This window comes from Carcharhinus amblyrhynchos, chromosome 15 (assembly GCF_965287045.1).
Source record: "Carcharhinus amblyrhynchos chromosome 15, sCarAmb.v2.hapA, whole genome shotgun sequence".
NCBI lineage: Eukaryota > Metazoa > Chordata > Chondrichthyes > Carcharhiniformes > Carcharhinidae > Carcharhinus > Carcharhinus amblyrhynchos.
Genome location: NC_137338.1, coordinates 53,233,418 through 54,350,675, shown reverse-complemented (window position 1 = coordinate 54,350,675; position 1,117,258 = coordinate 53,233,418). Strand labels below are relative to the sequence as shown.

Below are 1,117,258 nucleotides of genomic sequence, written 5' to 3'. Positions count from 1 at the left end.
GATATCTTTTCTCGAAGGTAGGGGAGTCTAAAACTAGAGGGCATTGGTTTAAGGTACAAAAGTGTCCAGAGGGGCAATTTTTTTCACAGATAAGTGTCTGGAACAAGCTGCCAGAGGTGGTGGTAGAGACAGGTACAATTTTGTCTTTTAAAAGGTGTTTGGACAGTTACATGGGTAAAATAGGTATAGAGGCATATGGACCAAATACGGGCAATTGGGACTAGCTTAGAGGTTTTAAAAAAAAAAGCAGTATGGACAAGTTGGGCTGAAGGGCCTGTTTCCATGCTGTAAACCTCTATGATGCTGACATTGAGGGAGAGATTATTATTGCGCACCAGTTCACCAGATTCTCTCTTCCCTACACTCCATCTTGTCATTATTTGAAATCTGACCCACTAAGGTGGTGTCATCAGCAAACTTAAATTAGAAATAATAAATCAAATATATCATTAGGATTGGCATGATGGGCTGCAAATTTGATATTATGGCATATTTTGAGACCAATTCAAGTCACAAATTGCATGTGGGTCCTATGTATGCTAAGACCCTGATTAGCACTTTAAATGGAATTGCCCCAATTTACCATAGGGAACAATGTTGCTGCAGCCATACTGATAAGGACTTTACCTCCATTTTTAAGATGGGAGGGTTGCCTGAAAGTTCAATCCAAGATGCTGAAATGAGCTGTTAAGCAAATAGAAGAACACTATAGAAGCCACTCCATACCGTTTTTGTGCCATGACAGAACTCTGCGTTTCTGGCTGAGTCTTCCAATCCCAGCTTCTTCAGAAATGTGGAGCAGAGCTTGATTGAACGGCTTAGTCATCACATGATCAGAGGGAAGATGAGTTGTGCTCTCTTTTAGAGCGTTAACTGCAGTATTTTAAGTGTTCACGAACACACTGTAAAGTTATGGGATATTTACACAGCTTTTCAATATGTTAATGAACTGGTGAATGTAGGTATGTAAGTGGGTAATGGGTGGATTAAATGAGTGGGGTGGCAGCTGGGTGAAGTGCATAGGGTGGGTGAATGGGTAGGTGGACTGGATGGATGTCAGGTTAGGAAGGGTTGTCATGTTGGGGCTTAGTCAGGTCAGGTGAGTAGTTGGGTAGTGGGGGTGGGGCGGCAGTTGTATAGTTAACCAGGAGTTAGACTAGGATTTTTCTGATAGCTTACTATTAAGGACTTGAGGATCCTACGATGCAGATTAGTTTTTCATCGGAAGTTCAAACTTCCCTGGCAATTCAAAGTTTATTAGTGTCACAAGTAGATTTACATTAACACTGCCATGAAGTTACTATGAAAATCCCCATGTCACCACATTCCAGAGCCTGTTCGGGTAACCAAAGGGAGAATTTAGCATAGCCAATGCGCCTAACCAGCACTTCCTTTGGACTGTGGAAGAAACCATAGCACCTGGAGGAAACCTACATGGACACAGGGAGGATGTGCAGACTCCGGACAGACAGTGACGTAAGCTGGGAATCGAACTTGGGTCCCTGGTGCTGTGCCATCCACAGAATCAGTGTGTCGAGACTTCCACATGGTGCCAAAGTACATCCAGATACTGACAATCTGCAGACTTGAAGATCTGGACCGATTATACTGTGCTTGGTCACAAATCAAATTCCCATTGATGAAATGGTCCTCCTTACATTTGCCATACCTCATAACAACAAGAGGGTCTGCAGATTCAGGTATGCAATCGATGGCTCCCTATACCATTAAGAATAGTTCTTTCCTGCAAAGACCACATTCCCTTTTGATTTGATTTATTGTCACATGTATTAGTATACAATGAAAAGTATTGTTTCTTGTGTGCTATACAAAGCATAGTGTTCATAGAGAAGGAAATGAAAGTGCAGAGTGTAGTGTTAGTTATAGCTAGGGTGTAGAGAAAGATCAACTTAAGGTGAGGTAGGTCCATTCAAAAGTCTGATGGCAGCAGAGAAGAAGCTGGTTTTGAGTCAGTTGGTACGTGCCCTCAGACTTTTGTATCATTTTCCTGACAGAAGAAGGTGGAAAAAGAGAATGTCCAGTGTGTGCAGAGTACTTAATTGTGCTGGCTGCTTTGCTAAGTAAAAAGTCCGACAACACCAGGTTTTAGTCCAACCTATTTATTTGATAATATACTCACAAGCTTTCGGGGTTAGCCCCTTCGTCAGGTGAATGGAGGACTCTCCATTCACCTGACGAAGGGGCTAACCCCGAAAGCTTGTGAGTATATTATCAAATAAATAGGTTGGACTAAAACCTGGTGTTGTCAGACTTTTTACTGTGTTTACGCCAGTCCAACGCCGGCATACCCACATCATGCTTTGCTAAGGCAGCAGGAAGCATAGACAGAATCAGTGGATGGGAGGTTGGTTTGCATGATGAATTGGACTGTATTCATGGCCTTTTGTAGTTTTTGGTAGTCTTGGACAGAGCAGGAGCCATACCAAGCGCTGATAGAACCAGAAAGAATGCTTTCTATGGTGCATCTGTAAAAGTTGGAGACAGAGTCGTAACTGACATGCTAAATTTTCTTAGTCTTCTGAGAAAGTAGAGGCACTTGTGGGTTTTCTTAACTATGATGTCAGCATGGGAGTAGCAGGACAGGTTGTTGGTGATGGCAGAAGGATAAAGAGCCAGAGGAGATTCTATTTAAGGTGTCTGGCATCAAAAAAATGCAACAGCAGCAGGAGGAAAAGCTTCTACGCAGCATATGGTTAGGATCTGGAATTCACCGCCTGACAGTGGTGGATGGAGATTCAACTGTGGCTTTCGAAATAAAACAGAAGAGGAATATTTTGCAGAGCTGAGTGGGACCAGGAGAATTGGTCTCGCAGAGAGCCGAGACGATGCGTTGCTCCACGGTTTTTACAAAAGTTTTTTTTCTTATTTAATGTCCTAATTTTCTTACCCTCGACTTGTACTCCTTTTTTAGCAGTTGTCCACGCCAAGCTATCTTGGTTCAACCACACACGATTCCCAGTTGGGTGCCCACAGGGCACTGTATTTGAACAATTGTAACCCAAGCGGGAACCTGCCCCTCAATGGGCAGTACCGAAGTGCGCATGCGTGCTGGGGGGCCGGTTTGGGGGGGGAGAGTGAGAGCGCAGCAGTGCGGCTGCGCAGTCAGTCCAACGCCAGCCTGACCGTTACAGGCGGAGTGAAGTCTGCACGTTATGGAGGTTACGAGGGCCATTTGCGTCCTGAAGGGTCCCGGCTCAGTCAGCGGAACAATTCGTTTGAAATCGGGCGTGAGTGATATTTATTTTAAACCTGATCCAATGGTGAATTAGGTTTTCGAGGCCAGGTGACGGTTGGGTGGAGCAGACACGTGGTCCACTTTTGAATGAAGCACCTGTTGACGGCGCCACGCATGTCCATTTCTCATCAATCAGTCCACGTGTCCGGCTTTTCATACAAACACTGACCTTCCCCTTCCTTCTGGGCCTCGCTCCTTGTTTGTGTAAATGGTGCCGGACCACCAAACAGCGCAAGCTGCTACCCCGAGTTGGGCACTTACTGAACGTGGTGGCATCAAACCTACCGGCGGCCTCGGTCGGAATGGGGCGCTTTTGATTTGATTTATTATCGTCACATGTATTAGTGGTAATCCAACCATTATGTTGCAACTGTGTCTCTACCTATATATTCTGTGATGTGGAGATGCCGGCATTGGACTGGGGTGGGCACAGTAAGAAGTCTCACAACACCACGTTAAAGTCCAACAGGTTTATTTGGAATTATATTTGGTATATATGCTGTGTTTGTGAAACCCACCTTTCCGCTCACCTGGTGAATGAGCAATGCTCTGCAAGCTTGTGATTCCAAATAAGCGTGTCGGACGTTAACCTGGCATTGAGACTTCTTACTGTGCTCAACCCCGTCCAACGCCGGCATCGCCATAACATGTATTAGTATACATTAAAAGTATTGTTTCTTGCATGCTATACAGACAAAACATAGCGAAGGAAAGAAGAGAGTGCAGAATGTAGTGTTACAGTCATAGTGGGAGTGTAGAAAAAGATCAACTTAATGTGAGGTAGGCCCATTCAAAAGTCTGATGGTAGCAGGGAAAAAGCTGTTCTTGAGTCGGTTGGTACATGTCTTCAGACTTTTGTATCTTTTTCCTGAAGGAAGAAGGTGGAAGAGAGAATGTTTAGGGTGCATGGGGTCCTTAATTATGCTGGCTGCGTTTCCAGGGCAGTGGGAAGTGTAGACAGAGTCAATGGATAGGAGGCTGCATTCATGACCCTTTGAAGTTTCTTGCGATGTTGGACTGAGCAGGAACCATACCAAGTTGTGATACAACCAGAACAAATGTTTTCTATGGTGTATCTGTAAAAGTTGGTGAGAGTCATAGCTGACATGCCAAATTTCCTTAGTCTTTTGAGAAAGTAAAAGCGTTTGCAGGCTTTCTTAACTGTAGTGTCAGCATGGGGGTCCAGGACAGTTTGTTGGTGATCTGGACGCATGAAAACTTGAAGCACTCAACCATTTCTACTTTGCCCCCACTGATGTAGACAGGCATGTCCTCCACTACATTTCCTGAAGTCGATGACAATCTCCTTTGTTTTGTTGACATTGAGGGAGAGATTATTGTCGTCACACGAGTTCACCAGATTCTCTCTCTTCCTGTACTATGTCTCGTTATTGTTTGAGATTCAACTCCAGTGGTGGTGTCACCAGCAGACTTGAAAATTGAGTTGTAGGGGAATTTGGCTACACCGTCATAGGTGTGTAAAGTAAAGACTGAGGATACAGCCTTGTGGACCACTGGGGTTGAGGATGATTGGATGAGGTGTTGCCGATTCTTACTGATTGCTATCTATGGGTTAGGAAGTTTAGGATCCAGTCACAGAGGGAGGAGCAGAGCCCCAGGCCTCAGAGTTTGAAGATGAGTTTCAAAGGAATAATGGTGCTGAAGACTGACATAAATATCTTTGTTATCTAGGTGTTCCAGGTTTGACTGCAGGGCCAAAGAGATGGTGTCTGCTGTTGACCTGTTGTGGCAGTAGGTGAACTGTAGTGGAACCAGTCAATCTGGGAGGCTGGAATTGAGTTGTGCCATGACTAAACTTCCAAAATATTTCATAATGATAGATATCAGAGCCACTGGATGATAGTCATTAAGGCACATTGCTTGGCTTTTCTTCAGAACCTGGATAATGGTTGTCTTCTTGAAGCAGATGGGGACCTCAGTTTGTTGTAAAGAGTGGTTGAAGATGTCTGTGAATACCCCCACCAGCTGGTCCATGCAAGATCTGAGCGCTCATCCCGGTTATCCACCTGGGCCAGTCACTTTCCATGGACTGACCTTCAAAAAGTCTGCAATGGTGACCTTGGATACAGGTTATTCGGAGGCTTCCGGGATTGAGGGGGGGGGGATGTGTGTGCTCTTGCTGACCTCTTGTTCAAAACGGACATAGAATGCATTAAGCTCATCAGGGATTGGTGCGTTGGTATTGGCAATTTTATATGCCTTCTTCTTGTAGCCTGTAATGCTTTGCAGACCATGCCACAGTTGGAGGAGGTCCATGTGGCTAGCCTAGGACTCTAGCTGGGTCCGGTATTGTCTTTTGCCACAGCATGAGAAAAGTGGGGTGGTGAGGTGAGTGCCAAGGAAAAATTGTGAAGTGCCTGATATCGGGGAGGGTGGCAGCTGTGTGTATATTTTTGTTCTTTCATGGAATGTAGGCTTTGCTGGCTAGACCAGCATTTATTGCCTCATAAGATAAAAGCAAAGTACTGCGGATGCTGGAATCTGAAACAAAAACAGAAAATGCTGGAAAATCTCAGCAGGTCTAATAGCATCTGTGGAGAGAGAATAGAGCCAACAATTCAAGTCCAGATGACTCATCGTCAGCTTTTTGTTTCAGATTCTACCTTTCTCTAATTGCCTTTCGACTGAGTGACTTGATAGACTATCTCAGAGGGCATTTAAGAATCAGCCATAATGATTGTGTCTGGCATGTGTGGATGTAGGTGTGCTTCGATAGGGTCTGGTGCACGAGTGTGCATGTCTTCCTGTTTGGAGTGTGTATGCATAAGTTTGGCGTGTGCATGCACATGGTTCCGTTCGGAGTGTGGGTCTGTTTGATTTGGTTTTTTCACATGTATTAGGATACGTGAAAAGTATTGTTTCTTGCAAATTATAGAGACAAAACATACTATCCAAAGAATACATACGCGAGAAGTAAAGGAGGGGGTGCAAAATTTAATGTTATAGAACATAAGAAATAGGAGCAGGAGTAGGCCATCTAGCCCTTTGAGCCTGCCTCGCCATTCAGTAAGATCATGGCTGATCTGAAGTGGATCAGTTCCACTTACCCGTCGGCTCCCCATGACCCTTAATTCCCTTATTGATCAGAAATCTATCTACCCGTGACTTAAACATATTCAACAAGTTACTGATAGGATGAAAAGAAAGATCAGATTAATATGTGATAGGACCTTCAAGAGTCAACAGGGAAGAAGCTGTTCTTTAGTTGTTTGCTACCTGTCCTCAGACTTTTGTATCTTTTCCTCAATGGAAGAAAGTATTTCTGGAGTGCCTGGGGTCCTTGCTTTTCGGTAGCTGCTTTCATGAGGCAGAAGGAAGTGTAGATGGAGTCAGTGGATGGGAGGCTGGTTTGCGTAATGGACTGGACTGTGTTCACAACTCTTTCCAGTCTCTCCTGGTCTTGGTCAAAGAGGGAGCCATACCAAATTGTTATGCGTCTGGAAAGGATGCTTTCTGTGGTGCATCTGTAAAACTTGATAAGAGTTATAGTGGACGTGCCGAATTTTGAGTTGATTTATTATTGTCACGTGTGTTAATATGCTGTGAAAAATATTACTTGCACGGTATATAGACAAAACATACTGTCCATAGAGAAGGAAATGAGAGAGTGCAGAATGTCGTGTTACAGTCGTAGCTAGGGTATAGAGAAAGATCAACTTAATGCAAGGTAAGTCCATTCAAAAGTCTGACAACAGCAGGGAAGAAGCTGTTCTTGAGTCGTTTGGGTCGTGACCTCAGACTTTTGTGTCTTTTTCCCAACGGAAGAAGGTAGAAGAGAGAATGTCCGGAGTGTGGGGGTCCTTAATCATGCTGGCTGCTTTGCCGAGGCAGCGGGAAGGGCAGACAGAGTTGGTGGATGGGAGGCTAGTTTGCATGATGGATTGGGCTACATTCATGACTGTTTGTCGTTCCTTGCGGTCTTGGGCAGAGCAGGAGCTATACCAAGCTGTGATACAACCATAAAGAATGCTTTCTATAGCACATCTGTAAAAATTGGTGAGAGTCGTACCTGACATGCCAAATTTCCTTAGTCTTCTGAGAAAGTAGAGGTGTTTGTGGGCTTTCTTAACCACAGTGTCGGCATGGGGGGAACCAGGACAGGTGGTTGGTGATCTGGACACCTAAAAACATGAAGCTGTTGACCCTTTCTACTTCGTCCCCGAATTTTCTTAGTCTTCTGAGAAAGTAGAGGCATTGGTGGGCTTTCTTAACTATAACGTGATGTGGAGGGACCAGGACAGATTGCTGGTGATCTGAACACCTAGAAATTTAAAGCTCTCGACCATCTCCACTTCATCACCTTTGATGTAGACACGGCATGGCCTTCGCTACATCCCCTGAAGTCAATGACTATCTCCTTCATTTTGCTGACATTGAAGGAGAGATAATTGTCATTGCATCATTTCACCAGATTTTCTATCTCCTTCCTGTATTACGTCTTGACATTGTTTGAGATCCGACCCACTATAGTGGTGTCATCAGTAAATTTGCAGATGGAATTGGAGTGGAATTTGGCCATGCGGTCATAAGTGTATGAGGAGTACATAAGGTGTTGAGAACATAGACTTGTGGGGCACCGGTGCTGAGGATAATTGTGAAGAATATGTTATCGCCTATCCTTACTGATTGCGGTCTTGGGGTTAGGTAATCTAAGATCCAGTCGCAGAGGGAAGAGCCCAGATCTGGGCCGTTGAGTTTGGAAATGAGTTTTGTTGGGATAATAGTGTATAAGGCTGAGCTGTAGTCAGTAAAAAAGTGTCCTTGTTTTCAGGTGTTCCAGTGTGTTGTGTGTATGTGTGGCTCCAGTTTGGAGCGGGCTGTGTGTGGCTACTGTTTGCAGTGTGTCATGTATGTGTGTGGCTCTTGTTTGCACTGTGTGTGTGGCACTTGTTTGGATCGTGTTGCTTGTGTGTGTGTGCGTGTGAGTGATTCTTGTTTGGAGCGTGTCGTGTGTGTGTGTGTGTGTATATATGGCTCCTGTTTGGAGCGTGTCCTGCATGTGTGCGCGTGCACGGCTCCTGTTTGGAGCTTGTCCTGCGTGTGTGCGCGTGCACGGCTCCTGTTTGGAGCGTGTCCTGCGTGTGTGCGCATGCACGGCTCCTGTTTGGAGCTTGTCCTGCGTGTGTACGTGTGCGACTATTATAGCATTGACGATGAGGATGAATCCATTGAGTAATTTTTTTTGGGTGTGCATCCTTCGTTGGAACTAGTGTTCTGATGGGAAAAGTACATCTCAGATATCACAATCTGCCTCACTTTCCTCTAAACACTGCTGTGCAAACACTGACTCACTTGCTGTGTGTTTTCAATTTTTATTTCAATGTTCAGGCATTTGCCTTTTTTAATATTTGTTAATCCTGGAACTGGAAAAAGTAAGCCTAACAATTATGTATTTATCTTATAGGAAGGTGGACATTCGACTTCCTTAACAGGAGAAATTTTCGGATTGACTCCTGGAAAACATGGATTTCACGTGCACACATTTGGTGACATTTCTCAGGGTATGGATAGTTACTTGTCGTGTTGATATTTGAAGGAACATGGCAAAAGATATTGGGCCAGAAATTGCAGGGAAAGTATTTGCAGTATATCCAATTCTGCAGGGTAAAAATGTCATTCAATCCTCTGCAGATTACTGGCTGAATTGTACCATTCCTCATTAGCTTCACCAAGTTGTTAAAAAGTTTGTTTCCCTGTGAGGCTTCTTGGTGAGTTAATGGTGATCGTGAAATTGCTGCATTTACATTATATATTTTTCCTACGGCAGCCTTTTAGGATTGATAATATTCTAAGTTTATTGAATGGACATGATACTCAATATTTGGCACAAGAGATGGATGAAGCTGTGGGGTCTCATTTTCTTTCTGTCTCGGCAGTCTTTTTGTGCCAGCCTTACCATCTACTTTCCTATTTTGTATTGTAAGGATCAGGAAGGAAAGCTTTATAATTCTCAGAAGATGGTCTTAAAATCAAATGTAAATGAAATAGATTTATGTCAGAAAATAACATTCAGACACAATGGGTAGGGTTTTCTGGTCTTGCTCGCTCTGAAACTGGAAAATCCCACCTGAGATCATGGTCTGGTGAAATCTGGTATTTGCAACAAGACTCAAAGAGCATCAACCCACTGGAAGTAAAATTCACCTCGATGTGAATGGCTTTCTTGAATCACTGCAGTCCATGTGATGTAGGTACACACACTGCAGTTTGGAAGGGAGTTCCAGGATTTTAACCCAGCAGCAGTGAAGGAATAGCAATATAGTTTTAAATCAGGATAGTGTGCCACTTGGAGGGAAACTTGCAAGTAGTGGTGTTCCTATACATTTAATGCCCTCGTCCTTATAGATGATAGAGATAACTTTAAATGTTGCTGACAAAGGGGGCTTAGTGAATTATTGGGCATGGAAAACACTGGTGACATTGTGTACTGGTGATGGAGAGAGTGAATGTTTAATATGTTGGCTGGGGTGACAATCAAGTAAGATGCTTGGTCCTGGAGGGTGTTGAGATTCTTGAATTTTGTTGGACTGCACTCATCTAGGTAAGAGAGGAATATTTCATTACATTCCTAACTTGTCTTACTTGCATAGAATTACCAGTCCTTGCCCTAGTCTTATGACAACACAGTTTAGTTTCTAGTCGATAGTAATCACCCCTCTTCCTTGGATGTTAATGGTGGGTGAGTCAGCAATTGAAAATCTAAGATTCATGGTTAGATTCTGTCATGTTGGAGATGGCCATTACTTGGCAGCTGTGATGTGAATATTACTTCCTAATTATCAGCCCAAGCTTCAATGATGTACAGGGTTTGCTGGATACCGACTACTTAAAATCTGGAGTTGTGAATGTTGTGCCATCACAATATTATATAATATGGTGAATGTCCCCAATTCTGATCTCAAGTTGTATAAAATTTTAAGTTTACTTATTAGTCATAAGTAGGCCTACATTAACACTGCAATTAAGTTATTGTGAAAATCCCCTAGCACCTGTTTGGGTATATTGAGGGTGAATTTAGCAAAGCCAGTGCACCTAACCAGCACATCTTTTGGACTGTGGGAAGAAACTGGAGCACCCAGAGGAAATCCATGCAGACACGGGAAGAACGTGCAGATTCCGCATAGACAGTGATCCAAGCTGGGAATCAAACCCAGGTCCCTGGCGCTGTGAGGCAGTAGTGCTAACCACATCATTGATAAAGCAATTGTAGATGTTTGTTCTTAGTGTGCTACCCTGAGAACTCCTGCAAATGTCTTTCCACAGAGATGATTAACCAACAACCATAATCATCTTCCTTTATCTGAGGAATAACTCAAACTATTGAAGTTTTTTTCACCCAAATTCCCACTGACTTCAGCTTTATTAGGGCTTCTTGGTGTCACACTCAGCCAAATGCTACCTTAATGTCAAAGATAGTCACTTGCACTTCTTGAATTCAGCTTTTTGATCCATGTTTGGCCTGGAATCGAGCGTTATTGGCAGTACCCAAACAGCATTAATGAGCAGGTTGTTACTAGGTAAATGTCACTTGATAGTGAGGATGCTGGTGACACCTTCCATCACTTTGCTGAGGAAGAAGGACTGATGAAGCAGTAATTTGCTGCATTTACTTTGTCCTGTCTTTTGTGAACAGGATATATCTATGCAATTTTCTGTACTGTTGGGTAAATGCCAGAGTTGAAATTATTGCAACAGCTTGGCTAAGGACATGACTAGTTCTGGAGCATTAGTATTCCGTACTATAGCCAAGATATTATTATGATCCCATAGCCTTTGCTGCCCATTACCTTCATCTGGGTGTTCTTATCGAACAATGTGATATGAATAGGCTGAGTAACTTACATTGAATGAAGTGATCTAATTGAGATTTACAAGATTTTGAAAGGATATGGCATGGTAGACCCCGAGATATTGTTTCCTTTGTTTGGGGAATCTGGAAAACGGGGCGCAATTTCTGGATAAGATGGCAATCATTTAGGACTGACATGAAAGATTTCTGCCTTCAAAGGATTGTGAATCTTTGGAATTCTCTACAGCAGAGGTTTGTGGATGCTCTGTTGTTGAATATATTTATAAAAAGATTTTTGGTTTGTCAGGGAATCAAAGGTTATTAGGAGCAGGCAGGAAAGTGCAATTGAGACAGAAGATTAGCCAAGATCATATTGAAAAATGGAAGAGGCTTGAAGGTATATGGTGTATTGCTCCTCTTATTTATGTTTTGAGCTCTGCCACCATCGAGGATGTGGATAATTGTGGAGCCTCCTCCAGTACCATTCATCACTGGACGTGGCAGGATTAGAAATAAAAAATGTTAAATAGTAGAAATAAAAACAGGAATATGTTGCTTTATTCCATGTGGCTATCCTGCAGAAACATAAATATAATTTTAACAATATATAATACAACTTTGATCTGATCTATTGGTTATGGGGTCATAGAGAGCTTCCATTTCCACTATTTAGCAAGCATGTCATGCTATGTTGTAATTCCTTCAATTCAGCACTTCATTTTTAGGTCTGCTTGGTCCTCCTACAGTCTAACATTGGTTCACCTAGTCCCCAACTTAATAGTAATTGTTGAGAGAGGGATGTCATGACCATGTTTGTGGTTTAATACAGTGCTGTTGCTGATAGTCCGCAGCGCCTTATTGTTGAGTTCTGAGTGTGTGTTGAATCTATTCCGTTTTAATACGTTGGTACTACCACACAACATTACCAAGTGTAGAAGAAAATGCTACTTCGTCTCCACAAGCAATGCAGTGGTCACTCCTACAAATGCAGAGGCATCTGTGACATACTGATTGATAAGAGGATGTGATCATAGGAATTCTCCTCTTGGTTCTCTCATTATCTGCACAGATCCAGTTTTATTCCTTACATGGTTTTGTGTCACATTTTGTCCTATAACACTTCTCTGAAGCCCCTTGAATTATTTTATGTTAAAGGCCCTATATAAATACAAGCTGACATTGTCTGACAATCTCCTTAAACCCTCTGAGTACCATGGGTTCCTCCCATTTTAGCCTTTTGCATGTTTCCAATTTTAATCGTTCTACCATTATTGGCTGCACCTTCAGGTTTTTGGGTCATAGACTCTGGAGTTTCCTTCCCAAGTATCCTTAAACCTACTTTTCGCCAAGCTCTTCATCACTTGTTCAAATATATTGTTATATGGCCCACTGTCAAATTTTGTTTGATCCTGTGAGGCATCTTGGGATGTTTTACCATGTTAAAATACTATATAAATGCAAGTTGTTCTATAAAATGAGAAACAAAATATGCTGTGTAAGTAACACTTAGTTTCTTCTATTCTACTGCAACCTGAATGATGTGGAAGCATTAAATGAAAATAATCCCCCCATCACGTCACATTTGTTCATAGCAGCTAAAATATCTCAAGGGTACAAAATCCAGATTTAGGTTTTCACTCGGCCCTTTTTCCTCATTTTGAGCAACCCAATTTTTGGGGGGCAAATGTTTAGTTTTTGGATTGTAGTTTTTTTTGTTATAACTTAGTTGTGCTTTGGGATTACCAATCTCAATCTGCTTCAGTTTATTGTGCTTTTTCAAGAATACATACACAGCTGGAATCTTGCCCTTCAAATCTTCCAGCTCAGCTCTGATATGAACATTTTCCTGTAGAAATGAGTCATTTACCTTCAGCTTGTGCATTTCATTGCGCTGATGTGGTTTGCAACTATCTTGTGGCTTACTTGAATATTGTCTCCCTTTCTCTGGGGTCTTCTGTCTCGCTCATTCTTTTGTTTCCCTTTCTGGATTAATTTTCTGCCTTTTCCTTGGGATCTCTTATTGTCCTTTCTCTTTTGGCATGTTCAGGGTTATTAGCCCAAGCTTTAGACTTGCCTCAACTGAAATGAGTGGCTATTGCGTCCCATCTATGATTGAGAACGTGAGATCTACCTTTCCTGCCATTGCATTGAGCTGTCAGACTAATTTGTCCTCTGGTTATGAGTATAGTACCATGATATAGCTTTAATCTTACTTTTGAAGACTTACTTTTGAAGACTTCATGTTGAGCCACTTACCACAGATCTGTGAAAGGCATTATGTTGCATGACATCTGTGTCTATCTGATAACTTATTTGCTTGATAGTCTTCTTCTGCAGTCATCACCAGAACAATCATAAACCTTTTGTCTCCTGTAGACTTAAGTGAACCAACCTGTTACATCATGAATAATTCTTCTTCAAACTCACTGCTGACATTTCTCCCATGGCCATCTTGTTTTGCTTTTTTCTAGCCAAACACTAGTGTTCAAAATGATTCTGCTCCTTACAGTTATAATAGTGTTTTCCCCATGCTGCCCTCAGCAGTATTTGCAACCTGACCTTTGTCTGCGACTTGCTCCACTCTCTTGGCTTGGTTTGTCACTCAGCATAATGAATCCCCTGGTATGCTGTAGTTGGAATTTCACAACGTGTGCATTTCAACACATGTCCATCACCTTCTTTAGCATCAGTTTCTCATCTTTCAGTCAACTTGCTCTCACCATGCCCAAGACCAATCTATCTTTAATCAGATCATCTTTCAGCTGCCTGAATTCACGTGATTCTGGCAGTTGCAGTCATGTATTGTTCACTGGTCTCATTTTCACCCTGAACTCTAGTGTTGAATGCATATTGTTCATATGTAACATCTACTCAGGGTTCAAAATATGTGATCAAGGCATTCTCAACCCCTACTGTCTGTTTTCTCTGCTCATCAGTTAGATTTAGTGTGGTAGCAGTCCCATCCCAACAGTGTTAAAAATTTAGCTACTCTTTACCTTTTAAGGCTTGTTAATTCAGTCTGTTGCAATCTCATAGTTTTGCCATTATAAATGTAAAGTTGCCAGTTTTGTCACATATCACTATTCATTTGATGTTTTTACTCACTCTACTCACTCACTAAATTACTTGCAACATTTGCATTCCTTTTGTCCTTTCTGCTCTGTCTTCTGTATTTTTAAAGTAGCTGTCTGTACATTGTAACCTTTTGGTTGCCTTTCTTAGCTGTGTTTTCTCTCTGCATCATTTCATTAGTCTGTTTGATTTTTTTTACCTGTTCATGGCATTTTAATGATCTCCCACTACTACATTCCTATTCTCAGATTCACTACCACACTCCTACCCAAGACCCACTATTGCACTCTGATTCTCAGACCACTACCACCCTCCTACTCTCTATTCTATAACACCCTACTACCTAAGACCCACTGACTGCACTCCTATTCTCAGACCACTACCACACTTCTACTCTCGGACCTACTATCACACTCTTATTCTCAGATCTAGTGAGCGGACGGCGTGAATGTCCCTCCTTCATTTCAATGGGCTGCAAGATTGAAATCAGGCTTGTTCATGAGCCATGATCCAATGAATAAGATTAAAAGAATTTAACACGTCAAATGTTTCATAAAGAGTTATGAAAAATACCTAATCATTTCTATATTAATAGAACTATCATCAACTTCAAATGGTAAAAACAAAATAAAATGTTACACTTTGGACACAAAGGGAGTACACGGGTCTCACAGTCAATGATGTGTATCATTTCAGTCATGTTGATAGGAAAAGACTATGCAGACGGAAGTCAACAGAATGTTGCAACCCTGCGTGTGGGCAGTGGACAACAAAATATCTTGTGGGCCACACTCTCTTTACATGATTCTTACTTTCCTGTGTGCTCAGTCTTTCACCTTGGGACTCTATAGTTGATAATGAACCAGTTTGGTTTTTACAGAAGCCTAGCAGTTTCATGATTTCATGACAGATACTTATAACTTATTCCCGATTTGATTGTTTTTTTATTGCAATTCACAAAGTATCTCAGTAGGAATTGAAATTCTATCTGCATATTATTGACCCAGGTCTCTTAATTTTAAGTCCATTAACATTATCACAATCGTTAATTGTAATTGCAAAAAAAATTCTGAAGAATGAAATGGGATTGTTGAAGTGGAAGAAAAACACTGGAGAATGGCAATCTTACGTATTACAAAAGAATAAATTACAGTTGTAAGATTTTTTAAAAAATCACCTGGAGTAACAACATAGGAATATTTGCCATGTAATAAAACATTATAAGTTATTGGCTTAATAGACCACTTTTTGTTAACCTATAGCAGCGCCATGGGAGATCTGCCTGCTTCTGTGTGTTATACACTTAAACATCTGTTTATCCAACTTTAAAGATTCAGTGATATATGGACAGCACAGTGGTTAGCACTGCTGCCTCACAGTGCCAGGGGCCAGAATTCAATTCTGGCCTTGGATGCCGGTGTGACGTTTATTCTCCTTGTGTCTGCTCGGGTTTCCTCCCACAGTCAGGGATTTCCAGGTTAGGTGAGTGACCATGCTAAATTACCACTTAGTGGCCAAAGATGTACGGGTTGCGTGGATTAACTGTGGTAAATGCACAAAGTTATGGGATGGGACGGGAAGTAAAATGCTCCTTTGGAGAGTTGGTGCAGATTCGATGAGCCAGATGGCCTCCTCCTGTACTGTAGGGATTTTATCTTAAATGGAATAATCTTGGAATTCGGACTTAGATCCTGAGAATGTTGAATACACCATTTCTGTATGTCATAAATGTAAAATCAATTGGAACGTTCAAAAGTAAGATAACAACTTAATTTCCTGTTAGTATTTAAGGTGTATGGCAAAAAAGCATGGAATTAGGTTGAGCTCATTGAGTCAGATGACCCTCTACTCCTATGTTCTTCTGAACTGGAGCTTGAAGCTGGAAAGAATATTCTAATTTGCCAAGTTGCTTGAGTAAACAACAGTTAAACTGTGAATCATCAGAGGGTCCATTCACTTCCTATTTAGACTTCATTGGCACACAGGAACACTTTCTCAATTGCCAGCAGACTTGTGCATTGCATGGTGCAGCTATTCATGTTATAACCTGTTTGTGATTAGATTTCCTAAATGCAGGACTGTGAAAAATCTGTTTATGTATCAGGGTTCATGCATTAAAAAAACTATAATCCAACATAAATTTGCGCGCTTTGGCCTAATAAAACTTAAAATGTATCCATCAGTATCTGAAAGTCTAATTCTTGTACTTTTATGAGACCACACCAAAAAAAGCAAAGACTGCTGATGTTCACAGAATTTTAATTTGTTGCAAATATTTATTATCCAGTAAGTAAAGTGAACTAGTTTTCCAAAGATATAAAATCAGTTAAATATTTATTTTAGGTTGTGGCAGTACTGGACCTCATTACAACCCTTGTAATGAAACTCATGGAGCACCACAAGACAAAAAGAGGTGAGTTTCACCCAAAGAGTAATGTTTCAAATGTTGAAAAAAAAGACAAATTTACTTTTTATTAGTCTAGTTAATTAGTTTGTTAATAAGTTCACCTTTTTTTAAAATCTTAAAATGTAATTCAGGAAATTATCTACAAATAACATAAGAAATAGGAGCAGGGTAGATCATATGGCCCTTTGAGCCTCTTTTGCCATTCAATGTGATCCTCGATGTGAATTAATCATAACTTGATTATTTGTAAGACCTAAGAGAATTTTCAGGCTTCAGATAAACAACCTTGCATTGTTTCTGTTAAATCTGGATTTGTTTCATTTAATGTCTTAATTTACAGGTAGCTTAGAATGTCAATTCGGATGTTTAGAGTACTTTAAATCATGTTGTTCCACTACCATTTTAAAAGAGCAAATGATTACCCTTGGTAAAATAAATGCGGCTGTTAAATAATTTGTTGGAAGTTTACAAGTGCAGCCCCAAAAATAAACCTTGTTGTTTGCCTACATTTTAATACCTGCAGACCAAAGGCAGTATTCAAAAAGTACAGAATATTACTAGGTGCTACAATTGTGTTGTCTGAGCAGGGGTAATTAAAATGAGATGCTGGTTTATAGATAGAGGGCAGCAAAAATATTGTTCTCGGGTGAATGGCGTAAATGAAGTTATCCCTCAGCAGCAATGGATTATTATGGTTGTTTAAATTCAACAAGCTGGTCCCTCATTTTGAGAGTTTCTCAATGATTGATTTGATTTAATTTATTGTCTCATGTATTAGCGTGCAATGAAAAGTATTGTTTTTTGCACGCTATACAGACAAAGCATACCCTTTATAGAGAAGGAAACAAGAGAATGCAGAATGTAGTGTTACAGTCATAGCTAGGGTGTAGAGAAAGATCAACTTAATACAAGGTAGATCTGTTCAGAAGTCTGACAGCAGCAGGGAAAAAGCTGTTCTTGAGTCGGTTGGTATGCGAGCTCAGACTTGTGTATCTTTTTCATGACGGAAGAAGGTGGAAGAGAGAATGTCCGAGGCAGTGGGAAGTTTAGACAGAATCAGTGGATGGGAGGCTTGTTTGGGCGATGGATTGGGCTACATTCACAACTGTTTGTCGTTCAATGCAGTCTTGGGCAGAGCAGGAGCTATACCAAGCTGTGATATCATCATAAAAAATGTTTTCTATGGTCTTTCTAAATGTTGGTGAGAGTCGTAGCTGACATGCCAAATTTCCTTAAATGTTCTGCGAAAGTAGAAGCATTGGTGGGTTTTCTTAACTATTGTGTTGGCATGGGTGGACCAGGTCAGGTGGTTGGCAATCTGGACGCATAATAATGTGAAGCTCTCGACCCATTCTGCTTCGTCCACATTGATTATAGACAGGGGCACGTTCACCTCTATGCTTCCTGAAGTTGATGACAATCTCTTTCATTTTGTTGACATTGAGGGAGAGATTATTGTTATGCCAGTTCACCAGATTCTCTATCTCATTCCTGTACTCTGTCTCGTCATTGCTAAAGCGGGTTAGATCTCAAACAATGTCGTTGGCAAACTTGAAAATCAAGTTGGAGGGGAATTTGGGCACACAGTCATAGTTGTATAAGGAATATAGTAGGGGGCTGAGAACACAGCCTTTGGGCATCAGTGTTGAGAATGATCATGGAGGAGGTGTTGTTGCCTATCCTTACTGACTGTGGTCTGTGAGTTAGGAAGTTCGTGATCCAGTCACAAAGGGAGGAGCTGAGGCCCAGGTCACAGAGTTTGGAGATGATTTTCATGGGAATAATGGTATTGAAGGCTGAACTGTAGTCAATAAATAGGAGTCTGACATAGATTTATCTTTGTTATCTCCAGGGCTGAGTGCAGGGCCAGAGAGATGGCATCTGCTGTGGATCTGTTGTGGCGGTAGGCAAACTGTAGTGGACCCAGGTAGCCCGTGAGGCTGGAATTGATTCGTGCTATGACTAGCCTTTCGAAGCACTTCATAATGATGGATGTCAGAGCCACTGGACGATGGTCATTAAAGCAAGCTGCTTGGCTTTTCTTAGATACTGGGATGATGGTCGTTTTCTTAAAGCAGATAAGGACTTCAGATTGTTGTAAAGAGAGGTTGAAGATGATTGTGAATACTCCTGCCAGCTAATCTGCACAGCATCTGAGTCCTCGTCCAGATACCCCATCCAGGCCAGTCATTTTTTGTGGGTTGACCTTCGAGAAAGCTGCTCTGATGATCCCGTGGCTTCCCTAATGAAGAGCATGTTCTCGTTGACCTTTCATTCAAAACAGAATGCATTGAGCTCATCAGGGAGCGGTGCGTTGGAGTGGTGATTTTACATGCCTTCATCTTGTAGCTTCATCTGATGTCTTGCAGACGTTGCCATAGTTGGCGGGGCTGTGTGGCTAGTTTGGTCTGGTACTGTCTTTTGGCATCTTTGGGCCTCCTTAGATTGTATCTGGCTTTCTTGTATCGGTCAGGGTCGCCTGACTTGAACGCCTCAGACCTGCACTTCAGCAAGCAGTGGATATCCCTGTTCATCCATGGTTTCCGGTTGGGGAAGATGCGGATTTGCTTTTTTGGCACACAGGCTTCTACTCACTAATGAAGGCAGTTACTGTCATGGCATACTGGTTCAGGCTGGTCGCAGAGTTTTTAAATACTGACCAGTCCACTGACTCCAAACAGCCCCGTAGGCGATCATCCAAGTTGTCAGACCCACACTACAAGACTTCCTTTAATGGATTTTCCCGTTTCAGTTTTTGCTTGTAAGCCAGGAGCAGGAGCACAGCTTTATGGTCTGATTTGCCAAAATGTGGGTTAGTGATAGAGCGGTAGGCATGTTTGGTATTTGTGTAGCAGTGGTCTAGGATGTTTGGGCCTCTGGTAGAACAGGAGAATTACTCCCAATTGTGCTGGCTCCAGGCTTTAAACTAACAGTATTTTTGATGCAGGGCTTTTCCAGGCTTCAGGAGGAAATTAATGGTCAAGATTGGATTCCCTCTTGCCTAAAAGTTGAAAAAATTCTTTGCTTTTTAGTTAGTTGAAGAATGTAAATTGCGTCATAGTAGTATTCCATTCAGCTTAATTAATCCAAGGTGGGATTTATCCTCTTTGTAAGTAGTAGTTGTTATCTCATATGCCTGTGCTTTTGTTACAGGTAATCTCTGCATGATAGGTATGTTTGACAGCATGTGGAATATAGCCCTTGTCCATCTATTCACTGGCATCTGTCAACTGTAAGGAATTAATTCCCATCATTGTGGCAGTGGGCTGCAATGCCCAGACAATAACACACCGTGACTGTCAGATTTCCAGGTAAATATATGGAGGGAGGGGAGATTCTCCCAAATAAATTCCAAGTGCCGAATTCATGTAAAAACTGGAGTAAATCCTGCTGCTTTTCTCAGCAGGAGTTTCAAAATGAATCTCCCACACTCTGCACTGCAGAGTGCATGAGCATAAATCATGTTAAAAATTAAGGGGTGGGGCCTGTCCCTGCCACATAGCGCTGAGCAGGCCACTGCGCATGTGCCAATCTGTGAGCATCAAGATCAATTCATGCGCAGTAGATTTGCACTGCTGGCCTCCCAATTGCTGGCTAGCCAAGTGATTCCCACACCACTGGCTTCCCGAACATGTCCAGACCAGCCTCGATCTCCCCTCCCACTGCAGCTCCAATCGCTGGTCTCCCTCCCTCTGCTTGTGATTCTTCGGCAAGTGGCAGCAGGACCCCTCATTCCCACTGATTATCCTCAGAGGCCCTGCCCCATTGGCACTGCCTGGTGTCCCTGGGCATTGGCACTTTTCCCCATGTGCTGTGTCAGGGGGCTTGGGCTGGCACTGCCAAGGTGGCAATGCACAGGGAGCACCCCTCACCCCCACTGTCAACCGACTCTCTGGGTGAGCCTTGATTGCCCCCCTCCCCACCCCTCCTTAACTCCAGCGGGGTCAGGCTGACACCTCCTGCAATTGGGGAGCTATGGCTGGAGTGCCCCACTCCTGATGGAGAGTGAGATGCTAGCAGGCCCAGAGACTTTAGTCCCAAGCCCGCTAATGATATTTAAATAGTAATTTAAATAAACTTTAAATGAGGATTTACATAATTTATACAGCTCTGCACTATAAATTGGCACGGAGCTGACAGTGCCAGAAATCTGGCTGCTGGAGACGGAGGCTGTGGCATCCAGCAGGGAGAGTGCAAAATGGCCTCCACTTGAGTCTCCTGGCCCACTTCTCTACAAAAGCAGCGCAGTGGGCTGGGAGAATCGCACCCACGATTTGGCCTGTAATTTGTCTTGTATATCTTGGGCTGAATGGGACAACTAACTGGAAAACTGGTGATTATGGGATCGTGCTTTTGACCTACACTATGGGCGATGGGCTTACTCTATATTAATGCAACTGCTGCCACTAGAAATCTTGATCCAATGCTACCTACGTACAACCAGGTGTACTAAGTCCCATAAGTCCTGATATTGGAGGTTATGGTCCATCTCCACACTACGACCATCCTCTCCCTCTCAGAACAAGGATAGAATCTCCTTGTTCTCACATTTCACCCCACCAGCCTCCGCGTGCAAAATGTCCATCATATTTGCTAATTCCAGTGTGATGCCACCATTAAACACGTCTTCCCTTCACTCCCTGTGTCAGCATTCCGCAGAGACTGTTCCCTCTGGGATAACTTAGTCCATTCCTGCACTATACCCAACACATCTCCCATCCCCCATGGCATCTTCCAAATGAATAGCAAAACGTGTAAGGTCTGCCCCTTTATCTCTTCCAGATTTACCATCCAAGGTCCATAACACTCATTCCAGGTTAAGCAGCGTTTCAGTTGCACCTCTTTCAATTTGGTCTATTGCATTTGCTGCTTCCAGTGGTTTTCCTACATCGGAGAGGCCAAACGTAGACTGGGTGATCGCTTTGCTAAGCATCTTCGGTCTGTACACAGTCAGGACCCTGACCTTCCTGTGGTTTGCCGTTTTAACACACAGTCCTGTCTCATGCCCACATGTCTGTCCTTGGGCTGCTGCAATGTTCCAGTGAAGCTCAACACAAACTGGAGGAACAGCATCTCATCTTCTGGCTAGGCACATAACTTCCAGTCTCAACATCGAATTCAACAACTTCAGATGATTAGCTTTACCCCACCTTGACTTATTTGTCGTCTTTTTATTTAATTTTTAACTGTTCTCTTATTTCTTTTTTGTCTTTTATTTTTCTTTCCCCATCACTCTTTACCCTTATTTTATCCCCCTTTGTGTACCTTTTCTCCCTCTTTGCTTCCCTGTTCCCCCTTTTTTCAATTTTACCTCTCTCCCACCCATCTCCCTGCTCTCTGCCCACGTCTTCATCTGTCACAGCTTATCCTCTGATTTCAGCTTCTCTGCTGTTTGGCCTTTCACATCTTCAATTCTGTCCATGGACTGCCATTAGCAGGCTTTCCCTTTGTTTTTGTGGCTATGACTCATCTTTCATTCCCTCACTTTACAGTATAAACATCTTTTAGCCTTGGCAAAGGGTTATTTGGACTCAAAACGTCAGCTGTTTCTGTCCTTACAGATGCTGCTAGACCTGCTGAAATTTTCCAGCACTTTCTCTTTTGGTTGCCGTTTTCTATGCTGGTATAGTAATTATTATGGAAAGACGTGGCTAGACTGTTGCCTCTCAAAAGCACTGTACACTCCTCAAGACATCACTTTATTTACCCAAGTTCCCTGACATCCATGTTTTTCTCAACAGTAAATACTGATGAGAAATATTCATTTAGGATCTTGTCCATCTCTTGTGAATCCACACATAGATGACCCTGTTGATCCTTAAGAGGCCCTACTCTCTCCCTAGTTACTCTTTTGCCCTTTATGTATTTGTAGAAGCTGGTCTTGAAGTTTCCAGAATTTTTTGAATAGGCTCAAGGTAGTGTCATTGTGTCTGATTGGGAGTTAGCCAGTTCGTGAATGGAAAATGGCATGTCACTTCAGGATTCAAATGCATCTTAGAGTCAGGAATTGTCAATGGCTGTTTTGATAGAAAGGAGTAAGATTTATTTGTGCAACATCACACAGGTCTGCAACAAGATACAGGTTGCCAGCTGCTGGCTCAAATAAGGCCATATTTCAAAAAGCACTGGAATGCCAGTGATAGAACTGGGACAGTCGTAGTATTAGAAGCTTGAATGGAGTGAAATTTGTTAAGTGTATTCAGGAGGAATTTCTCATCCAGTGTGTGGATGGCCTGACTAGAGAGGAGGCAAAACTTGACCTGCTGTTTGGAAATAAGGAAGGGCAGATGACAGGAGTGTTACTGAGGGATCACTTTGGGACCAGTAACCACAATTCCATTAGTTTTAAGATAGCTATGGAGAATCATACGTCTGGTCCAAAAGTTAAAATTCTAAATTGGGGCAAAGCCAATTCTGATGGTATTAGGCAGGAACTTTCAAAAATTAATTGGGGGAGACTGTTGGTAGGCAAAGGTACATCTGGTATGTGGAGACTTTCAAAAGAATGTTAACCAGGGTTCAGGGTAAGCACGTTCCCCTTGGAGTGAAGGGTAAGGCTGGTAGAACTAGGGAACGCCAGATGACTCAGGATATTGATGCCTTGGTCAAGAAGAAAAAGTAGTCACATGATACGCACAGGCAGCTGGGATCAAGTGGATCTCTTCAAGAATATAGAGGGTGTAGAAGTAGAATTAAGAGAGAAATCAGGAGGGCAAAAAAGAGACATGAGATTGCTTTGGCAGATGAGGCAAAGGAAAATCCAAAGAGCTTCTACAAATACATAAAGGGCAAAAGAGCAACTTGGAAGAGAGTAGGGCCTCTTAAGGATCAACAAGGTCATCTATGTGCAGATCCACAAGAGATGGGCAAGATCCTAAATGAATATTTTTCATCAGCGTTTACTGTTGAGAAAAACATTGATGTTAGGGAACTTGGGGAAATAAATAGTGATGTCTTGAGAAGTGTACATACAACAGAGAAGGAAGTGCTGGAAATCTTAAAGTGCATCAAGGTAGATAGATCCCCGGGACCTGCAAAAATGTATCCCAGGACATTATGGGAGGCTAGGGAGGAAATTGTGGGTCCCCTAGTAGAGATACTCGAATCATCGACAGCCACAGGTGAGGTGTCTGAAGATTGGAGGGTGGCAAATGTTGTGCCTTTGTTTAAAAAGGGCTGCAGGGAAAAGCCTGGAAACTACAAGCTATGATGTGGATATGCCAGCGTTGGACTGGGGTAAACACAGTAAAAAGTCTGAGAACACCAGGTTTAAGTCCAACTGATTTATTTGATAGTACACTCACTAGCTTTCGGGGTTAGTCCCTTCGTCAGGTGAATGGAGAGTTCTGGCCTCAGATAGAGCATATAAAGCACTGACAGTTTACAGAACTGTAAACTTAAGTTTGCTTTTTTTTAATAAAAAAAAAGTGCTTGGCAATCTTGTGGACTACACTGTAAACTGCCAGATTCAGGGAATCAGCTAATCCACAAATTTACAAGCAGTAATCACAGCAAAGAATCATGTTAACAGCATTGATGTTCTGATGGAGTTCTCCTGAATGCAATGTTGATAAAGGAAGAGAAAGAGAGAAATAGGGAGTTAAGTGTAAGCTTATCTTAGAAGGAGTGTTGGAGAATGAGTGGGGCCTCATAAAGGTTTGCAAGATTAAGACAGGCTTGGATAGAGTGGATAGTCAGTCTTTTTCCCAGGTTGAAAGTCAGTTATTCAGCGCATAGTTGAAAGTGAGAGGGGCAAAGTTTAAAAGAGTTGTAAGGGGCACATTTTTCATACACAGGATGGTGGATGCCTGGAACATGGTGCTGGAGGAGGTGGAGGAAGCAGATTCTATAACAACGTTCAAGACGCATCTGGATAGATACATGAATAGGCAGGGAATAGAGGAATAGATGCATGTAGAGGCAAGAAAATATGTTAGAGAGGCAACTGTCGACACAGACTTGGTGGGCTGAAAGGCCTGTTCATCTGCTGTATTGTTCTTTGATGATGCCAATCCGTCTCTCCCCAAATTTTCCCAGGAGATCTTGAGTGAGCAATTGTTCTTTTGCAGATTTTGATTCAGCTGACCTAGTTTCTACATACACATCTCCAGGCTAGATCAGTTGTTGAAATACATAGACATCCACTTGCCGAACTGAGCAGAGGTCTCGTTTTTTTATGACAGTGTCTCACTCTTCATTGCAACGTGGACATTCTGTAACAGCACCCAAGCATGTTGATCTGCCTAGCACTCCCTTTGCCATCATTGCTATTTTTAGGAGAGCTGGGAAATCCATTCATCTGGGTAAGGCTTAATGTAGGAGTATGAGAAAGGACTATTCAATTCCATCATGTTGTTGGCTGTGTGGAGTTAAGAGGCCAATGGACACTTTTCTATGTGTGCATTGGGTTTAGCACATTCAGATTGTTTGAGACTAAATGATCCATGTCATTATCAAATGCATCAGGAATTGTAGCAATTATTTTTTGATGTTATGCTAGGACAACAGGAAGGATTATAGCTGATAAGTCAAGTGGTTGCTTTTTCTATTCTTTGCTGTTGGACAGGCAAAAAAAAGCTACCTGGTTTCGAGAATATTATGATTACTCAAGATAAGTCTGTGTATGACTGTGAAGAGGAAGAATACAATTATACCTCATCTTTAAATCCCAACACAAACCTCCAGTAGATTTATTGATTCCTTCAGTACCAAGGTGACTTGCTAAGCCACTTTGGGAATTGTTAGAAGTCATCCACGTATAGTGGAACAGTGGAACTGACATTAGAAGTTAACCAGATTTATCAAATTTCATTTCAAAGCTTAGCATGAAGGAATTTAAACTTAACCTCTAGGTTGTAAACCAGTACTCTCAGCAATTATAAACCAGAATCAGCTTTGAATGAACCATAGCTGGATCAGACTGTAAAATCATATCTATAATGGCATAATGAAGATATGAAAGCTGAACTATTTTATACATTTTAGACATTTTATTTATTGATATGAAGGTCGTGCAACCTCAAAGGGTTGTGAGAGTTTGGTAAGCTGAGGGAAACTTAAATATTTTTCTAAAACGCTAACATTCTTTATATTTAACATTTAACTGCAAAGTACAGTGTAACATCTCATTCCAGGGCCTAAGTAGGGAGATGGAAGCTGTCCACTGACAACAGCTGAAATAGTTAATTAAGAAAACTAGTTGGAACTGGTCTTTGCTGCACCTAGGCTCAGATAGCCCTTTTGTTTAGATTTAGAACCTATAAATTCAGACGTCCTCAGTGTGACCCGTTTTGGAGTGTGACCTCAATGGAGTGTGTGCTGAGGGAGTTGAGCCAAGATGAGTCATGTGTTGCAGGATTCCTAGCTTCTGACCTGTTCTTGCGGTTGCAGTATTAATATGGGAAGTCTGGTTCCGTATTCAGTAAATGGTAACCCACAAGATGTTGATAGTGGGGATTCAGTGACGGCAATGCTGTTGAATGTCAAGGGAATAATTGTTTGATCATCTCTTGTTGGAGGTAGTCATTGATGGCAGTTCTGTGGCACAATTGTTACTTGCTACTTGACAGCCCAAGGCTGGATATTTTTCAGGCGTTGATGTATTTGGATAGGGATGGCTTTAGTGTTTGAGGAGTTCCAAATGGTGTTGAACATTGTGCAGTCATCAGCAAACATCTCCACTTCTGAGCTTATGATGGAAAGCAGATCAATTGCTGAAGCAGCTAAAATTCCTGCAGTGATGCCCTGGGGCTGAGATGATTGACTTCCAATCTTCCTTTGTGCCAGGTATGACATCTACCAGTGAACGGTTTTCACCCTAATTCCCTTTCCATATTCCTTGATGCCATGCTCAGTCAAACACTGCCTTGATGTTAAGGACTGTCACTCTCACCTCACCTCTGGAGTTCAACTCTCTTGTCCATGTTTGACCCAAGGCTGTAATGAGGTCAGGAGCTGACTGACTCTGACTCTGGTGGAACCCAAACTAAGTGCCAGTGAGCAGGTTATTGCTGAGTGAGACCCACTTAATAGCACTGTTATGGACTGATGGACTGATGTCAGCCAGATCTGATTTGTCATGCTTCTTGTGTACACGACATAGCTGGGGAATTTTCCACATGTTTGGGTAACTGCCAGTGTTGTATCTGTAATGGACCAGCTAGAGTAGGGGCTCAGCACATTCTAGAGCACACGTTGTCAGTACTATTGCTGGAATTTTATCATGGCCCATTGCTTTTGCAGTATCCAGCACCTCTAACCATTTCTTGATATCACATGGAATGAATTGAATTGGCTGAAGACTGACACTGGTAACGCTGGGGAACGGTGGAGAAGGCTGGAATGAATCATCCATTTGGCACTTCTAGCTGAAAATTGTTGCAATTGCTTTTGCCTTGTCTTTTCCTGGACTTCTCCATCTTTGAGGATGAGGATATTTGTGGAGTCTCCTCCTCCAGTTAGTTTTTAATTGTCCCACCATTTGCAGGTGATAGTGGTATGATTGCAGAGCTTAGACCTGATCTGTTGATTGTTGAATTGTTGGTTCTGTCTATTTCTTGCTGCGTATGCTATTTGGCATGCAAGTAGCTCTGTGTTAAAGCTTTACAAGGCTGACAGCTCAGCTTTAGGTATGCCTGGTACTGCTCTGGCATGCCCTCCTGCACTCTTCATTGAACCAGTTAATCCCTTGTCTTGTTGGCAGTGATAGAGTGGGGGATATGTTGGACCATGAGTTCACAAATTGTGTTTGAGTACAGTTCTTCTGCTGCTAATGGCCCACACTGTCTTATGGATGTTGAGTCTTGAGTTGTTAGGTCTTTCAAAATCTATCCCTTCAGCACAGTGGTAGTGCAATGCAACACAATGGAGGGTATCCTCAGTGTGAAGACAGGACTTGGTTTCCACAAGTACAGTGGTCACTTCTACCGATATTCTCATGAACAGATGCATCTGCAGCAGGTAGGTTGGTGAGAATGAGATCAAGTATGGTTTTCCCTCTTGTTGAATCCCTTACCAACTGCTGTAGTCGCAGTGGTAGTGTAGGTAGAAATTGTGGCATCAGATCAGCCATGATATTGAATGGTAGAGCAAGTTCAAGGGGCTGAGTGACCTAATTTGCTCCTAATTTATATATCTGTAATAATCATGGACGGTGCTTGGATTAAATCAAGTAACAGCCATAAGGCTTTAACAAAATACATAAATAGTATATGAATATATTTATTTGAGAATAAACCTCTATGGTTCAATTCATTTAGACATGTAGGTGACCTGGGTAACATAGAAGCTGATGAAAATGGTACAGCCCATGTTGACATGGTGGATCGACTTATTCGCCTGGCAGGGAAGTATGCAATTATTGGACGTTCTCTGGTGGTAAGTGTCAAAATTGTACTGTCAAGCAGGCTACGTATGGAGTGGTAGGAAAAATATTCCCCTTTTGCCAGTTTCAGATATCAACGAAAGAGGGAAGGAAAGTTGATTGAGGCATTTTGGACAGGAATTAGGAAACTGCATTCTTCGCTGATCCTGCTGAAAGATCAAATAATGAAAAATGTGGAGACAGAAATATTTTTTAAATGGATTTCTAACAAGTTCATATTTAACTACCCACTTTTATTTAGTTCTTTGAAAAATGATAATGTAGATGGGCAAGCTGAAATATATAAAAAGGAGCAGAATGATGTGAAAGTTGGCTATTGAGCAGAAAACTGAGATTTGATTTGATTTATTATTATCAGATGTATTAACATACAATGAAAAGTATTGTTTCTTGCATGCTATGCAGACAAAGCATACTATTCATAGAGAAGGAAACGAGAGAGTGCAGAATGTAGTATTACAGTCAGAGCTAGAATGTAGAGAAAGATCAACTTAATGCAAGGTAAGTCCATTCGAAATTCTGACAGCTTGTATCTTTTTCCCGACGGAAGAAGGTGGCAGAGAGAATGTCCGAGGTGCACGGGGTCCTTAATCATGTAGTTCAAGGAACTACAAAAAGTCGTGAATGTAGCCCAATCCATCATGCAAACCAGCCTCCCATCCATTGTTCCATACTTCCCACTGTCTTGGCAAAGCAGCCAACATGATTAAGGCAGAGTAGGAGCCATACCAAGTTGTGATGCAGCCAGAAAGAATGCATTCTATGGTGCATCTGTAAAAGTTGGTGAGAGACGTAGCTGACATGCCAAATTTCCTTTGTCTTCTGAAAAAGTAGAGGTGTTGGTGGGCTTTCTTAACTATAGTGTTGACATGGGGGGAACTAGAACAGGTTGTTGGTGATCTGAACACCTAAAAACCTGAAACTCTCAACCCTTTCTGCCTCGCCCCATTGATGTAGACAGGGTCATGTTTTCTTTTACGCTTCCTGAAGTCGATGACAATCTCCTTTGTTTTGTTGACATTGAGGGAGAGATTATTGTTGCCACACCAATTCACCAGATTCTGTTTCTCATTCCTGTACTCTGTCTCGGAAGAGGAAGAGTTCCAGAAATTTCTCTGATTTTCAAAAAACAAAAGTAGTGTCCAGTGTCCTGGAACAACTGTTGTGTCAAAATTCCCTACTCGAGTGCTGCCTATACTAAAATAGGGGTATAGCAAGTAACATGGAGGACTGCACTGAAATACTGGAAGACATAAATGTACTTGCAAAGTATAATTAATTTCAACATGACGAACTGAGGTTAGTTAGTTTTTTTATATATTGAAGCTTGGTTAAGCCATACGGGAAGTTCTGTGTTGTATTAGGAGCTTTTAAAAATGATTCTGGAATTCTCGCCCCCATTCCTGGCCTGTGTGATTTTTAGGAGTGCCTTTAAAGGGTGAGGCTGGTTCCTGTTAGAAACTCACATATGTCACTCCTGACCTGGCCAGCTTCATTGCAGAGAAAGTGTCTCCTACCCTGTAATTTTCATGGAGTTGGACTAGGTTTCTAAGAGTCAAAGTTCATGGCCCCTTAGAGGAGTTGTGAACCCTAGTTTGTATGAGTGGACCTTTTAAAAGGTAAGCTCAAAATGTCCCCCTCATGCCTTCAATGCCAAATTTAACCCACCCCCCCATTCATACCCATGTCCCCTCAGGCCCCTGTAACAAACTCTGTCCTTCTAACAAGCCCCTCAGGTTGCCATACCAAGCTTTGCCCGTCCACTCATCCACAATGGCCCCTCCTACTTATGCCAAGTTCTGGCTCTTCCATGCCCGTTGACCCTTGTACACTCCCAAGAACAAATGAACCTTAAAGTGGAATTCATTGAGTACTTTAAAAAAATGAAGTACAAGCCAATAAAAGTGTCAATCATCCAGGCCCTTCGAAGTTTGAAAAATCACAGACCTCTGAAACCACTTAACTTATGTAAATATACATTGTGAAAGTGACCACAGAGTTCAAAGAGCCTGAGCTCTCACTCAAATAGTGTTTCCTCTGGAGAGCAGGTGTTCTAGTGTTCAGATAGATTTAAGCTCCAATAATTTACTAGCATTGCTGATTCACCGCCACAGGGGAATGACATTTACTCCATGGAGCATGAACCTGCCAGCTCTTTCAGAATGAAGCACTTTACCAGTGGCCCATATAATGCTTCTCATCCAACCAACTTAGATTGTTGCTACAAGATATGTTCTCAAGGCCCAGAGCTGCTCACGGTTGTCTTGGAATATATCTGCAGCCCCACTGAAAGTCAGCAGTCTTCAACCAGTCATGGTGTTGAATATGTTTAAGTTGAGAATCAAGGAATATAGGGATAGTATGGGAAGTTGTAGCTGAGGTGGATCAGCCATGATCTTTGTGTGGCAGATCAGGCTTGAGGAGCCAAATGGTCTACTCCTGCTCCCATTTCTTTGGTTCTTGATGTCTTCACACTGTAACATTTTACTTTGTCACCTAACTATCAGTGTTGTTTTAAATGTTATACTTCCACCTACATTCCTGTGTCATCGGCAAACCTGCCTACTTAGTTCTATTTTGTCGTCTAGGTCATTAATAAATAATGGATTTTTGAGGGCACGGCACAGGTTCTTGTGATACCCTGTTAGTTACTTTATTCCAACATGAGTGTTAACCCATTATCCCCACTCTCTCTGGGTCATAGTGCCTAATCAATTCCCTAAATCAATAATTTTCTTTCACTTTTTTGTTGGCTTACTCCAACTCGAAAAAGAAACACCATGGCTGGAATTCTCCCAGCCCACTGTGCTGATCAAGTAGCAAGAAAAGAAACCCCAAATTGAGTAGCAATGAAAAGAAACCCCACATTATATATGGCCAGAACTTCATGGCCATTTATGTCACTGTGATCATCTGATCTCGCTGATGGTGCACTGCCACTGCGGGTTTCAGAGGATGAGTGGTGCATTCAACAGGAAACCTTATTCACAACAGCAGGACCAGCAGATCCTGTCACCAGCCAGTGGCGGGCCACTTGCTCCCTCCATAAAACAAGCGGTTGGTTGGGTGGTAAATCCCACTGTATATTTAGAAGCTTTATCCTTATTGCTATTTTTTTTTGTTGTCCAGAACAAAAGAATTCTCATAGTTTCTGGAATGTTAAACCTCGTTATGTCTAGGAAACTATTAACAATCTGGAACTGTTTAGATCAATTTCAAAGGGAGCTACAGGGATACCATTGCATTTGATAAGTCAGCATTGCTAGCAGCGTCATTGAACCTACTGAGATAATTTGCTTGCCAATCATCAGATCCTCAATGTAAATATTCAATCCATAATGTCCCAGGACATTACTGCAGGAGTTCCTCAGGGTAGGCTCAACCATTTTCAGCTGTTTCACCAATGACCTGCCCCCCCATTATAAAGTCATAAGTGGGATTGTTTGCAGATTGCTACACAATATTCATCATAATTAACTCCTCAAATCACGCCATAAAAGTGTCAGATAATGACCATCGCCAACAAAAGAGAACCTAGCACCTCCTGACATTATTCAATTGTATTACCATGACTGAATCCTCCCCACTGTCAACATCCTGGAGGTTACCATAGATCAGAAACTGAACCGTACCAGCTGTATCACAAGAGCTGGTCAGAAGTTGTGAATTCTGCAGAGAGTACTTTACCTCCTTTCTTATGAAAGCCTGCACACCATCTGTAAGGCACATACCAGGGGTGTGATGGAATACTTCCACTTGCCTAGAAATGTGCACCTCCAGCAACACTCGAAACTCAACACTATATAGGACAAAGCAGTCTGCTTGATTGGCACTCCATGCACAACCTTCAACATTCATTTCCTCCACCACTGATGCACACCAGCAGCAGTGTGTATCATCCACAAGATGCACTGCTTTAACTCACCAATGTTCCTTCAATAGCATCTTTCAAACCCACAAACGCTACCACCTAGAAGGACAAGGGCATTAGATGTATGTGACTATCACCACATACAAGTTCCCCTCCAAGCCATACATCACCCTGACTTGGAACTATATCACCATTCCTTTACTGTCACAGGATCAAAGACTTGGAACTCCATTCTTAACAGCACTGTGGGTATTCCTACAACATGTGTACTGCAATGATTAAAGAAGGCAGCTCACCATCAACTTCTCAAGGGAAATTAGGGATGGTTAATAAATGCTGCGTAGCCTGCCATGTCTACATACCAAGTATGAATAAACAAATCCAAAGGAACAGTTCCTGAATTGAGAGAATTTTGGAAGATAATGACCTAAATCTTATGCAATTTCGTCACCTTTAAATCCTTGAGGTGAAATCCCATTGGTGGGATTTGTTAGTCTTTTAAAAAAAAATTTACTCCATTCCTTAAAGTTACAAAGCCAATGCTCAGAATGTACTGGACAGATCCAAATCCATTCCTAGCTTGCTCCAAAAACCAAATTCAAAATCCAATTCAAGATCCCCACAAGAGAGGCAAACAAGATCCAAGCTGACAAGTTAAGGCATTGCACCTCATTTTTGGCTTGATCCAATGCTCGATCTTAGCCAAAGTCTTTAGTGCCATGATTTTTTTCCCAGCCTTGATTAATTTGTCTGCAGCTGTAAATGCTTAGAAAGCCACTTCCAGTAGTTTATAAAGCTAGCATGCATTCTCGTTGCATGTTCACATTTACCTGATAAAGATAGTTATCCTTTATCTATATGTAATGTAATCCCTCTCTTAAATGTCCGTGCATAATTCTGAATGTTGAGAAATGTACCCATATATCTGGCATTCACACTGATAAACATTACTTCAAATTAATTTATGATGTAATTAAAATTGTATTTTTGCATGTGAATATGTTTTAACTGAGAACTAGAATATAGTAAAATTCTTCAAATATCTGGGACCAGAAGAGCAATTTAAATCTTACAACACTAACCTCCTTGAATTTATGTCTTCTGCATTTACTAATGTAATAAGTTGAAAATGATGTGTCTTTCCCTTAATGAAGGTGAATGAAAAAGAAGATGACCTGGGCAAAGCTGGTACTAAGGAGAGTATTGAATCAGGAACCCATGGAGCAGGTGTGGCTTGGGGTATAATTGGAATAGACGAAGACCCCAAGTAAATATAAAGCAAAAATTCTGAGACGAGACACACTACTGGTTGCATAGACCTAAATCTACAGTCCTTGTTATTGAATTCAAAACTACTTCATGAATTTTGTATTGTTTATAGCACTATACGTGCACTTGTATGATATATGTCAGGGCCTGTTTCGGAAGTCAGTAAGTTTTTAAAAATTGTGGCATACTTCAACATCCTTTTCATTTTCTCGAGCACGTTTTATTTTCTTTCGTTAAGTATTGTATATTGACATCAAAGAATGACTTGGATGAGTTACTGAGCCTAACAGTGCGAGAGATCTGAATTGATATAACAAAGGCTAAAACTGAAGTGATCTCGATTTAATAATGGTATCAATTAGTAATTTAATTTCTTTATACTATCAGAATAAGTGACTTCCAAGGCAGTAACTCAATATCCTGAGGAGTCACTGGACATAAAAGCAAAAATCCAACACTGTTCAAATTAATCATAACTATTTTATAGTTAAATTAATCACCCTCATGGTGACATGCCCTATTAAATCTATTTGGAAAAGCCATGCAGTTCACTTTATTTTCTTAAACTAATATTGCAAGCATTTAATTGTAGTGTATTTAAAAATGTAGACAGTTTTCATGTGTGTAAGTTTAACACCACCAGAGCCTGTTCTTTCCCTATGCCAGTCAAAATAAATGTTAATATCGGTACACTTTGAGCTATATGATTGTAGTTTAGATTAGTGAATTGTGACATTGCTATTAATTTGAGGAATGAAGAAATCTTCATATGCTTCTGGAGTGTTCCCCAACAAATTAATTGAATTGTAGGGTGAACACAGGAAATAGGTTACTTTTTGGTTTTGGTAGGCATTGTCAACTTGACCACTTTCCTTCTGCCTTCGACATAAGTAAAGTGAATCAACAAAGCAGCATGCAATTATTTATACATTCTTGCTGCTAAGATCCACAAACTGTTGGGGAACATCCGCCAAGGTGAAGATTTGAACTGGTAGAATTGGAAATGGATTGGGCTGAGTCTCCACCTATTGGAAATAATGCTGGAATTTCCTGTGAGGTGGTGGCTTTTATATCTGGACCTCGTCATTATTGTCAGTAGGACTGGTGAAATGTCACAGAATTCCTGCTGTAACTGGTAATTTATTTAACTGCTGCTTGTAGGACTTTGTTCAAATTAGTTGCTGCATTTACCTGCAGAAAAAATGACTACTGCAAAAAATAATTAATTGACTGTTAAATCCTTTTAGAAATCCCAAGTGCGTGAAAGAATTAACAAAAGTTCTTCTCTTCCTAGGTTAATTTTCAGTACCTTTAACATACTGTATTCCAATCGAGAGGCAACAAATGCACTATCACTATAATTGGAGCATGTGAAGCATGTCTCAGGCCAGTTTCATGACCCAGACACTTCCAAAATAAGACACAGAATTGGTTAGTGAAATCAGCTTTCCAGATTTACAAGTCTATACTTAAGTCTGTAATTGACCTACCACTTCTATCCATAACTGTCTGACCAGTTTGCTTCCTACCGTGCCTGATCTCATCCCTCACTTAATTGGTTCCGTAACTGCGACTATACTTGTGTGAACATCTGCCAAGAATATGCAAATTTCCTGAATTTGGGAAAACTCTTAGGTTGCAGAGAAGGCAAGATAGAACTGAATCTCTGATCTATGTAAACTAAGGACCAACAAATCCACCGGACCTGATGGCCTGCATCCTGGAGTCTTAAAATAAGTGGCTTTAGATATAGTGAATGGTGTAATTTTCGAAAATTCCATGGATTCTGCAAAGGTGCCACGAGATTGGAAGACTCTATGAAACACCTCTATTCCCAAAGACAGGGAGACAGAACACAGGAAACTATAGCCTATCATCTGTCATTAGGAAAATCCATTATTAAGGAAGTCGTAGCAGGACATGTAAAAAAAAAAAATCATAACATGATTAAGCAGAATCAACATGGTTTGATGAAAGGGAAATGGTTTGACAAATTTACAGGGGCTCTTGGAGAAAATAGCAAGTGTGTTGAAATAAGGAGAATAATTAAATTTAGGCATTCAAAGGTGCCACAAGAAGGTAAGAGCTCAAGGTGTTGGGGGTTTACGTGCCAGCTTGGATAAAGGACTGATTAACTAATAGAGTTGAGATAAAAGGGCCATTTTCAGGTTGGCAGACCGTACACGGCTAAGCAAGTGGATGAGGACCTGGCAGATGGAGTATAATGTTAGCAAGTGTGAGGCTATCCACTTTGGCAGAAATAATAGTAGGAGGGATTATTATTTAAAAGGTGAAAAGCTGCAGCATGCTACGGTGCAGAGGGACCTGGGGATCCTTGTGCACGAGTCGCAAAAACCCAGTCTGCAGGTGCAGCAGGTGATCAAGAAGGCGAATGGAATGTTGGCCTTTATAGCGAGAGGGATAGAATATAAAAGCAGGGAGGTCTTGCTGCAACTGTACAGGGTACTGGTGAGGCTGCAGCTGGAGTTTTGGTCGCTGCACTTGCGGAAGGATATATTGGCCTTGGAGTGCGGAGGAGGTTCACTAGGCTGATACCGGAGATGAGGGGGTTGGACCATGAAGAGAGACTAAATAGACTAGGTCTGTACTCGTTGGTGTTTAGAAGGATGAGGGGGGATCTTATAGAGACGTATAAGATAATGAAGGGGGTGGATAGGGTAGAGGTAGAGAGATTCTTCCCGCTTAGAAAGGATAGCAGGACTTGAGGGCACAGCCTCAAGATAAGGGGGGTGCAGTTTAGATCAGAGTTGAGGAGGAACTTCTTCACTCAAAGGATGGTGAATCTCTGGAATTCTCTGCCCGTTGAAGTGGTGGAGGCTACCTCGCTAAATATATTTAAGCCACGGGTAGATAGGTTTTTGATAGGCAGGAGAATTAAGGGTTATGGGGAGAAACTGGGAAAATGGAACTGAGCCACTTCAGATCAGCCATGATCTTATTGAATGGCGGGGCAGGCTTGAAGGGCTAGATGGCCTACTCCTGCTTCTATTTCTTATGTTCTTATGTAACTGATGGGGTGCCTCAAGGATCAGTGCTGGGGCCTTAACCATTTACAGTCTGTATTAATGAACCAAGCAAATCATGACCAAATTTTCTGATGATACGAAGATAGGTTGGAAAGCTCGTTGTGAGACGGACAGGAAGAATCAACAAAAGAGATAGTTATACAGATGGAGCATGTCCACACAATTGTACTTTCTTCTACTGAACAAGCTTAGGGGATGGTCATTTTCTGGTTCAGTCACAGTGGCAATATCTTAACCAGTCAGAATCAACTTGCCTGACTTGAATTTGAACAAAAACTTGGCAGTTAGCTTTTCCGTGCTACATTCTCCATGGCAATGCCTCTAACAAAAGAAGTCAGAGCAGTAGACCATATTACTTGTCAAGCCTGCTCTGTCTTTCATTACAATCATCACTGATCTTGGGCTTCAGAAACTCCATTTTCCCTCCTGCTCTCCATTTCTCTTAATTCCCTGAGAGTCCTACCTGAGTTCACTTGCCAACCAATCAGCATTCTTCTCTTGTAGTATAAATCATTGATGATTTTGTGATCTGTGCTGATAAATACAAGATGAAAATCTTAGCACATCTTTTCAGCAATGCTCAAGAACATTCTGAAACTCAAGGTTTTGTGAAGAGGAGGTCGTGTCTCAGGAATTTGATTGAGTTTTTTGAGGAAGTGACGAAGGTGATTGAGGGTAGGGCAGTGGATGTTATCTACATGGACTTCAGTAAGACCTTTGACAAGATCTCTCATGGTAGAGGGGTGCAGAAGGTGAAGTCGCGTGGGATCAGATGTGAGCTAGCAAGGTGGGTACAAAACTGGCTCGGTCAAAGAAGACAGAGGATAGCAATGGAAGGGTGTGTTTATGAATGGAGGGCTGTGACAAATAGTGTTCCTCAGGGATCAGTGCTGTGACCGTTGCTGTTTATAATAAATGATTTGGAGGAAAATGTAACTGGAATGATTAGTAAGTTTGCAGATGACACAAGGACTGGTGGATTTGCGGATAGTGATGAGGACCATCAGAGTAGAATAATCCCTCCTACTATCAGAGGATACAGCAGAATAGAGATCAATTGGAAACTTGGGTGGAGAGATGGCAGATGGAGTTTAATCTGGACAAATGTGAGGTAATGCATTTTGGAAGGTCTAATACAGATAGGAAATATACAGTAAATGGCTGAACCCTTAAGAGTATTGATAGGCAAAGGGATCTGGGTGTACAGGTCCACAGGTTACTGAAAGTGGCAATGCAGGTGGAGAAGTTAGTCGAGAAGGCACACAACTTCACTGGCCAGGGTATTGAGTTTAAAAATTGGCAAGTCATGTTACAGCTTTATAGAATCTTAGTTAGGCTGCACTTGGAATATAGTATTCAATTCTGGTCACCACTCTACCAGAAGGGTGTAGAGCTTTGGAGAAGATACAGAAAAGATTTACCAGGATGTTGCCTGGTGTGGAGGGCATTAGCTATGAGGAGAGGTTGGAGAAACTTGGTATGTTCTCACTGGAACAACGGAGGTTGAGGGACGACCTGATAGAAGTCTAAGATTATGAGAGACATGGACAGAGTGGATAGTCAGAAGCTTTTTTCCAGGTTGCAAGAGGTCAAGTACTAGGGGGCGCAGGTTTAAGGGGCAAGGTTTAAAGGAGATGTACGAGGCAGATCTTTTACATGAGAGTAGTGGGTGCCTGGATCTCGTTGCTGGGGGAGGTAGTGGAAGTGGATACGATAGTGACTTCTAAGGGGCATCTTGACAAGTACATGAACAGGATGGGAATAGAGGGATATGGTCCCTGGCAGGGTAGGGGGGTTTTAGTTAAGTTGGGCAGCATGGTCAGTACAGGCTTGGAGGGCTGAAGGGCATGTTCCTGTGCTGTAATTTTCTTTGATACATCGAGGATCAGTGATAGGAAAAATTTTGGCAGATGGAGTATAATGTGGGAAAATCTGAGGTCAGCTTTGGTTGGTGGGAAGAATAGAGAAGCAAAATGTTATTTGAATGGCAAATGTAGAAACCTGCAATACAGAGTGGATCTAGGGTCCTCACACATGTATGCAGGTTTAGCAAGTAATTAAGAAGGCAAACGGGTATGATAAATCTAAGTTAAGTACATAAATTCATATAATTCTAGAGTATTGGAGTCCTGCAAATGGTGGGTCTATAGAAATTGGATAGATTGTAGTATATTTGTTGTAGATCAGATTCAGATAGGAGATGTTCTTTTGTGGATTTATAGCCAGGGTAGCAAAGCCGTCCATCCATTCTGCTTGTTCTCTCAAGTAATGGAACACAGAGGGCTATATCAAGAGGAAACCATTGTAACTGGAGTGGACAGTAGGTGGCATAGATCATTACTTTAAGAGGTCAGGTCCTTCAATACTCCATGCAGATCTCCAGTTGCTGGGTGTCCTTACAAATCCCTGAGGATTTGTATATGGTTTGACTCCTATCTGACACTAAAGTATACTAAACATGACATTTAAGGTACATTCAAGCCAATTTCCTTATTTATATAAGAGTGTCTCCTATAAATTGAAGCTATGCACTGTTGGAGACTAAAATTGCGTCAGGGTTTGCGTGTGGTTGGGAAGGTAGGATGTAGTTGCCAAAGAACATATTGATGTGGGTACTTTCTGACTATTTTTCTAAAGATTCCCAGAGAACTTTTATGCCTGGCCTTTGCCACTTTATGGGCTGAACTCTGAAGATTCTTAAAATACCGCATGATGGATTAGCTTCTGTAATTGGTTTCAGTCTCTGGGTTCGGCAGCAACTACCTGTCTGACCCAAATCCTTTCTCTCTTTGTTACTAATAATCTGAAACTACATTAATTTTCACTTTTTCAGTGGTGTTTGTTTCTTCACTTGATGTTCCTTCTGAATCTCCTTTTGTTATTCCCTGTAAAGTGGGTGCATCAATGGTGCTTTTGGTATCTGGAGTGGTTAACAGGTGGTGCTGCTTCTTTCTGATGCTAGTGTGCTACTTGCCCTAATGCCCTAGCTAAGAAACGGGAAGAAATGAGCATAGGATATCCAACCGTCAACCACTTGTTGTGCAAACTGTAACATGCCTAGATTACGTCTTCCAGCTGAGGGACAATGCAACAGTCATAGTCACTGAATTAGTACAAAATGTTAGCAAGAAAGTGTTGAATGGCGGAGGGAGCAGAGGCTTTAATTTTGCTGATACAAACCCATTATGTATTGGCCAGGATTCTCCAATCTCATACTTGCCTCTGTCAGTGTGAACAGAGAATTTGGCACTCAGTCAAATCTCCATCCACTGCAGGAGAACTAGAAAATCCCAGCCACAGGTGAGATCGGAGAATCTGATGTATTGTATGTTCCACCATGGACTGTGAACAGCTTATTTTGAAGGGCCTGATCCTATCTTCATTTGAGGTGACATAGGTTAGCTGTGAGCCCCCAGTGCAAATCTCCCCATGGTGTGTCTATCATCCACATGAACTGAGCAAATAGAAATTTTGCAGTAGCATTAAAGATTAGACCCAACTCTTTATACTGAACCTACATTGTACCTGATGTGAAAGAAAAATGAAAAGCATAGAAATAATTCAAGGAGCCATAATGAGTGGGTGAACAAAACACTGCACTTCTTGAACTGAAAGAAAATCTTGGCCTTCCCCTACCACCGAGTACACCTACATCTTCTTTGATGGTAGGGAAGATTTTAGATGTGGGGATTTGTGTCACTAAGTTGCAGGCTATATTACTGGTGTTTAATGGGCTGATGCTTGGCACAATGCATTGTATAGGCATTATTTTCCTTTCTGTTAGAATTTCCAATGTTCCTTGGGTTTTGAGAACTTTTTGCACCTGACTGAGATTCCCACATGAAGACTATGTTCTTGACATGAGACGACAGCAGTACAGTTTCTGTATGAGGAATGTTCCCTTCTGTTCTTACTAAAAGGAATACTCATAAAAAAATGCTCACTTGCCTAAATATCACTCCCATCAATAGGACCACACTCCCTTCAGTGGAAATGCAGTTTCCAGTCTTCCTTAGTTTCAGACTTGTTGTCTGGAAGTGTCTTAGAGGGAGTTGTTGACCCGTTGGAGAAAACCTCTATTACAAGGGAGGAACTGTTATGTTTTTTAGGGAACATTAAAACTGACAACTCCCCAGGGCCTGATGGCATTTATCCTAGACTGCTCAGGGAGACAAGAGATGAAATTGCTGGGCCTCTGACAGAAATCTTTGTCACTTCTTTGGACACAGGTGAGGTCCCAGAGGATTGGAGGATAGCGAATGTGGTACCGTTGTTTAAAAAGAGTAGCAGGGATAATCCGGGTAATTATAGGCCAGTGAGCTTGACGTCAGTGGTAGGGAAGTTGTTGGAGAGGATTCTTAGTGATAGGATGTATGCGCATTTAGAATATAACAATCTCATTAGTGACAGGCAACATGGTTTTGTAAAAGGGAGGTCGTGCCTTACAAATCTGGTGGACTTTTTTTGAGGAGGTGACAAAAACAGTTGACGAAGGAAGAGCCGTGGATGTCGTCTGTATGGATTTCAGTAAGGCATTTGACAAAGTCCCTTATGGCAGGTTGGTGAAAAAGGTTAAGGCTTATGGGATACAAGGACAGGTGGCTAGATGGGTTGAGAACTGGCTTGGCAACAGGAGACAGAGGGTAGCAGTGGAAGAGTCTTTTTCTAGCTGGAGGCCTGTGACTAGTTGTTCTACAGGGCTCCGTACTGGGACCTCTGCTATTTGTGATATACAAAAATGATTTGGAAGAGGGAGTAACTGGTTTGATCAGCAAGTTAGCGGATGACACAAAGATGGCTGGACTTGCTGATTGTGATGAACAGTGTCGGACAATACAGCAGGATATAGATACGCTGGTAAATTGGGCAGTGAAATGGCAGATGGAATTTAATCCAGGTAAATGTGAAGTGATGCATTTTGGAAGAAATAATGTAGGGGGGTTATACAACAAATGGTAGGATCATTAGGAGTACAGAAACACAGAGGGACCTAGGTGTGCAAGTTCACAAGCCCTTGAAGGTCGCAGCACAGGTGATGAAGAAGGCATATGGTATGCTTGCCTTTATAGGAAGGGGTATAGAGTATAAAAGCTGGCATCTAATGTTGCAGTTGTATAGAACGTTGGTTAGACCACATTTAGAGTACTGCGTCCAGTTCTGGTCAACGCACTACGGGAAGGACGTGGCGGCCTTGGAGAGAGTGCAGAGGAGGTTAACCAGGATGCTGCCTGGTATGGAGGGTCTTAGCCAAGAGGAGAGATTGGGTAAATTGGGGTTGTTCTCCCTGAAAAGGAGAATGAGGGGAGACCTAACAGAGGTATAAGATTGTGAAGGGTATAGAGTGAACAGTGGGAAGCTTTTTCCCAGGTTGGATGCAAAAATCACGAGGGGTCACGGGCTCAGGGTGAGAGGGGCAAGGTATAACTCAGATGTTAGAGGGATGTTTTTTACACACAAGGTTTTGGGGGCCTGGAATGCACTGCCAAGTAGGGTGGTGCAGGCAGACACACTAGGGTTGTTTAAGACTTACCTAGATAGGCATATGAGCAGACTGGAGATGGAGGGATGCAAAAGAATGTTCCAGTTGAAGATCAAGAGGCTCAGGACGTTCTTGGGAATTAATAGATTCCTATCGGCCGTCCAACAAATTTTAAGGCTCGCCTGTCTCTTACATTGGAGCTATTGGGGATGTTTTATTAATGTCTGTATGGTCTGTATGTTTATTGATGTCTCCTTTTTACATCCACAGGTGATTCGGTCCACCTTGTTGGCCAACAAGGGGCATACACGTGGTGGGTCGTGCGAGGGCTGCTCTTGAATGTTGCTTTGAGAGTTGCCTAGTGCTTCACATCCGTTAGTGTACGCTTAAACTGGACCATTTGACGGGCAGCACGACAGCTCAGTGACTATCACTGTTTGCTGCGCAGTTACAGGGACCCGGGTCGGATCTCCGGCTTGGGTCAATGTCTGTGGGAGTTTGCACATTCTCCCCATGCTTGCGTGGTTTTCTCCGGGTGCTCCGGTTTCCTCCCACACCCCAAAAACGTGCTTTTAGGCTGATTGGTGTTAATAAATTGTCCCTAAATTGGATCTCCCTTAATCTGGCGCACCAATAATTCCCTAAATTTGCACCCCTTTATTGTGGAGTCCACGAGATGTAGACAAAAGTCGTAGGTAGAAGAAGGACTTGAATAAGGCACTCAGGGTGTTAAAATGGGCGGTGCGAGCTTGTGGGGACGAAGGGCCTGTTTCCTGTGCTGTGCTGTTCTTTGTTCAGAACTGGGAGTCAGCCTGCAGTAAAACAAAGACTTACTTTGTTTCACTGTAGCAGCCCTTATTATTGCCCAGACTCCACAGGATTCAGCCAGGCAGACAGTCTTTCTTTCAAATGTGTTCTTTATTGGGATGTGGCCAGGATTTGTTGTCCATCTCTATTTACAGTAGATTTGAGTGACTTGCTAAGCCATTTGAGGGCATTTCAGAGTCAACCACGTTGCCATGGCTCGGGAGTTGCATGTAGGTCAGATCAGGTAAGAACACCAGAATTCCTTCCCAAAAGAACATTAGTGAGCATCGGTTGCATGATCATCTATTACCGAGACTAATTTTCAACTCCAGATTTTATTAACTTAATTCAAATTTCATCAGCTGTCATTATAGGATTTGAACCCATATCCACAGAATATTAATAATAGAAACAAAGTGGTGGAAAACTCAGGCCTGACAGCATCCGTCGAGAGACAGAATTGATGTTGGATGTCCATTATGTCTCTGGAACTGTTGCAGAGAAAGACTGGGTAACTATAGTTAAAAACTACAATACTTTTTGTTGCTGATGCAGTGCAGAGAGTGGATTGTACAAACAAGTTTCATTTTAGTGTACAGACATGGATCACCAACAGTCTGTTCCCTGATCTAGAATGTCCTTAGGCCCAGTTATCTAACTCTGGTGTGACACATAATTTAAGTAGAACTATTACACAAAGAAAGATACATCTACTATTTGTCATTGCTTGGTTGCTGCAAACATTTTTATTAGGCACAATTACCCACAGCATACAAGAGAGGTTTACAGTTACTAAGTTCTGTGAAGGTCCTCATTGTTAACCTCTAAGAGTTGTTTCCCTAGAATATCAATGACTGCTTCTTAGTTCATTACATAAGTTTACATAAACAAAGGACTTTAGGAGAAGTTTTGGAAGTGAATAATTCCATGTTACGGTTTAGCTTGTGCATGTCTGGCACATTGTTTCCCCGGAGTACACCAAACTACTCAACTATGTGTGGCAACAAGAGGATATCTACCAAACGTGTTGACTGAAATCCCAGTTATTTACTAAAAGAACAAAGCCATTATATTCCATGATTCAAAACAGAAGAAAATTTACTATATATGAGTCAAATAATGTAAACACTAAGTACTATTTTGGGTAGTAGCCTGTTCTTAAAACTAAGAATCAATATTAGTGAAACATAAATTAAGAAGCAAATTGCAGTCACACACTAATCTTACAATTTGGCTTAGTTCACTGATCATGTAGGTCATCAAAGTCAATGACAAAACCCTTCAAAACTGTCTTTCTCATAGAGGAGCTAACCTGATCCCCAGCCAACAGCAAAATACCAGCAACTCAAGCTCATGATGTCCACAGAATCACAATGTGTTCTGGATATCTTAGTTCCACTAGTGTTATCTTTAAGTGACAGACAAAGCTGCAGCAACTATCCATTTGCTTATTCTCAACTTCTGGATCTAACCTCTATCTTCAGCTCTTCCACCACTGGACTTGATCAACTTTGGAGCTTGGCGGTGTCGGTGTCGTTTTATATGTTTCAGTCTTGCTAGAAGTTTTAGTTTCCTTAGAAACTGGGAGGATCAGTTTTATTTCTTGATATTCCATTTCAGTTCGAATCCATCTTAAAACGTACAAACTTTGAAGTCATGAATTCCATCACACCTGCTCAATGCAACTTATGCACTGTATTTATGTTAAAAAGACCTCCATGTTCCCTTAGCTTTACTTATTTAGAAGATATGCATGATTAGATCTATTCATTATTTCACTGTGTTAATGGCGTTCAGTATTTTAGAACAGGCTGTTGTTAGATGAAGTTACGTTTTTATCACTTACGTGCATGTTATTTGCATAGTTAGCAAAAGGGAGCAGAAATAACTTTATAGGGCTGTTCATGACTTTGGAATGTCCCAAAGCTGTTTACAACTATCAAAATGCTTTTGAATTGCAGTCTGTTGGCTCCAAAAATAACGATGTGATGATGAGATAATCTGTTTCTGTAATATTGGCTTAAGGATAAATTTGCTATGATCACAGAAGCGAACTATCCTGTTTGTCTTCAAAATAGCGCTTTGAAATCTATTACATTCATGTGAGAGGACAGGGCTTCAACTTAACCTCTCTTTTAAAAAAAAAGCAATGTCCATAGTACATCATTTCCTTACTTTGGAGATCAGTCAATTTTCTGCTCCGCTCTCTAATGGGCAGTTAACCCGCAACCTTGCACTTCGTGTAAGATTTATATGTGTCATGTGAGTATTCAAGTTTTTTAAAACTAAAATTAATGTGCATGGCTGAAAGTGTCATTTTTGCCACAGTGATTTCTGTTGGACACCACTAAGCTAGGTTCAATTTACAGGATGTGGACCATCATTAGCTAGACCAATGTTTATTGCCAATCCCCAATTACTCAAGAAGCTGGTGATGGGCTGCCATGTTTAATTGCTGAATTCCACAATTGCTATAGCCCACATGGTGTACATATACCACCCCCCCCCCCCCCCACCCCTTGCTATAAGGGAGTTTCTGGCTATTGACTGTATCTGAAAGAATGGCAATATGGTGTACAATATGGAGGGGAACTTGCAGGTTGTGATGCTCCCATGAATCTGCTGCCTTGACTTTCTAGATGGTAAGGATCATAAGCTTGGAATGTGCTGCCCAAGGAGTCTTAGTGAGTGCATCTAGTAGAGGGTACACAGTAATGTTGCTGTGCATCAATGGTAAATAGAATATCAAATAACCAGGTTGCTTCATCTGAGATGTTTAGCTTCTGTGTGGTTGGAGTTGCACTTACCTGGATAAGTGGAAAGTATTCCATGCCTTGTTGAAGTGGACAAGCTTTAGGAAGTCAGGAGATGAATTACTTTCTGCAGAATACCCAGCCCCTGATCTGCACTTGTAGCCATGGTATTTATAAGTCTGGATAATTGCAACTCCCTAGAAATTGATAATGGGGGATTCAGCATTGGTAATGTCATTGAGTATCAGAGATATGGTAGGACCCTTCCTTGTTGAAGATAGGTATTGTCCTTTAGTGCAAATGTTACTTATCACAATCTCCACTACCTTGCATTGAGATGTACTAATGGAAAATCAGTGCTGTCCTTAGTGAGTTTAGTTATTCAATTCAAAATTTGTCATAGCCACTTGAAGTTTCTTGGATGGAGTAATCAGTGTTAATTTTGAAACACTTACTAAGCTCAAGGTTTAGTAATAAATCAGCTTGTGATCTTGCATGAGTATAAGAAGTTTCTAGAGTCCCAAGAGCTTTTTATTTGAATCAGAATTACTATATCCATGTTAGAATTGTAGCATCCCTATAGTGTTGAAGACTATTTGGTTCATCAAGTCTGTGCTGACTCTTGAAGAGCATTTTACCCAGGCCCACCCACCCTATCATAACCCAATGCATCGATCATGGCTAATCTACCTGACCTATGCATCTTTTGGACACTAAAGGGACATTTCGATCAAACCACCTAATCTGCACATCTTTGGACTGTGGGAAGAAAGCCACAGGCACAAGGAGAATGTGCAGACTCCAGTCATATAAGGCTGTGAAGTAGCACTACTAACCACTATACCACCATACTATCCATAATTATTAAGGTTAATGCAATGTTCAGTTTGCATTGTTTGGAAAATGTAAAGTAATGGCAAAGCAATGTAGAGCATAGTGACTGATGTAGTATATTTTACCATTTAGGATAATGACCGCCGGTCATCTTCTGGCTGTTTCTTCAGCAGGTTGCCATTGATAATTTTGGCCAAAAGCCAGGGAAATGTTTGACAGCTCTGATGGCAATAGTGGCAATGTACCCACAGTCCTCTGCTTTTAATCTTGTTTGTGCGTGAAATGCTTAAATAGAGAAAATAAAATTAGCTACTATGTAGTGTTCTTCATGGTCATCCACATGTCTGTACTTTTGTTCTAGTAAATTTTTAAATATAATAGGTGGTATAGATTTAAAAACTATTAAGATTGAGCTTTATACTGGGCAAATCAGTTGAACCCGGACAGAAAATAAAAGCTGTTTCCACAAGCAAGAATTGGAAAAGTTACAATATGCAAAATAAGTGCTGTTATTGAAGAACAGTGATCTAAATTTTACACTTTTTTTTATTCCATGGGGGTGATTTTCCAAAGAGAAATTAAGTGCCTAATGGGTAGGAAAACAGTTGTGATTTTCTGCTGGAGGGGAGAGATGAGGCTTAACCCCACCTGAGAGGTTGGCATCAGCATGCTGAGTGGGCCTCTGCACATGCACCAAGCTGTCAAAGGGTAGAGTTGCACATATGCACTGGCACCCCTCTCCATAGTGGTCCCCATGACTTTTCTCACCTCCCTCTGCCCCCCCCCCCCCCCTTTCCCAGATGGTCTCCCCCAGTCACACTCCATCACGCCAGTTTTCACCTTCAATCTGCTCAGCACTGTCTGGTGGGTTGTGCCAGTGCCAGGCTGGCACTGGCACAACCCAAGCCCAGTCCCTCACTGGTCCCTGCTGCCAGGCCCCTGTTGATGGGGACCCAACTTTAATCCCTGCTGGTGGGAGCCTCTCCCAGCAGGGGCAGAAACATCAGCAAGTCCTGACAATTCAGACAGCAAAGGTGCTGGTGCTACGCTGCTGATTAAAGTCATTGATACAATATTGAGAAAGGATATGAGCACAGATGATGTGGCATCTGTAAAGGTTGAGTTGAGAAACATCAAGAGGCAACAAACATTTGTGGAACGTATACAGATCACCAAAGTAGTGGTAGTGTGAATAGCATTAGACAGGAAATCAGGGATGCATATAAAAGAACAAAGAACAGCACAGCAGATAAGCAGGACTATTATTCTACAGATTTGCAGTTTGGTGGGCAGACTTATGCACTGGGAACTAGTGCACAGTCACTGGCAAACAAACTTGCAAAGTAGGTGGTTCAGATAATCAGACAAAGATTTTGTTGGTGATGCCAAAAGATTGGTTTGCTCTTTTCCATTTGTACCGGTGGAAAGAAGTATTTTTCTATTCCAGAATGTTTTCTTGCTCCCACATAGACTGCACTGACTTCCAGTATTGTAGAGCTCAGCTGGGATAGCTAACAGCTCTTGGAGCTTTGGTGCCCTCCAAACTAGTATGCTATATTGAAATAAGTCAAAACAGAATTGGGCTGGTCAAGCATGGCGACTGCCTGAGACACACTTACATAAGCAAATCATCTATGGATAGTTTGAGTCTGGAGTGCAGTCGCATGAGAGTCAAATGTAGTTTTACAAGTATACTCTAAAGGCTGCTCTTTGGAGTTTAGCTGTCAACTTTAAATTCTGAGAGAAGCTGACCCATATGCAAAGAATTTTGGTTTCCTTCAAAAGCAAGTGCATATCAGACACTGAGAGAAAGCACAAGGAGAGGAAAGCCTGAGCCAGAAACTTGCTTACAATATCCTGCTCCATTTGTAGCAGAATCGTCTGGGCACAGGACCAGACTTATCACCTATGTATCCACTGAGACCTATCAAACATCACAGATGATTAACATGATCATATTCACCTCAAAGGATGAAGACTATAATCTCTAGTTTTGGATTTAAGTACTAAAATTGAATACAGAATTCAGGAGAAACATTTATCCCGAGAGTAGCAAGAATTTGGCAAAAAAAAGGAATAGGATATATTGTTAGGATTAGGTGAAGAGATATGATAGAAGGCTCATGTGGAATCTTAAGTACAGGCTTGGATCACTTAAATGTCTAATGCTGTGCTGTGGATGCAGTGTAGCACTTTCCATAACCTCAGTGACACAGTGATCTAAGATATACTTTTAAAATGTATTCAATATTATAATGCAGTAGCATGGGTTTTATCTATCTATCTGCGCGTGCACATAGGTCTTGGCTGAGCATCTCATTCAAAAAGCAGACCAAATTCTTCAACTTTGCCCATTGCAGTGGGACTGCAGAAGCCCAGCTATGAAAATTTGGCTGAGCACCCAATTCTCCATTGTAGCTAGCAGCAGGGTGTGGACAGCTAGAGAATTCCAGCCAGCAACTCCCAATGGTGCAGCATTCCGAGAATTACACTGAAGTACCAGTTTTAATTATGTGCTCAAGTATTTGGAGCATGGTTTGAACTAAGGATTTTCTGACTTGGAGGCAAGAAATAACTGATGTGATTTGCTGGGACAGAGGTAAGAGGCGAATTTTTGAGAGGCTTGCAATTGTCCATATCTGACCTGTTGAAGTCATTTGTGAAGTGTTTGTAATCAAAAGGAATTAGCTTTGCCTTGCTTTACAGGCAATGAATGTGGCCATGTTCCGATTTAAAATTCTCCAAAACTGACTTTCATATTCCTCAAGAACTATTGTAAAGTGGAATAATTAATAACTAACAAAGACCTATTCCAAAGCCACATTGTCACAGAATGTTGCAAACCTTGTGCCTGTTGCAAGTCATATACATTGGCAAAAAATCAAAGCAAAATACTGCAACTGCTGGAATCTGAAACAAAAACAGAAGATGCAATGATTTTGCAGCATTTTCTGTTTTGATAAAAGAAATGTTCACTGGACTAGAAGGAAGCAAATGCCAATGTGCCTCTTGGGCTTTAAAGTGCAGCCTTTGTCGAAACCCTGCTCTATATTTCACATTCTTCCGAATATAACGAGCTACTGCTACTTGGATCATTGACTTAGTACATTCACATTGACATGCAATCTGCAAATGGAGGAAAAAGGTTAAAGACTTAAAAAACTGCCTTTATAGAATTTTTCATGACCAATCTGAAACCAAAGGAAGTAGTTTTGAAGCGTCACTACTGTAATCTCAGAAGTGTGCCGCCAATTGTGCTCAACTCCCACAAAAAGCAATGGGCCAAATTTTTCAGGTACAACTGAGTTGAGAATTGCCCAGATAATTTCAATTTCCGATGGACAATTCTCCTTCTGGGATCTTCTGTGAATGCCTCACTCTCAACAGGAGTTGGAGATTTTGGGTAGTTCTATGGTAACCTACCTAGCTGGTTACTCAGGAAATGTTTGATCACAACCAAACCCCTACATCACCACCTCCTGATCCCCTGACTTGACTTCCCTCCCGACCAGACCTGACTACCCACTGACCCGTCTATCAACATGCCCCCCAATACTTCGGCCAGTTATCCATTCACTAGCATTCAGTTTGGATATTGAAACATAGCATGTAGCAACTAATGCCATAAAAAAGGAGCATGTCCTGCCTTTACTCTGCTTCAGTGGAGTTCTCTGAATAATGGTGCACATTTCTTTGACTGCTGAGCGTGGAAGGTCCCAGAAATGTGCAGCATTGTCAAGTCAGGAGAATTTTAGAGCACAGCAGCATTCCAACCACTATTGCTGCTGCTTGAACATCTGGGCCAACATAATTATGATCAGATAATATACTAGAGATTCATTGGTGATGTTGATTGAGGAACAAATAACTGACCAGACACCAGGATAACCATTATTGGAAATATGAATCAAGAACTTGTACGGTCCCCGAGAGGGCAGATGGAGCCTTCGTTTAACATCTCTCGCAAAGGATGTTCAATGTTGCATCCTCTAACTGTGCAGTATTCCACTCAGTGGAAGTGCCAGCCTTGATTTCTGGGCTAAAGGTTTGGAGCGGCACAGAAGTGAGGATACTAAAAATTGAGCCAAGACTGGAAATGCATAATTTGCTTGACCAAATCTATCCAAGTTAAGTTGATTTAATGTACATTTAACTGTGGGAGGATCAACCGGAAAAATCTCACTTTCACAAGTTCAATAAAACCCAAAACAACAAATTAGTCTAAAACATTGAAATTCTAATGGCACTGACCATCTCAAGTTGGCTCCCTTTTCCTTATCACTGCATTACATTCTGAAGCATGGATTGCCAAAAATATTTTTTTATATTATACATCATCTCAAACTGCACAAATTCTCAACAGTAAATGGTAGAGAGAATAGAGACCAACAATTTACATTCATATAGTACTCTTACAAAAAGTGAAGTCCCAAGGTGTTTCACAGGAGCATTACAAAACCAAGTATGACAGCAAGCCATATAAGGAGATATTAGATGACCAAAACCTTGGTCAACGAGGTAGTTGTAATGAATGTCTTAAAGGAGGAAAGCAGAGTAACAAAGGGAGGGGATTCCAGATCTTAAGACCTAGGCAACTAAAGGTACAAACACCAGCGCTGAAGCAATTACAACTTAAGTATGTGTGACTGGAATTCGAGAATTGCAGGAATGTTAGAGGGCTGGGGTGGAGAGGGATTTGAAAACAAGGCTGAGGAATTCAAAGTCAAGACATTGCTTGACTGGGAGCCAATGAAAGTCAACACAGGTCATAAAGAGATGGGTCTTGCTGTACGTTAAGATAGACTGCTGAATTTTGCATCTCCTCAAGTTTATGAGGATAGTATGTGGGAGACCAGCACGACTGCGTTGAAATAGCTGAGTCTAGAGATAACAAAGGTATAAATGTATGTTTCAGTAATGGATGTGCTGAGATGGGACAAAGTGAGGAAATATTATATAGGTGGAAATAGGTGGTCTTAGTGACGGCAAGATATACCCAACATTCATATTTAGCTACTCTGAACAACAAATGCAATTCATTTGAAACTGAGCTGGCAATTTTCCAACTTGAGCGCACTGTGCAGACTAACAAAGCATTCACTTTTAGCTGTAAAATGATACAAGCCTAAAAATAAATGACTTAAAGATATTCAAAATATCATTCGAATAAGTGTTGACTCACGCTTATCAAATTAAAGAATATTAGGTTTTTGAAGTCTTGTGCAAAACGATCATTGAATCCCAATCCCAGCACTCCACCCATTCCTTTCCCACAGGGTAAGCAACACAAAACTGTATAACTCCAGGTAAGGGCCACAATTAACAAGAAACTGTTAATGCCCAGTGGTAAAGTGGCAAGCACTGCTACCTTGTAGTGCCAGGAACCTGGATTCACTTCTGGTCCTGGCTTTTGCACGTTCATGTGTCTGCATGGATTTTCTCTGGGTGCTCCGGTTTCCTCTCAAGAGTCCAAAGATGTGCAGGTTAGATTGCTTGGTCATGTTAATTTGTCTCTTTGTAACTGTAGGTTGGGTTGGGAGAATGGGGACTGTTAGAGAATCAGTGAAGATTTGATGGGCCCAATGGCCTCCTTCTGTATTGCAGGAATTCTACGGACTTGGGCAGGACTCCATGCACGTACTATGCACAAATGGAGAAAAAGAACCATGACTATGTCTTACATTAACTATCAAGTGTTCGTTCAGGCAATGCAGCATTCATACCAAACATCCTACCATGCATGCTAGCATGATCAAATCATTTAAAATATACAAGAATTCCCTAAAATAACTGTGGTGAGAACAGGATGGAGAATTTCTATGAAGTCTCTATCCCTCCCCCGAATCACCTAGCATTCTGCAACAGTAGAAATGCAACAGTTAAAGTCTCTCTCAATAGCGAATATTAAAGCATCAGGCCATTTGTGTTAAGATAGGGATGGTTTGAAGGAAAAGAGAAATACTGGAATTTAGAGGATAAATCTTCAATTACAATAGAGAAAACAAAGCCCATGAACATAGTTTTGGTGAAAATAGGATAATAGTCATTCATTTAGATGTACACTGTGCTTTGGACGTCCAAGGCAATGATTAAAATCATAAATGTATTCAAATAGCTCCTGAGCTTCACATAACCATTTGACATTGTGTGAAAATTATAATGGCACTGGCTAGTGCTTTCAGAAAGATGCACTGGTTATAGCGATTGAAGAGCGTGCCAAAGATGTTCATATTCAGTAGATACAGGATGGATAGCACCATCAGGACCAAAAGCCATGTTGTGATGTCAGACAGATGAGGCCAGGTATACTAACACTGAGATTCACTGACCACAAAATTGGCAATTAATGTATGACAGCCTACAATTACATTACTGGACTAGAATTCAAAATACAGAGCTGATCTCATCATAACAGTCTAAGAATTATAATTTTTTTGTTTAAAGCTGACACTAGTCAAAGTTACCACAGCATTGTTGGATGCTACTGTTAAAATCAACTGATTCACTAATATCCTTAAAGAAACATTTCTAACCTGGTCTAATAAACGTGACTTCCATACAACATGGCTCACTTTGAACTAACCTCAGAAGTAGCCTTGCAACCATATTTGTATCAAATCAGACCCAAAAACACTACCTCAGAACAATATACAGGTCTCACAATTGATGCCCAAAAGAAAAAAATACACCGATGGAAGGAGTTTTGTTAGGAATCTTCAAAGTTAGTGTTGAAGAATAAAGACAAGATCAGAATTCTCAGGCACGACAACTATCAAGTGGATCATCAAACTGGAAAAGGGACAAAAGGAAAAGAATTCACGCCAGTCTTAAAATACCATTTTAACAAAGGATTAAAAATAAACTGGCGGGGGATGAAAATAGCAGTTAATGATTAACAAGGTTACACTTAAGGTTTCTCAGTGGACTTACAGGAGTCACATGCAAGGATAAACTTTGCTGAGGATGCTCCAGACTGACCAAGACACCAGATAGAATAGACAAAATTTTTTTCAAGGGATGAAAGACATGACTGAAGCTTTAGAAAGCCCCATAGCTTAACTGCGTGCATGCCTCCCTGAGCGATTTTGAACAAACCATGGCTGAAGATCTGACTAGGCACACCAAAGTTATATCTCCAAACAGAGTCAATGCAACTGCAGGAAACTGGTACCTCTGGTCTTTTCTGACCACAAGTTGGAGCTCTGTTTTTGCAACACTTGTGACTGAAAAATTCCTTTGCAGTGAAACATCCTACCCTGCAAAACAATAAACTATGAAAGTCCTACTGTTGAACCCAAACCAGGCAGAACACTTGTGAAAACTGTGCAAAGTCACTGGAAAGATTTTTTGAAGGTGATTTTCTAAGAGCAAAACTCACTATAGAAGCTATATAGTGTTGCTTAAAACCTGCAAAATATAAAGCTAGGATTACAAAACATGAGTCAAAAATGTAAGTTTTTTTCAAGTAACTAAAGAACTAATTGCTGATGGCAGCAAGTCGTCCAGTAGATTAAGATACCAGCTTTTCATCTCTGGCAAATGAAATTACTCAACTAGCTGCACGGATACAAACCTGAAATTCCCTTGAATATCACCCTACATATGGAACCACATCTGGCAATCTCAGTCAGAGGCCACACTACGCTGAATAGAACTTGCATTTAGAAATTGCCTTTCATGTCTTAGGGCACCCCAATTTACAATAATGACAAAGGTTGTTTGGAAACAAGACATGATGTGGATATGCCAGCGTTGGACTGGGGTAAACAGTAAAAAGTCTGACAACACCAGGTTTCAGTCCAACCGATTTATTTGATAGTAAGCTCACTAGCTTTCGGGTTAGCCCCTTCGTCAGGTGAATGGCCCATTCACCTGACAAAGGGGCTAACCCGAAAGCTAGTGAGCTTACTATCAAATAAATCGGTTGGACTGAAACCTGGTGTTGTCAGACTTTTTACTGTGGAAACAAGACAGCCAATTTACACACATGACCCCATGAATAACAGTGAAATGCATCACCACAATTCATTTTTGGTGGGGTGAGCTGCCAAAACAATGGTGGCCAATACACCAGGTTTGATCCCAAGGCAGCATTCTCTCTATACTGCATGTAAGGTGTCAGCCTAAATTAGGGTTTCAGGATCTGAAGTGGAGCTTCAAACCGCAACCTTAACTCAGAAACATGAATTTTACCATAACCAAGGCTCAGTGTGAAATGGAAAAATTATAAACTTTGGAGACTGGAACCCAGGTAAATTGAAGAGGATTTCTACTGTTTATTATTTTTTTGTAAATGCATTCTTTATACATGCTTTTACAATTTAATTATAAATAGCAAACAGCAGAAATATTCCCTATTGATGAACCAAAGTAGAGGGAGCTCTACTTTGTACCATAAATGTGTCATCCTTCACTTGGGAGTGCTGTTAGTGGTCCCTCGTAAGGAACATTTCCCATTCCTCAATGGAAACATTGTTCACACCATGAGCATATAAAATCGCAAAAAAATCTTGCTAACGTTAACAGCAGAAAATGAACTCTATCTTCCAAGATCTATTCTACATATAATGCAAGTCAAGCACTGTGATACGAACCTCATAAAGGTAACAAGTCGCCATAGTTTTCCACCGGAAGACAGATATGTTTATGTTGTCTGAATAACGAAGACACAAACGTTTTAAACCTTGCATCCAAAAACAAACATGAAACTCATTCCAAAGCAATTGGCAGAGTGTTTCACTGAATGAGCACATGCTTAATTCTTTGTGGTGTGGAAACTCTCCTACTAAATGCATAGTTGCTTCGAATAAGACATTTAGGAGAAAAAAGACCACCTACTTCCAATATGAACAAAGCATTAACAATTCAAACAGAATCCAGTGCAGAATCTCTTACTTTTGATAAATGTCTCAAAATTAGATGAAAATAACTTCAAACTTAGTGAGCCAAAATGTTGTCTTTTGTGTAAACAAGTGGGTGAATAATTTCCATGATATTTTTTATGGTTAAAACAGTTACACAGCCATATATTAAATCTAAACAACATTCATTAACCCAGCTGTAATATTGATGTCTTTTTTTGAACAGTAAACATGTGATACTCTTTTTACAACTACATTAGCATCCAAAACAGAAGAAAACAGGAAAACTGTTACTTTTAAGAAACAGTCTGTATTTGAGGGAAAAGAACAAATAAACTTTCAAGAAACGTTCTAAAACAAAAGTATTGTTCAGACCATTTGTTTCCTGATCTTGAGTGGGCAACTTTATAAGTTTTCTATACATCACCAGTGAAATACACTAATATTTTTATAATACACTTTGCAAAGCATTCTGTTTTGGGCTCTGGTTGGTTGTTCAAAAACAATTTCCATTTTTTTTAAAAGAACGCATACTAATGAGAGTCTAATTTAGACTTGCTTCCCATATAGAAAATATCAAACTTTAGGGTGTTTCACAACCTTATTCTTCCATCCCATGACATTCTTTTTTTCCACAAGTCCGAGGAAGAATATCACACGCTCTAAAGTTTGTTAAGAAAATAGAGTTTATTAAAAACAAATCCCTAAGCTCAACTTTAGGAGGAGCTTTCACCGTTTGTTATCTTCTTAAATTAAAAAAGAATAGAAAGCACTTCTACCTTATGTCAAAGTTTTAAAAACGTACAGCAAAAATTTGATTTTTTTTTCCTGGTCATTGGGTGTTCAGGATTCGAAGTAAATTGTGTGGTCATTTTGAATACTGGGGAAAGCAAACAATTTGCTTAAAACTTTTAAAACTAGACAGGACTGTGGGATAGCAGAAGCAAATATTTTATACATCATTTTTTATACAACTCTAAAGCTTCATAGCACAATAATGTGATGCATATGTCAATTGCCACCACATCATGTGTTTTATTACAATTAGTTTCGATCACTGAGCCTCATCAGCTGCACCTGAATCTTTTGCATCAGGTTGATTAGATGAGGTAGGCTCCAATTCCACCATCCCTGCCGTTTTCAAATTCATGTTCAGTGAATCAGGTTCTCCTGTAGCAGATTCGGGCACTGGGATTGCGTCCGACTCTTTCATTATTTCTTCCTGTGCGCTGCCATTAGATTTGTGGTTCTTTTCATTGCTCTCATCAGTGTCTTCAGGCTTTTCCTTTCCTCGCTGATCCACATCTCTATCCCTGCGAGATTCCCTATCTCGTGAATCACGATCCTTATGTCCACTTGATCGCCTATTTCTTTCTTCCGAGTCTCTGCTGTGCCTATCCCGCTCAGAGCTTCTTCTCCCCCACTCCCTTCTTTCACGCCCAGCACTGTGACGATCATGATCTCTGTCTTCATGACGATTTCCATACCGATCACGGTTTTCATTTTCATTTCGGTTTCCACCAAAAGGACGATTTCGGAAATCAGATCGGCCAAAACGTTGCTCTTGGTCTCGATCTCTTCCTGGAGGAAATCCATGCCTGTCATTCCTAAATTGTCTTCCATCTCTATCCTCAGCCACTCCAGGGCGACCAAATACATTCTGGGGAGGAAAGGGACCTCGCATGGCATGAGGTGGAGGTACGCCAAACCCTCCTGGCCCTGGAGGTGGTGGACCTCTGTGTAATAAGTGTGGTAGCAGAGGACGTGGTGGAGCAACAGGAAACCTTTGCAGATGAGGTGGTGGAACTCCAGGGGGTCGCTGTAGTGGTATTAAACCAGGTCGCGCACCCAACAGACCAGGACTTGGTGGTTGCACACTCATTAAGGGAGTATGCACAGCAGTTCCACTTTGATTCCCTGAAGATTAAACACAAATAAATATATTAAATAGAATCATTCACTAACTTGTCTACAGTGAAAATTAAGACCAAAATTACCCAAATAGGAGAATGTCCCAACTCTGAACCTGTTCATATGAAATTCCTCACGCCAATCAGAGGTAGTCTCCCATTTAAATGGGTTACCACCTCCAGTATAACGCAAACATTTTAAACAACATTAACTGCTCATACATTACTCTTATTGTGCCAAAACCTCCAAGTTTCCCACTTGTCTCCCTCTAAGCTCCTAAAAAAATGATACAAACATTTGAACATAAAAATATTTTACAAAATCTGTTTTGCCAATACCGTTAGTTTAACACATTAACATTACAACTGGAACTATGGAACATAATATATTGAGCATTTCCCTCTTCATCCTTTATAACTACCTCCACACCCTAGTCAAGATATCTCAGCTGGCTTGAAAGCATCTAACAGGAAGACTATGCTGATTAAAGCAGGAAGATGTTAAATGCATAAATAGGATGCAAAGTCAAGAAACCAAATGAGCTTTGCACATGGAGGCAAAGTAAGAGAAAACCAAACTCAAGGTATCACGGATGACAAGTTTCTCAACTCTGTTCCCCTACCCTTTCCCCCATAACATTAGCAACACATCAGAAACTGATGGCAGCTCAAAGTTGGTTTTGCCAGTAGTAAAGAAAACAGAAGCATAATCTACATTGATGATCACTATTAGCCAGAACAAACCAATACAGAGGATGATGATTCAGCTTCCTCCAGAGAGAACAACTGGGAGAACCATCTGGGTCTTACCAGGCATTGAAGGGCTTATCTGCAGTTCTCTCATACCTAGTGATAATGAACCCCTTGGAGCCAACATCAATGGATATGCAGCTTTTTAACGATTGAATAAATCAACCTTTAGGGCTGGCCTTCTAGACAGCTAAATGCCAAAGAGTGCTGCGGCATATCAAACACACTATCTGTAGTGAAAAAGGTGCAATCTGCAAGATATTCAAAATGGTTTGTCAACATTCTGACAAACTAAACAAATACATGAATAGGATGCGAAAAGGAAGATACGGACTCCGTAAACACATACAGTTTTAGTTTAGGCAGGCATGATGATCTGCGCAGGCTAGGAGGGCCAAAGGGTCTGTTCCTGTGCTGTACTACTTTTTGCTCTTTGTCCTTTAAACATCTCATTAGCCTGTTGTGGAGATAATTTACATCAAGACACATTTTTGTGGACTGTACCAAGCATCTGATTCTTCAAATTCTACCTTTGGGCTGATGTAAAATTACATGCCCTTGAAGTGTGGAAAAATTACCTATGTTTTCTGCCGCAGCTTTATCATTTTTCAGTTTTTGATAGTAAGGCTCAAGATGTGCTGATTACAAGTGTGTCACAGTGTAACTTCCTTAAACAAATACAAAGCAACATAAGAGAATAACAAATTCTCCCAGTCTAAGAAATTTTGGGCAGACGGTGGCACAGTAGTTAGCACTGCTGCCTCACTGTGCCAACAACCTGGGTTCAATTCTGGCCCTGGGTGACAATGTATGGAGTTTTCACGTTTCCCCCCATGTGGGCATGTGCTTCCTCCAGGTATTCTGGTTTCCTCCCACATTCCAAAGATGTGCAGATCATGATGATGAATACCCATGCTAAATATCCCTTAATGTCAGCGAGGTAAATAGGTGAGTTTACAGGGTTGGTACAGGTTTGATGGGCCGAATTGCTACCTTCTGTACTAAAGGAATTCTATGATTTGTCTGATGCTTCAACGTCACTGGGATTAAAAATTCCTACGTATAACCACCATGAAATAGATAGCAAATATTTCTCCAACTGTTTCCCCTTTCTACTGCCGTGAGATAAGATGTAGCATTTGACAGAAAACTGGCATTTGCAATTGCTGCTAGCAGATATGCTGGAACTGGAGCAACCAATGGGGCTCAGAGCCAAATTTTCCGAATCCTTACTTTTGTCACTGTCTGAATCTTTTAAACCCAAACATGCTCTACCACAAGAGTTCTTTCTGGCTCAAAAGGTAGGGTATCAATGCGCAGGGAATAAGACATTTGCTGCCATGTCTACAATTACACTTTTAAAGTTAAAGTTTACTTATTAGTCACAAGCAAGGCTTACATTAACACTGCCCTGAAGTTACTGTGAAATTCCTTGAGTCGCCATATTCGGCACCTGTTTGGGTCAATGCACCTAACCAGCATTTCTTTCCGACTGTAGGAGAAAACCAGAGCACCCAGAGGAACCCACACAGACAAGGAGAGAACATGCAAACTCGACAGTGACCCATGCCAGCATTTGAACCCAGGTCCCTAGCGCTGTGAGGCACCAGTGCTAATCACTGAGGCACTATGCCGCCCCAATGCCCCAAACCTATGCTTGTTTGAAAGTTTTACATCAACTTTACTTAATCGACAAAGAAGTCTTGCCATGACCATTTTTCTGTACATTGGTTAAAAAAACTAGAGGAAGAGAGCACATGAGTCAGTGCATTTTAAAAGTTTCCTACAATTCTTGTATTCTTCAGCTCTCAACCACCAAAGCTACTGGATACGCCACAATTCATAATACAGCTCAAAATGTACACTGCAGTTACACTTTCAAAGAGGTGATCTGTATTACATTATTGTTTGTTTTAATTATTAAAATGGACGTGGTGCAACAATCGTATATGCTACTTAATGTGGGCATTAACACCAGTACTTGAGTCAAGTTCTTCTCACAAATAATGGACAATAAGTCAACAGGAAAGCTAGATAATCTGAGCTAGACAGTCTACAAATAGTACACCTTTGGCTGTGGACCAGTCCTAACATACAAGACCACAAAAGTAGTGTTGGAATGGCTTGAAGAATTGAATATTAGTCATGCTAACTTCAAGACAGTTTCTCAGGAAATTACGTAGAAAATCAAGCAGAAAATTAAGTCGCTAAAACACAAACTTGGGCAGATCTGGAAAAGTTACCATCCTCACCTACAAGGTGTATTCAAAATAAAAATTGTATTCAAGTATTCTTGTCTAGATTCTTCTCCTGGATTCTGGGTCCCCTGCTATTTGAGATTTTTATCAATGACCTGGAGGAGGGGGCTAGGGGTCGGGGGCACAGCGGATGGGGGGAAATCAGTAAATTTGCTGATGATACCAAGATTGGCGGAGGGGTGGATGAGGCGGAGGGGTGGATGAGGCGGAGGGGTGGATGAGGCGGAGGGGTGGATGAGGCGGAGGGGTGGATGAGGCGGAGGGGTGGATGAGGCGGAGGGGTGGATGAGGCGGAGGGGTGGATGAGGCGGAGGGGTGGATGAGGCGGAGGGGTGGATGAGGCGGAGGGGTGGATGAGGCGGAGGGGTGGATGAGGCGGAGGGGTGGATGAGGCGGAGGGGTGGATGAGGCGGAGGGGTGGATGAGGCGGAGGGGTGGATGAGGCGGAGGGGTGGATGAGGCGGAGGGGTGGATGAGGCGGAGGGGTGGATGAGGCGGAGGGGTGGATGAGGCGGAGGGGTGGATGAGGCGGAGGGGTGGATGAGGCGGAGGGGTGGATGAGGCGGAGGGTTTTGTGGGCTGCAAAGAGACATTGATAGGATGCAGAACTGAGCCAAAAAGTCACAGATGGAGTTTAACCCTGATAAGTGCGAGGTGATTCATTTTGGTAGGACAAATTTGAATGCAGATGACAGGGTCAACGGCAGGGTTTTGAGGAATGTGGAGGAACAGAGAGATCTTGGGGTTCATATCCACAGATCTCTGAAGGTCACCACTCAAGTGGATAGAGCCATGAAGAAGGCATATAGTGTGCTAGCATTTATTAACAGGGGGTCTGAGTTTAAGAGCTGTGGGGATGGAGAGTGTGCAGAGGAGATTTACCAGGATGCTGCCTGGTTTGGAGGGTAGGTCTTATGAGGAAAGGTTGAGGGAGCTAGGGCTTTTCTTTTCAGAGCGGAGGAGGATGAGAGGCGACTTAACAGAGGTTTATAAGATGATGAGGGGGATAGAATATAGTGGACGTTCAGAGATTATTTCCTTGGGTGGATGTAGCTGTTACTTGGGGACATAACTATAAGCTTCATAGTCGGAAATATAGGAGGGATGTCCGAAGTAGGTTCTTTACTCAGAGTGTGGAATGGGCTGCCTGCTATGATAGTGGAGTCAGACGCCGAAGGGCCTGTACTGTGCTGTACTGTTCTATTACAAAGTTTTGGATATCTTACAAATTGAAAACTGGCTAAAACTGGGCTACCACAAGGGGCAGTCACAATAAGCTGAGTTAAAGGATTGTTACAGAGGTTGGCAAACACGAGCAAAATGATAAAACGAGACAAGAGATGAGACTCTGGAATGTGCAAAGCAATGAAATCCATGAACTCAGTGATTGCTCAACCACATTCAGTTGCTTCATCAATGATTTCCCCCCAGTGTAAATCAGAAGTGGGGATCTTCACTGATGGTCGCAATGTTCAGCACCTTTTGCAACTCCTCAAATACAGAGGCAGTCAACTTCCACATGCAGCAAGACTGTAAAATCTGACAACATTTCAGCTTGAGCTAACAAGTGGCAAGTGACATTTATGCCACAAATGTCCCAGGTAACGACCATTTCTAACAAATGAATCCAACCATCGCCCCATGGCACTCAATGACATTACTGCTGCTGAATCCCCAGTGACCAGAAACTGAATTGGACAAGCCATATTAATTCTTTAGATACAAGTAGTCAGAGGTTAGGAACCTGTAACAACTAACTCACTTTTGACTCTCAAAAGCCTGTCAACCATCTATAAAGAGTAAGTCAGGAGTGTGATGGAATACTCTTACTTGCCTGGATGAGCACAGCTCCAACAACTAAGAAGCTTGATATTATCAAGGACAAAGCAACCTATTTGCTAGGCACCCCACCCACCATCTTCAACTTCTCTCCCTCTTGCACTTACATGCAGTGCCACAGCAGTGTGTACCATCCATAACATGCACTGATGGAACTCACAAAGGCTCCATCAGCAGCACCTCCCAAATTTATGACCTCTGCCATCTGGCAAACCAAAGGCAGTAGACAAATGGAAATGGAAACACCTACAACTGCAAGTTCCCCTCCAAATCACCCACCATCCTGATCTGGAACTACATCAACATTCCTTCAGTTGTCAGAATCCTCGAACTCCCTCCCTGACAGCTTGTGGATGTACCTACTAGAAACAGACGGCAGTGATCCAAAAAAAATGGTTCCCGCCACCCCACCCCCCCACATTCTTAAGGGTAATTAGAGATGGTCAATAAATGCTGGCCTTGCCAGTGACACTACTTCCCTCGAACAAAAACAAAGTATTTTTGCCTGTTGCAGGATTTTCAAATACAATGCTTCTTGCTGTTTATGGAAAATACACAAACAATAGGCCCTGACAAGAGTCAATTCAGACACCCAAAAACTTAGTTAATGCCACTTGACGTTACAGGCAAAAAGACTTTCATTTCACCAGTGTCAACTTGATTCTTCAATTAAATCTAAATGATGTTCACGTCTCCCCCTTAATACTCTACCCTTGTAACAACTAAAATATATTTGCAGTTTTTGGGATAAAATATAATTGGAGGTAAATTACCAAGTGATTCGAGTATGCATTGTGGCATACTTTTGATGGCGAATTATGGAGATAAACAGATGCACAGAAAATTGGAGGGAAAAGGTTTGAGCGCACGGCTAAGATTTGATCTTTCGCCTGCCAAGGACATTAATAAAGATGGCTTTCTTGCCGGCTACCTGCTTGAATACAAGTGCTTTTTTCATTCATTCAAGGGAAGTGAGTGTTGCTAGCTAGGCCAGTGTTCATTGACCATCTTTAACTGCCCCCAGGGGAGTGAATAATGAGCTACCTTCTTGAACCGCTGCTCTCTACGTGGTGTAGATCAGTGGTTTTCAACAAGTATGCAGCAGAACACATGCATGGATCTGGTGTGCTGCAGCTGGCTGAAGCTTCAGTCAAGGGGAATGGCCTGTCAATCATGACTTTTCTCTGAGGGAGGGGCTCTTGCTGCTTGCTCAGTGGAATAGTGTGTCAGCTAATCAGGGAGGGAGCGTAGGGGAAGGATATGGTTAATGACATATCTGTCTAGTGGAGTTTTCTGTACAAAAAAGACAAAATAAAACTGTTCGTCAGCCACTAACAGATTTTTGAGCACTTTCCATTTTACTTGTTATGGATTGCAAAACTCAACATTTTAAAAAATATGAACTTGATTGATGCCATTTTAATGTGGTAGTGTGGAATGCAGATCTCATGGCATTTATTGGCTTTTTTTTGCATGGTACTGAGATGGTTTGATTAAAAAATGCATAAATGTATTAGTAGGTTGGATTAGCATTGAAAAATCGATTTATAAGTGTGGGCAATTTTTTTTTTCTATCCCTTGGACAAAATAGCTCTGGTGGAGCTTTTGAAATGGAACCCAACCCTCTACTGATGTTTTTATCTGGTCCATAGGTTTTCTCCATGATGAATTATTTCAATCATAACCTTTCAAAAAAAAGGGGAGGGGGGAGCTTTTTCTCTCTTACTGAGGTTGGATACAAGGGAGGAGTTGGATGGGAGGAGGAAAAGATGGCCATTTTGAACAATACTTTGTTCATCAGCAAGTAATCTAATTTTTGACCAACACTCAACCCAGGCTGCCAGCAACTTCTCTCTCCCCCAACTCTGCAACAACCTTGTGCTCTGCAGTCAGCCTTCCACTTACTTATGTCATTTTCTGAAAATTCACAGGACCTAGCATGTTGCAGACACAAAATATTTTTATTTCCCTGTGTATTGTTGGATCTGCGTAACAGACACTGACAATCCCAATGCTAAAAAGATGCATGCAGATTCTTTTTAGCACCAGGATGTGTTGATGTTCATACCCAAAGTTCACACATTTCTGCTTTGCCTCTATGTGTGTTCCTCTTTGACTATCAGAACCAGAAACATGCAATAGTTTTCTTTCTCCATCCAGTTCTGGCAAAAGAAAGATGAGTTCCCACAGTGATGGTAAATGGCAGGACACTCAAATTCCAAATGGGTCCTTCTGAATTTATCAATGGGACCTGTTGGAGGGAACAGGTCCAGATCACTGACTGCTCATCAGATAAGCTGGAGCTGTCCAAGCATGAGTATAACATGGGTTTTTTGATTAGTTGTGTTATTTCCTACCCATTGGTGTAGCATTAAACAGTGCCTTGACATGATTTTATGAGATTTTAGAGCTTAAAGGCTTTTGTGCCAAGGGCAGCTCAGCTGGAGAATATGGGAGGTGTACATCAAGATTTTTATAGTATAATGGTGTGTTGTGACAGATAAAAAGTTGGGAACCACTGGTGTTGGTTCATCCATAGTGCTGTTAGAGAGCAAGTTTAAAAATTTGGACCCAGCTTCACCAGCTTGGGTGAATTTTTAGGTAATGCCTCGCGTTGCTCCTTGCATGCCCTCTTGCACTCTTCATTGAACCAAGATTGATCCCCTAGCTTAGTGATAATGGTAGAGTGGAGATATGTTGAGTCACAAATTTACAGATTGCAGTTGAGTACAACTGTGCTGCTGCTGATGACTCACAGCATCTCATGGATGCCCAGTCTTGAGTCGCTAGATCCATTCAAAATCTATCCCATTTAGCACAATAGCAGTGTCACACAACACAATGGAGAGCATCCTCAATGTGAAGATGAGACTTCATCTCCACAAGGTCTGTGCAATGTTCAAACTTACCAATACTGTCATGGATAGATGCATCTAAGGCAGGCAGATATGGGAGAGTGAGGTTTTCTCTCCTTTTGGGTCCCTCACCATCAGCCGCAGACCCAGTCTAGTAGTTTTCCTCTTTAGGACTCAACCACTCGGTCTGTGGTAGTGCTACTAAGCCACTCGATGATAGACATTGAAGCTCCCTACCCAGAGTACAATCTGCACCCTTTCCACTCTCGGCTTCTGTTAAGTGGTGTCCAGCACGGAGGAATATTGGTTTGTCACCTGAGGAGGGCAGTATGTGGTAATCACAGGTTTCCTTGCCCATGTTTGATCGGATGCCATGAGACTTCATGGGGTCCAGAAATGACGTTGAGGACTCCCAGGTCAACTCCTTCCCGACTGCATACCATTATGCTGCTGTTATCTCTGCTGGGTCTGTCCTACCGGTGGGGAGGACATATCCAAGGATGGTGATGTCTGGGAAATTGACCATAAGGCATGATTCCGTGAGTATGACTATATCAAGCTGCTGCTTGACTAATGTCTGAGACAACTCTCTAAACGTTGGTAAAAGCCACCAGACGCCACTAAGGAGGACTTTGCAAGGTCAAAAGGACTGAGTCTTCCATTGTCATTTCCAGTGTGCAGGTCAATGTCTGACAGCGTATCCAGGTTCATTCCTTTTTTAACCACCGTGTAGAAGTTGGATACAACTGAGTGGCTTGCTAGGTCATTTCAGAGGGCATTTAAGAGATTACATACAGATTACCATAAATTAAGAATTATGGATTTGTGGTATTGAATGTATCCCTAATTTCTCTTCATATGGAATGTTATTTTCACTTTGTGTTGAGTTGGATCAGTGTGTGAAGTACAATCCATTCCAGGAAATTGAGCTGCTAAGTTAGAACCATAGTAAACTGAAGACTGAGAACCTTTAGGTCCACAAAAATTAGCCCATGCAAGCATGTCAGCCAAACATGATGGAAAGGGTATTTCGGAGACACCCAACAGGATCTGTGCTGAAAACAACAGCAAATTAATTTTAAACAGCAAGTAGACTCTTCATCTCAAATAATGAAACTCCACTGTGAACAAAAAGTTCTAGTAAAATCCACAAGTTGATGAACCAATTGTATTAATCTGAATGTATCAATTGCAGCAATATTTGTAAGGTCTTCTAAACAACCAAAAATTTTTTTACTCCAGCCCTTAATGTCAAAAGCAGGAGAAAATGAATGGACACTGGTACCAATGGTGAGTTATTTCTACACTTGATATAATGTTTTTGTTGTAATGTCTCAAAGGAATGGCATTTCTCTGGCTCTTCCTCTGCATCTTACTTCAACAGTGACAGATGGATGTATAAGTAGGAAAAGCACCATTTTTCTGGTGTCCAGCATTACTAAATTCATTATAATCAGTTTCAATTATACAGCATTTTTTAAACTTCAAGCTCTGGAGCAGTTCAAAAAGTAGTTTACAATATTAATTTGGGGCCTGCAGTAGAACTGTAGATGTGAAATTCAAATAGTGAAAACTATGAAATCAAGGTATCTCCTCCCACAAAACAGACATTATTGTGCATATTGTATGAATAAAGCTATTTGACATCTGAAGGATAGTGTGCATTTATAGTTATATTAATGCCACATGCATGAAAGTAGCTATTTATTGAATATTTAGAACAGTAATCACTCTGTATAATGCTTTTCAAATTAAAGACATGTGATTAGCTGCATGCATTGAATAACAAATCAAACAGCCGAATATAAAACCTGCTTAGAAATATTTTGTTTGCTCTCCCTCCTCCCTTTCTGAAATTCCAAGATGGAAGGGCTTACCAATAACAGGCATAGCTCGTGTTGGAGACAGTGGCAAGCTGGTACCTCCCATCCCTGGGTTATGTCCCTGCATAGGTCCAAAATATTTGGTACCATCTGAAACGTCTTCACTGTTTCTCAGAGTAGACATTAAGGTAGGGGTTGAGTTCCTCAATGAGGAATTCTTTGCACTATCTTCCTGGGAACCCAGTGATGTTGCTGGATAAAATTACATCCCATTAGTACATACTTATGAGAGATAGAAAGTTTCACAAATAATAAATTGTATTAAATATTTACTGCATTGCCAGAAAGGTCTGTTTTTTTTTAGTTTTAGAAGCAGTAATCACATTGTGAAATGAGACTTACATAATGCCTACTGCCTGTGTAATGCCTACTGCCTTATTAGGAGTATTTTGATAATCACAACACAATTCTACTGGACTCCTTTCAATAAACACATTTATAAGATCTGACATTTTTATGTTACTGCTGACATGCTTTTCCAAACAAATTCTAAAGGACGAGGAAGTACTCTTTTAAAATGAGAAAAGCCCAATAAAACTCTCAAGTTTGAATTTGACCTATGACGGACATCTTTTAAGTCCCTAATACCACAAGTCTGCATATACTGAAGAATCACTCCTCAACAATATGTAAGATAGGAGGTTGGATTCGCTACTAAGGTGGGACTCCCTTCCATCATGGAGTAGGTCCCTTGTTTCTGGCCCCAGTATTATTTTGTAACTGCGCTTTCCAAACTCCACAAAGGAATTGGGCTAAGCTGTGGTCAGATACTAATTGCAGCAATCTTAAACACCTGGCTTTTGAACCCAGTAGAAGGGTTTGAATAAATCCATGCAGATACTTCACATGTATCTTTTCAAATCCACATAACATAAATTCTGCATGAAGTGGCAGGTGCACTAGTGTTGTTCTCAACTGCTGTGCCACAGCACAGTGTTGTGCCATAAGAAGGATGCAAGTGAGCCGCTGCTGCTGGCATTTCCGCACAAGCGCCCATGCACTAAGCCAGCTGACAAGCCGCAGCACTTTCTCTCAGCGACGGTATGGCTCCCACTATAGTTGCCGCTCCAACACTGTGCTTTTTTTCCCCAACAGCTGCCTTGATTCGAGGGAATGCACCTGACCCTCACCCCATGGTCCAAGGAGTGAAGCGGTTCAACACCTCTCTAGCTGATTGCTTGAAACTGATGTTTAGCAGGCTTCTGCTTAGAAGCCTTCCGATGTCCCACCAGGGATGCAGCTACTGATCTTCTGCTGGGCTTCCAGCACCATCTGTATTGCCAATGCAAGTTTGAATCTGATGGGCATCCTCTACCAGGTCATGTCAAGGAGGAGACTTGTCTACCACAGATTCATTCAATATGCGACACAGCACTTTTTACATTGTTTTCTAAGCTGAATAAAGTATTTTATTTGTATTACTGACTAATGCCCACAGTGATTCTTATTTGCAAGAACATATTACTGTTTTATTCATTACATACAAGCTGCAAACAAGATCTCTTTTAATAGTCAGGGTTGGCTGGTACAAAAAAAGCAAAATACTGCAGTTGTTGGAAATCTGAGGCAAACCTTCCCCCCGCCCAGAAAATTCCACCAATACTCAACAGATTAGGTAGCATCTGTGGTGACTGCAGACAAGAAGGGATTGATTGCAACTTGGGTTAGGTAGGGTGAGCAGAATACTGGATGGCATGATTATGCTATCATACAGATCAACTGCTTCACTGTGCTTTCACACGAAGTTATTCAGAGGCCTCTCATTCTTTTAACGCCACACTTATATTATCTTACAAGGACAATATTTAGTTTCACAGTATATTCTTTGCTGTCTTGTTTTTTTAAAATTTCAAACATCTTTTAAAGCTAAGATGTTACCAGCCTCCATTAACTTTTTGGAATGTGTTCTAAAATGTAACCATTTATTAAATTACAATAATATGGATAATTTTTAGGAGGTGAAGTGTCATTTCCAAATGGAAAAAGGAGAACAAGATTTGTATAAGGCCGTTATTGGCAACTGAAAATAGCTTTTCCTTTAATTCTTCTTTGTATGTCTGCACAAATTTTAACTGCCGATAATACCGGTCAAAGAAAATGTAGCTGATGCAGCATATAAAATTGTTGAAGGTTTTCTGCGGTTAATACATCACTTGAAAAGTGTCATAACATTTTAAAACAAACCCACTGAAAGCAACAATCCTTACAAGTTGAGAGTACTTGTAGTTTAGGATTTATGGCTGACTATAAACGCAGACTATAAACAGTATGATGGTTAGAGGGAAAAAGTCTGCTAACTGCTGATATGAGACATGCTTAATTAATAATTTCAAGTTCTCCCTCAAAGATCTCTTCAAAAGGCACATAAACCTGAGGACTTCTTTCTCAATAGGACATCACACAAATGCAAGTTCAACAAAAGGCAAAACTAACTTTCACATTTACTGAGGATGTTGAAAATCAAATAAAAACAGAAATTGTAGCAAATATGCATTTGTGAAGAGGAACTTCAGGTTAATGACTGTTGCATGTTTCCAGCATTTTTTGTTCTCATTTAATTTTTACATCGAGTCCAAACATGAGGGGTGATTTTTAGCCCATATTCGCTGTCGGAAAGGTCGGAAAATTCTCTCCAGAGAGATTGTGTTCCCCGATTTTTCCCATCTCTCGCCAATGACATAGCAAGATTCACACCCACAAGAGGCAAGCACTTTATTTACATGTATTATAATCAATTTCCATGCAATTAACAAGGCCCTGTCATATATTCCACCCCCCCCCCTCCACCCACCAAGTTGTATTTTCAAACCTGGCTGACGTGACGCCACGTCGACAAGGTTTACAACAGGCTCACCCAGAAGTGAATGTGTTGTGGGGATTCCCCCAAGGGCGTGAACCCCCTGGGGGAGAGGGACATGGTCAGACAGTGTCCTGCAACTTCTACCTGGCACAGGTTGGCACCATGGGGTGGATAGAGGGAGGAGAGGAGCCCCTGAGACCTCCATGGTGGGGAGTTATTTCTTGATCTGATCAGGGTGCCCCTTGCTAGCTCTCAAAATGATGCGAAATATGCCCTCCTGTTTTTTTGACAAACACACCATTTTTCAGTCAGATCCTGACACTCGGCAATTTTTTGGTAAGATTCCACTCATGATGTTTCAGCATCTGCTGCAGATCATAACTTATAAAATGAAATAATAAAGTGACTAACCAGGAAGATGGGAAGACTCGCACGTTGGAATGTTAGTTCCTGTATTTCCAATCGGCATTGCAGCACTCAGTGGTGGAATCGCTCCTGGTGGAAGAAAACCTGAAACAACAATGTTTGTACGATAGAAATATGTTGTCAACAGAATCAGCCAGAAATGGTTCACATAATCATGATTGCAGAGTCTAACATATGTTCACTATTCCTATTTATTTTCCTAAAGGTGAGTGTACTTAAGATTGAGACAATTTGCCACGGGAATCTGAAAAAGTACTTTGGATGTTGAGTTTATTAAGCAAACTATATTTTCACGAGTGTTTAAAGATGAAAGCTCATTAGGGCGGCACAGTGGTTAGCACTGCTGCTTCACAGCTCAGGCTTGGGTCACTGTCTGTGTGAAGTCTGCACGTTCTCCTCGCGTCTGCATGGGTTTCCTCCGAGTGCTCCAGTTTCCTCCCACAGTCCAAAGATGTGTGGGTTAGGTTGATTGGCCATGCTAAAAATCGTCCCTCAGAGTCATGAGGTGAGAGATTAGCGGGTAAATATGTAGGGATGTAGGGCCTGGGGGGGTTTATGGTCGGCGCAGACTCGATGGGCTGAATGGCCTCCTTCTGCACTGTAGGGTTTCTATAATTTCTATAATTAAGTTAACTCCTGGGATGAGAAGTCTAGCCTATGAGGAGAGATTGAGAAGAATTGCCTTATAGTCTTTGGAGTATTGAAGAATTGGAGATGATAGCATTGAAACGTGCAAGATTCTGAGAAGGTCTGCTGGGAGGCAGTTCCCCTGACTAAAGTGGGGGGAACTGGGGGAACAGAATGAAGTGAAAGCCATTTCAAACTGAGCTGAGGATAAACTTTTTAATCAGGGGGCTGCAAATCTTTATAATTTTCCACCCGAGAGAGACATGGATTCTCAATCAATGAATATACTGAATCAAGACTCAGATCAATAGAATTCTGGACCCCAAAGGAATCCAGGGATATTGGAACAAGGTGAGAAAGTGTGTTGCTGGTCCAGTATCAGCCATGATCTTATGAAGTGGCAAAGCAAACTCAATGGGCCATTATAGACTACTAATGCTCCTTTTCACATGTATTTAATCTATCAGCAAACTAAAATACCATTCAGTGAGGATTGACCTTTCATACCACGGCTTTAAAAATTAAAAATGGGTAAATACTATAACCTCTCTCTTCCTGATAAAGTTTGTGTAAATAAATACAAATATTGTTGAAATAGAAGAAACAATTTTAAGGTGAAAGGCAGGTTATTCCAAGATAAGTTGTTTAACATTATTTGGAAATATTTTTCTCTGAAGATACAATTGCAATGTAGCCATCTTGAAAGATTTTCCCAAAGTGCAAATGCTAACACATTCTGGCACAAATAAAACAGTCCTGGGAGTAACATACCAGGAGGTGGTTGGACTGGATTGAAACCAGGACGCATAAATGGAGGCGGTGGTGGTGGTGGCGGTGGAGGTGGCACTCCAGGATTGAAAGTAGGTGGTGGAATTGTTGAAAAGTTTGGTGGATGGAGTCTACTGACAGCTGGAATTGGCTGAACTCCAGGAATCTGCAAAAACAAATGTTAGAGTAATAATCTCTTCCTGAAATATTTTGAAGTGGTTCATAAAAGCGCACTGAAGGCAGTGATTTGCTGAGATAAAAGACAATCGTCCATTTGTCCCACTTGTTAGCAGATTCTCAAAAACTCCCAATTACATACTTGCCCACATTATGTCAACTATTGACTAATATGGAAATGAGCATAATTCAAGTGCTGCACTTCAAATAAAACTTCAATGAATTATAGCTCTTGTAATTTTTAATTGACCATTCACACCAAACTGAATTATTTAATTCTGTTTTTTGAGAGATACATGTATTTGAGCCAGTATCACATTGGTATGAATAATGAGAGCTAACGCAACAATGATCAGACATCTCAAAGAGCTGAGTGAAAAAACAGTGCAATTTGGTTAAGTCTGAAATAGTATGGAATGAGGTGCAAAAGAAAAGATGTACTTTAACTGTCACAGTCACGAAAGGAATCTGAAGTTTAATGTGCGTAACTTGACAAACCATTGGCCCACTGATGACACTGGACAAGGATAAAACATACAATAAAAAAAACTACAGTGTTCCTTTAGTACAAAGAACATCTCAAGACACTTTACATGTAGGGTGAAAGAGCATTAGAGGATGGGGCAGAAAGCTTGTTTGAAAAACATGAATTCAGATATGATTATTAGTATGCGGAGTTGTGGAGAGGCCGAGACACTCAGGCAGAATGTTTCACTGCTAATGGAACTGCCGACAATAAGGACAAAGAGAGGGTGAGGTGCACAAAGGCATTATTAATCCAAGCTACTGTTGGTGTCTATAGTGTTGAATATTGCCACTGAATCATTTAAATGGTTACCCAATGGGTATTTTTCCAGGACACTAAGAAACAGTGGCCGAAAAGACCAATTTCAATACACATTGCACTGAAATAATGATTGATGTTTTTCTTTAAAGACATTCAGCACCAACACCACCCCACCCTCTTCAAAAGGCATGGATTGAACAGATATGCAGCAACCATCAATATGAGCCGGAGGCATTGTGGCAAGTTGTACTATCCTTCAGGAAAACGCTGCAATATATCAGCGAGATGCAATACAATATTATCTTAAGCAGATATACAAACACACAAGAGGGACTTATTCCAAAACTATATTTCTTGATGCATAGCAGCTATGGTAACAAGATCAGCACGGCACCACTCATTCTGTTCGTACAAAATTATCGATCTATCTCAGACAAATCAATCACAATTCATTCTTACCTGTGTAGGCATTGGCAAAGAGGTCTGAGGCATTTCTTCTGGTTGTGTTACTGCAGTGTTACCATTTTCCGCTGCATCAACAACAGTTGCTGGTGGCTTTGTAATAGTCTTCCATTCTAATAAATTATGAATAATAAGAAATAGGAATTGGTTAAGACTGCACCACCAATCGAAGAGATTATGGCAGATGTTCTATCTCAATTCCACTTTGTTGCACTAATCCTTGATTCCCTTGGCATCCAAAAATCCATAACTATTCCTTGGATAGAAATGTCTGGAATATAATCAATAAATGAGCACCCACAGTGGAGTAGAGCCTTCTAAAGATTCACAATCCTTTGAACAAAGAATGTTTTCCTCGTTTTAATTCATTGATTGACCCCTAATTCTGTGATTGTGACCCCATGTTCTAAATTTCCCAGCCAGAAGAAATATTTTCACCATCAATGCAGTCAAGCCTATGAATTTTATGTTACAATGAAATACTCTCTCATCCTTCTAAACTTGAAGGAATATTTGTTTTTATCACATGAGCATTCCCACGAAGGTCAATCATTGCCCTTGAGAAAGTGGCGGTGAGCTGTCTCTTGAACAGCTGCAGTCAGTGCTATTAGGAGTTGTTCCAGGATTTTGACCCAGCAATCATCGTTCCAAGTCAGGATGGCATGTGACTCAGAAGGGAATTTACAGGTAGAGCCCCCGTGCACTTGCTACCCTTGATCCTTCAGGTCAGCGGGATCATAGGTTTGGAAGATGCTGTTGAAGGAACCTTGGCATGTTCCTGCACGAGTGGTAAACAATACAGCCACTGTGCATCAGTGGCAGAGGGAGTGAATGTTTAAGGTGATGGACTGAATGCCTTCAAGAGGGCTGCTTTGTCTTAGATGGTGTTGAACTTCAAGTGTTGTTGGAGCTGCACTCATTCAGGCAAGTGGAGATTATTGCACTCCTGACTTGGGTCTTATTGGTGGTGGACAGGCTTTGGGAAGTCAGGAGCTGAATTACTCACTTCAGAATTCCAAGCCTCTAACCCACTCTAGTAGTGACAATATTTATATGGTTGGTCCAGTTCAGTTTCTGGTCAAGGTTAACTGCAGGATTTTGATAATGGGGGTTTCATCAATGGTAATGTTATTAAATGTCATGAGGAAATGAATAGATCCTGACTTGTTAGATATGGTCATTGCCTGACATTTGCTTGTCATGAATGTTACTTGCCACTTATCAGCCTAAGTCTGAATGTTGTCCAGCTTTTATTGCATGTGGATATGGACTGCATCAGTATCTGAGCAGCAGTACTGAATAGTGTCATCATCAAAAGTTTCCCCACTTCTGATCTTATGACGGAGGGAAGGTCACTGAAGCATTTGAAGATGGCAAGGCCATCCTGCAGCAACGCCCTGTATTTGAAATTATTGGCCTCCAATCAGTAGAGTTTGACTCCAGATACAAGTGATTGCAATTTTGCTATGGCTCCATGATATCAAGAGCACAGTCTAGAATTCAAGCCTTTTGTTCCTGTTTGGAACAAAGCTGTAATGTAGCTCTAGCAGAACCCACACTGAACAACTTGTGAGTTATTAAATTCCATTTGACAGTAAAGGTCAACAACACCTTCCATCACTTTACTGTTAATTGACAGTATGGGTGGTAATTGGACAGATTGGAGTTGCCATGCTTCCTGTGAATAGGGTACAACTAGGTAATTTTTCACTTTGCCAAGCTGATGCCAGTGTTTCAGTTCTAATGAAGTAGCGTGGCTAAGGGCACAAACAATCCTGGAGTATGTTTGCAGCACTGCAGTCAGGATTTTATCAAAGCCTAGAGCCTTTGCTGTATCCAGTGCCTTTAGATGTTTCATAGGTGGCATGGTGGCACGGTTAGCCCTGCTGCCTCCATCTCCAGGGACAGCTCAATTCTGGCCTTGGGTGGTACTGTCTATGTAGAATTTCCACATTCTTCCGTGTATGTGTGGGTTTCTTCCCACAGTCCAAAGATACATAGGTTAGACGGATAGGTCATGCTAAATTGTCCCTTAGTGCCCAAAGATGTGTAGTTTAGGGAGGTTGGTCATGCTAAATTGCCCCTTAAGTTAGGTAAGTTGGCCATGAGAAAAGTGTCATGTTACAAGGATAGCAGCACCTGGATAAGATACCCTGTTTACAGGTCCCACAAACTCAGTACAGGACAATTAGAGAAAGTTACTGCAAGGACGACAGACCAGTGAAAAGCCAACAAAGCTGGCATCATTTGTTCACCACTCTATATAAAGTCTGGCTCAGTGGAGTAATTGTAACTGCTGGGCTGGTGTAAGTAATCCTAATGCAATCTCAAGTTTAATTGAAATTGAACGTTTCTTCCATTTTTTTCCATTACTAACTGCACCAATGGGAATAATAAATATTATTTTCTGTCAGAGTCCTTACCTGCAGCATTATTAGTAAAATATTCAAACTGATACGTTCCTTCTCAGGACTTGAACATTCTGCCAGTTATTTCAGACTTATTCAGACAAAATCACAAGAGTGGTGTGGATGCTTACCCGGACAAAGTGTTTCATTATCCAGCATTCCTCCTTCACACAAACGCTCTAGTTCTTCAGTTTTAACTTTGTCCCAAGGAATATAAGATACCCCAAGCTCGACATCCCAAAATTGTTTGTATTCTGTTTTCATTCCCTTGTTTAAGGCCCAGGCAATCTGAAAAGCAAAAGACTTTATTTGGTACTCATCTTACTCAAAAAAAAAGCATTCTTTCTTTATCCCATCAGGAAAAATTGTGAGGCATATTTTCCCTCTCACAGAAGTTAACTTTGTTTGACAAAATATCTTCAACTAATATTTCTTCTGCAGAGAATGTTTGAGAAACCATTTCAGAAACAACAAAACATATAAAAACAGGGATAGTGCTAAATTTCTGAGTAATTGCTCAAACATGATTTACTTCTTTGCCACAGCCTAGTACCTCATTCTACTGCTCAATAAGCAAACATATTTACAAGTATAATTTCTATTCTAACTCTACTGCGCTGTAACCTAACATTAAACATTCTACATACATGATGTGCACATCATAAAATCAGTTTAATCACTGAAAAACCAGCTATACTTATGGTGCTTAGGTTCAATTTTGCAAAATTCAGCAGCCTATACCTTTATAGGCTTTTGATTGACTTTGAACGTCCCTCTGCTCAGCTTTTGTAAGGCTCGGTATGCATCCTGTCTGTGAACCATCACAATGTAAGCACAACCCCTTGGAGGAATCATCTGTGATAACACAAAATAAATCAAAAGAGTTAAGAGAATCCCAAATGAAGATACCACATGAAGAAATACAAAATCAAATTAAATAGACATATTCTGAAGACCAATCATCAATACGAAATACCAAAACCTGTTCTCTTGCTGCAGATGCTACCTGATCTGCTGAGTGTTTTGAGCATTTTTTTGTAACAATTCATTGCCAAGTTCCAGTTTGTTCAGGCAGGAAATGCTGCTTTGAATCCAAACGTGAATAGTTTCCATACATTTGGGTCACCACACAATGATAAGCAGTCATACAGAAAATAACGTCATATTTCTTTGCAATAGTACTTTTTATTTCCACATTGACTTGTCATCTATGACAGAGGCATTTGTATCAGAAAAACAAGAGAACTAATATTTTCTGCAGCTGTTTGACAAGGTCACTCATGGAAGACTGGTGCAGAAGGTAAAGTCGCATGGGATCAGGGGTGAGCTGGCAAGGTGGATAAAAAACTGGCTCAGTCAAAGAAGACAGAGGGTAGCAGTGGAAGGGTGCATTTGATTGGAGGGTTGTGACAAGTGGAGTTCACACAGTAAGAAGTCTCAACACCAGGTTAAAGTCCAACAGGTTTATTTGATAGTAAATGCCACAAGCTTTCGGAACGCTCTTCCTTCGTCAGGTGAACGGAGAGTTCTGATCAGAAACAGGGCATATAAAGGCACACACAGTTTACAGAATACTGATTAGAATGCGAGTCTTTAAAGCTAATCTGCTATTCAAGTCTTAAAGGTGCAGACAATGTGAGTGGAGGTGGCATTAAGCATAGATTAAAGAGATGTCTCCAGACAGGACAGTAAGTGAGATGTTGCAAGTTCAGGCAAGTCATGGGGGCTACAGATAGTGTGACATGAACCCAAGATCCCGGTTGAGGCCGTCCTCACGTGTGCGGAACTTGGTTATCAGTTTCTGCTCAGCGATTCTGCGCTGTCATATGTCATGAAGGCGGCCTTGGAGAACGTTTACCCGAAGATCAGAAGCCGAATGCCCATGACTGCTGAAGTGTTCACCAACAGGAAGGGAATAGTCTTGCCTGGTGATTGTTGAGCGGTGTTCATTCATCCGTCGTTGTAGCATCTGCATGGTCTCCCCAGTGTACCATGCTTCGAGGCATCCTTTCCTGCAGCGTATTAGGTAGACAACGTTGGCCGAGTTGCAAGAGTATGTGCTGTGTACCTGGTGGATGGTGTTCTCATGTGAGATGATGGCATCCATGTCGATGATCCGGCATGTCTTGCAGAAGTGACTGTGGCAGGGTTGTGTGGTGTTGTGGTCCCTGTTCTCCTGAAGGCTGGATAGTTTGCTGTGGACAATGGTCTGTTTGAGGTTGTGCGGTTGTTTGAAGGCAAGAAGTGGGGTGTGGGGATGGCCCTGGCAAGATGTTCATCTTCATCAATGACATGTTGAAGACTCCAGAGAAGATGTCATTGCTTCTCTGCTCTGGAGAAGTACTGGACGACAAAGGGTGCTCTGTCCACTGTGTCCCGTGTTTGTCTTCTAAGGAGGTCGATGCGGTTTTTTGCTGTGGAGCGTCGGAACTGTCAATCGATGAGTTGAGCGCCATATCCTATTCTTATGAGGGCATCTTTCAGTGTCTGGAGGTGTCTGTTGCCATCCTCATCTGAGCAGATCCTGCGTATATTTGGGTTCACGTCACACTATCTGTAACCTCCATGACTTGCCTGAACTTGCAACATCTCACTTACTGTCCTGTCTGGAGACAATACAGATTCAGAGTGGATAGTCAGAAGTTTTTTCCCAGGGTAGAAGAGTCAATTACGAGGCAGCACAGGTTTAAGGTGCAAAGGGCAATGTTTAAAGGAGATGTATGAGGCAGATTTTTTACACGGAGAGTAGCGAGTGCCTGGAACTCATTGCCAGGGAGGTAGTGGAAATAATGGTGACTTTTAAGGAGTGTCTTGACAAATACATAAATAGGATGGGAATAAAGGGATATAGTCCCTGGAAGGGATGGGGGTTTTTGTTAAGTCAGGCAGCATGTTTGGTGCATGCAGGGAGGGCCGAAGGGTCTGTTCCTGTGCTGTAATTTTCTTTGTTCTTTGTACTTTCTTTTCTGCAGTGTCTGATCATATTTTTGTATTCATTTTATTTGAATATGCATTACATTTGGAATAAAAATGTTAGCTATTCTAAATGATGCAAAATGCAAAAGCACATATTAGCAGCTAATTTCAAAGGGTCAGGGAAGTTCATAGAATGATTCAGCGTGGGAGGCCATGTGGACCATGATTGTGCTGCCTCTTTGAACAGCCTTCCAAAAAGTCCTAAATCCCTGTCCTTTCTCCATTGCTCTGAAAACCATTTCCCCTCGTATTGAAAGTATCACTGAAACTGCTTCCACTAGGCAATGCACTCAAAATCAGAACTCACTTTAAAAATATCCACATCTTCGCTTACTTTTTACCAATTGCTATCAATATGCGCCCAAAGCTACAGACTCATCTCTAGAAACATTTTCTTGTTTACTTAATCAAAACCATACATGGTTTTGAATACCACGAATAAATATCCCCTAAATCTTCCCACTTTCAATCCCAGTTTCTCTAGCCTCTCCATGACTGAAGTCCTGCAATCATGGTACCATGCTAGGAAATCTCCTCTACACCTTTTTTAGTTACAATATTGCCTCTGATGTGAAGTCAGCGCCAAATAATAATTGTATTTGTTAATTTATAGGATCCAGATGCTGCTGAAAAACGTAGCATTTATTGCCCATCTAAGTTGTCATGAAGGTGGCTGTGAGCTCCCTTAGTGGTCTGCTAAGTCATTTCACCAGACAGCTCAGAGCCAACCACCCTGTCATGGATCTTAAGCTACACATAGGTCAGACTGGGTAAGGATAGATTACATTCCTTAAATAACTTTAGTGAGCCAGGTGGATTCATACAGCAATCCCTCATGGTCATGACAGCTTTTGGATCACCATTACTGATACTGGTTTGATTTGATTTATTATTGTCACGTGTACTAGAATATAGTGAAAAGTATTGTTTCTTACGTGCTATATAGACAAAGCATAGCGTACACAGAGGAGGAGGGAGTGCAGAATGTAGTGTTACACAGTCATAGCTAGGGTGCAGAGAAAGATCAACCTAAAGTGAAGTAGGTCCATTCAAAAGTCTGATGACAGCAGGGAAGAAGCTGCTTGAGTCGGTTGGTACATGTCCTCTGACTTTTGTATCTTTTTCCCAACAGAAAAAGGTGAAAGAGAGAATGTCTGGGGTGTGTGGGGTCTTAAATTATGCTGGCTGCTTTTCTGAGGCAGCTGGAAGTGCAGACGGTGTTAATGGGTTTGACTGGCGGGTAGGGCTGTGGTGGGACTTGAACTCATGACTCCACATTATTAGTGCAGGCTCTTGATTACTAGTCTACCAAAACAACCACTAAAACACTACAACTGCCACAAATTAACAATCCCACTAAGAAAAATCACAAATATACGGTAAACTGAACTTCCTCATTCCTGCAAGGGGCAGGGGGGGGATTTCCTGCATGCACTGCACAGATACCAGCAGCACTCATTTGTTCGTTTGGCTACTGAATTAACAGCATATGAGGCAGCAACCTTTCCTGCAAAACAGATCAAGTCACATGCATTTCTGATCTCATTTAACATCCAAACTTATCTTCCAACAAGAATCAGTGTAAGGAAATTGACGACAGGAGCCATAGTTGATTTTTCACTCCTTTCCCTAATCAGTAGCGACTAGAATCAATTGGAAGTTGCATGTTTGAATGCGTCAATTAGAGCAAGAAAACATTTACACATTGAGCTAGTCTGTGAACAGGGACAATTTCATCCAGAAATAAAATATACTTACATTCAAAGATTCTATCTGGCCAAATTCTTCCAGAAGATTTGCAACATCCTGCTGTGTTGCTCTCTTATCTAGTTGTCCGATCCAGAGCGTTGTGCTGCAAACTAGAGACATATTGAAAACCTTAAGCCCAGAATGCTTTATTTCAGTACAATGGCAAAACATATTTAGCAATACATTTAGGCTAAAGGAACACTGTAGGAATTTCAAATTTAGGGGCTAATCCTTCCCCTGATTAGAGGATAATAAACCTTTTTTTCAAGATAACTGAATGAAAAGTATATAATGAGCAATCCATCATTTTTTAATGTTGTAAAGATGCTAGTTTCTTTAATTATAAAAATTTTGTCATTTATGGAACAATAGTTCTAACAAATTATGGTCATGGCAGGATGCTCCTTTAAAAATATGAAATATGACATGATACAATGGATTTTCTTTCAGATTCAAACTACCTACCGCTAACAATTTTAGATTTAATTGGTGGAAGTCCTTTTTGACGACGTTCTCGCTCCTTCTCTCTTTCACGTCGTTCTTGAGATCGTGATCGAGGAGAGTGTCTACGTCTTTCTCTGGATCGTGACCGAGAACGCTTATGTCTTGATCTTCGTGACCTAGACCCAGACCGAGAACGTCTCCTCTTTGGTGATCTATGGAAGGTACATTTTTTTTTTAATATCCAGTAAATGAAGTAATTTTTGAAGAAATAATTGAAGGTAGTGTGCTCTATCAGTCAATACTTCAAATACTATAACAGTTCCCTACTTTTTGAATTTAGTATTTCTACTACGCTCCCACTTGTTGTTCCTTTTTATACACAAAAATACCTGTTTTTACCTGGTAGGAAGCATGGTTTTCTGAAGGCAAGTTAATTTTGCAGGATGCTAAGAACATAAGAAACAGGAGCAGGAGTAGGGCATTCAGCCTTCACCACCATGCAATATAATCATGGCTGATCTTCTACCTCAATTTCACCTTCCAACACTAACTCAGTGTCCAGAAATCTAGTGATCAATGTCTTGAACATACTTAATGACAAGACATCCATGGTTCACAGGGGTAGAAAATTCCAAAAAACATAATCCTTTGAAAAGAAATTTCTCCACTTCCCTATTTTGAGGCCGAGATCCCTGGTTTTAGATTTCCCAGTCAAGAGAAACATCCTTCCAGCAGCTAGCCAATCAAACCGTTCAATAGGAAACTTCAGCATGAGAACTTTATTCATAAGAACATAAGAAATAGGAGTAGGAGTAGGCCATCTGGCCCTTCGAGCCTGCCCTGCTATTCAATAAGATCATGGCTGATCTGTCGTGGCTCAGTTCCACATTCCCGCCCTCTCCCCATAACCCTTAATCCCCTCTCTTATCAAAAACCCATCAACCCGCATCTTAAAAATATTTAGCGAGGTAGCCTCCACCACTTCAACGGGCAGAGAATTCCAGAGATTCACCACCCTTTGAGTGAAGAAATTCTTCCTCAACTCCGTTCTAAACCGCCCCCCCTATATCTTGAGGCTGTGCCCCCTAGTCCTACTGTCCTTTCTGAGCGGGAAGAGTCTCTCCACCTCTATCCTATCCATCCCATTCATCATCTTATACGTCTCAATGAGATCTCCCCTCATTCTTCTAAACTCTGAGTACAAGCCTAGTTTATTCAGCCTCTCCTCATAGCTCAACCCCTCAACTCCGGCATCAGCCTAGTAAACCTCCTCTGCACTCCCTCCAAGGCCAAAATATCCTTGCGTAAGTACGGCGACCAAAACTGCACACAGTACTCCAACTGCGGCCTCACCAATGCCCTATATAGCCGCAGCAAGACTTCCCTACTTTTATATTCAATCCCCCTCGCTATGAAGGCCAGCATCCCATTCGCCTTCCTGACCACCTGCTGCACCTGCAAGCTGGATTTTTGCGACTCATGCACAAGGACCCCGAGGTCCCTCTGCACCGTCGCCTGCTGCAGTTTTTTTCCACGTAAGTAATAATCCTTCCTACCATTATTCCTACCAAAGTGGACCACCTTGCACTTGCCAACATTAAATTCCATTTGCCAGTTCCTGGCCCATTCACCCAGCCTATCTAGATCCTTCTGTAGACTCTCCACACCCTCCGCGCAATTTGCCGTTCCACCAATCTTGGTGTCATCAGCAAATTTCGACACCATACACTCGGTTCCCTCCTCCAGATCATCTATATAAATGGTAAATAGCTGAGGCCCCAGCACCGACCCCTGGGGCACTCCACTAGTCACCAACCGCCAATCCGAATAGCACCCATTGACCCCCACTCTCTGCCTCCTATTTGACAACCAATCCTCTATCCATTCCTTTGTTGTATGTTTTTAAATCAAATAAACCAATTTGTAGGTTTGTAATTTGAGATCTCACTAAATAATCTAAAAATTACCGTTAACAGTGCACACAAACCATATTGTCATCATATCCAGGTTACAGTCTGCTAAGCTTAGTTGGCATACATTGACAATGAGAATGGCAATCTAACACTCAAAATTTTGTAGTCTGTATTCAAATTTTTTTTAATGCTCTTTTTCTCATTAATAATAAGACATTTAACAATTAGGATGTTACAGCATAGGTAAGATCCTAATGCAAATTTGTTCACTGTGGCACAGTGGGTAACACTGTTGCCTCTCAGCACCAGGGACCCAGGTTCAACTTCAGCCTTTGGTCATTATCTGTGCAGAGTCTGCACATTCTCCCTGTGTCTGTGTGGGTTTCTTCAGGATGCTCTGGTTTCGTCCCACAGACCAGATATGTGTGAAGTAGGTGGATTGACTGTGCTAAATTCCCCCTTACGAGTCCCAAGATATGTAGGTTAGGAGGATGAGCAGAGTAAATGTATGGGGTTACGGGGATAGGGCAGGGAGTGGGCCTCAGTAGGATGCCATACTGAAGAGTCGGTGCAGACTTAATGGGCTTCTATGATTCAATTTGTTATTGTTACGTTTTCAGTACACTACACAAGACCGGATGTTAGTGCTGTGAATTCTGGACAGATCTTTGCTGTGTATCCACATTCACTAGAAATCACATGAAGACTGCATCTCAGATCACTTATGCTAGTAATTTCTATTAGAGCTATCAGAAGAGAGGAGTGCAAAGAAGATAAGGAGATTGCATTCACTTGAATAGAGCAACATGTTAATTAAGTTTTGAAGAAAGCTGGGGGTATGGATCATAGAATCCTTACAGTGCAGAAGGAGGCCAGTCAACCCATTAAGTCTGCAACTACTCTCTGACAGAGCATCCTACTCAAACCCAGTCTTCGTAACTCTACATATTTATTCCACTAATCCCCCCAACTCTCTCACCCTGGGACACTCAAGGGATAATTCAGCATGGCCAATCCACCTAACCTGCACACCTTTGAAGTGTGGGAAGAAATTGGAGCACTCAAAGGAAACCCACGCAGACACAGGGAGAATGTGCAAACTCCACACAGAAGGCCAGAATTGAACCCGGGTCCCTGACACTGCGAAGCAGCAACACTGATCACCATACTGCCCATGACATGGGAAGAATAGAAGGCACAGGAGCAAATGGCATGGGTGGAATGGGAGGGAGAGGGTAGCTTGGGAGTGATAGGCTGATGCAATTAGTTCAGTACATTAATTTGACTGCCAATGCTTGCAGATCTCGGCTAATTTAACAATGATAAAAATGGATTCAACCAACTGTCAGACGAGGGAACATGGATAAAAAACTGCATCATGAACTACTTGTTTACCTTCAGTGAGATCATAAATTTAAGATGTTTTAAGTAAATGGACAGATTGCAAGTATTTGACATAAAATACTTAAGCTTTGTTTTACTAACCTCGATCCTGACCGAGTGCGTGATCTTCTATTTTCAACACTACGACGTTTGGTTTCCCGTGTGTCAGGCTTTTCAATCTCCATATCTACTTCCTTCAAATCACAAGATTATGACCATTAAATTATGACCCTGAAAAGTAGGTCATATTACAAAATTATTTGCGGTGTGAAGACTCACCTGCTGCTGCTGTTGCTGTTGTGGTGGTGGAGGCTCACTTGGAGTATGGTAGTCTTGCTGAAAAACAGGCTGTATAGGTGGTGCTGGGGGCATAGCAGGCTGAGGCATAGCTGCAAATGGATGAACAGGAACCATCCCAAATGTTGGTAACTGTCCATTGGGAGGTGGGGGCATCTGAAATAAAACGAAGTAAATTAGTATCTGTATTTTTTAACAAGAATAATGCAAAAATGTACTAAATGTATGTTATGTGCTAAATGAAACTTCGAACACTAGATTTAACAGTGTAATTTGCAATGATATATACTTAAGACATATATATGGGGAAGGCAAGATAAGCAAGAAGGAAGATTAACAGATTCCCCAGCTCGAAAGCTATGCGATCTACCATCACTGTACCTGAAATACCATTTTTTCAAAGGTCAGCTTCAATTTTCTTAATTGCAGGGAGGAAAATAATTCCTTTGTACAGTGCAGAAAACAAAACATTCCGTTTTCAATAAAAAAAAACTCTTTGGAAATTCCCAGACTGTTCCTCTTTAAACTACGGTACCATGTTTCAAATTAATGAAGAGACTTGCTATCTGGCCAATCAGCCAAGGATCAAACACACCCAGTTCTTTCATACACTTCTGAAATAGTACTAAAAATGTCACCGTCTCTTTATATCAGAAATTCCACATGCCAATGCTTTTCAACTTGCATATGGCTTCTGAAGAAGTCAGTAGAAATGTGAAAAATAGTTGCCATGCAAGATATTTTATTTCACCAAGTCATAACATCTCTTTTCTCCATGTCAGCACTTTTACAACTAATCTACAAAAATATAAACCATTCCAGAAAATCAAAGTCTCTAGAAGGGTAGTTAAAAAAAGAAACAATGCTGGTAAGAACATTACTTTGGCGGTACAGTGACTAGCACTGCTGCCTTACAGCTCCAGCAATCTGGATTCAATTTTGGCCTCAGGTCACTGTTGGAGTTTGCACATTCTCTCCGAGTCTGCATGGGTTTCCCTCGTGTGTTCCAGTTTCCTCCCAAAGATGTGTGGGTTAGATTAATTGGCCATGCTAAATTGGCACTTAGTGTCCTGGCAGCATAGGTTAGAGGGATTAGCAGGGTAAATAAATATGAGGTTACAGGGAAGGGCTTGGGTGCGATTGTTGTCAGTGCAGACTTGATAGGCAGAATGGCCTCCTTCTGCACTGTAGGAATTCTATGAACATGACAGCAAGACCATTGTAACTTAATACATCTGAAAGATCACCTGCGCTAAAACAATCTTCCTTATTGCAAGCAATTCTCAACTTCATGGCGCTTGCATTATAATGAACTGCAATTCCAATCTTTACAAATTGATGCCCTGCTTTGACTTTCTGACATCAGTTTCAACTTTATGATGCTCGCTTTGACATGATGCCATGCCAGTGAACAAGTTCAAATCTTCATACCTGCGCACCAATGTTCTGCACTGCTCATCTCTGTGACTAAGTGTGCAGCACTATATTTCTATGTGCATTTTTAGCTTGTGATTTTTTTAATGTCTACATGGTTGTTATTTACAACTATTTTGCTGTATTACTCATCTGTAATTGATTAAGTACAAAATTTTGGGTTATTTTGGTGAAAGAAAGGTATCAGATCTTGGTTGAGCCCCCCCCTTAATATCATGTATTGATATTAAGTATCGATACATGCAACTATGAAGGGTGGATGATGACTGTTCTCATGGCTCATCCTGTCACATGATCTTGGATCGAAACTATTGTCATCTCAAAATGACACCAAGTGTGTCATTAAATCGACCTACTCGCTGAACTCAAGTGTAACAGTACTGCTGGAGATTTTACTGCAGCAACATGTGCCAAGCATGCTAACAATCTCCAATGTTGACAAACCATCATCTGTACAGTGATCATTTCCACAGCTCCCTCCCACTCAACTATGTTTGACAACTTCCACTATCAACTCAGGCCAACAATCTTTAATAGTGGCATCCAAATTCCTGTCATTGGAGTTTGAGAAAAGCAGACTTAAAGGCACACCAAAAGTCACTGACATTATCAGGTAGTTTCCATCAACTACCAATGACTTTAACTGATATCCCCTAGGGAAGGAAATCTGACACCCTTACCTGGTCTGGCCTATATGTGACTCCAAACCCCAGCAATGTGGCTGACTCTCACTTCCCCCTGAAATGGCATTGTAAGCAACTCAGCTCAAAGACAGTATGGATGGACAACAAATGCTCGCCTTGATATCAACACCTGCATTCCATGAAAGAATAAATTAAGAGGCCTGATGATGACACTAACTTGGCCATGGAAAACAGAAATCTATTTGTCACAGATTTTAAAAATTTGGCTGTCAGCATTACTGGCAAACCCAACATTTATTGCCCATCCCCAACTGACCTTAAGCAGATGATGATGCTTCCTGAACCAATGTAGTAGATTCCCAGTGATTTGCATTTGATAGAAACCTACTTCTATTGATGTTGCCTTCGGCCAAAACTGCAAAAGACCATCACTTTAACGGTCCAGCTCAACACTCATCACGCAATCTGAGCCCTTATAATTCTCCTTCTGTTGCATGGGAGCAAACCGTGCCCAAATACCCCTCCTACTTTTCAGTCATGCTTAGCCACATGTAGACAACATCTTCAGAATCACAGAAAAAAAGGTCAATCTAAACCAGAAAGTCACCAGACCCAAATGAAGAGCAGATGTTCAAACCCTTCATTAGGGCATCAATTGCTCTGGTATATTCTACAGCTCAGTACATGTTCTCCCATAAGACAACTAGGTCCACGTATCAAATTCCTTGGGGGATTGCAGTTGAATTCTGCTATTGTTATATTACAGAATTAATATTATTATCGAATTAATACCAGGCACTTTTATTGACAGCAACATCCTGGCTATTTGCGCTTACAAACATCAGTGTAAATTTGCAGTCCCAACTGAATATAACTACTACATCAGCAAAGGTATATCCATACACACCAATCTGTTAGCTTGCTTTGAACCCAGAAAGTCATTATGGACCATCGCTGAAGCCCCTTACCTCTTGATGACAGATGGGTGAAAGAACAACATCATACAAATAGATTGCTTAAACAACCTAAAGGATCAAACCATCCACAGCAAATACACAGATGGAAGATTAAAGCAGCTCCATCATGCAATTGCAGGGTTTTTAATTGGAGTCTGAAGCTCATCATGGAAACATATCCCTCAGAGTAAATTTGCAGACAAACTACAAAATGTCCACACAGTTATAGTGGAAACTTTTGCTTGTTTAGCTGACTTGAAAATACCATTTGATTTGTTTTTGTTTCTGTCATATGAAAGAAGAAACAACTAGCAATGTGGATTCTGGTCAGATAAGCGCTCAAGAATGTAGGGGTATGCACTGTTCAAAATGGGGAAAAATATTCTCTAGGTCCTTATAATCCAGGTTTAAGTCAGTATCACATATAATATTCATAATGCTAGCATGCCTATATATCCTAATGTGGTAACAATGTATGTAATTTATTTTACTGAAAAACATTCTTATTGCAGGCCTATTAGCTGCACAAGATTTCAAACCTTTTGAGCGGGATTTTCCAGCCAGGCTCACCTCAATACCTGAAAATCCCGCCCAAGGTCAACAGACCTTTGCATGGTTATGTCCCAACCACTATGATTCTCATGGTGGGCAGGATGGGAACATTCCAGCCTTTGTATTCTCTAACCTGTTGTTGCAATGTCTCCTGTTGGAGTCCCATCAAAGTCTGCTGAAACTGTTCCATATTTGGCAGTCGAATTCCAAGCTGCTGATACATAGGTGGCTGCATACCTTCGCCAGAGTAACCACTACCATTAAACAGATACAATATTACAAAGTTAGTTCAAATTCATACGCTCAGACAAGCACTTTAAATAACCACAAAATGGTCAGAATTCTTCCTGATAAACTATTTTAATTATTTTCATAAAATAAATTCCTTACAATTTTTTTCAATAAACTTAATCAATAAAGCTAATCACATGATGCCCATCATGGTGAAAACATTCAAAAATTACTTCAAGTCCAATTCAAGTTATTTAAATAGTTTTGTAAAATATTAGATTTTTGTTACAAGTAAAAGCTCATCTCCGTGCAGGATTATCGGCACGAGCATAATTGCTTCAGTCCCCTCAACAGGTTTGACAATACTTACAATGAAGTCTGAGCTGGAGGAGGACTGGATTCTTCCTTCTTCACATCTTCAACTTGTTCTGGCTCATCATCGTAATCAAATCGGTCAAGCAATTTCTGCAGTATAATTGACACAATTCGTCAAAGCTTCATTTTGGCCCCACGTATGGGGATATGCCTAATGTGGAATTATTCTATGAAATTCTGCTAACAAAGTAACCATTTGATTTGCAGCAATCTTGACTGCTTCTGCATACCTTGTCAAAGGTAGCCTTTTGTTCTGGAGGCTGTGCACTGGGTGGCTTCAACTGAGCCGTCAAGGCCTCCACTTGGGACATGATACTATTATCCACAACAGGCGATTGTGGCTTTGGAGCTTGCTGGAAATTCTGTAGTATCTGCTGTATCTGATGTAAAAATAAAGTTCAGTAAACTTATTAACACATCAAAGGTGAAATTCAGGGTTGACATAATAGGTTTGAAAACAAAACAAAACAGAAACATTAAACCAAAGAAGTTAATCCTTCAATTTATTTTGTAAATGCAGCTACATATTCTTGTTTTCGATGAACAGTGTTACGAATTCTGGGCTTTTTAAGTGTTATGTTTTAAATTACCTCCTCTAATAAAATGGAACAGCCTGGAAAAGGGTATGTGACTTTATACTAAATCTGCCCAAAGACAAACCTGCACAACCTGCTTATTATGGAGACAAACTCAGAACCTAACTTACTGAAATTTCGGTGCAAGTTTTAAGACATTGACACAAAGGAAGAACCAGTCGGCTTTGCTTAAAATCTCAGTCAGCCAGGCAGATTTGAAGAATAACAGATATGCTATTCCAAGAAAGGGAAAAAGCACCGTTTTTCGGCGAACTACCAACCAGAGTCTTTGAGAGGACAGGGCCCTCATTCAAGAACCAAAGCTGACGGAGAGCAAAAGTACAAGGATTCTGCAGAGGATACCTTGCTTCAATTATGCTCAAAAGATTAAGCAAAGGGCACTTGCTTAAAAGGACACCAGAGGATTGACCCTGGTGGGGATGGAAGAAAAGAACCTGTTAAAGCTGGAAGGAGGTTGGAATTTTCAGCACAAGACTAGATTTCTGCTGAGAGTATGGTGAAATGTATAAACATGGCATAAGGTTTTTGGTTGTGTTAAGAAACGAATGGAAAATATATTTTCTGTAGTTCAGTTTTTGTCACCTAGACCATGTTTAGTGATTATGATTTTAGTTTGTTTATTACAGTATAATGTCTTAAAATGTGAACTCTTGTAATGTAATCCTTTCCTTTAGTCACTGGGAAATTGATATCTCTTTTTAAGAGAAACTGGAATCTATGAGTCTCCCATGACAGCAAAATCAACTGCACTTCATACTGCTTTCAACCTTGCACTAAAATACCTTGAAAAAGTTTAAAATCTCTTGCTCTGTAGGGATGTGAAGTTTTGTTATTAAGATCAGTATGTAAAACCTTACAAATCAAATAAAGCAGCTGCTACATTTTACATGATTTATCAAAACAGAAAATTTGATTTTTTTCCCAGTTATTGATGAGGTGGAGCCTCCATCTTTCAACTCAGTTCAGTTAAACTGCAACCTGACTCACCATAATCCATGGAAAAGAGCATTGATAGACAATACGTTTTGCAACAGACTGCATTGCCTACCTTATGTTTAATAATGCGATGATTCAGTCACAGTATTGTCACATTGCTCAGAATGTAAACAATACACACCAATTTAATTTTTACCTGTGCTCCTTGCGTTGATTGAAAAAGCTGAGCTACGGCTACAAATGCATCTGAGTTTGGTAGTTGTTGTTGTATTGCAGACAAAGGATCAGAAGTAATCTGGGGAATTTGTGCAGGTGTAGGGGGAGCAACAGGGGGACCTAGAAAAGGCAAAAGCACACTCTTAAATATACCACCGGAACCATATTCTTCTACAGGATTTAGTTAATATTATGGTCGAGAAGCAAGCAGACTAAAGTAGTGTGACCTTTATCCTGAAATCTTCTCTTGCACAGAATGCAAATAACCTTATATTCAAATATCAAAATGCTTCTCTCCCATTAACTCAGCCCTCTGGTTACAGCCTGAGCAGTTGGGGGGGGAGGGTGCGAGGGTAGGTGACGTTACGAGGTCTAAAGTTAAGGATAGGGTACAGGTAAGGGAAGAGGCCAAGGATGTCCCAATAATAGAGGGAGTAGGGGGCGTGAGTATGGTTGGTGGCGTTACGGCAAATAGGGTCCAGGTGAAGGCTGGGATGAAAGCACTTTATCTGAACGCACGAAGCATTCGGAATAAAGTGGATGAGCTGGTGGCGCAGATCGACACAAATGGATACGATCTGGTGGCCATTACAGAGACGTGGCTGCAAGGTGACAGGGACTGGGAGCTGAATGTACAGGGCTATCAAGTGTTTAGGAAGGATAGGCAGGAGGGAAAAGGGGGGGGGGGGGCGTAGCTCTGCTGATTAAGGATAGCATCAAGGTGGTAGCAAGGGATGATATTGGAGCCAAGGAGCAGAAAGTGGAATCGTTGTGGGTGGAGATTAGGAACAGCAAAGGGAGGAAGACGCTGGTGGGTGTCTATAGGCCCCCGAATAATGATCTGGAGGTGGGGCGGGCTGTTAACGCGCAAATAAGTGCGGCGTGCAGGAATGGGACGGCCGTAGTTATGGGGGATTTCAATCTGCATATTGATTGGTCGACCCATGTTGGACGCGGTGGGCTCGAGGAGTTGTTCTTGGAATGCTGCCGGGATAGTTTCCTGGAACAGTGTGTGTTGGAGCCGACGAGGGAGAGAGCTATCTTGGATCTCGTGCTATGTAATGAGGCGGGTAGAATTAGGGACCTTGCGGTGAAGGAACCTCTTGGGGAGAGTGATCATTGTATGGTGGAGTTTCTGGTGCAGATGGAGGAGGAGAAAGTGGGTTCCCGGACACGCGTACTTTGTTTGAATAGAGGGGAGTACGGTAGGATGAGAGAAGAATTGGCGAATGTTGACTGGGGGAGCGCGTTGGAGGGAGGGTCTGCTGAGGAGCAGTGGAGGATCTTTAAGGAGATCTTTCTTGGTGCTCAGCGGAAATTTATTCCGATGGTCAAAAAGGACAGGAGGAGGAGAGGTAATAAGCCGTGGATAACGAAGGTGAAGGAAAGTGTTAAATTAAAAGCGGAGGAATTTAGAGTAGCTAAGAGTAGTGGGCGAGAAGAGGATTGGGAGAGGTTTAAATGTCAACAAAGATTGACAAAGAAGTTGATAAAGAAGGGTAGGAGAAACTATGAAGCTGGGCTAGCGCTTAATATAAAAAAGGATAGCAAGAGTTTTTATAAATATATAAAAAGGAAGAGGCTGGCTAGGGTGAACGTTGGTCCTTTAGAGGATGAGAAAGGGGACCTAGTGGTAGGGGATGGGGATATGGCTAAGGTATTGAATAACTTTTTTGTTTCTGTCTTCACGGAGGAGGACGTGAATAATTTGCCGGGTGTTAGTGATGGAAAGGTGGTAGGACTGGAGGGTCTTAATGACATTACTGTTACTAGAGAGGCGGTGCTCGACAGACTGGAGGGGCTGATTGTGGACAAGTCCCCAGGACCGGATGGAATGCATCCGAGGGTTCTGAAAGAAATGGCGGAGGTGATAGTGGATGCCTTGGTGGTTATTTTCCAGACGTCGCTGGATTCCGGGGAAGTGCCGGAAGATTGGAAAACGGCTAATGTTACGCCGTTGTTTAGGAAGGGTGCCAGGCAAAAGGCGGGGAATTATAGGCCGGTTAGTTTAACGTCTGTTGTAGGTAAAATGTTAGAACCCGTCATTAAGGAGGAAATTGCGAGGCATCTTGAAGGCAATTGCTTGATAGAGCGGACGCAGCATGGTTTCATTAAAGGGAAGTCGTGTCTGACAAATTTACTGGAGTTCTATGAGGATGTGTCTAGGGCAGTGGATAGAGGAGAGCCGGTGGATGTGGTCTTTCTGGATTTTCAGAAGGCGTTTGACAAAGTACCTCACAAGAGGTTATTGCAGAAGGTCGAGGGACATGGAGTTGGGGGTAGGGTGTTAGCGTGGATAGAGGATTGATTGTCAAATAGGAGGCAGAGAGTGGGGGTCAACGGGTGCTATTCGGATTGGCGGATGGTGACTAGTGGAGTGCCCCAGGGGTTGGTGCTGGGGCCTCCGCTTTTTACCATTTATATAGATGATCTGGAGGAGGGAACCGAGTGTAAGGTGTCGAAATTTGCTGATGACACCAAGATTGGGGGAATGGCAAATTGTGCGGAGAGTGTGGAGAGTCTGCAGAAGGATCTAGATAGGCTGGGCGAATGGGCCAGGAAATGGCAAATGGAATTTAATGTTGGCAAGTGTGAGGTGGTCCACTTTGGTAGGAAGAATGGTAGGAAGGACTATTACTTACGTGGCGAAAAACTGCAGCAGGCGACGGTGCAGAGGGACCTCGGGGTCCTTGTGCATGAGTCGCAACAACCCAGCCTGCAGGTGCAGCAGGTGGTCAGGAAGGCGAATGGGATGCTGGCCTTCATAGCGAGGGGGATTGAATATAAAAGTAGGGGGGTCTTGCTGCAGCTGTATAGGGCATTGGTGAGGCCGCAGCTGGAGTACTGTGTGCAGTTTTGGGCGCCACACCTGCACAAAGATATTTTGGCCTTGGAGGGAGTGCAGAGGAGGTTTACTAGGCTGATACCGGAGTTGAGGGAGTTGAGCTATGAGGAGAGGCTGAATAAACTAGGCTTGTACTCGTTGGAGTTTAGAAGAATGAGGGGAGATCTCATTGAGACGTATAAGATGATGAATGGGATGGACAGGATAGAGGTGGAGAGACTCTTCCCGCTCAAAAAAGACAGTAGGACTAGGGGGCACAGCCTCAAGATAAAGGGGGGGGCGGTTTAGAACGGAGTTGAGGAGGAACTTCTCCACTCAAAGGGTGGTGAATCTCTGGAATTCTCTGCCCGTTGAAGTGGTGGAGGCTGCCTCGCTAAATATTTTTAAGACGCGGGTTGATGGGTTTTTGATAAGAGAGGGGATTAAGGGTTATGGGGAGAGGGCGGGAAGGTGGAACTGAGCCACGACAGATCAGCCATGATCTTATTGAATGGCGGGGCAGGCTCGAAGGGCTAGATGGCCTACTCCTGCTCCTATTTCTTATAAATTCAATTCCTAATCTGTATCAGAGACAGCCGATTTCAAGGAGAGTGGTCTCAATATTGTCAAGGTTCAGAAATGAAATAAATATAATCATGGTAAGGAACAAAGGCAACCAACCATGATGGAACTCTTCCAGAAAAGATGGAAGATGGGCACAATAAACATTGCCCTCCTGAGCTGTGGAGATTTAAGTCAGTTTAATTGTCCTTTAGTATAGCCCCAATGAAGTCCTGGAAAAATGTTAACTCTGCTTCTCCCTTTATCTTAGTATTCCAGCATTTTCAGTCCTTATTTCCAGTTTTCACTATTCAAAGTATTTTGCTTTTCCATCCCTTACCTAATTGGAACTTCTTAATGCTAACACCAGATATCAATGTGGAATGGCATTATTGTATGATTACAAAAAGATAATTTTTAAACAACTGTTTAACCTTCTCATTTACAATCCGTGAGGGCATATAAACTATTGGAAAAACTTCCAAAATGTCACTTTTATTTCCCTGTACAAATGACTGCGCATGAAAAAATCTACTGAATTAGCTTCACTTATAGTATACCGTTCTCCACTTTACAAAATATGCATTGGCATCATTCTATTCCATATACCAATATGGGTGACCACTATCGTCACAGCAGATTTAAAAGCATTGCCAACTTCCGAATGCCAGGTTTCAAATCCTAAAGGATTTTATATATAATCACCCTGTTGACAATTGAAAAAGCCCTTTACAATGAGGTTGGCTGATTCAAGCATTAGACACAGTCTGCAGGGTAGTCAAAAAAAAATCCATCCTGGAACTAAGGTGTAATAAATAGTTCATGCTCCAGTCAGCTGCATTGTATTACTTTTTTAAAAATGAATAATTCATCAGAAAACATACTTACTTGCATTATTATTATCAGTATTCTCCAGTGCAGGTGGAGCAGAAGTTGCAGTTGCCATATCTAATAATGGCTGTATAACTTCAATCTTGAAAACACAATTCTTTTGCCATAGGTTCAATACGCGAACTATCTTGCTCTATTAAACACGAACAAACAGTGATTCATCAGCCAGATGCAGTCACAAGCAACATAATGTAATTGCAGTGTTTATTCTTCCCACATGTTCACTATGCCAGCATTCACTGCCTCACCCCAGTTCTAACTTAAAACTTCTTCATTCTGCTAAATTTGTAATTCCTGACTCAGATACTGAAACATGCTATATTAATACTGGGTGTAAACACTGGAACATTTTGAAGTTCTGAATGCGTGGTGGTAGTGTCTCCAATTTAAAAAAAAATTTTTGAATGGTGCTAATTTTGACACATCATTAAAAATTCTGAATTTGTCAGGCATATTTGAAGAAAAAATTTATTCCAATATACCACTTATGTCAATACACCTCAATAGCAACTCCCCGTAGTACTAATTGTAACCCATGGTACATCATCTAGTTTTGTCCAACATTAAGTAGTTTCTTCTGTCTGAGTTTGGAAAAACAAAATCTCTGGCTGCACCACTGTATTTCATGACTCCAATAGATTTGGCATCAAAATTTTACCCACGCACCATTACAACGTCACTGAAATCTTATTGACAACAGTGGGGAATAACTTGGGTGGGGGGGGAAAAGAGAGAGAGAGAGAGAGAGAGAAAAAAAAATCTAATTTTTAGGAGTCTTGATAAAATCCTTCCCCAGGAAAGCCCACATACCAGACATAAAACTATCTGCTGCCTATTCTAACGGTCTTACCTTCTCATCAGACGGGCATTTATATAAATATTGGAAAGTCGCAGTAATATTTTTACTAAACCGTGGCCCAAAGACATCCTTTTCTGCCCCAAATTGATGACGTGATTGACGAACAATTGAGTCGACAACATACAATCCCGGAACTTTAAATTCTGGCTTGCACTGCAGGATTAATATTCAAAATGGTGCAATTATTAATTGTCCAAATAGACAAAGGAAAAATGCATTAGTACCAATTAATTATCCGACTTTCAAGAAAACCATTGAAGAATATTTCTCACCTTTTTGATAAACTTCTCTACAATCTGCACAACATGCTTGTAAAGCTGAAAAATGACAGCAATACATTACAATTTAAACTTTTTTATTCAAATCAGTTGAAATACACTATACCACATGGAACTGAGCAGTGCAAAACAATGGTCTGATAAAGGCATTAAATACATATACAAAGAACGTTTGAGTTATTCTGGGTATGATCAGATTTGCTATGTTGAATTTTCAATTTGCTTCAGCCTCACTGTTGTAAAATATTTATGCTTTTTACTTTACATTTTTCTTTCAATGGAGAAAGCTGAGCCCAAATTATTCAAAAGGCATAAAATTAGCAGATTCTGAAATTTTCAAAATCGCAACTTCAATTTATCCATTTCCCCTTTCATTTCCAATGTCTAGTGGTGTCTGGGAATATTAATTTTTCTGAACAGAAATATATTTGCACACTGGAAAAAATAATTTGAAATAGTATTAAACCCTAATATTTATCACAAAAGGAGAAAATCCTATATTCCTTGTACTGCTCATCACTCGCATTTCCCTCTATAGCCCAACCCTACCTCCTCCTGTTATCAATACCTAAAAAAACAGTCTCCAATTCACTAACAATTGCATTTTCAAAATCTCAATCAAATCTCCATTCACCACAACATTTCTGCATCTGCCCTCACCTCCACCTTTTTGCCCCTGTTTGTAACTGGCCATTGTCCCCGAAACAGTCCTCATCCCCAGTCACAAGTCCAAAGGAGACAAATCAGAAATGATATGGCGCATAGCTGATTGGACCACCGAATGCCAGATCTGGCTGGACCAGAAACTTGTATCGGATCATACTCTCACCTATACAATTGCTCATTATTCCAGCGCAATCCTGGAATGTTGAGATAATCTCCAGTTTCTTTCCCTGATTGCAGTCTTCTCAAGCCCCCCTCCTGCGACCCCTTTATCCTTACACCCAATAAATACGATGCAAAAGACTGACCCATCTCCAAGTTCCATTTTCTCAACTTTGCCTTTCTCAACTCATCTGCTGGTGAAAATCTCCATCCACAATGTTGCTACGTTTATACGTGACTATTCCAAAGCACTCCTGGTTGGTCTCCTACATTCTATTCTCCAAAAACTTGACATCATCCCAAACTCGTAGCTCGTGTCTAACTTGCATGAAGTCCCATTCCCATACCACCCCTGTGCTCATTAATTTACATTGCGTGACTGGGAACCAACATCTGGATTTTAAAATTCTCACCATTCTTTTCAAACTCTACCCATGGCTGTAACCATGTCTACAAATATGGATAGAAATAAACTTTCAAACAATATTTTGTACGTTAATAGAGAACTGAAATAAATTGCACCTTAGTACAAACATACTAAAATGCAAACCAGTTGAAGCAAAAACATTGGACATTTATTTACTCATGGGACGTGGGCTTCACAATTGAGGCCAGCATTTATCACCTATCCTTAATTGCACTCAAGAAAATGGAGGCGTGTTGCCTTCTTAAACCGCTGCAGTCCATGTAGTGTTTGAAAATCCAGAGTGCTGTTATGAAAAGAGTTCCAGCATTTTGACCCAGCAACAGTGAAGGAATGGTGATACAGTGTGATGATACTGTGCCTTTAAGAAATATATTTTAATCATGTTCTTTTGCAGGATTTTGTAGACATCCTGTTTTCTGTGACCGGTGTCCTTTATTGCTGCTGAGGCAGTATAACTGATATCATGTTGATTTTAATTGGGATAACGTAGTGTTCTTGGATTTTAAGGTCCTTTGGGGATTGCTGAGTGGAGCTTGATTTGGTAATGATCAACATGCCTAGGGACAGTTCTTTCACCCCCACAGAAAAGTCCAGGTTTTAGTTTTGCTTCTCAGTTGCTGCAAGAAGCTAGTGGAAGAAGGCAGTATCTCCGTCGCCCTCTCTAGAAGCTTGTTCTAAGTTCCAGCACTGAGAAGCTCAGAGGTTTAATACGACATTCAAATGACCAATTCACATCAGGTGTTAAAAAAACTGAAAATCCAACATCAGGTCAATACACTTGCTTTGGTGCCAATCCTAGAGAAGAGTATACGTCTGTGAAATAGTATTTGACATGGAACAACATAAATATCTAAATGTTAATGTTTATACTGTGTTGTGTTTCATTCCTGTAACTGGTAAAAGTTATGCTGCATCTTGTTATATTTTAACTGTGTTCTTTAGTAAACTTTGTTTGGTAAATGTTTCCTAGTGGGTCACCTGAATCATATCTTGGGTGAAACACCTTATGCTCATTCATGCCAAAATCCAAGTGAAAAACTTAGGGTCACCTTGGAGTTTCTGGTGTGTCTTAACAATAGTTCCAAGTTGGGAAGATGAGTGGCTTGGAGGGGGACTTGTTTGAAGAATGTTGCTAGGGCCAGAAAAGTGTAACTATAACGAGAGATTGGATAGGTTAGGATTATTGTCCTTCGAACAAAGATGACTTGAGGGGTGACTTGATACGAGGTGTACAAAATTACAAGGGGAAGAAATACAGTGGAAAGATTTGAACTGTTTCCATGACAGAATAAACTGGTTGAACTCTAACCTGGTGTTGAGATTTCTTACTGTGTTTACCCAGTCCAACGCTGGCATCTCTACATCAGAGAATTCTAGAACCAGGGAACACAGGTTCAACTACACGGCAGAAGGTGTATAGGGCACATGGGGAAGCGTGTTATTTATGCAGAGGATAGTGGGTGTCTGGAATTTATTGCCCGAGTTGATGGAGGCAAAGAACCTAAACTCTTAACAAGCAGCTGGGTCTACACCTCAGGTACTGTAAGTTACAGTGCTATCATAGAATCATAGAACCCTACAGTGCAGAAAGAGGCCCTTCAGCCCATCAAGTCTGCACCAAACACAATCCCACCCAGGCCCTACCCCCATATCCCTACATATTATACCCACTAATCCCTCTAGCTTATACATCCCTGGACACTAAGGGGCAATTTCTTAGCATGACCAATCAACCTAACTCACACATTTTTGGACTGTGGGAGGAAACCCACACAGACACAGGGAGAATGTGCAAACTCCACACAGACAGTGACCCAAGCTGAGAATCGAACCCAGGACCCTGGAGCTGTGAAGCATCAGTGCTAACCATTGTGCTACCGGCTATGGGCCAAGTGCAGAGAGAATGGATTTGAAAGGCACTTATATTAGAATCATAGAATCCCTACAGTGCAGAAGGAGGCCATTCAGCCCATCAAGTATAGAGTATAAAAGCTGCCGTCTAATGCTTCAGTTGTATAGAACGTTGGTTAGACCGCATTTGGAGTACTGCATCCAGTTCTGGTCACCTTACTACCGGAAGGACGTGGAGGCTCTGGCGAGGGTTCAGAGGAGGTTTACCAGGATGTTGCCTGGCATGGAGGGGCTGGGGTACGAGGAAAGGTTGGAGAAACTGGGACTTTTCTCCTTGGAAAGACGGAGGTTGAGGGGGGACATGATAGAGGTATATAGGATACTGAAGGGAATAGATAGAGTCAATAGTGAGAGACTGCTCCCTACACTGGGTACAAATATGAGAGGTCATGATTTAAAGGCGAGGGGGGAGAGGTATAATTTGGATGTGAGAGGAAGGTTCTTTACGCAGAGAGTTGTGGGGGTATGGAACGCGCTACCGAGGAGGGTGGCGGAGGCAGGAACGTTGGACTCGTTTAAGGTTCAGTTAGACAGACACAAGTGAAACGAGGATGGAGGGTTATAGTAGGGGCTATTAAATAAGGTCAGAACCTCGGGAGGCACTGGAAATGCAGACCTGTAAGTTAACGTTTTTGTATTTTTATTCCGCAGGTGGAGGTCCACCTCGTTGTCAAACGAGGGGCATGCACACGGTGGGTCGTGCGTGGGCTGCTCTTGGAAGTTCCGGGAGTGGCCTAGTACTTCGTGTCGGTGTGTGTGCTTGATCGTGGACCGGTAGACGGGCGCCGCAACAGCTCGGTGACTAGCACTGCTGGCTGTGCAGATACATGGATTTGGGCCTGTGTCTGTGGGAGTTTGTGCATTCTCCCTGTGGTTGCGTGGGTTTCCTCCGGGCACTCCGGTTTCCTCCCACACCCCAAGATGTGCTCTTAGGCTGATTGGTTTACTAAATTGACACTATTCTCCCCTGAATCTGGCTAAGTTAGGGGTTCCATTTGTAGACACGCAGGGTAGAATAGGTGTAGGGTGATGCGGCGGCGCAGGCTCGTTGGGCTGAAGGGCCTGTTTCCCGTGCTGGGTTGTTCTTTGTTCTAAGTCTGCACCGACCACAATCCCATCCAACCATATCCCCTTAACCAAATGTATTTGCCCTGCTAATTACCCTAATACTATTGGGCAATTTAGCATGGCCAGTCAACCCAACCTACACATTTTTGGACCGTGAGAGGAAACAGGGGCACCCAGAGGAAACCCATGCGGACACGGGAAATGTGCAGATACTGCACAGGCAGTGACGTGAGGCTGGAATTGAACTTGGGTCCCTGGCGCTATGAAGCAGCAGTGCTAACCACTGTGCCACCTGGATATCCTTGGGCTGACAAGGATAGATGGACAGATAGATCAAATGGCGTCCTTTTGTGCTATAACTTTTCGATCATTCTAACTTGCAGGTGGTGGTGCCCCCAGTTATCTGTTGCCCTTGTCATTCTAAATGATAGTGGTCACAGGTTTGGAAGGTGCTGCCTAAGGAGCCTTGGTGAGTTGCTCTAGTGCATCTTGCAGATTGTACACACCGTTGCTGCATTTCATTGGTGGAGAGAGTGACTGATTTGAATGGGGGTCAGCAGATGAGTTGACCTGGCCAAACTGAGTATCAGCCAGCAGTTTGTTGCTAAGCAAGTGTTCCTTGATAGCATTGATGACCCCTTCCATCATTTGACTGATAATCAAGAGTAGTCTCAACAGTTGGTAATTAACTGGGTGAATTTGCTATAGCCGGGCAATTTCCCACATTGCTGGGTGTTGTTGCTGTACTGGAAGAGTTTGACGAGAGGAGCAGCAAGTTCTGGAGCACAAGCCTTCAGTACTATTGCCAGAATATTGTCAGGACCCACAGCCGTTGCAGTATTCAGTGACTTTGACTGTTTCTTAATATCACGTGGAGTGAATCGAATTGACTGAAGACTGGATATCCTTGATGCTGGGGTTATCCGGTAGAGGCCGAGAAGGATCATCCACTTGGTACGTATGACTGAAGATTGTCGCAAAAGCCTCAGCCTCATCCTCATCTTTTGCACAAAGGTGCTAGACTTTCCCATTGATGAAGACCAGGGTGTTTGTGGAGGCTTCCCCTCCAATGAGTTTAATTTTCTACCACCATTCATGGATGTGGCACAATTGCAGAGCTTAAATCTACAAGTGATTGTAGAATCACTTAGCTCTGTCTATCAATTACTGTTTATGCTGGTTGGAATGCAAGTAGTCCTGTGTTCCAGCTTCACCAGGTTGACACTTCATTTTTCAGCATGCCTCATGCTGCCCATCGCATGTCCTCCGGTACACTTCACTGAACCAGTGTTGATCCCCTAGGTGGTAATGGTGGAGTGGGGGGTAAGCTAGACGACAAGTTCACAAATTGTGGTTGAGTACAGTTCTGACGCTGCTAGTAGCTCACAGTGCTTCATGATTCTCCATTCTCAAGTTTCCCGATCTGTTCGACATATATTCCATTTAGCAGTAGTAGGGCCACACAATATGATCGAGGGCATCCCCAATATAAAGCTGAAACTTCACAAGGACTGTGTGGTGGACACTCCTACTGATACTGTCGTGGACAGATGTTTCTGCAGTAACCAGGGATGGTGTGGATGAGGTCAGACATATTTTTCCCTCATGTTGGTTCTCTCACCACCTGCTGCAGACCTGTTTGAGCATTTTTGTCCTTAGGATTGGCCAGCTTGGGATGAAACTGAGCCACTCTGGGGATAGTGAAGTACCCTATCCAGAGTACCTTCTGCGTCCTTGCCACCCTCAATGCTTTCTCCAAGCAGTGTTTAGCAACAGCCAGTACTGATTCATCAGCTGGGGAGTCATAACAGTATATAGTAATCAGCCAGGGTTTCCTAGCCCGTGTTTGACTTAATGTTATGAGACTTTATAGGGTCCAGAGTCAATGTTGACGGCACCCAGGGCAACTCTCTTCCAACTATATACCACTGTGCCACCACCATCTCTGCTGGGTCTATCCTGCTAGTGGGACAAGATATACCCAGGGATGGTGATATCTAGGACCTTGCCTTCAGAAATAATTCCGTTGAGTATGGCTATGTCACGGCTTTGCTTGAGACAGCTCTCCCAATTTTGGCACAAACCTCCATATGTTACAAAGGAGGCTTTGGCAGGGTTGACAGAGTTGCGTTTGTCACAGTCATTTCCAGTGCCAAGAATCAATGTTGTGTAGCCTGTCCAGTTTCATTCCTTTGAGACCTTTCAGCAGTCGAATACAACAGAGTTGCTTGCTAGGCTATTTCAGAGGGCATTTAAGAGTCAACCACATTGTTGTGCATCTGGAATCACACGTAGGGCAGACCAGGTGAAAACGGCAGCTTTCCTTCCCTGATGGATATCAGTGAACAAAAGGGATTTTATTACGACAACCGACAATGGTTTCATGGTCATCATTCGGCTTTTCCGGAATTTTTTTTTATTGAATTCAAATTACACTCCATAATAAGTCCACTACAAAAGTATCTAAAGTAATCTTGGGTGACACGGTGGCCAGCATTGCTGCCTCACAGTGCCAGGAACTCGGGTTCGATTCCAGCCTTGTGTGACTGTGTTTGCACATTCTCCATGTGTTTGCCTGGGTTTCCTCTGGGTGCTCTGGTTTCCTTCCACAGTCTAAAATGTACAGGTTAGGTAGATTGGCCAAACTAAACTGCCCCTTGGTGTTCAAAGATGTGTAGGTAGGGGAGGAATTAGTGGGGTAAATAAGTGGGGATAAGGCCTCGGTGACATGCTCCATCAATGAGCCTCCTTCTGCGCTACAGGGATTTTATGAATCTATAACATGGTCGAAAATATCATAATCGCCAATTTATCCAAGCGAGACCTGGCTTGCTATTTAATATAATTGTCACATGACTAGTAAACTACATTTACACTTGAACCATAAAATCCCTATAGTGCAAGAGGCGGCCGTTTGGCCAACTGAGTGTGCACCAATTCTCTGACAGCATTGTACCCAGGCCATACTTCCATTATCCCACACATTTACCATGGCTAATCTACTTAACCTACAGATCTTTGTACACGAAGGGGCAATTTAGCATGGTCAATCCACCTAACCTATACATGTTTGCACTGTGGGAGGAAACCAGAGCACCCGGGGGAAATCCAAAGAGACACAGGGAGAACGTGCAAACTCCATGCAGTCACTCAAGGCCGGAATCAAAGCCCGGTCTCTGGCGTTGTCAGACAGCAGTGTTAACTACTGTGCCACGCCCCCCCAATCCTCAAATCAGTAAAGCAGAGTTTTGGAGCTATATGTTAGGCAGATACATGAGCCAAGTTTCTTACCCACCTTTGGGAGCAAACCTTGACTTCTTTTCAGCTCTATGGCACCTTAGCATGCTTTGTCAAACTTAAGCATCTTCAAAGCAGACACCCACAACCAAGAATGGCACACCATACATCACAACAAGTGAATGCATGCATATCAAGTTGAAGTATTAATACTTCATACACTTGATATACTGGGTCTTAACACGCCATCGGTAAAAGCCTCATACTTCCATAAGAAATGTAATTGACAGTAAGTCCACAGGCCAGAAATTCTTCTAATGGTAGATTCATTGATTTTATTCAGCGATCCATGTGTTGTATATAAAGCAATTGGATAGTGACCTGCTGGATCACTAATGCAAGCTCTGGTTTTAAGCAAGGTTAATCAGCTCTAATTAGTTTCCAGAATGCCTCTTTGCTACCATCTCAAGGGCCTGCTACAATTTTACCAAGGTTTATAAACCTGGTCGTTTTCCTATGCATTGGCAGCCATGGTCTTTCTTGGTGGTACAGGTTGTGTATTTGGAAGGTTTTATTGAAGGTGGTGTGGTAAATTGCTGTAGTGCATCTTGCATATTGTCTATACCACTATCATTACGTGCTGGTAGTGGAAGTGCCAGTGATGGACGTAGCAAATATTTAAGGTGTTGGAGGGGGTGCCAGTCAAGCAGGCAGCTTGGTAGTCCTAGATACCGCCAAACTTCTTCAGTGTGGTTAGAGCTGCACTCATCCAGGCAAGTGAAGAATATTACATCATTCTTCTGACTTGTGTCTTGTAATTAGGGATTGGCAATAAAGGATGGACTTGTCTGCAATGCCCAAATGCCACAATCAAATAAAAATACAGAATGGTACTTTTTCTTCCTGTACCCGTCTACCACGGCCTAGTTCGATATTCTCTAATAATTAATTAACATTAATTAAAAAGCATGTTAATGAAAGGTTTCAATATGGATCCCTACAACATTCCAAGATGATCCAACTGAATCACAATTGGACTTTTCCTGGTCATAAAGTTCCTTCAACTTATCCTTGGCAGATTCAGATTGCGATGTAATAAAGAAGAACTTTCATTCCTCAAAAGTTACCTTGTTGAATGCTTAGTTGACGAAGAGAACAGAACCTCAAGCATATGCTATTCATTTCTCCTAACTTATAATATAATCAGAAATGGATACTCAGAAGGAAAGAGCAAGTACAAAACAAGTTCAAAAACAAAATCAGGAATAAAGTGAAGCAAAATGTCATTTTCCTACCTTTATAGCTTTGATAGCAGCTTTAGTAATAAGGATCATCTTTGCCCGAGAAATTGGTGGCTTTAGTTCCATTAAAGAAAAGAGCTGAAATGTACAAGAAAAGCACAAATAGTATTAACTGACTTGAACTCAAGTCCCTTTTAGATTACTCCTGGATCCCCAAACAGGAGCAGTCCACATTCAAGCAGTGAGAATACAGTGCATTCATGCACTGTTTAACACCATACTTTATGGCCACTCTTCCCGCTCTATATAGTAGAGGGTGAAAAACACCAGTACCAAATAAAGTATATGTCAGAAAAAATTCTGTCATGGTTTTGCCTTCATGCACTTCCTACCAAGCCTTAGAGCTATAAAAATGACAATTTCTCATAAACCTATCCAATGTTTCTGTTGCTTCACAGTACTGTTACTTCACAGTACTGTTACTTTCCAAAGACACACCGCTAATAAATCTTTAAACCAACGGATAAGAAAACCTAGTATCTGCCTCCCATCCAGCATTCACTTTTTAACCATGATGGAGAGAATGTAATTTACTAACAATTAATTTTCTTGAATTTACATTCACCATCATTAAACACACTGTGAAAGACAAACACAGATTAAGAGTCCACTTTCACTCTAGAGTTAATAATCAGCCACATCTCCACAATACTTAACTTGATGTAATTTAAAACATGTTCTCATCTGGAAATAATACTGCATACTTTCGCATAGCAGCATGCAGTTCCCTTATCCGCTTTTCTAATGAAGCCATCTCTATTGGATTGACACTTCCATCACTTATAAGATTGACATAATTCATAACTTTGGACAATTAAAACCCAAGTTTAATAAATTATCTTCGTCATGGTATTCTTAGGCAATATCAAAATGTTACCAATGTACAATTATCAGAAGAAAACCTAGCTGGTGTGTCAACTGTCATATCACCCAATTGTTCAACAGGTGGTTGTAAAAACTGCACAGCAAATACAAAGCTGGAAAAAAATTAATTTGGTTGAATTTAAGAATTAATCTAAGCTGCATAAAGCATAATTTGACCACTTATAATCAATAATATTTATTTATTTTTATTCATTTATGGGACTGGCTGGCCAGTACTTATTGTCTGTCTCTAGATGTCCTCGGAAGGCAGTTCATAGTCAACCACGTCAGTGTGGCCTTGGAGGGAGTGCAGAGGAGGTTCACTAGGCTGATACCGGAGATGAGGGGTGTTAGACTATGAAGAGAGACTAAATAGACTGGGTCTGTACTCGTTGGAGTTTAGAAGGATGAGGGGGGGATCTTATAGAGACGTATAAGATAATGAAAGGGATGGATAGGGTAGACATAGAGAGATTCTTCCTGCTCAGAAAGGACAGCAGGACTAGAGGGCACAGCCTCAAGATGGGGGGGGGGGGGGGGGGGCGGGGCGGGCAGTTTAGAACGGAGTTGGGGGGGAACTTCTTCACTCAAAGGGTGGTGAGGGTACCTCGCTAAATATATTTAAGACACGGGTAGATAGATTTTTGACAGACAAGGGAATTAAGGGTTATGGGGAGAAAGTGGAACTCAGCCATAATCTTATTGAATGGCGGGGCAGGCTCGAAGGGCTAGATGGCCTACTCCTGCTCCTATTTCTTATGTTCTTATGTGTGGGTCTGAAGTCACATGTAGGCCAAACCAGATTTTCTTCCCTAAAGGACATCAGTAAACCAGGATGGTTTTTCAATAATTGTTTCATGATCATCAGTAGATTCTTAATGCCTGATAATTTTTATTGAATTCAAATTCCACCATCTGCCATAGTGGGATTCAAACTCAGGTCTCCAGAATGGTAGCTGGGTTTCTAGATTAATAGTCTAGCAATAATACTACTATAGGCCATTGCCTCTCCAACTGAAATTTACATTGTAGTTTTGAATATGAAAAGACTCATTAGAAGCCAAGTAATGATTGTGGCAAGTTGTCATTAATCATAAATTTGATGTTTGGCAATAAGCTAATCAGGCAGATATCCCTATAACTTCTACAATATGCACATATAACACAAAATGAATTTCAAAGTTCATATTTACAGAAAAAAATTTATTTGCTTCTTAAATATTAATTTCTCAATTACTCAAATACACTCAGTAAATGGTTACATACTCATTGATCACCTGAACAGATGTTTGTATCTGGCATTGTATCAATAGCAAAATTATTGAACTAAAATCGAGTGTTATGGCATTGAATTTCAAAAGGGAAATTCAAGAGTTGGTAATAACTCAAGGGCATTTGTAAGGAATTTGTTAGCATAACCAAAAGATGTTGTTATAATTAACTTTAGTTGTGTGCATCTACAGCTTACCATACCCGAAGTTCCATAAATATATGCATTGAAATGCATTTTTACAAGGTTTAAAAAGCAAAAAATTGCAAAATATGCACAAAGTTCTATATTACATCCCTTAGACCATGGAGGGCATGGGAACTGACCTTTATCTTGTTCTCACCCAGCATCCAAGTCCCCATACTCATATTAAGCAGAAACGACACTTGTCGATTCCTGCCTCATAGTGGAAATAAATCTGCACCACTCCAACTAATGCCCCAAATGAGATCAGCAAACAATAGAGTTCACAAGTTCATCCCAAATCTTTGATTTGGTACTGATTTGGTCCCTCATTGAGCCATAAGACGAGTTCAGCAACATTCTTCATGGACATTTATATTTAAATAATATTGCCATTTTTGATATGTAATTGATTTGCTGCAGTATTAATAAGAGATTTCTGTTGCTTGGAATTAGATACTGCTGATGTAAATTGTTGAAAAGAACAACAATATCAGGCTTACTCAGTTAATCTAGGGTTTAGGGAACAGTTGCAATATTTAGAGACCGAGTATAACAGCGTATGTATGACCTGCATCCCTTTAAGGTACAACCTGCAGGGAAGTGGATTAAAGAGATACCACGAGGTCACATGATGCTTAATGAGAAAAGTCCTGCTTCTCAAAATCAGAACAATCATTTTGCTCAAACTTCCCTTTGAGGCCAATTTTCCATTAACTGCACACAAGGAGCATTTGCAGTCTTCAAATGAAGCAGGGTTATGAACCAGGGACTATAGATATAATTCAGTCCTCATTTTAAATTCCTGCCTTTGGACATTGTTACATACTTCCATTATAAATTGCTATATCCATATTTATAGTGGAAACCTCAAATTATACTTTAATTACACCCACTTGATGCTGGAAGACAGTGGCAAGGGAAGGAAGGAATGAAAGGGTGCAGTTCCGTGACAAGTTTAAATGGGAAGTTTATTCATTTGAACGTGGAGAGGAATTTGTAATGAAATGAACTTAAGCACAGCAGGTACAAATGCAAAATTAATATAGTCACAATGTGATATAGATTAGTTCACAAAGTGAGAAGGCACTTGCTCATACAGGTGGAGTGATTCTGAAAGGAGTCAAAATTGCCTAAAGCAGGTGAATCAAACTATGATTCTACTGGCACTAGGGGCAAGCTGAGACACTTCAGACATCAGTGACTACGACTAATATGTTTTACTTGTGACACTTGCCACAAAGAGGGAAAGAAAAAATAGAGAGAAATGAGAGGAGGGAAAAGTGAGAGATGGGTTATAAAATATGCAGTGAAACAGCATTGGGGGGGGGGGCGGGCGCGGAGGTTGCAGAAATGAAAAGACTCCATATCTGCAATAGGTCATTTGTCAGTATGTGATTCAGCAGCAGGTGCCTCTTCTTGAGCTTCCTTCCAGCTCCTGCAGTATTAGCCTTTAAAATCTACCTTGTTTCAAAATAAGTTACACATAGGTGAAGCAGAGCTTGCTATCTTGGGTGGTCCAGTGCATTCCCTTTCAAGCTGTTAAGGTAAAACCAACCTTCCTCAACTAGGCTTTCAGGCTATCTTTGAAACATTTCCACTGGTTGCTATGATCTCGACCAGGCACAAGCTAGCAGCATTCTGATGCAGTGGTCTGTACGCTGCAGTTGCAATGTGAGAATGGTCCTCTTCATGCTTTGATCACCTGATTCTTGAAGGATTTATGAGTTTGCACGTTGATCAAAATGATGCACAGGATCTTCCGTAGGTAGCACTGATGGCACGTCTTGAGTTTTCTCAGGTTCGGCAATACATCACCCAGGTTTCACACCCATAATGTGTCGAGAATGATTACATTATAGAATGTGACCTGTCTGCCTGCAAGTGATAGTTCATGAAAATTCATGAGTTGCTTCCAAAAGAAGGGGTTTGTGCACTGGAATCTGTGCAGGATCTCCAAGTCTATGGTCATTGGCCAGGACATATGGCTACCAATTCAGTAATGACTAATACTATTTACAATATTCATAAATTTGAAGTGAAAAATTGGAACCAAGACCTTTCAAGTTCGCAGAAGGCATCAAAGCCAATTAAAAACAACATGGAACAGGGTTATCAAATGCAGAAGAGCTTGATTAGATCAGGAAGGTGAACTGATTGGTTGAATCAAATGTGCTGAATCATGGGATGGCGAAAGGAAAACATGATAACAAAATGATATTCTACACTGATAAAGCAGGTGCATTTTGTACAGCCACAGGAAAGACAGTAAGAATAGACAGAGAAATGTGGCAGAAATCTCAAGAAGCAGTTATAATTCAGGTTACGGTATTATGATAAAGACTTCCATGTAAAGTGTTTTTAAACTGTTAGTTGGAATTTAGCATTCCAGTTGTAAGGGGAAACTACGCAGAAGTTTGTATTATTCTAGTGCTAATATTCTTTCAGTATTGCTAAAAAATGAATCATCAAATTCTTTCAACCAACTTCTATTTCTCCCTCCTACTTTCTGCCATGAAGTTCCATTACCAAGCCTAATTTGCCATTAAGATTTATGGGTAATGAAACTGATGTCTCGTACTTAGAAATTATCTTCCATTGTTTCAAATGCCAAGTGATCATGCTACATTTGACTCCATTTCATAAGACACCTGAAAAAAAATCTGGATGTCTACAATGATTGACATTTAGCATTTCCTTATTCACCTGCAATTAGATTGGATGCAGGGTGGGGTGGTGAGGGGTGTTAAAATTACGTTAGCTTTGGAGAGAACCCCACTACAATTTGCAATAGTTATTATATAAATAAAACTGTAATAAATTTGTTAACATGCATATTCTGCAAATACATCTGTGGTGCTTCAGCTCTGTCGGAGTTATTTGCAGGGGGCACTGTTTTCCTTTAAAACATGGATGTAATGTCATGATTTGAAACTAATACAATGAGAGAGACTTAGAAAATGTGGTTAAAATCTCAACGGCCCAGGACATCCCCTATTAACGAAAATAGCTCTGTTTCATGGATAGCTGGGGTTATTACATAATTCTTTTTTCTGCCCACTTCAGGATTAAAAAAAATCCTAAGAATTCACTGATGCATTAAAAATGCTATGGAAATAAAATGAAACATTGTAGAAATGGTCCAAAACATGGAACATTAATTAGTTTGATTTAACTGCCTGAGTTAATTTACATTTTTGGGCAGCATGGTGCACAGTGGTTAGCACTGCTGCCTCACAGCAACAGGGACCCAGGTTTGATTCCTGGCTTGGGCCACTATCTGTGTGGAGTTTGCACATTCTACCTGTGTATGGGTTTCCTCCAGGTGCTCCGGTTTCCTCCCACAGTCCAAAGATGTGCGGGTTAGGTGTTTTGGCTATGCTAAATTGCTCCTGTGTGTCAAGGGAATTAGCTGGGGTAAACACATGGGGTTATGGGGATAGGGCCTGAGTGGAATTGTGGTTGGTGCAGACTTGATGGGGTGAATAGCCTACTTCTGCACTGTAGGATTCTGATTCTATGATACATGAATGCAGTAGCAAAGCCAACTAACAGTATCAGTTACATCTACACTAAATTGGAAAATGTTTATGTGTGGCAAATGTCCCAAGAATTGTGGCTAGCTCATGCAATTTTAAAATAAGTTACAGCACAAAATGACATGTTGTGTTGTAAAATGGCAGTTATTTTTCATTTTTATATTGAATTAAAAAATACAAAGATGGTATTGATTATTGCTGTGTCTTATTTTCTTGTATTATTTTCTTAATCTTCTGTTTTTCTGTGCTTTGTTCCATTTTTCTCCATCACTGGATCAGTAGTCAGACAGCACGCAGCTGGATTTCTCAACAACACCCTCACGTACAGAAGGTGAAAAGTCCATACTAGTGAAGCGATTAACATCTCTAAGTTGTAGCATTAAAGTTAGAGAGCACCAGATTTCCAGTGCAAGTTTAAAAATTGTACTCAACACATGGATAAGAGACTACTTCAATAAATTTAGACGTGCTATTCCCCGGTGTGCAATCTATATCTCTTGTAGGACAAGTGACAGTGGATGATCAGTCCCACAAATTATACAAGTTTATTTCCTGCCACCTAATTGAGATTTTTCATATTCCTGTAGCTTAAGAAAATGAAGTGAATCAGCCGTGTGACATCATACCTACATAGTTACTCTACTTCCAATCGTTAAATGTCAAAGGGAACATTGAAATAACAGTTCATCAGATGTATGGGATCAAGGGCTTTATAGACAGCACAAAAGCAAGGAAGTTGCACTGAACCTTTATAAAAACATTGATACAGCATCAAATAGAATAGTGTAATTAATTGTCACCAACTTTAAGAAAGACGTGAAGGCATTAGATGGTGCAAAAAAGATGATTGAGAATGTGTTCAAAATCACGAACGGTGATAACACAAATACATGGAGGGAAACTGTTCCACTGGTGGAAAGGTCATGATGATGTGGGTATGCCGGCGTTGGACTGGCGTAAACACAGTAAAAAGTCTGACAACACCAGGTTTTAGTCCAACCTATTTATTTGATAATATACTCACTAGCTTTCGGGGTTACCCCCTTCGTCAGGTGAACTCTCCATTCACCTGACGAAGGGGGTAACCCCGAAAGCTAGTGAGTATATTATCAAATAAATAGGTTGGACTAAAACCTGGTGTTGTCAGACTTTTTACTGTGGAAAGGTCATGAACCAGAGGACACCAACTGGAAATAATTAGATTTGAAAAAAATCAGACGCGAAGGGGAACAACATTTTTTATGAGGCAAGTGGTTTGGATTGGGAATCAACAGCTGAAGAAAATGGCAGAGGCAGGTTCAATCATGGCTGACAAACAGGAATTGGATTATTATTTGTAAAGATTTGTAACAATGCAAGGCATAGAAGTCACAACCAAGATTGGCCTTTTGTTGCAACTGTTTTGATTCTATATTGTTCCATGTACAAGTATTGCTACAATAAAATTAATGGCAACTTTACAAGATTTGAATTTTTATGCCCATATGAAACAAATGAGTGACAAACTCAAAAGATATTAACTGCAATGACAATGTGCAAGTGCGTAATATTCTCTGTTTTATTGACAATCCCTTTCTGGTTCCCCTGTATCAGTGAGCAGTGGGTCTAATTTCTAATCTTTGGAGTTGGTGGTCATTAATTTGAAAAGAAAACAAATTAAAATTCTTAAATATAGTGAATATTAGGCATTAAATAGTGGAATGTTTTAGAAAATTTCATTTTTTATCATATACGAAATGGAGTAAATGGTAACTTAGCGTCTTGAAAAAGGGAAACAACTCTGCTTTGACAATTCAATAACATTGTGTTTTTTAAATTTATTCATGGAATGTGAACATTGCTGATTGAGAGAGCATTTATTACCCACCCCTAATTGCCCTTGAACTAAGTGACTTGCTTGGGCATTTTAGGAGGATCTGGAGTCACATGTGGATCAGACCAAGTAAGGATAGTCCTTAAAGGACATTGGCGAACAAGGAGGTTTTAAATTCCAGATTAAGGAATTCAAATCTGGATCCCCAGAGGTCTCTGGATTACTCATCCAGTGACAATACCATAACGCCACTATCTCTGCATGCTACACCATCTCCGCATTGTATTGCGATCAATTATATTTTTACACTAATATATTGGCAACTATGGAATTAAAATCATATTTCCAAACTTAGTGTCACCAGGAAGCATTCTAACCTGAGTAGTTGTGAGCAAAATGTCCAATAATTGAAGATATTCAAATATAATATTCAAAGCCTCAGGTACTTCAATGTGTGCTACATCAATTGTCCGCAATGGAAAGCGGCCTACAACAGATATCAAAAAACTTTTCATTGCCCTATTTTTAACGCTAATTTTCAATTCTCCAATCTAATTTTCTGCTCTGTCACAATGAGACAGCTCATGTCAGCTTACTGCCAGCTGCCCCGTCTCAAGGTGGTTCTCTCCATGCACATACAGGGAAAGAGCTAACAGTGGGGAGAAGTGCTAAAGTCACATTAGTGCTTCATTCTCTCCACCACCAGCTTTGCAGTTACCTGGCCTTGGAATGCTGAAGCCAATTGCATAGTTCCAGTAATGCATCATTGATAGCACTCGTCTTCAGATAAACAGGTGGCCCCATCATCATTTTATTCCATCAATGCTTACATAATAAATGCTCAGAAGAGTCCAATACAGCTATTACTATCTTGAGAAAACAACTGAAAATGAGACAGTAATGATGATCAGTATTTTTCAATAAAATGTATTTATTAGGGAGAGCTATCCTTTGAAAGACCAAGAAATAATTCGCAAAATACCCTAGACCAATGTGCCTGATAATGGGCAAGCAAATGTAGATTATGAAACTTTGAAGGTCAGTTAAAAATTTAAACACAACTTGCATAGATTTTAAGTTGCTAACAACAAATGGTGATTTTAATGTAGCATTTAGCCACCTACTGGGCAACAGTAGAAGGAACAGCTCATTCCAATCTTTCAGGGACATCAGATTCAAACAGAACAAACAAGAAAATTTGAAATATAAACATAAATAAGTCAAAATTGACTGGGCTCAGAGGGCAGAACTGTTATTGTTCAGTTGTTGCAACGTTAAACATGTCTGTTAAAACATCCTCCACACTGTTGCGAGCTAGTACTGAAATTAAGTTTTAAACTGTGGTCAAAAACTACCCAGAGTTTATAAACAGAATGAAATACTAGAAATAGCAAATGTGATCACAACCCACTTGTCAGTCATGCTGGAAGTTTTGTCAAATGTAGAATCAAAAAAATTTTATTCTGTATATAGCGCACCCACTGTCCCATGGTATAGGGGAGCCTCAAGCCAGTCAACTGGAGCTCCAAATGCAAGATAACATGAACGCATTTTTATCACTCTAGGCATTATTCAGTTAAGTCAGAGAATATGCTGTTTTATCAGCACAGCAGTTTCAACTATTATCAGTTGCTGAGGCGATTCTGTGTGTATCCAGGCATGTTCCTTTAAAGTCACAAGATCTGAATGCTGAAAGTATACACCCTAACATCAGAACATATATGTTCTTGAAGAGGTTGGGAAGGTAGATCTAGATTCTCAGCTCCAGGGTGAGAAATGAGTGAAGAAATTTGTGCCACTTTATTTACACCGTATTTTTTAAACTATAGTGTGGCATATAAATTGTATGTGCATTATGCAATGACCAATCTCAAATTAAATACATCTCTTTAAACCATGTACTGTTATCTACTGTTGAAAGCAGAACATTTATTTCACAGGCTCCAGACAAGCCCAACTATCTAACTGCACTTAACACCATATTATATCCATGCAATGACTTAGGCATGCAAATTGTGATCTTCAAAGCAATATTATCAGAGTTACTCATTGTAATCCCAACTACTGACAATTTTGTATGCAGGCATGCATGTACAAAACCATACAATCGTCTCGAGCCTCAGCTCAAAGATAAAATAGCGGCATTTCTGGGAGGAAATATTATTTAAGATTGCTTGTACACGTGAATTAAATACTAATGCTACTAGTGTAGTCTCTTTCAAGCACACATTATTTTCCCCATCCACAATCCAAACCAATGTAATGCAGATGTACTCAAAAGTCCCCAGTAAATTAACATTAAAATTTCCTGATCTGTTCATAGCACAGTCTTGCCAGTTAGCTACAAACTAATCTTTAATTCTAACATAAACCATAACATACCAGAATGTGTCTGCCACTAGTTCACTTGAGTGTTGCAATGCTAAATTTCCATTCCCAGAACATCCTGAAGCAGGTCAGACAGCAATTGTGGAAAGAGAATTAAAGTTTTTGTCCAGTCACCAACTGAAATATTAACACTTTCTTTCCCAACAGATGCTGTCTGATCTGTTGAAAATTTCCAGCATGTTCTGCTTTTATTTCAGAATTCTAACATGCAGTATTCTACATTTGTACTTGCATTTGTTTCAGCTTTTAATATCAAAGCTCTGGGGACATGGATTCAAATTCCTTCATGCCAGCTGGTGGACTCTGAATTTAATTAACAAATCTGAAACACAAAGCCAGTCTCAGTAATGGTGACCACGAAAACCCATCTGGTTCTTACAGGGAAGGAAAACTGCTGTCCTTACCTGGTCTGGCCTACATGTGACTCCAGATCCACAAAAATGTATTTAACTCTTAACTGCCCTCTGAATTGGCATTACAGGCCCTTCGATTCATGGGCAATTCAGGATGGGCAACAAATGTTGGCCTTGCCAATGACACATGCATTCATGGAAGGATAGTTTCCAGAAATTCACCTGATATTTCCACTTTTGATATGTGCAAAAATATCCTTTTTTCTTTCATTCAAGGAAGCACAACTTCATTCAGGCAAGTTGACTGCACAAATGAGGAAATCGTGGATTGTGATCAGAAATCAAATATTAGTTTAAAAATTCCAGATTCCTGACCTAAATGTTTACATGACAATAATCAAGAAATACAGGGAGTTTGCTTGTCTACATTTTTAAAAGCATAAACTAAGAGCATGTTTAACTTAATCTCCTGGAAGCAAAATATGCAGTGTTTTGATGTTGAAAATCTTCTTCAAGCCAGTTAATACATCAACCAGAATCAGAAAGAATTAAGCATTTGTTATATGACAAGAGCCGGCACAGTATGGCAAACTGAATGGCCTTCTGTTCTGTAGAAAGTGACTGTGATTTTGTGTATGTAATTGCATTTAAATTCAAGAGTTGAACCACAATTGAACAAAATGAAACTCCAAACATCAATCTGCGTTGCCATGACTTTTTAATAAAGAATTTGATACCCAGCAATCCATACAGCATCATGCCAATTTTCAAATGATCTAGCATATGTTATACATTTTCTTCCCCCGCTTCCCTAAAACAATTTCTGTAAAATATGCAGGTAGAAATCAGTGGCTATTTGGTGCAACTATAAAAAAAATCTCATCAGCAGGCTCAAAATTACAAGATAAAAAGTAAAGCTGGATAGCTTTCTAATCACTACCCTGAACCTAAAGATGACACGCAGTGTCAACCTTTCGGCTGTATGAATTTCAGAAATGCTATCAATGTTCCTTATGCAAGCATTGGCTAGTGCATTCAACGCTTATATTAAGATGTTCATACAAAGGATTGCAAATTATCTCTATTCCTCTTAATTAAACTCAATTCAAGCTAACTGAATTTTTTTGCACCAAATTCCCACTTCTGTTATAGTTTCATTTAAATTATTGAATGAATCAACTTTGTAGCACAATAATGATTTTACATAATAGGCTGTATATATGCAGACACGAGTCTATAGTTAATTAAATAGATTTAGATCCTGAAAATGAAAACAAAGTCATTATTGTAAGAACATTTATAAAATGAGAGCTCAATCATTCCTAGCCATATGTCACAACACTGCTAACGATGTTGTTCATCTTAAAGGAACTACGTAAGCACCTTTACAACATGATTCAAAACAGCTATCCCAACAGTTGTGTTTGAATATGGGTTATCAATTGTGAAGACTACTACTGCTGCTTATTCTGAGGGGAACTACAGGCAAATCAAGCTGGCGCTATATTTTTTAGTTTAAGAATCAGAAAATGAAATTGTAAAAGTGCACTTACTGGATGGATGGATGGATCAAAGGTCTTGTCCGCCCATTTCTGTACTCTAAACAATAAACTTAAACCATTATAATAAAAGAATTAAAATATGTACAATCTGGTACTGATAATTTCCATGTTGAATGTATTATGTGATTCTGCACCAGTGTAAATTTGTTGTATTTCAAGAAATTCAACCGTGGTTGCATTATTAAATCGACAAGATTGTCATGCAACTGAATAAAAAATACCAACTACTACTATTTGAAGAAAGCTCATTAATATACTTTGGTGTTGAAACATATTTTTCCAGAGAGGATCAAGTAATTTAGCCTCCTTGCATCTGAGTTTGTTGTGCCAGTAAGCGTTAGCTAGGACTAACCATATCAAAAGTAAATAGTGCTAACCCCTTTTAAGTGCTTGACTAATTTTGCATGTGATTAAAGGACACCTTTTTAGCATAACCATTTGAAAGTACATATCTTCAACCAATTGTTTTAATAAAGACAGCAAAATCATTTTAACTTTTTATTTTACACCACCAAACAATACATTGTCATGCAGAGAAATACCGTACAAAGATTTACAGCAACGTTAGGAAACCTACAGAAAATTAATCTGTATAATAGAACTGCACAATACACTAGGAATACTGTTATTTTACATCTGTTTATTCTACAAGATTCTATTCTCTAAAACACACATTTTTGATGTTTATCCAGCCGAGTTCATATTTGGTCATATTCACAGCGAAGGAGGTCCTTTCATCCAGCAAGTTAATCCAAGGTACTCTAGAGCCTAAATTAATCACTGTCAGCACATTTGTAGCTATGTTCTTCATACTTCAGTGGCTGGTTAATGGCCACACAATATGTCTAACTTTATAAAATATCAACAAAACTGCAAATCTACTACCAAAAACCCTGTTCTCAAGGCAACTTCTAGATATTTGTGCAGTCTCTTTTTACTTTCACTTAACCTACTCCTGTGACATGCAAAATTTATAAATACCAACAGTATTAGATTGGCGAGTAGCACTCAAATTTCAAAAATCATGCTATGCAACACCATTCAGCCCCACACGCTCTTTTTTTGCAACCAATTTTCTGTTTGATATTGTTCAAATTTTGTTTTAATGTAAAAACAGCAGGCAGTAGCAACTGCTTCACCAGCAAGGTTTTTCCTCAACCTTACAGGAAAAATGGTTTGAAAAAATATGTTGGCACACTCAAATATCGGTCTGAAGAAATTTATTTAACCCAGGCAATGGCACTAATAGGCAAATGACAGTCATTGTGTAGAATGGATAGTTACAAGCAGAAATTGTACAGGCTGGAATTAACTCACAATTTCTTTTGTTAAGCAATCCAATTTTTAAGCAATAAAGGCTATGATATTTACAGTTCTCAAACAGAAAATAGTGAAGTACTAAATAAAAGTGACAAGACAAGGTGCTCTCTGCTGGAATTGCAGCAGCTGCCTAATCATGGAAAGGCTTTCATCAAGAGACCAATTAAAGCAGTTACTTTTTGCAGCAACTGTTAGATATTATTGACCTCCTTCCAAGCCTCATAAGAGGGTTGTGAACAATATTCTGAATCCATGTTACTGCAGAGAGAAGGTCACAAAATGTCTGCGTCTAGACTCTCCAAGCGGCAGTTTAAAAGCATATTATAGCAACAGTGTGTGACTAAAGGTTCACTGAGAAACTCTAACATGTTAGATACCAGCAATAAGTAATTTGGTATGGATTTCATAAATTTAGCAGCTAAAATGAGCATTTATTGAAAGTTATGTCCCAAAAGCTTTTGCAAATTGTTTAATCCCATCAAAAATAATTTTTTGCCCCATGTGCACACACTACTCCCCACTTCACTGGTATCATACACATACTTTAGCAATGGCTCAATAATCGTTCAAGCCAAATTCAACTTCAGTTAGAGGTTAATGGTCATCATAGGCAATACGTATATCAATGTTCCAAAGCTCCATGAAAAGTAAAGTAGTCAGCCATTGGAATTAAGTAAAATGTAACAAAAGCTAGCAATACATTTAGCAAGAGCAAATTAGTATGCCCAAAATAATTTGGTTATTAGAGCAATATAGTATATATAACTAAAACAATACTGAAGATTCATAGTGCAACATGAAGATTGTGTGAATCAATATAGAAAAGGTTTATGACCAGGTGCCATGGTATTCTGGTGATGTGCCAGAATTCATGGAGTTCCTGAGAAGAACATGTGCCTATTGCAGGACGTGCACAAGCAGTGCCAGACAAGAGCAAGAGGCTATGTGCGAGACAGTGAGAACTTCAACACCAAAGTTGGATTACACCAATAATCAACAATAAGCCCCTGCTATTGAAACTAGAAGGAAAAATCGCCAAGACAGTTGTGAGACCAGCCCTACTGTGTGGTGCAGCAACTTGGGCAAAATTAGGAAGAAAGGAATAACAAGATAAAAATGAGACGCGGGTGCTGAAATGGACATGGAGTAATGAGAAAGGGCAAAATCAGGAACCAGACCATCAGGGGAGCAGTAAGAATTGCAGGATCAAATGGAACAGCCACTATTGCGGGAGTGAGAGGAGAGATCTAGTGCAAAAGGAATTATGGTGAGATAAGCAGAGTTGAGACTGCTAGGAAGAAGAAAAAGGCCTGGGACCAAATGGAAAGGTGATGAGACTTAAATGCAATTAGAAGAGCAATTGTGACTGACTGGAGATGGAGAGGGATGACCAACCCCCAAGCAAAACGAAAAAGGATATAAAACAAATGTCAAGGACAATGGCCTCTATGGAAAATTGTAATAGAATTTTCAGACCTTAGTGCCTGTCTGTTTGTGACATAAAAGGCAGGGTGGTGAGCACTGGTACCTCTCAGCTCCAGGGACCCTGGTTCAGTTCCAGCTTTGGGTCACTGTCTGTGTGGAGTTTGCACGTTTGCCCTGTGTCTGCATGGTTTCCTCCAGGTGCTCCAGTTTCCTTCCATAGTCCAAAGATGTGCAGGCTAGGTGGACTGACCATGCTAAATTGCCCCTTCATGTCCAAAGACGTGCAGGTTAGATGGATTAGCCATGGTAAATGTGAAGTATTACAGGCATAGAGCAGGGAGGTGAGCCTGGATTAGATACTCTGTCAGAGAATAGATGCAGACTCAAATGAGCCGAATGGCCCTTTCTGCACTGTAAAAATTCTACGTATTTGACCAAAATGAATAATAAACATTAAAATATAACAATTTATATTACATGGCCTTACAAGCTGCACGGTGGCACAGTGGTTAGCACTGCTGCCTCACAGCTCTAGGGACCTGGGTTTGATTCCCGGCTTGGGTCATTGTCTGTGTGGAGTTTGCACATTCTCCCCGTATCTGCATGGGTTCCTCTGGCGCTCCAGTTTCCTCCCACAGTCTGAAAGACATGCTGATTAGGTGCCTTGAGCCGAACGGCGCCGGAGTGTGGCGACCAGGAGAATTTCACAATAACTTCATTGCAGAGTTTATGTAAGCCTTACTTGCGACTAATAAATAAATTATAAACTAAAAGTGAATTGTACATTATATAACCATGCTAAATGTGATATAAATAAACATAATCCAAAGATGGGGAACAAGTCAAAAGCAAAAAGATTAATAAGCTCCACTGGTCTTTTCAAGAAGACACAGCTTGTACATTATCTATTAGTAACAGTAAAATTCACCTTAATATTTCGATAGGCTTTCTTTAATTTATAAGCATTCTGCAAACTGGGAAGACAATGGTTATTGATCATCTGGACTTTTCTGATCAATTTCAGGTGTACTGCTTTGAGGCGTATTTAACTGAATAATATTTAAAAGGTAGGGAAAATTTCACATAGCTTAGTAACTGGTACTCTGAAAATTAGTAAGGGAAGGGAGCACTTAAAATTTAATTTTGAATAGGTGACAGCCATTTGGAATCAAAAATCTATTTTGTACAAAACTACATCTATTCATGGTGATACAAACAAAAAACATGTTTAATTCAATTCTATTAGTCTAATTTATTTCAATATTAAGACTATAATTATAGTTCACATCAAATAAATTGTTCATCAGTTAGGTGAAACTCGTAGGGTGTTGTTTAACCATCAGCAAGACCAGAATTAAAACCTGCAAAGAGAAATCTCATTTAAAATGAATAACCAAAGTGTTTACAATTTCTAGTGTTTCAAATCTGTGGAACAATAAAAATCCATGTAATAAAACACCACAACTTTATTACAGACCAAATCTCAAATTAATTTGGCTGTTTTAAAAAGTCATAATTCTATTTTTAGAGAATAAATTGGAAAATAGCTTGCTTATGCAGGAGTTGCAGTTGGTTATTTCACGACATTGTGACTGCCAACACTGGATATACCAGCCACTGATTTAGATAACTGGGTAAAACTTTCAACCTGAACACAAATGTGAATAGTCATGAGCTTTCATACAGTAATAAAAACATAGACAACAGAAATACTTAATCTTGTTTTCCTTTGCTGAAAATGTAAACAAAACTGTCATATTGTTATTTTAAACATTTGTTAATATTCAGTCCTCATGGGCTATCTTTAGAACATAATACAGACGGAACTCCCACGGTGTCACCTATTGAGAGTTATGCATTCCCATGTATAGCAATAATAGGGGAATAGAATAGCTTTGGAGTATTTGGGTGTGAAAGGCGAGGGTGTGCAATAGCAGATATCAAGTATTGCTGGACCTACAACCTAAGGTGATCATATGATTGAGGCTACTGGGCTCTCTTTTGTTCTCCTGCAAATTATAATTCAATATCATGAAACTGTAGTGGCAATTATCACATTTGTTTAGATTCTCTTGATCACAAATGTACAACTATGCATAAATTACTAGATGTAGAGTCAATCTTAAGAAGTACCACTGAGCAATGGAAGAGAAATCAAAGAAGTCATGTGGGTGGCCAGAACAAAACAGCTTTTTTTCTTAGTAGATCAACAAATTCCCTAGTGCCAGTGTTCACAAGTAACTTGCAGATTGCCACAGTGTCAAGATATTTAGCATATATACTTAGTAGGGAAGCAGAACGTAAAAGGGGTTGTACAATAAAATGCAGCAAGGGCAGATGGGCATGCAGAATGCAAAGTTTTAAGATAAAAGCCAACAGACTTCAGGAAAATTAAGATCTTACATGCCATATCTGTTATACAGGCAGGGACACCGGGTTACTACAAAGGCAACAGTTGAATCATTTTCCCGTGGGTCCGATTCTCAGATTTTGGGCAACATTCAGCTGTCCACTTCAAAAATCAAAGGGGCTTTTAAAGCAACAGAATATTTTTATTAAGATGAACAGAATGATTGCCCATTCACAAAGCATACCATGACTTCTTCCCTCTTATAATTCTGCTTTTCTCTTGTGTTAGACTGAGAGTAAACTTTGCAGGTCAACTATCTTTCAGCAGAACTCATTTTAGGTCACTGACATGAAACATTAGCTCCATTACTCTCTTCCCAGACGTTCCCTGATCGACTGAGTATTTCGAGCATTTTTTCTTTTATTTCTGGGAGTCTTTTCTCAAAAGGATGTGGGAACAGACTGGAACGCAATTTCAGATGTCAAAACAATAGAACCTGTGTGGGATAAACAGCCTGGAGCCATTTCAAACACATCAGCAATTTTATGGACAAATTTCTGCTTCTCTAGCATCTCCCTCCATCCCCCATGGAACAAGAAATAAATAAATGGAAGAACTGATTTTTTAAAAACTCATTAATGAGATGTGGATGGGCATCATTGAAAAGGCCAGCATCTTCATCCCACCCTGCAATTGCCTTGAAGGTAGGACGAGTCACCTTCTTGAATATAACTGAGTGGCTTGCTGGATCATTAAAGAGGGAAATCGAATGTCAACAGCCAAACCTAGCCTGGTCAGTAGATTTCTCCCCTACAGGATATTTACAACAATCCAACAGTTTTATAACCATCATCAGATGGTAGCTTCTTTATTTCAGATTTAATCTAATTTAAATTCCCCAACTGTTAAAATCTGAACTTGTGTCTCTGGATCATTAGTCCAGGACTGTGAATTACTAGTCCTGTATAAAATGCTACCACACCCTAAGCAAACTGAAGCAAATGATGACCTAACATTCAATGTATTTTTGTCATCCTTGGCAGATATAACTTGTCAGACTGATTTAGTGTGTGACACTGAATCCTCTCTTACCCATTCCCATCCAATCTATCTATAATGTGTTAAGATGCCGCCCACCATCTTTCCCACTTGATATTCACATTTAAGATTAAGACTGCTTATGCATATTCCTCTTACCAGACTTCAGGGTACATCTATACATTTACTGGACGCTCCTCAGGCAACAAAAGTAAATACAGGCCAGCGGTATCATCAAAGACTGTGAGATAGGTCTGTGCATGAGAAAGGGAAAGCAACGTGTGTGTGTGTGTGTGTGTGTGTGTGAGTGAGATGGGGAGGGTCAATAATGATCTTCAGTATGGCAGTGGTCCTCCTGGCTCCACAATCAGAGGAGTACTTTTTTTTTAAAGAGCAGATGCAGGGGAAGGCATTTTCTGCTTTTGTTTTTTTTCTTAAATTTACTTTGATGATGAGAACTTCAGCAGTTCAGCCAAGGGCTCTTTTGCTATCTTCATCAATATAGCTGTCCATGTATTTCCAGTGCACAACAGCCATTATGTTGGATGCTCAGGCACCCAGGTAGTACCCAGGAGAAGCAACACAGCACCACCAAATTTCAAGTCATCTTTTATTCCATGTAGATACATATCTCTATGGGGACAAAGTCAATTTGATATTAAGTAAGCCTTTTGCAACATCAAAGGTTAATTGCTATGCAGACTATAGATCAAAAATCTGGCGTTGTTTGCAATAACAAATAGCAGAAAGGTTTCAAAAGGTTCAAGAAATAAAAGTTACATTGGAAGCACAAGCTCAAAAATTTGCATGAGATGTGCTCAAAAGAAAGGTTTTTCTATATATAATGACTAAGATTTTAACAGAGCAGGACATAGCACACCTGACATTTAGCAGCAGTATGGAGAAGTTGAGGTCAAAGGAGTTAACAGCACTGGAAACAAGGATTTTGCAAACCTTTTGTTTGACAATTTTGTCAGTGTGTACAGGGAGAGAAGAACAACCTTTGTACACAAATATTTATTTAACTTAACATTTTCATTCAGTTTCTAAATGAAGGTAAATCAAAACAATTAAGATGAATTTACACTGTCAATTTCAAACCCAAGTTTGGAGGTTGAGTTTACACAATGCAAAAATGAGGAGAAACGGAGCCCAGTTAATAAATCTTCAGTTAATTAATAAGAACAGTTATCACTGTTAAATTTCAATTGATCTTTATAGTCCAATGAAAATCCTGAAAGGAATAATTATAATGCTCAACTACTCTTCACACTCCAAGAAAAAAAATAGACCATTTTCTTGGACACGTAAATCAGACAGCCACTGCAGGCCAGACCGCTGTACCAATCACTGACCAGAATAAAATGCAGTTGCAAGATTACATTGTGCTTTACAACCACCTAGCTACTGGTAGGACTATTCTCAAGTCATTTGCACCGCAAAAACTTTCAAGTGTCAAAAGCCAAGAAAACTCACTGGCTAATTCAAAACAATCAGATAAATCAAAGTGTACAATGAGTCATGAGGATTCAAATGCATGCATTTTACTATTTTTATACTTCAGATTCTGGCAATACCAATAACTAAAGTAGATCGAGCAAAGCAAGCTGCACTCTCAAAGCAAAGTTCTGCACATACATTGCTGGTAACATTCTCATCAGCATAGAATTACCTGACCCATTCACTGCTAGCTACCAAACCTCAACATGAAAACGGTATGAAATTTTACAACACCTCAATAGAGAATTAGTGACTGCTTTATTGAGTCTCAACAAGCCAAAAGAATACAACTTGACTGCAGTTTTGATTTAAGCTGCTTACAAAAAAAAGATTTAAGCCTTAAGCTACAAAAATCAGATTAAACGAGCCAAATCAACAGCTATTAAGACTTTGTGTTGAATCAGTTTAAGAAAATGGGAACTGGTCTGTCTATACACAGTAAATTCACTTACTGGATAAAAGATTGCAGACAAATACAAAAACACGTTCTAATCATTTACAGGAAAGCCTAGGATTTTATAGTTTCTACTAATCTAACAGATACTAAATTTTAGCTAGTAAATTCTGGTTTTCTGCCTGGGCATTATAGTGATAATGTGTAAAGGTAAATGGAAAGCAGAATTTAAATATATATAGGCAAAGTTAATGGAGTTGCATGGTTTACGAAGGTGTCGACGGCATTAAATGTTTGCCTCTTGTAAAATGATGCACACTTGCATAACGCATACATGCAAAAGCAACTGGTACAAGAATGTTCATCAGTTATTTGTTTTGTGCTCCTGATGATTGCAGTCTATATTCCATTATCTGCAACAGGAAGGGAGATCAAAATGTGGGGTAATTTCAATCTCACTGTTATAAAAATGTAGAATTTTAGAAAACATATGGATACAGGATTCTTAAATTACACTTCTGGACTCAACATATCACATTTTTATTCGCACTTGATTAAAACAACTACTTTGCCCAGCCTCAAACACTTGACATTCAAGAGGAAATTGTGTAATGTTGATGGAAGTCAATCATGGCTATTCATGACCTCGATCTTATGCAAGTCAAGACTTTCACACCACATGGAAGATAAATCATGGAGCAGGACGTTCAAGGCATGCATTCCCACAAATGAATTACTGATGTCACAAGTGATGTTTTAGTTATTGGAACAGTATCACATCACTGGTCATCATATATTTTATTTAGGGTGGTTGAACCATGAAAGACTTCATGTATTGTCTTCAGGTTGAAAAAGACAACTGAAATTGTCAAGGCACCCATCAAAAAAACTTTCCTTCTCTGTTCTTTCCCATAACTGTTTTAAATAGCAAAATGTAAAGCTACGTTCACATTGTATAAATACTCCAACAGATCAATAACTAGTGCTTTACATTCCACAGCTCAGAAGCAACCAAGAATATTTGTTAAATATCTTAATTCAATGAAAGGTTTAATCAGTCTTCCATGGTTAAATTCAAGCAACTTAATCATTCAAATATTGCAATGTTTTCCATGAATTAACAAAATGCAATGTGCTACTTAAATATTTTGATCAAAACACCCGAGACTGCAAAAGTCCAATCAACGCGAAGTACAGTGAAATATTCGGCATTTCAGATATGAGTGTTAGTATCTGCGTCAAATCTTAATGTTGCAATAGGTCAAAAGTCCTGCAATAAAATAATTCCCTCCATCGATTTCCTCAGTCTTATCTAATTTTGTCAACAGATTATTCTCACCATCCCAAACTCTTCCATTAAGGGCATTCTGTCACATATTTGGACCACAAAGTTAGCAATCAGGTTCCTGAAAAATTGTGAATAAAAAATATACAATATATACGCCAAATAACCTTTGCTATGATTTATAAATTGAAAGGCCAGAGCTACATCTTCCTTCAACATATTCTCCTAATCAGGCAGCTAAAGTTCTTAGCCAGATTAGGATTGAAGTGTCTAAGAAATGTCCACTGTAAATAAGTGAACAATATAACTAGCCAAATTCTGCAAAATCAATAATAGTGACATGTTCAGCATCTTGCTGTTACTGGGTATCAGACAACTGCCAAATTGCACACTATAGCTCACAAATCCGAAAGTTCAGGTGAACTGATCAACGATACTCATTCAGGTTCACTATTTCAAATATAGGCATTATGACACCAGCCTGTATTTGGGCTAATTGCCCAAAAATTAATAGCAATTTAAAATTTTATAGCTAGTATGCCCAGATCTTACGGCCCCCCTCTCAATTCAAGAATACTCAATGAGGGATGCTCACATCAGAAAGGATCTTTTAATATGTAAAAGAGTGACCTGACCCATAAAAACTGTTAAAAGTCATTTGAATCATGTTGGTCATTGATTTTGCTTTTAAAATAAGATTTATCAGATTTAATATCACTTATAAAATGACGGATCAAAAATATAGTTTTAAAAACGTTTAATTTTTGAAAAACTGATTTAAATATTTTTACAAAAGTAAAGAAGTTCAAACTTTGCAAAGTTAAACATGTCCATGAAATCTGCTTTTATAATCCCCTCTTATTTCAGCAATCTGCTTCAGTTTTTATGGTGCAGTGACTGACAGCCATGCCCATAACTACTGGGCCTCGCTGCACCTGATGCCAGGAGGGAATCCTCCTTTAAGGTAACCAAAAGGCCACAGGGAGATCAATTTGATGTCAGTAGAAAGCAATGTTGTTACACTGCTAATCAAAAAACCTTGCCCAATGTGACAGAATAAGTTACTCACCAAAATGTATCTTTTTATTTTGAGTGCCCTGTTCAGGGTTTCCAGGAACGTAAAGGATCTTCCGATTACAAGAAACTATTAAATTATTGCACTGAATTATAAAATCATGTTTAACGGGATCCTTAAGTTAGGCCATAATGCAAGCAAAATATTGTGGATGCCAGAATAAAAACAAAGTGCTGGAAAAATTGAGCAGGCTGGCATTATTTGTGGGGAGAGAAAAAGTTAACGTTGAATTCAATATGATCTTCCAGCTCCACTGAGTTTTTACAGCACTTTTTTTTATTTCTTGGTTGGCCTCCAATTAGAAAGGAACAAAGCAACTTAAGTGGCAAACTATTCAGGAGCAGTACTGACCGTGCGAAGAGCATGCCAGGTGCCAGCCCTGAGCTTTTTTTTACAACTGACTTTAGAATCACAGAATCGCTTGGCCCATTAAATCTGCACCGACTCTCCAACAGAGCATCTTACCCAGGTCCTATCCCTGTAACCCCGTGTATTTACCCCACTAATTCCCCTAACCTACACTTCTTGGGACATTAAAGGACAATTTAACACAGTCAATCCACCTAATCTGCACATCTTTGGACTGTGGGAGGAAGCCAGAGCACCTGACATTGAGGGAAAGCACAAACTTTACAGACAATCACCCAAGGCTGGAATTGAACCCAGGTCCCTGGCATTGTGAGGTAGCAGTGCTAACCAGTATGCCATCTTATATCATCTTCCTTTATTGCCACAGTTCAAAATATGACCTACATACACACACACACACCACACACATATAAAATTGATACTGTGCACATTTATATAAAACAAAGCATTGTTTCTTTCACCAGAAGAATCTTAAAGCTGTGTTACAGTAGTGTAGTCTTCTAAGAGCGTCAGTTAGAGCTCCAGAATCAGACTGACGCATTCCAGCGGTTTCAATCTGCTGCCTGTTCAGCCTTCTTCAATAAGGCAATTCATTACTTCAAATCAGAGGTACATGATAGAGGACAAAACTCCAAAGGGAAAACAATGTTGGTGATATCAAACAGAAAAATTAAGTGTATGGAAGAGTTTAATGATTTTGCTCTCTCAGCACATTTGAGTTATATGCAGTAAACATTTTTACCTTGTCCTGAGGTCACTGACAAGGAAGATGACAAAGGAATTGCGAGACATTATGCTTGATTCATTGGTTTCATTTTTCCTTCATTAGTTTTTTATTGCTAGCCATTTGCTAACAATTTCCTGATAGTATGTGACTGGTGTTTTTTAATGACTGCACACTTGTTAAATTGGTAATTCTGCTCAGACAGGATTTATTCCTACTCTATCAATGAGGTATTGAAGCTAATCAGATAGCAATTGTAATACTGGAAATACTTTTAATGTTCAACAGATACTCATAAGGCAGAACTGCATAGAAGCTCACTGCTTTGAATAACATAGGATTGAAATAAACTGTGGCATGGCGTGCAAAGAATGGGAAAGGGAAGCAAAATGGTGAGTGGTACAGAACTCAAAGTCAGAGTTTTGAATAGAAACCCACCACTTCGACCTTTAATGCCGTTCAGGAGAAGCCAGCAATAATTGGACAAACAGCACTATAATCACAAAGGCAATACTGAATGTGGCAACATTTCATAAATTTCCAGCAGCTGTTGACACCATAAACAAATATGAGTGGCTGGCATGAATGCAAACTTCAGGAAGCTACAAGTGGTTATTCTTACTGTTAACCACGGTAGGCATTCAGAAACTGGAGACTTCAGGTAGCTTCTTTATATGGTTTCACTAGCCAATAAGAAGAAGTGAACAACACACCATTGAAGGTGTTACAGAAGCATCTTAAATGTCCTGTGGATTCCTAATCTGTGGATTACAGTTGGAGATTGTAACACTATGTGGCAGATTTTGCAGCAATATTACCAAAACAATCATCATTGCTCTGGAACTGAGTACACCTCTGGCACCTGCACAAAACAGTTAAATACAGAAATCAAGAAGTTTGTCAGTGATTCTATACTTTCAAGAACTCCACAGAATGTGTCCTTGACATCGCTAGGTAACCTGCAATTAGAAATCAGTGAACAGGCAATAACTTTCACTTATGCAATTAGTTTGCTGTAAAATGGTACTCTTTGTTGAGTGAGATGTTAAGTCATAATTACTGCAGAACAACCACCCTGGCCCTGAAAGACGAATGTTATATTTACAGGATGTCAAATTTCACTACTGCAGTAAAATGCACATCCATGTATTTCTTAAAGTTTATATTTCAGCCTCTCCTTAATCCCATGCCTATGTCCCAATCTTTTTCAAAATCTGTAAAATATTAAAAAGCAAAGCAGTATTTTTAACTTCCCAGTTTGCTGTCTGACAGAATACTTCAATGTGATTGGTTGCTTGCCCTGCTTGTTGATATCTTTATTGCTGATCACCTGGATACCCAATGAACCCCAGATTCAATTTAGCAATAGGAAAGAGGGAAATCACAACAGGGATTGTTATATCTTTGTAGGTAGTTTTCTTTGAGGTCAGTGATAAGTACAGGCACTTCACCGCAGACCATGAATAAAATAATGTTTTATTAAAATGTCTGAGAAACACTGGATGCATCTCATTCCCAAAACAACGAGCCTTCAGTTTATGTGGTTCCTACAACTATCGCTGTTAACAAAACTAAAACAATGAATAAATCTGCAAATCTCAGAAGCACCATGATTATGAGCAAAAGTAGCAACTTATATTCTAAAATTTGTTCCTGGTGTTCACTGTTCCAACTGGGTTCCCATTAAATGTGGAGATGCTGGCGTTGGATTGGGGTAAGCACAGCAAGAAGTCTCACAACACCAGCTTAAAATCCAACAGGTTTATTTGGTAGCACAAGTCACAAGCTTTCGGAGCACTGGCCCTTCTTCAGGTGAGTGGGAGTTCTGTTCACAAACTCAATTTACAAAATAATGGTTGGAATGCGAGTCTTTATCAAGTCTCCAACAGAGCATCTTACCCAGGTCCTATCCCTGTAACCCCATGTACTTACCCCACGAATTCTCCTAACCTACACATCTTAGGACACTAAGGGACAATTTAGCACGGCCAATCCACCTAATCTGCACATCTTTAGACTGTGGAAGGAAGCCCACAAAGTACACAATCTAAAGACAGTTACCCAAGACTGGAATTCAACCCAGGTCACTGGTGCTGTGAGGTAGTAGTGCTAATGATGTGGAGATGCCGGCGTTGGACTGGGGTAAAACAGAAAGAAATCCCACAACACCAGTTTAACGTCCAAACAGGTTTATTTGTAGCAAAAGCTGCAAGCTTTCGGGACAGCCTGTCCCTTCATCAGGAGGGTGGGAGTTCTCAGATAGGTAGGTAGTGGCAGTTAGTCGTGCTAACCAGTATGCTATCCTATATCATCTTCCTTTATTGCCACAATTCAAACTAAATACACCTACATACACACACACATAAAATTGACACTGTGCACATTTACATCACAAAACGAAGCATTGTTTCTTTCACTAGGAGAATCTTAAGCTGCATCACAGTAGTGCAGTCTTCTTAAAGTCTTAGAAATAGAGAAAATGTGAGTGGAGAGAGGGTTAAGCACAGGTCAAAGAGATGTGTATTGTCTCCAGACAGGACAGTTAGTGACATTCTGTAAGCCCAGACAAGTCGTGGGGGTTACAGATAGTGTGACACAAATCGAAGATCCCAGTTGAGGCCATCCTCGTGTGTGTGGAACTTGGCTATCAGTCTCTGCTCAGCGACTCTGCTCTCATGAAGGCTACTTTGGAGAACGCTTCCCAAAGATCAGAGGCCAAATGCCCATGACTGCTGAAGTGTTCTCCAACAGGAAGAGAACACTCTTGCCTGGTGATTGTTGAGCAGTGTTCATTCATCTGTTGTCATAGCGTCTGCATGGTTTCCCCAATGTACCATACCTCGGGCCATCCTTACCTGCAGCAAATCAGGTAGACAACGTTGGCCGATTTGCAAGTGTATGTATCGTGTAGCTGGTGGGTGGTGTTCTCATGTGAGATGATAGCATCTGTGTCAATGATCCGGCACGACTTGCAGAGGCTGCTGTGGCAGGGTTGTGTGGTGTCGTGGTCACTGCTCACCTGAAGGCTGGAAAGTTTACTGCAGAGAATGGTCTGTTTGAGGTTGTGCGGTTATTTGAAGGCAAGTAGTGGGAGTGTGGGGATGGCCTTCGCGAGATGTTTGTCTTCATCAATGACATGAAAGCTCTGGAGGTGTCGTAGCTTCTCTGTTCTGGGGGAGTACTGGACAACGAAGGATACTCTGTCCACCATGTTCCCTGTTTGTCTTCTGAGGAGGTTGGTGCGGTTTTTTGTTGTGGTGTGTCAGAACTGTCAATTGATCAGTCGAGCGCTGTATCCTATTCTTATGAGGGCAACTTTCAGTATTTGGAGGTTTCTGTTGCAATCCTCCTCACCTGAGCAAATCCTGTGTATATGGAAGGCGTGTCCATACAGGATGGCTTCTTTAATGTGTTTAGGGTAGAAGCTGGAGCGTCCTGAGATTATCTGAGGGCTTGCACAACAGTGAAATGCTGAGGTGACAGTCCTTGATGGAGATGTGTGTGTCCAAGAATGCAAATAATTCCAGAGAGTAGTTCATGATGAGTCTGATGGTGGGATGGAGCTTGTTGAAGTCATCATATAGTTGTTTCAGTGACTGTTCACCATGAGTCCAAAGGAAAAACATGTCATCAATGTATCTAGTGTATAGCATCAGTTGAAGGTCCCGTGCAGTGAAGAGGTCTTGTTCAAACCTGTGCCTGAAGAATGCAAGTTCCCCACACAAGGACTGCCTCAACCAGGATCTTGGGTTCATGTCACACTACCTGTAACCCCCATGACTTGCGTGGGCTTGCAAAACCTAGCTGAAGACAATACCCATCTCTTTAACCTGTGCTTAACCCTCTCTCCATTCACACTGTTTGTACCTTTAAGACTTGATTACCTGTAAAGACCAGTGTTTCAACCATTATTTTGTAAATTGAGTTTGTGTCTTTATATGCCCTATTTGTGAACAGAACTCCCACTCACCTGAAGAAGGAGCAGCCGAATAAACCTGTTGGACTTTAACCTGCTGTTGTGAGACTTATTGTGCTTTCCATTAAATAACAGAACTAAAAATCACCAGAAAAACATTTAGAAAAGCAAATTCACCTATCAGGAGGCAATTTTGCTAAGTACGCAAGTATATCCAGGAAGCTATTTTTAAACCAAATTTAAAATATAAAATTTGAAATATAGTTAAATGGCAGAGTAGAGCAGGACCAGACTTACACGTAGTTTAATTCAGTTCTCATTTTTAAAGCAAGCTTGTGCTTTATTTTGTATAATACTGGTTTTTATTATTCACACAACTTGATAAGCTAAAGATTCATAACTCAATTCTATAGTACCACGACTGCAAGGAAGATGTAATTATAAGAGTTTTTACTGTAAACTGTTGCATCCATATTTATAATCAGTGACAAAAATGTGAGTTTTTAGATAAGAAATGCCCGCAGATCAAACTTTCCAATATTTTATAGATTTGGCGATGTTTCATTGGGTTTCGATACGAGGCACAGAAGGCACGAGGTTGTGCTCCACTCAACTCTCCTCCCATCTTGCCTCATTTAAATCTACCATTGTAATGACTATTCCTACCTCTACCAAATATTTGTCTACCTTCTCCTTAACTGTAGCTGCACTGTTTCAACAATTTGGTGGTAGAAAGTTGCACATTCTTACCACAGTGTAAGGAAGCTCCTTTGAAATTTCTTAAATGGATTTCCATCTTATATTGATAAGATCATAGGATTCTAGCTTTGCTCTTCCCTACAAGGTGAAACACACTACATATCCACTTTACAATACCTTTGGTAGTTTTGAAGGCCTTTACCATCTAAGCTTTTCCAAGAGAAGAAGGACCCAGTCAGTTAATCTTTTCCTGACATGTACCCACAGATTTCTGGAGGTATCCTTATAACTCTGTGCCCTCTCTAGTATCTCTATAATTTTTATATGGCAGCTGGAACTGCATGCATGACTCCAAGTGTGCTCTAACGAAAGTCTGATACAGGTTTCCAAGGTTTGATACAGGTTTACCATAACATTCCTCCCTTTCAATTCTATACCTACAAAAATAAAGCCTCCCTACTCTTCCTACCATAACATACTACTACACATTTATCTGTGTTGAACTACATTTGTTAATTATTTTCCTAATCTCCAAGTTTAGCAATATCCTCTGTAATTTGATACAGTCCCCCTCAGTACTATTTGGTGTCATTTCAAAATTTAGAAATTTTACTTTTAATTCCAAGTCCAAATCTTAATATAAATTGTGAACAGTAATAATCCTAGTACTGATCCACTTTCCATTGCTATGAATGACGACACTTCACTCCTATTTTCTGCTTTCTTTTTTGAAGCCAGATAGCAATCCATCTTGTCACTTGCCCCAACTCCACATTCTCTCACCTTATTCATTAGTCTATAGTAGGAAGATCTTTTGAAAATCCAGAAAATGTTAAAATCCTTACAGTGCAGGAGACCATTTGGAGACCAAGTCTGCACCAACTCTCCAAAAGAGCATTTTACCCAGGTATCCTGCCCCATCCCTGCAACCCCTCATTCACCATGGCCAATCCAGCTAACCTGCACATTTTTGGACTGCGAGGGGAAACAGAGCACACAGAGGAAACCCACAGAGACACCCAGGGCCGGAATCAAACCCAGGTCCCTGGCACTGTGAGGTATCAACCTGCATTACTCTCTAATCTGTTCCTTCCGAGGAAAATTCAAAAGTGTGCGCCAAGTTTTCCCCCCCCCAATATTTAAGATCACTATGACTATTCACTATTACATTATTGATTTTCAGATACTCATCCTCCTCTCTTTTGTTAACATTCCATTATTTCCCCCAGTAGTAATGTTAACCTGATTGGTCTATAAAACTTGGACATATTCTGCACCCCACTCCTAAAATGATTACAATAACTCAATTCTGTAAGTGACTCAATAGAAAGGAATCAGGAAAGAAAAGGAAGTAAATTCTGTTTGTACTACTGCAAAATTGTACTATTATTCCATAACGCTGAATAGACTCAGCAGGTCTATCACCGATTAATAAGATAACAGTTATGTCAACATGTCAGATATATACCCTTTGTCCTGTCCAGGACACTTGAAAACATATTTTTTGGTGATACTTGCCGACTGACCAGCTGAGAATTTCCTTCTTGTTTTCAATTCAAAAATTTAAGCAAAACCTTCAGACTATGGGATAAGACTGAGGTGAATGGTAAGTTCTTCAAGCTCTGAAGATATTCAAGACCGAGATTGATAAGACTTTTGGACACCAAGGGATCAAAGGATATAATGTAGAATAGGAAAATAGAATTGAGGTAGACGATCAGCTATGACCTAATTATAGCAATCTGGCCTGAGGAGCCAACTGGCTGACTTCTGCTCCTATTTTAGGTAACGTTCAATTACACTTAAACCCTGTTATACAGTTATTTGGTAAGGATGCAGATTAACAGCCTTTTACAAGTTTATTTTGTTGTACTCAACTTAAAAATCAGAACCATAAACTGATAGGAAAGAATGTCCACCCTTCAGGTTTTGATTCCACCCAAGATTACAGGATCTCCAGGACAGAAAACGTTCTTCAAGCTACTTTTCTAGTTGCATCCTGATATCCACATAATGCCATGCGCCACTACATGTACACACTCCACCTCTCTCTCTAGCACCATCCACTCATCCAATCTCTCATCAGTCCAAATAGACATTTGATGCCTTAAAAACCTTCTTGGCATTCCCTCTGACCCCTCCCCTTCGTCTAAACCCACATACCGCCATAAATTCACTGCACTGTTTGGCCTTCCTTTCTCCCACAGCAAACAATCTGCTTAGCAAGGACTCTGTCTTCTTCCTTATGGCCCCAAGTCAGTGTTGAGCTGAGCTTGAATTCAAGCTCAGCTCAACACTGACTTCTTTCATCTTGTAATATAAACAGGTTCAAGTTTTAAAGCTGATAAAATCAGATATCCTAAATTAAAGAATTGGGCATATTAAAATCAAACAGAGTCAAACCTCGGACAGGCCAAACGTACAATACACAAACCTGTCTGGGCCTGATTCATCAATCTCCCAAAGGTCAGTGCACCCTACTGATACTTAGGAGATCATTGCATCCCATTGAAATGCACCAGCCTACTATTAGAAGCCCAGATCAGGCCAGACTTTCTGTCACTGTGAGTTCCTGAAGTTGGCTTAAACTGATAACAGGTTACAAGTAAGTAACAGCATGGGGATGGACACCTGGGGGTGGACCTTGGTGTCCTGTCAGGCAGATATCAAGAAACCCACTGGGTATTGGAACCCCCTCCAGGGACCTCATTGGCTGGAAGCCAGAGAAGTTTCTGGAAAGGCAAGCAGGCAGGGGGTAAAGGAACACATTTTCAGACACCAGCAGCGAAGACTCAACGAAGGAGGCAACCCTTGACCATTCGGAAGACTGACCAGAGAAGGATGGAAGGAAGAAATTGCCATCAAGACTCACCTTCGTGACGATGGACCAGAGGGACTCAGAGAATCGAGCCTGCAGTTTTAACCAAACCATCTTTGCGGGTAGTATACTTGAACCTGGGGTATCTCTTGTTTATGTGGGTAATTTAAGGGTTCATAGTGCTATAAACTTGTTGAACCTTTATGTTTGTTCTTTATCCATCTTGCAAATAAGGGCACTGGGGTATAACACTGGAGGAAGCAAACTAGTCAAAAGTATCTGAAATTAACAGGTACAACAATCTTCATGCTCACTTCTTTGGGCAGCAACCTCCCACTGACCTGCAGATCTTTTCAACTGCCTCCAGTATGCTCCTTCAAACAGAAACGCTTATACTGGCCTTCTGTCTTTGATATTTTCACTGAACTTTTAACATGTCAGCGCTGTCTTGATTTCTCTGCTTACCTCACTTAACCCGCCTCCCTCTGAACTTGCTGCATTCTCTTCCCAGATCTAATCTTACATTACTGTTAAACTTGACAAGAGTGATACTTTTGCTGCCTGGTGAACTGACCTCTACCTTGCAGAGGCTGAGCATCAACTCTCAGACACACCTTCCTATATTCCCAAACCACAAGCTCACCACTGAACATTAAGCACCCAGGACACACACTGATTTCATTTCCTCTGGAGGTTCTCTTTCCACAGCTTCTCATTTCATTGGACCCCCAACCCCAAGTTGCATGATTCTACTTCCTTGTCAAAATCCAGAAACAGGACTATTGGGCCACACATCATTTCTGCCTGTTCTTGCCCCACTAAACCTACTTCTTCCTATCTTTTCTATATTTTCTACATTTGTGCTATCTCTCTCCCTTTAGCACAGCTGATTCTTCTGAAACCCTATGGCATTTCAACAATTTCCAGTTTACCGTGCCCTAGTTGCCTCCTCTTCACTGAGAATGTTCAATTTCTCTACACAACTCAGACCAGGACAGTGGGATCTAACAGCCCACTTCCAAATAAAAAATGCTGCTCTGAGAGCACCACTGTGGACCTTCATTATGCTGTCTTTTTGTGGAATACATGGAATATTCTTAGTCATTTTCCAGGACATCAATGACGATGAAATAACATCCTGCTCTCTTCCAGAGCTGGAAAAATTCATTAATTTTACTTCCAATTTCCACTCCCCTCACATTCACATGGTACATCTCCAGTATTTCCCGTATCTGCCTTTACTTTAATAATATTCGTCATAAGCCCACCAATTCCCACACCTACTTTCACTCCCTTACACTCTGATTCTTGCAAGGACTCCATTGCATTCTGCTCTGATGATGTCAGCTTCCAAAATAGCATTTCTGATATTTATTTTTGCCTCAGCCGACGATTCCATCCCACTGTGGTTGACACAGTCTTCAGCCACACACAATCCATTTCTGCACACAACCCTTCCCTCTTCCCAGAGTTCAACAGGGTTCTGCTGGTTCTTCATTTCCACCCACTAGCCTCCAAATTTAAAGCATTATTCTCTTGCCATTTGCTGCTCATAATGCAATCTCTTCTATGTTCTGGAGACTATTTTGTAGAACACTACTGCTCAATCCCAAGCACGATCCAGACCAGTAGTGAGCAATCTGTGACCCAGGGACCAAATGCAGCCCATCCAGTTCTGAGCGCAGCCCACGAGACATTTTATTGACCATCACCCATGCAGACCTCCACCTGCGTAGATTTCCCAACTGGTTTGACTGAAGTCATACACACAAAAAGCAAGAGCAAGCAAAGTGAGGTGCATGGTGATTGTACACGCAGTCGACTCATGAGAGCCAAGTGATCTTTGTTTCCAAAGTTTGTGTTTCTTTTGTTTTTATTATTTGAAATTGATGAGAGTTCTGTCAATATGTAAGTGATCACATGTGACTCAGATAAGAGCGCTACCAAGAGCCGCAGCTGAAATTAATTGCAAAAATGAACTTCTAACAAGGATCAAAGAGAGTTTTCTTATTCCTTGGGTATCAAATAGACATTTTTCCTTAAAAATATCAAGTTTAGTAGCATCTGTTAAAGTTTATTATTTAGATTAAAGTTTATTATTTAGATTTACATTAATGCTGCAATGGAGTTATTGTGAAATTCCCCTAGTTGCCACACTCCAGCGCCTATTCGGATCAATGCACCTAACTAGCATGTCTTTCAGACTGTGGGAGGAAACAAACTGAAGCACCTGGAGGAAACCCACACAGCCACAGGAAGAACATGCAAACAGACAGTGACCCAAGCTGGGGATCAAACCCGGGTCCCCGGCGTTGTGAAGCAGCAGTGCTGACCACTGTGCCACCCATTATATAATATTAAATGCATTTAATATTATTCTTGGGGTCATGGTAAGTGAAGAAGTCTACTTTCAACCTTGCAGCCCACTGAGATGAAGGACAGCCATTCATGTAGCCCATTCACCAGCCTAGGCTGCCCATCACTGATCCCAACCTTCTGTTTGCTTGCCATTTTAATTCACCACCTTGCTCTTACGCTCACATTTCAGACTTCAGCCTGCTATAATGTTCCACGAAGCCAAAGCAAGCTGGAAGAACAATATGTCATCTTTCAATAAGGTACTTTACAATGCCTAGACTCTAGAGTTCAACAGCTTCAGATCATGAACCTTGTCCTCTAGTTTGATTCCTTTTTTATGATTAGACTACATCTTCTTTTCATGTATTTACTTTCAGACAGAGCTTTTCCTTATTCTGCCATTAACATCTACTCTGGATCAATGTTTTTGTACTTCAGTACCACTGTTATCACTTCCTTTGCCCTCGATACATGACTTGTTATTTAATCTCTCCCACCTGCTACCTTTTCCCTTTCGTTCTGCCTCCCCCTACTTCAACAGTTCCACCTTTCTTCAATTCCAAAGAGTCACATTCAACTCAAAATGTTAACTCTGTCTCCACAGGTGCTGCTAAACTTGCTGTTATTTTTCTTTAAGGAAAAATGACTATTTGATACCAAGGTATAAGAAAGCTCTCTCTGATCCTTGTTAGAACTTTATTCTTGCAATTAATTTCACTGTGGCTCATTTGGTAGCGCTCTTATCTGAGTCACAAAATTTCAGTTTCAAGTCCCACTCAAAGGTTATTTCAGTGCATACTGAAGGAGTACTGTGCTCTTGGAGGCGAGGTCTTTTAGATGAGACATTATACCACTCAGGTGGACACAAAAATCTCAACACTATTTTGAAATACAACAGAAGAGTCATCCCTGGTCTCTTGGCCAATACTCACCCCCCAATCAACATCACATTGCTGTTTTTGGGAGTTGACTATGCAAATTGGTTGCATTTTCTACAAGAGTGATCACACTTCAAAAGTACTTCACTAGTGTGAAGCGTTTTCTGAGACATCCGGTGGAGAAACACAAATGCAAGTCTTTTAATTTTTCTCACCTCATACCATAGTTGATTATCTACCTCCAGTGGATATGATCATTGAAGGGAAAATTCAGGAAGGCTTACTCCAAGAGAATGCAGAATAGCTACAATAGAACTGTCAATTGAAGCAGCAGAGAACTTAGGATTTTTCATGAATCAAAAGTTACTTTCTTCACTGTTTGTTTCCAAATATTTTCCCAAATTCTCAGTGGAGATGTGCATCCTTCTCATCCCACACACAGCCATTCTCTTGGAGCAATGTGATGTCTGATTCTTAGGTGGGCCTGTTAGTATTTAAAGCAATATATAGCTAGACTGTAATTTTATTTTTGATTGCAAGTAGTTAATATCATAAAAAACAAAGGTTTCGCAGATTAAAATGCCCTTAGACCCAATTGTACATCTAAAGCAAAATCGAATCAAAAACTACATTATCTAAACAATAAATGCTGCATTTTATCAAATTATTTCTAACTTCCTCCTCCACTCAAACTTAACTAAATTAACTTTCAACAAATTACATCACAAATCCTTCATTATCCGTCCTTTATCAGTAATTCTTTTTACCTAAGCAATTACGTAATCCTATGACATAATTCACATTAAGTTATTGTAGGTACTTGAGAAACTGCATGCCAAAAATCACCATTTTTCCCAATATAAATTTTAGTTATTTGTAAGGAACTTTCATTCTAAAAATATGAAATTTGAAGACACTGATCATTAAACTATACCTGGTGGCAAATCATCACAAAGTTATCTTTCAGTGATAGATCTGTAGTCACAAATAATTCATCCCTTCTGATATATATAGCTTAGAATGCTCATTCCAGGAATCCGCGAAGGAAAACAAAATCTGTAATTTGCTCATACAATCAACAAACCCTGGCAATTAAGCCCACAGAGTTTATTTTATATTGCCAGATTATCTAATCTGCACATTCGGCCCTCAAAGATTTGCACAAATTCTGCTCAGTCCTGCTGCCAGATTGATGGATAAACTCTAACTCAGAACATCAAATCTGTTATCAGAAAGTTACCAGGAGCTTGAAATAATGGAAAATACTTATTTAAACACAGCATGTCTCAAAAGTCTGTGGTACTTGACTCAGTGAAAGAGCTTCAGCATCCCTGATCTATGCCGTGCTGATTTTTCATAATTCACATTGTAAATAAATTTCATTCATTTTGCACAGCACAAAGAGAAAGGCAAGTGTTCATTTTCAACAGCGTAGAGAAATAAGAGTTTTGAACAGCTGTTGTCGCTCTGTGTTATCAGGAAAATAATAGGGAACAGGTACGTAACTGGTTGGTATTTTTGTTCCTTTATCTTTCAAAAGGTGTGCAATTTATTGATAATATTTACATTTACTAGCAGTAGTAATGCGTATTGAGAGTAGCAGGGTTTAATTAATTATAAATTGAGGAAAAGTAATAAAATAATTGACACACAGTAAATATGGCAGAGCAAGTGATGTGCAACTGTAGAACATGGGTGTTTCTGTGAACCAGGATAAATACATCTGCAGTAAATGTCTGCAGCTTTGGTTCGCCATCACTGAATCAGCCGTCCAACCTGCAGGAGGTGGGGAAGTAACCTGGATATTTTATTCCGGGAAGTGGTCACAGCACATAGGCTCGGCAGTACTTTCAAGCTGTTCAATGCTCAGGGACAGGAAGCTGCAACAGCGAGCCAGGCAGATATGCAAACCAGCATATATGATGGAAAAGCTTCAGCCCTGGCTTTAACTAGCAAGCACAAGGAGTTTGCTGTGTGTGGATGAAGAGAAGGAATGCAAGGTGATGAGTAGATTGTTCATGGATACCATTCAAGTCTGTGGAGCAAAGAGGAATGGGGTACCAATAGGAGTTAGGAAGACAGTCCTCTGCTGCAGTGGGGAAGGTCATCTCTTCACAGCTGGAGAGGAGTTGGGAGTGGGAGGATCCAGTCATTATGGCCCACCTGGAAAACAATGTTTTAATTTGGACTGCTATGTCAGAGATCATCAAAAGTAACTACCTCTAGATCGTTAACTGAGCCATGCGCCAACTGGCATGAGGTCAAAGAGATTGGAAAATTAAATGCATGGCTCAAAAACTGATATGGGATGACAGGATTTTGATTCATGGGACATTGACATCAGTACCCAGAAGAGTAAGCTATTCCTTTGGGATGGACTCCACTTGAACCAGGTTGAGACCAACACTTTTGCCAATTGTATTAATGCGACAGTATAACAATGTGGTTTAAGATAAATAGGACAGGGACAGTCACTTCAGCAAAACATGTATATCAACAAACGAATTGCAGGGAATAGAAATAAAATAATGAAATTAAATGTTCCTTATCTGAATTCACAAAGCATCTTCAATAAGATAAATTTACCAATGGCACAAACAGAAGTAACTTATTTCGATCTAATCGCCATTACAGAGACAAGGTTACAAAATGATCCAAGTTGGGAAACATATATTCCAGAGTTCACAATATTTCAGAAAAACAGATGGAATGACTAATAGAAAATGATGATTATAAAGATAGTGACAAAGGATTTGGCCTTTGAAGATCATGAACTGGAATAAGTATAGGTGGAAATTAAGAATGGCAACATTCAGAAAACACTGTTGGGAATAGTTAATAGGTCCTCCAACAGTAGATTTATCACTGAGCAGAGCACTACAGAGGAAATTATTGGAACAATACGTAGTGTAACCAACTTGGGATTAAAGCTATCTTAGATAGAGTGTTATACGATGAAACAGAGTTAATTAGTAATGTCACAGTAAAAGATCCACTGGGAAATAGTGGTCCTAATAAATTCAATTTGAAGTTTGAAAGCAACATAATTCAACTGCAAGCAAGAATATTTGACTTAAGGCCAATTACATAAATGTGAAAGGAGAATTAGCTACTGTTGATTGGATGAATGGATTAAAATGTATGGAAGTAAATGGCCAGTAGGAAACATTTAAAGGAGCAATTCAAAATGGTCAACAAAAATACATTCCACTGAAGATTAAAAACACAGCAAGGACCAATTTGAGATTCACTCAGGAAGTAAGGAAATTAGATTAAAAGAGGCTTACAATGTTCCAAAAAAAAACTGTAGCAAATCAGAGGATTGGGAGTGTTTTAGATATCAGTGATGGGCCATCAAAAGATTGATAGAAACAGAAAAAAGTATGAATGAACAAGCCAGAAAAAAAAACAGATAACAGATTTCATTAATATATATAAAGGAACAGAGTAGCTAATATAAAGAGACAGAAGTATTTATCTTGGGGAGTGAGGAAATGATGGAGGCATTTAGCAAATATTTTTCTGAAAGAGAAAATGCTGGAAAATCTCAGCAGGCCTGGCAGCATCTGTACGGAGAGAAAAGAGCTGATGTTGCGTCCAGATGACCCTTTGTCAAAGCTAAAAGGCATAGAAAGTGAGAAATATTTATACTGTAGGGCGAGGGAATGAAAGATGAGCATAGCCACAAAAACCAAGGGGCAAGATTAAGAGGTGCATAAGGGCAGTCTAGAGAAAATAGAAGGTGTGAATGGCCAAATGGCAGAGCTGAAATCAGAGGGTCAGGTGTGACAGAAGAAGTGGGGTAGGGAGAGATGGGTTGGAGGGGCAAAATTGAGAAAAAGGGAAGCAAAGGAGAGAAAAGGTAAGAAAGGGGGGATAAATACAGGGAAAGAGAGGAGCAGGGGGAATATTTTTGTCTGTCTTCCCAAACCAGAAACTGATGGTAACCTAGGGGCTTAAAAAAAAGTAAAGCCATTAAGGAAATCAATATCAGCAGAGAAGAAATATTGAAGAAACTTAAGGGACTAAATTCTGACATCCTCAGGCTTGACGGCCCACACAGTAGGGTTCTAAAGAGACAGCTGCAGAGATAGTGGATGGGGAAGCTATGATTTTCCAAAATTCCTGAAATTGAGGAACAGTCCCATTAGACTACATGTTGGCAAATGCCACAACACTTTTCAGAAAAGGAGGAAGAGAGAAAACAATGAACTGCAGGTCAGTTAATCTATCTTGTTGGGAAAATACTGGAATCTATTATAAAGGAAGTCTTAATGCATTGAGAGAAACAGTTTGACTGAACCAATTCAACATGATTTCACTGAAGGAAAATCCTGATTGACAAATGTGTTATACCTGGATTACCAAAGGCATTCAATAAGGTGTCGCACTAAAGGTTAAAAGCCGGGATAAGGAATCGAGGACAACATATGAGCATGGATAGAAAACACAGTAGCTAACTTAAACTTTGGTCCCTTTGAAAGAGACAAGAGTATTTATCTTGGGGAGTGAGGAAATGATGGAGGCACTTAGCAAATATTTTTCTGAAAGAGAAAACCCTGGAAAATCTCAGCAGGCCTGGCAGCATCTGCAAGGAGAGAAAAGAGCTGATGTTGAGTATAGATGACCGTTTGTTAAAGCTAAAAGGCATAGAAATGCATAAACGTACTTATCAAGTTGGCAGACTAGTGATTTACTTTGATGGTAAGAATTTAAAAAAAAAGCAACATTTTAAAATATTCCTTAAAAAATATGGTATGTTTACAAAGGACATAGGAAGTTAGCATGCAGGTGTAACAAACATTTAGGAAGACAAATGGCATGTTGGCCTTTATTGCAAGGGGATTGGAAGACAAGAATAAAGAGTCTGCTACAGTTGTACAGGGTTTTGGTGAGATCACATTTGGATTAGTGCTTTCTCCACAATTAAGGATATACTTGAAATGGGACAGTGCAGCAAAGATTCAGTAAATTGGTCCATGGGAGCTTCGTGATGAGAGATTAAGTAAACTGGGCTTACTGGAATTGAGATGTATGAGAGGCAGTCTCATTAAGACCTACAAAATTCTAATGGGGCTCAACGTGCTTAAATGTGTTTCTGCTGGCTAACAATTCTAAACTTCTGGGGGCACAATCTTAGGATAAGGGGGTCAATCACTTAGGACTGAAAAGAAAACAAATTATTTCACTCAAAGGATTGTGAATTTTTGAAATTCTGTATCCCAAAGCATTGTAGATAGTCCACAAGTGAATAGAGACAAGGCTGGGATAAATAGGATAATTGCAGGTTGAATTGCAAGTGAAAAGAAACATGAACTAGGCCTTCAGAATTGCTCATAAGCAATCAGCAACATAATTAAACCAAATGGACCACGCTGCATGCCCCCCTCATCCCACCCACGCCATCAACCCTTCTGGTGCTTTCTCCCCATTCAAACCAATCTTCCCCAAAACAGGGAGCAGTGAGAGCCGTAGTCTAGCAAACAAGGTGAGATCAGTGGCGAAGGTCAGTAACATGCATTAATTCAAACCACTGACTAATCATGGAACAGTTCAGTCAATAATTTAATTTCATTTTATTATAGATTGAACCACATGCTGGTCATTAGCCACTGAAGATTCTATTTCATCATTGCGGATGCTCCACTGGTCACTTCTATGGATTAAATACCTATGCAACTTACCTCCAGTAGGATTAATTCAGCAAACTTGCACCACATTGTTCTCCTCCCTTCAAGCAATTTCTAATTCTCTGCACACACAAGTACTGAAAGTATATTAAAAACTAGACTTAAGAGGAACACTGAATAAGATTTGTTGAAGAGGGTCCATTGTTAAACAAAGTTCTATTGTTGGAAGATGTTGACAGAAAGTTTTAAAAGAGTGGAAAGGCAAGAAGGATTCATGGTTGCAATACCTGCTGTACATAATGCACCATATGATGCAACAGTCATATGCTACTAAGATTCTAGGTTCAATTAGCTAATCTTAGCAAGCTATGGCAGCAATCTACTGCCACACTTGACCTCCGAATTTCTCAATTGATCAAAAAAAATTAGAATCATAGAATCCTGAGTGCAGGAGAAAGCCATTCTGCCCATTGAGTCTGCACCGACCACAATCCCGCCCTGGCCCAATTCCCATAACCCCTCATATTTACCCTGCTAATCCTCCTGACACTAGGGTTAACGTAGCATGGACAATCAACCTAACTCGCATATCTTTGGACATTTGACAGGCCTTCGTGAATAACCTCTGCAGATGTGTGCACATTAATGTGTTAGGAGAGAAATGGGTTCCAAGGTCAACCTGTTACAACAACCTCCAATCTCTCAGGATTAATCAGCCTATCAAGCTCACTGTTCAGCCTTTAACAGGAACAGCAATGTGAAAAATGAGTGTAAAGGCATCTGGAGACACTACCACTGATGAAATTTCACCCAGCACGAATCCCTGTTCCAGAAAAAGAAGGACAAGGTAAGAAAACCTGCAGAAACACATACAAAGATTAAGAATGAAGTTAGAAAATACAACTGAAATTGTTTTGATATAATTATCACCTCAAGTGCAAATTCATTTTATTTCACAGATTATAATGGATATTGGCATCATGGCATTTGTACACACCATGACTTTCTATGATGGGGACCTTAAAGTACTAACAAAATTTCCATGCCTGATTTTGCTGTGCTGAAATAAATCAATTCGTTTGGTTCTCATTTGCAAAAACTGAGATCTTTGTCGCTCTTAATTGATTGCTGCAACTTGTTCTCAATGAAAATGAACATGTCACACTCAAATGTCATGTACATTACCTAAGTAAAATGAAGCATATTAACAATGATGCAAATACAACTCAGACATAACTTCCAGGGAAAAATTTTGAAAGGGCTTCAATTTGAGTGAATTATTTGCCAAACTGTTATTTTCCACCTCAGGATAACAACAGTACTAAGGTAAGAAATAACAATAACATTTTCCAAGGCTCAGTAGATATAGGAACTGTGCCTGTGGATTGTAAAAATCACTCCATTATTTAAGGAGGGGTGAAAAATCAGGCAACAGCAATCCCATCAGTTTAAAAACAATTATTGAAAAATATAACCTGGGACCAAGTGACTGAATATTTGTACAACTATTAGCTGCGCATTCTGAGTCAGCTTGGTTCTGTGAAGAGTAGGCCATGTCTGACTAATCAAGTTGCATTTCCTGAGAAAATTACAAGCATGATGGACAGGTAACCTGTGTATGTTGTTTGTATAAAATGGGGGGGGGGGGGGGGGGAACGGACACTGACTGCTGGTAATTTGAACCTGAGGGTTACCACTCCTCAACTAAAGTTGAGAAGGCAGGCCTTCACAAATAACCTCTGTAGGTACATGAATTGCACCCCCACTGTTGTTGCCACTCTGCATCACAAAGTAGCTATCCAGCCAACTAAGCTAACTTACTCCCCATTAACTACTTGCATAGAACATAATTTACTGATATACCAGACAATAGGCCTCTTTAGACTAAGCCATGAGCTGTCGCTCTTCTGACCACTACATCATGTGACTCCCTTCACATCATGTGTCCCACATTAATTCTTTCAATCCTGAATTACCTGTTACTACACTACATGACCTCTCCCACCCCAAAGTTTTCATCCAAATATATTTACATACTGCCGCATCTTCTCCTGTGCTTCCCCCCCCCGCCAACCCAAGTCTCTGACTTCATAGGTTCAAACCGCTTGCAGGTTTCATGACTCTCATTGTGCTATTTTGCAGCTTCGAAGATTGATCAATTCCTTCATTCTGACTTGGTTATTCTTTGATGTTTGTTTGAAGTTCAACAGTTGATCTTTTTTCCTTCTCTTTGCTGTTGTACTCCCATTAGTAAGTGCCCTTTCACGTTCAGATGTTGAGTTTACCGCATTCTTTTTGTTGACCATTTTCCCAATCCATTTTCTTTGCATGAATGCTGGCTCTTTTTAATAATTTTGGCTGCCATGCTTTGCGTGACTCCATGTAGCTCCTGGTTCCTGAGGTTTTGGGGAATCCTGGATTGTGGCCTGAGGGTAGGGAAGTGTTTCATTAATGTCTTACTGTCTCTCCAATTGCAGTAACTTCAATGTGATAGGAAGGTCAGTATTCTCTAACCCAGGAGAGGTAGACATCATGATTGGGTTTTGTATCCAGTTTGGAAATAATTTAATTATCTGCATGAGGTCACCAGTTCTGGTGGACGGATTGGTATGAATGCACTAAGGGGGTCAACATTGATGCAAAGATGTGGGATTCTACGAGCATGCATCTTCTTTCACCTCAGCTTTGATCCTGACAATTTATAGGGCAACAAAGAGTCATGGTCACACTCAGGTATGCAGCTGGACCATTTCCTTTTCCAGCTGAAGAGATCCCAGTCAAGGTCAACATAGGGCAGCACAGTGGTTAGCACTGCTGCTTTCAGCACCAGGGACCCGAGTTCAATTCCTGGCTTGGGTCACTGTCTGTGCGGAGTCTACATATTCTCCCAGTGTTTGCGCAGACTTCCTCTGGGTGCTCTGGTTTCCTTCTACAGTACGAAGGACATACTAGTTAGGTGCAATCACCACACCAAATTCTTCTTCAGTGTACACAAACAGACACCAGAATGTGACTACCAGGGGATTCTCACAGTAACTTCATTGCAGTGTTAATGTAAGCCTACTTGTGACACTAATTGGGTCTTCCTTAATCTGGCGCATGTATAATTCCCTAAATTTGCACCCCTTTATTGTGGGGTCCACTTAGTGTTAACAAAAGTCATAGGTAGGAGGAGGATTGGAATGAGGCACTCATTGAGTGTTAAAATGAGCAGCGCGGGCTTGAGAGGCCAAAAGACCTGTTTCCTGTGCTGTGTTTTTCTTCTTTAATAAATAAACCCCCAACTTGGTATACTCAACATTTGTTCCTTAACATTTTCTGCTGTTTTGGTGAAGTTGAGTGCCATACAGCTATCTTGACTCAGAAGAGAAAATTCACATATTGCCACATCTACTTGTTTCTGGAGTGGAGTAGTTCTAGATGCATGATTGTGACTGGTAGTCTGATGGTTCTTGGGCCATGTAATGGTCCTTCTGTTGCCAGACTTTGGCTAGCCACAACCCTTCCACAGGATTGCCACATCTGTTCAGGTGCCTAATTGGTAATGTGCCCATTGACGCATATGTCAGCATTCCAGAAGGAAAATTTGGAATCTTTAATCTCGTCTTTGTTTTCAGTGTGGCTCTTCCATTTCACTAATGGTTCTTTATTCAATTTTTGAGATTTTTTATATGTTTATAAGCTTTTGATCTGCATATTTGCATCCAAAGTTTCCCAGCTGCATAATGCTTCAGAAGCATTCTATTGTACTTGTAGGACACTGTTCTCAACTGTAAGGCTTTTTGGCATCACACCACTGGCATGGTTTATTGCCATCTTGTGTTTTAATTGCATGAGCTGTACCATATTTGGAGTATTCTATGCCATGGTTTATTTTTTTCAGTGTATCACCTTCTCCAAAGTTAAATCTTCTATGTGGTCTTGTCTCAGACTTGGACTTTGACCTGGGGTTTTGAGACTTTTTACTGATCTTGTCTTAGCTCAGACTTAAATCACCACATTCACAACCTTCAGCCAGACAATACAAATCATTGATAAGGTGCCCACAGATTCTCCAGGCTCAGAGAATCCCCCCAGTGCCGAGGGAGGCTATTCAGCCCATCATGCCTGCACCAACACTCCGACAGAGTATTTAACCTAAGCTCACCTCCCTACATATACATCTTAGGACACGGAGGGATAATTTACCATGGCCAATCAACCAAACCCACAAATATTTGGTGTGGGAGGAAACTGGAGCACCTGGGAGAACATGCAAACTCCACACAGTCACCCAAGGCTGGATTCGAACCTAGGTCCCTGGCACTGAGGCAGCAATACTAACTAATATGCTGCCCATAAATCACTGATGAAGGTGTCCATAGGTTCTCCCGGATTTTAGATTCTTTGGTCTGAAACGCTGTTCCTCTGTAATCAATAAATCAAACTGCTATATGGTTTTGTATAAACGCAGGCTTAAAATCACCATGCTCACAGCCTTCACCCAATAAATCATTGGTGAAGGTGCCCACAGATTCTCCAGGCATTTGGACCCTTCTATTCAACTTTTTCCAAAATTGTGTCACTTCACAGTTGTGCTAAAGCCACTGTCAAGAGGTTTTATCACATGATTCGTTAATGCCTTGCCTGGCTATCAGATCTATAACAACTGAATCAAAAATTATAATGTATTAACTTGCCCAATCTGACTTGTTATTTAGTCCTGATGCAATTCTGTATCTTTAAAAATCCCCTCATCCATAGTGCTCAACTGTTTGGCCTATCTGCCCACTTTGTTCTGGCAAAGTAAGTTCTGAATCCACAGCTGTTTTCAACTTGGGCGAGGCTTGCCTCAATTTTTTTCAAATAGTGCTGCAGTATTTGGGTTTTGTGCATTGAACAGGATTTCTGCACTGAACAGGATTTTTCAGATACCCAGTGTTCCTGAGCGATTTCAAACTTTATCCAAATCTATCGCTGCACAATCAAAGTTTGCACCTGGCTTTTTAACCTTATTTTTCCCTGTCTTTTTCACCACTCGGTGCTATGGCACTGACTCTTGATCCAGGCTGCAGTGTATTTCAAGTCACGCACTGAAAGATGAACAGTCTCCCAGCCTGGTTACTGCACATTTTTAAAAAGCTTTAAAAATCTTCTAAACAAAGTTTGCCCCCCTATTCTGCAATTGTTGCTACATAATTTGATGCTTTTTTATCAGCATGTCTTACGATGGAGTCTTTCTTGGGCTACACAGTTGATTTCTTTGTGTTCAGCCTCCTGTTCAACTTCAAACTGTCTCAAAGTCTTCAATGCATTTTCTTTTCCCAGGTGAGATTTTGAAATCTTCATTTTTCAGAGATTTTAAGGCCCTTCGCTTGCTACCACCAAGTTGCATGTTTTTGTGGTTGTCTAAGGAAGACAACCACAAATGTTCGGAGACATAGGCTGGAAACCTATCACCATTCACGCCAGCAGAACTTTCCCATCCCGCTACAATGCGCAGAGATTTGGCTAGTACCAAGTTCTCCGACCTCGCTGCAGTGGGAGCATGAAGTGAATGGCAGGTAAGATTGTGCCCACAGAGTATGAACAGTAACAAATTAATGTAGAATTTAACTATGTACAGATTTACCAAACAGCGAGTTTCTTCAGTCCAAGCCATGGGCTATCTCCAGTCAGACTATTCAACATGGACAGCTCTGTCAGAACATTCTAATACTGGACATAGAAGTGAAAGTGGCTTTGTGGCATGGATTGGAAACTGGTTAGTACATGGTAAGTAAACTAACAAGAGACCATTCTCTGATTTGAAGAATGAGAAGGGTAGTGTTCCTCAGCTTACGAAAGAATATATTTCATATCCATGTTAGCAAAGGACACAAAGATGCCAGACACAGCACACTGCAGAGATGGAAGCAGAACATTACAAAAAAAAATTAAGCCATTAATTGTAGGAAAAAGTAAGGTCACCTACTAGACTACCATCTATTAGATCAAGAGCAGCAGATACCAGGGAACAACACCACCTGGGTTCACCTCAAAATCACTCACCATCCTGACTTGGAAATATATCGCCATTCCTTCACTGTCGCTGGGGCAACATCCTGGAACTTCCTCCCAAACAGCACTGAGCATACATAAACCTCAGGAACTACTGTAGTGGTTCAAGGACACCGCTCATTACCACCTTTTAAAGGGCAACTAGAGATGGGCAATAAATGGTGGCCTATCCAGCAACAACTATGCCCCATAACAGTAAAAAAAAAGGAAGGAATGCCAATTTGTAAAGAGTGGGTTACAATAACATTCATGCCCTGTGGTGCATCACCTGACTCCATATCACCACACTGCAAGAAAGTAGTGGTCTAGCATCTGCAGGCATTTCAGACTTTCCCTTCAATATGAGACAACAAGTTGGGATATTTGCAGATGATGCCAATGTGCAGCTTTAATTACAATACAGCCAAAACCGTTCAGTGTGTACCATTTATAAGATACATTTCAGCAACTCAGTTTCTTCAAACACAACTTCCAAATCTGCCACCTCCACCATTTGGAAGGAAAAGTTCAGATGATGTATGCAAACACCACCACCTGCATGTTCCCCTCCAAGCTATACACCATTCTGACTTGGAACCATATTGTCATTCCTTCATTATCATTGGATCAGAATCCTGGAACTCCCTTCCTGTAAATACCTACACCACATGAACTGCAATGGTTCAAGCTAATAGCTCAACTTCACCTTCTCAAGGGCAATTAGTGATGGGCAATAAATACTGGCCTAGCCAGCAACATCCACATTCCTTGAAAGAATAAAATGAAGCATAAATGTCAGACAATGACTGTTTCCAAAATCTGAAAGATAAACAATTTCCTTCAAACATAAGCTTCCGGTGTTGGGATACTGATTAACTGGTTTTGTCATACCATCACCATAACTAAAAGAATACCACAGATGCTGGATATTTTGCAGGTCGTGATCTACTTCTTAAACCCTCAAAATGTCTCCACCGACAAGATTCAAGCCAGTAATGTGACAATGGATTGTTATAATACAAAGAAGCTCATTTTTTGGCACCCCAACACTAAATTCAATATCAACCCCTCCATCATTGGTGTATTCCAGTACATATAAGACTTCAGAATACACTGCAACAACTGCTCAAATCAACTTTTGTAGCCCTCCTTATTGCATACCATTGTGATGGAAGGCACAGTAGCATAGTGGTTAGCACTGCTGCTTCACAGCTCCAGGGACCTGGGTTCGATTCCCGGCTTGGGTCACTGTCTGTGTGCAGTTTGCACATTCTCCTTGTGTCTGCATGGGTTTCCTCCCACAGTCCAAAGATGTGCAGGTTAGGATGATTGGCCATGCTAAAATTGCCCCTTAATGTCCTGAGATGCGTAGGATAGAGCAATTAGCAGGTAAATATGTAGAGATATGGGGGTAGAGCTTGGGTGGGATTTGATGGGCCAAATGGCCTCTTTCTGCACTGTAGAGTTTCTATGATTCTATGTAACAGATCTCCATCCCTTCATCGATAATAAAAGAATCATAAGCAGGATCACAACGACTCATGGGGAAGGACAGCCATCACTTTTTCAAGACAACTAGAAATGAACAATAAATACAGCATTGTTAGCATCAGCCTAATTGCAGAATGCAATTTGAAATTAAAAGCATTTACTGACAATCTGTTAATTGTTACAATCCCTTATCACCAAGGATTGAAGCCCACAATGGCTAAGACACGTTTAGAAATAAGTTTACATCACAGAATCTGATCCATCATGCATACATTGCTTGAATCTATTCCAAACCCATCCCATGACCTTTTTTATAGTTCATTTAGTTATTCCTTTCCATTAATTAGCAAAAATCTTTTTTAAATATTTTGATGACCAACACAAATGGCCATAAAGGCAAGTATGCCACATTCTAGAGAAAAACATCTAACATCCCAGTTTATTCTTCTAACAACATTCTTACATTCATGCACTGGTCAGGAAAATCAATCTTTCAGTATTAGCAAATTAAATGTTTTTGCGAGCCTCCAATAACTAATGTTATTATTCCAATAATGGGAATTCAGATCTTTACATGGTGCTATAAGTGTGCAAACCTATATATTGAATGAAGTACTCACTGAAAAATCAAAATGTTGAAACGTTCTCACGGTATTTCCAAACAGTATAAAACTAAAAACCACAATACTCATCTGAATTTGTAATTCAGTTACAAATATTGGGACAGTCATGCATATTGCATAAACACACCTCTCAAACTGCAGTTCCTTTAAATAATCATCAATATTAAATTAGTGAATGCATGCAAGTTCCTGTGGTATCTAGCTGAAGAATGTACAATCGAGTACAATTGACTAGAGGGACAAGTAGTATTGAGGAAGCGGGGGGAGGGGGGGAGGGCTGCAGAAGGATTTGGACAGGTTACGAGAGTGGGCAAAGAAGTGGCAGATGGAATACAAAGTGGAAAAGTGTGAGGTTACACACTTTGACAGGAGGAATGGAGGCACAGACTATTTTCTAAACAGGAAAATGCTTAGCAAATCAGAAGGTTGGCATTCATGTCGACAGGGCTAGAATACAAGAGGAGGGATATACTTCCAAAGCTGTATAAAGCTCTGGTCAGACCACATTTGGAGTATTGTGAGCAGTCATGGGCCCCATATCTAAGGGAGGATGTGCCGGCCTTGGAAAGGCTCCAGAGGAGGTGCACAAGAATGATCCCTGGAAATGAAGAACTTGTCATATGAGGAATGGTTGAGGACTCTGGGTCTGCACTCATTGGGTGGGTGGGGATCTTATTGAAACTTACAGGATACTGCAAGGCCTGAATAGAGTGGACATGGAGAGGATGGTTCCACTAGTAGGAAAAACTAGAACCAGAGGGCATAACCTCAGGCTAAAGGGACGATCCTTTAAAACATAGCTGAGGAGGAATTTCTTCAGCCAGAGAGTGGTGAATCTGTGGAACTCTTTGCCACAGAAGGCTATGGAGGCCAGGTCATTCAGTGTCTTTAAGACAAATTGATAGGGGGATCAGGAGTTATGAGGAAAAGGCAGAATGAGGATAAGAAAAATACCAGCCATGATTGAATGGCAGAGCAGACTCGATGGGCTGAGTAGCCTAGTTCTGCTCCTGTCTTATGGACGGCATACATCTCAAATACACACAACCCCAGTCTTTCTACTTTTACCCCATTACTACCATTTCTTATGTCACTTGATCACTACCAATGACACCATCCACCCTGCCATGTAAAGTGTTACATGCTTCAGTAGACAGAACACTAACAAAAGTATTGCAACGAACAGTATAGCTCCAGCCCCTACAAGAAACAAAAATCAGAATGATAGTCAATTGTACTTGTTTGCAATCCTATCTTTAATGTTTTTCTGAACAATCTGAATCCCATGACAACAGACTTAACTAAATGGCATTCTTCCCACCAGTGCAGATGAAATTATTAGTCTGAAATTTCAGCAGTTCCTACGTATTAATGGTCAAGGATGGATTGCGCATACTGAATAAGTAGTTCTCTCTCCCATCCCAGATTGCCAAATCAGAATTTCTTTGAAGCAACTTTAAGGAAAGTGGAATAACATCTATCGTGATGCAGTTTTGAAATCCAAACTATTGGGACAGAAGTAATCCATCTTGGTAGAAGAGTGTTTTCTAACGGTAAATGTACCAAGGAACAGAAATGTCCTTACCCATAAGTCACTGAATCGTAGCATGCAGATGCCGCAAGCTATTAGGAAGATGAATGGAACGTTAGCCGTAATCACGAGTACAGGAGCAGTGAAATCTTGCTTCAGTTTTGTAGGAGCTTGGTTAGACCTGAATGTATCACACCTATTGCATTCTGCGCAAATTTGGTCCCCTTACTTTAGAAAGGATATTACTGCCACTGAGGGAGAGCAATGTAGGTTCACCAGGCTTGTTCCAGGGATGGCAGGACCATCTTACGAAGAGAGATTGGGCAAACTGGGCCTGCGTTTGCTAGACTTTCAAAGAATGAGATGATGAAGAAAGGAATTGACAGGATCAATGCTGGTAAGGTATTGACCATGGTTGGGGAATCTAGAACCAGGGGACACAATTTCAAAACAACAGGGATCATACCCTTATCACCAAGGTGAGGAAAAGTTCCTTTATATAGAGGGTTGCAATTCTTTGGAATTCTTCAACCCAGAGGACTGAGGAAACTCAGTCATTGTGTACATTTAAAGGAAATTGATAAATTTCTGATTAAAAATAATGTACAGTGCTATGGGGATAATGGGTGTAAAATACATTGAAGTGTGTGATTGTATCAAATGGCAGAGCAGGCTTGATGGGCTACATGGCCTACTCCTGTTCCAACATTAAATGGTGGTGAAACAGAGAAAGGAACTAAACTCAGTTTCTCCCATTAAATTAATAACAGGATCCAACTGTTAGCAACTTGAGATAGCTGCAGGTCATGGATCTGAAAAATGTTCTTAGTCTGAGTAAAATCAGCATTATTTTTAAAGTAACCGTAAGAGCCCATGTCCACGTATTATTCAGAAGCTGAGTCACCAAGCTGCTCAAAAACGTGTGTAAATCACATGTTCAGTGATTGGCAGCAATGGTATTTCATTGATTACCCTCATATGGCTTGACAATGCTCCAATGGCTTATCATTTGAACTGACACACCGCTTCCACAGTTCAAAGCACAAAGCCATTCAACCGAAGTAGTTTGTCTATAGAGGAATTATGGCGTTTACCCCCACAACACTAACTTGAAGCCCACTCCACATCTTGGTCACATCTTTTCCGATCAGACTTAAACTTGTTTAAAATCTGATCAGAAGTCATAGAGGTTTACAGCATGGAAACAGGCCCTTTGGCCCAAATTATCCATGCCGCCCCTTTTTTTTAAACCCCTTAAACTAGTCCCAATTGCCAGCATTTGGCCCAAATCCCTCTATACCCATCTAACTGTCTAGCCGCTTTTTAAAAGACAAAATTGTACCCACCTTTACTACTACCTCTGGCAGCTTGTTCTAGATACTCACCGCCCTCTGAGAAAAAAATTACTTCTCTGAATCCTTTTGTATCTCTCCCCTCTCACATTAAATCTATGCCCTCTCGTTTTGGACTCCCCTATCTTTGGGAAATGATATTGACCATCTAGCTGATCTATACCCCTCATTATTTTACAGACCTCTATAATTTCACCCCAAGCCTCCGATGCTTTAGAAGAAAAAGTCCAAGTCTATCTCTCCTTATAACTCAAACCATCAAGTCCCAGTAGCATTCTAGTAAATCTTTTCTGCACTCTTCTCATTTAATAAGACCCTTTCTATAATAGGGTGACCAGAACTGTACACAGTATTCCAGTGGGGCCTTACCAATGTCTTGTACAACTTCAACAAGATGTCCCAACTCCTGTATTCAATGACCAATGAAACCAAGCACGTTGAATGCTTTCTTCACCACTCTGTCCACCTGTGACTCAACTTTCAAGGAGCTATGAGCCTGAACCCCTAGATCTCCTTGTTCTGCAACTCTAATGCCTTACCATTAACCGAGTAAGACCGGCCTCAAAATGCATCACCTCGCATTTATCTAAATTAAACTCCTCCTGCCATTCATCAGTTCAGTGGCCCAACTGATCAAGATCCAGTTGCAATCCTAGATATTGTGAAAACAAACCCCCTAATTTAATTCAAAATTTATTTTGGGTTAATCATCTTATTCATATATACCGTTATAACAATCTCTGCAACTTGCTTCCTTTCAAATTCCTTTAGTATACCTTTGCATTATGAGAGTATAAGACACCTATGTCAGACTCCTATTTATTGACTACAGCTCAGCCTTCAACACCATTATTCCCATAAAACACATCTCCAAACTCCATGGCCAGGGTCTCGGCTTCTCCCTCTGCAACTGGATCCTGAACTTCCTAACTCACAGACTACAATCATTAAGGATAGGCAATAACACCTCATCCACGATCATCATCGGTGCCCAAGACTGTATTCTCAGCCCCCTATTATAATTCTTATACAATCTATGACTGTGTGGCCAAATTCTCCTCCAAGTTTGCTGATCACACCACTATAATGGGTCAGATCTCAAACAAAGAGAGTACAGGAACGAGATAAAGAATCTGGTGAATTGGTGCGGCAACAATATTCTCTCCCTCAATGCCAACAAAATGAAGGAGATTGTCATCGACTTCGGGAAGCGTAGAGAACATGCCCTGTTTACATCAATGGGGACGAAGTGGAAAGGGTCAAGATGTTCAAGTTTCAAGTGTCCAAATCACCAACAACCTGTCCTGTTCCCTCCATGCCAACACTACCGTTAAGAAAGCCCACCAACGCCTCTGCTTTCTCGGAAGACTACGGAAATTTGGCACATCAGCTACGACTGCCACCAACTTTTTCAGATGCACCAGAGAAAGCATTCTGTCTGGCTTGGTATGGTTCCTGTTCCACCCAAGACTGCAAGAAACTACAAAAAGTTGTGAATGTAGGCCAATCTATCTCACAGAGCCTCCCATCCATTGACTCCATTTACACTTTCCACTGTCTTGGCAAAGCAGCCAGCATAATTAAGGACCTAAGCACCCAGAACTTTCTCCCTTCCATCAGGAAAAAGATACAAAAGTCTGAAGTCACATACCAACTGACTCAAAGACAGCTTCTTCCCTGCTGCCATCAGACTTTTGAATGGGCCTACCTTGCATTAAGTTGATGTTTCTCTACACCCTAGCTGTGACTACATTATGCAGTCATACTAATACTACATTCTATATACTAATAATACAATACTAATACTCATACTACATTCTGCGCTCTTTCGTTTCCCTCTCAATGAGTGTGCTTTGTCTGTATAGCACGCAAGAAGCAATACTTTTCACTGTACACTAATACATATGGCAATAATAAATCAAATAAAATCCTCACACCTGAGAATCATCTTCAATTACTTCTCTTCCCATTCCTGCATTCTTACCTCAGGTATCGCTAAGTTTCTATCCTTGAATCCCATTTTTCATCCACATGATATCCATGACAACATCAGTCAGAAACACATTAGTTGCCACACGAACACTGATGAAACACAGCTCTACCTCACCACCTCTCGGTCCTACCACTGTACTGAAATTATCAGGCTGCTTACCTGACACCCAGAGCAGGACGAGCAGAAATTTTCTCCAACTAAATATTAGGAAGACTGAAGCCATTGCCTTCAGTTCCATCACAATCTCCAATCCACCCATATCTGCTCTCTCACCGTCAGCTGCCCGAGGATGAAGCAGAGTCTTTGCAATCTCGTTGGCACATGAGTTTCCAACTACATACCTGTATCACCCAAAAACCTGCTACCCATATTAATTCAATCCCATTCACCCATCACACCATATTCATTGATCCTATTTTGCCTCTTGGTAAAGCAACACCTCAATTTTAAAATGTTCAACTTTATTTTTAAAACCTCCTATGAATCCATCCCTCTATCTCTAATCTTAGCTAGCACAACGACTGAGGTCTGCACTCCAATTCCAGTCTTTTGAATATCACTGGTTTTAACCACTCCACTATTTGTGTAGTCATGCTTCCAGTTGCAAAGGCCTTAAAGCTCTGGAAATCACTCCTCAAACTTCCTCATATCTTTCCTTTTTTAGGAGTCTTTAAAGCCCAGCTCCTTGATCAAGTTTTAACCATCTGCCCTATATACTGTGGTTGTCAAATTTTGTTTGATAACATTCCTGCGAAGTATCTTTTGATATTCTACTATGTTAAAGGTGCTATATAAACAGAAGTTATTAGCTCTCCTCTGAACTGCCTGCAGTGCTTGAATTTCTCATTTTTTACTGATCTGGAATGTAATATTCATAGTGCAATCCAGCTACAGCACACTCAAAATAAGATTTTCTTAAAAAATCATTTACATGATGTAGATGCTACTGGCCCAGCCAACATTTATTACCCACTTCTTATTGCCCTTGGGGCGGTGGTGAGCTGCCTTCTTGATGAAAAATAGGATTCGAGTGGCTTGTCAGGCCATTTCAGAGAACAGTTAAGCTCGAGTAAATTGCTGAGAGCCTGGAATCATAGATCAGGTAAAGGCAGATTTCCTTCCTGAAATGGCTTTTATAACAATCCAGAAGCTTCATGAATCCATTGATACCAGCTTTAAAATAAAATCTAGATTGATTAATGGTAATTTGGATTTAAATCCTGTCACTGTTTTGGTGGAACTTGTGCCTGGATTATTGGTCCAAATCCCTCAATTACTGATCCAGTAACATAACCACTGCACTACTGCTTTCTATTGGCTGGACATGTTTAATGTCAAATCCACCAATACTCTTACTTCTCCACTTCTTCCTTGTGTTTTCTCGACATTTTCACTAGTTACCATTTTCTCTTTCTATGCAGTTTATACTTTTCTGCATCATATTTCACTTCCTTCTGTTTTGATTAATTTGCACCCAAGATATATCCCTGGTGAAGCAATACCAATGATAAATTTTTGCTCTATTTGGATTAAACGAGCCGACATGCAGCAAAGAAATATATGTTTAGAAGAATTAGAAATCTTTTTATCTATAATTTGACATACTCTTTTCATGTGCATTATACTAAAAATTCATGTTTTAGAGTGGGGGTAAATATCAGATATGACATGGGTCATAAAATGGACACCATTTGAACTTCGTTCTTATTGATTTAAAATTTAAAAGAAAATCAGTCCTCCCAATGCATTTCAATTCATCCTAACAAAATGCAGATTTAATATGCATTAGTCCGTCCATTTTATAACACCGGCTTCCAACTAAACGAGCAAACGTATATACCGGTCATTGATAGAAACAATTGTAAGCCACCTTACTGTTAGAGGGATGACAATCTGGGAAGAAAGCACAATAACAGTGCTGTCCAAATCAATAAGGAAAAAGTGTTTTAAAAGACCAACTTAAAAAAATACTAGGGACTCTTTTTTCAAACTAAATTCAAAGCATTTCACCTTTACTGAATACCGGGAAATTTTTTAAAATATTTTAAATGCAAAAACTGTAGTGAAGTAATGCTTTTAACAAGGTTCCCCCCCCCATCACATACTATTGATTAATGACCATGCGAGATCAGAATGCGTTACTGGCCGTAATGCAGTAAATCAAACGACTACGCGTTTGAACTGACAAACGGTGCAAATGGTAGAATGACCAAATCAATTGAACAAAAACACTGCTAGCTATATTACTGATAAAAATAAACCATGCGAACGAGGGTCGATAGGGTGATTTGGCGCGACGCCCTCGCGGGGCAGCCTGTAGGCCCGCGAACCAGCCGCCTCGACCCGCGCACACAGCCCTAGATGGGGGAGATATTGTTCTCTCTGTTCGGCCTGACATTACTCAACCTCGCCCGGGGGAAGCTCGCTACAAAAAACAGGGCAACACAATAAGCAGCGAACCCCCGCCCTACTTGACCGCGGCCACAGCGCTCAGCTGCAATGCCACACTGCAAAGCTCGGGTTCCCCCCTTCCTCCTGCAGACACACAGAGAGCCACAAACGGCCCGGGCTGCCTCCCTGGAGCGTGACACAGGAGCTTCAATAGAAATAACGCAACTGCCTGGAGCAGGCCCAGTCGGCCGGCCGCCATGGCGCACCGCGCTCACCCGGCCGCCTCCATCTTCTGATTGTTCAAAGGAAAAAGGGCCTACCCTCCAGCTTCTGCATCTAGACTAGCGGTTGTCGCGAACCACTATGGAAAGGGGAGGGTAAACGGGTAAAAAGGTGGAAGATAATGCTCAGGCTCGGCTGACAATTTCCCCGCTTCCACCCAGAGCTTCGTACAGCGGGCAGACAGAACAGAGGAAAGGCCAGCCGAACGGCTCCTACTCTCTCACTCACCTCGTCGTTAAAGGCGTTGACGGCTTCCATGCTGCCGGTGCCCGAGGAAGGGGGGGAAAGGGGGTCACCGAGCTCTAGTTTTGTCACAGATCCGTGCTCCGCTGCGCTTGTATGCCGCTCGGCCCCGGCCGGTTCCTGTGGCTCGTCTCCCGCTCCGCTCTCACCTCCAAAGCGGTTCCACACGCGCCTCAATCAACATGGCGGCGGCTGCACAACATCACCGCGCTGACTTGTGGGAGTATGTCTGGGGCAGGCAACCGTCCACCCGGAGTGTCACTGCGCATGCGGGGACCGGCAACCGTCCACACGGAGCGCCACTGCGCATGCGGAGACCGGCAACCGTCCACTCGGAACGCTACTGCGCATGCGGAGACCGGCAATCGGGAGGGGAACCAAGTGCGCATGTGCAGTTCGACAGCAGCTGGGGGTGATGAAAGCGCGCATGCGGATTCCACTATCTGTCTAAAGGGTAGATCCTGTGTCTCTTTCTTCAGTCGTATCTTGCAGGAAAGACAATTCCTGCAAAGTGTTCTCACAAGAACCCCAATTATACCACCCAACTTTGAAAATAATGCTTCTGACATTTAGTTTCTTGATTTTTCTTTTTTGTAATCTCCTCCTCATGGCCCTTTGTGTCATCAACTAATTTAGCAACTCCACCTTTGGTCCCTTCATCAAAGTAATTTATATAGATTGTTAAAAGTTAAGGCCCTAACACTGATCAATGTGTTTCACCATTTGTTAGATCTTGCCAACCAGAAAATGACCCACTTATGCCTACCCTGTTTCCTGTTAGCTAGCCAATTTTCTAGCCATTTTTGTATGTTATCCCCTTCACCATGAGCTTTTTTTCCCGCAATAACCTTTTTAATGTGGCTCTTTATCAAATACTTTCTGGAAATCAAAGTACAGTATATCCAGTGGTTCCCCTTTATCCATAGCACATGTTACTTCTTCAAAGGACTTGTGATAAATTGTGTTACAATTACAACAGATGTTATGGCTAAACAAGCCATGTCCCATAATGAAGTCTGTCTCATTAATCAGACTTTTCTATTGGGAAAATGAGGAAGGAGACTAATGATTTCAGAAGCATAGAACTCCAATAACACATTTAGAATTTTAAAAATTAAAAAAATTATTAGCAAGAAAAAAAGTGTGGCAACACAAGATTTAAGTTACACAGTCAAAACATTGTTAAGGGGCAACCACCCCCACCCCACAAAAAAAACCTGCTTAGTTAAAAGTACCACAAGTAAACTTCATTCTTGGCAACAACCCCCTTATACATTCTAACTGGGAAATTACAATAATAACTTCGTCAAGGAACTGTTATCGCTTTAATAATTGTATACCGCATAGCTTCTCAGACACTTCCACTCTGAAGTGAATGGCAAAGAGGAGACTCAGAAACAAACTGTTTTGTAAGCATGAAGTGGTTGCCTACAATTCAAAACTTCTACAGGGTTCTCAGCTCAAGGGAACTGCTCCTTGGGACTTTTTCCCCTGGCCACTACAATTCAGTTAAACATTTTCCCTTAAATATTTTTTCCATTCCATCCAAGTTTATTATGATGACAACAGATGTTAATTGTTCATAAAAACAAATCCCAGAGGGAAACTTGGTTTACTGGGCTCATTCCTTTTTATTCTGAAAATTAGAAGAAAATGTACTAAATTCAGCAGCATGAAATCCAGCAATACTTTTTTAAAAGTAAAAAGCTTATTAACATGAATAAAAGAACCGTAAGCCCACAAGATTATAGTTACACAGTCAAAATTAGTCTTACAAAACATTTCCTCAAAAAGACTCAACTGCTTGGTCAAACCCACAAGTAAACACCCTCCAGGCCATAATCCTTTATAAATGTTTAACTGTAAAACTCCAGTAGCGTTACCCCAAGGCAAAACTGTGATTACTTTAATAAGGCATACCACACAATCTCCAAAAAATGTGCTTTCACTCTGTTGTGGAAATCCAAAACTCAGAACAAAACTGCTTTTTGCAGCCTCCAGACATTTCTAGCTTAACTGGATAGCTGATTCAACCTGCACCTCCTTCCAACCCAGAGCTGTTTCCTGCAGATCTTCTTCACACAACCAACCACTAAGATCTCCACAGTAACATTAAAATATCCCTTCTTTTCTTTCGTCCCAGGTTTCATTGTTCTCAGCATTTCTTTGACTGAGCTTTTCCAAAATATTAAAGTTTTTTCATATTTTCCTATGGCTCCCACTTCGGGTCAAATAAAACGTAATAGCCTTCCCTTATTTCCTTCTGAAATTTTTACAAGCTGTAAAAGACATTTTACTTCCCTTTGAAATTTAACAGCTGAAAACAAACATATCGCTATTTCCTATTGCAAATTTCTAAGAACATGAGAACATAAAAAATAGGAGCAGGAGTAGGCCATCTAGCCCCTCAAGCCCGCCCCGCCATTCAATAAGATCATGGCTGATCTGTCGTGGCTCAGTCCTCTCCCCATAACCCTTAATCCCCTTGCCTATCAAAAACCTATCAACCTGCGTCTTAAAAATATTGAGCGAGGCAGCCTCCACCACTTCAACGGGCAGAGAATTCCAGAGATTCACCACCCTTTGAGTGAAGAAGTTCCTCCTCAACTCCGTTTTAAACCGCCCCCGCTTTATCTTGAGGCTGTGCCCTCTAGTCCTACTGTCCTTTCTGAGCGGGAAGACCCTCTCCACCTCTATCCTATCCATCCCATTCAACATCTTATACATCTCAATGAGATCTCCCCTCATTCTTCTAAACTCTAACGAGTACAAGCCTAGTTTATTCAGACTCTCCTCATAGTTCAGCCCCCTCAACTCCGGAATCAGGCAGGGGATTATAGGCCGGTTAGTTTAATGGCAGGGCAGGCTCGAAGGGCTAGATGGCCTACTCCTGCTCCTATTTCTTATGTTCTTATGTTCTTATGTAAACCTCCTCTGCACTCCCCCCAAGGCCAAAATATCCTTGCGTAAGTACGGTGACCAAAACTGCACAATGTACGCCAGCTGCGGCCTCACCAGTGCCCTATACAGCTGCAGCAAGACCTCCCTACTTTTATATTCAAACCCCCTCGCTATGAAGGCTAGCATCCCATTCGCCTTCCTGACCACCTGCTGCACCTGCAGGCTGGGTTTTTGCGACTCATGCGCAAGGACCCCGAGGTCCCTCTGCACCGTCACATGCTGCAGTTTTTTGCCACGTAAGTAATAGTCCTTCCTACCATTATTCCTACCAAAGTGGACAACCTCACATTTGCCAACATTAAATTCCATTTGCCATTTCCTGGCCCATTCACCCAGCCTATCTAGATCCTTCTGCAGACTCTCCACACCCTCCGCACAATTTGCCGTTCCACCAATCTTGGTGTCATCAGCAAATTTCGACACCATACACTCAGTTCCCTCCTTCAGATCATGTATATAAATGGTGAATAGCTGGGGCCCCAGCACCGACCCCGGGGCATTCCACTAGTCACCAACCGCCAATTCGAATAGCACCCATTGACCCCTACTCTCTGTCTCCTATTTGACAGCCAAAAACCTAACTTATTTCTAAACCTAACTTATTTACTTATAAACCACTTGACCAGGCAAGTCTTATCGCAAATTCATGCATGTAGTAACTTTAAACTTTTTCCCTCAACTCTTCCAAAGAAAATCTCCATTTATCTTTTCCCAGCTTAATTAAATCAGTTATGCACACATATACATGGATGCAGGTACATAGCCTTCTTTACAGAATAGCACAATTTTCCCCAAAAAGTATTTTTAAAAAATCTATTCTCATAAATCCCATTGTCCTCAAACACCTCTTTGAATACAACGTCTCCAAATGTGAAAAGCTTCCTTTTTTCTATTTTGCCTCCACTTTCAGGTCAATAAATTTGAATATATCTTCTCCTGTTTACCCATGAAACCTTGATAAGATGTACAAGTTTCTTATCATCTCCCTTTTGAAATTCAAGAGATGGAAACCCAAGTTTCCCACTTATCTCACAATGCAAATTTTAGATCCAACTTATTTGTTTGTAACTCAAACTCACCATAACTTTTCATTACCTTCGACATAATACCTTTAACCTTTCATCTCTGAGCCTTCTCAGGCAACCGGTCTTCTCTAACCTCTCTCCTGTTAATTAACACAAACACACAACAACATGCTTGCCTATGTGCTCTAACAATTCCAGCCTATGTATAGATTAAAACCCTCCATGATTATTGCCGTATTTTTCCAAAATCCCTGATCATTTCTTCCTTTATACCCGATCCTACCGTATGGTTGCTGTTAGCAGGCCTGTACAGCACTGTAACTTCTTACCTTTATCATTTCCCATTTCTACTCAAAGTATTTCCATATCCTGACTTTCTGAACTTAGGTCATCCTTCTTTATTGTGCCAAAACCATCAATAATTAACAGAGCCACCCCTCCACGTTTTCCTAGCTTCCTGTCTTCCTAAATGTCATGTACCCTTCAGTATTCAGTCCCAATCTATGTCATGCTGTAGCCATATCTCAATAATGGCTATCAGAATGCACTTATTTATTTGTATTTGTGCTATCAGTTCATCTGTTTTGCTTCAAATGCTCTGTACATTCAGATATAGTGTCTTGAATTTTATCCTTTTATTATTTTTGTATCTGCTGATTAACCTTTAGATATGTATTCTCTGTTCCTTCTTGTCATGGTCTCCCATGATCAAATAGGCTTTCTCCCGATACTCCAGTTTCCTCTCACAGTCCGAATATGTGTGGGTTGGGTGGATTGGCCATGCTAAATTCCCCCTTGGAATTCAAACTTGTGCAGGTTAGGTGGATTAATTATGGCAAACGTGTAGGGTTATGGAGATACAGCACATGGATGTGCCTGGGTAAGATGCCCTTTCAGAGAGTTGGCACAGATTTGATGCGCTGAATGGCCTTCTTCTGCACTGGAGGGATTATATGATTCCGTACTCTGCTGCCCCCTACTACCACTACCACTACATTCCTTTTCGCTTCCCCACCACGTGACAGTTTGCTCATCCACCCTGCAGACTTTGCTTTTGTCTACACAGGTTGTAAGCAGCTCAAACTTGTTTGACAATTGCGAAGCTTGAGGTTTCTCTACTATGGTCTGCTTGGTTCATTTATCTGTCTCATTCATGGTCATACCTCCTCTCTCAATGTGCTGGCTAAAGTAGATGACATATTCTAAGAAGTGTGACTGTCTCCTGGCACCAAGTGTCTAGGTATTTCTCCCCCTCCCTGATGTTGTGCAGTGTCTGCAATTCAGCTCCCAGATCAATAATCCTGATTCCTCTAGTTCCTTACACTTGCTGCAGACATGTTTGTCCTGGATTGCATTGGCTTCCAGGAGATTCCATATTCCACAGCTGCAACATAATACTTGTCCAGCCATTGTTACTTATGTTATTTCGTTAATTTGATTCCTTTCTTAATTAATTTTGGATAATTCCTAAGTGTACTACAATTTACTGTACTTTGTTAAGCACAAGAAAGGACACTTGCAAGGAACCATTGAATCAAGCAGTTCTCTCCCAGAAGCAGTCTTGCTGATCTTTGTTAAGGGATCCTTTGCATCTCTCTGTAACCATCAGCACAATATGCCAAGGCCTTTGTCAACACAGGCTCTCATGAGACCCTGAATTTGAGTATCATCTATCCATTGGATTCATAAGAACATAAGAACATAAGAAATAGGAGCAGGAGTAGGCCATTTAGCCCCTCAAGCCTGCCCCGCCATTCAATAAGATCATGGCTGATCTGTCGTGTCTCAGTTCCACATTCCCACCCTCTCCCCATAACCCTTAATCCCCTTGCCTATCAAAAACCTATCAACCCGCGTCTTAAAAATATTGAGCGAGGCAGCCTCCACCACTTCAACGGACAGAGAATTCCAGAGATTCACCACCCTTTGAGTGAAGAAGTTCCTCCTCAACTCCGTTTTAAACCGCGCCCCCCCCTTTATCTTGAGGCTGTGCCCTCTAGTCCTACTGTCCTTTTTGAGCAGGAAGAGCCTCTCCACCTCTATCCTATCCATCCCATTCATCACCTTATATGTCTCAATGAGATCTCCCCTCATTCTTCTAAATTCTAATGAGTACAAGCCTAGTTTATTCAGCCTCTCCTCATAGTTCAACCCCCTCAACTCCGGCATCAGCCTAGTAAACCTCCTCTGCACTCCCTCCAAGGCCAAAATATCCTTGCGTAAGTGCGGCGACCAAAACTGCACACAGTACTCCAGCTGTGGCCTCACCAGTGCCCTATACAGCTGCAGCAAGACCTCCCTACTTTTATATTCAATCCCCCTCGCTATGAAGACCAGCATCCCATTAGCCTTCCTGATCACCTGCTGCACCTGCAGGCTGGGTTTTTGCGACTCATGCACAAGGACCCCGCGGTCCCTCTGCACCGTCGCATGCTGCAGTTTTTCGCCATCTGGTCCCTGTCAAATACTGTATAAAAATAAATGCACAAGTCATTCTACATTAAATGTCAAGACTTTTAATTCATGTTAAACAGCAAAGGCTTCTGCAGTAAACAAATTATTATCACACAGTTAAATCACAAGTGCTGGTCCATATGCTGGTCACTTCTATGGGGTGCCCCACCTGCTTATGGAGTTGATGTGAGGGAAGGCCGCAGCCTTCCTTGCTGCCATGTATAAGATGGCTGTGACCTCCATCCTCTGGGTGCCTGAACCCTACTAGGGCCCAACACATCTGCAAGCCTCCTGTATCTGTGCAGGGCTCACTTCAGTCATCAGGCCAGCATATTGCATTGTTGTCAGCTTCAAAGCTTGGTGAAAACCTGTTGTTAGTGATTGAAGTGTCTTAAGGACCCCCAGGTGACATCAGCCTGCCCCTCCTCGACACTTTCAGGCTCTGTGGTTGCCTGGAATGGTTAAACCCCTAGCAATGGGGATATGTGTGGCTGGCCCTCCTCACCTAGACATTGCTTTGTTGACGTCACAGATGAAGCAATGTTATTGAGGTTCCTAGCACGTCCTGCATCCATTTGATGCTATGTTCCATATGACTCTCCATGAGAGTTACCAGTCTCTCAATGAAGGACACGACATGCGCACATGCCAGAGAAATGGCACCACATGACATAGATTATGCTTGGTGTAGTGTAATGCCCCTTAAGCTAAAAACCCCTGGTGGGGGACTTGTGACCTGTTCCAGGAATAATTAGCTACTGAAACAGGCAAAAGCACCATCAGGGTGTGGAAAGATTGAGAGAGAGAGAGAGAGAGAGTGAGAAAGATGTCATAAGTGAACTCCGTCATAGGTGAAGCAAGGGATTACATTGCCCCTGAAAACTCCGACATATATTCACACATTACATTCAAATACACATGTATGGAATGCACAGAGTGTGGTAAATAAGATTAGTGAGTTATCGGAAATGTGGAGCGGAGTTTACCCATCCCACATGCCACGGGAATCATAGCAGGTTGGGGGGAACCATGCAAAAATCCATTGACCGCGGGGGGGATTTTCCAGTTTTGGGGTGAGCGCACTGGAAAATCCCACCCATGATATTGTGGCTACAGTCAAGACCTAGCTCAAAGAAGGGCAGGACTGTGGTCAGAATTTTCCTATCCCGTCCACCATGAGAATTGTAGCAGGCAGGACAGAAAATTCAGTGGACCATGCAAAGGTCCATTGACCTTGGGCATGAATTTCCAGTCCTGGGGCGAGCGGAGCTGGAAAATCACACCGTATGTATTAAATATTCCTGGATGCAAGGTTTTCAGGGAAGGAAGTAAAAGGGGAAAGGTGGTGGGTGATGTTGATTAAAGAGAGACCTGTGGTGCTGTGGTGTTCCAGAAGGAGTCAAGAACACAGACCATTTGCTAGAGCTAAGGAACAAAAAAGGTGCAATCACATATCCCAACTAATGGGAAGGTTGTAGATGAAAAAAATTGCAAGAAAATTACAAAGAGATGTAAAAATTATATAGTTACAATGGCCGACTTAAATTATCTGAAAACACACTGGGTAGTGGTACTGTAGAGGGCAGAGTTCCTCAGATATGTTCAGGGAAATTTTCTATAACAATGTGTTACCAGTTCAATGCGTAATGAGGCATTGCTGGACCTGATTTTTGGGAACCAGGTGGGCCAAGTGGATCAAGTGTCAGTTGGAGAACATTTCGGGTCAGCAATCATTTTATTGTAAGGTATAAGTTGACAACTCAAAAGAACAAAATATCCAGGGTAAGAATAATTAACTGAGGAAAAGCCAACTTCAACAGATCTGGGCCAAACAAACTTTAATTAAAAGGTTGGCAGGAAAATTGACAACTGAACAATGGGCTGGCTACCTTCAAAACTGAAAAAGTTTGGGCCCAATCAAAGCACATTCCCTCAAAATGGAAAAGGACAGCAAACAAATCCAGAGTTCTCTGGGTGACAAACAAGATAGAAATGAAGATGAAGAAGAGAAAGCGTGCTTAAGGCAGATGTCAGGCAGAAAATACAATTGAGAACCAAGCTGAATACAGAAGGTTCAGAGGGGAGGTGAAAATGCAACTAAGAAAAGCAAAAAGAGAGTGTGAAAATAAACTGGCAGTCAACATAATAGGGCATCCCAGAGTCTTCCAGACATATAAGTAGTAAAAAGGTGGAAAAAGGATGAGTAGGTGATTGGGATCAAAAATTAGGGATTTACGTATGGAAGAAGGGGGTATAGCTGAGATATTAAATGAATACTTTGCATCTGTTTTTATCAAGTAAGCTGCTACCCAGGCCATGGTGAAAGAGGAGGAAATTCAGTCACTAAAAGAGTTTGCAATTGATAAGGGGGAGGTCTTGGATAGGCTGTCTGTACTTAAATTTGCTAAGACACCAGTACCATCTGAAATACATCCAAGAATACCGAGGGAAGTGAGTGCAGAAATTGCGAATGCCATAATTTTGCAGTCTTCCTTAGACTCAGTGTTGGTGCCAGAAGACTGGAGAATTGCAAAATTACACTCCTATTCAAAAAAGGTTTTAAGTTTACTACAGGGAGTCAGTTTAACCTTGCTGGTGGGTAAACTAGAAATTATAATCCGGGACTAAATTAATAGTCATGTGGACTAATTAATAGAAAGCCAGCATGGATTTCTTAAGGGAAAATTGTGCTTATCTAACTTGCTGGAGTTTTTGAAGTGTTAACAGAAATGATTGACGGGAGAACTGCAGTTGATGTTGGGTACATGACTTCCCAAATGACATTTGATGTAATGCGGCACAACTGACATATGAATAATGTTATATGACTCATGGATAAAAGAGACAGTAGCAACCTAAATATGAAATTAGATAAGTGACAGGAAACAGAAAGTAATAGATAATGTTTGTTTTTCAGGGTGGAGGAAAATTTATATTGGAGTTAACAAGGGGTCAATGTTGGGAGCCTTGCTTTTCCTCAGATACATTAATGATACAGGGTACAATTTCAAAATTTGAGGATGATAGAAAATTAGAAGCATTGTGAACTGTGAGGAGTGTAGTGCAGAACATCAAAGGATATAGAAAAGCTGGTGGAACAGGTGGACAGGTGGCAAATGAAATTCAATGCGAAGTGATTCATTTTGGTAGAAAGAACACAGAGAGCCAAAGTAAGATAAAGAATACAATTCTAAAGGCAGTGTAGGGGCAGGCAGATCTGAAAGTAAATGTACACAGGTCATTGAAGATGTAGCATAAGTTTACTAAAGCAAACCACAGTGTAGGCTTCATTATTGGCACATAGAATCCAAGAGCAAAGAGTTTATTTTGAACTTGCATAAGCCACTAGTTCAGCTGTGGCTAAAGTATTATATCCAGTTCTGGACACTACTCTTTACAAAGGGTGTGAAGGCATTGGAGAGAGTTCAGAAAAGATTTGTGAGAATAATTCCAGATTTAAGTTTCTCCTTCAGATATGACTATACGATATGATTAAGAAGATATGACTATCTTCATAATCTTCGGTTATCAAGATAGGTTGAAGAAGCAGGATTATTTCCTTGGGGAAACAGAAGGCTGAGAGGAGATTTGATTGAGTTATTCAAATTCAGGAGGGGCGGAACAGAGTAGATAGGAAAAAATGGTTTCTAATCGTAGAAGAAATGAGAATGAGAGGGCACATGTTTAAAATAATTGGCAAAGAAGCAAAAAACTTATGAGGATTTTTTTCATCCAGTAAGTGGGTAAAGTGTGGAATGCACTGGCTAAGATTGTGATGGAGGCAGGTTCAATCAAAACATTCAGAAGAGAATTAGACTATTATCTGAAAAGGAAGAATGTACAGGCTTACAGGGAGAAGGTGAGAGATTGTTATTGATGAATCACGCAAACTGAGAGCCAGTGCTGACATGATGGGCCAAATGGCTTCTGCACTCTGACAATTCTGTAATTCATCACAGTCTGCTGCTTTATTGGTGACACATTAGGCTCATGGTCTACAAGAAACTGACCATTGCTGAGCCTCTTCTCACTCCTTTGAAGGAAGTCACCATAGTTGTCACTGCCTCTGTTACCTCTTCCTGTGCATCTGTGCAATGGTCACCAGATTGTGCCAATCACTTACATGCAAAACAAAGCTGACTGATGTGAGTGTATCTGCACATAAGAACAAGAACAAAGAACAAAGAACAAAGAAAAGTACAGCACAGGAATAGACCCTTTGGCCTTCAAGTCTGTGCCTATCCTGATGCCTGAACTAAACTAACAAATTCTTCTGCCCTTATTTGGACAGTATCCTTCTATTCCCATCCAGATGCCTCTGTGGTGGAGTATGCTGGAATAATCTGATGCAATGTTGAGATAGCATTACATGCAATTTTTACTTTCGCAGGAACCCTGCTTTGTTCATCAACTGCTACTGTATTTGGAGGAGAGACATCATCTAATGAAACAAGTGCTGCTTCAACCATCCTGGTGTGACCCCTTGAGCTTCCAGTGACATTACAATTCCTTACAGGTGACGCATGGTTTAGGGAATGATGGACACAACTATCGCTTTATCCCTCTCCATTGCTTCCACACCTGTCTCACTTCAGCAACAGGGCAAAAGCCCGGCTGTAATATTTTTAATTTCCATGGCCACTTCCTTCATCACTATGTTGACGAAAGGCACTCCATTGACTCCTCTGGGCATTATGTCTGCTTTTCCTGCAAGCACAGACATATGCAGTGTCACGGCTGTCTCATGGCACAACTGTGCTAATTAATCTGAGGTACTTAAATGTGCTCCGCTGAAATGGCATGGTGACATGGATAATTGGCTGTCTCAATTTAGTTAGAGGTGCTCAAAATCATGAAGGATCTGGACATAGTAGGTTATACAAAACTGTTCCAATTGGCAGAAAAGTTGAGAACCAGAGGTTTCTGATGTAAAGGTACAAGCAAAAGAATCAAAAGCAACATGAGGAATTCCTGAGGGGTCAGGATCTGGAATGCACTGTCAGAGAGGGTGTTAGAGGCTGATCCAATCATGGCTTTCAAAAGGGAATTGAAGAGAAAAACTGCAGATCCATGGGTAAAAGGTAGGGGAGTGGGAGTGGGTCTAGTTAAGTTGGTCCTGCAGAGAGCTGCATGAACTCAACAAATCAAATGGTCTCTTTCTGCGCTGAAACCATTCTGTGATTTGTTTGGTCCTATTTCGCTAAAACATAATCTTATACAAATGCATGGGTGAGATTCAAGTTCTCTCAGCCGCATGTTAACCATCAGGGGGAGGTGGTGCGTTGTTTTTCTAGTGGTGGAATTTTCTGGTCCCAACACTGTCAATGTGAATTTAACATTGATGTCACCCCACACTGATGGGACACCCACGGGTGGGAATGCACCAGAGAACCCTGCCAGCGTGAACAGCTAGAGAATTCTGGTCCATATCTTTTCAAAAGGGATTAGGAGGGTTTCCAAAATAATTATCAGTAAATGTTACAGTTTTACAGTTAGAGATTTTTCAAATCACTTTTTGTATTGAGTCTTACTGATATTTTCCTGAATTTTAATTGTGGCTGTGGATCATTAAGAATTGATTTCATCTTGAATTTGAAGATGAAATAAATGTCATTGGTTTCTCACCAACAATTAGATTTGTGCATCACAAGAAGGCAAAACTAAAAATAATCACATTTTTATTGAATAAAAAATGATTTAATTTGACTTATTATTGATACAAGTATTAATATGCAGTGAAAAGTATTGTTTCTTCTGTGCTTATACAGACAAGGCATACTATACGTAGAGAAGGAAAGGAGAGAGTGCAGAATGTAATATTTGCTGAATGTTGAGTTACAGTCATAGCTACGGTGTAGATAAAGATCAACTCATATAAGGTAGGTCTATTCAAAGTTCAGATGGCAACATGGAAGATGCTGTTCTTGAGTTGGTTGGTACGTGAGTTCAGACTTCTGTATTATAGTGTTATTAAATAATGTTTTCTTAAATTTTAAAAAAATCCTTAATTTGTTCGGAAAATTACTCCTACAGTGAACCGTCCCATTGTCATATTTATACCAAAATAGAAAAATTGTTTGTATCTAGTCTGGCTTGAGAACCTTGGGGTTCTGTTCCAGGACCCTAACACTTTTCATTGAAATAATACACATAACCTACAAATCTCATTTACCCATCATCTATGTGCTTGTTGATCTACATTGTCTCACAGTCCAAAAACATTTCTACTTTAAAATTCTCATCTTTATTTTCAAAGTTCTCCATAATCATGTTGCTTCTTACCTCTGTCATCTCCTTCAACTATATAACCCTCTAAGAAATCTGTGTTCCTTCAATTCTGGCCACTTGCACATTCCTGATCTCAATTGCTCCACTATCGGTGCTTCAAGTTGCTAGCTCTTTGACCAAGGTTTTGGCCATCTGTCCTAATACATCATGTGGCTTGACACCAAATTTTGTGTGATAACCCTGTTGCGAAATGCCCAGGGATGCTTTTCTCCATTAAAGGTGATAACTAATTTCAGATTGTGGTTGTTGTTGAGAAAGAGGAGTGGAAGCAGGGCTGAGTAAGGCTAGGAACAAAACATGTTCACATATCCGATGAAAATCAGCCGTAGCTAGCTGCATGCAGGCTCCAATGGTGATTTATTTCCCTGTTTTTATTTCAGATTTGCAGTTTGTTATCTTTCATTAGCCAGAATTTGGACTGCTTCAGGCTTTGGATTGAAAGGAAGTCAATAAGTTAAAATTTTCATTTCAGTTGATCTTCAAATGAAGCCAGGTTGGTAGAATTTAAAAAACCAAAAAGAGCAATTACACTGCTGAGAGTTGCATTACCTCCTATCTGAGGAGATGGTACCAACACTTCAGCACAACATGGCCAACATTGTGACTGTGGCAACTGCAGTGAAGACCTTAGTGCAGGACGTGCACTCCATGGCAGGAAATATCCACTTTATGGTCCAGCTCATGACTTTCATGTCTGAGGGTATGACTTCCATGATGCAGGCATTGGTGGGAATCCATGAGCTCCGGGAGGTGGGTTTCCTCCAGGTGCTCCGATTTCCTCCCACAGCCCAAAAATGTGCGGGTTAGGTTGATTGGCCATGCTAAAAATTGCCCCTTAGAGTCCTGAGATTCATAAATTAGAGGGATCAGCGGGTAAAGTGTAGGGATATGGGATTGTGGTCAGTGCAGACTTGATGGGCCAGATGGCCTCTTTCCGCATTGCAGAGTTTCTATGATTTTGTAAAGGAAAAGACAGGAGTTCTGAGGGCATTTACAGAATATAAAACGTAGCAGGCACATTTCAGCTCTACATTGTCTAAGGAATATATACCTGCACTGGGCACTAGAGGGCATAGTTTCTCATGTAAGATTGTTGGGTTTTAAGGACCAACTCTCCAGATCTCATAATACCAAGGAAGACATGTTCCTGGATTACATGTCCCAGAAGAAATTAGATAGAAAAGACCTGAGGAGAAGAAAATCATTGGTGCCTATCGTAGAACAAAAGAGACAAGAAATATATGAACTCCCAGATTCCAGACACTGTCCAATAACTGCTTTGAATGACAGCAACATTGACAGGGGAGGGTGAATTGTCCAATTGAACATATGGTGAAAACGAATACAAAGGGATGGAAGGGAAAATTTAAAATGAAGAAAGTTGTAATACAAGTTTCCAAAATCAGAGGCATAGATGGAATGCCAGAATGAGCAGGACCCAAATGATCTGTTCACTCCCTGAAATAAGGCTGAAGGATGTCACACAGTGGCTATTAAAATGTCTTGCAGAAAACCTCTCTGTACATTAAAAAAAAGTTTCTATAGTAATATTGACAATGAAACTAGAAAAAGGCCAGGATTCTCTGATCCTGTATGCTCTGCCACCATTGCCAGTGGAAATTTTGGCACTCAGCCAAAACTCCACACCACAGTGAATCCCAGCCTCAGGCAAGGTCGGAGAATTCTGGCCAATATTTTAACTGAAGAACTGGGCAGCACAGTGACACAGTTGTTAGCACTGCTGCCTCACAGTGCCAGGGACCCAGGTTCGATTCCCAGCTTGGGATGCTCCGGTTTCCTCCCACAATCCAACGATGTGTGGGTTAGATGGATTGGCCATGCTAAATTGCCCCTTAGTGTCAGGAGACTAGCTAGGGTAAATGCATGGGGTTAGGGCCTGGGTGGTATTCTGGTCCATGCAGACTCGATGGGCCGAATGGCATCTTTCTGCACTGTAGGATACTATGATTCTATGAACTGTCTATCTCATGGAATCATAGAGGTTTACAGCATGGAAACGGATTCTTCGGCCCAACTTATTCATGCCGTAGTTAATTGCTCCATTCCCACATCCCAGCACCTGCATGGAAATATTAATCATCATTAACTTTTCAAAATTTATGAGATAATTTTTGACATGGATATGTTTAATACTTTTTAGGTATTAAAACAGTCATCTGCTAATTTACTGTGGGCATCTGGAAACATTCATTTATCTATTCTCCAGTCAAATTGTATTTACTTTTTACTTATGAATATCTCTTACTAACTTGTTTCCAAATACTCTTCAAATGCATCCAAACCTGAAAGCCCTTTGTTAATGCTGCCAGATTCTGCGTGCAACCTTTGAATTCTGGCACACTTGGGTTCTCCATCACACGATATCACACTTTTCAAACAGATATAAATAATTCTCTAGGTACACAAAATGCCACAGCCAGAATATCTGAAATTTCTCAGTTGACCTCAATATGGACGTACCCATAGTCTCCTTTAATAGCAGTGAGACTCTATGGTCCTAGAGACGTATACGCATAGACAGAAAGATAATACACATAGTGTTTTATATGGTACTGTGTTCTTAGTTTATTGTTAAAGTGCCTTAGGAGATTTACCAATATTATAAAAACTGCATATAAGTATGCATATTCTGTCTATCGCAATCAATTTTTGTGTTACATTGAAAAAAGCATAAAGAAAAAAAAACAAACACCAGGATATTTATAAACTCTGTGTGACTTCGCAACTTACATTGTAAATCCAAAGGTTCTGTACCTGAATGCACATAGCATTCGAAATGAAACAGATGAACTGATAACACAAATAGAAACAAATAAGTGTGATCTGATTGCTATAACAGAGACATGGCTGCAGGATGACAGAGACTTGGAACTGAATATTGAAGGGTATATGACATTTAGAAAGGATGGGAAATTACAACATGGTGAAAGGGTTAATTAATGATGGTATTAGCACAATAGAGAGGGATAACTGAAGTTTAGGAAACCAGGATACAGTAGAAGTTTAGGTAGAGATGAGAAATGATAAAGGTAAGAGGTAATTTGTGGGAGTAGTGTGCAGATAATAATAACCACATGGTAGGATGCATATTAAAAAAAATTACTATTTGTCATGATTACAGTTTTTTTTTCACAGGTGCTGCCTAACCAGCTAACTATTTCAAACATTTTCTGTTCTTAAGGGGCATCTAGACGAATACATGAATAGGATAGGAATGGAAGGATACGGACTCCATAAGTGCATATGGTTTTAGTTTAGGCAGGCACCTTGATCAGTGCAGGCTTGGAGCACCTAAGGGCCTATTCCTGTGCTGTACAGTTCTTTATTCTTTGTATGTACTCAAAGGGTGACAATTAGCCCACTTCCTGCAATATTCACAGAAGATTCAATTGGATTTGTATCACATTATCCTGTTTTCTTTGAATTACCAGATAAAAAAAACAGGGGTTTATAAACCTGGAAGAGCAATAGCTTTAGTTATTGTGGATATAAATTGTCTACTTACATTAGCAGACAAGTCAATAACCAGGAGGCATAGATTTAAAGTTAATGGTAAAATGCTCAGAAGTGAGTTGAGGAGTACCTTTTTCACCCAGAGTGGATAGGTTTTTGGAATTCAATTGTAGGGGCAGAAACCCTCCTGAGAGTTAAAAAAAACTTGATCTGCACTTGGAGTATTGTCCCCTCCACTAGGGCTGTGGACAATGAGCTGGGAGATGGGATTAGGCCGGTTAGCTCTTTTTTGTCTGACACAGGCATGATGGGTCAAATGGCCTCTTTCTATGGTGTATTCTTTTCTCTGTTTAAAACAATCTCATTTTTAACATAGTGATTGTCAAAGACTAAAATGTCGTAAATTGTATATAAATATAAAACAACAACTTACTTTAAAGATGCCAAATAAATATAATAAAACATCCCATGGCACCTCATTGGAGCTTTATGAAACAAAATGTGACACAGAGCCACATTAGGCAATATTAGGTCAGTTGGTCCAAAGGTTTGGTTAAAGAGGGAAATTTTAAAGGATGTCTTAAAGGAGGAAAGTGAGATGGAGAAGTGGCAAGACATAGGAAAGGAATCTCAAGTTCACAGAGGGTAGAATGTGGGTGACCACCAAGGAATGCATTGGAATAGTCAAGTCTAGAAGTAACATTGGCATGAATGACATTTCAGCTGAGATGAGTCTGCGGCAAAATCAGCTGATGTTACAGAAATGGAAATAAATGCTCTTAGTGACGACAAAGATCTGTGATCAGAAAGTAATTATGTTCTTCCCATGTCTGTATGGTAATCCTGTTTTCTCCTACAGACCAAAGATGTGCAGGTTAGGTGGATTGGCCATGCTAACTTGTCCTGTGGTGTCCCAACACATGTAAGTTAGATAGATTAGCCATCAGAAATATATGAAGTTATGGGGGGGGGGCCCTGCGCAAGATACAAGAGTCAGTGCAGAATCAATGGGCCGATTGGTCTCTTCTGCATTGTAGGGATTCTATGATTCTATGATTTATGATTAAGTATGATACCAAGGACTCAGTAAGATTGGTTTAGTTTCAGACAGTTCCTAAGCAGTGGGATAGAGTCATTAGCTAGGAAGTGGAATATGGAGCAGGAACTGAAGGAATAACTTAAGACCATAAGAACATAAGAACAGAAGAAATAGGAGCAGGAGTAGGCCATCTAGCCCTTGGAGCCTGCGCCGCCATTCAGTAAGATCATGGCTGATCTGTCGTGGCTCAGTTCCACCTTCCCGCCCTCTCCCCATAACCCTTAATCCCCTCTCTTATCAAAAACTCATCAACCCGCGTCTTAAAAATATTTAGCGAGGCAGCCTCCACCACTTCAACGGGCAGAGAATTCCAGAGATTCACTACCCTTTGAGTGAAGAAGTTCTTCCTCAACTCCGTTCTAAACCGCACCCCCCCGCCTTTATCTTGAGGCTGTGCCCCCTAGTCCTACTGTCCTTTTTGAGCAGGAAGAGTCTCTCCACCTCTATCCTATCCATCCCATTCATCATCTTATACGTCTCAATGAGATCTCCCCTCATTCTTCTAAACTCTAACGAGTACAAGCCTCGTTTATTCAGCCTCTCCTCATAGCTCAACCCCCTCAACTCTGGCATCAGCCTAGTAAACCTCCTCTGCACTCCCTCCAAGGCCAAAATATCCTTGCGTAAGTACGGCGCCCAAAACTGCACACAGTACTCCAGCTGCGGCCTCACCAATGCCCTATACAGCTGCAGCAAGACCTCCCTACTTTTATATTCAATCCCCCTCGCTATGGAGGCCAGCATCCCATTCGCCTTCCTGACCACCTGCTGCACCTGCAGGCTGGGTTTTTGCGACTCATGCACAAGGACCCCGAGGTCCCTCTGCACCGTCGCCTGCTGCAGGTTTTCACCACGTAAGTAATAGTCCTTCCTACCATTATTCCTACCAAAGTGGACCACCTCGCACTTGCCAACATTAAATTCCATTTGCCAGTTCCTGGCCCATTCGCCCAGCCTATCTAGATCCTTCTGCAGACTCTCCACACCCTCCGCGCAATTTGCCGTTCCACCAATCTTGGTGTCATCAGCAAATTTCGACACCATACATTCGGTTCCCTCCTCCAGATCATCTATATAAATGGTAAATGGCTGAGGCCCCAGCACTGACCCCGGGGCACTCCACTAGTCACCAACTGCCAATCTGAATAGCACCCATTGACTCCCACTCTCTGCCTCCTATTTGACAACCAATCCTCTATCCACGCTAACACCCTACCCCCAACTCCATGTCCCCTGACCTTCTGCAGTAACCTCTTGTGAGGTACCTTGTCAAACGTCAGTCTTCCCAATATGTAATTGGAAGAAATTGCTGCTCATCCAAGAGCAGACTGATAATTTAACAAAGGTGGAGGAGTTGAGAGAGTGGGTGCTGAGCTAGAACTGGGTGTTGTCAATATACATGTGAAACAAACACAGTTCTTTTAGATGCCATTGCCTCAGAGCAGCATGCAGATGAGAAATAGCAAACGAGCTAAGGGTAGATCCTTGGCGGTCACTTAAAGTAAAGATGCAGGACCACAAAGAGAATCCATTCCAAATGATACTTTGGCGACAATTAAATAGATAAAAATATTTCAGTTAGCTGAAAGATGGTGGGGATGTACTAGAGAATGATGGTGAAGTCAGCTTTATGAAAGGCTGTAGACAGGAGGGATAACTCACACAGTCACATAAAATGTCTCTTGTGATTTTGAAAGAAGCAAGTTCTGATAATGTGGCAGGGGTGGAAAACTGAGTGGAGGGATACAAACAAGGAATTTCAAGAAAGATAGGCATGGATTTCGGAGGTGACAAGTTTCTTGGGCTTTGGAGGGGAAAGCGTGGTTGTCGTTAGGGGGAGGGGGAAGTTTACAAGTATGGCAGAGTCAAGGGCTTTTGACGGAGGTAACAACAACAGATTTGAAGGTGACAGCGACAACACTTTAAGAGAGAGAACCATTAATAATATTGGCTAACATGGGGATCAGAAAGGGGAAGGGGCGCGATCAGCAGTGTAGGGAGAATAAGGCCCATAGAATAAAAAAGTCTCAGAGAATGTTCTGATTGATTTAACAAATCTCTGATAGATAATAAAGTCCTTGTCATGGCATTGTGGATTCAGCCCCCTGTTATTCTCTCTAAATTGAATCTTTGTTTATCTACAGACAGAGATTGTTTCTCTTAGAATTTTCATTTAATTCAATGACTGTTGCGAAGAAAACTATTATGCTCATAAACTTTATTTCTCTGATTATCAAAATCAATACTTCCAAAAACAACTTGAAACCAACACAACATCACTGCTAATATTTACTGAGGGAACAGATCCCCTAAATTATGAATATGCATTTCATACATCTATACAGGACATACTGGCTCTGAAATTTCACATCAATTTTAGCATTTTGCAAGTATTGCAGTCTTTTTATTTTTAGGCAGTGAACAGAGTTAATTCTGCTGGTTTTCCATGTTTAAATTTCCAAACATGACTTGGTCTGTCTTGCGGTAGCATCCTCATTGTCCGAGGATTGCTAATAGTGGCTTATGTCATGATATCACAATGTGGCAAGACAGGGAGACAGGCCCCAAGAGCTACTCAGCCGTTATGGGTATGAGCTGTGCCCTTGGCGTTACTCTGTACCACACTCTAGCCAATTGAGCTAACTGACCCAAAAAATGTCCTGAAATCCACCTGCCAAAAACCAAGTCATCCAGTTTCAATATATTTTTAAAAAGTGGCGGAAATACTGTAGCCCAAACTTTCAGATTTTATATTCAAAGTGCACACACAGTGAATTAGAATGAGATCATAGAAAGTGCAGCTGTTCTCAAGATCAGGTGAGACATGCAGAAGTGAGGACATATGTCTGCAGACTGCTGAAGGTTTCACTGGTGATACCTACAACTGGAAATGATTTAAAGTGCTTTTTTTGGCAAGCTGCCTTGGAGTAGATTCTGACTGTTTTTGCAGAGAACTAACATAGGGACATTTTTCCACTGCTGGAAGTGAAGGCTTCTCAGATCCACATGTGACAATTCTCTATGAGCATACCTGCAATCCTGCATTCTTCATGCAAAAAGATGACACGTCAAACTTCTTACGTGACAAATGATTATGGACATCATTATATAAGTAAATCAGCACAAAGCTGGGTGACCAAAAATCAATTGAACATATGCCGAGCTTCCACTAGGTGGCTAAACATTCCTTTTTCTTTTAGTGGTTCTTCAAAGTGTGTGCTAAGGACTGGAAGTGGTTACTTGCAGAAGATGTGAGTCAAATCCCACTATGGCAGTTTGAGGTTTTAAACAGCATTTTAAATTATATTTGGAAATAGAAAGCGGATACTAGTAAAAGTAAAAGTGACTGTGAAACTGTTGAATTATCTTAAAACCTAACTAATTCACTAATGTTTTTTCAGGATCAGAACCTATTGTCCTTACCGTGGGGCTGATATGTGTTCCAGTTTCAGATTGATATAGTTGATTGTTTAGTGGCCTAAAAAAAATTTAGATATGCCAGTCTGCTACATCTTTATCAATGTTTCTCACCAGTTTTGAACTGGGAACTTTTTGCTTGCCAAATGAATGTGATAACCACTGCTTTACAGAAACAATGCTGCTACCACAGACTGCTCATTTTATAGCAATCATGTTCAACTTAAGGCAGGTCGAGGACTTTAACACAAGTGTCAACTATGCTCCGCAAAACAGTCTAAAAAGCCGTAATTAGATGCAGACTGCAACTATGTTTGGTGGCATGGCATGGCATGGCATATCTGCCTGTCCAAATGCAGGTCCTTCATCCCAAGCCATTTTTCTTGATTGATTTTGATAGTACTTGTTTGTCATTGCCTTCCACTATCAGGGGCAGGTGAAGAGGCAGATTCTAAGTCTGCCTCAATAGCTATGAGAATCAAACCTGCACTGTTCATGTTATTCTAAGACATACATGAGCTAACTGGCTCCCTGGATTAAAGTATATCCTATGAAAGGTATGAGTGGAAAAAGGTTATAGATTGACCTTGTTGGCTTGAAGCAAGCGTTGCAGAAGGAGGAAGTCTCTAAAATTAAATTGCTGGATGTAAATCGTCAGCATTCTGATTGTTTTATAAGAAATGCTTGTATGAAGAAGCTTCCCCAATGTTGCCATAAATGTGAACTGTGGACTGAAGAGCCATCCTTGTCATTTGATACACAAACTTGGGGACTGAATCCAGAGCCTGTTTGTGGATGTCTTATTCCTTGAATATTCTTTCTTTCTGGTGAGTATCCATTCTTTCTTACACCCCATTCATCTGGCTCCCTTGTGTTTTGTTAACTACACAGCTGTCACTCACATGCAATATGGACTCATAAATGCAGTTACAATGACTACTTTATCTTAAAGTTAAAGGGAGAATGGACACTTTATTTTTGAAACAAAATGGAGTTGAGAGGACAGGTGACCTATATTTTTTTTATCAATATATATGGAACTGCACAAGACCTGGAAGCTGTCTGTCTGTCTGTCTGGCCAAGAAATTCAATTACAATCAACCTTTTGGGACATTTCATTCAGAAGGCATTAAAATGCAGCAGATCTTTCCTGTTGGATTAATGGCTGCCCTTATTCAAGTAATTGCAGGAGCTGGTTCACAAGGGGCTTGAAGACTTCTCAGCTGTGGCATGGAATTGTAAAGAATGAATGTGGAAAAACAAATTGTATTGCCAGGTTATGTAATCGGGTGAAACTAGAACACTATTGAATGGATAGGCTGCCAGAGACCATTTATGAGGAGAATGCAGACAGATACTAGAGAGAAACCAGGTTCCTGACCAAGGATATAATAAGACATAAGTTAGGGGAGCAGCAGGTGAAAAACAGAACAGAATGCTGCTTGAAATTCATCAAAGGTCGATGAATTTGGGCTGATGTTTACCTACCTACTTGAAGAACCAAACCAAATTTTCACTGCGGTATTTGACTAGACCTGATGGAGTGAAGCAAGAAAAACTTGCTATTACAAGCAGTAAACCACCATGAACCTGTCTTCATAAACCTCCAACCTCTATTTTGACAGTGAACAAAAAAGAATCACGGATGTGCGAATTTTCAAGCCTTCATTTTGAGAGAACCAAAGGTGATCATAAATTTTTTGGCTGTTAAGACCTAGGTGCCTATGACCTCTTCTGTAACCACCTTTTCTTGAGAAAAGGTTTATGTGTCTGTGTCAATGAATGCTGTTGTGAATACGTTCTAGGTGTTGAGAAATAAACATTTATTCATTTTTAACACTTGGGAGAAAACCTGTCATTGTCTGTTATTAGCAGTTACAGCATGTTAAAAACGAATTGGTCGGTCAAGAGATAGAAAAAGGGGGGACCAACAAACTTTCACCTCTCCGTTCTCTGCTACACAGTCCTGCATAATTATCTGAGCTGGTGCACGGGAATGAGATCAAGGCAATTTATGGCAGAGGAACATCAATGCACAAACCTTAACCTTGCCTTCTGCTCCCTCTTCATCATCAACCCCCTCCTGACTTTTGTCATCTTCTCAGTCACCATGGGAATTGTGTCAAAAGATATGCAAATAGAACAACTCACAAAATTCTAGCTCATTCAGCTTTCCAGATCATTGGCAGGTATAACGCATGTCTCATTGTGAATTGTGCCATTTACATCAATGTACAAAGTCAGGGTCACAATCTTCACAATGGAACAGACCAGCTCTTTTTATTGAAAGGAACAATGCTGCCGAGTCAGTCAAGGGAATTAAACAATTTAATCTTTTGTCAAAGCTGCAGTCTGATTTTTATGCAAATGAAACAAATAATTCAAACATTTCTACAAAGTTCATTAAACCAAAACATATTTAAGAGCAAGAACAAAATACAGCAGATGTTGGAAATATGAAATAAAAACACAGTGCTGGAAATACTGTGCAGGTCTAAGCATCTATGGAGAGAGAGGCAGAGTTAATATTTCTGGCTGTGACCTTCAATCAGAACTGGAGAAGTTAGAAATGTCATAGTTTTTAACTAGTTGAAATGGGAAGGGTGGGAAAAAAACAAAAGGAAGGTATATGATAGTGTGGAAGTTAGAACCTCAAACATTACTTCTAGGTGAAGTAACAATTTTACAAGTGCTTTTTTCAGTTTGGTATGCTACATTCACTGCTCACAATCTGCTCTCCTCTGCATTAGAGAGGCTAACGTAGGATGGGTGTGGAATTGAAAACAAAGCTTTCAGAGTGATTGAAGACATTTAATACTTTAAGGGAATGATTGAAAAAGAGATGTTGAATTTATATAGCACCTTTCACAACCAGAAGAAACTATAAAATTCTAACAGGACTAGTCAGGGTAGATGCTCAGAAGGATGTTCCTGATGGTGGGGTTATCCAGAACCAGCAGTCACAGTCTGAGGAAACTCTAGATAGATGGGGAGAAATTTCTTAACCGAGAGTGGCCAGCCTGTGGAATCCGCTACCACCAAAGTAGTTGAGACCAAAATATTGAATATTTTCAAGAAGCAATTAGATATAGCACTTGAGGCAAAAGGGATCAAAGGGTATTGGGGGAAAGCTTGATAAGGCTATTGAGTTGGATGATCAGCCACGACCATAATGAATGGTGGAACAGGCTCAAAGGGCTGAATGGCCTGCTGTTGTTCCTATTTTCTATGTTCACAGTCTCATTAAGTGAATAGCACATAGATGATTCATTCATTTTATATGTAATGTGGCATGATGTAAGTTACTCAGTTTGGTTTGAAATGTTTATTTAGTGGCATCTTTTTAAATTTTTGCATTATCAACTATCAGACAACATGATATTCAATGACAGGGGGAATGAAAGGTGTGGGACGTTAGTGATTGTGGAAACAAAGGTTGCAGTCATAGTTACTGCACTATTAATTCTTCACGTACAGCCAAGCCAGAAAGGAATTGTTTGGGCAGCCTCCTCATTTCGTCTTCCTCTTGCTTCTTACGAATTTCTTTGCGCACAATTGGTGACAAGTGTCATCTTCCATGATGGCAAGATTACGCAATACAAAGCAGATCACCACAAATATGGACAAATGCTGTGTCAAGTACTCCTCCAGTACTGCCCAGGCAATGGACAGAGTCTCAGCACACTAGAGATCTGCTCCATCCTATTGCCCATGGTGGCATGATTTTCATTGTATGCATGCTGTGCATATGTGCGTGGATTGTGCATTGGAGTCATGAATCAAGTGGTCAGCAGACAACTGTTGTCACCTGACAACCACACTTTAATTTGTGATGGTGGCTGAAGTGGTGCTGAAACTATGGGCTACTACAGAACGTAGGCATCGTGATTGCTGCAAGGATAGTGGGCATTGAGTTGAAGGATTCACTGCCTAGTGTCACACAGCAGCTGAATGTTGAGGAAGTAGAATGCTTTTTGCTTCTGGTTTAGGGTAGAGTTGGTTTGCAATGTCTGTCCATGAAGTCAATGGCAGCCTGCAGCACTGGGAAACCCTGAAATCCTACTGGAGAAATGTGCCCATTCTGCCTGCTTCTCTGTGGCAAAAAAGGACAAAATATGCTGAGGTCTGATTTAATATAGAGCTGCAGTGACCTTCCTTAAGCAACACGGATGAGAAACTACAAGGTGTAGCAAATAATTTCAGTGCCAATCTGCAAGGAGCCAGGCACAAAGGTTTATTCATAAGTAAATGCTCATATTTCCAGCGGCCATTTACCACACCTGTGCTCACACACTCAACAATATGGTGCCCAGTCCAGTTTGCTCCAAAATACATTCCAACAAATAAGAAAAAGTCCAAGGGACTGATAAACCATCACTGGTTAACTTGAAAGATTAAAGATAGTAACAAACTTAAAGAAAAAGCAGATTTTGCGCAGATAGGTGGAAGGTCAGAAGATTGGATAAAATATAAGGAACAGCAAAGGGTGACTAAAAATTAATAAGTAGGAAAAATTGGAGTATGAGAGAAAGTTGGCCAGAAATATAAAGACAGATAGTAAGAGTTTCTACAAATATATGAGTTAAAACAGTGAGCATTGGTTGTGGAGAAAGTGATAATTATGGAAAACAGGGAAATAGCGAATGAATTGAACAGGCTTTCTGCATCACAAGTCTGGCTCTTTACTGCCCTGCTCTCCTTTCTTTTATTCACTCATGGGATGTGGGAATCACTGGCTGGGCCAGCATTTATTGCCTATGCCTGAGGGCATTTAAGAGTCAACCACATTGCTGTGGATTTGGGGAACATGTGGCCAAACTAGGTAAGGACAGAGGCCTGTGACCAGGAGTGTACCTAAAGGATCAGTGCTGGGTCCACTGTTATTTGTCATTTACACTAACGATTTGGATGAGAATATAAGAGACATGGTTAGTAAGCTTGCAGATGTCACCAAGATTGGTGGCATAGTGGACAGTGAAGAAGGTTATCTTTGATTGCAATGGGATCTTGATTGGGCCAGTGGGCTGATGAATGGCAGATGGAATTTCATTTAGACAAATGTGAGGTGATGCATTTTGGTAGATTGAACCAAGACAAGATTTACTCAGTTATTGGTAGGGCGCTGGGGAGAATTACGGAACAAAGAGATCTAGGGGTACATGTTCATAGCTCCTTGAAAGTGGAGACACAGGTGGACAAAATGGTGAAGAAGGCATTCAGCATATTTGGTTTCATTGCTCAGAACATTGAATACAGGAGTTGGGACATTTTGTTGAAGTTGTACAAGACATTGGTAAGGCCACACATGGAATATTGTGTACAGTTCTGGTCACCCTATTATAGAAAGGATATTATTAAACCAGAATGTGTGCAGAAAAAATTTACTAGGATGCTACCGGGACTTGATGATTTGAGTTATAAGGAGAGGCTGGATAGACTGGGACTTTTTTCTCTGGAGTGTAGGAGGCTGAGGGGTGACCTTATAGAGGTCTATAAAATAATGAGGGACATAGATAAGTAGATAGTCAATACCTTTTCCCAAAGGTAGGGGAGTCTAAAACTAGAGGGCATAGGCTTAAGGTGAGAAGGGAGAGATACAAAAATGTCCGGAGGTGCAATTTTTTCACACAAGAGGGCGGCGAGTGACTGGGAACAAGCTGCCAGAGGTGGTAGTAGAGGCAGGTACAATTTTGTATTTTAAAAAGCGTTTAGATAGTTACATGGATAAGATGGGTGTAGAGGGATTTAGGCCAAATGGGGGCAGTTGGGATTACCTTAGGGGTTTAAAAAAAAGGACGGCATGGACAAGTTGGGCTGAAGGGCCTGTTTCCATGCTGTAAACCTCTATGATTCTCTATCTATGATTTCCTTCCTCAAAGGACAATAATGAACCAGATGTGTTTTTACGACAGTTGACAATTGCCATCATTGGACTTTAATTCCAGATTTTTATTGAATTCAAATTTCACCATCTGCTGTGGTGGAATTCGAACCCGGGTCTCCAGAGCATTATCCTGGGTTTCTGGATTACTAGTCCAGCAACAATACCACTACGCCTCTGCCTCCCCTGCTGCACCTCACTGAAATCTCACTTATTATAACTCGTTCTCCTCGCTGAAGTCTCATTCCTTATATACTGCTCTCCTTGGTGAAGTCTCACTCTTTATACACCGTTCTCTTCAATTAAGTCTCACTCTCTATACACCACTCTCCTTGTTAAAGTTTGGCTCTTTCTACTTTACTCTTCTCACTGAAGTCTTTCTCTCTACAGCCCCACTCGCCTGACTGAAGTCTTTCTCTTTATGGCCCTGCTCTCCTCACTGGAATCTTGCTCTTTATGCATCACTCTCCTCACTGATGTCTCAGTCTTTTTACCCTTTTTTTCAGGTAATCAGGCAGAGTCAGCACGATATTGTGAAAGGGAAATCATATTTAACAAACCTTTTGGAGTCCTTTGAGGAAGTAACATTTGTTGTGGACAAAGGGGAACCAGTAGATGGACTTGACTCAGATTTCCAGGAAGGAATTGGTAAGGTGCCACATCAAAGGTAGTTGTGGAAAATTAAATTTCATGGTCTATGGGTTAACATTTGGCATGGATTGAAGATTTGCTGATTAACAAAAAGCAGAGAGTTGGCAGAAATGGGTCTCTTTCAGGTTAGCAAGATGTAATGAGTGGTGTGCCATAGGGATCAGTGCTGGGATCTCAACTGTTTACAATTAAATAAATGACTCGGATGAAGGGATGGATGGGATGATTGCCATGTTTGCTGATGACACATAGATAAGTTGTGAAGAGGACATAAGGAGGCCACAAAAATATATATTAGTCTAAGTGAGCAGGAAAAGATCTGGCAAATGCAGCATAAAGTGGGAAAATGTGAAACTGTCCATTTTGGCAAGAAGAATAAAAGAGATTCAAATTTGGGTGTCTTAGTACATTAATCGCTAGTGTGCAGGTAAAGCAAGTAATTAGGGAAACTAATACAATGTTGTCAGTTTTTGCAAGGAGAATTGAATGCAAAAGCAGTGAGGCTATACTTCAGTTGTACAGGGCATAAGTAAGAAATCATTTGGAGGACTGTGTATAGTATTGGTCACCTTATTTAAAGAAGGGTGTAAATGTGTTGGAAGCAGTTCAGCAAAGGTTTGCTAAGCTAATACCTGGAATGGACAGGATGTCTTTTGGCCGAACGGGCTAGGCTTGTATTCACTGGAGTTTAGAAGATTAAGAGGTGACTTGATTGAAACATATACAGTCCTGTAGGGTCTTGACAGGGTGAAAATGGTGAGGACATTTCCTCTTGTGGGAGAATTTAGAACCAGGGGTCACTGTTTACAAATAAGGGGCCACCCATCTAAAATGGGGGTGATTTTTTTCTCTCAGGAACTCATCCTGAAAAGGCAATGGAAGTAGTGTCTTTGAATATTTTTAAGACAGAGGTGAATAGATCTTTTGTACACAAGCCAATGATAGGTTATCAGGGATAGGCAGGATGCAATTTGATCAGCCATGATCTTATTAAATGGTGATACAGGCTGAAGGGGCTGAACAGCTCCTTGCTCCTTGTTTGTATGTTTGTAAAAGTCTTTGTGCACTATTTTAGGGCTCTAAGAGCATTCATAGCATCAATAAATGGACAGAATGCTCCCAACTTCTCACCTTGGATTTCTTGGTTTCACTATCTGCAACTGCTGCTTGACAGACATATACACTGTAGCAATTCTAATCTTGTCAACATTTCCTCGCTGTATAAATTCAATTGATTAATGGAGGCTGGAAAACGGGCAGAGGACCAACATAACCCCTGACCTGGAGATGGTTGGCTCATTTAAACATTCCCATGAGGTTGAAGCCTTGGCAAACAGGATAGCTAAAAGGAAGTGGCCAAAGCCATTTTCCCACAAACTCTATCCCCAAACTACAGCACTGACTCCATCCTTCTCGCTGACAACTGTCTAAGGTTGAACAAAACTCTGGACAACTTTGATCTGATATTTGACTGAGAGGTGAACTTGCAAACATATGCTTGTGCCTTCAGCAAGACTGCTTATTTTTACCTCCTAAACGTCTGCTAAAGAAATCCTCAGTCATGCCTTCATTATTTCAGTACTTACCATTCCAATGCACTTCTCACTGCTTCAAACATTTTACTCCCTGTAAACATAAAACCATGAAAACATATCCTGCTGCCTGTGATGTAACCTGCCCCAAGTACCATTCACCCATCATCTGTGCTTGCTGACCTACATTGACTTTCAGTTAAGCAATACCTTGATTATAAATTCTCACTTTTGTTTGCAAAACCCTCTATGGCTTCCGTTCTTACCTCTGCAATCTCCTCCAGCCCCACAGCTACCTGAGATTTCCTCTTCTCTAATGTAGCCTCTTGAGCATCCCCAATTTTAAACCCTTCACTATTGTTGGCCATGTGTTCAACAACCAAGGCCATACATGCTGGAATTCCCTCCCTCAATTTCTCTGCCTCTTTTAACCTCCTTTAAGACACCCCTAAACCTTAATTATTTGACTAAACTTTAGGTAATTTGCTACAATACCTTCTTATGTAGTTTGTTGTCAGATTATAATGATGTTGGGATGTACTATATTAAAGGTACTATATAAATACAAACTGTTGTCTTTGTAAGTTTTGCAAGCTAACATAAAAAAACGTGGGCTTAAATCTGCACTTGAAATTCCTTGATCTTCTGAAACAGAAAACACTGGAAAATCTTAGCAGGTTTGACAGCATCTGTGGAGAGAGAATAGAGCTAATGTTTGGAGTTTGAATGACCTTTCATCAGAGCTAAGCTAAGGAAAATAGGATGGGATTTATATTGTGAGGATGATGGAGGGGGTTGTAATTGATAGGAATGGCCTTGACAAAAAGATAAAGGGAATGTAAATGGTGATGAAAGAGGCTAGGAATAGTGCTGATAGCGTCCATTAACCAACTGCCTTGATCTTCAGAGTTGGTTTGGCTAATTTCAAGTGAATTGCTGTGAAAGATGCAGTATAACCCTGTTAAATGCCAGACCAATCATAATGTCGAACGCAAGATCCACCAGATGGTGCTCATGTGAGTATGAGAAGAAGAGATTAAGACTTTGTAAAGTCTCTTGCTTCAGAGAATGGCCTCTCACAAGGTAATCAGCTTTGATGCAGATAAAACCTGACTGCAAGACATGACTGTACGCAATTAGTTGATCTTCTATAGAATAGCTCAAAGAATCCTTCTTTTATCATTCTTTACTGCTCTTTTTTCCTCAGTCATGAATGCTGTAATGATTCACATTCCATTCATTGGCTATGAAATTTGACTCCGCAGTATTTAGTACCATGAGTGCCCCCAGATAGCGCCCAGTGTGTAGGTGCACAAGCCATGCTGGATGCCATTTTGGTAAGGATATACACATACATACACAGGGAGCATCGCCAGCAGCACTCAGTGTCAATCAGCGTGTAACACTGATTTGACACCAGTGCCAGGAACTTAGCAATTCAGCTAATGCCATTTTATAAAGATGCATGGCTGAAAATATACATTCAGCAGCAGGTAAGACTGCCTCTCTCACTGCCCTTTCCCTGACCACCCAACAATCATTGCTTATTGGGATCATCAATTACTTTCAGATGAACGTGATTGATTAATTTCTGCTGGCTTTCGCTGTGATTATAAACAGACTTGGCAGCTTAGAGTTGGCTGAAATCTGTGGACAGTGGTGTGGTACATGCAGAAGGATTATGGTCTGACTTCAAGAGTTCTGCCCAAACCATTTGCTCCCTGGCTTAGTTGTAGTAGAATGCATTGCCCACGACAGCATTACAGATGAATGAACAGGCTGCGCCAATGTCTACCAGTTCTCCCCCTCACTGGTCATCTCTGTCCTAGTCACTTTGTAGAATTGATATATGTAAATTTTTAAAACTTTTTTCTAATTGGTTATTTTCTGTTTGGCATTTTAAAAATCCTCACAAACAGAAGTACACTGAAATATATTACAGCAGAAAAAACGTATATGATATTACTGCGTTTTTTTTATAACTAAACTTCTATACAACAAGAACACAATATTTCCAAAAAATAAACAATTCACAAAATAAATAAAACTGGCCATTTGTTTATTTAACCCTAATTTCATTCCTTCTCCCACATTTCAAGTGAGTGTTGGTGGGTCACCAATGTCAGGTATTGACCTCCAGTGCATAACTTCCCTGGCTACCACACAATGTTCGACTCCTTGATTTGATTTGATTTAATTTATTATTGTCACATGTATTGGTATACAGTGAAAAATATTGCAGTTGGGGGAATTGAGGGGTATGGACAATGAGCTAGGGGCAAGCAGCATTCCTTAACCTCCACATTTGTTCCTCTCCATCTCCAACACCCCCTCCCCGCCCCCTTCAGAGTGACAAGATGGCTTTTGCGATGCGACCGATTGATCTTGCTGTTCTTTTGGTTGCTGTTGGAGCTGAGAAGGAAGAGCTAGAGGAAGAATTACGGGCACAGGAGATCCAAGCCTTACCGCTTGCAGGAGGAGAGAGAGTTGACCACCAGAGGCAGGAGGTGGTCGCCATTCACTCGATGGGGGGCAGGGGGTGCAGGAGGAGGAAGGAGTAGTGACCCTGGCAGTTCCATGCACAAGTGTTATTTGAATAGATGTCAGACACATAGATGTGGGCATTGATGTCTCTGCCTCCAAAAGGAGACAATGCCACCGCTGTGCAACCTGTTGCAGGTCCTGGCACTTTGGGCATTTGGCCGGGGTGGGGGGGCGTGGGAAGGGATATACATTCTTGGTGGCTGTCAAATTGACAGCCGCTCTGAATTTTTATGTGACTGGCTTCTTCCAGACTCCTAGTGGAGATGTATGTGGCATTTCCCAGTCAGTGGTGCACACCTGTGTTAAGCAGGTCACAGAAGCACTGTATACCTGGGTTGGGCAGTACATCAAATTCAACCTGGACCTGGCCCATCAGGAAGCCCGGGCTGCAGGGTTCACAGCCATTGCAGGGATATCTAACGTACAGCGGGCCATCGACTGCACCCACACAGTCGTCAAGCCCTCCTACAGGAGCCACGAAGATTTATCAACAGAAAGGGATTCTATTCCCTGAATGTTCAACGAATGTATGACCATATTATGAACTTTATGCAGGTCTGCACAAGACATCCAGGCAGCGTGCATAACAGCTTCATTGTCAGGAGATCGGACATCCCAGGGGCATTTGAGGAGGAACACAGGCTGCACGGGTGGCTTGTGGATTATATCAGTTACCTGCTTTGGATGTGGCTGATGAAGCCTGTGCAGAGGCCTGTGACTGAAGTGGAGATCTGCTATAATAAGGTCCATGTAGCCAAACACATGTTAGTGGAGAGGTGCACTGGGTTCCTCAAAATGAGATTCCTGTGCCTGGACCACTCTAGCGGGGTTCTCCAATACAGCTCAGTAATTCCTTCCTGTATTGTGGCTGTGTACTGTGCCTTGCACAATCTGGCTCTGCAGAGAGGTAACCTGTTGGAGGAACAGGAGGAGGAGGACATGGAGGCTGACCAGCCAGGCGTTGCTGGGGAGGATAAACCAGCAGGAGGAGGGGGAAGAAGAGGAGGAGAAAGAAGAGGAAGAGCATGCCTTGGAACACCACCCAGGTGCTGGAGGTCTGGCGGCTCAAATGAGGCATGCAAGGGCAGCTAGGAAGGCCCTGATCACCAGACAGTTTAGTCACTTGGAGTTTGTGTCTATGGGTTCCATTGCCACCCCCTCAAACTTAGGTCAACCAAAGTTAGGTTGATTGGCCATGCTAAAAATTGCCCTTAGTGTCCTGAGATGTACAGGTTAGAGGGATTAGTGGGTAAATATGTAGGGATATGGGGGAGGGCCTGGGTGGGATTGTGGTCGGTGAAGACTCGATGGGCTGAATTGTCTCTTTCTGTACTGTAGGGATTCTATGATTCTATGATCACAAACATTCCTTCTATCTTCTACAACATTGTCACATTCGAGTGGTGGGCCTGGATATGCTGTGTTAGCAAGTTTTTTGGCAGGCAGGAGAGTGATGACGACTCACTAAGCACCATTATGATGATGCCCTGGTGCAAACTATGACCCTGGGCAACTGGGCTATGTTGTCACAGGCTGCAGCCATAGCCCGCTGTGTCTCAGTGTTGTCCTGCTGGATCTCGTGCAGGATCTCGAACCTCTCAGCCTGTTCAGTCCCTCAGCTGTGGCCTGCTGTGACCCAGCCGTGGCCCTTTGGGACTCTGCTGTGGCCTGCTGTGATTTGCCCTTTGCTTCGAGCCTGCCATTCATGGTGAGGATCCCCTGCCCCAGGCTTTCCACTGCAGTATTGGCCTGGGAAGTATGCATGACTGGCAATAGCTGGTCTGCCTGAAAGTTTTGGGACTGCTCCCAAGAGCCTTGCAGTTGGACCAGTGTGGCCGTCAGCCCCTCCTGCATTTCCTTGCTCTGTTGCTGCATCTAAAGCAGCTGAGGGGGAAGTGATCTCAGAGGCCTAGCATGTAGCCTGGGGCAGCTGAGTCCTCACCTCTAGCAGGCCCTCACATGCCAGAGGCCTTGGACATTCCTTTCTCCAACTGATATACATTATCAGCTCACCAGAGAGTGCCCCAGAAACCTCACTACTAACTGAACCCACTGACATGTCAGTATCTGGGATGGCGAGTTGTAAGGTGGAAGCCAAAATGGTGCCACCCTCGGAGGTCCCTTCACCCATGTCCTCCAAGGACTCGTCTGAGCTGTTCTGAACAGGATGGGCAGGGGCCTGTAGTTCTGAAAGCCCTGGGTGTCCAGTTCTGTCCCTGCAACACAGGACCCAAGGTTAAGAGGGAGAGGAATCCAGGATGCAAAACACGTGATTTAAATTTCTCCATGGAACATAGAACAAAGCACAAAGAAAATTACATCACAGGAACAGGCCCTTCGGCCCTTAAAGCCTGTAGTGACTGGGCTACCCATCTGACTTGTAACCCCCTACCCTTTCGGGGACCACATGCCTCTATTCCCATCCCATTCATGTAGCTGTAAAGATGCCCCTTAAAGGTAACTATCGTGTCTGCCTTTGTGACCTTCCCCTGCACCAGGGCATCATCAAAATGGTGCTTAGTGAGTTGTCATCACTCTCCTGCCTGCCAAAAAACTTGCTAACACAGAGTACCCAGGCCCACCACTCTAGCGTGACAATGTTGTTGAAGAAAGAAGGAATGTTTGTGATCATAGAATCCCTACAGTACAGAAAGAGGCCATTCGTCCCATCAAGTCTTCACCGACCACAATCCCACCCAGGCCCTCCCCCATATCCCTACATATTCACCCACTAATACCTCTAACCTATACATCTCAGGACACTAAGGGCAATTTTTAGCACGGCCAATCAACCTAACTTTGGTTGACCTAAGTTTGAGGGGGTGGCAATGGAACCCATGGACACAAACTCCGAATGAGTTCCAGACACACACTACCCTCTCTGTGTGAATAAACATGCCTCCTTTAAACCTTGTCCCTCACTCCCAAAACTCATGCCCACGAGGTCACCTCAAAGTGAGTGACAGGCGCTCATGTCTTGATGGCAGCCCAACCACGCTGTCACTGACAACCCACACCTTCCCTTCCCTTGAGGGCTCTAGCGCTCGCTCCTCAAAGATGGTGAGGATGCAGAGGTCTGGCTTACCACCCCCTATCTTTGCCCTCTTACGGATGTTATGGTCGGTCTTCTCCTGTGGAGACAGAAGGAGCCATGAAGAAAATGATTGCATAACTACTGCAGAATATCAGGTGCCCTTAGATGGCAGTGGGACTCTTGCGGGGGGGGGGGGGGGGGGGGGGGACACACAATAAGAAGGAGGTGCTTGGGGATCAGGAGCTGGAAGCATGCAGGATGCTGGGAATGCGAGGATCTGGGGGAGATTTGGGGGAAAATGCAAGATGGGGTTCAGCACTCACTCTTGCTGCACAGATAAGGTCATTGACCTTTTCCCGGCACTGCTTCCCAGTTCAGGCGGCCAGTGCCCTGGCAATGACCGAAGTCGTCATGATGTGGGTATGCCGGCGTTGGACTGGCGTAAACACAGTAAAAAGTCTGACAACACCAGGTTTTAGTCCAACCTATTTATTTGATAATATACTCACAAGCTTTCGAGGGGACTGCCTCTTCGTCAGGTGAATGGAGTTCCATTCTCTCCATTCACCTGACGAAGAGGCAGTCCCCTCGAAAGCTTGTGAGTATATTATCAAATAAATAGGTTGGACTAAAACCTGGTGTTGTCAGACTTTTTACAATGACCGAAGTGGCAACTGCCTCCCAGGCCACATGGCCATCTGCATCCTCCTGGGGGGGCGGGGGCGGAATGCGGGTGCCCCACTTCACCTCTGCTGCATCCAGTAGCCTGCCCAGATTGCCCTCAGAGAAACTTGAGGCTGGCTGTGCGCATATTGTCCTGTACTGCCTGCCTGTCAATTCTTGAGTTTTTAATGGAGCTGCCCCTCGTGAGGGCCGATTAGCTGCAGGCAGTTTGGCAGAGCATTCCAGCAAGTTCCATGCAGTTTGCTTGTTAGCATTGAGGGGAAGGCAAGTGAGAACTTGCAGGTATGCTGAGGGGGGAGGGGTGGGGGTTGGGAGTGAGATGGATCAGTGCCTCAATGATTGGCAACAGGGGAGAGAGAGGGAGGTGTCACACTGCTATCGGAGTTCAGAGGACATGAGGGCTTTGTGCAGGAGGTCTGGGGTGGGGGTGAGGGGGGTCACCCTGCCTGATATCTGTAGGGTGGAAGGGGGGGTTGCTGCCACTTTGCCTGAAATTGGTGGAGGGAAGGGGGAGGGGCCCATGATCGGTCTGGGGGCAATCTCTGTGAGGACCAGGGGGAGACATTATCTGGCCCAAGAAGGATGTGGCAGGGGAGCATTATTCTTTTTTTCTGCAGATGCGCAGTTGGAGGCACCAAATGGAACTGCAGGATTTCGAGTGCATTAAGCCTTGCCCCCAGGCTTATACAGCACGATTTGGACTCGCTGATATTTTGGCAGGCAGAGTGAGTATGGGGGCATCTGAGAACAGGCTAAAAGTCAAATCTGAAACACTAAGTTTCAAGTCCGTCCAGTACTAGAATCAAAGTGGTAAAATCATCTTTTGCACTCACAGTGCAAAGTACAAACACAGCACATCAACCCAGGGATCTCTGAGGAATGAGTTTAAGGACAGTGCACTGAGTCACAAGTTCAAGTGTGCAGCTGCTGGCAGCAGGACCTTGCTGCTCAAAGGGCTGGAGCTTTCAGTAGCTTTTCCTTAACTGCCACAGATGCATTTCCTATTTCTGATTTACAGTAGTTTCCCCCCTAGAATTTCGAATTGAGCTAATCAACAGGAATATATGTTTTGGGCAGCACAGCAAATTCACTTTCTTTTCATATCTTATGTAGGAAGAAATGAATACTTGAGAGATATTCAATCACCTTGGGAAAGGTCAACAGGTTCATTTCCAATTAAAGTTTCAGCTGCACATTGTAACTTTCCACCAGATCAGTTATGTCACACTAAGTGCAGAAAATAGTGTGTCTACATTTGACTGCTGCTGCCAGCTCGCCATTCCCACCACTACTGGGAAATTAAATTGTATACTTGTGTAAAACTAAAGTATCACAAAGTATCATGTGAAATCCCAGTTCATGCTGTGGATGAAATGGCTTTTGTTACATGACTCAACGTCAATTTTTGGTAATCTGGTGGTTTGAAGTGGATTTTCATTTTCCTTCTCCTCTCTCCCCCACAATGAAGTGCAGTAAGAAGTCTCACAACACCAGGTTAAAGTCTGACAGGTTTATTTGGAGCTTTCAGAACACTGCTCCTTCATCAGGTCACTCACCTGATGAAGTAGCAGCACTCCGATAGCTCATGATTCCAAATAAACCTGTTGGATTTAATCCGGTGTGAGACTTCTTACTGTGCTCACCCCAGTTCAACACCGGCATCTCCACATCATGAAGTAAGTATTGAATGTTTTAATTCTTAGATTGACAGCATGACCACTAAATTAATCAGAAAAAGTAGTAAAATAAAAACCAAAAGAGTTTTTAAAAAACGACTGAGAGAATGGGATTGGAAAAATTGAGCAAGAGAAGGGACAAGTGACAGAATAGGGAGAGAGTCTTTGAATCCTCAATTTCAGGGCCAGTTTTTTTTTTATACATTTCAACTCAGACATTATAATACAAATCAAAAACATCACAGAGAAATAGTATTCAAATCATAGAGCCATTGAAAATTTACAACACAGAAAGAAGCCATTCGGTCCATCTTGTCCATACCAGCTCTTCCGAATCTCACCTTCCTGCACCTGCCCCATAGCTCTGCAGCTTACAGCACTTAAAGTGCAGATCAGGTACTTTTAAAAAGAGAGTTCAGGCCTCCACCACCAATTCAGGCAGAAAATTCCAGACACCCAGCACCCTTTGCATAAAAAAGTTCTTCCTAGTGTCCCCTCTACAGTTACTACCACTTATCTTGAATCTATGGCCTTTGGTTCTAGAATTTTCCACCAAGGGAAACAATTTTATCCGGTCCACTCTACCTCTTCCCCCCGATAATTTTGTGCACTTCAATCAAGTTAGCCCCCTCAGCCTTCTTTGTTCCAAGGGAAATAACTCCAATGATTCAATCTCTCCTCATGGCTAAATTTGGCAACATTCTTGTAAAAAATGTCACAACCAGCTTTATTAAATCCAAATTATAAAAACAATTTAATTGAAACTATTTCAAAATAATCAGTCTTTTCTTTCATTTCAAATTCCATGCAAATTAAATTCAGAGAATTTCATGCCAATTGCTGAGGATCAGTGTCAGTGGTAAATCGCCTGGTCCACACCAATGGTTGGTGAGTGTATAAGATTCCGTGTAATTAGTGATGGGATTCCTCATACTGGGCCTTCTATATCTGGTTCTGCTACTCTTGATGTGGGAGTACTCTATATTGATTCTGAATATCCAGTATAAATGAACATTTTATTCCTGCGTTTTAGGGTAAGAAATTTGACTAATTATTGCTTCAGGCATCCTTAGTGCTCCAAAATGGCAATACATATGAATGGCACACAGTAGCACAGTGGTTAGCACTGCTGCGTCACAGCTCCGGCGAGCTGGGTTTGATTCCGTTGGGTTACTGTCTGTGTGGAGTTTGCACGTTCTCCTTGTATCTGCGTGGGTTTCCTCTGTGGTAATATAATCAGAACCTGGTTTTAAGGCTGATTAAATTGGATATCTTAAATTAAAGAATTGGGCATATTAAAATCAAACCGCGGGCAGGCTAATTGTACAAATACATAAACATGTCTGGGCCTGACCTGATCTATCAATCACCCATCAAAGGTCATTGCACTCTACTAGGATCCAGCAGGAGATCATTGCACCCCATTGAAATGCATCAGCCTATTATTAGAAGCCCAAATCGGGACAGGCTTTCTGTCACTGAGAGTTCCTGCAGTTACCTTATCTGACAATAGGTTACATATAAGCAACAGCATGGAGATGGACATCTGGGGGCGGACCCTTGCATCCTGTCAGGCAGACATCAAGAAATCCACTGGGTATTGGAACCACCTCCTGGGATCTCATTGGCTGAAAGCCAGAGAAGTTTCTGGAAAGGCAAGCAGGCACGGGGATAAAGATACACAGTCAAATACACTAGCAGTGAAGACTTCACAAGGGGGGCAATCTAGATCATTCGGTAGTCTGACAAGGAAGGAAGGAAGGAAGGAAGGAAGGACGGACTCACCTTCGTGACGACAGACCAGAATTGAGCCTGCAGTTTAACCAAACCATCTTTGCAGGTAGTATACTTGAATCTGGGGTATCTTCTTGTTTTATGTGGGTAATTTAAGGGTTAATAGTGTTATTATTAATAAAACTTATTGAACTTTTACTTGTGTTTGTTCTTTACCCATCTTGCAAATAAGAGCACCAGGGTAAAACCTTGGAGTAAGCAAACTGGTTGAAAGTATCTGAGAATTAACAGGTACAACATCTCCAAGTCCTCTGGTTTCCTCCCACAGTCCAAAGATGTGTGGGTTAGGTTGATTAGCCCCTTAATGTCTCAAGATGTATAGGTTAGAGGGATTAACACAATAATTATGAGGATATGACCTAGGTGGGATTGTTGTCGGTGCAGACTCGATGGGACAAGTGGCCTCATTCTGCATTGTAGGGTTTCTATGATATGCAATGATGTTGAACTAATGTTAATGTGTGTGCATAGAACATCTAGCAGACATACAGATAGCAGCAGTTCATGACATCAATTAGCATGTGAATCTGACTTTCAGCAATATGCAGGATTCCCCACCAGAGCTCTTTGAAGAGATCATCAGCTCCTTCAAGGTTAGTTGCTGGTTTATTTCCCCTGGCCATTGTTTAGATTTGGCATTTTCTTTGGTTGTTTAAGCCTACATCTACTGTAGTAAATGTTCAAAAAGTTGTTGCTGACTTCAGGAATCAATTGAGCCCAGACAAGGGGGCACTAGTAAGCCTTTGGAATACAGTGCGAATGGGAGAAGGAGCAGAGGACATACAGAGAATGAATAAGCTATTAAAAAAGGGAGGAGTTGGAAGCCCAGAAGGACTCCCAGTGAGAAACCATATAGATGAAAAGATAAAGTCACCATAGTCTCAGAGCTGCTCTCCCCTTTGAGAGAGAGCTGACTGATGGTGATTTAACCTTAAGATCATCACACCTCAGGTGCAGGGTAAGGTTGAGAAGGCAGGCCTTCATGAATTACCTTAGCTGCTATGGGAATTGAACCTGCAGTATTGGAGTAATTCTGCATCACAAATGATCTAACTAACCACAGTATGCAGGGAGCAATTACCCTGTAAGAAACTCAGCAAGAAACAATATGTGAGGTATCTGCACTTGAGGATGTCCTTGGTCAATCTTGGTGTACAATTGTATCTTGAGGGACAATCTATATTATCATCTATATACTGAGCAGCTCAGGAACAGGGAGGTGGAGGAGGAACAGCAAGGGAAGAAACATCCTAGATAATCCCAGCCATCCATGAAGAATTTACCCTAATTTCCCATTCACCAACAGTCCCACATATTTCTTTCCGACACTGATCACCAGTGTCCACGTGGTCACAAAACAAAAATTAAAGCTGTGACTGAATAAAAATTCTAAACCGAATTAAATTGTCATATTACAAAAGTCAAATAATTATCCTTGTAGTTGCCTGTCTTAGTGCTGCTATCTAGTGTTGTCCCACTGACTCCAACATTGTTGACCTTCAGTGGAGAAGACTACAGGTAGCTTCTCAAGCCACACTGGTCTTAGTAAAATCCACAGCCACAGCTTCTATCGGTTGCAAGACCCTTTGCACATTTTACTCCATTACTATTATAGCATCATTATGACCTTGCATGAATACAGTCAGAGCTTCCACTATGCACTCAAATGTTGAGTGGAAGATGCTTGTGCTGAAATGGAAGTTGCTATATCAGCACTTTAGATACTAAGTCACAGTTTGGTCCACAAGTCTATGAATGGAATTGGGAACTGTTTCCGTGCTGGAAAGGACGGGCTCCAATCTCTGCTTAAAACTCTATGGAGTTAGTGTCAGACTCCTCCATGCTTGAATTGAAAATAATTTTCTGGCAGGCCCCTCGACGCACTAAGCATTTTATTGTGTATACACATCAACGTTTATCTATATCCAGCCACACTGAAGACCTCATCTAAAGTCCTCTGCAGCAAAACACGTATGTAACATTAGGTTGATAATAGAACTATCCTTGATCCCTGCCCTTGCTGAATGGTCCACATGCTTGCTCTCTCACCGCACGTAGATCCCACCTCATTGCTGTGCTTGTAAATCAGTAGAGACTGTGGGATGAAGAAGAGATGCAATGTGAGAAGGAGGATAAAATATGAGCATACCATCATCTTCCTTAGTATGAGTTGATCTCTGACCATGGTCTGAGCAAAGGTCTGACAATAATGACCAACACTGTCTCCTCTATGGGGGTTAGGATATGCAAGATCACCTAACTGCTTCAGGTTAACACTCCCATGCTGTGCTATTTTTCAATGATTCTTAAATTCACTTCCAACAGCACTACCAGAATTACTCCAGCCAGAAGGAACCTTCCCTTTAAGAGGCAGAGGCTCACTTTGACTGGTGCATGGCTACTCATAACATTGACTCCTGGAGATGTGCCCAACCAATCAGCAATGCCATGAGCTCTGGCAGCATGTTGAAATCATTCAAACAAGGAGGAAGCATAATGTTGGTGTGTGACCTGCACTGGCTCAGATAATCACACATTGTAATCCCTATGCCTGTTTTCAGAGGCTATTGAATTTCTTAAATATCCTTCAACATACAACAAAGGTGAGAAGTGAAGTTTAATTTCTGAAGGACCACATTGTGTGACAAAGGAACAACTAAGTTCAGGGGAATAAGAAAAAGGTTTCAGAGCGCCAATGTTACATTAAAGACTTATAGAAACATAGAATCCCTACAGTGCAGAAGGAGGCCATTCCTAAGACCATAAGACATAGAAGCAGAATTAGGCCACTTGGCCTATTGAGCCTGCTCCGCCATTCAATCATGGCTGATTTTTTCTCACCCCCATTCTCTTGCCTTTTCCCCATAACCCTGATCTCCTTATTAATCAAGAACCTATCTATTTCTGTATTAAAGACACTCAATAACCTGGCCTTCACAGCCTTCTGTGGCAAACCATTTGGCCCATTGAGCCTGTACTGACAACAATCTCACCCATGCCCTCTCCTTGTAACTCCAAGTATTTACCCTGCTTGTCCTCCTGGCACTAAGCATATCAATTTAGCGTGGCCAATGAACATAACCTGCATATCTTTGGACTGTAGGAGGAAACCCAGAAGAAACCCATGCAGTCATGGGGAGAATGTGCAAACTCCACACAGACAGTGACCTGAGGCTGGAATTGAATCTGGGTCCCTGGCACTATGAAGCAGCAGTGTTAATCACTGTGCCACCATGCTGCCTTATATATGCACGCATGATGATTGTACGTTACAGGAGTTGACAGGCAACACGGGCACAACGGGCAGGATTTTACGGCCTTGCTTGTCCTGAAACTGAAAAATCCCGCCTGAGGTCAAAAAACCTTCCCGTTGGCTGCACCTAGTTCACTCTGATTTCAGTGGTGGGAGGAGGGCAGTAAATTCCAGTGAATGGTAATCACTGCTGCCTCACAGTGCCAGGGACCTGGGTTCAATTCCAGCCTCGGGTTACTGGTGATGTGTAGTTTGCATGTTCTCCCCGTGTCTGTGTGGGTTTCCTCCAGGTGCTCTGGTTCCCTCACACAGTCCAAAGTTGTGAAGGTTAGGTGGATTGGTCATGCTAAATTGTGCCCTAATGTCAGCGGGATTAGCAGGGTAAAATACGTGGGGTTATGGGGATAGGGCCTGGGTGGGTTTGTTGTTGATGCAGGCCTGATGGGCTGAATAGCCTACTGCTACACTGTAGGGATTCTAGAAGTTCTATCCTATAAGGCAGCGGGAGGTTAAAATTGATCAGAGCAGATCAATCTGGCAACCTGGAAAGTTTGCACACTGAGAGCCATGGTGCAGACTGAAGGCAGAGCCAATGGGAGGTGCTCTGTCAACAGGTAACAAAGAGCAACTTGGCTTTTACAAGCAACCTAGGAGCTAACAGCCATGTAAAAGAACCAAATCCTTTAAGCCATATTTAATCTGAAGTTATGATGGCGAATAAGCACAGAGTTTCAGACAAAATTGTCTGACATCCCTACCACTAAAACAATAAAGCAAATTCAGAACCTTGATGCAGATTTAACCTTTTCAAATGAAGACAAGTTTTGTTTGTAACCACTACATGAAAGGAAAAGGCTCATGTCGCAGCATGCTTTCCGGCATGTTAACTCATTGTAGAATTATCCAAGTGCAAAATCCACAGTAGAACAGAGACAATTATATTAGAAGTGTGAATGGGTGTGCGTATGTTATTTAAATTTTTTTTAATACTTGGGTTCCTGTAACGAAATGCCAGTTGAAAATCATGTTTCATTCCTCGTGAGGTGGAGGTGGCACGCTGATGAGATGTGGGATCGAGCCCACTAGCCAGCAACTTCATTTGATAAAGATCAGGGCACCATGTTTGAAGGTTGTCCTGGAACACAAAACTTAAAACGGAACCACCCACACAAAACCCTACCTCCTTGATAGCACAGTGCCAAGGAAATTCCTTACCAGTGCCAAGAGCAGTGCCTAGGTACTATCCAGGGATGACCCTCTGTCTCCCCCCCATTCACCCCCTCAAAGTGACATTCTCACTGAGCTCCCCTAGGAGGCCTACCTGCTGATGCATGCTGTGGGAGAACAGTTTATTTACACTGGTCTCCCCTCATGCTGAAGTGAATGGATTAGCTAATGGGGTTGGGGGAAGGGGGGAGACAGTGAGGGGGTGGGGGGTTGTGGGTGATCAGGTGTAGGCGTACTGGAATTCAAAGTTTATCACAATGATGTTCCTAAAGTTGGATGTCAGGATTCCTGATACATCAACTGCGGGGAGATTAGGGACAATTGCAGCGAGATGATGTAAAACCTGATATGGGCCTCTCTCAAGAAACCTGCTCAAAGAGACCTAGAGTGGAAAATCCTGGCCCCTATCTCTCTGTAGCAGTTTGAAATTCAGCACAGAGATAAGTAATTTTCAAAAGAAACAGCAGGTGTAAACAAAACCAACAACTTTTGGAAAAGACGGATTTTGTCTGTAGAAATTGCTTCAACCCCACTGGAATTCCAAGACTGCCATGGCAAAATTCTCCCTCAGCCACAGATACCAATGAAGGACTCAGAACAATGAGCTTTTCTTAAACATTGAATATTAACTTGGCTTAAAAGTAAAATCTTTCTGTATAACTTGTTATTCTGCATGCTTGTGTGTGTTACAGAGGTCAGGATATAGGTTTACCTTTTTTAATACCTTTATATCTTTACCTGTGTGGGGTTTTGGCTCAGTAAAAATGGACATCTCTTTTGTGTTTTAAACACAAAAATGCCTGTCAGACTGGATTCTTTGTAATCAGAAGAAACTGGTTAAAAACAGATGTGGAGGTGAGGTGGATTGGCTATGCTAAATTGTTCTTTCCTGACGGGAGATTAGTAGGGTAAATATGTGAGGTTACAGGGGATGGGACCTGGTTGGCAATGATCTTGGTGCAGGCTTCAAAAACTGAATGGCCTCTTTCTGCGCTGTTAATGATTTCACTCTTCTAAATTTCACATAAAAAACCCTATTACAGTCAGGCCTGGGGTAGTAGAAGAACCATTTCAGCCGTCCTCACGTGGTCATAAAAATGTACGTTCAAAAGTTTCGGTGTGGTGAAAAATAAGGATCTCCAATTTAAGTTGGAGATAAGATTGTTTTTCCTCAGAGGATTGAGAATCTTTAGAACCCTCTTTCCCCACAGAGCCGTGTAGGTAGGGTCAATGTAAATAATTTTTTTATAAATTTATTGTGGGGGGAGGGAGGGGGATCAACAGAATGTGCAGTTGAGGCTTGTGGGGCTGAGTGGCCTACTCTTGCTCCCAATACCTATATTCATATGTATAATTTAAATTCATAGAAGTCGAATAAACTATATTACTTAGTAATTCTACTTTTTCTAATTTTTACACAATGGGTTATAGAGAATTGGAAATTTTAGTTTAAGTTATCAGGAAATACACAAATAATTTCATTTTCTTCAGATCAAGGCACAAAAAAAGGCTATACTTCCTGAACATATTTGTACCAAATTTCACTAACCTTATCTTCTTTCCCTTGAAGTGAAACTTGTATTCTGCTTATTGCTACTTCGCTACATTTCCGTTTACAAAACACAATTTGACAAGTCAGAATGTGATAGGAATTCAGAGGAATTTAAATGTTAAACAACCTGGGCTGGAAAAGGTGAACAATGCAATCACTCTGGTATTAAAACATTTATCTGCCTGTGATGTTTACATCTCTGTTCAAAGGGGAATTCCGCCTTATCCCAAAACAAAATAGGAGGAAGCTATTAGTCATTTCGGAGGCTAACATTCAATGAACAACAGAACATGCCAACTGACTCTCAATTACCACCAACACAATTTAACAGTTTTATTTTGTAATCATTACTTACTAATTACTTGGCAATAATTGACATTCCTCCTATTGATCATTCAACTGTCAAAGTTAACACTAATTTAGGTACAATTTGTTTTCCATTTCTCTTTTTCCATTTTTTGATAACTTTTATCAATTGTTAATCAGTACACATTAAGAATTTTTTGAGTCAGTTCCTACTTTTAAGTGCTGTTTTCCTTTAACGTGTTGCCTCTGATCAAATTTTTTTGCAAGTTAAAGTTTTGTTCAGTCTCTGCTTTGTCCTTCAAATTGTTCAAGCAATGTTCTCTTTTAAACGTTAAGATAATACAAGCGTATCAGGTGAAATTACGCTATTTCATGTTTTTTCATAATGATATTTTTCATTTTTACCTTGCTGATGGATAACTTTTGCAGATTTTTTGTGAAGGCATTCATTCAATTAAAATCTTGGTATACTTTCTGCTATCTTTCACTTAATGATAAAAAAGTAGTAGAGGTTTCCCTAATTTGTACGTCTACAGGACCCTCAAGTAGGATGATTTCAATTAAAATGTCAACTGGAAACAAAGACGTTTTATTCTACTTCCAGATATTTACATTTTGCACATTACTCATTGTATTTCTAAAAAGCTCCAGGCATATTTTCTCCACTATGTAACTCATCAAAATGGAGCTAAGACAGTTCTTCTATATCTTTAGATTGTATTACATTTCTTTACTGTAATCTTGCATCTAGTGCTTCCTCTTAGGGTGTGGAAAGTGCTTTGTCATGTAAGTGTTTGTGAGGCAAAAAGAATGGGATTGGCTCAACTATCATCTTTAAGTAGCAATGAATTATAAAACAGGTTTTGGCCTTCTTGTTGGGTTCAAACCCTCCACTAATTTCACCTTAATCAAAACCATCCAAAATGCAGCTAAGCACCTAAACCACTGCATTTTCTATTCAACAACTCCACCACCCTATCCCCTCACCCCATCCATTGTTATTCAATAAATGTATTGTTTCTGCAAAAGGCCAAAATAGACAGCTGAAATTAACAAGTTAATTCTGGAAGCAAACACTAACTCACCCTTTTCATCTTCTATACACGCTCTCCAATTGGTGAAACAACTTGTGCCCATCTCCTGGAGGGTTTTGGGGAAAAATTTTGGTTTGTTGCCAGTGGCAGGATTTGACAAGGAGGTATACTATGAAAGGAGTAACACTGGAAAGTTCTAAAGAATAAAAGGACATTGGCATATTTGTCCATATATCCCTGAAGTTGGAAAGGCAAGTCAGTAGGCTGGTGAAAAAGGCATAGGGCACACTCACCTTTATCAATCAGGATATAGATTACAAAAGTAGAGGTGTCATGGAGTTGTATGGAACTTTGGTGGAGCAGTGTATGCAGTTCTAATCACCACATTATAAAAGGAGGACATGAACACGCTGGATGGGGTGCAGGGGAGATTTACCAGGATGCTGCCAAGGATGGAACATCTAAGTGATGACTAAGTTGGATAGACTTGGATTGTTTTCATTGGAGCAGAGAAGACTGAGGAGTGACCTGATTAAAGGTATTCAAGATTATGAGGGGCATCGACAGGGTGAATAGCGAGCAGCTGTTCCCCTTACCTGAAGGGTCAGTTACAAGGGGACACAAATTAAAGGGGTCTGGAACGCACTACCTGGGAGGGTGGAGGAGGCAGGATGCCTCACATTCTTTAAAAAAAAATCTGAATGTGTACTTGGTATGCCATAACATTCAAGGCTATGGCTAAGTGCTGGCAAGTAGGATTAGGTAGGCAGGTCAGGGCATTTCACGAGTTGATGCAGGCTCAATGGACGAAAGGGCCTCTTCTGCACTATAGTATTGTGATTGTGATTAATTTATTGGTGAAAGACAAGCAGGATGATGCACAATAAATTAAAATTTGGTTGAAAATAAACAGACACATTGAAAGAGAATGTGTATACTTTTTATTCTTTAAAAGCAATATTTTTCATGCTGCCCAATAAGTAGATGTAGCAATTACTTTTATTATAATATTGAAGTTGACTACTGACATCCGAAAGACATGCTGGTTAGGTGTATTGGCAATGCTAAATTCTCCCTCAGGTGTACCCAAACAAGAATTGGAGTGTGGCAACTAGGATTTTCACACTAACTTCATTGCATTGTTAATGTAAGCCTACTTGTAACACTAATAAATAAATGAAGTGTTCTCTACTGTAAGTGATAAAAGTTGCATTTGGTTGGTTGGCTCCTAATCTCTCATTTAGATAAGGGAAGGAAAGCATTATGTTACCTGCAAAATAGTGGATCCAATTTTCAGTGCAGATTTACTTAATGCTGGACCTAATTCACGCATCGTATGCACACAATCCAACAACACAGGTTCTGCCCAACAATGCAAAAAAAAATTGCCTGGGGCTGTCAAGTCCACAAAACCAGGATAAATCCAACCAACCAGTAACTGCCACCTATCAGTCTACTTTCAATCATCAGCAGCATGATAAAGATCACAGTTGGGTGGTATATTTTATCATTGCTATGACTCCAACCTTGAGTGAATACTCCCTCAATCCTTACTAACTTACTGAACTTCTTGAAAGACCATCACAAGGAACAATGTTCATTTTAACTATTCTTTTCCTTTTTATCTAGAGAAGCTTTTACCAGCTGTTTTTATAGTCCTTGGTCATTTTTTCTGTTACACTCCAGTTTCTTTTTCTTCAGTCTTCCTTTACTGATTTCTATTTCCCACTTTTCTGGTCAAACATTAATCTCTGCCCACTACCCAGCACATTTTCCCCTGACCCTGCATCCCGGTACACGATTTTCCCCAAGCTACTTACTGGGCTGTTCCCCGGCACATTGTTACTCTAGCCCACTCTCTGGAACTCTTTCCCCAGGCTCAAACTCCCACCGCCCTTGTTCATGCTCCTCCAAATCACAGATTATTTCTCTCCCACATTCACAAAGGGCTCAATTTGAACCAAGCAGCAGTAAATGAGGGGGATAAGAACATAAGAAATATGAGCAGGAGTAGGCCATCTAGCCCTTCGAGCCTGCCCCGCCATTCAATAAGATCATGGCTGATCTGCCTTGGCTCAGTTCCACATTCCCGCCCTCTCCCCATAACCCTTAATCCCCTCTCTTATCAAAAACCCATCAACCCGCGTCTTAAAAATATTTAGCAAGGTAGCCTCCACCACTTCAACGGGCAGAGAATTCCAGAGATTCACCACCCTTTGAGTGAAGAAGTTCCTCCTCAACTCCGTTCTAAACCACCCCCCCTTTATCTTGAGGCTGTGCCCCCTAGTCCTACTGTCCTTTCTGAGCGGGAAGAGTCTCTCCACCTCTATCCTATCCATCCCATTCATCATCTTATACGTCTCAATGAGATCTCCCCTCATTCTTCTAAACTCCAACGAGTACAAGCCTAATTTATTCAGCCTCTCCTCATAGCTCAACCCCCTCAACTCCGGCATCAGCCTAGTAAACCTCCTCTGCACTCCCTCCAAGGCCAAAATATCCTTGCGTAAGTATGGTGACCAAAACTGCACACAGTACTCCAGCTGCGGCCTCACCAATGCCCTATACAGCTGCAGCAAGACCTCCCTACTTTTATATTCAATCCCCCTCGCGATGAAGGCCAGCATCCCATTCGCCTTCCTGACCACCTGCTGCACCTGCAAGCTGGGTTTTTGCGACCCATGCACAAGGACCCCGAGGTCCCTCTGCACCGTCGCCTGCTGCAGTTTTTCGCCACGTAAGTAATAATCCTTCCTACCATTATTCCTACCAAAGTGGACCACCTCGCACTTGCCAACATTAAATTCCATTTGCCATTTCCTGGCCCATTCGCCCAGCCTTTCTAGATCCTTCTGTAGACTCTCACCACCCTCCGCACAATTTGCCTTTCCACCAATTTTGGTGTCATCAGCAAATTTCGACACCCTACACTCGGTTCCCTCCTCCAGATCATCTATATAAATGGTAAATAGCTGAGGCCCCAGCACCGACCCCTGGGGCACTCCACTAGTCACCATCCACCAATCCGAATAGCACCCATTGACCCTCACTCTCTGCCTCCTATTTGACAACCAGTCCTCTATCCACGCTAACACCCTACCCCCAACTCCATGCCCCCTTACCTTCTGCAATAACCTCTTGTGAGGTACCTTGTCAAACGCCTTCTGAAAATCAAGAAAGACCACATCCACCGGCTCTCCTCTATCCACCGCCCTAGACACATCCTCATAGAACGCCAGTAAATTTGTCAGACACGACTTCCCTTTAACGAAACCGTGCTGCGTCTGCTCTATCAAGCAGTTCCCCTCAAGATGCCTCGCTATTTCCTCGATGACGGATTCTAACATTTTACCTACAACAGACGTTAAACTAACAGGCCTATAATTCCCCGCCTTTTGCCTGGCACCCTTCTTAAACAACGGCGTAACATTAGCCATTTTCCAATCTTCCGGCACTTCCCCGGAATCCAGCGACGTTTGGAAAGTAACCACCAAGGCATCCACTATCACCTCCGCCATTTCTTTCAGGACCCTTGGATGCATTCCATCCGGTCCTGGGGACTTGTCCACAATCAGCTCCTCCAGTCTGTCGAGCACCACCTCTCTAGTAACGGTAATGTCATCGAGACCCTCCAGTCCTACCACCTTTCCATCGCTAACACCCGGCAAATTATTCATGTCCTCCTCCGTGAAGACCGAAACAAAAAAGTTATTCAAGACCTCAGCCATTTCCCCATCCCCTACCACTAAGTCCCCCTTCTCATCCTCTAAACAGTTTGTGATTGGGGGAGGTGGCTTCCCCTTGAACAAATCTTCCATTGCAAACGATCTATTTGACCAGCATTTTCAAAACTGGCTCCAGGAGCATGCATAGCGGGGCTTCACGGGCTGCATTCAGTCCCCGGATTTTACTTCAGATAAACCTGCTCTAACACAGGGTGCTTCCACTGTTAAACAAACAAACATTCAAGTAGTCTTGTGTTGCATCTGCACCAGGTTGGCACATAGGGCATGCTTTCCTATACACCATCACTGAATCAGGACAGCTACCCTAGCTTTGTGGTAATGGTACAGAGTGAATGATATGGCAGCCAACGTTACAGATAGTGGTTAAATTCAATTCTGCTGCTGATGGTCTACAGTACCTTGTGGATGTTGTTTCAAGCTGTCAGGTGTGTTCTGAATTTGATCCATTTAGTATGGTGACAGTGCCACACAACGCGATGGACAGCATCCTCCGATGTGAACTGGGACTTCTCTACTCAGAACTGTGGTGGTTCTTCCTACCAATACTGACACAGATGCATCTCCAACAAGTAGACTGGTGAGGGCAAGTAAGTTTTTCCCCTGCCACAGGCCAGACAGGCAGATATGTCCTTCAGGGTTTGGCAGTAATGGTGTTACCATGCTTACTTGGTGATAGACAACAGAGACCTCTCTTATAAATAGTTTTCGGTTATTGTCGATTTGCCCAATTCATTATGGAAAAGCTCTCTCCCTTTTCAGTTGCACTTACAGAACTGCTATTTTGTATCTAAAATCTGTTGCATTTGGACAGCTATATAGATTGCTCACACACATAAACTTATTTCATATGCACCAAATGCCTACTTTATCAGAATTACTAAATGGTTGCTTATGTTTATATATCATTGTCCATTGTACTTGCACACAATATTTGGACAATAACAGTCCAAAGAAGCAACATCAAACAAACTAGTCTAAGAGACACATTTCTGAAAAGGATTCATTTAAAACTCTGCAAATAAGCTCATGTTCCCAACATTGAGAAGATATGATCATTTATCTTGAAATGATCGCGACCCTCTGCTTTCCTCCACGCCAACTGTATACAGTCTTCTCAGTAAATTCTACTAAGCAGTCTAAGCACCACATAAGAAAAAACATGTTGCAGGACGTTCTTGTGAAAATCAATATGTTGGAGATTGCAAATGAATGGTACATTTATCAAAATGCTTTGTTCAGGGTTTAAGTTAAAATCAAATATCCTATATTTGAAATGTCACACGGCAAAAAATTTATTTTAAATCTTTCCCAAAGGGAAGCTAACAGTGAAAAAAGACTAATTGAATTGCAGCTTACGGATTGGTCATAAATATAGAGGAAACAAGAACACGATTTCCAATTTCTTATTCAGAAAGTAGTGGTGGTATTGAGAATGGAGAAGTGCTACTTGTTACTTACACAGCACGTAGCCACAAACTCAGAAATAACAAACGTCAATTTCATTTGCATGGCGGGTTGGAATGGGAAATATTTGGCAAGAGGAATAATTTATTGGACTGCGTTCGTCAAGGATATAAGAAGCATGAATGCTCATGGGCATTTTCAATAGCTGGTTATTTAAATTGATTATTGTGCAACACTTCTGAACAATATTTCCTCCAAGCGCTCAAAGTAATGAAACCAACCATGTGAAACTACTTTGTAAGAACAAAAGTGATACATTTTCTCCATTGACTGCATATTGGTTTATTTAAAAAATAAATTAAGCTGTTAGTCTTAAATATTTTGTTTCATTCCCCAAAGTAGCCTCTAGTATATGACAATAGTATGAAACAATAAAACGCCATTTGAAATAACGTGTAAAGTAAATTTATTTTTGCATTTTATAATAAAACAAAGTCTTTTCTACTCAATTCTTTCTTCTAAAAGGTTACAGAAGTAGTTCTGTACTATAAAATTAAGGCGATAAATACTTTTGATTCAGTGCTTGCTTCATGTATTAAAAAGCTTTTTTGTGAATTAGTGCATTAAAATATCACTGAAAAATGCCAATGAATTAGAAAATAAGCATGTTTAAAAAGTATAACTGGTTTCTTTTGAATTCAATATACAATGAAGAAATTAACAATAGAAATGTGATTCTGATTCCTTGGCAAGGTAAATTTAAACATATAGCTGTTTCTTTTAGTGCACATGAATTGTGAATCAGAACTCAAACACAAAAACATAGCAATGCATTCACACATTATTGAATAACCAATGTTATTCATTCCAGATTTTCAGCATTTACACAAGACCTAAATAAGCCAGGCTATACATAGTGGTGATTCTATCATCTGTAACACCTATTTCCATAAAATTGAAATTGAGGCAAGTGTACTTGGCAATGTTCAGTTAAGATAGTAATAGTGGCATTTGTCGCTATATTTTTGTCCTCATCCACCTCCAGAAAGAGATCTGTTAAATTGTGATTAATTGGTACTTCAACCTATCTTTGTTTAAAAAACACATACAACAGTCACCACTTTTGGGCATGGCATCTAAAGCTAATCAACAGCTTTTTTTAGGTTAAGTAATGCAATACAACCTACACAAGGCTGAAACTGTTTTCCAGGGAAGGAAAATCATAATAATTGTCCTACATTGTTTACATCCTTCATCTTTTGCACAGAGGATTAAAATAAACACTGCAATAGCAACAGGTAATACGCTTCCCAGCTGGGACAGTTACTTTTCACTCCAATTGAAGTTAGGCCCCAATACACAAACCGTATCGGAGTTTCTGGTGCTATTGAATGTTATAAATTTGTAAAGAAACTTAGATTACATACAGGATATTTCATACAAATTGGCTTTTTAAATTTTTTTTTAAACTCCTTTCTTAAAATTACAAAGCCAAAGCTCAGAGTGGACCGGGTGAACCCGAATTCATTCCTTGCTTGCTCCAAAAACCAAATTCAAATTCTAATTGAATCCAATTCATGGTCCCCACAAGAGACAAGCAAGATCCAAGCTGACAATATAAAGACATTCCACCCCATCCTGAGCTTGAACTTAGCCAAATGGCCGAGAAGTAAAACTCTATTGCTTCACACCCATGTGCAGTTTTAAATTACCATTTCCTGAGACGTTCAACTATAATGGCACTTTTTGTTGTGTATTACTTCCACAATTTATTAACATATACAACATAGCTAAACAGTTTAATATATATGAGATTTTTAAACTCACTCCCACACTTAGTTCCCTGAAGCTTATATGCCTGAAAATAAAATCAAAATACTTTGTTCTCTTGCGCCAAAAGTGCATACCATTACTAATATATCCAATGAATACATACCATGTTTTGCAAATAGGGACTAAAATTAACATGCATTTTAGTTGAACCTTTGAATTTTGAACATAGATAAATTCATTACTGTGTTTCTAATTATCTTGTCAGGACTTCAATTAAAAAAAAATCAGCTTCAACTTGTCCAAAATTTAGTTTAGGAAACCTCTCTGTACTTTCGACAATCAGTCTGGTAATCCATTTCTTGCAGATACGGGGAACTCCATTGTTTTTATGCTAGTGTTCAGAAAAGGGGGTCAAAACCTGATAAAGATAGACCAATTCTTTCCCTATTCATGTGTCATTTCCAAAGCTATTAATTTGTAGGATTTTTAAATAAACATTGTTAAATATAATTGTACTGAGAAATACCATGTCCATTGTTCAAAGTACAGTTTGTATAAGAAATTGTATAGTACTACATATCCATTATCGAATAAAGGACAAAACTATACAAGAAAATTCAGAGCAGAAAACAGAAAGATTGCTCAGATAAGCTGTTATTTGCTTACATCTAAATAGCTTCCTGCTTCAATTTCAACAGATAAATAAGTCTTCAAAAGTTGACCCACTCCCCCTCCCCCTCCCAATCAGCTGGATGAATGCCTGGTTTGGGACGTGTTATTTTCTTTGGTAGTGGGCGTGTAAAGGACACACATCTTTTATTGTCAGACCTAATTTAGCACACTGGAACTTTCCTTGGGTAACCCAAATCCTAATATTTACTCTGAAATACAGTAGAAGTGGGGATCACACTTTATCTTCATTAGCCATTACTAGAAACCCTACAGCACAGAAAGAGGCCGTTCAGCCCATCGAGTCTGCACCGACCACAATCCCACCCAGGCCCTACCGCTATATCCCTACATATTTACCCACTAATCCCTCTAATCTACGCATCTCAGGACACTAGAGGGCAATTTTAGCATGGCCAATCAACCTAATCCGCACATCTTTGGACTGTGGGAGGAAACTTGAGCACCAGGAGGAAACCCAGGCAGTCACGAAGAGAATGTGCAAACTCCACACATACAGTGAATCAAACCCAGGTCCCTGGAGCTGTGAAGCAGCAGTGCTAACCACTGTACTACCGTAGCTAATCTGACAGTTCAGAGCCAAGCCATTGTCTAAAGATTTGCAGAACTGAAAAGATCCTATTTGCTCTTTTGGCAGCGTTTCCAGTTGATTTCTAGCTTTGGATGAATGGTGAATAAAGTAAAAACCAAATAACAAAAGGTTCAATTCCATATTTTTTGTACATAAGATGTTTGCAAAGGAAAGAAAAATGATAAGTCAAGCAGTTATTAAATTTTTTTTGTTCAAGTAGGGCCTAAAATAAAAAAAAAAATTCTCTGATCCAGCACTTGTATCAACCAGACGCATATTAAAATAGAAAATGCCAGAGTGTTGGGCTGTAACTTCTTCAGCGTGGCAATCTGATATGCCCACTTACCAATGCCAAATTTCATTTGTGCTTGCCTCACCCAATCTTTGGCCAGATCCAGGCAGTACAACACTGAGGGCCAATGTCAGTGCAGGAGAGGAGAATGGAAGGAGACCAGGCCTCTGTTTGTTTAACTGTCCCATTTGAATCGATAGGGCAGTGGCAAGTGAATAGAATTGGGGTGGGGAGTGGTGGTGGAAGGGGAGGGGATGGTTCGACCTTAGGGGTGTAGGAGCTTAGACACCAGACCTTGGGGAAGAAAGAAAAAAATTGAGGGCCGGATTGGGTCTTTACAATAGTTATCCTGAAGTTAGAAGAGTTTTTAAATTTTTCTAACTTTAATCTGAGTAGCTGTTGGTGTAATGCTGGCAGAACCATCCAAGGTTTAAAATCCGATTTTCCAATGGCTCACTGTGCAGGATGATTGCACAAAGTTTGCGCTTCTGAGCGATTACCATGCAAAGCTCACCTGTAAAGATTAAAGAGAAGGATTTCCCAGGGTTTATTTGGAATACACCCCAATCTCACTCTGGGGAGCTCAGAGATAAACAGCATAATGTCTATGTGAGTGCACACTATTTAGTGTTATCCTCATTCACTGCCAAAAAAGATAGCAAATCCAAATCTTTTTTCCCTGGATCTAAATGAACCATATTTCTTTTTCCTGTAACTTAAATTGCATTTGTCATAATTTCAATTAATGAAACTCCACTGTAAAAACTGCATTAAACATCACAAAAAAGCTGGCTACTTGTACTATTATAAAAGTGTCAAATTGAATATTAACATAATTATAGATCTGTATTTTCTTTTACTTCTGTTCATCTAACATTCCCAGCAGCCTCACTAACATTATTTGCTGTGTTTGCAGGGATCACAATTTCTTCATACTTTGGAGGATCCTCACTGTGCTGCGTGTCATCATTAATTCTCACATCAGTGACCTGGCCAATAGCCTCATCATAGGTTGGAGGTAGATCTGAAGTTAAGTGTATAGGCGCTCCTACAGGGAGTCCATTCCCATGTGGATAATCAGCAATCAGAGCCTCTGGTTGCTGCATATGTAATCTATCAAATGAACTGACAGGATGCTCGTTGTAACCAAACACAACCACTGATACATTTCTGGGAGATTGATCTGCCTGCTGTTGCGACTGGGCATAAGCATTCCGCCTGAGATTTGCCTTTCTCACCTGGCACCTCCAGATAGCAAAGAGTATAATAATAATCATAAGAAGTCCTGCCATTAGAGGAGCAACAAGGTAGACTGATTCCATATTGACACCAGAGCTACTTTCTTGGTTTTCATTTTGTTCCTTTATGTAGTTTGTCCAGAATTCATTCTGAAAAGAGAAAAAAAAATCAAACTGACTCACATCATTTTTAGCATTGCTCGAATTAAATAATCTTCCTACGCCAGATTCTGTAAATCTGCAGACATTAGCAGAAATGTAACTGGAACAAATTTCATTTTAACCTCTAACAACTGGCATCGGATTACAAGTCCCTAAGAAGACGGAGCAATTCAAATTAGGAATAACTTGCAGGAGTTCCTTTTGTAAAAAGGAAAGAATGCAATTAAACAGCAAGTACTTCCTGCATTTCAGACAGAATTGTTGAACCAAATTTTATTTTTCCAATAGCTGGTTGCACTGAGCCCTTGAGCAGTGTACGGGACAGGCTACACATGATGAAAAATCTGTACAAGATAGAAAACAATGGCAGTATTTTCTATGATGGGGATGAAGCAAGACATCGACATCAACAAATTAGAGAGATTGATTGGTAAAGGCTTGCATCCAATAATGTGTTGTTGCCTAAAACAATGCCAGATAGCAATGAATTTCTAGTTGCAGATCGCAGAATGTAACTAAGTCAATATGACGATGCTTGGGAAAAAATTCTGAATAACTGAAAAGTAAACCATAATGATGCAAATTTTCCTCAACAGAAAGAGAGGATAGCAAAGTGAATGAAGAATAAAAAGATAGTCTGAAAAACCCTTGCAAAGTTGTTACCCCTCATGAGATGAGAATAATTTATTTTCATATACACACCGACTGAGATTGAAGAAACTAAATAGTCCAACAGGAATGCTTGGGCCACAACTCCATTGACAAGAATAACGTGATCAATGGTAAGGCTCGATTTAAAAATTATATAAAATCAGATTCATGATTAAAGTATTGAAATCTAAACAGAACAGCCTGATCAATGACAAATAATATATAAAGTCAAGTTTTATTCTTGTGTTCTTACTGATTCTCTAACCCAGAATCAAAATAATCAACTTCAAAAAGTTAGTCCAGGGCATTTTAACTTGCAGCATCACTGTTGGCAGCGGTTTGGTGCAGATTTGGTCAACATTTACATGTTACTGGCAGGGGGCAATGGAAACACTAAATGGCGAAAGAACCTTACATTTTTCGTGCCATACAACATTAATGGACAAGTAATAATAAATTCCTGATTTTTTTTGTAAGAATCAGCAAAATAAAAATTGGATCCACATAAAAAATGTGCAGGAACAAAACTTATTGCAGGGGGGAAGCTTTATCCTGCTTGCAATTCTCAGCAGGGGAACCAGTCTGTGGCAGGTTATCAAAAAAAGATGCTTATAATCATAAAAACTGTAGCCATTTCACTTTTGAGTTCACTGCTTTGGGAACCCAATCAATGGCTCATAACAGACCAGACACTTACCCTCAGCTCAAGATGCCAAATGGGAAACTTGTAAAGAGGTCACATGGGATATCAGGTAATTTGACCAAGTAGATTCAAAATTGGCTCAGTTGTTGGAGACAAAGGGTGATGACATAAGGTTGCTTTAGTGACTGGAAGACTGTGTCCAGTGGTATACTGTAGGGAACTGTGTTGGGTCCCCTATTATTCATTGTTCATATAAATGACATAAATGGCTACATGGGGTTATGATTAGTAAATGTGCAGTTGGGACAGATTGGCTGGGTGGTTAACAGTGAAGCTGTGTACCTAAGGCTACAAGAAAATGTAGGTAAGTGAACCAAAGACCCCAAGCTCTCCTGCAACCAACAGAAACTACATCCCCAGGGGAACCAGAGCAGTCCAGACATCTTGAGACTGGGCAGCCTATTCCCCCCCCGCTTCAACATAACCTTCACCTGACCCGGATAAACACAGCTACTACTGCTTAATCTGCTCAACAACGCCCTGAAATATGGGCCAACAAGCCAAGAATACTCACATCACTCCTATACATTAAACAAAACAAACTATCTTTTCTCCAGGTACCACAAAAGTGCCTTTTTATGTCCCACTATCAATGAGAGTCGATCCATTTCCCAGAGAAACTCCAACAACTAGTTAATATGCCTACATCAATTTCTGAGCCAAAGAAACAACCACTGCTGCTACCCACGCAGCTAAACCAAAATAGGAGTTCAACTTAACAAGGCTAGACAAATAAGGAGAAACCAAAGAGCATTACTTGAATTACCAAAAGAAAGGGCAGAAGAATTAAGAATTTTTAATGTAAAAGATTAGTATATGGAATATATTTCTGGCAAGAAATAATAATGGAACCAAAATGAAAATTTAAATCTTTTGAGAAAAGAATTCAAAAAAAGGTACTCAGTGAAGCCAAAAGAGAAAATGCTTAAAAATCTCGGCAGGTCTGGTAGCACCTGTAAGGAGAGAAAAGAGCTGATGTCTCAAATCCTGACGATCCTTTGTCAAAGCTGAAAGGCAGAAAAAGTGGGTGATATTTATACCATGGGGTGAGGAAATGAAAGATGAGTCAGCCACAAAAAACACTAAACGCATCTTCCCTTCACTCCATGTCAGCATTCCGTAGAGACCGTTCCCTCCGGGATAACCTAGTATATTCCTCCATTATACCCAAACTTCTCTCCCATTACCCATGTCACTTTCCCATGCAATCACAGAAGGTGTAACATCTGCCCCTTTACCTCTTCCATGCTTACCATCCAAGGTCCAAAACACTCATTTCAGGTTAAGCAGCATTTCACTTGCACCTCTTTCAATTTGGTCTATTGTGCTTGCTGCTCCCAATTTGGTTTTTTTCTACATCAGAGAGGCCAAACAGACTGGGTGATCGCTCTGCTGAGCGGCTTCGGTCTGTATGCAATCAGGACCCTGACCTTCCGGTTGCTTACCATTTTAACATACGATCCTGCTCCCACGCCCACGTGTCTGTCCTTGGCTTGCTGCAACATTCCAGTGAAGCTCAACACAAACTGGAGGAACAGCATCTTATCTTCCGGCTCGGCATGTTACAGCCTTCCGGTCTCAACATCGAATTCAACAACTTCAGATGATTAGCTCTACCCCACCTCAATCCCCTTGTTTTCATTTTATTTAATTTTTAACTGTTCTCTACCTTTTATTTCTTTATTTTTCTTCCTATCCTCCCCAACTCTTTCCTTCTTTCTCTAAATCTTATCCCTCTCCCACATCCTCACCTGTCACAGTTTACCCTCTTGATTTCAGCTTCTCTGCTGTTTGGCCATTCACACCCTTTATTCTCTCTATGGACTGCCATTAGCAGTCTTTTCCCCTGGTTTCTGTAGCTATGACTCATATTTCATTACTTCATCCTGCCGTATAAGTATCTCCCACTTTCAATAACTTTTAGCTTTGACAAAGAGTCATCTGGATTCGAAATGTCAACTCTTTTTTCTCCTTACAGATGCTGCCAGACATGTTGACATTTCCCAGCATTCTCTCTTTTGGTTTCAGGCTCCAGCATCCACAGTGATTGCTTTTATCTAGGTACTAGGCGAGTTTCTCTTCAGGGCTATCACAAGCACCATCTGTGCTTCAAAGATAATCTCTACACCATAACTCTGCCTGTAACACTATTTTCTGCATCCTCTCCTTTCCTTCTTCTCTATGTACTCTATGAACTGTATGCTTTGTCTGTATAGCAAGCAAGAAACATTATATCCCAATACATATGACACTAATAAATCAAATCAAAACCTTGCAACCAGCACATAACAATCAGACGTGCTCAGGGCCAAAAATAACTTCAGATGATTTAAGCTCAAGCTCTTCCCTTGTGCGATCTAGACCATGGTCTTGAAACCTTAACTCTAGCAAAGCACAGAGAACTCCAGTAGAGGTGGCCAAATTGGTGCTATTCTTCAGAATCACACAGAAACTGCGAATGAACTGCTCAGTAGTTTGGTTTGGAGATTCTTAAAATGTGGAAAGAATTGCCATGTATTTCAGCTGACCAAGTAAATTGTGCAATAACGAAAACCTAATGACAATTATTTCTTGCGCTCACTCCACTGTTCATTGTACACTTTTTAATACCACTGCTTACTGGAATCTAATCACTACCTTCTCTGTCAGCCTCTATCACTTCTGGAACATGCTCTATAATCCTGCTCCTCATGCGTATCAGATTCTCTGCCCAAAGCAAATCACAACTGCACCATCCTAGAATCACACACTATTCTCGACAGAAGGAATTTGTATAGTGTCACTAATCTCTCCTCAAAACAAAGGCCCTATCTGAATGCTGGAGCTCAGCAACTGTCAAAAGGATATTGTAGTATACCATATCTCGCATATCATTTCTCGTTTCCATGTTCTGCGGGAGGGGATGTTGATCTAAAATGTATTTATTAACTTCACAACCTTGAGATATCCTTTACAAATCAAACTGCAGCTGATGTTAAAGATACACTCTCTCCCAAAATAATCAGTTGACCTGCTCACTGCCAAACTAGCAATTTTACCCTTGTGAACAAGGAATTTGCTTACTGGAAAAATAATACATTTTAAAAAACATAACAAGCGTTGCGTTGGCAACAATCTAAAATGAAATCCATCTGAAATTAAATGCATAGTTAAACTGCTCAATAAAGCAGTTTTATGATGAATGAGTAATGACAATTAGCATTTAAAGCACAAGCCTACAACATTTTTCACCCAGAAACAAATATTTAAATTCAATCTTCAGTAACGAAGGGATATTGAAGCTGGTCATTGGAAATTTTCTGTAAAAATTTATCGCAACATCAGCATTAAAAAAGCTCTAAAGCTACAACAATCATGCAGGAATATCCTTAAATGCATTACCATCTGTTTCCCCCTCCCCATATTGTTTGTTAATCATTCTGCCCTGAAACAACCAGACTGTAGAATTTATTTATTCTTCCATGCATGTGAGCATTGCTAACTGGACTAGCACTTATTACCCCTGCCTAATTATTCTACAACACAGGAAGTCAATCAGCATAATTTGCCTGTGTCAGCGCCTAGGAAGAGCTCCCATTCCTCCCATCTACTCTTTCTACTTAGCCCTGCAAATTTTATCCTTAAGTATTTATCCAATTCCTTTTTGAAAAGGTATTTTTGCATTTACTTCCACTACACTTTCAGGTAATGCATTCCAGATCATTATTCGCCTGCGTATTTTTTTTCCCTCACATTACCACTGGTTCTTACTATGAATTACGGCGAGTTCAGGCATTTGGTACTCACAACAGCTTACACATTGCCAAAAATCTGCATCATCTGCTGTCAAAAAGGGTTACATTCAAACCTACATGTGAAAGGTAGCATATCAATCCAAATATCATCTAACAGAGTCCTGGAATATTTCAACTTACTGTCCTTTCATCATTTTCAAAAGCTTCTCTAGCTTCTTCATAAGTACAAACTTCCTCTCGACATTCACGTTCTATGTTGCCACTCCGTATCTCTTCCAAGAAGGTATTTTTTCTTCGAAATCTTCTCAGGACAGAGTTGGCTTCACCTTGTGTCAGGAACACTAAAACAAAATGGCTTGAGTTTAAAAGAAACTTAATTTTTTCTTCTTTACGCATTTAGCAATGTAAAACGTATCACAAACTCATTGTGTTATTCCAAATCAAAAACAAATGTTAGAAGTTGCACAAAATTTTAAAGCTTTGGTTTCTTGACCAACAAAATCCAATACATATGGCATTCTTCATCTGATTTATTTACGTCCAGTTTACTTTTGCTGAATCCAGATGTAGCACAAAACCTCAAAACCAAATTCATTTGTGTTGCAATTTTCCTGGTTAGATTACCAGCATGCCAAAACATTTGTCATAACTGCCCAAATTTGGCAGTGTGATGACATGTGCCCATTTGAAAATACTGTTTGTTACTGCAATTCTTATCAAATGCTGGAACAGAGGTTATTGTTGATCACATACCACTAGTGGCTGATTGGAACTGACTTTGTTCCACTGGAAATTTAAGCAACTTTAAATTAAAACTTCTTTTTTAAAACCAGCATGCTTCACAATGGCTTAGAGTGTAAGGCAGTCACTTTCCAAAGCACCCGGTATGGTCTGGGTCACTCTTTATCAACAGATTTCTACACTAGGTGTAAAAGCTGCGGATCTTTCACAAGATAGTGGATAAATATCCAACTCCACAAAGTTTCATATTTAGAAAACCTCCTGTGGCTTTGTTCACTGTTCTGTTGAAATACGGAAAAGGAGGATCAACACATGCCTCTAGCAAAAGGTTAAAAAAAGTTAAAAATTTTGGTCAATACAATGGCTGGAATTTTACCACCTCACAGAATGGAAATCTCTGTTGGCCTTGGGCAGGATTTTATGATCTCATCCAAGCGAAGTCGTAAAAATCCCGCCCAATGACTTTTGGAAAACAGAAGTATTTCCTTTACATGTAGGAACTAGATGAACAGCGTAGGGGGATAATTAAGTCTTTACATACAAGCAATAATTTTCATACTGTGTAATCAAAAGGTGCAGCAATCACAGGCTGAATTTTCACACAGCCAAATTTTACATGTACATACATTATAGTGAGCTGGCTGGCGGATCTTAGGAATATTTCAAAGGCACAAAAAATGAAGCATTTTTCCTTTCAATGTTTTTTGTTAAAGAGAAGGACAAATGTTTTTATAATGCCCTGCAGTTTCTCTTGGAGCAAACTTACACAAGCTGCGTGGTGGAGAAGGGAGGGTGGGGGAAACAGTTACCTATACCAAGAGGTCCCTCTGCTCCTGCGTTCCCTTATTTCAGATTGTCTCTTCTTGTTCTTCTGACCAAAAATAAATCACATCTAGTTTCTCCACATTGAGTTTCCACCCATACCAGCAACTTGTCTCTGTCCTTTTGAAGCTTTGCACCAACATCATCCAAGTTCACAATGTTTCCTTGTTTCATTTCATTGACTAACTTTTGTACCCTGTACAGCAAGGTGTAGGCTATTAATATACTAGGATAAACAAAGGTCCCAACACTGATCGCTGGGGAACTCCAACGCAAACTTTCCTCCAGCTTCAGAATCATCCACTACATGTTTCCTATCATTCTAACTTTGCTCAAGTCTGTGGTGAAGCAGTGGTTTTGGCAGTTCATGTACACCACAGTAACTTTGTTGCCTTCATTAACCCTCTGTTACCTCATGAAAAAATTCCAACAAGTTAAAACAAATTTCCCTGAAGAAATCCACTCTGATTAACACGTTTGTCTGTTTGACAATTAATTTTGTCCCAGATTACTGTTTCAAGAAGTTTCCTACCCATTGACTAGTCTGTAATTGGTGGGATAGTCTTTACTCCCTTTTTTGAATAAGTGTGTAACATTTGCAATTCTCCCGCGCCACCCCAGAGTCCAAAAAGACTGCAAAACTATGGCTTGCATCCTCAATTTTAACTCACTTCCACTAATATCCTTGGATGCAGCTCACCTAGCCTAGTACCTTTTAAAAATTCAAGTACAGAATGTCTGTCCAATCCTTCTCATCAGATTAAAGCCCATTTAAAATGACCTCTTTCACCTTGGTAGCAGCTTCTTGCTTGGTAAACTCAGATGCAAACCATTCATTTAATACTTCAGATTTATTCTGGCTCCAATACCCATTTGGTTCCCAATAGCTCCACTACTCCTTTTACCATCCTTTTATGATTTATATGCCTTTAGAGGGCTTTGGGTTTCTCTTTTAGGTTGCCTGTCAGTCTCCTTTCAAGCCCCCTTGTTGCTTGTCTGTATTGCTTTTTCACCAACCTGATTGTTCTATATTCAGCCTGTTTCTCAATTATTTTCTCTACCTGACATCTGTCGTAAGCAAAACATCTTAAGCTCTTTTTGTCAACCAAAAAGCTCTGGATTTGTTTACTCTACCTTTCTCTTTCAAGGAGTATATTTCAACTGCGGCCAAACTCTCTCTCTCTCTTTTTGAGGTAGCCTATTGTTCAGCTGCCTTTCTTCGTGCCAATATTTAACACCACTTTGTTTGGTCCAAATCTGTTCTTACAAAAATTGAAATTGGCTTTCCAACAATTAATTATTGTTACCTGGATTCTTCTTTGTCCTCTTTCATAGTCAGCCTGAAATTATATAATGATCACTGTCCTCTAAATGTTCTCTAACAGATCCACGTAGCCTTCCTCATTCCCAGGAACCAGTTTTAGCAGTACCTCTTTCCTTGTTGAACTGAAAAGTTATTGCTGTGGAAAATTCTCCTGGATACACTCAAAACTGTTGATTTCAGCCTTTTACAGTACTATTATCTCAGTCTATAGTTAGATAATTAAAACCTTCCATTATAGCTACTCTATCTTTTTTTGCAACTCTCTAATTTCCTTGCAAGTTCAGCTACATCCTTCCAGAGTCTAGTTCGCGGAGGGCTACACCGAGCAATACATAAGAACATAAGAAATAGGAGCAGGAGTAGGCCATCTAGCCCTTCGAGCCTGCCCCGCCATTCAATAAGATCATGGCTGATCTGTCGTGGCTCAGTTCCACTTTCCCGCCCTCTCCCCATAACCCTTAATCCCCTCTGTTATCAAGAACCCATCAACCCGCTTCTTAAAAATATTTAGCGAGGCAGCCTCCACCACTTCAACGGGCAGAGAATTCCAGAGATTCACCACCCTTTGAATGAAGAAGTTCCTCCTCAACTCCGTTCTAAACCGCCTCCCCTTTATCTTGAGGCTGTGCCCCCTAGTCCTACTGTCTTTTTTGAGCGGGAAGAGTCTCCCCACCTCTATCCTATCCATCCCATTCATCATCTTATACGTCTCAATGAGATCTCCCCTCATTCTTCTAAACTCTAACGAGTACAAGCCTAGTTTATTCAGCCTCTCCTCATAGCTCAATCCCCTCAACTCCGGTATCAGCCTAGTAAACCTCCTCTGCACTCCAAAATATCCTTGCGCAGGTGCGGCGCCCAAAACTGCACACAGTACTCCAGCTGCGGCCTCACCAATGCCCTATACAGCTGCAGCAAGACCTCCCTACTTTTATATTCAATCCCCCTTGCTATGAAGGCCAGCATCCCATTCGCCTTCCTGACCACCTGCTGCACCTGCAAGCTGGGTTTTTGCGACTCATGCACAAGGACCCCGAGGTCCCTCTGCACCGTCGCCTGCTGCAGTTTTTCGCCACGTAAGTAATAGTCCTTCCTACCATTCTTCCTACCAAAGTGGACCACCTCACACTTGCCAACATTAAATTCCATTTGCCATTTCCTGGCCCATTCGCCCAGCCTATCTAGATCCTTCTGCAGACTCTCCACACCCTCCGCACAATTTGCCTTTCCCCCAATCTTGGTGTCATCAGCAAATTTTGACACCCTGCACTCGGTTCCCTCCTCCAGATCATCTATATAAATGGTAAATAGCTGAGGCCCCAGCACCGACCCCTGGGGCACCCCACTAGTCACCAACCGCCAATCCAAATAGCACCCACTGACCCCCACTCTCTGCCTCCTATTTGACAACCAATCCTCTATCCACGCTAACACCCTACCCCCAACTCCATGTCCCCTGACCTTCTGCAATAACCTCTTGTGAGGTACCTTGTCAAACGCCTTCTGAAAATCCAGAAAGACCACATCCACCGGCTCTCCTCTATCCACTGCCCTAGACACATCCTCATAGAACTCCAGTAAATTTGTCAGACACGACTTCCCTTTAATGAAACCGTGTTGCGTCTGCCCTATCAAGCAATTCCCTTCAAGATGCCTCGCAATTTCCTCCTTAATGACGGATTCTAACATTTTACCTACCACAGACGTTAAACTAACCGGCCTATAATTCCCTGCCTTTTGCCTGGCACCCTTCTTAAACAACGGCGTAACATTAGCCGTTTTCCAATCTTCCGGCACTTCCCCGGAATCCAGCGACGTCTGGAAAATAACCACCAAGGCATCCACTATAACCTCCGCCATTTCTTTCAGAACCCTCGGATGCATTCCATCCGGTCCTGGGGACTTGTCCACAATCAGCCCCTCCAGTCTGTCGAGCACCACCTCTCTAGTAACAGTAATGTCATTAAGACCCTCCAGTCCTACCACCTTTCCATCGCTAACACCCGGCAAATTATTCACGTCCTCCTCCGTGAAGACAGAAACAAAAAAGTTATTCAAGAGCTTAGCCATATCCCCATCCCCTACCACTAGCTCCCCTTTCTCATCCTCTAAAGGACCAACGTTCACCCTAGCCAGCCTCTTCCTTTTTATATAATTATAAAAACTCTTGCTATCCTTTTTTATATTAAGTGCTAGCCCAGCTTCATAGCTTCTCCTACCCTCCTTTATCAACTTCTTTGTCAATCTTTGTTGACATTTAAACCTTTCCCAATCCTCTTCTCGCCCACTGCTCTTAGCTACTCTAAATTCCTCCGCTTTTAATTTAACACTTTCCTTCACCTCCTTTGTTATCCACGGCTTATTACCTCTCCTCTTACTGTCCTTTTTGACCATCGGAATAAATTTCTGCTGAGCACCAAGAAAGATCTCCTTAAAGATCCTCCACTGCTCCTCAGCAGGCCTACCTTCCAACGCGCTCCCCCAGTCCACATTCGCCAATTCTTCTCTCATCCTACCGTACTCCCCTCTATTCAAACAAAGGACGCGTGTCCGGGAACCCACTTTCTCCTCCTCCATCTGCAACAGAAACTCCACCATGCAATGATCACTCTCTCCAAGAGGATCCTTCACCGCAAGGTCCCTAATTCTACCCGCCTCATTACATAGCACCAGATCCAAGATAGCTCGCTCCCTCGTCGGCTCCAACACACACTGTTCAAGGAAATTATTCCGGCAGTATTCCAAGAACTCCTCCTCGAGCCCACCTCGTCCAACATGGGTCGACCAATCAACATGCAGATTGAAATCTCCCATAACTACTGCCGTCCCATTCCTGCACGCCGCACTTATTTGCGCGTTAACAGCCCGCCCCACCTCCAGATCATTATTTGGGGGCCTATAGATGACACCCACCAGCGTCTTCCTCCCTTTGCTGTTCCTAATCTCCACCCACAACGATTCCACTTTCTGCTCTTTGGCTCCGATATCATCCCTTGCTACCACCTTGATACTATCCTTAATCAGCAGAGCTACGCCACCCCCTCTTTCCTCCTGCCTATCCTTCCTAAACACTTGATAGCCCTGTACATTCATCTCCCAGTCCCTGTCACCTTGCAGCCACGTCTCTGTAATGGCCACCAGATCGTATCCATTTGTGTCGATCTGCGCCACCAGCTCATCCACTTTATTCCGAATGCTTCGTGCATTCAGATAAAGCGCTTTCATCCCAGCCTTCACCTGGACCCTATTTGCCGTAACGCCACCAATTGGGACATCCTCGGCCTCTTCCCTTACCTGTACCCTATCCTTAACTTTAGACCTCGTAGCGTCACCTACCCTCGCACCCTCCCCCCCCCCAATTAGTTTAAAGCCCTGTCTACAGTCCTCTTTACTCAATTCGCCAACACTCTGGTCCCAGCACGGTTCAGACCAACCCCATCCCGCCCGAACAAGTCCCACCTACCCCAATACTGGTGCCAATGCCCCATAAATTCGAACCCATTCCTCCCACACCAATCCCTGAGCCACCCATTCACTTCCTTTATCCTGTCATCCCTACGCCCGTCTGCACTCAGTTCAGGCAGTAGCCCAGAGACGACCACCTTGTCGGTTCTACTTTTTAATTCCATTCCCAGCTTCTCATACTCCCTCCCCAGATCACCTTTTTTTTTGTTCCTTAACTCTAGCCACATAGATTCTGTCCCTACATCCTCGGGGACATTCTCTTCCTCCAGTACTGCCAAACCTCCCATTTTTTCCCCACCATTTCTTATCTTTCCTGAACACCTTGCATCCAAGAATATTGAACACCCATATCTGCCTTTTCTCGAGCCAGGTCTCTGTTCTCAGGAGGGACAGGAAGTGAACATGGGGGTGGTGAGAAAGAAAGAGGAGAAGCGTTCACCTGAGTAAAACAGTTGATGTGGGGTCAACTCTAGGTTAACTGCTCTTGGTATTTTCATTTCATACATTTTCAATGATGAATGGGTGGGATCAAAGTTTTATGCTATTAATATTACTCATTAGTATTTTAACATCCTATTCACTTTAATTAAATCAGTCCATTTAAAGCTTCTTTGGAATTATAATTGCATACCATTGCTGGACATCTGAAACTATCTACTACTTAGGAAGTTGCACTTCAATACCAGTAGTAAGAGGACAAAAGGCTCTTCAAATATCGAACTGTGTCTTCACATACACTTTACTATGAAATATTTTTGCATATCAATGATGTTTTTCCTGCATCCCACAGGGTAGCTTGAACTCATTTAACCCATTAACTTCCTACGAATACAGTTTTTTGCCTTCAGATTTGTGAAACATCAGATTGTGTTCCCTTTAACACTTCCAAAAGGTTTATTTTAATGTTAATGAAAAGCAAAATCAAATTCTTCACAAAATGTGAAAGACCTGCTGTGTATTTCTGGTTTTTGTTTCAGAGTACATTTTAAAAAAATTCTCCCTTGTCCAATCTAGGTTTCCAACTACTCTCAAATGGATTGGATAAATGCAGGATTAGGACAAACAGATACAAGAAATGAATGCCTAAACAAATGTGGAATTTGAGGTTTACAACACATGCAACAAGCTTTGTACAGTAAGATGATCAACTTCTCATACTCAAATATTTTATTGGAGATACTACATTAATAAATTTACACCAAAATTGGGGTCAGTAGGCCTACGCCCAGGAATGGATTACAAACTTTTATGCATGCAAACTATATCACACATGCATATAGAAGTGCAAAGTATCAAGTGACACAAGTGTTATAGATTGCTGTGGCATTTCAGATGCTCAGGGATGTTAAGCATTGCAGAAGAACTAGAACTTCCTGTTGCGATATATCTCGTTTTCAATTTAGACTACATCCATGTGGAACAGAACTACTCTGGGTATTTTTCAGACTGATATATAGTTACAAAAAAAAGAATAAAGAACTGAAGTGAAACCATTATGAATTCTCTTGTCATCTGCCTGCAGACATTTCAAAAATAGTGTCAGGATATAACATTAAAATCCATAAAAAATGCCTCTTGTAACAAAAATATTGATTTGTTGGGCTGAAGCCATTGTTTGAGCTTTTAAGTACACCACAACAATATTTCAATGACTGAAAACAGAAGCTGCTAAGATGGTCAAACATTTGCATAACTGCACCCTACAAATTTCAAAGCTATTATAATAGTGTCAAGGTGTCTCTAAGATTGCCTCTGGTCCATTCTTCAAGGAATGTGAATGGCCCATCTCCTGATCCATTCACAAAATATACAGAAAACAGCTATTTGTATTCTGCCGGGTCTAGAACAAATCATTAGATTCACTCAGGATAATGAGCTCTGGCTGAGAAGGAATTCTTTCAGCCATAATTTAATCATGCCTAAACCATGGACTTGAAATTAAGTTATGACCATGTTTGTGTAACTGTTCAGTAGGTGAGAAGGGGTATTTTGATGAAACAACTAACACTGTTTAAAAAACAGTTTCTGTTGCCAGTCAGAAAAATGAGATTCCAAGGAGTTGCTGAGTGGGCACTCTCTTTCCATCAATCCTGCAAGATCTAACTGTGTTGTTTGATCAGTTATGCATTACAGGCAGCATCTAAAAATCAACTTGGCAGTTACTGACTCTAGGAACCAAATATAAATCATGCATCAACAGCTTTAAATTGTCTCATTACAAAATTCAGAGAGACTTGAGTATAGTCTTAAACTAAAGCATCAATCCACCAAATCCATGTTTAACAAACAATTTTTGGACTTTTAACTATTTAATCCATCCTCCCACTTTGCAACTTGTGTGTGTCTATGTATGTGACTTCACAAATGCATATGATGTGCAAGAGTTGGAGTGTTTTTTCATTTTTTAAAAAATTTAGATTGGGTATCAAACACCATAAATACTATTCCCTTCTTTTAAACAGTATACAAGAAAATGAGTCTGTACCTTTAATAGTCACAGTACTTAAACAGTGAAACACTCATGGAATTGGCAAGCATGCTCTTTTTAAAAACTTGTTGCCTCAAACAAGGAATGAGAAAAGGGAGGAAACATTTTCTCATTTCTCACCTGACTCATCTTCAAACTCAGGACAACTTACAAATGCACTTAGCCCATGTTGTCCCAGTCAAATTAAAAATGTTTAAACATAAGAGTGTATGATCTCCAAATAGAACATCCCTACTAATCTTCGACAGAACAAATAGTAGAAGCAATTCACAGGAATTTCGATATATTAAGCAAAATTTAATTAATTAATGCTAATACGTTACATCTTGTGCGTAGAAATCCTTGATTCAGACCAAATTTGCCTCTATTTCGTCGGTGACGTTCAATACAGAAACATCTCCACTCAAAATTCACAAGTTTGTAACTTCAAACCTGGTTCTGAGGGACTTGCTTTTCAGGTCTTGTCAATTGTGAACTGCATTTGTAGCCAGCTTTATTATTATTTTGTTACAGAATGAAGACACTTTCAACAAAAACACTCCCCAGAAGTTATATTACTCAAAGCCTGGAAACTACTTATGTGAATATATATCTTGACCTCCTGCATTCATTGTTGGACTGCAGTCAGGGTCATGAAATCCCTACAGTGCAGAAGGAGTCCATTTGACCCACGGAGCTTGCACCAAACACAATCCCATGCAGCCCCTATCCCCGTAGCCCCATGTATGTATCCTGATAAGTGTCAGGGGGGACCAAGGAGCAATTTACCATGGCCAATCAACCTAACCTGCACATCTTCGGGCTGTGGAAGGAAACCGGAGCACCCGGAGGAAACCCATGCAGACAGGAGGAGAATGCACCAACTACACACAGATAGTGACCCAAGCTGGGAATCGAACCCAGGTTCTGGTGCTATGAGGCAGCAGTGCTAACCACTCTGATACTTGGCATATTAGGGCAGCACAGTGGCAGTCTACTACTCACCAGTAAGAAACATACTCTCACAATTTGGGTCCAAAGTGTGAATGACCCAAATTGCGCAGAACTCAGTCAGTACAGGAAACTTTGGAGGGAGCAAGGGAGAGAATGTGCACAGAAGCCATGGCCCCAATTCACAGCAATAGCTGCTGTGTTCTGATAAGAATTTAGAAGTCCCCAAGCTTCTCTGTATGTACGTGAATATGCAAGCATGTAAAGGGAAGGGGGTGAGAGGAGAGGGTAGAGAATACAATTATCAGTTGCATAGTTACCCAGAAGTTAGACTATAATTCTTAGAGACAAAAATACGTAGAAAATAGGAGCAGGAGTAGGCCAATCAGTCCTCCGAACCAGATTCACAATTCAATATTATCACAGCTGACTCTATCTAAATGCCATACTTCCATGCTTTGCCCATGTGCTTAATGCTTTAAGAGTCAAGATATCTCCTTCTTAACACATCAGTAACTTGACTTAGCCTGCACTTTGGTCTGACACTGCCTGGATAAATACTCAGGTAAGCAAGTCAGAACGTAGGGTTCCAGGGAATTGCCCATCAGAAGTTCAAACTTCCCTTGCAATTCCCACAGAATCATTATGTTTCAAAAAGTTAAACAATCAATTTTCACCTGGGGGTGGGGTACAAAGAATAACATTTGGGCTCTGACAATCCAGAAGATCTAGGCCAATCTATCTAATTTATGTGAACCAGAAGGCATAACACCAAAAACTTTGTTTTGCCTCAGCACAATCACCAAGACTTGGTAAAATGCAGACAGCACTTCTGTTTCCCTGTAATCTCTCTCAGCTTTAAACAATGTTCTATCAGTCAGGAATGAATTTAAACATTTTCTTCCCGCCTTGAACCAAGTCCCAAGATTTCTTTATTAACAATTTATTATTTGCTGAAGAAGTTAACTCACTCGAATCACAGAAGCAATTAAGTCTATTACAAATAAATTCAAAATGGAAAACAAAGAGGAAAATATTTTGTTTAATTTTCAGCTGCCTATAGCTTACTGCGTTTTCACTCAAGTCGAGTCAAATCCGCCGTGTGGTGGGGCAAAATATTCAACTGCTGACCAGAAATACATATGATGTGGATATGCCGGCGTTGGACTGGGGTAAACACAGTAAAAAGTCTGACAACACCAGGTTTAAGTCCAACCGATTTATTTTATAGTACACTCACTAGCTTTCGGGGTTAGTCCCTTCGTCAGGTGAATGGAGACAGGTTAAAGAGATGTGTATTGTCTCCAGACAGTACAGTAAGTGAGGTTTTGCAAACCCAGGCAAGTCACGGGGGTTACAGATAGTGCGACATGATCTTGGGTTCATGTCGCACATCTCTTTAACCTGTGATCAGTGCTCCTTCCACTCACATTGTCGGCCACTTTAAGACTTGAACAGCAGGTTAGGTGTAAAGATTCTCATTCTAATCAGTAATCTGTAAACTGTCTGTGCTTTATATGCTCTGTCTGAGGCCAGAACACTCCATTCACCTGACCAAGGGACTAACCCGAAAGCTAGTGAGTGTACTATCAAATAAATCGGTTGGACTTAAAACTGGTGTTGTCAGACTTTTTACTACAGAAATACATATGCAGAACTAATGAAAATTTATAACATATAATTTATGCATTAGCCAAAACTGGAAACTTGCTCAGACATTAGTTGAATTCCATCAATTTAGGATTTTAAAAAATGTTTGGCAAATTTAAATATTCAGACGCAATCTAAATGAATCAATACTTACCACTCTGCATGGCTTCTCTTTGGAATGCGAAAATTCAGTAAGTCTGAAAAGCAGAATACAAGTATAGTTTATCTCTGTACAATAAAGCAGTGTGGTTTAGAATTAATCACTGAAACAAGGAAGGACTGGTACACACTAACATTTGAGTAGTTTCTACTATTATGGAAATTGGTCAAAGTACTGCAAACTGACAATGTGCTCTTCTGCTCCTCTCTCATCCCACTGTGGCTCATACCATCAACAATGCCAAAGCAGGCCTACTGTATATTTTCCCTTGACCATATGCAGGGCCTTCAGACATTTGGAACATTCTCCGCAAATCACTTTATTTCCACAAAATCTTCCTCTCTTAAGCCCCAACTGCCAAAATGCTTTGTAACATTTTGTTACCTTTTTAGTGCAAGTTGTCATTTACACCATGCCCACTTTTTTGTGCCCATGGGTTTAAAATAAAAAGCTTTAGAGGACGAATAACTGGAGTAGTATGTGATGGATCATGGCAATTCCAAATTTATCCTTCTTTTTGCACACAGGTTCAGTGGAATGAAATTCTGCCTCTCCCAAGAGAAATTTAACGTTATCGCTCATGCAAACAGTGTTAAAATTAACCACTTAGTCCTTTTACAAATACCTATATGTTAAAATCAAACATGTTTTTCAAATAAAACTTATGTCCTAAAGAACAGCAAGTCCAAACATGCCACATAGAGATTTTTCCTCAATGGAGGCAGTTTTCTTTCCCTGTGAAATAATTCATGAGTCAATTTTTAAAGAAGTTGATACAGTCATTTTAAACTAAAGAAAGGGAGCTACAATCATAAGAAGGCAGAGATCAATCATCTTGATTTGATGATGGTACTGCTAAGTAGAATGGTTTTTCAAAAAAAAAACCAGAGGCACTTTGTCCTCAAGAAGATGATGAATGGGATGGATAGGATAGAGGTGGAGAGACTCTTCCCGCTCAAAAAAGACAGTAGGACTAGGGGGCACAGCCTCAAGATAAAGGGGAGGCCGTTTAGAACGGAGTTGAGGAGGAACTTCTTCACTCAAAGGGTGGTGAATCTCTGGAATTCTCTGCCCGTTGAAGTGGTGGAGGCTGCCTCGCTAAATATTTTTAAGAAGCGGGTTGATGGGTTCTTGATAAGAGAGGGGATTAAGGGTTATGGGGAGAGGGCGGGAAAGTGGAACTGAGCCACAACAGATCAGCCATGATCTTATTGAATGGCGGGGCAGGCTCGAAGGGCTAGATGGCCTACTCCTGCTCCTATTTCTTATGTTCTTATGTTCTTATGTTCTTAATTTCTGCACCTAGTTCTTTTTGTCTCGATAAATTTAGCCTTGTTCATCTGTCTTTAATCACCCCTCCAGATCTACACAAAAACCAGACTGTCATGCAAATTAAAAAATGGAATTAAGATTGCAGTTGGACAGGATTTCACAGCTGTAGACAATGTCCAAATTAAAAACATCAGTTTCATTAGAACAGTGCTCCAAGTCCGAGCATGCTGTAATTGGAAGGTACCCATAGTGGTTTGAACATAGCATTCATTCCTGGAAGGAGTGGTTGAAGTAACAGAGGGATGAACAGGTTGAATAAAATAATAGGACACATAAATGGGGGTTAGAACAGTTGTTACCAACCTTTGTTATGTCACCTATTTTAAACTAAACTGCCTTTTAGCAAGAACTCTCTAAAACCTAAAAATAGGTCAAGCCACCATTTAACGCAATTTTCATTGATCTAAACATGTTTGCAATGAAATCCTCATCAGTTGCTTGTTATATACCTTTATTGAAAAATGTACACAGGTTAAAAAACTTTTTTTTTATAAATGTGTGTGTGCATTTCTCATTGTGAAAGTTGATAAATGATGGAAACACTGGGGCAGCATCTTACTGATCATGTGGACAGAGTCGCTTGATCTAAGGAAAAATTGGCTGCAGGACAACTCACAAGTCTTACTCCAATGACAAGTGTTCCTTCCTTTTATTTCTTTTAAAACAGGAGCCAGTGTTGAGAATGCCAATTTGTACAAGTAGATTGTGGGGAGTAAGAGTACAGCTTTTGCGTGATCCAGAAATCAATGGATATTCTTGTTCTGCAAGCAACCAAAACATGTTCCCAAGTGAGATATTTATTGAATAAATTAATAAACTTAGCACAAGTACTGTCATATATTGATTTAAAGCCTGAAGTGATAATTTAGAGCTTCCACATGTATGCGTGGTTTTCTAACTGTTCTAAATTTGACAGAAACAAAAGCATCTGTGGACCTGTTGGGGATGAGAGGAGATAGAAGGGAAGGCAAGAAACATTTTTTTGCTTCAAATATTTTGGAAAAAGATAGTTGGAAATAAAATACTGTCCTATGCAGGAACTGAGTGTCAGGATCTAACATGCCCAGGTCTGGTGTGCAAATGACATACCAGTCTTATTATAACTTCAAGAAATCACAAAACATGTCACAAGGAATGAATGGCTTCAAGTGTAATCACTTGAGTAGACAAAACAGAGCCAATTTGCACATAGCAAGGTCCCCTAAACAACAAATGAGATAATTAATGATTCGTTTTTTGAAATGCTGAGGGGAAATGGTAAGTTAGATCCTTACCCAGAAAGTTCCTTGCACATCCTCAGTAGTGTTATTGGATTTTTTGCAAGTTTTAACAGTTCTTTCAAAAGACCTCATGGAAAAACAGCACTCCCTTACTACTCTACTGCAGTTATAGAATCACAAGCGCATAAAAGGACTGGAAGAGACCTCAGCAATCAAAGTGATGCAATGTAGATAACTGTATAGGAACAGTTTTAAACCGCAAACCCAGATTCCACTCTGGATTGCATTATGACTATTTAGACTAAGTTCTCAGCACAGTTCCGGATGGATTTGAAACCAGCTTAAAAACATGAAAAAGCAGTGCAATAACTTTCTGCAGCACCTAACTAACCAAAAACAAATATTATTTCATTTGCACATTGAAGATTCGTAGACATAGATGAAATGTGCCAGTCATCAGCATGCCAATTCCTCAGAGTAAAAAGTAAATAACTAGTGAATGTTTTACAAATATTTCCAGAGAGGGTACTTTAGCATTTATCAATGGGCAAAATGCCAGATAGTTCCCAGTTTGACAAGGAAAGTGACACAATCAAACTTCCAAAGAGAATGAAGGTGCATTGATAAACTAGAGTCAACCTAACCTTTGGATCAAGTAGTTAATGTTACAGATGACATATTTAATAGTTCAGACAAAAAATTATACATTGAAACTAAACCAATTAACAACTCATCCACACGTCCAGCTGGAAGGAATTCAAATCATAAGATTTGTTATTTCAATATATAAAGTTTAAATATCCATACTTTGTGTCCCATACAAGTTGCTTTTACATAGTCAAATCTTTTTGTCATATATTTTAAGGAGTATCTAATATTTTGGAAATAGGTGTGGTTCCAAATTGATGCACTCAACAGCTTAATACTTGGGGAGTCTTGACTAAAGACGAGGTAACAAAGAATCTCAAACCATTGATATCAATGTGTTCTTAAAAATTAAACATAAGTATTTATTGTGTCATGCTTGACCTTTATGTGCTTGGGTGGCATGGCGGCCCAGTGGTTAGCACCGCTGTTTCACAGCAGCACGAATCTGGGTTCAATTCCTGACTTGCATCATGTCTGTACAGAGTCAGCATGTTTTCCCTATGTACATGTGGGTGCTCTGGTTTCCTCCTACAGTCTGAAAGATGTGCTGATTAGATGGATTGGCCGTACTAAATTCTCCCTCAGTGTACCCGAACAGGCACCAGAGTGTGCGGCTAGGGGATTTTCACAGTAACTTCTTTGCAGCCTTAATGTAAGCCTACTAGTAAATAAACTTTAAAACAATTTACTTCTTCAACCAAGCGTTAAGGAGGATCATAAAAAGGAGAGTGAGGTAAAGAGGGATTAAGCTGGGGTTAATTTCAAAGCTTTAGGGCCAAGGCACTTGGCGGTACAGTCATTAATGTTGTTGCATTGGGGGGAGTAATGCAAACAATATGGACAACGAGTGATCAGACACGTCAGAGCTGGAAACATGAAATTCTCAAGAGGGCTGTCAGCCTCAGAGATCAAGCAGGGTGGAAGGTCTAGGGAGTGAAAGCCTGACAACACACGGACACGCACCATTAGGATACGAGTAACAGACTTGTGTGTGAATAAACAGTTTAGGATCGTTGGAAGAGTTCTGGAACTGACAAAGGCATGGGTGAGGTTTTCAGCAAACACGCAGTTGCAGACACAAAGCCGGCCTCCTATCCCAAAGTCGAAGCAAAATTCAACAGAAAAACAACGTGTATTTAACGAAGCAAAAAAAGTGTTCCAAGGCACTGACTACACGGTGAACAGAGGGAGTAGCGGAACGATTACATCAGTTTTTAGGCTCAGCCGCGGTAATCCACATGTAGAATCAATCCTAACACGCATTGTTTCAGGTCACTTTAACATAGCTGCTGCCTCTGTTATTAAATACCAACACTGCACACGCAATAAAATAAAACCCACTTCATGCTCAGAAACCGCTCCAACTTTGCTCCAACAATACAGATCGCTAAATCCGCCCTTAGTAAACATATTGCTTTGGGCAAGTCGTTGCTTTCCGCTTAAAGAGAAACATGCCTTAACACCAAAGAAACAGAAATCTAATATTTCACAGCACATGGTTCCTGCAGCGATTAACCCGCCCAGCTGCCTAATCCCAAGCGGAGACAAAGGGGTTCCTTGCATTGATGGAACTCACACGATCGAGCCGGAATTACCGAGCAACAGCCTGGGCAAACACAGGGAAAAAGGAGGGGGACACTCGTCCCAGTCAGCAGCTCTGTACCGTGTGCTGCCTTACTCAGCTAGCTCTATATAAACTTACAGATTCAATTGTCAGCATAAGAATGGCAAACTCTTCCTCCTCCGCTCTCTCACGCTGAAATATGCCCCAAAAGACAGTTCCAGAAAACTTACTGCACTTTACTCCCGCTCCCAACTCTGCCCCCACCTCCTGGAGTTTCCGTCAGCGAACATGCGCACAGCCAGCCCTCTGCTCTGTCACAAGCTCAGTCTCCAATATCCAGCGAAAGTCCCGTTAAAGGAGTAGGCTGCGCATTTTCACTGTCTCGCTTTTGCTTTTACGCCATGCACAGTGGCAGTAGTGTGTGCACCATCTACAAGATGCACTGCAGCAACTCACCAAGGCTCCTTAAGACAGCACCTTTCAAACGCTACCACCGGCAAGGACAAGGGCAGCAGACACATGGGAGCACCACCACCTGGAAGTTCACTCGCCATCCTGACTTGGAAATATATATTGCCGTTCTTTCACTATGGCTCCATTAATATCCTGGAACTCCCTCCCAGACAGCACTGTGGTGTACCTACACCTCATGGACTACAGCAGTTCAAAAAGGCAGCTCACCACTACCTTCTCAAGGGCAATAAGGGATGGGTAATGCTGGCTAAGCAAGTGAAGCCCACACACCCCATGAAGGAAAACATAGGGCTGGAAAATTGGGTGAACTGGGGAGCTCTTTCAGGAGTCGGTGCACACCTGATGGACTCAATGGCCTCCTTCTGTGCTGTAAAATTCTATGATTCTATGAGTAACAAAAATTATTTTGATATATGTTATGCTGATAAAACACCACCCCATGTGCTTACAAGAAAAGGTTTGTGATCTTACTCATTCTTTTTTGATTGTAGATCTCACTTGTAACATTAAACAGTAACGTTGCTTCATATATTTTATACATATAAATAAGAGTATGGGATTTAGTCACATTTACTGTGATGTTCTTTTTCAAGCTTTCTTTATTCATTTACAGGAAGTGGGCATCATTGGCAAGAGCAGCATTTATTACTCATCCCTGCAGGATTCTTAGCCTTTGACCTCCTCTGGCAGTCACTGTGTTTATTCAACTAGTCCAGTTCAGTTTCTGGTCAATGGTAACTCCCAGGATGTTGAAAGCAGGGGACTCAGTGATGGTAATGCCATTGAATGTGAAGGAATGATTGTTACATCCTCTCTTGTTGGAGATGGTGATTGCCTGGCACTTGTGTAGCATGAATGTTCTTTGTCACTTGTCACCCCAAGCCTGGATATTGTCCAGGTCGTGCTATATTTGGTCATGGACTGCTTCAGCATCTGAGGAGTCACAAATGATACCGAACATTGTGCCTTCATCAGTGGACATCCCATTTCTGACCTTATGATGGAGGGAAGGTCACTGATGAAGCAGCTGAAGATAGTTCAACCTCGGAATACCTTTGTGAATGTCCTCGTTGAACACCAGAAATCTGCACCTTCCTAAGTTTACAAATTATTTTGTACTTTGTTCCCATCTGGTAGCATGGTGGCACAGTGGTTATCGCTGCTGCCTCACAGCGCCAGGGACCCAGGTTCGATTCCAGGCTTGGGTCACTGTCTATGCGGAGTCTACATGTTCTCCCCGTGTCTGTGTGGGTTTCCTCTGAGTGCTCCAGTTTCCTCCCACAGTCCGAAAGATGTGCTGGTTAGGTGCATAGGCCAGGCTAAATTCTCCTTCAGTGTTCCCGAACAGAGGCCAGAGTGTGGTGACTAGGGGATTTTCACAGTAACTTTATTGCAGTATTAATAAAAGCGTACTTGTGACATACTAATAAATAAACTTAAATTTAAAGAGCAGGGGTGGAATTTTCTGGCCATGCTCACCCCAAGACCGGAAAATCCCGCCTGAAATTAACAGACCTTTGCATAGTCCATCCCCACCCCCTATGATTGCCGTGGATGGGAAAATTCCACCCCAGAAGCCTGGACTGAACATGATTGTAACTAGGATTGCAAGCAGTGGTGATAAGCTTAATTAATATTGTAAAATCAAAAATAACATTTAATAATTTTGTCAACATGCAGAGTTTACAAAGGTAAGAGTCAAAATAGAAGTTATAGAACATTACAGCGCAGTACAGGCCCTTCGGCCCTCGATGTTGCGCCGACCAGTGGAACCAATCTAATGACCCCCTAACCTAAACTATTCCAGTGTTATCCATATGCCTATCCACTGACCATTTGAACGCCCTTAAAGTTGGCGAGTCCACAACTGCTACAGGCAGGGCATTCCACGACCTTACTACCCTCTGAGTAAAGAACCTACTTCTGACGTCCATCCTATAATTACCACCCCCTAATTTAAAGCTATGTCCCCTTATGTTAGCCATCACCATCCGAGGTAAAAGGCTCTCACTGTCCACCCTATCCAATCCTTTGATCATCTTGTATGCTTCAATCAGGTCACCTTGTAACCTTCTTCTCTCCAATGAAAATAACCTCAAGTCCCTCAGCCTTTCCTCATAAGACCTTCCCACCATACCAGGCAACAGCCTGGTAAACCTCCTCTGCACCCTTTCCAATGCCTCCACATCTTTCTTATAATGCGGCGACCAGAACTGTACTCAATACTCCAAGTGCAGCCGCACCAGAGTTTTGTACAGTTGTAACTTGACCTCACGGCTCCGAAATTCAATCCCTCTACCAATAAAAGCTAACACACCGTACGCCTTCTTAACAACCTTATCAACCTGGGTGCCAACTTTCAGGGAGCTATGCTCATGTACCCCGAGATCTCTCTGCTCGTCAACACTACTAAGAGTCCTTCCATTAGCCCTATATTCTGTACTCCTGTTACTCATACCAAAGTGAATCACCTCACACTTTTCCGTATTAAACTCCATCTGCCACCTCTTGGCCCAGCTCTGCAGCTTATCTATGTCCCTCTGCAAACTGTAACATCCATCCTCACTATCTACAACTCCTCCAACTTTGGTGTTGTCAGCAAATTTACTAATCCATCTTTCTACACCCTCATCCAGGTCATTTATAAAAATGACAAACAGCAGTGGCCCCAAAACAGATCCTTGAGGTACACCACTTGTAACTGAACTCCAGGTTGAATATTTCCCATCAACCACCACCCTCTGTCGTCTATCAGCTAGCCAATTCCTGATCAAACTGCTAAATCACCCTCAATCCCATGCATCTGCATTTTCTGCAATAGCCTATCATGGGGAACCTTATCAAACGCTTTGCTAAAATCCATATACACCACGTCAACTGCCTTATCCTTATCCAACTCTTTGGTCACCTTTTCAAAAAACTCGATAAGGTTTGTGAGGCACGACCTACCCTTCACAAAACCGTGTTGACTATCCTTAATCAATTTATTTCCCTGTAGATGATTATAAATCCTATCCCTTATAATTCTTTCCAAAACTTTGCCCACAACAGGAGTAAGGCTCACTGGTCTATAATTCCCAGGATGGTCTCTACTCCCCTTCTTGAACAAGGGGACAACATTTGCTATCCTCCAGTCTTCTGGCACTATACCTGAAGCCAATGATGACATGAGGATCAAAGCCAAAGGCTCTGCAATCTCCTCCCTAGCCTCCCAGAGAATCCTAGGGTAAATCCCATCCAGCCCATGGGACTTATCTATTTTCACACTGTCAAGAATTGCCAACACCTCCTCCTTATGTACCTCAATCCCGTCTAGTCTACTACCTGGTATTGCAGTATTCTCCTCGACTAAACTGACTTTTTCCTGCATGAATACTGATGAAAAATATTCATTCAGTGCCTCTCCTATCTCTTCAGGCTCCACGCACAGCTTCCCACTGCTGTCTCTGACTGGCCCTAATCTTGCCCTAACCAATCTTTTATTCTTGACATACCTGCAGAAAGCTTTAGGATTTTCCTTGATCCTGTCCGCCAAAGTTTTCTCATGTCCTCTTCTAGCCCTTCTTAACTCTCTCTTTAGCTCCTTCTTGGCTAATTTATAACTCTCCAGTGCCCTAACTGAGCCTTCACGTCTCATCTTTACATAAGCCTCCTTCTTCCTCTCCACCAGAGATTCAACTTCCTTAGTACACCACGGTTCCCTCGCTTGACCACTTCCTCCCTGCCTGACAGGTACATATTTATCAAGGACTCGCAGTAGCTGCTCCTTGAATAAGCTCCACATTTCAGATGTTCCCAGCCCCTGCAATTTCCTACTCCAACCTATGTGTCCTAAATCTCGCCTAATAGCCTCATAATTACCTTTACCCCAGCTATAACTTCTGCCCTTCGGTATATGCCTATCCCTTTCCATCACTAAGGTAAACGTAACCGAATTGTGGTCACTATCACCAAACTGCTCACCTATCTTCAAGTCTAACACCTGGTCTGGTTCATTACCCAGTACCAAATCCAATGTAGTCTCACCTCTTGTTGGCCTATCTACATACTGTGTCATGAAACCTTCCTGCACACATTGGACAAAAACTGACCCCTCTAACGTGCTTGAACTACAGCTTTTTCAATAGATATTTGCAAAGTTAAAGTCCCCCATAACAACTACCCTGTTACTTTCGCACCTGTCCAGGATCATCTTTGCAATCCTTTCCTCTACATCTCTGGAACTTTTTGGAGGCCTATAAAAAGCTCCCAATAGTGTGATCTCTCCTTTCCTGTTTCTAATCTCAGCCCATACTACCTCAATAGACAGGTCCACATCAAATGTCCTTTCTGCCACCATAATACTGTCCTTGACTAACAATGCCACACCTCCCCCTCTTCTACCACCTTCTCTGCTCTGACTGAAACATCTGAACCCCAGAACCTGCAACAACCATTCCTGTCCCTGCTTTATCCATGTCTCTGTAACAGCCACAACATCGAAGTCCCAGGCACCAATCTAGGCTGCAAGTTCGTCCACCTTATTGCGTATGCTCCTTGCATTAAAGTATACGCACGTCAAACCACCCTCCTGCCTGCCAATACACTGCTGTGACCTAGAAACCTTATCCATGACCTCCCTATTCTCATCCTCCTGTACATTGGAGCTACAGTTCAGGTTCCCATCCCCCCTCTGAATCAGTTTAAATCCCCCTGAATAGCACTGGCAAATTTTCCCCCCAAGATATTAGTTCCCCTCTGGTTCAGGTGTAGACCATCTCTCTTGTAGAGGCCCCACCTACCCCACAATGAGCCCCAATTGTCCAAGTGTCTGAACCCTTCCCTCCTGCACCATCCCTTTAGCCACGAGTTCAAATGTTCTCTCTCTCTATTCTCCATGCTATCCCGTGGCACAGGTAACAAACCAGAGATAACTACTCTGCTTGTTTTAGCCCTAAGCTTCCACCCTAACTCTCTGAATTTCTGTTTTATGTCCCTTTTGCTACCTATGTCATGGGTGCCTACATGAACCACAACTTGGGGCTGGTTCCCCTCCCCCTTAAGGATCTCAAACACTCGATCAGAGATATCATGGACCCTGGCACCTGGGAGGCAACATACCAACTGCGAGTCTCGCTTGTTCCCACAGACTCTCCTATCTATCCCCTTAACTATGGAATCCCCAATCACTAATCCTGTTCTTTTCTTCCCCCTTCCCACCTGAGCATCAAGGACAGGCTCTACTCCTGAGACCTGTACTCCATGGCTTACTCCGGTTGAGTCTTCCTCCCCAACAACATCCAAAACAGAGTACTTATTTTGGAGAGGAACTTTTTTTTGAAAAGGTTGAAGAATATGTTGAGATCCATGTCAGTCCAGTGTTAAGAACTCCATTGATGTTAAATGTGAGAGTATTCCAAAAGGGAAACTTGGAACGCCCATTTGTAACTATTTATTTTGTAATTTGTTCCAATGTGAGGAAAGAGAAGAAAATCAATGAGGAAATTCCCAGTGTTTTTGTAAACATTCAAATAAAATGTGTTTATTAAACTCACAAGAAAGAAAATACAGAACAAAAGTTACACTTAACTAAATAATGGCTGCATTACTTAAATTAACTCTGTTCCAAACCTCTCTATTATCCTAAGTCTGAGAATATACTTCCCCAAAACAATTGAAGTGGATTATAACTCTAGCAATAAACATAGACTACATTAAAATGGGAGTGTTCCCTCAGCAATCACCCTCACCCCAGTTCAAGGCAGCAACTTCACACTTATTTTGGGTCTGAGAAAGTGAGCCAAGGTTCCCCCAAGGAAAACAAGTTAGAGTTATTACATTTTCGCAGGTAGCCTGTTAAATAATCTGTTGGCCAGGTTATAACAACCTGGACATTATTAAAGTCCAGAGGTCTCTCTTCAAAAATTGCATTGTCCCACTTTCAGAAAAAAAATGAGAGGTGGATTTTTAAACTGCTTGCAGAAGGCTACAAGAGACATTGTACTTTCCCAACTTACTTATAAGTTTATTACAGTACTACTTAACATGCAATACACTTTGAAGTGGATAAATACATCGTAACATTAATGCCTATAAAAGATAAAACTGGGTGGCACGGTAGCACAGTGGTTAGCACTGCTGCTTCACAGCTCCAGGGACCTGGGTTCGATTCCCAGCTTGGGTCACTGTCTGTGTGGAGTTTGCACTGTCTCCTCGTGTCTGCGTGGATTTCGTCCGGGTGCTCCAGTTTCCTCCCATAGTTCAAAGATGCGTGGGTTAGGTTGATTAGCCATGCTAAAATTGCCCCTTAGCATCCTGAGATGGGGAGGTTAGAGGGATTTGTGGGTAAAATATGTAGGGATATGGGGACAGGGCTTGGGTGGGATTGTGCTCGGTGCAGACTCAATGGGCCAAATGGCCCCTTTCTGTACTGTAGGGTTTCTATGATTCATAGTCTAGGTTCTAATGCAGAATCCAATAAAATGTTAAAAATACAATGCACAGCTAATATCAATTTAAGAAGATCCTTCAGTATTCAAAATAAAATTTAACATGAATCCATCAGTGAATCAGTTGTTGGGCAATTAGATATAAAGTTGTCTGCTTTCTGATATCCAACCCCCTGACAACCAGAGAAACATTGAGGGGGTTCTCCAAGTTCCCTTCTACAATATTCCTGGTTTGCTGAAAGGAAACGGGAACAATATAAAAGCAAATTCTGCGGATGCTGGAATCTGAAATCATAAACAGAAAATGCTGAAAAATCTCAGTAGGTCTGGCAGCACCTGGAAGAGAAGTGGCAATGGTTAAACACTGGATCCTGGAAGAGAAGTGACAATGGGTTAAACACCGGCTTTGACAAAAGGTTATCTGGACTCGAAACGTCAGCTCTTTTCTCTCAGGTGCTGCCAGCCCTGCTGAGATTTTCCAGCATTTTCTTTCTTTAGGAAACTGGAATAGTTATACCCTTCTAAACCAGATTACATAATTCTTTAACAACAATGGGTGTTGCTTCTTTGATTAACTCCTTCTCTTAGATGTCTGTTTATTATTCAGTGTGCTTTAATTGTTAAAATGGTTTTATGATCCACGCTGTGAACCTGATATATGGTCATCATGTTCTTAAATATGTTCTTAATATCTTCCCTGTTTACCTCCAATTGTTTCTATTTTTTATCAAAGTGATTTTAAACTTTTAATAGAGGGATAGATTGTTTAAAGTGTATTTTTCTAATTTGCTGAGGTAAGTTCTAAGTTCTAAGAATGTCTCCTGGTAAGAGGAGAGACAATACCATCGTAAAAAATTTAAAGTTCCTTTGGAAATTACTTTAGAGCTTTTTCTTATCTATCCTTAATATGAAGAGAACTTGAAAGGCCTGGTGTTACTTCATGTATGGTACAGTCAACATCTGTTTAACAGCTGTTGCAAACAAAGCTGTCAGCTAGTGCTGTCCATATATATGCTTTAAGGCTGTTGGGCAAAAATAGCAATAAATGAATATGAACAAAGAACAGCGAAGAGTGATGCACAGGAGCAGACCCTCCAAACCTGTGCCGATCATTATGCCTTAACTAAACTAAAAAAAACCTTCTGCCCTTACTTGGTCCATTTCCCTCTACTTCCTCTTCATGCACCCATCCAGATATGTGTCCACTTTCTCAATTCTGAAGTATAATATCCTCAATACATGTGAATTCTACCTATTTATTTTTTGTATTTCCTTCACACAACATCATATAGATTTTAACACTATGAGCGTAATCCTGGAGAATGATGAACAGGATAGTCCACAGACAGGACATCATTTAGAAATCAATGTTTTCAAAGAATATAAGTTGATACACCAGATAAAGTCACATCACCTATGCCAATATCCTAACAAAATTCTTCACAGACTCTGCAAATAACAGTCCACTAAGATCACTAGAACTCCTTGTGGCAGACTGTGTGAGTTGTCAGGGTAATTTTTAAATTGAAATGGTGCTTGTGGAGCTCTCCCTTTCCCTCTGCTGAAGGCAAATATAGTGCCTGAGAGATAAAGAGGTGTGTGAGGCTTCCAACCTTGGTTCTGAATGGGAGTTCTTGGCTTGATGGAGGTTCCACTGACAGCTTCATGAACAATTCTTGCTACTGCTGAAGCAGTCTCTCATGAAGTTACAGGCCCTCAGTGCTCATTAGTTAATCCTTTGTAGTCCTGACAAAAGCTCAATGGAAGTATCAGAGAATTTGAGAGCCAGTCCCTTCAATCAGTTGAAGGCCACACTTTGGGTACTTTGGTTTCCTTACCTAAGGAAGAAGTATGTGTCCTAGAGATCATATAGTAAAAGTTCACAGGATTGATTACTGTGGTGAAGAGATCAAAAACAGAAAATATTGTCAAATCTCCGCAGGTCTGGCTACATCTCTATTGTCTCTCCACAGGTGCTGTCAGCCCTGCTGAGATTTTCCAGCGGTTCTTTTTGGTTTTTATTTCAGATTCCAGTATTCGCGGTATTTTGCTTTTATTGGGATGAAGTGATTGTTCGATGAGGAAAACTGAAGAGGCTGGACCAATGTTTCTAGTCTCAATGGAATTCTACTGGGGGTTTGATGCTGAGAAAATATTTCCTCTGGGAATCTGGAAGTCATGATGTGGAGATGCCGGCGTTGGATTGGGGTAAGCACAGTAAGGAGTCTCACAACACCAGGTTAAAGTCCAACAGGTTTATTTGGTAGCACATGCCACTAGCTTTCTGAGCACTGCTCCTTCCTCGGCTGAGTGAGGACTTTAACCTGATGTTGTGAGACTTCTTACTGGGAATCTGGAACACAGGGTCAGAGTAGCAGAGTGAAGGATGGGTCATACAGCTCTGAGGTGGGAAGTTTATTCACTCAAAGGAATGCGGATCTAAGCTCAGTTATTTGTCTATATTGAACATATAGATTGTAAGGTACTAAGGGAATTAGGGAAATGGGGGCAGTGTGTGATTGCGAATGTCAGAAGCACATCAGCCAGGACCATTAAAAAACCCCACAGCTCCACCTCCACAAATACCATTTCACAATCTTCGCTTCCACGTGGAACGCGTTAAAATCCAATGTTTGTACATTCCAAGTTTCGCAAAGGACGCATTTTTAAAATAATGATTTCTGCCAAAGGCATTTCAAAATACCATATAGTGTAGCGTCCGAGATATTCCGCGGGGAGGATTGGAATCATTTTATTTCAGTTTTACGAATTTGTGCTGGAGGAATAGATTGCTTACTTTACTCAGCTAGTTGCTAGGTGACGGTGAATGCTCGGAGAGTGTGTTCCTAGGAGACAGTTTGTTAGTTACCAGGCAGAGGGAAGCAAGCGACTCCAGACATGGACATCGCGGGCCTGAGGCTGTCACATTCAAAAGTAAAATTTATCGGCGTGGAACCGGGAGATGTACACCGGGCTACAATCACCTTACAAAATATCAGCAACTCCCCCAAAAAGATTTGGATCCACCCTTCGAGGTACAAGGTAAGGGAGAGCTCCCTTAATTCTCACCCGGACTGATAGTGAGTGGGTCTTAAATTCCCAGGGACACTCTTCCCACCTAGTCAGGAAGAGGTGAATGTGATTAACTCATCTGGTCTGTGAGGTTATTAGTACCCCTGCTCTCATTTTCTCAGGGGTATTTGTGGTGGGATACGCTGAATTCCTCAATTAAGGAAGAAATGCTCCTTCGAAAATTCTGATGGGCAAGTTCAGGATCTGTGGAGGGAAGAGATGAGGTCACTCTGGCTGCTTGTCTCTCTGCTCTGGTGATTTTATTTGGTGGATTTGGGGTTCGAGGTGGGTTACTGCAGCAAGCTGAATTATTTAAGAACATAAGAACATAAGAAATAGGAGCAGGAGTAGGCCATCTGGCCCTTCGAGCCTGCCCCGCCATTCAATAAGATCATGGCTGATCTGTCGTGGCTCAGTTCCACTTTCCCGCCCTCTCCCCATAACCCTTAATCCCCTCTCTTATCAAAAACCCATCAACCCGCTTCTTAAAAATATTTAGCGAGGCAGCCTCCACCACTTCAACAGGCAGAGAATTCCAGAGATTCACCACCCTTTGAGTGAAGAAGTTCCTCCTCAACTCCGTTCTGAACCGCCCCCCCTTTATCTTGAGGCTGTGCCCCCTAGTCCTACTGTCTTTTTTGAGCGGGAAGAGTCTTTCCACCTCTATCCTATCCATCCCATTCATCATCTTATACGTCTCAATGAGATCTCCCCTCATTCTTCTAAACTCTAACGAGTACAAGCCTAGTTTATTCAGCCTCTCCTCATAGCTCAACCCCCTCAACTCCGGTATCAGCCTAGTAAACCTCCTCTGCACTCCCTCCAGGGCCAAAATATCCTTGCGCAGGTGCGGCGCCCAAAACTGCACACAGTACTCCAGCTGCGGCCTCACCAATGCCCTATACAGCTGCAGCAAGACCTCCCTACTTTTATATTCAATCCCCCTCGCTATGAAGGCCAGCATCCCATTCGCCTTCCTGACCACCTGCTGCACTTGCAGGCTGGGTTTTTGCGACTCATGCACAAGGACCCCGAGGTCCCTCTGCACCGTCGCCTGCTGCAGTTTTTCGCCACGTAAGTAATAGTCCTTCCTACCATTCTTCCTACCAAAGTGGACCACCTCACACTTGCCAACATTAAATTCCATTTGCCATTTCCTGGCCCATTCGCCCAGCCTATCTAGATCCTTCTGCAGACTCTCCACACCCTCCGCACAATTTGCCTTTCCCCCAATCTTGGTGTCATCAGCAAATTTCGACACCCTACACTCGGTTCCCTCCTCCAGATCATCTATATAAATGGTAAATAGCTGAGGCCCCAGCACCGACCCCTGGGGCACCCCACTAGTCACCAACCGCCAATCCGAATAGCACCCATTGACCCCCACTCTCTGCCTCCTATTTGACAACCAATCCTCTATCCACGCTAACACCCTACCCCCAACTCCATGTCCTCTGACCTTCTGCAGTAACCTCTTGTGAGGTACCTTATCAAACGCCTTCTGAAAATCCAGAAAGACCACATCCACCGGCTCTCCTCTATCCACCGCCCTAGACACATCCTCATAGAACTCCAGTAAATTTGTCAGACACGACTTCCCTTTAATGAAACCGTGTTGCGTCTGCCCTATCAAGCAATTCCCTTCAAGATGCCTCGCAATTTCCTCCTTAATGACGGATTCTAACATTTTACCTACCACAGACGTTAAACTAACCGGCCTGTAATTCCCCGCCTTTTGCCTGGCACCCTTCTTAAACAACGGCGTAACATTAGCCATTTTCCAATCCTCCGGCACTTCCCCGGAATCCAGCGACGTCTGGAAAATAACCACCAAGGCATCCACTATCACCTCCGCCATTTCTTTCAGAACCCTCGGATGCATTCCATCCGGTCCTGGGGACTTGTCCACAATCAGCCCCTCCAGTCTGTCGCGCACCACCTCTCTAGTAACAGTAATGTCATTAAGACCCTCCAGTCCTACCACCTTTCCATCGCTAACACCCGGCAAATTATTCACGTCCTCCTCCGTGAAGACAGAAACAAAAAAGTTATTCAAGACCTTAGCTTTCATTTATTATTGTCACATGTATTGGTAGATAGTGAAAAGTATTGTTTCTTGCACGCCGTATAGACAAAACATAGGGTTCACGGAGTACATAAGGAAGATGGAAAGGAGAGGGTGCAGGTGGCCATGCCTGGCATTTGAAATCAAGTAGAGAACAATGGTGGATGACTTTTCTTGAGATTATTTGGTAAGAATATATTTGGATGCCATTTTACAGCACATTGTCAACTTGGTTTTTTTTGCTGCATCTTTACGGCAATGTGCAATCTTCTAGCTTCAAACTCATTGTCAGAATCATCTTTTTCATTGGATACCTGACCCTTATCTTCCATGGTGAGTCCTACCTTCTGTTGACAGAATAGTGCAGGGTGCAGCATACCACAGTCCCTCTTTGGATCGCTTTGGAGGCCACTGGCAGCCAACCAGCGGAGTCTCAACTTCATTGGATTTGCTTTATTCCATCTGTATCCTGTGAACACATGTAATTATAATTATCTTCATCTGTGGCACCAGATTAGCATCATAAGCAATGGATCCATGTTCCTGAAATAAGTCTTTGACAAGGCGGGAGATTATTGGTGAAAAGTAAGAAGTGTGGTATTAGAGTGAAGGGAATAAACTGAATTTAACAATTGGCCGGAAGGGAGAAAACAGAATATGTGTTCAGGAAATGGTTAATCCTGACCTATAGTAAAATAGGAAATCTCATTAATTCTTAGAAAGATGAAAGGAAGCTCTAAAAAGACATGGGTCAGAGCTAAAAATGGCAGATGGAATTCAATGTCAGTAAATGTGAGGTGTTACACTTTGGTGTTAAAATTGTTCTCTGAATGAAAGCAGGCTAGGAGCTAAAGCAGAATATAAGAATTTGAAATTTTCATGAGATAAAACATGTGAATGACATTCTAGGTTTTATCACAAGATAACAGACATAAAAGTCTAGGAGTGAGGGGAGTCTACATAAAATCTGAATTAGTAATTATATACAACGTTAGCATCCCCATTATTGGAAGGGTACTGGGATGTTAGAGGGGATATAATATAGATTTATTCAGATGCAATCTGATATGAAAAAGAATCTTGAAAAAGCCAGGACCATTTCATTAAATGTCTGAAATAATGAGATGATAGAATGATGTGTTAAATATTGTGAAAGGACGAAATAGGTAGGCAGTGGCAAATTATTTTCAGTAACCATGAGGTCTAGCAAGAGGGGCCATAAATAAGCTTATTTGTTAGAGGTTTGGACAGAGAGTAAGAGAAGCTTCTTTACTCTGAGATTTTTGGGGCTGTGGAATTCGTTTCCCGGATTAGTGTTTGATGTAGAAACTATGTCAAAATTCAACTTGAAGGCAGCTAGGTGGGAAAAGGTATGAACAAAGAACAAAGAAAAGTACAGAGCAGGAACAGGCCCTCCGGCCCTCCAAGCCTGTGGTAATCATGATACCCTAACTAAAAAAAACTTCTGCTCTTACTTGGTCCATTTCCCTCTATTTCCTCCCTATCCAGATGCCTATTAAATGTTGGCAAAATGCCTGCTTGCACCACATTCTCTGACAGTACATTCCAAGTGCTTACCACTCTCTGCGTGAAAAACTTCCCCCACATATCTCCCTTAAACTTCCCCCCTCTCACCTTGAACCTGTGCCCCCTTGTAATTGATCCTTCCACCCTAGGAAAAAGTCTCTGACTATCCACCCTGTCTATGCCTCTCATAATTTTGTAAAACTCTACCAGGTCTCCCCTCAGGCTCTATCTTTCCAGTGAAAACAATCCTAGTTTATTCGACTGCTCCTCATAGCCAATACCCTCGAGACTAGGCAACACCCTGGTGAACCTTCTGTGCACTGTCTCCAATGCTTCCATATCATTCTGACAATGTGGTGATCAGAACTGCATGTAGAATGCCAAATGTGGCCTAACCAAGGTTTTATATAGCAGAGGCAATGGTTGGATGGATGAATGGGCGAGCAGGCAGGTGAACATGCGTGGTGCTTAGGCCTATTTGCTTGTGTGAAAAATAAGTAACAATCCAGATTGTTTGGTTTGTTTGAATAGCCTGATTTTAGTTCTGCATATGATGTATTTCTGTCCATCTTACCTAGATATGCCGTTTAATAATAGCAACTTGTATACAATGAATATCTTGTGGCAGCACCCAGATTTTTTTGGTATTCACTTGCACAATGTAATGGATGACAACATAGAACCAGTATGCTCATTGAAAGAATTCTTTTGCTGTGCACTGATGGGAGGAGCCAGAATAGCTACATGGTCTGCGTCAATGAGGAACTACATTCTTAGGAACTTAGTCCCCTCTCCTATTGTAAAAGTTATTTATTTTGGCAAACAAAGTGTCACGTATCCGGAAAATGTTGACTGAGGCAGCTGGATAATATAACAGTTGTTTGAAAGTGCAAAGTGGTAATGACAGCCACAGAAGAGCAACCACAGTGCCAGACAAAGGTTGTAGGTAAGGCTGCAGGAGATGGTGAAGTTCTGAAGTTGATACTGCACAGAGAGTGAAGACAAATCTTTATCAGTATGTATCTGTAACTGTGGTGCAATCTTATAGACTTGCCTCCTAAGGTAAGGGTGTCTAGAGTAGGTGTGAAGATGGTTTGACATGCTGAGAAGTTCAGTTGCATGAATTCAATATCTTTGCTTTGCAGTTATTCCACATCATTGTGAAGAATCACGAAGATAAAATTGCACCTGGAGTACAGATTTCCACAACAATAGAATATTCCACAAATATAAGAGAAGATGCAAAAGATGAATGCATTATAACCGTAGATCAAGATTTTATTACAATCCCACTATTTGCGTATGTATTATTTAATAATTCATTTCATTTGTAAAGAGTCAACTGCTAAGTAGCGTTGACAATGCATGATAACTCAAGATGGAATTATCAAAGATCTTTTGTAATGGCCTATGGCCATACTGGTCTGAAAATGCCCAACCTTGTCTGAACTTGGAAGCTAAGCAGACACAGGCCTGGTTAGAACTTGGATGAGAGAGAGCCTGAGAATACCAAGTGCAGTAGGCTAAGGAAGTGACATGGTGGTGTTGTGGTTAGCACTGCTGCTTCACAGCGCTATGGACTCAGGTGATTTTGACTTTGGGTGACTGTCTGTGTCCAGTTTGCACATTCTGCCTGTGTCTGCATGGGTTTCCTCTGGGTGCTCTGGTTTCCTCAACATTCCAAAGATGTGCTGGTTAGGTGGATTGGCCGCGGTTTCAAAAAAAAAAGTCCCTTAATGTCCCAAGATATCTAGGTTAGATGAATTAGCCATGGTAAATTTATTATTATTAGGGTAGATGAGAAAGGAAAAGAAGAAAAGAGGCTGAGAGACTTTCATAAATTCCTGGTAAAATTATACTGTGATCTTCACTGAAGGTATTTTCTCACAAAGTCAAATTGAATTGTTGAAGAGAACAATGCAAATTTTGTTAGTGTTTATCATTGAATCATAGGATCCGTACAGTGCAGGAGAAGGTCATTCAGCCCATCAGGTCTGCACCAACCACAATCTCATCCAGGCCCTGTACCCATAACCCCACATATTTACCCTACTAATCCCTCTGACACTAGGGTCAATTTAGGATGGCCAATCAACCTAATTGGCACATCTTTGGACTTCTTTATTTGAATTCATACTGTTGTCCCACATCACCATATTTTTTGTTCGCCAAAGAGATCAGAGCAATCCTGGTGAGAGATAATTTTGCAGTTTCTGTTAGTGCTGTACTGTTACAAGTCAACAGGAAATATTCACTGAATCATGGAGTCCCTTCAGTGCGGAAGAGTGCCACTCGGCCTATCAAGTCTGCACAAACTCTTTCAATCTTGTAGAAGATTGAGCTTTTTTTCTAGGTATTCTTATGTCACATCAATTTCTTTGAGATGGAGCACTTCATTATGTATTGGGTACTTCATCTCAATGTCTGGGTACTGATGTGAGGCTTTCAGCCTGCATCAGACTAATGCCACTTTGAGTAGCTTAGTGTGAATAGAATAATCTCCTTCAGCTATTTTCTACTGTTTTTTAATGACTCATTAAATTGCTGATATTGGAATTAATTGGGTCGATTACATGGTGTTTTTTGTTTTCTTGTGTAGGCTTGTTTCTGCCTGTGATCTTACTATTGATCCAGAAGTTGATTTTGGAACTGTGGTAGCCAATAGTAAAGCCCTTTCTATAGAAATAAATGTTCAGAATCATGGAACTCTCTCAGGTAAATAGTATTCAACAGTAACCTGTGAAAAACAAAACTCTTGTATATTTTGTGTTTATTTGTAGTATTTTTCATGCTATACTTGAAAGTTAAACATTTACAAATTGATAAAACTAGACCTCTATAATGTTACCACAATGAAACTAAGAGTGAAATATATACTTCAAGATAAAATTATTTCATTACGCTTGCTTGTTGTACAGATTGTCTGGTGTCTCACTCAGAGATGTGGAGGTTTATGTAGTTGAACATTAAAGTGTTTATTAACAACTCATAACTATATACTTCCTGGCATAGACACTGTCTCCATGCTGACTTCTGCTAAACTCTTCTACACACATCCTACCATCATCTGATTCTCTAAATCATACCAATAGTGATACCATACCCAGCTCCATGTTGACATTTTTTATGCCAGACTTTTATACTACACCTACAATCTAACTTTTCATATGTACATAAACTTACATGGGATATATGACTCATTCACAGTAGAACTAAATTTGTAGTCAACTTAATGGAAATCATCTGTGATAGATTGCTGGGAGAGTGACAATACTAAATACATTATAATTGGAAGAAAACTGATGTAAATGTTCCTTACCAAAAATATTATTAGATGGATGAGGGATTGTTTTTACTTTTATGGTTATTTTGACGATCCAATTGTTAAAATCGAGGAAAATGCTTCCCGCTGGGTGCCACAGCCTCTGTGTGTTTCTGGCAGCTGGATTTTCGATGCTGTCAGCTCAGCACCAGAAGTCAGCATGAAGCTGCATAAATTATTTAAATGAGCATTTAAGTATAATTTAAATAACATTAGCGGGGCTGGCACTAAAATCTCTTCCTCCCCACCCCTGCGATCAGTACAAAGAGAGGAAGGCCAGCGATTGGGGCTGGGCATCGAGGTCATGGAAGGGGGGCGGGGGGGGGGATGGGTGGGTGGAACTGCATGCAGGGTGTGGGGGGATGGTCAGGATTATGGTGGGGTGGGGGGGAAGCTGGGAAGAGGGGGGAGGGGGTTGTTCAGGACTGCCAGTGGGGGAGGGGAGGGCAGGGATCAACAGAGCTGGGAAGGTGTTAGGGGAGAGATTGAGGTGGACCAAGGATGCGGGGGGGAGGTGGAGGCTGGCCTGGACATATTTGCAGGGCCAACGATTGAGCTGTGGGGGAGTTGGAGGGCTAACGATGAGAGGTTGCTGTGCTGGCCAGTGATCAGGAGGCCGGCAGTGCAGGGGCACTGCATATCCGCTGACAGGTCGCACATGTGCATTGGCCCACTCAGCGCTACGCTGCAGGCCCCTCCCATGGGATAAGGCTCTGCCCACTGATTTTTTGCATGATTTACACTAGTGCACTCTGCAGTGCACAGAGTGTGGGAGATTCATTTTGAAAATCCTGCTGAAAATTCCAATGTGATTTACTCCAGTTTTTATGCAAAATTGACACTTCGGATTTTTTGGGGAGAATCGCACCCCACGTATTTCAAAACTTGTTGCAGCCTCTGACCCTGATTCTTTCTCGACAGCTTAAAATTCATTACCTCTTCAGTTGCGCGTCCCTCCTCCAGCTTTCAGATTATTGAAATCTAAGCTTAGCGTCATCTAGTTACTCCTTAATTTTTTCATCCTGTTTTGAAACATGATGGTATCCTCTTCTCACAGTCCTTAGCCTGCACTTGGCTTCTCCATAAATAATAAATCCGAATCCTTTTTTGCACCCTCCACTTTCCCTTCTCAAAACAAGTCTGAATTCCACTTTTGAAAATTGGCAGCATTGCCTGGGACTGATAATTAAATTATTCCATGCAGAAAGTCATGAACAACTCACATAATTTACTTTTCTCTTGTAGGCCAGTTTCTTATTGTGGAGAAAGGCAAGAGTCTGCCTTTTCTGATTATTACACCCAGAAGTGGAATTGTTTTGCCTGACAGTCAGCAAGTGCTCAAAATTGAATTGTGTGCTGTTCGGCCTATGGTCCTTGATGAAATCTTCCTGTAAGTCTGTATGTTTGAAGCTGATGAAGTGTATTTGCGCATTTGTTTTTGAGCTATTGATTGTAATTCTTCTGAATGTCGCTCTCATGCATTATTTTGAGTGAACAGAAGAAGACCTAAGAAGGAAGGAACTTCTCATGTCACTAGCTTCTGAAGGCAGAATTGATTAAAGTTGTCCATTCAAACTTACGTAACACTACTTTTTACATAAAAATACGGGGCCAAACACTTTCCTCAGGATCCCAGAGAAGATTGCTGTTTCCTGAAGCAGCTCAGGAAAAACCAACCTTAAACCTTATTTACCAAGTATCATCCCGATCATCATGGCTCTTGGTTCTGAAATTTCTGATCTCCAGGCTCTATCCTGACCCCTGAATGAACTTACTTCCCCAGCCTCACTCCGCTTCAGCCACCAAGGGTTCACTTCCATGTCTCCCTTCTCTGCCCTGATGCCTTTTTCAGCAACCCAATCCCCACCTCCGCAATATGAACACCTGTAAACACACTGATTTCCTGTGGGTGACTGTGCTAGTCACTTATAATTACATTGCATTGGGTGGACCGACACCCAAAAATGGCTGCCTCAAAATTTGTCAATGTGTCATCGAGGAAGCCTTAGGACAGGATTTTCTATTCTGGAGAAGTCTGGTGGTGGGCGGGAAAGACTGAATGATTCCAACTATGTGGCAGTTTGGCTGAATGTGTACACTCATCTGCTTTTCAGCTTATCAATTATGCATTAGCAAGGAGAAGGCAAATCTTGTGACTTGTTGGGCCCTGCCAATACCTCATGGGATCAAAATCCTGGCACCACATTTAAATGACACTTGGACAGCCATTCACTCACTGAAGGAGAAATGTTGTCATTGACTCTGTTTCAATACTGACTGAGCCACATTTCTAGCCAATGCAAAGCTCAGTCAACATAAGAACATAAGAACATAAGAAATAGGAGCAGGAGTAGTGTGCCCCAGGGGTCGGTGCTGGGGCCTCAGCTATTTACCATTTATATAGATGATCTGGAGGAGGGAACCGAGTGCAGGGTGTCGAAATTTGCTGATGACACCAAGATTGGGGGAAAGGCAAATTGTGCGGAGGGTGTGGAGAGTCTGCAGAAGGATCTAGATAGGCTGGGCGAATGGGCCAGGAAATGGCAAATGGAATTTAATGTTGGCAAGTGTGAGGTGGTCCACTTTGGTAGGAAGAATGGTAGGAAGGACTATTACTTACGTGGCGAAAAACTGCAGCAGGCGACGGTGCAGAGGGACCTCGGGGTCCTTGTGCATGAGTCGCAAAAACCCAGCTTGCAGGTGCAGCAGGTGGTCAGGAAGGCAAATGGGATGCTGGCCTTCATAGCGAGGGGGATTGAATATAAAAGTAGGGAGGTCTTGCTGCAGCTGTATAGGGCATTGGTGAGGCCGCAGCTGGAGTACTGTGTGCAGTTTTGGGCGCCGCACCTGCGCAAGGATATTTTGGCCCTGGAGGGAGTGCAGAGGAGGTTTACTAGGCTGATACCGGAGTTGAGGGGATTGAGCTATGAGGAGAGGCTGAATAAACTAGGCTTGTACTCGTTAGAGTTTAGAAGAATGAGGGGAGATCTCATTGAGACGTATAAGATGATGAATGGGATGGATAGGATAGAGGTGGAGAGACTCTTCCCGCTCAAAAAAGACAGCAGGACTAGGGGGCACAGCCTCAAGATAAAGGGGAGGCGGTTTAGAACGGAGTTGAGGAGGAACTTCTTCACTCAAAGGGTGGTGAATCTCTGGAATTCTCTGCCCGTTGAAGTGGTGGAGGCTGCCTCGCTAAATATTTTTAAGAAGCGGGTTGATGGGTTCTTGATAAGAGAGGGGATTAAGGGTTATGGGGAGAGGGTGGGAAAGTGGAACTGAGCCACAACAGATCAGCCATGATCTTATTGAATGGCGGGGCAGGCTCGAAGGGCTAGATGGCCAGTCAAGATAGAAACTTGTCAAGTTTCCAGTTTGCAGGGTTCTGAGTATATGTAACTTGATGTCCTGGTGAGGCACCTGGTCAATGCAACCAAACCCTGCAACTTTGGGTGCATGACGTAGAGGCAAAGATTCTGATGTGCAAAGGGCTTTTCGGAATCAGTAACAAGATGATGTCCTTGCATTATTCATCCGTGAGCGCTAGCAATGGGAGAAATGGAGTTCTTTGGAATTTGCTCCCTTTTGAGACATTTGAGTGTAAATCATTGAAGAATATCTCTCTGAACAGTGATGGTTGTGCACACAATGGTGTGCAAGGTGCATTCAGGAAAGTGTTTAGTTCTTAGGTTGCAAGTCTTGGCAGAGGAAGACAGAAGACCCAGTCACACTCAGGGGAAATGTCTGTGTTCTGTTTGTCGGTTGCTAAAAAGTATTGGATGGTCTCATGAAGTAAGTGTCTATTTAGCCTCGAGAAAGAAAAAGTCAAGTTGCCAGCAACCCCTACTCCTACCCCAGACTGGAACAGAGATATGCATGCCATGCAGAGTCCTCCAACATTGCCCAGATGCTGGGCAAGATGACAGCTCTGACTATCGCTGATTGCCGTGCAGACACATGGATTTGGGCCGGTGTCTGTGGGAGTTTGCGCATTCTCCCTGCGCTTGCGTGGGTTTTCTCCAGGTGCTCCGGTTTCCTCCCACACCCCAAAGGTGTGCTGTTAGGCTGATTGGCAGTAATAAATTGTCCCTAAATTAGTTTCCCTCAATGTGGATGGCCATAAAACAATAGATAAGGGTCATGGGTGGAGGGGGGACTAGTAGTGTTAAAATGGCGGTGTGGGCTCGTTGGGCCGAAGGGCCTGTTTCCCAGGCTGTTTTTGTTCTTTGTACATGGTCCATATAGCTCCAGGATAAGTCTCTTCAATATGCCCCGTAGCATGGCCACAATTCCAATATAGTCTTTGAACCTTCCTTGGACAATCTTTTAACTTCTGGACAATCTTTCACTCTTTTACTCTCATCCTTGCCCTTCCCGCGCCCAGTCCTATCTGTTTCACCCTCTCTGTTCATTATCCCCCTGCGCCCCCTCCCCCTGTCTCCGTCTTGCCCTTGGATGGTCAGCTTCCCCACTCCCTCGCCCTGTTTCCATCTCAAATGTCCCCTCTCATGTTCTGTCCCCACATATCCTGCCTCTGTTTCACCTTCTCCTTTTGTCTCCCCATCCCCCAATCAATCCTGCCTCAGACTCAGCCCTACCGGCTGGTTGTGTCTCTTACGCTACAGGCATCCGGTATTTAGCAGTTACGGAGTTAATATAAAGTAAAATCAGCATCTACTGATCTCCAAGTTGTGAAGTGAAGCTTGCTAGATGCACACCCTTTATATGCAGTCATTAAACAGACCCAGTCTAGCTATCTGCTGGTGAGATACTTAATGTGGAAGAGGAACGTAATTCTGGTGAGTTGGCATTTTAACGAGCATTCATGAGATGTAAATTAATACAAATGTTGTTCCTTACATAGCTGAGCCTTCAAAGTTGGGAGAACAAAACTCCAAACTAATTTCCTGCTGACAAGAAGCTGACTTTATCATTTACGCCAAACCTAGTGTCCCCACCCGCTATGATTCCTGCTACTGGTGGGAGAGAAAAATGCCATCCTTATTCGCAATTTAGAGTTATGCTCTTGGAATATGGGTCTTCAATATCTCCCCCTACACATAGTTTACTTTGGACACTTGTATTGTCTGGGCAGAATCTGCTGGTAAGGACTAAGAGGGTTCAATAACTGTCCTGACCTCAGCTGCACAAAGGCCAGGAGACTTTAACTCCTGTTCTTCACCTGTATGATCCTGTGCCTAAATTAGTGGCAAGCAACAGCTGGTCCACAGTCACGAGTAGAACGTTGAGTGATCGGAGGTTATTGTCAAGGACCAAAAAATTAAAATAACAGTTTTGCCTCATTGATGTTATCAGAGCTCAGGCTGCATATTTAAAGAATGACCCACCAGTTTGCTGGAACATGTCTATCTTATCTGCTAAGAGGCAGAAGTGCAATGTGGGACATTAGAGGAAAAGCTTGATGGTTGATTTTAACTATTTTATGCACCATTTCCACTGAACAAACAGGGTTACAATGAACCCAGTAGTTCCAAACCTCTTGCTGCTTTTTTCAGTTCTTTGCAGCACAGCGATTTGAAAATGTTATCCAAATTTTGAATTAGGTTTTCATCTGGCAGTGCATACCTTCACGTTTGCACTGATAAATAAGATATATTTTTGGTAGTATGGTGCATTAATTACTTCATTGACAGCATCAATAATAGTACTGAGACTAGTAGCTAACATTTGACTTCCATAGAGCTGATGGCTTTCTAACTAACTGCAAAGTTATTGAGGAATTGTTGCTTAATGTCTGAGAAGTTTTACAAAATTAATTTAAATACAGTGCAAGATGCTAAACTTGAAAACTGTAAGTTTTTGAAGGGCTGGCCAGTCACAGACTCTCACAGTAGCCCCAGCAGGGCAGGTTAGCAGACACGGGGGTGGGGGGAGTTTCAGTGGAAGTGTAGGCAGGAGTGTTGAAATTTTAAAAAATGTATAGATATTGAAATTTTAACGGTAGACTGTTCTCTCTCCTGCCAGGGTGAAGTTAGAAGATGCTGAAGATGCTGCTCTGAGAATTAAGGCAAACATAGTTCAGCCATTTCTGGAACTTCATGATTTTTCTGGCCAGAAGATTGAATGTATTCAGTTTGGTGCCGCTTATTATGGAACTTCAAAGCGGGATCAAGTTATCTTGTATAACAACAGTCCTGAAGCTGTTAATTGGCTGAGTGTGATGGAAGACAATGCTGTTGGATCTGAAGTGGTAATAGCTCTGGAAAATTTTGTTGCAGTAATATTCTATGACATGAATAGTGTCTGCTTCTTAAGGAATATTTTGGTGAAATATTGACATCTTATTTTATGCTTTGTTCGATCTCACCAATGGTAAATAACTGATATCATGTATGAAATATTGCAATTCTTAAAAAATTAACATCTTGACTTTCTACAGCAAGTTGTTAGGAAGATTGTGCAATGTTGTGGTTCTGATATAGTCAGCAGCTGAGAGAGGCTGACATGTGGTACTGCATCATTAGTGCCATGTGACACTTGCTGCCTTCCAGCAGTGTCTTTCTGCCTTCTTTGCTTCATATTATTATGTTACACCTCAGTTATCACGTTTTGGTTCTAAAGAAAGGTCACAGAGCTGAAGTGTTGGGTGGAATTTTTCCAAAGTTGCAAGCAAACTTGCCACCTTCACAGACGTCTTTTCCTGCCTGATTCAACAGCAATTTCAAAGTGCTGGTGAGGATTGCACAGCCAGCTTTGTTGGGGGGAGCGGGGGGGGGGGGGGGGGTGCCTTAACATGCCCACAAAGCTGGGATTCCATGATTGGGAAGCCCTTTAAAAAGGGCCCTGATGTCAAAGTTAAATTAAAGGCCCCCTCTCCCCACCATGGACATCAGAACCCACTTCATTGGATGAGGGGGCTGCAGAAGGGCAACCCACCCCCATCACACAAAAATCGGGGCATCCCCCATCACTGGCAAACTTCCCATCTGCCTGTACCTTCCCCCACCCCAATGCATACACCCCCTCCATCAACCAGTGGGCTACCCAAACAAGCATAAGGGGAGTCCCATCCTCCAGTATGACTCCCAGAGGGCCCGCCCCGGCAGTGTGCCCTAGCACAGCCCCCAAAACCCAGGCACAACCAACTTGGCATTTCCATTTAGGCAGTTCCAGGGCACTACCTGGCCATGTCCCTCACTATCCAGAGGCTAGATTTGCCTCAGTGCCCCTGGCATAGTCATCATGACTGACTTCTGTTTTTGAAAACCAGTAGTGATTTGTGCTGAAGTGATGTCATGCTGACTGGGTGGGATGATGAGGTGTGGGCAGTTGTTACGGTATCAAGGCTGGTAAGTAGATATTAATGCATTTATATTTATGGAAATCAAGTTCACGCCCAGAAAGGGGAAAATCTCACACTGAGATTTTGCTGGCACAAATCTTCTTTTGGCCCCCTTGCGAGATTTAGTGGTCATAACAGGATTTGCTCATGCAGTGACTGAGCCCGCTAAACTCCACCCATTGACTCTGTTTCTCTCTCCATAGTTATTTCCAGCATTTCTCACTTTTATCTCTCATTTTGAGTCAGTATGACTTTTCATCAGAAATAAAAAAAAGGAAAATGTATTGGGTATTATGGATATTAAGGATATTATGTTGCTTGGAGAGATTGCAACAAAGATGTTGCAAACTTAAAAGCAAAAGACAGAGCCTGGTGTGGGGTGTGGAGGGGAGGGAGGGTTTTTGCACTAAGACAAAAAATATATGGGATATAAAAAAAAGTTAAGGTGGGGGAGAAAGAATACAGTCCAAAGTTAAAGTTTATTTAATAGTATCACAAGTAGGCTTGAATTAACACTGCAACCAAGTTACTGTGAAAAATCCCATAGTTGCCACACTCTGTCGCCTGTCCGGGCATATTGAGGGAGAATTTAACATGACCAGTGCACCTAACCAGCACGTCTTTCGGATTGTGGGAGGAAAACCGGAGCACCCAGAGGAAACTCATGCAGGTACGGGGAGAATGTGCAGACTCTGCACAGACTGTGACTTATCCTGAAACTGAACCTGGTCCCTTGCGCTATGAGGCAGAAGTTCTAACCACTGTGCCACCATGCCAAGTTGTTGAGCTCAGTGTTGAATCCTGAGGGCTGTAACATGCCTAATCAAAAGATGAGATGTTGTTCCTTTGTGTGCATTACTTGGCTATGCTGATTTGCTCAGAACCTGCTTGTTTGTTCTTGCAGTGGTGGTCTGCATATGAAATTGCGAAACTTCAATTATGAAACAATTTGCTTTTCAGCAGCATGACAACCTTTGTTAAATGCCGTCATCATTGCAGATTCAGTTTCACATGTCCAATATTAAAACCATCCAGTTTGTAATCCTAACTAATAATTATCAATAGTAATATTAGTGACTAGTGCACCTGCAATCAGCCTAAACTTTTCTCAAATAATCTTGCAATATATTATGCATGTTATAAATACCCATATCAAAGGGTCACTTCTTATTTAAATAAAAAAAAGAAATACATTTTTTCACATCAGTGTTAGTGTCCATCATACAGAAAGAGATGCTAAGGGGGAAAAATTAGTTTGTACTCACAACTGGACAAACAGAGGATGCAACAAATCATCTCAGGGCCTCAGTGGACAAGTCTAAGGTCCACTGAATATTGAGGTTCAGCCTCATCAACTGGTGAACTGCAGGCAGCTAATAGGCATCTCCAGGCAACCTTTTGGGCTGTTGAATTGGTGCCAGTGACCCATAGGTAAATCCTGAAAGTGACAGAAGTTTGGGTGACTGGGAGGTTGAGGAATTCAAATAAGGTCCAGGAAGAAAGCAGGGGGAGGTGACTGTCACTAGAAAAATGGGTAGCGATTGAGGAGGGCAATAGTTAGCAGAGGTAGGGAGGAATGACAGCAGCTGTTATTGGGGAGCTGTTGATGCCTGTGATTGAGAGAGTGTCCAGTCACTGGGAGTAGGGATTGTGAGGGGGTGCAAGATTGTGAACAGAGTTGAGGTGGGAATAGTGAACAGCAGTGACCTGCTGTTTGAATTGAGAGAGAGAAAGAGCAACCTCTGCTCCTCCCATCTCCCTTGTGTAAATAATTGTCACATCTTGCCTTTCTGCTGGTGATCTACACCAGTCAATTTAAGGGCCATGAATTAGGTCTTTTGTAGACCTTTTTTTTCCTGAGCACCACTGACACAGGTGCTAACTTCCTCAGGGCAAGCAAATATTGCAGATGGAGCCTCAAACAGGTAAGGCATCATTACATATAAAAAAGATTCTAATGCCTGTTTGGGACATAGGCCATGGATGCATATTTTTTGTCTATATCAATATGGCAGGTGATATGCATCAGGTTTGAAATGAATCTATGAGTCTTGCTTGTCATATTGGAGGCTTAGGTGCCCATTAACGCTCAAATATTGAACACTGTGCCATTATGTTTATCAGTCTCTGAATCTATATAAGCATTTGATGTTGTGGCGTATTCAAATACAAGGCAATTTGCTTATTTTGTTAAAATTGCAGATCTTTTGTGTTTAATCAGCCATTATGAATTTTGTAAAAGGCAATTTATTTGACAAAGAAACATCCCTAAATTGTGTTTTCATTTGGTGACTGACATATGGGTAGAATTTCTACTGGGTTGCAATGAATTTTCCAGCATAATTTCTGGAAATCAGCTGAAGCAGTGCAAAAGCTTGATGAAGTTCAAATGTAAACCGTGTCTGCTGCAGAATGAGTTTCTGCAATTGTTTGTCCTGGCTTAAAAAGAACATAAGAACATAAGAAATAGGAGCAGGAGTAGGCCATCTAGCCCCTCGAGCCTGCCCCGCCATTCAATAAGACCATGGCTGATCTGAAGTGGATCAGTTCCACTTACCCGCCTGCTCCCCATAACCCTTAATTCCCTTATCGATCAAAAATCCATCTACCTGTGACTTAAACATATTCAACGAGATAGCCTCCACCACTTCAATGGGCAGAGAATTCCAGAGATTCACTACCCTCTGAGAGAAGAAGTTCCTCCTCAACTTTGTTCTAAACTGACCGCACCCCCCCCGCCCCCTTATTTTGAGGCTGTGCCTTCTAGTTCTGGTTTCTTTTCTAAGTGGAAAGAATCTCTATACGTCTACTCTATCTAGCCCCTTCATTATCTTATATATCTCTATAAGATCACCCCTCAGTCTTCTAACTCCAATGAGTACAGGCCCAATCTACTCAATCTCTCCTCATAAGCTAAAAAGCACTGTGCTGGAAGATTGCACTACCCACAAAAGTGACCATGCTCCCAGATAGAGTTATTGTCATGCTGAATTTCTGCTAATAGTGCCCAATTGTGATCCTTCATAATGGCTCTTAATATTAAAACTTTTTTAGGTGCAAGGTTACTAATTGAGATGTTTTAAAAATTTTACATTAGCTCAGTTGGCTGTACAGCTGGTTCATGATGCAGAACAATGCCAACAGTGCGGGTTCAATTCCCGTGCCAGATGAAGTTATTCATGAAGACCCTGCCTTCTCAACCTTGCCCCTCACCTGAGATGTGGTGATCCTCAGGTTAAATCACCACCAATCAGCTTTCCCCCTCAAAGGGCACAGTAAGAAGTCTCACAACACCAGGTTAAAGTCCAACAGGTTTATTTGAAATCACGAGCTTTCAGAGCGCTGCTCCTTCATCACTCACCTGATGAATGAGCAGTGCTCCAAAAGCTCATGATTCCAAATAAACCTGATGTTGTGAAACTTCTTACTGTGCCTATCCCAGCCCAACGCCTGCATCTCCACATCATGGCCCTCAAAGGGGACAGCAGCCTGTAGTCATTTTGGATTGGGTGTATGGTGAATTTACCTTACCTTTACATGTTGTAAATAATTTACAGAGAAATTGAGCAGTGTGGGTTAAATTAATGTATGATTCTCTTTTTGTAAAAAATCATTTTGTGCGCAGGTGGTAGACTGGACACTGATGAAAATGTTTGATCTTTTTCGTTGGTAATCCCATTTTCAGCTGCATTGATAAATTACACCAGGTTAGCACACAAAAATATGCCACAAATTATTTTTAGTGTAAGGGAAAGGGATAAACAATCAGATCCTAAACCTCTGCTTGCAATTCATGGAAGGCTTTACATGTGTCATTATGCAATTGAGATTGAGTGGATCATCACTGGGAAAAACCCAAGCAATTCTGAGCATAATGTGCAACTAGTTTGACAATTATGTCCAAATCAGAAGCTCTAACGTACCTTTTGTGAAGTGATACCATCTGGAATGAACATGTGAAACTTGATTATGGGTGCAGTTATGTAAATCAAATATTTCAGTTCCCACAAATATGTGTGAGGATGACTTGCAAATGATTTTTGATCATGTCGAAATTTATATGCCTTGTGAATTTCCTGAAATGGTGCATGGTGCCATATCATATTTATACATCGACATGATCTGGTGTAAAGTTTTGTGTGATGAATTACTGACCTGAGCTGGAACATTTTAGTGAAGTGCAAATTTTGATCTTGCTATCACTGTCTTTGTGGAAATAAGGCCAAATATGTTGCAGGGGCCGGGAGGTGGTGATGGTTTTGGAGAGTGGTGTGGCGGGGCGGGGGGAGGTGGGCCACTATCAGATAACTTCTGGAGAGCCACCTCCTCCAATGAATTTGGCCATTTCATAAAGAACACAGAACACAGAACAGGAAACAAGCCCTTCAGCCCTCCAAGCCTGTGCCGCTCATTGGATATTCGTTTGTATCCCTCCATTCATGTTTTGGAAGTTGTGTTCTTTCTGGAATTTTTATTTTCAGTTAACAAAGTAGCAGAGTAAAGTTTGCTGATAAGCTAATTTCTGTTAATTTAAATAAATTAATTTGATGAGGAACAAAAACCATATAAAACGTTTGGTGTCTCTGCTTGTAGGCACAGTGATTAGCACTGCTGCCTCACAGTGCCAGGGACCAGGAATCGATTCTGTGACTGTGTGGAGTTTGCACATTCTCCCCGTGTCTGCGTGGATTTCCTCTGGGTGCTCTGGCTTCCTCCCACAGTCTGAAAGACATGCTCGTTAGGTGCATTGGCCTTCCTAAATTCTCCCTCAATGTACACGAATAGGTGCCAAAATTTGGCAACTGGAGAATTTTCACAGCAACTTAATTGCAGTGAAAATGTGAGCCTCCTTGTGATGTTGATAAATAAATTTTAAACAAAGGTTATTGGTAAAATATGCTTTCCTTAACTTTATTTTTAAACTAATTATCTTTGATTTAGGGTACAGAATTATCCTTGAGTGCTGATGCAATTTTGGCAAATAGAGATGCAGATGCTGCCAGGCCAAGTGCTTATACATCTGCTCTGATTGTGTGTGAACCTTGCCAAGGGATCCTAAATCCATATAATGAAACCGTTGTTACTTTATGCTTCAGTCCAAAGGAAATTAGGTAAGACAAATGGCTGTAAGGAAACATGCATTAATTTATTATAGTATTTATGTTTTTACATTCAATCATGATAATGGATCAATCTACTGTCCAGATGAGAGAACACAAATTGTAATGCCTAAAGATAAACTCAGAATTTGTATCAAAATATCATGCTGTTTCTCTGGAGTACATTTGATTAATGAATTGATATCATTGATCAGATTAAGACCTCGGCACCTTGCTGTCAATCATCTCATCTGCAACGCTAGAAATGTTGGATTGTTATTTATTATAATTTTGAAGGAGCGGAATAAAATGATTTGGGAACAACCACTTGATCTTTTGAGCTGTTTCCCTTATAATTCAACTCACCCAACTGAGTAACTAATAATGGTCAGAATTCTCTGACCTCGTACGCTCTGCTACTGCTGCCAGTGAGAACAGAGAATTTGGTGTGCAGCCAAATCTCCATTCACAACAGCGGGACTGGAGAATCCCAACTCCAGGTGAGATCAGAGATTTCCAGCCAACATCTTGAAATCCTCAAAGATTCTTCATTCCATTACCTTCCCTGGTGAACTATTCCAAATTGTTATCATCCTTTGAGTATAGAAATGTTTTACATTTATGTTTCACTAAACTGCATCCTTTTGTTCCATTGACTTGATTGACCTTAAAGGTGTCAAATATGTAACTATATTGCACAGCAAGTTTGTTGCTCCGTGTTTACAATATGCATCTCACATCTCACCTGTTGAATCAGCAGGATACAAAACCAGTTGCTGTTAAAAAAGGCAAGAGGAACTTTGCAGGAATCAGTCAATCAGTTAGCAAGAATAGCAGCCAGGTCCAGCAAGTGAGGGAAGAATGTCACACTGTCATCATGGAGATATAGAGCAGGAGGAACAGATTGCTTGTGGTCAATGGCCAGTGACTCTGGAAGATTGTGGTGCACATTTCATTGGAGGAAAGTGTAGGAACCAGCAGGACAACTCTGCAATACAGCAAGAGGCCCAGTAACCTTTTTAGACTAGCTGTGGTAAGCTATCAGTTTGGCCTGACCCTCCTTGCAGTTTCTGTGGGGCTCTTTTATTCATTGCTGACACAGTTCCAGATGAGACAGAGATGAAAGTTGGATAAAATAATGATGCTTGGATGGACTCCAGTAATCAACTGCAAACTCCTGAAACAGCAAAGTTCTAATCTAAAAAGAAGAATGTTGGACAAACATTACGCTTGCTTGGAACCACTGATGACCTGAGACAGTTAATAGGTTTTGACAATGCAATAATGAAGAAATGGCCATATATTTCCAAGTTAGGATAGTGTGCTGCAATGTATTTTACAGAAGGGGGGGGCGCTGCTGTACACCTGTAGTGGAGAGCGTGAATGTTGATGGTGAAGGATGGGCTGCTTTGTTTTGGATGGTGTCAAGCTTCTTGAGTGTTGTTGGAGCTGCACTCAATCTGTTAAATGTGGAGTAATCCATCACGCTCCTTATTTGTAGATATTGGACAGGTTTTGGGAAGTAGGAGGTGAGTTACTTGCCTCAGAATTTCCAACCTCTGACATGCTTTTGTAGCCACTGTATTAATGTGGTTGTTCCAGTTCAGTTTCTGGTCAGTGGTGGCCCCCAGGATTCAGCTATGCTAATGCTGATGAAGGTCAAGGGGAGATGGTTAAATTCTCTTTTGTTGGAAATGGTTATTGCCTAGCATTTGTGTGTCACAACGGATTAATCCTGAACCAGCTATAGAAGAGGGATTACTCATTAGCTGCATACCTGTAGGGGGAGGTAATGGAGGAGGTTGGCTGTTGACTAGCTGATATCCTACTTCTATGATGGCATTTAAAGGCAGCCAGCACCTCTTAAAGGGAAGATGCTGCAGATAACAAGGAAGCACTTTTTTCAAAATTTAGGATGGCAGAATTCTCTAATGAGCAAGATTGGGGAAACTAGGCCTGTATTTTCTATATGTTTGAAGAATGAGAGTTGATCTCATTGAAACTTATAAACTTATTGCAGGGCCTGACAGATTGGATGCGGATAGGATGCTTCCCTTGGCTGGTCAGTCTAGAATCAAGGGACATTGTCTCAGAATAAGGCACAGGCCATTTAGGACTGAGAGGAGGAGGGATTTCTTCACTCACAGGGTGACAAATCTTTGAAATTCTCTGTCACAGAGGGCTGTGGAAGCTCAACCATTATGCATGTTGACAGAAATTGCTACGATACTGGATACTAATGGCATCAAGAAATATGGGGATAATGGGTTAAACTAACATGGAGGTAAATGATCTGTTTGAATGGCAGAGCAGGCTCAAGGGACCAAATGGTCCATTTCTGCTCCTTATTTCTTATGTTCTTCCAATTTGACTCCTGCAGTTGGCGAAGATTCCGCCTAATTGTTCTTTTTGAGACAAATGACTGGGCTTCTGTGGGAACTTTGGAAAACTCTGGTGGGACTTCTAAGGATGTTCTGAGACCTTTACCATAGTATGAAGTGTGAACAGCATTAAGGAAGCAATATTTCATATTCATTGCCTCAGTGGTGAAATTACAGAGAGGACTATTTAGTCATTGTACAACCTGCCCGATTTTCATTAAATTGATTGCAATGGAATGAAAAGCGGGCGAGTTCTACTCAGATGAGTGCACCATATCTGTAGACTTAAACCCTGATGTGGGTATGCCGGCGTTGGACTGGCGTAAACACAGTAAAAAGTCTGACAACACCAGGTTTTAGTCCAACCTATTTATTTGATAATATTGTATATTATTGAGTATATTTGATAATATTGAGTATATTATCAAATAAATAGGTTGGACTAAAACCTGGTGTTGTCAGACTTTTTACTGACTTAAACCCTAGCAGTGATGATAAAAATTTACCCCTCAGAGAATCATAGAATCCCTACAGCGCAGAAGGAGGCCATTTGACCCATCAAGCCTGCACCAACAACAATCCCACCCAGGCCCTTTTCCCGTAACCCCACATATTTAACTCGCTAATCCTCCTGACACTAAGAGGCAAATTAGCATTGTCGATCAACCTAACCAGCACATCTTTGGTGTGTCTAAGAAAACCGGAACACCCTGGAGCAAACCCACACAGACATGGGGAGAACATGATCACACAGACGGTGACCTGAGGCTGGAATCGAACCTGGGTCCCTGGTGCTGTGAGGTAGCAGTGCTGACCACTATGCCACCTTGCTACTGTTTTGATTGCTTGTTTGATTTTAATGCCTGACAAACTGAAAAGGATTTTGTTTTTTTGTTACAGCCGTGCCAAATTTCATGAAACAAAGGATCAAATACTGGATTACAGAGAATATGCCCTTTATGTGAGATTTGAGGCTGTGGGCAGCTGCAATGGCTTTCTGCAGAAATCATCCACTGGCAACTATGAAAGAAAAGGTACTCAAAAATTTGAAATGCATAATGTTGATTGGATCAGAATTGCAAACCAATGGGGCATGATGTTATTATTTGAAAGCATTCAGGCATTCATGTGCCAGCACTGCCCAGCAAGCACTATATTTAGTCTTTGTTTTCCACAGCTGCAACTCACCTGGCAATGGTAGCTAACGAGATGAAGTTTTCACCTCAGGGATGGAAATTTTGATCTTGGGGGCAGGAAACAGAGGCAGTGACTGGTACTATTTATTGCAGCTCCCCTGCTGAGAAAGCAGCCTGACCTGGAATTTTAACGGGAGCGCCCACTTACATATCACAGAGACAGATTTGCTGTCCATTTAAAAGTGGCAGTCAGCCTCTTCAAGCTGCAGGGTCAGTCACTGGCCTTACAGCTTCAGAGGAGCATCTAGCTGCAGTAAAAGGTAAGTAACTGAGAGGATACATCAACACTTAGCAAAAACTTTAACCAGAAACATACTAAAAGCTACCACGCACCCATCAGTGTTGCTGGGGGGAGGACGTGGTGGTGACGGGAGACTCCATCTGCAGGGTCTTTGTCTGCATCCCACGAGGGCAGGCAAAGCCTGTAGGCCCAGACTGGTACTCATCGCCAGATAGTAAACCTGTGCCCTCCCGAATGGGAAACCCGAGTTACCTTTAAATCCCTGCTTTAAAAGAATCTTAACAAATTTAATTGCTTGCCAGCCTTGTGGAGTCTGTCTGGGTCCTGAACATGCGTCAGCCAAGATGGCTGATTATTATTGTTATTATAATATTAATGTTATTATAAGGTTTTCTGTGCCCATCTGCCTCCGTTCCCAATGTCAGTGGGGCTCGAAAATTCAAATGTGAGTACATTGTAAAGACCCAGGTATTTAGGCATCATTGTCGTTTCACTGTGGGTTCATAAAGAACACTGGTGTTTAATGTTTCTTTCAAATTGTTTTGTGTGGGCTTTGCTAGCTGAACTAGCATTTATTACCCATCCTTAATTGCTGTGGATTTGGAGTAATGATGTGGGTATGCCGGCGTTGGACTGGCGTAAACACAGTAAAAAGTCTGACAACACCAGGTTTTAGTCCAACCTATTTATTTGATAATATACTCACAAGCTTTCGGGGTTAGTCCCTTCGTCAGGTGAATGGAGAGTTCTGGCCTCAGACAGAGCATATAAAGCACAGACAGTTTAGAGATTACTGATTAGAATGCGAATCCTTACACCTAACCTGCTGTTCAAGACCTGAAGTGGCTGATAATGTGAGTGGAAGGAGCACTGATCACAGTTTAAAGAGATGTGTATTGTCTCCAGACAGTACAGTAAGTGAGGTTTTGCAAACCCAGGCAAGTCACGGGGGTTACAGATAGTGCGACATGAACCCAAGATCCCTGTTGAGACCGTCCTCATGTGTGCGGAACTTGGCTATCAGTCTCTGTTCAGCGACTCTGCGCTGTCGCTGTCTCTGTTCAGCGCAGAGTCGCTGAACAGAGACTGATAGCCAAGTTCCGCACACATGAGGGCGGTCTCAACAGGGATCTTGGGTTCATGTCGCACTATCTGTAACCCCCGTGACTTGCCTGGGTTTGCAAAACCTCACTTACTGTACTGTCTGGAGACAATACACATCTCTTTAAACTGTGATCAGTGCTCCTTCCACTCACATTATCAGCCACTTCAGGTCTTGAACAGCAGGTTAGGTGTAAGGATTCGCATTCTAATCAGTAATCTCTAAACTGTCTGTGCTTTATATGCTCTGTCTGAGGCCAGAACTCTCCATTCACCTGACGAAGGGACTAACCCCGAAAGCTTGTGAGTATATTATCAAATAAATAGGTTGGACTAAAACCTGGTGTTGTCAGACTTTTTACTGGATTTGGAGTAAGTCAGAGCAAGTAAGGGGAGCAGATTTCCTCCCATCAAGGGCATTAGTAAACACCAGATGAGGGGCAGAATTCTCCTGTTACGGACTATGCAAAGGTCCGTTGACCTTGGGCAGGATTTTCTGGCCTCAAGGCGAGCACGGCCAGAAAATCCTGCCCAAGATTTTTTTATAATGGCAATCAATAATGGTTACATGCTTATCACCAGACTTTTAATTCCGGATCTTTTTATCCAATTCAAATTTCACCATCAACTGTTGTGAGATTTGAATCTGGGTTCCCAGAGCATTACCCTGGGTCTCTGGATTACTTGTCCAGTGACTACACTGCTGCCTCCCTGAGGAGCGACGTACAGTACTGAACTTGTTTTCAGTAAAGAAGATTAAAGGGAATGTCATCAAGGTCTTTAAACTGCTGAGGTATAGGTGATGTCAGTATAATCAGATTATGTGCTTTAATCTGTGCTATAGGCCTAGAGGGTTAAGGTTTAAAATGAATTTGTCTTAAACAAGCTTAGGTATTTGACAATATATCAGAGTAGTGGGGAATCTGAAAATGACTGCCAATCAAAGAGTTGGATAATTATCTGGCTTGAAGTGTAATGGATAGACTTTAGGTCATACTGAGCAATTTGGCCACTATTTTTAAGGATCACCAAATAAATATTTTGATTAAACACAGAGTATTTTTTAGACTTCAGTAGATTTTTTATTATTACAGTGGCAACAAACCAATTTCACCTTTATCGTCAGACTTTTAATTTCAGGTCTTTTATCCAATTCAGATTTCTCAATCGATATTTACAGTTCTCAAGTTTTGAGAGTAGGATCTTCAGAACACCATCAATATTGCAGATCCTTCTTTCAAATCATATAAATAATATGTGGGAGATCAAATGCTAAGCCAAACACTATATTACTACTGGGAATGTTCTGGTACAAAAAGAAACTAGAAATTATGGAGGGAGTGAATCGCAGCCTTACCAATGCAATACCATATTTTCTCTTGACTTTGACAGCTCTCCAATGCTACCTTCACTGAAAGCTGTGAGAAACTATTGATTATGGCTCTGCCCATTAAAATCAAGGGTTATCACAATTTTCCTAGATCACAGCAATTTTCGCACTGCTGTTACTTAGACTAAATTATAGTGAGTGGAATCTTTTGCTCTTGCTGGTGGCAAGCTTGGAGGTGGGAAGAGCATGTACTTAGGTGGGATAGTGGCATGCCAAAGCCCCCTTCACCTTGTGCCGGTGTGGGGGGACTGGACATTGGAAAGTTGGGGGGAATCCACAGAGAGCCACCCCCTGCCCTTGTTGTCAATCTCTCTGGGCCCCTTTTCCTATGACCTCCATCATCTAGATCAAAATATTTTAAGTTCTCAATTCTGATCTATAGGTTTTAGATGAATCTACATGGAAGATTTTGCTCACTGTTCCAATTCTCTCTTTGTAGATCAGCAGCAAGTTGAATTAACGCTCACTGGAACTGGGTTTCCTGTCAATTTAAACATCACTCCAGCACCAAAATTTAATTTCAAAGAATGTGTTCTTGGTGAAAAAATGTATGTTAGGACTACTCTTCGGAATGACACACCATTGCTTCCACTCTCATTTCAGTTCCCTAAGATAGCGCATTTTTGGGTCATTCCTGCAAAAGGCGTACTTAAACCTGGACAATCAAAGGTAAATAAATATTTTTGAAACACAATGTACACCACTCATTTGCATTATTTTATAAATATTTAGATTTGGGAGAAAAATTCTATTTGCTTTGAGTTCAACTATATGAGTTAACAAATAACACATGCCAGATTCTCTTAATATGGAGAATCATGTTAAGAGTGGAGTGGTGACTTGAATGATTATCGCTTATTATGCCGCACATTTTTTTTAAAAAAGTGGGTTGTGGATGGAAATCCACCTCAGATATTGGAAGATGATATGGTATGATCGATTGATGGTGTGGTGTGAAATGAGTACAGAGCAACATTGTCCCAATTCTATTAGATGAAAACCTATCACGCATTTAGCATTCAATTATTAATTGTTTGGCAAACACTCTCAGAAATGATAAAGACAGATTTTCGAATCTGTTTTACTAGCTGTCCTTGGGCAGAATGGAAATACGAGATTGGAAAAACGAGAGTGAAACCTGTTAATCCCCCAGCATTGTTAGATTCCAGTAGCAGGATTGTTGGCCTGTAAAGTTCATGGAAAACAATTATAATTTTGACCACCATGTGCAATTTCCTGGTTTTCTTGCTTGGAATGGGCTGAGATTTTGTAAGCCCATATAAAATGACCAACGTTGGGAAAGTTCATCCTGGTCTGAAAGCCCGTAATCTTAAAAGTAAATTGCAGTGTTTCCTGTTGTATGTAAAACTGTGGCATTTGTTTCATTTAATTTTTCCAAACGTAGAATGGTTACATAAGAGGGCTGTGATAGTGCAGCAGAGTGCAATACACTGTAGTTGAGCATGAGTTTGAGAGCGCAGAGCAGCAAGTAAGCACAGGTCAGAGACCGCAGAATGGGGTTGAACACGAGTCCAAACTTGTGTTCTGTGGTGGTGAAGCACGATTCCAAACTCATGTTGCAGCAGTTAGAGAACAGTAATTGAAGATCAGTGGTTGAGCTCTGGGAGTTGAAGAGTAAGGACATCTTTGTTGTCCTACTTTGTGCTTAATTTGTTTTGAATAAATAGTTCAATTATTTTCACCTGCCGAGTAAATGTAGAACTCCACAATTATTATAAAGGGCATTTGGCATACTGTATCTGTGTTGGTCATGTGTAAGGGTGATTCATCTAATCCCACATCCCTGTCTTTTGCTTGTTACCCTGCAATCATTCTTGCTTTGGATAGTTTAATTTTCCTTTGAAAGCCACAAGTGAATCTGCTTCCACCACACTCTCAGGTAGTGTGTTCCAGGTCTGAACAGCTTGTTGCATTAAAAAGGATTTTCCTCATGTCATCATTGTTTCTTTTGCCAGTCACCTTAAATGGGTGTCCTTTGGTTCTCAATCCTTCCATCAACGAGGATGGTTTCTCCCTATTGATTCTGCACAGAGCCCTCCTGATTTGAACCTGTCCATTAAATCTTCTTTCAGCCTTTTCTGCTCCAAGGTGAACAGACCCAGCTTTTCCAGCCTGCGTAAATAGTTTCTCATTCATTCCTGTGGAGTATTCTTGTGAATCTTCTGTGCATCTTCTCTACTGCCTTCACATCCTTTGCAATATCTTTCTCAATGTCTTTGCATTTTTGTCTGTGTCCTGTTGCTGTAAATTGCTGAGAGCTGCAATTTTATTGCGTAACTAAAAGAAACTGAGGGTGGAAATGGGATTTCACTTATATTTAGAATTGAAGGAGGCAGGAATATATCTGAGAGGGAGTTGGTAACAGCTGAGCCTCCAAGAGGAGAACTGTTACCTCAGCTGAGAATGTCATTCAAAGCAGAATTACCACTGTTATAAGAACATAAGAACATAAGAAATTGGAGCAGGAGTAGGCCATCTAGCCCTTCGAGCCTGCCCCGCCATTCAATAAGATCATGGCTGATCTGTCGTGGCTCAGTTCCACATTCCCGCCCTCTCCCCATAACCCTTAATCCCCTCTCTTATCAAAAACCCATCAACCCGCGTCTTAAAAATATTTAGCGAGGCAGCCTCCACCACTTCAACGGGCAGAGAATTCCAGAGATTCACCACCCTTTGAGTGAAGAAGTTCCTCCTCAACTCCGTTCTAAACTGCCCCCCCTTTATCTTGAGGCTGTGCCCCCTAGTCCTACTGTCTTTTTTGAGCGGGAAGAGTCTCTCCACCTCTATCCTATCCATCCCATTCATCATCTTATACGTCTCAATGAGATCTCCCCTCATTCTTCTAAACTCTAACGAGTACAAGCCTAGTTTATTCAGCCTCTCCTCATAGCTCAACCCCCTCAACTCCGGTATCAGCCTAGTAAACCTCCTCTGCACTCCCTCCAAGGCCAAAATATCTTTGTGCAGGTGCGGCGCCCAAAACTGCACACAGTACTCCAGCTGCGGCCTCACCAATGCCCTATACAGCTGCAGCAAGACCTCCCTACTTTTATATTCAATCCCCCTCGCTATGAAGGCCAGCATCCCATTCGCCTTCCTGACCACCTGCAAGCTGGGTTTTTGCGACTCATGCACAAGGACCCCGAGGTCCCTCTGCACCGTCGCCTGCTGCAGTTTTTCGCCACGTAAGTAATAGTCCTTCCTACAATTTTTCCTACCAAAGTGGACCACCTCACACTTGCCAACATTAAATTCCATTTGCCATTTCCTGGCCCATTTGCCCAGCCTATCTAGATCCTTCTGCAGACTCTCCACACCCTCCGCGCAATTTGCCGTTCCCCCAATCTTGGTGTCATCAGCAAATTTCGACACCCTACACTCGGTTCCCTCCTCCAGATCATCTATATAAATGGTAAAAAGCTGAGGCCCCAGCACCGACCCCTGGGGCACTCCACTAGTCACCATCCGCCAATCCGAATAGCACCCGTTGACCCCCACTCTCTGCCTCCTATTTGACAACCAACTTGTTATACTGGAGAAGTCTGTCTTTGCTTCCCATGATTCAAGATGAAGGCAATCACAGAGTTGTGTGATTTTAGCTCGACGTTCATTCCACATTTACTGTAGAGATAGCTTTGCCAGTGGTTGTGAAGATACCACCAGATTGTTCCAAGGTGCCAAAAGTGATAAAGTGACACCTACCAAATAAATCAGTTGGCAGTGCAGTGGTGCATCCATTATGTAGGAGAAGCATTGCTTGTCAGTGCAAACTCATTAGTCATTTTTCCATGGAAGTTCACCAGCTGTGTGATGGGTAGAAGATCTTCTGAAAATGCATAATTTGTACCAACTTCATTCACAAACATAAAGGGCCTCTAAATGCATGTTGCGACCATATGCAGCAAGTGACAAGTGAATTCCTGCTATTTTGTTCTCTCAGTGCCTTTATTTTATGCCAAGGCAGTAGGCAACCAATATTTGAAAGAAAAAAGGGGCAGAATTGATGACTTATTCAAAGCCCGCACTTATGATCTTCTAGAGGGAGATGAGAAGCAGTGGCATTAGAGGAGTTGGGATCAGACATGATGGGTTTGCTAGCAGTGATGAGGTTGTGGGGGTTTAGGAGCTGAGGTCCAGAGTTGTTGAAATTTCCTTCAATTAGAAGCAGGGTGAGAAAATTATATGTGAGCAATTGCAGATGAGCAAAACCCAGGTTACTGGAATTGTATATGCATGATAATTGCTAGCTTGCTTTCATGCTAAAGATATTGATTTAATTAAGTCAAAGCTATTTTATGCAAATGTAATTCTTTTTCTTTATCTCTTTCAAACAGGATATTATCATCTGCTTTGCAGCTCAGCAACTTGGCATTTTCAAAGTAAATCAAATAATAGAGTTTTTTGGATTTGTATTGCTTCCAGACGCTCCAATAACGTTGAAGATGCAGTCATTCCATAAAATAAAAGTCCCGCTGCAAGCTGTTTGCAAATTCAGCATGAAGAAACCAGAATCAAAATCGATTCCTCGTAAGTTTACAGCGTATTATTAAAATGTTGTGGATAATTTACAAATGCGCTGAAATGAGGATAATTTTACAGCTTATGTACTCCTAGAAGGAGACTTTACTTATTGAAAACACAACTAATCAGTATAGGGGTAATGCCTCAAATCTCAAGTTCCACCACCATTCATTGGGATCATGGTCGATCTGTATCCTGACTGCATTTACTTCTCTTAGCCCCATACCTTTATGAATTGATGAAGGGAAATCTATCAATCTCAAATTTAAATGTATTAATTGAGCTCAGGTCTATTGTTTTTGTGGGAGGTAATTTTTGCCTGAAGAAATGTTTCTTAAATCCCCCTCCCTCTCTGGTGGGAAAATCATTGTCACAGTCGTGGAATCACATAGGATGGGACAGTTATGAATAATTAAATTTAAATACATTTTAATGAAAGGATAAGAGTGAACTATGGTGTGAAATTAAAATCTTCTTTGGCTTGTTTTGTTTCTTGGTCATGAACGATACAGGCTTCTGTAGAAGTTGTGAAGAATTGCCCAACAATGTTTTGTGCATTATTATTTTGTGGCTACATACCTTCCATTCTAATATTTTCTACTGATGCTATTGTGAAGTACATATAAATATTTAAGCGATAATGAAATCTGTTAAAGGCATGACATGATCTGCTAAACTGTCTCATTGTTCTGATTATGACAATTGTTATATGTTTTAGGATTTAAGGCTATTAGCAATTGTACTGCAATTGATTTTTGATGCAAAGTGGGTACATGGAGCAATGATAGGGGTTGCTAGGCAAGTGTACAATTATTCACTGGTCTAAGTTTCAGGCCACTAATAGTGTAATATTTAAAGTGCAAAGCTTTATTTATATGCCACAAGTCCACTTTCCAACACAGAATGGGAGTAAAGAGGTAAAAAACATCAAGGAAAACTGCCAATAAGCTATGTTTGGGTGGCCCTTTGCTGCCCACTGCCTTCCTGATATGTGACATGTTGCAAGTTTTGGGGGGTCCCACAGAAGGGAAGGGTCAGGGAAGGCACATAATTCTGCTGGGAGTGTTAGGTGGAATTGCAGAATTAATGTGGAAACTCCTCCGGCATACGACCCATTCAGAATTTTGTGGGGCTTTGTTCAAAGGCAGGGCTCTGTTCTGCTTTGCTTTCTGCAACTGCACTGAGCAGTCTGCTCTATAGCTACCTGAATGAGGTGAAGATGTTGGGCCTTGGATGTTCTTTCTTTCATTCAGAATTACAATTTGGTTTTGCATGAAAACAATATAGAACCTAATTTAGATTTTGTTGAATAAATGCATACTTGTGTTTTGCTTTTAGAGATAACTGCTGCAGTCACCAAAGAACCTGAATTGTTGGCGCAGGAGACAACTGACAAAGTAATCAAACATAGTCATTCATACCCTGTTGCACTCCCGCACGGCTGCGTAAGCATGGCCGATAATCAAAACACAAACAGAAGTTTGGAAGACAATGCACTGGTTTCAATTTCTGATGGCAAATCTGGAAGTATCAGATCCTGTAACAGAAAACAAAAATCCATGTGAGTACTGAATAAAAGAAAGCTTATAATAATATTGTGTGTCTGAAGTGCAGTCATTGCCGTAACCGCAGGCATCCAATTTGTTCACCGTAAGCAGACATCAAATAAATCATCAAATAATTGTTGAGGGATGAATATTGGGTGAAGTATCAGGTAGGCTGGGTGAACACCATGGTTGCTCTTTGAATAATGCCATGGTACTTTTTACATCTCCTTGTAAAGGTAGATAAGAACATAAGAAATAGGAGCAGGAGAAGGCCATCTAGCCCTTCGAGCCTGCCCCGCCATTCAATAAGATCATGGCTGATCCCGCCCTCTCCCCATAACCCATAATCCCCTTGCCTATCAAAAACCTATCAACCCGCGTCTTAAATATATTTAGCGAGGCAGCCTCCATCACTTCAACGGGCAGAGAATTCCAGAGATTCACTACCCTTTGAGTGAAGTAGTTCCTCCTCAACTCTGTTCTAAACTGCCCCCCCTTTATCTTGAGTCTGTGCCCTCTAGTCCTACTGTCCTTTCTGAGCGGGAAGAGCCTCTCCACCTCTATCCTATCCATCCCATTCATCATCTTATATGTCTCAATGAGATCTCCCCTCATTCTTCTAAACTCTAACGAGTACAAGCCTAGTTTATTCAGCCTCTCCTCATAGTTCAACCCCCTCAACTCCGGTATCAGCCTAGTAAACCTCCTCTGCACTCCCTCCAAGGCCAAAATATCTTTGTGCAGGTGCGGCGCCCAAAACTGCACACAGTACTCCAGCTGCGGCCTCACCAATGCCCTATACAGCTGCAGCAAGACCTCCCTACTTTTATATTCAATCCCCCATGCCATGAAGGCCAGCATCCCATTAGCCTTCCTGACCACCTGCTGCACCTGCAGGCTGGGTTTTTGCAACTCATGCACAAGGACCCCGAGGTCCCGAGATAATGTCTTAGATTAATGTCTCATCTGAAAGACAATGGGTGGACTCCCACCTGTGGTGGATTTTGTGGTGGGCTTGAGTAGAGAATCTAGCGGGAGTGCACCCAGCTCCAGCAGGTGGCACTGCCTGGGGATCATGGCCAAGGGAAGCCTAAGCATGGACTGATGAGTGAGGAGGGGAGACCCAACCAGTAGAGGTAACTCATCAGACCAAGGGTTTATTGTCAAAGATTGTCCTACCAACGAATGAGTGAGAGACAATGGCAAACATGCCATGTTTATCCCGAGACCTTGTATATAACATATGCCACATTCTTCCTGAAGACTGCACTACATGGGATTGAAAGCTTCCCCCTGCCGGTGACTTTGAAGATGATGGCAGCACTCAATTTCTTTGCCTCTGAGTTTTTCCAAAGACCAGCAGGGGATCTATGCAGCATCTCTGAGTCCACAACACACAAGTGATCTCTTTTATGCGTCAATGTTCTTTACAGGAAGGCACACCATTATGTCAGATTTGTTCTGGACGAAAATAGCAAGATTCAAAGATTCACCAGCTTTGCAGCTATCTCAGGGTTCTCAAATGTGCAGGGTGCAATAAAATGCACCTATGTGGCTATATGCCTTCCATGGCATCATCTCCTAAGTGCCACTGATGTGTGACCATCACAAGCCACAGTGTGTGTACCTTATCCTGGGAGTTGCTATGACTCCTATACCTTAAGTCTCTTCCAGGTACTTGGGATTTTCAATGGCCAGAACATCTGTAAGAATGACTTCTGGGGATAAGGGCTATCCATTTCAACACTGACTGATGATAGTGCATTGCCTTCAAACATGTGCAGAGGAGAGGTACAGCACTACTCAGCTCCACAGAGCAGACAAGAGGACTTAGGAAGATGCGATTCAGATCCCTGGACTGCTCAGGTATTTCTCTGCAATACCAACATAGAGGGTTTCCTTCATGATCATAGTTTGCTGTGGCCTTCACTATCTACAAAGAGCTGAGTCCTTTGCTATAGAGGGGGACCTGGAAGAGGATGAAAGCTCAGTGGAAGATGAAGAGGCACAGGAAGCTGAGGGACAGTTTGAACTCAGATGCCATGGAGGAAGGAAGATGTGGGAGACATGCTTATGAGATTTTAATAGCTGACAGGTTCCAGGAGGAGTAAAGTTAAGTGAGCTCATCTGGACACATTTTCCCTAGCCCTCCAAGTCAATACCTGTCATCCCAGGTGCTAGCTGAACTATCACTGAGAGGATGGTTCCTGCATTTCATGACTTGTGCGTTCTGATCTCATGACTTGCTAGGATTTGATCTGTACCCTCCCTAGCAGTGCTCAGCCTTTTACAGAGTGCTGATGCACTCTAATTGGCCAGCCAGTGTGAAATTGCGCTCTGGGCCAACTGTGAACGGGAACTTGTTTTGCATCGGTTTCTGGGCCCACTGTGTGTATGCACCCGATGGGCAAAAATTAAGGCTTTCTACTCCTTATCAGATTCCTCCATTGTTCACGCTAGTCTGCTAAGTGATGCTCAAATTGCTGCCTGATCTTCCACTGCCTCCCTTTGCATCTCCAGCTTTGAGTTGGCAGTTGCTTCATTCACCTAACTAGGACTCAACAGATGGTTGGCCTCCAGCAGCTGTGAGCGTCGGAGACCTGGGCTGCCCCTGCCTCCAACTGCGGTGGGACGTGCAAGTGTGATGCTTTCCAGAAAGTGACCCCGAGTCTAATCTAGAGCTAACACCAGTGTCTGGCTCTGTGCTGGTGGAGATTGTGGGCGAGCGCTGTGATGGAGCTTCGCGAACGTCCTTGACCTCGGTCGTGCTTTGAGGGTTCTGAATGGTGCTGGGATACCTGGATGACTTGATCTGCTGGTGCCTAGAAAAAAGAAAGTAGAGCTTTAATGGATGAGCTTAAGGTATTTCAGAGTACATGTGACTCATTGTGATTGTTAGGATTTGATGAAGTAATGGAGCTGTTACCTGTATTAGGTTGTTGGGAGATGCCAATCTCCCCTTTCCCACCGGAGCTATCTCTATGCCCGCCAGCCAGGTCAACTTTAGCTCCCTCAAATTCAGTGAGGGTAAGGATCATGGCCTCCCCTGGACGGGGCTCTTCCATGTTTGTTGTGTGCAAGATTGACCTGTATGAGAATTAAAGAAAGAGGGGATCGAACAGAGGTTGAATGCAATGCACGAAGCCTAAAAGATCTGTAGCCTCTTCAGTTGACAACTTTCTTTACAAAGATATGTTTGGATTTTCCCATTTTTACCACTGATTTTGGGATGGTATTCCAGCAGACAGGAACAGGAAATAGTTTCCTTGCTTGCTCTTAACTGATAGGTCCACTCAAAAGTCTGATGGCAGTAGGGAAGTCGGTTGGTACATGACCTCAGATTTTTGTATCGTTTCCCCAACTGAAGAAGGTGGAAGAGAGTATGTCCAGGGTGCATGGGTTCTTGATTATGATGTCTGCTTTTTAAGTTGTCAGCCAGTTGACCTACATCACCACTTCTTCAGACCGAAGAGAGGCACTGCCACTTTGAAATGCCTACCAAAAACCAGCAAGTGTGGGAAGGTTCTTTGTTCAGCAGTAAGCGGCGACGCCATCTTGGAAGCCTGTCATTTCTTAAAGCCGTAGACAAATTTTTAAAAATCTTCAAAAATCTGCTTTATTATAATTTCAGAACTTTGCAAAGTTTTTCAAAACAATGAATCGCTTTGAAAAACAAATGATCTATTTTATAAGCGAACACCAACCTATACACAAGGTCCCACAAACAGCAAATGAATGAATGGATACAGTGGCTGGTATTGTATGACCTCACTCTGGTGAGGCTTGTAAAATCTTGCCCGAAGTCAACGGCGAATTTGTTTCTGCGAGCCGTGCTTGCTCTGATTCCGGGGTGGGCGTGGTGGTAAAATTCCAGCTGCTAGCATCTGCCAATTGGTGAACCAGACTGGTTCTTTATGAAGTTATTGTCTGTTTGTTATGTGCTTCATGTGATATTTTTTATTTATGTTGTCTAAAATTTAATATTGAATCCAGCTGCCATATTCAACTGACTGCACAGTCGTCAACACCAAATTGGTTTGAACCTGACTTATTGTAAGATATGTTGTGAATTTGGTAAATAGCTTTATTCATGGACAACTGTTGCTTGTGAGAAAGATAACACATCAATATGATAAAACCAACATGAACTTTTGACAGACCTAAACTTTTCATTAATTGTTGTTTATTACCTTGACCTTGATGATAGCTAACAGTCTTTTAATCATTCCCCTGCATTATTGCATGCTAATATTAACAGATGCACTGCAATTTTTATTAATTTTTCTCAGTAAAGGAAAGAAGCTTTACACTTATGTGGATCCGGAGTACACTTACAATGATGAGGAGGTTGCAGCAATGCAAGCACACAAAAAATATTATGAAAATTTTATTCGGCATCTAAGGATGCGTCGCTTGTTAAAGCAGGATCGCAGGTAAACCAAGGATATACTCATGTGTTGCTTTGGCAAAACTGGAAAGAAATGGAAGCTTAAATGATACCTTATATTTATTTTATCCTGGGATTTGGACATTGCTAGACATACTGGGGTGGCATGGGGGGCCTATGATTGGCATACTGCTTCACAGCGCCAGGGGCCTTGGTTCAATTTTGGGCTTAGGTGACTGTGTGGCGTTTGTACGTTCTCCTTGTGTCTGCGTGGATTTCCTCTAGGTGCTCTGGTTTCCTCCCACTGTTCCAAAATGTGCAGTTCAGGTGGGTCAGCCACAGTAAATGCGTGGAGTTAAAATTCTACAGTGCAGAAGGAGACCATTCGGCCCATCATGTCTGCACCACCAACAATCCCACCCAGGCCCTATCCTCATACCTCATACACTTACCCTAGCTCGTCCCCCTGATACTAAGGGGCAATTTAGCATGGCCACTCCACCTAACATGCACATCATTGGACTGTGGGAGGAAATACCAGGAAGAAACCCACACAGACACAGGGAGAATGTGCAAACTCCACACACACAGTGACCCATGCTGGGAGTTATGGGGATAGTATGCGTGGAGAGGTGGGTTCTGGGTAAGATTTTCTTTGGAGACCTGGTGCAGGCTTGATGGGCTGAATAACTGGTTTCTGCACTGTAGGGATTCTATGGATATTTTCAGATTACCTCCTGTTCCAGTAATTGTGCAGAATAACGATTTTGGAGGATAACATTGCTTTATTTTTAACAATTTCAACAACTTTACCATCGAGCAAAACACATATTCAATCATGGAAAGATGTAAAAGAATGTATAAGAAATTAATTGCCATTTATCTCAAGGTGATAGCTTAATCTTTTGATGCAGAAAAAATAATATTTGTCCTTGGATGGTGGATAGAACTTGTACCGATTTGAACTGATGTAGCATTGTGCAGACAGTTTTGGCTATGCAGTAATGTACAAATAACTGCTAGTCAAGAGCCTCTTACATCCTCACGTGAGGTCGGAATTACCCTTCGTGAGTATTTGCATTGCTGTGAATAGTGGGATTCTGAACACTTGAATCCCAAGTTGATGTCACTTTGATTTAACTCATGAGGTTGCCTGCAACTGCGCTGCAAGGATAACAACTCACTTGTTTCTTTTTCTTCGTCCCTTTCCAATTAACGCGGAGCGAAAGTAGAGTTCTGATAAACGGTCCTTTAGTGAAAATAACATTTTGGATCATTCTCCATCTAAAATTTGCATATGTTTCTTGTTTTGAAAGAGAGGGGGACAATATCAATAGAGAGGGAACCATTTATATCTGCTGCCTTGGGGCAGGCAGCTAAGTAGAATGATCAGGCTTTCACTGATTAGACATGTTTTGTCCTTAACAAATCCATGCTGGCTTTCCTTTTATATATGAATCAATACCTTTCAAAATGAAAGCTTATCCTATCTCTGATAATGGTTCCACCTTTGATGTTAGGCTGCAGTTTTCTGGTTTGTTCCTTTCTCCATTCTTAAAGTCTTAGGTAGTCCCTTGGAATCGAGGGTGACTTGCTTCCACACTGAAAAGGAGTTCTCAGGTGACTGAGGAGTCCAGTGTACGACTTACAGTCTCTCTCACAGGTAGTGGCTGGAGGTGCAGGTGGGTGAAGTATTCACGTTGCCATGTGCTTCTTTCACTGTTGATGCTTGGCTTCAGCGTGCTGTCAGTAATGAAACTTGAGGTGTTCAGCCCCTTCCCAAATGTTTTTCCTCCACTTCAGGTGATCTTCGGCCAGGGATTCCCAGGTCTTGGTGGGATGTTGCAGTTTTTCAAGGAGGCTTTGGGGAAGTCCTTGAAGTGTTTCCTCAGCCCTCCTGGAGCTCACTTGCTGTGTCAAAGTGAGTAAAGTGCTTGTTTCAGGGTCTCATGTCAGGCATGTGGACAATGTGGCCATTCAGTGGAGCTGATCGAGTGTGGTCAATGCTTCGATGCTGGGGATGTTGGCCTGAGATTGCTCACCTATCCTGCCAATAGATTTACAGGATGTCGAGTAGGCAGTACTAGTGGAACTTTGCCAGTGTTTTGAGGTACCTGGTGTACATAATCCATGTCTATGAATCAAATAGGAAGGTGGGTATAATTTCTGCTCTGTAGACCATGAGTTTGGTGCCAGGTCTGAGGCCCTGACACCAAATACTCTCTTCCTCAGGTGAACAAAGGCTGAATTGGCATACTGAAGGTGGTGTTGAATCTCATCATCAATGTCTGCCCTTGCTGACAGTAGGCATCCAAGATATGGAAAATGGTCCAAGGCATCATTGTGGATTTTGATAACTAGCGGAAGCGCTTTGCAACGGGAACAGATTGGTAGGGGATCTTTGCCTTGTTGATGTTTAGTGTAAACCCATGCTCTCATTCGCTTTGGTAAAACTTCTAATGATGGCTTGGATCTCAGCCTCAGAGAGTGCGTAAACACAATCATCATTTGCATACTGTGGTTCAATAACAGAGGGAGGAACAATTGGCAGAAGTTTTACAGATTGCTGTTTGTTCTGTAGTTTAGATTCCCTCCAGTGGGGAACATCCTGAGGGTGAGGTGAAACATTGCAACAAGGAAAATCGAGCAGAGCATCGATGCATTGACACAGCCTTGCTCAATCCCAGTCCGAACATGACTGGGTCTGTGGTGGATCTATTGGTCAGGATCATTGCTTGCATGTCATTGTGTAGCAGGTGGAGAATGGTGACCAACCTTTGGGGACAGACAAAATGGAGGAAAATGCTCCATAATGCTTCACTGTTAACATTGTTGAAGGCCTTACGAGATCAAAGAAGCAACGTATAAGGGTTGGTTCTGTTCCCTGCACAGTGAACATAATGTCCATTGTGTCCCGTAGTGGGTGGGATCTGCATTGTGACTCTGGGAGGAACTATTCAGCCACAGGGAGAAGGTGATTAAGGAGGATTCTTGTGATGACCTTCTCTACGGCGACAGCAGGGAAATCCCTCTTAAGTTACTGCAGTCAGACTTGTCACCTGTTGAAAATGGTCATGATTATGGCATCTCTGAGATCTCCTGGTATGTTCTCCTCCTCTAGATTAAGGAAATGAGGTCATATATTCGCGCACATTGTTCTTCTCCGCCATGGTTTAGTGCTTCAGTGAGGGATCCATTGGCTCCTGATGCCATGCTGAAGAGCGCTTAAACAATAGCAACCTTCTCGTTCTCCTCTGGCTTCAGTTTTGTTTCCAATGAGGATTAAAAGTTTGTGGCCTCTCCTTTGCTCCCTACCATTCCACCTGGATTAGATCATTGATGATGATAATCTTTTGAAGTACAGCGTCTCTATTAATATCCTGGCCATTAACTTCCCTTTTCTCTCTTCATATAACTTCCTTTGTGAAATACTTGTGAAGTCATTTTATCCATGGCTTCAGCTGCTACATGACAATTTCCTTTTGGATCCTTAATAGACCGCCTTCTTCCCTAGATGACTGCTTACTGTTTATGGGAGAGAAATTGGGCTCTGTGGCACCCATTTTTCTTTAATGATGCAGGGGCCTCTAATGTTGGAAATTATGCCTGATCTAAACTTCTGCGAGGAAGTGGCTCCAGACATGGTCTTGGCAAAGGGGTTTGTGTGCAAATGGATATTGACCGCCACTAACATGTAGAGGAGCAGGTTATGATTATCAGTCAGCGAGAATTGCTGATTTTATGCCTCTGCTGCCATTTCCAAATGCTACACTCAAACCTTCACCCTTGCACAGCTTGACATAACGTTAAATGACATGAAGGACCTTCATTGATAACCAAGTTTTTTAAAAGAGATTATGACTGAAATCTGCCAACTGCTGCAGCCACCACTGTAACCTCAAATCAGGGCAAGGACAGCACTGGCTGTGGCAGTCAAGATAACTCTTAATCTGTGTCTGGTTCCTTCTAGGCTGCTGCAGGAGATGGAAGCTGACCGCATTAGGGAAGTCACCAAGGCTGTTTATAGACACAGACAGTTTCATCTCATTTCTCTTGCTGAGGATGAACAGTGCAAGCACATGGTTTGCATTGATTGCAGGCTTTGCCATGGTGTGTGCTAATGTCCTTTAGAGAAGGAAATTTGTTGTCTTTATTGGTCTGGTTTTCATGTGATTAAAGGCTCGTAACAATGTGGTTCATTCTTAACTGCCTTCTGAAATGACCTAACACTCAATTTTATCAAACTACTATTGTTCTGACTAACTTTTACTGGTGAAGGTGATTATCCTTCATGAGTCTGAAGATGGTTAATGATTCAGGTTTGAGACCTGCAGACATTTGTCATGTAAGGAACTTGTTGCCACATGAGATATCTGGTCATATGTTTCAGTTCAGGTGTGACATGTTTTATTCTCTGCCCTTGCCTTTCCTTTTTTTGTCTTCATCGGGTCTCATACATAGAAGGATCCTCCCATGGAAACTACTGCTATCTAATTCGATCCAAGGTCTCTCAAGAGTTAATGTCGTTGCAATTGTTTATGGTGTCATTCAGAACACCCTTGAAACAACAAGAGGGGAAAGACTTTCTCAGCCTTGACCTCATCCATCTACCTGTTGCTGATGCATCTATCCATGACAGAATAGGCAGCTTAATCCTGGCATCTGTGAGGAATTGTGGGCCAGTTACCATGCCAATCATCAGCAAGTGACAATGGGGTTGTTGACAGTGTTATCAAGCAGCACATACTCAGAAATAATCTGGTAGTTGAGACTCAGTTTGGGTTCTGCCTGAACCACTTAGTAAGAAGTCTCACAACACCAGGCTAAAGTCCAACAGGTTTATTTGGCAGCAAATGCCACTAGCTTTCGGAGCGCTGCTCCTTTGTCAGCTGCGTGGGAGTTCTGTTCACAAACAGGGCAGAAAAGGACACAAACTCAAATTACAGAATAATGGTTGGAATGCGAGTCTTTACAGCTAATCAAGTCTTAAAGGTATAGACAATGTAAGTGGAGAGAGCGTTAAGCACAAGTTAAAGAGATGGATATTGTCTCCACATAGGACAGTTAGTGAGAATTTGCAAGTCCAGGCAAGTTGTGGGCATTACAGATAGTGTGACATGAACCCAAGATCCCGGTTGAGGCCGTCCTCATGTGTGCGGAACTTGGCTGTCAGTCTCTGCTCAGCGACTCTGCGCTGTCATGTGTCATGAAGGCTGCCTTGGAGAATGCTTACCCGAAGATCAAAGGCCGAATGCCCATGACTGCTGAAGTGTTCCCCAGCAGGAAGAGAACAGTCAAGACCCAGGCAAGACTGTTCTCTTCCTGTTGGGGAACGCTTTAGCGGTCATGGGCATTCGGCCTCTGATCTTCGGGTAAGCATTCTCCAGGGCGGCCTTCACGACACATGACAGCGCAGAGTCACTGAGCAGAGACTGATAGCCAAGTTCCGCACACATGAGGACGGCCTCAACCGGGATCTTGGGTTCATGTCGCACTATCTGTAACTACCTCGACTTGCCTGGACTTGCAAATTCTCACTAACTGTCCTGCCTGGAGACAATACACATCTCTTTAACCTGTGCTTAATGCTCTCCTCACTCACATTGTCTATACCTTTTAAGACTTAATTAACTGTAAAGACTTGCATTCCAATCATTATTCAGTAAATTGAGTTTGTGAACAGAACTCCCACTTACCTGACGAAGGAGCAGCACTCCAAAAGCTAGTGGCAATTGCTACCAAATAAAATTGTTGGACTTTATGCTGGTGTTGTGAGACTCCTTGCTGTGTTTACCCCTGTCCAATGCTGACATCTCCACATCTTGAACCACTTAATGCCAGACCTCATTAGAGCCCTGACCCTAACATAGACAAAGAGTTTAATTCCAGAGGTGAGTTGAGAGTGACTGTGCTTGACATCAAGGTAGTAATTGACTGAGTGTGGCATACCAATAAAATTGAGGCCATCAGGGAAATTTCACAGTAGCTTCATTGCAGTGTTAATGTAAGCCTTTATTGTGACTAATAAATAAATTTTATTTTATTTCATTTTTATTTCACACTGACTGACATCATAATCTGTCTCCTCTATGTGCTGGTGGCAGATGACACAAACCACTTTGCCAAGACCATGTCTGGAGCCACTTCCTCTCAAAAGCTTAGATCAGGCACTATTTCCAGGAGCACTTCACTGGTTGGAATCATACTCAAAACATTGGAGGATAACTATTATTGTTGGAGGCCAATCATCTCAGTCCCAGGATATCATTACAAGAGTTCATTAGGATAGTGTTCTAGGTCCAATCATCTTCAGTTGCTAAATCAATGACCTTTCCAACATCATGATATTGCACTGGGAATGTTCACTGATGATTGCAAAGTTTTCAGTTCCCTTTCCAACTGCTCAGATAATGAAGCTTTCTATGCCCACCTGCAGGAAAAGCTGAACAACAGTCAACAAAAGTGTCAAGCAATAACCATCTCCAACGAGAGAAACTAATGGTTTCCTTTGACATTCAGTGGCATTCTTATCATCAAATCCTGACTATCAACATCCTGGGGGCTAGCTTTGAACATAAATTGAACTGGACCAGTTATATAAATACTGTGGTTACAGGAACAGGTCAGAGGTTGGGGATTCTATTCACTTATCTCCTGATTCCCCAAAGACCATATAAAAGGCACAAGTCAGGAGTATAATAGAATACTCTCCTTTTGCCTGGATGAATGCAACTCCAATAATATTTGAATAACTCAACAATGTAGCTTGCTTGATTGACATCCCATTCACCATGCTAAAAACTTACTCCCTCCACCAGTGACATATAGAGGGAGTAGCGTGTACCATTTACAAGATACACTGAAGCAACTCGCCAAAGCTTCTTGTCAGCACCTTCCAAACCCACAATCTCTCACAGCTAGATGAACAGAAGCAGCAAACAAATGGGAACACTGCCATTCACAAGTTCCCCTTCAAGTCCCATGCCATCCTGACTTGCAAACAGATTGCAGTTCCTTCACTGTTGCTGAGTCAAAATCCTAGAGCTTCCTTCCTAATAGCATTTTGGGTGTATCTACGCCACAACTTGCTGAACTCATCGAGATAAGCAATTTGCCGCAATATCAGTTCAGCGGCTCCAAACGGTCAATTCTTACTAGAGAAACATTAGAAGCTGACGTGGATTTATTCAAAATGCTTAACTCGCCGTGAAATGCACATTGCTGCAATACCAGTTTTGGCGAAACATATGGGTGGAGATTGACACATGTTGCTTCGACAGAAGCACTTCCAGGTTCTGTGACCACAAACGTTTAATCAATATCAGAGAAGCATTCAAGATTCAAGAAAGTGATTCAAGAAAATAGTTCATCGTCACCTATTCTAGGGCAAACAGGAATGGCCAATTGAAGCTGCTCTCGCCAGTTAGGCTCGCATTCCATGAACATATAAAGAAGTCTGCTGTAGTCTGCCTGAAAGTGGCTCACCATCACCATTTCAAGGGCAAGTAGGGATGGGCAATAAATGTTGGCCAGCCAGTGAAGCCCATATCCCACAAAGAAAAAGAAAAGTTTCCTTGTGTGTCTCTCATGCGGCTATTTTTATGAACCATTAATGATTCCACTTCCCGAGTGTTCAGCTGATATGTGACCACAGGCAGTATTTCATGAAGGGATCGTGCTAGCAGTTACAATTTGCTCCATGGTGTGGTGGTCCTGTATGCCGCACACTGTCCAGGATTTTCTGGCTGTTTATGCCCCACCGCTGCTGAAAGTGAGGATGGAGAATTATGTACACCGCAAATCTCTGCTTGCTGCAGTGGGGATCAGAGAATCCTGCTGATGTGACCGACTGGAAAATACTGGCCCGTGTCTATCATGGAGCTATCTTTAAGTTAATCTGGACATCCAGTGCTGCCCTCATCTGGATGTGACCTTTGAGTGACCTTTTTCTTCTCCAATCTTTCAGCCTTTTATGTGCCAATGCTTAAACGTTTCTGGTTTCAGTCATCTTTTGCTTTGGACTTACAAAGTTGCTGCCTTCGGCTCTCAATGTGGCCTGCTGCCAGCCACCGTAGCTGGATATTACTCTTACCTACAGCTGTCATTTCATGTTGAAATGCTGAACTGCTGTCTCTCATTTTCAGCCCATAAACTTCACTGGGGCAGGAGGCATTGCCTCAAATCAGTGACTAGAGGCAGTGAGCTGGCTTAACTCTAAATCGAAATTGAATATAATTCCTGTTAAGAGTTACAGTGTGTTGATTGCCATTCTGTGTCCAGTTGCCTATGTTAAATTTCTTCCCAGCCTGTCTTGACCAACCTTCTGACTTGGACCTGAGGCCCAGCATCAAAGTCCAGCTCTGTCAAATTGAAGGAGGGCACGCCACCCTTTTTTACGGCAGTAGCTGGAGGGTGAGGGGTGTGGGTGGTGATGATGATGGTGGGGTTGAGGAGGGGGGAGGGGTCATAGAGACATAGGTTTACAGCATGAAAACAGGCCCATTGGCCCAACCTGCCCATGTTGCCCTGTTTTTACCATTAAGCTAGTCCCAATTGCCCACATTTGGCCAATAACCCTCTATACCAATCTTGCCCATATAACTGTCTAAATGCTTTTTAGAAGTCAAAGCCTCTACCACGATCTCTGGCAACTCATTCCAGACACTGTTGATGCTCTGTGTGAAAAAATTGCACCTCTGGACCCTTTTATATCTCTTCCCTTCAGCCTATGCCCTCGAGTTTTAGACTCCCCAACCTTTGGGAAAAGATGTTGACTATCTACCTTATCTATACCCCTCATTATTTTATAGATCTCTATAAGATCATCCCTAAACCTCCTATGTTCCAGGGAAAATAGTCCCAGTCTATCCAGTCTCTCCTTATAACTCAAACCGTCAAGCCATTATAGCATTCTAGTAAATCTTTTCTGTCCTTTTTCTAGTTTAATAATATTCTTTCTATAATAGGGTGACTAGAACTGTACACAGTATTCCAAGTGTGGCCTTACCAATGTCTTGTACAACTTCAGCAAGATGTCCCAACTCCTGTGGTCAATGTTCTGACCAATGAGACCAAGCATGCCGAATGCCTTCTTCACCACTCTGTCCACATGCGACTTCACTTTTAAGGAGCTATGAACCTGTACCCCCAGATCTCTTTGTCCTATAACTCGCCCCAATGCCCTACCATTAACTGAATAAGTCCCGCCCTGCTTCACCTCGCATTACTTCGCAAAAGCATCATCTCGCATTTATTTAAATTAAACTCCATCTGCCATTCATCAGCCTGCTGGCCCAATTGATCAAGATCCCGTTGCAGTCCTAGATAACCTTCCTCACTCTCTGCTATGCCACCAATTTTGGTGTCGTCTGCAAACTTATTAACCATGCCTATAAATTCTCATCCAAGTGATTAATGTAAATGACAAATAACAGTGGACCCAGCATTGATCCTTGAGGCATACAGCTGGTCACAGGTCACAGAGTTTGAGGGGGGAAATCTGGGGATGTTGGGGTGGTTGGATGCGTCAGGTTGGGTCGGGGGGAGTTTGGTTTCGGTCAGACAGGAGGTTGAATCAGCAGGTTGGGTTGGTTTGAGATTTTAATTCTCCCTCAGTTTTTTGGGTAAACTATGCAAAGTTTGGGATTTGAATAGCATTCTTGGATGTTTCCCAGTGCAGTGCAATTCCTCAGAGACAGTAAGAACTTCTGAGCAACTATCGTGTAAACCCTTACCTGAGAACCTCTGAAGGGGATTCCCTAGCGCATCTTTGGGGTACCTCCCCAATCTGACACGGGGGAGCTCGGAAATTACAGCCCAGGATAGTAACTTTTTTTTATCTCTGCTATTCTTCATGTTGCTGCTGTGTTGGGTGCAGCTTTATGCCCTTAATTCAGCAGTCTTCAGCACAACACAATTGAGAATATAATGAAACATTTTACTGAAAGATTGTCATGCTCTTTAGTGCGTGGGACAAAGCAGCAGGATGAAGTAATTGCTCTGAAGAATTTAGATGCAAGTCGCTCAAATTTTTCAAAAACACTCGTAATTTTCATTTAAGTCTAGCAGCATAATCTGCAAATGGTTCTTATTGTCATATATTGATATTGTCATATATACTGTATCTATGTTATAAAACATATTAATTTTATCTTTAGGGAATTTGAAAAGTTTAACAATGCGAAAGATATTGGTCTGAGACCAGCAGAAGGACTGCAGTCTCCATTTCCTGAAGTCATACCCTACACCTCAAAGAGCAGTGCACCTTGTACTTCAGTTCGGTCATCGAGATTACTCAAGCTATCGATCAGGCACACCCTTCCAGTAGAAAGACCGGTAAGTTAGTTTAGTTTATGTTCTACCAGTTAAGGTAAAATGATATAGCATTCATGTTATAATTAGAAATAGAAACAGAAAATGCTGCAAGTTATTCAGCTGCTCAGAGAGAAGCAGTGAAGAAACAACGTTAATGGGCCAAATTCTTACTTTAGGGCTGGGACCCTGACTTCAGGGTCATTTCTGGGTCCCACTCCTGCCTCAAGTTGGTGCCTTATGGCTGACGAAATTTTCAAACAAAATATTCAACATCCAATTACTGGCAGTGGAGGAGTGGGCCAGCAGCATGTCAAGTTCCCATACAAGGTTTGGGAGGGGTGGTGGAGAGTGGGGGGTGGGGTAGTGAGGGGACAATGATCCATTGTCTCTGTTGAGGTTCATATAGAAATGGTGGGTGGGTAACATTGTGGTGATTCCTTTGAGGGCAGCCTGGTCAGCCAGATAATGCAGGCATGGCTTGAGGTGTTGCATGCTTTGTCAGCAGGACATAGCTACAGTGCCAGAAAGGCTTCAATAATCTTATGACAGCTGGTAAAGTGAGGGCAACGTGGCACCTGGATTAAAGGTGTTCAGTTCTGACCAGCATACCTATGAGCTGAGCAGCATTATGGTCCATAGTGCCCTGGAACATGTGGTAATACTACTGGATTGGCATTTTGGGCTCACAAGCCCTTGTGAAGGAGGCAATGCACAGCAGCAAACTCAGATGTATTTGACCCTCTGGAGGTGGTGAAGGGGGGCATTGTTGTCTTACTCCTTTCACCTTATACAGAAAGAACACAAAGTTCCAAGAAAGAGCTTGTCCACAGTCTGAATACTCAGATGGAAGAGGAGGCCCATCATGTTGCCAGGCTGACAGTGCATCAGCAAGCTGACAATGGTGAGAGGGAGTCCATCAAAGACAGGATGAAACTCCAGGTGACTGGGATGAACTTTCCTCCTTGGTTTCTTCCATGCCAATACATTAGCTCTTCCAGTCTGGTGCAAGTCTGCAGAAACAGTAGGGCTGATAGAGTTGAGTATTCTAACCAGCTCCTTATGTTTAGTAGAGAGCCTGTGATTCAGCAGAAACTTTAATATGCCAGTATGGCGCCGTCATCTTCATCAGCAGGGGAAGAGGCAACCAAGCCAGCACCACCATATTAACTATATCCCCCTGGAGCAAGAGATGAAGATGTGAGCCCAAATGTCTACAGTGCCTCAGGCAGCACCTAGTCATGAGTGGAGAATGGAGGAGTCCAACTGTGCCGTGTGTTCTGTTATGTTTCAGGAATATGAGTACATGAGTCCACTTATTGAAAGAGTGGCCCACCTTGTTGAGAGCCAAGTGTGGTATCACACTAAGTGATGCAGGAAGAGTGCACTCACACAGGTGGAATGTGTGCTATTCCGGGAGGAAAAATCAATAAAATGAGAAAATAAGAATACTGGTCCAAACTCTCTTCTTTTCCTTTTGGGCATTCTGTAGCATTGACCGGTCAGTGACATTAGTGATGCAAAGTTATATAGAGTGGATGCCACCTGTGCTTAGGTGATGGATCACTCTGAAATTCATGTGTGCCACAATAGGACTGCAGTAAGCATCAGTGATACTGAGGGGTCCATCCCTTAAGGAACAAAATGTTAGCATCCCCTTGGTCCCTCTGGTGTTTCTATGCAAGAAGGCCTTGTGATGCAGGTGGGGCATTCTGTGGCAGAGGCTCCACTGACACAGCAGGAGCAAAAATGATCATCAGAGACATCTTAGCCACATGCACAAACATGTTAAGAGCTTACCTCCACCAGCTCCTTAGCCACAGCAGAATAACCCAAAAAGGTGGGTGTCAGCAGAAGGAGCTTTGTCAATAGTTTCACCTAGTGTCTGACTTGTGTGAGTTTTATCATGGTTTATATTAGTTTATAAGAATTTAATGTAATAAAAATGTTGATGATTGGACCCGCAAAATTTGATGTCAATAAAGCAGAAGAATGATGAATCGGGGGAGGGACACACATGAGTATTTTTGCAGAAATTGTGTTGGAGCAGGCTGAGGCTTGTCTTCCAGATAGTGTGGGGAACAGTGGAAAGGTGCTGTACGCACTCCTTCCCTCTGGAAAAGTTGAGTTTCTGAGCCATATGCCTTCCCAAATAAGTTGCCTTCAAGAAAAATGTCTCTGAATTAATATAGTCCAAGCCTCCCTTCCATTCTGGTCAGTGCTTTGATTCTTCAGTTGGACCTATGGAAGGCCTTGCATAGGTCCAACTTCTCCCTCTTCCTCCATTGTAACGCATCTGTGCATCAATTGGATGGTTATTGCCAGAAGCTATTTTCTCAATGAATAACCCTATTCTCCCAGAAGTCACCCAAGTATTCTCTCTAGCAGCATGAACAACTGAGGAACCTGTGAATGTTTAAGGATGATGGTACCATGGCAGCATGACGAAATACCCGTGCTGGTTGAACATCCAGTAAATGTTGAGTATACGTTAATTCCTTCCTATTTATGAATGTCACTCGCTACTCAACATGTGCCTCCATAGCCAAATTAATGTAAATAGTTATTGAAGGAGTCCAGAGATGGCAACAAACCCTACCACCATCAATGCATGCTTGATTTGATCAATAGTGAACTCAATATAGTTAGATGCCATTCCAAACAGGGTGTACTTGCCTTATGCTGTGATGGCCAGCCACTTATGGCATGCCAGTCAGGTCTACTAATGCCTCTTGGAAGGGTGCAGAGGCATAGAAGTTCAGTGCCACTGTCACTTTAACAGTTACTGCCAGGGCATGCTGATGCCAATAGTGAGAAGCAAGGTGCACCTCCACAAGGGTGCACGGTTCTGTTTCCATTTGCCTTGATTGAAGTATCCTCTGGTAGCACTGTTGCTCTGTCAGTGAGGAAGCTCATATTTTGTTGGTTTACCCTTTGATACGGGCATTGCCTTCATTGCTCTTTCTGCCCCTGCTGCATCACCTCAATGCCAGTCAGGACCAATAGATTGTATTTTCTGTTGGAGAATTTGCTACTTATCTCCAACCCAGTCCCTAGTCCAGCAAGAGCCTTCCTTGACAGCAGATGCATTGGAACGACGGCTTGGACACTGCTGCTCATTGACCCTTGGATGTTCACTTCCCCCTCACACGATTGGGTCCCGTGCTTACTGATCAAACTCTCTTTGACATCTACAGTAGACAGTGGATGCCTCTGAACGAAGGGCTCTCTGATCATTTCTCTTTTTTATGCACTGCATTTAAATACACCCACCTTCATGATTGACTCCCCATTGTGTTTTTGCCTCCTCATGGATGTGATTGTCATGTTGCATGTTTCCTGTCACTCACCACCTCAGTTGCTTTCAGTGCTTCAATGAGCTTGTTTACATAATAAATTGATGACCTACCTCTGTCAGGTGGTTCACATTGCCTAAATCTCACACTTCCATCAAAATTGCTTGGATGAGTGCCCATGAGGAGAAACTGGCACAACTCTTGATGGCTCACCCAGCTCCTCTGTCCAGTGACAATCGAGTCCAATGTTTTAGGTTGAGGACCTTTCATCAGAGTGGGAGCAGAAGCAAATACTGTTTTCTCTCATTTCTGATGATTTTTGAGTTGATTTATTATTGTCACATGTATTGGCATATAGTGAAAAGTATTGTTTCTTGCACACTATTAAAGACAAAGCATACCATTGGTAGAGTACTTATGCGAGAAGGAAAGGAGAGGGTGCAGAATATAATGTTACAGTCATTGCTAGTGTGTAGAGAAAAATTAACTTCATATAAGATAGGTCCATTCAAAAGTCTGATGGCAGCAGGGAGGAAGCTGTTCTTGAGTTGGTTGGTATGTGATTTCAGACTTTTGTATCTTTTTCCCAACAGAAGAAAGTGGAAGAGAGAATGTCTGGGGTGCGTGGAGTCCTTAATTATGCTGGCTGCTTTTTGGAGGCGGTGGGAAGTGTAGACAGAGTCAGTGGATGGGAAGCTAGTTTATGTGATGGACTGGGCTTTGTTCACAACTCTTTGTAGTTTCTTGCAGTCTTGCTCCTTTGTTTTACTGACGCTGAGGGAGAGATTATTGTTGTTGCACCATTTCACCAGATTTTCTATCTCTTTCCTGTATTCCGTCTCATCGTTGTTTGAGATTCGATCAACTACGTGGTGTCATCAGCAAATTTGAAAACTGAGTTGGAGGGGAATTTGGCCACACAATCATAAGTGTATAAGGAGTACAGTAAGTGGCTGAGGATACAGCCATGCGGGGCACCAGTGTGAGGATAATCGTAGGGGAAGCGTCATCGCTTATCCTTACTGATTGTGGTCTGTGTGTTAGGAAGTCTAGAATTGCAGAGGGAGGAGCTGAGCCCTAGGCCATGGAGTTTGGAGAAGAATTTTGTTGGGATAATGTGTTAAAAACTGAGGTGTGGTCAATAAGTAGGAGTCTGACATAAGTGTCTTTGTTATCTATATATTCCAGGGTTGAATGTAAGGCCAGGGAAATGAAAGCCCATTGCAGATACTGCTTGACAGGCTGAGTATTTTCCAGCGATTCCTGTTTTTATTTTAGGTATCTAGCATCCATAGGATTGTGCTCATGTTATAATTAGAAATGTCAAATCATCTGGTGAAAGTATACTTACAAACGACCAACACCACATCCCTTTATATTTTCTTTCCTTCATTCTATTATAATATCTTTTTCTCTTTCCTATCAAGGAATTGGCATGTGGTGATGGAGGTTCCATGGGCGCAAATGACAATTTTCAAAAGGTGAGTTGCAACAATAAATCCAGGTGGAGTGGCATAGATTTAAGGAGGAGGAAAGAACAAACATGAGCCTTCTCCAAAACTTATAAACTTAAATCCACACACTACACTTCCAGCATGGCTTTTTGTATGGTTTTCAGGACAGGATTGCCAAGCTCATTGAAAGTCAATCCTCTGGATACTACTGCCGGCGACCTGAGAGTAAAAGAAGATCTTTGTGTCATCAGCCAATTTAGCAACCATGCCTTTAGTCCCATCATCCAAGTCATTTATATAAATTTTAATAAGTTGAGGTGCCAGCACTGATCACCGTAGCGCACCACTCATCACATCCTGCCAACCAGGAAAAGATTTGTTTATGTCAACTCTGTTTCCAGTTGATTAGCCAATTCTTAACCCATGTTGATATGTTAACCACTGCACCTGAATGTTTATTTCCTATTTAATGAGGCACCTTACCAAATAGCTTCTGGAAATCTAAGTATAGTACATCCATCAGTTCCTCTTCCACAGCACAAGTGACTCCTTCAAAGGAATCTGGGACTTACTGGTCCATTGTTCAGCTAATCTTTGACTTACATCTATATCAACTTCACCTCCTTCCCTATCCTCATGTCCAATGATTCTCTTTGTATTATAAAATCTATCAATCTCAATTTGGAATATACTCGTTGATGGTGGCAGCGAATGGGTGGGGGTGCATAAGTAAAATGGGTGGAATTTCATAAGTAAAATGCTACTTAAATCTAGCAGCAGCTCACAGATTCTCCTATTGCTGACTTAGGCTTAAAACTGACAATTCAGTGATGACTTTGTAAATATTGTATTTCCTTTTCCTCTTGAGAAAGAAAAAAGAAATACTTGCATTTATTTCGTGTTTTTCATAGTCGTAATGAGTATTTTAAAAATAACTGCTTTGTTCACTTGAGTTATTATGTCATTATTCAGTGTTCTGGTTGCAATCACTTTAATCTCTTTGTTAGAAAACAGAATAATTTGCAAACAGAGTATATTAGCAGACAGGGCACAATATGAGTATGCATTTTTTCTCATCATGTACATATGAAATAGGAGAAAAAGGCCATTGAGCCCCTTGAGCTTGCTCCGCCATTCAATAAGGTCGTAGAAACATAGAAATTAGAATCTGGTGTAGGCCGTTTGCCCCTTCGAGCCTACTCCCTTATTCATTTTGATCACGGCTAATCATATTCAAAATCCTGAGTCCCCCTCCCCCCACACCCTCCCCCCCATGTCCCTTGGCCCCTTTAGCCCTTGGAGCTATATCTAATTTCTTCTTGAAATCGGACAACGTTTTGGCCTCAATTACGTTCTGTGGCAATGAATTCCACACATTCACCACCATCTGGGTGAAGAAATTTCTCCTCACTTCAGTTCTAAAAGATTTATCCCTTATCCTCAAACTAGGACCCCTTGTTCTGGACTCCCCTACCATTGAGAACATTCTGAATCTACACTGTCTAAGCCTGTTAGAATTTTATAAGTTTCTATGAGACACCCTCTCACTCTTCTAAGTTCCAGTGAATATAATTGTCTCCTCATATGACAGACCTGCCATCCCAGAAGTCAGCCTGGTAACCTTTGCTGTACTCCCTGTATAGCAAGGACATCCTTCCTCAGATAAGGACACCAAAACTGTACACAATACTCTAGGTGTGACCTCACTAATGACCAATACAACTACAGTAAAACATTCCTACCCTCTATACTCAAATCCTCTTCAATGGAGGCCAACATACAATTGGCCTGCTGTATCTGGATGCTTACTTTCAGCGATTGTTGTATGAGGACACCAAAGTCTTGCTGAGCATCCACATCTCTCAATTTACACCCATTCAAGTCATAATGTCTTCCTATTATTGCTACCAAAGTGGATAACCTTACATTTATCCACATTATACTGCATCTGCCATGCAGATGCCCACTCACTCAGCCTGTCCAAATCATGCTGAAGGTCATGGCTGTTCTGCTTGTATTTTGCATTCCACATTTTCCGATCTACCCCACTAATCTTTGCCTACCTAAAATCTATCTACCTCTGCCTCAAAGATATTTAATGACCCCGACTCCACTGTCTTCTGAGGCTGTGTTTCAAAGGTGCACGATCCTCTGAGAGAAAAAATTCTCCTTACCTCTGTCTTAAAAGAGCGACCCTTAATTTTAAGATAGTACCCTCTAATTCTGGACTCACAAAAGGAAACATCCTTTTCACATCCACCTTGTCAGGACCTTTCAAGATCTTACATAATTACATATACATGGTATCACCTGAAATAAGAAAATGCTTATACACTATTTTTGCTATGCAAGTTAGAATTTTTTTTCTTTCTTTCCTGATAGACTTTTAACTGCGCATTGCCTTTTATGATTCTCCTGAGCTTAACTCTTAACATTTTGACTATTTGGCGCAGCTAACAGTTTTTCTGTGATTTTGGACATTTTAAACAGTTTGGAACAATCTGTTGATCAAACTTTACCACACTAAGTGTTTCTCTCCCACACTTTCTCTTCAATTCTCTCTCTCTCTCTCTCAGCTATAAATATCAACAGTCAGGATATCCTAAAGAAATTTGCAGCCCAAACTTTTGAAGTGTACCACCTGTTGTAAGAAAATGTTCAGCCATTTTTCACACAAGCTCCTAAAAACAGGAACGAGATAAATAGGCAAATAAATGTTGTCCTGGACACCAGGAGAAGTGTCAACTGCTTCTCTTTGAATATGGCCTGTGGATCTTTTACATGTGGTTGACAGGACAGATGGGGGTTCATACATCCTCTGAAAGATAGATATGTAATTATATTTAAAAAAAACACATTGATCTGGATTTTGCAGACAGTCATGAAACAAGGATGTTACCACTGAAGCTTTTACACTCTAGTGATCTGAGTGGTGTGAACTTTAATCTCCTCATAGCATTCTTCAATGGGGATTCACAGAATAGAGCTGCAGTGATGACATCAAGCTGTCCCAGTGACCAGTCATGTTAAAATATTCTCACAGACAGCCAACCAGGGAATAAGAAGTATTAAAATCAAATTACTTAAACAAATTACATAGGACAAAATAAAGATTGGAACACTCATATGGTACAACACCTTAAATATCTTGAGAAAGTATTTTTAAAAATTAAAAATTTAGTTTCAAAGATCTAGTGATTAATCTTAATCATGACATTTAATGGCCCTCTACAAACATAGAATTACCTTTGAAGGACTGGATCTGTTGCTCAGCAAAAGTGACTGTTTAGATTGCCATTAAAACCCAACTGCACCTGAACAGGTTTGTAACGACAACGTGAGAGTGAAAAAGGGAAGTTTGCACTGCATCAACTGATTGAAATGATTGCCGGTTTTAATGGGGCAGTGCACAGCGCAGCCTGTGGCAAAATAGTAAATGACAGACAGCAACTTCAAGATCTCTCCATTCATCTGCACTTGAAAGATACAGGCGGAAATACCTGTTCATATTAAAAAAAACCTTACAACATCCAGACCACTATTTCTAACTTGTTATATGGGATCTTTTTCTTCTAAATGGGAAATAGAAGAAGAAAGGAACAAAGTAAGGACTTTCATGACATTAGGTTGTCCCCAAAAACATTTCACAATCAATGAATTAATCTGAGTAGCTTCAGAAAACCACTGAAGAGAAATATCAGCCTTAAGATCAGAGTTTTTAGGGGTTATTAAAGGGAGAGATATTGACCAGAAAAACCAGAACATATCAATGTCGGAAAACATTGGAAAACAGTCAATGTATTTATAGATATCTTGTTGTGCTATTGGGTGGGGAGAAATGTAACTGTTTTCTCTTTCCATTACAAGCACATTTGATCCCCTTTTAATTGATTTCTGGCAGGCAAGGGATGGCCTTAATGCTGTTCCATCCTCACTTCAAGAGGAGAATGATTGCAGTTTGATTCTGACACCTCAACAGCTTCACCAAATATCCATTGGTAGGTTAAATATTAGTTTATGACTTTCATATTTATAATTCTGTTCTGAATAATCAATTTAGTAGAGATGATCATGCTCCTGGCAGGAAATTACGTTTGCAGATTGGAAATTTGGTTGTTTATTTCGCATGATTTTCCAACCTTTTAACTTAATTTCCAGATATTGATCTCTATCTACTGCATGTATCTTGTATGTGGTCCCAATATTTGTTGTTCACCACTGAAAGTGCCATGTTGGACAATGAGTCCTTAAATGTTGAAGTAAGACTGGCTAGTTCAGAAGGTTAGAGTGTAATGCTTAATGGTGATGATCCTGTGGCTTCAGTCCCCATGCCAGCTGAGTTCTGCTTTGGAACCTGTCTCTTTTATTTGCTCCATTGTGATATCATGCCATCATGAAAATGCTACTAAAGATGGTGAGGTGGGGAGTGTGATCAGCAACTTTCAGGTGCTAAATGAAGAGAGAGTATGTCAAGAATTTATCTTTGGATGAATATATAGAGTAGGGAGCTTTTTTTTGATATAGATGTTTAACATCACTCTTTAAAACAGTAACAGTAATGGTTTTGGATCACAGGGCAACACCAAGAGTGGTGACAAAGGGTCAACCAGACTTGAAATTTTGGCTCTATTCTCTCTCCACAGATGCTGTCAGAGCTGCTGAGATTTTCCAGCATTTTCTGTTTTTGTTTCAGATTCCAGCATCTGCAGTATTTTGCTTTTATCTTATGGATTTTGATTTACCAGGCTATTAGGGACCTTATTGTGCTTTCCTGCTGCTGTCTTTGGCCTCCCCCTTCCCGTGTGTCTCTGTTCCTGTAGTTTATTGTTGTTATTGCAAGTTGTTCTGGAGCAGGTTTCACTGCCTTTGCCCATTTCCACTCTGACTGCTCCTTGCATATTGACTTTGCAGCATGCTCTCTTCTAAGCCTCAGCTTACATCTCTACATCCCTAAACCCCTCACTGTTGAAGGCTTTCATACTCCTGACAGCCATTTGTGAAGGAAGAAACCAAAGCCAGTCTTTACTTGTAATAGATTTTTCAACAGAGTGAAACATTACAGGTGTTCATCCCCTGGCTCCACTCAACTCTTGTGCCATATGTCTCTTTATATGTGCTCAAATAACAATATAATCAATGCTCTCCATTAGGACCATGGCTGATCCGACATTCCTCACATCCACTTTCCTGCCCTTTGCCTAGAACCGTTGATTCTTCTACTGATCAAAAATCTATCTCAGCCTTAAAAAACTAGCTCAGCCTGCCCCCTGCAGCTCTCTCTTGCAAGAAATTCCAAAGACACAAAACCCTCAGAAAAGAAATTCCTCCTGATCTTGGTCTTAAATTGATGTTCCTTAGGTGTCCTCTGTGCCCTCTGCATTCGGGCAGAAGAGTCTGGGTGAATCGCAGAATGTGGGTAAACAGGTGCAGCATGCGATAAAAAAGACAAATGGGACATTGGCATTTATTGCAAACGGACTGAAGTACAATAGTAGAGAAGTGTTGGTGCAATTGTATTGGGTGTTGGTGAGATCACATCTGGAATATTGTGTCAGTTCCTTATTTGAGGAAAGATGTGCTGGCATTGGAAGCAATTCAAAAGAAATTCATCAGATTGATTCCGGGAATGAAAGGGATGATGTATGAGGAGTGATTAAACAGTTTGGGTTTATACTTGGGGGAGTTTAGAAGGATGAAAGGGGATCAGATTGAGGTATATAAAATTGTAAAAGGAATTGATAAAAGTAAATGTGGACCATGGCTGGAATTTTACTGGCCTGCTCGCCACGGGAATCAGAGTTTGCGAGGGACAGAGCATGGATAGGTCCGTTAACCCTGGGTGGGATTTTACAGTTTTGGGATGAGCGAGGCCGTAAAATCCCGCTCCAAACGCTTCCTCTTATGGTCAATCTCGAACAAGAGATCACAGGTATAGGTTGAGAGATGGTGGATTTAAAACTGAGATTAGGAGGAACTACTACTTGCAGAGGGTGGTGATTTGTGGAACTCACTGCCCCGTAGCACGGTGGAGTCTGAATCATTGGGGCCGTGGATTTGAGACCAGGGAGAGGTCAGCCATGATTTGTTTGAATGGTGGTGCAGGCTCGATTTTGCCTACTTCTGCTCCTAATTCCTATGTTCTAATGCTCCTATGTTCCTTTATTCTGAGACTATTCCTTCTGCTCCTAAACTCCCCCATGAGGGGAAACATTCTCTCAGCATTTACTCTGCCAAGCCCCTTAAGAATCCTATATATGTTTCAATGAGATCGCCTCTTATTCTTCTCAGTTCCAATGAATGGGGTCCCAACCTATTTCACCTTCCCTCGTAAGATAATCCCTCCATACCGGGGCTAATCCTAATGAACCTTCTCTAAATTGCTTCCGCTGAAATAATGTGTGGGATTCTCCAGCTGTTCATGCAGTGGGATTTTCTGGTCCCACTGCAGTGAAGGGAGATTTGGCTGATTTGGCTGGTTTGGCAGGGTGTTGGGGTGAACGGCTGAGAATTTTGCTCAATATCTCCCCTTAAATAAGGGGACCAAAACTGCTCACAGTACTCCAGATGTGATCTTGCCAGTACTTTGTACAGTAGCAGCAAGACTTCTCTACTCGTCCAACCCTCTTGAGATAAGTAGGGTGGGTTACATGCCCACCTTTACGTGCTCATGAAGGGTAATTGCCGAAACGTTGGCTGGAATCTTCCATTCCCACCCATGGTGGGAATTGGTGCAGGTGGTTCCAAAAAATTTGGAGAGCAGCCAAAAATCCATTGCCTTTGGGTCGGAATTTCTTGCCTTTTCTCCTCAGATCCTGCTGAGTTGTTTCCAGCATTTTCTGTTCTTACTTCAGATTTCCAGCACCTGCAATATTTGGCTCTTGTTCAACATGATGTTGACACAGCCATGGTTCAATTAAGGAATTACATATTTTGACCATACCATTAATCGGTGAGCTTCGTTCTCTTACTTTGCAAATAAATGGAATTAATGCTGAATCTGCAAACAGTTCCTCCTGCATGTTGGTTTTCTCAGTGTAATGCTTTCATTGCTTTCAGGTGTGGATACACAGCTGTACTCAAAACCTTATCTCAAATGATTCTCAACACGTTGGGGAAATTTTATCCACTGGGACATATGCCCTCTTTCCAAGGTTTTTAACCCCTTACCCTTTTGAAGAATCATTATCAATCTGGTGGGGGATTTAATTTTGGCCCACTCGCACTGGTGTTGATCCAGCAGAAAGGATTCTCCAGTAGCAAGCAACAAAATAACTAATTTCACAAAGTAAATCAAAGTAAAGGTTTAATAAAGAAACTTCATTACACCCCCACTTGGGCCATAGCTTGGGCTCCAAGTGCTGCCCACAATCCCTGTGTGCTTTCTATTTATACCGGGTCAGCTGACCACCACATCATTTTGCCATTAGTTATGCTATCTGCCAGGTCAGCTGACCCTCACTGCATGTTACCATTAGTTACGTTGTAACAACTGGAATGGCTATCCAAGTTGACTGTATCATCTCTGATATCTCATTCAAGTAGCAATTCTTAATGTCCGACCTTGGTGCATTAATAAAAATGAATTTTTATTAGAAAACAGAGGAAACGAGCCATTTAATATTAAAAGCTAAATAATAAATATTTTATGCAATCATCAGATTTGTTTTTTGCACTGCTCTCAAATGAATTATTCCCCTTCAAATAAAAGGGTAAGTATGCTTTTAAAGATCTTAGTACTTTAGATGTAATTTTAATTAGGATAAGTTTTAACAGTAAATTTGTTGGAGAAATCATTAAGAAGGACGGCTCAATGGTTAGCACTGCTGTTTCACAACACCAGGGATCCGGGTTGAATTGCAGTCTTGGGTGACTGTATGGAGTTTACATGTTCTCCCCATGTCTTTGTGTGTTTCCTCTGGTGCTCCAGTTTCCTCCCACAGTCCAAAGATGTGCAAGTTTGGTGGACTAGTCATGTTAAATTGTCCTTAGTGCCTAAAGATGTGTAGACTAGGTAGACTAGCCATGTAAATGCATGGAGTTACGGGGATAGAGCCGAGGGGAGGGCTGGAAACCATCCAACAGAAGTCATTTAAATTACTAACATAAGATGGTTCTGCCAGTTTTACTATGAAAGTTACCCTGAAAGAGTAACCAACCTCACAGCTGAAACCCCGCCAACATCTCCTTGTCCAACAATCCCCCCCCCCCCCCCCCCCCCCCCCCCCCCCCCCCGCCGGCTCCTGGATCCTCACTGGTCACTCTCTCCTGTTTACCCCACCCCACTCTACTTACCAGTTAAATTTACTTGCTCCTTTATCCCTTTAAATGCCCACTTTTGGCAGTTACCCCTCTATACCCCAGCTCCTCTGCACTGATGCTGCCAGGGACGTGCTGCACAGCTGGATGGAGATTGCCACTCTGCAGAAGTTAAGTATCATTGTTGTAATTTGGTTACACAAAAACTGTTTAATATTATTCTGAAGAACTCATATAGACTTGAAACATTAACTCTAATGCTTCTCCACAGATGCTTCCAGATCTGCTGAGTTTTTCCAGCACTTTCTGTTTTTATTTCAGATTTCCAGCATCTTCAATATTTAGCTTTTATATCTATTGTATAATGTTAGATGTATCTTTTTTTCTAAGTAGGAACAAGTTAATACTGTTGCAGATTTTAATCTTGGAAAATTTATGACCTAGTCAAGGACCTGTTACTCTTTGTCCTTTTCACCCATTAATATTCTGCATTTTTTTTCTAAATTTATACATTTCTTTTACCTGAAGGTCCAACGACAATTGACTTTGGAACAGTTTGTGTACATTCAACATCAAAGCAGAATTTGAATATTGTAAACAACTTGCCTATCCACATTCTAATTGAAGTGACTATTAAGTATCCAGAGCTCCGGGAGTCTAGCCCTTTATCACAGGTGATTCCTCCCATGTCTGCAGCTTACCTACCAATAATATTTGAATCCACATCAGTGGGACTTTTTCAGAAGTGAGTATTCAAGAGGAATTGCTTTCATTCGTAATAGAGAAACAAGCTGGGGACTGAATATAAATAATTAAATAAATGTAAGTTGTTGAGAAACTGGATATGTTCACGGACCCAAAGCAGGCAAGACAGCTTTTTCAGCCTGTTGTATGATGTTCTAATATTCATTTCCATAGAAGTCAATGGGATTGAATATCAGGTGGGTGTCTCATGGGAAACCAGTGCAATATGAGTGTGTTGTGTCCCTGTCCCTGCCAAATGCCACTGGTTTCTGCCACTTTCTTGTTTTGTTGTGACAAAGTTAACTTTGAATGATTGTCAAAAACTTCTGAGCTCTTGATTAAGGGAGAATTTTCACCTGATAGGTTGAGAGAGCTGGTGGTTAGCCTCAGTTGTCCTGGGTGATGGATTTTGTGCCAGTATTTTGCAGAAGTGATTGTAAAACATAAATAAATGTATGGTATGAAAGAAGATTCAATTTGATTTTTTTGAGTAAGAGGGAACCAGATGGCACTAATAACTGTATGTTCTGCAAATGGGGAATTTCAATCAATCATTTGTTCATACAGATGGATGTTAAAGATGTTTGCTATTTTCACCTTGAAATTACATTAATGATAACACATGAGTACTTAATAAATTTGTCTGGCATTTCTCTCCATTTCATTATTACAACAATATATGTTTTAAAACCTGTGCCGTAACAGCAGCAAGAGAAATTTCACAGGAACATATTATGAGTCAAATGGTGACAGCTTTAGTGTAACTTTTGAAAGATAATTTGGTTAAAAGTGAAGGCTTGCTACGAATAGCTGAACAATATTTGGAAAGTGGAGATGTCAGCATTCAATATGAGTGATCCACTTGGAGCCGGCAGATGTTGTGAGACTTATAATATCTGGAAAACAGCGCATTTAGCAAAAAAAGGATATTTCTACTTGTTTCTTTTAGCAGAGATAGTAATGTAATTAAAACAAAAAAATGCTGGATATACTGAATAGGTCTGACAGTGTCTGTGGGGAGAAACAAGAGTTAACATTTTGGATCTGAATGACCTTCCTACAGGACTGTTCTGTGTTTCTCTCCATAGATGCTGCCCGGCGTGCTGAGTTTATCCGGCATTTTCTGTTTTCTATAATGGAAGCGTTCATGCCATGGTCCTACTGCAACGAGGTTGGATAATTTGGCACCCAGCCAAATCTCCATTCACTGCAGTGGGATGAGAACATCCAGCTGGCATGAGTGACCATCACATAAAGTTTAGCTTGAGAAGCTGAATGCGGCTTTGAATTGGGCACCATTTGAAATTGTTTTTAATATAGGAATTACAGTTGCTGCATTACAATATAATCATGGACCTTTTTAACTTATTGTTAACCCAATCCTAGGAAGAATTTGCTGAGTTAATTTCTATCATATATTGGGCATTGAGAAATGCAAACTTTCTTGAGCTTGCCAGCAAATTAGTGATGCAGCATCAAGCCGCTGCACTGTTTGGGAATGGTACAATGGATTGAGGGAAGGTATATATTTCTAACACTGCAAACAGAACAGCTTCTTCATGTTGAAAGTACAGTGCCAATAATGCTTATTTTAAAGCTGATTTTGCAAAAACATTAGCCATTTTTCTTTTACTTTGCAGGTCAGTTGCCTACACAATAAACAACAGCCATACTGGTTATGTATTAATACTAGCAGACGTGGTTCATGTTGCCCTTGAGCTGTCGAGCAATGAACTGGTGTTGACCTCAAACTACGGGTTCTTGGCAGAATCTGGCTTCAGGTCGACAGTGCGGTTGTACAACAGAAGAAACTACCCAGCTCAGTTCAGCTGGAGCCCAATAATCTCAGATGATGGAATTGCGTTCTTCATCCGACCTGATGGAGGTAGCTAGTGGAAAAATTAAGTTAGTTGGTTTCTTACCTGGGCGGGGTGGGGGAGGTTGTGGTTCAGAGCTGGAGCTGGGAAAAAGGAGCAAAAAGAGAGTCAATCAACTAGGCCACTCTTCCATACATCCTCAAGAGTGGCAGAAAGAATATCACCAACAGCAGCAGCATCAGCTGCCTTCTTCTCCCACATGCCCTTCACTGGACAGAGGGGATGGACACAAGAATCCAGCTGGAAGGGGACGAAATCTCAACACATGGTCTAAAGGCAGAGGATCAGCTCTGCCATCATCTGTGCACCAATGCCTCAGGAGACTCACATGCTCACTGCAGGTCACCACTGACATCTGCAACCTCCTGAAACGAGACCTCCTCTCTGATGGAACAGGTCGTCTCTGCCTTTCACCAAGTTGTGTGCTCCCTTCTACAAGGAGAGAAAGCAGCGAGATGTGAATGTTCATAATGGCTTTAGCGGCAAGGACAACTGTGAGAGTGACTGTGAGGCAGAGGTATGAGAGGGTATGTTGGCTGCTTAGCTGAGGATGCGAGGAGTTGCTTACAGAGAAAGAATGATCTTTTTTCGTGTTAGTACAATTGAGTTGTTTGTTAACAGAATACTTGTGAACAACACTTTGTGCAGGCATTGTGGATGCATTTAATGATCTGGAATGTGAAGTGGTCTGGCATGCATCATATTTTTCCCCTAAGGAAGGAGAATTTGATCTTATTGTGCATCATGGGAACAAAACCAGATTGAAGTGTGTTGCTAAGGTATGGTGCTACATTATTTTGTTTGTCATTATTTTAAAACTCTCTTCTATAAACTGAGTTTGAATATGTACGTTACATTCACGTAATTACTTTTTGGACTTTTTTTACTGTTCTTTCATAAAAGGACGTTTTAACATCTTTTCCATTATTTTCAGCAACTTACAAGGATTGTTTGAATAGTTTCCTAAATGACTTGGAAATGCTGCGTCCATGTTAACTTTAATTTATTATTTATTACTCCATCCACTTAATTCCTCAGACTCAGTGGAATGCTTGTCTTTAGTAATTATGTGACAAGGAAGGGAATTGTTCCTAATTTAAGCAGTATGTTCCATTTCTATTCACATTTCAATGTTACACGTGTCACCTTTTATGAATTGTGCACTTAAGGGCCTCAATTAACATCCGACCAGAAGTGACAACCATGAGCATTTCCACTCCAGCCTTAATTGGGCCGAAGCAGAAAGGTGGTGGAAACCCCATACCTTCCTGCCTGATTAAGTGTGGTTTATATTCACAATTCAGACACAGAGATAAGGAGCACCATTAAAAAAAAAATTGCATCTGATTAAAAATTTGGCCTTTTGGTTGATTGTGGGGAAGAGAGCTTTATGCTGCAGGAAGATATCAATGGAGTCAGTCAGGTGGGCAAAAAAGTGGCAAATTGAATTCAGTTGCAGAAGTGTGAGCTAATACATGGGGGTGGGGGGGGCGGAATTCACAATAAATGATAGGAAATTGAAAAGCATTGAGGCATGGAGGAACTTTGGATTGCATGTCCACAAACTCCTCAAAGTAGTTGAATAAGTAAATAAGGTGGTTAAGAAGACATTTATTTTCTTTAGTTGAAGCACAGAATTTAAGAGCAGAGAGGTTCTGCTTGAACTATGTGAAAGACTAGCTTGGTCACAGCTGAAGTACTGTATGTAGATATGGTCACCACATTACAGAAACAATGTATTTGCACAAAGGAGGGTACAAAGGAGATTTATGAGGATATTGCCAACATTGCAATCTTTTAGCTACAGGGAAAGATCGGATAAGCTGTGTTGTTTTCTTTGGAACAGATGAGGTGAGAGTGACTGCTTTTGACATCAAAGCAGCATTTGACCAAGTCTGGCAACAGAATCCTAGCATAACTGGTGTTAATGGGAATCAGGACAAAATCTCTCCACCGGTTGGAATTGTATATTGAACAATGGAAGATGGTTGGGGTTGAAGGAGATCAATCATCTCAGTTCCAGGACATCATTGCAGGAGTCCCTAGGGGTAGTGTGCTAGGCCCAACTACCTAGCCCAACCGTCTTCAGCCATTTCATCAATAACCTTCCATCCACTCTAAGGTCAGAAGTGCCCAAATTCGTGACGACTTACATAAAGAAGCCATTCCATGATCATATTGTAATAAGTCTTTGGAGGCAAAAGCCCCTTCTCCTAAATCCCTTTATTCACAAACACTAAGAGCAGTACACAGAGTGCTAGTAGTTAGCAGTTTATCTCCGGGTGTGTCAGAGGAACTGACACTCCCAGTTACAACTCCCTGATTGGCCTGTCAATTGGGCCTTAATCAGGGAGTTCATACTTCAATAGGGCAACCCCAATGGCCTGATTGAAGTCATTACACAAATGCAGAAAGACCTAGACAACATTCAGATTGGGCTGATCAGTGGTAAGTAATATTCAAGCCACACCAGTGCCAGGCAATAATCATCTCCAAGAGGAGAAAATCCAAACATCTCCCCTTGACATTCATTGACTTTACCATTGCTGAATCCCTGTTGGTGGGTGAGGATGGGTAGGGGAGGTGTTCATATTGGTTAGGAACACTGAGATTTGAATGATGAAGTCTAATGTGCTTCCCCTATTGGGGTTTACATTTGATTTTCATGGAGCTGACAAGCTTTGGAGAATAACGGGCACCACACAGCAGTGCAATATTGAAAGAAGGACCACCGTGTAAGCAGCAGCCGGTAATTGCAATTGTGAGCTGACTAGGCTGGCAGGAGGCCGTACTCACAAAGAGCCCTACTACCAGGTTGGGAGGTGGGGGATGCAGGTAAGGAAAGGTAGTGATGTCTGAGGGGAGGGAGCACCAGTAGTCAGCTGGGGTAGGAGTGGTGATGATTAAGGGGAAGGAGCAGTGATTAAGGGAGAATGGACAAGAGGGGTGGTGAGGGTTGGAAGAAGCGGGCAACAGCTCGATGCTTTCTTTAAGTGGATTCCAGATTTATATATTTTAAAAATATATTTTAAAAATAATTATTCATATTGGTTGCACCCCCACAGCTTAAGTTTCATATTGAGACAATGTACTTCTGAGATAGAGTGAGTGTGCCCTTTCTTCCCAGCACATTCGTTTAACCGCTCTGGAATGGCTGCAGCATGGCTGAATTCTGGAGCCAGGATACTTGTGCGAGAAGGATAGAAAATAGCAGACTAAATAAACACACATAGCTTTGTTTTACATTCCTTCTTAGTTTAAGCTGAAGAACAGATAAAATAGTAGTCCAAAATGTCATGCTTTTTTGCCATTTGTATACTGTAAAATTGGGGCTATTTTTCAAAGCTGCAAATTGCAGAGCACCAATTTCTGCTGGTCTTCTCTTCCAATGAGAAGCAGTGGAAAGCTTTACGGCTTTTTTCCATAGAGAACAAACTTTTTCATGTTCAGTTTCATCCAAGATTTGCTGTCAATAATGATGTGCTCTTTTGCAATGTTTGGCATGCCTTCATCCCACTTTCAGCTGCTGTTGCCAGTATCTGTAAACTGGGGCGAAGAAACAGGTGAGTCAAACAATGCAGATATCTAACTGGAAGCAGAGTGCTCCAAGCATTTTGGGATTTCCCTACTTTCCTGGACCTTGCTGTTGCAGACTTTACACTGAATTAATTATAAAGATTGCAAAAGTTTCCAACTACCATCTGAACAATCCTTTTGCACAATGTTTGTGTCAATGTGTCCTCCGGTAGATAGGCAAATTGCTTGATCCACAAAATTTGAGATGATCCAACTCTGCAGAAGATTATCAAGCTGAAGCTTATAGATCTTAAACTTCGGCAGGAGAGAGTGAGTAGGAAGAGGAAAAATGACAACGAGAGAGGCAAAATCGTTATTAATGTGGCTCTAATGACCACAGAAATAGGATCAGTAGACCTACTGCTGCATTAAGTCCCAGTGCACTGCTGCCGCCTTTTTAACATCTACGTTGGTTGTCCATAGTAATGTAAGTCAGAAGATGTTGGGAAGTGGAACATGTCCTGGAAATTCAAAAAGGATGGGACTGAATGGGACACTGAGGAAGCTTGAGGGCTGATGGGATGAACATAATAAGAAATAGGAGCAGGAGTAGGCCATCTAGCCGATGGGAAGGGAGCTGTCAATGATTTTTTTTGCCAACTCCTGCTAGAAATTGAAAGTTGCAGCTTTCAGCAGCTGATTTCCACACATCTATATGCTACACCACCAACCCTCAACATCACCCCACCCACCCCCCCGACATAAATAGAAACCTGAAAAAAGAAAACTAAAGAAAGCAGGAGAGCATATGTTAAGGAGAGACGGTAGTAAAAGTGGACAAATTACAGCAGTACAAAGCTATCTGACACAGTTATATCTGATGTCATTCACTGACTTAAGTTTGTAAATTCCACATGAGGTCCAGTATCCTATAGTCAACTTTATAACAATTCTGAGTGAACCTCTTATTACTGTAGAATTTTTAGGTCTTGCAATATCTAACCAAAATCACTAAATTATTTTTATTTGCTTTAAAGCTTGGCTATGTGAATATTCGCTTTGCTGAGAGCCGTCTGCTTTTTAAATCTGCTCCTTGGAATTTAATTACCAAAAAGACAGCTATTCTTAAAAACCATGGACAATATCATGCTTACTTTAAGGTATGTCAGTTGCTGACTTTTTAACTAAGTAGTCGCTTCTATTTCTTTTAAATTATTTGTTTGTTAAAAATGCAGGAGAGGCTGTAGCAGGAGTAGAGTTGGGCATCCCCACAATGAATCTGCAGGCTGTTGGGCCTGGAGGGTTCTGAGCGCAAGGCCTGCCTGTGCTCCAACACTGGGTTTAAGTAAATAAAAAATAATAAAACAAAAACACCCCTCCAGAGCTCAGCCCTCATCTGTAACACCCCACTCGCTCCTTATGTCCCATCCATGCCAACCCATGACCTCAACTATCTTCCCATGGCTTCACACCCCTAAGCTAATTTAGTTACCCTCTACCCACTACATGCATCTTGCACTCCTATGCCAACCTAATTCCTCTTTTCTTACATCCATTGTCCTATAACCCTTATGTCAACTTAGTGCCATCTCATGTCAACTCATGCCCTCACCACCCTTTGCCATTACATACCTAGTATCTTTGGACGGTTTGTTGACAGTTTTAATGAAAACACAGAAATGGTCATTCAGCACAGCTGGTCTATACTGCTGCTTATGCCTCATACAAACCTCCTCTCACCCCTGTTCATCCAATCCTACAAGCATCACCTCTTGTTCCTTTCTCCCACTTGCAAGCTGTCCCTGAAATAATTCAATGTTAATTGCTTCAACATAGCAGCATGTTCCATGTTCTTATCTCTCACTGAGTAAATTTGTTACTGGATGTATTGGTTGCTATCTGTTATTTATGATTCCTAGTTTTGGACTCCTTCATTACTGGCAACACCTTCATACCTATGCTATTAAATCCCTGCAGAATTATGAAGACCTTTATTAAAAGTCAACACGGAGCTATCTATTTTCCAGAGAACAGAGCGGAAAGATCAAATCATGTTCATATTTGCATTTGGTACTATAACTTGTTCTACATTTACGTTGTATTTTTTCTGCTTGAAAGGTAAAAAATGTGCATCCTGTGCCAGGAATGACTGTGACTCCTTCTTACGGGACAGTACCTGTTGGGGGTCAAGTGCGTTTCGAGATTTACTTCCACCCAACTACAATGTTCAAATTTGATACTAGGATAAAGGTAAATGAAAAACACTTCAGCAAAATCATGAAACATCTTTAGGAAAAATATAAAAGAGGCAGAGATTCAGGGCGGATTTTACCGCTGCTTTACGCCCATTTTGCGGTGAGAAAATGCTGTAAAATCGGGCGTAAAACAGCTAGCATGAATGGCACTAGTTTTCACGACCAGTGGGATTTTATGGCAGCTAGGTTTCTGGCGTGGTCAGCTTTTCCTGGAAATGGGTGAGAGGTTGGTTAATTAATTTAAATTTATTTGAATGTTCATTTTAATGAGTTTAGGGAGCCCAGCCTCAATCAATGGGGCTCGCTTGCCTTTATAGCCTTACCGCGATTGGCTCGGATGGCGAAGGGGTCGCGATCGGTTTTGGTGGCGGGGGTATCATCGGGGGCTGAATCTCGGGCCGTGGGCCCCTGCAGTTGCTGGGGGGTGGGGGGATGATCTGCTTGAGGCTGCCTGCAGTAGCAGGGGTTCGACAGCTCTCTCTTTGTCAATCAGACCCCTGCTATTGTTAATGCGCATGTGCAGCATCAGAGGTCTGCGCGTGCGCACTATCTCCCGCTATAGGCTGTTGGGCATGTTAAGCCCCACCCACAGCCTCTCTGGCCAGAAACAGACTAGTCCAAAATTCTGTAGACAGAATGCATAAAATTGGGCCTGAAAACTCGTCCAAAAAATAGATCTGGATCTCTCCCAGTTTCACACAGGCCCAACAATTAGAAAAAATCTTGTAAAATTCCGCCCTCAGTATTTTCTAATTAAATATTTATGATATCTTCTCAGCTCAACATTTGTAATTCAAAACAGTTGAAACTACGGGTTGGTGGATCAGTGATACGACCAGTGGCTGATATTGATGTGGTCAGTATTTCGTGATGATATTGTGTCTTTAAGAAATGTATTTTAATCTTGTTCTCTGCAGTTCTTTCATCTGGCCTGGCATTTTTGGTTTGGTGCTATGCTGTCTGTACCAGTAACTTTTATTGTTGCTGAAGCAGGATAATTGAAGCAACGTTTATTTTTATTTTTATTTTGGATTAGTGTCGTGTCATGGAGTTTTATGACCCTTTTGGAATTGTTGATTGATAGGTCAGGTGGTACCTTGGGACACTTTATTTTACAGGGAAATTTGAAGATTTTGGTTTCAGCTTGGGAGGAAGCTGGACTGCAGACTGAAAGCAGCGTTTTCTCTCTCTGTTGGGTGAAAATTCTGCTGTCTGTTAGGTACGGCTAGAAACTAGAGGCAAGCAGCATCTCTGTGTTTTTCAAGGTATGTTGGAAATTGCAAGATTTAAGAAGGCCTCACTGTTTTCAGTTCAACATCCAAAGAAGTAATCTTTCCAGGGATTGTTTGTAGGGGTTGTTTGATTTGGAAAAGTATACTTAGCTGTTAAGATTTATATACAATCATGGTTTAGTTTTGTAATTGGTAAAAGTTATGCTAATGTTCTAATTATATGTTAACTGTGTTCTTAAATAAACTTTGTTTGATCAAACCTCCCTGGTAGGTCACTTCAATCAGATCTGGAGTGAAACATCTTGTGCTCACTCACGTCAAGGTGAAAATGTAAAATTTATGGTCTAAGCTGAGTTTGTAAAACATCTTGGAGTTTCTGGCCTGGATTATAACAATTTCATTGGCTTTTTTTTAAACTTTGATTCTTAAACTGTTTTGATTTTGAGATCCTGTTCCTTGAGTGCACAGAAGTAAAATCTTACTGGACCTTTTGTTGAATGGCCTCTGATAGTCTCCTTAAGAATCACTGATGAGGCCACTCAGTGCCTGGCACAAAAGGTGGATGGAGTATGCATGGTGCAACTTTCACCATTTTTATCAAAACTTTTCAATTGATTCATAGTTATGGGATCAGACTTTCACCACTGAGGTGGGTAGCTCAAGTTGGATAATTTCCTGACTTGACAGTCCCGCTTTTGTTAAAAGTGTCTCATTAGAGCCAATTTCTACTTCAGGGAAATGTGGCAGAATATAGTCCCTGGGAGCTGATCGTAAGTAGCCATGGAGGTGATGCGTGCTGAGGTGGGATAGTTAACCTTGGTTTTCTGGAACTTTTTAAAATTTGTTCATGGGACATGGGCGTCTCTGACTGGCCAACATTTATTGCCCATCTGTCGTTGCCCATGGAGAGTATTTGAGAGACAATCACATTGTTGTGGCTCTGGAGTCACATGTAGGCCAGACCAGATCATGATGGCAGGTTTCCTTCCCTAAAGGGCACTAGTGAACCTGATGAGTTTTTTAGACAATCAACAATGGTTTCATGGTCATCAGTAGATTCTTAATTCCAGATTTTTAAACTGAATTCAAATTCTACTATGTGCCTATGTGTGTTCAGGGTCCCCTGAACATTAGCTGTGTTTCTGGATTAATAGTCTAGTTATAATACCATTAGGCCATTGTCTCTTCTTCAACCATGTTATTTTGGAAGATGTTAGGCCTCGTACCCCATGCCACTTGTATGCCAATTCATGCTCCCCATATTCTGTACCTCCATCACTTCCAGAGCCACTTACCCATTACTCACCATGGGCCGTTGTCAAGAACCATGTGATGATGAAAATACATAAACATTGAACAATCTAATATTGCTCTCACCCAGACGCACTTGATATTGAAAAGAATACCCATTCATGAAACCAATACAAAAGCTTTTAAAATACTTGCATAGTTATTCTGTTATAAAAGCAAATACACTTCTATTATATAACCACACCAAAGACAGTTAATTATTTAATAGTTTCTATAAACTGGAAATCAAACTGTGAACTCCATATCTGCTGCTAAGACATTAGTATCCTTTTGAAACCCAGCCAAGAATTCATAATGATAACACTTGGGAAATGTCAACAAATATCACTATTGAAACGGTAGCGCAGTGGTTAGCACTGCTGCTTCACAGCTCCAGGGTCCTGGGTTCAATTCCCAGTTTGGGTCGCTGTGTGTGTGGAGTTTGCACATTCTCGTTGTGTCTGCGTGGGTTTCCTCCGGGAGCTCCGGTTTTTTTCCCACAGTCCAAAGATGTGCGGGTTAGGTTGATTGGCTATGCTAAAATTGCCCCTTAGTGTCCTGAGATGTGTAGGTTAGAGGATTAGTGGGTAAAATATGTAGGGATATGGGATTAGGGCCTGGGTGGGATTGTGGTTGGTGCAGACTTGATGGGCCAATTGGCCTCTTTCTGTACTTCAGGGTTTCTATGATTTCTATGAAACATTAGAACAGGGGATGTTTTATTTTAAGCTACTTCACATGACATCAATCAAAGCAATTCAGCACATGGTGTTTTTAACTGTTACTCGCAGTTTTAGCTGGTTGTTTTTCATGTTTAAAGAACAGAAGATTTTAAATCTTAAACATATGTATCTGCTCTTTAGGAATTGTATCTATCCACCTATTCGTGACTTCTATAATGCACTTGGAACAGCCATAATGGAGTCTGTCTCAACTCAACACTTAATTGTTCCTGCTGAATTTATATTTCCCTTCTGTAGGATTTCTGCCTCTCCCTTTCCCGTACCGGCAAAAAAAATGTCTGTTGGAAATGGGGGCAAGACATCTACATCTAAGTCCAGCCGTCATTTTTATAAATTCTTCCCAACTCAGTGAAAATTATGGCACAGAAGAAGGCTATATGGCCAATTGAGTCTATGCTAGCTCTCTTTGCAGCAATCCAATCAATCCCACTACCTCACTCTTTTCCTTTACCCCTGCAAGTGGCTAGCTAGGCAGTTCCCCCCCCAGTACAAATGGGCAGGCTGTATATGGTGAATGTTCTTTTTAACTTGAGAATTGCAGAAGGAGCTGCATAATGGCACAGAACCCTGACACAAATCACCTCTTCCACCTAAACAGGTAGACCATCTGCTTTCAAGGGTCAATCAATCAAGTTCACCCCATCCCATTCATTTTCCTCCTCCAGCTGTCCATGCTTAAACAAGAAATGGGAGGAGGTAGTTAAAAACTACCCTCAGTGAGTCACCACTGCTGCTCTGCCCCCTCCTATTGTCGATTGCCTTGAAGAGGCAGGAGGATGTACTGCCAAAAGCCCACATTGGGTCTACACCATGTGGCTAGAATTTGGAGCTAGGACTCTGGATTTCCAGTTCCAATTTTTTGCGTATAGTGCCACTGCTATGTAATTTGTTGATGATGCCAAGCTTTTTGGCTTGATTACAAACAGTTGCCTGGGATTTTCTGGACATTTGTGCCACAGTAATCATCAATGTATGGCAATATTCCAATGGAGATGTTTAAGGAAATAATGTATACTTTGTACCATAATTTACTGGCACTTTTGTCCTGCCTGCCATCACCTTTACTAAAACTGCCCAGGAAGACTTTCCCTCCCAGTTCCATAAAAATACAGCAGAGCCTCATCAGCGCACAAGTGAGTCATCATGTTTGATTCACTGCTAAGCCTGACCAGATAGCTGACTCTAAACAGAAGTAAGCCTCTCACCTTCCCATTGAGCCGGTTTCGATCTTGCCAGTTGCATTCAAATGGGGCCTCAACCTGAAGATTGTTTGAGCATCCTGACAATCCTGAAGGCAGCGCAGCCCCTTCATTAACTTTATAATTGTTTGGGCTGAAATTGAAAATTGATATCCCTCAGTTCAGAGTTTGTGTACCCCAACCTAACATTAGGATGCAGACATGCATGGTCTCACAATGAGGGCTAAAACACCAATGTGAACAGATGTGGGGAATTAACTGTGAGGCCATAGGCAGCCTCTTCACCCTTCCTGGAGTGGGGGTACCCAACATCTTTCTGATTTGAACCTTGCAGGTTTTAGCCTTAAAATCCAGACCTTTGAATCAGCCCTGGGGTACCAAAGCTACACCTCATAACCACTAAATGCTTCTTCCTGTGGCTGTTTTCCAATCCTGCAGACTTCAACAGGGTCATCAACAGAAGCTGCTGACTGGTGCAACTGTCGTATATGCTGGAATGAGGAATATTTTTCGACCTACATCCTTTTCTTCCTGAAGCTGTTTCTCTCCTAGTCTCTTGATCTCTGACTTGGATCTCTCCCTTTGTTTGTGGTTCAATTTCCTCATTGTATGTTCTCAAATGTTCTGCTTGTGCTGTGGCTTCAGCAACCCTTGGGTAAGGGGGACAATAATTTCCTTCCATTTTTGGGGGAGTTTTTCTTAATAAGATCCACATTATACTTAATTGAAATCAGTCTCAGTGCACTTCAAATCGTGTTGACCTCCATCTACCGTAATTGTTCAGAAGTCTTCCCAATGGCATTCCACAATTTCTTAATCTTATTTGGAGTTGTTGCATCACTTTGCTCTCTAATTAATTAAATTTTAAATGCTACAAGAGGAATTTATATGTGCAAACTTGGCTATTTGCAGAGCTCTTTTTTGTACCTTTCAGTACTTTATTCCTGATCAATAAAGCCAATTAAGTCCAATCATGGTCCTCCCACAAGAGAAAAACCAGATCCAAGCTGACAAGACAAGAATGTACATGTCATCTTGGGCTTGATCAAACAAGATTCAAGCTGACAGGACAAGGCATTACACCCCATCCTTGGCTTGATCTAATACTTCATTTTAGCCAAAAGGCCAAGACGGCTTTGAAAAATTGCATCAGGTAAGGCCTTGGTTTAAGCTCATTGGCAAACCAATCGCTTACTCTACCGAGGGAAATCCACAATCGCAAGCATCAGCACACCCCAAGTGCAATGGGCTAGTCATGTCCTTCCCTGAACATGGTTTCACCCATGGACCAGTGGAATGAATGGTTGATTGACTGTTTGGACTAAACACTGTAGTAATTTTTCAGAACATAAGTAGGTATATAAATGTAGTCTTAGTCTCTTGGGTTAGTAGAAGTTTCTATCACCCTTCTTAAAAAAAAGTCTCATCAGGCCACCTTTCCCATAAGTTAATATAAAAATATTTGCCAACGAAACAGAAAATGCTGGGGAATCTCAGCAGGTTTGACAACATCCATGGAGAGAGAATAGGGCCAGCGTTTTGAGACAGGATGATCCTTCATCAGAGCAGTTTCAGATTCCAGCACCCACAGTATTTTGCTTTTATCAAAGTATTTGCCAAAATGCTTCAAAGTGGCATGGTACTAAACATTTGAAGGTTTAATGAAAGACAAATATGGCAAACAAAATAAGAGGAAATCTTATTTTGCCACTAAAAAGAACTGACCCATGACCTGAGCTTCCTCCTTGATGCAGGACAAGAATTTAATCCAATTTTTATTTCCATGAATTTGTGTATTACTTTTCAGTTATCATTTTTATACGAAAATGCTACTACATTCCATAAAGTTTAAGAAAACTGTGATACAGTACTCTCAAAAACTTGTGTTTAGTAGAGTGTTTCAATTTTTAAAATGATTGATCACACTTAATTCACATTATTTTAATGTAACTTTTCTTTATCTGCAGAAATATTTTGTGTTCCACGGTGTTTGCTGTGGCTCCACTAGCATGAAACCATTCACTTTACTGAATCTAACTGAATCACAAATCAAGCTTGAATTCGATCTCTCCAAGTACAGAGATTTTGCGCTGAAGTTTGAAGCTTCTGCAGGTATATTTAACAAAGCTCTTGAATGTGGAGTTATTCATTTTTAAAAAATCAATGACATTCATTTAAAACAGTTGAGAGAGCCTGGAGTTTCAGCGGATTTTCCTCTGGGTTCAATGGAAGACGGGTAGAACCTTCAGAGAAGTGGCAATGCAAGGTAATGTACATTTTTTATCTACTGGCATCATGGTTGAAATTCTCCAGCTGTTCCTGCCCGCGGTGCACTCCCACCTGTGGGTTTCCTGCTGGCGTGGGGTGACGTCAGTGGGAATTCCCATTCACAGCAACAAGACCAGATTAAGCAACGGATGGACGAAGATCCTATTCTGTTGCAAGTTAAAAAATTTCTGATGCAAGGATGGCCAACTATTGTAGAAGATGCTGGGTTGAAACCTTATGTGAGGAACAGAGGTGAGTTAAGTGTGAATGATGGTTGTATGCTGTAGGGGTCAATGGTGGCCATTCCACCCCCTGTCATTCGCAAGTCATGGATGAAATTCATGAGGTTCATCCAAGTACATCTCGAATAAAGAGTCCAGCTGGGTCATCTGTTTGGTGGCCTAATATGTATCTGGACTTGGAGAACAGAGTCCACTTATCAGATCAACCAGAAAATGATGCCATCAGCACCACTGCACCCTTGGGAGTGACCTGGCCAGCCCTGGTCTAGATTGCATGTGGACTTTGTGGGATCTTTTATGAATCACAAGTCCGATGACTGTGGTGTGCGCAAATTGCATACACTTGGATGGACACCTGGGGTAACAAGTTGTCATTGTGGGTGCATATTCAAAATGGTGCGAAGTATATTTCACGCATAAGATTACAGCTACTGTGACAGTAGAGAATCTACATCAAATTTTCACAACCCAGACTTGCCAAATTTGCTTGTTTCAAACATCGGCACTACATTTACAAAGGAGGGATCTCAGGAATCAATGCAAAAGAATGAAATATTGCCATGTGTGTACAGCATCAATTCATTCAGCTTCAAATGGTTTGGCTGAGGGAACTGTTCAAACGCTGAAAGAGAAATTGAAGAGAGTGACAGATGATACTTTCAGAGTTCAGAGGAAAGTTTCTGGGTCAGCAACTGTTACTGATATATGGCAGAAGGTAATGCTTCTGTGGACATTCACCAGGAAGTGGTTTCTGTGTTTCCAGGTTTGCCAATTGCTTCTGCTGTGGGAGGGGAAGAGAAACGTTCATATACAGTTTCTCAATCTACCTCTTCACCTATGATTCAAGATCCACTGTTACAAGATTCACCAGTGGTATTGCATAGGTCGCAACTCAACGACAGGGTTCATGACAGACTTTTGTTTAGTTAAGACATTACTTTTGTTGTATTTTGTCCCAATGGGGAATTGAAATTTAAGGTAGGAGAAGTAGAACATAGAACATAGAAAAACTACAGCACAAACAGGCCCTTCGGCCCACAAGTTGTGCCGATGTTATCCATACCTACTTATAGGTATACCTACTTATAGGTTTACCTATAACCCTCAATTCTATTAAGTTCCATGTACTCATCCAGAAGTGTCTTGAAAGACGTTATCAAATTTGCCTCCACCACCACTGATGGCAGCCGATTCCACTCACCCACCACCCTCTGAGTTAAAAACTTGAAAAAAAATTGAAAAAAAAGTGTTAGAGTTTTTTTAAAAGACAAGTTACCATATGAATGCATTTGTGCCACCATAGTGAGATCAGAACTACTTTATTTTACATTTCATAGAAACATAGAAAAAAGGTGCAGGAGTAGGCCATTTGGCCCTTTGAGCCTGTACCACCATTCAATATGATCATGGCTGATCATGCACTTTCAGTATCCCACTCCTGCTTTCTCTCCATACACCCTGATCCCTTTGGCTGCAAGGGCCATGTCCAGTTCCCTCTTGAGCATATCTAATGAACTGGCCCCAACAGCTTTCTGTGGTAGAGAATTCTACAGGTTCACAACTCTCTGAGTGAAGAAGTTCTTCCTCATCTCAATCCTGAATGGCTTACCCTTTATTCCTTGACTGAATCCCCTAGTTCTGGACCTCCCCAGCAGCGGGAACATTCTTCCCTCGCCTGGCTTGCCCAGTCCCATCAGGATTTTATGTTTCTATGAAATTTCCTGCAACTGTATCTAGATCCTCCTCCAACCATGGAGGCAGCCTCTTTATCACTATGCCATCTTTCCTTTGATGACTTAGACAGATGTCCTTTGGAGTCGGGAGGGTCCTAGTTTAGTTTGGATATCCTTCTCTGGGGCAGGTGCACTCTGTGATCCCAGAGGCCAGAACTGATAGGATCCCAGACAAAGGGGAATTGGTGCTGTTGGGCACCGTCAACGAATCTTGAATGGAGGTTCTGAGTACAACTGTCTGATGCTTCTCCTCACTTGGGGTGCCTAAGGGCCCTACCTGGACTCCTTGAAGGGAAGGGGCACCTGGAGGAAGTTGTGTTGCCTATCCCTCCCTCTCTCATGGCCACTGCAAAAGCTCGCTCATGGTTATGGAGTGCAGGTCTATACATGTCTTTGATAGAAACTGGGTAATCTGTTGTATTGTTGAGTTGAGAAGTGCAGGAATCCATCCCTTTGTCCTGCAGGCAAATCTTCTGCTGATTGCATCTCTCTGCACTGCTGTGGCCCCGCTACTCCAAACCTATGATCTTAAACTTTCTGACCTGCATTCTCTTACACATACATGTCGGTTACACTTCCATCAGCCAGAGGAGGGCAAATTCCTCCTCCTCATTTGCCATCAGGTTGAGGGCCTCCTCCTCCTCTATCCAATGTTGACTGACCTCTTTCTGCATCTCCAGCGTCTTGTCTAGGCCCACTTCCTGAGATTCACCATCTCACTCAGACTTCGCTGAAGCCTCTTCCCCAAAAGTCCTCCATGTATTGGTGGCCTTGGCTGTCTCTGCCTCCTCTTGCTGTGGACGCAAGTCAATGAGGTCACCACCTGAGTGTGAGATTCTGCCTGAACTCAGTCTAGCCCCCACTGAGGTGTGTGTGTTTGGCTGGTGAGGTAGTGGCGGCCTCTTTACAGGTGCAATGTATTTGTTGTCCTCACCATCCTCAGTCCTCTGTGGGTTGGAGCTGCTGCTGGATTCCATTTCAGGGTCAGGCCTCATCCCGCTCCTGCGGGTACCTATAATTGAATGAGAGAGTGAGTGAGTGATGGCATGGGCTGCCTCCAACATGGCAACGACCATAACCCTTTGGTTTCTATGTCCAGACAGTAAACATGGTTCCTTAATGGATGGCAGCCAGATTCTGACTTTACTGTCTGTACGTAAATGATCCTGAATCCACCCTGCCAGCTTGGCAGCCAACTTTTCTCTCGCACTTTTTGTGCATATTGTCCTGCAAGGAAGTGATAATGGTTTGAGAGCAATTGGGATGCTGATAACATTCACTTGATGCCTGTTTTCACCAACGATACTTTGGCTTCCATGTGAAAGATGCCCTGCAACTTGTCCACCAGACAACACCTTCCAGAGTGGTGAGTTCATGCAGATAGAAGGATACAGCTGACAGTGACATGGAACGAGCAGCGAATGCTGGTGCTCACTACACTACTCCTAGCGCAATATGGGAGCTCTGTGTGGTACTGTAAAAGACCAACAGTCGCATTTCTATCTGCAAACTACATGGACATCAGCCCTTTTATGTATGGGCAGCACAGATTGTGTCCTCTCCACTGAGGCTCGGATCTCAGTTCTCATTCTGTGAGGTCAATATGGGCAGCAGAGAATGAAGTCATTGCCTGCATGTAGGGCTATCCTCTGGTGAATACAGCTGGCACCCACTAACCTGGCAATTGCTTCATATGACGAGTTGGTGAGTTGGGCAGGTCTCCTTCCTTCCTTAAGAACATAAGCACATAAGAAATAGGAGCAGGAGTAGGCCATCTAGCCCTTCGAGCCTGCCCCGCCATTCAATAAGATCATGGCTGATCTGTCGTGGCGCAGTTCCACATTCCCGCCCTCTCCCCATAACCCTTAATCCCCTCTCTCATCAAAAACCCATCAACCCGCGTCTTAAAAATATTTAGCGAGGCAGCCTCCACCACTTCAACGGGCAGAGAATTCCAGAGATTCACCACCCTTTGAGTGAAGAAGTTCCTCCTCAACTCCGTTCTAAACCGCCTCCCCTTTATCTTGAGGCTGTGCCCCCTAGTCCTACTGTCCTTTCTGAGTGGGAAGAGTCTCTCCACCTCTATCCTATCCATCCCATTCATCATCTTATACGTCTCAATGAGATCTCCCCTCATTCTTCTAAACTCTAACGAGTACAAGCCTAGTTTATTCAGCCTCTCCTCATAGCTCAACCCCCTCAACTCTGGTATCAGCCTAGTAAACCTCCTCTGCACTCCCTCCAAGGCCAAAATATCCTTGCGTAAGTACGGCGCCCAAAACTGCACACAGTACTCCAGCTGCGGCCTCACCAATGCCCTATACAGCCACAGCAAGACCTCCCTACTTTTATATTCAATCCCCCTCGCTATGAAGGCCAGCATCCCATTAGCCTTCCTGACCACCTGCTGCAGGTGGTCACGACATTCAGCAGTACTTCCATGAAGCATCACCTGAATCTGGGTGCTGGTGCTCTTTGGGTTGTGTTCCATGTTCCGGATATAGTTAAGAGCATAATAAACAGCTGCACCTGTCCATTAATATAAGCTTACTGGTGACAAATTAACTTTAACTGTCTGGATACCTTTCAAATTAGGTGCCTGGATTTGACAGTGGAGTGCATAATTTCTTGCTCCCAGCTGCACAATTAATAAGCCCAGCATCATGCGATTTCCCACTGGTCTGTGCAGCAGACAACACTCTCGCTTCCTGTCCTTGCCAAGGCACTGAGGCCTGGAGCAGTAAATTCTGGCTGTAGTCTTTGGAGTGTGAGAGTGACGGGGAGAAGGGAGAAGTGGTTAAAAATTGTGAAGCATGACTCCACCATAATGTTGACAGGCTGTGTGCCATCTCTCCATTGTGCTCTTGAGGAATGAGCCACTGATTGTAATCATTAAATCAGGTCGCCACAGTGCATTTGGGAGCCGGATTTAAATTTTATGATGGCTGACCACAATACCTAGCAGCAAAATAGGGGATGGAAGCAGCCAGATGGAGCAGGTAATTGTTTTTTTCACAGAAGTTGAGTTGAGAAGTGCAGGAATCCATCCTCTGATCCTGCAGGCAAACCTTCTGCTGATCGCGTCTCTCTGCACTGCTGTGACCCCACTACTCCAAACCTACGATCTTAAACTTTCTGACCTGCATTCTCTCCCAATCTCTCCTCTCCCCTTCCAGACTTTGTCCAGATGCACCTCCAACATGAAACTCCCTTCCCCTTACCCCCCCTTGCTAACTGCTGATCTGACCACTCTACTTCTGTCCCACAATCTTTCCTGTTCCACCAACCTCATCATTGCTGTTCTGATCCTTACATGCTGCCCTGTGATCCCTCCCTTTGTACCTGTTTCCCACCCAGCTGATGGAATGCTTCTTCCATCCAAAACTGCGTCTGTCCCCAGCTCCACCTTCCCATCCTTATGGCTCACAATTGCTCTGGATTCCCCTCCAGGCTTTCCTGATCTCCAGCTTACTTCACCTATCAACCCCATATCTTTTCCAGTTGCAGCAGCCTGGCCCCAAAGGCTCTCAGCTGTTACTATCCACCATTGCCTTTCCTGTCTGGTAGCCAAACTAACAATCAATTTGTGTGACTGCCAGGCACAAAACACAGTATTAAAATGCTGATGGGGTCTTGGCATTACATTCAACAAAACTTCTCTGTTGGAATTTCAGCATTGCTCGCCTATTACCACATTCCCCAGCTCCTTCCAGGATTTACTGCAAATATTGGGACATTATCATTGTTTGACTTCTCAGATTTTTCATATGTGGATGAAAGTCAGGGTGTATGGTTTATTTCCATTTTAGTTTACTAAGCAAACCTGTGAAGGGCTCTAATTTTAATTTTCATTTTTACCTGCAGATGCAAGCCAGGATTTGTTGAATCCTCAATTGTACATTGTGACTGTAGCAGGGAAAGCGAGTATAAAGTGTGAATTATTATTCTCTCCTACCAATGTAAGTATCGAATGAATTAAACTTAATATTTATGTTTTACCTCTTCCAAAGACATAGGGTGCAATCTTACGACCTTGTCCTACTTGACATTTGATGAGCCAAGTTGGTAAGATGGGACGTGAGGCAGAAAATCAGAAAGGCTCCTGTTTTATGCCTCCCTCGCACATACTGGGGGCGGTGGGGGTTGGGGGGGGGGGGCGGGTTGTGGTGTTGGTCGCAGCATTTTCAGTGGTCATTTTAATTGTTCATGTTCATTTCTTGTTCAAAATTTTGAAGCATTGACTGAAAGTTCAGTGTATGCTGAAACATGACACCTATTTAAAAAAGACCTGGAACTCCCATGCAAATTGGCTGTGGGCCTCTGTTCTGCTAAATTGGATATTGCTGCAACTGGGTTATGTCCATAAAATGGCCACAGCTATATTAAATTTGAAAAATAAAACAGAAAAGGCTGAAGATACCTCACAGGTCAGGTTGCGTCTGTGATGAGAGAAACAAAGCTTACTTTTCAGGTTAACAGTTTTTCATCAGAACTCATTAAATGGACAGGATAGGGTCCAATTAGAGTATAGGAGACATAGTCTGTGGGAGCTACGAATCTGAAGGGTCTGTTCTCATTCCTCTTTTTATGTTCTTCAAAGGCTAGGGTGGAAAACACTGGGGAGCAGGATGGAGACATCAGTGATTATGAATCATATGCCTGTTAGCATGTCTGAATCCCATAGAATCGCTACAGTTTAGAAGGAGGCCATTCATCCCATCGAGTCTGCATCGAGTCTCCTCCGAAAGAGCATCTTACCCAGGCCCACTGCCCCACCCCTGTAACCCTGTTCATTTCCCATTGGTAATTCACCTAACCTACGTATATTGGGACATTAACGGGCAATTTAGCATGTCCAATCCACGTTACCTGCACATCTTTGGACTGTGGGAGGAAACCAGAGAATTGGAGGAAACTCACACAGGCACTGGGAGAATGTGCAAAATCTACACAGGCAGTCACTCAAGACTGGAATCGAGCTCAGGTCCCTGGTGTTGTGAGGCAGCACTGTTAACCATTGTGCTACTGTGCTGCGTATGCCAAAAATGGATGTCTCGTTTCTAACCTGCACATGTAACAAAGGAAAAAGGCCAACAATTTCAATTACTGTTTTCCATCACCCAGCTTTATCTCGCCCCCACCCGCTCCCCCCGTGCCTCCATGTCCTGGAAGTATCATTCATGCTTCTTTTTGTTTCCTTGAACTGGGAGGAACAGTTGTGTTTCCCCAAAGCTCACATGGAAGATTGAGACTCTCAGACTTCTCTTTAACTCCCTTAACTGTGATCACCTCTGGACTCTTTCCCTCACTACTGCTGGGAACCATCATCCTGGATCCCCTGTTACAGACAGCACTTGGTTAACATCCTCTTCTAATCACTGGCCAACTAGCAATTCCCGCAAGGTTTGGGCAGGAAATGTCACTGGAACGCTTCTCCACAATCTGCATGATTTAAAATCAGGGCTCGTATTTCCTAATTTATGTGCCTACATCTATTGAAGCCACTCGAGGGCAGCAGTGGTTCATACAACTTTACAAGTAGCAAAAGGGTTGAAAACATTTGTAATTGGATATTTCAAAAACACCATGACGGAAATTGCAATTCTACCAAAAGAAACCTCAGATTCTTGATGCCCTTTTTAGTCATCAGTGTTGTTATGATGGCAATGGGGTATTGTCAATAGATCTTAGCGTGGGCCTTGTATGCGCTTTCCTATCAGGTGAGTGAAGGCTCATGCAATAGGGAAGGAGCAGTATAGGGTGGGGGGTTTAAAACCAGCTGACTCCACTCAGGTTGGCAGTCTATAGACTTGGGACCAATCAGCATTCTGTAGCCACTGAATATATTCAGTACTCACCGTAAATAAAAGGTGATTGGTGGTGCAAGACTGGCCTCAGTAAGATGATTACATTGGCGACGAGGAATAAAGCGAGTTTTTCTTTCTTCTGGACCATCTTTGCTGTTGAGAGGCATTTTTGGTGAACTTGAAGCCTATGATGCAAGCACAGAAGAATGAGCCGAATATGCAGAGTACATGTGTTTCTTTACTGGCCAACAATATTCATGGGAATAAGAAGCAAAATGTTATCTTGTTGGTGGCATGCAGGGTCCTGACCTTCAGTATAATAAGAAATCTGATCTACTGGAATGCCCAACTCCCAAACCTTTAATGAATTGTTGGACTTGGTCAAAGGCTATTATGACCCAAAAACATCGATAATATTCCAGTGACACTGCTTTAACATGGCAGGGCAAACCCCTGGGGAGTCTGTCACTGAATGTCAGACCAGGTTGCAAAAATTAGCAGAGTACCGTGAATTCAGGACATCCCTGAATGACATGTTGCGAGATAGACTGGTCTGTGGAATTAACAATTTGATAGTCCAAAAAACATAATTAGCAGAACCCAATTTGACTGAGGTAAGGCTATTGAGGTAGCTCTATCACTGGGGAAAGTAGAGAACTACAGTGAATTTAGATAGCATTGGGGAGAGGGGCCTCGTGCAACATCCATCCATTAACTGAGAGCGAGCGATTTGTAAAATACCTCCGAATTCTTTACAGTGGTGGAGCCAGAGTTGCATCACAAGGCAATGAAAGAAGGTCAGGGACAACCTTCGGATTTCCTGCCAGCCTATTGCAGACAGTAGATGGCAGACAGTGGACTATTCAAAGTGCTGCAGAAGAGCACAACTGAGGTTAAGTATAGGGTCAGACATCAGTCAGCTTGGCTTCCACCCATCATTGTACGGGGACAACGATCAAGCCTTATGGAGAGAGATTGACTCCAACATGTCACGCAGAAGTGTGCTGGCTTTCTGAAAGATCAGTAGAAATCTGCTATTGGTGTACCTTGCTATATTTGAAAGAGCTAATTTTAGTCACTGCATGCTGGATCACTAAAATTATTTGTTTGTGGGTGGCTGAAGTTCGCCTGTATGATGGGCGGAATTTTACATTCTGTGCAGAGCGCTGGCTGAGATGAGAAAATGTGCCTGGAGCTCTCCAGCTGCACAGCCGATGTTTCTCCCCAGATAACCCAGTACACTGCACAAAAATTTGGGAGGCGTGGTTTTCTAATTGTCGGGAGATCTTGTGTCATCGTCTTCCCTCATGGCGAACATGGATGCGAATTATCCCCAGTAATTTGACACTGACGGCTGTGAGGTTTTACAATTTCTCCGAAGTTAATTGTGCCGCTTGAGAGCTTTATACCACTGACGAAGTAGGAGAATTCTTCAATCATCTAGAACTACTGTATTTTAATTGCATTAAATGATAAAGACTGATGTATTCTGTTACAATTTCACTTTTGAGTTAAAGCTTCCATTTCATGAATGAATTGATACACTGAATGAATTTTTCTTTACTGACTGCTTTGAAGACTCTCTACATGCTAGGAGCAGAAGGGGTTACAGACTGAAGATATGTTTGTTCTGGGCCATACACTTGGTCTGTTTGTGAGTGTTGGTCAGATCCCCACCCCAGGTAAAATGGAGTTCTGATTTAAGGTCATAGTTACACATCGATGATGTCACACTCAAGCCCACTGAACTTTCGTTCAAACTCGCCGATGTTCTGCCCACACTCACAGCTGTCAGCAAGATCCACAGCAAGAGGAAGGGGCTGCACACAGGAAGCCATATCTAGCATTGTGGGTCTATAGGTGAAGACTAAGCTTCCTGGATCTAACTAAGGACTACTGCAGGAAGGGGCTGTACTTCTGCTGACAGGGTTCTGCAATCTGTACTCTCTGCCTCACCAAGCCATCCTACAACTGGCCTTGTTACTTGCTGGACTAGGGAGTGGGTGGTGCCTTGTCAGTGACCCTCAAATTTACCACAGACCTGCATTCTTATGTGACTGGATCCTTTTAGTTAACAGGGAGCCCTTACAATCTTAAAAATGAGGTAGCCAGTTACCTATTTTCCTGAGCCAACCTGAACATCACCTTTCCTACTGATTTTAGCAGCCAACGCTATGGAGCTTGTCATTTGCTACAATTGCTGGCTTGCATTGTGTGCAGGACATGTTTAACCTATACAGGTGGCCATCAGCCATTGTGGAGCAGGCTTGCAGGCTATGAGGTCTACTGTTGCTCCTATTTCTTGTGTTCTGATCGCCCAATTAGGTCAAGAATTAGCAACGTTCATCAACAGAAAAGGATACTAGACCATCAATGTATAACTGATGAATTCAAACAGTGACAGGAACAGTTAGTATCATGCAGGGCTGTGAAAGATACCTCGGGAGCTAACATGGTTCTTTAGTTCTTCTAACAACCCAGTATCCATCAGTTTTTGACTTGGGAATTAATATGGCAGGATGGCTGATGGATGCAAGGAATACTGCCCACAGACCAAGGTGGTTAACACTTCTGTACAACCCTACCACTCTAAAGCAGCACGGTTACAATTAAAACCGTCAGGATATTTCTAGAATCAACAAATGATCTTTTGATGCACAGGTTCAAATATGGACTCCCTGCAATATATTTCCAGTAAAGTGTCACACACTATCGTGGTCTGTTGCATATTAAGCAATATTGCAATTCAAAGATTCCTGTATATAGAGGAGGAAGAGGAGCTGTAGCAGTCATCATCAGATGAGGAAGGAGGGTTACATCAGTGCCATGCACCCCTAGAAGTCAGGGTCATCTCATGGCTCACTGGTTCTGCTCAGTTCTTAACCCTGATCTGGGAACTTATGCAGGGCTTCCCTTCATAATGGTCCTGGTTTTATCCTTCTGTTCACTCCCTGAATCTTGCATTGCAGAATCATTCAGATAGCTTCTACACCAATTGCACTCTGACCATATAGACTCAGAAGCTGTTGAACCACTTTGCTGACCTGTTATGGTTCAGGTCAAAAACTCCAACGTGTTTTATGGAACCCACCTGGATCGTAAGTTTTGCATCTTGAATTTAGCTAGGATATGCATGATATGTATTGCTTCAGATATGATTCAAATGATCCACTAGAAGCTTTTATCGAACAAAGTTTATTTAAGAATAGAGTTAACATGTAAGGGAAGAAAATTAGCAATTAACTTTTATGAATTACAAACAAAAACAAAACAACCACAATAATGTATAATCATTAACAAATATATCTAAGATGTTCCAATAAAAAAGTCCCATACACAAAACCCTTCCACAGATTGAACACAGCAAAGACTAATGCTCACGTAGTACTGGAATTGAGTCCTTTGATTGGAGAATTGAAAATCCTGACTGCTTAACCTTGTAACTGCTAGCAGCCCTCTGGAGACAGTTTGAAGTCAGAACAGCTTCCCTGAACACCAAGGCGAGACTCTGGTCTCACTGAACACATCATGGCACAGAAATCTAATGGTGCCGCACAAAGCCTCCAATATGCTGGTCAGAATGTGTAGGAATTACAAGATGGAAGTGTGTGCTCATCATGCCAATATAAGTAAGAAAATGGAAACCAGCACGCGGTCTTTTGTTTGTATGCTGACAGTACCCAGTTATTGCTCACTTATACATAAGGTTGGCAGTACCTACTCCCCTGTTCTTCCTTGAAAAATTCCACTGGAAACTACTGTGTGCAGTTAAGAAGATAGATGGGGCCTCAGTTCAACACTTCTGAAAGAAGATGTCTACAGAAGTACAGCATGTTGTCGGTATAACAGTGAAGTGCTAATCTAGGCTTTGTCTTTTAATTTCTGAATTGGGGTTTGGACTGCAACCAAAAACAAAGCCCACTTAAGCCACTGAAGGAGCAATTTAAGGGCTTCTATAGACAACTCAGCAACGCTGAGACTGCAGAGAACATGATTTAAAAAAAAAATCTTAACGATACACCAATGTCACAGACCAAAATTTCAAAGGCTTTAAAAGACGATTAATGATAACATAATAAATACCTTCCATTCATTTCTGATACAGATGTTCAACGCTTGCATCAGTGGTAAAACTCTTCATTCTAAGTTAGATGGCTGAAGTCCAAACCCCAACTCAGAAATTAAAAGAGAAAACCTAGATTCGCACTTCACTGTTATACCGAGGACATGCTGCATTTTTGTAGACATCTTTTAGCAGAAATGTTGAACTGAGGCCCCATCTATCTTCTTAACTGCGCATAGTAATTTCCATTGGAATTTTTCAAGGAAGAACAGGGGAGTAGTACTGCCATCCTTGGGAGTAGTAACTGGCTATTGCCAGCATAAACAAAAGACCGAGTGCTGGTTTCCATTTTCTTACTTATATTGGCATGATGAGCACACCCTTCTATCTTGTAATTCCTACACCTTCTGACCAGCATATTGGAGGCTTTGTGTGGCACCATCAGATTTCTGTGCCATGATGTGTCCAGTGAGACTCCATGGTGTCCAGCTGGATGGCTCATAGCCACACAAGTTGGATATTTCGATCAGAGATTGTTATACCAAATAATATTAAAAAATGTATTTTACTAGTTATGGATTAAAATGGGTCTAACTTTTACCTGTTTCAATGTTACCAAATATTCTTGGTAAGCTGCACAAAGGATTCCCAAAACATTGATATGTTTTGCCTTTTTAAAGACAATGTATCATAGGCGTGAATAACCAAAAGCTTAACTAAAACTTGATACTGCAATTTTTAGTTTTTTTTACTGCGTATTTCAGCAGCTACTTAGAAATGGATTTGTTGGTTTGATTTTTTTGTGGAAATTTTGCACATAGTCCCCCAGTTGGCCGGAATTCTGCTGGGATAGAAACCAACAGTCAATTAAGTTTAAGTTTATTTATTAGTCACAAGTAGGCTTACATTAACACTAATAAAGTTACTGTGAACATCCTTTAGTCCTTACATTCCGGCACCTGTTCGGGTATACTGAGGAAGAATTTAGCATGGCCAATGCATTTAATCCACACATCTTTTGGACTGTAGGAGGAAACTGGAGCGCCCGGAGGAAATCTATGCAGACATGGGGAAAACGTGCAGACTCCACACAGACAGTGATCCAAGCCAGGATTCGAACGTGCGTCCCTGGCACCTGTGTGGCAGCAGTGCTGACTGCTGTGTCACCCATTAAAGCTATTGGCCCATTTTTGCTTCTCCTGTAATTCTTCAAATGTGGTTTATTTTTGTTTAAGTTCAACATCAACTGAAGTCATACAGGTGTACCTTACTTGGCTATAGTAATGAATTAATTGAACACAGCAGTGACTAATACTCAATGACAGGAGAGTACAGAGGGGAAAGTATCCCATTCCTATCAGCATCACTCTGAAGAGATTTTTTTTCTTGTCTTTTGCACAACCCCCTAGTACCTTCAGGCCTCTTTGATTCTGGTTTCATCACAAATTTGATTGTGCTGGTAAATAGGAAATTTTACTTTAGTGTTTTGCCAAATATTTCAGTGTAACTTCACTTTGGCAAAACTGTTGCGGTATCTGGTACAGTCTGGGTACCTTTTGCTGCTTGTTTGAAGTTTATTTATTTTTGTCAGAAGTAGGCTTAGTTAACTGTAACGAAGTTAGTATGAAAATCTCCTAGTCACCACGCTCAGGTGCTTGTTCGGTTACATTGAGGGAGAATTTAGCATGGCCAGTGCAGCTAACCAGCACATCTTTTGGACTGTGGGCAGAAACCAGAGCACTCGGAGGAAACCCTGCAGACATGGGGAGAACGTGCAGACTCCACACAGACAGGACCCAAGCTGGGAATCGACCTTGGGTCTCCAGCAGTGTGAGGCAGCAGTGATAACCACTGTGCCACAGTGTCACCTCCCTGAAATGCCATTCTGATTTTTCTAGAACATTTTAAGAAATATCTAATTATTAATTTTTTTTTTCTTAGGTGGCGTCCTATGATTTTAATCTGCCAGTCATTATGAATGGTGGGACATCACCATCTCCTTCACCAAGTTCCATACCATCAGATCTTTATGATGAAATGTCTGTAGATTCATCTGAGACACTGTCCCCTGCTACTCCATCTCACAGAGTACAAGCTACTGGTAAGTTTGATAGAAAAAAATGGCATTACTTTTAAAATAAATTTCAACTATGAGTTTCTCCAGATGACGTTGCATGGTATTTGAAACTTGTACTGTATTACAATGTCCTTCATCGGCTTTCAAGGACTGTGGTGGAAAATTATCCTGGATTGCCACATAGAGATAGGATTTGTCATGTCAAAATGAGTTCATGTATTTGCATACAAAAAGAAGGGTGAAAAAAATCCATTACGCCTTCATGTCTGCCTGATCCAGTCCAATGTGAAGCCTAATTAAGAAATAAAATGCTCCCTAACAACTTTCCTAAAACTGTAGTCAAACTCAGGGGCCTATAATTACCAGGGCCTAATTTACTTTTTTTTTCAATATCATGATTGCATCAGTTTCCCTCCAATCCACGGGAAGAACTTCACAACTCCCCTGTGTTTTGAATTTGTCTACTGCTGGCTCATATACTGTTTCCACCATACTAAATATGGAAACAATCCTTGCAATTGACTGCTCCATATCAACCTTTTTAAAGGATGGATCCTTAAAACTCTGCATGATAGCAAAACAACTGTTCTTCTAATTTGGTCACCTAGTTCCCTTGTTCTTACTGCCAGAGGCTATAATGAATGACAAAAATCCATTTGAAACAACACTCTAATCAATTGTAACAAAACAATTTTAGCTTCCTCCTGATAATCAATCCACTGTTCTTCTCTTGCAGTTATAATGTGGATATGCTGGCATTGGACTGGGGTAAACACAGTAAAAAGTCTGACAATACTAGGTTTAAGTCCAACCTATTTATTTGATAGTAAACTCACTAGCTTTCGGGGTTAGTCCCTTCGTCAGGTGAATGGAGAGTTCTGGCCTCAGACAGAGCATACAAAGCACAGATAGTTTACAGTCAAATATTTTCTTGCATGTGTATCTTATGTCTTTTACACAGAGTATATTACATTGATCCCTATAATTAAAATACATTATAATATTACTACAATCATTGGCTACCATGCATTCCTTTGATCAAATTATCTACATCTTGTTAAGTCAATGTTGAGAAGTCTTGTGCAGAAACTCTCACTGTGGCTCTATTTATTTCCCATCCTTGATGGCCATTGAGAAGGTGGTGCTGGACCTTTTTCCTCAACCCTTGAGGTGCTTTCATAAGCAGTTGGACTGGAAGTTCTAGGAATTTGACCAGACATTGATGAAAGAACAAGGGTATAGGCTCAAGTCAGGATGGCCTGTGACTTTGAGAGGAGCTTGCAGCTGAAAGTGTTCTAAGATATGTGCTGCTGCTGCTGCTTTCCTTATTGGTGGTTGAGGTCCTAGGTTTTGGATCTAGTACCAAAGAAAAAGAAATTCAGGGATGTGGGTATCACTAACATTTGTTGCCTATTCTCAGTTGCCCTTGAGAATGTTATGGAGAACAGCCTTTTATATCTATTATTGTCCATGTTGCCAAGAAACATCCACAACACTGTTAGGATTTTAATTCAGTTACAGTGAAGGAATGGTGGTATATTTCTGCTTGAGAATGGTGTGCGACTTGAAAGAGGTGGTGCTTCCATGTGCCTGTTGCTCATGTGCTTCAAGGTAGTAAAGGTAATGGATTTCAGAAGGACCATTGAAGAAGCCTTGGAAAGCTGCTACAATACATTTTGTAGATGCTGTACAGTGTAGTCACACTGCAGTCACCATGGTATACAGTTGTGGAGGGAGTGAATGGATGGGATGTCAATCAAGCAAACTGCTTTGTCCTGGATGGTATTGAGCTTGAGTGTTGTTTAGGCTGCAGTGATCATTCCATCACACTCCTGATTTATGTGTCTTTGTAGATGATGCACAATGTTTGGGAACCAGGTAGAAAATAATTTGCTTCGGAATTCCTGTCCCCTAACCAGCTCTTTAGGTTTCTTTTCCACAAGGGGCTGATCTGGTTAAATATCTGGCCAGTAGTAACCCCAGCATACTGATGGTAGAGGACTCACTGATGATAAAACTTTTGGATGTCATGAGAGATGTGGGATTATCTTGTTGGAACTTGTCATTTCCTGGTACTTGCATGGGTCTAATCTCTCTTGCCACTTAACCAGCACAAGCCTGAATGCTATTCAGGTCTTGCTGTTTATTGCAATGAGCTAATTAAGTATCTAAGCAAATGGAATTGAATGCTGTGCTATTATTAGCCAATGTTCCTATAAAGAGAGTCATTGGTAAAGAAGCAGATGACGGTTGGACCGAGGACACTGAGCCCTGAGGAACTCCTGCAGTGATAATCCGGGACTGACATAGTTGAGCTTCAACAATCACAACCATCTTCCTTTGTATTGTTATGATTCCAGCCAACTCTTTGATGCCATCCTCAGTTAAAAAGCTGCCTTGATGTCAAGGACAGTCAATCTGACTTCACCTCTGGAATAAACTTGTGTTTTAAGGAGGAAGATTGGGTGGTTTTTGTCAAGGTTCATCCTGAGCAGCTCCATGATGCAGGATTCTGTCCCTATGGACTGTTAAAAGTCTGACAACACCAGGTTTTAGTCCAACCGATTTATTTGATAGTAAACTCACAAGCTTTCGAGGGGACGAAGAGGGAGTCCTCTCGAAAGCTTGTGAGTTTACTATCAAATAAATCGGTTGGACTAAAACCTGGTGTTGTCAGACTTTTTACTGTGTTTACCCCAGTCCAACGTCGGCACATCCACATCATGCCTATGGACTGTTGCCAGGGATGCACAGAGGCAAACATGTTGCTGGAGAATCATCAACTCAGTGAAAGGCGCTCTTCGATCTGCCCAAAACTTGTTGGTCTTTCAGAACAAGGAATTGTCCCTAATTGAGTGTTGCAGAGTGACACATTCCAAAGCTTAGGCCTATGTACTGAAGAATGCAGGAAAGCTTGAGGCAGCCGCTACAGAGGCACAATGAAAGAAGGTCACTATCTTATAACTTTCAGCCATGGTCAACTGAGGGGAGCGGAACTGTATTTAACCCTTTTGGGCTGAATGACTCATAATGAATATCTACAATAAGGATTATCACAATTGTATGGAAGCAGCTCTGAGTGCAACCTGATGTTTGTAGACATCTTGAATACCCTGCAGCATTTGAAATGACCATTTTGAAATGCCTGCTAACATTTCTTTGTCTGTATTTAAGCTCTTCAGAGTGCAACATGATGAATGTAGAAAACTTGAATATTATTTTGAAACGTTTACAATATTCTTTTGAATGTTTTATCAATGAAGAACCAAAAAAGTAGTCAAATGTTTTGGGGTTGTCGCCCCGGTGGAACCCAAACTGAGCAAGCATGTTATTGCTGAGTATGTGCAACTTGATGGCACTGTTGTCAACAACTTCCATCACTCTGCTTATGGTTGAGAGTAGCCTAATGGGCAACAATCAGCCAGATTGGATCTGTCCTGCTTTTTGTCATCAGGACATGGCTGGGAGATTTTCCACTTTGTTGGACAAATGCGATGTCGTAGTTGCATTGAAATAGTTTAACTAGATGTGTAGTTCTGAAACCCAAGTTTCAGCACTGCACTGGATGTTGTCAAGCCCATTGTCTTAGCAAGATCCTGGAAACTCGTCTGGATTTGATATCATGTGAAGTGAATTAGATTGGCTGAAGTCTAATATTTATAATGACAGTAACCTCATGGGAAGGCTGAGAATGATTATCTACTCAGCATTTCTTGTTAATGTTATAATTATGCTACATGGGGTATTGTATTTAGTTTGTAATTGACAGCAGCTGCCATCGATTGGAGAAAGATTAGGAAATTATTCCAAATGTACAAAAACCAGTTAGCACTGTGTGTTGGGGAGGAGCAGGGGAGTCTGTACCTATGTACTATGGATTTGTGAATAAACCTGGATTAATGAAAAGACTAGCTTCAGATGTGAACAGTGGATGTAATGCTTCTGGCTGAATATGATTGCAAACACTTCAGCCTTGTCTTTTGTTCTCACAAGCTGCATCACCATTGAGGATCGGGATAATCATGGTGCCTCCTTTTCCTGTTGAGTGCTTAATTGCCCACTACTATTCATAACAGCATGTGGCCAGATGGCAAAGCTTTCTGATCCATTGGTCTGGGATTTCAGGTTTTTCCCTCATGCTGATTCTCACACCACCTGTCACAAATGCTATCTGGTTGATATGTTCTTCAGAATGCAGTCAGCTTGGCCAATAAAGGGACTACTGAGCCACTCCTATTGAGGGACATTGAAGTCCCCTACCCAGAGTACATTTTGTGCTTTTGTGACCATCTATGCTTCAAGTAGTGTTCAACAATGTTAGCCTTCCATTCTTGCCCTTGTTTGAGCTAGGTGTCTGTTACAGTTATTGTACAACTCCACATGATAACTTACTACTGTAACATGCCAATCTTATTTGGCATGCTCTGGGATTTATACACATGCAACTCAACCACCCCTTAACCTGATTTGTATTCCTCTCCTGTCTGATTCCCCCTGTTTCTGGGCTGATCTTTATTTTAATGCTATTTGTCTCTCCCAGACATCTTTTTCTCCTCTCTAAGGCATTATATTCTGTTTCCCTTCCCTCTGCTAATTAGTTTAAACCTTCCCACAGCACTAATTAACTTCTCTTGTGATACCAAAGTAAAAGGCTTAGAGAGTCAAGACAATTTCAAAACATCAAATAAAGTCTTGTGAGTATACATGACCAGTCTCTTTTTTTGGTGTCTCAGTTTGTTTGCAGGATGTTTCTGTCCTTTCGCAGTCTCATTGTGAGAATCCACATTCTCCAGTGAGTCAAACTTTAAGCCCCCAGAAAGAACATAAAGAACTATTTGCATGATAACACCAGTACTTATCCTCATGTCAATGCCAAAAAAACATAAGGTTTAACAGTGAGCTGTCCTATAAATGCTCTTTCACTTGGGATTGCAATGTTTACAAATCGGCTGCCAATAAGAGTACTGGATGACTTTCCAGTGGGTATCTTGAAAACACAACATCAAAATTTTATGTAAAGAAAAAGGCAAAAGTGATTTACTCAAGCATGAGTGGCCTCCTATTGATTGTGTGTTCAGTCTTCAATTTGGAGTTGTTTCAAATTTCAATCCACTAATGACCCTTGACAAGATATTTAGTAGTGCCTTGTGCAATACCTGAAGGGAAAGAGCAACGTGAACGATGGCTTCAACTGCTTTCTGTTGCTTGCTATAAAGTCACGTATTTGAGAATGGTTTTCTGTTATCTAATCAGAATAGCTATGCAGAGGGGCTTGGATTCATTGCAAAATGGAAGGATCCTTCTTAGGCTGGTTCAAGGGAGGGTTTTCTGACCAAAGCCTATTCTGGACTTCCTCTTCGGCAATTTATCCTGAGCACCAAATAGTTCAATACTTCCTGTGCACAATGCATTGACTACCCTCCTACACCAATGTAGTAACATTCTATCAGTTTCAAAGTGTATAAACACCATGTGACAAGCTATACAATAATTGTAAATATGTATGTAAAAGGTATATTTGTTCAAAGTAAAATTAAATGATTAATAGAAAAAGTAGGCTTGAACTTCAACGTGTTTCTCCAACACTGCCATTCTACACTTTGGCCGATTCCAGGTGAAAAAGTTAGATAGTCTGAAAATTTGTGCTATTTTGTTATGTATGCCAATTAGCTGTATTTCAGCTTGAAACTATTCATATACTGAGAATCAAATCTGGAATTTTCGTCATTCCTACTTTGTATATATTTAATCGATTTAATAAGTTATTTATTTTGCTTTTTCTCTTTATATAGGTATGTATATATGCGGATGGCACATTGGTTATCACTGTTGCCTCATAGTGCCAGGGACCTGGGATCGATTCCCAGCTTGGGTCACTGCCTGTGCGGAGTCTGCACATTCTCCCTGTGTCTGTGTGGGTTTTCTCCAGGTGCTCCTCCTCCCACAGTCCAAAAGATGTGCTGGTTAGATGCATTGGCCATGCTAAATTTTCTCTGGGTATACCTGAACAGACGCTGGAGTGTGGCAATAAGGGGATTTTCATTGCATTGAGTAACTTCATTGAAATGTTAATGTAAGCCTACTTATGACACTGATAAATGAATAAATATTCATTTTAATATATTCACTTTTTACATCTTCACTTTGCATTCATTAAAATGCTAAATTGATTTTTCTTCTTTTGCAGCAAAATGAGTGATTAATTGATACAATTAACTTTTATCTTTCAGCACTAAGTCCATTACTTGAAGTCTCAACTACCAAAGTAGAATTCTCTCTTCTACCAGGTTACAATGATTTGGGTACTATTGCAGCAGATCCATTTGTAAAGGTAATGTACATCAGGATTATTATAAATATCTCCTCACTTATTTTTCACTTTGATCATCATGAAGTGGCACACACTTTTGTTTGTTTAGAAACATGGTATTTTTAAAATTTTGTAGAAAGTTGAGATAAAGAACACTTGCAACAAGGAGGTAAAGTGGATGTTGGATTTAAATAGTCAAGAAAACTCAGCCCTTGAAGAAGGCACTTTCAGAATCTTTAACTTTAATGGAAGTCTTAAACCAGGGGAAAAGCAGTGCGTTACATTTGGCTTTTGTCCACGTGAGTGTTTACAGTAAAAATGTGCTAAAATTTTCCATAGTAGCTATCTAATATAATCAAAGTCTGATTTGTTTTAAAGGATTCATTTGTTATCATGACCATCTAAAATAATTTCAATATTTGTCATCGACAGGTTTCATCACATGTGAATTTATTATCCATCTTGGTATCTTTATTCTATTTTATTTGTCTTGGGAATAACGGTAGATTTGCTTTTGAATTAACTGTTTTGTAGTCCTCCTGTTGCTTTTTGTTGTATTGATCATTGAGATATGCAGTATGTTTATTTAACAGAAACTGTAGAAGAACAATTGGATAGAGTAAATGTCCAGTACAAAGTACTATCTGGGAGGGAAGACAACATGAGACAATTACAGTCAGGAACTCTACTACATGCAACAATGATATTACAAGGGATGATTTGCACTTAATTGAATGTCTTTCAGCATTGTAGCAGAGTTTGCTATTTTCAGCACACTACATAGGCGATGTACCCTCAAAATATTATAAATTGTGCTGTCAAGTATTTAACAGTCCCTAATTATTGTTTATGTCTAATACACTGCAACCATTAGGAGTATCTGTGACCATAATATTTTAGATGCATGAATCATTTTCCATCCCAGCTTTGTTTACTTCAATGAAAACAAGTTTCCCAACTTAGAGCCTTTAATTATGGAACCATATTTTCAGTCTCTGAACTTTCTGCATGCATCACTGTCCATTTAGTGTAGGGCTGTAAGATAGGGCTCCATCAAACCACTGATGCTAGCACTGTGGAAGTTCCAAAATGCTACTCTACTCTGGCCAATTGGTCCAGTACATCCTATGCAATACCCCATGCTGTGAAGGATCCTAGTGAGTGTGCTGCGAGTGCACCAGGATCTCCCAATGTCAACAAATTGTGTCATCAAATGGCCATTCCAGCTGACCTGAAGCAAATCTTTGAAACATGGATCAAAATGTCTCAGTTAAATATGCTTTCAGCTGCAGGAGGAACTCGCCCACAAACACTGTTTAAAAGACAAGCCTCTAACTTGCAAATGAGGTGTTTTTGACTTCTGCAATTGAAATGTTTGTGGAGGTGTTCTCAGATTTGGCAGTGGCATTGCTGCATCCAGTCAGGAAGGACAGAAGATTTGATGACATTTCCACACAAAGACTGCAAAAGGTATGGAAGCTGTGGTTGCAACATAACAGACAAATGAAGCAGAGTTTGCAGAGAGGGGACCTCTGTACAGAAGCCGGATTCTCCACAAAAGACTACTCGTTAAAGGTTTTCAGTGAGCACCTCATTTGACCTTGGTCTCACCCATGAACATTGTCTGAGAAGCTGAGATTCATAAAGGAGGTGGTCACTGAACTGTACCACTTCCTTCAACAGGACCTACAACCTTGTACAAGGATGAGGGAAATACTGTCAGTGGCCATCAGGTTTGCTGTCTCACTATGCTAGAATGAATCATTCCATGTGAGAGTAAGTGACAGTGGCACAGCCGCAGTTTCCTTGTATTAAGTGCAACGCCCCTGTAAGAAGTATAGTTTGGCTAGCACGCGTGCTAACCATGAACTCTGTTAGCCAGCCAGTAGTGGATTTGGTGCTCAGCTGAACACTACAGTCAACCAATGAGATGGCAGCAGGAGTCTGTGTTATGATCTGGCATCCGAAAAAGAGGCGATAAATCTCTGTCCTCAGTGTTTAAAACTAATCCTCTATTCTAAATATAGTTTTGCCAATGTAGTTTACTGAGTTTTTAATTTTGATGAATTGCCCTCTAGATAACTATATTCTTACGATACAACTGCTAAACCCTTCTTGGCAATTTGTTGAGGTCAATTTAAGTATAATCAATCTTATTTATACCAGCCACAAAGTTATGTCTCAATCACGTTTTGCAATGCTACTAAAATTACCCTTTTTTTATTTTTTACGAATACTGTGAACTAACGGATCCAGCTTAAATTCCTGCAGAGTTTCATTGTCAGGTAGTTTTTCATTTTCACATTCCTGTCAGGATGAAGGAAAGTATGGCAAGTTTTGGGAACCTTGGATAACTAGAGATATTGTGAGCCTAGTCAAAGCGAGAAAGGAAGATTTGTCACAGCTAGGAGGCTGGGAACACCACGAAGCAAGTGTGGAATACAAGGAAAGTAGAAAGAAACTTAAGCAAGGAGCAAGAAGGGCTAAAAGGGATCATGATAAAGCATTGGCCAACAGGATTAAGAAAAATCCCAAGGCTCTTTATACATATATAAAGAGCAAAAGAGTAGCCAGGGAGAGGGTTGGTTCACTCAAGAACAAAGGAGGGATTCTATGTGTGGAGCCAGAAGAAATGGGCGAGGTAGTAAATGAGTACTTTATGTCAGTATTCACCAAAGAAAAGGACTCGGTGGATGATGAGTCTGGGAAAGTATGTGTAGATAGTTTGGGTCATGTTGAGATCAAAAACGAGGAGGTATTGGGGTTCTTGAGAAATGTTAAGATAGACAAGTCTCCAGGGCCTGTTGGGATATACCTCAGAATACCGAGAGAGGCAAGGGAGGAAATTGCTGGGGCCTTGAGAGAAATCTTTGTATCCTCACTGGCTACAGGGGAGGTCCCAGAGGATTGGAGAATAGCCAACGTTGTTCCTTTGTTTATGAAGGGTAGCAAGAATAATCCAGGTAATTACAGGCTGGTGAACCTTACATCAGTGGTAGGGAAATTATTGGAGAGGATTCTTTGAGACAGGATCTAGTCACACTTGGAAATAAGTGGACGCATTAGTGAGAGGCAGCATAGTTTTGTGAAGAAGAGGTCATGTCTCACGAACTTGATCGAGTTTTTTGAGGAAGTGACGAAGATGATTGATGAGTGTAGGGCAGTGGATGCTGTCTACATGGACTTTGACAAGGTCCCTCATGGCAGACTGATGCAGAAGGTGAAGTTGCATAGGATCAGAGGTGAGCTGACAAGGTGGATACAAAATTGGCTTGGTCAAAGAAGACAAAGGATAGCAGTGGAAGGGTGCATTTCTGAATGGAGGGCTGTGACAAGAGTGTTCCTCAGGGATCAGTGCTGGGACCTTTGGTGTTTATAATATATATAAATGATTTGGAGGAAAATGTAACTGGAATGATTATAAGTTTGTGGACGACACAAAGTTGGTGGATTTGCGGATAGCAATGAGGACCATCAGAAGATACAACAGGATATAGATCAGTTGGAGACTTGGGCAGATAGATGGCAGATGGAGTTTACTCTGGACAAATGTGAGGTAATGCATTTTGGAAGGTCTAATACAGATAGGAAATGTACAGTAAATGGCAGAATCCTTAAGAGTATTGATAGGTAAAGGGATCTGGGTACGCAGGTACACAGGTCACTGAAAATGGCAATGCAGGTGGAAAAGGTAGTCAAGAAAGCATATGGCATGCTTGCCTTCATCGGCCAGGATATTGAGTTTAAAAATTGGCAAGTCATGTTGCAGCTTTATAGAACCTTAGTTAGGCCGCACTTGGAAAATAGTTTTCAATTCTGGTCGCTGTACTACCAGAAGGATGTGGAGGCTTTGGAGAGGATACAGAAAAGATTTACCAGGATGTTGCCTGGTATGGAGGGCATTGGCTATGAGGAGAGTTTGGAGAAACTTGGTTTGTTCTCACTGGAGTGACTGAGGTTGAGGGGAGACCTGATAGAAGCCTACAAGATTATAAGAGGCATGGACAGAGTGGATGGTCAGAAGCTTTTTCCCAGGGTGGAAGAGTCATTTACAAGGGGGCATACGTTTAAGGTAAAAGGAGCAAGGTTTAAAAGAGAAGTACGAGGCAGAGTGATGGTGCCTGGAACTTGTTGTCGGGGGAGGTAGTGGAAGTGGATACAGTAGTGACTTTTAAGGGGCATCTTGACAAAAATGAGATAGGAATAGAGGGATATAGTCCCTGCAAGGATAGGGGGTTTTAGTTAAGTCGGGCAGCATGGTTGGTGCAGGCTTGGAAGGCCGAAGGGCCTGTTCCTGTGCTGTAGTTTTCTTTGTTCTTTGTTCTTTGTCATTGTCACTTACTGCTTTAAATTGCCAAGTGCTTCAAATCCAGCTAATTGCTTTGCCATGAATTTCAAGAGCCTTAATCTTCTTCATAAAACTAACATTTGGAACTTTACAAAATTTTATCCACTGAATTACCTTCATTCATTTGTTTACCTCTCTCAAAAGAAATGCATTGGATTTTGAAATTTTGACTTAATGTTTCCCCTATTGCAGCAACTTTTGATTTGCAATTCCTTGCTATTTTGGAAACAATTTTAGTGTTTTCTACTTTCTTTGTGGAGGATGGTGTTGGGGGTGGGGTGGTTGAGGGCACAGTACTTGAAGTATTGGCAAATTTTTTTTACATTATTTCCCTACTTGTATATTTTTCAGGCTGCCCAGGCAATTATATGTCTGAAATACCCATGTTCGTTAATGACAACAGAAGCAGTCCATACCGTGTAATTACTCTGATTGGTGTTATACACATGCCTAAATTGTTTATCGACCCTCCTTTTGTGATCCTGAATCCAGTTCCTCTGGGCACAGAGATATCAGCAACAGTCCAAATTACTTGCATGGATTACCTAAGGTTTGAACTCTAATTTATATTCCTTTAATCTGCTCTACTTTCAGCAGCAATCATAGCCATCATTAGTATTACTGTCATACCATTGAGTTCATAAGATGACACAAACACTAATGTAAACAAAGACTTAATAGAAAGAGAGAAGATTGTAAAATGTACCAGTAACAACTTTGCATTGGATATAATGTGACCATGGCAGCAAGCTGTAAGGGTCAGCTGAGACAATTACAAAATGATGTGATGGTCAGCTGACTCACTATAAATAAGAACATAAGAACATAAGAAATAGGAGCAGGAGTAGGCCATCTAGCCCTTCGAGCCTGCCCTGCCATTCAATAAGATCATGGCTGATCTGTTGTGGCTCAGTTCCACATTCCCGCCCTCTCCCCATAACCCTTAATTCCCTCGCTTATCAAAAAGCCATCAACCCATGTCTTAAAAATATTTAGCGAGGCAGCCTCCACCACTTCAACGAGCAGAGAATTCCAGAGATTCACCACCCTTTGAGTGAAGAAGTTCCTCCTCAACTCCGTTCTAAACCGCGCCCCCCTTTATCTTGAGGCTGTGCCCCCTAGTCCTACTGTCCTTTCTGAGCGGGAAGAGTCTCTCCACCTCTATCCTATCCATCCCATTCATCATCTTATATGTCTCAATGAGATCTCCCCTCATTCTTCTAAACTCTAACGAGTACAAGCCTAGTTTATTCAGCCTCTCCTCATAGCTCAACCCCCTCAACTCTGGTATCAGCCTAGTAAACCTCCTCTGCACTCCCTCCAAGACCAAAATATCCTTGCGTAAGTGCGGCGACCAAAACTGCACACAGTACTCCAGCTGCGGCCTCACCAATGCCCTATACAGCTGCAGCAAGACCTCCCTACTTTTATATTCAATCCCCCTCGCTATGAAGGCCAGCATCCCATTAGCCTTCCTGACCACCTGCTGCACCTGCAGGCTGGGTTTTTGTGACTCATGCACAAGGACCCCGAGGTCCCTCTGCACCATCGCCTGCTGCAGTTTTTCGCCATGTAAGTAATAATCCTTCCTACCATTATTCCTACCAAAGTGGACCACCTCGCACTTGCCAACATTAAATTCCATTTGCCAGCTCCAGGCCCATTCGCCCAGCCTATCTAGATCCTTCTGCAGACTCTCCACACCCTCCGCGCAATTTGCCGTTCCACCAATCTTGGTGTCATCAGCGACCCCGGAATGAGGCCCCAAGTTTGGAGTTATGAAGCTTCTTTATTAAACCCTTTCTTTGATTTATAAGTTGGAGTAAGTTTTATTATTTGTTTATTGTCTACATTTGAAGAGTTCCTTCTGAAGAAACAAAGATGAGAACTACTGGAATATGAAATCTAAGCAAGAAATTCTAGAAATAAATTTCACAACACCGGGTTAAAGTCCAACAGATTTATTTGGAATCACAAGCTTTCAGAGTGCTAGGCCTTCATTAGGTGAGTGCAGGAAGGTTCACAAATATAGAAATGGAATTCTTCTCATTCCAATCTGTAATTATCTTGCAGTTGTGTCTTTGCCTATATGTGCCATACTTGTGAACCAACCTCCACTCACCTGATGAATGAGCAGTGCTCCAAAATCTTATAATTCCAAATAAACCTGTTGGACTTTAACCTGGTTTTGTGAGACTTCTTAGTTTGCCCACCCCAGTCCAATGCCAGCATTCTATGTCAGAGGAATAAATAGTAGAGCCATGAGCATTTGGAAGATTTAATACTTGAGGAGCAGATGGTTGTCAGCAAATGTTTACTTTGCTTTGCACTGTGAATGTTTTATGGACCTATTGTGTATCACAGCATTCATTGTTTCTGTGTTAAAATACACCAGGATGTTCAAGAATAAGTAGAAGACTTTAATTTAATTTGCAGTTGGCACATGTAAAATGTGTACATTTCCATTATAGCGTATGATGCTATTGTTTGCTTCTAACTATTAGTCTATTTACAAAATCTGGGGAATGCTCATGTTTTTTGGGAAGTAAAACATATTTTCTGTCTCACAATTTTGAGCTCTGCTTTCTGTGTCACATTTTATAAAACTTAGTTTTTTTTAATTGATGATTACTTGAATCATTCAAAATGGTTTTTTGAACTGAGATTTCTGTAACTGAAACTTCTAATGTCTGAACCAAGAGTTTAAAATTTTAGAAATTACACATTTTCACAGAAATATCACATTTTCATGCTTATTACTTTTTGGGGGGTTTTAATGCCTTTATTAATGTATTTACTTTAAAATCGTATCTATCCCAGAAGTTAATGATTAAACTTTGCCAGTATACTGAATGCACTGGTTGAAGGCAGTGCTATAGTTTGAGTATGTTCAGTGCGGATGGTTTCTGGCGAAACATACACAACTGTTTTTCAAAATCATTTGAAGAAAAGCAAGATGACAAACGTATTGAACTGAAATTTAGTTTGTATTTTCAAATACAAAGTGTGCATGAATATGAAAAATAGAGAGTACTTATTACACCTGTTTTCATTCCATTCATTTCATACATTCCAACGATTGTAAAACAAATGGAGTAAAACAGAGGCAGCAGGAAGAGAGAGTGATGCTCGTGCTCCAAAATTCCCTCCTCTTCCCTTTGTTGATTAACAATAGGAATCTACTTTCTCTTTGGCCCCTTCGGGTTTTATCTCTTTTTAATTCCCTCCCAGAGCTCCCAAACTCCAGGAACCCCAAGCCAATTCAACCAAAGCAAATCACCCCCAGTATAACTTAACCCAACACCATTCCAATGCAAACTCTCTTTCTTTCTCCACCTCTCTCCTCCTTTTAGACACACCTTAATACTTGCCTCTTTGAGGCCTTTGGCCACATGTTCTTATATCTGCTTGTGTTGCTTGAGATTGAACTTTCACCTGGGGGGCAGGAAGCAGGAACTGGGTGTGCTTTTAGGTTGAAACCCGCTTCCAATGGACTAAAGTTCGGATTTTGGCAGGGGTGATTCCTGAATTGACAGGAGGGAGGGTTTTCCGTTCACTTAGAGACAGTGGGGGAGGAGGGAAGGAGGTAGGTTAGATGAAGTCTTGGACTCGTTTCAATGTCCCATGGCAACCATCACTGGAGGAGAAAACTGTGGCCTGTGTGTAAGCCTTCCACTGCAGCAGAGGGAAACAAGGTGTCACAGTGGGGTGGTAAGCCTGGAACTTGGGCAGCACAGCCTCGAGCATTACCAATGTCACTCTGGATCTAATACTGATGGCAAGGAGGGTGGTCCCCTTCCTGGAGGGTGGAATGGGAAGACTAACTCATTGTGCCACATACCACTATTCAGCATTATCTCCCTTCACCTCCTCTTCTTCGTTCTTCACTTCCTCTTCTTTCACCTCCTGATCTTTCCCTGAAGGGCTCCTTCCTGGGCCTCACGGTCCTCGATGTCCATAGGAGGGCCATGTTATAGTGAGATCAGAAGACCACCATAATAACCAATATGCTTGCAGCATGGTGCTGGATTATGCCACCTGAAAGATGCACCAGAATTGATGGTTAATGGTAGTCCTGTCAAGCAGGTACCATTGGCTGTATTGCCTCTGGGCATTCGGCTGGTGTGTGTGCCCAAGGGCTTTTCTTTGCCCCCTAGGATTCATCAACAGTTTGGGAAAGATCGGAGGCAGCCTAGACAGGCAGAGGATGAAGGAAGAGTCATGGTAACTGCAGTAAGGTGAATACACACTCTTGTTGTGGTCAGAGACAAATTGAATATTGAGGGAGTGGAATCCCTTGCTATTAATAGATTTCATTTGGTACCTCCTTGGCCAAATGGGTGTAATCAGTAATGTGGCATGGGACATTCCAATGATACAGTGAAACCCAATGTCATGAGATGTGCAGTTGAGCCTTGGAAGGAGCTAGAAATGAAGAGGTTTAAAGCTTAAGTGATGGTCTCAGTGTTATGAGGTAGGTAGTCTTTGGTAATGATGGCACCATTGTTTGTGAGCATCAGCCTGGAGAGTCGTCAATCCCCCTCTCACCATCTGGAGGATCCGCCTCCCACCCCAGAGAGTCAGTGCCCTCCTGGGGAGTCACTGATCACTGCAGCACTGGTTTTTGATCATTTCTTGGTCTTTGGTGGTGGATCCTGTGGCCTTCATTGGTTTCCTGCCTTTCATTCCCATTCAGTGCCAGCCTAATGATAGAGGATCTGACCTTCCTGCAGAGGGTGCTGCCCCTCATCAGTTCTATTGACAGCCATGCCTCTTGCTCTTGAGCCCCCCGATGCAGAGGAGAGCGTTGATTCTGTTCAAAGTATTTACTCATCACTCAGCCTTTGAACAGAATCCTGTGCAGAGCCAAGGGTACACTCTTATCAACTGTCCAGGCTCCATTGCGTCGCTGACCTCATTATGGGACCAGGGTGGTATCTGGTGGTAGACACTTTATCAATCTGCCATCAGTTCGTCCATTTCTGAAAGTGCAGGTAAACTATCTGCCCCTTCAAAATGAAAAGATCAACTCCTGACAAGCTCTTAATGAGGTTCCAAATTGTGTAAATTGGTTTCAGGTGGTGGGAGAATAGGATTCATGTCCTGTGCCTCTCCCCACACTGCTCGTTATTGCCTGTGCTGGAATAGGTGTCTTGACATTGGTGTGCCGCTGCCCATGTTGGTATTTATGGGCTTCCCTGCCTCTTCAGAGGGCCTTGTGTTATATTTTTAATCTGACAATGCTCTGGGAAGTGCCTTGTTAAAAGCATCTTCTCTCCTTCTTCTACTTCAATAAATGATTTTTGTTATTCCGAGAATTGACTGACTGGGTCTCTAGACAAGGACTGAGGTAAAGCTGCACTCCCATGAAGGAGTGTCGATGAGAATTAGTGACTTGATATCAACCTCTTCTGTAGGAGCTCAGTGGGCATAAACTGCATCATTAAGCTGCAATTTGCACCCTTCTTCTCCTTTGGAAGGAGTTTCTCTTGATTGGGCGCAATTCCACATCAGAAAAACTGACTTAGCTTGAGTACAATTTGAGTGCAACTCCACAATTAAGACCAAGGAGGAAATTCCACACTCTGGCACCTAAGTTTTACATTTTGTATACCATCAGATTTAAAAATAAGGGATAAACATTAAATAGGTAATAGATGAAGGAATACAATATTTATTCAGAATAATAGATAAATAGTGAAATTTGGTCATCAAAGCATTCATAAAAATTCCAGAATATCTGCAATAAATGCAGAATTTGACTTATTGAGTCAGCATAAATCAAGGGCTCTAATGTTTTGCTGAATATAGTGTAATACTCTTATTGTTCTAAAACAGCAAATCCCCTGACTTCACATTGCTTTCAATGTGAGGTTTGCCTGACTAATCATTCAGGTTTCATTGTTTCCATAAGCCTTTGGTTGTTTTGATTTATTTCACCACTTCCTTTCATTATTTTACTTGGAGCCTGTTAGCAAAATGTGATGTTAAATACTGACAGTGAAAGTGTGACTGTGCAATGTTGACAGTTGATAACTGTTGCGATATATAAATTACGGTTGAACATTATAATGCAGAACTAACACAAGAAGTGAGTCTCATGTATTATATAGAATTTTACATAGCCTTCCTATGTGCAATGTGGTGAGAGACTTTTATAGTCAAACTCCTGTGCCATTGCATTTGGACCCAAAAAGTCAATGGTGCCACTCCTGCTTTCAGGAGCAAAATGGCCATCTAAGAGTTCAATCTGCCATGCCTGCTTATTTTATTACAAGTTGGAAATGTGGCACCTCCCATATTGATAAAGGCTGAAATAGAGATAAGGAACTTTGTGGAAGTGAACAGAGAGGGGAATACCTGTTTGAAGCCCATAAGCAAAACTGAACTGCACTGATCTGGCTGAATTCAGAAAAATACGCTTCTTGTGGCTGCTGGAGGCTGCCACCAAAAAGATCACAAACTGATTGTGAAATGTTGGGATGCAGGATTGTTTTTCATAGCTCCTGTATGATAATGAAGACTGCTGTTATCTACTGATCAACTCCTACCTCCCGATCATTTTCTCCCAACATCAGGATTCTCCTCTCCTTCCCCCATCACTTTGCCACCTTCTCCCAGGAGGTGGACAATTGGCCAACTCTCTGGAGGAGGAGGCTCCACAAATGTCCCCGTCCTCAGTAATGGAGGACCCCAGCACATCAGTGCAAAGGCAAAGCTCAAGTGTTTGCAGCAATCTTCAGCCAGAAGGGCTGGGTGAATGATCTATGTTGGCCTCCTCCTGAGGTCTCCAGCATCAAAGATCCCAGTCTTCAGTCAATTCAGTTCACTCCATGTGATGTCAAGCAATAGTTGAAGGTACAATTATTGCAAAGGCTATGGGCCTTGCTAATATTCCGGCAATACTACTGAAGACTTGTGCCTCAGAATGTGTGCACCCCTCGTCAAGATGTTCCAGGACAGTCACAACACTGGCATCTGCCTGGCATTGTGGAACGTTGCCCAGGTATATCATGTTCAAAAAAGGCAGGACAAAGTTTGCTCTGGTTTCCTCCCAAAGTCCAAAGATGTGCGGGTTAGGTTGATTGGCTATGCTAAATTGACCCTAATGTTGGGAGATTGGCAGGGTAAATGCTTGAGTTATGGGAATTGGGCATGAGCGGCATTGTGGTCGATATAGAGACTTGATGAGCAGAGTGGCCTCTCCCTGTACTGTAGGGATTCTGTTATTCTATGAAAGCTAACCTGGCCAATTACTGCCTCATCAGTCTACTGTCAATAATTATAGAATCCCTACAGGCAGAAGGAAGCCATTCGGCCCATTGAGCCTGCACCGACAACAAGCCCACCCAGACTCTATCCCCATAACCCCACACATTTACCCTGCTAATCCCATTACACTAAGGGGAATTTAGCATGGCCAATCCCGTGTTAACTCGCAAATCTTTGGAGTAAATTAGTAAGTTAATGGAAGGGGTCATCAGCAGTGCTATCAAGTGGTACTTGCTTGACACTTAGATTGGATTCTGCCAGGGCCACACAGTTCCTGACCTCATTATAGCCTTGGTTCAAACATGGACAGAAGAGCTGAGCCCCAGAGATGAGGTGAGAGTGACTCCCCTTGGCACCATGGCAGCATTTAACCAAGTATGGCATCAAGGAGCCCTAGCAAAACTGGAGACAATAAGAATCAGGGGAAAAACTCTGAACTGGTTGGAGTCATACTTGGCACAAAGGAGGACAGCTGTGGTTGCTGGAGCTGTCCTCTCAGTTCCGGGACATCGCTGCAGGAGTCCTTCAAGGTAGTGTCCTAGGCTCAACCCTTCAGCTGCTTTACCAGTGACCTTCCTTTCATCATATGGTTACAGTTGAGGATGTTTGCTGATGATTGCACAATGGCTAGCACCATTTGTGACTTGTCAGATACTGCAGTAGTTCTTGTTCAGATGAAACAAGACCTAGACAATATCCAGCTTGGGCTGATAAATGGCAAGTAACAGTGCCAGATAAGGACCATCTCCAGTAAGAGAGGATCTAACCATCACCCCTTGACATTCAATGGCATTCGCTTTACTGAATCCCCCATTAACAACACCTGGAGTTCAACAGAAGCTGAACTGGACTAGCCATTTACATGCAATGGCTTCAGAAGCAGCTCCGAGGCTAGGAATTCCGTGGCAAGTAGCTCACCTTCTGACTCCCCAAAACCTGTTCACCATCACCAAAGCCTAAGTGAGGAGTGTGATGAAGTACTCTCCGTTTGCCTGGATTAGTGTAGCTCCAACAACATTCAAGAAGCTCAAGACCATCCAGGACAAAGCAGCCCAGTTAGTGGGTATCCCTTCCAAAAAAATTCATTCCCCACACTGTCAATACACAGTTGGAACCTTGACAGAGTTTGTACCATCGACATGATGCACTGGAGACACTCACCATGGCTCCTTAGACAGCACCTTCCAAACACACAACTGGTACCATCTAGAAAGACAAGGACAGCAGATGGACATTTGAATAATTATCACACAAACAAAAACAGAAAATGCAGCATCTGTGGAGAGAGAATGGTGCTCGAAACTGAATAATTACATTGAAGTGAGAGGGAAGTATCCTCTGTAAACATGTCTCGACACTCTAGGTTTATTAGATTTGATTTTATATGAAGAAAGACTTGCATTTCATAGCCATTGGATTTTCCAAAGGACTTTACAGCCATTTTATCATAGAATCCCTAAGTACAGAAAGAGACCATTCAGCCCATCAAGTTCGCACCAACCACAATCCCACTCAGGCCCTACCCCCAAATCTCTACATATTTTACCCACTAATCCCTCTAACCTACGCATCTCAGGATACTAAAGGGCAATTTTAGCATGGTCAATCAACCTAACCTGCACACCTTTGGACTGTGGGAGGAAACCGGAGCACCCGGAGGAAACCCACGCAGACACGAGGAGAATGTGCAAACTCCACACAGGCAGTGACCCAAGCCAGGAATCGAACCCAGGTCCCTGGATTGTTAAACAGCAGTGCTAACCACTGTGCTACCGTGCTGCCCAGTACTTTTAGACTCAAAAACAAGTTTAGGATTATATTTATTAATCGTTCAGCTTAGCTGTGAAGCTGCAAGTAAACTGGCTTTAACTTGCCCACTGAAATAATTTATTCAGAAATATTAAAGAACTTCATGAGTTGTATCTTAAAGAAAAATGATCACTTATTGCCTGTAGAATCCTTTAGTATTGTAAAATTTAAAAAATTTGATTTGGTTCCAGTGACTGCACGCTCGAAACTGAAATCCCAGACGTGGAAACTGAAGATGGGAATTGGATTAAGCCCGTGTCTTGTCAGTTCCCTGAAGGCTCAACTTTGCCGTTTCAGAGTGAGACCATCAAAAGCCTAACATGCTACATTATCTTCTGTTCAGTCCGTCCAGTTTCAGTATCGATGCAAATCACTTTCATTGATCAGAACAAGAAAAGGTAATAAGTGTCAGTGTAGAGATACATTTTGGGATAGATCGGTTTTGAAGAGCACTGAGTATAAATATTGAAGTGTGCTAATGTGAAATGGTTGCTAGATTTTAATATACGTAAGTAAACTAATAGATGAATCATTGTTCCAGGCATTGAAATCATAGCAAGACATTTCCTTTAAGTTACAAAATTGAGCTGTTATCTGGAGGAACAATTTGGGTGTCTGGTGGATTGTTATAAACCTATCACTGTTATGACAATTTCATGGTAATTATAAAAGTTGGAAGAAATCATATAATAAGATCCATTCACATATCAGCTTTTGGATGACGTTACTTCATTTCGTACTTTTTAGCTATGTGAACTTTATCCCCTTGTTCCTGGCAATTAAACTTGTTCTGCTTTAGGATTCCATCGATTCCAATACAGAGCGATGCAGTGCATTTAAGATAAAACTTGCTACGCTTCTTAGCAACTATGTCAAAGAATAAGTAACTTAAATCCCCAAAAATCTGAATATGATATTCCCAAAATAGCTCCAGATAGCAAAACCTCTGCTGATGGCTTTGCGAAAACTGGCTGTTTCATCTTCTGGGAATGGGTAGTGGTTGGGAGTGAGATGGGAACAAGATATTCATTCTTGTGGGTATTTGGCAGATATAGAGCAGTTGGAATGTAATTATCTGCAATAACATCCTGTATTCCCCAAATGCATGCTTTGTAACAAGTTTAGGGCCAGTCTGTCAGATGTTTGTGAAACATAGGAAGACTCTAATTCACAGTACATCAGGTTACAAGAACAGGAGTACGTAGGATGGTCAATCCCTCTAACCATTTGGATAGATAATGGCTAAATCTGAACACCATTTCCGGTTACCTGGTTGCTTCATATTCAGTGAAACCTTTGTTTAATAAACATCTATTGATCCTAGTCTTGGAAATCTCCATTGCAGCATCTATAACCTTTTGGGAGGAATTACTGATTTGTGATATTGTGCTTTACCCAAGCTGGATAAGAAGTGCAGGCTTAATTATTAGTAATTTTCTGTTAATAGTTTCATTTATTGCATAATGCTGGTGATGAATTCTTTCATTCTCCTGGCACAGGTTCAAGTTACCATTTTCAGCTTCTGCAGATAATTGCCTGTTGACTATATATAGATATCTAGTCCTTCACAGTGCAGATCAACATATTGTCCTCAAAACTGGTAAGTATTCACAAAATTGCACTTTTATAGAACTAAATTAATATGAAATGATTTGACTGTAGTTGATTTAAAATGCAATTTACATTAACCCAAAACAAAAACTGACCCTTCCTACAATGACCACATTTAACTGCTTTCCAAGTTCTGTATAACTATTTTATACATATTGGTTACAAAGAATGTACAGGGTGTGTACACCACCTAATTTTGTTGGAGCAAAATTTGGCTTTATTTTATTTGTCTATCTGTCTTGGCTTGTGGCTTGTTCATATATCACACTTCTCCTCGATGATAAATGCAACCAATAGCCCATAATTTTATTTGACTTGATGCATTACTTTAAGCAATAGCAACTTGTATTTATTTAGCACCTTTAACAAAGCAAAACATCTCAAGGTGCTTCACTAGAGCATTATGGAAGAATGTTTGTCAGCAAACTATGTAAGGAAACCAAAGGCATGGTCAAAGGGATAGGTTTTAAGGAGCATCTTAAAAGGAGGAAAGAGATAGAGAAATGGAGAGGATTAGAGAAAGAATTCCAAAGCTTAGGGTCTTAGTTCAAGGCACAAAAATGATGGGCACAAAAGTTTCAAGAAAGGTAACCTGTGAATTTAATGGTATTAGAGTTAAATTACTATTCTGATGAAGAGTCATAAATTTAGTTTTTTTCCTTCGATGTTGCCTGACCTACCGAATGTTTTCAGCATTTCCTGTTGTCATTTGAAGTTTCCAGCGTCAGTGATATTTTGCTTCTTGTTAAATAAAATTGCCTCTGACATTTCAACAAAAATATCTAATGAAACAAGATATTCTGCTTACAGAATTCAAATTTAACTTCATGTGCTAATTGATCTATACTGTGGTAATGTAATATTGTGCAATATTTTATAACTACAATGTTTGCATTACAAGTCAGAAAAATCCAGCTTTCCCCTTATTTCTCGTGAGTTAATGCATTCCACAGTTAGTGTTTATGGCACTTTTACATCTCCATTTCTGAGACCAGGATATTTTACATTTGTGTTGTTTCCAACAAAATGGAGTGTCTATTCCACAATGCTTGTGGGCAAGGTACAGAAAGTTTCTGGTCTCGCCTGCGATGAGCATCATTGTGATTGGGACAGGAAAATTTGGAGAGTGGTCAAAAGTCAGCAATGAAGCCTGCTACTAGCAGGGCTGGAAAATCCCAGCATCTGTTCTGTGTTTTGTAGACACGGGCTGGTTGAGTACAATCATTTGAACTGGATATTGGTGAAGTGCTAACTTTCTGGAATTAAAACAGATCTTAAAGCATTTTGGTGCTAGGTATCAGTAAGTAGTTGGTTTACTACGAGTAAAGCAACTGCTGCTATTATTTATTACTATTTTCCTTTCTTCATTCTGTTTTAAATCTGTCTTCGTTTTCTATCTCCATTTTAATTTTCCTGTAATCATTTCAAAATTGTGCCCATGTTAAATCTATAATTGTGGGTACAAATAAAGTAGCCTCAGTAAGCAGTTGAGGAAGTCAACTTGTTTTCTTGTTATTTGTGGGTTACAAAACTGTAAATAGTGTGTTTTATGAAAATAGGAATTCCTACATCTAATTGGCATTAAGAAGAGTGAAATTTAAAGGGATGAGTCTTATATTATATATTAATTAAAAATAGAGCAGGAAGGTCACCTTTAAATAAGGGATGAGTATGTTTGAATGATCCTAAGCAGAGATGGGAAGAAGAATGATGTGAGGTACCACCTGCCACCCTTATCTGCTGAAAGCATTCCAGAGGCCATTTAAAAATGATGAACGTGAAAAGACCAGGTTAAGACAATAAATGAAGGAAAGGAACACAGGACCTATTGATCAGGAGGCTATGGTCAACCAGTTGTTAAAAGAAGTAAGTGAAGGAAGAGAAAACCTAGAACATCCCTTTTATTGAGGCTCAATACTTACAAAATCAGGTGTTAAAAAAAACACGTTAGGTGACAAATGGGAGAAGAAAGCACGTGAGCAGATCGAGAAAACTGACAAAGACAAGGTCTTGAAAGCTGCACTCAAAGGAAAAAGGCCCTGCCGATTGTCAGAAAGAGATCTCTGAGAGAGAAAACTAGACTGCTATTCACATGACAACTACAGGAGTTGATCACTTCCGGTATGACCAGATAATAACATTATTTGAGGTAGATATTGGTGGTATTTATTGCAGGAAGTAAAGTAACATATTTGAACATTCTAATGCTAGGTAACAGTGAAGAGATGATTTGCTAAAAATAAAGTAACAGCAGCTGATTTTTAAAATTTATTTATTTTCTTTTTTGACCTTTTAGATCTGTAATCATGTTCTGTACCCATTTTACTTTTTTGTAACTATTTAAAATCTATGTCCATTGTGAGGATTAGAGATAGTTTAAGAATTTATATTTGTATTTTGTTCATTAGAAATAAAGTTTAAGTTAAGGTTATCTGTGCTTCTGTATTTGTGTGCTAAGGAAGGGTTAAAACTTTAGTTTCACATTAAACACAGGTGTCTGCAAATCTATAGTTAGTTTCATTTTAAGCTTTGCCTGAATTTCAATGTGAAAGCAATTACAAGTTTAAAAAAAAACTAAGCTGTTCCTCAGCACCAGAAGCTCACCCTTAGACAACAAGAACATTTGAGTTTGTTGTAAGCTAGGAGCAGAAAAGTTGGACACAAGGAAGGGAACTGTAGAAACTAGATTTCCCAAAAGAGCAGAAACTGTTATTATAGGCAGGAAAATAAAGTAAATGGCAGAAAGCAAGTCCCAGAAGCTAAAAAACAGAAAGCCCCAGGAAGACTAAAGTCAAAGGGCCAAAGAACTAGAATCTGAGCAAAGTAATGTTCACTGAAGTTAAAGAACGGAGCAGAGAAAGTCTCCCATTTAATGCAGAGCTGCAAACTTCAGAACTGGAGACATCAGCTAGTGAGAGGCCAGACATCTGAAGTAATCCTAAGGTCGGTGACACCTTAATCCAGTCTGTGAAGCACGGATGTTTTATTGGCATGGCATTGTGTCGAAGCTGAATTGCATTACTTAATCAGGGCAGAGGAATACTCAAAGGAGAAATACTGGATGTGAATCCTTGGTGAAAGCATCTGAGAGAAAGCTTTGTGTGGAAGAAGACTCCAAAGTGTATTCTTTGAACATGGTGATTGGAAATCCTTGTGTGGAAGACAGGCCCCCACTGAGACCAATTGGCTCACAGTGTAACAAGCATTTTGGCGATTAGAAAAAAATCGACGGATATTGGGTAGCATCTGCCACTTGGTTTCAGTGTGGTGTGTCTGACCACATGTCACCTATTGGTTTACATGGACTGCATACTTACTGAAAACATAAGAGTATAAAGTATATGAGAACTTGTGTAATCCTTATAACATTGCAGATACCTGTAACTGTCTAGCTGGGATGAAAGAGTTATATTACAGTTAATCCTTTTTTGTTTAATGTTTTATCGTTTTGTTAAACATTAATTAGTAGTCCTGTGACTCTGTTCAGCCATGTTTCTAAACAAAAAGAAATCTAGCAAGCTAGGATTATAACAACATATTGAATCTGCAATTGTGAGTGCAAAGAAATTAACTCCAATTAGTGCAAGAAGATTTTGAGTGAGTCAAATTTGCTCCCTTGTAATTTGCACGTTGTTAGAACTATAAGTAGGATGCTCCAGAGTTTCTGTCTACAGCTTGCAGTGTGATAATACATAGTGCCAGACATCCCTTAAGTAAATTTTGGGCTTTTCCTGAGTCTAAAATAGATAATGAAAGGGCTTCTGCTAATAATGTTTTGTGTTCTTTTCAGCAAACAATTCAAGCAAATATGAGAGCATTGGAAAAGTTGTGCTGCAATCCCATTATACCCCTACAGCTTCTTCACATAGTACATCTACTATCACCAAATTCTCTCCTTCCACTTTTTTTGAAGACTCTGTTTCAGGTGAACTGCCATCTTTCTATTCATAAATTGAATCTGAACTTGTCCGGCTTTAGATTTTGTGTTTGACCTGGACTGACAATGTGTGGTAGAATTTAATTGGACCCACATACAGGTAACCAAATGGGACATGGTTTAGGGCAAGGATTGGCTCTTGGGAAGCCCCTTTCACCCTACACAACATTCCATCTAGTGGCATGGAACAGACAGATCCTGTAGATGCAGCTGCAGTGCCCCACATAGATGAATAGTCTTCCCATTGATACTCCCCAGTGTAGCTAAGGACCATTGGAGGACCTGGCTCTGACCACTGACAACCACCAGAACTGCATCCAGATCATTTTCATAAGCTGTATGACTGGTTGCATAACAAATAACTGACGGAAGTGGGAGAGATGCAGTAAAGAGATAGCTGAATCATCAGTAGTATTGTTATTGGAGGAGCATTAGTTCCTGAGAAAAGTGTGCATCTTCCAACTCAGAAAAATAAGGCCACTTTAACTTGCCATTCATTAGCTGTTAACAAAACCTGGAGAAGTGTGAAGTTGCCTTGAATTGAACATTACTGAACATTGTCAATTTTTCGATGATGGTTATTTAAGAAAACCACTAATATTTTATCCAGTTTGTTAAATATGTTAACTTCATTTGTGGTTTGGCCTTAATCACCAACCTGTGCTGAGATAGAAGTAACAAGATGATGGACAACTTCCCACATGTAACAAAACTTTTGATTTAAAAAGGGAATATTCAATAACTAAAAGATTTTGATTTATTTACCCTTCCCAATATTGTGCATTGGTTTAGTCTGGAATTGGTTTGAGCTTGAGCTTCTTTTTTTGAGATATCTGATCCGTCATTAAGCATAAACCGGCCCACTGTCTTTAATTTTTATCGATATCAAGTTTCTTGTTATACCACAGAATAAACCATAGAAACCCTACAGTGCAGAAGGAGGCCATTCAGCCCATCGAGTCTGCACCGACCGCAATCCCACCAGGCTCTATCCCTGCTTAGGGTATTCCCTCTAATCTATCACATCCCAGGACACAAAGGTTAATTTAGCATGTCCAATCAACCTAACTCGCACATCTTTGGATGATGGAAGGAAACTGGACCACCTGGAGAAAATCCAAGCAAATATAGGGAGAATGTGCAAACTCCACACAGTCACCCAAGTCGGGAATCAAAACCGGGTCCCTGGAGCTGTGAGGCAGCAGTGCTAACCCTGTTAGCAGTTGGCATTGTTGCTTTCATGTACAATTTGCAGTTGAATATTATACTATGACTGGAACTTCCTGGGCATTCTGGCTGGTGGCACAACACCGATTGGCAGCATGGATTGACCAGTGGGAATTCCCATTGACAGCAACAGAACCAGAAGATCCTGCCATTGGTCAATGGCATATCACCTCCTGCTATGAGAAAGACACTCAGAGAGGGCAGAGAATACGGCCCATAATTTTCCTTGGCTTGTGAAAGGAATTTAAGTGTAGTATTTCATGGTTGTTGCATATTAAATCAGCCAAACTACATTTGCAAAACTCACTTCTGCTTTTTTTAAAAAAAACATATTTCCTTTATTATTGATGTATGAAGTAATTATCTTCATTTTATGGGCACTTGAAATTCACATCTTCTTTACTGTAGATACTTATGAAAGTGAAGATTCCAAAGCAGGAAAGAGGGAGGCAGAGAATGAAACTGATGTTTTGAGCAGAAAGAGCAATTTGGGAGAGCTGTTATTTCCTGCTGAGAATGATACTGAAGATATTTTCTTCCACAAGGTTTTAACTATAGTGCAGTCTTGGTTCACCCTCTTTGGCAGTCCGGATGGCATGAATCCTGTTTCTATCCCAGTGTCGCTGAGGTGGTGAGTGCAGCAATTGATCAAATCAAGTGCTATGAAGAACTCTGACCATAATGTTTCAATACTTTGATCAGGTTTTGGATATTTTAGTTTAAACTTTGAAGAATGAAGGAATTGTATTTAGAAAGCACATTTCACAATATCAGGATGTCCTGAAACATTACTGCATTCATTGGCACGGTGGAAGGAAATGACGTGACCTCTTTGCACTGCAATTAAGTAAATTACCGGACAAGTGGCATTGGTTGAGGAATAAATGTTGATTAGGATGCTGCCCTGCTCATTGTTTAGTGCCATGGATATTTCACATCTACATAGAGGGAAACCAGTTCTGCATCTTAAAGATTGCAGATCACATAGTTCAGCAGTACGGTACTGACCATTTAGTCTAGATGACAGGCTGGATTCTTTGGAGGTTATGAGATCGCAATGTTGGGCCCTATCAGATCCTAAGACCACCAAAATTATCAGTATGGCTTTCCAGAGAGGCGACCTCCTTATTGACCACCTTTGTGCTCGCTATCCTACTGAGGCAGTAAGGCAGCAAGAAGGTAGGAACACATCCACATGGAAGCAACCTGAATTGCCTGTCTAGAAATGATCAATTAAAGAGGTCCATGACCAGTATGGCCCACAGGCCTGTAATGAATGGGTCTGTGGCTTTCATCCCCTGTCACTGAGGTTTGGTGTCACCAACCAACATGACCCTCCCCGTGCCAGCCTGCCAACTCGATTGAACTCGTGAGCTTCATGGACATTGAGGAACCCTTTCAACATTGTTAAAATATAGGCATGGTGCAAACTGGCCCATATGGGGCCTTAATTGCGCTAATTGTATATAGGCCTCTGTGGAATGGACAGCTGACTTTGTTCCTATTCATCCCAGGAAAGAATTCTAGATGCGTCAAAATTAGATAATTACGGGAAAAAAAACCTTTTTTTCTAATCATTATATTTATAATGCAGTGAGAGTATCTCAAATCCAGCTACCCAAAAAACATATGTTTTTCAAGATGTCCCAAGCATCAATTTGAATTGAATATTTTACCTGAAAATTTGACTTGGTGCTGAATTGGCATGGTGTGGCTCTAGGCTAGTTATTGTCTTTGCATGCTGCTTTATCCCACTCTCCCATGTGACTCATTACTGCTACCCAACCTGGCTTGACCCAAACTGTCCATGGCCTGATGACACCACCCCCCTCCAGCCCAAGTCTGGCATAGCCTCAACCCCAAGGGCACCAGATTTGAGGTATTATACTTGGAGTGCATTGCTTCATTATACTTGGAGGCACACGTGTCATGTGTGGGAGGCACACATGACAGCGCAGAGTTACTGAGTAGAGACTGATAGCCAAGTTCCACACACATGAGGACGGCCTCAACTGGGATCTTGAGTTCATGTTACTCTATCTGTAACCTGCACAACTTGCCTAGGTTTGCAAATTCTCACTAACTGTCCTGGCTGGAGACAATACACATGTTTTTAACTTGTGCTTAACCCTTTCTCCACTCACATTTAAACTTATACCTTTAAGACTTGATTATCTGTGAAGACTTGCATTCCAACCATTATTTTGTAAATTGAGTTTGTATTTTTATATGTCCTGTTTGTGAACTGAAATCCCACTCACCTGATGAAGGAGGGCACTCCGAGAGCTAGTGGCTTGTGCTACCAACTAAACCTGTTGGACTTTAACCTGGTGTTGTGAGACTTCTTACTGTAGGTTTAGACCCATGGATTAAAATAGGAAACTGAGCAACAATGCAGTAAGGCAACTGCAGAGTGTTTATTTATTGGAAGGTAATTTAGTTTCTAATTGCAGCACAAAGCAGATTGGAAGAGACATAAGCACGATTTATGACATGCTGCACCATTTGAGCGGCAAGTGGTTGCCTGGCTTTACTGGAAAGCAGCCATTACTCAGTGATCCAATGGAGCGCCTATTCCAGTTGCACTGGCAATATTCAACACTTCTCACCTTTTTAAGGTAAGTGAAAATATTTCCCTATTAATATGTGGTTGCTTTACTAATTGAAGGCATTATCATTTTGGATATTAGATTTCTTTTGGAGTTCTGTGCTACATGAATCTCTCAAAGAGATTATAAACCAAGAATTTTCCGTAGCTGTTTTTCACTCATCTGCTGCAAAAGCAGAATACTGTGGATGTTGGAGATCTGAAATAAAAACTGGAAGGTCAGGTAGCATTTTTGAAGACAGAAAGTGAGATAACCAGTGGAATCTAGAGGTGATGGCAGGGGCTTGTCCACCAACAGTCAAACCATTGGCAATCCCGCAGTGACCATTTCTGCAAGGCCTTGGGATTTCATACAAATCTGGTACTAACATGATCAGTACCATCTAGCTTCCCAGCTCTTGTTTGGGGAATTCCATCCCTTCCCCCTCAAGGTTGGCAGCTCTCCAGTGCTCACAGTAGCAATGGTTTTAGTAGCCACTAACGGTGCTGTGCAGCCTCAGTAGAGGATCACTGAGCACCAGGCAGAAGGTGAATAGAGTAAATTTCCCAGGGCCAGACAGGGAGGTCCTGCTGAAAGGGGAGGTGAAAATGTATCAATCTGAAAGTCAGAGGTGTCAGAAAGTCTTAATCTGCACCCCTCCATTCCCATTGGCTGCCTCCATCAGGCATGAGGAGCCCAGTAAAGAGGGGGTCACCATACCAGCCTCCAGGCCTACTTTTCAGAGTGTTCCCTGGTGTTTAGCCCACGTGGCATGGCTCCACCTCCTGCTAGTCAAGTACCAGCAGTGGTGGGATAAGGCCGTTTTATTGCCATGAAGGACTTCAATTGGCTTCTGAATGGGGAGGCCAATCCACCTTTACTCATAAGGAAGGAGGGGGATACAATGGGATCTCCTTCCCACTCCTTCCTGTCCCTCACGCGGCCCCTCAGCCTCCCAACCTGTCTCCAGGGGAGCATCATGTTTTATGCAATAGATTTTTCTTTGGACTTCCTCTCTCTCCATCAATCATTTGAACAAATGGATATAATTTTTTTAATTTTAAGTTTCAAGTTTAATTATTAGTGTCACAAGTAGGCTTACATTAACAGTGCAATGAAGTTACTGTGAAAATCCCCTTGTCGCCACACTCTAGCATCTGTTCAGTACACTGAGGGAGAATTTAGCATGGCCAGTGCACTTAACCAGCATGTCTTTCGGACTGTGGGAGGAAACCGGAGCACTTGGAGGAAACCCATGCAGACACAGGGAGAACGTGCAGACTCCGCATTGACAAGCGGGGAATCAAACCTCAGTTCCTGGTTCTGTGAGGCAGCAGTGCTAACCACTGTGCCACTGCGTTGCCATAATGTACAGACTTTAAAGCTTAAACTTTGCTTCAAATCATTACTCCTACAACTTGTGATTTTTCCAGGTTGAAATAATTACCTTAATTATTTTTGGCATGGAAAGTGTCAAAATTGAAGAGTTACTAGATCTAAACATTTCCACTCCCCATCTTGGAGCAAAAGCCCAGTTCTTATTTTTTTCTTTGATTAAATTCATTATTCTCAAGGTAACGGGGATATAGCTTCAAGGCAATAACCCACTTTTTTTTTGGTGCCCGGGAGAGTATGAACATTTTCAGGATGTCTTTACCACAGGCAAATGTAGAAATTATCCAAGTGCATGCTTCAACTTCAACCTTAAGGTTGCAGGAGGTTGCATTTTCCAGCTATTGAATATTAAAATCCATTATCTGAGGGCTTTCTTGTTTCGTAATTGTAACCAAGCTGGCCAAATATAATGTGATGTTTTCCCAGAAGGTATGTAAAACTGAAAACACACACAATCTTCTGTCTGCACATAACGAACATGTCTTTTCTGTGTTTTAATCATGTATTATTGCAGAGCACAAGGAGCCTGCCTTGCTCATCTGAAACCAGAATTTCTACTTGAACCTGAAGAGTTTAAACAATGGTGCCAGTTGCAGGTAGAATTTTTCCTTGTCTGTTAGACAAATATTAGATTTACCGCAAGACTTGACTATTGTAAAACACACCTGGCCAGCCTCCCTCGTCCTACCCTCCTCAAACTTGAGATCATTCAAAACTCTCCTGCTTGTACCTTAACTCACACCGAATTCTGCTCATTTATTTCCCATGTGCTGGCCGACCTAACTCTGCTCCCGGCCTCAGGAACATCTTGATTTTAAGATTCTCATTCTTATTTTCATATCATTCCTCTGGCCTTCCATCTCCTGAAATCTGCGAATTCTTCCAGCCTTACAGCTGCCCAAGATGTTTGTCCTGTGCCAATTCTAGACTCTTGAGCACCCCTGACGTTGATTGTCCCATCATTGTCATCCATTCCTTCAGTCCCTAAAGCTCTGGAATTTCCTTTCTCAGTTTCTCAGTTTCTTGACTACTTTTTCTTGTTGACAGTGCTCCTTAAAACCTACCTTTTTGCCCAAGCTGTTGGTCATCTGGCCTGACGTGGCTCAGTATAAAATGTTCCATGATGATGCTTGAAAAGCAACCTGGGACTTTTGTCACTTCACTGGTGATATATAAATTTAAGTTGCTGGTTATGGGTAACTTCATTCTACTACCAGGCTTTTCGGAATTGTTCTTATAAATGTATGAATTGGACCATAGAACCAATGGCTGTATTTGTGCACTCTATTCTTGTTGTAAGAAAAGACAACAATTGCATCAATGGATTATATACTTGGTAAAATTGCGCTGCAGTGTAATATCATATTTTTGATGGCATTAACTTTAACTGGTGTAGCAGATATCACAGTTCATCATGTCTTGGAATAATTCCACTCTGATAATGTTCCCACCGCTACTTTCGTTAAAGTTTTACTTTTTAGTGTTCCGCTGCATGTTTTGCTCTCATTCCTATTAAACCACAATATATCTCCAATAATCCTGAATTTTCAGGAAAACAGTCTTCACTTAGACTTCATTGGATCTTGATGCATTCTGGCCTGAGTCTGCAAATTCAATTGCCCAGGATCTGGAGCAGTCACTCCACTCATAGTTTCTATCACTCATCACAAAATTCCTAAAAAGTTTACTTTTTGGGATGCTGATTTCATTTCTACAGATTATGCGATTAGAATGTAGACAGAAATAGATTGCATAGCTGCATCAAAGAGGGAAACGTGGCAGCAAAAGTTACATGGGCCTTGAGCAGCCTTCATTTTGTTCATGCAGTCCTCCACTATGTTTTGTGGTTAGGCAATCCAGTACGCCCAGGAATAGGAAAATCCTCCTTGCACTAATCATAAAAGCCCAGTTAAACAAATACATCTTAAAAGATGCAGCAGAATCATGGGAACTTCTACAATGAAAGATGATTGGTTAATCATAGAATCCCTACAGTGCAGAACAGGTCATTCAGCCCATCAAGTCTGCACTGACTCTCTGACAGATTATTTCATCCAGGCTCTCCCCACTGGCGTTTCTCTGTAACCCCACACATTTCCCATTGCTAATCTATCTAACCTATATGTTTTGGAACATTAAGAGGCATCTTAACATGGCCAGTCCACCTAATCTGCACATCCTTGGTCTGAGGGAGGAAACCGGAGCACCTGGAGGAAACTCATGCAGACGTGGGGAGAATGTGTAAACTCTAAACAGATAGCCATCCAAGGCCAGGATTGAACCTGGGTCCCTGGAGCTGTGAGGCAACAGTGCTAACCAGTGTGCCACCGTGCCGCCTTTAATGTCTTGGGTATAGTCCTTATTGTCAGCTTATTATTCTCAAAATATAAACATTTTTATCATATTTTCTTTTTCATTCATTAACATCCCTTGTGCAAAATCATCACTAGCCCAGGTTACAAATGGATTAAGAAATACCATGTTAAATATTTTGAACAATGGTACCAAATCATTAGAGCATTTGTATAACAGGAAAAGTGACCCATAACAGAGTATTATGATCGGTGTTACAAATAGCTTTTGAATATTAACAACAAAACCCTTTATTCTGTTTTGCTGGGTTAATGAAGGACTCTGCATTAAAGACTCTGCTAAACAGATAGTCTGGCATCAGTCAATTTTTCCACAATGTACTTTGATCAAGAATCTTGAGGATTCCCTTTTGGATAAGAAGATGCCTTTTGGGTGATTTTCTGCTGGTTGGATTAAGGAAAGGTGCATTAGCAAGGTTTTTGAACAAACTTTGCTTCTCTTTTATTTATTTCTTCCACGTACTAATAGACTTACTACCAATGGGAACAGTCGTATTTTGTAATGCCGCTCCAAGCTTTTTTTAGTGTTTCTAAACTTCATGATACTCGAGTATCAATACTGCCACGTTATCTGTGAAAAAGAATATAGCCACCTGTTTCATAATTCTTTCACCCATGGAAGGCTGGGAAAACAGAACGACTTGCAAAGAATGTAGAGTGTTGTCCTTAGATTACAAAATGGATATCACTAAAATTAAAATGATGTTTTGCATTTTTTTTAGAATTGTTCACAGAATCTTGAAAGCATTGAAATTTTTAGTCTGGGTGATGAAGTGTTTGAGTCTGTAAGCAAACATGCATGGACTGATCTTCTGCTACAGATTTACAAGGTAAAATGTATAAAGACACATATGTTTATTCAGAGATAACATTGTTAACTGAATTAAGAAAGTAGTTGAAGCATGCACACTGCAATCTATTTATTTATGTATGTCAGTTCTATTCAACTGTTGAATTCATTAAAATATTGTTCTTTAGATTCATGCAGTTGATGCTCATTTTTATTTTTAAAGCATTTAAAGGAAGCAAGAGAGGAAACTTTTTAAATCTTTACTCAATTCAAATTGATATACTATTACTTTAAAAGGACTGTAACTAAAGATTTGAATGCAAACAGAATAAGTCAGTGCACTGATTGAGCAAAGGGGTTTCATAAGCCATAGGAGCAGAATTAGGCCACTCGGCCCATTGAGTTTGCTCTGCCATTCAATCATAGCTGATATTTTTCTCAGCCTCATTCTGCTGCCTTTTCCCCATAACCCTGATCTCCTTATCAATCAAGAACCTATCTATCTCTGTCTTAAAGCCACTCAATGACCTAACCTCCACAGCCTTCTGTGGCAAAGAGTTCCACAGATTCACCACTCTCTGGCAGAAGAAATCCCTCCTTATCTCTGTTTCAAATGATCATCTCTTTAGCCTGAAGTTATGCCCTCTGGTTCTAGTTTTTCCTACTAGTGGAACCATCCTCTCCACATCCACTCTATCCAGGCCTTGCAGTATCCTGTAAGTTTCAATAAGATCCCCCCTTATCCTTCTAAATGCCAAGGAGTACAGAGCCAGAGTCCTCAATCTTTCCTCATATGAAAGGCTCCTTTCTCATTTAACTTGGGTCCATCTAGCAAAGCAAAGCAAATTGCACTAACTACTATTTAAGTAAGAGAAAGGGCTAATATTCTTATTAGTGACATAAATTTCATGTGGAGAAACACTATTCCTGCAAAAATAAATAAATTAGTTGAATGCTGAAATCTCAAATTATTACCTGTGTTTTGATGGGTGTTGAGTAGAAATTGATATTTAGTCTTTTCTAGGTTTGGTTGTGTGATCTGTGTCCTCAAAAATGGGAAGGAGATATTTTGTTGATATTATTGCACTGTCTATTAACTAGCTAGGTTTGAACAAAGATGAATGGCCATTTGTTCAAAGTTCTGGTCATAGGTGGCCAGGAAGAGTCTTTTAGGTGTAATATTATGTCATTGACAGCTTAAAAAATAACTGCAGATGCAATTTACATTTCAGTGAATTTGTGTGCTGGAAACTATTTAATTTTTTTTTTCTCAATTAAAGACAACTTCAATATACCAAAATAGTGAGGGTGGCACAGTGATTCACACTGCTGTCTCACAGTGCCAGGGACCTGGATTCAGTTCCAGCTTCTGGTAACTGTGTGGAGTTTACACATTCTCCCAATGTCTGCGTGAGTTTCCTCCCACAGTCCAAGGATGTGCAGGTTAAGTTTGATTGGCCGTGCTAAATTGCCCTTTAGTATCAGGGGAATTATCAGGATAAATACATGGGGTTACAGGGATTGAGCCTGGGTGGGATTGTTGTCATTGCAGGCTCAATGGGCCGAATGTCTCCTTCTGCACTGTAGGAATTCTGTGACATTGGAGTTTCAATGTATGATGTGCCTTATTAAAGACTTTAATCAACACATACCATGAAATACCTAAAGCACTTGTCACTTGCTTAATTCCCCACCCCTGCCCCTCCAAAATAATAATATTTTATCTTCCTAGCCTCAGCCTCCTCGGTATACTACCTGAACTTGATAGGAAGCCCTAATCAGGTTGCTGCTGGGAATAGGATTCAGGTTGGAATGTGATTTTGGACAGCTGGAGGTTATTTTTGAATCAGTTTCCAAAGTCAGTTATGCACAGGGGAGAATATTGGTGGGGGTTAGGGGCAGGGGGAGGGAAAGAAACAAGGTAAGGGAGGGAATGAGAAGTGGAGCCCAAGGCAAGATGGACTTGAAAGAACCTTGTGGGACCGAGAGGTGCACTCTTCTAATCCAAAAAAAACTCACTTTTATGGATCACTTTTTCTCCATATTCACTTTTGCCAGATTAACCTGCCATGGGAGAGAAACATAGGAAAAAACAGAGCAGCAATAGATTGCTGAATCTCTCCAGAGAGTAAATCTACAAATTCCCCACTCAGCCTGAGTATCAAGGATTTGGAAAGGTGCTAGACAATGTACATTTAAATTCATTTTTCACCAGCTAGATACTCGTAATTTCATCTAGAATTAAAGATACAAAATTTTCCCTGAAACAGATATTGAACTATGATCTGTATTTGCTTTGCTTAGCTCCATTTCACTATTTGAAAGTCAGTACCACACCGGTCATTCTGCAGTATTTTGGCAGACATTGAGTCTCAAAAGTTGGGGAATAGGATTTAATGAGAGGGAGGAATTGGAGTATTAGGGAAATGGTGTTGGGAAAATTAATGAAATTGAAAGCCTATAAATCTCCAGGGCCTGATAATCGACATTCCAGAATACTTAAAGAAGTGGCTTTGGAAATATGAATGCATTGGTGGTTATCTTCCAAGATTCTATAGCTCCTGGAACAGTTCTGCAGGATTGGAGGTAGCTAATGTAACTCCATTATTTAAAAAGGGGGTTGGAGAGAAAACGGGGAATTATTGACCATTCAGCTTGGCATTGGTAGTGGTAAAGTGCTAGAGTCCATTATAAGAGATTTAATAGTGGAGCACTTGGAAAACAGGGAGAAGATGGATCAGAGCATTATGCAAGATTGCAAGCCAATTGTATTTAGTTCCAAAAGTGTACCACAAGCACAATCCAATTATTTGAATATAGAACATGGCTTTGGTATTTGGTATCACATGGTTCCACACGTACCTATTTGGTAAACTATTCATTGTGGAAACTGACGACACACTATCTGAAATGATTTAGCGCAAGCGACTGACAAGTGCATCACCCAGACGACAACCTGGCCTGAAAATACAGGATTATGACTTTAAAGTTTGGTACAAAGCTGGTAGTAAAATGGTTACTTCAGGCACACTGAACAGGCTATCCAATCTGAAAGAAGAGCTGCAGGTGTTCCTCCAGACATACAAGGAGTATGCAGAGACATCGATGTGGAAGATGTACTCAATATTGATCTGAGGTCAAAACAAGTGCAACCAACTCCAGGAGATAAGCACAAATGATCCATGACTAAAGACCAAATGGTGAGTCATTGTAAAAGGTTGGCCTGTTATGATACAAGAAGGGCCAAATGCCCTTTAATATTTTTGGCCATAAAAAGATTCACCAAGTACTTCAAGAGGCATGCTTTCCAAGAGAAAACTTGCATGCAAAACCTTTTGCCAGGAAACTAAATGAGATCTCCATATTGCCATGTTACATTTTTGGCTTACCATCACCTGCAGAAGTCATGTTCGGAAGGCAGTTACGACAATTTTGCAAAGCCGCCATCCGTCCCATTTCTCAGGACTACAGAAGAAACTTCAAGAAAAAAGACAAGAAAAAATGAAGACAATGTATGATCGATGTGTGGGTGCAGACTGCTTTGTCTGTATAAGTGTGCAATACTGAATGGAGGAATGTTGAGAAGGAACAGAAGTCAGCTAATGGAATTATGTAACCTAACACATAGCATTAAATCATGTATCTAAATCATGTCCAAAGATTGACTCAAGTGAAATTTTGGAAGACTGCCATGAAAACAATCAGCTCTCTGACAGTATACAAAATACCAACACCCAAGTCAAGAACACCCAAGTGACAAGTCTAGATCTCAGCAAGACAATACCATTATGAAATCCATGAGGATTGATGAACAACCTAGTGGTTATATGCTCATAAATGCTTACATTCTTCAATCCTTAAGAAGTGCTTGCAGCATATGGTAAGAAGGAATTGCAACTGTACTTTTCTGTTCACAATAGCTGCTGACTCTTTATAGTAAATCTGTCTGCAGAGCAGTCATGTACTCCTCCATGTGAGGGGAGAGATACAAAAGTGTCCACAGGGGCAATTTTTTCACACAGAGCGTGGTGAGTGTCTGGAACAAGCTGCCAGAGGTAGCAGTAGAGGCGGATACAATTTTATCTTCTAAAAAGAATTTAGATAGTCACATGGGTACGTTGGGTGTAGAGGGATATGGGCCAAATGCGGGCAATTGGGATTAGCTTAGAGGCGGCATGGACAAGTTGGGCTGAAGGGCCTGTTTCCATGCTGTAAACCTCTATGACTCTCTATGACTCTATGAAATAAACTGAACCTATTTTAGTTTACCAGCCCTGTATGAGATTGTTAAGTTTGTATTAAACACAATAGAAATACAAGTCAGAGAGTGGACTATGGATCCTGCTATTTTGCACTGGGTTAAAAAGACTGTGTGCATATCCACTATTGGACATTTAATTCATAAAGTTTTACTGGACAAATGAATGGTATTGTGATTAATAATGTTAAGTTGTATTTTCTTTAGGTTTTTGTTCTTTATCGGTTGACAATGAAAGATATCGAAAATTATTTTAGCAATCAAAAATTCTTGGAAAATATCCCAAGAATAAGTGCTGAGCCCCATTCCAGCAATATATATTCTACTGGTGAAATAGTTCTGCTAACTTGGCTCAACCATCACTATGAGACAATGAGAAATGTAATATGGACATGTTGCCAGAAAGGTAAATGCAAAATGTTTGAATTTTCTATTTACTTGGGTGCTATTTGGAATCTTAAGGCCGACCATATAGAGTGCAACTTGTAAATGTTATCAGGAAAGCTGAATTAAACTGATACCAAAAGACTGGATTCAGTTTCTTTTTGAACCAGTCAAAATGAGAAGCTATGGGTCTCGGTTAACTATGACCCAAGTATGTTGGAATCTCTTCTTGACATAGGGAACAGATTAAACCATTATTGAATATTGTTGATTCTGTGTTTGATGCAGCTTTTTCAGGGTTAAATTCAAGGTTGTTGCACTAATTGGCATGATACTTTTATTTCCAGGGCCAGATTTAACATCACATGCTGGGACAGCGCAGTATCACAGCAGCTAGCACTGCTGCCTCACAGTGCCAGGGACCCAGGTTCAATTCACTTTTTGGGCTGCTGTCTGTGCATAGTCTGCCTGTTCTCCCTGTGTCTGCATGGGTTTCATCCGTGTGCCCCGGTTTCCTCCCACAATCAGAAAGTTGTGCTGGTTAGGTGCATTGACCATCTTAAATTCTCCCTCAGTGTACCCGAACAGGCACTAGAGTATGGTGACTGGGGATGTAAATTGTATTCAGCTGTGTCCTATTTACCTGGGCTAAAAATCCTGAAGGAAACTTTATCAAAAATGCCTTAATAACTCTGCTCTGCTTTGTTCTGTATTCTAAATTTCTAAGGTTAGTTTGATTCAGTCATCTCTGAGCTTCTAACATGATATTGTGGCTGTCAGATGTGAGAAATGATGAACAGGAAAAAGCATTAGTTCCTTCCCCCCACCCAACTGCGCACCGCCCCCCCCCCCACACACATACACCCCTGTAATGTCTTGTGCATCACGAAAAATACACCCCCCATCCTATCCTAAAGCCACTTACTCTCCTGAGAGAGGCAAAAACAATTATATATTTAGGACAAAAAATGGTGATTATATTTCAGACAAAAAACGGTGATATAATTACAACAAAACAAATTGGGAAAAACTCTTCAAACTCCTTAGGATTCTGGCTTTGATTTATGCCCTGTTACAGTGTCTAAGCTTTCTACCCCTGCCTGGTCTATCTCTTTTTTGAAGGAATACAGCAAATCATTATTCACATTATTATTTGCTGTATGAATCAGCAACCCATTCTGCTGTTCCACTGTTATCTGGGGAAAAAACAACCCAACTTTTAAACTAGTTCTGGCCTTGCATAACTTGAGATTGTCACCTCTCATCCCCGTTAACTTACTTAGTTGAAACAAGCTGCTGACACAAACACAACCTATTCCTGCACCATCTTTTAAACATCAATCAAGATTGGTCAATGCATCACTAAAGTGATGCCCCTACTCTATGAGCCTATCTTGGCCATTAAATGGTTAAAATTATGAATTGTGTGGTTTTCTTCTGCACTCTTACAAAAACTTGGATGTCAATCCCCATGGGAGGAAACCAAAGCAAGACAACATATTCCAACTCAGACCTATACTCCATCATTGTGGGGTCTGCAGCAGTTCTCATAGAACTGACTATTTGCTCCATGGTTGACTGCGTGATCTGCATTTCTTGCTGGATGATCTTAAACATGCTCTTAAACATGGGAGTACTTCACACCCTGTTCCATTGTGTGCAAGTTCACAGGCCTGATGCTCAGGTCTCTTAAAACGTCCAGATGTATACGGATCAGTCCTCAGATCTACACTATGTACTTAAGACCTTGATCTTTGCAGGGCAAGAATGAAAGCTCTCCTACTGACTCGCTGCTACGTGCACTGCCCTGAGTTATTGTCCATTTTCTCTTCTGCATGGTGGTGTGTGGTTTGACTCCCAGTGCAAATACCTCGAGCCTATTGTCTCTGAGCTGATGTTTGCTAAAGAATGATCCAATGCCTCATCTGTCATGCTCTCTGTCAGCTCATTATCCTCTGGGCGTTCTGCATTTTAACCGGGATAAGGATGAAGTTTTTCTGTGAGGGTGAGCAGATATAGATGAATGGCTGTTTCGGTGAGATTTTGGTGAAAGAGTGAAAGGTACTTTGTGTCCTCCACACTTTCTCCTTGTGATGCTCCTAATGGGACTCATCCTGATGATCTTTAAGACTTGATCCATGAGTAAGGGCAGGATCTGAATAGATGCCATGCTTCCAGACCTCGGCTTCCCCCTAATAATGTTTGCAAACTTTGCCTGAAAGAAAGAAGTGAAAATGTTAGTGGTTGTCTAATGAGGTTGTTCGAGGATGTGCATGTCAACGCAAATCATAGTGCTGGGTGGGAGATGTGTGTGAAAGTAAAGGGAGTGCTGGTGAGGAGTGTAGGGGGTGCAATATGTGGCATTAGATGCTGATGGAGTTCTGTAATGAATGGAAGAGAGTGCTTGTTCTCAGGGGTGGTTAGTGCTGGAACAACATGTAGTTCAGGATTATTCAAGGTGATGTGAAATCTTGTTAAGAGTTTTACCCTAGCACCCTGGTCAGGTTATTAAACAGTTTTGTACTTTTGGATCCAGGAGCTGCTCTTTGCACTGACATCCTCCAGAACCTATATCTATGCTGCTGCTCAACAGTCTGGTGGGGTAAAGATGTTCCCCTCCATCCTGCATACCTTCTCCTGCAGGACCTCCATTGTGGAGTTAGAAAATATGAAGCCTTGAAGTTTTTTTGTCCTGCCATGCACTGGCTGTCTTAAGGTTGGCTTCAGTCAAAAGCTGCCTATCTTTAAAAGGTGCAAGTTGCCTTTAAATAACACATGAATACCAGCAATTGAAGGCCCAATCAGGCAATCTGCTTGTTTTATTTAATGAGCTGTGGGTATTGCTGGCTAAGGCCAGCATTTATTGCATATTGCTAATTACTTTTGAGAAAGTAGTGATGATCTGCTGCCTTCAACTGCTGCACTCCATTCTGTGTAGGATCACACAGAGTGCTGTTAGGAAGGAAGTTCCATGATTTTAATCCTATGGCATTTAAGGAATGGTGATACATTTCCAACTCAGGATATTGCATGGCTTGGATGGGAACTTGCAGATGGTAGTGTTATCATATATCTGCTGTCTTGTTTTTTCAGTGGTACAGGTTGCAGGTTTGGAAGGTGCTGTCTAAAAAACCTTGGTGAGTTGCTGCAGTGCATCTTGCAATTGGAACACATTGCTGCCACTGTGCATTGGTGGTGGAGGGAATGAATGTCTAAGATATTGGATGGAGTTCTAATCAAGGAGGCTACTTTGTGTTGAATGGTGTGAAGCTTCTTGAGTGTTATTGGAGCTGCACTCATCAAGGCAAGTGGAGAGTATTCCATCACTTGTGTCCTGAAAATGGTGGCTGAGTTTCTGGGAGTCAGAAGGTGAGTTACTCTTGGCAAGATTCTAGTTTCTGAACTGTTCTTGTAGCCAGAGTACTTATGGCAAATCCAGTTTTGCTTCTGACCAATGCTATCCGTAGGATGTTGATGCTTGATAATAGGGCAATCTGCTTTGTTATTTATAATGAAGGCCCCCCCCCCCCCAACTAATATAACACTAATTCTTGATCTGAAAATGGACCTACATGAATTTCTACTCCTTATGTCTCCTATTGATGTAGTCAAGTTTCAAACTTATAACCATGCTGGCAAATATTGCCATGCCATCAATATTCTCCAGTTTTGAAACCTTCTCCAATTTCATGTTTCATCCCATATATTTCAGTTCTTCCACTCTGGATTCCTGTTGTTCAACAATAGTCATGTTTCAAAAGTACTTGACTCATGTAACACTTGCAAGCGTACGATGTAAAATGCGCCCTTGTACTTACTATGTGAACATGATAGCCTGCAGCAGATTTAATTCACCAGCACAATCCCATATCATGCTTTATTGATTGATTTTAATGGACCTGTTCCTAATCATTCACAACACAGTTTTACAAAATGATTGGATGATCTTCCTATCATATAAATGTATCAAATTATTTCCATCAAATTTCAACAACACACAAGCCAGGGTATTTGAATGGCATATTATTGTAAATGGTTTTGGACAATGGGTGGGTTCTAATTGCAAATTTTTCCCTCTTTCCTCAATGGAAACTTGTTCAAGTCAAAAGTAGAAGCCTGAAAATCTATTTTGTCTGTTCTCAAAAATATATAATTACAAGGTTTGACTATTATGTTCTAAACCCAGTCCTTTCTTCTTTATTTTTAATTTTAGATGACTGTCTGATCTTTTATTCTTTTAAATAGGTGCTATACCACCAACACGCTGGATAATTAATTTTGATTTAGATTTATTGGATGGCTTAGTGCTGGCAGCTGTCGTGGCTGCTTATTGCCCCCAACTGGTAGGTGATATTTTTATAAACTATTGCATTTAATGTTTCTTGTTATCTGTTTGGTTTCTTTTTAAAACAAGGCACAGACATGGTCAACTGTTGGTAGATTCTGTACTGAGACAAAAGCAAGTCTTAGTTGTAAATGTTGCATATAATCTAGCATATTAAACTGAATGAAATTGTTTTCTACATAAGATGCATTGATATTATAAAAGTTTAATGTCAGGATTAAGTGAGAAGTGATTTGCATTGACGTGAAACGTCCAGACTAATTTGATGCTATGACCCACTTTGACTCTGAAGGGAATCTTGATCACTTGATTTCCAGTGTCAGGTACCAGACTGATGTTGTATTTACCCTATAATTGCAGCATCAGGCAAAGCCGAATTACTGTTCCCCAATTCTCTGATTAGACTGTGATTACACCCATAATAAAACAATTTAGTCAATTAAGTGAACTTGGATAGCACCAAATCTTGCATCATAACTTGAGAATTTAAAGGAACTAAAACATGACTTTAGAAAGTACACACAGAATCTGCTTTAAGTTTTTACTATTGTAGAAGATATTAATTTACTGAAGATGCCTGAGCCCTTAAGGGAAAGGTAGTATTTAATCTGCCATGAATATGGTATAATGAATGTGAGAACAGACAGATTTCCAAGTTGAGTGGTACAGGGACAAAGAAAGGAATACCTTGGTCCACCATTAGAATATTATGTAAGGAGGTTCAAAACCAAGTCGGCCATCTTCATATCTGTGATTCACCTGTTGCTCAGGACTATTTCTCTGAGCTCTACTCCGTTTCCTGCGGCAATCACATTTATAGCCACCTTGAGAAAATCAGTGACAATGAGCAGAAGGTTCATGTATAAATAACTTTGATTGAGTTAACACTAAGTTGCTAATGTCAACAGAAGTTGGATAAAGGCTAGTAAGATATGGAAAATGGTGCTGACTTGATTAGTCCAACAGAAATAAAGTACTTTTATATCTTTCTCGTCAATAATTGGGTCTAACGAGACAATTATAATCCATGTGGAGTTCCCCACCTAACTAGTCTCAGAAAGGTTGTGTCAGGTCCTTCCTGAGAAAATGCTGTAAGTTTTTAGTTGGTTAAGGCTTGAGGGACATTTCTTAGGTTGTATGATTAGTTCAATTTGTATTTGACTGGCAATTGCATTCTGAATTTGAGAAATCAAATACTTCAAATCTGGGAATTCTCAGTAATCCTTTGTTGGGATGTAAATAAAAACATGGGAGCATTTGTAACGTTTCATGGGAAGAGACAGTTTGAAATCTGAGATGCAATAAATCACTTCTGGCCAGCTTGATGCATTGAAGGAGGAACGCTGCATTTAAAAATTATTTATAAAGGATTCTGTTCAACCTTTGAATTGTATTTGTTGTTTAACATTTTGTTTACTCTATTCTACATGCATCAGCATTTAAGAAATAGTTATATAATGTTGTTGTTTATTGAAAAGAAATGGTCGTTATATTTAACTTAAAATGATTACTGATTTAGAATTATATTGATTTTGAAGTCCAGAATAAAATCTTAGGACAGTAATAAGATAAGTCGTGTAGCAGAAAGTAGTAATTAGACTGGGGAGGGATTTTCCACCCCTGTTTTTGGTGGGTGGAAAACCCGGAGAGTCAGAGATTCCAATGGGTGTCACTGCCACTAACATGATGGTATGATAACAAGATTTACAACCGGCATGGACAAATAGGTACGGAGTGAAGAGAACCCGTCGCGGGGAGTGCAGCCCAAGGGGGGGGAGAGGATAATGCCCAGGCAGTGTCCTGCCATTGCCCCAGGCACTGCACAGGGGACACAGCCGGTGGGGGGGAGGTGGAGTGGCAGCGTCTGTTGCAAAAGTCTAGGGTGAGGGGTTCCCCTGGGAGGGATGTCCCCCTGGAGACATCCTTGATATCTGGGGGAGGGGGGTCGGGGGTGGTGGTGGTGGTGGTGGTGTGGTGGTGTGTGGGATGGGTGATGGCGGTGTTGGGGGGGAAGTGGCAGGGGCAACTGGTAGTTTTTTAAAATTCATTCATGGGATGTGGGTGTCACTGACTGGGCCAGCATTTATTGTCCATCCCTGAGGGCATTTAAGAGTCAACCACATTACAGTCACATGTTTGCCACACTAGATAAGGCAGATTTCCTTTCTGAAAGGACTTTAATGAACCAGATGGGTTTTTACAACAATTGACGATGGTTTTGTGGTCATCATTAGATTTTTAATTCCAGACTTTATTGACTTCACATTTCACCATCTGCCATGGTGGGATTGGAACGCAGGTTCCCAGTGCATTGCTTTGGTTTTCTGGATTACTAGTCCAGTGACAATATCATTATGCCACTGCCTTCCAGTTCAGGCTCCTTTTCCTGCTTATTTAGACACAGTCAAAAAAAGAGAGAATTCCACCCTTTGTTTGTTGTTCATTTGCTATATATGTTATCGAAACCTTGCCTAGATGTCAAGGAATGGATAAGAAGCACCTCGTAATCTAGTGTTGAATAATCTGAGAATCAAAATAATTTCAGAGAAGAAGACTGGAAACAATCTGAAAATATTATAGCTGTTATTAGAAATATCAGCCCAGAACATTTTGGATGTTGGAGGCAGGGCACCACCCTTGAGTTTTATTTTTTGCAATTATATTTAAAATTGGTGAAGAGAAATGATTTGATTAGTTTCATATTCATTATTCAATTCTTCTACTGATCTATTTTAGACTCTGATTTTTTTAAATGAAACAATGCTATATTTAATTAAATTTGAAATCATTTAACACTGATTTTCATTTGTAGATTTGTGAAACAAAAAATACAACTCATTATCTTTCTTTGCAGATTACAACTCATTTTCAGAATATGTACACTTCTCCAGCTGCTCCTGAGCAATGTCTGCATAATAGTCTGGTTGTCCTAAAAGCATTCAATACCATTGGCCTAGATTTTGATATACAGGTAAACTGAATGATTGATTATTGTGCCATATTTCGTGTTTCCCGTTTCTGAACGAAAGCCCATGGATGCAGTAGTGTTGTCATTTTAACAGAGAAGCTTATTCAAATGATCCAGATTCAGGAGTTCAAATCCTGATGTAGCAGCCGGGGAATTTAAATTTAATTAATTAACTTTGTTGTTGTTCGTCCATCATCATCGATGAGGACCTCGACACCATTAGTCATTTTGAGGCTGGTTGCGATGTGTCCGAAGATGACTGATCAGGCCAATTCGTGCATGGAATGTCCTGGCACATATTGGACAGACTTGTGTAGTCACTGTAGTTGTTGCGCTGGTGGCTCTGGACTTGTGCAGCTCGCGCTTAAGTTGTGCTTCATCAATACGCCTTGCTCCGTGAGCTTAACAGCCTTTGTGGATGAGGCAGTGCCAGGTAGGGCGGTTTTGTGCCAGTGTTTCCCAGGCGGTCGTGTCTATGTCAAGTGACTTCAGGGAGGCCTTGAGTGTGTCTTTGAAACGTTTCTTCTGCCCTCCATGCGAGCGTCTTCCAACAGAGAGTTCCCCAAAAAGGAGCTGCTTGGGTATGCGCCCATCTGACATACGGATGACATGACCTGCCCATCGGGCCTGCACTGTCATCAGCGGTTGTGGACTGATGGTAGACTTGCTCTAGAGAGAACTTTAGTGACTGGTGCTTTGTCTTGCCATCTGATGTGTAATATTCTGTGAAGACAAGTCATATGGAAATGATTGAGCTGTCTTGCATGCCTTCGATACACAGTCCATGTTTCACAGGCATACAGGAGGGTAATGAGTACCACAGCGCTGTAGACCTTCAGTTTTGTTGCTGGGCTGATTCCTCGATGTTCCCATACAGTGGGGCGCAGTCTACCGAAAGTAGAACTTGCCTTTGCTATTCTGCAGTTATCTTCTGTATGAATAGTCACTGCTTGGGAGAGGGTGCTGCCAAGATAAGTGAACTGGTCCACTGCCTGTAGTTTCTGCCCTTTGATTGTGATTATGGGTTCTGTGTACGGTGCATGAGGAGCAGGCTGGTGCATGACTTTGGTCTTTTTAATGTTGATGGTGAGTCCAAAGTTCTCACAAGCTATGGAATATTTGTCCATACTGACTTGCATCTCTGGCTCTGAGCCAGCATACAGGGCGCAGTCATCGGCAAAGAGGAAATCTCTCAGAACAGTCTCTTCCCCTTTGGTAATAACTTGAAGTCTCCTCAGGTTGAAGAGCTTCCCACCCACTCTATACTTGAGGCTGATTCCAGCAACACTGTCCTGGAAGGCATCATTCAGCATGGCAGTAAACATCATGCTGAACAGTGTGGATGTGAGCACACAGCCCTGTTTGACGCCACTGGTGACTGGGAATGCCTCAAAGGATTCTCCGCCATCCAGTACTCTGGCCACTATGCCATCATGGAACTGGTGTACCATCTGAATGAATTTGGGGGAGCAGCCGAACTTTGACATGATCCTCCACAGGCCTTGTCGGCTTACAGTGTTGAAGGCTTTCGCGAGGTCAACAAAGGTTGTGTAGAGCTCATGATTCTGCTCCTGACATTTCTCCTGAAGTTGGCGCGCAGCAAAAATCATGTCAGTAGTCCCACGACCTTTGCGGAAGCCACACTGTAACTCTGGAAGCAGGCCTAACTCCAGATGAGTGACCAGACGATTTAGCAGGACTCTTGCGAGGGTTTTTCCTGTGATGGAGAGCAGCGAGATTCCTCGGTGGTTGTCGCATACTTGCCGATTGTCCTTCCTCTTAGAGGTGTACGATGGAAGCATCTTTAAATTCCTGAAGAATGGATCCTTGCTTCCAAAAGGACTGGAACAACTCAGTGAGCTTCTCGATAAGTGCAGGACCAGCAGCTTTATAGATCTCTGCGGGTATGGCATCTGCCCCTGGGGTTTTGCCACTGGATAGCTGGCTGACAGCTTTCATGACTTTGGCTACTACCAGTGGGTCATCCATGGTGCTGTTGATATCAACCCATGGAATCCTGTCTATTGCCTCATTGTTAATAGATGATGGTTGATTGAGGATGTCTTCAAAGTGTTCAGCCAATCTCTGCAGGATCTGAGCCTTCTCTGTAGTGAGAGTTGTACCATCTGTACTCAGGAGGGGGAAACTCCTGAGAGATTGAGGTCCATAGAGAGTGTTGAGGGCTTCGTAGAACCGCTTCAAGTCATTCCTGTCAGCGTATCCCCGTATTTCATCTGCCTTGGCGCTCAGCCAGGCATCCTGCAATTTACGCAGTTTATTCTGGACTGTCCTGCGAGCACTGGTAAAAGCATCTTTCTTCGCAGCTGAAGATGGGTCGTTCTGACAGGCCCGATGAAGACGGTGCTTTTCAACAAGTAGAGCCTGTATCTCCTCATCATTCTCATCGAACCAATTATGCTGCTTGTGGGTGGAGGGCCCGAGCATCTTCAGTGCAGATGTATGGTTAGCATCCTTGAAGCGTTCCCAGTCATCTTCAGCGCTGCCTGCGAGGTGTAGGTCAGCAAGCTTGATTTCTAAGTCTTCAGCCAGTGCTGAAGCTATGGTTGGGTTCTTTAGCTTGGCTGCATTGATTCTTTTCATAACCTTGCTTCCTTGTGGTCGCCCCTTGGGTCTGATACGGAGCCTCATTTTGGAGACAATGAACCTGTGATCTGTCCAGCAGTCAGCACCACACATGGCCTTGGTTACTCTGACATTCTGTCTGTCTTTTTTCCTGACAATGACATAGCCGATAAGATGCCAATGCTTAGAGCGGGGGTACGTCCAGGTGGTCTTGTTACGGGTAGGCAGATGGAAGGTTGTGTTGGTGATGAGGAGTTTGTGTGCTGCACAGGTCTTCATTAAGAGTAGGCCATTGCTGTTACACTTGCCCACTCCATACCTCCCAGTGACTCCCTGCCAGATTGCAGAGTCATAACCCTATTCTTGCATTGAAATCACCAAGCAAGATCAGCTTGTTGGTAATGCTCACTGCTGATAGTAGGACGTCTAATTCTTTGTAGAACTTGTCTTTCATCTCGTCTGGGTTGTTCATTGTGGGGGCATAGGCGCTGATCAGGGTGGCTTGACTTCTGTTCTGTAGCAGAAGCTGTAATGTCATAAGCCGGCCGTTCACACCCTTGGGTAGACTATCTAGTTTCTGAACAAGGTGACTCCCGACAGCAAATCCAACTTCAGCATCACGATGCTCATCGCTGCTGTGACTGCTCCAGAAAAAAGTGTATCCACCTCCCAGTTTCAGTCAACTGACCTACATTGGCAAGACAAGTTTCGCTCAGGGCTGCAATGTCAACGTTGTATCTTGCAAGCTCTCTGGCAACTAAGGCTGTTCTTCTTTCTGGTCTGTCTGCTGTAGGGTTGTCCAAAAACGTGCGCACATTCCAAGTGCCAATGGTGAGCGGTGTCACCTTGTGTTTTATTTTGTTTATTCGACCGCAAGATGGGATCCCCGCCAGCCATGGTAAACTGGCCAGGGTGTAGTGAAGCAGGCAATGTTTAGGGCACCTTTTCTAGCCCCTTCCTCATTCTGTGGAGGTGAGCAGTGCGTTCCTGAAGAGGACTGCTCAGTTGCCCAGGTAGACACCGAGTTCAACTGCTGCCTCGGTCAGCAGAAAACGACCATTAGACTTGAACCGCCTGCGCGCAGGTCTGTGACTACAGCTCCCAGTGTACCTGCACCTGCTGCTTCATTGCTTGCTCATCGCCACAGGACTTCAAGGGTTGAACAGGACACATGATGATGATGATGATGGTGGTGTCAACCTAGCGTTTATTTGGATTAAAGTGAGGGAGAGTTGCGCAGGGTCAGCCTCACTCTCTCTTCCCGATTTCCATCTAGATCCAGTGGCAAGACAAGAGTCAAGACGGCTGGAGGTGGGACCAGGCACAGTGGATGACCAGGAAGTCTTCTGTGTCTTGTCCTGCTCTTTGTGTTCCATGACGCTTGCAGAGACTGCCTTCTTAACCGTTGGACCTTCCATTGATCTTGTCGGCTTCGCAAGCTGGGATAGGCATCTCCCTATCTCACTGAGGATTGAGACCTGTTGGTTACCCTCATCTGGTTTAGCTGGCTTGCCGAGGCCATTGCCCGGGATGTGGCCGCTGTTGCGTGCAAACAGCTACGGGGAGCCACAGGTGAGAGCTGAGTGCCAGGTGGGGACAAAGGATGGACAAACTGCCCTGAAAGGACGTGACATGTTTCCCTACCAAAGGTACTACCCCTCCCTGACACCCCATACACACCCAATTAATTAACTAAATCTGGAGTAAAAGATCAGTATCACCAATGGTAACCATTGAAACTACCAGATTGTCATAATCACCCATTTGGTCAATAATGCCGTTTAGGGAAAGAATGCTTACCCAGTCTGACCTGAATGTGATTCCAGACTCTCAGCAATGTGATTGATTCTAAGCTGCTTTGTGAAGTGACTGACCAAGCCACTCAGTTATATCTTTTGGCAACTAATGCCAAAAACCAGACTAAGAATGAAAAAAACTGGACAGACTAGATGGTATCATCCGCCAGAGCTGACAGCCCAATCATCCATTCAAAGTATCCTCACTAATATATTTGGGGAAGCCACCCCATGGATTGTCAATCAAAAGCCAAACACAGCCATTCTCATTGAATCATACCTTTCAGCCAACGTCCATCACCATCCCTGTGTTCTGTCCTACTGCAGGGGAAATTCACTCAATGTGGTGGCACAGTGCTATGCAGTGGGAAGGGAGTGACCCTGGGAATTCTCAACATTGACTCCAGGACCTATGGCATCTCATGGCATCAGGTCAAACATTGGCCAGGAATTCTCCTGCTGTTTATTACCTATTGTCCTCACTCAGTTGATGAATGAGTACTCCTTCTTGGGTGGGAAACTTCAATGTCCATCACATAAGAACATAAGAAATAGAAGCAGGAGTAGGCCATCTAGCCTTCAAGCCTGCACCGCCATTCAATAAGATCATGGCTGATCTGAAGTGGGTCAGTTCCACTTTCCCGCTTTCTCCCCATAACCCTTAATTCCCCTATCTATCAAAAACCTATCTACCCATGACTTAAATATATTTAGCAAGGTAGCCTCCACCACTTCAACGGGCAGAGAATTCCAGAGATTCACCACCCTTTGAGTGAAGAAGTTCCTCCTCAACTCTGATTGAAACTGCCCCTCCTTATCTTGAGGCTGTGTGCTCTAGTCCTGCTATCCTTTCTAAGCGGGAAGAATCTCTCTACCTCTACCCTATCCATCCCCTTCATTATCTTATACGTCTCTATAAGATCCCCCCTCATCCTTCTAAACTCCAACGAGTACAGACCTAGTCTATTTAGTCTCTCTTCATTGTCTAACCCCCTCATCTCTGGTATCAGCCTAGTGAACCTCCTCTGCACTCCCTCCAAGGCCAATGTATCCTTCCGCAAGTGCAGTGACCAAAACTGCACACAGTACTCCAGCTGCGGCCTCACCAGTGTCCTGTACAGTTGCAGCAAGACCTCCCTACTTTTATATTCTATCCCCCTTGCTATAAAGCCCAATATCCAGGAAACCAGCAAAAAGGAAACCCTACTTGACCTTGCTCTCAGCAATCTATGCATCTATCCATAATAATGTTGGAAGGAGTAACCACTACACAGTTCTTGCAGAATCAGGTCTCATCTTTATACTGCAGAGATCCTCCGCTGATCAACTGGGTGAAATGTGGCCATACCACTTGGTGGAAATAGCCCAAAGCACCATGTGGTTGCCCAATTGGGCCATCAGAAGCAATAAGATTGTGTTAAACCACTATCATCAACTTGGGATACTCTTGCTCGAGAATACCATGAAGCCAGTGGATCAACCTTGGTTCAAGAGTCTGTAGGAGAACATGTCAGAAGCAACACCAGATGTGCCTGAAAATGTGGTTAACCTGTAGAAACTACAACATCAAACTTAAATGCAGTGGAGCACCATGTGATGAACTTAGCTATGCAATCCTTCAACTAACAGATTAGACCAAAGCTCTGTAGTCCCATCATATCCAATCATGAGCTGCAGTGGACAATTGAACTGGAGGAGGCTTCATGAACATTGCCCTCTTCCATAATTGCACAACCCAACATATCATTGGGAAAGACAAACCTAAAGCATTTGTAACTATTTTCAGTCTGGAATGCTGAGTGGATGATCCATCCCAACTCCACCCAAGGTTCCCTGCTTCACACAGACCAGCCTTCAGCCAATTTGATTAATTCCTGTAATGTGAAGAAATGGTTGAGCCTACCAACTACATTAAATGACATAAGCCCTGGCAACATCTTGGCTGCAGTGGAGAAGATTCATACTCCAGAATGAGTTGCACCTCCAGCCAACCTCTCTATCTCCAGTACAAGAATGACACAGGCATCTGCATAACACAGTGGCCAGGTCAGCCCTGTCCACAAAATAACCAAAAAATCCACTCTGGTCAATTATCACCCAGGAAATTCTCAATCGCCTGCAATTTGATGAAAATTGCCAGAGGCTGTGTTATCAGGCAATACTTACTTAGCAATAACCTCTTCACTGACACTCGGTTTAAGTTCTAGCAAGGTCAGTCCCTGTAGAACCTCATTACAGTATTAGTTCAAATGTGGATGAAAGAGCTGAATTGCAGAGAAGAAGTGAAAATGGCTGCTTTTGACATTAAGGCAGCTTCTTTCCAAGTGTGGCATCAAAGAGCACGAGTAAGACCGGAGCTGATGGTAATTGGGGTTGTGGGGTTGTGGGGGGGTGGAATCTTTCCATCAGCTTGTGATCAACCTGGCATAAAGGAAGGTGGCTGTGGTTCTTGACCATTCATCTCAGTCCCAAGGTATGAAGGAATTCCTCAGGCTAGTATCCTATGCACAATCTTTAGGTTTTTTAAAATTTTCCTTCCATCATTAAGTCAATGCTGATACTTTATTCATTACCAGTCTCAGTTTTCAGATAAAGCCAATATGCAGCAAGAAAACATTGAGCATTGAAGCTTGACCTGATAAGTGGCGAGTAATTTTCACACCCAATAATTACTAGACATTGGCCAACTCCAAACGGAGACAATTTAATCACCTGCTCCAACACACGGTGACATTACCATCACTGAATTTTCTACCATCACTGTCCTGGGCAGTCAACACTGATCAGAAACATACTGGTAACAAGACCATACATACTGTGCTTACAAGAGTGAGTCAGTGGTTGGGAATTCTGTGGTGAATGACTCCCTCCTGACTCTCCAGTCTTTCTGTCATTTACAAAACAGAAATTAGGAACGTGATAAAATAGTCTCCACTTGGCTGGATGAATGCAGCTCCAACAACACTAGGGAAACTCCAACCGGAACAAAGCAAGCTGCTTGTTTGGCAACTCCATACCATCATCTTTTGCTCCCTCCATTTGTAGACTGTGGCTACAGTGGATAATATTTACAAGATGCATGGCAGACACTTGTCAAGGCTTACTTAACAATATCTCCTGAACCTTAGTGCTTTACTGCTTAGTAGGTCAAGGACAGCAGGGGCATAGAACCTTCATGATAACACACCATCCTGACATGGTAATTTATACTTAGTTGATCCGTCAAAATCTGTGAATTCCCTATCTAACAGCACAGTGGGAATACGATCAGACTGCAGACTCTAGCATTTCAAGAAGGCTGCTCACCACCACCTTCTCAAGGGCAAAAAGGAATGGGCAATCACTGGCGATTTACCCAGCAACACTCTCATCCCTTGACCGAATAAATACATTAATACATTTAAAGCTTCCTGACACAAATATTGTTAACATTAACTGGTTAAGATGTTAATATAATTTCAGATATCCAATAAAATCATATTTTCTTTTGCAACGAGAATTTTGTTTTAAATAACATTGAGTTAGATTTTACCATAATTGCCTGCAAAGTTACCAGGTATGTTTTTTCTGGATAGTGACTAAAAGCGTAGAAAAGCATGAAGAAGTATAGAACAGCACAGAAGGAGGCTAGTCATACCAACTATTCGAGTGGCCTGGAAGAACTGTCAGTTCAGTTCTTCTTCCTGCCTTTTTATTTACACTTTCCAAGTATAAATTTTGCAAATATTTTAAAGCCACGATAGGTTCAGCTTCCTCCATTGCTTCCATGTGGTATATTCCAGAACCTATGCAGAATTTCTCCTCACCTCCTCCTGTGTTCTTAATATTTATTTTTCCTAGCAACAGGCATAACAATAAGCAGAAGCAGGGTTCCCCCCCCCACCCAAATTTAATGTTATTGAAGCTCTGCATTATTTGAGAATAAATTTGGTAAAGAAATCAAAGATTTCACTTTTGCAATAAAAATAGTCCTGGTTTCCTTGTAGTTATATTGGAAGTGTTTAGATGTGATGATAATTGTAATTTTACATACAACACCTTGTATTTATAACATGCCATTTTAGGCATCAGAAGAACATAATAAATGTTAGGCCAGACTGTTTCCATGCTGTATTGCTGTGTGGCTCTATGGCTGGCATTTTACCCACCTCTCCTCAGCCTGCCATGGGAATTGGAGCGGGCAAGGGATGGTGCATGGGAAAGTCCATTGATCTCGGGCAGGATTTTATGATTTTGGGATGAGCGAGGCCGGAAAATCCCGCCCTATGACTCCAAGACAAAAATTGGCCAGTGAGGCAAGTTCGAAGAAGTGTGTTAAAGGAGAAAAGTGAGACAAGGATGCAATAAGTGTAGGGAGGAAATTCAAGAGCTTGGGAACCAAAGCAACTGAAGACCGGAAAAGAAGCAATTATAATTGGGATTGTTCAGGAGGCCAGAGTTAGAGGAGAGCAGGTATCTTGGAAGTTTGAAGGTTTGGTTGAGGCTTACAGAGATAGGGAAAGGAAAGACCATGAAGGGATTTGAAAACAAGGATGAGAATTTTAAAATCCATCACACAATCATGCAGATCACTAACAATAACAGTGTTGAAGTACTAATTTTTAAACTTTTAAAATATGATGACTTTTTTGTTGTTGACTAAACAGGCCACTGACATCTCAGATCCAAATCCCATCACAATGCTCATGCTGTGCGTTTACTTGTATGAAAGACTTCCTAATTATCGTCCTAAGGCAACTGTTAAGTTCACTGGTGCCCTGCATGCTACAGTTGTTAAACAGGTGAGTAAAATGAGGCTCCTTTCAAAATCACAGCAATTTACATCCATCTTTTTCCAAGTGCTGTTTTGCAGTAATTTTCCTGCTCTGCTGAAGGGAATGGGTTGAAGTTTAGAGTAACATTGCAGGAAACAAAACCAACAGCAGAGCCATTTGCATTAACTTCATTTTAGTTTTCCCATTCCAGAATCTAGTTTACATCCTCTGGTAACAGCAGAGGTTAGATTATTCTATTTACAGACATTCCACAAATGGAAAGTTAAGCTGTTGAGTGGGAGTGAGGGTGGGGGAGGGAATTGTATATTTTCACAGCCACTCATTTTGTTTTGACTTGACATTATGTGAAAAGTAGGAGTCCAGGCACTAAAGCTACTTTGAGCATATTATTGCCAGTTTAATATGATGACAATTTTTTTATCAGTTGAGGTAATCATTGGAGATGAATCCAATTAACTGGTGTAAATGCAAAATCTTTATGCAACACATTCGACGAGGGCTGCCCACAGAAACAACAGAGTGGTGTTGTCCCAGAATGCAACACGTTAAATATTATATTGGATTGAGAAACCTGGATGAAATATAAAACTGGGGAATCATTTAAACTGTGATACTCGTTGCAGGCCATTTGCCTATTTTAGTAGTGCTGGACATCAGTAAGTGAACAGGTAAGGATAGGTTTTCCAATCCTCCTGCTTTTAATGGGAGACATTGACAACAACTTATATGACAACTTTTGATGTAACAAAGCATTCCCAAGTGCTTCACGGAGCTACATATGGGGATATCAGGGATGTTGACCAGCAGCATGGTAAATGAGATAGGTTTTAAGGACCATGGTAAAGAAGGAAAGTAGGGTTGAGGGAGAATTCTAGTGCTTAGGGCCTCAGCAGCTGAAAACACAGCTACCAGAGCTAAAGTAGTTAAAACCAGGGATGCTCAAGAAACCAAATGAGTATTATTACCAAAATGTCAAATTTCATGATTCATATGTTTTAGGAGTATAATGTAAGGCTTCAGGATTGATATTTTTAAATGCAAGATCGCAGGATCACACAGGCAAGTCACAGAAACACAGAGGGATTTATTAACGAAGTGTTCCCATCACACTCCAGTCCACAACCACTTGTGGAGGTGGATTCCTGGGCAGGTTCCCCTCACCCCAGGTCATCTGACCTGTCCTCTTAAAGGGCCTACACACCGCACACATAACACTCAGGATATGTCAATTCAGAGATCATCTGGTGGCACCAATGTGGGGTTTAAGGAGTCTGTAATTTGTAAGAAGAAAGCTTGAAACATTTTAAGAGTTTTGAATTCCTAGAACAGTAAAGTATCAAATGTGCCTTGAGCCTACTTATAATGGTGCAGGGAGTGTTTCATGCTCTCAGTTTGAGCTGGTAGACTGGCACTGGACTGTTATATCCCTATTCCTTTTCTATACACAGAAACAGTATATTGAAACATCATCAAAAATTAGAAAAGTCTATTAGGACTATCCATGAAAAATTGATGCCTTTAAATATCAGTCCAATTTACCCTTATTTTTTCATAATGTTTGTATCCATTGCCTTAGAGGGCATTGCATTTCGCATGTTTACCATTTGCAGTGAAAAGTAATGAAATTTATATGTCTGTTCACTTTCCTTCCTTCCTTCGATTTTTGAGCTCTCGCATTTGTGTCAATCTCTAAAATATTAATGCTGTTCAAATTATCTGTTCCCTTAAGGGAGTTTTAAGTAGACGTCTTACTACTATTCTGATCAATGAGAATGATGATCTTACACACTCTAGACAATTTCCTGCTTTTCAATCCTTTCACTAGTGGGACAATTAAGGCAATTACACAAGAATTTTATTCAGTTTGTTTGTAAACATCATAATTTTTAAACTTGCAGTTGAAATGTGACATATTTTACCATTTTTTGGAACAGAATTTTGCAAAATAGCAAGCTGTCATTCAATCCATTGTTTTTCTGTCAGCTCTGAGTGAACCTGCAATTTAATTCCATTCTTTACTGAAAAGAGAACCTGATAAGCTATGTTAGTTCAAAGTTCTATGCAAACAATAATATTAAACATTTTGTTTAAATGAGAGCTAAATGTTGCTTGATCAAAAATAAAGCTTTTATTACTTTGATGCAGGTTCGATTACAGAATCCCTTCATGAAACGCATAGTGTATTTTGCAACAATAATCGGGAAAGAGGCAGCTGATTTCTCCTTGCCCAAAGGAAATGAAGTGATCATCCCAGAAAGGTAAATTAAAGTGCTAATATATTATATAATACAATAAATAAAACAAACTGTTTGTTTTATTTGTTTACAGTTGAAACATACAGGAATAAGACTTTTGTGGCTCAATCAGTGGTTCTAGTCCAAATTGCATCTGTTTTGAAACGTATTTTATCCACAGAATTTCCATTATGGCATATTTGTATTTTGCTGAATGCCATGAGTTGGCACAATCAGGCTAAGTTTTATTTTTAAAGGTATCCCATGATGTATTGAAGAATGACCACTTGGCAGAGTTACTTTAAAACAATAACAACTCGGTTTCACCACAAAAAAACAAACGTTTTAAAACACACCATCAAACCACCAAGTTTGAGCAACCAATTATAAATTGCTGAAAATGACTTTTCAACAATGCGCAAAATTATTTTCAATTTCTGAGTAAACTTAAAAAGTAATACAAAACATTTCCAAACATGCTTGACTTTGGTGTACACAAGCTCCAATACCATCAAAATAGACCGCATTACTGGCATTCCATCCACCATCATAAACATTCACTCCCATCACAGACACACAGTGCTGTTGTATATATTATCTACAAGATGCACCTCTAAGAACTTGAAAAGCATTCTTAGACAGCACCTTCCAAATCAGCAACCTCTACCGCCCGGAAGAACAAGATCAGTAGACATTTGGGAATACAATTTGCGAGCTTCCCCACCAAATTACATGCCATCCTGTTTGGAACCGTAGCACTATTTCTTCACTGTCAGTGGGTCAAAAACCTGGCACTCACTTTCTGATGTCTCCTTCCCTCCTTATAGCACATGGGCTCGAGTAGTTCAAGAAGATGGTTCACCACCACCTTTCCAATTTCCATTAGAGGTGGGCCACAAATGTTGGCTTTGCCAGTGACACCCACATCCCATGAATGAATAAATGCAGTTCTAACTTAATTTACTCAAATGAGTAAAATGAAAGGAGCTCCCAATGGTGATTAATTCACTCTGGGGCAATACTCAGTTGTTTTGAGCTGAGATGCTCCTAACATGATGTGAGTTCGCTAAAGACAGTTTGCACATAAAATCCTGCAATCTCATATGCTAGTTACTTTAATATAAGGGAAATGTGCTGAAAAAACAGTGTAATCAAGTAGAAAGTCAAGTCTGTAATCTCTTTAATGATCTTTTTATTCCTCTGTGGATTCTAGTTTTACTGTTGCTCCTGGTAAGATATTGCAGTCCTAATAAAACTTTATGCAATGGATTTTCTTTTAACCTCCTCCATTCTTTTCATGATTAACTTAAATTTGTGCTGTCTTTAATATCTTGGATTCACACCAACTGCACATTGAGGAAGTTAAACCCCTATGGTTACATCTTAACATTTAGATGCAGCACCTACAAAGGCCATGTCTTGCAGGTGATGGCAGCGTCCGCCTTGGGGAAAGCCTACCATCCTGACAAAGCGTACTCTGTCTGCTTCTCTTTAATCAGTGAAAACACAAAATAATCCCTTCCCCGAGCATAAGCCTCAACTCACCTCCTTAATGCAGCAGTGAATGGCAAACTGTAGAAGTTAAAGATATGTCCCACCCCAAACTGGGAAGGTACTAACACAAAGAAGTTTACTCCCATCATCATCCTCACAGTCACTGGCAGTCCTGTCCTTTCCCTGCTCTGATATTACAGGCCTGCTTGCAAGAGATGCTAGATTTCAGTGAGGACTATATTTGTAAAACAGAGATGATGCACTCGCTGCTGAGTGAGAGAAATGATCCCTTAAGACCCTGGGTAGATAAGACTTCCTGTTGAGCATCTTCTTCTCCTCTTTCTCCCTGAGGGAGTCAATGTGAGGGGGTGTGCAGGATGGGAAATCATGAGGAGGTCTGTAGTCTGGGGTGGCTGGCTCCATAAGAATGCTGGCATTTTTTAAATGTAACTTTGCTTACTGCTGCTTAAACTGTGTTGGCCATTGAACAATCCTGAACAGAGCGAGCCTTCCACCTGCTCTTTTCAATCTTAAACAATTTCTCCAAGTGAACCTAAAAGCTTAGGACCCTTCATTTATCTGTGTAAGAGGCCAAACACGTGTTTTAGGTGTGCACCCACAGAATGGGTGATGTGTGTTTAGCAATATGATAGTGCTTGTAACACAGTCGCAATGTGAGGCGTTGAGTTTGATTTTGGTTGTAGTTTTGCCCCGGTCCAGTTGTTTGTTCGTTCTATATATCTGATAAGTGTATATATGAAAATACCATGTATCTATGAATATATTGTGGAAGGCGACATGTACCAAAGTAATGAAAATTTCAACTTTTGAATTTAATTTAAACATGCTGTTTCTCTGACAGTGGAATTGTTCACTCTGTATTGTTCAATTAAGTTGATGAATATCATAAAATTGGTTTTGAACTAAAGCTCAATATTGCTATGAATGAACTGTCAAGTTTAGTCTGGCAGACAAAAAATTCTTATTAGTTGGTAGAGAATTTGGCTGACGAATGGTGCTAAATTACATTGATGGTTGATTGCTTCAAATTATATAAATCTTCTCAGATGGATAATTTATAATTTTAATGGAACTGCATAATTTGATTTTCTTGAGAGGGGGTAGCAGGGATATTTCATTTTGAGGATTGGTTTGTATGCGATGCAATGGAGAGTAAAACAACGCAGCTACTGATGCAGGCAAGTCAGGATGTATCTGTGCCAGCCTTAACACAGGTACATGGGGACAGTTGGCTGGAGGATGGGTGACCAGCTGTAAAACAAGCCATTAAATCCAAAAAATAAATGGCTGATGTGAAAGTGACCAATCAATATTGTGGCCATCCTATGCAACATAAGGAAAAATCTTAAAGATAAAGGAGGGATACAATGGAGAGCAAAATAAATCAATAAAAATTAGTTGTTAAAACATATCATCTTAATAAAAGCATTGAAATTTCTTATTTATTTTTCAAAGAAAGGAACTTTTCCATCTTATTGGTGGAATTGACTTTAAATTTAATTACGGGAATGACAGACATGTCTGATTATTTTGATTTCAGTTATTACTTCCAATGTTTTATGTGCACGAATGTTGGTCACAACATTGCAATACAGCACTCAGTCACATTGAAACAGTGTATTCCTATTACATGAATACAGTTGTGAACATGATGAGTTAAAATTGAGATTAGGATTGAGTGTTTATGAAGTCCATGATGTTTTGGAGGTGGGTTCTGAGTATATATTATTGGTATAAAACATTACTAGTAGCATGTTGGAAGATTTTAAATATTATTCCTGCAATGTTTTGTCCGTTCAGTTGATATTTGCTTATAAGAGCTGAATTGTCAACATTTATATTTTAAACAGGAGCCACGTTGACATAGTTGTGCAATTCAGAGGCCAGTTCTTGAACGCACAAGAAGCTTTGCTGATTTTTGTAACAAGATTGAGGAGAGGAATAACGGCCACCACAACTACATTTTTACTAACATCACAGATCAACAGCATTAATCCTACTGTAAGTGAATATTATCATGATCTTTTGACTACGTAACTAGTTGTAGATCCTTTTCTTAAAGGAATCTGGTCAGTCTCGATAACATTGCTTTTCAAATTAAGTGATTCTTCATCGCAACATCACATTGTTAACCTGAGAATTTCATGTTTTGATTGTGACTTACCATGGATTGACTGCTCAGCATTTGTTTGACAAAGACAGTCAGAGAGGGTGAAGGGCTTATTTGTTTTTTTACTGATAACTGTGTGACATTTTTAATGATAGCTATTACAGTTAATTTTTGAACTTAGCTTGCGTTCGAAAATATCCATGGTAACTGCTGCTTTTTCCTCTATGATCATACTTTTGAAATTGCAGCAGTTTAAAATGATTATTTTAATTGTATTTCATTGCATGTACATTTGAGATCTAGGTAGGCTATCTTGTTTGTAGTGCAAAGGATTAACATTGGCCCACATCTTCTCTCCTTTGTCAGATCCTTTTGAGGCACCCTGGAATTGTGCCAGGAGAACCTTTGGGAGTCCCCACACACATACTGTATGGGAATTGCCTGGGAAGTTTCAGCTTCCATTAGGCTTTTGGGTTTAGTGGTCAGCAGAACAATGATGTCATTTGGGGCATGGTTTGATGTCATTCGGGGTGGAGCTTGACATCACCGGGCATGGAGTGCCATGTCATGAGGGGCAGGGGCCATGACATCATGGGGAACCCTGACGGAGGCAGAATGTGAGGCCCCCAAAAGTGTAAGTCTGCCTCAGGGTTAAGAACTCTAATAACAGTGTAGAGCACATGAGCTGTCAGCACTGCAGCTCGGGCTGGGAGTATGGATTGGAGACCTTCAGAAGGAAGTTGACAAAGCTCTGCAACCAAGATTGTACAGGATTGAGATTGATCAGGGTATTTTAAGGAGAAAAAGCATCACCTTAATATCCTTGGAGCAAAAGCCAACAAAACCTGGATTTGCCTGATAAAGGGGAAAAACTTACTACAAGCTCAACAGCCACTGGGTGAACACTCACACCGACAGAAGAGCGAGGACTGAATATCCTCAACCTCAAAGAGCAAGGATGTCTTGCTGTAATAATACAAGGCCTTGGTGAGACCACACCTAGAATATTGTGCAAAGCTCTGGGCTCCTTATCTGAGGAAGGATGTACTTGCTATTAAGGGAGTGCAGCAAAGGTTTATTGGACTGATTCTTGGGGTGTGCTGAGTCAGTTAGGGTTATATTTGCTGAAGTTCAGAGGATGAGTGGAATCTCATAAAAAAATCTATAAAATTCTAATAGGACTCGACAGAGTACATGCAGGAAGGATGTTCCTGATGGTGGAGGAGTTCAGAACCAGGGGTCACAATCTGAAGATGTGGGGTATGCCGTTTAGCATTGAGATAAGGAGAAATTTCTTTACCCCGGACGCTACTAAGATTTTGGAATTCACTACCTCAGAAAGTAGTTGAGGCCACAACATCTTATGTTTTCAAGAAGGAGTTGAAATAGTTCTTGGGGCAAAAGGCGATCAAAGGATAGCGGGGAGAAAGCAGGAACAGATTACTGAGTTGGATGATCAGTCATGATCATGATGAATGGCAGTGCAGGCGTGAAGAGCTGATTGGACTACCTCTGCTCCTGTTTCCAATATAGAATGACATCAGGGTGATTGGTCAAGGCACTTCGCAGACTAAACTTGCAAATTCTCAGACTTTTGGGAAATGTAGGAAGATGTAAATGTGGTGTATGTGAGAACTTGGGATGAGATGTAAAGTAAGGATTGACGTCAGAAGCATGTGTGATATTCATGTAATAATGGTATCAGATCACAAGACTGAGAAGTAAAGCAGGTTTGGAAGGAAGAGAAGTTCCAACCTTGTGTAGAAGTCCAAATGTGTAAATAATTGCTGTTAGTAAAGAGTAAAGTTTTAAACAACTAGACTCAAGCAGCATACTTGGGAGAGCAAACAATCCCCCAAAACAAATGTAGACTTTTACCACATGATAAAACATCACGAGCTCCTTACTACCCCATCACCTGTGCACATTATCTTGTAAGCGAACTTCTCGAAGTGCCTGGGATATTTAAATATAATAGAATATGGCAGCCACTACCATAAATAGAGGGTTTTGGCTGCATTTCCCACATTGGTCTTACACCGCATTGACAGTCTTTTTTATTCAATTGTGGGACGTGGGCATTGCTGGCTGGCCAACATTTATTGTCCATCCCTAGTTGCCCTTGAGAAGATGGTGGTGAGCTGCTTTCTTGAAACGCTGCTGTCCACGTGCTGTGGGTTAACCCACACTGCCATTAGGAAGGGAATTCCAAGATTTTGAGCCAGTGACTGTGAAGGAACCGCAATATATTTCCAAGTCAGGATGATGAGTGCCTTGGAGGGGAACTTGCAGGTATTCCCATGTATCTGCCGCTTTTCTGGATGGAAGTGATAGTGGGTTTTACATGTGCTATCTAATTTGGGGAATTACTGAAGTGCATCTTGTAGATAGTACACACTGCTACTACTGGGCTTCGGTGGTGGAGGGAATAGATGTGGTGCCAATCAAGCTTTATCCTGGATGGTGTCAAGCTTTCAGAATGTTGTTGAAGCTGCACCCATCCAGGCAAGTGGGGAATATTCCATCACACTCCTACTTGTGCCTTTGTAGATGGTAATTAGGCTTTGGGGACGCAGGAGGTGAGTTACTCACCACAGTATTCCTAGTCTCTGACCTGCTCTTGTAGCCATTGTGTTTATGTGATGTGTCTAATTGAGTTTCTGGTCAATGGTAACCCCAGGGATTTTGATAGTGGGGGATTCAGTGATGGAACACCATTGAATGTCAAGATTGTCTCTTATTGGTGATGGTCATTGCCTAGTATTTGTGTGGCATGGATCTCCACAGACTGCTAGCGACACGTTTCTCAGCAGGTCTAGATTGGATGTCCAGGCGAGAAATATACAGCTTCATACGTAAATAAGGAGGAGTGGACTGGTATACTGGCAGTGATTACAGCTCCATGGGATATTCAGCCTATTATCACTGGCCATATTAAGCAGAAATGCTTTTCTTCCATCACCACATACAAATCTGAGGAATGTTTAATATTGTGGATTGTTTTCCATTGTGCATTGTTTTTATTTTTTTGAGTAAAATATCTTTATTTATTGATGGTTCATGGTTGTTTGTATATGGTTGTGCAGCAACTGTTGTTATTTGGATTGTGTTTTCTTCCTAATTTGCAGGCTATTTTAAAATGTGAATCCCCATGCTATGAGCAAAAGAAACTGCAACTAAAGATTGCCAACCCCTTAAATGGAAAGGGCTATTTCAGGTATGTCAAAATTGATGGATGTGCAAACAATTAATGTGAAAGAAACCTGATAACTTCTTGTTCTAGCATACAAGCCAAATAAATGACTTTGCAATTGGGAGTTTTGTTTAAGTGGAAATTCAGTGCAGAGCGGATAGTAAATGCTGATTTTATTTCTTTTTTGCCTCTTTTTTTACAGCAACTTAAAGTAGATAATCCAATTAATTAACAGAAATCATAATCAATTCAGTTAAGTTGAGTTAAAAAATAATGAATTAACTGATCAAATAAATCAAGTCAGCTTGGCTGGACAAGTGATGTGTGGTACCTGCAGCAAATGGGAGTATGTGGAGTATGTAGTTCGAGGAAATTCAGTTTCGAGTTGTTGAACTGGAGTCTAAGCTGCAGACAGTGCAGGGCACCAGGGAATGGTCAATTTACCTGGACATTTTGTTCCAGAAGCCAGTCTCACCCTTGGGTTAAGTAGAACTTTAGGGTTGGGCAGTAGTGATGGGCAAGGATGTGTAACTGAGGTTCATACCAGCTGAGGCTGGTATGAACCTCAACCTTTGACTTTGACTAACCTGTATGGATAAGAACTGGGTGGATAGGAAAACAGATCATAACACCATGATATAGGAGGCCATTCGAGTGGGTAGAGTGAAAAAGTCTGTGGTTTTGACAGATGATAGCATAATGAGAGAAACAGATAATGCTTCCTGTAGCTTTGACAAAGGGTTTCAAAAGATATGTTGCCTGTCTGATTCCAACTTGAAAGATATTTCTTTGTAGTTCCAGATGAATTTTGAGTGGGATGGGGAGGACTTTGTTGTCATGGTCCATGTAAGAACACATATGGAGAACTGGAATGATGTGAGAATTGAGTTTGAAGAGTTAGGTCTTTCTCAGGATGGTGGCTGGTAACTTAGTGGTGTGCCTTAGGGATCAGTACTGGGACCACAAGTTCTCACAATTACATTAACAATTTGGAGGAAGGAGTTGAAAGCACTGTGCTAAGTTTGCAGATGATACAAAGATATGAAGAGGGATGGAAAGTATTGCAGAAGCAGGGGGGGCTGCAGAACGACTTGGACAGGTTAGGAGAGTGGACAAAGAAGTGGCAGATGGAATACAATGTGGAAAGTGTGAGGTTATGCACTTTGGAAGGAGGAATGGAGACATGGACTATTTTCTAAATGGGAGAATGCTAAAGAAATCAGAAATGCAAAGGGACTTGGGAGTCATTGTTCAAGACTCTCAAGGTTAACGTGTAGGTTCAGTCGGCAAATAGGAAAGCAGGTGCAATGTTAGCATTCATGTTGAGAGGGCTAGAATAAAAGAGTAGGGATATACTTTTGAGGCTGTATAAGGCTCTGGTCAGACCCCATTTGGAGTATTGTGAGCAGTTTTGGGCTACATACCGAAGGAAGGATGTGCTGGCCTTGGAAAGGATCCAGAGGATGTTCACAAGAATGGCCTCTGGGATGAAGAGCTTGTTGTGTAGGAACAGTTGAGGACTCTGGGTCTGTACTCGTTTGAGTTTAGAAGGATGAGGGGGTATCTTATTGAAACTTACAGGATACTGAGAGGCCTGGAAAGAGTGAGAGTGGAGAGGATTTTTCCACTAGTAGGAAAAACTAGAGCCAGAGGGCACAACCTCAGGCTAAAGGGATGATCCTTCAAAACAGAGATGAGGAGGAATTTCTTCAGCCAGAGAATGGTGAATCTGTGGAACTCTTTGCCACAGAAGGCTGTGGAGGCCAGGTCATTGAGTGTCTTTAAGACAGAGATAGATAGTTTCTTGATTAATAAGGGGATCAAGGGTTATGGGGAAAAGACAGGAGAATGGGGATTAGAAAAATAATCAGCCATGATTGAATGGCGCAGCAGACTTGATGGGCCGAGTGAACTAATTCTGCTCCTATGTCTTATGGTGCCCCTAACTGTGGTTGCACAGTAGATAGATGAGGAAAATAGCGGTCCATGTCATAAGGGTAATAAAGTAATCATGGGACTTCAATCTTTATATAGATTAGGCAAACCAAATTTTTGATAACAATTGTAATTCAGCAAATAAGGACCAAGAAATTGATAAGGGAAAAAGGTTAACATGCTATAACAAACAGGGTACCTTGAGGATCAGGACTTGATCTCAGCTTTTTACAATCTATGTTCACTTTGATGAGGTGATCAAGTTGCTGATGACACAAAGTTAGGTGGGAAAATAAGCAGTAAGTAGGAATTGAATGGGTTGCAGTGTTAGTGACAGGTTGGGTGAATGGGAAAGAACATACTACATGGAATTACAATGTGATTGTGTGAAACTATCCACCCAGTTATTCGGCAGGCTAAATAATAAAGCAGAATATCTTTGAATGGTGAGAGATTGCAGACCAGTTCCTCTCATTGATAGTCATGAATTGTTTTGAATGTATTGTTTCAATACACTCTTGTTTAGATTCCCTTGTTCTAAATATTGATGAGTTACAATTTGCTTCTCTATCTCATCAATCAATGGACGACATTGCCTGACCTTGGTGCACCTGATCCAACAGCATACGGAAAGATTAAGCAACAATGTGTACATTGTTCTTTGTTGATTTCTCTTCAGCTTTCAATACCATGCAACTACTCAAACTTATTGAAAAATGGAGAGACCTTGACATCAGTTCTACTCTCCTACTTCGGAGCAGTGATTTCCTTCACAACATGACCCAATGGGTGTTAGTTTCTGGGATTTACTGGAGCCCATGTTAACAAGTACTGGATCTCCTTATTGTTTACTTCGTTATTTCTCATCCTCTGCACAAATTATTTTCGATGAGAGTGCAATGATATAATCCTGAAGTATGCTGACAGTATGGTGCTTGTGGAATGCAGGAATAATAAAGGAAACTATAGAAACTCAGTGGGGAACTCAATAAAATCGTGTGACCATAATTCTCTAAATAAAAGCAAGATGAAAATAAGAAACTGGTTAGAGGCTTTCAGAAAATGCCAGGTAATGATATTGTTTCTATGAAGATTCATGATGTGGACATTGAAATTGATGTTATCTACAAGGATACAGGTGCCAAAGTAGATGGCAAATTGAGTTGGAGATAACTGTACAGATGGGGTGGCCTAGGGACATACATAATTATGAGGACTTGAAAAATTAAAATCCTTTTGGGTAGATTCGACAGCCATAGGTGCCTGGTGCTGTTGTCTCACTAAAGCAGGCTCACTAAGCAAACAAAGATTATTGAACCAGTCAGAAAAGGCTTCTTGATGAGCAGATCTTCCTTGAAAATAATCATTTCTTGAATAGTTTGATAATGTGGCTCCTTTATGGGGCAGTTGTTTGTGGGTCATATGACCCTCATGTGGCCTATCAAACAGGAATGTGGAAACCTTGGTCTATTGAGCATCAGGTGAGAGTCTGGGTAGATGGAGCCTCAGTATGAGTCTGGGAGTCGGTGGAACTAGACCTGTATCTGTGCAGCTTTTTAAAGCTTTTTTATCTGTAGTTATTGCTGTTTTTAATAAATCACCACTGCGATTTGAAGCTTCCTCATTGTATAATCTCACACTACAACCATAGAACTGTTACAGCACAGAAGGAGCCATTCAACCCATCTAATCCATATCAACCTGAGGGCAACCAGGTGCCCTTTCTAATTCCACCCTCCTGTACTTGGCCAACAGCTCCGTAGTTTATATCACTTAATATGTAGATAAAGGTACTTTCAAGACTTTAGGATCTCTCCCTTCACCAACAACTTGGGCAGTGAATTCCAGGCACCTACAACACACTGCATAAAAAATTCTTTCTCATGTCGGGGCAGCATGGTGGCACAGTGGTTAGCACTGCTATCTCACAGCACCAGGGGCCCAGACTCAGTTCCGGCCTCGGGTGACTATCTATGTGACCATGTCTGCATGGGTTTCCTCTGGGTGCTCTGCTTTCCTTCCACACTCCAAAGATGTGCAGGTTAGGTTGATTGGCCATGCTAAATTGTCCCTTAGTATCAGGGGACTAGTAAGGTAAATGTGTGGGCTAACCGGGATAGGGCCTGGGTGGGATCGTTGTCAGTGCAGTACTTCTGCACTGTAGGGATCCTATGTCCCCTCTACACCTTCTGCCACTAATCTTGAATCTATGTCCCCTGGTTCTAGAATTCTCCACCATGGGAAACAACTTTATCCTGTCCATTGTAGGGCCAGAATCTTATCACTGTTCATGCCAGTGGGATTTTCCCATCCCATGACAGTGAACAAAGATTTGGCTAGCTGCCAAATTCTCTAACCTTGCTGCAGCGGGCAAGTGGTGTGAATGGTGAGTAGGGTCATGCCCTGTCTCTTCCATTCATAATTTTGTACACTTCAGTCAGGTCACTCTAGAGCCTTCTTTGTTCCAAGGAAAGTGACCCCAACCTATCAAATCCCTCCTCCATAGCTACACTTTTCTAGCCCTGGCAACGTTCTTGTAAACCTCCCTTGCGCTCTCTTCAGCACAATTGCATCTTTCCTGTAATGTGGCAACCAGACCTGCACAAAATACTCCTGTTGTGACCTCACTACTTTTTTACATAATTCTAGAATTATATCCTATGTTTATATTCTGTGCCATTGTCAATGAAGGAGAGCATTCCATATGCCTTCTTTACAGCCTCGTCTACTTGAACTGATGCCTTTAGGGACCTATGTACTTGTCCGCTAAGATCTCTTACATCATCTACCCCTCTTAGTATATTCCATTTATTGTACATTTCCTGCAACTGTTTGACTTCCCTAAATGCATGACCTCACACTTCTCTGTATCAAAATCCATCTGCCACTTTACCACCCACTACACCAACCTATCTATCTCTTTTTGGCAATTATAGCTATCCTCTACACTATCCACTACTTTTGGCCATTCTTTGTGTCATCTGAAAATTTCCAAATTGTGCCCCCCCATGTTCATGTCTAAATATGTAATGTAACCAGCAAAAGTCCCAACACCAATCCTTTGGAACACCACTTGAAACATTTCATTCACAAAGGCATCCATCACCCTTTTGTTTCCTGTTACTAAGCCAACTTTTGATCCAGTTTGCCGTATTACCTTGTATCCCACGGGCTTTTATATGTCAAACACCTTGCTAAAATCCATATATGCAACATTAATAACACTATCTTCATCAACTCTTCTAGTCACTTCCTCAAATAATTCAACCAAATTTGTGAAGTAAAGCCTTTAACAAATCCATGCTGACCATCTTTAACTAACTAGTCCATCCCTTTCTATGTGACAGTTAATTCTTTCTCTCAGGACTGATTCTATTAATTTACCCACCATCAATATAAGACTAACTGGCCTATAATTGTTTGGCATTTCTTTCAATCCCTTTTTTAAACAATGGAGCTACGTTTGCATTTCCCCAGTCCTCCTGTATCTCCCCTGTATCTAGTGAGGATATGGAAAATCATCCTCAGAGCATCTGCTTTCTCCTTCCTGACCCCCTTCAACAGCCTCAGAAACAATCTATCTGGCCCTGGCGACGTACCAACTTTCAAAGATTCCAACCCTTCGAAGTACTTCCTCTCTCTTATCCCTTCTGATATCTCACTCTGAACATCCTGGACTGTATCTGCATCATCCCTTTCATTTGTAAACATGGAGACAAAATATGCATTTTAAAATCCTTTCCATGTCCTCTGCAAGTTCCCTTCTTCATCTCTGATAGGTCCTACTTTCCTTTAACTAACCTTTTACTATTAATATATTGGTAAAGCATCTTTGGATTTTCTTTTTTTATTTGCTAATCTCTTTTCATGCGCTCTCTTTGATTTCCTTTTTTTTACTTCATCCCTGTACTTCCTATATTCATCTTGGCCATCTGCAATGCTTACTTCTTTGCACTTATTGTGCCAAAGCAAAAGGTTTTGGTGAAAGGAAAAAATGAGATGAACAATGAGAATCACTCCTTAGGCAGGATTTCCAGCCGCACTTGTCCCAAGGCCACAAATTCTAGCCCAAAATAAATGGACTTTGCATGGTCCGACCACTATGATTCCCGTGGTGGGTGGGGACGGGAAAATTCCACCCTTGTCTCAGTATTGTGGCTGGATACATTCAGAGAAAGGGTAACAATCTTTCAGAGGTAGGACAAATCGGGTCCTGAACTCATTTGTACCCTTCTCCATACGAGTCTTCAGCAGGCATTTGATGTATGGATGAGAATATGCATTCAGGTTGTGTGGACTGATTGATTATCTTAATGCACATATTAATTAAAGTTAGAACTTTGTGATAAGGTAATGTTCATTTTCTTAAAGTTATTATTCATTTATATGTAATTTTTCAACATTTGAGCAATATACTGGAAATGAATTTCCAATTGGACAATAAAGTGTATTGAACTATTTTGACAGGGAAATGTTTGCATTTAGAGGGATCTGGGTTCTCACAGAAAGTTAGCTTGCAGGTACCACAAAACAAATGTAAAGACAACTAATATGTTAGCTTTTGTTACAAAATGATTGAAGTATAAAAATAAAGCAGGCTCTGCAATTCTACAGAGCGTTGGTGAGGCCTACCCTGAAAAAAGTGCAGATTTGGTCTTCTTATCTAAAGAAGTTCTTGGCCGAGAGTGGGGGTTTCATGGTACAGGTTACTGGATTGCTAAGTGTCTGGGGGTGGGGTGGGGTGGGGTGGGGGTGGAGGGGGTGGTGGGGGTGGTGGGGAATGCTGAAAAATGGCCAAAGTACTAAGGCTTCTATAGTTTTTCTGCAAAAGTTACTGTGGATGAACGGAAGAGACTCCATAGAAATTCACTCCCACAGTATTTTGTGTTTGACCTTTTGTTTGAGGTTCTGAGGCAGATGGTTGTTGTGTATAATTTAATTAAGACTGTGCTTTTTTTTCCAGAGTCATTTTAATGGAAGCGCTGAAGAATATTTTTGAGACTGAGGATTTTAAATGCATTGCAGCCTTACTTGATAAAGTGAAGACGCAGAGTCATAAAACTAATATAATGTGGAGGTAAGTTTTAGAGCTAAATTAGATTGTTTAATACATTGATTTGCTTGTTCAGTGAAAGATTTTGACGATTGATAACAATGTGACTAGAAATTGAATAGAAAGGTTGAACTTAATTGTGTATTTTATCACTGTTTTCAAATCATTCTTTCATTGAGGAATATTTAAAGAGGAAATCCCAGCCATAACTGATCCTGTCCTCGTTCAAAATTCATGATGATTTTTGTTCAGACTGAATGACTAAATGGCAATCAAGAGTTGGAATCTGGCTTTCCTTCAAGATGGTGTAATTTGGCCACTTCTAGCATTTTCACTAATGTTCCGGTAGAAATCAGGTATCAGAACAGTCAATGCATTGTGAAAGCACTGCTCTGTTCTGTATGACTCATTAGTACAGGGAAGTGCATTTACTTGATGGTTACTGTGCTCCCAACTTTAAAAATATACTTGTTCTTGCAATGTGAATGTTGCTGGCAAGGGCAGCATTTATTACCCATCTCTCACTTCCCTTAAGCAATATCCTGGCTAGGCTGATGAAATGAAGAGGATGCTACATTATAAAATGGAAATTGTAAAGCTGGATTCACATTCTGCTACAAAAGAAAAATACTGTGAATGTCGGAAATCAGAAATATGAACCAAAAGTGCTGAAAATACTCAGCAGGTCAGGCTGGAGAGAGAAAAACAGAGTTAACTCTTCAGGTCACAATGACCATTTGTTCAAACATATTTAACATTCTTTTTATTCAATTTGGTTGATCAATTTACTGGCCCTTGGTTTCAAAGAAAGGTTTTGTAGAACTTTGCTTGCCAGTAATGGTTTTCCTCTTTTAGGCAATTGCGTTGGTAGACAATGTGATGTATCAGATTGAGCATGATCTTGGGAGGAAATGGAATCAGTGAGTTGAACTGCTGTTTCTCATTCCATACTTTAACTGTCAACAGTAGCTCAGTCATAACCCTTACACCTCTAAAAGTTATGGGTTGATCCCTCAGTTCATGGACCTGAGCACATAATTTAGACTGACATATTTCAGTGCAGTACTGAATAGATGTTACACTGTCAGAAGTGCTATTCATAGGTGAGATGTTAAACTGAGGTTTTGTCTACTGACTCAGATAGATGTAAAGATCCAAAGATGGCATTCTTCGAAGAAGTGTAGGAAACTTATCCTGTTGGCATGACCCGTTTACCCCTCAATTGATACTTAAAGCAGGTTTTCTGGTCATTTATTTCATCGATGCTTGTGGGAGTTCCTATATGCAATTTGTCTGTTATATTGTCTACACTACAACAGTATCTAAAGTTAAAGTATTTCATTTTTTCCCTTCCTTTACTTTCATCTGTCTTTGTCTGTCTCTTTCTGTCCAGCCTCTTCCTCTTGTTACATTTTAATAAAGAATGGATAAGAATAGGGGAATCTTATTTTTGCTCAAAACTGAGGGTATGGGACCAAACTGCACTCAAGGTATCAATTGGCTAATTTTTTGATCCCAGAACTATGTTGCTGGTGACATGTGAGAATATAATGCCAGAATTTGAAGTGGATTTGGTTTTGCCAAGAACCTTGCCTGCCTTAATCAATGCAATCTTTTTCCAATGAGGTTGGGGCTTTAATCTTCCCACTCCCCTTTGACAAAGGAATAAGTCAACAAGGTTCCTGAACAATGCTGAGCATTCCTCTCTTTGGTTTGGATTTTTGCTCCTGAGTTGGGAATGTGGAACTGGGCTAATTACCTGATCTGGAAAGAGTGCCCTGGAAGGACAGATGTTCAGCCCAAGAATGCTGGTTAAAAAGGAGTCTTAGTAGGTGACCGTTGAAACAATGCAGTGGCAGTTGGATGTGGACATAGGTTGGGAGGAAGGCCTGCCATGGGCATCAGCACTTTGTTGAAGCTTTAAAAAGAATAGCCCTCTGAGCAATCAACTCTCAACCCTCACACGCTCCCCACGGCCGCCATCCATGACAACTCATTTCACCTCGTACTTCTCCAACCAGCCCCCATGGCCTCCCCATATACTTCATCTCAACCACTCCAAAGCCGCTCAAACTCTCATGTCAACCTATTCTCCACGGTCCTTTATAGTCCCAGTGCCAATATAGTGCCTTGAATGCTTATCTAGTCAAATGCCCTAAATTCTAGAAGAGATCAGTTATCTGGCCTGGAGACAGATTGACATTTTGTGAAGTTCTTGTGAAGAAACTGTATTTTTCAGTCGGGAGCAGAACTACATCATGCACTACTAAAATGACTCCCTCTGCTAGTACATGTGCATGGATAGCCTTAAGAGAACAAAATGCACAATCTAAATGTAAAATATATTATACCTATGAAACTGAAAATTCTAAAAACTAAATTTTGTCTGTGACCACCCACCCCCCACCCCCATGGAATGATCTGGAATGATTGGGTGGAGTAATTGTGATTAGCTGTTCAGCCTTATAAATCTGGGCTGTCCAAGAATTAAGGAGCGGAGCTCTTCGCTATGACTTGTAGGAGCAGGACTTGTACGGGAGTACAGGCCTTCCAGGAATGTCTAGTCTTTGTTTTCTTCTATTTTATTCAGGTGCAGGATATTGGAGTTACAATATATTAATTTGAGAATCCAATTTCAATAGGGCGGTGCAGTGTTTAGCATTGCTGCCTCACAGCGCCAGGGAGCCGAGTTCAATTCCAGCCTCAGGTAAGTCTGTGTGGAGTTTGCACGTTCTCCCCCCTGTCTGTGTGGATTTCCTCCAGGTGCTCTGGTTTCCTCCCACAGTCCAACGATATGCGGGTTAGGCTGATTGATGATGCTAAATTGCCCCTTAGTGTCAGGGGGTTAGCAGGGTAAACATGTGGGGTTGTGATCAGTGCAGATTTGATGGGCCAAATGGCCTTCCTCTGCATTGTGGGATTCTGTGATTTGACTTGTGATCAGTCATGGATTTTTATTTTGTCTGGGTGCTGCTGACATACTAAGATATATTACCAGACATCCCATGTCAGATTTATTACAGAACAAGTTATTTTGCGGGTAGTTACTTTTAAAAATGAAGCCAAATAAGTTGTATAGTAATATATAGATGTAGTACCTGAAATTTCAATTATAATCATGCATCAGTCTTTTTAGCCAATGCAAATAAAAGATGACAAAACATTTATTTTGTTTTGAGACCTTTCAATAGTTTCTTAAGTTTTTAAGTTTATTTATTAGTATTGTCATAGGCTAACATTAACACTGCAATGGAGTTACTTAGAAAATCCCCTAGTCGCCACTTTCTGGCACCTGTTGGGGTGCACTGAGGGAGAATTTAGAATAGCCAATGCACCTAACCACGTCTTTTGGATGGTGGAAGCAATCCGGAGCACTCGGAAGAAACTTGCGCAGATACTGGGAGAACATGCAGATTCCGCACAGACAGAGACACGAGCCTGGAATGGAGCCCAGGTCACTGGTGTTGTGAGGCAGCAGTGCCAAGCACTGTGTTACCATGCCGCTCTCTTCAATCAATCCATTGGCATGTTTCAGTATCTATGGATTAGAAATTCTAGAACTTTCCCTTGCAACCCAGTCCGTTACTAACTCTGTGATTGGGCTATCATTTCTCAGTTTATTTTTCAGTCTGTCTGCAATACATATATCCTGCTTCCACCTTTCGGTTGTTGATATATTTTGGGCACCAGTAGCTGAGGGCATGATTGTTCTGCATGACATTTATTCAAAGCCGCACCACATACTGATCACAGAACATGGTGCTATGTGTATTGGGAGATATAAGAATTTTGAAATTAAAGAAATGAGAGATACTTTGGTCGATAGGGTTGTAAACAATAATCTTGTGCTTTTATGTAACTCATTGTGGTTACTACTGAGTTAAATCAGCATAACATTACCCATCAGGTTTTGACACCAAAAGCATTGATTTCTTTCTCCTGATGTCAATTTGACATTAAAAAAAGGCTAAAACTTGGAACCAAAAGAGAAAATGCTGGAAAATCTCAGGAGGTTTGGCAGCATCTGTAAGGAAATAAAAGAGCTGACATTTTGAGTCCAGATGACCCTTTGTCTTTATTAAAACTTGGAAAATGAGACCTTTTTCACATCTGAGAGAAAAAGCTAGAAAATAATGAGACCTTATACACTGATTGAAAATTATGTCAAAAATAATACAACAACTTGCATTTTTATCTGCACTTAAACATAATAGAATGCCCAAGTGCACTCCATGGAATCATTATAAAGCACAATTTGACACTTAACCACATAAGGAGCCACATAAAAAGTGTTGAGAGGGATTACTTGAAAAGACAGAAAGATTTAATGAGTGTTGGAATAGGTGAGTAGAAAATAAAAGGTCAACTTCTCAATAGTAAGAGTCATTAAAATAAATTACTAATGTACAAGCTAACCCGAGTATAAAAGATCAGAGAGGCTCTTTTAATTTGGTGAAAATGTCACAGGAAGAAATTTAAAAAGGTAGATGTTAAATCAATTCTTCATCGTCTATGAAGGTTAATATGACCGCACACGCATTCCAATTCCAGCCAAACTGGTTCTGGAAATCTCTGACATGTAAAGGTCAGTGGGCATGTGTGATGGATAAATTCAAGCCATTAAATGTAGAGGGTAATTGCTGTGTAAGATGTACATTTGATAATTGTTAATCACATAAGTGTGGGGGAAAACAGTGCTGATTGATTTGGTCTAATTGTCCAAAGCTGGACAAAATAAACAAAATGGTTGACAAATAGCAGCTGTAATTTGATGTAGGTAATTGCAAAGTGCCACACTTAAGATGAAAAATAAATAACATTTGTAATCCATAAATGGTGTTAAAATCGCTGAGAATCAAATGGAAAGAGCCTGAGGAGTTTAACCAATGTAAAATAATTCTCATAAAAGCCAAAGGAATGTGCATTTTAAATACCTTGCCTTTCTGGGCTTTAACCTTTTAATAAAATGGGGCCATTTTACCTTAACCTTTTAAGGTAAAATCGCCCCAACTTATAAAGCATAATACATGCTTTAATTGCATTTCTCCAATATTCTACAATTCAAATTAATTTCCAAAACCAAAAGTCATGATTTTATAGGTGGCAGGGGAAGTAGCTTTGGGCCACACACCTGTTGTCCAATTAATGCCTTTAAATGGATAACAATTGCTCAATTAAGGGTCTCATCCCATTGCTGCTCCAATTTAACAGGCTGCATAGTAACCAGGTACCCAATGAGCTAGTCCAGCAGGTGGGCTGCTGCCATAATAAAGAAGTGGGTGAGATGCCTCCTTCCCAGGTGCCCTGTGCCAATCAGAGGCCTTCTCCATCCTCTCCCCCCTCCTCCGCTTTGTGTTCCCGCCTCCATCCCAAAGTCCTTCTCCCTGTCCATGCCATGACCAATATGCCCACCATCCTACTGATGGTGGCAAGATCCCAGGCTCACCATGGTTTGGGGCATGATGCATCTTCTTTCTCCTGGACCTCTTACAATGCTGCCCAATGCTGATATGGTGCAGAGGTGCTGTCCTCAGATTATCCAGCAGTTCTAATGTAGCAAAACTTCCTCCTGGAGACGGATGGAAGTTCCACCTCATACTAATTAAAGAGCCCTGGGCTGAAAAATTGAAGTGGGGCAAGCTGGCCAACTGGAGGCAGTTATCAGGCCTGGTATTTACCCTGGGTAGTTTGCCTTCAGTGTATAATCTATCCCAATGCCTGGTCTGGTATTTATAAAAGGATCTGCTATCTCCCTCTTGCTGAAAGGAACAGGTTACAATTGCAACTGAGATGTTAGCGGGATTAATTGGGCAAGTCGCAATTGTCATTTTAAAATTGGCTTTTCTAACATGGTTTTTGTCAGTTAAACATTAATCTGTTTCAAAGAATCAGTGAGGTAGGACTGTAAAGTTTTAGTTTTTAACAACACAACATGCTTCATTTGGTTAGTCTCATTATCCAGCAGACAAATCTAGGAATCAGATCCAACAGTGCAGCTGGCTGCGATTTAACATTCTTATGCTATCTCGCCTGTTTTCTGAGCTGACCCCACAATGCCACAGAAACCCTCTCTGCCCAGGTACAAGTTACAAAATCGCATGGGTCTGAAGTTCAAAATCCAGGGACCTTAAAAAGCCCAAGAGACAGAAGAAAGAAGTAATTGGGTGGCCTTAATTAAAGGCACCTTTGCCATCATGGGGAAAAAATATGAAATATGAAAATGGAATCAGGCTCAGTTGAGTTTAAAACAAAAGGAGAGCCAGTACCCTATTGATGATGTATCAAAGACCAGTGCATAGAGGCAAAACAATTGCAAATGAGAGTGGTAGATAATTTTTAGTAGCTTGCAGTAGTAATAAAGTCATAATAATGGAATGCTTTAATTATCCTAAAACAACCTGGTCTAAGCTATATCTTCTGGTATTAGAAGATACAGCAGGATATAGATCAGTTGGAGACTTGGGTGGAGAGATGGCAGATGGAGTTTAATCCGGACAAATGTGAGGTAATGCATTTTGGAACGTCTAATACAGATAGGAAATATACAATAAATGGCAGAACCCTTAAGAGTATTGGAAGGCAAAAAGATCTGGGTGTACAAGTACACAAGTCACTGAAAGTGGCAGTGCAGGTGGAGAAGGTAGTCAAGAAGGCATACGGCATTCTTGCCGTCATCGGCCGGAGTATTGAGTTTAAAAATTGGCAAGTCATGTCGCAGCTTTATAGAACCTTAGGCTGCACTTGGAATATAATGTTCAATTCTGGTCGCCACACTACCAGGAGGATATGGAGGCTTTGAAGAGGGTACAGAAAAGATTTACCGGGATTTGCCTGGTATGGAGGGCATTAACTATGAGGAGAGGTTGGAGAAACTTGGTTTATTCTCACTGGAGTGACGGAGGTTGAGGGGTGACCTGATGGAAGTCTACAAGATTATGAGAGACGTGGACAGAATGGATAGTCAGAAACCTTTTCCCAGGATGGAAGAGTCAGTTACTAGGAGGCATAGGTTTAAGGCGTGAAGGGCAAGGTTTAAAGGAGATGTACGAGGCAGGCTTTTTACACTGCGAGTAGTGGGTGCCTGAACTCATTGCTGGGGGAGGTAGTGGAAGTGGATATGGTAGTGACTTTTAAGGTGCATCTTGACAAATACACGAATAGGATGGGAATAGAGAGATATAGTCCCTGGAAGGGTAGAGGGTTTTTGTTAAGTCGGGCATGGTTGGCGCAGGCTTAGAGGGCCGAAGGGCCGTTCCAGTGCTGTAATTTTCTTTGTTCTTTAAGCCAATGGTTGTCAAAATGGACAGCTGTTTCTAAAATGCATAAAGTACTGTTTCCTTTATTAGTATGTTGCATGTATGTCCCAAAACAGAATGCAGTGCTCTATCTGATTCAATATAATGCATTGGGTGTGCAGTTGTGTCGCTGGAATATAAAAATGGATATGAAGGCTATTTAGAATACAAAGCATGGCAACTAGATTGAATAATGGAGGAATGGATTATGAGGTGTGTTCCTGTAAGTTAGACATGTTCTCTCTGAATAACAGAAGGTAGAGAGGTGAAATGATTTCTCTTCTTAGAATTATGAAATGATAAGAAAGTAAGTATTGAGCCTTGTCCAAAACTGTGCAACCAGAAATCATGACTGCATTTGAAGGGCAGTAATTTCAAAACTGATCTATAAAACAATTCAGTGAGTGAGTTGTCAGTCTACACTACATGCTGTTTAACTATAAATTTTACAGGAACACAAAACCTGGAATTGGCCATTTAATGTCTCAAGCCAATCTTTCATTCAGTTAGATTTGTGGCTGATTGGTGTCCTAATTCCCTGTCCCTGCCTTAGTAAACTTCTTTACTACCCTTGCCTAACACAAATTTATCAATCTTAATTTTGAAACATTTTATTGATCTCACTGTTGTATATTTTATATGTTATATCTATACAGAGATGACAGATGTGTCCGTGTGCGTAAGAATTTTACTTAGAGTGCTTTTAAACAACTTTTCAGTCACAAAATGCCTTGGGATGTGAGCATTAATGGTTAGGCCAGCATTGGTATTGCTCATCACGAATTGCTCTTGAGAAGTCTACGGGTCTGCACTCATATTTACAGCTCAGGCTTCTGGATCTTTCTACAGCCTTGTTTGGTTAATCCAGGCTGTGGATTCAGAGAAAAGCAATCAGTGAACGAAAATAGTAAGCACGCAGTGTTATTTTCATAATTAATCTCCCGCACTGCAGAGTACCTCAGCGTGAATCAGACTGAAAATCTGGGGGTGGGGCCTACTCCCGCTGTAGAGGCCAACAGTGCTGAGATCGGTGCATGCACAGTAGACCTCCCGTGCACCACAACCCTGCATTGCTGTCCCGACTAACCTCCCATCGCCCCCTGATTGCTGGCCTCCTGGAAGTGTCCAGGCCAGTCCTGACCCCGCCCCCCCACCACTGGCCAGCCTCGAACTCCCCAGCCCCTCACCCCCAACGCCAAAGGCCTTCCCTCCCTCTGCCACTAATCCAAAGTGCAGAGTGATAGTCGGAACCCCCCCCCCCCCCCCCCCCAACGCACTGATCACCTTCAGTGGCTCCGCTCCCCTCTGGCTTCACTCCCTTGGCACTGCCCAATTCCTGATGGATAATGCCAAGGTGCCCCCTGAGCATTGTCACTTTGCCCCTTGTGCAGTGCCAGGAGGCCAGCTGGCACTGCCAAACTGGCAATGCCCAGGGGACACACTGCTTACCACTGACCTCCTGGGGGGAGGGGGAAACCTCCATGGCCTCCCTTCACTCCATCAGTGTTGGACTATTAGTGGGGAACTGTTGTAAATCCCACTGAGGTGAAACACTCCTGCTGAGGGGGAGATGCGAGTGGGCTCAGAGACTTTCCAGCATTTTCTGTTTTTATGTAAAGTAAGATCGTAGGTTTTATATTCATGAGCATTGAATAAAAAAAGGAACTGATGCTGAATTTGCATAATATCCACTTGCATTTATATAAAAAAATTTAAAATAGTCCTGTTTAAAGGGCTTTGGGATATTTTACTACCAAAAGAAGATATGGCACTATAAGCCAGATGAAATATTAGGGCAGGTAAGCAGCTAGGTTTTAAGAAATGTTTTAAGGAGGAAAGTGAGCAAGAGAGAGAGCGATCCAGGGAGGAAATGTCAGAGTTTAGTACTTAGCCAGTCCACGTTTATTAAAATTGGGATGTGCAAGCGGCCAGAATTAGATGAGCGTTGAGATCTCAGAGTCGTAGTGCTACAGGCGATTTTGGAGATGAAGGAAAGCCATTGAGGTCTTTGAAAGGCAGGAGAGGAATTGTAAAATTGAAACCTTGCTGGACGAGGAGCCGATATAAATCAATGAACGTGGGCGTTGAGGAAATGGTGTGAGATAGGATAGAGGAACAGAGTTTTGAGTGAGTTCAAATTATGGAAGGTGAAAAATGGGAGGCTTGCATGGAGAACGTTGCAGTAGTCAACTAGGTATAATTGTTGTAATGATGTGAATGTGCTCATGAACGATGGAGGTGAATAGTGCATTAGCAGTGCATAAACACTGTTCCCAAGTAGGAACATCAGGCTGAAGCCGTTACTTCCTAATGTCTGCTATTAAGGTAGTTCCCTTGAGTTCTTTGAACCATCAGCTATAAATTTCCTGGTTTCACAGTCCTGGTATACGCTGGCTAATTTGCAATGAAATTTGAGGCTCAGCAAATCCCCAGATTAACTGATAAACCTAATGAGATGACTTTTCTGACGTTGAAAATCCTAGTATTTTGATAAGTGGGCCTCACTATTGCTGTCAGTGCTGGAATTACAGAATCTTTACAGTGCAGAAGGAGGACACTAATGGGTGCTACTTTCAAGGCTGTAAATGTTTAATTGTTGGGAATGACTCTCACCATGCTTGCATCCCAGGCAAACACAAAACATCTCCTGGACAGGATTGTTACAGTTTGAGCCAGGCATGAGCTAAGCCTCATAAATCTTGTTCTGCCTGGCTGGAACCGAAACTGCAGGTGCTGAGATCAGACTATAATACAGATGCACTTACAATCATGGAAAAAGTACAATGAGGATGCATTAGAATGATGTCAGAATTAAACATTGACAGTATGTTTTAAAAAGGCTTAAAAAATTGGCAGGTTTTCAGTGGTTTGTGAAAATTCAAATGGGATCAGATAAAGGCTTTGAGAAACAGAATATTTAAAAGTTGTTTCTATGTTTATGTTAATGTTTATGTTAATAAATGAGAAACAAAGAGGCACAATTTAAAATGTTTATTGAAATAATGAAGGGAGAAGCATGTCATATTATGTGCTCATTCAGACAAAACATATAATTTAATTTGAAAGTGGCCATGATGTAAAGATGTCAGTGTTGGACTGGGGTGGACAAGATGAAAGAACACATGTTTATTTGAAATCACAAGCTTTCATCAGGTGAAGTTATGAAGGAGCAGCGCTCTGAAAGCTTGTGATTTCCAATAAATCTGTTGGACTATAACCTGGTGTCATGTGACCTCTACTCTAAATTTGTAAGAGATTTAGCTGAGTATTTCACGAGAAAAAATATAAAAAGATATAGGCGAAGGACATGGGAATGTGATTAGAGTCAAAAAAATGTTGGTTTAAAAGCTAGCCATCTTTTATGCATGATCAGTAGTGTTCCCAATTCTCCTGAGATACCTGAAAGTTTCTGGAATTGAGTGTACCTTTATGCAGTCTGGAAGGTCATTAAAATGTTACCCCAGCTACTGCTCTGTGACTTAGCTGGCTGCTCTTAATGGCTAATACTTGTAGTCAATCCCCAATTCGGGGCTGCCTCTTTGGCTACCCCTCTGCCCTCTTTTTTTAATAATTTCTTTACATTGATCAAGGGAAGGGATATGGGGGAGATGGGAAGGAGGCATCCCTATTGTGGGAACCTATCACGTATGCCAAAGACTGTAACCAGCTGCCACTTTGGGTCTAAAACATGTTGCCACCCTAATGTCAGAATGACATGCTCAGTTGCACCATTTTCCTATCATGTGACTTGACTGAATATTAAATTTAAGCAACTCACCCACTGTGTCGTCAAATATTTCTTTGTTTTGTAAATCCTATGTTGGATATTGCTGGGATAGTTGGAGATCTAACTTTATCTGTGATGTTCATTTTTCTGAAATGTATTTTGTTCAAAGAAGTCGCTGCTGCTTTCCATTCATGTGAATCTGATGCATTTAAATTTGGCAGCGGAGCTGAGAGAAGATGATAGGAGATTGGTGACAGCACATATTAGAAGTTTGAGACATAAGCAGATTACTTAAATTGGTTAAGATTCATTTTTGTATAACTCCTCACCTAAAAAGACCTAATTTAGATTCATACATTCTCACTTTCAACGTTTCACTGTCAATATCTCTAAGTTTGCATTTACTTGGGGAAAAATGAAAGACATTTATATAGCACTATTCATGACCACCAGATGTCTCAGAGAGCTTTGCAGTCATTGAAATACTTTGAAGCACATCACTATTGTAATGTAGGAAATGTAGCAGCCAATATGGCACAGCAAACTGATACAACCTGCAGTGTTATAATGACCAAATTATCTTTGTTTTTCCTATGATGTTGATTGAGGGATGAATGTTGGCCAGGACACCAGGGATAACACCCGACTGGTCTTCAAAATAGAGGCATGGAATTTTTTTGCATCCATTTGAACAGGAAGATGTGGCCTTGGTTTAATGTCTCTTCTGAAAGACAGAAGTCCAACAATGAGACTGCGCAATTACGCTGGATTGTCTGTCTTTCTTTTGTAATGAAGCCTTGGAGTGATACTTGTATCAAGAACCTTGACTCCAAAGTGTGAAAGCTACTAACTGAGTCACTGCTGACACTTAACTTGTTGATGTTTAGTGGCAAAAATTAGTGCAGGATTTAAATTTTCCATGTTACATGGTACAGTACAGCACAGGAAGACCTATGATGTTGTGCTGAACATGACACCAAGTTAAATTAATCCCTTCTGCCTGCCTTTGGTCCATATCCCTCTATTCCTTGCACATTCATGTGCTTATCTAAAAAACCCCTCAAACACCCTTATTGTATCTGCCTTCACCATAACCCCTAGCAGCGTGTTCCAGATTTCTACTACTCTCTGTGTAAAAACAATTTGCCCCTCACATCTCCCTTGAACTTTCCCCTCTTATCTTAAGTCCATGCCACCGAGTGTTAGACATTTCAACTCTTGGAAAAAAATTCTGACTGTCAACTCTATTTATGCCTCTTGTAATTTTATAGACTTTTATCAAGTCTCCGCTCAGCCTCCACTGCTCCAGAGAAAAAGACCCTAGTTTGTCGAGCCTCTCCTTGTAGCTCATACCCTCTAACATTCTGGTAAACCTCTTCTGCACCTTGCCAAAGCAACCACATCCTTCCTGTAATGTGGCAACCAGAATTGAATGCAATACTGTGGCCTAACGAAAGTTTTGTAAAGCTGCAATGAGACATCCTGACTCTTGTACTCAATACCCTGGCCAATAAAGACAAGCACGCCATACATCACCTTTGCCACCCTATCTACTTGTGTGCCACTTTCAGGGAGCTATGGACTTGAACTCCAAGATCTCTCTGTACATCAGTGCTGTTCAGAGTCCTGCCATTATCTGTATACTTACCTTTAACATTTGATCTCCCAAAGTGCAGCAGTTACCTGCCATGAACAATTGGACAACCAGTGGGACTTGAAGCTTTTATGTTTCTTTATTCAGCATAAGAGTGATCTGTCACACTTGTTGAATAATTACACCTTGTGGTACTCTTAGCAGCTGTTATTCGAAGCTTAAATGAAAACCTTCAGGTCTATGCAAGGCGTGGGCAATGTCACTTACCTCCATAACAATGAAGCTCTAATGTAAACTATATTTGTGGCATATGTGCATTGGACTTCTTTTTGTTTCTATTTTACTGTTTTCTGGATGTGGCAGTACTGGCAAAAGCTATTTTGTATTACCTAACCTTCATTGCCTTGAAAGAGTGATGGTGGTGTAAGGAGATGCAATGGTCCGTTTCAGAATCTCACTTAGATTTGAGGCTGTACTCTAGATGTAACAAGAAAGAGTATCTGTGACAAGTATAACGTCAAAACAATAATTATATTGAATAATGAAAATATGACAATTATAATTGACTAAAGAAAAGTGAAAAGGAAGAAGATTCCTTTATTGAAAGGAGGAATGTTGGACCCTTAGAGGATGAGGGGGGGATTTAGTGGTGGGAGATGAGGAAATGGCTGAGGCTTTAAATAAGTTTTTTGCCTCCGTCTTCACGGAGGAGGACACGAATAGTTTGCCGGATCTTAAAGATAGAAGGATGGTAGGAGTTGAGGGCCTGAATGCGTTTACTGTCACTAGAGAGGTAGTGCTTGATAGATTAATGGGACTGAAGGTGGACAAGTCCCCAGGACCAGATGGAATGCATCCCAGGGTTCTGAAAGAAATGGCAGAGGTGATAGTGGATGCCTTAGTAATTATTTACCAAATTTCGCTGGATTCTGGGGAAGTGCCGGAAGATTGGAAAACGGCTAATGTTACGCCGCTGTTTAAAAAAGGTAGCAGACAAAATGCAGGGAATTATAGGTCGGTTAGTTTAACATCTGTAGTTGGAAAAATGCTAGAATCGTCATCAAAGAAGAAATAACGAGGCACCTAGAAAAGAATGGTTTGATCGAGCATACGCAGCACAGATTCGTTAAGGGGAAGTCGTGTTTGACAAATTTATTGGATTTCTATGAGGATGTGACTAGTGTGGTAGACAGAGGGGAACCAATGGATGTGGTGTTTTTAGATTTCCAAAAGGCGTTTGATAAGGTGCCTCATAAAAGGTTGCTACAGAAGGTTAGGGTGCACAGAGTTGGGGGTAAGGTGTCAGCGTGGACAGAGGATTGGCTATCTAATAGGAAGCAGAGAGTTGGTATCAATGGATGCTATTCTGATTGGTGACTAGTGGAGTGCTGCATGGATCGGTGCTGGGGCCTCAGCTATTTACCATTTATATAGATGATCTGGAGGCGGGGGCTGAGTGTAGGGTGACGAAATTTGCAGATGACACGAAGATGAGTGGAAAAGCAAATTGCGTGGAGGGTTTGGAAAGTCTGCAGAGGGATCTGGATAGGCTGAGGAGTGGGCGAGGACCTGGCAGATGGAGTATAATGTTAGCAAGTGTGAGGTTATCCACTTTGGCAGAAATAATAGTAGGAGAGATTAATATTTAAAAGGCGAAAAGCTGCAGCATGCTACGGTGCAGAGGGACCTGGGGGTCCTTGTGCACGAGCTGCAAAAATTCAGTCTGCGGGTGCAGCAGGTGATCAAGAAGGCGAATGGAATGTTGGCCTTTATAGTGAAGGGGATAGAATATAAAAGCAGGGCGGTCTTGCTGCAACTGTACAGGGTACTGGTGAGGCCGCAGCTGGAGTACTGTGTGCAGTTTTGGTCGCCGCACTTACGGAAGGATATATTGGCCTTGGAGGGAGTGCAGAGGAGGTTCACTCGGCTGATACCAGAGATGAGGGGTTTGGACTATGAAGAGAGACTAAATAGACTGGGTCTGTACTTGTTGGAGTTTAGAAGGCTGAGGGGGGAATCTTATAGAGATGTATAAGATAATGAAAGGGATGGATAGGGTAGAGGTAGAGAGATTCTTCCTGCTTAGAAAGGATAGCAGGACTAGAGGACCCAGCCTCAAGGTAAGGGGGAGGCAGTTTAGATCAGATTTGAGGATGAACTTCTTCACTCAAAGGGTGGTGAATCTCTGGAAAGTGGTGGAGGCTACCTCGCTAAATATATTTAAGTCACGGGTAGATAGGTTTTTGATAGACAAGGGAATTACGGGTTATGGGGAGAAAGCGGGAAAGTGGAACTGATCCACTTCAGATCAGCCATGATCTTATTGAATGGTGGGGCAGGCTCGAACGGCTAGATGGCCTACTCCTGCTTCTATTTCTTATGTTCTTATGTAGGAAGCACTTTGTATATATCTGAAGCAGGAGAAAATATGGGTGTTTGTTTAAACAATAGCCCCAATTTGTTCTATTCCATGATAGCTCCTCAAATGGAAAATCCCAAATTGGTCCCATGACAGCTCCCCTTAAGACATACAAGTCACTGAATAACCTTAAAGGTTTACAAAAGAAGCAAACGTGATGTGAGAGAAAACTTTCTGTACACAATGTGCGGTTCAGTGAAGATCTGGAATGCTCTCGCAGGAAGTGTGGTGGTGGAAGTTTCAACTGAGTCATTCAAGAGGGCATTAGATTATTTGAATAGGAATGGGTGGGTGCGTTGGTCATTCATTCCTTCCTGGTCCTTCCTTCTGTCTTCAGTGGTGATTATTGCACTATAGCTACAGCACCAAGTTTCTGAATCAGTGTCCCTTTCAAGCCAAAACCCTGGCTGCATTCTGGTTCAGTCATTCTCAAACAAATCTCAGTTCTCATCAGTCCTTCTCCCAGGAACTGCAAAGCTATGCAGACTTCTCAGTACCCAAGCAGTTGATGCAGCTCTTGATAGCTTCTCATCTGCCATCAATCAGGTGTTATGTCCATCAATCAAACTTCATCTTTCGGTGCTTCAGATGACCATGCCATATAAGATTACTCAATGACTTGGTCAGTAATCCAAGGGTCACTGGCTCGCAGTAAAATAGCACTGCAGATAAACAAAATACTTATTTTAATATTCCAACTTGAAAACTGGAAAACAAAGATGCCATCTAAACACCAGCTGCATGATCATTTTACTGGGAAAACAAGGTCTGAAAAAAACAGTAATTTCTGATTTATTATTGATTAATCAAAGTGCAGCCATCATTGGCTCAGGATCATTGTCTACCAAGTGAGATTAAATACAAAATGACTTTAAATATTCACGATCAGCTTCAAATCAAAGCAGAAATAAAATACAAAATGCAGACTTACAAGAATTAGTGGCTGGAGACCTTAGGCATATTGTGGTATTTCCTTATGTTGATGGTGCTCCCAAAATAATCTTAGGTGATCCTAGGATTTTGAGCCAACAATGATGAAAGAACAACAGTACATATGCAAGTTAATGTTGACTTGGAGAGAGATCGGCAGATGATGTTGTTTGGAAAATACTGTTGCAGTAAAAACTATAGCCATTGCACACGCATTCTGCAAAGCATTATGCATCCCAGACTTAATATGAGCAGCAACCCAGCTGCCTGCCCTATGCTCTTCCCACTCATTGACTTGCCGATCAAATGTGCCCACTGGGATTAACCACACTGAACTCCTTTTCATTTACTACCTATTAGATTGTGTAAATAGATTAGCAATTATTGCATGAACATTCACTTATGAACAAGGCTTTTGCCATCCATGAACTTTAGGAGGAAGATTGTATTGACATCCTGGCTTTGACTGAAACTTGGCTCATGGATGGATCATTTTTGTTCTTGACAAGATGTTCTTGCCATTTCTCAGAACAACTAAGCTTCTTGAAACATGGGAAATAAATAGAGGGTACGTCTCTTCCGCTGTGAACAATGCCCCTTGTATGACCCCATCGTTATTTCCTCTGGTCCAGAGGTAGACGTAGTCCTAACTGGCTGTACAACTAGTTTAGCTATCTAAAAGTGGAGATCTTTAAGCTCCATCAGGTTCCAATCTCCTCTGACAAAACTGTCTAGTAGCCCAGAATCATCTTACAGTGTAAAACAATTCTGGCCTTCTTTTCTCAAACTCCCTAAACCTTTTTCGAACAAGGAGTTATTGGACTACTTTACTAAGGTTGAAACCATCTGTTAAGGTGCATCTACCTAACCAGTGTCCACCAAGCTAAACACCCTCATGCCCTAGCCATTTACTTGGGTCTTTCTCTAGTTTCTCTGTTACCTTTCTCATGACCCCTCTTAGTGAATTTTGTTTATGAGACCATCTCCCAGTTCAACCGGTGTGTCTCTCCATGATCTGAGACTTATTACTTGCACTCATCTGTGGGATAACTGACTGGTGAATGTGAGTGCATTTTCAAAGTTCCACTGATTGCATCAAAGTGTTCTATTTCAGAAACCCAGTTAGTCTTACATTTATTTGCAGAGTGAAACATTATAAGCATAAATCTCTTCACTGAACCACAGAGTTTCAAAATAGGTCTCTCTATGGCTGAAATATCCTGAAGGTGCCAAGCTCTCCTAGGCAGAAGACAGAGTGCTGATACCATGCACGATGACGCCACAGGCCGGAAACAAACTTTTCCACATTGTCTGCCTCGGTAGTGAAATTCCTTGATAGCCTGTCAAATAACTGCCTGTGTGAATCAAGCAATTTTCACATTGCAGGTTGGTTCCTTACGTCTCCATCTTCCACATTTGTTGTGTAGAAACAAAGAAGATTTAACTCTGCTGAGCAGTTTCCTGAACTGTCCCTGTCATCAGTACCTCCAGTTCAATAATGCTGGAGACTTTGCCTCTTTAGCTCTTTTTCTAACCTAGCCATGTTGCTGGACTCTGCTGGTGCTTGAGTAATGTAATACATGATGGTGCCTTTTCCGAATAACTCTCTCTGTCTGAGGTGGCTTGTGGTGGTCAAGAAAGTTGTTGAGAAAATGGCAAGAGGTTGGGGTTGAATGACAATGCAATTCTGAGCACTAGTAGCTGAGAGACATCTGAATGCAACTTGATAATGTCAAATTGTCTGATGGTGTGTTTGTCCACGGTTCATGAAGGAGCAGATGTAGGCCACAAAATTAGGTTGATAGCACCTGCTAGTTCAGCACTATGAATGCCATTTAGGTACCAAAATAGCGCCTGTCTGACAGGCTCATGCTGGGAACATACACCAGAAGTATGTAGAGTTAAGCAGTTTGTGTCATCAGCCAACATGTAAGACTGGATATCTGCTGTGCCTTTTCTGACATGAATACTTTAAATAATAGCCTGTCATAACCTCGTACAACTGAATATGCTTCACCAGCAAATGGAGCTCTCTAACGGTGCTATTTAAAGAAATTGTCAATTACTTGCAGGTTAGTTGCTGATTGATTTCTACTGGCTGCTGCTAAATTAATGGAAATGCTTGGTAGCATGTACTGCTATTTAAAGTTACTGAAGAACAGCATGTGATGAAGGCTTTGGTTGTGACTTCAAAGGCTTTCCTTGGATCACATGCTGCCAGACTTGGCTGCAGTAGTTTCCATCCCCTTGGCCTACAGTACGACCAGGGAAATGAGGGGACGCAGCTGCTCGAAAAGGGTGGATAATGAGGGAGAGAAAATCTCTCAGCAGGTGGCCATATCTACTCAGTCATACTGTTATGAACCTATGCTCCATTATTTTTCAAAATATGGTTTTTTAACTTTTAACTGATTGGAACTTTTGCAGTTGGAATTGAGACAGAACAACCTGCTTAAAAATACAAGGCTATTTTCATATGCAAAGGTGAGAAACCAATAAAATACCCTGGGAGTGTGATAATCCTGACACCCATCAAAACTTGTAACTGTTTAAGGAAAAGATGTTAAAAATGCAAAATGTGTGTTTTTTTATTAGTGTCACAAGTAGGCCTACATTAACACTGCAATCAAGTTACTGTGACAATCCCCTAGCCACCACCCTCTGGCACCTGTTTGGGTACACTGAGGGAGAATTTAGCATGGCCAGTGCACCTAACCAGCAAGTCTTTCAGACTGTAGGAGGAAACCACACAGGCACAAGGAGAATGTGCACACACAGTGATCCAAGCTGAGAGGGAGAGAGTGTGTGTGTGTGTATATGCATGTGTGTTATTATAAATGTTCAAATATGTATGTGAATACAAAGAAGTTTATTCAACATAATGTGGGTGCATTAAGAACAGGGAAAGTATAATGGGAAATAAAGAAGTGGCATAGACATTAAACAAATACATTCTCTTTGCCATTATGGCAAAAGACACAACCTGGCTTTATCAAAGGAAAATTGTGTTTATCAAAGATAAGACGGCACCAGCAGATCTTGTGAATTTGGATTTTCAAAATAAAAACTAGTGGGGTAGCACCAGGATTGACGCATGCATATCATCTGATTAATGACTTAGCTCAGGGAACTGAGTGTAATGTATATAACTTTACTGACAATATAAAGAGGCTGCAAACAGATATTGACAATTTGGAAGAGTAGGCAAAAAATGGCAGATGAAATACAAAATATGACGTTCTCCACTTAAGAAAAATAAAGGAACTGAATAGTTTTTCTGTAGCCAAAGCCCGGGAAATGTTTCCATTTAGAGGGACCTCGGTGAACAACTGGGAAGATAAATAGTATGTTACCTGTTGTTACAAAACAATTGGAGTTCATGAGTAACAAAGTGTCTGCAAATGTGAAAAGCACTGATGAGATCACTTCTGAAGTACCGTGTGCAGTTTTGAATCGGAAGAAAAACCATATTTGTCCTTGACTGAATGTAATGGATGTTCACTAAACTAGTTCTTGAGGTGAGGGATTGTTCTCCAAGAAAAAATGAACTCAATTCGGTCTATAATCGCTAGAGTTTGGTAGAATGAGAGGAACACATAAAATCCTTAAGGGACTTGGCAAGGTAGATACTGAGAAAATGTTTCTCTTGGTTTGGGAATTTAGAACATGAGTTCATAGTCTTTGAATAAGGGGTCAATCATTTAGGACTGAGATGAGAGAACTTTCTTCACTAAAAGAATTGTGAATTTTTAGAATGCATATTTCCTAGAGAGCAATCAACACTCATTGTTCAGTATATTCAAGACAGAAGTAAGTTAGATGTTTGGCTTCCAGAGGAATGAAGGGATATGAGGATAGTGCTGGTAGGTGAATTTGAGGTAGAAAATCAGTCATAACGTTGTTAAACAATCACACTTGCAAATTTGACTTGGACTCCAGACTGAGCTTACACTACAGCAGCCAGGGTAGCTTCTGTTTGTACTGAGATGGAAGCTGAGAGATTGGCTCTTAGACACTGCATCATATTTGAGTCCACAAGTATGGTTTTAAATTTGTCCATTTCTGGAAGGGATAGGCTCTTGGCAGTGATTGCAGGCTTTTTGGATGCCGTTTTTCAGTCGGGTGCTCAATCAAAGTCCTCATTTGAACCCTCACCAGTAGGATTCATGCGCATTTCATTCTTCAGCAAGCTAGCAATTTACTATCATTTCTTCCTGCCCTAGCTGCAGGCCATCTGTGTCAGATGACTTGCCACATGTAGGTTCCATCTCTAAGCTACACTCTGAAGTGTACGCAGTGCCAATAACTGAGCTAGTGATTCTGAGTGTGAGAATGAGTTAGCACTGCTGCCTCATGGCGCCTGGGACCCCTGGTTTGATTCCCGATTTGGGTCACTGTCTATGCGGAGTCTGCACATTAACCCCGTTTCTGTGTGTGTTTCCTCCAGGTGCTCTGGTTTCCTCCCACGGTCCAAAGATGTACGGGTCAGGTTGATTGGCCATGCTAAATTGCCACTTAGTGTCAGGGGGACCAGCAGGGTAAATATGTGGGGCCACGTGGATAGGGATCGATTGTGGTCAGTGCAGACTCGATGGGCCAAATGGCCTCCTTCTGCACTGTAGGGATTCAATAGTTCTTAGAAATAATTGCTCCGGTGTTGACAATTAAACATTGTCTCCTCCAATGGGGTAAAGACTTGCAGCTGTACCTGGCTTCTGCTGCCTGCGATTGTGCACTATCTTGTCTTGAAAGAGAAAGGAAAGTGTTTTAGATAGCGGTGCAATATGTTTGGTAATAAGTCTGTCTTGGTTGAATACTATGAAATCTAAGAGATTTAAAAGTGAGTTTTGCAGCAGCGCTATTGAGGGTGAGGTGAAACCAAGTGTATGAGATATGAGTCATTGTCTCATGGGGAAACATGTGATTCAGTATGTAAGGATATGGCATTTGAAGAAGCATTCACTGATCTTGATCATTCGTATATGGTGATTGAACTTTTAGTGGCACTACATTTGGGCTCATGGGGCTGCATTGAAATGAAAGCATTGACTAATAGCCATCTGCTCCAATGCCTTTGCAGTGATTGTTTGGAGATTCTCCTGGTCATTTGTAAAAAGAGGATTGGACTTCTTGCTATAGAAATCTGACAATGCAGAAGCAGTACATTCGACCCATCGAGTCTGCACTGACTCCCTGAAAGAGCATTTTCATCATGGTAGAAATCATAGAATCATCATAGAAACCCTACCGTACAGAGAGAGGCCATTTGGCCCATCGAGTCTGCACCAACCACAATCCTACCCAGGTCCTACCCTTATATCCCTACATATTTACCCCTCTAACCTATGCATCTCAGGAAACTAAGGGCAATTTTAGCATGGCCGATTAACCTAACCTGCACATCTTTGGACTGTGGGAGGAAACTGGAGCACCTGGCGGAAACACAGCAGACACGAGGGGAATGTGCAAACTCCTTACAGACAGTGACCCAAGCTGGGAATCGAACCCAGGTCCCTGGAGCTAGGAAGCAGCAGTGCTTGCCACAGGCCCCATACCCTTTGCCCTTTCCTTGTAGCCCTACACATTTACCATGATTAATCCACCTAAAATAACATGTTTGAACACTAAGGTGCAATTTAGTATGCCAGTTCACCTAATCTAGCCTGTGGGAAGAAACCGGAGCACCTGGAGGAATCCCAGGCAGACACGGAGAGAGTGTGCAACCTCCACGTGGACAGTCACCCAAGGCCAGAATTTAACCCCGGTTCTTGGTACAGTGAGGCAGCAGTGCTAATGACTGGGTCCACCTTCTGCACTAATACCTCCAGTGCTGTGTCAGTGAACCTTGAACCTCACTGTATCCAATGTGCACTTGTTATAATATTCTCCCTTTTGTTGTTGTTTCATGGGATGTGGACATGACTGGCTAGGCCAGCAGTTGTTTCTCATCCCTAATTGTACTTCAAAAGGTGATAGTGAGCTGCTTTTTGAACCGCTGCAGTCCCTGAGGTATGGGTATACCCACAATGATATTAGGGAGGAAGTTCCAGGCATTTGACCCAATGATAGTGAGGGAATGGCGATATATTTCCAAGTCAGGATGGTGTGTGTCGTATTATTTTAGTAGTCACAAGTAGGCTAACATTAACACTGCAATGAAGTTACTGTGAAAATCCCCTAGTCACCACATTCCGGTTCCCGTTCAGGTACACTGAGGGAGAATTTAGCGTGGCTAATAATAGAATCCTACAGTGCAGATGGAGGCCATTCAGCCCATTGATCTACACTGACCATAATCCCACCAGGCCCTATTCCCATAACCCCATGCGTTTACCCTAGCTAGTCCCCCTGACACTAAACGGCAATTTAACATGGCCAGTCCACCTAACCCACACAGCACATTTTTTGGACTGTGGGAGGAAACCGGAGCACCCAGAGGAAATCCCACAGACACGGGGAGAATGTGCAAACTCCATACAGATAGTGACCCAAGCTGTGAATCAAACCCGGGTTCCTGATGCTCTGAGGCAACTGTGCCGACCACTGTGCCACCGAGGGGAATTTGCATATAGTTGTGTTCCATGCATTTGTTGTCCTTGCCTTCTAAGGTAAGAGATTACAGGTTTGGAAGGTGCTGTCAAAGGAACCTTAGTGAGCTGCTACGGTGCCTGTTGTATATGGTGCACACTGCTGCCACTGTTTGTGGTGGAGAGAGTGAATGTTTAAAGTAGTGGATGAGTTTCTGATCAAGCAGACTGCTTTATCTTGAAAGGACTGTCTGTTTAGGACAGTTTTTCACAACCACTTGCAGCATTTTTTGCAGCTGGAATACACTTCTGTAAGAGGTGGAGGCTGGCTTTAAATGATGGATGTGCAGCAGACCAGACAATATCTGTGGAGCGAGAAACAGAGTTAACACCTGACAAAAGCGTATTGACCTGAAAAATGAGCTTGGTTTTAGCTGAAAATAGCTGGACCTTTCTTCACTAATTATTCCTCTTTTCCTTATACTTGGGCTGTATAGATTTAAGCAAGTTATTGCTAACCTTACTGAACAGCCTGAGTCTCATTTTGGGCAGACGTATAAAGTGAATAAGCGAGTAGCCCTCTTGCTGTGAGCCATGCCATATAAAAATATTTTTGAATATTTCATTTATCATGGAATGAATTTTTAAAACATCACATGAAATGACTTGTAACGGTCACTATCTTGCATATTTTTTCCTGGGTTATCATAATATTAGTTTCAAAACAAGACAACTGTAATTGCAAACTTGAAGTCACATTCAAAAGTTTGAAATGAGTGTGGAGGGAAATATGTTACTCTAACCTTCTGAATCTTCATTAGTAATGAGAACATCAAGTTAATATTTGGTTTTATTGAAATTCATTTTCCATGCCTTAGTTATGCAAATGCATATCAAACTAACAAACGCTGTGAAGCTCTTTTTCTAGTGCAGTTCAACCCTACTGAATGAATCGTTAAGTAATCCCATTTAACATCCTTAATCTACTCACATGATCAATAGTGTACTGTACACATACTGATTTGTAATGTGGAATAGTGGTAGACTTGGAGGAAACTTGCCGCTGATTATCGTGACTTTTTACAGGGTTATGCACCAAAGAAAAGTTCATTCTGAAATAATGTTAAGGCTGCATTCTAGATGGTCGGAGTTCCTGCTGACAGAAACTTTATTGTAGCCCCGTGAACGTAACTTAATACGAAGGTTCTTGGCTCATAATGAAACCCAGGTTGTGCTTTTCTGGCCTCACCATGCCTGGAGCAGATTGCGCCAATCCTGAAAAATTGCATGTGAGCCTAGAAAACCACTTGGCGCCAGGTACAAAACCTGGCGCCAAGTGGTTTGCAATCTTCCCGGTCCTTTTCTGCTGGCGCAAACCAGATCTCACCCAGAAAGTGTGTGAGGCTGACTAGCGTGACTTCAATCTTATTAATGAGTTTGGCATGCGATCATCCACTTCCTGGAATGTTCCCACCCCTCAGCGGGAAGCTACACTGGTGAGAATCACTACTGGTTCCTTGAAATGTGGTCCAGGATTGCAAGGGCGAGATAGGAAATGAATACTGCTTAACACTTAGTCTCCAGGGTACAAAAAAGTTAAGTCAGCCGCTGTCATAGAGCAGAGTGAGGTTGGGGATCTTGGGAGGGCTCAGGTTGGGTCGGAAATCCTCATGCCGGGGGTTGCCGCTAGGTTGGGGCTCGTGGTGAGTATTTTCTCTGCCTGTAGAAAGAAGCTTGACACCATCCAGGACAAAACGGCCCACTTGATTGCTACATTCCACAAACATTCAATCTCTCCACCACTGACAAACATTGGCAGCCATATGTACTACAAGATGCACTGCAGTAACTCACCTAAGGCTCCTTAGAGAGCACCTTCCAAAGGCATGACCACCACATTTAGAAGGACAAGAGCAGCAGACACCACCACCTGAAGGTTTCCTATCACTGACCTTCTGGACTTGCAACAATCCTGTCGCTGGTTCAAAACTCTGGAATAGCCACACTGTGTTGCAGTCTGAATTCTAATATAACGTTGAAGAGTCAATTGTATGAATATGAATATTTAGTACCTCTTTTACTAATAGAAGTTTTTCCACCAACTACTGAATGATGTGAGTAAGCACCCACACCCCCTCCACTTTTCAACCTCTCTTGCTGGGCCTGCTGTCTGCCCCTGGCAAAATCCCAGACTTTCCTGAACTTTGGAACGTCCCTGGCTGAATTTCTTCCTTGACCTAGGTGCAGTACCAAAAATGGCCATTGCTGTTGGTACTACTGGTATTAGAGAACCATGGTGAGGACAGACTCCCTCCTTGCGAAGCAGTGGAGATCCCTCCTCCTGATAATTAATGGCCTGTTGGTTGTTAAAGCAGACAAGCTGACACAGTGGAGGCTTGCTTGCTGCTGACTGGGTTGTGGGGGGCCCACTAGTATAATAGAGCACATTAACTCTGCTTCTCACCATGGATGTTGCTAGACCTACTGAGTATATCCAGCACCTTTTGTTTTTATTTCAGATTTCCAATATCTGTAGCATCTTGCTTTTGCACTTTATAAATGAAAAGAAGTTTTGTAATTTAATTGTGGCATGCGCAGTTGTACACAAAAAGAATAAATCCTATTGCATGCACAAGGTTAGGCATTAGATAAAAATTCCAGTGGGAAAAGAAGAAGAAAGCACTGACTGGGTAATTTCTGGATAGATAACCTTGATTAACTTGAGATGAAAATGACATTGGGCTCCTAACTTTGTCACTTGACCCTAATTTACATACATTAATGAGTTCCTTACCTGTTTCCATGAAGAGTCAGGCTGCCAAAATTGAGGCCCAGACAGAAATTGTAATAAGTGAACTTCTAACAGTAAGTCATTAGAACTTAACTTTTTTCTCTTTTAGGCATAGATAATGAGATGACAATTCTCTCTCATTTATTCATTCTCCTTTGCAAATGCACACTTGAATGCATGCAGCAGCCCCATAGTCCCTTATAGCCAGAGGATGCGTTGGTTCAAAGACTCCCAAGGTACCTGTGTCTTTTGCAACCCTGTGGAGTCAGTGGACCAGAAATATGTAAATTGTCATAGGCATCAACCCCTTTTCAGTTTTCTGAAAAATCTGTTGCGTTCTTTTTGATTGCACTTCAACCTCACGCTCCTAGTCTTCAGGCACCCCATGTGGAAGGGCAGGGAGGGAGGAGGGTGTCCTTGTGAGCTTGTTCCTGTACCCACCAAGCTGGCCATTATTAGGTCCACGCAAAGGGCAATTGGGGGTGGGGGGTCAACTGTCCTGACTATCTGTTGCTCTTCTGTGGTTATGTTCTCTGCCGGTATCCTTGGAAAGGGAACACACAGTGTCTGCCGACACAATCTAGGCCTTCTATGCCTGCTAGGCACTGCTGGTATTGGGTTGATTTATCAACCCTTTTAATCACATTTCATTTTGATGCTTTAAGTTTCCTTTGAGACTCTGTTTACTTTGATGCAGTATCCCTTTAAGAAGTTGCCTTGTAATTTATCTCTCAATTTGTTGATATTGTTTATTTGGTTAACACAAAAGAAGCACACGCAATTTAAAATATAATAAAAATATTAAGGAAATTAGGCTATTTAAATTTGTTTCGTTTTTCAAAATGATTTGATGAAATGCTTGTTGTGATATAATATGTGTACTACTTTAAAGGGGTATCTTGAACTAGTGTCAATTGCGTTGCACCTTAATAGGATATGATGTGTGGCCAAATTCCTCTCCAAGTTGGTTTTCAAGTTTGCTGATGATACCACCACAGTGGGTCAGATCTCAAACAATAATGAGACAGAGTACAGGAAAGAGATAGAGAAACTGGTGAACTGGTGCAGCCACAATAATCTCTCCCTTAGTGTTAACAAAACAAAGGAGATAGTCATCTACTTCAGGAAGCATAGCTAAGGGCATGCCCTGGCTACATCAGTGGGGATGAAGTAGAAATGGTCGAGAGCTTTAGGTATCCAGATCACCAACAACCTGTCCTCGTCCCCCTATACTTAACGCTATACTTAAGAAAGCCCACCAACGCCTCTACTTTCTCAGAAGACTAAGGAAATTTGGTATGTCGCTACAACTCTCACCAACTTCTACAGATGCACCATAGAAAGCATTCTTTCTGGTTGTATCATAGCTTGATGTGGCTCTTGCTCTATCCAAAAGTGCAAGAAACTACAAAAAATCATGAATGAAGCCCTATCCATCACACATACCAGCCTCCCATCCACTGACTCTGGTTGGAATTTTACCGTCACGCCTGCCCTGATTCTGGAGGTGGGCGAGGCTCGGAGATCCTCATTCTCCATTGGCCTCGGGCAGGATCATACAAACTTCAGGCGGATGTGCCGGTAAAATTCTGCCCTTTGTCTACACTTCCCGCTGTCTTGGAAAAGCAGCCAGCATAATCAAACAGCACATACCCCGGACATTCTCTCTTCCACCCTTTTCTGTCCAGGAAAAAGATACAAAAGTCTGAGGACACATACCAACTGACTCGAGAACAGCTTCTTCCCTGCTGCTGTCAGACTTTTCAATGGACCTACCTCATATTAAGTTGATCTTTCTCTACATCCTAGCTATGACTGTAACACCACATTCTTATCATTTCCTTTTCTTCTCTATGTATGGTATGCTTTGTCTGGTTAGTGTGCGGAAACAATATTATTCATTGTATACCAATACATCTGACAATAAATCAGATCAAAATTTATGAGTCCCATAACTTGTCAGTCTACAAGCAGCAGGGTAGAGATCAGATATAGATTTCTAGACTCCCAGTTAATTTTCTCTATAGTCTTAATTTCAAATAACAAATCCCCTTTAATATTTCACCCTGGAATTCACCCCTTGTGTATAATTGGTATGTTTACATCAAAGAAAAGAAGAATGTAACAATGGCAGGGTGACAGATGTGAAGATTTGACTGCAAAATATACAAGCCCCAACCATTCATCACTTGGTAGAAAAAAAGATCTGGGATGCGATCTCACCAATCGTTCAGTGAGGTTGGAGAATTTGGCAGCCAGCCAAATCTCCATTCACTGAAGCAAGATGGGAAAATCCCGCTGGCGTGAACGGTGATAAAATTCCACCCCTGGCGTGTACATGAAACAACTGTCAGGACTCATCATACGTCAGAATTCCACAACATTGTAGGGATTCTATGCCTCCATTCCAGAATTGTTACTCACTACAGATATCGGCACCGGAATTCTACCGCCCCACCCACCACGGGAATTGGAGTGCAGGAAGGGCGGACAATGAGAAGGTCTGTTGACCTTGGGCTGGTCGAGCGAGGCCTTAAAATCCTGCCTTGGGTCCGGTTAAGACTCTTAAGAACATAAGAAATAGGAGCAGGAGTAGGCCATCTGGCCCTTCGAGCCTGCCCCGCCATTCAATAAGATCATGGCTGATCTGTCGTGGCTCAGTTCCACATTCCCGCCCTCTCCCCATAACCCTTAATCTCCTTGCCTATCAAAAACCCATCAACCCGCGTCTTAAAAATATTCAGCAAGGTAGCCTCCACCACTTCAACGGGCAGAGAATTCCAGAGATTCACCACCCTTTGAGTGAAGAAATTCTTCCTCAACTCCGTTCTAAACCGCCCCCCCTTTATCTTGAGGCTGTGCCCCCTAGTCCTACTGTCCTTTCTGAGCGGGAAGAGCCTCTCCACCTCTATCCTATCCATCCCATTCATCATCTTATACGTCTCAATGAGATCTCCCCTCATTCTTCTAAACTTTAACGAGTACAAGCCTAGTTTATTCAGCCTCTCCTCATAGCTCAACTCCCTCAACTCCGGCATTAGCCTAGTAAACCTCCTCTGCACTCCCTCCAAGGCCAAAATATCCTTGCGTAAGCACGGCGCCCAAAACTGCACACAGTACTCCAGCTGCGGCCTCACCAATGCCCTATACAGCTGCAGCAAGACCTCCCTACTTTTATATTCAATCCCCCTCGCTATGAAGGCCAGCATCCCATTCACCTTCCTGACCACCTGCTGCACCTGCAAGCTGGGTTTTTGCGACTCATGCACAAGGACCCCGAGGTCCCTCTGCACCGTTGCCTGCTGCAGTTTTTCTCCACGTAAGTAATAATCCTTCCTGCCATTATTCCTACCAAAGTGGACCACCTCGTACTTGCCAACATTAAATTCCATTTGCCAGTTCCTGGCCCATTCGCCCAGCCTATCTAGATCCTTCTGTAGACTCTCCACACCCTCCGCGCAATTTGCCTTTCCACCAATCTTGGTGTCATCAGCAAATTTCGACACCATACGCTCGGTTCCCTCCTCCAGATCATCTATATAAATGGTAAATAGCTGAGGCCCCAGCACTGACCCCTGGGGCACTCCACTAGTCACCAACCGCCAATCCGAATAGCACCCATTGACCCCCACTCTCTGCCTCCACATTCCTCTATCCACGCTAACACCCTACCCCCAACTCCATGTCCCCTGGCCTTCTTCAATAACCTCTTGTGAGATCTTAAGTAGTTAAAGTCTACCTGCTGCAAAGTTTAAGCAGCAAGTGGTCTCACTTTAAGCAGAATTCCACGGACAGGAGAATTAAGTACTGCTACAGGAGATCTGCAGAAGTTAAATACTGTGGGCTGAGCTGGGAACAATCTGTCAACTAATGACTTTTAATGGCTAAAAGAAGGTTATAAAAAAGATTCTTCACAGTTTCACTTAGTCTTTGTGCCAGAGTTATCACCAGAACTAAAGCTGGACTGATGAGCAAATTGTTAATATGTTTCAGAGATTTGTAAATTTGTTGCTCCATGTTGAAGTATGTTTGGGCCCAATGATGTTCATTTATTTTCATGTAAATACCTTAACTGTTTAAAGGTAAACCTTTAATTTAGAAAAAACAGGGACGTTGTGATTATGTGCATGCAATTTTAAGGAAGGTATCTTAATCTACTGTCAATCACTGTCTATCTCCACAAAGTGTGATTTGTTAGTTCCATGTTCAGATTGTCAGTGTGCAAGTGGCAGGGTAGAAATTACATATGAATAGTTAAGCCCTACGGTGAACGTTATCTTCAAGTAAATAACCCACATTATTGTTTCACTAATCCCTGTGTATGATTGATATGTTTACGTCAAAGGAAAGAAGAATGCAGTGAGCTACTGAGTAGAAAATACAGATAACTCATGAAGAAAATCCATTCATATAAATGACTGATACTAGTGCATTTCATGAAATTAGGCACACTACAGAATCCAAAAACAGCTTTCAAAATTACAACAATATGTTATAAAAATGACAGAAAGCTAGCTTCCTAGGAATATTGAGGTCAGAATTTTACTTCAAGCAATGGCTGGGGAAATGGGATGAGATGCCTGGAGTCATCACCAGATCCATGGACTCATCATGATAATAGAAGTGCCTCCTAGTCTTTGCAGGAAGCTCTCAACATGCTAGGACCCTCCAGGCTGTAAACTACCACAGGATGGCGGCCATGGTCATCAATATCAACAGGACAGAAAAACAAGCAGCTTGTCTCCACCTGAGCTGACAGGATAGGGAGAGTATTAATTAGGAGCTGTTGCAAGCACATGAAAAAATCCACCTAGATGCACATAGGTTTTCATGAGTTATATTTTGACCTTGGATGTTACCCTAATGTGTTTGCTGCTTCAATGAATTCAGAAATAGTGCACCACTAAAAGATTCCTTTCTTTGAACACTAACAGTTTGCCTACTCCTGCAAAGGTTGGGTTTGGAGCTGGGAAGACAACGTTGGATGAGGTCAGTGCATTCCCTCAGCCAGTGCCTCATGTGATGACAGATTAGGGAAATGGTAAGGGTGTTCAAGGAAATGGAAACAGGTCTGCTGAAGGTGAATTGGATTGACTGGATGGGAAAATAAGGCTCATTAAATGTGTGATGGTACTGTGCCTTTAAGAAGTGTATTTTAAGCATATTTCTCTGCAGGATGTTTCTGCAGCCCTTGACAATTTGTTGGCACCGTGTTGTTTGTAGCCAGTGTCCTTTATTGTTGTTGAGGCAGTATAATTGATATCATGTTGATTTTAATCTGGAATAATGCAGTGTTCTGTGGTTCTTTTGGTTCCTTAGGATTGCAGAGTGAAACTTGATTAGGGCTGGCTAACAGTGTATGCCATGTGGCTAGGGACTTCTATATTCTGAGAAAAGTCCAATTTTTAATTTTGTTTTCAGTAGTACCTTGAAGCGAAGAGAAGCAACAATGCTTTTTCCCTCTCTCTAGAGTGGAATTTTTGTTTTTTGTGTGGATATTTTTGGAAGTTCGAGATTAAGGTTACCTCTCTGAAGTTTTGCTGTTTTGAGGATATCCTTTTCTGACAATAGCTGGCCTGGATTTTTGTGTGTAGGGGTTACAAAGCTGAAGATCCCAGAATCACATGAGCATACTTGCTTTTGTGCTAAGTCTGAAGAAGGGTGTATGTCCATGGGATGGTGTTTATCTTGGAGCAGCAGAGATAGCTAGCTGTTAGGATTTACATTGTGTTATCTTTAAGTCTTGTATTTGGTAAAAGTAATGCTAATACTTTTTGTTATAGTTTAGCTGTGTTCTTAAGTAAACTTTGTTTGATAAAAGCTGCCTAGTGGATCACTTGAACATACCTGGAATGAAACGCCTTATGCTCACCCTAATGCCAAAATCAAATGTAAAACTTAGGGTCTAGGCTAATTTCACAAAACATCTCAGTGTTTCTGACCTGAGTCTTAACATATGTCTTCTTGAGTGAGTGGCGAGCTTCTTTTGCTGGTATCCCATTTGATTTCATTTCATTTATTATTGTCACATGTATTAACGTACAGTGAAAAGTATTGTTTCTTGTGCACTATAAAGACAAAACATACTGTTCATAGAGAAGGTAACGAGAGAGTGCAGAATGTAGTGTTACGGACATAGCTTGGGTGTAGAGCAAGATCAACTTAATGCAAGGTATATCCATTCAAAGGTCTGACAGCAGCAGGGAAGAAGCTGTCCTTGAGTCGGTTGGTATGTGACCTCAGACCTTTATATCTTTTTCCTGACAGTAGATGGAAGAGAGAATGTCCAGGATGCTTTGGCCCTTAATTATGCTGGCTGCTTTGAGGCAGCAGGAAGTGTAGACAGAGTCAATAGGTGGGAGGCTGGTTTGCCTGATGGATTGGGCTACGTTCATGACCTCTTGTAGTTCCTTATAGTCTTGGGCAGAGGAGGAGCAATACCAAGCTGTGGTACCACCAGAGAGAATGCTTTCTATGATACATCTGTAAAAGTTGGTGAAAACCGTGGTAACGTACCAAATTTCCTTAGTCTTCTGAGAAAGTAGAGACATTAGTGGGCTTTTTTAAGTATAGTGTTGGCATGGGGGGGGGGATCCAGGTTGTTGGTGATCTGGACATCTAAAAAATTGATGTAGTTTATAACATTGTATCTTGCTTGCTGTCCCTTGGAGTCTTTTTGCTGTTTAAAGTTTTTTCTCTTCATAGCAGTAGGTTGTGCAGAGTTCAACATACCATCACAAAAAAGAATGAAACTGGATGAACCACCGAGCATTGAATTAGAGTTTGGAAAACAAACGTAGTTTCAAGGGATTCATATTTGTGCTCTTAAATATTAAAAATTAGATATAGCATTAAATAGGATTAGTTTAGTTTTTCTGTGTAAGGAAGGGTAAATCTACAGATTCATCCCATACCGAGGTGTTTGTATGTGTGGGGGTTTAGTTTCATTTTAAACTGTGCTTCTATCATTCTTGTCCAGGTTAAAACTGACAGAAGCTTGAGGTCATTGTTTAGCAACCAGGAACCCTTTTAAGGTAGAAAGGCTTTTTGAGTTATATATTAGCTGAATTTACTGGCAGTTGGTTTAGAGGACTAGAGAGGGAATTTCTCTTAGATTTGCTGGAAGAAAAACCATACCATGAGTAATGGTTAAGAAAACAAATGTGGAGAAATAAAGTCCAGCTTTTCAAGGAAACTAGAGGAACTAAAATAAGTTTCCAAGAAGCCTGAGGTTAAAGGTACTAGAATGGAGAACTGTACAGTAAAGATACCAGAAAGATATCTCAAGTAATTTTCAGGTTTGGGAGATTTTACTACAGCTTGTAAGACATTGTTTGAAATAATCGTGAAAATCAGTGACTAGATTTTGCAGTTTGTGTAAAAGCTTTTCAGACAAAAGAATCTTGAAGAGGGAGCGGTAAAACCTGAGTGAAATTCTGATGGGAGCAGATAAGAGAAAGCACTGTTTAAAAAAGGATTTGAAAGTGTGTGTTTCTGAAAGCAGAATTTAAAATCGTATATCTGGAAGCCATAATTCAGTGAGGCAAGGTGGCTGACAGCATAAGAATCATCTGGGGGGATTTTGAGGAGAAATCCACAGAACTTCACTTGGGTTCAGAGTAGAGTATGTGTCTTACCATAGCTAGCCTGTGTGTTAAAGGGACTGTTTGTTGCTGAGATCATTATAACCTAAGATATACATTGTAATCCCTGTTAACCTTAAAATCTGTGCATGTTAATTGAATCTTAGAATCTCTACAGTGCAGAAGGAGATTATTTGGCCCCTTGAGCCTGCACTGATGACAATCCCACCCACGCTCTATCCCTGTAACCCCACGTGTTTATCCCACTAGTTCCCCTGACACTAAGGGGCGATTCAGTGTGGCTAATCAATCTAACCCACACATCTTTGGACTGTGTGAGGCTGCCCACCTGATGAAACCCATGCAGCCATGGGGAGAATGTGCAAACTCCACAGTGGCCCGGGGCCAGGATTGAGCCCGGTTCCCGAGCATTGCTAATTACTGTGCCACCGTGCTGCCTCCATATTGATTGTACCATAATCAAATTTTTCATGTTTAATGAATGTTGTTTTCTTGTTGCTGAAAACTAATTAGCAGTCCTGGTGACTCTGTTCCCCCACGTTTTCTAAAGAAAATGAAAAGTTATGGTTTCTTGGGCTAGGATTCCATTTTGGGATCTTTCCAGCTAGTTATTATACCAACTGGGATCACAACACTAGGTACCAGAAACTACAATGGCAGCCCTGTTGATCCTGCAAACTCCTCCTCACTTGCACCTGGAGGCTTGATCTAAAGCTGGGGAAGCTGTCACACAGAGTAGTCAAGCAACAGTCTGACATCGTCATATTCGCTGACTCGTACATTACAGATAATGTCCCAGACACCACCATCAATATTCTTGGGTATGTCATGTCCCACTGACAGAACAAACCTAGTAGAGGTGGCAGCATAGTGGTACAGTCAGGATTGAGTTGTCCTGGGAATGCTTATCATTGACTCTGGATCCAATGAATCCTTATATCATCATGTCAAACATGGGCAAGGAAACCTCCTGTCGATTACTATGTATTGTCCTCCCTAAGCTGATAATTCAGTACTTCTTTATGTTGGGTACCAATTGGAAGAAGCACTGAGGGTGGCAAGGGTTCAGAATGTATTCTGGATGGCAGAACTTCAATGTTCATCACCAAGAGTGGTAGCTCCACCACACACCAAGCTGGCCAGGTCCTAATAGACATGGGCTTGCGGCAGGTGATCAGCGAAACAACTTGAGGGAAAACACATTGACCTCATCATCACCACCCTATCTGCTGCAAATGCATCTGTCCATGGCAGTATCGGTAGGAGTGACCACCACAGAGTCCATTAGTCTCGTCTATCACATAATGATACCCTCCATTGTATATGTTGTACTACCATGGTGTTGAACAGGATAGACTCAACACTGGGCATCCATGAGATACTGTGGGCCGTCAGCAGCAGCAGAATTATACTCAACCACAATCTGTAATCTCATGGCCCAGCATATCCCCTACTCTACCATTACCATCTAGCCAGGGATGTCAACATTGGTTCAATAAAGAGCGCAAGAGGCCATACCAGGAGCAACATCAGATATACCTAAAAATGTGGTGTCAACCTGGCAAAAGTACAAAACCAGGTTACTCGTGTGCCAAGCAGCAAGTAATAGACAGATCTAAACAATTTAACCAGCAACAGTTCAGATCTAGGCTCTGCAGTCTTGCCCATTCAGTTGTGAACGGTGATAGACAATTAAACACTCAGTGGAGAAGGAGGATCCACAAATATCCCTATCCTCAATGATGGGTCCCAGTACATCTTTGCAAAAAACAACACTGAAGCATTCGCAACAATCTTCAGCCAGGAATGCCAAATGGATGATCCATCTTGGCTTCCTCTAAAAATCCCCACCATCAGAGACATTAATCTTCATCCAATTTAATTTACTCCACGTGCTATCATGGAACAGCTGAAGGCGCTGGATACTGCAAAGGCATTGGACCCTGACAATATTCCAACAATAGCACTGAAGACTTATGTTCTGGAACTTGCTGGACCCCTAACCAAGCTGCTCCAGTATAGCTATAACATTGGCAGATACCAGTAATGTGGAAAATTGCCCAGGTATGTCTTGTACCACAGAAAAACAGCGGAAATCCAATTACCGCCCCATCAATCTACCCTCGGTTATCAGTAAGATGATGGAAGGGGGTCATCAAGCATACTATGAAGCAGCACTTACTTAGCAATAACCTGTTCTGCGACACAGTTTGGATTCTGCCAGAGTCACTCAGCTCCTGACCTCATTATAGCCTTGGTTCAAACATGGACAAAAGAGCTAAACACCAGAGGTGAGGTGAGAGTGACTGTGCTTAACGTTAAGGCAGTGTTTGACCAAGTATGGCCTCAAGGAGCCAAACTGGAATTCATGAGAATTGGTGGTAAAACCCTCCACTGGTTGGATTCATTCCTTGCTTAAAGGAAGATGGTTGTGGTGGTTTGAGGTCAACCATTTCAATTCCAGGACATCCATGGTAGTGTCCTGGGGGTTACCACTGATCACAAACTGAACTGGACTAGCCATGTAAACACTATGACTACAAGAGCAGATCAGCGAGTAGGAGCCCTGTGGTGAGCAACTCAGCTTGTGACTCCCCAAATCCTACCACCATCTATAAGGCACAAGTCACGAGTGTGATGGAATGCTTTCCCCTTGCTTGGATGAGTACAGCTCCATCAACGCTGAAGAAGCTCCACACATTCCAAGACAAAGCAGCCCATTTGATTGCTACCTCTTTGACAAACATTAAATCCCTCCATTTGCAAGATAAACTGCAGGAACTCACCAAGACTCCTTAGGCAGCACCCTCTAAACCCATGACCACTATCATCTAGAAAGACAAGGGCAGCAGATACCTGGGAACATCACCACCTAGAGATTTCCTTTAAGTCACTCACCATCCTGACTTAGAAATATATCGCCGTTCTTTCTGCAATGAAGTTACTGTGAGAATCCCCTTGTCGCCACACTCCGGCACCTGTTCGGGTACACTGAGGGAGAATTTAGCACGGCCAATGCACCTGACCAGCACGTCTTTTGGACTGTGGGAGAAAACCAGATCACCAGAGGAAACCCATGCAGGCATGGGGAGAATGTGCAGACTCCGCACAATCACCTAAGCCAGGAATTGAATCCGGGTCCCTGGCACTGTGAGCTGAGTAGCATTATTGTACTGTCTTGATTGTGTTCACCACGGGCTTGTGATTTTGCTTTACTTTATTTTGTGCAATAAAGCACTGTTTCTTTACAACTGTCCTCTGGAGTTATTTACTACCTAGGCATGCTACCTCTCACACCCAGATGCTGAACCTTTCCTTCAAATGTTCACCTTTCCCATGTGCACCTTGTAAAATGATAAGAACCTGGTAAAATTTCAGTTAATTGATCTTTATAATAGATTTAATTACCATTTATCACATTCCAATATGACATTCTAAACCAGCCTTTGGCAATATCCCCTCACAATATCAAAACGTCAGGCTTCCCCTCTGGAACCTTCCATCACCATTTATTCATCCTGTGTCCTCAGCCAATTTCCAATGCATTGGTCAGATTCCAGCTTTTCACAGAAGATGCCAAACTTGCTGAGTAACTCCAGCATTTTCTGCCTTCAGTTTAAAGCACAGTTATGAAATCTTTTTTTTTGAAAAAAGGAACTTCTTTTTTAATTATAGCATGTGTAATTATGCTATTTAAGGGCTTAATTTTTGTTTTGAGTCTCATTACTTTTCTATTTCAAGCCATTTATGCTGCTGCAATCAGTGCGGTTAGTGTAACTATAACCCAAAGCTAAAATGACAGGGATTAAGGAGCCAAGGTATTTGCATCTTAATGAAGTGCAGGCAGCTGAATGAACAGCTGATTTTTGCCCAGTGTAACTGAAACATTTAATATGTTACAAGCTGTGCCTTTTGTCAATGACACCTATTGAATGGCTAATGTTAATTATTTGATATAAATGGCTACTCTCATTTATCACGGCTGATATAAATGGTAAGGACTATGATTTTTAACCTTTCCGTCTGTTTCAGTTTTTGAGAAAAAAAGTCTTGATTTAAGTTCCTTAATTCTATTTTTGTGGTGGGTTTGAAGGCAGGGCACCTGAAAAATAGGGGTGAGCCACATTGGGGATGGCTCCTTGATGCAGTACCTCCAATGGAAAGCTTTCCAAGGGACAGTTTGGATGGATGTCCAGCTAAGGTGATTAACACCCCAAATCGAGGTCGCTTTGCCAGCAGTGGAGTAGAGCCCTGCCTCGTGCACAGCCAGGTGGTTCAATGAAGGTGGCAAGTTGGGGGGCTTGTTGAGTTAGAAGGGTAGTGGTGGTGGGTCATCAGGGCCAAAGGCTCAGTGCCAAAATGACAGAGTAGTGGGCAGGAAATACAACACCAATGACCCAGATGGAACGGTATCCTTTCTGCTCCAAGTATTGAGTTTGGTCCTCATAACACCAGAGGTGAGGTGAGAGTGGCTGTGCTTAACATTAAGGCAATGTTTGACCAAGTATGGCCTCAAGGAGCCAAACTGGAATTCATGAGAATTGGTGGTAAAACCCTCCACTGGTTGGATTCATTCCTGGCTTAAAGGAAGATGGTTGTGGTGGTTTGAGGTCAACCATTTCAATTCCAGGACATCCATGGTAGTGTCCTGGGGGTTACCATTGATCACAAATCGGATCTCTGACTTCAAAGATGCCTTCATTTTGAACTGATTCCAATCTACCTTAGCAGTGCTCACCCCAGCTGATGGAGCTGTCAAGATTCCAAGGTGCAATATTGGGAGCCCACTCTTTGTCCTTGGTAGAATGGCATGCGAGAAGGCAATAAATTAGGGGACCGCTTCCTAGAAAATTGCATCACCAATTGAAGGCTCAGAGCCCTAAATGACCCAGACATCAGCTGAAAATCTAGCTCAGTAATTCTGTTTTTCTCTCCACAGTTGCTCCCTGGCCTGCTGAGGATTGCCAACATTTCCTGCTTTTATTATAGTTGACTAACACCAACACCAACTGGAATGTAATCTTTACTTTCACTGTTTAGTACATTATGTGCATAAACATTTACAGAAGGTTAACTGGATCAGCGACAAAAATCCTCTGGCTATGAGGGCATGTCAGAGGCTGGGAATTCTGCTGAAGATAATTCACTTCCTGTTTTCCCAAAGCCTGTCCACCATCTCCAAGGTACAAGTCAGGTGTGTGTTACTTTCCGCTGGTCTGGATGAGCGCAGCTCCAACAACACTCAGGAAACCCAACAGCCTCAAAAATGAAAAGCAATGTGGTCAGTTCAAAGCAGCGCAAGGCAGAAAGTGGAAATTTTAAAACATTATTTGCTGATGTTCATATGGTCACAGATTTTTTTTTCAAACGTGGATTGGCTCCTCATCCATCACCTTAACATTCATTTTCTTCACCACCAACATGCAGTGACCGCAGTGTGTAACACATGCAAGATGCATTGAAGCGACGTACCAAGGCTCCCCTGACAGCATCTTTGACCACAACCTCTATCCGCTCAAAGAGCTAGGGCAGCGGACACACGGGAACATCTAGTTAACCCCCTCCCCCACACTCCCTCCTCAAGTCACACAGTTCTTCACTGTCACTGGGTAAAAATCTTGGAGCTTTGTCCTTAATCGGCATTATTGCTGTACCTGAACCAAAGTGACTGCATCAGTTCAAAAATGTGGCTCAATATCACCTCCATGAGGGCAATTAGGGATCTCTAGAATTAATGAAAAAAAGAAAAGTACTCAGCAGGATTCTTCTCTGGCACAGGACCATTTGTGAGCAAGAAGGGAAAATTTGATGTTCTGGCCAAAATTCCATTCATTTTCAGTGGCACCAGAAAATCCCAGCTGCGAATGGGGATGGGAGATTTTTGCCACAATTTTAACTTTCCTGGGCGAAAGTGCCTGAACTTTGTGGCCCTGAATTCCCTCTTGGGGGGTAAATTTTGAGGCAGGACTTGATTAGACCAAGTCTTCACCCTTTGATGTGGCCATTAAAATTTGAGCTGAGTTGGGGTCTGAAGGAACAAAATGATATCACACAAATAAGGGAACTACATTATACAAAGACTTAGCAGTTATGTATACTGCAGAAATTTTGGGGAGATCTCTAGGGATTGAGAATGAGGCAATGTGATCAACTGCAACCTACAAAGCAACACAAGGCAGAAGATGGAAATTTTAAAATGTTATTTGTTGATGCTCATATAGTCCTAAATCATTGCTTTCTCAAAGCTAAGTGGGGCTGGGACAAGTCGGTTCCTTTAAATAACCACACTGTTTGCCTAAAAATTTAAAAACCCATCGTTCTTAAATGAATAGGCAAAGTAAAAGAAAACATTGTCCCACTAATTCCACATATTCTGCACCTGGGATGGATAGCTGATTGGTGGCAGCCTGCAATTAAATCCACCCGAACCCCAGGAAGATTCATGTATAATAGCTAGCCCCTTTCCTGCTATTTTAAACTCCATGTCCTGCATGATCTACACATTGTGCTTGGCAAAACCCCACCCACATATCACACTTACTCTGTTACATTTACCAGACATTTATATCCCCTCCCACATATCATATTTACTCTGTTATATTTACCAGAATAACGAGGAACACTACAGACAGTTACCTGCAGATCCAACCAAAGAATACACCCATCAACTCAATAGACTGATCAAGACCTTTGATCCACACCTTCAGAGCACCCTCTGTGCTCTCATCCTATGTACTCCCCGAATTGGAGATCTCTACTGCCTCCTGAAGAGGCAGCAAACACACCCAGCTGTCCCATTGTATCGGGCAATGGGACCCTGTGCGAGAACCTCTCCGGCTATGTCAAGGGCATCCTGAAACCCATTGTACAAAGAACCCCTCGCTTTTGTCGTGACACTTTGGACTTCCTACAGAAACTCGGCACACGGATGGAGCAGTTGAACCAGGAGCATTGCTCATCACAATGGATGTATCGGCATTCTACACCACCATCCCCCACGACGATGGCATTACTGCATCTGCCTCAGTGCTCAATGTCAACAACTGCCAGTCTCCAGATGCAATTTTACAACTCATCTGCTTCATCCTGGACCACAATGTCTTCACCTTCAACAACCAGTTCTTCATCCAGACAAACAAAACAGCAGTGGGGACCAAATGCGCACCTCAATATGCCAACATCTTCATGTACATGTTCAAACAAGACCACTTCATTGTACAGGACCTTCAACCGATGCTATAGACTAGATACATTGATTTTTTTTCCTTTGCACTTATGGTGAACAATCACTGAAACAACGATATGATGACATCAACAAGTTCCAACCCACCATCATACTCAACATGGACTACTCTCTGGAATTGGTTGCATTCTTGGACACATGCATCTCCATCAAGGATGGTCACCTCAGCACCTGACCACATGCCCACGGATAACCTCACGATGCTCCACTTTTCCAGCTTAAAAACGTTAAAGAAGCCATTCCCTATGGACAAGCTCCCTGCATACACAGGTTCTGCTCAGATAAGGAGGATTGCAACAGACACCTCCAGATGCTGAAAGATGCCCTCATAAGAACAGGATATGGCGCTTGACTCATAGATCGACAGTTCCGATGCACCACAGCGAAAAACCGCACCGACCTCCTCAGAAGACAACTGCGGGGCATTGCAGGCAGAGTACCCTTCGTCGTCCCCAGAGCGGAGAAACTACGACATCTCCAGAGCCTTCAACATATCATTGATGAAGACAAACATCTCGCCAAGGCCAACTCCACACCCTCACTTCTTGCCTTCAAACAACCGCACAGCCTCAAACAGACCATTGTCCACAGCAAACTATCCAGCGTTCAGGAGAACAGTGATCATGACACCACACAACCCTGCCACAGTCACCTCTGCAAGACATGCTGGATCATCGACATAGATGCCATCATCTCAGGTACACTGTACATACTCTTGCAACTCAGCCTACGTTGTCTACCTGATACGTTGCAGGAAAGGATGTCCCAAGGCATGGTACATTACGGAGACCATGCAGATGCTATGACAATGAATAAATGAACACTGCTCAACACCCTTGCTTGGTGATTGTTCTCTTCCTGTTGGGGGACACTTCAGTGGTCACGGGCATTCGGCCTCTGATCTTTGGGTAAACGTTCTCCAAAGCGGCCTTCATGACACATAACAATGCAGAGTTGCTGAACAGAGACTGATAACCAAGTTCTGCGCACATGAGGACGGCCTCAACTGGGATCTTGGGTACGTGTCACACTGTCTATAACCCCCATGACTTGCCTGGGCTTGCAAAATCTCACTTACTGTCCTGTCCGGAGACAATACCCATCTCTTTAACCTGTGCTTAACGCTCTCTCCGCTCACGTTGTCTTACCTTTAAAACTTGATTACCTGAAAAGCATTGCATTCCAATCATTATTTTGTAAATTAATTTTGTGTCTTTATATGCCCTGTTTGTGAACAGAATTCCCACTTATCTGACAAAGGAGCAGTGCTCCGAAAGCTAGTGGCTTTTGCAACCAAATAAACCTGTTGGACTTTAACCTGGTGTTGTGCGACTTCTTACTGTGTTTTCCCCAGTCCAACGCCGGCATCTCCACATCACATTTACCAGATACAATCACACATTCCACCATTACATCAAGATCTATTTGTAAAAGATTTTTCAACTGGCTTACATTGGACAAAGCAGTCCGTTTGATCGGCACCACATCTACAAACACCCACTTCCTCCACCACCGACGCTCAGTAGCAGCAGTGTATACTATCTGCAAGAGGCACTGCAGCAGTTCACCAAACATCCTTAAACAGCACCTTCCAAACCCACGATCACCTCCAATCTAGAAGGACAAAGGCAGCAGATACATGGGAACACCACCACCTACAAGTTCCCTTCCAAGCCACTCACCATCTTGACTTGGAAGTATATCACTGCTCCTTCGTAGTTGCTGGTTCAAAATCCTGGAATTCACTCTAATGGCAATGTGGGTCAATCCACAGCACAGGGACTGCAGCGATTCAAGAAGGCAGCTCATCACCATCTTCTTAAGGGTAACTAGGAATGGGCAAGAAATGCTGGCCAGCCAGCGACGCCCATGTTCCATGAATGAAATTGTGAATATTTCATTCACTCCTCTCAAATACTAAAGTTTGAAAAAAGTTTTGATCTGAACACTAATACTTGTAATTTGTTCACTAGTAACCAGTCCTGATGCAATATCATTGCCATTAATAATCACCTATTTTCAAGAATTAAGCCAGTTTTAGACACAACTTAAGATCTGCACATCAATCTCATTGGAATTCAGGCCTTCCTGACTTGGTCTGGAGTCTCCAGAAATTGAAGACCAATCTCCAGGGGTTGAAGATCGAAATCCAGTATACTGCTGCGTTCAGTCCTGGGGAAAACTCATCAGTGCATTAAAAAGCATTTTTATCCGTAATTTTTTTTAAACATTTTCCTTTACCAGATATATAAAAATATTAAACTGTGAGTATGGGGGGGATGGGGGGCTGTTAGATTGAATCAAGCATCCAATTGGGTAATGAGTCTTTTTGAGCTCCAATTGGCGTAGGAGGGTAGTACGTCACAAGGATGGGTGTGATAGCTAACAAATGGTGGGAGTTGGGGCATGTCATGTGATGAAACCTCCAGGACTACCTGTAATCACAGTTGGTAACCCTACTGGAATTTCTCTTAGTAAATAGTCTATTGTGTGACATCTTACCAAAAGCTTTTTGGAAGTTCAGGCATACACTATTAACCAGAAAACCCATGACAGCTAATCTTCCAACTGCCTTATAAATTTCAACTGGATTGCTGGATATGACCATTTCTTTCAGAAGCTGCATTGAGGGCCTCATTTTAAAAATTAAATCAGGGATTTGGCGTCATCCGACAAAGCTGGCATTTTTTATTTATTCCTAGTTGCCTTTAAAAAAGTGGCAGTGGGTCCTCCTCTTCAACCTCTCGTTTGGCAATTTGATGCAACTGAGTAGCTTGCTGGACACAGCGCTGTTAGCTCTGGGCTTGCAGGATTTTGAACCAGCAATGATGAAGGAGCTGTGATTTATGTCATTTTCCAGAATTTCTACAGCATACCTCATGGACAAAATAAAGCTTTGTGCAGGTTAATTAAACAAATTGCAAGTGAGTAATAAATTAGGCTGTCGTTTTGACCAGAAATGACAGAAAACTGGAAAAATGAACCTTATAGATTGGCTACCTGAGAACTTAAAACATCTGCTGGAGTTAATTTTACTGTTTAAGATGTATTTGGAATCAGAGTCTTTTAACAACGATTCTTCTAATTAAAAAGCCTTGTATTTGGTCAAGTCTTTGTCTGCTTGCCTCAATCCTCTTTGCCAAGTATAGCAATAATATTAATCAGATGAAAAAAATTAAGGAGCACAGAAAATATTGTCAAGTTTATGCACTCAGTTATTTTTCTTGGATATAGAGAGCGCTAAATGAACAGCTTTTATATAATGTGGTTACTATAGCAGTAGATATAGGGCAGATTCACTTGAATATTGCATGGAAGTCCTGGAAAAGGAATTGAAGCTTAAATTGGGACTGAATTGATTTTCTGTTTTATTCCTTTGCTATGACAATGCATGATATGGGCTGCTTTTATTTTTGATTTTGAATTCTGTATGTAAGTCTAGGAAATTTTTGACCAAGTTGATATTGTTTATAATTTTCTCAGCATTCATCTCAGCCAATCCTGGGCTTATGGAGGCTGGGACCTGGAGATCATCCTCTCTGCCCTCTGTGCAGGACTAGGATGCAATTTTGCCTTCCAGTGAGCTGTTTTTGCCTTTCACGCTGATCTCAAGTGTGCAGGGGTGACCCCTCTATGGTGTTGGCGAAAGGTCATCGGTGCCAATGTTTGAACTGGTATCTACAAATGTAAGATTGAATGATGCTGCATCCCCAGTTGCCTTTGTAGTTTACCATCAATGAGCCTGTTATTTAATATGTACTTTTTAATAAGTCAGTCTTACCCAATATCTGTAGCAGCAAAGGAATTATCCCAGAGATAGAGTAGTTTCTGTGCTGCCACGGATGCTACAAGAACTCCCTGGTGTACTGACAAACACAATGACTATTTTAAAATTAAGGACACTTGCACAAAAAGGACAGCAGAAAGCATTTTAAGGTCCAGAATAATCTAACTACAGTGCACTCCTTTGCATTCTTAGGTGATGTAGATCCTGGTATCATGTTCATTTGAAAGAAGGAAACATTTAGAATTCTGTTGACAATGTTTGTTTACTGCGATCCATGTAGGTCTTTCCATGTGAATAACTATCTCATTTGTTTTTAGTGGTTTACAATCTGAACCAAGCACACTTGAAAAAGGAGTGGATAATCAAAATATGAACCAGGGAATGTGTAAGTCAACCTGAGCCATTATTTACAATCACAAACAGTGTAGCAATTGTCAAGTTACCTGTATTCATTATTGATGAATAGCTGATTTTTCTAAAGTACTTATGAGTGATGCAGTGTTTGATGTTTCAGGGTAATGATGAGGATGGTACCAAACTACTAGGTCTGGGTAGAGATTTTGATAGCTGGTTCTGAGGACATTGAGAAAGGTATAGGGTCATCAGTTGGCTGGAGTGTTGCTGATTGGCAGCACAGTCATCAAACAACTTAGTCTGACAAAATAGTGATGGAAGCCAGTGCCTGTCAGTGAGCTGGGGGAAAAAAAAGTTGGATCAGATATATTCCAGAAATATTTTGAATAACCTGTGGGACGTGGGGAAGAGTAATTGGCATCATATAGGGATGTATGGCAATTTTGTATAGGAAAAGTTGTCACAAAAGTCTGACAACCCCAGAGTTTTGAGTTAAAAGATATTTTCAGTCTCTTTACAAAGGGCTGGGTGTGGGCCATCCCGCTTCCTTTCTTCCTGACTCTCCAGGGGAGAGGTTAAAGACTAAAGACTGGCACTTGGATGGATGCTCAAGGCGGGGTGATTCTTCAAGCCCGCAGTTCTGATTGAACAGCGCAGCAGGCCAGGAAACATCAGCAGTGGCCATTTTGTGGGCTTCTCACTGGGCAGCTAGGCCGCCGCACATCTCAAAGCCTATGATTTTCAGCGCCAACCGATTTGCACTGAACATCAGCGTGGTGGCCATTTTCAAGTGTTACCATAGCTTTATATATAATTAGTGGGTCCGCAACTGAATTCTCCCGCCCTGCTAGTGTCTCCCACCTCTCCAGCATGTTGTCACGCTGGCAGCATTTACAACTGTCTACAAAAGTTGGGACCTGGCGGGACAAGCACGGAGGTAAGTGTTATGGAGCTGCAGTAAAGGCTGGAGGCAGGGGCTGGATGGAAGAAAGCACTGTACCGGGCTCAGAGACATTCCATTGGTGTGGTGGGGAACTTGACTGAGTACTGGTCAGACTGTTGTTCCAGACACTGGGATGTTTCATTGTTCTGGCTGTGGGGTGTGATGGGGTTTTAGTGGTGGGGTGGGGGGGGGGGGGGGGGGGGAGGTGGCGGCAGGCAAAGGCACCGTGTGCTGCTTGAGGGCTTATCAGTTGGTGCTCATGTTACCACAGTGACTTATACTGGATGCACTCTGCACTGAATGGGAACCTGTCTTGTGATACTTAGGAGTCTGTCCCTGACTTGCAACACGTGCTTGGAAGGGAATGCTGTTGTAGTGCCCATGGCAATATCTTACGGGTACTCAGTGGCCATGCCTGCGTATCAATCTGTAGGTTGGGCAGCACAGTGGCTAGTACTGTTGTCTCACAGTGGTAGGGACCTGGATTTGATTCTGGCCTTGAATCGATGTGTAGAGTTTGCATGTTCTCCCCGTGTCTGCATGGGTTTCTTCCACGTGCTTAGGTTTACTCCCAGAGTCCACAGATATGTGGGTTAGGTGGATTGTCTCTGTTCAGTTGTCCCTTAGGGAGATTAGCAGTGAGCTTATGGGGATAAGGCCTGGGTGGGATTGTTGTTGGTGCAGATTCAACGGGCCAAATGGCCTCCTTCTGCACTATAGATTCTATTTGTGCTCTTCCTGCCAGTTGTGTTCACAAACACTGGCCCCAGAAAGGGATTGTGGTGGGGGTGGGTGGAGAGGGATGGGGGTGGTTGCTGAGATTGTTAAAAGCAAATTCATGTCACTATCATTTTTTATTTCTCTTTTTCTCTCTAACCCCCACCATACAGATAGATTTTGAATTTATAGATCTGGGCTGGTCATCATGGTGGCAGCGGCTGGGGAGAAGGAGGACAAGGTGACTTAGGAGGCGGAGGGAGTTGCATGGCCACTGCAGGAGCAGGAGGCAGACCCTGCAGAAGGAAGGCTGGCGGTGTGGCCCAGGAAGTGGGAGCACGGTCTTCCGAAGGAGGTCCAGGAGAAGGAGGATGCAGAGGCAGGGAGTCTGCAGAACCAGGAGGTCCTTCCAGGACCTACCTGAGGCCATGTGCCAGCACTGGTTCAGGTCCTAGCAGACCTGGCACCTCAGGGAAGGGTGTTTCCTCAGGAGAAACTGTAAAAGTGTAGATAATGGAAATATAACAAAATTTACACCAACTTATAAATCAAAGAAAGGGTTTAATAAAGAAACTTCATTACTCCCAACTTGGGGCCTTGCCCTCGGCCACTCCAAACACTTCACAATTCCACACGGGTTCTTATTTACAGTGAGTCAGCTAGTCAGCTGACTATTACATAATTCTGTAATTGGTTCAATAGTTTATTGGATCAACTGACCCTTACATCTTGTTACCATTGGTCACATTTCATCCAATACAAAGTTGTCACTGGCCACATTCTAACAAAGCGGAGGGCACACACTCCCAGTAGAAGTCAAGGTGATGGTGACCCTCAACTTTTATGCCACAGGGTCTTTCTAGTCACCAGTGGGGACATGTGTGGCACTTTGCAGACCTCTGTTGACAGCTGTGTATGCCAGGTCACAGATGTACACCGGGCAGGCCAGAACACACATTTTGATGTTGGCCGGCTGTAGCAGGAAACCCGGGCTGCAGGCTTTGTTGCCATAACTGGAATGCCCCAAGTGCTGAGGGTTGTGGATCGGATGCACGTTGTGAATAATGTACAGGCAACTGGTTTCAGTGGAGGGTGAGCTAGCTCCAAAGGTGCTAATTGGGTTAACTCAACAAGGTACTGTGTCTGAGGAAGGTGGAGGGAGGGTTGGGGTGCTCAAGAGTCTCACTGAATAAGGGGGAATGCTCGCAGGCAGGGGATGTGCATGACAGCACGCGGTCTCTATGTTAAAGGCAGCAGTAAGGTACTGCGCTCAGTGTGAAAGGCAGCAGCGAAGGTGGCGCTCTGTGGGTGAACATGGTTGTAGGGACCCAGCACTCTGCAGGTGAATGGTCTGGGTGGGGGGGGTGGGCACTGTGTGCGGAAGGTGTGGTGGTAGTGGGGAATGGAAATGGGGAGACCAGTGACGTCCAGGTCAGTGGGCAATGGGGAAGCCAGGGAGTCAACGATGTGCATGGTGGGTGGATGGGGGCAGGGGTGCTGGTGAGAGGCCAGCAATGTCTGTTTAGTGTTGAGGCCAGCAATCTCAATGCTGGGAGGATGCATGTAGCAATCTCCCAGGGATAGGTGCGTGCATGGTGACCCGCTCAGCACGCTGATTTAAGCCCCTCCAGCAGGAATAGGCCCCGCCCACCACTTTTCAGCATGATTCATGCTAGTGCACTCTGCAGTGCACAGAGCGTGGGAGATTTGTTTTGAAAATCTTGTTGAAAAAAACAGCGGCATTTACTCCAGTTTTTATGTGAATTTTTGGGAGAATCCCAGTCAAGATATACACATTATTGATGCAGATGCCTGCTCAAAGTATATTAGGTGACCTCCCTGTGACCCAACTTTGAAAATAAAATGCTGCAAAAGCTAAGTACACATTTTGGCAGATGATGTTTCTTGCATGATTTCTCTACTTAGTATGATTAAGTTGGTTATCTGTGTTTTTTTGAACACCGTGAACTTTGTTCATTAAATAATTGCAATTGACTCATGTTTAAAGCTCTAATTGGATGGATGTATTGGGAGGCCACACCTGGAGTTTTGGTATCCTTATCTGAGGAAGGATGTTCTTGCTATAGAGGGAGTGTGGCAAAAGTTTACTAGGCTGATTCCAGGGATGGCAGGTGTGTCATATGAGGAGAGACTAAGTCAGTTGCGATTGTATTCATTGGAGTTGAGAAGAGTGAGAAGGGATCTCATAGAAACTTACAAAATTCTAACAGAATTAGACAGGGTTGATTCAGAAAGAATATCCCAAATGGTGGAGGAGTTCTGAACTAGGGGTCATAGTTTGAAGAAAAGGGGTAAATCTTTTAAGACTTAAGTGAGAAGAGATTTCTTCACCCACAGAGTAGTGAGTGTATGTAATTCATTACCACAGAAAGTAGCTAATGCTAAAATATTTTGTGATTTCAAGAAGAAAATTGATACAGCTCTTGGAGTAAAGGGATCAAGGGAAAAGTGGGGGCAAGGCTGGATCAGGATATTGAATTTGATGATCAGCCATGATCAAAATGAATGGTGGAGCAAGCTTAAATGGCCAAATGGCCTACTCCTGCTTCTATTTTCTATGTTTCTATGTTACTTATTTACATATTGGAAAATAAAATTCTTGTTGAATTCTGCCCTGTTGAATCACAATGATAACTTGCAAGTATCCATTTTTGCTTACAGCTTTCCAGGCTAATTGGGTGCCAGAATTTTTCTGTAAAGTGGAGTCATTGTATTTGGAGACACAAGGTTTTTCAGTCTTGGAAGTTCTTTATCTTCCCTTTTACACAAGAAAATGCTATGCTACGATTTTCTTCACAAATGAGCAGGTATTATTGCCTTCTTAAGGAAATTATTACTGTGATATTGGAAGTGTAATTTGGGTTCACCAGTTAACTTTCTGCAGCAGACTTTGATTTAATGTGTAAAAATGTCTCTCAAATGGTTAAACAATTTAGTTAATATAGGTTGGAATTTTCCAGCCATCCTTGGTGGCTGGATCTTCAATTCCTGCTGAGGGCAAACCACCACCGTGGTTCCCTGGCAGTGGTGGGTGAGGGAGGGGAGATGCATGGAAGAGGAAACCCCATTAATAGCAGGACCAAAACATCCTGCCACTGGCCAATGTTGGGCCACTTCCCCCACCACGAAACATGCTGCGGGCCGCATGGGAAATGCAGCCCATGGTAATTGGAAAGTGGTCACTCATATTATTTAATGCTATCAATGAAGATTTCACAACTGGTATGTGTCCATAGAGCAAACATGTCTGTAGGAAGCATGATGCGTGTTTCTTATTTTTTATTGAAAGGGCACTCAAGCAAAACCTTTGCAACCATTCCAAATTGCCTGACCTCCCTTTCGTGCTGTTCCACTTTTGATCATTTTTTTCCTTCTGCACAGGTGCACAGAGCTGCTTTTCAAGATTTCAAATTGAATGAATAATGTGCGCAGGCTCATTTTCTGTCTGGAAATGAGCAAATGCACCAGCTGCGTATATGTGGCCATTTTACATCACTGGTGGCACAGAGATTGCTGAGGTGGGATGGGAACTATAGTTCCCAAAATCCAAGGTCTCAATCTCTGATTTAAAGGTACATTTTCCCTCCTTTTTTGGGGGGATGGTCACAGTCAGTAACCTCACAAATGCATTTGTGAGCAGATGCTTGAGAAATCCAACAGAGGACCCCAATGTAGCCTTGGAATGAGCCACCAGAGATTGAGAGTGGCAGTCACTTTGAGAGCTAATAGTAATGGATGACCTCCAAGTCCCTGTGGTGTCAACTCCCCCCAGAGAATGTGGTAGATGTGATCCATCACGTCCCTCGATATGAATAGGATCTATAGCACTGTTTCTTGCCCATTTAGAGGTACGAGGAGCATTTTCTGTACACTTACGGCTGTGTCAAATGCCTTCAGCCAATGGGTCTGCCAACTTCATCTTCAGCATATTGAGGAGACCCCACTGGCACTTGTTCATCAGGTTGAAGCTCTTCTGTTTGCTGGCCTTCGTAGCAAGAGGATTTGAGTATTGCAGTAAGGATGGCTTGCTGCAGTTATACAGGGCCTTGGTGAGGCCACATCTTGAATATAGTGTGCAGTTTTGGTCTCCTGCTCTGAGGAAGGACATTCTTGCTATTGAGGGAGTCCAGTAAAGGTTCTCCAAACTGATTCCTGGAATGGTAAGACGGACATATGAAAAATGATCGGATCGACGGGGTTTGTACTCACTGGAACTTAGAAGAATGGGAGAGGATCTCATAGAAACATACAAAATCCTGATAGTAATGGACAGGCTAGATGTGAGAAGAGTGTCCCTCATGTTGGGGAAGTCCAGAACTAGGGGTCAACCATTCAGTACTGAGATGGGGAAGAATTTCTTTACTCAGAGAGTTGTAAACCTGTGGAATTCTCTACCAGAGAAAGCTGTTGGGCCAGTTTGCTAGATATATTCAAGTGGGAGCTGGATGTGGCCCTTGCAGCCAAAGAGATCGAGGGGTATGGCGAGAAAGCGGGAGTGAGATACTGAAAGTGTATGATCAACCATGTTCATGTTGAACAGAAGTGCAAATGTGAAGGGCCAAAAGGCCTTCTTCTGCACCTATTTTCTATGTTTCTGTGTTTGCCAAGCCCGGAACCTCCACAGGCTTATAACACCCTGAGTGAAAAAGTTCTTCCTCATCCCAATACTGAATGGCTGACCCCTAGTTCTGGACTTCCCCAATATCAGGAACATTCTTCCTGCATCTAGCCTGTCCAGACCCATCAGGATTTTATATGTTTCTATGGGATCCCTTCTCATTCTTATAAATTCCAGTGAGTCCTTGTTCTCTTTACTTGGCTAATTGCCAGGATAAAAACTACATTGTCTGCTCCATCCATGAGACACTCATGCTTATCTCTGCAGAACATTGAACAGAAACATGAATGAACCGATGTCCACTACAGTCACCATTCAGTCATGATCAATGGAGTAATTGTGAAACCCATGGGTTGCTTTGATCACAGCCATTCCATTCCTACTAATACTGTCTACTAAAGGCATGTCACAGCTTTCATGCAGGGGCTTGGATCTGACTGAGTTCTGCTGGGCAATAGAAGCCTCAGTCAGGCAGTGTCAGAATGAATCCAAGTTGCATGCTTATTATGACAGTATTGTGGGGTGGAGGGGAGTGGAGTTGAAGCTTTCAAACCCTGAACCTGCTATTGGTGAGATTTAGAGGCATTGAGCCGTCAAACATTGGCATTTTGGCCCTTTACTCCATAACAGTTGGATTCTTCCAACACTCGTGATTTCCTACAAGAAGGACAAAGAGGCATTGGAAACCATTCCAAACATGAGAAAACAAATTCAACCAAATGTAGAAGGCTGCTGTTGCAGGCAAATCTTCCTGATGTGCAATTTCAACTCTCTACATTTTAATGACATTTCTAGCATTCATAGTTCCTTTTATTTCAACAATCAGTTCTTTATCTTCCCTTTTATACAAGAAACGTGTACAAAACGTTCATTTCATAAACGTGTTACTGCAGTTGAAAGTAGGAATGAAAGAAGAAAGAACATTCAATTTATGTTATAGCTTTCAAACCCCAGGCAGCTGTATAGGGCATTGGTGAGGCCGCAACTGGAATACTGTGTGCATTTTTGGGCGCCGCACCTGCGCAAAGATATTTTGGCCTTGGAGGGAGTGCAGAGGAGGTTTAATAGGCTGATACCGGAGTTGAGGGGGTTGAGCTATGAGGAGAGGCTGAATAAACTGGGCTTGTACTCGTTAGAGTTTAGAAGAATGAGAGGAGGTCTCATTGAGACGTATAAGATGATGAATGGGATGGATAGGATAGAGGTGGAGAGACTCTTCCCGCTCAAAAAAGACAATAGGACTAGGGGGCACAGCCTCAAGATAAAAGGGGGGTGGTTTAGAACGGAGTTGAGGAGGAACTTCTTCACTCAAAGGGTGGTGAATCTCTGGAATTCTCTGCCCGTTGAAGTGGTGGAGGCTGCCTTGCTAAGTATTTTTAAGACGCGGGTTGATGTGTTTTTGATAGGAGAGGGGATTAAGGGTTATGGGGAGAGGGCGGGAAAGTGGAACTGAGCAGCGACAGATCAGCCATGATCTTATTGAATGGCGGGGCAGGCTCGAAGGGCTGGATGGCCTACTCCTGCTCCTATTTCTTATGTTCTTACATCCCAGAGTGCTGTGTGACCAAATACTTTTGAAGTGTTGCTACTGTGGTAAATTGAGTAAATGCACATGGCAAGGTTCTACAAACAACAATGAAATAAATGATCAGATGATTGGTTTTAGTAGTTGTTTCAGTATTGTGAAGGCAGCAGAAGTATTCATAAGCTATGCAACGAATGCTCCATCCATGACCATAAGTGCCATTGTACCATGCTATGGCTGAGTAGTCCTAAACAATGATCTTTCAGGATCATGATAAAAGAATCTTTCTACACCTTCTGCATGGGAATGTCCAGAATAGATGTCAACCTAGAATTCAGAACCAGAGCTCTGGTTTTCACTCACTTGAGTTATAACATGAGGTTGCAGATTTATACCTTCTGAACTAGAGGTGGGAATGTTACTACGAAGCCCAAGACTAACTCTTGTTTGAGAAGTGTTGGTCATAGATAAATGTTGGCAGTGGCAGTAGGCACCAAAGTAACTCCCCTAACTTCCTTGATAATGCCACGAGACCTCTATTCACCTTTGTTTAATGTCCCATCTGATATGAGGCACGTCTGACAATGCAATGCATGCTCAGTATTGCATTGAAGGCGCAGCCTGGATTATGTCATAGATCATAGATCATAGAACCTTACAGTGCAGAAAGATGCCCTTCGGCCCATCGAGCCTGCACCAAACACAAACCTACCCAGGCTCTACCCCCATATCCCTACATATTATACCCACTAATCTACGCATCCCTGGACACTAAGGGGCAATTTCATGGCACAGCCAATCAACCGAACCCGCACATCTTTGGACTATGGGAGGAAACCCACGCAGACACGAGGAGAATGTGCAAACTCCACACAGACAGTGACCTGAGCCGGCAATTGAACCCAGGACCACAGAGTTGTGAAGCAGCAGTGCTAACCACTGTGCTACCATGCTGCCCAGTCCTTAAGTATTTGATGTGGAACTTGATCTGAAAACTTTCTGATTCTGAATGAGAATGCTACCACTCAATGAAGTGTGCTAGGTATGTATATATAGTGCACTGTTACATGCCACATGCAGTAAAAAATAGAAAGTAAATATCATTCCTTATGGTGGCCCCTTTATAACAATTTTCTGAAGCTTCACTGATTAAATGTCACTGCCTCTTTCATGTTTACTATTCATTTCCAGAAGTATTCTTCTTATTTGATTTGCGTGTACTATTAGCTTTTCATAAGTTTTTGTTGATAGCATATTCTGTTTTCAATGTCAAGTTATTTAATTTTCTTTAATAGATTGGAGAATTTGTGTATTCTCTGGAGGGAACTGGTTGTATACCCTTGCCTTCGGCTGGACTGCAAGTGTACAGTCCTGATGCAGTACAGCACTACTGCTCTTCTTCAGGTACAGTGGCTTTTATTTTCTGGTAACATCAGTTCAATAACAACCAAGAAAACAATTTCTGTCTCATTCTTTTATGATACGAAAATAAATAGGGATGGTAATTCATCTTGGGCCATAGTGGAAAAACCAGCAAAGTCAATAGAAAAGGAAATCAGGATAGGAAAAAAAATAGGCTGCTGATTCACAATGGTTTACTTTACACTGTAGCCCAAGGTTACTTTTCACCTCAATGTATCTTCTTTATGACTTGAGGTGATTTAATTTAAATTTCAAGTTCTTTGTTGCAGACAAAGGTATATAAAAATTTAAAGTTGTTTTGCACTTTACTGTACTTATAGCTTTTTCATGTCTACAAACATGCAGCAACAAGTTGGACATTAAATTTGAAATATCATTTGTTACAAGGTATAAGATTTTTCAAAATGATCCCCAACTTTAGCTAAAAAAGGGTTTGTTTTGTAGAATGTTGCTCAGAGGAAATATTCCCATTTATTTTCAAAAACAGCCTCATGGAGACAAATAGTGTTGGGCTGCCTAGCCAGAAACAGCCTATTTATGAACTATCCAGCCTTCTGTTCTGTTAGCAGCCAGTGAGATGAGTGGGGTACCTATATCTGCTTGCATCTGGATGTCTAACAGTCTGTTGACTGCAATTCAAGTGCCTTAAAATTCTACAGTGCAAGTTATTAGAATGCAACTTTCTAGTTTTCAAGTACTCAATAAATTCTAGCAATTTTATAGCAATAATGTCAGTCAAAAAATCCTTGTTGCATGACTAATCAGAGTCGCCATCATCACTGCTGGGCAAGCATGATGGCACAGTGGTTAGCACTGCTGCCTCAAAGTGCCAGGAACATGGGTTCGATTCCCAGCTTGAGTGACTGTCTGTGCAGCGTCTGCACGTTCTCCCTGTTTGCGTGGGCTTCCTCCAGGTGCTCCAGTTTCCTCCCACAGTCCGGAAGGTGTACTGGCTAGATGCATTGGCCATGCTAAGTTTTCCCTCAGTGTACCGAAACAGGCGCTGCAGTGTGGTGGCGAGGGGATTTTCACAGTAACTTCATTGCAGTGTTAATGTAAGCCTACTTGTGACACTAATAAATAAAACAACCTGACCATAAGGAGGTAATTGCAGTAATGTGACCACAGTATTTAGGTAGCACTAAGCTGCTTGCGCTGAGCTGCTGCATGTTTATGCATCTAATTATCAAATTATTTATTTATAGTTCACTGGTTTATTCATAATTTTTTCTACAAAAAAATCATTTTTCAACAGATGAAAATCATTCTAAGCCTCTTCAAAGTGAAATGAAAATTTAAGGTTATAATAATTGCCAAAAGTTAATGAAGTCTGGTATCTTTTATGCCTTAATTGTTCTATTTAAAGATGTGGAACGTATGTTAATAGACTGGATTCTTTTAAGCCTTTGTGGATATATCTGTTTTAAATAATCCATCTGTGGAAGAGAAAGCATAGATTTATATAATGCTGTATTGTCTATTATCCATTCATTTATACTTTATTTGAGCTGGGCGGTTGATTTTAAATTCATAGCGTTAGTCAAGTAATAAAGGGAGGTCTTGTGGTGCAGCAGGTAGCAAGCCTGCCTGTGACCCAGAAGGTGACCAAACAGGTTGATTAGCAACCTGTAAATTCTTCCAGTGTGCCTATGGCAGATGGTAAGAGCATCCTGGTTACTGTCGTGGTCAATCAAAGCTCTGCTTGGTGCAGAGTGGTGCACACTTCAGGCTGTAGCCTCTAGTTCAGGCTGGTGACCTATTCCAGGAAAAACTGCTGATAAAAACTGACATAAACATGTGCTTACTCTGCCTCATGCACCCTTAGGCACAGGAAGGGAAAAGAAGTTACAATGTAAATAAATTCAAAAATAAATATAGCATAATTAGAAATTGAGCTGGTAGAAGCAGAAGAGAGAATTAGAAAAGGCCATCAAGCACATTTCTTTCACAGACAATAAACATTATATTCTTTATTTTGAGGCTTGGAAAATTCCTTTTTGGTTTTCAGAGGTACTCAAAGAAAACTTGGCACAATCCATCTGACCTCATATCTTGAATCTTAATTTTCTTGTCAAGACATCACCAGGCATGGTCCTGTGTGGAGTAACTGGAAGAAAATTGATTCTTACATGTTGTAGATTGGGAAGACCGATGCAATCATCTTTGTTTCTATCACAAATCACACTTTCTTGTCATTAATTCCATTCTTCCTTCCTGGACACATACTGAATCTGACTGTTTGCAATCTTGGTATTCTATTCAACCTAGATTTAGCTTTAAGCTTCACTTTGTATTCATCACGTAGATTCCACTGTTATTAAATTGCCTGCTTTCACACTAACCCCTGTTACTCTCTCATTGAAATCCTTGTATGTGCTTGTCTCACCTCCAGACTTGAACAGCTTAATCCCCTCTTTGCTGGTGTCCAGGCTACATAAACCCCAACTGATCCTGCTTGTACCACAAATATCCTGTCCATTGTGACCATCCATTACCCATATGTTTGTTGACCTATATTGGCTCCCCATCACACAATTTGTGCAACTTTGAATCTTTGTCCTCATCTATAAATGTCTCTACAGCTTCAGCTGCTATAATCTTTTTTAACTTTATACGCACTCAGAAGTTCTGTATCTATAATCTCAGGGTTCCAACAACATTTTGGCTCCCCCAACTTCCACTGCTTCCCTGGCCCCTGCCAGAGCCCTCACCTGTGTTACATATCTCAGTGACCATGGCTACTCTGACAGAAATGCGGCCCACAGTCTCAGCTGGGTCCCCACAGGGGCCTGCACAATGGTGGCCATCTGCCAAGCTCCTCAATTCTGTATGGCCAGAAAGGTGAGCAGCCTGGCTCCACCTCCTCTGAGGTAAAATGGGGGAGCACTGCACTGAAGTGTCGTGAGTGCAAGGTGCCACTTTGCCTTGATCATCAAAGGATTTACCACTTTGTAAGTGGATATAATTTGATCTTCAGCCACCACCCACAGATCTGTTGTAAATAATCCATCTAAAGTAGAGAAAGCATAGATTTGTATAATGCTGTTTTGTCTGTTATCCATTCATTGTTTCATTTGAGTTGGACAGTTTGCAATCTTGGCGTTAGTCAAGTAATAAAGGGAGGTCTTGTGGTGCAGCAGGTGGCAAGTCTGCCTCTGAGCTAGAAGGTGACCAAACAGGTTGATTAGCAACTTGTAGTTCCTTCCAAAGTCCTATGATTACTCTTGTGGTCAGTCAAAACTCTGCTTGATGCAGAGCGGTACACACCTCAGGTTGTAGGTTGAAAAGTTTGTGGCGGGTGTGACTGCTTTAGAGTGAATCATGGCACTTGTGAGGAAAGGCCTTATTATGGTTAGACATGACCTGAACATTTACGGACTGGAGTTATTTTCTGTTCACTAATGACTCTGGGAGCAGCACTGATACCTTATAATAATGTGGATACAGTCTATCCCTCCCTGAAATTGTGAGAAGATGGCTATGGAGGTGAAGCCCATTGTTCTCTGCATCTGTGATGCAAAATCTGTGGGCAAATTGATGTGATCCTGCACTTGTATGAAGAGATTCTTCCTCCTGAGACTGGCAGTTTGTCCTGCCTTCCACTTGTCTGAGGGGCCATATAGATCTGCCCTTCCTCTTTGACATCCCACCCCATCCCCCTTGTGAAATGACACCAACCTCTATCTCTGAATTCATTCTTTAATGTTTAAAATGTTAGTTTGTGGAGCTCTGTACAAGGGATACCCACTTTATATGAAATTTTATAGGTGTTTATGCCTCCAGCATTCTGACTCCTATGCTGCAGGTCTGTTTACACTTAGCACCAATTTCAAAGGGCCCAACAGATGTGTGTTTCATGTTTGTTTGATTCCTGCTCATTGCCTTTACCCTACTGGCAGAAATGGGGAAGGGGTGTGCATCTGGGTCTTACCTGCCATTTTTAAAAGCCTCCTCAGTCAATCTGACTCTGAGAATCTGCCCCTAAATTTGTCTTCTGCTCAAAACCTCTCTCCACCTTTAAAACCCTGTTCAATATAAAATAATTGTACGTAGCTTTTGATAACCCTTCCTAACCTTTCCCTTCAGAACTTGGTGTCTGTTTTTTGATTTGATTTGAGTATACAGTGAGAAGTATTGTTTCTTGTGCGCTATACAAAGCGTACCGTTCATAGAGAAGAAAAGGAGAGAATGCGGAATGTAGTGTTACAGTCAATGCTAGGATGTAGAGAAAGATCCACTTAATGTGAGGTAGGTCCATTCAAAAGTCTAGTATCTGCAGGGAAGAAGCTGTTCTTGAGTCAAGTGCATTGGAACTTTCATTTGCTAAGTAAATGCAAGTTGTTCCAGAAAAACTAGTTTAGATGAGACCATTTCCTGGCAAAGTTGCATGGTCATCCTACGCACTCTTCCTTGCAAACTTCCATGGGCATTTGTGAGATACATTTCTGGAAAAAGGGGATTGATGCTTGCGATCCAAAGGCAGAAAACTAAGGTTAAGTTCAACTCAATCGAAGGGAAGCAGCTTTACTGAGCCAACTGAAGTTTTCCTTGTATAAAAAAATTTTACTGAAGTTTTTGAAATTCAATTTTCTGTGATATCCATAAGTAACTCTATTTAGTTTTTAAAAAGTATTTTTTTCTTCCAGGTAACAAGGATGCAACACAAGTAGTTATATACTACAAATGTAATGACAGCTGTACCCTTGATCAAGAACTGAAAGTTCCAGTGATTAATGAGGCTAAGGAGAAAGCCTTGGCATGCATAGCGCAGCAGCAGATGTCAGAAATAGAGTATAAACGCAGAAAAATCGCTGGGACGTTAGAAAGCAGCAGTGTCCGAGCTTCAGTTGCAACTTTAAGCCCTTGTTATTCCCAGGTAGGAACATCTGTCATGGTATCACAAAACACGTCTCAGTGCTTATGCTGTTTATCTTGACATTTTACTGGCGAGTAGGATGATTCATTTTTGACAACAGCAGAAAGGGATGTTACCGATTATCTATGGAGATCTATTCTCTTTTGCTTCCATTTCCAATATAGATAGCCCTATTATTTTGTTATGATCGTAGTAGCTATGTTGAATCAATTTCACCGTTATTGCATTTATAAATAAAAAAAAGTCACTTTATTGTGTACTGCTGTGAAACTATGGGCAGGATTTTCCTGCCCTTCCTGTCACTGGAATCTTCCAGTCCAGCTAAAGGCACTCTGTGGAGGGCCTGGTGAGCTATGCGAAACACCATAGACTTCATTGGGCCTGGAGGACCCCACCAGTGGCCAATAGTGTCGTTAGGTTTCCAGCACTCTGGATAGAGGGCTCTTTTTGACATTCCAGAGCGCTTTCCCCAGAGGTTGGTTGGGAGTTGCTTAGAAGGACCTATCGAGATGAAAATAAAATTTAGTAGTGTCTTCCCCTGCCCAAAAGAAGAGTCTTCCCTGCACTTCAAGTTAAGACAACACCAAAGAAATGGTAAAAGCAAATTATGTGGACGCTAGAAACCTGAAATAAAATCAGAAAGTGCTGGAAATACTTGGCGGGTTTGACAACATCAGTGGAGAGAGACACACGTTTAATATTTTCTAGTAAAATTCTTCAGTTCTGGGTCTAATATTAGCATTTGAAGTCATCAGAACATTAACACCTGTCAGAATGTTCCTGATCCCTCTGCAGCCGATGAATATCATCATTCAATTATCAATGTCATTTTTCAAGAAACTAATTCTTCACTATTGACAGGACAGAAATGACAAAGAGATGAATCAGAAGTGGTGAATATAATTTAAACACACTGTGTCTTTTATAGCTTTACTTCAGGTCAGACTTCGGTCAGCCAGGTGGCCTCAAAGGAGACATGATCCCAAAAGGGGATAGTTGCAAATGGAGTTGGTTGGTTGGAAATCATGTTGTCACAGGCAAAAAGAGATCAAATGAAGCAGTTTGGAAGGCTGCCAATTTTCCCTCACCACTAAAATATACCACCCCTGTTCACAGAGCTTAGGACTTAAATGTCTGAAGACACAACCATCAGTGGGGACTAAAAGAAGTGGGGTACACACTAGTGATCAGAGTTGGAGAATCTCCGAGTTCTTGGGGAGTAGTAGGACTGGAAGGAGCTGCAGAGTTAGCAAAGAGCAGGACATGCAGCAGTTTGAATGAAAGGATGAGAATTTTAAAGCCAAATTATACTGGACCAGGAGAGAGAGTAGGTAGGCGAGTACAGCGGGTATGGTGAATGACACCATCAGTTCACTGAATTTTGGATAAACTCACATTTATAGAGAGTGGATGCTAAGAGGCTGAGTAATAAGCATTGGAATTGTTGAGATGTCAAGGGTATGGATGAGGATTTCAGCAAAGATGAGCTGAGGGATGTGTGGAGAAGCGTGACATGTGGAGGTGGAAGTCAATGGTCTTTGAGATGGAATGTATATGACATCTGAAGCTCGGCTCAGTGTTAAATAAGATGCAAACACTCCAGTTCACCCTTAGACTTTGGCCAGGTGAGAGAATGAGGGATAGAACTGGTGATGAATGAATGGCATTTGTGACTTCAGTCTTGTCAATGTTTGATTGGATCATATTTCAACTGGATGGCAAACAAGCTATTTGGAGATATAGAGGCAAAGGAGGCACTGAGAGAATGTGATGTCAAGTTGGGTGTCGTATATATGATACCTGATTATAGTTTCAGATAATGTTGTCAAAGGGCAGCACCCAAATGTGAATTAGCAGGAGGCTGAGGATAGATCTGAGGGTATGGATTGCAGAGTGGGGAAGGGAAGGGAAGCCATTGTTGCAGATTCTTTGGTCATGACTAGATAGGGAAGATTAGAACCAGGCAAGGGTAATTGCCCTCAGTTGGTCACTGAAGAAGTGATATTATAAGTGGATAGTGTAATTAAGCATGTCATGCAGGTAGGTTGAGAGGATCAGGATTGATCGTTAACCAAAGTCACTTTCGTACAGAGTGTAACATTGATTACTGCCATTTCAGTGACAGGAACTTGGAGAGATTCAAAATGGAGTCGGAAAGATGTACATACATTTTGGGAGCTGACAACATTCATAGACTTTGGGGATGAAAAGGAGGCTGGAAACAAGGCTGTAGTTTTCAAGGACAATGGAGTCAAAGACCATGATCAAGTGGCTGTGCTAGCTGTGGATACAAATCTATAAATGCTACTAAATCTCCCATGATGCCCAAAATGGGATTTGTGCTGGCAAGATTTTTGTTTTTATTTCTTTCCCACTACCCTCTGACAACATGCCCAGTAAGAACATAGAATATGGAACAGTACAGCACAGTACAGGCCCTTTGGCCCTCGATGTTGTGCCGAGCTTTGTCTGAACCCAAGATCAAGCTAACCCACTCCCTATCATTCTGGTGCGTTCCGTGTGCCTGTCCAATAACCGCTTGAAAGTTCCTAAGATGTCTGACTCCACTATCACAGCAGGCAGTGCACTCCACACCCCAACCACTCTGAGTAAAGAATCCACCTCGGACAACCCTTCTATATCTCCCACCATGAACCTTATAGTTATGCCCCCTAGTAACAGCTATATCCACCCAAGGGAATAGTCTCTGAACGTCCACTCTATCTATCCCCCTCATCATCTTATAAACCTCTATTAAGTCGCCTCTCATCCTCCTCCACTCTAAAGAGAAAAGCCCCAGCTCCCTCAACTTTTCCTCATAAGACCTACCCACCAAACCAGGCAGCATCCTGGTAAATCTTCTCAGCACTCTCTCCAATGCTTCCACATCTTTCTTATAGCGAGGTGACCAGAACTACACACAATATTCCAAATGTGGTCTCACCAAGGTCCCCTGTTAATAAACGCTAACACGCTATAAGCCATCTTCACAGCTCTAACCACTTGAGTGGCAACCTTCAGAGATCTGTGGATATGAACCCCAAGATCTCTCTGTTCCTCCACATTCCTCAGAATCCTGCCATTGACCTGTAATCTGCATTCAAGTTTGTCCTACCAAAATGAATTACCTCGCACTTATCAGGGTTAAACTCCATCTGCCGCTTTTCAGCCCAGCTCTGCATCCTATCAATGTCTCTTTGCAGCTTACAAGAGCCCTCCACCTCATCCACTACTCCACCAATCTTGGTGTCATCAGCAAATTTACTAACCCATCCTTCAGCCCCCTCTTCCAAGTCATTGATAAAAATCACAAATAGCTGAGGACCCAGCACTGATCCCTGTGGTACACCACTGGTAACTGGCCTCCAGTCTCAAAATTTTCCCTTCACCACCACCCTCTGCCTTCTATGAGACAGCCAGTTACTTATCCAATTGGCCACGTTTCCTTCTATCCACACCTCTTTACTTTCTCCATGAGCCTACCATGGGGAACGTTATCAAACACCTTACTAAAATCCATGCATACAACATCAAGTGCTCTACCTTTGTCTACACACTTAGTTACCTCCTCAAAGAATTCAATCAAGTTTGTGAGGCAAGACTTACCTCTCACAAAACCATGCTGACTATCCCATATTAAGCTGCAGCTCTCCAAATGGTCATAAATCCTATCCCTCAGGACCCTTTCATAAGAACATAAGAACATAAGAAATAGGAGCAGGAGTAGGCCATCTAGCCCTTCGAGCCTGCCCTGCCGTTCAATAAGATCATAGCTGATCTGTTGTGGCTCAGTTCCACATTCCCGCCCTCTCCCCATAGCCCTTAATCCCCTCGCTTATCAAAAACCCATCAACCCGCGTCTTAAAAATATTTAGCGAGGCAGCCTCCACCACTTCAATGGGCAGAGAATTCCAGAGATTCACCACCCTTTGAGTGAAGAAGTTCCTCCTCAACTCCGTTCTAAACCACCCCCCTTTTATCTTGAAGCTGTGCCCCCTAGCCCTACTGTCTTTTTTGAGCGGGAAGAGTCTCTCCACCTCTATCCTATCCATCCCATTCATCATCTTATACGTCTCAATGAGATCTCCCCTCATTCTTCTAAACTCTAACGAGTATAAGCCTAGTTTATTCAGCCTCTCCTCATAGCTCAACCCCCTCAACTCCGGCATCAGCCTAGTAAACCTCCTCTGCACTCCCTCCAAGGCCAAAATATCCTTGCGTAAGTGCGGCGACCAAAACTGCACACAGTACTCCAGCTGCGGCCTCACCAATGCCCTATACAGCCGCAGCAAGACCTCCCTACTTTTATATTCAATCCCCCTCGCTATGAAGGCCAGCATCCCATTAGCCTTCCTGACCACCTGCTGCACCTGCAAGCTGGGTTTTTGCGACTCATGCACAAGGACCCCGAGGTCCCTCTGCACCGTCGCCTGCTGCAGTTTTTCACCACGTAAGTAATAGTCCTTTCTACCATTATTCCTACCAAAGTGGACCACCTCGCACTTGCCAACATTAAATTCCATTTGCCATTTCCTGGCCCATTTGCCCAGCCTATCTAGATCCTTCTGCAGACTCTCCACACCCTCCGCACAATTTGCTGTTCCACCAATCTTGGTGTCATCAGCAAATAAATTAATTTCCATTAACTTACTGACCATTGAAGTAAGACTACAATTATATAATTACCAGGGTCATTCCTATTCCCTTTCTTGAAGAGAGGAACAACATTCACCACTCTCCAGTCCTCTTGCACAACCTCCGTGGACTGTGAGGACCCAAAGATCAAAGCCTAAAGGCCCTGCAATGTCATCCCTTGCCTCCCAAAATATCCTAGGATGTATCCCATCTGGCCCAGGGGACTTATCGAACGTCAGGTTTTTCAAAGTTGCTAATATATCTTCCCTCAGAATATTTACCTCTTCTAACCCATCAGCCTGTGTCACACACTCATCCTCAAAAACATGGCTCCTCTCCTTAGTGAACACTGAAGAAAAGTGTTCACTCAACACCTCATCTATCTCTTCTGACTCCATGCACAAGTTCCCACTACTATCTTTGACTGGCCCTAACCTTACCCTGGTCATTCTTTTATTTCTCACGTAAGAGTAAAAAGCCTTGGGGTTTTCCTTGATCCGACCTGCCAAGGACTTCTCGTGCCCTCTCTTAGCTCTCCTAAGCCCTTTTTTTAACTCATTCCTTGCTACCTTGTAACCCTCAAGCGACCCAACTGAACCTTGTTTTTTCATCCTTACATATGCTTCCTTTCTCCTCTTGACAAGACATTCAACCTCCTTTGTGAACCATAGTTCCCTCACTCGGCCATTTCCTCCCTGCCTGACAGGGACATACCTATCCAAGGACATGCAGTATTTGTTCCTTGAACAAGCTGCACTTTTTGTTTGTGCCCATACCTGACAGTTTCTGACCCATCTTATGCTCCCTATTTCTTGCCTAATCGCATCATAATTACCCCGCCCCAATTATAAACCTTGCCCTGCCATGTGATCATATCCCTCTCCATTGCAATAATGAAGGACACCGAATTGTGGTCACTATCTCCAAAGTGCTCTCCCACAAACAAATCTAACACTTGGCCCAGTTCATTACCCAGTACCAAGTCCAGTGTGGCCCCACCTCTTTTCGGCTTATCCACATATTATGTCAGGAAACCACCCCTGCACACACTGTACAAAAAGTGCCCCATCTGAACTATTTGATCTATAAAGGTTCCAATCAATATTTGGAAAGTTAAAGTCACCCATGATAACTACCCTGTGACCTCCACACCTGTCCATAATCTGCTTTGCCATTTCCTCCTCCATATCTCTATTACTATTTGGGGGCCTATAGAAAACTCCTAATGACATGACCTATCCTTTCCTATTTCTAACTTCAGCCCATATTACCTCAGTAGGCAGATCCCCCACCTAATGCCTTTCAGCAGCCGTTAAACTATCCTTTGATTAACAATGCTACTCCTCCACCTCTTTTACTACCTTTCCTACTCTTATTGAAACATCTATACCCCGGAACTTCAACAACCATTCCTGCTTGAACCATGTCTCCGTAATGACCAGAACATCATAGTCCCAAGTACCAATCCATGCTCCAAGTTCACCTTGGGCAGGAGTCTGAGTAATATACTTTATGGATTTGAATGTAATTATAGGGCTTAACACTACTACTTCCACCTTCACTGCATCGTTTCCCCAGCTGGCATGATGTCACACCAGTGTAAATTAATACAGGTTTTCAAAAAAAAAGTCAGCTGTGACAACCCCCCTAGGGATGCATATGTAAGTATGGCCCCTGGGTGGTGGGGTATAGGCTGGGCAGTGCCTTGGCACTTCATCTTGGCACTGTCCCTGGCAGTTTAGCACTGGAGTGCCCACATAATTACATGGTGGGGGGAGTGCCTGATACTTGTATGGGGAGGTGGGTGGTCTTCTGGGAGGGTTTTCACTGTCCTTAAGAGGAAGTTTATTTTCAGTGCAGATCTTTAAAGATGGTGCTTTGACCCCTGTGGAGCCAGCCATGCTGCACTACCCTACCAAAGTGATGGTGCAATCATGCCCCCAGATTTTCTGTGCACTGAGTGCCAGAAAGTCTGGTCAGAAAGCTTGGGTGTGCATCAAGATTGATACGTGCTGGTTTTCAGTGAGAACCTGACACTCTGCTAGTTTCTGGCAAAATTCACCCCAAAGGGTGTATTTTGAGTAGGGATTGTTGATGGCAGATTTGAAAGCAGCTGGAGCGATACCTGAGAAGAGGGAATTGTATAACAATACCAGCTAGCCAGAAAAAAATAGTCAGTTCTTTAGTGGGAACAGGATTGAGAATGAGAAGGTGGGTCCCATGGATAAGATAAGCTCAGAGAGGACATAAATAAAGATGATAATGAATGTGGAGAGCAGTGAGAGTTTGGGCTAGTGCAGGGGAACAGTAAGGGAAATTTATTTGATGGATGATGAGGAAGGAGGGATGCAACAGATGCAGCTGAATGAGTGGTCTCAATCTTTGTGACAAAGAAATCCATGAGTTTTTTGAACTTGTTGCTGAAGGTAGTAGGGGAGAGGGGTTGAAGAGATTATTGAAAGTGAAGAACGAAGCCGGGGTTTTTATTTTTGCATGCCTGGATGACCTTGGAGTAGCGACAGTTCTGGGGCAGATTGGTCCAATAGTTTATTTATTAGTGTCACAAGCAGGCTTACATTAACACTGCAATGAAGTTACTGTGAAAATTCCTTAGTCACCACACTCCGGCACCTGTTGAGTACACAGAGAATTTAGCATGGCCAATGCACCTAACCATATCTTTCAGACTGTGGGAGGAAACTGGAGCACACGGAGGAAACCCATGCAGACATGGGGAGAATGTGAGACTCCGCACAGACAGTGATCCAAGCGGGAATCAAACACAGGTCCCTGGTGCTGTGAGGTAGCAGTGCTAACTGCTGTGCCACCATACTGCCAATAGTGCTTGATGTGACGATGAAAGTCTTGAACCAGCAGTATGCCACAACTATTCAATTCTGCATCCCTTTGATTTTTAAGGGAGCAATGATGAAGGTCAGACAAAATTCCAGTTGAATTATACTTTGTGGCGCTGCTTTATCCAAACAGGTGAACCATGGAGTAAACTTAATTCTTTTGGGCATAAATATTTAATGCACAAATTGTTTCATTTTTTTCATGAGTAAACATGTAAATATGGTTCATGCAGAATTAAATATTACATATCATTTAAACAAACCATTTTATTTGAACAGAAAAAGACGCTTCACTCCATGAGAACTCCAAAAAGGACAGAGTACTCTGTGGAAGTATCCATGCCTGGGAACTTTGAATGTCCAGAACAAATATCAATTCCTGTCTCCAAAGCACACAGGGTGACTACCAAGTTACAGCAGACTTGTGGAAGTCTGAATGTGAGGGAAACAGGTAATGTACGAAATGTATTTTATCACTTAGGCTTATTTAGCTAATTTACTTCAAACACATTAATTCAATAAATTATTGGATATCAATTAATATTTTCCATTTGTGACATGAAAAATAACTACCATAGCTTTTGTTATACTTTCAGTTTTGTGCCTAACTTGCTTCACGGACAGCATTTTAAAAAGCTACAGATGTTAACCATGTGTGATGGAAATTACTTTCAGCAAATTGGCATGAATTGAAAATGTTTCCTTCGTTTCAAATAATTTATCCTGTAATTGGGAGTGAGGTTTTCTCAGTTTTCATTGGACGACATGCAATGTTTTGTTTCTTAGTTATTTGATTTGCATAAGAACATAATAAATAGAAGCAGGAGTAGGCCGTTTAACCCTTCGAGCCCACTCCACCATTCAGTGAGATCATGGCTGATCATCTACACATAAAGTTTATTTATTAGTCACAAGTAGGCTTACATTAACATTGCAATGAAGTTACTATGAAAATCCCTTAGTCGCCAGACTCTGACACCTGTTTGGGTACACTGAGAAAGAATTTAACATGGCCAATGCACCTAACCAGCACGTCTTTTGGACTGTCAGAGGAAACTGGAGCACCTGGAGGAAACCCACACAGGCATGGGGACAGCATGCAGGCTCTGCACAGACAGTGACCCAAGCCGGGAATTGAACCCGGGTTCCTGCACTATCCTCATGTCCCTTGCTTTTTTTTCAATATGCCAAAATCTATTGATCTCAATCTTGAACATACTCAGCAACTGAGCCTCCACAGAAAACTCCAAAGGTTCAGCATCCTTAGAGTGAAAAATTCCACCTCATCTCGGTCCTAAATTATCTTCTTCTTCTGAGATGGCGTCTCCTAATTGTAACGCCCAACCACCTGCCCCGCCCAAGGAAAACATCCTTTCTGTGTTTGCCTTGTCGAGCCCTGTAAGAATTTTGTATGTTTGAATGAGATTACCTCCCACTCTTCTAAACTCCAGAGAATCCAGGCCCAATCTGTTTAATCTTTCCTCGGGAGACAATCCCTCCCTTCCCAGGAATTAATTCCTGGGAAGGGAGGGATTAATTCCTGGGAACTTCATTGCATGATGAGATCCATAACAATGTAAATAATATTTGTTTATTTAATTCACAATGTTCTCTGTTCTTGCAGTATTACAGTTTCTATAGATGTCTTCATTTGTGTGGGTATTCACTGATTACTGCACAGAATATGCATGAAGAATTAATATAAATCTTTCTTTTATCTTAAAATGCTTAAGTAGTAAATGCAATAAAAAATGATGATCTCTGCGTATCATGACTGCATTTATCAGTGGTTGGTAAAAAAAAAATCACTTTGGTTATTTTCTGGAGTCTCAGCTATCAATAGTTTTACAAGAGTCAAGAGACTTCAAATGACTGGCTTACGCTGTATTAGACTTTAGCTTCAGCTCCTTAATTAACTCAGTATGACTGTTTTAAATTGTTCAGAATCCACAAATAAAGATCATAGATCAGTGTCTCATTTTCTCTTCAAGTGACTTTATACTAATGAAAGAAATAAACTAATGAAAGAAATAAAAATTATGTTTAATCATTTCTTCATGAGACAGAATGGTGGACAATGCCATGTCAGACCCAATGGGAGTGAATTCTTTGTAAAGGGAAGGTTTGGTGATGTAGTGCTCCCATCCATTGCCTCCTCTGGTCAAGCTTACTATAGCTGTCTGGCAGAATCCTGCCACGATACTGCTATCAAGGATGAGCAAAGATCCAAATCCTGATGGTGCTCTAGCGTCATTGCCATCACATCACTAAAATAAGCAGTGAGGAACATTACACGGGCAGAAGCCCACTCCAAATTGAAAGGAAAGTTTTTACTGAAGACCTTGAGTAGGGCCATGTCATTCAGCAGGGGCGCCTTTGCTGCCAATTGAATGGAGAAGCAGCAGCTAAAAAAAGTCTTCTCCTCCCAAATGGGGAACTCTGAGTATCTATCACCTCTTCATGGGACTAATCACTGTGTGAAATGTGGTGATAGGACCAAAAAGTGCATTATTGTAGTGGGTAGAACGGGTTGAGGTCAGGAAAATTCTGTCTGGGTAATAAGTATCACCGCTTGCACTTTTTGTTGCTGTTTGCTGTGATTTCATCCTATTTCACATGGTTTGTGGGGCATGTTCCCATGAGTCATTGTAGAATGAATGTAAAGGGCAGTGATGGCGCAACTGTATTTTGGGTCTTTACATTGTGTGTTTGTTACTGTAGAACCATTTCATGTGGGGGGAGGATGAAGTTCGATTGTAATATGGAACAGCTTGCCAAAGATGAAAGCATTGGCAGGTTTGTGAAACACAGTAGGCACAAACCAAACTTCCGTCAAAAGGCTTAGGCCAACTGTATCCTGTTAACACCTCAATCCGATCACCCCTGGATCTTACCTCAAAGGTTGCCTCATCTTCAACTCAAGGAAGATTTAATTATTTTGGAAGGACACAGGTTCCTAGATCTGTAGTTTTATTTGTAAGACTGAGAGTCTAGAGTCCGAAATGGAAGGTGATCATTAATAATACATCATGTCCTCCCTGTGGCCAGACTTAATGTCATCTGGAAATATTTACAAAGCTGTGCCATAACAAGCTCTCTTGAGTCAGAAATTTACCCTGCATGCACATCCCCTGTCTAAAGTCTCTATTCCCTCATGCACTTGAAATATTGGCTGCCTGCACATGTTCAATAATATATTCTCTATGCCCCCACCCCACCCCTCAATCCATTCATCATTTGGCTGTCTCATTGTCCAACTTTCATTTTTGAACCTGGCAATAACTATTTCTTTCTAATTACTACAATGGTGAGTTGCAGTATATTCACCACACAAACCGTGACAGAGATACAGTTTTGGACTCAGTGTACCTATCCAACTGAGACATATTCCCGTACTCATCAGTATTGTTTCCTTATTCCTAATTCTTTTCTTTCCCTTCTCCCGTCTGCTTCAACCAGTCTCCTTCTTCATGTCTCTATTTACTTTCTCCCTCAATTTTACGACTGCACCCTTGTCTCTCCGCCTCTTATCTTCCCCTCAATCCTCCAATCCACTTCTTCCTCACTCATTGTGATTCAGTGGTAGCATTATCACCTCTGAGCCAGAATATCGCAGGGTCAATTCCATACTAGGGACTTGAGGACAAAATCTAGGCTGACACCTCTTCATTTCAATTCTGAGGGTGCTACACTGATGGAGGGTGCTGTCTTTTGGATGACTTGTTAACCCAAGCCTCAGCTGTCCACGTAGATGAAGATGAAAAGAATCTACCGCAGTATTTTGAAGAAGTCATTGAAATTCTTGTTGAAGTAAGCAATTGTGCGAGGACTGCTGCAGGTAAAGCTCAATCAGATCCTTCCATTGAATGGACATCATTCCATTTGTTGGCCTTTGCTGTTTGGTGCCAATGATTGACAGCCACCTTTGATTTAATGTGGAGGAATCAGTAAAACTGAGGGTTCTGTGTCCTCTTATTGCAATCTCATATATCCTTCCATTCTTTACAGTAATTCAATTTTTGATCAGTTAATGCCTGGTCAGCAATCTTCTCCTTAACCATTAGGGTGAACCTTCCAGTGTCTTTTTCAACAAAATTTTCTTCACTCAACTCTTTAAACACAATCAAATGGATTTTCAGTAGTGAAGCGCCCTCTGATTAGAATTTTGCTGGAATCATTCCAGTTTTTCATTAAATGTCTTGGTGTCTCAACAGTTTCTGAAAGATTGTCACATGTCCAGGCTTTCAACTTTTCTCTTTTTGTCAAATATATACTAGACCTGCGGAGGGAAAGTGCGTAAAATGTTGTCCTTTCTGTAAACACTAAGCACATCACGTTGCATTGCAAGCAGCGGACCTGTATCTATCCTCCACTGCCTCCTTGAAGTCTCCAAAGGGGTTATCACTAAATTTTTAGTACCAACAGCTCTATTGCTAATGTCATCTTTTAAATGATCTATGGAACAGAGTTGTCAGCTCTGGCTGGACATATTCTGGGTGATATTATCACATGGCCTCTCATCTTATACTGCCTTTCCTCCAGATTTCTGCCTTTGGTCACCCAATGTATTAATCATTATAGAGCCCCTCCTTCCCATGGATTTGCAATGGGAGCTGGTTTTGACTTTTGAAAAGGGGATCACCTCATTCTGTGACCATAACTCTTCACAACTCTTAATTCCTCAAAGCAAGGATCTGGTCTCAACAGTACTTTGGTGGTTAGTCCAAAATCATCCTTTTTTTCCTGTCTGGCATAATAGTACCTGTTGTGGGTCTTCTCCCCCATATCTTTTGGTTTGACTGACTCTTGACAGTGAGAGTCTAGGCTGCAGCACAATGAACTGCTTCCTCCTTTGTATCAGGGTATCACAATGCACACCTTACTTTGAAGGAATTTCATTTGAGTTTCTCACTTAATAGCAAGCCGGTTATATGGGTTTGTGTCTGGGCAGTTTTAAAGTGACGTCACATCCCGCTTTCCGAACTGCTCCATTTACCTTGAATTAAAGGAGACAGTTTAAAACATGAAAATAGTCTTCTAAAGTCTCATATTTACAATAACATTTCTGGCATGCACCTCACCATGGATGAAACATGGTTCATATAATCGGAAATGTAATTTTGTCAATTATAATTTTTTCTAAAGTAGCCAGAATATAAGCTGTTTTCAGTGACTGAAAATTAATTATGTCAGAAGAGGATAAGAAAATGCAAAACTGATTAAACTTAAACCACCCATGGGAGAAAGCCTACTAACGTAGCCGAAGACAGATCAATTATGATTATGCTAAAATCAAAATTTTGGAGATGCTGTCCACAAAATACATTGAAGTTGATTGCTGTCAAAAGGCACTTTAGTCTGCACCTACTTAGCAATGCATTGTTCATCCTAGGATCATGAATTTTAGGTTGACAGAGTCCATCAATCTGATCTGCTCTTTTTTACTAATTATATTTATGTAAATTGACAAATACACAGCATCGTATTTAGTGATTTAATGCAGCAAGTGCTTGGACTGCTGCAGTGAAATTTCCTTAAACTACTTCACAGCAATAAAATGGGTTGTTTTTAAATATGAATAAACATTTTCACAATTCTTGTGCATATTTCTCACTGGGTTCATTGTACCTGTGCAATTCTTCAGTGGGGTTAGGAGGGATTTAAAAACTTTACACTCCTGTTCATTCCCCTCACCTTCACATTCCTCTTTCCCCTTCCCTCTTATCCTCACTCACCTCTTGCTTAAAACTTTACCTCCTTTCTTTTCCCCTCTAGCTCACTGCCTCCTTTCCAAGTTTTTTTTTAACCTCTTCTCTCACTTCTTCACCTCGCAACTCCCTTTGCTTTTGCCTTTCCTCTGCACATTCCAACCATTCCCCATTCCCTTCCTCCTTTCAAACTCATCAAAATATATTGAGTCCTATAATCAATGTTTACCTATATTCAGAGTGCCCTTTTAATTGAATGCTCCATGTATTTACACCATTGCTACCTTCTTTCCCTCCCCAACTCCTCTCTCATGCTCAGTCACTAACTCTGCTTTGTCTTTTTCTACCCCAGTCTCTAACTCCCCTCTGTTTCCACTCTTGGCTGGACCTTTAGCGGAAGATGCTTCAGCTTTTGCTCGTTTTTAGTTTCAGGAATTAAGGATGCAGCAGCACCATTATCAACCTCCAACTTAATAAGTTGTCCATTTAACTTCCGAATCATCCAGAATCTATGTGATTCACCCTGTATGGATAAGAATTTCAGTTGGAGTTCTTCATCATATTGGAACTTTCTCTTTTTCACGGTTGTAATTCTTGCCTTTCATGTTGTAAATTATTTTTGTAGAATACAACTTTTTCTTCTTCTTGAAGGAACCCAGATTCTTTTTTTGAATATTCTTCTCAGGGAAAGCTTGTCTAACCCAATTAAGCTTTTGCAATATGAGCACTTTTGCTGCAATTTTTTAATTGACCAGCCTTGCTCCAGCATTGACTTGCTGAATGTTGCATTTTGGCACATCTGTAACATCAAAACATGTTGCTGGGATTTTCATTTCTGTACCAAATTGTGAAGTCTTTTTTGCAGCCAGATGCACGAACATTGCAATCTCTACTGCTGTTCAGTGAACAATCTTCTTTGGACAGCGTCCTTTTGGAGACCACAAACTAGACAATTTCGAAGAACATAAGATGACTCACCAAACTCACAATGCTGTGTTTGCCTTCCATTTGATTCCTTTGGTGAAACCTGCACCATTCCACAGAGACCAATGGCTCAGGAGAGTAATGCCCTTCAAGGATCTTTGTCAAGTCATCGTAAATTGTGGTTCCTCACTTTGCTGGATGAGTCAAGCACTGGGGCAGATTGAAGGTTTTACTTCCTATTGTACTGAGAAAAGCTAGCATGAGCAAAACAACTTGTTTGTAATTATATTTGCTTTTACAAAGTACTGAAAATGCTTGGTATAAGGACTTCATGATTCAGTTTCTTTGTAGAAAGGATCATGGGTTCTATCTGACCCATCATTTCTCTTGCAGGCACTAACAACTCAAGACTGCTCAGAATATTATTTTTTACTGACTTCCCAGTACTGCCTTTTACCCGAGAGATATTGACTTGACATAGTTTTTTTTTTAGAAACAACTCCAGTTGTACACCAGAGCATTCCTTTTTTTCAAATTTGATTCAATGGTTACTGGTTATTCATACCTTGTTAGGTCAAACAACGATGAGATAGAGAATCTGGTGAACTGGTACGGCAACAATAATCTTTCCGTCAATATTGTCAGAACGAAGGAGATGATGCACAGAGAGAGCTAATTGATAAACTGGGCTCCAGGCAGTAGTCAGGAAACTTTGTGTCAACCATTTACAAACATTGCTGCAAAGTCTACAAAAAATCTGTTTCATCCATGTATTTAACAGGTTATTAGATTAATTTAAAGTAATTTTATGGTGGATATTTGAATCCTTCATTGAATGTATCAATCTTTATTGTTTTCCAGCTATGCAAATCATTAATATACTTACTGTTTTTATTATACAGTACATAATTGGCTATTGATCTTAACCTGAACAAAAAGAACAAATTTGACAAAGCAAAATATTCCAGATGCTAAAAATCTGAAATGAAGACAGAAAATTCTGGAATATCTTGGTCAGGAAGCATCTGTGGAGAGGGCAATGGAGTTAATGTTCCAGGTTGTTAGGTTTCATCAAAGTTTGGAATGGATATTACAACAGTAACAAGGAAACAAACGATGTGTGAACAGAGAAAACTATACATTAACATTCACATTAATCCTTGGGATCTTTGTCATGAAATATCATAGTAACTTAGTAACATCAATGGGGACAATTTAATCAGATTTATGGACCTTGACATTCAAGAGAAAGAACTTCTGCATAGGTTTAAAGAATTTAAAGTTAATCCCTAGATTGTAGTTATACCAGTGTTCCAGGAGAAGTGAAAATGTGGTTTGTGTATTGCTTACTATTATCATGAGGTAATCACTAAATACCAAGGTGTTATTGCAGGATTAGAAAGAAACTAACGTAGTTAACCATATTCATAAATGGGGATAAGTCTAATCTGGGTAAACATGGACCTATTAGCCTTGCATTAATTACTAAATCCAAAGAATCAATTATCAGCAAATACTTCAAGATTATCTGTTTGATAATGAGAATGTTTCCACGATACAGTTCCTAGAAGGCTTAATTGTGACTGCCGGGCAGAATTCTAAGATATAGCAGTGGTCAATTTATATTGCTTGAAGTGGAGTGTTAGCTTTGAATGAATGCCATCTTTGAGGTTATGATAAGGAAGGTTTCTTTGTGGTTTTTCAATGTCTGCATGTTATTTGGCTGAGATTAGGGGAAGTGGTAATCCAGCAACCCAAGGTAAGATTGTGGGAACCAAGGTTTGAATTCCACCATGATAGGTGGTAGAATTTGAAATTGATGAAAAGATCTGCAATTACAGGGTGACCATGAAACCATTGTCAATTGTTGTAAAAATCTATCTGGTTGACTAATATCCTTTAGGGAAGGACATCTGACCTCCTTACTTGATCTTGATCACATGTGACTCCAGACCCACAGCAAGGTGGTTGACTTTTAAATGACCTCTGAAGTGACATAGCAAGCCACTTGATCTAAAGCTAGGGACTCAAAAGGAATAAAACCGCATGATCACTTGGCATTGACCTAGGCACCAAAATAACAACAACAAACTCAGTCCTGTTGCCTCAATAAAGTCCTCCTTATTAACATCTGGGACTTGTACCAAAATGGGGAGAGCTGGCTCAGACTGGTCAAGCAACAGTCTGACACAGTTATACTCATGGAATTTTACCTTCCAGACAGTGTCCCAGGCATTGCCATTACCATTCCTGGGTATGTCCTGTCCCACTGGTAGGACAGATCCAGAAGAGGTAGCAGCAACACAATGATATATGGTTAGGAGGAAATTGCCCTGGCAGTCCCCAATATCGACTCCAGACAACATGAAGTCTCACAGCAACAGGTCAAACATGGGCAAGAAAACCTCCTGCTGAATACTGCCTACCAGTACCCTCTCTGTGAATGATTCAGTACTCCTTCATACTGAACACCATTTGGAGGCAACACTGAAGGTGGCAAAGGTGCAGAGTACTCCGTGGCCATCATCAGAAGTGCCACTACTGACCAAGCTGGTCAAGTTCTAAAGGACAGTGCTGAGGAGCTGTGACAAGTGGTGAGGAAACCAACAAGCGGTAAAAACATTCAACCTCACCCTCACCAACCTCTCTGCTACAGATGCATCTGTGCAAGGCAGCATCTGTAAGAGTGACCACTATACGTTTCCTGTGGAGAGGAAATCCTGTCTTGAAGATACCCTCCATCATGTTGTATGGCACTACCACTGTGCTAAATGGATAGATTTGAACAGATCTAGCAAATCAAGACTGGGCATCCAAGAGGCACTGTGGGATTTCAGCAGCAGCAGAATTGTACTCAACTACATTCTGTAATCTCATGACCCAAAATATCCCCCACTCTACCATTATCACCAAGAAAAAGAATCAATCCAGGTTCATTGAAGACTGCAGACATGTGTGCCAGGAGCAGCACCATACATTTGCAAGTGACAAATAACATTTATGCCACACAAATGCCAGGCAATAACTATCTCCAACAAGAGAGGATTGAACCACCACTCCTTGGCATTTTTTGGCGTTACCATTGCTGAATCACCCCACAGTCAAAATCCTAGAGGTTGCCATTGATCAGAAACTGAACTGGATTAGCCATATAAAGGCTGTGACTATAGGTGCAGGTTAGAGGCTAGGAATTCTGCACTGAATAACCCACGTCCTGACTCCCCAGATCCTGACCACAGTCTACAAGGAACAAGTTAGGAATGTAATGCTCTCCCTTTGCCCGGATAGGTGTGCATTCCAACAACACTCAAGAAGTGAGATACCATCCAGGATGAAGCAGCCTGCTTGATTGGCATCTCTTCCACAAATATTCACTCCCTCCACCATTGATGCACAGCAGCAGGCAGTGTGTATAATCTACAAGATGCACTGCAGGAACTCACCAAGGCTCCTTAATTGGCACCTTCCAAACCCACGCCCATTACCATCTAGAATGACAAGGGCAACAGGCACATGGGAACATCACCATCCTGAATTTCCCTTCCATGCCACTTGCCATCCTGCCTTCAAAATCTATCACTGTTCTTTCACTGTCACTAGGTCAATATCCTGGAAGACTCATTCGAACGGCACAATAGCTGTACCTACACCACATGGACCACAGTGGTTCAAGAAGGCAGCTCACCTGCACCTAGCCAGAGAAGCCCATAGATCATGAATAAAAAAAAGGAATGATGTGGCGTAAAACTTCTGTTGGTGATGCTCCCAATGACAGTGTCTGACTGACAGTTTTATAAGGTTGTAAGACTATAACGTTTTAAAGGAGCTATATGAATGTGGGTTTGCTTCATGGGCATTTCACTGTTAAATGACTTATTGGTTGCGCTCATATGGCTAAATGGTCATATGGGACGTGAAGGGGGCATGAGAGATGTGGGAGATAAGGGTGCGTGGAGGATGTGCAAAGGTAATGGGGTGTAAAAGGGTGAGGGCTGGAGAACACATTGGCCTTTAAAGCAACTGGACCAACATCTCAAAGTTTCACTGGGCCCTCTATCTAACCGGCCTCGGCACTGGCATGTCTCTGTGGCTGCTTCCAGAGCTGGCAGGTCCAACTCCATCTTGTTCCTGCCTCTGCAACATGAAAATATGGTAAGAGATGGCCTTTGCAAAGGAGACCAGACTCATGTCGGGTCAGCAAGTTTCCTGATTCAATCCTTGAACCACTTCATCAAAAATCTCCCCAGTGTTTAAAATGTTCTTCCTCTGTTCAGTCGAAATGATTTGGATCCAATTTTAATATTATGCTCCTTGTTCTGGATTCTCCCATCAGAAAATATAATTTATCTCAATTTACATTATTAAATCACTTAATCATTTTGAAGACCTTGTTAGATCATGCCTCAACTTTAGTAAACTAATGAGAATACAAACTGAGTTCATGCATTAATGGAATCTAGCGTTGCATTGAAAGAAATTGTGCTGTTCAGGAACAGAAATGCTTTTGCAGTATCTCACCTAATCTTTCATCATAAAATATATTTACTACTCCAAGCTCAATAGCTGACTGAAGATTGTTTCAACAGTTCAGTAGATTTAAAAACGCACATGTATCAGCAAGGTCACATACTTTGTTCATTTTCAAAGAACTGTGGTTTGAATGCTAAGTGTCCTTGGTGGAGGGAAACCTTTACGGAAGTGTATTTTTGATCACCTTTGATTGAAGTACCGGTCTGATACATATTAAGATCAGCAGAATTAAATAATTTCTATGGTAAATAACCAAATAAAAAATGTTGATTATAGAAGAGATAAAGCAAAAAATCATGACCTTGTCTTTCAGTTTTAGCTTTCAGGTGCAACTGATGAGTTACATTATTGAATCTACATTCAGAAGCAGTCCTCTGCAACAGAGCATATGTGCTCTGTTGATTTTTATTCCACAGGCAGCCACTAATCATTTGGGTCCGCATCTAAACCAAAGTGACTTTAAAAGTTGAGGATAGAAATTAGGATTCTAGTCATCAACTTTATATCTAGCCCAATTTTTAAGAAAAAACAGCCAAGCTGTGTTATATAGCACGGTGACTGTTAAAGCAATAAATTTGAAGATTGGGAAAAGTTTAAAATTCAGCATAGACAGACCAAAGAATTGATTAAGAAGAGAAAAGTAAAGTATGAAAGTAAGCTTGCAGGAAATATAAAAAAGATTTTGAAAGTTTCTATAGGCATTTAAAGAGAAAAAGATTGACAAAAGCTAATGTAGGCCCCTTACATTCAGAAATGGGGGAATTCATAACAGGGAACAAAGTGATCTCTGTGGCATTCAATTAGTATTTTGCTTCTGTCTTCACAAAGAAAGAGATGAATAATGTACTGGAAATTTTGAGAAACACAAGTTTTAGTGAGGAGCTGAAGGAAATCAGTATTAGTAGAGAAATGGTTTTGGGGGAATTAATGGGATTGAAGGCAGATAAATCTCCAGGGCTTGATTATCTTCATCTCACAGTATTTAAGGATGTGCTGGTTAGATGCATCGGCCATGTTAAATTTTCCCTCAGTGTACCTAAACAGGCACTGGAGTGTGGCAACTAGGGGATTTTCATAGTAACTTTATTGAAGTGTTAACGTAACCTTACTGGTGACTAATAAATAACTTGTAACTGTGAGGAAGTGGGCATGGAAATAGTAGATCCATTGATGGTCATTTTTCAAAATTATTTGAATTTTGGAATGGTTCCCACAGATTGGAGAGTAGCTAATATAAACCCACGATTCAAAAAGGGAGGTAAAGAGAAGAAAATGGGGACCAGTGAGTCCATTGTCAAGGGTTTAAAAACTCAGCATTAGGAAAGCAGTGTATAATCAGACAAAGTCATCATGGATTTACGAAAGGGAAATCAGGCGTGACTAATCTATTGGCATTCTTTGAGAATGTGACTAGTAGAATTGACCAGGGAGAACCAGTGGGTGTGGTATATTTAGACTTTCAGAAGGCTTTTGGCAAGGTCTCAGATAGATTATTATGTAAAGATAAAGCTGACTTACAGACTTCCTGAGTGATACAATTATGTCTTTGCTTATCTTACAAGTAATTCGCATCTACCAATCACAGGTGTACATTTGTTCTGAATTTATCTCCAATTACAATAGCTCTGATTACTTCATTTATGAAGATGCACATAGTTAACCTCTATTTGCCCTTATATGCTTGTCTAATTATAATTAATTACTAATAGTTAACCTGTCCAAACAGTGGACAGTGAAAAGTATTGTTCCTTGTATGCTATACAGAAAAGGCATACTGTTCACGGAGAAGGAAAGGAGACAGTGCAGAATGTAGTGTTATAGTTAGAGTGCAGAGAAAGATCAATTTAGTTTGTGGTAGGTCCATTCAAAGTTCTGATGGCAGCAGGGAAGAAGCTGATCTTGAGCTGGTTGGTACATGACCTCACTCTTTTGTATCTTTTTCCCGATGGAAGAAGGTGGAAGAGAGAATGTCAAGGGTGTGTGAGGTCCTTAATTATGCTGGTTGCTTTCCCAAGGCAGCAGGAAGTGTAGACAGAGGCAATGGGTGGGAGGCTGATTTGCATGATCGACTGGGCATAATTCACAACCCTTTTGTAGTTTCTTGCAATCTTGGACAGAGCAGGAGCCATACCAAGCTGTAATACAACCAGAAAGAATGCTTTCTATGGTGCATCTGTAAAAGTTGATGAGAGTCTTATCAGACATGCCAAATTTCCTTCATCTTCTGAGAAAGGAGAAGCTTTGGTAAGCTTTCTTAACTATAGTATTAGCATGGGGGGACCAGGACAAGTTGTCGGTGATCTGGACACCTAAAAACTTGAAGCCCTCGACCATTTCTACCTCGTTCGCATTGATGTAGACAGGAGCATGTTTTCCAATACACTTTCCGAAGTCGATGACTATATCCTTTGTTTTGTTGATGTTGAGGGAGAGATTATTGTTGCTGCACCAGTTCACCAGATTTTCTATCTCATTCCTGTACTCTGTCTCATCATTGTTTGAGATCCGACCCACTACAGTGGTGTCATCAGCAAACTTGAAAATTGAGTTGGAGCGGAATTTGGCCATACCGTCAAAGGTGTACAAGGAGTATTGTAGCCCTGTGGGGCACCGGTGTTGAGAATGATCATCAAGAAGGTGTTGTTGCCCACTCTTACTGATTGTAATCTGTGAGTTAGGAGGCTCAGGATCCAGTCATGGAGGGAGGAGCGGAGCCCCAGGCCACGGAGTTTGGAGTTGAGTTTCGTGGGAATAATGGTGTTGAAGGCTGAGCTGCAGTCAATAAATAGGAGTCATACACCAGCGTCTTTGTTATCTACATGTTCCAGGGTTGAGTGCAGGGCCAGGGAGATGGTGTCTGCTGTGGACCTGTTGTAGTGGTAGCAAACTGTAGTAGATCCAGGCTTGTGGTTATCAGGATTCTCAGCTTTTGTCCCTTGATCAGCTTGTTTGTGCAGTCCATCAGTAGGTGTGAGAATATATTCATAGTAGCTTTCCATGGAACTTTGTGCTGTACTTAATTCACAGGAGTACTGTGCTGCTATCAATGACTTTAGTACTTTTACCCATTTCACCCAGGTCATAGATTCCTAGAGGTTTACAGCATGGAAACAGGCACTTCGGCCCAACTTGTCCATGCTGCCCTTTTTTTAAACCCCTAAAATAATCCCAATTGCCCACATTTGGTCCATATGCCTCTATACCTATCTTATTCATGTAACTATCTAAATGCTTTTTAAAAGTCAAAATTGTACCCGCCACTACTACTATCTCTGGCAGCTTGTTCCAGACACTCACCATCCTCTGTGTGAAAAAAATTGCCCCCCCCGGGACATTTTTGTATCTCTCTCCTCTCACCTTAAACCTATGCCCTCTAGTTTTAGACTCCTGACCCCAAAGTATGCAACTGACCCCAAAGTAACTCCCTTGATTGCACACCAAACCCCACTGACCAGACCCAACTTCCCCCTCATACCTCGATCCACCTACCTCACCATGACAACTTTTCAACCTCCTGACCACGCAACTATGTGCTGCTCAACCAAATCACTCTGGACTACCTGGCTAATTACCTCTCTGCACCACCACCACCACCACCACCACCCCCACCCCCCCCCCACCACCACCACCACCACCACCACCACCAGCACCACCAAACCACCCAATAACTGCCATGACCTGACTTCCTGCTGAACCCAATAACCTACCTAACCCAACAACATCCCTGCCCTGTCTATTTACCCCCCTCACACACACACACACACACACACACACACACACACCAACCATGCTCCTGACACACCCTAAATATGTGGCAATCACCTGATGCTCCCTCTACCTTGAACTGACACACAGGCTTCACTCATATATCATGCTACCCACCCAACCCACCTACTTACTCACCCATCCTACCCATTTACTTATTCACCCACTGATGAACATTCAAACTGGACTTTTAAACTAACCATATGGCAGCTTATGCCATAACAAAGGGCAGGCCCGATCTTTTCCCCATTCTGCAGCAAGAGAGTTCCCTGAAGCACGCAGTGCTGCACATTTCTCTGAAAGCCAGGAAGAAATATGCACCAGCATCAAAATGGGTGGTACTTTTAATTGCAGAGACAATCCGATCATCATTGCTACTGCTGAGAAGATCTGGGTTAGTAAGATCACCTCACTTTCTTCTGAACTCCAGTAGATGTTGGCCCAATATGGTCAACCTTTCCTCATTAAATAAACCATTGCTCCCAGTAATCAGTTGAGTGAATTTTCTTTGAATTGCTTCTATTCTTTAAGTATGAAGAGACTAAAACTGTACACAGTACAACAGATGCAATCTCATTAAGGCTCTGTACAGTTGTAACACCAGTTTTGTACTTTTATTTTTCATTCCCCTTGCAATAAATGCCAACATTCTATTTACCTTCCTAATCACCTGCTGTATCAGCACAGTAATCGGGTCGGGGGGGGTTTGGGGCTTTGGGGTCAGTTGCATAGTTACCCAGGTGTTACTCAAGGTTTTAATCTGACTAGCACTATCTGGGTGAAAGGGTTAAAAGCGCTAAAGTCATTGATTGCAGCAGAGTACCCCAGTGATTCATATTCTGTGATTCATGTGTCAGGCCACCCAAATCCCTCTACATCGTACAGTTCTGCAGTCTTTCTCCATTAAAATAATACGCTGCTTTTCTATTCTTTCAGCCAACATGGTAGATAACGACAATGTAGTAGCTTTGGTATTTTGGATTTTTGAAAGGCTTTCAATATGGTACTGCATAATAGGCTCGAGAGTAAGATCGTAATGTCTGCAGTCAGGAGACAAGTAGCAAAATGGATAGCAAACTGGCTGTAAAGGACGAGTAAGAAGTCTCACAACACCAGGTTAAAGTCCAACCAGTTTATTTGATAGTAAACCCACAAGCTTTCGGGGTTTGCCCCTTTGTCAGGTGAGTGGAGAGTTCTGGTCTCAGACAGAGCATATAAAGGCACACACAGTTTACAGAATACTGATTAGAATGCGAGTCTTTACAGCTAACCTGCTATTCAAGTCTTAAAGATGCAGACAGTGTGAGTGGAGAGAGCATTAGGCATAGGTTAAAGAGATGTGTATTGTCTCCAGACAGAACAGTAAGTGAGGTTTTGTGAACCCAGGCAAGTCATGGGGGTTACAGATGGTGCGACATGAACCCAAGATCCCGGTCGAGGCCATCCTCATTGTGCGGAACTTGGCTATCAATCTCTGCTCAGTGACTCTGCACTGTCGTATGTCATGAAGGCCACCTTGGAGAATGCTTACCCAAAGATCAGGGGCCGAATACCCGTGACCGCTGATGTGTTCGCCAACAGGAAGAGAACAGTCTTGCCTGGTGATTGTCGAGCTATATTCGTTCATCTGTTGTCGTAGTGTCTGCATGATCTCCCCAATGTAGCATGCTTTGGGACATCCTTTTGAAACAGAGAATAATAGTTAAAGGTATTAATTAAGCTAGCAAAAGTTGGAAAAAATTTTTAAATAATGAAACAAAGCAGCATAGAAAATAGGAACAGCCTCCCTCCATCATTTGTTACGATTATGGCTGACAATCCAATTCAATAGCCTAATCCGGCTTTATCCCCATAACCTTTGATCCCATTCGCCCCAAGTGCTACATCTAGCCGCCCCTTAAATACATTCAATGTTTTGACATCAACTACTTCCTGTGGCAATGAATTCCACAGGCACACAACTCTTTAGGTGAAGAAATGTTTCCTCATCTCCGTCCTAAATGATCTACACTGAATCGTCTGACTGTAATCCTTGGCTCTGGACTCCCCCACCATCGGGAACATCCTTCCTGCATCTACCCTGTATAGTCCTGTTAGAATTTTATAAGTCTCTAGGAGATTCCCTCCATTGTCTGAACTCCAGCGGAAACAATCCTAACCTAGTCAATCTCTCGTCACACGTCAGTCCTGCCAACCCCGGAATCAGCCTGGTAAACCTTCGCTGCACTCCCTTGACAGCAAGGACATCCTTCCTCAGAAAAGGAGACCAAAACTGCACACAACTCTCCAGTTGTGGTATCACCAAGGCCCTGTATAATTGCATATGGATCAGTGCTAGAGCAACCATTCTTCACTATTTCAATAAATGATTTGGACTCCAGAATCAGAAGTACGATTTTAAAGTTTGCTGATGGCACCTAATTGAGGTATAGTTAATAGACTGGAGGGCTTCAACTAAATGCAGGAAGTCATTAAACTTGCAAAATGGATGTGCAATTGTCAAATTAACTTTGTTCTAGTGAGAGGCGATATTATCTGGTAGAAAAGATCAGGTAACCACATCATCCTTGGAAAATAAGTAGGTTAAAGGGGTAGAAGAATTTAGGAATACACCAACCAGTGAAAGGTCAATAAAGCCATTAAAAAAGTCAAAGAACTGGAATACATTTCTGGAGGGATAGAACTGAAAAAGCAGAGAAAAGTTCAAGTTTATTTATAAGTCATAAGTAGTTTACATTAGCACTGCAATAAGTTACTGTGAAAATTCCCTAGTCACCACACTCCAGTGCCTGTTCGAGTACACTGAGGGAGAATTTAGCATGGCCAATGCAGCTAACCAGCACATCTTTCAGACTGAGGGGGAAGACCGGAACACCTGGAGGAAACCCACGCAGACACAGGGAGAACATGCAAACTCACACAGACTCGAACCCAGGGCCCTGGCGCTGTGAGGCAGCAGTGCTAACCGCTGTGCTACTTTGCTGCCCTAAGTTGTATCGGACCTTGGTTAGATAACACTTAGAGTATTTGCGGTGCAAAAATGATTTGCTGGAATGATCCCAGAACTGAAAAGTGATACCTAACAGGGAAGATTAAACAAGCTGAGACCCATTTCTCTCAAAAAAAGATAAGCCTTTAAAATTATGAAGGAATTTGATTACGTTGATTAGGCAGACAACATGTTTCCCTCTTACAGCTGGGTGGGAACATAAATATAAGACGGTCACTATTAAATCCAATGGGGGTCAGATTCAGAGGGTGGTGAATACTGACAGTTCACCATTAAAAGCATTGTACATTCTGGAGCAATATGAACGTCCCAATCACTTATGTTGCTCTCTATAAAATTTATTAAATTGTAAATAAATATTAGTACATTTTACTTTCCAGTTGGTTGTCTGAGAAATCTTCAGTGTGATTGGCTGCACCACTGTTGGCTCCCTGTCAGGCAAAGCCTACCAGGAGCTGGCTGACCCTCAACCAGAAGAGGAAATGTAAAAGTTACCATTCATGGACCAAGAAGGGCAAAGATACTATCTCACTGGCTGTCAATCATGGCTCTGTTCACAACTCTTTCTGCAGTCACCTCTCCATTGTGGCCCTGAACTCAAAGCTCATGAACTGGTCCCAGTAGTCCCGAGTTTCTATCTGCTCCTGTTGCTTATGCATGTCAGCCAGACTAGCAATTGGACAGGAGTTTGCATCAGTGGCATGGCCTTCACATTTCCAGTCTTGCCAAGTTCTTCAGCCAATTATGGCCTTTCCCACAGTCTCCCTGCCTGCCCAATAATCTAGGGCCATAGACTCTGGGAGAACCATAGGACATCAGTACAAAATACAAGAACCTTGTTTTCAAATAGTTCATTTTACTCTTAACTCATTCTTTGGGTCTGATAAAATATTCAATTCTTTGCAATGATAATCTATTGTTTAAAGAGATGGAAAAAGCTATCGTAACTATCAAATTTTAGCACACCATATGAATATCAACAAACATTGCATTTTTAAAATTACTTGTATGACATTTAAATAGTAATTTGTTGCTGGAGTCTGGATTCAACATACTCATGACCTTTAAACTGCATTTAAAGTACGTGCCTTATTTCCAATTAAATCTGTTTTGAAGTAGAGTTTTGCAAATTGTATGTGACAGTTGAGATGAGAGCCTGCATGTGATGTGCATTTGCCCACTCAATTCATGGTTTAGTGGCAAGTTCCCACTATATAAACTACTGCATATTTTAACTTTGATTTATTATTCCCTGTATACTAATAATCTAAATTGACAACGGAACAGAGTTACACATTATTTCTTCATGATATTTTGTGGAAATATTAATTATCTAATTCCCCTCTAGAGCTATCTCTTTCATTTATTTTCCTTTCCCTTCACTGCAAGTTTCAGGCTGAGTCATTTTAGGGCCAGCTTTTCCTGAAGCAGGCTATCTTGTGGCCTGCCTTGTTAAACTTAGACTTAGAAAACTTCACGGGTCCAGAGACACATAAGGCAAATAATGCACAGGCTTATGTATGTTTTCCAAACATTGTTTCTCCTGGAATCGGTTGTCAGTTTGAATAAAGAATCTAACAAAGAGATAGCAGAATGGTTAGCATTGTTGCCTCACAGTGCCAGAGACCCTGGTTCAATTCTGGCCTTGGGTGACTGTGTGGAATTTCCACGTTCTCCCCGTGTCTGCATGGGTTTCCTCTGGATGCCCCAGTTTCCTCCCACAGTCCAAAGATGTGCAGGTTAGGTGAATTGGCTATGATAAAATTGTCCCTTAGTGTTGCAAAATGTATAGGTTAGATGCATTAGCCATGGTAAATGTGTGGGGTTACTTAGACAGGGCAGGGAAGAGTGCCTGGGTAAAATGCTGTTTCGGAGTGTCAGTGCAGACTTGATAGGTTATATGACCATTCTATGTATATAGCTCAAGGGGCATTTGCATGTTGGAAGGTCTTGCAAGTCAATAATCAATCTGTCTGACAATGTTATGAACACAACCACCCATGTCTATTACGTCTTCGGCTGAGACTCAAACACAGAGCTTCTGTTTCAGAGGCAGAGATGCTACCTATAGTCTCATGGGACCTCCATGTCCTGTTAGTTAGATTAAAAAATGTTTGTTTGAGTTTTAGAAATCTTGTTTCCACAAAGTTTCTCGAAGTATGAACTGGTAATGGCACAGCAGGGCTAACAGGGCACCTAGGACCTTTCTGCACAAGAGGACAAAACCGTGCATCTCCATTACTAATGGAATTAAAGAATTGTGAAATAAGGAAAGACTGCAAGGGAGGGTACATTAAATTGTGATACTTCAATGTTAAATCAAGTCCAGAAAGAAATCGAGAGCAAAAGAAAGATTGGATTAAGGGAGAGAGGAAAAATGAGGCAAACAAAAATTGAAGAGAAACTTTTAAAAATCTGAACTTTGGAAAAGTTTAAAATCTTCTTAAAATGTTCAAGAATGTCGAGAAATGAGGGTCCACATTTTATTGGTAATTTATTTTATTAGCAATTATCATGTTGAGTGAACTATTAATGTAATTAACTTCATGTGTTGAGTTTAACAATAATTAATGTGCAAATGTAGCAACTTCATGAAAATCAGGGACAAGATGCTGTTTTCATGAACTCACTGGCAGAGCAGCATAAATTTCCCAGCTACCCATGGCAAATTGCAGTTCATGTGATATTTCTTCCTTGTTGCAAGCTAGTATTTTATGTACAAGCTGGCCAATGTGTGCATTAATAATAGCATGTGTTATTCACATTGTTATTTTCCTTTCAGCGTATTTTGGCTTTTTTTCTATATTATTTAATTGATTTACCTTTTTCAATAGGATAGAAGCTTAATAAAAGCTTGTTTTTTTAAAAAAATCAACAAAACATTTCAGCGATTCTTCATTAAAAATCTTTGCAAATGTACGTTTATGTCCTCAATGGCTTGAAGTCCTGCACAGCCTACATTAGTTCCTGGCATTAGAAGACACAATCTGTTTTCAACAACATCATGACCTTAACCTGAGTTTGCTCCAAATATTTCTTGAGTTATGCCAGAAATTGCAAGTAACAAGAATAAAATAGCCAAACTAGTCATTTATAAAGGAGAAAAGCGCAGAAACTTAATGGGAAAATGAACAAGCTTAAGTGTTATTATGAAAATGTATGGATATTTGCCATCTAAGGAGCTCAAAGTATAATCTAAATGAAACAACACACTTAACTCATCTTCAAAAATAAAATATTCATCAACAGCATTTGGAGTTCTTATCATAGCAGGTATTTTGTTGCTTGGGGCAGATATGAAGATGTTGCTAGTGGACTGATTGCATGACATGCAGGACAATTGAACTAATCTCTTTCCTGCTTCTCAAAGAGGATAATTATCACTTGTGGCTGGTGAAATTTGTTTCTCACATTGCATTGGACACATTGACAGCAAGTTGGGTGAGAGAGATTGCAACATTCTGTCGCTATTTCATCCTATTTCAGCCATGATCATAGCAGACAATCCAGGAATTAGATTTTAATAGCAAAAAGTAACAGAAATTATGTGCATAATTTCAATATTGCTCTGATCCATGTTACTTCTAACAGCCTTTTACAGTTCATTAAAATTTAATTCTTTCTCCTCATTACTGACGTAGTATATTCAGCTGATCCAGAATGCATACTCCAATCAGAACACTTGCAGTTTTTCACATCGCTGCACATTCATTTATCCATCGTCATTGTATTTTCATATTTGTGCTATCAGCCCCTTCATCATTTTGAGCATTGAACATATATTTTCCTATTTAGAAGAACATAGGTCTGCCTCACAGCAAGTTTCTGCATTTCTGTAAAAATTTTGATTTGATTTATTATTGTCACATATGTTAGTGAAAAGTATTGTTTCTTGCGCACTATACAGACAAAGCATACCATACATAGAGAAGCAAAGGAGAGAGTACATAAAAGTAGTGTTACAGTTATGGCTAGGGTATAGAGAAAGATCAACTTAATGCGAGGTTGGTCCATTCAAAAGTCTGATGGCAGTAGGGAAGAAGCTGTTCTTGAGTTGGTTGGTACGTAACCTCAGACTTTTATACCTTTTTCCCGACAGAAGAAAGTGGGAGTGGGAATACCGGGGGTGCGTGGTGTCCTTAATTATGCTGGCTGCTTTTCCAAGGCAGTGGGAAGTATTGACAGTGTCAGTGGATGTGAAGCTGGTTTGAGTGATGGACTAGGCTTCATTCACAACCCTTTGCAGTTTCTTGTGGTCTTGGACAGAGCAGGAGCCATACTAAGCTGTGATATAACCAGAGTGAGTGCTTTCTATGGTGCATCCGTAGAAATTGGTGAGAGTTGTAGCAGACATTCCAAATTTCCTTAGTCTTTTGAGAAAGTAGAGGTGTTGGTGGGCTTTCTTAACTGATGCATTCACGTGGAGGGACCAGGGCAGGTTGTTGATGATCTGGACCCCTAAAAACTTGAATCCCTCGACAATTTACACTTCCTTCCTATTGATGTACACAGGGGCATGCCCTCCACTACACGTCCTGAAGCTGACGTCTATCTCCTTTGTTTTGTTGACTTTGAGGGAAAAATTATTATTGCACCAGTTCACCAGATTCTCTCTCTTATTCCTGTACTCTGTCTCGTCATTGTTTGAGATCTGACCCACAACGGCGGTGTCATCAGCAACTTGAAAATCGAGGTGGAAGGGAATTTGGCCACACAGTCATAGGCATATAAGGAGTATAGTAAGGAGCTGAGGACATGGCCTTGGGGAGCACTGGCGTTGAGGATGATCAAGGAGGAGGTGTTGTTGTCTATTCTTACTGAAAAGCACAGTAATAGGCCATAACTAGAGTATTGTGTCCAGTTCTGGCCAGCACACTTTGGGAAGGCCGTGAAGATCCTTGAAATGGTGCAGGAGATTTATGGAATGGCTCCAGGGATGAGGGATTTTAACTACAAGGTTTGATTAGAGAAGCTAGGATTGTTCTCCTTTGTTGAGGTGATGCCTGCTGACTCCATAATGCATGTACATGAAAATTACTTCATGAAAATAAGTAACATTGAAATTATGTTGTGAAGTACTGACATACAAACACTCAATACATATATTTATTCTGAACCAGTCAGCATACTTTTTAAAGTAACAGAGGAAGATATGAAAGAGCAGACTGAAAAAGATTGCCTGATCTACTCATTCAGTCATGTTGCCACTAAGTATCTTGAGCCCCAATACTTGCCACCCATTAATGCCTATTAATAAGACCAGAAGATGTAGGAGCAGAATTAGACCATTTGGTCCATTGAGTCTGCTCCGCCATTCGATCATAGCTGATATGTTTCTTAATCCCATTCCCCACCTTTTCCCTGCAACGTTTGATCCCCTTAATGATCAAGAACCTTTCCACCTTTGTTTTAAATATGCTCAACGACTTGGCCTCCACAGCCTTCTGTGGCAATGAATTCCACAGATGCACCAGCTTCTGGCTGAAGAAATTTCTCCTCATCTTTGCTCTAAAGGGTCGTCCTTTTACCCTGAGGCTGTGCCCTCAGATCTGAGTCTCTCCTACTAATTGAAACAACTTCTCCACTTCCGCTCTATTCAGCCTTTCAGTATTTTGTAAGTTTCAATGAGATCCCCCCTCATCCTCCTTAACTCCACTGAATACTGGCCAAGAGTCCTGAAACATACCTTGGAGAAGAATATTCCAGACCCTATGCAGCAGTTTAATTGCAGCTGGGAGGGTAGGGGCAAGGGGGCCACTATGCATGGGAGTCAGAGAGTCAGTTTCTGGTTGCTGTAAAATTTTGGTGGAATTATGAGCTGCAATTGTCAGGTGGGTTGCTAATCCTGACAATTGCCAGTGTGAATCCATTTTGCATCCCCAGGTGAAGGCCCATTCGGAATCGTTTCCCCTTCACCCCCACCTAATTTCCTGTGCCGCCGGAAAATTTTCATGTCTGTCTAGACACGTCTGGACCAACATGGTGTTTAAATTTTGGACTTGCCTTCAAGAAGGCCTGGGAAAGCTCATGGAGAGTGGAAGGGAAGGCAGAGGCCTCCAGTGACCGGATGCTAAAACACTACATGCAACAGTAGATGGGTGGGTCATTGACGCTGTGGATCTTCTTTCTTCGGGAGCTTCTAGGTGATTCATCTCCTAACTTTGGGATCTTTTAACAGGTGAATCTTCTTTCTTGAATGGTTGGTCAGTTGATGTCTTCAAGCCTTTCAAGTATGGTGACTGGATAAGATTACGCTGTATGATGCTGCCTCCAACATGCAAAACTTTGAGGGAACCCCCGGAGTAGGCCAGCATTATGTGATATGGCGCAAATCCCCAGTGGGCACTACGGCAGGAGGTTCTCCCCGTCCCCACCCCTGCTGAGGAATGTAGTCTCAGAATAGAAAATTCTGGCTTGTACCTTTTGCAGCAACTTATTTTGAAACATTTTTTGAAACTCCAAATATACATTTCCTAGAGGGTTGTTTTAATTCATCACCCTGCAAATTTTTTCAGAATAATCAACTAAGTCGGTGAAACATGGCCTTTTTCCAAAGTTTCCCTGTCAAAATGAATCTATTGGCCATTCTTAATGGTCTTCTAAGATATTATCTACAGCTGTTAATCTATAAGGGCTGTTATCTTCTGTTCTGTCTTGTTGCCCTTTTGTACACCTTTTATGGTAAGTGTTCATTAAAGTAATTTCAAGGTCATGGGATTTGCACCAAGCAAGGTCACATGCCTACAAATTAATCCTTCTGGAAGGATATAATTTAGACAAATTTTGTCTGGAATCTATACTTTGGGGAATTTTCTGTGTGAATCATGATGGATCAGTAATGTGCCTGCTTTTTGTGAGGCATGAAAATCCAACCACAGGGCCTAGGGAGATGGCGCAAAATGTTATTTAGGTGACCCAGCTTTTGGGCCTGAAAAGCTATCTCATTTGAACAGATTTGTCTGGGCAGAAGAAGCTGAACACCGGCATGGGAAGTGGGAGCATGAGATTGATGGGCAGCTGTTAGCTCAGTGCTGCTGGGAGTTGGGGCATAGGATGAAGCTATTAAGGAGCAGTTGTCAGTTGAAGTGCTGCCTGCTCAGTGCAGCTAGGGAGCTGTGATTGTGCTGTTGATAAGAATCTGGGCTATTACCCTGGCCAATGCAATGAAACACGGTCTCGGGAAAAGAGATTGAACATTTGGGAACTGCGGGCATTCTGAGTTTGAGTCTTGTTGCTTGACCATTACCAGAGGGCTACCAAGCTCAACTGGAACTGCTGTCAAAGAGAAATCAGTGACCAATGGCAGAATCTTCTAGCCGTTCATGCTGGCAGGATTTTCTGGTCCTCCTACAGTGAACGGACGTTTGGTTGAGCACCATGTTCTCCGACCTGATAAGGGTCAGCATTAGTTCATTTGATTTAATTTGATTTGATTTATTATTGTCACATGTATTAGTATACAGTGAAAATCATTGTTTCATGCACACTACACAGATAAGGCATACTGTTCATAGCGAAGGAAACGAGCGAGTGCAGAATGTAGTGTTACAGTCATAGCTACGGTGTAGAGAACCATCAACCTAACGTGAGGTCGGTCCATTCAAAAGTCTGATGGCAGCAGGGAAGAAGCTGTTCTTGAGTTAGTTGTTATGTGGCCTCAGACTTTTGTATCTTTTTCCCGATGGAAGAAGGTGGAAGAGAGAACGTCCAGGGTGCGTAGTGTCCTTAATTATGCTGGCTGCTTTGCCGACGCAGCAGGAAGTGTATACCGAATCAGTGAATGGAAGGCTGGTTTGTGTAATGGATTTGGCTACATTCACAACCTTTTGAAGTTTCTTGTTGTCTTGGGCAGAGCAGGATCCATACCATACTGCAATGCAATCAGAAAGAATGCATTCTGTGGTGCATCTATAAAAGTTGGAGAGAATTGTAGCGGATGTGCCAAATTTCCTTAGTTCCCTGAGAAAGTAGAGGCATTGGTGGGCTTTCTTAATGATAGTGTCTGCATGGGGAAACCAGGATAGGTTGTTGGTGACCTGGACACCTTAAATCTTGAAGCTTTTGACCATTTCTACTTTGTTCCCATTGATTTAGCTAAGCTAATAATCTATTGATAGTCTCACTTATGTTGATTTAAAGCATCCTCACTCTGCTTGTTTATACTTTAAAAGAGCGCTGCTAACTCCTGCTGGATGTCAGTCTTTGAGAGGTGTCATACTGTGGCCCATTTACAAGGAGGATATTCTCGTAGGTTTCTACAGTCAGTTCCAGTTCCTGTTGTGCTGGAAGAGAGTTAACTACAGTCTTGCACAGGATTCCCATTGTTCTGTTTGAATTTTCTGGCTGTATAGACATTTTGCTTGGAAATATTCCATGTGGTGGTAAATGCTTAAATTCCAATCCTTCATCCAGGAACAATAATTTATTTTGCTTCTAAAAATGCAGCTAACATTTCCGGGTGTTTGTCTTGTAATAGGAATGTATAGGGATGGTCCCCCTGCTCCTTAACATCAAAGGCCAGGGCAGGAGTGTTTACTTGGTGATTGGGCCCTGGTTTATGCTCCCATTGTGCTGGGCAGCCTGTGAACCAGCAAGGCAACACAATGAAGTTCTTCTGTTCCTTTAACTATGTTGGCATCACAGGCTCATGTCTGTATTCTGCCAACATTTAGCTCTTGTCCGAACTGGAATAAACAGAACAAATCATGGTGCTTTAGAAAGACTGCTCAGAAAACATAATAGTCTGCTTCTAGCAGTGGCCAGAACAGTCACAGTATGCAAATAGATATCTGTGAGAAGGAATGAGAGGCAGATGCTGAAACAAACATATTGGGCAGCAAATAAAAATGCAGCAGCATCTTAATCAGCAGTTTATGAAGAACTATGCAACTGATTTGCTGGGGAAAGATTAAGAACATAAGAACTAGGAGCAGGAGTAGGCCAGCTGACTCCTTGAGCCTGCCCCACCATTCAATATGTTTATGGCTGATGTTTTTGTGGACTTAGCTCCTCTTACCCACTCACCCATCATAACCTTTAATTTGTTCACTGTTCAGAAATCTACCTCTGCCTTGAAAACATTCAATGAGGTAGTCTCAACTGCTTCACTGGCTAGGGAATTCCACAGATTCACAACCCTTTGGGTGAAGAAGTTCCTCCTCAACTCAGTCCTAAATCTGCACCCCCTTATTTTGAGGCTATGCCCCCTAGTTCCAGTTTCATCTTCCAGTGGAAACAACCTCCCTCCTTGCCATCTGTTTCCACTGTACCTCAGATATCATGGTTATTTCCACCATTACATTATCGTTCCTCCACTTGCCTGGACAAAGGAAACAGTCTGAGAAAGATGGAATGAACTGATTATTAGTATGATCATGTGGTTATGAAATAGAGAAAATACCAAGATTCAATACTTTGTGATGGCTCCAGAACCATTTGCTGAAGCATACACTAAGAATTACCCACTAGTGTTTATGAGGTTTATGCACTTTCTTAAGCCTTGTTCTCATAACTTGCTTCACTTTCCGATGAGCCTATTTGATGGAGGTGATGTTCCTCTCAGACCTGCTGAACCCTGAAGTTGACCTATGAAAAGCTTCACCTCAGGATTTCAGTACTCAGCAGACTGTCTCTCTTGGGGCTCAAATTGTCACACCCTGTGTCCATATCATTGCATCCACTGCTGGAACACATCAACTGGGGCAGTTCATAGATCTTTTCTGTGCTACTCATTTTGAATTCATGGGATTGTCTCTTACAACCTCACTGATCTGTAGAATTGGACACCTAACTAAAGCAATCCCTCTCTCTCAGGACTTCAAAAGTTATATTTGATGTGTTCTTTTATGCACTCCCAAATGTTCTTCTCAAAACGTGCTGTTTGGAGGTTTCCTGTATTGTGTAATAGATGCAGATGTTATTACAACCGGCACTGTCTCCCAGATGCATTGCATTGATGGAAATCCCCCTCTTATAATAACAATAGGGCATAATTGATGTTGACCACAACCTCAGCAATGGATTATACAGCTGACGAGAGGAATTGAGAGCTAGCATGTGTATCAGATGTCCTGTAAGTATTTTTGCGTTTGTTATAGGTCAGTTGAAATCATTATATGCACCAGAAGCAGGGGTATAATGTTCCTGGATCTGCAGTCAGGAACATTCTTCCACTCCCGTGGTCTTCGGCATCCTGATGTTCTATAACGTAGTGAGTGCTGGTGGGGGAGAATGACCTCGGTTTAGTCTCTGCTGTTGAAGCTTTATGAAAATCTCCAGCCATTGACTCTGGTAGGTCATTGAACAGCCTCGCAACCCCATATCTAAAAAAGGTTTTCCCTGTTGTCTGTTGTAAATTTCCTATATTTAATCTTAGGAAATGTCATGTAATCATAATCTGCATCCTGATTCTTTATATCTGCAGTTGCCCCATGGATAACAAAATCCATCAATATCGGATTTTAAATTTACAACTTTGCTAGCATCAATTGTCGTTTGTGGAAGAGAGTTCCACACTTCTATTAGGCTTAGTAGGAAGGAAATAATTCCTCATTTCCTTCCTGAAACATTGAAGTTTAGGCATTATTCTGGTAAATCCATGCACTCCCTCCAAAGCAAATACATCGTAAGGTGCGGAATCCAGAACTGCTTGCAGTACTCCAGGTGCGGTCTAACCAGGTCCTTTTCTTATATAACAGAAGCATGACTTGTAATCCAGCTTTTCAGATATGAAGGACACCATTTCATTAGCCTTTCTGATTATTTTCTAATATTCATAACATTTTAATGATCTATGTATTCGGACCCTGTCCCGACATGGTCCAGTGCCAGAGCTCCATTAAGCGAATGGCTGTGACTTCCTTCTGGGATATGGCCTTCCAGGATAATGCCTGGATGTCCCATTCTCCACTACCCATTAGGCAAGCAGCCCACCCTCAGGAAGACCCACGAGCTGAGTACACGCTCGGCAGCCATTAACTCACCAATTAGTGTATTATTCCAAGTCTGTCCAAGTGGGGATGGGAGTCGATGAACTGTGCACTGCTGCTCATTGCAATGGTATGTAATATTCAGCCTGCAGTTTGTACAACCAGCTCTCCATTTCTCTTTCACAACTTCCTTCTCCGCTACAGGCCTGTGGGCACTCACTTTTAATCTAGATGGCAGTTGAGCATTCCTGTTCTATATATCAGCACATTTCTCTGAAGATTTCCTCACCATGGTCATTTGTTTAAGCTTGCCATAGTTGTTTGGATTTGGATGAAGAAGAAGAAATTCTGAGAAAGAGGAGGAGACATGTTCATTGATACAAGGGATTCATAGCATGTAGAAAGTACAGTTATGTTACTCACTGCTTTGATGTACTGGAACAAAGCTGCCTTTGCTATAATCTAGCAGGGAAGCCATCATGGAGTTATGCTGTATTCTGAAGAATAAACTGAAGACTACATCCAGTGCAGGAACACCCTCACTGTTATAATTATTCATCACTGCATTGAATTTTTATGAAGCTACCGTCAGTGACATTTGCTAAATTGGTTGTTTGAACATCAATACATGAAGAACCTCAATGGATATGCAAATGAGGTGAAGTGAGAGTGACTGCCCTTGCCATCAAAGCAGCATTTGACTGAGTGTGACATCAAGGAGCCTTAGTTACACTGAAGTGAAATGAAATCAAGGGAAACCTCTCCACTAGCTGGAGTCATGCCTGGCACAAAGGAAGGTGCTATTGTTGTTGAAGGTCAGTCATCTCAGTCCCAGCATAATGATGTAGGCATTCCTCAGGTGGTGTGTTAAGCGCAACCATCTTGAGATGTTTGAGCAATAACCTTCCCTCCGTTATAAGGTCAAAAGGGGATATTCAGTGTTGGTTTTAAGATGCAGTTCCATTTGCATGTGTTGGGCTGAATAATATATTCCCATTTGCCACCTTGTGGGACAAAACATGGGGTATGATATTTATTATGAATGCTCCTACAGACATAGAGTTTATGAAGAATCATGACGTAGGATTGGTAACGTGAACAATGGGAGCTCTTTATTTGAGGTGTGCACCGATTCACAGGTCTAAGACTACCCATTAGGGCGCCTCACGGGAAGGAGCTAATTGCCCAGGGGCCACCTGGCCTGCTTTCTTAAAGGGACAGTCTGCACCCCAAACCCCAACATACAATATATATCACAACAACATCGGGCACTTTTTCTGACATCACAGCAGTTTGTGATAATATGGTATACAGGTGTGTCTAAATGTCAAAGGCCTGCCTGTGTTATTCAAATTGCAATTGAGAAGGCAATTAAGGTCATTAACGAGGCAACTCAAAACAATAATATGCTCTGAAGGCAATAATACGCCTTCAGGGTGAGAATCATGACAGCTGGGGAATTTGTTTTTTAATGGGCAAGCTTGTTTGAGTGGGTTTTAAAACTACAGCTAAGATCATAGCTTTGCAGTTAACACTTCATTAACTGCAGGAAGCGCTCATCTGAGTGAACAGAGGAACTCTTTGGATATTGTTTCATCAGGAGGACTCTCCTCTGAGTCAAAGGGCTCCTTTGTTGATTTTTTTTCCCTGTTCATTACCCCGGGATGTAAAGTCTCTGAGGCAGATAGGCACATGTGATCGCAGTTAGACACACTCCATTGAGGAGGGGAGCAGGGTTAGGTGGAGGAGGAAATGGGGGAGAGGAAGAAGGGAACACAGGGAGGCTCAGGATGTTGTGGTTGTGCAAGAAGAGGCCAGAGCAGCGCCAGACTCTGGGGCCCAAGGGGAACCCAACGGCCCTCAGCAAGCGATACTGTGCTGCTCCAACTGCATTGGGAGTCCTTGTGCATGAGTCGAAAAAACCCAGCTTGCAGGTGCAGCAGGTGGTCAGGAAGGCGAATGGGATGCTGGCCTTCATAGCGAGGGGGATTGAATATAAAAGTAGGGAGGTCTTGCTGCAGCTGTATAGGGCAATGATGAGGCCGCAGCTGGAGTACTGTGTGCAGTTTTGGGCGCCGCACCTGCGCAAGGATATTTTGGCCTTGGAGGGAGTGCAGAGGAGGTTTACTAGGCTGATACCGGAGTTGAGGGGGTTGAGCTATGAGGAGAGGCTGAATAAACTAGGCTTGTACTCGTTAAAGTTTAGAAGAATGAGGGGAGATCTCATTGAGACGTATAAGATGATGAATGGGATGGATAGGATAGAGGTGGAGATACTCTTCCCGCTCAAAAAAGACAGTAGGACTAGGGGGCACAGCCTCAAGATAAAAGGGGGGCGGTTTAGAACGGAGTTGAGGAGGAACTTCTTCACTCAAAGGGTGGTGAATCTCTGGAATTCTCTGCCCGTTGAAGTGGTGGAGGCTGCCTCGCTAAATATTTTTAAGACGCGGGTTGATGGGTTTTTGATAAGAGAGGGGATTAAGGGTTATGGGGAGAAAGCGGGAAAGTGGACAGATCAGCCATGATCTTATTGAATGGCGGGGCAGGCTCGAAGGGCTAGATGGCCTACTCCTGCTCCTATTTCTTATGTTCTTATGTTCTTATGAGTCACCTATGCGTATCACATTACAGCTCACTGAGGTATTGACCTTCTCTGTAACAGGCTTATGGAGCCCTCAATGGGTTGCACACCATTGAATCAAGATGTTCACAGATGCAATGTTCCAAAGGAGGATGTGCGGAATCAAATCTTTAGAGCCTGTTCTAATGCATCATGTGGTGATCCTGCCAATCACCCACCATACAGTAGACCATTGCTTGAAATACACAAGGGCATGGCCTGGGACAGTTGTGTCCCTGTGGAATCATTCTACCTTGGATGAGCAGCAACCCTCAATTACCTCTTGTATTCGTTTGCAATGCCTGTAGCGCACTGGACCAAGATTGCTCATACTGACATCATATCCATCCTGGCTAACCTCATTGGATCATTGAACCTGTTGTGTCATGGGGACCATACCCATACTGTTAACTTCATCGGCCACCTCCTCCCACACAGCATGAGGCTGACTGAGTTTCCTCCTCTTGATGTGGAGATGCCGGCATTGGACTGGGGTAAAAACAGAAAGAAGTCTCACAACTTTAAGTGAGACTTCTTTCTGTTTCTTCCTGTTGCCACTGATTGGCATGAATTCGTCTTGCTGATCATAAGCTGCATGCAGGAGGGCACCAAGGGCATCTCATTGAATTGGAGGGGCTGGCTTGGCCCTTCGAGAATGACTCTCCCCTTGCTCCGATGACGCAGATATCTGTGTGTAACAAATGAAAAGTGTGTCAATGCCAAAAGGACTTTCTGAATTTTAAAATTTCTGCCACCTATGAAGATTGACATGGTTTGCAGAAATTAGCGAAAGTTTTGATTGACTTACATGGCCAGACTGGAAAACCTCTGTATAATAAATCCACTTGATTGCTCATCTGACATTGTCCCATATCCAGGGGCTCTTTAACTTGCAGGCTCTGGTCCTATCGGTGGCACCAGAAGATCCCACTGACAGGAAGGGACAGAAAATTCAGCTGAGGAAAATCAGTGAAATTCTGACCTTTTAAGTCAGATACCCTTTGATAGTGTGATGAATGCATGCAAAGAAGGTAAGTCATGATATATTTAAAACATGAGCATGGCAGGCACTTACATCCAGAAGACCTTACATTCTGTGTGTATGAAACTCTGTCCGTAATATATTTCCATATATAATGGAAATAACCTATCAAAAGATACATATTTCCTATTCTGCCACTAGATGGTACTGTAGGGAGTTTTTGAACTCGATTTGCAGCCTTGTTTTCTTCTCCATTGAAGGAAAAGTCCTTCACTCCCTAAAACTTTAACTTACGTGTATGTAAACTTCTGTTGCTGGCCTCTCTTGTGTCTCCTACTTGTGTATTTGGTAGTATCAGATACTGTAGTGCAATTGTTAAGCCTGGAATAGGAACTCAGAGGTCACATGCTGGATTTTCTGACCTTACCCGTGGTTGGGATTCTCTGATCCCGCCGCAATAAATGGAGATTTGGCTAAGCACCAAATTCTCCATTCTTGCTGGCCGCAGCGGCAGGAGTGAAGACTGGCTTACAATTCCAAATTGTGCAATGGATCTTGTGAAATTGAACTCAGTATACCTGATCCAGCAAAAGTGATCAACTCTGTTGGACTAGATGCCCATTTTGTTCCCAACATACTTTACTGTTCATGGAAAGTAAAACTGCAATACGGAAGATGGGATCCAATCTGGTGGGTTCCCTGTAGGGTGGGTGTCAAAACCACTTAATGGGCATTTCCTAAAAGTGCTAAAAATTTACATGTGTGGATGTAGTATCTTTTTAATGTTATAAGTGGTTTGATTTGCATATAACCCAACAGATAGTCTGAAGTAAGATAAAGGTTAGTTCAGTACATAAGCTACGGCTATAAATAACTTGGTAGAAGTAATAGTTATTAATTGAAATATAGATACAAAGATTAAAAGCAAATGAGAATAAAAAAATACTTAAAGATGCAGAGATTTCAGCTCAGTCTCTGTGAAATACCGCTAAGGGCCTGTTGCTAGAGTTTATTATTTCCAAGGTGAAAGGGGTGAAACTTGAGGTTCAGTTTAGCAGCTGTGATGGCTTCTGCCATTGCCCTGTTGGTGTTTGCCGCTTTCAGGAGTATGCAGCAGGTTTTTGGGAGAGAGAGGGGGTGTTTCCAATTCCTCACTAATGCTGCGATTACAGCACTGGTAAATTGACTAAGTTCAGCAATTCCTTCTAACTTGTCTGTCATTAACCAAAAACCCTTCCTGAAGTTATTTTTCAGCATTCTCCTGGGCTTCTGCATGCTTAAGGGTTGTGCTTGACTAGAATTTGTAAAGTTTTCAATAATTAAAATGGCTGCTATCCCAATGTTTCCCTACTAAGTAGTTAGTCCTGGTCTGGGGGCATAGTCCATTCCATTTTTTTTAACCAAGATAATTAACCTTGTAGATGTCTCAGCCATTAATTTGAATGGTTCCCAACTCCATGGTTTGAAGAGATAGGAAATAACTATTCACCATGGGTGGGGTTCTCTGGCCTCCATATGGCATGTTTCTTGCAGTGGCAGGCTGTTGGGATCTTCTGCCCCTGCCACTGTCAATGGGAATTCCGACTGACTCCGTCCCACTCCATTGTGAAACCTGCAGCAAGACTGCACTGTTGGTGGGACTAGAAGATCCCGCCGGCATGAACAGCTGGAAAGTTTCAGCCGATTAGTTTCTGTTTGTCCTTGTGAAATGCTAGTGCTTGACCACATTGCAGTTGAAAAAGTTTAGGTGACTTTTGGCAGCCAGCTTTAAGGCTTCTTGTGTCCTTTTAAAAGGAAAGTTAGCTTTTTTTTGATGAAAATCTATGATATCACAATTCTACATTCATGACAGTGGGTTCGGACAAGTTTTGCCTCAATGTTAACTTCCCTGCTCCTCTGAATTGCTAACTTCATAAATAATGATGCCATTACTTACCTCCATGTGGGAATTAGTAAATCATCCTCGACTTCATTGTGGAGCTGCTAAAATAATTGCCAACTGCTCCTTATGCTAGAGTCAATTTTCGCATTCTCAATATTTATAAAGCAGGATATTCTATTCCTCAAGATGAGCAACACTGTCAGACATTTATTAGTATACATAACACACTGCAAGGGTACATTTGCAACTCCACTGCATAGGTGATAATCTGGCGGTGCAGATTGCCCACTTGTAGAACCCATCTTGGTTTTATTCAAAATCAGATGCTTCTATAATGGGCAAACAATCCACTTCACTAGATTACTATCCAAGCGGTGAAAAGTAAAATTTATTCCAGAAAACTTTAGAATTCTTTGAGCCTCATCATTTGCTTTTCTATGAAAATTGGAGAAAGTGGAATAACTGAACGTTGAATTCAATCTATGTGCAGAAAGCTGGATAAAAATTTTTATGGTGCTTTTTGCTTTTGAGTTAGAAAACCATTGAGTAAATCTGTACTGCAAAGCTTGAGGACATCGGTGGAATATTAAAGGAGTGCTCAATGGTGTAATCTTTCTGTTAGACTGCGGTCCTCATCTATCAGTTCAGGTTGATGATGTAAAAGATCTAATTGTGATTTTCTCCTGTTGTGCTGGCTAATATTTATCAACTAACACCACCAAGGCATAAACGTTGATCATGTATCTCATTGCTGATTATGGGATCTTGCTTTGCATGATTTCACTCCTGTGTTTACATATGTAGCCTAACTTCAACATTTAGTTTATTTGTTGAGATGAATTAATTAATGTCAGCACATTTTCCTTGAATATTTCAGTCAATTTTATTAGTTGTGGAAAGATAGCTTGTCTACATTTCTGCCGATATTTTGAATTGTGGTAAATAGTTCAAGCCTGTAAACTGTAGCTTTTTTTCCCCACATGCATTGTTGCAATAGAAGAAATCAGCAATTTTGGACATGTGTAAAGATATTTTAGCTGAAAAATATCACTGCAGTTCTTGCCGTGGAAACATGAATTGTGATTTTGGAGACCATTCAGAAGTATGTTTTGTTTCCAAAGCTTAATATTAGGAGCATTATGGCGGCACAGTGGTTACACTTCTGCCTCACAGCTCCAGGGACCTGGAGATTCCTGGCTTGGTTCACTGTGGAGTTTGCATAAGACATAGGAGCAGAATTAGACCATACAGCCCATCGAGTTTGCTCCAGTATTCAATCATGGCTGATATTTTTCTCATCCCCGTTCCGCCTTTTTCCCGTAACCCCTGATCCCCATGTTAATCAAGAACCTATCTCTGTCTTAAAGACACTCAATGACCTGGCCTCCACAGCCTTCTGCAGCAAAGAGCTCCACAGATTCGTCACTCTCTGACTGAAGAAATTCCTCCTCATCTGTTTTAAAGAATCGTCATTTTAGCCTGAGGTTGTGCCCTTTGTTTCTAGTTTTTCCTACTAGTGGAAACATCCTATCCATGTTTACTCTATCCAGGACTCTCAGTATCCTGTAAGTTTCAATAAGATCCCCCCTCATCCTTCTAAACTCCGACGAGTACAGACCCAGAGTCCTCAACCGTTCCTCATACGACAAGCTCTTCATTCCAGAGATCATTCTTGTGAACCTCCTCTGGACCCTTTTCAAGTGAGAAGTCTCATAACACCAGGTTAAAGTCCAATAAACCTGTTGGACTTTAACCTGGGAACCAATGCTTGTGTTACCAAATAAACCTGTTGGACTTTAACCTGGTGTTGAGAGACTTCCTACTGTGCTTACCCCAGTTCAATGCTGGCAACTCCACATCATGGCTACCTTTTCCAAGGCCAGCACATCCTTCCTTAGATATGGGGCCCAAAACTGAAAAAAATACTCCAAATGGGGTTTGACCAGAGCCTTATACAGTCTCAAAAGTACATCCCTTCTCTTGTATTCTAGCCACCTCGACATGAATGCTAACATTTCTAATTTCCTAAGCATTTTCCTATTTAGAAAATAGTCTATGCTTTAATTCCTCTTTCCAAATGCACATTTTTCCCGAGTCTGCATGGGTTTCCTTCAGGTGCTCCGGTTTCTTCCCACAGTCCAAAGATGTGTGGGTTAGGTTGATTTGTCATGCTAAGTTGTCTGTTAGTGCCCCGGGATGTGTATGTTAGAGGGATTAGTGGGGTAAATGTGTGGGGTTGTGGGGAAAGGGCTTTGGGGTGGGGGATAACGCTTGGGGTGGGATTGTTGGCTGGGCAGACTCGATGGGCCAAATGGGTTTCTATGATAAGGTGCATCAAAAAATGTACAACTATTAAGTGTCTTGGGATGTGTGGGTTAATATATGTATGTGCAAGTTATTGTGAAAAAGAGAAAAATATGAAACAAAGTATTATAAATGTTGGATTATAAGGATTTCACTTGTGTATAAGACATGCAAGTCACTTGTGGCTTAAAGGTTTTTCACAAATTTGCAGTAATTTCCTGAATAGTCTTTATGTAGTATTCTAAATGAATCAATTTTGCAATATTCATTGGATACACAGATTCAGATGATCAATACATAGCAGCAGACCGTTCATTGCCTAAATGTAGTCTTTAACAGCTTGACCCAATTTACTGTGAAGCACAGCATGTACTGCAGTTAAAATGAAAACAGGGGTGCTGAGGAATATTAATAGCTGCTGTGAGAAACCTAATTAATATGCACATGCTGTGTCTGGCAGGAAAGTTCCACTCTGCTACATCTGATAACAATACATTTATTTACACTGAATCTTGAGGTATGATTTTGTTCATTTTAGACCCAATGTTTCCTCAAATATAACATGGCACATTTCAAAATCTATTACGTTGTAACATATTATTTAATAATGTGTGAATAGCAAGTGCTATTCAATCATTTTTTTGTTTAATTGTGCATAATTTCACAAACACGACTGAGCCTTTGTTTAAATCAAGGGCAACATATTCAGCTGAAGTGGAGTTAGCTCAACCGTCAATGCAATTGCAATATAGTACAAATGCTTTTGTGCTGTGGAACAAAATAATTTTAACTCTTCACAGTTTACTACTCTGCAGTAGAGATGGTTGTGGAAATGAGGAGCTTTCACATTTACACTAGATGTTGTTGTAAAGTAGGTGTCCAGTGCAACGCAGTAAATACACTGATGTAAACATCCTTAAACTTTCTTTCCCATTGGAAAGGCACAGATAAAATTAATCTGCTGGATGCTAAGGAGAATCCATTTTTTTGTGAGAACAGTGCTGATGAACATAAGAACATAAGAACATAAGAAATAGGAGCAGGAGTAGGCCATCTAGCCCTTCGAGCCTGCCCCGCCATTCAATAAGATCATGGCTGATCTGTTGTGGCTCAGTTCCACTTTCCCCGGTCTTGCACTTAAATCAATTCAATTGCTATTGATTTTATTTGCACTAATACTCATTTAGGTTGGCCTAAAAATCCATTTTGCACCCACCACCAAACAGTTGCAATTTTCCCGGCCTCTTTCTAATGGTGCGAAACGGACTGTGCCCAGAACAGGTGCAAGGCCAATTAGCATATTTAAAGGAACTTTTAAATACACATTGAGTCATAGAGCCTGACTTGTCCATGCTGTCCTTTTTTCCCCACTAAGCTGGTCCCAATTGCCCATGTTTGACCCATATCCCTCTAAACCTGTCTTACCTATGTAACTGTCTAAATGCTTTTTAAAAGACAAAATTGTACCTGCCTCTACTATTACCTCTGGCAGCCTGTTCTAGACACTCACCACCCTCCGTGTGAAAAGATTGCCTCTCTGGACCCTTTTGTATCTCTCCCCTCTCACCTGAAACCCTCGAGTTTTAGACTCCCCAGCCTTTGGGAAAAGATATTGTCTATCTAACTGATCTATGCCCCTCATTTTATAGAACTCTACAAGATTACCCCTAAGCCTACTATGCTCCAGGGGAAAAAGTCCCCATCTATCCAGCCTCTCCTTATAACTCAAACCATCAAATCCCAGTAGCATCCTAGTAAATCTTTTCTGCACTCTTTCTCATGTAATAATATCCTTTCTATAATAGGGTAACCAGAACTATACACAGTATTCCAAGTGTGGCCTTACCAATGTCTTGTACAACTTCAACAAGGCATCCCAACTCCTGTATTCAGTGTTCTGATCAACGAAACCAAACATGCTGAATGCCTTCTTCACCACTCTGTCCACCTGTGTCTCTACTTTCAAGGAGCTATGAACCTGTACCTCTGGATCTTTTTGTTCTATAACCCTCTCCAATGCCCTACCATTAACTGAGTAAGTCCTGTCCTAGTTCAATATACCAAAATGCATCACCTTGCATTTCTCTAAATTAAACTCCATCTGCCATTCGTCACCCCACTGCCCCAATTGATCAAGATTCCATTGCAATCTGAGATAATCTTCTTCACTGTCCACTATGCCACCAATCTTGATGTCATCAGCAAACTTACTAACCATGCCTCCTAAATTCTTATCCAAATCATTAAAATAAATGACAAGAAACAGTGGATCCAGCACTGATTCCTTAGGCACACTGCTGGTCACAGGCTTCCAGTTTGAAAAACAATCCTCTATAACCACCCTCTGTCTTCTGACATCAACACTAGGTTAAAGTCCATCAGGTTTATTTGGTAGCACGAGCTTTCGGAGTGTCGCCCCTTCTTCAGGTGAGTGAGGAGTTGTGTTCACAAACAGGGCATATATAGACACAGTCTCAATTTACAAGATAATGGTTTGAATTGGAATGTGAGTCTTAACACGTAATCAAGTCTTTACAGGTCTTCTCCAAGCCTTCTCCAAGGCAGCTTTCATGACACACAACAATGCAGAGTCGCTGAGCAGAGCCTGATAGCTAAGTTCCGCACACCTGACAACAGTCTCGACCGGGACCTTGGATTCATGTCACTCTATCTGTAACCCCACAACTTGTCTGGGCTTGCAAAATCTCATTGACTGTCCTGGCTTGAGACAATTCACACCTCTTTAACCTGTAAGGACTTGAGTACCTGTTAAGATTCGCATTCCAACTATTATCTTGTAAATTGAGTCTGTGTCTATATATGCCCTGTTTGTGAACACAACTCCTCACTTACCTGAAGAAGGAGCAACACTCCGAAAGTTTGTGCTACTAAATAAACCTGTTGGACTTTATCCTGGTATTGTGAGTCTTCTTACTGTGCTTACCCCAGTCCACTGCCAGCATCTCCACATTCTGTCATCAAGCCAATTTTGTATCCATTTGGCTACCTCACCCTGCATTTGGGCGCCGTACTTACGCAAGGATATTTTGGCCTTGGAGGGAGTGCAGAGGAGGTTTACTAGGCTGATGCCGGAGTTGAAGGGGTTGAGCTATGAGGAGAGGCTGAATAAACTAGGCTTGTACTCGTTAGAGTTTAGAAGAATGAGGGGAGATCTCATTGAGACATATAAGATGATGAATGGGATGGATAGGATAGAGGTGGAGAGACTTTTCCCGCTCAGAAAGGACAGTAGGACTAGGGGGCACAGCCTCAAGATAAAGGGGGGGCGGTTTAGAACGGAGTTGAGGAAGAACTTCTTCACTCAAAGGGTGGTGAATCTCTGGAATTCTCTGCCCGTTGAAGTGGTGGAGGCTGCCTTGCTAAATATTTTTAAGATGCGAGTTGATGGGTTTTTGATAAGAGAGGGGATTAAGGGTTATGGGGAGAGGGCAGGAATGTGGAACTGAGCCACGACAGATCAGCCATGATCTTATTGAATGGCGGGGCAGGCTCAAAGGGCTAGTTGGCCTACTCCTGCTCCTATTTCTTATGTTCTTATTATGTTCTTATCCCATGAGATTTAACCTTATGAAACAACCTACCATGTGGTATCTTGTCAAATGCCTTGCTAAAGTGCATGCAGACAACATCAACTGAGCTGCCCTTATCTATCTTCTTGGTTACTCCTTCAAAAAATTCAATCAAATTTGTGAGATGTGATTTTCCACTCACAACGTCATGCTGACTGTCCCTAATCAGTCCTTGCCTCTCCAAATGCTTGTAGATCCTGTCTCTCAGAATACTTTCTAACAGCTTACCCACTACAGATGTGAGGCATAGCCCATTTGAATCCCAGCGCATGAAATTCTCTAGCCTTTGGGTGCAGTGCGATAATGGTGAAGATTACTACTGGATCTTCAGTCACAGAGAGCTGATGCAGTGGTCACGTTGGGGGTCTTGGAGGCCACTGAAATCCCGTGTGGTCAGGGCACGGCCTGGTGGTACCCACCTGGCACACTGACAATGCCCAACTTCACAGTAGCAGTGCCTGGCAGTAGTTACTGGCAGCCTGGCAGAAGTGTGCCAGTGGGCACTGCCAGCATGCCAAGAGCAGTTCCCAGGGTGTGGAACCTGAGTGAGGGCAATTGGGGGAGTGGGGGGGGGGTGGGGGGAGTGCTCTGACTGAAGATGTCATGCAGGGTTGGAATGTGCAGACAGTCTTGATGGGGGGAACATCAAGAGTCTGGGCTTTCTGATGTCTGTGGGGGGAGGAAGGGGTTCTCCCAGTCTGCTCTGAGATTGGGGTATCCTTGTGAAATGGTGCCCGAGTGCTCAAATGCTGGGTGCACTGGCATGTTTAGGCCACCTCCACTACCAGTACAGAGCCCCCAACTCTGTAAGAAAGTGCGGGAGGATTGCAGTGTGAAGCACACCAGAGTTTTTTAGGAGAATTGTACCCATGAATGAGAGCTTCAGTAGCAGATGAACTGAGGTAGTGTCAGGTTTGGGTGATATTACAAACAGTATTTTAGTGAAAAATAATAGTGCATTTTCAATGCTAACAATGTAAGAAATCTTCTAAAGTTTTAATGGAAAACCTTTTGACAAGGAAAGAATATAATGATAAATGCAAATAGCATCAAGTATTGGTTGAAATGACCAGTTAATAGACATCTATTTTTGAATAAATAATAATTTGCCATAATCTGTTAACTGCAGTGTGCGTAAAATTGTTGACATAAACTATTTCCAGCTATTTTAAGATTATTTTTATGTGATACGATCTTGGTCAGTAATATTATTTAAATCATATACAAAACAATAACTCTGCAATAATTAGTTCTACATATGTTATCTGTGTGAAATGCATTCTTTCAGCTGTAAAAAAAAAATTTGCATAATTTTTGAGGGCAATTCATTTGGAAAAATAGCTAGTCATGAAGAAGAAATAAACTGACAATTGCCTACATATTTCTCCACAATGACACTTCTCTTACACTGTGCCTTTATTCTTAATGCATTCCAGATTGCAGATTGAAAAACCATACATTTTGTTTACAATGTAATTGTTTTTCTTTCACTTTTTCATCATAAGGAATTTTTACTTTATTCTTCTGTTCAGTTTGGACATCTATTTCAGAGAACTTATTCATATTTAAGACCCAGAATTGTTGATTATTTCCTCCAACTTTGCTTCTTTTCCCCACAACAAATTGTCGTTTTAAACAAATCTCCCCTTTCTTCTCTCCCCTCACCTCCAACAATAAGTGCACTTCTTTATTATTGAGGTCACCGTCTGATCAACTGCCTTATCTGTATCCCTCCCTTCTGTTTACCTGTTTAAAGTTCCTGGCTGGCTGAGAACTCATACCTTTCTCTCTTTTTTCTGCTTTTTTCCCTCACGCCATCTCCAGTTGCATTTTGTCCATGAGACCAATCTCAACCACTCTTGACCCTCCTCCTCCTTGTCCAGGTTACAAACCTAAGAGGGTGCTGACAACCAAGACCTTACATTGTATGTAAACATGATCATACTTGGCAAAGTACTGCGGTGGATTGCCATTGCCTTCTGCAGTATGGCTGACCAGGAAACTCTTCTGCTTTACTGTCTGCCATCAGAAGGATTTTACAGGCTATCAACCTGCTTGGCCACATCATGAACCTACCTTTCAGATCCATGAAGATCTGAACCAGCAGCTTCTGACCCAGAGGTAGGGATGTTATCACCGCGCCCCAAGATCATCTTTCCATTGACCCTATTCTGCTAACCTTCTAACTTCACTTCCTGGTCCCCATATTAGCTAATATTGTGAACAGTTCTCTCTTTAAATCGCTATCTTTTTCTCGCTCCCCCGCTTTAAATCTGCCATGAACACCCCTCTCCTCAAAAAACCAACACAATCTCACTGCCCTTGAAAACTACTGCCCCGTCTCAAGCATCTCTTTCCCCCCTTAAGTCCTTGAACATGTTGCTTCTTCCCAAATCTGTGCCCATTTTTCCTGGAGCTCCATGTTTGAACCTTGCCAGTTCGGTTTCCGCCCTTGGCAGAGAACAGAAAGTTACAAACAACATCCTGCATGACAACAGTAAACCTTTCCTCTTCTTCTTGCTAAACCTGTTTGTAGTTTCTTCATGGTTAACCATACCATCTTCCTTCAATGTCTCTCTACTATCATCCTGCTGGGTAGGACTGCTTTCACTAAACGTCACAAAAGTATCACTTTCATTTGTATCTCTTCCTACTCCTGCACCCCTAATGTCCCCCAAGAACCTATCCTTGGCTCCTTTTATTTCTTGTCTACATGCTACCCCATGCAACATTATTTGAAAGCACACATACGCTGATGATACTCCGCTCTACCTTATCAGCACCTATGTAGAATCCGCCACTGTTGCTAGATATCAGCACTTATCTAATTCTGGTCTTCTGAGAATTCCCAATTTTAATTGCTCCATAATTGGTGGCCATGCCTTCAGCAACATCAGCTCTGAAATTTCCTATCTATGCCTCTCCACCCCCTTTCCTCATTTTAGAGTCTGCTTAAAACCTAACATTTTGACCCAGTTATCAGTCCACGATCTAAAATCTTCTATGTGGCTCAGTGTCAGTAGTATTATGTTAACTGTGCTAATGTGTTGAGGCTGTATGAGGCTCTGGTGAGCAGTTTTAGGCCCTATACCTAAGGAAGGATGTGCTAGCTTTCGAAAGGGTCCAGAGGAAGTTCACAAGAATGATCCCTGGAATGAAGAGCTTGTCATATGAACAATGGTTGAGGACTTTGGATCTATACTCGTTGGAATTTAGAAGGATGAGCGGGGGGGACTTATTGAAACTTACAGGATATTGCAAGGTCTAGATCAAGTGGACATGGAGAGAAAGTTTCCATTAGTAGGAAAAACCAAAACCAGAGGGCACAGTCTCAAGCTAAAGGGATGATCCTTTAAAACAGAGATGAGGAGAGTGGTGAATCTGTGAAACTCTTTGCCGCAGAAGGTTTTGGAGGCCAGATCATTGAGTGTCTTTAAGACAGAGGTAGATAGGTTCTTGATTAATTAGGGGAGCAGGGGTTATGGGGAAAAGGCAGGAGAATGGGGATGAGAAAAATATCAGCCATGATTGTATGGCCCGATGGGCAAAAGGCCTAATTCTGCTCTTGTGTCTTATAGTCTTATAAATATAGGTTCTTGTGGCATTTTGATAAGTTAATGCTACTGATGCCAGAATTGCTATGATGCTTTTGTCCTAATTTCCTCAAGGAAGAATCTGAAGTAATTGGATTGTTGGAGGGTGACCATGCAATACCCTGCTGCCATCAGTCCCTTCTGTATATTGCAAGTACAAAATCTCAAAATTGTTACAGCAGATCACATATTTCTGGCAGAATTCTAATCCAGAGGACTGTAGGGATCTTAAGGCGGCAACTTCAATTCCTTGTTAGAGCTGAAGGGGCTGTGCAAAATGCTTACAAGTGTGTATTCTGCACATCACACTAAGATAAAGCAAAATGCTGTAGATGCAGGGCTGTGATGAAGGGTCATCCTGACTCAAAACATTGGCTCTATTCTCTCTCCGCAGGTGCTGTCAGAGCTGCTGAGTTTCTTCAGATTTTTCTGTTTTTGTGTTCTACTCACATTTTTTTGCTATCTGAAAACACTTCAGACATGGACTTTCTTTGGGAAGTTAGGCCCAACTACTGAAAAGTCATTTGCTCGCAGTGATTCAGTTATCTGATGGTGCAGAGAAATGTTTGTTTTGAGATTTTCTTATTTAGAAATGTACAAATAAAAATGTTGTAAATACATTTATTTTGTAAATGTAACAAAATAGAACAACAATATTTCTCATTATATCTTATTTTTGTGGCTTTTAAAACCTTGTCCGAATGTGTTGACAGGTACCACAATAGTATAATTTTTTTTAGCTATTTTGAACAATTACAATGGACCAGCATTAGATTTTGCTTGCATGGCAATCATTGGTTAAATTTAAAATTGTTGCAGGACCAAAAAGCTAATTTTCACCAAGCAATATATGTACTACTTGTGCTCTGCATTGCTAATTTGTAGAAAATGTTTGCTTCTTTGCAACACTTTTGCTTATTCTTTTGCTTATATAGTAAGTCAAACAATTTGAATATTAACTTCCTCTGGGTGGGTTGCAGTTACAATTTTTCCTAGTGATTTTGAATCAACACTACAAGATACCAATATGGAAAACATGGAGTCGATCACACAACACTAATTCAGTGCATCCTTGACACTGAATAACCTGTCAATTTTAAAGGCTTTAGAGATACTTTTAAGCAGAAAGCAACGCAATTTTCTATAAATTTGTTCTGTCTGTGTCCTCTATGTTGGATACGTGACCTGTGAAATAATTTAGAATGTTTTGTATTTGTGTGAAGGTGACAGTCAGTTTATTTTCAATATTTTTTAATGCATATTCATTGTTTACATGGTTTGCACTGCCTGAAAAGGTGGCGGAAGTGAAATCAATTTTAAAAAGGGAATTGGATATAGATCAAAACAGGAAAATGTAATAAACATTGAGAAGCATAAAGGCAAAATACTGTGGATGCCGGAATCTGAAACAAAACAGTAAATGCTGGAGAAACCCAGCAGACCTGATAACATCCGTGGTGAAAGAATAGAACCAACGTTTTGAGTCTGGATGAATCTTTATGGGTTATCCTGACTTAAAGGGTTGGCTCTGTTTTCTATCTGAACGACTTTGTAATGTTTTGCTAGATTGGAAGTGTTTTGTTTTGTCAGAAGTTGCTGCTGTTATTCCAGAGGTTAAAATATTTTGCAATGCACGGCAGCTCTTTTGAGCAGGAATACCAATACCAATACAAGAGTTAAATTTCAAACCATTTTGGTGCAGTGCAACATGTAACATTGGGTTTTCTTTGCTATTAGCTATGTCTGCATTATTTTCAGGCAACTGCCAATTAATTTAAGAAAATGGACTGCAGGAAGAAATATAATATTAAATGTGAAACAAAAGATGTAAGATGAAATTTGCAATACAATGGAATTTGTGGGAATCTCTGTAATACAAGGTGGCACAGTGGTTAGCACTGTTGTCTCACAGCGCCAGGGGTCCAGGTTCAATTACTGGCTTGAGTCACTGTCTGTGTGGAGTCTGCATGTTTTCCCTGTGTCTGCGTGGGTTTCCTCCGGATGTTCCTATTTCCTCCCACAGTCCAAAAGACGTACTGATTAAGTGCATTGGCATCCCAAATTCTCCCTCAGTGTACCCGAACAGACACCGGAATGTGGCAACTCGGGGATTTTCACGATAACTTCATTTCGTTACTGTAAGCCTACTTGTGACAGTAATTCGTAAACTTAAACTTATTTTAGTATTCTGATATTCAGTAAATTTGGACTTTGGAAGATTGATATTTCCCACTTTTTTCAAAAATCTAGCTAAGGAAGATTCAGCCATCATGCCAATGAAATTTCATGCAAAAGGGCCAGGTCGATACACTTGTCAGATCCTGCTGAGATCCTCATGTGATATCCGCTTGTACACCATTACATGTGTGGTGAATGCTAAGAACAACGTAGAGACTGAATTGGAAATCGCTGCTTCCACCCACCAATCTGTCATTAAAAATATTCCTGTCGTAAGTGCTGAAAGATTCAACCTCATTCAAATGTTTTATTTCCTCGCTGCAGAAACGAATAAATTCATTTTCCAACAGCAATTAAGTTCAAACTTACAGTTCTTATAATAGAAGTTTGCTATTTCAGCTCATTAGCTCCTAATCAAGTAATAGTTTAATTTGAGTGGAAATAAGCAAATTATATTATGGGCTTTTGGAAAATGGTTCTTTTCAGACAAAAATGCAATGTCAATTAAATGTTTGATGTAGAAATAAGTTCTATTATAATTACATAAATGATATTTTTAACTCATTGCAAGTGTACACCTAAGTATGAATTTCTTGAACGCACATTGCTCGACAGTAATCTTTTCATTTCTTGCTTTCTTGCATGACTAATTAGCTACTACAGAGTTCCAGTCCTTGCCTGCAGAAACATTTTATTTTTTAATTTCATTTCTACATGATTCATTCAATGTTTTTGAAATTAAGATGAGATCTAAGAACTCGCTAGTATAGGTTAAGAACCATGTTGACTGAACAGAAGCAGCTTGAAATTCAACCTGTTAATTCCCCGACTTGCACTTTCACCCTTTGGGAAAAAATTTCAACATCAGAATTTTTGCACATTGTAACTGCTCAAACTTATGGGAACAAGAATGAAAACTTGTGGTTATGAAGGCAAAATTTTCAACCCTCCTCCGTGACATGTTTTCCCATGGCAGACGTGACTCACCGTTGGCTGGCAGTTGGCCAGGATCTTACGACCCTGCCAAAGTCAATGGCATTTTGCATGGATCACCTGTCTCACTGCCAGGAAACTGCCATGGGGTGGGAGATCATCTTTGATAGGACCGGAAGACCCTGTCTTCACCTCCTGAATACAGCAATGTTTTGCTGACTTTTCCTTGTTCATCCATGGAAGGACCTAGACGTGCAGAAATTGAATGCTGCCATCAACTTCGGGCCCACTGGCCAGGGGGAGCCTCCAAACCCATGTGGTGTCAGATCTTTTCAGAGCATGTGGTAATATTACAGACCAACTCTCTTGACAATCACAGCCTTGCCGTACACTTCTTCACTCTGTTGTGGAAAGGAGACTCATGGATGATAGACTCTCAGTGTTGCCAGTTATCTCCACAGTCTTGGACTCTGTCCCTCAGCCTCCTGTTGATGTTCATGCTCTTCTGGCCTTACACATGTAGTACCTCCTACTGGAGTTGCGTGTGCAGATATCTTTTCCCTCCCTTGCCTCCTTGGAATGAGGCATTGTGTAAAAGCTCCCTGAATCAGTGGATCCATTCTCAATTTTGGCTCCTCTCTGAAGAGAGATATTGTGGACTAGAACAGTTAAAGTGTGCTGAGTGCAAAGCTGTGAATGAGAGAGCTGTGAGAGAAGTTGGGTAGCTAGGCTTTGGCACTTTAAATTGCATCGTTCTCCACATAGAGGTTAGAGGTTCTCACCGAACGTAACATGTTCAGTGAGAACTTGCAAATTATATCATTGACTCAGCGTAAAAATGGGAGCTTCTCTTTGCTCATGGTGAATGAATGAAATCTGTGTCACAGGAAGGCCTATGGGTCCAGCAGCAAGGTGCTGTCCATGAAGACCAGCTTGGCATGGAAATGGATGGCAGTTACCGGTCTGCCCAGCAGGCTTGTGTACAGTGTATCTAGAGCAGCACAGCATTGTAACAGGCAGACTTCACATGTTGTACGCACCTCGAAGTTGCCGATGAACTGAGAACCATCTTGTGCATGCCTCTCTTTATCATTTGGATTTGATGTCGATGTAATCTGGTAAGATTGGAAGGCCTGACGGTGGACAGCTGTTTTAATGAGCTTTCATGAGATGTAAATGAATGCAGATAGTGTTTGTGCCATCAAACAACAGGAAGACCAATCCACTATTAACCAGCCATTGGGAAAATTGCAATATGATTTTAGGCTGACAGGTTTCTGATATTTTAGCTCTCACCAGATTCTCCGCGCCTTCTTGTCCCAGATGTCAAGATGTTGCTGATGTACAAGGAGGTCCTGTTTTGGTGAGCAGACAAGGGAGATGCTGACCAATTTCGAAGAAGGATTTTCTAACAATATTTGGTGTACTAATCCAATAGATGTTTGACTCCTGAAGACATTGTTTTATTTACATGCACTAATTTTAATGGAAACACTTAACATAATACATATAGGTATGCTTAAAAAGTATAGTCAGTCAATTCAAGCTAGTGTTATTTCCATAGCGTGAAATACAGCCTTTTCACCCATGTTACGTACCATTTTATTGATAATCAATGAGCTGTAACCAAGGAGGTAACATGTACACATGTTGAAAGCATAGACTCACGTGGATAATGACTAATGAATTGGACAAAATAGCACTTAAAAAAAAGCACCTATTTATGGCAGTCATTGTCCAGGAAAACCAATTACCAAAGTTAGTTAATTGGTTAATTATGTATTCTACTGAAAGTTATCTGAGAGAAAAGCATTAACAGGAATCAATGGCAATTAAGCAAGATTAATAACTACTAAATGAATTGTGTTTCCATAGTGCTGGAATTCAGTATTTTCACCCATTTTACAGATCAGTTCAGCTGATAATGAATAAACTGTAATCGGGGCAGTGAAGTGTACACAACCATCAAAAGCACAGACATACTTCTGTATATCTTATCATTTTGCCAACAAATGTATATAAAGTACATATAATTAGGCTAAATGAAAAATAATTGAAATCGGATGCCCGGCGATGTTCACTTTTTAAAATTTACGCTGAACCATATTTGGATTCTCTATCAGCTGCATGTGGATGAATGTACTAAACAACATTTGGTATTTTGGATGAATGTTGCTTCTGAAGAAAGCTTGTAACATTGATAAAAGTGGATGATCAACCAGATAGTAATTGTGTTATTCTTTACTTTTTGCCAGACTGATTTGTGAGAAACTGCACCAAATTAAATTGACAGGCAGGGTCATTGCGAGTTGTTACATACACTCTGCATATTCAGAGAGTGGAAACATTTTTATTGACAAAATTGAGGGAGTCCACCTGGATTTTGCAAAGTCTTTTATTGAACCTGAACCTTGGGACAAACATAAAACTTGGTTGAAGTTGAACTTTATTTATTAGTGTTACAAGCAGGCTTACATTAACACTGCAATGAAATTACTGTGAAAATCCCCTTGTCGCCACACTCCGGCTACACTGAGGGAGAATTTAGCATGGCCAATGCACCTAACCAGCATGCCTCTTTGGACTGTGGGAGGAAACCGGAGCACCTGGAGGAAGTCCATGCCCTCACCAGGAGAACGTGCAGACAGAACCAAGACAGAAATTGAACCCAGGTACCTGGTGCTGTGAGGCAGCAGTGCTCTAATCACTGTGCCATAATGCCACCCAATCTCAGTGTTCTCTTGCCATGTTGCCAAAGAGGATGAGTTTCCCAATTCTTCTGAAAAGTGTATTAATCATCTGGTAAAAATAATTGTTTGGATAAGGATGATTGTCAATAAGAAAGTAGAACATCTTTAAAATAAACGTTCAACACGCTGCACGTGTATATCTACAAAATCAACAAGTCCAAACTAAAAATTTGACACTAGATGGATTAAGAAGCAAATTAAAAAGTGAAAATGAAAAACAATATCCACAAATCATACTGGGAAAAAGGAGAAAGGACTCATTGGATGAATCCAGAAAACTACAAAGCAGGTCAGAAGGTGACCAGAGGAGATTTTTAAGAGATCTAGAGAAAACCATGACCCGAGATAGAACTTACCAATTGAAAATTCTCTCAGCAGTACAAAAGGGAACAGAGGACATTAAAGTATGTATATGGTTTAAACCTGAGAATAAGCACAGAAGATTAAACATTCTGAATGCCAACTTCTTCAAAGTGATCATGAGAGAATGAAAATATCCTCTCCACAAAGCTGTACTAAGGAAAAATTCAGAAATTTGATATAACTGTGTCTAAACTGTGTCAGCGGCAGGGTGGCACAGTGATTAACACTGCTGCCTCATAGTTCCAGGGACCAGCTTAGGTCACTGTCTGTATGGAGTTTGCACGTTCTCCCCATGTCGGCATAGGTTCCTTCCAGGTATTCCGGTTTCCCCTCTCTGTATGAAAGATGTGCTGGTTAGGTGCATTGACCCGAACAGGCGCTGGATTAAGATGACTAGGGGAATTTCACAGTAATTTCATTGCAGTGTTAATGTACGACTTAGTTGTGACTAATAAATAAACTTTAACTTTACTTTAAATGTCTAGCCGTATGTGAAGAATCAAACAGAAAGCGGCCATTCAGCCACCATGTCTGTACTGGCTCTTTGAAAGAGCCATTTAATTGGTCCCAGCCCCCTTGCTCCTTCTCCATAGCTCACCAGTTTCTTTTTGATATATGTATTAGAAGACGGTGACAAAACAAATAGGGGCATGTAATGGCCAATTCATTTGACTTCAGTTTCATCTAAAATAATTAAATTGACTATCAGCAATAAATGCAAACACAATTCAGGTGACAATAACCAATGTTTTAGGGATAGCTACTGCTTGACCAAGTGGCTGCCCAAATCAACTGGCAAATCCTACAATGTTGAGCATTGTACCTGGTAAAAGGCCTTTGATAAAGGTCCACGCAGTATGAAATGTCAGGACCAAAATACCTCTGGAAATCAGAAATTAAATAGAAGAAAATGTTGGAAATGTTCAGCAGGTCAAATAGCATCTGGTGAGAGAGATACGGAGTTCATATTTCAGGTCAGCATGCGACGGTGCAGAGGGACCTTGGGGTCCTTGTGCATGAGTCGCAAAAACCCAGCCTGCAGGTGCAGCAGGTGGTCAGGAAGGCTAATGGGATGCTGGCCTTCATAGCGAGGGGGATTGAATATAAAAGTAGGGAGGTCTTGCTGCAGCTGTATAGGGCACTGGTGAGGCCGCAGCTGGAGTACTGTGTGCAGTTTTGGTCGCCGCACTTACGGAAGGATATTTTGGCCTTGGAGGGAGTGCAGAGGAGGTTTACTAGGCTGATACCGGAGTTGAGGGGGTTGAGCTATGAGGAGAGGCTGAATAAACGAGGCTTGTACTCGTTAGAGTTTAGAAGAATGAGGGGAGATCTCATTGAGACGTATAAGATGATGAATGGGATGGATAGGATAGAGGTGGAGAGACTCTTCCCGCTCAGAAAGGACAGTAGGACTAGAGGGCACAGCCTCAAGATAAAGGGGGGGGCGGTTTAGTATGGAGTTGAGGAGGAACTTCTTCACTCAAAGAGTGGTGAATCTCTGGAATTCTCTGCCCGTTGAAGTGGTGGAGGCTACCTCGCTAAATATTTTTAAGACGTGGGTTGATAGGTTTTTGATAGGCAAGGGGATTAAGGGTTATGGGGAGAGGGCGGGAATGTGGAACTGAGACATGACAGATCAGCCATGATCTTATTAAATGGCGGGGTAGGCTCGAAGGGCTAGATGGCCTACTCCTGCTCCTATTTCTTATGTTCTTATGTCAGTGGCCTCTTTGATGCTACGTCATCAATATGAAACATTGGGTCCATTTTTACTATCAAGTTGCACTTGTGAAAGTTGGGCGTGAGGCGAGTAGTGCGATCCCTGTCCGCCTCTGCATTGGTTCCCCCTTTACCAAGGCATGAAAATAGCCACGATCGGGACCGCACCCAAAACGGGCATTTGCATACATTTAATCTAACTTAATAGGCTGCATGCCCTACTTTACTGGTACTTCCCTCTGTACCATCATGTTTGCCCATCCGGAATTGGCATGAAACACACGTGTCCATATAAGTCCGATTTGGGTGTCCTTCAATGAGAATTAATGAGGAGGTAAGTGTCTAGTCTCCAATGGCTCTCTGTTTGAGTTTTGTTTGGGGGGGAGGGGTAAGGGGGTCTGCTGCCACTCTGCCTGTGACCAATGTGGGGGGAAGGGGGGTCCGCTGCCACTCTGCCTGTGACCAGTGTGGGGAAAAGGGAGAGTCCACTGCCACTCTGCCTGTGATCAGTGAGGGGGGACGGATTTGTGATCGGTCTGGATGGCAGGAGGATTGGGACGATAAGGGGGTCAGTAATGTTGTGGGGGTTGGGCAATTATCTGGCGCAGGAGGGACATAGCAGGAGAGAAGCATTCTATTATTTTTTTCTGCACATGTGCAGTTGGAGGCTCCGATCGTAACTGCAGGGTTTTGGGCGTGTTAACCCCTGCCCACAGGCTTGTGCAGCGTGATTCATACACACTGATATTTTTTCAGGCAGTGTGTATGGGGGCACCTCAGAATGGGTCTAAAAGTCAGACCTGAAACACTCCCAGTTTCAAGTCTGCCCAGCACTTAGAATTGAAAGGGTAAAATAGGGCCCATTAATTCTGTTTCTCTCTCCCCAGATGCTACCTGAATTGCCGAGTATTTTCTTGCTATTTTTATGTTATATGAGAGCTGTCAGGATGTGGGTGAAGTACTGAATGTGGAGCCACTGGAGATGTTGCGATGCAGACATTTTCGATCTACACCTATTCAATTTCTGAAAGTTTTCTTTTGAACTGCTCATCAGAGACTGTATAGTTTTGTATCATCAGATGGGGGTTAGGAGAAATAACCTTGATAAAGTGTTTAACACAGTTTTTTTGCAGATGATTCATTACACCAGCTGATAGAGCATACCCCATCAAAATGCATCTCCAGGATGCCAGAAGGGTTACTCTGGCAAGCAAAGATATCTTCCTTCAATGGAAGCATTTTGTCATTATCTCTTGTTCAAGCTTGTAATGATCAAAACTGTCTCAACAGTCATGATAAATGAGAATTCTCAAAATTACCCTTTGATAACTAATTTAATTTTTCTACATTTAACTTGACTAGAAGGTATAGCCATGTGTTATAAAAAGGATTATTTTCAGAATACCATACTTCATGAAGTACTTGCAATTAAATTTGAAAATTTCAATGATCACATTATATTTGCAAAATTCTATTTTATACTGTGTCAGAGTCTCAGTTAAAATAATTTCGCTGATGTTAAAAGATGCAGGGAAAGTTAATGTACCAAAATGAATTAGTTCAACAGATAAGTAGATTAGGTAGGTTTGTTTTGGGGTAAAATTAATTTATCCAGTTCCATTACATGCTTTAGTTTTAAATGGCAATTCTTTAAACAGTATAATTTCTTCAGTCACTTGTCAAGGTTTTCCTATGGAGTCTGGCACAGTGGAGAAGATGTGGCTAGCATGATGACCATTCATCAAAAAGCTTTGGCTGGGATTCCCTGACCTTATCCGCAGTTGGAATTCTCTGATCCCGCTGCTGTGAATTGAGGAGATTTGGCCGACCGCCAAATTTTCTGTTCTCACTGGCAGTGGCCGTGGGGCACACAACATCAGAGAATTCCGGCCCTTTTATTGCAGAAGTTCACTAGCTGAGTGGCATGTGCAGGGGCATGATCTAAACATGCTGACACAGACTCCTCTTTCAGTTCTGCTCCGGTTGCCCCTCTAAGAAAATCTAAATACTGGACACCAGGACCTGATAGGAGACCCCTATATCGAGTGTTCAGGCAGTGCAGATAGCAGGAAACGTGGCCTTATTGTATCACCCAATGAAACCAGCCCATTGGAAGTTGCAGGCAGGGATACAGAAGATGTGTCCTCAATTTGCTTTTCACCTCTGGGCGGCATGGTGGCACAGTGGTTAGCACTGTTGCCTCACAGCACCAGGGATCTGAGTTCAATTCCAGCCTTGGGTGATTGTCTGTGTGGAGTCTGCATGTTCTCCCTGAGTTGTCACGGGTTCCTTCCGGGTGCTGTGGTTTCCCTCTACATGCCAAAGATGTGCAGGTTAGGTTGATTGGCCATGATAAATTGTCCCTTATTGTCAGGGAGATCAGCATAGGAAATATGGGGATAGGGCCTGGGTGGGATTGTTGTCAGTGCAGGCACAATGGACTGAATGGCCTCCTTCTGCACTGTAGGAATTCTATAATTCTATGATTTTGCCCAGTCCAGACCTGGCAAAGATCGGGTAAAGGGAAGTAGAAGAGCATAGGCCGTTACTTCCAACATTTTTGCAGAAATGCATATTTTGTTTTTATCTGTGTTTCAATATTTTACATTCTGAACATTAATCTGTACATGGTACTTTCAAGTATGGTTGACTTATCAAACTAGAGGTAAGGCTTTCCAGCTCCTCCCACCGGCGGGATCTTCCGGTCCCACCAAAGTCAATGGATGAACATAAGAACATAAGAAATAGGAGCAGGAGTAGGCCATCTAGCCCTTCGAGTCTGCCCCGCCATTCAGTAAGATCATGGCTGATCTGAAGTGGATCAGGTCCACTTTCCCGCTTTCTCCCCATAACCCTTAATTCCCTCGTCTGTCAAAAACCTATCTACCCGTGACTTAAATATATTTCGCGGGGTAGCCTCCACCACTTCAACGGGCAGAGAATTCCAGAGGTTCACCACCCTTTGAGTGAAGAAGTTCCTCCTCAACTCCGATCTAAACTGCCCCCCCCTTATCTTGAGGCTGTGCCCTCTAGTCCTGCTATCCTTTCTGAGCGGGAAGAATCTCTCTACCTCTACCCTATCCATCCCTTTCATTATCTTATACGTCTCTATAAGATCCCCCCCTCAGCCTTCGAAACTCCAACGAGTACAGACCCAGTCTATTTAGTATCTCTTCATAGTCCAACCCCCTCATCTCCGGTATCAGCCTAGTGAACCTCCTCTGCACTCCCTCCAAGGCCAATATATCCTTCCGCAAGTGCGGCGACCAAAACTGCACACAGTACTCCAGCTGCGGCCTCACCAGTACCCTGTACAGTTGCAGCAAGACCTCCCTACTTTTATATTCTATCCCCCTCGCTATAAAGGCCAGCATACCGTTCTCCTTCTTGATCACCTGCTGCACTTGCAGACTGGGTTTTTGTGACTCATGCACAAGGACCCCCAGGTCCCTCTGCACCTTAGCATGCTGCAGCTTTTCTCCCTTTAAATAGTAATCCCTCTTACTGTTATTTCTGCCAAAGTGGATAACCTCACACTTGCCAACATTGTACACTGAACATTTGAATGGCTTGCTGCATCCATAGTAAAAAGTCTGACAACACCAGGTTTTAGTCCAACCTATTTATTGGACTAAAACCTGGTGTTGTCAGACTTTTTACTGTGTTTACGCCAGTCCAACGCCGGCATACCCACATCATTGCTGCATCCATCGCAGGGAAATGTGCTGCAGTGGGGCTGAAATATCCTGGCCTCCATTTTATGTCTGTCACCATGTTTTTGTATTTTGTAACTTTTTTTATAAAAGGTCACATATTACACACTGCTTATTATCAATTCAAAATCGTTAATTTTCAGAGATTTGTTGGTAATAAAAGCACAATCGTTGGTCTGTAATTAATCAAATGATGTGAGTATAACATCCAGTATAATGTGGCTTTTGCACCTGCTGAATTGTTGTGTAGCAAACATTTCAAAATAGCAACTAAGTGAGAAGATTTCTAATAAACACTTTGTACACAACTTGTTTTTCAGTATAATGACACCCAAGAAGACTGGAAAATTAAAGCTATTCTGGAAGGGGAGGACTTCTTTGGCCCATCAATGATGTACATAGCACCTTGTGAAACAGCAATGTATCCATTAATGTTCAAACCCAACTTTGAGTCTGTAACGATGGTAGGATGTTTGATTGCTTTTATATATTGTACTGTTGAATCCCTGATTAGCTGTGTAATGCAAAATTACACAGCTAATGATAACAGGCCATTGCCACACCTCCCATAATTGTCTTCAGTATTCTGTGTTTGAATGAATAATTGAGGGGAATCATTTTGGGGGTTACTGCAGGTGATAGGAAGTAGACTGCTAATATATTTGGATATTTATGGACAGTATTCAGGGTTTATAACACTGAAATATGGACTACTGTTGACAAATGTATAAGAAGTAACATCTGGTCAGCAGTTAAGGACGTAGATGTAGTTTGACAGAAATATGTGAGATTTATTTTAATTGGTCTGCATTCATACAGCTGGAAATTGTGCAGGCAACCACATGAACTTGCGCATTGCTGAAAAAAAGAGACACGCTGTCAAAGCTTTTTGTCTTTTATTCTTTCATGGGATGTGGCTGTCAAGGCATAGGCCAGTGTTTAAAAGCAAATTACTGTGGAAGCTGGAATCTGAAACCAAAAGAGAAAACGCTGAAAAAAAGCTTTGACAAAGTGTCATCTGGACTTGAAACGTCAGCTCTTTTCTCTCCTTACAGGTGCTGCCAGACCTGCTGAGATTTTCCAGTGTTTTCTCTTTTGGATTCAGAGGCCAATGTTTATTGCCCATCAATAATTGCCCTGAACTGAATGGCTTGACAGGCCATTTCAAAGGGCAGTTGACCAGATTGCAGTGAGTCTGGTTTGACATGTTGGCCAGTTCAGATAAGGAAGGCAGATTTTTTCTTTTAAAGAACGTTAATGATGAATTTTTGCAGATTTCAAGGATAATTTCACGATCACTTTACTGAGACTAGTTTTATATTCCAGATTTTATTAATTTAACTTTTTTAATTCCAACAGCTGCCATGGTGGGATTTGAAGTTGTGTCATAGAATCAAAGAATCCCTATAGTGCAGAGGGAGGCCATTCTGCCCTTCAAGACTGCATCAGAAACAATCCCACCCAGGCCCTATCCATTTAATCCCACATATTTACCCTGCTAATCTCCCTGACACTAAGGGGCGATTTTGCATTGCCAATCAATCTAACTTGCACATCTTTGGAGTGTGGAAGTAAACAGGAGCACCCGGAGGAAACCAATGCAGATGCGAGAAACTCCACACAGTCACCTGAGGCTGGAATTGAACCTGGATCCCTGGCTCTGTGAGACAGCAGTGCTAACCACTGTGCCCTCGTGCTATCCTCAAAGCATTAGCTGGGCCCTGTGGATCAGTAGTCCAGTGATTTGCTAATATATTAACATCTTCCCATAGCACTTCTCCTCTTGCACTTATCACAATACACGTGAGAATGCCAAGTTTCAAAGAAAAGAGTGCCGATTGTTTGGCAAGTCAACTTTGTTGCATGGATGATGTTCCAGGGAATTATTGTTCCCAGGTTTTTGTTTAATTTAAAAAAGGTGCAAAGCCTGGATGACATATTTCTTTTATCTGCAATGTCTAAGTCCCTGCATATGAATATAGCAAGTATAAGTAAGCCATGTTGCAAACTTGACTGTTAATCTTAAACTGGGTTTTATTGTAGTTCATAGCACACTTGGGATTATTAAGCAAGTGCTGTTTAATCATGAAATTGCCTCTAATGTTAGACATTGTGGGCCGGAACTCTATCAGCTCGCCCGCCATGGAATCGGCACGGGCGAGTGCCCGACAACAGAAATCTGTGTTGACCTAGGATGTGACTTTCCAGTCTTGCCCAAGAGAGGCCGTAAAATCCCGCTCTATGTTGAGTTTTGGGCTGTCGAGTAGGATCAGTGCTTGCCCTGTTGTGACCAGCCAATGAAGTCTGCTGTTTGATATGATCTGCCTGTCACTGGGTCTTGAGCAAATGGCCTAGGCTCCACTTACAAGATTGCTGATGTGGCCAATCTTTTGGTGTGGGGAGCAGTAGGAATCCTAGTCTGTACATTGGCCAGTGAAGGTAGACTTGTGGTAGATAGTATTAGAGAACGCATTGGTGAATTTCTCTACTAGCACATTGAGGAAAAAGAGTTTGTAGATTGTCCATTTCTTAGCCAAACTTGAACATAGGGTGGAGTGCACTAAGGTACGTAAAGAAATTCTGACATATGACTGAAGATTTAAATATAGCAAACTTATCATCTACGTACTGGAATTGTGCAAGGGGGTAGAAGGTTAGGAGCTGGCACAATGACAGATACATGGGCTGTGTGTTCCAATGATTGGTGAATTATATCAAACAATATGTCTCTTTGGCTGTTTGCAATAGGCAGAGTACTAACAGTACTCAACTAACCTGTGTTTGTAAAGCTGAGAACATAATGTCTGATGTTAGATGTAATTCTGTGATTGAACAGCATTTGTTAAATAATCTCAAGTGCACTAAGCATTACACTAATAACCAATTTAAGATTACCAGTTGGGCTCACAACGTAGTTCACTTATGATTGCTAGAAACTACATGTACTCAAATGCAGGGAATTGTCTTTTGCAGGCAAAAGGGACATGTCCAGGCACTGCACCATTTTGCGTGAAACAAAAACATGGAGCACAATTGTTCTCTGGTGCATTCTCTATGGCAAAGCCTTGACCCATCACAGTTGACTTGCTGACCAATCAGTGTCCTGTTTTCGTGCTTTTCATGAATTGTTGCTCCCTTTGAAATCTGGCACTCCATTCGTCTATTTTGATGAGTACTAGGCAAAAATTATACACATGAATTGAGTTGGTTCTAGGAGTTTGGAAAAAGAAACCTGGACATCACAAAGTTCAGGACTGTTTTTTATGGGTTTATCATTGCACTACTTTGGCAAACAATGAGAAGAGTGTGGCAACCATACATTGCTACTCCCAATTAATGTAATGCAGATGATCTTCATATTGCATGATGATAGAACCTTATATGTGTGGAAGAGTGAGTATGCAACCTTTGCAATTATCATGGTAGCCCCTAATTTCAATTATATTGGCGAACAGGCAGCACAAAATCTATTCTCATTAAGCACTCGCAATTAGGAGAGCTTTCCCATGTATATCCTTAACCCTGATTATAACCTGGGCCAGGGTCAAAGCAGGTTGCAAACCATCCTGACTTTGGCAAGATGAGACAGCTGAGATTTTATCTCCCTGGTCTCAAGTGTCCAAAATCGATGGGTAGCAGCAGCTGGCTGGGGCTGAAATTCAATATTTGCAAGATTTGATTTGATTTATTATTGTCACATGTATTAGTATACAGTAAAGAGTATTGTTTCTTGTGCGCTATACAGACAAAGCATACGTTCATAGAGAAGGAAACGAGAGAATGCAGAATGTAGTGTTACAGTCATAGCTGGGGTGCAGAGAAAGATCAACTTAATGCGAGGTAGGTCCATTCAAATGTCTGATGGCAGCAGGGAAGAAGCTATTCTTGAGGCAGTTGGTACATGACCTCAGAATTTTGTATCTTTTCCCGACAGAAGAAGGTGGAAGAGAGAATGTCCAGGGTGGTTGGGGTCCTTAATTATGCTGGCTGCTTTGACGAAGCAGCGGGAAGTGCAGAATCAATGGATGCGAGGCTGGTTTACGTGATGGATTGGGCTACATTCATGACGTTTTGTAGTGCCTTGTGGTTTGGGCAGAGCAGGAGTCATACCAACACAACCAGAAAGAATGCTTTCTATCATGCATCTGTAAAAGTTGGTGAGAAGTTGTAGCTGATATGCCAAATTTCCTTAGTCTTCTGATAAAGTAGAGGCTTTGATGGGCTTTCTTAACTTTAGTGTCAGCATGGGGTACCTGGACAGGTTGTTGGTGATCTGGACACCTAAAAACTTGAAGCTTTCGACCATTTCTACTTAATCCCCATTGATGTAGACAGGGGCATGTTCTCCACTACTCTTTCTGAAGTTGATGACAATCTCCTTCGTTTTGTTGACATTGAGGGAGAGATTATTGTTGTTGCGCCAGTTCACCAGATTCTTTATCTCATTTCTGTAGTCTGTCTCGTCATTGTTTGAGATCATCAGCAAACAAGAAAATCAAGTTGGAGGAGAATTTGGCCACACAGTAAGTGGGTACTCAGTAAGTGAGTGGTTGGATGTGGCTGCAAGAGGATTCCACTTTTGGAAAAGGGGGTTTGGATGGGAAATGAGTGGGAAGATTGAAATGCCTTCCTTTTGGAGCTAAAGGAACACAAAGAAATTAAAACTGTTTCTCAGTTGGCTTGATGAGAAAGCCTGGGGTTCTGGTTAAAATGAAATAATGCTTTGGCACCACTAACATCGTCAGAGCCTAATCTATCTATTTGAAGAAGGATCCTGCGGTTTCTGGCAAATGTCTCCGTTGTCTACCCAGCAGGTCTACCCATCAAGCCAACCAAGAAATAGAATTCCCCTCCAACTCGATTTTCTTGTTTGCTGGTGATCTCAAACAATGATGAGACAGAGTACAGAAATGAGATGAAGAATCTGGTGAACTGGTGCAACGACAATAATCTCTCCCTCAGCAGACCTCAATGCAAATACTGTCGAGAAGGTAAACTAGAAATGTAAGAACAGAAGGAGGCCAATCAGTCCTTCAAGCCTGTTCAATGAGATTATTGTTGATCTGTAACTGTAATCCATTTACACTTTTGTTCTAGTGGGGCAGGCTGGGGAAGAATTTCAAGTTAACAATTTCATGCTTACCTGGCCTAGATCTGATTATAGTTTTATAGCAGTAACTTTAATTGATACACAACAACGTGATTGGTTCTTAACTGCCCTCTGAAATACCCTAGCAAGCTCCTCAAATTGTAAAGAAGGCAGGACATCACCACCTTATCGAGGACAATTTGAGATGAGCAAAAAGTTGTCGCTTTACCACTGATGCCACAGCCTGTGAATTAATACTAAAATAATTATGATGATGTGCTTTCATTCTGGATTTCTTGAATCTCTGAATCAACGACGCAATGGTGCTAAATTAAATGTTAAAATGTATTGCTAATGCCTCAGAGACAACGTCATTACCGTCTGGTAAAACTTAAGCATTTTTCACATCCTCAAATTCCAAAGTGATTCACCGTCAATTAGTTGCTTTTTGATTTCTTGTTCTCGATAATTTATTGGCAAATTTGTTTGAAGGCTTTGTAAGTCCTAGCAAGGCGAACAGTTATTCTATTTTAGATAAGGGATACGGGATGACTGTTGACCAGGAGAACTCTGTCTGATTAAAGATTGAACCTGAGCTTGTATTTTTATGTATAACTCAGCTATTCACTGGTTGAACCATCAGGGGATCTTATTCATTAAATATGAAGTATTTCTGGCCATTTATTTACAGTTTGTGCTTGAGTCTATTGTGTTGTGATAGCAGTGTAATGCATACTGAGTATGTGAAACACTATCCATTTTGTACCAATAGATATGCGATGCAATTTTCCCAAAATTGCAGAGTGCTGAATCAGGCAAGAAAGGTTGTGTGAAACTCATTGTCTTCACATACACCTTTTGTCACCTGATGTAACAGCACTCTGTGCATTTTCGATGTTCTGGCAAGGATCACACAGCTGGCCTAAACATGTCGGCAAAACTGGGATTCTGAGATTGGGGTCCTCTTTGGAAAGGGTGCCTCAATCTCAATCGTAAATTTAAGGCCCCATCCCCCCCAAAGGGGTCCTGACCTCCCCTCATCAGAAATTTGGACACCTTGCTGAACAGCAGGGCAACCCTCCCCACCACAAAGCCAACATCGGGGCAACCCCTCCAGCCCATCGCAACCATTGGTGCTCCTCCCACCCTCCCCTCACAGACACTGGGGTTCCCCCCTCTCCCTACCCTCCCCAACCACACATAAGAGGAACCACCCCCAATGGAGAACTGTAACCCCGCCCCCCCCACCCCCACCCCAACCAGACCCCTTTTAATACTGCCCCATTGGTGCTGTCATAGTGCCAGGTGGCAATGCCCAGCTTTGTCCTTAAACCACAGGGCCTACGGCACCTCCACACTCCCAGCATGCTCATCATGACTGGTTTTCGCTTTTGAAAGCCAATCGTGATTCATGCCAGCATGACGTCATGCCATCAGGAGGATGGGGAGGGGGGAGAGGGAAGGATGCATCATGGGTGGACACTACAGCATCAAGCTCAGTAATTACGTGTAAATGTATTCAAACATATGGAAATCAGGTTCACTCCCAGGATATCAAACTGAGATGTTGCCGACACAAACCCACTTCTGGCTGTCACACGAATTGATGGTCATCATGGGATTCGTGTCCCCCGACTAATAGGGCTGCTAGGTTGTGACTATGATTTATAAAATTTCAGACTTCAGGCCAACATGATGTCAAGGTCATTTGTCTGTTTTTGGTTCACTGATTCTAGGCACAGGGTCCTTAAAGGAAAAGAGAGGAACTGTTGGCCAGGATTTCTACTTTTGACAATGCCTAGAAATTCCTGCATGTGTGTGGGTATCAAGTGAAGGCAGGTTCGGCCCTCTCCATGGTTGAACAGCCTAGCAAAGCTTTTCATTGGGATTGAAGCATGATTAATGTCCTCTTTGATAAATGGTCACCATTTAGCTAAAAAAAACCTCAAGCCCCAAAAGGAGGTCAGAAAAGGAAGACATGTGGCAAGAATAGTTCAGTTCTGGTTGTAACCAGGAAGACATTCAAACTTCTGAGAAAGTTCAACAGAGCCACAAGATCAATCCCTAGTTTTAGAGGACTGATTTGCATAGACAAGTTGAAAACATTTGAGCATTCTCTCTGAAATGAGGTGACCACAGACAATTTTAGACAATATATAAAATTTGCAAGTGGTATTGAAAACATTAATGCAGAATGCTACTTCAAACTAAATCATGGCAGAATGCCACATTTTAAAGATGTCAAAGTTAAGCTGAAGGACTGAATCCAGGAAATGATTTTTTTTTTACACAGACTGATAAACTCATAGACTTCCTTATGGGTTGAGGCAGCTAAAACCTCAGTATCTTTTAAGAAACAGTTAGACGTGGTTATGAACCAACTGTTAGTTCTTGCTGGCTGGATAAGGAAATGAGGCCACGATGATCTTTCTCATTAGTTAGAAAAGTCGTCACCAGCTGATAATTAGTCCTTCTATTTTGTTATTCTTGGCATACTCCCAGTTCATTATGAATCATATTTACACCCTTCATGTTATTTGCAGTATGTAATGATAATTAAACTATGCTGAATTGCCTATATCAAAATTTTATTAATGTTGCCTCAACAATTTTAATTGAACTAAGAGATAACCGACACATTCCAGAATATTCATTTGCTCATGGGACTTGTAAGGCATTAAAAAGGAGTGGCTTTTTGTCAGTGTTGGAGATATCTTCTATTTTTAACACCAGTGTTTTCTCTTGAACTTCCTTCTCATTCACAGGGTAAACTTGTCCTGGTGAATGAAACAGATGGTACGGAGCGTATCATCAGCCTCAAAGGGATTGGCAAAAGGCCTGTGGCTGTGGATCATGTCATGATAGACTGTCAAGTAAGACAGATCACAAAGCAGGTCCTAATGGTTCCTAATTATACTCAAACCAGGTTAACGTGTAAGGTAAGAGAGTTCAGACTTTATAATATGAGCTTGATTTCCTTGCCAAAATGAACTAATATAAATTGTGCTGTAATAAAATATGTTTTGGTTACATTCATTACATTTCAAATCAAAGCTATGGAACCATTTTAAGTCTGCCCCTTCAGTGTAAATGAATTGAGGAATCAAGTAGGCCTGTTTCCTGTTCTGTTTTAGCCAATCTACCAATTTGATATCACTGGCTTGGTTGATAGATGAGGCTTGCGATTGTCTCTGGCAGAGCCACATCAATAAGTCCAAGATCTATAACAGACTCTGTGGAATTTCAATCAACTCCCTGTGTCAAGTGCTGCCTATGGCTGTCCTAGCAGGTAAACAGATCAGGAGATCCATTGTGATCCGCAGAGTTTAATTTAAGCTAAGTGCTCTGTTGGACCTGACAAAGAGAATCTAGCCTCTGCTAACCTGCTCACCCCCATTTCCCAGCTGCAAACCAATGTTACTCCCAGTGTTGCCCTCCTAATGCCAGTAAATACTCTCTGGGCCTTTCAGTTTGCATCTTTTTCTACTGGAAGTGGCTGAGCAGCTGATGGAATGTTCACATGTTGTAACTACTGAATTCAACTGAGTTGAAACCAAAGTCCTACACCCGCTTTTGATTCCCCACCAGGAGTTAAAATCAGCCTTGTATATTCCCATATTATGTTGTTTTTTAAGTTAATTTAGTGAACAAACTGTTTCGCAAATGAATCCAGTGTCTTAATAGCTCAATTAATTAGGATTTTTTTTATTTGTATGGCCCACAATTTCATGTCCACTTTGGTCAAACTAAGGGAAGCATTACATGATTATAATTGGATTGGCATTTCACAGAATTTCAATGCTGGTAACATTTAAAATATAAAATTTTAATAGGCATCCCCACTTATGATTTTGCTATCATTCACACTCTGGTTCTTGCATGTTTGCAATCATCCTCATCTGGAAGAGTGGAAGAAGTAGCTGTGGACTTCTGTGTGACCTCAAATCAATGTAACATAATTCAAGTTAGTGTTCCTCAGACTAATAAAATAAAAGGCACATAAACTAATTTTACTTCAAGTCATGGGGGTAACTCTCCCCAAAAAATTCTTAAGTTTGAATCCGTAAGAACTGGAATAAAACACGCTGGTTCTTTCAGCAGAGTTTCAAAATAAATCTCTCACATTCTGTGCACTGCAGAGTGCACTAGCGTGAATTGAAAATCTGTGGACAGACCCTATTCCTATTGGAGAGGCCTTTTTCTACTGGAAAGGGCCCCCTTTTACTCCAGTAGGGGTGGCTACCAGCTCCCTGCAAATAGGGAGCTATAGGAAACCCTGCTGGAATGAACCACTTCTGACGGGGTGTGGAGCGCTGGCGGGCCCGGAGACTTCAGAACTGGGCCTGCTAATGGGATTTAAAATATATTCAAATCTTCACTTACATAAATTATTTAGCTCTCTGCCGATTTCTGACGCACAGCTAACAGCGCCGGAAATCTGGTGCCCAGAGACTTGTGGAAGATGTGGCACCTAGCGGGAAGCCCACAAAATGGCCTCTGCTAGAGTCTCCTAGCCTTCTGCTACAAAAGTAGTGAAGCGGGCTGGAAAAAGCCCCCCCATAATTTTTATTAACTGTCATTGTTAAATGGCAAGTAACTCTTATGGGAAGAAAGGTTTCCCAGACAGGGATGTGTGGAGGCACCAGCAGAGAGTGGGATCAGTGGAGCTGCAAGATGTGTTATCCTTGGGCCTGCTTGCTGGGACAGTCATGTATGGGGCTTGGCACCCAGAAGCATTCAGTCTGTTACCACTTTTACAGGTGTCTAATGCTGGCATCCAAAGCAGCTGCATGATTCAAGAGTTGGGGTGGAATTCTCCCTGTTAGAGACTAAATGCGGGTGACGGGAACGTGGAGTGTTTCCCATTGCAGAAGCTGGCAGGAAAACAAGCCCAATCTTTCGATCCTGACCTTATTAATTGTGCGCCCAGGTGTTTTACACTTTATTCAGTGGTGTAAGAGGCCTGGTTGGCATGTCATGTCCCAGTGCCATTATTGAAAATGTGCCCATCGTCACTGACCCATTACTGAAGAAAGAAGTGGACCTCCTGAAAATGAAGATGGAACTCTAAGAAAGATTTCTGGCTGGAAGATAGATCCCCTCTAGGGCATTGAATCCAGAAGGTCCACCTGTGGATGTCCCTGCAGTTAATTTTTAAATCTTTTTTATCATAGCAGAGAGTATGAATGGACTCCAGTTCCATTGAAATGTGGTCTGGGCCTCAAATGGCATGTTTCTGGTGCACTGATAATTTTTTGATTTGTCAATGTGCAGATAAGCTGAGGTGTCAAAGGTCTGATATTTACTGGATTAATGAATCCCACTTTACATTATTCATACATAAACACTCAAAATGTTCCAGATTTCAAGTAATCCATGGGAGCTAAAAGCACAACTTGACAATTGATTCATTTTATTCAAATACTTTATTTAAAAGTGTCACAACTTGGCAAATTAATGTTCATCTGAAATGTTTTGTTAAAATGTATAAAACCAAACATTTATGTTTCCAGGTTGTATCAGACTTACTAATAGTGAGCGGAGAACCGTGCATTACCTTAAAAGCTGGACAAACTGCTCCATATTTACTTAATATTTTGCCATGGAAAAGAGGAAAGTTTACAGGTAAGACCACCAATTGAATAAATGTATAGCATTGAATAATTTAGTTAACTTCATGTTAGCAAATGAATGATGTAATGAGGGAATGTGATGCACTGGAACTTTTAGAAAAAGTTTGACATGGGGGAATCTCATAGAGACTTATAAAATTCTAATAGGACTAGACAAGGGTAGATGCAGGGAGGATGTTCCCAATGGTGGGGGAGTCCAGAACCAGAGGCCACAGTCTGAGGATTTGGGATCGACCATTTAGGACAGAGATGAGGAGGCATTCTTCACCCAATGGAATTCATTACCGCAGGAAGTAGTTGATGCCAAAACATTGAATGTATTCAGGAGGCGGCTCGATATAGCATTAGGGGTGAATGGGATCAAAGGTTATGGAGAGAAAGCAGGATTAAGCTATTGAATTGGATGATCAGCCATGGTCGTAATGAATGACAGGGCAAGCTTGAAGAGTTGAAAGGCTTCCTTTTTCTCCTACCTTCTATGTTTCTGTAATGTCATGTCAGGTATTTGTGAAGATGAAAGTAGGTGATCTTATAGGTAACTTCGTAGTTTGATATAGGGATGATTGAAAGGCAGATAGTGGGGAGTGATCCTCAGATTGAAAATATGTACAGGGTAGATAATGGAATACAATATGGATTTTCCCTCTTGTCCAAAAAAACTGTTCCTGACCACTCATTTCTTTCTGTCTCTTAGCAAATTTTGTATCCATTTAATTATTGCCCCTTTTATCTTGCAACTTTCAATTTTGCAAATACATCTATTATGTTATACTTTATCAAACGTCTTGTGAAAGCCCATGTACACAACCACTGTTTGTAAAAAAATTGGAGGTGGCACAGCAGTTAGCACTGCTGCCTCTCAGCACCAGGGACCCGGGTTCAGTTCACAGCTCAGGTCACTGTCTGTGCGTTGTCTGCATGTTCTCACCCTGTCTGCATGGATTTCCTTCAGGTGCTCTGGTTTCCTGCCACAGTCCGAAACACATGCTGGTTAGGTGCATTTGCCACATTAAATTCTCCTTCAATGCGTCTGAACAGGTGTTGGAGTGTGGCAACTAGGGAATTTTCACAGTAACTTAATTGCAGTGTTATTGTAAGCTTACTTGTGACACTAATGAATAAACTTTAAAATTTACTGCACAACTATATAAACAACCTTGCTGAGCTGAATCCAGTAGTGGGATTGTTACTAAGCCAAGCATTCATAATATGCTTCCATTGAACAACTGTGTCAACAAAACCTCCTGAGCTGGATATATTAAAGTATTGAAGAAGCTCGACCTGTTGTAGATGCTTTGAAACAGCCAAAGAAATGGGAGAGCTGATCTTCAATAGTGGTATGCGTGAATTTCCAAAAGACGTTTGATAAGGTCTGCACAAAATGTTAGTGCAGAAGATAAGAGATGGTATTCACAATGATATATTAACATGGATAGAGGATTGGCAAATGGGCAGAAAGCAGTGAATAGGGATAAGTGAGGCAGCAGGCTGCGTCCAGTAGAGTATCACAAGGATCAGTGCTAGGGCCTCAGCTATTTACAATCCTTATTAATGATAGCGACAGAGAGTAATGCACCCAAATATTCTGACAGTACTGAATGGGAATGCAATCTGCATCAAGGACACAAAGAGGTTGCAAAGAAATTTAGACAGGTTAAGTGACTTGGCAACAATGCAGCAGGTGAAATAGCATGTGGAGAAGTGTAAGGCTATTCACTTTATTTGTAAGAGTAGAGAAACAGAATGTTTCTCAAATAGTGCATTAGTTATAAATGTTGATGTAGTAGAAATGACCTGATGTACTTGTACAAGGAACACAAAAAGTTAACATGCAAGTACAAGCAATTAGGAAATCAAATGCCATTATGACTGTTACTGCAAGGGCTTTGGAATACAAGAATCCAGAAGCCTTGCTCCAATTGTACAGGGCTGTGGTGAGATCATACCTAGAATGCTACGCACAGTTTGTGTCTCCAATTTTAAGAAAGGATATTCTTGTATTGGAAGTGGTACAGTGAAGGTCCACCAGGTTGGTCTTTGAAATCATGTTCTACGATGACAGGCTGAACAAATTGCAACTATATTCTCTGGAGTATAGAAGAGTGGGAAGTGATACAATTGAAACATTCAGGATTATGAAGCATTGGCAGATCGATTCTGATTTCCCATTGCTGGTATTCTAGAACAGAAAATCTCCAGACTGAATTGGGTGTAGATGAGAATAACCGGAAATGAAACAAACAATGACAATCCAGTATGAAATTACCAATGATATAATTACAATACAGGGCTTCAGAGTGGAAGAAGACAGTTAAAAAATCATGCGCAATGTTTGTCGACATTTCCAATATACGCCGCTGGCAGCTGAGTTTTCCTGCTACCTCTTACTCTTCCTGAAATTTATTTTTATGTTGATTGGGATACCAATACGCGTTAATTGTTGACAGCATTTTGGTGGGGGGAAGTGCTTGCAGTATGAAGCTTATCCCCATAAAACCTACATTTGAAATAAACTAATTGGGAGTCCATTCACTCTTTTGGAATTATTTGTCAGCACAAAGTTTTGTCCCTCAATGGAGGAGACGTGTTCAATAATGTTTTTGATGACCTTATTCCAGCCAGTTTCTGAACTAGCCTCCGAGTTAATCTTTCTATAATGTTTCCCCCTTCCCCAGCCCTGAACTTGCATCTTTCTCTAATTCCTCTCTTGTCTCTCGCTTGCCCTTGCTGAACTCATCTTGTTGACGAGATCCACTATTCTCACTGAACTGCTAATCAACCATTGCTTCCATGTTAGCCAATTATTGTAAATGGTTCTCTCTTTCTTGATGTTGTCTCTCTTTAAATCAACTATCATTACTTCTTTTTCAAATAAATTCCATGTTTGCATCCCTCCAATCAGATTTCCGCCCCTGTCCAAATATCAGAACGACTCTTATCAAAGTAACAATTGATAACCTGTGTATCTCTGACTTAGGGAAACTTTTCTTCTTTGTCCCTGACCTTTCAGCAGCCTTTGAGACGGTTGACCACACCACCCTCCTCGAATATCTCTCTACTGTCATCCAGCTGGATGGTCCTGTTCTCATCTCGTCATGTTCTCATCTATCAAAGCATAACCGAAGAATCATTTGCAATGGCTTATCTTCCTTCTCCTGCATTGTTAGCTCTGCCATTTCCCAAGAATCCATTTTTACCACTCCTTAACCACCACCACCACCCATCCTCCCATTTCTCATCTACAAGCTGCTCCATGCAACTCGTAGGAAGGCACAGTATTGGCTTTCACATTACAGTGGAGACATCAGGACTACTTCATGGTCACTTCTTGATTCCTCTAATTCCTTGTTGCTAACTTATCAGACTGCTTATCTGACATCCAGGACTGGATAAGCAACAGTTTCTTCCATTTAATTATTGGAAAGATCAAAGCATTAAAATCATAAGACTTACCAGCAGAATTAGGCCACTTGGCCCATTGAGTCTGCTCTGCCATTCAATCATGGCTGATTTTTTCTCACCCCCATTCTCTTGCCTTTTCCCCATAACCCCGATACCCTTATTAATCAATAACCTATCTATCTCTGTCTTAAATACACTCAATGACTTGGTCTTCACAGCTTCTGCAGCAAAAGAGTTCCACAGATTCACCACTCTCTGGCTGAAGAAATTCCTCCTCATCTCTGTTTTAGAGGATCGTCCCTTTAGTCTGAGGTTGTGCTCTCTGTTTCTTGTTTTTCCTACTAGTGGAAACATCTTTTCCACATCCACTCTATTCAGACCTCCCAGAATCCTGTAAGTTTCAGTAAGATCCCCCCTCATCCTTCTAAACTCCAACGAGTACAGACCCAGAGTCCTCAGCCATTTCTCATACGACAAGCTCTTCATTCAAGAATCATTCTTGTGAACCTCCTCAGGACCCTTTCCAAGGTCAGCACATCCTTCCATAGATATGGGACCAAAACTGCTCACAATACTCCAATTAGGGTCTGACCAGAGCTTAATACAGCTTCAGAAGTACATCCCTGTTCATGTATCCTATCTCTCAACATGAATGCTAACATTGCATTTGCCTTCCTAACTGCCGACTGAACCTGCACGTTAACCTTAAGAGAATCTTGAACAAGGACTCTCAAGTCTCTTTGTCCTTCTGATTTCCTTAGCATTTCCTCATTTAGAAAATATTCTATGCTGCCATTCCTCCTTCCAAAGTGCACAACCTCACACTTTTCCATATTGTATTCCATCTGCCACTTTTTTGCCCACTCTCCTAACCTGTCCAAGTTCTTTTGCAGCCACCTTGCTTCCTCAATACTACATGTCCCTCTACATATCTTTGTATCATCTGCAATGTTTTGGTCCAAATTCAGTTTTCTAGCTATGATTCCATCCCCCTTCTTTCCAACAGTCTGAAATTAAGCAAACCTGTTCACCAATTTGATGTCCAGAGGTGAGCTTTTGAGCTTTTTGTTTTAATTTGTGCATTTTCATATTCATAAGATCACCTATTTCATTCCTGTAACATTGCCTAACTTCACTCCTGTCTCAGCTCATCTGCTGCTGAAAGCTTCATCCATGTAATCATTACCTTTCGACTTGAATATTCCAGTGGCTCCTGCCTGGTATCATACGTCTACCCTCTGTAAAGTTGGCGTCATCCAAAACTCAGCTGCCTTTGTATTAACTCCCAAGTTAACAGCAAGCCCTGTTCCCCTATCACACCCTTATGCTCACTGACTTATATTGGCAACATCTTGACTTTAAAATTATGACCATTGTTTATAGATCTCTCCAAGGCTTTGCCCTTCCTATCGGCGTAACCCCTGCACCCCACAACAATATGAGATAACTGCCTTTGTGCATTCCCATTCCCAGTTGATAATTGTTGCACTACTGGTGGCTGTGCCTTCAGTTGTTCATTGACAAGGCTCTGGAATACTATTCCTGTAGTTCTCTGCCTCAGAACACCCCTCAAAACCTACCTCTTTGATAAAAATTTCATGCCCAGTTTCTCGCCTTCCACAACCTTACTGGAACTGACGTCTGGCACATTCAGCCTCCCAACCATTTTTGATGACAGCCTGAATAAATTATTTAAATTTATGTTAATGCTCACTTCCAAGTGATTAGTATGGCAGAGATTCTCTCTCTGGCAAGGGGCATGTATGAGGCACTGGGGCCTATGGGGGCATGGGACCCATGGAGGAGCAGCCCATAGAGTGTGGAGGGTGACCCTGCTACAACTCTGTATTCAAGCAAGATAGTTTATATACACTGACTGTAAAATTCATTATAGACAGTAGTAACTTAAATGATGTAAGTAATGTTACACTGAACCAATTAATCTTTTCAGGTTAGGTGGGGAGGGGTGCCCAGTTGCCCTTTGATAGGGTGAGAAGGGGAGCAATCAGTCTGGGCAGCGGTGGGGGGGTGATATTTCAGGGCCGGGGACATTCAAACTCAGCCACGGGGCCCCAGGAAATCAGTGGGGAAGTGGCAGAGAGTGGGTTTGTTGAGGCCAGCTACAGCAGCCGAGAGCTGACAGATGTCTCTGACCTGTCAGCTTACTGCTAGTTGCCATTGTGCATGTGCAATCAAAGATCTGCACATGCGCAATGGCGCCCTCTGCTGCAGCATCTTTCCTAGAAAGTATTGCATAGTCTAGTCCACTTTTCCCTTCTCTAAGTACATAAGATATACAATTTGGACTCGCCCAAATAACAGACCTGAAACTCTCCCATTTTCACAGTAACTCGGCACTTTTTTGCATAATTTTTATGCGAATTATGTGAATTTTTCACATAAAATTGCCTCCAATGTTTCCTTATGTGATTTGGTTTTATAATGGCCCTGGGAAATGCCTTGGGATGTCTCAGTACATTAAAGGTGCTATATAAGTAATCGTTCCTAGTTTTGTTTTGAAGTAGGAACTCAGCAATTTTCCTGCTTCTTGATCTGGAACTCATCAATGAAAAGCACTTCAAAGTTTCAGTACTGGGTCTGGTAATCTTCTCTCAGAGGAATATTCCCCTTTAATGATATATCAGTGCAAAAAATCAATTTAACTGGATTAATATCGCTAGAGTTTAAGAGTTGGCTTAAAATGAAGACTGAGAGCAACAACAGTATATAATGCAAATCATTCACCCCATTGAAAATGTGCTACTTTTAAAAACACATCTGTTACCTATTTATTTCAGGAGTAATCTCATTTGTGGTTGAAGATGAAACACAGGAACAGCAGCAGCTCCCCAACTGCACACAGGAACAGCAGCAGCTCCCCAACTGCACACAGGAACAGCAGCAGCTCCCCATCTGCACACAGGAACAGCAGCAGCTCCCCAACTGCACACAGGAACAGCAGCAGCTCCCCATCTGCACACAGGGACAGCAGCAGCTCCCCAACTGCACACAGGGACAGCAGCAGCTCCCCAATGGCACACAGGAACAGCAGCAGCTCCCCAACTGCACACAGGGACAGCAGCAGCTCCCCAACTGCACACAGGAACAGCAGCAGCTCCCCATCTGCACACAGGGACAGCAGCAGCTCCCCAATGGCACACAGGAACAGCAGCAACTTCCCAACGGCACACAGGAACAGCAGCAACTTCCCAACGGCACACAGGAACATCAGCAGCTGCATGACTACATTCAGGAACATCAGCAGCTGCCCGACTACACACAGGAACAGCAGCAGCTGCCTGACTACAGTAGCTCAGTGGGAAAGTTGGATAGTGAACAATCAGTAACAAATGACACATCAACACCACACGAAGCAATCAGAGATACAGATTCTGGTATTTTCTTTTAACATGACTAATAATCTTAAGCCACAACTTACTTTTTATTTGAAAAATTCCACATGTTGTATCACAGTTCATCATTTATAGGCTATTATGGTTGTTTAAAATGGTGTGGACTGTGGCACTGTTCAGAAATGCATTAAATGCTTTATTTAATTCTTCCTGTGGGCAAATCAAGTCCTTTGAGTGCAAAAAACTACCTGCACAAAGCTACCTTTGAGTGGTTTAGACTCTGACTGAAATACTGCCGTGTTAGAAAGGATATGTTATCACAGACATCCGAGCTCTGTATCGATTGCTTACTTTCACGTCAGTCAGGACTCCAAATGCAATACCATGTTAATGCAATATGCTTGGATTGGAAATACTTAAACTGTCAGCTGAGTAAAAATGGTTCTTTAAAGTTAGTAGACCAAGTTAACATTGATAATTAAAGAGAACTTTTGATTTTTTTGGGAGCATATTACACTGAAACTTGCCCTATGGAATGTTCATTCTTACTAAGTTCATTAGTTCTCAGTGGGTAGAATTAGACAGAACCTATTTAAATCAGGCTTTTGTTTGATGTATTTAAGAGGTGAGTGGGAAATGTGGAGAAGCACAATGAAATGTGATACTCGGCTGTACAGACTTGGTTCACTATGGTGAGAAATATTAACGTGACTACTGGCTTGGGTTTCTCTGAAATATGGAGAGCAAAACATTAGCCAGTGTTTCTAATTAATATGTAGTGAACTATTCTGGTACATGTGTCAGAATGAGGATGCCAAATAAGTAAGCCCATTAGTCCATAACTTTGAAATAAGTATACAATTTTGGGCACCGCACCTTAGGATATATTCACCTTGAAAGGAGTGCAGTGCCAATTCGCAGAATGTTATCAGATCTCCAAGTGTTATATGATAAGGAGAAATTACACAGTCTTGCATTCCTTGGAATGTTGAAGGTTTAATAGCATGCTTTACCATTGCTGAATGCATTGAAGGTGCTGTTGTGACATCAGTAAACCTTCAAGAACAGACTTCCCAAATGGCTTATAGAATTTACTACATATGATTGATAGGCTGGAGGCCTTATAAATTGGAAGCCAATTTTTCAGAGCTGAAGCCAATGAAAGCAAGTGTACCGGTATGTGAGAGAGACGGTGGGTGGAGGAGAAAGATCCAGGTATTGGGATGTGTGGTGGTGTATGGTAGTTGGGGGAGTCAGTTGTTGGTTAGGCTGGGGGAGAGAAGAGAGAACATTGTGAGGCAATATGGTTTAATGACCAGAAGGAAAAAACAGTTTGGACCAGAATTCTTATTTCCCCATTTTACTGTTTTTGTTCCCCTTCTTGTTGGGTAGACTGTAGGGTCTGAAGAGAACATTCTTGCTCTTTCTGTCCCAAAATAGTGCAATTCCCCTGCTATGTGTGGTTGAAGCAGAATGAATCTTGAAATGTAGCCTCGTTTAAATCACAATGCCATTTCCTGTGACTGGGTTGTTTGACTGGCTCTTGTCATGCCTCCATTAAAATTACAAGTGTTGGGTTCAAATCAGGGTAGTTCACTGTTTCAGATTATACAACCTCAATGAGGTTCGCCACTTGGCTGTGACCTAGGCATCAAATCTGGGCACCACAAAGGCACACCCAGCTTGGTAGACTACAAAGTCCTCATCATTAACATCTGGCAACTGGTAGCAAGGCTGGTTTCACAGACCAGTCAAACAAAACCTGGCGTAATCATATGAAGAGAATAGTATCAGTCCATGTCTCATATTCCTCCATCACCATCACTGGTCGTACTCTGCCCCACTCCTCAAACAAGAGTTAAGAGATCCCATGATTAACAGATGTATATCTCACCATTTGCAGCAGCAAATGCTGGGGGTTGATTACCGACTGTTGGGAAACAAGTCCATGACTATGCCTTCCTATACGATGGCAAAACTCTGAATGCCAAAGAGGGGCTGATACATTCACATCCATATTCAACTAGAAGTGCTGATTTTTTTTCTGAATCTCATCCTGTGGGACCCACCATCACTTATGCCACTTTTTAGTCAATTCCCTTCATTCCATGTGACGTCAAGAAATAGCTAAAAGTGCTGGGAACAGCAAAGGCTACAGACCCAGACATGTGCTACAGACCTAGACATGCTCTTGGGTACAACACTGGCATTCACCTGACAAATGGAAAATTGCTCAAATGTATACTGTCCACAAAAAAGGACAAATCTAACAGAATCCTCGCCATACGTATTACATTAATTAAATGGTCCCCTATCATCTTTTCAAGGACAGTTAGGGATGGCCAATAAAACAGTGGCTTTGCCATGATACCTATATCCCAAGAAAGAATTAAAAGAATTGTGGACCACTTAAGTATAAGTTGTCAATGCAGCACTCTGTAAAAGATTGGCAGTGATATGGCTCCAACAATGAGAAAGGTTTATGAAGCTATAATAACTATTTGCACGCTAAGGATCTGAGAGAAGATATGCACAGGTTTACTCTTCTCCCTGGCTCCAACTGAGACCCTCCCAGTCCCAGGCCTTGCATCCTCACTCCCGATATACTCAGGTTCCCCACCTCCACTCCATTGGGTCTTAACTGATCACATGGCCCACTCTGGATTGCCCCTTCAAGGAGCTACATTACCACACAGATGTTTATTATAATTACTCATAATTAGAATACAATGAGAGAAAAAGTCCTAATTACAGTGTAAAATAAATAAATGCGCCTCTTATGGGATAACTACATGTTCAGCAATAGCCCATACTTTAAAAAAGATATTGAATAACAGATGTACAACAGCCCTCTGTTTTAAAATTAAGAATATTGTGCATGGAATTTTAACATCATCTGCCTTACCCTTTTTAAGTAACATTTTACTCTGCACTCCTCCTTGTTTCAATCACCATCTTTCTGCAGCCATCAAAACATGGATTGGAACATCTCCACTATAATAAATATTTTCGGCTACTATTAGTATTTATATCATGCATAAATATGCATAGACTGAAACTATATTATGACAATAACTTGTTAATTTTGAGCATCTAAAACTATGATGTCCTACACATAATATTTGGGACGTTTTGTGGTGCAGTGGGTAGCATCCCTGCATCTGATCTGGAATCTTCAGTTTTGAGTTCCAATCCAGGATCTGGTGGCCATGGAAGTTGCGATCATAAGGCAGTCAAAGAGGTTGATTACCAACCTGGAACTTCTTCTAACACATGTCAATGACAGCCGGTAGGAATGGGAAAGATTTCTGGTCAGCCATGTGACCAGACCATAAGGTGCACGTAGAAGTGTATTGCTTCCACAGGAGCTCAGACTCCCTGAGTGAACTGTAACACACCACTGCATGTCATATTATGGTAATTGCTTCAAAATCACTAAGGATAAATGGTATAGATGGAATGAAAACATTAATTGTGAACCTATGTGTTTTTATTCTTTGACAGCCACAGAGAAGAAAAAAGTGTACAGAGTTTGGTTTTACCTGGAGATTAATGCCTTTCCAGCTCCACCCGAACAAAGTCTCTGTGTGACCTGTGCTGTGCAGGTAAGAGAAATACAAGAAAATCAGTTGAAACTATATATGGAAAGAAATGTGATCTGAGTGTTAGCATTAGTTCCAATAAAAATAAAGTTTAGTTAATGGCAACGAGAATAGTCAATACCCTGAAGTTATGCAAAGATAGTGATCACATTGGGTGTGTGGTGGGCAGGATGATAAGGGCTGGAACTTCCTGCCATTCACACCAGCGGGATCTTCCAGTCCCGACAGCTGCATTTAATAAGAAACTCTGTTGACCAAAAGCTAGTGGCTTGTGCTACCAAATAAACCTGTTGGACTTCAGCCTGGTGTTGCGAGACTTCTTATTGTGCTTACCCCAGTCCAATGCTGCATCATAACAACAGAACCAGATGATCCCACTGCTGGCCAATGGCAGATCACCTCCACTGCTGCAAAACGTATGATGGGCTGTAGGGAAAAGCCTGCCCCTTAAGAAATCATATGACAATGCTCAAATATTTATTGCTGCCACTGAAACACTGCAATGAGATTATGGCCTCGAAATCATTCTTGGATGTCTTTTAAACTTATCTTCTAAGCATGATATATATAAGCATTGTTGCAAGATTGTTTTATTTCTTTTGCGGTGCTATTTTTGGTCTGTGTTTTTGTTGAGTACAGGAACCCGATACGCGGAATCGGCACTATAGTAAATTTATCATATGATTACTTGCAGTTTATTATCACAAAATTTATACAGTTGTATATTGTGACAGTTGCATCAGATTACCAATTTGTGATAATCGGATATAGTTGTACAGTGGTTATGGTATTGACATTAGCAACCCAGAGATTAAGACTGAATATTAACCCAAAAAGGTGATACATTTGGATCAGGTGAGGTGGCGGGGGGGTGGTTAAATATGAGAAAATTGTTTCCCGACCTTGATCTAGTAACTTTCAGCTTTAACTGAGGTTTAAAAGTCATAGAATCATAGAATCTTACAGGGCAGAAGGAGGCCATTCAACCCATCAAATCTGCACAGCCCACCTAAGCCCCATGATCACATGCGTTTACCCTAGCTAGTCCCCCTGACACTAAGGGGCAATTTAATATGGCCAATCCACCTAATCTGCACATGTTTGGACTGTGGGAGGAAACAGGAACACCCAAGGAAACCCCTGCAGGCATGGGGAGAACATACAAACTCCACGCAGACAGTGACCCAAGCCGAGAATCGAACCTGGGTTCTTGGCACAGTGAGGCAGCAGTGCTAATCATGTGCCATCGTGCCACCCGTCATCATGCAAGTTTTCAGCTTTAACAGGACAGCACGGCAGCACAGTAGTTAGTACTGCTGCATCACAGCACCAGGGACCCAGGTTCGATTCCTGGCTTGGGCCACTGCCTATGTTGAGTTTGCACTTTCTTCCTGTGTCTGCGTGGGTTTCCTTCAGGTAGTCCGCTTTCTTCCCACATTCTGAAAGATGTGCTGGTTAGGTGTATTTGACCCGAATAGGTGCCGGAGTGTGGCAACTCGGGGAATTTCACACTAACTGCATTGCAGCGTTAATGTGAGCCTTACTTGTGTCTAATAAACAAACTTTAACTTTAACAGTTCTGGGCAGGCTTTCTGGAGCATTGTTTGCTTCCAAAACTGTCCTGTCGAGTGTTGAAAAGTTTGAAGAGCAGACAGAGAGGCACCCTCCAACATATTTTCTTGTCAGAAAAGAAATGTGGCTCATGCGGCTGATTTCTTTTTGTGTCCTTTCTTTCTGGGTTCAACCTTTCCAAATGCAAATACAATTATTGCTCCATCTTGAAGTAACAGTAGCATTGGGATATAAAAAGGACATTAAAAAAATAGAATGAGCTGTTTGATGAGAGCTTAGCTTTAATCATGGTGTGACAGATCGGAGGAGGAAGCTGTTTGTGATCTGCTTAATTTGGTGTAGTGAAATGCTAGATCCACAAAACCTGACAGACTTCCGTGAACATTTTTAAAATCTAAATGCGTTTGCTTCTTTTGACTCTTTTTATTCTGCCCAGCATCCCTGGAAAAGTGGAATGGAAAGTTCTCCTACGGGGTACATTCTTTAGAGACTCAACAGTCCAACCCTTCAGGTCAACATGTTGCACCGAAATACACCCAAAATCAGTGTCTGAAAATTGAGGAGCATTGTGATGTTGACCAGCCTTTTTCAAAGTTACCCACTCATAATCAAATAGCCAATTATGATCTCCCATTGATGGAAAGCCTCTCTTGCTCTAATGCTGTAACAGTATAATGAGGCCAGAATGAGGAATGCCTCCATGACCACCCAATGCCATGCCACTGATTACTATCTTTTCTTCAGCTGCATTGTTTGAACACTTTGAAAGTTTAACTATTTCCGTGAATTGTTTATTCAAAATCCAACACTGTCCATTTCAGTGAATTAGGATGTTTTAATTCATGTCTATTGATTTCTCACTATTTCCATTCTCTGGAGTTGAATTGTTATCTTTGGTTATTTGATTTGATTTATTATTGTCACATGTATTAAAAGTATTGTTGCTTGCGTGCGGTACAGACAAAGCATACAGTTCATAGAGAAGGAAATGAGAGAGTGCAGAATGTACTGCTACAGTCATAGCCAGGGTGCAGAGAAAGATCAACTTAATGCAAGGTAAGTCCATTCAAAAGTCTGACAGCAGCAGGGAAGAAACTGTTCTTGAGTCGGTTGATACGTGGCCTCAGACTTTTGTATCCTTTTGCCAAAGGAAGAAAGTGGAAGAGAGAATGTCCAGGGTGCGTGGCGTCCTTAATTATGTTGGCTGCTTTGCCAAGGCAGCAAGAAGTGTAGACAGATCAATGGATGGGAGACTAGTTTGCGTGATGGATTGGGCTACATTCATGACCTTTTGTAGTTCCTTGTGATCTTGGGCAGAGCAGCAGCTATACCAAGTTGTGATATAACCAGAAAGAATGCTTTCTAAGGTGCATTGTATAAGTTGGTGAGAGTCGTAGCTGACATGCCAAATTTCCTTAGTCTTCTCAGAGAGTCGAGGCATTGGTGGGCTTTCTTAACTATAGCGTCAGCATGGGGGAACCAGGACAGGTTGTTGGTGATCTGAATGCCTAAAAACTTGAAGGTCTCGACCCTTTCTACTTCATCCCCGTTGACGTAAGTTGATGACAATCTTCTTTGTTGACATTGAGGGAGAGGTTATCGTTGCCGTGCCAATTCATCAGATTCCCTATCTCATTCCTGTACTCTGTCTCGTCATTTGAGATCCGACCCACTATGGTGGTGTTGTCAGCAAACTTGAAAATCAAATTGGAGAGGAATTTGGCCACACAGTCATAGGTAAATAAGGAGTATAGTAGAGGGCTGAGAACACAGCCTTGTGGGGCAGCTATGTTGAGGATGATCGTGGAGGAGATGTTGTTGCCTATCCTTACTGATTGTGGTCTGTGATTTAGGAGGTGCCGAGCCCAGGTCATGGAGTTTGGAGATGAGTTTTGTGGGAATAATAATGTTGAAGGCTGAACTGTAGTCAATAAATAGGAGTCTGACACAGGTGTCCTTGTTATGTATGTGTTCCAGGGTTGAGTGCAGGGCCAGGAAAATGGTGTCTGCTGTGGACTTGTTGTGGTGGTAGGCGAACTGTAGCGGATCCAGGTAGTCTGGGAGGCTGGAATTGATTTGTGCCATGACTAGCCTTTCAAAGCTCTTCATAATGATAGATGTTAGAGCCACTGGCCGATAATCATTAAGGTACGCTGCTTGGTTTTTCTTAGATACTGGGATGATGGTCATCTTCTTGAAGCAGATAGGGATCTCAGATTGTTATAAGACAAGTTATTAACCTCTCTGAGAGACGTAAAGTGAGCATTATTATAAGCAGGCGCAGGTTTATCTGTTTATGTTGATAGAAAAAGACTCTTTAACATTCACCCTGTGAAAAACAGAAATACATTTCTCTTTGTTTTCACTAAAATAAATAAAAAGAACAAAACTAATGTCTCAGTATCCAAAAGCAGAAAATCCATTTCTGCCTAAACTCCTGTTTCAGAAAAGTGGAAAGGAATGCAGTCTAAGGTGAGATTGTTAGGTTAGTGCCTATTGAGGACAATTTTTTATTTTCAATACATTTCCACAGTAAGATGCTTAAACTAATTTAATGGAAGGACTTTACAACAAAGGTGGAGATCTTGCTTTGGACAAATCATGAACTTTTACTTGCTTTGTTGAATAGTTTATCAAGCAGTACCTGAAGCACCAGGCAAAGAAACATTAGATAACCTGCTCAAATTGCACTCTTGTAAACTCATTCTTTAGACATCAGTGGTAAACTAGTCAGCCAATTATCATTGAAAATCAATTGTTGATGATCTTAAAATGGAAGGGACTCCTGTGAACCTATTAATAGACTCTGTATTTGTAAGGAGTGCTCATAGAGAAATTATTAATGAATTACTTTCTGTTGTTGAAGCTGCTTCAGTGGTTTTTCAATGTTATAATGCCATTGGAGCATTCAACCTCAGATGTCCTTTTGCTTTTAATCAAACATTTGATCAGTGTAATGACCATTTTGGCATAGTAGGAGTTCAAGTAAATGATCTGTCTATAAACAATTAAAAGATATTTTGTTTCAAAATGGAAATCAACTACTCAAATTTACTTTGAGGCTCCTCAATTAATTACACTTCTTCCAAGGTTTTATTTTTTTTGTTACATAAATGTGCAAATAAACTGGAAATGTGGAATTGGTAGAAAACACCCATGCAGCCCAATGTCCGTATGGAGAAACAGTCATAAATTTTTACAAACAGGCTCATAAGAGACTTGAGATTATGAATAGATAAACACAGATATGATAGTGAGAAAGAGGGGACAAAGTATGGAAAAACAAAGTTTGTGTGAAATATTTCATGGAATGTGTTTTTACAAAGGTTAGTGTCATAAATGTCAGTGTATAAAAAGTGTTTTCTCAAAAAGCTTACTTTTTTGATTTTTCACATTTATGATTTAGACAATTTAGTTACATGATATCAAATTTATTTTTATTGTTCTTATTATCTCTCTTTTCATTGCCTCAAGCAAGGTACATACCATTTCCGGATGAAAATACTGTCTGTGCAACTGACTTTCAGATCTGCACGAATGAAAATCTATCCATCCTTGGGAGTTAGGGAATTGGCGAGCATTTCTTTCTACCTGCCTTTCGAGATATTCCTGCCCCCCATTTCGGTGCCTTCTTAAAAACTTGCTTTCCCATTGCGGGTCTCATCATTTAGGGAACTCGTATGATGAATATGCATCTTGTCTCATTTCATTGTCAAACGTTTCTTATTTCTTAAGAGTTTATCACATTTGAATACTATTGACTCAGGGTGGCATCCTCCATTCTAGGGTGACTAAGTCTGGTGACAGGAGTGGAAGCTGGAGTCACTTGGCTGGAGAGTGGAACAGATGAACACTTGAGGTCTCGTACTGTTCAACTCAGTAATTATGTATTCTTGAGGAGCATATTGAAATTTGTGGCAGAACGTTTAATGAACTGACATGTTCTGCCATTACTTTATAGGCTCCAATGTCCAGGAGCCATATTTAAATGCAACCAAGACAAGTTAAAAACTCAATCACCCCCTCTGTTCCCTGATCTTCCCCACTCCAGTCCTCTCTGGGTCTCATCTCTGCCCTTTGAGCAGCTTTGGTGCAGCTTGTGCTACAGGCAGCCGATATCTTCCGTGACCATGTTAAGAGGTGAAAGCAGTGTCTATTGATCTCAATGTCCAAAAATAAGTCTACCTCACAAAGTGCATACCACATACATACAAATGTGAAAGTAAACATTTTAAATTTCTGCTGACAGGGGCTTAATTTGGAGGGAGGGGATGATATCCTGGTGTACTGGTCTTTTAATGAACATTCATGAGATGTCAGTGGTGTTCTCAACATAGGTCCACGGGATACTTGACTTGCCTTTAAGCTGCCATGAAAGTCAGGAGAACAAGATTCCAAACTCATTTCCTGCTGTTGGGAAACTGATTTTTGATAAATCTTTTTCTCATACCCATCACAATTCCTGTTTGTGGCAGGAGCAAAAGATCCCATTCAAAGAATCATCAAATTATACAGTATAGAGGAGGCCATTCAGTCCATCAATTCTACCTTTTGAAGAATTTTCTTTTAAAGGCCGCTACTTAAGCTGTATTACCCTCCCTTAGCAGGCAGTCCATTCCAAAGACTGAACACTCGTGTAAAAGCATTGTTTCTCAAATTGCTTCTGGTTCTTTTGCCAATCATCTTAAAGCTGGGTCCTCATTATTGACACTTCTGCAACTGCAAATCATTTTTTATATAAACTCTTCATGATTTGAAACACTTCTACCCAATCTCTTCTTAGCCTTTGCAGCTTCGAGCAGAACAATCTTAGTTTATCTAGTCTGTCCAAGTAACTAATCCCTCATCCACGAAACTATTGCATTAAATCTCTTTCAAATTCTTTCCCAGTGTCTTTATATCCTTCCTGAAGTGTGGTCCTCAGAATTCACAGCACATTAGTGGAGTCAAGCTAGTGTTTTAAAGAGGTTTAGTGTAACTTCCTGGTTTAATGTAATCCGGTGGCTTGGATCCCTTTTGCTTCATTGACTTTGTTAACCTGTCTTCTCCTTTCAAAGGTTTGTACATAATCATCTGCAGATCTTTATCTTCTTGTATCTCCCTTTAAATTGTACTATTTGACACGTATTTTCTCTCCTTATCCTTCTTAGTCTCACCTTTCTGCTCTGGATTTCAGTTGCCTTGCGTCCGCCCATTTCAACTGCCTGTCTGTGTTCTTCTGAACACTATTATTCAATTCCTCATTGTTTACTACACTTCCAAGTTTTGTGTCATTTGCATAATAATGGGACTCCACAGCTATTGTTTAGTTTCTGGGCAGGAGAGCTTGACTGACAACCATTAACAATTATCACACCATTAAAAGATACTTAGGCTAATTATTACTATGCTTAAGTTTTCTTGGCAAGTTTAATGGGTAGCTAAAATATAAATGCAGCAACTTCATAAAGATCATGGGAGCTGTCATTTACCTGAAGCAAATGGTAGCTTTGTAGAAATAGAGTGCAGTGGAACTCTCCCCCCCATCATCTTAATGCCCCATCTTCACCATTCCTAACAGGGCTGCGCGGGTAAAAATTGATCCTAAAATGCTTTAATCAACTAAAAAAAAACAACTTGACCATTAAATAAGATCTCTAACCAAAAAAAAAGTCACTGGGAGTACCACAAACAGGGGAAAGGTGAGTTGAGACTCTTTTATCCTTTTACATGTATAAGGGCAGTATGGCAGCTAGGACAGTGGTATGCTCCTTCTGCCAGATGTGGGAAGTTAGGGAGCAATCTAGTCACCCTGGCAACTTGGTCTGCAGCAAGTGTGTCCAATTGCAGTACTTCACAGATTACCGTTTGGTTGGAGCAGCAGATGGATACACTGCGGAGCATACAAGAGGCAGAGAGTGTGATAGATATGAGTTACAGGGAGGTTGTCACACCACAACCTCCCTATCAGGTAGATGGGTGACCACCAGGAGAAGCAGACAGGTAGTGTAGAAATCCCCTGTGGCTATTTCCCTTTAAACAGTTATACTATTTTGGATACTGTTGAGGGAGATAGCCTGTCAGGGGAAGATACCAGCAGTAGCCAGGCCTGTGGCACCATACTTGGTTCTGCTGTAGAGCAGGGTGGGGCGAGCAGTATTAATAGGGGACTCGCTAGCTAGAGGCACAGACAGGCGTTTCTGTCTGTTTTAATCGAGACTCCAAGATGGTGGGTTGCCTCCTCGGTGCCAGGTCAAGGATGTTTCTGAGCAGTTGCAAGACATTCTTAAGGTCTTAAAATTTAAGGTGAGCAGCCAGAAGTCATTGTATGTATTGGTACCAACGACATAGGTAGGAAAAGGGACGAGGTCCTGAAGTCCTGAAGTGTGAACATGGAGAGTTAGGCAGAAGGCTAAAGTGCAGCACCTCGAAGATAGTAATTTCTGGTCTATTACCAGTGCCATGTGCTAGTGAGAGTACAAAGAACAACACTGCACAGGAAACAGGTCCTTCGGCCCAACGAGTCCGCGCCGCCATCTCAAAAGCATTTTCCTGCCCCTACCTTGACCCGTGCAGGAATTGGAAGATTAAGCAGATGAATGCTTGACTTAAGAGCTGGTGCAAAGGCCAGGGATTTAGATTTTTGGATCATTGGGATCTTCTGGGGAAGGGCTAACCTGTTCAAGAGGGACAGGTTACACCTGAGCTGAAGGGGGGACTAATATCCTGGTGGGAAGATTTGTTAGAGCCACTCGGGAGAGTTTAAACTAGTTTGGCAGGGGGGTGGGACCCAAAGCAGTAGGGAGACAGAAGAGAAGATTGAGCTCAGCACAGAAGTTAAAGAGAGCGCGTTAAATAGTAAAGGCAGTACCAGTAATCCAAGCACTGGACAGATCAGGCCAAAGCAAGACAGAGAGCAAGGGAAGTCCAGAATAACCTGAATTTATTTCAATGCAAGAGGCCTGATGGACAAGGCAGATGAACTCAGAGTGTGGATGAGTACATGGGACTGCGATATTATAACTGAAACATAGCTATCGGAAGGACAACACTGGCAGCTCAATGTTCCAGGGTATAGATACTAGAGGAAAGGAGATAAGTGAGGAGGAGGAGCTGCACTTTTGATTAAGGAAAACATCATGGCAGTACTAAGAGGGGATATATCTGAGGGTCTTTCACTGAATCTATATGGGTTGAACTGAGAATTAAGAAAGGGGAAATCACTTTGATGGGGTTGCACTATAGCCCCCAAATAGTCGGCGGGAAATTGAAGAACAAATATGTAAGGAAATTACAGATAGCTCCAAGAAAAATAGTAGGGGATTTTAACTTTCCCACCATTGACAGGGACAGCCATAGTATTGGAGGACTGGATGGAGAGAAATTTGTTGAGTGTATTCAGGAGGAATTTCTCATTCAGTAGTGGATGGCCTGACCAGAGAGGGGGCAAAACTTGACTTCCTCTTGGGAAATAAGGAAAGGCAGAAGTGTTAATGAGGGATCACTTTGGGACCAGTAATCATAATTCTATTAGTTTTAAGATAGCTATGGAGAATATAGGTCTGGCCCAAAAGTTAAAATTCTAAATTGGGGCAAGGCCAATTTTGATGGTGTCAGGCAGGGATTTTCAATAATTAATTGGGAGAGTCTGTGGGAAGGCAAAGAGACGTCTGGAAAGTGGGAGGCTTTCAAAAGAGTGTTAATCAGGGTTCAGGGTAAGTTCATTCCTCTTAGAGTGAAGGGCAAGGCTGGTAGAAGTAGGGAACCCTGGATGACTTGGGATATTGAGGCCCTCGTCAAGAAGAAGAAGAAGCTGCACAGGCAGCTGGGATCAAGTGGATCTCTTGAAGAGTATGGAGGGTGTAGAAATAATGTTAAGAGAAAAATCAGGAGGGCAGCAAAAAAGGGACAAGAGGTTGTTTTGGCAGATAAGGCAAAGGAGAATCCAAGGAGCTTCTAAAATACATAGAAGGCAAAACAGTAACTAGGGAGAGAGTAGAACCTCTTAATGACAAACGAGGTCATCTATATGCAGATCCACAAGAGATAGGTGAGATCTAAATTAATATTTCTCATCAGTATTCACTGTTGAGAAAAGAATAGATATTTGGAAATGTGGAGAAATAAGTAGTGATGTCTTGAAGAATGTACATATAACCGAGAAGGAAGTGCTGAAAGTCTTAAAGCGCATTAAGATAGATAAGTTCAGGACCTAATGAAGTGTATCCCAGGACACTGTGGGAGGCTAGGGAGGAAATTGCTGGTCCCCTAGCAGAGACATTTGAATCATTGATAGTCACAGGTGAGATGCCTGAAGATTGGAGGGTGGCAAATGTTGTGTCTTTGTTTAAGAAGGGCTGCAGGGAAAAGCCTGGGAACTACAGGCTGGTGAACCTCACATCTGTGGTGGGAAGATTGTTAAAAGGTATTCTGAAAGACACGATCTGCAGGCATTAAAAAAACGCAAGGACGATTAGGGACAGTCAGCATGGCTTTACGAGTAGAAAACCATGTCTCACAAATTTGAGTTTTTTGAATGGGTAACCAAGAAGGTAGATGAGGGCAGTGCAGTTGATGTTGTCTACGTGGCCTCTGACAAGATACCACATAGTAGGTTGTTGTATAAAATTAAATCTCACGGGATCCAGGGTGAGGTAGCCAAACAGATACAAAATTGGCTTGATGACAAAACACAGAAGAGGGTGATTGTAGACGATTGTTTTTCAAACTGGAGGCCTGTGACCAGCAGTGTGCCTCAGGGATCGGTGTGGGTCCACTGTTATTTGTCATTTACATTAATGATTTGGATGAGAATTTAGGAGGCATGGTTAGTAAGTTTGCAGATGACACCAAGATTGGTGGCATAGTGGACAGTGAAGAAGGTTATCTCAGATTGCAACGGGATCTTGATCAATTGGGCCAGTGGGCTGACGAATGGCAGATGGACCACTTTAGATAAATGCGAGGTGATGCATTTTGGTCTATCAAACTCCAGGGCAGGACATACTCAGTTAATGATAGGGTGTTGAGAGAGTTAAGACATCTAAGGGTACATGTTTTTAGCTCCTTATAAGTGGAGTCACAGGTGGACAGAATGGTGAAGAAGGCATTTGGCATGCTTGGTTTCATCAGTCAGGTCATTGAATACAGGAGTTGGGACATCTTGTTGAAGTTGTACAAGATATTGGTAAGGCCACACATGGAATATTGTGTACAGTTCTGGTCACCCTATTATAGAAAGGATATTATTTAACTAGAAAGAGTGCAGAAAAGATTTACTAGGATCTACCAGGACTTAATGGTTTGAATTATAAGGAGAGGCTGGATAGACTGGGACTTTTTTCTCTGGAGCATAGGAGGCTTAGGGGTGATCTTAGGGGCTTAGATCAGCTAGATAGTCAATATCTTTTCCCAAGTTAGGGGAATCTAAAACTAGAGAACATAGGTTTAAGGTGAGAGGGGAGAAATACAAAAATGTCCAGAGGGGCAAGTTTTTCACACAGAGGATGGTGATTGTCTGGAACAAGCTGCCAGAAATAGTAGCAGGGGCAGGTACAATTTTGTCTTTTAAAAAGTGTTTCGACATTTACATGGGTAAGATGGGTATAGAGGGATATTGGCCAAACGTGGGCAATTGGGACTAGCTCAGGGGTTAAAAATAGGGCGGCATGGACAAGTTGGGCTGAAGGGCCTGTTTCCATGCTTCAAACTTCTATGACTTTATGTCTCTAAGTAGTACTGATGTAAATAATATTATCTGACTGCATAAGATTGCAATATGTTTAAAAAAAACATCATAACACACAAAGGGCAAATGTTGCGCAAGCCTTGTGCAACATCTGCCATAAGATATTATTTGGAGGATGGACACTTATATATCTAATATTCACACATTATGGTATTTGTGCTGTTCATTAGTTCCTGGCACTTGCTATCCATCCAGAATAGACAAAAACCTGCATATGTTGTCAAGCATGCCAATTAGTGACTGCCTTCTGTGACAGAGAGGTAGGAAGAGTTTTTGTGGGTTGAGCTCAGTCCAAAACAGCATGTTTTTTTAATACAAATTAGAATTGAATCTTATCTCTGTGGCAGAGTTGGCAATTCAGTACTTGAGTTGACCAGGTACGCAGAAATCCAGGTGCTCTTTAATTAAATTTTCCAAAATAATAAATTTTCCAAAAAAATTATATTTCCCAAGTAATGCTGTGGAACTTGGTACAATAACCATCAGTAGGGAGAAGGTATTCAATAAACTAATGGGATTAAAAAGTCTTACAACACTAGGTTAAAGTCCAACAGACTTATTTGGAATCACAAGCTATTGGGGTGTTGCTCCTTCATCAGGTGAGTCACTCATCTGATGAAGGAGCACCGCTCTGAATACTCGTGATTCCAAATAAGCTGTTGGACATTCACCTGGTGTTCTGAGACTTCTTACTGTGCCTATCCCAGACCAACACCGGCATCTCCACATAATGGGATTAAAGGCAGGTAAATCTCCAGGATCTGATGGCCTGCAGCCTAGGTGTATTAAGTGAGCATGTGCAAGTGATGTCATCGATAGCATGGGCTTTCCTGGGTTTAGTTTTACCAGGAGGGACCTCTGTAACTAGGTGCCTCCAATTCTGAGTCCATGCTATACTGTGTTTTGATATTTTTGTATGTGAAGAAGGTTGAATATCTCAATGATTCAGCTACCTTTTTTGTGGTCACGTTATCACTATTCTGGATGACAATATGAATCATTTATGACTCCAGTGGTGTTTTACTATCCCTCTCAGAGTTGCTAGCTTTTAGCTTCTATTTTGGAGACGGTGGTAGACAATCTGAATCTGCCAAAAGTTCAGGAATGGGTTATTCATTGTTCAAATGTTTTCACCTCTCCCCCTGACCTTATAAGATAAACATAAGGTAGCTTTTAACACGTGATTAATTCCCAGCTTGTGCGAATTGCATTCACTTCAGGATTATTACCAATTACGCAATCAGGATTTTCCATTTATCTTACATTTAACACTTTACTCTCCTAAAACTAAAGGTTATACTCTAAAACATATGAATTATGAACTAAATATTCACAACAACATTCACTGACAATGGGTCTGTTTGATATCTCAGGACTTCTTCAATTTGGCTTTATACACAATGTGCTCCGAAGATCATTGCGATTGTCAGCAGGAGCTCACTTTCAGTTTGGGTAGAATAGGAAATAGTGTGAAAAGATTGATCTTTATGGTTGAAGCTATTTAAAAGGGCTGCTTCACTGTTTGTGGGCAGAACACTGGATGCAGGAGAGCTCCACTTTCAGATGTAGCTCTGAAAATGCATTTGTAATATGTGAAGCTCAGGAACCTTACCATGAGCAAATTCTCAATAGCTTGCTTAACAGCTGGGTTTAGGCACAATGTGTGTTCTATCAAATGACCAGAGGATTTGAAGGTAAATGAAAAAAATGAACGTCTTCAGGAAGTATACTAAGATAAGGTAAGACTAATGTCAGGAATATTTGGTTCATAATTTATATGTTTTAGAATATAATTTGTTGGTTTAGGAATTAAAGTTAACTAGCAAACTGGGGGCATGTCGAATTTAAAACTGTGTCGTATCTGACTTGAATGCAGCTCAAACACATCTGAATTAATTACAATTCAAAGGATGGTCATGTTGACTTAAATGGCCAGAGTAGAAGGGTAAGAATCATAAAGCAGCAGTTGGAGAATGTTGAACAATAGATCACCTATCTGTATTCGTTTTGATGGAGACATAGGGCTGAACTTCCATCCTTGAGGCAGGTAGCAGGAGTTAGGAAATTCCCTGGCTCGGCGCACCCCTCCCTCAGGAGAAAATGATCACAAAATGAGATTTTCATTGAGCAGAGTAGGCTGCAGTAGAGCCTGTCAACCCCAGAAAGAGTTCAGAGGCAATCACAGGGCCTTCTGGATGCTAATGTGGGTTCTGACAAAGGGGTGCCTTGGAGATATGGTGTTTCAAGAGTCCTCCAAATACTTTTTAAAGGTTACCTTCACCAATTTCCCAGGTAGTGCATTCAAGATTCCCACCACCCTCTGAGTGAAAACTCTTTTTCTCAAGTTCCCTCTGAATCTTCTGCTCCTTTCCTAAAAAGTATTGCCACCTTGTGATTGACCCCTCAATCAAGGGGAACAACAGCTTCCGATTCATTCTATCCATACCCCTTATAATCTTATACATCTCAACCATGTCTCCCCTCAGCCTTCTCTGCTCTAAAGAAAATAATTCAAGCTCATTCAATCTCTCCTTATAGCTCAAATCTTCATCCTGGCCAACACCCTGGTGAACCTACACTGTCCCCCTCTAATGGAAGCACATCCTCCCAACAGTGGGGTGACCAGAACTGCCCACTCCAGCCTGCCCTAACCAACATTCTGTACAGCCCCAATATTACCTCCTTGTTCTTGTACTCTACACCATGATGGATAACATCAAGTATCCTGTATGCTTTCTTAACTATCCAATTCACTTGCTTTTCTACCTTCAGCGATCTGGGAATATCTGGGAACCCCAAGATTTATCTGCCAAAGGATTTGCAAGGTCTTGCAGAAGTGGTACTGGTGATACTTCTCCAGAGTTTTGAGGTGTCCATTATATATAGTCCATGTCTCTGAGCCATATAAGAGGGTGGATATCACTACTGGTCTGTTGACCATGAGCTTGGTGCCAGTCTTGGCCTTGAAACTCTCTCTTCCTTAGTCTACCGAAGGCTGCATTTGCATGCTCAAAGTGGTGTTGATCCTTACTGTCAATGTTTGCCCTTGTTGACAGTAGACTTCCAAGGTATGGAAAATGGTCCAGGTTGTCAAAGGCCTTGTCATGGATTTTGATACCCTGGAGCAGTGGCGGGATCAGGTTGATATAGGACCTTAGTCTTACAACTGATTAATATAAGGCTCATGCCCTTGTATACTGTGAAGGTGTTGACGATGGCTTGGAACTTGGCCTCAGAGTGCGCACAGATGCAAGCATCGTCTGCATGCTGCGATTCAATGACAGAAGATGGGGCAATCTTGCATCTGGCCTACAGGTGGCAGAAGTTGGACAGATTCCCATTTGTTCTGTAGTTTTGCTCCGTTCCAGCAGGGGTGTTTGCTGAGGGTGAGGTGGAGTATTGCAGCACGTGAATTGAGAAAAGCATTGGTGTGATGATACGGCCTTATTTGACCCCAGTCCAAACATGAATGGGTCTGTGGTGAATCCATTGTAAGAAGTCTCACAACTCCAGGTTGAAGGCTAACCGGTTTATTTGATAGTAATCCCATTACTATCAAATAAACTGGTTGGATTTAATCTGGTGTTGTGAGACTTCTTACTGTGTTTACCCCAGTCCAATGCCAGCACCTCTACATCGTGAATCCATTGGTCAGGGTCATGGCTTGCATATTGTCGTCGAGCAGGTGGAGGCTGATGACAAACTTCTGGGGACAGCAGAAATAGAGGTGGACGCTCCATTCTTCCTCATGGTTGATGGTGTTGAAGGCCATTGTGAATCAAAGAAAGGCATGTACAAAGGGTTGGTGCTGTTCCCTAAATTTCCCTTCTCATTGTTGCATGGTAAAAATCATGTCCATTGCGCCCATTAGTGGGTGAAATGTGCATTGCTCTGGAAGTATTGGGAAATTAACTGTATGAAATGATTGATCAAATGTTCTCATTCATCAACTATAAAAATGGGATTGTATTGTGTGTGTGTGTGTGTGTGTGTGTGTGTGTGTGTGTGTGTGTGTGTGTGTGTGTGTGTGTGTGTGTGTGTGAGAGATGTGCCATGTTAGTTATGCTCTATTGCTTCACCAGTTCAACAAGTGCCAGAAAATGCAGAAGGCGACTACTTGTAGCTATGGCTAATTGAAATACAACTACAGCAGTGCTAAGGATCTAATTTGCTTGAGTCATAGACTTAAATGTTTTGCTAACACTGTGCCAGGGACCCAGTGTTGCTACCAGAAATAGCATCAGGCATATAATTCATTCATCAAAATACTTTCCTTCATTTACACTTTGGCAAAGCTGGTGTGCCTGCTTGTCCCTGACTTCCATTTTTACTATGGAGAAAGAAGCCAGAAAATCTGTGCAAGGCAATTGACCGGAGAGACACATCAAATATTTCATTTTATTTTAGCCATTTCTGAATATGATGCGTAGTTGCTTGCCCTCACATCGTCATTCCGGTCAATGCTGTTACATTGTAAATATTATACTACCATCTTCTCAAGCACAATTAGTGGTGGGCAATAAATTCTGGTCTAACCAGTGATGCCCACTTATGGTGAAATAGTAATAAATAACCATAATAACGTTATCTACTTTCAGGAAAATACTCTTCTAAGACGAGTATGAAGTTTCAGGTGAACTCAACATTGCATGCATTTCCAAGATAAAACAAATTCATTGGGGTTTATTTAAATAAGTAAGAACCTGTCTGTGCTAATGTGGAAAAGTTAGTGCCTCGCTCCAATATACAACATATTTTAAACATTTAATTTTCTCCTTTCTAATTCTTCCACATAATGCACTGTTCTTCAGTGGAGAATTTCGATGTAATGCATAATTTTGACTGACTTCATGGTAATTAAACATAGTCAATATCATGCATTTAATGCTATCATTTAAGATGACAATTACCCCCAAAATAACCTGCTCTTGCATTTTTATCTCTTTTTGATGGAGCTATGAATTGTGTAAAAGCTTACTGAATTTCTTCCCCTGTAGCAGAAGGCACCCAGCCTCTGGATAATGATCTTTCCGAATACCACTGAGATCAGGAACTAGCCATGTGTCTGCTGATGGCTCATAAAAATAAATTGAATTTTCTATTGCCAAACTTACCAACATTATATAAGACAGATTGATAGCTGGCATGTGATCTATTCAGAATGTGCTTTGGTTGGGTATTGTCCTCATATGCCCTGATTGACTTAGATTGATTCTTAAGTGCTTTAGTCATTTTCACGTTTTCCCTCTTAATACAGGAAGGCTGACAACTGATAATTTCTCAATTTTTATACTACATATCATGTTAGATACACAGCTGGGTTTAGCTAATTTTTGAAGAAATTATAATGTTTATGCTGATTTTCCCCGATTTACTGCTGCACTCAGAATTCTTCTCAGCATGAATATTGCTGAGCCCAGAAATGTTGCTGGATCTGTGCAACGGTGTTTCATCTTGTTAAAAGGCTGATAATTGCTATTTAAGGGCATTTCTATCCCTGTCTGAAAATATCCAGATGTTGTCCGTGTAATCTTTTTCAAATAGATGCTATCATATTATAGCTCTGTCTTAATGTAGCTTGGCAGCATCTGAAGGAGTGTGGGCTACTTCACATTTACTTGACATGACAATAAAGATCCACATGTGCTATAAGGTGAATGAGGAATAGGGAAGAGAAAACAAGGGCTGGTCTTGAAATTGAGGAGCCAGGAAGATGTACTTACAGATCTTGTAATTATCCCACGTATAGGGTAAAAGGAAACACAGATTTGTGACCTGGACATCACCAAGCAATGTGCCTCAAAGCTAAGGCATAACATGGAGGTCTCTGGAACTTACTGCAAAATGATCAGATAGCACAGACACACATCCAAATGGCATTGTAAATGTATTGTAACAACAACAATGACTAACATTTATATAGCATCTTTAATGTAGTGAAAGCAGTCCCAAGGCACACAGGAACACTAAAATGTGACACAGGACTCATATAAAGAGATGTTAGGACATGTGATCAAAGGTTGGTCAAAGATAGATGTTTTGAGAAGTGTGTTGAAGGAAGATAGTGAGGCAGAGAGGATTTAGTGAGAAGATTCTGCAGTTATGGGACAGACAGCAGAAGGCATGGATGCCATCAGTGGAGATGATAATAATGGCCTTGAATTTCTATCCTGCAGGATAATTCCAGTTGTTTACAGGAGACACGAATGGGGCGAGCCACTTTTCAACTCAGATGATGCTTTAAAAATTTATTCCACTGCAGTCTAGTAACCGCCTTCAGTTTCCCATGGAACCATTGTTCCATCAGAATGTATTTTTTTTGGAGTACTGCATCACCAGGTATAAAGGATTGATGACTGCACATTTATTGGCAGTTGCACCTATGTGCACAAAGTACTGGTAGTATGTGAACGACATCTGAGGGAATGAAACATGGGTGAACACTACTTGTAATACTGGATATTCAATATTAACATTTTACATCATTAACTTGCACACCAATAAGCTAAGAAGGCTTGTAAATGCGAAGCAGGATATTCAAGGAGCAGAACTTCTGATGTTAACATTGATGATAGCATGGTGTATAGATTGCTGTTCAAAACCATGGAAGATGCAGAAAATGAGGTACCAGTCATTTAGAACAGGATGTTGATAGTGGCAAGGAGCTAACAACTATAAAAAAAAAGTGTATGGAGGTAGAGTGGCAAGGTAGACCTTCATGGAAGAGCTGTGTTGAGTCACATAACCCTTATAAGCAATCTAATGTTGATCATCCAACATCTCATCCTGCCATAATATTCCACAGAAAGCTGTGGGGTGACAGATTGGCATCTGTTGCAATTTGTCATGTTCACTGGCTCCTGTCTTTTCTGCATATTGATATAACATTGCTATTGATTGCTTCATAATTTTTGCCTCGTGCACTTAAAGTAATAACTTAGTGCATTTTACATTTTCAGTGAAGTAATCAATCACTTGTCTTTGTGTGACTTGTGAATTTGGAACCTTGCACAGAGCCTAACAATGTTTATGTAATCAATGAAATAAGTGTGTTTCTTACAATGGGATTAAATTAGATTTTCATTTTTTCAACTAAGAAATCTTGCTTCTGTGGCAGCAGAATTGATCCAAATATCTTTTTTTCATTTCTTCAGAGAATGTTGGAATGACTGGCAAGGCCAGCGTTTGTTGTCCATCCTTAATTGTCCTTGAGAAGGTGGTGGTGATCTGCCCTCTTGAGCCATCTGAGTCCAGATAATGTAGGTACACCCATGGTGCTGTTGGAAAGGGAGTTCCAGCATTTTGACTGAAGGAACAACAATATATTTCCAAATCAGGATGATGTGTGGTTTGGAGGGAAACATTTAGGTGCATCTGCTATCCTACTAGGTGATAGAGGGCTAGGTTTGGAATGTTTAAAGGGGTGGATGGGTGCCAATCAAGCTGGCTGCTTTGTCCTGAATGATGTTGCGCTTCTTGAGTGTTGTTGGAGCTGCACTTGTCCAGGAAAATGGAGAGTATTCCATCACACTCCTTACTTGGGCCTTGTAGAGGGTGGACAAGCTTCAGAGAGTCAGGAGATGTGTTGCTGTCTGCAGAATTCACACTCTTTGACAGTCTATTGTAGCCACAGCATTTATCTGGCTACCGTTAAGTCTGGTCAATGATAACTCTCAGGAGAGTGAAGAATTCAGTGATGGTGCTGCCATTGAATGTCAAAGAGAGATGGTTAGGCCCTCTCTCTGTTGTTGGAGATGGTCATTGTCTGATACTCATCTGGTGTGACTGTTGTTTGCCATCAACAGCCCAAGCTTGAAAGTTGCCCCGATTTTACTGCAATTGAAAATGGGCTGCTTCAGTATCTGAGGAGTTGCAGATGGTGCTGAACATTGTGTAATCATTCATGAACTTCCCCACTTCTGACCTCATGATAGAATCAGCTGATGGTATTGTGCACGGACACTATCCTGAGGAACTCCTGCAGTGGTGTCCAACAGCTGAGATGACTGACCATCAACCACCACAACCATCTTCCTTTATGCTCAGTATGACTGCAACCTGTGGAGAGCTCCTTGCTGATTCCCATTGACTTCAGTTTTGCTAGAGATCCCTGACACCACGCTCAGCCGAATACTGCCTTGACATCCAAACCAGTCACTCTCACCTAACTTCTTGTGTATATCTCTTTTGTCCATATTTGGTCCCTGGTGCTGCCCAAAGTAAGTATCAGCAGGTTATTGCTGTGTAAATGTTGTTTGCTAGCAGTGTCCATGGGACCTTCCATCACTTGCTAATGATTGAGAGTAGACTGATTGAGCAGTTGTATTGGTTGGGTTGGATTTGGATTTGCTTTGTTTTGTAGATTGGACATACCTGGGAAGTTTTCCACATTATTGAGTTGTAGCCATACCGAAACAGCTTGGCTAGTGGCACAATGAGTTCTGGATCACAAATTTTCAGTACTGCTGCCTGAATGTTGTCAGTGCCCACAGCCGTTGCTGTATCCAGTACATTCAATCTTTTCTTGATATCATGTGGAATGAATAGAATTGGCTGAGGACTGGCGTCTGTGATGCTTGGGACCTCAGGAGAAGGCTAAGATGGATCATCTACTTGACATTTCTGGCTGAAGATGGTTCCAAATGCTTCAGCCTTATCTTTTCCCACTGATGTGCTGGGCTCCTGCATCATTGAGTATGGGCATGTTGTGGAGCCTCCTCCTCCAGTGAGTTGATTGATTGTCCACCAATGTTCATGCCTGGATTTGGCAGGACTTCAGAGCTTTGATCTGATCCATTGGTTGTGGGATTGCTTTACTCTACCTATTGCATTCTTCTTCCACAGTCTGGTAAACAGGTAGTCTTGTGTTGTATCTTCAATGGGTTGACACCTCATTTTTAGGTTTGCCTGGTGCTGTTCTTGACATGCTTTTCTACACTCCTCATTGAATCAGGGTTGATCACCTGACATAGTGGTGAAGTGAGGGCTATTCTGGACCATACGGTTACATATTGTGGTTGAAAAGAATTTTCCTACCCCAGATGGCCCACAGCAGCTCAGAGATGCCCATGAGTTTTACTACCTCTCTTTTAAAATTATCCAATTTATTATGGGGTTAGTGCCACGCAACTCAATGTGTGGCACTACTACCATAATAAACTCACTGATATCCTCAGTATGAAGATGGGCCTTTATTTCCTCTTTATCTCTTACCAATACTGTCATGGACCAATCATCTGTGGCAAGTAGATTGGTGAGGACAAGGTCAAGTAGCTTTTTCCTTCTCTTCCCCTCACGACCTGCCACAGGCCCAGTAATAGCAGCTTTGTCTGCAGTAGTTGGGCAGTTTGGTCTGCAATGGTACAACTGGGCTCTCGTGATGTTGGACATTGAAGTGTCAAACCCAAAGCACATTTTGTGCCCTTAGCACCTTCCAATTGGTGTTCAACATGAAAGATCATGTTCATCACAAAAGATGATGTTCATTATCTGAGGAGCGACAGGAGGTGCAACCAGCAGGAATTTCCTTGCCCATGTTTGACTTGATGCCATGAGACTTCATGGAGTCCAGAGACAATGTTCAGAACTCCCGGGGCAACTTCCTCCCAACTGTATATACTACTGTGGTGCCATTTCTGGTGGGCAGACAACACACACCATGGGATGGTGATGTCTGTGTCTGGAAAATTGCCTGTAAGGTGTGATTCAGTTGGATTATGTCAGGCTTTTGCTTGATTAGTCTGTTAGACAGTTCTCCCAATTTTGGCACAAGGTCCTAGATATTAGCAAGGAGGATTTTTCAGGGTAGTCAGTGCTGGTTATCCTTTCTAGATTGATGCATGTTTCTTTTACGCCAATGTAATTATTGCTTGATTAAAGAGAAAATTGCAGCATAATTGGAGGTGCATCTTGAACAGGCTGCCCTGTTGCATATTTGTTATACATCACGTAATAAGATTCCAACAGTCTGACATAATACAATTGACAACAGACATTACAACTATAAAACATCAAGTCATGCTGCATTTAACTTTTGTGCATTGAATAATTTCTAAACTGTGGATTTCAATAAAATACATTCAGTGGCAAATGAAAAACTCCAATTTCCCTTTTGACAAGTTTATTTTACTGCTTTGTTGTGTTTTGGTTTATTCAGACAAATGTGCTACACTTGGAATGCAATGATGTCTTCATTTTAGCTGAGACATAAACCATTTATGTTTTACCTGTAGCAGACTGAAAAGAATCATATGTCTAATTAATTAAAAGATATTAAGCTTGTATGTGTTTCAAAACTTCACACTTGTAAGGATGGCCTCTGAAGGTTCAAGGCATAAATGTGTCACATTTATTGAGGGCATCATAATTCCAAAATGTCATGTGTCCATGAAGAAAAAGATTATTGTTGGTAAGAATGTCAAGCTATCTATTATGTTTTATAAATAGCCACAGTTAAACCTACAAAATAAATAATGAATGTATTTGCAGTATGGATGACATGGATATGCCGGCGTTGGACTGGGGTAAACATAGTAAAAAGTCTGACAACACCAGGTTTTAGTCCAACCAATTTATTTGATAGTAAACTCACTAGCTTTCGAGGGGTTTCCCTCTTCTTCAGGTGAATGGAGAGTTCTGGCCTCAGACAGAGCATATAAAGCACAGACAGTTTACAGATTACTGATTAGAATGCGAATCTTTACACCTAACCTGCTGTTCAAGTCCTGAAGTGGCCGACAATGTGTGTGGAAGGAGCACTGATCACAGGTTAAAGAGATGTGTATTGTCTCCAGACAGTACAGTAAGTGAGGGTTTGCAAACCCAGGCAAGTCACGGGGGTTACAGATAGTGCGACATGAACCCAAGATCCCTGTTGAGACCGTCCTCACGTGTGCGGAACTTGGCTATCAATCTCTGTTCAGCGACTCTGCGCTGTCATGTGTCGTGAAGGCCGCCTTGGAGAACGCTTACCCGAAGGTCAGAGGCTGAATGCCCGTGACCGCTGAAGTGTTCACCAACAGGAAGGGAACAGTCTTGCCTGGTGATTGTTGAGTGATGTTCATTCATCCGTTGTCGTAGCGTCTGCATGGTCTCCCCAGTGTACCATGCTTCGGGACATCCTTTCTTGCAACGTATCAAGTAGACAATGTTGGCTGAGTTGCAAGAGTATTTACCGTGTACCTGGTGGATGGTATTCTCACGGGTGATGATGGTATCCATGTCGATGATCCAGCATGTCTTGCAGAGGTTGCTGTGGCAGGGTTGTGTGGTATTGTGGTCACTGTTCTCCTGAAGGCTGGGTAGTTTGCTGCGAACAATGGTCTGTTTGAGGTTGTGTGGTTGTCTGAAGGCAAGAAGTGGGGGTGTGGGGATGGACCTGGTGAGATGTTCGTCTTCATCAATGATATGTTGAAGACTCCGGAGAAGATGTTGTGGCTTCTCCGCTCCTTCGTCGTCCACCGGAGCTAGTTAGTTCCACAGACTCGCAACCCTTGGAGAGAAATAATTTCTCCTCATCTCAGTTTTAAATCTGCTACCCCTTTTTCTTCTTGCCCTACAAGAGAAACATCCTCTCCACATCTACTTTGTCAATTTCCCCTATCATCTTGTACACCTCAATTAGATCTCCTCTCATTTTCCTAAATTCCAGCATATACAGGCCTAATTTCTCATCGTAAGACAAGCCCCTATCTCTAGAATCAGTCAAGCTTCTGTTCTTTAAGTTAGTGCCTAACTCCTCAAACTGTCCACTGAAAACCTCCATCCCCATTCTACCCATGTTGTTGGTATCAACATGGACCATAACCATGGAATCCTTCTGGTCCCACTGCAAGCTCTTCTCCAGCCTAGAGCAAATGTCCTGAACCCTTGTACCAGGTAGGCAAGATGTGGAGATGATGGCGTTGGACTGGGGTAAACACAGTAAGAAGTCTCACAACACCAGGTTGAAGTCCAATAGGTGTTCTTAGTGGCTTTTGCTACCAAATAAACCTGTTGGAGTTTAACCTGGTGTTGTGAGACTTCTTACCAGGTAGGCAACACAGCCTTCAAGACTCTTGATTCTGGCTACAGAGAACCGTGTCTATTCTCCTGACTATACTATCTACAACTATGACTACATTTGTCTTTTCTCCCCACACTAGAACACCTCCTGTACCATGGTTCATCCTTCCTACAGTCCCCGCTTTCTTCCACACAGGGAGCAAGAATCTCAAATCTGTTGGACAAGGACAGGGGCCGAGGCTCCTCCAATGCTAAATCTTGGATTCCTCTACCTGCCTCACTCACAGTCACACCTTCCTGTCCTTGACCACTGACAGAATTTAAGGCAGTTAATCTAGGGGGCCTGACTGCCTCATGAAACACCTGAAAACTCCTGGAACTCTTTGTCCAAGAATCCATTGCAGTGAACCAGGGAGACTATATTTTGCAAGGAAGGTAATGAGAAGTTGTACCACGTCCTTCATGAGGTCATGAAGGAGCCTTGAACCAAATGAAGGACAGTGCTCACAGTGACAGTGAAGATCACCGTTGCCTTTTTTTTCTTGAAAATGGGGATCATTCCAGACAGGAATAGGTAGTATCTGTGAAGAGTCACTGTTTGTTCCATACAGAAACATCACAGTGATGGCAGAGACACTGTGGAGAAAGGAAGGGACTTCATCCTCTTCTCCCTGAGGAAGGAAGGTGAGAATGAAAGGATATGGTTCATCAGGATAGCAGGCTTCTGATTGTGTGGGTTGTGCAGGGTACAGTCGACTATATGCGTGTGATTCTGTGGGCCCTGTGCCACTGGGGAGAGATGTCACAACCACAAGGGCTATCACTCTATCAGTTTATATCAAGGTCTTTACCCCAATGAGTGTCTGCTATCCTGGCAACACCCACAATGTTTTCATCCTCTGACAGTCAGTAATACCAACCATCTTCAATATTTCAAGACCCACCAAAGGATGGTTGCTTGGCAACAAAGGCTATCCCTCTCCACACATGGCCCCCCTTCCACCATGCAAGATTAGGGGACCTGTGATGTAGCTATGGAGCAACTCTCAACATTGTGAAGCAAGCAAAGACTTATCTCCTGGATTGATGAGAGAGGATTTGGGGAGTGGGGAGAAAGGGGACTACTGCAGTATATGCCTGAGAGTGCCCCATATTAGTGATAATGTGCTTCACCTCCACACATTTGCAGTACAGCCACCTTGTGGAATTGGGAGAAGGAGGAAGAGTCATGGACTAATTTACAGTACAGATGGAGGCCACTCAACCAATCAGGTCCAGCTCTCCACTACTCAAACAATATGCCTTAACCCCAACGTGGACAAATCAGCTGTGACGTTATGATATTTTTCCTATTTCCCACAACAGCAAGAGATGAAAAAAAGAAAGACTTACAGTCCCTACCCTGTCCCAGAGTGCTTTATACCCAACAAGGTACCTTTTGAAAGAAGTTGCTGTTGTAATGTAGGAAATGCTGCAGCTAATTTGTGCATTGCAAGTTTCCACAAACAGCAATGTGATAATGAGCAGACATTCTGTTCTTGTGATGTTGATTGAGCAATAAATATTTATGACTTGGGATAACTTCCTGTTAGAACCATAGAAAGGTTCTGGTGCAGAAAGAGGCATTCAGCCCGTTGTGTCTACGCCAGCCAAAATAGAGAAAAATCTGATTATTTGAATCTGATTTTCCAGCCTTGCTGGTTACAGTACTTAAGATGCAGATCCAGGTAACTTTCAAATGAGTTAAGAGTTTCAGCCTCAACCACCAATTCGGGCAGTGAATTCCAGATATCCAATACCCACTGGGTGAAAAGATTTTCCTCATGTTCCCTCTAGTCCTTCTACCAATCACCTTAAATCTATGCCCCCAGGTAATTGACCCCTCAGCGAGGAGAAAACGTATCCTTTCTGTCTACCTTATCTAAGCTCCTCATGATACTTTACACCTCAACTAGGTCACCCCTCCACCTCCTCTGTTCTAAGGAAAACAGACCTAGCTTATCCAATCTTTCCTCGTAGCTGCAATTTTCAAGCTGTGGCAACATCCTTGTCAGCTTCTTCTGTATTCTCACCAGGGCAATAACGTCCTTATTGTAATCTAGTGACCCGAACTGCAAACATAATTCCTGCTGTGGCCTAACCAACATGTTATAAAGTTCTAGCATATATCCCAATGTTTGCATTCAATACTTCATTCAATAAAGTACAGCATTCTATATGCATTCTTTATCACCTTATGGACCCTTACGGTCACTGTCTGTGTGGAGTCTGCACATTCTTTTTGTCTTTGTGGGTTTCCTCGGGTGCTCTGGTTTCCTCCCACCGTCCAAAACACATGCTGGTTAGATGCATTGGCTATGCTGAAATTCTCCCTCAGTGTACCCGAATAGGCGCTGGAATGTGGCTAGGGGATTTTCAGAGTAACTTCATTGTTAATGTAAGCCTACTTGTGACACTATTAAATACACTTTTAAAACTTATAAAATCTATGGACATGCACTCAAGTTCTCTCACTTCCTCAACCCCTCTTAATATGCAATTGTTTATTGAGTATTCCCTTGCTTTGGACTGTCTCCAATGTTACTGTATCCTTTTTTAAGGTAATGGGACTTAAACTGTACGAAGTATTCAAGGCGAGGCCTCATCAACACCCTGTACAATTACAACAAAACCTCCCAATTTTTAAACTTCAACCCCTTTGCGATAAAGGCCAAAATGCTATTTGCCTTCTAAACTTCTGTTGGACCTGTGTACTTCACTCATCTGCAGTTTCTTTCCATTTAGATAGTAATCTGCCTTTGATTCCTCCTACTGACGTGCATGACCTCACGCTTCCCCACATTAAACACCATTTGCCAGGTTTTCGTCCAGTCACCCAATCTATCTATATCTATCTATATTGCAAAATCACAATATCCTCATCGCAACATGCCCATCTACCTTCTTGGTATCATTGGCAAATTTGAAAACCTTGTGTTCTGTTCCTTCCACCAGGTTGTTAATGTAAATAGTGAACAATTTCAGACCAAGAACTGATCCCTGCAGTCCTCCACTAGTTATGTTTTTCCACTCTGAAAAGGACTCATTTATTCCAACTCTCTTTTTTATGTGACAGCCAGTTTGCAATCTGTGCTGACACGTACCCTCTAATTCCATAGACTTTTACTTCATGTACCAGCACCTTATGCGGCACCTTGTCAAATGCCTCTTGGAAGTCTAAATGCATTACATCTACAGGTTTCTGTCTATCTTCTCTCCCCATTAAATCCTCAAAGAATTTGAGAAAATTTGTGAAATGTGATTTATCTTTCAAAAAACCATATTGCCTAGGTTTGATTATATTCAGCTTTCCTAAATGATTAACTATTTCCTCTTTGGTTATTGACTTCAGCGTCTTGCCAATAATAGTTATTAAACTAACTGACCTAGATTCTCTGTCTTCTGTCTCCCTTTTTGAAGAAGGGAGTCTAACTGGCTGTTTTTGAATCTTTTGGTACTCTCCCGAATCTAGCGAGTTACGAAAATTTTCAACAAATGGATCCACCATCTCCGCAGCCATTTCCATTTAAAACCCTAACATGCAGTTCATCAGGTCCTGTTACTTGTCCACGTTTAGCTATTTGACTTTCTCTAATACTCTATCCCTTGTATTTGGGATTTTTGTAAGTTCTACTGTGTTATTTGAAATTAGCCCATTTGATAGCTTAGAAATGTTGCAATATCTTCCACGTTGAAAACTGGCGCAAACAAATTATTTAGCATATTCACCATTTCTATGTTGCTGTTATCAATTCACCGGCCCTGTTCAGTAGAGGTCCCATATTTACCTTAGCTGCCCACTTCCTATTTATACATGCCATAGAAACTCTGACTGTTTGTTTTCATGCTGATTACAAGCTCTTCTCAAAATTAATTTTCTCCTTTTTTATGAGTTTTTTAGTTTTCTGCCACTGGATCCTAAAAACTTCCCAGTCCTCTGGTCTCCACTATCTCTTGCAACTTTGTATATCCTGCTTTTCAATTTATCATTATCCTTGACCTCCTTTGTTAGCCATGGACATTGCCTGTTTCTCTTTTTGATTGGAATAAACTCCTGCTGAGCATTTTGGACCAGCTGTTTGAATCTCTGTCACTGCTCATCTACTGACCTGTATCTTAGCTTGTTAGCCCAGTTTACCATAGACAACTCGTCCCTCATTCCATCATAATTGCCCTAGTTATGGACCTATGGCATTCACTCTCAAGCTATATCTGGAATTCTATCATATCGTGGTCACTACCCCTGGGAATTCTTAATCACAAGATCTCTTATTAATCCTTCTTCATTACACAAAATCGAATCTAAAATAGCCTGTTCCCAGGTACACAACGTACCGCTCTAAAAAGCAATCCTTGATGCACTGCACAAATTCTTCTACACTATCTTTGCGGTTTGGTTTGTTTGATCAATATGCAGATTAAAATTTTCCATGATAATTGCAGTTCCCTTCAGATATACTCTTGATGGTTCCCTGTTTATGCTGTACCTTCTTGGGAGGACACAGCCTGGGGATCTGTAGACCACTCCTACCCTTGTCTTCCTTTCCCCGCTATTCATGATTTCAACCCAAACTGATGCTACATGACTTTCCACTGTTTTTATATCACAACTCAGCACTGCTTGGAAACATTCCTTAATTAACAAAGCTATTCCACCTCCTTTCCTCCTTGGGCTGTTGTTTTTGGAACATTGTATATCCTGGAATGTTGAGCACCCAGCCATGTTTCTGTAAAAGCTAAAATATTGTATTCATGTGTTGCAATCTGTGCTATCAACTCATCTATCTTGTTGCAAATGCTTTGTACATTCAGATAAAGAACATTTAGCTTCCTCTCTCATTATGCTTATTGTGTCTAATATTTCACATTCCTCTTTAACTAGAATATTTTCATCATCCCTCTCTTTAGTGAAGACAGAGACAAAGTACTTATTGAGAACCATGCCCACATCTCCAGCATTCCAACTCAAGTTAATCTCTGATGAGCCCTACTATCCTTTGCTTAGTTATTCTCTTGCTCATAAATGTATTGATAAAACATAAGAACACAAGAAATAGGAGCAGGAGTAGGCCATCTAGCCCTTCGAGCCTGCCCCGCCATTCAATAAGATCATGGCTGATCTGAAGTGGCTCAGTTCCACTTTCCCGCTTTTTCCCCATAACCCTTAATTCCCTTGCCTACCAAAAACCTATCTATCTGTGACTTAAATATATTTAGCGAGGTAGCCTCCACCACTTCAACGGGCAAAGAATTCCAGAGATTCACCACTCTTTGAGTGAAGAAGTTCCTCCTCAATTCTGTTCTAAACTGCCCCCGCCTTATCTTGAGGCTGTGCCCTCTAGTCCTGCTGTCCTTTCTGAGCGGGTTTTTCTTGTACCCGCCAGTATATTTTTGTATCCTGTCTTTGCTTTCCCAATTTTCTTTTTGCTTTACCTCTAGATTTCTTATATTCCTCTAGCTTTCTACAATATTAAACTTTTTGTGACTGTCATGAGCTTTATTTTTCTACTTTATCTTGCCCCATAAGCTTCTGGATAACCAAGGGGCTTTAATTCTGGCTGCACCATCATTTTTCTTTGTGGAGGCTTGTCCAAACTGCCTGTAACATCTCATTTTTGAATTCCTCCCACTGACCTGAAACTTCTTTTTGAGTAGATGTATCCATTTTGATCAGTTCATCGCTCAGCTTTGTAAAATTTTTCTTTCCCCAATTTGGAATTTTTATTCCTGTGGCAACAGATTTCATTTTATTCATTCATGGGATGTGGGTGTCACCAGCTAGGCCAATATTTATTGCCAATCTCTAATTGCCTTTGAGATAGTGATGTTACTGTGCATTGTTGAACTTCTCCAGTCCATATGTTGTCAGTACAACCACAGTGCTGTTCAGTCGGGAGTTCCAGGATTTTGACCCATTGACAGACCTTTTTCCCCTTTACTGTGTCTTGGTTTCATGGACCTTCCCTTGGAGGGAGGGGGTTGTATGTGGGAAAAGGAGGGAAAATATTGAAAGTGCATGGAAAAGAGTTGAAAAAAGTCTAAGAATCACTTCCACCACGTTTTCTTCTGGTAGCATCAGCTGGGTTCTCAAAGAGGCAGTTGCTAGCACTTGCCTCCCGGAAATCAGACATTCCAAAAGACGCAATTGGTAAAGCTAAGGAAGATTAAAAAGACAAATGATCTCTTCTTTCCTCGAGCCCAAACAGGTGCTTGGTGGGTGCTGGAGACTTTCTGGTTGCTATTTTAAGACTTAATCAAAAGGCCTGCAGCTAACTATAATTGCCACCCCTTGCTTTCCGCTCAACGTTCTGCGCATTTGTCAAGTGATCATGCCAAGTGATTCTACGTTTGGGGCAGTTTAGCCCCATGCTAATTTCCTGACCCCATGAATTCAGATGCTTGGGTCAAGCACAACATACTTTGGGTGAACTGCACCTGATTAAGAATCCTGCTACATGAGGCAGTGAAAAATTCAAGGCCATGTCTGTCAGTGCAGATTTAACGTGTGCATAGAATAAAATATCAAATTCTTCTGTTTTATTTTAATTAAAAGAATATGTTTGAATCACATTTCTATGCTTCTGAATAAATTAATATAATTTCAAACAAATTACAACATGGTATACTGCATAATTTTATTCTTGTCATTTAAAAGGCATTGTTGGCAGTTGAAATTGAAATGATTATATTATGTAAAGTAGTGAAACAAAACTGCTCATTCATTTTCTGATAACAAAACAGTTGTAGCTCAATGATTTAGGCAACCAAGGATAAATTTAATAAATGTCTGCAACCATAACTTATTAAGTTACTGCTTATTAAGATGCAGATACTGTTTTGAACTATATTCTCAAGAGATCTATAAGGTGAGGGAAAAGCACATTTCATGTTAATTAATTATTGTATATCTGGATCTATTTGTTTCCAAAATGTCTGTCAATTCAGCAGGAGAGTGAATCCACCCAAATCATCTTGGGTAAATGATAGGCTTTCTTTTTTTAAGCATAGATTCATAGTCAGATTCAATAAGCCTGCCACTGTAATTGTAAAAATATTGAAAAACAATGTGAAATTGGTGTAATGGATTTTTTTTACAGGCTGCTTCTATATTTTCAGTTGTCTCTGCTTGCTGGATGAAATGGGAGAGCAGCTTTATTTTAAAATTTTCTGGCATACTTTGTATCTTTCACTTTTTGTGATTGCAGTCAATTCTTGCCTGAGGCTTACTTTTTAATCAAAGAACCTCAGCTAAATGTTGGAATAAGCAATGCCTTTGTATATACAAACAATTTCAAACAGCACAGCTCCGTAAAATATAATTATTCATGACACTCAAGGTCGTAGTTTGTTGATGCATGCTTTTAACATGCTAGATGCTTCCCAGTTACATTCATTTGGACAAGAGCACAAGGAGATTAATACCAAAGCTTGTGATGACATCAAATTGGAGCCTTGCTGTGAAAAAGAATATAGAAAATTGTAGTAAGATGCAAACAAGTTAGCTGAACAAGCAGAAAGGTGGCAGATGCGATTTAATATTAACTGTGTATTTTATAATGAAAGGAAGAATCATAATATTGGAAGATCTAAGAACGTAGCTGCAAGATAATTAAAGTTTGAAGTATGATTTGAAAAGGTCATAGAAAATACAATCTTACATTTGGAGCATTGAACAAAAGCAAGCAACCATAATGAACTTATTTAGGACATTGGTTTGGCCAATTGATATTATAATGTGCTGCTCTGGGCATCCCACTGTAGGGAAGATATGAGCCTCAGTGAATTTTACGTTCAGGTCACGTCCAAAGTCAGCATGGACGGGAACGGATGTGAAAGCCACTGCTGCCTGAGATTGTGCTGTTAGCACGATATTACACTGACTGGCCAATTAATGGCCATCCAGCATGAAACATACTCTGTGAAAGGCTGCGCTCTGCCAGGGAAGGCAGGCACCGAGAACAGAGACCGTGTGGCCTAGCACTTCAATTGTGTTCCCTCTGGAGGGAGCCTGAGGGAGCTGCCGATCTGTTGCAGACAAATTATAGTGAAAAACGATGTCATATGAAAATAATTTATATACTGCCCATTTGATACAAAAAGAAAATAAAGGGCACTGACCATCAGCCATTTGTCTGCAGCTGTTTGTTGTGATGACTGGGCAACAGAATTATCCACTGAACTCAGTCCAGATACACTTGTGAATTTTATTTGAGCACTGATTTCATCCCATCCTGGTTTGAGGTTGTATCGAAATCATAAAGGACGCCTTGCAAATCAGATTGCCCGCCAACTGTCAAGGCAGACAGATGACATAAAATTGCAGTCAATTGCTGCTTAACTTCTTTTAAAGTTGTTTCTTAATTATTGGTGGGCACACTTCTGACTCATTTCTGCTGATTAAAATATTGCTCAAGGGCACAATGACGTTGGGATGCATGCCCAATGTCTTCTCACACAGCTTTATTTGCTTCTGAGTCGGGTGCGAGCCGAAACAAGCAATATAAAATTCCAGCTATAAGAGTCATGGAAAGATTGCAATGAAGGTTTATGAGAACTTTATAAAGAACGAAGGGTATTAGCCATAAAGAAAGACTCAAAAAGTTATTTTTGGTGGAACTTGAGAAGTCTTAAGATTGGATGTAATATAAACTTTGTATTTTGCCGGGGTAACTGGAGCACCTAGAAGAAATACATGCAGACAAGAGGAGAATGTGCAAACTCCACACGGTTGCCCAAGGCCAGAATCAAACCTGGGTCCATGGCACTGCGAGGTAGCCATGCTAACTGCTGTGTAATTGTGCTGCCCTGAGTGCATCTATTGTATATGGTTAAGTTTTGAGCATTTTTCAGCCTGGCCAGTTAAGACAATTTAAACCTTACCTAGTCTCTGCCAATCATGTCAATCTTCATAGGTGGCAGAAATTTTAAAAATCTCTGACCTTGTGGCATTGCGGAGTTGTACATTTCTTACATAATTCCATGCGTGTAGGTTTGTGCCATCCAGACGAAGGAAGAGGCTTTCTAGAAGGGTCAAAGCTGTACCCAGATTCAGTGGGGCCACTCTTGGTGCCCTTCTGCATACAGCATATGATTGACGTGACCAGCTCATGCCATGCACTGGGAAAAGGAAAGCCAAAAGTTCTGCAAACCCTTTCTGTTGTTGTTGCAATATTAAGGCATCCCTAACATCACAGCCATCCACTTGATTATGGCCAAGGTCTTCAGCAGAAGCATTGTCCTGATCTCTCAACTCATCATCACCCTCGTCCTCAGCAGACTGACCCCCATCTGGCATGTTACCATCCTCCAGGACATCTCTTTGAATGGCAATGTTATTATGGGAGTGGACAGCAAACCACAACTATCAGCAACACGTGAAGAAGAGTAATGTAATGCACCTCCAGGTCTGTGCAGGCATCAGAATCACATCTTTAGGAGACTGATGCTCTGCTCTACTATGCCCTGGTGTCATTGTGACTTTCATTGTATGGCCTCGCTGTATCAGGTTTGGGCTCTTAGCCACCTTATCAATGGATAGCCCTTGTGACCTTGTAGCCATCCCTCTCAGGACTCAAGGTTGGTGTCAATGTCTGGAATCTGAGAGTTGCTCAGATGTATGAGTGATGGCAGTTGCCCAGGCACCTGGTAAGACCTGTGTGATCCACTGATGAAGGTCACACACCAGCAGCATATGGAGTGGAAGCTCTCTCTGTTTATGATGATGCCTGGAAATCAATCCTTAATGTCTATGAGCATGCAGTTAATGACTCCCTGCACACTAGGGAAATCTACACTCACTAAACATCCTTGGACTTTATCCGTTTGATGCTGGACAGCCTGCCTGAAGGAGGTGTAATTCCCAGCCCTTCAGTACATTGTACCTGTGAACACCTTGATATAATGGCGTGCAGCAAGCCATGATATCCCATTGCGGTCTCCACAGGCTGCCTGGAATGGCTGATTGTGAAGAAGTAAAGCACCATTGTCACCTGCAACACGATCGGGTGGCTTCCAATGCAGCAGATCGTCCCTGTGAACATCTCACAGACTCATGTTATTGTGGGTCTTAAAATCCTGCTTCTTCTCCTGCACTCAGTCTTGCTGAGCTACAGGTGGCTAAATCTCTGGCTTTATACGTTTGGGATTGTATATGATTGTCTGCATTCACAGCTCAATGAAAAAGTGAGGTGAATCCATTTGTCTTTTTCTGTCATTTTTGTTGATTCATATGTTCACAAATGGACAAAGAAAATAACATTCAAAGCAAACATAAGTGCAGCATTTCCTTTGATTCCAGGATGACAAACTTCAGATACGTAGGTAGATTAAAGAAGTTAGGACTGTTATCCTTGGAAAAGCGGTGAAGGAAAGACTTGATAGAGGCATTCAAAATCATGAGGAGTCTGGACAGAGTAAATCAGGAAACATTGTTCCCAATGATGATTTAAGGACATTGGCAAGGGGAGCTATGGCAACAGAGAAGAATTGTTTTCACATGGCAAATGATTGGCATTTCGAATGCACTGCCTGGGAGCGTAGTAGATGCAGGTTCAATCTAGGCATGTGAGGAAATTGGAGTGTTATCCATAAAGGAAGAATATATTGGGCTTACAGGGTAAAAGTGGGAGAGTGGCACTGGGTGATTTGCATCTTCACCCAGCCAACTCAGACACCATGGACTGTAACCATTCTGTGATCGATTAAATTATTTAGAAATCATTGTAAAATTGTCATGAATGTTTTGTACTGTGCAGTTATTACAAGGATTATTGGTTAAATGCTATTCAAAGTAATGCACATATTTATAACCGTGGCCCTTAAATTTGCTCATGCAAAGTTTCCAATTCCCTTCCTATATGAACTTTTCCAGCATGTGGCTCATAGGAAAATGTGTAGTAAGTAAGTTTTAAATGTGTATGTTGCTTGAATTGGAAAAACTTTTGATAGATATTCATCTGGAATATTTCAATGATTTAAAAAATATATATACAGAACAAATCTATTGAACATTACAACATGAAGAACACAGGGCCAGGAATAGACCCTTGAGCTTACTCTACAATTCAGTTTGATCACGGCTGATCTTCTGCTTTATCTCCACTTTCCCTCCTGTTTCTCATATCCCTTGATTCCTTGACAGATGAACCTCGGACTTGAATATATTCCACGATGAAACATCCATAACCCTCTGGTGTAGAGAATTCCAATGATTCGAAATCTTCAGAATTAAGTCTTAAATGATTGACTACCTCCCCAACCCCCCCACTTTTTCCTGAGCTGTACCCCTATGCTCTAAATTCCCCATCTAGAGGGAACAGCCTCTCAGTATCTACCCTGTCAAGCCCCTTCAGAATTGTGTATATTTCAAAAAGATCATTATTCGTTCTTCTGAATTCCAGATCATACAAGTCCAATTTACTCAGCTTCTCATCACAGTACAATCCGCTCAACCCAAAAATAAATGTGATGACTCACTGCTGTGCCACCTCCAAGGCAGGTATATCCTTCCTTAGATCTGGATCCCAAAACTTTGTAAAGTACACCAAGTGTGATTTTGTACAATTGTGAAAATACGTTTTTTTTCAAAGTGGAAAGGAAGCTTAAAACATTAAACCAAAGTTGATTAATGGGTCGATTATGTATTCTAGTCCCTGCAATGCCCAACTAGCACAGAAAGCTTAGATGGTGCTCTCAGACACTGTATGTTCCCCTCTCCAGGGACACCAACCAGCAAATATAGCTGCAGTAGGGGGACAAGTAGTCGGGTTGGATGACCCCCTCGTTTGCCCACTGCCTGGACCTGTTAATTGTATGTTTGGCTAGGTGCAGGAGCAGGTTCATGAGGAATTCCTCCACCTTCTCTGCCTCCTCCCACACCAGTTGTTCTTATACTTCAGCCCTTTACAATAGAGGTCAATGTGCAATTTGCCTTTCTAAGTGCTTGCTCTACCTGCATATTAATTGTCTGTTCGCTCTACAAATACACTTAAGTCTCTCTGAACATCAACAATTAACAGCCTTTTTTAAAAACATCTTTTCTTACGACCAAAGTGAATAATCTCATATTTCCCCCACATTATACTTCATCTGTCTTTTTGTATCCTCAGAGATTGCATTGCCTTCTAGCTTTGTATCATCAGAAAACTTGGATAAATTCCTCTCAGTCCCTTTGCCTTATTGCAAGTAGCTGAGGCCCCAGCTCTGATCCTTGCAGCTCTCCAAGCATTCAGCCTGACCACTTGAAAATGTCCAATTCATCACTCGTCCCTGCTTCCTGTCCATTAACCAATCCTCCACCCATGCTGATATTTTATATCAACTCCATAATCACTTAATTGTGTCTTAAGCTTTTGTGTAGTACCTTTATTAAATGCCTTCTGGATATTTATACTAAATTTACTGGCTCCCATTTATCTGCCCTAGTAGTACATCCTCAAAAAACTAATACATTTGTCAAACCTGATTTTCCTTTTTGTGAAACTAGGAAGGTTTGACAGAAGGGAGAATGTTGACGTTTCATTTTTGTGAATGTTTTCTATGAACTGTTGCATTCTTGAAATAGTTTTCTTTCGTTGTACAATAAATACTTAACCTAAATAAAAAAGCCTAATTCTATTCAAACGTATAACAGTATGTTAGAAACAAAGATGTGCATTTATATGGTGCCTTTCACTACCACACGTCTCAAAGAACTTTACAACCAATTTTACATTGAAAGCGAAGTTACAGTTGTGTTGAGCAAATGTGGCAACGAATTTGTGTATAACAACGTCTACAAACAAATGTATAAGTTTGTGTTCAATTGATCCTATTAACTTTAAGGACTGGCTATTGTTTGTGATCATTAACTCATAAGGTCGGGTATTTTGATTCCAAGCTATGCAACCCAAACTTATTCCAGTTGTAAAGTTAAGATACTAAGATAAGTTAAAATCTCTCATTTTTAATGATAGTGGTAATGACCCGATGATGTGTTTTTGAGATTTTGATTGAGCGATAAATATTTACCAGGGATATGAAATAAAAACAAAGTGCTGGAAATACTCAGCAAGCCTGGCAGCATCTTGACTCAAAAATCCCACTCAAGGTCAATGGACCTTCCCATTGTCCAGCTCTTGCCCGTAATGATTCCTTTGGTGGGCAAGGCGGTAGAATTTCGATGATTAAGTCCAAGTTTTGTGTCAATATGGCACTTTTTAAGAAAAACAGTCAGATTCTCTGTTTAATGTCTCATCCAAAAGATAGCACCTGTCACAGTGCTGCACTGGAAGTATTGGTGTTGGTACTTGTATTCAAGCCCTGCAGTGGAACTTGAACCTGGAATCTTGTGACTCAGAGGCAATTGAGACCCAATACATCAGGAAAGGATTGTTGTTTGGAGCCAAACACAGTTTTTCACTTTGAAGCTATTAATGTCAATTTTATAATTCCTAAGGCATTGCAATGATTTCTTATCATTTTTCTTATTTCATGTATCTTGTACACAAAAATAGCTTTAGAATAATATCACCAAATCAGAATTAATTATTTCAGTTTCCTAATGGCAGCATCTAATCCATTCTCTTCAACTGAGCTCTGGGTAATGTAATATTTTTAGATCAATGTTTTTATCATTGCAGGGTTTTTCTTTTTCTTCCCAGCAGTAGATCTAGCCAAACAATTTCATTTGATTTATATATATTCTCCTTAATAACTAAAAATTTAATGCAGCAAGTTTCTAATAACCACTTGTTTCCAAGTGAGAATTAACACCTGAAATAAAATCAACCAATTCTATAAATGTGTTTGTCTGCCTACATTGGAAAAGAGCAGAAAAATATTCCACCAATAGCAACCAGTTCTCTTATAGTGCCATTTATATGGAGAAACATCTCTCAGTGTAATACAACAGTAAAATAAAAATAAAACTTCTAAGACAAAATGAAGGATGCCAAAACAATTAAAAGCTTGGCCAGAGAGATCAGTTTAAGGAGAGCATTAAAGGAAGAGGTGGAGGGAAGGATGCAGGGAGGGTATTAGAGGGCTTGATGTCTATATAGCTATAGGCACAGCTGCTAACAGCAATGAGAGGGAGGATACACAAGAGGCCAGACTCACAGAAATCACTGGACTGGTTATAGATGGGGCAATGCTGAGATAAACCATAAGGAAAACATTTCAAATTGGGCCTGTGTAGGATTGGTGTAATTGATCTGTTGGGCAAGATGCAAAATAGGATACAGGCAGAAGATGAGGTAGAGTTTATAGAGGGTACAGTATGGGAGGACTGCCAGAAGAACATTGCTCGCAGTTGAAATAAAGCAGAAAATGCTGGAAACTTCTGATGAAAAAGAAGAAAAATGTCAGTGAAAGAAAAAACAAAGATATCGATTCTTAGTATTTTGAAAGTAAGCAAGATACACATGCCTGGAATTTCATTCAAGAATACTATCCATTCTTGTTGGAGGTGGTCAAGTAAGTAAAATTAGTTTAAGAGAAGACAAACTCTACTCCTCGAAATGGTGACCACAATTTCCCTTCTGCTGTGTAAAGTTGGTATACATTGGAACTGCCTCGCTGAACTCTCTTCCATATCTTTGTCACCTTCGGACTGAACTATTCCAGTGCAAAAACAAAATACTGAGGATGCAGGAAATCTGAAAACAAAACAGAAAACACTAAAAATATTCAGCAAGTCTGGCAGTATCTGGTGGAAAGAATCTGAGTTCAAGGTTCAGGCTGATAGCCTTTCATCAGAACTGGGAAAACATAGAAATGTAACGGGTAAAAGGTGAGATGGCAGTAAGGAGAACAAAATGATTGGTTGGAAAGCTGGGGAGATTAAGTGACAAAAGGGTTGATGGTACAAAGCGAGAGGAGCGGTTAAGGGATAAGTAAAGAAACAAAATATGCATCTAGAGGAGATGTGAATGACAAATTGCAAATCGCTATCATCTGAAAGTGAAAATAATAAATGAAATCAAGAGTGGAAAATCAAAAGCAGCAAAGAAAAAGGAAACAAAATAGGGACAGGGTTTATGACCTGAAATTGTTCATCTCTGTGTTGCCTAATCAAAAGATGAGGTGCAGTTCGTTGAGCTTAGGCTGGACTTCATTGAAACACTGTGAGAGGCCATGGACAGAGAGATCAGAATGGGAGCAAGATGATATAAGTGAAAGGTATTGCTATGGGAACCCCCATAGATTCAACCTATGCCTGCCTTTTTTGTATATGTGGAACATGTTTTAATCCTATTCAGGCACCCTCACTCATGTCTGTTTCAAGTATCATGACCATTTTCTGCTCTCACCTTGAATTTGAAAATATCAGCAATTACGCTTCCAATTTCCACTTTCCCATCTCTAGTTCATCTTCAATTCTTCCCTTTTCCTCAACCTTTTAGTTTCAATTTCTAGGATAGGCTATTGACGAATACACATTATAAGCCCATTGTCATCCACAGCTACCTTGATTCCTCACACCCTGCTTCCTGTTAGTATTCTGTTTTTTTGTTTCTTTCACTTATGTTCTTATGATGCAGAAATCCATGCTAGAATTTCCAACATCTTTTCCTTTATCCTCAACCGAGGATTTCCCCTCACCTTGGTTGATAGGGCACTAAACCATATCCTTTCCATTTCATGCACTCTCTCGCTTCTCCTTCCCTTCATCTTCCACCATTTTCACTACACCCAATCCCATGCCACCACAAACATATATCCCTATTTCAGCCCCTTTCACTATTTGAAAGAGATCATTGCATCTGTAAAACGTTGGTCCACTCCTCAATCACCACAGACACATCCTCCCCTTCTCATGCCGTCTTCTTATGCAAGCACAGGAAAGTGCACAAGTGGTGAGTGTCAAACTCCCAAATTCCAAAGGCATATTGTATGTGGGGTTGAGGTTGCAATTAGGTCAACCTTGAGCTACTTGAATAGCGGAACAGGCTTGAGGAGACGAATGGCCTACCGCGCATCTAGTTTGTATATTCCTATGAACAAGCTGCCACAACGGTTTGCAATTTGTATATTATAAGAAGGTATGTGAAGTCAAGATAAGTAAATTTCAGGCCACTTGTGAGAAGATTTTAAGTATTAAATTTAAACATTTATTAAAACAAAGGAAAAAAAAACAATGGTCCAGGAACACCTTTACCCAGTTAACAGTACTTCTACAAACATTTCTTAAAAGATTTTGGCTTAAGTAAACTCAGAGCTAAAGTCCCTTTTTATGGCAATAGTCCTCAAAAAATTTCTAATCTATAAAGATGCAATTAATATTACCGCATAATGCCTTGCTGTTCTATCTTACACAGGCTTCTCCTCTCTAAGGCTGGCAGCAACTGGTGTTCACAGGTCTGGTGTCAACACACACTTCCTTGTTGAGATATCAAAGCCTCACCACAATAGTCTTTTAAGTTCCTCTATAAATATATTTTCCCCTTTTGATTGTCAACTCTATTGTTTCTACAGTCCTTGAGAAGTTCCTTTTCCCAAACTTGACCAATCTTTCCTGCTACGATTTGGCTTTATAGAATTAAACATACTACTTTGTTTCACCCACCTACAATTTTTCACTTGCATATGTTCCTTTTGAAATATAACAGTTAATTTTAAATCACTCCCTGTATCCGCCTAATGTAAATTCCCATTCAAGCTACTCCCCTGACACTCTGTTCATTTCCACTTCAACCACTTGTCTTCAACTCTCTATTGATGTTTTGACCCTTGCTGCCTAACTATCTTCAGTTTAACCAAACCAGTCACACACACACTCACACACACACACAAGTATGTTTCACAGTATATGACAGTGAAATTGAAAACATATTGAGAACTCATATTTTTCCTCACAATTTCTAACTCTCCCCAGTTCGGATGAACGGCATTTAGCTGAAAACATTAATTTGTTCTCTCCACAGATGCTACCAGTCCTGCAAAATATAAGCAGAATTTTCAGTTTTTATTTTAACTAAATTCCTCCTCCTTTTCCCACTCAGCACTTCACAAAATTCTGTACTTCTGAGTGACCAACTACTATGCCCAGACCTCTTTTTTCTGACCCATTCCCTTTACTGAATACACCTGCATGTTATAGAAATTTCCTAACCTCAGGTACATACCATTTGTCAACATTAAATAACTGCAGTTACACCTGAGCCACTTCCATCTTACCGAGATCAGCCTGCAAGCTGATTTGGTTTGATTTGCTATCCCTTTGAATTTTTGCAGGTCATTAGATTAGGTTTCATGATCAACTAAATGACCTGTTTTGTGAAATACTTTAAAATGAAAACTTCAGATGTATAGTTATCAGTATTTTATTAAGTAAGTTATTATTTCTATACCTAGGAAGTCATTGATGTGATCATCCCGATAAGTAATCCTCTTGAAGAATCCTTGACACTTGATGTTATGCTGAATGGAGCTGGGATTACTGGAGCCACCTGTTTGGTAATTGGACCAAAAGAAGTTATTTCGTATAAAGCTAAGTACGCTCCAAGCATTGTTGGCGAAAGTATGGGAAGGTAAGATAATTAAATTTCTACAATATATTACGATATAACCAAGATATTGGCTATTTTTCACAGAACCATAGACATTCTTCGGACAGAAGAAGAGCATTTGGCACATTCTGTTCACGACAGCCAAAAAAGAGCTATTCAGCTAAATCTCACTTTCCAACTCTTAAATTGTATGTTCCTTATAGGTTACAGCATTTCAAGTGCATATCCAAGTTTATTTTAAATGTGGTGAGGATTTCTGCCTCTTCCACGCTTCCAGGCAGTGAGTTTCAGAACCCTTTATGTGAAATAAAAATCTGCTTAACTTCTACTAATGCTTCTATCAATTACTTTAAATCTGTGCCCCCTGTTTATTAACTGATCTGAGAAAAGAAATAGATCCTTTCCATGCATTCTACCTGAACCCCCATATTCTGAAAAAGCTCAATTAATTATTCCTTCGTCCACAACTGTTTCAAAGAAAATTACTCTAGTTTATATAATCTTCCCACATCGCTAAAATTCTCCTGTCCTGACAACACCCTTGTAAATCTCCTCTGATGTGGCCTAATTGGTGTTTTTATGCAATTCCAGCATAACTTCCTTGCTCTTTTTTAATGCCTTTTTAAGGAAAGAATGCCATGTGCTTCCTTACCCACCTGATTTATCCATTCTGCTATCTTCAGGAATCCGCAGATATGAACCGCAGGATCTCTCTGCTTCTCTATACTTCTCAGTACCCTATTCTTTATTGCTTTGCCTTGTTTACCTTCACCAAATTCATTGTTTCATACTTTACTGCATTGAATTCTATTTGCCACTTTGCCTTGAGTTCACCTATGTGAATAGGCCTTAACAAGTTCTAGATTGATGGCTGGGCAACAGTCAAAGCAAGACTTGTTTTTTTTAAATAAAGTCTACAAGTATCTTTTAAAATTTGTTCTGTGCATTATTCACAACAGATATTTTTGTTGCTTTATTTATAGTTGCTGCATTTATATATTTTTTGATTTTATTATTTAAAGAGATGTGGGCAACATCATTGCTCTTGAGAAGGTGGTGGTGAGCTGAATCACTGCACTTCATGTAGATATATTCAGTAAGAAGTCTCACAACACTAGATTAAAGTCCAACAGGTTTACTTGGTAGCGCAAGCCACAAGCTTTTGGAGCATTTCCCCTTCATCAGATGAGGAGAAGTTGTGTTCACAAGCAGGGCATATAAAGACAAGAATTTACAAAATAATGGTTAGAATGCGAGTCTTTATAGGTAATCAAGTCTTAAAGGTACAGACAGTGTGAGTGGAGAGAGGGTTAAGCATTATCTTGTAAATTGGGTTTGTGTCTATATATGCCCTGTTTGTGAACACAACTCCCATCCACCTGATGAAGGAGTGTGGAGGGGATACCAAATAGATGGGTTGCTTTGTCCTGGATGGTGTCAAGTTTCTTCAGTGTTGTTGGAGCTGCACTCATCCAAGCAAGTGATGAATATTCCATCATACTTCTGATTTGTGCCTTTTAGAATGGGGAGTCAGGAGGTGTGTTGATTTCTGAAGGATTCTTAGCTTCTGACCTGCTCCTTTAGCCATTGTATTTATAATGGCTAGTCAAGTTGAGTTTCTGAGGAATGGTAACACCCAGAATGTTGATACTGAGGGACTCAGTGATGGTAATGGCATTGAATTTCAAGGACCAATGGTTAGATTTTCTCATGGTCATTGCTTGGCACATGTATGATGTGACTGTTACTTGCCCCTTGTCAGGCCAAGCCTCGATATTGTCCAAGTCTTTCGACATTTGAACATATACTTTGGTATCTAAGGAGTTGCAAATGGTGTACTATCAACCATTTCCCCATTTCTGACCTTTTGATGGAAGGGAGGTCATTGATGAAGCAGCTGAAGATGGTTGGGCCTAGATTACCATCCTGAGGAACTTCTGCAGAGGTGCCATGGAGCTAAGGTGACTGACCCCCAAGAACCACAACAATCTTTCTTTGTACTAGGTATGGATGCAATGATAATTGACTGGGTTGGATTTGTCCTGCGTTTTGTGAACAGGACATACCTGTGCAATTTTCAACATTGCTGGATAGATGTCAATGTTATAGCTGTATAGGAACAGTTAGTCTGGGGCACAGCAAGTTTTGGAGCACAAGCCTTCAGAACTATTGTTGAAATATTGTCAGGGCTCTTGCCTTTGCAGTATCCAGTGCCTTCAGCCATTTCTTGATATCACATGGAGTGAATTGAATTGGCTGAAGGCTGGCGTCTGTGGTGCTCTTTAAATGGCAGGGCAAACTTGATGGGCTGAATGATCTACCTCTGCTCTTACATGTCATGATCTTATACTTGGGTCCCCTGGCGAAGGCTGAGACGGATCACCCACTGTACACAATGGGAGTTCTAGCAGGCATTTTGCTTTGTGTATTATTTGAAAGCTGAGAGACACCATTGGAAAATGAGATATCAAACAGATTTATTTAATAAGATGTAAATGGCAGACATTCTATTCACCTGTGACGCCAAATGTGCAGAGCAAGGCACACCTATCCAGCAATATCCCAGGAAGCGGCTTTCACAAATTGCACTTTGTTAAGAAAGCAAGTTTTGCTAAATGCTAGGATTGGCTTCCAGCTAATAGCCACCATTCAATTGACATAGCCAGTGCTGTTTAAGATCACTACAACCTGAAATTTTATGCATCTAATTCTTACCAAGCAGCCACAAGAAACATTCTCGATCAATCGAACAATGTTTTGCATATATAACAAGCAGTTGAGTTGTGCTATTCACCAGTTTATTACATGTTTGCAACTTCAAAACATTGGATTTACCTTGGCTACTCCATTCTACATGTCACAGTGGTTAGCACTACTGCCTCACAGCACCAGGGACCCGAGTTAGATTTCTGGCTTGGGTCACTTTCTGTGTAAGCTTGCACGTTCTCCCCATGTCTGCACATGTTTCATCCCACAGTCTGAAAGACATGCTGTTTAGGTGCATTGACCAGAATAGGCGCCGGAGTGTGGCAACTAGGGGAATTTCACAGTAACTTCATTGCAATGTTAATGTAAGCCTTACTTGTGACTAATAAATAAACTTTAAAACTGCAACAAGTGAGGAATCCTCTGGAAGCGTTGGGTTGTTAGCACTCTACAAAGGAAGGCTGCTTGCAAGTATATTTATGTTGCTCTTATAATCAATAGATCTACAGCATTTATCTCTTATTTCCTGAGGATTAATGTATGTAACTCCATAAGAACCAGATATGCTGCCAACCTGCGAAAGGCAAATAAATATATGCTACACCCATTGTACCCTTGACAATATCCCGGAACTGTGCCTCGGCACCTTTACGTAACTGCTTGAGCGCAACTGTAAGAGGTTTGTGGTGCAAATTAAGCCCCTATCTATTTGCCTCCTGAGCTTGCTCAAAGTGGAGAAGATAATGGAATCCAGAATCAGCCTAATGTCAGTAGGAATACTGATGAGAGATGTGACTAATCGTGCTGGAGACCCTGAAAGGAGAACTAGATTGCAGGGTCTATGGTGCTGTCCATATGCTCCATGATAGATCAACCAGCATTTTACCAGAATTCCACATGTACTGGAAGCAAGTTCTTCCATACTCTTCAACAGGCAGTCCAATGTCTTAAGCTATTGCAAGTTAATCATCATCCTTATTTTGAAATACAACGTTCCTTCAATGTGATTGGGTCAAAATACTGGAACTCCCTGCGTAACAGCATTGTAAGAGTACCTTACCCATAGAAACTGCAGTACAATACTCAAAGATTCACCATCCCCTCAATTGCAGTGATAAGCAATAAATGCTGGCATTGTCAGTGATGCTCAAGTCCATGACAAAAATGACCAAAAAAATCTATTTAACCTAATCAAGGTATCAAATTAGAAGTTGGTTCTTGGAAAAGTGAGGGTAAGTGCAAGTGTGTCACCCCATCATCTGGTGGATAATCCCACTTCAACTCATGGATGCAGAGTCCATGTTCTAGGCTAGACACGGGAAGGGAAAACAATAGTTAATAAGCATGAGTCCAATACAGCACCACTAAGCTAAAGAGAACAGCCTAATACTCGCTGCACTTGGCCTCCAAGCTTGGCATAGCCAATATTCATGCGTCCACCCTGTGTCAACAATTTCCATGACAGCATTTCCCATCAGAGTGAAGGTTTGTTGGTTACCTCACCTTCCTTTTAGATTCAGTCTCTCTCTTGTTGCTTGGCAGCCTGACTTTCAAAGAGAGTATGAGCAGGTTAGCCTTTATAAAATATCATGCCCCTGCTTCTTATAAAGTGGATGCTGAGAAGGAGCAGCAAGGTGTGAACAGGAGGGGGAGGTGTGTAAGAAAACACATCTAGTGTGAAAGGAGTTTATGGAACATTAAAATGCATTCCAGTTGTTAGATGATATCAGCAGCATGTTTGTGCCAGTTCTGAGGACACTGGTGGGTGTGAAGTGTAGGGTTGTAAGTGGAAAGAGCTGTGCTGCAGTGTCACATTGTGATTGGAGGAGCAGCATGTGAAGCGGGGGAAGAGAGGGATTAGGAGTACTGGGATAAATGTGTGGTGTTGTGAGGTTTTTAAAAATTAAAACAGACAAATGAAAGCAATATTTTCATCTTCCTTGTCCTTCTCAAAATACTGGGCCTCTTTCAAGAGCCAGAACTCATCCAGTGTAAAAATAAAAATCATGCCAAGACTCCTTGGTGACAGCTGCAAGGAACATCAGATCTCAATTTACCAATGAACTGTTCACATCTGTTTCACATAGTCTACTTTTATTACCATCGCCATAAATCTTTCTCCCTCACCCCCGAATAAATGACAAAGCTCCAATTCAGTGCTCACCCTCGAATATATAGGCATCACAACAACCTCTTGACTCTATAAGGTCATGAAAGTCTTCATCACTGGATTAAAAAGGTCAGCACAGAATAAGCACACTCTTTCTTATATGCCTCTAATCTCAACATAAGTACACATTATCAATGGTGTGGTGTAGAGTGGAAACAGTGCATGCCTGGCATGCCTTCATCCTGATACAAGCATACAGGGTGTTTCTGCCCCTATCAATCAATGATTTGCATAGTTTAATGCAAGAGACAGCTTCATTGACGAGGATGCCCTAATTTGTCTGTAGATGTTTTTGACATAAACTGTATGGATTCCAGTGAAAGTAAAGAAAAACTTACATTTATACCATGCCTTTTATAAACTCAGGCCATCCCGATGTGCTTTATAGCCAATAGAGGAAGTACTTTTTTTATGTATAAAGCACCATGGTAGTGGAGAAAAGGTAGGAGCCAATGTTGCTTACAGCAGAGTCCCACAAACAGCAATGCAGTGATTATCAGTTTTGGTGATCTTGTTTGAGACAAATATTGGTCAGTGCACCAGGATCAACTCTCCAGATCTTTTTCAAAATGGTATCATGAGATCCTTTACGGCAACAAGAGAGCTGACAGGCCCTGGCTTAACATCTCACCCAAAAGATGCCACATGCTCCATTGTCACATACTTCTTTGATGCCTGAAACTGACGTAAAGCTTTCTTAATATTTCCATGAATGAGGACTAGAATACAGGATTTTAGGCTCAGTTCACATTTTATAGAATCACAGAAGAAGGCTATTTACTTCACTGAGTCTGCGGCAACACTTTTGAAGACTACTCCCTCTGTCCCACTCCTCCCTCTTTCCTCACAGCTCTACAGTTGTTTTCTTCAAGTTTTTAACCAGTTGCCCTTTGAAGGCTACTACTGAATCCTATCAGGTAGTGCGTTCCAAATTATAACCCCTTGTTGTTGTTATAATATGTTTTGACTGGTAGTAGTAACAAGACAAAAGATAACAGGTTGCCACTCGGGTGATGAACCAACTCGATGCAGATTTATTTTTATGTGATTAATCAGACAGAGCTACATTGCTTTACAATACAAAACAGTTGCAAAAAGCACATTTTCCTCATGTTGCCTCTGTTTCTTTTGTGAATCACCTATAATCTGCACCCTCTGACTATCAATTCCTCAGCCGTTGAAAAAGTTTTCTTTATTTAATGTATCTAAACTGATCATGATTGTAAAGGAAAAGGCAAAATACTGCGGCTGCTGCAATCTGAAACAAAAACAGGAAATGCTGGAAAATCTCAGCAGGTCTGACGGTATCTCCATAGACGCTGTAAGACATGCTGAGACTTTCTAGCATTTTCCATTATTGTAAAGGTCTCTATTGACTCACCATTTAACCTTCACCGCTCTAAAGAAAGCAAACCCAGCTTCTCCAGTCTATCTATATAGCTGGAATGCCTCATACCTGGAATCGTAGGAGGAAATCACCTCCATACTCTTTCCAAAGCCTTTGTCTTCTTCCTAAAGTGTGATGCCCAGTATTTGACCAAGTGGGTGGGATTTAAACTGGCAATGGGAAGCAGGTTCAGATGTGGGGCGTTCCCTCCATTTCATTTACGCCCTTTGCTCATCTTTCGTTCTGGTCATACCATTTCCTGAAGACTCATGTCCATTTGAAAACATGAATAAATAGCTCAGATTAAATATAAAAATCAATCTCTATCATATCACTATGAATTATTAATGCAGTGTTTGTATTTCAATCAGTTACCATGAAGGTATCAATGAGATATAGGCCGGAATTCTCCCAGAAAAATTCTAAGTGTCGACTTTGTGGGAAAACTGGAGTATTTCACACTGGGAGCTCACATTAGAATCTCCCACACTCTGTGCAATGTGAAGGCCACCAGTGTGGATATCATTAAATTTCAGGAGGTGGGGCCTATTCCACCCAGGAGGCTGAAACCAGTGGGACTCTGTGCACGCGCAGTGGCCTGAATTGTCGGCCTCCCACTTGCTGGCCAGCTCGATTGCTGTCCAGCCTGGGACCCTGCAGTGCTACCCCCCCCAATCCCCCAATCGATTGTGGCTCCTTGACCATTCCGAGGCCAGCCCCAACTGGCCCCCCCCCCATCCACAGTGCTCCCCCAACAATCCCGAGCCACCCCCCAGGCAGTGCAGACCTCTTAGCAGCCTGTCCCAATCTCCAGCCCCCCAGTGATGATCCCCCCCCGGGAGGCAGGCCCCCTCTGTCTCTCCCCCACCTGACCCCACCCCCCCCAAACACCTGACCCCTTCCCCGGCAGACCTGGGTGACCCCTCCACACCCAGCAGACACACACCCGATCGCTGACCTCCCTCCTGCCTCAACTGACCCCTATGCAGAATGGCGGCAGAAATCCCCATCCCCACTAAGCCCCGCCGCCCCTTCAGGACTGTTCCCTTGGCACTATCCCACGCCTGGGCATTGGCACTTTGTCCCTTGTGCAGTGCTGGGGGCAAAAACTGGTACTGCCAAGATGCCCATGCCCAAGGTGCACAACTCCCCACCCCACCCCCACCCCCCACCCCTACCCCCGGAGGCCCGATGGCCCTGCCATCACTCCAGTGGTGTCATCCTGTAAACCCTGCTAGGGTGAATGACTCTGGCAGGGTGGGAGAGACTAGTGAACCAGAGAATTCAGTCCTGGGCCCTCTAATTACATTTGAATTGTATTAAAAGCAGTTTAAAATGACTTGTCTTCACGCTGGTTTCCAGCGCAGGTTTGATGGCATCAGAAATACAGTGCAGGGAGATGTGCTTGTGGCAGGAACGCATGTGCGAATCCTGCACATGCCCAGACGCAAAATTCTCCCACCTCGCTGCACTAGAAAATGATCACGACGGGGTGGGAGAATCACCCCTGCAAACTCAAACCAAAGCTTGTGACAAGTCAGAAGGTAAGTGAGTAAAATAATGTGCTTGTCAAAAGTTAATTAATTTAACATTGTGCATTGGAGCTTTTTGTGTTTTCTATTGTTTGTGTCAACCATGGCTCCATTGGTAGGACTCTTTGAATCTGTAATGCCCTAACCATGTTAGCGGTTGTGGGTTTTAAACAAAAAGGAAAGTATGTGGTTTGCACACACAGATTCAAAGTAACACACATGTTTAGTCTTAGAGTCATAAAGTCATAGTGGTTTACAGTATGGAAACAGGCCTTTCGGCCCAACGTCCGTGCTGTCCTTTTTTTAAAAATCCCTAAACTAATCCCAATCGCCCGCATTTGGCCCATATCCCTCTATACACATCTTATCCATATATCTCTCTCAATGCTTTTTAAAAGACAATATTGTACCCGCCTCTACTACCACCTCTGGCATCTTATTCCAGGCACTCACCATCCCCTGTGTGAAAAAATTGCCACTCTGGACACTTTTGTATCTCTCCCCTCTCACCTTAAACCTATGCCCTCTAGTTTTAGACTTCCCTGTCTTTGGGAAAAGATAATGACTATCTAGCTGATCTGTGCCCCTCATTATTTTATAGATCTCTATAAGATCACACCTCAACCTCCTACGCTCCAGAGAAAAGTGTCCCAGACTATCCAGCTTCTCCAAATAACTCAAACCATCAAGTCTTGGTAGCATCTTAGTAAATCTCTTCTGCACTCTTTCTAGTTTAATAATATCCTTTCTATAATAGTGACCAGAACTGTATACAGTATTCCAAGTGTGGCCTTACCAATGTCTTGTACAACTTCAACAAGACATCCCAACTCCTATAATCAATGTTCTGACTGATGAAACCAAGCATGCCAAATGCCTTCTTCACCACCCTGTCCACCTGTGACTCTACTTTCAAGGAGCTAGGAACCTGTACCCCTGGATCTCTTTGTTCTGTAACTCTTCCCAACATCCTACCATTAACTGAGTAAGTCCTGCCCTAGTTCAATCTACCAAAATGCATCACCTTGCATTTGTCTAAATTAAACTCCATCTGCCATTCATCAGCTCACTGGCCCAATTGATCAAGATCCCTTTGCAATCAGAGATAACTTCCTTCACTGTCCACTATGCCACCAATCTTGGTGTCATCTGCAAACTTACTAACCATGCCTCCAAAATTCTCACTCAAATCATTTATATAAATGAGAAATAACAGTGGACCCAGGACTGATCCCTAAGGCACATTGCTGGTCACAGGCCTCCAGTTTGAAAAACAGCCCTCCACAACCACCCTCTGGCTTCTGTCAAGAACTTTGTATCCATTTAGAAAACTCATTTTGGATCCCGTAAGATTTAACCTTATGCTACAATCTACCATGCAGTACCTTGTCAAAAGCCTTGCTAAAGTCCATGTAGACAACATTAACTACACGGTCCTCATCTACCTTCTTGGTTACTCCTTCAAAAAACTCAATCAAATTTGTGAAACATGATTTTCCACTCACAAAGCCATGCTGACTGTCCCTAATCAGTCCTCGCATCTCTAAATGCCTGTAGATCCTGTCTCTCAAAATACGTTCTAACAACAAACTCACCACAAACGTGAGGCACACTGGCCTGTAATTCCCAGGCTTTTCCCTGCAGCCCATTTTAAACAAAGGCATAACATTTGCCTCTCTCCAATCCTCATTATTGAAAGAGATATTCTCTGCACAAAACAGAGTCTGAAATAAAACAGCTGCCTGTGAAGCACTCTAATGACTTCACCATCAAATCATGTGATCAGCTCTGAAAACAGTCATGCAACCATTTAAATATAGAGTCTCAAAGTCCTACTCTAGGGCTTGAGTACAAAATTCAAGGTTGCCATTCCTGTGTTGTCATGCTTTTATAGAATGTTTTTCCTGTACACCAGTCAATGAAGTTCTAAAATATAATCTGTCTTGTGTAGTTACCTATTGTAGTTAAAATAACAACTAAATTGCACAATGATGCTACCCATTCTTTGCAAACTATTGTTGCTCAATTTCTGGATATGTCAGTCATCAACCAGATGGATGAGTTTCCAAGAGTGCAAAGCATTATTGATGACATCCTCATTGAGGCATAAAAATAAATAGAATTACATAGAATTTATAACACAGATAGAAAACCATTCATCCTAACAGTTTGATGTTTCAAATAATTTGTATATCACTTGCCTCTGAATTTCTACTTTCACAAATTTCCTTTTAAAAACATTTATTTGTTTGTGAAAGCAGTTAAGTTTTTATCAACAGTTCACTCTCAATTTGTGCTTTATGTTCATGCTCTCTTTCTTAAACATGAATGAGGGCGCACAGGGTAACTAAAGCCTATTTTCTGCCATTTTCTCCTGTCCTTTCCCAAGGGCAGTGTCTTACTAGACTTCCAGTTACAACTTTACCCATGACTCTATCTTCTCATGTTGTGTTTGCTGCTCAGTGGCTAGTGAACAACAAGAGTAACACAGCTTGTTTTTAACCAATTTCTGCACCTTTCACGCAAGAGTCACTGACCAGTAAACAACAGTAGGGCTGCTGGCTGATTTTGCTTTTCTCAGGTACGTGTCAGAAAGCAGCATGTCAATCTAGAGGAACTTTGCATAATGTAAACTCAGCATTACTGCTGCAATAACAGTAATGAGATATTCCACCTCTCTCTAGTGTTGAAGGAGATCAGTATAATGTGATTGCACAAGCTGCTCTAATTTAATAGTTTTAAAATATTGTGATGATACTGTGCCTTTTAGAATTTTAAAAAATTTCTTGTGAGGGGTGTTTAAAATTTAGTTCTGGTTTATGATGCTAATTTGTCTGCTCCAGGCAGTCCACGTGCTGAGAATGCGGAAGAATAATTGTTCCTAGATAGTGGGGTGTTTAAGCTGAGCGAATTCATTTTTTTTGTTTATTTTTGTTTTCTCCCCAGGGACTCAGAGTAGGGTTTAATTAGGTTGCTTAATATGGTGCAGAGTCATGAGAATGGGTAGAGCTATGCTTATAGAGATAAACGTGCAGATTCTGCTTGGGTCTACAAGGAGTAGGATGTCTTTCTTTTTCTCCCTGTCTCGCCCTCTGGAGCAGGCTGTTTGGGGCCTACTAGAAAATAGGTCGCTGTCTCCAGAAGTGTTCTGGAGGCTTGAGGACTGGCAGCCCACTTGAGCCTGTGTTATTTTGCTAAATGATTTTGAAGAGGAGTTTAGGTCTATGAGGAATATTGGTTAAATTGGACTTAATCGAGATAAGTTAGCAGTTAAGAATTGTATCTTGGCATGTTTAAGTATTTCAGCTGTTAAAAGTTAGGCTAATTTACTCATTGCATTAAAACTGTATCATTAAAATAAAGTTTATTTTGGTAAAAGCTTCCTAGTGTTGTAGAGAATTACACCTGGAGTGAAAGAGCTTATCTTCACGCTAATGCCAAAATAAAAATAAGTGGGGTTTAGTCTAATTTCATGGTATACTTGAAAGTGGAGTTGCAGGTGGACAGAGTGGTGAAGAAAACAGTACATTGAATACAGGAATTGGGACATCTTGTTGAAATTGTACAAGACATTGGTAAGGCCATATTTGGAACTCTGTTCACAGTTCTGGTCACCCTATTATAGAAAGGATATTATTAAACTAGAAAGAGTGCAGAAAAGATTTACTGGAATGCTATCAGGACTTGATGGTTTATAAGGAGAGGCTGGGTAGACTGGGACTTTTTCCCTGGAGTGTAGGAGACTTAGGGGGTGATCTTATAGAGGTCTATAAAATAATGAGGGGCATAGATTAGCTTTATAGTCAGCATCTTTTTCCAAAGATCAGGGAGTCTAAAACTAGAGAGCATAGGCTTAAGGGGAGAAATACAAAAGAGTCCAGTGGGACAATTTTTTCACACACAGGGTGGTAAGTGTCTGGAACAAGCTACCAGAGGTAGTAGTAGAGGTGAGTACAATTTTGTGTTTTAAAAAGCATTTGGACAGTTACATGGGTAAGAGGGATATAGAGGGATATGGGTTAAACGCGGGCAATTGGGACTAGCTTAGTGGTTTAAAAAAGAAGTGCGGCATGGACAAGTTGGGCTGAAGAGTCTGTTTCCATGCTGTAGACCTTTATGGCTATTTGACCTTGGAGTTTCTGATTTGGTATTGAATATGCATATGTTTGTAATTTGATATATCAATTAACAAATTATGAATGTTTTTACAACTTTTCAAAGAATCATTCCTTATTAACTATAATTATTGAAGAGGTTATCCTGCTGTTTTACACTGCCTATAATTACACTTGGACAGATCCAGTCCCACTGAGTTATTGTTGTCTGATGTCTTTTCTTCAGTGAAATTGACAACTTTCCATTAGCTTTTTGATATTTTAAAGAGAGATCACTTCCTCATCTCAGATAATGCTGGATTATTCACTTGGTGGCTGTCAAATCTTTGACAAGTAACAGCAAAAACTCATTCTGAACTGTTAATTTTGTAAACATTTGTGAAAAAGAACATTGCTTTAGGGTTATGGTAACATTTTATACCAAAATAAAAATAGTAACTTGATTGTTTTTCAGTACAATTCAAGACTATCAAGAAGAACAGTGGGGGCAATTTCACCAACATGCTGCACCCGTTTTCAGGTGTGATGTGTGGTAAAATTGGGCCTAAAGGGCTTAGTGCAATTGGTGCCAGTTTTTGTGACCGGGCACCAGTCTGGCACCTGGGCAATGCCCACTGGGTAGTACCGGGATGGGGCCAGTGGGTGAGGGGCTAATGAGGGGAGGGGCTAATGGGGATAGGGGGCCCATTGCCACTCTGCAACTATTGGTGGGAGGGAGGGAGAGGTGGCCTTCACGACACACGACAGTGCAGAGTCGCTGAGCAGAGACTGATAGCCAAGTTCCGCACGCAGGAAGACAGCCTCAACCGGGATCTTGGGTTCATGTCACACTATCTGTGACCTCCACGACTTCCCTGGACTTGCAAAATCTTACTAACTGTCCTGTCTGGCGACAATACACATCTCTTTAGTTAGTGCTCTCCCCACTCACCTTGTCTGTACCTTTAAGACTTGATTACCTGTGAAGACTCACATTCCCACCAGTATTTTGTAAATTGTGTCTTTATATGCCCTGTTTGTGAACAGAACTCCCACTTACCTGACGAAAGGGCAGCGCTCCAAAAGCGAGTGGCTTTTGCTACCAAATAAACCTGTTGGATTTTAATCTGGTGTTGTGAGACTTCTTATTGTGTTTACCCCAGTCTAATGCCGGCATTTCCACATCATACTGTTAACAGGACAAAATGCTGGGTAGATTTTGTTCACTTGACCATCTGTTTGGGTGTATCTGAGAGCATCAACAGTGGGAAATGGAAGGGGATGGATTGTGTCCCAAAGTTAGATTTCTGCTCCAGAATTATTCAACAAGATACTTCTGTAGCCCGCCAAGTGTGCCTGCTGCACACAACTAAGGGTTGGGCGGAATTATAGATGGGTTTTCTTTTCAGATTATTTTTTCATAGATTGCCCAATGGCCAGTGGCACAAAGAAATGTTTGCGGAACATTGCTGAGACCTGCTTGTTGCTGGCAACAAATACTCCCATACCTGAAGTCCATAAACTCCCTAATGTTTTTGTTTAGTACTATCTGAATTTTTTGTTAATGTTGAGAATAATTAAACTTTATTTAGAAGTTACTTTTAGTATTAGTTTCCCCTTGTGTGGCTGAGAGCCCAGCCTCCCATAAAATGGTTTACTTTGTTGACTCAAGTACAGGGAAGAGAAAACTTCACTTGATTGACAGCTTTATGATATTATAATTTTTATATTTATGAATATTTTTCTGCACTTTGTTTTGTGAGGTGTCAAATGCTTATAGCTCCTGTTAATGATACTTCAAAGGTCTGATTGACATTTTTATTGGGTTGTAGTAACAGCAGTTTTGAAAAATGAATGGGTATTTTGTAAGCCATTCAACACATGCCTTTGTTTCTCTAAGGCTCATTGGTTCTGCACTGAGTATATACTGGGTGAATGTGCATGAAAATGCTTTGAGATTATGAAGAGCTATTGGGGGTGGGCAGAGCGTAGTTTGACATTGAGGCATAGAGGTGGCTTGGGGAGTGGGTCAGGGGGATGGTGTGAGCAATAAGGAGTAGAAGGCTAAAAATTTAGGAGAAAACTTGGATAAAGTCCCAAAGAACAGAGGTACAGCTTTTAACCAGCCTGCCTCGCCATTCAGCCATTCCTTGAATGCTCCCAAGATGGTTCCAGGAGAGACTGGCCTGCACTTATACTGTCCCCATCTCACAAAAGTGGGTCTGATGGGACACTTTTTACTAAGTCAGAAAATTTCATGACTGGAGTTACCTGTCTGAGCCCTCAGTGCATTCATGTAGTTTACTAAATTCTGTCTTTTTGACTATATTACAAGTATTTTTCTGCATTTAACATCAAATGGCATAGTGGCACTGCAGCCTCACAGTGCCAGGGACCTGGGTGCAAATCTGGCCTTGGATGACCGTCTGTATAGAGCTTGCACTTGCTCCCTGTGTCTGTGTAGGTTTTCTCCAGGTGCTACAGTTTCCTCCCACAGTCCAAAGGTGTGCAGGTTAGGTTGATTAGACATGTTAAGTTGCCCCTTAGTGTAGAACATAGAACATCACAGCGCAGAACAGGCCCTTCGGCCCACGATGTTGTGCCGACCAGTTAAAAAACAATGACCCACTAACCTAAACCAATCCCTTTTCGTCCATAAACCTATCCACGGATCTCTTAAACGCCCCCAAACTAGGCGCATTTACAACCGCAGCAGGCAGGGCATTCCAATCCCTCACCACCCTCTGGGTAAAGAACCTACCCCTGACATCCGTCCTATAACTACCCCCCCTTAATTTAAAGCCATGCCCCCTCGTGCTAGCTTTCTCCATCCGAAGAAAAAGGCTATCACTGTCCACCCTATCTAAACCTCTAATCATCTTATATGTTTCAATAAGATCCCCTCTTAGCCGCCTTCTTTCCAGTGAAAACAACCCCAAATCCCTCAGTCTCTCCTCATAGGACCTCCCCTCCATACCAGGCAACATCCTGGTAAACCTCCTCTGCACCCTCTCCAAAGCCTCCACATCCTTCCTGTAATGTGGGGACCAGAACTGCACACAGTACTCCAAGTGCGGCCGCACCAGAGTTGTGTACAGTTGCAACATGACGCTGCGACTCCTAAATTCAATCCCCCTACCAATAAACGCCAAGACACCGTATGCCTTCTTAACAACCCTATCTACTTGATTCCCAACTTTCAGGGATCTATGTACACATACACCTAGATCCCTCTGTTCATCCACACTATTCAAAGTCCTCCCGTTAGCCCTAACAGATGTGTTGAGTATAGGGCTAACGGGAGGACTTTGAATAGTGTGGATGAACAGAGGGATCTAGGTGTATGTGTACATAGATCCCTGAAAGTTGGGAATCAAGTAGATAGGGTTGTTAAGAAGGCATACGGTGTCTTGGCGTTTATTGGTAGGGGGATTGAATTTAGGAGTCGCAGCGTCATGTTGCAACTGTACACAACTCTGGTGCGGCCGCACTTGGAGTACTGTGTGCAGTTCTGGTCCCCACATTACAGGAAGGATGTGGAGGCTTTGGAGAGGGTGCAGAGGAGGTTTACCAGGATGTTGCCTGGTATGGAGGGGAGGTCCTATGAGGAGAGACTGAGGGATTTGGGGTTGTTTTCACTGGAAAGAAGGCGGCTAAGAGGGGGTCTTATTGAAACATATAAGATGATTAGAGGTTTAGATAGGGTGGACAGTGATAGCCTTTTTCCTCGGATGGAGAAAGCTAGCACGAGGGGGCATGGCTTTAAATTAAGGGGAGGTAGTTATAGGACGGATGTCAGGGGTAGGTTCTTTACCCAGAGGGTGGTGAGGGATTGGAATGCCCTGCCTGCTGCGGTTGTAAATGCGCCTAGTTTGGGGGCGTTTAAGAGATCCGTGGATAGGTTTATGGACGAAAAGGGATTGGTTTAGGTTAGTGGGTCATTGTTTTTTTTTAACTGGTTGGCGCAACATCGTGGGCCGAAGGGCCTGTTCTGCGCTGTAATGTTCTATGTTCTATGTTCTATGTTCTATACCCATCATACCCATGTAACTGTCTAAATGCTTTTTAAAAGACGAAATTGTATCCGCCTCTACGACTACCTCTGGCAGCTTGTTCCAGATACTCACCACCCTCTGTGTGAAAAAATTGCCCCTCTGGACAGTTTTGTATCTCTCCCCTCTCATCTTGAACCTATGCCCTCTAGTTTTAGACTCCCCTGTCTTTGGGAAAAGATACTGAGTATCCACCTTGTCTATGCCCCTCATTACTTTATAGACTTCTATAAGATCACCCCTCAGCCCCCTAAGCTCTAGAGAAAAAAGTCCCAGTCTATTCAGCCTCTCCTTATAACTCAATCCGTCAAGTTCCGGTAGCATCCTAGTAATCTTTCCTGCATGCTTTCTAGTTTAAGAATATTCTTTCTATAATAGGGTGACCAGAACTGTACACAGTATTCTAAGTGTGGCTTTACCAATGCCTTGTACAACGTCAACAAGACGTCCCAACTCCTGTATTCAATGTTCTAACCAATGAAACCAAGCATGCCAAATGCCTTCTTCACCACTCTGTCCACCTGTGACTCCACTTTCAAAGAACTATGAACATGTACCCCTAGATCACTTTGTTCTGTAACTCTCCCCAACACCCTACCATTGACTGAGTAAGTCCTGCCCTGGTTCAATCTACCAAAATGCATCATCTCGCATTTATATAAATTAAACTCCATCTGCCATTCATCAGCCCACTGGCCCAATTGATCAAGATCCCGTTGCAATTGGAGATAACTTCCTTCACTGTCCACTATGCCACCAATCTTGGGGGTGTCGCCTTCAAACTTACTAACCATGCCCCCTATATTCTCATCCAAATCATTAATATAAATGACAAATAACAGTGGGCCCAGCGCTGATCACTGAGGCACACCGCTGGTCACAGGCCTCCAGTTTGAAAAAACAACTCTCTACAACCACCCTCTGGCTTCTGTAAAGAAACCAATTTTGTATCCATTTAGATATCTCACCCTGGATCCCGTAAGATTTAACTTTATGCAACAGCTTACCATGTGGTACCTTGTCAAAGGCCTTGCTAAAGTCCATGTAGCATCAACTGCACCACCCTCATCTACCTTCTTGGTTACCTCTTCAAAAAGCTCAATCAAATTTGTGAGACATGATTTTCCACTCACAAAGCCATGCTGACTGTCCCTAATCAGTCCTTGCATCTCTAAATACCTGTAGATCCTGTCTCTCATAATACCTTCCAACAATTTACCCACCACAGATGTGAGGCTCACTGGCCTGTAATTCCCAGGCTTTTCCCTGCAGCCCTTTTTAAACAAAGGCACAACATTTGCCACTCTCCAATCTTCAGGCACCTCACCTGTGAGTATCGATGATTCAAATATCTTCGCCAGGGGACCCGCAATTTCCTCCCTAGCCTCCCACAACATCCTGGGATATACCTCATCAGGTCCCGGAGATTCATCTACCTTGATGCAATTTAAGACTTCTCTGTAATATGTACAGTCCTCAAGATATCACTATTTATTTCCCTAAGTTCCCTAACATCCATGCTTTTCTCAACAGTAAATACTGATGAGAAATATTCATTTAGGATCTCATTCATCTCTAGTGGATCTGCAGATAGATGACCCTGTTGATCCTTAAGAGGCCCTACTCTCTCCCTGGTTACGCTTTTGCTCCTTATGTATTTGTAGAAGCTCTTTGGATTTACCTTTGCCTTATCTGCCAAAACAATTTTACGTCCCTTTTTTGCCCTCCTGCCCTTCTCACTTAACTGTACTCCTACACCCCCTGTACTCTTCAAGGGATCCACTTGATCCCAGCTGTCTATGCATGTCATGTGCCTTTTTCTTCTTCTTTACCAGGGCCTCAATATCCCAAGTCATCCAGGATTTCTGACTTCTGCCAGCCTTGCCCTTCACTTTAAGAGGAATGTGTTTACCCTGAACTCTGGTTAACACACTTTTGAAAGCATGCCGCTTAGCAGATGTCCCTTTGCTTTCCCACAGGCTCCCCCAATTAACTTTTGAAAGTTCCTGCCAGATACCATCAAAATTGACCTTGCCCTAATTTAGAATTTTAACTTTTGGGCCAGACTTATCATTCTCCGTTGCTATCTTAAAACTAATAGAATTATGGTCACTAGTCCAAAAGTGATCCCTCACTAACACTTCTGTCACCTGCCCTTCCTTATTTCCCAAGAGGAGATCAAGTTTTGCCCACTCTCTAGTCGGGCCATCCACATACTGAATGTGAAATTCCTCCTGAATACACTCAACAAATTTCTCTCCATCCAACCTTCTAATACCATGGCTGTCCCAGTCAATGTTGGGAAAATTAAAATCTCCAACTATTACCATCCTATTTTTCTTGGAGATATCAATAATCTCCTTACATATTTGCTCCTCAATTTCTGGCTGACGATTTGGGGGCCTATAGTACAACCCTATCAAAGTGATTTCCCCCTTCTTATAGACCCAGTGGCCGAATCCTCGGATATATCCCCTCTCAGTATGGCTGTGATGCTTTCCTTCATCAAAAGTGCAACTCTCCCTTCTCTCTTACCTCCTGTTCTTTCTTTCTGTACCCTGGAACATTAAGCTGCCAGCCCTGTCCCTCCCTTAGCCATGTTTCAGTAATTGCTATAATATCCTAGTCCCGCTTACCCATCAATGCCCTGAGTTTATCTGCCTTGCCCGTCAGGCCTCTTGCATTGAAATAGATGCAGTTTAATCTGGACTTCCCTTGCTCTCTGTCCTGCTTTTGCCTGATCTGTCTGGTACTAGGATTATTGACACTGCCTTTACTAATTAATGTGCCCTCTTTGACTTCCATGCTGTCCTCAAATTCTCTTCTGTCTCCCTACTGCTTTGGATCCCAACCTCCTGCCAAACTAGTTTAAACCCTCCCGAGTGACTCTAACAAATCTCCCCGCCAGCAAGTTAGTTCTCCTCCTGTTCAAACGTATCCCATCCCTCTTGAACAGATCAACCCTTCCACAGAAAAGATCCCAATGATCCAAAAATCTAAAAATCCCTGCCCCCTGCACCAACTCTCAAACCAGGCATTCATCTGCCTAATCCTCCTATTCCTATACTGACGAGCACATGGCACTAGTAGTAGTCCTGAAATTACTACCTTTGAGGTCCTGCACATTAGCCTTCAGCCTAAATCTCTTCATTCATCTTTCAGGACCTCATCTTTTTTCCTACCTATGCTGTTGGTACCAATATGTACAATGACCTCTGGCTGCTCACCCTCTCCCTTAAGAATGTCCTGCGACCACTCAGAGACATCCTTGACCCTGACACCAGGGAGGCCATGCACCATCGCGGAGTCTTGATTGCAGCCACAGAAACACCTGTCTGTGCCTCTTTAGGCACAGACATATTATAGGCTTGGGCCTGGATGGGATTTTTATCAGTGCAGGCCAAATGGGCTGAATAGCCTCCTTCTGCACTGTAGGGTTTCAATTCAATGATTCTGTGATAAACTTTTCTATCAGTAGAACTGTCACTGCCTGTGTATTGAGCCTCCTATTCGTTTGCCTGATTAAAATTATCTTAAATGTTCAGACATTAGCAACTGTTGAAATAAGCTGGCAATTGATGTGTGTTATCTTGCTGATTGTCATGTCTATTTCAAACAATAAAATTCTCGTCAAACAATATAATGGTACAAGTGATGTAATGCATAACAAAAGCTTGATTGTTGTTTGATATTTGAGTAGTGAAATAAAATTCTCATATCTGTTCTTATTTGCAGCGTTACCTTCCACTCGGATCTCATGGGAGAGTTTTGGTATGAACTAAACCTCATTGCAATGAAGCCAACACCAATTACTCTTCCAGAGCTGCAGTGTGAGCTGGGAAAGTAAGTACCATACTACTTAACACATATTTCTAAGTCGAGATAACTGTAAATGCCAATAAGTATCCTAGGTTTCTTTTATGTGGCAGACCCATTAAAATTGTCATAACTCAGCACCACCTTGAAGTCAGTAAAAAATAGTGATATAATTATAATAAAAAATGTGTGTATAGTGTGAATGCCGTGCATCACAGTTCCAATAACACTTTCTGGTTATACCCAGGACTATCATGCATGTCTGTCATGCTCTTCTATCTCCTGGAAATTTTTCATTTTAATCACTTCTAAGTGAGCCCTCCAAGCACAGTCTTTAAGGTGGGTGTTGCAATTGGACACTGAGCTCGGAAAGCTCTTGAGCTTCATCCTTGAGAGAGGTGGTACTGTGATGTTATTTTTCAATGTAATCTGTTTGGGAGCACTTACTGTGACTTAAAGAAAAATTATTTTGCTGTCAATTTAACTTGAAGTTGAGCACTAAAGAATGAGAGATTAGTAATGCTGATCAAAAGCTTGCTCAGAGAGCGATTAGAGAGATACGTTTAAAGTTTAAAAATGTTCTTTAATTTTTTTAAAAGTTTACATTCTTTTTAAAGTTTGAAGTTTTTAAAACTTATTAGTAACACAAATAGACTTACATTAACACTGCAATGAAATTACTGTGAAAATCCCCTAGTTGACACACTCTGGTGATTGTTCAGGTACATGGAGGGAGAATTTAGCATGGCCAGTGCAGCTGATAACATAAGAAGAGGTGGGGGAATTTCAGGAAGTAGTGTCTCGTTAATTGAATGCACAATTACTAGTGGTGGTATGAAAAGTGTGAAAATTCATAAAATGTTGTAATCAGAAGGATGGAGCATTCAGACAGAGGATGGTCGTAGAACTATAGATGGTTATATAGTTAGGGAGCAGCATAGCTCTTCTGTGATTTATAGAAAAATATTTTAAATTTGGGGCATGGAGGTCAATGAGGTCCTTGGCACGCTTCCATGAAATAGAAATTCTGCAGACTAAACCTAAATGCAAGTTTTCAATGGCAGAAACATCTCCCTACTCATTTCACTGTGCATTTGTTTATTATTTCCAATTCTATCCCATTTTAATCCAATAGTGCTCCAGTAACAGGAGAATGTGAGGTGGCTACAATTCCGCAGGCCCCTTTTGGACTGAGATAGCCTTTTCCTTATGGCAGCTGACGCCTGAGATGGTCGGCTCAGTCTGAAGGCTGCATCACATGAGCCACTGCAAAGTATGGCCTGACCTTTGCTGATTTCTGCTGCACAAACCAGAATCTGAGATGACTGGGGAAGAGGTCACACACATGGTACTAACATGAAAATACTGAATTGTTACAGCATGGAAGGAGACCATTTGTTCAGTGCTGACTCTCTGCAAGGACAGCTCAGTTAGTTCCAATGCCCAGCCCTCGCTTCCTTATAGCTTTGCAATTGTTTTCTCTTCATTTCGTTTTCCATTTCCCATTTAAAAATCATGATTGAATTGACCTCTGCCACACACTCAGGCAGTGCATGAGACACTAACCACTCACTGCATTAAAGTCTTTCCTGTCACCTCTGTTTCTTCTGCCCTTTGTCCTTTGGTTCTTGATCCTTTCACCAAGGGGAACAGTTTCACCCTCTCTATTCTATCAGTTACCCCATTTGAGACATCATTCTGGGACTTCACATTTGCAACAAGCATTGGGAAATTTGTTCAAAAGTTAACAGTCGGATTATTGGATCCCTAATGTGTCCATACTACAAGCCCATTTGCAGGAAAGGATAAAGATAGGCCAAGAATACAAGTTTTAAATTTGGGGAAGGCCAATTTTACAAGTTAAGATGTAATTTTCTGGAAGTGGATTGGAAACAGCCACTTGAAGGTAAATTAATGTCAGCAGTGGGAGATGTTCAAGGACAAGACAAAGAGGGTTCAGAACAAACATGTCCCCATAAAGAAAGTAGGTGGGACTTTCAAATCCAGAGTGTCCTCTTCACTCCCCACCCACGCCGTCCCCACTTATACACTAGATGTAAAAGTGTTTAATGGTAGAATTGGGCAGAAAAAGAACCCTTGGCTGCGATTGTCCCATCATGATCCACAACTTTTCTGGTGGGCCAAGGTGGGAGATGTGCATCACCGGCCTTGAAGTGGGATTTGCGCATGCGCCGGGAACGCTTGTGCATCTCCTAGAGCTGGCGAACAGTTGCTGGTCAAACCATGCTGGAAACCAGTGGGAAGGCAGATAAGTAAGTTAAATCTTTTTTAAAAGTATTTAAAATACGTTTATCAATTTATTATTGGGAACTTTCAGGTCCCGATTGAATCTCCCACCTCACCAGGAGTACTTCATTCCAGCAGAATTTGCTGCGGGGTGTCCTGAGCTGGCCAGCAAATGGGGAGTCTGACAGATCAGGACCACTGTGCATGCATAGAGGTCCAGAACTGTCAAACTCTGATGCGAATAGGCCTCACCGCCCTGGGTTTTTAATGAGATTCACAACTGGGACCTGTTTATTGCACAGAATGCAGAGATTCAGGTGAGAAGCTGAACTGACAGGACACTCAGGATTTTGAACAGTTTTCCCATTAATTCAGCACTTTTGGACAATCACGACACTTATTTCAGACACTAAGCACACAATTAGCAGAAAATCTAGACAAGAATAGAAAGTGAAAAGGCAAAAGTAAAGGAAAAAGTTAGGAGAACAATAAGAAACATGAAAACATATTGGCAATTAAAATTGAAGAAATCACAAAGATGTCTTGCAGATACGTAAGGAGTAAGAGGAAAGAATAGGACAGATTAGAGAGTAAAAAACGTAACCCATATGTTGAGGTGGAAGTCGTGGGCATAATTCTCAAAGAATGCATCTGTGTTCACCAAAAATAGAGCAATGCAGACATTGTAGTTAAGGAGAAGGGTTGTAAATATTGCATGAGAAAAGCATAGTGAGAGACAATACTAAGGAATTTAGCATCTTTGAAAGTACATAAATTGCTGGTCCCATATGAAATACACCTCACAAGGGAGAAAATAGCTGAGGATCTGACTACGTTTTCCAAATCTCTTTGGCTTTAGGCCAAAGACTCAAGTACTGTTAATGTTATTTAAGAAGGAAATATGGGATAGACCAGTAATTACAGGCCAGCCAGCCTAACCTCGGTGGTGGAAGAATTATTGGAAAAAGGATTAAGGGTTGATATAAATCGATGGCTGTCGCAGGCGGGTGCAAATCCCGGAATGACCACTAAATCTTGCAGGAGGCCAAGGATGGGATTTGTGCCGACAAGATCTCACAATAAGATCTTCTCTATCCCATGCTGGTGACAATGACATGAACCTGATTTCAGGCTTGATATCACTACTTCCACCCTCTTCCTATCTTCCCACTGAGTCAGCGTGACCTTGCACTGATATTAGGGTTCCTGCTGTTGTTGCCGTTCTTAGACCCTGCCCCTCCAATCAATGGTGTGAATCTCGCTCCTCTTTTGAAATTGCAAAGTTTTGTACAATACAGCGAGAAAAGCTGGCTGCGCAGTCTGCAAGCTTCACACTAATTTTTTCATCCAAGCTAACACTTTTGGGAAGGTTCCGGCCAATTTTTAGAAAGGTACAGATTGATTCGGAACAATCAGCATGGATTTGTTAAGGGAAAGTCGTTGGTCTCTGGTATAGTACCGGAAGATTGGAGGACAGCGAATGTTGTCCCATTATTTAAGAAGGGGAGCAGAGACTTCCCTGGGAATTATAGACCAGTGAGTCTTACTTCTGTAGTGGGCAAGGTTTTAGAAAGAATTATTAGGGATAGGATTTATAGTTATTTGGAGAGTAATGAATTGATTAGAGATAGTCAGCATGGTTTTGTAGCGGGAAGGTCGTGCCTTACTAACCTTATTGAGTTCTTTGAGAAGGTGACCAAAGAGGTGGATAGGGGTAAGGCAGTAGATGTGGTATATATGGATTTTAGTAAGGCGTTTGATAAGGTTCACCATGGTATGCTTCTGCAGAAAATGCAGATGTATGGGATTGGTGGTAATTTAGGTACTTGGATCAGGAATTGGTTAGCAGATAGGAGACAGAGGGTGGTGGTTGATGGTAATTATTCATCATGGAGTTCGGTTACGAGTGGTGTGCCTCAGGGATCTGTTTTGGGGCCACTGCTGTTTGTAATCTTTATTAATGATCTGGATGAGGGTATAGTTGGGTGGATTAGTAAGTTTGCTGATGACACCAAAGTCGGAGGTGTGGTAGATTGTGAGGAAGGGTGTCGAAGTTTGCAGGGTGACTTGGACAGGTTGCAGAGCTGGGCCGCGAGGTGGCGGATGGAGTTTAATGCGGAGAAGTGTGAGGTAATCCATTTCAGTAGGAATAACAGATGTGTTGAGTATAGGGCTAACGGGAGGACTTTGAATAGAGTGGAGGAGCAGAGGGATCTAGGTGTATGTGTACATAGATCCCTGAAAGTTGGGAATCAAGTAGATAAGGTTGATAAGAAGGCATACAGTGTCTTGGCGTTTATTGGTAGGGGGATTGAATTTAGGAGTCGCAGCGTCATGTTGCAACTGTACACTACTCTGGTGCGGCCGCACTTGGAGTACTGTGTGCAGTTCTGGTCCCCACATTACATGAAGGATGTGGAGGCTTTGGAGAGGGTGCAGAGGAGGTTTACCAGGATGTTGCCTGGTATGCAGGGGAGGTCCTATGAGGAGAGACTGAGGGATTTGGGGTTGTTTTCACTGGAAAGAAGGCGGCTAAGAGGGGATCTTATAGAAACATATAAGATGATTAGAGGTTTAGATAGGGTGGATGGTGATAGCCTGTTTCCTCGGATGGAGAAATCTAGCACGAGGGGGCATGACTTTAAATTAAGGGGGGGTAGTTATAGGACGGATGTCAGGGGCAGGTTCTTTACCCAGAGGGTGGTGAGGGACTGGAATGCCCTGCCTGCTGCAGTTGTAAATGCGCCTAGTTTGGGGGCGTTTAAGAGATTGGTGGATAGGTTTATGGACGAAAAGGGATTGGTTTAGATTAGTGGGTCAATGTTTTTTTTTAAAAATAAGACTGGTCGGCGCAACATTGTGGGCCGAAGGGCCTGTTCCGCGCTGTAATGTTCTATGTTCTATGTTCTATGTTCTATGTTCTATACTCCTGCCATTGGCAATGTTGTTGCCAATTTGTGCCAGTGTCAGTGCTGATGGTGGTTCCCGTGCTAGTAGTTAATTGTATATTAATTACTGTATACAGGTGATGGGCAATAACTGAGGTTTCACTTGAGCACAGAGAAAATGATACTTATTGAACAATAATATGGTTGAGTTAAGGGGTCTATGCTCAAAATGTTTAACTCTGTAAATAACTGTAAGATTGACTAAAGATTTGCCCCAGTTCTGATCTTCACCCATTGACGATCTAGAAAAAAATGCCAGTGTCAGCATTGGTGTTGGTAACATTGCTGGTGTTGATGCTGAGTATCCCATCATGTCCATTTCCTCGAATCCTATTTTTCTGTCCTCCATACTCTGTGATTTTTTTGTATTTGAGTGTTTATCTTGCCAACAAGGCACTCACTTGCCATTTCTTTTGATCTCTCATGGTTACTTCAGGAATCACAATTGTACAAGAGCCATCACAGCTATGGTAAATTTGTAGAAACGATCATTCATATTCAGAAGTGATCATATGCACTCTGTAGATGGAATTTTATAGTCTCACTTGGGCGAGACCAGAAATTCTCGCCCGAGGTCAATGAAAATTTCCGTTGTTGGACCGTTGGCCTCACTGATTCTGTGGCGGAAGGGGTGGTAGAGTTCCAGCCAAAGTGTTTGTAGCAATCACAAGCATCCATTCGTCATAAGAAAAGATCATTGGCTATCAGGCATCAAAAGCAATTTTCAGGCATCAGTTGCTGTAAACAGACATTAAAGTAGATTGTTATTTGAGACGTGTGATCAATTTCATCCACGCACTATTGTCCATGCACCCTGGACACTGACAAAAAAAATGAGGCATTTAAATTAATGCCCATTGTCGAGGTCAATTTTGTTTCTGTTTTAAAGGCTCTTGAGATTTTGGTTGCATTATTTGTCCTCTATACAGTTATTGCACCTCAAGTAATTCAAGTATGTGAAACGCTTTGAGATGTGATCAAATATAAATGCGAATCATTCTTACCAAACAATTCTGTTCAATATTAAATTATCCAATTATTACAGTATTCATTACAATATCATTTACAACATTTTTCCTCATATTGTAGCTCCTGAATTTATGCAACTTTAAGATAGAGACTTCACATCCATTTGTCCATAAGTCATTTAAGGCCAACGTGCAGATGCAGCAACCTATTAGGAAGACTAGTGGAAGGTTAGCCTTTATCATAAAAGGATTAGAGTGCAGGAGTAGTGAGATTTTGCTTCAGTTGTATAGAAGCTTGGTTAGACCGCACCTGGAGTACTGTGTGCAGTTTTGATCCCTTTATCTCAGAAAGGACATTATCATAGAAGGAGTGCAACAAAGGTTCACCAGACTTGTTCCGGCGATGGTGGGACTGTTTTATGAAAAGAGGTTCAGCAAACTGGGCCTATGTTCTCCAGTGTTTCAAAAAATAAGAAGTGATCTCATTGAAACCTACAAAATACTTAAGTGAATAGACAAGCTAGATGCAGTTAAGATGCTCCCCTTGCTGAGGAGAACCAGGGGGCACAGTTTCAAAATAAGGGAGATGCCACTGAGGACCAAGATGAGGAGAACTTTCTTTACCTAGAAGATTGCAGATCTTTGGAATTCTCTACCCTCGAGGGTTGTGGAAACTCAGTCATTGATTCTGTTTACTGTAGAGATTGATAGATTGCTGATTAACAATGTAAAGCATCACGGGGATAGTATGTGTAAAAGGCATTGAAGTCTTTGATCAGCCATGATCATATTGAATAGGCTCAACAGGCTGTAAGGTCTATTTCTGTTCCTGTGAAAGGAATTCATTATCTCAGCTGCTTCAGGTTTCCCAGTTAGCTCACTATTCCTCTGTTAACGTGATTAAAACTATTCTCTCTCCTTCCTGGTCCATTTCCCTCTTTTCAGGCTCCTTTACCCCCTTTTCAGCCTCCTCTCCCCCTTCTCAGCCCCCTCTCCCCCTTCTCAGCCCCCTCTCCCCCTTCTCAGCCTCCTCTCCCCCTTTTCAGCCTCCTCTCCCCCTTTTCAGCCCCCTGGGACTTTGATGTTGTGGCCATTTCAGAGACATGGATAGAGCAGGGTCAGGAATGGTTGTTGCAGGTCCCGGGGTTCAAATGCTTTAGTCGGAGTAGAGAAGGAGGTAGAAGGGGGGGAGGGGTAGCATTATTGGTCAAGGACTGTATCACAGTGTCAGAGAGGAAGTTTGATGAGGATTTGTCTGTTGAGGTAGTATGGGCGGAGATTAGAAATAGGAGAGGAGAGGTCACCCTGTTGGGAGTCTTTTATAGACCTCCTAAAAGTTCTAGAGAGGTTGAGGAAAGGATTGCGGAGACGATCCTGGTTAGGAGTGAAAGTAATAGGGTAATTGTTATGGGGGACTTTAACTTTACTAATATTGATTGGAATTGCTATAGCTCTAGCTCGTTAGAGGGGTCAGTTTTTGTACTAAGCGTGCAGGAGGGTTTTTTGAGTCAGTATGTAGATAGGCCAACTAGAGGTGAGGCTATATTGGATTTGGTGCTGGGAAATGAGCCAGACCAGGTGCTAGACTTGGAAGTTGGTGTGCATTTTGGTGATAGTGACCACAATTCGGTTACGTTCACCTTAGTGATGGAAAGGGATAGGCATGAACCTCGGGCCAGTAGTTTTAGCTGGGGGAAGGGTAATTATGAGGCCATTAGGAGAGAATTAGGAAGCATAGGTTGGACTAGGAGATTACAGGGACTGGGAACGTCCGAAATGTGGAGTTTTTTCAAGGAGCAGCTACTGCGAGTCCGTGATAGGTATGTCCCTGTCAGGCAAGGAGGAATTGGTAGGGCTAGGGAACCGTGGTGCACCAAAAAAGTTGATTCGTTGGTTAAAAAGAAAAAGGAGGCTTATGTTCGGATGAGACTTGAGGGCTCGGGTAGTGCACTAGAAAACTTTAGATTGGCTAGGAGGGAGTTAAGAAGGGCTAAAAGAAGACATGAGAAGACTTTGGCTGATAGGATTAAGGAGAATCCTAAGGCGTTCTATAGGTATGTCAAGAACAGAAGGTTGGTTAGGGCAAGATTAGGGCCAGTTATAGACAGCAGAGGGAAGTTATGTGTGGAACCGGAAGAGATTGGAGAGGCATTGAACCAATATTTCTCTTCGGTGTTCACGCAGGGGGACAAGAATATAGCTGAGGAGGACACTGGGTTGCAGGGGAGTAGAATAGACGGTATTACAGTTGATAAGGAGGATGTGCTGGATATTCTTGAGGGTTTGAAAATAGATAAGTCCCCTGGTCCGGATGGGATTTACCCTAGGATTCTCTGGGAGGCAAGAGAAGTGATTGCAGAGCCTCTGGCTCTGATCTTCAGGTCGTCGTTGGCCTCTGGTATAGTACCGGAAGATTGGAGGTTAGCGAATGTTGTCCCATTGTTTAAGAAGGGGAACAGAGACTTCCCCGGGAATTATAGACCGGGAGTCTCACTTCTGTTGTGGGCAAGGTTTTAGAAAAAATTATTAGGGATAGGATTTATAGTTATTTGGAGAGTGATGAATTGATTGGAGATAGTCAGCATGGTTTTGTAGCGGGTAGGTCGTGCCTTACTAACCTTATTGAGTTTTTTGAGAAAGTGACCAAAGAGGTGGATGGGGGTAAGGCAGTTGACGTGGTATATATGGATTTTAGTAAGGCGTTTGATAAGGTTCACCATGGTAGGCTTCTGCAGAAAATGCAGATGTATGGGATTGAGGGTAATCTAGGTAATTGGATCAGGAATTGGCTAGCAGATAGGAGACAGAGGGTGGTGGTTGATGGTAAATATTCGTCATGGAGTTCGGTTACGAGTAGTGTGCCTCAGGGATCTGTTTTGGGGCCACTGCTGTTTGTAATTTTTATTAATGATCTGGATGAGGGTATAGTTGGGTGGATTAGTAAATTTGCTGATGACACCAAAGTCGGAGGTGTGGTAGATTGTGAGGAAGGGTGTCATAGTTTGCAGGAAGACTTGGACAGGTTGCAGAGCTGGGCCGAGAGGTGGCGGATGGAGTTTAATGCGGAGAAGTGTGAGGTAATTCACTTTGGTAGGAATAACAGATGTGTTGAGTATAGGGCTAACGGGAGGACTTTGAATAGTGTGGATGAACAGAGGGATCTAGGTGTATGTGTACATAGATCCCTGAAAGTTGGGAATCAAGTAGATAGGGTTGTTAGGAAGGCATACAGTGTCTTGGCATTTATTGGTAGGGGGATTGAATTTAGGAGCCGCAGCATCATGTTGCAACTGTACAAGACTCTGGTGCGGCCGCACTTGGAGTACTGTGTGCAGTTCTGGTCCCCACATTATAGGAAGGAGGTGGAGGCTTTGGAGAGGGTGCAGAGGAGGTTTACCAGGATGTTGCCTGGTATGGAGGGGAGGTCCTATGAAGAGAGACTGAGGGATTTGGGGTTGTTTTCGCTGGAAAGAAGGCGGCTAAGAGGGGATCTTATTGAAACATATAAGATGATTAGAGGTTTAGATAGGGTGGACAGTGATAGCCTTTTTCCTCGGATGGAGAAAGCTAGCACGAGGGGGCATGGCTTTAAATTAAGGGGGGGTAGTTATAGGACAGATGTCAGGGGTAGGTTCTTTACCCAGCGGGTGGTGAGGGATTGGAATGCCCTGCCTGCTGCAGTTGTAAATGCGCCTAGTTTGGGGGCGTTTAAGAGATCCGTGGATAGGTTTATGGACGAAAAGGGATTGGTTTAGGTTAGTGGGTCATTGTTTTTTAACTGGTCGGCACAACATCGTGGGCCGAAGGGCCTGTTCTGTGCTGTAACGTTCTATGTTCTATGTTCTCCCCCTTCTCAGCCTCCTCTCCCCCTTCTCAGCCTCCTCTCCCCCTTCTCAGCCCCCTCTCCCCCTTCTCAGCCCCCTCTCCCCCTTCTCAGCCCCCTCTCCCCCTTCTCAGCCTCCTCTCCCCCTTTTCAGCCTCCTCTCCCCCTTTTCAGCCTCCTCTCCCCCTTCTCAGCCCCCTCTCCCCCTTCTCAGTCCCCTCTCCCCTTTTTCAGCCTCCTCTCCCCCTTCTCAGCCCCCTCTCCCCCTTCTCAGTCCCCTCTCCCCTTTTTCAGCTCCCTACCTCCTTTTCAGTCCCCTCTCCCCTTTTTAAAGGATACCTTGACATATAAATGAATAAGATGGGAATAGAGGGATATGGGTCCTCGGAAGGGTAGGGGGTTTTAATTCAATCAGGCAGCATTGTCAGTGCAGACTTGGAGGGCCTGCACTGTAATTTTCTTTGCTCCCCCTTTGCTGCATCCTCCCATTTTGCAGCCCCCTCACTACCCCCACCCTCTCCCTCTTTGCCACCGCCTCTCCCTCTTTGCCCCCCCTTTCCCTTGCCACTGCCCCCTCTGTCGCTGCCGCCCCCCTCTCCATGGCTGCCACCCCTCTCTCTCTTGCTGCTGCCTCCCCCCTCACTGCCGACCCCTCTCTCTCGCCGCCGCCCCCCTCTCCCTCACCGCTGTCCCTTCTCGCTGCCGCCCCCCTCGCAGCTCTGCCCCCTCTCCCTCGCCGCTGCCCCCCTCCCTCACTGTCCTGCCCCCTCTCCCTTGCTGCCGCCCCCCCTCCCTTGCTGCCACCCCCTCTCCCTCTTTGCAGCCCTCTCCATCTTTGCAGCCCTCTCCATCTTTGCAGCCCCCTCCTCTGCAGCCCTCCCCTCTGCAGCCCCCCTTCTCTGCAGCCCCCCCCTCCCACTCTGTAGCCCCCCTCCCACTTTGCAGCCCCTCCTGCCAGCCTCGCCTTCTGGTCTCACCTCACATCTTACCCAGCCTTGCTTCCCCAGGTCCGGCGACACCCTCACAGCTTTCTTTGCTTTCCCCATCAGCCTTGTTTCACTTGCCTTAGGCCCAGCAGTCTCTCACACAGCCACTGCTCCACTCCTCAGCCCATGTTTAATGCCTCCACTCACCTTCCCTACTATCCCAGTGTGAGGGAGAAACAGCCTGTGATTGGAGAAGCAGCTCCTTACAGAATTTGTCACTTCCTCTGACGGAAGTGACATTTCACACATTGCTCATCCCTTGATTAACTTCTTCAGGGCTTTTGGGGCAAATTTGCCCCAACTCCCTTATATTTTGAACAGCAAACTAAACTGCTGGCACCACAAACAAAAAAGAAAGAAAGTGTAGGTGAAAATTAACATCAAGTGTAGAACAGTTTTATTTCAGAGCTTTTCTCTCCGTGTGCAATGGAATGAGTTATTATAGATCATAGAATCATAGAAACTCTACATTGCAGAAAGAGGTCATTTGGCCCATCGAGTCTGCACTGACCACAATCCCACCCAGGCCTTACCCCCATATCTCTACGTATTTACCCGTTAATCCCTCTAATTTACGCATCTCACGACATTAAGGGACAACTTTAGCATGGCCAATCAACCTAACCCGCGCATCTTTGGACTGTGGGAGGAAACCGGAGCACCTGGAGGAAACCCACACAGACACAAGGAGAATGTGCAAACTCCACACAGACAGTGACCCAAGTTGGGAATTGAACCCAGGTCCCTGGAGCTGTGAAGCAGCAGTGCTAACGACTGTGCTACTACATTATACACAGATACAGAAATTTTACAAATACCATATTTTTACTTAACAGTTGAGATATTAGTCAGTTTGCTATCCACCCTACCGTGATAATTTAAAAGAAACAATGATGAATGTGTGTACTGCTTATACATATTAATTATGCTTCTAAAGGTCATGTTTACATGTGTGTTAGACTTAATGGAGTAAATGGAATTCTGAAAAGTGGGAATATGAAATGACTTTTCCAGGGGGCCAGTGGGCTAATACCTTGGAAAGATGATATGTCCAAGGCACTTTAGAGGATGTGGAGGCCTGGATGAGATGAGACAAATTTTTCATCATTGGAAAGGAGAATAGTTTCCTAAAATCACAGATGCAGGAGAAAGGACAGCATGTTGGCAACCCCACTAGTGGTTTGCGCATTAATCCTATGTTGCACAATCTCCGTGATGCATGCGTAAAATATTGCATCAGCTGGCACTTAATAATAGCTAGGGCAAAATATTGTTGACATCAAATGATGCCTGAAACTCAGTCAAATTTTGTTATGGTTGCCATAAATTAGATTTTTTTCCTCACAAACCAGGTCTGAGATTGATTTGATGCCAGTTGACATATTCTGAGTGCTTTGAAGACAATTAAATGATGCTAAATGATCAGAAATAATATTGTTTGTGCTTTGTATGATTTCATTTAACGTTAACTGATTGTCATTTGGTTACTTGAAATGTCAAATGATAGCTAAATGATCAATTATGAATGAGATGACCACAAATGAACGCATGTGATACCCTTTGAAAGCAAACCCTTTGAAATGCAAAATAATGTCAAAATATTCACCAGCGTCTACAAACGTGTGACAATGAATTCAATGGGAATGGAGAATTAGTGCATAAAACAAGAACAACCATTCTTGTTCCTCTATAGCAATTATTCTCCATTCTCAGTTCCTCACCTCCACTGATGAGAATACTTTTGAATTTAAAATCAAATTTTTATGTTATCTCTCGTGTTGATTATGCTAATACAATTTGTAGGGAAAACACTAAATATAGCAAGATTAAAACTTAATTTGTAGAATATTGATGGTAAAGGTGCACTTATAGATACAGACATGCACTAACTAAATAGCCAAGTGAGGCTCTATTATTTTCCACTGAGTAATAAATGATATTTAAACATTTTAATAAAGTATAATTGAAGTGTCAAATTAGATTTGGAAAATATAAATGTCAATTTTTAAATATGCAAATTGTGCATGAGTAGACCGGTGGGTTGCAGTTCAGGCATGTACAATCAGGCCTTGTTATGAATTGAAAAGAAGGGCCAAAGATGCAGATGATTTAACGTAAAAATGAAAGAATTGTTCACTGCTTCATCAATGATATGTATGTAAGCTGCATTCAAATTTACAAATAACAGTAAAATAGGAAGTAAATTAATTATTTAGAAGACCAGAGGTGCTACAACAGAATATTGATAAGATGTGGGAATAAGCTAAAAATTGGTAGATAGAATTTAATGTCAGTAGGTAAATAGCGATACATTTTGGAAATAAATAATTGACGTCATTATATCCTTAACGAAGTAGACTTGGTGTAAAGGCAAAGGAGTTTGGATACAGCTTTATATAATGTTAATGGGAGCACATCCAAGTGAATGATATCATTCAGAATGTTAATGGAGTTCTAGCTTTTATCACAAAAGTTGTAAAATATAAGAGAGAAGAGGTAATGATAAGCTGATATAAAATCTCAATAATACCTCTGAGTTTACTGTGCATAGCACTGAGATTCACAAAGTTGCTGCCCAGATAAAGCAATATACAAACAGAATGTGAAAAATTTGTGTGTTTTTCATAGATGTGTTTCAAATGATAAAAGGACTTCAGCATGATAAATAGAAACAGATTCTTTCCTCTGGCTAAAGGGTCTAGAGTGAGAATCCAATGAGGATCCAAGATTAACTTTAAAAAACAAGAAAGACTTACTAACACAAAGGGCTAAATTTTCTGTGTTTCCTGCAAGTGGACACATAAAATAGGTGAGTGTCCGTTCCTCCCCCCCCACCTTCCCACATATCGCTGTGCACAATGCAGAGTTGGGTTGATGGGGGCTGAAGTGGGAAGCCCGCCCACAATATTTAATTTTAAATCTTTGAGTGAAGAAGTCAGGCTTCCTGTTCCCACCTGGCTACCCATGACAAACATTTTATGGTGTATGCAGCATGTTATCATAACATATCTAATTGACCCTTGAATTAAATATGGTGGGTGGGAAGGAAGGGGGTCACTTTTTAGGGGCTGCCCTTTGCCAAACATGGGGCAGCCCCCCCCCTTCTCCTCCCCCCCAATCCCAGTTGAATCCCACCCTCCATCCCCTTACCCCACTCCCTAACCCATTTAAATCCACCCAGCGCAACATTCCGGACTTACCGGCTCCGGGCATCCATGGAGCTTCGTCATCTTCTTCTTTAACAATCCCACCAGTGCCCACTGATGCCTCCTGAATCTGCCGGGACTAATGGAGATACTCAAGAGGGCAGGACATACCCTCCCCAATGAGGGGAAGACGTCCACTCATTCCTCATTAGTCATCCCATAAAGCTTTATAGCTGTGAAGCTGGTCAGCATTGTGCATTTCTGCTCAGTGGGGGTTGGGAGGAGGGGAGAGGTGGAATGCAGTTGTCAGCTCCTGTCTCAGCCCCACAGAATTGTAAGGCCATGGAATTCACTTCCAAGGTTACTGCTTGAGAGAAGCTATGTCAGTGTTCAAGATTAAGACAGTGAACAAAGACAGTGAATAAAGAAATATGGGAACAAAGACAGGTAAATGCAGTTGAGACTATTGCTGACAAAGAAGACCAATATCAATGCAACTGGTTGGAGGAAATAGTCTCTACTGAAGGTATGGTTGCTAAATTTGATGACACAAAGTAAGGTGAGAAAGTAAATTGTGAAAAGGACATAAAGAGGCTACCAAGGGATATAGATAGGGTTAAGTGGATGGGCAAAAATCTGGCATATGGAGTATAATGTGGACAAATGTGAAATTGCCGATTATAGCAAGAAGAGTAAAAAGAGGCTCCTTATCTAAATAGTGAGAGATGCCAAGCTCTGAGATGCACGGAGATCTAGGTGTCTTAGTGCATGAATAAGAAAAGGTACAGCAGGGAATTTGAAAAGTTGATATAATGTTATCATGTATTGTGAAGGGAAATTGATTACAAGTGTAGGGAGATTCTGCTTCACACATACGGGGCATTGGTGAGACTGCATCTGGAATATTGTGTACAGTACTAGTCTCCTTATTTAACAAAATATATTAATGTGTTAGAAGTAGTTCAGACAAGGTTTACTAGACTAATACCAGGAATGGGCAGACTGTTTTATCAGGTTGGAGAAGTTGGATGTGTACCCACTAGAGTTTAGAGGAATAAGAGGTGACTTGATTGAAACTTTAAGGTCCTAGGGGGTATTGACAGGGTGGGTGTGGAGAGGATGTTTCCTCTTGTTGGAGAATCTGAAACAAAGGGTCACTGTTTAAAAATAAGGGGTTGCTCATTTAAACGGAGATAAGGAGAAATATTTTCTCTGAGTGAAAAGTCGCTGAACTCTTGTCCTCAACAGGCAGTTGAAGCAAAGCCCTTGAATATTTTTTAAGGCAGAGCTAGATTAACAAAGGGATGAAAGGTTATCGAGGGTAGACAAGAATTTTGGTTGAGGTTTCATTCAGATCAGCCATGATCATATTAAATGGCGGAGCAGGCTTGAGGAGCCGAGTGGTCCACTGCCGCTTCTAATTTGTATGTCTGTATGTATGTACATATGAGAGGCGAGGAAAATGAGTAGACAACAGAGACCAGTGAAATAAAATGTCTTAAATTCTAACCAGTTCTAACAAGCTTCCTTCACTGATAGGAATATTCTGTCGATCTTTGCATCTGTTTTCACTTTAGTATATGGTCAACTTAAAAAGCATGTCGGGAGAAGCACGGTGGGAATTTTTTACTTATTCCTGTATAATTCTAAACAACAGCTGAGCATCTGTATCATGTCAAAATGCCAATCAATAACACCAATGCACCAGCCCTGGGGAAATTGGTAAAAACTACATTTTTTTAAAGAACTTGCTGCTTTAGTTTAAAATGGCATTTTTACATCTCAGTGCATGATGGAAATTCTATTTTGACTGTTATTTTGATGGTGGTATGTCCTGCATGTGTTCCTTCACCCCCTCAGCAATGTGTTTTGTGGCGGCAGTGGGGGTCACTATTGGTCGGAGGCGGAATCTTCTGATCCCACTGCTGTCAATATGTTTTCCCATTGTTCACACCGTCTGCTACCAGGGAATTCACGGCGGACACGGTGGGGGTGGGGGCAGGGGCAGGGGTGGGGGGGGGGGGGGGGAGTGGGAGTGGGAGTGATTGCCAGCAGTGGGACTGAAAGATCCTACCTGTGGGAATAGCCAGAACATTTCAGATGATGTTAGACCTGCTGAGATTTTCCAGTGTTTTCTGCTTACATCTCAGCCAATGTTTTGTGTTGCCACTTATTGTATAATGTGGAAATCTTTCTGAAGACGGCACACCAGATGAATTATTTACTGATGCATTCAAGTTCTCTGTTGTTTTGTTTAGTCTAGATTAAAGATTTCTTTTCTGTTCAATAACTGTGGCTATGTCACAATTCTTTCTGCAGATGGACTTGGCAGACCATCCCTTTGGCTAATTCTACTATTGAGATTCTGAATTTGGAACTGGTCAACAGTAACCCCGGAATTTTCACAGTGGAGATTGATCCCAGAAAACCCGTGAGTATCTCTAAGAAGTGATAGCATAACTACGAGTACTCTTTTTTTTGTTTGGAGTCATTTACAGAAGAAGAACTTAATGCCATTGTGGGACTAAAACTTCTGGTCTAACATCCAGTATTGGATTATGAGGAATATCCTCCAACAAAATATTGGGAAGAATAAATGTAGCCAATGGTTCCCGCCATAATTTGGTTTTCTTGCTGCTTCTTCAGAAGGAAGTCTTCAAAATGCCGCTAATGAAAATACAACAAAACTTACTCCAACTTATAAATCAAAGAAAGGGTTTAATAAAGAAACATCATTACTCCAAACATGGGGCCATGCCCTAGGCCACTCCAGGCTCTCAATAATTCTGCATAGCTTCCTATTTATTGTGAATCAGCTGGTCAGCTGACTATTACATCATTCTGTAATTGGTTCCATGGTTTACTGGGTCAGCTGACCCTTACACCTTATTCCCATTGATGACCTTACATCCAATACAAAGTTGTCACTGGTTACATTCCAACACTTGCCACAGACCTGATGGGCCGTAGGGTCTTTTCTGTACTGTATTATCTCTCTCTGGCTACTAGCTGAGGCTGAACCATTCCATTCGCAACTTTGATACTGTGTCTGACCATGAACTGAACTGCCACCTACCCCACCATCACTAAGACCACTTAACCTCCATCTCTGCTGCTAAACCCTTCACTAATGCCTTATGTTACTTCTGGATGTGACTATTCCAGTGCTGTCCTGGGCAGCCTGCAAACTCTGTCATGTTGAGCTAATTGTAATTTTCTGCCACCTGGAGTGTTACGATCCCAGTAATAACTGGATGGGAAGGCCCAAGAGTGGAATCCTGGCTCAAATAATTGTAATGTTTTATTTATTTTAGAAAATGTGGTGGAATAGAGTCACGGAAGCACAAATTAGTTTTAACAACAAAGAGAAGAAACATTTTTTAAACATGAAAAGATGGATTATATTACACTATCATTTACTTCCCTATTAGCTTCACAAATGTAAACATATTTTAAGGTTAACCGAGATCTCAGTAATACACTGACTGGCTGTGTCAAATCATGCACCCCACTCTGAACCCAAGTTAGTAACTGTGGATTTCTTTGCAGACACTGCATTCCCCCCCACCTCCCCTCCCCAGATGACTGACACATGACAGTTTACAAACTCCAGTCCCAAAACATGCTTTTAAATTTTCTTCCACAAAATGCTTTGCACAAAGCAGTTTGCATTGTGAAATCCAGTCCAGGTTTTCCAAATGACTCTTTTAAAACAAAGCTTCTGCTCCACTTTTATCAGTGAATCCAGTGTCTAGGACTTTCAACTCCGAATTTTTTCATGTTGTCTGTTGTATAACTGTTCACAATTTCTTTAACGATTGATTCCCATAATCTTTGGAAATGGCATTGAATGTTTGATTTACCTCTGAAGTCTGCTTTCCCACTTTAACTCCAGTTACTGCAGCTATCTCTTTAACTCAGAATGATTTGTTTGCAATTTTGAATTCTCCTGATCAATGCCTTGTTCTCTGCTCTCTTCAGTCCTTTTCAGATATTCGATCTATCCCAATTCCCTAGTTATCTGCATCTTTGGGAAGTCTGCTTCTTTACACCTCCCTTGTCCCAAATAGCTTCTTCTGACAGAGTTAAGAGATGTTCATTTCCTGATGCTATCTTCAACTGCCACAAAGTCAGTTAAACTAAGAAAAATAGACTTCCTACCTTAAAAAGCCTCAGTTGTGAAACAATTGTCACATACTTCTGCTATTTTATTTACTCTTCACTCTGTAACCCTTTCTAAGCACAGTAAAAGCACAGTTGGAATTGAAACCAACCCCCACACACAAAAAAACCTTTGTCTAGCATGAATCTAACTATTGGTTTTATTCTTCCTTCCAGAGAAATATTAAACCCACTTAAAACTATACCTTATTTCTAATGTTTACGAATACAAATATAACTCCCTTAAAACTATGCTTGTTTTCCTAATAGTAGCCTAAATTGGCAACAATCCTATCAATCTATTACTCACTGACCAACATTAGCTCCCCCCACCTCCGTTATCTCTATAATCTCCTCCAGCCCTTCACCCACCAGGATCTCTGTGCTCCTGCATTCCTGGCCTCTTGTGCATCTCCAAAATTCTACCATAAATGACCATGGCTTCAGCTGCCTAGATCCTAAGCCTTAAATTTTCTCCCTAGAACTTCACAAACTGTCTCTGCTTTAAGATGCTTCTTTAATTGTATCTCTTTGAAGAGGTTTTTGGCCACTTTCCGTCTGTGACTTTGTTTCAGATTTTGGTTGCTGCTGTAAAATGCTTTGGGAGATTTTTACCATGTTAAAGATGATGGAAAAATGCCAAACTATTATTGTGATCATATTAGGCTGCTGGTGAACTTCTGTAACTTTCTGGTCAGTTTTCTCGGTTTCACTATCAACTTGTGAGTTCTGGGAACAGCATTTTGCTGGTGTGGGACTGCTTGTTGCCATGTACAATAAGGTACTTGAACATTTTGCATGTGAAGTGAAAGAGGGCAACAGTTTTTCATCTAGGAGCAAGCAGAGAATAATTTGTGATGGCTAATAGCAGTTCTTATTGTCATTCGCAGATATGTGTAGGGTTAGATAGAAGAGCAGAGGGCAAGGGAACTATGGCAAAACCCTTCAGAATGTCTTTCCCGGTTTCCACTCCACAACCCTCCCCCCCATCCCCCCCACCCCCTTTCATTCTGCCATGTAGAAATAAGGAACAGCAGAAGACCATTCGGCCCTATGAGCCTGCTGCACCATTCAATATAATCATGGCTGATTCTCTATCTTGTCATGCTACTCTGGCAGTTTACCCATATCCCTCGACACTTTAAGAATCTAGAGATCTATCCGTTTCTTTCCTAAAGACTTTCAGTGACTTGGCCTACACAACCTTCTGTGGTAGAGAATTCCATAGTTTCATCAATTAAAGACAATTTTCCTCAACTCAGTCCTAATCTGCCTATCACCCCATATCATGTGATGGTGACACCCTGATCTAGATCCTCCCCCCCACAAAAAAAGGGAACAACATCCTGGCATCCAATCTGTCCAGTCCTGACACAATATTATGCTTCAATTATGTCCCCTCTCATTTTTTTAAATTCCAGTGAACGCAGGCCCAGTCGACCCAATCTTTACTCATATCGCAATCTTACGGGACCTTTTCCTTCAGTTGGGAAAGACTGTCTCGGGAGCTATGGCCTCCTCCATTTAATGTAATATCTTCTCCTGCAAGGAAGGATGTTACATTGTGAGCTGTTTGTCAGAATATACCTGTCATGGTTGGATAATGTTAATTTTGTGTGCATGATTGTAAGGTTTGAAGAAATGAGGATTCTGGTAGTGAGGAGATGCAGGGTGTGCATCTGAGGTAAGGGAAGTCAGGAAACGTGATTGCAGGAGCATGATGGGAATTGGGAATGGTGGGAAAAACTTTTCATGAAGTGCCACATAATTGCCAGCAAAATGGGAATTGGGAATGGTGGGAAAAACTTTTCATGAAATGCCACATAATTGCCAGGCTCATGAATAAAAGGGACAGTGTGAGTACTCAGTAACAGGGAACAGAATGTTTGTCTCTTGGCTCAGAGAAAGGTATCCACATGGTGATATATTAATGACCTAGATTTCATTCCAATATTTGCAAATGACACAAAACTTTAAATTATTTTGAGTAATAATAACGGTCAATAATTTCAGAAGTAACATAAATGGGAATGTGAAGGAAATATACTATTATGGCTACCATGATGGCAGAGGGACTGACTGGTGTGCTCTGCAGGGAGCTGGCATGGACTTGACCTAAAGGTCAACTCCTCTGCTAGAAATACCTCTGGCACTGGCTCTATAAGTTTTGACTTGTGGGGATGCAGGTGGCACAGGTGTTTTCAAAGCTCAAGACATGGAATTCTTATCTTGATAACCCTGGAAAGATCATTAAATAATGTTTAGTATTGCAGTCAGACCTGAGGAGCAAAGCACTTCCCAATCATTTACTTAGCTACATGTTGCCATGCCTTTGCTGATGTTGCATAGAGGGCTGTCAGGTCCTCGAACAGAATCACGTTCTCACTCCTCCTGCTTCCTGAAGGGCCCAAGAAGTTGCATCAGACAGTTTGGGTGGCCTATCGGAAACTCTTGCATCCTTTTGCCCTCAGAAACCTTTTGCTGCTGCTTGTAACCTGAATGCACACCCTCTCCCCCTTCACCTTAAAAGAGTAGGGCAAATCTTAGCTGAGGACCCATGCTGAAATATTTTGTTATACCTCCTTTTCTTTTTGTTTTGTATCCACTTCTAAACACCATGCATGACGAGAGGTAGCTTACTGCCTGCCCTTGACACTGAAAGTTAAACTTGTCCCTATCTTTCATTCCATGCTCAAAAAAGGCCAAGATCCCTGTTGTACTTGATGACAAGCAGTCCTGCAATGACGAAAGGCAAGTGGTCTTTAAATGGTGGAAGTGGCACCCAAAATCCTCACCTTCCAAATAGTTCAGCAAACAATGAACAGCACATGTAGTACATCTGCCTCATGATAACTGTCTCCCAACACAAATTCCCCTTTGTTTAAGTTCAGTAACTTGTGGAAGAGTGTGCAGCATCTTACCCTGTCCACCCACGTGACTATTTTTGACCACAATCAAATCCCAATGAACTGTTCATTGTGCAACTTAAATGCAGTGTATGCCTCGGTGTGGCAGAAGGGACTGTGTATCATGACATCATCATAAAATATTTTTATATTTCAAATGCCATCTGTTCTGAATTATCACATTATCTCCGTAAAGTATAAAAATATCTCAGGAAGATGATACCACCACATGTGGTCTAATTTACGCATGAACAAGCTGAACTTGATTTGCTGAATACTTTTGGAAAATTTAACACAGATATCAGAATAAGTTCAGAATATTTTAAACACAGGCTTTAAAGGAATTTCATGGCTTGGACCCGCCAGATCCAGGTCCTAAGTTGATTCTCCTACACTTGCAGCTAGAGGTGCACCACTTGCCGTGGGGAAACTTTAAGCTCTGTGTTTCCAGTAATATATGTTTTGTTACTGACACTTGAGATTCTGTATAACAATGTTAAATATCTTGGTCCCAACAGACCTTCACTGCTGACTAACCACAGCGGATCAAAGTAGCAGCCTTCATTAATCACACAAAACATTCATATGGCCAGTATTGCACATCAGAGGAACCAGCCTGTAAAGCTCAATATTGATTTTATGTTTTGATTCCTTCCTGTTCACAGTTAATTGTGAATCCTCAGTCTACAGTTGAAGTACCTGTTCACTTCTCTCCCTCAACTCTGGGAAAAACCAATCATTGTGCAACTATTATCTTCAAGTGTCCTCAGGTATGTATTTCATTCCTCATCACCATCAATATTAATGATCCAGATGAAGGGATTGAGAGAACTGAGTGGAAGAGTGATCTCTGTGTTATTGTACACGAGTCTCTAAAACTTCATACCCAATAACTGAGGCATATTATCGTATTATTATGAAAAGAAAATTCCTGCAGAAAAATTGCTGGAAATTGGAATAACAAAAATGTTGAGAACAAAATTTCATTGACGTGAAACATTAACCCTACCTTTTCTGTTCATAGACACTGCCTAGACTGTTTATAGAACTTTATTGTTTTTATACAGTATTGGGCTGTATTATTAGGACATTCAATGCAAAAAGCACACTGGTTTCCTTACAATATGTGAGGTGTTTTCGTTTATTAGTTTGTGGGACATAGGCGTCATTGGCCGGGCCAGCATTTATTGCCCATCCCTAGTCGCCCGAGGGCAGTTGAGAGTCAACCACATTGCTGTGGCTCTGGAGCCACATTTAGGCCAGACCAGATAAGGATGGCAGATTTCCTTCCCTAAAGGAATTAGTGAGCCAGATGAGTTTTTCTGACAATTGACAATGGTTTCGTTGTCATCAGTAGATTCTTAACTCTAGATTTTTTTATTGAATGCAAAGTCCATCATCTGCCATGGTGGGATTTGACCCAGAACGTTAACTGAGTTTCTGGATTAATAGTCTAGTGATCATACCACTAGGCCATCGCCTCCCCATCGAGAAAACTGCCTAATATTTGGTTCCTCACATGGTGGGTACATTTAACCCCGATAAAAGTTCAGAAGAGGCCCTCTGGTTTGTGATGCATTCTAAAAACCACTAGTTACCATCATCACTAGAATCATAGGATCCCTACAACGCAGAAGCGGCCATTCGGCCCATTAATTCTGCACTGACTTTCTGATAGACTATCTTACCCAGGCCCCCTTCCTCGCCCTATCCCCGTAACTCCATACATTTCCAATGGCTAATCCATCTAACCTACATATCTTGAAGAATAAGGGGCAATTTAGCATGGCTAATCCACCTAACCTGCACATCTTTGGACTGTGGGAGGAAACCAGAGTACCTGGAGGAAACCCATGCAAACGCAGACAGAGTGTGCAAACTCCACACAGACAGTAACCCAAAGCTGGAATTGAACCCTGGTCCTTGGAGCTGTGAGGCAGCAGTGCTATCCAGTGTGCCAACATGCTGCCCACCATGATAGGCATGAAGAACTGGGTGATACTATGAACATTTTGTATCATTAAAGCTAACACCACCTTAAAATTGTTTGCAAAATTAATTTTTTTTTCAGTCAGCATCTGGAAATGTCAATCCGAGTAGCCAGGCATCAGCTTGCCAATAATTCAAGCAGTTCACTGTTGGTCTGTTCAGGCTGGTGGCACATTTCAATTACTCACAGAGCCAGCAAAACAGAGAGTTCAATATTTCTACAGACTGGCCAGTTTCCACAGCTGCATGGAGCAATTGACAGAATCCATGTGGCTCTCAAAACCTGTTGAGAGAAACCCCTCTGTTTCACAAATCGGAAAGACTTACATGCCTAAGATGGGGAACTAGAAAGTCTTGCAAACTACTGTATCCTGCATGTTAATGTTCACTGCACATGATGTAAAGGCACCTTACACCTGCCAGTTCTCCCTCACTGTTGTAATATAGGAAACACAACAGCCATTTTGTGCATAGCAAGATTCCACAAACATCAAATTGATAACGTCCAAATAATCTGTTTTAATGATATTGCTAGAGGGATAAGTACTGCTCCGGAGACCAAGGGTAGATCTCCTGCTCTTCTGAATAGTTTCATGGTGTCTTTTATGTCCACCTGAGAGAGTAGGCAAGGTTCATCTCATCTGAAAGGTGGCATCTCCAACACAATAGCACTCCTTCAGTACTGCACTGGAGTGTCAGCCTAGACTTTTGTACTCAAGTCTCCGGAGTGGAACTTGAACTGTAATCTTCTGACTTAGAGACAGTGGGAGAAAGTCTGAAAAAAAAGAAACAAATTGTAACACCTTCTGTGCACATAATCAGAACTTCTAACCTGAATCTTTCACATAATATCAAACAATTGTTTAGATTTTGATTTCAAGGACAAAACAAAATCTGATGTAATTCCCCAATATGTGCAGAAGTATTATTTTATTTCACCTAATTGCTGACATTGTTTGTTTTAAAAAGAAAGGGTTGTCCCTTCCAATTTGCATCCTTGTTCACTGAATATTAATGCTCAACAATTAAAAATGCCTCAAAACTTTTGAAAATAAGTGAACTGCTGTTGTTGAGAGAAACTTTTGCAGATCTTTCACATGGCTAACTTCTTCCATTTTTCACCAGTTAGAAGAATGGACGTTTCATCTGTCAGGAGTCGGCTTGCTTCCCCAACAAATGGACCCTGTTAGTATCACTGCAAATGTCAACTCACATGCATCAATTATTGTGCCCTTTGAGAACCCCACAAATGAATTTCTTCTGGTCGATGTGGTGCTGACAGGTGATGGTCTCATTTAGAGCACTATTCCATTTATCTAATTGAATGTTGTTAAAGTACATTTATAATAGTTTTGCCCTAAAACATTTTTAAAACATGCTAGTTAGCACAAGTGCCGGTGTTAATTGTTTGATGTTTCACACTCATGAATGCTTTACTTGGCTAGCTAACCAAGGCTAGCTGCAATAGATTAGTGATCGTATCCAGTAAATTGCTGAGCAAATCATAACTTGATGTTTACAAGAACAATCCAATACCCATGCTGAGCTGGATGATTATAGCTATGCACTACAGTTTACTGCAACATTCCTTGTTTAGGGAAGGGTAAATGTCTAAGATCTTGAGCATTGATTGTCTTCTTAAAGCTCACTTTGAAAGTACGCTTCTAAAGCATCTTCAGAGCACAGGATTGGGCTTAACTGTGGCACTGAAACTCATTGTTCTGATTGTACAAAGGTTACTTTTGTAGGTTTTGAAAGATAACTTGTGTCCATTGAACCTTCTGCTAGCAAGTTGTCAATGGTTTTGGAAGAGGGGGCACAGAAGGAAAATTGCCCACAAATCTTCTTCATAACTTAGTTTATTTCAATGTGCAATTTTTCAGTTATAATAGTAATAGATAACTTGGAATGAATAACTAGCTCAGAATCATGCAGAAGGTTGAACACATTTTCATTGGGTATTTACTGTAATTAATAACTGTAAACCAAAGAAGCTCTAATTTGTATCTGTTTCTCCAAATGTCAGAGCAACATGTTTGGCATTTTGCTAGCAGTTCCTAAAGTAAGTGCAGTTAAGAGCTGGAAGCAATCATTGAAAATACTAAAGCATATTGTGAATGAGAAATGATTTATGTTGTTTAATAAGAATACAGCCGATTCAAGATGTTATCTCAGTTTTCTTTCTCTTTAGTGTGGTAAGATCACAAAAATGCTATTCAGTTTAATTTAGCTATGTTTATATTGTTAATCCATGGCTTGAATTCTCTGGTCGTTCACGCCAGGGTACAGGGGGGAGGGGATCTTCAGCTTCTGATTACGGTGCATCCTTGTCATGAGTTTCCCAGTGGTGTGGGATGGAATCAGTGGGAAATCCCATTGATAGCAACAGGACCAGAATATCCTGCTGCCTGCGAATGGTGTGTCACCTCTTGCTGCCAAGAAACCTATAGCTGGGAGGTTAAAGAATCCTGCCCTATAACTAATTTCGATGCTAAATAAAGATGAACTTAACTATGATCATTTAAAACCATTAAAGAATGATTTGTAAAAAGAATAGTTTGAAAATAACTATTTCTGCTTACAGTATTGAAGAAACGCTTGTGCTATGTTTATACTTGATTGATGAAATATGGATTGGACATATATCTTCAGTTGGAGCAAACATCACACATCTTTGTATATTAAATCTTTGGAAGATTGTAGCATTACTAGATTTCTTTCTAAATAAAGTGGTCTGTCTAGAATTGCCACTTTCATTGTAAAACGTTCCACCGTACGCTAATTTACAGTTCATTTTGATGTGATATGAGAGAAGAAAATACATTAGTGTCATTGATTCATTTCTTTGATATGACAATAAATTGTAAAAGCTTTTTAATCTTCTAATCTTCATTTGTTCAGATAATGAACAGGTCATGCACCATCAAAGTCCTTCTGATTTGCCACAATGCAGTAACAAAGAGTCGGTTTTCTGCATTCCACTGAAGCAAAATCAAGGTAATGATTTACCAAGTCTTTCAGCAACAAGGTGCAGTTTTCCCATCCTGCATATGTTTCATACGTTATGTCTGAAATTATTTAATTTTATACTTATCCTAGAAATCACAAAACCAATCTGTCTGCTAATTATGTGATGATAAAACGTTTTTACAGTCTTTAGCTTTTTCATTATATTTGTGTCATTATCACTGTGATTCATCTGTATTACTAAGTACAGTTTGTTGTTATAATTGCTTTTGGTTGTATAATGTACTTCTCAAAGCCCTACATAAATTGGACCACATACAGCATATATTCATTACAGTACATTGAATGTCTAGTTTTCCAAGGTCAGATAAGCCTTGTTTTTATCAGATCTCTATACAAACTGCAAACTAAAGCTGACTTGATTTTCACTTCAATGGAATCTTTATTGGCCATCGAACTTTTAAATCATTACCAAGATTATTTGCAAAAGGAAATAATCTTGCATAATGGTATAAACATGGATACAATATGACAACAGTGTATATTTAAAAAGCACTTTTAACATGATAAAACATCCAAAGGAAAGTTTGAACTGAGCTGCATAAGGAGGTGCTAAGGCAGATAGCTGAAAGCTTGGTCAAGGAGATAGGTTTTAAGGAGTGTGTTGAAGAAGGAAAGATAGAGAGATTTGGGAAGGGAATTCCAGGCCTCAGGGCCTCAACAGCAAAATTACACAGCCACCAATAGTGGAACAATTAAAGTCAAGAATGCACAGGAGGCCAGAATTGTGGGAGCGCCACAATTATTTTGAAAGGTTGTAGGGCTGGAGGAGGTTAGAGAGACAGGGAGGGTGCAAGGCCATGGAGAGATTTGAAAATAAGGCATTGCTTCACCGGGAGCCAGTGTTGGTTAGCGAATTAGGTAGTAATGGGTGAATAGGACTTGGTTCAGGTTAGGATATAGATAACATAGAGTTTTGGATAATCTTAAGTTTATGGAGGTGGGAGCCACCCAGGAGTGTTTTGAAATAATTATATAGGAAGTCTAAATGATAAATTGGCACAGGTTCTATCTGAAGTGGTTCTGATCATCCCAGGGGATCAGAGAGGAATTTTATAGAATATATATGTCCTTTATTTGCCCTGGATTGTTTTCCTTTCTGGTTGGCACTGCTAGGGTGCAGTACTAGGGTGCTAGTCAATCATTTCCCCAACCACCCTGACACTCCAATGGTCTCTGAGCCCCCTGGCGTGACATCACGACTGCTTTCCACTAGTGGAAGCCACTAGTGATTAGCGCCAAATTTCCACTGCACCCAAGGGTTGGAGAATCTCCAGAGTCAGGAGTATCTGGCTTCTATCTGACTTAACGTATTTAAATGAGATTTAAATATGCTCATCACTATGTAGGAACCAGGTTAGGTTGAGGCACGGGGAGAATCCCTAATGGCAGTCTCCCCAGCATTGTACATGCTATAATCCCTCCCCCCATTATTTTATATTATGTGCATGAGTGCGTTGGGCTGGAGAATCACCCCCACAGTGTACTGGAAAACATGAACACTATTTTTGATGGTTTTGGGCTAGAGTTCCCTTTGTACTGTGTTGTCTGTTCATCTGGCAATAAGGGTACTTCAGTTGCAAGCAATAAGGGAACTAATTTCAGGAAGTAAATCATAGAAAGAGTTTTAATAAAGAAACTTCATTACTCCCACACTTGAGGCCACACCCTGGGCCATACAAGCTCCCACAGTTCCTATCTGCTGCTTATTTATACTGGGTCAGCTGATCACCACATCATTTTGCCATTGGTTACATTGTCTACCAGGTCATCTGACCCTCATATTAGTTACATTGCGATACTGTCCACCAGTATAACTCTATTGAGAGCAGCCCAATTTTCTTCAGTGCACCTTTATTACATATTCTCAGCAAACACCTGGAGCGTGCTTTTATTATTATATTACTATCAAGTGACCTCTGGCAAGGAGGAAACTTCAACATTGCTCCTGTAGTTGAAAGGATCAAGGCACCAGTATAGTGCCAGAATGCCAGAATCACTGATTTTTTTTAAGTCACTGTTCCCATTTAAAGTCTTGTCAATTGAGGTGTTAAGCATCTGTAATCTAAAAAAGGATGACTAACTTCATGATCCTGAGAAGAGGTGTCCCCCATAAATGCTGGTATATGTGAGGAGGTGTTCTTGGCAGTAAGTATCATCATAAACAAAACTTAAATGGCTATTCAACTCTGGGGCAAAAAAGAAACACTGACATGCCAGGACAGTCAAGAGAACAGGAGGCCTCTATAACATTGCATCTTTTTCGGTTGCACCTACTTTGTCCTGATTGCATCTGTAGTACCATCTGCAGCTTAGCAGCATTGTTCAGAGTGTATTGCAGTATCCTTGTACTCACTCCCTTCTCCAGCAAGTATTCTTTTGTTCACGTTTGAACAAGCCAAGAAACGGTGGAAGGCTCGTGTGATAGGAATTTAATTGACTGCACCGATTCTCAACTCTGATAAGGAATATCTTCTGAAATCTGCGTTATGTTCAGTATTATGATATAAAGTGCATTCATTCGATCTTTCTTCTTACATATAGCTCACAATCACCAATGGAGGTACTGCCTCTAGACCCCTGCTGCAAATCATTTGGTAATCACCACTGTGGAAGAAATTTGAGATTAGAATTGAAAGATTATACAATAGTAGGAACCAGGAAAATACTAGATGCAATTAAAAAAGAGAAGATAATTTTCAATGAGGAAATGAATTGGGCTCTGTGACAAACCAAAAACACCCACCACCCCCACCCCTACCCCCACCCCCACCCCCCACAACTTCCCCAAGCCATCAGTTGGACACAGCTATGTGAGAGTTTTATTCATTCTGTCATGGGACAGAATCCTGGCTGGCCAGAATTTATTGCCCATTCCTAGTTGCCCTTGGTGGGTGGTTGAGAGTCAACCACATTGCAGTGGCTCCGGAGTCACATGCAGGCCAGACCAGGTAAGGTCAGCAGATCACCTTCCTTAAAGGACATTCGTGAATGAGATGGGTTTTTCCCACAAATGACAATGGTTTCATAGTCATCAGTAGATGCTTAGTTTCAGATTTTTTTTATTGAATTCGGATTTCACCATCTGCCGTAGTGGGATTCAAACCCACGCTCCCAGGACGTTAGCTGAGCTTTTGGATTAATAGTCTAGTGATAATATCATGAGGCTGTTGCCTCCCCAGAGAGAGGAGGGATTGGAAGAAGGAAAAATCTGGCTGCAAAAGATAAAATTTACAAGATAATGCTTTGGGCAGGAGGTGCAGTGGTTCATCACCAACCCCATGATTGGCTCCAAGATAATCTGTACAAAATGTAGAATCTCAATGCAAGATGTGTTCTTTTCACTGAAGAGAACTTCTTTCCTAGAGCAGGTTTCCCACGTTTCATGAAGATTATGAATCATGATCAGTGTTCTGCCGAGACTAGCAAGTTTCTGGCAATTGCACCAGCTTGTCAGCCTTTTTGTGTGACCCGAAGGCTTTACAAAATGTTGTCATTATACACTAAAGAAGTAGGACCAGAATATGACTAGGTTATATCCTTCATAGACAATTTCATGTTATTTCCCACAGTGACCTTTTCAGTATATGTTAATAAACAAAACATTACTTGCAAAATGAAAAGCAATTTCAACCCTGAATGAAATATAGAATAAACAGCTGGGATTTCAGCTGAAATTATCCACATTTATCAGTGTAACTCCGCTCAGAATGATATTTCATATTTGAATATTTCATATTTGGTTCCAATTGTTCAGAAATGATAATTGTACAGGATTTGGAGAAGCAATATTTAATGAGCTGGAGTACAGGTGTGGCCCCAGGTTGATCTGGGAGACCTGCAGCACCAGTTGTAACTCCTGCTCATCCAGCTACTCATCTCCCTCGTGTGCATGGTCCCCTTTGTCTTTTGACACCAGTAGCTCTCTGTATTGCTGTGGCAGTTATGCAGGTGACAGCACATCCATCATGATCCTCGACACTCTTTGAGGACTCTCTTGCAGGGAACAGGGATCCATAGGATATAGATTTGGATCATCAGATAAAGCTGGATTGGATATCCCTCATGCCCTAAGTACCAGCCTCTGACATGTTGTCCTTCATCAACTATCCTAACTAAATGGTTCCTGGTGGGAAATATAGTAGGGATGTTTGAGGTATGTTCTTTACTCAGAGAGTGATAATGGAATTGGACACTTTAGTAAGTTTCAAACAGTTATTGAATAGGCACATGGAGCACACCAGAATAATAGGAAGTAGGAATGCTTGATCTTGGTTTCAGACAAAGCTCAGCACAACATTGAGGGCTGAAGGGCCTGTACTGTGCTGTACTGTTCTATGTTCTGTAAAGAGAAGTGAAATGCTAGTCAGGTACAGAATGTAGGCATTATGAGAACTGGGCACACATCTATATGAACCACTAGTGGTGGTTGAGTTCTAATTGGGTACCACAATGTTCATGAAGGTGTTGGATTATATTGTTAGGGGATCTGATCATCACACACGTACAGTAATAATGTTATAAATGATGGCCTTGCCAGCAACACCCACATCCCACGAAGAAATAAAAAAAGATAGCTTCCTGCACTTAGGGAAATATTTAAATGGCTGCATAAAACCACAATACATTCCAGCTGACCAGGCAGCAGGTTACAAGTAGAAAGAGAGCTTTACCTGTTTTATTCTGATCTTGAAGGACAAGTAATCAATATCTTATAAAAATGCATAACAGAAATTCAAATTTCTGTCTTTTTTCAGAACTTTGTCATTTTATGTTATTAAGATCTCCATAAAGAAAATAAGAGATTTGAATTTCCCGCTGATCGTCTGAATGGAGCACACGTCACATTTTGCAAACTGAACTTTACATCAACCATACATTACTTAGTAGGCAACTAATACACTCAACTACAGAAAAGGCAGTTAATTTCCTAACATGACCAGAAAACCTACTCCACCTTTAAACAAGACACTGCACTCGCTGAAGAATTGTTCAGGATCAGTCCAAAGTTCATCCCAGCTGTTACAGACAGGAGGGTGGTTAAGCGGCCCTGATTTCTCCTCTCAGTACATGTCTGTAAGAGCAGAAAGGTGGCTTTGATCTCTGATTTCCCCCTTTACAAGTGGTGGTGTATTTTCCCCAATCCTTAAGTTTGACGCGCCCCAAACCTTTATTAATAATTCACAGCTAACTTGAGATAAGGTAAAATAAGAGAGTTGTTTTATTTTACACACATAAAACAGGGGAAGGATGTTCTTTCGCAATGTCTGTCCCTTTTTTGCACTCATACAATAAAAGAGGGATAAGGGAAAGGAAGATCAAGACCACGATAAAAGTAAGATTTTATATGAGTTCAGAATCAATGCTGCAGGGTGACCATCTTTCCAAAGCGAGGCCTTCACGATGAGAGAAAGCAGGGAGAGTTTAATTAGTCTTGAATGTATAGACACAGAAGCCTCAATGTACCAATAGTTCATAGTGTAGGCAAGGGCCAGGCAATTTTAGACCCAGACAAAATTCCTAACATCCAGTGTCCATCAATGGCCATTTCCCTCAGTCTTCCAAGAATCTCCCAACTGACTTCTAGTTTAAGTCTCACTCCAACGACGACTCCTCCCAGCAGGACGAATCTTCCAGTGTTCCTTCTCTCTGCCACTCACTCTTCCTCTACTCCTGACCGTTTCCGAATCTGACTGCCTGGGATTGTGCGGAGGGTGTGGAGAGTCTGCAGAAGGACCTAGATAGGCTGGGCGAATGGGCCAGGAAATGGCAAATGGAATTTAATGTTGGCAAGTGTGAGGTGGTCCACTTTGGTAGGAAGAATGGTAGGAAGGACTATTACTTACTTGGCGAAAAACTGCAGCAGGCGACGGTGCAGAGGGACCTCGGGGTCCTTGTGCATGAGTCGCAAAAACCCAGCTTGCAGGTGCAGCAGGTGGTCAGGAAGGCGAATGGGATGCTGGCCTTCATAGCGAAGGGGATTGAATATAAAAGTAGGGAGGTCTTGCTGCAGCTGTATAGGGCATTGGTGAGGCCGCAGCTGGAGTACTGTGTGCAGTTTTGGGCGCCGCACCTGCGCAAAGATATTTTGGCCTTGGAGGGAGTGCAGAGGAGGTTTACTAGGCTGATACCGGAGTTGAGGGGGTTGAGCTATGAGGAGAGGCTGAATAAACTAGGCTTGTACTCGTTGGAGTTTAGAAGAATGAGGGGAGATCTCATTGAGACGTATAAGATGATGAATAGGATGGATAGGATAGAGGTGGAAAGACTCTTCCCGCTCAAAAAAGACACTAGGACTAGGGGGCACAGCCTCAAGATAAAGGGGGGGCGTTTTAGAACAGAGTTGAGGAGGAACTTCTTCACTCAAAGGGTGGTGAATCTCTGGAATTCTCTACCCGTTGAAGTGGTGAAGGCTGCCTCGCTAAATATTTTCAAGAAGCGGGTTGATGGGTTTTTGATAAGAGAGGGGATTAAGGGTTATGGGGAGAGGGCCGGAAAGTGGAACTGAGCCACGACAGATCAGCCATGATCTTATTGAATGGCGGGGCAGGCTCGAAGGGCCAGATGGCCTACTCCTGCTCCTATTTCTTATGTTCTTATGTTCTTAGTAGGTTTGCCCACGGCTAGACCAGCTGTTCTGACAAAGAGTCATCCAGACTGTCTCTCCACAGATGCTGTCAGACCTGCTGAGATTTTCCAGTATTTTCTTCGTTTTGTTTCAAAGACCAGCTGCTCCTTTCTTTGTGATGTGGGTATGCCGGCGTTGGACTGGCGTAAACACAGTAAAAAGTCTGACAACACCAGGTTTTAGTCCAACCTATTTATTTGAGAATATTATCAAATAAATAGGTTGGACTAAAACCTGGTGTTGTCAGACTTTTTACTGTCCTTTCTTTGTGCCCAGGTATGAAGGCTGACACTTGAGTTTCAACAGGATTTTCCCTATCCCCGTAGCAGCCAGGCCACAGATGTTTATTGCCAGGCAGAACTAGGAGCAGGTCCATCTTAACTATTTGTTGTCCTGTGTCCATTTTACCTTGAATTCAAGGAGACAATTTAAAATATACCAATAAAACCTTGCACCTCTAACACCCCGCTCCATACGTTGGACCCTTAAAATGTTGGACCCTTAGAGGATGAGAGGGGGGACTTAGTGGTAGAGGATGGGGAAATGGCTGAGGTCTTGAATAACTTTTTTGTTTCGGTCTTCACGGAGGAAGATGTGAATAATTTGCCGGGTGTTAGCGATGGAAAGGTGGTAGGACTGGAGGGTCTCAATGACATTATTGTTACTAGAGAGGCGGTGCTCGACAGACTGGAGGGGCTGATTGTGGACAAGTCCCCAGGACCGGATGGAATGCATCCGAGGGTTCTGAAAGAAATGGCGGAGGTGATAGTGGATGCCTTGGTGGTTATTTTCCAAACGTCGCTGGATTCCGGGGAAGTGCCGGAAGATTGGAAAACGGCTAATGTTTCGCCATTGTTTAAGAAGGGTGCCATGCAAAAGGCAGGGAATTATAGGCTGGTTAGTTTAACGTCTGTTGTAGGTAAAATGTTAGAATCCGTCATCAAGGAGGAAATAGCGAGGCATCTTGAGGGGAATTGCTTGATGGAGCAGACGCAGCACGGTTTCGTTAAGGGGAAGTCGTGTCTGACAAATTTATTGGAGTTCTATGAGGATGTGTCTAGGGCGGTGGATAGAGGAGAGCTGGTGGATGTGGTGTTTCTTGATTTTCAGAAGGCGTTTGACAAGGTACCTCACAAGAGGTTATTGTAGAAGGTAAGGGGGCATGGAGTTGGGGGTAGGGTGTTAGCGTGGATAGAGGATTGGCTGTCAAATAGGAGGCAGAGAGTGGGGGTCAATGGGTGCTATTCGGATTGGCAGTTGGTGACTAGTGGAGTGCCCCAGGGGTCAGTGCTGGGGCCTCAGCTATTTATCATTTATATAGATGATCTGGAGGAGGGAACCGAGTGTATGGTGTCGAAATTTGCTGATGACACCAAGATTGGTGGAACGGCAAATTGCGCGGAGGGTGTGGAGAGTCTGCAGAAGGATCTAGATAGGCTGGGCGAAAGGGCCAGGAACTGGCAAATGGAATTTAATGTTGGCAAGTGCGAGGTGGTCCACTTTGATAGGAATAATGGTAGGAAGGACTATTACTTACGTGGTGAAAAACTGCAGCAGGCGACGGTGCAGAGGGACCTCGGGGTCCTTGTGCATGAGTCGCAAAAACCCAGCCTGCAGGTGCAGCAGGTGGTCAGGAAGGCGAATGGGATGCTGGCCTTCATGGCGAGGGGGATTGAATATAAAAGTAGGGAGGTCTTGCTGCAGCTGTATAGGGCATTGGTGAGGCCGCAGCTGGAGTACTGTGTGCAGTTTTGGTCGCCGCACTTACGCAAGGATATTTTGGCCTTGGAGGGAGTGCAGAGGAGGTTTACTCGGCTGATACCGGAGTTGAGGGGGTTGAGCTATGAGGAGAGGCTGAATAAGCTAGGCTTGTACTCGTTAGAGTTTAGAAGAATGAGGGGAGATCTCATTGAGACATATAAGATGGTGAATGGGATGGATAGGGTAGAGGTGGAGAGACTCTTCCCGCTCAGAAAGGACAGTAGGACTAGGGGGCACAGCCTCAAGATAAAGGGGGGGCAGTTTAGAACGGAGTTGAGGAGGAACTTCTTCACTCAAAGTGTGGTGAATCTCTGGAATTCTCTGCCCGTTGAAGTGGTGGAGGCTGCCTTGCTAAATATTTTTAAGACGCGGGTTGATGGGTTTTTGATAAGCGAGGGGATTAAAGGTTATGGGGAGAGGGCGGGAATGTGGAACTGAGACACGACAGATCAGCCATGATCTTATTGAATGGCGGGGCAGGCTCGAAGGGCTAGATGGCCTACTCCTGCTCCTATTTCTTATGTTTTTCTTATGTTCTTATAAGATAAAATATTATCTTGGTGATTTTCTACTACATTATTAATATGTAACATCGTAAAAACCTAAATAACTAATTTACTATGTACAATACAAGAAATATTCCCTTGCCTTCTTTCATATTTTACCATTAACTGTTTTGTTTTGCCGATATTATAGTGCTTAATCGCCTATGTGTGACAGTTAGGATTTAAAGTTCATTTTCATGAGTTCTTAGAATTTCAATCTCTTATGAATGAGGGTCCGCTTTATTGGTGGTTTCACTTGGTCACCTATCGCAACAAATCTCCTGGCTCATTTCACAGCTTTCACAGCTTTTCCATGGGCAGAGTATTACTGAGGGAGTGCAAATGAATCATGTCTCCTGGAAGCAAAGTCAGTGTGGAGTTGACCCACTCCACGCCAGTCTGCCCCACAGCCATAACACACTGCTAGTGGGCTAAATAGGGGCAGAGCAGGATTTCTGCCCTTTACTCCAGCTCCGTGGAAGCTCCATCGGTCCAGGCAACGCTGATAGGGTATTAGTGGGTGCTGCAGAACAAGAAGAAGACCATGGACCCTGGAGCAGGGAAGTCTGGAGTCTTGGGCAGGGGGAGCTTGCGCAGTTTAGGAGGGGGTAGGGGTTGCCTTTAATGTAGAAGGCAGGTAGGAATAAAGATGGAGTATCATCTTAGAGTGGATGCCCTCTCAACTGCAAAGGGAACTTCCTTAATATACTAGCTCTGCCTTTGTTCACGCCCCATTAAAGTGGCCTGCCAACTCCTATCCTGTTGCCCATGCTAACCACTTTATGGTGTGGACAACATGTTACCAGGGTCAATATTTTAAACAACTTCCTACCCAAAGATTTTGATGTAGTTTGCTTTCATGTGTGCTCAATGCTCTAACTTCCAATTTGACATCAGTAGTTCTTATTTAGAGTGAAATTCATATAAAATTTGATTACACATATCCTCAAAACTTTCTTGCGCACTCAGCAACCTGCATTGAAAAGTGCAAGGAAATTAATTATTCCAATAATTTAATAATATTCCGTTTTCAGGTAGTCTATAAAGAATTTCCACTGTACATTAAAAGTTTGAGAACATCACTTCATCTCCATTAGTTCTTAATTCATTTTAGTCTGAGTCTATACTTTCTACCCAACCCATTCCCCAGGTCTCATGACCTAAACTGCCACCCACACCACTCCACAGCATGGATCTCAGGGTCTAAACAGCCCCACTCCCCTCTCCTGTCTCCCATTTCCACACTCTCAAATTTTGCCTCCTGGCCTCTCTCCCTCCCTCCCTCCAGTCTCTCTCTCTTCTCCTGCCACCCTCCCACTTGCCTCCAGCTACTCTCCCCCTCCCTCCAGCCACTCCCCACAAGCCTAGCCACTCTCCCACTTCCTCTAGCTGCTTCCTCTTCAGAAAGAGGGGAGGGAAGGGGGGAAGGCAGAAAGTGCGAAATGAGGGAAGGAAGAAGGGAGGGGTTGGAAGAGGGGCTTGGAGAGCAAAACAATGGGTGTGATGGAAAGGAGCTGAAAGAAAGGAAGGAGAAAGAGAGGTTGGGTAGAACTGTGGAGAGAGTGTGATCCTATACATTGTGTACATAATTAGTTGGGACTTGGGAAAATGTTGTTGTAATCACTGCAGGACTGTAATTGATGAAAATGATATCAGTTGACAACTCCAGTTTGAATGGCAAATATGATTCTGTGTGAAGTGATAGTGAAACACTCAATTCTGAGAAAAAATGAAAAAGAATGATGATTATTTGTAAGTGCAAGTGAAATCAAATGATGACAAATGACCTCAAATGATGGCAAAATGATTGCAATTGAGAGCAGTTAGTGCAGAATGGAAGCCTTTGAAAACAAGTGATGTAAAATGTCCTGAAAACCTTCGGTAAGGAAGACCAATTAACCCCTGATTATTGAATTAAATATGGTGGAGATTTTGAGATCTGCACATCCTCCATATTAAGGCAGTGAGCTCAGGGGTGGGCAGGAGGGTGGTGAATGAAGAGGGAACCCACCCTCTTTTCCATGCTCCTCCCACCAAAAACATAGAACATAGAACATTACAGCGCAGTACAGGCCCTTCGGCCCTCGATGTTGTGCCGACCAATGGAACCAATCTAATGACCCCCTAACTTAACCTATTCCAATGATATCCATATGCCTATCCACTGACCATTTGAATGCCCTTAAAGTTGGCGAGTCCACAACTGCTGCAGGCAGGGCATTCCACACCCTTACTACCCTCTGAGTAAAGAACCTACCTCTGACATCCGTCCTATAACTACCACCCCTTAATTTAAAGCTATGTCCCCTCGTTTTAGCCATCACCATCCGAGGAAAAAGGCTCTCACTGTCCACCCTATCCAATCCTTTGATCATCTTATATGCCTCAATTAGGTCACCTCGTAACCTTCTTCTCTCTAATGAAAATAACCTCAAGTCCCTCAGCCTTTCCTCATAAGACCTTCCCACCATACCAGGCAACATCCTGGTAAACCTCCTCTGCACCCTTTCCAATGCCTCCACATCTTTCTTATAATGCGGCGACCAGAACTGTACGCAATACTCCAAGTGCAGCCGCACCAGAGTTTTGTACAGTTGTAACATGACTTCACGGCTCCGAAATTCAATCCCTCTACCAATAAAAGCTAACACACTGTACGCCTTCTTAACAACCCTATCAACCTGGGTGCCAACTTTCAGGGATCTATGCACATGTACCCCGAGATCTCTCTGCTCGTCAACACTACTAAGAGTCTTTCCATTAGCCCTATATTCCGTACTCCTGTTACTCATACCAAAGTGAATCACCTCACACTTTTCCGTATTAAACTCCATCTGCCACCTCTTGGCCCAGCTCTGCAGCTTATCTATGTCCCCCCGCAAACTGTAACATCCATCCTCACTATCTACAACTCCTCCAACTGTCTACAACTGTCTACAACTCCTCCAACTTTGAACATGCTCACTGGAGTCAGGTAAAATGCAACCTCATGCCCTTGGTGAGAAAATTGTATTTGTGATTTGGCCTGGTTAGCCATGGTAAGAGCAACATTGTCATTAAGATTTGATCTTTTAACACAGTTTTTGAAACACCCTGTTCAGGCTTCAACACCTGATCTCTATTCTCATCTATACCCTCAGACTCTCCAAGTCTGTAAAGTAAGTTTCACGCAGCTATACATCAGAATTCTCTGTATCTTCTTTAACTTTGAAATTGCTTTCATCTTTCAGTTAATTTTCATGATGTGTTCTTCTCCTGGAAACATAAGCTTGAAACAATTTTGTTTGATTGAGGCGGCATGGTGGCACAGTGGTTAGCACTCTACCTCTCAGCGCCAGGGACCCTGGTTTGATTTCCAGCTTGGGTCACTGTCTGTGTAGAGTCTGCACTTTCTACCTGTGTCTGCATGGCACTCCTCCAGGTGCTCTGGTTTCCTCCCATAGTCCAAAGATGTTTGAGTTAGGTAAATTGGCCATGCTAAATTGCACCTTAGTGTCAGGGGGATTAGCTATGGTAAACGCATGGGGTTGTGGGGATAGAGCCTGGGTGGGATTGTGGTCAGTGCAGACTCGATAGGCCAATGGTCTGTGATGCTTCAATATCCGTTTCCCATCAGCTTTTCAACTCAAGTCTCTTTGGACACATCTTCAAACTATAATTTCATAGCAGGATTATGGAAAGTTATGGAGTTTCGTACATTGCCCAACTTTCCTGGTACTCAGCTTTAACAACTTCACTGGGCTTTTCAGCATGATGTGGAGATGCCAGCGTTGGATTGGGGTAAACACAGTAAGATGTCTCACAACACCAGGTTAAAGTCCAACAGGTTTATTTGGTAGTAAATGCCACTAGCTTTTGGGGCTTTTCCTCTTTGTCAGGTGAATGGGGAGTTGATCAGATGTGAGACTTCTTACTTTTCAGCATCACCAAAGATGGTAACACCTTAAGTCTAGCTAGATCACTTCCCAATATAAATTCAACATCACTATTAGATAACTTAGACACAATCCCCACAACTACAGCACTGGAAATTAAACTACATTTTGAATTAACTTTGTGGTTAAAAATGTTCTGTGAATAGTCTGTATCAACACATTTGTATATAGTCAACCTTCTGGAGGATGATTCCCATCACCCACCATCACTTACGATTGAGCTGACCCCATATCTCCTACTTCACAGGGCAAGAATAATGGTGCTTAACCATTGAATCCAAAGCTTTTAGAATTTTCTATGCTTTGATCTGTTCCAATGGTAAATACATTAGAAGCTGCCAGTTTGCCACAAGCACCATCTACTTGTACCTGAAGATATGCAACAATCTGCCACATATCCTCTCTGCTACCAAACTGGCATGTTGGTCCTCTTGGATTATACTTATCCTCCACACTGTCTGTTCTCTGAGGAGTATCTGTCTTTTTAGTTCTGCTATCTTCCTCAACTGTAAACAGAGTTCTGTTCAAGATCAAACTTCTAATTCTGTGTGGGCGTGCAGACAAAGACTTACTGCTACTCATGTTCGTGAGACAATTCATAACCTTCAGCCATTACAGCAGTTGCTTTATCTTAAAAACCTATGATCTTCCAAGTGGGATCTTGTTCCCAGAGGAACACTATTTTTAAATTTTTTTCATTAGCTATTCCTGTAAGGTTTTCAAAATTTCGTTCAATCTTCATAGATCGCCACTACCTATCAAATATCATTTCTTTTTCTCTAGCAAATTCTCCAAAAATATGAGTTTTGTTTCTTCTTTAGATTTCTAAACCTTTGCCTTTAAGCTTTCAGAACTAAACTCAGTCTTCCCTGCATCACAATCACTAGACTGCGTATCTGAAAGTGATGTGTATACTCCTGACACACTTCCAATGAACATGCTTTGTAATAAAAACATTCAGTTTCTTTTGGCCTTCATAGAATTAAGAATGATCATAATTTGCACTTATGTTTCTTTTTGCTCTTATTCCCAGTCTTTAAGAACAAAGAACAAAGAAAATTACAGCACAGGAACAGGCCCTTCAGCCCTCCAAGCCTGCACTGACCAGGTTGCCTGACTGAATTAAAACCCCCTACTATTCTGGGGACCATAGTATCCCTCTATTCATGTATTTGTCAAGACGCTCCTTAAAAGTCACGATCGTATCTACTTACACTACCTCCCCCGGCAACGAATTCCAGGCACCCTCTACTCTCTATGTAAAAAAAACTTGCCTCGTATAGAACGTTGGTTAGACCGCATTTGGAGTACTGCGTCCAGTTCTGGTCACCTTACTACCGGAAGGACGTGGAGTCTCTGGAAAGGGTACAGAGGAGGTTTACCAGGATGTTGCCTGGTATGGAGGGGCTGGGGTACGAGGAAAGGTTGGAGAAACTGGGACTTTTCTCCTTGGAAAGACGGAGATTGAGGGGAGACATGATAGAGGTATATAAGATACTGAAGGGAATAGATAGAGTTAATAGTGAGAGACTGCTCCCTAGACTGGGTACAAACACGAGAGGTCATGATTTAAGGGTGAGGGGGGAGAGGTATAATTTGGAAGTGAGAGGAAGGTTCTTTACGCAGAGAGTTGTGGGGGTGTGGAACGCGCTACCGAGTAGGGTGGTGGAGGCAGGAACGTTGGACTCGTTTAAGGTTCAGTTAGATAGACACATGAGTGGAACGAGGATGGAGGGTTATGGTAGGGGCTATTAAATAAGGTTAGAACCTCAGGAGACACCGGAAAAGCAGGCATGTAAGATTAACGTTTTTGTCTTTTTATTCCGCAGGTGGAAGTCCACCTCGTGTCAAACGAGGGGCATGCACACGGTGGGTCGTGCGTGGGCTGCTCTTGGAAGTTCTGGGAGTGGCCTAGTACTTCGTGTCGGTGTGTGTGCTTGATCCTGGACCGGTAGACGGGCGCCGCAACAGCTCGGTGACTAGCACTGCTGGCTGTGCAGATACATGGACTTGGGCCTGTGTCTGTGGGAGTTTGCGCATTCTCCCTGTGGTTGCGTGGGTTTCCTCCGGGCGCTCCGGTTTCCTCCCACACCCCAAAGATGTGCTCTTAGGCTGATTGGTTTTACCAAATTGACACTATTCTCCCCTGAATCTGGCTAAGTTAGGGGTTCCATTCGTAGACATGCAGGGTAGAATAGGTGTAGGGTGATGCGGCGGCGCGGGCTCGTTGGGTCGAAGGGCCTGTTTCCCGTGCTGGGTTGTTCTTTGTTCTTTGTTTGTTCTATATCTCCCATAAACTTGCTCCTTGCACCTTAAATCAGTGCCCCCTAGTAATTGACGTTTACACCTTGGGAAAAAGCTTCTGACTATCCAACTCAGCAAAAGAATGCCTCATTTAAATCCATAGTCCAATTGTCCTTTTCAGTCCATTTAAAGCTTATTTTCCAAACTCAAACATTGTAAATTTTCATTTCAAGACAGTAAGGTCAAAATGGCATCCTTGTGCATTAACAGTTCATTCCTTCTCTGATCAAAATCTGTTTTAGTCATTCCAAGGATGTTATTGAGATGCTTTTTATGTTCACTCAAAGTAGTTTCATACTCCTGCTGGTTTGAACTTTGAGCATTTTAAGATCTTTCAAACAGATATAATTTAATTCTTTTCAAGTAACATCAGCCACTGCCTCACTCAGGAGTTTTATCATTCATTCTAATACTTCTATATATTCATTTATATAATTCATCCCTTTAATGGATGGATGGATGGATCATTCCAGTCCTCTGCCGATTTTAAATGTTCTTTTGCCAACTGCCCAGTTGCCTGGATTCTGGATGCAGCACCCTGTGCGTCAATACTGAAAACACTTGTAAAGCAGTGGGGGAGATTTTACTGTTTATTCCTAAGTGCTGGGCAGATTTGAAACTGGGAGAGTTTCAGATCTGTCTTTTGGGCCTGTTTTCAGCCCTCCCTCCCCCCTACCCTCCATGCACTCTGCCTGCAAAATTCTGAGCGAGCTTGTTGCTCACTGCAGAAGGATGTAGTGCGCGTGTGCAGGCCCTTGACGCTGCACACGTGCATTAGTAGTAGCAAGGGTCTGACAGAAAAGAGAGAGCTGTCAGGCCCCTGCTAATGCAGACAGCCTCGCAGCCTTGCTGCCCACCCCCCCACTGATTGCTGCAGAGTGGCAAAGGGTGCCCTCCCCCATCAGCCACACCCCCACTGGCATCTCCCACTAGCCTTGCATCTCATCTTCTATATTCCCCAGATTACATCTAAATTCAAGAATCGTGTCAATTTTTTTTCACCACAAAGTTCTTTTCATTGGTCTTGTTTTTTGATGAGGCATTCAACCAAATGTTCTGACTCACCAGCACTTCATTTTCCTGTTCAAGGCGTTTCTCATGGTGCTTCATAGACATATGATGCTTGAAGTTAATCATGATTTAATTCAAGATCTATCTTTGTTGCATTTGCTTTTACCAGTCTATCATTGAGACATTTCAAGTCCTCAGTCAAGTACTCTACTTCTTGTGACTGAGACTCAATTGTCTTCATCAATTTTAATTTTTTATTGACAAAATAATCTTTGTGTGTGAAACTTGGTTCTCTGCACTGACTGGGGTTTTCTCTAATTGCTTATTATTGGCAGTGAGCTTATACAATTTGAACACTATTTTTTTTTGAGATTGTTGCAATAAAGTTATTACCATGTTATTGTCTCTGTTAACTAAATCATTACTCAGAATAAAACTGCCCCCTCCAATGGGTGAATAAAGAACAATTGCCACTGTAACAATTCCATCTACTAATCTCTTTGTAAATTTACTTAACACAAAGGAACAGGTTTATAAATTCCATGAATATCTCCTACTAATACCTTTCCTTCATCTACCGTCTGAAACATAAATTGCATAATCAGCCACCATCAATGATTGATCTGTCCACTGTTTCTTTTTCTTAATTTGTTTACTTATGTTGTTAGAGAAGTATTGGAACACTTTTCACTTTGAGGTAAAACATTCAGAATCTCCAGTAGCCTGATTCTATGAAATCAAATAAGAATTCTTTGGTCACTTCTGAGCCATAGCCCACTTTTTATTAGGTTCTGAGGGAACACATTTCACCTTTACCACTGCTGTGATTTTAATACCCATTTCTTTTTATAGTACAACTTTTTCTGAGTCCGAAAGTGTTCCTCCTACTGTAATAGGACTCTCATTTAAGATCCGACTATTAGCTTTAGTATACTCTGTTTTATTTCAATGGAATCATATTATTTTCTTTACATCACTCCTATGTTATAGTCTATCTGCTTTATTATTTTGCCATTCTTCTGTTCATTCTCTGGGATAATATCTTTTCCATCACCAGGTTTTCTATTCCTCCAATTTGCCTGTTAATTCCGAAATGACCATTTCTTGACCGTGTAACTGTCTGTCTGAGATAGCATTGCTATCTGCCAAAACTGTTGTTCCTCAGATCTTTGACATTAGATGATCATCCAAATATGTCTTAATGGTTATCAGAGTGCTGTTTCAAAAATCTTCCATAATCACAATTTTCTTCGCATTCTGAGAAGTTTTTCCAATTTCAGTGATCAAAACCATTGATCTGCCGGTATTTCTTTTGCTCTAGCGAATTCTACAGATATCTGATTAGACTTTTTCCTTATGGTGCTGAACTTTAATTGATAAGCTTCAGGGACAAGCACACAAACATAAAGGATTGCCCTCTTACCATTTTCATAGTCTGCAGATTGCTCTTCTGACAGCCTAGTGTACACATCCATAGCCATGCCTGACAAGACACTTTGTAACATTAAGGTCCAAGCATCTTTTGGCTATTTCAACCTCATGCATATCTTTTCAAATGAAGTGAAATGTCTTTCAACTCCATCCTCTGTAAACTTAGGGTGGCATTTTCCAGCCCTTCCAGCTGGTAGAATCTTCCCCTCCTGCCAAAGTCAATAGGGATTTAAATGGATCACTGCATGTACCCGTGGGAAAGCTTGTCACAACAGGGCTGGCAAGTCTGAGCATTAGATACTAAACAAAGATTTTTACTTCAAAATGCTCAGTGGAAAAAGAATAATCAACTATATCTTCTTTCTTCCTCTATTCTTTTGTTTTCTAGCCAAGTCACGCTATCTGATTTTTTTTTTTGAAAGTCAAGTTCAGGCTTTTGTGTTTCTATTTCTTCCAAACTTCCTCTTTCATTCTCCTCTTTTTCCAATTTGAGCTTCTTCATTTCCATTTCTTTTGCTCTTTCAATTCAAACTTTTTCATTTGTTTTCTTTTTCAAGTTCAAGCTTCTACTTTCCTCTATCTTTTTCTATTTCCAGCTGCTTCAACTGCAACTGAATTTTAGCTAATTCTAGCTGTGAGACATGAATTTCAGGATTCACTCCTTTAAATTCCAAACTCTGGGTAATTACGTTAATCATTTCACCCCCAGGAAATCCTGCCTTTATATCTACAGTCCATTTATCTGCTAACTCTTTTAGCATAATTTTGTGAAGGATTTCAAATAATCTCCTGTTAATTAGTCTACTGCCGGAAAACTTTTAGCAACAATCAAAGCAATGTTTGAGTTCCAACCAATGTAATAACTATAAATCCTTTTCCAATGCCCAGCGCCTCCAAGCACTTGATTCTTTAAGAATTCACAGATCACACATCAGTTTAAGGATTTTTAATCATGGAAGAGATCCCAGCTGATATTGGACAAGTCAGACCCCAGAGGGAAACCTGGCTTGATAGATCCTAACATTTAGTTTAGAAACCAGTGAGGTAAGTTACTGAACAAGTTCATGGGAGTTTGCTGATGAACTCAAAACAAAAATAATAAAACATTTATTAAACAAGAAAAATTAACTATGTACCACCAGACAAAGGGTTGGAAAGATCTTAATATAAACACCAGAAAATGATTCAAGTGTTCACTGTTCTATCACCCCAGCTAAAATTTTATACACATTTTTATACACATAAAAAATGAGGAAAGGTAAAAAAAAAACCATATCTATTTTATAATCTAATATTCAGGGTAAGTATGCAATATATATGAAGCAATTGGCAAACTGTGGTCAAGCATATTACGCTTCAAGTAAATGACAAATGTGACCAAAGCAGATACAATGGATTTCTCAGCTGCCCACTCAGATATTTATCACATCATCAGTCAATGAGTCTCAGAAACTTTCTTTCTCAGGAGGGTATCCAGTCTCAACATTTGAAGAATTTGCATTGGAATTCTCTCCAAACTTCACTTCCACTTCAATAGCTTCAACAAGGGTCCACCTCCAGTGTTTCAATCTCACCTTCTGCGATTCCTTTCCCTTGAATCTCTGAATACTCTTAAGCTTCAACTTCGAAGCACAGTTTCAGATCTTTGGCTGTGCTAAGCAGAACACTTTCTATTTCCATTTCTTCTCCGATATGGGAGTCATTGTTCCAATAGCCCACAGTCCAGAGTCATCAACTTTTGGCTGCTCTTTTCAGATCTATTGGATTCTTTTCAAGCCCACTCTCTTTAACTTGGAGACTGTTTTTCTGCTCCTTCCTCTCAACTTTAATTAAAGGGATCTGTCTCTGACTTCTAGCCTTGTCCCTCAGTTGAGACTCTCTTCTAGAACCTGTCCCTGAGCTCTGCCTTGGTCCATACCTGGGACTTTCTTCTGGAATCTCTCCCTATCCCAGTCTTTTGTTTGGGACCTTGTAGATTTGGGACCTCCCCCCTGTCCCCTCCCCTATATCCTGCAATTGTGCTCTACTACAGGTCATCTGACCTGCAGTTTATGCCATTTCATTTTTCCTTTTTTTTGTGCACATAAGAAACACCAATTGCCCATGAGCAGCCACCTCTCAGACAATGCATGCACAGAAGACACTAATCTCTAACTGCCGACTTAAACATGCTCACTGTCATTCGCACTTGTTCTCCCTTGCTCTCTTTCTCTCCCTTGCTCTCTCCCTCTCCCCTGCTCCCTCGTGCTTTCCTGCGCTCTCTCTTTCCTGCACCCTCTCTCTGCTGCACGCTCTTTCTCCTGCGTTCTGTCTCTCTCCTACACTCTCTCTCCCTTGCTCTTGTTCTCATTGTCTTAGCTCTATTGCTCTGTCATTTTCTCACTTTTCCACTCTTGCTCTCTTTTACTTGTTTGCTCTCTTTGTAGGGTCTCTCTGAACACAAGAACTATGAGCAGGAGTAGGCTATTCAGCCCCTTCAACCTGCTCTGCCATTTAATGCAATCATGATTGATCTCATCTTGGCCTCACCTCTGCCTTCCTGCCCACTCCCTATGACCCTTCATCCCTCAATTAATTAAAAATCTATCAACATCTCTTTAAATTCATTTAGTGTTCCATTGTCCATTGCACTCTGGGATAGAGAATTCCACAGATTCACGATCCTTTGAGTGAAGCAATTCTTCCTCATTTCTGTTTTAGTCTAAAACTATGAATCTGACTCTTTTGGAGTCTGTAATACTGCCCACTGGGCCAGCTCTTCCTTTCTTCATTCATGTTTGAATGTTAGCACTTGAGTTTCAGTAGGACTTGTCCTTGACCCCTTGCTGGCAAAACAACTAGTCGCAAAGGCTCATCACTTGAAAGAATTTATGGAAGATCACATGTCCCTTTTCACTCCATTTTATCTTAAATTAAAAGAAACAATTTAAAACATAACCATCTCATAAAACCTCAACACTCATAGCAGTATTGATTAAAAATGAACTTTAAAGAGTCTTCAAGAAACTAAACTTAATATCATTTTGGAATGATCAAATATCTACATATGAATTGATAATATTTCAGGCATATTTCATTTTTTTAATCTAGCGGATGTCAAATTATAACTGGGAATGCATGCTTTACTGAGGAAGACTGGATCAAGTTATTAGCAGAATTGTCAGGATATAATAAAACTTATTTTGACTTGTCAAAAATTAAATTATCTAAGTATTAGAATACCTGAAGTTTCAGGTATTAAATTGAAATTGTGGGGTCATTGATTGCTGCTTATCTGACAGCACACATTCACACAGATGGTTAGTTGGAAAGTGGAGAGAGTGGACCTGTAGCAGAATGGGGGTAAGTCTCCGTCTCTGTTCCTGCAACGACTGCTGGCCATGTTAAAAAAACGTATGTTTTAAAATAGCACATTATCCAACTTGGACCACAGGAAGGTCATGAGAAACAAGACTCTTTAAAATATTGAATCTCTATAACATGCAACATTTTTCACAAACTCTGTTTGCAACATCACTTTTAGGTGAACATGAACAAAGATAGTACTGACTTGGGGCAGCATGGTGGCACAGTGGTTAGCACTGCTAACTCACAGTGCCAGTGACCTGGGTTCGATTCCAGTCTTGGGTCACTGCCTGTGTGGAGTTTGCATGTTCTCCCTATGTCTGCGTGGGTTTCCTTCGGGTGCTGTGGTTTCCTCCCACAGTCCAAAGATGTGCAGATTAGATGGATTGACCATGTTAAATTGCCTTTTAGTATCCAAAGATACGCGGATTAGTGGGATAAATATGTGGGGTTACTGGGATAGGGCAGAGGTGTGGACCTGGGTAAGATACTTTGTCAAAAGCCGGATGCAGACTCGATGGGCCAAATGGCCTCTTCTGCACTGTAGCGATTCTAGGACAGTTATTATTATACAAACTTGTGAACGGCTACAGTGGAACCATATCATGCTTGAACAAATTAATTCAAGACAGCACACAGATAATAACTTTAAATTGGTACATATCCCAAGATACTAAGCAAAGGGAGAAAATGCCAGCATGCAAAAGTAGTTGAGTTAATGGAATGACAAAAGAAATGGTCAAAGAGAGAGATTTTGAGGAGACTCCTGAAAGGAGAGAAATTCCAGAGTTAAGGGTCCAGAAAGCTGTTACTAACACGCTGGAATAGGTCACAATGTTGGGAAAAGGGAAGCTGTGGAGAAACAAAGCTGACAATCTTACATTTGATGAATAGGGAATGGAGAAGCAGTGGAAATTGATGAAAAAAGAAAGAATAGGTGAGTGGAATTTACTGCAAGTATGACATGAGTAGCAAAGCTTCTGCACAAACTGAAGTTTATGTTGGGTGGACAGCTCAGCTTGATATACAGTGTGGCCCAGTGTTGGTTGCCCCTCAATTCAAGGAATATGTCTATTCAGGGTGGTCAGTTTCTGCCATGGATCTTAATGTGACAAATCAGGCCAATTCCTAACTTGCAGATCTTTGGGCACATGAGGCAGGACAAATCAGCATCTGTCCTGCAGGAGTTTCTTTTTATATCCAATTCAATCCAATCAAAGTCCAATTCAAAGTTTCAGTAAGTGAGACATTCCAGGTCCAAGCTGACACAACAGGAAGAGGCTCTTTCTGTCTTGGGCTTGATTTATATGATCCAAGCTGATTGGAGCAGACATTGCATTCCCTCCAGTGCTTGATTTTATTTGCATCTGAGCCAAAAGGCCTAATTGCCATTTGTAAAAATTCCTCCAAATGAAGCATTAGTGTAATCTCATTGATTTCTATCAAGAGCAGGATGTCAATACTAAACTTGATCTTAGCCAAAAGGCCGAAAAGCGGGGTTGCTTCATTCCCTGCCATTATTCTACCTCATTGTTAAGGCATTGAGACTTGAAGGCTGATGCAGCTTAATAAGCTGTTGCCATTCTGAACAATTGGTAGCAAACTCCTCCCAGCCATTAAGGTCAATGCTGCCACACTGAGTGGAGAACTTCAGTGTCTCTCTGAAGCATTTTCTTTGTCCTCCCCAGAACTTTGGCCATCAGACAGTTGAGAGAATGACCCTGTTGAAGGAAATTTTCTGCCATCCAGACACAGTGGCTTGTCCAACAATTATGATTTTATAGTAGTTTTGCCTGAATTCTTTTGGACCTGGCTTCAAGAAGGACAACAGCAATTGTTTGACAGAGAGAAAAAAAATCCTACTGAGGTAACATGAGCTCCAAATGGATAGACAGGCTGTGCCTGTTAAGTTCCAGCCCATATACAGGTCACTAAAAGGAGGCAATCAGTTAGTGATGGCAGAAATGGATATTACCATCCTTTAACCTTGAAATTATACTGCACTAACATTATACTATATGGTACTGACAAATGGACATGAATACATTTTTGACCACTAACGTAACGGATTAATTCCATGCTGAAATAGTGGAAAAAGTGATTTAATACAAATGCACTGAATGCCAGTATGCTAATATCACACCAAATTATTTCTCAGCTTTCTGGGTTTCTTCCTCAAAAAGAAATGAGGAAAGAAAATTTCAAAATCAGTTGAAAAATTCTTGTATGTGGAACAGAAGAGGAATCAGAAATCAAAAGCAAACTTGAAACCATTCTTGACAGTCATGCAGTAATGAACTACTTGGAAGTCGAGATACAATGCGAGTATTTGAAAGACAGGGTTTGATTAATTTTTGTACTGCATGTCATCTTTCAGGATGAGAAAACTAGTCTGGTTCAGATATTTAGTTTAGTTTGATGTTAATTTAATCCAAACCTGTCAAGCACAGTTGCAGAACTGAATCTGTAAAGTCGTGTTCTGAAACTCCTTTAGCAGGAGAAGAAGATTGTCATTTAGTTGTGATATGAGATCGGCAGAGCCAAGCATAGTTCACATTTTATCTTGAAATCCGAAAACCCAGATATTTACTGATAAAAGAATTAAGCCACCAGGGTCACTGTCAAAACCAAATAATTTTGCTATATAGAGCAAAAGAACGTGACTACTACTAACAAGCCTCTATCTTAAACACAGTCACATTAATGATATTCAAAGAACATAGTTACTTGTTCATTAACTTCTGACGACTGAATTTCTTAACTCATATTCCCTTACCACACCCATTCGACATACAACCCATGCTATTCAGTCCGCTTAACATTCTCTGTACTGTATGAACAGTATGCTTTGTCTATATAGTGTACAAGAAACATTACTTCTCATTGTATACCAATGCATGTGATAATAAATCAAACCAATTCAGGATTAACAATGTTCTGGCAAAGGTTAAAATACAGGCTTGAGAAATAAATAAGTAGATGGCTTCAGGATGGCAATGGAGTCAGAAGTATGAGAATTGCAACCTGTTACTCTGTTTGGGGGTCGGTGCTGATAGTGTCTTCAGGTCATATTTTTCCAATGTTAACTCTCCTGAATTGCTGAGAGCAACATCCAGGAGATCAATCCTCAATTTCTGGAGACTCCCAGTCTATATTGTGGAGTTTGCAACAATGGCTGATGCTGTTGCTGGTGATCAAAGCCTTTTCACCTTGGATGGATCTGGATTTCTCTGATACCTTGTGTCGTGGTTACTTTTATTCATCTTAAACTATAATTTTCCTTCCCTTTAAAAGCATTGTTTAAGGACAGTAGATAAACTATGTTGAGTGAGGCCCTACATGCCCAACCCCCAGACAGAATGACCAATTTCAGTCTTCCAGTAAGCATGCAGGCAGTAAAGAATGCATATGGTATATTTGCATTCATAACAAGCGAATGTGGCTATAGGAGCAGGGATGTCTTGCTACAATTAGACAGGGCCTTGGTGAGGCCACACCTGGAATATTGCTTGCAGTTTTTGTCTCCTTATCTGAGGAAGGATGTCTTTGCTCTAGAGGGAGTGCAGAGATGGTTTACCAGACTGATTCCTGGGACTAACGTATGAGAGACTGAATCAGTTAGGATTATATTCGCTGGAGTTTAGAAAATTGGGAGGATATCACAGAAACCTATAAAATTCTAACAGGTCCAAACAGGGTAGGTGCAGAAGGCACGTTCTCAATGGTGAGGGTGTCCAGACCCAGGGGTCATAGTCTAAGGATACGGGATGAAACCTTAAGACATTTTCTCTGTGTCCATGTGGGTTTCCTCTGAGTGCTCTGGTTTCCATCCACAGTCCAAAGATGTGCAAGTTAGGTGGATTGGCCATGTTAACTTGCCCCTTAGTTTCAGGGGGATTAGACAGGGTAAATGCATGGGGTCATGGGAATAGGACATAGGTGGGATTGTGGTTGGTGCAGACTCAATGGGCCGAATGGCCTCCTTCTACACTGTGTGATTTGATGATTGGAATGAGGAGAAATTTGTTCACCCAGAGAGTGGTAAACCTGTGGAATTCAGTACCACAGAAAGCAATTGAGGCCTAAACATTGTATGTTTTCAAGGAGGAATTAGATACAGCCAACTCAGATAGAGGGCTGAAGAGGATCATAGAATATGGGGGGAAGGCAAGATCGGGCTACTGAGGTGGATGATCAGCCATGATCATAATGAATGGTGAAAGAGGCTGGAAAGGCCAAATGTTCCTATTTTCTGTGTTTCTGTGCGGGAAAGATTGAAATTAGAAGCGAAGTTGGTAAAATCTTTCAGTTTGGGATGAGAGCAGGAAACAGCTGCCTTGCAATCTTTAATGTATTGGAAAAAGAGGAGAGGGAGAGGATCTGAGTAGGATTGGAACAAAGAAATGTTCCATATATCCCAAACAAAGGCCAAGTTAGGACAGATGCTGCCAGATCTGCTGAATGTTCCAGCATTTTCTGTTTTTATTTCAGATTTCCAGCATCCACATTATTTTGCATTTGATATAGCTCGGATCTGTTTGGATCCACATAGCAACACCCTTCCTTTGGAGAAAGCAAGTGAGGTCGGGGGGAAAGTTGCTCTATATGAGAACAAGTGGTGGTTGTGGATGAGACCTGATTCGACATGAGGTCAAGAAAGAAACAGAGAGCTTTCAGATCTTCCTTGTGTAGGATAGAACTATGGACTCCGTGTGCAAAGAAAACTATCTGCGGCGTGGTTCCCACAGATTGGAAAACAGCAAATGTGATGCCACTGTTCAAAAAAGGAGGTAGACAAAAGGCAGTTTACTATAGGCCGGTTAGCTTAACTTCTTAATAGGGAAAATGCTTGAATCTATCATCAAGGAAGAAATAGCGAGACACCTGGATATAAATTGTCGCATTGGTAAGACGCAGCATGGGTTCATGAAGGGCAGAACATGTTTGACTAATTTGGTGGAATTCTTTGCGAACATTACATGTTCAGTGGACAATGAGAAACCTGTAGATGTGGTGCGTCTTGACAAGGTGCCGCATCAAAGGCTGCTACATAAGATAAAGGTGCACAGTGTTACGGGTAATGTATTAGCATGGATAGAGGATTGGTTAACTAACAGAAAGCAAAGAGTGGGGGTAAATGGATGTTTTTCTGATTGGCGATCAGTGACTAGTGGTGTGCCTCAGGGACCAGTGTTGAGTCTGCAATTGTTTACTATTTACATAGATGATTTGGAGTTGGGGACCAAGTGTAGTGTGTCAAAATTCGCAGATGACACTAAGATGGGTGAAACAGCAAAGAGTGCAGAGGACACCAAAAGTCTGCAAAGGGATATAGATAATCAAAGTGAGTGGGCAAGGGGTCTGGCAGATGGAGTACAATGTTGATAAATACGAGGTCATCCATTTTGGTAGGAATAACAGCAAAATAGACGATTATTTAAATGGTAAAAAAATTGCAGCATGCTGCTGTGCAGAGGGACATGGGTGTCCTTGTGCAGGAATCTCAAGGAGTTGGTTTGCAGGTGCAGCAGGTAATTAAGAAGGCAAATGGAATTTTGTCCTTCATTGCTAGAGGGATGGAGTTTAAAAACAGTGAGATTATGTTGCAGCTGTTAAGGTGCTGGTGAAGCCACAGTTGGAGTACTGTGGACAGTTTTGGTCTCCTTACTTGAGAAAGGATATACTGACACTGGAGGGGGTGCAGAGGAGATTCAGTAGGTTGATTCTGGAGTTGAGACAGTTGGCTTATGAGGAGGGACTGAGTAGATTGGGGCTACACTTATTGGAATTCAAAAGAATGAGGGGAGATCTTATAGAAACATATAAGATTATGAAGGTAATAGATAAAATAGAAACAGGGAAGTTGTTTCCACTGGCAGGTGAAGCTAGATCTAGGGGGCATGGCCTCAAAATAAGGGGAAGCAGATTTAGGACTGAGTTGAGGAAGAACTTCTTCGCACAAAGGGTTGTGAATCTGGGGAATTCCCTGCCTGGTGAAGCAGTTGAGGCTACCTCATTGAATGTTTTTAAGGCAAGGATAGATAAGTTTTTGAACAGTAAGGGAATTAAGGGTTATGGTGAGCGGGCAGGTAAGTGGAGCTGAATTCACAAAAAGATCAGCCATGATCTTATTGAATGGTGGAGCAGGCTCAAGGGGCCAGATGGCCTACTCCTGCTCCTAGTTCTTATGTTCTTATTAGGGTGAGGTGGCTAGAGCCATTTAAAAGAATGGAGGGTATTGGGAGAGATAGGGATGTAAATGGAAATGGGGAGAGAAAATAGAAAAAGGCAGGAAGAAATTCATTCCATGGGGCAAGTCTGCCAGAAATAATTTGCCTACAATGGTGGTGTGGACCTTCAGGAAGGTTTGCAGTTGGGGAAGAGGAATGCTGGGGCCAAAGGTAAATAATGGGGAGAGAATGGGGCTGGGTGGTGACAATCTTTCTGCCTTCCTGCCCCCTCTAATCTTTTCTGTCTTCCTTCGCTTTGTTATTCTCTATGCATTGTTCATGTACTTTCTATTGTCTCCATTGTATTTCTCTGACAGTTTGACTCTTCTCCTCATTCTCTCTTCCTTTCTCCGGAAACGTAGACCAGCATAATCTTTCAAATAAAACCATAGCTTGCTGCAATTTAGTCGATATGCTGTGGCAACAGCTGTGAACATTGCTGGAATGGGTTTTTTTTGAAGATTTACATTTATATCCACAAATCATCTCATTTCTTGAAATTTTCCTTCATGGTTACACTGAAGGATTTGATGCCAGCTGAATCTTAGGGAGCTCATCTTGTCTTTTCTTCGTGCGTTTTAAGAAACTGGAAGTCCACGCTCAGGCAAACAAGATAGAAAGCCTGAACAGCTGCCATCGCCTTCCTTATTTTTCAGCTGTCATGGAACTGTCCGTAGTTTTGCACTGTGTATTCTATTAAGCCACTTCATATTGAAATATTTCAATGATTTTATTTGACAACAACCACTGATCGCAACCTCGCAGCTCTCTTCTCTAATTCCTTCTCAGCCTTACTCTATTCTGGAAATTGCCTATCGGATGTAAATATATAAAAGTAACTCATACTGAAGGTCTCCCTTGGGAAAATTAGTTAAATCTGCCCCAATACATTGCATATCTCTAAGTTGTTCTCTCAATATACTTGGCTCTTATTTTCCTCCACAGACCAGTGAGCTTACTCAAAGGTGATATAAGTGCATTACATTTGTGTTCAAAACCTCATTCGACACAGTTTGAAAATCAGTACAGGTGACAAATAGATACAGAACTACAAAAAAAATGACATTGCTGTTGCACACGCACCCCTTCAAGCCCTGGCACACTATAAATTGTTTAAAGCAACTGATATCATTCAACAAGATTTATCTTCTGAGACTTGTTTTTTTTCAGGCTAAGTTATCTAATTAGCACAAGGCCAATGATCACCAATAGCACAATAGGCACATGGGTCCCATGTAAGCCTCAGAATGCCCAGGTCGGTAGATAGAGTATTAGACTCTTGAGCCATATATTTATACATCAGATTTAAACCTGGCTTTCCGGAACAGATTGATATATGTAAAGTAAGGTAACTTGATGGAATTCATAGTTGACTTACTGACTTACCATGTTTGAAAATCTGTTCTGCTTCACTAAGGATAAACACAGTAAGAAGTCTCACAATACCAGGTTATCTAACTTTGTACTGTGTTTACCCCAGTCCAACACCAGCATCTCCACATCATCACTAAGGATAAATCAGAGCTAAATCTTGGTTCTACAATTTTGACCAAGTGTTTGGCTATCTGGCCTAATACCCTGATTCTTTGATTCCATGTTTTTGTCTGATTACATTTTGTAAAAATCACTGGGACATTTTTTTCCATCAACAGGATGCACTTATCAGGACAAATTTATGAATGTCTAATTTCAAGCAAGCACACAGTTTGTACCACAGGAGAAAAAAACAGTGCTGATTGGTTTGCAAGAGGTCTCTGATTAACACCATCTTTCATGGAACATGCTTTAGGGAAACTATAGGCTCCCCATGCTGCTGGGTAATTCGAAAACAGTGCACAGCTTCAACATGTTTCTTCTGTTTGCAGAGAATAGCTCTCTGTACATCTAGCCAGCATAAATGAGTCACATTACAAGGTCAACTGATGGTCTTCAATTGGCTGTTAGTGTAGTTATTAGCACACTCAGGATTGTTTAGCAGGCACTCAGCAATCACTGAATTATATCTAACAGTAGACATTTTATTGTAGGTTTTGCAAGCACAAGTATTGCCTGTACTTTACCTATTACAAACAGCTGGAGGAACATGTTGTTTGGAGTTTAAAAACAGCGAGATTATGTTGCAGCTATATAAGGGCTGGTGAGGCCACACCTGGAATACTGTGTACAGTTTTGGTCTCCTTATTTAAGAAAGGATATACTAGCAGTGGCGGCGGCAGCGGCAGAATGATCTATCTATGAGAAGGGATTGAGTAGACTAGGGTTAGACTCATTTGAATTCAGAAGGATGAGGGGAGATCTTATAGAAACATATAAGATTATGAAGAAAATAGGTATGGTAGAAGCAGGGAAGTTTCCACTGGTGGGTGAAACTACAACTAGGGGACATAGCCTCAAAATAAGGGGAAACAGATTTAGGACTGAGTTGAGGAGGAACTTCATCACACAAAAGGGTTGTGAATCTGCGGAATTGTCTGCCTAGTGAAGCAGTGGAGGCTACCTCATTGAATGTTTTTAAGGCAAGGATAGATAAATTTTTGAACAGTAAAGGAATTAAAGGTTGTGGTGAGTGGGCGGGAAAATGAGCACAAAAAGATCTCCATGATCTTATTGAATGGTGGAGCAGGCTCGAGAAGCCAGATGGCCTACTCCTCCTCCTAGTTCTTATGTTCTTATATTTGTGTTCTTAATTGTAGGCCTATGTACCTGACACCACATCGGCACTGAAATTTTCACACATCATTGTTCAATCATGTGATAGACCATCCCCTCTCCCCTCTTTGTATCAAGCGGATTTGCAATATTTCCCTTGCATAGCTTCCTAAACTTAATAGTGTGTCGTAATCATCTCACATTTATTATTATCACAAGCATAAATTGAATATCAACTGATATGTTTACATGAGGTATCATTTTTCTTTAGCTGTTGGCACCTTGTTCATCCAAGTCATTTACATATCTAATAGATTTTGAAGTTGCTATAAGTGAATTGCATATCTCTGGTTTCTAAGATTTTCTATCACTGTATATTAATACTATACATGTTATTCAATTGAATAGGGATATTACTTCCCCCAAAAGAAAAATTGGACATCCCTTTGATTTTTGCACCTGATGATATGATGATGTGTGAGGGTCTGATGGTGGTTCAAATTAAGAAGCAAGATGGAAGTAGCTGGCCTTATGAAATGGGTAAAGTGACCAGCAGTGAACTTAAAAGGTAAGATGAATAAATTAACGGAAATGTTTGTTTCAATAGCTATTTTAAAGGCACAATTGAACGTGTGAAGCTATTTTGCTACAGTTGATCGAACCGCTGGATGAGATCTATTCTGACTGTAGGTTGTCACATTACTTAAGCATTAAAAAGAAAAAAAGTAATGCTGTGGCAAATAAATTTACCTGAAAGTCGGAAATCTCAATACTGACAAGGATTTGCTAGAGGGAAGTGACAAATCAGCTGTAAAGACTGTATATCAAGATTGGCCAATTTGAAGTTCAAAGGTCCCCATGGACTGCATCTGAAATTCCCGACCACCTGCACAGGCAAACCTCCTGAGCTCTGGAAAGTGCTGCCTGGAGGGGGGTTAAATAAAAATGCACATTAAATTTATTAGAACTGCGCCTCATTTCCATGTAATCACAATATTAAATGTTTTGCTAATTGCTGACCCCCATCTGTGCTAATGAACACACCTACTCCAATAATCAGATTACTCAGATGTAGCCAGTTAAGTCATGAAGAGGGTAGGTTGGAGTGAAGTTATGGTTGTGCTTATTTCTTTCCTGATTTTGTTAGCTCTTGCCTGATCCCATACCCATCCATTCTTGGATGTTGAAATGACCTCTAATGAGTTCAATTTTCCAATGTTTAACTCGACAAAATTACAGCTCATCCAGGATTAAATGTCAAGCCAGCAGGCTGATGAGACAGAGAAGGTGGTGGTTGTGTTGCTGACTGAAGTATCAGACACTCAACTTGGGATGAGAAAGGATTGACTAGGTTTCCTGTTAAATAAAACTACCTTGAATATCCTCCACTATTTAAATTGCTCACCGGCCAGGTTTCCATCTATCACAGAGGTGGGGTTAGTGGTCTAGCGATTGGTGAGGTGATAGTTATATATATTTAGTTTGTGGGCAGTTGATCAATTCCCCTCAGTGCTGACCATGATTTTCCAGGTCCGAGATTGTTTGCTGGAGCAGACGAGTGAGGGAGCAGAGATCAGATAAGAAATTACCTGTTAAAAACCTGTTTAAATAAGTTTAAAGCACTTTCGTAGTAAGAACTTACCTTGTAGAACTGTTTAAATCATTTAAAAGCATTTTTGCGGGCTTTTTGTATTTACCGCTTTAAGAATTCTAAGGGAGTGGATAGCAGGGATTTGTGGGTGAGCAGGCTTTAAAACAGCACCAGGTTTAAAAGGAGGCCTGGTGTAGACAGCGGGCAGCGTCGGAGCGGGCAGCGGAGTAAGAGGGAAGCAGAGTGAGCTATTAGGGCTTAGGATCAAAGGGCTGGGGAGAAAAAGGGCCAGGTAAGTTCGTGTGGAAATTTTCAATACTACTACAGTGAATAATGGAGGGGCATGTGATGTGCTGTTTCTGTATGATGTGGGAGCTGGTGGACCCCAGGGTCCTTCCCAGTGACCATGTCTGCAGTAAGTGCAGGTTGCTGGAGGAGTTCCAGCTCAAGGTGGATGAGCTGGCCTCTGAGCTTCAGACACTGAGGCTCATCAGGGGGAGAGAGGGTGCCATTGTCAATGGGGTGCAAGAGACATCCACCCCCCCGGACTGGCTAACTCTAAGGGTCAGGAACAAGAGGGGGCTGCTGAGAGGAGGAAGGAGGGTGGGGAGCGGAGGAAGGAGGGTGGGGACTGGATGCCCCAGCTTCTCAATCTGCATAACAGGTTTGAGGTTCTTGCTTCCAGTGTGGACGAGAACGAGGGAGATGAGGTTGGTGAGCAAACTGCACACAGTACAGTGATGCAGACGCAGGATATAGGCAAAGAGAAGGTGAAAAGGAACGTAGTCGTAATTGGGGACAGTGGGGTTAAGGGTATTGACACTGTCCTTTGTCACAATGACAAAGTGCGCAGAAGGGTGTGTTGTCTGCCTGATGCTCGGGTCCAGGATGTCACATCTGGGCTGCAGAGGAACCTGGAGTGGGAGGGTGAGAATCCGGTCGTTGTAGTACATGTGGGTGCCAACGACGTAGGCAAATTGCAAACTGAGGATCTGGGGAGGGAGTATGAAAAGCTGGGAATGGAATTAAAAAGTAGAACCGACAAGGTGGTTATCTCTGGACTACTGCCTGAACCAAGTGCAGACGGGCATAAGGTTGATAAGATTAAGGAAGTGAATGGGTGGCTCAGGGATTGGTGTGGGAGGAACGGGTTTGAATTTATGGGGCATTGGCGTCAGTATCGGGGTAGGTGGGACCTGTTCGGGGGGATGGGGTTGGTCTGAACTGTGCAGGGACCAGAGTCCTGGCGAATCGTGTAAATAGGACTGTAGACAGGGCTTTAAACTAATTGGGGGGGGGAGGGTGTGAGGGTAGGTGACATTACAGGGTCTAAAGTTAAGGAGAGGGTACAGGTAAGGGAAGAGGCTGAGGATGTCCCAATAATAAAGGGAGTAGGGGGCGTGAGTATGGTTGGTGGCGTTCTGGCAAATAGGGTCCAGGTGAAGGCTGGGATGAAGGCACTTTATCTGAATGCACAAAGCATTCGGAATAAAGTGGATGAGCTGGTGGCACAGATCAGCACAAATGGATATGATCTGGTGGCCATTACAGAGACGTGGCTGCAAGGTGACAGGGACTGGGAGCTGAATGTCCAGGGGTATCAAGTGTTTAGGAAGGATAGGCAGGAGGGAAAAGGCGGGGGGTGTAGCTCTGCTGATTAAGGATAGCATCAGGGTGGTAGCAAGGGATGATATAGGAACCAAAGAGCAGAAAGTGGAATCGTTGTGGGTGGAGATTAGGAACAGCAAAGAGAGGAAGACGCTGGTGGGTGTCGTCTACAGGCCCCCGAATAATGATCTGGAGGTGGGGCGGGCTGTTAACTCGCAAATAAGTGCGGTGTGCAGGAATGGAACGGCGATAATTATGGGGGATTTCAATCTACATATTGATTGGTCGACCCATGTTGGACGCGGTGGGCTCGAGGAGGAGTTCTTGGAATGCTGCCGGGATAGTTTCCTTGAACAGTGTGTGTTGGAGCCGACGAGGGAGCGAGCTATCTTGGATCTGGTATTATGTAACGAGGCGGGTAGAATTAGGGACCTTGCGGTGAAGGATCCTCTTGGGGATAGTGATCATTGTATGGTGGAGTTTCTGGTGCAGATGGAGGAGGGGAAAGTGGGTTCCCGGACACGCGTCCTTCGTTTGAACAGAGGGGAGTACGGTAGGATGAGAGAAGAATTGGCGAATGTTGACTGGGGGAGCGCGTTGGAAGGTAGGTCTGCTGATGAGCAGTAGAGGATCTTTAAGGAGATCTTTCTTGGTGCTCAGCAGAAATTTGTTCCGATGGTTAAAAAGGACCATAGGAGGAGAGGTAATAAGCCGTGGATAACGAAGGAGGTGAAGGAAAGTGTTAAATTAAAAGTGGAGGCGTTTAGAGTAGCTAAGAGTAGTGGGTGAGAAGAGGATTGGGAGAGGTTTAAAAGTCAACAAAGGTTGACAAAGAAGTTGATAAAGAAGGGTGGGAGAAACTATGAAGCTGGGCTTGCGCTTAATATAAAAAAGGATAGCAAGAGTTTTTATAAATATATAAAAAGGAAGAGGCTGGCTAGGGTGAACGTTGGTCCCTTAGAGGATGAGAGGGGGGACTTAGTGGTAGGGAATGGGGAAATGGCTGAGGTCTTGAATATCCTTTTTGTTTCGGTCTTCATGGAGGAAGACGTGAATAATTTGCCGGGTGTTAGCGATGGAAAGGTGGTAGGACTGGAGGGTCTCAATGACATTATTGTTACTAGAGAGGAGGTGCTCGACAGACTGGAGGGACTGATTGTGGACAAGTCCCCAGGACCGGATGGAATGCATCCAAGGGTTCTGAAAGAAATGGCGGAGGTGATAGTGGATGCCTTGGTGGTTATTTTCCAAACATCGCTGGATTCCGGGGAAGTGCCGGAGGATTGGAAAACGGCCAATGTTATGCCGTTGTTTAAGAAGGGTGGCAGGCAAAAGGCAGGGAATTATACGCCTGTTAGTTTACATCTGTTGTAGGTAAAATGTTAGAATCCGTCATCAAGGAGGAAATAGCGAGGCATCTTGAGGGGAATTGCTTGATAGAGCAGACGCAGCATGGTTTTGTTAAGGGGAAGTCGTGTCTGACAAATTTATTGGAGTTCTATGAGGATGTGTCTAGGGCGGTGGATAGAGGAGAGCTGGTGGATGTGGTTTTTCTTGATTTTCAGAAGGCGTTTGACAAGGTACCTCACAAGAGGCTATTGCAGAAGGTAAGGGGGCATGGAGTTGGGGGTAGGGTGTTAGCGTGGATAGAGGATTGGCTGTCAAATAGGAGGCAGAGAGTGGGGGTCAATGGGTGCTATTCGGATTGGTGGTTGGTGACTAGTGGAGTGCCCCAGGGGTCGGTGCTGGGGCCTCAGCTATTTACCATTTATATAGATGATCTGGAGGAGGGAACCGAGTGTATGGTGTCGAAATTTGCTGATGACACCAAGATTGGTGGAACGGCAAATTGCACGGAGGGTGTGGAGAGTCTGCAGAAGGATCTAGGTAGGCTGGGCGAATGGGCCAGGAACTGGCAAATGGAATTTAATGTTGGCAAGTGCGAGGTGGTCCACTTTGGTAGGAGTAATGGTAGGAAGGACTATTAGTTACGTGGTGAAAAACTGCAGCAGGCGACGGTGCAGAGGGACCTCGGGGTCCTTGTGCATGAGTCGCAAAAACCCAGCTTGCAGGTGCAGCAGGTGGTCAGGAAGGCTAATGGGATGCTGGCCTTCATGGCGAGGGGGATTGAATATAAAAGTAGGGAGGTCTTGCTGCGGCTGTATAGGGCACTGATGAGGCCGCAGCTGGAGTACTGTGTGCAGTTTTGGTCGCCGCACTTACGCAAGGATATTTTGGCCTTGGAGGGTGTGCAGAGGTTTACTAGGCTGTTACCGGAGTTGAGGGAGTTGAGCTATGAGGAGAGGCTGAATAAACGAGGCTTGTACTCGTTAGAGTTTAGAAGAATGAGGGGAGATCTCATTGAGACATTTAAGATGATGAATGGGATGGATAGGATAGAGGTGGAGAGACTCTTCCCGCTCAGAAAGGACAGTAGGACTAGGGGGCACAGCCTCAAGATAAAGGGGGGGCAGTTTAGAACGGAGTTGAGGAGGAACTTCTTCACTCAAAGGGTGGTGAATCTCTGGAATTCTCTGCCTGTTTTAAGACCCGGGTTGATGGGTTTTTGATAAGCGAGGGGATTAAGGGTTATGGGGAGAGGGCGGGAAAGTGGAACTGAGCCACGACAGATCAGCCATGATCTTATTGAATGGCGGGGCAGGTTCGAAGGGCTAGATGGCCTACTCCTGCTCTTATTTCTTATGTTCTTATGTTCTTATAGAGTCATAGAAAATAGAATCCCGACTGTGCAGAAGGAGGCCATTTGACCCATCGAGCCTGCACCGACAACAATCCTACCCAGGCCCTATCCCTTAATCCCATATGTTTATTCTACTAAACCCCCTGACACTAATGGGCAATCTATCATGGCCAATCTGCCTAATCTATCCAGAGTAAACAAGCGCAGGCACAGGGAGAATGTGCAAACTCCTCACAGACAGTGAGCCAAGCCGGGAATCAAACTCAGGTCCCTGGCGCTGTGATGCAGCAGTGCTAACCACTGTGCCACCCTAGTTTTAAATTGCTAGCCATCACATTAAATATTCGAGTAAGAATAAGATTGTGCTTAAAAGTGATAAAGGACATATTTTCTCTGTGCATACAGATCGTTCATGTTGATAGCAATTTACAGTTGTCAGATTTAAGGACAGAAACTGAATATAAAGAAGTCATTTTGATGTGGTGTCGGAAGTAGCAGACAGAGGAATGTTGGATTTTCTGAAAGCATTTGATAAAGGTCCTCAGAAGGACTGTTAGCTAAATTTAAAATTCATGGTACTGAAGACAATTTTTGATCTGGTTAGGAAATGAGTTGAGTGTCAGGAGCCTGAGAAAGAGGATAATGGGCAGGTACTTACATTGGCAGTGACTAGCAATGTCGTACAAATACAGGATCTGTACTTGTGCTTCAAGTTTCACCGTATTTATTAACAACCTAGATAATGGAATGGAAAATTAAATCGCTAAATTGGTTGGTGATACACAGGTAGTTGACACTGTACGCACACTGGAGATAGAAGCATACCATTACAAACCAATTTTGATAGCTTAAGTGAATGACCAAAACTGACAAATTGGTTTCAACATTGGCAAATGTTAGGCTATCCACTTTTGACCTAAAAAGAACAGAATTAGCTGCTTTTTAAATGGTGAACAGCTAGAAACTGTGAAGGTCTGAAGACAGTTGGGGTGAGGGGGAATTTTTCCATCCCACCTGCCACAGGAATCATAGTGGGTTGGGGGCAGATCATGCAAAGGTCCGTTGACTTTGGGTGGAATTTTCCGGTTCTAGGGTGAGCGTGGCTGAAAAATACTGTCTTTAGGATTCCAGGTGCATAAATCATTAACATGTCATGGGAAAGTACATAAAATAATCAAAAAGGATAATGGAATGCTGAACTTTATATCCACACGATTAGAATGAAAGGAGTAGAATCTTACTTCAACCATACAAAGTCCTAATTACATTACACTTGGGATATTGTGAACAATTCTGAACACTGCAAGTGATTAGGAAGGATGTTTTGGCCTTGAGTGCAATGTAGATTTGCCAGAGTGGCATTTGAACTACATGGATTAAATTGCGAGGCAGGATTACATAAACTAAGATTGTGTTCCTTGGAATTTAGATGGTTAACAACAACAGCCTCATTTCAATTAGCACTCTTAACATAACAAAATGTCACAAGATGCTTCACAGGAGCATTATTAAAAATAAGACACTGGCCGGGAGTTGCCACACAACCCACCGTGTGTTTTGCGGTGGTGGAGATAGCCCACCGTTGGCTGATAGTGTGATCTTTTATCCTGCTATTGTTACCAGAGTTTTTCGTTCAATGCACTCCTTGCCACCAGAAAACCCATGGGGGGTGGGGGTGGGGGGGGGGGGGGGTGCGCCATTGGCAGAACTGAAGGATCCCGCCAGCACGAACAGCTGGAAAATTCCGGCCACTGTGTTACATAAACCGGTATTAGGTTGCATAACCAAAACCTTGATCAAAGAGGAGGATTTGAAGGGGTGTCATACAGAGGGAAAGAAAGTTAAAGAGAGGTGGAAAGGTGTATGGAGAATATCCCAGAACTTAGGGTGAGGCAACTGAAGGTGCAGCTACTAATGGTGGAGTAATTAAAATCAGGAATATTTAAGAGCCATAAGTAGAGGAGTGCAGAAACCTCAGAAGGTTGTTGAACTGGTAGAGACTTTGGAGATAGGCAATGTGAGGTCATGGAGGTATATGAAAACAAGAGTGAGATTTTTAAAAGCAAGACATTGCTTGATTGGGAGTAGGTCAACAAGCACAAGCTGAATGGGACTTGGTGGGAGTAAAGACGGGGACAGCAGAGTTTTGCATTGAGCACAAAGTTACAGAGGATAAAATGTAAAAGATCAAGAATGCATTGGAATAGTCACACCTAAGTTCAACCAAGAAATCGGAGTTTGAGCAGCAAATGAGCTAAGACCAAGATAAAGTTAAGTATGGATTTGGAAATAGGCAATGTTAGTGATGGTGTCAGTGAAGGTGGTTGAGGAGTGATCTGATCGAAGCTTTCATGTTGAGAGGAATAGATAGGGTGGATTCTCAGAGGTTATTTCCCTGGGCTGAAATGGTCGCTACAAGAGGACACAGATTTAAGGTGCAGGGAAGCAAGTACAGAGGAGATGTTAGGGGTGAGTTTTTCACTCAGAGGGTGGTGAGTGAATAGAATCGGCTGCCGTCGGTGGTGATAGAGGCGAACTCGCTGGGGTCTTTTAAAAGACTTCTGGATGAGTATATGGGATCTAATGGGATTGGGGGTTATAGGTAGGTCTATGGCTTAGTAGGTAAAGATGTGATCAGCACAACTTGTGGGCCAAAGGGCCTGTTTGTGCTGTAGTGTTCTGTGTTCTATGTTAAGATATTTAGTGATAAGATGGGGTAAATAGAGTTACTATTACTGCTGGTTGAGGAGTCGAGGAGTAGGGGTTATAATCTAACACTTATCTAAAATCAGACCTTTTTGGGGGGAAATTAGAAAACACTTTTGCAAACAAAGGCTTGTAGGAGTTTGGAACTCTACTCAACAATTGCCATGAATGCTATATTAATTGCTAATTTTAAACCTGAGATCGATAGATTTTGTCAGCCAAACTTTTTGAGAGATAGAAGGCAATAACACAGTGATGGAGTTAGGTTGCATTGCAACTCTGACCTCATTAAATGACCGAACAGTCTTTAAGGGCTAAGTGGCTCTTCTTATGTTCATCCATAACTCATACTTGTGGATGAAAGGGTTAAATCTATAGTAAAGAGTGGATAATTGAGCTATACAAGTATTATTAGAATAAGCATTTTAGAACCAGGAAGAGAATTCAGACTCCCTTTCTTTTCAGGAACTATGTATTGAATTTAAGAAGCCGAAGAGATTAAAAATTGATGCAGTAATGATGAACTGTCTCTAGATGTCTTTAGCTAGCTTTCTACATATAATACATTATTTACTAATTATATTAGTGACATCATGTGGCAGAATATCAATACTACAACAAACTTTGTGTCAACTCTGTTTTTGCCTTTATTTGTGAATTGTGTTATTGGGAAAGTGGGCATTATTAGTGTTGGAGAATAAAGCACTTTCTGTTAAGGGCATCCAGTGCCACTGTTAACCATTCACAGGTCAGGCACTATACACTCAGGTATAGAGCAAAACACCCTTCTTAACTTCAACTACAGAATAGCCCCAGTCCAGACAATAGGAGGTGAAAACCTGTTAATGTTACTTTGTAACTAGTCTCTTAAGAAGCCCATTCTGCTGTAATTGAATCCCTATTAAAATGAATGCTTAACTGTAAAAGGAAGTCTTGGAGAACATCTTTACTGGTCTGAATTTTGCGGTGAAGCAATTAAGTGTTCGCAGCAATTAATTTGTTCGCTGTGAAGCAAGCTTCCCACAAGAATCCAGCATCTCTCTGGCATGCATTTGACCTTTCCAGCATTAATTTGAATCCGATGCTAAATGAAGGGAACTTCAAGTGCCCAACAACAGTGATCAATCAGAGTAAGCAGCCAATCCCATTGAAGAGTTCTTATACAGCAGACCTGTATCTGGGGTCACCATTGCCAACGTCAGAGCAGCTTTCTCAAAAGTCAACCCACGGAAAGCAACTGGCCCAGATGGGGTACCCAGATGAGCACTCAGGTACTGCGCAGACCAGCTGGCGGGGGTATTCACAGACATCTTCACCCTGTCTTTACACCAATCTGAGGTCCAACCTGCTTCACGAAAACGACCATTATCCCCATACCAAAAGAAAGCCAGGCAGTTTGCCTTAATGACTGTCATCCGGTGGCTCTGACATCCATCATTATGAACTGCTTCGACAGGTTAAATCAATTCCATCTCCCTGGCCCTATACTCAACCCTGGAATACCAAAATAACAAAGACACCTATGTCAGATGCCTATTCATGTACCCAAACACGTGCACTCTCTCCTTTCCTTCGCTATTACGTGTGCTTTGTCTGTATAGCGCACAAGGAACAGTACTTTTCACTGTATACTAATGCATGTGACAATAATAAATCAAATCAAAACCAGAAAGTAAAGTGCACTCATTATCTTTCAATTTTTATAACAAAAGTGAAATAATGATTTGGACATACGTGTCTGTGTGGCTTTCCTCCAGGTGCTCTGGTTTCCACCCACAGTCTGAAAGATGTGCTGGTTCGGTACATTGGCCACGCTAAATTCTCCCTCAGTGTACCCAAACTCAGACTGAAGACTAGGTTATTTTCATGGTAACTTCATTGCAGTGTTAATGTAAGCCTACTTGTGACTAATAAATAAATAAAAAATATACATACATAAAATTAACTTTCCAACCAGAGAGGTTGTTAAATGGTAGTTAAAACTTACTGTGCTGTTACGAAAAAACAGTTACAACTCATTAACAAGGCATAACTGTTTCAGGTGTTTTAACTGTGATATTACAAAATAAAACCAAAGTCGCTGTCAGTCCATTGATTTCTCAAGATTGCTGTCTGCAGGAATTCACTAGCATGTGGAGAAGGCAGGCAGCTTCTGTATCCCCACATTTAACTTTACATGTTTGGATTCCAAAAGTTGCTGTCAGTTTCACAGGATAATGACAAAGAACACTACCATTATTGTAGCCACAAAATCTAGGTCACTATTATTTAAATGTAACATCACTGCATTACTGTACTATGCTTAACTTGGCCTCTTGGATGGAATAATAAATGACTGCAAGTACCTTGCAGACTATATTTCTTCAAAAGTCAGCTCCTTCAGAAAAAGAGGAAGGAATTGCCATATGCAATTCTAATTTTACCACAGTTGTCATTTCATGTGATTGATTTGTCCTTTCCGCTGACCTAAAAATTCTGAAGTTGAACAAAGAATTTATGTTGAGGAAAGAAGAAAACCTAATGTTTGTATCAAGCAATGAACTTGTGATTTGCCATCTTTATCTAGCCATTGGCCCAGAATTTGCTAAAGAGGAACATTTCAGAGTGTGGCCCATTAGTTAGATATTTTCCCTGCCCCTTTATCTCAAGAGATGCCTGTGCTGGATGTGCGAGCTCAAAGCAGGGACAGCGAGGTCAGTGGGATACCTGGGACCTTGATGAATGGTGGGACCATGAGACTATCCTCAACCAGTGAGATTTAAGGAATGGGGAAGAAACAGAAAAATGACTGATAAGCATGGTGCATGAGAGTGAGTGAACTTGGTCTCAAATATGGTACAGGAATGGATATCAAGAGAAGAAAGAAACAGTGGATATTCAGAAAAGGAAAGGATAAGTAGGAAAAGAAGAAATTTAAAAATAGGTATTTTTAAAAATCCTGAGCAACATCTTATTAATTGGTCTCTCCCAAAAAGATTCCCTAGACATTGACCATGAATGTCCATTACCAATAATTACAGAGGTCATGGTAAATAAAAATGGAGACAATGGGGAACATTGTGTTAAATCCTTGTAGAGGCTAAAAAATGAAAATGTTGTGTGGTTCATTATCACAACAGCATCTTAGTAAATTTGACACATATATAATTTGTTTTGCTTTCTTATCAGTTCAGAATCACAGTAATAGTGCTCGAGTGGAATCCTCTGCACACCTTTACTGTAAGCTGCAGGTAGGGGATAGGAAGGGAATGGTATGGGTTAGCAGGAAAAAATTATTTTTTTGTCAGAGAAGGAAATGAATTAATAGTAGTGGAGGACCATTTTTCCAACAATGATAGATTAAAACAAGAGGACTTTTTAAAAAATTGCTTGTCCCTTGACATTGCTTATCATACATCTTACATCTGTGTGTTTCAAGTCATACTGAAATCTTTTATGCTGTATTAACATCTGGAAAATGATTTTGTGGCTGCTATAGCTGTAAGGATTGTTTAAAAGCTGCTTTGGAGCAGTGATGAACAGACATCAATAAGTGGGGACAATTTGCTCATATAAAATAAAATAGGACGGTAGACGGCTAAAGAAGCTGGGGCAACATGGTAGTCATGATGTAGAGGTGCCGGCGTTGGACTGGGGTAAACACAGTAAGAAGTCTCACAACACCAGGTTAAAGTCCAATCAGTTTATTTGATAGTAGTATGCACCTGACGAAGGAACAGTGTTTCTGAAAGCTTGTGGGTTTACTATCAAATAAACCGGTTGGACTTTAACCTGGTGTTGTGAGACTTCTTACTGTGACATGATAGCACAGTGGCAGGGACCGAGTTCAATTCTGGCCTTGCAATCTCCACACAGACATTGCCCTCCATGTCTGTGTGGGTTTCCCCCAGTGCGCCAAGGGAAAAGTCCCATGTCCAAAGTTAGGTGGATTAGCCAAGATAAATTGATGGGATTGTGGGGAGTGGAGGGATTTGGTGAGCCTGGGTAAGACGCTGTTTCAGAGAGTTGGTGCCTACTTGATGGGCCAACTGACCTCCTTCTGCACTGAAGGGATTGTATTCTCACTATGAAAGACCATCCATTTAAGCATCTTCTGCTATAAGGCTTGTTGCATTACTGATACTGAATGTAACTAATAAATCAGGAAATACTGGAAAAACTCAGGAGGTCTGGTGGCACCTATGGAGAAAGAGAGTTAACCTTACAAGTCTGGATGGCTCTTCTTCAGAGCTTGTTTTTTAAAAAATGAAGATTCCCAAATATTGTTTTGAGGATCCACTGTTTAATTTGTGAATGCTCATTCATAACAAATGTTAGTCTCCCCTGTGACCAAATAACTCTGCAAAAAGATGATATTCTAGCTGGCTTCAACAAATGGTTATGTTACACGTTTCTGACATTTAACATTGCTGGTCAGCTTTTAATTTTTCCAGTTATGGTTTCCTATGTCCTTTTGGTTTTCTTTATGTATTTGTGGATTTTTGTTGTTTCTTCAAACTTCTTTGTTGCATTGGCTGCACCCTGATTCTTTTTGTTTACATTTTTATTTCTATCTTTCTCTCCTCCCATCATTGGGAAGTATAAGTGTGAATTAGTATGGATTACATTCTAGCAGGGATACATTCAGAGCTGTAGGAAGACCTTGGGCATTGGGGTTTGGATGGATTTGGCTAAAATGATTGACCAGGACTCAGTGAGCAAAGGCACATAAAGGAGAATGCAAGGCATTTATTAGTGCAAACCCTATTTTATCTGGAATGCCCTCATTCCTATTTCACCCCCTTTCAATCCCTACTAATAATGTCCTTGCACCCAAGGTACTCCAAAACTTCCCTGCTGTGAATCCACACTTTCATTCCAATCTTCAGTACCCACTTTCCAATTAGCTTTCTTTGCCATCCTCTGTGACATGTCCCAATCCATATTTTTCATTGTTTATCCATGAACTTCTGATCTCCATTCCACCCCAAAATCTTCTTTTCCCAACTGCACTCCCTATAACCCTCAACCTTTACCTACCTTCAATGCTTCTTCCTTTGCAAATTCACCCACGTATTCTGTTTCTAACCAATCAAGAAATGCCTAGTTGCTTTTATCATCAGTTTTCACAAGCTATATCAATCCCTGTGTTTCATTAATCCTAATCTTCCTTTTCCCACTCTCTCCTAAATACCATGCTCCATCAAGGTGGTCTACCATTGGTTGTGGACTGCTGCCCACTGTTTGTCATCCTTGGTCCACCTCTCATCTTCCAGATATGTTCAACGACAGGAGTGTTCTCAAATTTGTTACCTTTGCCAGTTGTTCATTTGTGAAAGTGCACAGAAAACTGAATTGTCGGTAGCTGATAAAGATCACAGAGGAGGTTTAGGGATGCTTAGCTTAAGACTCCTATGGGTCAGTTGAATTTTAATTGGGCGATAGTAAAACGAGCAAGCAATTTGTTCTACAAGATTGCTGCCCAGAAGGTGAATTTGAAAGCTATCACCTCTACCACCAACCACCACACCCTCTTTCCCCTCCCCCCGGCCCATACTCCTAATCCTCACTTCTTGGTTTAGTTGTTCTGGCACTGTAAACAGTGAGATTGAAGATTTCAGTCCCATGTTGCTGTATGTGGTTTATGAAAATAACAATAATTTGTTTCTGCTTAGCTTTTGTAGATCACCTGAGGGAGGCATTTCAGGAATTCGATGGCTATATCCAATTTATGGTATCCCTGAAACAATATCCACAAAACTGTCCCCTGGTAAGTATGTAAAGGATACAGCACAATAGGTCAAACTATTAAACTACAGTGCAGCAGTTCAAATCATTCACAAATACTTTGGCAAGGAGAATAACAGCTGAAGCTGCCTTTCATGAAAAGTCATCTTTACTGGGGAATGTATATTTCTGTAAAAAGAAATGCAGATGCAAAAGTAAAAATGCTCCAAAAGAACAATTTAGCCTTATCTGTAATGTAGAAGTTGCATTGTGTTGGCTGATAGCTGAACAGGCTAGCTAGATACAAAAACTTTTCATAGTCGTAAAACTTACACTGACTTTGGAGAGGGTACAGAAAAGTTTTACCAGGATGTTGCCTGGTATGGAGGGCATTAGCTATGAGGAGAGGTTGGAGAAACTTGGTTTGTTCCCATTGGAGCAATGGAGTTGAGGGGAGACTGATAGAAGTCTACAAGATTATGAGAGGCATGGACGGAATTGATAGACAGTAACTTTATCCCAGGGTGGAAGAGTCAATTACTAGGGGGCATAGGTTTAAGGTGCGAGGGGCAAGTTTTAAAAGAAATGTACAAGGCAGATTTTTTACACAGAATGATGGGTGCCTGGAACTCATTGCTGGGGAGGTAGTGGAAGCGGATACGGTAGTGACTTTTAAGGGGCATCTTGACAAATACATGAATGAGATGGGAATAGAGGGATATGGTCTCTGGAAGCGTAGGGGATTTTAGTTAAGTCAGGCAGCATGGTTGGTGCAGGCTTAGAGGGCTGAAGGGCCTGTTCCTGTGCTGTAATTTTATTTAATCTTTAAACTCATGAAAGGTTTCTGCCCAGTTTCTTCCCAGGGCAGAATTTTCCCAACCTGTTTTTCTGAAAGTAGGTTTGGTGGCAGGAGAGTGCGGTGAATTTGGCAAGGGGCAAAAAGTCAAAAACCTGCCAGTGAATAATCACTTTTCAATTCTCCCAGTGACGGGTTAATGGCTGGTCACTCTTCCTGCTGCCATTGGCGCAAACACAATATGCATTCATTTCCATCTCATGAATGTTCACTAAAACAGCTGCCCACCATCGTGCCAGCAGCATGAAACCTCATCCACATCAAACCTGACTGCTAATGAGTGTGCATAAGGCAGTCCTCCATTTGCCAGGGACTTCAGGATGAATGCAACAAATTTCTGCCGTAGTGTTGTCCTGCTCTTTATATGCTGTTCACCATTCTGCCGGGGCAGACCTGTTCCTGCCTCCATACTGAGCTGGTCTTCATGGAGAGCACTGTGCTGCTGGATCCACGGAGCCCACTTTGTCACTGAGCCAGATCAGTACCATACCTGGGGTTGGGGATACAGGGGTCTCCTACCCCTTGGTACCACCCACCAGTGTCTATCTGGACAGCACAGTGTTGAGGGACTCATGCAACTACCGCAACAAATGTCGCAAGTTCAACTTGGAGGAGTGTGTGATGAGGCCAGGGTTTGGCTGAGGAAAGACAAAGGAGGCAGTGTGGAAGGAGGGCTGTGCAAGCGGCGGTGGAAGGGCGAAGGCTCACAATGGCAGGCAGAGAGGCAAGGAAGAGGATGATGAACAGTTGAAGAAAATGAGAAGACTGAGGGGAGGGAAGCTGGACCCCGACAATGCTGCATCAAGAGCTCACAAACAAGGGGGGGTCAAAGGGATATCATGTTTCCAGGTAGGAGATGCATGAAGTCTTCAAATGTGATGGGTAGAGGTCCAAGTGGGACATGGGTGTTTCATAGGTGATGGCTTCAGGGGGAGGGTGGGTGAATAAAGGAGCAGACTTCTTGAGGTTGCTGCCTTTTTCCTCTGGGTTGCTGACCACCTGCAGGAGCTGATGAAGTGATGTGGATGTGCCGGCGTTGGACTGGGGTAAACACAGTAAAAAGTCTGACAACACCAGGTTTTAGTCCAACCGATTTATTTGATAGTAAACTCACAAGCTTTCGAGGGGACTCCCTCTTCGTCAGGTGAATGGAGAGTTCTGGCCTCGAGCAGGGAGTGTGATCAGTAATCTCTAAACTGTCTGTGCTTTATATGCTCTGTCCGAGGCCAGAACTCTCCATTCACCTGACGAAGAGGGAGTCCCCTCGAAAGCTTGTGAGTTTACTATCAAATAAATCGGTTGGACTAAAACCTGGTGTTGTCAGACTTTTTACGGAGCTGATGAAGACAGGCTGACTGGAGAGGGTGACACGTGTGTACTGGACTAGTGTTTAAATATGGCTAGAATCAGCTGACATCAGGCAGATGAATCAGCTGTGGGTCTGCTAGGTGACTGAGAGAGGAGCATTCTTGTATGTAATTAATGAAGTTCCAAGCACTGAATCTGGCTCACGATCCCACTGGTCTGGTCAGCAGGACAGGTACTGCCAGAGCTGCCCACCACCACCACACTTAATCTCAAAATTGGAGAATTCTGCCTTTTGTGTTTTCTCTTAAAAAACATTATTTATAATCCTGAGTTTTGTTCATGCATCTATGAATAAAGGTCATGCTTTCTCTAAACTTATTTATCTAATGCTAATAATGATTTATACTATTTTGTTTTTCACTTACAGGTAGTGTGACATGTGGGCGGCATGGTAGCACAGTGGTTAGCACTGCTGTTTCACAGCTCCAGGGATCTGGGTTCGATTCCTGGCTTGGGTCACTGTCTGTGTGGAGTTTGCACATTCTCCTCGTGTCTGCATGGGTTTCCTCCGGGAGCTCCCGTTTCCTCCCACAGTCCAAAGACATGCGGTTTAAGTTGATTAGCCATGCTAAAATTGCCCTTAAAGTCCTGAGATGCATAGGTTAGAGGGATTAGTGGGTGAATATAGGGGTAGGGCCTGAGTGATATTGTGGTTGGTGCAGACTTGATGGGCCGAACGGCCTCTTCCTGTACTGTAGGGATTCTATGACCTCTCGTCTGCCAAAATCATAGTAGAATCAAGACCTCCACAGAGATGTTACTCTTGGGTTTCCGGTGAACCTGGTCCTTACGTATGTCATAAGTAGAATAGCATGTCGCAGGAGCAACAATTACCAATTCTTTACAGTGCGAAGCACAAGAGACTAATTTGGATGTCTGCCATGTTTTCTTGTCTGCTCTGAAAGGTGTTAAATACTACTCTATTTTCAGACCAAAACTTAATTAAATTTATTTACAAGTAAGATTATTATACAGAGGCAAAATGACACATCAAAAAACTAATAGTACAATACCTGACTTGCACAATACATAGTGTTTTAAAACCAAAAGAAAATTACATTTGAGAGGTACATGACATGTATAGTCATCTGGGATCAAGTGAATCCCTTGAAGAGAATAGGGGGTGTAGGAATAGAGTTAAGAGAGAAATCGGGAGGGCAAAAAGAGGACACAAGATTGTTTTGGCAGATAAGGCAAAGGAGAATTCAGAGAGCTTCTACAAATATGTAAAGGGCAAAAGAGTAACAAGGGAGAGTAGTGCCTCTTAAGGATCAACAAGGTCATCTATTTGTGGATCCACAAGAGATGGGTGAGATCCTAAATGAATATTTCTCATCAGTATTTACTATTGAGAAAAGCATGGATGTTAGGGAACTTGGAGAAATAAATAGTGATGTCATGAGGAGAGTTCAAAATACAGAGAAAGAGCTGCTGGAAGTCTTAAAGCGCATCAAAGTAGATAAATCCCTGGGATTTGAGGAAGTGTATCCCAGGACATTATGGGAGGCTAGGGAGGAAATTGTGGGTCCGCTAGCAGAGATATTTGAATCATCAGTAGTCACGGGTGAGATGCCTGAAGATTGGAGGGTGGCAAATGTTGTGTATTTGTTTGAAAAAGGCCGTAGGGAAAAGCCTGGGAACTACAGGCCAGTGAGCCTCACATTTATAGTGGGTAAGTTGTTGGAAGGTATTTTGAGAGCCAGGGTCTACAGGCATTTAGAGACCCAAGAACTGATTAGGGACAGTCAGCATGGTTTTATGAGTCGAAAATCATGTCTCACAAATTTGATTTGAGTTTTTTGAAGGGATAACCAAGAAGATAGATGGGGGCAGTTCAGCTGATGTTGTCTACCTGGACTTTAGCAAGGCCTCTGACAAGGTACCACAAGGTAGGTTGTTATATAAGGTTAAATCTCACGGATTCCAGGGTGAGATATCTAAATGGATACAAAATTGGCTTCTTGACAGAATGAGGAGATGCCGGCGTTGAAGCCAGAGAGTGGTTGTAGAGGGTTGTTTTTCAAACTTGAGGCCTATGACCAGTGGTGTGTGTCAGGAATCAGTGCTGGGCCCTCTGTTATTTGTCATTTATATTAGTGATTTGGATGACAGTATAGGAGGCATGGTTAGTGAGTTTGCAGATACTGGTGGCATAGTGGGTAGTGAAGAAAGTTATCTTGGATTGCGATGGGATCTTGATGAATTGGGCCAGAAGGCTGATGCGTGGCAAATGGAGTTTAGAACAAAGAAAGAACAAAGAAAATTACAGCACAGGAACAGGTCCTTCCGCCCTCCAAGCCTGCACCGACCATGCTGCCCGACTTAACTAAAACACCCTACCCTTCCGGGGACCATATCCCTCTTCCCATCCTATTCATGTACTTGTCAAGACACCCCATAAAAGTCACTACTGCATCTGCTTCCACTACCTCCCCCGGCAACAAGTTCCAGGCACCCCCACTACTCTCTGTGTAAAAAATCTGCTTCGTACATTGCCTTTAAACAAAAGAACAAAGAACAGTACAGCACAGGAAACAGGCCCTTCGGCCCTCCAAGCCTACACCACTCATGCGTCGAACTAGACCACTCATTTGTATCCCTCCATTCCCAGTCTGTTCATATGGCTATCCAGATAAGTCTTAAACGATCCCAGCGTGTCCGCCTCCACCACCTTGCTTGACAGTGCATTCCAGGCCCTCACCACCCTCTGTGTAAACTACTTCCCTCTGACATCTGTGTTCAACCCTGCCCCCCTCACCTTGAACCTGTGACCCCTTGTGTTCGTCATCTCCAACCTGGGAAAAAGTTTCCCACTATTCACCCTATCTATGCCCTTTATAATTTTATATACCTCTATTAGGTTGCCACTCATCCTCCGTCTTTCCAGGGAGAACAACCCTAGTTTACCCAATCTCTCCTCATAACTAAGACCCTCCATACCAGGCAACATCCTGGTAAACCTTTTCTGTACTCTCTCCAAAGCCTCCACGTCCTTCTGGTAGTGTGGCGACCAGAACTGGATGCAGTATTTCAAATGTGCCTCCATGTCCTTCTGGTAGTGTGGCGACCAGAACTGGACACAGTATTCCAAATGTGGCCTAACCAATGTTCTATATAGCTGCAACATCAAAACTTAATTTTTATACTTTATGCCCTGTCCTATAAAGGTAAGCATGCCATATGCCTTCTTCACCACCTTTTCCACCTGTGCTGCCACCTTTAAGGATCTGTGAACCTGCAACCCCTCTGTGTGTCTATACTCCTGATGGTTCTGCCATTTATTGTATAGCTCCCCCCAACATTAGTTCTACCAAAATGCATCACTTCACATTTATCTGGATTAAATCCCATCTGTCATTTCTCTGCCCAATTTTCCAGCCTATCTATATCCTGCTGTATTCTCTGACAATGTTCATCACCATCTGCAAGTCCAACCGTCTCTGTGTCGTCCGCAAAATTACTGATCACACCACTTACACCTACTTCCAAATCATTTATATATATCACAAACAGCAGAGGTCCCAGTACAGAGCCCTGTGGAACACCACTAGTCACAGTCCTCCAGCTGGAAAAAGACCCTTCCACTGCTACCCTCTGTCTTCTATGGCCAAGCCAGTTCTAGCTAGCTCTCCTTTTATCCCGTGAGATTTAACCTTGCCCATTGCACCTTCAACCTATGTCCCCTAGTAATTGACTCTTCTACCCTGGGAAAAAGCTTCTGACTATCTGCTCTGTCTATGCCTCTTATAATCTTGTAGACTTCTATCAGGTCTCTCCTCAACTTCCGTTGCTCCAGTGAGAATAAACCAAGTTTCTCCAACCTCTCCTAATAGCTAATGCCCTCCATACCAGGCAACATCCTGGTAAACCTTTTCTGTACCCTCTCAAAAGCCTCCACATCCTTCTGGTAGTGTGGCGATCAGAATTGAACACTATATTCCAAGTGTGGCCTAACTAAAGTTCTATAAAGCTGCAACATGACTTGCCAATTTTTAAACTCAATACCCCGGCCGATGAAGGCAAGCATGCCGTATACCTTCTTGACTACCTTCTCCACCTGCATTGCCACTTTCAGTGACCTGTGTACTGAACACCCAGATCCCTTTGCCTATCAATACTCTTAAGGCATCACCTTGCATTAGTTTAGATAAATGTGATGTAATGCAATTTGGTAGATTGAACCATGGCAGGATTTACTCAGTTAGTGGTAGGGCATTGGGGAGAGTTACAGAACAAAGAGATCTAGGGGTACATGTTCATAGCTCCTTGAAAGTGAAGTCACAGGTGGAGAGAGTGGTGAAGAAGGCATTCAGCATACTTGGTTTCATCAGTCAGAAAATTGAATACAGAAGTTGGGACATCTTGTTGAAGTTGTACAAGACATTGGTAAGGCCACACTTGGAATACTGTGCACAGTTCTGGTCATCCTGTTAAAGAAAGGATATTTTTAAATATCTCACGGGACCCAGGATGAGATATCTAAATGGATACAAAATTGGCTTCCTGACAGAATGTGGAGATGCCAGCGTTGAAGCCAGAGGGTGGTTGTAGAGGGTTGTTTTTCAAACTGGAGGCCTATGGCCAGCGGTTTGCATCAGGAATCAGTGCTGGGTCCTCTGTTATTTGTCATTTATATTAATGATTTGGATGAGAATATAGGAGGCATGGTTAGTAAGTTTGCAGATATTGGTGGCGTAGTGGATAGTGAAGAAAGAGTGCAGAAAAGATTTACTTGGATGCCAAGGTGCCCTGTAAAAGTCACGATCCCAAATTAAATCCCCAAAAATAAAACTATAAATAAAAATAGTACCATGCAGCAGTTATGGGCCGTGACTTTCTGTTCCTCTTGAAGTTATTTTGAAGTAGGATTGTTCAAAATTTTTTCATTTTATTTAATTATTAGCTTTCGTTTGTTATTTTTCTGCGTTGTTCTTTATATTTGCTTTATTTACTGTTTAATTTCTATTTATCCCCTCTTACTAATTACCAGCCACGAATATATAATTTTAAAATGCTAGTATGTACTCAGTAAAAGGTAGTCTTACCAACAGCCTTGCCTCCAGTATTTTCTATAGATCTAGACCATGAACAACCCCCTTGAGAACTCACAACAATAATAACAGATCCCTGAGCAGTTTTCAGCACCTGACTGTCCCAGAGCTGTTGAAAATTTGGCAAAGAGTTAGGGGTAAGACCAAATATGAACTTTTGTTCTGCTTCATGATCTGGCAAAGGAAAATGTAGTAAAAATAGCAACAAACAAACTTTAAAAGGCCCTAGGAGCAAATCAGATAATTAATGCAGTGGGAGACTCATTGCCAAACCTGTGAGGTTCAGCATGGCTTCATGTTTACTTAACTTTTACATTTATGTGTGGTCTAAAGTAGCAATTTAACTTTTATAGACGCAAAGTTCTGTGGCATAGCACTAAGCATGATGCAGACAGCGGCTTCGTACATAGCCTGTGTGGCAGCTTTGCAAGGATATGGGCACCCTGTGTTATTGAAGGCAACGTACTTTTGGAACCTTTTCAAATGTAAAGTGCCTGAAAGTACTCTGGAGTCTTTTTGAAGGTCTTTTGTTGAATTCCTCCATTTTGTCAGAGAGCGTTAGCTCATCCTTACGATGATGGTGGTTGGGTCGATGAACTGTGGACACAAATACGGCAAAATATATTGGGACATTAATGACAATTCCTCTGGGTCTGCAACATGACAAGGCAGCGGAGAGGAGAAATTCTGTGCCACCCTTTCTGCTAAATTGGAGCCAGACAACATTGTGCCTTGATGGTGGCAGGAGGCTGTCTGGCAGGCCATGTAATGCAGCCAGTATTCTGATGTGCACGCCCATTCAGAGAGCTATCCTCTGTATCCCACTGAGGTGTTCATCTGAGTCCTCTCAAGCGTAGCTCGTCTGGTTCCTTGCCCTATCTCCTGACTGCAGTTCACTCATACCCAGGTGACTCACCCACCACATGCTGATTCCATCTCTGGACTTGTCTCCAAGATAAGTGCAGTGTCAGTATTGGAGCTGCTGGCTGTGAGTTACAGGGTGTTTTCATCTATGCTATGCTCTTGCTTTCTGTCCTCCATCTGGAGCATATGTGGTTGGGCAGGTGGCAGTTGTTGGGTGGCTGAAAATAGAAAATCAGAAAGGAAAGGCTTGTCTGAGGGAAGGAGAGTTAGGTAGAAAGCACAAGGTCCATAGCTACATCATCAATCATTTGTTCATCATGCCATATAGCAGGAAGAGGATGAGCTGGAAGTTAAGAAGGGCATAAAGCAGGAACTTGCTGTCATCCTCAACAATCTCGTAATATTGAATTCTCAGATAATTGATGGGGCCCCATCACAGTTGATGCAGAGAATCATCTCTCCTGAAGGGCTCAGCTGATTCAGCATCCCTGTCCCTTACCATTTCTGCTCTAGAGTGGTGGTGTGGATGATTTATCTGCTGTAATTGAACAGCTGGAGACGTGTGAGGTTGTGAGAGGTGTATGTGAGGCTGGCAGCAATGTTGGTTATGTGAAGTAGAGTATTTAAATGTTAGACATGAGTTCTGAGTGCCTGGGTATGCTGTGTGAGGGTTGACGGTGTGGTGCACTAAGCAGGATTGTGTTCTATGCAAGAGATACTAGGCTGATACCGGAGTTGAGGGGGTTGAGCTATGAGGAGAGGCTGAATAAACTAGGCTTGTACTCGTTAGAGTTTAGAAGAATGAGGGGAGATCTCATTGAGACGTATAAGATGGTGAATGGGATGGATAGGATAGAGGTGGAGAGACTCTTCCCGCTCAGAAAGGACAGTAGGACTAGGGGGCACAGCCTCAAGATAAAGGGGGGGTGGTTTAGAACGGAGTTGAGGAGGAACTTCTTCACTCAAAGGGTGGTGAATCTCTGGAATTCTCTGCCCGTTGAGGTGGTGGAGGCTGCCTCACTAAATATTTTTAAGACGCGGGTTGATGGGTTTTTGATAAGCGAGGGGATTAAGGGTTATGGGGAGAGGGCGGGAATGTGGAACTGAGCCACGACAGATCAGCCATGATCTTATTGAATGGTGGGGCAGGCTCGAAGGGCTAGATGGCCTACTCCTGCTCCTATTTCTTATGTTCTTATGTTCTTATATGGTGTGAGGATGACCGGCATTCACATAGGAGAGTAGGAACCCCTTCACTTGGTTCTGCCATTCAATTTGATAATGAAAGATCCTTCACATACCTTCACATTCCTTAATTCCATGAGGCAGATTTTATGGGGATGACCCGTCCACATTCCTCTCCAAACTAAAAATCAGTCAGCACCACACTGACATGAAGTCTGACTGCCACACAGCAATATTACACTGGAAGTAGCCTTACTGGCTTGAAAATGGGACTTTCACCCCTCAATGACAGGAAATTCTGCCTCTGATTGGCCACAGCTCTGTCACTTAAGGGCTTCAGTAGGCCTAAGGGTGAGTAAGCTGCTTGATTCTTTACCACCTCCCCGGTATATAGGATCATATGGAGGGTGAGCTGGGAGAATGTGCCCACGCTTCAAATACTTTCAAATAAGGGAGTTGGGGATAGCAATACCTAGCATAAAATTCACCCCCATGTTCCTTAATACTTCTGGCTAATGAAAACCTATCAATCATAGTTTCAAAGTTAATAATTGACATAGCATTAATTGCTGTTTGCCAAATAGAATTTCAAACTTTTACTATCGTTCATGTGCAGAAATGTTTCAAATTTCACTCCTGAAAGGAATAGCGCTCATTTCTTTTGACTATGCTATCCTCGAGTTCCCAACTCATGGAAATAGTTTCTGTTAACTATCTCATCGTTTCCCCTTAATAACTTGAAAAAAATCACCTTCCAAATTCCAGATAATACAATCCTAGTTTATTTAAGCTCTTTTTTTGGAGTCTTGTATCACTTAAGTAAGTAAGACTAAACTGCATTTCAAGACCAATATATCCTTACTAAGTTGTGGTGCTTAGAACTTCTTACAGTACTGCCAGTCCATTATATTCTGTCCTCCGGATATATAGGCCAGTGTTACATAACGTATTCATATTTTATATAATATACCTCTTCGTGACATTTTAATGATCGGTGTCCCTGGGTCCCCATTTCTGGTTGGATTTCCACTGTAAACTTCCAGAGTGGAGAGCCCTGATCTCCTGTTGAACTAATTTCTGTGGGGGTTCCCTGAGAGTGTCTTGCCTGAACACCGCCTGCAGCCTGTGTGGCAGCATGGTATCTCACCTCCTGTATTATCAATACCTCCAGTTGCATTCACCAAAATGGATCCCTCTGTTTGCCTCTGTATTAACACTGCACCAGTTTACATTGCAGCAATCCTTTCTGTGCGCTTTCCCATTACGATGAAACCTTTTTTAAAGAAGAGTAAGCTGGCTGTCTCATTTTCTTGGCAAACGATGCTGCCGAGCCCTCCTGCAATGTGCAGTTTGCCAGCAGCATTGAGGAGCAGACAGCATTGCTGGAGCCACACTGGCTAATGTCACTGTCATACAGAGGAAGTAAGTGCATGTATTTTGCATGTTGCTTACCTTGATATGATTGTGGCTCCCACACCCAAAAAGCCAATTTCTGCCCCTACCTATATGCCCGAGTTGAAGTTTGATAATTTTTTTGTATTGTTTGATTCTGCTAATGAGGAGTTAATCCCCAAGGACTCGCAGAACATATTTTTTCCCTCAAATTTGGACCTGTAAACCAAATCTTATCTCAATAACAGTAATTTGAAGTGCTAATCTATATGCAAAGGTAGAGTTATTGGGGATGAAACTTGATTTTGGACAGTCAGTTAGTAGCATTTTCCAGCCAGTTTTACATATCACTGTTTGAAGTTTGCTCTTCTTTGACACCGGAGAGACACAATCATCATTTCATTCCATTCCTAAAGCCAGGGTCTTAGCTAACACAGATATTTGAAAGCCTCCTGCTCACACATGACTTGACCTGATTGGGAACTGTGATTGAAATTCTGTAGGCAAGGTCTCATCTTTGAAACTTACTGTAGAGAACTTGCGCTCTCTCTCTCTGCACATCCCTAGGGGATGCAAAGAGTGAACTTTGTTCTAGCAGACAGTGACAGAAAGACGCTTATACTGAAACTGTCTCAGACAGAATAATTTTGAATAATTATTCAACTCATTCATTGCCATGAAGTTTAGCCATATTTAGACAGATGAGAAATTTGTATTCTATTTATCATAATCAAGGAGCATGAAAAATATCTGTTATAGTAAAAACTGTTCACTGTTCTTTTGTGTGCTTTATGTTAAATAAACCAGCTGTTTGAATCTGTGCCTATCTGGACAGAACGTTTTTCAATCAATTCCCAGAAAAGAGAAGTGAATGTACTTGGTTTCCCTGAAATGATTATACACTATAATTTAATTAGGACTTGAATAGCGAACTATGCACTTTGGATCATGGGGGATTATCAGGTTATCTTATGAGAGTGATGTAGAATTGTGCAAACTTACTCATGTCAGTTTATTGACCTCAGTAAATGGGTAAAACAATGGCAATTGGAGAATTGGACTTGAAGTGTTTCCACAAAAGATTATGGGGCTCAGATTTGTGGCCTATACCCTCTATGTGCAAGTGTCTGTTGACAACTTGTGGCCTTTAAAATCAAACCTTAAATATGCAAGGAAAACACAATGTTAGATCCGACATGGACACTGACAAGACACAGTTCTACCTCACCACCACCTTTCTCACCCTTACCACTGTTAATTGTGCGTTAATTGTATTAACTGGACATTAACTGGTGATTCATTTGAATCTCTATAAATAACTACAGATGGTAACTGTGGTTGTTGAGTTATAGGAGGTGTATCTTTGTAATGTGCAACTATAATTAAGTATAGTAATCTGTAGTGATTGAATTTATTTCTATCCTTCACAAACTGGCTTTCTTGACTATAAAAGCCACTGTCTGATTTGTTGAATGACATGTGCAACATGCAGTATTGATGAGTAGAAACTTCCTTTAATTAAATACTGGGAATACCGAAGCCTCTTCTGTGTTTGGTCTTTGCTACAAACTTTGTTTCCCTACCCACAGACCAATCTCTCTTTTGTCCATAAATTTGAGATCAAGTGAGACCATTCACAATCTTGGCATTCTGGTTGAGCCTGAGTTGTGTTTCTGATCCTTTAACCTCTCTGTCACCAAGGCCAACTGCTCCATCTCCATAACATTGCCCATCTCCTCTTGACCTGACCATTCCAATATCCCCCTGGCCAGCCTCCACTTTTCATCTTCTGTAAGCTTGAGCTCATGTAGCATTCTGCTGCCCTTACATAAGAACATAAGGACATAAGAAACAGGAGGAGGAGTAGGCCATCTAGCCCTTCGAGCCTGCCCCGCCATTCAATAAGATCATGGCTGATCTGTCGTGGCTCAGTTCCACTTTCCCGCCCTCTCCCCATAACCCTTAATCCCCTCGCTTATCAAAAACCCATCAACCCCCGTCTTAAAAATATTTAGCAAGGCAGCCTCCACCACTTCAACGGGCAGAGAATTCCAGAGATTCACCACACTTTGAGTGAAGAAGTTCTTCCTCAACTCCGTTCTAAACCGCCCCCCCTTTATCTTGAGGCTGTGCCCCCTAGTCCTACTGTCCTTTCTGAGCGGGAAGAGTCTCTCCACCTCTATCCTATCCATCCCATTCACCATCTTATATGTCTCAATGAGATCTCCCCTCATTCTTCTAAACTCTAATGAGTACAAGCCTAGTTTATTCAGCCTCTCCTCATAGCTCAACCCCCTCAACTCCGGTATCAGCCTAGTAAACCTCCTCTGCACTCCCTCCAAGGCCAAAATATCCTTGCGTAAGTGCGGCGACCAAAACTGCACATAGCACTCCAGCTGTGGCCTCACCAATGCCCTATACAGCTGCAGCAAGACCTCCCTACTTTTATATTCAATCCCCCTCGCTATGAAGGCCAGCATCCCATTAGCCTTCCTGACCACCTGCTGCACCTGCAGGCTGGGTTTTTGCGACTCATGCACAAGGACCCCGAGGTCCCTCTGCACCGTCGCCTGCTGCAGTTTTTCACCACGTAACTAATAGTCCTTCCTACCATTACTCCTACCAAAGTGGACCACCTCGCACTTGCCAACATTAAATTCCATTTGCCAGTTCCTGGCCCATTTGCCCAGCCTATCTAGATCCTTCTGCAGACTCTCCACACCCTCCGTGCAATTTGCCGTTCCACCAATCTTGGTGTCATCAGCAAGATTCGACACCATACACTTGGTTCCCTCCTCCAGATCATCTATATAAATGGTAAATAGCTGAGGCCCCAGCACTGACCCCTGGGGCACTCCACTAGTCACCAACCGCCAATCCGAATAGCACCCATTGACCCCCACTCTCTGCCTCCTATTTGACAGCCAATCCTCTATCCACGCTAACACCCTACCCCCAACTCCATGCCCCCTTACCTTCTGCAATAACCTCTTGTGAGGTACCTTGTCAAACGCCTTCTGAAAATCAAGAAACACCACATCCACCAGCTCTCCTCTATCCACCGCCCTAGACACATCCTCATAGAACTCCAATAAATTTGTCAGACACGACTTCCCCTTAACGAAACCGTGCTGTGTCTGCTCTATCAAGCAATTCCCCTCAAGATGCCTCGCTATTTTCTCCTTGATGACGGATTCTAACATTTTACCTATAACAGACGTTAAATTAACCGGCCTATAATTCCCTGCCTTTTGCCTGCCACCCTTCTTAAACAACGGCATAACATTAGCCGTTTTCCAATCTTCCGGCACTTCCCCGGAATCCAGCGACGTTTGGAAAATAACCACCAAGGCATCCACTATCACCTCTGCCATTTCTTTCAGAACCCTTGGATGCATTCCATCCGGTCCTGGGGACTTGTCCACAATCAGCCCCTCCAGTCTGTCGAGCACCGCCTCTCTAGTAACAATAATGTCATTGAGACCCTCCAGTCCCACCACCTTTCCATCGCTAACACCTGGCAAATTATTCACGTCCTCCTCCGTGAAGACAGAAACAAAAAAGTTATTAAAGACCTCAGCCATTTCCCCATCCCCTACCACTAAGTCCCCCCCCTCATCCTCTAAGGGTCCAACGTTCACCCTAGCCAGCCTCTTCCTTTTTATATATTTATAAAAACTCTTGCTATCCTTTTTTATATTAAGCGCAAGCCCAGCTTCATAGTTTCTCCTACCCTTCTTTATCAACTTCTTTGTCAATCTTTGTTGACATTTAAACCTCTCCCAATCCTCTTCTCGCCCACTACTCTTAGCTACTCTAAATGCCTCCGCTTTTAATTTAACACTTTCCTTCACCTCCTTCGTTATCCACGGCTTATTACCTCTCCTCCTACTGTCCTTTTTAACCATTGGAATAAATTTCTGCTGAGCACCAAGAAAGATCTCCTTAAAGATCCTCCACTGCTCCTCAGCAGACCTACCTTCCAACGCGCTCCCCCAGTCAACATTCGCCAATTCTTCTCTTATCCTACCGTACTCCCCTCTGTTCAAACAAAGGACGCGTGTCCGGGAACCCACTTTCTCCTCCTCCATCTGCACCAGAAACTCCACCATACAATGATCACTCTCCCCAAGAGGATCCTTCACCACAAGGTCCCTAATTCTACCCGCCTCATTACATATCACCAGATCCAAGATAGCTCGCTCCCTCGTCGGCTCCAACACACACTGTTCAAGGAAACTATCCCGGCAGCATTCCAAGAACTCCTCCTCGAGCCCACCACGTCCAACATGGGTCGACCAATCAATATGTAGATTGAAATCCCCCATAATTATCGCCTTTCCATTCCTGCACGCCGCACTTATTTGCACGTTAACAGCCCGCCCCACCTCCAGATCATTATTCGGGGGCCTGTAGATGACACCCACCAGCGTCTTCCTCCCTTTGCTGTTCCTAATCTCCACCCACAACGATTCCACGTTCTGCTCTTTGGTTGCTATATCATCCCTTGCTACCACCTTGATGCTATCCTTAATCAGCAGAGCTACGCACCCCCCTTTTTCCTCCCGCCTATCCTTCCTAAACACTTGATACCCCTGGACATTCAGCTCCCAGTCCCTGTCACCTTGCAGCCACGTCTCTGTAATGGCCACCAGATCATATCCATTTGTGCTGATCTGCGCCACCAGCTCATCCACTTTATTCCGAATGCTTCGTGCATTCAGATAAAGTGCCTTCATCCCAGCCTTTCACCTGGACCCTATTTGCCAGAACGCCACCAACCATACTCACGCCCCCTACTCCCTTTATTATTGGGACATCCTCGGCCTCTTCCCTTACCTGTACCCTCTCCTTAACTTTAGACCCCGTAATGTCACCTACCCTCGCACCCTCCCCCCCCTAATTAGTTTAAAGCCCTACCTACAGTCCTATTTACACGATTCGCCAGGACTCTGGTCCCAGCACGGTTCAGACCAACCCCTACCCACCCGAACAGGTCCCACCTACCCCAATACTGATGCCAATGCCCCATAAATTCAAACCCATTCCTCCCACACCAATCCCTGAGCCACCCACTCACTTCCTTAATCTTATCAACCTTATGCCCGTCTGCACTCGGTTCAGTCAGTAGTCCAGAGATAACCACCTTGTCGGTTCTACTTCTTAATTCCATTCCCAGCTTTTCATACTCCCTTACCTTTGCACCACGTCTTGTTCACCCATTATCATAGAATCTATAGAATCTCTGCTGTGCAGAAAGAGCCATTCAGCCCATCAGGTTTGTACTGACAACAATCCTACCCAAGCCCTATCCTTGTAACCCCATGTAATCCCCCTGACACTGAGGGGAAATCTCACCCAGACTTGCTTCCCGTAATCCGAAGTATTTACTCTGCTAATTCCCCTAACTTACACATAAGAACATAAGAACATAAGAAATAGGAGCAGGAGTAGGCCATCCAGCCCTTCGAGCCTGCCCCGCCATTCAATAAGATCATGGCTGATCTGTCGCTGCTCAGTTCCACTTTCCTGCCCTCTCCCCATAACCCTTAATCCCCTCTCCTATCAAAAACCCATCAACCCGCGTCTTAAAAATATTTAGCGAGGCAGCCTCCACCACTTCAACGGGCAGAGAATTCCAGAGATTCACCACCCTTTGAGTGAAGAAGTTCCTCCTCAACTCCGTTCTAAACCGCCCCCCTTTTATCTTGAGGCTGTGCTCCCTAGTCCTACTGTCTTTTTTGAGCGGGAAGAGTCTTTCCACCTCTATCCTATCCATCCCATTCATCATCTTATACGTCTCAATGAGATCTCCCCTCATTCTTCTAAACTCTAATGAGTACAAGCCCAGTTTATTCAGCCTCTCCTCATAGCTCATACACATCTTGGGACACTGGCCAATCTATCTAACCTGCACATCTTTGGACTGTGGGAGGAAACCGGAGCACCTGGAGGAAACCCATGCAGACATGGGGAGAACATGCAAACTCCGCACAGACAGTCACCCGAGGCCAGAACAGAATCCGGGTCCCTGGTGTTGTGAGGCAATAGGGCTAACCACTGTGCCACCATGCCGTCCACTACCACATTGCTTGCTGATCTACATTGGATCTTGGTCTCGTGTCTCAATTTAAAAATTCCCACAACTATTTTGAAACCCCTCTATGGTAATTTGCCCTACTATCTTTCTATGTGGCACTGTGCCAAGTTTTGTTTGATAATGCTGTTTGGGATATTTTACTGAATTAAAGATGCTGTATAAACGTAAATACATGTTCAATTAAGTACATCTAAACATGATCAGGTGATGGCCTGAACTGCCAATCACTGTCATGTTGTAACATTCAAACAGCAATATGCCAAGATTTTTGTTTGTTACAAGATTATTGTTAGTCCTTTATGAGAAATTATATAAAAACACTTGAATTACAAAGTTACAGAATTACAGAATCAAGAAAATTATAATACATTTGAAATGCAATCTGGTATGTTAAAATTTATTAGAATTTGCTTATCTAGTAAAATTGTTACTTGTATTCTCTTCCATAGCTGTGATCCAGTGTCAAGCTAGAAACAGAAAAGAAGAAACACTGAAAGTTTTGCTGACAGGTGCTGTTCCTGGCCCTTCAAGTTCAGCAGCAATGCAGACCCATTATACTTGCAATCAAGAGAAGGTTCAGGCCTCGAGTGGTAGGTTACAGAGTGACTTCCTGTCGGATTATCTCCCCTCCATACAAGAAACATCCAAACACTGCTTTGCACCTCCTCTTCAAAAACTTGAAAAATTTCAGATCAGTACTGACCATTGTGTATGCACATGGAGTTTACAAATCTGTCAATATTTCACACAGCTTGAATTTTTTAGCTTGTTTTGGGGCTGCATAACAATTATTAGATTAGGCCGGTTCGGGACATGAGAAAGAACATTGATGCTGGTCACTGTCATAAATAGCCCCACCATCTTGTGTTTGTGTGGAATGGCATTTCCTTTCACATTTGTGAATATGGTTTAAAAGTATTAACTGGCTATGAGGCACTTTGGAATGTTATATACTGTGTAGCAGACTATGTTACACATTTGACAGGGCATGATTGCTTGTGTGATTTTTGCAGTCAGTCTATAATGCACTCCCAACTTCATCTAGGAATGTCACTGCACACTCCCAAGTTTTGTACTGAACTAGCTCCATTTATCAACCTGCTAACTAACTGAGACAGTTATTCCCAATGTTTCTTGTCCCCCATCACACAATATACCATGTGGTCTCCTATTCTGTGGCAAATTCAAAGTTCTCCTGATTGGTTACGGTACCTTCAGAATGTAATTGGCAGAAGAGTAACAGGAGTACCGAATATAGGGCTAATGGAAAGACTATTGGTAGTGTCGACGAGCAGAGAGATATCGGTGTACATGTACATAGATCCCTGAAAGTTGGCACCCAAGTTGATAAGGTTGTTAAGAAGGCGTATGGTGTGTTAGCTTTTATTGGTAGAGGGATTGAATTTCAGAGCCGTGAGGTCATGTTGCAACTGTACAAAACTCTGGTGTGGCCGCACTTGGAGTATTGCATACAGTTCTGGTCGCCGCATTATAAGAAGGATGTGGAGGCATTGGAAAGGGTGCAGAGGAGGTTTACCAGGATGTTGCCTGGTATGGTGGGAAGGTCTTATGAGGAAAGGCTGAGGGACTTGAGGTTGTTTTCGTTAGAAAGAAGAAGGTTGAGAGGTGACCTAATTGAGGCATACAAGATGATCAGAGGGTTAGATAGGGTGGATAGTGAGAGCCTTTTTCCTCGGATGGTGAAGGCTAACATGAGGGGACATAGCTTTAAATTAAGGGGTGATAATTATGGGATGGATGTCAGAGGTAGGTTCTTTACTCAGAGGATAGTAAGGGCGTGGAATGCCCTGCCTGCAGCAGTTGTGGACTCGCCAACTTTAAGGGTGTTCAAATGGTCAGTGGATAGGCATGTGGGTAACATTGGAATAGTTTAGGTTAGAGGGTCATTAGATTGGTTCCACTGGTCGGTGCAACATCGAGGGCCGAAGGGCCTGTACTGCGCTGTAATGTTCTATGTTCTATGTTCTAAATCTTGCTGATGTGTATATTTGGATTTGAAATCTTGTAGATGTGGTATATTTGGATTTGAAATCTTGTTTTGGATTTGAAAACTTTCTGATGCTGTATATTTGGATTTGAAATCTTGCCGATGCTGTATATTTGGATTTGAAATCTTGTTGATGCAGTATATTTGGATTTGAAATCTTGTTGATGCGATATATTTGGAGTTGAAATCTTGTTGATGCTGTATATTTGGATTTGAAATCTTGTTGATGCAGTGTGTTTGTATTTGAAATCTTGTTGATGCAGTATATTTGTATTTGAAAGCTTGTTGATGTGGTATATTTGTACTTGAAATCTTCTTGATGCGGTATATTTGGATTTGAAATCTTGCTGATTCGGTATACTTGGAGTTGAAATCTTCTTGATGCTATATATTTGGATTTGAAATCTTGTTGATGTGGTATATTTGGATTTGAAATCTTGTTGATGCAATATATTTAGAGTTGAAATCTTGTTGATACTCTATATTTGGAGTTGAAATCTTCTTGATGCGGTATCTTTAGGGTTTCTGCCAAAATTACGCCAGGCAATTGAGAGAACCCTGAGGAAATTTTCAACATTGATCTCCCTGCAGATCATCTTTCAATGAAAATCAATACATGACAACATCCATTCAGCAGATTGCAATGGGCCTATGTGTGTTTGTAGTACTCTGATGCTGGTGGGAGCGTCTTGTGGACCTAATTTCTGATGTTTTCTGGTTTGAATTACTACTAGCTGATCCTTTGTGCTACTGGTACATTGCTGACATCCTGGGAAGCAATTTATTCTGCTGCTCTAACAACGAGTGCCCCATCTTATTTCTCTTCAATGATCTCCTCAAACGAAGATGGTGAGCACTTTCATTCTCCTTCATCTACAGTTTCAGTTATGCAATTCTGTGCTGAAAGCAGCACATCACTGCTTTTCTGGGTACCTTTGCTAGTTTCTACTGAAAGGCTGGATCTGTACAGGCACCTGAAACACTTCTTCTCCATTCTCATGACTTGCTTTATGACATTCCTGGTGGCTTTCGTTATAGTACTTCAGGAACCCATTGTGGGGGTACCTCACAGATGACATAAGTCAAATTTAAAGGGTGTATCTCCTGTCTCCTCTAAGCTAACCTTTCAACTTGTTTCTTGAAATGAAAAGGCCTGAATTCTGAGTTCCTGGGGAACCTGGCATAGACCAGCAGGAATCTCTTGTGGTTGTATACCAGTTGCATATCGATGCAAGAATCTCACTGGAGGTTTGTGAAAGCCCTTGGTTGCTGTGGTGGTGCTTGCATTGCCATGTGAGTGCAATCTACAGCACCCTATCCTTGTGGGAAGCCAGCCAAAGAAAGGAATCCAAGTGCCACTCACGCCTTCTGTTGTCATCATAAAGGAAATTGATATAACTCCCAGCCCTGACAAACAATCCACTCATCGCTAGTCTCATGAAAATAGAGTTTAATTTGGGGAAATGTGAAATTATCCACATTGATAGGAAGAATGGAAAAACAGAGTTTTTTTAATAAGTAAAAGATTAATTGGTATTCAGAGGGATTTGAATTGTTTTCTCCTATTCTTCAACATTAATAAACAGAAATAACATTCCTCCAAAGGGGGAGCTTAAGTGTGCATTAATAGCCTTGCAGAATACACATGATTATCTTGTTATAACTTTTTCAAAACTAGACTTTCCCTATTAATTTCAATTTTAGCTACCATTTTGCAGCTTTCTGGTGTGCTTACTTGGTGTATAAGGTGCAGGGTAATATTGTGTAACAGTTGCAATTGAGAGAACCCTGAGGAAATTTCCAACATTGATCTCCAAGATGGGTATGTTCCAGATCTTGGCTTTCACATGGAGGAGTTTGACAAATTTCTTAATTAATAAGAAGGTTTTGCCAGAAAGGAACACAGATTAACAAGTAAGCTCTAATGCCAAAACTTTTCTCAAATGTAGCAGCCAAAGAGCAAAGTTTACCCAATAATAGTATCAATAGGCAAATGCACAAAAATAGAAGTGAGAAAGTAAGTCGAACATTGGAAGATGCCTGAAAGAACACTAAAGTATGACGTGCTTTTTCCCTGTGGTTCCACTCTAATTTTGCCAGGACATCAGGAGGGCCGGACACAAAGTGTTAGATATATCAGATGTTTGTTTAATTTTGAAACTTTTGGTCAATTTACAAATGACCATCGATGCAGAGAGATTAAGGATGGCACTTTCTAAATCAGAATTCTTGGAACTTCAACTCTCAAAAGACCTGTACAGCTTCATCTGATAACCTAGTGATAGTTGTTTAAGGAAACCATACCACTTGCATAAATCTATTATACATTAAAATAAGATACAAAACTTCCTTCCTCCAAATTCTATCTGTTCAATCAAGACTTTGTTCACAGTATGAGCTTGCTCATTAAAAATTGCAAATTAGAATCATGGGAGCTGATTTGATGATACAGTTAGCATAAAGGTTTTTAAGACCATGTCATTTATTTTTGCATTGTATAATGTGATTACTGAAAATAAACATCAGCCTTTTTGGTCTTTTGAAGTCCTCCACCAAAGGTAAATTCCACAATACACTGACTGATACTAGCAGCAATATCAACTTAGTGCATATGTCTTGGAGGTTGTAGGAAGTAATAAATGAAATTGCACAAGGATCTATTTTCATTTTGAGAGGTTGACTGCTAATATTATAAAGATACAAATTATGAGAAGGAATTGGCCATTCAGCCCCCTCAAGTCTACTCTGCCAGTCGATTAAATCATGACTGACCTGATTGTGGCATCAACTACACTTTCCCTCTGACCAGCTATACACTCTGTCTCCTTTGTCAAACAAGAATATGACTACTTTAGTCTTAAAAATATTCAGTAATCCTGTCTCCGTTACTCACTGGAGAAGAGAATTCCACAGACTTATCACCCTCTGAGGGAAAAACATTCTCCTAATCTCCACCTTAAATGGGAGATCACTTATTTTTAAATTGCGTCCCCTCATTCTAGTCTCTCTCAAAAGGGGAAACAACCTTTCAGCACCTCCTTGTCATGTCTCTCAAGTGCCTTATACGTTTAAATAAGATTGCCCCTCATTCTTCTAAACTCCAATGGATACAGACACAATCTGCCTAACCTTTCCTCACAAAATAACCGCTTCATATTAGGAATCATTTGAGTGAACCTTCCTTGAATTACTTCCAATGCATTGATGTCCTTTCTGAAATGAGGAAACCATCACACAGTACTCTAGGTGTCCACTCAGCAATGTTGCTTTTGGTGCATATTCTCCATTTATTGCTCACTTAAACCTTACAGACACATAGCAGTTTTAGGTAGTAGCATGGTTCAAATAACTTGGTGACACACACTCTTAATGGATCACGCACCAGGAGAATTTCAGTTAATCATTCCTTCCAGAGTTATAGAAACTTCCAGTACTGTCCTTGCTGAGTTCAATGACTATAAAGTGTTAGGTGAAAATTTTGACGGTAAGTTAAATCAGGATAGAATCAAACCATTGGTCTTTGGACTATTGAACAGACGCACTATAGTAACTGGGGGCGGGGAGGGGAATGCAGGGGGAAGATCAACATGCGTGCGATAATGGGCTGTAAGTTCCTCATCCATGCTTTAGTTAGACTACCCCTTGTCTATTTACTCATAAAATGTTCCTGTACTCATGCTGTATCCCACAAATAATAAACAATACACTAATGAATATAGTGGAATTTCTAGTCCCTGTGTGTAATAGATTATTGGAGTTGTGTTTTTCGGTGTGGTTGCTTTTTAGACTGACGCTCATTTGTGCAGACCCCAGGAGATCCATGTCCTGTCATTGGCTTCTTGAATTTACAAATCTAAATTCTGCTCCCTTGCCCCACAGCAGAAACATGAACTGATGAAAGCCAAGCTGGATTTAGTTGTGTAATAACCGGGAGATTGCTTATGTATGCTAGTCTTCTGAAACCTATACTAAATAAAAGTCATTCTGAAAGCAGCCCTGTAATAGTTATATCTTGTGCTTTTCCGTGTAACACATTCCTTGTTGTTGCAAATCCATTTCATTAGTTCTCTCCAACCTTTTTTCAACCTACACCATGTATTCCTGAAGCATTAATTTCCTGAATACTCCCAACATGCAGATTGTCCTATATCTCTGACTTCCCACACAGTGAACTTTGGATTTCATGTTTGTTGAATGGGGAATTGCCAAGTTGAGGCCAGGCATTTCCTCACAAAGTGAAACAATATTTGTATGAATGTACTGGTAATTTAGATTGGACTGATGCAAGAATATCTGGCTGGTTGGGATTTTTAAGAAGCTTTCATTATGAAGTTATCGATCTTGTGATAACATGGATAGCACATGAACAGTCAACAAAGTTCCAATTGAATTCCTTTCTGCATTACTTTCACAAGGTGTCAGTTTATTTATTTTAACAAAGTTCAATGTTAGTCATAAGCAAATAACTCTAAAAATAAGGGATAGAGGAATTTCGTTTTAACAAGCTAATTGGTTGTAAACTGATATTCTTCCATAATTTCAAGACCTGTTCCTGGGTTTTGTTTCAATGTTGGTTGACTATTATAACAGTTTAATTGGGCAACCAAGGATGTTAGAGACATATGCCTTTCTGATCAGAACTACTGAGAGTACACTAAACACTTTTGCTGAACACATCCATGGCAATTGCCGTGAAAACTGTCTTCATGGGCAGAGGGCCAGATACAGAAGCTGACTTTTTGATTTGAGGGTTCCTGAAGCTATCATGCAGCATTGTGTAGGCAGTGACAGTATGTAGCCTGATAATTGGCTCCATCTCCTTGGAGGTACACTGTGTAGCGCTGGCCTATGAGGCTGATGTGTGGACTAGAAGATGGGAAGCACAGTAGAGAGTGTTTTTATGATCCTATACTTGCACTTCACTACTATTGTGCTGGTAAACTGCTGAGCTGCTCCATAATGCAGACTTGTACTTGCACCATGGGTTTTCTTCCCTTTCATCTGACTGTGTCATTTCTTAGTCGTCAAGAGGAGCTCTCATGGCTCAAAAGATAGTGTCGCTGCTTTGTGTTCCTGTACTACTATAGGACATGGAACGAGCATTCATTATGCAGTTCAACAGGTTGATGATCAGCCTTCTAATCCTTTCAACATTTCCCTTCTCACTACCAAAAGGAAAAAAGTGTGTGAAGATACAGAACAAACAAACTTAGTCCACTTAAATTTAGTCCATTCTTAACAGTAATTTGACATACAGTACATATACGTAGCAGATATAAACAAATTATCATTACTGTGTATGTACGAGACAAAGTACAGGAATGAGATAGAGAATCTGGTGAACTGATGCAGCGACAATAATGTCTTCCTCAATGTCAACAAAACAAAGAAGATTGTCATCGGCTTCAGGAAATGTAGAGGAGAACATGCCCCTGTCTACATCAATGGGGATGAAGTAGAAAGGGTTGAGAGCTTCAAGTTTTTAGGTGTCCAGATCACCAACAACATGTCTGGTCCCCCCATGCTAATACTATAGTTAAGAAAGCCCACTAGCACGTTTTTCTCAGAAGACAGAGGAAATTTGGCATATCAGCTACGACTCTCACAGCTGCACCATCAAAAGCATTCTTTCTGGTTGTGTCCATTTCTTTTGGCTCCTGCTCTGTGCAAGACTGCAAGAAACTACAAAAGTTGTTAATGTAGCCCAATCCATCTGTGTCTATACTTCCCACTGCCTCGGGCAAAGCAGCCAGCATAATTAAGGACCCCACGCATTCTGGACATTCTCTCTTCCAGCTTCTTCCGTCTGGAAAAAGAGACAAAAGTCTGAGGTCATGAACCAACCGACTCAAGAACAGCTTCTTCCCTGGTGCAGTCAGACTTTTGAATGGCCCTACCTTGCATTAAGTTGACCTTTCTCTACACCTTAGCTATGAATGTAACACTACATTCTGCACTCTCTAGTTTCCTTCTTGATGAACAATACGCTTTGTATAGCATGCAAGAAATGATACTTTTCACTGTATATTAATACATGTGACAACAATGAACCATATCAAATCAAATGTATGCTTGCACATGTCTGCATGTATGTATCTGACTCCATATAAAATCTGTGTCTGAACCAACACACTTATATTATAAATTATGTTGAAATGCCTCAAGAGATTTCTCCATTTGTTCTTTACAACAGGCCAAACCCCAACAGGAGATTTTTCTTATGAAATTCAGTATGAGACAGAGAAGGCCAGAGCTCAAATGGAATCTACAATTGCACTAAACTTTGTGGAAAAGGATTGGGACACAGAAACAGGCATTGTCACGTTAACTTTCAATATTGTTTTTGCACCATATAAACCAATCAGGTATGTGAATGTTACAGAATGCACTACAAAGTTATCTTTAACAATATAATAATTGGGAAAATAAATAAATAATTTTTAAGAAGATTTGAAAAGGCAAGTAGAACTATGCAGAGTTCCCTTATGTGTTGATATTGAACTGGATAATAAGCAGTAAATACACAGGGTTGTTCGCTGGAACCAAAGTTTCCTGTCTGAAGTACTGCCAGATTGGTCTCAAAGGCTGTATAATATGTATTAACGAAATGTACTGAAAAGTCAATGGTAATATTAGAGTTATAGATCATCATAACAGAAAAACAGCTATGAAAAGTAAGGTGGAAATAATTTTATACTAATGTTACAGCAGCAGCCTCAAAACAAGGTCAGCAGTCTGAATGCCATATTTACCTCAGTAATGTAGTTTGCTGCATTTCAAAAAGGACATATTGCCTGTTTCAGGTAATAGGTGGTGTTAAATATACTTGGACTGGAATTACGATTTAGGTTGGATCTGCTTGGTGCGTGCTTCATACACACTCTAATTATTTCTCTGAACTATAAAGCCTATAGATTCAGCAAAGACAAGGTTAATTGTGTGGGGCCGGGGGTACAATTCCCAGGGTAATCTCAGCAATCTTTTGTTGGGTGGGCCTAAAATTGGACATCCTACATCTGACATCGACCCCAAAGTCCATATTCACCCAGTAGAGGTGAAAGACGTTTTATTCAATTTATTCTTGAACAATACTGGTGGGGTAAGTACTCCATAGATAACTATCAACACTTGTTTTTGCCACTAAACTCTGAAGTAGCTTTTCAAAAAAATCAGTACTCCAGAATAATTGTGGAGTAATTCAGGTATTAATTCACTGAAATTCTGAGGCACCCTTCAGAATTCTCTAAAAAAAACCTTGAAAATCAATGTCATTGTGAGAAGTCAATGTAGAATTGTTAGCCCAATCATACAATACAATTCACATTGCTCACCTTTTCTTACATTGCACGCTGCTTTTCATCATGACTAGAATGTGGTAATTAAAGATGCTACATCAAAACAACAGCACTCTCCTGCAGCTCTGCACTGATTGAAGCCATCTGTATCAATGATTTTTTTTTTCCATTATTTTATTTGTGCAAAGGCAAGCCAAACGATAATGACTTTCGCTCACATTTACAGATGAAGAGCCTTTCTTGCTGTTCAAGAGAACCAGTCCCTGCAAAACTTCATAATTGATTACCCCTAGGAATTAATCAAATTAGCAGTCAGTTCTACTTCACTTTAAGGCCATTGATCCTACTACTTCTGTCTTGTTTTATGAATTCTTTGCAACCTCTCTTTGCATCACATCCATATCTGAGATGAAATTGGACATGGTTTCAGGAAGCAATTCAAATCAGTGGAATGCAGCCACAGGCAATCTCAACCCTTGTTTTGATTAACTGACCATTTTTGGTATTGTTTTTGGTGTGTCTGGGAACGTAATCAAGACGTTTGTCACAATAACAGCCGCCCTGACAATATTGGCAGTACTGGATTGAAGAAGTGGATCAGTGCCAAATCACCATTCCATCCACAAGATATTGTTTAATTTGGTGTTGTTGAGTTTTATTTTTCTTAAGCGTTATTTTTCCATAATCAGAAACTTCGGAAGTGCCGAAGCTTCATAATGTTTAGAATATAATTGCACTTCATGTAATTGAATGCTTAACCATTTAATTGTTTTATTTCAGCCTTTCAGCAATGTTAAAAGTCCAGTCTTCTACTGGCGGGATCTGGAGATTCCCATTATTGCTGATTGCCACTGAGCCACAGGTAGATGACGTCATCAATATTGAAGCATTGGGACTAAATAAGGAGTCTGTGGTTTGCTTTAGGCTTACAAGCCAGACAAGGTATTGTAACCATTTCCAATTACCTTCAATACACTAAAAGGTTCATGCCCTTCATGCCCAGCAAAGGTATCTTTTAGTAAAATATGTGTAAATCAAACCACCGATTTTTGAGTAAATTGTGTGCCAGGTTTTGCAACTTGGCGTAACCTCCTCTGTGGGAGATCTGGTACCTGTGTAAACAGGACAAGCAATTATGTATCCCCTTGACCAATCCTGCTGAAGAATTGTTAATGAGCAATGCAGTGTCTGAACCAGGCCGCTAAGGTCAAATTTGCTAGCATCTGTGAGAACAGAGTTGACATTGAGTTTAGATGATCCGTCTTCAGAGCTGAAGACTGTAGAAAGTAGGATGTGATTTATGCTTCTGTTCATTTTTTCCTATCTTGACTCCATCCTCTCTCCTCTTGTCCAGTCCTTTCCCACCTACATCTGTGATTCCTCTGATGCCTTTCATCACACCAACAACTTCCAGTTCCCTGGCCCAAACAATCTCCTCTTTACCATGGATGTCTCATCCCTCTACATCTCTACTCCCCATCAGGATGGCCTGAGAGCTCTCTGCTTCTTCCTCAAACAGAGGTCCAAACAATCACTATTGACCACCACTTCTCCATGTGGCCAAGCAAGTCACTCAATTTAAGGACAATTAGGGATGGGCAACAAATGTTGGTCTTACAAGTGATGCCTCCAAAGAATAAAGGAAAAAGGTATGCTTGTGGCAGACAGTAGTGGAGAATCCTTTGGTGGATTTCTCCACTATCACATTGAGGAAAGGAGTGCATTGTACTGCTCCATTACAAAGGTGAATTTCTGTGAGAATGAATGCATTAAAATGTACTAGCAACTAGGTATGTTACCAACTAATTTAAGATACTCAGTCAAGCTTGTAATTTGGTTTGTTTTCACTTGTTAGAGGTGATATACATTTGTACTTAAGGATCCATTTTCTGCAAACAAAAGGCCTATGTTCAAACCTTTTTGGAATTATCTGGAAGCTTTGGGAACCCATCATATCCAGTTGTTTTCTTTAAAGGCAATGCCTCAGCCAATCAGAGTTGACTAGCCAATAATCAGCTCACTTTTCTTCTGTACATAAGAACATAAGAAATAGGAGCAGGAGTAGGCCATCCAGCCCCTTGAGCCTGCCCCGCCATTCAACAAGATCATGGCTGATCTGTCGTGGTTCAGTTCCACATTCCCGCCCTCTCCCCATAACCCTTAATCCCCTCTCTTATCAAAAACCCATCAACCCGCGTCTTAAAAATATTTGGCGAGGTAGCCTCCACCACTTCAACGGGCAGAGAATTCCAGAGATTCACCACCCTTTGAGTGAAGAAGTTTCTCCTCAACTCCGTTCTAAACCGCCCCCCTCTTTATCTTGAGGCTGTGCCCCCTAGTCCTACTGTCCTTTCTGAGCGGGAAGAGTCTCTCCACCTCTATCCTATCCATCCCATTCATCATCTTATACGTCTCAATGAGATCTCCCCTCATTCTTCTAAACTCTAACGAGTACAAGCCTAGTTTATTCAGCCTCCCCTCATAGCTCAACCCCCTCAACTCCGGCATCAGCCTAGTAAACCTCCTCTGCACTCCCTCCAAGGCCAAAATATCCTTGCGTAAGTACGGCGCCCAAAACTGCACACAGTACTCCAGCTGCGGCCTCACCAATGCCCTATACAGCCGCAGCAAGACCTCCCTACTTTTATATTCAATCCCCCTTGCTATGAAGGCCAGCATCCCATTTGCCTTCCTGATCACCTGCTGCACCTGCAAGCTGGGTTTTTGCGACTCATGCACAAGGACCCCAAGGTCCCTTTGCACCGTCGCCTGCTGCAGTTTTTCGCCACGTAAGTGATAATCCTTCCTACCATTATTCCTACCAAAGTGGACCACCTCGCACTTGCCAACATTAAATTCCATTTGCCATTTCCTGGCCCATTCGCCCAGCCTATCTAGATCCTTCTGTAGACTCTCCACACCCTCCGCACAATTTGCCTTTCCTCCAATCTTGGTGTCATCAGCAAATTTCGACACCCTACACTCGGTTCCCTCCTCCAGATCATCTATATAAATGGTAAGTAGCTGAGGCCCCAGCACCGACCCCTGGGGCACTCCACTAGTCACCATCCGCCAATCCGAATAGCACCCATTGACCCCCACTCTCTGCCTCCTATTTGACAACCAATCCTCTATCCACGCTAACACCCTACCCCCAACTCCCTGTCCCCTGACCTTCTGCAATAACCTCCTGTGAGGTACCTTGTCACACGCCTTCTGAAAATCCAGAAAGACCACATCCACCGGCTCTCCTCTATCCACCGCCCTAGACACATCCTCATAGAACTCCAGTAAATTTGTCAGACACGACTTCCCTTTAACGAAACCGTGCTGCGTCTGCTCTATCAAGCAATTCCCCTCAAGATGCCTCGTTATTTCCTCCTTGATGACGGATTCTAACATTTTACCTACAACAGACGTTAAACTAACCGGCCTATAATTCCCTGCCTTTTGCCTGCCACCCTTCTTAAACAACGGCATAACATTAGCCGCTTTCCAATCTTCCGGCACTTCCCCGGAATCCAGCGACGTTTGGAAAATAACCACCAAGGCATCCACTATCACCTCCGCCATTTCTTTCAGAACCCTCAGATGCATTCCATCCAGTCCTGGCGACTTGTCCACAATCAGTCCCTCCAGTCTGTCGAGCACCTCCTCTCTAGTAACAGTAATGTCATTAAGACCCTCCAGTCCTACCACCTTTCCATCTCTAACACCTGGCAAATTATTCACGTCCTCCTCCGTGAAGACAGAAACAAAAAAGGTATTCAGGACCTCAGCCATATCCCCATCCCCTACCACTAAGTCCCCCTTCTCATCCTCTAAGGGACCAACGTTCACCCTAGCCAGCCTCTTCCTTTTTTATATTAAGCGCAAGCCCAGCTTCATAGTTTCTCCTACCCTTCTTTATCATCTTCTTTGTCAATCTTTGTTGACATTTAAACCTCTCCCAATCCTCTTCCCTCCTCTTCTAGCTACTCTAAATGCCTCCGCTTTTAATTTAACACTTTCCTTCACCTCCTTCGTTATCCACGGCTTATTACCTCTCCTCCTACTGTCCTTTTTGACCATCGGAATAAATTTCTGCTGAGCACCAAGAAAGATCTCCTTAAAGATCCTCCACTGCTCCTCAGCAGACCTACCTTCCAACGCGCTCCCCCAGTCCACATTCGCCAATTCTTCTCTTACCCTACCGTACTCCCCTCTGTTCAAACAAAGGACACGCGTCCGGGAACCCACTTTCTCCTCCTCCATCTGCACCAGAAACTCCACCATACAATGATCACTCTCTCCAAGAGGATCGTTCACCGCAAGGTCCCTAATTTTACCCGCCTCATTACATAGCACCAGATCCAAGATAGCTCGCTCCCTCGTCGGCTCCGACACACACTGTTCGAGGAAACTATCCCGGCAGCATTCCAAGAACTCCTCCTCGAGCCCACCGCGTCCAACGTGGGTCGACCAATCAATATGCAGATTGAAATCCCCCATAACTACGGCCGTCCCATTCCTGCACGCCGCACTTATTTGCGCGTTAACAGCCTGCCCCACCTCCAGATCATTATTTGGGGGTCTATACACGACACCCACCAGCGTCTTCCTCCCTTTGCTGTTCCTAATCTCTACCCACAACGATTCCACTTTCTGCTCTTTGGTTCCAATATCATCCATTGCTACCACCTTGATGCTATCCTTAATCAGCAGAGCTACACCCCCGCCTTTTCCCTCCTGCCTATCCTTCCTAAACACTTGATGTCCCTGGACATTCAGCTCCCAGTCCCTGTCACCTTGCAGCCACGTCTCTGTAATGGCCGCCGGATCATATCCATTTGTGCTGATCTGCACCACCAGCTCATCCACTTTATTCCAAATGCTTCGTTCATTCAGATAAAGTGCCTTCATTCCAGCCTTCACCTGGACCCTATTTGCCGTAACGCCACCAACCATACTCACGCCCCCTACTCACTTTATTATTGGGACATCCTCGGCCTCTTCCCTTACCTGTACCCTCTCCTCAACTTTAGCCTCCGTAACGTCACCTACCTCGCACCCTCCCCCCCCCCTAATTAGTTTAAAGCCCTACCTACAGTCCTCTTTACTCTATTCGCCAGCACTCTGGTCCCAGCACAGTTCAGATCAGCCCCATCCCGCCCGAACACCTACCCCAATACTGGTGCCAATGCCCCATAAATTCAAACCCATTCCTCCCACACCAATCCCTGAGCCACCCACTCACTTCCTTAATCCTATCTACCCTACGCCCGTCTGCACTCGGTTCAGGCAGTAGCCCAGAGATAACTACCTTGTCGGTTCTACTCTTTAATTCCATTCCCAGCTTCTCATACTCCCTCCCCAGATCCTCAGTTTGCATTTTGCCTACGTCGTTGGCACCCACATGTACCATAACGACCGGATTCTCACCCTCCCACTCCAGGTTCCTCTGCAGCCCAGATGCGACATCCCGGACCCGAGCACCAGGCAGACAACACACCCTTCTGTGCACTTTGTCATTGTGACAAGGACAGTGTCAATACCCTTAACCCCACTGTCCCCAATCACTACTACGTTCCTTTTCACCTTCTCCTTACCTATGCCCTGCTGCATCACTGTGCTGTGTGCAGTTTGCTCACCAACCTCACCTCCCTCGTCCTCGTCCACACTGGAAGCAAGAGCCTCAAACCTGTTATGCAGATTGAGAGGCTGAGGCCTCCTCTCCCCACCCCCCTTCCTCCTCTCCCCACCCCCCTTCCTCCTCTCCCCACCCCCCTTCCTCCTCTCCCCACCCCCCTTCCTCCTCTCCCCACCCTCCTTCCTCCTCTCCCCACCCTCCTTCCTCCTCTCCCCACCCTCCTTCCTCCTCTCCCCACCCTCCTTCCTCCTCTCCCCACCCTCCTTCCTCCTCTCAGCAGCCCCCTCTTGTTCCTGACCCTTAGAGTTAGCCAGTCTAGGGGGGGTGGATGTCACTTGCACCCCATTGACAATGGCACCCTCTTTCCCTTTGATGAGCCTCAGCGTCCGTAGCTCAGAGGCCAGCTCATTTACCCTGAGCTGGAGCTCCTCCAGCAACCTGCACTTACTGCAGACATGGTCACTGGGAAGGACCCTGGGGTCCACCAGTTCCCACATCATACAGAAACAGCACATCACATGCCCCTCCATTATTCACTGTAGTAGTATTGAAAATTTCCACATGAACTTACCTGGCCCGCTTTCTCCCCAGCCCTTTGCTCCTAAGCCCTAATAGCTCACTCTGCTTCCCCCTCACTCCGCTGCCCGCTCCGACGCTGCCCACTGTCTACACCAGGCCTCTTTTTAAACCTGGCACTGATTTAAAGCTTGCTCCCCCACAACTCCCTTTTAACCACTCCCTCAGAATTCTTAAAGGGGTAAATACAAAAAGCCCGCAAAAATGCTTTTAAATGATTTAAACAGTTCTACAAGGAACAAAGTGCTTTAAACTTAAATTTAAACAGGTTTTTAACAGGTAAATTCTTATCTCTCTCTCTCTGCTCCTTCACTCCTCTTTGTTTAGATCATTTAAAAATTGGGAGTCTTGTACTTGTCCTGATGAGCACAAGATGGAAAGTTTTGACAACACTTCCCACTTTTCTGCAACAACTGTGACACTGTTATGCCTCCCTGTTACGCCTCACTGTTACTGCTACAATAAGTCTGGCCTATTAAGTTCATCATCTATTAGCATTTGTACTAGCTTCCATATGGATTTTTGAGTAAATTGTGTGCCAGGTTTTGCAGGTTCTGCTACTGGTAACAGCTCTATGGTTATTTTTAAACAGGATTATAGATATATAAAGTACAGCATTAAAAACAAACCATTTGGTCCAAATAGTCTGTGATAGTGTTTATTCCTTGTATGTGAGCAGTAGTAAGAATTCTGTTTGTTCATCCCGTATCCATATCCCTGCAACCAGCTACCTAATGTATTCTAAATGTTAACATGGTTTCTTGACCTACTAACTCCAGAAGTGCATTTCACAGGCTCCCAATCATCTGTGTGGATTAACTTTCTCCCATTATCGTACGTTCATTCATATATCCATATGTCCTGCACCAGATCCCTCAACCAGAAGAAATGGCCTGTTTCTACCTAAACTGTCTCATCTTTTCTTAATTTTGAATACCTCCATTTAGTAACCCTCCATTCTAAAGAAAATAAACCCAATCTTTTCAAGTCTTTTATTTAATTTCTTCTGACCATTATGAATTCTGTATTCTCTCTATTGTCTCAACATTTTTTGACAGTGTGGAGACCCAAACTCCACACAATATTCCAACTGTGACCTTACTAACTTTTATATAAATATCATCATTATTTTTCCACTTTTACATTTTATATTTCTTTCTATAGAATGCTGTATTCCATTAGTTTTTTTTTAATGGCCAGTTGAGGTACTTTGTAATTTTTTTAATATATAAATTCTGAGATAAGATGACTATAATCATCTGCTCTTGCCTTTCTGTCATGCAAGCATGTTCAATGCAACTTTAAAAAGGTTAAAACCTCTCCAAGGCCATAAAGTGAGGTAAGTCAGTAAACTGTGAAGATTACAAGGACTCCGCTCTTATATGCTGGTCTCAAAGTCAAGAACAGGGTGTTTTTTAACCTTCAAATTTTTACTATCGGAAGTAATGTGTCTCCCAGCTGGAATGCAGTATTTAGTTTGGTAGAAGTTTCTCTTCAACATTATTTCAACTTCTTCTCTTCATTTATCTGTGTTTTATATCCATAGCCTGTTTGAAAGTGTAAAAAGTTAATTTTCTTGCTGCCAGCTGTTTTTTTTGAAGGTGTATGAAAATAGCTGATCAGTCGCTGATTCTTCTCCTCCACAAGGAAGCATGTTTCACTCTGCCTGCTGCCAGAAGCGTGGCTAAAGCTGAGAACCCAGTGATGCTTCTGGTTTGGGTTGGATTTGACAGGGGCACACGGGACAGTGATTACACGCTGCACGTGGACTTAACAAGCTGAGAGTTGGACTTCTGTCCAAAGTCCCACCCACTCCCAAGAGCCAATCTTATTGGCTAGCAGCTCTTGACATCTCAGCAGCACCAGAAGAGAATAATAGGCACTGCTAAGATTTCAAGGTGGCCCACAAAGAAATGCCCAGGATGCCAGAGGCAGTTACATCCCTGTCCTTTGCATCAGGGAGAGGTTGGGCATCCTAGAGATGGGGATGAACGTTAGGTGGGGACAGTTAGAGAGTAGGTGGGGAGGCACACAGCGAGGTACGATTTTAGAGGGAAGGTTCCACTGATGTGCAGAGGGAAGTCCCTCACATGATGTTACCCCCCTCCTTCCCACCTTTTCACCTACTTTGTTGAAAAAATTGTCTTCCCACTCACCTCCCTTCCACTGCTGAGTCTATTATGACAGTGGAAGAAGATTTCAGTGGCCATTAATGAGCCACTTAAGAGCCTCAGTAGGCCTATGGTGGTTGGGCTAGTGGGTGCTTTAGGGGGAATGGATTTGGGTGGGCTGAAAGGCTATGTTCTAACCGTTCATCATATTTTATATACCCCTTTATCTGCTGGAAACATACCCGGTAATGGGTGAGAGAGGTTATAGGGGGTGGGGGGAGGGGGTAGTCTTTAAATCCAGTCCACTGTATTAAAGCTCTTAATTTTATATTACTACATTGCTCACGTATGTCTGATATACCTTCAAAATATCATTCCTAATGAAAAATTCTCAACACTTCATCAAAATGTTGCAACCTTCATTTCCAAAGTGGTGCCCAGTGAAGGATAATGGAAAATTAGAACACAACACTGCAGAGAAATGCACGATAATTATTCTCTACAATATAATGAGCACTGTTTCAATTATTAGCCACATGTCATTGAATATGTTACACTGAAATGCTCAATCGATGTTAATTAATTTGTATGGTGCACGGAACTCAACTAAAGAGAAATAAGAGATCTCCAAAATAAATTCTGGAAATTCTGGAAAACCAGTGAGGCTCCCATTGGGTGGAATGCTGTGAATCAGTTCGCAATTCCCCACACTTAGAAATTTTTTTGGAGTGGCCAGCAAGGGCGGCTTCTTGGAGATCAGAGCACCCTTTAAAAAGAAGACTCTCGATGTTGGAGCAGGAGCTGCAGATGGAGTCTCACAATGTTGGAGCAGGAGTTGCAGGTGGAGTCTCGCTGTTGATGTTGGAACAGGAGCTGCAGGCGGAGTCTCTCGATGTTGAAGCCAGGGGTGTTTTCCAGATGATCTTCCTTTGAAAGTGGCTGAATTTGCTCCAGTCCATTCACTTCAGGTGTGATTCAACTGACCCACGAGGAGCTTTATCAAAAACAAAGTTTAATTAAGAATATTGTTGACATGCAGAGTAAGACAATTAGCAAGAACTTTTAACAATTCCAAACAAGAAACACAACAACCACGATAATGTGTAACTCTTAAGGAAATATCTCTAATGTGTTCCAATCAAAGCCAACATCCATTACACAAAACCCCTCCAAATAAGCACAATAACGCTTACATTAATGGCCACTTGTTACAGGAATCCCACTTCTTGCGTTGAATGCTGAAATTCCTTTGTGAAGAAACTCAGAAGAAGTTGTACTCGAATACGTTTCCCAAAACACAGGTTCTTTAAGACAGAACCAAGCAAAGAGAAAAAAAAAACAGGGAGAGGAAGAGACTGCTTCTTAGGTTGCTGCTAAGCTGCTTCCAAACACGAACTCCCAAAAACAAAACTGAAAGCCCAAAGGGAAGAAAACCCTATCATCTGACTGCCACAGCTTAGTTCCATCACCAATAACATCGCTGAAGCTGTACACTGTATGATTTTAAAAAGAAGTTCTTAAAGGTACACTCATATGACAGTTAATATACCCCCTTTTCACAATTCTAAAATTCTTACACCTTTCTAAAATTGACCTGAGAATTTGTTCCTCTATCTTTTCATGATTTGGTAGGTTGTAGCTTTTAAAGAGCATCATACTAGATCCTCTATTTTTCTTTAAATTGAGCAAAAACATTCTATATCAGAGCCTGTGAGTATATTATCCTTTTCTAGTGCTGTAACAGCCACCTCCCCTCCTTTTATCCCCCCCCCCCCCTTTTTCTTGAATATAAATTGTCTCCAGGAATATAAGTTGCCCGTTTCTCCCCTTATTTGAGTCAGGTATCCAATTTCTGCCAGAGTCAGCTCTTCTGGCAGTAGCTGTGCATTATATTTCTCATTTCAACCTACTCCTTGTGCATTGCAAGTATAAACCTTGGTACAGCAACTTGGACTATCGTGCCATTGGTTTTCATTATAACATATTCAGATTCATGGACTTCTGGCAGGCACATTGTGGAAGAACAAATTTGGACCACAAAATTTCAACATTTCATCATTGGAACAGAGAACCAGCAGAGACATCTTCTGCACCAATTTGAATTTCAGGACTTTGCAGACTAATATCACTTGTGCAGAATCAAAACAGCAATAATGGAAAAGTTCTGACTTGAAAGTTAACAAAAATGTTACTAAAATTAATTACTGGAAGATTGTTTAAAGTTCAGTATAGATTTGCTAATATTTTACCTTCGGTGGTTCATAGGATTAAGCACATTGATAGAGTCAGACTGAAGTTACACTGAGACTTTGAGACTAGATCAACAGTGAATCTTCCTGTAATGCTGGTGACTAATTCAAAGAATGTGAAATAAACAGAAAGACAAAGGGAACGTAATTCAAAGAATGTGAAATAAACAGACAAAGGGAACGTAAATGGTGATGATGAAGGCTGAGAATGGTGCTAAGAGCGTCCATTAAGAGATTGGAATGTGTAAATGGCAGAACAAAGATGCAGGGTGTCAAAGGACAACCTGAGGAATGTGGCAAATGGCCCTAGAGGGGTGGTGGGGGCAGGGTTTGGAAAACCTTGGCTGGATTTGACTCCCTTGATGGTGTTTGAAGGTGAGCCTTGTAAAATGCAGTACATGACCAGCCCACCACCTTCCTGCCCATCCCTGACCTATCTCTCTCTTCCATTGGTGGAAGATCTGGCAGCCTGTCCACCCTTAGCTCTGTTGAGGGACCAATTGGGCACAAGTGCATCATTTTGCCTCTGGTGCTATTTTACCCACTGTAGGAGGAGACCCTTGCTGAATGGGTAGTCTGGCAGCTTTTAGTGGATAAGGAAGGGGGGGGGATCCTCCTTTAGGAATTCTCTGTGCCTGAATGACCCCGAGGTCATATTCCTAACTTAACCCTCCATTCCCAACATAACCCTCTTAACCTCCCCCAGTCTGTCAACCATGACACCTCACCTCCTTACTCCCCTTACTGGTGCTTGCCAGCCAGATCCCACCGGTACTTGGGATGCGCCTTCAGTTTGGTCTTTGTAACCTCCTCTTGTTCAGGGACAGATAATCCAGCACTCAGGCCTGGAGCTGCTGGGACTAAAGAGCTGCCGATCAATTATTTTGGCTCCCTGATCTGGGACTTCCTCCCCAGATGGAGGTGGAAGTCTGACCCGGAGCTAATTAATGCTCCATTGAGTGACTGTGGGGCAGTTACCTTTTGTGGACTTCCAACCGTTTATTTTTAGTTTGGGGATGGTGAGGGGAGGTGGGATGTGGTGGAAAATGGTGACCGTAATTTCCAGCCACTATCTCCAGGACCACTCTTAAGTCAACTGCCATTCTGATTGATACAAACATTTCCTTTTCTTCACCGTGCCCAGGTTATTGGGACACCATCGTCTGAATTCTACTGCCTCGCCTGCCACAGAATTAGAGCAGGCGAAGGGTGGACAGTGGAAATGTCTGTTGACCTCAGGCAGAAACTTCTGGTCTTGTTTGAGAATATGAGCTGTAAAATCCCACTTCAAGAATCTTCAAGAATTGCAGTGGTTCAAGAAGATCCATTACCACCTTTTCAGAGCAACTAGGGATTGACAATAAGTGTGCCCTTGTCACTTGTGCTCATGTCCTGAGTTCAAATTTTTAAGCATTATTATTATCAAATCATTCAGATTTTCCTGTAGATCAGGTGAAATAAAATGAAGTATTCAGTTTCAAGAATAACATCTAACTTTTTATAGAATGTGACCATTTAAATATGTTTGTTTCTCTCTAAGTATTTTTCTTCTTCTCTTCCATTCTCTAGGTATCCCATGCCATTCACAGCATACTTTCTACCTAACAGTGATCGGGAATTTGTGGTGTCACCTCAAACGGGAGAATTGCTGCCTCTTGGCTCCAGTGGGACTCTATTTACTGTCGGATTCACCCCACGTATGTACAGCAAAAAGTACAAGGCAAAACTGCTGATTCAGGTGAGTCTCATCGACAGGAGAAACAACAACAGTCCATTTTAACCTTAATAAATTGCACAATGCGTTCAAAACTCTAAAAGCAGCGTAACTATTTATACAAATAGAAAATGCTGGAAATACTGAGCAGATCTGATAGCAACTGTACCAAGAGAAACGGAGTTGACATTTCAAGTCACCGGACTTGTCTGATGAAACATTAGCCCGTTACCTCCATTCCCCGGGCACACCCTAATGATGTGCTGGGGGATCCTACCCCCAGGAAACCAAAGATTATGGCAATTGCTTGGGAGTTCAAAGTTTTGTTGGGCATTTGCCCTGCAATGGCAACCATCTAATATTGTGATTTAAATAGCAAACTTCAGGTGATCCTGACTGAAGCAGTCCATATCAAAATGCAGTAAGACCTGGAAAACATTCAGGCTTGGGCTGACAAATGTCAAGCAACATTTGCATCACACAAGTGCCAGGCAATGACTATCTAGACAGAATCTAACCATCACCCTTTGACATCTAATGGCATTACTATCACTGAATCCCCCACTATCAATATCCTAGGAGGTATCGTCGACCAAAAAATGGACTAGACAATGTAATTAATGTGGCCACAAGAGATCGTCAGTGGCTAGGAATCCTGTGGCATGTAACTCATGTTCTGACTCCAAAAGCTTACCCACTGTTCCTGGGTAATTATTAACTTTTTTGGGTAACTGTTACTTTGGAACAGCAAAACTGTTCATTTGGTTAAAAAGAAACACATTTTTGATGCAAGAGTCTTTTGTTTTAATAATTAAATCTATACCAGTGGCTAATTAATATCAGTTGTTAATAAACTGGAACAACTTTCATGGATCATATGATCACTAAAGGTTCTCTTTAGCCTAATGCAGAAAACACCTTTAATTTCACTTTCAGAAGTAATATTTCTTGTAGACCGAATAAAGCTCCTTGCAATTTCCTTGAGTGAAATTACAAATACACTATGCTGAAAGTGTGGAAAGGAGGTGAATTTTGTACAGCAAACTTTCATCTGCTAAGAAGCGATTTGCATCTAAATGGACTATTTTATTTTAGGATCTTTGCAATTATCAGACAAAAAAAATCTATTTCATCCAGCATTCCAATCTGGACCAAAGTTCAAAATCCAACAGCTAAAACAGAAAGTCTTAGCTTCTTACAATAACTAGCCCCCTCTTTTATGAAGAAAATATTATTTGACAAATACATGCACCAACATCTAATTGAATTGTACTGAGTCTGTAAGGCTGTCTTTGAGACATTATTGTGCCTTAAAGTGAAAAGAATCTTAATAAAAGTGTGTTTTATGAGATTTCTGCCTCAAATATAGGGTACCTTAAACAATGCACTTTATAACAGTGTACCAGAAAGTGTTAAAGCATTACTTTATACACTCCTTAGATAATAGAAACACAAGCACACAGAATCAAACTGCAGAAGAATGATAACAAATATTGACAGATACCTGCAGTCCTGTAGTAGACCCAGAATAGTTGACCTAGTATATATATTTTGATTGTCAAGCATTAGTGCCTTTGATTTTCTTTGACTAAAGTATTTTTGTTTCTCTAATTTGAGGCAGATATATTGAGCTGGGATTTCTTTAGGTCCATCATCAACACTATTTATCAACTAAAGAAATGTGTTTTTGTATTTTACCCACCCCTCTGCCTCTGACTGTGCTCCTGTACAATATTCTGTTTTAACAGTCTGGTCAAGAATTAGCCAGGCTGGCTTAATAAGTTGAAACTGGATCAATTTCTCTCTCTCTCTCTCTTTCCCAAAAATGGGGGTGACTGACATGATGTGGAATGAAAATAGATTTTGGTTGCATGAGTTTGGATCTATTGATAGAAGCTTTTGCTTGAACAAGTGGGAGCTTCGCATATATATTGGTCCCAAAATTATCATGCAATGAGTTGTGACATCATCACCAGTGAGACTAGAGTATATGTGCTGGTGCTTGGCAGAGCCTGATCTATCAGTCGCATTGGTCAGTCATTTAGATATCTATAGGTGGCCTATTGGTGTCAACCCCATGTCGAACAGTTGCACTGTTCTATGTATCCTTTCAAAACCCAGGCTTGCCTGATGAGTGCAGCAACAGAGAAGCAAGCACGTTGGAATAAAGCTATGACCTCTTCAGCATCATTTCCTACGTCTCAGCCTCTACATTAATGGTTGGAATACCCTTAAGAATTGGCAGTACTGAAGTAGCCCATCTGTTGGTGGAAGCGAGGTCATCATTTTCCAATGGTCTCACACTAACGCAGGCAAACTGAAGCCATTGCAAAGCTGAATTCCAAACTATTGAAACTCACAGCAGTCTCCTGGCCCAAGAATATCTTACTTCCACTATTCCCAGTTGATCCTGAAAATAGTTATGTCTTTGATTTTTCATTGTGACATGCTGCTTGTGCATTATAAGAATGAATGGTTCCAGCATCAATACACATCATTTAAATATTAATTAAACTAATTGCAAGAGGACTTGTCAGATGGATCACAATAAAAGCTAAATTGCATTAGGAAGATTGAGGTCATCAGTTTTGGGCCAAACAGTGGCAAAATTGGCTTCTGCCCCAATTTGCCAGCCAGAAATGTGAGAGGTCCCAACTTAATGCTGAAGGACCAACAATATAGATGTGGATTTTCAAGATCTTTTAAATGATTAAAGAGTGGCCTATAGCTATCAACACAACTTCACAATGTTTCTGCTTCCTGACTATGCTGCTAAAGAGGAAGAATGCAATCCTCCACTATAGGAATGTCTAAAAGAAGTTTAGAATGCAGACCAAAGTGAACATTTATGGAAATCAGAGGAACACTTTGTACAGAGACTAATCTTCAGCAATAAGAAAGTGACAGAATTATGTCACATGTTGCAAGATAACTTACATCTCCAATCTCCAGGGAAAATACAGACTACCTTTTCCAATGAAATGGTAATAGAACTCTGAATTTTTGTTTCTGCCTTCTTTCTCAATGGTCAACTGGAACTAGTTGGAGAAATCTGTGGGTTGTACCCAGATTGCAGGATTTCTCAATCAGTCCTAAGGAGAGCCTTCCATCACTGTCAATGATCAGTGTATCCTGTGCAGTTACCATTGTGAATACACAATGGACTCATTGGAGACCAAGGCTGTGGAATAAACATGAAGATTTCAGAAGGGGATGGCCCTTGGTCTTCTGAGGGTGAAACCACTAAATGAAAAGTGAAAGGCTGAAAATTGAACTGGTGAGTCTCTGCTGCGATGTCCATCAACATCTGATTCAGCAGTCTCTCACATCATGTTACTTTGGCCTCATTATAGTCTTCCCTATATTTTTACTTCAAAGATAGTGTGATCAGAACCACAGCTGCTCCACACAACCAAGGAGAAATATTTTTCTCACCCGTTGGCTCCATTCTGCAATGCTGCTTTAAGTACATTGTCTAAACTGTAATTCAAATTGAGGGCCACCGGACATTTACTTCCCATTTACGTTTAACTTTTTCCTTTCTGTTACTGTCTAATGGTGATGCTCTACTGCCCTCTGTATCATGCTCTCCTAACGGCTGGAACATGGAAGGTAACGGGCTCCTGTGTTTCAGTGCAGTGGTGGTGGTGACCAATGATGCTGAGCAAGGCCGAGAGACAGTGGGACTTCAGAGGCTGAGAAAGCAGCCTGAACTTTCACTTTCTGGGATGGGAAAGTTGGGAAGAAAGTGTTGTTTCCCCCATCGATAAAGGAATACCTGTTCCACATCTCCCCCTGTTATCAGGCTCTGCTTCAACCTGATAATTCGCTTAGAGTTATCTTGAAGATTACTGGGATTGCTGAAGCTAACCTCATGGGCTGCCCAAGGAGGCTGAGGTAATGGAATCAGAAGCCTTGTGAGAAAAATGTGAACATTCCTAAAAGATGCTGTGATTGACATTGGCATTACAAACCCAACTTCACAGCAGAAGGTTCAGAATTACCACACACTACATTGTGCTGAGACATTCAGATTGCAAAACCTTCCACTGTGTGTTGAAAATTCTTGTATGTCCAGATGAAACAAAGGCCAAGTTGTATGAATTTTGCCTCCTATCAGCAGCTGTTGTATGCTATCTCATTGAAAGCTACAAAATTCTGAAGAGATTCAATAGAGTAGACGCTGAGAGATTGTTTTTTCCCTCTGGGGAGTCTAAAACACAGGCACAGTCTCAGGAGAAGGGGCCAATGATTTAGGGATGAGATGAGGAAGAATTACTTCACTCAAAGGGTTGTGAATCTTTCCCCCAGAGAGTTTTGTATATAAGGCTGGGGCAGACATTTTTTGTCTCTCAGGGAATTAAGGAATATGGGAAGCAGGCAGGAAAATTGAGTTAAAGCGCAACATCAGTCATGATTATATCGAATGACAAAACAGGCTCAATGGGGCCACATGGATTACCCCTGCTCCTAGCTCTTATGGTACTGCAATAATGCTCTTGGTCAATCGCAGCATAGCAATTAGTCTACAACAGAAGAAAGTCCCCAGTGATGGATAGTCCCCAGGAGTGATAGATCCCAATCTTCTTTCTCTTTTTATGAGCAATCTCTTTCTGCAAGGAGAATAAATGAAATTGAATATCCGATATTAACAAGAGAAACATTTACGTATAGCCATACATCAGTCAGCAATTCAATCAGTGCATAATTACAGGAACAAACATTATCCTGTTATAATAGATTGGAGGGAATTGTTAGCTATGTGGAGCACATTAATTTAAAGACAGAATGGAAGGACAGCAGAAGACCCTGCATTCTAAGCAAACTGAATCTGCTTTCAAAGTATGTCAGACTATGTGGAGGCAGTTTGTGCCTCAACAGTTGTATCAACGAGAGATGCCAGTGGTATTTCCAACCTTCCTACATATGGGAATTCATTGAACGTTTTGATGAAGTGCAGCCAGATTTTTGAAATTATGCTGCAGGAATTTATATGGACAGCTGTCCATTGCCAAGCATCTTGTCCAAACTCTTAGTGGGATACAGTGGTTACTCCCAGAGGAGAGGAACTTCCTCCTGTGCTGCAACTGGTCCAGTAATCTTTACATAGCTTGCCATAATAATGAACTTTCCTTCTGTTAGTACTACTGCTTGAAACATGTAAGCTTTCTTTGACTAGGTCAACAAGTGGGCACATTCTAACCTCACAATTGCTAGTGGATTTGGGACAATATTTCCTCTAGGCTTTGTGTACACAAGTTGACCCCTTTAAGCTACCAAACATGTGCAGTCATGTAAGAAAACATTTCAAGGATCCATGCATTTAAACAAATCGGCAGGGTACCACAAAGAAAAACTTAAGAGGTATGTTGGTTTGGGTTAAGTGGGTAATTAAAATAATTAATTTTGGATTGGAACTACAACCGAGCTACAATGTACCCATTTCTAATTCATTTTAAGCTCATTTGGATGAATGCAACTAACCTGTTTGCTATAGTAGAGGCATTAATTAGTGTGGGTGGTGGGTATTTATTATAATTAGATCCTTAGAAGACATTAATGAGGAGTTTTTAACTTGGAATATACTTAGGTTTAAATTTAACCTGTCCAGCAAGGATTTCTCTGGCCTGAGGAACTGACAGGTCAAATGGGGGTGAGATTGAGCCATGGTTCATTGGGCATTTAAAATGGTGACTGCCACCTCTGAATTAAAACTCACAGCTGGTGTCAGTTTTTTTTTGGCAAATGTTTAGTGGAGAATGCTGGTCTTGATTCAGCAGTTTCTAAATTCTTGAAGCATTCAAACAAAATCAGGTTAGGAAAGACATTCGATATATTTGACAGCATGACAGAAGTGAAAGACCATCACCATCCATTACACTGTTGACGTGCACAGGAATATAATGCATTGGAGGCAGCCTAAGGCCGCAGGATACACTGCGCACATCATTGGTTTACTGATTTTCAGAAGAGAGAAGTTTTTCAGACTCAATGTGCCATGTCAAACAGCTGTGCCCTCCTAGAAGAAGACTGCAACTTGCTGGACCTGTATAGGCACACATTACCAGCGACTATAAAGGGCAACACCTTCCTCAATTCTTTGCCTCTGGTTTCCTGCAGGACACTAATGGAGACATTTCAAGCATCTCACTATTCATAGCTGATAAATGCACAGAGCAGGTGATGGATGAATTGTTTTCCAAAGCTGAGAGTTATGTAAATTTCCCAAGCACTGTCAGTAGCCAGAGTGAAGAGACTGGCTTCCCACAGGTACAAGGTGTCATCGCCTTCATATATATTCATCTAAGCACTAACAGAGCAACTTCATGGGTCTTACTCCACCAATGCACAGCTAGTTTGCAATCACAAGAGGTGGTTCATGCAAGTATCAGCCAATTTGTCTCGGAGCTGTCGTATTGTGGCATTCCAATATTCCAGTTCTTCTTGTTCCAGGAATCAGAATTAAGGGCTGATTTGTAGGAAGCAAGGGAAACCACTTCAAACTTCATTCATGACAGCAGTCCTATCTCTATCTCTTCTGTGTTCTCTCCGGCAATGGGTGCAAAAAACAGACCTGTGTGTGAATGTAAGCCAGGTACTCAATCAATAAATACAGGCCATTTGGTGATGATGGCACGAAACACATGAATCACACTGTGTGAAGCTTGGAATGAATAAGAATGATGAGTGTATTGATAAATGGGGATATGATGAAGTGCATAGAAAGTGAAGAAGAGGTACTGTTAAAAGCTGAATGTGTGAGAGGTAGCAGGAAAAAGGGCTTAAATCGCAGCCTGTTTGATGAATCTGCAAATATATTAATATGCCTGACCTGGTTGGGTCATTACATTAAATAGCTTCCTATATTAAATCTAAGACAATGGTCCTGTTGCTCACCTGGTTAGCTACCTTTCAACCATTTGTTGTGAAATTATGTTTTGTAAAAAGTTACCTTATGTATTTATAGGCTGATAATCATAGAATTGTTCAACAGAGAGCGAGGCCTTTTGATCCATCATGTCTGCACCAGCTTTCCAAATGAGCAGTTCCCTTTTTACCATTCTCCCGCCTTCTCCCCATAACATTGCACATTCTTCTTTTTCAGATAACCGTCTAATTGCCTTTTGAATGCTTCAATTGAACCTGCCTCCACCGCACTCTCAGACAGTGAATTACAGATCTTAACCACTTGCTGCATGAAGACATTTTTTTTCTCATATCGCTTTTGCTTTTTTATCAATTACTTTAATTCTATGCCCTCTCGTTCTCAATCCTTTCATGATTGGAAACAGTTTTTCCAGATCTACTCTATCCAGGCCCTCATGATTTTGATACCTCATTCATATCTCCTTGTTACAAGGAAAACAGCCCCAACTTCTCCAATCTATCTTCATAACTGAAGTTTCTCATCTCTGGAACCATCCTCATGAATCTTTTCTGTACTTTCTCTAATGCCTTCACGTCCTTCTTAAAGTGCGGCGTCAAGAAGTAAATGCAGTTCCCCAGCTGAGGTGAAGTAGTGTCTTATACAAGCCTAACATAACCTCCTTGCTCTTGCACTTTATGCCCCTTTTCACAAAGCCTAAGATAGCATATGCTTTATTAACCATTCTCAACCTGTTCTGCACCTTCAGTGTTTTAATTCACATATACACCCAGGTGCCTCTGCTCCTGCACTCCCTTTAGAGTTGTATTTTATATTGTCTCTCCATTTCTTCCTACCAAGATGAATCACTTCACATTTATCTGCTATTCATCTCTCACCTGTTTGCTCATTTCACTAACTTGTCTATGTCCTTTGGAAGTTCTACACTATCCATCTCACAGTTTACAATGCTAACAAATTTTGTATCATGCATAAGCTTTGAAATAGTGCCTTGCACACTAAGGTCTAGGTCATTGATATATTTGAGGAAAAGCAAGGGACCAACACTGACCCCTCAGGAACTCCACAACAAATCTTTCTCCACCCTGAAAAACATTAACCACTACTACGATTTCCTGTCACTCAACTAATTTCATATTGCTGTTGCTACTGTCCCTTTTGCTCACAAATCTGCTGTGTGGCACTGTATCAAATCCCTTATGGAAGTCCATGTACACCAAATCAACATTTCCCTCATTAACCCTCTTTGCTAACTCTTCAAACAAATTCCAGCAAGTTAGTTAAACATGATTTTCCTGTGGTCGATTTCTTTAATAAACATGCATTTTCCATTAGCCTATTGACTTTACCCCCAGATCAGGTTATTGTTTCTAGAAGTTTCCCCACCATCAAAGTTAAACTGATTCTTGGATCACTCCAACATGGTTTACTCCTGCTCCCCATTAACGGGGAACAGGTGGCCTGATCTTGCTGGAGGAAGGAGAGGCCATTGAGGACCCCTTCAGAAGGTCGGGGGAGGGTCCCTCGGGCAGTGCCAGACTGGCAGTGCCAAACTGGCATGCTGGCATTGCCCAAGGGGCAAATTGGCAATGCCCAATGCTGGGCAGTGCCAAGGGTGCAGGGCGATCTATGGCAGGATAGGGGGACCACTGCCACTCTGCACTTGGGATGACTGGGAAAATGAGGGAGGTGGTGATCAGGACCGGCCATTTGGGTGGGAGAGGGGTTGGGCCGGGGAGTTTGGGGGAGAGTGGGGAGTGAGGACTATCCAGGTGGGGGATAGGGAAATCGGGGCTAGCCAGGTGGAGACATAGCAGCTGGCCCAGGGACTTCCAGGAGGCCAGTGATCGAGGGTGGGGGATCAGAAGGTCAGCAATGGGGGAAGGTTGCAGGGAGGGTCAGCAATCTGGAGGCCCCCAGTGTGGGGCTATTGCATATGCGCGATCTCTGTGCTAATGGATACTGGCTCATGGATACTGGTCTGCTCAGATATCTGCTTCCGGTCTCTCAGACAGAAATAGGCTGCGCCTACAGATTTCCAAAGTGAATCATGTTCATGTTAGGCACTTTGTGATGCACAATGTGTTGGAAATTCATTCTGGAAATCACGCTGAAAATACTGGTGGGTTTATTTCCATTTTCCCACATGTTGGGAACTTAGAATTCTTTTGGGAGAATATCGGTCCACCTCTCTGAGTAACACCTAACAAAGTGTAATACAGATGAACCAGTTCATCATAAGTAGACGTGAACAGCTACCTTAATTCCCCATTGTGTAGCAATGGTTTGTAACTTTGAACAGTTACTCAGGTGATGCATGTATTGATCATGGATTACATGACTGTAACTGAGTTCAGTTAACAAATCTTATCTACTGCAAGAAGCAGGGAGAAACAAGCCAACTTGGAAACAAACAAGACTTTGTGTGGGCCTCTCCCTCTCTTTCTATCTCTGCCTATTTTTACAAGCTCAAATCCAGTCTGCTAGTTTTCACCATCCACGTGAGGTAAGCATAATTATTTTAAAAGAACTCCACTCAGCAGTTGTTGATAAATCTTCTACCTACATCTTTTAATTGCCTCATGCCAAGCCCAGAAGACCTCCATGCTCAGCCTGGATCCACCCAAGTCATCAGCCTACGAGAATCCCATCAGTTTAATTTTTATTGACTTGGAAAGTATCTCTTAATCTATCCTTCTGCTTTGTAATCTGTTTTTGTATGTGTGAACCTGTGTGTGTGTGTGTGTGTGTGTGTGTGTGTGTGTGTGTGTGTGTGTGTGTGTGTGTGTGTGTGTGTGTGTGTGTGTGTATGAAATTGAAGTGTTTTTATTATTTTTCTTAGACTAAGTTAATACAATAATCACAATCTTCTTGTTTCTGGGAAAAAAAACTTAAGGAAATCTGTCTGTGTTTTATACGGTGATAACATCAATCTTAAACACTCAGAATTGGAAAGCATATCCTTCTAAAATAAAATGTTGTGCTCAAACAAGGTGAAAAGAGGGAAGCCAATCTATCTTTTCCCATCTCACCCTAACATACACCTTCTGGTGTGAGCCACAGGTGTTTTTTCCTCCTGACATGGGGGAAATGTATATTTCTCCTTCATCTGATTGGCTCCAGTAATAATTCAAGTCACGTATCATTAAAACTGGCTCATTCCCTCATTTTATGTGAACATCTCCAATTTTCATTTGTACATTGTTGCTTTAAATACAGCTGGAATTGTATAATGTGGTGGTGCAGCATTGCCCATTGCACAGGTTGGAGAAGCAAAACATGGAAATCAAAGGTAATTGCTTCAATCCAGCTGTGATCAGAGATTTAACTTCCTTTGGGGTTTGTCAACAGAATTCCACAACCCCCTCCTGACCTTTTTGGAAGCCAGCTTCTGATAGCTATCAGGGCCATTGTCTCTTAAGCAGCTTCAAGTCATTAAGAGCTGCCACAATATGCAATTTTTCTACCCCTCATTGGCAAACTGCCAAACCTAAACATAAGACACATTTCTGGCTCGCCCACAACATGCACAGTATGGTGAACTTAGAAATGGGTCAACTTCAGCGTTCATGAACTCGTACTGACTTGTTGCCAAATCTAACACTGGAGAAGAAACCTGACCATGTTATTTTCAAATACCTTCCAAAGCAGGGATTCAAACTTATAATTTGTTTGCTCACGTTTCCAATTCCCTGGTATGGATAATGTTTAAAGAACTGGAGAGTATAAAAACTGGAAAAATCACTGCAGAAAATGTTTCAAATTCTTGTACACCACAAACAAAACAAAGAGCATAACAAATAGAACCACCCGTGCACTATTTTTCATTGAGTGATATTAACAAGCAGGTCTGAGGACTAAATGTATGATTTTAATAGACTATTAATCCATATTAGATTCAACAACCATGGTATTTAATGTATTAGGCATCCTAAGGCATTTCGCAGAAGCATGGTGAAGCAAGATTTGACACCAGTTTAAGTTTATTTATTAGTGTCATAAGTAGGCTTACACTAACACTGCAATGAAATTACTGTGAAAGTCCCCTAGTTGCCACACTCTGGCCCCTGTTCATGTACACTGAGGGAGAGTTTAGCATAGCCAATGCACCTAGCCAGCACATTGTTTGGACTGTGGGAGGAAAAGTACACAGACATGGGGAGAACATGCAATCTCCACACAGACAGTGACCCAAGCCAGGAATTGAACCCAGGTCCCTGGCACTGTGAGGCAGCAGTGCTAACCACTGTACCACCATGCCACTCCTGTCACCTGTGCCACCAAGTCATTAAAGGTAAGTTATGACATATAGTTGAAAGCCTTTTCAAAGAGGTACAGTTTAAAGAGAATCTTAAAGAAGGAAAGAGAAATGGACAAGTGGAGAGGTTGAGCAGTTGAAAGCATGAGATCATAATTGGATGAGTACAGATATGTTGGAGGGTTGCAGGGCTGAGAAATAATGGAGAAGGGGAAGGGCAAGGCCATGGAGAGGTCTGGAAACAAGGATGAGAAATTTAAAATTGAGGCATTACTTAGCCCAATCCAAATTAGGTCAGCAAGCACAGGGCTGATGGAGAAATGGGGCTTTCTATGAGTAAAGTCATGAGCAGCAGAATTTTGGATGACCTGAAGTTTACAGAGGATAGAATATGGGAGTCATAAGAACATAAGAACATAAGAAATAGGAGCAGGAGTAGGCCATCTGGCCCCTCGAGCCTGCCCCGCCATTCAATAAGATCATGGCTGATCTGTCGTGGCTCAGTTCCACATTCCCGCCCTCTCCCCATAACCCTTAATCCCCTTGCCTATCAAAAACCCATCAACCCGCTTCTTAAAAATATTTAGCAAGGTAGCCTCCACCACTTCAACAGGCAGAGAATTCCAGAGATTTACCACCCTTTGAGTGAAGAAGTTCTTCCTCAACTCCGTTCTAAACCGCCCCCCCCCTTTATCTTGAGGCTGTGCCCCCTAGTCCTACTGTCCTTTCTGAGCGGGAAGAGTCTCTCCACCTCTATCCTATCCATCCCATTCATCATCTTATATGTCTCAATGAGATCTCCCCTCATTCTTCTAAACTCTAACGAGTACAAGCCGAGTTTATTCAGCCTCTCCTCATAGCTCAACCCCCTCAACTCTGGCATCAGCCTAGTAAACCTCCTCTGCACTCCCTCCAAGGCCAAAATATCCTTGCGTAAGTGCGGCGACCAAAACTGCACACAGTACTCCAGCTGCGGCCTCACCAATGCCCTATACAGCCACAGCAAGACCTCCCTACTTTTATATTCAATCCCCCTCGCTATGAAGGCCATCATCCCATTCGCCTTCCTGACCACCTGCTGCACCTGCAAGCTGGGTTTTTGTGACTCATGCACAAGGACCCCGAGGTCCCTCTGCACCGTCGCCTGCTGCAGTTTTTCTCCACGTAAGTAATAATCCTTCCTACCATTATTCCTACCAAAGTGGACCACCTCGCACTTGCCAACATTAAGTTCCATTTGCCAGTTCCTGGCCCATTTGCCCAGCCTATCTAGATCCTTCTGCAGACTCTCCACACCCTCCACACAATTTGCCGTTTCACCAATCTTGGTGTCATCAGCAAATTTCGACACCATACACTCAGTTCCCTCCTCCAGATCATCTATATAAATGGTAAATAGCTGAGGCCCCAGCACCGACCCCTGAGTCCAGCCAGGAGTGTGTTGAAATAGTCAAGCCTATAGTTAAAAAAGGGTGAGGATTTCAGCAACAGATGAGCTGAGGCAAGGATACTGTCAGGCAACATGGAGGTGGAAACAGGTAGTCTCAGTCATGGCATAAATAAGTGGTCAGAATCTCAATTCGGCATCAAACATTACACCAAGGATGTCAACAGTTGAGTTCAGTCTTGGATAGTTTTCATGGAGAGGGATGGAGTCAGTAGCTGGAAAATGGAACTTGTAGCCTAGACCAAAGATAATGGCTGGAATTTTACCGCTTAGGTTCCCAGAACGGAATTCTTCATTGGCCTCAGGTGGCATTTCACGAGACTCACCCAAGCGAGGCCGTAAAATCCCACACAGTGGCTCCAATCTTTCCAATATTTAATCTGTTATATTTATTCATGTTAGATTATGTCAGGCCCTTTTTAGCCTTGTTGCATTAAGAATGTGTACACTATACTGGTTAAACATCATACATATAGGGTGGGATTTTACAGCCTCACTCGAGTGAGACCAGAAATTCCTGCCTGAGGTTAATGGACGTTTCCATTGTCCGCCCCTTATTCACTCTGATTCTGTGGTGGGTGAGGTAGTAGAATTTCGGTAATAATGTCATCTCTGCTCCAGAATATATTTGCGGGATCTCCTCAGGGTAGTGCCCTAGGCCCAACCATCTTCAGCTGCTTCATCAATGACCTTCCTTCCATCATAATGTCAGACAGAGGTGGGATGCTGACTGCTGGCTATGAAATGTTCAGCACCATTCGTGACTCCTCAGATACTGAAGCAGTCCATATCCAAATGCAGGAAGACCTGGACAATATCTGGGCTTGGGCTGACAAGTGGCTAGTCAAATTCACACCACACAAGTGTCAAGCAATGACCGTTCCTAACAAATGAGAATCTAACCATTGCCTTTGACATTCAATGACGTTACCATCGCTAAATCCCCCACTTCAGCGTCCTTGGGGTTACCATTGACCAGAAATTCAACTGGACTAGCCATATAAATACTGTGGCTACAAGATTAGGTCAGTGGCTAGGAATCTTGGCAAATAACTTGCTTTCTGACTCCCCAAAACCCTGTTCCCAATCTACAAGTCACAAATTAGAAGTGGAATGGAATATCCTCTACTTGCCTGATGGGCAACCTAACAACACTCAAGAAGCTTGATACCATGTAAACAAAAACCACTTGATTGTATCTCCATCCACAAACATTCACTCCCTCTACCACCAGTGCATAGTGGCAGCAGTGTGTGCCATCTACAAGATGCAGTGTAGAAAGGCACCTTAGGTAGCACTTCCCAAATCCATGACCACTGCCGTTTGAAGGTCAAGGCAGCAGATAAATGGGAACATAACCACCTGGAAGTTTCCCTTCAAATTACTCATCTTCCTGCCGTGGAAATATATTGCTGTTCCTTCATCAACACTGGGTCTAAATCTTGGAACCCCACCCAAACAGCATTGTGGGTGTACACACATCATATGGATTGTGGTGTCCAGGAAGGCAGCTCATCACTACCTTCTCAAGGGCAGTTAGGGATGGGCAATAAATACTGGCCTTGACAGCGAAACCCACATCCTATAAATATATATATAAATAATACCCAGTTATAATATTACGGTACTTTACCAGAGTTTTATTTTAATTAAAATGTGAGCTTTCAGGAAGTAGAAAACATAACTGGTCCTATATGGAATGAAAGCTGTGGAACTTGCAGTGGAATCTATCACTGGTAAGCTCATGTGACCTCTTCAATAGAAGGGCAAGTTAAGATTAGCATTGTGGAGCTGATTGCTTGTGCCACTTCAGTGGAAACTTAATTGGGTTTGCAAGGCAAGTAAATGTCAACATGTTGTTAATGTTTGAGAAGCAATTGGGCCTTGTAGCAAACAGGACCTTTCAACAACCTTATTTTCTGCAATTGTTTGAGGGAAATGGTTCTTTTTTTTGTTTGTTTCTGAATGTTGCTAAGGTGATTCAAAAATGCTGAAAAGCTATTTGTTGTAGTGTTTCTTTTTTGCTGTTTTGTACAAGTAACACTAGTCTGCAAAACCTCCCAGACATAAGGGAAGCTTGAATGTGGTATTCTTATTCTGGCTTCAAAAGAGGCAGTTAAAGGGTAACAAAGGCAAGTTTTGTCATGGGAACAGCTTTAGACTTAAAATTGCCTACTTGGGCTGCTTAAGCTTTCAGACTGGCTTTTCTTTTTATATAAAGAAAATACCAAGGAGGTGCTGATCCCTGAATGTATCCACTTTGAGTAGGAACTTGTTTTCCGATGTTCATTATAAAATGGTAGCTTTATTGTTTTATATTACCATAAGCAACATTATTGCTCACAGTTACCATTCATTAATCCTCAAAAGCTTGATAAAAGGCAAAAGTTTAGGAAGCAAAAGCACCTTTTTACAAAAAGTCTCAACTGAAGCAACTGCACAATTAAACCACACAATTTCTCAGGAGACTAAGGAAATTTGGCATGATTTCTACAACTCTCACTACCTTCTTCAGATGCACCATAGAAAGTATTATTTCTGGTGGTATAGCTTGGTATTGGTCCTGCTCTATTTAAGACCGCAAGGAACTACAAAAGGTTGTGAATGAAGCCCAGTCCATCACTCAAATCTGCCTCCCATCCATTGACACTTCTACACTTCCTGCTGCCAGCATGATCAAGGACCCCACGGATCCTAGACATATTCTCTTCCACCTTCTTTCATTGGGAAAAAGATACAAAAGTCTGAGATCAAGTACCAAGTGACTCAAAATCAGGTTCATCCCTGCTGCCATCAGACTTTTGAATGGATCTACATCACATTAAGTTGATCTTTTTTTTACACCCTAGCCAAAACTACAACACTACATTCTCCACTCTCTTTTTTCCTTCTTTATGAACGGTATACGTTGTTTGTATAGTGCAGAAGAAACAATACTTTTCACTGTAATGAATATTTGTGACAATAGCAAATTGAATCAAAGTCACACAACTATGTTCTTTTCGAGAACAGTGTTTCATCCCTTCGACTGCTTAATCTCTTAAATGACAGAATTGCTCTTCAAATCACTCCTGTATTTTACCCTGGGCTACTGATGCTGTGCTGATCTTTTGTATTACTTGACAGATCTAAGGCTGCTCTCACTGTGGTAGTTGTTTGCACTGCTGGCATTGTTGTGTCTTTTCATTTTGGATAAGTAATGCTGGTATGTGGTTCCCGTTTAGTTTGCAGAACAAGTTACACAATGAAATTCTCAGTTGTTGATATAGTTTTCTGCTAACCTAACATTACTGATATCTGATAAACAGAGCAGCTGTTTATAAACACAGTGGCTGGCCTGAACAGACAAAGTTGAGTTGCTCAATCCACTTGCAGTTGCTGCTTCTCTCTTCAGCGTCAGATTACAATGCTGGACATGCTGACTGTGGAGACTCCAGCGAAGATTCATTTTAGATGCATTTAGATTCATTTTGGCACTTCCTAATGCAACAATACCAACTGATTCATTTTACAATTCTGAAATGTAAAACAAAGGGATCAATAATTTAACGATTTCCTTTATAGTACTTAATGGGAATTTACTTTAGTCAAAGTAAAATTTCAAGATGCAAAGGAATGGTAAACTCCAATATAATTAGAAGAACATTAGAATTAATGCAGTAATATTTAGCACAACAACTCTTGCAATATTGCAACTTAAGCATATTTCTTTAACGTGCTTAACTGATCTCATCTGAACCCAGCTGTAGTTACAAGTCAAGGCCATATGAATAACTTGTCAGAACTGTTTGGGTTTCAGCGCTTACACCGTACAGGAGAAAGAAAATTGTACAGTGATGCAGTCTCAAAAGCTTGTATCAAAGCAAATTCCCAGATATATTTTGGTCTAGTGTCTGTGTGAGATCTCGTGACCTGTAGCGCTGCTATGCTCTAGAAGAGGAGAAGAAATAATCACTAAGTCCCAGGCAAATCTTTTGCAGAAACTTTAGTATGAAAGGCAAACAATAATATCTTCCATTCAGTTTTCACATGCAGTCTTCGGGGTAGGCACTTGGCAGATGGCATTCCCAGTAAAGCAGGAGCTACTGTTACATCCCACCATTTCATGTAAGGGTAATTTTAAATGCACCCACCAGCTTCAGGCTTGAGGTTTCTACCCAAAACAGAAATTGCATGTCAGATGTCAAGAGAGTGGATGATTAGTGCTAAAGGTCCCTTCTCCTATATCCTTTGCCCCATACCTCAGCAACTGGAGTATTCAGTGATTAGATGGAGCAAAACCAGACCTCGCTATCATCTATCTGTTTGTGTGGGCTCAGGTCATAATATTGGCCCTCACATTTTCCATAGGTCAATATCAACTATGATGGAACTGACTAACAGATGCTCTGTTTATCAACAGCCATCCGATATTACAAATTCAGTGCTATCACTGGAAATTAATTTCTACCCCATACTCTGCTCTTATTTTTTTCTGAAATTAGATTAATTTGCAAATGTATATTTCAGTAAACCAACAAGATACATTAGGATGTATTTTGTTTGAGAACAGGTTACATAATATGTAATAATATAAAGATAAGCGATATACAAAATATTATTGACCATTATTTAATACTAAAATATATTTTGTAGTTATATAATCTTTTCAGGAAAAACATGCATGTCAAGCCAAATGAAATGACTAAAGATAAATTTAAGTTATTTAAAATATAACTTCAGTATAGTTTTACATTTTTGCAACATACTAATTCATCCTGTTAACTCCTCTCATGGACATAGCCTGGTAACAGATGAGTCTTTAGTAGATTAATCGCCAATTAAAGTATGAATGGACAATTGAGACAATCAACAGTTTGAACTCAGGATTAAGTTAAAAGAGACAGCTTGGGCATTGTGCCAGGACTGAGCTTTGCATTCCAAAATTTTGCAGTGATAAATTCACTGGAAATGAAACTGGTAGAAACAAATGGAACTTCTGAACAAGAGAGACAGTGTTGCTGTAATATAATTACTTCATGTGACCTGGAAGCTAGTTTGTTTCTCCACTCTTTCTTAGAAGTGATATTGTTCTCTTTGTAGCAGGTACATATTAAATCACAAATCACATGGGGCCCTACTTCAGTTTTGATATTGCCGCAGAGTCAGGAGGTTGTGGTTGTTACTCCTGGATTTAAATACACACTGTAACTTTCTGGCTCCCCAGCATTGTCAGTTTTGAGGTTTCCCAAGGATGCACTGGGGAATCCCTCTGGAAAGTTCCCAGGTAAGGGTTTACATGGTAGTTGTCCAGAAGCACCAACTTTCCTGGACAATTGTGCTATGCTTGGAACCACCCAACAAAGTGACTTCAGATGGTTCTGCCAGGTTTCGCTAATAGTTACTTTGAAAAAATTTGAAGAATTAAAACCACTTTAACTTCAACACAACTACTGAATGCCTAACGGAATCCATCACTCCACTTCCATTTCCTGCCCCAAGCAGCACTCCCGCTCTCCCATGATATTCTCCCCACCACGTATCCCAGACCCCCATGACTGGACCTGAATTAACATGGTTGGACTCCACCCCCTCCCACCTGACCAGACCAGCTGGAACACCCCCCTCCCCCCCCCCCGACCCAACTCACCTGACCTGGCTGGACACCCCCCACCTCCGATCAACCAAAACCATCAACCTGACCAACTGGACACTCCCAAACCTGACTGACTGGACCATCAACCCCCCACCCACCTGACCCAGGTCAACAGCTAGTGATGTAAAAAAGTGGCATGTCCTCCTTTGCTTCTTTTGAACTCTGTTGCTGGACCCTTGGTCCCAATGCATTGCCTGAATCTCACCTGATCTGTGTCTAGAAGGTTGGGCAATACCAGCACTTAAGAAATTTAGCATGGATAAATGAGTACAGAGTGACAATCCAATGCCGATTGTCACTCTGAGGAAGTTGTGGTCCATAATCACAGCTCATACTCCAATGCAATACTGGGGAGAGTATTAAAACATCATTGCTGTCTTACCCTTTGTTCTGGTAGATCTAAGAGACCCCATAGTACATCAGTTATGCTGCCAGCTTTAATAGGCCACATTTATCACTATTCTTTGTTTTTTGTCCATTAACCTTTCTTATATTCATGCTAATATATTACTCCCAACTCCATCCTGTGGGTTAAACATGCGTGAGTTATTTACTCAAATGCCTTTTAAAAATCCAAGTATATTACATCTATTGGTTCCCTTTATCTACCTTACGACTTATATATTCAAAGAACACTAATATATTTGTCTAGCACCGAGATAAGGAAAGGCAGTTAAGATAAGCATGAAGGAAATGCACAAGGGAGATTTCTTGAATTTTTGTATGGGATACTGGATGGTTTGTCTGATAAAGTTGATTTAGAGCATTTATTTTGTGGTGGCTTTTATTTCAGCTTCAAATCAAGAGGTTTTTTTTGATAGTACATAGCAGAGGGGTGGGAATGTTTGTGACTGTTATTGAATAGGGAATTCAGGTTTTTGTTTACTGCTATCAAAGTCAGATAACCTGATCATAAACACTTGGTCAGAAAGGGATATGTGGTTTACCATTTCTTCCCCCCTCCCTGTCTTCCTGCTGCTGCAGTTTGTCTTGTTCCTCATGCATCTCATTCTCAGCTATTCATTATTTACCTGGTGGTATGAGCTGTGCCCTCATGATAGTGAAATTGTGCAGAATGAGCAGACCATGGCAAACTGGTTCCACCATTGTGTTGCAAAGTTCCTCAAGAGTGATCCAGACAGTGGAAGCATGAGTACCCCAATGATTTGCCCAATAATATCTTATGTGACCACATGTTTCTAAACCTGTTCGTGTTGCCCATGTGGGTGTGGCTTGTGTACCAGAGTCAGGAGCAGATGATCAGCAGACCACCCTGGTCACCCAATAGTAGCTCAAATGTTGATGGTATATCTGACTGATACAGAATAATGGCATCATGATAGCTGCCAGGATACTAATCTTCATATTTGTTAGGGACCAGATCAGAAACTCCAAGGGATATTATACAGTTAGCCTAGACCCTAGCTTTTCCTTTTGATCCTGGCATTGGGGTGAGCATAAGGTATTCTGCTCCAGGTATGATTCAATTGACCCACTGGGAAGTTTTTATTAAAACAAACTTTATTTTTACAAACACAGTTAGAATATAACAAAAATAATTGGCATAACTTTTACCAATTATAATATATAAACATGACAAAATATAATTCTTAACTAGCAATCTTTATCGTTCCAATGCAAGCAAATTTCCCATAGACATAAATCCCCTTTTCAGAACCAGTTAGCACCAAAAGAAAACTAATATGCTCATGTGGATGCTAGATTTCTAGTCTTTTAACACCTCTGGAGAGAGATCCAGACTGACATCTTGGGCAGGATTTTCCACAGTGCTGACCCCAAAGCCAGAAAATCCTGTCCTGAGGTCAATGGACTTTGCCATGGTCCATGTCCCACCCATTACAATTCCCGTGGCAGGTGGGATGGTAAAATTCTAATGCTTGTCTTTGAATTCTCGTGCTGCAACCTCCAGTGAAAGATCCACTCCCAAACAGCAGAATCTCAGAGAAAGAGAAATAATTCCAGGCAGATTCCAATCTCTAAATCTAGAGAGAGGCAGAGAAAGTGACTTTTCTCTAAAGTTCCCAAACAACAGACTGCCCTTGATTTCTCTGTGTAAGCCTAGCTCCACTCAGTCACCTAATATTACTGTGAATCAACCTAATCAAATTCTACTCTGGAAAACCCCAAGGGAAGTGGTTAAAATCAGCATAACAGGATTAGCCAGATTAAAACAAACATTCTTGCAATTAGAAGCAATTATGCAGCTTCAGTAACAGTAGATGCCAATTATAGACCCAGCAGCACCAATAACAAAATACACTGCTAAAACACATCCTGCACAATAAGCAGGACTAAAATACATTTCTTAAAGGCATAGTATCATCAAATGATAAATCAGGCACACCAGATGCACATTGTTGCTGCAATACATCTCTGAATTGCAAGCAGCACCTGCAAAGTAATGTGTGAAGTCAATAGCACCCTGCAGTATGGGGGAGCCCACTGTCCTGGCAACACTAAGTGCATAATCTGCCTGCTTCTCTCTGGAAAGAAAAAAAACAATGTTCCCCTCTCTTTGTGTGCAGTTCATCAGTCACCTTCCTTATGTAACAGTGGACAACAAACTGCAAGATGTTGGAGATAACCCCTGCTCCAGCCTGGCTGGAACTTGGCACAAAGAAATTCATGGCCATGCTCACCTTCCCAGCTACTTGCAGAACACACCCCACCCCCCTTTGCTCCAAGGATGCATGCCTCCTTGCAATAGGGGGCACGTTTCAATGAGCACATTATTGGTAATAAAGAGGTCCCAGACGTATTTTTCCCAGCTGTGATTGATGTATCAGAGCAGCATGGGTGGGTATGGCCAGCCTCTGAAAGCTCTTCTCTTCCCTCTGTGTTTTCTATTTATTCTTTCACTCATGCTGCAGGTACACAGGTTAGAAATGAAAGCAGTCATGATGGAAACAAGTGAACTGAACAGAGCTTCAAACTAAACACCAAGGTCCTCACTGTTTGCTGGTCCACCCCCTTGCACCTTAGCTGACACATCATTAAACATTTCTAGGAACTCAGCAGCTACCAGTAGGAATCAGCTAGTAATTAACCTATAAGTGGTTGAGGATTCCCTTAGAAAGCACTGTTGCTCTGCCCTTCCTGCTGCTGAATTCATATTTAGCTGTGAAAGGTTGAAAGAGGGTTTTAGTTGAAGCATTTCTGTTCAAAGTAGTACTAAATCATTCTTAGATGCTGACAGATGTCTGGTCTGCATTGTTCATAGCTCCTTGGCACTTACTGACCTACACAAAATGATATCAAGCATAGTTGCTCAAGAATGTATACTCACAGTGTGGATGTGACTTTAAACCCTTTAAACCCATATTTTTAATTTTACCACTGAGAACTCTGTACTGGCTAGCTGGAGGTAGTGATTTACCCGTAGGACTCTTGTGATATGTAGTACTTTTGCCAAAGTTGTTACATCAGCCATTCTCCACAGCATGTTCCATTTCTTTATGCTTTCATTTTGCAAGTCAGTTAGTGTTTGTGAAGAATGGAAATTATGTTATCTGCACGCACAAATAAAAGCCTATAATTTTCTAACTGATTTAGGCACTGTTGAAAACCTCTCCTTGACACTGCAGTGTCCCTGAGATTGTGTTCCCAAACGCTTATCAGCCGGAAGTTAAGATCTTCCTAGCTTCCACTCGGTAATATTATTTTCCAATTCCAGCAACTTATCCTCATCTACTCATCTAGACTATCTGTATTGTGTGATTTTTATCTTATCTGATGACTGCAAATTATAGGTTGTATTGCAGAATTGGCAATTTCTGTTGATATGCCCGAAGTAGGTAGCTCTGATATTTATTTTGTCTTTATCTCTTTAGCCCTTCACTAAAAATCTTCACTAGTATAAGCAGCCAGTGAAACAAAGAAATGTAAGTTATAGGAGCAGGAGTAGACCAACTGGCCTCTCAAACCTACTTTACCACTCAGTGTAATCATAGCTGATCTTTGGTCTCAGCTCCACTTCCACGCTGACTCCCTGTATCCCTTGATTCCCCGAGAGACCAAAAATCTGTCCACCTGAGCCTTAAGTATGCTCCACAATGAAGAATTCACAACCCTCTGGGACACAGAATTCCAAAGATTCACGACCCTTTAAATAAATTTCTCCTCATCTCAGTCCTAAAATTTTTTAGAATCTGGGGAATTTTGGAAAATCCTAACCAGTACATTTACAATCTCTGTGGCTACCTATTTCAAAATCCTAGGATATAGGCCATCAATATCCTGGGGATTTGTTGAATTTCAGCCCCTTAAATTTCTCCAGCACTTCTTCTGTGCTGATGTTAATTACCTGAAGATCCTCGCTCTTATCAATCCCTAGGTTACTCTTTATTTCTGGTATGCAAATGTGTTCCTTGCTGTGAATAAATATTTGCTCAATATCTCAGTTATTTCCTTATTTGGCATGACAATTTCTCCTGTCTGTCTCTCTGAAGGACCACTGTTTACTTCATTTATTCTTCTCCTTATATATTTGCATATGCTGTTACAATCTGTCTTTACATTCCTGACTAATTTATTTGCATATTCTATTTTTTGCCTTTTCATCTACTTGTTGGTGGCCCTTTGTTGATTCTAAAGAAAACTCCCAATGCTCAGGCTTACTACAATCCTTCTGCAACATGATACATCTCTTTTAATCTAATACCACCTTTTGTTTCTGTGATGAGCCATGGATGGATCTTTCTTGCAGAGTGTTGTCTTTTGATGGAATCTGTCTTTATTGGGAATATGAAGCAGGTCAAGCAACATCTGCAGAGAGAGAAAATACAGAGTTAACATTTCAGGTTTCCATTATAAATATGAGCATTGCTAGCATTTTCTGTTTTTATTTCAGATTTCCAGTATCCACAGTATTTTCCTTTTGTTCCTTTGTTGAATATTTTGATTGTTTATTTTAACATTTCCCATTGTTTATCTATTGCCATAATCCTTAATCCATTCAGCTGATCAAGCACAACCAGCTTTCTCTTCATCCCAATGAAATTCGCTTCCTTTCGGTTTAAGATTCTTGCTTTGCACTGTAGTGTGTTGCACTAGGGAATACTAGGGAATAACATGCTTTCTAACTTAATATCATTGCCAGGACTTGCATCCTCATCCTACTTGGCAAGTTTTAATGAGCTGATCCTAGGAATTCCAGTGGGATCAGTATTGGACTCAATGGGATCCCACCTTGATTGTGATGGATTGGGATCATTAGAATCTTAAGGCCTCACATTTTGTATTTGTGGTATTGTACTGAAACTAGCAGAGTAGTAATTTTGCATGTCTTCTTGTCACTCGTTTTTATAGACGATGGATATGCAATGGATGTACGAGATCAATGGTTTGGATCCCCAGTACACTCCTCCTAACATTCAGCACGGTAAAATCACCCACACTGACTTCCAGCAAGTCATTCCAGTACGACAACGTAACTTCATCCGAGAAAATCTCAAGGTGATAACAACTGCAGTGTCCTCTCCTCTAAAAGGTGCTCCCCTGGTTTCTAGAAGTAAAACAAGTAGAACAAAGTAAATATGAAATAAGTTGCATTTCCTTGCACATCATCTTCTGAAGAATGTAGATTGTTTTATCTGTGCAAATAAAAGCCTATCATTCATAATTGATTTATATGAAGAAATTGATACATTTTTATGAATACAGTGATCTTGTGTGTGCTGATTTATTTTATCTAGTCCATTGTATTTTTCCAATAAATCTTTTCAATATAACCATCACCAATTCAAGCTATTTTGCTTTGAAAAATATCTGTAACCACTCACATTCTTATATAAAATGTGACTGAGAAATATCTGAGCATTCTGTCTAACCTGTGTCATTTTCTGATAATGTATCCATTAGCTGATCAGCAAAACCAATACATTTTGGTGACATTTCTTATAATAGATGCCCATCTTCTGATTCAAATATCAAAAGGTACAATTATTTGTCAACCTGTTAGTGGTGCAATTTATTCCGTTAGTGGTGCGATTTATTCCATTGTATGACAAAATAACAGTTTGGTATATTTTTCTCCATTCTCTAATGTTACCAAAAATGTTAAATGAACATTGGGTGGCACAGTGGTTAGCACTGCGCCAGAGACTTGGGTTTAATTCTGGCCTTGGGTCTGTATGGAGTTTGCACATTCTCCCCGTGTCTGTGTGGGTTTCCTCTGAGTATTCCGGTTTCCTCCCACAGTCCAAAGATGTGCGGGTTAGATTGATTGGCCATGGTAAATTGGGGTGTTAGGGGATTAGCAGGGTAAATATGTGGGGTTATGGAATAAGGCCTAGGTGGGATTGTGGTCGGTGCAGACTCGATAGGCTGCATGGCTTCCTTTTGCATTGTAGGGATTGTATGATTCTATGATAAAGAAGTGCGAAGCATGCTTAGAGCTCTACCATTCTATGGTTCTATCACTAAATCCTACATAAAGTATACATAAGAATTCTGAATACAGTTGTATTTTTATTTTATATTCCATATTGCACAAGCTGATATATTTACTATATAATATGCAATTGTTATTTATGCAAGGGAAAACCTCTTACATAGATTTGTATAAAAAATACAGCACAGAAATAGACCATTCAGTACCTCTTACTCTTACCAGTATAACCCTGATCTCTCATATGCTTATCCAACTTCCCTTTGAATACATCGATGCAATTCCCCTCAATCATCTGGCCAGATTATCACATTCTCACCACTCTCTGGATAAAGACCTTTCTTCTGAATTCCCCACTTGATTTCTTGGTTACTATCTTATATTAGTACTCACTTGATTTACTTTATTCCCACCAGTGAAAAGAATCTGAGTGGAATTTTCTGTTTTTAATTAACTGTGGTGGTGGGGGTTTTCGCAGGGTATATACCACTGCTCAGCATGGTGGGAAATTGTTCCTGATTCTATGCCTGGAAGCTTATTAATTATACACAGGTAAGTATCTCTTTGTATCTCCTGGCTCAGCCTGAGTGCTGATTTGTCTGCCTCGCCATCCAAACACACACATCTCCCTTTCTCAGACCTATTGCTCTTCAAGATTCACTGAGATGTCTTCAAGCCTCAAGAAGAAAGCAGGACCCCTCTTCAGACAAGCCTCCAGGCCTTAATCAGAGGGGCATGGACAAATATATGAATCAACTTTCATAGCAATGGAATTCTCCTCATCTACTTTAAATTCAGAATTATTTTTAATTTTAAATCTTTTTATGCAAGCAGTGATTTTTTTGTTGAGTAAAACACACTTTGGCTGTTTAAACTTTGTTAGTTGTATCAAAATTCAGCTAAAAAGGTTTTTATTCAGTTCATAAATTTCTTTAATCTCTTTTTCCTTCTCTTTTTCCCATTGAATTCAAGATTTATCTAGTTCTATTGTGGCCAGAGCCACCACCTTTCCGGGTGGCATTTGGGTGGGAGTGAGCAGACTCTCTTTAGGATAGGGGAAAGGATGGTTTCTTTTCTCAATCCCAGGAAGGTTCCAGAAAGCATACCAGTCTCACTTTTCCGTCATGGGACCAATCATCCCATTCCAGAATCTGTGTAAATCCCCTGCCATTCATATATATGATAGCACTTTCATTTCTTCTTTGTCATCATTTCAGTTATCCTTGCTGGGCTCCAGTTTCCCACTACTCTGTCTCCCCTCTGCCTTTCATCATTCCCTCTCCTCCACCTTGCAAAGCCTTCCTACCTGTCTGATTCCTGTATGCTCCCTTCCCCCCATCCCATTGCATTGTCTTCCTTCCCCTCCCCCAACTGTTCCCTCTACCACCCCCTCCACCCCACAATATCACTCTGATCATAATGCTGATTTCTGAATAATCAGCTCTGTATAGTACCGCTGCACATTGCTATCCTGGACAACAGTGACATAGTAAGAAGTCTCACAACACCAGAATAAAGTCCAACCAATTTATTTGATAGTAAACTCACAAGCTTTCGGGGGTTGCCCCTTCATCAGGTGAATGGAGAGTTCTGGCCTCAGACAGAGCATATAACTCACACACTGTTATAACACATATAACACCACTCTTTTTCAGACTAAAGTGATTTCCTGCTGACGTGAAGCAAAATTTGAAGATGGCATTTGAATCCAGTGGGTGGCTCTTTTAATGAACATTCATGAGATGATAATTAATGCAAATTGCATACATGCCATAAGGCAGTGAGATACCCAACCTGCCATTAACCCACCATTGAGAGAATTGCAAACTATTTTTACACGGTTGGGTTTCTGACTTTTTGCCTCCTGTTAGATTCTCCACTTCCACCTGCCACAGGTATAATAGGAAAATTCCATTCTCTGTTTCTGCTCTAACAAAAACTTCCATAATTTAAAGATCTCCAGAAGGCACTTCTTCAATATTCTCTTGACAAGAGGAAAGTCTCTTTATCATCTCCTGATGAGTATGATTTTGTAATTCCATTATTATCCTTATCGATCCTGTTTGCACCTTCTCTTGCGCCTTTCTAACATTTTTAAAATAAAGCAGCCAGAACTGCACTTGAAGTGTGGTCTAACCAAGGTCATAATTTCTCAACATTTCAATTCTTTTCCTACAGAGTTAAACCCCTGTACTTGATTTTCTTTTGTTATGGCCTTGTTGACTTTTGTCGCAATTTTGAGCGATGTTTTATTTTGTACTTCTAGATCTCTGACCCTGTGCATCATTTAGATTCTTATTTTCCAAGTAATATGCGACCTTATTTTTCTTACCAAAATGTAATACCCCTCACATTATAATTTGCCGATCCTGAAGGTGTTTTAATATCTTGTTGTCATAATTGCAGTCATCAATGTTGGCAATCCTTCCCCATTTAGTACCATCTGCAAATTTAGAAGCTTTTGTTTTTGATTCCAAAATTATTCTAAATTGTTAATATAAATTGTGAACAGTATCCCCAGCATTAATCTTGGTGGTGCCCAACTTCCCACCTTCTACCACTCTGAATAACTACCCTTTATCCCTATTCTTTGCTTTCTGTCATTCAGCTTTTAATCTATACTAGTGGTTAAGTCCTCTGGAAAACAGAACATAGAAAAAAAGAGATGTGTTCAAAATAGCTTGGATCTGCGAATGGGGGAGAAACACCACTCACTGAGAAGTGAATATGTGTAAATAATGGATTTAGTATGGAACTAGTAACCTAGCAATTTTGATTTAGTTGGGATACTATCACAAATCCTGTTATTTCTGGCCTAATGTCTTTTATTCCAAAAAGTGTTTGAAAAACCAGGCAGAATATTCTCTCAGAAACAAAATCAGCGTAGAGCTGGACACCAGCCTGTGTCATAGCCACAGTGCACTACAAGGGCAATCAATTGTCTAACGGTGGAACTTCCACCCCTCACTGGTGATGGTGTCCATCCCTCAGGAGCTGGTGACTAATTGGATTGGTTGGTAGCTCTCTCATTCTGCTCAGTGCCAGGAGGGCATTAGTGGTCACTGCTGGAACTGCAAGCAGGCTCAAGATGAAGATTCAAGGATCCCTGAGCAAGGTTATTCCAGGGTCTTTGGCTGACAAGGTTTGGGCTGTTTAGGGAAGAGCTGTGAGGTGGGAAGAAATGGAAGAACTATCTTAGGGGGACTGTCCCGATGCACAAAGGGCATTGCCCTGAAGATAGGACCATCCTTTCTCCTTTCCTAAAGAGAGTCTGCTCACTCCTACCCAAATGCCACATGAAAAGGTGGTGGCTCTGGCCACAACAGAACTAGATAAATCTTGAATTCAACGGGAGGGAGAGAAGGAAAAAGAGATTAAAGAAATTCATGAACTGAATAAAAACCTTTTTAGCTGAATTTTGATATAATTAACAAAGTTTAAGCAGCCAAAGTGTGTTTTACTCAACAAAAAAAATCACTGCTTGTGTAAAAAGATTTAAAATTAAAAATAATTTTGAATTTAAAGCTGATGAGGAGAATTCCTCATCTGAAAGTTGATTCATATCTTTGGCTGGTTAAAACTTTTTTCCAAGACGTGGGCATTAGAAAAGCTTTCAGGCATGAAAGAAAATGGAGATCAGGCAAACAAAAAGTCTCTACAGATTTCCATCTCTCAATTTAACCTCTCAATGAATGTAGAGGAGACTCCCTAGTTGCTGTGAGCTTTAAAAGTCCCGACATTACCGCCTTGGAAGAAAACCCTTGACTTCCAGCATTAGGCCTTCATGTGCCCTTTCATGTGGCAAAATTAACATGTCAGTTTCCTTGAACGTAGGAAACTTTCACTTCCTCTAATTTGGGAAGGACCAGGATCTTTACCTTTTCCATCTTTCTCACCTAGCCCTGCCATCTTCTCATCATTGAGCTTTCTCTCATTCCAGTGTCCCTGGAAAATTCCAAAATGGAGCCTGTTACTAATCATCTCGTAATTATCTGCCATGACCAAGGCTTCCATTAATTTACAAATATTGTGGTCTTCCAGGTGAGACCTTAACCCCTGAGGGATGCTATTTCTAAATTTCCCCACCAACATAATTCCCCTAAAGTTATCAAAGTCTGTTCTGAAATGGTCCCTCTGTGGATTCTAGGTGTGGTACTAGACAGACTGCAGTCATATTCTGATATCAGCTTTATATCTGTTTATTAGTATCACATCTAAACGTGTGACGTTGCTCATGGACATTGGTTTCCAATTTCTCGCTCTAACATATGATTGACTGATGTCAAAGATACATCATCCTCTATGTCAGACATTAGCAAATCCCATCTGTAACTCTTCACATGTTCCAACTTAATTGACGTACACAACCTATTGAACACTACTTCCTTTGCCCTGGCAAATTTGAACGTAGGCTTGACCTATTCTCTTTCTCAAGTTTTTAAATTCCTGCCTGTCGGCCTCTGGCACCATCTCATAATTGTTGAGTACAGCAATCTTTACATTCTCATAATCACACAAGTGCTCCATTGAAAGATACCTCCAGAGCCTTCCCTACCAAAGCGCTTTGCAGGAGCATATCGTCCATTGCTCTTTTGGCCAACTCAGAATTGGTGGAAATTTTCTCAAAAGACAAAATTTCCACAGATGTAGGTACTAAGCAAGAATTCTTCATCAAATCAAAAGCGAGAAGAGTTCTCGTGGAGTCAGCCTCAGTTCTCCTTATCAACTTAAATTTGTATAATTGGAATTCATTTGAAGATATTTCATCTCTCCCTTTATCTTTAAGTTTTCCCCCATCTCTTTCTATACGTCTTCTGTCTCTTTCAAAATCATTTTTTTTAGTTCTTTTTCAATTTTGGCTAGTTGTCCTTGTATAGATCCCAGAACAAGCAAGATGCTTTTGTATTTGTGGTTATTCGGATTAGGTTATAGCCAAGTTTATTTACATTCTTCACTTGTGTGTTAAAAAGGTGAAACATGGGTCTAATCTCATTGTACAGCGGTGACAGCAGGTCAGAAGCCCTAAACCTGCATTTCTAATGAGATTTTACAACTCTTAAAGTGGTTAGGGAAGATAAAACAAACATGAGGTAGGAAAAGCTGCTATTGCCTAGCCGAAACTATAGTTAATCCTCTTTGTGATGAATATGAACTTTTAAAAGTCCTTTTCAAATATTTTAATAACAATTACAGATTCCCCAAACATTTTAAAGTAACTTGCCTTACTGTAACTACTTCTAGGTCAAAGACCATTACAATTTGAAGTCTTGGGCTTAAAACTGGGGTCCTCTTAGAGAAAGTTGTCATCCAGCATAATGTAATGCACAAATATTGTGGGCAGCAGAAAGGGGTTTCCGACAGGGATTCTGTAAGGAGGAGGGAACTAATTGTGATTTCACAGGAAGTTTTTAAAAAATTTTTTCATGGGATGTGGGTGTCATCAGCAAGGCCATCATTTGTTGTCAATCCCTAATTGCCCTTGAACTGAGTGGCAGTTAAGAATCAACCACATTGCTGCAGCTCTGGAGTCACATGTAAGCCAGACCAGGTAGGCATGGTGTATTTCCTTCCTGAAAGGACATTAGTAAACCAGATGTACTTGTACGACAATGGTTTCATCACTGGATCTTCAATTCCAAATTTTTGTTAAATTCAAATCTCACATCTGACATGCTGAGACTCAAACCCAGCTCTCCACAGCAATGCCCTGGGCCACTGGAATATTAGTCCAGTGACGGTACCACTATGCCACCACTTTCCCTCATCAAATATGGCAACATCAATGTCAAGCATGCCAGCGGCTAATGTTCTAAAGGTCAAGAATTCACGTGATTCACATGAAAAATTTATTTTGTACAGTGTGGAGCAAGTGACAGGATGTTAAAATCAAAGCTCAAAAACAATTGTGCCAACAAATGGAGTAATCCCCACTCCCCCCTCCAATGCTTTGCTTGCCAGAGGACAGAAAAGCAGATGATGAAACAACTGAGGTTGATGAACACCCTAAGGAAGTTGGAGCAGCAGCTCTTGATACCGAGGGCAGCAGCAACAAAGATTTTGTGGTAACTTTGGTGAAGGTTAAATCACAGCTCAATAATGTTCACTCTTTTACACAAAGACCTTACATTCCTCTTGTTTGAAAAACACAAAAACATGTCAGTGACACTTCAAAAGGGCATCAAAAGGCATTAAATCACCATTCATAAATCATGCTAAAGATGATTGAAAGTATTCACCAAGCATGTGTGCAAAAACTACTTGCCTGCTAGGCCTGTGATGACTTTTCCAACTTTCACATTCTAACACTCAAATACCATGTAAGGGCTAAGAATCTGAGATGTTGATAGCTTCTTATGGATATTGAGGTTCTTGGGGGGGTGCGCTGGCTGGGATGGGGGGGGGAGATGGGGGAGGCTGCGAAGATGACCCTCGCTCGTGACTACAAATGCTGAGGTGGATTACAACTTAGAACAATGTACTCTCCGACTCTTCGACATCTGGGTAGACGAGATTGAAAAAGTTGCGAGGGGACAATGTCTGAAAATCTGAGGTGCTGATCTCCTGAGTGAAAACTGTCTCTTCAATGTATGATTTCCAGCTCTGCCACCTGATCTGGTTACAAGATATTGGAGCTCCGATATGTAAGAGAAAAGATCTAATGCAACTGCTTCAAAACTGGAGAGAGTGTTCACTTTTTATCTAGGAATGTTTCTCAGGGATCACAGAATTGAAGAGCCAGAAGAAATCAATCAGCATCTAAGCAGTTGATGATTCCTTTAAGTAGCATGAGAACTTTGCTGTTGAATTTATGTCTGTTGTGCAAGGTTAAGAGAGGACAGTGGCTTGACAGAAGCAAGATGGAAGTGCTGGTATCAAATCAGCATTGCACATTGATAGGCGTCAATGTTTTGTGTATATCTGACAGACATACACTGCACTGCGCTAACTCCCTCACTATGATAGCACCCAGTGAATCCCAACCAAAATGTATTCATGTGCATCAGGTATGTCATTTTGGATTCCAAGCAGGCCCATTAGTTCCCAAACAATGAACATGACCAACCCAAATTTCACACTGAATGAGTCAATTCAGAGCCACAGTTTTTCTTTAAATTCAATCCAACACCTTTGTTGCATATATTTTTGGTGCTTGCTCAAAATTGTAGCATACTAATTAAATTCAATTATCATAATTTATCGTAGTTGGATTACAATTCTCAATCTGATATGTTCTCCCTTTGTCTGTGCTCCGGTTTCCCCCCACAGTCTGAAGATTTGCAGATAAAGTTAATTGGATATGTTAAATTGTCCCTTGGTGTCAAGGGGACTAGCAGGGTAAATATGTGGGGTTTAAGGGGATAGGGCCTGGATGGGATTCTGGTCGGTGCAGGGTCGATGGACCAAATGGCCTTCCTCTGCACTGTAGTGATTCTATGAATCTCAGAGTTTCCAGTCATAGAATTATTGAATAGTTGCAGCACGGAAGGATGTCATTCATGCTGCTTGGGGCTCTCAGCTTTTCCCACTTCCTCACTCTTTCCCCATAGCCATGTTATTTTTTATCTCTTCAAGTGCTTATCGAGTTTCCCTTTGAAGGTATGCATTAAGATTTGAAAGACACTATTCCAAATACCAGATGGATAGATTATCTTATTTGTATGTGGAAATGGTGCTGCATTGCATGAATGAATGAGAAGACATTTCTGGTGAATAATCAAAAATTCAGGTCTGTGTCTGCATTTCCTCAGTGTCAGTCTGCAGCAATGTACTTAGAATTCCTTTTCCAGCTCAAGCTTTTCAACAATTGAATGTAATTTACTGCTTTAAATTAGATTGCAGGGAAAGATGGGATTGTGAATTTCATTGTTGGTACATTCTGGTTTACTAGCATGCTGCACTATATCTGATAACCTTAACCTATCGTATGAAATTGTATTTAAGTAAAATCATTTTGAACTAGTTGAAAAGTTGATGTTAATACTTATAATATTTTTATTAATCGATGATTTTTTAACATCGGAATAAACATTCTGCATGTCTGCAATAATACCATTCAATTGGTACCAGGCAGAGAAATATAGTTGAAGTTTGGAAGTACTTTAGCCTACGTTCCCAGAATCAGTTTCCCAGAGCAATGGGTAAGGAAGTTAAGGTTCCGTCGATGAGGAATGGGAGATCAGTGCAATCTCCTGCAGGACAATCCATGGCTCTTCTTTGTACCTCCTACAGAGGCTGTCAAAGTGGTGACTGCCTTCAAGAATTTTGAATCAGGGTCCTCCCAACCTGCAGCTGGTGACTTGGGATGTCTTCACCACTTCAGCAACTGCCTTCTTGGATATGTGTGTGTCTGGGGACCTTTGTCATGGAGTTGGAGGATCCGCAACTTTTACAAGTGGGACAGCCTACCCCACTTGAATAGGCGGGATAGCTTCCAAGCAGAACTCCCAGTGGCAGCATTATTCATTCCCATTTTCCCACTGACGGGAGCTCTTAGACTCAAAATGGGTAAATCACGGCTGCTATCTGAAGATCTGCCACTCTCCACCTTGGTATAATTATTCTTTTCTCTGATATTGCAGTGGTATTTTATGGAGAAGATTATATAGTTAACATGACTTATATTTATTAAAATCATGCACATTTTACTGGAACAATGAAACACAATATGTCATAATTTCTCTTCTTTTGTTCATTTCCTCAGCAGTGACCAAGATTAAGTATATTATATGTTAAATTGATGTGTTTGTTCTCCACAGCTATGCTTCATTACCCTCCAGGAAGTAATTATTTCACATCGTGGGTAGTCTGCTCCAGAACATTAACAAGCTGGGAGATTGAAGTCACTGTCTTAAATTTATGATTTTCTAAATCAAAGAATTGCCAATTGTCATCTGTAACTTCTCATTAGGATACCATTGTGTAATGGCAAAAAAGTGGGACTGAAATTTCTTACTGACTGAACACATTAGGGGCAATCTTACCATTGCATCCTGCTGGCTGATGAGCGGGGCAAGCTGGTAAGATCACGTGAGAGCTGAGAAAGCAGGTTTGTGCTCAATTTCTCACCTCTTACGACCTTACTGGAAGCAGATATCTGGTATGATCAGCGGATTATTTAAATGACGTTTTAATATAAATTAAATGTGATTTGTGAGCCCAGGATCACAGCTGGTCCCCAGTGATGGGGACCAGACGTGATTTAATTTTGATTTGATTTGATTTTGATTTGATTTATTGGTGTCGCATGTATTAACACGCAGTGAAAAGTATTGTTTCTTGCGTGCTATACAGACAAAGCATATCATTCACAGAGAAGGAAACGAGAGGGTGCAGAATGTGATGTTACAGTCATAGCTATGGTGTAGAGAAAGATCTACTTAACGTGAAGTAGGTCCATTCAAGTGTCTGACGGCAGCAGGGAAGATGCTGTTCTTGAGTCAGTTGATATGTGATCTCATTTTGTATCTTTTTCCTGACAGAAGAAGGTGGAAGAGAGAACGTCTGGGGTGCGTGGAGTCCTTAACTATGCTGGCTGCTTTGCCGAGGCAGTGGGAAGTGTAGACAAAGTCAATGGATGGAAGGCTGGTTTGCGTGATGGATTGGGCTACATTCACAACCTCTTATAGTTCCTTGTGTTCTTGGGCAGAGTAGGAGCCATACCAAGCTGTGATACACCCAGAAAAATGCTTTCTATGGTGCATCTGTAAAAGTTGGGAGTCATAGCTGACATGCCAAATTTCCTTCGTCTTCTGAAAAAGTAGAGGCGTTGGTGGTTTTTCTTCAGTGTAATGTCATAAGAACATAAGAACATAAGACCTAGGAGCAGGAGTAGGCCATCTGGCCCCTCGAGCCTGCCCCGCCATTCAATAAGATCATGGCTGATTTTTTCGTGGACTCAGCTCCACTTACCCGCCTGCTCACATAACCCTTAATTCCTTTACTGTTCAAACATGTATCTGTCCTTGCCTTAAAAAGATTCAATGAGGTAGCCTCAACTGCTTCACTGGGCAGGGAATTCCACTGACAATTCCACAGTGTCGGCATGGGGGGACCAGGACAGGTTGTTGGTGATCTGGATACCTAAAAACTTGAAGTTCTCAACACTTCATCCCCGTTGATGTTGACAGGGGCATGTTCTCCTTTATGCTTCCTGAAGTCGATGATAATCTCCTTTGTTTTGTTGACATTGAGGGAGAAATTATTGTTGCTGCACCAGAATGTGATTCTCTATCTCATTCCTGTACTCTGAATTATCCTTGTTTGAGATCTGATTCACTACTGTGGTGCCATCAGCAAACTTGAAAATCAAATTGGAATGGAATTTGGCCGCACAGTCATAGGTGTATAAGGATTATAGTAGGGGGCTGAGAATATGGCCTTATGGGGCACCGGTGTTGAGGATGATCGTGGAGGAGATGTTGTTGCCTATCCTTACTGATTGTGGTCTGTGAGTTAGGAAGTTCAGGATCCAGTTGCAGAGGGAGGTGCCAAGGCCCAGGCCACAGAGTTTGGAAGTGAGTTTTGTGGGAATAATGGTGTTGAAAGCTGAGCTGTAATCAATAAATAGAGGTCTGACATAGGTGTCCTTGTTATTTAGGTGTTCCAGGGTTGAGTACAGGGCCAGGGAGATGGCATCTGCTGTGGACCTACTGCGGCAATAGGCAAACTGTAGTGGATCCAGGTAGTCTGGGAGGCTGGAATTGATTTGTGGCCTTGCTGGTGGAAGTGGAGGCCATTGCAGCCACCTCTTCCCCCCCCCCACCCCATGATGTCACAGTCAGGGGGAATGGTGCCCCTTGGGCAGTACCAGCCTGGCAGCCTGGCAGTGCTCACTGGACACGAGGCAGAGCCAAGGGGCCAAGGCAATCAGTGGTGGGAAGGACCTTTGCAGATCTGCGATCGGTGGGCAGAGGGAGGTGATCTGCAACCAGTGGTTGGAAAGAGGAGGGGGGGGGGTCTGTTACTACACTGCATTGTGATTGGTGGAGGAGGGGCCAGAGTCTGTGCAATGCTGCCCTCTATTTCTCTCAGTCAGCGTTGTGGCAATTTAAGCCCTGCTTTTTGGGATTTTTTTTTGCTCTAAGTGCAAAACATTGCAGATTTGGACTTAAAGAAAGAATTAGAAATGCTCTGGTTTTCATGCTCGTTCTGGACTTAGGATATTTTCCGTACGATCTATGGACATAGAACAATTTAAATAATTAGTCTTGTTTTTAAAAAAGATACAGGCATACTGAATGAAATGCAGGTAGTGCTCAGACTTATGACATTAGTGGGTTCCTGAAAAATGCGCCTTAAATCAAAAGGAACCAACTTTCCCAAAAGAACAATGTTATAAATGAGGGATTCATTCCTGAACCAACGCCAAAGACTCTGTTTTCAACAAAATAATGCAGAATTCTGTATAAAAACAAATTACTGTGGATGCTAGAATCTGAAACTAGAAGAGAAAATGCTGGAAAATCTCAGCAGGTCTGGCAGCATTTGTAAGGAGAGAAAAGAGCTGACATTTCAAGTCCAGATGACCCTTTGTCAAAGCTAAAAGGCATAGAAAGTGGGAGATATTTATACTGCAGGATGAGGGAATGAAAGATGAGCCATAGCTACAGAAACCAGGGGAAATGACTGCTAATGACAGTAAAAAGTCTGACAACACCAGGTTTCAGCCCAACCGATTTATTTGATAGTGAATTCACTAGCTTTTGGGTTAGCCCCTTCGTCAGGTGAATGGAGAGTTCTGGCCTCAGACAGAGCATATAAAGCACAGACAGTTTAGAGATTACTGATTAGAATGCGAATCTTTACACTTAACCTGCTGTTCAAGTCTTAAAGTGGCCGACAATGTGTGTGGAAGGAGCACTGATCACAGGTTAAAGAGATGTGTATTGTCTCCAGACAGTACAGTAAGTGAGGTTTTGCAAACCCAGGCATGTCACGGGGGTTACAGATAGTGCGACATGAACCCAAGATCCCTGTTGAGACCGTCCTCGTGTGCGGAACTTAGCTATTAGACTCTGCTCAGCGACTCTGCGCTGTCGTGTGTCGTGAAGGCCGCCTTGGAGAATGCTTACCCGAAGGTCAGAGGCTGAATGCCCGTGACCACTGAAGTGTTCACCAACAGGAAGGGAACAGTCTTGCCTGGTGATTGTCAAGCGATGTTCATTCATCCATTGTCGTAGCATCTGCATGGTCTCCCCAATGTACCATGCTTCGGGACATCCTTTCTTGCAACGTATCAGGTAGACAATGTTGGCCAAATTGCAAGAGTATTTACTGTGTACTTGGTGGATGGTATTCTTACATGTGATGATGGCATCCATGTCGATGATCTGGCATGTCTTGCAGAGGTTGCTGTGGCAGGGTTGTGTGGTATTGTGGTCACTGTTCTCCTGAAGGCTGGGTAGTTTGCTGCGAACAATGGTCTGTTTGAGGTTGTGTGGTTGTCTGAAGGCAAGAAGTGGGTGTAGCATCTTGAAACCCATTGTACAAAGAACCCCCAGCTTTTGTCGCGACACTACGGACTTCCTACAGAAACTCAGCACACATGGAGCAGTTGAACCAGGGACACTCCTCGTCACAATGGATGTCTCGGCCCTCTACACCAACATCCCCCACAACGATGGCATTGCTGCGACTGCCTCAGTACTCAATGCTGACAACTGCCAGTTTCCAGATGCAATTTTACAACTCATCTGCTTTATCCTGGACCACAGTGTCTTCACCTTCAACAACCAGCTTTTCATCCAGACATACGGAACAGCCATGGGGACCAAATTTGCACCTCAATATGCCAACATCTTCATGCACAGATTCGAACAAGACTTCTTCACTGCACAGAATCTTCAACCGATGCTATACACTAGATACATCGATGACATCTTCTTCCTTTGGCCTCATGGTGAACAATCACTGAAACAACTATATGATGATATCAACAAATTCCACCTCACCATCAGACTCACCATGGACTATTCCCCAGAATCAGTTGCATTCTTGGACACACGCATCTCCATAAAGGACGGTCACCTCAGCACCTCACTGTACCGCAAGCCCACAGATAATCTCACAATGCTCCACTTCTCCAGCTTCCACCCTAAACATGTTAAAGAAGCCATTCCCTATGGACAAGCCCTCCGTATACACAGGATTTGCTCAGATGAGGAGGATCGTGACAGACACCTCCAGACCCTGAAAGATGCCCTCATAAGAACAGGATATGGTGCTCGACTCATAGATCGACAGTTCCGATGCGCCACAGCGAAAAACCGCACCGATCTCCTCAGAAGACAAACACAGGACACAGTGGACAGAGTACCCTTCGTCGTCCAGTACTTCCCCGGAGCGGAGAAGCTACGACATCTTCTCCGGAGTCTTCAACATATCATTGATGAAGACGAACATCTCACCAGGGCCATCCCCACACCCCCACTTCTTGCCTTCAGACAACCACGCAACCTCAAACAGGCCATTGTTCGCAGCAAACTACCCAGCCTTCAGGAGAACAGTGACCACAACACCACACAACCCTGCCACAGCAACCTCTGCAAGACATGCCGGATCATCGACATGGATACCATCATCACACGTGAGAATACCATCCACCAGGTACACGGTAAATACTCTTGCAACTCGGCCAACATTGTCTACCTGATACGTTGCAAGAAAGGATGTCCCGAAGCATGGTACATTGGGGAGACCATGCAGATGCTACGACAACGGATGAATGAACATCGCTTGACAATCACCAGGTGTTCCCTTCTTGTTGGTGAACACTTCAGTGGTCATGGGCATTCAGCCTCTGACCTTCGGGTAAGCATTCTCCAAGGTGGCCTTCACGACACACGACAGCGCAGAGTCGCTGAGCAGAGACTGATAGCCAAGTTCCGCACACATGAGGACGGTCTCAACAGGGATCTTGGGTTCATGTCGCACTATCTGTCACCCCCATGACTTGCCTGGTTTGCAAAACCTCACTTACTGTACTGTCTGGAGACAATACACATCTCTTTAACCTGTGATCAGTGCTCCTTCCACTCACATTGTCAGCCACTTTAAGACTTGAACAGCAGGTTAGGTGTAAAGATTCGCATTCTAATCAGTAATCTGTAAACTGTGCTTTATATGCTCTGTCTGAGGCCAGAACTCTCCATTCACGTGACGAACGGGCTAACCCAAAAGCTATGAGTTTACTATCAAATAAATCGGTTGGACTTAAACCTGGTGTTGTCAGACTTTTTACTGTGTTTATCCCAGTCCAACGCCAGTATAGCCACATCATGACTGCTAATGACAGTCCATAGAGAGAATAAAAGGTGTGAAAGGCCAAACAGTAGAGGAGCTAAAATCAGAGGGTAAGCTGTGATAGATGAAAATGTTAGAGGCCAAGAAACTTTAAATTTTAAGAAAGAGTTTTGAAAAACAAAGGCACCAAGTTCTGTTCTACAAATATGTATTGAACTATAACTGAACATCGATGTACATATACAGTATAAACACCAATAACATAACGTCATGAAGTTGCAATTGACATGGCCACTGTGCCATCAACTTAGTAAATTAATTGATTAAAAATCAGTAATATTTCAACATTGTAAAGGGTGGCACAGTGGTTAGCACTGTTGCTTCACAATACCAGGGACCTAGGTTCCATTCCATTACCTGTGTAGAGTTTGCATGTTTTCCCCATGTCTACATGGGTTTCCTCTGCATGCTCCCGTTTCCTCTCACACTCCAAAGATGAGCAGGTTAGGTGAATTTGCCCCTTAGTGTCCCTAGATCTGTAGATTATGGGATGAGTGGGGTTAATACATGGGGTTACAGGGATAGGGCCTGGTGGGATGCTCTCTCAGAGAGTTGGTGCGCACTCAAAAAACCGAATGGCTTCCTGCACAAAAGGGATTTATTCTATAAATAAATTATATAACACAGCTCAACAGGAAATGTTGATGCATTTTTAGTTAATTACTCTTAATATTGTTCTCAGCTTCATCATTGTAGAGTGTTTCTATAGGCAGGCACTGAGTCACCATACTAAGTTTGCCTTCACCTCCCAGTGCTGAAATTTATGAAATGTTCATGATTTGTTAAAATAGAAGAAGTCAGAATCCTAGAAACTGATACATGGTGATGTAACCTTTTCAAATCTTAAATTCAAGCTTTTATGTTTAAGCTGAGTATAAACATTTGATTTAGTTAATGCTGAAGCATATGCAAATGAATATATTGCTTTATGTGCAACTGTGTTATTTAGTACTCTTTGGTAGCTTCATGATTGCTAGAGCAATTTGAGGCGTCAATCCATGATTATTTCATGTAGCTATTAGTTATCTGCCAACATGTTTTCCACCCTGCCCCCACCACCTTTGCCGCCCCATCACTTTCATCCGATTTCAATTTTCTATCCATGGTAAATGCAGAGGAGAGTTGGGTATAAAATACTTAAGAACTGGCAGTGACCACTTTGAATCTTTACCACCTGATTCTGTGCTGGTGGTTTACTAAACCTAAATGGTTTATTAAGCCCACTGAAGTCCAAGTTAGATTTCAGGGAGGTTGAGCTATATGGTTTCCCAAAAAAAAACTACAAGAAGGGGAGTTAAGAAACAAATAAAAATAAAACATGCTGGAGATGCTCAGCAGGTCTGGCAGCAACTGTGGAGTGAGAAGTTAACATTCTAAGCATGATCTTTCGTCAGAATTTTTATTTCAGGTTTACAACTTCTACAAGCTTCTCCAGCTATTGTCTCGAAATGAAAAGTAGTTTACCAGACAAAGAAAGTTTAAGTGAGAGTAAATTTGCATTCCATTTTTAAAGGAATCCAAATGCAAGACTTGACTCATTGTTGTGTAATTAATAACATATGATTAATTGTGGAACTAAACAGACCATATTTATAATTCTGACAATTGACATATCAACTTAATAGATTCAAACCTGAACATTGTTGACAAATTTTCCTTTGTTGTGCTCATTTTATTCTGATTGTACATGTTTGTACCTATGTTTGATTTGCCCAGAAGGCTCTGCATTAGGCCTTGCCACTAATGGAAACCATTCTGCTTCTTAACTTGTACCTAGTAAAAGTTTATATTGAAATAATAATTAGCAGGAACACTCTACCGTTCTTTTGTTCATAGAGTTGATCATCAATTTAAGAATACACACACACAGATTCATTAAAAATCAGTAAGATTTCAACATTGTAAAGAATTAAATTGTATAACACACCTCAACAGCATTTTTAGGTAATTAATTTTGATTTTCTTCTTAGCTTCATGATTGCAGGCCACTTCTATTGGTAGATTCTCGGTCACTATACTAAGTTTGCCTCTACTTGCCCAGTGCTCGGGTACTTTATCACCCGGCCAATGAACAGATGGAACCAGGAGAGGCTTTTGTCATTATATTTTAGATCATTTGATGTTCCTTGACTTCAGAAACAGTATGATAAAGACTATTAAACCATTAACTTACATTAAGCATGTTGTGTGTGTTATAATGATTTAAATGCACCAATTACTCAGACAGGATTAGGCAAACACTCTGTGGGTTCATTTATCAATTCTAGACATATGTGAACATGAATAGAGAGCTTGAGGACATCAGAGCAGTGTATGCCTGTGTTCCGCTCCAGGCTGGTGAAGTTGAGGCTGGATCATAAAACATGTCCCTTAAACTGCTGGCATGTTGCTATCCCTTAAAGGCATATTGCATTGCTCTTTCTTTTGAAGACACTTCCAATGAAATATAACTATTTACAATACATGCTCATATTTAGTTACCATTACATAAGTGTACAGGACTGGTGAATGTCTGAGTCTCTAAAGCATAGAGGTAACCTTCTGGTATGCCCAGATCTTGTAATGGTGAACTCACTGGAGGTTTCTTTGCTCAAAATGAGCTGTGGAATTGCCATTCATCAATGTTGTTCCTGGCTACATTTTGCATCTTGTCATAGAGGCAATAAGACTGCACGATGGTTGAGGATCTGATTTGATCTGATTGGATTTAATTTGTCCTCAGTTATGCCTCGCAGTTGTATCTTTGGTGCAATGACTTCATCGGACTTTGGTTCTGAACAAACCCTTACCATACTGTGGGATCCTGAATGTGAACTTGTCTCAACTTTAAATGTGGCAATTCTGTATCTGCATTTTTATCATATGCATTGATTATTTTCTCTTGCAGTTTTACAAGTTGCTGTCTACTTTCTGACTGAGTGAATGGGTAAGAATAGATTGGAGTACACAGGTCTGCTAATCATGAGCTCTGCTGGTGATGGAATAGTTGCATTTAAAGGTGTCACTCTCATATATAACACTGCTACTTGTAGATATCGCTTAGTTGTCTACATTCAAGAATTAGGGATTTCGCCGTGTGAATTATTTGTTCAGCTATGCTATTAAATCTAAGATGGTGAGGAGAAGATGTAGTCTGATCAATATTCCACTTCTCCTGAAATTGCTTACCAAAAGATTACAGACTCTTATTTGTAATGATCTCTCTAGGCACACCAAATAAACTGAAAGTTTAGAATGCACACAATAGTTGTTCTTGAGGTATTGTTACAATTGTCAAATAAAAATGCCTTGTACAGTAGTCAACAATGTTGGTGAAAACAGTGCCATTGACATGAAATAGGTCAAATATAATTTTGGACCAAGGATGGGTAGAAATTGCATGTGGAATTGATGATTCTTTGTGCTAACTCGGTATATACTCTTGACATGCTTCACACTTCTTGCTGATGATTTCAGTGCCTCTGTTCAAACTCAACCAGTAGACTGTCTTTCGTATGAGTCATCTCATCTGGTCGATGCCCATGTGTGAGTGATGAAGTTGTTGATGAAAATCATGTCACTAAAATTCTAATATGATGACCTGCCTGCTTTTAAAATAACTTCCCGAGAGATGCTTAGCTCGTCCAGGTAAATGGTCTCAAGTTCATGGACATGCTGATTTGAAACAAAATGTCAAGGGTCATCACATCACACATCTAAGACTGTTCACCATGTCATATCTGTGCTAAATATTTCTGCTATGTTGAGACTGTGTCATTTAGAAGGATACCACTGCTGCCACCATGTTGTGTGCGTTATAATCATACAAAGGCATCAATCAATCACAAGGGATTATGCAAACCCACTTATTAGCTCCATTTATTCAATCCAGGTCCATGTGAACATATAGATAGAAAGCTTGAGGACATCAGAACTACAGGGCTGCTTGGTTATTCAGTTCCAAGCCAAAGTGAAATTGAGATTGGATTATATGACATTCTCCCCTTAAAAGTGAAAACATGTTGCTATCCCTTAAAGGCAAATTACAATGATAAACTGTCAAATTGATTAATTAAACATTAAGTGAACCGTATGACTGTTAAACTGTAGATGTATAGTATTACATTAACTATTGAATAATTGAAAAATATCAAGCTGTAACTGCTTTGCTAGACCTGAATGTGAGGCTCGTACAAGATCCCTGTGTATCAAATGTGTATGGTATTCACTGTTGACCATTTATATGTGGTCTTGTTGGCTATCAATGGCTATCCCTGATGCCTTCAGACACTACTCAATCCGAACAACTGACCTTAAATATAAGAGAAAATTCCATTCTCTCAGTGGGCAGTAGCACTCTACTTGTGATTTTCTACTTATTAAATTTAATTGGTGGAACCCTATGGACTACCGAATGGGAGTTGAGAAATTGACCTTTTATAAAATTTTACCAGGACATAGGATAGTTAAATATGTATATCTCCTTTCCAAATAGAGCTGTATTTCAGTTCTATTAAAACCTGCTGAAAACTTAATGACCTGGATTCTCCTCCTGTTTACAGGTTTTGATGGTTATAAAAGCGCTTTGGGATGTCCTGAAGTCCTGAAAGACACAATATAAAAGTCTATATTATATAAAACTCTTTCTTTTACACAATTTCATTACATCCATCAATCGCGGTGCACAATTAGGCCAGACACAGCTAGCTAAGTAGGTTGGCTGTCTTATCAATCTGTTAATTGCACTAGTCCATGATGACTCTTCCTCTGTACAGTTCAAGGTTACCAATCAAACCTTACTGGAATTCTTTGCCCACCTGCCTGTTAAGATTGGGGAGATAGATTTGATTACAACCGTGATTGATGTGCTGTTCCCACAGGGGCTGATATTGCAAGATCCTTGAAGGGAGCATTCTCAAAGATTGACTTCAATAAATGCTTAAAATGTCTCTGTGATAAGTCATTAATACCATCAGTACTTTTAATTTTTAACTATTAAAATATTGTGATAATTTAGTTATGTCTTCAAGTGAAGTTGTTAATTAAAACATGATTATACAACAAAGGCATGATTTCTGAAAGCAGGCTACCAAATAAAATTTGGAAAGATTGTGGAATCAATACTATGAGGTGCTCATGTTCTGCATTTGGAATAATTTACCTCAGCTTTATCTCCCAGCTTTGCCTTTTTTTATTTAAAATGTAGAAAATAATAAGGTAAGTATGAGAAAGTGTCAGATAACTCATTCAAATTATTGGGTAGAAAGCAATTTCTGAATATAATGGTCATTGCTGTTCCTTTAAAATTTATAATAGTGTTAGCATTGCAGCCAATTTATAAAAATCAGATTGTGTTTTCATCTTAAAACATTCGTGCCATTTGATCAAAATCAACATTAGTATATGTGGCAGAATAGGGAAGATTACTAACTGAAGGATGCCATTATTTCAAATATGTCATATGTTAGTGTTTTCATCACTGTGCAGTAGTGTATATGTATTATCATTAGCTAGCAAGTAAAATTGAATATAGACACATGTAAATTACTGTAGATAGAAAGAAGAAATGGATAGCAGAACAATCAAAATTATTATAGTTAAAGTTGAAAGAAAATGAGGGGGTGAATTTCATTGGACCTCCTCATGCTCCACCACTGTAACTTCAGCCAGAATTTTGTACAATTTATGTGCTGTAACTCCAGACAAATTCACCTCTATTGGGATTTAATAGACTCAAGCTCAACATTCTCACAATAGAATGCTAAACTATAGAAACTAAAAAAAAACGTGGTATATATGGATTTTAGTAAGGCGTTTGATAAGGTTCACCATGGTATGCTTCTGCAGAAAATGCAGATGTATGGGATTGGTGGTAATTTAGGTACTTGGATCAGGAATTGGTTAGCAGATAGGAGACAGAGGGTGGTGGTTGATGGTAATTATTCATCATGGAGTTTGGTTACGAGTGGTGTGCCTCAGGGATCTGTTTTGGGGCCACTGCTGTTTGTAATCTTTATTAATGATCTGGATGAGGGTATAGTTGGGTGGATTAGTAAGTTTGCTGATGACACCAAAGTCGGAGGTGTGGTAGATTGTGAGGAAGGGTGTCGAAGTTTGCAGGGTGACTTGGACAGGTTGCAGAGCTGGGCCGCGAGGTGGCGGATGGAGTTTAATGCGGAGAAGTGTGAGGTAATCCATTTCGGTAGGAATAACAGATGTGTTGAGTATAGGGCTAACGGGAGGACTTTGAATAGAGTGGAGGAGCAGAGGGATCTAGGTGTATGTGTACATAGATCCCTGAAAGTTGGGAATCAAGTAGATAAGGTTGTTAAGAAGGCGTACGGTGTCTTGGCGTTTATTGGTAGGGGGATTGAATTTAGGAGTCGCAGCGTCATGTTGCAACTGTACACAACTCTGGTGCAGCCGCACTTGGAGTACTGTGTGCAGTTCTGGTCCCCACATTACAGGAAGGATGTGGAGGCTTTGGAGAGGGTGCAGAGGAGGTTTACCAGGATGTTGCCTGGTATGCAGGGGAGGTCCTATGAGGAGAGACTGAGGGATTTGGGGTTGTTTTCACTGGAAAGAAGGCGGCTAAGAGGGGATCTTATTGAAACATATAAGATGATTAGAGGTTTAGATAGGGTGGATGGTGATAGCCTGTTTCCTCGGATGGAGAAATCTAGCACGAGGGGGCATGGCTTTAAATTAAGGGGGGGTAGTTATAGGATGGATGTCAGGGGCAGGTTCTTTACCCAGAGGGTGGTGAGGGACTGGAATGCCCTGCCTGCTGCAGTTGTAAATGCGCCTAGTTTGGGGGCGTTTAAGAGATTGGTGGATAGGTTTATGGACGAAAAGGGATTGGTTTAGATTAGTGGGTCAATGTTTTTTTTTAAAAATAAGACTGGTCGGCGCAACATTGTGGGCCGAAGGGCCTGTTCCGCGCTGTAATGTTCTATGTTCTATGTTCTATAACACCATAAGATCTTAAGAATTAGGAGCAGAAGTAGGCCATTCAGCTCTTCAAGCCTACTCTGCCATTCAATAAGATCACAGTCATAACTCTACTTTCTTGCCTGTTCCCCTTCGACTCCCTTGTCAATCAAAAATCAGTCTAACAGCCTTGGATATATATAATGACCCAAACTCCTTAGCTCTGCTGAAGAAAATTAGAAAAACTATTGACCCTGAGAAAAGAAATTGTTCCTCATCTTCTTCTTAAATGAGAGATCCCTTACTTTTAAATTGTGCATCCTGGTTCTAGATTTCTCCATAAGCGGAAATATCTAGTATCTACCCTGCTGGTCCCTCCAGAATCTTATACCTTTCAACATGGTCACCCTTCATTCTTCTGAACTCCAAAGGGAATAGGCCCAAACTGCTCAACCTTTCCTCCTAAGACAACCCCTTGAATCCAACGGTTCAACCTACGGAACCTTTTCTGAACTGCTCCCAATGCAAGTACATCCCTTCTTAAGAGACCAAAATTATATACACTACTTCAGATGTGTCTCACCATTCCTCTGAATAGCTGTAGCAAAACTTTCTGACATTTATCTCCCTTGCAATAAAGGTCAAAGAACTCATAATTAAGGTAAAAGAGAAAATGCTGGCAGCATCTGTAAGGAGAGAAAAGAACTGACGTTTCGAGTCCAGATGACCCTTTGACCAGCTTTGACAAAAGGAAATCTGGATTCAAAACATCAGCTCTTTTCTCTCCTTACAGCAGCTTTGACAAAGGGTCATCTGGACTTGAAATGTCAGCTCTTTTCTCTCCTTATAGATGCTGCCAGACCTGCTGAAATTTTCAAGCATTTTCTCTCTTGGTTTCAGATTCAAGCATCCGCAGTAATTTGCTTTTATCATAATTAAAGTAAAGTAAAGTTTATTTATTAGTCACAAGTAAGGCTTACATTAGCATAGTAATGAAATTACTGTGAAATTCCCCGAGCTATGCAGTGTTAAAATCAGATAAGACCCTGAGCGTTGTGTCTAGTTATCGTTACTGAGGCATGACAGGAACTTCAAGCTCACAGATGGCTGGCAGGCAGGTTCTAAGCCAAGCAACTTTCCACAGCTTCCTGCCAACCTTCAATGTAAATAGGCTGGAAGTCAGTTAACAGGTGTTGAAGTGAGGCCTAAGAGTTACAGTACCTCAGTCCCCCATTTTCAGAGCATCAGGAGTTTCCAACGTGTCCTGCACACCACATACCCAAATCTGCCTGGAAATAAAACCTTCCATTGTTTCATAACTGTGCTGAAGTACGTAATATATTCCATATGAATTCATCTGATGAAGCACAGGGGCAATTACAACACCACGATTAAATCAGACATCAAAATGATTGCTATATTCAGCAGAAGTAAATGTTAACATCACTTGTTTATCTAAGTAATGTCTCCAGAAAGTCAGAAGGGTAGACATTGGTGCAAATCTAGCAGACTCTAGTTCACATTCTTCTCCAACTGTCAGACACTCTGCATTGCCTCCTGACCACTATGCAGCAGCCGTCCCCTTAAACAAAGAAGATGATATCAGAAGTCTAGAAACTTCACTAGGTCTAGTCAGATAGCCTCCAGGAAGAAGGGCACAAGCAAATGATTAATCTTATCCATTAATGATCTATTAATGCTTGTCTCATAACAGGTTGAGTTTGCTCTGTGATTAGAAATAGTTTTGATACTGGTGTGCAGTGCATGATGATAAATGAGTACAGATTGAGTTTGGCAGATGTCCCTGCCTTATCCTACTGCTATGTAAAATAGTGTGGCTTCTTTTTGCATAAATGCTGCCAGGGTCAATAGGCTTGTCACTATTGCAAGAAACAATTATGGATGTATTCGTATTTTACAAGGCTTTTTTTGTTGAAACTGCTTTTAGTAACTATCATTGCTTTTTGACAGTTTCTTTGACAATTACTTAGTACAGAATAATTTATTTAACCAAACTAATAAAACTGAAATATTCAATTGTATAGAAAAAAGACAAGATAATAAGTGGAAGGTAATTAATGTAAGGTATCAGAAATACGAAATGGGAGACACTTTGTTTTTAAACTGTGACCTTCAGTTCCAGTTCCTCTCACAAGGAGAAACAATCTCTCAGCATTCATCCTGCCAAGACTCCTCAGGATCTTAAATGTTTCAAATAGATCTCCTCTCAATCTTCTAAACTCCAATGTGTACAGGCTCAGCCTTGTCCAAGCTTTCCTTATAAGATAAACCCCTGGGCCCAGGTATCAATTGAGTCAATCTTCTCTGAATTGTTCTAACATTTATATCCTTTCTTAAATAAGGCGACCAAAACTGTACACAGTATTCCAGATGTGGTATCACCAACACTGTAAAACAGTAGCAAAACAGACCCACTTTATATTCCAATCCCCTTCTAAGAAATAACATCATTCCATTTACCTTCCTAATCACTTACTGCACCCTGTGTACCTCAGAATTCTGCAATCTCTCTCCATTTAAATAACATACTGCTTATACTCATTCTGTCAAAATAAATACGTTCATATCACGTTTTTCCACATGATACTCCATCTGCCAAGTTTTTTGCTCACTCACTTAAAGTTTATTTATTAGTCACAAGTAGGCTTATATTAACACTGCAAAGAAGTTACTGTGAAAATCCCTTCATCGCCACACTCCAATGTCTGTTTGGATATACTGACGGAGAATTTAGCATAGCCAATTCACCTAACCTGCACAAGATGCAATCCAAGCCAGGAATTGAACCCAGGTCCCTAGTGCTGTGAGGCAACAGTGCTAACCATTGTGACAGCATGCCGAACCTACGTAAGTCCCTTTGCAGACTCCTTATATCCTCTTCACACCTTTCATTCCACCTATTTTTATATCACTAACAAATTTAGCAACCATACATCCTATCATCCATGTCAATGATATAAATTGTAAATAATTGCAGACACAGCACTTAACCATGTGCCACTCCATTCATTACAACTTGCCAACCCCAGAGAAGACCCACGTAATGCCTATTCTCTGTCTCCTGTTAACTACCCAGTCTTCTATCAATGTTATGAGCTCTTGTTTGGCATAGTATTCTTTAATGTGGCACTTTGTCAGATGCCTTGTGGAAATATAATTACAGCACACCCACATATTCTCCTTTATCTAAGTAGCTTGTTACTTCTTCAAAGAATTCCAGTAAATTAGACAAATATTTCACAAATATGTTGACTCTGCTTAATTGTATTGAGATTTTCTAAATGCCCACTATAACTTCCTGAATAAAAGATTAACAAATACTAAGCTAACTGACCTCTTCGCAGGACCTCGCTTCTGCAAATTGAATTCCTCATCTCCTACATTACAAAAGTCACTGCACGACTACTAAATTTTCATCACAAAAAATAGGAGTTGGGTCTGTTTTTGGGTCAGAATTCCAGTTCAAGTGGAAAGCTGATTAAATTTCAGACTTTCACAGGAGTGAGTCTTTAGCTGATATGGAGAAGGAATCCTTCTCCAGTTGGAACAAGTGAGGGTGGGACTGGAGCAGGATTAGATGAAGTATGGGACTTAGAAGTATGGAGCTCATGTGGGGGTCTGAATCAATTCAGACACCCACAATAGTCAACACTGAGGCTGCTAGTTGTCTTGAGGGAGACAACTGTGTTTGTACCAAAGTCTTCACTGCACCAGAAGGAAACAATATGTCACATGGGACCTGGACACTTGTCAGCAAGGGCAGAGCAGCCCCTTGTTTCATCAGTACAGATCTGGATCTAATGTTGGAATGTGGGGAGGTCCTCTTAGCAGAAGGTGGTAGCAGGAGATCATCTCATTGTACAGCAGGGGCATCCCTCTGTTCAGGGATATACCCCAGGACCTCTTCATCTCTTCTCTTCCTGATCCTCCCTCAATGAGCTGTCACCTTCCAGGGCCTCACTGCCCTCGGGCTCCACACCTCCCTGGAGAGCCATGTTATGAAAAGTGCAATGACTGAGACTGTTGCAGGAAGATAATGGAGGGCACTATCATCCTTATTCAGGCATTGGAATTGGATATGCAGAAGCCCAATGACCTGCTCAGTGGTTGCTCTAGTGAGCAGGTGGCATTCTTCATATTGTCTCAGTGGTTCTGTCTGGGGCTTGGATGGGGAGGTCTGTAGTCATTCCTTCAAGGGGTACCCTCTGTCTGCCAAAATCTGTCCACTTACTTTGGGGTTTAAAGGGAAGATTTGAGATTTCCTGAACTAGCAGGTGTTCAAGGAATCATGGCAGCTACCAGCAAGTGTATACATGAAAGAAGCTCTTGTGGTCACAAAACAAACTCAAAGTTAAGAGTGTGGAAACTCTTCTTGTTCATGGATCTCAGTGGGCAGTTACTGGATACCTTAATGGCCACATAGCTACAATCAGGGATATCCTGCACCCCCGGCAGTGGTCTCCAACCTTTTTAAGTACACAATCACTTTTAGCATCAATTTGCAGCATAAGACCAACTCTTAAAAAATTGATTTCACTAAAACCTCCTAAAATATACTTCTGTACAACACTCACCTAATCTATCTGTGAGCGCTATAAAGTCTGGGTCATAGTTTAAGATGGACTGTCTCATGCAGTCCATCAGGTGGACATCTGTGAGACGAGTGCGATACTTGGACATGATAATTTTCATCTGGGAAAAACCCACCTCACAAAGTTCTGTGGAACCAAAGTAGGCCTTCACCTTGAGTGCACGCAATGTCAGAAGAGGGTATTTCTCTGTTTATAAGTCCTGAAATATTTTTGTCCCTTGACCTAGCTTTCAGCTCTATGTCATTTTGCGTAGTGGTTATGTGTATGTCAAGTCCACTGCTGTGTTCAAACATCTGCAGAAATGTTTATCAGTTCTCCAATGTCCACTTGAAGAAAAGGATTTGAGATAAAAGTAATGATTTCTTCAGCTTGTTTAACTCATGAAATTCTCTTTGGAATTACTTGTCCAATTTGTTCAGATGGTCATAGAAGTTGTTTTAATGGAACCCTTTCCATTTGACCTGTTGGATTTTCTTCAGATCTGGGAGGTGCTCATAACTTCACTCTTTATCTGAGAGCACCACAGACCCAGTTTCAGTTTGAACACATGCACTGCACTGATCATGCATAACAAGTCTCTTTCCTTTCGCTGCAGTTCACAGTTCAGCTCATTCAATTTTGCACTAATGTCTGTAAGAATTATAGAATCAAAAGTGCAGAAGGAGGCCATTCAGCCCATTGAGTCTGCACCAACCACAATCCCACCCAGGCCCTATCCCCATAGGGGGCAATTTAGCATGGCCAACTTGCTAACATGGCTAACTTGCACATCTTTGAAGGAAACCAGAGCACCCAGAGGAAACCTACACAGACACAGGGAAAATGTGCAAACTCCACACAGACAGTCACCCAAACCAGGAATCAAACATGGGTCCCTGGTGCTCTGAGGCAGCATTGCTAACCACTGTGCCACCATGCCACCCAGTGCCAAGTCTAGCAACCACACATTATCTGAGAGCTCGCCTATACACCTCCTTTCTTGATTTAAGAAAGGTGACAATTTCAGGGAGTAGATTAAAAAATCTCTAGGGGATTTTTCCTCAACTTAATCACCTTACATCTGCATGAAGGATGAGCTCACCGTAGGCGGCATCAAGCTCAGTGAGTAATGATTTGATCAACTGATGTTGCAGAGCTCTGGCCTGGATTGAGTTGACAACTCAAGTTCCCTCAGCTTCCTAGATGTTGCACCAGGCACACCTTAATTAGTCAACCAGCATAATATCACATTAAAAACACAATCTCAGGGAGGAGTGCATTTCAAGTCCGCTTCTGGCCAAACCAACTTCAGGCATGCACTGAGGGAAAAATTCAGATAACTGAAACATCAGTCTGACAAGAAAGGGTGGAAAATAATTGAAAACAAATTGGAGCTTTCTGAATTAAACTTGTTGGCAGAATCTAAGCCCAGCGGCATTCCAGGCTGATGGAGAGACAAAGAAAGACAGTGCTTTTTAAAAATAATGACTTGGCCACAACTAATGCTGATACTGCAAAATCACAAGGAAGAATTTGAGTTCTGGAATTGGCATTAAAACTTCAGAATGTTGAAGCTTTGCTCTCGTGAAGAAAGAATTGAGCAAAATTCATACTGCATGAAACAAAGAATTTACAATAATTCATGAACTTTCTAGAAGAGTATCAAGACTTCCATTAATTTGACCTTTCTGGGATTCTGAAAGTAGTGAAGGAGAACTGTCATCGGACATTTAAACAGGAGAAGGGCAATTCAGTTGCTCAGTTGGCTAAGACTTTTTTTTACAAACTTGGAGATTAAAACCCTACAGCCATGCAAGAGAATGAAGATCCAAAGTTAAAACCTGAGTGAAGTAGTTCACAGTTTGTGTTTGGAAGTCACAAACTGTTTATTTTTTTTTTCATTCATTTGTTCAAGGAATGTGGGGATTGCTGATTATGCGAACATTTATTGCATGTCAGAAGGTGGTACTAAGTCACTTCTTGGACTGCTGCAGTCATATGCAAGGTACAACTGTCATAGAATCATAGAAGAATCATAGAACCACGAAGGAGGCTTGATGAGTTGCAGCAGTGCATCTTGCAGATAATACATATTCTATGTTGATGGTGGCAGGAATGAATGTTTAAAGTGGTGACAAAGGTGGCAAGGGCAGCATGGTGGCACAGTGGCTAGCACTGCTGCTTCGCAGCGCCAGGGACCTGGATTTGATTCCCAGCTTGGGTCACTTTGTGGAATTTGCACATTCCCTCGTGTCTGCGTCGATTTTCTTTGGGGGCTCTGGTTTCATCCCAACTCAAAAGATGTGTGGGTTAGGTGGATCGGCCTTGCTAAATTGTCTCCTAGTGTCAGGGGGAATAGCTAGGGAAAATGTCTGGGGTTATGGGAATGTGGCCTGGGTGGGATTGTGGTCGATGTGGACTCGATGGGCCGAATGGCCTCCTTCTGCACTGGAGGCTTCTACGAATTTCTATGATAGGGTGCCATCAAGCAGACTACTTTGTCCTGGATGGTGTTGAGCTTCTTGAGTGTTGCTGGAATTTGTGTTGACAGTGAAATATCTGATTCTAAAGATGAACAAAGGAACATTGTGAATTGAATCCACATGAGAAGAGGAGTTGCTCATTTAGATTTACAGTTTACACCTAATGAAATTCAAAGATAATGGGGATTGTCAGCAAGTAACAGTATAATCCTTGACAAAGTTACCCAGACTGAACCAATTGTGTCATATTTTAATCAAGAAAACTGGAAAAATGTACAAACTGCAGATTAAGAAGGATGATATGCTGCAATGTGCAACACAAAGTGAAGCTGTTAGCAGTAAAGCAAATTCTTATTTATATGAGAGAAAGAACTTCAAAGATTCATTTAAGTTAGACTTTAAATCCCAACTGAAACATATGATTGGTGGTGGTGGACTAATCTATTTGAGTGTTGATGTGAGTTGTATACTGGTGAGATGGGACAACACAGGAGAAATTGATATATCTATGTAGTAGATTAGTTGTTGAAAATATGTAGAATCTGATACATGTAGAATCTTATAAGTTGTTATATCTTGGATAGTGTTTACTTAAACTCATCATTGGTGACTAAGTCAGTGGTTTAGGGGTGAGGTGTTACAATTATGAAGTTTATAAGTTTGTTACATTTTGGACTGCCTGTTTAATTTAAGGTAAAATGGAATAATGAAGCAGGGTCCTGCTTAATAACAAGCAGGGTGACTTGGTCTACATGGGGGCAATGAGGTCTAGATTGATTTACTGGGAAGAAGATGTAACATGTTCACACCAGTTGACAATGACAAGGGAATCTATGATGACTCTGGATAAACTGATAGTCTCAATGTTTCATAGGACAGTGCAAGCAATGTCTGGTTTTATAAATGGATACACTTTTAATTGTATATTTAATTTCAAGGGACAATGGAGATGGGGATCTAAATGATAGCTATTGAGCATTTCTATGTGGATACAAGGCCCATGTGAATAACATTGCCGTGGAGATGGATTTTGGGAAGGGAAGAGCAAACCAAGTCCTTGTAATATCAAGTTATAGAGCTTTTCTTAAGATATCCCCGACCTCAAAGACAGGTGACACTATAAGAATCTGAGAGAGAGCAAGTGAGAAACAGCAAATCTTTATTGCTCACCAGGCAGAATGTGGCTGGAAGCTTGATTTAAATGCAGTTGGAATATTTGACCATTTTTGGCTCCAGTCAGGAATTTCGTGGTTAGCCCTCACCAAGAAAGTTAGGTCAGGGATTAGGTTAGATTAGATGTTATCTGACTGGAAAAGGAAGGAAAAAGCAAGCCATTTGGAACTGAGAATCATTTTCGACTGACTCCTGGAGAATGAAATGTCCACAAACGGGTTAGATTAAATTATAACAGGGAAGGGGATTGTTAGTCACTTAAAAAATTAAAGTGGTGTAAAATTTCTGTAGTTTAGAGTACAAGTTACCAAAAAAAATGTTGCTTTTAGTTTGTTTATACAGTAAATGTGTTAAAACTTGAAACATTGTTGTGCGATCCTTCTAGTCAGTCACTAGAAATTCAAATGTAGTTTTAAAAAGTTATCAGTCTTACGGGGATCGTAACAAATTGATGAGCAGACATTTTCAAAGACTATAACTTTTATTGCATACATTAAGCATGTCTCTTTATCAGTAGTAATTGATGTTTATTTAATTTGCATCATATATCATGACTAGAATGGTAAATATGATCCTTATTATAAACCGTTGTTAATAAAAGCTGCTGGGTTTGGATACCTTAGTAAATATCAATAAAAATCAATTATTATTTATTGTGCTATGCATGATGATACTATTTCCATGAAAGACTTATAAAGTTTCATGAAAATTATACCAAACTAAGAACAAATGCCACTGGATCAGAGTAGAAAATCACATATTTGACCTTTTCTACAAAAATCATGTCAATTTAAAATTTATATTCAACATTTGACAGTTTAACTAATATATAGCAGCAGTATTCACCATTTTAATTATGGTATTTTATTCAAGAAACACATTCACAGCCCAAAAGCTGGGTTATAGTGTAACTTATATGGAGAAATTAATTATGTAGATGAGGTAATCAGGTTAAAAACATGTGACAATCATGTTGTAGTAAAAATAGACAAATTCAACAGATAACAAGTAAGGGGTGGGTAGGACTTTAAAAGGAGTATAATATTGAATAAAAATTATATTTACATTGAAAAGCAATACACCATTCCTACATTACAGACACTGAAGCACATATAAAATACATAATTTAAGAATATATGGTGAAGAAGTGAACCAAGGGATGTGATCTGCATGTGATCTAATCATTTGGACTATAACGCACCGTATGAAAAATAAATCAAAATTTACATTTGTGTCCATGGTTTAATATCCAATACCAAATGTGACTGCGCATCATCCTACATAAGCTTCATCAATTAACATTGATCAAATCACTGATCAACATCAGCAGGACTGCAGTAAAGCACTGATCCCATTTAACTCACAGACTCAGGCTTATCAAGGACTGAGAGGACACAAAATGCATTATTAAACAGCTATTTAAATATGTTTCTTCTATGTAAATAGGTAAATTATGATTATGAATGTAATTATCACCAGCATTGCCATCGTTTGATATCTGGATTTCAACATCTCATTAGCTGGGCCCAATTTAATTTGAGATCATTCGCTCCAGCATTACAGCAATACAGATTTAGCAGATCTCAATTTAGCATTATTTCAATATTTCAGTATGTAGGGATATACAGTGGTAACAGACCATAATCAAACCCTTCCCCTGTCAATTTATCTTTCTGGAAGAGTAATAAAAGAAAAATGTGTAACCTCCTTGATATAATAACTGTTCAAGAAATGGTTTTGTTTTTATTCCTAAAAGAGACTGTTTCCACCTCCAGATTATATCAATGATAACTCATATATGATTTTTCCATAATCAAATGATCATTTCTATTTCCTGTCATTGCAATTTTTAACTGTTATACTATGTGTGTTAGAATCATACCATATTTTTCTACTGCGTTACCTGTTCGGTTACTCTCTCTGCATCTCTTTTTATCCCTGCCTGTTTAATGCTTCTAATATTCTTCTCATTTTCTTCCAACCATCTTGAGCTTCTGTTGCTAAGAAATGCAGAAAGGCCAATGGGTTTCCCATATTAAAAAAGAAGAAAGAAAAGGTAAATGAAATTAACTTTTGTGGTAGGAAAGGTAGTGGAATCTTTACTCAAAGATGTAATTGGAAAACATCTAGAAACTAAAAATAAAATAAACAGCAGTCGACTTAGATTTCAGCAGGAACTGTCTTGCATGTCCAACTTTATTGAGTTCTTTCAAATAAAAACAGAAACGGAAGATCAGGGTAATGCATTAGACTTACCAGGTATGGATTTTCAAAGGATCTTCAATATGGTACTGAATGGAAGATCCATGAGTAAGATCAAAACATGAGTCAAAGGATGGGTATTAGAATAGGTAGCAAGCAGGCCTCAATGGAAAACAAAGGATGGAGTTTAAAGATAGTTACTCAGATTGGCAAATAGTGGGAAGTGGTGTTCTGTGTGCATTATTTCTAGGACCATTGTCTTGATTTGATTTGATTTATTATTGTCACATGTATTATTGTACAGTGAAAACTATTGTATCCTGTGTGCTAGACAAAGCATACTGTACATAGAGAATAAAGGAGAGGGTGCAGAATGTATTGTTACAATCATAGCTAGGGTGTAGAGAAAGATCAACTTAATGCGAGGTAGATCCGTTCAAAAGTGTGAAGGCAACAGGGAAGAAGCTGTTCTTGTTATTCACCATTTGCATAAACAATTTGGACTTGGGATACAGAAAGCCATATATTGCAAGGACAGCTGAAGCTATCCGGTATCCCAGCATTCACATAGCCAGTGAAGGTAATATGACCTCAAATCTGCTTCTACATCCTTACATACAATCTGCAATATTTACCCATGCATGGTGCCTTGGTGGATCACCCTGCTTGAAGCCACCACATGTAGAACCACTTCCACTTCTGCAGCTAAAAAGAGGAGTTTTAGAATACTGGATAATTCCATCACTTTCCGACAGAATTACTTTCATGTCTCTACATTAAGTTTGATTTTGCTATATTTTTGATTGTTAGTTCTTATCCTAAACTCCTATTTTAGCAATTCTGCCTACAGATTAAATACAGCCTTTACAAAGACTATGGGTGGAATTCTCCCATGGCCTGGCCATGGGGGTAGAATATGGTGCAACTCCAAAAATTGGATCTATGCCAGTGTTAATTTTGTTGTGGGATCTTCTGCTGATGCCTGCCATGGTGGATCAGAAACCTCATCAGAGGCTGACATGATACTGATTTGCATCCCACTAATTGGATGCAGATAAAGGCCAATCTGAAGCTTTCACCCATTGCTGATTCTCTGCGAGGTCAATGGGAAAACACAATATGTTGTTCAAAAATTGGGACTCAGCTGAACAATGCATGGGGTTGTCTCTGGGGTTGTGATGGAGGCCACCAGCAACCGTGGACTCGGAAAACCATAGCAGTCAGGGGGAGCATCTCCAGTTGGATTTTTCCATCTTCAGTGTCATTGATCAGGTCTATCATCTATCCTTAAAGTCTTCCTCAAGATCCATCTTCTTTTTCAGGAGGTCCATTTTCTTTCTGCATTGGTGGGTCAGTGATGTTGGGTGAATTTTCAATACGGCACCCAGTATGATGGGCAGACTCATGCAATCATTGTTGTCCCGCCACAGGACATGGCACTAAACACCTAGGTGCATAATTAATGAGGTTGGGGCTGGAAGAAAAGACAAGGTTTCTGCCAGCCTCTGTGGCAGGAAACACTCCTTGTACCTGCCCCAACCATGAGACTTAGGCCGGAATTCTTCCTTCTCACTAACCCCGCCACTGCTGCCAGCAAGAACAGAGAATTTGGCATTCAGCAAAAACTACATTCACTGCAGCAGGACTGGAGAATCCCAGCTGTGGCTGAGGTCAAAGAATTCTGGCCTAAGTCCCAGTTGGAAGAATTCTACCCTACAAGAATAATTTCTCCCTTTTCTGCACACTTCATTTAAGTTATTGCATTTTCTTCAATTACCTCTCAGCACACAGCTGCACCTGGAGCGATGAATAATTATCATAATTGGCTAATCGTAGAAAATTATTTGTAAGTACAACACTACACCACAGGTTAGCTTCACACTTGGTGCCAGTCACTTGTTGCTAAGTTGCATTGATACAGAAAACTAGTCCTGGACGTAAGCTGGTATAAACTGTGCTGAGAGAATATTTGGTTCATTTCCTGGTTACATATTTGCTAAAACAAGGCTGTTAATTGTATCTCTCCTTTATTTACTGCCATAATTAAATTGCAGCAGCCAGCTCCACAAAGTGTATAGATGATCCAGTATGTAATGAAAGTTATTTGGCTGTTGTCACATAATCATTCAAGAAAATGTAATCACATTTTACAAAAATATTAAAGGATCCATGCTAACAGCTTGGAGGTGGAATGGCAGAGGGGTGTTATACAGAGTATTCCTGCTCCATTCTGTTCTTCTTAAGATAAGTCTGAGTGTCATCATCAATAAATATAAATCATACTCAGCCATGGAAACCGTCCAACTTAAAGTATTACAGTATTACAGGAGCAGCAGTTTATTGTACCGAGCTAATATCATTTATAAATAATCTTAGGGGAATTCTTTGATTTTGAGAGACCATCTTGATAGCAGGAGGTGCAGCTGGGAAAATTGGATAATCAGCCTCATTGGGCACCTAACAATCTAATGGTTGATTTGGGGCATAAATTGGAATGCACTATTAGTGCATGTGACCACCTTTGTGCATTTAAAATCAAATAAACATGATTTTTTTAACCAAATTTCCCACATTATGCCCACAATGTGAACCTGATCCAGGAAACTTGTGGTGAGGGACCAGGTCTTAATGAGACCTTCTGTTGAATTTTTGAGGAAGGGTCACAGTGCCCTTGCTGGTTTTTGCCCCAAACATTGGTTGCTGGCTACTCTATCGGTTTCATATTTTTGAGTTGTATTGCCTTGACAACCCTTTGCTTCATTATTTTTGTTTATGTTATTTTGTTTATTTGTTCACAGAATGTGATTGCCTCTGACTAGGCACATTTACTGTCTATCTTTAATTGCCCTTGAGAAGGTGATGCTGAGCTGCATTGTTGAACCATTGCAGTCCAAGCGGTAGGTACATTCAGTGCCATCAGAAAGGGAGTTCCAGGATGAACCACTGAGAGTGAATGAATGATGATATAGTTCCAAGTCCAAATGGTGTATTACTTGGACAGGAGCTTGCAAGGTGGTGTTTCCAAACTGCTCCTTTTAGATGGTAAATATTGTAGATTTGAAAGATGCCCTATATCTAAGGAAGGATGTGTTGGCCTTGGAAAGGGTCCAGAGGAGGTTCATAAGAATGATCCCTGGAATGAAGAGCTTGTCGTATGAGGAATGGTTGAGGACTCTGGGTCTGTACTCGTTGGAATTTAGAAGGATGAGGGGGGGATCTTATTGAAACTTACAGGATATTGAGAGGCCTGGAGGGAGTGGATGTGGAGAGAGTGTTTCCACTAGTAGGAAAAACGAGAACCAGAGGGCACAATCTCAGACTAAAACACAATCCTTTAAAACAGAGATGAGGAGGAACTTCTTCAGTCGGACAGAGGTGAATCTGTGGAATTCTTTGCTACAGAAGGCTATGGAGGCCAGGTCATTGAGTGTCTTTAAGACAGAGATAGATAGGTTCTTGATTAATAAGAGGATCAGGGGTTATGTGGAAAAAGCAGGAGAATGGGGATGAGAAACATATCAGCCATGATTGAATAGTGGAGCAGACTCAAAGGTCCAGTGGCCTAATTCTGCTCCTATGTCTTATGGTCTTATGCTGTTGAAGGAACCTTGGTGTGTTGCTGCAGTGTCTCTTGTAGATGGTATACACTGCTGTCACTGTGTGTCTGTTTAGGAGGGAGTGAGCGTTTAAGGTGGTAATGGATTGTAATCAAGTGGGCTGCTTTGTCCTGGATGGTGTCAAGTTTCTCGACTTTGTTAGATCTGTACTCATCCAGGCAAGTGGACAGTATTCCATCACACTCTTGATTTGTGCCTCATGGATGGTGGACTGGTACTGGGGAGTCAGGAGATGGTATCCCTTTGTCAATTTTGAATAGTTGAGAGACAGAAACTTATTAGGAGTCAGTGTAAGAACACCTGCAGTGTTTTGGCTACACTTGCCACTACCCTGGCACCTATGTTTATGGATTTTCCATATGTACCTTTATATTAGGGGACCTGTCTTCTCTACCTTCACTACCGACCACGTTTGATGGAGTTGGACCATTTACTGCACAATCCGGCCGATAAAGATCTGAACCAGGAGCAGTCTTTCATGTCACAACATCATGAAGCTTTTACACTACCAGATCTTTCCAAGCCACCCAAGAACATTTGCCACATTAGGTAGTTTTGCAGTGCACATATGTATCAAATAATTAACCGCTGCTGTGTTTGGTGGATAGTAATATGTTTATCATTTTTCTGTGCAATATGAAAATCAGCTGTACAGGATTCTCTGTGTTAACTTCTATAGAACCACATAGGGTGGGAATTTCCAGCCATTCCCAATGGTGACACCCTGCAGTAAGTTCCCCAGTGGCAAAGGGTGCCAACAATGGGAAATCCCATTGACAGAAGTGTGGCTAGAAGATCACATCACCATTCAATGGTGGGGGATCTCTGCTGCTGCAAAACACATCACGGGGGACAGGAACAGTGCAGGGTGGGGGTGACAGGGGATGGTGCATCGTGGGGGGGGCGGGTACAGGGGATAGTGCAAGGTGGAGGGAGGAGGGTAGACAGGGGATGGTGCAGGGTGGGGGAGGGGGAGTGCGGACAGGGGATGGTGCAGAGCACATTCCACCCATTGAAGACACAACAGAGAACTTTTTGGGCCAACCAATGAAAATAGGCCTTTGCCTCCTTATAAACAAATAATCTTAATCATATTTGCCTGTCCTGCTCCTATGTTCCTGTAAAGACTTTTCTCTTCCATGTATCTATCCAGAATAAACTTGAATGTTGTCATAGTTTCTGCCTCAACTACTAAGTCTGAAAATGAATTCCAGAGCCTCATGACATTCTGTGGGTAAAGAAATTTAATTTGGTCTCATTTAAATTGTCTTCACTTAAATTAATTTAATTTAATCTTTTATCTATGGTCTTTTGTACAGATCCCTCAGCTACTGGAAACAGTCTGATTACATTTGTCTAAATCCTTTCATAATTTAAAAAATCTATTCTGTCACCCTGTAATGTGCATTGTTCTATGAAAAAGGAGCCAGTTTTCCCAAGTACAAAATGTTGCTTATAACACCCAAGTTGGCATCAAACTCTGCATGTTAATCTTTCAGTCTTGAAAAATAGAAGTGGTTCTGTGAAACTAATATTCATTAAATGCCATCTCACCACAGTCATCATTATCCATATCAGTAGCCATTATCTAGAAAATAGCAATGTTACACTCAGTTTGCTAAATAATACGCTCTACAATCTGGAGCTTTTCCCAGTTTGCAGAGCGTATCATGGGATGTGATGACATCAGGGGCTGGAATTCTCTGGTGTAGCACGCCCCACTGCCGCTGCCAGTGAGAACAGAGAAATTGGCGCTCAGCTAAATTTCCATTCACAACTGCGGGATTGGAGAATTCCTGCTGTGGGCAAGTTCATAAAATTCTGGATGCTGTTTACAATGTCAATGCGACAGTTAATGAAAATACCATTCGTGAGCAGATCAGAATTGAGGAACCCACCTACATTATTAAAATGGCAATTTAAAAACAATTACATATTCACTGGAATAATACAGTCAGAAGGCAATAATATATCTTCAATGTATGATAGGTGGGAAATCTGTTTTTAAGAGCAGGCTTGTCTGGCCAGGTTTTACAACTAAAACTGAGACCAGAGTCCCAGGATCTGTTCATTTCACTGGGCAGTTACATTTTGGATATTTTCTCTTGAGATGGCCTTTCCTCCTCTCAATCAGGGGGTTCTTTTTGCCATTCATTAATAATCTCCTGTCAACAACCCCAGAGTGAAAATTCTCTGCATCAACTGGAGAATGTGGTCTTTATTGGAGACACAATCCCCAGTGAGAAAGAAAGGAAGATTAAGAGAAGGAGGAAAAGGGTGAGAGGAATAAAGGATTACAGAGAGGTTCAGGACACTGTGTCTTCAGGAAAGGGACAGAGCAGCGCAGGACACCGATATTCAGGAAAAGTCTAGAAACCCTCAACAGCGGCACAAACAACCTTGTGATGGGTGGATATACAGGTAGCAATTCAGCAACCTGCAATTGAGTGAGAAGATGACTCAGTCTTTTAAGAGCAATAAGTGGGTTTTAGTGAAACATTTCTTTCCATTTTCCAGTTGCTTTGAGACAGTCCCAGTCAAATCTTCTCCATCAATCCACACATTTACAGGATTCTTCCTGCTGTCCATCAAACATTGATTTCCTTTCAATCTTCAGGCACAAATCACATAGCCACAGTTATCAATAAAGAGTATAAGCATGATGGAATGTGAGTGCTGTGTTTATTCACAATTCTTCAAGGTGTTCTAAAGAGAATTAAAGAGAAATGGGCCTACCTCACATTAAGTTGATCTTTCTCTACACCCTAACTATGACTGTAACTGTACATTCTGCACCCTCTCCTTTCCTTCACTATAAGAGTGTTGATTTGAGTCTGCATTCTGGCTGAAAAAACAATAGTGAATTAAACTATTTTTCCCACCAATTCAGCACTTAGAATGTTTTTGGGAGAATCGCCCCCAACTCTTGAAACAATGTTTTTTTTATATATGCTTTGTCTGTATAATGTGCAAGAAACAATACTTTTCACAGTAGACTAATACACGTGGCAATAATAAATCAAGTCAAATCAAACCCTGCTGGCAGATGGAGGGTGACATTAATAGGCCCATAATATGATCACCTTCCTTTGGTGGATCTGTAATGTGTTCAGACTTGAGAGACCAAGGGGGCGATTCTCTCAATGTGACCCACTAGTTATTCGGTGGGTCGGGTTGGGAGATGCGCACGTGCACATGGGCCGATTCACAGGATTTGCACATGCATCCTGATGTATGCATGTCTCACACAGCCAGAGAGCAGACATGGTTGAGACCACGCTGGAAACTGTCAGGAAGACCAGGTAAGTGAGTTTAATCTATTGTTGATTTGATTTAAATGTCATCATTGGGCTTGAATTCTCTAGGCCTATAGCATCGCCAGAAGTACTTCACTCTAGTGGGGTTTAAAGTAGCTCCCCACTTTCGATAAACTAGTCGGAGACTCTGCTGAAGTGAAGATGGGGGCAATTGGGGCCCCCTAGAGATCAGGTTGTGGGGCATGGGCACCTTGGCAGTGCCAACCTGTGCCCCGGCACTGTCCAAGGGGCAAAATGCCCATGCCCAGGGGGTACCTTGGCACTGTCCACCGTGCATCAGGCTGTGCCCTTGGTGGTGGGACCTATTATGGGCAGGGCTTAGTGGGACCAATGGACTGAGGGCCCACTGCCACTCTGCATGAGGATTGGTTGGGGTTCAGGGAGGCCAGTGATTGAGGCAGGCTGGGAGGGATGGGGGGGATGGTCTGCCAGGGAGGTCTGCTTCCCAGAGGGTGTCTGCTAGGGTGGGAGGGTGGTGCTGTGGTTTGCACCCCATGGTGGGTGATCAGCTAGGGTGGGAGGGTGGTGCTGTGGTGGAGGGGGGTGGGGGGGATCATCACGGTGGGGAGGGGTGCTGGAGATTGGGATGCTCAGGGATGGGGGGATTGGGGCTGGCCCAGGAATGTCCGTGGAGGTTGTGATCGGGCCATGGGGGAGGTTGTGGAGGCAGCACAGTGGGCTGGCCGGTGATTGAGCTGGCTTGCAAACTGCAGGCTGATGGTTCGGGGGCACTGTGCATGTGCAGAGTTCTGGAACTGTCAGTCTCCAGCATGAATAGGCCCCGCCCTTGAGCTTTTAATGAGGTTCATGATTGTGATCTCTGCAGTGCACAAAGTGTGGGAGATTCGAGTCTGAACTCCCACTGAAAAAACAATTGTGAATTACACCATTTTCCTTGCCAATTCAGCACTTAGAATTTTTGGGGGAGAATCACCCTCTCCCCAACTCTTGAAACAACGATTTTTAAAAAAAATTAAACATGATATTAACTGTTTCTCTGACTTTTTAAATGGTACAAGCAAAATAATGTGCAGGTGCAGTCAGGACCTTTGGTGATTGAATCCTTTCCCTGGGACATTACAATACTATGCAGGCTCACTGCAATTCCGCCTTCATGTATCCATTGATCAGAGAAAAAATGAACAGATAGCATAACGTCAATGGCTGCAATAGCAGTTCCTAATGGAACATAATGTATTGAAACTCTCAGATGTGGATTTCTACTCTCACACTGAATGGGGCTCAATTTTGTGACTCAGCCGCTATTTCCAGTACCAAGGTAGAGCGTGTTACCACTGAGGAAGAAAATGGAGATCGTGTTGCCCCAGCACCATTTCCCAACCAACCTTCCATACAATGGAAAGTGACCTGATGGCCAGCAGACCTCCCTCCTGAGATAGAAACAAAAATTCCAGGTCAGGATGGTAATGCAGCAGGAGGCTTTCCCTCCCATTCCTTGATTTTAATCCTGACATTAGAGGATACAGCAGAAGAAAATCCAACCCTCCACCTCTCTCGTGTCTATGTATTTTACAGTGTAATAGCGCACAAAACAAATAGTGATTCGATAAGCAATGCATTTAAGGTCTTTCTACAGAATTGTGCTTGAGTATATTTTAAAATATTAATAATTGACAGGCCAAATTGAGCTGGCTTGTTATTATCCCCATAAGAATAAACTCTAGTAGTAGCAATAGCAAGAATACAACACCTATTTGCTTCATCTGGCGGTAGTAATTGCCAGACAATAAATGTTTTAGCACTTTAACATACTATATATCTAGTGCTCTAATTGTTCCCTAAACCAATACAATCATAAGATTTTCAGAAGCACACTTCATTGTGTCTTTGTCATCTCTTTGAAAGAGCTATCCAATTTGTTTTACTCTCCCCCATATCTCTGCAAGTGTTTCTTTTTAAAATCTTTCTTTAATTCTCTTTTGGGAGTTCCTGAAGAATTTGTTTCTGTAAATTGTTCAGATCAGAACAACTCGCCATATTTAAAAAAAAGTCCTTTCTCTGCCTAGCACTTTGGCCATTTGCTGAAAGTTTCTGCTGGCTGGCTACCAACCAACAATCGGATAAGTAACAGTGCAACCAGGTGATGACGGTCCCATTGGGTTGGACAATGAAATGCTAGCAGAGCAGAAAGGAGTGGCCAAATGCATCAAAAATGCAGACAGACCATGGACAAAGAGAAGACGTAATGCATCATAAAATATGTCCTTAGGGTTAGGGTTAGGGTTTAGGGTCTTTAGTTTTTCTGCTGTGACAGAGCAGAATGTTGATTTGAGAGATTCAAAAGTGGGGTTGCTGGAAAGTTGATTTGAGTGGTGACAACAGGAAGTTTTAAGAAGAATGTCAGATTGGTGGATATGGTGGTAGATTGTAAGGCCAGAGATAGCATATTTTTTTAACGTGGAGGCAGTTTTGAAAGGGAGGGAAGAATTACCAGGTTGGGGAGTGGGTGTAAGAGTATGTCAGAGATGAAAGGGTACTTTACTATCAGATAATGTATTGATCATGTATTCATCAAAAAGATGACTAATGTGTTAGTCAGCAGAGTCAATGGACAGACTTTTGAGGCCATGCCCACTGTCACGGAGAATGGTGAAATCTCATTTCCTGATTTTCATCATCCCTCGTCAATAATGTAAAGAGGTTCACACCCAGAAAGGAGGGGGAACCTAATTTAAATACATCTCAACATATTATAATATACTTATCGAGCCCTCTTGCTTCATGATCCCCCTCACTGAATATCCATACCTCATGTCAACGAGGTTTACAACAGGATCTGAAAAATGAGAATCAGTTGAGGGGACCCTCCCAGGAACACCAAGGTAAGTATAGCTCCTGGGGAGAGAGAGAGACATACCTGGGCATTGCCTGGTATCCAATATTCCAGATTTCAGTTCACTCTAAAAAATATCTGTGGGTGCAGTTTAGGCTGACACTGTGATGGGGCAGAGCCTGATAGAGCCTCTTCCACCGCCCCCCCCCCAACAAACTGGCAGTACCAACCTATGCCAAGGACAGTGCTCTGGTGCAGTCGCTCTGTGAAGCCCCATTGTAGGGGGGCTCCTGTTATATTTATTGGGGGTGTGAGCCCAAAATGCTTGTGCTGTGGAGTGGGGTGGAGAGGGAAGGTCCCCAATGCCCAAGCTTTGTTTGAGGGGTATGGGGGGAACCCCCGATGCTTGTGCTGTGGTGGTGGTGGTGGGGAGGGGGGCGTGCAGTAGAGCTCCCCAATGCTCGAGCTTTGTTCAGGGGCATGGGGGAAACCCCCAAATCTTGTGCTGTGATTGGGGTGGGAGAAGATACCTGATACCAGTGCTGTGTGAGGTTTGGTGGCGGGAAGCCCCCAGTACATGTGGAAGGGAGGTCTTCCATGTCCTTGTAGAAGGGGTTGCTGGGGGATGTTTAATTTCTATAGTGATTGGGGCACCCTTTAAAGATGGCACTCCGATCTCTGTGCAGCCGGTCTCACTGGCTCTTTCAGGCCTGCCACAGTGATAGCATAAACCATACCCACAGAGTTTTCTCAGAGTGCACCAAAACCTGGACTAAAACCTGGGCTAAAACTGGTCAGTGCAGCTGGAGAGCTATGCACCATTTCTCAGTCAGCGCCTGACACTGAAAAAAGATTGGAAAATTCCATCTCATACTTCTATGTCCTTTCCCACTGAATACCATGGTATACACAGGCAATGTTGCCATATTAATGCAGTTCCAATATACAGGAACCACTGATTCCTGTCACATGTCCAACCTGAAGACCTTGGAAGATGTGTGTATGGTAAGACTTTTTTGTACATTTCAACATTTTGTACAAATTCAACCTGTTGAGCTAAGGGTACGCATCAGATACAAGTTAAAAATTTACATGAAGACTTACATAGGTGAACAATAAACAGTTTGCAACATGTACTAGATAGATGATATCATCTTCCCTTGCATCTATTTCAAGGAATACAGCTGCCACAGACATCACTGCTAGCTCCAGCCTCCTGTAAAGTATGGTACTCTGCCGCTCTCTGCGGAAAGTGCACTTGAATGTCAATGAGGATAAGTTTTGATGCACATGTTTTATACATTGTAGATATCTTTGCCAACTGTCGAACAGGAAATCAGGCACTACACTGCATCCCCACTTGTCCATACTTACCACTTCATGCCTCCATCTTATTTAATGTCACTTTCCTTTCCTTGTCAAATCTTCATCACTCCACCCAGTGCTGCCTTTGGAAAGATTGATAAATATTTAACACACTTTGTTCATCCTTTCTTAACAATCCCAAGTCTCTCAAAGATGGTCCAGCGAGACTGTCTCATTGTCGGGGTGGAAGTGCCCATGAATATCAAAGGTTCAGACATCAGTTGAAGAATTAGCCCTTATACCTTCTTAAAGTTAATTTACTAATTTTATTTATGATACTGCACATAGTTGATGAAAAGATAACTGCTAATGATTCCAAGACCCTTCTTTAAGGATTCTACGTATATGTTGGCCTAAAGAATCCAATCCCCATTCCGCCAACCCTCCTCCCACTTCCAAAAAGTGAAATATATTGGTCAACTTCTGAATTGAGAAACCAATTTGGAAACATTTGCGATCATAAGAAAGAGGAAGTTAGAACAGTAGTAATGCAATGACTGTTGGATGGGATTTTCCTGACCCACTGCAGAGAATTGAGATTTGGCAGCCAAATTTTCCATTCCTGCTGGCATTGGTGGAAGGACATATGAAATTGGAGAATTCGGGCCTTGGTCTTTGATTCCAGACTCTTACATGCTGCAAGAGCAAGAGTACAACGTCTTGGAATCGGAAGTGCTGATGCCATGCCAATTTCTTTCTGAGACCTGAAGTGTCCCACTCTTCCAGATTTAGTAAATGAAGCTGTTTGTGCCCATTTGCACCAGGAAAGCAAGACTCAGTTTTAATTCAAAACCGTTTAACTATAATTCAGTGGTACTTGTCCGAGATTAAGTATGTTTCCATTCGCTGTCCATTTCCAATGGGTGGAAAAGATCTTAACTGGTGTCTGGAAGAACATTTTTTGTGAAGTCTACAGTACCATTTCATTTTGAAAGACTTTCTACATCTCTGAAGTGATGAATGTTTTTTGAGCAAATAAAATGGTGACATTTTTCATCAATACAGGGGTTTTCAAAGCAAGTCTGATACAACGGCTGAGATTTTACAACCTTGCTCAGGCGAGGCTTATAAAATCCCAAGCGAGGCCAACAGAGAATTCCATTTTGCGAGCTTCACCCTGCCCCAATTCCGGGGTGGGGAGCTGCCGGTAAAATTCCAGCCAATAGTTCCTATTCCAGATGGTATGAAGTGATGGCTATTGATGATCACCAGAACATTCTGCCAACCTTTATACACATCTCTGCCATTCAATCATCTTGTACCAGATTTGCAGCAAGAATACCAAAGCAAAGTAATGTAATGTCAAGGGGTTATAACTAGTGGATGGCAAGTCTAGTACCTTTAGCTGTTAGGCCTATTGTTCATTTGCAGCTCGCACTACGTATCAGGTATTGACTGCCCAAATATACATCTTAAATAACCAGAACACCAAATCATGCATGTATACTATTACCATTTTGGTATATTTCCTTAGTGTAGAAGTCACAACTACTAGGTGTTCAACATGAAGTACTCGGAAGATGCAAATGTTACATCTTGATTGCTTCTGAGGAATAGTTATGCATGAGATTCAGTGAAAGAGCAATAAAGTTGAATGAAATCTTCAGATGGTTAAAGTAGCCAATGTGCATAGGTGTTAGCAGATCATAGAATCTCTACAATGCAATTGGCCCATTGAGTCTGCACCAATTCCTTGAAAGATCATCTTACGCCAGGGCCAGCTCCCTACCCTATCCCTGTAACCCCTCCCATCTACCATGGTTAATCCACCTAACTACACATCTTTGGCAACTAAGGGATAATTTGGCATGGCCAATCCACCTAAACTGGAAAACATCTTTGGACTGTGGGAGGAAACGGGAGCGTCCAGAAGAAACCCATACATAAGAACATAAGAACATAAGAAATAGGAGCAGAAGTAGGCCATCTGGCCCTTCGAGCCTGCCCCGCCATTCAATAAGATCATGGCTGATCTGTCGTGGCTCAGTTCCACTTTCCCGCCCTCTCCCCATAACCCTTAATCCCTTCTCTTATCAAAAACCCATCAACCCGCTTCTTAAAAATATTTAGCGAGGCAGCCTCCACCACTTCAACGGGCAGAGAATTCCAGAGATTCACCACCCTTTGAGTGAAGAAGTTCCTCCTCAACTCCGTTCTGAACCGCCCCCCCTTTATCTTGAGGCTGTGCCCCCTAGTCCTACTGTCTTTTTTGAGCGGGAAGAGTCTTTCCACCTCTATCCTATCCATCCCATTCATCATCTTATACGTCTCAATGAGATCTCCCCTCATTCTTCTAAACTCTAACGAGTACAAGCCTAGTTTATTCAGCCTCTCCTCATAGCTCAACCCCCTCAACTCCGGTATCAGCCTAGTAAACCTCCTCTGCACTCCCTCCAAGGCCAAAATATCCTTGCGCAGGTGCGGCGCCCAAAACTGCACACAGTACTCCAGCTGCGGCCTCACCAATGCCCTATACAGCTGCAGCAAGACCTCCCTACTTTTATATTCAATCCCCCTCGCTATGAAGGCCAGCATCCCATTCGCCTTCCTGACCACCTGCTGCACCTGCACGCTGGGTTTTTGCGAGTCATGCACAAGGACCCCGAGGTCCCTCTGCACCGTCGCCTGCTGCAGTTTTTCGCCACGTAAGTAATAGTCCTTCCTACCATTCTTCCTACCAAAGTGGACCACCTCACACTTGCCAACATTAAATTCCATTTGCCATTTCCTGGCCCATTCGCCCAGCCTATCTAGATCCTTCTGCAGACTCTCCACACCCTCCGCACAATTTGCCTTTCCCCCAATCTTGGTGTCATCAGCAAATTTCGACACCCTACACTCGGTTCCCTCCTCCAGATCATCTATATAAATGGTAAATAGCTGAGGCCCCAGCACCGACCCCTGGGGCACCCCACTAGTCACCAACCGCCAATCCGAATAGCACCCATTGACCCCCACTCTCTGCCTCCTATTTGACAACCAATCCTCTATCCACGCTAACACCCTACCCCCAACTCCATGTCCTCTGACCTTCTGCAGTAACCTCTTGTGAGGTACCTTATCAAACGCCTTCTGAAAATCCAGAAAGACCACATCCACCGGCTCTCCTCTATCCACCGCCCTAGACACATCCTCATAGAACTCCAGTAAATTTGTCAGACACGACTTCCCTTTAATGAAACCGTGTTGCGTCTGCCCTATCAAGCAATTCCCTTCAAGATGCCTCGCAATTTCCTCCTTAATGACGGATTCTAACATTTTACCTACCACAGACGTTAAACTAACCGGCCTGTAATTCCCCGCCTTTTGCCTGGCACCCTTCTTAAACAACGGCGTAACATTAGCCGTTTTCCAATCCTCCGGCACTTCCCCGGAATCCAGCGACGTCTGGAAAATAACCACCAAGGCATCCACTATCACCTCCGCCATTTCTTTCAGAACCCTCGGATGCATTCCATCCGGTCCTGGGGACTTGTCCACAATCAGCCCCTCCAGTCTGTTGCGCACCACCTCTCTAGTAACAGTAATGTCATTAAGACCCTCCAGTCCTACCACCTTTCCAACACTGAAAAAATGTGCAAACTCCACACAGGCAATCACCCAAGGCCAGAATCGAATCTGGGTCTCTGGCAATGTGCGGCAGCAGTGCTAACCACTGTGCCAACATGCTGCCTGTATTGGGTGAGAACAGGATTGAGTTCATGATCAAATAATCTTCCAACATGCAGGAGCCGTTCACCTCGCTTGGTAGGGAGCAGTGAAAATGCTTCTGTGGTTTATCCAGATTGTAGTCAATTGCCATACTCAAAACTGTAGGGTCCTTCTTCACATACATGCATATTGGAATCTAATGACATTGTGCCACTTCTGCTTTCCTACTTGGCCAGTTCGGGACAGAGAAGGATCAGTTGCAGAAGTGGCCAATAAAGCTGTGTTTTCTTTCCTTCATGGGACAAAGCAGAGCTGGAAGCTGTGGGTTTTTTGCAGATTCCTGCTGAGTTCCAACCTGTTCCAGCAGGAATTGGAACTGGCTGCATGTTAATGAGGCCGAGGAGTTAAAGTAGCATTGCCTCGATTTGCAATTCAGCCTCCTTCTTACTTATGCAGATTAAATCTGTCTAAATATAAGTATGCTCACAGGGTTGAGTTACTGGATGGCTGCTTACTTCTGTGTAGTATATCCAAGCAAGAGTTAGTGCCTTCAGGAGAGGATGGTAAAATTAGGGGGAAATAATTGTTGAAAACTTGAAAAAATAATCCTAATAACGTGAAAACTACTATTTCTCGTGAAAGAATAATTGACTCTGAACACTAACATTGCTAGCAGGAGATATCTTTAATGTGCCACTAGACATCTTTTTCAACAATTAACTTTTTGTTTGACCCAATTAAATCCAATTAAACAGCCAGTTACCATAGCTTTATTTATGCATCTAATTAATTGTCAACACACAAAGTTATTAACTTGAGAATTGATAATTTGAAATTTTATTTGATTTCTCTGTAAACACCAAACCTGTAATCACTGCAACCCCCATCATTATCTTTTTTTTATTATGTGCCTACTTTATGCAACAACTTGTATACAAATAATTGTACATTCCTGTGTCATTTGTCATTGGAAAGTATAATCCTAGCTTTACACGCACAGCCTGTGTGTATCTGTGCACAGGTTTAATTTGTTTCCATTTTTATATACAAAGTGAAGGAATATTTGATTCCATGTGGTGATTCGACCATCAGGATAAAACAATTGGATTGCTCTTGTATGTGCTAATACAGTAAGTAGCTACATGATCCTGCCAAATCCTGTTATGTGAGCTTCTTTCTAGTATTTTAACAAGCTCCAGATTGTTATGGACAGGGAGAGATAATGAGGATGATTCCCCTTTTTCTTCAACTCTTGACTGACCAAAGGCAGCATATTTAAAAAAGGGTAATATAACAGTCAGGAACAGATATACAGCACATATTCTTCTCAGCTTTAAAAGAGAGAAAAAAATTGTTCATTGGTCAGAATATGCCTTATTAAGTCTCCTTACCAGAAGCCTAGGACAGGATTTTTCAGCTGCGCTCACCCCAAAACCAGAAAATCCCACCTAAGGTCTGTGCATAGTCTGCCACCTGGTCTGCTGTAATTCCCCTGGCGGGCAGGACGGGAAAATTTCCCCTCTAGTTTCTGTCGTATGACGGCAGCATTTTTTCCCATTATTTTCATAAACAGTTTCTGATGGTTAAGCCATTGTCAGACAGTGGAATCTGTCTTTATTCGAATAAAATAGAGCTGTTCACACTCATTTTCTTGATTTCAATGCTGGAGTAAAAGAGTCTGCAAACAGTATTGTGAAACCAGTCTCTTTAATTCATTGGAGAAGGGCAGCCAGTAAACACGGGAAGGGCTATTTGTTCTTTAGTGTGATTTTAGAACATAGAACATTACAGCGCAGTACAGGCCCTTCGGCCCTCGATGTTGCGCCGACCAGTGGAACCAATCTAATGACCCTGTAACCTAAACTATTCCGTTCTTACAAAGAACAAAGAACAACCCAGCACAGGAAACAGGCCCTTCAGCCCAATGAGCCCACGCCGCCCATTCAACAAAGCATTTTCCTACACCTACCCTGCCCTGTGTGTATGTGAATGGAACCCCTAATATAGCCAGATTCAGGGGAGAATAGTGTAGGGTCAATTTGGTACACCAATCAGCCTAACAGCACATCTTTGAAAGATAGGAAGATCATTTGCATTTTGATGACTTTTTCAAGACTTGTTCAGGTAGCTCAGGGTACTTGCAGTTCCATGTGTATTGGCAGTAAAGAAAAGGTCACCTGACCTCTCAACTCAATTTTGTTTTACAGAAAAGCGTTAATTTCATGTTTATACTTCATAAGTTCATATTTACAACTCATAAGATCATACTGCATGCATATAACTTTTCCTAACAAAAATATTGAGTCAATCTAGCTGCAAGAGCATAGAATTATGAATGGAACACCTCTTCAAGCACTCAAAAAGGGAAGATGAATTCCTGGTATGAATGGAGTAACTCTCAGAGTTTGTCCCTCCTGTAATGACAACTCAGAGATATCATTGGAGAAGGTGTTGCTGCAGAAAGTAGCAGCATTGGAGCAGAAAGTAATCCTCCATACGGAACTAGTATACAACAACCGTGAATTAAAGTAGTGAGCCATATGAATATTGTCTCCTCAGTAAAAGAAAATCTGAATTCAGAGTGGTATGATAGGAAAGCCATTGAATGGCCCACTAAAAATAAGGGGTTGACTATTCAATGTTTGACCCACCAAATGATGCCACATCTGCAATGTTGCCCATAAGCCACTGGACTTAACTTGCATTGCTTCAACATCTTAAATATTTTAAGGGCTACCTCCAATTTGGATAGGCTTCTTTTCACTCACACAACTCTTTCATATCTACTTGCATACTTTCTGCTCCATATGTAACTAACATTAGTTGTTTTTCTTTTAAACCTGCTCACTTTTGGGGAAAATGGCAGTGTAGTGATAATGTCACTAGACTAGCAGACCCACCCTAATGTTCTGGAGGCATGGGTTCAGATCCCACCCAAGCAGGTGGTGGAGTTTTAATTCAATTAAAAAAAACTGGATTTGAAATCTAGCTTCAATAACTATTACTTATTGTTACTAAAAACCCATCTGATTCACTCAAGTCCATTTGGGAAGTAAATTTGCCATCTTTACCTGGTCTGGCCTACATGTGACTCCAGATCCAAAGCAATGTGGTTGACTCTTAACTATTCACTGAAATGGCTGACCTAGCCACTATTTTAAGGACAACAATTTTAGGGGTAGCACAGTGGTTAGCACTTCTGCTTCACAGCTCCAGGGACCTGGGTTCAATTCCTGGCTTGGGTCACTGGCTGTGTGGAGTTTGTACATTCTCCTCGTGTCTGTGTGGGTTTGCTCCAGTTTCCTCCCACAGTCCAAAGATGTGCGGCTTAGGTTGATTGGCCATGCAAAAATTGCCTCTTAGTGTCCTGGGATGCCTAGGTTAGAGGGATGTGGGGGTAGGGCCTGGGTGGGATTGTGGCTGGTGCAGACTCGATGAGCCGAAGGGCCTCTTTCTGCACTGTAAGGGTTCTATGATTTGAACAAGAGGTGGGCAAGCAATGCTGCCATTGCCAGTGACACTCACATCCCATGAAAGAATAGCAAAACAAAAACATTTTATCATCTATCTCATAATCTCATAGGCACACACCTTGTAATGTAGGACAGAGTTAGGTGTCTTCCTTTATTTAGATACCGAACATTGTCTGCCATATCTTCATTCACTAGAGCTGCAACCATCTCAAAGGAATCCAAGACAAGGACCTTCTTAATCTGAACACACGCCAGTGTTTTAAATAAGGAGATTATTTTATTCTGAAATTCTATTTATCACTTTGGATTTATGACTTTTCAAATATAGTTGCACAGGATAATTTCTATTTTGGCAGTTTGTAGGATGTAGTGTTAAGCTCAAATATCTGGGCCTTCTTATAATAATCACAATAAGTTTCTTGCAGGGTAAAACTGCCATCTGCAATGTATTTCTTTATGGCAATTCCCTTTCTTTCAGAGTAGAAATGACCCTGTGCGTGGAAATTGCAGAACTACTACCCAGCTCTTGGTGATGGGTGAATGTGTCAAATCAGAATGATTTTGCTAAACTGTGTTTGCAGCAGGAAAGCTGTAAACACAGGGAGAATGGTTTGCAAATAGGTACACAGTATTGTAGCCCAAATTCTCTGATTCACACTTTCTGCAGAGTACAACTTTCCTGGGAATATGGAATTGTGGAATGATACAACAGAGACTTTCCTGTGAAAAGGACTCAATGGCCTTGGCTTATACATGCTTTCAGGGTTTTTGGGTCAAACAAGAGTCTTATCTGGTGGAAATATTTTTATGTGGAGAGTGGGGGTTAGGAAAAAGGTATTTTGCTGGCTCTTTAGCATATTAATACATTTCTAAGCTTTGCATTTTCCTGTTAATTTCCTGATTTCCAAGATACTATCTATTTTAATGCATATGGTATGCCACAGGTATACTAGTCCACTTAAAATTAGGCTTAAAAGATTTATTAAACCATATAATGCTTAATGAATCCCTGGGAGTGATAGAATGTAAGAATCAAAGAGATTTAATGGGAGAGCAGACCATCATAAAAGAATAGCCTATGATGAGCTTGTAAAGAGATCATAAAAATATCCATTGATATTTCCAAATAAAAATGCTACTATTCCTTTGTCCCTTATTATTCTGAAATATCCATGCCATGCTTCGATCCAAAACGTGGAGATCCTGAAATAGGGACTTTTATTCTAAAATAAACAGGGATTTAAATAACAAAACAAAAGCTATGGAGATGCTTTCTACCAAGCACTGACATGATAGAGCTTACTTCATAGCTATCTGCTTCCCTGAGAAATAATAGTCATTTAAAGGGCAACGTAGTGAAACATTTTTATAATTAAATCCTCTTTGCTTCCTAAAATGCCATTATTAGGAGTTTCACTACATCAGGAGTCTGCTAATTGAACATTACTAACAGTTGGACAGATTGGGGAAAGCAGGATATCATATTCATGAAACAGACTACACACTGGTATCATGCACAAGAATAAGTTGTTTTCCTGAACTGTAGCTGAATTTAATTTGACTGCACTTGTTGTTTATTCCACCTGTGAAACTAATCTGAACATTTGTATACCTTATGAATAAAGGTGTTCTGCGTGTACTGCAAGTACTTGCAATTCTTGCATAACCATTTTACCAAAAGACCCATACTGGTGTACATAGGCCACATGAACCTCAACCTCCCCTACTCCATCCACCCCTTCAATGTATCCTTCTGTTTCTTTCTCCCTCTTGTGCTGATATTGCTTCTGCTTAAATGAGTCTATGCTATTTTCCTCAATTAGTCTTTGTGGTATGAGCTCGACATTCTAGCCACTGCCTGGATAAAGAAGGTTCTTATGATTTCCTGATTTATTAGTGATTAAGTTATGATCTCAGCTGGTGTTATTACTGGACAAGTAAGGATGGAATCCAGCTTGAGAGATTCTATTTTCTTTTCAGAAAGGTGGAGGATGGCTACTGAACACAGTCACAGAGGCTGCTGATGAACTTTTAACAAAGTAACAAAGCATTTACTAACTATGAAAAGATGAACTATTTTACAATACCCCTTCATCTACAATTATAATTTTATAGATGTAGAATAACACAAGTTATAAAAGCTATTTAATACACTAGTGTTCACAATAAGTACACAGTCTATGTAAACCAATAGGCAATCTGCGGTCAGATACACTGCACTCTGAAACTAAATGATAGATGTCACCCCAGACAGATGTGATGGGCTTCTCATCAATTTCCCCAGGACTAGTCACTCCGTGAGCCAACCCGGTCTCACTGAATTCTGTCTTTCTCCCTAACGTTTCCAATCTCAACTCTTGAAGAATTCACTTTGGAATCTGCTCCCAAATAATACTTTCCTTCAGTTGTCTTCAACAAGGATCCACCTTCAAGGTTTTCATTTCTCCTTCTGATGTCCCCCTTCCTTGGATTGCCACGTACAATCAAGTGTTGCCTTCCACACGCTCTCAGTTTCTCAGCTGTGCCAACCGAATCCCACTGTTTGACAGACCTGTAGTTAAGAGTGACAGAGCGTTGGTTATCTCCTTGAATCTCTAGTTTCTCACAAGCCTATTTTGCTTTAAATCTGCTTTCTGTGCATGGTGGCACAATGATTAGCACTTCTGTCTCACACTGCCAGGGACCAAGGTTCAATTCCAGCTTTGGATGATTATCTATATAGAATTTGTATGTTCTCCCCGTGTCTGCATGAGTTGCTTCTGGGTGCTCCGGCTTCCTCCCACAGTCCAAACATGTGCAGGTTAGGTGGATTGGCTATGAGAAATTGTTTCTTAGTGTCCCAAGACGTGTAGGCTAAGGGGATTAGCGAGATAAATGCATGGGGCTGCAGAGATATTGTGGGGGGAAGGGTGAGATTGGGTAAGATGCTCTATCTGAGAGCTGGTGCAGACTCGATGGGCCAAATGGCCTCCATCTGCACTATAGGGATTTTATGATTCTATAATTGTATGATTCCATCAGCTTACCCTCTTTAATTTAATTAACCGGAGGATGCAGTGTTTCTTGATTTTCAGAAGGCGTTAGATAAGGTGCCGCACAAAAGGTTGCTTCAGAAGGTTAGGGTGCACGGAGTTGGGGGTAAGGTGTTAGCGTGGATAGAGGATTGGCTGTCTAATAGGAGGCAGAGAGTCAGTATCAATGGGTGCTATTTGGATTGGCGGTTGGTGACTAGTCGAGTGTCCCAGGGATCGGTGCTGGGGCCTCAGCTATTTACCATTTATATAGATGATTTGGAGGAGGGGGCTGAGTGTAGGGTGTCGAAATTTGCTGATGACACAAAGATAAGTGGAAAAGCAAATTGTGTGGAGGGTGTGGAAAGTCTGCAGAGGGATCTAGATAGGCTAAGCGAGTGGGCGAGGACCTGGCAGATGGAGTACAATGTTAGCAAGTGTGAGGTTATCCACTTTGGCAGGAATAATAGTAGGAGGGATTACTATTTAAAGGGCGAAAAGCTGCAGCATGCTACGGTGCAGAGGGACCTGGGGGTCCTTGTGCATGAGTCGCAAAAACCCAGCCTGCAGGTGCAGCAGGTGATCAGGAAGGCAAATGGGATGCTGGCCTTTATAGCGAGGGGGATTGAATATAAAAGCAGGGAGGTCTTGCTGCAACTGTACAGGGCACTGGTGAAGCCGCAGCTGGACTACTATGTGCAGTTTTGGTTGCTGCACTTGCGCAAGGATATTTTGGCCTTGGAAGGAGTGCAGAGGAGGTTTACTAGGCTGATACCGGAGATGAGGGGGTTGAACTATGAAGAGAGGCTGAATAAACTGGGTTTGTACTCGTTGGAATTTAGAAGGATGAGGGGGGATCTTATAGAGGCGTATAAGATAATGAAGGGGATGGATAGGGTAGAGGTAGAGAGATTCTTCCTGCTCAGAAAGGACAGCAGGACTAGAGGGCACGGCCTCAAGATAAGGGGGGGCGTAGTTTAGAACGGAGTTGAGGAGGAACTTCTTCACTCAAAGGGTGGCGACTCTCTGGAATTCTCTGCCCGTTGAAGTGGTGGAGGCTACCTCGCTAAATATATTTAAGTCACGGGTAGATAGGTTTTTGGTAGGCAAGGGAATTAAGGGTTATGGGGAGAAAGCGGGAAAGTGGAACTGATCCACTTCAGATCAGCCATGATCTTATTGAATGGCGGGGCAAGCTCGAAGGGCTAGATGCTCCTATTTCTTATGTTCTTAACTTCTTAGTTGGAACCTTCTCCTCTATTTCCCTGGACAAGAATTGTTTTCAATCCTTGTCCTTGTTCTTGACCTCGCTGTTGTCCTGGGATCTTTCTGTCCCATTTCCTGGGTTTTGGAACCTTATTTTTTAGTTTAGTCCCTTTACATGTTCTGCCTGTTTTGCATATTCTTCCAACTAACTCCAACCTGTTTTTTCTGCCTCTGTGGGCCATCTGTCGCTAAGCAATAGCACAGATTTTCTATTTCAATAGCCATAAAACCTCATTCGAATGCAGGCATCTTTTAAAGTGAAACCAACACTCAGGTTCTCCTTTCTTAACACAAAAATACTGAAATGTAAATTTAACTTAAAGCTATGGCTTATTCCCAACACCTACAAATGCAAATACAACTTTCTTGACTATTTCAATTTCTTAACAACCATTTTATATTTAGTTGTTGGGTAGTACAGAACTTGAGTATTGCAGAAAAAGAAGTTTTGTCGAAGATTTCTAATTTGCATTCATCAGGGTCGTAGCAAGAATACTAGTGTCAGGGCAAACAACAACGTGACACTGTATGAATAGAGAGTGCTGTCTGGTTGGTAAGTGAACTTTGATTGATAAGAGGCATTGCCCTGAAGAACGCACCAGTTAGCAGTGACTGACAATTAAGGCGTATTTTTGCACCTTTTCATGTGACTTTATCCTAGCTTTCGTCCTTCAACTTAGTTTTCCTATTGGTTCTGTGGCTGTTCCTTATTATCTGCTCACACCTAGAAATAACTAATCAGATTCCGGACCATAAAAACGAAAGGTGACTATGGTGTCCTGATCTCCAGACTCCCCAGATATCATAGAAAAAAAGAACAAGAAATGTAGATAGTTTTGTTTCAATGAAAAGTATGAACACTTGACAATAAAATGTTCAAGAGATTATCAATGTGAAGCTAGGACTGAAGCGTACTAAGATGAGAAGCACCAGTTTAAAATTAGTATGAGGTAAATATTATTGCTCCATGTGGACTAAAAGTGAAAGAATAGATATTTCACAATCTATACTAAATTTTCTATAACAATTATTACTCAATTCAGTCTTGTGTGAATTTAAATGTTGAAGACTTTCAGACATTTTCCTTACATATGGACTTCAATGCAAATAATGTAGTTATATTGTGAATTGTGAAGTTAATTTATTTGAAGAGTAATAAATCAAAGATGAAAGTTATACATGTACATCAACTTTCCATTATATATTCCTAGCTCTCCATTTATAATGGAGACTGCCTGTACAAACTGAATGTGCAGCAATTGCATTCTCTCACCATTGGCAGTGCTGTCACCTTCCACTATGAGAGCTCACAGGAGAAATCTTACTCACTGGTGAGCCAATTAAAACTTCACCTCCAGGCTCCCTAACCAATTCAAAGGGTGGGCAGGAGGACACAGCCACTTTGTCAGTGGAAGAAGGATTTCCATTTAATGGGGCCACAACATGTTTTCAGAAAGCTCAGCAGTGCTTAGATTTTTCAAAGCTCCAGAACCTCCTTTCTGAAAAAACATTTCCATCCTTCCCTCTTTCCAACTCTATCCCACAAGAGTCTCGAAGATAAAGCTGAGGGACTGCAGTGAGGTGACCCCTCCCAAGAACAGGGGATAATATCTGACCTCTCCAACCAGACCGATGTGCATGGATGTGACTGAGAAAGTTTGATTTATTATTGTCAAATGTATTGGTATACAGTGAAAAGTATTGTTTCTGGCACGCTACACAGACAAAGCATACCATATCGAGAGAAGGAAACGAGAGAGTGCAGAATGTAGTGTTACAGTCATAGCTAGGGTGTAGAGAAAGATCAACTTAATGTGAGGTAGGTCCATTAAAAAATCTGATGGCAGCAGGGAAGAAGCTGTTTTTGAGTCGGTTGGTACATGTTCTCAGACTTTTGTACTTTATTCCTGATGGAAGAAGGTGGAAGAGAGTATGTCTGGGGTGCATGGGGTCCTTAATTATGTTGGCTGCTTTTCCGAGGCAGAGGGAAGTGTAGACAGAGCCAATGGATGGGAGGCTGGTTTGTGTGATGGGCTGAGCTTTGTTCATGACCCTTTGTAGTTTCTTGGACAGAGCAGGAGCCATACCAAGCTGTGATACACCCAAAAAGAATGCTTTCTATGGTACATCTGTAAAGTTAGCAGCCAGCGTGCACTCCCTCCGAACTGGAGACAGTCCATTGAGAAGATCCAGGGCCACAAGGGGGCATAGCAAGACAGTGCCAATCTCCACACCATGACTTTCATAGCACTCCCCTGCTCAGCACTCCTCTGCCCAATGCAAATTGCATTCTCTAATCATTTCCTCTTTGCAGGCACCTCACATCGCTATAGTCAATAATCACACATTTTCAGCCTTTTGTGCTTGGATTAGTTGAGGCAGAAGAGGTGGACCTCCAGTGACAGACGTCTATTGGCCACAGAAATGCAAACTCACATATGCCACTAAGAAGGATGGTTTGTTCCAAGAGGTTGCAAATGTCGTCAGTCTCCTGCTGTGAGAGCATAAACCTTTTGAGGCACTGGTGTTCATATATATCCAGGAAGCTGATCCTTCTCCACCTATGGACTCTGTGTTGGGTATTTCACCTCCATCCAGCTGGATCTCAGTGTCCATTCCCTCTGCCCAGTGAGGAGAAGGCAGCTGGTACAGCTGCTGGTGTTGGTCCCACCTCTTCTGATGGAGCTGGCAGGGGTTATCCCTGTGCTCTTGGCCCTTAGCATGGCTGGACAGTGAAGCTGCATAAACTGCTCCAGTATCACTCTAAAGTATGGCATCAGGGCAGTGCAACCGGAGTTGAGTGAAGTGCTGGAAAGATGAAATGTCTTCCAAGCATTTTGATAATCACCTGCCAAACAGTGACAACAGTCACTGACACAGGAGAGTTTTAAATGTCAGCTATATCTTCAATCTAACTGAGCTCCTGTTATGCACTCACCTTCTCCAGCCTGCTGGATTATAATGTGGAATTCCTGTGATGTTGGAAAATAAGCAATCCATATGTAAATTCATTCCTCTTTGCAAATTTCTATAGTTAATTGAATTTAAACCGCTCCAACAGCTGTGATGACTTTTTAAATCACATTTTTGGAGCAATAGTCCGAGCTTCTGGATTACTTGTCCTATAACTATAAGATATTGTGCCATTTCTGATTAATTAAATTATTTAAATGATCAGCCGCCTCCTGGGAGTGGAGTAGTTAAACCCTCCCTTTCCCACAACACCCCAGAATAACTCTTCAGAGGCTGATGTCCCTTCTCCAGATTCCCTTTATTTACAAACTCCATTCCACTTCTAGAGTGCTTCAGGTACACAACCAGAATCCAGCATGCCAGAAGACCTGACACTCCCAGTTTTATATAGAGGTGAGGCTCCTTGATTGTGCAGGCAATTATGATTGTGTAGGCAATGACACAAAGATGAGTGGAAAAGCAAATTGTGTGGAGGGCGCGGAAAGTCTCCAGAGAGATCTGGATAGGCTGAATGAGTGGGTGAAGACCTGGCAGATGGAGTACAACGTTAGCAAATGTGAGGTTATCCACTTTGGTAGAAATAATAGTAGGAGGGATTATTATTTAAAAGGTGAAAAGCTGCAGCATGCTATGGTGCAGAGGGGCCTGGGGGTCCTTGTGCACGAATCGCAAAAACCCAGTCTGCAGGTGCAGCGGGTGATCAAGAAGGCGAATGGAATGTTGGCCTTTATAGTGAGGGAAATAGAGTATAAAAGCAGGGAGGTCTTGCTGCAACTGTACAGGACACTGGTGAGACTGCAACTGGAGTACTGTGTGTAGTTTTGGTTCCCGTATTTGCAAAAGGATATATTAGCCTTGGAGGGAGTACAGAGAAGGTTCACCAGGCTGATTCTGGAGATGAGGGGGTTAACTTATGAAGAGAGATTGAATAGACTGGGTCTGTACTCGTTAGAGTTTAGAAGGCTGAGGGGGGTATCTTATAGAGACTTACAAGATAATGAAGGGGCTAGATAGGGTAGAGATAGATAGATTCTTCCCGCTTAGAAAGGATAGCAGAACTAGAGGGCACAGCCTCAAAATAAGGGAGGGGGGCGGTTGCGGGCAGTTTGGAACAGAGTAGAGGAGGAACTTCTTCACTCAAAGGGTGGTGAATCTCTGGAATTCTCTGCACATTGAAGCGGTGGAGGCTACCTTGTTGAATATATTTAAGTCACGGGTAGATAGATTTCTGATAGACAAGGGGATTAAGGGTTATGGGGAGAAAGCGGCAAAGTGGAACTGATTCACTTCAGATCAGCCATGATCTTATTGAATGGCGGGGCAGGCTCAAAGGGCTAGATGGCCTACTCCTGCTTCTATTTCTTATGTTCTTATGTTCTTATCTCAATCAGAGACATCTTTTTGTATGATCTTGGTCAGGGACATCTTTTGTTGCAAGTAGGCTTACATTAACGCAATTAAATTACTGTGAAATTCCCCTAGTCACCACAATCTGGCATCTTTTCGGGTCAATGCACCTAATCAGCAAGTCTTTCAGAATGTGGGAGGAAACCCATGCAGACACATGAGGAACGTACAAATTCCATAGCGACAGTGACCCAAGCTGGGAATCAAACTGGGGTCTCTGGTGCTGTGAGGCAGCAGTGCTAAACACTGTGCCATCGTGTTTGACCTCAATCAGGGAGTTAATACTCCAAGAGGCCAACCTCATTGCCTCATTGAAATCATTATACCCTGCACCCCACCAGAAATGAGTAAGTGAGAGGTTGGTTGAGGTAGAGATTTTAAAAGAATTTGCCTCCTTACCAACCCATATCCACTTGCCTTTTGGGGATTAAAATCCCCCCCACTGTGCCAACATTTTATCATGGTAAAAGCACATTTCAACACGTCAGTATTTGTCTTGTAAAATGTCTTATTGTCCCATAAACTCTGATCATAAAATTTAACTTCATCAACATAGAAAGCAGGCAATAGAAAATAGACAGCCCATTATAAACCTCAGTCACTGTTTCTTTCAGCTGGAGTGTATAGCGGGTGGACCAGTTCTTACTGCCTATTTCTGTCCCCTGCCAAAGTTGAATTTTACTTCATCCATATCAGCAGGCCAAAATTCATAACAGTAAACAACATTCCAGCATATTACATTGACAAAACCTTAATTTAGAGAGGCAATTTCATATTAGCAAACATGCATTGTCATTTTCATAATTGCAAAGCTCCATTGCAATGTTTCAGCATTTATAACACAACAACATGAAAATGATGAAACCCTGCCAATATACCAATAATTTTAATGTAATTTTAATTTCACAAATGCAAAACATGATGACGAAATGTTAGTGTTGCAATGGTACATTGCTAGAACCTTACTTGATTAGGTTAATATTTATACTCGGAAACAGTTTATCACCATTTCAAAATAGCAAAACTCTACTTCAATATTCAATGTTTATTAACAATGGCAAATCCTTCCACCTTTTCAACCAAGGCATCCAGTGTAGCATCCAAAACTTTGGTGCACATTCTTTCCCCATGGCCAGCCATTTTTCACTCCGGTTAGAATGCCACCCAGTACCTTTCAAAGGTGCAGGTTAGCTGTTAGTGGTTCAGGCTGCTTTTAAGTACTGATGGATAATAATGATATTGGGCTACTTGCTGATGAGTGTCGCCAATGGATGACCTGGGGAGCGCTGGTTGCTTGCACCAAATTATAATAATGAAGATCCAGCATGCAGTGACTATGCTGACTACATTACACCGAACAGGCAGGGATTAATCACATACCACTTTCTAGCAGCTAATGTGCTGTAAATAACTCTGTGACTTGATAACAAATTTAACCCCTTGTATTTTTGCCCACATTAGTTCACTGGAGGCAGACCCTGCATTTTGCAAAGGTACAGTTAGCATAATTTATCTGGCTTAATCAGTAGCGTGTAACCAACCAAATGGTGAAATGTGTTTCTTTTAGTCTCAAACAAAATCTGTTTGTTGCTTTTTGGAACTATTTCCAAGAACCCTGTGCAAAAGCCTAAATTTAGCAAGTATGGGTGATATTTTAGGAAATTACCAATAAGTGATGGTCAACTTGGTGTGCCTCCCGCTCCAACTCAGCTTTCACTATCTAGTGCTGTCAGACCCATGCTCACATTGCTGAAATACATAAAGTATCCAACAATGTGCCACTTCCACCAAACCTTACGTTTCCCCTCAAAGTGTGGCCAAAATTCAGAGGGCTGTCTCAACTGGTCTTTCCTGCAGTATTCTTTCACAAATGTTTAAAGACTAAATTTTCAACTTTGCTGATTTCCCAATAGCAATCAACTGTTCTCTGTTTGATTTCTTCAGGGAAATTGACCTTAGAAAGCATAATAAAATCCCACAATAAATTCCTTCCTGACCTTGTTAATAAAAGTGGCTTTGTGCCTTAAGGATCCATTATTTCAGATTGCTATGTGCCCAGAGTGCCCATGAAATTGACCAAGCTCCCTCCAATGTACTTGGAAGTCTGATTTATACCTGACTTAAAAGTTATACCATCTATATCACTATTAAGTTTAAATATCCTCACAATGGAAAAAATGGTTTCACAGATTGGCTTCCGTATGCCAGACAAGCAATTGCGAAGTATAATCTTTCTTTTTTTGCATTTTGATTCTGGCAACATGTTGCACAACTTCTTGGTTTTTTTTCCTCCTTGCATTGAATAAGGTCTGCACACTTTTACTCTATTCTTGATGGCTGGCATTTTACTGCCTGTCTGCCATGGGAATTGGAGCAGGCGAGGGGTGAAGCATAGAAAGGTCTGTTGACCTTGGGCAGGATTTTATATTTTCAGGACGAGTGAGGCTGTAAAATCTTGCCCATATCTTGTATGACTTCATTTTTGATTTCCCACTTTGAATGAATCGAGCTTGCAGTATTTTGAAAGGGGCAGCAAGATGTCACTTGGGAGAGTTAAGTTACATTCGCATTTATCAGATTGTAATGTACACATTTTGAAAACTTCTGGTTGCACTGCAGGAATGTTGGCCAGTGTACAAAACATCAGCAATATTTGCTTTGAAACTTCTACAAAAAGTGCAAAGATATCCTGATGATACACAGGCAGTCAGCTTTATCACTAAATTATGCCTATGGGCTACATGGCCTGTATGTTTTTGGCACATTGTTCCTAAGCTATGATTAGTGCTTGTGGGGTAATCCTGGTTTCACTTAACATTAGGACTCAAAGCTGGAGGATCCAACTCAAGTATCAAGAATTCAGAGAGGTGTCAGCCTTGGCTCAGTTGTAGAACAAGCCTCTGGGCTGGAGATCATGGGCTCACTTCCAGTCCAGAAACTTAATCTCGGCTGACATTGCAGTGCAGTGCTGAGGAATTGTTACAATGTCAGAGGGGTTGTCTTTCAGACGAGACCTCAAACCAGAGTACAAAATTAAATACTGTGGATGCTGGAAACCTGTAGCAAAAGCCACAAATGCTGGAGTTATTCAGAAGCTTTGGCAGCATTTCAAAGATCATTGACCTGGAACGTTAACATATTTTTTTCCAGAGATGGCGCCGGACCTGCTGAATATTTGCAGTATTTTCTTTATTTTGTATTGTCTGCCCTTTGGGAGAGTGTAAATTTCCTCATGGCTGTATTAAAAAAAATGAAAAGACAGCTGTCCACAGTGTCTTGCCAATATTAATTTCTCAAACAACACAATTAAATTGGATTACCCCAGTAGTAATATTTCCTTTTCTAAATCAGAATATGTAGTGTTCAAGTTCTACTCCAGATCAAGTTCTGGCTTGGAATTTGAGGTTGGCATCTTGTGGGTACATACACCCATTTGATGTGGGAATCAAAATCAGCCACCCACCATTTATGACTATGTACCTTATGAACTGGTATGAAAATGGATACTTCTATGGAATGAGCATTTGTATTGAGACCTGTCAGATGTTATTCACAATTTCACACTGTTCTCCATGGGAAGAATGTCAAGATATGTGTAGTATCTTGCAAAGATGGGAACCACCAAGTAGATTAATGAATGAACAGTTTATGAAGGTAAGCATTATGTAGAGAGAGTGATCTAAACACTACTATACACCATGACTACTAACTGGCAAGGAAACCCATGCTTACACCAGGATTCATGTGCTCTAGCCTCATTGGCTACCAGGTCACTTGACACTTCATGAGTGTGCTCCTTAAAGGGATACGCTACCACAACGTGAAAATAACAACAGTGTTTATCTTATATTCCAAAGGTGATGGTTAGACAGCGAATGTGCTTTCAATGTTTCACCATGTTTAAGAAGACTGGAATATCCGGCACAGTAATTTGATGTGCTATTCCCCTTGTCCAAAGGAATCATTGTACAGCTGAAGAAACTAATGCTCAGTGAGGTCAGGCAAGTTACTGTCTTGAAGATTTTCAAGGGGTTAGTGGAAACCATCAAGATGAGAGCAGGAGTTATCCTGCCTGAAAAAAATAGCAAACACATAAAAGTGAGATTAGCTCAAGAGGGAAATGGAAAAAGAATGAAACAGATTAACAAAGTGGCAAAAGGATTGTGTTTTTTAAAACTCTTAGTATCACAATAAAATTTAAGTGTATGTTTTGGAGCAGATTGCAGCATGCAAGGCATTCTTTTGAAAATGGAGCAAATTATACCCCTTTGTTAAATTGAAGGTACTTCTATTAATCACTGGTCTGCACCAAACCTAACAATATCCATTGAAGAGAGAATAATAAGATGGAATAATAAAATACTGTAGTTATGTGCAATTATTCTTTCACTTGCAAGAAAGACCTTTACAAATCATTTGCACCTGCAGCATGTTTGACAAAGTAACAGATGGAATTGTTCTATTATTGGTGCCACATCCTCCGTTTACGAGTTGAATTTCCTCAGGTTCTTCTAATTGTCCACATCACCTTCAATGGATGACCTGTAAGAACTGTGGAAATAGATATAAATGCAGTAATGCATCAAGTTGAGTGCATTCGTATGAAACATCTTACTGTGCAAATTTACTAATGCCAGTTATAAGTTACATATTTGTCTGGAATCCCAATAAAACTTTGTCAGAAACTTTCAAAAATGATGCAAATGGTGGTTTCTGCAGGATTTCCATCAAAGTTCCATCATCCAACTCCATCATCATGGAAACTCAATGGACGTGATCATACCTGCTGTTCATGCAATGCTCCCGCTGAAGTGAAGTTGGAGAATGTGGCGGGATGATGGTGGGTTTGCAAAGATTACATAGATGTGCAAAAGGACAAAGGAAATGCATCATGGTAAGTGCAATACACTCACATAGAATACACAGTGTGGCACATAACCTGGCACAGCTATACAGATTCTCACTTACAGAAGTTATGCCATTTAATGAATGCAACTGGAAAATAGTCAAGGAAAGGATTATCTGCCATATATTTTTCTGATTCAGAAATGGAACTAATTATATTATGAAGTCAACTCAGGCAGAGAGAGAATAGAAAGTAAACAGAAAATTATGAGAAAATGGAAAAAAGAACTTGAGTCAGAAATAAAATAAATCAATAAATTTAATAACTTGAAAGGCAGTAAGATAATATAACAAAAAAGCTAAAAGCAACAAATTGAAAATATTGGAGATCTGTTTTGAGGCCATAAAAAAATCTGAGGTGATTTGGATGATGGAATGGTGCACAAGTGCTAACAAATCAGAGAGATGATCTGACTGTATTTTGTGATGATATGTCCTTTGCTTTAATTTGATATGTTTCTGCAACAGGAGAAACGTATTTGGGGAGCTTGCCCTATAAAGGTTGTTTGAGCTGCATGGGGATATGTCAACTCTTAAAGAGCACAAGCTCACCATTAATTCAGACGCTTGTGATGGTCAGAAAGCTAAGTTATAATTCTATACAGGTGAAGTATGGGCACAGTTTTGATGTTCATGAACTGGTAATCATATTGTAGGAGAGCAACAAATGACTTGGTCCTATTCGAGATTGAAGGATATTCTTCAGTATAATTCAGGCGCAAGCTGGTTAGAGAGAGTTTGCCAACAAGATCAACCCAGTCAGTCATATTCCTTCCACAAATATGTTTGGGCTGAATGTTATTGGGATGACTGAGATCCCACTATCGGGCAAGAGGTGATACCCACTTAGGCCAGTGGCAGGACCTTGAGAGTCAGAGAGCCAATTAAGTTGTCACTACTGGGCTGCCATCATCACAAAGGGTAGAGGCCATTCCCCAAGAAAATCTGTAACTGACTTTGTAAGCAAATATCAACAATAGCCCACTACCATAGGACCAACAGTTTCCAGACCAATTGGAAGGTCAGCAGCATTAGCAGTGCCACAGTGGTCATTCCTGGGTCTGAATCTGCAAGACAAAAGCTCACTGATGGCCATCAGGTTGAGGGAAAGGTGGGAGGGTGGTATGCATTGCTGAGGTCTGACAGTGCCACTGCTATGGGGGTGGCTTTAAACACTGGGACCTGCTTTGTGGTATGGAGGTGCTGGTGTTGAATTGGGATAAACGCAGTAAGAAGTCTCATAACACCAGATAGTGGCTTTTGCTACTAAATAAATCTGTTGGACTTTAACCTGGTGTTGTGAGATTTTTTACCTGCTTTGTGGGCCATGGAAAACCCAAAAAAGAGACTGGTACCTGCTAAGAGGTCAGGTTTCTCTAATTGGTCCCCACTGTGGAAGCAGCCGCCCCCACCCCTCCCACTACTTATACAATCCCCATGGAAGTGGGAAGAGACCCTTAATGGCCACTTAAGTGGCTTAACTGGGCTCCCACAGGCAGCATCTCTGTCAGCTCTCCTGCCCCTGGCAAAATGATAAGGCAGCAGAAACAGCATGACCCTAACTACTTTCCCATGCTATTTTGTCAGCCTTCCCATTCTCAACTCATTGCCAAAGGGCTGTTAAAATGTCCAGCCAAGCAGTTAGATTGCTATTTCAGCAGAAGGAATAGTTCAGGACCTATTATTTGTTGAGCCCGCCAAGAATGTGACAAAACTAATGAAGAAACTTTGTACTTTTTGGGAAGTATCCTTCCAAGCATTTCTTACAACCATTGCCATCTTGTACATTTTTTCAAAAGTCATAGAGCATAAGTTTCTCACAGCTGAAGATGGCTACTGAGGAATAGTTTTAACAGCTACCCAACTTTCCAACATGAAACACTCTGAGTTCTCAGTGAGGACAGTAGCTATGCTGCTGTAGAAAATTCTGATTTCCACAGAGTTATCATTCAGAGTTTACACTCTGGCAGACAATACTATCACCATGAACTTCCACATTATAATGACATACAGTTGTTTATCTGAATAGTAGTCTGTTGTTTATTTCAGTAACTACATCATTGTGGGAGGATCTTAGAGCATTTATTTTAATAATGTCACTATTAACTTAAATATAGTTTTCGTTAGACTAAATTTACAATGCAGCATTGATTTGACATGTGACATTAAGTGAGGGATGTCTTGTGGCACAGTGGCTAGCGTCCCCACCACTGAGCTGGTTCTCACCCTACAACTTGGTGTCCATAGAAGTTACATTCATGGTGTGGCCAAGCAGGATAACTATGTGTAAATCCTTCTGAAACATCTATAGCCGGTGGTAAGAATGGGAAGGATTCCTGGTCAGCCAAAACCTGCAGAAGGCAATAGCAAACCACTGTGGTACCTTGCCAACCACAGCCATGGACCAACGCATGGATGTCCATGGTCACTGATGCCACCTCAGGACATGATACCAGAAGAGAGGGAGAAATTAGAGGTGCGTTTACAATTTTGGTGCAAAGGAGTTTGACTCTGTCCTAACAGAGCAGTCATAGGGTAAATGCAGCCAGAATCTCAGGACAGGATGTGACCCAATATCAAAGGAAAGAATAGTCTGACTCTTTGGAAGAAAACATCTCACTTTGCTTTGCTTTGGATTCAGTTCATATCAGGACATTATATTCAATATGCAGAAAATTCACACAGTCTGGATGGGATGTGTCCTGGGTTGCTGAGCAAAGAAAGAGTGGAAATTGTAGAGCGGCGGTTTCCAATCTTTCAATGCTCAAGATCACTATTTGCATCAAAATGCAGAACAAGATCTACTCTTAAAAACTGGACTTTACTGCAACCCCCTCAAAATGTATCCATGCATAACACTCACCAATTCTTCGTGTGACACCTGTGTTTTCAAATTATCTGAGTGCTGTGAAGTCTGAGTCATAATTTGAGATAACCCAAAGAGTCATCCTGACTTGAAACATTGGCTCTATTCTCTCTCCAAAGATGCTGTCACACCTGCTGAGTTTCTCCAGCATCTTCTGTTTTTGTTTCAGATTCCAGCATCCGCAGTATATTGCCTGCACTTTTTGTTTGCCCATCCCTAGTTGCCCTTGGAACTGAATGGCTTGCTAGATCATTTTGGATGGCAGTTGAGAGTCAACCACATTGTCTGAAGTAAAGGAATTGAAACAAGCATAATCATTTGTTTCATCTTGTCTAATTCCTGAAATTTTCTGTTGAATTATTTTTCCAATTTGTTCAAGTGGTCATAGAATTTGTTTCAATTGAACCACTTCCCTTTGGCCTGTTGGATTTTTTCCAGATTTGGGAAGTGCTTAGTAATTTTGCTCTTTAACTGGGAGCACCACACACCCAGTTTCAGTTTGAACACATTCACTACTCTGATCATGCATAACAACTCTCTCTCCCTCCCCTGCAGTTCGTAGTTCAGCTTGTTCAATTTTGCACTAATGTCTGTAAGGAATGCCAAGTCTAGCAACCGCACATTACCTGACAGCTTGTATACACCTCCTTTCTTGATTCAAGAAAGGTGACAATTTCAGGGACTGGGTTTAAAAATCTCTGGAGTACTTTTCCTCAACATAATCACCTCACATCGGCATGAAAGATGAGGTCACCTAGGTGGCATCAATCTGATCGAGTAATGATTGGATCAACCGATGTTGCAGAGCTCTGGCCTGGATTGAGTTGATGATCTTGACAACAACCATCATTCCATGAGAAAAGTCAATAACTTTACTTGCTAGTGCTGTTGGTGGATAACACAGTGGTAATTGACAAAGAAGGAGAATTCAGGATCATTTCTGCAAAGTGCAACAAAGCCCGCACGGGCAGCCAATATTGATGGTGCACCATCAGTTGTGATAGAAACCAGCTTATTGATCAGAATGTTTTTTTCAGTCTCATATCTTTTAAATTCATTGTAGACATCCTTGTTTCTTGTCCTCTCTTTGAGTGGTAAAAGATGAGGAGATCCTCCTTTGTTGTTGCATCTTTGAATGCCATGCGAATGAAAACAATTGGATGGGCCATACCCATCATGTTTATTAACTCATCAAATTGCAGTGAGGAACATTCACAGATTGATAAGACTTGGTATATTTTTTGAGACACATCTTTGGACCCTTCTGGCTACTGTTAAAACAACAAGCAGCATGCTCTTGTCATAATTTTATCTTTCTTTTTAAAGTCTTTGAACAAGGTGTCGGCAGAAAGCATGATAACTTCTTAATAACTTTGCCATCGGTGAACCAGTTCTTGTATTTTGTGTGAAAAGACATTACTTTGCTAGCCTTGCCTTCAGCCATAGATTTTGAAGTGAGACCGTTGAGTTTGCAACATTCCCTTTAGCTCTCCAGCTTTGTCCAAATGGCACTGTTTAAAGGGAATTTTAGTTGAAATTTAGCATGCATTGTGTTGTGATGCCATTCCTAATTGCCTCTTTCACTGAAAGCTACACTGTTGACAAATAGAGCAAGTGGGAGGCAAATCCCCCAGCCTGCTGCACTGCTTAGCATGGAGGCCCCCAGGAGGTTGGACGTAAGGGGGGTGCTCCAGGCATCGTCAGCTTGGCAGTGCCAGCCTGGCCTCTGGCACTGCCCAAGGGGCAAAGTGGCAATGCCCAGAGGGCACCTTGTCACTGCCACTGGACATGGGCAGCGCCAAGGGGATGTGTCTAATTGGGGCAAGGGGAGGGTTCCCACTGCCACCCTGCACTCAGTGGTGATAGAGGGAGGGCGACCAGTGATCGGGACTGGCCATCAGGGTGAGGGGGTTAGTCTGCAGGGGGAGTTGAGGCTGCTGTGGGGTGGGGTGGGGGAGGGAGATCGGGACTGGCTGTGGTGGGCGGTGGGGGGATGTGAGGCGATCGGCGGGCTGGGGGTGTCGAGGCTGGCCTGAACACGGTTGGGTAGTGGGGGGTTCGCATAGCCAGTGATGCATGTCGAGGGCTGGCCATTGATCGGAAGGCCGGCAATGCAGGCTACTGCACATTCGCCAATCTCCACTATGACAGATCGGAACATATGCAATGGCCCATTGTAATTACACCACGGAGGCAAAAGTCCAATCACCAAGTTACTTTATTTACACCATGCATCTGTACACAGCCAGCCCTCCAGTTGCTCCTGCTGGATGCAGGCTGGGAGTCTGACACACCTGCTTTAAATAGGGAGCATGAGGCTCCCTGATTTAACCATCTATTAGGATTCAGACAATTCATATTCTAACAAGCCAATCTCATTAATCTGGATAAAGTCATCACACTCTTCGCCCCCAAAGTCTGAGGAATCCCCTTGGTTTGCTTCCCTCAGGGGTCTTTTTCTCTGCTTGAGTGCCGGATCTGCATCCTCCAACTCGGCCTCTGATGTTGGCAGTGTGTAACGGTTGGGCGCTTGTCTCTTCTGCCGTGAACGCTGGAGGTCTGGTTCCTCATCAACTTCATGTGGTAGGGAAAATCGCTGCAGCTTCATCCCTTGTGTCCATTTCGGACCCTGAGGTCCACATTAATGGTGCAGGGGAGGCAGTGCTGTCTTGTTGAGGGGGACTGTGCTCATCTCTAGGGCTGCAGGGTAAACTTGGCCCCTGAATGGGTGGAGGCCCGGACCTGGTCCAGGTGTTTCCTTACCACCGCCTCACCTACGCGTACTCGGTAGGATACTGGTCTGGTCCTGGACTTGATTGTCCCGTTTACCCAAGTGGGTCCGTTTGCATAATTTCTGGCCCAAACTCTCTCCCCCGCTCAAAGTGCCTCTCAGCCAGGGTTGTTATGGCCCATGTATTGGGCTTCCTGGTGTCATTCCATCTTTCCTCCCAGGTTTGGCAACAACGGTCTCAGACTAGTGCGGGGCTTTCTGCCCATCAGTAACTCTGCTGGTGCAGTTCTCATGGTGGTGTGTGGAGTGGGCCTATAATCAAATAACTATCTTGAGAGTTTTGTCTCTAATGAGGTTGCTGGCTGTTTTTTCAACCCGGCCTTTAATGCCTGGATTGCTCTCTCCACTAGGCCATTTGATGCCGGGTGATAAGGTGCCATCTTGATGTGCCAGATCCCATTTGATTCAGTAAATTTTATGAATTCCAGGCTGGTGAACACTGAATCATTATCGGAAACTAATACCTCTGGGATCCCACGCGTTGCGAACAAGGTGCACAGTTTCTCAATGGTTGCTGTTGTGTTTGCCAAGTTTAGTTTATAGACGTCCAACCACTTGGAATGGGCACTCATTATCAACAGGAACATGGACCCCATAAATGGGCCTGCAAAACCTACATGGAGTTGTAATCATTGTCGGTCTGGCAATTTCCACGGGTGCAGCGGGACTGCCGTGGTGTCTTCTGTCCCTGATGGCACTTCTGGCACTGTCCTATCAGTTTTGCTATATCTGCGTCCAGACCAGGCCACCAGATGTAGCTCCCGGCCTGCATCTTCATTTTTGATACTCCAGGATGCCCATGATGTAGTTCGGCTGGTATGTCCCGATGGCCCTGCCTTGGGACGATGATCCGTGCTCTCCGTGGCAGTTTTCCACCTTCCAACCTGCCCCCTCCTGCTCCAGTATGGGTGGGTCTTTCCAGCTGCCATGTTAGCACCAGGCGCTTTACCTTGGCCAATGCCCTAGGATTCTCTGGGAGGCTAGGGAGGAGATTGCAGAGCCTTTGGCTTTGATCTTCATGTCATCATTGGCTTCAGGTATAGTGTCGGAAGACTGGAGGATAGCAAATGTTGTCCGCTTGTTCAAGAAGGGGAGTAGAGACCATCCTGGGAATTATAGACCAGTGAGCCTTACTCCTGTTGTGGGCAAAGTTTTGGAAAGAATTATAAGGGATAGGATTTATAATCATCTAGAGGGAAATAAATTGATTAGGGATAGTCAACACGGTTTTGTGAAGGGTAGGTCGTGCCTCACAAACCTTATCGAGCTTTTTGAAAAGGTGACCAAAGAGTTGGATAAGGATAAGGCAGTTGACATGGTGTATATGGATTTTAGCAAAGCGTTTGATAAGGTTCCCCATGATAGGCTATTGCAGAAAATGCAGATGCATGGGATTGAGGGTGATTTAGCAGTTTGATCAGGAATTGGCTAGCTGATAGACGACAGAGGGTGGTGGTTGATGGGAAATATTCAACCTGGAGTTCAGTTACAAGTGGTGTACCTCAAGGATCTGTTTTGGGGCCACTGCTGTTTGTCATTTTTATAAATGACCTAGGTGATGGTGTAGAAGGATGGATTAGTAAATTTGCTGACGACACCAAAGTTGGAGGAGTTGTAGACAGTGAGGATGGATGTTACAGTTTGCAGAGGGACATAGGTAAGCTGCAGAGCTGGGCCGAGAGGTGGCAGATGGAGTTTAATATGGAAAAATGTGAGGTGATTCACTTTGGTAAGAATAACAGGAGTACAGAATATAGGGCTAATGGAAGGACTCTTAGTAGTGTTGACGAGCAGAGAGATCTCGGGGTACATGTGCATAGCTCCCTGAAAGTTGGCACCCAAGTTGATAAGGTTGTTAAGAAGGCGTACGGTGTGTTAGCTTTTATTGGTAGAGGGATTGAATTTCGGAGCCGTGAGGTCAAGTTACAACTGTACAAAACTCTGGTGCGGCTGCACTTGGAGTATTGCGTAGAGTTCTGGTCGCCGCATTATAAGAAAGATGTGGAGGCATTGGAAGGGGTGCAGAGGAGGTTTACCAGGATGTTGCCTGGTATGGTGGGAAGGTCTTATGAGGAAAGGCTGAGGGACTTGAGGTTATTTTCATTGGAGAGAAGAAGGTTACGAGGTGACCTGATTGAGGCATACAAGATGATCAGAGGATTAGATAGGGTGGACAGTGAGAGCCTTTTACCTCGGATGGTGATGGCTAACATAAGGGGACATAGCTTTAAATTAAGGGGTGGTAATTATAGGATGGATGTCAGAGGTAGGTTCTTTACTCAGAGGGTAGTAAGGTCGTGGAATGCCCTGCCTGCAGCAGTTGTGGACTTGCCAACTTTAAGGGCGTTCACATGGTCAGTGGATAGGCATATGGATAACACTGGAATAGTTTAGGTTAGAGGGTCAATAGATTGGTTCCACTGGTCGGTGCAACATCGAGGGCCCAAGGGCCTGTACTGCGCTGTAATGTTCTATGTTCTATGTTCTAATATAGGGTCTTTCTGTGTCCACTGGCCTATATTGTGCGCATCTACTGGGAGGGTATCCATAAAGTTTAATGTCATCATGGTAGGGTGTCTGGTAACGATAGCCTGCATAAGGCATTGGCATTTGCCAGTCTCGTCCCTGGTCGGTGCTCCAATCGATACTGATGTGCCACCAGCAATAATGCCTAATGCTGGGTCTGTGCTGACACTATCGACAGCACTGCTTTGTCTTCCTTCAGTAGCCCAGCAAGGATTTAAGATGTGTTACAATTGTAAATTTGTGCCCATATAAATATTGGTGAAATGTTTTGACTGCGAAGTTTATCGCCAGTCCTTCCTTTTCAATCTGGGCATATCTTCGCTCTATCATTGCCAGGGTCCTTGAGGCATACGCTATTGGCCGCTCTTGCCCATTCTGCCACCTGTGTGCCAGGACTGTGTCCACTCCATATGGGGACATGTCACAGGTGAGTACCAATTCCTGCTTGGGGTCATAATGTACCAGTACATTTTCGGATGAAAGTTGCTATTTAATTTTCTTGAAGGTCCTATCCTGATGGGCTGACCGTTCCCAAGTTTGTCCTTTCTTTACAAACTGGTTGAGGGGGTTCAGAATGGAGGCCCTATTCTGTATGAATTACCCATAGTATGTTACCAGTCCTAAAAATGACCATAGCTCCTGGGTAGTTGTGGGAGCCAGTGCGTCTTTTATTGCTCGCATCCAATCTTCCAGCGGATGCAGGCCCGACTTATCCACTTTGTACCCGAGGTAAGTTACCTGTGGTGCTAAAAAGACGCATTTCTCCCTTTTCAGATGCACTCCCACTGCTGCAAATTTCCTGAGAACTTCGTCCAGGTTCTGCAGATGTTTTGCCCTTGTTTTACCCGTAATAAGGACATTGTCTAGGTAAATGGCAACCTGTAGTAACCCCTGGAGGAAGCTCTCCATAATCCTCTGGAATATGACACAAGCTGACGAAACCCTGAAGGGCGATCTTTTATACTGGGAGAGGCCTTTCAGTGTATTAATTGTACAAAATTTTTGTCAATCCTTATCCAGCTGTAGTTGCAGGTATGCGCGGCTCAAGTCCAGTTTTGTGAGTAGGAGTCCTCCTGCCAACAGGTCCTCAATCCTGGGAATTGGATATTTGTCTAGCTGAAAATAACGACTTATCGTCTGTTTGAAATCACCTCAAAGGGTTCTGAGCCATCTGACTTTAAGTTAGGAACCACGGGTGCTGCCCATTCCATGGTTTTATTATTCTTTCGTGCTGTAGTCTTTTGCTTTCCGCATCAACCTTTCCCCTTAACGCAAATGGTACAGGTCAGGCTTTGTAAATCTTCGGGAAAGCCTCCAGGTCTTGACTCCTTAGATTATCCCTAGGCCTTCCAAAAAAACCCTCCGGATATTTGCTCAGGGCCTCACTTAGACGACTATTTTCCAGTTGGGAGATATTTGTCCAATCTAGCTGGATCTCTTTTAGCCAGTTTCGCCCTAGTAGGCTTGGTCCCAAACTTTACAATACAATTAATGGGAACCTAAATCATTGTTTCCTGTAAACAACTGGCACATGGGTTATACCCATCACTTTTGGGGGTTCCCCAAATACGTCCTCAGCTTTACCAAAGTTTTGGTCAGGGCTAAGGGTTGGAGTCCAGAGCAGATCTTGTCTCCCCTACGACCAAGACAGCTGGGCCTGTGTCGATCTCCATTATAATTGGAAGTCCATTCAGTCTCATTGACAATTTGCTGAGTTCTGATTTTGTCATTGCTACGTTTTGTAGTTGTTCCTTGTCAGAGGTAGGGGCAGCTTCCAGGCTGTGCATTCTCCTGTCCCTTGCCTATGTGTTCTTTTTGGCCATGTTGTTTAGGAGACTTGCTTTTCCTCTGTGCATCCTGACACTGGCAACCATAGCAATGTTGTGTTGGGCAGGGCTCTACAGGAACTGCTGTCATTCTGGGCTTAATCTGACCTTGTCTAGGTGCTGTTCTATAGACGGATTTGGGTTCCCTCATATCCGAGCCCTTCTGGAAGGCTATTAAGTAGTGGCCTGCCCTGTAGTGGCAGTCCCCCAATCTAATCTTCCAGGTGTTGGCCTCTACCTCCACCGGGATACCTTGGAGTTCATGCGCTCCACTTGCCACTTTTTCTAACGACAAGGCCAGCTGTAATGTCGGTTTACAGTCCAGCTGGGCCTCCACCAACTGGCGTTTCTGTATAGTCATACCATTAATTCCGCACACCAACCGGTCTCGGAGCATCTCATTTAGTGTCCCCCCGAATTTGCAAGCCTCCACCAGATGTCTTAGCTTTGTTAGGAAACTGGTGATTGACTCCACTGCTTCTCCAAATCTGGAGTAAAAATGTTACCTCCACAGGATCAGGGGTGGCTTAGGGTCATAATATTTTTGAACTAAGTTCGACAACTCTTGGAAGGGCTTTGTGTCCGGTGCCTCTAGGAAAGTTAAACTGCGCATAATTGCAAATGCTGCTGGTGCACACACAGTCAGCAGGAAAACATTTTGCTTCTCATCTGAGGTTATGTCATTCGCCCTGAAAAAATACTTCATCCTTTTCACATATTGCCCCAGTCCTCCACTGCGGGGTCAAAAGAACCCAATTTCCCAAATAGCGGCATGTTTTCTCAACAATGGCTTCCCTCAATATATGCAGTGGTTCAGCAAGTTCCTTCAGGTCACTCCTTTTTCCTCATCGCCACTGTAATAGCTCCATGGAGGTGAAAGTCCTGTTGCCAAGTTACTTGATTTACACCATACATCTGTACACAGCCAGTTCTCCAGTTGTTTCCTGGTGAATGCAGGCTAGGAGTCTGACACACCTGCTTTAAATAGGGAGCATGAGGGTCCCTGATTTAACCATCTATTCGGACTCATCAGGTATGTCTTTTCATACTCTAGTAAGCTAACCTTATTAGCCTGGCTGAAATCACCACAGCACTCAATGCTATGCAGCCGGCCTCTCTAGCAGGAATAGGTACCGCCCACTGATTTTTATCTTGACTCACTCTAGTACATTCTATTTAGGGACCACTGTTGGAGAGGCTCTTGCAGCAATCTTGCAATGCTGTGAGTTTTGTCAGAGGAGTGGAGAATTGCAACAAATCAATCCTGTCATATCCTGTTCAAAAAAACAATGACGGAAAATAAACCTGGCAACCATATGTCAGATATCTATGACATCTACGTTGGGAAATTATTCTTGATATAATCCAGGACAAATGAATAGCACTTAGAAAAATAAGGGTTAATAAATAAAAAGTGGTGTGCATTTGCTAAAGGCAAGTTATGTTTGAATAACTTGATTGAATTATTTGATGAAGCAACAAAGAGAGTTGATGAGGGTATATAAATAGAATGACTTCTCAAAAGAATTTATTTTTAAGTACCAGGTAATAGATTTGTGACTTGTTAGCAGAAGTGAGGAACGTGTCTGCGTAAATAATGTTGGCTAAAGAAACTTCATGAAAATCGTGCATTTGTCTATTAACTCCCATATTAAAGCTGCTGTAGAAAATTAGAAGTACATGGAATAAACTGCATAGAAACAAATTATTCAGCCCAAGCAATCCATCTGAATGCTTATGCTTCGCTCGAGCCTCCTGTTTTCCTTTGTACTCTATTATTATAATACTTTATTCCTGGGAAGCTTGGCAAACATGATGTAGATCCCACTGCTTGGCAACCCCAGGAGTGGATGGTCACAGTGCACACAGCCTGGATGGAATTTAAGGCCAAATGCAGAGCTTTGTAGAACACCATTAGACTTATCTTGCCATTAGAGTACCTGCCTATTATCCAGATACACTTATCGCCTGCAACATAGCAAATTCACTCACCAGATCAATAATTTACCTACATTTTCATGAGTTTCAGATCTAACTAACAGTAACTTACAAGGGACTTGATCAATTCTCTTCCCGAGGTTCCTGTAAACAACATCCAGTGACAATCCCCCGTCCAATACATTGGTCACGGCTTCAAAAATTTCAATCGGTTTCATCAGGCATGACCTATATTTTACAAAGGAATGCAAGCTTCCTCTCAGTAACTGAAACATTTTACAGGGGCTGATTCTCCGATCCTGCTGTGCTAAATAATTAGTGCGGCAGGCCGGGAGAATCGCGCGGGGGCAATTTGCAGGATTCCCATGGTCGTTCATACCACGCTAGCATCTCCCAGTGCCGGGTTCTGGTGCAGTCTGCTCCATGCCAGAAATCGGCAGGGAGGTGAGGTGAGCATTTAAATGATATTTTACATATCATTTATGTAAAATATCAATTCAGACCCAGGACTGAATTCTCCAGGTCTACTGGTGAATCCCACTCCACCAGAATCACTCCAGTGGGGATTACACTAGCTTTCCACTCTCAGGGAGATAGTGGTCTGACCCCGCTAGAGTGAAGATGCGGTAATTGGGGACCCGCAGGGGGTTAGGTGGGGGAGTGACCCCCGGGCATGGCACTCTGGCCTTGCCAGCCTGTGTCTCCTGGCACTGCCCAAGGGGCATCTTGGCACTGCCCACCAGGCATGGGACAGTGCCAAGGGGATGCTGCTTACTGGGGGTGAGGCTTGGGGGCAAGGCCTAATGGGGGTGAGGCCTAAGCTGTGATCAGTGGGGGTGGGGGTCCGGCTGCCCCTTTGCCTAGGGATCAATGGGGGGCAGGAGAGAGGCCATTGATTGGTGTGGACTGGAAGGGGAGGAGGAGGTCTGCAAGGGAGGAGGGGTCTGCTGCGGGGAGGTGTCAATCAGGGGTAGGGAAGTGCCAGCTGAGGGGTGCTTTCTGCACAGTGAGGGTGTGGGGGGTTTGGCACTGGGGGGGTGCAGGATAGTCTAGGTTGGAGCGGGGGGAGGGCCGGGAAAGATCAGCGGGTCGTGATCGGGCCGTAGAGGTTTGCGGATGCAGCATTGTGGGGTTCCCAAGCTGGCTAGCGATCGGGCTGACCAAAAATAGGGGCTGACAGTGCAGGGCCATTGTGCATGGGCAGAGAGCCGCTGGTTTCAGCCTCCCATGTGGGAATAGGCCCTACCCCTGAAATGTAATGATATTCATGCTGGTGGCTGCTGAATTGCAGCGTATGGGAGATTCTAGTCTGAACTCCCACTGAAAAAAACAATGTGAATTATTCCAGTTTTCATGCAAATTCAGCATTTAGAATTTTTTGGGGAGAATTCTGCCCAAGGTGTTTAGTCTCCTAAATGTACACTAGCAATTTCCTAACTACAGATGTTGGGATAACTGATCTATAATTTCCAGGTTTCCCTTTTTCATCCTTCTTAAATAGTGCGGTGACATGTGCAGTTTTCCAATCTAAAGAAACGGTTTTTGAATTGAGTGAACTTTGCAGATGCCATGGTTGTAATCTCCCAATGTCCTCATCTACTTTCTTTAAAGTCCTTGGTTATAAACCAACTGGTCCTTCTTTAGTGCTAATAACTGGGATTTTCTGGCCTCCCATGACACGCCACCGGAAAACAAAAAGTGAGGATGTGCTGTCAGCAGGATCTGAAGACCTTGCTGGCATGGAGAGCCAGAAGATTGTGCCCATTATTTATTTATTAATATCATTTTGCTTGTGTTACTTTTGGTGAATTTCTGGCCAGGATTCAATATTAATTCCTTTGTAATATTGGGCAAGCTGATCTATTGCTCTACTCTAAATATTGATCCATGAATCTGCTACAATATTGCCTTTTTCATTCACAATGTTGTCTTTGGTTTGGTCTGGCACATGATAGTTGTGGTCTCTTCTAAGACTTCCACAACAATGCAGTCTCTCATTAGTTCATCCTCCAGGTCGTCATGTTCACAATATTTTGCTAATCGATATAGCTCATTGTGTTCCCTCTTAGTCTTTGGGTGTGTTTGTTAAATTTTGCTCACTCTGTAATGGTGATTATTGAACATTAACATAAGTATTGAATGCTTTAATAACTTTTTTGTATGATGTGCGTCTTTGGTAATACCCTGTTTGACCATAATGTCTTCTGCACTACTGCCGATGGCATATAGTAAGGTACTGACTGACCTGCTCATTACCAGTCTTCTCCGCTAGCCCAGCTGATGTTCTGTGCCTGGTGAACTTGCAAAGCCAACTCTGCTCTGATGAAGGATCATCCAGACTCAAAATATTAGCTCTGTTCTCTCTTCACAGATGCTGTCAGACCTGCTGAGATTTTCCAGCATTTTCTGTTATTGTTTTAGAATCCAGCACCCTCACAAACTTGCTTTTATCTGCCACTTTTTAGCCTGTTCAAGCCTTCCATGTGGCCTAAGCACTCTAGTGGAGATAGGGCATTATCCATCTCTTCCTTTTAGCTTTTTCTTTTTCCTGATTGAGCTGAAGATTTTTCCACATTGTTCTCGCTCTGCAGTCAGTTTCCTTGCTGCTCTTTTCAGGTGTTGGGCTCTTCACTTGTTTCTCCTTGCGTCATGTTTAACCATTGACAACATGTGTAGTTGTTGCCGTGGTCTGCTATATGGTAATTATGATCTTGTACTTACATATAAGGCTGGAGGCAACGCTATTAGCAAACTATATCTTTTATTGACCATAATTGACCCATTCACAAGGTAGTCTCTACATGGTGCTCCACCTGGAACAGTATCTTCTCATGCTTTGCTATCATGTGATCTTGCATCATTGATGATATAGACTATATATTTACATGTTCAATATTAACTCTTTCTAATACAATAATCAGTTAACTCGGGCCCACATCACTCCTGACAATCCTTTTTCTTCCTAATGTAATTTTTTAAAATTCTATTTTGATTTCCCTTAAAATTGATCTTAAAATGACTTTAATTGATTTGTTAAAAATAGACTGCAGTGCTCAGGATCAAATAAGCAAGCCCTAAGCAGGCTGCCTATATCCAAGGTAGGGCTCGATTTTATAATAATCTTTAAATTGCTTACGTTGATCAGGTGAACATTTTCTTCCTAGAATGTAACCCTCAGTAAACAAGTGGGTGTTAATCCAGTGCTTTGAAATACTGACTGAATGCTATGACCGGGGAGCAAAGTTTCTCACTAATGTCAAAACCAAAGACCTAGCTTTCAGCTCTTAATTTTTACTTCTGATACATTTGGATTATTGCAATTAGTTTCATTTGCTTGACTAGAGTTTGGTGAAGTAGGATGCGAAGAGGCTTATGTGAAGCATAAATGCCGCATTGTTCAGTTGTTCGAATGGCCTATTTCTTTGCTGTAAATCCTGTGTATCAGCAAAAAGGGTTTTAAGTTGTCTGGTGTGTATTAACATAGCAAAATATATGATGCAAAAGTCAAATAGGCTCCTCTGTGTTGCAAATGGTCATGATTGTAGGGAGCCTCTTCTACAAGAAGACTGTTGTGATAAGGATAAATTTCACGTTAGTACCTGAGAGAGCACCTAAATAAGGTAGATCGCTAAGCAAGTTAGGGAAAGCTTTATTCTCCATTTGGTTGTGCTATAAACTGATCTGGAAATATTTGATACTGACAATGAGGGGAAAAACTCTTAATTTGATTATATTTGTGTACATGCCAAAATTTGTGTTCTTAAATGGACTATTAAAGAGAAAAAGTTGAATAATATCAAAAGAAAGTTTTTGGAGGAGAAATTTAAAAGGAATATATAAACTTGAAACTAACAAAGTAGTTATGCTTAAAAAGCTACTAAAACTCACACATCCTCCCAGAGTTACAATGGCCCAATTTCTCCCATCACTTCTAAGGAACAGAAAGTGTGATAATGAAGCAGATTATTGTATGGGAACTTTACCTGTGCAAGGAGAGGCTTAGTGAAGCAAGTGTTGAGTCATTTTCTTTAATTTGTCTTATTGACACAGCCAGATAAGAATGAGCAATAACACCCTTACAACCCCTTCATGTAGCTGAATGATAAGATTAAATACATCACATAGCCAGGAATTCAGATATCGTGGAACATTAAATGCATTCTCCATTTCACTGTCTTCAATATGGAGTTAACTAGCAACTCAAAAATGGGAAATGCTGGAAATCCTTAGTAGGCCTGATGAAGGATCATGCAGACTTGAAACAATGGATCTATTCTCTCTCCCCAGACGCTGTCAGGTCTGCAGAGGTTTTCTAGCATTTTCTATTTTTGTTTCCGATTCCAGCAACTGCAGTATTATTTCTTTAACTCAGAAATGGACTCCTCTTCAAAGATTTTTTAGATTTTTTTCATGATATAAACTGAGCATTTATCCATGAATAGCATCATTGGGAAAAGGTTAAGAAAATATAAAAAGCAGTTAAGAAAATAGGCAAAGTCACAGAGGTCTTCAGAAGCTAAATATTCAATGTCATCTTGTTGTACTCCTTTTCCAGCTTTGTTTGCATTTCTTGCCAGTTGTTTGGACCGAGAAAAAATAGCAGTTGGAACTGACTTGACAGTAAGTGCAAAAATATTCATATCTTGATGTAACTAATGTGTGTTCCAAAATGTGTTCATTCTTAAATGGAACATTAGGAAGAAATATGTTTTAGGAATAAGACATTTATGATGACATTTTGGAATTTGAAAACAAATTAAATTCAAGAGAAGCCATAAGCAATGGGTCGGGTTTTGCTGTTTGCAGCAAACATCGGCACAAGCCATATCTTCTACTGACACTTGTTCACAGGATTTGCATGGGATCTTGCACAGCAATTTGCTGTCAATAGGATGTACAAATGGCCCATGTTAGATTAGCAACAGTTCCTTAACCACGCAGATTGAAGAATCCTTACTGAGCCACGCAGAGGTGGAATCAGGAAGTGTAAGTTGGAATAATGAATTTGGTTCCAAATACAATGCGGAAAGTGAAATAAAACGAGGTGAACAAATGTTTGGATTAAAAGAGATATTATTTTCTTATATATGCATTCATTAAAAGCTGAAGAAGTGAGATTCCCTGCAATTATTTAAGTTAATTTTCAATGCCAGAGTGGTTGGTTGGCAATAAGTTTTTTAAAGAAAGCTAGTCTCAGCATTGGTGACTATGAAACTAGTGGACCCATTTGGTTCATTCATGTCCTACAGGGAAGGAAATCTACTGGCATTACCTGGGCTGGTCCATATCTGACTCCAAACCCACAGCAATATGATTAATTCTTGATTGCCCTCAGCAAGTTGTATAAAACCATGATGAAAAAGTATAATAAGAATAAAACTGGATCAACAACTAAAATTTCAGCCTAGGCACTGAACAAGACAAATGCACAGCCAATCTAGTCGATCTTGCAAAGTCCTCCACACTACCATCTGGCGACTTGCGCCAAAATTAGGAAAGCTGCCCCACAGACTAGTCAAGCCAACAGCCTGACATTGTTACTCATCAAATCATACATTTCAACCAAAGATCCAGACAATTCCATTATCATCCTGGGCACATTCTGACTCACTCACGAGACAGACTGACCAGAGAATTGGCAGAAGACTGGCATACAGCAAGAGGGAGTGACACTCGAAGTCCTCGACATTGGTTCTGAACCCCATGAAGTTTCATTGCATAGGCCAAACATTGGCAACAAAAACTTCTGCTGATTGCCATCGACCACACTCTCTCCGTTAATAAATCAGTGCTTCCCCAAGTTGAAATCTGCATGGAAGAGGCACTGAAAATAGACACTGGGTGAGGGACTTCATTGTCTATTGATTGGGTAGCATCATAACTGACCGAGTTAACTGACTCCTGAAGGACGTACTAGCCAAACTAGCGCTAACCTGCAGTGAGTGGATATGTTAACCAAACAAAGAGAAAAGCCTATCTGACCATATCTTCTTCAAAGTATCTGTCTCAAATGCATTCATGAAAATATCGATACAGGTTACCACATTATAGAGCTTATGTAACTCCTTTGTGTTATGTGGCATGATCAGCCGCACCAGCTAAAATAGGATAAATTCAGAACAGCTCAACGATATAACAATCCACCAAGCAGAGCTTGGGACTCAGAGCTGGGCCATCAGCAACAGTAGAATTGCATTTTGCTACAACCTGTGATCTTTACTATCAAACCAGTGGATTAACTCTGCTTCAATAAGAAGTGGAGGAAAACCTGCCAGGAGCAGTTTCAGGCATATCTAAAAATGAAGTGCCAACTTGGTGGAGTCACAACTGAGTGTTACTTTCATTCCAAACATTGCAAGCAGCAGTCTACAGAGCTAAGTGATCCTGCAACCAATAGATTGGATCAAAGCTGTGTTGTCTTGTCACAATCATTCTTGAATTGTGGTGGACAAATAACTAACAAACACTTCCAAAATATCCACATCCTCAATGATGGAGAGCTCAGCATGTCAGTGCAAAAAGCAAGGCTGAAGTGTTTGAAACCATCTTAGCCAGAGTGGATAATCCATCTGGGCCTCCTTCAGAAGTCCCCAGCATCACAGTTGCCGATCTTCAACAATTCAACTGCAAGTGACATTAACAAACCGCTCAATACACTGGGCACTGAAAAGACAATGGGCCCTGACAATAAACATCCTGGCTACAATACTGAAGACTTGTAGTCCTGAAGATGCAACATTTCAAGATACATTGTTCTGGTACAACCAGAACACTTGCATCAGCTCCAATAAAATTATAAGTTGCTCAGTTACGTCCTATACGCAAATCACAGGACAAATCCAGCTAATGTCCCATCAGTCTACTTTTAATTATCAGCAAAATGATGGAAAGTATTGTTAACAGTGTTATCAAGTGACATTTATCCAGCGATAATCTGCTCACTGATGCTCAGTTTAGGTTCCACCAGGGACATTTAGATCCAGATCTCATTTACAGCCTTGATCCAAACATGCTCAGAAAAATTGCAGAGATGAGGTGAGGTGAGAGCCCTTGGTATCAGGACTACATTGTCCAAGTGGCATCATGAAGCCCCAGTAAAACTGAAGCTAAGGGATAAACTGGGGAAACTCTCCACTGGCTGGAGTCATAAGAAACACATGGGAATAACATTGTGGTTGTTGGATGTCCATCATCCCAGCTCCAGGGCATTGCTGCAGGAGTAACTGAGGGCACTGTCCTAGGCCCAACCATCTTCATTGCCTCATTAATGATCTCCCCTCCATAATCAGGTCAGAAGTGAGGATGATTGCACTGTGGTCAGTTCTATTTACAATTCTTCAGATAGCAAAGTAGTCAGTGCCTGCATGCAGCAAATCCTAGGCAAAATTGAGGCTTGGGCTGGTATAACTGGTAGGTACTAATAATGCCACACAAATAATAATGCCAGGCAATGGCCATCACCTACAAAAGTGGGCCTAAACATTTCCCCTTGACTTTCAATGAAATTGCCATTGCTGAACCTCTTGGAGTCACTATTGGCTAGAAACTGAATTAGACTGGTTATATAAATATTGTGACTCCAACAGCAGGTCAGAGGCTGGGAATTCTTTGGTGAGTAACTCCGTATAGCATGCAAAAAACAAAACAAAAGCCTGAGATCACGTACTAACCAACTCAAAAACAGCTTCTTCCCTGCTGCCGTCAGACCTTTGAATGTACCTGCCTTCCATTATGTTGATCTTGCTCTACACTCTGGCTATAACTGTAACATTACATTCTCCGTTCTTTCCTTTCCTTCTTGATGTATGGTATGCTTTGTCTGTATAGTGTGCTTTTCACTGTATATTAATACATGTGACAATAATAAATCAAATCAAACTGAATCCTACAGAACTCCCACACCCAAACCAAAGTCTTAACCCAACATATTTACAGTTGATCTCCAGCTTCAGTTTGATTGCACTTCAGTCGGGTCAGGATGCTATCCCTTTAGCTTTTCAGGATCCATATCCTTCAGCAGCTTCTTCAGTTCTGGATTTTGTTCATGAGCTGTCACTATATTGTAAGGCTTTGTTCAGAAGGATCGGAGGCTTGTAAGGTTGAACAGTAGTATTTATCAGAAACACGTAACTATTTACTTACGTACAATGTGTAGCGTAAGGCCTGAATTTTACACTTGGAGTGTGCGCAAGTTCTGTGGACCTAGGAACAAATGTAGAATCCATTTCTGGGCAAAGTAGAAAGAGAAACTCCAGGAATCATTTTTGGAATCAAATGTTTCTACCAATTCCTATATGGAAGGAAAATTACTTTATGAACGGATCATTGGCCACTGACAATGATATTTGGGCCTCATACTGGGGCTTCCATCTCTGGTGACGAGCCAAGTGCAGAGATGGGCATTGCTATCGCAGCACACACATATACGATAAAAGCATCATCAGTCAAATCTCCACACTAATGGACTCTCCTGATTAACTTTACCCAGTCAATAAACAGTTTGAGTGGAAACGTTTTCTCCTTCGAGCAAGTAGGTAATACTCCTGTAACCACAGGACCAGTTGAGAAGTATAGAGTGACACGGTGACACACTGATTAGCTCTGCTGCCCCACAGCACCAGGAACCCAGGTTCGATTCCTGGCTTGGGTCACTGTCTATGTGGAGTTTGTATATTCTCCCTGTGTCTGTTGGATTTCCTCCAGGTGCTCCTGTTTCCTCCCACAGTCCAAAGATCTATGGGTTAGGTTGATTGACCACGCTAAATTACTCCTTAGTGCCAGGGGGAATAGCTATGTTAAATGCATGGGGTTGTACTGAAAGAGCCTGGATGGGATTGTGGTCAGTGCAGACTCAATGGGCCGAATAGCCTCCTTCTGCACTGTAGGATTCTATGATTTGACCAGAAATGATCCATTACTGTCAGAAGTTATGGACACGGTACTTCGTGCTATGACGGCTGGAGTAAACCTGGAGTTGATGCCATATATCACCCGAAGACGCAAGCTATTCATACAAGCTGGTTGTCTTCTCTGGGGAATAAAAGTCCTCATTCCATTATTATTAAGGAAATGTGCACTAAACCAACTACACAAAGGTCACTGTGGTAAATTGAAAGTGTGGGAGATAGCCAGAAACTATTTCTGGAGGCCAACTCTTGATATTTAATTCAGGAGAAGGCAACAATTTGTTTGTCTTGTGCAAAAGTTCTGAACCTACCTCCACTAACATCGTTACACCCATGGGAATGGCCAGAAGGGCCATGGCAAAGCATTCATATAGATTACGCAAGACCACTCGAAGTGTGCATGTTTCTCATTGTGATCGATGCCCACTCTAAATGTTCTGAAATCGCCATTATGAAGGCAACATCCTCAGAGACAACAAAGAAAGATTTTTGAAAGATTTTGTTATCCTCAACAACTTGTATGTGACAATAGGCCACAGTTCATTTTGAAAGAATTCACAAACTGTTTAAAGAAGAATGTGATTCAACACAGATGATCTACTCCTTATTATCCTACCACAAATGGGCTGGCAGAATGGTTTGTTCAGATAATGAAACATTCATTGAAGGTAACTTAAGAGCAAGGTTCGTTGTCTAAATGACTGAACCAAATCCTAATGACTTGTAAGAATATTGCTCATTCAACAATCCAAAGTTCTCCAGCTTGGCTCATGATAAAGCATCAAATAAACACAGTGTTTGATTTGCCTAAGCAGCCCAAGAAAACAGAAATTGTCAAGAAGAAACAGAAAGGTCAGATTATACAGTGCTAAACACTGTGTTTTTCATAAATATCAAGAAGTATTGGCAAGGGACTATCGCACCAATGAAAAGTGGATTCCTGCCATCACCTTAGCATAGATCTACACACTATAAGCTCGAGATGATAAAGCATGGAGGGAACAAGCAGGCCAAGTTTTGGCAACCAGAGCCAATTTGCCAGAGACAGAATCACAAGCTATGCCAAATGAAGGCCTGGACATACCCAAGAACTGGTAATTGGGGAGGACAGTACCTCAGCTGAGAATACTTCAACACTGAGTCAATGCTGAACACTACGTCTACTCTGGTGAAGAGAACCTTAGACAATGTCCAAAATAAAACAAAAATACCAGAGGTTGCAGTCGACATGAAAAAGCAACACCTGAGATTCGCCAACAGCCACCCAGAAATCAACGACCTTCAAAACATCTAAACTCTTGACTATTGTGTTCATTAGTTGTTCATACTGATTTTGATTGTTAACATTATATTGCACTTCATTGCAGGAACGTCTGATGTAAAGGGGTAGGAGAGTGTTTTGTATTCCTTTTTGGAACATCATCATCCATTTACATGGGTAAATGAGCAGACTGTAAGTACCTTTTCAATAAGTTCTTGTTTGCTTGTATCTTTGTGGTCTGCAAACCTACCCTTTAACAAAATACCACAAGGGGCTTGTCAAGAGCAACATTATTTTTTAGACTTAACTTATTTAGAAGTTTCTGTATCGTGTGGCCAGAATATATTTTCTTTTTTGGTGCATTGAAAATTAATTTGATTCTGCTTTAATGGACTGAGATTGCTTGTTGGTTGTAATAGGATCCAGATGTAGCTCAGGCTTGTAACTGTATTGTGTAGTCTTCTGCCAAAGTTTGGAGCTTGTCTAACATATCACAGTAGTTTGCACAGAAGACAGTGCTGTTAATGCCTTGAAGGTCTAGCTAAAAGATCAGAAGTTCAAGGCATTCCTGGTGTCCCTGCCTTCCTGAAGGTATTTCCAATCTTCCTCCACATCCTCACCCTTTGCCTCTCCAGGCTCCTCATCAGACACATCACTTGCAGGCACCCTCCCTGATCTTTAGAGCTACTGCACTTTCCTCAGCTGCCAATGTATTTTGCTGACTATTTTTTAAAGAGGGGGCTTAAGTCTATAAGGAGAATATTGCTTGAAAAGTAACTCATTGTGAGAGGTTATAGTTAAGAATTGTATCTTGTCTTGTTTAAGTATTGCTGAATTGTTAAAAGTTCAGTTAATATATTCGTTACAGTTAAACTGTGTTGATAAATAAAATTTGTTTTGATAAAAGCTTCCAAATTTGTCAGTGGAATCACACCTAGATTGAAAAATCTTATCCTTTCATTAATACCAAAATAGAAAATTGTTGGAGTCCAGTCTGGCTTCATAATATACCTTGGGATTCGGATCTGGTACCTAACAACTGTGCTGTAACCCTCAGGCAAAACTTCCAGAGCAGATGAAGTCCTCAGATACAGCTAGGCTTACAAATCTATGGCAATCAAAGGAAATCTGGCAGGACTCTAATCTCAGACAACAGCAAATTTGGAAATAAACTGAAAGTGCTTGTGCTTCAGGGGCTCTTTATCCCACTTTTGTATGACAATTTGATGAAAAATGCTTCCTGCCTATCCTTTTTTTGCATGCAATGAGCATGCATTGCTCAAGCAATGTAAATCACAGATAAAACACTTCTAACTGGCCTTAATCTGTCAACAGATGCAAATCTGGGTTAAGGCGACATGGCGGCACAGTGGTTAGCACTGTTGCTTCACAACTCCAGGGACCTGGGTTCGATTCCTGGCTTGGGGTCACTGCCTGTGTAGAGTTTCCATGTTCTCTGTGTCTGCATGGATTTCCTCCAGGTGCTCTGGTTTCCTCCCACAGTTCAAAGATGTGCAGGTTAGGTGCATTGGCCATGCAAAATTAACCCTTAGTGCCCCCGTTGAGTAGATTAGAGGGGTTAGCGAGGTAAATATGTGACGTTATGGGAATAGGGCCTAGATGGGATTGTTGTCAATGCATAATTGTTGGGCTGAATGGCCTCCTTCTGCACTGTATGGATTCTATGTTTCTTCTATGGTCTGACTCCCATGTGCACCCAACAACCTCAATATCACATATGTGATGTCAGGAAGCACATCCAATGTCATTTTGCACAATTTTGTGTGCATTTGGGTGAAGTGCATTTCTGTCAGAATGTAAAATTCAGGTCTAAGAGCCTGTCACATCAAAAGTGAACATGGGACTGATCACATTACTGCCAACATAGTGATGTAAGAGATGCATCACCTGTATCTAGTAGTCAATGTAGTGTTGAATCGAGCCATGTGTAGAAGCAAGCATGGAGACAGCTCCCAGCTTGGACTTTTACTATATCTAGTTATACTATATATAGTTTCCAGTAGTTAATAGTTAACTGTTAAACTAATTCAGACTATGAATACCTCAATCAGACCCACCAAACTGCACCCAACACCTACTTGTCATTCATTCAATCCTCTACAGGATCAATAAGCAGTACTGTTCTTCAGTCCCATATTAACCCTTGCTGTGGTGAACACCCTTTATGGGAGCCAAAGGATATTGGGGATGGGGGGAAGGGGGTGTGGAGTGGGGTCTCATGAAAATATTGTTAAGACCTTTGGATCAGCTGCGATCTCATTGAACAGTGGAGCAGACTCTAAGGGCTGAATGGCCTAATCCTGCTTCACATGCATCTGTGCAGGAACTTCCTGGAAGTGAGAGTTGAAGAAAAGGGCAGCTGGGGCAACAGCTTGCGGATTTTTGTGTTAATTAGAGTGTTACTCGAATAAGGTAAATGCTGTTCGTCTCATTGCTATTTGCATAGCCCAGTTTAATTAATTCACAGAATACAGACATTTCATCCTCTGCCTGTAAAAACACGAATATTAATTGTGACAAGAGTTAAAAATGATTGTCCAGGAAGTTACGATGAATGTTCTGGATGAATGAATTAAGGATATACAACAGAGTCTTCCTCATGCTTGCGATCTCGCTGTTTCACTCCATTCTTACATTCTTTTCATGGATGCATCACCAACAAGCGCCATATCCGATCACGAAAAAAAGCGAAAACTCTTGCCGTTTATTATATATATCTATGTGATTCAATGAGTTAAGGTGATATTTATCCTCTCCACTATGCCTTCCATTCACTTACTAATCTTGGGTATTAAGAAACTGCGTTCATTTTAATGAAATGTCAGATTCCCAAAACATGGCTATAGTGATATTTTGCTGAAACTTATCGGGAAAATAGACATCGATTAAAATCATTCTTCTTAAAAATATACCAGCTCAGGCAATAATGCAAAACAAAAGGAATGTACAGAATTTTAGCCAAGGGTTTTTAGCTAACTAGGAACTTGCTGCCAATTTATTCGAAACTCTCTCATATTATAAAACTAGAGTAAAGTTAATTTACTCCATTTCACTGTCTTTTTCTCATTTGGCCCAGTTTTACACTTTGACCGTTTCTACAGTGCACATTCCAAGGGTTGATTGTTGCAGTCGCTCATTCCTTGTTGCATAAGCACATCATATTTCAGCATCAAGGAAACAGGGTTTAAAAGTTTTTGTTTTTTCTGTTGTTGAGGTGTAATTGGTGGCTGGAGGCATTAGGACCAGAGGGTGATCGCTGGCGAGAGGAGCTGACGTTCTGCGCTTTCCTAGTAAGGAGCTGACTCACACAGTGACGGCAGAAAGTCAGACAGATCTTGAGAGAAAGAAGCAGAGCGAGCGAGAGCGAGAGAGAGAGAGACACGCACACACACAACCAAAGCGATTGGGAGAGGCGGTAGGCAGTCAGTGAGTGCAGACTCGCTGGCACCTGCAGAGAGGACAGTTGCAGCCGGCAGTTTGGCGAGTGTTGCCCCATCGCTCGAGTGGATAATGTCTACAGCGGAGGAGAGCCGAGTGGCAGCGGTGACTCCACTCAAACTGACCGGGCTGGTGTGTGTGGTCCTCTCGCTCTGTTTGGACGTGGTGGCCTTGCTGAGTCCAGCCTGGGTGACAGCCGACAGCCACTTCTCACTCTCCCTGTGGCAGAGGTGTTTCCGACCGGGCTCGGTTCCCGACAGCAAGTGGAACTGCAACTGGGCTCTGGGCAGCGGTAAGAAGGACAGCGCCTGGTATCCGGGACAGGGGCGCAACGACTGAGAAAGAGACAGCCAGGAGGGAACACGACTGTAGGGACAGATAGAAAGATTAATAGGGAAATGTCGCACGAACAGATCAGAGTAACGGGCAAGAACCCTGAGGCAGACTCTTACTGGATATCTAAGAGATAACTGGAAGTGTTGTGAGGGAGTAAATATCAGAATGCTTAACCGACTTAAATAGAGCTTTGTCGGGACACTTAAAAAGTGAGGATGAAGCATTAGACAGAATGGGAACAAGAACGAGGAACAAATTGTGGCCAGGCACTTAAGGGAGGGAGAACTACGAAGTAGCAATATTAACATTTAGAGTCAGCAGCAATAAGAAAACACACAATACAGGAGGAAAACAAAGATTTTGTGCCGTTTTGCAAAAAATCTTACATATGTACTTATCACAGAAATAAACACAAATATATTCAAGCAGAAAGAGTATGTAATGGGACATGTTATATACTGACAAACACAAAGAGATATACTCCACACTGACGGAAGTAGAGTCATACACACCGAGACCTGCTTTATCCTGGCAAAAGCTAGCATTGACAGATCTTTTTCACTAAAAAAAATGTATACATTGGAACACACTTGCCCCTGTTATGGGAACAGACTTACATTAGAACATGTGTACAGACGTAAACGCAACTACAAGGAAACATATTATGCCGACTGAAACACGTATGTTTACATATTAAATCCTGACAGAAATTAGGCACTGGTCTGTGCTATACACTGATAATGAGAAATAAGTGCATATAGGGTGATATATGCTGACGGATGTTCAGATATTGTGAAATCGGACTGACAAAAAATACAGACGCACTGTAAGGACAATGCTAACAAAGTGAGGGCGGGGGGGGGGGGGGGAGGTGGTTTACGGGCACACCAGGCAATATTAAATATTAAGAGAACTAAAGATGAAAATGAAGATACCAACCAGTCCGACAGAATGTTTAACAAAAAAGAGGAAACTTTTAGATACTGTCAGAAGCTTACAAAAATCAAACATGATCACAGGTTGATAATGATATTGGCTAACTGCACACATAGGCATACTGTGAATATTGACCTTAGATGTAGCTTGACAGAGAGGAAAGATTGAGAGAGATACAAACGGAGGCAGAAAGGAAATGGAGACTATGAATAACATGAATACGATAGAGACCGAGGAAAAATAAAACCAGAGATTGAATCAACCACTTGAAATGAGTGAGAAAGAGGGACTGTGAGGGAAACGGGATGAGAGTAATATAAATGTATAAAAAATGCAGAATTATAAAAAAAAGACAAAAAGTGTGAAAAATGCAAGATAAATTCAAAACAGATTGAGAGAAATAACAGGGGCTGAAAAAATAGCCAGCAGGAAATAGGGGGGAAAAAACTTAGAAATACAGAGGATGGCAGAAATAGAGAAAAACAGAAAGAAAATGCAGAAAATTGGCGAAAGAAATAGGGGAGGGGTGGATAAACCCAAAAGAAGTGAAAGAAACAAGACACAAGGGCAAGTTTATGCTGCTTTCGGAACTCAAAGCGCTGTCAGCGGGACTGACACTGTAAGACTTCAGTCTGCTTGGCGGTCTTCTAAGTTTCTCTGCCACTTTTGCGGTGAAGACTGTCGGCACGGGAGTGAAAATATAAATGCAGCTTAAAGGATCTTTCTGACAATTGTGGATGGCAATATAAAAGCAGTTAGAGGGTGACTGATGACAGATAGCCGGAATAAGGGTGAGGCCGAGACTGCTGGAAGCAGATTGTTGGCGACAGAGGGTGGATAACGGGAGGCAGTATACCCAGCACTGCAGCAGCTGATGGATGGTTATATATTGACAGCTTGTTTCTGCACCTTTGTCTTTATTGTGGTGAACTGTCAACAAGTCTTGATTAAAAAAAACACATCCCCTTGGCAGGGATCCGTTCATGGATCTCAACTTCTTGTTCCTCTCGTTCTTCCTTCCAGTTCGCCTTTGCTCGGAAGCTTTAAAATCATGCCTTGGTGGACAATTTGTTTTGAGTCCATCATTTTAATCCGAGGTCACAGGTGAACAATGAAGGTCGCTCCCCGCAGCAACCCCCCCCCCCCTCCCCGAGCTTTTGCTGCGGTAAACAATTGTTGATTTGTCTGGATCTTTCCCGGGGCTGCGTGTGCGTTCAAAACATCACACAATGTGGGCTTTAGTTTTGACAGCGCAGCCTGCTGCTCCTGCTCTCCTCGCCATTTCATAGTTCTGTGGTTGTTTTTCTATAGATATATATAAAGCCTCCGTGTCTGATAATAATGGCCCCACAGCACTCACTGGTTAGCAGGCTCGTAGTGCCTAGTTATAAAAGTATGGACACTCTTCCTAGATTAAAACATTCAATTATTGGGAGGGTGGACGGGGAGGGGAGATTTGAAAGCTCAGTTGGCAGGCAGGGTAGCAGCGATTACTGACAAACTGCAGTGAATAGTCAAACAGTTAACCATTCCCCTTCTCCCTCCTCCTCCCCACAGACACGCTCCTCAGAAACTCCTTTTTAAGTCATGTTGTGCAGTGGCTACTTGGTGTTTTTCACACGGCATTTATACTAATGAATCAGAAAGTGCAATGGCGATAGGAGTAGGAGTTTCTGAACTAAATCAAGCCGCGCAGGAGGAACTCTGCTTGAGGACTCGGCGTCACTTTCCTATCATTTCCCACATGATGTCTCGACCTTTCCTGTTGTGGTATTTAGTTTAATTAGGGGCAAAAAATCCACAAACTTTAATGAAGAGTCCACTTTTTATTTCCTGCCTGTGTCTGTATATTTGGATACCAGTAATAGATGAAAGGCGGACAGTCAGTTGTGTATATGCTCTCTCGTATATTGCACCCGGGTTTTGGATCAACGCCAACGTTTAGGGATGTTTCCTCTTTGGTCATTCAGCCCAGTTTCCAATGAGGGTTGGAACTTGAAACTCAGAACTCAAAACATTGCAATGTTTTCGCACGGATTAGCAGTGGCAGAGGTCTCACTATTAGAGTACAACAATAACTGCAGTGAAAATATTTTGCAGCGTTCAGCCATTCAGAGACAGTCGCACTTTGAACAGACAAGTTTTATGTTAGAATCCCAAGGCATAATTTCATGACTATTTTTCAGTTCTAATGGGAGTTTGACTTTGCATCTGAGTAGGATTTGCTGTAAACCTTTTATGTGGTATGGATCAGTGCTATTCAGATAGACCAAAATAGCATTTTTGTATGTCTGTAAGCGGGGGGGGGGGGGGGGGGCAGTTTAGAACAGAGTTGAGGAGGAACTTCTTTACTCAAAGGGTGGTGAATCTTTGGAATTCTCTGCCCGTTGAAGTGGTGGAGGCTACCTGGCTAAATATTTTTAAGACGCGGGTAGATAGGTTTTTGGTAGACAAGGGAATTAGGGGTTATGGGGAGAAAGCGGGAAAGTGGAACTGAGCCACTTCAGATCAGCCATGACCTTATTGAATGGCGGGGCAGGCTCGAAGGGCTAGATGGCCTACTCATGCTCGTATTTCTTATGTTCTTATGATATTAGATTAGTTTACATTATTGAGATTGCACTCCTGCAATAAGAAACATTACAGTTTGGTTTGTTGCAAAATCCTTGTAGAAGATTCGAGAAAATGATATATCCCACTATTCAATCATCACAACATGTAAGTAATGAAATCGTGAGTAGGTTATGTCAAGGCTCTGTTAGCAGGGAATGTTTTACACGGGCATGGCTTTCCACATTTTGTTAGTGTTGTGAAACATTTACATCTTTAACCCCCTTTAGCTGTTGTCAGGTGCATATGTTTGCATAGGTGGAGAACAGCACCATGTGATAACATTAAATTGCTCCAGGGCAGTTGTGCCAAGTTTTCAGTGGGTAATATTCAATGGGTAACAGAAACAATTTCATGGAGATGTGAGCTCTGAAACTATGCGAATCTGTTAGTAACATTAGGCCTCGCTGGGAGTGAACATGAATTGTAATTTCAGGTATCCTAGTTTGAGACAGGATTAGAAAGGACAAGGAGGTTGTGCTGCTGGTGACAGCCTCCTTGTGGAAAGGAATGATATTAATGAGGTGTCATGCTGAAATTCGTATTGTTTGGTGAACCCTTATGGAGTTTTCACCCGCCCAAAGTTAAAAAAAAGGCACATGGCTAACAGGCCTGGCATGTTAAAATTCATTTCTTAAAATTAAGTTATTGTTAAATAAGTTTAATCATAACTTATTCTTTGTTGTATGTGTTTTCATGTTAACTCCCTTTGCTATATTTTCACACAGCCAGTTGTTGCTGCAAATGTCTTGCAGGAAACAAGTGCTGAGGATGGGAATTCCTCTGAGGTTCCAGTACTCATGATTTCAATGAGGAAGATGAGTTCACAAGGGGATGATAAATGCACATAGAATGCAATATGAGGAATTATGCCAGCAGCAATCACCACCATGGGACTTGCACTTACAGATGCTGGTAATTTTAAGTAGGCATGCCAAAGGAAAGCTGTCTTTGCCTTCACTTTGCAAGGAAGGCTATCACTGAGCTGCAGCATATGCTCCAGATTGACCTGCAGACAGCTGCTGGAACAAAGAAGACGCTTTCCATAAACATAAAGGTTATCAACACAGTAAGATTTTATGCCACTGGATCATTCCAGCTCATAGCAGGGGCATGTGATTTTGCAATGCAGTGAGCCATCTGCAGATGTGTCAAACAGGTGACAGATGCTTCACATGTAATGGGCAACATGCTCATCAGTTTTCCTGTGGAAAAGTGGTATAAGCTACAGGGGAATAATGACAGGTTTTACAAGAGTGCAGTGTATGGTAGATGGCACCCATATGGACATCAAGACTTCTCACATCAACCTTATGACCTATGTGAGTGGAAATTACTTCCACTCACTTAACATGTCTTAATGCAAGTCAGTATCTGTTATTAAAGATGCCTTTATTATGCAGAAGTCAAAGATGCCTGCACTATTTGAAAGCTCAAATAAATTGGATGAATAGTTACCAGGAAACCAGGGCTATGTTTAGCAGCTGTATTTGATGCTTAACCAAATTTTGACAAGTGTTCATTTTTATTTACTAATTAGATGTGTGAAGGCCAATATCTATTGCCCATCCCTAATTGCTCTTGAGAGCGTGAGCTACCTTCTTGACCTGTTGCAGTCCTCCTATTTGACTTAAAGCTACAGAATTGTTGGGTAGGGAGTTCCTGGATTTTGACACAGTGACAATCAAAGCATGGTGATTTTTTTCTAAGTCAGGATGATAAGTGAAGGGAACTTGCAGCTGGTGGTGCTCACAAGTGCCCACTTCCCTTGTTCTTTTAGATTATGAAGGTTACAGGTTTCGAACCCGTTGTAGAAGAAGCCTTAGGGAGTTGCGGCAGTGCATCATGTGGTTTGTACAGGCACTACACACCGCTGGTGAATGGAATGAATGCCTAAGGTGGTGGATGATAAAGCAGGTCGCTTTGTTCTGAATGATAGTGACCTTCTTGAATGTAGTTGGCACTATGTTCATCCAGGCAAGCAGGGAGCATTCCCTCATATTCCTGATGTGTTTTTTATGGGTGGTGGAAGAGTTTTGGAGAATCAGGAGGTTAAATACTCACCATGAAATTCCCTGCTCTTATATTACAGCATATGGCTGATCCAGTTAGGTTTCTGGTTAACAGAGAGCCCAAGAATATTATTACTGAGTGATTCAGAAATGGAAATGCCACTGAATACCAAGGGGACATGGTTAAATTCTGTTTTGTTGGAGATGGTCACTGCCCAGTATAGCAAGAAAGTTATTTTGTTAACCCAAGTTTGAATGTTGCCCAAGTCTAGTTGTATCACAAAAAGTTAGTATGCAGGTACAGCAAGTGATTAGGAAGGCAAATGGAATGTTGGCATTTGTTGCAAGGGGAATGGAATATAAAAGCAGGAATATTTTGAGATAGCTATAAGGCATTGGTGAGACCGCATCTAGAGTACAGTGTACAGTTTTAGCATCTTTATTTGAGAAAGGATATAAATGCATTCGAAGCAGTTCATAGAAAGTTCCCTCGTCTGATACCTGAGATGAAGGGGTTATCCTATGTGAAAACATTGGCCGGATTGGACCTGCATACATTAGAGTTTAGAAGATTCTGAAAGGTCTTGACAGGTGGATGCTGTTTCCACTTGTGGGAGAGACTAGAACTAGGGGCCACAATTTAAAAATATGCAGTCTCTCATTTAAGAGATAAAGAGAATATTTTTCTCTCAAAGGGTCATGATTCTTTTGAATTCTCTTCTTGGGAAAGCAGTAGAAACATGGTGATTGAATATTTTAAAGCTAGGGATAGATAGATTCTGGATCAGCAAGGGAGCCAATGGTTATCGGTGATAGGTGTGAATGTGGAGATGAGGCCACAATCCCATCTGCCATCATCTTATTGAATGGCAAAACAGGTCTGAGGGGCTGAATGGCCTCTTCCTGCTTCTAATTTGTAAATTTGTGTGCATGTTTGTACGCTTATTTAGATGCACACAGGCATGGATTCTTCATTATGTGAGGAGTTGCGAAAAAAAACTAACTTCTCTGCCATTATCAGCGAACATTTCCATTTTTGACTTTGTGATAAAATTGATGAAGCCGCTGAAAGTAGTCTGCAGAAAAGTCTTGAGGTTGAGACGCTTGGCCTCCAAGAATCACAACCATTTTGCTTTGTACTAGGTATGATTCCAACCAGCGAAGAGTCTGTCCCTGATTCCATTACCTTCACTTTCAGGAGGGCTCCTTGATACACTTTGTTAAATACTGCTATGTTGGGGTCAATCACTCTCATCTCATCTCTTAAATTTATTTAGCCTCTTAGCCTATGTTTGGACCAAGGTTGAAATGAGGTGTAGAGCTCAGTGGTCCTGGCGGAATCCACACTGAGCAATAATGTACAGGTTATTGCTTTTGGTGCCTCTTGTTAGCTTCGTCAATGACAACTTCCAGCCCTTACTGATGATATAAAGAAGACTGATAGGGTGGTAACAGGCTGAATTTGATACATCCTGCTTTTTGTGAACAGCAAGTACTCGGGCCATTTTTCACTTTGTCAAGTGGATGGATGCCAGTGTTACAGCTGTAAGAAAAAGGATCAGATCTTTGCCACAAGGCTCCTCAAACCTCCTCCACCATTCAGCAGAATCATGGTTGTCCTATGTGCCTGCCTGTCATCCGTAATCCTTTATTTCCTTATGGTTCAGTGGTATGTCTAAAGCTCTACTGGAACAGCTTGTTCTGTTCTATGTGCCTTCAGTACTACTGTTGTATGCTATCAGACAGAGTCCTTACACTTTGCACTCCAGTGCACTCAGCTATCTTTTGATATCACGTGGAGTGAAGCGAGTTATCTGAAGATTGGCATCTGAGATACCGGGGAGATATTACATTTCAGGTTAAAGATGGTTACAAGCAATTCAACCTTTAGTTTTGCACTTAGGTGCAATCTTTAAGATTGGGGAGTTCATGGAGCCTCCACATTTCCCTTTCTGTTTACATGTACACCACCATTCTATATGCAAATAGGCTATAGAACTTAGATTTGAGCTCTTGTTGTGGGTTTGCAGAGCTCTGTCTATAGCATGTTGCTTCTACTTGTTAAAATGTTTTGGTCCTATATTGTAGCTTCACAAGATTGGCACCTCATTTCTAATCATGACTGGCACTGCTCCTGGCATGGTCTCCAGATTTGGTCTCCTGCTTTGATGGTTAGTGTACAATAATTGATATGTTGGGCCATGAAGTTACAGATTGTGAAGGACTGCTATCCTGCTGCATTGCTAATGGCCCTCTGTGCCTCATGCAATACTCAGTTTTGAGCAATTAGACCTGTCCATTTAGCACAGTGCTAGAGCCACACAACACAATGGAAGGTGTCCTCAGGTTGAAAACAGGACTTGGTCTTCACTAGGGCTTTGTGTTGGCCGTTATTACCAAGGGTGTCATGGATTCATCAGCAGGTAGATTGGTGAGAACAAAGTCAAGTAGCTTTTTCCCTCATGTTGGGTTGGTCACTACTGCTACAGTCCCAGTCTGGCAACTATTTCCTCTGGTCTCAGCCAAGTCAATCAGTCATGGCAGTACTGAGCCTCCTGGAGATACAGATTGAAATTGCCCATCCAGAGTACTTTTCTTCAGCTATGTTTGATTTGGTGCAATGAGACTTCATGGGATCTGGAGATAATGCTGAAGACTCCCAGAACAACTTCCTCCCAACTGTGCCTTCAACTCTGCGAGATCTGTCCTGCTGGGACCGGTCATAGCCAGGGATTTGTCTGGGAAGTTGAATAAATGGCATGATTCCTTGTCAATAACTTCATTGGACTGTTGTTGATTAGATTGCAGGTCAGCCTCCTAATTTTGGCACAAGTCCCAGATTGTTAGTTCTGTCACAAACATCGGACTGAGAGAGCTGAAATATAGAAACTAGGAGCAGGAGTAGGCCATTCGGTCCTTTGAACCAGCTCTGCCAAGGACACTGAGGACAGAATTTACGAAGAAACCGCAAACAAAATCAGATTAAGATATGGTTCATCTGGAATTAATTTAGAACATACTGCTTGTATGTTGAAGCAAAGATTCAGCTGTTTGGACCATAAAGGGGGCTGCTTCTACATAGCTCCTTGAAATATCAAAATAATTATAATCCATTATATGTAAGTTCACTGTGTGATGAGGTTTCATCATGTAACAAGATGGGGAGGAAGCTCCTGTGCAGCAATGGCTGAAGTGAGGAATAAGGAAGGAAATAATAGAAATGGTCTTCCAGTCTGGATTTTTGGTGCAGCGATCATTAGTAGCAATTCACTGTAATTTCTGTTGATCTCTGCTCCAATCTTGGAGCTAAATTGAAATATTACACAGTGTACCCAGAAACACCATGCTGAACGTTTAGACATCTATCATGCCAACTTGTGGCATCCTAACACTCTACTAGCAGTTGTAACCTGAACTTGACCTTTCTCAACAAAAATGTGAGTATCGTGTTAGTGAGCCAGTGAACTAGCTAATGAGGCAGTGAGGGAAAGAGATGCTGCTTTTGTGACTATTTTTCCAGCAGGTTATGCTTATTTCCAAGCTAGGTGAGTACAACTTTAAATAAATTGTTCTGTGCAAATTATTTCACTATTTGACTAGTTAAAAAATAAAGTCAGACAGAAATGGCAGGATTGGTGGTGTGCTGCGACTGTAACATTTGGGAACCTGTGCAATGACAATCTCAGACAGCCATATCCGCAGAAAGTCTCTACAGCTTGGGGTACTCGGACGTGCACTCAGATCTTGTGCAGATCAGCTGGCAGGGGTATTCACAGACATGTTTAACCTCTCTTTGCAACAATCTGAGGCCCCTATCTGCTTCAAGAAGATGACCAACATCCCAGTACCTGAGGAAAACCAAGCAGTGTGCCTTAATGACTATCGGCCGGTGACTCTGACATCCATCATTATGAAATGCTTCAAAAGGTTAGTCATGGCATGAATGAATTCCAGCCTCCCAGACTACGTGGATCAACTACAGTTTGCCTACCCCTGCAACAGGTCCACAGCAGAGGCTATTTCCCTGGACCTGCACTCAACCCTGGAACACCTAGTTAACAAGGACATCTATGTCAGACTCCTATTTATTGGCCACAGCTTAGCCTTCAACACTATAATTCCTATGAAACTCATCTCCAAACTCCATGGCTTGGGTCTCGGCACCTCCCTCTGTGACTGGATCCTGAATTTCCTAATTCACAGATCACAATCAGTAAGGATACGCAACAACATCTCCTCCACAATCATTCTCAACAACTGTGTCCCACAAGGCTGTGTTCTCAGCCCCCTACTATACTCCTTGTACACGTACGATTGTGCGACCAAATTCCCCTCCAATTCAATTTTCAAGTTTGCTGGGTCAAATCTCAAATAATGACGAGAACGAGTAGAGGAATGAGATAGAGAATCTACTGAACTGGTGTGGCAACAATAATCTCTCCCTCAATGTCAACAAAACAAAGGAGCTTGTCATTGACTTCAGGAGGCGTAAAAGAGAACATGCCCCTGTCTACATCAATGGGGACAAAGTAGAGTGGGCCAAGAGCTTCAAGTTTTTAATCACAAACAACCTGTCTTGCCGAAACTATAGTCAAGAAAGCTCACATGCCTCTACTTTCTCAGAAGACTAAGGAAATTTGGCATGTCAGCTATGACTCACTACCTTCTTCAGATGCATCATAGAAAGCATTCTTTCTGGTTGTATCACAGTTTGGTATGGCTCCTGCTCTGCCCAAGACCGTAAGGAACTACAAAAGGTCATGAACGTAGCCCAATCCATCACGCAAACTAGCCTCCCATCCATTGACTCTGTCTACACTTCCTGCTGCCTCAGCAAAGCAGCCAGCATAATTAAGGATCCCACATACCCCGGATATTCTCTCTTCCATCTTCTTCCTTCGGAAAAAAGATACAAAATTCTGAGGTCATGTACCAACCGACTCAAGAAAGCTGCTGCTATCAGACTTTTGAATGGACTTACCTTGCTTTAAGTTGATCTTTCTCTTACCCTAGCTATGACTGTAACACTACATTCTGTACTCTCTCATTTCCTTCTCTATGAAGGTATGTTTTGTCTGTATAGAGTGCAGGAAACAATACTTTTCATTGTATGTTAATGCATGTGACAATAATAAATCAAATCAAACTTCAGCTCTGAGTTGTTGAGCTGGAGTCTGAGTTGCGGGGCACTAGGGAGGAGAAAGAGTTACCTGAACACTTTGTTCCCAAAGGCTGTCACTCCTATTGGGTTCGGCAGAACTTGTGAGTTGATCAATGGTCAGAGACAAGAGGATGTGGCTGTGGGTCAGATGGGTAAAGAACATCAGCATGAAGTGATGGAGGAAATTCAGCCCCTGACATTATCCAACTGCAGGTTTAAGTCCAACCACTTTAACTTGTGTTGTGAGACTTCTTACTGTGTTTACCCCAGTCCAACGCCGGCACCTCTACATCATGATTATCCAACTGGTACAAGGTGCTTGCTATGGCTGAGGAGGAGGACTACAAGGTGGATGAGCATGGTACCATGGTGAAGGATGCCATTCAAGTGGGAAGAGCAAAGAGGAATGTGGTTTTGATAGGAGACAGCGTAGCCTGGGAGTTAGACAATATTCTCTGAGTTGAGAGCAAGAGTCCAGATGACTGTGTTGCCTGCCCAGTGCCAGCATTCGCGACATTTGCTCAGGGCCAGAGAGGAAATTGCAGTGAGAGGGGGAGCATCCAGTGATCATGGTCCATTGGGTGGCTTAGTGACACAGTGGTTAGCATTGCTGCCTCACAGCATCAGGGACCTGAGTTTGAATCTGACTTCAGGTCCCTGTCTGTTCCAAGTTTGTGCATTCTCCCTGTGTCTGTATGGATTTTGGGTGCTCCAGTTTCTTTCCATAATCCAAATATGTGTGGGTTAGGTTGATTGGCCATGGTGAATTGACTGTTAGTATCAGGGGAATTAGTGGTGTAAATACGTGGGGTTATGGGGAAAGGGCCTGGGTGGAATTGTTGTTGGTGCAGGCTTGGTGGGCTGAAAGGCCTCTTTCTGCACTGTAGGAATTCTATGTAGGTACCAATGACATAGGTAAGACTAGGAAAGAGGTCCTGTATACAGAATATGAGGAACTAGGTACTAAATTAACATGTAACACCTCTAGATTATTACCTGAACCATGTGTTAAATTGAGAGAAGTAAATTGAGAGAGATGAATCTGTGGTTCAGTGACCAATGTGGGAAAAATGGGTACCAATTAGTGGAAGAAGTGGGGGCTGCACCTTTGGGACAGTCTACTCCAGAACCATGCTGGGACAGGTGTGGATTTGGAAAGGCTGTTCCCTCTTGTAGAAGAAGCTACAAACAGGGATCTCAGTTTAAAAATAAGGGGTGACTCATTTAAGATGGAGATGAAGAGAATTTTTTTTATCTCAGAAGGTTGTGTGCATTTGGGACAGTGTGCCTCAAAAGGTGTTGGAAGCAGAGTTAGACAGATTATTGATAAGAAATAGGGTGAAAGATTATCATGGGAACGTGGAGTTGAGCTTACATTTAGATCAGTCATGATCTTACTGAATGGTGGACCAGACTTAAGGGGCTGAGTGACCTATTCCTGCTCCTAATTCACATGTTCTTATGTGTATTCATGCGTTAAGAGTAAATAGAGTGCTCAATGAGTGGGAGGAGCAGATGTTTTGGCAGATGGCTACTCTATAGCACATGACCTAAGGAGCTGAAGTGGTGTTATATTCGTGGGTGCAGGTTGTGTGGTTAGAGCTACACCTGACTGTCATGCCCCTGCTAATTAGCTCTTCAGTCCTTAAACATACATGATTTTGATGGATGTGATTCTTGAGGAGAATCTAGCGGAAACTGCTTGATCTTTCTGTTTTATTTTACCAGATTTGTGATGCGGGGCACCTGCGCAGGATGGTTTATTATTTGCATAAGGTATCACTGAATTGTGGCATCCCACCATAATGATTGGAACTAGAACTCTGACCCTGTCAACTTCAGCAGACTCTGGGAAGTCAAGAGTCCAAGGTGTCAGTTGCCTGAGTCACAATGTTCTTAGGAAAACCCTGACCGGGATTCAGTTCCCCTGTTCTTGGCCACTCCCCTGAAGCTGCTACTTTCTCCATGGTGCAGTCAATCTCACAACAGTGCAGAGATGATGAATATGCACGCTGTACATTCATTGATAACAGCTCTGGAATATTTATGTCGGCCTAAGAAAGTCACGAGGACCTTTCGATCATCCATCAAGTGTCTCCTGAAGCCAGACTAACAAAAGTATTGATCGATTGTCCTGCATTTGAGAAAGATGTCGGATTGGAATCCTGGGCGGACATTTTTTCTGCCACTTTACTCTTTCTCATTTGTATTCTCAGCTACTCCTGATGCTCCTTCCTCATATTCATGGCCTTAGGGGTCCAAGAAAATTGGATATGTGCCGGCATCAGTCCCTTAGATGCCGCGTTCTTGGTTGCCGCCAGCTGTTTCCATTTTATCATTTGATACAGTCAGGCCCAAATATGTCTTGACACAGCTTTTCAAATTGTATCAACAGCTCTACATATGGCGGTTTAGAGTTGATGTGCAATGCTTGCATTGGTTGTGGCTATCCTTTTCTGGAAGACCGTACAATATCCAGATGATATAAATTGGCAGAACATCCAGACTACCAACTGTTGTGCCCAGGGCATTCTTGTGGAATATCATCCAAAGCTCTACATGTAGGTTCAGGGGTACAGATTCAGAACACCTGTTCCAATGTTTATATGTCTTACTGCAAGGTAATTGTTTGCCAATCAAAATTTGCATTGAGCAACTTTTCTGAAAATCATATGAAAAGCAGAATGCTTATTTGAAGACACTGCATGATGCCTCCATGCATGTGCTGTAACTTACATTTCTTTTGTGACACACATAGTATCCCATGCTAATATAGTGTGCAGAGGTGTATGCAGTATGTTTGTCATTCTCTCGAGAAACATTTCTTCCTTAGCGTTCAGACTACACTTCTACCTGTGTCAATTCATTGACTCCTTTATCTATAACCAGGCAACTTGAACATCTGCTTTCACTAAAGGTTGGTGTTTTGCTCCAAAGAGTATCATCTGTCTTTGCTGTATCTGTTTCAAGAGCAACTCCTGTGCCTTCTCTTGGAAAGGATCTCATGTTTCTCCTAGACTCCATTGCAGCTTCCACCAAGTTATTTCTAAGCATATATGAAAAAGCTCTCCCCTTTAAGAGAGAGTGGTATTCAATTAAGAGGTAGTGATACAACCCCTCCCTCACCCCGCCGGCACTAATTGTATCTTGTCCAGATCACAGTGTCAGTTTTCCAGGCGGTGAGGGCCAAATGCAGTTAACGAGAAGGGCAATTTTCAGTACAACCAATGCATGGCCAGCATATACGTGCATAGATAGTGCAGTGTTTCAATACAGTTACGCACTGTGGGCTGAATTTTATAGGACCTGCATAGAGACAGGAGGGAGGCAGGGGACGAAACCTCTTTTTGATTTGATTTGATTTGATTAGACTTATTATTGTCACATGTATTAGTATATATTGAAAAATATTGTTTCTTGTGCGCTGTAAAAACAAAGCATAGCGAAGGAAATGAGAGAATGCAAAATGTAGTGTTACAGTCATAGGTAGGGTGCAGAGAAAAATCAATTAAATGCAAGGAAACTCTATTCAAAAGTCTGTTGGCAGCAGGGAAGAAGCTGTCCTTGAGTCGGTTGCTATGTGACCTCAGACTTTTATATCTTTTTCCTGATGGAAGAAGATGGAAGAGAGAATGTTTGGGGTGCGTGGGGTCCTTAATTATGCTGGCTGCTTTACAGTGACAGCAGGAAGTGTAGACAGAGTCCATGGATGGGAGGCTGATTCGCATGATGCATTGGGCTACATCGAGGGTGGCAGGGAGTGAAGTGCCTGTCATCTTCCAATAGGCATGGAATTTAGCCATTTGTGGTGAAAGGGGAGGACAAGGTTTCCATCTAGAGGCGTATTGGCTAATTAAAGGCCTCTGACCACCACTGGCATTTTATAAGTAGTGTGTCTGCTGTCATGTGGAGAGATATCCTGGTGAGCCCAACAGTTTCCCTGCAAGTTCAGACAGAAGGGACCTTCTGATCGGGCACTCCATGGACATCCAGCTGGTGCCTCCCTGACTGGTCTTAGTAACCCCCAGCAGCACTAAACTGGATGCAGTTGAGCAGTGAACATCACTCCCAGCTCTTCAATTAGCTAGAAGCCCTTGAATGTGGGCTGTCATTCCTTAAAGGGCCATGAGCCTAGATGGCAGCTCATTAGCTGCTAGATTGACATAAAATCCTGCTGGAGCACTTCCAAACAGCCAAGGCAGATTTCCCCAACTTTCTGCTCCGTCATCAGGGTTGCCGTCAATCCAGCCTACTGTGTGTAGCAGATAAATGACAGTGGGCCTGATTTTACTATTGCATTGCGCCCATTTTTGGGCGCAAAAACTTGGTTAAGTCGTGTGTGAGGTGAGTAGCACGATTCACGCCTACTCCTGTGCCGGTTCCCCCTTTACCAAGGCCCGGAAATGGCCGCGATCAGGATTGCGCCAGAAATGGATGCGATGGCCATTTAAATGCATTTGCATGCATTTAAATTGGCTTAATGGGCTGCACGCCCAACCTTACCGGCACTTCCCCCTTTACCACCGCTTTCGCCCATCCAGAATCAGCGTGGAGCAGACATGCTCCGTATAAGTCCGATTCGGGCGCTCCAGTTAGTGAGGAAGTAAGTGCCAAGCATTTAGTGGCTCTCTGTTTAAGATCAGTGTGGGGAGGGAGGGCTCCACTGCCTGAGATCAGTGGAGGTGGGGGGGAGAGGTCTCCGCTGTCACTCTGCCTGAGATCAATAGGGTGAAAGGGGGCCCGCTGCCACTCTGCCTGAGATCATTGGGTAAAAGGGGGTCCGCTTTCACTTTGCCTGAGATCAGTGGGCTGAAAGGGGGTCAACTGCCACGCTGCCTGAGATCAGTGTGTGTGGGGGGGGGGGGGGGGGGCGGGGTGGTGGTGGTGGTGGGAAGGGGGGTCCGCTTCCACTCTGCCTGAGATCAGTGGAGTGGAAGCGGGGGGGGGGGGGGGGGGGTCCACTGCCACTCTGCCTTAGAGTGAGGGGTGGGGGGGTGGAAGGACAGGGTGGATCACTCTGCCTGAGATCATTGGGGGAAAAGGGAGGAGTGGGCCACAATCGGTCTGGGTGGCAGGGATTTGGGGGATTAGGGGGTCAGTAATGTTGTGGGGGTGGGGGGAGTAATATCCAGCCCAGGAGGGATGTACAGGGGAACAGTATTTTATCATTTTTTTTCTGCACATGCGCAATTGGAGATACTGATCAGAGCTGCAGGATTTCAGGCACGTTAACCCCCATCCACAGGCTTGTGCAGCACAATTTGGACCCATTGATATTTTTACTGGCAGAATGCCTTTGGGGATGTCTCAGAAGGGTGTAAAAGTCGGATCTGAAATGTTCCCAGTTTCAACTTTACCCTGTACTTAGAATCAAAATGGTAAAATAGGGCCCAATGTGTTGTAATCAATGCACTGTTACAATTTGAAAATGTCAATTTGGAGGAAGAAAAGTTATTTATGATTATGGAATTTGGCTACATTTGTCTTCTTTCTTAAGCTGTTTGGTTAATTGTTAGCCATCGTCTTGTTTGACATTTATTAGAGATTTTTGATGATATAATTAGTAGGATCGATAAAGGGGAACTGATAGATATAGTATACATGAACTTCCAAAAGCTCATTAAGGTGCCACAGAGAAAGTTATAATATAAAATAAGAGTTTATACAATTGGGAGTAATAAAGATTAAGGATTAATGCATTAAGGAAGTTAATGGACAGGACACAGAAAGCATGGGAAAATGGTACATTTTCAAGTTGGCAGACTGAAACCAGTGGAGTTCTGCCAGGATTAGTGCTGGGGTCTTATCTATTTACAATCTATATTAATAAATTAGATAAAGAGATACAGAGTGATGTATCTAAGTTTGCTGGTGATATAGACCTAGATGGGAATGCAAGCTGTGAGGAAGACACAAAGAGATTGCAAAATATTATGAAGGCAAAGTTTGTAAGGATGTTTCAAGCAACCTTTAAATTTAAGATAAAATAGAATACTTTTGAAAGGGGGTTGGTAGGAGATAGTATAACTACCTGGAAGGGGCCAAATGGCTTGGTTACTGTAGGGACACATTAGGACTTGTTGAACAAAGTGCGAGGTTCTCACACTCAAAATTAAAGCTAAAACAGCAGGACTGGCTTTCTGTCTTTGAGATTTCAGACAGAAAGTGAAAGGGGGGGTGGTCTCAGAGAGTGACGAAGGACTGTAGCTTATGTTCTCAATATAGAGGAGAATATATCCTTTCTGAGGGCTGAGGGAGGAAACACAGTCTTTGGTTAAAGAGACACATCCTGTGACAATCTAATGAATCTGGAAGACTTATTCTGGTGTGGCTGCGAGTGGAAAGAATGGCTGGAATAGCTCTTAATGATGGTAGTCACTTCAGTGCCTCTCCAGAAACTGAGAAATGCCTCTATTGAAAAAAAACTGGGAGAAGCAAATGTGTTGGAAGCTTTGAGTGATGTTGGACTGCTTCCTGTGAAAACTATTATTCTGCTGAACCTGAAAGTTGTAGACTGAAGTCCCACAGGAGATATTTGGAAGTGTAATCCAAGTTAACTCTCCAGTGCAGTTCTGTTACTTTTTGGATGGATGTCAGACCAAGACCCTGTGGACTCTCTCAGACTCATGCAAAATGAAGAAGATAAAGTGAGTTCTTCTTGTCTCGTGGCCAATATTTATCGTCTAACCAGCACTACTAAAAAACTGAATATCTCATTGCTGTTTGTGGAAACCTTGCTTTGTGCATTTTAGTTTCCATGGGTGCGATTCTCCTATTGCGACTGTCGGGCCAAGATGGAAGATGTACGTGTCGACCATTTTGTGTGCTCTCCGCCAGCTTTTACGACCTGCTCGCATCTCCCAAACAGAGAATAATGGCACAGCCAGGAACCTGTGGAAAATCAGCAGTCCGCTGATTAGCATGAGCTTAAATATCTTTATGTTCCATTATTAGGATCCACATGGCAATCTCCGCCAAGTCTGCATCTCCCACCGCTTTGGCGTGATGTAAGTTTGGCGCAAATCAGAATAGGTATTTAAAAGTTTCAACCTGGCGTGGCAGCCTTGAACTGGCATGAGGAGGTAAGTGCTGCTAACAGTGCATGGGGGATGTTGCAGGCAGGCCCTGGAGATGCCTGGTGGCCTGCCTCCTGCTGCCTTCAGGTACTGGCCCATGGACCAGTGATATCTCTGGGGTGGAAGAGGGGGGAGCTTCTATTCCCTCACATCTTACTTGAGCAACACTGTAGTGCAGTGTGGGAAGCAGTCTCGAGGGCTCCTGCGTCCCCCCTGTCCCCCCATCCCCCTGGGCAGTGCTGTAGTGAAGTGTGGGAGGCAGCCTCGAGGTTTCCCACTCACCCCACCATCCCCCAGGCATTGAGCGCCTCTGCTGCCCCTCCCTGCCCCCCGAGGCAACGCCTGTGTGGATGCCCAATACCAAGGCAGAGACCCGCTACAACGAGGCCCATGCAGCCACCTGTAGAGCGGTGCATCGGCCTGCTGAAGATATGGTTCTGCTGCTTGGACCATTCTGGGGGGGGCCCTCCACTTTGACCCTGTGCGTGCTTCACATATCATCATCATTTGCTGCACTCTGCACAACTTCGCCCAGCAGCGGGGAGACCAGCTGGAGCAGGAGGCGGAGGAGCGGCTAAGGCACGAGGTTGACGTCCCGCCACATGAAGAGCCGGAGGATAAAGAGCAGGTGGCAGTGACAGGTGTCGGGCAGGGAAGGGCAGCAAGCCCGCTTCACCTAGCTGGTGCTGTGCAGTGACGGGGCTGAAAATAACACACATCCACCACACCCCAGGAGCAAGTGCAGCAGCTATTCCCCCTCCAAACTGACCTGGGCCCTCATACCATCACATCACCCTTCCCCTGCTCCTGTCATCCCATCACCATATCCTCCAGAAACATCCGACCCTATTATTGTGTTTGGACTGGCAATGGTTGCCAGTCTTGGTTGAAAGTTGGAGGATGATGACGATTCGCTGTTGTGCACCCTGGAAACCTGCCCCTGGTGCAAATTGAGTCTGATTCCTACCTGTACTCCAAATGCACGCTGCCACCCTGGCCCACGTAGCTGTAAGGGTTGGGGACACATGTTTTTTGGCCAAGAGAGGGGGTAGTTCATGGTCCAGAAGCCTCAACCCTAAAGGTATCCACCATGGTGATCATCTCTGTGTTGGTGGGTTGTGTGATACATGTTGGTGCTGCTTTAGTGATGCTGCCCTCAGAGGATTCCTCAGTGCATCCCTCCAAGGTGTCTTCCAGGGGGTTGTGGGCAGTTTGCTCACGAGCAGCAGGAACAGTAGCAACATCTAAAGGGCCAGGTTCCTCTGGGTACAAGCTGCAATAAAGAACACATGTTAGGAGGAGGGACACAAAAAATTCCATGCAGCATTGCACTTACTCAGAGGAGGACCTAGGTTGAGGGTACACTTCTGCTCACTTGCATGCTGCAGGCCGACCTGTTTGCCAATGGCCATTCAGGATGGCCCATCACCCCCTGCCAGCTCCATGGCACATTCCTCCATGCTGGTCAGCTGCCACAGGTCAGGCATGCAACCGCTAGTCCCATTTCCCGTGCGTTGTGGATGTTCTTTTCCCGTAGGAACATAAGGTGGATAGCAGGCATTAATGTATTGCAGTGCACTGTGTGCAATGTGTGCCTGTGTGTTGGGCATTGTGCTGACAGTTTCGGGGAAAGTGGTCACCACTGAAGGGTGCTCGTTGAGGGATGAGGGAAACGGGTTAGATTCTGTTCCTGGGGGAAGGGTCACTTGTTGCATGCCCTTCAGGTGTCTAAACAGGATTGGAGATCTGTGCAGGGTTCCAAGTGGGATGTTCACTCACCTTTGTTACTCGTAGAAGGCTGCTCATCTTTTTGAGACACTGCTGACCAGAGCGTGCTGTCAGACTGCTGCCATTCACTGCTTTTGCCACCTCCTCCCACAATGCCATGGTGGATACACCCCTTGGGTTAGAGCCCTGGCCGGGGAAGATTTGCTCACGTCTCTCCTCCACAGCATCTAGCAGGTGCTCCTGGTCAGCCTCTGAAAATCTGGGAGCCAGTTTCCGCACAGACACCTTTGTGGCTGTGTGTCCATTCCTGCAGCTTATATACAGCTGTGGCGTATTAGGGGAGTGCAGGTGGCGAGTTAAGAGCCCATTGACAATAAATGCTTTTGAGAGATTTTGAAGGCTGCATTCAGTTGAGTGTCATGCATCTCTCGGGGTGCTGATTAGCCGTCATTCAATAGGCTGCTGTGTCCAGGTGGGTGTAATACTCAAGGCTCCCATTCAAGCTGGGGTTGTGCATGTGAGCACAATGCTAGGTCTCTGAAGGCAGCAGTGAGGACAGGATTTTCAAGGGTTGGAAGGATTGGGTACCCGCATTATCCAGATCCATGGGGACATGAGGTGAGCAGGCAGCCATGTCTGTGTGTGAGGGGAACAGGGTGGGGAGGCAGCGATGAGGCCAGTGATGTCTGAGGAAGGGGTTGTGGGGGCCAGCAATAAGGCCAGTGATGTCTATGGGAGGGTTGTGAGGGCCAGCAATGAGGGTTGGATGGCAGTGATCTGGATGCTGGGAGGTCTTTTCAGCGATCTCCTGGAGATGTGCGCATGTGCGGGTTCCCGCTCATCCCACTGATTTCAGGCTCTTTGACGCGAATAGGCCCTGCCCCCCGGGTTTTTAATGAGATTCACGATTGTGATCTCTGCAGTGCACAGAGTGGAGAGATTCGAGTGTGAAGTTGAACTGAGAAAACAGTCGTAATCACCCCCGCCATTGTTTCTCACATTACAACAATGAAAACAACATGTTAAAAGTACTTATTTGGCTGTAAAGTGATTTGAGTCATGAAAGAATCCATACAACATGTCTTTTTATTTACTTCTCACTCTCTCCTCGTTTCAACTCTATTCATGGTTCAGAGTATGAACCAAATGTGCAAAATAATTGTGAACCTGAATCTTATAATTCTGCGCTGCAGCAAACTGAGACACTGACAGTCAGATTGTGAAAGCACCCGTGATATCTTTTAGTTCAGGCTTATCCAACATTTTTGCATGGGGGGGAGTCACATTTCCATTTCTTTCTCGCTCAAAGGCCAATGGGCAAATTTCAGAAAGATAAAATATGAGCATGAATTTCAAAAAAACATTTTAAGCGTGAAGAAAAGGAACAACTTGCAGAGCAAAAAATAAAGCAATCTCAAAGCAATAGATTGATAATTAAAAACCATAAATAATAAAGACTATTAGTGTCAGAGTATATGTCTGACTCACTCCCAGTCTTAGGGTGCTCACTCCCTCACCATCACCCTCAGTGTGAATGGATGTGTATATGTGCTGGTGAGTGGAGATGAGGGTGTGAGAATCCTGAGACTGGGAGTGAGTCAGGCACACATTCACTTCCCCTTACACACACACACACACACACACACACACACGCTCATTCTTTCTCACACATTCTTTCCCTCACACACTCTCACTCTCACACACACTCTCTCACATTCTGGGCAGGATTTTCTAGGAATGCTCGCTTCAAACCGCAAAATCCCACCCAAGGTCCACAGACATTTGCACGGTCCGCCTTTTGCCCTCTATAATTCCCATGGCGGGTGGAACGGAAAATTCACCCTCTGCATCACTTTCTCTCATTCTCACATTCTCTCAGACACACACACTCTCACTCTTCCATTGAGTCATAGGGATTTGCAGCATGGAAACAGGCCCTTTGGCTCAACTTGTCCATGCCGCCCTTTTTTTAAACCACTAGGCTAGTCCCAATTGCCCACATTTGGCCTATATCCCTCTATACCCATCTTACCCATATAACTGTCGAAACGCTTTTTAAAAGACAAAATCGTACCCGCCTCTACTACTATTACCTTTGGCAGCTTGTTCCAGATACTCACCACTCTCTGTGCGAAAAAATTGCCCGTCTGAACCCTTTTGTATTTCTCCCTTCTCACCTTAAACCTATGCCCTCTAGTTTTAGAATTCCCTACTTTTGGGAAAAGATATTGAATATCTACCTGATCTGTGCCTCTCATTATTTTATAGACTTCTATAAAATTGCCCCGCAGCCTCTTACACTCCAGAGAAAAAAGTCCCAGTCCATCCAGCTTCTCCTTATAACTCAAACCATCAAGTCCCAGTAGCACCCTGGTAAATCTTTTCTGCACTCTTTCTAGTTTAATAATATCCTTTCTATAGTAGGGTGATCAGAACTGTACATAGTAACATCAAGATTCGGATAATGTTCGGCAACGAACTGAAATCATACAGATTTCTCTCACCCTGTGTGAGAAAGCTTAATGAATGTTTATGCCCAGTTTCAGACCAGGGAACCGTTCATGTGTGAGGCGAACGTGATAACCACTACACTACAGAAACAGCTAATGTCCTTCGGGAATAAAATCTGCAGTCCTTACCTGGCTTGGCCTACATGTAACTCCAGGTCCAAACAACGGATCTTTGGGCAATTAGGGATGGGCAATAAATGCTAACCCAGCCAGCAACACCAACATCCCATGAAAGAATACAGCCCGCTCTGCTAGCATTATAAAGAACAAAGAACAAAAACAGCCCGGGAAACAGGCCCTTTGGCCCAACAAGCCCGCGCCGCCATTTTAACATCACCAGTCCCCCCTCCACCCATGACCTTGTCTATGCTTATGGCATTCCACTTTGAGGGAAAACTAATTTAGGGACAATTTATTACCTCCTTATCTTGTGGGATCATAGAATATCATAGAATCCCTACAATGCAGAAGAAGGCCATTCGGCCCATCAATTCTGCACCAACAATAATCCCACCTCGGGTCCTATCCCCACAACCCCACACATTTACTCCATTATTACCTCTAACCTACACATCCCGGGACACTAAGGGGCAATTTAACATGGCCAATCCAACAACATACTCTCTCTTTCATACATACACTCTCACACATGTAATCTCTTTCACAATATTCACTCTCTCGCACACTCATTCACTTTTATACACTCTATCTCTCTCACATTCTCTTCCACTCTCCCTCACATACACTCCCGCACACACTCTCATACACTCTGTCAGACATGCATACTCTTATTCTCTCTCATGCGCTCTTTTTCTCACACTCTTACATTCTCGCATTCACACGTTCTTTCACACTTCTTCTCAGTCTCACACTTTCTAACACGTACGCTCTCACTGTTTTACACATACATTTTCACAAGTGTTCTCACTCACACAACGTTCACTCTCTCATACACTCACTATTGTTCACACATCTCACTATGTCTCATTCTCATACAGACTCTCCCACACACACTGTCTCATACTCTCTCCCACATACTCTCTCACAGACACACACACACTTACTCCCATACACTCTCACACTTGTTCTCTCTCATATTGCTCTCTCTCAAACAGACATACATTTTCTCACACTCTTTCATATGCCCCCTCTCTCACATCCTCTCTCTTTCTCTTTTACACACACAGCCCTAACCCTGAAGTGAGTCTCTTCAAACCACCACGTGGGCCCCACAGCTAGCCTCTTCCCTCTGGGCACTGCAACCAGTCTTTAGTTCATTTAGTTGATGGCAATTTTTTCCTATCTTTAGATCCACCTCTGTACCATTTAATATTCCTCAGGTGAGGTGAAGGACTTTATAATAAAAACCCCAGTAACCACCATTTACACACTTAAGATAATTGCTTGTTGATGTGAGAGGTTGGCTTGTGGTCACTCGGATTTCTGATCTAGAGTTTTAGCTCTGAGCTCCCTGGCCCAGTCAACAGTGGCTTTGCACACAGTGAACCTCACTCCATTTCTTCTGCTCTTAACCAATTGTGGCAAAATTCTATCTTTATAGATGGTCAGACCCATTGTTCATATTTTTGTATTTAATTTGCTATTTGGTGTATTTTTATAGAAGCGGGAAAATGCTTTTCATAAACAAAGCAGAATGCTTACCTTCCTTATTGATTGCTAACTTGTTGTAAAATCACATTTTTAGAAATGGGACATTTCAGAGCTGCAAGTTCTTGTGTGATTTCTTTTGTGAGTTAATTAAATAATTGAAAGAGATAGGAGGCAACTCTCCCAAAAAAAATTCTAAGTGCTGAATTGGCAGGAAAAATGGTGTAATTCACGATTGTTTTTTCCAGTGGGAGTTCAGACTCGAATCTCCCACACTCATCCCAGCTGTGAATATCATTAAAAGCTCCGGGGGCAGGGCCTATTCACGCCAGAACTCTAAGAATGCGCAGTGGTCCCGAACCATCAGACTGCAGTTTGCAGATCCGTTCGATCGCTGGCCAGCCTGGGACCCTTGCGGTGCTGTCCCTACCGCACCACACCACAGCCCAATCACGGCCCGCATAAGCATTCCTGGGCCAGCTCCGACCCCCACCTCCCCAACCATGTCCAAGACACCCCGATTCTCCTGGGAGGCAGACCCACTCACCCACCGCCCCCCCCCCCCCCCCCCCCCCCCCAACTTACTAACGTTTTGATAAATGGAGAGTTTCAAAACATCGAACAGTTCACAGAAATAATTTTGAAAAGATTAATGCATTATCTAAAGTTAATCTAAATTAAATCCACAGTAGATAAATAAGTGATACCACATTCAGTCTACTCTGCAAAATACTCTACAATTTATAATTTTGTCACAGTGGATGCCATGTTTTTATGGTACAAAAGCACTCAAAAGGAACTATGTAAACATGGTGTGGGTTTATTTATTTAAACTAAATGCATAAGAACATATATACATGGATAGAAAACTTGAAGATATGAGCAGCAGGAGTATGTGGTGTGTACACTGCTCACTGGCCAAAGTGAAGCTGAGACTGGATCGTAAAACACATTTCCCCTCTAGTAATGGCATACTGCTATCTCTTAAAAGCTTACTACAGCAACCCTATCTTTTTACAGATATCTTTTTATATAGATAGACCCCTCCCCAATTTCAAAGAAGTATAGCAAATTACCACACATATTTGTATTTAGTTACCATTTCATAGAACTGATGAGTCTTAGATGCTGTAAACTGTAAAGGTAATCTGTACACCCATATCCTGTAATGGTAATCAGGTCTGGAGGCTTCTATAATCATTTGCACTGATCTGTGGGATTGTCATTCTTGGAAGTTGTTTCTGTTTGCATTTGGGAACTCTCTCTCAGTGCAAAAGGACTGTAAATGATGAGGGGTTGGGGCGGGTGTAGTCGGTACCATGGTGGAAGGACTGAAATCGATGGGATTTGTCCTTGGTTCTGTCTCGCCATTGCAACTTTGTGTTGTGTCTTTGTAGATCCTTGCTTCTGAGCAAACCGTTGTCACCTCGGCTGGTTGCCACCCATCTTTTGTGGCACCTTGGATGCAAATGTATTGTCCCAACTCAATCCTGACACTTCCAATTTATTATGCATATTCGTCATCTTTTGTAGTTTCAAACATTGTTCTGTAGATTCTGAGAAAGTAGAATAAGTAATTGCAGATAAATAGGTGTGCCAAACATGAACTGTGCTGGTGATGGAATAGCCCACTTAAGGGCAGATGTAACATTGCAATGTATAGATGTTGCTTGATCTGTCTACATTCGAGACTTGCGGATTTCACCGTATGAATCATTTGTTCAACTGGGCGGTTCGATCCAGAGAAATACATGATCAATATTCCACTCCTCACACATATCCTAAAAGGACTTATCAATTAATGTAGACTGTTCTCTGCCATGATCTCGCTAGGTGCTCCAGATAATCTGAAAATTGCACTAAGAAAGTGTGTGCAACAGCCTTGCTTGATCTATTGTGCAATTGTTTAATAATGGGGTAATTGATAAAGTTGTCAACAATGAAGATGAAGTCAGTGTCATTGACATGAAAGAGTTTGGATGTGATTTTGGATCAAAGATGGGTAGGAATATCAACTGGAATCAGTGGCTCTTATTGGTGACTTGGCATAAGCTCTTGACGTGTCTCATACTTTTTGAAACAACTTCAATGTCATTGTTTGTACCTTGTCTCTCATGTGAATCTTCCCTCCTGCACTATGGCCATATGTGAGTGATGAAGTTGTTGAAGAGAATCAGGCTACAAAAATTCTGGTATGATGATCTGGCTGCTTTTAAAAATGATTCATCAGGTAATGCCCCAGCTTGCCCCAGTAAGGCCAAAATGGTCTCATGTTTTCATACACATGCTGAATTGAACCAGGCCATCATTGAATGATGGGTTTCCACAATTTCTGTTGAAATCCTTTGCCGTTTCTTCTTGTAACTGTTAGCATTTGCGTTGCCCAAAATGTACCAAATCAGTTGACGGACTTGCCTTCTCCTGCAAGTGTAATGTTGCAGCACCCTTGAAATTGTCAATTTTGTTGAAACATTCTGGATATTTTAATACTAGTTTGTGAACTGAGGTGATAGGAATACTTTCTGAGGTTAACCTGTAGTACGAATTCTGACTGATTCTATAGATTGTCACCAGTGCCGAGATCACAGCATGTTGGTAGACCTGCAATTGCTGAATCTTTAGTCACCACGATGTAAAGCATCTGTGGCACCCAAGAGGATTAATTGTGCTTGTATTCCAGGATTATGGATCCTTCACAAGGATCAGTGAACCATTGTATGCACAGTAATGGATTTTGTCATGGCTTTCCATGTCTGTTTTTAGAATTCACAGAAGTAGTATGTTGATACTTGCCCTTGTGTCAATCTTGGCCAATAACAAATAGTTCCCAACTTTCTTAGGGTAGGTAATACAAATCTTGGCAAACATTTCAGATGGAGTGAGGGCGTCTTTGTGTTTTCTATGAGATTGATGGTGGGAAACTTGTGTTCATCACTCTTCATCATATAATACACTTGGTCATCATTTTCTGGCTTGTTAATCACCTCATATATATCTTACTGAGGGATACCAGATGGTCAGTTCTATTGCATGAAAGCACCCATTGTGTAGACTCTGTTTGGATCAGGGCATGGCTCTTTGTGGCTGCTTCAGTCTCTACTCCCGTGCAGTGTCACTGCCAATGATTCTTTCTGCCACATGCCTTGCAGAATTGATGAAAAACTGGGCATTTCCTTGGTGTATGCAGAAGGCTATACCTTCCATATATCTTGCTGGGTTTGGGTATCTGGTGAGTGTGTCAACAATTGGGGTTGTACTTTGGACCTGTAACCTTCATCGCCTTGCATGGGTCATTTTGTATTTATATCCATCCACGAGTAGCTCTTTGATGCAATAAGCTTTGGGCTTATCTAGTGGATCTTTCAGGAATGCTTCCATGGGAGTGGATGAGGTGCTCACCAACTCTGCAATTCTATCTGCTAGGTTTGTGTTTGAAAAGTCATAGTACATACCCTTGTTTCTGCATTTGCTGATTTAGTGTTCTGTAGATTCTGTAGGCTTTTGTCGAAATGATCTGGACTCTAATCGATGAATAAGTAAGTTTAACATGATATTGAACTGTCTACCAGTGTAGTCCACATCTGGTGGGAACCCTTCAGTTCTTCTTCTGTTAAGCATGATTTTGTCAGTGGAAAATCATGTCTCACAAATCTGATTGAGTTTTTTGAAGGGGTAACCAAGAAGGTGGATGAGGGCAGTGCAGTTGATGTTGTTTACATAGACTTCAGCAAGACCTTTGACAAGGTACTGCATGGTTGGTTATTGCATAAGGTTAAATCTTACGGGATCCAGAGTGAGGAATCTGTACGGATACAAATTTGGCTTCTTGATAGAAGCCAGAGGTTGGTTGTAGAGGGTTATTTTTCAAACTGGAGGCCTGTGGCCAGTGGTGTGCCTCAGGGATCAGTGCTGGGCCCACTGTTATTTGTCATTTATATTAATGATCTGGATGAGAATATAGGAGGCACAATTAGTAAGTTTGCAGATTACACGAAGATTGGTGGCATAGTAGACAGTGAAGAAAGTTATTTCCAATTGCAACAGGATCTTGAACAATTGGGGCAGTGGGCTGACGAATGGTAGATGAAGTTTAATTTAGATAAATGCGACATGATAAATTTCGGTAGATTGAACCAGGGCAGGAATTACTCAGTTAATGGTAGGGCATTGGGAAGAATTACAGAACAAAGAGATCTAGGGGTATGTGTTCATAGCTCCTTGAAAGTGGAGTCATAGGTGGACAGAGTGGTGAAGAAGGCATTCAGCATGCTTGGTTTCATTCATCAGAACATTGAATACAGGAGTTTGGATGTCTTGTTGAAGTTGTACAAGACATTGGTAAGGCCACATTTGGAATTCTGTATGCAGTCTGGTCACCCTATTATAGAAAGGATATTTTTAAACTAGAAAGAGTGCAGGAAAGATTTACCATGATGCTACCAGGACTTGATGGTTAGAGTTTTAAGGAGAGATTGGATAGACTGGAACTTCTTTCTCCATAGTGTAGAAGGCTGAGGGATGATCTTATAGAGGTCTATAGCATAATGAGGACATAGATCAGCTAGATAGTCAATATCTTTTCCCAAAGGTAGGGGAGTCTAAAACTAGAAGCAATAGGTTTAAGGTGAGAGGGGAGAGATACAAAGCATCTAGAGGAGCAATTTTTTCACGCAGAGGGTGGTGAGTGCCTGGAACAAGCTGTCAGAGGTAGTAGTAGAAGCGTACAATTTTGTCTTTTAAAAAGCATTTAGACAGTTACATGGGTAAGATGGGTATACAGGGATATGGGTCAAATGCGGGCAATTGGGATTAGCTTAAGGGTTTAAAAAAAGGGTGGCATGGTTAAGTTGGGCCAAAAGGCCTGTTTCCATGCTGTAAACCTTTATGTCTCTATCACACTATAATCTTGTGTAGGCCTTCATTTGCAATTGCTCGGCAAATTTTATAGCTTGCTTGTTTGGTTCAGATACACCTGAATCAAGAATCATAGTTCTGTATGCTGTTTAGACATTATGGCTGGAATGTTATCATCGTTCATGCCCATGCGCTTTTCCTTTCCTGCTGCAATGAAAGGAGATTCGGCTGGGTGCCAGATTCTCTGATCTCGCTGCAGGAGCAATCTTTGAACAGCTGGTATGATCGCACTCTATGAATTTGGATTTTAGGTTAGCTGCATCCCAATTCAAACTGTGGAATTTTGTGGGCATTTTGACAATATTCCTTTGAACTTCATTGTTGTTTTATTTGATTAGATGTTCAGCAACTTCCAAAGATCCATCCATTATAACCATAACCTTCCCTGGACTGATTTGTATGACAGTGTTTTTGTTTGATTCTCCCTCGCTCGCTATTGCTGCAGCCCATACTCTGATCACTTGCCTGTCAACACACTGTTCTACTCAGCACAATGGATCCAAATGCTTACCAACACTTTATTTAATCACCGTCTTGTACTTGTATTTTCAAAGAATTTCTGTGAAGTTAACACACTGCATTCTGAGCATACTGTGAGATAATACTTTGTCACTGCCTGGCCAAACTGGTAAGGGCTGTCTCATGCCATGTACCTGTACATAATCTTGCTGTCAAGTTGTTTGACCACCAGTGACAATCATCATGTTTTATAGTGATATGAAACACCAGTCACTCATAAGGAATTGTGTAAACATGTTGTGTATTGAGTTATTTTAACTAGGCACAAAGAATATATATATATGGAAAGAAAGTTTGAAGACATCAACAGCAGAGTGTGTGCTTTGTGTTCTGCTCACAGGCCAAAGTAAAACTTAGACTGGATCATATGACTCACTTCCCTTCTAGTGATAGCATGCTACTAATCATTAAAGATCCCTTAAAGGGATATTGCAACAATCGATTATGTGATTTTCTTAATCTAAGGCTAAACTATAACCTTTCGCCCAATGACATGTATCCCATCTTACACCACTTGACCTGGAATAAAATCAGATCTATTTTGATAATTTGCATTTATGCAAAGTCCTACTAGTGAATGCAGTACATGTCAAACTACATTCCAAAAGTTAGATTTGAAATTGGGTAATGTATGTTTGGATTTTTAAGTTTTCCCTCTCTCTGCCTAAGTCAGGTGGCATCTGGTGTTACCTCAGAGGAAAACGTAAACCCCTGAGAAATGCAGGAAACAATTCTTGACAGGTTGGTTGGCTGCTATTTTTGCATGCAGTGCACTGGCAAACTGTTACTGTACTATTTTTTGCACATGGCAGATTTGAACTTGCTGTTCAAAAGTTAGAGATTAGCAGAGGCAATACTTCCTTTTCCATATATACCCGTTTGTGCACCTTACAGTTGTGAATATTACATGATTTTTTCTGTGTCTATTCAGGGTTATCAGGTTATTCCTCTTTTGCTTTCTATGTTATAGATTGGGAGATTGCCACAGTTGCTTTGCTTCTGGCTGGAGCTGCCATTATTCTTATTGCCTTTCTGGTTGCCTTGATCTCAATCTGCCAAGGAACCCGTCGGAGATTCTACAGACCTGTGGCTGTCCTGTTGTTTGCTGCAGGTAACTCATTAATAAATCTGAATTTTATACAGATTATATATTCATCTTAAATATAAAGAGATGACTTTACCTGTGTGTAAATGATTAACTGTATGCAATCTTTCACTGTTTATCTTCACAATCAATGAACAATTTCAGCGGTATAATTTTTTTTGAACCAGTTTGATTGATTTTCAGAGATGGGAAACAGAAAATATGTGGAAAAATGAGATATTCATGAATGTTAGTTTACTTTCCAATTTTCTTCACGGAGCATAGATCCACAGACTGATAACATCCTGCTACCTTGGCCAAGGAGTCATTGATAAATTATAACAGTGAGCATCAGAGGATTATTTAGCTGTGGAGGAACCACAGTTGATCCCAATTCTGTTCTCACACAATATGCAATGGGAGTCACTGGACAGTGATTGCCAAACTTTAATCAACCCTCAGAGCTGTAGCCTATTGTGCTGCCCATGTTCCTTTCTTGGCTGAGAATTAGAGTATTAACTGTTCTGCTGTTAGATCATAGATCGTAGATCGTAGAACCCTACAGTGCAGAAAGAGGCCCTTCAGCCCATCGAGTCTGCACTGACCATAATCCCACCCAGGCCCTACCCCCCATATTATTACCCACTAACCCCTCTAACCTAATCATCTTAGGACACTAAGGGGCAATTTTAGCATTGCCAATCAACCTAACCCGCACATCTTTGGACTGTGGGAGGAAACTGGAGCACCCGGAGGAAACCCACGCAGACACGAGGAGAACTTGCAGACTCCACACAGACAGTGACCAGAGCCGGGAATTGAACCCAGGTCCCTGGAGCTGTGAAACAGCAGTGCTAACCACTGTGCTACCGTGCCCTCCTAAAAGAATTCAAATTCCAACAGCTGCTCTGATGGGATCCAAACCCGGGTCCCCAGAACTTTAGCTGAGTTTCAGCTAGAGGCCATCTCCCTGCAACCAAAAATCTAAAATACGTTCTGATAAGTTTGGTAAGGATTCCTCTTCAGCTGGTGCAGGACCATGCTCTGTGGGACTTTCTGGACCATTATTGCTGTCATGAGAACAGTCCTTGGCTGCACCAGACTTCCTTTGCTTCAGATGACCTAAAATATGTTTTAAAATCAGTGGAGAAAGAAACTGGATATGTCTCGGCCAATATATTTGTTTAAATTGGTTTCAGAGGAAGAAACCTGGTGATTTTATTCAAAACTTGTGGCAAAATTGTTGGATAAATATTGGAACGAGTAATGACAGGGTAATGGTTGAGGTATTACTTGTGTGTAATTCATAATGTACCTGCAATGTACATTGCATCAGAAATAATTTTATGCCCTGGCATGAGAGCTATCTGAAGGACTCAAATAAATCAGCTCAGAGGCTGACTGTGGCCATACAAGTTTCTATTGCTGACCATCAGCACCATTTAGTTCCTGACCAATATTCCTGTGAGGGCCCTTTTTTGTTTGATTTTCAGCAACAATTAGCAGAAGAGAACCTTGAAAGTGGCCTGCGCCTCCACTGCCATGTGGGCTGTGGAGACAAAATGATAGGAAAAAAAAGATGACTAGTATTGGCTAGAGACAATGAGTAAAGAATAAAAGACAATAAAAGACAAATGCCAGAATTTTACCACTATTCACACTGGCAGGATTTTCCCATTCCGCCACCGTGAATGGAGATTTTGCAGGCTACCAAGTCCTCTGACTTTGCTGCAGTGGAGTGTGGCGTGAATGGCAAGTAAGAGACTGGGGTTTCCTGGCCATCCCGCTGCACATTTTACCGTGTCATTGGCCGCTGGCAGGATCTTACAGACCCACACTTTGCATGGCTTGCCCATCCTGCCGCTAGGGAACCCACCTCCGGGGGTCGCCTTTGGCAGGATTGGAAAATCCTGCTGGTGGGAAGGGCTGGAAAATCCTGCCCAAGAAGGCAAGATACAGGATAGGTGGAGAAGGAAAAAAATGATATTGATATTGCTGAAAAAAAAACAAAGTGAGATGATCTTCTAGCTGCTCATGCAGGCGGGATCTGGTCCTGCCGACGGCGCACCCTTAGCAGCAGTTTTCCAGCCAGAAGATTCTGTTCCTGGCTGATATCGCGCTGCCCTCCCAGTGGCAGGCTATGGGGAGAATCCCACCCAATGGGAGAGAAGGAGAGACTTAGGCAGAGGAAGGAAAACAACATAGCAAAACAAAGAGACAATGGGGCTAACTTTTACTTTGGGTGACCATATATACTAAATTGCCCCTTAGTGTCCAAAGATATGTAGCTTAGGTGGTAAATGGTAGGTTAGCCATGGTAAACATGCAGGGATAGGAGATGCTTAGGTCAGCCTGGGTAAGAGATTTCAGAGAGTTGGTGCAGACTCAACGGGCCGAATGGCCTACTTCTGCTCTGTAGGGATTCTATGGCTCTATGGTTCTCTAAGCAAGTGGTGTTGATTCAACTACACCTTAGAAATCCATCCTGATTTACATTCCCATTCACTTAGTGGCCTGTCTTTAAATTTACCCTCAGAAATATACCCTCCAATAATGCCAGGGTGCACCTTCCCATTTCCTGCACTGGTGGGACAACATTAGATATAGCCTGAAGATGGGCAAAGGGATTATTATCTTTGATTGATCTGTGCCCATTGCTTCCAAAGCAGATAGTGTACGAACTTTGTGCTGTGTGCTAATTCTCAGGCTTGCAACACGCTGCTGCTAAGAAACTGCCCCTGAGCAGGGGGCCCAAGCTTGTGAGAGGCTTGCACCACTTTCTCCAGACTGTACAACTTGAAGCCAGCCTGTAGCTGTTAAAGGGAAGGAGCATCCTGGTTGCAGCGGGTGTATTAAGTGGCTGGGGATCAGTAGCTGAACAGTGTTGTAACAGAGCACAGAGCACGCTCCACTGATGCAGTGCTAGACACGAGTGCAGCATCTCCCCAGAGGACACCAGGAGGCCCTCCGAATGGACATTGCAGAGGTTGTGGGAGCAGAAAAACCTGTAATCAGTGCCAACAGATTGTCCCATGAACCCGGATTCAGTGTGGCTCATTCTGTGGGGGTGGAATACGCATGTTTACACACCCTGATCCACATGGAATGCAATAAAGACACTTGCCAGATCGATCTGACACATCTCACCTGCTTTCAGGGTTTTCTGAGACCTGGGGAATCTGACTAACAAATGTTGAAGGTAAAAATTGTTAAAATGGAAGTGTGTTGCCTCCTTAAAGTTTAAATGGTCCACCTCCAGAGAGTGGATTGGGTTGCCTTCCGCCCAAGCCCAGCTCGTTTAAAGCCATGATGGAGTTGCCGGCGTTGGACTGGGGTGAGCAGAAGTCTCACCACACCAGGTTAAAGTCCAACAGGTTTATTTGGAATCATGAGCTTTCGGAATGCTACTTCTTCATCAGGTAAATGGAGAGGTCTCCACTCACCTGGTGAATGAGCAGTGCTCTGAAAGCTCGTGATTTTAACCTGGTGTTGTGAGACTGCTTGCAGTTAAAGCCAGAGAGGGCAGGTAGGAGTTCGCTTTCCTGTTTCCTTTTACTTTTAACTCCTCTGCCTGCCCTGTTCTGAGGAGGAGGGGATAAAGATTTCCACCCTAATATTCTTCCCATTTTATCACATTCTTTTTTTGCTTATATCATTCCTTTTGCTTTTTAATAGCTTCTAAATGTAAGTTGTAAACATGTTTTTATTTCTGTCTCATCCATGCAACTTCTCCAATGTCTGGCCTCCTGTTCAATACCAGCTTTGCATTATTTATTAGACTTTTCTATCATGTTTCCATGTGTGTTTTTAATAGTTTAATCCCTTTCATATTTTATTTAATCCAAATATTTTTAAAAATTATTTTAATAATGCATTTTAATTATTTAGTAATGAAATGCGTCATGGGGAAAATATGGCTGTTCATATATACACATTCATGTTGTGACCTTGTACCTGTTCATTTTAATTCCAATTACCATGTTTCCATTATTTTGATTTGTTTCGCTATCAAAATTATTATTTATTATTAAGCAGTATCAGAAACAAAAGAACATAAATGTTACAGTTTCTTTGCAATTCCATTAATTCCACAATATGCCCTCTTCTGTTTTCTTCTCTCTTGAATTAGCCACCATTTGTTTCTTCTCACAGTCATGGGACCGCTGCATCCTGGGCTGTGAACTCTAATAATGTTTGTCCCTGTCCCACATTGTGTTGTGCTTTGCACTGTAATGAGGATCCAGCTAGCTGTACTGCAGGAACACCTGAGCAAGCAGCTGTTTTAAGTGACCAGCTTTGATTCAATGGACAAGATGTGCAGGGAGGTGAATAGCTCATTACTCAGCTGTTTAATGACCAATTTCATTTCTAGGATGAGGGATCATCTTCTGCTGCCAGTGCAGTATTCAAATTAGTGATCAGCAATGTCACAATTTTCCAGTGACTGGAATAGATCCAAGTTTCTTGTGATAAAACCACTTCCTCCAGGAGGAAGGTATGCGCATTTTGAATTGTGGTTCCATTTGCATTTCAGAATAGATAGGTTGAAAATGATGGCACAATTCTGGAAGGCATCATGATCAATTGATGATAGCATTCATTATTAGTTATCATTATCATCTTGATTTGGAAAATTTCAATCATTTTTTTCAACCACCCAAAAACAGACCATCTGCTTCTTTATTCCAATCTTATAATGATTCCCAAGTTACTCTTTCCATTTTCAGTACAAACCTTTAAAAATGGGATACCCAAAGCTGTTCTGAAAAATTGACATGGTGAAAATAGTGACTGAAGATTTATGTGACCACTTCGAGAAGACTTCTTTGCACTTTCTCCTCAGCCAGCGAAAAGATTAACAAATAACGGGAAGAAGGAAGGGTACCAAATAAAACTTTCTGTAACTTGATCCTTTCAACCTGCTGCTTCTCCTCTTTCTAAGTATCAGTAGAGTATGAATTGTCCAGGTTAGAATAGGCGATACACCAGCAGACAATTATACATTTAATATTTTATTAGCTTAGGCCTACTTTTCATTGCATGTCTTCCAGAATAATTTAATCTGCTTTTTTTAAGTGCTGGTGCTCATTACATTTGAAAGGTGTACATTTGTTGTGTTTTATTTGTATTTATTTAACCTTTCAAGATAATGATATAGTAGTATGGGGAAAAGTAGAGTGTAATACAAAATCTAGCTGTGTACAATATTTTGCGTCAGTGAAAAATATTGCCTTTTATTCCTGCAAGATAAGGTTTTCTGTAAGGCAAGATTTATTTTGAGTTAAGCACCAATTTATATTGCATATTACACATTTTAGGAACTCGTATTTTCAAGTGAAGTGATTTTGAAACTAATATTAGTGCAGAGGGAAAATTCCTGGAATTATTGACAAGCTCCTGGAGACAGAGTGTGATCCATCCAAAACAGTACAGTAGTATCATGGAGGAAAGTATTTTTATTAGCACCAAAAAAGGGTAATTTGACTTTGGGTGCTTATCTAAAGTGGGGATAACATTGCAGCAGCTTGTTTAAAATTAATCTCCTGTCGTATTGCTCAAAGATAGTGTTGCTTGGAATACAGTTGCTGATGTTTAACACACATCCACTACTACCAAGCTTGGCAATGGTTCAGCCATTGCTATAATATGGAACATTTACAGGAATAAAATTATTTGACTTGAGGTTAAAAATGTACGCATTTCATTGGTGCTAAAAGAAATATCCTTTACAGTGATCACATGGAATTTTAAATATAAATTTTAAAATTATTCTTTCACTTCTTTGCCATTCATAGAATTATAGAATCCCTGCAGTGCAGAAGGAGGCCTTTCGGCCCATTGACTTTGTTTCGACAACAATCCCACCCAGGTCCTAGTTCCGTAAGTCCACATATTTACCTTAGTCCCTCTGACACAAAGCACTAATTTAGCATAACTGATCAACCTAACTGCACATTTCTGGAGTGTGGGACGAAACTGGAGCCCCCGAATGGAACCCATGCAGACATAGGGAGAATGTTCAAACTCCACACTGACAGTGACCTGGAACCAGAATTGAACCCAAGTCTCTGGCAGTGCTAGTATGCCTCCTTCCCTAAATGTCACTTTCTCCCCCTTTCCTTTGAAGGTCAATGAAGTATATTCTGGTGTTTGTCCCCTTTAAGGGGTGATCTGCTGAGAGGGTCATGTGACCCAGGTAATCAATCATAGACAAGGGTGGGGGAATCACTCTAGCAAATATGGGCTTTTGCATCAGTTTGATCCTGGAAGCAGACTGGCAGCCATAAAAATTGCAGTTCTGTTTATCTAACTTTTACCTAACTGGTAAACAGGAATTATTATATTGGCGATAAGGATAAAAGAAAAAAAAGCAGTCCAAATATCCTGAGTATAAGTTACTTTGAAGTTCAGTTCACGTTGAGAAACAGAAGGGTTTTTGCAGATATGCCCCTTTTCAGACAGATGGATCCCTTTATTGGTATAGCCCCTGAGGACAGTTGGATGCAATACATAAAGCGTTTGGGCTACTTTTTCATAGCCAACAAAATAGAGGAGGGAGGGGAAGAAAAAGTAAATTCTAAGTGCATGTGAGACTACAATTTAACATGCATACTTACATTATCAAGCAGCCCAACTCCAAGTCATTCACTGAGATAGTTGAATTGGTGAAAACACACTACCACCCAAAATCATTGATAATATTGCAATAACTTAAATTTAACTCAGCCATAGCAAGTTAAGGCAGATTTCAGAGCACTGCAACTTCAGAACCACTCCCCATGAGATGCTGTGGGACTGTTTATTCTGCTTGATAAATAATAATAGTCCACTCAAAGCTATTGGCAGAGGCAGATAGAAATTTTAAGGAGGCATTGGAGATAATATTGGCGATGGAGAGCACTGAGAAAGGTTCACAGGAGCTTCAGCAAAATGATGCCATCCACCTGTTAGGGTGGAAAGCTGCAGTTAACAGTGGCACCAAAAATGAAGGTATGAATTTAACATGGGAAGCAAATACAACCACAAAAAGAGAGAGAAGTTTAAAAGAGCCAGTCAATAACTTCGGATTGAAATAGATGTTATCAGTGCAGGAGTATTCAATACCCTGAAGCCTACAAGTATAAAGGAAGCACCAGCCCCCAGAAACTCAACTCAAGTCATTCTTAGGATGTTAAATTACTGTGGGTGTTTTCTGCCAAATTTGTCAACATTATTGGCCCCCTTGCATTTGCTGCTACAGATGCACCAGCGTTAGTTTTGGAAGATTACCCAGAGAGAAGTTTTAATACAGTAAAGCAATTGTTACATTCATCAAGTTTACTTGTGCATTTCAACCCTCTAAGGATTTGGTGTTAACCTGTGGCATCTCCCCATGTGGTATTGGCGCAGTAACGTGACAGAATATGGACAAAGAAACTAAAAGACCTTTCGGACACATCTCAAGAACCTTCTCAGAGGCTGAAAAAGGCCACTAACAGATTGAAAAAGAAGGCTTGTCAATAGTATATCATGTAAAGAAGTTCCACCAGTACGTGTATGGGGGGCACTTTACCATTGTTACGGACCACAAACCACTCTTGAGTATTTTTAAAGAGGACAAGACTATTCCACCAATAGCATCAGCAAGAATTCAGCATTGGGCGTAAGTCCTGTCTACCTATGAATATACATTCAGGCACTGGTCTGGAACGCGTAACGAATGTGGAAGTGCTTGGTCACCTGACTTTACCAGAGAGTGTAGTACCTCCCCCAGTACCGCAGGAAATTGTTATGGCGTTGAATTTCTTGGACACATTGCCAGTTTCGACTGGAAACTGGACCAGCAAGCTTCCACTGTCATCCAAAGTGAGGCACTGGATACTAATAAGCTGGGGCCAGTGAGCCAGTTTCTGAAGAGATGAAACCATACTATATATAAAAGGATAAATTAAGTTGTGAAGATGGCATCATATGTTGGGGAGTAAGTGTAGTCATCCCAGTACCAGGAAGAGAGTTGCTCCTAACCGAATTACCAAGTGCCTACCTTGATATATCTAAGATGAAAATGCTCACCAGAAGGTATGTATTGTGCCTGGCATCAATGCCAACATTGAGAGTCTAGTGAAGCATTGTGAAAGGTACAATTTACAACAAAGGTTGCCTGCTATAGCCCCACTGTCGCCTTGGGAGAGGATGAGCTGACCATGGGTGCAAGTTCATGTTGATTATATGGGGCAATTCCTGGGCACCATGTTTTGTGCTACTTGTCGATGCCCATCCAATGTGGATGAACATGTTTGAAATAAAGTCTTTGGTGTTGCAGGCTATAATTGAGAAATTGCATCAGTGCATTTCGACCCACAGGTTACCTGAAGTCACAGTGTCGGATAATGAAATGGCCTTCACAAGTGCTCAATTTCAAAATGTCACCTTGTTAAATGGTATCAAGCATATCAAGACTGCGCCTTAGCACCCAGCATCCAATGGACTGGCTGAATTAGCTGTCCAAACCATCAAGGCAGCCTTAAGAAACAGCCAGGAGACCAGAACTCACAATTCCTTCTGGGCTATAAAACCACTCTGCACTCTACAACTGGAGTACTGCCAGCAGAGTTGTTGATGGGCTGGCATCCTAGGACCAGATTAAGCCTAGTGTTTCTAAATTTTCTGGGTAGGGTAAAGGCCAGTCAGTGCAGCCAGACGAAGAATCGTGATTCAGGCATATCAACAAGGTCATTTTCAGTGAAGGAACCTGTGCATGTCAGAAAATTTGAAAGTGGCTTGAGTTGGGTCCCAGAATTTGTTGTACAAAAACAGAACCTTTATCTTATGAAGTGGACGTATAAGGAAGAATCGTCCAGATGCACATAGACCATTTACAAGGATGAGAGTTGTCCCAGCAGCCAGTGCTGGCACCTGAAGCCATGTCACCAGCAAGAAGTGTTATTGACTATCCAAGCAATGAAATACCAAGAAAGCCTATGAAAGCTGAGTCTGTCGTCCCCATGGAAATGAAAGAAATTGGGTAACCAGTAACTGAGGGTTTCTTCAGAAAGCACCCCAGTGTAAGCAACCCTGACAAGGAGTTACACAGCTCCACTGGAAATCGAAAACTACCTGAAAGATTTAACTTATGATGATGTGGAGATGCTGGCATTGGACTGGGGTGGGCACAGTAAGAAGTCTCAGGTTAAAATCCACCAGGTTTATTTGGAATCACGAGCTTTCGGAGCACTGCTCCTGATGAAGGAGCAGTGCTCCAAAAGCTTGTGATTCCAAATAAATCTGTTGAACCTCATTTTGTAATGGACTGAATGCATGTTCTAATTATTGGGGAGTGAGTAACTTTAATCATTATTGATACAAAAAAACTTAGAAGGGGAGGTATATGCTGTATGTACCCTTTCAGGGGTGCTCTGCCGAGTGGGTTACGTAACTAATCAGGGACCAGAGTGGGAGGATCACCCTATGAAGCATGGGCTTTTGTATTGGTTCAGTTTGGAAGCCCCGAGACTGAAAACCTCTGCATTATAGTAATATGTAAATAAGAATTGCAGTTGTTATTTACCAAACTGATAAACAGGAATTACTACAGATATCTTTCCCAACACTGTAACTTCATTGCCCAGCAGCTGGTCAACTAAACATTCAGCACAGTCCAGGCCTAGATCATTGAAAAATGCGAGTCATAATGTCAGAGGCCAACGTTGAAGCGTTCCTAAATGTCCCCCCTGTGCAAACACCAACCCCCTCAGCAGTTGAAAAGCAGCTCTACCACCAGGCCCCTGAGCAGGAGAAGCAATCTCTGCCAAACCACACTGTGGGCTCAAAATATTTATTTCATCCTCACACCGAGGGTGAAAATGACAACAGCCATGCTGCTACTCCTTTCTCTCCCATCAATTTCTCCATAGAAAGTAGCATTTTCTGGTCCTTTTTAGCTTACTGTGTCCCAGAAATCAGCCAGAATCATGGCCCAAATGAACTTTCCATCTCAGGATCCAGACTAAAGAGCAACCTTGCTGAAGAGATTCTTTTTGCAGACATTTCCAACATTAGATAATCAATTAAATGGGTAAGAAAATGACTTATTTTCCAGAATTGTACGCTTTTGTATGTTTGTTCTCTTACAAATGGTCACCTCAAATTTCCATAGGGATTATCTGTCGGGAGATCAGGGATTCTGGCTGCACGCATGAACATACTGACTTGTATTATGAAAAATAATGGAACAGAAAAGGGGAAATGTTTAAAAAGGAGAGATTTGATTCATTAGTTTCGTGTTATTTCTTTCTATGGGTAGTAAGTTTGGAAAATAGTTTTGAAATGACTGATTGCCCTGTTTTTATGTTAGGTGCTCATTCCTCTGTACTTTTGGCCAGCGTTCTAACTTGCACTGAGTCCAGTTCACCCATTAGCCCTGTATTCACTGTCTTGTTAAGTAAAGCTTAAGTAATGCTTCAGTTTAAAATTGCTCATTCTTGTTTAGAAATTCTTGCCTCTCCCTATCTCTGTAATCTCTTATAACCCTCCAAGGTACGTGTTCCTTCAGTTGTGACCACTTGAACATCCTCAATTTTTGTCATTCCACTGTCAAGGCTGTTAGCTGTAGAATATTCTCCTGAATCCGTGTCACCTCTCTTTCCTCCTTCAAGACATTCCTTAAAACATATCACTTTAACCAAGCTAGGCCAACAATCCTAACATCTCCTTATGTGGCTTGATGTCAGTGTGTGCTTTTTTGAGAACATCATGGAACATTTTACCACATTAAAAGGCGCTATATAAACACAAGTTGTTATTATTGATGTTGTTCATTCTTTTTTAGGTGTAAAGTGCTTCAACATTCTCTCTGTGTCTGCGTGGGTTTCCTCCAGGTGCTCTGGTTTCCTCCCACAGTCCAAAGATGTGGGGGCTAGGTTGATTGGCCATTCTAAATTGCCCCTTAGTGTCCTGGGATGCATAGGTTAAAGGGATTAGTGGGTAAATATGTTGGGATATAGGGATAAGATCTGGATGGGATCGTGTTTGGTGCATACCCAATGGGCTGAATGGCCTCTTTCTGCACTGTAGAATTCTGTGTCTATGTCTATATAAATTGATGATGAAATGACATTGCTGAAGAAGGGAACAGAATCTACTTTTATGTATCCAGCACAAAGCTTTGGCAAGTTAGGTACAGTCAGTATTTTCAATAGTTCAGAGTTCCCTCCTGACCTTATCAGTTTGATACAGTAGGATAGAATTGTGCTGATGTGCTAAAAAGCAGTTGTTTCATCATTTCTCAGCAGAGGTTACTTAAAAATTGCAGGAAAAATCGACATTGGCTGACGCTCTGAAGAAAATAGGTTTAATCAGATTAGCACAAGCTTTGCAATGTTGAGCTAATGTGCCTTAACCTGGACATTGAGCGAGTATGTTTTTCTGCATTATTATGTATCTGTAGTTCCGGTGATTTCTCTAGAAATTCCTACAACAGATATCTTAAAGGCCTGAATCTTTTGAAATGCAGTTTTTCCGTCCTGCCATCTGAAGAGTGATACTTCCTATCCGCAGCCAGTCATAGCCATAGCATCCTAGAGTTTTTAGCACAGAAAGAGGCCCTTCGGCCCATCAAAAACCTGTCATCATTCCATTTTCTAGCACTTGGTTCTTGGCCTTGTATGCTATGGTGTTTTAAGTGTGCACTTAAATGCTTCTTATATATTATGAGGGTTTTCACCTCAACCACCCTTTCAGGCAGAGAGCTCCAGATTTCCACTACCCCATCTAAATCTCCTGCCCCTTACCTTAAATCTATGCCCTCCTGGTTATTGACGTCTCTAGTAAGAGGAAAAGTTTCTTCCTATCTACATCACTCATAATTTTGTACACCCAATCTGTCTGTCCTCAGCCTCCTTTGTTCTAAGGAAACCACCCCCACCTTACCAGCCTCTCTTTGCTGAAACACTCCAGTCCAAGGCAACATCCTGGTGAATCTCCTCTACACCTTTTCTAGCACAATCACATCCTTCCTATTGCATGAAGATTAATTGGCTGCAGGTGGGACTTCAGTCCCTTACCAGAGAGTAAGCCCTGCCTTAGAGAGCTACCAGACAATCTGGGTGACTGGCAGGCTTCTAGTCCCTGCATTGTTAGAAGCTGCAGTGGACAGGAATGGAATTGCAAGCAATCCCTGGAACCAAAGTCCTGGGATTCCGGGAAAAGGTGAGTTTTGAGGGTCTCTGGGCTGGGAGAATATGGAAGCCTGGCAGGATTGAACAGCGAGGTTTTGGAGTATCGGGGTAGAGGCTGGGAGGTGGGCAGGGAGGTGCAGTAGTTACAGACCTTAAGCCGGGTAGCCCAAAATCAGGAGGGCTTCTGAGGAAGACAACCCCCAACCCCCCACAAGAGGCCTGAACCAGATCATTTCTGGCTTCCCCCAGATGTGGGAACTCATCACACCAACCTAAATATTAAGGCTGGGCCCAGAAATGTTTTTCTGTACCAAAGTGAATAACTTCACATTTATTCACATTAAATTCCATCTACCATGTTCTAGCCCATTCTCTTAGCCTGTCCAAGTGCTCTTGGAGCCTCCTTGTAGCCTCAGAACTTGCATTCCAGCTTGGTGTCATCAGCAATATGGAAACATTACAATTGGTACCCACAGCACTGATCCTTGGGCACTCTAATAATACCAGTCTTTCATTCTGAGAATGATCTGCTTATCCCTTTTTACTTTCTGCCTGTTAACAAGTTCTAAATCCATACTACTATTTTGCCCCCAATCCCATCCGCTGTAATTTTATTTACTACCCCGGAAGCTTATCAAAAGCCTTTATCAATGCTATAAGTAATATCCTCAGAAAACTCCAGATGTTTGTCAAACATGATTTCCCTTTCATAAATCCACCTTGACTCTTGTCTAATTTTACAATTCTTTTTTAAATATCCAGTTGTCCCATCTTTATAATAGATTCTAACATTTTCCTACTACTGACATCGACCTAACAGGTCTGTAGTTCTCCATTCTCCCTCTTTCTCCCTTATATAGAGAGGTTACATTTAATATTTTCCAGTCTGCAAGAACCTTACCATAATCTACAGAACTTGGAAAGATAACCACTAATGCACCCACTCTCTCTCTAGCCAGCAACTTCCTTCAACGCTCTGGGATACACCTTATCAGGTCTGGCGAATTTGTCAACCGTCAATCCAACTAACTTTTCAAGTTCTGCTTCTTTACTAATACTTTTAGTTCCTCAGTTTCATATGTCCTTTTGCAACCTAGTATTTGTGGAAGATTTACTTTCCTCCGTGAAGATAGATGCAAAGTAACAGTTTAGTTTCTCACCCATTTCCGTGTCCTCAACTAAAAATTCTTCTGTTCATACCTGCAATGGACTCACATTTGCCCAAACTAATCTTTTTTTTCATGTACCTAAATGTAATAAGTCCTTGGGGCAGAAGTCACTTTAAGAAAATCCCTTTATTTACAATCTGACAACAGCATACAGAGTGTTTTCAGTTAGCAGTCTGCACTAGGAGTCCCAGAGGAACTGACACTCCTGGTTAAATAGATAATAAGAGGCTCCCTGATTGGCCCATTAATTTGGCCATTAATCAGGGAGTTCATATTCTAATCAGGCCCACCTCAATTGCCTGATTAAAGTCATTAGACTAAATAGCTTTTATGGTCCACCTTTATGTTCCTCACTAGTCTTTTTCCCTTTTTTAATCAGTTTCTTGGTCCTCCTTTGCTTTTTCCCTTTTTTAATCAGTTTCTTGGTCCTCCTTTGCTAGGTTCTAAATTGCTCCCAATCCTCAGGCTAATTATTACTTTCCCTGGTGTTCTTATAAGCCACTTCGTTTGAACTAATGCAATCTTTAACTTCTTTCATTAACTATGGTTGATTTATCTTTCCCTCTGGGTGTTTGTGCCTTAGAGGAATGTATATCTGTTGCAGACTGTAATATTTCTTTAAGTACGAGCCATTGCCTGTCTACCACAGATTGTTAGTTCTATGTTAGAGCTTGACTCATAACCTATATTTAAACCTGAAAGAAAAACTGACCAGATTTTACCACATGAATCTAATTCCCTACTCACTTGGTCTCTCTCTCTGCTGGGGGGGGAATGGTGGGGCGGGCTGTTTGACTGGGCAGTCTGGTTGGAGATATGAGTTCACATGGTGAAACCGCCAGACAAAGTTCCAACCAAAGTCAGCAAATCAAGCTGCTTCCTCTACCTCATCAGAGGATTACATTTGCCTTCCTCTAAGTCACTGTTGCCACCCTTCTTCATAACTATTCAGATCCATTAGCTCGTGTCAAATTCAGAGACCTGGGGTCTTCCTGATTCCTCCCACTGCCCTTGTGAACTCTTTTATCACTGGATTCAGTTGAGTGGTCACACTCAAGAACTTGTGATCCAGAAATTTCTTATCCTCAGGGGTGGCATGGTGGCACAGTAGCAAGCATTGCTGTCTCACAGCGCCAGAGATCTAGGTACAATTCCCAGCTTGGGTTATTGTCTGTGTGGAGTCTGCACGTTCTCTCTGTGTCTGTGTAGGTTTCCTCTGGATACTCTGGATTCCTAAATATGTGCTGGTACGGTGCATTGACCATGCTAAATTCTCCCTCAGTGTAACCGAACAGGCGCCGGAATGTGGCAACTAAGAGATTTTCACAGTAACTTCATTGCAGTGTTAATATAAGCCTATTTGTGACACTAACAAATAAACCTAAAACTTGAGAATTGGTCTTTGAGTTCAGTAATCTCAGTAACGAGACTCCGCTATAAAGATAAGGGTGGCGATTCTCCCATCCCACTGTGCTAATAAATTAGAGCAGCGGGCCAGGAGATTGCAGCTTTGCTGGATTAGGGCAACCCACACTGGGCATCTGAACACAAGTGCCTCTCCCTGAATAAAATTTCTAGCGCCATCAACTCCGTGCCAGAAAGAGGCCTGGAGCTGCATTGGGTATGCAGGGGAATCGTGGGAGTATGCAGGGGGAAGGGCGGGGGTTGTGGCATCTCCCGCCCTTCTAGGAGTATTTCACACCAGCAGGGATTACAGTAACTCCCTCCTTTCAGGTACTGGCAGCCCGATCTCGAAGGGAGAGCGCTCAGGGTTCCCTAAAGGGTCGGGCGGGGGGCGTAGCCTCTGGGCATCGGCACCCTGGCAGTGCCAGTCTGTGTCCCTTGGCACTGCTCAAGAGACAAAGTGCCAATGCCCAGGTGGCACCTTAGCACTGCCCATTGGGCATGGGGCAGTGCCAATGGGTGGAGCGAGGCCTAGGGAGCGAGGTCTAGTGGGGCGATTGATGGGGGTGGGGTGTCACGCTGTGACTCTGCAGACAGGATTGGTGGGGGAAGGTGGGAAACATGATCAGAATGGGCTGGTGAGGTGGATGGGGTTAGGACTGTGGGAGGGCATTTGGGCTGGGGGGGTAAAAACAGTTGGCACAGCGGATGGGGTTGGGACTGCGATGGGAAGGGGTTTGGCTCACAGGGATCTTGTGACTGGGCCCTGACATGATTGTGGGGTAAACACAGTAAGAAGTCTCACAACACCAGGTTAAAGTCCAACAAGTTTATTTGATAGTAAACCCACTAGCTTTCGGGGTTTGCCCCTTTGTAACTCACCTGACGAAGGAGCAAACCCTGAAAGCTAGTGGGTTTACTATCAAATAAACTTGTTGGACCTTAACCTGGTGTTGTGAGACTTCTGACTGTGTTTATCCCCGTCCAATGCCAGCATCTCCACGTCATGATTGTGGGGGGCAGAGATCGGGCCATGGGGAGGCTGCACGGCTAGCGATGGGGGTTTGTGGGGCTGGCCAGCGATCTTGGCTCTGACAGATTGGTGCATGCACAGTCACCTGCTCAACACTATGCTGTCGGCCTCTCCAGCGGGAGTAGGCCCACGCCCGACTCTTCATGTGATTTATGTTCGAGCACTCTGCAGTGCACAGAGTGTGGGAGTTCTGAAACTCCCGTTGAAAAAACAGATTTACACCAGTTTTTGGCACTTAGAATTTTTCAGGAGAATTCCCCACCCTCCCCCTCCAAATTCAGTAGGTATTGTTCTTCTCTTCATATAAAAACCACATACTGATCCTGAATTCAATACTCAAAATAAACAAAACCAAAAGTTGACTTTTTCGTTGGGGTGTTATTTGCATCATTCAAAATGCCAACTTACGTTTAAAGAAAAAGTCAAATAGGTGCCAAAATGTAGATAAGGTACATTTATTCTAAATTATATGCAGATTATACTTAAATGAGTAGAGAAAGATTTATCTTAAATTGTCTTATTTTAGATTGCAAGCCTTCAACTGTTTCATCAATGACCTTCCTTCCAACATAAGGTCAAAAGTAGAGGATGTTTTCTGCTTCTGAGTTCAATGTTACATTTTCAATCAGCAGATTGATTTCATGGAACCCCATGATCAATAAAATTTGGGATTAAAATAAAATCATCTTTAAAATTTAAATGTATCGAATAAGTCAACATTTTGATGTATGGTTTTAGATTTTGTGTTAATTCATTCGTGGATGCTGGGCATCACTGACAACATCAGCATTTACTGCCTGTCCTTCATTGTTCTTGAGAAGGTGGAGATGAGCAATTTTTTTGAACTGCTGCGGCACAAAAAATACAAACTCAGAGCATTTAGGGAGGGAATTGCCGGATTTTAACCCAACATCAGTGAAGGAATAGTGATATATTTCCAAGTTAGGATGGTATAAGACTTGGTGGGGAGGTTGCTTGTGGTGATGTTCCCATTTGTCTGCAGCCCTTGTGCTTATAGGTGGTAAAGTCTACATGTTTATAAGACACTGTCAAAGGAACCTATGCATGTTTCTGTTGTGCAGCTTTAGGTGATTTGCACTACTGCCACCGTGTGCCGTTGGTTGAGCTTGTGAATGTTTAAAGTGTTTGATAGGGCGTGAGTGAAGCAGGTTGTTTTGTCCTGGATGGTGTCAAGCTTCTTGAGTTTTAATGGAGCTGCACTCATCCAGGCAAGTGGAGAGTATTTCATCATATTCCTGATTTATACCTTTCAAATGGTGGACAAGCTGTGGAGAAACAGGAGGGTTGTTATTCATTACCTAATTCTCAGCCTTTGACCTGTTTGTGTAGCCACGGTATTTACATGTTTCTGGTCAATGGAAAGCCTCAGGATATTGATGGTGAGGGTGTCAGTGACTGTAATGTCACTGAATGTCATGGGGCGATGGTTAGAATCCCTCTTGTTGGAGATGATATTTGCTGAGAAGTTGTGTGGTGGGAATACTACTATTACAGACTATTCATTAACCAAAGCCTGAAAGATACCTAGGTCCAGCTGCACATAGGTAAGAACAGTTTCAGTATCTGAGGGGTTACAAATAGTACTGAACACTGTGCAATCATCAGCAAATATCCCCACTTTTCACCTTATGTTAAATGGAAGACCAATGGAGAGATTCCCCCCGATTCCCATTTACTTTAATTTTACGAGTACTCCTTGATACTATATTTGATCAAATGCTGCCTTGATGTTGAGGATAAGCATTCTCACTTTGGTACTTTGCTATAATGAGATCTGGAGACAGGTGCAGAACTTAAAGTGAGCATTAATGATCAAGGTATTATGGAACAAGTGCTGCCTGATCGCACTGTTGATGACATCCTCCATTACTTTGCTGATGATTGACAGTAACTTATGGGATGGTAATTGGCTGGATTGGATTTGTCCAACCATTTGAAGACCAGATATACTGGGCAATGTTCCACATTGTCAGGTAGACATCAGTATTGTAATTGTATTGGAACAGCTTGGCTAGGAATAGAACTCAGCATTTTCAGCTGAAGTTGATTGCAGATGTTTCAACCTTATCTTTTGTACTGGTGTGCTTGTCTCCATCATCTTTCAGGATGGGGCTATTTGTGGAGATGGTGATGGAGATGTCTAGGCCAGGGGGCAGTATGACTATGTCAGAATTTTTCTTGATTAATTTGTGGAGTGGTTCTCCCAAATTTGGCAGTGGTTGGCAGATGTCAGTGAGGAGTTTTGACTGGGAAGGTTGTGCCTGTGCCATAAGTGATGGTTAGGTTGCTTTTACACCCTGTATTTTTTCTTATTTGACTTATCTCTAAAAGTTGGCTACAAACTAAGTAACTTGCAAGCCCATTTCAGAGAGCATTTAGAAGTCAGCCTCTGTGGGTCTAGAGCCACATGTAGACCAGTCCATGTAATGTTGACAGATTTCATACCTTAAACAGCATCAGTGAAGCAAACCGGTTTGTACAACAATGCAATTGGCTATTTGTTACCATAACTGAGTCTAGCTTTTGATCCCACTTTCATTTAATTACATTTAAATTTCCCCAGCTGTTGTGGTGGGTTTGTTTTAGTCTGAAAAGTCACATTTATCCTGAGGGAACTGTTGACAGTACATTCAGCCTGCTTCAGAGATACAGATATTCAGCCTGGATATTGGCTCCAATTTGTGGTGGTATTTAAACTCATGATTCCAGACTATTCATCTGGAAGTTCTCTGGATTACTAGTCCAGTAACATACATTACAACTATGCCATCTTTCCTGGATTATCTAAATATCAGATTTCTAATACTGGTAACACAAGGGTTAATGTTATTTTTTTAAATTGCTTTTCGGAGACACTCTTTCAAAAATATGTGCACGAGCTTTCTCCAGAAAAAAGTAGCAAATTATCGAGTTCTAGTGATGGATGAGGTACTACATCAGATTACAAATATGCTACTACACCATTGAATAATTGGGCATTGAGTGTTCATGTCTGTGATTCCACACACAAAAATTTCAGTGTTGTTCCAGTACATTATGAGGGGATCCAGATGATGGTATGCTGTCTCTGTAACTGCATCAGTTACCTCGTGCTATCACCATGGAAGGCTTCTGCAGAAAATGCAGATGTATGGGATTGGGGGTAATCTAGGTAATTGGATCAGGAATTGGCTAGCAGATAGGAGACAGAGGGTGGTGGTTGATGGTAAGTATTCGTCATGGAGTTCAGTTACGAGTGGTGTGCCTCAGGGATCTGTTTTGGGGCCACTGCTGTTTGTAATTTTTATTAATGATCTGGATGAGGGTATAGTTGGGTGGATTAGTAAATTTGCTGATGACACCAAAGTCGGAGGTGTGGTAGATAGTGAGGAAGGGTGTCATAGTTTGCAGGGAAACTTGGACAGGTTGCAGAGCTGGGCCGAGAGGTGGCGGATGGAGTTTAATACGGAGAAGTGTGAGGTAATTCACTTTGGTAGGAATAACAGATGTGTCGAGTATAGGGCTAATGGGAGGACTCTGAATAGTGTGGATGAACAGAGGGATCTAGGTGTATGTGTACATAGATCCCTGAAAGTTGGGAATCAAGTAGATAGGGTTGTTAGGAAGGCATACAGTGTCTTGGCGTTTATTGGTAGGGGGATTGAATTTAGGAGTCGCAGCGTCATGTTGCAACTGTACACAACTCTGGTGTGGCCGCACTTGGAGTATTGTGTGCAGTTCTGGTCCCCACATTATAGGAAGGATGTGGAGGCTTTGGAGAGGGTACAGAGGAGGTTTACCAGGATGTTGCCTGGTATGGAGGGGAGGTCCTATGAGGAGAGACTGAGGGATTTGGGGTTGTTTTCGTTAGAAAGAAGGCGGCTAAGAGGGGATCTTATTGAAACATATAAGATGATTAGAGGTTTAGATAGGGTGGACAGTGATAGCCTTTTTCCTCGGATGGAGAAAGCTAGCACGAGGGGGCATGGCTTTAAATTAAGGGGGGGTAGTTATAGGACGGATGTCAGGGGTAGGTTCTTTACCCAGAGGGTGGTGAGGGATTGGAATGCCCTGCCTGCTGCAGTTGTAAATGCGCCTAGTTTGGGGGCGTTTAAGAGATCCGTGGATAGGTTTATGGATGGAAAGGGATTGGTTTAGGTTAGAGGGTCATTGTTTTTTAACTGGTCGGCGCAACATCGTGGGCCGAAGGGCCTGTTCTGCGCTGTAATGTTCTATGTTCTATGTTCTATAACCACACCATACAGAATTGGTGCCGACTTGGGTGCAAGTCAATTCGAATGGATTGAAGAGAGACAGACTGAATTTTAATCTTCAAGGATATGTGGGTTTGGGCACAAATAGGGGGGATTTAAACTAATGAAATTGACAATATGTGCTCAAGTGTCTTAGGAGAGGAAGGCTGGCAATTTCCATTTATTAATTTCACCATTAACATGACATTTCAACACTTTAACAGGAGTCCACAAGTTTTCTAGACTTCCATAAACTCACCAGTGAAAATAAGGCAAACATGCTGTGGCAATTAAGGGGTCCAAAGCAATCTTTCAGGAAAATATGCTGCGAAATATTCACTACTTACAACAGTTTACTCCCTATTGTAAAAGAGGTTGTTCACATCACTTTAGTGGATTGCTGCTGTCTACACTTTGGAAGATTTTGGTGGTTTGCTTAATCACATCCGGATAGGTGCTGCTTATGCTATTTTAGATCAGACTTCAGATAAGGACCAAGATGGTCAACATCAACAAAAGCACCTGCTGCTCACAGATTTGTAGCTGCACAGGAAAGTGAGGTTTAGCATAGAGGTGCAGATCACAAGAGACTTGACCCACAAAACGTGTCTACTGGCAGAGGATCATTTTCTGAGTGTGTCTGAGCTGTAGTGTTTCAGGAGGCTCAAAATGTCATGTCAGATGGTGGCAGATAGCCTCCTTGAAGAAGGCCTACTCCAATGGTGAGTAGCTATGGTCCAGGGACCACATGCTACCCATCTAGGTTCTGAGTCCAGTCCACAAGATATTGACCGTTACCCACATGCTGCGTTGCCACATTCTGCTTATTTGCAACCACATTTTTTTCCCCTACCTGTATGACTGAAGTGATACACACATAAAGCAAAGGCAAGTGAAGTGAGATGCATGCTGATTGCACGCAACATCGAATGTGAGAACCGTGCACTCCCTGTGTCCAAAATGTAAATATTTTATTTTTACCATTTGAAATTGATGATAGTTCTGTAAATATATTTAAATGATTAAGCATTTTTTGTAACACATCATGAAATATTTGGCTTGTATGAAATGTATTTAATCTTATTCATGGGATCATGGTGAGTGAGTAAGTCTGATCTCAGTCTTGTGGCTCACTGAGATAAAGGATGCCCACTCATGTGGCCCACTAACTAGTCTAGGTTTCCCATCACTGGCCCATTCCATGCTGCACCTAGTCCCTATATATTACCAGCAGCAATCAAAACCACAACCGCTCCTTAAATCTCTTTGCTTCCTAATGATCCCAGGGCTGTGCTAGTTTTCAGGATCACCCAGTCAGCCACCCACAAATATATGAGACAGGCTTGTTTAATGGAAAAGTACTATGGTAATCAATGATGACACCAGTTTAGATGAGAAGGGGTTCAGCTTTTCAGCTCTTGCCAGCTTCCCACGGTGCTGTGTGCCATCGAAAGCATACATGTGACAATCCGGGCAGCCCCCAGGACATGCAGGAGAATTGTCAACTGCAAGGTTGAGCTCTGTAACTCCTTATGATGTTGTCTTTGTCTCAGTGACATGTTTCTTCCTCCTGTTGCTGGGGAACAGTATCACTTTTTGTTGACAGCATCCAGCAGCACATCTAGGAAGTTGTCTGTGAAATAAATCACATCCTTTGGCTGGGATCTAAACTCACACTTCCAGTTCTCTAAAAGCCAACTCCAAGTTCTTCGACTATCATGTTTAGATTGTCCCTTTAAATACTAGTATTGAGATGGGTATCATGTGGATCCACATCACACTCAAGAATGGACAGGTTAACTCACAAGCAAAACGATAAGGAGGTGACTGAATTAAAATGCAACCGATAGACATGTAGGACTTATTTACAGATTTCCTGTGCCTTGTTGGACCTCGCCTAACATCCGGTGCCTAAAAAGCCAAAATTCAGGGCCTATAACTAAAGAGTGGAGGGCAAGAAAGTAAGATGACATCAGAAAGCAAATGATTTAATTCCTGAATACATTTAAATCTTTACCATTTTATTTAGAATGATATTAAATGTAATCACATGCGCATTTGTGGGCAAAAACCTCCACGCATGTTTTATGAATGTAAGCTGTGATGTGTCTTCAACATGAGTGCTTGGAAAGCTCTTCTAAATAATTTCTATTTATGTAGCAGCCTGAAGCAGTAAATCATCTCCAAGTGTTTCACAGAAGCAAAATCATACATCCGAGCAGTAGTGTGACATTTGATAAAGATGACTAAGGGCCTTGGAGAGGTTTTGAGAAGGCTTTGAAGATATGGGGAGAGTGAGGAAAGCAGTCTGATTTAGAGCAAATATTCTAAAATGTGTGGCCAAGGTAACTGAATGTTCAGCTAACATAAGTAATGCAGAGGGAAAGCGTTAAGGCAAAGAAAGCCAGGAGTGGAAGTGTGAAGGGACTGTGCTGTCATGTGTAGGTAGAAAAGGTTGCAGATGAAGGACGAGTTGAAGCCATGGAGTACCTTGTTGATGAGGGTGCAAATTTTGAATTTGATGAATTTGGAGGCTGGAGAACCAATGGAAATAGATAGGGGACGGGTTAATGCAGGATAGAATGTGGGTTATGGAAAAACCTGAGGCCAGAACTCTCCATTCACCTGACGAAGGGACAAACCCCAAAAGCTTGTGAGTTTACTATCAAATAAATCGGTTGGACTTAAACCTGGTGTTGTCAGACTTTTTACTATGGAAAAACAACTCAGGAGAACTTTCAGGAACAGATGAGAAATGTTGCAAAAGTGGAATGGGCAGTCTTGGTGATAGATAATAAGAACATAAGAACATAAGAAATAGGAGCAGGAGTAGGCCATCCAGCCCTTCGAGCCTGCCCCGCCATTCAATAAGATCATGGCTGATCTGTCGCTGCTCAGTTCCACTTTCCCGCTTTCTCCCCATAACCCTTAATCCCCTCTCTTATCAAAAACCCATCAACCCGTGTCTTAAAAATATTTAGCGAGGCAGCCTCCACCACTTCAACGGGCAGAGAATTCCAGAGATTCGCCACCCTTTGAGTGAAGAAGTTCCTCCTCAACTCCGTTCTAAACCGCCCCCCTTTTATCTTGAGGCTGTGCACCCTAGTCCTACTGTCTTTTTTGAGCGGGAAGAGTCTCTCCACCTCTATCCTATCCATCCCATTCATCATCTTATAAGTCTCAATGAGATCTCCCCTCATTCTTCTAAACTCTAACGAGTACAAGCCTAGTTTATTCAGCCTCTCTTCATAGCTCAACCCCCTCAACTCCGGTATCAGCCTAGTAAACCTCCTCTGCACTCCCTCCAAGGCCAAAATATCTTTGCGCAGGTGCAGTGCCCAAAACTGCACACAGTACTCCAGCTGCGGCCTCACCAATGCCCTATACAGCTGCAGCAAGACCTCCCTACTTTTATATTCAATCCCATTAGCCTTCCTGACCACCTGCTGCACCTGCAAGATAAAGAATAGGTTTATTCCAAAAACTCAGTGTAAAATGAAACATGGTTATAAATTGCCCAGTTCAACCTGAACAAGGTATTTGGGAATGGGATGAAACAAAGGGCCAGGATGCAGAATTTTTGACAGTGTTGTGGGATGGTTTTTGATTGGACAATGTTAAGTTAGAGAAAGATTGGAACTGTCCACAATGTGACATTTCAGAATCATAGCTGTTGTGTAGAAAAAAAGCATATGCTTAGAAACTGGTCCATCACTATGGATGATGTCTGTAAGGAATTAAAGTACTTTCAATTAAATGTCTTGAATTTGAAATCCCATCTTCCTGCATTGGAATATTTCAGATGGTACGGTTGCATCTGATAAATAATGTTAAAGGAATTGGGAAATCAGGGCCGCAATTCTCCCAAAAGTGCTGAATTGGCAGGAAAACTGTTTGAAATCCCGACTGTTTTGGCAGTTCAGCTTCTCACCGGAATCTCCCCATTCTGTGGATTGCAGTGGTCCCAGTCGTGAATATCATTAAAAACCCAGTGGGGAGAGGGGTGGGAGCTGGAGCCTGCGCATACACATTTACCCCCCTGGGAGGCAGGCCCCACTCCGGCTGACCCCACCCCGCAACCTCAGTCCACCCCAATCACTGCTGTCCCTCCATCCCAGAATGATCTTGTCTGTAGAATGGTGGCAGGACCCCTCTACCCCTAATGATTGCCCTTAGGCCATGCCCACAATAGGCCCCACCCCTTTGGCACTGCCTGATGCCCAGTGAGCACTGCCAAGGTGCCCCCTGGGCATGGGCACTTTGCCTCTTGGACAGTGCCAGGAGCACAGGCTGGCATTGCCAGGGTGCCCATACCCAGGGGCAGGAGCATCAGCCCCCACTGCCTGACCTCTGGGGAGCCCTGATTGTCCCCTGCCTTCATTCCGGCAGGGTCTCTCTGAACATGGGGAACTAGCCTGAACCCCGCCAAAATGAAGCACTCCTGGTGGGGTGGGAGATTCGACCGGGACCTGAAAGTTCCTGATAATGATCTGCTAAGCATATTTAAAATACGTTTTAAAAAGGCTCAAATTACTTACTCACCTTCCCATCAGTTTCCAGCGTGGTCTGACCGGCGACTGTTCGCTGGCTCTGGGAGATGCTCATGCATTCCTGGCGCATGCGCAAATTCCTGTACAAGGCCGGCGATGTGTATCTTCCATGTTGACCTGCCAGAAAAGTTGCGGGTCGTGATGGGAGAACCGTGGCCCAGATTTCAAAGCTGTTAAATGTTTCAGTTGTATTTTACAACAGGAATGCACATCTGCACTTTCACTGTTTGGCTTTTAGAATCATAGAATCCCTATAATGCAGAAGGAGACCATTTGGCCCATCAAGTCTGCACTAACCACAATCCCATCCAGGCCCTATTCCCATAACCCCACATATTTATCCTGCTAATCCCCCCTGACACTAGTGTCAATTTAGCATGGCCAATCAACCTAAACCAATTCTGTGTTTTACATATATATACATACAGAGCAGGAGAAAGTGACTTTGCATTACGTCTTAATCATGCCATCTATGTATGTTCATTATCTGATGTACCAGCAAATTATATCAATCCAGAAGGTCACAGTTAAAGAAACTGATCTGTGTAATTTAACCGATCTCTGTTAGGGCAGCAGTGGCCATCACAACAGGCTTTAACATTGGGGTTTCAATGGGTTTCCAAATTTGGCAACTTGTAATTTGCCAAATATTTCAATGTTAGTTGACAAATAAATTGGATTCAGCTTTGATGTTGTCCAATAGTTTTGTTGCCTGCTGGAAATCTGAAAAAGGCCGAGAGCATGCTGGAAAAACTCAGCAGGTCCAGCAGCATCTGTGGAGAGAGAAACAGAATTAATGTTTCGAGTCCAATATGACTTGTCTTTGAAACTAAAGTTGAAGGGGGATTCCGAAGAAGAATCGAAGAAGAAACATCAATTCTGTTTTTCTCCCTCTACAGATGCTGCCAAATCTGCTGAACTTTTTCCAGCATTTTCTGTTTTTAATTTAGATTCATCATCTAGGTTGACAAATGGTTACATGCTAAAGGGTCAATTTCCCAAATCTCAGCTTGACTAAGCATTTTCAAAAACAGCCTGTTATTTAAAGTGCCTTTAACATAGTAAAACTTCCCAAAACATTTCTCAGAAGTACCAATAAATAAAATTTGACACCAAGCCATAAAAGCTGACATTGAGCAGATGAAAGAAAGATTTTAAGGCGTGTCTTAAAGGAGGAAAATAAAGAGCTGTAGAGGATTATGGAGGGAATTCCAGGGTTTAGGACCTTAGCAGCTGAAGACATCTTTGGTGGTGATTAAAAATCAGGAATGTTCAAAAAACCAAACAGGGAAGCCAGAGATCTCCCAGAGAGTTATAAGGCTGGGAAAGATTGTAAAGATGAGGAGGGATAAGGATATGGAAGGATTTGAAAACAAGAATGAGGATTTCAGGGAGATAATTAGACATAGATATGTCAAATAGGAGATCTCCCATCTACATTAATGCATGGAAAACTTCATGGAACCTGGTGATGGTTGACGTCCTCCATCTTGTACACAGTTCTTAAGAAGGACAGAGACTGTGATCTTATAGTTTATAGAATAAACTGGAAGATGGAAGTAGTCTCAATAATGTTCAAAACTTGACCTGCATAAGAGATGTGTTTGGTGTTCTTTGTGTAAATTTCTAATTTCAAATGTATATCCACCTTGGGATAAATGGGGGCGGTCAGAGAAATTGGACCCTTACTATTAAGTTTATCAGCTCTCTTGTAAGATGAGGGCAGAATGAAATGACGACTGTGGAAATTGATGTGCATTTAATATACTTAGTGATCCCAACCCAACTGTTCTATTTAATGGAATATATACAAGTGGGACAGAGCGCAGGTGGCATTTGAAGTAATATTTTAAATTATTATTTTTTGACAAATTACTATAATTATAATAATATCACAAACTCTGACATTCATATTCAGGTTTAGTGCTGAATACTTACTTAAATTTTAACCTTTAATGATTTCCAGTGACAACTTCATAATGTGTTGCGTAATAGATACACAATCCTGAAATATTTCTCCACTTTGTTACTGAATTTTATACATAAAAGGTGTTATGTAGGTTGAAGGCAAGAGAGAGACATGAGAGCCTGCACTATTAGAATGTTTTTCATTCTTCATATTTGTGGCTAAAGGAACATATGGCTATTGTTTTAACCATGTCTATTTATTTGCAGTTGTTCTCCAAGTATGTGGACTCATTTTGTATCCAATCAAGTTTGTGGAAACAGCTACCATGCGAACATATCATGAGTTCAACTGGGGTTATGGCATTGCCTGGGGAGCTACAATCTTCTCATTTGGGGGAGCCGTTCTCTACTGCTTAAACCCGAAGAACTATGATGACTACTACTAGAACAGAACTGATTCCACTGACAGATTTAAAGTAGAGCTCACTACCTATGCTTACTTGCTGTTCTCTCAGTTGAAGTGTGGCATTTAACCTGTTCTATCAATGCACTATCCACTTTGGCTATAATGAAGATAAATGCTTTCAACCCTGCACCACAAGGAACTCTGGAAGAAGTTATGGCTGAAATTTCTGTACATTGGCAGTTTCATATATGGACGGCTGGAATGCAGACTTCTGATAGTGTCATATCATCTAAGACCAATCACAAAGAAGCTTGGCTTACAGTGAATAATATTAAATAAAGACCACGACTGCAAGATGTTCACTTCAATATGCCCACTCAAAAGAACTTACTCTGAGATTGATAGTTTTGTGTTTCCTGTTTTGAGGCTGGGAACTTGTGCCTCATTTTTGGATTTGGTTCAGATAAAAGTATGACAACTGATGATTGTTCTGTGGTAACTTAAGTATAACTGCATGCTTGTATCCATTTACTCTTATTCAGCAACATTTTCTGTAAACTTGTCTTAATGCAAAGTAGAATTATATTACTCCTGTTTATAATTATTACAATGCATTTGGAACACAAAGCAGTTCTTGCACTGTGTTGAAGTTCCATTTGCATTGTCAAATTAAAACTGCAGTATTTTATCTATCATTTTCTTATGTCTACAAATGAATTTTATGAAGTATGTTTAAAGATAAACAACATAAGCAAATGTACATGTACTTAGAAGCCACAATATAAAGTTAACTATGAGCATTTTCAAGAGTTGAAAAGCCAGAACGGACCTTATCTCCAATTGTAAGCACTCTAATTTATTTGAGCAACTACTGTATTTTTATATAGATCTCTGCACACAACTTCCAGAATATTGTATACTATTCCTTAAACTGTGCCTAAAAAAACTTATTTTGACTTATATCTAAGATAAATATCATATTTCCAGTTATTTGTTACCTCTTTCTTTCTCTGTATCTTTCCTTCCCAAAATAATAGATCAAAAATATGTTCAATTATTAGAAAATGCATATTTTGGGAAGGAAGTAGAGTTCAGTTCCAGCTACAAAATACAGCATCAGTACTATGAATCGACAGAACTGTGCAGAATAAACAGCCTGTATACCTTAATTCTTCATTTTATCATTATTTTCTAAAAGAAACTTCCCAAGGATTTTTAGAGATTTGATTGTGTGATTTATCTAAAAAACAATCACCAAGAACTATTCTTGCTCTTACGTGGATATTAACAGAATATGCTGAATGATTAAATTCCATCAATTTTTCCTTCAACTGCACGTTTCAAAATTGATGATCTCAGCAGCAAACATTCCCTTGGCAAGTACATTAACGCCAACAAACAGGATACATGAATTAACCAATAAATGTGCTCCGAGCTATAACAACTGTGGATGCTGTTATGCCTTCTATAATATTATGTAATTACATTCCATATAACTGGCAGTCAGCCTGTCTCACTTTCTAATTACAATTAGCAATGGATAAAATAATAGGACTGATCTTTGTAACTGATATTTGTGACACAGTCACAGCCAATGCATAGCATTTCACTGATTGATTTTTGTAGGAATAAGAGTGGGACATTAAGCCCCTGGAGACTATTTTGCCATTCAATGAGATCATGACTGAACTGTGCCATGTACCTGATTTTGCTTCTTATCCACTAATATGTTTAATTTAGAAAAGACTTTTAGCCCCAGATTTAAAATGAATAATTGATCCAACATCAATGTGCTTTGCATAATGTCTAAATCTGTGTTTTTAAACTATAGACTTTTAAACTTTAAAATATAAACATTGTATTCCATCAAATTTATAAGATTAAGGGTTGATTTTTAACTGAAATTTTAAAATGTTAAGGGAAACAGGGCAGTCAGAGGAAAAAATATTTTTATTAGCTGGAGAATCCAGAACTAGGGGACTGTTAGGGACCAGATTAGAAACTTCAAGGGATATTATGAAGTTAGCCTAGACACCAACTTTATTTGATTTTGGCATTAGTGTGGGCATAAAGTATTTCACTCCAGGTGTGATTCTATTGACCCAGTAGATAGTTTTTATTAAAACAATTTTTATTTAAGAACACCGTTAAAATATAACAAAAAGAATTAGCATAACTTTTACCAATTAAAATACTTAGATGTGAAAAAGTATAATTCTTAACAGCAATCAAGCTCTATAGTTCCAATTTAAGGAATATTCCCAGGGACATATGTCCTTCTTCAGAACCAATTAGCAGCAAAAATAGATATGCTCATGTGGATGCTAGACTTCCAGGCTTTTAATCCCTCTGGATGGATATAGAAAGACACCTGCATTTTGACTCCCATACAGCAGTTTCCAGAGAAAGATTGCAAGCAGCAGATCTTCAAAGAAAGAGACTTACGTTATGCAGGTCTCAGTTTCCAGTCGCCAAAGAAACAAAGAGCTATTTCTGCTCTCTACAGATTCTAAGCAGCAATTAAACTGTGTTTCTCTCTTGCCTAGCTCCACCCAAACCCATGACTCTTCCTGTCAAAACCTTAATCGAACCCCAATCTGAAAAGTCCTAGGAGAAAACATTAAAGTAACAACTCTATCTTAGTCCAGTTTAAGACAAACAAATTAAGCTCATTACCAAGCCAATTGATCCCAACAATACACTGCCCATGCCATAATATGGATGATGTTGGCAGTCGGCAGGCGTGCGCAGTTGATCAGCAGTGGGCATGCCATTCCTATTTGAAAGTTTTTAAAAGGGCAGAGGTGCCCTTTGCACATCAAGGGGCCACCTTTCTAAAAAAAAATCCCAACTTTCTTCCTACCTGCCTGCTCTCTAAAACCTACAAACATCCCCCATCCCACCTTTCCAGTCCTCTCCCCAAGCTGGCCAAATCCACCAGCCCAATAGCCCAGACTTACCTTGCTCTGGGATCCCTTGGCTGCTGGCCAATTGGATTAGCTGGTAGATTCTGAGGGGAGAACATCCTTCTCTAGCGAGGGTAGAAACCCTACTGTAAAGTGATTTAGCCTATTCACAGTTATGGCTGTGGATGGGCTGGTGTGGTAAAATATCAGGACTGAGCTATGTTACAGATATTCGTGACACAGCATGGTCAATGCATAGCATTTCACTAATTTTTACAGGAATAAGAGTGGGACATTAAGCCCTTTGAAACTGTTTTGCCATTCAATGGTGTCCATGCAATTGCTGCAGCTGTGATATGAAAATAACATGTACAGATGAATTTCAGTCAACTTTGGTTCCTGAGGTGTGGAGAGCAGGCACTGCCTCCCCTGCCCCACTTCAAACGCAGCCCTGGGCATAAGTAATTCTACACTGCACTCCCTCCAAGGCCAGTGTATCGTTTCTAAGGTATGGTGCCCAGCACTGCTCGCAGAACTCCAGTTGTGATCTAGCCAGGGGTTTGAATAGTTGAAACATGTCTTCTATCCTTTTGTATTCTCGTCCTCTAGATGTAAATTCCAGCATTTTATGAGCCTTTTTATTTTCTGTACCTGTTCATGACACTTTACAATCATCTATGTACCTGGGCCTCTATGTCTCTTTGGACCTCAGCTACTACTAGCTTTTTATCATTCAATAAACATGCTGATTTTTTAGCTTCAAGGTGGATGACCTTACATTTGCATCCAGTGAAATCCATTTGCTTTTGTCCACTCACTTAATCTATCAATCTCTCTGTGTAATTATAATGCTTCCATTTACACCATTTAAAATACAACCCATCTTTGCATGATGGGCAGATTTGGACATGTGGCTTTCAATTCTATCATCTAATTAATATTTTCAAACTAAAACATAAATTACCTGTGGACTTTTATAAAGAAGGGTGAGAAAAGACCACCAGGTCTATCTCAGCTAGATACATTTACACTATCTACCAACTGTTTAATCACACAGCCTCCTAAAAGAAGGAAAGCAAAATTGTGTCCTTGTGGCAAATGCATGGACACCAGCATGTCATCATGACCCAATGGCCTGTTCGCTGTACAGAAGGTCTTTGGTTAAATGGCTGTCATCCATCCAACAAATGTAGACCAGCCACAGCAGGTGTCATTGACTTAGTAATGAATGTATGCTGTCAAAATTAGCATGCTTGGAGTTGATGACCCTTGTCCTACATTTTTAATCCTACAAAGCGACAATCATTCATAAGGGATTGGATAAACAATTCTAGGTTAATCGATCTAAACTGGGCTCTGGGAATATAGAAAGTTTGAAGACATTAGGGCTGTGTATTCTGCTTTCTGCTCACAGGCCAGAGTGAAATTGAGACTGGGTCAAATGACAGAACTTCCCTCTAGTGGGATGGCACAGTGGTTAGCACTGATGCTTCACAGCACCAGGAACTCGGGTTTGATTCCCAGCTTGGGTCACTGTCTGTGTGAAGTCTGCACATTCTCCCTGTGTCTGCATGGATTTTCTCCAGGTGCTCTGATTTCCTCTCACAGTCTGAAAGATGTGCTGATTAGGTGCATTAGCCATGCTAAATTCTCCTTCAGTGTACCCAAACAGATGCCAGAGTGTCGCGACTAGGAAATTTTGCACAGTAACTTCTTTGCATGTTAGTGTAAGCCTACTTGTGACATTAATAAATAAACTAAACTAAATTAGTGATGGCACGCTGCTTTCCCTTACAGGCATTTTATAGGAAGCTTATCCTGCCAAGAGATGTTGAAAATATATCTGAGACAGCGAAGGTAGAAACTCTTCACCAGTTTTTCCTACCCATTATATGCCATCTAGGTTTATCCTGTATGCGCGAAGGACATCTGCTTATCTTAGTCAGAGATAGGAAGAAGTGAGAACTTAGAGAGATTTGAAAACAAATATGAGAATTTTAAAATTGAGGTGCTGCCTATGGCTGATCAGCAAGCACAGGCATGATGGTTGAAAGGGACTTGGTATGAGTTAGGACACACAAAGCAGAGTTTTCAAGTTCACAGTGGGTAGAACATATGAAATTGACCAGGACTGCCTCATTATAGTTAAATCTATAGATAAGGGAGGCAGGGATGAGAGTTTCAGCAGCAGATAATCTGCAGTTGGGACAGAGTCAGATGATATTACAGAGTTGGAAAGTAGGGGTTTCAGTGATACCACACAAATGTACTCATGAAGCTCATCTCAGAGTTAAGTATGATAAGAAGGTTGGAAACTGTGATAACCCCCATGATATGCATGGGTAATCATTAATTGACCTCCCAATTGTGCTCATTGAATACAAGCTCCCTGAGGACTGGTGATTAGCCCACCAATTGGAGCTCATTTACTGAGCTCTATATAAACAGAACCCTAAGAGAGTCCATTAATCTTTTGGGACTCCTTGTGTTCACCACAACTTGTGGTTATTGTTTATTTTCATTTGTGCAATAAAAGCACGGTTCCTTCACAGCCGACTTCTGGAGTTAGTATGGAAACATTATTAAGTCTCAGACTGTTGCAGGGAGAGGGATGGAATCAGTTGTGAGTAAACATACTTTTTGCAGGGGACAGGGACAATGGGCCGGATTTATTGGAATTGGTGAAGCAGGCATGGTGATGAAGAGCTGGGAAAATGGGGCTAGAGTACCCACATTGGATTCCACCAACAGGAATGTTGTCCCCAGTTAAGTTGAAAGCCCATTGTGAAAATCTCGCTTACTATCGGGGGAAAGGCAATTAAGTTCATCAAAGAACAATTTAAACCATCTTTGTGCCCATTGGAATTTGTGGATTGAGGGTAATCCCTAACTTGAATATCTGTCCCTTGCCTCCTGAAGGATAGGCACTCCCTTGCCCTTTCTGTGACGCTCACCGTCCTCTGATCCCCAGCCTTCCATCATTCAGCGGGGTCCTGGGATTCAACATTGATCCTGGGGTTGGGCTTCAATGCATTACCAGCCACAGCTCCTGTCCCTGGTGGCACTGCCAGCAACAGAGTGTTGCCAGCCTCTGTTTAGCCAGAAGCTCTTGGGCCTGAATCTTTTTCCTACAAGGGCCTTAATCACATGTGAGACCTGAGGCTGGCTAGTTAAGTGCCTGATGAACATGCGGAGGGGAATTCTCCCATCTCACCTGCCACAGGAATCATAATGGGTGGTGGTGGGGGCCGTGGAATGGACCACGCAGAGGCTCATTGGCCTCAAGTCAGATTCTCCGGTCTTGGGGTGTGTGCGGCTGGAGAATCCCACCAGTAATTGCATCAGCCTCCTTCCTTTGGAATCAACACAGCATTCCCACTGTTTCTCAAAACAGTGGCTGTGGGGAGCTACTGGAACAAAATCCAGCTTGATAGTTCTATATTTCACAATGGAGCAAATAATGCTCATGTTGGATAAGCAGTCTGATCGTTTAGAGAGTGTGGAAGTATTGCAAGCAAGAGTGATGGGGTAGAGCTGGCGTTGTTAACACGTGAGCGGAATCTGGAATGTGTTGTTGCATGATGTTGCCCAAAAGGGACAACATTTAGAAATAGGAGAGGGTCCAGGATAGATCCTTAGGGACACCAGAGATAACTGTGTGGAAGCAGGAGGACAAAACCATCACGGATTAGTGGAATGGGATGTTAGCTCATGGTTTAGTTGCTGCTGTAAATCATGTAATTCAGCAAAAATCAAGCCAATGAGACACAAGATATGGAATTTGTTAACAAGAATGGAAGTGATTTCATTTACTCAGCAGTGATTTTAACCAGTTAGTTTATTAATATAATTCATAATAAATGTGTCTTTTAATCTTGCAAAATGATTCATTCTTAAAAAATGCAATAGATTCGGATATGAACCAGCAGGAAGTTTAACTCTAACAATACCTCAAAAATATATTTGCCATTCAGTTATGTTTATCTTAAGCCAATTGTTTGTACTTGACATTCAAAATGATTAGATCCGATGATTAGTTAGTGCAGTATATATGAAGAAGGAGACGGAAAATAGTTTCCAAACACAAGGTGAAGAGACTCTTAGGGCTGCATGTAAAATAACATTGCAAACATGATAAATGTAACTATGATATAACCGCACAGCGATCCAAATTACAAGATTAATTTGTTCCATTTTGTGAACAAATTAGCCCTTACATCATCCAGCAGAGAAAATGTCGGCCTTCTGAATGCGATATTTCAGTTGTTAAAATGCTGTCTCTAAACTCCGGACTTCCTTGACTGTTAATTTGCATTGAAGCTGAGGAGTGCGTTAGAGATATAACATTATTAACAAAGCAAAATATAAATGTTGCAAAGCAATATCAATGAGTAGAGTCCAGAGTCATTTGTTTTTTTGGAAAGCTGATTGCAAAAGTATGGAGCTATCAGGTTAAAGTGTAGAAACTATCAAAAAGAGGGAATTCTTTCGGATGTTATTTTTTCAGCATACAACTGCAAATATGAAAACAGCATCTTTTTTCAGGAATATTGCTGCTGCATGGAAAGAGTTCAGAAGTTTATTAAGCTAACATGGAGAGATTGTCAAGTTTTGTCTTCAGGGCCTGTGCTGCTAGAGTAAGCTGTTCAAGCCAGTCTCAACAATCCTCACTTAAACATCAGCAGATATCCACTGCCCTTACTGCAGCCATAAGATCTCCTTATTGTAGCACTGAAACTGATGATGGAACAAAGACAATGAATGTGATGGGGCTAACAATAGGGCAAAATGCTTTTAGTTATGCCATTTCATCAAAGTGTTAAAAATGATCATAGCCAATGCAAGTTATTTTGTGCATTGTCTTAGGCTGATTCAATCAGTCTAAGCCAATGATTTAACAGCAGAAAGTATCTTTGCAACTGGTAGTTAGATTTATTTTCTTGCAATCTACAAATGGGATGATGTTGAAGGACAATTCATAGAATCTCTACAGTATAGAAGGAGGCTATTCGGCCCATTGAGCCAGCACTGACAACAGCCCTTCCCTATTCCTGTAACCCCTATATATTTATCCTACTAATCCCCCTGAAACTAGGGTCAATTTATCATGGCCAATTATCAACCTAACCCGCATATCTTTGGACTGCGGCAGGAAGCTCGAGAACCCAGAGGAAACACACGCAGACACGGGGAGAATGTGTAAACTCCACACAGATAGTGACCCTAAAGCTGGGAATTGAACCCATAGCACTGTGAGGCACCCCCTAATTAATGCAGGCATTCTGATCTTTCTGTTATTGGAAATGCTGGCCTATGAACTGCCACCAAATTACCTTGGCTGCTTTTTGTGCAGCAGCTTTTCCTACATTTTCTCATTCTTGGGACTCTTATTTATTAGGTGAGAATTCTCCTTCAGTTGCTGCTGCAAGAAAAATTCACAGGATGTGCTGGCTGGGCCAACACTTTTATTACCATCCCGAATTGCTCTTGAGAAGGTAGAGGTGAGCCACCTACTTGACCCGCTATAGTCCATCTCATGTAGGTGCATCCACAATGCTGCTAGGAAAGATTTTGACACACTTCTGCCACTGTTCAGCAGCAGGGGTTGCACAGTGGCACAGTGGTTAGCACTGCTGCCTCACAGCACCAGGGACCCAGCATAGATTCCTGGCTTGGTTCACTGCCTGTGTGGAGTTTGCACATTCTCCCCATCCAAAGATGTGTGAGTTAGGATTGGCCATGCTAAATTGCCCCTTACTGTTGGCTAGGGTAAATGCTTGGGGTTATGGGGATAAGGCTGGGTCAGATTGTGCTCAGTGCGGACTCAATGAGCCGAATAGCCTCCTTCTGCACCGTAGGATTCTATGATTCTGTTGAGTTACTTGAGTGCTGTTGGAATAGTACTCGCAGGCAAGTGGAAAATATTCCATCACACTTCCTACTTGTGCCTTATAGTTGGTGGACAGGCTTTGGGAGTCAGGAGGTGTTTTTGGCAAGCAACAAGTCTGAAATTCAGTTCCATATCTGCATTCATCACAAGTCTTGCCAGCTTCAGTAACTCCAGGCAAGGTGCAAAGTAATTTAATTGCCGAATAAAATGTGCTTCAGTGAAGAGACAATACATTAGTCTCAGAAGAGTGTTCCGCTTGCTGCAGCCCCATTTCCCACATAACTCACTGGGCTAAATCTTATCAAAAAATGACAAAGTGCTGTTTCTGACGAGAAAAACCAATGCGTTTCTCTTCAGAGAAACTGATCAGTTTTCTCTTCAAATCTTACAACACTCTGTCAGTAAAAATCAAGGGGTTGCGATTTATGCTGTTAGAAACACGCCAGCAAAACCTGGCTGGACTGAGTTCAGGGCACCATCTTCAAAGGGTGCCCCCATCAGAGCTGCAATAAACCTCCCCTCACCCCAACAACACATTTGCATGAATTCACCCTCCTGCGCCTAAGAGGTATCCTCTGGGGCTCGTCCCATAGCACAGGTTGGCACGCCAAGGTGACATGATGCCAACCTGCCAGTGCCAACCTGTACCAAGAGGCAGTGTCCAGGGGCATTGCCAGGGCACTACCTGGCCATGTAGTTCACCCCCCCCCCCAAGGAGTAAATTTCCCTTTACACCCCAGGGAGACCCCCACGCCAAGTTCATGAGATGAGATTGGGCATTTTCAGACTAGAATGGCCGTAGGCTCAGCACGGTTTGAAGATATGGCGAGGCGGTAAGATATGATGGGGCGGGGGGGAAGGTATTTAATTGTATTAAATGCATGCAAATACATGTAAATCAGGTGACTTCACCAACAAGGGGTAGGGATGACCCGAAATCACCTTCTCATCAGTGAGAACTGCAACTTCTGGATTTAGAGTTCCCATCAACATTCCCACGGATGGAGAATGTGGTCTCAAGATTGACTCTATATCATTGCTTTTCTGAATCAGATCGACCAATGTTGTACTGATTTGGGTGCACCTCTCATCTTGACTGAGACTGCACAAGGCAATTCATTTCATGTACAAATTTTACGGTTGGCAGTAACAAGAGTTCCATCTTACTACTCTAGGCTAGTTTGAAACTCTGGACCCAGAGTGTTAAACAAACCTCCTAGATTTAATTTATTTTCAATGTGGGAAGTGTGGGCACTTTCTAACTGAGGAAATCACTTCTGATCTTAATGAATGTCATTCGGTTGACTGAAACTTCATAAAATGAATCAAAATGCCTTTGTTTTGCATCTGTTAACTGTTCACCCATTGCAAACATGCAGTAAAAAATCCATAAACATCTCTAATGAAATATATCAAAACCACATGAAGAACAGAACTGCCTTTCACTAAAAATTACACCTTTAAAGTTCAAAACTAAAATCTGATGGAATTGGTTTCTCTATAAGTCATTACATGTTAGATGGCTGCAATCAATACTCATTAGCAGCAATGAGCTTTGTGGTGAATTCTATGTCGTAAAACACAATTGTTTTTGAGAAATAGATTCAAATGTCCTTGGCTCCTTGTAGCCTTTGAGCATGAAATAGTACTTGCAGCTTTCACATCTGTTCTTCTCTAACAATTACAGATGTGTTTCAGTCAATTTGCAATGCTGAACTTTTTAAAGTGGAATTAATAAAATATGTAGAACTGTGTGCGATTTGTATTATTTAAATAAATCAAATCTTTGTACTGCCATTAATAACTATCATCGAGGAAGGTTATATTATCTAATTGATGGAAGTATTGTCATTAACTGTGTCGCATATCCCTTCCCTTTCCCTGTGATACATGACTGCAGAAATTGATTCTTCAGTGCCTAAAGACAAACTGATTAACATCTGATTGCAAATGACAGTTTAATTAGAGCGGATGCCACTTTCATTGTGAGGATTCAGTTGGAGAGCAAAATTCTCTTACATCTTCACGTGAATGAGCAACATTAATCACCAAAAGTTGTATTTTAATATAACTTTTTTATCATTCTATTGAACTCTTTTGAATAATGTGCTGGCGAACAATGGGGGGTGAAATTGGTTTAGCTATTGTAGCACAAATTAGTGGATTGGCAGTCAGTTTTAAACTCAACCTACTTTCTTTTCCCATGTAAGAGGGACTACTGGGTTATCCATCTCCCATTTGACACTCTGGCCCAAGACCAATTCACCCACAATTCATTGTATTAGCTACTTCAACTAGTTCAGACCAGTGCTAGCTGACCACCTGTGAGCTGTTTTTTGAACCACCATTGTAATTGAGTGTGGCGGAAACCCCTGTGATTTTCCTGCTGATTTCTATCAATGTTACAACGATGGACCAGGAGCAATCCCAAGGAAATTCATGCCACTTGAGACGCCGATACAGATCAAAGTCGATTTTTATTTTAAAGTAATTCCCGTACTGATGTTGAAGGTCTAGGAAATATTGTGGGTTAAAAACAATTTCAAACCATTTTGTAGAATTTGTGAGAGTCCAGTGGCTCAATTGTTCAATCAGACTGATACACTCCAACCATTAAGCAGCAGCTACTGTGTATCACGGTGTGATGAGTTTAGCTTGAAAGTACCATTCACAGCATCACCAGCAGCAGTTCTGGATCATGAAGGTAATTCTGAAGGTAATAATGAAATGTATGTCTTACAATCTAGTGGCTACAAAGGATAGTCTTCACAAATAAACTCATGGATCATTGTGCCATTAACCCATGGTTGATTTGGTGTTTGCAATGTAGGAAGCACATTAAATTTGTACTATGCATTGATTGGAATAAACTCCGTATCCAACTACCAAGCTGTGTTTTGGTTGAGCACATCAGCTCAGGGTGGGTGAGTGGGGGGCTGAACTATCATGAATGGCCAGTGTGACATAAAACTAGTCTGCACTAGTTTAAAGCTAGCCTGCACAACTCAACTGCCAAATGGAGATGGAGCAAGCACCGGAAGGAATGGCTTACCTGGGAAGGAATGAGGAATGGAGACACAATTTCAGGAGGCAGTGGAGAAGGAGAAGATTGACGTAGAGGTCAATACCCCGAGCCTAGAACTTGGATACGATGCTGCAAGAAACATTTGACATGAGTAGTCAAGGTCAGTGAATTCATTGTCAAAAACCTCATCTCACCAACTGCACCACTAGCCTCACACACTGCTTGATGTGCCACACACACATTACTCACTGACTCAACCATCTATCATTGTTCATATATAACATTCATTGCTTCACCTCACCCTCAGATGCTTAGCTACCAGCTTCACACCCTCATCTTGCAAGTTGCAAACACTGGCAGATATTCCATCATATCAGCTGAACATTTTGCATACAGGACTCAATGACCACCCTTCCCCTACTCTCTTGCAGGCCAGATAGTAAAGATCAGGAGCTAAAAGTGCCAAATGAGCAAGAAGATGGGCAGGTTTCAGACTTTTTTTTTAGGTGAGTTTGAAAATGCAATTTTATGACACTCCTTTTTAGCAGAAGTGCAATTCTCACCATTGCGGGTGAGGGGGGTGGTAGGCACGGGTGAGGGCGGGGGTGGGGGGGGGGGGGAGCGCGGCGTAGGGGAGCTGGGACCAGAGCCTAAGCTCACAGATGAAGCCAAATGCTGACAGCTCAGGGTGCCATTATGCTGGTGCCCCGATGTCTCAATGAACTGGGAGACCTCCTGACACTCCTGCCACCTCCATGGATGTTGGGCTCCCCCACCCATCATTGCTGGCATTGTTAACATCCCCTCCTCCATGGCAACATGGTTGCTGGTATCGGGGCATCAGGAAACAATGAGTCACCAATCACGAACTCCCCATAGCCCATCCTGCAGCTGCTCCCTTTTGCTGATTTCAGCTGCCCGCAGAGCTCTCCTCCAACAATCGCTGCCCCCCCCCCACCCACCCCCTGCTAACCACACCCCCACCTTTGGAGCTCATCCCCTATTGATCACACCCTTCCCACCTGCGAAGGTCCCCCATGCAGGTCACCACTTCCCCCTGCCACCATCTCCCCCCCCAACCCCTGCAGATCTCCCCCATCTCTGGAGCTCCCACCCTGTTTATCCCCTTTCCCCTTTCCATCTGCAGACCTTCCCCATTTCATTCACCCAAGTCTGAGGAGCTATTCCCCCCACCCCCACCGATCACCCTGCAGTGTTACCCCTTGCCGATCACCACCTCCCCCCCAACAGCAGTGCCCTGAAGAGGATCCCCTCTTGTTTCCCCACTGTTTGCAGAGTTCCCCCTTGTCACTGCCCTTACATCCCCCAAGCAGAGTTATCTGCCCCCAGCAAAGCACCCCCCTTGTCTCCCCAAATATAGAGCTCCCAAACTTCCTAAGGAGCCCCCCTGCTTACTGCCCCCATGCAGAGATCTCTCCCCCTCACAGAGTTCACCACCTTGCCTTCCCCTTGTCATAGCAACACCCTCACTCAAGCCCCAAAAAAGACCCACCCCCTTGACACTGCCCTTGGCAGAGTTATGGTGCCCAGTGGGCAGTGCCAAGGAGTCAGGTGGGCACTGCCAGGCCGGCACTGGGCATTGCCCAGCCATGCCCCTGAGTATCCAGGTGGCATCAATGTCCTCCAATCCCCATAGTGAGTCCATTATGCCTGCCCTCTGCTAGTGGTGACCAGTTGAGGGGTTAAGTACAAGTGAGCCTGAATGATGCCATCCGGGACTCACTAATGACATGGTAATTACGTCATTAATATTTAAGTTGGCTTTGCACCCTTTCTGGGCATGAAGCCGATCTCGTCAGCAAAACAGGGCTGGTAAGATCACACGTGGCATAAAATCGAGCACAAACCTTAATTTTTTATCTTTCACGCAATCTTTCGGCTCGCCGCACCAGTCAATTGACACAACGAGCCAGTAAGATTACGCCCTGTGTATCTGCCTGTTCAAACTCCGATGAGGGAGACAATGCTTGCTATTATTAGCATAGCTATTATTAAGGCTATGACTATCAGTGAGACTGGGATATCTCCTCACAGTGCATTTCTCCCTCATCCAACTCTGTTCTGATTTATACATCATAGATGGTGTAAATATGAATCTTTTAATTTCTCTCCTCTCCATGCCACAATTTTATTCATGTGCCCTCTTTTTTTCAGATATCCAAGATATACAAACTGAATAGACAATGGAGGAACACCAAGAAGTCAGTGATGGTGAAGGCACAGCACCATGATTTGATATCGGACTCACCACAAGCAGCTAAGATACTAACATTGCTCATTCCTTAGAGGCAGGGTATGTAGATGGTGAGACACTGGGCATTGGCGGACTGCAGAGAGAGCAGTGGGCAAATATAACACTGGTGCCAGCTGACCAGAGGAAATAGTCACATACAAATCCTGCTGCAGAGAACATAGATGAAGAGTTTGTTGGAAGAGGGTATAGAGAAAAGCTGGTGAATACACACACATGAATGCTTGGTGAATTGCCAAGCCTGTCAGTGAGCCTGCTGGCACTATCTAGAAGCATGGAAGAGTCTAGTTTCATCTTGGCACAGGGTATTGTGCAGAGCTTGAGGCTTATCCTTTCCAGTGAGGAGGTGGTATCTGACACGCAAACACTTGTGGATGGAACAACGGTGCAGCATCTAATGGCCAACGTTGTAGTTTCCATTTCAGCAAAAGTGACCATCCAAAACCAGAATGCTTCAACTGAAGTTCAGACCACTGTTGTGGAAGGTCAGAATGCTGCCAGCATAGCTTGGATGACAGTGAGCTAAAGCCGATTACAGGGACTAATAGCAGTTTAACAATCTGTCCTCCAACAAATGATGAGGATTACTGAGGCTCCATCCCAGGGAATGGAAAAGCTCCATTTACCACCAACAACCTGTTGGCCCCTCTCGGGATGACTGCATTCATCCTCCCACACATGTCAATCCAGCCCTTTGCTGTTGCCTAGCAGCCAGCCAACACAAAAAGCTGCCATTCATGCTGAGATGATGCAGTCCACAGTTGGGCTTTAAGGAGCAGAGCTGTTGTAGATCATTCTCCAGGTCCATCTGTGGTCTTCTCCATTGAAAGTCAGCAGCCTTCTATCAGGCATGCTGTAATCACTGAAGAAGAACTGATATTAGAGCAGACAAAGGTAAGGGATATGGGAGGAAGGGGAGATCAGCATGTTGAATTCGATGATCAGCCATGATCAAATGAATGCCAGAGCAGACTCAAAGGGCCGAATGGTCTACTTCCTGTTTCTAGTTTCTACGTTACACAGAAGGCAGCTTGGAAGGAATGCACTGCAATGATTCAATTACAAATATAGCATGGTTTCATTTAGAAAGTTGATTTTGAATTTTTATTTAGTAGTGTTTTCTATTGTTACATTCTGGTCAAACAGACACTGTAATGGTTGGTGACAGAGGGAAGGTAAGGTTTGGAACTGATACTAAAGGAAGCATTTGTGTGGTTACTGGCATTGCAGTCAGATGAGTTCTTCACAGATAGCCCAAGCAGGGAGGGCTGTCTTGATTCCCTGTCCCCTTCTTTGCCCTGCTCCTCCTACTCCATGTCCCTGTTCCTCAGTCTCTCACCCTTTAGCTGGTAAATGCAAGGGCTGTGGCCTCATGATGGCAATGTTCTGCAGCATGCGCTACATCACAATGAATCTTGGCATCCACTGTGTCAAATACAGCAGAGTTCTCCCAGAGTGGTCCAAGCAATCTGCTGTATCATGTTCCATGTGGTAGCTTGGCTTTCGTTGAGTGAGTGCTGCATACATATGCATGTGTTGCACACAGGGGTCACCAGCCGTATGGTCAGCAAATAGCCTTTGTCGCCCAGTAGTCACCTTTTGGTTTGTTATGGGGTGGTGAGGATGGGGTTTTGGTACACACAGAGCAGCAGAAAGCCTACTGCAAGGACTCAGGCATTGATTTGTATGATTCACTGTATATGGTCACATACAAACTGAGCATCCAGGGAGTGAAATTACTTTTAGTTCTGCTAAAACACATAGTTGACATGCACACTCAAAGTGAGGTGCATGCAGCCATAGGCAGCCTCCTCCCCTCCAATTCTAGCATGCATGTTCCATCTGAAAAGTATTCAACTCCCTTTGAACCCAGTGACCTCCTTTTCACAAGTGTGACTGGCAGGCTGTGAGATTTCACAAATACTTCCATCTTCAGTCAGGATGGAGCCAGGCACCCAAAAGTTCATTGTTACCTTCACAACCACTGGCAATGCCTTCCTTCCCCTTTACTGAGCTCGTAGTTGTGACTGCAGCAGCTAGCAGATTTCACCCTTACTGAGATATGCATGGTGGCACAGTGTTAGCACTGCTCCCTCACAGCTCCAGGGACTTGGATACAATTCCGAGCTTGTGTCATTGTCTGTGCAGAGTTTGCACAATCTCCCTGTGTCTGCATGGGTTTCCTCTGGGTACTCCGGTTCCCTCCCACAGCCCAGAATGTGCGGGCCAGATGCATTGGCCATGTTAAATTGCCCCTTAATATCCCAGGATGTATAGGTTAGAGGGATTAGCAGGGTAAATATTTAGGATTATGGGGATAGGGCTTGGATGGGATTGTTGTTGGTGCAGACTCAATGGGCTGAATGGCCTCCTTCTGCGCTATAAGAATTCTATTCTAGGTGTAGACAGTTTTTAGTTGATTCTTCATGGGATTCTTAATTGCCCATAAATTGAATGGCTTGCCACACAATGACTCTCCACAATGAAGAGTTCAACCACATTGCTGAGGATCAAGAGCCATATGTAGGCTAGACCAGACCAGGTACAGTGAGTTGATTTCCTCCTCTACAAGAAGGATGTTGATTGGTATATTCATGGTTCACCAGTACTGTAGCTTTATATTCCAGATTTTATTAATTTAGTTTAAATACCATCAGCTGTCATGGTGAGATTTGAACCCATGTCCCTAGAGCATTAGCCTAGGCCGTTGAATTACTAGTTCAGTGATATTACCACTACACCACCATCTCCTCATAAATTTCCTTGCTGAAATTCATACTGGAGAATTTTTCCCTGAACAGATTGGGCAGTTGGCCTCCTGTTGAGACCCTTCCGCTCCTCCTCCTCCCTCTATCACAGCTTGTCCTTTTCTCTGTGACCTCTGTTCATCTTTGGAGAATTATAACAATATTCTGAAAAAATTAACCATCATTTATCCAGAAAGCAGTTGTTGATTCCTTTAAATAACATTGCGGGGGCTTCTTTCCTACTGCTGAACACGGGGTCAGCTGTGCCAAGTTGAGTGAAGAGTTTTGCATCGAAAATTACTGCGTTGGTGTCAAGATAGCTTTGTGCATTAAGTCACAATCTCTCATTTCTGCCTATTTCCAGCAGCCACTCACTGCATCACAAATATCTAGATCAACAACATTTTTTTATATGCGTTTGAAAAACCTCAAACAACAGGAGAAAAAAGAGGGGTTTTGAATCAAATCCTAAATTTATATCATAGAATCCTACAGTGCATAAGGAGGCCATTCGGCCCATCGAGTCTACACCAACCACAATCCACCCAAGCCCTATCCCCATAAGCCTATGTATTTACCCTACTAAACCCCTGACGCTAAGGGGCAATTTAGCATGACCAAACTACCTAACCCGCACATCTTTGGAGTGTGGGAGGAAACCCACGCAAACACAGGGAGATTATACAAACTCCACACAGACAGTAACCCAAGCCAGGAATTCAACCCAGGTCCCTGGCGCTGCGAGGCAGCAGTGCTAATCACTGTGCCACTGTGCCACCGTGCCACCGTGCCACCCCAAATGTTTATTTAAATAGAACTAAGTTGCCTTAAATTTTGTTGCGGGTCTATTTAATAAGGAAAGAAAAGGGAAAGTTAATTTAGTCTTTTCTTAAATTTCACAACTTTTTGGTCCTCACTGTAAGGGTCCATAACCTGAAAAAAGATGTTCCTGATCTATAAATATACTCGTGCTGACATGATAGAAACCACTCACTGACAATGGGGTACTGGAACTCTCAACTTATGGGGCAAAGCTCCGGTGTAGTTGGAAGCTCTGAAATTTTAAAATTCAATGCTTTGGACCAAATCTTTTATAAGAGAACTCCAGTGCAACATTCTGGAAAATTATAACTAAAACCAAGATCAAATTTAATTCTATTCACAGACTCCCACACAGCAAGAGATCCAGTTACAGAGAGGTGAAGCTCAGCAATTAGAGAACAACACCAAAGCTGCCTGATACCTAGAAAAAAAGCACATACAAACTCGTGAACATCACAGGCTGACATGTGCGCTAACTCCCACCCATTACGTCATTCATTTATTCTTCCTCCCCCAGTAAGTGTTCCGTGTTTTAGTTCTAATTTTTGTAGAGATGGAAAATGCAAATGCTGAAATGATGGAACTTTAGAACTGTAGAAAGATGCAGTGCAGCACAGAGGGAGGCCACTGGACCCACCATACACTTTTTGGTAGAGCTATCCAATTAATCACCGTACTCTGCTCTTTCCCTATCATTCTGTGGGCCTGATTTTACCATCAAGTTGCACCTGTTTTCAGGTGTGAAAACTTGGTAAAGTCGGGCATGAGACAAGTGCATGATCTGTGCCCATCTCCGTGCCCGTTCCCCCTTTACCAAGTGTCTAAAATGGCTGCGATTGGGACTGCGCCCAAAACGGGCACACCGGTCATTTAAATACATTTAAATTGAGTTAATTGGCTGGATGCCCAACTTTACCGGCACTTCCCCCTTTACCACCACATTCGCCCATAGGGAATCGGCGCAAATCAGATATGCTCAATTAAAGTCCAATTCGAGTGCTCCATCAGTGAGGGTTAGTGAGGAGGTAAGTGCATAGCGTCCAACAGCTCTCTGCTACTCACAGGTGTCCTGTTGTTGCAGTCATTTTCTGTCTAGGGTCGGTGGCAGCTCTGTGAGTGTGTGTGGGAGGGGTTGGGGGGCAGTTGCTCTACAGGGTCTCCGATGTCCAATTTGCAGTACAGACCCGGGTCTCAGCACTGACCTTGAATCTTGTGGTGCTGCTGGGTCCTGGCACACTCAGCTCACTTCCAGCTGAAGGATGTGCGCAAAGCTCTTGTAGATAGCACTGCTGCAACCTCTCAACTTTTCAAGGAGCTGTGATTGTGGGGAGCATGTGGCTGGGGGAATTGGGGGGCTGTGATTGTGGGGAGCATGTGGCTGGGGGAATTGGGGGGGCTGTGATTGTGGGGAGTATGTGGCTGGGGGAATTGGGGGGCTGTGATTGTGGGGAGTGTGTGGCTGGGGGAATTGGGGGGGCTGTGATTGTGGGGAACATGTGGCTGGGGGAATTGGGGGGCTGTGATTGTGGGGAGTGTGTGGCTGGGGGAATTGGGGGGGCTGTGATTGTGGGGAACATGTGGCTGGGGGAATTGGGGGGGCTGTGATTGTGGGGGGCATGTGGCTGGGGGAATTGGGGGGGCTGTGATTGTGGGGAGCATGTGGCTGGGGGAATTGGGGGGGCTGTGATTGTGGGGGGCATGTGGCTGGGGGAATTGGGGGGCTGTGATTGTGGGGAGTGTGTGGCTGGGGGAATTGGGGGGGCTGTGATTGTGGGGAACATGTGGCTGGGGGAATTGGGGGGGCTGTGATTGTGGGGAGTGTGTGGCTGGGGGAATTGGGGGGCTGTGATTGTGGGGAGAGTGTGGCTGGGGGAATTGGGGGGCTGTGATTGTGGGGAGTGTGTGGCTGGGGGAATTGGGGGGGCTGTGATTGTGGGGAGTGTGTGGCTGGGGGAATTGGGGGGCTGTGATTGTGGGGAGTGTGTGGCTGGGGGAATTGGGGGGGCTGTGATTGTGGGGAACATGTGGCTGGGGGAATTGGGGGGGCTGTGATTGTGGGGAGTGTGTGGCTGGGGGAATTGGGGGGGCTGTGATTGTGGGGAGCATGTGGCTGGGGGAATTGGGGGGGCTGTGATTGTGGGGAACATGTGGCTGGGGGAATTGGGGGGGCTGTGATTGTGGGGAGCGTGTGGCTGGGGGAATTGGGGGGCTGTGATTGTGGGGAACATGTGGCTGGGGGAATTGGGGGGGCTGTGATTGTGGGGAGTGTGTGGCTGGGGGAATTGGGAGGGCTGTGATTGTGGGGAGTGTGTGGCTGGGGGAATTGGGGGGCTGTGATTGTGGGGACATGTGGCTGGGGGAATTGGGGGGGCTGTGATTGTGGGGAACATGTGGCTGGGGGAATTGGGGGGGCTGTGATTGTGGGGAGTGTGTGGCTGGGGGAATTGGGGGGGCTGTGATTGTGGGGAGCATGTGGCTGGGGGAATTGGGGGGGCTGTGATTGTGGGGAGCATGTGGCTGGGGGAATTGGGGGGGCTGTGATTGTGGGGAGCATGTGGCTGGGGGAATTGGGGGGGCTGTGATTGTGGGGAGTGTGTGGCTGGGGGAATTGGGGGGGCTGTGATTGTGGGGAACATGTGGCTGGGGGAATTGGGGGGGCTGTGATTGTGGGGAGTGTGTGGCTGGGGGAATTGGGGGGCTGTGATTGTGGGGAGTGTGTGGCTGGGGGAATTGGGGGGGCTGTGATTGTGGGGAGTGTGTGGCTGGGGGAATTGGGGGGGGCTGTGATTGTGGGGAGCATGTGGCTGGGGGAATTGGGGGGGCTGTGATTGTGGGGAACATGTGGCTGGGGGAATTGGGGGGCTGTGATTGTGGGGAACACGTGGCTGGGGGAATTGGGGGGGCTGTGATTGTGGGGAGTGTGTGACTCGGGGAATTGGGGGGGCTGTGATTGTGGGGAACATGTGGCTGGGGGAATTGGGGGGGCTGTGATTGTGGGGAACATGTGGCTGGGGGAATTGGGGGGCTGTGATTGTGGGGAACACGTGGCTGGGGGAATTGGGGGGGCTGTGATTGTGGGGAACATGTGGCTGGGGGAATTGGGGGGCTGTGATTGTGGGGAACATGTGGCTGGGGGAATTGGGGGGCTGTGATTGTGGGGAACATGTGGCTGGGGGAATTGGGGGGCTGTGATTGTGGGGAACACGTGGCTGGGGGAATTGGGGGGGCTGTGATTGTGGGGAGTGTGTGACTCGGGGAATTGGGGGGGCTGTGATTGTGGGGAACATGTGGCTGGGGGAATTGGGGGGCTGTGATTGTGGGGAACACGTGGCTGGGGGAATTGGGGGGCTGTGATTGTGGGGAACATGTGGCTGGGGGAATTGGGGGGCTGTGATTGTGGGGAACACGTGGCTGGGGGAATTGGGGGGGCTGTGATTGTGGGGAGTGTGTGACTCGGGGAATTGGGGGGGCTGTGATTGTGGGGAACATGTGGCTGGGGGAATTGGGGGGCTGTGATTGTGGGGAACATGTGGCTGGGGGAATTGGGGGGCTGTGATTGTGGGGAACACGTGGCTGGGGGAATTGGGGGGGCTGTGATTGTGGGGAGTGTGTGACTCGGGGAATTGGGGGGGCTGTGATTGTGGGGAACATGTGGCTGGGGGAATTGGGGGGCTGTGATTGTGGGGAACACGTGGCTGGGGGAATTGGGGGGGCTGTGATTGTGGGGAACATGTGGCTGGGGGAATTGGGGGGGCTGTGATTGTGGGGAACATGTGGCTGGGGGAATTGGGGGGGCTGTGATTGTGGGGAGAGTGTGTCTGGGGGAATTGGGGGGGCTGTGATTGTGGGGAGCATGTGGCTGGGGGAATTGGGGGGGCTGTGATTGTGGGGAGCATGTGGCTGGGGGAATTGGGGGGGCTGTGATTGTGGGGAGTGTGTGGCTGGGGGAATTGGGGGGGCTGTGATTGTGGGGAGCGTGTGGCTGGGGGAATTGGGGGGGCTGTGATTGTGGGGAGTGTGTGACTGGGGGAATTGGGGGGGCTGTGATTGTGGGGAGTGTGTGGCTGGGGGAATTGGGGGGCTGTGATTGTGGGGAGTGTGTGGCTGGGGGAATTGGGGGGGCTGTGATTGTGGGGAACATGTGGCTGGGGGAATTGGGGGGGCTGTGATTGTGGGGAGTGTGTGGCTGGGGGAATTGGGGGGGCTGTGATTGTGGGGAGCGTGTGGCTGGGGGAATTGGGGGGGCTGTGATTGTGGGGAGCATGTGGCTGGGGGAATTGGGGGGGCTGTGATTGTGGGGAGCATGTGGCTGGGGGAATTGGGGGGGCTGTGATTGTGGGGAGGATGTGGCTGGGGGAATTGGGGGGGCTGTGATTGTGGGGAGTGTGTGGCTGGGGGAATTGGGGGGGCTGTGATTGTGGGGAGTATGTGACTGGGGGAATTGGGGGGGCTGTGATTGTGGGGAGTGTGTGTCTGGGGGAATTGGGGGGGCTGTGATTGTGGGGAGTGTGTGGCTGGGGGAATTGGGGGGGCTGTGATTGTGGGGAGTGTGTGGCTGGGGGAATTGGGGGGCTGTGATTGTGGGGAGCATGTGGCTGGGGGAATTGGGGGGGCTGTGATTGTGGGGAGTGTGTGGCTGGGGGAATTGGGGGGGCTGTGATTGTGGGGAGTGTGTGGCTGGGGGAATTGGGGGGGCTGTGATTGTGGGGAGCATGTGGCTGGGGGAATTGGGGGGGCTGTGATTGTGGGGAGTGTGTGGCTGGGGGAATTGGGGGGGCTGTGATTGTGGGGAGTGTGTGGCTGGGGGAATTGGGGGGGGCTGTGATTGTGGGGAGTGTGTGGCTGGGGGAATTGGGGGGGCTGTGATTGTGGGGAGTGTGTGGCTGGGGGAATTGGGGGGCTGTGATTGTGGGGAGTGTGTGGCTGGGGGAATTGGGGGGGCTGTGATTGTGGGGAGTGTGTGGCTGGGGGAATTGGGGGGGCTGTGATTGTGGGGAGTGTGTGGCTGGGGGAATTGGGGTAGGGACTGTGATTGTGGGGAGTGTGTGGCTGGGGGAATTGGGGTAGGGACTGTGATTGTGGGGAGTGTGTGGCTGGGGGAATTGGGGGGGCTGTGATTGTGGGGAGTGTGTGGCTGGGGGAATTGGGGGGCTGTGATTGTGGGGAGTGTGTGGCTGGGGGAATTGGGGGGACTGTGATTGTGGGGAGTGTGTGGCTGGGGGAATTGGGGGGGCTGTGATTGAGGGGAACATGTGGCTGGGGGAATTGGGGGGGCTGTGATTGTGGGGAGTGTGTGGCTGGGGGAATTGGGGGGCTGTGATTGTGGGGAGCATGTGGCTGGGGGAATTGGGGGGGCTGTGATTGTGGGGAACATGTGGCTGGGGGAATTGGGGGGGCTGTGATTGTGGGGAGTGTGTGGCTGGGGGAATTGGGGGGGCTGTGATTGTGGGGAGTGTGTGGCTGGGGGAATTGGGGGGTCTGTGATTGTGGGGAGTGTGTGGCTGGGGGAATGGGGGGGGCTGTGATTGTGGGGAGTGTGTGGCTGGGGGAATTGGGGGGGCTGTGATTGTGGGGGACATGTGGCTGGGGGAATTGGGGGGGCTGTGATTGTGGGGAGCATGTGGCTGGGGGAATTGGGGGGGCTGTGATTGTGGGGGGCATGTGGCTGGGGGAATTGGGGGGCTGTGATTGTGGGGAGTGTGTGGCTGGGGGAATTGGGGGGGCTGTGATTGTGGGGAACATGTGGCTGGGGGAATTGGGGGGGCTGTGATTGTGGGGAGTGTGTGGCTGGGGGAATTGGGGGGCTGTGATTGTGGGGAGAGTGTGGCTGGGGGAATTGGGGGGCTGTGATTGTGGGGAGTGTGTGGCTGGGGGAATTGGGGGGGCTGTGATTGTGGGGAGTGTGTGGCTGGGGGAATTGGGGGGCTGTGATTGTGGGGAGTGTGTGGCTGGGGGAATTGGGGGGGCTGTGATTGTGGGGAACATGTGGCTGGGGGAATTGGGGGGGCTGTGATTGTGGGGAGTGTGTGGCTGGGGGAATTGGGGGGGCTGTGATTGTGGGGAGCATGTGGCTGGGGGAATTGGGGGGGCTGTGATTGTGGGGAACATGTGGCTGGGGGAATTGGGGGGGCTGTGATTGTGGGGAGCGTGTGGCTGGGGGAATTGGGGGGCTGTGATTGTGGGGAACATGTGGCTGGGGGAATTGGGGGGGCTGTGATTGTGGGGAGTGTGTGGCTGGGGGAATTGGGAGGGCTGTGATTGTGGGGAGTGTGTGGCTGGGGGAATTGGGGGGCTGTGATTGTGGGGACATGTGGCTGGGGGAATTGGGGGGGCTGTGATTGTGGGGAACATGTGGCTGGGGGAATTGGGGGGGCTGTGATTGTGGGGAGTGTGTGGCTGGGGGAATTGGGGGGGCTGTGATTGTGGGGAGCATGTGGCTGGGGGAATTGGGGGGGCTGTGATTGTGGGGAGCATGTGGCTGGGGGAATTGGGGGGGCTGTGATTGTGGGGAGCATGTGGCTGGGGGAATTGGGGGGGCTGTGATTGTGGGGAGTGTGTGGCTGGGGGAATTGGGGGGGCTGTGATTGTGGGGAACATGTGGCTGGGGGAATTGGGGGGGCTGTGATTGTGGGGAGTGTGTGGCTGGGGGAATTGGGGGGCTGTGATTGTGGGGAGTGTGTGGCTGGGGGAATTGGGGGGGCTGTGATTGTGGGGAGTGTGTGGCTGGGGGAATTGGGGGGGGCTGTGATTGTGGGGAGCATGTGGCTGGGGGAATTGGGGGGGCTGTGATTGTGGGGAACATGTGGCTGGGGGAATTGGGGGGCTGTGATTGTGGGGAACACGTGGCTGGGGGAATTGGGGGGGCTGTGATTGTGGGGAGTGTGTGACTCGGGGAATTGGGGGGGCTGTGATTGTGGGGAACATGTGGCTGGGGGAATTGGGGGGGCTGTGATTGTGGGGAACATGTGGCTGGGGGAATTGGGGGGCTGTGATTGTGGGGAACACGTGGCTGGGGGAATTGGGGGGGCTGTGATTGTGGGGAGTGTGTGACTCGGGGAATTGGGGGGGCTGTGATTGTGGGGAACATGTGGCTGGGGGAATTGGGGGGCTGTGATTGTGGGGAACACGTGGCTGGGGGAATTGGGGGGGCTGTGATTGTGGGGAACATGTGGCTGGGGGAATTGGGGGGCTGTGATTGTGGGGAACATGTGGCTGGGGGAATTGGGGGGCTGTGATTGTGGGGAACACGTGGCTGGGGGAATTGGGGGGGCTGTGATTGTGGGGAGTGTGTGACTCGGGGAATTGGGGGGGCTGTGATTGTGGGGAACATGTGGCTGGGGGAATTGGGGGGCTGTGATTGTGGGGAACACGTGGCTGGGGGAATTGGGGGGGCTGTGATTGTGGGGAACATGTGGCTGGGGGAATTGGGGGGGCTGTGATTGTGGGGAGTGTGTGGCTGGGGGAATTGGGGGGGGCTGTGATTGTGGGGAACATGTGGCTGGGGGAATTGGGGGGGCTGTGATTGTGGGGAGTGTGTGGCTGGGGGAATTGGGGGGGCTGTGATTGTGGGGAGTGTGTGGCTGGGGGAATTGGGGGGCTGTGATTGTGGGGAACATGTGACTGGGGGAATTGGGGGGGCTGTGATTGTGGGGAGTGTGTGGCTGGGGGAATTGGGGGGGCTGTGATTGTGGGGAGTGTGTGGCTGGGGGAATTGGGGGGGCTGTGATTGTGGGGAGTGTGTGGCTGGGGGAATTGGGGGGTCTGTGATTGTGGGGAGTGTGTGGCTGGGGGAATTGGGGGGGCTGTGATTGTGGGGAGCATGTGGCTGGGGGAATTGGGGGGGCTGTGATTGTGGGGAACATGTGGCTGGGGGAATTGGGGGGGCTGTGATTGTGGGGAGTGTGTGGCTGGGGGAATTGGGGGGGCTGTGATTGTGGGGAGTGTGTGGCTGGGGGAATTGGGGGGGCTGTGATTGTGGGGAGCATGTGGCTGGGGGAATTGGGGGGGCTGTGATTGTGGGGAGTGTGTGGCTGGGGGAATTGGGGGGGCTGTGATTGTGGGGAGTGTGTGGCTGGGGGAATTGGGGGGGCTGTGATTGTGGGGAGCATGTGGCTGGGGGAATTGGGGGGGCTGTGATTGTGGGGAACATGTGGCTGGGGGAATTGGGGGGGCTGTGATTGTGGGGAACATGTGGCTGGGGGAATTGGGGGGGCTGTGATTGTGGGGAACATGAGGCTGGGGGAATTGGGGGGGCTGTGATTGTGGGGAGTGTGTGTCTGGGGGAATTGGGGGGGCTGTGATTGTGGGGAACATGTGGCTGGGGGAATTGGGGGGGCTGTGATTGTGGGGAACATGTGGCTGGGGGAATTGGGGGGGCTGTGATTGTGGGGAGAGTGTGTCTGGGGGAATTGGGGGGGCTGTGATTGTGGGGAGCATGTGGCTGGGGGAATTGGGGGGGCTGTGATTGTGGGGAGCATGTGGCTGGGGGAATTGGGGGGGCTGTGATTGTGGGGAGTGTGTGGCTGGGGGAATTGGGGGGGCTGTGATTGTGGGGAGCGTGTGGCTGGGGGAATTGGGGGGGCTGTGATTGTGGGGAGTGTGTGACTGGGGGAATTGGGGGGGCTGTGATTGTGGGGAGTGTGTGGCTGGGGGAATTGGGGGGCTGTGATTGTGGGGAGTGTGTGGCTGGGGGAATTGGGGGGGCTGTGATTGTGGGGAACATGTGGCTGGGGGAATTGGGGGGGCTGTGATTGTGGGGAGTGTGTGGCTGGGGGAATTGGGGGGGCTGTGATTGTGGGGAGCGTGTGGCTGGGGGAATTGGGGGGGCTGTGATTGTGGGGAGCATGTGGCTGGGGGAATTGGGGGGGCTGTGATTGTGGGGAGCATGTGGCTGGGGGAATTGGGGGGGCTGTGATTGTGGGGAGGATGTGGCTGGGGGAATTGGGGGGGCTGTGATTGTGGGGAGTGTGTGGCTGGGGGAATTGGGGGGGCTGTGATTGTGGGGAGTATGTGACTGGGGGAATTGGGGGGGCTGTGATTGTGGGGAGTGTGTGTCTGGGGGAATTGGGGGGGCTGTGATTGTGGGGAGTGTGTGGCTGGGGGAATTGGGGGGGCTGTGATTGTGGGGAGTGTGTGGCTGGGGGAATTGGGGGGCTGTGATTGTGGGGAGCATGTGGCTGGGGGAATTGGGGGGGCTGTGATTGTGGGGAGTGTGTGGCTGGGGGAATTGGGGGGGCTGTGATTGTGGGGAGTGTGTGGCTGGGGGAATTGGGGGGGCTGTGATTGTGGGGAGCATGTGGCTGGGGGAATTGGGGGGGCTGTGATTGTGGGGAGTGTGTGGCTGGGGGAATTGGGGGGGCTGTGATTGTGGGGAGTGTGTGGCTGGGGGAATTGGGGGGGACTGTGATTGTGGGGAGTGTGTGGCTGGGGGAATTGGGGGGGCTGTGATTGTGGGGAGTGTGTGGCTGGGGGAATTGGGGGGCTGTGATTGTGGGGAGTGTGTGGCTGGGGGAATTGGGGGGGCTGTGATTGTGGGGAGTGTGTGGCTGGGGGAATTGGGGGGGCTGTGATTGTGGGGAGTGTGTGGCTGGGGGAATTGGGGTAGGGACTGTGATTGTGGGGAGTGTGTGGCTGGGGGAATTGGGGTAGGGACTGTGATTGTGGGGAGTGTGTGGCTGGGGGAATTGGGGGGCTGTGATTGTGGGGAGTGTGTGGCTGGGGGAATTGGGGGGACTGTGATTGTGGGGAGTGTGTGGCTGGGGGAATTGGGGGGGCTGTGATTGAGGGGAACATGTGGCTGGGGGAATTGGGGGGGCTGTGATTGTGGGGAGTGTGTGGCTGGGGGAATTGGGGGGCTGTGATTGTGGGGAGCATGTGGCTGGGGGAATTGGGGGGGCTGTGATTGTGGGGAACATGTGGCTGGGGGAATTGGGGGGGCTGTGATTGTGGGGAGTGTGTGGCTGGGGGAATTGGGGGGGCTGTGATTGTGGGGAGTGTGTGGCTGGGGGAATTGGGGGGTCTGTGATTGTGGGGAGTGTGTGGCTGGGGGAATGGGGGGGGCTGTGATTGTGGGGAGTGTGTGGCTGGGGGAATTGGGGGGGCTGTGATTGTGGGGGACATGTGGCTGGGGGAATTGGGGGGGCTGTGATTGTGGGGAGTGTGTGGCTGGGGGAATTGGGGGGCTGTGATTGTGGGGAGCATGTGGCTGGGGGAATTGGGGGGCTGTGATTGTGGGGGGCATGTGGCTGGGGGAATGGGGGGGGCTGTGATTGTGGGGGACATGTGGCTGGGGGAATTGGAGGATATGGACAGTGACTGTTGATGTGCTAGGGGCCAGCAGTGTTCCTCTACTTGTGTTCCTCTTAATCTCCACCCCCCCTCCCCAACCCTCACCCTCTCCTTTAGAATGACAATATGGCATTTGCTATGCAACCAATAGATTTTACTGTCCCTTTGGTTGCTGCTGGAGCTGAAGAGGAAGAGCAGGAGTGAGAATTGTGGGCACAGGCGGCCCGGGCTTTACCACTTCCAGGACCAGAGGGAGATGACTACCAGAGGCTGAAGGTGGCCGCCTTTCACTCAGAGGGTGGACAAAGGAGAAGGAGGGAGCAAAAACCCCTGCAGTTCTATGCATGAGCGTAGGTCGAGCAGATGGCGGACACCGTGTGCCACTGACATCTCCGACTCCGAAAGAAGACAGTGTAACACCTGTGCAACCTGTTGCAGGATCTGGTACCACGTGGCATGAAGGGGGGGTGGAGGTACCCATTTGTAGTGGCTGTCAAATTGACGGCCATCTAAACTTCTACGTGACTAGTTCTTTCCAGACCCCAATTGGAGATGTCTGTGGCATCTCCCAATCTACCGTGTACACCTGTGAGAGGCAGGTCACAGAAGCCCTGTATGCCGGGCTGGCTAGTTCATCAACTTCAACCTGGGCCAGGCACAGCAGGAAGCCTGGGCTGCAGTGTTCGTACCCATTGTGGGGATGTGGCAAGGGAGGCCCTAATCATCAGGCAGTTCACTGGCTAGGGGTTTGTGTCTGTTGGTTCCACTGCCCCCCCCACCCCCCCAAATTCCTTCTATATCCCGTACATTGTCACATCAGAGTGGTGGGCCTGGGTACTCTGTGTTAGTGATTTTTTTGGCAGGTAGGAGGGTGATGATGACTCACTAAGTACCATTCTGATGATGCCCTGGTGCAAACTAGTCTGACTGTTGCCTGAATTCCGCATGAATGCTGGCAGCTGAGCTCACATCTTTATAGTGGGTAAGGGATCTGAAACCCCCATGCAGAGCCCTGGGTGAGTGGGTGGGGGGAGGGAGGGAATCGCTCATGGGGTCTGGGGAACCAATGCCTTCCTTTTCTCAGTAACACAGCATTGAGAGGTCTCCCCAGTTGACATCAACATGAGGCATCCCTCCAGCAATCGTCAGTGGAAGAGGATTCATAATCGTGACAAATTAGTCATAGGTGGGTGGTAAAAGAAAATTTATTTACAATAAAGGCGTTTAAATAAGACATTCTGACATAAAAACTGGTGAACAGTAAACGTTAAGGTGCTTTAATATCTTTCTAACTAGTGCAGTCCGTCACCTGTGCCATCTCAGTGCAACTACAGCTTCCTAACCTTACGTGGCTCCCCAGTGACTGCTCAGAATGTACATCAGAGATGGAGGGGATCAGCTGCCTACCTCGCCCCGTTGCCTGTGATGTGCATGACAGGCATCCTCTGGAGGCCCTGGGCCTTGAGGACCCTGGCCTGCATCCGGGTATCTGGGATGTTTCCATGACACCCTCTTCATCCCGCTGTCCCTATGATGCCCCAGTGTCAGGAAGGGGGAGTCAGATGGTGCAGCTACAGCCACAGTCTCCTGGCTAGAAGGCCCCAGCATGGGCTCGAGCCCTTCCTCCTCCCTTGGGGTTCCTGTGGGTCCCTGGGTCACTCCATGGGACGTCGGTGCTTCTGCAGTAAGCTCCAGAAGCTCCGGCACCACCTAGCACTGCCAGTCCTGGAGGATCACCACCCTGGCACTGACCAAGGCAGCAACTTCTTCCCAGACCGCATTTCCAACAGCCCACCTTGGTCAATGTCTTCCCGGGGGCTAGAGGGTGTCCCGCCTGCCCAGGTCACCCTCAGAGAACTGGGGGGTTGGTCGTGCCCACATTTTGTGCAGGGATGCCTGCCTGCCTGTCAATTCTTGAGTTTTTAATGGGGATACCCCTCGTTATGTCAGATCAGTTGCAGGCAGTTTGACAGAGCATTCTCGCAGTTTGCTTGTTAGCAGTGAGGGCAAGGCGAGTGAGAACTTGCAGGTATGCTGAGGGGGAGGGGAGTGATGGATCAATGCCTCAATGACTGGGGACAGGGGAGAAAGAGGGAGGTGTCACACAGCCATCGGACTCCAGAGGAGATGGGAGCCTTGTGCGGGAAGATCCGGGATGGGGCTGAAGTGGATCACCCTACCTGATATCTGTAGGGTAGAGGCTAGATCTCTCTGCCTTAGATGAGTGAAGGGAAAGGGGGGTCTGCTGCCAATCTGCCTGAGATCAGTGAGGGGGAAAGAAGGTCCACTGTCACTCTGCCTGAGATTTTTGGGGGGAAGTGGGGGAAGGGGTCACGATTGGTCTTGGCGGCGGGCGGGTAGGGGAAAAAGAGGGTCAGTAATGTTGTGGGGGTGGGCAATATCTGTGGGGCCAAGGGGAAGCATTGCACAATGTGGTAGGGGAGCACCATTCTATCGTTTGTTTTGATGAGCGTGCGCAGTTGGAGGCGCAGATCAGAGCTGCAGGGTTTCGGGCACAATAAGCCCCGCTCACAGGCTTGTGCAATGCGATTCAGAATCACTGATATTTTTTCAGACAGAGTGTGTATGGGGGCACCAGAGAACGGGTCTAAAAGTTGGATCAGAAACACTCCTGGATTCAAGTCCACCCAGCACTTAGAATCAAAATGGTAAAATTGGGCCATGTAAATCTCTGTACTTCAAGTATTTACCCAACTCCCTTTGAGTGTTAGTATTGAGTCTCCACCTTCCATCCTTTGAGGCAATGTATTCCATATGGATAGAAAAGCAAATGCTGAAAATACAGAATTTAACTGGCAACAGCTGAAAAGAAAATGATTTTGCTTTTTCCCTTGTTTCTTCTGAGATTTTGATGGATGTGCTGTTTCATTAACTGGCAACTATTATTTTTGGTTTCTTTTATCTTCAAGTCCTTCACCAGTGTTTATTCTGTGAGTCCCGTATCCGTGCTCTGTCCAGAGTGTTTATATAGAGGGTGATTGTCCCGAATTGGGGTGAAGTGCCCATGCCAGCAGGAAACCTGGAGAGGTTCCCACTGGTGTTAGTAGCGCCTATTAGCTGCAGGGTTTCTCCCAGCTGTTGGATGTTAATTTATTCATAGTGGGCAAACCGCCAGCCAACTGTTTTGAATCCAGCTGCCATTTATAAAGGGGGACCTGGCCTCTGTGCTAATTTACTAGACCCTCTCTCCCCCAAAAATGAAATGGTAATCCCTCACTCCAACCACTGATAAGGGGCGCACCACCTACCTATCACCAAAGAGGGGCATCCACATCGTACAGGCATGAGGGTGACCCAATCCACCCTATTCAGCTCTCCTTCCCCCTTAGACCCCTCACTCAGACCCCTTGACCCTCAGATACCCACTCAGCATCCCTTCAGGCCAAGCACCTTGGTAGTGCCTACAGCAGCCGGGGGACAGAAAGATCCAGAATCTAGTAACCAAGGCAGGGGAGCAGAGAGATCTGGAATCCAGTAATGAAGGCGAGGGAGCAGAGAGATCTGGAATCCACTAACCAAGGCTGGGGAGCAGAGAGATCTAGAATCCAGTAACGAAGGCGAGGGTGCAGAGAGATCTGGAATCCAGTAATGAAGGCGAGGGAGCAGAGAGATCTGGAATCTAGTAACCAAGGCTGGGGAGCAGAGAGATCTGGAATCTAGTAACCAAGGCTGGGGAGCAGAGAGATCTGGAATCCAGTAATGAAGGCGAGGGAGCAGAGAGATCTGGAATCTAGTAACCAAGGCTGGGAGCAGAGAGATCTGGAATCTAGTAACCAAGGCTGGGGAGCAGAGTGCACCAGGCTCCACCCACAAATCTACCCACTGGCCATTCAGAAAGTGAGGGCAGACAAAACTGGTTGTGATTATTATATTTTATAAATGCCCATTTAATTATGTGATCATTGTTAATCACTCTTTTTAGTCCAGGAAGTAAACAATTATAGGTGCTAACTCTCATTCCTTCAAATTGTTAATGGTTTTATGAAGAGTTTTAAATGGTAAATTTAAATTATTGAAAACACTGTCTCTCACTTACTGTTACTTCCTTCCTCTCTCTTTATTTCTCATCCTGTATCTCATTTGGCATTGAATTCGCCCACTCATATTAATCTCCTCCCACTTCTCACATCTCTCTTTTTTAATTTCTCAATCCTTAAATGTTTTTGGTTTAGAAGTTGCAGTCTTTGTCCTGTTTGTCAGCAAGGTTCCCAATGTCCCCCTGCACTTGGCTGTTATCAATTCACACCGGGAATAATGTGAACTGTTTTCTTTCCCCTTCGGAAAGAAAGGTATACTGGCATTGGCAGCTGTCCAGAGAAGGTTCACCATGTTAATCCTAGAGAGGGAGGGATTTTCTTATGAAAAGAGGTTGTGTAAATTGGGTCTGTACTTACTGGGGTTCAGAAGATTAAGGGGTCACCTTATTGAGACATATAGGATTCTCAGAGGGCTTGACCAGTTAGATGCTGAGAGATTGTTTCCCCTCATGAAAGAGTCTAGGACCAGAGGGCATAATCTCAGAGGAATGGATTGCCCATTTAAGATGGGGGTAAGGGGAATTTTCTTTCTTCAAGGGTAGTGAATCTGTGGAATTTATTTTATCACAGAGGGCTGCAGAGTCTGTGTCACTGAGTATGTTCAAGGTTGAGATAGACTGATTTTTATTCATCAAGGGTATTGGGGATAAGACAGAAGAGTGAAGTTGAGGATTATCATATCTGATCCGTCATGATCTCATTGCATGGTGGAGCAGACTGTCTGGACCAAATGGCTTATTCAGCTCTTACATTTTATGGTCTCTATTTCTAGAAACTTTTACACTTAAGGATGTTTTAAAACTGAAGGGACAAGCTGTGGGATACCATTTCCAGCAAGCTCTGGCCTAACATGTTCATCAGCGTGTGCAGTAGTGCATTCTTATTCGAGGAACAAGCCATCTGTATATTTGACTATGGGATCTCTTACAAGAGGAGAAACCTGGATTTTGAAATAGAACCACTGCTTTGACCCATTTCCACCCATATCCTGGTGCAAACTAAAGGCAATTGATCATTGTGGAGGAAAGGTTAGAGTCATTCAGGCATTTTGTAATAAAAAATCAGGACTAAACATATTAAGAGTTAATTAAAAACCCTCCAAGAGCGCGAGACATTGTTATAATTGGTTCTACTGGTGCTAATTATTCACATTCTGGGAACAGATGATGAGTATAAGACAAATGTGATGATAATAATGAGGAATGTGATGGTGAATTGCATTTACAGTGATGGAGAATTTCTGCTCTGGGCTCATCTTCATTTTATATTCATATGTAATGCACTAAGGAGGATTTTATGGAATTGTCAATGATTGCAATACAGAAACAAGGCCATAAAGTTGCAAGGGCATTTTTGATTTTGTTGCTGTGTGAAGCTTTTTAATCCGGAAAGCATGAGGAAAGGAATAAACATCTTATTTGAGGATGGATTTTTTTAATTCTTTCATTGGCATCGCTGGAAAGGCCAGCATTTGTTGCCCATCCCTAATTGCCCTTGAGCATCTCACTGTGAGGAGAGCCAAAGAAGTTTACAGCATGGAAACAGGCCTTTCGGCCCAACTTGTCCATGCAGCCCTTTTTCTTTTAACCACTAAGCTAGTCCCAGTTACCCACGTTTGGCCCATATCTCTCTATACCATCTTACTGTCCAAATGTTTTTTAAAAGACAAAATTGTGCCTGACTCTACTGCTACATCTGGCAGCTTATTCCAGACAATCACCACCTTTGTGTAAAACAATTGCCTCTCTGGACCCTTTTGTACCTCTCCCTCTCACCTTAAACCTATGCCTTCTAGTTTTAGACTCCCCAACCTTTGGGAAAAGATATTGACTATCTAACTGATCTATGCCCCTCATTATTTCAAAGACTCTATGAGGTCACCCTTAAGTCTCCTACACTCCAGGAAAAAGAGTCCCAGTCTATCCAGTCTCTCCTTATAACTCAAACCATCAAGTTCTGGTAGCATCTTAGTAAATCTTTTGTGCACTCTTTCTAGTATAATAGGGTGAACAGAACTGTACACAGTATTCCAAGTTTAGCCTTACCAATGTCTTGTACAACTTCAACAAGACGTCTCAGCTCCTGTTTTAAATGTTTTGACCAATGAAACCAAGCATGCAGATTGACTTCTTCACCATTCTGTCCACCCGTGACTCCACTTTCAAGGAGCAATGAACCTGTATCCCTAGATCTCTTTGCTCTGTAACACTCCCCAATACCCTACCATTAACAGAGTAAGTCCTGTCCTGGTTCAGTCAATCAAAATGCATCATCTCGCATTTATCTAAATTAAACTCCATCTGCCATTCCACTGGCCCAATTGATCAAGATCCCATTGCAATCCCAGATAGCCTAGATAACACATGGGGCATTGGGCAGTGCCAAGGGAGTGTGTCCTATTGTGAGCAGAGCCTAGGTGAAATTGGTGAGAGTGGGGGATCCTGCTGCCACTCTGCATTAGGATCGATCTGGGATGGAGGGAGGGCAGCAATTGGGGCCGGCTGGGGAGTTGTCTGCCAGGACGACTGCCTCCAGGACGTTCTGACCCTGGGGGGTTCTGTGGGGCAGGAGTCTGCCGGGGTGAGCGGGTCAGGGGATCACCACTGCTGGGGGGGCACGGAACTGGACATCGGGGTGCTCTAGGGTGGGGGTTTCAGGGCTGGCCCAGGAATTGTTGTGGGGGCCACGATGAGGCCTTAGGGGGGAGCGGTTGTTGGAGGGGCAACACTGCAGGGGTCCCAGGCTGGCCGATGATCGGGCTGGCCAGCAAACTGGGAGTCTGACAGAACAGGGCCACTGCGCATGCACAGAGTTTCAGAATTGTCAAACTCCAGTGCAAATAAGCACTCTCCCTCCTGGGTTTTTAATGAGATTCATGACTGGGACCTCTGCAGTGCACAGAGTGTGGAGATTCAGGTGGGAAGCTGACCTGTCAGAATTGTCGCGATCTAGAATAGTTTTCCCACCAATTCAGCACATTTGGGAGAATTGCCCCAACTATCTCCGAGCTGAAGAGCCAAGTTACTCATTTGACATCGGAGGTTAAGTCCCTAAGGGAGGAATGTGATGAGATGGAAGGATACCAAAGATGAAATAATATCTCTCTGATAGGCCTTCTGGAGGGAATCAAAGGCCCAAATATCATAGACTTTGTCACCTGGCTATAGAAGAATGTGTTCGAACCTGAGGATGAGCTGCTTCTGGATCGCGCACACAGAGTATTACTGGGAGAAGCTCCTCGGCCCATTATTGCATGAGTACATTATACCTCAGAGCAAGACAGAATCCTGCGGCAAGCAGCACAGGCTGAGGTACCAGGAAAATAAACTGTTGATATTTCCAGATTTTACCCCGGTGGTGGCATGGAGAAGTGTGGCCATCGCTGATGTTAAACGACTTCTGCGTGACTGTCCTGGGGTCAGGTTTGGGCTTCATTTCCAGCCTGCTTGAGAATTATTCTCAACAATGGAACCGAGCACAAGTTCCCGGATCCACCGGCAGTGGCTGCAATGAAATTTGTGGGGCAGACTTTTGAATCGGGTGACCGCACAGCGGATGTAAACTGATGTTTGTTTCTTATGAACCTGCATGCTATACCCGGATCAAATTGTCAGCCAGGAAAGGGTAATGGGTTTTGCGACTGTTAGGCTATGTGTTAAGTCTTTGGTATTTCAGGTTATGGGATCTGTGACCGAGATGGGAATGGAGGTGGAGATGGTGTCCCATGCGGAGTACTGTGAAGGCGCCGCGATAGAGAGCTGTTGGAAGCACAGGCGCCCTGATTGGGAGGGCATGTGTCGAGGGGATGGGGTGGGACGGGGGATACTGTGTTTGCAGGTTTGACCTGTGTGGGTGTTTTTACAATATATTCTTTTCTCTGTGGTGTGGTTTGGCCTCTTTCAAGCCCACCTTCTCTTTCTCATGGTCGGTTCCCCGTGGCTGGTTGGGAGGGAGGGTGTGAGGGCCCTGGAATGTGGGGTCTGCCGATGTTAGCGATTGGGGGGGAGACTCCCTAGTGAAGAGGAATACCAAGCAACTGTTAGGAATGTGGGATGCTGCCTAGGAGTCCCTTACGCTCTGACCTCGGAGCAAACAAGTTCACTATCTGGAATGTCAGTGGATTAAATCATCCAGTTAAGCGCGAGATTTCGACATCTTTGACAACTGGGTACCCAAATTGCATTCCTCCAAGAGACCCACCTCAGGCCAATGGGCTATTTTAGGCTCCTTAGAGAGTGAGGGGGTCAATGCTATCACTCAACTTTTCACACCAAGGCATGGGGCAGTGGGTGGGTGGGCCAGGTGGGGGGAGGCAGCAATCCTCATCCATAAGTCCTTACTCTTGGTAGTAGCCAATGTTGTTTCTGGCTCAAATGGCCGATATATTATTGTCGGGGGGTAAATTATATGGGATGCTCCTGGAGTTAGCTGATGTGTATGCCCCAAACTGGGACTGTGAAAACCTTTTCCAGTCTTTTTTTTGCGCTACTTCCAGATCTGAATTCACATCGGTTGATACTGAACAGAGATTTCAACTGTTGGTTAAATCCTGCCCTGGACCACTTCTCCCCCAGGACCGCTGTGTTTTCCAAATCAGCAGAAATTATTAAATAATTTTCACGGAACGCACGGTGTCAGACCCGCGGAGGTTTCTTAACCCCGCTAGTCGGGAATTTTTTTTTTCACCTGTCCATCGACCGTATTCACGTATAGATTATTTTTTGGTAGATAATAAGTTGCTCTCAGTTGTGCATTCATGCTCCTACGAAACCACTGTAATCCCAGACCATGCTTCCTTGACAATGGACAGTGGAGAGGAGGATGGGCTCCTGTACGTCTTGGCGATTTAATACTTGTCTGCTCTCTGATGATGAATTTGTTAGATTTGTGTTCACCCAAATTGATGATTTCTTAGAGTTTAATGATGCTCCGGGAGTCTGGGCAGTTACCTTATGGGAGACATTGAAGACTTATTTGAGGAGACAGATCAAATCTTATTCAGTACATGAGGTGAAGCAGAGAGGTAGGAGGTTATCGGAATTGCTAGGGCACATCGCCCAACTTGATGCTGTGTACATTGTGGGACCATCCTCAGAGGTATATAACGAATGTTTACTATTACAGGAATCTGAGACCTTGTCCTCGTGTCAAGCGGAAGAAATGCTGTTCAAATCTAAGTATACACACTATGAATATGGGAACAACGCAAGCATCAGCTGCGCCAATTCTCAACCAAAAGTCTAATACCACAAATGCAGACTCCAAATGGGATCTCTACTGATCCACAGCAGATAAATTAACTGTTTAGGGACTTTTATTCCACGGTCTATAGCTCGGAGACTACCACTAATGAGGCGATTTTCAGGAGTTCTTTGGGGCAGTGAATCTCCCCATGGTGGACAGGGGAGAGGTCATAGCATTGGAGAAACCAATTGATGTTGAAGAAATTGTTGGGGAGGCCAGAACAATGACGAGTAGGAAATGTTGGGGATCAGATGGGTACCCCATCGAATTCTACAAAAACTTTATGGATTGGTTGGTTCCTCTGCTAGTGCTAGTGCGAATGATCAATGAATCATATGGGAACTGCTCTCTCCTGCAGACTTTGAGGCAAGTGACAATTTTGCTTATCCTTAAAACTAGCAAGCAGAGAAAAGAAAGAGACAGCGAAGGAGAGAGAAGAAAGAGAGTGAGAGGGAAAAGAGATGATTATGGCAACTCTAGATCGGCGTAGAAGTACATCTCCCCAGGCTGCCCTGTTTGATGTCATGTCCTTAAATCTGCCGCTGCCAAAATTCCAAGCGGATTTTGTAGCTTTCACTACATACCTGGCAAGATGACTAATCCTGTTTAGGTGGAAATCAGCTTCAGCCCCGATGCACTCACAGTGGGTGAATGAGGTTGTAGATACCATTAAATGGAGAAGGTGAGGTGCACGCTACATGGGTCCACTGCTGGGTTCTATATGCCCTGACAACCATTTACAGTGCATCTTGGGACACTGCAGATGGAGCCGGGTGAGTGACCCCAGGACCTTGGGTGCACCCACAGAAACACCCCCAATTGGTGAACGTGCCCTGGCCCTTCACCTGAGTGCAACTGCCCACCCTGCTGAGGTGTGGGGGCCAACATGAGAACTTTTCTCTTTTTCCTCTCACTCTCTTTCATCTCTCTCCTTTGTTGCCTCTCTTTCTTTTCTCTGCTTGCTAGTTTGTAGCCTGTGTTGTTTGGGTGCTCAGCTGGTTCTCCAGTGATGTTCCTCTACCTTTCGTTTTAGTATTATTACTGTCATTACCGGTGCAATTCGATGGGTCTTGGGCGGATTGGGCACCGAGGTTATCAGAGGCTTATCCCCTGGCCATAGAGAACCCTGTGCCCAGTCGTGGCCAGGGGACAAGCCTCTGGTACCCCTGGGGCTTGCACTGTGTGGATCTGTATCTGTGTTTGTTTGCCATGTAAAATATAAAAAAACTTTCAATAAACATATAAAAAAACTAATGAGAAATAGTCATTTAGGATCTCACCCATCTCTTGTGGATCCACACATAGATGACCTTGTTGATCCTTAACAGGCCCTACTCTCTTCTTAGTTACTCTTTTGTCCTTTGTGTATTTGTAAAATCTCTTTGGATTCTCCTTTGCTTTATGTGCCAAAGCAATCCCCTTTTTGCCCTCTTGATTTCTCTCTTAACTCTACTCTGATATCCTCTATACTCTTCAAGGAATCCACTTGATCCCAGCTGCCTATGCATGTCATGTGACTCCTTCTTCTTCTTGATCAGGGCCTCATTATTCCAAATCATCCAGGGTTCCCTACTTCTACCAGCGTTGTCCTTCACTCTAAAAGGAATGTGCTTATCCTGAACCTTGGTTAACACTCGTTGAAAGCTTCCCACTTATCAGCCATCCATTTGCCTGCCAACCGAGCCCCTCAATCAACTTTTGAAAGTTCCTGTCTAATACCATCAAATTGGTCTTGCCCCAATTTAGAATTTTAATTTTTGGGCTAGACCTGTCGGACTTTTTACTGTGTTCTCCATATAGCCATCTTAAAACTAATGGAATTGTGGTCACTGGTCCCAAAATGATCCCTCACTGACACCGCTGTCATCTGCCCTTCCTTATTTCCCTAGAGGAGTTAAGTTTTTATCCATTTCTAGTCAGACCATCCACATGCTGAGAAATTTCTCCTGAATACAGTCAACAAATTTCTCTCCATCCAAGCCCCTAATATTATGACTGTCCCAGTCAGTGTTGGGAAAGTTGATGTCCCCTACTATTACCACCCTATTTTTCTTGGAGCTATCTATAATTTCCTTTAATATTTGCTCTTTAATATCCCATTGATTATTTGGAGGCCTCTAGTACAATCTGATCAAACTGATTTCCCATTTCTTATTTCTCAGTACTACCTATATAGACTCAGTGGGCGAACCCTCAGAAATATTCCCTCTCAGTGCTGCCATGCTATTTTTTCTAATCAGAGGTGCAATTCATCCTCCTCCTTTACCTCCAGTTCTATCTTTCCTATAGCATCTGTACCCAGCGAGGGGGATAGAACATAAAAGCAGGGAGGTCTTGCTGCAGCTGTACAGGGCCCTGGTGAGGCCGCAGCTGGAGTACTGTGTGCAGCTTTGGTCGCCACAGTTGCAAAAGGTTATATTAGCCTTGGGGGGAGTGCAGAGGAGGTTCACTAGGCTGATATCGGAGATGAAGGGGCTAGCCTATGAGGAGAGATTGAATAGACTGGGTCTGTACTCGTTGGAGTTTAGAAGGCTGAAGGGGGAATCTTATAGAGACGTATAAGATAATGAAGGGGATAGATAGGGTAGAGGTAGAGAGATTCTTCCCGCTTAGAAAGGACAGCAGAACTAGAGGGCACAGCCTCAAGATAAGGGGGGAGCAGTTTAGAACGGAGTTGAGGAGGAACTTCTTCGCTCAAAGGGTGGTGAGTCTCTGGAATTCTCTGCCCATTGAAGTGGCGGAGGCTACCTCGCTAAATATATTTAAGTCACGGGTAGATAGGTTTCTGACAGACAAGGGGATTAAGGGTTATGGGGAGAAAGCAGGAAAGTGGAATTGATCCACTTCAGATCAGCCATGATCTTGTTGAATGGCGGGGCAGGCTCGAAGGGCTAGCTGGCCAACTCTTGTTCTTATTTCTTATGTCCTTATGTACCCCCGAACACTGAGCCACCATTTAAGACATTTAAGATTCAACCACACTGCTGTGGGTCTGGAGTCATGTAGCCATACCAGGTAAGGACAGCAGATTTCCTTCCCAAAAGGACATTAGTGAAGAAGATGGGTTTTTATGACAATCATTTCATGGTCATCATTAGATGTTTAATTCCAGATTTCTATTGAATTTAAATTACATCATCTGTCAAAGTGGGATTTGAACCCAGCTCCCCAGAATATGACCCTGTGTCTCCAGATTACTAGTCCAGTGACTAGTCCATTATATCTCCACCTCCCCTTAGCCATGACTGTAACACTATATTCTGCATCCTCTCTTTTCCTTCTCCCCTCTGTACTCTTTGAACAGTATGCTTTGTCTATATGGCGTACAACACACAATACTTTTCACTGTATACTTATTCACTGTGACAATAATAAATCAAATCAAAGGAAAATGTTCTTGTACATAACAGTGGTTGCAGGGAAAAAGGAGAGTAATGAGAAGAATAATGAAAGGACTTCAATTCATTGGCAGGTGAACCAAGTCTGTTAACTGTGACTGTTGTGAGGACATGAGGGTGAATGTTTGATTGCTATGAGATGAAGGACTACCATCCTGAGCTATTGTGTATGTAGAAGCAATAAGCAGTTTGTGAGCGTGGGATTTTAAGGCATAAAAATGAAGGTAGGAGAAGCTTCACCTCACCTGCTGCTGTCCTGGCCTTGTCCCTAAACTTTCCTTGGTACCGAACACAAGTCTGCAGGAAGATGTTCGATGTGCTCACCACTTCTAACCTTCCTTGGGCATTGCTCCTGGATCTGTTTGAATACCTCAGTGCCATTCCTGGGGAAGAGGAATGGCCTCTGTTCCCTCATTGATTGGCAGTAATAAATTGTCCCTAAATCAGTTTCCCTCAATCTGGATGGCCATAAAACATTAGACAAAAGTCATGGGTGGAGAGGGGGACTGGTGGTGTTGAGATGGCGGCGCTGGCTTGTTGGGCTGAAGGACCTGTTTCCCGGGCTGTTTTTGTTCTTTGTTCATTAGCTCCATCTGTCTTGCCGCTGAATTTTGTTGTTTGAATGCTCTGCAAATGATCCAAACAGGTAAGAAACAATAGCCCAATCAGTTCATGGAGTGACTTCAGTAATGCAACAACAATTTACGTTTATAAACCACTCTTGACATTGAGGTGGTGGGGGGAATGAGAGAGAGGCTTGGGAATAGTCAGGTCTCGCTGAGCTGAGACAGGAGGAGGAGAAAGTCAGTGGTTCCAGTAACGGAGAGGAAATGGGGTCAGATGCTCAGCTCAGGGCTGAAAGTTATGAATGGTTTGAATCCATAGCATCTCCACAGTGCAAAAGGAGGCCATTCACCTCATTGAGTCTGCACCGACTCTCAAAACAGCTTCTTAAAAAGCCATCCCTCCTGCCCCATCCCTGTCACCCCACACATTTACCATGGCTAATCCAAGAAACCATCCTGGACACTAAGGGACAATTTCCCATGGACAATGCACCTAATCTGCGCACCTTTGGACAATGGGAAGAAACTGGAGCACCCGGAGGAAATCCACACAGACACAGGGAGAATGTGGAAATCCCATACAGTCACCTTGGGGCAGGAATCGAACCTGAATCCCTGGCATTGTGAGGAGCACTGTTAGCCACTATGCCCCTTTGCCAACCAGTTTCTTGGTTCAGCCTCATACAAAAAAGATAGAGTGAATGGCATGAGAACAAACACGCTATATTAATCTTTCAGCAGTTCACCCGGGTTGAACAGTGAATATTGGCAGAGAGCATAGCTATTGAACAGAGCCCAATGCTATCCAGTGCTGATGTCCACAGAAACAGATGATTCAGCATTTGGTAATGTATTCTGTGCAGGATTAGTGCACTATTTGTTAGTATCAATCAATCTGATTGCTCAGGAGAATTTGATTACTGCTTACCACATTGTAGTTTGAAAATTTATCTTTGAAGAGTTTTTAAATTGTTATTTTGTTGCTCGTGTCAGTATTCAGAAATAAAACAGTCTAACCCCGAAGCTCTGTGCGGATTCCACCGATCCCCCACCCCCCGTCCTGCCCACTGTAACACTGCATGAGAATTCCAGGCTGTAAAATTCCCAAGGAGTTGGTGGGAAACAGCTTAATGTTGAATCTTCACCATTTCATAGAGTTTCCTCGGTGATGTTTAATGGGCAGAACTTGTAGCTGCTCCTTTATGAGGAAAATGAGAGGTGAGGATTCCCTGAGCTCGTGATGCACAGTCGCGATGCACAGTCAAGACACAGTGTTTGAAAGGTAGACAGTGAATCAAGCAACTGGAACCTTTCAAGCCACTGAAAATCAGCTTGTCAACAGTTGATTCTTACACAAACAAATAATATAAAAAAACAAATACAATATAACAAAGGAGAAAAGTATTTGTCCAAAGAAACAACAGTTGAACAAAGGCACACTGGTCTTCACTAAGAGATTTGTGCACTTCACTAGTGGTTCACATATTCAATTCCAGCAATAGTACTACCTCACTGTAATTGTAATATTAAGGATTCAGATTGTGAGGATTAATGTGCTATCAGACAAACTGTGTGCATCTGGCAAGAGGCCTCAGTTCCCAAGAACCTCAACATTTCTCTTCTAAAATCAAATAAAAATTCCCTTTGCTGTCATCTGAAAGTTGGTACATATTCCCCCATTTTTCTCCCAAATCCAGGTACCTTACTCTTTAGAATCAATTTTGTGAGGCCCCATTCATTTTTGGAAGATGCTTGAGATCATAATGTTGTGCACCTGATTTATTCTGTGCCTGGATTTGCAAGGTGCCATTTGAGACAGTTCAAAGACACCATAAAATCATGCATTGTGGGCCTCCTAAGCACTTAAGGAAGGCTTTTCAGTTTTGATCAGACATGGCTTTCTTGAAGCTGATTTGATGTCATCTTGGCTGCATTTCAAAATTGGATTTTTTTATTTTGCTGATTGCACTTATAAAAGTGGCATCTTTTATTTTGTCCTTCTTGGTGCTGACTTTTGCAAAAATCCCAATGAATAGATAGAATTGAGTTTGGTAGGACAGGTTATTTGATATGTCAGGAGATAGTCAAACTAGAGGCCTCTCGTTTCAAAACTACAAAACTAAGAGTGCAGTTAGCTGCCAGGAATGATGTGTAATGTCACAGGCTTGTCAGTCTCTTGTACAGACTGCTGAAAATTAGGGTTCTTTGGAAGAAAATTTGGCAATATCTTGAAAGAAGCTGAATTCCCAGGCACTGCAGCAGCACTAGTTAAGAATGAACTTGCATTTACACAGTGCCTTTTACTGTGTACTTTCAAAGTACTTTCATGTGCAGTTGCTGTTGTAATTTAGGAAGTACAGCAGCCCATTTTTGCCAGCAAGATCCCATGGAATTTAATGGAATAAAGAGCACATACTAAATTTCCTTTGAGTGATATTGATTGAGGAATTTGTATTACAAACTCACCAGGTAAAAATCATTTGCTTTTCTTCTTCACTGGCTTAGATGCTTAAGCATCTTGTTTTCAAAAGAATCCCCCATCCTCAATTTCAGCAATAATATTACCTCAATATAATTGTAGCATTAAGGATTTGGAATTGTAAGGGTTAATATGCAACCAGAAAAACTGTGCCACCCACATAAGGATGTAGAGAATCACATGGTAATGTGAGCCTGATAGCAATTGGCAAGAAGATCACACCTGGTTAGGGCTATACCCTTTCATGCGTTAGTTGGGCGATACAGTGGTTAGCACTGCTGCCTCACAGGCCAGGAACTTGGTTCAATTTCAGCCTCAGGTGACTGGCCATGGCAAGTTGACCTTCACTGTCAGGGGGATTCACATAGTAAGTGCATAGGGTTGAGAGGATAGGGCCTGGGTGGGATTATTATTGGTACAGGTTCAGCGGGCTGAAAAGCCTCCTTCCGCACCGTAGGGATTCTATTATTCAATGGTTCGACAATTAATAAACAGTTACTGTACAAAAATATAAGCCTCTAGACCTCTTCATCATGCAACCATGCAAAATGGCAGCAGCCATGTTGAAGTAAAGAAACTGTAGTCTGCTCTGAGAGAAATGCACCTAATTTGAAGACCTCAACTGAACCACTGAAGATCACCTAGGAAGCTCCATTACTGTTATGGGGGTTGAAGCGCAGGACATCGCTCCACTGTGCAATGTAAGAGGACTTTAACATGGAGGCCCAATGCAAGACATGGTCAAAAGCAGAGTCAAAGGACCTAGGCAGATCTCAAAAGGATGATCAAGTTCCAAAAACAAAGACCAAAATAAGATTTCAAGCACAGAAATTTGGCAGCACTGATATACCAATTGTTTTAACAAATGAAGATAGAAGAATGCTGCAGCTCAGATCCAGATCCACAACACCTGGCGACCACATCCAAATAGAACAATTTTTTTTTAAAGAGAAGTCAGAACAAAAAGAGGCTTCAATTCAATTCTCCAAGCTTTGGAAAACAGCAAGCTGGCCAAAATGATTTGTTCATAAGATTTTCTGCACAAACTCTGATGTTAAAAACAGCTCCATAACTGTGACATGAGCCTATCAAATCCTGATAAGTGCAGAAAGAGGAAAAAACAATTACTGTAGTGCCATCCAAAAAGAAAGGTGTACTCTCTGTGCTGAAAACAGCCAAGGATCATAAATCAACACTGCCCAACCAATTAAGGCAGGTGGAAGGTTCACAGCAGGTCCAGAATTGGGCATTGTTGAGGAGAAGATTCTTAAGATGTGTGATAGCGCCAGACTTGAATAAGAAGACAGAGGCTGAACAAATGAATACACTACTATGTTCAGTGGGTATAATTGATGAAATAATTGCCAGACAAAACATAAATGAATCTTCTGATGACTTTGAAAAGGCAATGAAGTTTTTTGACATCTACTTAAACCTAAGAAGCAATAGAATTTCAGGGTGAGCAAGATTTAACAAGAGTCCAAAAGCCCTGGAAACCCATAGATGCTTTGATGAATGATTTATCCAGGTTGGCTGAAGCGTGTCTGTTTGTTGAACTTAAGCCAGAGCTTATAAGAGACTGAATAGTAGTGAAGGTGGCTGGTGATATTCTTTTGGTTGTACTCCAATCTAACAAAGATCTGGCTTTGGAAAGAAAGCATCTGAATCAACAGACAATCTGAGGTCCGCCAGAAGAAATAATTTTGTGTGGCAAAGTTAAAACATGGGAGAGAGCAACCTAAACAATCCAGCTCAGAAAGCAACACAAGAGCCAGGAGACTCCAGTGCGAGAAAAGCAATACCCACGCAAAGCACAAGATGTTGGCAGACATGTCAGCATGTGGTGCCAAAAAACCTCACAGTCACAAGCAATGTCCAGCAATCACTCAGCAATGTTTCCACTGCATACCCATGGGACACTTTCAAAAAATGAATAAGTCCAAAACCTAGAGACATGTCGATGATGCAAAATGCATCCATGATAAATGAACCACACCAAAAAGAAGCACAATAATGCTTCTTGAGAGAAATTAAGGATCCCAGGTTCACATTTTGGAATGCTGACATATTTGTAAATGGTTACCTCACGGATTTCAAGTTGGACACAGGAGCCAGTGTGACAGTCCTGTCAGATTAGGAACTGTGGCTAAAAGACCTGTGGCTATGGATGACGGACACACCACTGTATGGTCCTGAAGTAATTCAACTACCGATCATAGTCATGTTCCAAGAGGAGCTCTAGTCATGTTTCCAGGAGCAAGTAAATAATCAAAATTCTGTGTATCATCTGCAATCAGTGCTTTTCTCTCCTGAACAGAGATACTGGTGTTGCCCTCAACCTCCTCAAACAGTGGAAGATGTCAAAACAACACTGTGGTCAACTACACTGAATTGGAGAATCCTGAGAAGTCTATCAGTGCTGACTGGGACTTCAGTTCTGAATTGTCCTCACTCTGCAGAGATGGTTATTCCAGTTCCTTTGTAAATGGCAGAAAAGTCAGATGAATGAAACCACCAGAGAAGAACCAACAAACTTGAAGAAATGGAGGGGAAGGAGCAGGAGCTTGATTGAGCCCAAACTTCAGTTAAAAATTTGTTGTCACAGAACCAGGAAAAACTACTGCAATGTAGCTAGAGTTTCAAACTTGCACACACAGCATGATGTCGATCCTGGAGCAAGAGAGAAGTGGCTATCAACTCCCCAAAACAAAACTCAGGGAGGCACAAATGCACATGAAGAAACAGGACTCAGCATTAGAAGCCAAACTGCAGGCTGAGCTCAAGGGCTCAGTAAGAACATGGCTGACTTCACTGAAAAAGAAAACATAAGCCCGCTAAACAGAGCGAATATTCCCTCTGGGATGAAAGGAGAGGCCCAGGGTATCTAACCAAAGAAGACAGATTGTTTACAAAGAAAAATACAACACTAAGGAGCAATTAGATGTTGATACCAGAGTATTTGCAGCATCAAGGACAATAACTTCAACTCCACACCAGAAAAATCAGCTGAAAGCAAATGAAGCTGTTCCAAACTTGAAAAAAATGCAATCTGGAAAAGTCAAAAAGCCTCCATAATCTATAAAGTCAGAGACCTAGGGGGAGAAGGGTAGAATGTAAATATTATTGTAAACCCAATTGGTAAAGATTTGCGGGGTGGTGTAGAATTACCATGTTTGGGATTGGAAAGGGTTAATCTGGCTTTGGGAAAACATGATGATGTGGAGACTCATATGGGAGTAGTGAGTCTGGCAGAAATCAGCAAGTGATAGCGCCAAGTCAGAACTGCATCCTGTGTATGTAATATAAATATGTATGTATAAAATGTGTTATTAATAAACAGTGTTCAACAATACGTGCCTTCATGAGACAACACAACGGTACTAATCGCCTCACAATTGACTATCCAGTGCTTCAAGCTGGTGCTTGACAGGATTATGGCAGGTAGACTCTAATCTGTTCTTCCATTTTGCAATCATTCAAGCCAATGCAGCTTAGCATGAACTGGAAAGGGTCCACTTGTACAGCTAGGTATTTGCTATAAAATGCTGCAACAGCAGAATCAATACCCTCATAGTTGTCTCTTCATCACAAGAAGTTTAATTTCCATACCATAGTATTTGGAAAACATATTTGAATTCATTTAGAATTTTTTTAGAATAAATTAAATGCTGCCCTGCTTACAAAAACAAAATTAAAGTTGCTAAATTGGATGGCCCTGAAAAGCAGATCGGAGATTGTGACGAGCAATTAATCCACACCTATTGATTTCAATGCAGCAAGCATGCCAACTTTATGCTGCTTGCTCATTTGAATGATCTCTGTGTCCAGAAAGAGCCAACTGCACTGTTCATTGGCTGCTTGTCGGAGCAGCAGGCCAAGATTGTGAGTGACTAGCACCACTTAAAGCTAGCCGCCAACCTGTACCCCTTAAAGAGGAGGTGCACTCTGGGTGGAGCAGGCCAAGGTTAAAAATAATTTGACTTTGAGGATTGGCACAACAGGAGAGAAAGCAGGCTCCAACATATTCCACTTTTAGAAGAAGAGGCAGAAAGGACAGGATATATCCTTGATGCTTTTGCTTCCTTGGGAAGATGGGGTTCAGGCAGGGGGGCCTGGGTGGGGGTGGACTGGAGTAGAGTGGAGAGGCTGGGGAGGATTGGGGTGGGGGGTGCAGGGACAGGTATGGGGCTGGCAGGCAGGGGGTTGGGTGGGAATGGTGGTACAGGGGCTGGGGATTGCAGATGTGGGTAAGGGGATGCATGGGACTGGGGGCAGAAGAGGAAAAGGTCCTCCAGATAGATACAGAAGACAGTGGGAGCAGATAGTCATGGAGGTCAATGCCAAGAGTCTGGCCTCAAAGACCTATATGCAGTGGTACAAAAAGATAAAGATTAGGATCAAGGTTAATGAATGTAGCTTCTAATGCCATATTCGATCAACTGCCTCAGCCATTTCTCAAATCACCAACTCCTCACTCCCCCACCCCATCTCCATACACGCACACACACGCACACACATGCACACACAAACACACACAAACACACACACACGCAACACACACAATCAGATATTGTGCCTAACATTTGTATACTTCACCTCATGCTTACACACATAACCAGCTACAGACCCACAGCTCACAGCTTGCACACATATAGCTATTTAACGATGAGAGCTTCATTGGTCAATTAGACTGAATGACAGACACTGGCACACTTTGCTCTCTTTTGCAGGTAACACACAACTGAATACAGCAGAGCTGATCAGAAGTGGGTAGGTCCATTTGGATGTGCTAATTACTATGGAGGTGATGATTGTGGCCACTTTGGGATAGCTAGTGTTGAAGACGTGACCAGTGACAGGACTCAACCCATCAAAGATACCAGTATCCTCAAACATTTACCCACTTCCATCTCTTCCCACATTGCCTTTTGAATTAAACATTACAGATGGTGGACAATACACCTTTTATTTTCCCTTGTTCCCTAGGCCATAACCCCACCCTTGTATCTTTTTCTTTTCCCATACTCAGGATATGGACTGGGATCAGGCAGCACAGGAATACCAAGAAGAGGGTGATGATGAAGACACAGCATACACACATAGTGAGCAGCTCAAATATTGACACTGTGGGCCCAATCGGAGCCTAAGGGCTGGATCTGGGCGTAAAATGGATCTGAACCCAGAATCTTCATTCCAGCCGCCCATACGCTTTTTGCCAGCTCCAATCCAGTCCGCGCTGCCGGATCAGAGCTCTGAACTGCGCATGTGACATTCGAAAAAAATCTGAAACAGCGCGCCCGGGCGCGAGAAACAAAACCAGTTGAGAGAGCCGGGGGTGGGGGGGAGGGGGGCAAATGAGCTACGATTGGACCCCCCTGGGAGGCAGGAGCCCTTGGCAGAGCACACCCCCAACCCACCTCAATTGCTGCTCTCCCTCCACCATCCTTCTGACCTGCAGTGATTGGACTGCCTGCAGCACCTTCTTGGCCTTCCGCTGGCGTCTGCCAGGGGTGTGGGCTCAGATAGACCTCTGGTTGGGGGGGAGGTGGTGGAGGACGAGGGGGAGGATGGACGTGGGAGAATCTCCACCACCCCACCCAACCAGCGATCCATTGAGCCTGCCCCCCCGCTCCTCCAGCAGATGCCAGCGGAAGGTCAACTAGATGCTGCAGGCAGTCCAATGACTGCAGGTCAGAAGGATGGTGGAGGGAGAGCAGCAACTGAGGTGGGTTGGGGGTGGGCTCTGCCGGGGGGGCCTGCCTCCTGGAGTGCGGTGGGGGGAGGGGGGTGGGGGGGGGGGGTGGGGGGGGGGTGGGGTGGTCTGCCAGGGTGATTAGCAGGTGGTCTGCGAAGACTGTTCGAGGAAGATGGGCTTCAGAGTTTCCCCTGCAGAATAGGAATCGGCTTCGGATTTTTATTCTGCAGGTTGCTTCCAGCGCGGATCTGGAACTGATCCGGAGACGGTAAAGTGGGATTTGGTGGGGGAGTTGGGTGCGCGGTTCATTAAATCAATTTAAATCATCGGGTCGCCCGATTGGGGCACGGACCGGATCCGCGCCCAAATCGGGTGTCAGTAAAGGCGCAATCTGCTCAGATTCGAGTGCATATCATGTTACAGGCCCAATGCCTGAATTGACTGCGATTTCACACCCAAAAACAGGCGCGAATTTTTGGTAAAATCAGGCCCTGTGTGTACCTCAGAGTAGGGGTTCTCAACTGGATGTTCCAGGTCCCTAGGACTCCATGAGAAGGTTTCAAGTGATCCATGTAAAATAACAAGAGAATGTGTTGGAAAAGAAGTGCCTTACTGGACTAATCCCAACCTGAATCAAAACAAACATAGTTCAAGATGTCTTGTCAAACTGTCCTGTGGGAGTGGGTCAGAACCGGGACCTCCCTGTGCTCACTCATGGTTTGACTCATGGTGGAAAGATAGACGGGGAGTGAAACAAGCCTGTTTTTACACTAAATACCTGGATGCATTGAGCTGAGGGAGATTCCAGAGGAAGGAAGGAAGTGGGGCATGACTCTGTGTCTTTGCCTGGTGCACACCACTGAGATTCATTGTCAGAGAGAGAGAAAAAGAGAAAGAATGAGGGAGAGACCGAGATGAGACAGAAAGAGAGGTTGTGACTGAGAAGACAAGAGAAATCACTTACTGCGTGGAATGTGCAAGTTCAGGTGGGACTGAAGAATAAAGAAATCTCAGAGTGGAAAGACACTAATCACTAAAAGTTGTAACACAAAGGGCATAAACACTGGCATGGCCTGGTTGGGCTGAATGGCCTGTTTCTGAGTCGTTCATCCTATGTAATCCTATGGCATAAAGTTCCAATGAGATTGTTGCGGGTACAGGCTCGATGGGCCTCTTTCTGCACTGTAGGGATTCTGTGATTCTATGATTCTGTTCTTTGTTTTTCCAGGAACATTATTATATGTATCAAATCGGTTGGCAACATTCTCAATGTGTCCAAGTATTCTTCATACTTCTAATTTCTCCTTACTCCTACCAAGTATGTGTGATTTCACTCTTCCCCCAGGCCCCAATGAGGCCCAAAATATTTTTGGAAAAATTCAGGAGGCCTGGCAGCATGTGTGGAGTGAGAAACAGAGTTAATGTTTCCACTCCTTAAGATTCTCTACAATTGAGTTACTGTCTACCTCCCTTCTCTATATATCAGTATGTCTATTTGTATGTGGCTCTGTTATTAATCCAACAATTATTACCCTTGAGACCCTAGTACAAAAACAAAAACAAAGAACAACGCAGCACGGGAAACAGGCCCTTCGGCCCAACGAGCCCGCACCACCATTTCAACAAAGCATTTTCCTACACTTACCCTGCCCCATGTGTATGTGAATGGTACCCCTAATGTAGTCAGATTCAGGGGAGAATAGTGTAGGGTCAATTTGGTACACCAATCAGCCTAACAGCACATATTTGGGGTGTGGGAGGAAACCGGACCACCTGGAGGAAACCCACGCAACCACAGGGAGAATGCGCAAGCTCCCACACAGGCCCAAATCCATGTATCTGCACAGCCAGCAGTGATAGTCACTGAGCTGTTGTGGTGCCCGTCTGCTGGTCCAGGATTAAGCACACACAACGACACAAAGTACTAGGCCACTCTCGGAACCTCCAAGAGCAGCCCACGCACGACCCACCATGTGCATGCCCCTCGTTTGACAACAAGGTGGACTGACACCTGTGGATTAAAAGAGACAAAACATTAACATGTAATATTACATTTCCAGTGTCGTCTCGAGGCTCTGACCCTTTTTAATACTGTCTACTATAACCCTCCATCCCTGTTTCGCTCATGTGTCTATCTAAGTAAACCTTAAACAAGTCCAACGTGCCTGCCTCCACCACCTTACTTGGTAGCGCGTTCCATACCCCCACAACCCTCTGTGTGAAAAACCTTCCTCTAGTATCCAAATTATACTTCTCCCCCCACACCCTTAGATCGTGACCTCTCGTAATAGTTGTCCCCAATCTAGGGAAAAGCCTGCCACTGTTGACTCTATCTATTCCCTTCATTATTTTATACACCTCTATCAGATCCCCCCTTAATCTCCGTCTTTCTGAGGCAAAGAGCCCCAGTTTTTCCAATCTTTCCTTGTAACTCAGTCCTTCCATACCAGGCAGCATCCTGGTAAACCTCCTCTGCACTCTCTCCAGGGTCTCCACGTCCTTCCGATAGTAAGGTGACCAGAACTGGACACAGTACTCCAAATGCGGTGTAACCAACGTTCTGTACAACTGAAGCATTAGATGACAGCTCTTATAGTCCATACCCCTTCCTATAAAGGCTAGCATTCCGTAAGCTTTCTTCACAACCTTCTCTACCTGTGTTGACACCTTCAGAGACTTGTGCACCTGCACTCCCAGGTCCCTCTGTATTTCTATACTCTTAATCGGTCTACCTTTTATCATGTAACTCCTCCCTGCATTATTCCTTCCAAAATACATCACCTCACATTTGTCAGGATTAAATTCCATCTGCCATCTATCTGCCCAATATACCAATCTATCTATATCCTGCTGTGTCACCTGACAATCTTTCTCAGTATCCGCCAATCCTGCCATCTTGGTGTAATCTGCAAACTTGCTGATCACACCACGTATGCCCTCTTCCAAGTCATTTATATATATTACAAAGAGGAGAGTGTTTAATTAACTCCTGGTTCCTCATACTCACCAAATAGGATTCCTTCCAAACATTACTGGTCTCAACATGGATCACAAAGATTGGATTTCACCCCTCCCACTTCAATATCCTTCATGTCGGATGAACTCTGGCAGAACTTAGGCAACATCACATGTGGGACTTTCAATCCTGCATACAAAGGATTCATCAAACTCCCTAATTATTGCATCCCCTACAACTGTTGCATTACACTGTTACATTTCCCCTTCTTCTCCCCACTTTGGACAAGATCCTGCTCCTAGGTGCCATGTCAGTATTTTGACTGTCCTCCTGATAGTCTTCACCTGTATCCTCACAGATAGCAGGTATATTGTGCCTCTTGGATAGGGTCAGTTTCTGTGGATTTTCATTCTTTCTCCTACGCTGCGTTTCCCTTACTTTTACACCATTTTCAGCAACCTTGTTCTGAACCTGTGCCTCTGTATGAGGAGTGACTGAAGTGTGGATCATAGTGTCAAAATACTCCTCCCCACCCCACCACCTTAGGTATCAGAGTACCCCCAACTTGCACTCCAGTTCACTGCCACTGAACCAGAGAAATTCAGGACAGAGACGCCTCCCACAGTTGTGTTTACTGGATACAGCTACATTGTTCACAAAATCCCAGATGTTGCAGTTAACCTGCTCTACCAAACCTGAGTCTAAATTATGTATAATGTTTACATCTATTTCTTAGTCTGTCATAAGTTTTTATTCCTTCTTCTACATATTAAGTTGCATTAAGCACCAAAGCCTTGGATAAGATTCTCAACACTTAATCCTTCAAGCTATTACAAAACACTACATATATTTGAGGCAAAAACCAGCAAGAAATGTGAAGAACCAGCTAATTACTCAGCAATTTTCCATTCTTACCACCACCCCCACACCCCCTCCCCCACCTCGAGAATTTACACAAACACACTCTGCTTAGCAAAGCATGTTACATCATTCACCACCCCTCTCACATTCACCAACCTCTCATTCTGCATTAACAAACATTCAAACCATTCCAGCAACTTCTTTATCAATTTACAAAATAACAATGCAGATTCACAAGCTGTTGCTAAACCACACTGCAGACCAATGGGCCAAAGGTCATTGATTAATTTAATGCAATCAAAATAATTGCTTTTCAATCATTCCCCATCTAAATGAGAAATGCTTGCAATTTTTCTTTCAAGAAGGCTTCCTCCGTCTACAACTCCTATGTGGTGCTCTCCGGCACCTCAGAAATACTGGTGAAAAGCTGCTGTTCCTTTAATTCAGATCTTTATAATGATTGTGACTGCTGACTTCTAAGTGCCTGAGCTTGTGAAAAATGGCTACAAACTACAGAAGATGAATGATTCATTTAAAGCCTCCATCCATGCTATTCACTTGTCTAAGGTGCCCACCTACCTCTCCAACATAGAGCCAAAAACCTGAATTGTAGCCATTTGAGTATTCACTGACGCTTCAAAGCGTATGATAATGAGCTCTTGTTATGAGGGCCTTCAGCCTGTGTAATGCCACTTGATGCTATGCAGGATGGCACTACACAGGCTGGAAATGAGCTCCTCCAACTTCTTAACCAGTATGTTGACACGTCATCCAATGTCTTTTGTGCATGGTCAGCTGTTTTATTTCCATGGCAAGACTATGAAATCATCATGGCTGGAACCGGCTGGAACTTTGTTTTGTAACAAACTGTTTCTACCACCCACACCTGCTATTACACAATGGTAATGACATTTTCACCATGTGCAGGTCCCTATAGCTACACTACTCCATGCAGAGTGTAAATACAAATGTCTGAACTGATGCCTGGAATTATTGGGGCATCTGACGGTGCTTCTTCTGCAGGATTGACCTACCCTGCTGCCACATCGTCTGCAGTAACCTCCTGCAGCCAAGAAAGGCTGAGAAAAGAGATGAAAAGGGAAGAGTTAGGATTGAATATACAAACTGAACATTAATAGATTACAACTTTAAGAAAGCAACTAATGTTGAGAAACATGCAGTATGTCTGTTGAGGTGAATGAAGGGCTATCGATAGCCATGTGGCTTGCTTCTTTTCCCCCAATACTTATGAGCCGGCATAGTTTAATAATCTCCAAGGGTTTATGTTCTGCTTGGATGAGAGTGATAATGTTGATGATTGCTCTCCATTCTCTTGGTCTCCTTCCTCCCATTGGTATGTATTGTTTTGGCCTGCAGAAAGATGGTGAGAGTGGAAAAGTTAAATGAAGATGTATAAGGTTCATGCATGTAGTTCATGTGGAGGGAGATGGAGAAGAAACAAAATGGAATGATGATGAGGAGGAATGTCAAGCCTAGCGTGTGCAATGTGAAATGAGGAAGGAGGATTTGATGGTTGTTCAAGGGGTAGTGTAAGAAAAGGATGGTGTTAATCTGTGGTGTGGAGAGGAAAGGAAGAGGCGAGTGTATGCAAAATAAGAGAGAGAGGTGTGGCAGTGCAAATTTATGATTGTCTGGTGAAGGGTGCGATGGAGGCAAATGTTGAGAGTAGTGAGGATGGGGAGGGTGAAAGGCTTGTTGTTCATTACTGTTGTGAGATGTGGAGGGACGAACAGTTGTACGTACCCTTTCTGTTATTGAGAGATCATTGAACCCCTTTTCCTGCAGATGGTGCTGGTGGCACTGGCCCCATCAAACATCTCTTTCCAGCCATGCTTGACGAACAGATTAGAGGATGTTTCTGCTGCTAAGGAACCTCGCTCCTTGTCCTTATTCCACCATCAGGATTTCCAGGAAGACGTCAGGGAAACAGCGTATGGATAAAGGAACACTCTGTTCAGTCCTGCAGCCAAATGTGCTTCAATGAAAAATGAATGCAGGGGAATCAACCTTAATTTACGTCATCTGACTTTGCTTCAGATAGGCCATGGGAGTCATGTCAGGAATTGTGCATACTAGATAAGTGAGCTATCCAATTCCCAATATGAGTGGGTGGAGAGTTCATCAGTTAAATTGGATTGCAGTCTGGTCGTTAAAATCACCTCACAACAATGACAACATGCAGGCTGTGGAATAGATGGAAATAATTCATGGAGTAATATCAAAAGATGTGCTATTTTTAAGTTTATATCATCTTTTACTGTGGACCAGTGTCTAATGAAATACAATCTTTTTTTTTCAGTGTCTTCAATGTGGTTAAGTAGCATTCAATGTTTTGCTTAATGTCCAAATATGAAGTAAGGATTTAAAATATTTGACTATGTTGTATAAGAACCATCACCTAGTTATTTACAAGATATACATTCAGTGTTTTTTAATGAAAATAATACATCAATGAGCAATACTTTTTGGGAATAGCATGATCCATTTTTTACTGCCGCTTTTAATGTGTGCTTTCTCAGTTGCAGTTATTTCTATTGTGAGAGAACACATAGCTAAAGTGCTTTGACACCCATTCATTGATTTGTATGCCACTCTGCTGGTTTAGAAAGATATTTTGGGTAGTTTAGATTGAAAGCAGGTGGGTTTGGTTATAAAGCACAAAGCACAAGACCCATCATTTACATTAGTTTCCTAACCGGGGGGAAAATTGGTATCATCAGTAAAGTCTATGTTATTTCTATTAAGTGTTAGTAATAAGTCGAAACTCTTTCAAAGATGATTGTATTTCATATGACAGTAATGCTTGGGCCAATTAACAGAATAGTACATGTAGAAAAGACATTTGTGTTTGTGCATGAGGCCTGCCATAAGCTCTTAAATTTAACTTGCTTTATACCTCTACCGTCAAGCAAGAGGGATTGTGTTTACATCTGTTTACAGAGGCAAAGTCTAATATTGTTATACTGACTGGATTGGCTCTGATAAATTCACTTGTCTGTTCTTGTCAGCCTATTTGATATCTATTTTATTATTTTGTGTGGACTGTAATGATCAGATGATAAGAAGAATGACATTGATAAAACAAATCTCTTTTAGTTTGTGCAACTTAAAATACAATGTTGTAGATGATGCTTAGTCTAAAACAACATTTTTATAAAGCAAAACCATCTCTAAATTTAAGAAACCCTGAGAGGCACAGTGTTGATTTTAAGCTGCCGAGCAGTACCATCTACAAGGGTCTACTGGGATATAATCATATTAGTAAAAGCATTCCCATATGAGCAGTTTTATTGAGGTCACTGTAGGTTGCAAGAGCCCTCTGGCAAACGTGATGGCCGTGGAATGTCGCAACTATGATTGTAGTTGTTAAATTAAAGTGTTATGACCAAATACATGTTTTATGATTGGCACAACGGTTTGGGGAAATAGCCTTGAATAGTAATGTTGGTATTTGATACATTACCCCCCGAAACACATTTCATGATACAATGCTAATGCCTAAAGTGCAAGTTTGTCCATGAAACTGCAAAATTAAAATAGAAATGTTGTAAAGGGCAAAACTGTTGCCTTTTATTACTGACCCAGAAAATCTCGGGACACCACCTGGGCAGTTATGTTGGGATCATGCACACAGAAGCCCGCTATTGGTGACCGCTAGGATCAGTGGGAGCATCCCAAACTTGAATGAGACCCTAACTCCCTGCCCTCACTCATTCAAGCAGCTGGTAAATCTGCAGCCTGCCCATCACCAGAAAGGATTTACCAAGCTTTGCCTGAATCTCAAGTAACTCACGTTGAGCTTTCTATTCAAAGGAACAACTCCCCTGGCATCCACACTAACACTGTGGCTGCGGCTGACTCACTCACACCTGAAGTCCCTCTCCCTTCTGGATTCACTGGTGGGCCAGTTGTTACACTGGCTGTGCCAGCATTAAGTTTACACAATATAATTAACCGTCTGATGATGAGGGCCAGTTTCACTATTCCCAGCCAATTTTAGCTACTAGTCTTTCAAGTTTCTTTTTCTGCTTCACCAGCACTCCCCCAGCTAACCCTCCTGCAAATTTATTAATTTGAGTTGGCCTAGCAGAATCAGGCTCTTTTTGCTATAGTGGATGATAACCCTGCTCTGAAAAAGTTACAGTGATAGAGTGGAATTGTGAACAGTTGGGTATATCTTCTGCCTTGAATATAATTACTTCATGAGAATCCTGTAGTTGTGTGTCAAATTCCCATTCCTCCCGGTTCAGTACAGTTGATAAAAGCAATCACCATGTTGCCGTCATCTTGTTGGGTTTGGCAAAGTGTTCAGCTATCAGTGCCAGCTCTGTGCTTAACATATGTGGGCAGTTCATTCAATTGATCCAAAACTGTAACAGTGACTTGATTTAATTGGATCCTCTCAATTCACTTCATCGGTGCTTTCCCCACAGCTTTGCAAACCTGTTTTGAACATCATGAGCTTGAAAGTTCCATCCACAATTGACAACTGTTTTGTTGCACTCAGTAAAGGCTGCCACAAAACATAACTGGCAGCCATAAACTTTCACCCAGCTACAAATCATTGTTGCTAATATTAGAAGGTGAACACTTGCTATATTTGTGTGACATTTCTTTATGCTATTTTAACAGAGATGTGGAGGAATCCGCAATTTACCGGTATATGCCTAATTAGTATTGGACGGGGGAATTCCATGTGAACGTGTTAAGCAACTGTCAACCGAAGCTGAAATTTCAGTTGTTGCATGTTATTCCAACAATGCTGTCCAGTTAACTGTGATCATGACTGATCTCTCATTGTGAGCCAACAATTTGCATTTAGAAAATTCCTTTAACATAGAAAAACATCCAAAATGTAGGAAAAAAGATGCACCATATGAAAGAGATATGAGGAAGGTTGGCTAAAAGTTTGGTTAAAGAGGAGAATTTTAAGGAGACTAGTAAGATCAGAGAGCAAGGCAGATTGTCATTGCCAGGGGGTTCAAGAAGGTAGGACCCGGGTAGAATGGTGGTTTAAAGGGAGAGGGCAGCACACAAGATACAATGAAGGTGAGCACAAGGGTGTGGGCAGGTGATCTATAGCACTGGAGGAGATTGCAGAGATAATGACGGAGAAGATCATGGGGACAATTAAACAGAATATCCTAAAAATCCCAAAGTATTTCAGAAGAGCATTACCAAAGAGAATTGGATAATTAGTTTTAAGAGGTAAGCCTATTATCATTTTTATGGGTCTTTAATGAAGTTGTTCATGGTCTTGACTTACAGATATTGCTGGAGGCAGGACTGTTGATAAACTTTACCTTTCATTGAACAATATATTAACTATGTGCAATACAAATTTAGCATAATGCTTCACATAGAGCTATTCCTCCCTATGTTCTATGCTCTGATATCATATGATCTTTACACCACTGATAACATGGACTATATATTTACATATTTAATGTTAACCCTTTACACCACATCTCCCTCCAAGATTCTGATTCCCATAAACACATTGATAACATTATTGAACATTAGGATTTAATGAGTATCATAACAATGGTGAAGAAGTAGGGAACGGGGAATTTTAGGAGGGAATTTTGGAGCTTAAGGCTAAGCAGCTGAATGCATGAGTGCCAATGATGGAGCAATCTAAATCAGGGAAGAATAAGATTTGGAGGAACTTGGGGATTTTTGTAAATTGTAACATAGAAACATAGAAAATAGGAGCACAAGTCAGCGATTTGATCTTTCAAGCTTGCTCCACTATTCAGTATTTTCATAACTGGCCATCCAACTGGCCTTCCCTCCATCTCCTTTGATTCCTTTTGCCCAAGAGCTCTATCTAACTCCTTCTTGACAATATGAAATGTTTTGATCTCAAATTCTTTCTTTGGTAGTGAATTCCACTAGCTTATCACTGTGTGAAGAATTCTTTCCTCATCTCAGTCCTAAAATGTTTACTCCTTATCATTAGACTATGGCCTTTCGTTCTGGGACATCCCACCATCGAGAACATCCTTCCTGCATCTACCCTGTCTAGTTCTGTTAGAATTTTATAGATTTTTATGAGCTCTCTCCTCATTCTTCTGAAATCCAGTGTATGTAATGCTAACCAACTCAATCTCTCCTCTTTATCAGTTCCGTCATCCCAGGAATTAGTTTGGTAAACCTTCACTGCACTCCTTCTATAGCAAGGACATCCTTCCTCAGGTAAGGAAACTAACAATGTACACAATATTCCAGATGTGGCCTCATCAAGTCCCTGCATAATTGCAGTAAGACACCCCTGCTCCTGCTTTCAAATCCTCTCACTATGAAAGCCAACATACCATTTGCCTTCTTTCCTGCCTGCTGTACCTGCATGCTTATTTTCAGCGACTAGTGTATGAGGACACTTAGGCCTCATTACATAATCCCCTCGTTTAATTTATAGCTATTCAGATAATAATGTGCCTACTTGTTTTTGCCACTAGTTGACAAACTCATATTTATCTTCATTATGTCATAGAATCCCTACAATGCAGAAGGAGGCCATTTGGCCCATTGAGTCTGCACTGACCACAATCCCACCCAGGCCCTATCTACGTAACCCCATGCATTTACTCTAGCTAGTACCCCGACACTAAGGAACAATTTAGAATGGCCAATCAACCTAACCTGCACGTCTTTGTAAGTAGGCAAATACATGGCATCAGCCATGTATTTGCTTACCCACTCAGCCTGTCCAAATCACACTCAAGCATCTCTACTTCCTCCTAGCAGCTCACTCTCCCACCACCTTTGTGAAATCTTCACATTTGGATATATTGCATTTAGTTCCCTCATCTAAATCATTAACATATATTGTGAATAGCTAGGGTCCTAACACCAATCCCTGTGGCACCCCATTAACCACTGCTGCCATTCAGAAAAAGACACATTTATTCCACTCTTTGTTTTCTGTCTGCCAACCAGTTTTCTATCCATCTCAATACACTATCCCCAGTCCCCTGCATTTTAGTTTTAGATCCTAATCTCTAATGTGGGACTTTGTCAAAAGCCTTCTGACAGTCCAAACAAACCATATCCACTGGCTTCCCTTCATCAACTCTACCAGTTACATCCTCAAAGAATTTCAGTAGATTTGTCAAGCATGATTTCCCTTTCATAAATCCATGCTGACTCTGTCCCAATTCTGCCACTATTTTCCAAGTGCTCTGCTATAAAATCTTGATTATGGACTCTAGAATTTTCCTCTTTACTGATGTCAGGCTAACTGCTCTATAATTCTGTTTTCTCTCTTCCCCTGCCACCACCCCTCTCTTTTTTAAATAGTGGAGTTACATTAGCTAATATCCAATCTGTAGGAATTGTTCTAGACTCTAGAATCTTGGAAGATAACCAGCAATGCATCCACTAATTCTAGGCACACTTCCTTAAATACTCTGGGATGTAGATTATCAGGCATGGGGATTTATCAGTTTTCAATCCCATCAATTTCCCCAACACCATTTCTCAACTAATACTGACATCCATTCCTCCCTCCCTGTATTCCCCAATATTTCTGGTATGTTATTCTTGTCCTCCTTTGTGAAGACAGAGCCAAAATAGTTATTTAATTGGTCAGCCTATTCTTTGTTCCCCATTATAAAGGGGATGTGATGGCTTAGCGATATTATCACTAGATAACTATTCCAGAAACTCAACTAATGTTCTGGGGACCTGAATTCAAATCCCATCATGGCAAGTGGTGGAACTTGAATTCAATAACATATATATGGAATTAAGAATCTACTGATAACCATGAAACCATAGTCAATTGTTGAGCAAACACATTTGGTTCACTAATGTTTTTTAGGGAAGGAAATCTGCCACACTTGCCTGATCTGACCTACATATGGCTCCAGCAACTGCCATCTAAACAAGGGAAACTAGGGATCAGCAATAAATCCTGGCCAGCCAGAGATGCCCATTCCCATGAATGGATAAAAAGAAAATTAAATCCCCTGTTTCTGATTTCATCAATCTTTTTATCTTACCTCACATATGTACAGAATCTTTTATAGTCAGATTTTTATGTTGCTCACGATCTTATTCTCGACCTACTCATCAGTGTTCAGGACGAACAGCTTTTAGATAAGTGCATCAATATTCAAGGAACAGAGGGATGTGGACCAAGAGCAAGCAGAACCAATTAGTTTAATTTGGTGTCATGTTTGGCACAACGTTGTAGACCAAAGGGTCTGTACCTGAACTATACTGTTCTATGTCCTATATTCTATGTTCTACTCTATTTTCCCCTTCTTAATCACTCTCTTGGTTCTTCTTTGCTGAATTCTAAATTGCACCCAATACTCAGGTCTGCTGTTTTCTCTGGCTAATTTGTATGCCTCCTCTTTGGATTTAATATTATCTCTAATTTCCCTCATAAGCCATGGTTTAGCCACATTTCCTGATTTACTTTTGCAGCAGACAGGAATAAACAATTGTTGCCATTTGACCAAGTGTCCTTTGAATGTTTGCCATTGCTCGTCAACTGTCATTCCTTTTAGTAATGTTTTCCAATCCATCATGGCCAACCACTCATACCATTATAATTTTCTTTATTAAGTTTCAGGACTCTAGTCTCAGAATCAATTATGTCGCTGCCCATCTTGATGAAGAATTTTATCAGATTATGGTCACTCATCCCCAAGGGTTCTTGCACATTTGGATTGCTAATTATTCATTTTGCATTACACAATACCCAGTCTTGGATGGCCTGTTCTTTAGTTGGTTCCTCAATGTATTGGTCCAGAAAACTGTCTCATGTACGTTCCAGGAAATCTTTCTGTACGCTATTGTGACTAATTTGATTTGCCCAATCTACATGCAGATTAAAGTCACCCAGAATTACAAATGTTCCTTTGCCAAATACATCTCTAATTTCCTGTTGAATGCCATTTTCAACATCGCCACTACAGTTTGGAGGTCTATATGCAACCCCCAGTAACATTTTTGCCCCTCAGTGTTTCTCAGCTCTACATATACAGGTTCCACATCATCAGAGTTAATATCTTTCCTCTCTTTTAAGTTAATTTCCTCTAACCAGCACTGCAACCCCACCACCTTTTCCTTTTTGTCTGTCCTCCCTAAATACTGAACATCCTTGGATGCTCAATTCCCATCCCAGGCGACTCTGCAGCCATGACTCTGTAATCCTGAATATATCATACCTGCTTACATCTATTTGTGTGATTAATTTACCCACTTTAATGTGATTGTTCCATGCATTAAGACAAAATAATTTAAGGCTTCTCTTTTTAATATTACTTGTCCCATTCCCATTATTTTTCATTGTCACTCTGTTTGATTCTGGCACTTGATTTCTCTGCCTATCACTTTTCTTATTCCCTCTACTGTCTTTTGCTCGTGTTCTTGATTCCTCCTGTTATGTCTCCTTGCATAGGTTCCCAACCCCCTGCCATTTTAGTTTAAGCTCTCCCCAACCACTTTAGAAAACACTTCTCTCTCACAATAAAATTGGAGAACACCCCTTCATCCAACAACAGCCGCATTCTCTCGGGACAGATACAATCTTCGGTAACATTGCCACCCTGAAACCTGCGAGTAGCTCATCCATTATCCGTACACTCTGGCCACTGGGTACCCTCATCTTTGCATCTGCCCCCACCTGTGGTCTTCTGCCACTTCTCCATCATGAGGATGCCCTGCAGGTGTCTGTTCCTCCATCCTAAGTTCTCCTGCTCATGGTAGGAATCTCCTGCTGAATGAACAAGTCTCAGGTCACTTGGGCACTGCCACCAAAACTTCCTGTGATTGCAGAAATGACAGCCAGACCTCGTTCCATCCCCAATCCCATCTTAGCTCCCTCTCTACGGAGCCTCCTGCCAGGAGGATGAATTGTCCAAGGAGGCCTCAAGCCAAAACCAAGTGTTGCACTTTTCCTTCCTTTTATGTAACATGGGCATCACTGACAAGGCAGCATTTATTGTCTATCCCTAATTATCCTTGAACTGAGTGGCTTGCTAGACCATTTCAGCGGACAGTAAAGAGTCAATCGTATTGCTGTGGGCCTGGAGTCACATATAGGCCTGACCAGGTAAGGATGGCAGATTTCCTTCCCTAAAGGACAGTAAACTGCCAGATGGACTTTTATTGCAATCAATGATTACATCATGGTCACCACTACTGATATTACAGATTTATTAATTGAATTTAAATTCCAACTGCTGTGATGGTGGGATTTGAACTCCTGCCACCAGAGCTTTAGCCTGGGCCTCTGAATTATTAATCCGGCGACATTACCACCACACTATCATTTTCCATTAAAACGGAATGAAAAGGCCTCAGAAAATGTCTGCTGAGTGTGCCTCTAAAGGTAGTGGAAGGAAAGTCTTTGAATATTTTTAAGGCAGAGCCAAATAAATTCTTAGCAAGGGGGTAAAAGGTTATCAGGAATAGGCAGGAACATGGGATTGATGATACAAGCAGGTAAGCTGTGATCTTATTGAACGGCAGACCAGGCTTGAGGGGCCGAATGGCCTAATCCTGCTTCTAATCTGTAATGACTGCCAAAGCTCTAAACCTTACTATTACCCCATGTGCTGTGCATTCTGAGGGGCCCATAAAGTTGTGTTCAGTTGCCTTCTCAGTGATCTTAATTGAATTTTTCTCAATTAGGAATTTGTGAGCATAGTCCTTTTATGAAATTATGTGCTGGCATCATGACGTCAGGGGCCAAACCTAATGCTTTTTCCCACAATTTTCCAACCCCCCCCCCCACCCCACACACACATACACACACACACATACACAAACAACATCTGTTTATCAAAGATAAAACTCCACCTTTGGTTGAAAGCATTTGAAGAATGCATTGCAGGAAGCATTGCAATTGAATCTGGGAGGCAGCCACGCATTCAAGAACATAGATAGATAGATACCCTGCAGTGCTGAAAGAAGCCATTGGGCCCATCAAGTCTGCACTGACCACAATCCCACCCAGGCCCTACCCCCATATCTCTACACATTTACCCACTAATCCCTCCAAGTTACACATCTCAGGACACTAAGGGACAATTTTAGCATGGTCAATCAACCTAACCCGCACATTTTGGACTGTGGGAGGAAACCGGAGCACCGGGAGGAAACCCACGCAGCCATGAGAAGAATGTGCAAACTCTATACAAACAGTGACCCAAGCCAGGAACCGAACTCGAGTTCCTAGAACGGTGAAGCAGCAGTGCTAACCACTATGCTACTGTGCCACCTTTTTTTAAAATCTCACAGTACTCTTCGGTAGAATAGCAGAGGAATTATTCCCATAGAGAGATACCCTACAGACATGTGAGGAAGATGAAGTTAAAGTCATTTTAGAAGCAGTGGCAGTTAGATGAGGAACATAAATGCTTCAATTGGCCTCTTGGTGCATTGCTTGCCTCCGGTTAAGTCCAGGGTAGGAAAGGCTTGCTGGCAGCCTTGACTGTCTGGCTGCCATTTAAGGCCCTTCAGTCCCTCATTCTGTCACTGCTATTATTCAAACAATTTAAGCAGGGAATTCACCAGGAGCCTTAACAGATTTTCCTAAGGTCTTTTTTGCGGGATGCAGTCCTTCATTCACAGGCACTCTGGTTAAGGGGCCCAGCATTAATCGGGAAGAGGGAGGGCCCGTAGGAAGGCAACACCAGCCTTTGCTGTCAATCTCCCTTGCCCAACCTCTCCCTGGGGACCTCTTCTCACCCTATTTACTTGACTTCATAGAATCCATTAACAATCCTTTCAGCAGACCTCTTCATAAGGTCAGCAGTGGTCACCATTCCAGCCTCTGATTGTCCAATAGATCACAGGGTAAGGATATTCTGCAAATGCAATGATTAAATATCCTTAGGGAGCTGGGAGTCTTTGCAGCAGTGGTCCCGTTGTCAATTATTCATTTGGGACTCCCAGAAGTCGGGTTGGAGGGGCTTGCCACTAGATTTCACTGTGGATGGAGGACCTCTCACCTACCACATTAATTTCCGCCCCATGTTTGAGTCAATGCCAAGGCGGCAATACTGCACAATCATCCACAATGAGCTAATGTGTGTTAAAAGGTCTTGTTTTTTGTATTTGATTTGATTTATTATTATCACATGTATTAACATACAGTGAAAAGTATTGTTCCTTGTGTGTTATATAGACAAAACATACCATTCATAGAGAAGGAAACAACAGAGTGCAGAATGTAGTGTTACAGTCATAGGGTGCAGAGAAAGATCAACTTAATGCAAGGTAAGTCCATTCAAAAGTCTGACTGCAGCAGGGAAGAAGCTGTTCTTGAGTTGGTTGGTATGTGACCTCAGACTTTTGTATCGTTTTCCCGAAGGAAGAAGGTGGTAGAGAGAATGTCAGGGGTGCGTGGGGTCCTTAATTATGATGGCTGATTTGCCGAGGCGATGGGAAGTGTAGACAAAGTCAATGGATGGGAGGTTGATTTGCGTGATGGATTGGGCTACATTCATGATCTTTTGTAGTTTCTTGCAGTCTTGGGCAGAGCAGGAGCCATACCAAGTGAGATACAACCAGAAAGAATGTTTTCTATGGTGCATCTATAAAAGTTGCTGAAAGTCATAGCTGACATGCTAAATTTCCTTAGTCTTCTGAGAAAGTAGAAGCGTTGGTGGGTTTTCTTCACTATAATGTCTGCATGGGGGGTCCAGGACAGGTTGTTGGTGATCTGGACACTTAAAAATTTGAAGCTCTTGATCCTTTCTACTTCATCCCCATTGATGTAGACAGGGGCATGTTCTCTTTTACGCTTCCTGAAGTCAATGACCATCTCCTTCATTTTGTTGACATTGAGGGAGAGATCATTGTTACCACACCAGTTCACTAGATTCTCTATTTCAGGTGCACAGATGTCCTGAAGTGTAATATAGCACTGGACAATGTCTGTTGATCTGCTAGCAAAGTCCAAGGGTGAAGGTGTTAAGAGGGACAAGCAAGAAGATAGTGCCCAGCAAAGAATGATTGACACTTTACTAGAAACTAACTAAAACGGGTTTCTTTGCTATTTCTGATTGGAATATTTTCTGTATCGTCTTACAGAAATTAATGAACAGCTGTCTGTACGTCTATCTCTTTCATTCCGTGGAACAAGGTAAATTTGGAAGAATTGATGTACAAAACACAAGGAACAGAAGTTGAAGGTTAAACTAGTTGCTTTGAAAAATAAAGGGCTGTTACCCAAGGGATTTTGAACCTTTTCTAGTGGATTCAAGGCAAAATAGCTATTACATTATTTTGGGGCTACAAATTGTGTTTAATGCGACAGGGAAAAAAAACTTTTGGATAAAAACTATTGAATAACAGGAAGAAATTCTCAATCTCAGAGGAATGGGGTCAGAGTAATGAAAGAAACATGTGGTATGAAAGTGGGTAACATGGCTGCAAGTGACTGTCAATAAAACAGTTTATCATAGTTTAATTGAGGTCATACAGCATGGTGGGAAATAATGAACTAGCAGGTAGATACAGATGGCTAGGGGATCAGGTAGCTCTGCTACACAGCTCCTCAACACTGCCATTGGATGTATCCAATGCACTCAACCGCTTCTTAGTGTCACTTGGAGTGAATCCAGTTAACTGGATATTGTATCTATGATGGTAGGGAACGCAGAAAGAAGTTTTTAGCTTTAAATACTAACAGTTCACCTCTTGCACCTATCTGTAGGGCGCCACTGTTGTTTATAATGAGGATTTTCAGAGCCTCTTCCTCCTATTAGTCACCTTGTTGCTTACTATCATTCTATATGGAATGTGGTAGGCTTACTCAGTTTTGCTCTGAACCACTGACCATGGGACCATGTCAGTAGACTGATTGAATAACTCAGTGCCAATTTGATTCTGATTTTAACCTCCATGAAAAATAAAGAATGACGTACACACCCATTCTGAAGGTTAGAACAAAATGTTCAAACTGAGCACAGACCAAATTATTCTTTGCTTATACTATGATGTCATTGTGTGGGATCCTCTGTATGGTTTGCATTAGTTAAAAGGCTTCATTTTAAGGTATCCTTGTCTAATGTAACTAATTATGCTGTTCTTTAAGGTTAATTCAAGTTAACTTGGCCACGTTTTAAACTCTGTTTGGGATTTTGGGTTTTGAGCTTAGAAATTGACTGCATTTGAAAGTACAAAGCAAGCAAAGTTTCGCATAACCAGAAGCTTTCATGGTCACACAGCTATGAATTATTTTTGAAAGCAGGAGACTTTCAAAACAGTATTTTAATAACGAAAGATAACAATGTAAGAGTTTGGTTAGTAACAGCTATCTGTTCAGTTCAGTTCCATTTAATTGTTGTTCAGTCGAATACTGCAAGATTTTTGGGCCTGGCTTTCTCTCTCAAGTAATGCTCTTTCATTTCTGTTATGTTAATTTCAATTTATACTCAATAAATCATTTCTTTAAAATAGTAGCACTGTCTATTTGGAGGATTGAATGGATCCTACAATTGGGTGACTAAATGTGAATTTGTCACTTATTCTAGGACTTTTCCTTGGGGTATTTTCACACAGCATTGTGTGAAGTGGTTTGGTTGTTCATGTTCTGCAAAGGATCATGAAACAGTGATAGCCCTCTTCTCATCCGGTTGATTCCTGGTAAGAGTTGTTCCATTGTTGCATCTCTGGATCTTGTTTCTGCTTGGCCTGGTGTTGCCTCCTAAATTCCTGATCTCCTTGTCTGAGGCAAGGTGGCATTGCTGGCCAGGCTAACATTTATTGCCCATCCCTAATTGCCCTTGGGAAGCTGGTAATGAGCTGCCTTATTGAACCGTTGCAGTCCCTGTGGTGTAGGTACATCCACAGTGCTGTTAGGAGGGGTGTTCCAGGGTTTTGACCATTCACAATTCCTCAAATACTGAAGCAGTCTCTGTTAAAATGCAACAAGACCTGAACCGTATCACACCCTGGTAAACTTTCGTTCATCATTCACTGTGAGATCAATGGATGCTTCTTCCCGTACATTTAACAGTGTTGCTGATGCTTGTATTGCAAGCTTCACCAAAGGTGGGCATAGAAGACAATACCAATGAGGAGGGGGAAACACAGAGGCAGGACTTGGAAAGGATGGTGAATCATAGGAAGGAAGGGGGAAGATACATATAGGACCAGGGGTCGTGGAGGAAGGTGGCAGTGAAAGTGGAAGACCAAAGGAGGACTGGGGAGGTAGTGATAGAACAGAGAGGAGTAGTGGAAGACTGTAACTATGCACTTTCACGGATATCTTTAGAAACACAAAAGGTTTTTATTCATACAACAAATGGTACAACAGTTTGGGGAGCATGGCTGGCTTAGTTCCTTACATGTCTTCTGCTTGAGGACTCCTCCTCCTGGAATGATTATCTACCCTCAGTCCCTAATGGTCCCCAAAGTCAGGTGATTTTTAGGATTTGATTTGATTTATTATTGTCACATGTATTAACATACAGTGAAAAGTATCATTTCTTGCGTGCTATACAGACAAAGCATACCCTTCATAGAGAAAGAAAGGAGACAGTACAGAATGTAGCGTTACAGTCATTGCTAGGATGTTGAGAAAGATCAACTTAAAGCAAGGTAAGTCCATTCAAAAGTCTGATAGGAGCAGGGAAGAAGCAAATCTTGAGTCGATTGGTATGTGACCTCAGACTTTTGTATCGTTTTCTCCGAAGGAAGAAAGAATGCCCAGGGTGCATGGAGTCCTTAATTAAGCTGGCTGCTTTGCCAAGGCAGTGGGAATTGTAGACGGAGTCAATGGATGGACTCTGCTGTCTTCCCCTTAAAAGGGGCAATCACCACAAAGGCTCTCCTGAGACAAGAGTTATAAGACAGTGCAAGGAGAAGTCAGAGATTGTCCTGGGGCTAAGGCCACACTAAAGGGGCATGAGATGGGAATCTTAAAGTGGCTGGCAGACACGCTGCATCGATGCCCCATCTACTGATTGTGTTTGAATTCCCTATGGACTCTAATCCTTGAACTGCCTGATGCCCTTATTAGATTGTTCATTTGGAGTGAGGAGATGGTTCACTTACACTGGTGGAGAGGATAAGATCATTCGTCTTCTTGCTCACTGTAGGGTATCCCTTTTTGCTCAGCCATGGGCGCTGAACTCCCAGAACTTCCTGCTGCTGCCCCTCAGAAAGAGGGCCTCAGCCTTTCCTAAACAGCCTGGAGGACCACCCCAGGGAGCCCTCATTGAAGCATGGAGCTATGCATTTGGTTTATAAAGGAATGTAGCCTGTCTGCCTTCTTACCACTCTTATCTAAATGTCTGGTCCACTTCCAGGGGTCTGTGGACATGAAATGCAAGGTCTCATGTTCCTCTACAATTCTCAGTATCCTACTATTCAATGTAAATTCATTTGCCTTTGTTTGCCTTCCCCAAATACATCCCCCTACACTTCGAGATTGAATTCCATTGGCCACTTCCTGCCCACCTGATCAGTCCATTGAAATCAACCTGCAGTTTACAGCTTTCATCCTCAATAACAATCACACAATCCTTTTTTTTATTATCTGCAAACCTCAAGTGATCTGTTTTCAACACCATTAATATTTCCTTTGGCACTGTGTCGAAACAAGAATTTACAATTAAACTCCCCAGCTGCACGAACTGACCGAGTATAATATTGAAAATTGTTTCTCAAGTCAAATGACAAAGGGGGGGGGAGGGGGGGCATCAGATGAGGGGCTGAATTTCTGGGTGCCTCTAAATACAGGAGGCACAGTGGTCCTGAAAATACCAGTGATGGGCAGCATTTCAAAGTGCCATTCATGTTGCTGGCAATGGGCAATGTGGGGTGAGGGTGGGACAGGAATCTCGCTCTCCTCCCTACAGAGGTCAACTAAGGCTTGCTGAAGGGGTGTGAGGGGGGTGGGAAACGGGGTGAGATATTTAATCATGTAAACAGGTTTTAAAATCTGTCAGTTTCAGCACAGCTGAGGGGAGGTGCATACACAGAGGGAAGCAGATATGGCTTCTCCATAGTATCAGTCAGACCCCTAAAAAGGGTCCGTGGAGCAAAGGGGGATTGGACATTTCATACGGATATCCTTAGAGTTGCATTGATGGAAGAGTGGGCATTCACCATCTGACCTTTAAAAGGGGTTTGTGCTCCATGACATCATGAGGCCAGAGCAGAGGGCAAGGCCACTGAGGATAGTGCAGTGGCTACCTGCCTAGAAAGTTCTTGCAATGGGAGCACAATTAATGCCCATGGCAATGAGGGAAAACACCCTTCACAGGGATGGCAAGAGGTAGGAAAAAAAGAACAGAAAGGCAACTTAGGCCATGCCCTCAACTCAGGATCAACTCCCAAAAATAGGCCAACTGGAGATGACCGCGAACCAGTGCCACAGGCAACTGTGACTCTCCTGTCAGATGCCCTCATCACCAAAGTGTGCATCTCACAGGACTCGTTGCCATGCCTTTCCAGTGGCCAAAGTCACTGTAGCCTTGGACTTCTTTGCTTTGGTTCCTCCAAAAGAAGTCAGCATCATCTCAAAAATGGCTTCACCCCACTCACTGCTTACTAATGTTCTTTTTTCCAGATTTGGGCAGCAGATTCATTTCTTAACAGACATAGCCTCACAGAGACAGATGGAATTGGATCTTACCTTTAACACTGGCTTCCCCCAGATGCAGGGCATCTTCAATTGAACCCATGTGATCAGCAAGTGAGATCCATCAACAGTTTTCCATTCTCTCAATATGCAACTAATTTGCGACCACAGCAAGAACATCCTTCATTTATGTGATCACTTTCTTGAGAGCTGCCATGATTCCTCAATTTCTGCTAGTCCCAGCTAGCTTAGATGTTCACACCAATCACCAATGTGTATGGACAGATCCCTGGGGACAAGGGAAAACCCTTGAAGTTACAGATACTCACCCCTCTATAAACCCCAAACAGAAGCATAGAAGCATCAATAATCATTGAGCAGGATGTCAGGCTCCTGGAGATGTAATTCCTGTACCTGGTCTGGTTGAACAGTATCCTCCAATACCCTTCTGTGAGGATCTCAGTCATTGTGGTAATCTGTTGCACTCCCCATAACATGGTCCTCCAAGGGGTTGTAGACCATGAAAACGGAGAAGCCCTGAGTGGAGATAGGTCATGTGAGAAGGAGCAGGAACAGGGGTTAAGAGAGTAAGAATTGGGGATAGGGAGAGAGGTTGTTAGACAGAGAGTGCCCCTGCTGCATGTTGAGATAGTCTCCTTCTGCCATCTTTCATGAAGAGAACTTTTTTCCTCTCCGTCCCGGTCCCTCCAGATTAGGTCTAGGTCATTACAGATGAAGTGAGTGTATGCCTGTCCAGGATTCCAGGCTCCAGCTCCACTATCACACCTCACTTTCTTCTGTGCTGCAAAAGGCTTTGACGCTAATCATAGCTTTCCCTCTCGGGACAAGATGATGGATGCTATGGGATGCCTAAATGAGTTCAACACTTCATCTGACCCACTTCTTCCCCACTCTCGCCAACTCCAAATGCACAGGAAACCCGTATACATGTCAATTAAGGGCTCACCCCTGTGAAAATCTGAACTTTAATCAGTTTCCAGCCTAGCGTTACCAATTCTCCACGGTTGGAATTTCCAGGAATGAATCTTAATCCCCAGGGCACTGCTGTGTGCAATCCTAAAGTAAAATAATTGGGAATAATTTTGTCATTTTCTTTGAACATTCCACCTTTAGAAGATATACAAACATTGAAAATGAAAAGCTGACAGTCAAACATCATCCAATTGGATAATAAGTATTTTTGCTTTCCAATTGGTGTAGGAAGGCAGTATGTCACAAGGATGGATGTTCTGGCCAACACATAAGAACATAAGAACATAAGAAATAGGAGCAGGAGTAGGCCATCTAGCCCTTCGAGCCTGCCCCGCCATTCAATAAGATCATGGCTGATCTGTCGCTGCTCAGTTCCACTTTCCTGCCCTCTCCCCATAACCCTTAATCCCCTCTCTTATCAAAAACCCATCAACCCGCGTCTTAAAAATATTTAGCGAGGTAGCCTCCACCACTTCAACGGGCAGAGAATTCCAGAGATTCACCACCCTTTGAGTGAAGAAGTTCCTCCTCAACTCCGTTCTAAACCGCCCCCCTTTTATCTTGAGGCTGTGCCCCCTAGTCCTACTGTCTTTTTTGAGCGGGAAGAGTCTCTCCACCTCTATCCTATCCATCCCATTCATCATCTTATACGTCTCAATGAGATCTCCCCTCATTCTTCTAAACTCTAACGAGTACAAGCCCAGTTTATTCAGCCTCTCCTCATAGCTCAACCCCCTCAACTCCGGTATCAGCCTAGTAAACCTCCTCTGCACTCCCTCCAAGGCCAAAATATCCTTGCGCAGGTGCGGCGCCCAAAACTGCACACAGTACTCCAGCTGCGGCCTCACCAATGCCCTATACAGCTGCAGCAAGACCTCCCTACTTTTATATTCAATCCCCCTCGCTATGAAGGCCAGCATCCCATTCGCCTTCCTGACCACCTGCTGCACCTGCAAGCTGGGTTTTTGCGACTCATGCACAGGGGCAAGTCAAACAATGAATCCTCTAGAAATATGTTCAATCATAGTTGGCAACCCTACTTTCACCAGAGGCACCCTTCTGATCCATAAAACAGACCTGGTTATCCATCTTCAAGTAATATTCAACTCTCTTCATTGTTTCTGCTACCAATATTAAATGTGCCATCTGAGCAGTCAGTCCAATTTAGAGAAAGGAAACATTTCTCACAAACAACACATAGCACATCTGGGACAGACATATTCACTGTTTGTCTGTGTTGTATGGAGAGGGTCATTGTAATGAATTATATTATTTAAGAAGTGTAGCAAGTTGAAGAGATGTCATGTGCCTGAACATATAGGTCGCTCGTCAATAGATCTTGTCCAGCTTGTATCCCAAGAGAGGTCCTTCAATCACTAATGAATGTCACCAATGTTCAGAATCATTAGCAACGCTTCTATATGAGTCTGGGGAAAATGAAAACAGTTATGTTACTGTCAGTCTGGATTTCACATGAAGCAAGAAAGCATAGTAAGTGTGAAAAATTGAATTATAACAAAATTAAGGGAAAATTTATAGGACTTTAAAGTTATGTGATCCCTTCTTTGATGTGGAAATAGAATGAGGTGGAATAGTGACTTCCTATTCACGTTGTTAAAATGATTGTCATCAGATAAGAGGCAGAGGTTGGAAAGAAATTTAGACAGAGTTGGGACAGAAAAGACATTGTACCATAACAATGACAAAATACAAATCAATTCCTCATGCAGCAGTGAGAGGAGACAGATGGCCCTTTTACAGTCAATGACAAAACGATTATACCTTTGCTCTGAAATGCCAACAATGTAAAAGGACACACATATCAATATGACTCAGGAGAGAATACTTCAGGACCTTTCATTCTCAGCCATGATGCAAAGAAAAGGAATGAGTCAGACTGAAAGATCAGAGACAAACTTGATGGAAATTGTCAGCAATTATTTCTGATGAAACAGCTTCTGTGGAATAACTGAACTTTCTAGGGAAACAAAACTTCCTCTCAGGAATTACACAGTTGGAAGTCCAATTGACAGCAATCATACATTGTTGGGTTCATATATTTAACCCCAAGATATCCCCCCTTGTCTTCTAAAATTAAGGAGTGTAAGTATGTAGTGAATCAAATCTCAGGTTAGTAAGGCAGAGATTCAAATTCTCAATGTAATTATTATTCATTTTTCCCGGGGAATACGAGAAAGAGAAAAGTCCTTTTTGCAACAGTGGAACACATAGCTGACACATTTTACTATAAAATGCTAAAAGACAGACAAAGCTCTAGGACAAAAATGGAAAGATTAATTACTCCCAGAGGAGAGTGAAACAACTGTTCAGCCTTGTAATATAACATTTCTATTCTCTATGCAATGTGTTCCAGTCAGCATTCAATTATTTCTATTTGTCTTTATCATTATACCCCTTGATTCATTCTTCACCAAATCCGGTTCCTTTTAAAGGCATTAATTGGTACAGCATTAATATTCATGTGGGAGTACTTTTTCATGTAGTTACCATCCTTTCAAATTATGAACCTAGGATGGATAAGGGTCCAATATTCGATTTCAAGAGTTTGGGCTGTAGCAGAATTTATAAGTAGCCCATATTAGCTTTCAACGAAACATAAAAGTCATAAACAGAAAGTTTATACTTGGAGTACATGGACAAAATACCCATAGCTATAAATAAGAATGAACTATAGGTATAGTTGCAGACTAGCTACAGGTAATAGCTGTTAGGTACTCAAAGTCTAGTACAAGAAAATAAAAGCAGTAATATGGAGCAGGTTGTCAACAAGAATTAAACATAGGAATAAATTGAGAGGGCCAGATATGAAAGCAGATTCACTTACTTGGATTCTTGGTTCACAGAGCACAGATGCCCAGAACAGATAAGAATACAACTGACAGTACCAATAAAAATAGCTGAAACATGGAATGAGGTTTGAAAAGACAAGAAATGGATATTGTTGAAGAGAGAGACATGTTGCTGAAGATTTTCGTCTTGCATTCAACAAGTCAAACACAAGAATGACAAATTTCAAACAATCACAACAATTTATACAGCAGGAGAAAAGGGTACAAGTCAACTCCGATTGGCTGATGCATTGCCACAGGTAAGAAAACATTTCCCAGAAGAAAGTTAGTACTGCCATAGTGTAAAATATCAATTCATTCACAATTCATTATTTTTACAGAAAGGGGTCACATGGGCTTTTATTGTGGCTGAATGGTGGGGAAATGCATTGATATTTTAGATGTAATCCCTTCATTAGAACAGTTAAACACTTAAACTGAGAAGGGGTGACAATGTTAGAAATGCAAGTCCCCTTATAAGTAAAGCAGGATAAACATTGGAGGAAGTTGAAAGTTAATACCCACTGAAGCCTGAACTTAAGTGCTGTGTGGGTTTGGGAGGGGGAGGGGATGGGTTAGGGGAGGGAGATGGTTATGGCTTCTAATCAGGGAGTGGATCCAGAAGCGAAGATTGCAAATTGGTATTTTGACTGAACAACAGTTCAACAATAAAACAATGGTGAATCATAAACTATGTTCTGCTGCCTAATTCAATAAATGAATATCCACCTATTAAACATGAAGGAAAAGTACCAACCTAGTACAACCTAGTACCAACTCCAGAATTGGCAAACCTATCTTTCCCAACATTTTCTGTTTTCATTTCAGACTTTCTACATACGTGGATTGATATTTCAAATGTTGCCATTTCCCTTGTCTTTTTCTTTGTGGGTTTCACTCCTATATTGCCTCAGATGTTTATTTGTCTCATATCTTAGCAATTGTCTTATTCAGAGAGTATTTTAAGTAGTTTGACTATAACTTTTTGCTAAACATCTGGCAGATCATTTAACCCAATAAACTCCTCTTTGAGATTGTGCAATATCCAATGTGCTCTATTTCATTTTTCTAGCATACGAAGAAACTAATTGTTTAGTTATGTGCTTCCAAGATTTAGTTTTGCTTCAGGTCTCCAACACTTTCAGTTTTCTTCTTTTTAACTTAACTGCATTAATCTGAATGCTTTTATTTTTGAGGAAAAAGCCTTGTATTAGTCACATTAATTCCTTTTTTTTTAAATGCAGCCCAGTTCAAGAGTTGAAAGCATTTCAGGATGGCTGTCTCAGAATAGCTATCCAATTTATTTCAATGTGCACAAATATTAAATAACCCATCAAGTAGACATCTAACCATATGGCATTCCATCGTACTGACAGCACTTTAAATTGAAAGTCACACCATTTCAGAACTTATTTCTGCTTTTTAGACATCAGTTTATGGTTAACTGTTAATTCTACCTAGCTACCACTACCTAGTGTAGTGAACACATCTTTTATAATGATTTCAGCTTCAATATCCACACGCACAATATCTGGCGTACCCCAAGATTACAACCTAGATCCCTCTTCATTCAGATTCTACCTTTTGGCAATGTTGTTTACAAAGATGCCACAATTTTCCCATGTGTGTGTTATAATACTCAGGTCTCCCACTTCACAACACAACAGGAATGAAATGGGATTTTGAAAGTAGTGCATAACTGGCAACCTATTTCTCACGCTGTCCTATTTTAATTTCCATGAAGCCAATTGAATAAAGAATCAGCCTGTGTAAAGTGAGTTGCACAGTTTGTACTAAGATCCAAGATAAATATCACCTTAAATGTTCGTTGTGTTGTCATTTTGTTATCACGGATGAGACAGAATTACCACCATCTTAACATTTGCAAGTGAATTCATCTTTGTTACTTTTCATTCTGATTTCATCACCCTTCTCCGCCACCCACCTCCCACCAGCTCTTGAAGAGTGCATATCCCTGGTGCCCTGGTCTCCAAACTTAATTTTAAGTGGCAAATCCAGTCCCTCACTTTTCCTACTCTTGAAACATCATCTCAATAATTTAAACCTTGCCCTGTCAACTTTCAATGAGCTATCATCTAAATTCTTAGGATTTCCTCAGCTGTGTGACTCGCATTCACCTTCAATGAAAAAGAATCAGCGAGAAAACTTGCAATGTGCCAGCACCACAATGTTCTAAGATATTCTCAATATCCAAATCCATTGTTGTTTATCAGGTTACTTATCATTATCTGCTTAATTCATATTGTTATGTAAAAGACTTTGGCAACGAAAAGTGCCTTCTGTCAAATCGAGTCCCCCTCTAGCTTAGTGAATACTAGGTAAGTGTAGGCTGGTGCCTTTCCTCACTGCAACCATTCTGTCTTCAAGCCACAAATTTACCTTGTAGATTGCTGCTGGATCTGACAAATGGGCTGGGAGAAGCACTTTATTTGGCTTAGTTTTAAGTGTTGTGCTGGAAGGTCATGAATTCAAGCTCCACTCCAGGGACATGAGCGCAGTAATTTAGGCTGATGCATGATTGCAGTACTGAGGAAACACTGCATTATCAGAGGTGTTTATCTTTCACTTGAGACACAAATGGAGACCGCAGCTCCTCGTGTTCTTGTTTGTTTGGGGGTGGGGGTGGGAGCAAATTGTTTGTCCTGTTTGCCTGCTTAATTCATTCATTCATCGCTGTGAATTTGTGACATCCTCAGAACACGAAATGTGATGCTTAAATTCCTCCCTTCCTTTCTTTTCCTTCCTCTCTTCCTTCCTTCTTTCAGCACATCCATTGGGATGCATGCCATAAGTGTAAACCACAATCAGTCTTTCTGCCATTGATCAAAGTGCTCATTGTAAGTGTGGTCCCAAACAACTGTGTCCAAGCTAAAGCTGACATTCCTTCAGGGACTGATATCAATCAACAGTTGACATGATGTAAATCAGTACCTTTGAGATGTTTTTACTTTGGCAACTTCAGTCTGTTAAAGCTTGTGTTGAAATCCATGACCTTTTTCTCCATAATAATATAACAAATTGGATTCTTTTCCACTCAGCGAACAGTATCACTAATTGGACTAAAACTATAACAAGAGTTTTATTTCGTAGCTGCTGGGATTGCACATTGAATCAATGATTTGAATCACCTACTAAATGCAGTTAACTTATACTGCCCCAGGTTTAATGAGATGCAGCAAATATCATGCGCTTCACTGATGATTAGAATCAATCCCCTGGTGGACGTACGATTTCTCAGCACAGCTAATAAAACTAAAAATTTGTGCTTTGGAATAAACTGACTGCAGTCTCTTGCAACATGTTAGGTAATCATCAAGAATTAAAGTTTATAAAACCAGTATGTTGTACTCCACAATCATACATACTTCTTTTTAATATCATGAGGCATGCAATATTGTCCAAGAAGTTTCCAAAAAAAATCAATAAATTTGACTCAAAATTGTGACCTCAATGCAATCATTGACACCAACTGGCTTTTGCACACAAAACAGAAAGTTGGCTTAATGGTAAGTGACCTTCCGGCTGGCGTGCAATTAAAATAGTGAGAATTTAGCTCATAGAAATGGTCACGCTTCTAATCATCATGCACAGTTCAACCCATGTTTCTCATAATCAACATTTCATCTACACCAGCTATTTCACCCCCAAGGTTCATTCACTATGTTTTCTTGTCTTATTACCATACACTCGGTTCCCTCCTCCAGATCATCTATACCAAGATTGGTGGAACGGCAAATTGCGCGGAGGGTGTGGAGAGTCTGCAGAAGGATCTAGATAGGCTGAGCGAATGGGCCAGGAACTGGCAAATGGAATTTAATGTTGGCAAGTGCGAGGTGGTCCACTTTGGTAGGAATAATGGTAGGAAGGATTATTACTTACGTGGAGAAAAACTGCAGCAGGCGACGGTGCAGAGGGACCTCGGGGTCCTTGTGCATGAGTCGCAAAAACCCAGCTTGCAGGTACAGCAGGTGGTCAAGAAGGCGAATGGGATGCTGGCCTTCATAGCGAGGGGGATTGAATATAAAAGTAGGGAGGTCTTGCTGCGGCTATATAGGGCATTGGTGAGGCCGCAGCTGGAGTACTGTGTGCAGTTTTGGGCGCTGTACTTACTCAAGGATATTTTGGCCTTGGAGGGAGTGCAGAGAAGGTTTACTAGGCTGATACTGGAGTTGAGGGGGTTGAGCTATGAGGAGAGGCTGAATAAACTAGGCTTGTACTCGTTAGAGTTTAGAAGAATGAGGGGAGATCTCATTGAGATGTATAAGATGATGAATGGGATGGATAGGATAGAGGTGGAGAGACTCTTCCCACTCAGAAAGGACAGTAGGACTAGGGGGCACAGCCTCAAGATAAAGGGGGTGCGGTTTAGAACGGAGTTGAGGAGGAACTTCTTCACTCAAAGGGTGGTGAATCTCTGGAATTCTCTGCCCGTTGAAGTGGTGGAGGCTACCTCGATAAATATTTTTAAGACGCGGGTTGATGGGTTTTTGATAAGAGAGGGGATTAAGGGTTATGGGGAGAGGGCGGGAAAGTGGAACTGAGCAGCGACAGATCAGCCATGATCTTATTGAATGGCGGGGCAGGCTCGAAGGGCTAGATGGCCTACTCCTGCTCCTATTTCTTATGTTCTTATGTTCTAATCACCTTCCACAAGAAGACTCCAGATAGATGGCAGTTTATTTACTGATTATTGTTTGGATAGAGAAAGTAAGTTTATGTATAAAATTCAACTAGGAGCATGATAATGGTATTTGCTTCTCTAATTAAAACATTGATCGTATTCGGTCTGAATACTGAATTATCTCCTGACTTGATTTTCTCAGCTGCTTTTGTTAACCAAGATCCACTCAGATAAGAACATAAGAACATAAGAAATAAGAGCAGGAGTAGGCCATCCAGCCCTTCGAGCCTGCCCCGCCATTCAATAAGATCATGGCTGATCTGTCGCTGCTCAGTTCCACTTTCCCGCTTTCTCCCCATAACCCTTAATCCCCTCTCTTATCAAAAACCCATCAACCCGCGTCTTAAAAATATTTAGCGAGGCAGCCTCCACCACTTCAACGGGCAGAGAATTCCAGAGATTCACCACCCTTTGAGTGAAGAAGTTCCTCCTCAACTCCGTTCTAAACCGCCCCCCTTTTAGTGCAGAAGCCCCTGTAACCCTTTTTCCCACTCACTTCACATGGAATGCTAAAAGCAACTCCATTAAAGGCAATTCCATTCGTTCACAATAACAGAAGATCTTCACTATTATTGTTTTTTTCAGCTCACTCACTGTAGGTAAACAAGAAACTTTAATTAAATAAATATTTTTTGTTTCATATAGCATGAATTAAATGACTTGTAAATTTATTATGTTGATCCTAAAGGTCTTCATACCAGGGAACACTATTGCTAGTTTGAGAGAGAAAGCAAACTCAGGTTCTGAGATAAAAAGAGGTCAACCTTCAGGGTTTTCCCATTCTGAAATAACTAATTTCTCATGATCTTGAAGTTTACACTTTCTGACCTTTCATCTGATGGATTATTTGGAGGCTGAGGTTGTCAGCTTCTGGGAGGTGATTCTCCCGTCCCTCTGTGCTAAAATATTAATGCAGCGGGATGGGAGAATCACGCGGGGGGGTGCAGTTTGCGGGAATCCTGCGGGTGTTCACGCCCTGCTACCATCTCCCAATGCCAGATTTCCAGCACGGCCTGCTTCACACCGGAAAATCGCTGGGGAGGTGAGGCTAGCATTTAAACAATATTTTAAAGCTAGCCTCTCCCACTGCACCACAGTGTTTCACTCCAGCAGGGTTTAGGGTAGCTCCTCACTTTTGGGGAGTTAATGGCCTGACACCGATGGAGGGAAGGGGGGACATTCAGGACCCTCTAGGGGATTGGAGAGGTTGGTACCCCATGCTCATGGGCAAAGTGGCAGTGCCAGCCTGTGCCCCCAGCACTGTCCAATGGGTAAAATGCCAATGTACAGGGAGCATCTTGGCACTTTCCATTGGGCATTGCTGAGTGCCAAGGGGCAGGACAAATGGGAATGAGGCATGGGGGCAAAGCCTAATGGGGTGGGCCTAAGGGGTGACTGATGGGGGTGGGTGTCCCACTGCCACTCTTCATTGGGATTGATGGTGGCAGGAGGGGGGCCAGCAATCGGGGCTGGCTGGGATTTCTGACGGGGGGAGATGGGGGAGTCTGTCTGTAGCGCTGGGGGGTGGAGGGGTTGGGGTGGGAGGGATTAGTGTGCTGGGGGAGGGCAGCTGGAGATCAGAGCAATCCAGGAGAGGATGGGGGTTGAGGCTGGGCCCGGGAACGGTCGGGGATGCTGCAATTAGGCCATGGGGAGGGTTGGGGGTGCACATTGTGGGGATTGCTGGACTGGCCATCTCAAATCGCTGGCCAGCAAATGGAAGGCCGACAGTTTGGCTGACTACTAGTTTCAGCCTCCTGGGTGGAAATAGGCCTTGCCCCTGCAAATCATGGTGTGGGAGATCCACTGAAAAAAAAAGTTTCTCTGCAAAAGCAGGAATTTTCTGGAGAGAATTTTGCCCCTGGAATCTGCTCATGATGTTACATGGTTGTGAAATCCAAGGCACAGTCCACAGGGTTCCAATGAATTGACCTCTGGCTTCTTCTTTCTTTGCACGTTTGAATTGGGTTTTCAGTCCTCAGTTGTTTAAAGTACTGGACTTGGAGGATTGTAAACAAATGAAGGAACAGCTTTCGAGCTCTTGAGGTTCATTTTCCATGTTTTGGGCCTGCACAGATAATTTTGACCCAGGTTGATCAATCGCTGAGGTCTTCAGAGCTGCACTCATCCTGCCGTGCCTGCCCATGAGAATTCAAGCTGATGTCACAAGATTGCAACAGGTAGTCTGAATTGAGATAAACTGTCTGCTTGCTGTCCAGGATATAATTTGTTAATTCTGCACACGTTGGGAATTGAACCTGGAATCTTCGGCCGCAATTCTCCCGACCCGTCTGCCACGGGAATTGGCGCGGGTATGTACCTGTTTGGTATGGCACAGTGACACACTAACCTACGCAACTGAAGCATTGGAGGAGGATTGGCACAATTATCAAGAAGAGGTATTAAGTTTAATTTAAAAAAAAACAATGATTATTCTTATCATTAATAATATCTTTAACCATAATCTAAACCATTAGTACACAAAATTAAAATAGCACTTGAAACAAAATCAGAATGTATTTCTTACTTCACAGGATCTTAGATACCCAGGTAAATCCTGTGAGTCATGTGCTGTTGTTGATATTTTCAGAATTATTAATAAAATCCCTGTTATTTACTCTAATCAATAAGAGGGCTTCGGTGACACTTAAATGCTGTTGTAGAGAATAGAAATCTTTTCTGCGCACAACATTAAGGTTATGTAACTCATCTGAAAAAAACATTGATCTTTCTCATTTACAGAGCACTCAAAAGTCTTGGTGTGCCAGGCCATAGCATGGTAAAATACCAGTCATCCACAGCATGTGTTCAATGGAAATTATGTTATCAATGTTGAACTCTGCAGATGTAAGTAGGCTTTGACTGGGAAGAGTTACTTAGGGTGGCACAAAGCTGAAAGCACAGGGTCCATTCCACATATTCCAAAACAATTACAATGGTTCTGGCCTCAGGAAAAATGTTCCATGAAATAGGCATCATGCCCACCCTGTTTCAAAATCTAGTGGAGGTGTTGAGAAACTGGGTGACAGTTTCTGCATGGGGAATATTTTGGTCATGGTGAGGTTTGTAGGGCAGCAGGAGAAATTTCCTCAGAATGAACTATGCTTCGGTTGTATCTTTTCAAAAAAATAAGGTACCCACCTTTCCCTGGCCTAAGGGTTGTAACATTCTGATTCCTTGGGGGAGGATTGAGGGAATGATCTTTTATTTGCAAGTGGAGGAGAAACAGATCAGAGCGTGCTGTCAGAGATTGACATTCTTATACAACAGAGAAGACATCAGAGATGATCTGTGTTCTGATCATTGAAACATTTATTGGGAAAATCATCCTGCCCCACTTCGGCCTTCACCACAACCAGTCGAAGTTCTGTTCCTGAATGGCAACACTGTGTGTAGGCCACAAAGGCCATGACTATTCTTGACACCTGATGTGAAGCATTCTATGGTGTATCCCTCAAATTGTCCAGGCTTTTAAAATATGCTTATAACACCCCAATGGTTCTTTTGATAGTTGGTCTAGCAGATGCATGTACAGTCTGATTTGTTGCTGTTTGGAAATCCTACTAGGATCATCAATGAAAATAAGGGTAGAATTAGAAGCCATCCATTGAAGATTCACTTTCTTGAAGAAGCCAGAGAGGGTCAAATTATGAAGGGTGAAGCCCCCTTACCAACTTCCTGCTTATTGGGCAACGTGCAAGCTCCTCTGATATTGTCACACAAGATCTTTACACAAAATGAATGAAAACATTTCCTTTTTTTGGGTTATTTAGTTGCATTCAGTGAGTGCCCATAAAGCCATGTGAGTGCCCTCAATTGCACTCCAAATTCTGGAAAACCAGTAACCCCATAAAATTAGATATCCCTATTTGGCTGCTATATTGCTATGATGCAAAGGTGATGAACTAGGCTGCTTCCAGTAAAAGATGGGAATGACTGTACTAAATACCTGTATTACATTGTGACTGATGTTATAGCACCCCAATGCAGCTGCCCAAATTATCCCACGCTATGAAAATTGTGGGCAGTGGTTACCATTATCGAATTTCCCGGGCTGAGAGCTTCTAATCATTGAGTAGAGAAATAACTAATGAATTGAACAGGGATCAAGGGAAATGTGACAGGAAGTCTGTGTCGTACTTCAAAGGCAGGCCCAGAGAATCGGGAGTGGACAGGAAAGCTCAAGGAGATAGGTCCAGTGACCATTTGCCCCTCTGACTTTCAGAGGTAGGGTCCCTCAAAGGTCATGGGATTGAGTGGGACTTCTTCCTTGGCTCTTACCTGGGACACTTCTTGAAATCTCTTCTTATCCCCTCTCCCTTATATCTCTATTTGGTACAGTTACTAGTTATGGTTCTCCACACCTGGTCATCTGACTGAGGTTTTTGCACCCTTCTTCTTTTCTCTCCATGTGAATGTGTACAGAGTCTGTCTTGGGCCTGTCCTAGGACTGAAAATTGTAAAGGTGGCAAACTGCATTATCTTTTGACACTAATCACCAGAAACCTCGGATCTCACCCATGGCTGGGATTCTCCGATGCCGCTGCAGTGAATGGAGTTTTGGCTGCACGTTAAATTCTCCATTCTTGCTGGCAGTGGGGCAAGGTGAACGAGATTGAAGATTTGCGCCTTATACTTTATACCTGTTTACTAGTAATTTATGAACGTGTATACTTGAAGTTTTTTGCTCCATCTGTGCTGTTAGTCTCTCTCCATTGAGAAGATATTCTAAGTTTTCTTCCTTTGGATCCTAAGTGAATGACCTCATGTTTCCTCATATTGAGCATCAACTGCCGGTTTTACTCACTCACTTCCTCACCCTAACCCTAGCCCTCTTCCTCCTAACAGTATAAACCTCATCCTATTTTCTATTATCTTCAGCTCTGATGAAGGCTCATCCAGACTCAAAACATTGCCTCTATTTTCTTTCCACAGATGCTGTGAGACCTGCTGAGATTTTTTAGCATTTTCAGTTTCAAATTCCAGCACCCACTTAACTCATTGCCACTTCTCTTCTAGGAATGTCGATCCCGAAGATGTACTGCTCTTCTCTCTGATAGGATTTCCATTTGTCTCTTTCACCCTGTCCCTGCCATTTACATATTCTGATTTCTTAATGGCCACTATTAGCACCATTTTCAGTCATGATCACTACCATTTACATTTCCTTTGTCTTTTTGTCTGTGATACGTATGTCAATGTTATCTACCCATTTCCCTGCCCTCCCCAAACAGTACAAATCCCATCCTATTTTCTATTGTCTTCAGCTCTGACCAAGTATCATCCAGAGCTGAAACATTGACTCTATTCTTTCGCCACAGATGCTGTCAGACTTGCTGAGATTTTCCAGCATTTTCTGTGTGCATTACCCACTCGCTTGGTCTACACCCATGCTTTGGATACGTTATAAATTTAAGAGATTTCTTTGTCTTTGTGTCAGGTCAGGGTCATAGCCAATTTACAAAACTGCTCTGAGCTGATCCAATTGATGTGAGAGACAAAACATTTGTAAGAATGCAAACAGATTATTTGTTCAATAGCTGCTTTTCTCTGGATACAAATCTAACTATGCTCAGAATTGTACATCAGATAAGGCCAGGACATGGGGAGAGCTGTTACATGTTAAATGATTCAATGCCTCATTATAGATTTAAACTTGATTGATTGACTGTTCTCTATTGGGAAGCTTTCTGGAATGTGATTATATATTGTTTTTTTTTCTTAGTTTAATCTTCAATATTTTGAGTTTAGTTCAGTTGTTTGTTTCTGAAATTGATGTTTGTGCCCTATGCAGTGGCCAACAATATTATTTCACTCATGTACAATTGATACATCGAAGAAAGCTAAACAAAGCTATTTTTCTTTAAAACACTTTGGCCTGGATTTTTGCCTTGTTGTGTGAGACGGAAGCAGATATGAAATCCACTCCCAGCCGTCATCGGCTCCCAAAAGCATTTCCATGCTGGCTGCCCAATTAACCAGTGGCTAGTGTGAAACACTGGGCTGTGGGTGGGTGGGGTGGGAAGAGGACAGGTGCCGAGACAAGTGACAGTGTGGGCAGAGAGTTTAAAATTAGCTCCCTGAAGAATGAAAGCACCGAGAAGCTGCTGCAGGGAGCTTCAGTACTGTTGTAAGGATATCTGCACATAAAAAAAAACCACAAGCTTTGTCTAATGCAACTACAAACAACTGACATTAATATTCTTAATTCCTCAACCTTCAAACATCTTCAGGGCATCTTATCCCATTCTGGATCGAGAATCATGTAAAAATGTGAAGTACTGGCCAATTGGCCTGCACGCAATGCATAAAAGCACATGGACCGCTAAAAATTCCAGTCAACTGGTACTTTAGTTGCTGATAGGCGCTCTTCCGACTCCCATGGCTATGATATGGCGTGATGTTGCGATGATGTCGGGGTGTCCACCTAATGTTTTCTCGTGTAACATCACGCCAGCTCAGGTCAGCTCTGTGTCAGCATGTAAAATCCTGACTTGAGAGACAGTGTAACAATACTAGAGTAGATTTTGCTCTTCTGAGAGTCTGGGGAACATTTGTATCCCAGATAGAGTGGAGAAGAGAAAAGGAATGTGGTATGTTATATCAAGTATCTGTGTCTCTTGCCCTGCCACCTATTTTCCTGACCACTGCTATTCTAAAGAGGCACAAGGGAGAGTTGAGGTCCAATATACTAATTGCTTATCAGCAGGGTTGGCTTAAGAAGAATACGCGAATCACAGTTTTGCTTTTCGAAAAACCACCTGAGGATGATTGAAATGCTGCAAAGCCTCTAGGAACAGCCGTGGGGCCATGATGGACAATGGCCAGCTGTTGTGCTTTTGTTTCTTCCCGGAGATGCAAGCCTGGTTATTATCTGCAGCTCCACCCAACCATTCAAAGAATGAAATATTGGTAACAGCTTTCTCCTAGGGACAATGCCTATATTGGGTGTCCATTGAGTGCCCCTTAAGGGAAACCACCCCTCCATTCAAATAAAGATATTCTGGAGCTTAATTTAATCTTTGGATGATGACAAATGCATTCATGTAACTTCCATCTGTCCACTGTCTTTGCATGGAGCACCATAGCCAAGACTACCTGTGACCACTATCATAAATATAAATTCAGTTACATTATTTCTTATTTCATTCTCTTTAGAATCAACCACATTGCTGTGGTTCTGGAGTCACATGTAGGCCAGATCAGGTACAGACAGAGGATGAGCCAGGTGAGTTTTTTTTTGCAACAATCATTTCATCATTAATCTTTTATTTGCAGATTTTTATACTGAATTAAAATTTTACCACCTGACGTTGTGGAATTGGAACCCAGCTCCCCAGAGCTCTGCCCAGGATTGTTAGTCCGGTGACAATACCACAAGGCCACTGCCTCCCCTTGCACCTATACACTTCATTATTATATTTAGTAACTCGTTATTAATATGATCTGGCATTGATTTTTGGCAATTTGGGTGAGTAAGAGAATATTAATATCTTTGTAAATATCTAATTTTGTTTGTATTTAACATATAACTGAAATTTACTGTCTAGGTTCAAATACTGGAAAAGTAGCTGAAGTTAGCTGTTTCAGGAAACAGCAAACTGGGATCAGCCAGGTCCTCAGTTTGAGAAGGATATATAACATTTCAGCTTTGATTGCTAGCAGTGTGGGTGAATGAGGGAGTGTTACTCTTTGTAAAAATCAAATTTGGTTTGCATTTAACATTTGACTGAAATTTACTAATAAGTTAACTAAATAATAGAGATATTAAGTATGGCAGGACAGGCAATGTATCACAGCTGCAGCACGTGGGAGTTCCTGAATATTAGTTTGATCCAGGGCAAACACAGCTGCAGTATGTTTCCAGCTTGAGGTGGTTCAGCTTGCAATCAGTGAGCTGGAGCCTGAGCTGCAGACACTGTGATACATCATGGAAGGGGAAGTTATTTGAACATAGAAAAACTACAGCACAAACAGGCCCATCGGCCCACAAGTTGCGCTGATAATATCCATACCTCCTAGACTTGCCTATAACCCTCAATTCTATTAGGTTCCATGTACTCATCCAGAAGTCTCTTGAAAGACCTTATCGAATTTGCCTCCACGACCACCGACGGCAGCCGATTCCACTCGCCCACCACCCTCTGAGTGAAAAACTTACTTCTGATATCTCCTCTGTACTACTTCCCAGCACCTTAAACCTGTGTCCTCTCGTAGTAACTATTTGGAGGCAGCAGCACTATTTAGGCCATGTTCTTCTGATTTGGTCAGTGGTCAGGGACCAGAGAGTGTGACTCTGAGTGAAGCAGATAAGGAGGCCCAGAGGACAGGAATGCCAAAACCTCAGCTTTTGCTTTTGTCAACAGGTTTGAGGATCTGTCAGCTTTCTTGGATGAGGGTTGGGGCTGCAAGTTAGATGAGCCGACTGACCATAGCACTGTACAGAAAACCATTCAAGCGTGGAGATCACAAAGAAATGTAATGGTAGAAGGGGACAATTCTCACTAATCTCTACAGCAAAGAGTGAGAATCCAGAAATCTGTGTCCTGCTCAGTGCCAGAGTTCAGGACACCTGCTCCAGGCTGGAGAGATGCTTGCACTGAGGAGGAGAGAATCCAGTTGTCATGGTCCATGTAGGTACCAACAACATAGGTAGGACTAGGAAAGAGCTTCTGCATAGTCAGCTTCAACACCTAGGCACCAAGTTAAGAAGCAGAGTTAATAATAGTTAATAATCTCTAGACTTTTATCTGAGTCATGTGCAAATTGGCATCAGGTAAATGAGATTAGAGAAATTAATGTGTAGTTCATAGGTTAGTGTGGAAGTAGTGGATTCCATTCATGGGCACTGGCACTGGTTTTGGGAAAGTGGGATCTGTACCATTCAGACAGTCTACACCTGAACCCTTCTGAGACCAGCTTTCCAGCAAGCTTAAAAAGTAGCAGAGTATAGATAGTTTTAATTTAAATACTGAGGGCAAAAGGTCAAATGTGGGAGCATGTGGTAAATCAAAGACTGGAGATAAAACAAGAGAGAAAGGTATTAATATGAAAAATGCTAAACAGATCATGACAGGAAGGGATAAAGAGTACAAACTAAGAATACATTAGCAGGTAAAGCTAGAGGTTACAAAAATAAGAAAAGGGCAAAACTGAAGGTTCTGTATCTGAATGTACGTAGCATTCATAACAAAACAGATGAACAAATACAAATAAATAAGCATGATATGATAGCCATTATGGAGATACGTCTGCAGGATGACATTCATTGGGCCCAAATATTGAAGAGTACATGACATTTAGGAAGGAGAGGAAGCTAGGGGAAGGTGGAAAAGTGGTTTTGTTAATTAGTAATGGTATTAACACAATGAAGAGAAATGACCTAAATACTGAAAATTAGGAGGTAGAAGTGGATTAGTTAGAGCGGAGAAAAGATAAGGCAAGAAGTCATTCTTGGGAGTAGTTTACAGGTCTCATAACAGTAACCACATGGTAGGGCAGAGTATAAAGGGAGAAATAATGAGAGCTTGTCAGAAAGGTATGTTGATAATCATGGGAAATTTTAATCCACATAAAGACAGGAAAAAAAAATCAGATGGGCAAAAGATGTATAGTTCATGGAGTGTTTTATGTATAGCTGCATAGAAAAGCACATTCTGGAGATAACCAGAGAAAACTGTACTAGATCTAGTATTGTGCAATGAGATAAGCTTAATTAAGAACCTCATAGTGAAAATGTCCCTAGGGAGCAACAATCATGATTTGATTGAATTTTACATTCAATTTGGCAGAGAGAAGGATGGATCTAAGACTAGTATTGTAAATTTAAGTAAGAGCCATTATGAGGGCATGAAAGCAGAACTAGTTAAAATAAATCGGCAAGTTAAGGGATAGGTCAATAGAGATGCACTGGCAAGAACTTAAAAGGAAATTGCAGAATACTCAGAATTAGATAAATTCCACCAAGAAAAAAAAATTCCAAGGAGTGGATCAAATATCCATCATTAAAGATGTTAAAGATAGTATCAAAGCTAAAAAAGGGGAAATATTTGTGCAAGGATGTGTGGCAGATCAGAAGACTGGACAGGATATAAAGACAGCAAAAAAACTAAAATGTTAATAAGGAGGGAAAGTTAGAGTAAGAGAAAAAGTTAGTTAGAAATTAAAAAAAGACAGTAAGTTTCTATAAACACTTAAATAAGAAAAGAGTTAACAAGGCATGGCAATAGCTGCCTCCATGAGCCCCAGCTATTCCTGCCTTTTTGTTGAGTATGTGGAAAACACTTTATTCCTGTCTTGTCCTACTCAGGCTCTAAAATTGTGCCCTATATGTCCAAGTCCAACTCATTAACACATATCATGAAAAGCAATTGTTCTGGTAATGACCCCTGGGAAACCTCGTTGGGTACATTCCTCCTGTCCAATTAGCAATCATTCACCAATGATTTTGTTTCCTGTCGTTCAGGCAATCTCATATCCATGCTGCCACAGTCCTTTTGTTTCAGGGCTTCAACTTTGTTGATAAGCTACGTGGCACTTTATCAGATGCTTTCTGAATGTCCATATGCCTCATCAAAACTCTCTTTTACCTCATTAAAACTCAATCAATTTAGTTAAATCTTATTTGCCTTGAACAGGTCTTTGCTAACTGTCCTTAATTAATCCATTCATGTCCAAGTTACTGCAAAGTTTTTTTGGGTGTACCCTTTCAAACTCTCCAACCATCAAGTTTAAACTGACTTACTGAGTTTATTCTGACATGATTTTTTTTGAGCGAGGGCAGATTCTCCAGTCATTTGGCACCAGCCTGTGTTTAAAAAGAATTGGAAAATGATGATTCCCCTCAGAAATCTAGGCTCTCTTCTGATTCTGGTGACTCATGTGTTTTAAGTTCAGGCAGCCTTTCAGTGCTTCCTCTTTCCATTTTTAGCCCATTCAGTGGATCAGCTACCTCCTCTTTGATTATGACTTTGGCACTGTCTTCTTCCTTGGTAAAGATGGTGCAGATTATCAATTTGGTGTATCAGCCATGTCCTCTGCTCCATACATCAGCCTCCTTTTTAATTCCTAGGGAGCAATTTTACCTTTTTTTGTCTAAGTGCAGGGTGGACATGAAACTGGGAGAGTTTCAGATCTGTCTTTTGGACATGTTTTCAGGATTCCCCCTGCTTCACACTCTGCCTGAAAAATTTTGAGCAAGTCAGGTCCTCACTGTAGAAGCCTGTGGGTGGGGCTTAACATGCCCAAAAGCCTGCAGAGGGAGGTAGTGCACATGTGCAGGCCTCTGATACTGCACATGTGTATTAGCAATATCAGGGATCTGACGGAAAAAAGAGAGGGCTGACAGGTCCCTGCTGGTGCAAGCAGCCTGAAGCAGCTCCCTTCCCTCCGCAATTGTGGGGGTCCGCAACCCGAGATACAGCACCCATTACCCTCCTCTCCACCCAGTCCGATTGCAGACTCCCCCACCCTTACCAATGGTGGACCTGCCACCCTCACCCCACCAATCGCAGACCCGCCATCCTTCTCCTACCATCCCTGCAGAGTGACAGCAGGCCCCCTGTCTCTCCCTCCCCCTCACCAATCCCTGTAGAGTGGCAGTGGGCCCCCTCTCCCTTCTCTTCCCCGCTCCCCCCCTCCGTCACCAATCCTTTCAGAATGGCAGCAGGCCCCCTCTTCCTCCTTTCCCCCCCCCCCCACTTCACCAATCCTTGCAGAGTGTTAGCAGGCCCCCTCCCCTTATTAGCCCTACCTTCTGGCATTGCCCAATGGGCATTGCCCAGGTATCCGGTGGCCATTGCTCAGGTGCCAGGATGGCATTGTCAGTCTAGTACTGCCCAAGAGGCACAGAACCCCTTGCCCTCAGTCTTCCCAGGGGGCCTCGCTGCCTCTCATTCCACAGGTGAGACAAAGTCATCTGCTCAGTGTTCATGAGGAGCATGTCTATTCCTCATCGGCGAGAAGCTTTCCCGCCAAGAACCTTTCCCGGCAAGGTCAAAAAGAGGGGCGGACCCAGACGATTGAGTGCCAGGCAGACGTAAATCAGCATTAAATAAATTTACAGACTTTAACCTGCCTCTAGCCCATTTCCGGCGAGAGGCTGACTGCGCCTGAAATCCGGCGCTCGTAAAATGGTGCCAGGCGCAAAAACCAGCACCAATCACACTAAACGCTTTTCGCCCCACTTTGCCAATACATTGTGCCCGAAAACAGGTGCAACACAATGGTAAAAAGCGCCCGCCCCAGTCAGTTGAACTTCACCCCTTACAACTTGTCTACTAATTATCTGTCGAAACATCACAAAATAAACATTAAGGATTTCTACTACTACAAATCTGAATGTTCAGCAAGTTACTATTTTAGTGACAGAAAGCTCAGAGTGCCATCTTGTGGTTTCCAAATTTTCCAAAAAGATTTTAATGGATCGAAATCTTGCCTGCCCTATTTTCTAGGTGTGGAGATGCCAGCGTTGGACTGGGATAAACACAGTAAGAAGTCTCACAACACCAGATTAAAGTTCAACAAGTTTATTTGATAGTAAACCCACAAGCTTTTGGGATTTGCCCCTTCGTCAGGTGAGTCTGCTCATGGGTTTACTATCAAATAAACTTGTTGGATTTAACCTAGTGTTGTGAGGCATCTTACTATTTCCTCGGCACAGAGGTCACAATTTGTGACCTACTGCTATGTTCTATTGGAGATGGACAGCATTTAAATTTTTGATATAAATTACCATGGTCGTAGGTTGGAATCCTGCAGGGTCTTTACTGCTGGCTTCTTCTGCCCTGTTGTTGGCTGCCTCTGTGCTCAGCAAGGGACCGAACAGGGTTGCACTGAGAGCACATGATGCAGCCAGCCTTCTGTTCTTGAATACAGTCTGTCCCTCGTAAAGGAAAACGGAACTGAAAAATGTTGCTTGAATTTAAAACATGGAAAATGAAACACCAGGGAAGAAACAGAGTTCTGTAACAGATAATTACAGACCGGTGACAAATAATTACAGGCCGGTGAGCCTTATGTCAGTGGTAGGAAAATTATTGGAGGGGAACCTTCGAGACAAGATGTACTCCCACTTGGAAATAAGTGGACATGTTAGCGAGATGTCTTAGGAGGAGAGATTAAATAGACTGGGCCTGTACTCGTTGGAGTTTAGAAGGCTGAGGGGGGAATCTTATAGAGACTTGCAAGATTTTGAAGGGGCTAGATAGGGTAGAGGTAGACAGATTCTTTCTGCTTAGAGAGGAAACCAGAACTAGAGGGCACAGCCACAAAATAAGGTGGGGGGGGGTGTGGGGGGACAGTTTAGAACAGAGTTGAGGAGGAACTTCTTCACTCAGAGGGTGGTGAATCTCTGGAATTCTCTGCCCATTGAAGTGGTGGAGGCTACCTTGTACCTCGTTGAATATATTTAAGTCACGGGTAGATAGGTTTTTGATAGACAAGGGAATTCAGGGTTATGGGGAGAGAGCGGGAAAGTGGAGCTGATCCACTTCAGATCAGCCATGATCTTATTGAATGGTGGGGCAGGCTCGAAGGGCTAGATGGCCTACTCCTGCTCCTATTTCTTATGTTCTTATGAGAGGCAACCTGGTTTTGTAAAGAGGAGATTGTATCTCACTAACTTGATTGAGTTTTTTTCAAGGAAGTGACGAAGATGACTGATGAGAGTAGGGCAGTGAATGTTGTCTACATAGACTTCAGTTAGGCCTTTGACAAGGTCCGTCATGGCAGACTGGTGCAGAAGGTGAAGTCACATAGGATCAGAGGTGAGCTGGCAAGATGGAGGCAGAACTGGCTCGGTCATAGAAGACAGAGGGTAGCATTGGAAGGATCCATTTCTGAATGGAGGGCTGTGACAATGGTGTTCCTCAGGGATCAGTGCTGGGACCTTTACTGTTTACAATATATATAAATGATTTTGAGGAAAATGTAACTAGTTTTACGAGTAAGTTTACGGATGACGCAAAGGTTGTTGGAATTGCAAATAATGATGAAAACCATCAGAGCATATAGCAGGATATAGGTTGTTGGAGGTTTGGGTGGAAAGATGGCAGGTGGAGCTTAATCCAGACAAATGTGAGGTAATTCATTTTGGAAGGTCTAATACAATAGGAAATATACAGTAAATGCCAGAATCCTTAAGAGTATTGACAGGCAAAGGAACCTAGATGTACAGGTACACAGGTCAATGAAAGTGGCAAAGCAAGTTGAGAAGGTAGTCAAGTAGGCATATGGAATGCTTGCCTTCATTGACCGGGGCACTGAATTTAAAAATTGGCAAGTCATGTTGCAGCTTTATAGAACCTTAGTTAGACGGAACTTGGAAATATAGTGTTCAATTTTTGTCACCTCACGACCAGAAGGATGTAGAGGCTTTGGAGAGGGTACAGAAAACATTTACCAGGATGTTGCCTGGTGTGGAGGGCATTAGCTATGAGGAGAGGTTGGAGAAATTTGGTTTGATTGTGGGTTTGGGGGTGGGGCGGTGGTGACCTGATAGAAGTCTACAGAGATTATGAAGGGCATGGAGAGAGTGGATAGTCAGTAGCTTCTTCCCAGGATGGAAGAGTCAATTACTAGGGGGCACAGGTCTAAGGTGCGAGGGGCAAGGTTTAAAGGAGATGTATGAGGCAAGTTTTTTACACAGAGGAACTTGATGCCAGGGGAAGTAGTGGAAGCAGATACAAATGTGACTTTTAAAAGGTGTCTGGACAAATACATGAATAGGATGAGAATGGAGGGATATAATCCCCAGAGGAGTAGGGAATTTTAGTTCAGTTGGGCAGCATGATCAGTGAGGCTTGGAGGGCTGGAGGACCTGTTCGTGTGCTGTAGTTTTCTTTGTTATTTGTCCTACCTGGTGGTACAAACATGGTCAGAAGGCATTAATTCCAAATTCCATATCATTAGCCAGACCAGGATGGTGTTCACTGCATGGCACACTGGCAGTGCCAGCCCAGCCCAGGCCAAAGGGCAGAGCAAGAGTGCATGGGGCTCACTGAGGGCAGGCCAATCAGTGCTGGTGGGAGGGGATTTGCTGCATTAAGGATCAGTGAGGTCAGGAGAAAGGAAGGCAATCAGGAATCAGACTGGCATGTCTGATGGGTGGGTAGGACTGGCCATGGGGTGGGGGGGGTGGGGTGGTGGTGGCGGCGGCATTGGAGAGACTGACTATCAGAAGATGGGGGGTTGGGAAGCCGGCGATCAGGAGGCTGACAATGAGGTGGGAGGGTGGGGGGGGGGGGCAGTGTATAGGTGCCGATCTCCCCACTGACAGATCGGCAGATGTGCAGTGGCCCACTCAGCCCACTAATGCCACCCTCTTGGATGGGATTATGGCTCATCACTCCCTTTACCAGAGTGAATCACGTTAGGGTCTCTATGATGCACAGAGTGCTGGAGACCCATCCCCTCAGTTTGCCCAAAAAACAGGTGGGATCAATTCCTGTTTTCCCACTCTTAGGCACTGAGTTTTTTTTTGGGGGGAGAATTGCCCCCCCAAATCTCTTACGCATTACAGCACTGGTCTCTCACACTTCTCAATGCACCCACACACCCATCACTCACTTAGTATTACAGCCTGGTACTCAAGAGAAATCTCTAGCAGCTTCACTTCACCCTCCTTCATCTACCAACAATGCCAGTCTCACACCCGGTTACTCAGTTACAGCATGCATGTCACCCAAACATAGTGTTACACAATTACTGATCTTCTTTCCTCTCTTGCAGGATAAGATCACATACAATAAGAGCAAAGAAATAACAGGGATGCCTGCAGTACCAGACCCCTAAAGACAAGATTGCTCTCAGCATCACCGGTTCAGCTGCAGAGTCCTTGGCACCCACATCATTGAGAAAATGAAAACATTGAAGATGTTGCCTTATGCTCCTTCTCAACTGCCAGTTCACCATCATGCTGCTAACTGGCATGATGAGGGAGCTGCAGCCGACATGATTAAAAACCTCTTGCTTTCCTCCCCATCTTTCCTCACCTCAACCTTTCTGAAGTCCTGCTTTTAGACACCCAAGAATTGCTGACTGTCCAGTGCAGCAACAAAAGGAGGAAGGAGAGTGTAATACAACATTGATGAAAAGGTTCATCACTTGATCAAACACTCGCAACCATCAGCTTGGGAACTGATACAGCATTTACCTTGGAGTCAAGTGCAGGCTTGGGATCAGCATGTGGGGAGTCACCTGTGCGTGAGTGTGCCTGGCTGAGGTGAATGGATAATTTGGTTACCAGCTCACCAGAGGGAGAAACCACAGATAAGTTCTGCTGCAGAGGACTCAGAGAAGAACCTCTGTAAGTCAGCATACAGAAGATCATTGCTGGACAAGAACACAGAGATGCTGAAAGCACTGGGAGGTCCGTCAGACAGGCTCCTTTCACTGTCAAGGAGCATGGTACTAGGTTGGCAGAGGGAATGGTGCAGAACTTGCCCTCTATACAGCCTGTGCACCGTCACCCTGTCATCCTGCAAAACCAGACACTGCCATCATTACCCACTGTAGCCTTTGTGTGACACATCTCCTATTCCTCTGTACAAAATCCCTTTAAAGATGCAGCAATACACTTTAACAAACCCAAAAACAGTCCAGAACACTGCCTGAGACTTTGCAACAGAAAATTACCTTACTTGCAATTTGCCTCCAGCATCTCGATGTGCTTGTCCATCCGTATTCTCCTGCATGCTGCTCCACTGAGTCCTTCTCTGAGTCATCTGCAGCAGAACTGATTTATGATCTCTCTCTCTGGTGAATTGGTAAACAAATGACCCTTTTACTCTGGCCAGGCTGCAGTTCACACATGCACAGATGATTCCCCAGATGCCTGGCCCTTTCAGGGCCCATCTTGCAACCTAGTACCTGCTCCTTGAAGAGCAATGTGACAGTTTATTGCCTGGAGCTCCGTAGTCTAAATTAAGGTATTCTGGTTTGGATGGTTGGCATGGGGGAAAGGCACTTTCAAAACCAAAAGTTTAGACCAAGCGGACCAGCACAGCACACTTTCCAAGAACACGCTCAAGATAGTTATTTATCAAATATTTCCTTCTAATGTTACCTCCCCATAGGACTTTTTGTGATCATTTTTTTCCAGGACTCTTCCATCCCATTGCTGCACAGGATTACACCTCAATCTGGATTTTAACAACTTTAATTAAGCAGCACACTGAAGTGCCCAAAATTCTGGTTTAACACTGGTGGAAATCAGATGGATCTCGCAACGGGGAAATGGAAAATGGGGAACATTTCCATTCAACCAGGATTCCAACCCATTAAGCAAAGTCCAGGAAACACTAGAAGGGTGAAAACCTTGCACCCACTCCCATACATGAAGTGATTCTGTCTGTGAGATATCTAAATATGTTCTTGGATTTCTCAAGAACTTAACCCTGTGTTTCCATGGTAGATATTGACATAGATATTGAGGGCTAATGGATAATTCATAGCATAGCAGCACAGGACAATCATATAAATTAGATGCTGCATGCATATTGGATGTAAAATGATTATCTTAACCAGTCTGAGATCTTTTAACTACAGAGTCTTTTCCTCTGCAGAACAGAACCTGCTTCAGATTCCTGCCCTTGTCACTTAGCTGGATAACCTTCTTGTTATCCCACTCCTCGGTGTGGGAATGCTCTACTTGATTTGGGACCTGTTCCTGTCTCTTTTTTGTGTCCTGCTCCTTTGGACACCTTCTCCAGATTGGCACTCCTCTTCCAGGTCACCTGATGTCTTTTTAGTACTGTCTCATTTTTGTTCTTCTTTTCCTTCTGCACATGTGCAGAGCTGGCTTCCCAATGTGAAGATATTAAAGTGACAAGTTGTATATTTGCTGGACCAGTTCCCTGCTGGAATCAGCAAAACGCATCAACAGCGCATGTGCGGCCATTCTTCAGCAAGCATTTTTACAGAAAACACACAAAAAACACAAACTGCAAATATGCAGCCACTCTTGTGCCAGAACATGTACAGAGATCTCTGAGGCCCACTGGCTACAGTAGTTCCCAAACTTTGAGGTCCCAGTCTTCAATTTAAGGTAAGATTTTTTTCCTCCTTTTTTTGGGGGGGGCTCATCACATCAAGCTTTTGAAGTCTTTAGTGATAGAAACACAGTAATGAATTTGTGCACAACAAGTTCACAGGAACAGAAAGTAGATAGTGACCACAATTTTTTTTTCTAAGATATTTCATTATATTATAAATGTTGGCAAGGACATCAGAGAAGGAAGACTTGCAGTTATATAGTGCTTTTCATGACCACCAGATGTCTTTGTTATAAGAATGTGGTTTTTAAGGTGTTACAATTGTAGTTGATAATACTGTACAAGTCAGAGTGAAAACTGGCTTGGTAAATCCTGATGTGCAGATGCCAGCGTTGGACTGGGGTGCACACAGTAAGAAGTCTGACAACACCAGGTTTAAGTCCAACTGATTTATTTGATAGTAAACTCACAAGCTTTTGCGGTGTGTTTACTATCAAATAAATCGGTTAGACTTAAACCTGGTGTTGTCAGACTTCTTACTTGGTAAATCCTAACATTTGTTTTAATAAATCATGGCAGAAAGTTACTGAACAAATTCACAAAAGCCTGCTGATAAACTTTTAACACAAAAAAAATTTATTAAGACAAGAAAAAATAACCATACTACACCTTTCAAGAAGATTGGAATGATCTCAATACAAGCACAAGAAGATGATTCAATTTCCGAATATTCCTTTTTCCCATCAATACCTTTCCAGGCACATAAGTTGAAATTTTACTGGCCCACCCACCACAGGAATTGGTGCAGGTGAGGGACGGACCACCGGAAGGTCTGTTGACTTCAGGCGAGACTTTACAGTTTCGGGATGAGCGAGGCCATAAAATTCCATACATAGAGTTACCACTAGCTTTACACAAAGGGCTCCTTGTTTTTGACTGGTATATGTACAAAGAGCATTGTATTATTTGTTAATCCCAGGCAGTTGAAAATCCCTGTCTTTGCTCTCTGATACAAACCAGACATTTCACTGTCTTTCTCTGTGTCCCTGTGTTGCTTGACCGCAGTTGCTAGGTAACAGCTATTTTTTTTCTACTTTGTGCTTCTTTTTCCAGAATCACTAAACTTCTAATTCCTTTTTTACTCAACTCTTCAGCTTCAGGGGCTGCAAAACCACATTAAAATGTTTATGTTATATACAAACCCCAAAGATTAACCTTTTAGCCACAGGTCCATCCAGACTTCTAGGCAGCAAAGCACATTAAAAAAACTTTCTTAAGATAAAAATACATAATATAAAATATATAAATTCAACTTAAAAATTATAAATGTTCATCCCAAAGAATACAATTTCTAATTCTTATTTTGTTCTATAGAGCCCTCTAACGGCAGCAGAAGCTACCCAGACACCTATAAACTATAGAAGCCATAAAACCCCTACAGTGCAGAAGGAGACCATTCGCCCCATCAAGCCTGCACCAATAACACTCCCACTGACATCCTATCCCCATCACTTCACATTTTTACCCTGTCAATTCCCCCCAATACTAAGCGGCAATTCAGCATGGCCAATCAACTTAATCCACACATCTCCGGACGAAAACTGGAGCATCTGGAGAAAGCACTTGCAGACACAGGGAGAACGTGCAAACCCCACACAGACAGTCACCCAAGGTTGGAATCAATCCAGGTCCCTGGAGCTGTGAGACAGCAGTGCTAACCACTGTGCCACCTTTCTGCCCTGCAATAAAACACCATTTCACATTCCGCCAAGTGGGATGTAAAGAACTGTTATAACTCCTGGGGAACCTGAAAATCCCCCTTCACTGTTAGATTCACACCAGCTTTTCAAATATCTCTGAGGTGAGAAATTAAAATGCAATTACCTGTTGTGAGATAATCATTGTGGCAGGCATGAACAAAATTAATTTCTCTGGAATATATTTTAAAGACTGCTTACCATGCAGCAGAGAGAGACAAAAGAGAATGTTATACTAAACACAGGCTGTTGAAGCTGGGTGCCCTCTCTGTCTCTCTCTCTCTCTTGGAAGTGTTGTGCCCACTTTTGCAAAGTAACCATCCTGAGAAGAAAAATCTACTACAGACCAAGATCTTTTGGGGAAAAAAAAGGAAATCTACTGCGTATATTTACACCCAGATAAATTACTAAACAGAATGGCTGCAACATGCAAACATCGCATTGAGACAAAGCCTTTGTTTTATTTTTCACAACTTACAAAAATCTTTAAGTGTTTTGTGTGCATGTGCATGCATGTGTGTCCAGATGAATATGTGTAATAGATAAATGATATCTGTTTCAATGAAGGAAATAGTTTCAATCACCTTATCTTCTTCTTTGTTTAACCAAAAGAACTGTCTAATTAGCTCTTTATAATCTGAAAGTCATCTCAAAGGGATGGCATGGTGACATAATGGTTAGCACTGCTGCCTCACAGCTCCAGGGACCTGGGATCAATTCTCGGCTTGGGTCACTGTCTGTGTGGAGTTTGCACACTCTCTCCATGTCTGCATGGGTTTTCTCTGGGTGCTCCTATTTCCTCCTACAGTCCAAAGATGTGCGGGTCAGATTGATTGGCCGTGGTAAATTGCCTATGAATTGTCACGGATTCATAGGTTAGAGTGATTAGCAGTGTAAATATGTGGAGTTACGGGGATAGGGCCTGGGTGGGATTGTTGTCAGTGCAGACTTGACAGGCCTAATGGCCTTCTCCTGTACCATAGGGTGTCTACTCTATGAAAGTGTAAATGGTAGGATTCTTATAGAATTGGCAAATCACATCTTCTCTAAATTCAAAAAATATCAAATCTGGAAGGGAGAATAGGGGAGTCATTTCAACCCTCCTCATATAGTCATTACAGCCTCAAAGTGCTTTGCAGCTAATGAACAAAGAAAATTACAGCACAGGAACAGGTCCTTTGGCCTTCCAAGCCTGCACCGACCATGCTGCCTGTCTGAACTAAAGCCCCTTACCCTTCTGGGGACCACATCCCTCCATTCCCATCCTACTCATGTATTTGTCAAGTTGCCCCTTAAAAGCCATTATCGTATCTGCATCCAGGCACCCGCCATCCTCCGTGTAAAAAAAAACTCGCCCCATACATCTCTTTTAGACCTTACCCCTTGCACCTTAAACCTATGCCCTCTAGTAATTGACTCTTCCACACAGGGAAAAAGCTCCTCACTATCCACACTCTCCATGCTCCGCATAATCTTGTAGATTTTTATCAAGTCACCCCTCAACCTCTGTCATCCCTGTGAGAAGAAACCAAGTTTATCCAACCATCTTCACAGCCTTCCATACCAGGCAACATCCTGGTAAATCTTTTCTGTACTCTCTCCAAAGGGGCCTAACCAAAGTTCTAGAAAGCTTCAACATGACTTGCCAGTTTTTAAACTCAATGCCCCAGCTGATGAAGGCAAGCATACCATATGCCTTCTTGACTACCTTCTCAACCTACATTGCCACTTTCAGTGACCTATTTACCTGTACACCCAGGTCCCTCTGCCTACTAGTACTCTTAAGGGATCTAGTGTTTATTATATATTTTCCATCTGTATTAGACCTTTCAAAATGCATTACCTCACATTTGTCTGGATTAAATTCTACCTGCCATCTCTCCACTCAAGTCTCCAACTGACCTATATCCTGCTGTATACTCCAACGGTCCTCATTGCTATCTGTAATTCCACCAACTTTTCTGTTGTCCACAAATTTATTAATCAAACCAGTTACATTTTCCTCCAAAACATTTATACATATTACAAATAGCAAAGATCTGAGCACTGATCTCTGAGGAATGCCACTAGTCACAGCCCTCCATTCAGAAGCTCACCCTTCCGCTGCTGTGTTGCTGTGATGTAGGAAACAAGGGTGACCTCCCTGCTGTTCTTTGCAATAGTGCCTTAGGATTCTTACAGCCATCTGCAAGGGCAGACATGTTGCAGTTTGACATCTCATCTGAAAAATGCCACCTCCAATAATGTAACACTCCCTAAGTATTGAACTGGAGTGTGAATCTAGATCATGTGTTCAGGTGTCTGGGGTGGAAACCATCTTAATTGGAAGAGAAGAGCAACCACTGAGCCATGACTAATATTTAACTATTTTGAATATGTGGTGGTCATGGAATTTCCCATGCTGGCACTATTAAAATGGATCAGTAGCATTGCACTGGGGCTGGAGTACATATGGCCTACAATTAAGGTTATTTATTAATTTTTTGTGTAGGAAGAACTAGACGGATCAATTTGTGGCTGAATTCTTCCCTGAAAAAAAATTAATAGAATCACTGACCCTGGCATAAAGTGACTTACTTTGTATGAAAAAGGTCAACAGAGCTTGACAGCCACTGACAAAGCTGCCCCTGTGCTTAAATTGCTTTGCAAGCCTGGCTGCAGGGCTATACATATTTTTTGTTATAGGGTGTCCTTGGAGAATCTGTCTTAACAGGAAGGTGTCATCCGGCAGGTCCAGAAATAAGAGGCTGACCTTACACGTGGATGTCAGCAGAAGGACATGTTTGAATGGAGCACCAAGAATTCAAATTTGCCTGTTTTATATGACTCCTCTGATCTACCACTTCCTGCAGGTGCTGCAAGCAGAAATTTGTGGACACACATATCTGCAAATAAAGAAGACAACTTACATCTTCTGCTCTACAGTTGCAGATCAGATGTGATAGAGCTGTAAGCAGCTGTTAAAATGGCAGCAGCCAGAGCATTGGCATTAATGCGATGTGAAAACTTTGAGGTATTTACTATTCTGTTATCATAAATTTTGCAAATTAAAATTGGTCCCAGTGGACTGTTAAGGCATACAGAAAAAAGGGGGGGGAAGTCATAATTTTAACTATAAGGATCCAACTGAATGGAGCGGCTTTTCCTATTTGATACTGTTCAGGTCTCCAGATTACATTAAAGGGATCAACTTTCGTTTACGTGAGGAGACTTTTAATGAGCTATCTACGCAGCTTGGGGTTGTCTTTCCTCCACATAGTTTCCAGATGGCTGGAGCACTCCTGATGTTGGGGAGATAATGCTAGTTGTGACAGGAATGGGGCGGCATTAGTATCTTTCCTTAGCATCTTTCAGGGCACTGTCTCAGTTTCTGTCCTTGGACTCAAAATCTCCCCAATCCTCTGCTGGTTTTAAGCATATCCATGTTATCCTGTCTTATGTTTGAGATATTCCTCCAGCCTCATTGTACAGACTTCAAGGTCCAACTTACTGCTGTGCTCCTGTCATATCTGCTTATTTTATCAGCCTCAGAGAACCAAACAGTAAATATTAATACTTAGAGTTTGTGTCATGTAACTGTTTATGTCATGAACCTTGACCCTGGGATAGGGCCTGTGGTCAAGGATTGGGGGAGGAATTTTGGTCAGGTGGGATTTCTTTGCAGTTTTGTTTGTAGAATGTGCATCATTTTTTCAAGTAGAATCTTTGCCTGGAAGCCAAATTGATTCACAGACTTGACTGTCCATTGAGTAACTGTACTCTAAAGAAGCTTTCAGCCCAAGAATAGTTAGAGAGCTTGCAACTATTGATGTTGGTGACAGTAGGCGTTAGGGGGCAATGAGGATCTGTTTGCATTAGTTCTGATGGGGCCATCAAACCCCCTCCCCCCCGTCTACTGGGAGCAGTCCAATCCCCAAGATGTCTGATCCCCGATCCCAGGGCAGTGGGGTGTGGGCTTCAGTTGTGGAGGTGCTTGTTCTGGGGAAGATAGGGAAGAAGGTTAGCATGGTGAGTGGCGGGGGGAGGCGGGGGGTGAGAGTACCCCTCCTCCACTTGGCACACAAGCAGTGAGGCAAAGGTACATACTTTAATTTCATTTGATTTATTATTATCCCATGTAATAGTATACAGTGAAAATTATTGTTTCTGTACAGACAAAACATACCGTCCATAGAGAAGGATACAAGAGAGGGCAGAATGTAGTGTTATAGTCACAGCTACGGTGCAGAGAAAGATCAACTTAATGCAAGGTAAGCCCGTTCTGACAGCAGCAGGGAAGAAGCTGTTCTTGAGTCTGTTGATAAGTGACCTCAGACTTTTGTATCTTTTTCCCAACAGAAGAAGGTGGAAGAGAGAATGTCCAGGGTGTGTGGGGTCCTTATTTATGCTGGCTGCCTTGCCAAGGCAATGGGAAGTGTAGAAAGAGTCAATGGATGGGAGACTAGTTTGTGTGAAGGATTGGACTACATTTACGACCTTTTGCAGTTCTTTGCGGTCTTGGACAGAGCAGGAACCATAGCAAGCTGTGATACAGCCAGAAAGAATGCTTTCTATGGTGCAACTGTAAAAGTTGGTGAGAGTCGTAGATGACATGCCAAATCTCCTTAGTTTTCTGAGAAAGTAGAGGCGCTGCTGGGCTTTCATAACTATTGTGTCAGCATGGGGGGACCAGGCCAGGTTGTTTGTGATCTGGACACCTAAAAACTTGAAGCTCTCGACCCTTTCTACCTCATCCCCATTGATATAGACAGGGGCATGTTCTCCTTTATGCTTCCTGAAGTTGATGACAATCACTTTCATTTTGTTGACATTGAGGGAGAGATTATTGTTGCTGCACCAGTTCACCAGATTCCATATCTCATTCCTGTACTGTGTGTCATCATTGTTTGAGATACAACCCACTATGGTGATGTTGTCAGCAAACTTGAACTTGAATTGGAGGGGAATTTGGCTAACAGTCATAGATGTATAAGCAGTATCGTAGGGACCTGAGAACACAGCCTTGTGGAGACCAGTGTTGAGAATGAACGTGAAGGAGGTGTTGTTGTCTATCCTTACTGATTGTGGTCTGTGAGTTATGAAGTTCAGGATTCAGTCGCAGAGGAAAGTGCCGAAGCCTAGGCCACAGAGTTTGGAGATGGGTTTTGTGAGAATAATAATGTTGAAGGCTGAGCTATAGTCAATAAATAGGAGTCTGGCATAAGTGTCCTTGTTATCTAGGTGTTCCAGGGTTGAATGCAGGGCCAGGGAGATGATGTCTGCTGTGGACCTGTTGCAGCAGTAGGCTAACTGTTGTGGATCCAGGTAGTCTGGGAGGTTGGAATTGATTTGTGCCATGACTAGCCTTATGTCTACAATGTTGCACTCTTCACCTCCCTTTAGCTGCAAAGTTTCCCAAGAACCAGAAAATCTGGGCAGCCAGAACTAAACTTGCAAGATAGGTTAAATTAGAGGTGTGTAACCTTATTATAGTATTTGAGCGGTCAAGCCACTTCCTGGAAATGGGTTGGTTGCCCACCCTGACCCTGAAGGGACTGCAGGTGATGGTATTTTGCTGTAGGAAAGGAAAGATATCGACAGTATTGTTAATTGCTCTAATATTGCAGTCAAGGGACCCTCTGTATGGGTGGAAACCTCTTGGCTGACATTAATGGGTTATGCATCAGGAGTTCTGACAGAAATGTTTCTTGCAGCTGGTAACAGATTGTTCCCTGCATCCTTTCAAACGGCCGTTGATCCTTCGGGTGATCTCTCCTTGTTGTCATGGGGACATTCCTCCTCTGAGGCTTCTTCAGAAAGTAAGGTTGTGAAGGCTGTGAGATAAAACAACAATGCTTTTCAGCATGACTGGACTGCTCCTAGATCGAAACAGACAACTCAAACTCACCCTATTGATAGCTGTCTACCTGATAATTTGAGCATTGATACCATCGAGTCTATGTAGTGAAGGCACCGGTAATATGTTTAGGCCGAGTTTTCAATGCTCTGAGTACTGAACTAATCAGAACTTCTCCTCTTATGCCATGTTATCACTGTTAAAACTCACTGAAAAAGTTGTGCCTTACACATGAGGTGCAATTGGGTTTTGAATGCTGTCATAATTCCTGTTGAACAAACTCCCTGGAATTGGAAAACTAATTTTATATTCATGTAATGTCATATATTTCTCTTCTGATAAATAAAATCCACTATTTTTGCAAATAGTAAAAATATTAACGTCTAAAGTGTATCTTTATTTTGCTCCCTGTAAAAAAGTAATTCAGAGTAAGGCATAATCATTGCATTTTACTTACTGGTATTCTGGCTATGAGAATTCTTCAATGTGATTGGCTGTGTAACCTACTTGATTTCACCAATGTTACTGGGTATCTGACTGTTCCATAATTTGGTGCCAGATTCATATTAACATCAGGACAGGGTGATGTCCTTGCCACAAGGTCACTTGATCTTTGTGGAAAGCTTTCTCTGAAGTGAGCAATGAGCACTGACGTATCGGCGATTAATCCTAAAATTTGCCTCTTTCTGAAAGAAGATGTCAATATGGTAATATCATTCCTATTTATCTTATTACTTGCTTTCTAACTTCAGGAAAAGTGAAGTTTTGTTGGACAATTAGGGAATTAACAATACTGTGTACGCTCTTTCAGATATTACAGTCTCTCCAAAGAGAATTGTTAAAAGTGTTTAATAACACAAAATTAATGTAAAACCACAAAAGATTTCTAGTTCAAAATAATTTCTGAATAAGATGACAAATTGTACAATTTGCCACTTCCCAGTATGCTCACAATCTGTGACACATAGGTCTTCTCCGTAACTCCTGAACCCCGAATTATTGGCCATGATAAAATCATTACAAGACTAGTTTCAGCTAGACATCTGACATTTCATTCATGGTGGGAGTGGAAACTGGAGATTGAGCCAACCAAAATCACTTTCACAAGTTTTAGATTAGCGCTTAATCTGACTTTATTAGTAATTAGAAAGCCTACTTGTTCTTTGCTCTAGAAACCGGTTTCAGTGTAGGGGCTGATATCAGCCATCACCTTGTTGAATGGTGGAGCAGTCGCAAAAGGCCAACTGGCCTACTCCTCATCCCATTTCTTATCATGTCCTTAAAACAGGGGAAAGGGACATTATCTTATTTCACTTGTGATGCAGTTCATTAGTGCTTCATCACAATGTGCAGTGGAGATCCCTAATCTCTCTGCAATTTTCCTCTGAAACTTCTGACCTCACTTAGGAAATTTGATGGAGAACGTGAGTAACGTAGAAGCAGGAAAGAATAAGGACAGAAGAATGGTTGCTTTTTGTTGTGCATTTCCTCCTAGCCAGCTCAATGTTACGTTTGGAAGCTTCCAGAGAGACTGATACATAGAATTATTGAATAACTACAGCACATTATAAGGGTGCTCGGCCAGCCTCTATGAGAACAACTCACCAAGTCCCACTTGCCCACTTTACCCTGCTGTAAATAATGCTGTAAATTCTTTTCTCTTCAGATAATTACCAATTTTCTTTTTAAAGCCATAATTGAATTTGGCTCACTCATGTTCTTCGCAGTGCATTTCCAGTCCTAATCACTCACAATGTAAAGAAAGATTTCCTCCAGCCACATTGCTTCTTTGCCATTCATCTTAAATTGTGACCCTTCCAGCAACATCTTCTCCCTATCTGCTGTCTCTATCTTCCTCATCTTTTCAAACACTTTGAAGATAAAAGGAGGTCTCAAAGATGACTAATCAGCATTCCTACATGGATACAAAGTCCACATTATTCACATTGTCATCAAGATTGACTTTGAAAGGGTAAAGGTCGAAGATTTCCCTGAAAGTTTACTTCTGCTCTTTCCCTTTCTCAGCCTGGGAGCCTTTAATCTCAGAACTGTCTCCCACAAGTTTTCCACAGGGATTCTTCCAATGGTTAGATGAATCTTTCAGCATCCTTTTTAAAGTCTCCTGAATTCTGTTTTCAATCCGAGTGTGAGCTCCCACCCACATCCCTGCATGATGAACCACAGTATCTGAAAAGGCACAGACAAGGTTAGTCTGAAAACTCAGACAAGGTTAGTCTGCCAGACAGAAAGAGCACTGGGAGCTCGCGCTTGGATTGAAAAGAGGGAACTTGTGAGGGGTTAAAAGGAAGCTGGAAGATTCATCTAGAGGAAGATTCTCTGTAGAAGAAGAGTGGGAGACAGTTAAAAGTCCCCAGGCTGAGAAAGGAAAAGAACAGAAGTAAGCCCTCAGGAGCTCAGAAATACCTTGACTTGTTCCACAAGAATTCAATGTTGACTTAAAGAAATGTAAAATACATATGAGAAATGTAATTTTGGTTGCGTGAAAAGAAAGGGAAAATATTCTGTTTTGTGGTTTGCCTTAAAAAAAACCATTCTGGCAATTGTGCTTTTAATTTTTTTCCTTAAAATGTGAAATCTTGTTGCATTATCCTATCAGCTGTTAACTGTGAAAAAATCGAAGTTAATGGTCTGCACGGAGATTTTAAAAATATGCTCATCGAAGACAATTTCCATGATTTCTTGTTTGCAGAATAGTGCGATATATAAGCACACGTAAAGAAAACTTAAAACTGGGAGTTTCCTTTTTTTGTACATTTTATTTAGTACTGAAATGTTGCTTCAAGATATCAATGGATTGTATCGCATTATACCACTTGGTGGCAGCAGAGCAATACAAATTCACGTAACTAGAATCATGCACCGGAATTCTACCACAGAATCGGAGTGGGCAAGGGGCGGACGACAGAAATGTCCATTGACCTAGGGCAGGAACTTCCAATCTTGCTCAAGCAAGGCTGTAAAATGCTAATTTAAATATTAACAAAATATGCCAAAGAATTTGCTGGAATTTTGCATCTTTGCCCAGCTAGTTTCCCTCATCCTTCATCTCCAAAAACCTTTTGCATTTGAAATGCAAGTTGATAATGAGGGCTGTGAGAGCAATGGGGATCTGCAACCTTGGCCAATAACAGAGGCACCTATCTCTGTAACTGATGAAATTTAAGGATTGAGAAGGAAACCAGAGGAATGATGGAAGAGGAAATAAGATGAATTCAAATCAAATCAGGTAGGAATTATCCGGTCTCGCACGCCCCGCTACCGTTGCCGGTGAGAACAAAGAATTTGACGCTCAACCAAATCTCCATTTGCTGCAACAGGACTGGAGGTTCCCAGCTATGGGTGAGGTCAAAGAAATCCACCCCCCACCACACCCCCAACGACAGAAAGAAAGGAGGGAAAGAAAAATTGGATTGAGAGAGAGAGAGAGAAGAGAAAAAGGAAAGAGAAGAGGAATGTATTTTCCTGCAGCTCAGGACCAAGATGTCAGTGCCCAATCGGCATCCCAAGCTTGCACTTCCAGCAGTGAGACAGGCACAGAGATGTTCCTGGATCAGAATTGACCATATCTGAGCTAACTTTTCAATTAAGGACAGTGAGCGGGCTCCCAATACTGCGATGACAGTCACAGGGCCAGTATCTCTGAAGCTTTGCCACCCCTACCAGGTTGGATGCTGTTGAGGCTGGTGAGAGATCAAAAGGATGCCTTGACACTCAGAGGGATAAGTTTGAAATAAAAATTCAGAGGGTCCAGGAAGGCAGGCCACTTAAATTGGAGAGATAATCCCTCCAGATAGCTTGCTTGGGTTGGGGAGACTATCCCTTTTGGGCATGGAGCCTCCAGCTGCAATTACCACGTTCCCCCCCACTTCCTCACCTCCAAAGAAGCCATGGAGAGGCTACCTCCATGGTGCTACCAATATCCCAGTGTAGCCAGAAACCACCTTTTGCCAATGGTCTCCCTAAATCCCCCCATCATTTCCTCGCCATTCAGCTGGCAAGCAATTTATCTCCTTGCTCACGGATGGGAAACTTCCTCATCAGCTGAGTTGCATCAACGAACAACCATGACACAGGGTCTGCACTATTTTATCAGGTCTCTGCCTCCAACCCTGCCACATTGGGGCACATCAATTTGCTCAAAAGAAATGTAAGAAAACACTAAAATTTTACATTTTAAAAGTCTCCAATAAGTAATTTAATACCTGCAGGAAAAATACTTCACAGTTTCTCCTTCTGGCTCAGAGAGGTCATGTGGCATTGCAGGAACTTAATCAATCATTTAACAATGGAATTTATGTTGCCAGGAATGAAGCCTAACCTGCTGTCACGGTGTAATTGGTAATTGATGTACAAATTCTTTCCCTGCCACATTAGTATAAATCCTGCTCCTCTGCTCCACATTACTCAAAACAAGATGGTATGGATCACCTTCCATCACAAGAGCTTTCCATTGAAACTTACAGCTATCAACCCCACTTACTCCTGCAGAAGGACTTAACAAGAGCACAAGATGAGAATGTAAAATGCAAACAACATAATTACTGGAGGAAGCGTGGTGGTAAGAAATATTACGAACACATACATAAGCTTATAGAAAGCTATAAGATGCTTCTTACTGCCAGTTTATTCTGCAAGAGCAACAAACTCCCTGAACAAAGTGCCAGCAAATTCCTTCTTTGATCTGATCCCACTTCCTTAATACAGTCACTGGGCAACTTTTATCACAATTCTCAACACTAACTGCACACAATTTTCTAAAGGGCTCTAGTTCGTGGCACCCTGGCACTGTTTCCATCAAAGAACTGGACTTTCCGGTTCTGCCCACAGCGGGAATCGTAGCAGGTGGGACAGATAATTTGACAGACCAGCCAAAGGCCCTTTGGATTTTGGACCAGAATTTACGGGTCCTGCAGCGGGTAGGACTGGAGCATCCCTGAAACTCACAAGATGACAGAAGGTAATTGCCAGGTCCTTATTCTACACTGGCAGTAAAACCTCTCTGAACAAGTTGGGGATCATTTTAACCCAACCTATTTTATGGCCTGTCCCGCCAGCGAGATTTTCCGATCCTGCCAATGTCAATGGATTTTTGAACAGCTTGCCACATTTTCCTAACCCAGACCCGCCATGATGGGCCATGTGTCTCCTGCTAATGCAAGATGGCCACACCAGGTGGCTGATGACACCTGTCTGCACCATGCTCACTTGTCCCCGCGGGCACAGGGAACTATGGACGTCAACGGCTGGATGCATGGACAGCAAACACAGCTTGGCTATGTATGTTACAGATTGTGTAAGAGAACACAATGGATTTTATCTGACTTTATATTAAAAAAAGATTGGGTGCAGAGAATTGTAAAATGTTTCAGTTATTGATGAGTGAGCTGCCAGGGTTTATATGTAATGGAACTGAAAATAAGCTTCAGAAAAGAGAAAATTAAAGGAAAGCACTTCAGTGAAAGTGGATGTTGTATTTTGTTCTGAATAAAATAGCCCTTTCTGATTCCAAAATTCACTTTCTAGGAATGCTAATTTAGTTTTGTTCTTTGGTTTCAGATCTCATTTCTATGAATTTGAATTTTGCTTAACAAAAATGAGAAACTAAATGGAGAGGCTGAGTTTGGGGGAATATAGGTCCTGATTTCAGTCTGCATTTTCAGATACAGGACCAAATTTTACCGTTCTACCAACCACGGGAATCATAGCAAGTGAGGGGAAAGGTCCGTTGACCTCAGGCGGGATTTTCCAGTTTTGAGTGAATGTAGCCAGAAAATCCCATCCATATTTTCTGAATGACTGACACTATATTAATGCGTAAACACAGTAAGAAGTCTCACAACACCGGGTTAAAGTCCAACAGGTTTACTTGGTAGTAAATGCCACTAGCTTTTGGAATGCTTCTCCTTTGTCAGGACGAAAGAGCAGTGCTCCAAAAGCTAGTGGTGTTTACTACCAAATAAACCTGTTGGACTTTAACCTGGTGTTGTGAGACTTCTTACTGTGTTTACCCCAGATCAACGCCAGCATCTCCACATCATTAATGCATATAGCCAGCCCCTCCCATGAACTGGGTGTAGATTGCCACTCTAGATGGCAGTTTATAGTGGCAAACAATGTTCTGTTGCACTTTGTCCAATAACATCTTTCCTGGGTAATAAGTTAACCCTGCTGCTCCTGGTGCCCTTGCTCCATTTTGCTGAGTTGTTTGCAGATAATTTTCACCCACCAGGGGGATGTTGCATGTGATTAAACCGGCACTACAGGATCAGGTATCCTGCTCCCCCACTGAGTTCCCTTTGATTGCTTTCTTGGCGAGAAACACTCTTGTCCAGTGTGTGGTCTCCTGTTTCAGAAGGAGTGACTTGCCTCTGTTAACGTTGATTGCAGACTCCTTTTGAACAGACACGATTCCATCTTGCAGCCGTGATCTGTTGTTTATTATGGATCAGCATGAGTTTTTTGATCATTCTCTTTGTGTCATTGAACATTGTGTTGTTTTTCTTGTATTCATGGTGACAAGTCTTTTAGCTTTTGGTGAATTCACAAAGACCCAACAGTACCCATTTTTTATTTGTTCATGGAATGTGGGCATCACTAGTTGGGCCAGCATTTATTGTTCATTCCCTGAGGGCATTTAAGAGTCAACCGTATTGCTGTGGATCTGGGGTCACATGTAGGCCAAACCAGGTAAGGGTGACAGATTTCTTTAGTAAACCAGATGGGTTTTTGTGACAATCAAGAATGGTTTCATGGTCATTGTTAAATTTTTAATTTCAGATTTTTATTGAATTCAAATTTCACTATTTGTCACAGTGGGATTTGAACCCAGGTCTGCAGAGAATTTCCCTGGATTACTGGTCCAGCAACAATACCACTGCACCACTGCCTTCCCACATTACCATAGTGGGATTTTTTTTTGTTGGCTTTCAACCTTTCCTGCTGCGACAATTCAAGTCTTAACCAGTTGTTACCATGTTGCAAGGATTTTTCCTTGACCAACAGTATACCAGTTTACCCAACTATACATTTACTTTCTATGCAGCCTCTAGCTAGTATGCTCTTCCATTTCACACATAACTACATTTAAATATTTTCTCCCTGTTGTCTCAGTTTCAATCTCTGACTCATTGTAGTTGAGATTGCAATGAAGTTCTGTAAATTGTCATGTTCAGTACAAACATGAAGCTATTACAGATTTTAAAGCTATAGTTTATAAGGTGAATACAAAAGCTATGATGTGGAGATGCCGGCTTTAGACTGGCGCAGTAAGAAGCCTCACAACACTAGGTTAAAGTCCAACAGGTTTATTTGGAATTACGAGCTTTCAGAGCGCTGCTCCTTCATCAGTGGAACTTCTTACTGTGCCCACCCCGGTCCAACACCGGCTTCTCCAGATTGTGGCTACCATCGCCATCGCAAACCATCAACTCAAAGTGGAGACGATTTCCAAAAAGATCTTGCACATCAAGGCTGCGATTCTCCCATCCTGACCCACAACTTTTCTGGCAGGTCGGGGTGGGAGATGCATGTCGCTGGCCTTGTTCTGGAGTCTGCGCATGCGCCAGCAATGCAAGCCCACGTCCCAGAGCTGGAGAACAGTCACCGGTCAGACCACGCTGGAAACCGTCGGGAAGGCACATAAGTAATTTGCATCTTTTAAAATATGTTTTGAATGTCTTTAAATGTAATTATCAGGAACTTACTGGTCTGGTAAACAAGTCTGTTTAACCATTGTCTTTGGGATGGCCTATTTCCTGTGTATTCAGTCATCTGAGCTAAGACCCGTTTATCTCTGTCTTTTAGGCTTCAGCCTGCTGTTTCAGTTCTTGCCCAATTGTCCCAGAGTGCTTAATAAATCACCATTTTAGCATTTTAGGTTTGGCCATGGAGGAGGGTGGGGAGACGCCTGCCTCCAGTTGGGGGTCTCTGCTCCTGGTGCGGGGGTGGGGGGTGTCAGTGGGAGGGGTCTGTTGAAGTGAGGAGGGGTGGGGAAATTGCCACTGCTGGGTGGGATGGGCTGGGCAGTGGAGCGCTCTGGGGCAAGGGGAGTCAGGGCTGGCCCAGGAATTGTTGTGGGGACCGTGATCAGGTCATGGGGGGGTGTCTGGAGGGACAGGACTGCAGTGGTCCTGGGCTGGCCAGTAATCGAGCTGGCCAGCAAATGGGGAGTCTGACAGATCGGGGCCTCTGCGCATGCACAGAGTTCTAGAACTGGCATGAATAGGCCCCTTTCCCTTGGGTTTTTAATAATATTTATGACTGGAATCTCTGCAATGCGTAGAATGGAGAGATTCGGATGAAAAGCTGAACAGACAAAACAGTCGGGATCTAGAACAGTTTTTCCTCCAATTCAGCACTTTTGGGAGAATCGTGGCCCAAGTTTCTACAAAGATACAAGAAAGCAGACACTTACCTGATGAAGGAGCAACGTTCCAAAAGCCTTTGATTGCAAATAAATCTATTTAACCTGATGTTGTGAGACTTCTTACCATGCAAAAGCTGTCAGGTGGCTGCAACGTATCGTGTGAGTTTTGGTATTTGAACTGTAGACAGTAGAGCCTACAGCCAATTAGTAAATATGGAACTGAGTGAAGGAACCTCGCAGTCATTGTGAAAATCACACATCTCAATATTTAATGGGCCAAAAGTGGGATTTGAAGGCGACTCATCTTTATGTTTCACCAGGGACAAATGCGACATTGGGTGGGATCTTGAGCCCACATTTACCATCCACAGAATCGGTGTTGGGAGCTCAATACCCGGCAAACCCAAGAGTCAGAAATTTCACCAGTGGTTTCTGATTTTCACCACACCTCGCCGGCAACGTAATCAGGTTCACACCAACAACTAGATATGAACCTGATTTACACACACTTCATTTCCATATTCCTTATTATTAAACACCCCTTCCCTGCCAGACATTGAGCTCTATCCATATTTTCGCCAACAGGATGCCATGTCAGCATTCAGACTTGAACCTGTTGTGGGGATCTCCCTGGGGGCTCAAAGGGGGGAGGGAGATAGCCAGGCAATGGCCAACGTAATGTCCTTTACCTGGTGGTGCCAACTTGTGCCAGGGGCAGTGCCGGGGCAGACCACAGTGGGGGGAGGACGCGTGGAATGATTCATTTTTATGTGAAGGATTCAGATGTGATGGACGGGCGTGCCAGCGATGTCTGAGGGATTGAGGGCAAGGGATCTGATGTTTAGGGGAAAGAGAGGGTGCGGGGGGGTTGCTGGCATTGACTGTTGGAAGGAAGGAAGAGGTTTGATGTTCAGAGGGAGAGATGGGGCTGCCGGCACTGACTGCTGGGGGAAGGGAATGGGGGAAGGAGTCCAATGTTCAGGGAAGTCAGGAGGAGGTTGCTGTTTAACAGCACTGACTGCTGGAGCGGAGGAAGGGGGAAAGGGATTCAACGTTCAGGGGAAGAAGGGGTGGGGGGGGTTGCTGGCACTGACTGCTGGAGGGAGGGAATGGGGGAAGGGGTTTGATGTTCAGGGTGAAGGGGTGGGGGGATTGCTGGCACTGATTGCTGGAGAGGGGGGCAGGATGTGGGGGTGAGGACACTAAATGCCAGCTCTGATTGGGGTGGGATGGGGGGTGGTATCTTCACAGACCACAGCATGGTGCAGGAGGACTCTAACCATGTCCCCTTATGACAGGACCAGATTGTAAGTGTCCGTTGAGGGCCAGCTTTGAAACAGCAGTTTTAAGGTGAAGGCAGAGAGATCAAAAGGATTCCCTGCTATTCTAAAGGTATGTTGACATTTGTTTTTGTTTTTCTTTCTATTTCTTTTAAGCAGTTAATCCTATTGCTAATGGCCCAACTATAGCGTAATTTTTAGTTTTATTTTTATGATTGAAGATGAATGTTATTTAATATATATGAGTGAGCACAGATCTGGTATTTATCTTAAATCTGTGAAACTACAATTTAAATCTGCAATATCTTCCAATATAGCTTCACGTGTGATGTGCTTATAAGTGTTTGCATATTTTAATTTAGATAATGGAGACTTAAAATGTAATTGGGAAGAATTGTAGAATCCCTACAGTGCAGAAGGATGCCATTCAGCCCATTAAGTTTGCACTGACCACTATCCCATCCAGGCTCCATTCCCACTACCCGACATATTTATCCTGCAAATCCCCTTGACACTAAGGGTTAACTTAGCATGACCTAACCAGCACATCTTTGGACTGTGGGAGGAAACCTGAGCACCCTGAAAAAAATCCACGCAGACATGGGGAGAATGTGCAAACTCCACACAGACAGTGACCTGAGGCCAGAATTGAACCAGGGTTCCTGGTATTGTGAGGCAGCAGTGCTAACCACCATGCCACCGTGGTCAGAGGTCAGAGCTCCTCAGGCCATGGCTTGGATACCTTATTGCATGAGGTTGCGCAAAGGAGACTTCACATTTTGGGCCGTGGAAAATCAATGCTGTTGTCTCTGTAAACAAGGAGGTAAGGGAGGGAGGGATGTGAGGAGGGGGAAGGTATGGAGGGGAGTGTTGGGGATGGGGAGAGGAGAGGAGGGAAAGGGAATACAGGGGAGGATTTGGACATATTGCATGTAACCTGACTCTTCTCATGATCTCTGTACTCAAAAAAGCTTCAGTGATTTTAAGAAGCCATGCTAAAAATGTGATGTACCAGTAGTGATGGAACTTGACCCTAGATTTCAATCTGTACTGGGTTCTGCAATACCTATCAGACTGTTAGTTCACATCAGCTTACAGGAGGCTCGCATATTTCAGTTTAAGGAATACACTTTCCTAAAGCATTTGAAATAGCCAAGTTGCATACTTCCCACTGTCAATTTAGAACTCACTTCACCCCAACTTTTAGGACATTTCCAAGGATCAACATTGATCAGGGAGATGTTGCAGTGAGCAGTCCACTGCAGTGAACGGAGTTTTGGCTGAGCACCAGATTACCGGTTCTCGCTGACAGTGGTGGAAGGCGATCGAGATTGGAGAATACCATCTGTAGTCGTTTTTTGGGAGAATTCCACCATTACATTTACACCTCGAGGGAAAGTGTGGGATAATAAATAATCTTCTTTGTTTTAAAACTCATGGAACGACTTGCTACAGAGATTATTTAAATTAGGACAACAATTCTTGGGGTAACTGAAATACAAGAAGAGAACATATAATTTCTGTCTGTGACAAAATACTATTAGTTTCCCCTGATTTATTTGATTCTGTTTCATTATAGCAGGTCCACAGGTAATAGCTTGTAAAAGCCATTATAAAAAGAAGGCAATTTATAATTGTCATCATCTTGAGGAACTGGTTAGTGCTCTGTACTTTTTTTTGCCCTGCATATAATCTAAAGCCACTTGACTGCAGTGTGCATTTGCATTTAGAACACAGTGGATGTGCCCCTTAAAAGGTGAAATAGGGACTCAAACTCACATGATGGTATAATAATGGGCTTTTTCATCATAGAAATCCCACAGTACAGAGACAGGCCAATTGGCCCATCGTGTCTGCACCGACCACAATCCCACCCAGGCCCTAACCTCATATCCCTACATATTATACCCACTAATCCACACATCTCAGGACACTAAGGGCAATTTTAGCACAGCCAATCAACCTAACCCACACATCTTTGGGCCATGGGAGGAAACTGGAGCACCCAGAGGAAACCCACACAGACAATGTGCAAACTCCACACAGACAGTGATCCAAGCCAGGATTCGAACCCAGATCCCTGGAGCTGCGAAGCACCAGTGCTAACCACTGTGCTACTGTGCTGCCCAATGTGAGACAATGTGGGATCTGAATTCTCCACCAGATTAAAAATTAGAAGCTTTGCCTGAAAACCCGGCTGTTGGAAATGCTGGGAAACGCATGCCTGTACCTGTGTCACTAATTTTGCCATTGTTATTTGCCTGACAAAGGCCTACACTACAAATGGGAACTGGTAGGGGAAATCTTTGCTGCCCCACTCCAAACTGACTGCAGAACCCTGCTGATTAAATCCACTGAAGGGATGAGATGGCATGTCTTTTCTCCCTCTGGAAAGGTGCCTGCATTTGTGCTTCTGAATTACTGCCAGTTTATAATTGCTAACTTCAGTTTTGCTAAGTTTTCTCCCTGCGTTTTCTGTCAGCCCCACATGAAATCATTTGATGAATCGCAATCTTGTTCCCAGTAAGCATAGGCCCATAATGCAAGATAGCCTCCAATGGAACACAAATTCTCAAACTGACTCTCAGTAAACACATGCTGATGTCAAATAGTGCAATAACTGTAGCTGTTATAAAGTAATGGCTGAGGCACTACTCTTGCTAATCTTGCTGAATACAAAAAAAACTCATTAATTTTTTTGGGTACAATTGCTGGGCATTGTCAGGAGTCAGCATTCTAACATCAAGTAAAGTCCCTCATTGTGAATCCAAGAAGTGTACTCTCCCCTCCTCCCTAATTCCCACCTCATACCATTCAAGCACACCATTGTGACATTTTCATTTCTTCCACCAAAAATCATTATGGGGAATTAAGCTGTAAACTTGTAACCAAATGTGATCTGCGTTGTATTGTGTAGCTTTAGCATTTTGGAGAAGTAACAAAAATGGTATATTTTGGATGCTTATGGCTCGATTATAATATATACATCAGGATGCGTTCAATATGTGAAAAAAATAAGAGGATTAAAAGGCCGTGGTGTTTCTGGCACACCCCCCACTGCTAGTCTGGTAACAGTTTCTTGAATTAAACTGGGATTCAGACGTATCAGGCCCCGGTTTTTCCTGACAGTTTCCATTGGGCCTTGTTTGGGTCAGAGCCTTCACTCATTTGCATAAGACCCAATGGGCCATGATGTTTCTTTAATTCCCGATCTAGTATAGTGAAGTCCCAGCCTAGATTCTGGTCTAGACTTCAAAAAAGATAACAGTTTGAAGAAAGGAGCTGCTCTGGATTCTTTTTGGAGTGGGAGCTCTGGCACTCCCTGCCTCTCCAGCCCCCAATAACAACACATAACCCACCAGGACTGCCATAACTGCCTGTTTTTAATCAGCCACCATGGGCAGTCAGGCACTAAGCACTCAAGATATGATCATTATGGAAGTAGCTCCTGGTCATTCAAATTAGAAAACCACCCCGTCCTGACCCCACTATTTTTTGTATGGTCAGTGTTATAAGTTATAGGTCAGATACATCCATTGGGATAGGTGACCTGTAGTGTTATGGGTCCAGCATGAATTCTTTCCATACATTTAAAAATTACTTTGCAAAAGGTCATAGTTATGAATTGGCCATCACCGAACTGAAAATCCATTTCCTCTGACAACAGAGCTGACACAAAGAAGAATAAAGTTTAAAAAGTAAATCTGTGTGGAACAAAAAAAAACTACAGAATTATACCATTGAGATGATTTTGTTGAATGTCAAGGAGGTACTTGGCTTGTGTTCAATTCTTCACCTATATCCCTGAATATCTGGAGCTGCTTGTCGCTATTTGTTAGCTGGAATTTTAGTTGATTTTCCCAGAGAATCAAGTTATAGAAACTCTCAAAAATTAAAGGACTTTGACACTATTTTAGAAAGTATGGACGGATACCATCGAACAGTTGCCATAGGAACCAGAAATTATTAATCAGAGCTAACGCTATTTTTGGAACTGTTGGAGGTAAAAGTGGTTGCCTGATGGGAGCAGTATTTTAATGATAAATCTAGTTTAACTTAGTAATCAAACAAAGGCTGTCCAGGCAAATACTAAATTTTATTGCAATGTGAACATACTGACTTTAAATTCCTGTATTAACCTTGTTTTATGAGATGAAAGAATTTTTTTCTGAGGTAAATGATAATATTGAACAGAAATTGAAAAATTTCTGAACTAAATTTAGATCCATCATTTAATTTATCTGTGATTAAAGTTACACAACAATAATTGTAGCTTTAACATCTTGGAGCAGTTACAAAAATGTCCAAACTCTGCACACTTTGGATGTTTACAGCTCAATTATGAAATGTACCATCAAGATAGGCCAATATGTGAAACAATAAAGGAATCAGAAGACTGTGGCATTTCTGGCACATCCCCACTGTTAATCTGGTAACAGTGTCTTGAATTAAGCCAGGAGACAGATGTACCAGTGGTCCTGGTCCTCCCTGATAGTTCCATTGGGCTTTGTTTGCATCAGAGTCTTCATTTGCATAGCATCTGAATGGTCATGATTATTGAACATTATTTCATTCATTATAAATCATTTTAGATTCAACTAAATATCAAAGATATGATAACAACAACATAGAGATGTTTTGCTGAAATTGTATAGGGCATTAGTGAGGCCACACCTGGAGTATTATGTGCAGTTTTGGTGTCCTTGTCTGAGGAAGGATGTCCTTATTATCAAGGGAGCACAGCGAAGGTTTATCAGCCTGGTTCCTGGAATGGTAGGTCTGTCATATGAGTTGTTAAATCAGTTAGGATTATGTTTACTGGAGTTTAGAAGGGTGAGAGGAGACCTCATAGAAACTTATAAAATTCTAACAGGGTTAGACAGGGTAGGTTCGGAAACAATGTTCCCAATGGTGGGGGCGTCCAGAACTGAAGTCATGCTTTGAGGATAAGTGGTAAACCTTTCAGAACTGAGATGAGGAGGAATTTCTTCACCCAGAGGGTGTAATTCACGACCACAAAAAGTAGTTGAAGCCAAAATGTTGTCTGATCTCAAGGAGAAATACATATAGCTCTTGGGGCTAAAGCGATCAAGGAATATGGGGGGAAGGGGGAGCAGGATATTGAACTTGATGATAAGTCATGATGAAAATGAATGGTGGAGCAGGCTCGAAGGGCTGAATGACCTACACCTACTTCTAGTTCCTACGTTTCTATGTATCAGAGTCCTGCTCACCATTCTTAAAGGAGTCAACTCAACTCAGCAAAAATCAGGCATTTAAAAATTACTTTGCAAAAGGTCATAGTTATGAATTGGCCATCACCAAACTGAAAATCCATTTCCTCTGACAACAGAGCTGACACAAAGAAGAATAAAGTTTAAAAAGTAAATCTGTGTGGAACAAAAATCAGGCCTTAAATGTGGTACAGTGAAGGATTGATACAAGTTTAGTGTAACTTCCTTACTTTTCAATTCTAACCCTCTGGAAATGAAACCTTTGGCCATTGGTAATGTGAAATTCATTTGTTCATCTATCCCACCTTGAACCTTCCAAGTGACCAATTATGGTGGCATGGTGGCATAGTGGTTAGCACTACTGCCTCACTGCGCCTGGAACCTAGGTTCAGTTCCTGGCTTGGGTCACTCTGTGTGGAGTCTGCACATTCTCCCTGTGTCTGCATGAATTTCCTCTAGGCGATCTAGTTCCCTCTCACATTCCAATAAATGTGCTGGTTAAGTGCATTGGCCATATTAAATTCTCCCTCAGCGCTGGAGAGTGGTGACTACGAGATTTTCACATCAACTAGTGTTAATGTAAGCCTACTCGTGACACTAATGAATAAAAAGAAGCTATGCTTTCTACCAAAATGTGCTGCCTCATATTAATCAATGTGGAATTTTGTTTGCCAATTATTTGCCCACAGACATTGTAAGACTTTAATTTGCCTATATTCATAAATTTTCTTCACCTTGATTTCACCTGATTTCTCAGTTCTTGCGCGATTTTACCAGTAAAAACATCCCCTCATGTTTGTTTTAACTTCCCTTCCAAAATTGTAAAACTTCATTAAAATTGCAGGTATATGAACAGCTCCAGACCTGCTGGCTCCATTCTGAAATGAAACTGGACCCAAGTTTCACCTTTTTAATCCACAATTAAAATCATAAATTCAAACTTGACTGAAAGCTAAAATTTAAACTTAAAGCTGTAGCTTATCCCTAACAGCCACAATTGCAATTAACTCCTGTATTTCGTAACCCCTTCCATCACAGTTTGTTTGCCCATGCAGAAGTAGTTGTAGGTTCTAAGGATTTCATCGCGAAATGGCAGACCCTTACAGACAAGCTCTGATTTAACTGTTCTGTTGTGTGGAGGAAAAGAATCACTTGTTCATTCATGTGCTGAGACTGTAGTGAGATCACATCTGACTGTGGGGGTTTGTAATGCTGTTAAGTGCACCCAGGACAGAACTATGGTAGAGGGCACGTGTACATTTGGACAGGTGCCTGTGTGGTGCTCTCACCAGGCTGTGACTCTCAGTTGAAACAAAAATTGCATACCCATCGATGTGAGAGTATTTCAGTTGGTGGTGGATGCAAGGAAATGATGTAATGCTGCATCCTCAGAAGTTGTCTCCTTCTCCTCAGCTATTGGCCAGACATGTTCCTGTGGATAATCTGTGTGAGTGGACAGAAAGAACAAAAGGTTTTGCCCTTTCAAACAGAAACCTCCAGAATCAGCTGATGCCCAGATCGATGTATGTGCAGTGGAGTAAGAAGTCTCACAACACCAGGTTAAAGTCCAACAGGTTTATTTGATAGTAAATGCCACAAGTTTTCTGAATGCTGTTCCTTTGTCAGGTGAGTAGAGAGTTCTGTTCAGAAACAGGGCATATAAAGACACACACAGTTTATAGAATACTGATTAGAATGCGAGTCTTTACAGCTAATCGCTATTCAAGTCTTAAAGACTTGCAAACTATCAAATAAACCTGTTGGACTTTAACCTGGTGTTGTGAGACTTCTTACAGTGTTTACCCCAGTCCAACGCTGCACATCATGTGCAGTGGAGGACATGGGGACACCATCCCTTATGCTCACTTAAGCCTCCCTTGTGCCCACTCGTAAGGCTACTCACTCTCTTGCAACTGTACTCCACCCTCACTGTTCATGATGGGTTCAGCTAGCATGCTGCCTGGTCCTCGATGGATATCAGGGTAGCTCAACATGTCAGTGTAGGCTCTTTCCTTTGTGATATGGCTCCATCACCTGTGGGAACATGGAATTTTAGTGAATTTTAGTCACCTTATAGAGCAGGCTAAGCAGCTGGTGTAAGATAGAAGGAAATTACTGCGGCTGCTGGAATCTGAAAAAGTGACAGAATTATTGCTGACATTGCTTTATTTTTGCTCAGCAAATTGTTTCTTTTCTTCATAACCTAACATTTTGAAATTCAAGTTTAATGTTGTACCTTTCTGTAATTTGCTCATCAGGCCCCAATGGAAAAAAAATGGAAATATAGCTCACTACACAAAAGGCCTATTCCATTTCTTTTTATCCTTGTTGACAATCGACTCATTCTTTTCAATTCAGCAAAGGTAAAATTTCCTTTACTGGTAATCACCTTCCACTGTCCCTCCCATTCTCCCTCCCTTTCATTCCCACCACCCTCCCGTCTCCCTGCAACCCCCATCACTGAACAGTTGGACTATGGTCCTTGTGTGCGCTCCAAGAAATGTTGTTGAATTATATATAATTTTATCTGTCAGGAGATCCGTCTCCACTTCTTGACACTTGCCTCTTGCCAGGATTTTCTCTGATCTCTCTGCAATATTGTCTGTTTAATGAGGAGAACTTTAATTTCATGCATATTCAGATCAACCCATGTGTCATTAACATGTACCTTGGAATAAAAATTGCAAACAAATTTTGGCTGCAGTGAGCTGTGCTGAAGCTATTTGTGGTGCACCAGAGTTTCAAATATGGTCTTGATGTTGGAAAGCCAAACACTTTGCTTTACCTTCCTGCCAAGCCTTTCATTATTCATTTGTAATTGGAAGTTCCATCCAACATGCAAGACAGCGAAAAAAAAACCTGAGAAATCTGTTAGCACCATATTGGTGCTAAGGATACGATCTATTTTAGTGATGGTATATGTTTATCTATGGGATGTCCCTATTGGGGCGGTATGGTGGCACAGTAGTTAGCACTGCTGCCTCACAGCACCAGGGATCCAGGTTCAATTTCTGGCTTAGGTGACTGTCTGTGCAGAGTCTGCATGTTCTCTTTCTGTGGGTTTCCTCTGGGGGCTCCGGTTTCCTCCCACAGTCTGAAAGGCATGCTGGTTAGATGCATTGACCATACTAAATTCTCCTTCAGTGTACCCGAGTAGGCATCAGAGTGTGGCGACTATGGAATTTTCACAGTGACTTTATTGCAGTGGTATTGTAAGCCTACTTGTCACACTAATAAACTTTAAATATTGCTTATATCACAGTGGCTATGTTTCTATGCCCTGTTTGTACGGGTTATTTTTAGCAGTTTTCCCATTCCGACTGAAGAATATGCATTTCTAGAGCAATCCAGAACAATTCCCAGTGCATCACCCACTCCCATCACCCTGCACCTTCACTTCCTTCAAATAGTTTCTAATCTTCCTTTGAAAGGTGTCACCCTGCAACATTTCATGCAATAACAATCCATTGCAAAGAAATTTCTCCTAGCCTCACCGTCCACTCTCCTGACAATTTTAAATTGATAACCCCCGCAAGTCACTGACTTCCCAGCCAGAGGAAATAATGGGTGGAAATTTCCGACTGCACTCGCCCCAAAACCAGAAAATTCCATCCAAAGTCAACGGACATTTGCATGGTCTGCTCCTCGCCTGCTACAATTCTCGTGGCAGTTGGGATGGGAAAATTCCCTCCACTGTATCAGAACATTATGTCAAAGAATCTGTGAATTACCCAATTGGTCTCAGTCTCCTGCTCTTTCTTTACTCTTCTGCAAACATTTCCCTTTTAAGTATTTATCCAATTTCCTTTTGAAATTTCTCCATTGTTCCAAGCAATGCAATCCAGAACATAATTCAGCATGGAGAAAGAAAATTTTCCACATTTCCCACCAGTCTGGATATTTTTCAAATAACCTCATCTTTTTCTCAACCCTGTTAAGTATCCTTTTAACATTCTTTGTTCAAGTAGTAAAGGTCTCAGTATCAAAAGTCTTCACTCATAAATATAATCTTCCATCCCTGGCATTATCTTTGTGAGTTGTATTGCTTCTCAATGGCACGAATGTCCTTTCAGCCAGTACATCCAAATCAGCACAGGGGCCCCAACTAATGTTTGGTACACATTTATTATGATTCCTGTATTATGATGTCTATGCTTGTATCCATTTTAGACCTCAATATTTTTTGCGATTTTATCTATCTGCATCTGTATCTTCAAGGAATTATGTTTTTGAAAAATCAGGGCAGGATTTTCCGGCCACGCTCACCCAGAAACAGGAATATCCCACCTAAGATCAATGGACCTTTCCCTCAATGATTCCCATGGGTGGGCAAAATTCACCCCGGATCTTTGTTCATCAACACCTTTCAACATGCTGCCTAGAATTCTGGCTGAGTGCCAAATTCTCCATTCTCACTGGCTGTAGTGGTGGGGCACACAAGACTGGAGAACGCCGGCAGCTGTTTACAATACCATTCTGTGGCTTTTTTTCTGGAATATTCCTGTCCACCCACACCCTTCCAGGGCAACCAAGCTATCTTCAGAAGACCATGACAATTGGTATTACTCGTGCTCCTAGCTCCTACAGTTTAATCTTCTCATGGGAACTAATCCAGTTTCCTTTGGAATTGTTACTGAAAATATAGACATACTGCACGTTCAGACAGCCTATTTCAGAGGTTGAAGCTAACAGCAATGTTATTCATTTATAATGCATAACCTTGACTGTAGGATGGTGTAATCAAAGTTGGTCTCTGTTCACTGCTTTAAAGCTTCACATATAATCAAAGAGAAAATGAAGAAAGAGCCATTAAGTTGATCAAATCTCTTTCCTCCAATGACAGCATACAATTTGCCTTGAATTCTCTGTATTCAAATAAAATAACTACAGCTTAAAGATAGCCCCACTTGGTACACATCATGAAGTGATTTTTTTTCCCCTTCTTCATTTTGTATTGCTTTCCTTCCTTTTCATATTTTCCAGTTGCATGCACCTCCCTTACTGATGAAGACAATTATAGACTTGTAATTATGCTTCTGGTGTCCTGCCAGACTAGGGATGCCTTGAGCAGCTGGTACAATGAAGGGAACTGTTCCGATTTTATATTGCTTCTTTATTAACTAATGTGTGTTGGGCTGCAAGGCAACATAACCCAGCTCAAAGAACTTTTCAACAAGTGCCTTGGATGCACAATTCAGAGGTGCACTTACTTCCTGTGTCGGCTGTAAAGGATAGTTGGAGAGGAGCTTTGATGCAAGCATTGGGAAATGGGTGCAAAATCCAGAGTGCATGCAGGAACATTACCTTAGCTGAGACAACCTCAGCAGTAATGTTAAAGGAGGTCCAAGTAAAGGTAGGAAAGGCACTATGCTGAATAAAACAAATTAAAAATTGAATGGAAAGAGGTGAAAAATCCGACAAGTTCAATCCATGAAATTAAGGCGAGGACTTTCCAATTGTAGGTGGAAGGCCTTCCAGAAGCCTGTGATAGCATATTGCATCTCCGCTTCAAATCATAGACCGTGGACGACACAATGGTTAGCACTGCTGCCTCACAGCACCAGGGACCTGGATTAGATTCCTGGCTTGGATCACTGTCTGTGTGGAGTCTGCACCTTCTGTCCGTGTTTGGGTTTTTCTCTGGGTTTTCCTGTTTCCTCCCACAGTCCAAAGATATGCGGGTTAGGTGGATTGGCTGTGCTAAATTGCCCCTGACTGTCAGGGGGACTAGCAAGGGTAAGTGCATGGGGTTATGGTGATAGAGCTTAGGTGGAATTATGGTCAGTGCAGACTCGATGGGTTGAATGGCCTCCTTCTGCACTGTAGGGATTTATGATTCTGTGACTAATACAGCACTGAAAGAAATCATTCATCTACACTATCTGTGCCAGGTCTTTGGAAGATCTAACCGATTAGTCATATATCCCTGTGTGTCTCCATGGCCTTGCAAATTTTAGCCCTTGAATTAATATCCTAATTCCTTTTGAAAGTTTACAACTGTATCTGCTTCCATCATCCATTCAAACACTGCATTCCAAACTATAACACATCATTTACCTGCTTGCACTGATCAATAGTTTCTGTCACACAAAAATAGAATTTCATCTTCCTCACATTCATATTTACCTGAAATGTTTTCTTATCTTTATGTACTCCTTGGCTAGAAGACTTTCACTAATGGTGGCTTATCCCTAAAGGTAAACAGTTCTGCCAGGGGAAATGTGACCTTCAAACATCTATGCATGTTCCTGTTCCTTCTTCTGCAGCTGGCTGAATACTTAAAAGAAAAGGCCCTTGGAGAGAATCAAATTGTCTCAATAAAGAAAGCTATGTTGGTAAGTCAAATAAGCAAACAAATGTCTCCACATCGACATGTCAAAAAATTAATTGGGTCCGATGCTTTCAGTGGGACTTAGACTAGTAATCAATTTGTTTACATAATACTAATATCATCACCACATGAGATTTCTTTTTTCCCTGAAATGCCATCAGTGAATACTTGAACGAGCCTGTTCCTTGGAGCTCTGAGTGCCTCGTGGCCCAGTACAGATGGAAAATCTGAGGCAGATGTAGATTCAGCATAGGATGGAATGTCAGACTTTCCACTCCAGCTGTTCGAATAAGAACAATTTCAAGCTTTAAGTGACTTGCTGCTTTACCTCTTTGAATGCTTAACTCATGAGCTGGCCAACAGCAATGAATTTTCTCTTTTTCCTGATTTATTACCTCTGTTCTAGTAAGAAAGAGAGCATTCATCCCTCACTGTCTCCCTAACTGGTCTAATTGTGGTTTAAAACACAATTGTAAATTCAAATTTGTTTCCTCTCACAAAGTGGAATCTTGTTGCACTGGCAAGGCAATTTTAAAAATATAATTGTTTATGGGATGAGAGTTTCTCTTGCTCAGCCAGCTTCCATTGCCCATCTCTAATTACCCTTGGGAAGGTGATGCTGAGCAACTGCTGAGACAACTACAGTCCATAAAGTGTAGGCACACCCACAGTGATGTTAGGGAGGAAGTACAAGGATTTTGACCCTGCACCAGTGAAGGGATGAGGATATATTTCCAGGTCAAGATGGTGTGTACCTTTGACCAGAACTTGCGGGTGGTGATGGTGTTCTCAAGAGCCTGCTGCCTTTTTCCTTCTAAGTGATAGAGGTCGCAAGTTGGGAAGGTGCTGTCAAAAGATCCTTACCAAGTTGTGGCAGTGCGTTTTGTTAATTGTACACACAGCTGCCTTTGTGTATCAGTGACGAATGGAATACTTAAGCTGCTTGATAAAGTGCCCATCAAGCTTAGACCTGGAGGATGTCAAGCTACTTGAGTGTTGTTGGAGCTGTACTCATTCAGGTGAGTGGAGAGTAATCCATCATACTCCTGACTTGTGTCTAACAAGTGGACAGGCTTTGCAGGGATAATCACGACAAAATTCCAAGCTTCTAAATTGTTCTTGTAGCTACTATGTTTATATGACTGGTCCAGTTCAGTTTCTGGTAAATGGTAATTCTAGGATGTTGATAAAGGGGGATTCAGCGATGGGAAAGATATGTCAAGGGGTGATAGTTAGATTCTCTCTTGTTGGAGATGGTCACTGCTGGCACTTTTGTGACACAAATGCTACTTTCCACTTACCTGTCCAAGCCTGAATGCTGTCCAGGTCTTGCTGCATATGGTCGTGGACTGCTTCGGTATCTGAGTAGTTGCTAGTGGTGCTAAGCACTGTAATCATTAGTGAATATTCCCACTTCTGACTTTATGGTGGAAGGAAGGTCATTGATGAAACAGCTGAGGGTGATTGGGCCTGGGACGCCAACCTGAGAAACTCCTGCAGTGATGGCCACCAACAAACACAGCTATCGTCTTTTATGCTCAGCATGGATTTATGTTCAGTGCAGATTTTCTTCCCTAATATCCATGGACTCCATTTTTACTAGGGCTCCTTGATGCCACACTCTAATGCCAAATGCTGCTTTGATGTCAAGGGCAATCACTCTCACTGCACCACTGGAATTTAGCCTCTTGCAATATTTGGACCATGGCTGTGATGTGGTCTGAAACCAAGTGGTCCTGGCAACGCCCAAACTGAGCATCTGTGAGAAAGTCAATGCAAATGGCATAAGTGCCATTTGATAGCACTGTCAATGCCACCCTCCATCACTTTGCTGATCACTGAGAATGGACTGATGGGGTGGTAGTTGTTTGGATTGGATTTTTGTGCTCAGAGTACACCAAGGTCATTTCCTACATTGGTGAATAGATGCCAAGGTTGTGCTGGTACAGATTAGAAGCATAGAAACATGAAAAGTAGGAACAGGAATAGGCCCTTCAGCCCTTCGAGCCTTCTCCCCCATTCAATATGATCATGGCTAATCCTCTACTTCAACACCATACTCCCATTCTCTCCCCATACACCTTGATAACTTGATCTATCTAGACCCCTCTCCCAGACAGAGGAGGGAAGGTGGGACTAGCTGATTTTTCTCTACACCCTAGGCATGACTATAGCACTACATTTTGCACTCTCTTCTTTACTTCTCCATGTGCGGTATGCTTTGTCTGTACGGCGCACAAGAAGCAATACTTTTCACTGTATACTAATACGTGTGACAATAATAAATCAAATCAAAACGTTTGGGACTGCTGCAGTTCATGTGTTGTCAATATGCATGTGGCGAAGCGGTAGTGTATTAACACTCGATTACAATCCAGAGCACAAGCTAATGGCCTGAGAACATTCAAATCCCATCATGGCAGCTGGTAGAAGTTAAAATTCAATTAATTTTGACAATTAGTTTCAGTAACTAAACATGTTATCAATTGTTGTAAAAACTCATCTGGTTCACTGATGTCTTTTAGGGAAGGAAATCTGCTGAAATTACCTTGTCTGGCCTACATGTAACTCCAGACCTGCAGCTTCTGAGTCTGATCAGCATTTTCTGATTATATTTCAGATTTCCAGCATTCACAGTACTTTGGTTTTATTTGACGTTAACTATCCTCTGCAATGGCCCAACAAGCCATTTGGTTTAAGGGCACGTAAAGATGGGTGATCCACATCCCATGAAAAAAATAAGGAAAAGAAAAGCTGCACTCACGGACTATTAGGGAGGGTGTTCCAGGATTTTGAGGAATGGAGATATAATTCCAAATCAAGATGGTGTGTGGCTTAGAGGGGAATGTGCAACTGGCCCTGTTCCTATATGCCTGCTGCCTTGTCCTTCAATAACCTTCGACATACCCAGTGCCTCCAGCCAGTGAAGGTGGATAAATCCCCAGGTCCTGATAATCTTTATCCCAGAGTACTTAAGGAAGTGGCCTTGGAAATGGTAGATCTATTGGTCTCTGGAATTGTTCCTACAAATTGGAGGATAGCTAATGTAAGCCCACTATTCAAAAAGGAAGGTCGAGACCAGTGGGCCTAACGTTTATACTGGGTAGGTTGCTGGAATCTATTATTAAGGATTTCTTAACTCGGCATATGGCAGGCAGTGATATAAACAGATAAAGTCATCATGGATTTACAAAACAGAAATCATGCTTGATGAATCTATTGGAATTTTTTGATGATGAGACTAATAGAGTTAACTGAGGAGAACCAGTGAATGTGGTTTATTTAGACTTGGGGAAAGCTTTCGACAAGGTCTCACAAAACAGACTACTGTGTAAAATTAAAGCACATGGGATTTCAGGTAATGTCTTGAGATGGATAAAAACCTGGTTAGTAAATAGGAAGCAAAGAGTTGGCATAAATAGGTCTTTTTCTGGTTGATAGTTAGTGACTGGTGGTGTTCCACAGAAATCTGTCCTAGGACCCCAACTGTTCACATTTTATAGCCATAGAGTCATAGAGGTTTACAGCATGGAAACAGGCCTTTTGGCCCAAATCATTAATTGTATTATATAATTATATTAATTATATTATATTAATGATTTGGAAGAGGAAACTAAATGTATTATTTCAAAATTTGCTGATGATACAAAGTTGGGCGGGAGGGTGAGCTATGAGGAGGATGCAGAGATGTTTCAATGTGATTTGAACAGGCTATGTGGCCATCTGCATGGCAGATGCAGTATAATGTATTTAAATATGTTATCCACAATGGCACCAATAATAATAGGAAGACAGATTATTACTTGATTTGATGTAAATTGAAAGAGCTTGGAGTCCTCAGGCATCAGTCGCTGAAAGCAAGCATACAGGTACGGCAGGCAGTAAAGGAGGCAAATGATATGCTGGCCTTCATAGAGAGAGTATTTGAGTATAGAGGTAGGGATGTATTGCTGCAATTGTATAGGGTATGAGAGAAGCCGCATCTGGAGCACAATGTGCCATTTTTGGTGTCCTTTTCTGAGGAAGGATGTCCCTGCTATAGAGGGAGTACAGTAAAGATTTATCAGCCTGATTCCTGGGATGGCAAGTCTGTTATATGAGGAAAGACCAAGTTTGATAGGATTATATTCACAGGAGGTTAATAGAGTGACAGGGGATCTCATAGGAACTTATAAAATTCTAACAGGGTTAGGTAGGGTAGATTCAGAAAGAATGTAGTTGAGGCCAAGACATTGTCTGATTTCAAGAAGAAATTAGATATAGTTCCATGGGCTAATGGGGTATGGGGAGAGGTGGGGGGGTGGAATCAGTATTTTGAATTTGATCGTCATCCATGATGAAAATGAATGACGGAGCAGGCTCAAAGGGCCGAATGGCTGAACTTTAGCATCGGAGCAGCTGAGAACCTCAGGAGGAAGTTGACATGGACCATTCGCTTTGTGTTTCAGGCTGAAGATGGTTGCAAATGTTTCAATCTTGTCTTTTGCATTGACATGATCCCCGATCATTGATGGTAGGCTGTTCTTGGATCTCCAGCTCAGATTAGACATTTAATTGTCCATCATTGTTCATAACCAGCAGGACTCAGAGCTGGGATCTAATCTGACTTTCGTGTGATTGTTTTGAACAAAGAACAAAAAAAATTATAACACAGAAACAGGCCCTTTGGCCCTCCAACCCTGCACCGACAATGCTGCCCGTCTGAACTAAACCCCTCTAGCTTTCCGGCAGCCATATCCCTCCATTGCCATCCTATTCATGTATTTGTCAAGATGCCCCTTAAATCTGCTTCCACTACCTTCCCCAGCAGTGAGTTCTAGGCACCCACCACCCTTGTATAAAAAACTTGCCTTGTACATCTCCTTTAACCTTGCCCCTTGCACCTTGAATCTATGCCTCCTAGTAATTAATTCTTCCACCCTGGGAAAAAGCTTCTGACTATCCACACTGTCCATGCCCCTCTGTCTATCCACTCTGTCCATATTGCTCTGATTGTCCACTCTGTCCATGTCCCTCTGACTATCCACTCTGTCCATGTCCCTCTATCCACTCTGTCCATGCTCTATCTATCACATGCTGCACCCGTTGTTTAATGTTGTTGCTTTAGCAGGTTGGCATCTCATTATTCATGTATGCTTTGTGCTGCTCCTGGCTTACACCCCTGCAATCCTCACTGGACCAAAGTTGATCTCCTAGTTTGATGAGTGGGGGATATGCTGGGCCAGATTGTGGTTGAGTACAATTCTGCTGCTGATGATTCACAGTAATTTTTTAAATAAAAGGGATTACGGTCTAGTTTGTGTAATTTAACATTCCTCATAATGTATAGTTGATGAAGTCCCAGAATCATTCTTGTAAATCTTTGTTACATAACGTCCAAAGCCAATATATCCAGAACTGCTCAGAGTTCCCCAGAAGTGGTATAACCAGGGTTTATTACAACTAAAAATGACTTCCACTCCCATTCCTCTAGATATAAAGGCCTGCATTCCATTTTTAAAAATTATTTTCTATACCTCTCCATGGTATTTTAATGATCCATGTACCTGAAAGCCCAAGTCTCTTAGCCATTCATTGTTTCTAGCTTGTTGTAATTTAAAGAGTACCCTGTTCCATCCCTTTTAATACAAAGCTAGCATTTAATCTACCCTAGCATATATTGAAATCCATTTGCCACCATGTGGCTCATTAACTTAATCTATCAATATCTCTTTGTCATTGTACACTTCTATTTACATTGCTGACAACACCACCCTTCTGTCATTGATAAATATAAACATGTGTCTTTCAATTCCATCATCAAAATTATTGAGAGGCATGGTGAATAGCTGAGGACCAATGCAGATCCTTGTGGGACTTCACTGGTCTCATGTTGCAATTTAGATCCTCTCTAATTATCCCTACTCTATTTTTGCTGCTGCTTGGCCAGTTTCCCAATCCCGTCAATCATTTGCCTTTATTTGTATGATCTTTAACTTTAGCCAACAGTCTCGTCAGTAAGATTTTATCAAATGCCTTGGGAAGTCCATATGAATAACTTCTTTGGGCATTCCTTTGTTCATAGCTTTAGGTAGCACTTCAAACAATTCATCAGATATGACCTGCCCTTCAGAAACCTATGCTGCGTCTTGACAAGCAGCTTAAAATTTTCAATGCTTACTGTCATCCTATCCTTAAATGTAGACTCTACTAATTTCCTAACAACAGCTGAGCTAACTGGTCTATTCTTCCTTGTTTTCTCTCTCTCACATTTTTTAAATAGCAGAATATTATCTGTGTGGACTTTTCTTGCTTCTTCCTCTTCCCCAATCCTGATTTTTCCCTTCTGAGTTCTTGATTTTAGTCATCCAGTAACTGCCACATGTCCAGCCACCATTGTCCATGGAGGGGTTGCAGACCTAGAAGTTCCAGGTTAAGCGACCACTAAGATGGTACACATTGTGGAACCAAATCACCACTGTGACAGGCTCTGTAATTCAACGCTTCATCCAGTGAAATCTGAAATACTGTTAATTATTGTCAACTAGCTTGACGTGCTAGTGGAACTTGCAGTAGTAGATTTCTCATTGACTACTGGCCACCTCCAGGTATCTATGTAAGCAAGTGACCCGGTCTTAAATGGAGAAGGAAGAGATTGATCAGTGTTCTCTTCACTAAGCCATGTGATTGTAACTGATTTAAGTGCTTCAGAGTTGGGAATGCCTCTGTTTGGTTCTGCCAACCTGTGTCTAGCTGAAGAGTGATGTGTGATGCATGCCCATGGAGACAGTGTACACATTCATATCAGACAGACTCCACAGCTGTAAATTGTGTAACTTGGCTAGGAGACTCTTAAACTTGGTGATGGACTGCCATACACAGCAAAAATTCAACTGGCTGAAAATGTCATTCCCAGTAAAATTAGTTTTTGGTTTCAATCAGCAAATCACTAATTCATAAAACGTTATGAATAAATTAAAACAACATTACTTCATACATGAAAGATCCTCAATTCCATTTCTCTCTCCACAAATGCTGACAGACCTGCTGAGTACTTTTCTTATATCTGATTCCCAGTATCTTTTCCCTTTTCTTTTATGAGATGTGGGGACATTTCCCTAATTGCCCTTGAGAAGTTGGTGGTGAGCTGACCTCTTGAACTGCTGCAGTTCATGTGATGTCAGTCGACAGATAGGGAGACAGTGGCACCATGGAGTTGTCATTGAACTGGAAATCCAAAGGTCCAGAATAATGGCCTGGGAACAGAGGTTCAAATCCCACCAAGGCAACTGGTGGAATTCAATGAATAAATCTGGAATTGAAAGCTTGTCTCAGTAATGATGACTATAAAATTATCATTCATTAGCATTAGTACTCTTTCTCTTAACTACCTCCAAGCCACCTTGGTTCAAGAACAATACATGCTGACGCTGCCAGCAATGCCCACATCCCATGAAAAGAAAAAGGAGGTACAATTGCAAGGCTGTTAGAGAAGGAGTTCCAAGATTATGAGGAACAGAGACAGTCAGAATGGTGTGAGGCTCAGAGGGGACTTGCTGGTTGGCAGAGTCCCCACACTGTCCTTGTCCTTCCAGGTGGGAGAGGTTGCGGATTTGGAAGGTGGTGTTGAATGGTCTTCAGTAAGTTGCTGCAGTTAATTGTATATGTTGTACACACTACTGCCACTATGTGTCGTTGGTGGAGGAAGTGAATATTTAGGTTGGTGGTTGGGATGCTAAGCATCCAGGCTGGATGGTGCCTTGAGTTCAGCAATATTTTGTCTTTGTATTAATTTATACATATTTATACATTTTTTAGAGAATAAAAATAATTATGTTTCATTTCTCTCAGCATTATATTTGCTTTGTACAGTAATGTAGCACGCAGTTTATGGTGATTCCATTGGATAACACTAACTGATTGATTAAGACTATTGGCAATAGTTGATTTTATTAATAGCCTCCCTGCTATGACAAGTGATACTACATGGACCATGAAATTTGTTCTGTTACCAAGAAAAATTGAAAGGCACAAATGTTTAGTGGAAGCTAGTTTATTTTACTTTGAATGAATTCAAGACTTTCTGAGAGTTTAATTTGTATTAGTTGAGGTCTGAATAAATAACGTGTTAGTTTTGTAACCCAGCTATTTTAACAGCAGTTCAATTAAAATATTCTCCAATGGCTGGAACATAAAACAATTCTGATGTTCCAGAATGCAGTACTGTTTTCATTGATTCACTAAAAGGAGTGCACAAGCTGGAAATATTAGAAAAGTTAATAAAATATTCATGATTTCATATTTCATCAGTATGCAATTTATCACAGCACTTACCATATTCACTGGATAATAGAATTTCAATGCAGACTAGTAAATATTTCAGGGTATCCGTGGATTTTGGCTGGTAGTGTATTGTGAATACACTGAAATACAGAAATCTTAATTATTTCAAAACTCTTTTTCTAAGGCTATTTACTAAAGCAGTAATTTAGCATAATTGGGGCACTGGGCTCAGATTAAAATCATAAATCTGTGGTGATGTTTACATTGGTTTCTCTATGGTTATACCATCCACACTTTTAATGTAAGTAAACCCTAGTTTGAAAAAGGCTTATTATTAGATCTATATGTTGTAACACATCTCAGCTTAATATGGCCTGGAGAAAGAAAATGTTGAAATCAAAGCACCCCACATGCATGCTCTTTGCTGAAATTCTTCAGTTCATGGTGAACTCATGGGCAGCGGGTACAGGATTGGCAACATGGCAGTGAGGATGTTCGCTCTTAGTTTCAGCTCCCTGTACTTACGTTACAGCTGCTGGAATGTTAGAGCAGGAATAATTATCTTTTGTGTGCAAGGGATTCATAATGTTGGGGATGCTGGTATACCTTTCATCAATAAATGCTAGGATAAGTGACACAGGCTAGCTGAAATTAGCCTCTATGATCAATATTGCAATGCAAGGCAACAAATCAATTACTATTGAGCACTTGAATATCAGTTCTAAAAGTCAAATGCTAGTCCTAATGTTAAACTCTCTCAACTGGTTGAGCTCTCATTAACATGGGGTTAAGTTTAAACCTCCATACCCAGATAAAGTAAAGTAATGCCACCTCCTGCCCCAACGGTGTTGCTATAACCGTCCTATAACTTTACCTACCCATATGCTCCTTTTGGCATTTTAATAAATTTAGTAAGGCAGTAAGTCAGTGGGTTTTAAACTGGTGGGTGCAGCAGATTTGATTTTCACTCTTTTACTCATCCCCCAGCTCGAAACTCACTCCCAGTTAAGATAGCCTTCAAGATAAACTTTTAACTGTGTCGATTGTGATGGCTACGTGTACAATTCAAGTAGCTGTGCAAAGACTGCGCACCATCCCAGTCCACCCTCTGCTATTTTAACTGGCCGCCTTTTTTTCAGAAGCTTGAATTCGGATGGCGGTTTCAATAATAGGTATTATTTGGAGTTCCATCTTTTGCCCAAAGCTGGTTAGCTGTCATTTTGTGCCTGATTTGTATGGACAACTAATCTGTACGATGTAAATGATGCCTGGTCATTAAAATTAGCCATGGAAGCTGTTTTCAGGATGACTGTAGGCTTCCCATCAGGAAGTAAAATTCATTTTTATTACAAAATATATAAACATCGCCATCTAATTACAGCTCAATGACTTCTAAGTTGGTCTCTATATTTGCCAGATATCCTCACATGTGATTTATATAATATTTTCAGAGAGCATATGGGAGCAAACAAAAAAAGCCCTCAATCTAGCTAATGAGGGAGACTTTCCATCTGCTTACCTGTACAGAAAGGACAGATGTGATATCAGGAAACATATTGCAGAGGGAACAGGTTACTTGACCCTCTCATCAATGCAATCCTGAAAGAGCAAGGAATGCAACTAGCATGCAGAAACTGTCAAATCATTTTTGGCTCTCATAATATGAAATGGTTGGATGATTTTAGAAAGTGTATGTAATTGAAGATTTCTCAGTGCTGAATGGCTAAATTAGTTTGATGGGAACATTCCAGGAGTTGACTACTTTTGAAACAAGCAGAATTATTTTAATTGGCCTAAACAGGTATTAATGTTACAGTAATAGCCCTAAAATGTGTTTAGTGAATTTACTGGCCTCTTGATGCTAGTAGAACTTTTCACATAATAATATGAAGTGTCTTGAAAACAATTGGCAGCGTTCAATTACAGGATGTGAGCTTGAAGTTTATTTATTGTCACAAGTAGGCTTACATTAATGCTGCAATGAAGTTACTGTGAAAATTCCCTAGTAGCCACACTCCAGCGCCAGTTCAGGTATACGGAGGGAGAATTTAGCAATGCACCTAGCATGACTTTTGAACTGTGGGAGGAAACCTGAGTGCCCAGAGGAAACCCACACAGACACGGGGAGAACATGCAAATTCCATACAGACAGTGACCCAAGACAGGAATCAAATCCAGATCCCTGGCACTAGGAGGCAGCAGTGTTAACCACTGTGCCACTGTGCTTCCAGTTAGCGCAGAGCAATAATGTTTTGCCAAAGAAAACCTGAGCAGCTTAGGGAGCCAGCTTTCACATGTGAAAGATTTGTAAAGGAAAAACAAGAACTGTTGAGAACACAGAAAATAGAACATTTAAAAGAGAACTTGAAACACTTAATTCATGAACTTGTTGAAGCAGGTTCAACAAAGACAGATCTTCAATTAAATCTTGATGAACTTCAAGCAGCAGGCATCTCGAAAAAGCATCACACAAAATGATTGGAACAGGAGAAAGAATTGCTCGCGCATCAGAACAGTAGTGTGAAAACAGCCAATATGATGAACTTATTAAACTTTGGCCCAATTTGAGCAACATGAAGGTTGAGATATGCAATATAGAACAGCAAATCTAAACTTTAAAGCAGACAATAGAAATTCTACCAAACAGATTAACCATCTAATGAGCAAATTGAAAGATTCCAAGGAAAAGGAGTGTGATGGGATACTCCCCAGTTGCCTGGATGGGTGCAACTCCAACAATACTCAAGAAGTTTAAGAACATAAGAACTAGGAGCAGGAGCCATCTGGCCCCTCGAGTCTGCTCTACCATTCAATAAGATCATGGCTGATCTTTCCACGGACTCAACTTCACTTACCCGCCCGCTCACCATAATCTTTAATTCCTTTACTGTTCAAAAATCTATCTATCCTTGCCTTAAAAACATTCAATGAGGTAGCCTCAACAGCTTCACTGGGCAGGGAATTCCACAGATTCACAACCCAAAAAGGAATCCTTTTGCTAAATTTGTGTGTGGATGTGCTTAGTTTATTGAGTTTTGCATTATCAACATTGTTTAGGTCACTACATTTCACAATCACATCATTGATGGTGAAGCACTTTGTGTGCCCTGTGATGTGAAGGACACTCGGCAGAATTTGGAAGCTGTGTTAGCGGTCAGTGCAAACAATACCACAAGATCAAAGTCCAGCATGAGTTGGGAAACATGATTGTTGCCAGTGAGATCACATTTCCCGATTTTCCACACCCCTCACTAATGGCATAACAAGGTTCCTGTCCAGGACGGTTGGGAACTTCATTTAAATGCATTATAATATCTTTATAGGGCACTCCCACTTTCGCACACCACTTCTGAGGGAGGAGGGCGGTCTGAGTGGGGGATCTGAGAGGGAAGGGGGCATAAATGGGGGATCTGAGAGGAAAGGGGTTAGTGGTGGAGTCTGAGAGAGAAGGGAGCATGAGTGGGGGATCTGAAGGGGAAGGGGGCATGAGTGGGGTCTGAGAGGAAAGGGGTTAGTGGTGGAGTCTGAGAGAGAAGGGAGCATGAGTGGGGGATCTGAAGGGGAAGGGGGCATGAGTGGGGTCTGAGAGGAAAGGGGTTAGTGGTGGAGTCTGAGAGAGAAGGGAGCATGAGTGGGGGATCTGAAGGGGAAGGGGGCATGAGTGGGGTCTGAGAGGAAAGGGGTTAGTGGTGGAGTCTGAGAGAGAAGGGAGCATGAGTGGGGGATCTGAAGGGGAAAGGGGCATGAGTGGGGGTCTGAGAGGAAAGGGGTTAGTGGTGGAGTCTGAGAGAGAAGGGAGCATGAGTGGGGGATCTGAAGGGGAAAGGGGCATGAGTGGGGGTCTGAGAGGGAGGGGAGCAGAGTTGGGGGTTCTGAGGGAGAAAGGGGCATGAGTGGGGGTTCTGAGGGGGAAGGGAGCAGAGTGGGGAATCTGATGGGGAAGGCAACCTGAGTGGGGGGCTCTGAGAGGGAAGGGAGCCTTAGTGACACAGACTAGCTGAAATTAGCCTCTATGATCAATATTGCAATGCAAGGCAACAAATCAATTACTATTGAACACTTGAATATCAGTTTTAAAAGTCAAATGCTAGTCTTAATGTTAAACTCTCTCAGCTGGTTGAGCTCTCATTAACATGGGGTTAAGTTTAAACCTCCATACCCAGAGAAAGAGTGAAGTAATGCCACCTCCTGCCCCAAATGTGTTGCTATAACCATCCTATAACTTTACCCACTTCAAGCCACCCATATGCTCCTTTTGGCATTTTAATAAATTTAATAAGGCAGTAAGTCAGTGGGTTTTAAACTGGTGGGTGCGGCAGATTTGATTTTCACTCTTTTACTCATCCCCCAGCAGCTCGAAGGGGCATGGGTGGGGGGTCTGAGAGGGAAGGGGGCATGAGTAGGAGTCTGAGGGGGGAGGGGAGCTAAGTTGGGGTGGGGTGAAGTCAGGCACCCTCATGCCTCTGAGGTGGGGGGGAATCACAGTTATTTGTGGGTGGGGGAGGAGGATGCCCCTCATTGGTAAAGGGTTGGTGGTGCTCCCCTGGTCAGTGAGGGGGCACCATTTCATTTTTTGGGTGTCCAGTAACTGAGCGCAGAGACTGTTTTCCCTGAAAAAATGATGGCCCGATTTTGAAACAGTGGATCTGAGCAGCAGTTTACCCGCTATGCATAAATAAGCCACCTCTTCAGGTTTCTAGCTGGCATGGGCACTTGGTCTCAATTTGAGGAATTGTCCCTGTATAAAGAACAAAAATGGGATTTTCCTGACGCACCTACTGTGGGAATCATAGTGCGTTGGACAGAAAATTTTGTGAACCATTTAAAGGTCCACTGACATCGGGTGGGAATTTCTGATCTTGGGGTGCACGCAGCTGGAAAATCCTGCACCAGTTCTGGGCTATTGTCACTGGATACTAATCAGGTAACAAACATCCATGGTAGGTTTAATTGGCTTCAGTCTCTAAGGGCTTTTCTGTTCTCCTGGCTGAGATCTAACCAGCTTTTGCTTTGCTTCTTGTCAGCAAGAGATACATTTTCCCAGTTATTGTGACGTAAATGGCACAATCTAGTGAGATTCAACTTGACACCATCGAGGACAAAGCAGCCCATTTCATTGGCACCACATCCACAAATATCCACTCCCTCCAGCACCGATGTTCAGTAGCAGCAATGTGTATGATCTACAAGATGCACTGCAGCAATTCACCAAAGATCCTTAGACAAGCACCTTTCAAACCTGTGACCACTTCCATCAAGAAGGACAAGGGCAACAAATACATGGGAACATCACCGGCTGCAAATTCACCTTGAAGCCACTCATTGTCCTGACTTGGAAATATATCTCTCGCTGGGTCAAGATCATGGAATTCCCTCCCTAATGGCATTGTGGGTCAACCCACAGAACATGGACTGCAGAGTTTTAAGAAGGCAGCTCATCATCACCTTCTCAAGGACAGTTAGGGATGGGCAATAAATGTTGACCAGCCAACGACACCCATGTCCCACAATTGAATAATGAAAGTCAGTGATCATAGAAGAAAGATTCTGAATTGGATTGAATGTTCAGGGAAAGTTTGCAAAATATGTATAAGAATTTTGCAGATAACTGAAACAAAGATAACCCCTGCCGTTAATCATGCAGAACTGCAAGTTCCCAAGTATGCAAACAAAAACTAATTTCTGACAGGGACTCCAGCTTTGGACTGTCTTCTTCCTTTGAGGAATAGGTTTGTCCATTCTTGTCACAGGTGCTGGAAAATCACTTTCATCAATGGTCAGACCAGCCAACCACCCAGGAGGGAGCCACAATGGCACCTGTGGGGTATTTAAAAGAGAATGACCATCAGTTTAATGAGCTTCAACCCTTGGCCATATACATATAGAAGGGTTATAAGGCTTCCAGATCACTTAACCTTTGAATTCAAGAACTTGAAGGGGAGAGATGGGCAAGTGATAATGTAAGAATGACAATGCCAATTATTGTAATAACTATGTAAGACATAAGGTAAACAATAATAGCTTAAAATACATTGGGTAAAGACTTAAGGGAGACAGAGTATAAGGACCTGATACATATCGGGTTAATGTGGGACTGAGTACAGTATTGCCCACATAGCAGTGTAAGAGAGTACATGGCCCACATCCAGGGTCAGTTGGGTGTTGGACAGAGCTGTGTGTCCCAGCAAGCCAGGTATACCAGACTGCTCGTGGTTTGTACCCATTATTGTATATTTGAAAATAGTTCTAAGAATCAATAAAGACTTACAGTTAACCTCCACATGAGTAGGAAAACTTTTTTCAGCCCTATTCAATTGTAAGAACACTCTCCAACAATTATATCATTCTGATGTCTCACTCCTTGGGTTTCAGCTACATTTAAAGTGGGTCCCTTGTCTCTGAGCAGTCAGCCAATATCTCTGCTTCAAGCTGCAAATAGATTGTGTAGGTGGACTGCCACATGATCTTAACCACACCCACATAATGATATTTAAGTACATTGGTGGTGTGGAAGCCTCTGTAGTTGATGAATACTCACACATATCGTTCAGTGCTATTTATTGAGTGAGCATCAACAGAATTTTTCTTCCACTGTGTAACATGTTGCATTTATCTGTGTTAAATATAACTGACTGTCATTCTGGCCACTTGTATAACTCCATCTGCCTATAGTTCTTCCATTGGCCCATCAAGCTTGGCTGCTTCCTTAATATTATCATTTGCAGAATTGACACTTCACAGTGTATTTCTGAAACAAGATTGTTTATATAGATTAGAAACAGTACAAGTCCCAGCATCCATTCCTGGAACACTCCGCTCTCACGAACCACATCTCCCCAAATGGATATCACTCCCCGAACTAATACCAGCTGCTCTTCTATTTCAGTCAATTCCTTATTGACTTCCAAGTTTTACTCAGAACCTTGACAAATTTAATCTTCTACATCAGCCTTTCACAAAAGTCTTGATCGAAGGTTCTCTGAAAGCCAAGGTACACTACATCACAAGGCTTCAGATACGCCTCAGTTAAGTCTTCCTCAAAATATCTAGGAATTTGGTCAGAAAAGGTCTCTCCTTTTTGAAAGCATTGCAACAGCATATACTGCATTTATATTGCATATTTAACATACGGAAACATCTTGGAGTATTTCACAGAGTATTGAACACACTCCAAAGAATAGTATGATTAGGAAGGAGGTAATTGTAGTAAATTCAAAGATGACTTGTTGGGGTATCAACAATGAGTGGTTTAATAACTAACATAATATATATATTATATACATACACACACAAAATAAGGGTCTGACAGAACTTATACAAAAGTCTTTGCCTCCCTGGCTTCAAACACAAGAAACAATACACGTGACAGTAATAAATTAAATCAAATCTAATCAAATCAAAAGTCAACACTTTGATGAGGTAGACATACTTCTGCTTGAGATAGGTAAAGATGAGTTGTCCTGTTTGGTATGTCATAGCATCCTTCTCTTGAACATAGGAGAGCAGCTTGCCTGTTGGGAGGTGTCAGTCAGATGCAGTAATCTGTACAACATTTGCAGGACTTAAGAGTAGAAAGCAAAGAAGACTGCATGTTTTACCATATTTGGTGAGACAAGACAAACTAACACACAAGAACATAAGAAAGGGGAACAGGGGTAGATCATCCAGCTCTTTGAGCCTTCTCCATCGTTCAATCTGATCCTGGTTGATCTTGGGCTTTGACTTCTTCTTCCTGCCCACTCCCCATATTGTTTGACACCCTGAGAGATCAAAGCGCTGTCTTGTCCCAGTATAAAGGCTCAGGATTGTGCCAAGATGTGGCATATGCTGATATACACTGTCAGCTTCTTCCACATGTGCTGCTTTCCTGTGTCAAACCTTTCCACAGCCTTGTTTAATCTGTTTTATTGGTCTCACACAGGCCCATATTTCAATGCGGCACACATTCAAGATACAACGAACAGGAGCAAATCCATTCCTTATCATGCTGATTTCTTTTTTCCACAAAACTCCTGTCCATTGTTTGGTGTTCCTGTAGACAACTAGCTAACTGATTTTGCATGTGCCATCAAAAGGATGCAAGGAGTAAAACTTCAATGCAATGCTGCAGCTATAGGAGGAGTTTTCTCCATGGTAAAAGTTGTCAGTAGGTCAGCTTTGAGCAGCTTGTGTAGCACAGTGACAGCTTTCTTTCAAAATCAGAGTTGAGACAGCCTGTTCTGCTCCAACAATTAAGCCAAGGTTGGACTGCCTTTGTCTTAAATGTGGATACCTTGTCGAGCATGAGCACATACGCAATGCTTAAGTTCTCATGCCTGTCTTCCTTGTCCTATCATAATCAAATCAAGATCCTGGAACACTACAGGACACTCCCTATGCTGACTGTTTTGTTTGCTGCAAGTGAACAGGCAGCTGGGAACAAGACTATTGAAGGAAAAAGATTGGCACGGAATGCAAAAGATCATGTCTGGACAGCAACAGGAATTAGTACACTATTGAAAATGTAACCTAATCTCAGGTATGACAAAAATAAGATTAAATCTTCAGGCATCTTTAAGAATCTAACTAAAGAGCAGGACAAACTTATCATTTCTTAGAATTATGGGTATGATCAGCAGTATGTGAAAAATAGTTTGCACAAAACCAAAAGGTTAATATGGACACAGGATTTAAAGATGTAAACGAGGCCTGCACTGAATGAAAAAGTAGCCCCCAAAACACACTTTAAAATATTCTCTGTAAAACGTGTTGTCCCACAAATCAGGTGTCCAGTTTTCAGTGCCCGATTCTATGACCTATGCTCCAAATAAGAGATGTTCCACTCCCTAGACTAAAGTTCAGGAGAGGGATACATTGAATGCAAGTCCAGTGCAATGTTAAGCTGGATGTAAAACCTGCTTAGGTGATCCATTATATTTTCTGGGTATTTCTTAAAATTAAACTTGTAGGCCAGAATTCTATGACTGTTCACTTAGCGAGATTTTCCCGTCCCCATGCAGTGATTGGAGATTTGGCTTGTGGCCAAATTCTCTGTCTTTGCGACAGTGGGAGCATGGCAAGAATGGGTGATAAGATCTCGATGTGGAGATGCTGACGTTGGACTGGGGTAAACACAGTAAGAAGTCTCATAACACCAGGTTAAAGTCCAATAGTTTTATTTGTTAGCACAAGCCACTAGCTTTCAGAGCACTGCCCTTCATCAGGTGAATCACCAAATAAACCTGTTGGACTTTGAGCTGATGTTGTGAGACTTCTTACTGTGATAAGATCACACCAGAAGTTTTTTAAAAATAACTTTGGCATTACCTTTAAAACTATGGGGCGATTCTCCCGGCCTGCTGCGCTACTTGAGCAGTGGGCCAGGAACATCAGTGGAGGGGATTCACGTCTGGTGTCCTTTTTTTTGACATCATCAGCCTTGGGTCAGAAATCCGAGCAAGGCTAATTACCAAATGGAAATTCACATTTCCATATGATTAGCAAGCCCAGGTCAATATTTTCCAGGCTTGCTAGTATCTCCCTCTCATCCCCGGGAGAAGTTCTTACCAGTGGGGGTTAAGGCAGGTCCCCATCAAAGGGGACCAGGTGTGATCACCCTGCTGGTGGGGACAGAGGCCATTGAGGCTCCCCCAGGGGGTCGGGGGAAGGGGAGGTGCCTCTTAGGTAATGCCAGCCTGGCGGTGTCAACCTGTCACTCTGCCCACCGGGCACCCTGGCACTATCAGTTGGGAAGTGGGCAGTGCCAAGGGACAGAGCTGATCAGTGGTGGTGGTGGAGGGGTTCCACTATGCACTCTGCATTGGGGATGTGGGTTGGGAGGGAGCAGGCAATCGGGACTGCACATGGAAGGTGGCGGGGTGGGGGGTGTTCAAGCTGGCCATGGAGACCTAGCAGTTGGGGCTGGCTAGGGATGGGGGGGTTGGATAGGCTGTCAGTCCAGGGAGAGTGATGGCTGGGAAGCTGGCAATCGGGAGAAGGGGGCCTCAGAAGACGTTGGGATCCGGCAATCAGGAGGCTGGCAATGGGGTGGGGGGGCAGTGCACCTGCATCAATCTCCCCACTGACAGATCGGCCCATGCACAGTGGCCTGTTCAAGGCACTGATTCTGGCTTCTCCAACTTAGCAGCGTCAATCCCTCAGGGCACTTTGTGGAGCACAGGGTGCCAGGAATTTGGTCAATTAAGTAAGCCCAACAGTAAGTGCTTAGTTTTTTTGAGATGAATCGTCCCCTATATAGTTTGCTGATATTCCTTTCATAACAAGGACACGTGGTATCTGGTTTAGAAAAATTGAACAAACCATAATATGTGGTATAAAAGCTTGAAGAACCAATAATTCTAAATCGTTGCAGGAAGCATTATTTCAAAATCAAGGTAATTAGATACCAGTTCGACTAGTTAGCAAATTTACAGGCAGGGCAGGATAGGAGGGGGTATACTTGATCATGAATTGACACTCTATTTGTCTTGCTGTGATCTGGAGCATAGCTCCCTCAGAGAGATTAATTCTGTCATGAAATCAGGAGAAAGCTGAATGAGAGAAAATCAGTTAAGAGAGATCTAACAAGATGTACACAATACAAAGTTGCCGGGGACACATAGAAAAATGAACTGGTCTCTCATACAATAGACTTCAACATGAATGAGGAAAGGAACTGATCGAATTAAGAGAGACTGAGTTATTCATTAGACCAGTTAATGTGCATACTAAAATTTATTCTATTCTTGATGGCCTGACTGACCACCAGATTATTATGATTTGAAAGATGTTAAGAAGGCCTTGGAAGCCAGATGTTCCTGACTTTGTGATCAGAAAAATTAATTGGGTACTAAGATCCTGGAGAAACTGAATGACTTTTCCAAGGTTAAGAAGCATATTTAAATATTGCATTTCATTTTTGGTGAAAGTTGAAAAATGAAGAGGATATTCTAATATTGATTGAAATTTGAACATCCTCACTGAAGGATGAGGAGCAACAATTTGCAAGAACACCCAGGGTTTTGTAATGTTAGAAATGCTCCAAGCTTCTCTGAAAACCATGGACTTTTTCCAAATTTCAAACTGAAAATTGTTGTTTTATCTATTTGTCACAAGTTGGCTTACATGTATGCTGCAGGGAAGTTACTGTGAAAACCCCAAGTCGCCACACTCCGGTGCCTGTTCAGGTACACTGTGGGAGGAAACCGGAGAACCCAGAGGGCACTCTGCACAGCAAACTCAATACAGACAGTGATCTGAACTGGGAATCGAACCCAGGTGCCTGATGCTGTGATGCAGCAGTGCTAACCACTGTTCCACCGTGTCGCCCATATGTGACCTAACCAACAAAACTGTTAAGGAATTTGCCAACTGTTTGCAAACTTCTCCCTGATAACGAAGCTGTGAAGAAGCTTTTCCTCTAATAGATGTGATTGATAGAATATATCCCCAAGATTAAAAAAATTCAGTCACTGAAGATATTAGTTCTTCAACTTTGCTCCGAGTGACGAACAGACAACACCAACTGTTCATTATACTTAAACATTCCAATAGGGTTTGCAAAGGGACTCGCTGTAAATTAGAGCGTCAAATAGCAAGGCACTCTCTACAGTGCATCTGGGACATTTGTGAATGGGACAGACAACTGTTTATCTCCTTAATTAATCAGATTAGAGAAGTGAGGATTGTTAGTGTAGAGACTGAACTAGGAAGTATAAGCTCGAATAGTGATTTGATTTATTATTGTCATATGCATTAGTGTACAATGAGAAGTATTGTTTCTTGCACGCTATACAGACAAAATCTACTATTCAAAGAAAAGGAAAGAATAGTGTAGAATGTAGTGTTACAATCATAGCTAGAGAAAGATCAACTTAATGTGAGGTAGGTCCATTCAGAAGTCTAATAGCAGCAGGGAAGAAGCTGCTTTTGAGTCGGTTGATATGTGATCTCAGACTTTTGTACCTTTTATAGTGGGCAATCATGAATAGTGGGTTCAATTGCATATTAGGTTCAGCAAGCAAATGCAGAGTGAGAAGAAAGGTTGGATGAAGAGAGAGAGAACAACAGAAAAAAATTAAAGAAATAATTTCTAAAAATTAAAATCTGACGGAACGTGATTCCACAAAATTTACAAAACTTAATTTTCTGTGCCATAGAGGTTGTATGGCAGGAATAAAGACTTTGCTCACTAAAAATGTGTGCATTGACGAAACTGGATAAGTCCCTGCACTCTTATGTATGGCGAGTTTTGTTGTCACCTACCACAGGAATTTCATGATATTCATTATATTTTAATGCTGTGTCAGACAAAAATGCATTTTCTTTGGAAACTACTGGAGGAAGAGGCATGAGCAACTTTCAGTTTTCCACTATTAACTCTGCTTAATCAGTTGCCAGAAATTGCTATCAGATTTACACGTAAATAATTGTGAGCATAGTTTGCACACAGTTATTTTTACAGCAAAATCGGTTCAATCTTATTGAGTAGGGTAGAAAAAAATAGTCAATAGCGTTAAAAGAGTAAAATCTAATTTTATTTCCGCACAGCCAAATGATTAAATGTCAACAACCTTGTTTTATTTTAAACCATTGCCTCATGGAGCTAAAAACAAATTTCATTGCTAAATGATTTTAAAAATAAATTTATGTGTATCTGTTGTGATTGCAGCTCACACTAATTTCATAAATGCATTCAGTCACCTCTTGATAAACATAAAAGACAGATTCAAGACATAATCAACAATATTAAAGAACTTTAAACACTTACTGTCGTAGCCAGTGAAATGCAAAGTTAATTAATCATATCAATATAAGTGCACTTTTACAGTAATATTATAATGAAAATTTAATATATGAACCCGTAATTATCTCCTGGTACTCAGAGACTTCAAGATATCTTTCAAGTCTTTTTCCTCCCAAAAGCTAGAGTGGTGCTTCTCGAATTCAGGAATAATTCTTGCAATGCTCCTACACATTCAAAAGCCACATGTCCCAGTGGTCCAAAATCTTATACCCAACTTCCTTGCTCTGAAATCCCAGTTCCTCTTCCTAAGATTGCCATCCTCTTATATGCTTCAAGATTCTAATACCATATTTTAGACAGCTGACAGTATTCCATTCACAACATTTGGAGCTATTCTGCTAACAGTTTGACATGCCAGACTGCCTTTTGCACCACTCTAGGTCCTGAGGTCTTGATCCCACCATGCATTTTGATTATGTTCATGCACCGTGTACATTCCATTACTGCTTGCCTAACTTGAAAACACTTACCCTTTCTTTTTCCAAGCCATCCCCAATCCTTGCACACCATGAACCCCCGGCTCACTTCATTAAACATTCTCTGTATTGTCTCCATAGATGTTAATGTGTGAATATACGCATAGATGATGAATTGCGTGCTAGGTAGTATCATTTGCACTGCACCATTAGAAATAGACTAAGCCAGATATTTGAAGCCATTTCACAGAAATGGTTTGCTGAGTGAGACATTTGATGTTCTGGGTGAGAGTGTCATCTGGTTCTGTAACTTACTGAAGTGAGGATCCCTATGCCGAAACATGCACTCTATATTACTGAAAGGTTATTTTGCAGGCTAACTCCAGATTTACATCAGCACCATTGTTCTATTGTTCAGTTGCAATCACTTCATCATGAAACGGTTCAAATTAAATTCACATTTAAATTATAATGCCTTACATTTTTCTTCCTCATTGTTGTATCAGTGGCTCATGGTTTTTATATTTAATATTTTACTTTGTTTCTCATCCATTCTTACTTATCAATTTATTATTTCTTTCATGCTTCATTAGAGTCTGCATGAGTTTCATTATCGTTTTGATTTTTGGGTACTTCAGCACAAAATGGTCAATGCACTGATTTTTCCTGACTGAAAATTCTTTTCCTACTACCTGGGCTTTTGCAGTTTTTTTAACAGGTATGTTAGAGTAAAATTGCAATGATTCTGTTCCATTTTTGCATCAAAATTAACTTCCACTGATATGTCAAAATTGGCTTTATTTGAAAGCAACTTCTGTTAGTGGTACCTTTCCCATTGCAGTCTGCAATTCTGGTCATTCATCTGTGAAAATCACAAATCAATGGCTTTGAATCAATAGGTTTCATTTTGTATATTACTGTAGTGGAACATAAGAACTGGAGTAGGTCATTCAACCCCTTGAGTCTATTCTACCATGCAATGAGTGAGTATCGATATTACTGGGCAGCGCTGAGGCCCGGGTTCAATTCTGGCCTTGGATGATTGTGCGGTGTTTCTCCCGTGTCTGTATGGGTTTCCTTCAGGTGCTCCTATTTCTTCCCACTATCCAAATATGTGCAGGTTATATGGATTGACTATGGTAAAATTGCACCTTAGTGTCCCAAGATATGCAGGTTAGGCGGATTAGTCATGATCAATATGTGGAGGTTACAGGGATAGCTGAAGGAGAGGGCATGGGTAAGATACTCTGTCAGAGATTCAAGGCCAAATGGCCTCTTTTGCATTTTAGGGAAACTATAATTCTACTGGAATGTGAAAGATTTACGAAAATTTGCCAACAAATGTTCACTGCACAGAGCTTTTTGTTCTAATCTAATCTTCATTCCCAAAACCATAAGATATATGAAATCTGTACCACATTGTCTTTGGTGAATTTCTGAATACTGACATCCTCCTGACATAGCAAACACCTGCATCTAAATTTATAATCTTACTTAAAAATTACAGAGCATTACTGAGAATATTTCACATGCTACTTGACTGACTGCTGTTAAAATAGATCGGGCCATTTTGTGGCACTCACTGCTGTATTCCTCTTTCTCATACTGATTATTTGCCATTCAAGAAGGACACAATGAAGGTTGGAGTCTAATAGCCAACAGTGGTATCAAATGTCTGGGATATTGCAAAGCTGTGCTAATTAGGGCACATAGATGTGAAGTGAGAAGGAAGACATTCGCATGAGCGTGTTGTGTTATACAAGAATAACAAATCTGGATTATATGTCAGGTCAAAGAGGAAAGATACTGTGGTGCAGATATTGGATATTAACTGAAATTAAACTTGAACACAGGTGCTAGAACAAAAATGAATAACAAGGTTTTATTATACTTCTTGAAGTCAGCTTTGCAGCTAACAGTCAGCAGGACACCAATGACTCAATAAAATAGGTCTTAAAAATATTCAAAATTCTATATATGAAGAGCCTGGTAATAAAAGTAATACAATGTATTCCCTTGCCATTTATTCACAGACAGTGTAATTGGCAGTGGGGATTCTTGCCAACCAACTGTCTATATTGGTCCCATCTATTGATTTAAAACCGTTATTCCAAAATTGCCTCAGATGTTCTGTTGTGGTTCCTTAACAAATCCAAATGTAGTCCAGAGGAATAGCTCAGGATAAAACTGGGATTGAATTACACAGGGTTCTATTCCCAATCTTAGCTTACAATTCCTATTCAGCCAGACGGGGTTCAGAACCTCCAGCTGACCCTTGACAAGTTATATATGAGGAGGGGGCACTGACTTCCTATGTAGCAGTGCTCAGTTCACTCAATCTCAATGGCCTTGAGGAGCATCATGAGGAGCATTAGCCTGCAAAGCACATTGAGTCTGACTGGAACAAGGGAGGGGATTCTAGGCCAGGAAAAGGATTAGGATCCTGAAAGGATCTTAGTCCTTATACATGGGGAGAGGAGGGGATGCAAAGTAAAGGACCTCTGAGGATTTCCGGGGAACCACCATCCCCAAATCTCAGCTGTAAATGGCAGTTGGTCTTTCAGTGCTTTTGTAGCGGCCCTCCCGAGGGCCATGAAGAGGGCCCTTGGCCTTGGTGCTCTACACTTGAATGAAGCCCTCCCATTGAACTCTATTCAAGCCAGGAATGAACAGAGGCACACTATCTGGCAGTTGCTGATGACAGGCAGAAAATATGTTTTAAATATTTTCTGCTCTTCCACTAACTCCATTCTGAAGGATGAACAAATATGAGACCAATCGCAGGTTGTTGATAAATAATACGGGCCCACATGCTGCCTGGCATTGGAAAGGGTGCAGAGGAGGTTTACCAGGATGTTGCCAGGTATGGTGGGAAGGTCTTATGAGGAAAGGCTGAGGGACTTGAGGTTATTTTCGTTAGAGAGAAGAAGGTTAAGAGGTGACCTGATTGAGGCATACAAGATGATCAGAGGGTTAGATAGGGTGGACAGTGAGAGCCTTTTTCCCTGGATGGAGATGGCTAACACGAGGGGACATAGCTTTAAACTGAGCGGTGGTAATTATAGGACGGATGTCAGAGGTAGGTTCTTTACTCAGAGGGTGGTAAGGGCGTGGAATGCCCTGCCTGCAGCAGTTGTGGACTCGCCAACTTTAAGAGCGTTCAAATGGTCAGTGGATAGGCATATGGATAACATTGGAATAGTTTAGGTTAGAGGGTCATTAGATTGGTTCCACTGGTCGGTGCAACATCGAGGGCCGAAGGGCCTGTACTGCGCTGTTATGTTCTATGGTTGGTACAGCCATTCCTGCCACTTCCATGTGCTATTTTTCCTAATTGCTTTTGCTTCAGTTTTCATTGGCCATAAAACAGGATGGGGCAGCCAGTGCTAAGCCATTTAGTTTGCAGTAAAGCTGCATTACTTTACTTGCAAGGATCTGTGGGTGCATTCTGCCACCTTCACTGTGTCATCCTGCGCTCTTTTTGTGATGAATGACACCACACTGGCTCCTGGTACTGTGGGGAGCAGCAGTGTTGAATTCTGTAAGGATCTTGTGTTGTTGGCATTGCCTCTTCCGTGGACCTCACCTCAGGAAGGAACTGCTGAAAAGTATACTTAAGAAACACCTGGGAACATGTCTTGCAAGACAAATAGAGCGATAAGACTCTCCTGTTAGTGAATAAGTCAAGAAAGAAGAAACCTGAAATTATGTGGCATTTCACACTGTTTCACACAGGCTCAACACTTCACAGCCAATAGAGTCCAACAGAAGCAAATACAAAACACAGTAAGAAGTTGAGAGTTGATGCCAATGCCACATAGCCAAGACAACAAGACTGCCATTACTGGTTAGCTTGATGGATTGTAGCCCAGGAGGTATCCTGGCTTTGATCTCATCCAAGAGAATTTGGCAGTATTAATCAGAGAAGTGCTGGGTCATTCTTCTGCCTGTAATCTTACCTTGATGTACCCTGGCACTGACTGCTCCTAATGCTGCCACAGTATAAAGATATCGACGAGGTGTGCATTGAAATCACAGGAGAAAAGTGAAAATGAGAAGCAGTGTTTGCTTTCTGGAGTGTTGTTGAATATTGCAGGTCTAACAGAGCTTTGAAAGCAGTGTACAGAAATTTCCAAGTGGCTGCTAACTGACCTTGTGACACCCTAACACCTGATCACCATGTGCATGACACAGGTGAGGAGCAAGATGAAATAGTCTGCAGTTGCCTGGGTGACTGCAGCTCCAAGAACACTCAGAAAGCTGGAAACCATTCAGAACAAAGCAGCCTGCTTAATTTATACTCCATCCTGCACTCCCAAGATTTAGTCCCTCCAACCTATGCATAATGGCAGCAGTGTGTACCATGTGGAAGATAAACTGCAGTAAATTACGAAGGCACCTTGAGCAGCTCCTTCCAACCCTGTAAAGTCTACCAGCTAGAAAGAGGAGATAGCAGATGCATGGGAGCAGCAGGACCTGCAAGTTGCCATTCATTCCATGCCATGGCTGTTCCCTTATTGTGTGAAAATCCTGCAGTTTCCTTGCTAACAGCACTGCACATAGGCTGCCAGGACTCAATAAGCAGCAGCCCACCATCTTGGCAGTTAGAAATGGGTAACAGAAATGCTGGCCTTGCCAGTGATATCCTGATCCCATGAGACAAACACAGATGTGATAAAGTGGGTTAGAAGGGTAGAACTTACCCTAGTGACATGGATTACATCATCGTTGACCCTTTTCCTGCACTGCAGGGTTGTCCTTCTCTGTACCCCACAGGCACTGACCACCCTGGCTACCTCCTCCCATATTGCAATGGTCGACTCAGATAGTCTCCTGAACCCACCCCTGGGAATCATAGAATCCCTAGAATCCCTACAGTGCAGAAGGAGAGCATTTGGCCCATCAAGTCTGCACCAACCACAATCCCAATCACAACCACACTCCTGCAACGCCAGTGGGGCCTGGATGGGATTGTTTTCAGTGCAGACTCGATGGGCCAAATGGCCTCCTTCTGCATTGTAAGTATTCTATGGGGAGAAAGAGGATGCCCTGCCTTTCTTACACTGCCTCCAGGAGGTACTTAAGCGATGGACAGCTGATGTTGGGAGATGCAACTTGCTGCCTTCTCCAGTTCTTTCTTCCTCTCTTTAAACATGGCACCCAGACATGACTGTGGGGCAATCGTACATCACTTGAAATCTTCAAGAATCATCTTTTGATTCTTTGTTTTATCAGCTTTCCTTATCAGGGTTCCCATCTCAGAAGCTCATGCTTGGTTTAGCTCATGCCACCTATACAAATGTAGGCGGAATATAGATATTATTCTGCAATGCCAACATAACTATATCAGAAGTTGAAGATGTGGGTTCAGATGTGGACTGTGGAGCTTTGGCTGAGCTCAAGTCTACAGAAGATAAAAGATGGTGACTAGCCAGGAGTGTGTTGATGTAGTCAAGTCCAGAGGTAACAAAGGCAGATCTGAGTGTTTTGTCAGTGGATGGGCTGAAGAAGCAACAGAGTCAGTCGTGTTGCAGAGGTGGAAAGAGCCAGTCCTAGAGATGGCATGAATGTGTGCCGAAGTGTCATCTTGGCATCAAATAAGGATTAAAGTTGTGAACATTTGGGCTCAGGTCTGGGGGGAATGAAGTTGGTCAATATTTTGACATACATTTCAATTCTACTGTTGGTTTAAATTCTGACATAAATCAAGGGATACTGCTCTTTAGTGCAGTTCCAATATGTTATAGGGCCCTATTTTACCATTTTGATTCTAAGTGCTGGGTGGACTTGAAACTGGGAGAGTTTCAGATCCAACTTTTAAACCCGGTCCCAGGTGCCCCCACTCTGCCTGCAAAAATAGCAGTGATTCCAAATCGTGCTTCACAAGCCTGTGGGTGGGGCTTAACATGCCTGAAATCCTGCAGCTCCGATCAGAGCCTCCAACTGCACATGCGCAGGAAAAAAAATAATAGAATGCTGTTCCCCTGCCATATTGCTTCCATGCCAGATAATGCCTCCCCAGCCCTCACAGACATTGCCCCATCCTCCAAAATTACTGGCCTCCTATCCCCCATCTCACCCGCCACCTAGACCAATCACGGGACCTTCCCCCTTTCCCCCTACTGATCTCAAGCAGAGTGGCAGTGGCCCCCACCCCCCCTTCCCCTACACCGATCTCAAGCAGAGTGGCAGTGGCCCCCACCCCCCTTTCCCCTACACCGATCTCAAGCAGAGTGGCAGTGGCCCCCACCCCCCCTTCCCCTCCACCGATCTCAAGCAGAGTGGCAGTGGCCCCCACCCCCCCTTCCCCTACACCGATCTCAAGCAGAGTGGCAGTGGCCCCCACCCCCCCCTTCCCCTACACCGATCTCAAGCAGAGTGGCAGTGGCCCCCATCCCCCCTTCCCCTACACCACCACCACCACTACCACTGATCTCAAGCAGAGAGCCATCAGACATTATGCACTTACCTCCTCACTAAGCCTCACTGGTGAAGCGCCCAAATCGGACTTATATGGAACATATCTGTTTTGTGCAATTCCAGATTGGCGAAAGCGGTGGAAAAGGGGGAAGTGCTAGTAAAGTTGGGCCATTAAGTCAACTTAAATGCACACAGAATGCATTTATATGGCCACTGCACCCATTTTGGGCGCGGTCCTGATTTTGGCCATTTTTGGGCCTAGGTAAAGAGGGAACTGGCACAGAGGTGGGTGCAGATCATGCTACCCGCTTTATGCCTGATTTTACCAAGTTTTTGCACCCGAAAATAGGTGCAATGTGATGATAAAGTCGGGCCCATAGTGTCAGTGCAGGATTAATTCTGAGATAATTACCAGTTACAGTTCAAAGGATGTATCAGAACATGGAAGCCCAGTTATAATCAAACTTGTAGATGCACTGAAAACTAAGCACTACAAATCTAGATATTGAGCACTTCAAAGTACAGTAACATGTAGAAGGGTGTCTGTTTCTTCTTGTCCAATTAGTATCTTAGATAATCATTTCAATAAAGAGCCATAAATATCCACAGTGCTTCTAGTGCACTCCTCCTGTAATGTTGACAGCAATCAGCTTGAAGAGCTGCAAATTAGATCACAATCCTTGCAAATGGATTTCAATGTAGGCTACGTGAGATTATTCACTGAACATCAGAAAAGGCCGAAGGGTTGGCTTGGGCAGGGGGAGATTGCATGAGAGCCACAACTCTATCCTTGCTTCCAAATCCCTTGTTTTCCTTTCCCCATGACACACTCCACTCAACATCCATGTGGGGGTCACAGAGCTGGCCAGCGATTGAGCTGGCCAGCAATCGAGAGGCTGGCAAACAGGGGCAATGCTCAGAGTTTTTTTTGAGAGAATTGCCCCCCCAAGTATGTCTATGACAGGTTGAACAGGTTTGAAAACATTTCTTTATGGCAACACCGGAAGCTGGAGCGTCTCTCTACTACTCAAGTGATCCATACGTTTTCAAATGGTCCATCCCTCTGAGTCTGCTTGATGTGACAGGGGTTTAGTCTGGGAGACAATAAGTGGATTGAGCAAGAAAAGTCTGTCCCAATAGATCAATTGTTCAAATGAACTTTCATTGAAAATTGATCAGGACTCCCAACTTAGACATTAATATCTCCTTTTTCAGATGAATGTGTTGTGCATATCCAGTATTTAAGATAGTTCAAAAAACTTCAAGACAATTATAGGGATGTGATTTTTTTATGTAACATCTATTTAAAAACATCAAGTGCAGATTTCCTTACAACCTTATATGTGAAGACTTTTGCCTGCTGGTTCAACATATCAGTGGGTGCGCCATGAGCACAGGTCTAATTCCATATAGCCAGTTTATACTGTGAATGTTGTTGGGCCATCTTAGTCGGCCAATTCAATTTTTGTACGCGTGAGGAGGCCTTAAATCATACTGGCTGGAGAAGAAAAGTAGGTTTCATCTTGATGAAATGACAATCAACAACAATTGGACTTTCAGTGGAAGAATGGAAGCAATATCAGGAGTAGTTCAATAGCAATTAATGTCTCAAATGGAGTGGCAGGATGGCACAATGGTTAGCACTGAAGCCTCACAACCAGGAATCCAGGTTCAATTCCGACCTTGGGTTACTGTCTGCTGGAGTTTGCACGCTTTCCCCATGTCTGAGTGGGTTTTCTCTGGGTGCTCTGGTTCCCTATCATAATCCAAAGATGTGCAGGTTAGGTTGATTGTCCATGGTAAGTTGACCCTAGTGTCAGTGGATTAGCCGGGAAAATATGTGGGGTTACGGGAATAGGGCCTGGGTGGGATTGTGGTCAGTGCAGACTCAATGGGCTGAATGGCCTCCCTCTGCACTGGAGGGATTCTATGATTTCAAAACAATGCTGGTTTTTTGATCTTGGGACAGGTGTTTCGGGACCTAGGCAGTTCAGGGCAAGCTGGGTCAGGTAAGGCCAAGGGGCTCTTGGAGCACAAGTGTCAAGCAGCTAACAAGTCTGGAGCCACACTGTACCAAGCCAAATTGTCCAGACTAATTAATTTTTTAAATTATTTATTTATTGAATTAAAATTGCTGTCCTTTATTATTCTTTAGTGGAACTTGGGTGTTGCTGGCTGGCCAGCGTTTATTGCCTAGCTCTAGTTGCCCGTTAAGAGCAGTTGAGAGTCAACCACAGTGCTGTGGCTCTGGACTCACATGTAGTCATGATGTGGAGATGCCGGCATTGGACTGGGGTAAACACAGTAAGAAGTCTGACAACACCAGGTTTAAGTCCAACCGATTTATTTGATAGTAAACTCACAAGCTTTTGAGGTTAAACTCTTCGTCAGGTGAATGGAGAGTTCTGGCTCTGTCTGAGGCCAGAACTCTCCATTCACCTGACGAAGAGTTTAACCTCGCAAGCTTGTGAGTTTACTATCAAATAAATCAGTTGGACTTAAACCTGGTGTTGTCAGACTTCTTACTCATATGTAGGCCAAACCAGGTAAGGACAGCAGATTTCCTTCCCAAAAGGACACTGATAAATCAGATGGGTTTTTTCCGATAATCGATAATGGTTTCATGGTTATCAGTTGATTCTTAACTCCAGATAGTTCTTATTGAATTCAAATTCTATTAGCTGCCATGGCGGGATTTCAACCCTGGTTCTCAGAAGATTGGCTGAGTTTCTGGATTAATACTTTAGCGTTAATACAACTAGGCCATCGCCTCCCCTCTGGAACATTCTAAAAATGTCTTGTTTTTGGACCATTGGATTCGAGATACTGTACCCGACACTTGGCAAAATCCAAAAAAGTATTCCAATTAGTAAAGTATCAAAATATGGAAATGTTCTTGAGTTATAGGGCTGGAACTACAAAAGGTGAAGTAGCAATAATGCCACACTAATAAAGAAGGTGAAAGTGCGCTAACTCCCCCTGCTTTCTCCTTGCCCCCTCTACCTATCATCAGCTGTGGTAGCAAAGACAGGAAGGGCATATCAGTTCACTAATTTATTGATTTAGTTGGCATGTCTGCTGCATGAATTTATTATTTCACTGGCACTTGCTGTTGCATTACTTTATTAATTTTGTTGCTAGGCTAAATGGTGTGTGAATTTATTTATCATTGCCAACTGCTCCATTAAATTTTAATTCGCTGGTGTATCTGCTGTTGTCTATTATTTTTCCGGTTCCTGTTGCTCTATTAATTTATTGTTTAAGGAATGGCCAGTCTTCTATTAATTTGTTAATTCATTGGTGCCTACTTGACTCTTATGTAACATTCTTTGCTTCTTGTTGTGAACGAATATGGCTTGGTTTTGTTTGGTTTTTGTGGGCTGTATTTTCTTGTTGCAAATGTCTTGTGCTAGGAAATATTACTTTCATTTAAATTCTCCACTTTGTTCTGACAATTTTTATGTTCGTCTAGTAGATGCAGCTTCCTCCACTCCTTTCTGGTGCACTGTCTCATTCTTTCGGAACACCTGGAAACAATCTTTCACATTCTACTGGTATTGACTCTCCGTTTGCCACACCACAAGAGGTCAACTATTAGCTAAAATTCAGAAAACTAATTTACCTTTCTAGGCAAATAATGGACAGATTGGCAGAATTCAGTTTCCAAAGCACTGGAGTACCAGCTATTAAAAATTAAATTAGTTACCATTACTCAGTTGCCTCGATGTGTGATGTCTCAGATGACAGAGCACTTTTAAAACTGCACACCCTGTTTCACAATGAGCAGTGCCAAGTGAAATCAGTTAATCTGTGTAGATAATCTTACAGGAAAAATGTTGCATCAAATTCTTTATCACTATGAGCAACACCATAATAAATCCACTTGTACTGATAGTGCTGTGTTTGTGTACACTTAGTAAGAAGTCTCACAACACCTGGTTAAAGTCCAACAGGTTTATTTGGTAGCAAACACCACTCGCTTTCGGAGTGCTGCTCCTTCGTCTGGTGAGTGGGAGTTCTGTTCACAAACTCAATTTACAGAATAATGATTGGAATGTGAGTCTTTACAGGTAATCAAGTCTTAAAGGTACAATGTGAATGGAGACAGCGTTAAGCACAGGTTAAAGAGATGTATATTGTCTCTAGACAGGACAGTTGGTGAGAATTTCCAAGTCCAGGTAACTCATGCGGGTTACAGATAGTGTGACATGAACTCAACATCCCAATTGAGGCTGTTCTCATGTGTGCGGAACTTGGCTATCAGTCTCTGCTCAGCGGCTCTGCTCTGTCATGTGTCATGAAGGCCACCTCGGAGAACACTTATGCGAAGATCAGAGGCCGAATGCCCGTGACCGATGAAGTGTTCGCCAACAGGAAGAGAACAGCCTTGTCTGGTGATTGTCGAGCGGTGTTCATTCATCTGTTGTCGTAATGTCTGCAAGTACCATGTACCATGCCTCGGGACATCCTTTCCTGCAGCATATCAGGTAGACAATGCTGGCCGAGTTGCAAGAGTGTGTACCGTGTACCTGGTGGATGGTGTTCTCACGTGAGATGATGGCATCAGTATCGATGATCTGGCACATCTTGCAGAGGTTGCTGTGGCAGGGTTATGTGGTGTTGTGGTCACTGTTCTTTTGAAGGCTGGGTAGTTTGCTGCAAATAATGGTCTGTTTGCCTTTGTGAGGTTGTTTGAAGGCAAGAAGTGGGGGTGTGAGGATGGCCTCGGCGAGATGTTTGTCTTCATCAATGATTTTTTTGTGTACACTTCCCAGTGAATCACCATTAATTACTCTCTCGTGTCATGCTAGTTTGGATATGTTCATTCCAGAATTACCTGCAGAAATTTACCTGCATTTTTCTTCTTTCCCAATTGTCCCTTTTGTTACGTAGGTGGTGTTGTGGAGGTTCTAGTTTCAGACCATTGCTAATGATTCTTCCTGTTGCTTCCTAACTTCTGCCCCCTCACCAACTTTCATTTTGCTCTGACTGCCTGCGCCAAGGTGACAATCTCCCCTAACTAATCCCAATCATATCCCGAGATGCCTCAGGCAACTTTTTCAATGCTATTAGAACAATATCACCCTAGTCCCCATTCCTATCAGCAACCGACAAGTTGAAGCATTAACCCCTTTATCTTTTTTTAAAAATTTATTTATTAGCCACAAGTAAGGCTTATATTAACACTGCAGTGAAGTCACTGTGAAATTCCACTCATCAGGTGCCTGTTCAGGTCAATACACCTAACCAACACGTCTTTCATAATGTGAGAGGAAACTGGCACACCCGAAGGAAACCCACACAGACATGGGGAGAACATGCAAACTCCACGCAGACAGTGACCCAAGCCGGAAATCCTTGGCGCTGTGAAGCAGCAGTGCTAACCACTTCAGAATGTAAAATTTACTGCATTAGATTCCTCAATCCTCTATTAAAATTTCAACAAATACTCTGCAGACTATTATAAATGAGTGTTTTTAAGCTTTTTTATGCCATTTCTCTCAAGGTTCTACCAGTTTCTGATTGAAATCACAGGGGTACATATCCAAATGATTATGTGATGTCAGGAAAACCAATTTATTATTTTCACAAAAATTTCTAGGCACATAATTACTGCTTATCGAAAAATACATTTTACAGCACTTATTAGCCCTAATATTTGATTCATTACATTTCCTTCAACTCAAAAGTGAAGCTACAGCATATGCAACTGAAGGATGAAATATTGGTGTTCTATTAAATGCAGAATTTTGACCCAACCAAACAATACAAATTAGTATTCTCCACATTAAAAAAATAAAATGGGTACTCTCCCATAGCCCACACTCACCAAATGTTTCAAATACCAGAAATGTCATGCTTGCTGAATAATAGTTCCACAATTGATCTTTGTTCTTTATTGACAATTTATTTTCCAACAGTTCAAAGCAGGGGAACTATCTGGCAGCCCCAATCATCCATCAAAAGTTTTAAGCAAGATGTTATCCTTTAGGTATTTGTTTCCATGCAGATGGCATTCAAGGACTGGAACATTATTTCCTGGCGTTATACAGAGCTCACTGCAATGGAAATACAATGAATCACAAAAAGAATTGCAGTTCTCTTAAGATGAAAGATTTCACATTAAATTTTAATTCTCAGATTTTTCCTCTGATTTTCTTTCTCTTGTCTCATTTCCAGAGCTGATGATTTGCACTGGCATACTGCTTTTCATCAGTGTCGTACTCATCTGGCCATTCCACATGTGAACTTGGACAATTTAGACAGCAGTTATTTAATCAAGTAATGAATATAGCCAAATTCACTGGTGTTGTTCCCAACTTGGAAATCAAGAACTTTCCAGCAGAGTTTAGTTAATAATGGTCAGGAGCAAAATTGTGTCCAAATTTTTCCTCTCCTGTGATCATTCTACTCTTGCACAAATCTGCCAACTTAACATAGACCAGAAAACAAATACAGCTTTTCCTGGTATGAAGAACAATGCCATGTCAAGTGATACATCCAATATTTGAGCAGTTGGTTGCCTCACATAGATTTATATTGAGTGTAAATACCTTTTAAAGGATGCACAGCTCTTGTCAGATTTCCACTTTCAAACAAATTATCTACATGACATTCGCTAACAGCATATCTCCTCAACCAACCTTCATTAAATATGTGAATGCACCTAGTCTCTATCTAATAACTCCAATCACGTACTTCTGACCACCTCAATGTTTTTCCACCATGACAATCTGATCAGCACTGAACTACCTCAGTTTCATGCCTGAGGTGACTCATCTTCACTTTGTCTTGTTTTTCTCTTACTGGCATTACTTTGCTTTTGATGTCAGACTTAAGCAAACTAACCCATGTCTTAGAAGACTATCTTGTAAGGTGATGTTGTAGACTGTGGGGTTACTTTATAAGAGAACAGAAAAGTCTAGCCTGTGTGGAAGAGGAACATGGAAATAACTGTCTAGTTTGTCAACAGCAAATACTTCTGCAAAGGCCTCTGCACAAGTTGTACATTTCTTTCTGCAGCCCCATTCAATGCTGGGTGATGTGTTGATATTAGAGGCACCATTCAATTCTGGGTGATATGCTGGTATTCGAGTACGTTTGACTCAGTTCTTACACTGAAACATTTCAAACTGTGGATAATTATCTGACACCAACACTATTGACTACCCATAAATTGCATCTATGTTCCCAAAACATCAATCGTTTTGGTCTTTCTGTTATTGAACATACACTTAACTTCCACTTGCTGTAGCCATTGACCAAAACAAGGTACTCGTTCCCTTCACTTCAAAGAAATCAATCTGTAACTCGTTTCCACTATTTTCTTGTGTTTGACTATGGAATGAAAGGAACATTGGTTGCATCATTTCCCAATATGAGACTCGCCACATGTTTTCATCAACTCCTCAATATCTATCTTTGGATACCAAAATAGTTTCTTATTACTGCATTCATATGGGCTATCCCTGTCCACTCTTAATGAATTTCCTCTAACAATCACTCTCTAAAACTAATGCAAGACATCCACTTGTCCAATACTCAGTTCATTTCTACATGTGGAATACTTGTGAAATTTCTCATCGTCACACCTTTCAGGCCATCAATTCATGACATAATTGGATATTTTACTAAGCACCATATCCTTGTGAGTTCCTTCAGTAATTTCACTTATGACACTAGAATATAATTTGTATATGCAAAATAATTCACAGGAAACCCAATGGCTTCCCTTGTTTGAACCAAACATATTTTTTAATTGATTCATGGGATGTGAGCACCATTGGCTGGGCCATTTATTGCCCATCCCTAACTGAACTGAATTGCTTGCTAGGCCATTTCAGAGACATTTAAGAGTCAACCACATTGCTGTGGATCTGTAGTCAGATCAACCAGATAAGAATGGCAGATTTCCCTCCCTAACTGACATTAGTGAATCAGGTGGTTTTATACAACAGTCAACAACGGTTGCATGGTCATCATTAGACCTTTAAGGGGACATCTTCCCCAAAAATGGAAAATGTTGTCTCAGACAAGAAAACTGGCATGTATCTCTCTAGAGAAACCAATTGATTTTCTCCCCAGATCTTACCGCACTCTGCCAAAAAAATCCAGGGGTGTTGTTTCACACAGTCATGCATGGGAGTGGGGCTCATCACACCAGCAAAGCCGGGCTGAGCAGTGAGTGAGGTGCCTTCTTTCAAGGGAGTCCCAATCAGAACATGTATAAATCTCCCCTCCCCCAGTCCATCACCAAAATCTCAAGATCTCCCCTCCCTATGCCTGATCAGAATCTCCTCCTAGCTTCCCCCTGAACATTGGCCCCTTCCCCCAAACCCCTGCTTATCAGCCACTTTCCTCAATCCCCGATCACCGGCCTCTTCCTCCCCACCACAGTTGGAGCCAGCGCTCAACTCCCTGCCCCGCCATGGCCCATCTCCTGCCCTCTCCAACAGCCATCGCCCGCATCCCGTGCACCTCCGTCTGCTCCTAGCCACCAGCACATCTAAATTAATCCTCCCACCCTCCCCCCTGAGGCTGCCATTGGGGCCTATCTCTTGACACAGGTTGCCAGGACCAGGATGATACTGCCAGGTTGGCAAGGGCATGGTACCAACCTAAAGTTTAGAAGTTTATTTATTAGTGTCACAAGTAGTGTCATATTAACCCTGCATTGAAGTTACTGTGAAAATCCCTGAGTCGCCACACTCTGGCACCTGTTCGGGTACACTGTGGGAGAATTTAGCATGGCCAATGTCTTTGAGACTGTGGGAGGAAACTGAAGCAACCGGAGGAAACACAGGCAGGCGCAGGGAGAACTTGCAAAATCCATACATACACAGTACCTCAAGCTAGGAATCAAACCTGAGTCCCTGGCACTGTGAGACAGCATTGCAAGCCACTGTGCCACTATGACACCATGTGCCAATCTCTGCCAAGGAGCAGTGCCAGGAGGCATTGTTAGGGCACTGATAGGCCATGACCCTCTCGTACATGAGCTATGTTTATCTTTATGCCCCTGGGGAGACCCCACAACAAGTTCACGTTCAGGTGAAGCTGTTGTAAACCATGCCGATATGGGTTGTCAATAAACGTTGGTCTTCAATATCTGGTGAGGGGGTTTGGGTTAATTATATTAACATCCATTCAAATCCATGTGTAGCTGCTTCGCACCCTTTATGGGCATGAACCGAATGATGTCACAGTAAGACATCATGATGTCAAGATGATGTCACCAGTGAAGGGAGGGAAGGATCTGAAATCGCAATCTCGCCGGTGAGAACTGTGACTTCTGGATCTTGAGTGCCTGCCGGCATTTGCATAGATGGCGAGCATGGGCTCAAAATTGCCCGCTTAATTCCAGATTTTTATTGAATTCAAAATTTACCATCTGCCGTTGTGGGTTTCAAACCTAGAACCACAGAGCATTACCCTGGTTCTTCTGATTACTAGACCAGCAACAATACCACCATGCCATCACTTCCCCTCAAAAATATGATATTAAGGGCTTGGCAATCAGCTAATAAAGTGTATTTCCGACCTTGTAAGTATTTGTGGAACTTAATACTTCTTTCCCTATCTTGAGTAATTTTGCCCTGACTTCATTGAAATACATGAAGGATGCATTATGGGACTTTTTGCTCTGGAGCATGGGAGGCTTAGGGGTGATCTTATAGGGGTCTATAAAATAAAGAAGGGTATAGATAAGATAGATAGTCAACACCTTTTCCCAAAGGTAGGGGAGTCTAAAACTAGAGGGCATAGGTTTTAGGTGAGATGGCAGAGATACAAAAGGATCCAGAGGGACAGTATTTTCACTCAGAGAGGGTGTCTGGAATGAGCTGCCAGAGGCAATTGTACAATTTTGGCTTTAAAAAAGCATTTAGACAGTTACACGGGTAAGATGGGTTTAGAGGGATATGGCCCAAATGTGAGCAATTGGGTGAGGGAAGGTAGCTGTTTGCAATCTTAAACATACGTGCAGTCAGGGGGTTAGAAAAGTTGAAGATTTACAATTATGGGCAACAACAGTAAAAGAACCATAGAAATGAATATTAAATCACATGACTTTTAAAGTCCAAGAAGTCAAAGTCAAGAGTGTATTCCCTTCATGATGGGGTTCATTCCGGTTCTGGTTGGGGACATCAACGCCAAAAACCTTGAAACAAATTATGCTGCAGCATGATGGGCTTTCTGTGCTTGCCATTGATTAGAGACTTTTAAAATCAACCCAGCTTTCAGGAGTTGAGCGTCAGTGTCTGGCTGCTTGTTCAGCCAGATGCTGCTTGAAGTCTTTCTAGTTGCTGTTAAACAAGTGATGAAGTTGGGATAGTAATATTAAAATGATCTAAAAGGCTAGAAACACAAGGTCATCTGATGTGGCCCATTAATGAGTCAATTGCAACCCTCATAAGCAATTTCTGTGCTCTTGCCTAAAATTTATTCTTTCCCTTAGGAGCAAAATGGTGGCTATTAATATTTCCTTAGGTATAACGACTTTCAATATTATTGGCCTGGCTGGGGGAGTCAGTCCATTTGTTAGTTATCAAAATTCGTAATTATAATGTAGCCTTACAATGGGGTGTGAGGTTCCACAGTGATGGGAGTGGGACTCTTTTGTTCTTGTAGTTTTTGTTGGAACCTTCCAGAACTGATGGCCTATCTTGATAGCTATGTGACCTATAGCAGCCATTTTGTTGTTCATGAGAAGTCCATTTTAAAATAAAGTTTTGATACGTGCAGTTTTGATTTCTTTTCATGTTAGAACTGTCTTGTTGACATAATACAGTACTTTCTTCACTTCTTCACATGCTTTCTGACACTGCACAGACCACTCCTACTGTATTACATCTTTGAGCAGTTGATTGAGTGGAATGAATGCATTGGCTAAGTCAGGGATGAACTTGGAATAACATACACAATCCCTATGAATGGTCTAATTTCTTCTTTATTCTCTAGTCTCTTTGCTTTCAAAATCCTTTGAACCTGTTCCTGCATCTATTTGGTGATCAAGGCTTGTTACACTTGATATCATGAAGCAAAACTTGTACTTTATAGCTTTGATGTTATTCTATTGAACCTTATAATGTGCTTGTTCTCCATCTTACTGCTAATAAGAATTGGCACACTTATTTCAGTCCACTTAGTACACGATCCATTATGCTCTGAAATACTGTGGGAGCAGTAGACACTCCCAAATGTTAACTTTTTGCTCTGGTAAGCATGGTAAATAGTCCCTTATTCTTGCCAGTTAAGTCGAATTGAAAATGCACATTTGACAAATCTATCTTACTGAACATCTTTTCATTGGCTAAATTAGGAAACAAATCTTCATTGGTGTGTGGTAACTTTTTCAATCACCTTATTTACTGTTTGCTGATAATCTCCACTGTCACAAAATATGTCTTCACTGCCACTTTTTCAATTACATACCACACCGACTCACTGCATACTTAAATATAATGCACACACTTGAAGTAATCTTTCAAATCACTAGAAAATCAACTTTAGAAGTTTCAAAAGATGTACCACATCGTTCTTCAATCTTTAATTTCTCACATGAAGATTTGGAGAGAATTCCATTCATATTGTTGTCATCTTTCAGTTATGTAAAGCACTGAGTTATTCAAACATATCCTCAAATGCAGGCAGCCATTATTGCACTGACTTTATTTATCCAACAGAGAGGGCAGCAGAGGAGGAAATAAAACAAAATGTTCAAATCTTGCAACATACTTTTGCCATGTCTTCTGTCGTGAAAGAGGGCATAACTTTAAACATGATCTCGGTGTCACATCTCATCACATCACACTTCTGACATTTTTATGGAAAAAAATGGATGATGATCTCAAGAGAGCACCAATTTAAGTAACCAAATATCCAAATGACTAATTGTAAATTAATCAAAAATGATTTTTTTAAGAAGTATCAGTGAGTGGATGGCCAGCAATAAAACCAAATAATCAATTCTTTGTTATTTTTTCAAAGTTGCAATTCAATATTGGCCAAATTGTTCAAATAATTTGATCAAAATTTCCCTTTTTCATTTGGATGGTACATACAATTAGAAATAATGTATTAAAAGAAAATCATCCATCTTAACCGGAAACACCTTTGTTGATATTAGCAATGCTTGCAAGAAGATTTCCCTCCAGGGGAATACTGTTTTCCAGGCCTCTTGAGGTAGAAATTATACCCAATCTTTAATAGTTGATGACAAGCTGTTATTAAAAAAATCATTGTGCAAAAAAGACACATCAACTGATTGTAATTTTCGCCCAACTCCGAATGCACTCCAGCTCCTATGACAACCACATCACGCAAGAATCAGCAAAAAAGGAGGGAGTTCTCATCTCTATTGATGAAGCCTGCTGTGCACAAAAGATGCACCATGGGAGATGTTGTTTCTGTGGAAATGTAATACTCCAGTGCACCAAGATAAAAACTTACAATTAAATTCAGAGAGCCAAGTCGAATGGGAAAGAATTAAAAATAAATGTTTTAAGAGTAAATTCATCCATGCCACTGTCAGCTTGTGCTCAAAGTGAGAACAAGGCATACATCTGATTGTATTTCTACCTTTGATGCACATTTGACTTCACTGCTTCTTATTTGGAATGAGGAATTAGTAAATTTACCCATTCATTCCTCTCAGACCTTTGGCACAGTCAAAAGCTTTTTGGCAAAAGTGTCCAATCACTGGTGTCCACCCACCAGTGAATTAGTTTTTGAAAAGATTGTTTTGTGTTGCTGTAAAGACTGGTGTTTGCACAGCGGAAGCTGGAATATTTATGAGGCATGGCCATGGATAACACAGCTGGAATCAACCAAAATCTAAATCATGGCAAACGCGCATCCATTGGTCATCAGAGATTTGACAGACAAAAAACGTTTCCGTTCAATGTTGGATCGATATCAGCTTCAGTAAGAACTATAAATCCACCACGGAAATAAGGATATCATTCATAATCTTTAAACTGAAAATAAACACTTGACTTGTGAAGAATGAAATTAGGCACAATGGTTAGCACTGTTGCCTCACAACTCCAGGGACCCGGGTTCGATTCCTGGCTTGGGTCACTCTCTGTGAGGAGTCTGCACATTCTCCCCATGTCTGCATAGGTTTCCTCTAGGTACTCTAATTCCCTCCCACAGTCCAAAAGACATGGGAGGAAATTAGAGTACCTGGCGACTAGGGGATTTTCACAGTAATTTCATTGCAGTGTTAACATAAGCCTACTTGTGACACTAATAAATAAACTTTAAAAAACTTAAACTTAAAAGAAACATCAGTTAATTGGAATTTTCAATAGCCAAAGCTGTTGTTATTTGTACCTTAAACACGTTTGAAAAATAATTGACAAATAGTTTTATAAATATTATATCTGATGTACCTGTAAGTCTCAGTCCCAGGAAGCTATTTAATATTTTAATTGAGTTAGTTTGCTGATGCACTGCATCAATAAATGTGCTGCTAGGGTTTCAACTGCCAGGATGGAAGAAGAAACGGTGCCAACCTCATCTATGGATGAAAGCAACCTCCAGTGCCTGCATGCTATTCGATAATGAGAGATTGAGACGTTGAAGAAGACCCACTCAAAAAAGAACATTGAACCAAGGCCTTCAGAACAAAGCACACGACTGTGTGAAAAAGTGTGGATAGGAAAGAGGAAGTACTTCAGATTCAATCAACCATGAAGGGAATCAAAAACAAAGCCACTGCCTACTGTGAAATAGCATGGACCTGTCAATTGGGAATCTATTCGAAGGTAATGAAGAGTGAAATTGAATATAAACAAAGCACTTAAAAGTCTTTGATCTTTCCAGGAATGCTCAAAGAGTAGGACAAAATGTTATGTTCAGAGAGTGGGGCTAAGTCAGCAGCTGTTACGAAAAATTTCTTGAGGCTTAGTGGAGCATTAACTAATTGAACCTACAATGAACTGTTTGATCTGCTCTGGAGCTGTCAGTCAGAGCAGTTCAAAGTGGTGAGGCTGCATCTGTACCTTATTCAATCTACAAAAGGGAAGCAATGTAAGGAAACTAACATCTCCTGTAGGTAGAGTACTTGACAGAGGTCTACTCACATTTTCCAGTCAAAATGGATAACCTCACACTTATGCACATTAAATTCCACCTGCCAGATTTGGGCCCATTCTCCTAGCCTGTCAGTTTCCATCTGTAAGCTCTTTATCTTCTTATCACAGCCTTCTTTCCCACTTATTGTGGTATCATTTGTGAATTTTGTTATGTTACACTCTGTCCCTACTTGCAGATCATTTATATAAATTGTAAACAGTTGAGTTCCATGGAGTGACCCTTGCAGCACCCCACTAGTTATATTTTGCCAGCCAGAGAAGGACCCATTTATCCTGACCCTCTGCTTCCTATAAGTCAGACAACCCCCAATCCAATCTAGTACTCTACCCAAAATCCCCTGCAATCTCACCTTCTGGATCAGTCTTTTATGTGGCACCTTGTCAAACACATTCTGGAACTCTAGGAATACCACATCCACAGATTCCCCTTTATCCACTTTGCTGCTAATGTCCTCAAAGAAGTTTGTCAAGCATGACTTACCATTCATAAAATTATGCTGACAATGGTGGATCATCTATATTTATGAGTTGTGAATAAAGACTTGCTGTTAATATATTTTAGACTACGGAGCCCACTACATGGTGTCCAAGGCACGATTCTTCACGGTGGCAGCATCCTGTTCAGAAAAGCCTTATCCTTACAAGAATGAAGGACATGTTCAATGGATTCTGAACTGAAACAAACTCCTGACTGAAGCTACGGGTGAGGAATAAATTCACCAGAAACAAGAAGCTCCAGAGACACAAAAGTCTGGAAGCAAAAAGGTAGAAGTTTTATCCCAGTATAAGTCTCTATTGACTCTCTCTTGGAGGTCCAGCTTTAGCAAGCAGAGCTCAGAACCTGCAAGGGTAAAGTTAAAATGTTTAAATTCCAGGCCATCTAATCCATTGACCTCATACACTCTGATAAGGGAGTGTCCTCAACCTTCAGACTAGATCTCTATGTATTCACCCTTGAGCAGACACACTACATGAAGACCTGAGTCTGCTGTACCTATAAATGGGAAGGGTGTGTGCCCAGGACACTTAATGATCTCTCAGCTCATATGATCAATGATCTCTCAACAATAGCTCTACAGGGGACCTGCAAATGTTAATGAACAGGAGCAGCTGGCGTTCGCCACATAGCATGGCAGTGCCTCATACTGCACACTTTTGTCTATGCAGGAGAAGCAGGTACACAATACAAAGGAGATGACTCAGAGGGGAGCAGGTTTCCCCGAGTTTCACATGATAATATCTGTGGCGGACGGAGTAATGGAAATAGCCAGGACCACTGACCATAATGAACTCAGCCTTCTAGCGAAATGGATGATCATGGCAGAGATTGTAATTACCAAGGGTAATGTGTTCATTAAGGATGTACATTCCACTCTACCCTGTCTGACAACAGGCTGAACAAGGTGTTGCATAGGGAAGCCTCAAACTGCAGAGACTGATTCTCATGATCTTTTATTGTGGCTCCCACATGTGCAGACATCACCCAAGAGTTTCAGCAGAGAACAGGAGAAGCACCATCACGTTGTACAATGCATCATCCGTCAGTGCAGATACTCAGATCTTGACAGATTAGAGACTTTGGCGCTGGGTGAGGACCATGACATGAGTGTGCAGTCAGAGGTGTCAGTGAGCTGTGGGCATTCCTCCTAGGAGGAAGGAGGACAAACATAGACCTGTTCAACTGGATAAAGTAGTAGGGCCTCAGAAGTTGGGTAACTTAAACGGAGAAACATAGGAACTAGAAGCGTGTGTAGGCCATTCGGTCCTTTGAGCTGCTCAGCCATTTATTCTGACCGTGGATGATCATCAAATTCAATATCCTCTCCCGCTGCCCCCCACCACCCCCCCCAATTCCCCCCCATCACAGTCCCTGGATCCCTTTAACCACAAGAGCTATATCTAATTTCTTCCTGCAATCAGACAATGTTTTGGCCTCAACTACACTCTGTAGTAGTGATTAGAGAAGATTTGATTAATCTAATACACATCAGAAAGCAATAAGTGCTTGAGGTGTCAGGCTTCAAGTTACTTAAAGCCATTTAACAACACAAAGGGTTAATTATTTCTTCTAAATTTCCCTTCATCATCCCTATGGCTTGGAATTTTGTATCAAAGGACTCCTTCCAACTTAGAGCCAAAAAGAAATTGGCATTCTGAATATAAAAATTCTGGGAATTTAAGGATGTGGAAATAATGCAACAATAAATTTGAGGTTTTCTTATACATAATGAAGAGTAGTGTATTGAGGTAAAGAGACTAAGAAAAGTGGCCATAACTGATAAGAATAGGGTAAGTGAGAATAAAAATAAAAGCATAGAAATGACGATTGCATATTTAACTCTCATTAAAAATTATTCTGCCCTTGAATATTTCCTGTCTACAAAATTCCAATACTTAACACTATTTCCATCACTTCTTAACTATTTTCCAGCATTAAGATAAATTATATAAAAAGTAGTCAATTCCAGTTATAAAATCTTATCACCAGCTGGGTTTTCCCTCATAAATTGCTTTCTGGAAAATAATAATTGGCCATTTTGTTTCTCATCACCAGATTTTTTTTTGTTCCTTGCCAACGGAGATGAGAAAATGGCTTTGACGTACTGGTTTGCCGACAAGTGGGATACTCGCATCCAGATAGAGTCACTGGTTCAGTGAGATGTTTCCCACCTGTGAGTCAAAAGGATTGCACTTTGGGCTTCACACCAAAGCGCTCGGATGAATTAAGACTGGACTGCCAGCTGTGAACACTGTGCTGGGGACCTTGGAGGATACTAGCATCAGGCAAACATGGCTGACCCCCCTCCAAACTGTTAAACAGCAGGTGGGCTCTTTAGCTTTGAGTGCAACTAGTTCATCATGCATTTATATAGTGTCTTTCACAACCACAGGCTGTCCAAAAGCACTTTACAGCCGATGAAGCACTTTGGAATTGTAGTGCCTTGGTGTCATCTCAGAAATGCAACAGCCAAATTGCCTACAAATAGTTCCCACATACAGCAGTAGCATTGGCCAGATAAATAATTTTGATGTTGCCCTTTGAGGTGTAAAATATTGGTCAGGACATGGGGAACCAGTCCTCCGCTGTTCTTTTGAATAATGTCGAGGGATTCTTTACATCCACCTAAGAGAGCCCACCGAATCTCAATTTAACCTGTCATCTGACAGTACATGCATTCCTTCACTAATTTACTTGAATGTTAACATACATTTGTGTGGTTGCGTCCTACGCTGGGATTTAAACCTATAACCTACTAGCTCAGAGACAAGAATGCTCCCCATTGAGCCACAACTGATACTAAAGAGAAGGCAGTGCAAAGATACAAATCATGGGGAAAGCAATAGAAAACCACTTTTGCAACTGTTCCCTTGTTAAGTGACCAAAGAATCTCGTGTGATTTGAGTTTGGATCTACCCCAAGGCAGAATAATGGACGGATGAAAATGAATTTTTAGTGACTATCTTAATGCCTTTTTAAAATTTTTTTGGAAGATTTCAGACTCCCCATAAGCCTAGGATAGCAATTGATACATTGATACAAAGGGAGGCATAGTGACACAGTGGTTAGCACTGCTGCATCATAGCGCCAGGGACCTGGGTTTGATTCTTGGCTTGGGTCACTCTGTGTGGAGTCTGCACATTCTCCCCATGTCTGCGTGTGTTCCCGCCAGGTGCTCCGGTTTCATCCTACAGTCCAAAAGATGTGCTAGTTAGGTGCATTGGCTATGCTAAGCTCTCCCTAAGTGTACCCGAACAGGGGCAAGAGTGTGGTGACTAGGGGATTTTGACAGTAACTTCATTGCAGTGTTAACATAAGCCTATTCATGACACTAATAAATACATTTTATTTGTTCAGAGTCGTGATGCTCACACTGCTCACTAACACATTCTTCAACTGAAATAGGACTCCAGAGAAGAAGTGTGGATAAACACTACAAAAGAGAGGCAGGCAAAAGAAAACATATTTATCAAATCCAATGCCATTGGACGTGGGCTAATGTTGATAAAAACTTTTCCTGGTTTCATTTATAAAAGGTTGCACATGGTGGAAAATATTTTTGATTATATATTTGTGCAGCTTACGTGATATAATGGTAACATGTGGCATGTGAATTTTCAGACACTTGTTCCCCAAGAGAAAAATATTGCCCATGTGTTCCCCATACATTACTACTGTATTGACTCTCGATCCAAAGAGTTACCATAAAAATTTGTGCACTTTTTTACTGATGCCGTTGATGACATTTTAAGGTGACAGACAAAAGGAAAAACTTATAAAGAAAAATGAAGAAACGGTTATGTTCAAATGACAGGATATAAATCTACTGCTACTTAGTAATACAACTATTCTGCTTCCAACTTTGGTAGAGAGTCAAGGGTGAGGCACTTTCTAGCTAAGGCCACTGAAACCCTGCAATGGGTTGTTACATCTTGCCCTTTCGAAAGAGTGACTTATTCTCACAGTTGCTATTATGTGACTATTTCAAAGATGGAAAACTTTTGTTTTTTGAATATAGTTCTAACTGGCAGATAAAGAATGAATGGGCAAACTTACGGAGTTTGACTGCCAGTGAAGGTTTGGAATTAAACTGTGATATTAAGAGCCAAATGTTCCATTACTGAACGTACCACGCTGCCTCAATATGATAGCTTTGGGGTTTGAGGATCTGTGTAATGTACCAGCCAGCTATTTTACTGTTTTAAAAATATGCAGTTGAGAGGTACTGAGGATACTGTAAATAATCAGTGACTGCAATATTATATGTAGTATAATGAATGGCCATGGATGAATTGCAAAGGGTATGTTGTTCTGAGTTATAAAAATAGAACCTCCCCACCAGTAATTCCTATTTACAGGGCCAGTAGAAATTGGGGAGATATCTATAAAAGTAACAGCATTAAACTCCAAGAGTGATATTTTTCTTTGCCTGTGATATGTTATCAGTTGCTTGACAATGCATTGAATGGAGTATGATTCCGGCAACTGATCATTTTTAATATTGGAAAATTAAGAGTGGATCTAAAAATCTGTGTTGCTACAACTTCTGAAGCACATGGTGAAATGTGTCCCCTGGGAACCAATGCAACAGTCATTGAGATCAGGGGCAGGATACATTGGTGGATACCAATAAGAAGCATCTCACGTGCCTACTAAAATAAAGAGGCTGAAGATCTAGCAAAGCGTTATGTCTTCTGGTGTCCAGAGTTTGAAATAGTCACAGTTCCAGACTCAAAATGCCTGTGCTTCCTCAAGTGAATTTATTTCAGCTCTCCACGTGGCTAGTAGACAGATACATCATTGTTTGGCACCTGACCATAGTAAATAAAACACCCTGGATGTACATTTCCATAATAAGCAGATCCAAACACTTTATATGAATATTATAACACAGTAACACAAAAGATTTGTGCAGAGAGGCATTACATTACAGTAAAGGCAATATAATAAATGTAAGATGTTGTTTGGATGATGGAAATGGAGCAAAGTATTGGCTGATTAAAGTTTATGGAAGGAAAGGGTTGGGAGGCCATCCAGGAGAGAATTTGAATAATCTAGCAACAAGATGCCAAAGGCATTGATGAGAATTGCAATGGCAGATGGGTTGAGGGAGGGGCAGCGTTAAGCAATGTTACAACTGGTGAACATGTGGGATCAGAATCTCAGCATGGGATCAAATAGTTTTAACCTAAGGCAATGGTTGGGTAAGGTATTGCAATCAGTGACAATGTTACAGAACTTGTGGCAGGGGCTGAAGACATTGGTTTCAGGCTTCCTCATATTTAAGTGGAGGAAGTTGTAGTTGACTATCAGCCAGCGCAATGGATGGGCCGAGAGAGGTGGTATAGGGCTGTCAGTGCCAATGTGTAAGCTGACTCTGTGTCTGCAAGGGTCCTCACTAAAGGACAGAATATAGCAGAGGAAGAAGGGGCAGGAAGCACATAATCTTGGAGGACAACAGAGATAATGATGTAGGGAATTGTAGCAGGTGGGGGGCAGACCATGCAGAGATGAGGCTGAATAGATTAGGCTTGTACTCGTTAGAGTTTAGAAGAATGAGGGGAGATCTCATTGAGACGTATAAGATGATGAATGGGATGGATAGGATAGAGGTGGAGAGGCTCTTCCTGCTCAGAAAGGATAGCAGGACTAGGAGGCATAGCCTCAAGATAAAGGGGGGGTGGTTTAGAACAGAGTTGAGGAGGAACTTCTTCACTCAAAGGGTGGTGAATCTCTGGAATTCTCTGCCCGTTGAAGTGGTGGAGGCTGCCTCGCTAAATATTTTTAAGACGCGGGTTGATGGGTTTTTGATGAGAGAGGGGATTAAGGGTTATGGGGAGAAAGCGGGAATGTGGAACTGAGACACGACAGATCAGCCATGATCTTATTGAATGGCGGGGCAGGCTCGAAGGGCTAGTTGGCCTACTCCTGCTCCTATTTCTTATGTTCTTATGTTCTTATCCACTGACCTAGGGCGAGATTTTCCAGACTTGGGGCGAGTGTGGCCGGAAAATCCCATCCATTATGTAGATGCTCCGGCAATTTTCAGACAATTAAGCAAGGATAATCTCATTGAACAGAACAGTAGAGGCAAGGTGGCAGAGAGAGATGGTATCATGGAATGTGTCACAGGCTGCAGAGTTCTCAAGAAGGGTAATACATAGAATCCCTCCAATGCAGAAGTAGGCCATTCAGCCCATCAAGTCTGTACTGACCACAATCCCACCCAGGCTCTATTCTTCCCCTCAGCTCCATATATTTACCCTACTGGTTCCCCCGATACTATGGGGCAATTTATCATGGCCAATCAACCCTCAGCAGAATATTGAAAGTTTACACTTCAGTGCAGCTTTTGTTTTATTCATTCATGGGACATGGATGTCTCTGGCTGGCCAGCATTTATTGCCCATCTCTAGTTGCCCATTGAGAGCAGTTGAGAGTCAGCCAATCACTGCTGTGGCTCCGGAGTCACATGTAGGCCAGACCAGGTAAGGATGACAAATTCCCTTCCTGAAAGGACATTAAGTGAACCAGGTGAGTTTTTCCAACAACCAACAATGGTTTCATGGTCATCAGTGGATACTTAATTCCAGATTTTTTTTTATTGACTTCAAATTCCACCATCTGCCATGTCCCCAGAACATTAACTGAGTTTCCCGGATTAATGTTCCAGCAATAATACCACTAGGCCATCACCTCCACTCTAAGTAAGTGCTGTCCTTTGATGAGATGTTAAACCGAGGCTCCATCTGCCCTCATAGGTGAGCATTAAAAAAAAACCCATGGCAGGATTTCAAGGAAGAGCAAGCAAGTTGATCTCAATCACGTGGTCAATATTTATTCCTCAGTTAACATTATAAAAACAGATTACATGGTCATTAAGAATTTGCAGTTTGTGATAACCTGCTATGTAGAAATTGGCTGCTATATTTCCTACATTAGAACAATAACAATAACAATAACTGTTCCCAATTTTTGGGAAAAAATTGCAAAAAAACCACAGACAGACATTGTACCTTATGCTACAACCAGTGTAGCCCAGAGCAGAAATGTTTACTTGCTGTCAAGAGAGGTTTGGGAATCTGAAGTTAAGTTTGAAAAATGATATAGATCTAGTTTTTTTCTGACCTTCCCCACAAGTCACGGACTTGCAACTCCCTTGCAACATTTGTTTCAGGGTCATTCTTACATTATTGATTGTTCCCTTCATTGCATTAAAATTGGAGTGTTAACTGATGCTCATTCACCCTGTGTATCAAAGTTGCAATGTTGAGCACTGTATATATCAGTTGCTCTGTAGAGAGTCTCAGACCTTTGGAATCTGCTGTCTGGTGCACAGAAACTATCCAGGCAAAGATCATATTATTGACTCCATAATGACAAATGTGTGTCTTATTTTTGATTTCCTGTTCAATATAAACAATACTCTTCACTGTATTCCAATACATGTGATAATAACAAATCAATTCAGTATTTTTCCCAAAGCTGATCGTTCCCTCAGTGAAAGCATGGAACTTTGTCAATTTAATCCCTATTGTGTTCAGCCAATGACCTGCTACTTTCATATCTGTACTCAATAATAGAGTGGTGGTAGCTCTTCCGCTAAATGACTTTATGACAAGAGTCCGAGTTCAGTGAATGACTGCCCCTGATGCTTTGTCATTATTAGGAATATATTTTGCCTTAGTCGTAAGTGCCTGTGCTTTCAGACCTTGTACTGTAAGTTCATTCACACATGCCCTTATGCTGGCACAGATATGCCATTGACTTGACTTTTCCTTTGCCTGTGCATTCAAGCCACTATTGCAGACTAATGCAGACAGATTTTGCATTATGCAACATTGAACAAGTGCAAAGAGATCTGTTCCTCTGTGAGATATGCAATCACTTTGCAATGGCTGCCTTTAATCATTCTCCAATAAACTCTGCATCGTATGTTGCTGAAGTAGCTATTGCAGTTGGCAGGCAATCTGTTCCTTTGTGTGCAGTAAACTTAATCAAAACTCCACTCAAGTGCTCTTTTCAGATTGTTTCCGATCCTACACAATTCTTACATGCAAAGCTGGGACATAGTACAATGCACCTGTATCCAATTCACAAGTCACATTCACTAAGCTGCACCATCTCTGCACTATGTTGCACTTTATAACACAGCACCTCTTCTGCCCCCTCAGAACTCTGTCTTGGCTGACTCAATGTCTGACAATTTCAATGCATATACAGATGTGCCCTGGTGGAATATCTCACATCATTGATTGTTCCCTCCATTACATTAAAATTGGAGTATTAACTGATGCTCATTCACCCTGTGTATCAAAGTTGCAATGTTGATCACTGTATATATCAGCTGCTCTGTAGAGAGTCTCAGTTCTGTAACATTGTCACTGATTGCAATACCTTACCCAACCATTGCCTTAGGTTAAAACTATTTGATCCCATGCTGAGATTCTGGTCCCACATGCTCACCAGTTGTAACATTGCTTAACTCTGCCCCTCCCTCAATCCATCTGCCATTGCAATTCTCATTAATGCCTTTGGCATCTTGTTGCTAGATCATTCAAATTCTCTCCTGGATGGCCTCCCAACCCTTTCCTTCCATAAACTTTAATCAGCCAATACTTTGCTCCATTTCCATCATCCAAACAACATCTCACATTTATTATATTGCCTTTACTGCAATGTAATGCCTCTCTGCACAAATCTTTTCTGTTATTGTGCTCAGTTCCTTGCTCCAATTTACATAGGAACAAATGAGTTAGGAACAGGAGTAGACCACTTGGCCTCTCAAGCCTTCTCTGTTATTCAATAAGATCATGGTGAGGGGTCACACAACACCAGGTTATTGTCCAACAGGTTTATGTGAAATCACAAGCTTTCAGAGTGCTGCTCCTTCGTCAGGTGAAGTGCAGAGAGGTGCACAGGCACAGAATATATAGGTAGAGTGAAGATAGCCCAACATCTGCACGTAATCAAGAGTGTGAACAGATAAGTACAGTTAGAGTGGTGCAGTGTAGGCCGGTTGAATAACAAGTCCTAACAGGGAAATCGAGGGCTAATAGATAAGTTTAAGCAGTTAAGTATAATCAGTATGTGTACAGTGCCCACAGGTTGTATCACAAGTGAAGGGGTCACCTAAGAACCAAATATTTAAGGCAGAGAGATAATTACAAATAATCAAAGAGTATGATGGTGCTAAACATTATGCAAATTAATTCAGGCAGCAAGGTCATCACACGTAATTAAGGTGTGCATGATGTCAAAACATGATAGTTAGGAAGATTTTTCCCCCACAGTATGGTGGAGTTACCCAAAGATCAGAGGATAAATGTCCTTGTCCATTGAAGTGTTCTCCGACTGGGAGACAACACTCCTGCCTGGCAATTGTTGCGCGTTGTCCGTTCATCTGTCATCAAAGTGTCTCCATGAGGTGGCCGATTTACCATGCCCCAGGGCATCCTTCCCTGCTGCATATAAGATAGCCTATGTTAGCTGAGTCACATGCATACGTATTGTGTACCTGGTGGGTGGTGTTCTCTATGTGATGGTAGTATCCGTGTTGATGATGTGACATGTCCTGTGGATAATGTGGACATTCAGCCTCCGATCTTCTGGTAAGTGTTCTCCAAGCCAGCCTTCGAGTCACAAGACAATGCAGAATTGCTGAGCAGAAACTGATAGTCAAGTTATGTTCTTATTAAGTTCCATACTCATGGGGCTTTAACTGGAATCTTCGGTTCATGTCATGCTACATGTAACCCCACCATACTGTTCCGTGGGAAAAAAATCTTCCTAACTGTCCTGTTTTGATACCATACACGCCTTGATTTCATGTCATGTCCTGTCTGCTGAATAGTGTCTATACCTAAAGGCATGAGGAAGGATACTGAGGGAAATGGAAATTGTGGAAGCACTCACCATAATTTTCCAGTCCCCTTCTGACTGAGGGCTAGTGCCAAAGGACTGGAGAGTTGCAAATCTTACATCCTTTCTCAAAAAAGAGTGTAAAGACAAGCCCAGAAATGACAGGAAAGACAGTTTGACTTTGGTTGTGCAGAAACTCTTAAAAACAAGAACTGGAACAAAATTAATAGTAATGAGGCAAATACAGGTTAAGAAAAGCTAGCATGGGTTTGACTAGGGAAAATCGTGCTTAACTTTAACTTGCTTTAGTTTTTTGAAGAGGTAACAGAGAGGGTTGATGAGGATAATGTGGTGTACATGGACTTTCCAAAGGCATTTGATAGCCACTCAACAGACCTGTGAGCAAAATTAGAATTCATGGGATAAAAGGATCAGTGGCAACATGAATACGAAATTGACTAAGTGACAGGAATCAGAGAGCAGTGTTGATTTTTGAACAGAAGGTAAGTTATGGTAGAGTTCTGCAGGAGTTTTTGTTGGAAACATTGTTTTCCTAATATTTATATAATGATTGAGGCCTTTATGCACAAGGCACAATTTTAAAATTTGCAGATGATACAAAAGCTGGATACAGAAGTGTTATGAAGTGTAAAGAGAAAGGTGCAGAATTTCAAAAGCACATAGATTGGTGCATCTTTGATAGTCCTCAAAGTTGTGGATGATGTCCGTCCAGCTTTATGAGTTTTCAGATGACTGAGGAGTCCAATTCTTAATCCACAAGCTTTACTGCAGTGGGAGCATGTTGTTGGAGGGGGAATGGAATTCATAGACCTGAGTTGGCTTCCTTCTTCTTCCTCTACTGCTGCCACTCTATGTTGCTGAGGCTCAAAGTAGCCTGCAATTTGATAGTTCAGGTGGAGTCATGGCGAGCAGCCACAGCCTTCTCCTCCTAGTCAGTAGTTTTAATTCCTCCATGCTTTGTGGTGGCCTTGAGCATACCTTTATACCTCTTCCTTCGGCCACTTTTAGAGTGTTTGCCAATGGAGGGGTGGGAGAAGAAAACCTGCAACGGGTAGACAAATGGCAGAGTAAATTCAGTGTAGAGAAGTTTGGAGTGATTCATTCTCATGGTAAGAATGAGGGTGAAGAGAGATAATATAAAATAAAGAACACAATTCTAAAGGGGGTGCATGAGCAGAGGGACTTGGGTATATAGTGCACATATCATTGAAGGTGGTGAGACAGGTTGAGAATGTAAATAATAGTTATACCACATCCTAGATTTTATTATTACAGGAATTGAGCACAAAAGCAAGGAAATTATGTTAAACCTGTTAAAGATACTGAATCAGCCTCAACTGAATATTGCTTCCAGTTCAAGATGTCGCAATATCAGAAGGATGCGAAGACATTAGGAAGGATGTGAAGAAGCTTCACGAGAATGGTTGCTAGCGTGAGGAACTTCAGCTGGGTAGACAGATTGGAGAAGTGGGACTGCTTTCATTAGAAAAGAGAAGGCTAAAAGGAGATTTGATAGAAGTATTCAAATGATGTGGTGTGTGTACAGAGTAGAGAAAAATAAACTGTTCCCATTGGCGAAAATTTGTAGAATCGGATGACACAGATTTAAGGGAGTTAGCAAAGGAAGCAATTGTGACAAGGGGAAAACTTTCTTCATGATGTGCCCAGTTAGAATCTGGATGCATTGGCTGAGAGTATAGTGGAAGAAGATACAAGAATTGGATTATTATTTGAAAATAAAGAATGTGCAACCTTATGGCGAGAAGGCCATGGAATGGCACTTGGTGAATTGCTCCTTGAAAAAACCATCACAGACATGATGGGCCAAATGGCTTCTTTCTGTGTTGTAACCATTCTATGATTCAATAGCTGTTGTCCACATTAGGACAGTATAATATATGGCATTTTAGTAGTGTTCATTAGTCCAACGTACAATGATACCAACCTAACATAATAATCATAATTATAACATTTTGCTTTCTATATATTCCTTCTTATACTTCTATTAAGTACCTCCATTAAAGTTGCCAGTATATTTCCTACTCATCCCCACGTATCATCAGTTTATCTTTCACTGACCTTTGTGACAGTTCTCAAGTAATTGACCTTGAATCTTCTTCCTTTCTAAGTTCTTCTAAGGAGTGGGTATTGATGCTTCCAATCATTTTCCACAAAGCAATTTTCTTGCTTTCCTCCTAGCCCCAAACAGCTGCTCTTGTTTTGAATTGCTGCTGTCCAACAACATTTCAAGCTCTCTTGTCAGTGAAACATTGCTTGCCATCTGCAACACTCAGTCACTGTGTTAAAGGTCTGCTTTCCACGGCTCACAGCTGCACAATATTTAGATAAGTTAAGCAGTCCATCAGCTGCTTCATGTCTAGGGCTTGCAAATAGAACTGCATCCTGCTTGGATGCTTACTACTGGTCACATTGGGCAGAATCTTTGTGTTTGAAACTGGCATTACGGGAACCTATGCTTTGTAGATCCATATTTTCAAAAAGCCTAAAAATGTATTGGAATAACTGAAATTGTATGATAGAAGGAAATGTGACTGCTCAGTATTCAATCCCAGGATCTACTGGGGGCTAAATGTCTGAAGCATTTCAAAGATGAAGGCCAATCCTTTTAGAAGTCCAAAGAATGCGAATAGGAACAGGAAGAAAGCATTATGGTGACAAGTCAACAAGTTCTCTTCACTTGAACTACTTAAAGAGCAAATGTCACTATGTCTACCCTTTTTCGAACAAAGTAATTGCAAATAATGTTACCATCACCATGGAGACCTGGGTAAATTTAACAAAGAATTTCAAGCATCCAGTTTACAACTGAAAGGATGACAGATCAAGATTTCAAATTCTAAAACTTTTACTGTGACAAATAACTAAAACATTATTGACTGAACAGTATTTTTGTAGGCAACTTATACTTTTAACTACAGAAAGTAACATTTTCCTTTTATATTTATCACACTTTGTACTCTCCATGGAATTATAGGTTTTAAATCTCAAATAATTCACAGTTGCTCCGAGCTCTCAATGGGTTACTCCCTTGTTACTTTAGCTTCTAATCCCAGAACTGGTTTTTAACTGTAGATTTCTTCCCTCTAGCCCACGCTAGGCAAATCTTCTAGCCTACTTTAAGTCTTCACAAATTTGGTCCCTTAAATGTGACTATGAATTCCCAGTCATGTTCTGTGTAATGAACAATGAACTCTGCATTTTTTTTATTTTGGGTGTAGGACATGCTGCCTCCATCTCCTGCTTTTTGTCTCTCAGATGGCTGCAGGCCACACAAACACAACACTGTTGCCTGTTTGTGATGTTCATGGATTTGTACTGAAGCTTGGAACCTGATCTCACAAATGACTTCCCATATCCTCTTCACCATGGCAATGTCAAACTCATTGGGCAGAATCCTCCGGTCGTTCACAACAGCAGGATTTTCTGGTCCTGTTGCAGTGGATAGAGGCTGCGTGCCAAAATCTCCGTCCTCACTTGCAGCGGTGGCAGGGTGTAAATGGCTGGAAAATTCCAGACATTAACTTTGCATCCAAGTAGAAATACTAATCTAACCATCTTTGATCCCAACTCCTTTGCATTTTAGAAATAAATGGGCGATTTTCAAGACAACTGTTTACAGCCTGGTGCCAACAACATTTTTCTGGAACTTTAAGACTTTCAGAGCCCACTCGTTGTAAACTCAGAAACTGCCGCCATTAGCTCTAAGCATAAATGCCTTACAACTTATTCTTAGTTATGCAATCTTTTTTTAATCTCCAAAAAATCAAATAACACAAGTTTACTATCCGAATAGGTCCCATGACACCCTTAATTCACTTTATACTTAAAGCTACAGACCCAATGCATAATAATCTTACATACGTTGTAATTGTAACAATAACCTGTCAATTTCTATCTTTGCATCTATAATTTTTTTAGCATTTACATTTGAAGAATCATTATTGATGGCAATTACTGAGCCAGATCAGTGAGAATGAACAGCAATGATTGCAATCATTAAGTCTAGGCACTTCTGCGGCCATTATGCCTCTGTGTGCTGAAATAGCAAAAAGAAGCTTATTCAAAATCATAAGGCCATGTAAATGAGATTATTAGGATAAGGAACATCACAATGTGCAAATATTAGACATCTGTTAAGCTCCAGCGAGCAAGTATCCTCCCAATGACTGGGAATACTGACAATCTATGGAAAACCTCCATTTAAAGTATCTCAAGCTGAATGACAACGTTTCCAACCTCAGCATCCAATTTTACCCCACGCTGACCTTCTGAGCTTATACCCTCTCCATTCGATTCCACTAACTCCATCCACTTCCCTGACACAGCCTGTCTCTGCTTCTGCCTCAGTATATTTGCTGCTGAAATCTTATGCATAACTTTGTCACTGTTGGACTTGATTGTCAATGTTTGTTATATTAATGTTTTCTTGGCTGCTCTCCCACATTCTTGTGCCTCAACTCCCATTTTATGTCAGACAAGCAGTTTAACAACACAGAGAGTTGAGGTGTTGAAAGAGCTGCATATCCTCAGGGTCAATGTGAAACCCAGTGTCATGTCTTCAGATGATGTTGCTAAGGGAAAGCACGTTGATAAGAAATATAAGAAGCAATCCACAGCTAACAGTGTTGAGATGGGAAAAGAAGCCATTGCAGGATATTTGCTGGCTGTGACTGGATAGGCAAAAGTAGTCCCATACAGCTGGACAATGAATGATGGACATTATAGGAGAATAGTATGGCCAACTCTATCAAAGGCAGTGGAAAGGATGAGAAGGAGAGTGCATCATGGTAAATGAAACCATTGTCAATTGTCATAAAAACCCATCAGGTTCACAAATGTCCTTTAGGTAAGGAATTCTGCCGTCCCTACCTGGTCTGGTCTACATGTGACTCCAGATCCACAGCAATGTGGTTGGTACTTAAATTCCCCCTAAAATGGCCTAGCAAACTGCTCAGTTGTATCAAACTGCTAAAAGTCTAAAAGGAATTAAAATGAATGGACCACCTGGTATCAGCCTAGACACAGGCAACAGCATATCAGGTCCTGTTGGCCATGTAAAATCCTCCTTACTAACAGCTGAGGGGGCTTATACCAAAATTGGGAGATCTGTCTCACAGACTTGTTAGCAACAGCCTGACAGTCACTACACAGAATCATACTTTATAGTCAATGACCCAGGCACCACAATAATCATCCTGGGGAATGTCTTCCCCACCGAAAGGATAGACTCATTAGATGTGGTGACGGCACAGTGATATTCAGTCAGGAGGCAGTTTCCCTAGTTGTGCCCAACATTGACTCAGGATCCCCTGAAGTCTGTTGATATCAGGTGAAATATGGACAAGGAAACCTCCTATTGATTATTAGGTTCTCAGCTGAGGAATCAGTACTCTTCCATATTGAACATTAATAGGAGGAAGTGTGAGAGTGACAAGGGCACAGAATGTACTCTGGGTGGGAAATTCAACGTTTATCACAACTGACTGATCTGTCTGAGTCCGAACAAAAATAACTGCTGGACTGGGTCTTTGGCAGTGGTGAAGAAGAACCAGCAAAAAATATACTTGACCTCGCCAATCTACCTGAGCAGATGCATCTGTCCATTATAGTAGCGATAGGTGTTATCACCACCACCACACAATCCTTGTGGAGACGAAGGTCATCATCATATTCATCCATCATGTTGTGTTGCATTACTGCCGTGCTACCTAAATAGATAGATTTTGAACAGACCTAGCAACTCAGATCTGATGGCCATCAGCAGCAGAATTGTACATAAACACAATCTGTAAGCCAGGGCATGGCATTTCCTTACTCCACCATTACCCCCACGCCTGAGGAATAACCCAGGTATGAGAAAGAAGGGGTACTAGGGACAGCACCAGGTACACCTAAAAATGAGGTGTCAACCTGGTCAAGCTACAACACAGGACTACTTGCATGCAAAATAGCAGAAGCAGCATGTGATAGGCAGAGCTAAGTGATCCCATATCCAACAGACCAGATCTAAGCTCTGCAGTCCTGACACATCCAGACGTGAATGGTGGTGAACAATTAAACAACTCACGAGAGGATAAAACTCCACAAATATTCCCATCCTCAATGATGGAGGAGCCCAGCACATTAGTGCAAAAGATAAAGCTGAAGCATTCACAACAATCTTCAGCCAGAAGTGCCTAGCGGATGATCTATTTTGGCCTCCTCCTAATGTCCCCATCAGCCCAGATGTCAGTCTTCAGGCAATTCACTTTGCTGCTCATATAACTTGAAGGCACTGGATGCAGCAAAAGCTATGGATCCTGACAATATACTGGCAACAGTACTGAAAACTTGTGCTTCAGAACCAGTGCTATCCCTAAAATTTGAGTATAGTTACAATGTTGACATCTACTTGGCAATGTGTAAAATTTTGCAGATAGATCCTGTCTTTGAAAAAACCCAACCTGGCCAATTATTGTCCTATTAGTCTATTCTCAATCATTGGTAACATGATGGAAGGTGTCATTGACAATTATGTCAAGTGACACTTACTCAGCAATAACCTGCTCACTGACGTTCAGTTTGGGTTCTGCCAGGGTCACTCAGCTCTTGACCTCATTACAGCCTTGGTTCAAACATGGACAAAAGAGCTGAACTCCAGAGGTGAAGTGAGAGTGACTGCCCTTGATATCAACCCAGCATTTGACTGAGGGTGACATTAACAACCCCTAGCTAAACTGATCAATAGGAATCAAGGGAACACTTCACTGGCTGAATCATACCTCATACAAAGGGAGATGGTTGCGATTGTTGGAAGTGAATCATCTCTGTCCCAGGGCATCACTGCTGGAGTTCCTCAATGTCGTGTCCTAGACCCAAATATTTTCAGTTGCTTCACCAATGACCTCCTCTCCATCATAAGGTTAGAAGTGGTGATGTTCACAGATGGTTGCACAATGTTCAGCACTATTCACAACTCAAATAACATTTGTGCTGCACAAGTGGCAGGTAATGAACATCTTCAACAAGACAGAACTTAACCATCAACCCATGACATTCAGTGTCATTACCATTGCTGAAACCCCACTAGCAACAACCTGGGTATTACCTCTGACCTGAAATTGAACCAGACTAGCCATCGAAATATAATGGCTACAAGAGCAGATCAGAGGCTGGGAATTCTGTGGCAAGTATCTCACCTCCTGACTCCCGAAGCTGTACACCATCTACAAGGCACAATTCAGGAGTGTGACGAAATACCCTCCACTTGTCTGAATGTACACAGTTTCAACACTGAAAGAACTTAACACTATCCAGGACAAAGCAGCCCACTTGATTCCACCAGGTTAAACATTCACTCCTTTCACCACCAATGCACAGTGGCAACAGTGTGTACCATCTACAAGATGAACTATAGCAACTTAATCAGGCTCCTTTGAGGCATTTTTCAAACCCCTAGAAGGACAAGGGCAGCAGATGCATGGGAACACAACCACCTGCAAATCCCCTTCCTAGTCTTATACCATCCTGACTTGGAACTGTATTGTTGTTCTTTGACCTACGCTGGCTCAAAATCCTGGGATGCCCTTCCTAGCAGCACTGTATGTGATTTTACAAAACATGGATTGCTGTGGTTCAAGAAGGTAGCACACTACCACCTTCTCAGGGGAAATTAGGGATGGGCAATATATACCAGTCTAGCCAGCAGTGCCCACATCCCCTGAATGAATAAAAATGTCAAGTTTTTCAGGAATTGTAACTTAAATACAAAGCTCTGTAAGTGGTAACAAAATCTGGTCACTTAATGTCCTTAATTGACTGTTTTGTGTTCTAAGTCACAGAACAGTCTGTTCAAAAGGTAAAAATCATTTTTTGAAATCTAAATGGACTCTGATGACTGAGCCTGTGCTCATTTCCTGCTAATCATATCTTGTGGGATGCAAAATATTTTCATGATTAATTAAATGTCTGTAAGCGGCTGCTAAGTTAATAATATTTCAAGAACTACCTTGTATTAAGTCAAATGTCCCAAACAGCTCATTGCCATTTTTTTCAATTAATGCCACCTTGTAAAGCCTCATTTTACTTCATAAGCTTAACATCTATGCTAAACTGGCAAACCTGTTTATTGCCATCTAATTTTAACTCACAGTTGAGCAAGAACATTTACGCTTCTTCTTATTTTCATTAGCAAGCCACTGTTTACAGAAAATTGCTCAGATAGCACCACAGCAGATGGTAAAATTTGAATTGAATGAAAATCTGGAATAAAAGCCTAATGATGACCATGAAACCATTGTTGAATGTCATAAAAAAAAACCCATCTGGTTCACTAATGTCCTTTAGGGAAGGAAATCTGCAGTTCTTACCTGGTCTGGCCTACATGTGACTCCAGATCCACAGCAATGTGCTTGACTCCTAAATACCCTTTCAAGGGCAGTTAGGGATGGGCAATAAATGCTGGCTCAGCCCGTGACACCCATATCCCATGAAAGTTTTTTTTTAATTGTTAACCAACAAAGTGGACTCAACAAATGAATATATAAACCTGCTGGCTGTCTCACTCAAAGATTCCTAGTGATAACCCCTAAGTGGTGCAACAAGGCAACTTATATTGTCAGCAAGTAGATTAAAATTGTGCTTTCTCACACTCTGGCTACTTGAAGTACCCATGCTACATCTTCTCTGTTGCTGAATAATACTAATTCATTGACTGATGAGTGGCCTCTTGAGCCTTTATCAATCTTGCTTGTGAAAAAGGTTAAGACAGCAAAAATGCATCATTTGATTCAATTTTCCACTTGATTAACAATAGGTATACACTTTGTTTTCATATGTGGCCAATGTAGGCAGAAAAATGTTATGGGTACTGATACTTGAAAAATTGTAGTTGGGAGTTACCCAGCAAAGAGTTGCGCATATCTTTAAGTATGTAAGAATTTTACTCATCATGCTTTCACTCTACATACAAAACTCTGTGAGGAACAATGAAATCCTGTCACTTGATGGCTTTTATTTACAGTTCTGTGTTCAAAGCCAATGCACTCAATCAAAATCATAAAATAACATTTTAAAATAATCCAAATGGAAACTGATGACAGAATCTACACACACTTCCTGCTAATAGTATCTTGTGGAATGCAAAATATTGTCACAATTAAGCATATATTTGTAAATACAAAGAGGCTGCTAAGTTAACAATATTTCAGGAATGTGTATGTCAGTCATCTGGATAATTATTTTTTTTCTGAGGAATCAAAGCTCCCACATAGTCTTCACATTTTGCAGCCATTGGTTTGTCACAAAACTCATATAAACTCATAAATGAGTCTTTTACTATCCACATCCTGGCAAAGCTCCTTTAGTGGTTTCACGAGCTGAGTCAATAATAGTCTAACCAGATGAGGGATGCCTGAAATTCAATCTCCAGTCTGTACTGAATTTGTTGATAGTAGCTGGGATGGCAGCAGGTGTACAACATTTTCCATTTATGTAGCACCTCTAACTTAATAAAACATCCCGCGGGCCTTCAGAGGAGCATTATAAAACAAAATGTGGCGCCTAGCCCATAAAGGAGTTATTAGGTCCGACAATGAAAAGTTTGATCAGAGTTTGATTTGGTTTTAAGGAGTGTCTTGAAGGAGAAAAATGAGACAAGGAGGCCAAGGGATTTTGAGAGGGAATTCTTAAGAGTCTGAGAAGCTGAAAGTGTGGCCACCTATGGAGAAGCGACTAAAATCAGAGATGCTTAAGAAACTCAAATTAGATGTGTAGATATCACAGAGGATTTTTAAAGTTTATTTATTAGTAGCACAAGTAGGCTTACATAAACACTGCAAATTAAGTTACTGTGAAAATCTCCAAGTCGCCACACTCCTGCACCAGTTCGGGTACACTGAGGGAGGATTTAGCATGGCCAATGCACCTAACCAGCACATCTTTTGGACTGAGGGGAAAAACCGGGGCACCTGGCGGAAACCCACGCAGATAAGGGGAGAACATGCAGACTCCACACAGACAGTTACACAAGCTGGGATTTGAACCTAGATCCCTGGCGCTTGAGGCAGCAGTGCGAACCATTGTGGGTCCAGAGGAGATTAAATTGATAGGAGGGTCAAGGTCATGCCAGGACGTGCAAACAGAGGCAGGAATTTCAAATTAGGACGTGTCTTGACAAGGAGCCATTGTAAGTTAGTGAGCATAGGGGTTATGAGTGAACGGGACTTTGTGCAAGTTAAGACATGGGCAGCAGAGTTTCAGTTTCCTCAAGTTTACAAAGACTAGAATGTGGGAGACCAGCCAGCACTGCATTGGAATAATCAAGTCAAGAGTTAACAAAGGCAAGAGCAAGAGTTTCAGCAGAAGATAAGCTGAGACAAAGGCAAAATTGGGTAATGTTACAGAGGTTGAAGTAATTGGTCTTCTTGATGGCATAAAAATGTAGTTGGAAATTCATTCTCAGGTCAAATTTGACATGAAGAGTGTGAATATGCTGGTTTAGTCTTAGGCTGTTGCCAGGTAGAGGAATGGAGTTGGTAGCTAATGAATGGAGTTTTGACTGGGCGTTGAAAATAATGATTTCAATCTTCCCAATACTTAGTTGGAGAAAATGTTGTTTCATCTAGTACTAGATGTCAGATGAACAGTGGAGGATTTGAGAGAGGGCTTTTGAGATGGTCCCACACAGGAGTTTAGGAGGAAAGAGATTGGGGGTGATTCTTCCAGGCTGCTGCATTGCTTTAGCTTCCTGTTAGGCGCTATGGGCTCCTTGCAGATTTTTGGCATCGTCTGTTCTGAGCCAAAAATCAGCATGGAGCTAAATAAATTATTTAAATGAGGATTTGCCGATCATTAGCGAACCTGGGATTAAAGTCTCTGGGCCTGCCAGCCTCTCCCCACTTGCCGGAAATGTTTCACTCAAGTGGGGTTTACAACAGGGAGCTGGCAGCCCTATCCTGCTAGGGTGAAGGGGAGACATGGAGGCTCCCAAGGGGGTTGTGCAGAGGGGGTGGGGGGTTCCCCCAGGCATTGCCAGCTTGGCAGTGCCAGTCTGGTCCCCTGGCATTGCCCAAGGATGAGATTTATACTGTTGTGGTGGAGCGGGAGCAGTGGGGGCTGGATAGAGAGCCAGTGGTCAATGAAGATGGGGCAGATTGACAAGAATGTCATATACAAAAAGACAAAGGGAATGTAAATAGTAGTGATCATGGCTAAGAAAGGTGCAGATAGCGGCCCTGGATAGGGTCCTCCTTGTCTACACTTTTCACTCCACCAGCCTCTGCATTCAAAGAATTATCCTCCGCAGTTTCTGCCAGGCTGATTGGCCATGTTAAATCACCCCTTGGTGTCAGGGGGATTAGCAGAGTAAATACATGGGGCATAGAGCCTACGTGGGATTGTTGTTGGTGCACATTCAATGGGCTAATTGGCCTCCTTCTGCATTGTAGGGATTCTATGATGATTCTCCTATGTCCAACTTCAGCCTGTTGCAATGTTTTAGTGAAGCCCAATGCAAGCTGGGGGAACAGCACCTAATCTTCCGATTTACAGACTTCAGGACTTAGCATTGCGTTTAACAACTTCAGACATGAACTCTTTCCTCCATCACGCCATTTCCATTATCTTATTTTAATAAATTTTAAATTCTTAAATTTATTTTCATTTCTTCCATTGTTTTATCTTACAAGTTTTCATCTCACTTTCCACTTTTTTTCCCTTAATACTCTCTCCCTTCCCTTTCCCCACTAAGGCCACCTGTTACTTCTTTCAGGTCGTCTTTTGACACTCTGTTCTGCCACTTACACATTCTGGCATCTTAATGGCTGCTATCCGCACCCTTCTTAGCCATGATCACCACCATTTACATTCCTTTGTCTTTTTGTCTAGGGCATCTTTGTCAATCTCTCCCATCTCCACCAACAGCTGGCTCTCGATCCAACCCCCACAGCTCCTCCACACCCCCCTTACCACAGCAGTATTTTCTATTGACTTCAGCTCTGACAAAGGGTCATCCAGACTTGAAATCTTAGCTCTATTCTCTCCACGCACACTGTTAGGCCAGATGAGATTTTCCAGCATTTTCTGTTTTTGTTCTGGAATATTGTGTGCAATTTTGGCAGGATATATTAACCATGGAAGATGTGCAATAAAAGTTCATCAGATTAATTCCTGGAACAGTGAAATTGTTCTATAATGAGAGATTCAGGAGGCTGGGCCTGTATTCTAGAAAATTTAGAAGTTTTCCCTGGTTTGTTGTGTGGATGCATGTGTTGGAGCGGACCCCTACACGGGGGTAGACAGAGGGGGTAGGATGGGGGCTGGCAAGTGATGGTGAGCAGAATAAATGTTAGACTGTTTAGGGCCCAAGATAAGAAGGAACTTAGTCGGTCAGAGGGTCGTGAATTTTTGGAGTCCTCTACCCAGAGGTCTGTGAAGTCTCAGTCATTGAGTATGTTCAAAGCAGACACCGATGAATTTCTGCATAGCAATGACATCAAGGGAAACAAAGGTACTGTGGGAAGATGACATTGATGTAGAAGATCGACCATGAATGGTGGAGCAGGCTTGAGAAGCTGAATGATCTATTCTTGCATTTATTTATTTATTAGTCACAAGTAAAGCTTGCATTAACACTGCAATGAAGTTACTGTGAAATTCCCTTAGTCGCCACACTCTGGCGCCTGTTCAGGTGAATGCACCTAACCAGCATGTCTCTCTTCTGTGGGAGGAAACCAGAGCACTGGAGGAAACCCACGCAGACATGGAAAGAACATGCAAACTCCACACAGCCAGTGACCCAAGCAAAGAATCGAACCTGGGTCCTTGGGGCTGTGAGGCAGCAGTGCTAATTTATGTTCCTATATCCCCTAAGATTGTTTTCAATACAACAAGAAATTATTACCTACTTGAAAAGATTAATTGCTTTGACTTCCTTGCAGTGCCTTATGATAACCAAGCCAGAACATTATGAACTTGCCATTTTTATCTTGAAAATTACAGCATATGTTTGGCCATTGTTTAGTTTACAACATGACCCAAATAGAGATTGTTTCTCTGTGGGAGTGTAGGTTTGATCCACCATGGGAGCAAATTAATCCAATGTCCTGTCTTCAGGAAGTACCTGCACATGTGGGACACACACACAGACACACGTAGACATAATCACCAGTTGCAATCAGGTGCAAGAATGCTGATATTTTTTACACTTTTCCTAATTTAGGGAAGCTGATCATAACTTTGCTGTCTTTAAAAAAACAGGGATCGAAAGTTGTTGGGTCTATATGGCAGTACTTCAGACCAGTAAAAGTTTTTCAAAGCAAGTATTGGTTCAGGTTATTACTGATTGTCTATTCGATTTGTTCGTTACTGTTTAATTGCTTTTAAAACTCTGTCAGTGAGTTAAGCTTAATTTGCCCTATTTATCTTAATTTGTTGTCAATTAAAAGTTCACACTGTGATGGCTTAAATTGAAGCCAAATGAGCTGAACCTTTCACTCAATGTTTATTCTTTCATTAGTTGTCTATTTAACCTATACTTTAACTTAAGTCAATCACAGGGTTTTAAAACAGCTGACATTTGAACCTGAATTAAAAATCACAGGTAAGAAAGACTTGTACTTGAACGATGTTTTCATAACCCTGAGATGTCCCAAAATGCTAAAAGCCAATTCAGTAATTTTGAATTGTAGTCACTGTTGTTCTGTCAGAAACTCAGCAATTTGCACACATCAAGGTTACACAGACAGTAAGGTGATAACGAGCAGATAATCTCTTTTAGTGATTTTGATTGAGGGATAATTATTGGCTGGGACATCAGAACACTCAAAATGGTACCATGGAAATTTTTACATTCACTTGTAAGTTCATGAGGTGGTGGTGTCTCATTGGCAGCTTTCCATCTCAGGAAGCAATGGTTTACATTGTAGCAGTCAGTTCTGTGTTCAGTGCTGCCCAGTGGGTCCAGGAGCTCATTCTAGCTTGGAGGGCTCTGTCACACTTGCTATACAGGAAGACAGTGGGCTGAGAAGGAACACCATACACTGGCTCCTGTTTGCTCTGGCCTTTTCCTTGGATAGCTAAGTTTTTTGCTTTTGCTTGCTTTTTCCAATGCCCCTACAAACAGTGAGTTACCAGAAATCATTGCCTTTGGTGATTGTCCCTCAATTGTCAGTGTCAATATCCGTAATCTTCATATTCCAATTGCAAGTGTTCTCATAGCAGAGATATGCATTTCCAGGAGGTCATGACCCACAGCATAGAAGGCCTTTGGATGTAAGGCCATCATCTAACTGATGAAAGAAAAGCAGAAAATGCTGGAAAAACCCAGAGCTCTGACGAAGGGTCATCCAGAATTGAAACATTTGCTGTCAGACCTGCTGAGCGGATGCATCTCGTCCTGCCCGCCACAGCATCATAACAGGCAGGACATGGGCCATGCAAAAGGTCCATTGACTTCAGGCAGGATCTTCCGGCCTTGGGGCAAGCGCAACTGGAAAATCCCAGCTGCTGAGTTTTTCCAGAATTTCAGATTCCAGCATCTGCAGTATTTTGCCCTTAACTGTTTGGTGAATGTGGCTGAGTCAGCATCAACATCATTGGTTTAGAAATGAATGTGAAATGCCTAAAAAGTGAAAGACCTTAATGATGGCAAACATAGAACTACTAAATATCCGAACAGCAATCCATTTCGTAAAGGAATGATTTACATCAATTAAATTGTGGGTGATGATAAACAATAACAAAATAATAATTCAGGTGACTGCACGAATATTCCAGAAGCTCTCTCAATATCTTCATTTTGCAGCAGACTGTGATAATGGCAGTATTTCCAGAAGCAAGCAGACTGGGGGACTGGCTGCTGGGAAATGACATATAATCTCAGCAGCGCTGGCTATAATACTGGTGAAGAATCCCCAAAAGGGACTAAATGAAAATACAATAGTCATGCCTGGACTAAAATATGAGTGAATAATACATAGCATGTGTTGAAACAAAGGGAAGAGCTAGAGGTCAACCAAGAGGAACTGTATACAATACAACAACAACAGATGGAGACCAAAGCCTGAGATAGAATTGGATGGCATCACCTTGTTACTACTTTATGCTCCTGATTGGCACAGGAAGAATGCTGCCGATTAAAGTAGAGGAGAGTAGGACAAGCATTCTGTGAGGTGAAAAGCTCAGGTAGGTTAATTGAGTTTTTTTGAAGGGGTTGAAGGTAAATGAGGGCACTGCAGTTGATGTTGTCTACATGGACTTTAGCAAGGCCTTTGACAAGGTATCACATGGTAGGTCTATTTACCATTTATAGAGACGATCTGGAGGAGGGAACCGAGTGTATGGTGTCGAAATTTGCTGACGACACCAAGATTAGTGGAACAGTAAATTGCGCGGAGGGTGTGGAGAGTCTGCAGAAGGATCTAGATAGGCTGGGCGAATGGGCCAGGAAATGGCAAATGGAATTTAATGTTGGCAAGTGCGAGGTGGTCCACTTTGGTAGGAATTATGGTAGGAAGGACTATTACTTACGTGGTGAAAAACTGCAGCAGGCGACGGTGCAGAGGGACCTCGGGGTCCTTGTGCATGAGTCGCAAAAACCCAGCCTGCAGGTGCAGCAGGTGGTCAGGAAGGCTAATGGGATGCTGGCCTTCATAGCGAGGGGGATTGAATATAAAAGTAGGGAGGTCTTGCTGCAGCTGTATAGGGCACTGGTGAGGCCGCAGCTGGAGTACTGTGTGCAGTTTTGGTTGCTGCACTTACGCAAGGATATTTTGGCCTTGGAGGGAGTGCAGAGGAGGTTTACTAGGCTGATGCCGGAGTTGAGGGGGTTGAGCTATGAGGAGAGGCTGAATAAACTAGGCTTGTACTCGTTGGAGTTTAGAAGAATGAGGGGAGATCTCATTGAGACATATAAGATGATGAATGGGATGGATAAGATAGAGGTGGAGAGACTCTTCCCGCTCAGAAAGGACAGTAGGACTAGGGGGCACAGCCTCAAGATAAAGGGGGGGCGGTTTAGAACGGAGTTGAGGAGGAACTTCTTCACTCAAAGGGTGGTGAATCTCTGGAATTCTCTGCCTGTTGAGGTGGTGGAGGCTGCCTCGCTAAATATTTTTAAGACGCGGGTTGATGGGTTTTTGATGAGCGAGGGGATTAAGGGTTATGGGGAGAGGGAGGGAATGTGGAACTGAGCCACGACAGATCAGCCATGATCTTACTGAATGGCAGGGCAGGCTTGAAGGGCTAGATGGCCTACTCCTGCTCCTATTTCTTATGTTCTTATGTCCTTATAAAGCTAAATCTCACAGGATCCAGGGTGAGGTATCTAAATGGATACAAAATCGGCTTCTTGTCAGAAGCTAAAGGGTGGTTTTAGAGAGTTGTTTTTCTAACTGGAAGCCTGTGACCAGCGGCATGCCTGAGGGATCAGTGCTGAGCCCACTGTTATTTGTCATTTATATTAGTGATCTGGATGAGAATATAGGGGACATGGTTAGTAAGTTTGCAGATGACATCAAGATTGGTGGCATAGTGGACAGTGAAGAAAATTATCTCCAATTGCAATGGGATCTTGATCAATTGGGCCAGTGGGTTGACAAATGGCAGATCGAGTTTAATTTAGACAAACGCAAGGTTGATTGAACCCGGGCAAGACTTACTCAGTTAATGGTAGGGGCGTTGGGGAGAGTTACAGAACAAAGAGATCTAGGGATACATGTTCATAGCTCCTTGAAAGTGGAGTCACAGATGGAGAGAGTGGTGAAGAAGGCATTTGGCATGCTTGGTTTCATCGGTCAGAACATTGAATACAGGAGTTGGGACATCTTGTTAAAGTTGTACAAGACTTTGGTAAGGCCACACTTGGAATACTATGTGCAATTCTGGTCACCCTATTATAGAAAGGATATTATTAAACTAGAAAGAGTGCAGAAAAGATTTATAAAAAGGTGCTACTGGGACTTGATGAATTGAGTTATGAAGAGAGGCTGAATAGACTCTGACTTTTTCCTCTGGAGCGTAGGAGGCTGAGGGGTGATCTTATAGAGATCTATAAAATAATGACGGGCATAGATAAGGTAGATAGGCAATATCTTTTCCCAAAGGTAGGGAAGTCTAAAATTAGAGGGCATAGGTTTAAGGTGAGAGGGGAGAAACACAGAAGTGTCCAGAGCGGCAATTTTTTTTCACACAGAGGGTGGTGACTGTCTGGAGCAAGCTGCCAGAGGTAGTTATAGAGGTGGGTACAATTTTATCTTTTGAAAAGCATTTAGATAGTTATATGGGTACAATGGGTATAGGGGGATATGGGCTAAATGCAGGCAATTGGGATCAGTTTAGGGGTTTTAATAAAAAAGGGTGGCATGGACAAGTTGGGCCAAAGGGCCTGTTTCCTTACTGTAAACTTCTATGACTCTAAGAGGTCCAACCTAAAATATCAAATCTGGCATCAGGGATGATCTTTGTGTCTTTAAGGCCGGTGTCATTTGCTAACTGAGATAGGAAAACCTAATTTCCCCGGTGTGAACAATGCTGTCCTACACATCACTCAGCTAGGAATGAGCCTGCAAAAGGACAGCCAATACAAAACAAGTCGGCATTTGGGGGCTGCACTGTATTTGCTGTGAAGTTCAGGTATCTCCAAGACATTGCAGGATGACAATGAAAAATGTAAGATTGTACTCTGCAGGGATTTGCATTTGAGATCTAAGAAACTTCCCACATTCACTGCTGAAGGAGCACAGTGCAGCTTCAGAATAAACATATCAGTTTAATCTAGTTAATCCAGTTACAAACATGCACTGCTCTGTCTCTGCTTTGCTTTATTAATATCACTATAAATGAACCTATTAATTCAACTGGAGCCTGAAGTCAGTACAGTGTTGATGCTTCCATCTTCTGCAACAGATCAGAATAAAGCAAAAATGCAGAGGCTACAAATGATTTTGTATTTATACGACCCTGAATAATCTGAGATATTTGGAGATGTCAGAATCAGAGAGTTTGCAGCCTCTGAATCATCCAGTAAGTGAAATCAATTCATAGAAACACAGTTTGACTATTAAAAGGCAGAACCGCTTATTAAAATCATTTAAAATCATTTAATACCTTGCTGGACGTTACAGTAGTTTTAAAATTTACACCTAAACCAGCATTATGTGGATGGAATGTCCACTTTGGCCAATTAATAATGTGATTCAAGTCTCATTTACATATAATGGGTGAATTATTAATGGTGTTCAACTGGTTGTTGGCTGCTTGTGGGGAAGGTGGACATTCCCCACTCTTTAAATTTCTGGGGGGAGGGGGTAATGATTCTCCCAGCCTGCTGCACTGCCTGAGCCTATTGGGAGGGTGATTGGTGAGGATGCCACTTTGCCACTCTGCACAGGAATTGCAGGCAAAGGGAGGGACTGGCCATCTGGGCTGGGTGAGTGGTCAGGATGGCTAGGGGATTGGGAACTGGTCACAGGGGTGGGGTGGGGGAGGGAGACTACTGGTGCCGGGGGTGGGGAAAAGGGAGGTCAGGACTGTTAGGGGGGGATTGAGAGATTGGAGCTGGCGAGGGCAGGGTGGGTGGGTAATGGCGCATCAGGGCTTGCCCAGGAAGGTCAGAGAGGCCAACGATTGGAGGGTTGCAAGGCTGGCCAGTGATCAGGAGGTCAGCAGTGGTGGGGGGAGGGGAGAGGGCCACAGTGCATGCGCCAATCTCTGGTCTGACAGATCAGTGCATGCGCAGTGGCCTGCTCAGTGCTATGCTGCCGGTCTCATAGGTGAGAATAGGCCCCACCCCCAGATTTTTAGCGTGAATCAAGCTGAGGCACAGAGTATCAGAGATTCTTCCTGGAAATCATGCAGAAAAAAACTAACAGGATTTACTCCAATTTTTCTGCAAATTGGAGACTTTGAATTTTTTTTTGGGAGAATCCCAGCCCTGATCTTGCAAATGGAATCGGAACGAATACTGTGAGAAATCCAAGATTATCAGACAGCAATATTGAGGCCCTCGTGAGGATACTCAGCAGGAGGGAAAAACTCCCCGTTCTGACCAATAACTATAATCATGCCAGGGCAAATAGACTACAGTATTGACAGAGGTAGTCAAGAAGGTATCAGTGTCTTTGAGAGCAGCTGCCAGCTGTGTCAAAAATAATTCAATGATTTCACCAGTGCAGCTAAAGTAAGACATTTATTCCCAGCTTTATCCCTCCCTGCTCAGCCCTGCACTATCTGTAGATCCAACACTTCCTCATCTCCCTCTCCACCTCCTCCAATCACACCAGCACATTTCATTGAATCTCAGAGTGTTATTGTCAATAAAAGAGGCTGCCACAGGTTTAATGAGTAAAGAACAGGTTGCAAGCATAGTAGGTATTGAATCCAGAGGATGCATCCTCTTTATTAAATACTCTCTCTCTCACATCCAGCAAATGCCTGGTGCTGCACTGAGTTGCCACTCATACATTGCATCAAAGAATTGCAGTCATCTATGTATACTCACCTGTAGCCACACTGCAATGGGGTTATAAGAGTCTGTAGCAACAGCTCCAATAGTTTTGATGGCAGTTCAGACTTCAGGCATTGATTGAACCATGACTTGTAACTTTCTAAGCCTGAAGAAAAGCAGGGCAACAGCTCTTATTCTGTCACATCCCTCCTGCACTCCTTTTACAAAGATCAGTGAAAGTGCTGAAGCACAGTGATGGCAGCAGCAGTGATGGCATTCAAGATGGCAGCATGCCAGTTCCCCCATTCCCCACATAGTCAGCATGAATGCCAGACTGCCTCAGTGATTAGCTGAATTGCTGGGGTTTGTAATTCTGCCTTCTGAGGTAAAAGCTCCTGAAGGCTATCCAAGATGCATCTGATGTGCTCTGAATGCACCTGGCTACATGACCTTTCAGTTTTGTATGCATTTGCTAGCATACCTGTCACTCAGATCAGTGTCCAGATGTTATGTTGAACTGACCTCTTGGGCTGTGACATATTCTAACCCACTGTAAGCTCAGATAGTTCCTTTATATTTCAGTCATATTTTAGTGCTATCATTTGTGTTTCTCAAGGTGAAGACAGTCATTTCTCAGTTTTGGAATACTCTTCCACTATTGACATTCAATACCAATGCCAATGAAAGTCACCTACAGTTAAGGTCACCCAGGGTCAGGTAAACAGATAAAATTTATGTCAGCCCAATTGTTTATACTTGAGTCCTAACATTTCTTATAAATCAACTACTCTGACTTCTGCCAATTATATTTTTATGTCTTAAACAAGATGCTTGAGCTTTTGTCTTTTAAATTAATGTTATTGCTGACTTTCTAAGTTACCATAGCCTTTAAAATAGTTTAACTGACCTGGAGATCTGCGCAAGATTTGGCCACAGGAATACATTTTATTTTTTTGGTTAGTAGATACATTGTCCTTCCCTTAGGTCTTCTGCATGTCTTCAGAAAGAAGCTGAATGTCAAAACTCAAATCATGGCTGAAAGTTTATTTATTTATTTTTATTTATTTGTCACAAGTAGGCTTACATTAACACTGTAATGAAGTTACTGTGAAAATCCACAAGTTGCCACACTCCAGCACCTGTTTGGGTACACTGAGGGAGAATTTAGCACAGCCAATGCACCTAACCAGCATGTCTTTCAAACTGTGGGAGGAAACTGGAGCACCCGGAGGAAACCCATGCAGATATGGGGAGAAAATGCAGACTCTGGACAGACAATGACTAGAGCCAGGAATCGAACCAGGGTCCCTGGCACTATGAGGCACGATGCTAACCACTGTGCCACAACCGCCAAAATTCTCCCTGGCAAGATAGAAAATTTGGCAGACCATTTAAAGGTTCGTTGAGCTTGGGTGGGAATTTTCAGTCTTGGGGTGCGCCAAGGTGGAGGATCTCACCTCTTGTTTTAGAATTTAACATCAAAAAAATTTGGAAATTAAATTTGGTAAACAAGAATTTTTATTTATCTAGTACATGTAATATCATAAAATACATCAAGGCACTTCATAAATGGTGATCATCAAGCAACAGTTAAAAGCACACCACATGAGAGAATAAAATCTTGGTCAAAAATAACAGGTTTTAAGGAGCATCCAACAGAATAAAGATAGGTAAGGAGATAGAGGTTTAGGAGGAAATTCCACAGCTTAGGATCTTGAGAGTTGAAAGTAAGGCACCAATGGCGAAGTGATTTAAATCAGGTTGCCCATGAGGCTGGAATGCGAGGAGTCCAGATATCTCAAAAGGGGTTATCGGGATGGAGAAGATTACAGAGATAAGGAAGAGCAAGGCTATGAAGGGATTTAAAAACAATGATGTGAATTTTAAAATCAAAGAATTGCTCACCTGGGAGCAAATGCAAGTCAGTGAGCACAGGGCTGGTGAGTGAACTAAACTTGGTTTTGTTAAGACATGAACAGCAGGGTTTTCTGTGACCTCAAGATTACAGAGAGTGCAAGGTGGAAGATCAGTCAGGAGTGTGTTGGAATAGATATTAAGAAAGACACAAATGAGGGTTTCAGCAGCAAAAGAGTCCTGATGATGGTGAAGTATCATTTCTTCAAAAATAAACAGCAAGTTACAATAGATTTTCCTCTACTACCAATGTTGATTCATGAGTTGTAGCCAATAAAATAAATCAAGACTTACTCCAACTGATAAATCAAAGTAATAAAGAAACTTCACTACTCCAACACTGGCCTCACCCTGGGCCATTCCAAACTCCCACAAATCCTAGCAGCTTCTTATTTATACTGAGTAGGTTGGTCAGCTGACCACCACATCATTTTGTCATTGGTTACATGGTTTACTGAGTCAGCTGACACTTACAACATGTTACCGTTGGTCACACTACAACAGATCCAACGTTTTATTGGTTGCATTCTAACAGAAGTGAGTGTGCCTCCATTGTGAAGCAGCCTCTCCGTCACTTACCTTCCATTGCATCCTTCGGCTGTGCTGAAAATGCAAGCTATCCAATTGGCCCTTCAGCTTTGAGACCCCACTTATTACCCTTAATTGGATGGTCAGCCTGCCCTTTGGCCATTCACTGGTTGTACCCAGGAAAATTACACTGGCTAAGTGTTTCCCTAACAAAGAGACTTCTGATCCCAATTAGTTCTAGATAGTGGTGTTAGGCACCCACAACGAAAACACTGCTCAAAGGCAGATTTGCACTCTGAATGTAGTAGAGGCAATCCTGGAATCAGTCTCTCAGTGCAATAAGTGGACGACAACTTCAGTACAGAGACGCACAATAATCCAATAATAAATTACTATAATCCAATCACCGTTATAATAAATTAGTGCTTCATTGCAGTGTAATGTAGAACAGGAAAGTAGTTTCTCATCAGAATAAATTAGTTAATATGGAGTCAGTCAAAAGCAAACATGAAAGGAAATTACAGCAATGTTGGTTTATTAACAAGGAACAATGCCTTCATTAAAATGGGTTTATTTTTCACTCCAATAATAACCCAAAGACATTTTCTCATGACTTACTTGTTTCAGACTATACTTTGTTTTGTACTACACTGGCAGACCACATCGCTTAATGAATACAATGTTTGACTTCGGTGATTATAATGACGGGATCAAAAGATTGCAGGTTAAGTTCTGTCACAGTCGCTTTAGTGAACATTATATTGTTGAATTCTTCATCAAGATGGAGAGTGCTTCTATGTATCTAAATAAAGGAAACTATGATGGCATGAGGCACGAGTTCACAATGATGTATTGATGCACTGTCCAAGGGGAAAACTGGCACTGCCCACCAGGCACCTTGGCACTGCCCACTCAGCATTGTGCAGTGCCAAAGTGGGAGGCAGAAGGCAGGGGAGGCAAGGCCTATTGGAGGCAGAGCTTTTGGGGAGGGCAATCAGTGGGAGTGGGGGTGTCTCACTGCCACACTGTATTGAGATTACTGGCAGAGGGAGGGAAGACGGTGGTCAGGGCTGGCCTTTGGAGTGGAGGGGTGTTGGGTCTGCTGGGGCAGGCGGAACATTGGGGCTTGCCCGGGGAGGCCTAGGAACCCAGAAATTAGGGGGTGTGGCAGTCTGCAAGGCCAGCAATCAGAGGATTTTGTGCTACTGGCCAGCGATCAGGAGGCCACAATGGGAAGGCCAGCGTGCATGCGCTGGTCTCGGCACTAACAGATCGGTGCATGCGCAGTGGCCTGCTCAGCGCTATGCTGCTGGCCTCTCAGGCAGGAATAGGCCCCACCCACAGATTTCCTGAGTGAATCATGCTGAGGCACTCTGTGATTCACAGAATGTCAGAGATTCACCCTGGAAATCAGGCTAAAAAAAGCTCATGGGATTGACTCACATTTTCCTGCATGTTGGGGACTTAGAATTTTTTGGGATTATCCCAACCAATGTTATAAATACAAAACTTTGATACCATGTTAACACTTAACTACACATCTTACTTTAGCAGCTGCACCATGACATTTTGTTTAATTTCCTCATCTTTTTAAATTTCTTGCAATAAATATATAGGTAAGTGGGGGGCGGGGGAAGGAAGGGAGGGATGGATGTAAGGGAGGAAAGGGAAGTGAAGGGAAGGGAGGGGAGTATTTGGACATTTGGAAATGTATCAACTATACATTTTACAAGTTCAATGACCAAAAGCAGCAGCTGCCAGGCAGACTTGAACTGTCCTTGCATTGCCTGGTGAATGCAGCCCTCACAGCATTCTGTGAAATGTTACAAATGTCACTGATGCCATGTTGAAAGGACCGAGAGGCAAAGATATTTGGTGCTATCATGACTTTTATCTTCACTGTTAAGGCTGTGCGGCAGTTAGATTTTGGTTTCAGGTCTTCCTTCAGCATTTCACAAAGGTGTCCTATTGCGTCTTGCTGAAATGCAGTCTCCTGGCACACATCTCCTCTGACATCATATCATATCATGTCCTTTGCCTGTACATTCTCATTGGTGGGTAATTGATTTGCTTCCTCGTCAGGTGAAGATATAGCCTGACTCTTCTCATATGATCTCTGCGCCTACGTCAAAGCCTCAGAAGAATGCTAGTAATTTTAAGACGCAATGCCAAAACTGTGAGGTTCTAATGGTAGAGGAACATGATTCCAGATTTTCAGTCTGCACAGGATTCTACGATACCTGATAGTTCACATTAGCTTACAGGAGGCTCACATACATCAACCAAGGCACTAAACTTTCCAAAAGCATTTGAAGTAATTACTGTGGCTTGTTAGCATCAACATTAGATTTAAATAACAGAGCTGAAAAATGCACTGCGACATATCCATTATAGTTCCTCACAGCCACGTGAACCAAGTTTTAAAAAGAAATCTTTCTTTTACTTTACGTGTTTATGCAACATTATAAGCAATGCTACAAAAGATTAGCCCACCTAAAAACTCCTCCGAGATATATCTCCTGCCTCTGCTTGCTGATTCTGGAGGAGAAAAATAAGTGTAAATAATTAGGCGTATAAGCTTACCCAGTATCATGGCAAGCAGGCCAAGTTAGCACTGTCTTGATAATTTGCATCCAGCTGCCTCAGCGCAACACTTATAGAAAAAGACCGGATTGGGGTTTGAACTCGGCATACACATCTGTGCTTCAGGACTGCCACATTGTCCCAAAATGCATGTGCAGCGCACAATCCCTGTAAATTGGGATTGGGGCCAGAAATTAGGGGCCTATGGTTTTTTTGCTTCAAATTAAGGTTGTTTATCCCATTTAAATTTGCCCACGTAAAACCAACATTTGGGAAAATCATTTTAAATTATTTCTGCAATTCCGCTTATTGGAATTAAATCAACAACTTCTAGTCTTCTTTGAGCAATGAATTTGAATGAGTATGATATAGTTTTGAACTGTTACATTTATGTGGTACTATAAATCTTTATCATAAGAAAATTTTCTGACCTCTGCTGCACCATGTTTAGGGGGGAATTGCAAATAGCTAGCTTAAGGTTTTATGCTTCCCTACACGAATGGAAGCTATATCAACAGATATTTTATTATATCCTGATCTCACATACTTCTGAGCAACCACAGAGGAAGGCTGCCAGAAGGCTAAGAGCAGATCATTTACCTGCCCCCTCCACCAGGAGATGGAGAAAGAATGAGAAATGTGAAATATATTAGAACTCATGAGCACAGAGACATGAAAGTATCATATTAAACTCCAGGGAGGTGACTCATGAACACGAAATGACATAATCGCCAACACAGCTTTATGTTGCAAATCAATAGCCATTTACCATGGGGCATTGTCCCACCTTCACCTAATTTATGCCTGAATCTGAAATACTGCTGAAAGCAGATCAGGTGAGGGATTAAACAACTGAATTCTACTCTTGGTCAGTCCAATTCTAATCTTTAGGAGAGCTTGATTTGGGCAGCCAGAGGTCACACTGCAAACAGGTGGAGGACTCATCAATATATGCAATTCATGGGCAGATGATGTCATTAATACCCTGATATCGCTACTATGAGTTGCACAAAACCTTCATGCAAACCGTACAGGTGAGGACACAATCATTACTAGTGATGGAAAGGATCCTCAGCTGCAATCATGGGAAACCTGAAGCAGTTCTGTTCATGGATGTTCCTGCATTCACATGTGTGCTTTTTGAACCTTAGAGACTTTTGCTCACTTTGCTACTGTAGAGAATGGAATTCATCATGCCACATAAAGCATATCTCCTATTCAATCCGTTTTTCCACCCATCCACTTTCAGGTGCTGCTGCAGGTCCTTCAAGATCAGCCGCTCACCAATTCAATACTAAATGAAATTGGACTGCTATAAGTGATCAGGCTTCCAACTGATTACATTCAAGCTAAGCGTCCATCCAATATACATTCTGATGTGACAAGGGACCTGGTGCTCGAGGAGTGGTATTTCCAATACTCCCTTCTTCATTTTCTAGATTGCGTCCATCCCTCACTCAACATTGTTGCCAAGTGTAGCTAGGCCTCACACAAAATGGCCACCAGCAATCGCAGAAGAAACTGGCAACCTTCAACACTGAAGTACTTCCATTTCAGGTGAGGTTCGGATGTAAAGCCTTAGATGGACTATATAAGTAGATCATCAAGCATTACGAAAAGAGGGGAAACCTTAGGGTAAATGTGAGGAAGATGTTAGCCGAGTTGCAGCACCTGCACAAAACATGCAACTAGGATCATCAACCCAAACAGTTATGCTTGTCGGGGCAAAAAGAACTATAGCACTTTATGGCATGAAATCATTTTAAGCAGTAATGAGATTTGTGTATTCTCCAGGCATGTAATATTGGGTGGCTGACAACTTATTTAGTAGAACAAGTTAGTTCATTCCATTTGGCATGAATACCAGGACACAGCATGAACCTTATTGTTGTATTAAGTTGTTCAGCACCCAAAGTGTAGGATGCAATAGATGGCATTCCTGTCATATTATAAAATGAAGTAAATCAATTTTATCTTTCCGAAAAGAAAAAGTTACCACACGCTGAATATGTAGATTGCACATGACCAGATGCAATGAACTCTGTATGTCAATGCCAGATTTTCTAGAAGTTACCAAAGTTCTATTACATTCAGGAATTTTGTCCTCTTTGATCGCTAAGGAAGACGCAAAGTACCCAGATGGCTTGTGGGCAACAAACCATCTTTGCTGCCATAAGTCATGAGATGCAACTCTGTAAATTGCAAAAGTAGCAGCTGAGAAGCACTGCAATTAGGCTTCTATTGCAGCTGTCATTGAGACAATTGCTTGATCTTAATGGAGCGTGTCCACTATCTGCATAGATCTAGGATTCTGCAATATGCTCAGTGTGGGTATCCTGTACAATGATAGTTCATTGAGTCCTGTACAACTTGCCATGTAAAATTGCAGATTCCTGGGCAACTAGCTGCTTTGGAAGCAGAAGATCCTGGCATGAACATCAAGAAGACGTTGCTTCAGAGCTTATCAATAAGGAATTGTTAGCTATTTAACAGTATCCTGTGTAATTATTGTCATTACTCAATTGTTCTAGCTTCATAGAAATTGAAATTCCTACAGTATCCATCCTAGATTCTAACAGGACATCAGATTACATTGGTCCTGCATGTCTACGATGGACTTTATAGCTGATTGGAAAATAAGAGCACTTTTTGATTTTGAGGAATAGTTCTACATGTGTTGAGTGTGCCTTGGCAAGTAAGTCATTCTGCATATTTATGGTTCATTCAAATATAAACAGGGAGAACATGTAAACAATTCTATGTATGTAGACAGATAAGATATGCTACTGATCATTAAGTACCAATCATTGCAAAATCTACAGTTTTTATAAAATCCAGTCAAATAGAAAGCAGAAAATGACATATGGCCCTCTTTCCTTCCCAACCAGTAACCCTAGTGCTGACTCTGTCATGGACCCTTCATAGTTGTATTTTATAATTACAATGGATTAAAATTTCCACTACATTCTTTTTGAATTAACTAATCTAAAAGTATTTACCATTTTCTGTGGGATCATTTATTATTTTTATTTTCTGTTATCCATTTAGAAGGTGTAACTTAATTTTTGTATGTCTTTAGGTATTCTTGGAGCTCTCGCTATTCTTCTGCCCAAAATAATGAGCTGGATATTGGATTTACAAGTGTGGGCAACATCATATCTTTGAAGTTATCCTTCATACTTTGAGGGCAGCCAGAACAGATAGCCAAAGTAATAAAATTATGAGATATAATAAGCGCTGCTTCAGGAATCAGCATTAGTTTTCTACTCATCCAGTAGAGCCTCAACAGAAAACCCAGAGGTATTTACTTTTCATGTTCTTTCCATCATTCAAGCCTGTGTCTGGATGTCCAATATACAGATGCAGAATTTGAGCCCCATAGATTGAAATTATGATTAATATTTCTAATAACTTAATATTATTTTGATCACTAATTTGATATTACGTATAGAGAATATGTGCAACAGTCATAAGAAACAATTCATCTAATAATTGTAACAGAATTCACTCATATAATTTCTTTCCTGGTGATGTGTCAGGTCAGTTCACCCAAGGATATGAATCACATTTTACAGCTCATCAATAATTAACATTTGGATCTCAATTTCAAAATCAAATATTACATATCGTTTTTAGGCTTGTAGACTTTCTTAGTGTGAGACCTTTCAAATTAACTTCCTTACTTCTGGAGATTTTTCAAATAAGTGCAGTGTAATACATAATACCACTTTTGATTTATCATGGTACATCGTTCCTTCCATCAGTCGCTAATTCTTAAATATTAATTAAATGTTAATACACAAGCTAATTCACACATTGATATTGCAAGATGGGAGAAGCTGCATAAGCAATGACGAATAGAATTGGTGTCCAATTAGATCCTTAGTGCAGCAAATGAGGCATGTAATGATGATCAGTACTCTCAAGGCATGGAGGCGGATCAGCTACAAATTGACTATCTGCTATTAACATGCCTGACTTGGACCTCCACTGCTGACAGCTGCCCTTAACTGCATAATTCACATTGGAGAATTCAGTAAGAAGCTTCCAAATTCTTTTGAATAAATGACATCAGTTTTTAAGTGCTATGGAATCCTGAAAAGCTTGAATCATATTGACACTGAACAATAAATACTGAATAATTCAGTAAGTAAGTAAGGCTGCACTGAAAGGACATGAAACGAATGTTGATCCCATAGGCAAACGTTAATTGGGATGTATGTTCTTGCTGCCGTCAAAGTACAATGTGCAACCATCATGGCATAATATTGTCTACCTCCACATTCGTGATATCCTTTCAGGAAGAGTTGACAAAATGACCCAGTAATATTGGGTCTGCTGGTAAAATACTCAGGTGTGCATAATTTAGAGTGGCACGGTTGTACAGTCATTAACATTGCTGCCTCACAGCGCCAGGTATCAATTCTTGGCTTGGGTCACTGTCTTGTAGAGTCTGCGCGTTCTGCCGGTGTCTGCATTGGTTTTCTTTGGGTGCTCCTGTTTCTTCCCACAGTCTGAATGACATGCCAGTTAGGTGCATTGGCCATACTAAATTCTCCCTCAGTGTATCCGAACAGGCACCGAAGTGTGGCATCTAGGGGATTTTCAGAGTAACTTCATTGCAATGTTAATGTGAGCCTACTTGTGATACTAATAAATAAATGTTAAACTTTAGAAACAGAAAATAGAAGCAAGAGTAGGCCATTAGGCCCCTTGAGCCTCCTGCGCCATTCATTTTGATCATGGCTGATCATCAAATTCAATATCCTGATCCCGCCTTCTCTTGATCCCTTTGGCCCTAAGAGCTATATCTAATTCCTTCATGGGATAACACAATGTTTTGACCTACTTTCTGTGGCAGTGAATTCACCAGATTCACCACTCTTTGGGTGAAGAAATTTTTCCTCATCTCAGTCCTAAAAGGATCACCCCTTAACCTCAAACTATGACCTTTAGTTCTGGACTCCCCCACCATCAGGAACATTCTTCCTGAATCTAATTTGCTACATATTGTATGTATATTTGGACCTCTTCAGGACCTTTGACTTGTAGTGCACTTTCTAAAGATGTACATTGTTGGATGAATTTTAATCACCAGGACGTATTATTAGGGGGAGGCAAATAGTATAGCACTTTGTTGCATGCACTGCAAACTGGCTCTAACCTCTGGGTAAAACAGAGGCACATTTGAATGGCAGAAAAAGTCCTACACACCAAAGTTGGGGGTTTCCTAATTGCACGTAATGAGATTACTGCAATGAACTTCCTTAAACAATTTTGATGAGGTTATTTTAAAATTGTTTTTAACTTGACCCAAAATTTTCTTGAGCAATGCGGGTTTCCTGGGGCTTGTGTTGCAGTAAACATTCCAATGGGTATTTAGATTTGTTATTGTTCCAGCTCAATGAAAGCTTGCTTATTGCATGATATCTCAATTCCCTCCACCAAACATTTGGGAGAGGATATAGCTTCCTTTCAACCTTTGAGGATTTGCTTCTTTTCAACCTTTGAGGATTTCAAATATATTCAGATTCTATGTCTGCTATCACATCAGAAGGGAAATACATGAGCTATCCACAGCAAGACTATGTGCTGTGATGAGGTCAGCAGGTGCACTGGAGAGACCTGCATGGCAGAGGGGATAAGGTCACAGGAGGTTTTACCCACATCCCAGGGTTTACAGTGAGAGCCCAGCTTCCTGGATCTCTCAGAAACACAATGCTTCAGTAGGCTGAGGTTGTTAGATCAAGTGGTGACAAGCATTTGGGAAATCTGCTTCCTGTTGGATTAGTAATGGCCGTGGAAATTACCACCTTCAATTTCTCTCACCTCCAGATCTTTCCAGGGTTCCACTGGTAACATATGCAGAAAACCTGGCTGTAAGGAAAATCCACAAGGCAAATGACTGATGGCTTACTTGCCAGGACTAACTTTTATAAAATGTTCTCCTCTGATTATATTCGCTGGAACCAATGGACACTGGACATTGTCCCTCTGTCTGAATCTCCCCATTTACAAGATGGCAGTAATTGCACGTAAAGCAATCAGAATATGATCATCGGAACCGGGGCAGAATTTTCCCATTTCTTAGCAGAGTGACACAGCAGGTAGGAACAATGGGGGTGAGGCCAAGGGCTTTGTTCGCCATCCTGCTCGGCCCATAGCCAAGAAAAATTAAGAAGGCAAGTCCTACAACTTAATGCAGGTGGGGCTCTGCCAGCAACTTAGTTTTTAAAAGGGTGCCCTGGTACAATCTGTTAGTAATCAAGTTGGATCCCACTATTGCCTCTGCTGTTGTGGAGAGTGCACAGCATGTCTGTCAGTACTTAACTCAGTTGCTGACCTCTAGCATTCTACTTCTCACAATGGCTCCAGAGGTCAGCATCTGTGTCCAGTTGAACAGCACTTGGAAAGGAATGCTTCCCCTCTCAGTATGGGCACCTCTCTGTTGCCTCTACCAACACTGTTTGTTCATATGCATTTGTGAGGCATGAATGATCAATTGAAAACCCAACTAACTCTCTAACTGAACCCATCAAAATACAAGGCTCAATGCTGGTGCATGACTGTACATCCCGTGATGGTGCAATCTCTGTAAGGAATACTCCTGGGGCAGTGCAGCAACATTTGCTTTATGAATGAAGTTACGCCACAAAAAAAAGAAAGGGATATGAATCATTTATGTCAAAGTTGCAATATTGACAGTCACCAGACTCAGTCTTGTCAAAATGTCATCATTGGTGAAACAAAATCAGCATATTTGTCAGAGATATTTGTAGTTCTGTCACCAGCTATCTATAAGCACTCTGTCTTTCCATCTCCAATTGAGAGGTTGCAGATGTGCCATTTATCTCTACTATGTAACACCTCTCCATTTGTGAACTGGATTATTTGTCATTGTACTCTCCTTTCTCATGCACTTCAGACTTTCTTTTCTACAAAGGACAAGAAAGCAGACCGATAAGTGAATGAAAGTCGGCTATTCACCGGTTGGAATCCATGCATTCAGTGAAGGTGACAATGCAACAGGTGAATTTCGTTGCATATGTATGAGTGGCACAGTGGTTAGCACTGCTGCCCCACAGCGCCAGGACCTGGGTTCAATTCTGGTCTTGGGTCTTTGTTTGCGTGGAGTATAAATGTTTCCTCCAGGTGCTCCAATTTCCTCCCCAGTCCAAAGATGTGCAGATTAGATGGATTGGCCATGCTAAATTGCCCTTTACTGCCCCAAGATGTGTAGGTTGGTGGATTAGATGGGTTATGGGGATGGGGTGGGTAAGATGCTCTGTCAGAGAGTTAGTGCTGTCTGGATGGGCCGAATGGCCTACTTCTGTACAGTAAGGATTCGATTAAGATTGGGGTGAATGGCAGCAGTGACAGGTAATGGAGAGTGGAGAGCATTGGAAGTGAAGGTTGGGTGCTGCTTGAAGTTGAGCAGGTATGAGGAGTTATAGAGAACACTTAGAAAGACAGATTGAAATAGAAGAGGGCTTAAGGCATGGACACATATGCTCATTTTTCCTGACCTGTTTATCTTGGTGAACTGCATTGTATGTCTGACTTGGCTTATCTCAGGCACCTCACACCAAACTTTGGAGACAGCAACAAGTTTCATGCTCTGATTGCTGGGAGAAAGTTATATCTCTCCTCCTCATGGTTGCATTCAACAGTACTCCCAGCAAGATATACTTAAAGCTGGGTACCCTTTTTAATCTGCCCTTTATTTACTTTGGACATCTCTTGCTGTACTGTCCCATTAAATATAGCTGATATTCTGTCACACAGGTGCACATCGCAGCCACCAACAACTGCACAACATGGAGCTGTGAAATCCAAAAGTGAAAATGAACTGATAAAATAGAATTCACATAACTAATTCCAACCCACTTAGTTGACTTGCAGATTCCCCCAGCATAATTACACCCACGCACCCACCTCCAGCATTCAGATTAATAGTGGAATATTGGGGTGTATGTTTCGATTCACACACCGCAAATATTTCAGGAATGGAATGTGCATAGATCTGCAGCAAATTTTAAATCGTGCCAAATGCTCCACTCCCACAATGTTGTGAGTTATTTTTCACAATAAACATATTTTTTTGGGTCAGCATGAAAAACACAAAAATACTTTATCACAAATATAAATAGGTTCACAGAGTGTAAATGTGTCTGCTTCTCTCCATTATACTCTTCATTATAAAGAGGTAAGGATTGTGCAATTAACCTTCCTGCTGCTTTCAGGATAAAAGTCTCAATGGGATTCATCCAAAAGTGTTAGACATTCAAGTCAAGCTTTCTTACATATTTGAGTGTGGGACAATTTGCAAATATTTTGGAAAAGAATAACAATATTTTTTCTTCTATATCTATCCATTTGAAAATAAATCACTATCTTTAATGCATTGGGAGTTTTTCCAAGGATTCTGAGGCTATCCTCAATAGTGGCTGAAATTATTTCAGAGGGTTGTAGCTTTTCTAAAGTTTTATCCCTTTCCCGTGTGGGGAAGGACTAATGTTAATCCTCCTCAAGAATTCCATAACATTAGATTAATTTCAGCAATTAGCTACTTGGAAATATATATAACTAAAAAGGGGTTTTATGTTCTATTTAATGCTCTCTTCTTTTTTTTAAATTACAAAAATAAATAACAGGTTTTATTTCCATTATGAAACACATGGTTAATGGAACTGATGCACTGGAGGGCAGCTACCTTTTGTAAGCTTTGGAAGAATGTTCAGATTTTACAATGAAGATGGAGAGACTGTAGCTACTCAGAGATATACAGCTTCTGCTGCAGACTTTGAATTGACCTGCTTCATCTTATGTGAAACTTGAACACAGATTTCTCAAACACTGACCTGCTTCATCTTATGTGAAACTTGAACACAGATTTCTCAAACACTGTTGATATAAAATATATCACCGTAAGGGAAGGCTTTAATTTGATTAAAACCACTTCTCTGTTAAATTGCATAGCAGTCCCAAAACTATGATTTTGAGCTGTGCGGAGGAATCTAGAGGGTAGGCCATGTGCACCATCCACTGATTCCCATTCCCAAGTTCTAAAGGTGCTGAATTAAGTGTCTTGCATGGTTATTCGTGGCTGCCTGGCAGGAATGCAGCCAACTAGGTAAGGAAAAGGTGCACATTTTGTCCATTTGGGCCTTGGTGTGATATCCAAGGAGAGAAGGACTAGGCTGTAAACTGGACATCGGTCATGGTCACCCCATTTGAAGACTCCCCTTGCACATGTTTTGGGCATGTACACCATAAATCAGTGCATTTCAGACAGAAGTTTTGGCCCAGAGAGTATGAAACCCTTTGAATTATTGGAGCAACAGCAGGTAAGTGCTTGTTTTTGCATTTCAGTGACTATTGACCCAGCACAGTTTCATTCAGGTCCTTCGCCCAGAAGGAAAGAACATTTGAGCGCACCTGCCCTATTTCCCTTCTGAATAACAAGAGTGCAATTTTACATGCTCTCCTGCAGGTGGGATTTTCCAGTCCTGCCAAAATAAATGGACTTTTGATTGGCTTGCTGTGGTTTCCAGCCCTGGCCCCCCACAATACAGCCATAAAAAGACCCATTTTATCCTTTAATTCCATTTGATTCTCCTCAGAAAGAGGATTCTCCTCAGTAAGATTGTCAGCTGGTGGAGAGAGGAGCTGTTGAGGATCCCAGACCAAGGATAGCCTCACAATGTGAAGATGATTGTGGCCTGAGTGATTGGCAGATGTTCCCCATGCCTGCTGACTGGTACATCAGACCTAGAGTCAGATAAGAGCAGCTTGGATGGAGATTGCAGAGAGTTCAGTAGCCATAGGTCATTAAAAGAACTTGGTTACAGTTCTGGAAAAGGTTGAATGATCTCTTATCATCTGCCTGGGTGTATAGCCATTTCAGAGATGAACTGTATGGAATGGTGTGATGTGTGGGATTGCCTACAGTTTTGTGCAAGTGGACTTAAGCTCACTACTGCAGTTGGGGGGGGTTCTTACTGGAGGGTTATGTGCTCACTCATCCTAACTGGCCAAGGTCAGCTGGATGGTTGTATCCACTTGGGGGCAGGGGTTGAGGGAGTGAGCGGCTGATAGATCCTGACTGTCAGACATTGGGGTCCTGAATCGAAGCGACCCTATTCCCTCTTGATCTCATGCCACCAAGTTTTAACCTTTGAAATTTGAGAATTCATTCCATTTCTTGGGCAGCATATTGAACCTGCATTTGCCATCTGGGGGATCAGTGGTGGGGGCTCAATATCCAGCAAAACCCGAAAGTCGTGTATCTCCCCAGTCAACTCGCAGCTTCTGAATTTTGCCATTCTCACCGGTAATGTAATCACAATGAGCGTGAACCTGATTTACATACATAGAACATAGAACATTACAGCACAGTAGAGGCTCTTTGGCCCTCAATTTTGTGCCAAGCTATGTCCAATCCCAAGATCAAGCTATCCCCTCCCTATAATTCTGGATTTTAACATAATTAACACACCCCCATTTTACCATATATTGAGCCCCCACTGTATATCCGGTGGTGCCAACCTGTGTCAAGTGCCAGGAACAGACACCAGTAGCAGCATCATTGGGGATGGGGAAAGGATGGGCTTCATTTGTATATGGTAGTAGCCAGGTGAAGGAGTGAGAGCTGGAGATGCTGTCGATGTCCGTTTTGGGGGTGGTGGGGGGCGGGTGGGATGGGGGAGGTGGGCGGGTGGGGGGTGCTGGCATTGACTGCATCAGTGCATGGTCAGGGAGGAAGGGGTCCAGTGGTGAAAGGCGGGGGTGCCAGCATTGACTATTACAGAGGATGGAGGGGGAGAAGTACTGATCTCAATCATGATTTGTGTGCATGACTAAAGGTCCTCTAAATCACAAACTTAGAAAATACTGATATGATTGGGCAGAGTCAACATGGATTTGGGAAAGGGGAATCATGTTTGACAAACTGGCTGAAGATTTGTTGAAATAAAGAGAACCAGTGGATGTGGTATATATGGAATTTCAGAAGGCTTTTGATAAGGTTCCACACAGGAGGCTAGTAAACAAATTAGAACACATGAAATAGGTGGTATTATACTGGTATGGACTGAGAATTGCTTAACAAACAAAAAACAGAGATTAGGAATAAATGGGTCATTCTCAGCATGGCAGGCTTTTATTAATGTGGCTCTGCAAGGATCAGTGCATGGACCCCAGCTGTTCACAATCTATATCAATGATTTTGATGTGGGATCAAATGTAATATTTGGCTAAGATCAAGTCCTTTTGGCTAAGATCAAGTGTTATCACTTCTTAGCCTTTTGGCTAGAATCGAGTGAAGTATCAACATGTTGTGCTTGGTTGAAGTCATTAGGATACATTTTAGCTTCATTTGAAGCAATTTTTTAAAGTGGCATCTCAGCCTTTTGGCTAAGATGCAAATGAGATCAAGCCTTGGAGGAGGGGCTACACCTACTCCAATCAGCTTGGATCGTGTAGATCAAGCCCAAGGTGGGAGCCCTGTCTTGTCAGCTTGGATCGGGAATGTCTCAACTTGTTGAGACTCTGAATTGGACTTGATTGGATTGAATTGGAATAAAAAGCAAAAAGAAAAAAATTAACAAGTTTGTTGATGATTCAAAACTAGATGGGAATGTAAGCTGTAAGGAGGATGCAACGAGGTTTCAAAGGAACGTGGACAGAATAAGTGAATGGACAAAAACAGGTCAGATGAAATATAATATGAATAAGTGTGAAGTTATTCACTTTGGTAGAAAAATCAGAAAGGCAGAATATTTTTAAATGTTGAATTAGATATTGGGAACTGTTGATATCCAGAGTGACCTGTGTCTCTTTGTTCATTTGTCACTTAAATGGTGCAACAAACAATTAGGAAGGCACATGGTATTGTCATGAAATGGTAGGATGCTATTAAAAGGAATTGTTTTTGCATTAGTAGAATCAATCAACCACATATTTTGTAAACCATGTCTGGGCAACATTTGAGAAAGGGAGGAATAGGGAACAGGGTGTTCTTTGCAATTGGTACAATTAGTAGTCAGTGTGCTGTGATTCTGGAAGCAGTTTAGACACAGATGAGGTGTTACAGAAGTAACAGCAAGAGAGATGGGAAGCCATCTTCATGAAACAGCTCAGCTAGAGATGAAGTGCTTAAAGACAAGTCAGTTTGCGCAAAAGATTATTTTCTTGAACCAAAGTTCTGGTCACTTAAGCCGTACAGTGTGATAATCACTGGACAGATTTGACCAGGTTTATGGTTATTGTTTGGGAAATGGGGTCTCAGCAGAGTTTAGGATTCATGGGAGAAACAGGTACTTTTGGGTTTTCAGTCTTTTGAGGAACTAAGTGCTTACAGTAAATTTTGCCAAAATATAAGATTGTTCTTTGTAGTACATTATCTTTCCTCTACTTAATAAATATTGGTATTTGTTTGTTTAACAAAAGAGAGGTCTGAAGTCTCATTGTTTCTGCAAATCTTGCTCATTAATATGCAGAGTAAAATACACCATACAAAACCAATATTTCAGGTTGGAACACACTCACACCTAACATCAGCAAGGTTTCGTAACAGTATGTTGACGTTTAATGCAAGTGGATTTGAGTACATTAGAAAAGATGTCTTGCTGCAATTGCTAGAGTCTTCGTGATAGCACACCTGGAGTATTGGGCACAGTTTTGGTCTCCTTATCTAAGGAAGGATATACAACTGTGGTTCACCTGACTAATCTCTGGGATGGCAGGATTGTCTTCTAAGGAGAGATTGAGGAAACCGCTTGTATTCTCTAAAGTTTTGAAGAATGAGAGGCGATCTAATTGAAACTTACAATATTCTTAGAGGGCGTGATAGGGTAGATGTCGATAGAATGTTTTCCCTGGCTGGAGAATCAGAATTAGGGAACACGGTCTCAGAATAAAGGACAGGCCATTTAATACTGAGATGAGTGTTGATCCACCAGAAGGAACTCTACAGTTGTAGCAAGAAAATAAAACAAGACTTACTCCAACTTATAAATCAAAGAACAAGGTTTAATAAAGGCACTTCATTACTCCAACACTTGAGGCCTCACTCTGGACCATTCCAAACTCCTACAAACCCTAGCAACTTCTTATTTATACTGAGTCAGTTGGTCAGCTGGCCACCACATCATTTTGTCATTGGTTACATAGTTTACTGGTTCAATAGACCCTTACAGCATGTTACCATTGATCACACTAGAACAGATCCAATGTCATCATTGGTTCCATTCTAACAATAATGAGGAATGTATTCATTCAGAAGGTGGTGAACCAGCGGGAGACCAATCATGGTGCACGTTCAAGACAGAAATCATAGATTTCTGGATAGATAGAAATGTAGAAACATAGAAAATAGAAGCAGGAGTAGGCCATTTAGCTCTTTAAGCCTGCTCTGCCATTCAATTTGACCATAAGCTGATCGTCAAATTCAATAAACAGATCCCGTTTTCCTACCATATCCTTGATCCATTTAGCCCCAAGAGTTATATCTAATTTCTTCTTGAAATTACACAATGTTTTGTCCTGTGGCAGTGAATTCCACAGATTCACCACCCTCTGGGTGAAGAAATTTATCCTCATCTGAGTCCTGAAAGGTTTTCTGCTTATCATTCAACTATGACCCTAGTTCTGGATTCCCCCACCATCGGGAACATTCTTTTTGAATCTACCCTGTCTAACCCTGGTAGTTAGAATTTTGCAAGTTTCTATGAGATACCCTCTCACTCTTCTAAATTCCAATCAATACAATCATAACTCTCTCCTCAAATGACAGACCTGTCATCTAATGACAACAGATGATATGGGGATTATGTAGGAAAATTGAATGGTAGATTAGGCTTGATGGGCTGAATGGCTTACTCCTGCTCTTATATTTCTGTGTTCCTGTGCCTGATGTTTCTACTTCCTCATCTGGCTCCAGCAACAATCTCCATTGGGAAATGGATGTAATCCCAGTGATGGCCACCGTTTCCATTGGCATAGCTGTGACTAGAGGTGGGGCCTCCTCTCCAGTTGAAAGCCCCGCCTCAATTCAATTCATTCCTCTTGCCAGTTCGAGGAATGAGTGTGTAAAGATGATGGAATAGCCCATCATCCAATCCCTCCTTGCTGCTTGCAGATGTCCAAGTGTTGCTACCTTGAGATGCTTCCAAGCAGATTTTCCTGTGTTTTGCTTTATGGTACTATTCTATATGTCAGCGCTTACAGCTTTTTCTCAAAGAGTGCAACTGATTGCCACTGTCTCTGCAAGTGCCAGCCTAATGGTAGCCTTACAACAGATGGCACAGATTTAGATCTGCCTGTTTGCTGACCAAAACCCTGAGACACATACTCAGGACAGGATTCTTGCTGGGCAAGTGTGTCAGTGCCATCTCAACAGCTAATCAAGCAATGCTCATTCTTATCACCTCAGCATGACTTCTTTTCTACAATATCATGTGAGCTTAACGTGCTGTCATTGGCATGCTGCTAAAAATACCATCCAGCACAATGGCATTCTCATGTCATAGTGATTTCAACAATCATTACCAGCCCTGCTTTCTCTGGGGAGAGCGATCTCACCACCAGTTCTATGTCTGTCAATTAGAATCATAGAAAGGTTACAGTACAGAAGGAGGCCATTCAGTCCATCATGTCTGTAATGATACCAATTGTCCATATTCTGAAGATGCGGGTGCTGGCAGAATATTTCTCAAGCAGCCTGTCCTGCCTGCCAAATGCCATAGATCCTCCTCTTCTTCTTCTGAACATGTAAGCTTCAATGATTTCCACTAGTAAAGCTTTTGCTACCAGCTAAGGACAAAATAAAAAGGCTCAATAGCTCATGGAAATGTATGTGCCCACAAGAACTAAAGTATTACACAGAAATAGCCCAGAAATATCATCACAATAAGTTCCCTTTACAATCTGTGACCCTAAAATGACCCATAAGACCATAAGATTTAGGAGCAGAAGTAGGATATTTGCCCCATCAAGTCTGCTCCACCATTAAATGAGATCAAGACTAATCTGATATGATAATCCTCAACTCCAGTTTCCTGCCTTATCTCCATAAGCCTTGATTCCCTTACTGATTAAAAATCTGTTTATCTCAGCCTTGAACATAATTAAAAATGCAACCACTACAGCGCTCTGTGGTAAAGAATTCCACAGGTTCACAACCCTCTGAGAGAAGAAATTCCTCCTCATCTCTGTCTTCAGTGGGCAACCCCCATATTCTGAGATTATGCTCTCTGGTTGTAGATTCTTTCAAAATGAGAAACAATCTCAGCTTCTACCCTGTCAGGCCCCCTGAGAGTCCTGTATGTCTCAATTTGGTCACCTCCCATTCTGATAAAGTCCATTTTGAGAGCCATGTTTCCTTATATAATTACTACTGAACTTTTAAACTGATGTGTTATATCTGAAGTGCTGGTTATATCAAGAAGACAGCTGGCAGTATTTTCAGGAAGGAACTGGAATTTGGTAAGCTTGGGGAAGAAGTTAAAATTCAGCCATGCTTGCAAGATATTGAACTTTGGCAGTATTGAAAAGGATACTGAATTTTGCCAGCACTAAGGAATGTTTCAGAAACCCTTTGAGGAGTTAGAACCTGGCAGGATGAACAGGAAGGAAATGTGACCTGGCTGAACGCTGGGTGGGGAGGTATTGGGGATTCATGTGCCTAACAACATGGAGATAACGGGAATGGTGTACTATGGTCTGCAGCCTTGAAACATTGGGAAGGAATTTGGAGTCAAGCAGCCTCACTCTCTGTAATCTGTTGGCTGAGCGGGAGCTGTAGTTGTTAGACCATCCTGCACAGTCTTTGTTAATTTAGCTGTAGACATTTCAAAAATACCTAAGCTATTTCTGGATGCTGAAAACCTTGATTTTTCATTTTATCACCAAGTTTTGTTTTCTTTCTGCCTGTAGATAGTATGTAATCAACTCGGTTGATACCTGCCGCAAACTGAGGTGAAGTATGCTCAGTGTCTGTCAAATATTAATAGGTAAACACAATGAACCTAATCGAAGTTCATGGTTGGGTTCTAGAGAATGGGATGTCAACAAGGATTTCTAAGATAAAATAGGTAGATTTATACTCAAATTTGTTTTCTTTGAATGTCAGTCATGCTATTGATTTAATGTTTAGATTGCATCAATGGCTTAAAAAAGCAACACAGCCATCCATCATATGAAAGCACCACAGAAGCCATGGTAACACTGATTTTTTTTTAATTCCATACGATTTTGAGGGAAGAGAATGGCCTAAACTTTAACAGCATGGCGGCAACTCAGTGCAGCTCTTTCTTGGTGCGGAAGAAGTCATAGACATGGGTTTACCCCGCTGACATAATTTGGGAAGCTATGTAGAGAATGCCCAGCTGTTAGTTTAAACCTCTTGTGTTCCACAGTAAAACTCTTCGCACGCATTCAAAATAGCACTGAAGTAAAACTGCAGTGATATGCTGAATCGCTCAACCTCATTGCTTCCTAGCCAGAGTTGTGAAATTCCATTAGTATTGGACATGGAAGTCAGACTGTGTGTATAACAGGGCAGATAATCCCCGACCACACGTTATAAATCCTTTCTGAAGTTGAATTCTTCAACCCCTAAGCCCCTACCCATCTGTGCTTACGGCAATTGATATAACCTGTTCCATCACACTGTGCAAATAAGTTACTGCCCTTTATGTTGTGCATTTTCATGGCAACTTGCCAACTCCCATTTAAAGTAGATAAAGAATAATCTGATAGAGCAGAAGGAGTGAGTTCAAAACTACTTTCAAATAAATATATACTAGTTAGAATTTTTGACTGTGCTCACAATATAAAGCTTTGTTTAACAGAAAAATATATTGAACACTGAGAAGTGTGCGGCACATAATTTTCTAATTATTAAGTTAAGGTTCTTCACAATGCCTCAGTGTATATGCATAAATAGGGGTGGCACATGGCACAGTGGTTAGCACTGCTGCCACACAGCCAGATTCAATTCCAGCCTCAGGCGACTATCTGTGTTGAGTTTATACAGTCGCCCCATGTCTGCGCGAGTTTCCTTCGAGTGCTTTGGCTTTCTCCCGCAGTTTAAAGATATGTGGGTTAGGTCGATTGGCCATATTAAATTGTCTCTTAGTGTTGGGGGAATAGCAGGGTAAACAAATGGAATTATGGAGATAGGGTCTGGGTAGGATTTTGGTCAATGCTGATTCAATGGACTAAATGGCCTCCTTTTGTACTGTCGGGATTCTATGTCTAGGAGTGCTCAGCTCATTTGTTACCAACAGCACAGATCACCTTTCAAGCAATTTTCATGTTCCCTTCATTTCAACATAGTGCTCTTTATTTTCAATACAACTCATCAATAGAGGTATTCCTGCCATGTGCCTGAAACCTGCCTTCAAACCTTGAGAGAGTACCTATCAGAAACAAAAGCCAATTTTTTCAAAAAAATAACTATTGGCATTGTATTGTTTGCTATCATGATGGGTTTTTTTGCAGTGTGTGATTTTGTGGTGGATGTTACAAGTACAATGTTTCTTAGATTGGCATGTTTTGAGATTGTCTTTAATTTAGGATAAAATGGAGGAATGAATGAGATCATGTGGCCTGTTCTGAATTCTGCCAGACAACAAGCTTGGGATGGCTTGATTTTTCAGGTTAAAAGGGGACTCAGGTTGTTTTGCTGGTAAGGAGGTGCAAGATATTCACACCTGTAAGCAAAGAACAAAGCAGCAGTGTTGAGGGTGGATAGGCTGGTAGTCTCCAGATCCAAGGTAGGTGTTAGGAATGACAGATTTTGTAAATGTTATACTTGAAACTGTGTATTCAATTCCAAGATAGAAGAGTTGTGGGTACGGAGGCTGGTCCATCAGCATTTCTAGCTGGACACATGGCCCATGTAATTCATTTTGCTATGGAGATGGACTTTGAGAGCAGAAGAATCCACTTGAAGCCATTGTAGTAAATACCACCAAACCAGTCTGCAAGAATCCAAAAAAGAGGAAATTGAGACAGCAAGTCTATATTGCTCACTACGCTGGTTATAGATGGGAATTCTCAATCGGATTGAAGAGACCAAGTTTGTGGCCTTAAATGAAGCAGGAAGATTTGCCTAGCTTTGACTAGAGGGGAGAATTGTCAATTTTTTCCACACCGTGAAAATCAATTCTGTGACTTGGATTTACCCAGTTAGGAAAGGAAAAGAAAGGAAACTAGCCTTGGAGCTAGGAATCACTTTGGACAGAATAAAGTGTAAGCACAGAGGGAGATTTCAGTCTTTATCAAAGTTAAGTGGGGGATTTTTTCTGTAGTTTAGAAAAGAAGTTGCCTACTGAAATAGTGGTTAATCAACTGTGCTTTTAGTTCGTGTGTTACATTAAAAGTCTTTAAAAAATGACATCTTGTATGATCTTTTCAGTCATTCAGTGGAAGACTGAATTTATTTTTAAAAGGTATTGGTCTATATGGGGATTGTAACAATGTGCGCAAGTTTATTATACATCAGCAACATTAAGATAACCCTCAATTTTAAACAGAATTGCAAGTCATCAGCTCCAACCTTCCACAGTGTTATTCCTGTGGGGGAATGGGAGCTGGAGTGTGGGAGTGGTTGAAGGTGAAAGTGATGATTCAGATCCTCCATTCCAGAAATGCTGCGGGTCTGTACGCTGCTAACTATAGCCATTTATCCACGTGACAGAAAACATAAAGGACCCGCCGAAAATAGCAAAGTGTTCAGTAACCGATTATCAATTCTACTAGGACTGAAAAAGATAGCCCATTGCATTCCAGCACCCCAGTGCTCCTATGGCTGCTTCTGTGACCTTTTACATGAGGACTCAACTGAAGACACCCGCTAAGCTGCCCGGTGCTTCTCTGCTCAACCTACAGTGGCAAAACCTTCAGTGATAAAAGACCTGCTCTCCGGATGTAATTCCTGAATCCCTCTACCTTGCCTCATTTTTTCACAATCTTCAAAAGCTTATTTAAAACTTACCCTTTGATCTTACAATAGCTCACCTCTCGAGAACTTTGCACAATTCTTGTTCAGTGCCTGAATGCCTTGCCTCTTGTGAAGTGTTTGAGCATGTTCTGTTACACAAAATGCATAATATAAATGTAAATTTCTTCTCGGTGTTTTGGTAAATGTTGCCCTGCAGATTCAGTGGTCAGGTTTGTAAATCAGATTCTGCAGATTTCAAAGGCCTGGATGAGGGTTTCACTTCTCTGAGCTAAGAAATGGGAAGAGTTGGGTAATGTTACTGAGATTGAAGTAGGTGGTCTCAGTGATCAAGCAGATATGTGATTAGAAGTTCATCTTGGGGTTACAGGCAACACCAATGCTGGGAACAGTCAAACTCAGTCCCTAACAGTTGCCAGGGAAACGGATGTTGTTGATAGACAAGGAACATAGTTTTGGCAGTAACTGAAGGCAATATCCTTCTCAATTGAAGAAATCTCTTCTTATCCAGTACTAGACGCCAATTAAATTGCCTAGTTAAACTAACAAGTTAAACGGAGCAGAAGGGGCTAAATATATGGTGGTGAGTTAGAGTTGGGTGTCATCAGCAGATATGTCAAACCTGGCCTTATAAATTGGTCTTGAGCATGACTAGAGCATTAAACTTCTGTGCAACTGAACTTTCCAAATTAAAGCAGGGGGAAAAGAAGCAGGGGAAAGATGCCATATTTGGAAGGGGCAGCATTTTCCTTACTTTTCCTATGCAGGAGAGGCATAAACTGGGAAAGGCACAGAACTTTTAGCAGTGGGTAAATATTGCAAGTGTCTAATTTAGAGTCAGTGATACCCAAGTGCATTAAGTCTCCGATCATCAACACCACAGCCTACGTGATCAGAAAATCTTGTTTTCAATTAAGGATAGATAAAGTGTTGGAAATTTATTGGTGAAATTTGTGTAACATTTTTTATTTAGTGCTTAATGTCTTGCTTCCTCTTAGCATCATGTTTCTTCCACTGTCTTCAAAAGATGTGCAGATTAGATGGATTGGCCATACTAAATTGCTCCTTAGTGTTCAAAGATGTGTAGGTTCGATGGATTAGCCATAGTAAATACACAGGGTTATGGGGACAGGGCGGGCATGGGCATGGGTAAGATTTCTTTTGGAGAGTCAATGCAGATTTGATGGGCCGAATGTTCTCCTTCTGTAGGGATTCTATGGTTCTCCCACAACTGTGGCCCGTTTAGTTTCACTTATTTGAAACAGAATTCTGGGAAAGTGAAATTAATTCAGGGAAATATCAACAACTGAATTTGTGTTCTTTACATATGAAGAAATATTTTCTTTATGTAAAACATTAGAACATCAAGGATTTCCATTGACAACACAGCAAAATAAATTCCAAGCTAAGTTCAAAACTTGGGTGGTGTTGACTTTCACCAAATACTGTAAGCGCAAAGTGCCTCTTAGATTGCCAAATTGGGGTTTAAATTGCAACGCCATTACATAGGATTACAGAGGATACACAGTACACAGGGCATTCAGCCCAATCAGCCCAGACCAGCATTTCTGCTTCACTCAAGCCTTCTCCCATCGTTCCTCAATCTAAATCTGCCATCACAACCACGATTCCCTTCTCCTTCATATGCACCTCTAGCTTCCGATTATATGCATCCATGTTATTTGCTTCAACCACTCCCTGCGGTACCATGTTCCACATTTTCACCATTCCTTGGATAAAAAAGTTTCTTCTGAATTCCCTGTTGGATTTGTTGGTGACAATTTTGTATTGATAGACTTTGGCCATGTTCTTCACCATAATTGGAAACTGTGAGCTGGTTTTCCCTCAGAGTTGGGAACCATGAGTTGGGCTATTTAAGGGTGTCATGTCCCCAGCTTCTGAAAGTCATAATATTTTGGTCTCCTGGAGTTGGGGTAGGCTGTAGTCTGGAATTCTGTCTTCCAAAGCAGGCTCCCATCAGCAATGAAGGCGTGTTGGTGGCAGGGCAGATGGCTGGAATGCTGCATTGGATTGCTATGACATTGTTCTAGCCCCAACCCTTTACAATCTCTACATCAATGATCAACCTCCAGCCCTATCTGTGGTGTCTCTTAGGCTTTAACATATTTTCTAAATGAGAAATTACACTAAACAACAATATTGCAAAGCTGGCCAATCATTGCAAGACATGAAGCTTTCAGTTTAGCAGCAACAAACTCCTGGAGAGGGTTTACATCAACCCAACCCTGTCACTACACATTACCAATCCATCTGCTCCCAATCTGCTCCCTATACATGATTGCTAGGGCTCCTAGATCTAACAACTCACCCCTCTTACCCCTACTCCCATTCCCCTTTATGTCCTTACTGCCCCCTCCTGTCTCCTCATATCACCATGCCCTTTATATTCCCTCCATATCTCTGTGGCCCTTCCATATCCTTCCATAACTCCCATGCCACGTCCATTCCTCTCAATGCATTGTCCATACCCACTCTCCCAAGTTCCACAAGGTACAGAACCAACAAACCATTGTCAAGAATGGTAAGTCTTTAAAACGCTGCTATAATTGACACGAAAGCAAACAGGATTTGAAAATCTCTTTTGAAAAGAATTGCCAATCTTGTGATCTGGTAAAGTATAAATCAACCAGAATAATTCATATTTTTTTTTGCCTATGTAGTAATCACCAAGCCAGACAATACATTCCATAATGGCTAAATAGATCTCTCCAAGTCCTCTGCTAAATTTTGTCAGGAGGCAGCCTTCAGTAATGAGTTATTGATTGGGGTCGCCACAGCTGCAGTCTAGGTTTCCTATAAGTCCAGCTTGTGCCGATTTGCCGCACAAAGGCCTTGGCCAGTGTGGAAACGGATCAGGAGTGCCCAGTGTTGGCATGGCAGGTTGAAACTGAGTGGGTGGGCTGTGGGATCTATGGTGAGGAGGTGTTTTTTAATGGTGGCATGGTGGTTCCATTCCTGCTGCCACGGGGCTTCTGCTGATATTCCTCAGCATGATGGTCGTATTCAGACAGGCTGGCCTGATGGGAACGGATTGGGAGCAGGTGGATTGGTAATGTCTTTGTGTAGTGACAGGGTTGGGTTGACGTAAACCCTTTCCAGGAGTTTGTTGCTGCTAAACTGAAAGCTTCATGTCTTGCAACAATTGGCTACCTTTGCAACGTTGTTGTTTAGTGTAGCTTGTCATTTAGAAAATGTTAAAGCCTAAGAGACACCGCAGATAGGGCTGGAGGTTGATCATTGATGTAGAGATTGTAAAGGGTTGGGTCTAGGACAGACTACTGGGGAAGCCTGCTGGACTGTTTCCTCCAGGCGCATTTCTTATCACCATGTGTACCCTGACCAATCTATCCTGGGCAATAGCTTAATGATTTCAGTAACCTACAGAGGGAAAACTCAAGAGATTATAACAAGGAAACCAATGTACCAGACAGTGTCATATATTGCAGTGAGATTGAGAAAGACAGGGCCTGTTTTGAGGTTATTTTCAAAGATATTTTCAATGAAGGTGGCTAGGTGTCTTCACTCCTCACCGAAAGCCTGCTTCTTCAACTTTCAAGATTTTCTCCAACTCTGGCTCTATCTGCTATGAGATGATACTGTAAGGCTGTGCAGCACTCAGAGAGCAGCAATGTTGAATGGTAGCTTAAAGGGGCTTTGTTTGGTTTTGGGAGACCAATGATTTGGGCCATGTGCCAAGGTTTAAACAACCTTCCTTCACCAGTAATCGTTGTGAGAAAATGAGCCAGGAATCAGGCACAAGATGAGCCAAGGTGTTTGAGGAATTCAGGAAGGATGTTGTAATTGCTGGCAGCAGTGCCAAGCTTGATCCACTGCAGTGAAGGGTCAGGGCATGATCTGAAATTGTAATCAGTCTTTTTTGTGATTTCTTTCTCAAGAGATGGAGAAGATGGGTCATTCGTTTGTTGGCATTTATAGGTAGTCATCTTGGTGTTACTGGCTGCTGGGCTACTCCAACGGGGCATAGGAACTTTCTGGCTGGAATGGGTGAAGTTCAGGTTTTTGGTGTTCTCTTCCTATCTAGCTCAGCCAGCAGAGTCCAAGGAAAACAAGTGATCAGCTACATCTGGTTCACTAGTTTCCTCATAGTATTGAAGGAGAAAAGAACATTCCTCAGAGACAGGGACTGGACACTGGGTGATATGCCCGTCGGATGGATTTGGTGGCTGCTTTGTTGATGGCTTTGCAGAAGTGGTTGTATGTCTATTATGAAATGTGGCTACATGGTATTGTTACCGTACTTTGTTGCAGTGCCTTGCGGTATTTCTCCCTGTTGGCCTTGCATAGGTTCCACTGTTTCTTTGAGCAGGTGATGATTGGTAGCAGACTTGGCATGATGTTGGAAATGGGTTGCCATGTGTTGAGCTGACCTCGCAAATGTCAGGTGAGTATTTATGTCTCCATCTTGCAGATTGGAAACTTACTGGCTGTTTGAGGTTATGGATAAAATTGAAGACAGTCTGTATGGCCCAATTTGCAGGTTTTGCACCATCAGCATCAAACTCATTGTAAGCCCAGTCTGTATGATGGCTACTGAAACCTTGGATATGAAAGGCTGGGTGTGATAGGGTAGGAAGAATCTTTTTATCCCAGCTGATGTTGTGGGTAGACCTCATGGACGTTTACTTTCTTCAAGGCCCAAAGCTTGATGATATCAATGTGTTCAGGGGAAGAGAGGCATGCTACATATCTCATGGTCAATTGAACATATATGTGGCCAACCCATGTTTGGCTGAATAGCATAGAATGTCAGGTCAAAAGGCAGCACAGTGATGGAGTTGTTAGCACAGCTGCCTCACAGTGCCAGGGACCCAGGTTCGATTCCTGGCTTGGGTCACTGTCTGTGTGGAGTTTGCACATTCTCCCTGTGTCAGTGTGGGTTTCATAGATGGAATCATAGAATCCTACAGTGCAGGAGGAAGCCATTCTGCCCATTGAGTCTGCACTGACCACAATCCCACCTAGGCCCTATCCCCATATCCCTATGCATTTACCCTAGCATGTTTGCACGTTCTCCCTGTGTCTGTGGGGGTTTCCTCCAAGTGCTCCAGTTTCCTCTCACAGTCCAAAGATGTGCCGGTTAAGTGGATTGGCCATGCTAAATTATTCCTTTGTGTCAGGGGGATGAGCTAGGGTAAATGCATGAGATTTTGGGGCAAGGGTTTGGGTAGGATTGTGGTTGGTACCGACTCAATGGGCCGAATAGCTTCCTTCTGCACTGTAGGATTCTATTTAAAGCTATCCATCATATATCTCCCATCTTCATTGGCTGGGATGTGCATTTCTTAGATACAGATCACATTAATTGAGAGTTGCTGGGTGAGAGTGCTGACCAGTTGTCATTCAGCAGCAGTTAGCACTTCAATGTTGAGTTGCAGCATTAAGAATACAGATCCAATGGTGAGGTATCTATAGGAATTCAAATTGCTGGCAGTTTTAGATGTGGTGATACCAGGATTCTTGAAGCCTGAGCTTGCTAAATTTGGTTTGTTTGTTGGATCATTGGTTTCTCCATGTTTTACCAGGCACTGACTGGTGGTGCGACATGAATGCTGATCTATGCCCACCCAAGCAATTCACATAGTTTAAATCTCTTAACACTTCTTAATGTTGTCCAAATAAAGAACATTGAACAGCCACATCAAAGAAATGTTGACTTATTACAACTGCATAAATCTGTCAATCAAATAAGTTAGCATTCTCCTTCAGGTTGTGTAAACATTGCCCTGCTGAAGCTATTGGGCCCTTTCGGAGCTGAGCCAGGCATTCATAATGAAGCTATCTGGTAAAACAGATGTCAGGCCATACATTCAAACTTCTACTACATTTTGAAATTGGGGACATAACTTTTGATGCAGCAAGTAGCTGCTGCCAATGCCTTTCTACTAGTTGATACATAATGGGAAGAGCTGGACATCTGGTCATCCTGTAAGGAAACTGCATCTCCATTTCTTCCACTTGGGCTTGGCCTGCTTGTCTTCAGAAACTGTGTAACAGATGACTTTGAAGTTGCCTCTTGCTCCATAGTATGGTGCAGTTGTGCCAATTCCTTGCACGTTGCTCCTGAGAGATTAGAGATTTATGGCCACACATTTTCTGACAATGCTACACTGTCTCAAAGATACATTGAGGTTCTTTCGCTCATCAGTCACTTCCTTTCTGAAAGATAGGTAGCAATCTTTTGCCCATATAGTAGATTGCAATTCCTTGATTAAGATCTTAACTTTTCCTCTTCACAAGTGATGGATGCTTTACCCAGTGCTTTCAAAATAAATTTGTCATCAAAATGCCCCAGGTGCTGATGTATTTAAATAATGGCAGAATGTGTGATGCAACCTCCTGCGAAGTGTCTGGGTCCTAGCTAGCACCAGATGACACAGACTCATTTTGGAAGGAGCCAAATGAAAAAGTAGAGAAAGATGTGTTACACTATTTCTGTGATAGGATAGTTTCTAACAGAATCAAAGGAGCCAAGATATTATGTTTTATGCCAGTGCCCTCAATTTGCTGCCTCTGCATAAGAATGCAAGTAAGGATAACAATGAGATGAAGAAAAGGGTGATTCTTATTGATGGCTCACACCTCCCCGATTAATTCTAGACTGAAAATGTCTAAGATCTCCTTCAGTTCCAGACAAATATTGGATGTTAGAATAGAAGAATCCTTAC

The 1,117,258-nt window shown here is 42.0% G+C and overlaps 5 protein-coding genes across 6 annotated transcripts; 3 read left to right on the top strand and 2 right to left on the bottom strand.

The window, feature by feature from the left end:
• Positions 1-3,173: 3,173 nt before the first annotated feature.
• On the top strand, positions 3,174-33,144 carry LOC145352985 (superoxide dismutase [Cu-Zn]-like). Its single transcript, XM_080203291.1, has 5 exons — positions 3,174-3,248; positions 8,682-8,778; positions 16,482-16,551; positions 27,804-27,921; positions 32,954-33,144. The coding sequence occupies exons 1-5, from the start codon at positions 3,174-3,176 to the stop codon at positions 33,068-33,070; spliced, it is 477 nt and encodes a 158-aa protein (XP_080059417.1). The 3' UTR covers positions 33,071-33,144.
• Positions 33,145-54,939: 21,795 nt separating this feature from the next.
• scaf4a (SR-related CTD-associated factor 4a) lies at positions 54,940-159,572 on the bottom strand. 2 transcript variants are annotated; one of them, XM_080203937.1, is made up of 20 exons: positions 159,344-159,572; positions 103,678-103,761; positions 94,909-94,953; positions 94,628-94,789; positions 93,775-93,910; positions 89,482-89,621; positions 87,984-88,133; positions 87,749-87,843; positions 87,281-87,401; positions 83,544-83,717; positions 83,367-83,458; positions 79,990-80,180; positions 79,534-79,634; positions 75,541-75,654; positions 74,931-75,087; positions 72,389-72,504; positions 70,969-71,131; positions 69,556-69,654; positions 66,339-66,536; positions 54,940-56,766 (listed from the first exon to the last, which is right to left on the bottom strand). In XM_080203937.1, exons 1-20 carry the CDS (start codon positions 159,371-159,373, stop codon positions 55,904-55,906), a joined length of 3,231 nt encoding a protein of 1,076 aa, XP_080060063.1. In that variant the 5' UTR covers positions 159,374-159,572; the 3' UTR covers positions 54,940-55,903. The 2 variants fall into 2 exon arrangements, with proteins under 2 accessions (XP_080060063.1, XP_080060065.1); XM_080203939.1 differs by lacking the exon at positions 66,339-66,536 and having other exon boundaries at positions 159,344-159,571.
• A 51,277-nt stretch (positions 159,573-210,849) lies between these two features.
• Positions 210,850-236,825, bottom strand: prrg1 (proline rich Gla (G-carboxyglutamic acid) 1). The gene is made up of 4 exons (XM_080203936.1): positions 236,691-236,825; positions 231,783-231,825; positions 220,389-220,549; positions 210,850-215,108 (listed from the first exon to the last, which is right to left on the bottom strand). The coding sequence occupies exons 2-4, from the start codon at positions 231,790-231,792 to the stop codon at positions 214,587-214,589; spliced, it is 693 nt and encodes a 230-aa protein (XP_080060062.1). The 5' UTR covers positions 231,793-231,825; positions 236,691-236,825; the 3' UTR covers positions 210,850-214,586.
• Positions 236,826-246,352: 9,527 nt separating this feature from the next.
• LOC145353303 (cilia- and flagella-associated protein 47-like) lies at positions 246,353-741,753 on the top strand. Its single transcript, XM_080203935.1, has 66 exons — positions 246,353-246,496; positions 251,264-251,418; positions 252,718-252,833; positions 254,686-254,830; positions 259,426-259,651; positions 265,685-265,854; positions 269,124-269,257; positions 272,591-272,820; positions 276,507-276,699; positions 278,032-278,254; positions 282,530-282,673; positions 292,785-292,962; positions 297,662-297,715; positions 301,590-301,686; positions 306,473-306,689; positions 308,329-308,573; positions 309,214-309,344; positions 313,119-313,241; positions 314,200-314,331; positions 315,115-315,192; positions 320,768-320,912; positions 326,908-327,002; positions 334,855-335,014; positions 341,221-341,321; positions 341,437-341,599; positions 346,000-346,198; positions 354,921-355,127; positions 356,229-356,329; positions 360,131-360,265; positions 361,913-362,135; positions 363,958-364,122; positions 366,002-366,083; positions 368,582-368,689; positions 373,115-373,313; positions 377,537-377,634; positions 380,491-380,607; positions 389,630-389,764; positions 391,904-392,016; positions 395,358-395,508; positions 398,746-398,834; positions 405,709-405,822; positions 450,033-450,100; positions 454,412-454,557; positions 459,189-459,297; positions 463,962-464,191; positions 471,961-472,132; positions 517,768-517,967; positions 527,494-527,637; positions 535,028-535,201; positions 537,776-537,887; positions 544,096-544,165; positions 544,607-544,692; positions 548,161-548,255; positions 588,928-589,103; positions 608,759-608,866; positions 625,277-625,388; positions 630,690-630,794; positions 633,139-633,295; positions 634,915-635,010; positions 665,288-665,447; positions 679,140-679,234; positions 696,457-696,597; positions 704,209-704,380; positions 706,091-706,252; positions 717,445-717,613; positions 741,144-741,753. The coding sequence occupies exons 1-66, from the start codon at positions 246,353-246,355 to the stop codon at positions 741,366-741,368; spliced, it is 9,519 nt and encodes a 3,172-aa protein (XP_080060061.1). The 3' UTR covers positions 741,369-741,753.
• An 89,203-nt stretch (positions 741,754-830,956) lies between these two features.
• On the top strand, positions 830,957-889,777 carry tmem47 (transmembrane protein 47). Its single transcript, XM_080203934.1, has 3 exons — positions 830,957-831,528; positions 861,617-861,757; positions 888,470-889,777. The coding sequence occupies exons 1-3, from the start codon at positions 831,309-831,311 to the stop codon at positions 888,646-888,648; spliced, it is 540 nt and encodes a 179-aa protein (XP_080060060.1). The 5' UTR covers positions 830,957-831,308; the 3' UTR covers positions 888,649-889,777.
• Positions 889,778-1,117,258: the final 227,481 nt, after the last annotated feature.

What these genes read in the sequence shown, in the direction of transcription:
- scaf4a (XM_080203937.1), bottom strand. Translation starts at nt 159,373, where the DNA reads ATGGAAGCCGTCAACGCCTTTAACGACGAG. An exon ending in TACTGATAATAATAATGCAA is followed by an intron (nt 89,622 to 93,774) that starts GTAAGTATGTTT and finishes TGCCTTTTCTAG; the next exon opens with GTCCCCCTGTTGCTCCCCCT. An exon ending in TAATGAAACACTTTGTCCGG is followed by an intron (nt 72,505 to 74,930) that starts GTAAGCATCCAC and finishes ATAATTTATTAG; the next exon opens with AATGGAAGACTATTACAAAG.
- prrg1 (XM_080203936.1), bottom strand. An exon ending in TTGAAAATGATGAAAGGACA is followed by an intron (nt 215,109 to 220,388) that starts GTAAGTTGAAAT and finishes TTCTCTTTTCAG; the next exon opens with AATGAATTCTGGACAAACTA.
- tmem47 (XM_080203934.1), top strand. Translation starts at nt 831,309, where the DNA reads ATGTCTACAGCGGAGGAGAGCCGAGTGGCAGCGGTGACTCCACTCAAA. An exon ending in CAACTGGGCTCTGGGCAGCG is followed by an intron (nt 831,529 to 861,616) that starts GTAAGAAGGACA and finishes TCTATGTTATAG; the next exon opens with ATTGGGAGATTGCCACAGTT. An exon ending in TGTCCTGTTGTTTGCTGCAG is followed by an intron (nt 861,758 to 888,469) that starts GTAACTCATTAA and finishes ATTTATTTGCAG; the next exon opens with TTGTTCTCCAAGTATGTGGA.
- LOC145352985 (XM_080203291.1), top strand. Translation starts at nt 3,174, where the DNA reads ATGGAGGTTACGAGGGCCATTTGCGTCCTGAAGGGTCCCGGCTCAGTC. An exon ending in ATTTGGTGACATTTCTCAGG is followed by an intron (nt 8,779 to 16,481) that starts GTATGGATAGTT and finishes TATTTATTTTAG; the next exon opens with GTTGTGGCAGTACTGGACCT. An exon ending in TTATTGGACGTTCTCTGGTG is followed by an intron (nt 27,922 to 32,953) that starts GTAAGTGTCAAA and finishes CCCTTAATGAAG; the next exon opens with GTGAATGAAAAAGAAGATGA.
- LOC145353303 (XM_080203935.1), top strand. Translation starts at nt 246,353, where the DNA reads ATGGACATCGCGGGCCTGAGGCTGTCACATTCAAAAGTAAAATTTATC. An exon ending in TACATTTGGCTTTTGTCCAC is followed by an intron (nt 341,600 to 345,999) that starts GTGAGTGTTTAC and finishes TATATTTTTCAG; the next exon opens with GCTGCCCAGGCAATTATATG. An exon ending in CTGCAGTGTGAGCTGGGAAA is followed by an intron (nt 608,867 to 625,276) that starts GTAAGTACCATA and finishes TTCTTTCTGCAG; the next exon opens with ATGGACTTGGCAGACCATCC.